At 36.9% G+C, this 903,521-nt stretch overlaps 83 protein-coding genes and 2 long non-coding RNA genes across 150 annotated transcripts in view; 38 read left to right on the top strand and 47 right to left on the bottom strand.

The window, feature by feature from the left end:
* Window positions 1–847, bottom strand: part of LOC132199413 (uncharacterized) — a 7,189-nt gene extending 6,342 nt beyond the window's left edge. The window contains exon 1 of the mRNA XM_059624091.1: window positions 677–847. The gene's annotated coding sequence lies outside the window, so the exon portion shown is untranslated. The remainder of the gene's footprint in view (window positions 1–676) is intronic.
* A 769-nt stretch (window positions 848–1,616) lies between these two features.
* On the bottom strand, window positions 1,617–7,254 carry LOC132200824 (active breakpoint cluster region-related protein). 2 transcript variants are annotated; one of them, XM_059626562.1, is made up of 16 exons: window positions 6,493–7,254; window positions 6,134–6,281; window positions 5,460–5,744; window positions 5,208–5,406; window positions 4,997–5,134; window positions 4,752–4,937; window positions 4,359–4,697; window positions 4,184–4,306; window positions 3,944–4,129; window positions 3,712–3,891; window positions 3,412–3,651; window positions 3,209–3,355; window positions 2,987–3,153; window positions 2,788–2,927; window positions 2,488–2,734; window positions 1,617–2,386 (listed from the first exon to the last, which is right to left on the bottom strand). In XM_059626562.1, exons 1-16 carry the CDS (start codon window positions 7,088–7,090, stop codon window positions 2,149–2,151), a joined length of 3,561 nt encoding a protein of 1,186 aa, XP_059482545.1. In that variant the 5' UTR covers window positions 7,091–7,254; the 3' UTR covers window positions 1,617–2,148. The 2 variants fall into 2 exon arrangements, with proteins under 2 accessions (XP_059482545.1, XP_059482546.1); XM_059626563.1 differs by having other exon boundaries at window positions 4,997–5,131.
* Window positions 7,255–7,915: 661 nt separating this feature from the next.
* On the bottom strand, window positions 7,916–13,293 carry LOC132201305 (uncharacterized). Its single transcript, XM_059627363.1, has 4 exons — window positions 12,893–13,293; window positions 8,853–9,097; window positions 8,497–8,656; window positions 7,916–8,306 (listed from the first exon to the last, which is right to left on the bottom strand). The coding sequence occupies exons 1-4, from the start codon at window positions 13,228–13,230 to the stop codon at window positions 8,111–8,113; spliced, it is 939 nt and encodes a 312-aa protein (XP_059483346.1). The 5' UTR covers window positions 13,231–13,293; the 3' UTR covers window positions 7,916–8,110.
* A 3,812-nt stretch (window positions 13,294–17,105) lies between these two features.
* LOC132200915 (amyloid protein-binding protein 2) lies at window positions 17,106–21,310 on the bottom strand. The gene is made up of 11 exons (XM_059626702.1): window positions 20,846–21,310; window positions 20,673–20,786; window positions 20,170–20,293; window positions 19,827–19,965; window positions 19,604–19,772; window positions 19,235–19,498; window positions 19,052–19,176; window positions 18,851–18,996; window positions 18,303–18,445; window positions 18,082–18,247; window positions 17,106–18,028 (listed from the first exon to the last, which is right to left on the bottom strand). Exons 1-11 carry the CDS (start codon window positions 20,984–20,986, stop codon window positions 17,796–17,798), a joined length of 1,764 nt encoding a protein of 587 aa, XP_059482685.1. The 5' UTR covers window positions 20,987–21,310; the 3' UTR covers window positions 17,106–17,795.
* LOC132200917 (vitamin K epoxide reductase complex subunit 1-like protein 1) lies at window positions 21,296–28,148 on the top strand. Of its 2 annotated transcripts, none has more exons than XM_059626705.1 (4): window positions 21,296–21,453; window positions 27,046–27,219; window positions 27,279–27,388; window positions 27,523–28,148. In XM_059626705.1, the coding sequence occupies exons 2-4, from the start codon at window positions 27,047–27,049 to the stop codon at window positions 27,750–27,752; spliced, it is 513 nt and encodes a 170-aa protein (XP_059482688.1). In that variant the 5' UTR covers window positions 21,296–21,453; window position 27,046; the 3' UTR covers window positions 27,753–28,148. The 2 variants fall into 2 exon arrangements, with proteins under 2 accessions (XP_059482688.1, XP_059482689.1); XM_059626706.1 differs by lacking the exon at window positions 21,296–21,453 and adding an exon at window positions 26,824–26,941.
* Window positions 23,543–26,945, top strand: LOC132200913 (peptide transporter family 1-like). Its single transcript, XM_059626698.1, has 14 exons — window positions 23,543–23,770; window positions 23,831–23,883; window positions 23,951–24,029; window positions 24,089–24,230; window positions 24,286–24,369; window positions 24,642–24,916; window positions 24,972–25,054; window positions 25,107–25,274; window positions 25,325–25,831; window positions 25,882–25,991; window positions 26,044–26,166; window positions 26,225–26,450; window positions 26,503–26,610; window positions 26,668–26,945. Exons 1-14 carry the CDS (start codon window positions 23,731–23,733, stop codon window positions 26,836–26,838), a joined length of 2,169 nt encoding a protein of 722 aa, XP_059482681.1. The 5' UTR covers window positions 23,543–23,730; the 3' UTR covers window positions 26,839–26,945.
* A 157-nt stretch (window positions 28,149–28,305) lies between the features above and the next one.
* Window positions 28,306–32,393, top strand: LOC132200916 (putative ammonium transporter 1). Of its 2 annotated transcripts, none has more exons than XM_059626704.1 (7): window positions 28,306–28,840; window positions 29,004–29,093; window positions 29,932–30,165; window positions 30,315–30,523; window positions 30,578–30,814; window positions 30,868–30,979; window positions 31,064–32,393. In XM_059626704.1, exons 1-7 carry the CDS (start codon window positions 28,711–28,713, stop codon window positions 31,396–31,398), a joined length of 1,347 nt encoding a protein of 448 aa, XP_059482687.1. In that variant the 5' UTR covers window positions 28,306–28,710; the 3' UTR covers window positions 31,399–32,393. The 2 variants fall into 2 exon arrangements, with proteins under 2 accessions (XP_059482687.1, XP_059482686.1); XM_059626703.1 differs by having other exon boundaries at window positions 31,037–32,393.
* On the bottom strand, window positions 32,233–37,883 carry LOC132200912 (uncharacterized). Its single transcript, XM_059626697.1, has 9 exons — window positions 37,780–37,883; window positions 36,972–37,189; window positions 35,801–36,247; window positions 35,589–35,737; window positions 35,012–35,463; window positions 33,767–34,889; window positions 33,345–33,624; window positions 33,139–33,290; window positions 32,233–33,008 (listed from the first exon to the last, which is right to left on the bottom strand). The coding sequence occupies exons 3-9, from the start codon at window positions 36,234–36,236 to the stop codon at window positions 32,832–32,834; spliced, it is 2,769 nt and encodes a 922-aa protein (XP_059482680.1). The 5' UTR covers window positions 36,237–36,247; window positions 36,972–37,189; window positions 37,780–37,883; the 3' UTR covers window positions 32,233–32,831.
* Window positions 37,884–40,215: 2,332 nt separating this feature from the next.
* On the top strand, window positions 40,216–44,115 carry LOC132200914 (rab GTPase-binding effector protein 2). Of its 2 annotated transcripts, none has more exons than XM_059626701.1 (12): window positions 40,216–40,845; window positions 40,913–41,026; window positions 41,142–41,324; window positions 41,377–41,624; window positions 41,802–41,924; window positions 41,979–42,102; window positions 42,159–42,513; window positions 42,571–42,664; window positions 42,713–42,879; window positions 43,195–43,297; window positions 43,353–43,580; window positions 43,644–44,115. In XM_059626701.1, exons 1-12 carry the CDS (start codon window positions 40,779–40,781, stop codon window positions 43,809–43,811), a joined length of 1,974 nt encoding a protein of 657 aa, XP_059482684.1. In that variant the 5' UTR covers window positions 40,216–40,778; the 3' UTR covers window positions 43,812–44,115. The 2 variants fall into 2 exon arrangements, with proteins under 2 accessions (XP_059482684.1, XP_059482683.1); XM_059626700.1 differs by having other exon boundaries at window positions 40,220–40,845; window positions 41,377–41,696.
* Window positions 44,116–44,430: 315 nt separating this feature from the next.
* On the top strand, window positions 44,431–46,381 carry LOC132199460 (uncharacterized). The gene is made up of 7 exons (XM_059624176.1): window positions 44,431–44,700; window positions 44,982–45,129; window positions 45,182–45,285; window positions 45,338–45,465; window positions 45,520–45,667; window positions 45,721–45,896; window positions 45,951–46,381. Exons 1-7 carry the CDS (start codon window positions 44,650–44,652, stop codon window positions 46,111–46,113), a joined length of 918 nt encoding a protein of 305 aa, XP_059480159.1. The 5' UTR covers window positions 44,431–44,649; the 3' UTR covers window positions 46,114–46,381.
* LOC132199458 (prolyl endopeptidase) lies at window positions 46,144–50,335 on the bottom strand. 4 transcript variants are annotated; one of them, XM_059624172.1, is made up of 14 exons: window positions 50,228–50,247; window positions 49,481–49,536; window positions 49,213–49,319; window positions 48,936–49,159; window positions 48,691–48,878; window positions 48,557–48,639; window positions 48,355–48,497; window positions 48,142–48,304; window positions 47,882–48,082; window positions 47,636–47,821; window positions 47,315–47,577; window positions 46,655–47,159; window positions 46,529–46,597; window positions 46,144–46,342 (listed from the first exon to the last, which is right to left on the bottom strand). In XM_059624172.1, exons 1-14 carry the CDS (start codon window positions 50,230–50,232, stop codon window positions 46,277–46,279), a joined length of 2,259 nt encoding a protein of 752 aa, XP_059480155.1. In that variant the 5' UTR covers window positions 50,233–50,247; the 3' UTR covers window positions 46,144–46,276. The 4 variants fall into 4 exon arrangements, with proteins under 4 accessions (XP_059480155.1, XP_059480154.1, XP_059480157.1 ...); XM_059624171.1 differs by lacking the exon at window positions 50,228–50,247 and adding an exon at window positions 50,041–50,178 and having other exon boundaries at window positions 49,481–49,620; XM_059624174.1 differs by lacking the exon at window positions 49,481–49,536 and having other exon boundaries at window positions 50,247–50,335.
* Window positions 50,336–50,495: 160 nt separating this feature from the next.
* On the top strand, window positions 50,496–57,391 carry LOC132199461 (mid1-interacting protein 1-B). Of its 6 annotated transcripts, none has more exons than XM_059624181.1 (3): window positions 50,496–50,761; window positions 55,197–55,275; window positions 55,716–57,391. In XM_059624181.1, exons 2-3 carry the CDS (start codon window positions 55,262–55,264, stop codon window positions 56,287–56,289), a joined length of 588 nt encoding a protein of 195 aa, XP_059480164.1. In that variant the 5' UTR covers window positions 50,496–50,761; window positions 55,197–55,261; the 3' UTR covers window positions 56,290–57,391. The 6 variants fall into 6 exon arrangements, with proteins under 6 accessions (XP_059480164.1, XP_059480161.1, XP_059480166.1 ...); XM_059624180.1 differs by lacking the exon at window positions 50,496–50,761 and adding an exon at window positions 54,635–54,903; XM_059624179.1 differs by lacking the exon at window positions 50,496–50,761 and adding an exon at window positions 54,635–54,907.
* On the bottom strand, window positions 57,102–60,371 carry LOC132199459 (dynein regulatory complex protein 10-like). Its single transcript, XM_059624175.1, has 6 exons — window positions 60,241–60,371; window positions 59,218–59,644; window positions 58,509–58,736; window positions 57,915–58,064; window positions 57,712–57,841; window positions 57,102–57,631 (listed from the first exon to the last, which is right to left on the bottom strand). Exons 2-6 carry the CDS (start codon window positions 59,613–59,615, stop codon window positions 57,413–57,415), a joined length of 1,125 nt encoding a protein of 374 aa, XP_059480158.1. The 5' UTR covers window positions 59,616–59,644; window positions 60,241–60,371; the 3' UTR covers window positions 57,102–57,412.
* Window positions 60,372–63,324: 2,953 nt separating this feature from the next.
* On the top strand, window positions 63,325–67,891 carry LOC132201193 (pre-piRNA 3'-exonuclease trimmer-like). Of its 2 annotated transcripts, none has more exons than XM_059627166.1 (11): window positions 63,325–63,673; window positions 63,813–63,953; window positions 64,022–64,256; window positions 64,464–64,745; window positions 64,803–65,010; window positions 65,122–65,223; window positions 65,285–65,448; window positions 65,503–65,706; window positions 65,767–65,942; window positions 66,003–66,101; window positions 66,158–67,891. In XM_059627166.1, the coding sequence occupies exons 2-11, from the start codon at window positions 63,823–63,825 to the stop codon at window positions 66,216–66,218; spliced, it is 1,662 nt and encodes a 553-aa protein (XP_059483149.1). In that variant the 5' UTR covers window positions 63,325–63,673; window positions 63,813–63,822; the 3' UTR covers window positions 66,219–67,891. The 2 variants fall into 2 exon arrangements, with proteins under 2 accessions (XP_059483149.1, XP_059483148.1); XM_059627165.1 differs by having other exon boundaries at window positions 63,325–63,682.
* A 4,588-nt stretch (window positions 67,892–72,479) lies between these two features.
* Window positions 72,480–86,750, top strand: LOC132201329 (calcium-transporting ATPase sarcoplasmic/endoplasmic reticulum type). Of its 4 annotated transcripts, none has more exons than XM_059627413.1 (13): window positions 72,480–72,639; window positions 77,012–77,189; window positions 77,619–77,636; window positions 78,748–78,830; window positions 78,893–79,367; window positions 79,470–79,642; window positions 79,733–80,626; window positions 81,208–81,543; window positions 81,664–82,173; window positions 82,230–82,363; window positions 82,466–82,583; window positions 82,672–82,789; window positions 86,053–86,750. In XM_059627413.1, exons 2-13 carry the CDS (start codon window positions 77,072–77,074, stop codon window positions 86,085–86,087), a joined length of 3,012 nt encoding a protein of 1,003 aa, XP_059483396.1. In that variant the 5' UTR covers window positions 72,480–72,639; window positions 77,012–77,071; the 3' UTR covers window positions 86,088–86,750. The 4 variants fall into 4 exon arrangements, with proteins under 4 accessions (XP_059483396.1, XP_059483397.1, XP_059483393.1 ...); XM_059627414.1 differs by lacking the exon at window positions 86,053–86,750 and adding an exon at window positions 85,452–85,958; XM_059627410.1 differs by lacking the exon at window positions 86,053–86,750 and having other exon boundaries at window positions 82,672–84,754.
* A 589-nt stretch (window positions 86,751–87,339) lies between these two features.
* Window positions 87,340–88,235, top strand: LOC132201115 (small integral membrane protein 12). Its single transcript, XM_059627032.1, has 2 exons — window positions 87,340–87,371; window positions 87,856–88,235. The coding sequence occupies exon 2, from the start codon at window positions 87,866–87,868 to the stop codon at window positions 88,133–88,135; it is 270 nt and encodes an 89-aa protein (XP_059483015.1). The 5' UTR covers window positions 87,340–87,371; window positions 87,856–87,865; the 3' UTR covers window positions 88,136–88,235.
* A 17-nt stretch (window positions 88,236–88,252) lies between these two features.
* LOC132201114 (N-acetylglucosamine-1-phosphotransferase subunits alpha/beta) lies at window positions 88,253–92,533 on the bottom strand. Its single transcript, XM_059627031.1, has 16 exons — window positions 92,268–92,533; window positions 92,125–92,210; window positions 91,876–92,049; window positions 91,630–91,823; window positions 91,385–91,578; window positions 91,209–91,331; window positions 90,954–91,153; window positions 90,661–90,763; window positions 90,344–90,604; window positions 90,165–90,282; window positions 89,912–90,114; window positions 89,343–89,854; window positions 89,121–89,292; window positions 88,876–89,060; window positions 88,541–88,811; window positions 88,253–88,485 (listed from the first exon to the last, which is right to left on the bottom strand). Exons 1-16 carry the CDS (start codon window positions 92,385–92,387, stop codon window positions 88,423–88,425), a joined length of 2,979 nt encoding a protein of 992 aa, XP_059483014.1. The 5' UTR covers window positions 92,388–92,533; the 3' UTR covers window positions 88,253–88,422.
* A 239-nt stretch (window positions 92,534–92,772) lies between these two features.
* LOC132201156 (tRNA N(3)-methylcytidine methyltransferase METTL2) lies at window positions 92,773–93,881 on the top strand. The gene is made up of 2 exons (XM_059627098.1): window positions 92,773–93,238; window positions 93,291–93,881. The coding sequence occupies exons 1-2, from the start codon at window positions 92,837–92,839 to the stop codon at window positions 93,858–93,860; spliced, it is 972 nt and encodes a 323-aa protein (XP_059483081.1). The 5' UTR covers window positions 92,773–92,836; the 3' UTR covers window positions 93,861–93,881.
* A 1,005-nt stretch (window positions 93,882–94,886) lies between these two features.
* On the bottom strand, window positions 94,887–102,501 carry LOC132201157 (uncharacterized). 5 transcript variants are annotated; one of them, XR_009442242.1, is made up of 13 exons: window positions 102,180–102,501; window positions 101,792–102,046; window positions 100,886–100,954; window positions 99,268–99,481; window positions 97,681–97,888; window positions 97,494–97,563; window positions 96,758–96,985; window positions 96,423–96,629; window positions 96,244–96,312; window positions 95,873–96,058; window positions 95,613–95,818; window positions 95,435–95,559; window positions 94,890–95,336 (listed from the first exon to the last, which is right to left on the bottom strand). It is a non-coding gene; the product is annotated as an uncharacterized LOC132201157 (long non-coding RNA). The 5 variants fall into 5 exon arrangements; XR_009442240.1 differs by having other exon boundaries at window positions 94,887–95,336; window positions 97,415–97,563; window positions 99,268–100,954; XR_009442239.1 differs by having other exon boundaries at window positions 94,887–95,336; window positions 99,268–100,954.
* Window positions 102,502–107,097: 4,596 nt separating this feature from the next.
* Window positions 107,098–159,160, top strand: LOC132200742 (uncharacterized). Its single transcript, XM_059626417.1, has 7 exons — window positions 107,098–107,179; window positions 139,169–139,288; window positions 148,997–149,084; window positions 153,150–153,235; window positions 155,907–156,014; window positions 156,720–156,779; window positions 158,032–159,160. Exons 2-7 carry the CDS (start codon window positions 139,181–139,183, stop codon window positions 158,116–158,118), a joined length of 537 nt encoding a protein of 178 aa, XP_059482400.1. The 5' UTR covers window positions 107,098–107,179; window positions 139,169–139,180; the 3' UTR covers window positions 158,119–159,160.
* A 17,220-nt stretch (window positions 159,161–176,380) lies between these two features.
* On the top strand, window positions 176,381–177,383 carry LOC132201019 (uncharacterized). Its single transcript, XM_059626879.1, has 4 exons — window positions 176,381–176,472; window positions 176,591–176,767; window positions 176,824–177,114; window positions 177,181–177,383. The coding sequence occupies exons 1-4, from the start codon at window positions 176,422–176,424 to the stop codon at window positions 177,349–177,351; spliced, it is 690 nt and encodes a 229-aa protein (XP_059482862.1). The 5' UTR covers window positions 176,381–176,421; the 3' UTR covers window positions 177,352–177,383.
* Window positions 177,384–179,673: 2,290 nt separating this feature from the next.
* On the bottom strand, window positions 179,674–180,955 carry LOC132200722 (uncharacterized). Its single transcript, XM_059626395.1, has 4 exons — window positions 180,844–180,955; window positions 180,602–180,784; window positions 179,946–180,230; window positions 179,674–179,889 (listed from the first exon to the last, which is right to left on the bottom strand). The coding sequence occupies exons 1-4, from the start codon at window positions 180,883–180,885 to the stop codon at window positions 179,716–179,718; spliced, it is 684 nt and encodes a 227-aa protein (XP_059482378.1). The 5' UTR covers window positions 180,886–180,955; the 3' UTR covers window positions 179,674–179,715.
* Window positions 180,956–189,876: 8,921 nt separating this feature from the next.
* LOC132200725 (uncharacterized) lies at window positions 189,877–190,948 on the bottom strand. The gene is made up of 3 exons (XR_009442186.1): window positions 190,840–190,948; window positions 190,201–190,275; window positions 189,877–190,071 (listed from the first exon to the last, which is right to left on the bottom strand). It is a non-coding gene; the product is annotated as an uncharacterized LOC132200725 (long non-coding RNA).
* A 9,966-nt stretch (window positions 190,949–200,914) lies between these two features.
* LOC132200492 (uncharacterized) lies at window positions 200,915–269,802 on the top strand. The gene is made up of 9 exons (XM_059625983.1): window positions 200,915–201,016; window positions 241,037–241,176; window positions 261,898–262,253; window positions 262,589–262,730; window positions 263,488–263,871; window positions 264,234–264,608; window positions 265,664–265,921; window positions 265,979–266,067; window positions 266,678–269,802. Exons 2-9 carry the CDS (start codon window positions 241,084–241,086, stop codon window positions 267,039–267,041), a joined length of 2,061 nt encoding a protein of 686 aa, XP_059481966.1. The 5' UTR covers window positions 200,915–201,016; window positions 241,037–241,083; the 3' UTR covers window positions 267,042–269,802.
* Window positions 247,269–253,109, bottom strand: LOC132200493 (regucalcin-like). Of its 3 annotated transcripts, none has more exons than XM_059625988.1 (4): window positions 252,882–253,109; window positions 250,142–250,536; window positions 248,169–248,491; window positions 247,269–247,606 (listed from the first exon to the last, which is right to left on the bottom strand). In XM_059625988.1, exons 2-4 carry the CDS (start codon window positions 250,530–250,532, stop codon window positions 247,379–247,381), a joined length of 942 nt encoding a protein of 313 aa, XP_059481971.1. In that variant the 5' UTR covers window positions 250,533–250,536; window positions 252,882–253,109; the 3' UTR covers window positions 247,269–247,378. The 3 variants fall into 3 exon arrangements, with proteins under 3 accessions (XP_059481971.1, XP_059481970.1, XP_059481967.1); XM_059625987.1 differs by having other exon boundaries at window positions 252,886–253,106; XM_059625984.1 differs by lacking the exon at window positions 252,882–253,109 and adding an exon at window positions 251,659–251,819.
* LOC132200494 (uncharacterized) lies at window positions 254,665–258,446 on the bottom strand. Its single transcript, XM_059625989.1, has 6 exons — window positions 258,360–258,446; window positions 257,333–257,428; window positions 256,299–256,832; window positions 255,475–255,552; window positions 255,212–255,364; window positions 254,665–254,858 (listed from the first exon to the last, which is right to left on the bottom strand). The coding sequence occupies exons 2-6, from the start codon at window positions 257,425–257,427 to the stop codon at window positions 254,771–254,773; spliced, it is 948 nt and encodes a 315-aa protein (XP_059481972.1). The 5' UTR covers window position 257,428; window positions 258,360–258,446; the 3' UTR covers window positions 254,665–254,770.
* A 1,096-nt stretch (window positions 269,803–270,898) lies between the features above and the next one.
* On the top strand, window positions 270,899–293,294 carry LOC132201664 (scoloptoxin SSD14). Of its 6 annotated transcripts, XM_059628015.1 has the most exons (12): window positions 270,925–271,033; window positions 277,100–277,590; window positions 282,501–282,559; window positions 288,677–288,898; window positions 290,727–290,947; window positions 291,296–291,488; window positions 291,550–291,750; window positions 291,853–292,102; window positions 292,160–292,350; window positions 292,403–292,643; window positions 292,696–292,809; window positions 292,870–293,294. In XM_059628015.1, the coding sequence occupies exons 3-12, from the start codon at window positions 282,519–282,521 to the stop codon at window positions 293,017–293,019; spliced, it is 1,824 nt and encodes a 607-aa protein (XP_059483998.1). In that variant the 5' UTR covers window positions 270,925–271,033; window positions 277,100–277,590; window positions 282,501–282,518; the 3' UTR covers window positions 293,020–293,294. The 6 variants fall into 6 exon arrangements, with proteins under 6 accessions (XP_059483997.1, XP_059483998.1, XP_059483996.1 ...); XM_059628014.1 differs by lacking the exon at window positions 277,100–277,590 and having other exon boundaries at window positions 270,899–271,033; XM_059628013.1 differs by lacking the exons at window positions 270,925–271,033; window positions 277,100–277,590 and adding an exon at window positions 281,732–281,750.
* LOC132201667 (nuclear protein 1) lies at window positions 289,535–290,275 on the top strand. The gene has a single exon (XM_059628019.1). The coding sequence runs from the start codon at window positions 289,613–289,615 to the stop codon at window positions 289,829–289,831; it is 219 nt and encodes a 72-aa protein (XP_059484002.1). The 5' UTR covers window positions 289,535–289,612; the 3' UTR covers window positions 289,832–290,275.
* A 63-nt stretch (window positions 293,295–293,357) lies between the features above and the next one.
* On the bottom strand, window positions 293,358–296,222 carry LOC132201663 (zinc finger CCCH domain-containing protein 14). Of its 4 annotated transcripts, none has more exons than XM_059628007.1 (10): window positions 296,142–296,222; window positions 295,440–296,084; window positions 295,199–295,336; window positions 294,725–295,141; window positions 294,523–294,652; window positions 294,182–294,466; window positions 294,016–294,127; window positions 293,811–293,962; window positions 293,651–293,754; window positions 293,358–293,588 (listed from the first exon to the last, which is right to left on the bottom strand). In XM_059628007.1, the coding sequence occupies exons 2-10, from the start codon at window positions 296,055–296,057 to the stop codon at window positions 293,484–293,486; spliced, it is 2,061 nt and encodes a 686-aa protein (XP_059483990.1). In that variant the 5' UTR covers window positions 296,058–296,084; window positions 296,142–296,222; the 3' UTR covers window positions 293,358–293,483. The 4 variants fall into 4 exon arrangements, with proteins under 4 accessions (XP_059483990.1, XP_059483991.1, XP_059483993.1 ...); XM_059628008.1 differs by having other exon boundaries at window positions 296,156–296,212; XM_059628010.1 differs by having other exon boundaries at window positions 294,182–294,368; window positions 294,426–294,466; window positions 295,440–296,185.
* A 283-nt stretch (window positions 296,223–296,505) lies between these two features.
* On the top strand, window positions 296,506–300,039 carry LOC132201665 (uncharacterized). Of its 2 annotated transcripts, none has more exons than XM_059628018.1 (5): window positions 296,506–296,646; window positions 297,779–298,153; window positions 298,607–298,921; window positions 299,121–299,347; window positions 299,403–300,039. In XM_059628018.1, exons 2-5 carry the CDS (start codon window positions 297,779–297,781, stop codon window positions 299,497–299,499), a joined length of 1,014 nt encoding a protein of 337 aa, XP_059484001.1. In that variant the 5' UTR covers window positions 296,506–296,646; the 3' UTR covers window positions 299,500–300,039. The 2 variants fall into 2 exon arrangements, with proteins under 2 accessions (XP_059484001.1, XP_059484000.1); XM_059628017.1 differs by having other exon boundaries at window positions 297,779–298,201.
* A 4-nt stretch (window positions 300,040–300,043) lies between these two features.
* Window positions 300,044–311,588, bottom strand: LOC132201662 (collagen alpha-1(XI) chain-like). Its single transcript, XM_059628005.1, has 43 exons — window positions 311,389–311,588; window positions 308,455–308,649; window positions 308,174–308,390; window positions 307,915–308,080; window positions 307,734–307,857; window positions 307,582–307,674; window positions 307,269–307,519; window positions 307,083–307,215; window positions 306,938–307,029; window positions 306,804–306,884; window positions 306,637–306,747; window positions 306,446–306,581; window positions 306,326–306,387; window positions 306,212–306,274; window positions 305,843–306,157; window positions 305,593–305,781; window positions 305,435–305,515; window positions 305,301–305,381; window positions 305,155–305,199; window positions 304,999–305,106; window positions 304,709–304,807; window positions 304,582–304,645; window positions 304,449–304,502; window positions 304,301–304,390; window positions 304,017–304,060; window positions 303,758–303,919; window positions 303,542–303,703; window positions 303,391–303,485; window positions 303,140–303,261; window positions 302,979–303,077; window positions 302,860–302,921; window positions 302,674–302,809; window positions 302,384–302,509; window positions 302,279–302,324; window positions 302,139–302,227; window positions 301,788–301,850; window positions 301,545–301,732; window positions 301,388–301,495; window positions 301,219–301,340; window positions 300,958–301,169; window positions 300,712–300,890; window positions 300,432–300,647; window positions 300,044–300,370 (listed from the first exon to the last, which is right to left on the bottom strand). The coding sequence occupies exons 1-43, from the start codon at window positions 311,453–311,455 to the stop codon at window positions 300,227–300,229; spliced, it is 5,292 nt and encodes a 1,763-aa protein (XP_059483988.1). The 5' UTR covers window positions 311,456–311,588; the 3' UTR covers window positions 300,044–300,226.
* Window positions 311,589–314,995: 3,407 nt separating this feature from the next.
* On the bottom strand, window positions 314,996–319,937 carry LOC132200176 (RNA polymerase II-associated protein 1). Its single transcript, XM_059625433.1, has 20 exons — window positions 319,740–319,937; window positions 319,587–319,658; window positions 319,380–319,504; window positions 318,973–319,305; window positions 318,736–318,919; window positions 318,509–318,681; window positions 318,087–318,445; window positions 317,874–318,034; window positions 317,551–317,818; window positions 317,258–317,501; window positions 317,132–317,203; window positions 316,951–317,060; window positions 316,702–316,897; window positions 316,376–316,647; window positions 316,225–316,314; window positions 315,831–316,168; window positions 315,639–315,777; window positions 315,411–315,576; window positions 315,273–315,357; window positions 314,996–315,223 (listed from the first exon to the last, which is right to left on the bottom strand). The coding sequence occupies exons 1-20, from the start codon at window positions 319,852–319,854 to the stop codon at window positions 315,069–315,071; spliced, it is 3,657 nt and encodes a 1,218-aa protein (XP_059481416.1). The 5' UTR covers window positions 319,855–319,937; the 3' UTR covers window positions 314,996–315,068.
* Window positions 319,938–320,023: 86 nt separating this feature from the next.
* On the top strand, window positions 320,024–320,945 carry LOC132200178 (nucleolar protein 12). The gene is made up of 4 exons (XM_059625435.1): window positions 320,024–320,197; window positions 320,259–320,364; window positions 320,425–320,592; window positions 320,649–320,945. The coding sequence occupies exons 1-4, from the start codon at window positions 320,103–320,105 to the stop codon at window positions 320,910–320,912; spliced, it is 633 nt and encodes a 210-aa protein (XP_059481418.1). The 5' UTR covers window positions 320,024–320,102; the 3' UTR covers window positions 320,913–320,945.
* Window positions 320,933–322,599, bottom strand: LOC132200177 (endonuclease III-like protein 1). Its single transcript, XM_059625434.1, has 6 exons — window positions 322,309–322,599; window positions 322,078–322,248; window positions 321,857–322,016; window positions 321,586–321,802; window positions 321,286–321,532; window positions 320,933–321,115 (listed from the first exon to the last, which is right to left on the bottom strand). The coding sequence occupies exons 1-6, from the start codon at window positions 322,438–322,440 to the stop codon at window positions 321,065–321,067; spliced, it is 978 nt and encodes a 325-aa protein (XP_059481417.1). The 5' UTR covers window positions 322,441–322,599; the 3' UTR covers window positions 320,933–321,064.
* A 206-nt stretch (window positions 322,600–322,805) lies between these two features.
* LOC132200179 (protein yippee-like 5) lies at window positions 322,806–324,163 on the top strand. 2 transcript variants are annotated; one of them, XM_059625437.1, is made up of 3 exons: window positions 322,806–322,966; window positions 323,072–323,243; window positions 323,364–324,163. In XM_059625437.1, exons 2-3 carry the CDS (start codon window positions 323,083–323,085, stop codon window positions 323,563–323,565), a joined length of 363 nt encoding a protein of 120 aa, XP_059481420.1. In that variant the 5' UTR covers window positions 322,806–322,966; window positions 323,072–323,082; the 3' UTR covers window positions 323,566–324,163. The 2 variants fall into 2 exon arrangements, with proteins under 2 accessions (XP_059481420.1, XP_059481421.1); XM_059625438.1 differs by having other exon boundaries at window positions 322,840–322,992.
* An 887-nt stretch (window positions 324,164–325,050) lies between these two features.
* On the bottom strand, window positions 325,051–327,057 carry LOC132199747 (UDP-glucosyltransferase 2-like). The gene is made up of 6 exons (XM_059624700.1): window positions 326,649–327,057; window positions 326,333–326,583; window positions 326,063–326,276; window positions 325,788–326,010; window positions 325,512–325,731; window positions 325,051–325,425 (listed from the first exon to the last, which is right to left on the bottom strand). Exons 1-6 carry the CDS (start codon window positions 326,988–326,990, stop codon window positions 325,101–325,103), a joined length of 1,575 nt encoding a protein of 524 aa, XP_059480683.1. The 5' UTR covers window positions 326,991–327,057; the 3' UTR covers window positions 325,051–325,100.
* A 1,072-nt stretch (window positions 327,058–328,129) lies between these two features.
* LOC132201853 (UDP-glucosyltransferase 2-like) lies at window positions 328,130–330,427 on the bottom strand (the record flags this gene model as incomplete). Its single annotated transcript, XM_059628374.1, has 6 exons — window positions 330,312–330,427; window positions 329,336–329,476; window positions 328,997–329,270; window positions 328,694–328,916; window positions 328,421–328,640; window positions 328,130–328,370 (listed from the first exon to the last, which is right to left on the bottom strand). Coding segments are annotated over exons 1-6 (1,215 nt in total), but the record flags the coding sequence as incomplete, so codon positions are not given.
* Window positions 330,428–331,148: 721 nt separating this feature from the next.
* LOC132200028 (UDP-glucosyltransferase 2-like) lies at window positions 331,149–333,799 on the bottom strand. Its single transcript, XM_059625193.1, has 6 exons — window positions 333,513–333,799; window positions 332,887–333,225; window positions 332,244–332,517; window positions 331,964–332,186; window positions 331,475–331,694; window positions 331,149–331,421 (listed from the first exon to the last, which is right to left on the bottom strand). Exons 1-6 carry the CDS (start codon window positions 333,710–333,712, stop codon window positions 331,151–331,153), a joined length of 1,527 nt encoding a protein of 508 aa, XP_059481176.1. The 5' UTR covers window positions 333,713–333,799; the 3' UTR covers window positions 331,149–331,150.
* Window positions 333,800–334,058: 259 nt separating this feature from the next.
* LOC132200027 (UDP-glucosyltransferase 2-like) lies at window positions 334,059–337,039 on the bottom strand. The gene is made up of 6 exons (XM_059625191.1): window positions 336,778–337,039; window positions 335,842–336,183; window positions 335,354–335,627; window positions 335,056–335,278; window positions 334,407–334,626; window positions 334,059–334,350 (listed from the first exon to the last, which is right to left on the bottom strand). Exons 1-6 carry the CDS (start codon window positions 336,993–336,995, stop codon window positions 334,086–334,088), a joined length of 1,542 nt encoding a protein of 513 aa, XP_059481174.1. The 5' UTR covers window positions 336,996–337,039; the 3' UTR covers window positions 334,059–334,085.
* A 203-nt stretch (window positions 337,040–337,242) lies between these two features.
* On the bottom strand, window positions 337,243–339,746 carry LOC132200029 (UDP-glucosyltransferase 2-like). The gene is made up of 6 exons (XM_059625194.1): window positions 339,485–339,746; window positions 338,618–338,956; window positions 338,293–338,566; window positions 338,018–338,240; window positions 337,733–337,952; window positions 337,243–337,673 (listed from the first exon to the last, which is right to left on the bottom strand). Exons 1-6 carry the CDS (start codon window positions 339,688–339,690, stop codon window positions 337,409–337,411), a joined length of 1,527 nt encoding a protein of 508 aa, XP_059481177.1. The 5' UTR covers window positions 339,691–339,746; the 3' UTR covers window positions 337,243–337,408.
* Window positions 339,747–340,396: 650 nt separating this feature from the next.
* Window positions 340,397–342,499, bottom strand: LOC132200030 (UDP-glucosyltransferase 2-like). Its single transcript, XM_059625195.1, has 6 exons — window positions 342,271–342,499; window positions 341,652–341,990; window positions 341,328–341,601; window positions 341,061–341,283; window positions 340,736–340,955; window positions 340,397–340,676 (listed from the first exon to the last, which is right to left on the bottom strand). Exons 1-6 carry the CDS (start codon window positions 342,474–342,476, stop codon window positions 340,412–340,414), a joined length of 1,527 nt encoding a protein of 508 aa, XP_059481178.1. The 5' UTR covers window positions 342,477–342,499; the 3' UTR covers window positions 340,397–340,411.
* Window positions 342,500–343,267: 768 nt separating this feature from the next.
* Window positions 343,268–345,905, bottom strand: LOC132200026 (UDP-glycosyltransferase UGT5-like). The gene is made up of 7 exons (XM_059625190.1): window positions 345,685–345,905; window positions 345,227–345,595; window positions 344,827–344,922; window positions 344,560–344,775; window positions 344,124–344,508; window positions 343,843–344,062; window positions 343,268–343,569 (listed from the first exon to the last, which is right to left on the bottom strand). The coding sequence occupies exons 2-7, from the start codon at window positions 345,578–345,580 to the stop codon at window positions 343,296–343,298; spliced, it is 1,545 nt and encodes a 514-aa protein (XP_059481173.1). The 5' UTR covers window positions 345,581–345,595; window positions 345,685–345,905; the 3' UTR covers window positions 343,268–343,295.
* A 314-nt stretch (window positions 345,906–346,219) lies between these two features.
* LOC132199861 (sialate O-acetylesterase-like) lies at window positions 346,220–348,450 on the top strand. The gene is made up of 12 exons (XM_059624916.1): window positions 346,220–346,345; window positions 346,400–346,555; window positions 346,607–346,677; window positions 346,737–346,835; window positions 346,896–347,040; window positions 347,101–347,272; window positions 347,368–347,456; window positions 347,514–347,650; window positions 347,709–347,860; window positions 347,921–348,017; window positions 348,073–348,159; window positions 348,217–348,450. Exons 1-12 carry the CDS (start codon window positions 346,297–346,299, stop codon window positions 348,415–348,417), a joined length of 1,455 nt encoding a protein of 484 aa, XP_059480899.1. The 5' UTR covers window positions 346,220–346,296; the 3' UTR covers window positions 348,418–348,450.
* LOC132199860 (mucin-19-like) lies at window positions 347,645–352,687 on the bottom strand. Its single transcript, XM_059624915.1, has 20 exons — window positions 352,509–352,687; window positions 352,388–352,460; window positions 351,976–352,148; window positions 351,195–351,908; window positions 351,093–351,131; window positions 350,999–351,029; window positions 350,864–350,928; window positions 350,709–350,811; window positions 350,415–350,656; window positions 350,301–350,363; window positions 350,206–350,245; window positions 350,086–350,150; window positions 349,918–350,020; window positions 349,621–349,859; window positions 349,494–349,569; window positions 349,010–349,068; window positions 348,921–348,956; window positions 348,745–348,862; window positions 348,586–348,695; window positions 347,645–348,532 (listed from the first exon to the last, which is right to left on the bottom strand). Exons 1-20 carry the CDS (start codon window positions 352,560–352,562, stop codon window positions 348,494–348,496), a joined length of 2,442 nt encoding a protein of 813 aa, XP_059480898.1. The 5' UTR covers window positions 352,563–352,687; the 3' UTR covers window positions 347,645–348,493.
* A 696-nt stretch (window positions 352,688–353,383) lies between these two features.
* On the top strand, window positions 353,384–356,790 carry LOC132201850 (sialate O-acetylesterase-like). Its single transcript, XM_059628366.1, has 12 exons — window positions 353,384–353,646; window positions 353,710–353,895; window positions 353,958–354,040; window positions 354,115–354,213; window positions 354,271–354,415; window positions 354,467–354,656; window positions 354,808–354,899; window positions 355,323–355,465; window positions 355,595–355,773; window positions 355,849–355,957; window positions 356,009–356,092; window positions 356,584–356,790. Exons 1-12 carry the CDS (start codon window positions 353,568–353,570, stop codon window positions 356,788–356,790), a joined length of 1,596 nt encoding a protein of 531 aa, XP_059484349.1. The 5' UTR covers window positions 353,384–353,567.
* A 1,431-nt stretch (window positions 356,791–358,221) lies between these two features.
* LOC132201221 (uncharacterized) lies at window positions 358,222–359,822 on the top strand. Its single transcript, XM_059627209.1, has 5 exons — window positions 358,222–358,371; window positions 358,428–358,563; window positions 358,618–358,725; window positions 358,778–358,897; window positions 359,410–359,822. Exons 2-5 carry the CDS (start codon window positions 358,528–358,530, stop codon window positions 359,587–359,589), a joined length of 444 nt encoding a protein of 147 aa, XP_059483192.1. The 5' UTR covers window positions 358,222–358,371; window positions 358,428–358,527; the 3' UTR covers window positions 359,590–359,822.
* Window positions 359,823–361,644: 1,822 nt separating this feature from the next.
* On the top strand, window positions 361,645–474,550 carry LOC132199804 (follistatin-related protein 5-like). 3 transcript variants are annotated; one of them, XM_059624815.1, is made up of 16 exons: window positions 361,645–361,756; window positions 393,818–393,909; window positions 456,260–456,374; window positions 460,130–460,381; window positions 460,812–460,936; window positions 461,053–461,193; window positions 462,074–462,194; window positions 463,572–463,963; window positions 464,709–464,901; window positions 465,869–465,990; window positions 469,894–470,031; window positions 470,431–470,649; window positions 471,471–471,621; window positions 472,426–472,626; window positions 472,685–472,831; window positions 473,121–474,550. In XM_059624815.1, exons 2-16 carry the CDS (start codon window positions 393,832–393,834, stop codon window positions 473,348–473,350), a joined length of 2,625 nt encoding a protein of 874 aa, XP_059480798.1. In that variant the 5' UTR covers window positions 361,645–361,756; window positions 393,818–393,831; the 3' UTR covers window positions 473,351–474,550. The 3 variants fall into 3 exon arrangements, with proteins under 3 accessions (XP_059480798.1, XP_059480797.1, XP_059480799.1); XM_059624814.1 differs by having other exon boundaries at window positions 462,074–462,206; XM_059624816.1 differs by lacking the exons at window positions 361,645–361,756; window positions 393,818–393,909 and adding an exon at window positions 440,992–441,055 and having other exon boundaries at window positions 462,074–462,206.
* LOC132200130 (uncharacterized) lies at window positions 436,697–440,740 on the bottom strand. Of its 2 annotated transcripts, none has more exons than XM_059625356.1 (9): window positions 440,445–440,740; window positions 440,105–440,346; window positions 439,651–439,819; window positions 439,189–439,597; window positions 438,459–438,893; window positions 438,202–438,309; window positions 437,906–438,141; window positions 437,553–437,682; window positions 436,697–437,493 (listed from the first exon to the last, which is right to left on the bottom strand). In XM_059625356.1, exons 2-7 carry the CDS (start codon window positions 440,121–440,123, stop codon window positions 437,908–437,910), a joined length of 1,374 nt encoding a protein of 457 aa, XP_059481339.1. In that variant the 5' UTR covers window positions 440,124–440,346; window positions 440,445–440,740; the 3' UTR covers window positions 436,697–437,493; window positions 437,553–437,682; window positions 437,906–437,907. The 2 variants fall into 2 exon arrangements, with proteins under 2 accessions (XP_059481339.1, XP_059481337.1); XM_059625354.1 differs by having other exon boundaries at window positions 440,477–440,740.
* On the bottom strand, window positions 442,885–444,061 carry LOC132200846 (uncharacterized). Its single transcript, XM_059626589.1, has 2 exons — window positions 443,916–444,061; window positions 442,885–443,561 (listed from the first exon to the last, which is right to left on the bottom strand). The coding sequence occupies exons 1-2, from the start codon at window positions 443,931–443,933 to the stop codon at window positions 443,163–443,165; spliced, it is 417 nt and encodes a 138-aa protein (XP_059482572.1). The 5' UTR covers window positions 443,934–444,061; the 3' UTR covers window positions 442,885–443,162.
* On the bottom strand, window positions 444,881–445,860 carry LOC132201428 (uncharacterized). Its single transcript, XM_059627587.1, has 2 exons — window positions 445,654–445,860; window positions 444,881–445,537 (listed from the first exon to the last, which is right to left on the bottom strand). The coding sequence occupies exons 1-2, from the start codon at window positions 445,858–445,860 to the stop codon at window positions 445,016–445,018; spliced, it is 729 nt and encodes a 242-aa protein (XP_059483570.1). The 3' UTR covers window positions 444,881–445,015.
* A 1,767-nt stretch (window positions 474,551–476,317) lies between the features above and the next one.
* On the top strand, window positions 476,318–485,980 carry LOC132199262 (titin). 3 transcript variants are annotated; one of them, XM_059623854.1, is made up of 5 exons: window positions 476,318–476,587; window positions 479,668–479,809; window positions 480,257–480,463; window positions 480,656–482,302; window positions 483,525–485,980. In XM_059623854.1, the coding sequence occupies exons 1-5, from the start codon at window positions 476,388–476,390 to the stop codon at window positions 485,817–485,819; spliced, it is 4,491 nt and encodes a 1,496-aa protein (XP_059479837.1). In that variant the 5' UTR covers window positions 476,318–476,387; the 3' UTR covers window positions 485,820–485,980. The 3 variants fall into 3 exon arrangements, with proteins under 3 accessions (XP_059479837.1, XP_059479836.1, XP_059479838.1); XM_059623853.1 differs by lacking the exon at window positions 476,318–476,587 and adding an exon at window positions 478,526–478,868; XM_059623855.1 differs by lacking the exon at window positions 476,318–476,587 and adding an exon at window positions 478,954–479,112 and having other exon boundaries at window positions 483,525–485,979.
* A 44-nt stretch (window positions 485,981–486,024) lies between these two features.
* On the bottom strand, window positions 486,025–494,734 carry LOC132199264 (transient receptor potential cation channel subfamily A member 1). The gene is made up of 23 exons (XM_059623856.1): window positions 494,547–494,734; window positions 493,517–493,703; window positions 493,286–493,456; window positions 492,549–492,710; window positions 491,768–491,924; window positions 491,617–491,707; window positions 491,364–491,559; window positions 490,859–491,068; window positions 490,572–490,808; window positions 490,198–490,398; window positions 489,841–490,132; window positions 489,409–489,575; window positions 489,186–489,355; window positions 488,676–488,820; window positions 488,468–488,578; window positions 487,884–488,114; window positions 487,505–487,785; window positions 487,321–487,447; window positions 486,990–487,265; window positions 486,771–486,936; window positions 486,621–486,695; window positions 486,413–486,537; window positions 486,025–486,359 (listed from the first exon to the last, which is right to left on the bottom strand). Exons 2-23 carry the CDS (start codon window positions 493,685–493,687, stop codon window positions 486,213–486,215), a joined length of 3,909 nt encoding a protein of 1,302 aa, XP_059479839.1. The 5' UTR covers window positions 493,688–493,703; window positions 494,547–494,734; the 3' UTR covers window positions 486,025–486,212.
* Window positions 494,735–495,284: 550 nt separating this feature from the next.
* On the bottom strand, window positions 495,285–500,051 carry LOC132199880 (uncharacterized). 2 transcript variants are annotated; one of them, XM_059624955.1, is made up of 5 exons: window positions 499,931–500,042; window positions 499,666–499,731; window positions 498,884–498,929; window positions 498,302–498,330; window positions 495,285–498,088 (listed from the first exon to the last, which is right to left on the bottom strand). In XM_059624955.1, the coding sequence occupies exons 3-5, from the start codon at window positions 498,927–498,929 to the stop codon at window positions 495,554–495,556; spliced, it is 2,610 nt and encodes an 869-aa protein (XP_059480938.1). In that variant the 5' UTR covers window positions 499,666–499,731; window positions 499,931–500,042; the 3' UTR covers window positions 495,285–495,553. The 2 variants fall into 2 exon arrangements, with proteins under 2 accessions (XP_059480938.1, XP_059480937.1); XM_059624954.1 differs by lacking the exon at window positions 499,666–499,731 and having other exon boundaries at window positions 495,286–498,088; window positions 499,931–500,051.
* A 3,278-nt stretch (window positions 500,052–503,329) lies between these two features.
* LOC132199865 (fumarate hydratase, mitochondrial-like) lies at window positions 503,330–507,370 on the bottom strand. 2 transcript variants are annotated; one of them, XM_059624922.1, is made up of 9 exons: window positions 507,352–507,370; window positions 505,112–505,237; window positions 504,765–505,055; window positions 504,483–504,638; window positions 504,239–504,431; window positions 503,983–504,186; window positions 503,786–503,930; window positions 503,585–503,732; window positions 503,330–503,529 (listed from the first exon to the last, which is right to left on the bottom strand). In XM_059624922.1, exons 1-9 carry the CDS (start codon window positions 507,352–507,354, stop codon window positions 503,398–503,400), a joined length of 1,398 nt encoding a protein of 465 aa, XP_059480905.1. In that variant the 5' UTR covers window positions 507,355–507,370; the 3' UTR covers window positions 503,330–503,397. The 2 variants fall into 2 exon arrangements, with proteins under 2 accessions (XP_059480905.1, XP_059480903.1); XM_059624920.1 differs by lacking the exon at window positions 507,352–507,370 and adding an exon at window positions 506,466–506,766.
* On the top strand, window positions 505,509–512,564 carry LOC132199866 (acyl-CoA:lysophosphatidylglycerol acyltransferase 1-like). Of its 3 annotated transcripts, none has more exons than XM_059624923.1 (7): window positions 505,509–505,647; window positions 507,975–508,106; window positions 509,104–509,330; window positions 509,852–510,066; window positions 510,124–510,260; window positions 510,320–510,662; window positions 510,730–512,564. In XM_059624923.1, the coding sequence occupies exons 1-7, from the start codon at window positions 505,586–505,588 to the stop codon at window positions 510,967–510,969; spliced, it is 1,356 nt and encodes a 451-aa protein (XP_059480906.1). In that variant the 5' UTR covers window positions 505,509–505,585; the 3' UTR covers window positions 510,970–512,564. The 3 variants fall into 3 exon arrangements, with proteins under 3 accessions (XP_059480906.1, XP_059480908.1, XP_059480907.1); XM_059624925.1 differs by lacking the exon at window positions 505,509–505,647 and adding an exon at window positions 506,999–507,215; XM_059624924.1 differs by lacking the exon at window positions 505,509–505,647 and adding an exon at window positions 507,230–507,576.
* On the bottom strand, window positions 512,396–516,569 carry LOC132199871 (ras-related protein Rab-37-like). 3 transcript variants are annotated; one of them, XM_059624935.1, is made up of 8 exons: window positions 516,432–516,569; window positions 515,523–515,785; window positions 515,354–515,464; window positions 514,258–514,368; window positions 513,786–513,894; window positions 513,610–513,720; window positions 513,415–513,553; window positions 512,398–513,346 (listed from the first exon to the last, which is right to left on the bottom strand). In XM_059624935.1, the coding sequence occupies exons 2-8, from the start codon at window positions 515,745–515,747 to the stop codon at window positions 513,202–513,204; spliced, it is 951 nt and encodes a 316-aa protein (XP_059480918.1). In that variant the 5' UTR covers window positions 515,748–515,785; window positions 516,432–516,569; the 3' UTR covers window positions 512,398–513,201. The 3 variants fall into 3 exon arrangements, with proteins under 3 accessions (XP_059480917.1, XP_059480918.1, XP_059480916.1); XM_059624933.1 differs by lacking the exon at window positions 514,258–514,368 and having other exon boundaries at window positions 512,401–513,346; XM_059624934.1 differs by lacking the exons at window positions 515,354–515,464; window positions 515,523–515,785; window positions 516,432–516,569 and adding an exon at window positions 514,423–514,590 and having other exon boundaries at window positions 512,396–513,346.
* Window positions 516,570–519,193: 2,624 nt separating this feature from the next.
* Window positions 519,194–523,524, top strand: LOC132199869 (polycomb group protein Pc). Of its 2 annotated transcripts, XM_059624931.1 has the most exons (7): window positions 519,194–519,521; window positions 520,362–520,405; window positions 520,562–520,627; window positions 520,725–520,751; window positions 521,111–521,259; window positions 521,314–521,579; window positions 522,474–523,524. In XM_059624931.1, the coding sequence occupies exons 1-7, from the start codon at window positions 519,462–519,464 to the stop codon at window positions 522,885–522,887; spliced, it is 1,026 nt and encodes a 341-aa protein (XP_059480914.1). In that variant the 5' UTR covers window positions 519,194–519,461; the 3' UTR covers window positions 522,888–523,524. The 2 variants fall into 2 exon arrangements, with proteins under 2 accessions (XP_059480914.1, XP_059480915.1); XM_059624932.1 differs by lacking the exon at window positions 520,725–520,751 and having other exon boundaries at window positions 519,195–519,521.
* Window positions 523,525–523,686: 162 nt separating this feature from the next.
* On the bottom strand, window positions 523,687–525,739 carry LOC132199868 (mitochondrial carrier homolog 2-like). Of its 2 annotated transcripts, none has more exons than XM_059624930.1 (3): window positions 525,591–525,739; window positions 524,745–525,275; window positions 523,687–524,661 (listed from the first exon to the last, which is right to left on the bottom strand). In XM_059624930.1, the coding sequence occupies exons 2-3, from the start codon at window positions 525,267–525,269 to the stop codon at window positions 524,164–524,166; spliced, it is 1,023 nt and encodes a 340-aa protein (XP_059480913.1). In that variant the 5' UTR covers window positions 525,270–525,275; window positions 525,591–525,739; the 3' UTR covers window positions 523,687–524,163. The 2 variants fall into 2 exon arrangements, with proteins under 2 accessions (XP_059480913.1, XP_059480912.1); XM_059624929.1 differs by lacking the exon at window positions 525,591–525,739 and adding an exon at window positions 525,372–525,524.
* Window positions 525,698–526,314, top strand: LOC132199874 (cytochrome b-c1 complex subunit 7-like). Its single transcript, XM_059624940.1, has 3 exons — window positions 525,698–525,798; window positions 525,860–525,916; window positions 526,001–526,314. Exons 1-3 carry the CDS (start codon window positions 525,768–525,770, stop codon window positions 526,249–526,251), a joined length of 339 nt encoding a protein of 112 aa, XP_059480923.1. The 5' UTR covers window positions 525,698–525,767; the 3' UTR covers window positions 526,252–526,314.
* LOC132199872 (INO80 complex subunit E) lies at window positions 526,313–527,816 on the bottom strand. Of its 2 annotated transcripts, none has more exons than XM_059624937.1 (6): window positions 527,665–527,816; window positions 527,492–527,599; window positions 527,257–527,441; window positions 526,850–526,949; window positions 526,625–526,797; window positions 526,313–526,519 (listed from the first exon to the last, which is right to left on the bottom strand). In XM_059624937.1, exons 2-6 carry the CDS (start codon window positions 527,582–527,584, stop codon window positions 526,420–526,422), a joined length of 651 nt encoding a protein of 216 aa, XP_059480920.1. In that variant the 5' UTR covers window positions 527,585–527,599; window positions 527,665–527,816; the 3' UTR covers window positions 526,313–526,419. The 2 variants fall into 2 exon arrangements, with proteins under 2 accessions (XP_059480920.1, XP_059480921.1); XM_059624938.1 differs by having other exon boundaries at window positions 526,850–526,946; window positions 527,665–527,814.
* On the top strand, window positions 527,765–530,760 carry LOC132199873 (ubiquitin-ribosomal protein eL40 fusion protein). Its single transcript, XM_059624939.1, has 3 exons — window positions 527,765–527,912; window positions 528,124–528,322; window positions 530,499–530,760. The coding sequence occupies exons 2-3, from the start codon at window positions 528,133–528,135 to the stop codon at window positions 530,693–530,695; spliced, it is 387 nt and encodes a 128-aa protein (XP_059480922.1). The 5' UTR covers window positions 527,765–527,912; window positions 528,124–528,132; the 3' UTR covers window positions 530,696–530,760.
* A 1,785-nt stretch (window positions 530,761–532,545) lies between these two features.
* Window positions 532,546–538,699, top strand: LOC132199862 (protein scarlet-like). Its single transcript, XM_059624917.1, has 15 exons — window positions 532,546–532,854; window positions 533,596–533,777; window positions 534,410–534,458; window positions 534,520–534,569; window positions 534,931–535,064; window positions 535,119–535,271; window positions 535,667–535,905; window positions 536,456–536,669; window positions 536,728–536,756; window positions 536,815–536,920; window positions 537,087–537,311; window positions 537,366–537,501; window positions 537,946–538,051; window positions 538,319–538,419; window positions 538,478–538,699. Exons 2-15 carry the CDS (start codon window positions 533,597–533,599, stop codon window positions 538,660–538,662), a joined length of 1,908 nt encoding a protein of 635 aa, XP_059480900.1. The 5' UTR covers window positions 532,546–532,854; window position 533,596; the 3' UTR covers window positions 538,663–538,699.
* LOC132199864 (acid-sensing ion channel 4-B-like) lies at window positions 538,665–542,759 on the bottom strand. The gene is made up of 10 exons (XM_059624919.1): window positions 542,636–542,759; window positions 542,332–542,477; window positions 541,398–541,583; window positions 541,140–541,272; window positions 540,930–541,052; window positions 540,772–540,862; window positions 539,965–540,161; window positions 539,741–539,870; window positions 539,382–539,584; window positions 538,665–539,090 (listed from the first exon to the last, which is right to left on the bottom strand). The coding sequence occupies exons 1-10, from the start codon at window positions 542,705–542,707 to the stop codon at window positions 538,857–538,859; spliced, it is 1,515 nt and encodes a 504-aa protein (XP_059480902.1). The 5' UTR covers window positions 542,708–542,759; the 3' UTR covers window positions 538,665–538,856.
* A 920-nt stretch (window positions 542,760–543,679) lies between these two features.
* On the bottom strand, window positions 543,680–546,354 carry LOC132199867 (acid-sensing ion channel 2-like). Of its 2 annotated transcripts, none has more exons than XM_059624927.1 (8): window positions 546,196–546,354; window positions 545,907–546,059; window positions 545,726–545,848; window positions 545,579–545,669; window positions 545,299–545,498; window positions 545,045–545,180; window positions 544,114–544,340; window positions 543,680–544,048 (listed from the first exon to the last, which is right to left on the bottom strand). In XM_059624927.1, exons 1-8 carry the CDS (start codon window positions 546,274–546,276, stop codon window positions 543,680–543,682), a joined length of 1,380 nt encoding a protein of 459 aa, XP_059480910.1. In that variant the 5' UTR covers window positions 546,277–546,354. The 2 variants fall into 2 exon arrangements, with proteins under 2 accessions (XP_059480910.1, XP_059480911.1); XM_059624928.1 differs by having other exon boundaries at window positions 545,732–545,848.
* Window positions 546,355–547,282: 928 nt separating this feature from the next.
* Window positions 547,283–553,505, bottom strand: LOC132199863 (EF-hand calcium-binding domain-containing protein 4B-like). The gene is made up of 6 exons (XM_059624918.1): window positions 552,803–553,505; window positions 551,292–551,765; window positions 548,825–549,029; window positions 548,283–548,464; window positions 548,079–548,222; window positions 547,283–548,021 (listed from the first exon to the last, which is right to left on the bottom strand). The coding sequence occupies exons 1-6, from the start codon at window positions 553,265–553,267 to the stop codon at window positions 547,917–547,919; spliced, it is 1,575 nt and encodes a 524-aa protein (XP_059480901.1). The 5' UTR covers window positions 553,268–553,505; the 3' UTR covers window positions 547,283–547,916.
* Window positions 553,506–562,753: 9,248 nt separating this feature from the next.
* Window positions 562,754–566,982, bottom strand: LOC132201819 (mitochondrial folate transporter/carrier). Its single transcript, XM_059628315.1, has 6 exons — window positions 566,611–566,982; window positions 565,290–565,443; window positions 565,080–565,217; window positions 564,769–564,994; window positions 564,099–564,244; window positions 562,754–563,174 (listed from the first exon to the last, which is right to left on the bottom strand). The coding sequence occupies exons 1-6, from the start codon at window positions 566,774–566,776 to the stop codon at window positions 563,015–563,017; spliced, it is 990 nt and encodes a 329-aa protein (XP_059484298.1). The 5' UTR covers window positions 566,777–566,982; the 3' UTR covers window positions 562,754–563,014.
* Window positions 566,983–567,451: 469 nt separating this feature from the next.
* LOC132201816 (dolichyl-diphosphooligosaccharide--protein glycosyltransferase subunit 1) lies at window positions 567,452–569,124 on the top strand. Its single transcript, XM_059628313.1, has one exon. The coding sequence runs from the start codon at window positions 567,619–567,621 to the stop codon at window positions 569,008–569,010; it is 1,392 nt and encodes a 463-aa protein (XP_059484296.1). The 5' UTR covers window positions 567,452–567,618; the 3' UTR covers window positions 569,011–569,124.
* Window positions 569,125–569,155: 31 nt separating this feature from the next.
* On the bottom strand, window positions 569,156–575,265 carry LOC132201815 (ATP-dependent 6-phosphofructokinase). Of its 8 annotated transcripts, none has more exons than XM_059628305.1 (15): window positions 575,114–575,265; window positions 574,394–574,508; window positions 574,188–574,339; window positions 573,941–574,130; window positions 573,674–573,884; window positions 573,413–573,521; window positions 571,877–572,065; window positions 571,542–571,820; window positions 571,396–571,413; window positions 570,854–571,000; window positions 570,492–570,803; window positions 570,340–570,439; window positions 570,061–570,285; window positions 569,784–570,006; window positions 569,156–569,732 (listed from the first exon to the last, which is right to left on the bottom strand). In XM_059628305.1, the coding sequence occupies exons 2-15, from the start codon at window positions 574,482–574,484 to the stop codon at window positions 569,591–569,593; spliced, it is 2,388 nt and encodes a 795-aa protein (XP_059484288.1). In that variant the 5' UTR covers window positions 574,485–574,508; window positions 575,114–575,265; the 3' UTR covers window positions 569,156–569,590. The 8 variants fall into 8 exon arrangements, with proteins under 8 accessions (XP_059484288.1, XP_059484291.1, XP_059484289.1 ...); XM_059628308.1 differs by lacking the exon at window positions 573,413–573,521 and adding an exon at window positions 572,909–573,017; XM_059628306.1 differs by lacking the exon at window positions 573,413–573,521 and adding an exon at window positions 572,550–572,658.
* Window positions 575,266–575,449: 184 nt separating this feature from the next.
* LOC132201817 (4-hydroxyphenylpyruvate dioxygenase) lies at window positions 575,450–577,874 on the bottom strand. Its single transcript, XM_059628314.1, has 13 exons — window positions 577,796–577,874; window positions 577,579–577,605; window positions 577,452–577,514; window positions 576,931–577,035; window positions 576,748–576,873; window positions 576,602–576,691; window positions 576,438–576,541; window positions 576,305–576,382; window positions 576,139–576,253; window positions 575,968–576,087; window positions 575,791–575,913; window positions 575,615–575,731; window positions 575,450–575,556 (listed from the first exon to the last, which is right to left on the bottom strand). The coding sequence occupies exons 1-13, from the start codon at window positions 577,796–577,798 to the stop codon at window positions 575,482–575,484; spliced, it is 1,146 nt and encodes a 381-aa protein (XP_059484297.1). The 5' UTR covers window positions 577,799–577,874; the 3' UTR covers window positions 575,450–575,481.
* A 1,819-nt stretch (window positions 577,875–579,693) lies between these two features.
* On the top strand, window positions 579,694–583,350 carry LOC132201584 (polyadenylate-binding protein 4-like). 3 transcript variants are annotated; one of them, XM_059627836.1, is made up of 5 exons: window positions 579,694–579,878; window positions 579,948–580,128; window positions 580,617–581,203; window positions 581,641–581,838; window positions 582,030–583,350. In XM_059627836.1, exons 2-5 carry the CDS (start codon window positions 579,963–579,965, stop codon window positions 582,927–582,929), a joined length of 1,851 nt encoding a protein of 616 aa, XP_059483819.1. In that variant the 5' UTR covers window positions 579,694–579,878; window positions 579,948–579,962; the 3' UTR covers window positions 582,930–583,350. The 3 variants fall into 3 exon arrangements, with proteins under 3 accessions (XP_059483819.1, XP_059483820.1, XP_059483818.1); XM_059627837.1 differs by having other exon boundaries at window positions 579,945–580,128; window positions 581,641–581,835; XM_059627835.1 differs by having other exon boundaries at window positions 579,945–580,128.
* Window positions 583,351–583,380: 30 nt separating this feature from the next.
* LOC132201586 (mRNA turnover protein 4 homolog) lies at window positions 583,381–584,824 on the bottom strand. Its single transcript, XM_059627843.1, has 6 exons — window positions 584,663–584,824; window positions 584,445–584,607; window positions 584,152–584,301; window positions 583,782–583,933; window positions 583,647–583,723; window positions 583,381–583,581 (listed from the first exon to the last, which is right to left on the bottom strand). The coding sequence occupies exons 1-6, from the start codon at window positions 584,688–584,690 to the stop codon at window positions 583,426–583,428; spliced, it is 726 nt and encodes a 241-aa protein (XP_059483826.1). The 5' UTR covers window positions 584,691–584,824; the 3' UTR covers window positions 583,381–583,425.
* A 271-nt stretch (window positions 584,825–585,095) lies between these two features.
* LOC132201585 (14-3-3 protein zeta) lies at window positions 585,096–591,058 on the top strand. 4 transcript variants are annotated; one of them, XM_059627839.1, is made up of 5 exons: window positions 585,096–585,256; window positions 587,946–588,345; window positions 588,408–588,531; window positions 589,527–589,690; window positions 590,069–591,058. In XM_059627839.1, the coding sequence occupies exons 2-5, from the start codon at window positions 588,046–588,048 to the stop codon at window positions 590,222–590,224; spliced, it is 744 nt and encodes a 247-aa protein (XP_059483822.1). In that variant the 5' UTR covers window positions 585,096–585,256; window positions 587,946–588,045; the 3' UTR covers window positions 590,225–591,058. The 4 variants fall into 4 exon arrangements, with proteins under 4 accessions (XP_059483822.1, XP_059483825.1, XP_059483821.1 ...); XM_059627842.1 differs by lacking the exon at window positions 589,527–589,690 and adding an exon at window positions 589,323–589,480; XM_059627838.1 differs by lacking the exon at window positions 589,527–589,690 and adding an exon at window positions 589,317–589,480.
* A 38-nt stretch (window positions 591,059–591,096) lies between these two features.
* LOC132201587 (uncharacterized) lies at window positions 591,097–594,561 on the bottom strand. 2 transcript variants are annotated; one of them, XM_059627845.1, is made up of 6 exons: window positions 594,248–594,561; window positions 592,529–592,678; window positions 591,973–592,254; window positions 591,560–591,745; window positions 591,359–591,507; window positions 591,097–591,309 (listed from the first exon to the last, which is right to left on the bottom strand). In XM_059627845.1, exons 3-6 carry the CDS (start codon window positions 592,169–592,171, stop codon window positions 591,151–591,153), a joined length of 693 nt encoding a protein of 230 aa, XP_059483828.1. In that variant the 5' UTR covers window positions 592,172–592,254; window positions 592,529–592,678; window positions 594,248–594,561; the 3' UTR covers window positions 591,097–591,150. The 2 variants fall into 2 exon arrangements, with proteins under 2 accessions (XP_059483828.1, XP_059483827.1); XM_059627844.1 differs by having other exon boundaries at window positions 592,529–592,667.
* A 123-nt stretch (window positions 594,562–594,684) lies between these two features.
* Window positions 594,685–596,501, top strand: LOC132200180 (protein FAM50 homolog). Its single transcript, XM_059625439.1, has 6 exons — window positions 594,685–594,873; window positions 595,033–595,234; window positions 595,291–595,455; window positions 595,516–595,873; window positions 595,961–596,115; window positions 596,177–596,501. Exons 2-6 carry the CDS (start codon window positions 595,055–595,057, stop codon window positions 596,399–596,401), a joined length of 1,083 nt encoding a protein of 360 aa, XP_059481422.1. The 5' UTR covers window positions 594,685–594,873; window positions 595,033–595,054; the 3' UTR covers window positions 596,402–596,501.
* Window positions 596,502–596,762: 261 nt separating this feature from the next.
* Window positions 596,763–608,157, top strand: LOC132201075 (gelsolin, cytoplasmic). 4 transcript variants are annotated; one of them, XM_059626965.1, is made up of 18 exons: window positions 597,288–597,529; window positions 599,756–599,830; window positions 599,894–599,959; window positions 600,930–601,053; window positions 604,521–604,633; window positions 604,697–604,874; window positions 604,930–605,051; window positions 605,170–605,268; window positions 605,437–605,454; window positions 605,756–605,893; window positions 605,960–606,083; window positions 606,146–606,408; window positions 606,472–606,610; window positions 606,985–607,079; window positions 607,134–607,256; window positions 607,308–607,562; window positions 607,619–607,855; window positions 608,024–608,157. In XM_059626965.1, the coding sequence occupies exons 1-18, from the start codon at window positions 597,323–597,325 to the stop codon at window positions 608,066–608,068; spliced, it is 2,421 nt and encodes an 806-aa protein (XP_059482948.1). In that variant the 5' UTR covers window positions 597,288–597,322; the 3' UTR covers window positions 608,069–608,157. The 4 variants fall into 4 exon arrangements, with proteins under 4 accessions (XP_059482946.1, XP_059482947.1, XP_059482948.1 ...); XM_059626963.1 differs by lacking the exon at window positions 605,437–605,454 and adding an exon at window positions 596,763–596,872 and having other exon boundaries at window positions 597,296–597,529; window positions 599,756–599,959; XM_059626964.1 differs by lacking the exon at window positions 605,437–605,454 and adding an exon at window positions 596,857–596,897 and having other exon boundaries at window positions 597,296–597,529; window positions 599,756–599,959.
* Window positions 608,158–613,349: 5,192 nt separating this feature from the next.
* On the top strand, window positions 613,350–620,914 carry LOC132201808 (torso-like protein). Its single transcript, XM_059628294.1, has 3 exons — window positions 613,350–613,656; window positions 615,619–616,059; window positions 619,540–620,914. Exons 1-3 carry the CDS (start codon window positions 613,444–613,446, stop codon window positions 619,933–619,935), a joined length of 1,050 nt encoding a protein of 349 aa, XP_059484277.1. The 5' UTR covers window positions 613,350–613,443; the 3' UTR covers window positions 619,936–620,914.
* On the bottom strand, window positions 620,075–622,641 carry LOC132201806 (tetratricopeptide repeat protein 5-like). The gene is made up of 9 exons (XM_059628292.1): window positions 622,450–622,641; window positions 622,242–622,374; window positions 621,981–622,189; window positions 621,685–621,927; window positions 621,580–621,633; window positions 621,340–621,525; window positions 621,078–621,250; window positions 620,882–621,026; window positions 620,075–620,759 (listed from the first exon to the last, which is right to left on the bottom strand). Exons 1-9 carry the CDS (start codon window positions 622,507–622,509, stop codon window positions 620,619–620,621), a joined length of 1,344 nt encoding a protein of 447 aa, XP_059484275.1. The 5' UTR covers window positions 622,510–622,641; the 3' UTR covers window positions 620,075–620,618.
* LOC132201804 (coatomer subunit delta) lies at window positions 622,640–625,553 on the top strand. Its single transcript, XM_059628291.1, has 11 exons — window positions 622,640–622,777; window positions 623,220–623,259; window positions 623,324–623,547; window positions 623,606–623,785; window positions 623,835–624,049; window positions 624,104–624,277; window positions 624,326–624,491; window positions 624,546–624,693; window positions 624,742–624,853; window positions 624,912–625,113; window positions 625,169–625,553. The coding sequence occupies exons 1-11, from the start codon at window positions 622,775–622,777 to the stop codon at window positions 625,256–625,258; spliced, it is 1,554 nt and encodes a 517-aa protein (XP_059484274.1). The 5' UTR covers window positions 622,640–622,774; the 3' UTR covers window positions 625,259–625,553.
* A 128-nt stretch (window positions 625,554–625,681) lies between these two features.
* On the bottom strand, window positions 625,682–627,523 carry LOC132201811 (rRNA 2'-O-methyltransferase fibrillarin). Its single transcript, XM_059628299.1, has 6 exons — window positions 627,369–627,523; window positions 626,975–627,169; window positions 626,692–626,745; window positions 626,315–626,640; window positions 626,015–626,260; window positions 625,682–625,958 (listed from the first exon to the last, which is right to left on the bottom strand). Exons 1-6 carry the CDS (start codon window positions 627,370–627,372, stop codon window positions 625,788–625,790), a joined length of 996 nt encoding a protein of 331 aa, XP_059484282.1. The 5' UTR covers window positions 627,373–627,523; the 3' UTR covers window positions 625,682–625,787.
* Window positions 627,524–627,638: 115 nt separating this feature from the next.
* LOC132201802 (mucin-17) lies at window positions 627,639–643,130 on the top strand. 2 transcript variants are annotated; one of them, XM_059628287.1, is made up of 15 exons: window positions 627,639–628,163; window positions 628,521–628,684; window positions 634,333–634,539; window positions 634,785–635,009; window positions 636,832–637,053; window positions 637,133–637,329; window positions 637,555–637,784; window positions 637,845–637,947; window positions 638,001–638,228; window positions 638,289–638,545; window positions 638,604–638,941; window positions 638,999–640,197; window positions 640,253–640,354; window positions 640,415–641,104; window positions 641,251–643,130. In XM_059628287.1, coding segments are annotated over exons 1-15 (4,932 nt in total). In that variant the 5' UTR covers window positions 627,639–628,162; the 3' UTR covers window positions 642,020–643,130. The 2 variants fall into 2 exon arrangements, with proteins under 2 accessions (XP_059484270.1, XP_059484271.1); XM_059628288.1 differs by lacking the exons at window positions 627,639–628,163; window positions 628,521–628,684 and adding an exon at window positions 632,984–633,780.
* LOC132201810 (mitochondrial import receptor subunit TOM40 homolog 1-like) lies at window positions 643,079–645,745 on the bottom strand. Its single transcript, XM_059628298.1, has 6 exons — window positions 645,386–645,745; window positions 645,054–645,322; window positions 644,876–644,981; window positions 644,607–644,821; window positions 643,920–644,016; window positions 643,079–643,863 (listed from the first exon to the last, which is right to left on the bottom strand). The coding sequence occupies exons 1-6, from the start codon at window positions 645,558–645,560 to the stop codon at window positions 643,724–643,726; spliced, it is 1,002 nt and encodes a 333-aa protein (XP_059484281.1). The 5' UTR covers window positions 645,561–645,745; the 3' UTR covers window positions 643,079–643,723.
* A 285-nt stretch (window positions 645,746–646,030) lies between these two features.
* LOC132201813 (mitochondrial import receptor subunit TOM20 homolog) lies at window positions 646,031–647,185 on the top strand. The gene is made up of 4 exons (XM_059628301.1): window positions 646,031–646,251; window positions 646,394–646,488; window positions 646,541–646,717; window positions 646,775–647,185. The coding sequence occupies exons 1-4, from the start codon at window positions 646,122–646,124 to the stop codon at window positions 646,820–646,822; spliced, it is 450 nt and encodes a 149-aa protein (XP_059484284.1). The 5' UTR covers window positions 646,031–646,121; the 3' UTR covers window positions 646,823–647,185.
* A 246-nt stretch (window positions 647,186–647,431) lies between these two features.
* On the bottom strand, window positions 647,432–649,311 carry LOC132201807 (porphobilinogen deaminase). Its single transcript, XM_059628293.1, has 6 exons — window positions 649,052–649,311; window positions 648,928–649,000; window positions 648,653–648,836; window positions 648,510–648,595; window positions 648,023–648,452; window positions 647,432–647,971 (listed from the first exon to the last, which is right to left on the bottom strand). The coding sequence occupies exons 1-6, from the start codon at window positions 649,097–649,099 to the stop codon at window positions 647,623–647,625; spliced, it is 1,170 nt and encodes a 389-aa protein (XP_059484276.1). The 5' UTR covers window positions 649,100–649,311; the 3' UTR covers window positions 647,432–647,622.
* Window positions 649,312–649,327: 16 nt separating this feature from the next.
* LOC132201803 (uncharacterized) lies at window positions 649,328–653,204 on the top strand. 2 transcript variants are annotated; one of them, XM_059628289.1, is made up of 5 exons: window positions 649,328–649,483; window positions 649,826–649,977; window positions 650,080–650,157; window positions 650,222–650,368; window positions 650,549–653,204. In XM_059628289.1, exons 2-5 carry the CDS (start codon window positions 649,834–649,836, stop codon window positions 653,084–653,086), a joined length of 2,907 nt encoding a protein of 968 aa, XP_059484272.1. In that variant the 5' UTR covers window positions 649,328–649,483; window positions 649,826–649,833; the 3' UTR covers window positions 653,087–653,204. The 2 variants fall into 2 exon arrangements, with proteins under 2 accessions (XP_059484272.1, XP_059484273.1); XM_059628290.1 differs by having other exon boundaries at window positions 649,329–649,474.
* On the bottom strand, window positions 653,173–897,074 carry LOC132201812 (Krueppel-like factor 6). Its single transcript, XM_059628300.1, has 3 exons — window positions 896,575–897,074; window positions 711,304–711,997; window positions 653,173–656,672 (listed from the first exon to the last, which is right to left on the bottom strand). Exons 1-3 carry the CDS (start codon window positions 896,674–896,676, stop codon window positions 656,497–656,499), a joined length of 972 nt encoding a protein of 323 aa, XP_059484283.1. The 5' UTR covers window positions 896,677–897,074; the 3' UTR covers window positions 653,173–656,496.
* Between the last annotated feature and the right edge of the window lie 6,447 nt (window positions 897,075–903,521).

The following is a 903,521-nucleotide window of genomic DNA, read 5'->3' as shown; positions in this document are numbered from 1 at the left end:
CAAAGCTGACCTCGAACGGTTTGAAGAGAGAAGGAGAGCAATTTCGGCAGTTGTAAAAATTGGTCCGTAACAATAAAAGCACGCAGAGAGAAAAAGACACGCGAGCAAAATGTTTCATATTCTCACAAATTTTATTTTCAAAAAACTTTCCTTCCTATGAATATAAAACAGGCTCTCGTATTTCAGTTTTTATCCTTTTTTAATGAGCAGCCGTAAAAAATTCGCACAAAGAAAATAGTGTCGTAAATTAGCGGGATGTAAAGAAGTTGTAACGTGTCGGGGCGTCGCGAGTGGAGATGCTAATGAGCAACCGATGAATTTTTATCAGATCGCACACATCTCGCCGCAGATAAATACACCGCAGAAGTTACTTACACATCTCATTATATTTGAAATCAAACAACTTATACTGGACGCGACTTTTTGCTCCCGTTTTGTCGCCCGCGGCGCGAATTCCTCTCGTCACATTATCCGGAATTCCTGACAACTTTTTTCATATAATAAGTGAGAAATTAACGACCATTTATTATATTTGCTCTGGCATCTCTTTCTCTACCTGCTCCGTTAATTGGACCGCACAAATATTTGAGGAGAAGGGTCTCGAAAAATTAAACGCTCTCGGATGAAATAAAAATACACTAATTTAAAAGCCGAAAATGGTCATTAGTAATTTTACCTGTGATCTCGGTGCGTCCGAAATTGGCAATTGTCGCGGCGGAGGCGCTGAATTTTAATTGCGACGCTCGTTTCGTGCGTCGAATAGTTAATTTTCCTCCATTTCCGAGAGCAACCTCTCACTCGTACTCTCAGGTAAACAACAGGTAGTGTCAAAAGTGCGAGAGGAGAGGCGAGCCGAACCTAGCCGACCTCCCACTCCACCTTTTGCCTACCTGAACCTTTTGAAGGCGGCCGATTATCTGACCTTGCCACCCAGCTCCTCTCATTCCCCGACTCTCTCCGCTCGGCCACCAGACTCCGGAATCTCTCATTTTATTATTATATATTTATGTGTTGCGTTTATTTCTTGTTTGGACGGTCGGCATGGCGCACGCTAAGCTTAGATAGATCGCGAGTTTGAAACACGCCATGCAATATAAGCGCTTCGCATACACTTTTCATTTTTTGTTTGAGATCTCGGAGGAGAGTGAACACGAAAACCTGCTCTCTGAAGCAAAAACGCAAAGAGAGTCAAGAAGTTGAAGATTATAAGAAATTTCCTTTCTGGGAAATCAATTGAAATTCCTAAGAGAGCAAAAAATACAAGGAATCTTTTTTATTTAAATTATATTACTGACTTGAGAGCATAAAATTATTTTTAACAAAAATATAAATTAGTTTTTAGTTGTAAAATTTATAGTAATTATTTCACTTCAAAGAATGTTTGTATAATAAAAAACTAAAATATTTAAACAAGACAAAAATTTAAAAAAAAAATATACAAAACAATGTTTGTTTAAATTTTTCAATTTATTTTAACAATTAATTATTGCTGTAATTTATTTCTTATTAAATATTAAAAATTTATTTACCAATTAAAAGTGAAAATCTTTGATAAATATTTCTGATGACACAAATTTAAAGGATTGCGAAACATTAAAATGAAACTCGTAGTTGAATTGCAGCCTTAGCAAATCTGAGATGTGTTTTTCTACATCTGAAGTCTGATTTATTGATAGATTTTTTTTCGTCGCTGAACATATGATTTGAAACTATTTCCTTTCTTCTCCCTATTGACTAGAAATTAAAATTTTCGCACACCACCAACATAGAATAAAGTTGTAGACTGTAGAGACTAACCTATCATAATATGATAATACACCTATTACGGAAAATATGGCCTATTTCTCGATGCAAATGAGGGGATGTTACCCTACGGTTCTATCAATTACCATACATAATAATCATGTTTACAAAAAATAAAAGCGTCGTCCGCGCCGCCATGGTTCGGGGCCGGCACTTGTAGAATGTGCAAAAGAGATTTTCTGTTTCGTCAGCTGCACAAGGAACAGCTGCTCGGAATAATTAATTGTATTGTTCTCATGTAAAAATGCTACCAAATATATCGTCGAATACAAAAGACAAAGGCATTTGGCGTGATATTGATCCCTAGAAAAATCATTCTACTACTGATGTGAATACCCTGCACATTTAGCTGCGTTGATTTGTAGCCGGCAAACCGGGAATGATGTTGCGCAGCTCACCGCTGACGTAGCACTGCAAAAATTGGTATAAAATGCCAGCCTGAGCCATGACGTCCACGGTGCCGGCAGCAAGGGGGTCTCGGTGGTGGGCATTTGTGTTGGAGCACGGCCGAAGGAGGGTTGGTCCGAAGACAGTTGCCAAATTATGCAACGACATCTTATTCACATGCTCTTGCTGGTTGATTCTGAAGTAAAATATCAGCATTTATAATCCAAACTCAAATTTCAAATTTGTTTTAATCATTCCTTATGAGCATTTTGAGGAAAAATATAGTTTAGAACTTACTTTGACATATGAGCCAGAAGAAAGAGGATGATTTGCTGATTCTGCGATGAGAGCTGTCTGAACATTGTGAGAAGGTTTTGTCGTTTCGAGCTGGAATCCATTTCGGAATTGTTGATGATGTCGAAGAGTTTTGGATACAGGGCGTCCGTAAACAAAGCTTCAGGCAGCTCTCGTAGATAGAGCTTCAGAATTCCAGTCACAGAATGGATGTCAACTTCCTTCAAAAGCTGTTCAGCTTCATACGAGTCTGGTGAAAAACTTAAATAAATAAACGAAAAATAGATAATTTCAAGCATTTACTTGTCTCAAATGACTTCTTCAGTTTGCTGAGGTCTGACGCTGAGCCCGAAACTCGGTAAATGCCGATCTCGTCCATTCCTCGGCGCTCAACTTCACGAACACAGCTGGTAATAATAAATGGCACAGGACGTTTTTGTCGTCTAGAAATAAAAAGAAAAATAATAATTTGTGAATTAAGAGAAAAGATTATTATTCTCACTTGCAAACTTGCTGGATTTTGGCTCCGAAGAGCCCTGAAACTTTGGCTGTTGGCACTCGGCGCAGTGTCTCTTCACTCGGGACAAATCGAACCATCAAGTCCAACTCGTAACTTTGCATCGATACAGTTCTCAAAGAGGACTGACGACCAAGCCAGGAATGGCTCAACTAAAATGAAAAAACATTTATTACAACAAATACAATGTATAGAAAACTAAAATACCATTTGAGTAGCTTTTCCTCTCAAAACTGCCCGAGGTCCTGTTTCTTCATAGAGTAATACTCTCAAGTTTTGTGACCCCTCCAACTCAACGACAAACTCCTCATCCCAAACTGGAGCAGCAGATCCACAAACAAGCTTTGTTCTTGCCTTTAAAAATAGAGGGGAAATTTAATTTTGTTCTTTCAAAATAAATTTAAATTCACCTTTTTGAAATAATGGCCGTAGCTGTCAACTTCAAGGCAAACTGTAAGATTGGCAGGCGCTTCTAAACCACGAAGTCGACAAACCTTGACGTGCAGATCACCCAAAAGCAAACTCTCGTCTCGACCTGACCTCAACAAATAAGAGCCCATGTCTGTTTTTAAGAAGGTCCGACAAGCTGTGATCCAAGCTTGCAGCTCATTCATGCCCACTGGTGCACTTGGCCCAGGAAACTGGCTTGTCTGTTAAAAAAGGAATAATTAACAAAGTTCAAATATTTTTTACTTGTTTATATATTCTACCTGCATGGCCTGAATTGCATCTATCCACTGAGTGCGTTCAAACTCCGATGACAAGAAGAAGGTGTAAGATCGTTGGTTTCTCTGGCCTACTCTGAACACCAAATTTGGTGATGCCAAAACAAGCTGAGCTTCCAAATCGGCAAGTTTCTTCCGCTGCTTTTCAGCTCTAGAACCGTGTCTCTGTAAAAAACAATAATAGATTAACTGACATTTTCAAAAAATGTTGATCTACTTTGAGATCCAGCTGCCTCTCCTGCCACAAAATCTGGTCCCGCACTGTGCAAGCTGCCGACTTGAGTGCAACAATGCTGGGAGGAGAAACTTCTTTGGGTTCGGCAGCGAACTCGTCGTATACTACAATGTCATTCAGGGCTATGTACCACTTGAGCTCGAATGTGAATTTGTCACGTCCACTGGCCTGTTAAATCGTAAAAGTAGTATCGAAACTTCTAAGCAATTAATGAAAATTTACCTTGTACTTAGCACATGCAATAACATCGTTGAACAGGAACAGGTGTCTCAGCTTTCGATGACCATCAGCCAACTCGACAATAAATGAATTTTTCACCAATCTTCTCTGCGCTCGATCTGCAGACTACAGAATTCAAATTTAGAAAATTTTCAACAATATGTGAAGAAATACGTACTGGAAACATGGACTTGGTCTGGATCATGTTAAATTCGTCAAGGAATGACTGGTTCATGGCGAGCGCCTCTCCCAGCGTTTGGTAGTCAGGGTGCGTTTCTGGCGTGTACTTGATCAGATCGTTGAGCACCAGGGTGTTTTTCTGAATGCGGGCGACGGGCTTGTGAAGAAGATCTTCCAGAGACACTTTCTGCTCATTCATCTTGCCCCTCTCAGTCCTGACAGGAATGCTGTGCATGATTTGAGCAAACTGCGAGCTGCTCTGGCTGCACTTGCGGACAGCGTCAGTGGCGCGGCCGTAGTTGTGCAGAAAAGCACCATATTCATTTATTTGAAGGGCCTGCTCGGGAATAAACAATAAAATTTTATATAATCATTTCTACCAAAATCTTACAAGATTTTTGAATTGGTCTCCAACACTAGAAATTTCCATATCGGACTCGTACGAGCGTTTCAGGCTGTCCAGGAATTTCCTATGCATGTTGTAAAGTTCAGGCACTTTGAAAAAGATGGTGTTGAAATCGCCCTGCGAGATCACTGGCTGTGAAGTCCCCAAAGTTGCTTTCACCGCCTTCATGTACTGGAGAGAGAAACATTCATAATTTAATTAATGGTTCGGATGATTTTCACCTCTTTTACCTGATATAAAGCACCCAGTCCACCAAGGAATGCAGTTTCACTTTCAATTATGTTCGCAATGATGCACTTTCTGGTTGAAGACTTCTCATTGGAAATGCTCGAGCGAGTTGCCGTTGACGCTTCACTGCTCGACCCCTGCTCATCAAACAATAACAATCAGTTTCACCATTTCACTTTTACAGTTTGCTTCAATTGATCGAGCAATAATCACCTTTGATTCTGGACGCCAGTTGCTGGAAGAAACAATGTCCAGTGAAGAGTTGCTGGCGTATTTGTCCCTGCCATCCTCAACATCCGTGTCATGTGATATTGTCCTCATCAGAGGTGGCACGTCTTCGTCAGACTCGGCGGAATCGTTTCGTCTGCTGCCTCCTGTGCCGGTTCTCTCAACAGCCTCAGCATTATTGTGCCTGAAAATATAATTTTTACACTGTTCTATAAACACAAAATTTGAATAATTTACTTGATGAAATAGTCTATGTTGACATAATTGGAGATACACGGAGAGCCAGGACTTGAGGTCAAAATACCGGGGTCGGTGTCGGTGGTTCCTGTTTCTGAGCTGCCAACGCTGGTGCCGGACGCTCTTGACTTCATTGTGGCCTCTCCGTCCAAGTCACTCATGCTGCCTCCACTTTCGTGGCCCTTCTTGTCCAGACCAGCGGCCAAGGTGGTCAGGTATACGTAGTCGCCCTCGGCGTCCATAGGGACTTGGTCATACAGGGGCTCATCAGCACTCACAGATTTACTATGCAAATTAATTTAAAATTAATAAAAACATAAATTTGTAGAGAAAAAAATTAAAGATTGTAAAATAAACTCCGTTATTATAATGTAAAAAAGTATCTATCAATCATGCCATGCATTTTTTTTTTTTTTTTTTTTTTTTAAATTATCAATCTCAATTTTGCAAGATCCCATTTCGCCAATCGCATCAGATTAAATTTACTTCAAACTTCAAATATAACAAGCAGTGACCAACCCATCTAACTAAGAGACTAATTGTACACTTCCAATGAGTCATGAATCACTTCATAAATGTTTGCGTGCAATCAATAAAGATAAGGGAAAACCCAATCTCCCCTTTCTAAACTCTTTAAAAATCTTTTTGAGGCCGCTGAGCTTTAATTTTATTACCTTGAGCTGCCATCGTCTTCATCTTTTACGGAGGCCGCAATCAAATCTGCTGCCTCCACAAGCTGCCTCACAGTTGCTTCCTCTTCAGTCTCCTCCTCATTTGGAATATTTCCTTCTACATCAGCCTCCTCCTTAATTTTGGCTGTCTCTGTAAAATTTATATGTTGAGTTAAATAGCTGAATAAATAATTTAAGATGATATAGGGAGGAAATTTGAAAAATTTTGGTAAAATTATTTAACAATTTCATATCGAGTCTTAGCCATTGAAGACGGTTAACTTTTATTTAAAACATCTTTAATGTTGGAAAAAAATAAAAATTGAAATTTGTATGCAATTCAAGTTGATTAAAAACCCCACCAGCTGCCTTTGTCTCGACTTCTGGTTTCCGCTCCGCAATTTGGTTCACATTGATGTCGCTGTTGTCCCTCCTGAGCTGGAATGTCTTTGGTGGCGGTTTGGGTGGCACCTTCTTTGGCTTCTCGGACTCGACGACACTGTGGGCCTTCTTCAGGGCCCGCATGTCCCCTTCGTTGACTTCGATGACGGTGACGTAGTGCGAGGCGTCCGACATGGAGCGGCCCTTGACCAGCTCGTTGACAGCCTCGTCGGGCTCTTCGTCGCCGACCGCCCCGTTCTCGATCTTGGCCAGCGTCCTGGACAGCTCGTTGATGATCTTGAGGGCCGCGTCCTCGTGCAGGGGGCTGCTGGGCGGCTGCCGTTCTCCGACATCTTCCGTCGGCGACTGGTCCTGCCCGTTCTGCTCGAGTTTCTCCTGCAGCAGCTGCTCCAGGTACTCGACGTACGTCTTCTCGCGGTCCAACTCCTCCTGCAGCACCCGCACCTTCTGCTTGTGTTTACTCAGGTTGGCTCGGACGTCGGCCACCCAGTCCGAGGGCAGTTCGCTGCCCGGGAACCTTTGGTCCCACACCTTGAGGAAATCACCGAATACGCTCATTTTCAGGTGACGGCCGTCTGGTCATTTCACCGTCCGACCTTCATCGCGTCACACAACCACGGAAAAGGTCTTTAACTGATAACAGCAACCTTTAGACGATTGTTTTGCTGGAATTCTTTTTGTCTTTTCTTCTTCCTGAATCACTTCACTTGTTATTGCGTTTCGCTGTCTGCCGACCTGACGCTGCAGTCGCTCGAGCGCTGATTGGCTGGTGGAAACGGATTGAGAAATTTTGCTACCAAAACCGCGAATTCTTTATTTATGTAGCGAATTTCGTGTATACACAAAATTGCTTTAATAAAAGATTTATATTATATTAGTAGTATTATTGTCAAGTTGAGGTTGGCTGATTGCAGAACTTCAAAGTTAAAAAATAAATATACAGCAAAACTCAATGTTTTTTAGTTCAAGCTTTATTACAAATATTAAGTTTATTGGAAAAATTGCCTGAACAACTCGCATTTCCGCATTTTGCAGGAATCTTGAAAGAGACAGTCTCTTTTGAAAATAACAATTATATCGCCAAATTCTAAGCAGCCATATGACCGGTTTTATTGCATTTTTCACCCATATTTTGATAAATTCCTCACAATTCAAGATTAAATTGGAATTATGTTTTATCTAAACTTCCTCTTATAATTAAGCCAATGAAAAAATCTTTTCAAAGCTCGCAAACTGTAAATAGGCGTTGTAACACCAGAGAAGCGAGACAAAAATATTTATACTAATTTAAATAATAAAGTTAAAAAATATATATCTTTGAATCCTTTAGGACGCTATAGGAAAAGCTTCATAATTAATAAATAGGGTTTTAGATTAATTTCTGGAAAAAATATGCTTGATGTGGTTTAAGTTTTACTAAAAAAATTATAAATTTATTGCAAGCAAATTCTCTAATTTGCATACTCATTGACGATAATATTTTCATACAGAATGCATGTAAAATTACGCATGCTGTGTGAATAGAGAAATAAATTATCAATCATGAATTCACAATTTTACAATTTTTAAATTTCATTTTCAATAAGCCAGCTGCTGTTTGCTAAACTGCATCACCACTGGTTTGTCGGGCTTGGCCTCTCGTTTTGGGTCTTCGGAGTGCTCGACGCACGGCACTTGCACAATATTAAAATAAATGTTGCCCATCACGTCGGCGGTGGAGCTGTTTAAGTCCTTGAGACATCTGAAGAATGCACTATCACAATCGCAATGGGACCTGCAATGGCCAGAGAACAATTAGTATTATAGGCAGAAGGAGTTGCTCAAGCTTTATAATTTGCAAATAGGTGTGTGGTGGGTGACATAACACCTTTGGCACTCGGGTTGACAGCCTTTAATTATTGCAAGAAAAAAGAAACTTGACGCTTGAATGGGGTTTCTCGGCCAATCGACGGGTAATCACTTACTTTGAATAAATAGAATTGTTTGTGATGGTGTATTTTGTCTGGTAAGATCTGAGCTTGATGGGGCAAAGGTCGTGCGCCCGACAGCACCTGTCCAAGTCAGTCTCAAATCCAAGATCATAGTAAGTAGCAGCAATGTCTCCTGTTCCGCACCATTTTGTACCTTCAGCAAACAATTTATTTTTGAGTAGAGGAATAAAAAAAAATGTTTAAAATTTCTTAATTGCAGGTGTTAAAAAAAATTAATAATTGGTTCAGATTTACAAACCGTTATAAAAATAACTATATTTTTAATTAATAATTTGCATACTAAATTTAAAATATAATATTAAATTTATCAAAAAACAAAAAAGAATTACCAGGCACAATTCCACTGAATATGGCAACGGGATTGCTGAAAGCGTTGGTCAAAAGGTTTCTTGGCACCCGTCGAGCGTTTCGACTGATCTGTCTCGCCTCTGGTTGCTGTTCCAGGGTTGGCGTCGTCAGTTGATGGCAACTGTCCATCAAGCCCATCATTTCTTCAAAGTTGATCTCGATCGCCCTTTTCACTTTGGAGACGTTCCTCATCATGGACTGCGCCAAGTTCAGGTCGTTCGGCTCGCTGAAAAAATTTTAAGATGAAATTTTATAAAATAAAGAGCATGTAATTAGGACATATGCCGGATTATTGGGCGACAGAGAAATTATTCTGACTATATATATCACTGCGGTTTATTTGCACAAGTAATTATTTCCATGCTAATGAGGCTGTATCATCATGGAGAAAATGAGCCTGTTTGCTAGGTCACTTCTGGTGGTGCAAATTGAGAGAAAGTCTCAAACTCACTTGACATTCAATCCGGCTGGTGGCGAATTTATTTGATACTCCTAGGTTTATTTAATACTTTTGATCTATAGCATGTAATTCTAGATATCAAGAATAATCACTTTTCTCAAGGAAGAAAGAAAAATTAAAGTTTAATTCTAAAATTAAATAATTCAGAGTAAAAATCATGGAACTTTTAACATCTTCCTGTTTTGCGCAAACAATTTCGTCACTTTTCGTGGAACATAAAAAAAGATTATTAGCTTAAAACGAAAGTGAAAGCTATAATTCTGCAGGCACTACTTTTACATTATACCGCAAGTATGCTCCTTCGTCGGGTCAGGTCGATCAATCAATTCATTATTAAATAAAAAAATCAGGGAGCGACATTCACACTCGTCGTCATTAACAAAGATATTGCAGCACATAAAAGAAACGCATCCACCAAACCACAAAGTAGCGGCAGAAATCAATTAAAAAGCGCGACCTGCCTTTTGAGCTGGGAATAAAACAATCGAGTGCCGCGGTCGGATTTCACGAAAAAAGAAACCTGCTTCTGCTGCCGAGATCAACTTGCGTATCAAATCTCGGTGCGTGCAACAAGAAAGAATTTATCTGTAAAAGGAGCACCTTTGAAGAACATCACTTACAATTAGTACAAAAATAAAATGTTGAGAGAATCCGTGTTAAGGCTACTTTGAGCGCGTTCAATTTTCCCCGTGAATAAGTATTATGGCGCACTCAATGGCGCTTATAATATCTACGTTATTTTTATGCCCACAAGGCATAAAATACAGAATAATTAATTGACGCGTACACACAATGATGCGTACAAATAAAATCCCTCTCAAGATCACTGTCAAGAATTATTAATTTTTCCATAGAAACGGGATAATGACTAATAATTTATAATGTACGTATTAAAATTGCAACAAAACGTGCTTGGAATTTGTGATTTAACTAATAAAAAATGTTATGAAGAGCAGAAAGATTCTAGAAAATCCAGTTTTTTCTTCTTCGTCTCATTCAAATGACATAATTGATAAGAGACGCAGTGTAGCGCGTAATATTTATTGCATGCATCAACTATATTACAATATGCTGTTTATATTTTCATATTAAAATATTTAAAATAATAAATATTGACAAAATTTATTTCTAGCTGTCCCCTCACATGCAATATAATTATGTAAAATATTTATGTATTTTGATACAAGTATCACAAGAAAATATATTTTTAAATTTTTTTTTATAAAACCAGTTTAAATTTGCAGATAAAACACTATCAATTTCGTGTTATTAAATTTCAATAGTAATAAATTTAAAAGTAAACTAACTTTTTGCGCAAATTGTAACCCCGTCCTCCGTCTCGCTGCTTACAGCAAGAAAAAAAATGCTGAGAAGTATGAATAAATTATTTTTTAACCTCATATTGTAGCGCTTTTTATCTTTAAAGTTTTTGCAAAATCTTTGTTAATGGTATAAACTTTTTGATAAAGACCAAGGTTCCTTCTTCAAAAAAAAAAAAAAAAAAAAATACTTTCTTCGTGGAAATTTTTCTACAAACTGAACTCTGAACAAATAAACAACAATAATAAGATCATTTTATTTCCCTTGCACGAATTTAGTATGAGATTAGAATTTTCAAATAAAATAATAAAACGAAAATTCACAATGGAAGTTTAAATATAAATTTGCAATTCCGGCCACAGGTAATTTTAAAATTTACAGTAAAAATAATAAGAATCTTCGAGAAGAATCTGATGATAGAGATATCGACACACATATTAGGTGAAACTAATACCGAAAGCGTTTTGTTAGGTCAAGGACCTAAGATATACCCCTGCATATAAAAATATTTTTTATTGTTCTGAAGAGCAGACAACAATATTCAACTTTTTTAACAATGCGTTTTCCCTTCTCAAAAGGAACTAATGAAATATTTACTTCCTAACTTTTGTCAATTTTAACCTGGCCCATTAAATTATCCCAATTTTTTAACAAATAGGGTATCATCATCTCCGGCACATTGTGTCAAACGGAAACGAGGTTGCGTTTTATAACTGATTATTAAATTAAATGACCATAAAGAAAATTATATACACAAATACCACATACAAAGTGTGCTGCGGCGTGTGTCTGTTTATAAATTTTATTATTGGCCTTTCGTAATTATTGTCACTGACCGCGAGGGGGTTCCGGTAAGCATCTCTCGCTATGCACCGAGAAATCTTTTTCAGATGAAGAAAAACACAAGAGAAAGTTTTTGTCGACGCGACCTGTGCGCTGCCGGAATCGTCAATTAACCAACTTGGCTCGTGACTCAATGCGGTAAAAATTATGCTGGGCGCTGATTTCAAGCAGGGCAAGCAGAGAAGAAATATATAGATAAAAAAAAATTAAGTCGCTTCAAGGTATTGCTAAATTTGGCCAGCCGAGCGTGTGGCGTGAAATCACCGATAAAATTCCGTGCGGTTTGAAACAAAATAATCTCTATACGAAAAGTATTGTTATCCCGAAAAAAAATCTGGTTTAATACAGTACAGCGGTTGTGACGGTCTTGAACTGTGTAATTGCAATTTTCACTCGGTGAATTACAAAAATAAAAAAATAAATAAAAAAGTAAGAATGATTTCATGAGGGTTTAGATTAAATTAATTTTTAAAACAAAATAAATTAAATTTAAAAAAATACGCTTCAGCCTTGCGGTCTTTTACTTGTGCGTCTTAATTTTATAATATTTATTTTTTTACGCAAACTGGGAAGCAAAATGATTCAGCGCATCGTGAGAGATGTACAGTGTAAAGAATTGCAATTTGCTTTTTAAGACGTCTCTCGTCATTACGTCTCGCCTCTTTCAAGGTTGGAAGTCTCATTGCCAAGGAAAAACCGCACGGTGCGCGGAGATTTGAATAAATTCAAATGAGAGAGCGAATAAATGGAACCGAGTTTTCTAGGGAAGGTTTTGTGTTTTCTCATTACCCATTCATCTCTCCTTTGCGATACGGATTTCAAATTACATGCGCATATACCTAAACTGGCACGAATCGAGAGCGGAAAGTCACGTCGTAATATTATGCATGCTTGAAGAAGTGATCGCGCGAGCCAAAATATTAGCGTTCTACTTACAGGGCTGAACTGCTAATCGCGCAAAATGACTCTCGCTAGCTCTTCCACTTAGTAACGGAGCACGCGTGTGTCCAGATTTTTTCTAATCTCTCTCGTTTTTATTTTAGTATTAAATTTTATTTCGCACAAAATAAGTGAGTAAATTAGAGATTTACTTGAATTGCTTAGAATGGTAAAAATGACGTTTTTAAACAGTATTCATAAATCTTGTGCTAAATTTTTGCTCCTAATAGTAAGTTTTAATGGTAAGCAAATCACTGCAAATCACCTTTGTTTGATTTGATCTCCTTTTACCTTTACAAGTAGCACAACTAATATGTGTTCTCAATAGATTATCAATAATTTTTAAACAGACACATTTCTTTAAAAATTTTGACACTTTAGAGGGCTAAAAATGTATATTATTTTTTGTTTGCGTAAATTTGAGTTTAAACATTTGATTTAAAATGAGACTAAACTTACTAAAGTTCGATTAGTTCGCAATTTCTCAGGGTGCGCCCTTTGCCGAGCTCAACGACCGCCAGAGTTTCCTCGTGCACGTACACAACGGTCAGTTCTGTCTTGTCTCCGTTGGGGCCTTCGGGCATTTGCAAACCGCTCCAACCCTTAAACCAACTCGTCTTGTCCGAGCGCCGCCACGGCAGGTAGTTTGCGAAGGGGCCGATGGCCTTTGGGGCGGCCGTCGTGGCCGCCAGGGACGAGCCGACCATCAACAGCAGGACGGCCAAAGTCAGGACGAGGCCGGGCACCACCCTCGGAAGGGGCAGCGCCCGGATGGAGGCCGGCTGGGGGCCGTTCATCAGAGGAGCCCGGAGTGGCTGCTGCGATGCCTCCGGAGGTGATCTTCAAACTGCCGCGACAACGGAGAACGCGCGGCGCACCAGCCGTGGTGGGAGAGCGACATCCTTTTTATATTCGATTTTTATTTAATCCTCTGGCCGGCGCACATTATGGCTCTCGCCAGGTGCGCGGACCTTCCAAAAGCCTTAAACCAGAATTTCGCGGTGAAAGAGCCATTTTTATTTTTAACAAGATGAATGATAGCCAAAGGCCAAATATAAAGGTGGCAGTCCAAGGATTTGTGCTTGGTTCGGCAGTGAATGGTGAAAAAAATCGGAGAGTGGTGAAAAATATTCTAAAATAGATAGAGAGGATTTCTTATGTAACCAAAAAAAAAGTATAAGGTTATGTTCATTTTTTACACACAAAAATTTGACTAGTTAAAATTTGAATGACTGAATTTACAATAAATAATAAATAAGTGTGTAGCTTCAAAAATTATGTCATTGAATGATTAGTGTACATTCACTTCCTGATAAGCATAACGGAAATAATAATAATAATGCTTGGAAATTTCTGTATTCAATTTGGCTTGTACAATTTATCTAAATATATATATCGTATTCATACATTTATTTTACAATGAAGTAAAAATTGTTTAAATTTAACAACCTTTAAATTAATAGACGACCAGATTGAAATTTATACCGATTGAAATTGATTTCCTTGAATTAAAAAAAAAAAAAAAATAGAGGTTTCCACAATAAAATGTTTTACTACCATCAAAGAATATTGAATTAAGTAAAATTTAGAGAAAAAATTGCAAATTAAAATATATTATTTTAACAATATATTTCAGGATTTCAAGATTAGTGAAGTATAATATATATAAGAAGGAAAACTTAAAAATGAGAAAAATAATACAAATAAACGTTATCTTGTTTTGAATTATTTTTAATAAATGATTATTTTTTTGCTGTCTAATTTTTATATTTGAAATGTATTTGCATTCCATTTTAAACAGAAGTAAATGAATAGAATGAATTCTAAAAAGAGTGCAACTAAACAGATCTTTAATTATTATCATTTATAGAAACAACAGTTTCATCTGCTTTCAATCATCCAGACTGAGATTAAAAAGTGGGGCTTCACAGCCCGTATCGTGCAAAGCCATAGGCTCTCTTTGTTCCAAAACAATTATAATAAAATAACGGAGGCGCGCCAGAATAAGTTTTTGATATTGATGTTTATCAGCATGGGGGATTGTTGAGTTTATAACAGGCGAAGCGTGCCTGTGCGACAGACGGACTGGCGCGCACTCGTGTTTTCTTCAGAGTTAAATGGTGTGGCAAATAAACTCATCGCGCGCGGACCGTTATAACAGGGACTATAATATAGGAGTGATCACTCCTACCTTTCTTGTTTTTTTTTTTTTTTTTTTTTCATTCTTTTGAGGACAGTGGTACGCTGACCGACTACAGCACCGACACAAAGCCGTCTCGCAGCTTATTCGCTGAAAACCAGAAAAATTAGAGCTAAAACACTTCAAGATTGAATAGCATGGCCGTTAAAATCAGCGTTTTCGCACCAATGACTTTGCCTTTAACAAATTCAATGAGTTCGGCTTTCATCAAATTATAATAAAACGGACGTCCCTGAACGAAAAGATCTTTTGATAATTGTGTTTGGAAAAGAAAACTTTGCTCTAGTTTTTTTCGTGTCCTCAGGACAATTATAGTTAACTCTTCGTTTATTTACTAGTGAAGAATAATATTATTCACATTCATTTACATTTCAATTTATACAGACACGGTTTGTGTGTGTGTGTGAAACGCTTACAGTTTTCTCTCCAACCTTTCTACGATCGTGGGCAAAACTATTCTTTACTTGTTGGCAGACTCGATTCTAGATAAATGCCACATTTGGAGCTACTATCAAAATTTATGCCGTGAGATTTTTCCTCAATATGTGTCAAATTTGCAAGTAGCTGGATTTTTGCCAACAAGAATGTGTAATTTTGCCCTCGATCATTTGCTCTACATAATACTTAAAATTGAAAACTGGCGTGCAATCGTTCATTGTGTTTCTTGACGGTATCTTTGAGATTTTCGAAGCAAAATATAGATTTGAATTTTCACTCAATGAACATACAAAAAAGGGAAAACATAATTGGCAGGTTCAAAATGACAAAGGAACACTAAAACTGAGGTGTGTTTAAGTGTGTGTAAAAAGATCCAAGTAAAATAGAAAGTTAATATCAAAATAAAAGCACATTCCTCATCACATCTGAGTCATATAAATTGTAATATCAAAAAGAACTTAGTCCGTATGTACATAGATATAAATCAATGCTTTTGCGCTCCTTAAATCACCCTGAACCAGACCTATTCCACTTTCATGGGGGGCAGACTAGACAGCGAGGATAACCCAATTTTCTAGGCAAGAGCTAAGTGAAACAGGAGGCAGTTGAATCAATACTTAAAGTATACAAAAATTTTGTCAAACCAAATATAACATACAATGCACTGCTGACAAATGCCCTGATTAAGAAGTGCATTAGAATTTATATAAATTGCAAAACTTGTACAGGTTGGCCCATAAGTAGTCCGTGATCTTTGAAAGCTCGCCACGGGCGAACCGTTGGTCGAATTTGAAAAATCTGCACAGATTCTGAAAGCCCAACTTTCTACAAATTTGCCTGGCATAGTAAGAATTTTGCCAGAGTTGAAATTGTAATTGTTTTAAAAGGAAAACTAAAAAATGAGAAAGTGCCTTATGGGACTTCCCATATAGCAGCATTATGAGTGTCGGAAGTTCAAAGTGAAAATCATGTTTTTTAGGTAAATCGACCCTCCTGAACACGAATCCGTGGTCGGTTTTTTTAAATTCTCATTATTTCTAATTTTTACCCTCAATTTGCAAATATTTGCAAAATGTGCCAAAAAAACTAACACGTGGAGATAAAAATCTGAAAATTGCTGGAGGGGTGGATCTTGAACATAGCAACAACGTAATTTTTCCATACTTGCTATTTTCCGGAAAATTGACGATTTTCACAAGGGGTCCACGTTTTGGTCGATTTCTCGATTTCTATGGGAGTTAAAAACAAAACTTAAAGTGATTCTGAAAGCTGATTAAATTTCCTATCTTTCCTCTGTGAGCATAAACTTTCCAACACTGGCAGCTTTTCCGGAAAATTGAAGAAAAAAATTAACTTATTTTTCCCAGAGAGTATGCAACCCGCAACAGAAAGTCGAAATAGCCAAAATGTAGCTTGGTTCTTTGGCAAGACACCCCTAAAATTTCAAAACTTTTCCTCCAGCCGTTTTTCCGCAATCGCCGATTTTCCCGACCCCTTTTGGGAAAAATAAAACTTTTCCGGAAAGGCATGTGTGATGCATCATTCGATTAGGCACGTCAAGGAGATGCTAGAAATGAATTTTTATCAAAATTGGATCATTTTTCAAATTTTCAGAGCAGTTTGAAAAATGAACTTTTTTTAATTTACAAAAACTGCTCTGAAAATTTGAAAAATGATCCGATTTTGATAAAAATTCATTTCTAGCATCTCCTTGACGTGCCTAATCGAATGATGCATCACACATGCCTTTCCGGAAAAGTTTTATTTTTCCCAAAAGGGGTCGGGAAAATCGGCGATTGCGGAAAAACGGCTGGAGGAAAAGTTTTGAAATTTTAGGGGTGTCTTGCCAAAGAACCAAGCTACATTTTGGCTATTTCGACTTTCTGTTGCGGGTTGCATACTCTCTGGGAAAAATAAGTTAATTTTTTTCTTCAATTTTCCGGAAAAGCTGCCAGTGTTGGAAAGTTTATGCTCACAGAGGAAAGATAGGAAATTTAATCAGCTTTCAGAATCACTTTAAGTTTTGTTTTTAACTCCCATAGAAATCGAGAAATCGACCAAAACGTGGACCCCTTGTGAAAATCGTCAATTTTCCGGAAAATAGCAAGTATGGAAAAATTACGTTGTTGCTATGTTCAAGATCCACCCCTCCAGCAATTTTCAGATTTTTATCTCCACGTGTTAGTTTTTTTTGGCACATTTTGCAAATATTTGCAAATTGAGGGTAAAAATTAGAAATAATGAGAATTTAAAAAAACCGACCACGGATTCGTGTTCAGGAGGGTCGATTTACCTAAAAAACATGATTTTCACTTTGAACTTCCGACACTCATAATGCTGCTATATGGGAAGTCCCATAAGGCACTTTCTCATTTTTTAGTTTTCCTTTTAAAACAATTACAATTTCAACTCTGGCAAAATTCTTACTATGCCAGGCAAATTTGTAGAAAGTTGGGCTTTCAGAATCTGTGCAGATTTTTCAAATTCGACCAACGGTTCGCCCGTGGCGAGCTGTCAAAGATCACGGACTACTTATGGGCCAACCTGTATAACAATTCTGTGAAATTTTAAAAACACTCATTTAGTTGTTAATGCTTTTGCGAGGGAACAGAAATTACAACGCGGGAGGGTCTAGGTTCTAATGTCAAGGCAGGTTGGATGACAAACGCTTGCGAGAGATATTTTAATAATACTTACTAAAAAGCGCGCACATGATCATAAATTCTACTCAATGCTCTTAAACTTAGAAATGATTTCTTCAATGGGCTTGACAGGCTCCAGGTTCATGAGCACAGGCCTGTCCGACCTGTTTTGTGCTTCTCGCAAGGCACGCCATCGGCGGATCATGTCATGGTAATCGGCCACTTTCTGGGCATCTTCCAGCTCATTGTAGACGTGCAGGAGTCCTCTGTAGTCGTATTCCAGTCCCGAATATCCTGGCCCAAACAACTTGTGGCCTGATCAGACAAAATTAAATAATAGTTGCAAACGTTTAATTCACTAAACCAACCAATGGCTATGGATCTCAGGTACAGTTCTTCAGCCTTCCTATGATGATGCATGTGATAGTTGTAGAGACTGGCCAAGTGGCCAAGCGAAAGGGCCACCTCATAATCCTCCTGCCCCAAGAGCATCTCCTTTATTTGAATGGCTTTAAGGTGCATTTCTTCAGCCTCCTGTGGTTAAAAAATAGAGTTAATTTGGAAAATTTCAAATCAAGACTTATAGTACATCGTATTTCTTCATGCTTTGGTAAAGTCTTCCTAAATTCCCATAGTGCTTCGCCGTTTGCACATTTTGCTCTCCAAAAGCAGCTTTGGTCAGCCTCAATGCAGTTTTGTGCAGCGACTCGGCTCTCTCCAGCATATTTTTGCCTTAAAACAGATACGTGAAAATTTTAATAGTTTCATAAAAACAAAAAATATTTATCCAGATGCAATTGTCTTAAAATATGGTGAGACTGCCTAAATATGAAATTGAAATTGAATACAATTGAGGATTTAAAAAATGTTTTAACCAGTTGTTAAATTCAAATTAATTTCTTATAACGATTTTTTTTAAGAAGTTGGCACTCGAGGAGCTGATCATGTAAAGGAAGAGATCTTTCTTGCTCATGAAATAGGGTCGCAGACCATGACCAAAACTGGTAGTCATTTGTTTTTTAATGAGAAAAAAAATTCTGCAATGAGTGAGGAAAAGCCCGATCTCTTCATTTCCAATAACGAATTTTGTTCATATTTTATCAAAATAATTTTAGCCTTTTAACATAAAATACATACTCGCTTCATTTGAAGGCATTCCAGCAGGCATATCTATCGCCATTTCTTCAAGAATGAGCGCCAAAACTCTGTTAGACGAGGCCAAAAGCAAGTGATCAGCTGGGAGTATTTTCGACATCGTCTCAATAGCCCTTTCAGCATTGGCTCTTTAAAGAACAGTCACAATCAAAAAACAACTCAATCATTATTTTACTAATTTACTTTGCATCACTAAAGTGACCAGAACTATATTCGTGGACGTAGAGTGCATAGGCCAAGTCTTCATTTGCCACAGCCACGAGCAGATTCAACTCTCGGAAAATCTTTTTCCTGGCGTCCAAAGCAGCCTGTTTGCACCAAAATTAAAACCAGTGTCAACATTATTATTTTATGTATAATCCTTGCTTGGTAAACAGTGACGCTGTGGCTGATCGAGTCATAGTTCAAGAGGTAGAATCCAAAGTCCAGCAGTGTGTCAGCATATTTGGGGTGTGAAAATCCATAGGTGTCAATCGCCCGAGCCACCGCCTGTTTGATCAGCAACTCCGCCCTTTGGAATTTGCGCTTGACCACACACGCTTTGGACGCTTGGCGTAGGACGTCTATCACCACCCCGACTGGCAAGTTGGGAACCAGCTCCTGCAAAGCAGCGTTGCTCCATCTGTATGCCTGAGTAAAAATAAAATGGATTAATATAAACTTTATGAATCGGAAAAGCAAGCGATTTAGCCTGTCCTTATCTGATTTAATATAAAAACCATTTTTATATTATACCTCGTCGTATTGGCTCCTGAAGAAATACAATACTGAAAACTCAGCGTAGAGACCAGCGAGGTTGGGCGCTTGGTTGACGCTGGCCATTTGCTTCACCAAATCAGAAGCTTTGTGGTGGGTCCCTGAAGCCTGCTCAAAGAGGCTGTATACTGTTTGTGCGTGAAGTAGTCTGGAAGAATTTTTATTAAAAACTGTCGCTTTTGATATATTTTTTTCAAATTACTTGTGCAGAACTTCAAGTTTTAGTCTCATGTATTTAATCTCCGTCGGGAATCGGTCCAACATTGAGTCCAGCAACACTACGCACCAGCGCAGGATCTCTTCACTTTCCAAAAACCAACCAGCTTCACTCAAAAATGATCCTGAACAAAAATGAGAAAAAGGTTAGAGAACAACTCAAATTTGAAAATAATGATGCAATAGGAAAGCGAACATTTCAAATTCCTATGCAATAGGGAAGGGTTTAAAAAAATATAATAATAAATTAAATAAAATAATTTTTCTGCCAATTTCAAATTTTCCATAAGCTAGCAAAATAAATTAGCTAGAAGGAATTTAAAATTCACCTAATCGCAAGCCAAGTTCGATGGCCACGTTGTAGTCTGCATTGACAGAGACGGCGTTTTCGCAGTTGTGGATGAACGCCTTTTTCAGTTGTTCTGCCACTCTGTTGTTGTGAGCCATCACAGCCTGGAATGTACATTGTTTTCAATGCTATGCAACCACTAGATGAGGCAGTATAATAATATTTTTGAAGGTCAGGCAAGGTGGAGGCCGTGGAGGGCAAATAATTACATCTCGGTCAAGGTTTTTCAGGTGTGTTAGCACTTAAATAGGAAATTGATGATTAATTTATAGTGTTTTAGAAATAAATGCATACATCTTTTTTTTAAATAATTCGCATTAATTGAATTGATATTTATGTTTACCATCGAGGTTAAAGAAAAACGACACAGAGGGTATCAACTTTCATTATTAAATCGTGGGAATAAAAAAATTGCCTCGTCACCAGAGGGTTCGAATTCGACGGCTGGGATTTGAATAATTTTTGTCACGGTGTTGGACGCACCTGAAAACTTTTTATCAGTTGGAGTCGTTTGTTGTTTGCCCTGAGCAGTCTGGAGATAATGGGCAGTTCCGAAAAAAGGGCCGTCAGCTGACAAACCTCGCCGTCTTCGTACAACTGCAAAAAAAGCACAATCAAAAATTCTGAAATTTTCAAAGGAAACAAAAATATTATACCTTGTAGTAAACGTCAAACTGAATGTTGAGGGGCAGATTTCTGGTCACCTCTTCGGACATGTTCGATCGGACGGCCGTGTACGCGCTCAGACACGAGCTGTACAGCGTCTTCGGGGCCTTCATCCTGTCCGTTGAGGCCATTCTCCGTGGAAAAAATGATCCTTCTTCTCCTTCTTGTTGCTGTCCGACGGCCAGCAGCAGCTGACTCACGTACGATTTGGCCGAGCGCGATTACTCAACATATTTCGCCCGACGGTCGACGGCGGCGAGCGGCCTCTCCGTCCGAACAACCCCTCAAGGTCAGGCCTCGGACATCACCAGAAGCTCAATCGTCTGCACTTTCTTTCGCTCCGCAACTCTCGGGAGTCGAACCACAAACAAAGAGCAGCAGAATCGCTTGTTGACCTCTTCCTCGTCCGTCGTCGTTCTTGCTTGGCAAAATCGTCAGAGCATCACAAATTCCTAGGAGGTTCGTCGTCGCGGGACCTTTAAATCCAAGGAGGTTTGACCCCTGTTGCCAGGCAACACGCCGCGCACTGGGCAGCTGTCAAAAGAAGAAAAGCAAGACAAGTCGGACCGATTCCTTCGGCTGAAAAAAGGGGTTAAAGGTGATTATAAACTTTGGTTTCTTTTCCTCCGTCTGATCGCGATAAACTTTGCGGATTCTCTGAGAAATTTTTAAGGAAAATTGTCGTGTTTCCGAGCTAATGTCGTGTTTTTTTCTGAAAATTTTGGTTACTGTTTTCGAAGCCGCCAAGACCGTTCAAGTGTGAACGAGCTGTCGCCTGCGATTAACCATCGATTTGACCTCTAATAATAGGAAAATTTGATTGCGTGTGTGCGTGTGACACGTTATTTATTGCAGGGCGTTGACCCGAACTGCTTACAATTAGGTCTTTATGTATATTTTGGTTTTTCGCCAAAGCAGTGATTAATTAAATACAGCTTTGTTGTTGTTGTAAAAATTTCGTTCAGCTGTGTTATTTTCTTAAGTTTTATTTAATAGAAATTTAAATTCGAATGAAAAATTTAGCAAAATTGATAATTAAAAAATAATTGTCTGTAAATATATAAAATATTTTTAGTTTTTAATTTCATTAGTCACAGTCAGCGCACATTAAATTATTTCTTTATTTTTATTTTGGTTATGTCGATAATATTATATTTTTTCATTTTTTTTTAATACAATTAAAAATTTAAAAATGAACCATTTTAGAAAATATGGATATTATCTAACTAAAAGCTTTTTTACCTGGGCTTTTACCTACTGTTTTTTTTTTTGTGAGAAAAAAATTAAAATTTGTAATTATATTTTTAAATTATTTTCTTTATAAAAAAATTCTCTATCAATTTAAGTTTCTTTCATGTATTCGCCAAAAAAATTTACGTTGAATATTTAGCTTGTGATTTGTGATATTCAACTATTTCTGTTGGTTTCTTTTTTCTTTTTTTTAATCGTCAATTCTAAATTTGGATTTTTAAAAGACCAATGAAAAAAATACGACAATTAATTTCAAACAGGCTCGTAATATGAAATGAATTGTAATTTTCAGTTAATTAAAATTTTAGTTAAAAAATCAACAAAATTTTTCATCTCTTCAATTATTTTTACTTGAGAACAGTTTTTTTGTCTGCTAAATTAAAATTTTTCAAATTTTTGAACGATGAATAAGCAATAAAATAAGATTGAGCAGTTTTCAAGTTATCAGTGGTTCTGAGCGGTGCGAGCTAAGAATTATCTTATCAAACCAAAGCATGCTTTAAACTAAGTTGTTCGCTATAATGTTGTTTATCTTTTATTGTCTGACTGTTGACAAATCAAATTAAAATCATACCAACTTTCAGTGAAATTAATTCCGTTTATAACTTGCTTTGCACGTGAGCTGTTTGAAATATAAAGTTTAAATTTTGTAAATTTTGATTAAATTGTATATAACACACAAAAATAACAAACAATTATATTAAATAAATCGTTGAAAAAGGTCACATTGGGAAAAAAACATAGTTACTCACTTTCATTGCTGTTTCATATGCGAAAATATGTTTCTCAATTTTTTCACTGGAATTCAACTTCATTAAAACTTTTTGAAAGGAATTTTCATCAAGATATCTAATTTTTTATTTTTTTTGTTAATATGATTACACCCTTTTATTTTGGGAACGAAAATGTCTTTGTATTTTTTAATCTTCTAAAATTTTCACTCAAAAATTATTTGAAAAACAAAAAGAATATGTCAATAACGTCATCATAGTCATTATAGACACGTGAACGTATTTTCTTATCTTGTCGAAAAAAGTCAAAGTACCTTTGCTCCATATTCAAATCATGTCAAACAGATTACGCATGTCCTCAACAAACTTACTAGCGAGGCCGCAATAGACATCACCATTTTATCAAGTTTTGAATTATCGTGAAATTGGAGAGTACTTCTTGATGCTTGATGTCATTAACGAAAAATTTCAAGTGCTGAAAAGAATATTTGAGAAGAATTTGAATAAAGCATAATTTAATTCTGTCCTTGAAACCTAAACAATCCGTTCTGAGAAATCTACAATGCGTGTTGGATTAAATAATTATCTCCAAACTTCGGGTACACTAGATTGATTTCCATAGTCCTTTTTTCAATGGAAAGGTGATTTTGAGATAAGCGTTTTGGTTTAGACGCGGTCGGCATAATATTGATCGATTATTCTGCAATCCAATCTTGTTCAATTGTCTGCCCGTTGACCGTTGCTGTTGAGAATCAAACCGATAAGTCCGGAGCCCCTGAGATAAGGGAACGTGGGAATTTTACCACTTGCAATCGAGGGCAGTCGCTCGCTACTTGGTACTTCAGGTATGACCATCTCTCTTCTGCTCCACTGAAAGGACGAGATTTTCCAAGATGAGCGTTAAAGAAAACGAGGATTCCGTTTCCAGGAAATGTAGGAATATTCGTCAAAGTTTTGAAGATTATTTTTGTGAATAATTTTTAAATTTCGTAGCCATTGAATCAGTAGAGAAGCAGGAGAAAAGTCCCGAGGTTTACGATGGACCTGTAAGTTCAAGTTTCCCAATTTTTTCTCTCTCAAAACATTTGGAATATTTTCCTAATTTATATATAGCCTCTGAAGTATCCAAAATCTGTCTTTTTCATCATCACGAACGAGTTCTGCGAGCGATTTTGCTACTATGGCATGCGAAGTAAGCCCCTATAAAGGTTTTTTTCTTTTAATTAAAGCTAATTCCGCATTTAATAACAGCTATTCTGGCACTGTATTTGACGGACTGGCTTTTATACAGTGAAGACACTGCCACTGTCGTCTACCATGCGTATATTGTTCTTTGCTATTTCACTCCAATTTTGGGCGCCATCATTGCAGACAGTTGGCTCGGCAGATTCAAGTACAAAGTTTTTCTTCTAAACCGACAAGAGAGTTTATTTAATTTGAAATTTCAGGACCATCTTGATTTTGTCTCTCGTTTACGCCGTGGGAAGTGTTTCAATATCTATGTCAGCCATTCCTGATTTCATTCCACCAGAGTAAATATTTAAAACATATATTTAAATTAATTAACTTCAAAATTAGCAAAGTGTTTGTAAATTATGGCAAGTGGCAGTTTTTTTTTACAGAATAGATTATTTTGATCAATATTTAATTTTAATTGTCAAGAAAGCTTTAATTATAAAATTCTTAATCTAAAAAATCCTTCATTCTTCAAGATATTTTGTCAAATTTTCTAGTTTTAAAAGATACTTTGCAATTTATCAACTCTCCTCTTTCTATTAAATATTAACAAAAATTAAAAATAAAGGGCCTTTACATACGTTGGTCTTGTCCTGATCGGCCTGGGAACTGGAGGAATAAAACCGTGCGTCTCTGCATTTGGTGGCGACCAATTTGTGGTGCCGGCGCAGGAAAAGCAGCTGCAAAAGTACTTCTCCGTTTTCTACCTGGCGATCAACGGTGGAAGTCTCGTGTCCACTTTTATCACCCCCATTCTTAGGGAGGACGTCGAATGCTTTGGCAGGGACGATTGCTACTCCTTGGCGTTTGGTGTTCCTGCCATTCTTATGCTCGTTTCGATCGGTATTAAAGATTGTCTCTGAAACTTCCAATCGCAACTAAAATTAAATCTCTATAGTCATATTTGTGGCCGGAAAACCATTATACAAGTGCAAAGAACCAGAGGGAAACATTGTGCTCCAAGTCTGCAAATGCATTGGAGTAAGTTTAAATAATTTACTTGGATTTTGCTTTTTATTAATATTTTATTAAGCACGGAATTGTTATGAGAGTGAAAAACCGCAAGGAGAAAAAGGAGCATTGGCTGGATCATGCCGCAGACAAATATGACCAGAAACTTATTCATGACGTCAAACTTGCCTTGAGGATTTTGTTCATGTTCTTGACTGTCCCTATTTTCTGGGCTCTGTACGATCAACAGGTCAGATTTATTTAATTTTTTTATGGAAAAAAAATTACCCAGAAAATCAGGGCTCTCGTTGGACTTTCCAAGCTACCCGAATGGATGGCCAACTGGGCGAAATTGTCATCAAGCCTGACCAGATGCAGGTCGTTAACCCCATCATGATCGTTGTGCTGATTCCTGTCTTTGAGGTGGCCGTTTATCCTTTGTTCAAGAAACTCAACATTTTGCAAAAGCCTTTGACCAAAATGGGTGTTGGTGGATGTCTGGCCGGTCTGGCTTTTGTGATATCCGCCCTGGTTGAGTTGGCCATAAAACCTTCCGCGGCCATTCTTCCTGTCAGTGGAGAGGCGCAGCTCAGGATTTACAACACCATCAATTGTCCGATCATCATTTCGGCGACGGGAGCCGTCACCATTGATGAATTTGAAATCAGTCCCCTCGCGTCCTGGGAAAGGTTGCACATAGCCGCTCAGGATGCTGGACAAACATTCACCCTTGTCGCCCAACCTTCAGATTCTTGCGATTCCGGTATTAATCTGAGGAATTTCAATGTCGAAATAAGAGGAAATACCGTGAGTGCTAGATTTTTTTGCCAATTTTTTTATTGAAAATTACAAAACAGGCGCAAAATTATGTTTTGCATAATGGAATTGGAGCTTCTACCCAAATATCATTAACTGCCCGATTTGAAGATTCTCCTGATAAGAATCGCGATGGCACTGGCAAAGTCAGGTATTTTTAATGCGGAAATTATAGAATTTTTTCATAATTTCATGAATAATAGAGTTGTTGTCAACCCAATTGATTCTGGAAACAATGTCGTGCAGTTCCTGGGAGCCAGAGGATATACCTTTACGGTCGATCAGAACACCCTGGAGTCTGAAATTCAAAATTTGGAAGCTGACGAGTATTTAAAAAAGATGATTCTTATTTTTGTCAAATTTTTTGTCTCAAATCCTTTATAGCTATGAAGTTTTTCTGAATTCGGAGAGAATCGGCTCCACTCACTTGGTCAAGGGTGGCGGCGTCTACACATTTTTGTTTGACGAAGAAACCCCCACGATACTAAGCAGGCAAATTGTCACGCCTGAAAACAACGTCAATATGATGTGGCTCATCCCCCAATATTTTATCATGACCACTGGAGAAATTCTGTTCTCGGTCACTGGTCTCGAATTTGCCTTCACTCAGGTTCCTGAAACCTCAATTTTTTTAACTATATTTCCAAGCTTGTGTATTTTAGGCTCCTTTGACTATGAAATCGGTTATGGTTGCTGGATGGTACATTGCCGTAGCGGTTGGAAACTTAGTAGTGATTTTTGTGGCCGAAGCAAAGATCTTCGAAGAACAAGTAACATAAAAAAAAAATAAAAAAGTTGCAATATTATTGAAATTTTCATTTTCATAGATGTATGAATATTTGCTCTTTGCCGGATTGATGTTTGCCGGAATGATAATTCTCTTCATCCAAGCCTGGGGTTACAAATATGTGACGATTGCAACTGAAGAATCAGAGGACAATTTAAAAAAATTGGAAGATAAGAGATCGAGTATTAGCAGCGAGCACAAACATGAATGACTGTCTCAATCGTGATATGATACACAAGTGGAATGCCCTTTGTGCATATCTTAAGTGTTATTCCAACTTTTCTTGATCAAATAAACCAAACTTCTAATTAATAGTAATATTTCTGATTTTTATTTAAATAAAACACCTTTTCGGCAATTTTTAATTACTTGAAAAACATCCTAACGTATTATAATACTTTTAAATTTGTGTTTCTAGAATGGCTCTCACCATTAGTCAGTTGAACCGCGCGGTTCTGCTCCTCTCGGCCATCGGTATTGTGCTGTGCATCTACACGTATGTCGTTGAGACAAAAAAGGAGGAGGACTCGAGCTACGAGGCCATGTGTGACATCAACGAGCACATCAGTTGCACCAAAGTCTTCACCTCCGAGTAAGTTCCCAGCTTGAGTAATAAAAAATTCAGATTTTTAATGCTATTTAATTGTTCAGGTATGGCAAAGGTTTTGGTCTGGTGAAGCTCATTGCTGGCGAAGACTCGATTTTCAACGTACCCAACCCTGTTTATGGACTGATCATGTACTCCACAATTTTTATGTTCTGTAAGGGTTTTATAATACTTGAAAGTAGAATTAACATTCTATAAATTATTGAAATTTTTTTTTTTTTAAATTTTTAAAATTAAATTAAATTTTAAAAAGTCTATAAAATTTTACAATTCTTTTGCTTTCTGCAGCTTTGAGTCCAATGAATTTGACATTCAGTCTAATCCAAGTCTGCCAGTGCATTTTGGCCAATGTCGGCTCCATCTACCTCGGGTGCATCCTCTACTTTGTCCTCCGCGACTTCTGCATTGTCTGTGTGACAACCTATGTCGTCAACTTCATTCTGCTCATCTGCTGCACTCAGAAGTACAATCTGGTGAAGAGTTCCAGCAAGAGCAAGAAAAACAAGAAAGTCAAATAAACTGGTCAGTTTTGGTGAGCCGAGATTATTTTTTTCCCTTTCTTGATTGATTCCACTTTTTAATGAGCAGCAAAACAAACTTTGCCAAGAGTGAGAGGCTCTTACTTAGTCCGACATGTTCCATTTTTAAGTTCCTATACTTATGTAATTTACATAAAAACTTGTGCTCAAATTTTATGTGCAGCAAACGCAATTTATTTTCACGGTAAGAAATTTAATTATTAATTTTGATATTAACAGATTGCTTGAAAAAGTACATATTTTTGAAATTTTGACATCTTTGTATACGGTTGAGGTATTTTTCTATTCGTCAGTGCTTGTGAATGTCAATTTTTCAATTGTTGCGGATGTCCAGACTGTGTGTCATCAAATTAAATCATCATTGCATGTCAACAACCACTTAGTTTCTCTCAATTAAGCGCTCCTTTTATCCTTGATACTCTAATGCAATTTGCATTAAAGGTCACTGTGGAGGATAATTTTTGTCATTTTTACAAAGAAATGCTCATTTTGTTATTTTGCGCAGCAAACAAATCTGTTTAACACAGTGCTTTTGAGAACTTTTCATATATGTTTTCTGCTTTCATCTAAATTAATTAAATTTCATAATGTAACGAGTATTTATTTAACCCAAGTGACTTTTAATAGATTTATTGCTTTATGTCGCGTAAATTTGTAGCAATTCACACGTTTGTTAATTGATTTCGAGGAATAAGAAATAATTGTCTGCTCATTATTTGGGGAAACCGCGCGCAAGTATAGTAGTTGCAATCATAATATTAGATAGGCCAGTAGCAGGAAACAATTTATGCGGCGAGGACTGCCTGGCTAATGATAATGACGTTGATTTCAAAAAAAGATAGAAGAAACACGCGTTGGGGTAGGGAGTGGGATATTAAAAAAGAATGAAACGAAAGAAGGGTCAGGTTCGTCACTCTTCGACGGCGCATTCAGGGCGATGGAAGTGTTGAGCAGGAATGATAGCAGCAGCGCCTCAAATGCATCATTCAAAAGAGAGGATCCGCTTGTGGACTTCAAGAGGAACGTTGATGACTTCTTCCTTATAACTAATTCAATTGTAATATGCTGTAAGTACAAAAAAATTATTGTGCAAAAGTAATTGTGCAAATTTAATTTAATATTTTTTTTCGTTTCTTGTTTTAAAAATTCAGAATACAAAGCAATCTATTTATATTTTTCTCCTTATTTCATAGCAAATATTAAAACTATGTTTTGGTTTAATTTTTCCAGTAATGCAATGTGGATTTGCATGTCTGGAGGCTGGATCAGTGAGGGCGAAAAATGCCACCAACATCATGATGAAAAACATGATGGACATGTGTAAGAAAATATTTAAATTTTTCGCATGATTTTTATACGTACAAAAATTATTTCAAAGAAATTGCAAAGAAATAGGTCAAGAAAATAATTAATTATAATTGCCACGAGTTAGAAAACTTCATTTTTCAAACGCCCAGGTTCAAATATTTAATTTCTATTTTGACGAATTTGTTTTTTCCGTCTAACAATAGTTGCGCCAGAGAGAGTTCTATTGACAGGCGGAAAGTCATTTGTTACATTGTGCGCATCCAAAAACTGCATATCTCTCAGCAGAGTCAATTAAATTCGCATCAGCCGCGCCTGATGGGCTCTCGATCCGTTGCTGAAGACGAGCTGCCGCGAATTTCTAGCGCCAAAACTAATGAGGTCAAAAAATAAATCTTCGGATTCGGCGCGGGGGGCAAGGAACTTTAATTTTGATTGACAGGTTGCATGCGAGCGACTCGTTATTTCGCCGTGCCAAAAACAAAAGTGATTTAATTGCTTGTAATTTGCGCACCGCGTGTGTCGCGCCCGCTGATCATTATTGTGAAAATCTACCATGCTTTTCTAACGGCGCGGGCGAAAATTTGTATTTTCTGAGAATACGAGATAGAGCACAAAAATAATGAAAGAACCAAATAACATCTTTTTTCTTCTTGAAAAAATAGTAAATTTACTTAAAATATAAAATATCTGGCCAAATAAAATTTCAAATTATAATAAAATTTAAAAAGGAAAAGTTGAAATTTGATTAGGCCAGATAGTAAATTAACTATTTTTTATTTATTGCTAAAAGAAAAAAAAAATTTGCAAGTTAGTGATTTCTGATTTAATAAAATTATTCTGATTGTAAAAGTTATTTGCGGCGCTTGCTACTGGTTGATCGGCTACTCGCTGGCCTTTGGCACCGGCTCTCCGCTAGTGGGCATTGGAGACTATGTGGCCGGCCGAGGTCTGGCCGCCGGAGCCCTTTTTTCACATTGGTTCTTCCAATTCACGTTTGCTGCCACGGCTGCGACAATTGTCTCAGGGGCCGTCGCGGAAAGGTGCACCTTCGCTTCTTATCTGACCTACAGTGCTGTCATCTCAGGTAATTTCATTTTATTTTCAAACTCATTTTTATTCTTTTTTAAAGAAAATAATTTTTAAATGATGAATCATATATCGTCAAAGGTTTTTAATTCCATTAAATAAAATAAGCAGAAAAAAAATTAATTTAGTTTTAATTATATTTTTAAGGAATTGTATACCCAGTTGCAAGTCACTGGGCTTGGTCAGACGAGGGCTGGCTGTCTAAACTCGGCTACAAGGACTTTGCTGGCAGTGGAGTGGTTCACCTTTTGGGAGGCGTTTGTGCGTTCGTCGGCGCCCTTTTACTTGGGCCACGAACCGGACGCTTTGATAATAAGACCCCTCAGAATGAAACTTTCGCAGGACACTCGACACCTGTATTTTACATTTTCTTTTAAAAAAAAACCGAATTTTCAAAATTGCTATTTTAGTTGGTTGGCGTTGGAGCGATGATCTTGTTCACCGGCTTCCTTGCCTTCAACGGCGGGTCGCTGGGTCACATTTCACACCACGGAGACGGCGAACTGGTCGCCAAAGTTTTGGCAAACACTGCCCTTGGCGGGGCTGGAGGGGCTCTGGTCACGATGGCTCTTGGCAGGGCCGGACTGGCCGGACAAGCTGGAAAGTGGAGCTTTTTGATTTCCCTGAACGGCGCTCTCACAGGAATGGTAAATTTGAATTAAAAATTTGTACAATTCTTTTTATTTTAAATTCAATGAAGGTTTCCGTTTGTGCATCAGCAGACCAGCTCCAATTGTGGGCTTCAATCTTCCTAGGTGCAATTGCTGGCCCTATTTATTGTTTCGTCAGTCAGGCACTAGTTCGATTCAAAGGTTTGCATCTCAAATATTATAAAAAAATTTAAATGATTAATTTGAAATTTTCAACAGTTGATGATCCTTTGGACGCCGTTGCAGTTCATGGAGGCGGAGGAGTGTGGGGCCTCCTGGGAGGCGCCATTCTTAGGTCAGACACCGTTGTCGCTGGCGACTTTGGCCTTGCTGGACTCCTTATTGGTTACAATTTGGTCGGCGTCCTTGCAATTGCAGCGTGGGCTGGTGGGACTTGCTGCATTCTGTTTGGTCTTCTGAGAAGAGGAAATCTTTTAAGAGTTTCCCAAGAGGAGGAGCTCGAAGGCATGGACCGGACAAAACACTCTGAACCTGCGTACCCTGGCCCACCCTGGCATGTCAAGAACAACGCAAACGCTGGTGAAGTCTTCAGAAATCAAGCTTTTGTCAGCGAGGAGTAGAAAGGAATTTAAAATTCACTTATTTATTTTTTACTTCTTTGTGTAATTTTATTGAAATTATAATATTCAGCACAACATTGGCGTGTAGCTGCAGAATTTTTCTGGCAAGATTGATCAAACTTAAAAGAAAAAAACGAGAATCACAAAACGAACACATCAACAGTACAAACAGACAACGGAAACATGTGACTTGGTTCGGTTTAACACTTTGATACAGTGGATAATTACGAGTATAGACAATGTGTCAAAATCCATGAGTAACAAATGCGCATCTTATCACAAAATAATTTTCCAGGAATACACAATCGTTTATTTTCCATTTTCGCTTTTTCTTAGGAATGCAAGTTTGAAATGTTTTACAAAAACGTTTTTCACTCATCATGTTTCACATCATTACAATTAATAATTCATGTGCGTGCATGTTGTTGTATGCGCTGCTCACGTTACTGTTCTGTACTTTACTTCTTTGATATATAATCCATTTGAGTCTACAATAATTTAATCGAGTAATTACTGGATTAACAAAAATCAGACCCATTACATCAACTACAACTAGAAAAATCAGTATTATGGAAGCTATATATTTTCCTGCCACCGTTTCCAAAGCAGCGTTCCGTTCCAAATTAATATGACGAGATTACATTGTTCAATACTTGTTTGCTTATTGCTTTAGTGGTACTTAACGTTTGTGCTATTAATAATTAATAAATTACCGACTTGTGAGGCAAACTAGAAATTGTTTTGATTATCATTCTTCTGCAACGAAAGAGATACACAAGAACAAACAATAATACCTTTGTACGTATTTTCAAAAGTTCCAACAGTTAACCCACCTTTCTACCTAAATCTATTATATTGGACTCTCTTTTTCTTTTCTACAGAAATATCAATCTATAAATACAGTTCTATATAATTAATCTCAATAACTAGCGTGGTATCTGGGCAAGAAAAAAAAACGATTAATCTCAGCACAGGAACTCTCCATTATAGGAATTGAGCCGTGTGTTTAAGTAACAAGTGCTTTGCATTGAAAATACTTTTTTTAGTAACTTTGATCTTATTGTTTCTTTTTAATAAGTCTGGCAGGGCAAGATTTGAGGATAAATTTGCAATTTCCTATTGCAAGAGATTTGGTAAAGATGAAATTTTAAGTACGATTCAAAGATGAGTAAAAGACTTTTGGAAAGAGAAAAGACTTTTGAATAAAATTTGAGATTCAAATTCAGATACCACACAACTGCATCATTTTAACATTTAAATCTTTTTGATAATACTGTATACACGCTACTGGACTAGAAAACCGCGGCAATCCAAAACGACATCTAACAATCTCAAGGGTATTACAATTGTATACAGACGTGTGTGCATGATTTTATGGCGCATCGCTCAGTAAAAAAACGCTGCTGAGTTTCTTTCATGGACGGTTATGAATTTCAGTGATGCTTTGGTGATTTGGTTGCTGAGTTTGTAGCTCGTCTGATTGGTGAGAAAATGTTGAGTGGGCCAAATGGAGTGTTGGCCTTCATAGGACTGGGTGTGACGTCGCCCAGGCACGGGCTTCGCAAATCTGTGGTTGAGCGATAGGTGTCATGGAGCCGAGCTGATTGAGTCTGAAATTTTATATCAAATTTGTTATTTGCTAACTAATAATTTCCCAAAAAATTGAGATTCATTTATTTTTCTTAAATCAATACTCAAAGTACTAAATTTCAAATATTTTAAACAATCGCAATATATTACCTGTAAGTTCAGCTTCAGCTCTTCCAAAATACTGAGGACGTTGCTCCTCCGAGCAACTGCAAGCTTATACTGAATTCGCGCCTCCTGACGACGTTTCCTCCTCTCTTCCTGAGTTCCATATTCACAAGTTGATTCATTTGACCTGCTGGTGTCTGTAAATTTAAATAATGAAGATACTTTTCCACAGAGATTGTAGTTTGCATTACCATGGTCAGCACTACTGTTCTCCTCCGCCTCGGGTGGCGACGAGTCGCTGCTTTCGTCCATCTCGGTGAGCTTGAAGTGCTCCTGCAGCCGTTGCATGGCCGCGCTGGAGTACACTTTCCTCTTTACAGGCTCACTCTGCGGGCAGTAGGGCGCCTCTGATGCCACTGGACTGTTCAGATCAACTGAGCGGAACGTGACCAAAGCGCGTGGAGGTCCACCAGACGGAGTGGTCACCGTCACGGCAGGATATGCAGGCGTGGAGCTTGAAGCCTTTTGAATCTGCAACACAAAAGATGGAAATTAAATTCAAGAGTTTATTTAAAATCAAAAAAGAAAACAGTAAAACTGCAAATGATAATTATGTTGCTGGAATGCTTTGTTATTTATAAAACTTGGAAATTTGTTATTAATTTTAACTCACCTTAATGCTGAGACGGGCTGGATCAGGTCTTGGCTGAGGAGGCTCCACAGGGGGCGGAGGGAAAGGTATCACTGGAGCCTCCACTGTTGGAGTTTCCAAGTCAACCTCTTCCACCGTCACATTCCTCATATGCACCAGCAGACTTTCGGCTTCTTTAATTAGCTGCCTGTATTTCCTGTCTGCCTCCTTATCTGCCTGAATTAACTTCAACTCCGACGCCGAATATTTGGATGAAAGAGATGATTTGCTTTTGTCTTCCGACTTTACCAGCGGCAAATCTGCAGGAGCCTTTCGCACAGGTGTGCTGTTATTGCTTTCGCTCCGTGCCAAATTACAATGCCGGGTCAATCTAGGCGTGCTGCAGTTTGAGCCAACGGAGGGTCTACGCCTGACCAGAGGAGTACTATTTCCAGATCCACCACTCTTTTCAGGCAGAATTTTGTTTCTCAGGGCCGGAGAATCAATTCCCCTGACCTTCAATGATGGCGATTCCTTTGATTCGATCACCTGGGCTATGGGAGATTCAACTCGTCTGTTCTTCAAACTTGGAGACAAGACACCCCTTGCTCTGATTAAAGGTGATTCAACCCCTTCTACCCTCCTGAGTCTCAACACAGGCGAGTCAACTCCGGTCGGAAGTGCCGGCGACTCCCCTCTGCTGCGATTTCGCCTCTGGCTGGCGCGTTTCAACTTGCTGCTGGCCGCGCTGCTGTTGAGGTGCTTGAACTCCGAGTGGTTGTAACTCAAGTGGTACGTGCAGTGCGCCTCGTGATGCACCACTTGAGTGTCAAACTGTTCCCCAACGTCGATATAGTCAAGTTCCATCTCGCAGAGGGTGTGAGTCGTTGACGTCGACTGCTCATTCACAGTGCGAGAAGAGGCGGTGATGGTCTCATCCACTTCGCAGTCGGTGGCATCACTGTCGCTCAGAATGTCCGTTTCTTTGTCATATGTGTAACTTTCTTCAAATCTGCCCAACTCGTTCAAAGTGGCGTCTTCCACGCTGCTGCATCTGGATATGGACGGGGTTGACAGTAACGTTGAGTCAGAGGAAAAGCTGCCCCGCTTTTTAGGTGCCTGGGCAGAATTAGACCTTTTCTTGATTGCAGCAACTTGCCTTCGCCTAAAAAAAAGTAAAATTTGTTTTTATCAGAAAATATTGATTTAAACAATTTGATTCATGTTAACTTGAATGCAATAAAACTGAGTCATCCTTTGTTTAGTTGACGTGTTAAAAAATAGTACCTTATAGGCTTTTCCTTCAAGAAGACATCCTCGTCTTCGTCACAGCTCTCTTCATCACACGTAGTGGTCGAGTCAGCAACATGCCACGAGCCAATGGTGGCCGCTGTGCTGATGTCCTCATTCAATGGAGTCAGCGGCACCGCTGGTTCAGGATGGGTCGAAGCTCCACTTTTGCTGTTGTTCACTTCCCTGCTGGCGTTTAAGTTTGTGTCTGAGGCGGTTGTTGACGGCAACCACGGATTCGTCCTGATTCGACATCTCTGCCTGGGCGAGTTGCAGTACTGCTGTTGCTGCACCGGACTGCTTTTGCAGTTTAGTTCTTTTATTGATGAAGCTCGGTGTTTCTCATTTTGTGCAAAAATACTGTCTGGAATGCTGGATTTTCGAGGGGGCGGCTGCGGCGGCGTGGCACCAAAACTGCGAAGCCCACCTCCTCGGTTGCAGTCTCCTCTCTGATTTGTAAAAAATTTTAATAAGCATGTCAGAGGAAATAAAATTACTTTTTAGTCCAATTACAAAACAAAACATTTGACAACTGAATTAACTGCATTATTTAAAAATTTAATTAAGAATTTACCTTGGAAATTAAGTCAGCTCTTTGGTTGATTTGGCCGGACCCAAAAGTTCTCAAAGTCTCGGGCTTGTTCTGCAAATCAATGTCCACTGACTGGAAGTATCTTGTGCCTGTTCTTATGTTGATGTAGTACTCTGGTGAAAGAGTGGCGTCTGTCAAACAAAACAAGTTAAAATATCTTTTCATCTTGCAATTTGGCACGGCCGGTTAATTACCAATGGAGGGTTCATACGGAGAAGTCGCATCTGTGCTGTAGCCAGTCGAGTAGGCCGACTCGGGAGATGAGAGATAAGAGCTGTAGCGAGCACCGAGCCTGTTGTTGTTGTTGTTTATGGCGGCGTGAAGAGTCGGTCTCTTTGGCGAGCCTGTGTTCTCGTCGGTGTAAGAGAATTTGCAGGAGAGCGTCGGAGAGACGAGCGTGACCCGTTTCGTGGTCTGGGTTGAGCTGGACGTGGCAGGATTGTGGTGGCAAATGGCAGAGGTCAGGGGCTGGGTCGACGGCCCAGGGTCGGTGTGAGCAGACGGACTGGACTTGGGGACAACCTCCGCAGGTGGCGGCGGGTCCTTGGAGTTTTTTGCTTCTTTCGAGCGTTTCTTGCGGTGACGCACAAAGTGCGTCTCCACCCAGTTGCGGATTCGAGCACCAAACATTTTGAGGCAGACTGAAACGTAAAAATTAATAAAATCAAATCTTATGAAGCTGTTATGAAGAAATAAGAAATCATAAGAAATCAACACAAAAGTTGTAAATCTTATAAAATTCATAAATCTATTATTGTAAATTTTAAGAAAGATCAAAAATTCATTTAATCAGAATTTAAACAAAAATGAAAACACTTTTAAATTATAAAAATTAATGTGTTATTTATCAATTTTCATTTTGAATATGGATCTGGATCTAATTTTTTAAAGAATTCAAATATCAAAACTTGGTTTTTATTTCTACTCTTTTCATGAAAAATGCAAACTTAAAAATTTATAAAAAAAAAGCACATTTTTCCTAAAATTAAATAAAACTTTCTATTATATTTCAAGTGTGATTGATTTCCAATATTTAAAATATTTTTAAGTAAAACACAATTTGTAACTAAATGCTGAAGTTGTGTTTCATTTCCCTTTGCAAAGAATAAAAGCTTATTTTTTTGTATAAATATTATGCAAATATTGGAAAATTATTATTAATGAAAATAGCCGCACGCTTTCAATTTAATCAATTCACATCAAGGCAAACAGGGGAACGCACGAAAAGAGCCAATAAATCAATTTCCAATCACAATAATGGGCCGTCGTACGTGATCAATAATTTGCCTGTATGCTTTTGTTGAGAAAAAAAGAGAAACATGTATCGGTATGTTGTTCTGTTCTTCTGGACCAAAATTCACTCACCTCGACTTTGGCTAAGATTGCGACGAGTCGGTGGGAGTTTGGCGAGTGGTGCTCATGATTGTGGTCATTGCGGACTAAAGCGGCCGTCGTAAAACTGTCGCTATTCGCATTTTGCTGTCACGGTGCCCACACATTATTGACCATTATACACTAATAGCGGAGCGTGCTCTTGGACCACTGGTGTTGTCGGAGTAGCAGACTTGGTCATGCATGCCAACCTGGAGGTCAAAACGAAAAAATCAGATATCAAGTTTCGGGCAACAAAACCAACAAGAAAAATTGTAACGACATATATAAATATATAAAAAATAATTTTATTTGTAAATTATTTCGGTAAAAATTATTTCAAAAAATGAAATTTGTGAGGAAACTGCTTCAAAGTTGGCATTAAATTGAGGCCCTGTAAACTATATTAGGCAAAATCTTTCCCGAGGGCCTCAACCTGACGATGAAGCCCTTCATAAACCCTTCGGATGTGAACTAGAAAAATTCATCGAAAATCGCAACCCGAAATTACAAATCCCCAAATTTAACTTGCCTTGTAACAACTGAAAACGCTACATTTGTTGTGAATATTAAATTAGCCCTTGAAGATCAATATTTAATGCGGTCATGCGCAAGTCAAGAGCAATTCATGGCCCTTTGCGGAAAGGCGAGCAGGGCCTTGAGCGGTCTAGGAATTGAGGTCCCACGCAGACAACATTCACTCGAACGTGTGAATTGTCAAAGACGGACGCTTCCGCTCGTTCGGTCGGACACTTCCGACCGGCCGGTCATGCAAAGGATCGTACAAAATCGGGGTATGAACCTGCGAGCTGGAGGGCCATGTCAAGGGCGCAGGTGCCGTCGGCAAGACCCTAGTGATGCCGCGATAGGTACAGGTTAACCTAAAACCTATCAAAAATAACCGGTTTTTTAGGTTAGGTAGGTTTTTTTTAAAAACCTATCGTAACCTAAAACCTAATAATTTTGGTCTAACCTATCAATTTTTTTCTTAGGTTTTAGAAAAAATTTTTTTTGAAAAAAATGCGGAAAATGCAGTCTAACCTATCAATTTTTTTCGTAGGTTTTAGAAATTTTTTTTTTTTTTTTGAAAAAAAAATGCGAAAAATGAAAAAAAAAATCGCGAAGCGTAAGGTCGTTTCATGCTAGAAAATTTAATTTTATGTCATTTTTATAAGTTAATTTTAACCAAAATTTAGAAACTCATTTTCAATACATAAAAAGAATATAGTTATTGAGGGAAATTTAATTTTATGCAAAACATATCTCACAAGTCGACAAGTCACATCCCAGCGCTCATCGCTGATTTATCTTTCTAACTAGTTTCTAGGCTGTCGACGCGAATATGTATATATGGAATAAAATTGAAACTATACATAGCTTGATTTAGCAATGTTGGAAATAACATGATAAAATTGATCAAACACGCATATCCAATCTGTGTATGCGCGTTTATTATTATTATTATTTGGGGTCAGGCCAAGTCAAAATCTTGTGAACCCATTATTGATATGGTGCAGAAGGCACCACCCTTTTTTTCTTTTATAACTTTATAAACTTTATTTAATACCATCGTTTTTTGCTGGCATAAGTGTCTTGGTGAGTAATTTTGGATAAAAATGTTATCTGGACCATAGAAGCCAACTTTAAAATGTGTTGAAACTAAAATATTGTTTTATTAAAAAACAGTTTTTCAACAAGAAAATATTTTTTTAAAGTTTGGATAAATTTTTTAGAATTAGTTTTTGGCACCTTAAATTCAATTTTAATTAATCTAGAAAGCAAATAAAAAACAAGGGAAATGTACATAAAGAGTCCAATAAATTATTTACTGCCGTTAAAAATTTGCGAAAAGCCGAAAAAGTGCACGGAGATCTCAGAAATCTATCAATGGAATTATGATTAAAAAAAAATTAAAATTAAATTTGCATTTAAAAAAAGTCAAAGTACTAACAATCATAATAAAAATATCAAAAATATATACGCGTACACATAAGTTAATGAAAATTATTTTCATAGTGATCTGAAAGACCAATTGGATCAACTTGAGACTGACGCCTACAAACATTATTGTAAATGAATATAGTCAGCAACATGTAACTTTTGTTGCTGGGCTATTTAAGCAGACAGATTAGATGTGAGCCATTTCCTTTTCTTTTTTCCTAATTTTTTTTTTAAATTTTTTTTTATCGAAGAGAATATAATAATGGCTAGTTCTCCTCCAAAACATGATCTTGCAAGATTATTAAAAATAGTAGGCATGCTGGGTGGCATGTAATTTTTCGTTGCATATTCTATTGATATATTTCTTAGATCTCCGTACACTTTTCGGCTTTTAGCAAACTAAACTAATCTAATCTAGCTGAATAACCTTAAAAAAGGCCAAAAAGGGAAATAAATAAAAATGGCGCAGAGTGCAAAACGCAAAACATCTTCCGACCGTTTTGTGTTTGTTCATTTTTTAAACTATTTTTTTAGTTGAATGGAAATTGCGGCTAATAATATTTTAATTATTATATTGCTTTGTATGATCAATGATTGTGTTGCCATGCATTTGCAAGCTGACCTTGACGTTGATTTTGTGAGAGAGGGTAATGGTCAATCCAGGGTCAATCAAAAATCAAAATATATAATAAAAAGAAGAAATAAATTAATGTTGATAAATTATTATATAAATTAAAATAATAATTTGAACAGAAATTTATTTATTTGGCACTGCGTTAGGTCTACTAGATTTATTTTTGCTCATTCTGATTTTAAAATAGGTTTACGGTAAAATATTTAGATAATAGAATTTTGCAATCTTTGATTAATAACTGCAGTCAATTTTAATAGTATTTTTCTTGTCAGCCGCAGCCGAAAAAACTCATGAAATTATTAATAGCGCAACACCCTTTGTAACTTGTAGCTGTAAAATAAAAAATAAAATATTTAACTAATTAAAACGATCATCTAAAAAAAAAAAAAATAAATCGATGCAAAGCTATAAAAAAAATGTATCATGTTAAAGCACGTAATTAAAAAAAAAAAAAAAAAAAAATATAATAATAACATGAAGCGAGCGAAGCGAGCGCGAAATTTTTAGGTATAGGTTAACCTAAAACCTAAAAAAAATCACCTAATACCTAAACCTGTTACCTATTAAAAATAACCTACCTATCCTATTATAGGTTTTATACCGGTACAAAAACGGCATCACTACAAGACCCCACGGCCGGGTCACGAGGATTGGTTTGTTGTGGTTATGCGCGTCGTGCGGGTTGCAGCATCTCTCCTCTCCGTTCGGTGTTGCTGATTTTAACATGGGAGAGATATAAGCTTCGGGCAAAATGACACCAGATGACGCAGTTGTTACAATAAATTACTCGAGCCAAACTTATAGATGCAGCAAAAATATCATTTCCAAGGCCAATGCAGGATTAATTTAGAAATCTTTTGCGAATTTCATCCTTTCTATTTATTCAAAATATAAATATTGGTGCCATGTGAAGTCAAAAATGATGAAAATTTACTGAAAAAAGGTTAAATCGGGTTAAATAATAAAATATAATCAAATAACTTTTAAACTATCTACAATTTCCCGGCTACGATTTTCCTGCACGACGATTGGTCAAATTTACTCAACTCTCTTGATTTTTCAGGGACTCCGCCCATCACCATCTGTTAAGCTGGTCGGGGTAAAATTTACGAAAATTTAATTTATCGCAAATTTTATTAGCAACTTTAGCCTCAAATTATAATTTCCCAAGCGAAATATGCGCTTGTTCTTAAACACCCTTTAGATTAGAAAACGCTCGCGCAAAAATGGAGTGCGAAAATGGTGAAGTGATGGCGAAAGAGGACGATGAAAATCCTTCGACTTCAATAGACGGTAATGTCCCTGTGATATTCGAGACAGGTCAATGGCACGGGAATTAAAATTTTCTTTGTCATAGCAGAGCTCGACTGTCTTCGAGAGAAGGTCAAGAAGCTCGAAGAGGAAAAGTACAAAATCCAGGACGAATTTGGTCACCAGCGAGCCAAAATGAAAGAGTTGTTTGTGCAGAAAGAAGGTGCGATTTCTAAGCAGTTCGCTATGTTTTCATTAGCGCGTTTTGCTTGGTCAAGCAAGAAAATGCAGTGTTTTGTCTCGCGTAAATTGCTCAAGCAAAATATTTTATTTCACAGTCCAATGGCAGAAAGTGAATGAAGAAAACTCGAAGCTCAGGGGGGACATGCTGAAAATGGAAACGGAACTTGGAGAGGCCAAAAGTCAACTGCTCGCAATTGGATTTCAGCAGGAAACTGATCTTTTATCGGAGCAGCAAAAATGCCAAAGTGAAATCGCCTCTCTGCAACAGCTCATACAAGGTAAATTAAATTAATTTTTTAAATAAACTAAGTTATACAAATTTCACTTTAGAAACTGTTGAAGAGAGCAGCTCATCTCGAAGTAAATACGAGCAGAAAATCAAACAACTCCAGGAGGTGAACAAGCAGCTAGACTTGGAGCTTCAGAACGTTCGCTCAGGCCCCATGGACATGAGCTTGTTGGGCGACGGCGTCTCAAACGTGCTCAACCCACTGACTGCAGTCACAAAGTCTTTGGCACGAAGAGTCGTCAGTCTGGCGCCCACGTCAACCTCTTCAATCATTCCACAATCCAGTCTGGTACCTAGACCATCCTCTCCACCCAAAACATTAACCAATGAACACAGCAACCTAGAGGAATGCATGAGAAAAGTAGGTTAATCCTTTTCTGCTCTGGCTGCTGCTGATTTCGCTTTAAACACTTCAGTTGCATGCACTAGAAATTTTGCTTATTTATTCCCGACATATTCATCACAGGCTCAAGAGGACGCTGCAATGCTGAGGTCACTTGTTATCCCCTTGGAGCAAGAAATTGACGCTCTCAAAGGCAAACTGAGGCACACGGACCAAGATCTGCAGTGGTTTTATGCCAATACAAAAGTAATTTTAACCCACTTTTCTTTTATTGATTTAGAATTTTTATTTTATTTATAGATAAGACCTCCTAATGCTGAATCAAGTGCCATTCAGGAAAGCACACCTGTTGTAGAAAGTGTAGAGCTCATGAAGACTTCAACAAGTAGCGAACACATTCAGAGAGAACTGGCTTCCCCGGGAGGTCTGCAATATTCCACTTTTTTCCTTCAATTAAATAATGTATTTTGTATAATTTAGGTGCCAAAGCAGATGTGTCGTGCGACATGTGTGCCAACTATGAAACCCAGCTGCAGATGGTGCAGAAACAAGTGTTGCAGCTGGATGCCGAGAAGAAACTGGTGCAAAGCGCTGCAGACCGGTATCGAGAAGATCTCAACAAGGAAACTGAATATCGAAAGGAAATGGAAAACAAGTGGAGTGAGAAAAAAGAGGAGCACAAGAAACATGTTGAGCGTTTGACTGGCCAGGTGAACGAGGCGGAGCAGATGCTTTTGCAGATCAGACAGGCCTTTGACCTGGCAAGGTCAATGTTAGAGAGCAGGTTCTCCAGCCTGGCTGCGGAGCATGAAAAAGTGCACGCCAGTTTGAAAGAGTAATGATTTACGCATGATTAGGAGCCTCCTTTTTTAATCTACAATTTTTTATTTAGAATTCAAGATGAAAATGAAAAGTTGGTCGGGAAGTATTGCAAAATGGCCGAGGAAATGCAAGACGAATGTATAAACTTGCCTGACGCGGTTGATGTAAGGATAAGTTGTAAAATTTGCATAATAATTTATTTTGTCATTCAGGAGTTACAAGAAATGTTGTTATTGATGAGGGAAGACTTGATTACAAGTTCAGTTGGCAAGGAAAGAGCAGAAGAGCAACTAAACGATGTTCGATCAGAATTGGAGCTCACAAGGAATGAGTTACGAGAGCAGCTGAAAGCATTCTCTGATGAAAACAAAAAATTAAGGTATTATTAACATATAAAAAATATGATTCAACATAAATTATTGGGGGACATTAAATAGACTTATAATTCTCATGTGTAAGGCCTTGCACACAAACATAAGGCCTTATGCACAAGCATAAGGGCTTATGAGGGTGAAGGAAAAGTTATTCCGAAAGAATTGGGGGCAAAAATGTTGAAAGTGGGACAAAAAAAATTTATCTCGGGACAACGCCTACAGCAGGGTAAACCTTACCCTTTTGGATTTATCCTGGGATATCTTTTACACCGGGAGAGATAAGTCTATTGAATCTCCCCCATTAAATTTCTCATTTCCAGACTTATTGCTGAGGAGTACAAGGCGGTCAAAGCTGCTGAGCAAGCTTCACAAATTATCATTGCAGAGTTCAAGAAGGAACTGGAAGAAACAAAACGTGGAAAGGTAATTGATTTTTAATGCATAAATAAAAATGGAAATTCAAAATGAATTTATTCAGGCAGCGGCTGAGAAGTTGGAGCAAGAGCTTCGTAATCGAGTAGCATCATTGCAAGAAGATTTGGAAAACAACGAAGCGACGCAGCAAGACTTTGTGCAGTTGTCACAATCCTTGCAGATGGAGCTGGAAAGATTACGTGAGGCTGAAAAGGAAGTTCGCTGGCAACACGAAGACGACGTTGATGAATGTCCAGGTTGCAAGCAGCAGTTTTCCGTTACGAGAAGGAAGGTAAACATCAATGGGAAAAATTTAAAATATTAGTTTCCTGACTTTTGCTTATTTTTGTTGCAGAGGAACTGCAAGCACTGTGGCCGAATATTTTGCCCGAGCTGTTTACCCCACCAGGTGCCGAGTGGACCCCGTCAACGGTTGAACAAAGTGTGCGCTGTGTGCCATACTTTGTTGGTGAGAGACTCGGCACCATACTTCAGCAAACGCCTGCCACACACACCTGACTAGTGAGAGGTGCTGGAAGTGTGACCAGATGGTTCTGTGATACAAAAAAAAAATGACTCTGCGTGGTCCCAATTCCTGAGCCCCTATATTAGCCTTTTTCTTCTTATGAAATCCGATCAGACATTACCCTAAGCAAATAAATTAATCAGTTGCGAGTCAACATAGTTGCAATGCCACCGACCAACCTCGCGGCGGATCTGCATATATTTCACGCGGATTATCTCCTATTTCAAATTAAAGCGATATCTCTTATTGTGAAATTTATTGCATGTTAAAGTTCTAATAAAAAGAACGTTTCGATCACGGACACTAATTAAATCTTTCATTTGTCACCACCTTGGAATACTGAGCGTCGATTTCTTGAATGCAATTTCCATAAATTTATTTCATTGACAGACAATTTTCGATCCTGCAAATTCAAGGACAGCAGAATACTAATTGGTGAGACCAGGTCAAAGTCAAATTTATTTCGTTCTGTTGGTCAAACACCAGCTGAGTAAAAAAGTGGCACTACTCGGCGACCTACTATTTGGAAAATAATTACTGGAGCTGTATAATGTTTCAGTCGATGTCAAATAAATCGTTGCCATGTAATTTGGCGTCAACAAAGCAGGCATGCATTGCCCTAGTGTGCGCGCGAGTAGTGCACCTTTACGTGCCGTGTACGTCTGGCGGAGAGCTTGCCGCACATGAGCACTCGGCGCGATCGATATCCGCACCCTTTGCTCCGCGGGGCGTAAACTGCCACTGTGAGCACCGCCGATTAACCGACTGTTTGTCACTTCACCCTGGTGCAAACTCAAAGTTGGCCGGTGCTGACCTGATCGGGTCTACAGTCGCGATGGCCACCTCCGAAGTGCTCATTCAAATCCCCTCGCTCACCTTCAATGAGGTAAACCATTTGAACCCAGTGGATTATATTGTTCTCCAGTTTGCACACGGCAATTTCTTTTATGTTTATATACCGACATTTCCTTAGAAAAGACTGCCGCATAATTGGTCTTCACTTAAGCTGCACAAAATAAAAAAAATAGAGGAATATCTTAATAATATTCAATTCATAAATTTACATAATAAAAAATTATTAACTTTAAATTTTGTACATTTTATAATCAAAATAATTACGAAAATAATTAAGCCTAAATTAGTTTTATTATAATTATTTCTTTACAGGACAAAATACGTCTTGCTCCACCAGCTGACACTATGGCAATCAAGGTTGCCCAACTGGAGCACAACATGCGATTCCTGAGGGAGCAACACCAAATCATGCTCTCCAGCTTGCACAAGGAAATTGAAAATTTGAGGCAGTTCAACAGAGGTTTGTTTTTTTCTAAATTAAAAAAAATTAAAAAAAAAACATTTAATTTCAGAATTGCAGTTCCAACTTGTAATGAGTGGTGCGGCAGCAAAAATGAGCGCGCTCTCCATCGAAGTACCACCCGATTCATTCGATGATACCGCTGAGCACCAAAATGTACATTTTTTTAATCAATTCAAAAAAATTTATATACTAATTAATTTTGTAGAGACACGTCAACAATGATTATGGCAGAGTCGAGCTACTTGAGAAGAGCTTGGCTGAAATGCGGATAGGTCTGAACGAAGAAAAGGGCCGGAACAAGCAGCTCTACGAAGTGGTCCGAGAGCAGCAGAGGTTATAATTTCATAAAAAGTATTTACGAAGAACTGTTTATTTTTTTGTCAACAGAAAAATCGAACACCTGAAGATGTTGGGCAATAGAAGCTTGGCGTGCCAAGACGCTGTCTGCCAAGTGGATTTCCCACCTGCAGATCAGGTCGTCGAGAATAGCACCCGGTACACGCAAACCTATCGTAATTCCGAATATTGGTCCAAGGTAAAAATGATAATTCGTGGTCACCCCTCAATTATCATAACAATAAAATAAAGGATTCACGGAGGAGCGGCGGCAATCGTTTCCGCCGGCACAATTCCGGCCGATTTTCGAGTGCCTCCTTCAGTCACGACGAGACGGCCGGGCAGCAGCCGACCGGGTCAAGGCTGCAAATGTTCCCACCACTGCAATCGCCCGCCGGCTGGCAGCAGCAGCAAGCGCCAAGGCCAAAGTACTAATTTATTCGACCCCTAATGAAACCCAGATTTAAATCTCAATTAATTAGGACAAGCGTCGAAATGGGCAAAGAAAAACTGCCGGCGCTGCAGTTGAACGAGGAGCACGAGGAAGGGCACTGGGCTCAGAGGATGGAGCAGGCTCCACACTCGGACCGCAACCGGCGCCGACGGTTCAGGAGCAAGCGCGTTCAGGGAGAGCAGACTAACTGATTTGTGTAGCAATAAAGATAAAAAAATATATAGCACGCGCATATAATAATTAATGCTTCGTTTTAATTGCACATGTTTACACGAAACGAGAGACTTCTTCTTATGTACCAGCCGTTGTTAAAAAGACGTTAGTATTCACATATCCCAGCAGGATGAGTGACATTTAAAAAATGCATTGAATATTTAGAGAGTGACCGATGAACGAGAGAATGTCAGTGCTCTCCTCAATCTGGAAATATATTTAAAATTGAAATTAATACAAATCAGCTGACTGATACTCAATTTCGGTTGGAAATTCATAAGATTTAACTCAACATATTACATAGCTGATTATGTAAAATTACTTTAGGTCTTTTGATAAATATTTTAAATAAATCACGAAAATTTTTAGTTTGGCTAACAATAATTATCTTACCTGTTTAGCTGTTGGCTTTCCTCCTCCATGGCCAGCTTTAGTTTCCACTCTGATGAGAAGCGGATTGGTCTGCAGATTTTCACAGTAAGTTAATTGCTCATTCAAATTCATTTCAATTATAAATACTTGAGCAGGGTGATTTCCCACAGTGTGGTGAAGTTCAGCAATGAACTTGAGCGAGTGCAGTGGAACGACTCGGTCATCATGGTCTGCGGTTAAGAGAAGGGTGGCTGGATACTGTTTAGAACCCTTCCTCTCCAAGGGATGGCATGCAGAATCGCCGTCTGGAATTTTTATGTTGTGCAAGGGGGAAATGCGCAGGAGGTTCTTGAAGTGCTCCGGGTCATCTGAGCTGCCGTAGTCGGACACCCAGGCATAACCAATGGTAAATTTGTGAAAGCGGAGCATGTCGAGCACCCCCACTTGAGCAATGGCCGCTCCGAAAAGCTGAGGCCGCTGGTTGATGCAGGCGGCCACCAGAAGTCCACCGTTTGAACCACCCTGGATTGCCAGTTTTTCACTTGACGTGTAGCCATTCTGGATGAGGAATTCGGCAGCGGCTTGGAAGTCATCAAAGCCATTTTGCTTGTTGAAGAGGCGGCCAGAGTTGTGCCACGATTCACCATATTCTCTGAATGAAAATTAAAATTTTAGAGGAAAAATTAAAAATTATTTCTTATCAAGAAAATTGACATTCTACAGATCTTAAACTGGATTTTAATTTATTTATTTATAAATTCTTAAATTGTTAAATCTATTATGAATTTCTATTTCATTTAAACTCACCCTCCTCCTCTGATATTTGGAATGGCAAAAACACCGCCAAAGTGTTGGATAAACACAAGTCTGGTGGCACTGAAGGTGGGTTGCAAGCTTACATTGAATCCGCCGTAACCATACAAAAGGCACGGATTGGTGCCGTCCTTCTTGAGACCCTTCTTGTGCACAATGAACATTGGGATTTTGGTTCCATCCTTGCTGGCGTAGAACACCTGCTCCGTCTCATAGAGCGAAGCGTCAAAATTCTTGACTTCGATTTCACGGTAAACCTATTAATTTTTTTTCTTATCAGTTAGAGTTATGAAAAAATTTATTTAAAGCTTATACCTCTGGCTGAATTGTTGGCTTGGTCAAATCACATCTGAAGATAACCCCAGGTGTGAGGAAGGAGGCAAACTGGTAGAACATTTCTGAATATTTTTTCTTTCCCGAGAAACCAGTCACTGTGCCTACGTCCAGAGGTAGTTGAATAATAAGTTTGCCGTTTGAGAGATCTCTCAGTTGCAAAACGCTCTACAAATTTTATGTGAGAATATTTAGCAAGAAGTTTCAGAGTAACACAGAGTGACAAACCTTCACATCATGAATGTAACAGACAACCAGTTTGTCTCCATGGACATTTGTAGCCCAGTCCAAAACATCCTTAGAGTCTTCCTCGACCAGAGTGCGCCACTGGTCCATGGTTGGGTTTTCAACATTGATACTGACAAGTCGGTAGTTTGGTGCATCCTTGTTTGTCCTGAAGATGCATTCGGGTCCCACATTTGTGACATACTATTGTCAAAATAAATTTTTAATAAACCTTTCCTGTTGATTAAAATTTTTGAATAAACCTCATAGTCGGCTTCAAATTTTTCCACTATTTGGTGGAGGGTAAGAGGCCCCCTTGGACCATCTTCCAAAGAGCCAATGTCGGTAAAGTACAGCAAATTGTCCCTGCAGTCTTTCTGTGGAGTAATGAGCAGGTAATTCCCACAGTCGCTCACCTCAGCACCTCTATTGTGATAATTAATGATGACATTGAACAACTGACAATATTGACCTACATTCTCCACTTTGGCTCGTTCGGGAATTCCACAACCAAAACATCTTCTGACTGCGGAGTGTTGATTCTATGGTAATACAGTTTCTGGTACTCGTTGCTCACAGTCTCTGAGCCGTCGGTTTTTCCTTGTTGCTCTGGATATCTCTGTCAGGGTTAAAAATAAATCAATTGATGAGTCATGGAAATACCAGAATATAATTTACAGCGTAAAACACTCCTTTGTTGTCGTGTGTCCAGGTCATGGGGGAAAACTTGACCTTCTCAAGAACCTCAGGGTAATCACGGCCTAGTTATGATTATTATTTAAATTTATTAATAGACAGACAATTAAATTCACCTGTGGCAACATCTCTGAAGTGAATTGTGATCCAATCTGAACCACTTTTGCTGATGCCGTAGCACATGGTTTTTCCATCTTCAGAAAATCGTGTCCTAGACAAAGCTACAGTTCCGTCCTCGGATAGCTCATTTGGGTCCAGGAAGACTCTCGGGTCACCATCCAGAGAGTCTTGGATGTACAAGACGCTGAAGAGGAAGACATATGTTAAAATTTAGATAAATTATCTTGCAATGGTAATAAACCTTTGATTTTGGAGTCCAGTGTTTTTGAAGAAGAAGTAGTTGTCGCCGTGCCGAGTAGGACAAGAATACTTAGGGTAGTTCCACAACTGTGTGAGTCTACTTTTGATATCTTCCCTGGCAGCAAATGAGTGCAGATAAGGCTGTGTCACCGCATTCTGCTCATCTACAAATTTTTTAGTTTCCTCGGCATCGGGGTCCTCCAACCAGCGATAAGGATCAGCGATCTGAACTCGATTTGAAATTAGAAATTGCCCAAATAAAAATAACTGAATAAAACCTTATTTCCGTGGTATTCATCAATTACAGTTCCATCCCTTCTGGGAACAGGATACTTGAAATCCATCGTTGAGAAAACCTTCGCTGGCACAATTCGGGTCGATCGACCTGCAATTAAAGCAGTAAAATAGGAATTTTATCTCTTTTATGGTTGATAGGTTGATATATTTGGCGGCATAGAAATGAGTCAATATTTGTTCCAAAAGGGTAAATGAATGTCAAGTGGCTTAATGTGACTTTTTTACTCTTTGTGTGCGTTATCAAAGTACCTGACAATGGGTAGGGACTTGATCTGCGCACGAGGGGAGACAATGTCACCGTGAGTCTGCTGAAAAGACGCAAGCATTTGCAGCTGGCCACATGTGACATCGCGTATCGGCCTTTGCGTAATAGTGTGCATACGTATCAACTGAAATTCGCAGTCGAATCACGTGTGAAAATATACGTCAGGGTGTAAACACCGTTTAATTATTAGCGAACGACGTCTTATCATTTTTTTATTCTGAACGATGATTCAACAGAGATATCACTTTCTCAACGAGCGAATGCTAATTGGCAAAGCAAAGTCTCCAAGTCTGCAAGCGCCAAAAAATAATATGCCACAGACGATTCGCGAAACGAGTGTTAAAAATAATTTGCTTGACCGACTGACTTCCTTGTTCGTATGTACCGGTCCATGCATTACATATAGGTCAGTGAAGCGTTTGCGGCTTGAATAGAGATCTCAAAATTAAAAGTGATTTTCGCACGCGGATTTCAGTAATTCCGCTCGGAACGATGTCAAGGTCGGTTCGCATTTGATTTTAAAAGCGGAGGGCGTTGAACTTACAGGCGAATTTTCAGTCCAAACTGCGCGATTTCAGAACGTAAACATACATTAAAAGGACTCCAACACGAACATATGATACGCGGCCCCTCCCCCCACTTTTGCAAACTGGAGTGCAAACACAGGAGCACGAGCAAAGTACCCTGCGGGCCGGGGAAAAGAATAAAAACAAACGAGCGAGAGCTCTCACTTCATGGAACAACAATTACATAAGGTTCATTGAGACATCCTTTGAAGAAAATTCTGGCCGCGGCTCGGATGCGGAGTAGGGATCCGAGAAAAGGGCACTGTGCAGTCGCGATCACACCACTTTTTTCGCCGCTCCGTTCGCACCAATGCGATTTTGGCGCGTCGCAAAATTGGCCAATGAACGCGCCGCATTGTGGTGTGATGAGCGGGGCTCGGGATTCTCCACTCGCGCGACGACCTGCGACTAAAACGACGTCCATTCTCCACTTTCTCCAGCATAGGGCGCGGCTTTGAAGTCGCAGACGGCGTCGAGTGGAAATCACGAGCCCCACAGGTACAACCTGGGGTACCCAGACGGTCAGGAGATCGAAAGGCATGCCACACCAGGCGATTATCAAATTGTCGTTCGGCTGATTTAGACAGACTCGCACGCAGGGTCGCTTTGTGAAAGTGGGTCAGGCCGCGCGGGCTATGCAACGTCCTCATTGTTGACAGGTGCACTACACTCACACACACCCACAATGGAAACAAACAGGTGAGACAGAAAATTGGGAAAATCGAGTCCGAAGGGGGTGCGTCCGGGCGAGGGTGGCCGGTGCCACCCACGGGTGCATCGATTCAAAGGACGTCGCGAACCTTCATGCTAAGGCCCGTTCGCTTTTATGAATGAATTGCTACGTTTTTACTTTTCGCTGATACCCGCAGGCTAAAAAGTTAGCATGCACAGTTTAGAAAGGGACTTTTAATATACACAACTTGCTTTTCTTTGACAGTTACATTTATTTACATTTTTACGTCGGGTACGAGACCGTTTCGCCACCGTGGAGAAAAGGTATCAAATTATGGTGCATTCAATATCTGGGTTAATGCCAAATTAAATATACTATCAAGGGCGGCTACGTAGGCCTTTGTGTGCGTATGGAATTATGGATAGCCTCCGCGCCTCCTCCTCGGTTGGGCAACCTTTTGAGCCTTTTAAATTCTCCGGGATTGATCAACCTCAGCAGCTGGTGAAATTCGCCAAGCCTCCGAAACTCAAGCGATCATACAATTATTAGTCATTCCGTTATCTTTTCCTCATATTATTTGTTTTGATCGTGCGATCGTTGCAAAAAATTTGATGACGTGAATATGAGAATATGCGTCAAATTTAGTCCATCGACGGTTTATCCAGCTCTTGTAGGCGTTCTTGCTTGAATCCGAGCCGTGGCGTTTCGTTGTTAAATCTAATTTTAGAATTTGACAAAAGAAAATTTACGAAATTTGAAAGTGAAAATTTTGTTGGCCAATCAGCTCTATTAAGATTTTGGGGGGAAATAATCATAATATGGTTTTAATTGAAAATTCATGAAGTAAAATTTATAATATTGTTTAACCATTGAAATATCTTGTAAATTGATGAAAATATTTCAATTTGTTTAATTCATGATAATTTAGTTAACTCTCAATAATCATTGAGTTTGAACGAAGCAAAATTTCTTCAATTGACAACTATCAGAAAAAGGTTTTCCAGAATAATGTAGATTTAGAATCAATGCAGCCAATCCTGCTGTTGGTTTTGTGTCTGTAATATTTCAAATGATATTTTTATTTTTTCATATAGTCAGATATATTTTCATTCAAAATATAACACTCATTGTAAAAAAAAACTCGATTAAAAGAATATAATAAAAGCTTTCATTCAGAAATTGAATTTACAAGCAATAATTCAAAACTGAAATTCTTCACCTATTCAGACGTTAATTCATCAAAAAAGCCATAATTTGGATAAAAAAAGTGTTTATAAAAAAAGTGCCACGACTATATTAAAAACCTAACCATAGATAATGATTATTGTTGCGGTTGTAGTATTATTTTTTTTATTTTCGGAAAAAAATCACTGGTTTTCCCACAAGCTTGGTGATGACGTCGGAACGTGACAAGCGGATCTAGAGAGGAAAATTGGCAGAATTGTGTGTTCCCACCAACCTTGACTAGAAAATAATAATATTCTATGAATTCACTTTGGCCCGAAGATGTGAAAGATGACGTTGGTCAATGTTTTGCTCTGGGGTTATTATTGTTCATAGGAAATTTCACTTGTCATTGCATCACGCACCGCGTCGTCGGTAAATGAGCCGCCTTTCTTTCGACTTTTCACCTTGAAATTTTTTGCTCGAATCGTAAAACGCGGCCTTAACGCCGAGACTCCCTATAAGATATGTAAATGGTTTGAAAAAATTTTCATCATGAACATCCTGCAAATCTCGGCTTGCGAATTATAATCATATAAATAGAGGCAAACAGGAAGCGAACGCAATTATGCCAAAACATCAGATTTTATCTTGTGGTAAAAAAAGCTGACGCTCCTTCTTATATTTAGTTTTTTTTTATATTCATGTTTGGAATAAGAAGTATGCGCTGCCGAGTGCGATTCTTTTGTTTTGTCGTTATGTCATTTTGGTTGTGTCGTTAGCGAGTTATGCAGCGAGTGCACATGCACGCCGAGTGAATTAAAGTCTCAACGCGACGAAATAATTATTGGCTCGTAAACGCACAGCTGCAGCCAGAACGCTCTTATTATTGCCACATTGCTGCTTTTTATTATGGACTTGATTAATTTAAAGACGCAACATCAAAACCAGCAAGTGGCCCAATTTGCGCGACAATTTGTAAAAATCACAGCTTGAAATTTTCATTTTTTAAACAACGAGATGAAAAATGCCAAAATATGCGTTGATATAGTTTTTTTTCCAATGGAATCCCAAATATGATAAAATGAAATTTACTTTCAATCGAAGGCTATGAATTTAATTAAAAAAAGGGTTTTGGGTTCATTGAACCTCACAGATTTATTCTTTTGTTCTCGTTTCTTTTTTTAATGAATTAATTAATAATCATGGTTTGTTTGTGTATTATGTATTAAAATTTTATGTCAAAATATTTAGGTTTTTTTTAACTCATTAGAACAAAATAATTGATATGAACTATGAAAATTAGCAAGGAAATTACTTGGAATACTCTTTGAAAATAAATTTTCCATCAAATCCACCTTGCGTTAAATTTCAATTTTAAGAATTTGAAACTATCAACAATTAATTAATAAATTGATTTATTGTTGTAAAAGGCAGGGAAGAAGTTTCACTTTCTTTCTCAATTAAAAGCGGTTCACTGTGAGAACAAAGAGCCAGTTGTGTTGTTGGCTAAGGTGAAAAAACTTTTATCGGCCGGTCTTTTATCTTTGCTTAAGAGCCTGTTCTATTCTTAATTCCTCGGACTCACCGGTTATTTCTAGTTAATTCTAACCATATTCAAAATAGTCAGGCCATATCGCACGACGTTCCCACGTGCAGCCGATATCGCACACTTGACGACGACTTAATTATAATTAACTAGGCCGATTGCTCAAAACTTGATCTAAATTCACTTGATCAATATTCATTGTTGAGAACAATTCGCCGCTAAGCTTGACCTTTAACGACCTCTAAAGAAAGAAGACTTCTCGATATTAATTTTCTCTCTAAATCTGAAAAGTTCAGTGAAAGTGCTACGAAATTGCTTTTATTTCGCAAAACAATGCGCCAGACCAGAACTTTCTTGTGTTATTATTTCCTCGAATTAAAGTTCTTCACTTGCAAAGATTTCTGCGGCGAATCGTTCGTGTTTCGCCAGCACTGCCTCTAATCGTGGCAATCTGCCTCGCCACAGTAGTGCTACCAAAATTATATAGTTTTCGAATATGCATGCGACCATCTCCATTAAATAACCGCACAGCCGTGGCCTCTTTACCTGATTTCTGTGAATCGATACGGAAAAAAGCAGCTTAGTCTAGTCAGCTTAAAAAACAAATAAAATAAAAATTATGCATACAATAAGCATGTTTTTCATATGAATTACAATAGTTTTAATGATGAAGAATTGATTCATAATTTATTATAAATATATTAATTTATTTATATTTAGTTTTTCATTAAAATTGGCAGTTTATTTAATTTAGTGACTCCAGAATTATTATTTAGCATGAAATTTCCATTTTTGATTGTTTTCTTTGTAATAAGGAAACTTTCTTGAATAAGTTTTAAATCAATTTGTTAAAACAGTTAAATGAGAAAGTTGTTAATTAAAAATATACAATTAAAGTTATTTTTTAACTCATTTTTAATCTTGAAATTTTTTTTGTTCCTTCACCTCGGTTTCCCTTGTAAATAAGTTAAAAGATAGAAAATTAAAATATGATTTATTTCTTAAATTTTCCAAGGTGATTGCTTAAGGTAGAAACAGTAATCTCGGACACTCACGCAGAATGTGACTTTTCATAATTATTTTTGTAAAAGTCAGATAAGGTGCTCTCATAAATATTATAAGCCTGACCACGGCGATCAAAAGGCTCAAAAGTCAAAGTCGTTGGCAGGTTATCTCGCAAGATCAACTGCCATTCATTGTTGCTAGCTGCATATAATTATATAAAGCAGTCGCGTTGCCAGCTGGGAGCGCTAATCGTCTCCGAGTCGCGGAAACAAAACAAACGGCAGCTGCTGCGGCCCAACGAAGGCTAGTGAGACCAGACTCGCGGAGCGTAACACCATTTCCTATCTGCGGAAATCACGAACGCGTGTTGCAAAACGACGACGAGACTGACTGAGAATCAATTCAGTCGCGAGTACATACGCACTACACTAGGAAGTCGACCGGCGGCCCGTGGGTATTATTATTTTTTTATTTGTTTTTACGAGAAACGGTTTTTGCTCATTAATTCCTTTACAAGTTTTGGCGAAAATTGAGCAATAATTAAGAAACAGTAGTCTGGCCTGAGAGTTGGGATGGGCCACTTGCAAAATCATTTTGCAGAGAACTGCGCAGAATTTTGAACTAAATTATACATTTCTTGAAAAACCTGTTGGTGTTGAAACCAAAGGTCACATTTAATTCTTTTAAATGATGGGGTGAATTATTAATTCCTTTTAGTTGTTAAAATTTATCTTCAATTTTAGGATTTTTGGCGAATCGAGTGCTGAGGTCTAAATTTATGTGAAACCGAAACGATATTATAAGAAAAATGGAAGGGGAAAGGTAACTAAACAGAAATAATTTGGCATTATTTGTATCTTATCTTAGCTTAATTCAATTATTATCTGAAGAAGCCATCGTTTGAAATTATCAGATTGATATATCTTCCAAAATTAATTTTTTTATTTCAAGTAATGATTTGTAATTTTTTCTACAAACTTGAAATGAAATTATTGTGTCGAAAAACCTTCAAACTTACTCATCGGAATAACAAGCCATTATAAAACCCATTATGGCAAATATCCAATTAGATTGCAATTTATTATTTTATTATCTCCCCAGTCGGCATTATTTCATTTTTATCTATTGAAATACTATTTTCCACTAGTTAAAATTACGCAATTTCGTACCCTTGAAAAGTAAAAATGTAGCACAGACGAGCCGACCTCGTGCTGAATTTGTTCAAAAAAACAAAGATTCTAACGCGTTTGTCATTTTCGCAGGAACTGCTTGCGTCGCATAACGCACGAGGAGACGGAATTCTCGGCGCAGAGCATCTTGCGCGCCATGGAGAAGTTTGTCAAGGCTGTGAACGTGATGGACGAGACGATCCTCGTGCCGAGCCGGCTGATGGACCTGAAGATCTCTGACGAAATCACCGGCAAAGATCTGGCCAAGAGCCGGCGGCGACTGGCCAAAGACTTGAACAATACCGACTTGTACAGTGTCTACAACATGATCAACGGTGTGAAAAACGAGCTGCTGTGGGGCCAGTCGGCGTCCAACGGGCCCTCCGAGGGTCCCGAGGAGACGACCCAGGTGGTCAAGGGCCACATCCGACGGCCCTCGACCGTCTCGGTGGCCTCGACCTCGTCGGCCGTCTCCACCACGAGCGACACCGACTCAGAAACGGGCATCGAAAACGACATTGGCAGCGAGTCCGAGGACTACGCGCAGACCGTGTCGGACAAATTCAAACACCACCTGCACGGACTGTTCAACTGTCTGGACCACATGACCGAGGCTGCCAGTTATCTGACGGCGCGTTACCAAATCGACATTGGTGGCTCCGTCTGATGCATTTTGTTTTTTTTTTTCGTCCGGCTGGGTGCTGCGGGGGGAGCAGGTTTTTCAAAGTGAATAAGTTTTTTTTTCGTTGTTAATCATAATTATATATATTTTCAGTGGATTATCTTCTGTGATGCTTTGTAGAATCAGACATAATTAAGGCATGACGTGACAATAAATAAATAAGAAAAGCTCAACTGTTGAGTGCCGACGATTGTGGTTTTGATTCTGGTGAGAAAAATCGCCAGCGGCACACACTACTTGACGAGTTGATGTACTGGCCGTTCACCTCGTTCATTACTTTGACTGTGACGTCACGATCATGCCACTTGTAATTTCATGGCAGCCTCCAATCGAGTGGAGTGGTGCGATAGTCGTACCACGTCACAATCAAGCACTCATCCTCACAATATTTCTCACGTTATCCAATCGAGTTAGCACAAGTTTTTCACGTGTCTCTGTAAATCTGCATAAATGCATAATCAAGTGCTAAAGTGATGTGTGTTTGCCATGGAATTATATAATTATTAAAAATCACGTTTTGTTAATGAAGTTCGAAAGACCATCATGACTTTTAATTGCATTTTGGTGTCGGATGTTAATGAGAAATTCTCTACGTAATCACATTTTGCACTGTATCCGAAATTTTTGAAAAACCTGTCATATCTGTAAGCCTGGTTGCTTCCTAATTTTTACACTACATAAAATATAAGCTGAGCCTGTAATGCCATCTTTAGCAGTTAGCCGGAATATACTGTTGAAAATATTGTTCTCATGTGCGATGATTAATTAGTCTGAAAATGAATCTGTCAAAAAATGAGATGAATTTTGCAATCAAAATCTTTTCAAAGGACTTGTCTCGCATCTGGGACGGGTGATAAAATTGTGACTTAAAAAAAATTGATTGGCACGAGCAGATACGATGATTATTTTTGGTTCTTTTGGAATAAATTACTACCGCTCATCCAGTCTCATTGTTTTGTAATAAGTCTGTTATTGAGTTCAAGAGAATTATGTATAATATTATAAATATTCCGCAGTATTACTAGTGCAAAGTAAATTATATAAAATATCGAATAAAATCAATAAAAACTCCACATAATAAAACGAAGATGTCAATATATATTTTTATTCAACTCTTCTTGGCAGCCTTCTTGCGGCCTTTCTTTCCTTTTTTGCTCTTCATGTACTCAATCTTCTTGATCTGGTACGCCCGCCAGCAGTGCTGAATTCGCATGGCTGCGAATCTAGTACGGAATAGATAAATTCTGCGGTCCAACTCTTTCTGCTCTTCGGCGCTTTTCTCTTCCATCGCGGCCTCATACTCGATCTCCTGAGCCTCAAACTTGGCCTACACCAATTAGTCGTATATCAATTTAGGTATGAATCACGAGAATAAAAAGCAGTTGGCATTGAAAACGTTATTCTTACATTGAGTCGCTCCAACTGCCGTAGCTCCAAGGTGTAATTTGCACCGGTGGCCTCTATTTCGTCGGCCAGCTGCTGCATTTTGGTGTCATAGTCGGAGATTTTGCTCAGCAATTCGTCTTCCAAACTTTTTCTGTCACATTTTAACGCCTCGTCAGCAATTAAGAAGTTAAAAATTAATTAGGCTGGCGGCCAGTCAAGCTTACTTGATTTCTCTCAGATTTTTTTCGGCCGAGCTGTGGTCTAGTCTAATTTTCGCTAGCAGCTCTTGAACGTTAACCAGCTCGCGGCTCAGCTCTTCCTGGTTGCTCGTGGAGACGGAAATCGCCTCTTTCATCCTCTGCTCGGATCTCTCGCTGAAAATGACCAACGCCTAAATGAAGATTAATCTGACAACATTTTCAACAACCTGTTCCGGATTCCTTTAAACCCACTTAGACTATTAAGGTTTAATTATTCTTCTGCTTTTTATGCCAAAACTATAAATTATTTATTCTAATTATTTCCGCGTATTTATTTTTTACCTCCGAATGAAATGTTAAGTAATTGAATAAAATGAATTAAATGGAATAAAAAGCTAGTGCTTCTTTGTAAGCCATTTTTTCTCTTTTTCAATTTTAAAGTTCTAGTGTCAAAGACGAAATGATAATAAAGAAGTCATAATTTTATTTAAATCAACTGAGGCTCACTGCGGCGGATAGACTGGATCTTGGAAGTTTTATCAAAACTTCAGCGAGTTGCGGTTTTTTTTTTATAAAAATTCCTTTTATTAACATATAAAAAGAATGAGTTTTTTGTACCTCAAGATTTGAATCTGCCTTTCGCATTCGGCTCTAGTTTCGGCGATTTCTTGTTCTTTCTTCTCCGTTTGCCGCTGCTTGGCGGCCACTCTCATTTTCATGCACATCCGCAAACTGTGCAGCTCATTTCGCAGGCCTCGGATTTCCTCTTTGTACTTGTCCTGCTCCGTCCAGGCCCTTCGTAGGCGCATCGTGTGCACCTTTTCAGTCGCATCCGTCATTGCTAGCCTACATATTTTGCAATCAATAAATATAATCTAAGGCGGCGTGCTAATCACTCAAGCTGCGGGAAAGCATGAAAGACTTGCTTTGATCTCTGCTCGAGAAGGGACGACCAGATCTAAGAACTAGAAAGCTCTGGACGTCACAACACATATGAATACAAGGTCATTAGCACACAAATCTAATTGTGTTTAGCTTTGCAATCAATCAATATTAATAAAAAAAAAATCTGGAGAATAAAATAATAAAAATTGAAAAAAAGTTCAGAATAAAATATATTTTCAGCTTAAAAAAAAATTTTTTTGATTCGGATTTGAAAGTTTTAAGCATGGAAATTTTGTGATATAGCTGGGATTAAAAAACAATATTTCAATCCAAATAAAATCAACTAATTCAAAGCTTTTTTACTTTGACTTTCAGACATAATTCAATGGAAAAATTTATTATTTATGCATTTTATTGCTTTTAAATATGCATAAAATCTTACCTGAAGTTGCAGACGTTGACGAGGCCATCGAACAAAGTGGCGAATTTGGCCCCGCAAATAGACTTCTTGCTGCACTTGTCCGCGCCGTCAGTGAAGGGGTCGATCTCATTGTTGATTATACGCGTCGCGAGCGTCTGGATTCCCATTCTCGGGTTAATGGCACAGCAGCTCAAGATGCTATTTGCGTCATTGGTGCTGCTTCTGCTCTCAAGGCGATCGGCATTCTCTTCCTCTTGTGTTTTTCCAGTCGACTCGCAACTCATTATTTGACCCGCAATTCCCATGGCGATTTCGATTTTCCTCGCGGAAGTTTGTAGCAACTTCTTGATTCTGTTCGCCTCACCAAAGAATTCCACGTTTTCCTGTTTTTCCTCCGCAAAGTAGCTGGCCTCGTCCATTTTTCTGCGCAGCTCGGATGTATAGCTACCTATAAAAAACTATTTTATTAAAAAGTATCATTTAGCTTGAATCCTATTAAAAAAAAAGAAAAAAAAATTATAGGAAATTTTCCTAATTTAGAATTTTTATATGATAAAAACCTTAGCTTGAGTTAGAAATTTTGTTGTTTTATATTGTTAATTTTTAATAAAAATGTTTAACCAGTGTTTTTTTCTCTCTTCAAAATAACCAAAACTAGTGTCAAGCTGTTAATTTTTACTAAACTAAACCAGATAATTTTAATAAGGAAAAGCCTTAGTTCCCCTAAAATGGCACTTTTTTCAATAAGAAATTATTTACTATTGAAAAAATTGGTCTCTTTAACTTTTTATTTTAATTTAGTCAAGTTCACAATAGATTCCATCTATTAAGAAAAGAAAATATAAATTAATTTTCCTTTTGTTTCTTATCAAATTATTTTTTCAAAGTTTCATGTTCTAAAACTTGATTTTTAAATTTATTATTATTAAAACCAGGAATTTACTATTTCTATAGTGCTTATTTTAAATTTGTCTGGTGCAAATTTTAATTAATTGCATGATTTTTTTTCACTTTTTTGTGGTGTATATGAGTGCGTTACGTCACCTTTAAGGATTACAATTTCCGACACTTGAAGTATTTTCGAGCATCAGCAGATTTTTACACGTGCCATGAGGTGTATTCGCGAGATCTTCAAGCGCACCTGATATGAGTCCAGTGTATGAGTCAGCGAGAAAAATGAGAGACGGCGTATGTTTATAAATTGCGTGCGAGCCCCGCGTGGGTTTCCATGGTGAGCCTTTGTGACCAACAGCGCCGCCGCGCCTACCGTTTTCTTTCTTTCTTTTTTTAATTGTATTTATTCTATTTTTTGTGCAAACGTCGTAAAAATTGAACGAACCGCGTTAAAAGGTGCTGAGTGATACTTGATGTACACCTCTCTTTGACTCTCTGAGCATCGTTTTAAATCACTAGCGCGATTTGTCGGCTAATTTTTTGACGTTTGTTATTTTTGCTCCCTTACGTCAGTCTCAGTGTGTGCGCGTCTCTCTTTCTCTCCCGAGAAAAATACTTATTATATTCATGACGTCAAAGTGAGCAAAAAAAAAAACTGTGGAATTTTCCCAACTCACTTTATTAACCACTAATTATGCCAGCGATGGAAAATTACACACAGTGACACGTCAAAAAAAAATAATAATCGTCACGGAGGACTGGACTTTGCACAAATAAATGGAAATTGTTTTTGTAAATACTACAAGTAATATTGCAAAAAGTACTGGTGTAAGCAATGAAAGAATTTAATATAAATACACCGTTATATTCAAAATGACCCAATTATTGTTTAAAAATATTTCCTATATTATGTCCATTTTATGTAAATTGGTTGAAAAAGGATTTTTTTTTATAAATTTTGATTCATCACGTTTAGTAAGCAAGAAACGGAATAATCAATTTTTTATTTTCATATTGAGCTGTATATTCACATTGCTTACATTGAATTAAGATGAATTAAAAAAATCAGGAAATTGTTGATAAAAACGGCACCAACACTTAGAATTTTGCGAATTTTGCCACATTTTTTGATGATCCCTAAATTTTCAATGAAATGATTTTAAATTTGCAAATTATGACTTAATTTAGATATATGTTTGACTCAGTTTGACTAATCTTGCTAGTAATGTTAAATTTAATTTATATTGAAAAATAATTTGCTGGAGTTTTCCTTAGTAAGAATTTTTTACCATAAAACTATTTAATTGAGGAATAGCGCAGTTCATCATATACCATGTAATGATTCGCTCCTGTAAGTTTCATTTTATTTAGAAAAAAAAAATCTTATCCGCTTTCCAAACCCCAGCTTTGATGCAAATTTAAAAAATTTATTATTTTGGTAAAATAAACTAACATTGAGAACAAAAGATTTTGTTGGAAAATTATTAAAGTATGTAATTTTAAAGTCTTTTTCAATATAATTTTTTAATGAAGTACCGGTGAAAGAGATATTTAAGAAATTTTTGATTTAAAATATTTTTAAATCTTGTTAAATTTTGAAAATTGAGAATCATCTTAGTTTCAAATTTTATTATAATTAAATGTAAATTTCTTGCAGATTTTCAAACGTGATATTTTGCAAAATAAATTAATTTTACAAATGATTAAACTTGAACCTAAATTTGTGAACATATGTTTGATTTTGACAGAGGATTTCATCTGGTCCATCCAATCCTTAAACTAAAGTTGACGTGCTGACACAGCAGCATCTAATAAATAAATATAGCCGAGTGTGTCTCGCGAGGCCATTGACGCGCCTGCATCTGACATTCGACGCAACGTGTAAAGCAATAGTGCGCGGCCGGTTGCATAAGTTGGTGTCTCGTCGTCGGCTCGGTGGCCGTGCGGCTGATTATTTATTCGCTTGTGGAGCTTACACTTCTTGCTCTTGTTGAGAGCCTAAGTACCATCGCAAGTACTTCTTCCTCTCGGTACTTCAAGTCGTGTGGCCGTTGCCGAGCACCAGTGAATAATTATCCTGGTTTTCGTCGTTACCCGCTCAACTTGCTACAAACATTTCGCATATAAGACCAGACCAATTTTTGAAATATACATTGACAAAATAAGTAATGCAAGCTGCGTTAATATTATCGACGTGATCTGTTTGTATAGGAAATTCATGCAGTGAATAAAAAGTTGGTGAGAAAGATTTAATTTTATTAAAAAGCTAGAAATTATGGATAATTATGACAAATGAAAAATATAATTATAATTTATTAATTAATCATATTTATTTATACCAAAATAGTACGAAATATCAATTAAAAGATATAATCTTATAAGAGAAATGTTAGGAATAGAATATGAAATTATGAGATAAATATTCTTAAAATTACCCAAATATGCCACATTTTTAATGGTTGAGAGATTGTATAGCATTTTTTTTAGTTCATTAACATGAAATAGTTTCTCCCCATTCTTTGAATAATTAATAATGAAATGATAAAAATGTATTTTAATTTCTTGCTATGAATTTGCGTTAAAATAATACTATTTAAATTTTAGGTATTTTGGGGAAAAAATAGTTTATAATTATTAGAAAGTTTTGAATAATTTAGCACTTTAGTAATAATTTGTCATTTTTAATTGAATTTCATATAAAACGGAATTTAATTAATTGTCAGTGTTAAAACAATTATAAAAACGAGTTTTATTTTATAGAAATCAAAATTTTTTAGTTATTCTTTAAATTAACACTTTGTTATGTTTTATATATAAAGATAAAGCATAAATGTATCTTATAATTTACGTCAATTAATTTGAATAAACTCCCTAAAAAATCCCTGAAAAATCCTTTCAAACTATATTGTACGATTTTTTTTTTTGTAATTAAAAATATTCTGGAATAGCATAGCACTTTGCTGACTCAATATTAAGTTATATGTATTGAATTGATAATTCATTGTCTTTTGTGAATCAAATTTGAGAAATTTTTTTTTCAAATAGGTTATATGGACTGAGAGAATAGGATCAAAGAAGGTTCTTTGTTGACTCGTCGCCGCGGGTCGTATTGCGTGACTGCGTGCGATGATTCGATGAAAAGAACACGAAACTTGTTGCAACTTGCATCGCCAGCACAATCCTTCCCCCGACTGATGTTTTCTCTCTCCCTTCCCTCTTGGATCTTCCAACAATCACCAGCACCAACAGGCACCAGCAGGATGATGCGTTTTATTTCTTGGCCGTCTCGGCGTGCAGAGAGAATTTTTTGTCTGAAAAGAAATTCGTGTTTTTTTGTCGTTTGTCTCATCTCTTTGACGTCTACTTGTCCGTAATTTTTAACGATCAGCTTGTTTCTATTCGCTATTAGCAGCTCACATCACACATAAACTGCTCTAATATAGCAAAAATCGCAAGTTAAAATTCCTCTCTGCTGCAAAATCAACACGATCGAAATTCAAAATAAAGGCCACAACTGACTTTCTACGAATTCAGCAGTTTGAAAAGCATCATAAGCAACGAGAATTCTACTATAAATCAATTTGTAAGACTTGTAAGTTCCATTATTTTGTTGTACCGTCAGTTTACCATAAAATTGTAAAAAATGTTATAAATTCGCTTTGATTTTATAATAAATTAATGCAGAAAAATTAAAATTAATTTAAATTCTTTTCATTTTCCAGGATAATTAAAATGGCTGAAGTTGTAGCTGAAAATTGGAACGAGATGTTTCTGAAAATGAAAAAGTCTTTGGAAGGAGCAATTTTCATCTCCATCGACAATGAATTTTCTGGTCTACGAGACATGAACAAGGAGGACATCAGGTATGTATTTTTCATTTCACACCAATCTGAATTTGCCATTTTATTTTCACTTGATAAATAATTTCCAGCCTTTTCGACAACAATGAGCAACGTTACTCCAAAATCCGAAACCACATCAACGAATACTTCATCGTGCAGATCGGCATTTCTGTTTTCTCATACAACGCTGACAGCAGCGGCTACACATGCGAGGTGTTCACTGTTTATCTGTTCCCCAGCACAACAGGCAGGAAGGACACCTCTTTAAAATTCCAGGCCTCCTCCATTGAGTTTCTCTGCCGCTACAACTTTGACTTCAACAAGGCAGGTTTTGTATTTACGCTCTCGTCTTTCGTTCGGCGGCTCTCAATATTGACGCCCTGTCATATTTTATAAAATGCCAGAGATTTAAAGCCGACCTGCATTAAAAAAGATATAAATCTTAAATCGAGTGAGAAGTTTTGGTCCCGAAATAAAAGCGGTGTGTGGGTAAACTATATGGAAACTTATTTATGGCATCCTGTTTTGCAGATGATGCATCACGGCGTGACTTACATGTCCCTGGCCGAAATGGAGTTGTTGAAGAGGGCCATGCAGAATGGCAAATACTCGCAGCAGCAGAAAATGTCCCTCAGTGTGGACATAGCAGACTTGTACAAGTCCTCTTGCTCCGAAGCAATGAACTGGGCCGTCCGGGCCAAAATCGGAGATGAAACGACCATCAAATATCCTGCTTGTCTCTCTTCGTACCTTCTGCACAAGGATATTCGAATGTCCTGCCCTGACATCTGTACTTTCGATGTCCAGGATGGTGTATGTTTCTTTAATTTTTAATTGTATCCCACAAAATAATATTTTTTTTCCACATAGGGGATTTTAATCAGAAAAGTTTGCTTGGAAGTGAGGGCTAATTATGAGATGGTTAGAGAAATGCAAGAGACTGAACAGGCTTTTGAAAAGTTGATTGGTTTCTCAAAATTCTTCTCATTGCTTGTGCAGGCCAAAGTGCCAATCATTGGACACAATGTGCTTCTGGATCTCATGCTGATGTACCAGCAGTTTATTGGACCTCTGCCAGGTTAATTTTGTGAAAATTAAGAAAAAATAATTATTTTTAATTTAAATTAAAAATTTTTTAATTTGAAATAATGCTAAATTCAATTTTTCTTTCATTTTGTTTTTTTTCTAGGCTCATACAATTTATTCAAGAAAAAACTGCAGAAGACCTTTCCCACTATTTATGACACCAAATATCTTAGTTTGGAAGTGAAACGCAAAATCTCCATCAATGGTGATAATTATTTAATAAATCTTACAATTTTCTTAAATTTTGAATGTGTCAATTTTATTAGATGGTTGGGATAGTGATCTGCAGAGGCTGTACAACTACCTGCTGACAGATCGTTGCAATAACTATGCACCTGGAGCTCCAAACATCTCAACCAATTCCTATGCTCAAGAAGATTTGCATCTCTCTGCTGACGGAGACAATAATTCAAAGCGTGCTGGTCTGAAGGTTAATATTTAATTTATTATTTTTCTATTTACTTACAAATTATTGTACTTAAAGGCAAAGTTTCATGATGCTGGTTGGGATTCTTACTGTGCTGGATACGTCTTCCTTCGTCTTGCCCACATCAATGCTGTTTTTGACGAGGCTGTCAAGAATGAAGACAAAACAAGCGAGTTCAATCTGACCTGGAAAAATTTGCTGGAATCTGTCCAACCATTCCAAAACAGGGTTCACATATCCATGGGGAAATCCAAACACATTGTATGATTAATTCACCAAAATTTGAATTCTAGAATTATATATTAAATCTAAAATTGTTAGGCGTTGGAAGGAAAAGATCAAGAAGCCAAATGGAACCAAATTGTTTTCTTAACTGCCAAAGGAAACAAGACCTTTAACATGAGGGACATTGAGGACAATTTTGTGCAGTATGGGTCCCTTGATATCAAAATTATCAGCCCGAAAAGTGCTCTTCTTGCAACTTCCACACCAGAATGGTAAATTTAATATTTAATAATATATTTAAATGAGATATATTTTTATATCATTTTTTCTAGCTTGAAAGACATTTTGAAGGTGTGCAAGAATCATCCACTCTTTAGGGCTAGGAGGTACTCTAAGTTGAGACACTCTGCACACGGCAGATATTCTATGTGGTAAGTGCAGGCTGCGGAAGAATTAAAAATGTACTTGATGCTGCACATATTTTTAGGGCTGGCATCTTTGCTGCATTTGCAAGTGGGACTTTCTTGGTTTACTCCGCCTGCCACTGAAACAGAGCAGAAAGGCCTTTGACCTTTTAGAGGTGTTCGAGACGATAGCCAGTGCGCGTATTGTATTTCTTTTTTCAACCAACTTTGGCCCATTTTAATATTTTACAACGCACCATGACATTTAATCTATTTTAAAAACCTTGGGCAACACCGGTCCGAAAATAAAAGAAGGCATGGGCGTCGTTAAAAATCGCCCTGACAAATTTAACCCGCCATTCAAAAGCCTGTTTTTTTCTGAGTTAACGAAAGCCTTGAACCTTCTTCTTCTTCTCAGTCTAAAAACCAGCCAGCATTGATTTTGGCGATCGGTTTGAAGTTTGCTCCGCCCTCGCAGCAGTCGCGAATTAATTTTTGAGCAAATTGTTTGAAACCGCGCGGCTGCTCGATGTCAGCAATTAAGACAGAAAACATGCAAAGAATGAGCGGGACCGGTGGCTGTCGCCGGGTAACTTATTTTAACGGTGAGACGCCGCCGAAGCACCTCTGTGTTAGCTAACGATATTGCCCTGCTGCGAGAGCAGAGCTGCAATGGAGGGCAGTGTGAGATATTATTGTAATAGAGGCCAGCAGCCGGCCGGCCAGATGAGCCGCGCCGCCGATTGTACAATAGCCGGGCCACTTTTCGAATAAATGGGCGACGCGCCCGTTTTCCCTGCGACTTAATTTTGCCTCCAGATTTTTGTCCTTGGGCTAAAGTGTATTTTTGTAGAGCACACTCATTTTTGCACAATCAAGGTATACATATACAAAAAGTAAAGAGCAGAAAACTACTCCGAAGGCGCTAAGCTATTTGTGTCTTCGAGTCCACCAAACTTTTGCCATGCTTGGGGTTTTTTACCACGCAGAAATAGCCGCCACCTATAATAGGTGGTACACTGTTGGGCAGTTGTAGTGGACCGGCCGCGAGCAGCGAATTGTGAGATCGCTTCCCTCGGCAGAAGCGCGAGCGCCGAGATCGATTTGTATTGACGAGAGGTGTTCTCTCGTGTCTTTCGATCCTGCCGAGATTTTTTTGCAAGCGAGAGTGAGCAGCAGTCGGACGTACCAGAGGCGTGTGCGGATTATTTGCACTCTCTCCTCCTCCCTTTGCTATTTTCTGCCGCGCATTTCATCGGCACATAGCTGGGTTTTATTTTTGAATTCCTCGTAATTATGCTCTCGCTACTGTCCTTGAGGCGCGCCGCGTGCCGGTGGCATTCATTTCGCCGTGGAAATTCAAATTTAGGCTAACGGAGGAGCTCTCCACTCGCTCGTCTGCCGCGACTATTTATTTGTTTTCCACCGCTGACCAATAACCCACCCGACTCTGTTTTATTTTACAACCGAAAACATTTCGCCCCAACGCGCAGCACAGCCTCGTTGGGAAAAATTGTCAACTCCGTCCAGCGTGGAGAATGTGAAATTTATCTAAATGAAAATAATTAAGTGCACAACCACTCCGCACCATTAAGTCAAAATTTATCGCCAATAAAAGGTTAAAAATAATTTGTAGTATTTCCTAACAAATTATACATAAAAACTGCAAGCATAAAAATGAAATAGGCCAATATTACAACAAGTACCCTATTATAACCTTCAAGTCTAGGAATTTTATTTTTGCTACAGATGTCGTTTCTCTAAAAAAAAATCGTCACTTCGTATAGAGTTTGTTTTCCCCTTTTATTTTAACACAAAAAATTCTCTAATTCAGTAATTCATCTGTACAATATAACCTTTAATTCCTTTTTTTTATAGTATAATTCATACAAAAAAAATTTTAAAGAACTAGAGCATAAGTAGTGCAGATAGAAAAATAAAAACTTATTTTTAGCAGTTTACTGACCACAATTATTCACAGAAAAATAAATACACTTGTTCCTATTTATATTGTCGTTAATAAAAATTAAAAGTTTTTTGAACATTTTACAGATCTAGAATTGGTTACATAATGAAGAACCTCTTAGCCACTCGCAGATTGTGCAAAAAGCTAGAGATTGAGTTAATGCTCTGCGTTTATTTTCGACCGAAGCTTCTCTCATTCAATTTAATTTGCGCCGGCAAGATCGCCTCGCACAACAATGTTTGCTGCTTGCTTGTAAAACGTGATTTTAACTTCTTTTTTTTCAACTGATCGTCAGAGAAAATAGATTCCTACAAAGAATACGCAATCCAATCCGCTTTTTACCATCTGATCGTGCGTTTTGTCTGCGTATAATTGGGTCGGTCGGAGAGACTTAAATTATGCTGCGAGATATGACAAGTTTTGGCTCCAAGATGACAAATGCGTCTATCTGCTCGACCGCCGCGTAAATCTCAAGTGGCGCTCCTGAAGGCTAATATTTGGGAAATAAGAGCGATTAGACACGGAAGGGGAGATTATCTGTTTCGATGGGGCAGAATAATTTTTGGTCCATCGCCAAAATCAAAATGTTATTTGCAAAGGAAGTTTATCTTGTGTGAGATTGAAATTTGTTTAAAAAAAAACTCTGCAATACTTTTTGTTTTGCATTTCTCGTTTTTCGCAGGGGGATGGTAAATGATTAACAAAGTAACTCTTTTCTCCCCAACAAGGCAAATTTCTACCTTCAAAATTTAGTTTAAATAATTCCAGCAGTAAATTCTTTCACTAGCAGAGGAACATTTAAAGTTGAATTCCGTACATCAAGATAAATATATGATTGAACTGATTTTAAAGGAAAAGTTTCAAAAGTTTAAATAATCTATTTGATAAAACTCGTAAATTTTTACTTCACTTAATAGATGACCATTTATCACACTGAATAGCTTATTCTCGCTTGTTTATAATGGTATCTATAAACACATTAACACAGAAAATTATGTTTGTGCTAGACAAATTAATGTTGAAATTTCTCACTTCAGCTATTTATAATTCTAGTTAACTCGTTTCTGCAAGCAGATTTGAGGCCAAATTTTCTCCTCAGCATTTTTTTTTTGCCACTGATGATTTTGTAGTAAAAGATTTGATCGTAATTGAATGAAATTATTTCGTTGCTGCAGTTGCAATCTGAGGGTCCTTCTCTTTACTCGGAGAGACAGAGACACACCTGCGAGTGTTCCGCTTTTGTCTCTTGCTGGCGCTGGCATGAAAATAATACAGCCCCGTGTGCACAATTGCTTTTAAATAGAAAGCAGCAATAAAACCCCAACCGAGCAGCGCTGCCCGGTTCATCTAACGCTCGATTCATCCGGCCAAAATCATTTCCTCGGTTATGCAACCCGCGGGACCAACGAAAGAAATAAAGAAAGATAGGCAGGTGAAAACCAAGTGTGTAAGTTTTGCCTGGGCGTGCGTGTATAATTGGTCTATTTTCGGCCGCTACTGAAAATACATTACCGATGAGCTAAAAATGCGCCACTTAAAAATGGGCCCCAAGTTTTCGCTAATTAATTGCGAGGGGCCATATTTTGAGAGACAGACGTGTATTTATATTTTGGGATTTTTTGGCGGCCGCCGACGAGACTGTAGATTGCCGGCGGTTGTTGCAGCTTCTTTCTTTGTGCGTGTGTCAAGGTTGGCCTGCACGAGGGAGAGAGCGAAATAGCCCACCGAAGGCACCCCTTTCTGCGAGAGCGAGCAGATGAGTGCAGCGCGGTCTTCGGGTGATAGATTAAAATTTGATTGCCGCTTGGCGCTGACCGCCGATTTTAGCTCGCTGGTTGCAAAACCGCGTCTCTTCTTCTCGCTCCTCTTGGGACACCAAAACTCACACAATTGTTCCGCAACCGAATTTCACTAACTGAAATAAATCTACCTGTATATATGCTCATTAGCCGCGGCACGCTTATTTATCGAAACCCAAGACTATATTTATTGGCTCGAGCTCGTTTTGTCATTTCGCCAAAACGATTTATTCTGTGCACTTCAAGTACACGCCCGCTTTCTGCTTTGTTCTGTGTGTAGTAGTACGATGTGAGCCGGCGTCCTAGGTTATTTTTGAGTGAATTGAGGAAAAGCCTGGTTAACTCTCACAAAACCGTGACTGAGCTTTTAACAACTCTTTTTTCCTCACTGATGTATAATTAGGAATTTTTTGCTTCATTCACATACTCTGAAAGCGTGATGTCGCACTTCTTTTCTATTTATTTATTTTCTTTTTTTATTCAAGTGCAAATGAACAAGGAGAGAAGTATCTATAGAGACAGCAATTTACGCACTAATGAAACAATAATTCCTTTTAAAATTAATTCTATTTTTCTATTATTTTGAATAAAAAGGGAAAGAAGTCAAGACTTTTAAATGATATCAATTAACTATTACTGATTTATTTTTTATTACTTAATTGCACGAAAAGCGTAATTATAAAAAAATCTTTATTGGAATTATTTGAATAAAAACTAACTGGTGGGTAAAAAATGTTACAATGTTTTTAATCTCTACTGATCTTGATCTCAACCACAACATTCCACAAATGTTTGTTTGACAGCAATTGACAAATGGAAATATTTGATATTGAAATATGAATGATAAAAGGGTAAATATATTTGTCAAGTAAATACAAATAAACATTTGCTCTCTATATGTAATTGATTGCGTCATAAACTATTAATAGACAGAGAATACTTTCTTCAGATGGCCAATGGCTATTCACCTATTACGTAATAGTTTGGGCTGGAGAAGAGCCAAAGTAAGTAAAAGGTGGATAATTATTGTAGGCAATATGCAATATGGGCTATTTTTTATTTTTATTTTTAAAAAGACCAGTAAACTAGATGTGCTTCACGAGTTATATTTCAAAATTTATAATAAAAAGACAAAAAATAAATCAAATCGCAAAGGAATGTTATTATTTCTATTTCTTCTCCCTCTTCTCAGTCAATACAGAAATTTAAAATTGGAGATAAAGAGAAGAAAGGGTTTACAACAAGCAGATGTCTGCTAAAACGTCCAAAATCAAAAGAGACTTGGCCGCCGCGGTGACTAATTTGCAACTAAACCCACACAATAAAAAAAGACAATATTACAAACACAATAAATAATATATTATAAAACAAATTTAATTTTTTTGGTACAAAGTGTGAAAAACATGCATTTTTAATTACTGGGTCAATCTCAAACTATAGATGAATATATTTTTCTAATGCAGAAAAGTGCTCTTAAATTCAAATTATTTCCCCTGTTAAAATCTCGAGTAATTTGGAGAGTAATTTTACCTCATTGTTCTACAGTAAAAGAGTAATAAAAATAAATCTGGTTCCTCCTATATTTACTTGATTTTTTAAATATATTTATTTAAATTTATTTCTTTTGATAAGAGAACCATACAAGCAGTGAATTGTTATTTAAATTTAATTCCGCGTTTTCACTTAACAGGTTTCACAACGGCACTTGCACTCTTGATGCAAGTCAAACTGAAACTCATCACGCAGGAAAACACAGGGCGCGCACCGGCGCTATTTCGAGCGCTCTGCACGCACAGCAGCTCTGACTGAAAGCACCATTAAGTTCGCATACGTTCTCCTTCATTAATTTAATAGAATCGCTAATGGTCCTTTTTTAACCCCGGCCACTTTTCTTTTCTTTCTACCACTTTCTTGTTTGTAAGAAGTATTTTAGGTGCGCGATTTCTTTCGAGAAGGAATTAAATGAGCAAAGATCAGAAAAATAAGATCAATGAGAGAGGAAAGTTCTTTTGTAGTGTGTTTTTATTGCACCACCGAAATTACTCGAAAATGTCTGTCGACGCACCTGGCCGAAATCATTAAATCAAATCAGGCCCGAGCTCTGTCTCCGTCTGCGAAGAATTGAAGCAGGGCGCCGAGCGCTCAATAAGACTTATCGCTTTTGGCACCGGCGCAAAAGTCTGCCAATTCTAGCCTAATTAGGAGAAACGAGGCCTTCTGTCTTCCTCTCCGCGACCGAATTCTTTACTTTATACCTGCAAAAGAAGAGTAAAAAAAAAACAATAAAATTCAAATGGGTCGTGCCAAGCTGAGAGGATCGGCTTTCTCCTCTCTTTTTATTATTTGTTTCTTTCTCACGCCGCACCCCCGCCAAAAATAGGAAGAACAAAAATCTGAATCGTTCTTAAAAAAACAGGTGGGCTCTGTTTTTTTTTTTTTTTAATTCATTGTTGTTTTCTGCTGGTTCTGTAAAAAGCTGCCGAGGAAAGGGTTGAGAGATGGAGCATCTCTGGCGTAGCCGCGCGAGTGTGACAGCGACGTAGAGGTAGGCGCGCGAAGGGCTCAGCACGGCGGCTGCGAATTTTGGCGCACGGCCCGAGGCGCGCGTCAGCTCTGCGTTCGCAACACCCTTCACCAGATCGCGCTTCGGGCCGTGGTTATTTAAGCACGGGTAGCCTGGTAATGGTGCCCCGATTCGTTTCATCCTGCTCCAGCGACGCGGCCGGCGTTGCTCTTTAATCCCTTGTATGCGATAGCGCGGGCATCACAGCCACAGGGATACAGAGGACGCACCGACGAGGTGAGTTCAAATCCGCCGAGAAAGGGAAAATACCTAGGCAGACACGCGTTGTATGCATTTCGCTTTTTCCAACGAAAACGGTGTTTCCTCTTTCTCTCTTGTGCCGTCTCGTCTCTCGTCCCCGTTTGGTGTGCAACAAGTCTCGCGCTCTCTCAGTGACAAAAAAACGAATGGAAAAGCCACAGTGACAAAAGCCTGAGTGAAACTGGAACAAAAAGTGAACCGGAAAAGCAGTGCAGACAGCAGGAACGTGCTGAATTTTTTTGCCTTTTGTTCTTTTCCACAATGATTTCCCAACTTTATATCAATCTAGCTTGAGCCAAAATTTGAAAACTTTTGAGAAAAAGCGCAGGTTGTCTTTATTTTCTTCTTTTCTTATTTAAATGAAGAAATTTTTCTTTCAAAACAGATTTTTACCAACTTCGAAATTTCCTTTAAAAATTTCTCAACCCGTGTTTGATTTTTATTAACTTAAAAAATTTGTGACTTTTAACAAATTCAAAGTTTGGTTGAAATCAAGGCCAAGAATTGGAGTTGCTCTCATTTGTCTAAAATTTGTATTGTTTTAAAAAAACGTGCACTTTTATTCTCTGTGTCACTTTATTTTCCACCTGAAACAAAAGTGGCTCGAAAGCTCCAGGGTCTTTAGACTTTTTATCTGGAGGAAAATGCGCGAGAATTTTCTCGCTGAAATTGGCGCTGGCCGTGTCTCTTTGTTTTTGGCAGTGGCCCCGGCGCCCCCCGCGCCTCCCTTGGTAGCCCAGGCACATTAAAAGAGCACCAGGCTATTCGATGACGGTGTTTAAGTTCTTGATGGCGGCTCTTGCCAAAATCATTTTAAAAAGAGAAGCGACCCCCAGTTGTGCTAAATGCGTCTACAACAAGCGCGCACAGCAGCCAGAGCGTAACACATTTTCCACCTATCGCCGGCTATTTTTAAAATAATTTCCAACTCTCGCGCGCGCAGGAGCCTCTACAATGACAACAATGTTGGAGACGCCGAGTGCCAAAAATTCAATTGGACTTGGAACATATCGTTATGATTGCCTCTCTCTCGTAAGCGGGCAATTTGTTAAGGCGCTGCCGTTTCCAATTTAAAAATACACGGCCCCCAAAAAAGAATCGCGCCGTGACAAAATTAAGGGGACAGCGGTTGTCATTTAGCACCACCGAGATATTTTTATATATTTTTCAACCCGCTAACTTGTCCTTGGCTACTATAACCCGCGTAGCGCGACCTCCGTCCAAAAAATTAATGAGCTTGTATTTTTTGTTTGTTCTCGAAAAATAAATTTTCTTATCCCTCTCGCGAACGAAGAGAAAAAGTTGCGCAACTCGTTGTGCTGGATTAGCAAACGAGGGCAAACCCACCCTGCGCTTAACGCCCGACTTAAAATTAAACAGTGACGCAACAAATTAAAAATCCGCGGCGCCTCGACCGATGCTTTTTGATCAGACTTGGCACTCGCCGCCGCCACCGTGCGGTGTGTAATTGCAAAAAAGGTTTTTATTTCCAACTCCAATCTCTGTCGGATTCGCGAGTGATTCATGTCCGTGCAGTCAATCTGCGTTAAAACCATTCAACTCCGCCAAATAAACAAAACCGGGGGTGTTTATAGAAAGGAGCGCGGATGAGCCGAACCGCGCGCGCCAAACCTTGGCTGGAGAATCAATGATCGCTTTGAGTTAGGCCGGGCGCGTTTTGCCGCTGCCCCCCGAAAATACAAAATAAATAAAGACGCCCGAAAAAAAAAGAAATTAGGTAAAACGGCTGGAAATAGATTGGGCGCGTGTGCGAGCACGTTTTAATTCACGGGTGCGAACTTTTGAAAAATTGCAAGCTCTGGATTGATGAACACTATTTATAAAAGAAGAATAGCGCTTGCAAAAACGTAAAAAGGAAGAGGTTGAAGTGGACTTTTTTGTTAATGCTTCTAGTAAAAGTAGTGAGGCGGGAAATAAACTTTTGCCAATTCTCAGAATTCTTTTTGTGGATCAGCTGCTTTGGTTGTTTAAAAAAGAGGCGTCCGCGCAAACACAGTCATAAAGCTTTTCAAGATATTAAGAACTTTTTACTTCTTTAAGTTAAAAAGAACTCTAGCAAATATTTGTTCCGTTTTTGATTAATTAATCTTTTGAAAATTTTTTTACAATAAAACCACATTATCTTAAAAAGTAACTGATTCATGCCGGTAATTGGATCTTGGATCACAAAATCGAATGAAATATTTCAAATCTGAGAATGAATTTTAATTGATTGAATTAAATTATTTATTGGTAGCTTTTGTGAATGTAGTTTAAAAAACTGATCATTTATTAAGCAAAGGGTAAGCAAATTAATTCTCTTCTGTCCATTTTAAGTGTTAATTATAATTTAAATTGAACAAAATGTTTTTCCAAATTCTTCCGCAGGCTTAGCAATTATTGTCTTTTGAATCAACAATAAAATCAAATTAAAATTCAATCACAAGTCTGTGAAGACAATAAAGCGCTTTTAAATACAAGTGCTCATTAAATTTCAAATGACGAAACGATTTTAATGTGTCGCTTCAAATTAGAACCATTAGTCAAAAGGTGCACACACCTCAGCCACGTGCTCGCAGAGCAACGGCCCATGTTTCGATTGCCAACATATGTGTTCAATTATTTATGTCAATTGCTTTACGACGCGACCATTGTTCAACATATATGCACACACGCGGTTGCTTTATATACTCTAGAGCGCCGTGCTCCAATTTCATTATGTAGAGAGAGATACACATATAGATCTATTATTATTGATGCTTGCGCTCATGAATGGCCGAGGCTTTTATTTTATATAATTCTCCAGCATCTACTCGGCCGGGCACTTGACTCGGAATAGATAGTCTGCTGCTGCTTTCACTATTAATTTTTATTGCGTCGGGTGTGTGGTGGTCTGCCGAATTTACGAGCTTTTTAAACGAGAGACCCTTTTTACGTAAAGCCGGCCGAGACTTAATGGCTGTAAAATTAATTACGTCGCAGATTGCAATCGAGCGAGGCGAAAAGAAGAAGTCACGGAAAGGTGAAAAAATCTCCCATCTCTTCTGCCCGCATCTCCCAGGCCTCAGTTTTATTTCAAGCCCCGCAGCTCGTCGTATGCAGAGAGCGGCGGCTGCGCTGGCCAAAAACCCGCCGTTCGAGTTTGCAAATTCGTGGCGCGATTCGGGCGGAACTGGAATATATTTGCCGCAATAAATCTAACCATTTTGAAGCTGAATTAATATACAAATTGCCGCGTGGCCAAATCGGTGTAAATTCGCGCCGATTGCGTTCGAAAACGGCACGCGATTGCAAACGCACCACGTATCACCGGTGAGCTTGCGGGCGGCGCCGCTAGGTGGCACGGCGCACGTGTGATGAGCTAGTCACTTACATCTGTGCAATCTGTGTTTTTGGAGCAGCATGAAATTTTACTCGAAACGCCGTGTTATTCTCGTCGTGTTCGCGTAGGCCGGCCGAATTTCACTCACCCCGTCGCGAGACCGCCCTTTTCGGCCCCCTGCGCCCCCGATCGGCACTTCGCGCGAGCTCCCCACCAAGCCGAACCCCGAGCAACGGACAGTCGACGTTGGCCGCTTTCAAAGCAGCCCACCCTCAGCAGGCCGTCCGGACTTGAGTCCGACGACCCTTGAGACCCCGAACCAACCCTTCGTGTGAGTAGAGAGAGAACCAACCCTTTGGCGGCTCCGTTTCGGCTCCGCCTAAAAGAATTCAGGCCTCAGGGCGGCGGATTTAGTTCATTGACAACCGGTCGGTCGTGACACATCAAAAGCAGGTGTCTCGTTTTATGTACATAGAGCAGCCAGCGGCGTAATATCAATAATTACAATTCGTTTCAACGAGAACAGTCTGTGCCGTTTATCATGCCAAAATTCGCGCAAAAAAATTAAGACTTTTAAAAAAAATCTGCCAATATCCGGCCCAATTTGTGCACACATTTTGATTTTTTTTTTTTAAATCAGAGCCCTTGTTCGTTTGATTATATTTAATTAGAGGCCCATTCGCTTAACTCTTTATCTGCTAGTCCGCTCTAATCAAATGCCTATTGAGGCAATGACAGATTGAGCGGTGGAGGCTGAAATCCAACCTCACGTCGTGTTTTGCGGCTTGTTATTTACCAGTCCCCCTGCCTCAAATGTGACAACCCGAAGCCAACTTGCGGCTGCAACAAGATCCAGATCTCTTGATTTGCTTCTATATAATTACAATAATAAATAATATGATGAAATTCGCGCGAAAAAAATGCTCATTTCGAGACACCCGATGACTCATTACTATTTGTTCGAAGTTGTTCTAGAAGAAAATTCGTACATTTTCACTAATCTGAAATTTTTTTGGTCTGTTTCAGTAGGATTTGTTAATGAGTTGCTGAATCTCGTGAGAAATCCGAGCAACAGACAAACTCATCATGGATGATGGTCACGCTAAAACTTCGGAAGAAGTTATCGAATACTTCAACATCGATGTCGATAAAGGTCTGACCCCCGATCAGGTCAAGAGGAACCAAGAGAAATATGGTCTCAACGGTGAGTTACAAATTTTAATTAATGCCCCAATTAAGATTCAAATTGCTCGTCTCATCGCTTTTTACTTTTTTCCCAACAGTCGGCACTTTTTTTTAATTCTACTTGAGCTGCTAATTTGTCGGAATGCAGCACCAACCAATTAGGAGTGAAATCATTTCTCGAGTTGCACCGTTCGCCGTTTCGGACGTGATCGAATTACTTAATTCCAGTTCGATCGAAGCTGCCAAAGCAGTTTCTTTTTTTTTCACCAAGTTTCAAAGCGATGACGACCAAGCTTATCTGATAAATTATTACATAACACAACCATGACCTTTGCAACTCAAATGTGTGCAAATTTTCCAGCCCGCACACACTCGTGCAGGCGGTGTTAATTTGCATATTTGTTTGAATAATAAATTAAGGTCTCATAATTTTCCTCTTGTGTTTCAGAACTTCCCGCAGAAGAGGGTGAGTCTCACTCGAAGGGCCATCAACCGTCGTTTTGCTGTTTTTCACAAACAGAAACTTGCAAAAAAATTATTCCGTTATCAAAAACATCAATTTTTATCATAATTGCTTGGAATACAAAACTTGAAAAAATAATTCAAAAGAATGCAGACAAAAATCCAAACAATTTTATTATTATTATTATTATTTTTAAATTCAGAACTTGATTTATTGATTATTAAAAATACATTCATTCAAATTAGTAAAATCAAAGAAGTATTTTAAATTTCTTCTTTTTCAAGAAACCAATTTTCCTTTTAAAAAAATCAAAATTTTCCAAATTACAATTTTTGTACCTCTCCGAAAATGAGGGAAACTAATGACGTTTGAATTTGCGCCATCCGCACGCAAATCGAATGGTGGCGGACGCGAGATACGGAGAACACTGATAAGGACAGCATTGTAGTGCGTCAAAATTTATAAGGAACAAAATGTGGCGCAGGTCTCAGTTTTTATTCATGTAATCTTATCAGTGGCTGGCATGATTCTGCAGCCCTATCCCATTCGCTGGCTTCTGCTTGCACTGCCGCCTCTCTCTAATGAGACAATTTAATGAATCAACCGACTAAGTGATTTGTCGTGCCGCGGATAAACAACTATCAAAGCCGCCCGTCGCGCCTCATGCTTTTGTAGCGCACAACAAGTTTTGAGGAGTGTATTTTGCAAGTTTCTGTGTGCGAAGCAAGAACGAAAATAAAGTTTTGCTAGGCAAAAATAGAAGATAAAAGAAGGCCTCGCGGAAAGAGAGAGTAGCTGGCCATAAAATAAAAACGAAACGCGTGTTTTCGTAGATCAAAGTTCAATTGTTTGTAAATTATTTTCCAAGGTGCCTTATCTGACACGTGTGTTTGCCTAAGGCATACATTGTGTATGGACACAGAAATCAGTGTTCTTAAAATAGCGAGACTTAAACTTTAAAATAATAACAAAATTTGCATAAAAAAATCATAATTTTTTTGGAAAATTTCTAATTTTGCATAAAGTTGAAAACAGCCATTGAAAGAAGTAAAATCAAAGGGTTTTTGGTTGACAAAATTTTGTTTTATACTTAATTTTTCCATCTGAATTTCAGGCAAAACAATTTGGCAGCTTGTTCTCGAGCAGTTCGATGACCTCCTTGTTAAAATCTTGCTCTTGGCCGCCATCATTTCCTTCGTAAGTTGCCCTGAACCCATCTTTCGATCACCTTTTGAAATACGATTTATTTTCCTCCACAGGTCCTGGCCATGTTTGAGGAAGAAGACTCTCTCACAGCCTTCGTTGAACCTTTAGTCATTTTGCTTATTCTTATCGCCAACGCCATTGTCGGTGTCTGGCAAGAACGCAATGCTGAGTCTGCTATTGAGGCCCTGAAAGAATACGAGCCCGAGATGGGCAAGGTCGTACGTGGCGACAAGGCCGGTGTGCAGAAGGTGCGCGCCAAGGAGATCGTTCCTGGTGACCTGGTTGAGGTGTCTGTGGGCGATAAGATTCCCGCTGACATCCGCCTCATCAAGATCTTGTCCACCACTCTGCGCATTGACCAGTCTATCCTGACTGGTGAGTCTGTGTCCGTCATCAAGCACACTGATGCCGTGCCTGACCCCCGCGCCGTCAACCAGGACAAGAAGAACATCATCTTCTCCGGCACCAATGTCGCCGCTGGCAAGGCCCGCGGTATTGTCATTGGCACTGGCCTCAATACTGCCATTGGTAAGATATCAATAAAATTTCCAAAACATTAAACAGAACTTATTCCTAACAACTGTTGGGAATTTAATGAGTTGTGGTTTTAATGGTAAATTTTAATTTCAGGTAAGATTCGTACTGAAATGACTGAGACTGAGGAGATCAAGACTCCCCTGCAGCAGAAGCTTGACGAGTTCGGCGAGCAGCTGTCCAAGGTTATCTCCCTCATCTGCGTTGCTGTCTGGGCTATCAATATTGGTCACTTCAACGATCCCGCTCACGGTGGCTCCTGGATCAAGGTTCGGACACTTATGAAATTTTATTTGGGGCATACGGAGGGAAATTTTATTTTTGAATTGGAGTTTTGATTGAGTAATTTGTTTGCGCAGGGTGCCGTCTACTACTTCAAGATTGCCGTTGCCCTGGCTGTCGCTGCCATTCCCGAGGGTCTGCCCGCTGTCATCACCACTTGCTTGGCCCTTGGCACCCGTCGTATGGCTAAGAAGAACGCCATTGTGCGCTCCCTGCCCTCCGTTGAGACTCTTGGCTGCACCTCCGTCATCTGCTCTGACAAGACCGGTACTCTGACCACCAACCAGATGTCCGTCAGCAGGGCGTTCGTCTTCAGCCAGAATGACCCCACCGGCGCTACCTTCGACGAGTTCGAAATCACCGGCTCCACCTACGAGCCCATTGGTGACGTGTTCCTCAAGGGATCCAAGATCAAGGCCAGCGACTACGAGACCCTGCACGAGTTGGGCACCATCTGCATCATGTGCAACGACTCCTCTATTGATTTCAACGAGTTCAAGCAGGCCTTTGAGAAGGTCGGTGAGGCCACTGAGACCGCCCTGATTGTCCTTGCTGAGAAGATGAACCCCTTCAACGTGCCCAAGACTGGTCTTGACCGCCGTTCCACCGCCATCGTCGTCCGCCAGGACATTGAGACCAAGTGGAGGAAGGAGTTCACCCTCGAGTTCTCTCGTGACCGCAAATCCATGTCTTCTTACTGCGTGCCCCTCAAGTCCTCCAAGCTCGGCACTGGACCCAAGCTGTTCTGCAAGGGCGCCCCTGAGGGCGTTCTTGACAGGTGCACTCACGCTCGCATTGGCGGACAGAAGGTGCCTTTGACCACTTCCATGAAGAACCGCATCCTGGACGTGACCCGCCAATACGGTACCGGCCGTGACACCCTCCGCTGCTTGGCTCTCGCTACTGGTGATAACCCAATGAAGCCCGAGGAGATGGATCTTGGAGACTCTAACAAGTTCTACCAGTATGAGGTGAGAATTAAAAATTCAATAATTTCTAATCCGCTGTCTTTTCTTTTGTCTGCTTGACACATTTATTTAATACAATGGGTATATTTGCTGCTTTTGTGTAAAAAGGAGATTGGAAACTATTCTTCTAGGCCTACTTTTGATCCTTGTTAAAAGTGGCAATGCAGCAATATTAAAGCTGAACCAAACATTTTAAAGATATCATTATTAATCTTAATTTAATTAACTGACGATTTTTTCATTGAAGAATTAACTTAAACTTTTTTGTTCTCTCTGCGGTCTCTACCAGAATCTAAACCTTTTATTTTATGCTTATTCCATTTATACTAAGATATTTATCCATTCACATACATATTTTTACTTGTATTGAAGAATCAAACCTTACACTTTGAGGATTTATCACACAGTTAGGAGATTAACTCATTTGTACGACTTCTGCCAGACAGAAAAGCAAACAGAATTGATTAATATTTACTCAGCACGAATCGCGCAGACGAACGTAATGCAATTAGGTAGCCGGCGCGTTGCGCATTAATTGGCCCAATTACTCTTTCTATTCCTAATCGATGTCTGCTCGTTTTCAGAACAACCTTTGCTTCGTCGGCGTCTGTGGCATGCTTGACCCTCCCCGTAAGGAGGTCTTCGACTCCATCGTCCGTTGCCGTCTGGCTGGAATCCGCGTCATTGTCATCACCGGTGACAACAAGGCCACCGCCGAGGCTATCTGCCGCCGCATTGGCGTGTTCGGTGAAGATGAGGACACCACTGGCAAGTCCTACTCTGGCCGCGAATTCGACGACCTGCCCCTGTCTGAGCAGAAGGCTGCCGTTGCCCGCGCCCGTCTCTTCTCCCGCGTGGAGCCCGCCCACAAGTCCAAGATTGTTGAGTTCCTGCAGGGCATGAAGGAAATCTCTGCCATGGTAAAAATTATTCCCATTTTAACTTAAAAAAACGATAAATGTACATAGTCTGAAGTTTAACTTGAATTTAAAGTGAACAAAATCGTGGCAAAAAAATAGTAATAAAAATCATAATTCCAGACTGGTGATGGTGTCAATGACGCCCCTGCCCTGAAGAAGGCTGAGATTGGTATTGCCATGGGCTCCGGTACCGCCGTCGCCAAGTCTGCCTCTGAGATGGTGTTGGCTGACGATAACTTCTCTTCCATTGTCGCTGCTGTTGAGGAGGGCCGTGCTATTTACAACAACATGAAGCAGTTCATCCGCTACCTCATCTCCTCCAACGTTGGTGAAGTCGTGTCCATCTTCTTGACTGCCGCCCTCGGTCTTCCCGAGGCTCTGATTCCCGTCCAGCTTCTGTGGGTCAACCTGGTCACTGACGGTCTGCCCGCCACTGCCCTTGGCTTCAACCCTCCCGATCTTGACATCATGGACAAGCCTCCCCGTCGCTCTGACGAGTCTCTCATCTCTGGCTGGCTGTTCTTCCGTTACATGGCTGTTGGTGGATATGTTGGTGCTGCCACTGTCGCTGCTGCTTCCTGGTGGTTCATGTACAGCCCAGAAGGCCCTGAACTCACTTACTGGCAGCTGGTCAGTAGTTCTGCTAAAAATTTGTCCACTTGAAATGATGACAAATCCTTTTTCAGACTCACCACCTGTCCTGCTTTGCTGAGAATCCCGACTTCAAGGGAGTTGACTGCAAGATCTTCCACGATCCTCACCCAATGACCATGGCTCTGTCTGTGCTTGTCACCATTGAGATGTTGAACGCCATGAACAGGTTAACTTCAACTTAATTTTACAGATTTTTAACTAAAATTTATTCATTTTTTATTTAGTTATTTAAAAATAAAATGTAATAACAAACTCAATTTTTCTTCAGCTTGTCTGAGAACCAGTCTCTGCTGAAGATGCCTCCCTGGTGCAACTTGTGGCTGTGCGGAGCCATGGCTCTCTCTTTCTCACTCCACTTCGTCATCCTCTACGTCGAAATCCTCTCAGTAAGTCCATCGAATCTTGCCTTTTGCTTTTTCCTTCTCCTCCTCGCAGCAAGTTTCTGTTCTAATCACAACTTTGTCGGGCGCGTAGTCTGTATTCCAGGTCACTCCTCTGAACACAGAAGAATGGATAACCGTGATGAAGTTCTCCATCCCTGTGATCCTGCTGGACGAGTCTCTTAAGTTCATTGCCCGCAAGATCACTGACGGTGAGCGTGGTTATTACCCGAGTGAATTGCATTGGATTGGTGTGATGTGGGGGGTGTATGCCGTGCTCATCATGTACGGACCCATCTAACACGAGTGTCTTGTGAAGTAACAAGCAATTTTAAACCACGAGGACAATTTTACTTCAGCTTCCTCAGCCGGCACGTGTATAAAACAAACAAAAAAGATACCCTCCTCTTCACAAACAAACTTCCAAACTTGACTCGAATCGTTATTAATTTGACCTATATTTATTTAACAGTGTGTTGTTCTTGGATTTATGATGATTTTTGCATATTATATTACTCTCTTTTTAAGACTTCCAACGTTCATCCTTTACACAAACGTATTCGATCATACACAATTTATATACATTTGAATAATTTGCATGATCCTCTCAGCAGAAACAAGCAAACAGACATTAGTTTAAAACGCCCCTTCTTTCTCTCGCGATTTAATTAATTTATTGCATTCTTTGGTTACCTCGTCAATTTCACAAACATTTTTCTATTCCTCTCCCCCGAACCTTTTTCGATTTCGCGCGCGTTGCTGATGGTTGTCGTTTCATTGTCCGCTCTGGTCAATTTTGTTAACAATCGATTTTGCAACAAAGCTGAGCTGTACCATAATTTATTGGCTTCCCTAGCTGCTTGCTGATGATTTATCTCAAGTGTCTCTTTCTCTTGATAACTTGATTTCGTTTCCGAGCTGCGCAGGGCTTACTTTACACTCAACTCTGCCAAAATCATAAGGAGTGAACGTGTTTAATATTATAATGTTTGCAAAAAATATTTTTTATTGTTTCTGATGCGCTGAATGAGATGATACGTACGAGTCTGTATGGGTCATATAACTATATTTTAGAAAACTGTCTGTCCGTGAGTCTAAAAGCAACATTGTGTCGAGTGATTGCGCGTTTCTCTGGGTGACAAGTTGCTAGTTTGCCTTCTCGGCAGTCTCCGCGGCTGCCGAAACACTCCCTTTAGAATGATAATCATACGAGGTAACGGGTGGAGTTTTAATCCCCAAAGTGAATTTTACGGTTGAGTTTTTATTGTCTGCGACGTAAAAAGAATGAAAAAAAACACACACAAAAACACAAATACACACACAGAACCGAGTAAGAATTAAAACTGAAGACAAAAACTGATATTTGGAAAAGTCGAAGAAAAATTAATCAATCATCCTGAACTTTGGATACTTACAGCATGGTTGTTGTTGTTGTTGATCAATCGATATAAAAGTAATAATAATTATATATTATTAGTACGAAAACACAAAAACGGATTTGTTTCTTATTGTAATTTTATTGTTTGGTTGTAAAAGTTGCATCTAACTTTTTCTCCTTTCCCTGATACAAAATGAATGAAAATGCAAGAAATGCCCAGGAGCAAGCATCTGTGATTTTGCTGTATTCACTTGGCGTTGGTTGAGGTGCAGCAAACCAAATGTGTGACAGACTCACTGAAATTATCAATTGTAGTAGCCTCACCGACCTGACCCAGTTTTGATTGTATCAAACAAAACCCCCGGGAGGGCGTCTCGCCGTCCGCGGGCTCCTTTGACCCGACGCGACACGTCCTCCTGCCAAATTTTGTAGTTTGCGAATTTTTTAAATAATTCATTAAGGCCAAGTGATATTTTTAAAAATGTAAGTACACCAGTGTGGATTCAGTAAATTAATCACGGAAGTTTTTTCTGAAATTAACCGCATGTCGAGAGTGTTCGAGAGAAATTTGAAATCAAAAACACAAACCGTAAGACAAAGAAGGATGTTGTGCGGTTTGCCGACCGCCGAGACTTTGCTGTTGTACCTCGGATTAAGAAGCCGTGCCAAGAAGTCCGCGGCGCCGAATGCTCCAATTATATACGAATTAGCTAGATTTGAGAGATGCAACCAACAATACATATTAAAAAGGATTGATTGAGAAAAAAATGTGGCCTACTCCTTACTTATATTACTAACATGTAATCAAACTACTGTCAAATCCACTAACTTTGTCGATTTTTATTTCCTCGCTCTCCGTCACCTTTCCTCCTTTTGAAACAGTGAATTGAGTTTGAGAATTTTGTATTTGGCAATGAGTGCGACCTTTTTCGAAGAAGCCTCCCTCTTGGCTATTCTTAACATCTCTCTCAGTTTGGAATGCTCCCAAATTGCTGTTGATTGCTGTCGACTCGCTTGTTGCTTGCATTTTCTACCTCCGAGGACCAATTAGCGGACCAATCAAGGTAAGAGACTTTTCCTAACAATTATAAATAATTCTTAATTAATATATACTCTAGCAACAAAAAAATTTATAAATATTCAGCCTGCTCAACACGAACCAATCAGATGTACATAAAAAAATATGTGTTTTCAAAATTCCGGCCGCTTTATCCGTGTCTAGAATAGAACCGTTTCTCTGACAAATGGTTTCTCTGTGCCGTCCAGACACCTCTCTCAGATGGAGAGGCCAACTTTTATTTTCGGTAGTTTAGACAGCCGCTTCACACGTGTCCGTGTCCTTGGCTCGCTTTTCCGCTACAGAAGAAGAGCAGTCGAGCAAATGTCGCTTAAGCTTCTCGTGGCGTTCGCTGATTTTTTTCGTACTCTCTGTGCCAGCAGAGAGGATTGCAATCGAGATTCACATTTTCATAAGACTTCTTTCTCTCTTCCAACAGTTCCCGAGCTAGTAAAAAAGGCCGACTAAGACGTACGTGGTCAGTGTGGTGAGCCGAGAAGACAGAGATGGACTCGCCGCGCACAAACAAGGATTTTTTTGATCTGAGTCGAACATACATTTTTACCGCGCCTTAGTGATCGTAGCAAAAACCAATTTGAGACCGACGATTTATTTTTACCTCACGGGAAGTGACTATATATTTACATACGCGAAATGCAAAAAAAGGCACTTTTTTCATACAACGCAAAATTAACTCTGGCGTATTTGTGTAAATATGAAAAAAAAAATTAATCCGCTTCTTCAATAAATAATTTCTTTTACTCAATGAAAAGAAAGAAATAATCGCAGGCTTTTTGACAAAAAATATTTGATAAAATAACGCCGAGTGATGCAAAATAAAGACAAATAGATCGCTCGAGTATGAAAATTAGGATAATTTATGATTTGTGCATGATTGTGCTCCCCTTTACCTAATTATAAAAAAAAACTGCCAGTGTGCTATTTCCCCGTCTCTCAACTCCTCTTTAGTGTCGATCGATGTTCTGCTTCTTGTGCTATTTAACCTTTGGCTAATATGCGTACATGTGCTTTAATTTCAGTTCCTGACAAGGTTGTCGACAAGATGGCCCATTAAGGAGGCTGACGAGCGCCCCGTCGTTTGTCCACTTTATTCCCGTTTATTTGTAGAAAAACACACTCAAGGAAAAAAACAAACGATTCGACACGGCTTTTTAACCCGAACCGAAATTTGCGTTTCGATCTTCTTTTTATCCAATCTTGATAATGCAAAATTGAGCATTGTGTATATTTGTGCAGACCATCTGTTGAGAGTATTTTAGATCCTGAGAGAATATTCGCCTTTTTTTCTCGCTCTTATTACTTGTAGAGACATAGTTGTGACTTAATTACTGCTATACACTAACAACCAAAATTCGTCGAAAGTGCCTCGTTCAATTTTTTGCATTGGGCAGACCGAAAGTGTTGGATTAATTAATTATGTATAAATTATTATTTATATAAAAATCGCGCCCCTCTGAGCTCCTCTCGCCCGCACCCTTCTCGATCCATCTGAAAGTCAGTCGTTCTGCACCAAAAGGATTTCAGTGAGAGGGGCCTAAAGGACTCTGTGCGACTCCTGCCATTTCGAGCCATGCTCTGTAACTCAGATAGGAATGGAAATCAGCTGCACTCTCATTCCCATTCCCTCGGATGTAATTCTTCGGCAGAACGACTCTGCCAGTGGCAATGGAACAAACAAACGAATAAAGTTTTTTGACTTAAAAAACACCAAATACAACCTGCAGTCTTATTTATCAAAATTGTCCCGGTTGTGAAGAAAATTTTTTAAATTGATCCTTTTTTAAAGGGTACAAAGATGCAAAGGATGTTAGTAAAATATGCTTTCAGAAATAATTATCTCATTTATATTTATTAAAAAAAGCTATGAAAAAAAAGTAAAATTCATGAATAAAATAATTAAAACCTTTTTCGAACCTATTGGTTATTAAGTTGAACGTTCTTACGCTGAGGTAGGATTTTTTTAATAGCAAGAATAATTTAATTATCTGATAAATTGGTCCACATTTTTCGTCTCTTTGTAAAGTATACAATCAGCTTTACATTTGTGTTGCGCCAGTTGCCTGTATACTATTTCTGCAGGCGCTTTGAATTGAAATTAAAATATTTCGACAAGTAGTAGCCTTCTCTTTCAGATAATTTTTGTCTCAATTTTCCACATGAATATAACTTTTATAAAATAAGAGAAAAGAGAATATTAAACTGGGTTGTTCAAAGCTCTGATTAATTTGATAGATAACATTTGAATTGGCGCTCTTATTGTGTAAAAAATTCCGACGTCCAGGCATGCGCAATACGTCTAAGTCGGAGGAAGGCGTAACCCAAAAAGGTATCTTAGAAAGTAATTTTCTTCAAAAATTTTAATTTGTCCTTAATATACAAATTGGACGCGGATGAGAGCGTGCTCAAGTTAAAGTAAAAAACAAAATTTATTAATTGTGATATAAATTTCGGTCCTCAGAAATTTGCATTTGTGCTTTTGAGCCCTGAAACTTCGGCTCTACAATGACCATGGGCAAAACAAAATCATAAATAAACAAATTACGAGAAATTAATCATTGGAAAAATTCAAATGGGTACGACAAAATGTATAAATAACTGCATTCAAATTCAGCTTGAAGTACTAGAACGTTAATTGCGTTTGGATTTTTATTTATTTATTAAATTATTATGTAACACTGAAAATTGTCAAAACATCAGAAGTCAACTTTAAGAAAATTATATATCAGAAATTAATAAATTATAGTTTAAATATTTATTTAAATTTGAATGAAAACTTAAGCTTTTCAATTAAAAATGTTAATCTTTTTGTAAAACTTCCATAGGTTCATCAAGATGAGTATCTTCCTGAATGTGCTCAGACCTTATGTTGCGTACATCACGTTCCCTGTCGCCCTAGTCTTTGGCTTCGTGGGCTACAAAATCGAAGGCTGGGTCTCGGACAAGTACACTCCGTACAATAAAAGTATACAAGAGTTGCGAAGGGAGCGGCAGGAAAAAGAAGGAAAGGCCGAACTTGTGATCCCTAAAACGATTTTTGAGAAGAATTTATCGCCCTCTCTCATCGAAGAAGACCCGAGAACCACAAAAAGCAATGCGGCGTAAATGTACCTTAAAAACGACGGGCATCTTCCTAACATTTCAGTGACTGTGAAAATAAGCGGCAAATAAATAAGCAGATTTTAGTTATCAATAAAATAAATGATACACTTGCAGTTTGATTAACATTGTACTTGTCATTGACTAAAATATTTATTTGGCATTGGTTGAATAGTTACAAAATAAAGAATATTTTAAAAAAAAATTGCAATAAATTGCGCACCGTGAATGTTACAAAATCTTTCTTTTGAGCAAATTAGTAAAATTAGAGTCGATGTTGTGAGCTGCTCAAGTTACACTTGGCAAATACGAGCGTTTTGAATCTTCTGGCAAAGTCGATGGTGCATAAGCCGCCCCTAAAGAAGTTACGAATTAACTCTGTAAAATTCCAACTTTAAAAAAAGTAATTACCACATGGACAACTTCTCCGTTGAGCGCCACACAGGTCAGGACAATCAGAGTAATGACGCAGACCACAATAGCACACATTACAAAATGTCGGTACTGCACCCAAACCTGCAGTTCGTCCACAGTCAGGAATCGGTTTCGGTACATAAGAGGCAGTTCGAACTTTGAAGGTTCTGGCAGGATTGACTCGTAGAAATCTTGAAGGACGGCCCTGACGTAACCATTTTCCTTCTCCTTTGTGGGATCCAGGTTATCATTAATGCACACAAATTTCCTAAAGAAAATAAATCAATCTTAAGTCATTAAAAATTTTAATTTATTCAAAATTAATTTTGCACCTCGGCCTCCGTCTCAAGTTGTCTAAACTGTCCACAACTTGACTTAGATTGGAAGTTAGCATTTTGAAAGCTACTTCTTCCTCTCCCATGACTTTGGTCTTGTACTTGTTGCGCCTGCCAAATTTTCTTATCAGCCGACTATTCACTGATTCGCACAGAGATACAAGTTGCTTTGTAATTGTAGGCTGTAAAAAACCACGCTGATTGTGAGAAAAGTTCATAAATTTCAAACGAGTTTTTCTTACCACTTTTGAATCCAGGTAATGTTCATAGGGAGGAGTAGGAACGTCAACCAGAACCGAAGTGTGAGTTTTCGAGCAGTTGGTCAGCTCCTCCTCGAATTCCGTAACAAATGAAAATTTCAATATTGCATGCAGCCGGGCCAAGACTGTCCTCATCTCTCTATCAGACCAGGTCCTGGGATACAGAAATAAGACTTTTAAATATTCAAAAGTAAATTAATTTACCCTGATTTATCTGTATCAAACATGTCAAAAATTTCTCCAATGTGGACATCCTCCTTTTCGTGCATTAAAAAGTAATAGTAAGAAAATGCAAACTGCATGTCCATTGGACTCCGAAACTTGTGAGACGAGGTTACATCCCACTCCCTGGGAAACCGCTTTTGCAGTTCTGCCATTACATCTTTGTCGATCAAATGGGCAGAGTGGGCTGGAACTTTTCTCGCCTCAAAGCCAAACGCATTGTTGTACAGGCGGTTGACGTGCAGCAAAGAGTCGGCAAATGTGTCCAGCAACTTCCTCCCAAGTCTTCGGTCAAAATTTCCCTCCGAATCATCAAAGCCCAAGATTTTCCTTAAAGAATTTGTTAGGTCTTGGGGCCCCAACTGAGCACCAATAGGCAGTCCAGTGAATGACTTGAACCGAGCTTTCTCGGTCGTTGAGCTTTTTGTGGCCTGATGTGTACCATTGACTTCCGGCCTGGCTCCCCATGTGTTGATTCTAACTTTTAATTGGATCTTAAAAACATAAAAGCCATAAGCAAAAATTAAGTTGACTGCCAGTTTCAAAATTACCTCATATTTTTCTCCATTTCTGATTCCCTTTATGTATCCTTTTATCACACTCTCAGCAACTTTCGGCCGCAAAACGAGAATCACTAGTTTCAAATTTGTATTTAGAGACCAAACTCTGATTGCAACGTGGTCCTCAAATTCACCGTCGACCGGCTGACCATCATCTAATATGTCCGATACGTTCCAAAATGCGCCAAGAACATCTAAGCAATAAAAAAATTTAACACTCATTTCACAAAAAATATCAACTCACTATCTGGCATGACGTACGTAAAATTTTTGAAAGTGCTCATTTTGAACTCATGCAGTCTATAAAAATTAGCAGTACCGCAGTCTCCTGCATCAAAACCACAGGCAAAATAGTTGCAATTCTGTAAAAATTCGATTAAATGATTTTCATTAATAAAAAAACAATGAAAAATGGTGTCTTACAAGATCACAGAATTTGTCGGCAAGCCATCCATCGGCGCAGTTTGGCGCGCAGGAATCAGGGTCGTCCAGAGTGGCTGACCAATGGTCAAAGTCCTCCTGCTCTTCCCTAAGAAATTCCATCTGAGGTTCGACACCATCTTTGCAGTCGCCACCGTCCCACATGCACTCTGATACGTTGCAAGCCTTGTCACAGGACCCATCCGAGATCCAAGACGTCGGGCAGCCCTCCTGGCATTCGGGAACCGGCCAAGACAAGTAAACCTTTGGGTGTCATCAAAAGGATAAATCATGGAAAAATAATTTCTAATTCTAATTACTTTTTGTCCTTCGGTTTCAGTGTAAAAATCTTCTGGCCAGACATCCTTTCCGAACATGACATCATCGTTCAGATACAGGAACCTTTTAGACAGTCCTGGTATTCTAAAATTTGTAAAAGAAAAAAAAATTAAAAATTAAATGACATAATAAAATGAAGATTTTTTTCAATTAAACAGAGTTTGACTGATTTGTGCAATATTTTTCTCACCTTAAAATAAACTGGTGTATTTAAAAAAATTAATTTCCTATAAATTGAAATAAACGATTAAATTCAAATGGTTTTTCTATTCACCTGTGCAGGTGGCTTTCAATGGCAGGACTGCTGAACGTGGGCAGGTGAGATTGATTCACAAAGAGCTGCTGATGGGTCACGACGCTCAGTCGGGGGTGGTCCAAATTGAGCCAATATGGAATTTGCCCGTTTGTGACCACATAGACGTGCCTCACCCATGGGGCATATTTTTCAACCGACCGCAACGAGTATCGCAGTTCCTTTTCAAAAAATGAATACATATACTCATACTTCTTATAAATAAAAGTTATTTACCTCTTTGTCATGGAATCGCGAGTCGGAAAAGTCTTCATTGTGCTCAATACTGGTCAATTCTAATACTAGATGTGCGGGTGACAGAAATGCGTCTTTGCTTCCAACTGTTATATTAGGATACGACTGTTGGCAAATATTTCATTAAAGTTTGAAAAGAAGAGCAAATTTAAATATACATTTCTGAGGGTGTCTTGACCAACTGCATGTGGAAGCTGGAGAACAGCCAGTCCCTGGTCCAGGTAAATCCAAACGCCCACAACTCGAAGGTTGCTGGGCAAAGACTTGATCACAGTCTCCTTACTAGCGCTGGCGGGAACACCAAGCAAAATCACAAACTGTCGCAAATTGACGGAATTTTTCGCATCGGGATCTGCAGATTTTTTTATTACGTTTTAATCACAGGATATTTATTGATTCTTGCCTGTTGTCCAGAATGCTTGGTGCAGGCTGAAATTCCTACCGGCAAGCTTGAGGATGCCGTCAGCACTTTTGGCCTCTTCCACAGACGGATACTGAAGGAGCGTCCAGGTCCTTCCATTTAGAGGGACTAAGGAAAATTCAGAGGCGTGGGCCAAAACTTCCACCTTCGTGTCCGGCGTCAATGGAAGGCCACCTCTGCAAATTATAAGATTGTAAATTTCTGATAATAAACTTTCAATCGTTTTACTTGGTGGAGATGAAGTGAGATGGTACACATGACCTGAAATGGCAGGGGCCTCTTTTGTGGTTGATGTCTTCAATTTTGAATTCACTTTTCTCTTTTAATAGGGTTTCCTGGAAAAGGGGATCGCTGCCGTTTACCCAAGTGTAGACAACATCAATGGGCACTGACTGGCACAACCTGAAAAATGCAAAATAATGAAATTTACTGATCTATATATCTATAAATGTAAAAAAAAATATGCATGCATTTTACTTTTCTTGGAGATTTCTCCCTGCAATGTTGTCATGGAATCTGTTAAAAATCGACGAATATCTGACCGTGCTCCACTGAAGCCAGGTCTGCAAGATATTTGCTTAAGTTAAGAAATGTTTTTATTTAATTAAATAACACTATACCTCTCCAAATTGGAATGCAGTGACAATCACAAAAGTGAAGAGAACGAGAATGAAAAAGAGTGCTTGCTTGTGAGAGAACAAATCGTAAATCTGCTTTTGAATCACTTTCCACAGACTCATTACTCCCGAGCGATTTTCCTGGCTGGAGCTAAACGTGTTGTCAACGTCTGTAAACCATTTTCTGGCCACTAACCGCTAATTAAAAGCCGCTAATTGCGAAATAATCAGTTTGTCTTGTCGTCTGATTTGTTTTGCTTTATTTGAAAACAGATGTATTGCGGTTTAACTGGCTAGAAAAAAGATACCGGTTATTTTGATTATATTATAATTAATTTTTAATAGAAAAAAGTGCTTCTTAAATGTAAATGCTGATCTATATTGTATTTAAAAGTTGTATATTTAATTAAATTTTTATATGCAAATATATTTAAAATAAATTTTTTACGAAATAATAACCGGTATATTTTTATATAAGCACACCACACACCGCAACAAAAACAAAAACACGAAAAACACATGGCCGGCACGAAAACATTGGGGTCTAACGTTTGATTTCACCTAAAAATTCGATGATCCTTCGCTCAGGTCGCTGCCGACTTTTTCAAAAACCAAGACTTTTTACTTGTAACATCATGGATAGTGAATCTTCGTCGACTGGTGACGGCCCGAGACCGCAATTCGGCAACAGACACCTGAAAAATCCGGATGACGTTTTCCAGCACAACGCCTGGGACGATGTCCAGTGGGACCCTGAGCAGCAAGAGCACGCCAGGAAGGTGGTCGAGCAGAATTCTTCTGAGAAAATGAGTCCCGAAGACGCAGCAAGGATCGAGAACGAAGCTGGAAAATTGTGGGACAAATTTTACGGCGTCCATCAAAACGGATTCTTCAAGAACCGGCAGTGGCTGTTCACTGAGTTTCCCGAGCTGGTGCCCAAAGAAGGAAATATAGACAGGGTCAATGTATTAGAGGTGACAACTTTTCTATAAAAAAAATCTAATAAAAATTAAAAAAAAAATTTAGGTTGGCTGTGGAGTTGGAAATACTGTCATTCCTTTGGTCCAAACAATCGCCGACCAAAATTTCTTCGTCTACGGCTGCGACTTTTCAGAAACTGCCGTGGAAATAATGAAGCAAGATGAAAACTACAACGAGTCTCGATGTCTTGGGTTCGTTTGTGACGTGACTGCTCCCGAGTGGCCTGTGCCTTTTCCTCCCAACAGCCTCGACCACATCCTCCTAATTTTTGTGCTCTCTGCAATAAATCCAGAAAAAATGCATCACGTGGCGGGACAGCTGTTCAAATACCTGAAGCCAGGCGGTCTGGTCTTTTTCAGGGACTACGGTCGTTACGACATGGCCCAGTTGCGGTTCAAAAAAGGAAAGTGCATTGCAGACAATTTTTACATGCGAGGGGACGGAACTCGGGCGTACTTTTTCACACAAGAGGATTTGAGAAAGTTGTTCACCGGGGCTGGATTTGTGGAGGAACAAATGTTGGAGGACAGAAGATTGCAGGTCAATAGGGGGCAAAAACTAAAAATGTACCGCGTTTGGATCCAGGCAAAGTTTAGAAAGCCGGTATTGCAATAAAATAATATATCTAAAATTGGAGATAAAGATTTTTTTTTTAATTTGAATTAATCCAAAATCCAAACTATTTCTTTCTTATATAATATTAAATATATAATAATAATTTTTAATATTGCAGAAAATACACTATCAACAAACAGAAATTTTAATTGTTGAGAATATGTGTAGTCAAGATAAAGATGAACAATTGAAAACATTGTTTGAAGTTTTAATTATTTGTATATTTTATAGCTATACAATTTTGCTGATTATTGGTTTCAAAGAGTCAAACAAAATGTATTTATGGAGTTTTGGAAAAGTTTCAGAATTTGAGTTTCAAAATGGATAGCTTTACAAGTAAAATCACAGCCAGTCTTAGCCAGTCTTAGCCACTCCTCGAATTTGAATAGGAACAGCGACTTTAGCGATCCAAGTGCGTTGGTGGAAGATGACTTTTTGAGCTTGAACATGTATCAAGCAGCAGAGACTTGGAACAGTCCGAGTTTGATGCGGGCCTCGTTCGCCTCTGGTCCAATGTCCAATTTGATTCCGTCTCTCCCCTTCTGCAGTTTTCTTTCGGCTTTTAATTTTAGTATAACTGAGTACAAAATTTTCAATTTGTCCTTTACTTGTCCTTAAAACTGACAATCTCCGAGGAGACGGGGGTATGTCTAGTCCAGACAAAAGATGTAGACTTTGCGAGTGTCGAGAGTAAGGAGATGATGAGGGCGAAAAGAGGGATTGCAGCGGTGGAAAATTGATTAAAAATGTAGTGGACGCATATCAGCTGAAATTAAAGCTGGTTGAACTGAAACGTAGGCGAAATTTTTTTTGTCAATTTTGATTTTATGCGCTATGAATAATTCACAATTTGTCCAAACTCATATGCAATATGCTATAGTTATACGCTTGTGAAAAAAAAGCAATTTTTATGAGTGAAATATATATAAATATTGGTGATTTCTCAGCTGAAAAATAAGTATGAGCGACGGATATAACAAAAAACCTAATAGGTGAAAATGAAAGAACGATGTTTTTACGTGGAATGTTATCAAATATGCCATCAAAATTAGATATTTATTTTTATGCTTCAACATATATGTATTGAAAAATCCATCCAAATAATATGTACTAACTGAAGATTTGGTTGGTTTCACATACGTACAGAATGATTTATCTTTTTCTTTAATAAAAACAATTTCTCTAGCCACATTCATTTTGAATTTTTATTTGGTCAACATTATATTGCATATCATTCTCTATTCACTAATGAAATAATAATAGAACCAACTGTTATGGGAATTTGTTAGTATAAGCATCATCACAGTTCTTTCTTTTCTCCAGAGCTCTGGTCATTTCCCTCAGCAATTGTGATCCTCTTTATCTTCAAAGTCTTCCTCAAACTCACTCTCTTCTTTTTTCATCCTCTTCGTCTTCACTTTCTTCATCTTCGTCCTCACGCTGTTCTTTCGGCAGGGACCTCAAGGTATTCATCGGCTTTGAAAAGAAAGCAAATATAAATTATTTGAATCTCTATCAGCCCTCCTTTCTCCTCTAACGATCCTTTTGTATTTATAATTTAAAAAGTAATATACCTTATTGCGTTTTCGTGATGGCTGCTGAGTACCACTGTTACCAGGGGTGCTACACCCCGAGGCACCTTGGCCACCTGGCGGCCTTTGGATTTTTGATCGAATTGCAGCGAGCAAAGTTGCAGTGTCTGAAAATAATTATTTTTAACTGAAATTTTCAAGCTTTATCTTAAATATTTACCAGAGCTGAGGTCAATTCCTTCTAATCCTCGAATGTGCCCATAAACCACCAGGCTCAGAGCGTCAAGTCCATCAATTCCATTCTTGTTCAAGGAAAACTAGAATCTCTCTTGGCATCTTAGGCATAGACACGGTGTCTTTGAGAACGCGAACTGTGTTCGCATTCCTCAATTTCGCCTCTAACTGGGGTCTTCATCGCCTCAAGATCTAAAATTTTAGGTACTAAAAATTAGATCAAATAATTTTATCTTCAAGCCTTACTCATCCGCTCTGGTAATTCCAAGTTTCTGAACGCCAACAGACGAATGATGTTTTCCTTTACCTTGCCAAGTGTTGTCATGCTTTTGTTGCACATGTCCTTGTAAATGGTACCTAATATAGCTAAAGAGGCACCGACTTTCTCCATTGGGATGTCAAAGCTAGCAATTTCCTTGTGAGCTGCAAGACCTGCAAAGATAAATGCCAAATCTTATATAATATATTACCCAAGAACATTATTTATAATTAATCGCCCCCCCCCCTCCTCCCAGTTTAAGATTAAACTTGTGATTTGTTCCTACTTGTTTAATACATGTTTAAAAAAGGCAATTTTTTTTACAAAACGTACACAACAAAAAACAGATTTTTTTTACCTTCTGGATCATCATCTCTTGCTCCGCTGAAATGATGCAAAGCGCAAGCAGCTCGGAGTTTGTTTGTAGCTGAAAAAATGAGTTTTTCACAACAAAAAAACATTTATTCTCTTCTCTTATTAAACTTTTTTCTTTGAAATACTGCCAGTAAATAACTACGTAAAAAACTAATGACGTACTGCCAGTCCACTGGGACACCAAGAGCTTCAAAGTGAGCCAAAATGGAGAGTTTTGGCCCTTTCAGAGTTCCAACAGCATTTTCTTTGAGGGCTCTGAAAATGTCACCAGGTAGCTGTTTAGGCATCATTAAATCGTCGTCTACGATGTAAATCACATCAGTGTTGATGAGCCAATTGTGCAATATGCCTGTTCCACCGTCTTCCGTGCTGAAATTTTGCAGGGAAAATTAAATCAAATTATTTTTTAAATCAATATCAAGCAGATGAGGTTTTTAAAATGACAAACGTTCATCTTTATTTAAACAAAATTATAAAAAATATTTGTGGGAACATACACCGCGGCCTTGATTCCATGTCATCAACGCTGTTTCGGAAGGTAAGGATGGCGACAGCGTTTTCATTCCCGATGATCAACTGACATTTCTGCAAGGCTCGACCCGACCTGAGGTTTCTTGTGCTATCGTTCAAATTGCTTTCAAGCACATGAATATTTGAAGGAAGTATTAGTTGATCAGGCTTTTAGGGATGATGAACCTTTTCTCTGCCGCAGAGAAGCTAAAGCCCTAATCCATAAAATAATAATTAGTAAAGAAGTTTTTTACAATAATCAAAACAACTTTGATAAAATTTGGTTTTGGTACAATCTTAAAATAGGACTGAAAAATTTACGGAAGCTACATTTATATTTTTTTAATTTTCGCGTCGCTCCGGCCATTCTTTTTTATTCAAATTTTATAATTATATTATTTTACATTAAAAAAGAATTTTTATTGCGTTTTTTCGTGGAATTTTATTAAATAGGCCATCATTTTAAATTAGATGATGAATAATTTTTATGCTTCAACATTCAACATGTATTGAAAAATCCATCCAAATAAATATAACTTTTGAGCATTTTATGTACACATACGGATTAATTTTTTTCTTTTAATAAAAAATTCTCTATAGCAACATTCATTTTTAATTAAGGTCAACATAATAATTCAATTAACCTTTCATTCTCACTGCCAAACATTGACATTTTCTTTAGAGACCTGTACTGTAAAATTACAAGAAGGTAGATTTTGGTACCTAGCTGGTATCTCATCCTGTTCAGATGAAAAATGGTGCCGCGAGCACGCTTCACGGAGTTGTTCCGAGGCTGAAAAAATGAGTTTGTCACACACAGAATACATACTCAATTAAATTCTCTTATTGAACCTTTTCTTTGGTAATATACTGCCAGTAAAAAGCTGCATAAACAAAACTAATGACTTACTGCAATCTAATGCGACACTAAGAAGCTCATAGTGCGCAAGCACTGAGAGTTTCTGTATCTTGAGAGTGCCTGTAGCGTTCTCCTTCACCGCTTGTAAAATGTCTGTAGGAAGTTAATTGGTCGGGCATCATGAAACAATCATCAACAATGTATACGACATCAGCTTCGACAAGCATAGTGCACAAAATCTCTTCAACCGTTTTTCTGGCTGCAATTTTGCAAGGAAATTACAATCAAATAAATCTATAACCTTTCATCTTCAAGCAGATGAGACGCTTTTAAAATGACATAAAAACGTTGCATCCTCGTTTAAAAAAGAAAAAAAGGTAGTAAACAGGGTTTCGGAGCGGGAGCGTTTTGGAGCGGCGCAAACGCTCCTTGGAGCGTTTTTAACAAAGGAGCGCTCGGTGGCGCTCCTAAAGCGCTCCGAGGAGCGCAGGAGCGTATTTTCTACCGCTCCGAGGAGCGTTTGCTCCAAGGAGCGTTTTCCCAAAGCGCTCCAAGGAGCGCTCGCTCCTGGAGCGTTTTGTCTTGGTGCGTTTTGCTCCTTGGCGCATTTCTTATTAAAATGGTCAATATTCATCCCATTCCTTAAGAAAAAATTTATATATTGATTAAGATGCACGTTTTAATTATTTAATATATTTTAATTAGCAGTTTTATGCACTAAAATTGTGGATTGTTGAGCCAGGATAGTATGCACTAATAGAAGGTTATCACTTTTGGTTATGGACAAGACCCTGACATATTGTGGCAAAATAATATTTCTGACATGCCAAGCGGGGGGTAGCATTTGGGTTAAGCAGGAACATGCATCAATGCGTTTTAGCTTGCCTCTCCTTGTATCTCTTTATACACACAAGGGAAAATCCTTCCTTTTTCCACCCCAGGTCACACGAAAAACAAGCTATGGATTGTATATCAACTGAACAAAGGAAGGTGCAAACACGAAAATGTCGTCCTAGTTTCTTAGAATTGATCTTTTTAAAATCCTATTTAACAACTGAGTGATTTGACAAATTTAATGTATATTATGAGTCCATACAAGAAATAACACTTAAAAAATGTCACAGGCCCTTTCCTGGCTTTAAAAGAAGATTTACGAGCACACCTACCTCTTTTTGCTGCATGTTTTCCTGATAAGATATACTTAATAAATAGCTTCTTAAAAGAGCCTTTCAATAAATCATTTCATTAATTTAATATAGTGAAAAATGATTTTCATATGCGTGGAATTTTATTTAAATTTTTAATCAATTTAAAATACTAAATATTAAATTGACTTTCATTATAAATCATGAATTTGATCTTACGCAAACGCTCATAATGCGCAAGCGCGTCCAATTTCACCAAGCGAGGAGCCCACGAGGAGCGTTTGCTCCAAGGAGCGCTTTGTACCGCTCCTAGGAGCGCTATCTCCCAGAAGCGTTTGCTCCTTGGAGCGCAGGAGCGTTTGCGCTGAGGAGCGTTCGCTCCTAGGAGCGCAGGAGCGTTTCCGCTGAGGAGCGTTCGCTCCAAGGAGCGCAGGAGCGTTTTGAAATTCACCGCTCCGAAACCCTGGTAGTAAACTTAGTTGGAAACGCTTACTTCTGGAGTCTATCATGGGCACGTCGTTGCGGAAAGCGAGAGAATGGCGACGGCGTTGTCATTGCCAATCATTAATTGCCGTTTCTGGATTGCTCGCTCCGATCTAGCCTTTTGGTGCTTCCGTTGAAGTGGCTTTCGAGTGCGTTCAATATTGTGGGAGGTATTTGATGAGGCTTTTCGGCAATATAAATCTTTTCTCTGCAGACGCCATGCTCTAAACAATACTTAATAAATAAAGAGATTTTCAAAATATCAAATATGGCTTTTATTATTCTTAGCAATAATATATAATAAGACTCAAAATTTTGATGGAAGATTTAAATACTTTGTTTTTAATTCTCGCATTCGCGAGGGCGCTTCATTCAAATTTTCATATTCTTTTAAACATAAAAAAAAAAAAACAATTTCATGATGCGTGGCTCATTGCGCTCTATTCTCTATACGAAATACTTCAGATCCATAAAATCAGAAAATAATACATTATCAGGTATAATTGAGAATGTATTTACGTTCAATATAATTCAAGAAAATAATATATCAGAATAAAAACATAAATATGCAAGGCTTTGAATTAATAATTGCACCCAACCAGAAATTTTTATTTCCTCAATAATTTTGATTATGTTCAAATTAATTTCAGAATCTATTCCACATTATTCAAAATTAAAAAATGCAATGCTTTTTCATCCAGGAATAATGTATGAAAATATTTTCATACATTATTCAGCAATATTACTGAAATATTATAAGCAGTTTTATTCCCTCACTGCTTTATATTTTCATTTTCGATTTTTATTGAAGGGAATTATAACTGAAATAATGCTGAATATTATTTGCAATTAATCAAAAATATATTATTGAGACACAAAAAACTTGTGGTATTCACTCATTTAACGACTTCTTATAGATATAGTCAAATCAAGTCTTTACGACTGGTTTGTTAAATTTACAATAATTGCAAAAAATTGCTTCTATTGTTGCAAAGACTTGATTTGACTATATCAATATGAAGTCCTTAAAACTTTGCAATTACACAACAATTTAGCGGCATAACCATAACAAACTATGCACCAATTTCGTCAGTGATTTCCTTTTACTCAGCTTTATGGCTGTGTGGCACACGCAATCATCTGATGTGGATAAAAAATAAATAATTGCTTTTTTTTCTTCAAATTCTCACATGCACCTAAAATTGTAAGATATAAAAGGGTTTGCGCCAATTACGCCAATTATTTTTATGATTATTTTCTTTATTTACCTTAATACGCAAAAACCAACTTTGATAAAAAAAATAAAATTAAAAAAAAATTAATATATAAAATTAAAATTTATGTATAATGTAATTTATTGAAATGAACGCTGTAGGCGTGCCACAACTAAACTCTCTAACAATATAACCTCCCAATTCACTTGGCGGTACAGTTTGCTGCTTCGCGCAGACTCCTTTTCTGTTTAAAATTTATCACTAAAGAAAAGTAAACATTTCATTCATTTTTTTTTTTTGTTAAAACGATAAATTATTCCTGTTCAGGGTTTCCACTGCACAGGGGGTGGCGAGAGGCCCGAGAGGGTCTTCAATTCATCGTCGCATAAAAGGTGTCGTTTAAATAATTATTACCATTTGCGGTTGAAAATTCAAATTCGTCACGCGCAGCCAGCAACACTGCCCAGAGTCAAGACGAAAAGCCTAGAGAAAAAAGAATAAACCGTCCACCTGACACACAAAATTTAAAGAAAATCGAAGAAAATGGACGATAAATTAATGAGGATCCATGAACGGCAGCTTACCTTGTTTCGCTTACAGTTGACTTATCAGCTAAAACTCCAGAAACAGCAAAAATTTTCTTTGCAAAACCGAAACCCGAGCGAAATTGATTGGATTCAAAATGGCAATGCACCGGCCGGCGGTGCAGAACTGCACTTCTGAATTGCATGCAGCGCCGTCTATATTATTATTGCATTACAATATTCAGCATTATACTGGAATATTTGGCAAAAACGAATAAGTTAATCTTGCCTCAATTAATTAAGAATTTATTCCACATTAATTCAAAGAAATTATTGCAAGTTAAAATATTATTAAATTTAAAAAATTATTTACAAAATATTGCAAATTATTTTTTTAATCGTCAATATTAATGAATATTTATTTAAATATTTAAACCTACGAATCTTTTAAAAACCTACTTTCTAAGCAAAAATTAAAATGAACATTTAGGTGAATATTTTGTATGATGTGAAACATAAATTGTTGACTGGGTGTCGTGTATGTCATTATTTATCCTTGCACTGAACGAATGCTTGATTCAGGCAATGGGCAGCAATGGGCTTCAGAAAAAAAACATGGACGCGAATTTGCCATGGCTGCCCGACTGAAACCATAAAATGCCCAAAGACGAACTTTTCGGACGCGTGAAGGACTTTCATAGCAAAATTATAATTTACAGGGCACTTAAGTCGCGAGATACGGTTTCCAGTTTACGGAAGAAAGACCTTGAAAAGAGAATTTTATTGTTGCAAATACCTTGAGAGAAATCTAGAAGAGAACTGCAAACACGACGAGGATGGATTTTCGCGATGCCTCGAGGAACCGCGGTATTCGTCAGGACGATGGTCTCCACTTCTACAGAGTCCAGAAATGCGGGTACTTGCGTTCATATCTCGTAGACCAGAAAATTCATTGTCGATGGAGATGAAAATTGCTCCTTCCAAAGACTTCTTCATCTTAAGAAACATCTCGTTCCAATTTTCAGCTACAACTTCAGCCATTTTAATTATCCTGGAAAATGAAAAGAATTTAAATTAATTTGAATTTTTCTGCATTAATTTATTATAAAATCAAAGCGAATTTACTACATTCTTCACAATTTTATGGTAAACTGACAGTAATACAACAAAATTATGAAACTCACAATTCTTACAAATTGATTTAGTGGAATTCTCGTTGCTTCAGATGCTTTTCAAACTGCCGAATTTGTAGAAGCCATTCCAGTTGAGGCCGATATCTTGAATTTCGATCGTTGATTTTGCAGCAGAGAGGAATTTTAACTTGCGATTTCTGCTATATTAGAGCAGTTTATGTGTGATGTGTGCTAAATCGCGAAGAGAACAACCCGATCGTTAAAAATTACGGGCAAGTAGACGTCAAAGAGACGAGACAAACGACAAAAAAATACGGATTTCTTTTCAGACAAAAATTCTCTCTGCACGCCGAGAGCCGAGACGGCTGACTGAGAACTAAAAACTAAAAATAAAAAAACGCATCATCGTGCGTGCTGATGCCTGTTGGTGCTGGTGATTGTTGGAAGATCCAAGAGGGAAGGGAGAGAAAAAACATCAGTCGGGGGAAGGATTGTGCTGGCGATGCAAGTTGCAACAAGTTTCGTGTTCTTTTCATTGCATGTACACGGCACACTGGCACACTGGCACACGCACTCGCGCAATACGACCCGCGGCGATCAATGAGTCAACAAAGAATTCGAATCTATAACTGAATGAAAATAATTTTGATTTCTATAAAATAAAACTCGTTTTTATAATTGTTTTAACACAATTATTTCCATTACGTGTTATATGCAATTATTCAATTAAATTTAAATGTCAAATTATTACAAAAAAGTGCCATCATATTATTCAAAACTTTAAAAACATGTAAACAATTTTTTCTCCAATCGGATTACCATTTATTTTAACGCAAATTCATAACAAGAAGTTAAAATACATATTTATCATTTCGGTCTGATTTCGGTTATTATTCAAAGAATTGGGAGAAACGCATTTCACGGATTTTAATGAGCATCAATTTTTTTTTAAATTTGAATTAATCAAAACTGCTTTTCTTTTAAGTTAAATATATCTTCTTTTTAAATTTGCAGAAAAGATAAGATCAACCAGTGGAAAATTTAATTATTTCTAGAAAATACAAACGAAGCCTCCAAGGAGCATTTTGGAAATAATTTCCAAAGCCGAGACGAATAAAATCGTGTCTTCAAGTGTCTATAATTGAACGAACTTTTAACAGTGCAACATAATTATCGGTTTGTAAAGTTTGATTTTATGAGTTGAAACTGCTAATTTTTTGCAAACAAAGCAATTTTTCTTAAAACCGCCAGTCAATCTAAAACTATAAAAAGAAACATGAATCAAAAACAAAATTAAATTGTACTTTATTTTAATATTAGGACAATAGTTGCAAATTCCAATCAAAATTTATCATTTGCAAAGTTAAATATTAATTTTGTTCAAGAGATAGGATGTTTGATACATGAAAAATATTTTATAGTACAGAATCCAAGATTATAAAATGAAATTCTCAGTTAATTAATAATTATATTAACTATTATTGTCCAGTCAAAAATTTTTGCAATCATTTGGTACAATACCGTGATTTAATTGTATTTAATAAATCCAATTTATTATACCGTCGGTACTATTTTTGCTATTATGCATATTCAATATTCACATAATAAATAAATAAACTTCAATGGTATAAAAAAGCTTGGAATGCTTGGATTGGTTTTATGTTTGTATGTTTCTCATCTATTATAACAATAAATTTGTATGATATTTAAATTAATATTCCATTATGATAAAATAAAGACTTTTCAAAAATAACAAGCAAGATAAACAATGAATATATTCTTGTTCAATTAAAAAAAATTTAAAAGATCATCCAAATCCCTAGCTATTTATGTATTGAAATCGTAATAAATGATTTATTTTAAATAGCGTTCTAATAAAATTAAAAAAGAGAAACGCTGATCGTTCCAAAATGCATTTCGAGACCCAAAATATATATTTTCATTGTAGCCAAAAGATAAGATGAACAATTGAAAACATTATTTAAAATTGTAATTGTTTGGAAATTCGATTGTTATAATTTCACAAATTATTGCTTTGAAAGGGCCAAACAAAATGCATTTTTGAAGTTTTTGGAAAATTTCTCAGAATTTGAGTTACAAAATGGATAGCTTTACAAGTAAAACCACAGCAAGTCTTAGCCACTCCTCGAATTCACCTGGTAACAGCGAATTTAGCGATCCAAGTGCATTGGTGGAAGATGACTTTTTGAGCTTGAACTTGTATCTGGAGCAAATGACTCTTTCAAGCAGCAGTGACTTCGAACAGGCTGAGTTTGATGCGGGCCTCGGCAGCCTACGGTCCAATCAAGTCCGTCTCACCTCTTCTCCGGTGGTAAGACTTTCAAGTTTTTAATTTTCGTATAAAATTCAGTACAAAATTTTCAAATAAGGATCAAGCATTTGGAAATTCAAGAACTGCATTTGAAGACGTCAATTTTGCTCCAGCCGCCTGTGCCAAAACTTGTCCTTCAAACCGACCAACTCCGAGGAGACGGGGGTATGTCTCGTCCAGACGGAAGATAGACTTTGCGAGTGGCGAGGAAGGAGACGATGAGGGTGAAAAGATGGATTGCAGCGGTGGAAAATTGATGAAAAATGAAGTGGACTCGTACCAGCTGAAATTGAAACTGGTTGAACTGAAACGTAGGCGAAATTTTTTTTTTTTCAATTTTGTTATTATGCTTTATGAAAAATTCACAATTTGTACTGAACAAACAATGCTGTAGTTACGCTTGTGGAAAAAAAGTTATTTTTATGAGTAAAACAAAACAGATGCCTATATCGGCCTATATATCTATATATAGGTGATTTTTCAGCTCAAATAGGTGGAAAACAAGTGAGCGATCAACACAACAAAAAAGCCAAATAGGCGAAAAAGAAAAAATACGATATGTTTTTTAAGTTGTTTTTACGTGGAATGTTATTAAATAGGCCATCATCTAAAATTAAATAATTTAAGGTAGTAAAGTTGTTATTTGATGGCTTCAACTGGTGAGAATCGAAGATTTTTCACCAAATAAGTGAGACTCTAAAACTTAAATTTATTCAAAAGAATATTAAAAAGAATTATGTCTTATAAGTAAATTTTATAACATTTTTAAAAATTATAAGGTTATCACGTTTTTTTGACATCCAGGCCTAATTATATTAAAAATGTACAATAATTTATATTTTTTACATGTATGAGTTCAAAACTTTTGCTGTTATCTTTCAACAGAGAGTAATTATGTTCCTGATTTAGAAGGCAATGCATTCTACCCACAGCTGCAAACACACAAAGCTCCTTCAGTATAATTTAGCGAAACAAACAGCGAGCGCGCAATGTAATAATAATTTTCTCGCGGCGCGCAATTCCCCGTGGTGCCTGCAGATAAAAAGCAGGTTATGCTACTGGCGTAACAAAGATGCAATGCAAATTGCCTAACTCTGAAATATCTGCTATTTATCGCATTTCGTCCAACCAGAAGAGTCGAAATTTTCAGTTATTTTATTTTTAAGGTCAAAGACGCGATGAAACGAGCGAGGGAAATTCGTCGAGCAACGACGACACGTGTCACTCAAGTCGGCGCACTCAGAGGAAGCGCACCTGTCGCCGTAAAGAGCAGGTAATAAAAACTGCTGTTCATTTTCCTGCTCGTTGAGATAGCGGTTTTTATGTCATAAAAAATTCGCAGGCCTTATCGCCGGCGCGGCGAGCTAGGAGTGCAAACTGACGTTTTAAAATGTGTTGAGAGGCTGGCTCGGGTCTAAAAGCTTCCTGCTGGACACGAAATGTGATTAGCTGCAAGTGCCTGCCTCCAGTCCGCCCGCCCGCCGTTAATTCTGTCAAGTTTTTTAATGTGACTGCAAAAAGTGTCACTTCGTGTTGTGGCGTATCAACGTCCGCGTAATAAAGTTTTTGCCTTTATTTGCATGAATAATTCATAAGATGGAAAATAATAGACATAAGCCAGCAAGCAAGCTTAATTTACAGCGTCAGGGTTGTTTAAGAAAATTTAGGCGACCGGCGCAACATCGGCGTTGCGCCAGTTGCATTACCACTTTTTGGAGATATAGCAATCTAAAAGGTGGCGAACTTCCGGAAAATTAATTGCTAACGATATAAAATGAAACCCGCAATTCAAGATTGGCAGTTTTGGAATCGTGAAATAAAAATCTTGCAAACAGACCCCATTTTTAAAAATTTCTTTCATAGTCCTTGATATTTAAACCTGCCAAAAAAGGGAAGAATCGTGAATTTAAAAGCTTGCAAACATACCCCATTTTTTAAAACTTCCTGTATAGTTCTTGGAAAATATCTTTCAGTCCTTTTATCAACCAAGTCCACCCGCCACCGCTCGTTTTCCGCCACTCTAATATCGTCGTAAAGCGTTTTCGATGGACAAAATCAGCGTGCAAACTTTTCGACAAGAATAATTACGGCAATAATTTATCAGAAAAAGTTGGCCTCCAAAATGAAATTCATCTTGCCTGCGCTGCGTGACTCGCCCGCCGAGACTCCATAAATCAAGCGGCAAAGCCCCGATTTCAAATCAAATCTCTGCAGCCGGAGAGTATCCATTATTTTCCCTTGTGGATTTGCCGCCGCGTGTGTAAACAGCGGGCGTGTGTGATTTAAATTTCTGCCGTGCTCGCACAACAGAATTCAATATTGCCTGTGTCACCTGCTCTCCCGTGAATTGTATTATCCTATAAATGCGATACATACGAACCAGGGTTGTGCCTCCTCCGCCTCGCGAGATAACGAAATGACAGCAACATACACAACCGTTGTCGGCAAAAATGAGGGAAAAAATCGGGCCGACTATAATATGCTCTGCAGCGGCAGATAACAGTGTTAAAGGGCACGACCGTAAAAGATTATTGTTGTTGGGGCTGCAGCGAGTAGTGTTGCCATGAATGCGCATGAGACGGGGCGGTCCTACTTTGCTGGGCAGATATCGCACGAGGCTACCCCTAGTCAGTCGCGTCATGTGCACCGCAACGCCGACATCCCTCAGCCAGTAGCCCGCGCGTTTGCCGAGAAAAATCCACCTTTTGTCTCAAACAAGGTAAGAATTAATTTTTTTAATTCAATCCTTTATTACTTAAAAGACGTACGGTTACATCACTTTGCATTATGAAATTGTGCAAAATTTCAAATGTGCAAAATAGCAGATAAATTATTTGGCCTATTTTTTGGCCAGGTGGTGATTTTTAATAGGCTATAGCGTATTATTTTATTAAACACCTCAATTTTCTTTACAAAAGTGATTAATTAGAACAGACAGATTAATTAAATCAAAGTAATGAATTAAGATTTTTTTTGTAGCCTCTTATAAAAACTTCATTTTACTTACATGTTTTCATCACAGTCCTCACATTTGCAGTTAATTTTTGCTCATGTGAATGAAACTTATTTTATTCCTCACAAATAAATCACTCAATAACGATTGCATTTTATCAAAATTATGAGGCAAGAAAGCAAAAGCGCCAATTTTACTTTGATAACATCCTGCATTTCTTCAGGAAAACAAAAGAAATAATTGTTTCGAAGATCTTGTAGCATAAGATGCTGTGTAACGTGTAACATAATGGTTGATATTAAAATGTATCGCATTCATTTGAATTATGATATCTTTTACATTAATTTAAATAAATAAAAAAAATTATCAGGCTAAAACACTAAAAATGAGATTTTGCGAAAATTTTTACAACTTTTTGCTGCAAAAAGATTACCAGGACTAATTTAAGCTCAAATTAAAACCATATCTCTTAAAAACAATAAGAATGTTTAAAAAGAGATATTAATTTTAAATCTCCACAATTCTAGCCATATAAATTGGTTTTAAGATAATTTATAAGCAATGGATTTAATTAAAAAAAAAACCTTGCAATTAAAAGAATCTGCTGCACACATATTATGGCTCGCATTTTGTTTTTGTTTTCATGAATATTTTATCTTTCCACTTCTCTACACGCTCGTTTAAAAAAGTTTTGACGGATCTTGCTGAGCCTGTGCAAACAAGCTGCTTTAATGTTTGCTCTTAATGGCCGTTAAATACTTGATGAACCGGCAGGGCGCTCCCTAGCAAATTCAAAAGCATCTCGAAAAAAGGAAAAAAATGCGTGACGCTGAATTTATTGGCATAAAAGCGGCAAGATAAATGGCACACGCTGTAAAATTACATTCAACTGCAGCGTCGTGTGTGCAGAGTGGAATAATTCTGCAGTAATTCGGGCCAAGTTCAATTTGGCGCCGGAATACCATCAACGGGATATTGCCACTCCAATCAGAATTACACGCGTGATTTACGATTCGAGCTTCAAAATCTGTGTTCCGACGCTAATCTCTGGTGCGGACAATGACAAGGGAATAGCATTATTTTCATGTCGCAACAAACAAACATGCCGATAGTGAAATTGTATTTGTTTTGTGTGCGCTGGGTTGTAATTATACTCTGACAATTCTGTGTTTATGGTTGATCGGGAAATCCCTGAAGGGTTTTTGCTGTACTTTCCTGTCCGTTGGGAAATGTTGGGAAAGAAATTCTAATTGATTTATTTGAAAACATAAATAAAACATTTAAATTTAAAATTTTATTTTTAAAACTAAAAAATTAATAATAATTAAGTATTAAACGTTGCAACTAAATGGACTGGCAAAATTGACATTTTCCCCCCCTAAATATTTGCTAAGATATTGGATGCTTGTAAATTGTTTGATTCTGATAAAAAAAAAATGTGTATTTACAAAGGACTTTTTTTTAGACATTTTTGTAAATTTTTTAATTTTCTTTAAAACCACTGAGAAATTTTCAACCAATATTTTTGCCCTGAAAGTCTCTTTTTTATTCAAGGAAGAGAGTTTTCACCAAAATAAACCTGTCATCTTTACACCTTGGGTATAGTTTTTTTTTTCGAAATTAAGAGGGAGATTATTTTAAATTGCGTATATTACGGAGAGTAAGTGAATTCACCGAGCTTTACTTAACCTAACATTAACCCACCCTTCTTGCATGACACACCGTGCAAAACAAGTCCGGAAAGCCCCTAATTGCAATGCAAATGGAAAACAACGGTCGAATTATTTACCTAATGCAAGGGTCATTAGGGGTGCACGCCCAGCAACAGAGAAGTAAATTAGCGCAATTAAGCCCAGCGTCGGCTGGCACGCAAATTGACACCGCGCCTGGAACAAACAGCGCGCCACGCACTAAACCCTTCCGGAGGATATAAATTTCTCTTAATTCCGTTTGCACCCGCCGGCGTCCATTAGCTCAAAGCAAAGAGCGGCGTGAAAAAAATATAATGTATATGCTCGTCGACCTTGGTGGAGAGAAAGAGGGAAAAACAAAAATAAAAGAAAGAAAGTCAGAAAAGGAACTGGTTTTTGTATGCTTATAATGATGTGGAGCGACAAGGCAGGAAACGTGAGCGAGAGCGAGAAATAATGATGCTGCAGGCAGGGGTGGTTTCCATGATAATTATTATTTTCTTGGTTTCTCTCACACCTACCCTCGGAGAGGAAAACGAACCCTTTTGAGTGCACAAGTCACTGCAAAACAAAAGGCAGGAATTTTGTGACCGCCGGAAATTCATTTCGCACGCACCAAACGTTGTAAAGAAAATCTGGCGAATTATATTTTATTACTTTTTTTTCTCCGGCCTCGTTGAAATTCATAAAAATAAAATATGGCTGGGGAAAATTACTTTGCAGCTTCCCTTTGTAGCTTTTCTTTCTCATTTTCTTGGCTTCTTTTGTTCCGCAATGCAATGAGAGAGCTACTGCTTAACTATTCCGTTTGATTCAAATTGTTGCCTTTCTAATGTAAAGCAAAATCTCCTTTCTACATTCTTTATGCCTCTTTTTCTTTCTGGCTTTATGAGAGAGTCAAAGGCAACAAGGGAGGCGAGTTGAGAATGACAAATGTGAGAAGGCTTGTTTTATGCTTTTTCCTTCGCCACCTGTTTTATTACAAGGGTGACCGCGCCACCAACAGCAACGTTATTTGCGAACGGATATTGTGGGGAGGAAACTGCAGATGGGGACTATGGCAGAAGAAAAGAGCTTTTTCAAGATTATACAGATCCATACGCATCAACAAGAGAAGGAAATCAGAGATTTATATCAAAAAGTGTCATTGACTTCAAAACAGATTCAGGACATATTTGTGTTTAAGCAAAAAAAAAAAATTATAATTATTCAATTTTTTTATGAGCGGCTCAGAATTTCAACAGAATCTCAAGGAATATGGAATATTATGATTAAAAGCAGCAGAAAATTTGAAAGAAGATTTCAAAGACTTGCCACTATTTTTTTTAACAGGATATAAATGTGTTATTGTATATTACTTAAAAATATAATAATGTTATTTAAATAAATTTATAATTTTTTTATTTGAACAACAAATATGTAATTAAATTTATCAAATAATTATGCATCATTTAAAATAATTTTAAATGGTGTATTTTTTCCAGCAAATTTAAAATATAATTATGTGTTGTTAGTTTTAATCATGAAACATGTTTAATTTTTATCAGTGAAAATTTTTTCCATCGTACTTTAGCGATTTTATAATTACATGATGTCGGAATCTAGGTGAAGAGCAGGCAACAATTGACGCGCATTTCAACAGACACTGCACAAATTGCTCGTCCTACTTCCGAGAGAGCTCTCTTACTTAATTTTCATTTTCACTCACGTTCATTTGTGCAGAATAAAAAATGTGAGAGTGCAAAGCGAGCGCAATTGCAAAAAGTCGAGTTGTTGAACGAGACTCCACCTATAGTCCACGTGCAGGGGCGAAAAAAAAATCATATTATACACCTTTCCACGTCAGTGCATCTGCTAAGTTGCCCTCAGAGAATGGACACGACGAGTAGAGAGAGAGACTCATTAAGTGCAGTCACGAGAAATAATGCACCAGGGAATGCAAGAAGTGAGAAATTTGTTCCACTCAATGAATGCAAAAGCAGAGCTTCTCTAGGCCACTTCGCCAACGAACTGTATTGAAATATTATGCAGAAAGTTTAGTTTTTCCATAACTAGTTGTTACATTTTTTCATTTATAGCTGGAGAGAGTGGTTTTGTCTAGTTCTTTAGTGAGAATTTGCATTTTTCAAACATTTTCCGCAACCGGGATCGTTTGATGTCGGTTCGATTTGCATGCGTAGAGACTTTGGCGAGAGAATTTTTTTCTGTCAAAAGGGCTTTTCAATTAAGCAAGCACGGATGAATTAGCATTCTTTTGCTGCGAGATTTTGTTTGATGCAAATTGGGAGAGGTTTCAAAGCGAGTGCTTAATTAAAGAGACTTGACGAATTTCGTGTTTAATTATCTGCATTGCAAATTGGATTTTATTTTTTCTTGCTTCTGAACCGTCAGCGCAGCAATCAGGAACAAATTTTGATGGGGAAAACTTGACGAAGGTAGTGAGGGAATTTTCAATTTTTAGCCTTGCATTGTTTAATAAATTGATTCATAAGAGGCATTGGTATTTTGTATTTAATGAAAAATTTAAAGCATGATCCACAAATCTTGAGCTTAAAATTCAGAGCAGATGCGGGTTTTTTCTCCTTAAATTTGCATTGTGTATTTATAAAGCTTTTTTGTTGTTTTAGAAATATTCTAGAAACACCCTATCGGATTTTTTTGAAGTGATCTAATTTCATTGAAAATACTAGTTAAATTCATTGTCTGGAAAATCATTAATATTGTTGCTAATTTGTCCATATTGATCCATAAATTTATAATGAAATTAATGAAAAACTCGTTGGGATGGAGACATGATTGCTGGAAAAAAAGCTAAGATTTTACTAAAACTCCGACATCAAAAATCCCCATCCACAGTGAGCCTTGGTTAATATTTAAATCAAAAGGTTTGAATTTTTAATTTTGTCCCCAGCAAAATTTTAATGGTAAAATATATGTAGGACAAAAGAAAGAAACTTCAAAAGTTTTTCTTCCAGAATGCCACAAGTCCACAGCTCGAATCAATAAGTGAAATTCTCAGCAGTCACGAAATCAAATTGGCATGATTATTGTAGCTATATAAAAAAATCTACCCCTTATTAAAAGGCAATAATTGCTCGGTAAAGCAATTTTCTTTTTACGACAAAAACAACATCTGTATTTTTTTTAATCCTTTCCCTATAAAAATCATTATTACCTCCAAACTTTTGTATCGCGTACTTTTTCGACCACGTTCACGTATTACCAGCACGCGAAACTTTTCCCATGATTTTTATTTTACCTTGGCGCAGAGTGTATCAGAGAAATCTAATTGCGCGCCCTCAATATCTGAAACAGAAAATGAAAAAAAGCGATACAATCGATAGCACACCGAGGCCAATTTGAAGCCTGACGAAGCAAAAAGACCATAGTAATGGCCTATTAAAGCGAGCTAGTAAAAAATTTTATCCGGCGGCAGAACAATATGCTTCATTTATTCCCATTTAGCTTTTTTAATTGGACGCGCCGCTGAATGCGAAAATCAATGCCCGAGATTTCATTACAGATCCCGACGTGCATAAATAATACTGCTGCACATCCTGATGAAATTCCTGACTGGGAAAAGCGGTGGCGAACTGGCAGGCGAAATCTGGTTAGCTTTGTAATCACACGGCTCGCTTCCTTGCTCTGCAATAATAATTCATGCCGAGCAGCCAACTCGGGTGAAATTTCTCTCCGCGGGCCGCAATTTATTAGGCCAGGTGATTTATGCAAATTAGGATACGACTTTCGTCTCGGTCGCAAGTTGAGCGGCGAAACTGCAGCGATCGATATACATATAAGAAGTGACGAAAGCATTGTGATTTGGAGTAAATTTGGTTTCCCTTTTCGCTGATTTAAAATTGGCCAGACTCCATTGTGAATCTCATGAAATAGATATCATATGTACCAGAAGAAACCAAATTTTTGACAAACAAATTCTAATTGCTAAAATTATGAGCGCTACAAAATACCATATTTATGTTCTACGTTGTTTTATGTATTTTTACTTTCATATAAATACTATAGAATATTATTTATAAATATTCTGTGAGAAAATTTGAGCTTTTCTACAATTAAATTATATTAGTTAATTAATAAACTAGCATACAAATAATCATTGTTTTGAAGTTCATCGTCTAATTTTAAGTTGATCAGATTTTAAATCATTGAACAATTGTTTGAATTTTTTCATTTATTGTCTCACATTTTTGCCGTCCGCATTGACATGTAATTTTTTTACAGCTTTAACAAACCGTGGCAGCGTAATCTCGTAAAAGCTGGGTTAACACGGCCGCAAATCCGTGAAAATATGATTCTCGTTTCTCGAGAGGACGGTGTCATTTAGCTTTGTTAATGGCCGCGATAATAAATAGGAGATGATGCTGTGCCTCGTTGCGCGTGTTGCAGACATCGTTGGAAACTTAAACCGGCTCGTTCCACTGTCTCGGGTGCAATTTCCACGGCAAAAAAATGACACCTCTGTGTAAGGAGCACTCCATTTTCTGCCAAGACGCCCTCCTATTCCATGAATATCTCCCGAAATGGAACATAAAAAAGATCAAAATAGGGGCAGAATTCTTATTCAGATTAGAGACGTTTTATGTATTTTAATTGATTTAATTTTCGATTTTAATTCATTTAATTTCAAGTTCTCGGAACTTGAAGAATTAAAATCCCTATTCGCTACAAGAGGGTTGCAGAAGTGATGAAATCCTACGTCATCCTTTACTTCAAAGAGGTGGTGTCTTCAAAGGAAAAGAGGAAATGAGAAAAATAATTTCTCAACGCCATATATCTTGGAAACTCTTGATTGCAACACTTCTCAAAACAAACATAAAATCCCGGATATAAAATAAATAAAAACAGACATGATGCTGTTATTTTTTAACCCAGAAAAGGAACACTTCCCCGACAATCTCTTTCAAAAAGAAAAAAAGCTGCAGCGCACTTTCAGGGATTTAATTGGAAAACAGCAATTCAGACCACAACTGAATAGCCACTGCCCACTGCCAATATTCTTTAAAAGTATCTGAGCAATAAACCCAAAAAAAGTCAGATTTCTTACCATTTTGTGCAATCCAGGGAAGAGAAAACAATAATCTTAAAAAGTTAACGAAAAGGTAAAGCTACTGAAACTGAAGGAAAGTTAAACATTCGTGAATCCATTTTGCTCAATGAATTCAAATTTTTCACGAAAGAAATGTCGCGACTTTAAGATATTTTGGTTCATAACGGGAAAACTGACTTTGAGAAAAAAAAAACTTTTTAACATTCCATTTTAAGCATTCATTTTCCTCAATATTTTGCTCCATATTCATTTTCATAAAAGTAATTACTTCAGCTAATGACAGAATGAAAACGGCAATTACGAAGAACTGGAGCGAAACTTCGCCCAATTACGGATATCACCCGAGCCATGCATGTAAACAGATTAATTAACGACTTGAAGCGTGCAAAAAAAAACGCGCATGCATGCGACATTCGCCATTACATTTTCCGATTAGTGCTCACAGTTGTCGCGTGCACGTGTATAATTAAAACGTGTCCTGGGCTCTCTCAGTCAACGGCAGAATTGCGAAGGCTGTGACACTCGCACACACGCTCCGCTGCTTTTTCATTTCGCCCCCGAGCGACATTTTCAACTCATTTCAAACGCAAACTCTTCGCCACACCGCCTGCCTGCGGTCAAGCCCCATTTCAAAACTATTTCGCAAACTTTCGCCGAATCAGCATGCAGCGACAACATCACAAATGCAAAATCAGCTGTTTGTCCTGTTCGCCATGTTATATAATGCAATCATTGATGCGAAACGCTTAGGCGTGTGTTCCACATTAAAAAAATTGCTATCAAATCGCCAATAACATTACATCAATGTGGGCCTTAATGACAATTTAATTTTGCAAACTTAATTAGGGTGATAGACTAATATGATTCAATTAAATTTTCACTAATTTAAACTGTATTGGTATGAAAACAATTATTTTAGAATAGAATTCCCATAAATAAAAAACATAATTTAAAAAAATCAGTTTTCTATGTTTAAGAATTATTTTCTACGATTATTTAAATTACCTGTAAAAATAAAGAAATAAATTGCAATCAAAATCAATTGGCCTGAGTTTTAGCTGATTGATTTGTTAATGTGCAATCGGGGCGACAAAAGTTGTTTGACAGTTTCTCACACCGGCTCAATTTGGTGGTGAGGCAATTTGTCTCTGTCAAGAGTTTAATTAAATTTATATCTTGCGCACCCCATTCTTTATTATTTGCAAATGTATTACTGCACATCGCATAGTGCATGTTGTGTACTGCGCGCGCCTTTCGCTGTTATTAAATTCATCAGTCAAGCTCAGCAGGCTTTGTTTGGACAGCGAAAAATGAGCTCTATGTATGGGAGCCAAATTTTCCGAAGGGGCAAAGAAGTGGAGCACAACATTCGTGGCTTGGCAAGTGCAATTAATAGAGCCTTCATCTTCATCTTTATGTGTGCTGCATTAGAAAAAATATTCAATTAATTTTATTATCAAAGGAAAGATTGAAATAAATCAACTTATTATTAAATGTATTTTTGTTTAGCAAATTTCTCTAAAAACTTTCAAGTCAAATTGAAAATATTCACTATTGATAATCAAAATATTGGACAAATTTACTGGTAAAGATTTTATAATACAATGAAATGAGAGGTCGAGCTGATCCCATGAGCCTCGGTTGACGTAGCATTTGGTGGTGTTTCAATACTTTCAATAGCGATAAAATAATTAATGTCAAATTTTAATAATATTTATCTTCCACAAGACACAACACTAAAGATATCTTAGGATGGGGCGAGTTAGGCAATTTTAAATCATTTTTTTATATAATATAAAATTTAATTGTTATTTGTTTGTTTTTGTTGAAATTTCTCCTTATTTATATATATTTATGTACCGTTTACACCTAAGGCGTTTTTTATGTAAATATTTAATAATTACATAAATGACTAATTAAATAAATAAGATTTAATAAAATGTTTTTTCAAATTTTCAAAACTAGCAAAGAAAGTTCTTAATATTTGATTGATTTCTCATTTATTTTTACCTCATCTTATTTCTAGTTGAAGTTTGCTCTTCATTATTGTATTATATCTAATCCAGCTTAACTTGTAGAAGCCTCCTGCTCTCATTTGAATTGTATCATGGTTCAAGAATTTCAGATTGGCCCAGTGTTATAAAGTAGCTATCAGAGCTGTTCGTAATTAAGATTAAACCAGAAGCAACTTTCTCTTCACTCTCCGTCCAAATTACACTTTTCTACTGGCGTCACGTTAATGGAAAACTTCAATTACGTGGGAATTTGGAAAAAAAATCTCGTTAATTCCGTGGAGTTACGTGTAATTCAAAAGTTAATTAACCCAAAAGACCAGCGCGACTCTGCCCAAGGCTGAAATGCAAATGAGGCTCGTCTGCCTCAAAGCCGACCTTTCCACGCGCCGCGATTCAAGACAATGGCAATGCCTTTGGTGTTTGCACAGGTTTTGCTTACAATTACAGATACGACCCTCCTTGCTCTTGACTCTCGCTTTTGGTGTAGGTTTTCACAGGCGAAATATACAGACAGCGAAAGCAAAGCAAAGGGTTGGCGACTGACGAGCCTTCACCGCACTTTCCTGCTCTCCGGACAAACTTTTTAATGCAGTTGTCGTGTTCCTTCCGATTTGCATCTTTTCAAGAGAGAGAGAGAGAGAAATGAATTAATTCCTCGCTGCAAGGGATAAGGTATAAGAGAATGGAAAAAGTTTTTTATTTTCGCAATTTCTCTGTTCGTGATGAGAATTTCATCTGGAAAAGCAGTTTGAAGTTTGTCCCACAACTGCCCTGATGCAGCATGCATATTATTTTTGCTCATCTCTTTTTGCAAGGCTGTCAGGTCATCACCGCTGAACTTGCTATTGCGCCACGAGTTGAATGTTTTATTATTATGCACTGCGGCAAATATACACTTGAGATGAAAATCTCTGCTACGTTTTATGATTTTCAAAAAGAACGCTCTTCAAGTAAATTTGATGTTTTTTAACATTTTTTTTTTTAATTTCCAATAATAATAAAAATATCCCACTGAATGAAAATTATCGCCGGATTAAATTTTTTATATTCATCTCAATTTATATTAACATTGATAATAATTCTTTTTAATTTGAGGAATTAAAATTTTTATTTCTGAGAAGTTGTAAAATTTTAATCCAAAATTTAAAATAAGATTTTACAAATTTGAATCTGACTTGACCAACAATTGAATGTTTTCTGATAAAATTGTAGTCCATGCAGGATGAAATGTGTCCATTCTGGGGCTGAAATAGTTTTCATCTCCTCAATTCATCAACAACGCGCGCGTGTATCTGGGAAGGTTTTTCCGCTCCAGTGCGTGTTTCTGTGCGTTTCTCGGACGGCTGCAATTTCTTTGCTTGGCCTTAAAGAAGACGTTTCGCTAGATCAGCGAAAATGCTTTTCACGCCAAACTTTGACACTTTTCACAAACTTGTCCGCCGACTCTCTTTCCTCTCGTCAGGAGCACGCAACTGAAATAATCGATGAAATCCTGCGCAATGTTTACCAACTAACTTTTAATTGTGAAAAGTTTGATCCTTAGTCGGAAACAATAGTGAGAATTTTCTGAATAGAAATATACATGAACGGACAGGCATAGATACAAATTGAAAAAGTATGCACCGATTGAATGCGTTTTATGTTGAAAATTTATTCCTTCCAAGGGAGAATTTGCTCATGTGAGAGATACGGAGAAAAGTTCATATTATATTGAAATTCAATTCACATGCAGGTCAGTGATTTCATGAATAATTTCTTGAATTGTTCCAAAGGCATCCTGATTCTTCTATTTTGATTAATCTTTCACGAGAATTCTAAATGAGATAAAATTTACAAAGAAATCTCTGTGCTTTGTTGTAGCTTAAAAATAAAAAAATAAAAAAACAGCCAGAAATTTGGAAATATTTCCATCTTCAATATTGAATTATTAAATTATATTTATTGGCACAGAATTTATAAATGCCAAATTTTTTTTAGCTAAATTTGCTCAAAAATAATTCTGACAAAGTATCCTAGCAAATTAAAACAGAATAAAAATAGATCATCTCTTGAAAATTTATGAATTTAAAAAATTCTCATTTATAAAAAGCTGCAAAAAACTGCGAGACACAAAAGTTTTTTCAGTTGAAATTTCTGCCGAGTCTACAGTCAGCGAAAGCAAACTCATTCTGATTCCATTTCAAAACGCATTACAAAGCGAAATTTCATACTCTCTCGCTGTAGTCAGATTTGCGCTTTGCAAACAAGAGCATTCGGCGTAATCTGCGGCGCACATACGTGCTGTGTGCTCTGCTGATATTTCAAAGAGATGATGTGTTGGAACACAGCGTGCGACACGAGAACACTCTCCGCACAACCGTGTACAATTTCTCTCTTGTGTTGGGAATTCGGAGAGCAGAGCTGCAGGTGTCGCAGGAATTCTACCTGCACTGCACCCGGCTCTGGCTCTGCATGCAAATTATTTTCGGCTGCTCAGTCAACACCTGTGCGCCCAAGATGCCTGATTAAACACAGGCTTTCGGTCGATAAAATCAACTGCGCCCCAGCCTGTGTTTGTCTAATTAGCCAGCCGTGTTGTCACGACTGATTGCTCAGAGCTTCAGTTGGTAATCAGAAATTGTCTTGTGTTGGAGTTGAAATGCGAGAAAATGATCCAAATCAAGTTGAAAGTTCCTTCGGAGATATTCAATTGGCTTTTTGAGAAAATTTATAATAGAAAAAAACATTCATTCTTATTCATTGAAAATAAAAAGGGCAAAGGATAAAAAATCTGCTAGTAAAAAAATGTATGATTTTTTGTGTGTCCATGCTTAATGCTGAGGAAGAGGAATAAAATTTAAATAATTTTGAACTATAATTGAAGATAAATGTTCAGTTTTAGGCTTAAATTTTATCTTTAGAACATTCCAAATAATGTTCTCAACGAAGAAAAGCCTAAAGGCCCTTTATCATCTCCTTAATAATGGATAATAGTTAATTTTGGAACCATGGGAGGATAATGTGGTAAGACAAAGATTTACTCAAATAGTTTTAAAAACCAAGATTTAATTAAGAAGAGTCTGATATAATTATCAATAAATCAATAATAATTGTATTTTAGGTTGAAAATTATTTTTCTTAAAGTATATTAACACAAGTCGGCTTTTTTTATTCTTGCATCTAGAAGGGTAATATAATTACCTTGAGTTTAACATAAAATTAAATTATAAATTATTTAATAATTAGATGCAGATGTAATTAATTCCAAATTCATGTTTGATTAATTCTTAATCATAATACAATTTAAAATGTATGCGCCTTCGCCTTCTGAAAGACACTGTATTTAGATTTATCAAAGTTTCAACTGTTTAGCAGAGATTCGAAGTATAATATAATATTGTGTAATTTAAGATATAAAACTTTAGTTTTCTTTCTTTTCTATCACAAAACAGTGAGGATCTCAATTGTAAATGTTAACAAAATTTTTTATTAAAATAATTTTTAAAATTATTATTTTAAAACAAAATAAAATAAGCTTAAAATATCTTGCTATATTGATCATCATTATTTTATAAGCATTAAATAATTTTTCTTGTCATTTCATATTGATTATTACAAACTTTTTTAAATTACTTGAAGAGAATAAAGGGTGAACAACTATGATCGAATCACCAGTTACTGTACGGCAATGGAGCCTGTACAGTAACTGGTGCTTCCACCATGGCAGATGTCTAACATTAAAAGAGACCTACAATTAATTATTAAACTATAAATCACAATAATTAAGCCTAAATTTTATATAAATTATGGTATATTATCCAGCATAGCATTATGGGTTTTGGTGGGTTTTGGCTTATATAGTATCCAACCTTACATGGAGTACAAATTTAGTGAAAAAAATTTGAACTTTCCAATAATGGAACACAGAGACAAAAAGTTAAATCCGACTTTCACCTTTTCGTTGTCTTTTCTTTTGACGGAAATTTGAGGTCTGTGACCGGATATTAAAGAGAGGTCTCGGTTACATTTACCGAGAGGTGTGACACCGAGATGCATCACGCATTTCAAAGTAACGACCAAGTAATGGAGAGAAGAAAACGCCTGCGGAATATCGAATTTGCCCCGTCTCGATATCTCTCTCAGTCACAAACCTTGAACGAGCAGAAAATCAATTCTGGCATAATAACACTATGCAAATAGCACTCCGCCGCCGGAATTTTATTTTTATTGCATGGCTGCACGAGTGGTCACGTTACTATACTCGAGACGAAGTGAGGCCGGTCGAGAAAATCCAGTCTGTGTGTTATTCAAATTTCGCAACAAGATGTATCGCTAATGGTCCTGCGTCGGAGCAGGAAACGAGAGAGAAAATATTTTTACTACGTTGGGGTATCGCAAAAAACCGTGCAGTTGAATACAAACGACGACAGAATGCAAATGAAGCGAAACAAATTTGGTTAGTAAACAAAAACTGCGCACTTGGAAATTGTGTTTTTAACGCGGTCATTACGGAGATCAAAAGAACAATTTGAGGCAAAATTTCAAGCTTTTATAAGAAAAATTAAAAGTGGGCTCTGGGCTCCGTCCAAGGGACATTAAGGCTCTTTGAAGTTGCCCAGAAAAGTTTGAAACGAATTTTACAGGCAAATTGCGTCTCAAGTTTTGAATAATTTACCATCTTTTATGTGGCATTAAAGTTGTGGATAATATAAGTGCTTTTATTCACTGTTTACTACAGGAAAATTTCACTTAAAATAATAATAATACTGCCAAAATTTGATATTAGATTAAAATTTTATTTAAAATCTATTTAAAAATTAAACTGGAATGAATGAACGTTTTATTTTAATAGTCAAATAATGATTTGAAAATATAAATAAATAATAAATAAAATTCAAAATTTTAAATTTAACGAATTATTTGAACAACTTTTTAAATTAATTAAGCCCCTCGTTACATTTTATTTACATTTACACGCGATATATTCAATTAAAGTTATATTTAAAAATATTTTTTATTAAAAAAAAGGACGATAAAAAGCTGTTTTTTTTTTAATGAAGACAACTTTTACAACAAGGAAAAAGCCCGATCACTTCTCTTTCATGAAAAAAATTAATTTTGACAAAATAGAGAGTAAAAATGGAACGAGCAGTGCTGCGTGCTTTTGTCGGACAAAAGCAATTTGCGGAAAATCACCGACATTGCAAAACGTTGGTCGGAATTGGGGCGCATATTGGGGCCGCGCGCGTCATTTGCCTGCAAGCAGTGCGACGTGTCGTCAACAAAAGGCGCACACCAAAATAACACACACTCGGACCGCAGAGCAGAAATGAAATTGCACGACGAGAAGGGAAAACTGCAGCACACTGGTGGGAATTCAATTTACATAAAACAGAGTGAGAGAGCTTGGGGCAACGCACAAGACGGAACTTTTAACTCCAGCGAGCGAAAGAGAGGCCAGTACATGTACAGGGCTGGAAATTTAATTCGTTCCGCGGCTTGGGCCTCGTAATTCCGACGCAATTCCCGCCTCGAGAGTAAACCTGACCGGATTATTTGCAAAACTGGAAAGGGCTAATCTGCACTAGTTGCCCTTTGGGGAAGGCGTCCTCTGCATGCATGAACAATTAAAACTTAAGCAACCTCGCTTTTTTATTTACAGTAGTGCGAGTAGTGAATCGTTTACTAAATCACATTTATTGATGTTCGAGTAAAAATGCAAATTTAGAGGAAAATGGTTATTATATTAGTTTTGAAATACAGAAAACGCAAGTTAATTAAGCAACACAACACATTATTATTAAATATAAATTTTTAAAATTTGATAATGAACAAATAGTTATTAGATTTTAATGGATGAATCAGGCATGTCCTTGCTGACAAATTTATATCATTTTCGACATTTATTTTATTATTTATTTTAGGAAGTAAATTAAAAAGGCATTTTTAAACAAATTTGTCAATTTATTTTGATAGTCATTGATGCGGAAAGTAGGAAGAAGCCTTTGGCTCGCCACGATAAAATATTCTTTATTGCGTTTGCCAATTTTTCGAGCGTCACATAAAAATAGCAAAATTTCCGGCCCTTTCGTCGTCCCTTTGTGGACGCTCACCACTCTCGTTTTAGCAAAAAATCATACATCAGTGGGTCCTTCCTGTCTGAAATGTGGCGGAAAAACTGAACAAGACACAGGAAAAGCCCATGGCGGACATTTTCATTGAGGAAAAAATAATAATAATGCGTTCAAAGATGGTGACGGGTAAAAAAAAAAGAAAGGCGATGGGAGATATTGCGATTCCAATTTCCATAACTCGGCCGCAAAACGTCGTCAAAGTCACGAACCGTTTTCCAGCTGTTTACCCGCTGCTTATGCCTGCCCAGCATGCAATTTCCTGTTTAGCTGCACTCGAGTGGGGGCCGCTTATTGAATTTCAGCACCGACCCACATTATTTGCAAACAACAGGGCCAGCAATTTCACATCGCACCTTTCGTGTGCGCCGCAAACTTGTTGTTATTCGCACTCTGACCCGCCATTCACTGCACCCTGTACATATTTGCTATTTATCAATGTCAAGAAATTTCCCAATAATGCACGAAGAGCGCGGGTGATGAATGCGTGCCATCCGGGTCTTGGGAAGAGTGATTACGGTTGTATATTATTGCGGGGCAACGCAAGGCCAAGTGAAAAATCGATTATTAATCGACTGCCGCTGATTTTCGATAACAAATTGCATCCCCAGTCACTCTCATGCATATGCTAAGGGTTGAACTGGTAAGTTCAGAAAGTAGTAATTTGGTTAAAATCTTGCTAAAAATTGAAGCCTCATATAATATTTTAATACTAACTTTCCCCTAGTTGGACGTTAAATTTTTAAATTATTTATGAAATATATTTTAGAAATGCTAGGAAAGTCTCCTTTTCCTTTCTCCTAAAAGAGGAGACTTCTTGAGCTTTAGGATTTATGTAAAATCCCAGTTATAGTCTTTCTTAACGTAAGCGTAATAAATTCCTAAATTTTCCAATTAATAAAATTCTCAATATTTTATTATTTATCGTAAATTTTGTTCACTTCCATCAAGTGATGAATAAGAAAGACTTCATTTAAATTTATTTTGTTCTTATTTATAAAATGATTGCTAATTAATTTTGTTATTCTTTTAGATTAACAAGAAAAGAAAAAAAACACGGAAAAGTCCAATACAAATACACATATTCTACATAATGTAGATTTTAAATAGCATTAAATCCTCTTAAATATTAAAGCAGCCCCAAAGCATTGCGCATATTAATCATGCGCGTGCAAATTTCGGTTCTCGGCCTCTGGGCACGTGATGAGATGGAAAAGCCAGCACGTCATCTAATCCAATCATTTCGTGCTCCCGGAGGCTCCCAACAATAAGCAGCTTTATTTACCCTCCGTTCTACAATACGCGCAGGACATTAATATAGTTAGCGCCGCGAGTGTGTTATGATGATTATTTGCTGAGCTGCGAGCAGTTTAATTAAATTTTGTTATTAGCGGCTGGAGGCGAGTTTCCGCCTGACTTTGGCTGAGATAAAAGCCAGAGATAAAATTTTTCTCATTTTGTCTACCAAGGAAGCATTAAGCGAGCATAATAAAAATTGGGTGGATGAAAAGCAGGCACTTGCATATTCACGGAAAGAAAGGGAAGCGGAAAACTGCGAGCGTCTTTTCAGTTGTTGCTGCTTTTGCAGCAAAATATATAATCTTTTGAAGTGAGCTTTCCATTTTGTAAAAGAATATGAGTGGAGCAGTTTTTGGAGCTTAAGAAAAAGAGGGCACTCTTTCTGTCGACGCGTGGAAAAAGTGATGCAAGAGAAAGAATAAAAGCGGTGCACCATACACATCCGTAATCCGACTTATGCTGATGGGGAGAATCAAGTGACGACAGGTGTGTTAAAAAGAAAAAAAATACGCCATTAAATATCATGGAATAAAAATTTATCTGGGACTTTTCAGCCAAAATTTGTTGAATATTTAGTCATCAGTTTTCTAGATATTGGAATATTTTAATCTAAAAATAATAATTATTAAAAATGATCAGATTCAACAGGATTGATTTTTGCATTTTTTTTTTTAGATTTTAGATTATTTTAGTCTTTCATTTAAAATTGCGCTGATTTAACATGTAATAATTAATGTCCACGCAAATTTTTCAATGAGGTAATGAAAATAAAATTTTAATTTATATTATAAATTTTATGAGATATTTTGGGAAAGGAATAAAACTTTGCCCTTTGCCTTGATATCAATAAAAATTAATTAAAAAATGGTGAATTCAAAAGTGGTTTGTGGTCGAAGCAATAAAAAAAATCTGTGTTGGGTTAGATTTGAAATCTGGCAAAATTGGATGAGCAAATTGCGATAGAAGTCTCAAAGGAAAAGCCGCGAGTCGTTGCTTCGATCCCGGGACACTGACAAAGGGCCTTGCTTGGTTCCAGCGGCGATAGATGTGAACCGTTTACTACATTATTCATGACTGCGCGCACGCAGCTAGAGAAAAGCTCGCAACCCTTTCAATCAGATGAAAACGCAGACAATGCGGGGAAAATCTCACCCTTTGTTTGACGGCTGCATTGCAAACAGAGAAAAAAAAGAGAGAAAGAGAGATCGATATTGCGTAAAAACAGCAGCTCTTCGGTCTCAATTGACTGCGGAAATTTAATCTGCGGAGGAAAAAAATATTAATAAAGAAAGGCTGCTCGGGTGGCGACGCTGCCGAGATGGATTATTCGTGCGGCGGATCCAAATTGGCTCGAGTTTGTTATTTCGGCCGTGATTTAGCCGGGGCGGAAAGAAAAGCTATTAAATGAGCCCCAGATTTTCCTCTGTGAGGAAGTTTGCCATAAATAAGCCCGCCGGGCGTCCTTGACAATAAATAAGCAATACTGTCACATTAATGCTGCGCTTTCTTCTCTCGATAAAAAAAAAACGCACCGGTCCTCTTGCGAATTTATCTTTAACAACCGAATGCTTTTGCTTGTTGATATCTCCAAGTTATTTACGTTTTTTTCCTTGTTCTGCAGGGGCATTGGTTATACTGCGCCGCTTAGCAATTTGGTCGTGCCGGTTGCCTAAATTGATTATATAGGAAATTAAATTTGCTAGCAATTAGTCTAAAGTTAAAACAAATTTGTTTTAATCATCGGCAAAATTAAGATCATGCTAGGTAAGCTGTGATCATAGTTGGATTTGAAATGTATTTATTAAACTGAGAATAAGCAAATTAATTAGTAAGTAATTTTTTTTTAAAATTTATATTAGTGAATTTTACATCATTTATCTTGTTTTCATACGTGTAACATTTTGTTTAAAACACGTGGAACGTGGTTCAGTTAAATTTTATTTGTCTGGCCAATGAATTTGCATTTGCCATCGATTGTGTTCAGCTCTAGTTAACGCGGTGCCGTTGCCACACGCTGGGAATTTCATATTGTTAATTATGGTGTGCGCGCTGTCACCGAGGGACGACAGAGTTTAACTTAATTGCGTGTCCAAACTGCAAAGCCTCGGGCGGAAAGAGCGGCTGGACCACTTTGCAATTCGATGTCCGCTTGCTTGTTTCGCCCTAAGCGGGATCATTGCAGCTCTTTGTTTTTATCGCCGAAAGCTCTTTGCAGCAAATATTGCGATGAGACCTTTCGCCCTAGCCTGACACGTGGGCTTATCAAGGTTGACCAGCCGGCCAGCAAGAAAGGAAAAAATTCGGTCAATGTCATAATATGGAAATGCACACACATCTGAAAGAAGGGCAGTGTGGTATTTTTTTGCTAGTTTATATTTAAGAACTATCTGGGATTTTTTTATCATCCAAGAAATTTTGTTTTGAGGAGTGATAGGTTAATTTTGATTCATATGTAAAACAGATTTTTTGAAAATTAAACCTGCCTTACGAAAATAGAATCAAAATTAGAAATTTTCTCAAAAAGCTACCAAATTAATTGGAAATTGATTAAATTTTAAAAACTTTATTAGACACCGTAGATTAAGCTGTAAAATACTTTTATGAATTAGCTTGAGCCTTAAATTAACCATGAAATTTTTTAAATGCATCAAAGTTGCCTAAAATTGGAAGCACACACAAAAAAAAAACACCATTGAAAAAGACTATCAGGTGAAATTTTTAAATATCAAACAAATTTCCATGAAAGAGGAAAAAACTGCTGATAAAATTCCTCAAATTCCAATTTTGCATCATTTTGGAATGCTGTGTAGTTCAGAGAGAAATTCCAAAGACACCAAAATTGCCAAACACGCACAAAGGTGAATTTTGGTATGGAAAAAATGTCGCTCGGGGCTGTCAGGGGATTATCGGAAAATGCGCCCGGCTGTCACGCCTTTGCCTGCGTGAAAACTCACAGTAGAATATAATATAAGCCCCTGCCAAACGCAGCCGTTTATTTACAAAGGCGCGGGGCGTGCAACACTGCCCCTGGTGCACAATCCTCACACGCGCGCCCTGGTGTGTGCGTGACTCATGAAACTTTCATGGCCACTGAGATCGCACCACTGCTGCATTGGAATGCTCAATTTTTTATGAGCTCGGCTTTTATATTCGGCGTGAGTTGGCCAGCCGCCTTTATTGGCCCCTTCATTTCCATTTGGGCGCCGGATTCGCTTCACGGTTCGCTGGTGCTACTGACAAACAGAGAGTGGCGAAACCGCGGAATTAGCCGCGCTCGCTTGATCATTTATTTGTTTGCCATTCCGCTTTGCAACGCTGGAAGTTTGGGCACGCAAAGGAGAAAAGCAAATTTGACTTGCTTTGCGTAAACCGGTGATCTAATATTCGAGCAATATTTGAAATAATCCAGTTGTGTCTCAAAAGATTCTTTTAGGGAGTGGACTCGGAGTGGGCGACGTTTAACCAAATTTTTTATGTATAAATGACATCGTTTATTGATGAATGACGCAGCGTTTTATTATGATTACTTAAAGAATATCAAAAGAGAGAGAAATTTTTTTTTTTTCGAATTCAAATGTCCCAAAGGTCAAAGCTGCAATTTGTACTAGAAACTGTCGGGAAAAGTCTAATTTTTGTTAAAAAAAAAAAAAAAATTAGAATATTTCTAATTCAGTAAAATTTAAATAAAATTTTTAATTTGACTGAATTTCAGATTACTTAAATATTTAAGGGAACTGATTTTCAAAGAATATTGGCTAAGCTATTTTTACTTTAATATTGATATCATTTATTGAATAATATCTTTAATGCAATGAATTTTCTTCTAAATATCACTAAATATTATATTTTGTTAGATACTGCCGCTTTAAATTTGATATTACAGCAACAATATTCTACAAACATCCCATAATTTAAAAAACGCTGATAATTAAAAGTAAAAATTGACTAAATTTGTTAATACTTCACTCCGGACATAATTTCTTAACTGGCAGAATAAAACTTTGAGCAAATTAAAAAAGAAAAAAAAAATGTTTGCCATATTTTTTGTCATTATTTTGAAATTGAAATTGGCATGAATACTTTTTAGGCAGCGAAAATTGATTGCATCGTTTTTGTTGCAAAGCGAAATCCGATAAGCGGCAGATTTGAGAGCTCGGAGGAAAAAATTTCCAACACGACGAAACAGCTGCCTGCGTGTTGAATAATTACATCGGCCAATCTAATGGCCCTCGACACACAAAAAATCACGTGCAAAAAGCATCTCTCGGCGGAAGGCGATCAAGCAGCGGCTTGCGACTTTTTTGCAATCGCAAATTTTGGAACGCAACTTTTTGCCAACTCGAGAAATACACAAATGCCCTTGAGAGTGCTTGAGCCGAGCTGGCAAGTGAAAAGTTTTAAGCAGCGCTTTTTAACAAACAACCGAAGAGAGGAATTGAATTTTTCATCCGCAGAGTGAAGAGGCGCTTGAACTTGGCGGGAAACTTTGTTCGAGAGGTCTTGCCGAGCAACTTATCTACCTTCGAATTTATGATTTATTTTTTTGTTGTGGAAATTTTTCTAACAGCGTTGAGAATTTTTCCAATCTCTTTCATAGCAGAATTAACAGAACAAAAAAGTTCACAAACTTTTCCAATTTTAGAGTAAAGTTTGGAATTCTCTAAAATGTATGTGATCGTCGCAGAAGGATAGGAAGTTTGTCAATTAAAAAATGCATTAGGGGTGCGTCCAGGAAAGATTTGAGGGTAAATGTTAAAAATTTTTCTTGAAAACATGCCATTCCAATTTTCAAGTATGTTGTTGGGGTGGTCAAGAGGCCTCGCTCACCAAATTTTCAAGTCAAAATAAGGGGTGCTTTTCCGGGAAATCAGATTTTTCCAAAAACAAAAAATATGGAATATCTTTGCTCCTATTGAGAAATTATTAATGATCTTTTCACTTCCAAACGTAACTTTTTACGCCCGACAACTTTTCTGTTGACAACTTTTGCGTAGGTCAAAGGTCAAGGTCACTAAATTGCAAATTTCACTTTCTGACGCAATTTTCGCAAAGAAGCGCCCCTCAGAAATTTTTCGCAGTATAGGAAAACATGTAGCCCCAAGTGTGTAGAACAACATCCTTGATTTCCAGAATGGCATTATTTTTAGTTTTTTAATTAATTTTAAATGAATATTAAAAAACAGTGAAAAATCGCTTTTCCGCAATAGAAAGTAATTTTCAAACAGCGATAACTCATTTTCTGTTAGAGATACGCAAAAATGTTATAGAACAAAAAGGATTTGTTTTGACTTTTTGCATCCAGCCATGTATAGTTTATACAGGTCAGGTCACTTGGGATCATTGACCTCGGTGACCTGTGACCTTTAAGAGCAGTTTACTGAATATTTGGCACATAGTTAGGAAGAACTGTTTTATGGAATGGTTTTAATAAGCTCATTTCCCACAAATTATTTTTTGAGGTCGCAGGTCACCGAGGTCAATGACCCCAAGTGACCTGACCTGTATAAACTATACATGGCTGGATGCAAAAAGTCAAAACAAATCCTTTTTGTTCTATAACATTTTTGCGTATCTCTAACAGAAAATGAGTTATCGCTGTTTGAAAATTACTTTCTATTGCGGAAAAGCGATTTTTCACTGTTTTTTAATATTCATTTAAAATTAATTAAAAAACTAAAAATAATGCCATTCTGGAAATCAAGGATGTTGTTCTACACACTTGGGGCTACATGTTTTCTTATACTGCGAAAAATTTCTGAGGGGTGCTTCTTTGCGAAAATTGCGTCAGAAAGTGAAATTTGCAATTTAGTGACCTTGACCTTTGACCTACGCAAAAGTTGTCAACAGAAAAGTTGTCGGGCGTAAAAAGTTACGTTTGGAAGTGAAAAGATCATTAATAATTTCTCAATAGGAGCAAAGATATTCCATATTTTTTGTTTTTGGAAAAATCTGATTTCCCGGAAAAGCACCCCTTATTTTGACTTGAAAATTTGGTGAGCGAGGCCTCTTGACCACCCCAACAACATACTTGAAAATTGGAATGGCATGTTTTCAAGAAAAATTTTTAACATTTACCCTCAAATCTTTCCTGGACGCACCCTTAGAGTAAACGATGAAAGCTTCAATCGGGAATTCTTGCCAAGAGCTGGAATGCCGTGCGAACTCTTAATTAAATATTACAGTTGATTAAAACAGGCAGCTTGATGTCTCTCTTGATGCAGCAGAGCTCAGTGTGCCGCTGACAGCTTGTTAAAAGCGAGCGATCCTCCCTCAGAATTGAAATTGTGAAAAGCAAAATTGAACTCGGACATTCTGGGAAAATACCGTTTTAAATGATTGTCATTCTAGATTGTATCATTTTGAAATTGATTTGGATTATTATTTTTTATAATAATTTAACATTGTTATGTGTAATTTGACTGGACTGATTGAATTATTTTGTGTTGCTTTGATTGTGAAAGGGAAATGTTATATTATGAACTGATCTGACATTTAAAATTTTCTGTATGATTGAATACAGTACAGTTATTGAGCCTGAAACATAATAATTTTCCTGGGATATTTCATCAGAGTCATATTTTTTCTAAAATTCTTGTTTACTATTGATTATATATAAATAAAAGTTTCAATTTTAGAGTTTATTGCAATAATAATTTTCTTTATTTTATTTATGAAAAGTAATGATTATAATTTAAAATTCTATAAACCTAAACATGCAAAAATTTTAATTCTATTTATTAAAATTAAATTGCTGATTTCAAAGCTTCTATTATTTAATAAAGTTATATTTTTATTTTATTTTATTTGCATTGTTTTTATGTTTTTAATAAAATTTTTATATTAATTTAATAAATTTTGAACATAATTACAAAAAATTACCAATATATTGTGATTTGCGATACACATATTTATAAAACGGAGCCTGCTCCTTAGTATAATTAATATTGTTCTGAAAAAGAATATCATTCTCTCAAATCTCTCAATTATAGTTATCAAAGTTTCTATTACTTTCAAAATTTCCACTAGAATTTGTAATAACGGAATCATCAAAAAAATTTAATGTCTTTCAACTGAAGGTTGGAGTCTCCCTTCTCAAGTCTTGATTGTGCAGTCTTGAGAGGATGAGAGATGACTGGATTAAATTACACAAAAACAGGAAACTCATCATCATGAAGTATAATTACGCGCGACAAGATTGCCTCGATACACGAAGGGTCATTAATTGCTTTCTCGTGCGCCACTCGAGTTAATGTTGCGAATCCTGAGTCTCAAATTGTCCCTCGAAGAAACTCGCCAGCTCCATCAGACTTTTTCCCCACAAAGTTTCTTCTTTGTTGTTACACGGAGAGGATTAAATGTTGCGGAAATGACTGGTTCAGAATTTATCGCCGCGCGATTTTGCGCTCCAACGCGCCAATTGTGCGTCGGACGCCGGTTTTGCTTCAAACCCGCAATTGTAGCGCCGAGGGCAGGTGGAGAATTTTGGGATTATTCAGACGCACTTTGCCTAATCAAAATCGAAGTGGAATTTCTGACCACAAAACCACCGCATTCCTTTCCGAGAACCGCTCCCCGTGGAATTGCACACGCAGGTCTAATGAAGGCTTTTGTTTAACGCTTCGGTGAGGAAGTTTCAACATGATTTGCTCATGGTTTTAGGCCCCTCGGTACACCAAAGTTTCATAATTAATTATACAGACAAATACGAGACTTGTCATAAAAAACATTACGCTTGCCAAAATTTTTTTATATTTTTAGAATTTTTTTACGTTCCATTTTCTAGCTCTTAATTTTCTTAACATTTTCCAATTTAGGATGCAACAATAGAGTACATTTATTTAAAATATCATTGAAGAAGAGAGCACCTGGAATTAATAAAACCAATTTATTAATAAAATTAATTATTCTTAATATAGGACTTGCCCTGATACCAATAAGTAATAAATTATTTTTCTTACTGAGTTTTGTAATTGAAAAAACGGAAAAAACTTAAAATTTTAGCTAAAAAGAAAATATTTATTTAATGTATTTTTATTTAAACATGTTTTATAGTCGATTTATTTGATATTATGTTTGTTTGCTTGATATAACTGCCGATGAATTATTAGTGATGTTTTTTCATCATTTTTTGATAAGAATTATTTCGACTGTACAAATTCAGAATCGTCCAAATATTTCATCAATCTTCACAAAATGTCCTTTCACATAGGAGAAAATAGACAGTTTGTTGGCCGCATTATTTTAGTTTCAGTGGTCGACGATAAGAGCAGATTGATGTTTCATTTAAAATGCAAATGATGCCAAAAGCTGCCACATTTGAATATCGCTTTGGGAACTGTGGTGAACCGAGCTTTATTATGCCACCCGCGTTGCTCGTCGCCAAAGGTCAGCCATCCATCCAACGATAAATACAGTTTGATTGATGCATAATCAATGCGCGGGTATCACTTTTCCCGATAAAAGGAGGAAAACCGAGTCCGTACTAATGTGTGCCTCTAGAGTTTGGCGGATAACAACGGCGATAAATTTGATACCCAATAATAATTGCCGCGCTTGCACGTCATACGAAGACCTTCAATTGTGTGTTATAGAAACTTCCAACAATCAATAAAATCTAGGGCGAGGCAATTATTTATGAATCTGGAACAATCAAGATCACTCACTTCAAATTGAAAATAAAATGAGATTGTGAGACTTCAGCAGCTGCACAAAATGCAAATTAGAAATTTATATTCTGAAGTGAATGGAAAGAAATTATTTTTTCCAGACGTTCACATTGAAAAATATACAAGTTTAGAAGGGAAAATAAATTATTTTATGCAAAAAGAGGAAAATAGGACATTTTAATTTATATTTTATAAAGTAAAAATTTTTGAAACAATTTCCTATTTCAAATTCATGTTGATTTTAGAGTTGAAAATATCAAAAGAGTTATTTTAAGTGCTAATGACCTCAAAAAGGTAATTTTAAAGATATGTATTTTTATAGCTTCAATTTTCTCCTGGAGCGAGTAAATTATAATTTAGGCATTAAAATTTTCAAGAGATGAATTAAGCGGCGAACGCAACTTTCTTGACAGGTTGAAACGGACGAGTCAATTTATCACAAAAATTATCCGCCGGGGGAGAACTTTATTACGCCGCTGGAGTTTAAATGCTTTGAAGAAGTATGGGCGCAGAAAATTGCTTTTAATCTCATCCGTCAGCTGGATATACATCCACGCGAATAATTCTCCGATTTGCGTTTAAATTTATGTTCTGCGGAAAATATAAATTCACTTCTCTCGAGCCCCAACATAATCGTGCAAAAACTGGAAGAATTTTTTAATATTGCGCACGCATCTCGCGCAGCAGTGAAAAATTGACATTGGAGGAAATAAATTTCAGCGGTGCAATTTACGATGGCAAAATCCAAACGTGCTGAAAATACGGAATTCGGTTGTGACAGCGCGGCCTTATTTAGAAGTCACCACGGGTACGTCGGCGAGGGAAAGAGCGAAAAAACACACGACACGCGTTCTTTTTCCTAAAACCATTTTCCCCCCGAGAATTATCTTGTCGACAGGTTTTGTTTTCAATCAGCCGACGATTCGAGAACTTTCCGAACTCATTTCTAGCACAAGAAGCCGAGAGAGCAGAATTCATTTCCACCTCTTTCCTGTAGGAAATGAGGAAAAAAGGTATTTTTCATTATTTCCCGAAAATACTATTTTCAAAGCTTCTAATTAATTATTTTTATGCATAACGACTTTTGGCGGAAAAGGTGTTTTTTCAACTGGAATGAATTTTCTAGAATTTCCTCTTTCTATTAAATGAATTTTTCTAGAATTTCCTGTTCCTATAAAATGAGTTTTTGAGGAAAACTGGAGGGTGAAATTTTTTGTCTTTATAAAATTTTTTTTGTAAAAGACATTTAAATGAGGCATTATTTTATTTCTTTTAATTGTCTTTCTCCTTCAAAGCTTTGGCTGTTATTGTTGCTGTAGTTTTCTCTGTAATGGCCGCTAGGTTGCCACCAGTTTTAGTCATTTTTGCTATTTGAAGAGCTCAACTTTAAAGATCCTGTGGAAAGGAAAAACATAATTTTGATCAAAAAAGTTTTCCATGTGAAGCAGAAAATTGGTACATAGAGCTTTGGCGAAAATAACGATTTAAACTTTTTCTAATGAGGCCCATTTGCTGTGCGCACTCCAGTGAGAAAAGTTGCTTTGCTCCAAAATTGGGAAAGGGGCGGCCTAATTAATGAGCGAGCAATAATTACAAAGACGTGATGGATAATTAGCGTCGAACAAAAGGAAAAGACAAACCGCACAAAGGCGACGTCATTTGTCGGTGACAGATTGCGACGGAGCGGAATTCGTACAAAAAGTGTTCCACACACGTCAAAGTTTGGCGCAGATGTTTCCGACACGCCAATTTCGCCGTTTCAAAATGGCTTGTTATTTTTACCGATCGCTGGCTTATTGCTCATCGACGCTTGAAAGTTAATTGGCAGGCCGGTGACACTTTCAAATTGCGAAAATATTGTCACCGGCAGGCAACTTTTGCTGGTCGTCAACATGGTTATTCGCGGATTCGGCAGAGGAAATAATGTAACGACGGTTGACATTTATAAATTTCATTTTCTGCTGCAAATGACGTTTACGTTAAAGTAATCTCTCAAAATTCCACTTTTTATTTTGGATGAATGTTTTCATTTCCATGTTTTGAACAAAATTATCTCTAGAAGCAAAGTTATTTTACAAAAATTACATTACAATCATAACGAATAAAACGTAATTGGGGCTATTTACTAATTTTTTAATATTTTAATGATTATAAAATTAAAATTAACAATTTAAACAAATTTTTCAAGGTAATTATTCTTTGAAATTAATTACTTTTTAAAATATAAAAATTGAAAAAGTTAAAATTAAGTATAAAAATTAAAAGTAAACACTTTTAATCTGATTTAAATTTTAAAATTTACTTTGCAAACATCAATTGACAGAATGAAATATTTTTATTTACTTATTTTTCATTCAAATACAAAGAAATTGTATTTTCGAGCAAAAAAAGAAAATAACTGTTAAGAAATTTTTATTGGCTTTCACTAGTCCATTGATAATATTTTTTTTTTTACTTTAATTAGGAATATGATAACAACTCTAGCCCTTCGTACTCTGACAGGTTTTGGTGATCGATTTTGCAATCCTTTGAAGCAGAACAAGTGCATCTCTCGGGTTTTATTTTTATTGCTCTCTCCACATTTCCACCAGGCACCATTTAATTCCATCTCGATCGCTCGCTCTGTCTCGCTGCTTGTGCACATTTTTCTTCTTGCACCAGAGTGCAGCAATTCGAGTCCATTCTGCATTCATGGCTATTCAGCAATAGAATAGAGGAATTTTTATCCTACATCAATAATTCCCGTTGAGCACACAAAAATTTAATATCCACCGGCCTTACAAGTTGCAGCAATAAAAAATATTCCAAACTTTTAAAAATCTTTTTACATATTGGAAAATATTTCCATTTTGAAATAAAACCAAGCAAAACTTTTAATGAGGGAAAGTGAACCCTTTTAAACACAATTCCACAGTTGGTATTACAAAATTGGTTTAATTAAATTTTTAACCCTCTATTTTTATTTTTTGTTCAGTAATATTTAAATTACTGCAGAGGCAGTTTTGTAATCTGGTGTATTTTGAATAAATTGAAATCTTTTGAATTTGTATTCAGAAATATGATTTCTTTTCACAATTTCTATTTATCTTTATTCCATGTTGAAATTCTAACGATGCAGCCACTAGAGGCTTGAGGACCAAAACGTGGTTGCACGGCAATTTTTAATGCAAGCAGGATGGGTCGTCATTGAAATACATATATTTATGGCGAACGTGTTTCGCGGGCACCACAGAGATGTAGTCGAGGGTGCTCGAGACCGACGTGCACGTGACACAAAAGCAGCCGAGGAAATAAAGAGACCACTCGCTCGTCCTCTATCGCGCATAATAATTTATTCCGCTCTTCAACCTGGCTGCGCCCGAGTGGAAAAAAATATTAATAAATTTCCATTCCAATATAAATTGCGCACCCGTCTCCGCCACCGAAATGATCATTACGAGAGAGCAGAGATGGATAAAAACTCCACCTGTCCTCTTTCGAGAATATATTTTCCACTCGGTGAATAAAATCACTCGGATGTGCCATTCGCCGTCGTTATCGCAAACATCGCGATTTGCAGCTCTCTGAGAAGAAGGAAAAGAAAAAAAAATCGTGGAGAGGAAAATAACTTTTCACGTTAAGGCTCCTCTTTTCTTTCGGCACAGCTGCTTCCGTGCAAATCGACCCTTACTCCAGATTAAAGTTTAAGGAGATTTGTCCGTCTAATTTATTGTATCGCCCTTTTCTGACAACGCACGCCTCCCTTTTCACATCCAATCTCGTTAAATCCTCTCTCGATTTGATTTGAACCGCAAATATTTCTCGCGCTTTTGCTAAGTTAGGGGCAAAAAGAGATCGAAGTGCTCTTTGTGTTGATTGGAGAAACATTTGCTGATTAGATTCGCCTCCGTCTTGAAAGAGCGATGACTGCGAGTGAGAGAGAGTTTGCGTGCTAAATTTACGAGAATTGTCTGCAGACAAACTTGTTAGTGAGAGCAAATCTTGATAGTCGTCTTTAATGCGAATGTTTGCGCCGTAGAGAGCACGGATCGCAAATTGAATTGTTCCTTCTTTATTATGTTCAACTTTTCGGTCTCAACATCAGGATTTCGGAGCTTGGCGAGTAGCAAAAGAAATTGAATCTTGTCAATTGTCATCATTAAATGAGAAATAATAAAGTGGGAAACTAAATTTATAACTTTTATATCAAAATGCTAAATCTTCTTCTTGCAGACAAAAATTTGGTTTTGTTGTCTTTTTTTATTATTTTAAATTAGGAAATTAAAACCATAGAACATAAAAAACATTAATTTATTGTATTATTATTATTGATCTTTTTTCTTATTATACGTCATCACTACGATATGATGTATGAAACAAAATCATTTTCTTATACTTTGTTCCAATGTAAATAAAGCCATAAGCTTATTTTATTATTAAATGCAATTTGCAAAAAAAGTTACTTTAGCAAAATTGTAAAAATAATGATTTTATAGAAAATTCAGAAGATTAGTAATTTTCAAAGCATCCTAAAATAACTTAAATTCGCCTATTTCGTAAGTTTTTGAAGTTATCAAATATCGCGCTCACAAAAAAGAAGCAGAAAAAGGGTTAAGGAAAGATGTTTGCCCACCCCTGTTAAGATCAAATTTAATATTTTTTGCCACGGTTATATAAAAAATTATTAAAATACTTAAGCAACTAAGAGTTTCTAAGTGCTTCAAACTTTTTTTAACGACTATTCATAATAGTGAAGACGAAAATCTTATCAAAGTTCATATTTCATCATTCTCTACTTCTTTAAAAAAGCCCATCCAGTTCAATAGCATCTTCTTTGTAATTGAAGATCTGAAGCTCCACGTCGGCGGAGAAAATCTCATATCATCTATAATATATTTTTTATTTGACCTTTCCTCATATTATACCCATGTATTTCCTCCCTTTGGACGACAAAGTCTCCTCACATACACAACAAAAGTGGAATAGATCGGTAGGTCTGCGTTCGTTTCCTTCCAATTAAGTGTCCAAATCGGCCGAGATCCCGGCCACACATACGGACAATAGAAAAACCGGCGGCTCAGCGACAACAAAAGCCCCTTTGGAAGAAAAAAGAAAGGCGCCTCTCTAATAGGGGTTGCTCCTGATAGGATTTATTAAATTTCCTGCTTGCACACGAGCTTTGCGGTGCAGATAAAATCAGGTCAGACGAGGGAGAAACGCGAAATATTGCACTACTTGTATAATTAAATATTGATTTCTTTTTACCCAAGGACGTGAAAGTCGTTAGGTGCATCTCGTATTTCACTCCGATATTAAATTTTCCATCCTTTTGTCCCTCGAGAAAAAAAGGCAAGACCCGCTCATTATAGTTGTATGTACTATCAGAGGGATGATGATTATTCTCTGGAGGAGAGAGTGAATAGATGATGAAACTCGTCGTCTGTCATATTAAACTTTAGATGAATAAATAAATGCAACTCCGCGATCAATTTCTCGGAAAGACGAAACGCAGCTGCTGGTGCTCAGAGCAATCCTTCAAGAGGCTCCCCGTGGCGCTTCTTGCATAATTGCGGCCTTGAGCTCTCATGGAGCACTTCGGTTTTGTGCACCAGATGCTTGCACTTGACTCTGTGCACTTCAATTATTTGATTCAAATGCTCCAGTTGATTTAACTGCGAGATATTCCACCCCCTGCAATGAGGCAGAAGAGGTTAAAGTTTATCCAATTTCCATATTATATTATAAAATTATCATTGTTAGACTTATTTTTTTCTTAATTAAGAACTGGAAGTTAGGAACTCTGAATTTTTCCTTGCTGTTAAAATTTTTATTTATAAAAAAAGGTTTTCTACAACGAGGAAAAAATACAAGTTTTTTACTTCCATGATCATCTCGTCAAGTGTCAATTTTTTCAAAAACTAATTAAAAACTTTATTTTCAACAAAGTCAAAGTCCGATTTTAAAACATATTACGAGACTGTCGATTATTCCTAAAAAAATTGTAGTTTTTTCGACTCAAATTTTGGTTGTAAATTTAAATTTACTCCGAACTAAGTGGTTTTAAAGTGGGATAAATTTAAACCTGCTTTAATATTGATCAAAATTTCAATATTTCATACCTCCCTCTTGTGATTTCAAAAACCTGAAAATGGAGATTTCAAAAGTTTCCGTTTTTATTGCTTGCTCGAAACGTGACATGAGAAAAGTATATATGTAGATCAGAACTTAATGTTAATAGTACATAATTATTCTTTTTCTTGAGTCTCTTTTATCTTGAAAAGCAAACAATTTGAGTAAAGTCTTATATAAATGTATGATTTATTTCGAGTTGAAGTTACGCAAAAAATCAATTTTCAGTAGAATGACTAACAGAGTGAATTGAAAAGCGCGTTTATTTTCATGCCTGATTTTTATTTTTAAATGATTCAACATCAAAACCCCTATGATGGGCATGTGACCTGTAGATGGTCAACAATGCTAACATAAAATTAGCATTCAAAAATATAACTAGCATCCCTCTATAACATTTTTTTTTGTTTTTACAAAAAATTTAGTTAAAATATTGTATTATATTTAACTCTTTTTAGATTTCATTTGAAAATTTTAAATAATACAAATTGAACCCTTTGTGCTTTCAAAATAAGTGGACTCATTAAAACCACCGCACTGCCGCAGCCTTTCAATGTGTCTCATTTAAAAATTCCGTTTCACTTGTTCAAAGTAACGATACGTCGGCCTCAATTAATTAAATTAAAAATATTCGGCACGACCTGTGTGGTTATGAATATTTTATCGTTCGGTGTAAAAATGTGGCACCACTAATTGAATTTTTACATTAACGGCTTCTCACTTTGGAATTGGCAGGATGAAGAGACGGCGATATTTTTGACTTCGTTGACTGAAAAATTTGCTCTTTGTTTGTTGCAGAGCCGAGGCGAAATGAGGCCTCCTCTGGTCGGGCCTTACACCGTTTTGGCGCAGGACGCCAAGGGATGCTGCAGTCTGCACGCCCGGACGGCGGCGATAACCGCCGCTGTTTTTTCACTGGTAAGTACTTTAATTAAAATCTTTTATATAACAATAATTTTTTAACTTAAGTTTATTGTTAACTTGTTATAATATGTATAAAAACCTTAATATTTTATTTAATTTTTGGTAATTTTAAATATTTCATATAATTTAATTACTATTGTATAAAGTATTTCGTTTAAAATTTATGAAAACAAATATACAATGGAATGAATGGAAATAGATTTTGTAATTAGACTTAGTATTATATTTTGATATTTATAAATTTGGAACTTGGGAAGCTATTTATAAAAATTTTAAACATAGCAATATTGATCTCATGCAATGCAGATTAATATGTTTTAATTAATTCTTTATGAACATACATACATAATTGCATTCATCACGCTCTAATCATTTCTAATTTTAACTAAATTTTTCCACCACTTTAAGTAGTTACAAAACCAAAAACAGAACAGTTAAAACTAATTTAAATAATGATTGAATTTACTTTTTTATGTTCGATGATTCTTGAAATTTATTAATTAATATTTCCAGGAATCCCACCAGGTACTATACATTTAATTTAATTTAAATTAAATTATTTTAAAGAAAACGCGAACTTTTTGTGTGTTTCAGACTTTCCAAAACTTTACGTTTGTAGAATTTTCCTTTCCGTTTCTGACTAGGTTGTTCTGTTATACTTATTTACTTATTTAATTATAAAAAATTCAAAAAATATTAATTAATTCTCTTTATTAAATACCAACGGTATACAGACACATATATGAATATAAATTATTTATGCATACAATAATAACAAAAACTGAAGAGGTAGTAATTGCACTAAACTTTCATGGAAGCTGCATTAATTAGTGTTAAGTCACTCTTTTTACATTAAAATAGGTGATACATTCCAATTTGTTCACCACATTTTGTACATTTACAATTTTGCACAGTGGTAATCTTTATTTTCACATAACAAATGATGAAAACCAAGCATAGCTCGTAAAAAGGTGCCGATCTTTAAATTTAGTCTCTTTCCATTTATTTTCAGTCATTGCAGGAGTGTTATAAAATTGTGGGTCGATTTCTGCATTTGTATTCAAAAAATATCAAAATACATTTCTTCTGTTTTAATAAAAATAAACGGTACAAATTTGTTCAATTAGAGATATAATAACTAAGGAACCTAAGATCTTGAGACTTCATTTTAAAATATTAAGGCAAAAAATTTATTGATTTGGTCCCTCTCTTGCCAGGATGCTAATTTCGTCGCTCCTGACAAAGTTTCGCGAGGGTGGACAAACCTCCGATAGCAAACGTTGATTATTCATGAGGTGTCACCTGGAAAATGGTCGCGTCTCCGCTCCACTCTCAGTGACACTCGCAGAATCCTCTCACCGTCTGGTTCGTCTCTTGCTCAAAAGCTCCTCCAAATCCGCTATCTGCGTAATGGATTGTCCCTGTTGCGAATAAATTGCACGGCAAACTTGGCGGAGAACCGAATCAGAATCTCTTCTCACTCGCGAATGTACGCTTCGTCCTCCGGCTCGGATCAAGTTTGCCCGGGCAAATAACATTTGAATGCGAAATTAGAGAATCAACAAGTAGCAGTTCCACCACGCGAGCTACCCACTTTACGATGCAAAAATTTATGGACTGGCAGTGCAGTATGTACTGCATGACCTAATTACGCCTCCTCCACACGCTTTTCCAATTTACGATCGCTTGTGCAATAAACTTTTAAGTCCTCTATAATTAACATTAATAGCAACAGTAGTTAAGCGAGAAAGTCAGCGAGAATGGGCAGTCGACTCCAAATTAGGTAACGAATTGAGATGCAAATTGGAGTTAATTGTAAGTTTCTGTATTTAAAAAGAACAGATATATTTTTATCAGTTATTTAAATTTATCCAATTTTTAGTATTTAAAATAAATTTAGTCTCTTGTGAATTATTTAAAGGATAATAAAAAGTTCTGAAACGTTTGAAATTGAAAATAATAGCATTTTTTTCAGATTGGTTACATTTGTTAAAAAAAAATAGATTTTCCCAAAATTAACTCACAAAATGTGGTCGCTTTTCTCGTTTTAATCAAGAACGTCCAACACACACAAAGGTGGGCAGAAGCCATGAATAATTAGCAAGTCTTGGGCATCAATTTCCTGGTACGCACCGCATATCAAACTTTGTTAGCAACTCTCCAGGGCTGAATTTGTTTACAAATCTGGGCCCGTCGAGCTGGTCTCGGTGTGCCGGGCAGCGATTTGATTTCCTTTCCCGCCTTTGAAGTGGTCGGTCGGCCACCATTAATATTAACATCTTCCAATGGAGCCCAAACTCGGCACAAACATCGGCCACAGTCATGCCCTGCGAAAGCGAAGCGAGGCCCTTCACAAACTGAGACTTATAATCTCTTGCGACTAAATCCTCATCGCGTCTAATTAAGTTTGACCTTAAGAGCTACTTAATTCCACATTGTGTGAGATTATAATTGCGAAGCTGCTTTTACTCCAGACCGTCTTGGAAAAGCCTGTTTTTAGGAAAAATTGTATTGAAAAATAATTATTATTATTATACAATGTTGGTAGGTTTTCAATCAGCATTGTTTGGTTTTTGGTAGCTTCATAATATCTATTTATTTTCGAATGTTCTCTTATTCTATAAAGATTAAAACTACAATCAATCGTTGAAAAGATGAAAGTCTACAAATTCAAATTAATTACATTTTACAATATGTTATAATAATAGTCCAATAGTTTTTCCTCCTTACCTAATAAATATAATAAATTTATTATTTAAATATTATAATTTTATAATTATTTAATTTATTATTTGCAGTTTATAAAATAATAATTATTTAAATCAAAGCAAATTTTCTATAATTATTCATTACTCATTAGTAATTTTTATATGAATTTAAAATTTAGACTTATTTTCTACTTCCACTATATCTTGAGAATTGAGAATTGTTTCATGAATTGAAAATATAACTTGGTAAATATGAGGAATAATTGAATAATAAAATAAATAATGATAAAGACATGGAAAATTAAACACTAAATGTTAGTATTGTTTGATTATTTATGCAATTTTCGGTAAGACTTTATTTTGATATTCACTGAGTAATTGCCCAAACTTTATTGATTATTGTCTGAAATCGTGGGTTAACTAATCCTAAAAAAAATGGCATTTTCCCAAAAGGTTCTCTTTTGTAGTTGGAGAAATGACGTGGCATTAATTGGGCCTCTCGGCTAATGCACTTAGACCGATGAATTATTCAGGACGCGCGAATAATTAATCCGGGTGGCGCGCTCGCCAGAAAAAGGGTGCAACGATGGTGATTAAAAGCAGCCTCTTTTTGCCAGCAGCATTTGCACAAAGAGGCCGTTTCCGTCGGTGCTCTTGCATACTGATACCCGCGGGGAGAAATTAATGGACTTCATTTTTCTGCCTTGAATAAAATAATGTGGTGCCGCGTGTGTGAGTGTTAAAAAGGGCTTAATGAGAGCGAGTGGAGCAAAAGGGCCGGCAAACGTATCTTTTATTCCTACGTCCGAGAGGATAAAAAAATTGCTGCAATTTTCCTTCACTCATTAGTCTGCAGATTTTATTCTCATAATTTTATGATCTATCCAAGCCGTAAACAAGGAGACTTTCCAAAACGCTTTTTTAAACAAATCGAATATTCGCCTTTCACGCCACACTGATAAAAGATGTGAGGATGCTGGTGAACTGCGCGCAAACAGCCTCTGGGGGCCAAAGTTAATTTGGAAGCCTTGGCAAGTTCGTTTTGTGCAAAAATAACAAGCTTTCTCTCAGCTTGACAGCTGCTCACCACTCTCAGCTGCGGAAAACCAACTTTAATTGGACTCAAGTTAAGTCAAAATGACGCGTGAAATGCGCCATTTCCATTCTCGCCTACGCTTTTCTGGATGAATTTATGGTTTCAATTTAAGGCTTCGTTATTTCAGTGCTTGAAAAGTCACATAATTAACTCTACACACACAGTCTGACAATTATTGTATCTACAGGCTAATAGCTTAATATGAATTATTTTGTTCTTAGAATATAATTACAGTATTTAATTAAATTTGATTGAGTTATTACTTTTGTTTCAAAATTTCGATCTGGTTTTAATAATTTTTTGACATTCGCAATAGGCATTATTTGGTAAAAGCCAGATTTTTTAATAGATGTAAGAAAAATAAGCATTTCAATAATTAAAAAAGTCACTTTTATCAGGAAAACCCTCTATTACGCTTTTCCGCCAACAAATTTCCCAATTTTTTCGACCAGCGATTAACTTCATGTATATAGCCTTTAAGAAGTACTTCGATTTCTCAAGAGAAGAACAAGGTAATACTCAGAAATTCTCTTGAGACATATCCCCCCCCCCCCAGTGGCCTAGTATTTATTTTTCTTATTACATTGAATTGAACAACCTTGCCTCTGCACAAAAAAATGGTTGCCAACTTGATTCTCTCGGACGTGCAGCCGAGGTGTTGATTTATTCCGTCGCTCATTTCACGAAAACTTCAAGTTCCAAAGGCGAGATTCGTGTATTTATCAACGCAACCCTCGTGCCAGGGGTGCAAATAAAGCTAAGCAGTCGATTTTGAATTAAATTAGATTGCTCCCGCTGTTTCCACAAAAGAGGGCCAAAGAAAAACAGTCGCCGCACGCACGTGGAATTTCACGCGGCTTCACCTCTGCTTTCTGGTTCAGCAGAAAGCAATCACCAAGAAAAACTTTTATTTCATCCGTTGATCGAGGCTGATGTGTGAAAATAAAGTCAGGGAAATCCCTTTCACTGAATTTCAATCAGATAAATTTTTACTCAATCGTATTTGGAACTCATAAAAATTGATACAAAAAGAGAATTACAATTTTTTAGAGCTTGGGGTATTGCAAAAATGTGACTAAAATAACTTTCATTCGAAACAAGCAAACTTGTTATTAATTCACTTTTTTAAACTTGTCGGAAAGCAATTTATTTTTTACTCCTGAATTTAATGTTTCACCCCTAAAAAGGTAGATGTAAGAAAACAGCCCGTTGTGTTCCTCATTTTCCCAATGAAATTAAACAAATATTTGCTTTTTATTGTTTTCCTTGCAAAATCAATTTCGTCTGTATGTTTTCCGGGTGTTGTTTTTCTCACTTTGTCGTCGCCGAGTCCAATTCGACCTGCAGTCCCAAGGGGCCACAAAGGCTTGGAAGCCAACACTAAAATTAATTACGTTTCGCGGCTATAAACCCCTTAGCAAACAATAGAGGGCAATAATAATTCTTTGTCCTCGCTCGCATTAATTTGTGTCCGCCTACGACATTTAAACAGGTAAAATGTGGGCATTTTTCTGTACATTTTTCCGAAATATACATTTTCGGCGAACAAGTGCGCGAGTTCACGTGCTTTCCTTTCAACATCTAATAATGAAATGCTTTCAGATAACAAGTAGTATTTAATCAGAACTTTTTCTTGTTATTACCAGACGATTTTTGTGGCAGTTTTTTACTTTTTTTTTTCTTATAAATGTTAACTTATTAATAAATAATACAACATAATATTTTTATTCAAGTTACATAATCATGACATGTATTTAAAAAAATTTTTTAATACTATTTATTAATTTTTTTTTGCAAATATTGTATATATTAAATTTATTTATTTAAAAACATTATTTATTTTTGCAATAAATTTCAAAATTGTACAATAAACAATTCTTTAAAAGGAAATATAGGTAAATAAAAAAATGAAATATATTAATTAATGGTAATTCGCTGCGCAATCAATGTGTAAACATATTTGCAACACACAAAATGGTATGATTAACCTTTTCTTTGAATTTATTTCTTTAATAAATGATTATAATAAAAATTGGTCAAATCTCTTCCTAAATCAAATTTGAATAAAATTTACATTGAAAACGATTCTGAATCTCAAATTTCTCAAAATTCAAATCCTATAGTTAAATTTAATAATATAATTAAACCTGATAAAATTGCATCATGAAGTTTTTTTAGATCAATTTATCAACAAATTGATGCAAGCCTAATTTTTATTAAATGACAAATTCTTATTCTAATTAAAAAACTGTATAAGATTAATATTTTTCTGGACGCTTTTTGTGGAAACTGTTTTAGATTTCTAGGCTATTCTGGATTATCAGAATGCGAGCTTTAATAGCCACCCGTATTCTGGAATATATATAATTTTTTACAATTTAATGTTGAAATTTTAATCAATCTAAAGTTTATTATTATATGAAAAAAGTCACCGTGATTTTGCATTGCTTTTAATTTTAGGTAAGATTAAACAAAGGTGAATAAACAGAGATGCAGTTCATGGAATAGTTAATGAGCTCAAGTCTTGCAGGAAATATCAAGTTTCTCCAAAGCTTACAAGCGCTAAATGTAAGATAAGCCCTTTGAAAGTGGAAATTGAGAAACTTAAATTGCCGCATATAGAGAAGCTTGTCGTATGTGTAATTATTTGGAACAAAGACATCAACGAACGTAGGTGAACAAAGCTCGGAAATGTGTTTGCTGAGCGAGAAAACTTCAGCATGTACACGGCTCCAATATTTGTTTATCTTCCTCGGAACACACAATTCTTAATCCTTTCAAACTCGCATAAATTAATCTCTGTTCTGTTTTCCTCCTGGAATGGGAACGCGGCAAAGTTTGCCTTTCAGTCTTTCTTGAGCTTCGCCTCTCTTTTTCCCTGTCAAACGTCCAAGTAATAAAGTAGCGAAAAGAATTTGACGCATCCTAGGGGAGAAAAATTGCAAAAAGCAGAGGCGGCGGAGCGTGGGGAATGCCATCCTTTTTAGGCCTTCCGGGTCTCCACTTTTTTATATATATGGAGCTCCTCCTATTCCACCACGTTCTTTGATGACCGACATTCCTTTCTGTCTCGCTCGGCACCCAAACATTTTTACGCCTTTTCTTTGTGATCCTCTTTTTGATTCGCAAAAAAATTGAAAATGTTGCACATTCTGGCAATAAAACCCTCAGGAAGGCACCAAGTATTTAAAAAAAAAAAAATGGTGAAATTTCTGTTGATATGCAGTGAATTCAAGCAAACTTCATTTTAATATTTGCCCATTTTTATTTTATGAATTTTTAGTTCTAGTTTATATTAGTGCTTCAGAAGTTAAAATCTCAAATGATCTAAAGCTTAAATAGAAGTTTAATAAAATCAATGCAAATGAACCAGGAAAAAAAAGTATTTAAAAGTTATTATTTATTACAGAATTACAAATAATTAAAAATGGTTTAGAAATAATGTTTTTCTCAAAAGTCAAAAAACTTTTAAAAACATGTTGCAGTATTTTTCATTTAGTTATAAATATATTTTTATTAAATTGTTCATTTATTATCATATTAATATAATAAAAAAAAACATCAACTGGAAATAACTGGATTTTTCATGGCCATAAATTTGTATGTGGCATCAGGAATTGTATGAAAATCATATCTCAAAAGTTGAATTCAATGATTCTATTCTTAATGCTTCAAAATTATACAAAACCCCTAAATATTTTAATTGCCTGCTTTTCAAATTAACTAAACATAACTATTAAAGTTCTTCTTAATGATATTTATAAAATCCCCTCTTTTCTTCTTCTAACTTCAATTTTACAACTTGTTTTTAAAACATTGTTCACATTTTTTTTTATTCACATTTAAAACTTTGTCAGTATCCAAAATGGCAAAAGTTTTCTCATCTCGGCGAATTGCGTAATTCAGTTGTAAAATAAAATTTCATCTGCGACGCGTCGGCCATAAATCCAAGTCGCAATTGGAGCGCGACAAAATAAAAATTGCCGCGAGTAATTGCAGCCCGAAAATAAGAATGTCACGCGGGAAATTTACGGCCGCGCGTCATTTTGGCAAGAGCTTTTACATGATTAAAGTGGTAGAAAGTCGGAGCGGCAACCGCGACCAGCTTTTGAGAAATTGCTTTAACTGGGGACTCATTCTTTTGCGCTCGGCAAAAATTTCCTGGCCTCTTTTCATAACGCGCCTCGCGGGTTGCCGCCTGCCCGGGGGCATTTCCGTTGCTCTCCTTCCTCCATTACGAATATTGGGCTTGTTGCGCCAAATAATTTGTTTTGCCCCTTGTGGCGACGCAGCGTCTATTTTTGAACAATGCGCTGAAAATCATTTCCTGCGCTCTCGCCGTCGACGAGCAAAAAGCATTCTGCGCGTCGAAATGGCAGAGGCCAACCGGGTTTTGTACCTAAAACTTTGTGTGAATAACGATGAGCGAAATCCCCATAGTTTGCAAACAAGCTGTTTTTCAGACATCTAAATAATTCAGGTGGAGGAGATTTAATACCGCACGTTTTCTCTGTGAATGTTACAGTGAGTGTTTTCACGAAGCTTTGAAGTTTTTGGTGTTTGGAACAAAAATTTGAGCTTACACACAAACAAAATGAAAATATATGCACGGCCATGTCACGTTCGACACATCGGTTCAAGCACCAGATTTTTCAGAATTTCATTATAACATTAAACTTTTTCTGTTCCATTATTGTGTGAGACAAAAATTAAAAGTGATTAAAATGTTAATTAAATTTACTGTTTGTATAATTTTTTTTTTTTTATAAAGTATATTTATTTGAATAGAAAATGAAAACAAAATACGCATTAAAATTACTGTGAATTTTAATTTCACACGATTTGCATAGCGATTTGGAATTAATTAGCCGACAGTTTCTCTCTTCAAGTTTGTTTTGTTTGCGTTTTGTTGCGAATGAGAGGCGTTCGAGAGCGGCGCAATCAGCTTTTGCGATTTGCATGCAGCCGGCTCGCATTACACGCTGTAAACACAAAGGGGCGATATCTCTCGTGCAATGATTGCTTTACAGCGTGCAAAACTGGAGCAGACGTGTTTTATGCAAATCTAAATACGAGACGCCAACTTACTCGGTGGTGTGGCAAAGGAAAAGGCCGTGTGGTCTTCCTTCGCCCGTTTCCTCTCTCTGATGAGTGGTTGCAAAAACTAGAGTGGGTGACCATGTTTGTTTCAAACGGCGCAAAACATGCCGAGCTGCAGAACAAGAAGTTTCTCTCTCTTCTCTGCTCGCGACATTAATCCCGCATCGAAATAAACCCTAGCAGTTGCAGATTTGTAAACAGGCAAAATATATATTTCGCTGCGGGCAGAAAATCCATATATGTCAGTTTGCAAAGTCCGCAGGAATTATATATTCAACAAAAATTAAAAAAAAAAAACTTTTTTTACTCTTAATTATTAACAAAGTTAAATACATTTGTAAGCAGTAAATTATACATTAAATTCAATTCTTTGAAATCTATGAAAAATTTTAGAAATCTAAGGAGTCACAAATTTGAAAAAAATTATCTGAAGTAGTTTGAAAATTTAGTCTCATAAATTTTATATAATTTAGAACAATTACACAGCGCAAATGAGTATAAAAGGCTGATACAATTTGGATCATTCAAATTTGTATCTGCAAACACACAAATTGGAATACATGTGGCAATTTTGACTTGCCCCAGAATCCAATTAGTTTCCAGTTAGTCGGATACTGCTAATGAGCAGAGCGATATAGTCGACGCGGCGCCGCAAAAGTGTTATTAGATTATTATTAATTTGAACGTTAATTAGCTCGCAAATAGAGCGGCGGCGAGTTCAATAATTTTGCGTGTGGGGTTGAAAGACAAACGAGCCAATTATAAGCCTAATCACCTCATCTCTCTCGTTTGTTGCAGAGCATCTCCATACTTGTGGTGCTAATTTACAGCTGGCGGATCAGCGTGAACGAGGCCAAGTTCGCCGAGCTCGAGGACGTTTATTACGGTGAGTTGGAACAAAAAATAATAATAAAATTGGTGTGCGTTTAATAAACGTGTATCCGGAGAGTTTAACGGCGAGTTGGGATTATAAGCTAGTCCTATAAAGCGTACTCGGGAGAGCGCATTAATATCGTAGCTTTTGCCAGATGGTGCCTGCTATATTATAGAGCTTATTTGGGTTAAAAACTTGTGCCGAAATTTCTGTGAGTTTAAGAGGAGAACACAAATATGTTGATTTTTTTCAAAAGAATGAACTGTAAAAACTTTAAAATGTGAAATGTAACCTTTATTTTCAAACGTGAAGCAAGCAAAAAAATCCGTATTCAATTTTTTAAAGCATCACATGAACACTCACAATTGGAATTTCATGGCTAAATCAATATTTTTGTTACTAAATTTTTCCTCGGACACTAGTTTTTGTAGGTAAAAAATCTAAAGTCTTTAAGAAAATTTATGTTTAAAGTAAAAATTACATTTTAGCGACCTTTACCTTTGATTAAAACCAACAAACTCCATCTCACAGATAACAATTCCAATTTCCACTTCATATTTTAATAAAAGCTGCCCAAACACACATCAATTGCCATTGCAGAATAACAAATTATTGCATCATAATTATGCACTTTTATAAATTGTTGCAGTTTCTTTAAAAATTATGAATTTCTGACTATTGCAATCTTCTGATATGTGAATAATTTTTAGTGAGCTGTTGTTTGCCACGACTGAAATATTAAACTAGAATCAATAATATGAAATTTTTAAGGAAAATCGGAATCTTGCGCATTTTACTTGCAAAAATAGTCCTTAATATAGAATAAATGACATTATAAATTTCCATGATAAATGATCTAATGATTAAATTATTCAAAGGCTTATATTGTAACATTTTTACTGGAGTTTCAAAGCCAAAAAAATGTATTTTTAAATTTTCTTTAACTTTTCATCTTTCTTTTTGTTTATAACAACTATGAAAAAAAATGTGCAATGATATCATGACACGTGTTTATCTTTAATTAAAAAAATAATATTGCTTTGCGATGTAGCAAAATTGCAATATCATTGACGGTTTTTGTTTATCTAACTCGACTTTGATTTTTTGATCAATAATTTTCTCAACCAGCCTCAAATGATTTTTTTTTTGCTAGTGTGTATACAGCTTTGATAGTTGTTGCAATTTGTGTAAAGCCGCGCGAAAAAATAGAAGCTGCCAGCGGCGGCGTTTCTGGGTTTAATATTTTATTGGCCGGTTCTCTCTTGTGCGTGTGTGTGTGCTTGCCAAAGTAGACGAGGTCTTTGAGAGGAGCAATTGAAACATGGCCTAAACTAGAAGTCTTTCAATCCTTTCAGCGCTCTTGGCTTGAATACCGCGCTCGCTCACTCGCTCGCTCGCTCGCCTGAGTACACAAACGCGCTGCTCTGAATAAGCTGCTCTTCCTGCCGGGCCTGCGTTCGGCAAAAAAGGCAGTTTCGCCACACACACTTCCCTACACGCTGGCTTTTTCCAATTTGAATGCACAAAATATTCAATTTGGGCCTGTCAATTCTGCACGGACTCTATAATGGAAGGAAGAGGAAGTGGCAACTCTTTGAATAAGCCACTTTCCAAATATGCTCCTACATAAAAGTTGACATGTCGTTTATGTTCAGTTTGGAGATGCAACTAAAACGAGCACTAACGCATCACAGATCTACTACATTAGAGCTGTGGCTGCTCTAATTGTAAGGTAGAGTCGTTACAGTCCGATGACAATAAAGGTCAGCTTCGATTTTGGCGCTTTTCGCTTCTTTTTGTGGTTAGCTTTCTCCATTGTGCACCAAATTTCACGCACGCACTGAATTTTTTCCTCGTTGTCTCCGTTTGAGTTTGGCTACTTTTTTGCATTTTTGCAATCACAGAAAAAAAAAATAAGCTTTAAAAAATAATAAATAAAATAATATTTACTTTCATTTATGAATAAATAAACTAATTTTTTAAATATAAAATTTATAATTAAATATATTTTAGTTTAGCCATTTTTGTAATTTAACTTATGTTTTAATTGATATTGCTATGTATATAAATAGTTCAAAACAATTTTTTAAAGCAAACAAATTATGAATATATTAAATCCCTCTGCGTTATGATTCCTCATAATACAAAATTTAGTAAACACTTCTTAACATGGCATACATTACCAGGCTATATATTGTTTAAATTTATTAAATACAATTTCATTTCATACAACATTAAAATTGATTTGAATTTAGAACAAACACACCAAAATATAAATCTATTGCAATATAATGATTTATGAAGCTAATTTAAAATATTTTACCATTTAATTTCTTAACTATATCATTTGAAATATAAAAGTTTAGAAATATTTATAGAACGTGAAAAACTAAAAATATTCAAGAGGAGAAGTGAGTCTCCTGATTATAATATTTAATTAGATCAATGAACTATGCAGAACGCTACAAGGCTCAATTACAACATCTACATTTGTTATTGGAGGCGTTTAAATTTAGCAATGCGATTTGATATGAGAGGCGTCGCAATCAGTTCCATTCATCCACATCTTGAAATTGATTCGCGCTCTTATCGGGTGCACTGGATGGAATGAATTCGCTCACATTTGCGAGAACGTATCTTGAGATGTGCACATGCATGGGTGCCGTCGGCGCGCAAAACTCGTCGCGTTTCCTTTTTTTGTTATCTGCTCGCTTTCATGTGCGCCCCACATTCTGAGATGTGCAATTTGGTTTCGTCGTAAGATGCCTTCGTCCTTATGCACAGGGCACTTGCGGCCTCGTTATGTTGGGAAATATTGACGGGCCTCTCTTATCAGCGCTTTTCTCTCATATTTATTGCTCAATGAAAGCGCCGAGCGGCCCTCAGACGACTCCAGTTATGACCCGATTCCACTGACTTTGAACTGCAGCTTTTTTCTTACCGGCACCCCAATCGATGGCTGCCTTTCAGCAGCTGGGCTTGGGTACTTTTATTCAATGGAGTCTGGCAACTTCAATATTGAAAGGAGGCGGAATTGTATTTTTGTTTATAGTCGGCGTTCGTTTATCAAAGTAACCAAGGGAGAAATTGGTCGCAAGAAGATCCATTTTGATGTTTTTCTATAGAAAAAAGGTTTAAGCCAGTTCTTAATAAAGTGTATTATAAATATGGAAAATTAAAATCAGCAAAATAAATAAATTGTGAACAATCTCAAAATCAGAAAATTGTTTGAAAATTAAACTAATATATATCCAAAATACTGATTAAAGCACTAAATAAAGCGAAAAAAAATATTTTGATGAAATTATCGAATCAGTCATTTATAATCTCATTGGTTTGGAATCCATTTGAAGTATTAATTTTGGAGAAAAAATCAAATTGATTTCTCGCCAGAATAAGTTTTCATCTCTTTAATTTGTTGCCAATCATGCCAATAATTCATAATTTAGAAATATATGTGACAAACTTTTACAAAGCTTCACTGCACAAACTAATCACAGCAAAACAGCCAGAATTTTACAGTATATTATATTTAGCGGCAATAATGACAAACAATCATTTTTAATAACCGCAATATTTAATCTTCGAGTACATTATTAATTTGAAACAAAACTCTCTGTTAAAATTTAGAAAATAAACATCAATAATAACTAAAATCAATGTTACTTTCTAACCTTTTCATCTATGAATTTTTTAAAGAAAATACTTCAGAGCCGTCTCGGTGGCTCCAACTCGTCTGAGAAAATCATCAGCATGCGAAGAATTTTCGCTCTTGTCGGAAAAAAAGCAGACGCTCACGCTCCACCCTCTCGCGAAGTAATTTCGATAATTTCGGCCGGCAGGGCGGATATTCGCCCGTCTGTCTTTATTTCGCCAGCGAGGAATTCAATATTCTCGCTTTTGCAGACATTGCTCTCTCCATGTATAAAAGCCGTGGTATAAAAAACGAAACACTCACACAGTTTCCTGAGAGCACAGCTGGAATATTGGCAAACACTTTTGAAAGCATTCGAGTTGAAGAAGGAGCGGAATTATCGTCGTTCGCCGCCTCTTTAAAAGCGTCTCTTTTTGTTGCAGGTGTACAAATTGCCTACTTCGCTATTATTGGCACTCAGCTGTTTATGATGCTCCTCAGCGTCGTCCTGCTCGCTGGAGTGGTTAAGGTGAGTTATGGATTTTCAGCTCTTTCTTTGTTTATTTCAAGATCATAATAAGAATAATTTTGATAAACCAAATTGTCAATGAAAACTTTATTTTATGTTAAATATTTTTCAATGCGGGACTTTTTGATAATAAGTAAATTGAATGATTTTTTAGCCATTAATGATTTCAAACGACATATAAGTTAATTAAATATATTAATTTACATGGTAGCATTTCATAATGGGCTAAAAATTTAGATATTTAGAATCAATATAGACAGTAAAGATTAAAATTCATAAAACATAATTTCACATTGAAAATTTAAACCAACTTAAGGAGCAGCGTAAATCAAAACCTGAATTTACCCACGACGCAAAACAATAAATAAATTAATAAATTTTCACTTTTTTTAAACAAATAAATTTTTTATAACTTCCTTTTTATTGGGAACTTCATTCTTGTAAAATGGCTTAAAATAGTTAATAGTATTAACATTTTAAATTTTAAGTTGAAAAATCCAAAGTATTCGTCAGTTCAGCTGTTAAAATGCGAAATTCACAATGCACTCTCTCAGGCTGTTTTGTGAGTCCCGAGAGTGCCGCTCCGTAGTGTTGCGGTCCATAAGAGGGCACACATTGTATAATATTTGCGTGCCTTCCTATTCAGGCGAGGCTTTTGATTATCATTTCTTGCACTTTACGGCCGGTGCCGCCTATAAATACAGAGACCCCCGAGGTTTGTTTATTGATGGAATAGATTGAGCTTGCGTCGGTTCGGTGGACATAAAACGAGAGCAAGCGAACGAGACTTTGCTCTAATCCGCGTGTGTTTTTGTTTGCCCCAGAAAGTCAAACAAAAAGCAGTACCGCTCGTAAACTTTGTCACACACAATTCCGTGTGTTTTACAAGTTCAATAAAATCTCAAATTTCAAAGCTTGATAATCAACAATTTCAAAATTTGAGAACGTAAACACAATTATTAAGACAAGAAACAATAATAGTTAAAATCCACCATAAAATAGTATAATATATTTTCATAAAATAACATTATTATTTGTTTTAAATTTAATTGTAAATAAGTTATAGAAAAAAATTTAAACACTTATTTCCAGAAGGATTTTACAAATTTTTTAAATAAATTTTTAATAACAATTTAATTATTTTTAAATATTTAAATAATATTTTGATAGTAAATATTTATATTTTCAATGAATTTAGATTATTCTAGTTTTATATTTTTATACAATACACATAAAAATACATTTTATACTATTTTTAAGTACCTTTCAACTACACTACAAGTTTATGAATTGAAGTGATATGCTCACAATCGGATCATGTTATCTTTAATCTTTTGATTTGGTAGAATTTGCATTTATTAAAATAAACCCAAACAAATTATTAAAAAAAATATAAGAAATCAACCCAACTACAGCCCTGATTGATATGCAATACATAGCAAATATTTATGTTCATTTTACAATTTCGCGGCTTGATCCAATTAAATCTCACGCGGGAAAGCTTCAATTTAATACAAATTCAATCCCTTTACGCGCATACCACTGATTAGAATTCGAGTTATAGAGCATTCAAAATGTGGGTTGCGTCGATTGATAGCGTGCAGGCGCAAACCGAGCTCAAAATCCGCCGAACGTGTGAAACTCGCGCCGCCAAGCAATTAATTCTGACCGACGGCCACACACATATGAGCAGGGCAAAAACATACATACTTTGGAACACGCAAATCGCAGAGCGAGAGATGACGGCGCATGCAAATTACACCGATGAATATTTATGCCTTTCAAAAGCTCTGATTTGAATGACAATCGACGCCAAAATCAGAATTGGATTTTCGCTTTCTCGTCATAAATTTTTATCGTTTCCGGGCGATTGTGAAAGAATTAGCATTCAACTGACGAATTGCCTTTTCCTATCTGTCGATTTCTTTCTTTCGAAAGAAAAGGAGAAAATTCTCTCTCTATATTTTCCGAGCCGAGGGAAAGAAAGATAATGAAAACGAGTTGCAGCTGCGAGAAAGATTTAATTAAAATCGCCCAGAAGTTTTCTTTTCATCGACTCTTCTCACAAGAGAGAAGTCACACAATCACGGGATCAGCCGCTGCAATTATTTTTATCAAAGGAGCTCGGCTGCTCGTTACACTCCTCCTTTTGATGAGTTCATTCACTCCTTTGTCTTTGCCTCTGGAAATGATCCGAATTGCAAAGTTGCCAAATGTTTATTTCCAGACTAGTGAAAAAGTCTCATAAAAAAATACAACTTTTAGGCTCTAATTCAAAATAAATTCGTTTTCAAGTATACAAAATTTTATTTACCGGGAAATTTGAGATATTTTTTTGTCCTTCTTTGTGTCAACACTGATTTTTCAAATAAGAAACCATGTGTTTTTGATTTTTGAAATTAGATTATATCGCAAGGTTTAAACGCTGGAATTGAAATAATTTAAAAACAGTACATTAGTAAATATTCAAATTTTGCAGTCATGTTTAAAAGGAGTCTCAAAATATTTAATCACATGACGGTTTATCGTCTCAAATTTGTGATTCAGAATTTTTTATAGAGATCCGTTGTCTAGATAAAAAGAAATCAAAATATCTACTATTTTTCACTTGTCTCTACGGGAACAACTGTTCGGATTTGGGTTGAACGTTTTTTCCGTTGTGTTGTTGCAGGAAAAGGCCGGACTGGTGGCACCGTGGATTATGGGCTGCGTCGCTTTCTTGGCTCTCGAGGCGGTCGCCATGGTTTATTCAAATGTTCTGCGAGACCACGTAAACAGGGTGAGTACCCAATAGAGCTTATTTATTCATTTCCAGACCCTTTTTGCTCCATTAGACCAACAAGAAATCTCCGCAGTTACATGGAAATGGTTTTAGCTTTGGATTCACGGGTGCTTGTCCATTACGTAATTTCAGACAAAAACTCACTCCATAGCCTTGGGCGGGAGATTGAATAAAAAAATCTACTTAGGAGAAATGAATAATAATAAAATCTGGTCTTTCTGAAAAAAGTTCAGTAATTTACATTTTTTAGTTGTAAAATATTTACATTGAAATAAAAAGTAATATTATATTTTTAACAAAAACGCAATTAATACTGCTTTATTTATTAAATTAATTTTGGTTTATTAATTTTTTTTATGAATATTTTATTTGTTTGTTAGTATTATTTAAATTTTACTTATTTTTAATGGCAAGAATAAAATTGGTACATCGAAACTTTCTTCGTTGCAAAGTGTCATTAATTATTGTTTATCACAATAAATTTTAGTTAAAAACAGGAATATGAAATATGATAAAATAAATTTATTTAAATGTGATTTTGTATTATCTCTAATCTAAGTAAGCCTCTTTCTTGAACTCAAATCATCGCTAATCGTTTTCAAATGAATGAATAACCCACCATGGTGCCATTGGTGCCCAACAATAGCTGATTGATTGAGTGTTTGACGAGTTCTATTCTTTCATCCCTTTCTTCTTTTTCAGCAATTCGACGCCATCTGCAAGGCTGAGGTGGCTTTTTATTTGTGCAGAGCCGTTCTGAACGTGAGTAAAAGTTGGCGTTCGTTTGTCTTGCGTGTGAGATGCATGTCAAATAAGCTCACAGTAGTAAAATCTGTCCAAGCCAGACGGAGCCTTTTTCCTCCTCGTTTTTTATTTCGTTTTCTTTCCCTAAGAGCGAATTCCATTGAAGCTTCAGTCACTATTGTTAGCGTGGAATGCGACCACGTTTTTTTTTTCATCTGTCTGGCGTTCGAGTAAAAAGCTTCTTATTTGAAAGTCGATGGAAGTCTTTTTCTTTCGCCAACGGCCGGCTTACATGAACTACTAACGGAGGCAGGTTATTTAAGTTGAGCTTTTGTTATCTTGGCCGTACACAAAACAATAGAAAGGTCAATAGTTGCCTTGTAGTTATTTCGCCAGACTGCTCCTGTTTACCCACTATTTTCATGTCTCGTCGGCTCTACAAACTATTAAGTTATAAGTAGACCGTTGAAAAAGTTCCCTCTTTTTTTTTAATTAAACGGTGAAATATTTTCCTCAAAATTAATAGGAAAATTCTTATATAAATGAAATTTTTCAATAGAAATGTTAATATGCACAAATGTCAATGATATAATCTATAAATTTATAAATAAGGCTTAAAAAAAGGTGCAAAAAAACTTTTTTGGGCAAGTAAGAACGTCTTTGACTTCACTGCCTACACATATTTTGAATCAGAAATATCAGAATGACTCAATTCGAAAAAGTCCATTAGTTTAACTAATATGGAGAAGATTAAAAATAATTCACGTGAACTGCTGTGAAATTAATTTTTTTTTAAGATATTCAAACGCAACTAGATATAAGAAGCGCAAGCTGCACATTAAAAAAAAATCTGGTTTCTATTTTTAATTCAAAATTTTCCCTGTGGTGTTCGGATCGAATAAGCAATTTTTTTTTTTTTTTTTTTTTTTAATTTCAGCAATGTTATATACGATTTAGAGACATAAAAAGGAAAACTGTTTTAAGCTGAACATAAATACTAAGGTTGAACGTTGAAAACTCAAATAAATACTTCAAATTCTTTATTCATGTTGACTGAATTTTTTTAAATAATTTGTTAAAAAAAAATTTACGTTTCCTTCATTCTAACTTTTGTGAAAATCTTTGCCCTGAACCTTTTGTGCGGTATTGCGCACTTATATATTGTTTTTTTTTTTTTTTTTTTATTGAGTCACGCCACCGGTCAAGGCACTCTTTGTTTCACGATGTATCTTTTATAGGAACATAAAACGAGTGTTGCTTTTGTTGGCAGGTGGTTGCCCTGAGTGGGGTGATGCGGTTTTACCATCTTCTCAAGGCGGGCATCACGTGGAAAGGGCCCGAGTCCATCGAGCTCTGAGGCCGGCGGCGCGGAAGTTGCGGAAGTGACTCCTCGCTCCTCTCTTCCACCAGCCACTCCTCGGGCCCTCAACCCGTCTAATTATCAAAGTTAAGTGTAAACGTACTTGTCGAGTACGCATACCTACCACGGTGCACCACTCGCGCACACAATGGAGTGCCACAGGGACACTTTCTTGCCCGAGAGAGAAAGAGTGAGACGGACACGGGTGCACTACATATCGATGTTCCTAAATGTTCACCAAGCAGAGTGGGCAACTGAGAGTGCATGAGAGTGTCTCTATTATTCGTTCATTTTTAATGAACAAAATTAAAAAAATCTTTGGTAATTAATGATTTTTTTACATAATAAAGCAAGATGTAGTTTTATGAAAGTGAAAAATGCAAAGCTAAAATGAAAAATTTCAAGTCTGATTTGTTTAAAGAGCCGTTACAGTAAAGATTTGCTTGTTTTGAATTTAAAGGAATTTTAATTTCATGACTGATTATCTAAATCTCAATAAAGAAATTTGCACACCTGAAAGCTTCGACGGAATTTAATCAATTTTTTTTCGAACCAAAAGTTTTAATTTTGCTTATATTTGTTGAATTTCCAGACGGAAAAGAGGTTAAAATGATTGGAGTGCGAATATTTTGATTGAGATATAGATTTTATGAGTCAAGAATAAAAATTGTTAGTGAAAAGGCGATAAATTATTGAGAATTTGTTTGAAATTCATGACCGTTGTATGACGCACACAAAAATTGAAACTTTTAATGTAGACTGCCGAGAAATAATAATCTTTTAATGTGAGAAATTGCAAATAAAGGCAAAATTTAGTGTCCAAAACAAAAACATCCATTATGCAAGAGAGGGTGTAATTGGAAAAGAGGTATTTTGTCAAGTGAGAATGTATGAAGTGTGAATCTCTATTTTGAGGCCCTAATTTTGTAACGGGCAAAAACTGTGGTCGATTTAGATTAAGTAAAAATTTAATTATAACCACAAAATATACACAAAAATTTTCAATGTAAGAGAAACAACTTCAGTGTGAGTAAAAGAATAAAAATAAAAAAATTACTGAAAAACGGTTATCCTTGGAGTTTTTTTTTTATCGATAGGAAAGTTATTTTTATATATCGATTAGGAAGCGCGTCTTGTGAGTGAGAAAAGAAAAGAAAAGTTTTTGCCAACTTTCCTCGCACATCAGGATTCTGTACAAACAAGATAATCAAAATCTATAGTTTTTCGCACTGAAGGCGACTGAGCGAAGAGAAGCTTCAAATAAATGAAGCACACAGCCCATTACCAACAGCAATTGGAAAGAGAAGCTCTCTCGTTTGAAGATAAAAGCCCTTTAAGCAGGATGTATGACAAAGTTCTTGGCAAAGTTTTTTGTTTGGCGAAAATATATATATATTCCTTTTATACTGGCAGTGATAGGAAGCGAAGGTAATTTCTTCCGATTGCTTCCGCTATTGGGCTAATTCCGAAAATCTCGCTATAGTAGATACTTTTTTAAGGCAGGGGCCTTTTAATAAACAATGTAGTATGATATTGGTTTTTTTTATTGTCCAATTAATCTTCATTATTTAAACAAAATATTATATAAATTAAATTAAATTCATTTATTTTTATTTTTTTACTTACTTAGAAATTTTTTTATGAAAGGTTAATTCAATGATATGTTTCAATTATACAATTTAACAAAAGCTATCATATTTGGAAGCTTTTATATGTATTTATATTAAATTTCATGTCTTATAGGCCTGTCCAGATGTCAGCATTATTTTCTTTCTGTACCAAAAAATATATAGGAAAAAAAATTAATAATGGTTCACGAGATGATTCAGCTAACAATCTGGTAAAAATAATTTTTAATGTTTCATGGCTGGGATTTGGATTGTTTGGTGTTAATCTAAGTATTATCCACTTGCCAAATTTACATTACTGGAATTGGCTCACATCTCATCTTGCAATTATTCAGCTTATAAGGCTTGTACTCACTCGGAAAATTTTTGATGAATCACGGCTGATTGTCCTCTTGAGATTCATCCGGCGTCGCTTTTCCTCCACTGCACGCAATTACAGCTCCATCAACTTGTTACTCAGCAATCAGCATCGATCCGGCGCGTCCTGCAAACGCACACATTTTCAAATTACTCCTGGGACGTGCGACTGCGAATAAAGATATATCCACATGAAATAACGCACCATCGGACCAACGAGAAAATATGCAGGACTGTGGGATAAATTGGCTCAGTTCGGTGTTGTACTTGCGCCCCCTGAGGCTGGACCGTAATGGTGAAGCCGCAAGGACTGTCATTTGGGATAATGACACTCTCTCGGCCCACAGAGCATTTGAAATGAGAGGAAAATTTTAGCTCCAGATTTTGGCCCACTCCAGGCTAATGACTGTGCTTTTAATCCTGCTCTGCTTTTGTTACTGAGCAGCCACGTATGGCCAAGAGTTTCAATGCTCCTGTTTTCTTTAACCATCAATTTGTCATAACGTTTTAAAAACAATTCGTAGCTGATAAAAATTGAGAAAATCGCAAATCATAGTTAATAAGAAATACTATAAACTTCAATAATCTTGACGATGTAATTAAATTATAGCAAGAATCTGAAAAAAAATCAACTATTTAAATTGAAAAATTCAAGATTCGCAAATCCAGAGATTGAGATTAGGCATGTCTCAAGTTTTACTGATGTTTATAAATTAGACAAAAAATGACCATGAACTAAACAACAAATAATCTGCAGCACGCGTGCTAAACGTATCCTTACATTTTTTATTCAACAAGAGCAAATCTAATCATAGATTAGTGCTGTATTACAGGGTTAAGTAAAAAATCTGAGGAAATAAAAGGTTGGAAATTTTCAGACCTCTATGGTAATTCATCAACACGGAATACAATCATTTGTTATGATTTTCTTTTTTAATTAAATTTTTTCCAAGGAAAATTGTGAATGAAAATGACGTTGGAAATTGTGTTTATTGATCTATATCACAAAGGGCAATTTCTGCCCATAAAAGAATACATCATTTATACATCCAAAAATATAGCAAAACTTTTGATATCAAAATAATGGATTTTGATTTGAACATCCCTGTAATCTCATTATTAAAGCCGTTGTTCAAAATTAACAGTTCACCTAATAAGTTCAATGGGGGCTTAACTTCGGCTTTACTGTCGAGTGCTTTGGTGAAATGTTTTCACTCCCTGTGTATGACATTAAATGGAAAAGCTCGCAGCCCATCACATAGAGTGTAATGATCCTGACGGGGTTAAATCGCAGAGGGATTAATTAATTAGAACGTATGTGTGCACACCGCATTGCAAATGAGTGCCAAACCATATCAGAGAGTGCATTAAAACGGCCAGAGAATGACGAGACGGGAAAAGTGCAAAATTTCCACATAGATATTTTAAAGTGCGTCTAAATTCTACATCAATTGTTCGCACTCAGGCACGCAATTTGCGGATTCTCTATTCGCACAACCGCACAATTCCTGTAATTCCCTCTCGGTGTTTGCAGAGCAAATAATTTTCAATTTGCGTTTCCTCTCCATCTATATCAAGCTCGCTCCTGGAATAAATTCCGACGCGCGCGCTTGAGAGAGAGAGAGAGAGTGTCATTTTAATTTGTTTGCGAATGCGATGCAAAGGGAACACATTAGCGCGCAAAATGAGAAAATGGTGCCTCGTTTGTTTGTTTGTCTGCGCACGCTTTGCTGTCACGCTTCAGCAATCACTTTTAAAATTTGCACAAAAGCTGTGCGAATTTTCCCTTCCGTTGACTTCACTCTTTGCAAAATATCGGATGAAAGTGAAATAACTCCTCCTTTATTATTTCTCTCTCAAAGTAATCTTCAAAACCTTCTTAAAAATGAGAAAATTATTTAAGCTTGGATTTTTAAAATACAAAACGTAAATTTAAAAAGAAAAAATTAGTACGAATATGAATTTATTTCAAAATAAGGCAATTTGTTACCAAGGAAAGGGTGTATGTGAAAATATGAGAGATGCCAACATCAAAAGTAACAAATGACAATGTTTTTCTGTGTGCTGGAGAATGGTGGTATCTTTAAGGAGGAGGCGCGAGCAAAAAATTGGATGCAAAAGTTTACGCAAGACAATGAAAAATAACGATGTTTACCAAATGGCTTTCTCATGATGACACACTGCTCTGCGTTTCCTCTTTTCTGCTTTTCTTGGTTCCTCGTACGTTCCAAGAAAACTAATTTGAAAAAGCAATATTTAGTTAGCGAGATTTGTATAAATTGAATCCAGTATCCGCGAATATAATCTTACAGGTTGCAGAAAATACATTATAGTTGGCGATTCTGTTGTGTAGAGGAAAAAAGGAATTAGGTAAGTCTCGAAAATGTGAATTTTTGTATATAATTGTCTCAACCTTTTATAGTTTGTATAATTACATTAATATCGTGCCAGGAAATAAAAAAATAAATAATATTCCGAAAATCAAATAAATGTTTCCAACAATCTGTATGTAAACAATGTGATGCAACAATTTGGACAAATAAACAACAATAATAATAAAAAAAATTGCGTTTTGGGAAAATTATATAAATCGTACAATAACAAGCCGAATCCCTAAAAAAAAAAAAAAAAAAAACATTAAATTTCTAAGATTATATTGAATATATTACATATTTATTATGTATAGTGCTATTTTGTTGTTCATGTATTCAATAATTATTGAACAAAAATAATAAATTACTGATATTTTATTTTTTTATTTTTCTTTATTAAGTATTTATTTTTTTAAATTTATTTTTTCCTTTTGTTTAAATTTATTTCAAAAATTAAATAACGTAATAACGTCACATATATCATTGTATATTACCACTTATAAATAATTTAAATCTCCCACTGAGCAGACAACTTCATTAAAGAATACACTTTTAATGAATGACAAAAAACTGATGAATATTTAGATGCAAATTAATTTCGTCATTCTTTTGATTGAAATTTTTCGGCGGCTTGTGTGTCGACGCGCGTTGTCAAGGGGCTGACGTAGAAAAAGCAATTTTATTTCACCTCTCAACAGAGCTCTAGGGAGGATTTTAATTTCGGCACCCTTATTTGATTTTCCTACGTACAACCTGCGCTACATCGAGTGCAATAAGCAATCCGGCGCAATTACCGTAATTGTCTCTCCGGAGTGGCAGCAGCTCTAATTTAAAAAGTTTCGCTCTCCGGCGATGTTGCGGCAACTAATTGCAAGCCGTGACACTTTGACAGCAGCAACTAGCCTGTCTGCCACGGAGGCATTATGCAAATTAATTGTTAATTCCCGTCTTCCGTTTTATTGTTCTCTCAGGCTTACTTAGTGTGGTCTGAGATTATTAGGCGCATTCCGTGCAACTCGGTCGCTGCCGAGAATTTCTTTGATGCCAAATTAAGGCCTTCTCACAGAAGCAAAGCAATTAAGGCGTGCAATCGAAATGCCTGGTTTACTTTCGTGTATAAGGACGACGCTTGTTTTATCGCCTCAGGATCGATCTCTTTGAAGTTCACACTCTGCTCTCCTAAAGTGATATTGCGTGGACTTAAAAGACTCGACTGCGATTGAGTGTGACAAAAGGAATGCAAAGAACACAGATTTTATAGAAAATTTAGTTGAACATTTGTATTTCTAATTACATTAAAATTACAAAATAAGAACTAAAATTTAGTCTTTTACGGTAACAATTTGAATACTGAATTATTGAAATAAACCTATAACAGTGAAAGTAGAAAATATAATCTTAAAAAGTAGTTTCTTTAACCTCTTCAATTTTTTTCATACTTTACAGACTCTCACAAAATTATTAAATATTATCCAGAGCAAAACAGCCTTCTTTTAAACCATACTTTTCCTTAAACTCAATCTGTAATATAATCTAATAAATTTGGAAAATGATGAATAAAAACATCAGCAACATCACTCTTATTTTGATCAACCCTTTAGTGAGCATAAAACACGAGAGATTTTGTTTTCGATGATTTTTGCTCGTATACCGCAACATTTTTGATTTTACAAGCGATAAACTTTCCTCTGTTATTTAAAGGAAATTCCAGAAGAATTCATCAAATTCAGCAGTTTGAAAACATTTTTGGACATGGAGAGAGGAAAATAAAATGCAAGACCGCCGGCGGCAATACATCAAGCTTCAATAAAAGAGGAAAGGTCAGCCAGCAACCTCAAAAGAGGCTTTGATTGAGGCCCGGTATACGTTTTAGAGATTCGCCCTTTCAACCTCTGCGACGAGAGTGGTCTGTGAGTGGGTAGGCAGGTGTGACGCTTGTCGCCGCCGGCAAAGGTCTCTTTGGGCAAAAAGTCCTCATTGCGCCGAGATCCGGCCAAACGACGTGATGTGATTTTTGGCCGGAAAAGTCAAGGGAATAATTACTGACTACGGCAAAAATCAATCGAGTTGTATAAAAGCCACAGAAATATTAATTAATACAAAAATGATGAATCCACTTTTTTAAATTAAAAAAATTAAGTATTTTAAATAAAAATGCATAATTTGATCGCACAAATTTAATTTCAAAATTTTTTTAGGCCAATTACAAAACAACTTTCAAAGCACCATAAAAATAAAATGGCCATACAATTTTTTAAATTGATTCAACCTAATTTTACGCTTAATTTTTACTTAGGTCAGGACGAAAATTAAATTTTAAACTAAAATTTTTCAGTTTTTTATAAGTAATTCACTATCTCAAGATGAAAAAAATGTTAACTTGGTAATGAAAATGAAGCATTTCTTAACTAAAAATATCATTACATGTTTTCTTTTCTGCTTCTCTCTCAGAATACCGGCCACTTTGCCTTTATTTTCTTTTAAATCTTCGTCAATTCTTTTCGTCTATTTATTACAACCAATTTTTGTAGCCCCGTAAAAGAAAAACTGATAAAACTTTGAATATAAAACAAGCATCTGGAAAACAACGCTGGAATAATAATTAGAGACTGAAGGTAATTTGGCCTTTGGGGCTAGTAATTTTCGACAATGGCGTTTCGTGTTTGCGCGATAATGTGGGGGTGCTGAGGGCGGTTTTCGGAGGAGGTTGGCGGCTGCTGATTTTATTGATCGGCACCGGGTCAACAGTTAATTATTCTCAATGGAACGTTCGCCCCGTGATCGCGTAATCAAGGCATTATTAAATGAAACGGGGGCGAGATTCACAGGTTGATTGGCACGTCACTTACTGCAGCGCGCACGGGGTGCGAGACGAGCGATCGGGTTTGCAAGTTTCAAGCCAACCCCTTATCAACCAACCTGGTTAGTTACTACATCGAACCCCTCTCATCATGGAAAATGTTGTATTTAAGTTAATTGCATATTTTCTTAAAATTTTTCAGACTTGAGCTTCAGTTCATAACGATTTTATTTGGCAAGAATAATTGTCAATTAAATTAATCAATTGAAAAATAAATGCGCGTTTAATGGAAATTTGGTGATTTCACTGATTTTTCAAAAAATGAAGAGAAACAAAAGAACAAATCATTTTTCTTTCCACAGCTTCATTGCTTATATTTTTAAAACAAATTCTATATAAATCGCAAAGATTTCTAGGTTGATTTTTCCAGGTAGGAAAAAAATGCAACATGCATCTTTTTTTTTTTTTAAATAAACAAATTGAAATATTGCAGCGAATAATTCCAATTGCTGTGGATATTTTGCTCCATTCAGCGCTATTTAACACACTGCTTTAAAACGCTGCAAACAATTTTGCGCTCGTGAGCACATTTTTTTTAGAAAAAAATTTTGTGAGCACCCCATCGACCTATATTCCATGCCCTGATCGGTGCTCATTTGAATGCAAAACGAAGAGTTTTGAACAGAATGTGGCTCGAGGCCTCGCGCCAGAAGCGAACGGCGTAAATAAAACATATTTCAAATAAATAAATAAAAAGGGCAAAAGTGTCAGCAGTAATAAACAGAATAGTGCTGCACAAATGAATGCCGCACACTTGAATAAACACCACGAGCAGGTCATGTGCATGAATGGAATACCAGTAAATAACAGCGTCCCTGGTCCTCATCATCGAGTCCAATGGTGTATAAAAAGTACTTAAACGTAACACACAGCGTAGAACTAGAACCTACATTAAAGTAGATATTAAATCAAAATAAACATTTCTTTAATTTATAAAACATAAACATACATTTCTCTCTATCATTTGTTTTCCTCATAAGTGAAAAAACTTAGATAGAAAAGTGTTTTACAGTATTTTATTTTTCTTAGTGACGCTGCTTTTACATTTTTTTTTTAAATTCAAGTTTTTCAGACTGTTTTGAACTTAATATTATTAAAAAAAAATTAAGATTGAAACGGTGCTAAAAGGAGGAAACCAAGCAACGAATAATTTACTTTTTTATGGCCGCACTGAGTCGTGCCAATTATGAGTACTTTATTTTATTAAATGATTCTATTTTTACTTAATTTTTTATTTATATTCAAGATAATAATTTTTTTGGCAAAGAATATGGATACAATTTTACATAATAAAAGATTAAAAAATACCAAAGTTTTTGTGTGAAAGGTATTTGGCTTTATTGGAAGTTCAAGATTCAAGATAATACCGATAATACTTTCGTCAATTTTCATTTATTTCATTACTATTTTTTACTAATTCCAACTTATTGGGTTTATCCATTTATGGATTTGTATTCTAGTGTTCACATCTACTTTAGTAGCTGACTGCTCTGAATGTGTTCGGACTAAAGCCGAAGTGGGTTTACCGAGAGCCATCGGTGGAATTTTGCAATTAGAGCGAACCAAATTCAACTGATCCGAAATTGGAATGTTGCAACAATTAATGGAATTTAGGAAAGTTTTAAATAATTATATACCTGCCTTTCTACTGCGCGCTCTTATGTACATTTAACAGCCAGGCAGAGCACACTAATGTGATGTGATGACGACGCACGCGACAAACAAAGAGCACTCACGCGAAGAGTTGTTTCAGCGACAATAATTGCATGGTTTACGACTCGGCGAATCTCGGCTGGCAAAATTCGCTTTGCCATTATCGCAGGCTGGATGGAATTCAAACGCGCCACCGTAAATAAGGATAATTAAATTACTGCAATCATATTTTTTGTATTTGTTTAAAAGGAGAATTTTTGTTAACCTTTCTGAAAAATTGAAGGTTTTTCTCTCTCAAGAAAATTTTATTGAGAGAAGTTTTATAAATAGCCCGATCTGTTTGTGACGTCAAAGGGGAATAAAAGGAACGTTTCTTTCGACGTCGTCGCAATCAGTCTTCATTACGTCCTAAATGGGTGAAATATTGCAGCTCCTGATCCAAGCAAGAGCGAATTCGTGCTGGGAAAAGGGTCAGAAGTCAGAAAATTGTAATTCAGATTCCAGGATGTGGATCCTGTTTTTAAATACTAATTTCAATTTTAAACTTCCATTACTTTCAATTGAAAATAATGTAATACTTTTTAAGTGAAAATTTCATTTGCATGTAAGTGGTGTTTAAACTTAATTTAATAAAACACAACGCAATCTTTATTTTTTGGTTTGCTAAAAAAATAAAATCAATTTTGTAACTTTCAAATAAAATATAACTTTGAATTGAAAATTAGAACTAATTGTGGTGGATTGCATAAAAAAATTGAAAAAAAAAAGATAATTTTAGCTGGATTCACATTTTTCAATTAATTCAGAGTTTCAAACTTAGGCTACTTTGCTTTACTTAGAATTAAAACTGAAAAAGTATATAATTGCAAGAAACATAAAATACAAATAAAGGTGTGTGACGGAACAAACCCACCTGCGCGCCCAAGGCAATTTTTAGACGAAAAGCAAGCGAGAAAGCTTTCCACGCATATGAAAGAAAATAAGACAAAAGACACGTTTGAGGAAAGATCGAAATTGCGGCACCAGTCGAGCCGGCAGAAAAGACTGACACCAATTTGGAAAAGGCAACATTTCATTCTTCTTTCCACCTTTCTTTGTTCATCTTTGAGATGGGGTGTTTAAAATGTTGATGGGTTATGTGTGAAAAAAAAATGTGGAAAACACAAAGAGAAATTAATTTAAAAAATATAAAATATACAAAAATCTTCAGTAGAATTTACTTCATTGAATTCTGTACAAGTATGCTCCTTTCATTAAACGTGGTGTGTACACATGTAAAAAAAAGAAGCAACTTCCCAAAATCTCATGTTGCTAAGTGAATTAAAAACAATTTCTCCACTGCTCTATTTCATTAGCTTGACCACGTTATGTTGTACTAAATTTTTTTTAATTTTTTTAGGGAATAAACTAGTAAAAATAATAATAATTGTCCAATTTGTGGGATCTCTTTTTTTTCTTTCTAATATTAATTACAAAAAATGAATTATTTTTCACCGTTTGGTCATATGAGGTGTGTTTTTATTTTATTTTATACATTTTTTAAGATTTAGTCATCAATCTACATCAAGGCTGCTGATGTTCTTGCCCGTTGCTGAAGTGAAGATTTTCTCCGATCGCCAGCAAAGACGTTCTATCGATTCTCAATCAAGGCGGTGGAAGGATGTTGAAGACAGAGCGCAATTAGACGGGCCCTAATGGCAGCAGCTTTCAGAGAGAGACACACACAGCGACCTTCTTCGCACAAGCAGGGCGAGATTGACCATCACACAAGGAGACACCCACTTACTTTTCTCTCTTTCACTCTTTTCGTTCGCACTTTATACAAAAGAACACATCTCAGGGATATGAATTTCATAGCGAAAGAAATAGGGGCTCAAAGGAACACCCGAGCCGGGAAATAAAAACTCCATTAACTTGGCCCCATTCAATAGGGACTCGCCGTGTCTATTTCTCGGCGGGTGCATCTCTCTCGTTCTGCGTTTGGAAGCGGCGCACGTAGTCTGTATTCGGACACACACACACCTTTTCAACGAGGTCCACACCCGACGCAAATCTAATTCAGAAAGCGTGTCCACACAATTATTTTGGGGTAGATTCTCGCGCACCGCAGCACCAATTCGTTCTTTTGCTCGCTCTTGGTAGCCACTGCACGTACGTTCATTTGATCGAGGCTGGAAACCAGCTATTGAGAAATACACGTTTGCACTTTGAATTGAACCTTTTGCGTTTTAAGAGAAGTTACATGGTAAGAAAAAATCAAAACAATGCAAAAAAGATTCAAATAAATTTGATAATAACTGTGCCCTTTTCAAAGTTTGCAGCTAGCAAGATTATATTTTTTATATAATGTTAATTTCAATATAAACATCGCAAATTTCTTTTAATATTTCATATGCATGCACATTTCTTTATCCTCCATTTGATTGATACATTTTTTAAAGCAGTGAAAAACTGTACATTAAGTGCAAAGAAGAAGCTAAAAAAACAGTCTAGAAAATACATTGATAGTTACGGGCTGAATGGTAAAATGGATTTTTGCTGGCAAAAAGCACAATGAAGTCTCCCTGGAAAGAGATTTTGCACAGCAGATAAGACCAAGCGAAAATTAAAATCAATGATTTCTCAAATATTGTCATGTTTTAATTAATTCATTTGATTGATTCATTTTAGAAGTTGTAACAAAATCTTTGCCAGCGGAGGAGTATTTTTTTGCTTTTGTCAAATAATTCACATTTCTTTCACTTCTGTAACTTTAAATTTTTGTTATAGTTTGGACAAGTAAACAACAGTTATGTAATATTTAATTAAAAAAATTTATTAAAAAAAGACGAGATAATAGGATACTATTTAGTTTTGCGATTAATATTATTTCAATGAAGCCAAGGAAGTTTATTACTCCTGAATTTTCTCGTATCTCGCTCAAAGGGCAAAAGTGAAAATCTGTCGTGCGACGTTTTTTCCTATCACTGGAGATTCGGGGCGAGGGATGAAGTTTGTTATCTGGGGATTAACTCGAGCAAGTAATGCGGACCCAATGATTGATTCCACGTCAATTGCGATTTGTGCCGTGCCAACGAGCATTTTGTCCTCCAGATTTGCGGAAGTTTTCTACTCGTCGTCACATGTGGTGCTCAGAAGCAATGGGAAATTTTGACGACGTTCCAAGTTAGTTCTTCCGTTAAAAATAAAGCACGGTGAGAAAAAGAATATCACAGGAATTGATTTTTTTTTCTTATTAGGGTCTTTAAAAATAGTTCGGAGCTAAAAAGTCATAACTTGGCACGTGCATCTAAGTTAGTTTTTATTCGTATATTTTTAATTAATTTTAAAGAAATTTAGTCACCTTTTTAGCTGGTTTTTTCCATAATAGTCAGTTTCAGTTTTACTCAATTTTTTTTTTAAATCAGGTTTTTATTATAATATCCACCAAAAAATGATTTTCACCGATTTTTGTTTCCAAATTTGCAGTATTATTCTCTTCCTGATCCCTTGCTGTAAAAAAATCCAGGAAAATAATTTATAAACAGTTATAGACTTAAGCAAATTCGTATTTAATTGAACAGTAAATTTAATAGGATCTGTTTTTTTTATGACTGTATTTTGTGCTTTTCTCAATTTTAAATTTTTTAAATTATATTTATCTTTTTAAACTTAAAAACTACCACCGCGTAGGAAATTTTATTTTAAATTATCTATCTTTATTTTTTGCTATTGTCAAATGTAACGCATTTTTTTCGATTTCTCTCGTACAATTTTGATCAAATCACAGAGACTATCATAGATGGCCGGTTCCACTGTTAGCGCGGAGTTCCGTTTCAGCTTTCGATCCGATCGGCCACAAGTGAAAAATTTCACGCCATTATTGAATCCCGAGTTGCGGGGGGACGACTGGCTGGATCGCAAAACCCGTGCGCGCCAATTTGCTGATATATTGGATAGTCAATGTCGCGTAAAACACCTGCCGCGACCGATAAGCAAAGCACTCAATCACCGCGCGCCGTCCTATTTTTCTCCGAGTGCCTTCAATTTTTCGTTCGTCGGTGAAATTTCCAGCGTATGCCACCGGTCGGGCAGAGGCGCCGAACAGGTTGCCTACCCGAAGAAGCGCCTCCGCCTCGCTATTGAACACGCTTGCTTGTTGTTTTTTTTCTTCTTCAGGCTCGTTTTTTTCCTTCAAGAGGAGCTTTAGTGCTCTAAAAGCTTTCAAGATAGAAAGAGAGAGCGCTTTTGTTTACCCAGCGCCGCGAAATATTTAATAAAATAGATCAACGCTGGTGGTGATGATCAATCGTTTGATTACTTTCTTTGCACACCTCAAAAGGCACGTTCGTGCTTCGATCTTTAAAAATTCTCAAGATTGTGAGTAAATATGAAAATATGTGTTTGTAGAAAACCGAGAAACTATAAATTTGGTAATTGAAGTTTTTAAGGATTAAAAAAGACTTATAAATTATAATTATAATATTATTGTTCACAATTGGAATAAAACTATTCTAGCATTTGCCTCTCTTCCTTCTGAAAAACAGCTTTGCTATAATTTAGTTGAAAATTTCATTTTTAAGCGAAAAAAGACATTAGAAGAGGACATAAAAACACTTTATGATAAGCCGTAAAATTAAAATAATAAGGATATATAATAGAAATGTTCAAATGTCTATTTACCTTCATTTTAAGACTGACATATTTTGTATCAGAATGACATAATTTGCAATGACATTTTCTTTGGAGCTATTTTTTTTCTCTAATTAACATGTTTTTTCTTTCGGTTTGATAATAATATTTAAATAATTTTACTAACGGAATTTTATTCATAAATTGAAAATAACTATATTTTAGTGCTTGGTATTTAAACGTGCTCCTAAAATCTTCGATAATTTTTCTGGAATGGGTGCCTACTTTGCCGTCAGATCGTGCCGTTGCACCTTAAACGAGGTTAAAGCAGTTGTTTGCGTTGCATTTGGAATGGTTGTGAAAGGGATATTTCATCGCTTTCGCACGTGCTCGTCTGTTTGTTATCGGCGTGCTAGGGTCGGAAGGGTGTTCTCTGGCAGAGCTCGGGTATAATTTAGCCGCAGAATCCAATTACATGATTCTCCGGGACCACACACTATCTGCCCGCCAACATCTCTCTTCCTTCTGCTTTTCTGCGCGTGTGTGTACATAGAGATATTCTCCTTTTCTCGCCACCGCGCCAGCAAAAGGTAATGCATTCCGACTTTTTATTGGTGGAACTCCCAGGTTGCTTTACCCGGAATTACGTCTGTTCTCGCGCGTTTTATCTGAGAGATAGAGATTAGATATCCTGGGTAGGATTCAACACGGACACTTACCACTTATATCCCCATCAACACTTTTAAGAAGCGTGTTTTTTTTTTAATAGAGGATTTTTACGAGACAAGAAAAATTAAAGATATTTGTTAAAAAAATTCTTGTGAGATTAATTTAAAATCACTAACAATTTTATTTATTTTTATTTTTTTTTTTAGAAAAAAGGATTTAATTTTAGTTCCGTATATATTATCTGACTAATATGAAATTAACTTTTAATTGCTAAAATATAATTTTGTATTATATCTTTCCTTTTTTTATTTTTTTTATTTATTTTTTTTTAAAGAAAGTTATTTATTAATTTATTTTATTTAAATTTGTAGCCAAGATCTGAAGTAATTATCAGACGAATTGCTTCAAATTCAAAGCTCTTAGTGTGTACATATCAAACCTGCAAATTTTTTATGAAATATAGTAAAATATTTTTTCATCTTTTTCATTTCAAATAGAATGTAATTTTTCATTAATTGTAGGAAAATTCGTGAGCTTGGATCAAATTTATTTAAGATTTGATGGTCATGAAAATTAATCTTATTTTGGTTGTAGAAGAACAAGGAATTTGTCATTATTTTGCTATGATGTATTTTCCCCAAGAGAGTAAAAAAAAAAGGAATTTGAGTGGAACGTTCTATATGCAAATAATATAAATATCGAAATATTTCCGCCATATTAAATTTTCTCGCGTATAAAAGCCATGAAGAGCTAAAAATGAGAATTTTATAAGAAACACTGGCAACAGTTGCCTATTTTCCTTTTCATCCCTTTTCTCCGATCCTTTTTTGTGCCAGCAGCGCAGCAGAGCCCAAAAATTTTACATGTATCGGAAATTCTGGTGCGCACGTTCCATTGGTAAAAGTTAGTCGAGTGTGCGGAATATATTTCAGATAGAAAACGGACCATATGTTGTCATCCGGGCAACTTTCATAAATAAGGCGAATAAATCCGGCCGAGGCATATTTCAACTCTGCCATTGGTCAGCGGCAGAAGCGGCGAGGACGTGAGAGGGAAAAACACGTCCACGGACTGAGTTATGGGCTTTTCACAAGAGTCGCTTAAAATGAAGTATTTTAGACATGGATTCTCAGGAATTTTTTAATAAACTCTTAATTAAGAAACGGAGATTATTAAAGTGCAGAACCTGAAACTTCGAAATACTTTACTTACAAAGTTAAATCTTATTTTTATCTCCTATTAATTATAAGAAGAAAAAAGGCTTTTCTCTTCTTCTCTCCGAAATTCAAGTGGGACAATTAAATGGACAAATCCTCTTATCTTTTCGTGAAATTAATCCTCTCAAATAATGTCTGAAGAAACTTTCACGAGCCGGTATTTCCTTGGGCGAAAAGCAGCAGGAAGAAGAAGACTCCTCCCTTTGGTGGCTTTTGATTACGGCACTTTCCTCGCTAGTCGAGTCTCTGGTGCGGTTTACTTTAATCATTTAATTTTTACTTGTCTCTGTACTTCAAAGGCGGCGTCACCGCACACGCTGCTTGGCATGCTTTGAATGCAAAAATCTGCGCGCCAAAGTCTCTCTTTTGGTAGGGTGTGCAAGTTTTATCTGCAGGCTTAAACTTGGTCCCTGAAGAGCGAATGTGTTGGATCAAAAGCGATCCAACCAAAGGAGGTGACGAGGATGCAGAGACTGAAGGTTCAAAAAGATCAAGAGGTTAATTTTTCTTGTTTATTTTGTTCAAAATCCGGCATTAATTATCTTTAGCCTTAGCCCAAGAGTGTGAATTGAACTGCCAAGTGGTTTTTTTTATGCCAAAAGGAGTTTATTTTTTTCTTTCTTTAAAAAAAAAATTATTTATGTCATCTTTACGATGTGGCTATATTTTCACAGTAACTTAATCATCACTGACTATAAAAATTAGAGAAATCAGAATTTTTGTCTCAACAATTTCAGGTTCTCCATTATTAATTTACCCCTCAATCTAATCAATTAGAACATCCACATTCATTGCATTGCTGCACAAATAGCGATCGAATTCGCTTTGCATGCAAGTAGTGTGTCTAGTGCCAAAGGACTAATTGAAACTCGCATCAACTGCATCAATCAATTAGCGTCGACCTTGTTGTTGCCGACGGTGCACAAGGGAAACTATTCTGGCCGCACCTTGGCCGTTTGTCGGGACGTAAAGAGAATTGCCGTTTAACCTCATTATTGGTAACTATTCTGCGCAAAGGGTTGCACGTAGGTTGCGAAGTTAGTTTCACTCTTGGAATTTAGACAAAGAGAGCAAACCATTGAAAGGGAAGGAAAGAGCGAAGGGCGACCTATTATTCAGTTCAAGTGAGAAGCACGGCTGCTGCCTTGCTGATAAAATGGCACAAATGGAAATCTGTGTGCATGATGCTGAGATATTTTAAGCGACTCAAAATGTCGGTGGAGTGAAGCAAAAAGCAGATTAAGCCAATATACAAATAATGAATAACTATACTAGAATAAATCTAACTTGCGCATTATGAAGTTCTCGGAGTTAAATTGTATTTTATGTTAATATGGGATCAAAGGCTGCACACATAATAATTATTAATAAACTTACAGGTTAAATAATGAATTTTCTAAGTCATCTGTAAAAAATATTGATATGAAAAAAGCAAAAGTTAGATAAGTAAATTAAAGAAAAAATAAATTATAGAGCTTATTTTTTTTAATAGTGAATAAAAATTAAAAAGATACTTAAATAAAGTAAAAAAAAATAAAACTTTTAAATTTTTAAATTTTTTATTTATAGTATAATTGGCATAATCAAAATAATGCCTTTATTATTTAAATATTTTCTTCCTGAAATCCTCCTACAAATTCATACATGTTTGAATATATCATGAACAAAAGACAATAACGCCAAAAAGAAATACTAAAATGTAAAAAAAAACCATGACAGAGAATTTCAGTGAAGACATACTGTAACATAGAAATAATAATTCCCTGATGATGTAGTTAAAACTTCGACATTTCAATTTAATTAATGTCGCTACTATATTTTTGCCATGATAGAAAAACCACCTTTGTTATACAAGTTCACTCTGTAAAAGAAATTAAATGTTAATCTACGTACATACAATCATCGGGATATAACGTGCTGGGAATAAAACCTGATAACCTGAGATCACCGAGCAAAATACACACGGGGAAAGCAAACTATAAAAATGAAAGAGCATCATTGCCTTGTCGAGCATGCTCGGTGTTTGGCTGATATCTTGTTCTCCCGTAGGTGGCAGGCACTTTCGCAGATAATAATAATAATAATAATGCGCTTACAATGGATTACACGTGCTGAGACCGAACGCAACACAGCTAGCGCTAAATTGCCTCAGCCTCTGGTGCCACCGCTGCTGCAGTCTTAATGAAAAGCCGCCATTTCTCTTGGTTTAATCTTTTCCGGGGAAGAACTCGAGCAACGGCAAAATGAAGCTGCCTGCTCTAAAATTAATTTCACGGTAGAGAATAAGGAAAATATCAGCAGAGCACAAATATTGTCACATCCGACCAAAAATATAAAAATTTTCTCTGTCAGTTTAATCTTGAAGAATTCAAATGTGGCCTTAATTGGTGCAGAAAATTTTTAAACATGCAGAAAAGGTTCAATAATTCAAGCATACCTAAGGTGAAATAATTGGTGACATTCACACTAACTTATCAATTTATTATGAACGCATTGTTTTTGAAATCTTTAAATTTTGGACTCCACAACAAGCAAACCTTCTTCTTTCAAATCGTTTGCTATTGTCTGAAGTAGGACCCAAATGTGTAAATAAACAGATAAAGAAGAAGTTCCCTAGACGCTGTTTGGGCATAATCTAGAACAAAAAGTTCAAGTGTTGAGCTCATCTAAAAAAACTTCATGTCACTTTTTTTATCAGAGAAAAAATATGATATTTTTTAATCTTTGAGCCTAGGCGCACCTATTGATTCCGCGCTTTTTTCAAGAAAGTCAAAAGATATATACGATCTTTCTGTCTGTCCGACAGATTAGATTTTATGATATACGCTTCTAACGATCCGCATATTTGTATTTAATTCATTATCTATGAAGTGTCGCTTTGAACCAAAGCATATAAAAGCCAATCTTGAGTGGCAATATTAATTAAACAGAACATGTCTCTCTTGTGGCTGTCAACTCTTGCGCTTCTGTGCCTCGGCGCACAGGTTGAAAATTCCTCAGATATTATATTTTAATTATTATTCATTATTTATTTCAAATTTCAATAATCAAAAGTTATTAAGCCATTTTTTATGTTAAATCTGTGTCTATGTCATATTTTAGGGGCAACCGTTTGCAAAGAACCTGACAGAAGATGTTTCGGCAGCGACACTCGAAGTTCGGGGACTACAAGTGCACAGGACTACTTATGCGACAACTGTGGATTCATATGCCAACGATGTGGATACGTACGCCACTGCTAGAGCACAAAATATCGTAGATGAACTTGTGAACCTTCAAGTATGATTTTTAACTTAATAAATTTACGTCGATTAACATGATCCTGATGTAATCAGCTCACCTTCCTAGAGATCAATAATATCAATGATCTTTTCGGGACTGGCCTGGATGACATTAGTAGAGCCAACCGGCGCATCAACGACCAACTTCGACGAATTGAGCCCACCCTCAATGCTGCAATAACAGCACTGGAAGGCAGCAACTGGGTCGAATTGAACACCGTTTCGGGAAACCTGAGAAACCAAATTGCGTCTGAAGAGACTACATACAACGATGCTGTTGCCAGGACCAATAGAAACGTTGCTGATATTGATGCAGCGTTGAAGTCTGCCACGGAAAATCAAGCGGTTTGTTAAACAACTGAAAAAAAGCATTGTTCAACTGTTTTATAATATTTCTCACAAATTTCTCAGAACGTTGAAAGCGTAGTTCAAATTACCTCCATGTGGAAAGAGCTCACTACTTTCTTGTCTGGAAAGAGTGTCGCTGACGACCATGAGATCTTTATAGTGAGGTCCGAACGTACACTGACCGCTATCCAGACAGTCTTGGATGGAGCTCCAGCAGCTGCTCTAATGTATTAGCGCCCCTTTAAAATTTGAATAAAATAAACAATAAGCGATCAAAAAGTTGTGTAATAATACATTTTTATTTCTCTTACAATTTATTAGCCAACCGAGAAGATTTTAATTGTTAAAATGCATTCGAACTTAGGGAATAACGATTTTTCTGGCTATTTTAGCCCTTGAGCTAAAAATCTGCATGAGTCAATTTGATGGCAATTTTCATTTCATTTAACAATTATTTGCAGAGTTCATTACGGTATACTTAATATATTTGAATGCTTGTTAAACCCATTAGACTTAACCTTACTGCCCAAGTCAGCAGAAAATATGATATTATAACATTTATCTGATCGTAAACAAATTTTAACAAACAAAATTAGCTATTTTTGTGTGACAGGAACGAAGAGTTCCAGGCCCAATTTTTTCTATTATATTTTAGAGACTTTTGTTATTCATTGGTTACTAAACCTCATAATTATTTTGGACATTTTGGATATAATACAGCAGTCTATGTGAGGAATATGTATTTTCTGATTGTGAATTATTAAGCATGGATTATTAAGGGAAATTAAAATAATAGTCACATATTTTTAATTATATAATATATATTTAACCAAATGAAAATCATACCATCTTAATTAAATTGGTAAAAACTAAAAATTATGAGTTACACATTTGGCTTGTGGGAAACAATTGGGTGGAAAATTTTACAGTGATTGATTGGTGCCAATCGATCATTCAAATTTAATTTATACTTTATATCGTGTTCTGGTTTTCTTGTTTTCAACACACTCAAGAAGCTGATCATAGTGATTAATAGTGGATCACTTATTTGTCTGTGCATAGTAGCTCAATCCGTCACACGGCAAGCTTGAAGTGGAGCTTCAAATTTGAAGTGGTTTGTACCATTTGCGCACTCTCTAGTGTTTGGTTTGGTTAGATTTTGTAAAAATTCTGCTATCAGTAATCATGCACTGCTTTGTGTGCGTGTCCACGTGATATTCGAGTGTCTGTGCCTATTTGTATTAATATCATCTCTATTACAATTCTCCAGATGATCATGTGCTTAGCTCCTTATTTTAGTTTAAAAAAAAATTAATTTATGAAATAATATTAAAAAAAAAACCATTTTGCTTTATGAACGACAAAAATAAAACTAATAAATTTTTTTAATGTTCCCATTTAAAAAAAAGCAACTCTTATGCTATCAAAATCAAAATACATTTTTATAATCTTAGTTGAACGTCGCACACCTATGGTGTTGTTTAATAAATTAAATTCATCATCATAATCTTAGTTGACAATTGAATTGTATCTTGTTTTTAATATAATGCGTCTAAAAATATGTTAAAGACATAATATGAAAGCTGCAATTTAATGATAGGTAAAATAAATTTATCCACCTGCTTTAATTTTATTGAAAATTTAATCAGAATTTTTTACTTTATTTAATGTTGATTTGAAGTTTTAGGATAATAGATAAGATAACTTATTTTTTGGACAAAAAAAACCAGATGTCCCCGTTGTCAGTTAAATAATTTTAGTTTTACATTCCCCTAAAATCACCAACGCCAATTTTATGAAGAATCCGTCCACTTTTTTTATACACTATCGCCGCAAAGCTCTGCATGCCGGTACGCGCTTCGGTCACTCCCGAGACACATTAAAAAAAAAATCAAATCGATATATCTCATCTGCATATTCACAGTTTTTTTTTGGGTCTGACATTCAAACAGGAGCAATCAATTTAGGTCTCAACAAAGAAGCCTTATTTCAATTAAATAGAGTCCTAAATCAAAAATTTAAAGTTTGGTTAAACAATTGCGAATAAAAAATTGATAAAAATCGCCTATTTCCCCCCTTCCTAGTAAAATTGTTTCCTTATTTTTTTTTATCCTTTTACAAGGCAAGTAAAATTTGATGTTTTTAGCCAATGTATGATTTTCTTCTGTTATATTTTTTCCTGAACACATTTTACAGGTGTCAGCAAAGAAATAATAATATTAGTTTTGGTGAGTTAACAGTCAAGAACGTCAATGTTCCATAAATTCAGATCAATTATCGTAAAAAACCAGTTAACACGCAAATTGCATGACTTAGTTCGAAATTATTATTTAATTGGATTTGTAAGTTAATAGTTGACGCATTTCAGTTTCGCTAATAGTACAAAAAATATGTATTGCACTTTTTTATTAAATATTTTCTATATTGGCTCCTTTTTATTTGATAAAACTTGATAATTAATCGTACAATCAAAACTTTACGTTTGGTTGAACAAGTAAAACTTCAACGATACATACAAATATTATAAAATTTGCAAGATTCCGTGACTATAAAATGATATATCTCAGAATATAGATTGTTTTATATTTATTCATCATTTTAACAATAATTTCCAGCTTTCGCCTGCTCAATAACAACAAGTAGAGCTTCATAAGCAAGCCCTGCACGGAAGTCGTAAACAATCTGAGTGTTTTCGATGATGAAGTTCTGAGCGTACAGAAGATCAGTAATGGTGTTCAGTTCGACCAGGATATTAATCGCCGGCGTTCCACTCTGCAAGTGAATTAAATTGAAAATTGAAGAGCAGAAAATTTAAAAATAAAGCGTACCTGGCCTTCGATGGCGCTGCGAATTTGGCCATCAAGACTGACAAAGTTTCCGGGAACATTTATGCTCATGACGAGCAAGTCATCGTTGGTGGTGTTGTACTGCGATACCAAACTGTCAGTGGCGTCTCCAAGGATCGGAAGGTCCTGCTGCAGAGCCGCGTTTGTTTTCACAACCTCCAATCGAACTAAAACCAAGCTTTCTATTCCACCGAAGACGGAATCGGAGGCCTCCTTGGTGCCGTTGTCTATGGCGACGATCAAGTCAGCCACAGTTTCATTGCTGAGCTAAATTATATAATTTTAAATTACAAATTTGTTACTTTTTCTTTGAGCAGAAAGAATAATCACCAATAATTTTAACTTTATATTAAATTTTTAATTTGTTAATTTGTTTCAAAATGAAGATGCTTCATTTCTGAGTTTTAATTACAACATCAAATGATACCTAGCAAGAGGAGCGACTGAAATTAAGTAATTCTTATCACAAATTAAGTCCTCAGTTGTCCTAAGATAAGGTTGCTGTGTATTTGCAAAGTTAATACTTCAATTTAAATCTCTGAGAAATTAGGAAAAAAAGCAAGCTTATTATTAAAAAAATTATCAATTTAAAATAAGTAAAAGAAATCCAGTAAAAATACTGAATCAGCATCACTCACGGGCAGAGAGTCAAGGTTTCTCTTTATGCTTGCGTAGCGGTTGGCGATGTTGAATGTGATTTCGTCGCGGAAGTTACCAAGATTTCCAATGTATTTGTCCACCTCAGAATTAAAGTTGCCCAACGCGGTGGTCGCCGAGTTGATGTCGGTGTTCAAATCCCGACAAACGGGACCGGCCAAAGCCTTTTGTATTAAAAAATTTAATAATATATTTTCAATGAAATTTAATTTTGTCGATTTACCTGAGCGACGCACAAAAGTGCCAAGGTGACGTAAAGCTTCATGTTTTACTCTTTATCAAATCGACCGCGATGAGAAATGCTGATGATCTTTTATAGCCACGACAATCAGTGGCCCCCACCAAAATTAATTGTAATCTTCAGTGAGCTCTTGAGAACGTTTTCATTATTGATCAATTCAATTGGACCGGAAAGATAATCTCTGTTATGACAAACGATAGTTGTGACAAGACAGATAAAAAAAATAGTGTGAGAGAATGGAAATGTGCATAAGTAACAACCAATGACATGAATTATAATTTTAATTCAAAGGCAATGAACCTTTGTAAAAAATTTGTAATTTGCCAACATTTCAAGCCTCTCGCACTCCCTTAAGCACGGATCTTTTTATGGCTCATAATTAGAGGGGAGGAGATTTTTCTTTTTGCAAGTCAAACTAGAATAATATATAATAATTATATGATCTTGAATTTCAGAGGCCTGATTTTGAGATGAAAATTAAAACTAGAAAATAATTAAATTTTTATGAGTTAGATGATCATTTGCATTTTTTATTCCAAAACTTCAATCGTTACTTAAGTTGCATTTTTTTTATAAATCAATAGGTTTGTATGGTTTAAGATTACTTCGTCAAGTTCAATTTGGATTGCTCATTTCTGATATATTTATTAATATTTTTGATGCAAAATTTGAAAATAGCTTTTTTTTGTATAATTATTAAATTTTAAAGTGCATTAATTAAGGGAGTTCTAATTACATAACCTGGGCCACTCAGTCAAATGTATCACGGTATGCAATTTCAATGCCAAAAATAAAGAAGCCTGCGCTGCCTGCGCCCAGTTAATTCTATTGAAACGCTCTTTTTCATTTATGTAGATATAAATAAAATAATACAATATAAATTAAAATTACAATTTTTCAGCAAAGAAATTGGTAATTGAAGTGACATTTTTGGAGTGAAGAAAACGCGCTTTGTTGTGGTGTTGAAAATGATTTGTTGTTTAAAAATTATAGGACCTAGACCGTAACTGGTAAAAGAGCAGCTTTTTTTTTAAATATAAAAACAAGGACAAATTCAATTGTCTTAACTTCATTTTTCGACAAGTAAAGACTCCATTTTGTCCGAAAAAAATTTAAAAGGCAATTATGTTCAATTAAATGATATTCAGTTTCTGCATGATGTGTAAAATTAGAAATATACTCTGACTGCGTCACTCGGGGCTGCTTGTTGGGGAAAATATAAATTAATCCCAGGTGGAGCTTGGGATGAATTTGAAGTGCTTGATTCAATTTGTAGGTAACTCAATAATAATTTGGGATGCACGAGACGCGCGGCGGCAATTAATTGACACGCTAACTACGCGAGCAGTCAACAATCGGCGCAATCAAGCTTAAACCAACCCTTCCCAGCAGAACGGGGGGCCTAAAGTGAAAGCTGAGGGAGAGATTTGGCCTTGTGAATGTTCTACATAATCATAATTTCAACCTGCTCAAGCTAATTTTGAATTCAATCTTCACATTTTTGCAATTTTTAAAGTAAAAATAAAAAAATATTTTCTGTGCCAAACTTCAACTGAACAGAAATTCGGGGCTTGTCACATTGTGCTATGCAATGGAGAATTAAACAAAATATTTAAATATATTAAATTGCTAGTTTGAAAGTTCAAAACTTTATTTTGAATTATTTTAATTTAGTTCTTCTACAATTATTAATGGAATAATAAACTTGTTCTGCAAAAATTGGAGCTGTCATTGAGATTAACACATATATGAGCCATAATAAAATTGTGGAGAATCTTATATTTATCTAGTTTCTAGTTTTGCTACCAATATTATGGTTGAATTTATGTTGATGAGTAAATATAATTTGGTTTTATAATATGTTTTTCTGACAATGAAATAAAATATATGAGGTAAACGATGTTTGGTGCGATTTACTGATGATATTTATCACAATTTCACAATGATGTTTCCTGCTAAAAAAAATTATATGATTATGTTTACAAAACTACGTCAAAAGTCGCACTCAAATGAGTTGAAAATAAAATCGTATATATGTGTCCCAAAATTAACTTTATTTTCTTTGAAATAAATCTGAACAAAAACAATTATAAATTTGTTTGTGAACAATGTGATTGTAACATTTGGACAAATGGTAATGTTATCAATTGCAAGAGTCATATTTGTGTTATTTTCAATCTCAAGGGCCGTATCTCTGACTACGCCATTTGTGTGAATTTTGACAATTCGGGCTAGCGCGAATCAGATTTGTCAGTGCCTGCAGGATAAAGTTTGCGCGACGATTGTTTGCGAGATTTCACTCGTCGGCGGTGCTTTTTCATTTTGTCACGTTCGCACATGTGACAAAAAGGGCCGGGGCCTCACGTTCTGAATACATTTGCCCATTATTTGCATTCTCGTTAGGCTGCACTCCTGCCTGCTGACGAGCAGAGGGAGCGCGAAAAGTCGGGCGCGTGCAACTTGGGCGGAAAAGCCCTCAGGTCAAAAATAGGTTAGCGCGATGATGGGAACGAGAAGCACGTCGGCCGCCGCTTTTTGCGACCTGCTGTTTTTCCCTCGCCGCCCGGCTTGTTGATAAATTGCGGCGCAATGACACGGCCCCTCTTCTCAAGTGCGAAAAAATTTGATCTTTATACAAAATGGTCCATCGCAGCTTTTTTCTCATATCATCAGCTCGCTAATCCATAATTTTAAATAGTTTTTTTTTTTGAAAGAAATTTGAATGTTTTCATGCCAGCATGGAGATAACTTTTATTAAATATTGAATGAAATATAGTTTTTTTTATTATTATTATTCTTGACTGTAATTTAAAAGCTTATCCTGGGGTGCAGGCAAACCTTACTTGCCATTCTTATTGTTCGGCGAACTTCAAGTTAGAATAGGCCAGCTATTAAGTTAGGCTTTTGGGTCTCCCTCATATCAAATTGATTTTTAATTTTTATGAAAAATGATATACTCGAAAGCCACACGAGAAAATAAATACCTACCTGCAATTAAATTAAACATGAATCCTCAAATATAATATCTTCCTCAAGATTTGTTCATCATTACCTAATTTCTGTTTCATGCAAATATAAAGTTTTTAAGTTATAATAAGTTAGCGTTTCAAATATTTTACTGATTTTCTTTTAACTTAATTTCTCTCTTACATCTACTTGCTCAAATTAAAATGATTTAATAATTAATTTTTTGTTATGTTTAAAGCTAATTGTGTTGTATTAAAAATATTATCAAACAATTATGGAAATATTTTTTTGGATAAAACTTTTATTAACTTCGGGTGCCTCAACAAAAATTAATAATACAAAAATAAAACAATAATAATAATTTTTGTTGATTAATTTTAAGTATTTCCGCAATAATTTTGGTTTTGTTAAAGGCCAGTGTTTTGCCAAGTTTCTTTTCTGGTCCAGGGTATGACATACTGAAAACCCCGAATGAACAAATCAAACAATCCATGCCATCTAGAGAGCACGGCGCGAGGAGCTTTTCCGTTTTTCCGGCAAGCGCGCGCAGTGCTGACATCCGCGGGGAAACCACGAAACACAAAATTAGCATTATAACTAGCGCCTTAAAAAGCGGAATGCCAAATTTTAATTTTGAACTCAGCCTAGCAATAGGTAGGCGGATTAATTAATGAACTCAAGCATTGTCTTGAGATGTATAAATATTTCTTAATATCCCCGACTAGATTGACAGTTTGAAGTCAGACCCAAATGAGTAAATAAGATAAAAAATTAATGGTTTTTGTTTAAAATTTATAACCAAACAGGTCTCAAGTGCCACTTTCATACTCACTCGAAAAGTGTCACACGGCTTTTTTATGAGAGCAAAAATTTGACAATTGTTATACTTTGGATCCCAGCGGTTTTGATTAAGAACGAAAATTAGAAAAGGTTTGTTGTCATCATTGACAGAGAACACAGATAAAATTCCCAGACACAAACTTGTAACGTTCCGCCTATTTTTCATCATTATCTCTACAAGTTTCGGTTTGGATCAAATCATATAAAAGCCATTGTGGAGCCGTAATTTTTTATTAAAACGAAAATGTCTCTCTTGTGGTTGGCAACTCTTGCGCTTCTTTGCCTTGGTGCAAAGGTTGCTGTTTCCTTATTTTTATTTAATTATTAATCTTTCTTATATAAATGAACAGCTCACCAGAAATAAACGAGATTATTTTTTATTAAATACATCCAAAAATTAACTGTATTTATTTCATGTTTCAGGGGCACCCAATTGCTAAAGCCTTGGATGACGATATTTTGGCAGCGAAACTCGAAGTTCAGGGACTTGAAGTGCAAAGGAGCAGCTATGTAACGACTGTGAATAGATATGCCGATGATGTGGATACGTATGCCACTGTTAGAGCACAAGATATTGTAGCTGAACTTGATAACCTCCTAGTGAGATTCAACATAAACCAAATTGAAAATAATGGCAATAATAATAATAATCTTGTTATTTTTGACGCAGCTCTCCAATCAAGATAAAAATAATATCGACAATCTTTTGAATAATGGTTTGAGGGACATTAGTAGAGCCAACCGTCGCATAACCGACCGACTTCAACAGATCCAGCCCACCCTCAATGATGCGTTAACAGCACTGAACAGCAACAATTGGGTCGAATTGAGCACCGTTTCGACAAACCTCGGAAACCAAATTGCTTCTGAAGAGACTACTTACGACGACGCTGTTGCCAGGACCAATAGAAACGTTGCTGATATTGATGCAGCTTTGCAGAATGCGTTTGTGGATCAAATGGAGGTTTAAAAAACTGTTAATGGTCTATTTTGTTTAACTAATACTTATTCCAAATATTTTACAGAACTTTGACAGCGTAGTTAAAATTACAATCATTTGGGATGAGCTCATTACTTTCTTGTCAGGAAAGAGTGTGGCTGACGACCATGAGATCTTCAAGGTGAGGTCCGAACGTACACTGACCGCTATTCAGACAGTCTTGGATGCAGCTCCAACACCGGCCCCTATGTTTTAGTACAATTTATTTGTTTAACTAAAATAAAGAAAATATGGCACAAATCAAAAACTTTTAATTTTTTTTTTAATAAATTACAAAAACCTTTTAAAAAGAGATATAATAAAAGCGATAATAAAATATGTTTTATTTACAAGGAGGACGCTTCCCTCCTATATGTATTTCATACATTTTACTAGCATTCCAGAAAATTTATAGCGATTCCAAAGTCCCAAAGGCATGCCAGCTTTCATCACAATCGGCATATCTCATCTATAAAAGTACCTTTTAAGAAAGTAGAAAAGGTTCATATTAATTAATTGGGTTGATCAATATTTTTTAAATTGATTGATAAATTTTCTGTAAAGAAAGACCTAGCTAATAAGGCCAAATTATCAAAAATAATTAATAGTAATACCATTTATGAGACCTAGTTGTTATTTAGGTCAATAAACACAATTTGCAATTAATTGTAGTTTTGCAATTAGCTGCGGATATAAAAAAAAATTTTAAATTTTAAATGAATAAGATGTTTTCCTATTATATAATCCTTTTCTTTTTTAGTTGCTAATTAAGTTTATTGGTGTAGCACAAGGCAATCTCTGCCTATATCGAGATACATCATCCAAATATTCAAAATTATAAATGAAAACTACAAACAAAATTTGAGTTAGAAAATAATATACACATACATTTACTTGTAAAAACTTTTCAGAAAAAAATTAATGCATGTAAAATTTACACTTTTTTATAAAATCAAAAATTTGAATTTAATTTTGAATTTTAATGTAGCGACAATCTATTTTACTCCATGAAATTAATCTGAGCAAAAATTTTGACAAATGAAGCAATATGTTCTAATTGTTACCAAAGGCAAGAGCTAATCAGCGGCAACTTGACTTAATAGAGAACAGTCTGTCAGTCGATCACTTGGTCTATTCGAGAGGTCTATCGTGCACGTGTTGCTCAATTTGTCACTTGACCATGCAGCGTGAACGGAGCATCGATCATATTTCAAGTGAGGCGTCTCTAATTCGAAATCATAGTTTTCGTATCACAAAAACAAAAGTCAATCTGATAACAAAGGTTAGTTGGTAGTTGATGCTCGATTAAAAAGAAAATTGTGTTTGTCTCCAGGAGGAAAATGAGTTTGAACAAAATCAATGAGCGATGCAGGCCTTCCGTGTCCCAAGGACGTCACGGAGGGGAAAAAATGCATTTTTAACAAAGGTCGCGTCTCGAATGGACGACCACCGTTTGACATTTATTTGTTTCCATTTGACCTACATATGAGAGGACACTTTGCATTTCTCTTCCGTTTTCGGCTCGGTGGTATTTTCTGCAAATATCACATTCAGTGAAGAGAAGAGATGGAAATTCAATCACAAATCTCCTCTTTTGGCGATTTGAGTGAACAAAAGCTTGTGCGTCCGTTTTCGGCAATCTGACTTGCGATCTGCATGCAACTCACGACCTGTGCAAATATTGTGGCAAGGATTACAATACTTGTGTTTGCTCTGGAGTGATGCTGAGATCGATAGTAGTTCGCGCTGCAAATCAAATAGCAACTTCTTCTCTTTCAAAACGCTTGAGTTTCTTTTAATGAACAACAGGAATAAAGAAGAAATGTCAGCATTATCCATTTTATTGGAATTTTTCTGTAACAATTCTACTAGTACCACTCGCAAATAGCAAATAATACATTTTTAATTAATTATCGAAATCTTATTATTTTGATAAAACTATTACAACCAAACCAAATATATAAACAAAGTTAATTATTTAATTTTAATCTATTTAATTAAATTTGATTCTTTCTTCCTCTCTACATTTTGCAGAAATTTCAAATAATTTTTTGTTTTCAAAAGTTTCACGTTGCAAGAAAAACAATTTTTAGGAGGATAAAAATGAATTGTTGAACAAAAAGGCAGTTAAGTGAAGAGTTCTTTAAAACTTCCGAGATCAATTCCGCCGCTTGTATAATAAAATTGAGTTATTGTTGGTGTGCAATATTGGTTAAAAAGATGAAAACATGAATAAATTATAAAAAGCTGAGACTCAAGTAGATTTCGAGCAGAAATGATTTCATATTAAATCTTGTTCAAAATTAAATTACAACTTATTGATATGCTAGATGCAAGTAAGTGTATAAGCTAAGGATTAGTTTTACGCATCATGTAATATTTATGGAGGAGGAATTAACTAAAAATAGAAATAACAGTAGAGATGTCTTTTTTTGCGTACCGGTCATCTTTATATTTCAGTGAGAACAATTTAAGCACGTCAACTTTGATATAAACTATGTGCTAAATTTCAGTGAATTTAATTTATTATTTGTTTTTAGAAAATTTAGTAAATATTCCAGCTTATTCAGGCATTCAAATTTAATTATTTTTCTCCTCTTGAATATTTGAGTTAAGTAATTACTTGAATGTTTTGTTTATAAAACCTGCAACATGTAAAAATTAAAGAAAGAGATGTTGTGAGGATATAATGGAAATGACAGTTTTGTAGAATCGCGAGCATTTCATCCATTTAGAGACAGAACTTGAGTGTCGCAAAGCGGCACTTTTCTCTTAAAAAGCATTTTTTCCTTCGTCTCCACTTTTCACCGTTGACGTGCACGTGAAACCAGCAGCAGTCAGACGCAGAGTTAAACGCCACGCTGTTGTACAAGAATAAAATATACGCGGTTTGAAATTCACGAAGAAAAAAAAATCGCCAGCAAAAAAAATGAAAAAAAGTTGCTTTCAGCGAATTGGGCGGCTGCGAGCGATCGCCGCGTAACACAGCCGCTCGCTTTTCCATATTCAATCGATTACTTTGTCCGAGTCACGGAATGCTTAAAAATTGAGCATCCCCAGTGAATAACATGCGAGCTTTCGGGACATCCGCCACGCCACGGAGAGAAAGAGTCGATTTTATATAAATATGTATTTCGTCATTGCTGAGGAAATCGTACAGCGATATACATTTTATATTTCTATACAAAAAGAGTTTTCTCGTGACTGCACAACCAAATCTGCGCCCTTTACATAACTCCCAGAGAAATACTTGCTCTTATTCTACCTTTATCGATATCTTAAACACATGTTATTCGCTTATGGAGAAAAGTAACATTATTTTACCCTTAACAGTATCACGTTAATACGATGTTAATGTGAGTCTGAATGGTACTATAAGGACAGAATAATACGTCTTTAAGTCTAGCGGGTATAGGTCCGTAGCGTTGCTAGGTACCTCTTAAAAACGTCTTATTTTACCATTATTTGATACTTCTTATACTATTATGGGCCCTCACGGCCACTCATATTATTCTAGTATTCTAGCTTTTTTGCTGACGTCACTCATTTGGTGACGTCACATCAGGGAATAAATTTGCATAAATCAGAGTAATAAGTTTTCTACACAATGATTTTGTTTATTGATAAATTAACCATCAAATCACAAATAATTATCACAAATTTTTGAGAAGAAATTGGCACTCAAGGAGACAATTATGGAAATGAAGAAAATGGGCTTTGTCCTCATTGAAAAAATTATTTCATTTATTTTTTATTGTTTTTGTATTTTTTTAGTGAGCTCCGTTTTTGCTCATGAAATAGGGTCGCAGACTGTGACCAAAACTGATAGAGACTTTTGTTTATGATAAAATCAATTTTTACAAGGAGGACTAAGCCCGTTTTCTTCACTTGCTTCCAATTATCACAAAAACAGAATAAGAATTAGCACACAAAGTTGCAAAGTTGTTAAGAAGAAGATATTCGCACTTATATCTCTAAATACGTAAGACTCTCACCTTCAAGAATAAACAATGATTTATTTAATTTTCTTACTGGTGCAAAATTAAGAAAAATAAAGCGCAAAATAATAAGATTATGAACCTGTTACAATGTTTTAAATTATATGTACTGCGAAAAGAAAAGTGATAATCTTTGACTTTTATAACAATTTTTTTTATAAAGTAAATGATTATTGTCTGTTGGAGTTGAATAATTATCTGCATGATATGGAATAGTTTATAAATTTGACAAATAACTGCTATTAGTTCAATAAATTAAAATTTAACGTAAAAAGAGAGTGAAAAAAACTAATTACATTACATTAAATATAGAATTGTTGAGTAGAGGAGAAGCATTGACGATAAGAAGTTATGAAGATTGTTTTTTTGCATTCAGTTGCCTTTCTTGTCTCTGGGTGGCTATTTGACATCTCATTTTTGTTTTGTCTGAAAAATTGAAACAAGTAATTAAAATTTATCCATAATATAATTATATAAAATTTAAAATTTATATTGCAAAAAATAATAATACATAATAATATTCATGCAATGAAACGAGCCGTAAAATAAACTTACCATAAATATGTGCATGAAAATGTGTACTGTCCAATTCCATTTCCATAAGCAGCTTTTTTCATCATGGAGTAAGATCTGAAAGCAACATAAAATAAGTAAAAGTTTCAAAACTTCTTAAAAAAGATTAATATAATATATCATTTAATCGCTTTTAATTAGTAATCAAAAATTATATATTTCTTTATTTATGATTCAAACGCAAAATTACATGTATTGTATTATTTCTTGCAGTTATTATTTTGAATTGCATTCCACACTGCCTGCATGGCAATGTGGAATGCATGTCCCAAAGGGACAGACTAGTTCTAGGTACCCTAGCTAACGCAGAGCGCGCTCGGAGCGCGTCAGGTGGGAAAAATGATTGACAGGTTGGCGGTTGGTCGTTACTCATTATGCTTTCGGTAATTTAAAACCAACCCAATGATGCTTTATAAGTTGTGTGACTTAAGTCCCAAAGTTTTAAAAGTAGAAGGGAATTTTTAATTCCGAAACGTTTAACCACAACCGCATATATATAACTGAAATAATAATAAAAAGAAAAATCTGGCGTCTATAAATCCCTTTTCATTTGCTTAGGAGTCGGTCAATAATTCAAATCAAAATTTGCTGAGAATATTAAGAAATTTTATGTCAGCTTACCTTTCAACTCAGGAAATCCAGTTTGCTGGTTTTGCTGCAAAAATATCGTTTGATTTGTCGCTTGTGTATATTTGGAGTGGGCTTCTTAGTCGCTGCTTCTCCCTCGAATGAGGCGAGCAAACGCGCGGACCGTCGAGCAGCCAGCGGGGGCGGCTTTTCGGAATAAAGTACATACCTGAAGGTGGCTTGGCAACACGGCAGGGTCGCGTTCAACAAAAAAACAAACTCTTTTCGCCCTACACTCACAATCAGCTGCAGTCGCAGAGCAAACAAACTCGAACTCTTGGAAAAATATGTATCAGATTAAAAATAATCATGCTTCAATAATTTTTTTTTAATTTACTGCAAAATGCAAATTTATGAGTTTGAAGTTTGAAATATGTGTGGCAGTGAAATTGAGTTTGGAGACCTCATTTTTTTTAGCGAATCAATTTAACAATTTTCAAAAATCTTTCAGTAAATGTTTTAATTAATATTAATTAATTTAATTTCATGAATACTGGAAATGATTTTTATCATTAAACTAATTTATCGACAATTATTGGAAGTCAAACTGAAAATATGAAAAATTATTTTCTGAATCCAAAATAAGTTATTTTTGCGCATGCAAATTATAATTTAGCAAATAAGCCCATTTTATTAAAAATTGTTAAATAAACACGACATTTTTTTATTTAATTTATTTTTTGATCATATCATGCCAACAATTTTATTGTTCCGATTTTATTTTAATAAATGTGATAATTAAAACCAGTTTATTGTAAATATCTCACCTCCAGTGTAATGGAAATGGAAAAAATGAACGGCAAAATTTTTAGTATGATGAAATGTAATCCCTTTTTCAAAAATCAAAATTTTATTTTCAATAGGGACAAAGCTACAAAATTTTGAATTCTTGCTCGCGTGAAAGGAAAATCCCAACCATCACTCATAGTAAGAGCGCACCCGGTTTTTCGCGCCGCTTGAATGGGGCGTGCCAAAAGTATTAATTACTCATATCTCAACTTCTATGAAGCCAATAACCTCAAAATTTTACAGACTTATATATTTTGGCCCTGTTAACCTGCACAAATTAATTGAGGCTATTCTGTCCCAAAGCAAGCAAGATATTCAAAAAAATATAAAAATTTTAGCATGTTTAGGTTAAATTTGCATCTTTTTATTGTCAGTAATATTTTGAAAAAAATCTCCAATATCTAGCATTTATCTGCGCGTAATAATATGTGCCAAAGAAATGTGTAGCCTTTCCTGATTTTTTAAACTTAAATTCCAAATCAGAAAAAACACGACAAAAATGCACAATTATACCACCTGTTATTGAGAGAACGGCTGGCGGGAATGTTTTCAACAAAATTTTATCCGCTTTTGAATACAGACCTTCAGAATGTTCAATAGTCATTAATGTAATATATATAAAAAATCATTATTTTTGTTTTTTAAAATGACTTCTAATTTTTTTTAATAATTGAAAAATCCAGATTTAATAGATAATTTAATTTGGAATTTATTGATGTAATTCCCATAAAAATGGCTTAAATAGAACAATGGCAAATAATTAAAAACTGAATTTAATTTTAACGGCACTCCCCATATGATCTTCAAGCTGAGAGAAGAAATAAAATCTTCCTTCGCGCGGCCTCTCCTATTTTCGCTCAGTGCCCTGAAGCTATTTCTATTGTGTCCTTTGTCACTGTCATCTCTCCCTCGCTTCCTCCCCTATATATGTGGGTCAAACAAATAAAGTGCACTGCCAGCGAGCAGAATGAATGTGCGCAGCGTTGCAACCTACTCTCAGGTAGGAATTGCATCCGACCTTTCGGATGCAGCACCGCCTTGAGGTGATTTCAGGCACTTTCTCATATTATTCTGTTTTGAACAAAATAAACATTACCACCCCCGTTCCCTGATGCGCAGGCAAGACGGCAATGCACCCTTGTTATGCATGTTGCATATCTCTAAGTAAAGGTTTACTTTAAAAAAAGTTTAGATATTTATGTCAAACTTTTGATCATGTAAATTTGAACTCCAATATTTAATATAATATAAATAGCAGTGTGCACTGTTAAACGCGCACTTAGCACTGCGGAAATTAGTCAAAATCTAGATCGCGAACGTGGCAACACAAAATTATTGAGCGCACTCATATATGAATAATTGCGTCTTTTAGGACAATAAAAATAATTTCTTGATAATATTAATTTACTACAATAAAACAACTGTTTAGAAGAAATACTAAATAATACCCTTTTCTATACATTTTCCACATTTTTCTATACACACTAGAAGTAGTCACACTAATTGAGAAATTGCACAAGCGCACTTGGACATTTTGTTGTGCGTCATCATATTGGCTTCCGCATTCATATGATACTGATTTCAAGATTTTATAAGGGTAAAATATAATATTTGTTCAAATACCGCTGGAATATTTCTCTTGGAATGTGCCTAGAAGAATAGAATAAAGTTACTTTAATAGCTCAAAAAATAAGGCGTTTATAATATGTTAGTCGAAGAGGAAAATAAAATGAGAATAATTGCACTTTAATAGCCCAAAAAATAAGGTGTCTCTAACATATTTGTCGAAGAGGAGAATAAAACGAGAATAAGATGTTGACATCAGGGGCACTAGAGTAGGCAACCTGCATCACACGAAATAATACTAAAATAAGGTGGCTTTAATGACACTTTGCTAGGGACGGGTAGAAAAATAATGTCTCAGAATACTACAATAATGTTACTTTAAGCAGAGATTCTCACTATAATATGAGTATAATGCGTTGATAATTTTAATATAATAGCAGTTCGTTTTCTGGGAGAAGCCTGTTTTCCGTTTCCGTTCTTTTCGCATTCGCGTGTGAAATGTTTGCTTTGCGTAAAAGGAAAATATGTTAAGCAGGTATGAACAAATAAAATACAACCATTTCCACCATTTCCATCCACTCTATTTCGTATTGTTTTCGAATGCCAACACTTGAATTTGCAACATTCTAAACAAATTGGAAGAGAAGCGTAAAAAAGAGCTTTTCAAGGCTCAAAATTATATGAAAAGAGAAAATTAATCTTTTTTAACAGTGAATCATATCATGTTATTAATTAATTCCAATTTATCAGAATGGAAAATAAAAATTTACCATACAAGAACGTTTCCGCCGCATTTGAAAAACTTTATGGAAAATAATTGTCTTCAATAGTTAATTTTTTTTACAATTGAACCAAATTTTATTAAATTTTTATTATCACAAGGAATAAACAAAACACTTTTTTGTAACTAGTAAAGATACGTTTAAAACTAAGCCAAATATTTCATAATTTTATACAATTTTGTTCATCATTTCCGTGCGGCTCTTAAATGCATTTGACCACGCATGGCCTTTTGTCAACAACAAAAGTGTTCAATATAAAAAATTTTACAGTTCAGGATTTTTTTAACTAATTTGATTTTGATTTTAGATGTTGAGTTAGGTGAATGGATCCGTTCGGTATCTACCGTCTTTCAACATCATCTCTTCGATCGATCTTTTCTCAAAGATCACAAACATCAAAACAAAAAAACAGGTGCACGAAATTCAAGCAAGTAATAAGCAATTATGGGGCAAGAGCAACTTTGCAGTAGATGTGGCATGTTTTTGACGTGATAAATGTTCAGAAAATTTTGGAAGGGTTTCTTAAGTGGAGGTTTTATTTTATTAACAACAAAATTAATTGCATTATACCTCCTTGATTGCAAGCATAAGAAACGAAAATATTTGAGAGTCTCTGTGATTGCTGTAATTTTATTTAAATTAAAATGTAAAGATTGTTATAAAACTGATGAGAACCTTGAAGAAGTTTATTGCACTATTACATTTTGATATGCTTGATGGTGTTTCTCTCAACAAAAATAATTAAAAGTTTTTTTTATATCCTCTCGATTGACACAAGTTCGCAACCTGAATCAGCTTTGCCGCGACACCAGCAGCAATAAACTATATTTTCCTTCTTCTAAATAAACTATATATCTGAAGGAAATTACTTTCTCATAATACACGGAAAGAAAGTTTTCTCTATGAGTTATAAAAGATTGGACGGCAGAAGAAGAGGCTCTAGAGAGCACCAAAACCGGCAAGTGCTGCAAAATCCATGGAAACGGTGCCCAATCATGAGAGCGCAGCTGAAGCAACCATCCAATTACTGACTTTTGAAAGCGCGTTCAACCAGCATCGGTTCAGCGGGAAACAATTACGCTGCACTTCTCTCACAATTAGCGGTGAAAATCAGAAAAAAGACAAACAGAGCCAATTAAATTAATTGAGGGTAGAAAAACATACTGCTGAAAAAAAACTGTTTTATTTTATTTTTCAACACTAGATAGAAAGTAGAAAGATGCAAATCATTAGCTTCATATTTATAAATTGGTTGAAGTAAACATATGCGTTCATTTAAAAGATATATTCTTGTAGATTTACAGTTATGAAACATTGGACAAGCCAAGAGAGAGCTATTATTGCATTGAGAGGCATTAAAAAGTATAAAGATGAGCACAGTTTAAAAAATGTAGTTTGTGCAATAAAAAAATAATTTAAATTTTCATACAACAATCAATTGTTGTTGAACAATTCTAACATATTTTTAAAATTAAAATTTTATTTTAATAAGTAGCTTTTTGAGGAAAGATAATAATATGTTTTATCTCTAAAAAAGAATATATAAGTAAGGTTAATTACAAGTTAAATAATAATTATTTTATTTATTTTAAATAATTTCTAAGAGGACTTACAAATATTTTTTATAGAACAGCTTAAAAACACAATAGACAATAGATCAAAGGAAATTACATAATCACAACACAAAAGCTAATTGAAATATTTTCCAATTAATCAAAATGAGAACCTTCAGTACAAGTTGATGTGCCTGTTAAACTACAGCCATATTCCTTGACATGTTATGGTCGCTCGCATGCAAAATATGGCAAGCAAAATGATAAATTTTATGTTTACCTCATTCTGTCTAATGGAAAATTAATTCATCGGAGCGCGCAGCTGGTTGCGATAAAAGGAATTCCTCGGCGATTGCGTGATGGGAAAAAAAATCCGTTCACTTTTCATTAGTTGCGGTCGGGCAGGTTGCGTGTCTGGCTTCTGCAGGGGCACTGCGATCGGCGTTGGAGAGTTACTCTGCACTCGACCACTTTGGGGGATAACTAATTTGCTCTTTTGCCTGCTCATTGCGAGGTGTGCCGATTCACTTTTGCAAATGTCAGTCTGACACGTAATGAGATTTAAGCTTTGTGTTTGAGCCCCTTAATTAATGAATTTTAATAGAAATATTTAGACTGAAATTTTAAGAGCAAATGTTTTTTTTTTAATAATAATTTTCATAATTTTCTCATACTAACGAGTTGCTCTCTTTTTTTGTTTAATAGATTTTTTTTTTAAAATTATATATCAATTCCTTAGGTTATAAATGAAAATTATTAAAAAAAATTGAGGTTAACAATTTTTTAACTTGATGTAAATACTATTAATTCAGAGGAAGTTTTACTGGTGAAATGCATCTCTAAGGCATTACGTTCTTACTTTTTTTTCTTTCTATTCTGTCATTTATTGATATTCCGATGAAAAATGAAACGTCACTGATCAGCTTTTCACGTAACAATGACGTCGAGACCGTGAACGGTTGCAATGAAATTTTAATAGCGAAGCAACAACATTTATTGATTGAAACTGCCGAAGAAACGTCATCTGCTTTAGTCATCAATATTTTAGCGACCACCACCTGAAAGATGCAAAGCCACGTCCACGCCAACTTCAAAATGTCATTTTCATTAATTCCTGTAATTTGTACATTTACAGCATTATTTCCAAGTGTCATTTAAGCCTTTCTTTTCTCTCTTGACCTAGATTTGAGCAAAAAGCATACGTCCATTGAGAGGCAGCCGACGCCGATTACACAAAACGTGCGCTATTAGCGTGATTGAACTGCGAATTCAATTACATGGCACGTGCCTCTTTGCTTCACTTTGCCTTTTCCTGGCCAGTAAACAGCATTATCGTGGAAATCATTGAACAAACACACAACTTTTGCAAAGCCAGAGCTAGTGCGATTTCTTAACTTCAGCAAGCTACTATCACACACATCACACACTACAGGAAGTAATGAGATGAAGTCACAAAGAAGTGTGCTTGGAGATATAATTTTAGGGTGACTAATTTGATAATGGGCTATAAAACTGATTAAGTAATTTTACTAATAAATTTAATGATATACAAATGAAAACAGTAATCGACTCTATATAAATTCTTGAAATTATTATAATTGAATTATATTATAATGTGCCACTATGTAACTAAATATATGATTTAAGTATGGCTATTTTTTTTGTAAAACATCATATTTTAATTATTTGCTATTTTATAAAATAAATATATTGAATAAATTGAAATACATTAATATTAAACTTTAATAAAATAAAATAAAAAAATCGTAAAAAATTTAAATAAAAATAATTTTTTATGAGAAAATATTTTATAATTAAAAACAAAAATAATTTCTAATTAACAGTTACTGTAAAGTGAATTCATACAAAATAAAAACAAAACAGTAACTATCAGTAAAGTGCAACTAGCAGAGAAATTGAAGTTTATAACTATTTTATTCAGTACAAGTTATTATTTCACAAAGTAAAAACAAATGGTGTTTATGCAACTTGTGTGACATCAGAGCAAAATTGGTTGCCTAGTACAATATGTTCATTAAAATTCATCCAGAAGATCTCCTGGCCAAAAGATTTTATTGAGTACATTAGACTGTAGGAAAATAAATTAATCAAAGTAAAAAGTTCATATTTTTCAAATATCTGGCTACAAATTATTGTATGCAAATCAAATTGCATTGACATTAATTATACATTAAAAACGCTCAAAATGATAGAAATTTTCCCAAGATCAACACGTTCGCAGCTTGCTCAGCAGAATTTTGGTCCAATTTACCTGAAGTGACAATTCGAGTGGGAAGCGACGCCGGCGGCGGCAAATGACGTGCACTGAATACTATTAGCCGTGCGTCGAAGGGGTAAGTAGATGGAAAGCAATCAGAATGAAAAGGATGTGGCCCGCGCACGGCAGGAAATGGTGAAGACGTGGCGCAGAAAATTGCCGGCGAAGTGACAGAAGGAGCTGCAAAAATACCGATGTTCTCAGGAGGCGCGATTTTCCGCAGGATATTTGGCCCAGACCATGTATGCAATCGATCGACACGTGCGCGGGAGGGCAGTAAGTGTCAAACGGTGTCCTGTCCCTTTGATTTGTGCCTGCCCTTTGAAGTTGCCGACCAAAATACATATTTTCCCTGGCTGCGACCCCACGGCGACCAAAGACCGAAAATGAATCGGGGAGAGACGTTGCAAGCAGTCGGCAATGCCAAAATAACAGATCGAAAAAGGTCAAGGTCGAAAAGATGTGGACGATAAACTTGATGGAGAGAATAATAAAAAGGCAGTTTTTTATTGGAAACTAACCGATTGGGACTTTATCCATGTATTATTAATTTATTAATTTGGGGTAAGTAAATGTCTGAAATGTAAAAGGCTAAAATAGAAAAAAAAATAATTAATAAATATAAAACATATTTTAGAAAAATTTATTTTCATGAAATTTTGTGAAATGTGTCACTGTCGGTAGCATTTAAATTCAAAATTGTACGTGATTAGCTTGTTTGCGTTAGCTATAAATTCTTAGTGAAAAAATTAAAACTGAAATTAAAATTTAATTTTTAATTTAACAAATAATTTGTTTAGAGAAAAAAAACTGGAATAATGAAGTAGCAAAGAAGTGCTTTATTCTTGATTTCATCTGCAATAACGTTTCAAAAGCATTAAATTGACTTCGGTTGTTATTACTGTCAGAAACCAAACCATTTTCCTGATATTTGGAGTAATTTTACTACATCACATCAGGGTTTATGAAAGCTGATTGATCTCGTCACATAAAAAGAAGCTCAAAATTACTACTTTCGCTTCAGATAAAAATTTCTGCATCATCTATTGTTAGAAATACTACGTTGATTTGAAAAATTTCTTCTAATTCCTCACTTTCCTCACCTCCAACATATCCTAATTCCCTAAATCTTTTATTTAAATGTAAAATAAACTCCGAAATCTTTTTTCAAAAATTTATCTTATAAAACTTATATCGTTTGTTTTAAGTCTGCTTAAATCACCTAAATATGCGCTTAGAGTTCAATAAAATACAACTTTAATTACAGCTCATGGAATATTAATTTTGCAAATTAATTTAAGACGTCAATTGCAGTAATTTACGACAAAATTGCACCTTTCCACCTTCAAGGCCATCTGTAATTCACTGCCTTCATGTGAATGCAAACAAGAATTAATTTTATTTTTTTCGCAAGGTCATCAGAAGAGTGCTTGCAAATTGCGACAGGCGAAAAACGCAAAAATGGTCTCGTGCGCACACATTATCTCGAACTTAAATGTTTAAACAGTCGTGCAATGCAAAAACAGGGAGAGCAGCTCTGGGCAAGAGAAAAGGGCGAACGCCCGCGTGCAAATACGCACAGAGACACTGAAAGCAGAGCAGTGTTGATTTTCTCCCCGGCGGGCAAAAAAACTAAGTAAATAACGGTAGAGTCGCGCTAGAGAAAAGAAATTTAAGCATTTTTGTGCCTGCCCTGCCCACCGCCGCGGGCATGGCAAGAACGATACAATGAAACTGCTGAACGCGCACAATAACTTGGCACCAGCTTTTGCTCCTTTTAATTTAAAAATCTCTTTCCAAATAAGAAAAGAATAGTGAGACTTTACTCTTCTTTGTTTGGAATAAAGTAAATGCTCACTTGAATAACGATCCTTAAGCAAATGTCCAAAATATTTATTGAAGCATTTTATATTTTTGATTAAAAATTGAAATTCAATTTGAAACGCACTTCTTTTAATTGATTATATGGATGGAGTTAGCAATTGAATTAAGAAATTGAAAAAAAAGTTATTTATCAAGGTGTTAATTTTATGATTGTATAATTCAGTTTTTTCCTGAATTTTTTGAAATTTTTTTATAAAGAAGTTTAAGGAAAGAAGTGGCACTCGAGAAGATGTTCACGAGATGAAAAAATTGGACTTTATTATCTTGTTGAATAATTTTGTTTCTGAAGCTCCACCAGTTTCATTCAAGGTCTGCGGCCCAGTTTCGTGTGCAAGAAAATAAATTATTAAATCATCATGGAAAAGACTTTGAAAGTCCTGTCGCCTGTCGCGCAAACTGATAAAATAATTTGTCAATTTTAAATTTTACTTCCCAGGATTACAGTGTAGAAAGATGTACACTTAATTAAGTTTAGTAATAAATCAACAACACGCTTTTAGAACACTAAACAATTTTTGATGCAAGAATGCCTGAATTTACATCCTATTTTCAGGAAATTAATTTAATTTTAATTTACCTTTTGCTGAAAAAAAAAATAATTTATTTTATATAATTCTTTTTTACGCTTTATCATAAATTACTTCAACAGCGCACATTGTTATATTAATGTTTATTTTTATTCGCATAATCATTTATTGTGGTATGTTTTTATATTACAGAAACGATGAACCAACAAGACGTATATTAATTAATCACCACAGATCTAATCATAAAATCAATGAGAACTGGATTATATAAAAAAAATTAGTGATAATTACACATTTCCAAACGCAAGGATAATCATCACTATATTTAAGATGTTATACTAAAAATATATTAAATTTCATAATGATTTTAATATAATATAAATTGTTGTTATTCAATTTATTTAATGGATAAAAATCAATACAATGTTATAAATGATAACAATAAATTATTTGCATTTAAAATCTTTACCTTACTATCCTAACTTATTTTACTAATTATTTTTAAACTAGATTGTGTTTGAAAGAATTTATAAAAATTCCAATTTTAAAGGCAAAGAATATAAAATAATGCGCTTAGCGGTGGAATGTTGTGTTTATCGGCGGCACCCGCTAATCGCGCGGAGCTTCTGGGCGGCGGCGCGATCCGGAGCTCGGTGGTGGCGACGGTGCAGCTGCTCAGTCGCCCCGACGCTCACTGCACGAAACTCCCCTGCAAAGTGCACTCGGCTCTCGCTGCTCCGCTCGCTCCTCGCCGCAAGCAACAGGCAGCACCCCCAGCACGTGTAAATTAAGGTAAGACACACATTTCAGGCTCTTCCTGTTTTTGCAAATGGGAAAAATTGCTTTCAAATATTTTTCAAAATTAAAAACTTTAGCAATAGATTCTTCGAAAAAAAAATGCAAATAGGTCAATAGGAAAAAAAATCAAATTTTGTTTTCTTAAAATTTTCATGCAGATACTTTTCATTTGAAGTTTTTAATCGAAAGTATACCAGAATAATTTTAGAAGTTCAAATAAAAAACAAAAATACCGAAACTTAATAAGGGATTTCTAAAAATTGCAAATTGTACTCATTTGACTGACATTTTTTCACATTAGATTGTGATGCATTTGGGAAAAAAATCTTTAAACCCTAAAAGTTTTTTATTTTATTTTTGTAAAAAAAATTTTGTTCTGAAAGTTTTAAATACGATTAAAAACATAATGATAAAATTCAAATGTGAAAACTCGGAAAACTCTACATATTCATGTGCAGAGAATTTCAACTAAATCCAAAGCTTCCAAAAGCTTTCTTTCTACTGCATTAAAATTCCATAAAACTTTGTCTCTTTAGAGGAAAAAAATAAATGTAAATTCGCCACCGTAATAACCATTGAAAAACTCTCCTCATAAATAATCTCCACAACCCTAAAAGTGCCACACTGGTCAGGAATGGAACATAAATATTGACGAGTGGTCCGCGGAAGCATCTCTCGCAAAAATAAATCAGACCACCTCCCAAGCTTTTAATTTTATCACCACCACGTAAAGGCTAATTCAAAAAAAGGTTTTTTTTACGACCTCTCTAACTTTCGGTCCTTCGGCCCTAGTTCGATCGCTCCTATTTTTTTTTCTCTTCCAACAGATAAATTCAATTTTTGCGCTCATTTGCATGCAAATTGCGGACTAGGTGAAATAATTTCGCACCTCCCTTCCTGTGAATGCATCATTAATTCAGAGCCGCGTGGAGGATTTTCCCCGGCATTGTCGCACCGCAATTTTAATCCGGCGTGTGTTTGCCAACATTTTGCTGACGTCACTGGAATTAACTTTATTCAGTCTCACGAGCGGCGCAAAATCTATCGGGAATTCTGACTAATTGTTTATTTTTTCGTAAACGATCACAGGCGGAAACTTGCAATGTTTCTGTTGTTTCGTCCGGCGTGCAATTTTTTCATCAGCGGCCCATGAAACAAAACAAACGAATTTTTCATGTTTGTTTATTTGTTTGGCTGCCAGACCGAATTTTTCTGTTTTAATAAAAACGCTGCCTTCCGATGAGATTCATGTCAACAAAGGGCTTCCTCTCATCCTGCTCGCGTTTTTGCCAAGTGCTCGTTCTGCAGACGGACGTTAATTCAATATTATTGCAAGCTCAAAAGTTTGTCAGTTCTATGCCAGCTTCTATATGGAGTTCGCCAATGTAATCAAGTTTAGTTTCAAAATTCAAATGTGGCAGCGGTTCAGTAAATAATACTAAAGAAGAGACTAAGACATTTAATTTTTCTAATTTTAAAATCTAAACTGTGTTGATAAATTACTCTGTAAAAACAGATACAAATTAATTAAATAATCGATTCCCAAGTCTAGTTTCTTATTTATTTAAAGATAAATATTTTACTATTTTTAGAGTTTTGCATTTTTGTGTGTTAACTTTCACAATTAATTTTTGAATAAGCAAAATCAATGTGTGCGTGTTTTTTTTTATAAATTTAACATCCAGTAAAAAATTTAGCTGATTATAAGTATTGTATTTTATCATTTATTATTAATAAAATATTTTTTACAATGATGAAAAAGTCTGAGATCTCACTTCAGTTTTTAGTATTCAATGTTTTCTGCACGACTGATCATGATCATTGAATAGTGCATTGGGCATAAATCAGAAATTATGTGAGAGCCCCCGTTTGTATGGTCAAAGATTATCCTGATTAGTTTGAAAGCTGCCAAAGTTTGTCGTTTGACGTTGGGACTGAGACATCTGAAAATTACTAAGGGTTTCAAACTGTACCCTTTTCAGAAGTTTGGTTAATTATCCTCTCTCGAGTAATTGAATTTGGAAAAATTTTGGTGCAAAAATAAAAATTGTAGGGGTTGAAGTAATTATTGATTGTCATTCATTAAAAAATATTTGTTTCACATATAATATTAAAATCATTGCTCACAAATATTGATGAAGAATATGAACCAAAAATGAAAGTGATGAGGAATAAGTATATTAGTATTAATTATTAAGATAGTTATAAACTGCGTTGAAACCATTTAATTAAAAATAAGTAAAAGTTAGTTCCATAAATTAAAAAATTTAAAATAAAACAAATAATTTTATTCTTTTACAATTTTAAAAATTAAATAAATTTGAAAATTATAATAAAAAATATATTTAAAAATATTTAAATTAAACGAACTATTCAAATTAATTTTTAATATTCTTTCAACCTATGTATATTTTTTTAATTATTTTTATTTACACATTGCTGTTTACAACGTTTGTAAACAACTGCTTTTTTCCATCTTATTTTATATTGCGTGAAGTATTCTTCTTTATAAATTTTAAATTGATCTTCTTTTTGCTATAAAACAAAAATGACAAGATGATCAAAGTGATTTTTACCCGTAGTTCTCCGTTAATGCAGCTACAACATGATGGAGTGTGCGAAAAACAAACGTCATGAAACAACCGCGACTTTGATCCGCATATGGGCAACCGCAGAGAAAACGTGCACTTTTATCCCGGCGAGTGAATATTATTCCTCTTTGCACAGCCGTTGGTTTTTGCCCAGGCTGAGCAGAGATGAAAGCGGCTCCCTTTGCTCGGCGAGTGGCGCTGCTATTAAAAGCGCGCTTCTGTGCAACGCCTCGCAGCTTTTGGGGCGAATAAGGAGTTGGCTTCCGTATTTACATTCAAACGCAGAATGACCCTCGATTTATTTGCATCGTGCACGGCGGTGGTTTTATTAGCCCATCCAGGCAGAAATAAGTGGCAACGCGGACAGAGCTCTTTCTCTGTGGAATGAAAGCTTCTGAAGTTTTTTTTTTACAAGACTGGTCGAGTTCTTTTGCTATCACTTGAGCTATCGGGTCAAGATCGAAACTAAGAGTGGGAAATTGACATTAATTGCTTTAAAGGGTTGAAATTCTGAAAGTATATTTTTTTCCCGTGGAATAAGACATTGACATAAGACGGTTAAAATAAATGAATTGTACAAGAATTATTGTTTTTTGAGCGAGATTGATATTGGAAACGTAAAATAAGAATGAATTAGGCCATCTTCTATAAGGTACTTAAAAAACAACAGAAAAAACTTAAAATTGTATTGCTCTTTCACTTTTTATACGACAAATTCAGATATTTTTCTACTCTTAATCTACTAATTTATTTCATATCTTTTGCAAACAAATATTTTGCTTTTTGAAGTGACAATCTCAGGGAAAACGCAAAAACGACTGCGATCCTCTGAGAGATTTCCAACCTCAGCAGGTGGGCGGAACAAGAATATCGTCTCGAGCCAAATTCTCGGATTGTGAAAAGCGGCGCAGCATCCAATTTCACAGTTGGATCAAATCAGAGGTCGGCGAAATTAAATATTCGGATCGGTGGCTGCTCGGGGAAATGCAAAGTGGAAAGAAAGGCCTTTGACTCATATAACCAGTTCGAGGCGGACATAAATCTTGACTGATGAAAAAATTACTTTTTTCAGTGTCGTTCTAAATTTTATAACTGAAAATTAGAAAAATTCCAATTTGTCTCTTCATAAGTTGAGAAATATTTAGAAAAAAATCTCCAAAGAATTGATCAATTAAAAGAGTGGTTTGGACGTTTTGCAGAAACAAAGATTCATTTTTTTTTTTTTACGTTAATTGACTCCTCTTCAATAAAACTCTAAATTTGCCATCTTTAATTGAAATGCACTAATGAAATTAAAACTTTCTTCTTATACAATTAAATAAAAGGCTCACCAAAATTGCTTTCAAATGACCTTACCTGAGGCCTTCATGAGACTTTTCTATTCAGAATTTTAACCCAAAAAGAAAAAGGCCCTGTGAAAAATAATACTTTAGCACTCGATGTTACTTTTCATGCACAACCAAGAGTAGCAAATCGATTAATCGCTGTAATAAGAATCGATCAGAGTTTTCCTTCTTCTCGCACGCGTGGAGCAGCGAGAATCATATAAAAATAAAAGAAATAACAAACAACAGCCGTGTAGAGAATAAGACGGGAGAGCAGCAATAAATACAACACGTCCGTTTTATTGCAGCGAACAATAATCGGCCGCGGGGCAATCCGGCGAGCTGATTCGCGTTTCATAATAGCGTGGCGGAATTATTAAATTTGGCACCGAGTTGGAGAAGGATTTTGTTGCGAAAATTCGCTCTGCCGCTTCTTGGCTGCGAGTCAAGAAGAGACTTTCGCGTACTTCTACTGGAAGCTAATTACATCCCGCTGATTGGAGTCTGCTTTTGCGGCACTTTCACGCCAATTAAGCTTTATCTCGCGATATTAATCTGCGCCCCTCCGCCTCCGGAGTTTTGCGCTCCGGCATCGTTAATTGCCAGTTTTATAATTTAGCTTCACTCAAAAGTTTCGATGAGTATGCTGTTGTGTGTTTTTGCCATGGTTCAAATTTTAAGCGTCTTTGTTCAATTTTTCCAGTCGCTTTTAATGAGGAAAATGCTCATGTAATTCCCATCAGGAGGCTTATTGGGCGTTCGTCATGAACACTGTTCGTAGAAGTGTACACAGAATGATAAAGGTCTTTTATCAAGCTGGGAATTAAAAAAATTGTTTGTAAATACAAAAATAGTTGTTTGTAGGAAACATTTAAAAACATCAAAGGCCGCTTATTCCAAGTTAAGAATTAAATAAAAATATTTTACGAAGTGAAAAACGAGTCAAAAACGCTTATCAACATTGAAAGCTTGTGTAAAGCAGAAAGTCATTCAAATTCATTCAATTCCAGTATCTTCTCGCAGCAAATTTGGCAAACATAAGGAAGTTAATTTCATTGGAAGAGAAATAACTTTATGCTCCGTTTAAAAAAGCGTAGAAAAGTAAAATCTAACACACTTATTGAGATTTTTGTATTAATATTAATTAATTGTGTTAATTAACATTTTCCTTTTAACAGGGATAAAATTTAAAAAAAAAATTGATTGAATACACTTATTTAAGTTCTAAATTATTGACTTTTTTAATTACAAAGCAGTTCAAGAAATTTTATTATTTCATTAAAGAAAACATGGTACCATTTCACACGGTGATTTTGCAATAGTCTATTTCTTCCCTTATATAGCCCCCGATGCAAAAATAAATTCTCCTGGAAAACTATTCTCATCGAACAGGAAATTGTATTATTTTCTCCGAGTCCTCGTTGCGCCAGGCGAGAAACGTGCAGAGCCAATTTTTCCGTTCGAAACAATCGCAGCCCGTCGGTCTCTCATGAATTACGCAACACATATAAAAAAAGAGAGCTGCTTTCTCGTCATTTGAATTGTAAAGACGGCAGAGAAGGTATGACAAACAAGGTCGCACGAGAGAGACCAACCCCGTCTAATGGCAGCCCAATAGAGGAAACATGAATCGACTGAGCTGTGTATTTGCTCAATGTCGCAGCCCCGAGTGCATCAAGTTCCACCGCAAACAACGCTCGCCTGTTTGACCCACAATTCCAAATAATAAGCTGAAATCTGAGAGAGGCGCAATGCAGGGCACAACAAAGCGATTGACTGACTTTCTTTTGATACAGAAAACATGTTTCCGATATCAATGTGTATAAATTCAAATTCGGCTGTTCCTCGATGGGGTTTTTAATTAAGAAACCCTTGCTTTGCAGCAAATCTACACAATTAGGAAAACTATGAATCGTGAAATTTTCCTTCAAAAATTAAGAATATCTTTATTCGTCTAATACAAAAGAGACAATGTTTCTGTTAAATATATTTTGAGGAAAAAAAATCAATCAGTTTAATTTGATTTTTTTATTCATCGCGTGTTTGGAAAAAGTTATTCTACTTGTTTCACTTCCCTCGGCCGAACCGGGTGCGTTATTTGTCTGGGGATGTTCTTGGTCTCGGCTGGTGGTACCGTTTTCTCCCCGTCAGGTGCAATGCACACGAGACCTAGGCTCGTTTTTCCCCACCAATGCGGAATACCAATCGCAGCAGCTGCGACCGACAAATAAACTCCATTATTTTCACTTGCGTTTATAGCGCAAGTAAGAATGCAACACAAAAATCACAGAAAAATGAAAATAAATAACACACAATAACCAGAATGATTCTAACTTCAAAGCACTTTTGGGGGGAAAATAGTTTTCATTTTATTGCTACATTTTAAAATGTGAATTTTCATTGCAATTGACATCAAAATAGTTTAAAGAACATCTTTTTTTAGTGAAATTTTTCTTGCTCTGTTAAATCAGAATCAAAATTTGCAAGAATGCGCTGTCAGAAATTTTTCTTTTCTGTCTAATAATAAGTTAAGTACAAACTTTTAATCAAGTTGCAATCATATCAGATCTTTAATATTTTAATTTTTGAGTAGGACAAAACTTTCACCAAACTGCAATTTCTTTGGATTTTGAACCTTTGAGGAAAATAAATAAAATTTGAGTAAATAAGGAACCAATTAAAAAAGATGAGAAAATCATCAGCCGCTATAATCGGATTGAAAGTTATTAAATTTCTTTATTAACTTTTCGCTGAAGAAAGTGCGGAAAGTGGAATAATAATTACTCGGGCGGCGCGCGTGTTGTAAACCTCGTCGGTGCCGAAAGAAAACAACAACGGCAACTCCCCGAAGAGGAAAACTGCCAGAAATAATTTCCTCGTTCGCCAAATTCTCCAAGTGGAAAATCAGATTTCGTCGCTGCGCCGTCGTGACGCATGGAAAAATAAATAATAAAATAAAAAGTAGGCTCGGAGGATTTTGCCTTCTTTTTCTTCTTCCGAAAACACAGCTGGCGACGAATCAAGACGCGCCGCTCGGATTGATGACGTAAAAGGTGTATTTTCTGCGGTTGACAAGAGCAGATGCGATTTACCTTGGCGGAGGGTGAGTCTCGTGGTGAAAGCGGCTTGCGGAAAGGAAAGGGCTTCGAAAATGATTTGGTGCGACTCGGTTTAATATCAATTCCTTCCGCGCGGTTGCCCGGTACATTTTGCGTGCAGCCTTGAATTCCACGCCCTCTGATTTTGATCTTTTCCACCCTCTTGCGCACCCAAAAGTTTGACCGAAATATTTGAACTTCCACGGTGTTGAGAAGTGAAGGGTGCACCAGAAATTTCCCTTTTCTTTACCAAGATGTTTATTTGTGTACCTAAGACATCAAAATATGAATTATTTTTAGAATTATTTGGTTACTTTTTTTTAAAAATGGAGATCATGAAATCATTCCATTTTAAACTATTAAAAAACAAAACTCTTTTAAAAAAAAACTTTTCAGTGTAAACTATTAATTTATTAAAAGAAAAAATAGTACTAAAAGCAAGCAATTTTTTTACTATTAATAAAATTGAAAATAATAAATTAGCAAAATTATCTAATTGTAAGTTCTTTAACTTTCATAAAACTTAAAAGGGTTCTATGAGATGACTAATATAAAGATATTTTCTTTTCCATAAGGATCATTTTTCCAGCCATTTCTATATTTTAACAATTTTTCTAATTATTTTCAGCACTCTTTATTTTTCTACTGCCCACTAATTTTAATCTCCAAATTCTCCAAATTCAGTGTTGAAAATTAAAGAATTTTAAATAGAAAAAATTAAATGTTTTCTCTCTGAGAAATTAATGAAAAAAGGGAAAAGCTCCTCCCCTATTATTAAAAAAACCCTCTAAACTCTCAAAAATCTGATTGAATTTTTTACGAAGGTTTACTTCATAACCTTTGAATTATATTTAGAACTGATTATTATTCCTTATTTACGGGCAATTTTTTCTTCGCCTCATTTTATAGCTAGTTGTGTTGTCATCCAACCGCGTATGTCGGCAATTTGCGACAATGTCTTCTTGTTAGCGAGACTCTCGTCAAGCCCCGTGGCATATTTGCATCTCGCGGTGTAATTGGCGACAATCACGAGGAACAAATTGACTGCAACTGACGCGCGTCATGTACGCCTGCAAACATGTACAATGTAACCCTCAACGCCATTCAATCAAAAATCACCTGCGGGGCTGGACATGTGTGTGAAAATTTATCGAATGGCCATCTCGTTATTTGTGCCGACCGCACGTCAATACGTCTCATCAAGCGGATGTCACGGTAGATTGCACGAATTATGTCCGTGTCACACAGAGGCCAATCGTCATTTCTCGTCCATCAACATGGCCCACGAGTCAGCGTTTCGGGGGTTTAATATATTGATGATATTATTTGTTGCTTGTTTCAAAAAATCAGTTTTAAAAACACAGCTTAAATGAATATATTAATTAATTTTTTTAAAAACCTTCTCTAAATAAAAATAATTGATATTTCTTACTAAAAATGAATGAAAAGGAAAACAATATTTTCAGAATGCATTTTATTGGAAAAATCTCAAAGTAATCTAGAAGTTGAAAAAACGAACTTTTAAAATAATTAATATGAAGACTAAAAAAAATATATAGATTTCTATTAATTTGAAAGAACCCATTTCTAGAATTACCTCGGAACTCTTGAATTGAATAAGTCTTGATTCTTTGATCTCCTTCAAACTGATTGTAAAATTTATACTGACAGAGCTTGAGAGAATGATTTGATGAAACTCAATTCAATCACAATTGCAACATTAATCAATCTTCGCTTGGTGTCGCAAAAGCGTTACATTGTTTTTTTCCAATTTAAATTTTTAATTAATTTTGCCGGCGTCATAAAAAATTAACTTTTCCATTACTGTCATTGGCAGCAAACACACACATGGAAGTCGTGTGCGTTTCTCTCTTTCATCGCGTATAATCAACGTGCAGCGCGCTGATCAAAGTGATTAATAATGAAAGCTTTAGAAGCCATTACAGCGTTAAATATTGCACAGAGCTGGAACAAGTCAATTAAATTTTACAGCAGGCTTCTAGCCTCATGTGAAATTGATCTCGCGGTTATCTAGATGCTCTGATGGAAGATAAATAAATCCTATGGCGTATCTTCGACTCTCATCAAAATTGTTTACCCTCAGATGGATATTGATTCATCGTTATTGTTGTTTTAACTAGAAAAATGACTCACAATAAAACGCAACGAATTGATTGAATTGAAGAGATTACATATTGATGATAGTTAATTATTTTGTTATGTCAGGCCAAGGCAGGATTTTTTCACTAATTTTTTTTTTAATAAATTATTCAAACGATGATTTTTTATAATCGCCATACTCTTATTTGATTAAATAAATTTGAAACATTTTAAAATATTTCTTTCAAGTCAGTTTGACTGTTTTTATGTAGGGGTTCGCGACATTCAGGCTTTGATTAAATTTGGGTTTTAATAGCTCGCTCCATTTATTAATATTAATTTGTTAATTTTTATTAAAACTTTCCCTTGGTTTTTGTTGCGTTTTCGTTTTCTTATTTTTATTTGTCAATGTTTCCATGTTATTTTCACTGTTACTGATTATTTTTATTTCACCTGCAAGTATATTTTTACAACGCCCCAGTGGTTTACTTTGCGATTAAAATTTAAGTCGCGAGAGCCTTTAATAAAAACAAATTCAAATGAATGGTTTCGTATGAACCTGACCGACAGATCGACTTGTACGATTGCGCCGCGGCCAACACATGCACACACGGGAAATATCACGTAACAGAAATCAAAACAACGCGACAGGCTTTTTAACTAATTACCGGTGGCGCCCGATGTGACGGCCAAGGTCTAGGTAAGCGGCATTAATTTTTCCATTCGGTTGAACTGGCAAAGAAGAATATATAAAATGGTAACGGTCACGGACGCCGCTAAAAGCATCATTAATTGATTTTGTGTTTTTCTTTCAGTCCATAAAAAAATCAGTGTGTTAATTAAATAAAAAAATGGAAATGTTCCTAATGTACTTTTACTAATTATGTTAGAATTTTAGTTACAAACTTCAAATTTCACATTTTCAGAGTGATTTTAATTCACAAAAATATGCTAATAAATTGATTTGTATAAGAGAATAGAAATAGTTTAGAAAAATTTCAAATTTTATTTTTATCACCCTTTACGTACTCATTAAAATTTAAAAGATAATTAAATTAAAAGTCCATATTTACGGAAGCTGAAATCTTATCAAAACTGGCATATTTTTTCTGTGTTTTGAATTTAAATTTGATCTATTTTTTTCACTGTCATTGAACACATGTTTTCATATAAATTTAGTTTACAGTTTATCCCAGGCGAAACAAGATAGAGCAGTTTATTCATTAGTTTGTAGAGCTAATTTAAATTTCAAAGTCAAGTTGGTTGCGACGCGCAGCATAAATCAAGCGGCTATCAAAATTCATGAGCCGGTCACACATTATTAATCCCCCTGGCTGCGCATAATTCTGCAGAATTCGCGAAACCGTCATGCAGATTTTGCAGAGAGCAGGTCCGAGTGCTGCCATCAAAGTAATAAACAGCACATTTGACATGAAAATAGCAGAGCACACTTGGCGCCCCCGGACGCCTATCAAATGCTCACACGCAGCTCGTTTGCATGCATATTTGCCAAGTGCACAGCGACACGACCCTACCCTCGGTCCAGTGAATTGGGTTTGTTTTCGGACCGTGTTTTATTTGAGAACATGCTTGTTTGGCACATCTTGTTTTTGGCGCGCGCATTATAAGGCTGTTTTTTTTTTTAACTAGTGGACGTAAAAATAAACACGGTTTATTTGTTAACTCCCATGGGATTCCAGATTTTAAAAGAGAACAAATTTAATTGACACGATGTATAGAATTGTTTTATGAAGTTTTAATTAATTAATTGAGCATAATACTTGAAAGGAAGTAAAAACTCTTCAATTCTGATTTTTTTTTCCACCAAATTAATTGGAAAATGTTAGAAAATTTTAACAATGACTAGACTGGTGAAAAAGTCAGTGAATTTTTTTCAATCTGTCAATGTGTAACTAAACTTGAAGATTTTGAATGGGGATTTTTTTAAACAAATATCCTTTTATATTTTACTAAAAACCTGGTACTTTTACACTAAAATTTAAATCAAGAATCAAGGATCACTTGCACTAAAATAAAACAATTCTAAAAATGACCCGTTAACAACATTTTATGCCGAGTTGAACATTGTCAATCATTGTCAGATTTAAATGAGCCTCATAGGTCTATGTATTTGCAAAGCGAGAACAAAGAAGGAAACTTACCTTTACGCCGGCGAGCCTGGATGAATTGCGAGATGCTTTGCCGAGTTCACTAATCTGCCTGGAGAGCTTCTTCTCACGTTTCATTTCGGCTGAATTTCGCATATTTCGGGCCAAATTTGGATTCTATCTTGACCCCGGCTAGACACGATGCACTTCGTCAACAAAGAAGGAGATTACTAATTATATATGGGCGTGTCTGATTATCTTTCGTGGGAGAAAAGCGGGAACGAGTTTGGCAACCCGACAAAGACAATCGGACACGCCCACATATGATTAGTAATGATTTTCTTTGTTGACAAAGTGCATCGAGTTTCGCCGGTATCAAGATTGAGCCGGAATTCGGCCCGAAATAGGTGAAAATCGGCTGAAATGCAACGTGAGTTAAAACAGCAGAGTAGCTGGGAAGCCAGTCGGACTCGCCGGAGAAAAAGTAAGTTCCATTCTCGTTCTCGCTTTGCAAATTCGAGGCTCACAATTAAGTCTGATTCACTTTTTTAACTGAAAACGCCAAGTCAGCCATACATGCCCTAAACGGATCAATTTGAGAATTTTATCTTTTAGTTTATTAAAGAAATAATCAAATATATATGCAATAATTATCAGTCTTCTAATAATATTATCATTGATTATAGAAAGTTGGTGCAACTTTATATCCTGATTAAATAATTCAGCTGGATTGAGTTGGATGCACACAAAAGTTTTGAGTGAGCCGAAAACTTCAAAGCTCGTTTAGCGCACGTTAAGTTCTTGTGCAGACCCTAAAAGACACATTTTCATTTGTAGTAAAACTTGGGAGATGCTCAATAAAAAAGTTGACGGGGAAAAACGAGGTCGGTCTCGGGAGTCCCCGGCAAGAGACTAGTTATACGGCAAAAGGCAAACAAGCGAGTGAGCTCGCGCAAAAATGGCTAATAACGTCGTCGGCGGCAATAATTCTTGTGCTGGCAAACGGCCTCGTCGCCGTGATACCGTTCTCGAATAGGCAACGAGCCAAACAGAGCCGCCGTGCCGGTTGCCTACATACGGACACAAGTGACAAACAACGTGTTTGTAGGCTGCTGTGTGTAATTATTTCGGTAATCAAGTTTAACGGGGCTAACAAGGCAAAATGAAACCGGCTTTGAATCTGTCGAATTTATTATTCGCTTGGGGAGAATAGGTGATTTTTAATGATGAGAGGGAATAAGCTAAAAGTAAAATAGACATTTCTTATTTATATCCAAAATCGTGTTCCATACTTTTTGTGAAAATAGCTTGAATTTTCCTGAAATTTCATATTTTACGTAAAAATTAGTTTTACCCAAATCATAAAAAAATATGCTTTTGGCGTTTTGGGTGATTTTTAACTTGTATTTAGATACGATTAAGCCTTTTATTTTATTTAGTTAAATTAATGATCGTTGCCAAAAAATAAGTGGAAAAGGGTGATCACCAATTTTTTCCATTTCTACTTGAAGCTTCTGATTTTCTTTTTCAGTCCAGACCGCTAACTGCGACGAGTTTTAAGTGTGCGTCATACTTTTAAGCAGCTTATGTGCGACTTGGAAAGATTTTCTTCTTGGTCGGAATATATATGCATATATTCCGCTGGCTGGGCGACACAAAAAGGAGAAAGAATGGAAGAAAGATGTGATTTCGCTTCTGCAAAACACAATTCCTTTGTGCGGCGACAGCCAGCGAGGAATTTTTTGATGGGATTTGCAAATTAAGGAGACGCTTTTTTCTTTTGTCATCCGGTTTTGCAAAGTTCGCTTTCCCAATTTTTGAAGGTTCTTTCCAGGAAAACGGTGGAAACATAAAGATGTTTTCGGCGCAGCTCGCTGCCTTAACAAGTTTAATGGCCTGAGTTTGTTGTTGCCGAACATGTGCTTTCCTGTATTTTTCTTCTCGTTAAGAGCTGAAGGAGATGCAGGGGGAAACTGTGTCACTGAAGAAAATTGGGATTCCATAGTTTCTCACTTTTTTAAGATGAGTTTTTGCTGGCTTTTAAGAGGTGCAGATTCTTCGACATTGATCCCAGCGAAACGTTTGAAGTATGGATATATAATTACTTTTCTTTTCAACTCTACAGACAAAATATTTGACGTAAGAAGTTGGTTGAAAATAATATTTTCTAACAAGTTTAAAATTAATCCTCAGTCCTCAGTATTTCCTACTTTATTAGTTTCATTATTTTATTGAGATAATGAGAAAGATAAAGAGCTGATAAATCTAATGAATTTAATGTTCTCTAGGTCTCTACACATGAATAACGTATTCTAAAATGCATTAAGCTATTCAATCCTTTAAACATAACAATGATTAAACCATAAAATTTTATATTACGATGCAATCGTGGCAATTCAAAAAATTGAAAATTTGGATGACAACTTTTTTATATTAAATTCAGGCCTTTCAGAGGGAAAAATATATAAAGAAATAAATTATTTGTTTTTTAAACGACAACATATTAAAATAAGTAATGTTTGTGCCAACTTCATTTGTACCATATTTATTCCTAACAATAGAACAATTTTGGGTCAGGATCCAGACATTTGTGCCCTTTATTGTGGCACGAACCTTTTGTGTTTGCTTCACAGGAAAAATCAATTATTAGTCATGTGTTTTTGCCTCTTGTAAGTGGTCTGCATGATGATTAATTTATAAAAGCAAGAAATATTACAAATTTGGTAATTCTATTTAAACAACATTAAATAAAAGCTTTTTAAGATTAAAAAAATTTACATTAATTGGTTTATTACATTTAACATAATTATTGTACATTATATCATAAATTTATGTCTTTTTTATAATGTATCACTTATTTCGTTTGATTTTTATCATAAATAATACATAAATGCTTTGCTCTAAAGCATATGGTATCATCTTTACTTAAAACTTTGTATCTGCTAGTGGGTCCTGCAATATTGTATTAAATGCGTTTCCAACCATAAACTGATTATGATGAAATTTATTATTCATAATTATTAGAATATCAACAAAATGAGACCTAAATTATTACAACGAAGGGAAATGGTCAAAGCAAATCTTGAAATGTACCAACGGAACAGTACCATGGATCGTTTGACTACAACGAAAGCGTATTGTTTCATTTCAAATTATATTCAACGTTTCATCTGATCAGTGTGCATTTCAGTATTCCCAATCGCGAATCTCCAACGAAAACGCGCGATTTTACATTCCAAAAGTCAGATTCGTGCTGATGATAACATTTATTTGCGTTTCACCTCTGGCGATTGTCTGCAGCGTGAATGGGCTTTTGGTCTTGAAATGAACCTATGTGCACCATATCTCTCCACTTTGTGCGGTTTCGCACGTCCTCTTTTTTTACCGCCGCGCTCTATTCAGCGACCCACGCGAATCTGCGTGCAAACCCACGCAGCCAACTTGTGCGCCAGACTTCTATTATATTATTATTAAACGGAGCGCTGTGCTGTTGACGCGTGTTCAATTACAGACGAGACAAAAGCACGCCCGGTGCAGCATTCCCGGAACGTCGACGCGGCTGAATATTTTGATTGCCAGAGAGACTCTACAGTTTTCTTGGCGCAATCGTGATTTATTTATAAAGTTTATTGGTTTACAGAGCGTAGATGACATTAAAATGTTCTACAAAAGGTATTTCGCTACCGAAATAATTAAAATACAATTTATATTATTGATCGGGGAGGATGAAATATGATCCAATCAATCCCTCAATTAATAATTCCGTGAAATGAGGTAGTTCTCAATATAAGATTTGCGCTCATAATATACAGAAATTAACTTTTTTTTATTTCTTATTATTAAAAAATTTTTTTTAGAAAAAATGGGCTTGAAAAGTTCCAGGTATGTAATTCTTGAGCATGCGTGTGAAATAAAATATATATTTTTTTAAACTTTAAAATTTCAGTAGCAAAAATTAATCAGGAAAAATTACAATGTTCTTGATAAATTTAAAGCAGAGCTGATTTACAGAGAAAACGGGGCTCTTGATAATAATTTACAAAATGGCTTCTGCTTACAAAAACCTGCTGGAAGTTTCCTATGGACCATCAAAATATTTGAACTCTTGACAACCAGTTATGATAAAATTTTAAATTTTTTTTTCAAAGTTCTTAAATATATATCTAGAAATAAATCTCAAAAATACATCGTGATAAAACTGCACAAAAGTTGTTTTTGTATAATTGCTTTAAACTAGAACGTAAAAAGTTTTCCCCTGCTAGACAGGCCGGTAAATATCAATTCATTTCTCTTCAAGCTCAGACTGGAATCGCCATCAAAAAGCCCTTTGTGCGCCATTAAGCCGAGTGGGAAACGAGTAGTGGCCCAATTTGCTCGAGTGCACACACAAAGCATCCCACGCATCGTAATTTGATTTGCATTTTTCATGACGTGCGCAATCGGAAAACAAGCCAATCGGGCCATTGGCGCCAAAGCACCGGACGCTGATTAAAAATCATGAGTTTTTTTGCACCTCCGGTCGGCGACAACGATCGGCCCTTTTGATCTAGCCGAGAGTCCAACTTTGCGGAGGCGCCTTTTAGCCTTTTTTACACCCACAGCACTTTTTACTCGTGAAAGCTTCTGCGGAAAACAAAATGTGCTGGATGCTGCGAAAAGCGTGCAAAAAACGCGCTCGTTTGCATCGACAACGGCGTTTGCTATGCGGGTGGATCGCATTTGAATTCAGCGGAAAAAGAGATAAAGCTGGGTTTATTTGTCTCCGGGGCTCAGTTGAATAAAACCAATCAGAAAGGGGGAGCCGTAGAATCTGCCAAAATTTGCTTTTTCTTTTATATTATTCCAAATTTCCTGAAGAAACTACTTAGTTAGTACGATGTGATTATCTTTCTACAAAAAAGATTTGGAAGATTTGATTTAATTCTCGTTATCATTTGGATATTTATGATTTATTGTTTGTAATTAGTTTGACTTCATTTCAATGTATTATCATTTTCAAGCCGTTGCCACTGTAATTATTATTAGAATTTGTTCAAGATTTATGAAATTGATATTTTTGGTCGGGAGATGAATATTTATAATAAATAAGTTAAATCTTATGCAGCATATATTATAAGAACACGCATAATATAATCAATATAATCTGATAATGCGTAAATTATAATATTTTATAATAAATAATAATTAAGGAAAAATTGTATTAAATTTCAATAAAATTGTGTTAGTAATAAATATATAAAATATTTAAATGCTATCATAAGTAAACTAATCAAACATTTAAATTTTTGTATTTATGTTGTAGCAAATTTTTTTACTACAATATGTGCAAAAGTTGCCACATTTTCCGCTTTGATCTTTAATAATTATTTTTTCCAAATTTTTTTTTATTTTTTGCGCTTTTTTAACCCACGCGTCTGCTGAAACTGTATGAAGCAGAACAAATTATTATTAAACTTGACGCACGTGAAACACCAGACTGAATAAAACACAAAGCCTGGGCGTACTTTGTGATTTGGCGAAAAAAGCAGCTAGGGCGTGGGCGCCCCTCTTTCTCCCTGTGATTTTCAATCGCGTTAATGAGCCGCCTCTCGCCACTGGGCTGGAATTCGCTTCGACCTATTTTTCAAGGCACAATGCCCAGTTCGGGCAATAATTCGGCTCGATCACGCGATAATCGGCTCGTGTGCAGTGCGATTCCCTGCGGGACCTCGGAAAAAGGCAGAACAAGGAAAATCGTTCGCAGGTGATATTTCGTCGTACATTAACCTAATTAGCGGCCTTTTTCCGCCGTTAATAATGGCTTCGAGTCAGGAGAGAGAGATACGGAGACGGAAACCCTCGAGATAAAGAAAGGTCGGCGACGTACACTTGTCGAGGTTTGTTAGCCTCAGACCGACCTTCTGGAAGCCAACGAGCGACGTGATTTTTTTGCCCGCTCCTTGACAAAAGAAGATTATTTCTCAAAGAAAACCCTTTGTTACTTTTTCTGTGTCTGAGAATTTAATTTGTGTGAGCAATGTTTTTGATGTTTCCTTCTAAAAATGTGATAAACCTTGTCTGATTGGAACTTATTTTATAATTCTCAGAAATGGTAAATACTTTTTAAAGGAAAATATGACTAAAAAATAAATAATTTTATGCTCAACAGAGGCTGACTAAGAATATCAAAGTCATTTTGATACCAGACGTTTTAGAAAAATTCTTGCTAGTGCCGTTTTTAGTCCAGATAAATTTCCTTTGTTTCAAACAAATATTGTCGACAATTAAATTTAAACCAGTGTGGAAAAACAAACAGAAATTTAATAGTTTTAAATTTAAAGAAAGAAAGAACAAATTAGTCTGTTCAGTAATGGTTTTTTTCTCAAATTAGAAAGAACACAAAATTTCATAACTGCCACCTTTAATTTGAATTTAAGTAATTTTTTGGAACTCACTAATTTATAAATAAAATTAGTTGTAAGTTTCAGAATGATTTCACATGAGAAATTCGCAGAGAGCAGTAAAAATTTATCCAAGAGGAAGAAACACCAAAATGCTCTTTGTATCTTCTTCGTACTTGCAAAAACTGTTTTTAATCTCCTTTTGGTAAAATAAAAACTTTGTTCCCCCATTGTGAGGCGAATAACTTCAGTCGTTGATGAATATTGCCCGTGGGATGAAAGCAGTAGAAACTTTCGGACGAAGCGCCCGGGCCGTTTCCGCAACAATGAGCTGCTCATGATTCGGGGGCATTTTACTTCTGCTCAACGCTCTGCGCGCACATAATGGAAGCTCATCATTTTGCCGACTTCTAAATTTCCTAAAACAAAGGGAAGATTCGTTGATATTTTGTGTCCGACGAAATATAGATTTCTATAAATTTCAGCAGTTGATTGAAAGGACATTTGAAAAGGATTATTGCTATTAACTGAAAGAGATACTGAAAAAATCTGAAGTTTAAGTTTATGAACTTTATGTTTATAAGGATATTACATCGTGTTTTTAATTTATCCAACCTCTGAACTGGAATATCCATAATAAGTTTGTAAAAATTTAAAATCCGCAGAGAAATCAAGAAGTATGTAAAAATATTTATATTATTCTGGGCTTGCTTACCATTCGTAAGATCAAAGTGACCAATAAATAAGTTTGTTTAGCAGAATATATATAGAGAGAGAAATAATATGAACGTAATTAACGTAGTATAGATTCTCGTGATAAATAGTTATTAATAAATAATTTTTAATAAAAAATTAATAAAAAATTTGAATTTTGCAATATTAAATATTTTAAATATAATAAAACTTATGAATTTTTTTAATTAACTTTAAATTATTTATGCAGTTTAATTTTACAAATATATAAAGCAGTGCATTGGAAAACATTAAATAAGTCTACTCATGAAACATTAAAAATAAAAGATGATAAATTTTTAAGTTAACTTTCAACACAAAAAGTAAAATTGCATTAAACGCTTGACATCAGCCATATAAAAATAAAAATTATTTGCACTGAACAAAGGAGTGAGGATGATGATATATTTGAATAAATATAGCGCTCCGAAATTTATTAAGAAAGAATCATTCTTGCGGTTGATGAATTTACATCATTCGGTCTGAAAGCTTGCCGTGGTCAATGGCGCCCCAAAGGGTTTGCGAGGCGCACAATGGAAAGTTGGCGGCAGAGCGATCGCCAGAGCAGAGATGGGGAGACCTATACACTCTATTCACATGACAATACACGGAGAGAGCGGTCATGCAATCTCTTGAGTCATCCTTCTCTCTGTGCCGCGTTCGTCAAAAGCCATTCTTTAAACACACATTACTGAAATTACGACTGGCGAACGCACCCTGGTCACAGCCGCTGCTGGTAGAAGACCCGCATCCGTTTCCAGGGCTTACAATATGAATGGAAAAATAAGGGACTACAAAGGGGTTAAGAGGTCAAATGAAAATTGTCACAAATTTCCGTCAAGTTTAATACAATAAAAATCACAGACTAAGGCAAACTGCAAAGGAAATTTTAGTAATTTCGCTTGAGGTGGTGCCTTTTTGGAAACTACTCAATTTTTTTTCTCCCGCATCAATTGATTATTTTGTAATTTTGCATTGCAAATTGTTTTGAAACCATGGAATAATCAATAATATTGTCAAAATATGTTATTTTACTTTTTAAAGCAATTCCATTTTTTTTCTCATTCAGAATAATTTGTTATATTGACCGAGAAGAATAAATAATAATAGCAAGATTAGCTAAAAAATTTAATGTAAAATGATGAATACAAACTAAAATATAAATTTCTTATTATTCTGTCTATTGAATTATTATTTTTTTTTTTATATATAAAAAGTCACCACGAATAAAAATTTTATCCGAAACTTTGCCCCAAAAAGGACAAATAGAAATACATTATAGGGAAAATAAAGTAAAAAAGAGACCTAATACATAATGATTTTAATGAATTATTAAATGCAAGCCATTTTTACTATCCTATCCAATTTACATTTTCAAATTTTTTTCCAGGAAAGGAAAAAGGTAAATTTACTGCCAACAAGACTGGATAACCATGGGTACAAAGCAATGTTCATAAAAAAAATTTTAATGTGGTAATCAGCACTCTTATTATTCCTGGAGCAGAAAATTATCTGCGCAAAGATAAGCCCGGAGAGTGACCGAACAAAGTAACTCTGCTTTAACGACGGACAGAAATATGCATGCAAGTGTAACTTTATCGCACGAGTTTATTAATGCTGTGGGTACAGAAGGGATGCTGGCGAAACCGGCACTGCAAATATATTTCCGCGCCATTGTCGGTTGGTCGGTCGGTCGGCGCTCACGAGACGGCACTGGCTTGTTGTTGATGCGAAGGGTATTCGTCAAAGGGTTGTGTGTGATGACGAGTTTATCAAGTTATACTGCCGCCGGCGAAATACGTACGCGTCCCTACACACGCGACACATCGCAATTGCATTACTAAACAGCACACCGACGGTTATTACACATATCTGCGTTTACAATCAATAAACACACGAGAGCCTGAGTGACATTTAGTCCTGCTCTAAATATGCTCGCTCAAATAATCCGATTACAAAATTTTTTAGCCTCGGCTTGTTCAAACATCGGCTTTGAACTGTATTTTTTTTTATCAATATTTTCCCCGATATAGGTTTTAATTGGAACGGAGGATTTTTACATTGATAGAATTTATTGTAATAAAGGTATTAATTTTTATGCCATACATGTAGATGATTATATGGTTTGTTTGACACTCGAGGAGATGATCATGGAAATGAATGAGTCGGGCTATTTCCTCATTGCTGAAATTGTTTTTTATTCAAATAACAAAAGGCTCTACCAGAAAGCGCTCTGCTCGCTGACTAATACAAAAATTATCGTATTAGTCAGCGAGCAGCGCGTTTGCTCATGAATTAGGGTCGCAGATCGTGACCGAAACTGGTAGAGATTTTTGATTTTTGATTGAAAAAACAAATTCTGCAACGAGGAAAAAGTTCATTCGTTTCCTTGATTATACAGATTCAACGTTTAATTTACTAGTAATTTTAAAAATATAACCATTATTTTCTAATTCATAAAAAAATTAAAAAAGCATTTTAACACTTTTAATAGAAATTCAAAATAAATAATTATTTAATTAATATTTCAAAATTTTTAAAATTTTCTAGACGTAAATTAAAATAAACTTTCTTGATTTTTAACATTGTTTTGCATTATTCAATATTATAATAATATAATAATATAAATTTGGTCACGGAGGGACTTGATGAATCGTATAACTATGTATAAACCCCATTGAATTCAGAAATAACTAATAAAAATTTTGGCCAAATATAACTTCAAATTCAAATTGGTAAAACTTATACAAATATTCAAAAAACTAGTTTCGAGGGTTGCAATTTTGAGCAAAAATCTTTTTGCCCAGAAAACCAAATTTTCACTCTTTTTATTCAATTCTATTTTTTATAACGATTTGAAAAAATGAACATCAGCAGTAATTATTTAATTTTTTTATACTTTCTAAAAAAATTCAGCACTTAATTCCTACCAACACTGAACTTTATGAAAATTATGTATTGCTGCTGCAATAGAAATTTGCATGGAGATGTCACACCGTAGGCCTGAACGCGCCAAATTACATTTTCGCCAGCGCAAAGACGGCACGTGGCAAGAAAACGAGGGGCGCGCGCCCTTTGAAAAGAACGCAAATAATACGAATCGTGTTTAGGCAGGCGGGCTGGATTGACACCTCATTGCATATTCACGACCGCGCCCTTTGAAATCCTACCCCAATATATTCGCCATCAAAAAGAGAGCAGAGCCCTGATATCCGACCGAATGGAAAAGAAGTCGCAAATTATCAATTCGTGCATGAAATTCAAATTTCATTCCGTCCTCTTGCATGTGTTATTTTTGCCTGAAATATTGATGAGGCGAGCAAAATTGATTTTCGGCCGGCGAAATTCGGTAATGAAATGGTGGTGCCCTCCGAGGATTGGCCCCTTGCCGCAATCGAAAGCAAAACTGCGACCAGACACGCCAAATCTGGGACGGGCGAACGACGCGAAAATTGAAGGTGCTTTGCATGTGTCTTCCAACATAAATGGATAGATTATTCAAATTTTGGCGTGGAACTCTTGGAATATATTCAAGTCAGAAAATTATCAAAAAATTTTATCTCAAAAATTATTAAAATATGAGTGAGAAATAGATTTTTTAAAGATTTTATAAAATATGATTTCCAATTTGCGGTAAAAAAAAAAATCATCAAGATGTTTCAATGTGCCATGTTTAATTAATTTTAAATAAGATAAAATAGATGCGCGATCAACAAACCAAGGATAATTTAGCGATTATGATGATTTATCTTTTTTAATTTGAAACTTAAACAGACACAACACTAAAAACAAAGTTTGAAATTTTAGGTTGTTCGTCGTTGTTACTTCAAAGACTCCTTTGGAGCAAAACGATTTAAGTTTGTCTTTATGAAATTTTTGGAAGGTCTTAGGGTTAAATGATTTGTATGACTTGCCAAGTTTTACTTCAGGAAGGGGCTCCGCTTTTCACAAATTGAATTATCTTCTAATGTAGTTTATGTAGTTTCTTGGCACGTGTGGCCACCTGTAGAGGTCAAAGAGAAAGGAAAATCAAGGCCTTGGCAAACAATTTTTTTTACATCGTTCTGAAAACTCGGAAATAACAGCAGTAGTTTTAAAAATTAATAAATTTAAACTATTTCTTAAAAAACAAAAAAAAAGTCCTTTTTATCTTCCATTTAAAGAGTAAGAAAACGCAACCATGCCATAAGTAAATATCTGAAAATTAAATTTTAATTAAATGAAAATTAGTTTAAATATAATAATTTGTAAACGTTTCCTTCCGAATCTATAATCAAAAGGAAACTAGGGAATTTTTATGACTTTTCTATAACTCCATTCGTTTTTACTCCATTTTTAATTTTGGAACACTCAACGACAGCTATTGATTAGAATCCCCATCTCTGTTCTGTAAAGATCATCAACCTTTCTCTTCCCTTTGACGCTCGCGTAGAATTTTTTGAATAAAATTACGCTCGCCGCCTCCGAATTCCACATCACTCATCGTCGCAAACGCGCCGCAATTTCGCTCGCGTCACAGGCCATAATTCAAAGACAAAAAGTGCTCGGCTCGGCTGCGCGTGAATTTTAATTTTGTCCCGAAAGCATATATCGGGCTGGAGAGGCCCATTCTGCGCGCCGTGTGTTTGCAGCAAAACAATAATGCTCCGCGTCCGTCTCTCTCTCTCATTTCTCGCCCTTTCAACGCGCCGGGCTTTTATATTATTTGCTCGAGCAAAGCTAAAATAAATCCCGCAGTTCCGTGTCAGCACCGGCTACATTTTTCGTGCATGCGAATCGTCGGAATGAATTTTTTTGCTAAGCGCGGCAGTTAATCTGGGCGCACCCTCAGGGCGGAAAGAGCCCCTTCCATTACTGCTCGGTCATCCCCAGTGGTTTCTGACAACACTCCATCTTTCCATTATCAAATTTTGCACAAAAATCGATGATGGCCAGGGGTCATTTTGCGGATTTTTTTTTATTTTTCTTTGTTAAATCTCAATTACAAGAGATAGGGTCGATCGTCTTTACTCTTCATGAAAGAAATTTCGTGTATTTTTTTAGGGATGGAATAAATTCCTAGTATTAATTAAGAAAATATTTAAAAGTTTTAGTCTCTTAATATCTTGGAATTCTGATATTGTAATTTTAATTTGACTGAAGAGCCAAAGCAAAGTAAATAAATATGGAAACAAATTGTAAATAAATGCCAGAACTTTACTAATTAAAATCAAATTTTGCATTTAATACTTTTTTAAAAAGAAATTTCCAATTTTTCTCCAATCACTTTGTTAAAGGTAAAAGTTAACCGAGAATTGAAAAAAAACAGTCCTTTACATCCACGCTTAAAATAAGGGTGTTTGTGTTTAATTTAAAATTCAAATGAAGCACAGCCGGTAAGTTCTTTTCGCCTGCGCCGATAATCGAAGCTTGTTTTGTGTCTCCAAGCTTCAAGGAAAGGGGCGAGAAACTCGATATCCTGTGAGATTGGCCGGCTATAATTCTTCATCAGGACCGAAATCGAGGCCAGTAGGCCAAATTGGGGGCTGCGCCATCGAAAAACAAACAAGTTAGGGGTTGTGCACGCGGCGGGAATTCATTAGCAGCAAAGGACGCGTGCGTGGGTGGGTTTGTTGCAGCTACTGGATTAACGCGCTATGTGTTTGATCTATTGTGTGTTGCTTCTTGTGTTGGTGCAGCTGCCACCGTTCCATTACTGCAAAGACGACGCCTCAAGGCAGACTGTTGGCAAAAGCGAAATCGAGTGGAAACTTGTCTTGTCTTTTGCAACAGACGCGCGCTCACATCTCATTTTGGTAATGGCAGAAGGGTTGGGGGTACAAAAAAATTTTAGCAAGAGAATTTAGCTCTAAAGCTTATACATTATATAAAGTTTTAAATTTTATTCTTGATATTTTATTTAGTTCCAAGTACTTATGCAAAGTAAAGAGGAGTTAAATAAATTTAATTTTAATTATCTAAATAAAAACAAATAAAAAGTATTTTTGTTTAATTATTACATATTGAATTGAATTTTGACGTAAATGTTTTTATGCAAAATTAATATTTTTTTATCGGATTGATTTAACAAGATTGAATGATTATTTATTTGTCACAGACGTCAAAACGTTACCTAAGCTTTATCTTCAAAAATAAATTTTCATCTCTTTCTTTGGGTTCTGCTCGATTAATAATTTGATTCGGTGTATTAATTATTTTTAAATGAAAGGATATATGTGCGAATTTCAATGTAAATACCACAGTTTAACCATTAATTTATTGTGCAATATTTATAGTTGAAAATTAACCAAATTTTTCTGCGTCTTTCTGAACTTAAAAGATATAAGCATCCACCCCTGTAGATCAACTAAATTTTGTTTTAAACTATATTACCTCCAAAAAATTCAATTATTTGTATTCCAAAAATTAATATTATAGATTTTACGGGAGAACGTAAGAAAGAAACTAACTTATTTTTAATTTGCAAAATACAAAAAGGAAAATTTCCATCAGTATCTTGCTCCACACTACCCCTTTCACGCAGCATTAAGCCTTCGCGACACAATCTCTCTCTTTTCTCCATTCGCCCCAGACATAATCACCAAGAACATAAGCGGATTTTTTGCCATATTGCAGATTAAGATAGTGGGTGTGGCACACTTTGCGCGGGGCTTAATTACTCCGAGTGGAAGAAAAACCTGGCACGTGCACTCTGCCGGCAAATTGAGTTGAATTGGATTAATTGCACCGACGGGACGAGAGTCTCACCTTAAATGAAGGCAAGAAGGGAAAGCGTCGTGTGTTGACTTTTTTTTCGGTTTTGCTGCCACTGCACGTGGTTGACGCAATTTGAAATAATTATTATTCCTGACACACGCCGCTGCGTGAATAATGGCGGTTGCGCCAGGAAATAACTTAATTCAATAAACACAACGGTAACTTTCACTTTTAAATTTTCTAAAATATATATTTATGAATTTTTGTTACTATATTCCATATATTATTTTTTAAATTGCTGTTGACGTGTAATACAGATATTTTTATTATAAAAGACCTATTCTACTAAGGTGCTGAAAAATATTAATTATTTTCCACGATCGCAAAAAGATCGCAAATGATCGCCTGCGATCGACCACCTTTTGCGATAGCGATCACGATCGCGATCATCTTTTCAAAAATTGGTGCGATTGCAATTTTGTCCATCCTTGTCCATTGCTTAGCTTACTTCATAAATTTCTTATCATAATAAATGGTCAAGTTAGAAAGCAAATAAGTAGAAAAAATTCGTTGGAATATAATATTAGATGTAAGTCATGAGACAATATTTATAACTATTTGTATATTTATTTAAATTAAAATTTTTATAATTACACAGATAACTCTTAAGAAATGTTAAACGTTAACATTTTTTTCATATAAAAAATCAAACAAGTCAAAAAAAAATTCAAATTTATTTTATTTATTAAAGTCAAATAAATACTCTGAAAATAAAATAAATTTTATTACATATCAAAATAAATATTTTAACTAAATATCAATTTTTTTTTAATGCACAATAATTATTATTGATATTATGTGATTTTCATAAAAGCTTATAATGAAACTTGATGTATTTATTATTATTAATAAGTGAACTTTGCTTTAATTTTAAATTTAAATATTCCATTTCATAAATCGATGGAAGTCAATGAGCGAATTGCCATTTTTTATTTTTTATTAATCAATCTGCATCAATCTGCGGTTTAAAAAAAGAACAAAATACGCATTTCCAAAGTTTTTTTGCTATTGACAGAGAGCTCTACTAAAATTAGCGACAGAACGTAAATTACGAAAACCACACGTTCGCGTTAATGCACCACCAAGGGTAAATTTGACACGGGATCATTTGAGAAGTACATTTAGGGCTCTGTCGGAATTACCGCCACACAACCGCAGCTTTGGAAGAGACGCGCAATTTCAATTTGGTGTTTCAATCGCGTGAAAGCAGGAGAGGCTTGGCGTCGACTCCAGACGCAAACATCCATCGTTGATTGCTTCTGTTGTAAATAATACTTGCGAAAGACTGACTGACGTGCTCGCAATCAATCGCACATTATATACACTTGGTGAATGACACGCGAGAACTAATTAAGAATGGCGCGGCGTCTAATTGGTAAATGGAGGAGGAACGAGAGTCGTCTTGACGCTTCGGGCTATGAAATTCAATTCGAATTGGCAAATTTAATGAGCCGTGTTTTCATCCCAAGTAATTATTAAGTTTGTTTCAGAAACAGAGCTTTTGCAGTTTCAGCAAATCTTCCAATCATGGCTTTTCAATGCTGCAAAAATGAAAGGAGCTAAAAAAAAAATAAACAATTAATAAAAAAAAAAATCATTTAAAAGTGACTTTTTTTATGATTGTCTTACAAATTTAGAATATATTTTATTTTTTCTAAACTCCAAAATATAATTTAAATTTTGAATCATTTCATAAAAACAATCTATTGAACAAATCAAAATGATAAAAACTTCTCAGCCTGCATGACACAAATATAATGATTTTCTTTTTCTTTTTCTTTTTTGAATGTTTTTCCAAATACTTTATAGCATAAATTTTTCACATTTTATTTTGAGGCAAGTCATCTGTAAATGTGCAATACATTCAAAAAACGCTGATGATCTCGGCTTGAGCTTATTAACCTCCGACGTCGTCAAAATCTTGTCTCTTTCACGCTTGATGCTCTCCAATTTTTAAGTGTGCGGCAATCTTTTCAAAAACTCTCATCTTCCGCCTCACTTGATAAAATACGCGTCGCACGGGAAGCAGATTACATTTTTTTTTCCACCAGCCGAGGGGATCAAGATGACACACGCCTGCTTTTTTATTTATCAATTCGTTCTCGCGGATCAAAAGAGGGTTCGTACCGAGAGCAGGGATTAGCAAAAGCACCGCTAATAAATTTGCCCTGGTAAAAAGGACTTGCACTTGAAGGTGATGTGCGCGCCGTGATTGAATTCTTCGTCGACGCAGGGAGAAGGAAACGCGGCGAGGTGGAAGTGAATTGCACGACCCTGTTTATGGAGGAGCAAGATTTTCAGCTCAGAGGAGAAAACAACCCGGGCGCCGTTTTTTCCCCTAAAACTATTTTAGTAGTTATATTCATCAATTTAATTGTAACAGTAAAAAAATTCATATTCCCCTTAATATTTTACTCCGTAAAAAAATCGTAATACTTTTTTTTGCCCTGAAATTGCATTATTATATTGATGTGTTAATTTGATTTTTGGGATAGGATTTTAAGTTTGCATCAAAGATTAATATTTGATTTTAATTTACTGCCAAATTTTTACACTCCATTTTAATAATTTACATAGTAATCGTTTACCAACTGTAGTGTACAAAATATTTAAGGAAAAATAAATTATTTTATAAATTTTTAATCTGGAACAATCTAAATTTGTAGTAACAGAAAAATGGCATTATTTGTCATTATTTGTGGCAGAAATTTAAGAATGAAGGTGTCGGACTTTTTTAAATTACCTTTTAATACTGACTGGTCATTATAATTTAATTTTTTATATTTACTAATTTTCTCTTTGAAAAGCGTAATTTGAGGGCATATTTTTATGTACGTAACTAATTCTCGGCACTTTTGGACTTTTGGAGCAAATGAAATTAGGTGAATCTAGGGTCCCCCTAAGAAACGTCGCCGCCGGTCGATGGGCACCGCACTCTTTTCTTTGTACCCCTTCCCTGACGCACGTCCTTCGTGGAATTAAATAATTGGAGTGTGTGTGAGTTTGTGCGAGTCTGGAGGATGAAATGAAAATCGCCCTTTGTCCCGCCCGCCGCCGAAAGCGGTTTCTTTTTTTATACATAGAAGGTATGAAACCAATTATTTCGCTGCCTGGTAAACAAATGAGAAAAAGGGAGAAGAATGAAACCCAGAGAGAGCTTTTTCTCTTTTTTTTTCGCAAATTAAAATTATTCGTCTTCGTAGTTCTCTGTGCCAAGAAGCGGAAACAGCAAAAGTCAATCTCGTTTCTTATTGAAAATTCCATCAGCAGCTCATTGATCTTTCTCATCAAGGGGCTCCTTCATTTCAAACAGATGGAAACTACTGTATTTTTTTCTCTCCTTTCAACTCCAGTAAAGAGGGCAAAAAGGCTCGTAGATTTTTAAAGTTAAAGTATGATAATATTTTAAAGATATCAAATCCGCGCTTTATCTTTTTATAATAAATATATTTTTAAGTTATTATTTTTTTTTAAATTAATAAAACACTTTACGTTAGTCGTGCAATTATGTAATCTTATGTAACAACACAAAGTTTTTAGCATTTCAATTAATTTATTAAACCTTAAAATTTATTATTTAAATTAAATTGTTTTGTAAATATAACGTTATGTTATTAATGTATATTTGTAAATATGAAATTTTATACAATTTGAGGTTAGTTTCTATCAATATTATAATTCAAATTTTAAATTAATTTGCAATTTTGAATAATTTACTATGGTTGATGATGCGAAGTAAAATTAAGAACTATTTTCGTTTGTTAAAAATAACAATATTAAAAAATTCCCACAATTTGTTACTAAAAAAACTCAAAATAGTTGTGTTTAACAAAGTTTAGAATGTATCCTAATTTTGGCTGAAAGTGCTTTGTCCTGTTTGAATTTCTATAAAAAGACTCTCAATTAGCCTTCTGTGTAGGAAGTGTGTATATTTTCCGGCAAGAGAGCGTTAACAGGTTTGGCGGGTCAAGGCAATCCGAGTAAGGCAAACAGAGGTCGAAATTAGCCCACCCCGCTCGCACTTTGTTTGTTTAATTAACTGACTCGCTCGTCGGCTGCACATCTCGGCTCATTACGCATTTAACACGGGGAGCGCCGTAATTGCAGCGACCCTCCACAGGTGCCTGCGCTCCCACACCATTTGACACACGGGGAGGCTCCGTACTCTTTGCAAGTATAAATCTCCCAACTTTTGCAATAAGTTCCGGTGATGAGTCGTCACAAAACCACCAGGAAGTGCTTTATCAAGAAGATTGCGGTTGAATAAATTAAGTATAGGATCAAGAGGTAAAAAGCGAGAAGTTCAAAAGAAGATAAAATTATAAATTTTGAGTTAAAAGAAGAGGATTTTCATTACAGAATTTTCTTTGTTTTAAAAATTTGTCAATAATCAATTTATTCAATTTCCTTTCATAAGATTCCCAAAATATCAGGATATTTGCGGGTTTTGTATTAACTTAAAATTTTAATTAAAATCACATAAGTACAAATACGGGAAATTCAGTGTTGGGTTCTTTTTTTATTGAAACGCCTACGTTTTTACTCTCTTAAATTAATAAGCAAACTTCTGTCAAGAATGAAATTCTTAAAAAAAAAAAATAAGATCACTATGATTTATATTTTTCATGCATAAACCTGGATAAAGATTCTTATCTTAATTTTCAAATTTATCTTGAGTGGAGAATAAATGATTAAATAACTATTTTGTAATATCATACCATGATCTGCAATAAAAAAGATGCAATAATAATTGTATTTTTTGGACGAATGAATAATTTTATTACAAGAAAATTGACAGAATATTAAAGCTCAATTTTCTTTAATTTCAAGTCCAAACACTAAATCAATCCGTCTCGGAAACGCTCTCTGGAATGAAGAAAATTTAAAGACCAAAAAGTAATTGAGCACTTCTCATTTCCTTGGCTATTTGAAAATGAAAATTAACGATCAAATCATATTCGTGCACAGAGGCCTGAATTAATATCCGTTATGCGCCAGCAGAATAATTGAATAACTCACAAAAGTCATCGTCGACGGCGTCTGCAGGAAAGCGAGCGATTCATCTTGGTGATGCCAAGCCGGTATTAACGTCAGCCGCCGTAAAAATCGCGAAGAATGATACGTTCATAAAACAAGCATTTTATGAAAGTTATAACAACGCTCGGTGAGTGACGAGAGCGTCTCTCAGAAAAGGAGACGCTCGTCCACCCTGGCCTCTGCTCCAGTTGCGTCATTCGCACCCCGAAAGGTCTCTCTAGAGGTGGTGTCTCTCGCTTCTAATCGCATTATCCAACCTAATTAACCGGCAGCGTAGCCGTAATTTGAAACTTAAAGATTAGCAGCTCCCCAGCACTTTCGCACACCAAGGCCACGCTCCGAGCAGAGCTTTCTGCAGATTACCGAGACTCAAAGTTTTAGGTTTCAGTCACAAAATAAAATAGCTCCGACTCCTCTTACTTTTAAGCAAATCTTTCTGCGGTAATTAAACGAATGTTGAAATGGGAAATTCCAAACTTTATGAAGAAAGTTAGTTGAAATTATATAAAATAATTTATAACTTAAGCACTAAAATAACTAAAATAAACCACAGTGAAATACTAAATTATCTGAATTCAAGATCAAAGATTCAAGATATATTTATTTTGTTCAACATTTTTTCACCAAATACACAGTAATAACCGCTTTTTAAATTAAGTCAATGCATTATTTAGAATCTCGTCATTTCAGCGGGGAATTCTAAGATTTGTTGATAATATATTTATTTTATTTCAATGTAATCTATTTAATTATAATTATTCTATTTTATTACATATTATTCTACTTTAATTTTATTCCAATATTTTATTTAAAACCTTTGTTGCTGATTATTATTTAATTTATTTTATGTATAAAGTGGAATGAAAACTTGCTATTTAGACGCTTCCTATAATCAAAGTTACTGTTTTTTTTATACCTTTCTTCCAAAAAGTATAAATAATCAATCAACCCATCAGTTCCCTAAGAAAAAACGACTACAGTCTTTTAAGATTATGGTCAATGAGGGTTTAGCGCTTAATATTTAGGATCCGATTTAATGAAACAGTCTAATTTTTACACTTATTTGAAAAGAAATTATCATGTAGGAAGGATTTTCTAAGCGTGGAGATTCCACTTTTTCACTTTGCACGCTCACGTTCTTCTTTTGCTGCTCAAATAACGAATTCCAATCGAATGTAGCACGCAGCCGAGATCCATCGGAACGCGCGTGTGTATAAAATGGATACTCGTGGTCCATTAGAGGTATCCAATTTTAATTCGAGTCGTCGTTTTATTGGTTTAACGACCGGCGCGAGCGAATACCTTGGGTCTAATGCGAGCGCATTAATTCGCCAACATGTGCCTGGCGGGTGTTCCGTACATAAAATCCATTATGTATACATAGTGTGAGTGTGTGTACGGCCTGCACTGATTAAACAGCATTTTCTGCGGCCAAGAGAGCCACCGCGCGATGACCCAGTTGCTCACAGAAAAAGCGCCGACCAGAGTGCCATATGCATTTTGACCCTTTCCAGATTCCGCTCTCTGCTCCGATAAATTGGCCGAGGAGTCGCAAGTGGATCGAGCCACTCGAGACTTTTGTGCCTTGTTAGCTGCGCTTTCGGCAAGTTTTTTTTTCTGATCGACCAGATTGTGTTTGCTTTGCGCGCACCGCCGATTTTTGCTGCCGTGCTCGCTTTTCCAATCATGCTTCAATTATGCAAGGCATGAAATTGATAAAAAAAATATATATACGAGCATATATGGGTTTTGATTTTTGTTAAAGGTATAGGAAATTAAAAAAAAAAGACTTTTTATTTTTTTTTTATCATAATGAAATTTTGCAATTTTTTATGATTTTTATTGGTTCAAATTGTTACACATGATTCACATTAAATTGTTGTAATTGACCATTTATATCATTTATGTGAGAGAGAAGAAAAGAATTTTCGGACAAAATGGCACCACCAATAGCAAGAATTTGATTAAAACTTCCGAGATCAAAAAGACTTCATCCGCCACAGTGAGCCTTGGATTTTGTATTCAGTTTTTCGTAATATTAATAAAGATTTTTTTTTCTTAAATTTATATTTCTTTTAACTGACTATGAGGGTGATTTATGGCCCACAATTCTGTAATGTGGACTTTTTTCTAGCTCTTTGAAGGTTTAATAACTCTTTTTTTTTATAACTCTTGACTTCAAGAATGCTCAAGAAAAGTGCAATAACAATCAACTATTCATATGTAGTTAAACGTTTAAACACTGCAAATTTTAAATTTTGCCATAAACAACTAACAAAGTGTTACACTCAACAAAGGTTATATTTTATCATCGCCTCAATTATGCCAAATATTCCAAATTAAATATCAAACTCACTTAAAAAAGGACATTTTTAAAGTATATTTTTAATTTTAATTTCACACATTTCTTGTTTCATGGAAAGAATGTAATGCATTTATCAAAGAGAAACTGATTTTTAATTAATAATTTGAACTACGGTTCAGATTGATTTTTGAGAAAGTAGGATTAAGTCCAATGTGTCTGGGGAAAAGAATATGTGTCTGATTTCGTTCGCCGGCGCGAAAATAAGCAAGAGTGATTTGCCTGATCCCCTGTTGCTTCTCTCGACGGAAAGTGAAAAAAAGCCTCGTTTCTTCTTTGTTCGCCGCCTGCGCCCGACGCCTATCATTCCATCACTCGGCCTGCCATTGATTTGCCATTAAAGATCTCCCACTGCGAGACTTTTCGCGCCGGGATTCGTCCGTCGCTCGGTCGCGGGCAGTCGTTTCGGCGCAAAATCAATCGCTTTAAATGGGAAATCGTCGGGGCGAGACGTGAAACAAAATCGTTTATATACGACAACAGTTGGCGACGGATTGGAAATAAAATAAAACCGTCTGCTGACTCGACGCACAATATTTATTTTATTGCCGGGCCGTGCAGGCGCAAGATGCAGACCCGTGCGATGGGCGTGACGAGCGGGTTGCATAAACCAACAGGCTGCAATAAACTGCTCCCTAAAGTGCTGCTGGCGGGAGCTTTTAATGAACTCGGCGCTGCACCCGAGGGCTTAACTGAAAAATTTAACGCACGGCCAACGCTTTTGTTGATTTTGGCTCAATATTAGTGTAAAAAACATACATTATGTAAATCACTTTTTATCTTTCATGTATTTTAACAGGATTTTAGGAAGGAGTTTATTGAAATTCTTCTTTGCACCATGCGCGCCTCGCCAATTTTTCCTTAAAAGGTGTTTACACCGCGCCTTGGTACCCATTATGTGTAAAAACTCAATTTATTTAAAAATAAAATATAAAAACGAGGATGCGACAGGATATTTCTTTATGAAATAAATTTGTGTTTGAGTGAAAATATGTAAAAATTGCACAGCAAAAATTCTCAACAACCCTCTCCAACTCTGTCAATGACGTGCTGCAATTCAAATCTGTTAATTGGCCTCCGTCAGCATCATTTGCAGTACAGCCTATTGTTAGCTCTTTTTCATCAGAAAATAAACGGCAGATTTGCAATTTTTAGCGCACAATCGACATTAACTTTATTCGCAGGGAATTTGCATGTGAGCTCGTGGGGATGTTTAAATTGTGCTTACGTATGGGTAGGGTGCGGTGGTGATTTCCCATATCGAATTTTGCTTCTCTCGCTCGCTCGGAATATTTTGCGCTCCGCCACACGGAGCTACACGCGAGTTGTGAGCGACACACTCGCTCTCGCCGCCCGAACAAAAACAAAAAGTTTTCGCAGCATTCAATTTTGCATACAGTAGAGGCCCGCACGAGTTTCAAAGTTTTCAAATTTCGTGATTTGTGTCAAGTCGGCGAGTTTTATTAATGCTTTATAAATCACAAGCTCAAATAATAATAAAAAGAAAGGCATTTTATGGCACGGAAAAAACAGAAACCTGCTTTGCTTCCAATCAATATCTTGTGTGAGTTTTCCTATGTTAATGTAAAAGATCTCTAAAGCTTTTTTAAATTATAAAGAACATTTTTTTAAATTATTTGTTGGAGAAAATTACATTTTGGTTCTTTTGTTCAAAAGATAGAGAATTGTGATAAAATGAAACGGATCAAATATAATTTACATCCATTAATTTTTCCGCACTCCAGAGACGCTTTTAAACTGTTTGACGACGCCTTATCCCTTTCAGCGATTTCAATCTTTCAATTTTTCCCCCCTCGGAGGCACAAACGAGCAACTTGCTCGTGTTGGCATATCAGAGCCGTGAAAAAGCAAACAAGCAGCGACGTTGCAGATCTCTAGAAGGTGTGCGCGCCCACCCTGCTCTGTTTCGCCCGCCGCAAGTCAGGAAGGAAGCCGAAGAATAAATAGGGAGGCGCACACGTGTGACGTCAGCCGGAGACAGGGTAAACACTGGCAGTGATACACTTGGCGGCCGGGCCGACAACTTTCGGCATCGAACGCTGGGCGCGTGTATTGAACAAGCCATTATGCGTTGTGCGGCGGGGCCGTTTAATGTATGTATCCGCGCACAGTAAAGACTCGGGGCACAATTGCGGGTCCGCGAATTCGGCGTTGCCTTGACAACATCTTCTGCCAAGACCAAAGAATGCAAATTCGACTCCCTTTTATATATTGCGGCTACCCCTTTTAACTCACTCCCGCTATTGAATCCCTGTGCCGTTCGACGTCCCAGTTTTTAGTTCCAGCAAAATTGAGCAAAATAATAAAAAATGAAAATTGAAGTCTGAAAAATGTTTAAAATCAGCCATAAAATTTAAGTTTGAGCAAGTTCTTTAAATTTTCATTATAATAAATAACTGAATAATTTAACTATCCATTTTTTTGTGAATTTCAACATAAAAATCTATTTTTTTTTAACGTCCGCCGTATTTTACTTTTAATAAACTTTTAAATTTCAAACTGATGTTCAGCCAATCTTTGGAGGTTATTTGGAATTTCTGACCTATTTTCTTTTTTCTTTTGAAAATTACAAAATTTACAAAGCCAAAAGTAAGAATTTCAAAGTTTATTTTAATATTATAAATTTTCCTTGGATGAATTTTCAGACTTCAAATTTAATAAAATACTCTTCGAATTGATGGCATCAGTTTAGAAAATTTAGCATGAGTCGTTGTCAAACGGTGCAGGGATTAAATACATTTGCCTCTGTGTTCGTTTCCTTTTTTTTTGTCATGGTTTTTCTTTCCCTTTTTTCGAACGTTTCTCGGTTTTAAATAAGTTTGTATCAATCGTGGCCTATCTGATTACAACAGAACTCGCTCTCGCTCCCCGGAGAACGACCCACACGAAAATAGCACACAACCGCACACAAAAGCCAATTTCGATAAAAGCAATAAGTATTGATGTTTGACTTGTATTGATTGGCCACTCCGACCGACTCAGGTGGAATATTATTTATTTCAACCACTGTTTTTTTTTTCATTCTCATACTGGGAAATTGAATACGCGTGACTGCAGTTTAAAATGTAATCCCGGGAGCATGCGTGGTGAAAAAAAAAATAATAAAAAAAAATAAAAAAAATCCACAACCCAAAACTATTCATGTTTGTTAGTGCTTTTTAATACAATATGAAAGTAAAATGTTTTAAAAATTTTTAAAATAGTTCAGATTATAATTTTTTTAAATTTGATTCACTTAATTTATTTTCATAAATTATTTTTAAAATTTGTCTGCATGTCGCGGTAATCAACTTACCGGCCAGAAGCCAGAAACAGAACATTTTTCAAGCCCTCTGACCCTACCAGAATAGAGCCCTAGGCCTTCACCACCATAAGACAATAAAAGAGTTGCAATTATTATCAGCAAAGCGCACAAACACAGTCGGTTATAAATCAGAATTGTTACTTGATTATTAAAAAATAAAATCAATAGTGTGAAATTCCATTATTCTCACTTCAAGAAAAATAACAAAGTTTATTTTTGTTTGAGAAATTAATATAATTATGCATCGTGACTAAAACTTATATTTTATTTACCATCAATCTCGTCCGTTTATTTTCACTTTCCGTCTCTCCATAAATCGCACTTTAATTTACGAAGATAAATTGTGAATCGAGTTAACGTAAACCGAGCCGCGTTTGCAAAGTGGTGAGGCAAACCATGTCTAATTATCGGTTGTTTACTCGTTGAGCAGGCAGATTAATGAGCGCCTGCGATGAGTAAGACGGCTATTAAAAGACGTGCAAGTAATCGATACATTACTATGTGAGATGTTGCTCTTCATTTTCGCAAACGAGCAACCTGCTAGAGTTTCCATCGAGACGCCAGGTGCTTCTTCTTGAGTGCGTGAATTTGCGTATCGATTGCCTCGGCGCCCCACGCGGCCGCTTTTCCATCAAGTGACCCATATATTCCCAAGGTGGACACGGAGAAAGTTTGAGTGAGTGGATCTTTAAAAATTCATAAATGCCATAGTTATAAGTCGATTCGATTCTATTTCGAGGCCGCATTCGTGACTGCAAAGCTAAACTCTTGCACGTCTGGTGGAGCAACCAGCAACCGGTGAAAGAGTCTCTTTCAAAAGTGGACTAAAATTGATAAATTCCTGAAAGAATAATGTCACAAGAGAGCAAGAAAGCTATAGAATCATCTTCTATTGTCTTAAAGAACTAACTTTCAAAGAAGTAAGCATCAATAATTAATTTCTATCTTGTTTTTTGTGCAAAAGTGTTGTTCAAATACAACTAAATTTTAACAAATAAGTGTAATATTAAAAAAACAATTAATAGTTTCTTTGTGTCGAGAATAGTCCTGAAATTACGTAAACAGCAAAACAGTAGGCAAAGGTAATATTAATAATTTTATTATTTATCAGTATAAACCACTAAATATTCCAAAATTCTAAAAAAAGTGGAAAATTTTATAAAAATCTTATTAATTTCTAGGGCAAGTGATTCTGTGTTTTTTATTTTTTTTTTCGTACAGAAGTGTCATGTTTGCGTTGTTGAGTGTTAAGTTATTCCAGTTCTAGTATTAATTTTTCAAAGAAATTTACCGTGAATTCAGAAATAAAGTGAAGAAACCTCTGCTCGGAAAACAAATTAAATTGTCCAATTAAAATTTGGACCTTTGTTTTCCGACAGTGATTTTCTCAATCTGAATCCAAGTAAACACATTTCTTTGTTACAAAAATTCATAAAGATCGTTTTTACTTTTTCAGAATTAATACATTTCTCAAGGATCTGGTGCTACATTGAACTGCACAATTGTTTAGATTGAATTAAAAAAAGAAACCCAACGAGACTTTATTTACCAATGCCATACATTTAGAAGTTTTAGAAAATTCCAGAATAAAAGGATTTCAAAACGACCTGCTGGATTATTAGCAAACTTATTCTGGTATCGGGAAAACTTGGAGCGAACGAAATTATCTCTTGCGGCCTAATGGCACATGTGACCCTCCAGCCGTGCGCTCATCTGGCGCAAGAGCCGGTGGTTGGCTCCGTTTTGAGGAAAAAGTGGCGGCGGTGCTCAAAGTCATTATTAGGGTATTATTATGCTCAATCGATAAAATGACCGACCTTCACAGCCATTGCCAAAGGACATATAAGCGACCCCGACCGTAACCATCAATTATTCGGCTGGTGAATATCATGGGGTCAATATGCGGGACATAAATTAATATTAAGTTGCCTCAAGTTCGGCTATTAATTAATTTAATTAAATGTCACTTAGAAACTAACTAATTAGTGATTAAGCATTACAAATTGTGGTTGTTTTTATAAATTATTATGCTAAACCATTTTGATTTATGAAATGAAATGAAATCATTAAAATTAATAACGCCATTGGTTCAATTTAGTGAATATTAACCAAAAACAGAACCAATCTATTTTTTGAACCAATTTAAACTTTTAAAAATCAGACTAATTATAAAATAAACAAAGCTAGTGTCAATTATACTATAAGTGAATAATGCCCAACATTATTTTACAAAATAAATAGTTGTTGCAGTTTTGTAAAGGGGCTAGGAGCAGTTATTTTATGACATATTTTCTAATTTATTATCTATTTTTAATAAAAGAGGAACCTAACACTTAAATTGGTTCTAATAATTATCCCAAATCTCAATTTGTATTAAATAATCTGAGTTTTATTGCATAATTAAAAGTTTCTATGGCTTCTTTTTCTGACCAACACTGAAGTAAAAAATAAATAAAAAATATAATACCACCTATTCATTGCTCATTAAACCAGAATTTGAATTTATATATTCATTTTTTACTCTACTGCTTTGCTTTCATGTGCTTCACATCATAAGTGCAATTAGTGTTTCGCTCTGCAAGTGCAAAAGCAAACAAATTTTTCCTCCATTTGGCTGCGAGATGTTCCTCGTCTCAGTCTAAAGAATACTTTACCAAACTTGAATTGCAGAAACACAGTTTTAACTCGAGCACTTGCTTCCTCCCTTCTCAATTCGCTTATTTCTGCCTTGCTCGTTCGATCAAATTTTCATTAAAAATTCTCAGCAGAGAGGGTGCGAGCGAGATGACAATCGGGAAAATGAGAGACGCTTTCATCAGCACGCTCCTCTCTCGCTTTTTAGCCAAAATCGCCTGCCGGCGAGAGCGAGAGATGCCGTCGGAGCACTTTGCGCATTGCATAAATAACTTTGTTTTGTGCGGAAAAAATTCCGCTCATTCCGAGCGAGCAGTCCTTTTGTGTTGCGTAAAATCTGCACGAAATGTTTCTAAATGTATGCACAAGGAAATTGAGAGTTAAAAAATTCAAGGCACTTTTTAATCTCGAACAAGATTTCCGCCGCTTTTATAGTGTTGTTTTATTATTTCAAATATAACGGAAATTTGGAGAGATTGTATTATAATTTGAATGGTCGCCGAGAGAGACTTGCATGTGAATTTTTAACATTTATATATACACAAGTTTAAGTTTTTTTCTATATTCATGTCAGGATATTTTCCGTAGCTCTTTTATTTTTCAGCTTTTCTACGGCCTCGTGTGTAAAAACCTTGAGACGTGCATGCACGGTGAAATATAAATATATCTTTCCAGATGTATAAATTTTTTTATTTCCGCTCGCTCTGGCTGCGCGAGTTACACAATTCTTCGATTTGCATAGTCGCGTTTCAGATCTACTTACACGTCAAGTGGGTGGGTGAGTGTATTTGTTGTGCTGTACCAGAGCAATGTGGCAGTTTATTGTTGGCCTGGCAAGTGCGCAGAAAAGAGGCGGATCAAGAAGAGAGGAAATAAGCTGAAAATGTATAGAAAAGAAGACGAATGTGCAAGAGTTGGAAAATAAACATGCATAAATCATTTAGCTGCAAAGAGTCCAGGAGACAAGAGAAATCTGATATTCCTGAATGTTACACAATCATTTTTCCTTTTCAATTGAATCAAAAATTTAAACCATTAATTTTTTTACTTTTAATGAAAAAGGGTGGAGGCTGAATTTCAGATTTTCCAACTTTTGATCATTTGGCATTTGTATTTTCTTATTTTTCTATATTATTAAACACAGAAATAAGCCAAAAAACTACTGCATTAACTAGTTGAGACAATTTGATTAAAACTGGAGCAAGTAAAGTTTAACTTCTAATTAAAGTAAATTAACAAGAAAATTTTTTGAAGTATTTTGCATCTCTCTTTTACTTTCATACATTTTTTATTGAATAAAAGTTATACATAAAAGAATTTCCGCCATATCCGCGATGATGCAGTGGAGCGTAAAGTGTGAGATTTGCTGGGTCGCAATATTGAATTTTATTTATTTTATGCCTTTTTCATTTTACGGCTACGTGGAACACGCGGAATGTCTCCGCAGAGAGGCAAAAGTATATCGGGTTGAGGAGGAAATGAAAATGCAACGTAATGTGCGCCTGGCGGGTGGTTTAATGGCCGCAGCTGGACCCATCTGACTGCCATTTTTCGTACTTGTTGCAGATGGAGATGAGAAACAGGAGGCTGCGCTTCAAGGCTTTTTGAGTGCGATGCTGGCTTTGGCCGTGCCGCTCACGGTCATCAGCGTCCTCGGACTCCTGCTCAATGGATACATTCTGCTCGTCGTCGTGCTCACCAAACAGGTGAGTACAAAAAGCTCAAAAAAATTTACATATTTTATCCGGAAAAGAAGAATATCTTGATTCAAAACAAAAATTAATAGGGAAATATATTTATTATGGAAACATTTTATGCAGGACTTTAATTAATAATGACACTTTTTACAAACAATCAGGCTTGTCAGATCCAAGTTGAATATTAATTTTTTTTAAATAAATGAGAATCAATGTTACAATGTGTTTGAACCCTTGCGAATAAAGTTTGTAGAAAATATAAATTGATCGAGAAAAAAATGCCATGCTTAGAATATTTATTTGAATTAAAAAAATTACAATTTATACATAATTTAATAATAATATTATGAAAAATTCAATTATAAATTTAAAATATATAAATCAGAATTTTTCCTCTTTACTTTATAAGAAGTATTTTTTAACTTTATTACAAATTTAAATTTGAAATTAAATAAAAATACCTAATTTCTATGACAATCTAGAGGGTAAAACTGATAACATAAGGACATTTAGTTATATTGAAAATATATTAAAATCAGCAACTGACAGATTCAACTAGTGAAGTGAATGTTTCTTAGGTAGCAGGAAAACAAGTTATCGAAAAATAATTTCTCAATTCTTTATTATAATGGTGTACGCGTGAATTTACAGTGACTCTTAAGTTCAACACGTGAGACACGCATTCCTGCTCAATACCAAATGTGTGTGAACAGAGTTCTCTAGAGGAGAACAAACACATAGAATATTAGGCAAAACATACGGCTTAGTTTGAATGACAAACGATGTGTAGGATGAAAGCACCTTAGCGAAACAACGTTTTCGACGCCGCACTGCAGCGACCGCGAACAATGCGCTAAACGCTGATCCAATTTTCTCAACACCGGCAAACGATTCATTCAGTCCGAAGCTCTCTCTGCGACGCAACAGTTGATTTCCTTCGTCTCCGAACCGAGAAATTACATTCAACAATTGTTACCAGGAGAAGAGCCGAGAGAGAAGGAGCTGCAGACGTTGTCAATATAATTCTCGCCTAATCCCTCCTGGGAGCAAATCCACTTATCCCGCTGCCTCCCCGGGCCTTTCGCAGCTTTTTTCCGGGCCGTTTCTCGCACACGAGGGTCTGACGGTCTAACCTTGATGTGTCTGACGGATTTCGGCTGACTCGTTCTCTCTAATAATACGGACGACATCGTGTGCAAAAATTCTCCTAATTTTTATTAAGGTCCAGACCAGAAGCTGAGTTGAAGAAAAGGAGAAATTTTGGTTAAAAACATTTTTCTATAAACTCTATATATGATATTTTGAATAATTTGAATTGTTATATACTGACGGAATAAATTTAAGGTCAACAATTTTTTTGCGCAAAATAATTACTACTATAATTACTGACCAATGGTACAGTGCAACAATTTGAGCTGCGTAATCATTTGCAATTAATTAAAAATAAAAATAAAATATAAAATAAAAAGCTAACACTCAAGGTGGATCTCATGAAAATTCAAAACTAGGCTTCCTCCTTGCAAAGAGAATATTACACACATAGTATAATTTTGAGCAAAAAAATATTCAAAAAAAAAAAAAAAAAAACTATTAAAGAGATAATCAACTTAAAATTGAATGACCTTGACCTCAATAGAATTCTAAATCTACTGTGCAATAAAATTTTTTTTTTAATAAAATTCAATTAGTTTTTTATTTGTTGATTTGAATTTAAAATTCGGCTTTTCCTCGATGATTTTTTGAGTTTATATTGTTTAAGAAAAAACAATATCCTGCTCTACTTGTTTCGGCTGCTGGCTGCAGCCATAATTCATGAGATTTCTCGGCGGTGCGGTGTTGCGTCATGATTTATTTTCGTTTTGTAACTATTGAGGAATAAATAGTAAAAATAATACCTGATTGACCTACATATCGAAATTCATAAAATTGCCCTAGACGAGTGAGTAGGGATCGAGTTTGTAATTTCCTCACGCAGTACAAAACGCGCCCTGTTGGGAATTTGTTGTGTTCTCATTTTCACCACTAATTGACTGCAAGATGGATTGGGGAGTTACGCGGCGGAACAGCCCCCGTCCCCTTGTCCTGTCAAAAGTTGCAAACTCTCCCGGTAATGAGCCGCTGTTGACACACACCCTGTTTCCCAATTTTATCCGGCCGGATTATTGGCCTCGCCCGGTTTAATCCTTTCAAAATGTTCAACATTTGAGTTTGCACGATTGTGCCACATTTGACACAGAAATAAATCCTCAATAAAAGGCAATAATTCCAACGGACAAAAATTCCAATTAATTAAGCGCGGGTTATTTCGGTCCATTTGCGTGGGTGTTAAGCGCAATTATTTGCCCGTGGTTAATTCCTGCAGCAGCATTTGCATTTGTAGCGAGTGTGTTCATGAATTGTTCAAACAGCAATTAACACCTTGACGTACATAGGCAAATAGCACACGCCTCCGTGCCTCGCTCAATTTGCACATAATTGTTATTCCGGACGTGTTCATCTTTCAAGCGCCGATCTTAATCATCATAATAATGAGACGACGCACAACGGCCACGCGCTCTTCCCGTAATTACTGCCGAGAGCTCCCTTAATGAGAATGAACTGACTCTCTCTTTCTCCAAAGTGTAACAATTTTGTCCTCCAAGCCGTCTAGTTCTTAACTCTTAATTGCAATATTCATGCTGATAATAAAAGTCACTTAGAAAAATTAATGCAACAAAAGAATGTGTTGCAAGTTTATTACTCCGTCTGCTTTAAATTATTTTAATTATTATTGTTGTTTATTTGTCCAAATTGTTACATCACATTGTTTACATACAAATTGTTGAAAACATTTATTTGGAAAAAAGGAAATTGTTGGACAAAACGGCACCACCACTAGCAAAAATTTTGCTAAAACTTCCGAGGCCAAAAAGACCCCATCCGCCGCAGTGAGCCTCGGTTGACTAAGTTTTGTTCTTAAACTGGCACTGATCACAAAGTTTGCCACAAGTGGGCCTTGCACAGGGTGGGGAACTGTTCCACCGGGCAGGTTTTCAGAGCGTCCGGAAGGGCATTCCAGGGCCCGACGACCCTGAAGGAGAAGGCGTCCTCGGCAAACTTGCACCGGACATCGGCAGGCTGCAGTTTTTTGGGGCCCAGAGGGTCATCTGTTCGGAGGGGCCGGCGCTCGGTGATGCGCTCACGAGATGAAAATCCCATTTATTATTAAGTTTACAAAAATACGTGACCTATTATTGCTATTATTTATTACTTCATTAATTGCAAGAGTTACTGCACAAAAAAATATTATTGAAATAATTTCTCAATATATAGTGGATTTTCTACTACCTTCTTAACTTGATTAATTAATAAATTAAATAAAAAATATAATAAACTGCCATCCTTGAACGAAAATTTTATTTATTTATTCGGTATATGACAGGTTTTTTTGTGGCATAAATAATGTTTATTTAATGAAAAAACGATTTTAATAACCTCGCTTTGCCCTTAAAAAGTGAGATTTTATAAAATTTGATTATGTATCATCAAAAAATCCGTTCTTGTACTCTATCAATACTTTCAAAGTGTCTTTAGTTGGGAATCTAATTGGGAAAATGAGTTATTGTGGCCATCATCACAAATCTCCTCTGCAAATGCGCCTCACGCCCTCAGCAAAAAGTAGGTCGCAAGAGACCACTCATCAAGGTGTTTGCCGGAAATCTTGAGGTGATTTCTTACGATTGTGCGCTTTTGTGACCAGATCGATTCCCTTTCAGCAGATATAGCGCAGCAGGTCAGTCGGCTCCTTTTTCTCGCACCCTAAGCCTCATCATGACACCAAGTCACGGGATTAACGCAATACCAGAAAGTGCTCTCACGGCTCTGCCAAATGGGCTGCCCTCGAAAAGGGAGCTAGAGAGAGAAGCACCCCACCGATTTTCTCTCCAGAAAGCGGCTTCTTGTTTCATTCGTAATTTCTGTCTCGTGCTGAGAGCAATGTTTCAAAGCGTCGTAACTCATAAACGTCCAATATTTCTCTCTGGTTCGTGCGAGTTTCTATTACATCATTTCTTCCAAAACAAAAGATTTCTTATATTTATCGCTATTTTTTTACTTTATTAACTTCTACTGTTTTCTGTCACTAAGGGCCAGAGACTGTCTTTATAAGAAGATTGGAAGTCAATTTAAAGTTTAAAATTTTGTTATAAAATTCTTTCAGGAAAAACATCTGATACTTTTTCAGATTTTTTAATTTACTTACTCCGTGTAGAATTTCTTATTCCAAAACTAAAACTTTTCTGTTGTTTTTTTCTTCTTTTAGCAATAAAAAAAAATCATGCATTAAAAAGTTTTTTAAGCAAAATATATATTGTATTATGGATTTAAATGGGGGTTTTTTTAATGATCATTTAAGCAAAAAAAATAGAATTTTAATGTTCACAAAATTTTAATTTGCTTTTGTACAATTTAATTTTACTTTTAGTCTGGCCAAAAGCAGACTTTTCCACCAATGCAATTAAAACTGCCATTCTTCCCTGAAAATAACCAAGTAGACAAATTGCCGCACACCGGTGTCAAGCCGGTTGCGTTGCTGCAGCAGAGTTCGTGGAAATTTTAAGCATCAGCAGTTACGGTTTTTATCAGTTTACACAGTACATCATGCAAAAGGAAATCATTAATTTCGCATCTGCCGCTGCTGGCAATCCAAATATTTTGCTTTTGCAAGCGATGCAGCAGTCTGGCCGGCCTTGCAAATTGTGTGCCTGCGACACGTTTCGCAGACCATTACCGCGAAGGGAAAATTCATCGCGCACACCTTTGTGAGAAAATGTCCCCGACCAGCAATGAAACGGCCTTTTGCTGTCAGCCACATGGCCAAACATCCGCCCTCAAAAGGCCTGCCCGACGTGGCCTACATTTTAAAACGAATCAACGCTTCCTTGTTGACTTTACCTTTTGCAAATTTCTGTTTTCCCTCAACACCACAAAAACCACACCGCGCTTCAATGTTTGGCTTTCTCCCTAATAAATTAAACGTTTGTTTACCAATTTTCCATTAAACAGTTTAACATAATTAATGAGGTGAATGATATCAGCATCAGGGCTTGAATTTATATAATTAATTTAAGCCAATATGTTTAATATTGAAACTGATATTTATTTTTGTTTAAGTGTAAAAATATCAGTGCTTTTTTTTTTTTTTTTTTTTTAAATTAACAACCATGTTTATAGACTGATTTAATATGTAATCTAATTCAAATTCAATCTTCAAAATCATTCTTTAAATGCTTTTAAACCATTTTTTATACCTCTTAAAACATGAAAAATAATAATAATCATGATAATGTTTGGGAGGAAAACATGGAATCTTTGGTCAAATACCAAGCACTTTTAGCAAAAATTCTGCTAAAACTAATGCCATCAGCCAAAGTAAGTCTCGACTATTGATGCAAATCATTTTATATATATTCCAATTTTTTCCATTGTTCTAACTTAATTTAATCAATTCAATGATAAATTGAGAAACCCCATCAGCCATCGCACCTCTCATTGATTTTTCAATGTTTTGAATTTCCGCTGCGGAGAATTATTGACACAATGTGAAAAGGAAGCAGTCTTTTGGGTCTAAACTAACAAGCCGTGTGTCTCTCTGCACTCAAAATTTGGGGCCAAGTTCTTGGCCTTGAACGCCGCCGTCGATATACACGTGTGTGTTTGGTGCGTTTCTGTGCATGCCATTGGTTGTAATAACATTATTGACGTACGGAAAGCATCAATAAAGTGGAGCAGGCACCACACGCCGCGTTTTTATTGCATCAAACCTAAACGTTCGCGTATCAATCAGGGGGTCTTGAATTGATCCAATCGGCGCAAGGGGGCTCAAAGTTTGTTTTTCTTTATCGTTGTATGTGTGCCGAGATATAGCCAAATTTATTTACGGCCATTAAGCAGTGGGCTGCAATCTTTTCTTTAATAGTAAGCCAATAAATAAATCATTGGAAAAAAACAAAGACTGATATCGCATGATCGGAAACTTCTATTTACGTTGATTGAATTTTATCATTTCGGATCATGCAAAAATATATAAATGGGAGGAGAAAAAATAAAAAGTGAATTTTGTTGATCTTAAAGAAGTCTTTTGATACAGAAAAGTCTTTTTTTTTTATTGACAATTACATAGGAAGAGCGTGAATGTCTAACATTTATTACAAATATAATATATATTTAGTCACTAGCGGGCTGGAAGGCGGACCTGGTCGTTAAGGAGTCCGTTGGCGCCGAGCCCTGTGACCCGATAGAGGCGTCCCGCTTCCGACTTGCCCGCCTCCGATTTTACGCCGGCCGTGGTCACAAAAAGTTCATCGAGCAAGCGTCCGCCCCAGCAGACCGAGGTCACTTGGGAGGCGGGAATCGGCACTTTTCGCAAAAGTTGTCCTCGCTCGGGATCAATACAAATTACCTGAAATTAATGAAGAATAATTTAATTAAGATTCATTTTTTTTTTTTAGAAAAACGAGTAGTAATTTTAAAACTTCCAGCAAAATTTTAAAAGAAAATCAAACGAGTTACTTGTGAATAATTTGTAATTTAGAGGAAAATCCTGTTGTCATCTTTTCTTATTATGGAAGAAAATTTGTTTAGACCTAATATTTGAATCGATCAAATTATTAACGTGCAATTATTAGAACAGAAATAACATTTAATAAATAAAAATCAGTCCCTGCATGGAAACCGTAATTTCAACTCAGGAGATTTTGCTTAAATTTTTTTCTCTTTAATGATGATCTTCATTGCTGAGAAATTAATAATTAAAAGTAAGCTACTTAAAATTAGATTTTATTAACTTGATTGATGCTTGATGCTTACTCAGCATGCAAAGAGGTTTACCAAGTTAAAAATGAACAAAATTAATCAATAAAATTTTTATATTTAAAAAAAGAAAATAATTGCACAATTTTCATGTGCTTTTAAATAATTATATTTATTTAATATTTAAAAAAAAAATTCATATAACTAGTTACCTGGTTTCCTCCAAAACAAGCAATCCATAAATTTCCGATGCTGTCAATCGTCATTCCATCGGGGACACCCTTGATGTTGTTTTTCTTGAAGTCGAAGATGCACCTGCGCTCACTGAGGTGTCCACTGGCCGGCTCGAGGTCGAAGGCGTCCACCCTCTCGGCCGTTGAGTCGATGTAGTACATTAGGGCGTCCCGCCACGCCAGGCCGTTGCTGATGCCGACGTAGTCGACGTGTTTTTTGGCACCGTTGTTCTCCAAACTGTAAAGGGCTCCGATTTCTGGCTGCGCCTCGTTACCCTTGTCGATGACGGTGCTCATCGTTCCTAGAAAAAAGTAGATAAAAAAGTCTTAATATCTGACAAGTGTAGAAAATAAAGAGTCATTCCCTATTTTCGTAAGAGGAAAATACTTTTTATTTGATCCTCTTTTCCTCTTACATTGTCTTCCTTTTGAACTACAAAATGCTTTTAAAGTTTTAATTCTCATTTTAATGACGAGCTTTTTATTAAAAGAAAATAATTCGGCGAATAGAAGAAGATGGAAATAATTGTGTTGCACTCTCAAGTTATCAAATTTTACAAGAGGGGTTATTAAAAATTTTAATGGCAGCCTCTCTCTCACTTAAGCCGTTCTTTTTGAACTCGCGGCTGGCACGTTTCCAGCAAACACATTTTTCACCCGTGATAATTCTACCTGCGCTATCCAGCAGGCCACTTTAATTTTTTCTTTGCTTTTTAGCGGCTAAAAATGACTTTATTTCGTCATTTGGCACAAGCTCATGATGATCATAAAATCGAAAATACGCCCTCAACAAAAACCGCCGCGTTTGCAATAAATTTTGGGTACTTTAAAGTTAAAAGCTGCAAATGTAGCCAATTAGTGAGAGAAACTTTGTGGCTCGCGCGACCTAAAATCACAGAGAATTTTGGCAGGTGCCCTTTTGTTTCTAAAACGCTTGAGACATCGATCAAGTTTTCGAACGGATGAAAATTCCCATTGGCCCAGCGAGACAATTGGCAACAAAAGCTATTATTGAAAATATGTTCCAACAACTGAGCGTGTTGGAAGAGGCGCCGGTGCCGAAAATAGATCAGCTCTCTCTCTGCACTTGATCAGTCACATCAAAAATAAATTCCCCGCGCTTCTTCTCGTGCAGCCGCTCATCGCGCGACCAGAGTTATGACAACTCGTAAAAGTCGAAAAGCTGCTCGAATTTGCTCTCGCGAGAACAAACACGGACAATGAGAGAAAACACGCCGTTTCTCTTCAACTGAACCCGTAAATAACCCCCGCACCCTCTAATTTGTTACACTTGCTGCCACGTTTCGCGAGAAAGCGTACCCTAAACTTTTTACACCTCCCAGATGTTTCCTCTCACAAGAACGGCGCCTTTAAGGGTCTAATCACTTTCAAAAAAATTGAAATCAGTTGCAAATTCAAGAAATCGTAGCAATTGCAAAAAAAAAGAATAATTGGATATTTTAGTTTTTCAATTACTTTTGCATGAGTTATTCGCTTCTCATTTAAATTTAGCAATTTTTAATCTATTAGTGATGAAATTTATGCAGTGATGGGAGCTTATTTGTTGGAAAATAAGTAAAATTGACAAAATAATAATAATGGCAGAATAATGACTGTTATTAATTGAAACATAACTTTCAATACCACGTATTTACTGAAAATAGCACCCTGATCACTTATTTTTCACCTTTTTGAGAAAATGAAAAGCCATTTACATGTAATCTTGATATTTTCTCTATCACTCGTCTTTAAAAAAATATTTTTTAATTTTTAACTCAAAATTACATATTATATTCAGAAAAAAGGCTTATATTAAAAAAATCTTTAATAGCATTTAAATATTTTTTAAATTAAAATGACCACTTGAGCTGGAAATTATGCATTTGGCCTAACACTAATAAATTTAGAGTTAAATTACGTTAAATTTCCGGAACTATTGTAAGAAAATTTACCTGCCCAAAGTCGACCTTGTGGATCAGCTTTGCCGTCGTTGAACCTGAGGGTGCCGGGGGTGGCAGCCACTGAGCCGAGGACTTTGACGATTTTGCACTGCGTCTGCCCGTCCCAACTGAGCAGAGACAGGTCGGTGCCGTGTCCGACGACAAAGTGTCCGGGCTCGCGGAAAACGGGCACCACGAAGCCCATGGGCCGCGACCCTGGAGGGGTGGTGGAAGTGTGCTTGCCGGTGGAAGGGTGCAGTCGGTGCAGGACGCCCGCCAGCAGGTCGACCCAGTAGAGGGCCTGCTCGGAATCCACCCAATGTGGGCCTTCGCCGAGTTGCACAACTCCTGCCGCTTCCACCGCCTCCACTACTGCCCCCGCTAATTCAGGGTTGGCGCTCATTTTCCTGAAAATGTTGATAAGAAATGATTTTTAATTATATAATTTTTTTTATTAATTAGAGTTTCTTGCATCATTTAATTTGCGTATCATTTCATAACTTTTATAAAACCAACCCGACAAACGATGATTATTATTTGTGTAAATCAAATCTAATCGATAGTTGGATGTGCGATGTGCGTGATATACGTAATCATATTAATAATCTGCTAAGTTTTATATTTGAAAATACAAAATTGTACAATCAATTTTAATTAATTCTTAAAAAATAGAACCAAAAAATTTTTAAAATAAAATTTATTTAATAAATTAAATCATGTATAACTAATTAAGAAAATAATTAAATTTTATTAATAAATGATAAAATTTTTGATGTTAAAAACTATTGTTAATTAAACTGCAATAATAATATATAGCTACAGTAAGCTTTAATAAAATAACGCTCTAATCTAAAATAATTAATTAAATTAGAGTTACAATATTGATGAATGAAATTTTCATTACCAAACTCACTGTAGGACACTGTAGGAGTTTTAAAATTCACTCATAAAATCAGATAAACACATAATTGAAAAATCACCAATTCTGCAATTCTAGATATTTTCCTCAAAATTTCAGATTTTTCTTCATTTTTTTCCAAATTGTGTATGCAAGATTTCATCTAAAACCACCTACTTTAAGATAAATTGCAGTTTTAATAGCTTTAAACAAAATAAATAAATAAACTCCTCATAGGACTAATTTATATTTAAAAAAATAATCACCAACTAAACTTTCTTTGCATAAAATCTTGCAAACTATTTCATATCATATTAAAAACTAATTGAAAATATCATATGCATATAGCATCATATTTTCAAAAACCACGTAGTTTTCCTACACCTCATGAGAGGTCATTAAAAAATAAAGTTAGAAAAGGAGAGTTAAAACATCTTTTGTTAACCAACTTTTAAAATAACAGCACAACATCAAACGAATGCATTAATATTTTGAGCAAATTACTCTTTGTTAAAGATTTTTTAAGTTATACATAATTATTTTATTTGTGGGTTTTGAAGGCTATTCAGGGTTGGTTAGTTTCGATTCAGGTCGAGCTCCAAGGGTTATTTTTCTGCAATTTCGACCTGACCTGCGCCTGCGCCAACAGCAACCGACTTCGCACATGTTGTCTCTCGCCGCAAATAGCTCTCGCGGCCGCAGTACAACAGCGACTGGGCCACGCGCGGCCAAAATAGCTTCGGCAACAATCACCGCCAACAATCGGCGCACGCTCATTGCCGACCCAAGCCCCCGCCGTCCCTCTTCGGCCACCCATTTCCACGTATAATTATTTTTCTGTTTAATCGTCCAGCTCGGTCCAGAGACTTTTTTAGAACACCACCTTTGCTTTGGCCGCACCGCTGTTTTACGACCCATTTTTTTCTAATCTCTTTTCTACGTTTACGACTTCTTTTATTTGTGCACAAACATTCGGAATAATTTTGAGACTCCCCCGGCGCCCATATTTTGAGATAAACAAACACCCTTTTAAAGGTTTCTGGGTTTATGTTCGGGCTGCGCTAATTTCCGTATATTTGATAAACACGCACCCCTTTGATTGATCATTTTTCTGATATTGAGCGCTCCTCGCGTTCCGAACCCGCGCCTTTTCACAGATGCTGCCCGCACACGGTAAAAACAAACATCGGACGCCCTCTGTTGAAAGATGGTATAATTCGCGAGTACTTGACGGGTGGAATCTTAACTTTCTCAAAATAATTGATAACAAATTAATTAAAATCCCCTGTTTGATCCAAAAATTGCAAATACCAAAGCAAAATATTAGTTTGAAATATTTTTTTTACAAGAAAGCAATAATAAATTTACTTATTATTTTTGCCAGGAATAAACATTTCAAAAAGTTCTTGTTTTGTTTATTTTTATTTATCCTCCAATACGCTGAAAAAATAAAACAGCCAAGGTCACCAGTGACTAATTGTGTGAGCAGTTCAAACAAAATAGACACCCCCAACAATGCTATGAATGTGGCTTAATTGGACAGAAAAAATTAAACAGAACAATTTTCTGGATCAAAAATGAAATCACACGCCCTTTTCTTAAAGAAAAAAAAACTAACTAGAAGATTTTTATGCCTCTGCAAATTACGTAATTATTAAATGTTTAAACGATTATCCTTTGAGATCAAGAAAATTTATTATTTTGATTCAATGTATTTAATGAAAGCTTTAAAAATTGTGAAAAATGGCCAAAAAAATACGCAAAAACTCGGTATTAATAAATTAAACAAAAGTGTAACATTTAAAGAACACATTAATAAGGCAGAAGTTTTGCACACACAAAAATAAGGCTTACTTACTCGCAGGGATATCAATGAAGCACTGGGATTTGGTTCGCTTCGATAGTGTGTTGGTTGTCACCGCAAGCAGGCGAGTATTAATGCCGCACTTGTGCGTGAGTTGTGATTAATTAAGCGTTCGACCAAACAATGCGAACGCCGATAAAATTATGAGCGCGAGAGAGCACCGGAGCGCCGATTAGATAATAATATTATGAAGAGCAGCCTTGGCGCTCGATCATATGGTGGGTGGCAAAGGGAAGCTTCTCAAGGCCGCACTCGGAGAAAGAAAGAAAAAAAAACGGGATCGCTGCTGTGATTCTTCTCCGCTCTCTCTCGTCGCCGAACCACTTCTCCCCAATTTCCTGCTGATAGAGACGCGGCCTTTCTATGTGGACCAGTTGCCCACGACCTTCCTCAATTCACTAAAAAAAAATATAACTGAAATACACTGACAAGCAGAATTTTTCAAATAAATTATGCAATGGTCGAATAATAGGAATTTTGTTGCTAAAAAAATAATATATCAAGTAAACATAATAGCTTAACACTGACCAAGAAGAACTGAATGCCCTTCAAAATTATATGATTTCAAACGGTGTCTACACTTAAAATTAGTAATTTTAAGTGTACAAGGACATTAATTTTGCATTTTTAATATAAAAAACCGAATGAAAATGAAAATTGGGTACAATATAACAAAATTCCTTAATGTTGCTTGAAAAATTTATCCCTTATTGGACAGACAGAAAAATTATTTATGATTCAGTTTTATTATAAAAATATTTTAACTTGTATAATTAAATTGCACTAATTTTTTATTATAAGGTAAAATTAATTATTTAAATATACTAAATTGTAAAACGAAAAATTAGTAATAAAACAAACCAGTAAAATTTTATTTTAATAAAAAAAAAAAGCAATTGTGTTAAATTTATTATCGTTATACTTAAGCTGCATAATATACAGTTAAATTTTAGTAACTTTTCATCAAAAATTGATTAATAGCAATGCCTTTGATAAAGTTGTATTTATTTAAAAAATAAAAATCCTTTAATTATTAATTATTACTTATGGCATAATACATATATTGACGAGTTTTGTATTGATCTCTTCTCAGAATCGAGAGCAACGCCTTTATCGCCCTAGCTCGCCCAGATAAATCCAGATGTTGGTCGTTCAGAAGTAATCAGTTCGAATTGATTGATATATGAATGGGTAGTTTAGTGTAAATGCTGGGGGTTGACAGGAAGCGCGCGGGTGGCGCGGCCTTCGCGTGATTCGTTCGCAGTGACTTGAGCCACCCCGCGCGTGTGCCCTTTCGGTGAAGTAATAAATTTGGATGTCCACACCCTTTTCTTCCACTTATATATCGTTTTGGAGAATTTTTCCGCACGCATATCAAAAGCAATGGTCAATAAAACCGGATGGCTTTTTCTGTCAAATAAAAAAAGTAGGACTTTCACATATAAAAAGGATAAGGTCGAAGAGTGATCTAAAAAATAATCCTAAAATCAACAATCGCAGCTGAAAAATGAAAAAAAAATCATATTAATTTTTCAACAAAATTATCATAAACAATGATTAAATTATCCTAAAAAATGTTATTTGAACACATTTTTTTTTTTTTTTTTTTTTTTACTTTTAGTTAGATCTTTGATTTCCATTTTTCAACAAGTTTAGTTTAAAATTTTATATATTGATTCATTGAGAGACGAGTTTTTTTTTTAATATCCTTCAACATTTTTATTCATCTTCACAATAAAATCTAATCTAATCTTAATCTTCTATTTACAAGGTTCAAATTAATTTCGTAAGACAATTTTTCATACAGTAATTCAGAATAAAATTGTTCAAGTCAAGAGCAAAATTCACCGTCGATTAATTAATTATTAACATTATTACATCAGTAGTCTTGAGCGTCAAACCACTGCCATTTCTTCTCTGCCCTATCATTGTACTCGTACTTTGCACACCTTTTGGTTGCAGCAATGCTGAAAAAAAAATTTTATTATTAAATTAAATCATAATTGGTGTCTAGTCCATCCATGTTAATTGTGTACCGCAATATTATTAATTATTATCAATACAAGGAAAAAATATTTGATAAAACATAAATAACAAAATATAAAAATGAATTTTTTTTTCTGATAAAAAGAAACAAGATGATATACAACAATTCTTTTTTAAGCAATGAAAATAATTTGATATTATGAAATATTACTTCTAGCACAATAAAAGGAAATGGAATAAATAGACGATATTATTTAAAGAACTAATTCTCAATAGTTCGAACTTAATGAATTGAAAAAGTCAAGTATAGGATTAAATTTATCTATTAACTGACCCGACAGTCTTTGCGCACCGCACCACAGGTCGTTCCTCGCGGAAGCACTGCGGACGGAGAACGTTGAAGTAAGTGAAGCCAACCTTGGCGGCGACCAAGTCGTCGGCCTTTTTCAAGCAGTCGTAGAACTCTTCGTCGCAATCGCAGTGTGACCTGAGAAGGAAACAATCAACCCATTACAAGAGTTAAGCTAAAATAAATACGCCTAGGGACTGTGTTTATGAAAGTCTAATTAAGAAGTTTGTGTTTAAAAATTAACTCACCTGGTAAATGAGCCTTCATTTTTGAGTCCGTGCTTGGTTTCGCCGACGGCAATGTTGTCAAAGCAATTGTCGTGACTCCTAAATAAAAATACAAAAATTTGCAGGATAAATTTTCAAAAGAAAACATTATCCCTTCAATATCGAATTTCAAGGATATAAGATTTAGCAAAATTGATTTTAAGAGCATGATCTTATGAATTTTGACCGTTCTAATGAAAATTATCAATGTTTTAACATCCCAATGGAAAAAAATTCTTGAAAATAAATAAGTATTAATTTTCTTAGACATATGGAATGTACAAATAAAATTATTTCTGAAATCAAAATTTTAAAAATTTTCTTAATTTCCAATATACACACATTTTAGAAATGAAATTTAAAAAAAAAAAAATATTAAAAAAGTATTAATTTGTTTTCTAAAAATTAAAAAAAATTATGTATTTCAAACTTTATTATATGATTTAATATTGATTATATTTAAATTTTAAAATAAAAATACAACAAAATTTATGTTTAAAAATTTAAAAATTTGATAGCCGAATTCAAACTCCTTACAGGATCAAAGCAGCAAAGTGATATGGTGATGCACCTTTTCCTACCAAAATTATTATAAATCTTTGTGTAAATCAACTAGGCAAGTTTTATTTCTTCCAAAGATCACAGGCCGTCAAAAAGTCAAACGCTTTTAGCAGGAAAATGTGAAGACCTCAATTCAACCCTTAAATAATGCAAGCTTTTTTTAAGTCGTGTAATTTTGTCATATTTTTAATAATTCAAGAATAAAAATAATTTAAGTGGAGATTCCCCTCAGAATTTCAAATTACCTGCAACAATAATCGACTGTGCTGAAAACGCCGACGTCGGTGACGTTGTCGGCCTTGGTGCCGGCGCCGCACCACCTTGTGCCGGGGAAGATGGGTTGCGTAGGGTCGGAGATGACCACCCACGTCTCTTTGGCGCCGACCTTGACCGCGTGGATCGCGTCCTTGGTGCCTTCTTTGGCCTTGGCGACGACGCCTTCAGTGCCCTCCTTGGTCTTTTCGGCAATGACCTCGACCCCTTCTTTGGCCTTGCCCGCGAAAACCTCGGCGCCCTCCTTGGCCTGTCCGGCCACCGACTTGGAAACGTTCGTCGCGCTTTTGGCCGCGTTGGTCGCAATGTTGGCTGACACGTTGGTCACCTCAGAGGCCACACCTTGAGCAAAACTGGCGCCGGCCGACGCCGCCTCCTTGGCGATGTTGAAGGCGCCGCCGAAAAGTCCTCTTGTGGCGGCGAACGGCGACGTCGGCGGGGTTGGAGCCTTTGTCGGACCGCAAATGACAAAAGGGGTCAAAAGTACGACGATGCAGAAGATTGACCTTTAAAAATTAAAAAAGATTTATTGTCTAAATTAAATTCAATATATTTAAAAAAAAAAACTTAAAACAAAAATAAAAAAAGAATCTCCAAATACTAAATTGAACCACGAAACACCTTGATTTGAACTAATGCACCAATTTACTAATTAATTTAATCTTACACAATAAAAATATAAAATTATTATAAAATATGAATTAAAGAGGGCAGGTATTATTCAAGAATAATATTAAGTTGATCTCAAATTTATTTTTATATTGATATTGATTTTAACAAAAATACTAAAAATTTTGTCAATAAATCACTACGGATAAATTCAGAATATATGTATTAAAGTCTCACTTTTTTTTATAAAAAAAATTTGATAAAAAAAAGTGATCAAATCACAAATTTTTTTCTTCTTATTAAATGACGAAATAATAAAAATAATTAAATAACTGAATTTTGTGTTTGAAATGTATAAAAATTTTAGAAGAGTTTTAGAGTTTGAATGATCTCCTACCTGCGTTCGACCATAGCGGCGACTGCTTCTGCTCGACTGCTTGCTGGCGTCTGCAACAATTTACTGCCGTCCCTCCATGTCCATTCCTGGCCCATACTATTTATACGTTAAGTACGGTGCGCACCAAGACACGTTTTATTCCCCCATCGGAGAAACATAATACATCTCTGCGATAATTCCAGCGCACATCCAATCATGACCTTGACTGGCCATAAACAAATAAAAAAAAACTGCAGTTGTTGCACTATTTGCCATGAAAACTACAAAGCTGATGACTATTTATGAACACGCAGAATCTTAATTGCTGCCTGCCGGAGAATTAAATGGAAATTGCTACACCTTGCGATATTTTTTTTTCGCAATCTTGATTTATTTATGGTAATTGCTATGTTCAATTTATAAAGATGATCGATCTACTCCGAGAATAGCAAAATAATAATCTTTCCTTCGGTCATACTTACTCTCGTCAAGCGTTAACATTGACATTGACTTTCACTCCAGCTGAGCACACTTCGGTTATTACTCATTAGAGCATTGAAAATTCCCAAACAAAAATTCAAGAGCGCTTGTTTCACTTGTCTAAAGGAACTCGCTAGATTTTCCTTATCTACAATATTTTAGTTACACATTCTGAATAACAAGATGACAAGATCTGCTTTCTGCTTTGCATTAAAAAAAATGTTAAGTTTTTTACATTTTGAGATAATTGAATTGTGGATATCTTTGCTTAAAATAATTATATCATTTTGTAGCTGACTTTGTAGTTTCAATTTTCAATTACAAACAATAATAATAAATTTTTGTAAACTGTGGTGCGCGTTAGAGCAGGTTTAATTAGTATTAATAAATAATTAATACTAATTAAACCTGCTGTATTGCGCACCACATTATGCAAAAATCATTGCATTATTTATTTTTTGTAAAACGGGACATTTGGATTGAAGTAAAAATAAAATTCAATAGAATTCAAAATTTCACAGATTTAAAAAAAAAGTAATGCGTAGTTGATATTCTGAATGAGCTATACCTCTATTGCGAAAAAGCACGTGCAGACTGCCAAAAGATATTAGGCGACGAATGAGTCAGCCAGTGCAAAATAAATTGCCCACACAACAAAACCTGCTTTGATTAAAATTCTGTGCAGGAGCGAACATATACGTATTGAACAAAGGAAGTCATCACAAATGGTCTGATATATCCACACTATTATCAACGTCCTGGTGTGATTTGATTTCTATGCTATATAATATACGCTTACTTACTCACGCAGAAATATTAATAATTACAACCGACGTGCATACAGTAATAATTAAACGTCAACTCCTACACCTCGCGTTATCTCCACAAATAAGCAGTAAAGTATAAGTAAATTTTTATGTTTTGCGAAAGTTGAATGTACACACTGCGATCAGGATATATAATTTGCAGTTATTTACGTCATTAGAGTATTTTTGATTCCGCTCTTTTTTAAAGAGAGAGGGAATCTGAAAAATTCATATTGATCTTTGATTTAAATTCCAAAGTAAGTTTCTGATCTTCTTCATCTGTTTGACAATAAAAGATTTTTGGGAAAATAAATATGTGCGAGCAAAAAAAAAAATTGTAAAGAAAAATCAGCAGATATGTTTCAAAATGGAGATCCAAAGTGCAGAAAAAGGGAATGATGTAGAAGTTTTTACTTGCCCTTTCTCAATTTATTGATACAAAGTTCAGATGAAAGTGGTGATTTTAAATTTGTATCATTGCATCCCTCACTGCAAGAAAACGGGCGGCTTTGTATTTTTTTCCCCAAAAATCAAACAGTTTTTATTATTACTTATTAAAAGTTTTGTAGTTTTTGCTTGGATCCAGCGAAAAGCGCGATACGCGGGAAACGACTGTTTGCATTTATGTATTTAAAAAACCAAATTCAATTAAATTTTTTAATTTCTCAATAAAAACGTTTTTCACTTCTGGCTCTTAAAATATTCCTATAATAAAATTTAAAATAATGTTCTCGTCAGATTTTTGGAGTTTGATGGATTGTTCAGATTATGCAATGTGATCATGCAATCGATAATAGGGTGCCTTGTTATCCCTTCTACATAATGCATCCGTATATTGTCCCCGTAGGGAGCGGCGACCCATGACCTTTCTTTCCCCATTGTTATTTTTTTCCCGATGGCGCATCAAAAGAATATACAGAGGAAAAGTGACACGCCCGTGTGTGTCGCATGTAAGCCGTCACATTAGGCCGGGAAATGGCGTGAGTTTTGTCCTATTCCAAAAGACACTCTCATTAAATATTGACACGACGCTTCTCTGCACATTAAATAACATTGACGCGTGTGTTTGCTCAAGAAACAACTTCAGCAGGACGTGCGAAGGAAAATTCAATTTAGACGAAATGAAAAGGCCTTTTCTAATTAGCGAAACGAAAGACCCAGCTGGGCCAACGTGAAAAGAACGAACGTGCAGATGAGTGGTGCATTAATTAGTTTTGCGGCCAACACGCATAACAAGAGAAAGGGTTGCTTGCGTGAGCCGCCGCTTGTGAAAGAGACGAGTGGCTTTCTTTCTTATGGGCGGAATTTTCGCATTAAAAAAGGGAGTGGATGTTTTTCTTTTGCATTTTCAGCAGCGCTAAAGCTCGCTTCCAAAACTTTAAGGCGCCCTGACGGCAAAGCTTCTCTTTGTGATAAAAAGACTTTGGCATTTTGCAAGCACAAAAAAAATCTATTGGAGAGTTTCGAGAATTTCCGGAACAAATTGACTGCTCCTTTGTTTCCACTTGAAATACTTTTTTAAATTCATTTTAAATATTACAAAATTAACCTAAACTTTTCAGAATTTTACCCTTAATACAGACACATCGATGACTATTCTTAGATAATATAACTGCTCAACTCATTAAAAAATTGAAATCTTGAAAAAAAAATACAAAATTTAACATTAAATTGATAATTGGTGTTGGAAAAATTTAATTGCAAACAACGAGATTTTAGAAATGATATATTTAATTCAAATAAGAAACGAAATTAGGATTTTATCCCGCAATTAACTGTGGGTGAAGATTGTTACGTGATACTATTTTAATTAAGAAATAAATTTAATTGCTATAAAAAATTATTGTTGCACATAGCATATAATTCTAAAAGTCTGAACTCAATACTTTTGTTACCAAAAATAAAATAATTTAATTAATTTTTTATGACAAAATTAATTCCAAAATCGGATTCAAAATAATTATTTTATTTTATTTAGTTGAAAAATTGGAATTAATCTGGGGAAAAATCAGTCTTTATTGTGATTTTTCTTATTTCACCACTCCTTTGCTCCTTGTTTTCGACTTTCTCACCAGTCAATAAAAGTCTTACGTCAAACTGGCTGAGTTTCTTCACATTATATTCCCAAAGGTGCTATACTTTACTTCCTTTCCATCCCTTTTTAAGTGCGAATCACGTTATTTCTTTTCCAAATAAGCAGCACATGCGCGCATATTCAATCTTTTGCGCTATTTTATTTCATCTTTTATATCGCGCACGGTGTGCTGTGCGCCTTTCTTGTTAGCCTCACATAATTTGATTTCAATATCGACTCGCTTTTTATGGCAGATTTGCTGCGCTTTTATATCATTTTCATCCGCACCCGGCGGCACCACTCGTGCGCTTTTGGACGCAAAAAGCTTCTGGGAAAGAAGCTCTCCCCAAGCACGTACCTCGCACTTGATGTATTTTTTATGTACACATTTTTATTGCTCGCAGCTTTCTTGTGTCAGATCTTATTAACGATAAATAATGAACAAAATATTAAGAACCTGAGATACGCACTTATAAAAATTTAAGCCATCAAGTGGTGCGGGAAGAGATAATAATAAAAACAGCAACTACAAGTTTAGTAAATATATATCAATGAAAAAATTTAATGAGGAAAGTCATTCATGAGCGTGTTTGCTATGCGGTGAACAATGCACATTATCATCTGGCCGGGTCTAAAAACCTAGTGGTTAGCAATAATGACTAATCTAAAAAATGTGAAAAATCAATTGAGTTTTTCAATAAACGCCATATCTAAAAATACATTTTTTGGAATGTGTTACGATTTTTTGCCTAAATGAAAATAATTATATTTTTATATTGTTTTTGTAATGGAAGAATTTATACTGAGAAAAACTTATACGTGATATCCTGTAATTCATCGTTCGATTACTTCGATTTCAAGACCGCATTAACATTACTGACAACATGCTTGATTAATTTGAAAGCTTTTATCAATAAAAAGAAAAATACCTACAATTTTAATTTCATTATTTTTTTAAAGCTATCAGCTTTTTCAAACGTAAACAGAATTACTTTTAAAAAATAAAATAAAAATTTAAAGAAAAAAACAAGAGTATTGTTAAAATCTTATTTTATAATAAATAAAAATAAATAAAAGAGTAATAAATAACTTATAATTATGTAATTCAACTCATGTTAAATTTAATTGACTTCAAAATATAATATAATTGCCATATTTGAGAAAATTTAAAAAAAAAAAATTCCCGTCTAATTAAAATATTGATGCACCGATTGATTTGTTTTTAGGTGCAGTCGGCCAACAACTTGCTGCTGCTGCACTTGGGGGTGGTCGACTCGGTGCTGTGCATCGTGTTCCTGCTGTTCTCGGCGCCGGTGCTGCTGCGGGGGCCCGCGCCACCCACGCAAGGGGCCGCCGCCGGCCCCCTGTGCGCCCTGCACGGGTTCCTCTTCACGCTGCTGCACCCGGTGGCCCTGTGGACCGTGTGCGGCCTCAACTGCGACCGATACTATGCCATTTCGGCGCCGCTGCACTACACAAGTCTCGTCAACACCAAGAAGGTCGCCGCGTTTTTGGCCACCTCTTGGCTGCTCGCCATCGCGATGGCCATTCCACCCTTGTTCATCATAGGACCTGGATACAGGTACACTTGAACAAAGAAAATAATTTAAATTCAATTAAATAATTACAGAGAATATCTAAGAATATTTCCCTTTGAAATCTTTTCTTTGGTTTCTAAAAACTTAACTGGTAGTATTAAAAATATTACCAGAAAAATCATATTTTTTACTTTTTTAATTATTTGAATTAAATATGTTGTAATGCAGCAAAAATATTAATTAATTAAAAAAATAATTTTCTTTTAATCTGCAGGAAATTCCCCCTCGGTGTTTTGAAATAAATTTTGAAAATTGAACTAAAGGAAACAAAATCTGGCAATTTCTGCATCAACGTTTTCAATATTTCAAAAATTTCCAGGTACACAGAGCACGCCGGGTGCACCCTTCATTTCACAGCACCTTTAGCACCAGCCCCGACGGCGGCGATTTGGTACTCGGGGATTTACACATTTTTTACTCTCCTGCTGCCAGCCGCACTCATTCTTGGATGCAACTTGAAGGTACAAATTTAAATCGATTTAGAAAAGGCTTTAATTCGAGAGCTGAATCAGCGTTTCAAGTAGTTTGCTTGTTGGATTTTGGAATTTTGAACTGTCGCGCGATTGTTTTTGTGATATTGTCCGTCTTGTCTAACTTTGTGAGTACAGGTGCACTTGGTACAGATTGTGGACTTTTAAACTTCATATCTTTTTTTTAAACTCAATAAGGTTCACTCAGTCAATATGCAAATTTGTTCAGTGATCACGTCATAAATAATCTAACCAGACTGATTACGCTAAAAGGTTCTTTTTCAAGTTAATTGGTTGAATTATTTAATATGTACTTCGATATTTGAATTGTCAAATCGATATCATCCTCTGAGCAATGCGATAAAAGTAGATGATTAAATAATGCCTGCGTTTATGGAACCAAAAACAGTAATTAATTAATAATTTGACATAAATTTAATTTATTTTTAGTTTTAATAAACTTTTCAAGCATTATTTCTCTAAATCTAGGCTGCCAAAATTTTAACTTTTATGGGTGGAGAAAAGTGTTTAATTGTAAGACAAATTAAGAGACTTTCATAATTGAGTCGTATCGGTTTTCATGATTTATAAGTTTCTCATAATTCTTTTTCTTTTAATGAAATAGCTTTGTGTACAAATTTGTACAAATTTAACAATTACAACATTTTTTTTGTTGAAAGCAAAGAAAAAAATATATAAAATCTCCTTTACAAAATTATCAATTAATGCAATTCATTTTATGTTTCAGGTGTTGATGATTGCCAGATACCACAGGCACCGCATCGCGTCGGCCATCTTTGAAGTGACCCTGTCGGCGCAGGTCACGATCACGCACCAGCGCAACCCTTTCTACCTGCAGAGCCAGTTCAAAGGGCGGCGCGCCATCGTCACCATTCTGCAGCTGCTGGGTTCGATTCTCGTCCTGTACTTCCCGTACCACGGCGTCACCGTGTGGGAAGCGGCTGCCTCCACCCTTTCCACCTCCAACCTGACCGAGGCGATGGCCGCGGACGTCGACTGGCAGCCGCAACAGTCGCCAGGCCACGTCGACCCGCTCGTCGTCTACCTGGCGATGGCGCTCATCACATGCTCACCACCCATCAACGGCTTTATTTACGGCGTCAAAAGCAAAGTTAGTATATAATTTACCTTTTACAATTTATTCTTCATTATTGCAATAATTTGTGCTGCTAGTTTTAAATTGAAAGAAAAAACAAGTTTGTTTCATTCTTTCATTTTTTTGTTATTTCCTATTGTTGCATTGCGAGAATTTCATAGCACCAGCAGAGCACCAGTAATAATTAATAGAGCAGCGGCTATTCAAGTCCGATTTTCTGACAAACGTTGAAAGCAAGTTCGTCTATAAAATAATATTCTCACGCAAATTTAAAAATTCGATTTAAAAATTCACATTGAGTTATTCTATCCAAATATTAAAACTACCGGTAAATAAAAAAAAAATCAAATTTTTTAAACATTTTATCTTTGTCATAGGTGCTGCGAAAAACGTTCGCCAACTTTTTGCGAAAGCAGCTGACAAAGAGCGAGGTGAACCACGAAATCCAGGCGCGCACGCCGTCCGCGTGCGGCTCGCGGCGCCCTTCGCTGACACCCCTGGGACAATTTCTGGGCCGGCCGCCCCACCAACGCCGCCTCTCTGAAGTCCTACTTGAACCGTCGGGGGCGAGGTTTGCCCTTTCGCCGCACCGGCCGCGGCTCCTCAAAAGAATGGCCACCGAGTTGTCGTGGCGGCCGACCCTGTTGGCCGCGGCCACGTCCATCGACCTCGACGCCAAAATGAGAAGGTCGCGATCCGCCAGGGACTGCATTGCAGAGATGAGACATGGACTGAGTTGCAACACGCTGCAGGTATTGGTTTGTAACGTTTAATTATTATAAACTAAATATTTAACTTTAAACCTGTGATTTAAATTATTATTTACATCAATTTTTATCAAATTTGATCAAATTATATATTTTAAAATATTATTTATTTTACATTAATAATTAAGCTATTTACTTCACTTTTATTTATTTATTTTTTAGCCACACTTGCCATGTTCATATTCAATTTAATTTAATTCATGTTATGCAAATATTTCAAAATAAATATTAAAATTGTGGTGTTTTAATAATTAGAAATTTAATCAAACAAGATGCTACTTAGCTACATTTGCCCCGGTGATCTTGAACTTTTAATATACAAATTTTATGAAATAAACTGCTTTCATGCTTACAAATAACGATTTGATTACAATTATTGTTGTTAATTTGTCCACATTGTTACAAATCCATTTTTTACTTTCAATTGTTGAAATCCATTTATAAATGGATAAATAAATCAATTTGTAGTCTTAAAAACACTTTCTGTGTTTATATAACAAAACTCTGCTATTAAATTTTATTCATTTAATGTAACATTTAATATAAATTTGACTTTATTGCCAACAGAATGATGAAGAAGGATAAACTCATAGAAAGGGGGAACTGTATTAATGAGGTGTTAGGTCTTTAGGGGGTACCTTTTGGCTTTTAGAGGAATTTCGGCTATTGAATTGTGTATGTATAATTTTCAGAGCTTGGCTATTTTAAAAGAAAGAAAAACTTGTACGGATGCTAAGCTTGTTAGGGTTGAGGCAGTAGAGGAAATCTTAAATTTTAGATTTGTTTGTCTTTTAAAATTTTTCTGCAATTCTTTATTTGAGAGAATTTGTAGTCAATTTTTTTTTAAGCAAAATAAAAAATCTCAAGAGACTTGCAATTTTGTTAATTTTTTTTTTAATACCGCAAAAATTTTTTTAAACGACGCTTTTTTTTAACTTAGACAAAATTTGTTTTTCACGCGTATCAAATAAATGGTCTGCAAAAAATTTATATATAAATTTATATTATTTTAGTTTGTAATTTATAAATTGAAAATTTAGGTGCCTGGTGGCGATCAGACGCAAACGTTCCAACCAGTGCCGCTTCCCGCGCGGCAGTCGCCGCCGAAACTGCGGCAGAGCACGAGTGCCGCCAGTTTGCTGATCCAGAAAGTCCTTCTGGCTCCGAAAGGGATGCGCCCCTCGGAGACCTGCCGCCCCCGCACGCCTCCGCCGCAACGGTGCTCGCCCCAAATCCTGATCACCAAAGCCCTTTCGCAGGACCAGCCGGACAGTCCCTCCAGACAAAAGGAGGAACATGTAAAATTCCAAATACCTGTTGAATGTGTCGAACTAAATTCTGCTGGTTGGGCGCAGGAGCAAGACGACTCGTCAACTGCCGCCCTGATCCAAGCCGGCGGCAGCAGCAACCCTGAATCTCTGTGCGGATCGAGTCCTTCGTCAAGGTAGATATTATTTTTTTTTTCAAGACTATTGATAAATTATAAAAATATCCAAATTAAAAATACAAAGATATATTATAGTCATTTATTTTTATAAAATGAAACGCAAATACTAAAACCTTTTTGTATACAATTGTTTTTTTTTTTTTTAATAAGAATAAAAGATTTAAAAAGGTCGATCTTTTATATATAAAAGTATAGAAAACTTACAAAAAATTTCATTTGCAAATTAAATATATTCTCCTTTAATGTGATCATTTGCGTAAATTGTTATTGAATACAACAAAAGTAGAAACTGCTGTTTTAAAAACGTTTTTAATTTATTCATACGAGTGTGTGTTTTTTGGTATTTTTTCAGTGGAGTTGTGTCGTGCTTGCGTTTTTAAGTGTATACCAGATTCCGTTTCAATCTTCCAAGTTGAAATTTGGACATTTTAATGCGTTTTCCGAGCTCAGTATCTGAATCCACGCTAAATTTATTTCTTGAAACTGTTTAAAAACTGTGGTTATTATTATTGTTGTTTAATTATATAAATTATTACAAAAAAATTACATAGAATCAGCATTAGAATAAAAATCTAAACAAATTTAAAAAAGAAAAACGATTTTGCAGGGATGAAAGCCTAAATCTGGACCTGGAGGCGGGCGGCAACTCGAGCCTGAGCCGGGTGTCCCATCGGGTGTGCTACTCGCTGGACGACGTGAGCAGCGGCCAGCAACTGGCGGCCGCCTCTCCCACGGCCTCCCCGACCTCTTCGAGTCAGCAGCCGCTCAGTTTGCCGTCAGTTCCCGTCACGCAAAACGGAAACTTGTCGTGGTTCCGGAATCTGATTTTCTCGCGCCACATCAAGGGCGCCTCGTCCTCGTCGAGCCGCAACCTCATGTCCTGGCCTATCAGGACGGACCTGTCCAAACGCAGCGTGACCAAAAGTACCAAAAGTTGTTGTGATGTCAATAGCCACGAGAATATTATTTAAAAGTCTAGTTTTTCTGTTATTTTAATGAAATCTGCATTTTTTAACTATTTTAATTTATATCTGTAATTATTAAATTTTTATAATTGACAGTTTTTTGTTAAACATGTTGATTATTTTTACCATATTTTAATTGAAACGCAAAAATAATTTTTATAAAATTTTAAATCCATCGGCCTGGCTGCTGATGTGGATAAAAAATATTGCAAACATAGAAAATCTCTGATGTGTAAAACATATTCTCGACGTTGCATATAATATTTAATGAAAAAAAACGACTGTGTTCCTCTCTTTAAAGCTATAACCACGGTAGCTGTGTGTGTCAGGGTGTGCATAATTACTTTGCTATTCCACCGACGTACACTGTGTATATTTATCAAAGGGACAAACGTAGTGTACTTTGTGTGTTGTGATGAGAATTATTATTATCGTTTGCAGCACCGAGCGCACACACATCTGTATATTCCCTGTCCGACTGAAATGTGAGCAAATAATTGCCATCCCTGTTTCGCCCTGATGTATTCTCACAAATCGCGCTCTCTCTCTCTCTCGATGTACAAAAAAAAAAAAAGCAAAATCCTACTCTCGTAGTGTGCTAAAATAGGTGTCGTGGTGTTTAGAGCCGATAACACAAAATAGTCAGCTGTAGTGAATAATTAAAAATGGAAAAAATGTTCTCTGCACGTCGACATATGTTCAACAATAACAGGGTATATTTCAGATAAAAGAGAACGAGTAATAATGGGCTTAATTTTTTTTAATAAATGTGCTAAACTTAAATAAATTTAATAACCGCTCACAAAAGTAATACTGGGAAGCTAGTCAGTTTTTTTTTTTAATTATTTTAAAATTTATTTTGCAATCCTTTTTTAAGATATAGTCCGCTCATAACTCCCACATCATCTTCATTTTTATTTGCCAATGAAACTCCTTAAAATGATGAGTTCCATTGTCATTTTTGTCATTTGACCTTGTTTTGCTTATTTAAATGAAAAATCAAAGTAGGAAGAAGATATTTTGTTTGTTGAGCACGTTGCAAAAAAGCTGGAATAATCGTTTTGACTCATTGTTAGTTTTTGGCGTTCATTGGTTTTTTTTTTTAATTAGAAGAAAATATTTAAAAGGAAAAAAAGCATCTGGGTTGCTTTGAAACCAATTTTAAGAGTAAAATCAATGAAAAGCATTAAATTTTAACTTAATTTTGTTTATTTCTTTCTAAAATTTTGTATTCTAGCTTCAAATTATATTTTCATAGAGCATTTGCTATTCCCTCAAAATAAATATATAGAAAACCTTTAAACCTCTCAATAATAAAAATTAATTAAAATTTTCTCATCTCGCTGTTAAAAACACATACTCAGCATTGATTTATAAACATATCTAATCAAATCATTTATTTATTTTTAATATATATCATAAATATATTATTGCAAAATATAATACATGTATATTTTTGTGTGGACAATCTTTACAATAGCAGGCGTTGACTCGCATTTGTTTCCTTTGACAAATGAACAAATAGCAGTCTGATAATAGAAAATCCCCGATCTTTCTCTTGTCGCTACTTAGATGAAGTAAATTGTATATTAGTGCTGTGATCATTATTAATTTTTTGTGCGTGTTTTGGTAGACGATTGTAATGTTTTTTTGGTCGCCTTTCTCATTTGTGCGTATAAAAGTTTTGTAAAAAAAATTATTTATTTTTAACTTTTTAAAAAGGGGAATACAAAGCGCAAAACGGTTGTTGTAAACAGCCTTAAAGTGAGATTTTAATGAGGGTATAGAGAGAAATTAAATTTTCACATAAATCAATTCACTGTAGATCAGTTTGTTGTTGGTACAAAATTTTTGCTTATATAAATATGATAAAAAAAAAATAACATAGTGTCATTCATAATGCATAATTATTGCTTTTAACGATACCTATTGGGCACAATAATTTTTAACTTCTATCTTTAAATTTATACTTTTTTTCTACAGCTTCATCCACAACTCTTCTTGCAATTAATTAATTTGAACAAAAGAATCAAACTCATTCCACAAATGTTTCTACTCTTTCCTTGGTTGATCTCGTGTAATTTTTATTAAAAAACAAACAGAAAGTTAAGGTAAAATAGCATTGTTTAATAAAGTGTGATGTGCTTTATTTGGACAGAATTGTTACGAGATCTTAGATGTGTATAAAAAAGAGTTAAATATGAATGTCTTCGATGTTCAAATTTGTGGAAAAAACCAACCCGCAGCCAAAATTTTTTTGATTAATTTTAAACTGTAGCCGTGTGTAATAGTGAGCACAATAGAGACTGCAACAAGAATTATTTTCAAGAGACAAAAATTATTTACCTCGAGCGGATCAAAAGTATAAGCAGCAGAATATTGTGCTTGACTTTTTAATCGACGTGGTGCTTCAATAGATAATGGTGAAAGAGTGCAAATTTGCGGGTAAAAATGTGCGCGGATATATCGCTGTTGATTAGTGGATACAAAAATTAATGCTGTTTTGGTGAAACACCTCGAAAAATATCACAGACGTTCAGCGAATTCAGTGTTTTAGTTGCTCCGAAAAAAGAAGAAAATTTATCTGTATGTAAAAAAAATGAGAAGAATAAATGTGGAAAGAATATCGTCACTGTCTTTCAAGTCTCAAAAGACAAGTGTCTTGATTACAAGTCGACCTAAATCCTGAATTCTGCGTTGTTATTTTTCTTATAAATTATTTACTCACATTTAGCCTAAGTCAGATTTATTTTTATGATTTTGTGGACATGCAGGCCTGAATAAAATGGCATTGTCAGTTTTAACTAAGGGAACTCAAGCCTGTACCAAGGATAGTATTTACATAAATCAAGTTGAATTAATAATTGTCAAAATTGTATTTATTTAATTTATAGCTATATATTCATTTAAAAAGAAAATCATAAATTCCAACAATAAACATATAATATTTAATTTATTAATAAACAATGAAATAAAAAAATAATTTAAAATAATAAATGTACCGTTATAATAAAAAATTCCCTACATTGCTCTCAATTAAAATAAGTATACACAAATTTTAAGATCTCTTTTGTAAACTTTACATTGATTTTTAATCAATGAGGCAATTTGTAGTTCATTCAAATTAACTTCTCAAAGAACGTTAAGTTATTTTATTACTTACTTCTTTAGAATAAATAGAAATTTTTGCCTGGAGATTTCTAGAATCAAGCTGGTATCACTGAATTAGATATTTAGAAATATAATCTTGCACACTTACTTTTTGGTCTTATATATTAATTTTATTTTTTTCTCTCGCTAAAGGCGGTGCCATTATTACCAATAATGACATGCTTCCTTTCCGACTAGCTCCCAAAATCAATAGGAATAACTATTATTTTTAATTGCATGGAAAAAAAACTCTAATGTTTAACAGAAATACAATCAGAATTCTGTAAAACTATCTAAAAAAAAATATATTATATAAACTAGTAACTACCTTTTATCTCTTTGTTCCAAAAATAAAAACCTTTCAAATGCTTTGAAACTCGCCTAAAAGCATTGTTTGTTCACGGAATGAGATTAACAACAGAGATTTTGTATCAATTAAAGTGAATTACAGTTTTTGTTGCCCGTGACGCGCGTCATTCCGAGCCAGACAACAAAAACCAATTGACGCGGCCACGTGGCGGCGACCCTAATTAAAGGCTGCATGACATTTACATCTATCTTTCTTTCTTTCGGCCCCCTACATGCGCCGTCTGCGATATTTTTTTCCTTCCTTCTCCGCGGCGTGTTTGGCAGTCGGATCCTAATAGACGCGTATTTTATTAAGGATGAGCATCAGCGAGCGGCGGTTCCTCAGCATATAGTAGTCGCCCCCTCCGGAGTAAAAGTGGCAACGACTGCCAGGGAATTTATCTCCTTTCAGCCTTGCCCTCTGCGGAGTAGCTTGAGGCCTGCGGAGCCGAGTGGACGTCCACGTGAGTGAGTCGCGATCCATGGAAAACCACCAACAGGTAAACAAAGAAAGCAAAAGCGTTCCCGCCTTTTACCGCATGCATTGACGATCGATTTCCTCTCCATATTTGGTGTTGTTTTGATATAATTAATTATAGCTTAATATTCCAACAGATTCGCCTTTATAGTAATATTTTAACTGGATTTTTTAGTAATTACTTTATAAGGAAAAATTTTAATTTTTAATCTTATCATAAATCAACTTTAATTGATATTTAGGAGTTGATTTCAAAAGGGCACGACCGGTTTGAAAATAATAATACGATAATTTACTGAGTGCAATGTGGAAAATTAATCCATCAATTAAGCAAAGAAGCTAAGAAAAAGTTTAAAAATATTATTTTTCAAGTCCGTTTTTTAATGACATTTTCTTTTCCTTCGCTCTCACTTATCAAACTTCCTCAGTCTCGCAATTCAAAATAATACCACACCTCAGACTTTTCAATTTCCTTCGGGAACACCAATAGAATGACGTCATTGATGAACCTATAAGCAAAATACTGATAAAACACATCCGTCAAGTGTTTTTACTTTTCCATTTGGTTGGTTGAAATAAGAAGTTTATTCCACTCACTGAGAAATTATCGTCGTTTGGCCAATTGTGGAGACGAAGCAAACGAGAGTGTCCTGTTTCACTTTTCGCCGTACAAAGAAAGAAAGAGCAACTCTTGTACATACGAATGGCAAGTAATTCTCTGAATACCCCCATGATTATGGTTGCTGCTCAGTCGCCACTCGTCATTAAGTGCCAATTTTCTGCGCGACTTATGTTAAGTGAGCCTTGCCCAGCTAGGCGTCTCTCTGGCGTCTCTAGACGGGAATTAGTCTGCCAAATCACTCTGACCCCAAGTTCAAATGACCAATTTGTGTAAAAAAATGAATTTACCAATTTTCTAAATACATCAGAACTATATTTTTTCAACCTTTATTTATAAATGATTTTCAATTTGTGTATTATAATTTTAAATCGTCTCCACTTAAGCTTTTGAATTATTTAATTATCCGAGAAGAATTAATTTAATAATAACCCTTTATTTGGACTTTTTTAAGTTCAATCTCCGAAAAAGTTTTTGTATGCCAAGAAGAAAAGTACAAACTTACTGGCAAGAAAAGCACATATTTTTTAGGAGTGAACGACTATATTTCTTGTGCTTTTTCCATTTATAGATTTTTTAATGGACCGCAAATATTTGCCAAAAGTATTATTCGCATTGCCGAGCTTTGGAAGTGAACCTATGATATATTTTTGACTGCTTGTGCAGCGCACATGTGGTTTTGCCTCTTATATTAGTTTTGCCTCTCCTTATTTTCTCTGCGCGCCGCACTGCACCTGCTCCTTGGTTTCTTTTCCTTTTTTTGTCCACCTGCGCCAAACATTGCTGTGAATTTATATTCTCTCCCTCCCGCCACTTTTTCTAACATTCGCAACGGCGACTTCCACGCATCTTTGTTTGCCCCGGGGGCAAAAATGTGGTTCCCATCATTAAAAACAAACGTAATCTGCGAAATTACTCTGCGGAATAGCCTTGACTAATCCCATAATTTTTTTAGCCAGAATTAAATCTGCACAAGGTTTTGTCCAGTTTTGTCGTAACAAAATTTTGCGCGATTTTTACATTGTATTTGAGAATTAAAATTTTGAAAAGATAAGATCGCTATGGTGATAAAATAAGTCAGTAATTTTCATCTTTTACTAACTTTTTGCTCACTGTAAATCTTTGCCAATTTGGTCTTTTAGATTAAAAATATGTGGAAATAGAGTGAAATTTTTTGAAGTGTTTGTGAAATTAGAGTTTATAATTATTGGAGTACTTTTTGATTTAAATTTAATTCGTTGACTCAATTAAGATTTTTTTGGTTGGATTTTTACTATTTTGTCGATTTTTAATTTTTGCATGTTTTTTATTGACTTGAGCAAATTTCACTGGAAACAAAAAACTTATTTTATTTCTTTTGATATATAAATTGATTTTTTTAAGACAATTTAGATTCTTCTTTGACAAACCCAATGAATGTGAGTGGGTCGCAAGATCACCGTGTTATCGGCCCCGAAAGGGGAGAATCCGAATTATCGGCCCTTGCGATTTAGCAGCCTGTCTGCTACCGCTGGTGCCTTTCCCAAGAGGGATAAACAATTAATAATAATAATAATAATAATAATAAATTACTATTTTTTTATGCCCCGTGCACCGTATATATAATTTAAAAAAAATTTCCAGGTGAAAAATGATTTTTTTCCTTGTAGGACTTTTAACTGTTTAATTATTATTATTATTATTGTTGTTTATTCCTGTCCGACAAATATTACATACATGTTATATGCACAGATCACAAAGAAAAATTGAGATAACAATTTTTGGGAGGGAAATGTTTTTGGCGGTTTTTGGACAAGAAAAGGCGCCGCCTCTAGCAAACATTTTGCTAAAACACTCGAAATCAAGAAGAAGTCTCATGCCGAAACGAGCCTCAATGGGGAGGGAAAATCACATTTGGGGGAAATCACTGGTCAAAGTTCCGCCACAGGTACTCTTTGCAGAGGGCTGGGAACTGGTCCACAGGGCAGTCTTTCAGGGCGGCCGGAAGGTCATTCCAGGGCTCCACTACCCTGAAGGAGAAAACGCTCTCGGCGAATTTGGTCCGAATGGTGGCCGGTTGCAGCTTGGGGTGCTGCGGGTCATCTCCTCGGAGCGGCCGGCGCTCGGTGATGCGCGCCATGGCATCAAAGTCGGTGGCGCCGCTCAGGCACCGCTTGAAGAACACCAGGTCGGTGTGTTGCAGGTGCATGGCCATCGGCATCATCCTCTGCTCGAGAGGCGGCGGCAGGTGGCGGCCGTGGATGAAATGGAGCCCATGCCGGTGCACTCGCTCGAGCTTCTGCAGGTTCTCCACAGTGGTCGGGTGCCAGGCGGGCAGTCCGAAGGTCATCAGAGGTTGGACGAGCGCCTGATATGCCAACCTTTTGACCCTGGGGGTGCACCCTTGAAGGTTGCGGCCGACGAAACTGAGCCTCTGAGCGGCCTTGGCGCGCACTGTGTCGGTGTGCACGCTCCATCGCAGGTCACTGGACACGTGGACACCCAGGAGCCGCTGGCGGTCGACGTACTCGAGGGCCGCGCCATCAATGGTGTACTTGAAGTATAGAGGGGTGTGGGCGTGGGTGATGTCCATAACCTTACACTTTTTGGGGTTGAGGGCCATGCCGTTGTTGTGGCACCAGATCTGGACATCGTCCAGGTCTGCTTGCAGGGCGTCGGCGTCCTCGGGGGTGGCGACAACACGCGAGAGGGTGGCGTCGTCGGCGTACTGGAAAAGTTGGGTCCTCACCGAGGTGGGGAGGTCCGCCACAAAGACGTTGAAGAGCAGCGGCCCAAGGACGCTGCCCTGGATGACGCCCGAGGGGACTTCGGTGGGCTCGGAACGCGCTCCGTTGAACTGGACGAATTGCGTCCGGCCGACCAGAAAGCTCTCGAGCCACTTGAGCAACTTGCCCTTGATGCCGTAGTGCTCCAGCTTGGAGAGAAGGCGCGCGTGCGGAACCCGATCAAAGGCCTTCGACCAGTCGAGGAACACACAGTGGACGTGGGCGCCGCTCTTGGCGTCCAAGGCTGACGTCCACGAGTCGATGGCGCCGGTCAGAAGTGTGGTGCAGGAGCGTCTCTCGCGGAAACCGTGCTGAGTCGCCGGGATGACGTTCTGGCTCACGAGGAACTCGCTCAGCTTGTCCCGGACAAAGCGCTCCAGCGTCTTGCCGACCAGCGAGGTGATGCTGATCGGACGGTAGTTGTTGAGGTCGCGCTTGCTGCCATCTTTGTGGATCGGCGCCACAGATGCCATTTTCCACTCAGCAGGGAGGCCCTGTTCGAGCGACTTGTTGAAAAGGGCAGAGAGCGAAACGCAGAGGGCAAGGGCGCTGTTCTTGAGCAGCTCGGCGGGGATGTCGTCGGGGCCGGCTGCGGTGTTGGTTTTCACCTCCCGGAGCAATTTGTAGACGTCGGCGGGCGAGCAGGCCAGCTCGCTCAGGGTGGGCTGCGGCTCCGAGGGCTGCGTGGCGGGCGGGTTGCGGCGCAGGAAGGGGAAATTGTTGTCGTCCGGGCGAGAGAAATTGCCTTGGAAGACCTCACTGAAGCGTGCAGCCACCTCTTTTGGGTCAGAAATGGTCACCCTGCCCACGTCAAAACTCACCGCGTCGTTGGGGACGGTGGCCTTCGAGTTGATGTAGCGCCAGAACACCTTTGTGCCCTCGGCGCCGCGGCCCATCAGCCACATCCAGTTGTCTTTGGCCGCACGAAGGGCAGCTTGTGTCGTTCGGCGAGCCGCGAGATAGGCCTCTCTCGCCGCGCGCTGCTTCGTCTCCCGCCATCGGGAAAATAGGCCGTCACGAATGTCGATCAGCACCTTCACGTCCTTGGTGAGCCAGGGGAGGAGCCGCCTCTTGCCGCCCCCGGTCCGCCTCTTTGGCACATGTTGGTCGATGCACTCGGACACGATGCGCTTCCAGTTGGCCCACGCCTCGTCGATGTTGTCCGCGTGCTGCAACTCGGACAGCCGTTCGGTGAGCGCTTCGTTGAGTGCCGGCCAGTTGGCGCGTTTGAAGTCGGGGATCTCACGCAGCTCTCTCACAGGGCGGACAGCGGTGAGCGACAGGGTTGCAAGGATGGCGTCGTGGTCACTCACACCTGTCACCACCTCCACCCTCGACACCAGGTTCGGCTCGCTGCAGAGCAGAAGGTCGATGGTCGACTCGCTTGAGTTGGTAGTTCGTGTCGGCTCGGTAACCAGCTGCGAGAGGGAGAGTTCGGCGAAAGCTGAATTGAAACTCTCGGCGATCAGGTCGCGCGCCTCGGGAGGGTCTGAGCGCCAGCAGATATTCAGGTTGAAATCACCAAGCAGAAGGCAGCCATCGTAGTTGAGATGGACGGCAGCCACAAGGTCGAGGGAATTGATCAGGTCGGCGTTGTGTGCACCATCAGGTCCGGGCTTGCGGTAGGCAGACCCGACGAGCAGGCGCAGTCTGCCGACTTGGATTTCGGCCCACACGATCTCGGCGCCGCGGCTCTCGAGGTGCTGCAGCCGCTTCGGTTGAAGGTGCGGGCGGATGGCGAGCAGGACACCGCCACCACGGCCACTGAGGCGGTCCTTTCGCAGGACGACGTAGTCCCTGGGGAGGAATTCATGGTTCTTTACCTCCGGAGTGAGCCAGGTCTCGTTGACTGCGCAGATGTCGGCCGAGTGGGTTTGCAGAAAGGCGGCAATGTCTGCAGCCCTTTTGCGGTTTTTCAGGGAGCGGGCATTGAAACTGAGCAACGTGACGGCGTTCTTTTCAGCCGGGCGCCATGGTGGCGGCAGCCGAGTTGGGCTTCGTGGCGCTTCCGGAAGGCTCCAGAAGGAATCATTGAGATGCGGCATGCTGCAGGACCAGCACACGTAGTTGTTGTGTTTGCGAAAGGCCGTGGCTTCTCTCTCTTCCAAGATGGTCTTCTTCACCAGGCAATTCTTGTGGTAAATTTTACCGCACTCGACACAGGGAATTTTCACAGAGTTCTTCCTACCAGATTGGTCGCACAGCACGCAAGTATCAGCAAAGATGGCGGCGCGTTGTTGTGGCATCTTGAAAAAGCGGCTTTGGTCCACTCAAGGTGCTCTAAGGGGTGGTTTTTGATGTTGGGGGCCACGCAGGCAACACAAGGATGGAACTGGACACACTGGACAGCTCAGGACAGCGAAAAACCAGGTCGAAAATCACTCAAAAGCGGAGCGACACGTTAGGCGCGTGTGCTCGTGGCGATGAGGTACAAGAGGAATGAAATGAAAATATCCCAATTTTCTGGAAAAAAAAAATTAAAAAGAACTTTTCCTACTAAAATTTCTGCCTGAAAAGACTTCTTACAACAAATTTAATTATTGTTGTTTATTCTTGACAAATCAAGTCAATGGAAAGAAAATTAACTAAATTAACTCAATTAAATTGAAAGTGCTTTTAGCATCTAGTTTTTTTTCCTTAAACTTTTCATTTGAAAATGAATTACAAATTTTAAATATCTCCTTCATTTTTGTGCTCGGAACAGATTCCTGAACAACATGGGCTCGGAGACGCTGCTGGACGTGCCGGTGCCGACCGTGGACAGCACGGTGCCCCTGCAGGCGTCGGCGTTGCGCAACATGCGGCTCAGCTTGTCGCAGCGCAAACCTTCCATCACGGAGCTGGAGCGCGAGTTCCTCAACTCCTAGCAATACGCGCGGGGGAGCAGAAATGCTTCCCCGCACCGCCCGCTGAGGAGTCGGTCCACGTCGGCCACCAGGAGACGCCTCGCTGACAACGTCCAGTGAAAATTCAAGTGCGGACGAAGCATCCCAACATATTGGAGAAAACAAAAACTTAACAGGCACTCGGACAAAGTTTCAAAAGTTCTTGCCAAAAAAGTGCTTTTTCAAAAAAATGAATGTGAATCAAAAGGAAATTTATAAACCGATCGACCGCGGCGGACTTTTCACTTTTCTCCTACAGTATTAATTTATTTGGCGTGCAATCTTAAAATTTAATCACAAATTAAATAAGGTAATTTGTTTAATTTCAACTGTTATAAAAATTTGACACAAGAAAAATTATTTTTGGAAACTTCTCCTCCTGTTTAAAAATTGCAATCAAAGTAAGTCTTTCTCAAAGGACGCCGCGTCAGAGTGAGTTTCGCCTATTTTACTAGAGTATTTTTTACGAGATCGATGCATGCCATGTTGTGGTAAATAATACGGTTTAATAATCCATTATTGTTAGGCGGTTTTTGGACAAGAAAAGGCGCCGCCTCTAGCAAACATTTTGCTAAAACACTCGAAATCAAGAAGAAGTCTCATGCCGAAACGAGCCTCAATGGGGAGGGAAAATCACATTTGGGGGAAATCACTGGTCAAAGTTCCGCCACAGGTACTCTTTGCAGAGGGCTGGGAACTGGTCCACAGGGCAGTCTTTCAGGGCGGCCGGAAGGTCATTCCAGGGCTCCACTACCCTGAAGGAGAAAACGCTCTCGGCGAATTTGGTCCGAATGGTGGCCGGTTGCAGCTTGGGGTGCTGCGGGTCATCTCCTCGGAGCGGCCGGCGCTCGGTGATGCGCGCCATGGCATCAAAGTCGGTGGCGCCGCTCAGGCACCGCTTGAAGAACACCAGGTCGGTGTGTTGCAGGTGCATGGCCATCGGCATCATCCTCTGCTCGAGAGGCGGCGGCAGGTGGCGGCCGTGGATGAAATGGAGCCCATGCCGGTGCACTCGCTCGAGCTTCTGCAGGTTCTCCACAGTGGTCGGGTGCCAGGCGGGCAGTCCGAAGGTCATCAGAGGTTGGACGAGCGCCTGATATGCCAACCTTTTGACCCTGGGGGTGCACCCTTGAAGGTTGCGGCCGACGAAACTGAGCCTCTGAGCGGCCTTGGCGCGCACTGTGTCGGTGTGCACGCTCCATCGCAGGTCACTGGACACGTGGACACCCAGGAGCCGCTGGCGGTCGACGTACTCGAGGGCCGCGCCATCAATGGTGTACTTGAAGTATAGAGGGGTGTGGGCGTGGGTGATGTCCATAACCTTACACTTTTTGGGGTTGAGGGCCATGCCGTTGTTGTGGCACCAGATCTGGACATCGTCCAGGTCTGCTTGCAGGGCGTCGGCGTCCTCGGGGGTGGCGACAACACGCGAGAGGGTGGCGTCGTCGGCGTACTGGAAAAGTTGGGTCCTCACCGAGGTGGGGAGGTCCGCCACAAAGACGTTGAAGAGCAGCGGCCCAAGGACGCTGCCCTGGATGACGCCCGAGGGGACTTCGGTGGGCTCGGAACGCGCTCCGTTGAACTGGACGAATTGCGTCCGGCCGACCAGAAAGCTCTCGAGCCACTTGAGCAACTTGCCCTTGATGCCGTAGTGCTCCAGCTTGGAGAGAAGGCGCGCGTGCGGAACCCGATCAAAGGCCTTCGACCAGTCGAGGAACACACAGTGGACGTGGGCGCCGCTCTTGGCGTCCAAGGCTGACGTCCACGAGTCGATGGCGCCGGTCAGAAGTGTGGTGCAGGAGCGTCTCTCGCGGAAACCGTGCTGAGTCGCCGGGATGACGTTCTGGCTCACGAGGAACTCGCTCAGCTTGTCCCGGACAAAGCGCTCCAGCGTCTTGCCGACCAGCGAGGTGATGCTGATCGGACGGTAGTTGTTGAGGTCGCGCTTGCTGCCATCTTTGTGGATCGGCGCCACAGATGCCATTTTCCACTCAGCAGGGAGGCCCTGTTCGAGCGACTTGTTGAAAAGGGCAGAGAGCGAAACGCAGAGGGCAAGGGCGCTGTTCTTGAGCAGCTCGGCGGGGATGTCGTCGGGGCCGGCTGCGGTGTTGGTTTTCACCTCCCGGAGCAATTTGTAGACGTCGGCGGGCGAGCAGGCCAGCTCGCTCAGGGTGGGCTGCGGCTCCGAGGGCTGCGTGGCGGGCGGGTTGCGGCGCAGGAAGGGGAAATTGTTGTCGTCCGGGCGAGAGAAATTGCCTTGGAAGACCTCACTGAAGCGTGCAGCCACCTCTTTTGGGTCAGAAATGGTCACCCTGCCCACGTCAAAACTCACCGCGTCGTTGGGGACGGTGGCCTTCGAGTTGATGTAGCGCCAGAACACCTTTGTGCCCTCGGCGCCGCGGCCCATCAGCCACATCCAGTTGTCTTTGGCCGCACGAAGGGCAGCTTGTGTCGTTCGGCGAGCCGCGAGATAGGCCTCTCTCGCCGCGCGCTGCTTCGTCTCCCGCCATCGGGAAAATTCAAGTATATATGAAAAGTCGCTTAATAGACCCTTTGCATTCGTATTTTCGAATTAATTCATTAATAGCGTCTGAATCGCAAGAAGATTTGCAGCCGAATGAAAGTATGTGCCAGTCGAGAGGGTCGACCGCCGAATTTCAGCTGCCAGATCTTCCCGACGCATTCGTGCAGCTCTGCGCATGCGCTCCGTGACGTCACTACACGCAGGCTGAATGGAAAGAGAAGGGAGGGGACGGTGTGTCGCCTCGGCTGTAAATCGTCATTTTAGACTTTTGCGCAAATGCAATTTTTTTACAGTTTGCGTTAATTTAGAACGCTGAAATTTTCAGAGTTGGTAGATAATTAATTGAATCAATTTTACATCTAAATTTTTATTTTAAATCCCCAACTGAAGCGTAGTTATTAACGTTTCCGCAAGAATTTTGTATTTTGCATTTTTTAAATATAAAAAAAATTTAAAAAAGAAAAACTTAAATGAAAAATGTAGCCAATTAAATTGTCTATAATTTCTTTCATAGGCATGATGACGCCAAAATTTTTTTTGCTTACCCCCGGAAGGTTCAAAATCAAAATATTGTTTTTTAGCAACGATCAAAATTTTTGAGATTTTTTTCAAGATAGCCAATCGATTGAAAATGTAATTTTAACCCTGAAACTCTAATTTCATCCAAAAATATCCAGCCGTTTTTTAATTAGAAAATAATATTTAAAGGCGCCTCCAGCTGCAGACGATGACGAGTGGCGCGTTTTGGTAAACAAGCTGTAAATTGAAAACGGCTTAATATTTTTTGATGAAATTCTATTTCTAGGGTCAAAATTAAATTTCCAATCGATTGGCAATCTCGGAAAAAATCTAAAAAATTTTGCTCATTGTAAAAATCATGAAATGTTGACTTTTTTTAGTTTTTTAAGTTAAAAAATTAGAGATATATTTTTTAAAAATCCAAAGTCTTAAGAAAAAATGTAGCCAATTAAATTGTCTAAAACTTTTTTTATTGGCATAATGACGTCAAAAAATTTTTTAATTGCCCTTGGAAGGCTCAAAATAAAAATAAGATTTTATTTCAATGAGAAATTTTTTTTAGATTTTTTCCGAGATAGCCAATCGATTGAAAATTTAATTTTGACCCTAGAAATAAAATTTCATCAAAAAATATTAAGCCGTTTTCAATTTACAGCTTGTTTACCAAAACGCGCCACTCGTCATCGTCTGCAGCTGGAGGCGCCTTTAAATATTATTTTCTAATTAAAAAACGGCTGGATATTTTTGGATGAAATTAGAGTTTCAGGGTTAAAATTACATTTCCAATCGATTGGCTATCTTGAAAAAAATCTCAAAAATTTTGATCGTTGCTAAAAAACAATATTTTGATTTTGAACCTTCCGGGGGTAAGCAAAAAAAATTTTGGCGTCATCATGCCTATGAAAGAAATTATAGACAATTTAATTGGCTACATTTTTCATTTAAGTTTTTCTTTTTTAAATTTTTTTTATATTTAAAAAATGCAAAATACAAAATTCTTGCGGAAACGTTAATAACTACGCTTCAGTTGGGGATTTAAAATAAAAATTTAGATGTAAAATTGATTCAATTAATTATCTACCAACTCTGAAAATTTCAGCGTTCTAAATTAACGCAAACTGTAAAAAAATTGCATTTGCGCAAAAGTCTAAAATGACGATTTACAGCCGAGGCGACACACCGTCCCCTCCCTTCTCTTTCCATTCAGCCTGCGTGTAGTGACGTCACGGAGCGCATGCGCAGAGCTGCACGAATGCGTCGGGAAGATCTGGCAGCTGAAATTCGGCGGTCGACCCTCTCGACTGGCACATACTTTCATTCGGCTGCAAATCTTCTTGCGATTCAGACGCTATTAATGAAATAATTCGAAAATACGAATGCAAAGGGTCTATATTCTAGTCTCTGGTGTCAAATCTTCATACAGAATGGTTGTTGTTTATTTTCTCACACGTGGTATTGTTAAAAGTTTTATAATTTATGGTGACGCAGCTCGGGAGACACGCACGCTGACTGCATTAATGGAAATAAGTCGAGATGAGGGTCGCCAATGGCATGCAAGAGCAATTTACGAGCGGCTCCTCCGCGTGGTTTTTGTCTCTCGTTTTCTCTTCGCTGTTTAAAAATAAAAAGACAGACGCGCGCGCGGTGCATTGCACTTACGTCATTGATTTACGTGCAGACCAGTCCGTAACTCTATATAGGCCGCCTGAATTAAAAGTCTGCCTTCGCAGGGTGTGTTTAAACTGTGGCACTTGACTCTAGCCTGCTGGATTATGTACAACTTGCAAACTTCAAGTTGCCAGACGCTGAAACAGATTAGCACAATACATTACACGATTCTCCTCACTAATTGCTCATACATTTGTTGGTTAATTTTATGTATGTTTGTATGTTATTAAATTTATTATTTAATTCTAACATAATTAAATTATATTTTCTTCCTAAAAAAAATTAATTCGTTGATTATTCTATTGCACAAACAGTTCTGAATTTTTGAACAAATTTAATTATTATTTAGCAAACTCATAATCACTCCAAATAAACGACAACTTACTTGCAAGCACTTGCAAGATATAAGAAATTTCATAAAATCTTAAAGTAAGAATCCAAAAAAACTAAAAGTGTTCTCGTCACCAAAAGAAATTGAAAGATTTTAAAATTTATTTTCATTGTTACAGCCACAAATTAGAGACGAAATGGATCAGGAAGGAAACGTAAATCCTAACAACAGGAAATGGTGAGTTTATGACAGAGATTATGATGGGCTTATCTAACATCGGCGTAGGTTTTTTTAACAATTTTTTTTTTAAATTAACAAAATTTAGCCCATAAAATGAATTATTATAAACTATTATTGGAATTTTAAATTATAATTCGTGGTATCATTATCGAGGTGTTTAGTGACTTTTTACCTCTTCCTTCCATGTATATTTGAAATCAATAAGCATTGCAAGTAGTATAAAATGTAAGAAATTGAAAGTTTAAGTAATTAAATTATGTATGCAAATTACTTTTTTATATCCTTATAGTTAAATGTGTTAAAATATAAAATATAATCAATATTAATTATACAATATCCAGCTTACTATAGAAGTTGTTGATCGCAATGAATTTTGAAATTTACAATAATTGTGACAACCTCTTTTGAAATTTCTCAATCCATTTTTTCCTAATTCTGATATTCAAATAAATTAATTTATGCAAATTGGTTGTAAATCAATTAAATTAAAAATTAAAGACACAGAAGCCCAGATAAGGTTGTGAGGTGCACAAGACCAAGTAAAATTATTTTTACTTGTTCAAGCTTTATTCAGAATTCAAGTAATGGTTTACGTGATGATAACAAAAAGAAAAAAACAATAGGAGCAAAATCTGAAAATAGGTTATAAAGGTTTTTTTTAATAATTAAATTGATTTTTTGTTTTGGTGTTAAATGGAAATTTAGGCTATTTTGTAGCATTTTAGAATTTTTAAATACTTGCGTTTTGTGTTTTAAAATGCTTATTCATTAAATGCTTCGATAATGGATTTTTTAATCAAATGAACTCATGACTATCTTTTATCCTGATCATGATGAATCAACGAAATTTTCGTCAAATTATTTGACTCTAATGAAGTCTAATATTAATTTTACCAATTTTATCAATATTCAAAGCTTCCCAATTCCTTGCACCTGTTGCTGCGCGAGCATAGGAATGACTTTTTCACTCCACTGGGCCTTACCCACGCAGACTCGCGTTTTCCGAAAATTCGCTCAAGCCTCGCCAGAGTGCACAAGGCACCGGTGCGGGGCATAATAATAGGCAACCCGCGCAACCCAACCCCGAGTAGGCCACAACCCTTTGCGCGAAAATCGATAGCCGCCCCGCATACCGCATGGCTTAGTTTGGGCGCTGCGATTCGAAATCCTATATGATTTCCTCTCTTTCGCCTCTCTGTGATATTTTACTGCTTCCCCGCGGGTGTGACATAATTCGCGAATGGCAGTCAAAAAGAGACAGCAGGTCGGTGGTGTCAAGGAAAACGGCATGTCAAGGGACAGGACCAAATTCAACTCCGGAAGGGGTGCCAATAACCACAGAAAGTTGCACCGCCGGAAACCAACTCTGCTCTGTAAACTTCTGAACCAGGTCATCGTCAAAATGCACAAGTACTTTTCCTGTTTATTATGAAAATATTTTATGATATTTATGAAAAATCACTGTTTTTATTCCGCTTATATTGTATCATTGAACGATTGAACTCAATTTTACACACACATATACAAGCACATATTTTATTTCAAAATAAAAAACAAAAAACGTTTTAAATTCTAATAATTCTATTTTGATAGCATAAGCACTGAATTATTTTGATATTTGATGGTTGCACTCTGTGTGTAATGTAAGAATATCAATCATCGCTGCAAAAAATACATTTTATTCGTTTATATGGTTTATATTTTTAAAATTTATTCATTTTGATTGTAATTAAAGTTGAGTTAATTTAGAATTAAATTAATTAAAGTAAAAATTGGTTTTTTTCATATTTGCAAAAAAATTTAAATATCATAATTTTTTTTTATTTATATTGATTTGTATAATAGTTTTCTAATAAACATTAAATATGCTTTAATTTAATAAAAGTTATTTTGATAACTTTTTTTAGTCAATTCTGCACCTATTGAACAACATAAAAATATAAATTTTACCAAGTCAGTGTGCATTATGATATATTTCATTAAACACATTTAATTAGAACGGATAGATTCAGATGGTTGTAGAATTTATTATTGGTAATGGTAACTCTTATGAATTAATGCAGTTCAATATAAAAAATTGTATTTGCAAAAAAATATTCTTTAAGATAATTTTTGATTGGCGGTATAAGTTAATAAATTAACAAAATAATATTAGGATTGATTGTTGAAATAGAGTAGAGAATTTACAATAATATCATGTAAAACGATTGAAAGTATTAAGTCAATAATTTTTTTAACTGAGATGTCGCTGACAGCTGAAAGTGCGGCGTATACGAGCACTGGTTCTTTAGTTCCCTCACAGGTGGCTTTTCACACCAACAGACAGACAATTTTAGAGCCACTATGATATTAAAGGCCGATTGAATATGTAATAAAAAATAAGAACTGTAATATTATATATAAGATATAAGAGTAGCGTTAATGAACTCACAAAATTTTGAGATAATTCGCTGATAAGATTTGATAAACATCACGCCACAAAAGTTTACTTAAAATTTCATATTTTTAATATTTTGATAATGCAATTATTATTTATTTAATTTTTATATTCTAATGAGTGTAAGCAAAAAATTAAATTTTATAGAGACTTTTTATTCAAATGCAATTTTGCTCTGAATTTGCGTTCACGTTGAATGTGGATGTGGATGACAGTGATTTTGATAAAAAGTAGAATATACACGTGACGGTGCTCGCCCGTCGTCTCGTAACAAACAAACCCACACGTCCACCTGCGTTGTTACAGTATACGTGTCCTTATAATCAGGGCTATAGTTATTCACAGGCGTGCTGCGTCGTGCAGGCCGTCGAGCCAAAACCTGATTCCTTCCTTTCGTGTCTCGCCGTCGATCGAATGCCGATCTCCGCTCATACGTTTCCTCAATAAATGTCGCGTCAAGGTGGAAAATAAAATCGAAACCCACAAGCGCATCTTTCTGCCAGTAAACCAACTCGCTCAAGTGAATATTTTACACATATTTTTTATGCATAAGTCCACCACGTTACACTTTTCTCGCGCGTTGTCTGAAAGGGTTTCGGTCACACTTAGCGACTCTTCACTTATAAGTTTTCCTCTCTTTTCTGCAATGATATAATAATAAACTGTCTTCACAGTCTGATGAGCTGGTTTTGCACTGCTGCAAAAGCGAGTTTTCAACTTGATTCCTTTTTTACACTTTGCAAAAAATGCGAAACTCGATCTTGGTTTGCGCATGGCGACGAGATTATGCCCGATTATTATTGTGCACATCAAGAGCAAATTGCATGGTTGTTGTAATTTATTATTTCAATAAAAAAATGTGAGGTTCTAATTTCCAGTGCACGTGCTAAAAAAATCCCCATTCGACAAACATCTTCAAACTTCAGACTCAAATACTGGCTGAAAAAGTTTCAGATTTTTGTAATTTAAAAATAAACTTTTTATTTAGCGAAACATCTTTTCCGAAAAAAAAAAATAATATATTTAAAGGTACAATATTTGTCATATTTTTTTAATTTCAATCACTGATTTTCAAATTAGATAATTCCAATTTGTCTTATCGTAAGAAATAAGATTAATTGTTTGAAGTTTTGGTAGTTTTAACCACAAACTCTACTGATTTTTCAAAAAAATAAACAAAAACAATAAAGAAAATAAGTTTTAACAAGTCACATAAAAAAAATATTAAAAAATACTCGTCCTTTTTTTTGTAAGTGAAAAGTAAAAAAAGTTGTTTTTAAAATCTCGCAATATATTATTTTTAATGTTCTGAATATGGCATAAAGCGCATGTATAGTGACATAAATATTTGAATTAATCTAACGAAAATATACCTATAGAACTATATTATTAGTATATGTTTATTTCTTTAACTTTATTCTGCTTTATTCCTAGTTAATTAATTTTCGTTCCTATTTGCAATACGCAATATTTTTTATCACTTGTTTTGGTAATCATACCAATTTAGCTCTTCACGATTAAGATACAATTTTTTTATTTTTCCGAGTCTGTTTTTTTTTCTTAATCTGAAAGAATCTTATTGTTATACACACTAGATGTTGCAATATTATTTTATGTTATCAACAAGTGTCTCACTGGGTATGGGTTATATTTTATGTGAAAATTTATATCGGCCTATATCTGTCTGAGTTTATAAATGTTTACTAATAAAAAAGCTGGTGATTAATTATTGAGAGGGAACACGTGACTCTCTGCACAAAAACAACACGCAAAAAGAATCCAGCTGATAAGGCGTGTTTCAAAGAACGTGTTGTCATGCACGATTGCAAATTTGAATTTTTTTCCTGCCCGTTGTTTTGAAACTTTGAAACGTCGTTCGGGTTCAACGTCACTGTGACAAAATTTTGTCCTAGATTCTCGTAAAATCAATCATTACCCGAATGGAAAAGTCACTTCCCCGGCCTATAATGACTGAATAGGTGAATCACCGCAGAGATGCATCAGTGACACAGATAAAAAACGCTTTCGATTTGTGATGCAGCTTCGACATTATTTTCCGTTTGATCAAAACGAGACCACTGAATGTGCGCAGTATTATAAAACGGCGCACGAATTTGAATCATCAGCAGAATTGATAAAAAGACGCACTTCGCCTCATAACAGGAAATATGATGACTTTTGCTTTCGTCTCCATGAAACTTCTCGATCAAAGTATAATTATATTTTCGTTTCATTCAATAATATTATCAACTCTTACAGTAAAATATATAATTTAAGAAATTTTACAGAAACAAAATTAATTAATTTTAAACTTTATATTATGTATTTAAAATTTTTTGATGACACAAAAATGATCGATTAAAAAAAATATTTTTTAAATAATTATTAGTTTTTTTTTTTATTTTTAAGTAAAATTTTACTGTTTTATTTCATTTATTTAAAAAATGTACTTTTTATATTTATGCCAGAATTTTTATAATATTAAATGCAGAAACAGTGATTTCAATATTCCTTGGAACAGGAGGTTGTTGGAAACGCCACCTTTATCATGATAAACACGTTAGGGCTATTTGCATACACAATTGGCACCCAGTTGCGGTCTCAGCGTTTCCCCGATTGACTGAATATAAAGGCTTCGAGAACTCTCTGTCCTAATTTATCAAATTTAATTTCATTCCATTTGCTGACGGTGCCGAATTCTGAGATTGGTCCGGAGCGTGTGTCTGCATGGCAACACAAAATTCGCCTCCAGAGCCGGCAGATTCACCAAAAGACGATTTTGTGCGGACGCGCCACGCCCGTGCAACTGAATTACTTTTTCGCTTTTTTACCTGCGAACAGCTAGAGTGGCCGGATTCAAGCCAAGGCCTTGAGTCGTTTCATTCACCTCCCCGTCAATTTCTTTTAAATCATACGCAATAAACCAAAGAGGACTTGTCTGCTGATGTAACTGGATTTAAATGGTCTATAATAATTGCTGCTCTAAACATCAACACCGCCTGTAGTTAACCGCATAAACGTGCCTTGCTATGAAAAGAAAAAGAGAAGTAGCTCAAATATGCTCAGGGCAAAGCACTTCGAGGAATAATAATAATATTTATTCTATTAATAAACATGAGGATTGAGCCATTAAATGGTAGTTTCATAAATGTTGAGTCTGTCTAGATTTTATTTTTTGTGAGGCTCAAATAGAATTTTAATTGGCACGATCTGAATAGATGCAAAAATAATTTTGGCCTCTCAGTACTCGTGTAATTTCAAGTGTCTGCACACGTGATTAAAACATGGCTGCTTTATCAAAACGACCTTTCACATCATCAGAAATGTTGCAGGTCAATGAAATATATTTAAAAAAAATATAATTCACTTATTGATATGCTAAATAAGATAACAAACTGTTCTTCTGAAACTAAAAATAATGAAATAAATTTTTAGAAATCAAATGAAATTTCCAATTAATTTTTAGAGTAAAAAAAATATTACGGAAATTGCGCAGAATTATTATTTTTTGAATCGGGGTTGTTCTATTTTCATCTGACTTAATTAAATGGCCCTGAGCCATAAAATTAAAACAATAAATTATGAACCTAAAATAAATTGATTTTTTTTTTTAAATCAACATATCAACAATGAAATGGAAATTTTATGTTGGATAAAATGTTGTATAAATGTTTCAGGATGAAAAATCCAAGGAAGCGGCTTTACATGATCATCGCTGGCTCCATCGTTTTCATATTTCTAGTCCTAATTGTTGCTTACATAGCAACACAGGGGCCGCCGCCAAAGCCCAAATACGTCCCGAATCCATTCGCAAAACTGCCACCCTCGGAGTCAATACTGCAGACGTTCAAAAAGGCAGCCGTCTGCACTGATGCTGTTGTCTGCTCAGAAGTGGGAAGGTGAGTTCAATTGCTCAATTTTTTAATTTTAATCTTGATTTATAAATACGTTAGGAAAACAGTACATAGTCAATATTAAAGAGTGTTCAAGATTTTTAAAATTTTTTGATAATTAAAGTTACAAAAATTTTATTATAAAGAATTAATTTTATTTTTATAATTTGCTTCAGGTAAACTATATATTATACAAATTTAAATTAAAAATAAGTTTTTTAATATATATTAAATTTGTTTATTTTATTTTTTCAATAATATAAATAGTTTCAATTTCAAGCAAATATTTAATAATTAGTTCTTATTATAATTTTCAATATTTTTTGGTGCCTGTTGATTTAAATGATTAAAATAGGATAATAAAAAAACAGTAATGTGTATGTTAGAGTTGCAAAGCTATTTTTTTTTAAATTCTCAAATTAATATGCGCTTAATTTTTTTATTTTTGGACCGTGTCATAAAATAGAACATACAAGTGAAAGTATATTATTTAACAATTGGTCGCTCTCAACTGCAAACAAACACACACTCGGGTAAATATAAATAAAAGGCTGCGGAAAGACGAGGCGTCCAAGGTTCTCGACTCGCGCATCGCTCCGGCGCACCGCTGCTGAGGCCGCACCTTATAAATACGACCGGGCCGACCGCAGCCGCGCACAGAGTAAAAAGCACACACACGTATAACGTTGGTCACGCCGATCTCCACAAAGACGAGCAACAATGTCCGAGACTCACTTCGACGAGTACGAGCACTACAACTACGACGTTGAGAAGCACATCCACTCGGGACACTCAGGCAAGCAGAGGAGCAAGAAGGAGGCCAGCGAGCACACGAACCACTTTGACCCGAACGGCCACTCGCGCAAGATTGTGACCAAAATGCAGAACACCGAGCACAACCAGAAGAACAAGGACGGGCCGGGCAAGGCCAAACCCTGAGCACGTAGCAACAGAGCAGAAAGAACCTTCGATTCGCGCCTCTCTTCTTCTTCTTCCTTTAGTGCAAGTGCGCCGTGTCTTGATTTTCCAGTTTGAATTTTATAAAAGAGAGATAAATAGGCGGCGAGCGTGAAATGCTGATAATCTCCGTCCGCCTTCTCAGCAACAAGTACGCGCCGAGCTGACGAAGAAGATGAGGACTTTGCTTCTGCTTTTCTCAAGTGATAATTTTCTTTCTGATGATGATGGACTGAGTTGATTTATTGTATTCCCGTTTATATAATCGAGCATTTCAGTTCACGTTATTTTCGCTTATTTTTTGTCGCTATAGATAAATATAAAAAAGCGTCTCTGTGCGTGTATATATAAATAATTTTCATATATACTTTGTAGTTGGTAAATGAGTGAGTCAAATAAATGATCAACAATATTGTTCCTAAAAATTTGACGTATTTTTGATTGAATTCTTTTGATTTGACACCCTTACATTTTTGAAAAGATTTCTATAGTTGAAAAACGAGCTTGAACTATACAAAGAATATTTCTCAATAAAAGCAGTGCAGCGCTGCTCTTTATGATAAAACGCTGCAGGGCATCTCTATTTTATACCTGACAATCCTAAGCAGAGGTATTAGAAAAATCTTGAACATTCTGGTTGGTCGTAAATTAAGCAGAAAAATTGTTGAGAAGACGAGTATAGAAATTGCTTCCAACTGGTCGCCTGCCTGTCATAAATTCTGCGTCTATATTTCGAAATTTCTAGGCGCTGAAAATATGGATCGTAAAATTCAATTAAATTAAAGTTTATTATTAAAATAGAAAAATCTTTTAACACGTTGAATCTTTTAGAGTGATGGATGAAATAAATAAATATCTGATAGTTTCCATATTTCAGAGACATCTTGGCCAAAAATGGGTCTGCAATGGATGCGGCCATCGCTGCCCTTTTCTGCAATGGAGTGGTCAACTGCCAGAGCATGGGTCTCGGGGGTGGCTTTTTGATGACTGTTTATCAAAGAGACACCCAAGAGGCCTTCACCTTGAACGCAAGGGAAGCGGCGCCTTCAGGCGTCACGGAAGAAATGTACAATGAAAATCCAAAATTAACAAAATCAGGTAATAGATGTTTGATGTTTATTGTATAAACAATTTTTATTTTAAAGGATTTTTTTTTAAATTAAACTATTTTTTTGTTCTTGCTGTTTTAATTTAATCTTGATGTAATTGTTAAAACCTTTTTTTATTTTCAAATAATATAACGCGTGGGTGGAAAAATAAAATGATATAAAAAACACAGACAGTGTGAAGCATTTTGTAAAACATATTATAATTTTTTGAAATTATTTCAATATTTTATATTGCTTTACACCTGCTTTACACGTATAAAATTTATATTTTAATAATATTATTGTTAATGAAGAATAATTATAAATTTGCATAAATTTGTTTCAATAATATTTTTAGGTCCACTCGCAGTGGCAGTGCCAGGAGAGTTAATGGGCTACTGGGAAGCCCACAAACGATTTGGCCGCCTCTCTTGGTCGGACGTAATCATGCCTACAATCAAGATTTGCAGGGAGGGCTACAAAATGACACTGCATCAGTCTGATTCTATAAAATTAAAGGAAAACGTCATTATAAAGGACCCCTACTTAAAGTAAACATTTTCTTTTTAAACACTTTTAATTTTTTTTTTCTCATAAATAATAACTTTGTAGGTCTGTTTTTATTAATCCGTCAACTGGAAAGTTTTATGAGGAAGGGACGCTGATTAAAAACACAAAATTGTGCGACACTTTGCAAGAAATCGCAGAGTCTGGAGGTGACTCCATGTACAAGGGAAATTTAGGCCGCAACCTTGCCAAAGATATACTTGACATGGGAGGAAAGGTCACAGAACAAGACCTTGCTGATTACAAGTAAGCGCTTTTGTAAAAATGTGAAATTTTTATATAAGTTTTTATGTGTCATTTGTGTGTCTGAATAAATCAGCTCGACAATTTAAATAAAAATGATTTTAGGGTTCGATGGGAAAAGCCCATGGTGGCCAAGCTTCGAGGTGGAAACACCCTGTATTCGGTGCCTCCTCCAGGATCAGGTGCACTGCTGGCCCTCATAATGAACATTCTGGACGACTATCATTTCAACAGTGACTCTGTAAAGACCGACGAAGCCACAATCAACACATATCATAGAATAACAGAGGCCTTCAAATTCGCCCTCGCTCACAGGGGTGAGCTTGGTGACACTGCCTTTGTCAGCATTTCTGAAGTGAAATTAAATTTATCCATTAAAAAAGGAATATAAAGTGTTATTGTTTATTTCCAGTTGCTGAATAATTTGACTTCTAAAGAATTTGCGCTGGAGGTCACGAAAAAAATTGATGACCAAAAAACAAGTCAAGAACCAGAATATTACGGTGCCATCAAAGTGGCCACAGAGGACCACGGAACTGCCCACATATCAGTGTTGGCTTCAAATGGAGATGCTGTCTCGGTCACAAGCTCAGTGAATTTTTAGTAAGGATTTTGGGAACCAGAATTTACTAGTTTAATTAATTTTTTATTTTAGCTTTGGTGCTGGAATTGCTTCCAAGAGTACGGGAATTATTCTGAACTCAGGAATCGACGATTTTTCTTTTCCAAAGTTTGCAAATGCCTTTGGTCTACCGCCTTCTGAGGCAAACAGAATTGCTCCAGGAAAGAAATCTCAATCATCCATGACTCCTACCATTGTGACTGATGAAAATGGGGATGTCAGATTAGTCATAGGTGCTTCAGGAGGATCAAAAATCTTAACCGCAACAGCCCTTGTAGATTATAAGTTAAAAACTGGATGTTTTCAATTATAAATTTCTCTATTAGGTAACTATGAGACACTTATGGTTTGGGGAAAGCATCAAAGAGGCGGTTGACGCACCAAGGATTCACCACCAACTCTTCCCCATGGAGTTATCATACGAATATGGAATAACACACGTGATAATTTTTTTCACATTTAAAAAGTTTTGTTTCATTAAATCCTGTTGCAATTTATAGCAAGTCATCGATGGGCTGGAAAAACTTGGTCACAAAACTGACAGGTACAGGGAGAGAGGATCTATCATTTGCGCCATCGCTAAGTCAAATGGTACAATTTATGCAAATGCCGACTTCAGAAAAGGCGGAGAAGTATTTGGACTGGACTAATCAAATTTTTCATCTGAGGTGCATTTGGCAGTTAAATAATTCTTGGAAATAATTTTGAATCAAAATATTGAAAATGCACAAAAAAGCACTGTGTGCAAACATAAGAATTTTTCGAATAGAACAAAATGCAGATATTTTGTCAATAGTTCCGGACAATGGCTTAAAAGGCAAGTTTTTTATTTTTTAACTTATCTTCCGCAAGACTAAATAGCTTTGTTAATAAGCATTTCTTAAAACTGATGATAAGCAGGCAATAAAAACCATAGTCAAATAAAAATAAAAAATGCATTTTTGTCTGTAAGAACCCCTGAGATTTGCTGAATGAAATTATTTATGTATCTGCGGAGACGTGCATGCGTTTCACACGATTTTTATTCAAGCTTAAAGTATAAGGACAGTGTTCAAGAAACCTGATTGGCTACTTTTCTTGTAAATAACAATTAAAAAGAGGAGCTACAAAAATTTCATACCGACGCTGTGTTTACCCACTTGAGTTTGGTGACGGGAGCAACCTCAGGGTGAGTGAAGATGCATCCAAAGTTTTTGCAGTTGGCTCCAAAACGACAGGGCTGTAAAAGAATCACGGTATCAGTGATTGCCAACGCTTTTTTATATTATGATTTATAAATACCTTGGGGTGGAAAAATCTGCAGGTCATGTTTGTGCAGCCAGGGAAGAAACGGCAAACAGTCGCAGCAGATGGCTTTACTGGAGCTAATGGTCTGATTATGGGAGCTGTAATAAATATTTAGTTATATTAATAAAAAAATTAGAAATGTTTATAAATATACCTGGCACAAATTTTGGAACAACAGGGACCGGATTGAAGCTCCTTGGGCTAGCATGAGTAAACGGGCAGTCCTTTCGAGTGCAGGCAGCATCGAATTTGCAGTTCGGGTGTATGTACAGGCAGCGATCACCAAAGTTGCAGTTTGGAAAATTGCTGAAATAAACAATCCATGCATTTTTTTTTCATTTTTAATTCAAAATACATACGTGCAAGTGGTGGAAGGGTGATGAAACTGGCAACCGTCGCCTTGGCGGCAGGCCGGCCAAAATTTGCACCTCTCCGTACTTTTCTTCACTGGCTCTGTGACCATTGGTTCTTCTGAAATAAATTTTGAATTGAAATTTTCATTTGAATTTATGCAAATTTCAATACCAGGTTCAGGGGTGAAGACAATCCTCTTGCGTTTTGGTTTGCTCGGCGCCGTCGCATCACCAACGAGTTGGGCCTCGTCAATGATTTCCATTTCGACGCCTTCCTCCTGCAGCATCTCAATGTCTTCAGCTGTCGCTCTCAAGTACTTGTTTGAGTATTCCTCGTAGCCATCCAGAGTGATTAAGAACTGTGTTTGATTTTTATTTGCATCGGGTTTTATGATGGGGCTAGGTTTGTAAGTTACCGGCGGGTTAGACCTGCTGGAAGTTATTTCCGGCACATACGCTGTTGAGGAAACAATTGTTAGCAACAGGAAAAAAAGATATTTTATAATTTTCTACCATCGCCTGAATTCATTTCTTCATCCTCGTCCTCCTCTAGGGTGTATTTCTTCTCCACCGGCAAGTTGCGCAGAGTTATCTGAATTTTCTCCTTAGCTCCGAGACGATTTTTCAAATTCTTAGTAAACAGCTGAAAGTTTGTTAAATTTTTAATTTTTGTCTTTAGCTCATTGTGAAAAAAAAAAAAATAAACCACAATTACTTTGGGTCTAGGGTCTTCCTCCTCCTCCTCTTCAAAACTCCTCGACCTCGAGGTTGTTATTGATTTCTGTGCCTCGTTAATTGCCTTCAAAAGCAAAAACTTGGAAGGTCGGGCTTCAGGAGGCAGAGTGGTCCTGGGTTTGATTCTTACTACACTAGCCACACTCCTAGGCTTCACGTCGTCTTCCTCCTCCTCCGCTTTCCGTTTGAGAACGGCCCCAATTCTGGACATGACCGAAACTCTCGGAGGCGGACTTGGACTTTTGCGTTTTGCAGCAACCACTTGAGAACGAACTGCAATTTGTGGTGAGCGAGAATCCTCATGCGACCTGTTCAAATTTCTCCGGGCCCGCAGTTCAGCAGTGGTTATTGCCTGGTTGTTGTTTCGATATGACGACCGAGACCTCGAAGACTCACTCTGCACAAATGAGGAGTTTTTAAAGTGAATAAAATATATTTCAATATCATTTATTACGTCATGATCACTGCTGAGTTTTTCATGGCGACTGATTTTGTTGCCATTGGGCTGTTCGTCTCCCAAGAGTTCTTCCTCCTCATTCAAATCAGTTTTAATATTGATGAAGTCATCATCGTCCTCATCAACATCACTTGTCTAGAAAAAATAATAAAAATTTGAAATTAAAAACTTTTCTGAACAAAAATAAAGTTGAACATTTTAAATTTTATAAAATTCTGAGTGACGGAAAAATACAAACCATCATGACCGGTTCCCTTGCTTTGACCTGCTGAACATTTTCTGACCTCCGCTCTGGGTCTACTCGCAAAACCACAGAGCTCTGCAGTCCAGAAGTGCTGGGGGCAGATTCCAAGGGAGATTTCGGCTCTTCTTTTACCGTTTTCTTCACTTTGACAACAGTAGCTTTGCTCTTCACCTCTGTTGCAGATTTGCCAGCCGCCTTGATTTTGACGACTTTGATCTTCTTGCCACCTTCGGGCGACTCTTTTGTCACCTTTGTCTTCTTCTTTTTGTCTTTACCCTCGTCTTTGCTCTTCTTTTTTACTCCTTCGACTCCCGTCTTGGGCTTTTTGGCCACCACGGCAGGAGTGGCCACTTTGTAGTCGTTGTCGGTCACTGTGACCGTGATTTGCTCGAGTTTCTTCAGCACCTTCTGCAGCCAACTGGTGAACTTGACCGTGTCCTCCTCCAAAAAGGGCTGCAGGTCTTTGGCCATTTGCGCTTCTTCCTTCTTGTTGGCTGCCATCACCATGATGTAGTCGACCAACTCGTCGTCCACCGTTTTCCCGAGCTCCATCAGCCGAACCTTGATGGCCGAGCGTATCTTTTTGCCCACTTCGGAGCAAACGAGCTCCATGGTGCCTTGAGGTCAACAAACAAACCCCTGAAAACAAAGTTTTGACGACTAATTTCTAGGCCGAAAATTCTAGTTTTATAATACAGTCGATCACCAACCACAATAACAACAGCTGGCCAGGTCAATGGTTGCTCAAATCTGCACAAGGGGGCTTTCTGTAAACCAAAAAGTCGAATGCAGAGACATCTTTCCCGGATGATAAGAAAATTTCGGTCTACCTTAACAACAAATATTGATAAAATTAATAATTTTCAATTAACTGTAAGTCTTATAAAATCATCTCAAGCATTTAAAATCAATAATTTAGCCCCCAAATCTCGGCTATCAAAATGAAAGTCTGAATTCAAAATGTCCCGCGCCAGCGTTCCACCGCCCTTTAAACGCAATGGAGGCTTCTCATTGGTCGACGTAGTCTGGTGCCGGGAAAGCGCCAATCAGATCACTTGTAAACACTCAGAGGGATTAAAGTTCACCGTCTCTTCCCGCGAATTGTTGCGCTTGGGCCAGGTGTTCCATTACGCTCCTGGTAGACGCTTTCTTTGCTGAAGGAATTTTACAGTTTTAAACCGTGAACCTGTACGTCTAAAGGGTAAGTTTTGTCAATGAAGACATGATATTTCAGATTTTGGGCAGGGTTTCTAGATTTTTGTAGGATTTATATCTCATAATTCGATTAATTCGGGGCTCTGATCCGAGCTTCCATTAGCGGCCCGCGGCAGAAGGCACCTCCCAGCGTGATATCATCGATGGTTTTATTTTTTTATTTGCCCTTTCCAAACTGATTTTCCGCTAGGATGCTGTTGAAGGTGATTGCATTTAGAATCTTTTTCTTGAATAAAAATTCATGTTCAGAACGAAGGCGTTATTGGAGAAAAAGTTTCCGAAATTGTTTGATCCGGCTCCGCCATTTCAGAACAAACGCAGTGGAAAAAGTCACGAAATCGAGACTTTCGCGTTTTTGTTAAATACGGTCGGGTATGTAAGCAAGGGCATGATTTGTGCCAAAAATTTGTTCAAATTTATGTATTGAGGCCACTTTTGCATCTCGAGTCCTTTTTGACCTTTGATCGCCTCATGAGGTGGCGTGTAATTATATTTCGGCGGGAAGAAAGTGCCAAATCATATGGCTCAGTGTTTTGATTAATGATGAGCTCATTAGTTACAAACACAAAAATTTAAAAAAAAAGGGCAATTTTATTTCATACATAATATAAATTGTTATTTATAATAAAAATTTTATAATGCATAAAGTATTAAAAAAAATCATAATGTTAATTAATACCGAGGAGTGCTTCTTCTTAAAACAAACAAGATAATGAGGATCATTAGAGCATCGTTTGTTTATTTTGTTTTTAAAAGAAATGAAAAAAGAGTGAAATTTTGGATAAGCACTTAAACCATTTTATGATTGATTGATTTATTTATTTATTAAATACCAACGGTATACAACATACATACTAGACATAAAATAAAGTAAAAATCGGTCAAATGAAGGAACAAAAATTATTTCGTCGGGTATTTTAAAATTTGATATTATAATTTTTAACGTTTAACATTTTCCTATTTCCCATGTAAATTATTATGATTTTACATTTCTTGGTAAGATTTAATCAAATCATAAAAATGTTCATAATAGAACAAACATAAATTCTAATATTTTGTTTGATTACTAAAATTTATTGGGATAGTTTTTAATTTTATCCCTAATTTTTTGGTTTCAGATGGCGGAGGGAATATTTTTTCGTACAATCAATGACGACAGCGACTCAGACAATGATGACGACTCGGTGGTTACGTTGCGACGCATGACCCGCAGCGCCCTGTCAGACGTGTCCTCAAGGATCGCGCTGCCGGTGACGCCGGTCATCAACCTGGCCAGTCTGCCCACACCATCTCCGTCACCTGACGAGCTGGTCATTCAGCGCCCGCGTCGAATTCCAGTCACTTGGAGTCCTGACATAAAGCGCACCCCCATCAAGCTGCCCCCCAGCAGCCCCACAACCAAAGCAAACGGAGTCGTGTTGAGGAGCACCCCGAGGAAGCGGCTGCTGCTGCCCGACGATTCTCCGGAAAAGGCAGAGAGGTCTCCAAGGAAGGTGAGCAGAGTGCTAGGGCGCCTCGACGCTTTGTCCCTCAACCAGCAGGTTAGCGTCTCTGCTGAGACAATTTGCTTTCGAGTGGATGTAGAGTCGTATTGCCTCGGCAATTAACATTTAAAAAAAATTATATTCAATTATCGGTTTTATTTAATTAAACTGATATTTGCGATTTTGTTTTTGATTTGGTTGATCTTCGTTCTTTTATGAACTACTTTCAAGAGGATTATAAAATTGAAAGATTCTGTGTGTTATTTTACCCTTCTTAACTATTTGAGTGCAATTTTTCTTAGCCTTTCATTGAATATTTAAATAAAAATGTGCACTGTGTAATTTTTTACACTAATTTCCTGGAAAATAACGAATTTCTACAGACATTTGGACTTGTATAATATTTCGTTAATAACGAACTGATTCATCATTGTGTAAAAAATGGTATACGTCAATTTTCAGCCAACCACACCACCAAAGAGAAAAGCCCCGGAGCGTCTAGGTTCGCAGATCCCACAAACGGCGCCCCTGTCGTCACTCCTGAAAGGTCTTTCCAAAGAGCAGCTGGTCGAGTTGCTTCTCAAATCAACACAAGCACATCCAGAGATTGAGCAAGATGTGCGAGAAAGTCTGCCTCTTCCTGACCTGAAGCCCGTCGAAGAGCAACTGAACACATTGAAGAGGAACATTTTCAGGTGCCTGCCCACGTCGAGACTGATTCTCAAGTACGACTCCCCTGCGTTCAACAGAGCAAGCACTCATGTCAACGTCTTCAAGGTAGTTGTAATTGAATTTTAATAAAAATTTATAAAGAACACTCAAACAGACACTTTTTAAGTTCTAGAATGGATATTTCCCTTCCAACCTATTTCTGCTGAAAAATTACACATTTTATTCCCTTATCATACTCTAAATTTTCATCATTTTTTCCATCTCATAAAATTAATCTTCTAATAATTCACCCTAATGATTTCAGAAAGCTGTTATTGACTTTGGACGCCAGTTGGTTGAAAGTGAGAATTACGGCTCGGTTATTGAGTATGTGACCATGGCATGGGGCTACGTGAAAGCAACCCCTACATGGGAAAACGCAATCCACAACACTGCCCGCAGAACATGTTTCAAGACCTTAGCTGCCTACTGCATGACCGCAATCAAATCTGGATGTTTCACTCCAAATGAGTACCAACGCATTGCTGAAAAGTAAGATTGATCGTCTATTATTTCCAAGTATTAATAATTAATTTTTATTTGTCAGGCTGGAACTTCTGGTAGGAGACAGTGATGACATCCAAAGCTGCCTCAAGCAGGTGACGGTTATTCGAACAAAGCAGCCTTCTACGCCGACCAAATGAATTTTACCACAAACTGGCCCATCTGCACTCAAAGTCTGAATCAAATTTATTCGGGTGTTCGGTGGTGGGATGTTGCATGTGTAGTTTGTTGTTTATATAAGTTAACCACGGGGAAATTTTATTAGTCCAAACGGAAGTGAGATAGAGCCTTCAATTAAGAGGTTCATTGAGACCTTTTATTTCATCTATGTGGTATTGACCATGTATGAAAAATTTTATTACGAAGGAGTCAAAATTCTGTTGGTTTAAATATAACTTGACGTGCTATGAGCATTGTACAAAAAAAATAGCACATTCTGCTCTTTTTTGGGGGCACAATATAACTTGTCAGCTTTAAAACTTTATCTTTAAAGTGCCTAATCACTATTTAATGTAATATTTAACATTCAAGCGTAGTATATTTAAGTTTGACGGGACGACAGTGTTGAAATAATTATGTAAAAAGGTGTTTATCATATGAGTTTGATGTGAGCTTACATTGGTGCCTTATATTTATCTTGTGCTTGTATTAAAAATAAAAAAGAACTTAGTGAAATTATGAAGAAATCTAGCTACTTTGATTTTAAAATCTAAATTTATTCTTGAATTATACATACCAGAAATTTAAAATTATTCACCTAAATTTATCACTTGGTATCTTTAATTTTTATTTCTAAAAACTAGTGGTAATCTAAAAATGCAAAAATGGCAGTGATTGTGTTATTAGCTTAAGTTGCTTGAATGGCATTCACTTGAAACAGACGGGGCCCACTTCGAAACCAAATGCTTGATTGGCATCTCCGTAATCGACTGGATAGAAATCGATGATGGGCAAATGCGCTAATTTCTTGGTTCGAATCTCAAACACGGTTTTGCTCTTTGACTTTCGTGACTGGAATTAAATTCACAAAAGCAATTATATAGTTTGTTCAAAACAAGAGAAATATTCTCACCTTGCAACCGTCCGTCAAAATCGTTGGCTGTATCGCGTCGTTGCTGAACTCCTGCTCGTTATGGCCCATCAGCTTGATGGCGTTTTCGTAATTGAACGTTTTGAGGGAGTACCAAGCAGCCGAATTGATACAAGTGTAGGTAAAGTTTTGATTTACGTCTTGACTGAGCATTCTTAGAAATTTCATTTGTACAACTCCAACCGTCTCGTAGGTGATCTAACAAATTTAATTCGAAACAATTTTCAAATTTAACTGATTTAACTTTGTATTAAATTCATACCTTAAACCCGCCTCTCAAATTGCTGTACCAATCGGTGACCTCTTTTCTCCACGGGATGTTTGGCATTTTGGAAGAATGTGTGTCAGGGAAAACGCAAGTTTCGCCCCCGCTGGTCAGATTGCAAAAAACGTAGATCGCGTCGAAGGGCATTCCAAGATTCGGGTCGATCCAATACCAACCTTTAATTATAGAATTTTAATTTATTATAAAAAAAATAGATATAAAAAAAATTTAAAAAATAATCACCGTCTTTGAGCTGCGGGTGACCGAAGAACAAGTCCCGACACGTCCTTGCCGGATTGTCTTTTGTCCCTTGAGGTCGCCGAACCCTCTCAAGCTCTTTCCTCATGCCGTAAATCGCATTGTACATGTCGAGCATGCACCCGTCAGGGTCGTTTTCGTCTTTATTCTTTTCACGTTCACCTCCAGTCACCTTATCAATCTTATCATCCTCGTCACTAAATGAAAATTATATCATTTTTTCTTATTTTCCTTAATGAAAATTACTCAAAAATATCTCGTTTGGCTCTGGAGTTGTCTGCGTGGAGGAAAAGCAGTTCTGGAGGCAGCATCGGCTGTTCGCCTGGAATGCCTGGAGGCCCAGGTGGCCCGGCAGGCCCAGTTTCTCCCTATAAATTAATTTGTATTTCAAAACAAAATTTAATCTTCAATTTACTTTTATTCCGGTTGGTCCGTCGGAGCCTTTGGGCCCAGGTGGGCCTTCCATTCCAGGAAGACCCTGAGGTCCGTCACTGCCTTTCATCCCAAGGGGGCCAGGGGGACCCTGAGAAATTAGTTTTTAGTACTAATTCAAAATTCTAAATTGCCATTACTAATTCTCCTTTGTCGCCCAACGGTCCTTGTGGTCCTTTGTCTCCCTTTTCACCTTTTTCCCCTTGATCACCCTTTGGTCCTTGCAATCCCATCTCACCCCTGTGGCCCTTGATTCCTCTTTTTCCGCGGTCACCTTTAGGGCCGCGTGGCCCAAGCTCTCCGTTTTTACCTGGCTGACCAGTTTCGCCTTAATAGCAATCAGTTAATTTTTTTCAAAACAAAGTATATTATGTAAAAAAAACCTGGCTTTCCTGGTGGACCAACGTCTCCAGCAGGTCCAGGTGACCCTCTTGACCCAGGTGGACCTAATTACATTAATATTTTAAATAACTGCAAAATTATATTAAATAATACAAAAAAAATATATATATATATATATCTCTAGCTTCTTTAAAATTTCAATTAAATTCAACCATTTCAAAGGTCTGCAATATTTAAGAAATTTTGACTTTCATTATTATAATAGCCTTAATTTGAAAGGAATGAAATATGATTTCAATGCAGTTTTATATGCAACCTGCTCGACACGCATGCTGAGAAGATTGCATACTTTAGATTTTAAAAGGAGACACAATTTTCACTACGACGAGTACCTTCTGGCCCCTGTGCGCCTGGTGGGCCAATCATTCCACCAATTCCAGCAGCCCCCTGAGGACCTTGATCTCCCTTTTCTCCCGGTAACCTACATACAAAAAGTATACTTCAAAGCATATTTTTTTTATATATAAATTACCCAGTATTCCCTTGCTGCCCAGGTGATCCCTCAGGGCCCGGTTTTCCTTTAAAATATTTCAAAATTTAGACGTTTCTCCTCTCCTGTTTAATCCAATAGACTTACCAGGTGGTCCTGATTCCCCACTTTTTCCTGGTGGACCGGGTTCACCAGAAAGTCCCTGGTCACCCTCTCGGCCGTCTGCACCGTCTTTTCCCCTCTCTCCCTTCAAACCAGGTGGACCAGGCTCTCCTATAGATATAGTATTAAATTGAATTACACGTCTACTTGTATTTTGTAAAAGTAAAATTTAAAAATATTTGGTAATTCAGCAATATTTTATTTTCATTTTTATTATTATTTAATTAACTTGATGGAGCGAGGGTATATTTAATTTTCAATTGACATTTTCTCACCTGCCGGTCCTGGAAATCCGACTGCACCTACGTTTCCTTTGATTCCTTCAGGTCCAGGGAGACCTCTTGTTCCAGGTGCTCCTGGGGGTCCCTGCTTTCCTTCTTCGCCTTTTGGTCCGAGTGGTCCCCTTTCGCCCTTAAAAGATCCAAAATGAATGATTTTATTTTAATTTTAAATCTACTTACGTGTTTGCCGTCAAGTCCTGGCGGACCAGGAGGCCCTGAATTTCCAGGCTCTCCCTTGTGGCCTTTTTGAATAAAAATTTAGTAAAAATCTTAACAATTGTTTAACGAAAGTGGCATACCTTGCAGCCCCTCTGAGCCTGGTGGTCCAGTGATCCCCTCTATACCTTTTGTGCCCCTACTCCCCCTTTCACCTGGTGGCCCCGGTTTCCCAACAGGACCTAAAGTAAAATATTTTTTATTAATATCTTCATATTTATTTCCTTGAAAATTAGATTTATACCCTTTGGTCCAGGGTCACCCACATCTCCTTTGACACCTGATGGGCCTGGTAGACCCTGAAGTCCCGCAGGTCCTGGTGGACCGCTAACTCCAGTTGGTCCATCTTCGCCTTTGGGCCCTTGCCTTAAAAATTAATCAATTAAATTTGTTTAAGAATCAACTTTGTACGGCGAAATAAATTTAATCCTCTCCAACGCAATCTATGCTTTAGACGAAAAATATTTTTCAAATTTTGTAGATTAATAAACCAACCTTCCGATTTCTCCCGGTGGGCCTTTTTCACCTTGAAGTCCCATACTACCCGGCTCTCCTCGCAGCCCCTGTGAGCCAGGTGACCCGGAAGGTCCCTGTAAAGATAAAGACGGAGAATATTTGTTTTTCAGTTAAAAGTTATTTTTTTTACCTGTTCTCCTCGAGCACCCTTGAAACCTTTCTCTCCTGGCGGTCCTAAGTCTCCCTTATCACCGTCCTCGCCAGGTGGGCCGATGGGACCGGGTGGGCCCGGTGGACCCCTTTGACCGGCGAGACCGTCTCTCCCTACAGTTCCAGGCAGCCCTGAATCACCCTGAAATTGTATTTGCCATTTTTTTTTGCCATGATATGAAAATTATTATGTTACTCGGTCTCCTTTCAAACCGGTCTCTCCAGGCGGCCCAGGTGGGCCCTGTCGTCCTTCAGGTCCAGTTGGACCTTCCTTGCCGTTGTCACCTTGCTGCCCCTTGTCGCCAGGTGCACCAGGGGGGCCAAATGGTCCCATCTCACCTTTTAACCCCGGCATGCCCTAGAAAATATCTCTCTTAAAATAAATATCATTTTGTGGCAAAAATCAAATTTCAAAACGCTTAATTTTCATTAAAGTTATAATGTTTTCAACTTACTGGCAGACCAGGCAAACCTCTTTCTCCAGGAAATCCCGGTAGCCCTGTTGAAATAAATTATTAAAATTCAGATTTTTTTTATTATGTCAATGAATAATGTTTAAAAATGTGACTCGGAGGTGCCTTAATTTGGCGAGAGAGCAGTTTTTTTTAATTATTTATTCTGATTTGTAGTAATGAGAAGCTGATAAGATGGCCATCCGGCTAATCTGACTAAAAAAAAAAATGATTTTTCCAGAATAATAAAATTGTCGTCTTCTTTTCAATGTAATAAATTAAATTACCCGGGCTGCCTGATGGGCCAGATTTTCCGATTTGACCAGCAGCTCCTGGTGGGCCTTCCTTTCCTGATTCACCAGGTGCTCCAGGCTCACCTTAAATTTCAACAGCTATTTATTTTCTTTTAAATCTATATTTACTTTAAACACTTACCCGGTTGCCCCGGCTGGCCAGGTTCTCCGTGATCACCGATGGGACCAGGTTCACCTGACAAAATAGGCTTTTAGAACATTCCTTTTTTGCAAGTTTATCTATCCAGTGTTGATAAAAAAATAATAATAATTACCTGTTGGTCCAGGAGGTCCAACTACTCCAGGTGCACCCTGAGGTCCAGGTGGGCCAGGGTCGCCCTTTAAAAATAGATAGAAAAATGTTTTAATTTTTAATTATTTACCAATATTTTATTCTCTTACTGGAGCACCCCTTTCACCGGGAAGACCGGGGCTCCCGTCTTTTCCATTGCTTCCAGTAGCACCCTGAGGCCCTATAAATCCTCTCGGCCCTTCTGGTCCCTTAAAATTTGTAACGGAATTTTTGTTATCATCATAATATAAATAAATTCAATGTATCATAAATTTTTGGCTTCTAAATAATATTAGGCATTTTTTTCCAACAAAAATGCAATAAATTTAAATTATAACCTTTTGCAAAGCCAAATTCTAAGTACTAAGACTAGTTTAGCAAACTAGTCTTTTTTACAAACCTGGGAGCCTCTTTCACCCTGTGGACCTGGCGACCCTGGTTGACCTGTGTCCCCTTTAGGACCTGGAAGGCCGTCATTACCACGTCTCCCTCGAGCACCCCTGAATCCCTGATTTTTTCATCAGTGATGTTCATTTTAATGTTTTTAAAAACTCACTCTTGGTCCCACTTCACCTCGTTCACCAGCTTGACCAGTGTTACCCTGTTCAGAAAAAAATTTTGTTTGTTGTTATTTGATTTTTTTCAATATTTTGAGTTTACAAAGCAAAAGAATTTAAAAGCAGTAAAATTAAATTTTCAAACCCTTTCGCCTTTTTCTCCGACAGAGCCCTGCTTGCCTGCTGTGCCTTTGTCACCCTTTTCGCCTGGTGGACCAGCGTAACCCTAGTTTTAAAAAAAAATTTGGCTTATTAATACTAAAAAAATAAAATTTCAACCTGAAATCCAGGAACTCCAACTTTTCCAATTTCTCCTGGTGGACCAGTTGGCCCAGCTTCTCCTCGCGGACCGTCAAATCCCTAAGAAATTTTTAAATTACACTCAATTCCAGGATAAAAGTAAAACATTTAATAAATTTAATTAATTTCATTCTTACTTTTGGTCCTTCAAGACCTTCGAGCCCCATCAGGCCTGGTGGACCCTGTGGCCCTTTTTCTCCTTTCTGACCGAGATCTCCTTTTTCTCCATCCAACCCTCGTTCGCCCTTGTCACCCTTATCACCTGGGCTGCCTCTCTTACCTTCATCACCCTTGACGCCTCGATTTCCGGGAAAACCAACGGACCCCTTAAAAGAAATTATTTCGGTAAATGATTTAAAAGAAAATAATAATAACTTAAGTGCTTACCTGAGCTCCCTGAAAACCCTGATCACCCTTCATTCCAGGAACACCTGCGTTGCCAGGGTGACCCGGCGCCCCCTCAGCTCCGGGTAGCCCCGGCATCCCTGGTTTTCCTTGCGGACCCGGCATTCCAGGTGGGCCCAACAGCCCCTGCGGCCCGGGCGACCCTATGGAGCCTGGTGGGCCGGTTTGACCTGGTGCACCTGGTTGGCCAGTCGGGCCGGCGTTTCCCTTGGGCCCTGTGGGGCCTTCAGAACCAGGAATTCCTGGTGACCCCGTCAACCCAGGCACGCCCCGAGGACCAGGAAATCCTCTTGGACCCTAAATAAAGTTCACAAATTAATTGAACACAAATTAGCTAAAAAGGTTGTTAACCATTTCTCCGGGTAAACCCTGCAGCCCTGGCGGACCATCTTCACCTTGCATCCCATCATGACCCTTGAATTAATTTTTTATATTTTCATTGAATAAGTATAGGCAACGTAATACTTGTAAGCCTGGTTCACCGGTGTTGCCTGTAGCTCCTCTTTCGCCCTTTTCCCCCGGTAGACCTGAATTAATTTTTAAAAGTTTTTAATCTATCAATTTATTTTAATTCAATAAGATTACCTGGCAGCCCCTGAGAGCCTTGCTCGCCTTTGGCACCTGGTGGCCCCGTCAAGCCCCTTTCACCGTCTCTGCCGGGCCTTCCCCGACGGCCTTCTCGCCCAGGTGGCCCCATTAAACCTCTCAAGCCACGTGGGCCCTAAATCAAAACTCATTATTGACCATTTAAAGTTTTTAATTTTTCAAAAATAAACCGGCTCGCCGTTGTCACCGGGCTCTCCTTTGATTCCTTCAGCACCAGGCGGGCCCACCGGTCCAGGGATTCCGGTTAAACCCATAGGGCCTTCAGACCCTCTCATTGACATCTGATTAAACATTTTCATGAAAAAATTATTTGCCTTTAAATTTAAATTGAACTTACCATATGCTGGGACAGTAAGTGTCTGAATTGCTCCGCCTGATTGTCCGGGCCCTTCGTGTCTCCACCACCTTGAGAGTTGAGCTAAAAGTTTTAAATTTAACTTTTCTTCATTCCTTAATTTAGTTAATACTTACTGGAATCATGAAAATATGGCCAGGTGGACCAGGAAGACCATTTGTTCCCGACAAACCGTCTCTGCCCAAATCACCCTTTGGGCCAGGCAAACCTGAAAACAAGTCATAGATTTAATTTGTTTCGATATGAAAAAAATGATTTTACCTGGAGGTCCTGGTGGCCCCATGTACCCTCTTGGCCCTGGAGGCCCTCTAACTGGATAATACGAGATTCCTGGCGATGAAGGGCCTATTTCAGTTATTATGGGAGCGTCAGTTACCAAATCTTCTTCTCCGTACTGAATAAATTGTAAAAATCAATTAATTGAAGCTTAAAAATAAAATATCCTACAGTTTCGTGTGTTTCATTATTTGACGTTGAATTATTGATGAATTCAAATGTTTCCTCGGTGGTGTTAGGAAATTCAGTAGTAGAGGTTGTGATTGTTGAGGGCGTCGTAAATGGCAGAATTATCCCTGGCTCGGTTGGTTCGGTAAAGCCAGGCACGTTGGTTTCATTTGCCAATCTATCATAAAATCCATTCTCGTCAGTTATTTCATAATCACCGTTTCCATTGATTTCCGAGGAAAAATCTTCATAGCCTGAAAATAATAATATAAAAAATTAAAATATCTGTGCAAATTTTATTCAGGATTTCGTCCACCTTCCAATTCATCTTCATCGTAATAATTAGTTGCCGGTTCTTGCTTTTGAGGTCTTTTGTGAATTTCCGCTTTCTTCTTTTTCTTTATCTTCTCTGAAACGGTTTTATTGATATGAGCAAAAAATATATATTTTTATTTAAAAAATTTCTACTTGTTACAACCACAGTCTCGTTTTTCGTCCCTAAACTTTCCTCGTTTGCGCAGAGAGGTAGATAGTCACAAATATCATAAGCAACGTCTGGTCTTGGTGCCAACATGAGCAGCTGAATATCTCCCTTAATATCAATTTTTTAATTAAACCCAGAGAGCTTCTTTCAGGGACTTAAATTTACTGTAAAATACTCGTCGCTCAATAATTCTTGTCCTATTAGCAAAATTCCAGCTGTGTTGATCTCGGACGGAGTTGGTCTGTTGATTTTCTTGGTGATGCTCACGTTTCCACACTCTGACAAAAGGGTCGCCGAGTCACCTTTGACGCTCAGGGCTAATCGGTGGTATCTGATATAGAAATAATTTTTTTCATTTTAAATTTAATATAATTCATTTAATTTTAATTTATTATTATTTTAGTTTGTGATAAAAATAACTCACTTTCCGTCGTTAACTGTAATGTTGAATTTGACCGTGGCCTTTTTGTTCTCCACGGGTCGGCCACTCGCGTCCCTATAGAACAACTCGACCTGCTTTCCGAGCGTGACCGCGACCTGCTCGTCGCCTTGCCCGCTGTAAATGGTGAAGAGCACCTGCTTCGCGCCCTTGGTCGGTTTCACCGCCATCAGGAGCGAAAAGTCTTGCGGGAAGGACCCATCTGGTGGTCAAAATTTCAAAATTGATTGTGAAGAATGGGTGTTAAAGTGAGAGCAATTATTGACCTTCGAAGAGCTGCGCAACCGAGATGGGCAGCGACGCTTTCTTCTTAAGCGTGTACGCTCGGAGGCCGGCGTCGGCGTCCTTGGGGGTTTTCGACCCTGGCCCGCCCCTGTCGTCGCAAATGTCGGGCACCACCTTCACCCCTTTCGGAAGGTCTTGCAGCTGGGCTGCGGCCAGGAGGTCAACGACTTCATGTTCTAATAAATGCAGAATATCAAAATACAATTAATTGAAATATTTTTTTAAACCATTTCAAATTTTAGCAACTTAAATTAATTAAGCTTCCCTTTATGATTTTGAAACTAACTTTAAAAAAATCGCAAAGATGATGCGATTCACATTCTTTTTGTTCACGATGTGGAAAACAGCGGCCGTGTCTCACAATTTCATTAAAAATTAACCAAGCTTCATTATTGTTTTTCGTTTGTTAAGTGCACATTTGATGTCATAATAGAAGGGATTGGCGCTTGAGTTCAAGGAAGACAATTGTGATTGACACTCTACGTAATTATTATAAAATTACTCCCGCGATCGAAGCATATTACGTCAATTGAGCCGTTATGTCTCCGTCTATATTAGAGGCTGTTGACCAGAAATTATTCAAGAAGTGCAAATACAAACATTTACAATATAATAATCAATAATTATAAAACTCATTTATTTACAATTTAAATGGTACAATATGGAAATAGCGCCCCATCCAGTTTCGCTGTCCTCCCATTTATTTCACTTGATTACAAACTATTTTTTTTCAATTACACTGCAATAAAAAAATATTTTTTTAATAATTTTTCTTTATTTTGATTATTGAGTATTTACGGCGGTCGCTTCAAAGAGGCGAAATTGCAATGAGTTTTATGCTTCACTAATCTTGACGCTGGTATTCTAAATTAGACACTTGATCTTTTTTGCCAGTCGTTATTAAATGAAAGAGCGCGCCTCCTCTATTGCATTACGCGAGACGTGGATTCGTCGACGCCTAGTTAAGTGATCGAGCAGAAGCTGTTCGTTATACACGCATTGTTTGCGTCTCATGATGTCACGCTCCCCGTTTTTTGAATCTGTGAGACGCCTATAAATTATCATTCCACGTCGTCTCATCGCTGCCCTGATTGACAAAATTTGGTCAGTCTGCCATCGATGCGCGGTTGTTGTTTCATTTCAAAGTTTGATCAATTAAAACAACAGATTCCACGATGATAATTTTAAAGCCATAATTGTAGGATCAAACTCTTCTAACAAAGGATTTGGAGGTCATATTTCTCTTTTGCAGATTTAACCAGAGAATTCTAAAATATAAAAATAAAATATTAATTATAATGTATCTTTTTAAGATTTGATGCGTTTGAAAGATTTCTAGACTGTGAAATTGATTGGAGTTTAGTCAAATAAATATTGAACCTTAAATGAGGTAAGATCAATTTGACAAAAATAAGTAAAATCGTTTTAATAATAGAATTTAAGAGGGCTAAAAATTTGAATATTTAGCACAGAAAGGCTCACTGCAGCGAGGGTTTTTTATCTAGGAAGTTTAAGCAAAATTTTTACTAGTGGTGGTCAGTGGTGGTGCAGTTTTGTCCAAAAATTCCTCTCTTTTCAAATAAGTGTTTCCAACAATTCAACATAAACAATGTGATGTAAAAAGTTGGACAAATAAACAACGATATTATTAAAAATTAAAAAAGCAACTATGTAATTGCCCACATTTGCCATCCTTTGAGTATTTAGGATGCAGTCAATCGGGCTTCCTTTCTGTGAAAACCTCTTTTTACTATACCACCATATTATTATACATTCGACATTTACGCGGTGAATAAAAGAGAGTCCGTTAATTAAGGGCTGACGTAACGCGATTTGTGTGATAGCCGGTTCTCTGGGCTGGCCACTGAGATGGATAACATCTGAAAGAATTTTATATTCTTTCGGAAGTGAACTTGAACTTCTGCTTATAAAAAGAGAGATGAATGGGGGCCGCTGCTTTTGCGCCGCCGAGCGAGCGCGATTTGAAGAATCGGCCGAATTGTCTCGAAATGTGCTCTCCACTCAGATGGTGTTGAAATCAAACCGTTTTTGGCCGACCACAAAAAAGGAGCGCGCAGCATCTCATATGAGGAGATGCCATGTGTCACTAAACGAGAGTGAATGTCACTTTTTTTGTGGCCAGGAAGTTTATCAACACTGCTTTGTTGGAAATAATGCGTGCAGCCCTCGCTCGCTGGCTCGCTCACTGACGTGCGTGTTTATATCTCACACGAGGAATTAGAATGCGGCGCCGCTTTTCTATTTCATTTCACAGTTTACTTGTTTCAAATTGGGCTCGCCGGCCGCAAGAGAAGAAAGAGAGATGCACCAGCCTGGTGATTAATTGCTGTTTGCATCAAGATTTTTGACACTCATTCTATGGAAAATTGTGGTCTTTATCAAAAGGTCCTTGATCCTTAATAATATGCATCTCAAAATTATTGAAAAATAAAAAAAAAATATTGTTTTTGTTGTTTTTCTTTCATATTTTTGCATAAATTTTTTTGAATGAAAATATTTTCACATAACAGACCACTAGCAAGATTTAGATTTCTACTAAAACTTTCAAAACTGTTTCAAAATAAAAAAGGACCCGATCACCAAACCGTAGCAGTGAGGCTAACTAGGAATTGATCTTTTAATTTTAAAATGATATAAATGATTCTTCTTCTTGACTATTTTTAATTTTTCTACTATTTATCTGCATATTGCCACTTAAAATAAGAAAATTCTAAAAATGTCTTCAGATATCTCCACAAAAACGTTATAAGTGTAGACTTTTTATCTAATTTATGCAGTTTTATTAATTATTTTGATGAAAAATTTTTCATATATTTCAATTTTCTTCTTATATAATGTGCTCCTAACTCTATTTAAATTAATGAAGTATATCATTCAATTAATGTCTATCCTACCTTCCGCCTTCAAGCCAGACATGCAAATTATCCAGACGAGGATGAAAATGAGTGCGGGTGGTCTCATTTTCACCCCCGAGACGCTTTTGTCCGCCGGAAAGCCGCTTCTGCAAATTGGTACAGTCGATTTCAATGCTGCCGAAGCGTGCCCATGATGATGCTGCAGCCAACAAGTAGGTCCTCACTGGAGCATCTCTCAATTCTGGAGATGCAAAGGGTTAAAAGGAGCACTCAAACGCCTTTTGTTTCACACAAGCGCATGCGTATCATCAAAATTTTTATTCGGACGACGTGCACAATTTACATACTTAAAAACCCAATCATATTATTAATTTTTGTTTCTAATTCTAATTTTAATATAAGCTACTCTCTTTGATTTAATTATTTCTTGAGAAACTGGAACTGCACCAGCACGACCAGATAAGTGATGACGGAGCCAATGATCTGAAAATTGTTATTCAATAAGTGTTCAATTTTTATGTTTATAGTTACTTCTCCTAATAAATCCATGCTGATTTGAATAAAGCCACATGCCTCAAAGGCGACGAGTTGCTTTCGATTCATAATACACTTCATCTATAAATTTAAAAATTAATTTTTGGTACATATTTAAATAAATAATAAGTACAGCAAGAGGTAACGGCTCGTCCTTGAGCTCGCGCAACTCGACACACCGCCTAAATAGCTCCAACTTGGTTTCTTCAATCTGGGGAACAAAATAAAAATCAGGAGCATTTAAGTTTTATTCAAATTACAGGTTTGTTTAAAAATTGGTTTAGGTTCCAGTTGCACAATAATAAAATATACAGAGGTATTTTCAACCATGCTTGTATTTATTACAATTAATAAGCGCTTATTTTTTATTTGTTTAAATCATTACCTTCAGAGAAACTTTTCTGCAAAAGTAGCAAACGAAATACGTGCGGGCGAAAGATGACGTTGCGTAGGAGCACAAATATATTGGATTGAGGCTTTCGTAGCTTCCAAGGCCCAAAAGGGAGCAAACCATGGTAAAAAGGCTACTCAAAAGAGTGATTCGCGCGATGGTTATGCTGACCAAAAAGTCAAGCCCGAAGCGCCGGTTGATTTTCTCCACGATGGCGCACAAGTGGACAAATAAACGCAGCAAAAGGCGATTATTTCTTCCAGTTGAATGAAAACTTTAGATTTTTTTTTAAATAAATAATTCATACTTGCACTTTGTGGAGCAAATCTGATCAAGACACTCGCACACGTATAGGCAGAAAATTGCAAAAAGGGACTCGATGCAGAGGGGCATCATTGAGCACCAGTCAATTCCGAGGTACTCGATCAGCTCGACTAGCGGACTATTGTATTGGAAATATTGAATTATGTCGTAGCCTACGTAAAATGCGTAAGATATGAAGAGCAGGTACGTCGCGATCACAAATTTTGATGTGTGACTATCAGTGTACAGTCTGGAAAAAAATTATAAAATTACAAGAATATTCTTGAAGTGAAGTTGATTACATAAAATATTGATTCACTGGTTTGAAATTGTGACAATAAAATAACTATTCAAAACGATTCAAAATATGTAAAAAAAAAACGGCACACGTCATCGACTTCTCTATTTGCTTTTTAATATTTATTAATTGATTAGGACTTATATTTATCTTATTAACCGTCTTAAAAAAAAAACATTTTCAAGTTTCAAAAATTAAAAGTAATTTGATATTGTGCTGTGCACAAGCAAATGTATATTTTTTTTAAATATTATATTCTTAGTACTTGATTTAATTATTTTTAACCCTCACTAAAATTTGTTTGAAAATTTTTCTTACTTTCCGTTCAGCACCTTGACGAAATTTTTCGTTTCTATCACATCGTTCAGAATATCGGTGGTAAGTCGTCTTTTGGCGAAAGCATTCAGGATGACTGCGACCACCGCCACGAGGAAACTGGCCATGAAGATGAAAATCGGATATATTTCGGTTTTGACAGTGGAGCGCGCGGAGAAGATTTCCAGGATTTTTATGCTCTGCGTGTGGATGCTGCGGACGTTCACATAGACGGAAAACGCAAAGTTGGCCAGGCACATCAGAAGACCGACTTTGACCTCCCCAAATTTGGGACCTGACACCAATCCGGTCGGGAAAATTCCCAAAATCAGCGCCAAGAGCAAAATCCACGAATTTACCCCAACAGAAGGGTGGTAGAAAAGAGAATTTTTCATTTTAAACTTAAATTATATTTTGCAAATTCCAAGCACAGATATTCGTCAAACAAAGTGCTTGGCCTGAATGGCTAAATATTTGCTCCAAAGACAGAGAAGAATTATGGATAATAGCGCGCATTAATAGCCTTAGGCTTGTTTCACTGACGGGCTCATTAATTTTTAAGCATATTTTACGTATTTTCAGGCAACAGAACATTTTCATTTCCTCTCTAGTCAATACAAAACAGAAATAATTTCATTTAAATTATTTACTTTGACAAGCAATTTTCGGCTGAAGTAGCAGACGAAAGACGTCCTTACGAATGAGGAGGTGGCGTAGAATGCGTAAAATAGTAAATTCAGCTCGCCGTACAATCCAATATTCAGGGCCGAGCACACCAGAACCAGAAGGCAGGAAATTAGCAGCAAAGGAGCCATCGACAAACTGATTAAAAAATCGAGACCGAATCTAATTTTTTTTTAATTAGCATTTTATATGTGTACAATTTATTTTAATAAAAGCACCTTTGATTGATTTTCCATCCAATATCGCAAAGTCTTGTAAATCTTCTTGAAAGAGTTGCTCCGTCAACAGTGAAGGGCGCCCTCGTGATTTCGTCAAGCCGCTTGCACACTTTGCAGCACATCAGGGCAAAGAGACCTTCGACGTACAGCGGACCCATTGTGCACCAGTCGGTGCAAAGGAAGGTGATGAACAAGTGCGTGTTTCCCAATTCAAGAAAGTGGACAATGTCGTGTCCAACGTAAAATGCAGTCGATGAAACTAAAACGCAATTGCACGCAGCAAACACAAAGAAATCTGAGAAATTTATGAAAGTACCGAAATTTCTGGACATTACCGTTATTCTTCCGATTTTCATATTCAAACACGCTCATTTCATTTAATTTGTTGAGTATTTCCGCAGTGAGATTTAATTTCCAGTAGGCATTCGCAATCCCAAAAACGATTCCGCAGCACGAACTCACGGTGAACAACACTACTGGGTAAATTTCAACGCCGTTAGAATTGCTCTTTTTCAAAAAGCGCACGATGTCGCTAAATAAAAGATCAGCTTCTATATAAAGAGCAAACAGAAAATTGAACAAAAGAAGAATTAGGCCAAATTTTGATCTTTCGAGATATTCAGAGTCACGGAGTTTGAATGGCATAATGCCCAAATAGAATCCAATGGCTAAGAAGCACCGCTCAAAGAAACTCGACATGGCTATGAAAAGCTCAAGGGATACTAAAATGTGTGTATGCTGCTTTGGGTTTTCAATGTAAGCATCATTTAAATGCACATGGCACTGACAGGTTTGGCAGAGTATAATTTTCTTTGCTGACAATGATTAGTGCCTTAGCTTGTTGGTGGTGCAACATAATAATTACAGTTATGTGTCTACAAAATAGATTAATAGAATGTGAAGTATACACAAGGAAAATATTGTTTATTTGTTTGTTTTTTGGCCTCGGAAAGGCCAAAAATTATTAATATAAAAATTAGTCAATTAAACTACTAAGTTCATTGCTGCCAGACGTCAAACCAAATTTCAGTTTTGCAGCAAACTGACGGTCTTCTCCTTGCTTAATGTATTGAACTATTTGATGGGTCGATAGTTTGTACAAAAGTGGACTCCAAGACGGTTTCACCAAACCTTAACGGTATCTTTAGAATTGTTCTAACAATATTACAATTTAAATTACCTGATCTAAGAGTCTTCAAATACAACTCAAGTAGGGCAACGTTTGTCTCCAAAGGTTCCAAAAAGTTTTCAATAGGAATCATAAGCTAAAAAGAATAAAATTTATTTTTGCAGAATGTTTTTTATTTTTTGTCGTTACCTCTTCTATTGGCAGAGACAGAAAGCGCACAATTTCCACTAGCTCTCCCCAGATAAGGTTTTTAAAGGAGACGCTGAACCTTTGTTGCAAGGGAATCAGGATGAAGTGCGCAAATAATTTATCACCATAAGACTCTGCGCTGTATTGCTGAACCAGTTGAACATACCTTAAAAATAATAATATAGATAACAATTATTTACGATTATAATTTATTTTGAAAAAACTTACAAATCCCAAAAGTCTTTTAATCCAGGAATTTTTTCGTCAAAGTCAAAATCCTGTCCACATAAAGACTGATTTTTCAAGAGGGCTCCAACAATTTCTTTCAGTAAATCGCTGATATTTTTCTCCAGGAAAATGCAATTTTCTAAATTTGAATAAAATTAATAAAGCACAAAATTATTTAAGCCAATAACTTGCCAGCTAAAAATACGCAGGCTAAGCGGCAGAGCCTAGCAGTCGGAGACAGCATTTTGTTAAGGACCTGCGGCTCCAGAGTCTCTAAAATGAAGATCCATTGCAAACTTCGAAACACCTCTGATAAATCTGCAGGAGGATGCTCCTCAGCGGATGTCTTGTTTTCAACTTTCTTCTCCTCCTGCACATGTCCCACAACCTTCACCAATGGCAAGAAAGGCCAATCAACAGGCAACAAAGAATCATTTTCAGCAGGTAAGCTAATGGTGTTTTTGCTACTGATTGGTGTTCCGAAGTTGAGTTTGAAAGCTACCAAGAAAGCATCCCTAATCATAGGCAGCCTACAGAAAAAAAATTAAAAATATTATTTAAACAGCTAAAATTGTTAAAATCTTACTCATTAATGGCAATTTCCAATAAAGGACTTTTTGTATTGTTATCCTGCAAATTCAGTTTCTGCATCAGACTTAAGAATGTCTCTTCTTGACTAAAATTAACATTTTTTTTTTAAGAATGTTATATATGTGCACAAAAAATTTAATATTTACTTGTTGTAGAATATCCAGGTATTGAATAATTGAGTTATCAGAGATCGGTCTTCTATTCTAATACAGGATATCAAATTCATGGCAGCGCGATGGCACTGCCACTGATGATCCGAGTCTAGATTTTCACTTTTCGTAGCAATGTTGAGCAGATCTGCTGATAGGTGAATTTCAGTCCTCGAAAACCAGTGGTCAAAGCCGGGACATCCATTTATGGCTATTTTATTAATGTAACTTTGCACTCCTTTGCTCTTCAAGAGGGCATCAAAAATCGCCTAAAATTAAATTCCAATGAAGTTAAAAATTGATATTAATAACAGCAACTTTACCTGCTTGTACATTGGAAATTTATCTACTGTAAAATTCAGAAACGCAATGATCGATTGCACTGCAAAAGAAGGAGAGCCAGGCTGAAGGATTGAGGTAATTCTCTGTCCGTAAGTGACAGAACCTGTTGACGGAAGTCCCTTGGGATCCCGTTTACGTCCAGATGTGGATTCAGAATCCAGAAGGCTTGAATGTTCCCTAGAAAAATTCATTTAAAAAACTTGTTAGTGTTTCTTTTCTTTTTCACTTACAACATAGAGTTTGTCCACGACTCAAAAGTTTTTGAGGAAATGAAGGGAATTACTGAGGAGTTTGTGACATTCTGAACCAAGCTCATCCATGACATTGTGTCGACACCATCCTGGTATAAAAAAAAGTTTTTTTTATGACTTGTTTCTATTTTAAATTACTTATATTATTAATTTTATTTACCCAGTATTGCAAAACGAGGAAAAGCTGCTTTGACACACTTAAGGCTGCTCCGACTAGCTTGCAGTCTGAAAACTAAAAAGCGACTTCAATAAAAAAAGGAAAAAATGTATCGTTAAAAAAATTTACATTCATTGGAAGGTTCTCTGCTGCCTGTGTGATCCAAGATGCTGTCGTTTTAACGATTGGAGGCCCCACTTGGATCAAAAGTTCTCTTGGTAATTTATCATGATGCATCCTGTTCACATTTAGTGCTGCACTCAACAGAGTTAGAATGGCAGTGGCATGTTCTTGGTAAAACGAGCCCTCCGTTCGCAAGTTCGTGTTTGTCAAGTGGAAAGACAAAAGTTGCCCATAGACCGGCGAAAATGAGCTGAAGCCAAAAATTAAATAAATTGTTGGTAACTAATAAAATAACCAACCTGAATTCATTGATTCCCAAGTCATAGGCAAGAAAGGTTTGCCAAAGATAAAACGACTCGATGAGAATGGCAGGTCCATCCGGAATTCCCGTCTCACCAGGCTCAGAGGCCAGATAAGCCATGATAGGTGTCATGATGTTGAACTTATTGATGAAATCCAAAGACATTGCTTTGCTTTGCGCTGAAATAATTCTAATCAGTCGAACTGCTCTTGCCAAGGGGACACCTCGGACAGACTCCATATCTGCTGGTTTCTTTGTAGTCGACTCTGGTGGATGGATAAGTTTTAAAAATAATTTTGAATAAAGTTAGAAATATCATACCCCAATTAAGTGGCAAAAACTGGGAAATTATTGTTTGCATCAGACCAGGACACCTTCCGATGGCTAAAGCAGATTCTCTCGAGTGCCTTGCGATTCTGATCAGAATTTCAATGAGGGAAAGAGTCGTCTTTGGACCAGGCTTAATGATCTCCAGCAGATATCTTAAAAGATTAACTAATAATTTTAATTTACATTTTCAAAAGTTTTTTTTACCTTATTCTAGGGACAAGATCAGTCCTCAAGGCGCCTTTGATTACGTCGAGCTGCAGCAATTCGTGGTCCCGCAGCTCTCCCTCCTCAATCGAAGTTTGCCCCTTTTCCTTTTCCTCCTCAGGCTCAGGAGGACAAGCCAAGATAGGCTGTTGAAGGCCAAAAGTCGTTCCCAGCATCAAACTAAGGCAGACTTCATCAGGTTCAGAGGCGAGCAGATAATTCAAGGCTTCGGCAGCGGCTTGGACGACCATCATCACAGCGTCGTCTAAGGAGAATCTCAAAACTGCAAATAATCCTGCACTAACGAGCTGTGGGATGATTGACTCTTCGAGGCAAAGGTCAAACCTTCCCTCCTTTGCCTAAATTCATAAGATTGAAGTATTTTAAAAAATGTATACATATAAAATAAAAATGATAATAACCAAACGCAAAATATTCGCTATCGTGGACACACCAATGGCCCTCTGCTGCATAACTGAACTCCTGGAGAAGAGCAGAAGTTCTTCGAGAGTGTAGCCAGCTCTCTCAGGTTCCTCTCCATGATGGTGGAGAGCTTTTGTCTCAGGCACATCAGCGTTGACAGGCATCAAATTGCCTAAAAATTTCAAGGAAACTTAGCGCAAAGAATACAATTTTTCACATCAACAACCTTCAAAATCAAAGCGAGCTGGGTGAGGGTCACCCGGAGCCAATGGCTTTGGAGCTGGCAATTTTTTCATCCACTTCAACTTTTCATTTTCAACTACATCCATGTGCAACCACTTCTTAGCCTCCTCAATCGGAATTGGTAAATCTTCTTCAGGAATAGGCTGGTCTTCCAACATTTTTTCCTCCTAAAAATAAATTTTTGTAAATTAATGTTGATTATAAAATAAAACAATTTTACCTTAGGTTGGGCTTGTGTGGGTTTCAAAGGCTCTTCACCGATGCCAGCACCTTTGCCTTTCTGTCTGTTTGTAAAAAACTTGAGAGTTTCCGGATTTAAAGACGCCAGAAGGCGTTTCCTTTCCTCTAATATCTGCTCTTCACTCAACTGAGAGAGTTTTTGCAAACTTTCTTCGTGAATTTTCTGAGCCTCTGATGGTCCAAACACATTTTTTATTGCTGTTTGAGCTCCCAAGTTGATTTCCTCACTAGCAGATAATGACACTCCCTGCTGAGATTTTCGCTGATGCATTTTTGCAAAAATACTCAATTTTTTAGTGTCACCTTGGGAGAGCTGTTGGACCGAACACCGAACAAATGAATTTTGTAAAATATTAATAATTTATTTTTATAATATATAATTTATACCAATTTGTCTCTTTTGAAAACTACAGGGAAACCACTCGTTGTTGCCACCGGAGGTCTGAAAGGCTTTGCTGAAGGAGTCCTTTCAACTATATCGCTTAGCATGATTCCAGGAACTCGAGCACTGTCTGTGTCAAAAATTAAAAGTTATTTTTTTAAGCTTTAATCGCTTTAATATTAAATTATTTTAGTTTAGGAAAATTGCCGTACTTAATATGACCTCTGGATCATTAAAAATACAATCAGTTCCACACTCCTGTGCCTTTTGTTTCTTCAAATCACCTGCAAAAGTGCAAAATGTTACATATAATTTTGAGGAGACAAAAGTGGACATTTTCGTCCTTTAAAAAATTTGCATCTCACCTTCCAAGGCAGCTTTGTCTGTCTCCTCTACCTTTCTTTTGACGTTTTTCAAAAACTCTGCATTTTGCCTAATAAGATCTTCATCGGTTTCACCCACTTTCGGACGAAAACTCATTTTCAAAATGATCGAAAACTGAAAAAAGCCGTCACTAAAAGCAGAATTATTGAAGTCAGGCTTGTTGTTGTTGATGTTTTTAAACTTTCATTCAATCTACAACCAATCGCAGCGCTGCGGTGACTGCCATGAGTATTTTTCGACCAATGAAAACGCTCCGTTTCTCCAATCTTCTACCACATGGGTTTGTTTACGTTTGCTGAGATCGCTGATTTATTATTAAATATTGTATTTTTTGCTGTTCAAAAATGAAAAATAAGGGCCAAGGAAAGGTTTTTCGGCCTAAGAAGGCTATCAATAAGAAGAACAAAGTTGAATTGGTATTCGATCACGAAAAGAGAAGGTTTGCTTTCCAATTTTAATCGAAAAAATATGATATAATTATTTTAACTTGAAAATTTCAGGGATTTTCTTAGTGGCTTCCACAAACGAAAAATGGCACGCAAGAAAAGGGCGCAGGAAGAACTGGAGGCCGAGATGAAGGCAGAAAAGAAGAGAATCAAGGACGAGGTATGTTTTTATAACTTATACATAATTGCAGAGATTAATAAAAAAAATTCTTAACTTTAGGCTAAAAATCTGCACAACACCATGGTTGTTTCCTACAGGCCCATTCCTGAAGTTGAGGAGCTTTTGGGAAAAGAGGAGACTTATGATCTTGAGCAACACTCTGTTAGTATTAAGGAGCTTTCCACGGCCAGTATGGCAGAGGACAATTTTTGGATTGGAGAAAATCGAGTAAGCTGAAGAATTTTACAATTCGTTTTATGCCTTATAATTCCTTTGTCCCTAAGACGAAATATGAGGAAGACGACGGTCAAGGGGAAGGATCTTCAGAAAAGCCCCGAAATAAGGACATCAAGAGTGGCAAGGATATTAAAAAGGCAGTGAAAAAGATGGCTACAAAGCAGATGCAGAAAAGCAAGGCATTCCAGAAAAAAGGAAAGCTTGAGCAGACGAAGCAAAAGAAAAAGGCAAGTGTTGTTCGCAAGCTGAAGGCAAGGAAGAATCTTCAGGCTAAGCAGAGAGGCAACCGTCATGGAGGCAGAAGCAAATGAATGAATGAATAAACAATTATTTTCTCTTTAAAAGAGTGGCATTTATTTTTTCATTTGTCTTATCTAATATATTGGCATTAATCTATTTTCTTTTGTACTGAAAAATACTTTTTGAAAGTATGAAAATGCAGGAGAGGTTCAAACATTTCAAGTTATTTTTTCGATGATCTGCTCCGAGTTACTCTTCCAGTCGGGGTGATTCCCTGCATCAAACAAAGAATTCTAATGAGAAAAATTTTTCGCAATTTAAACTTTAAAAATTAATCGAAAACACTTGAAATCATTTTAAATCTTAATAAAAAGGGTTCGCTTTCTTGAGTTCAAGAAATAATTTAAAACTAATTTTTAAGACTGAAGTTAAATTTAAAATAACCTCTGGCTCTTCTTTTTTGATGAGAATAGCTTCTATTTGAGGTGCTTCCAGAACAGGTTCTTGTTTAACAACTTTTTTTAGCTTTTTTATCTTCTTCAAATTTTCCTCAATGTCTCCTTCCACAGGCTCAGTTTTGATGTTGGCAAAATATTTGGAGGTCGTCGCTTCCCCGATCTTCTTCACTTTAGGCTTTGCCTCGGAGTTCTGAGATTCACCCTTTTTCTTAACTGGAGACTTTTTCACTTCTCTGCAATAAATTTAAAATAAATCACCACTAAATTTAATTATTTAAGGATTTACTTGAAGGCTGCTGGACAAGTGTCTTTGTTGAGGCATTCGCCACATCGAGGATTGACTGGCCTGCAAATTGTTTGTCCGAATCCAACAAGGAGGTGATTCACTTCATCCCACAGCTCCTGAGGTAACCAGTCTTCAAGCTGCTTCCTTGTGTCCTCTGGATTTTTGCTTTTCACCCAACCCAGGCGATTTGAGATTCGATGGACATGTGTGTCAACTCCTAAATTAAGAAAATGTTTATTTAATTTTTTCTTGAGAAAATTCAATTATATACCAATGCCAGTGACAATTCCCCATCCAATATTCATACACAGATGAGCCATTTTTGGGCCAACTCCAGGCAGTGAGCACAAATCCTTCACTGTATTCGGAATGTCTCCGTTGTACTTTTCGGCAAGGACAGCTGTCGTTGCTTTGATGTGCCGGACTTTTGTCTTCATTAAAAATACATAATTAAAAAATATAATTAACTATAGAAGACAACAAATAACAAACCTTCCAGAAGCTGACAGGGTAAATCAATTCCCCCAGGAGGGTGTCATGCGTGGCTAAAATGCTCTCAATGGTGCAGCCGTGGGCGCGCAGTTTAGTCATTGCGGCGTGAGTGACCTGGTCCTTGGTTTGACTGGACAACATCAACGACAGCAAAATTTGATACCTTTGAATCTAAAAAAAAAAAATTAAATATGTTAAAAGTTTTCTAAAATTTTATGTTATGTAATCAACCTCTGCAGGTTGCTCTTCATCCTGGCACTGGTCGCAACCCATGCTATCCACTGGTGCGACCTCGAGTTTTCGCATTTCCCTGATGTTTGTCAGCGTCTTCATCCATTCTTTTGGCATAAATTTTGGAGGCATTTTGTTAAAATTTTAACTCATGATATAAGTGATATGCTGAAAGCTGACACAATCTTGTTGTGCTGAAACCGAAACGTTTTAAGGTTTTTGTGGAAATTTTGGTAGAAATTTGTTGGTAGAAATATTTTCCCTCCGACAGTGGAGTAGGGTGTTAGCAGAGGAGCAAATTTTAATTGTTGATACCTAAACTATTCAACCTATTTAATACGAATTAAAGAACGATTTCAAATTTTCTTTGTGTCTTTATATATATAATTTTATGGGAATTTATAATATACTTGTGAAAAGTGTTACAAGCCGTAAAAATATAAAAGTAATGCACTTGACGTGCAAATTCTTGCAAATACACCCCTCAGAGACACGCCTTCTTCTTTTTGCAGTGTTGTCGTTTGTGCTGCCAGCTGGGACAAGTGAGTTTGTTGTCAGGCAGTTTGCAAAATCGCAAATCGTGTTCCCTTGTCGTCGTCTTACTCTTTCAAATAAGACGCACGTTGTTTTGTGCGCAATTTGCAAATCTTCGGATAAGGTGAGCCTTTCAGTTTTCATTCATCGGTGAGCTTGTGATATAAAACATATTTATTGTGATAAGAAATCCATACACTTCTCTTGACTAAAATCCAAACTCTTGCAGGCTCCAGCAAAATGGGTCGCATTTTCCTGGCCCACATCGGTGGCTCGAGGCTTTTCTCCTGCGCCTCGTGCGACACCATTCTGACAAACAGGTCGGAGCTAATAAGCACCAGGTTCACTGGAGCTACAGGAAGGGCCTTCCTCTTCAACAAGGTCGTCAACCTCAACTACAGGTTTGTTTAATTTGGAAATCCCAAAAGCTTTTCATTCAGTATTCATAATAAATTTCGACTTTTGAAAACAATTACACCAAAATTATACATAACATTTTAATATTTTTCCGATTTTTCCAGTGAGGTTCAAGACCGAGTGATGCTGACAGGTCGTCACATGGTTCGAGATGTGTTCTGCAAAAACTGTGACACCAAAGTTGGATGGATCTACGAATTCGCCACTGAGGAAAATCAGCGCTATAAAGAAGGTAGGGTCATCCTCGAAAGGGCGCTCGTCACAGAGACGGACGGCATTGATGAGCACATGGGCCGGGACGACTGACACGATCACTCGCCAAGAGGCTCAAGTGCATCATCCCTTTGAGACTGACGAATCTCAAGTGCACGAATTCATTTCAACCGCGCCCCATCTCAAAATCCATGTTTTGGCCGGACTAGATTTGAGTGAAATGATTACAAGAGAGTGAAATTCTGATAATATGCTCGATCATAAGCGTTATTTGGAAACATGGATGCATAAATTAAGTTCTATTCAAACCTTCTTTGATGATCTAAATTAATTATCCAGATTTGACTGTTGCATCCATCAAGTTTGCTTTTAATTTAGAGCATTCTAGTTTAAAGCTTCCTTCCATACCTATTTATAATTTCTCAATATGGTCCGAGGTTAAAGTTTCTTTTTATTTAATCATAAAGATTTGAATCAAATCAATATAATTTATTTATATATCTAGAGTTTTTGGGAAATATCAACCCATAATTAAGTGTGTCGATAGGCTAGTGATACTAAATATTGTAAATTTCAATAAGTGTTAATCAAAGTTGTGGGTTTATCGGAATACATTGAAACGTCCAACTTTCTTTTGATAATCATTGCACATGTAGTGAGAATATTTCAATAAACCATGCGTTGCACACGATTTTCTTAAACTTTTTTCTTTAAAAATAATTTTAATTTCAATCACAGTGTGATTGAGTTGCAAGTTTTGGATTCCCATTTCCAAATTACCCTCTGCGGAAGTTCAGCAAACGCTGATATGAGAATGTCCACTTTCTGCCTTAGAATTTTTTTCCTTTAAGTATGGAGTGTGTGGAGCCAAATTCAATTTAAAAGAAAATTCATAAAAAAAATCTTAGTTTAATACAAAATAAATAAAATACCCTAATGAATTGAGAATATTTGTGATTGGCAAAAGGGATGAGACACTTGTTATAAAACATGGAAACGATTTTGAGGTCAATTTTTTGGTCTAATAGTGTCTTGACTTCAGGCATTTTGGCCGCCAGTGGAAAATTGAGCAAAAAGGAATCCCACTTGGACCAGAGACGGCCCACAGTGGATTATTCCGAAGACATCGAACGACTCGAAAAAGTCTTTAATTTATTCCTTTGTGTTGATTTGCGTGTAGTGTGAAGCGATGCTGTTAGCACCGTCAAATCATTCAATAGAAGTGATAAAATCGCGGGAGATTTTACGAATTGCGTGTTTCTTTTGAGCACTGTGTGATGGTGTAATTATCAACTAATTCTATTTCTTTTGCCACGCAGAGTTTATGGGTACGCCATAGCAATGAGTTTTGTCAACAATGGATAGATTAACCGTTTATGATAAGAGAAATTGATAAACTCACGCCTAGAACGCTCTCTGCATTTGCATTATTTTTTTCCAGTGGCAAACACAAAACTTGAAGATACTTAGGAAGATAAAAAATATTTGTATATAGCATCAGATCAAAAATTTTCTTTTACTGAATCAATCAAAAGTTGATGTTGTTGGACTTGGAAAATAGCAAACATAATTTAGGGATTTCGTATAAAAACCTGGAAATTTATTTAACGATGGTTAAACATTTACAATTATTCAGCCTTCGCTTTCCCTTTCTTGTCTTTTTTTGAAGACATTGAAGTTCCAGCTTTACTTGTTGAGCTTCTCTTCTTTCGGCAGCAACACCATTTGATAAGATAATAATCAAAGAGTGCAACGACCAAGAGTACACCAATAATCGAGCCATACACGTCGATCAGGTGCACTTGACACCAAGACATGTTGGTCGCGGCCGTCCTGAGGTGCGGCGCGCCGTCATGTCGAAGGACGTACTCTGTCCAAAAGACGGCCCTTTCAAGCGGCGTCTCTGGTTGATCGCGAACAACCTTGCTAAGCTCTTTGGCTTTTTTGCTGAAGCTAAAAATTATTTGAAAATATTTTAATTTTGAAGTTGCAGTTGAAAAATTGAAATTTTCAGCTAAATAATTTGATTATGAACTTACGAAGGGAATCCTGTGACTGTTTTAATCGCGGCTAGAACGGACTGCTTGTCCAAGGTTTGGAAATCCAAGCCTACGGCATATCCAAGGCGCGACGACTTCGCTATGTTAAGTTTCTGGTCGCCGAAAAACGGAATTCCCACCAGCGGCACTCCGTGGTACGTCGCTTCTTGCGTGCTCAGCAATCCACCGTGTGTTATGAACGCTTTCAAGTTTGGATGAGCTATAAAAAAAATGTAATTTAAAAGATTTTAAATATTTTATTTAAAAACGGAGCACCTAAAATTGCTTGCTGGGGAAGCCACTTTCCGATTTTGACGTTGCTGGGTTTTCCAGGCATATTTTCCGTTTCCCACTTGAATATGATTCGTTGCGGCAACTCTTTGAACGCGTCCAAAATAACTTGCAATTTTTCCTTGGGAAATTCTGAGCCTTGGATTACAGAGCCCATGGAAAAGTAAATCACACCGTCTTTGGCCCCGTCCATGTATTCTTGCAAATCCTGCAAATATTACCAATTTTATTTCAATGAATTTGTTTATTTTTCTTTTTACTTTTGGAAGCGGTTCCTTATTTTGCTTGATGTGCATGCCGCCAGCGTCAACGCAACCAGGCACCATTGGTCTTGGACTATTCAGAGAAAAGTGATTGTTGTAAATGACCAGACTCAAACTTCGCTCCATTTCCTCTATAGACGGAATGTTGGGTCCAAAAAACTGTTTGGCCGATTCGTGCATGGAAGGTTTCAAGTAATACTTTGCCAGAAATCTAAAATATAATGAATTTTTAAAAAGGAAAAATATTTCTTTATTATGTAATCGCACTTAATTAGACCCGTCATCACCGTGTTGAGCAGTCTTTCGGGGAATGTCATTTTCGAAGTTAGAGGCAAAAACAAACTGGGGACGTAAGAGGGTGGCTCGGGGTTGGCCATGTCCATGCCCATTCCCAACGATCCAGCAGGACTGATTCCAATCATGGGCGCGTTGTTGAATTGACCAAACGGCAAGAAGCATTGGTTGAAAAATGTTGAAATAATCACCAGGTCAAATTCTTCATTCAAAAGAGGTTTTACCTTGAATTTTTAAAGCCAAAAAAATAATTATTTAAAAGGGTCGCAAAGAAATTTTATTGTTATACTTGCGGGGAACTTAAAACACTAGGGCACAATTGAAGAAACATGCTAAGCATGGATCCTAATTGATTTAGCATGCCCTCTGACACGTGCTTGAAAGGGCTGAAGTTAGCAGAGAACTTCTCCATAACATCAACGGATATTTCTCTGTAATTGGCCGACGACTTCTTTGTGGGAAAAGAGGTTAAAATGGTTAGATTGTGGCCTCTGTTGGCCAGCTCTAGGGTCAGGGCGCTGAAGAAGTTGTTGTGACTTTTTCCTGACACGCCGAAAAGTCCCAAAATGCGCGCACCTTGCGCCGCCGAAACGGCGAACATAAGAAAACAGGCCAACGAAATGACCCGCATGTTGAGAGAGCTCACAAAATACTAGGAGAAAATAAGAGTGATGTCCGCCTCTCACGGTAACCTTGACCATGATAAGCTGAACGCCGTCTCATCAAGTCATCATAAGTAATCATCTTGGCTCCATCTATAGAAGGCGCGAGATAATCCTCAATCACACGCAGGTGCTTTTTTTCATAAAAGATTAAAAAAAAGCTTTAATGGTTATTCTAAAAGGTGGCAGAAAAAATAATATTAATAATAATAAAAGCGGAGTTTATTACATTTTAAATTGAATTACGTGAAAACGAATGAAAAATTATTTTGTAGAAAGATTATTTTTTAAATATTTTTCTCCTATCATTTTTCAGAACTGCTATTTTTATCCATAACATTTTTTTAACTCTGCTTAATTTATTTACTCAGCCTTGTTTCCCCCCTTTCTCAAAGGGTTCAAAGTTCCAGCTTTTGAGTTCTTCTTTCGGCAGCAACACCATTTGATAAGATAATATTAAATATCAAAGAGAGCAACGACCAATAGGACACCAAAAATAAAGCCATATACGTCTACCAGATGCACCCATGACGTGTCGGCCGCGGCTGTCCTGAGGTGCGGTGCGCTTTTTCATGCCGAAGGATGTAAAAGTTTAAAAAGCGGCCCTCTCAAGTGGCATTTTAGGCTGGTCGTTCAGCTTCTTTAGCAAAATTAGCTCAACAAAATAAAAGATATACTTCTCGCAGGGAAAGACATCTTGATGTTTTTTTTACACATTAAAATAAGCAAAACGTTGGATGCTATTATTTAATTTTTAATGACGAAGAACTGTAATTTTTGATTGAAGAATTTGACACTCGAGGAGATGATCATGGAAATGAAGAAAGTCGGGCTTGTCCTCGTTGTATTAAATTATTTTTGAATAAAAAAATTATTTGTTTTTATTCAGAAAACAATTTTTTACTTAAGAGGTCAAGCCAGATTTTCTTCATTTCCAACAGTTATTTTCTTTATTAATTTTTTTAAAATTCTATAATTAAAAAATAATTTATTTCTGAAATAAAATAATTACTGTACTTTCTGTTATTTTTAAATTCATATTTTATTAAATGAGTTTAGAACAATTTTTTTAAAGCTTCTTATCTTTCTTTTCATTTGATTTTCTTGTAATAATAAAATAAACGATCATTATCTTCATTGTAAAGAGGAGTAAAATAACAGATGCTATTAGAAACGCTATCACGTCAAGGCAATGCCGCTGTACAAAGTTGAGCTCGAGACTGGCAGGACGTAAGTGTTTAGCACCCTTGTGACGGGCGACGTATTCGATCCAAAAGACCGCCGTTTCCAGTGGTGTACTCATCGTGTCTTGGGCAATTTCCGATTGCTTCTGTGCCTTTCGTTTGAATCTACACAAAATTATTGTTTAAATCGATTTGATTACAAATAAATTCCTTACTTTGGGTCGTCGAGAACTTTCCGAATTGCTGTTTCGAAGCGCTCGCGTGAAAATTCTAGGAAATTAATTGTAACTCCAATTTCTGATTTGGCCGCGACTTCTCCGTTTTTGTGTTGATCAATGTAGAAAGGAATTATTACCAAAGGCACACCGTGGTAAGCGGCTTCTTGAATACTCAGCCGACCACCGTGAGTTATAAAGAGGCGGCAATTTTTATGTCCTGGATGTATAAAAAAATTAATAAAATTAATTGTTATTAAATCTTAATAGCACCAATCACGTCCTGTTGCGAGAGCCATTTGTTAATCATCACATTAACTGGTTTTCCGGGCATGTCGTCATTTTCAAATTTCCACAAAACTTTTAATTTTAAATTATCGAAAGTTTTTAAAATGTCATTCATCACGTGTTTAGGTAAGAGGCTGCTTTTAATATTGGTACCTAGACTAAAGTAGACAAAACCATCTTTCGCGCCGTCTAAGAATTCCTTCACTTCCTAAAAATGTTAAATTTTATTAAATTTATAAATTTATGCATAAATGATTTATATATCAAAAATGCAGGAGAGAAAATAACCCTTTGCAACTTATTGCTGTCATTTGGTCTGCACTGAATGCAACCGACTTCTTTGTAGTTCGGAGGAAGCGATCTGGATAGGTCCAAGCCTGGCGGCCCCGAGTTAATTAAAAAGAGGTCGTACAAGTTCTTCGCGTCTTGAATTTTTCCAGCAGCTTCTCCGAAAACTTTGTCAGCGAGGGCTTGCTGCCTTAATAAGTACTGTTGGTAAATATACTTTTCGTAATACAAGGTGACGAAGTTCTGCATTCGTTCCAAGAAGTTCATGGGTGAACTATTCGTTTAATTTTAACGTTCATTATGATTTAATTTATTACAATTCTTTAATTATTTTTTTACCTGAACGACATCAAGGGATGCGTAAATACGGCGGGCGAGTTTTCCACTCCTAACAAGTCCCAATGCCAGAAACCGTCAGCAAATGCGTTCAAAATAACGATAGGCGCTTTGAATTTTGGCAGAATTGCGGCGAATTGCTCGCTGAAGTAATATTCAAATATGATCAGGTCATATTGTTCTTTGTTTTCAATTAAAAGTCGTTTTATTGCGTCCGATTTCATTTGCAGCTCACTTATTTCTGCGCCGCGCTGCCATATCATCTGTGTCTGCTTCCGAATGCCGAGTTTTGCCATTTTAAAAGTAACCTCGTCAGTAAAGCGTCCACCCAAATGATGGTAGCTAAAACGAAATACATTAATCACACAAATTGAAACTTTTAGTTAAAAATAAGAATTTCTTGGGTCACAAAAAATTTATGAAGGTAGATTTTTTATTTTTGTTACTATAGCAAGTTTCATTTCAAAGCAGAAATTTTGACTGAAAACGTTGTCTTAATATTTTATGTTTTTTGGCAGACAAATATATGATTGTTACTTGTACACATTCAAAAAGAGATTTTTAATTTTAGGCTTCCCAAAATAAATTTAATGGATTTTACTTACTCCTAAAGGTATAGAATAATATAAATATGGTTAAAAAAATGCGTGCGTCAGAATTATTTGATAAAAAATATGTGAGAAATTCAGTTGAACTTCTTCGTTATATTATGGGGAAAAAAGAGGCATCTTTTAAAATTGGCTTAAATTAGTAAAAGTAAAAGAAAAAATGTTTAAAGAAAATCAGACATAAAAAAAGGCAAATTGCTTAATAAAGTTGATTTAATTTTAGAAGTTTTAGCAAAAATTTGTATTATTTAAATTTTAATTTATCTTCAATTAAAAAAATATATCACGGATTTCTTATTTTTTTATTTACTTTTATATAAAATAAATTTGCTAAAATTTTATTTTTTAATGAATAAACATAAATATTTTACCTAATATTAGTCGCGTTTTCACCAAAGTACGCTGTAAGTGCAGTGACCTCGTGGCCTTTCTCAGCCAAAGCCTCCAGAAGACACCTGTTCCAAATTCCGTGGCTTGGCGACGGCATCGGGGTAATTGCAAGAATTTTGAAACACGCAGAACTTCCCATAAAAAACCCCAGGATTAACGTCACAGGAAAAAACGTGGGGATGCGCATGTTGCAACGAGCTTTAGTCCTCGCAGAGGTTAAGGAAATACTGCTGGAAGTTTTCCTTTTCTCTCACAGTGGAAAGCAGACCAAATCCTCACGTGACCTTCCAGCTTTATTCATGTTTATTTCTTTACTACAGTATTTTTTTTTCACTATCCCTTCATTTCTTGCCTTCAAGCGACAAAACAGATCGAGTCGCTGTTGATTTTAATTTACTACTCAATAAGCTGGAAAATTAAGAAGAGAGAGAAATTTTGTTTTTATATTGTTTTAGTTAATATTTCCTAAAGTTATTATAATTTTTTACGCAAATTTCTTTTTGTCTATTTTTCCTTTTCATTAATTTTTCTAGTTTCTGTAGTTAAAAAAATTTACAATCTTCTCGATAAAAATTGAAATTAATATCTCGGCCGCAAGTAATAATGCAGCGAAATAATGCGTTGCAGTTTGATAATATCCAGTTGAGGTGTTGGTTTATTTTTTTTCTCGTTTTTTGACAAAATTCATTGACACATGACACATTATAAACAAGTTTAAATTTTTTTATACATAATTTTATTAGAAAAGAAATACAAATTTTCTACAAAGTTTTCTGATCAAACATTTTCTGATTTAATTATTATTTTTTTTTTTAATATCTTAATTCTTCTTTAATTTACGTTTATCCTTCAAAAAAATCTTTTTAACAATCTTTTTGATCAAAAGTAAAATTAATAGCACAGGCGCAAGTAAAAACGCGATGACATCAATTGAATGCAGTTGGATCCAGTTGAGGTGTTGGCCGGCGGGTCGAAGGTGTTTGGCCCCTTTGTGGCGAATTACGTATTCGACCCAAAAGATTGCTTCCTCCAACGGCGTGTGCAAAGAATCCTTCGCAATTTCTGACCGTCTCGCGGCATTGCTTTTATAACTGAAATGCGAAATTTGTGAAAATACATCCAATTTATTAATTTTATATTATACCGAGGGTTATTCAAGACTTCTTTAATCGCAGCGTCAAATCGCTCTTTGGTGAAGTCGCTGTACTTCATTTTAACGCCAACTTCCGCGTTAATCACAGTCTCTGCATTTTTATGTTGATCGAAAAGGAAAGGCATGACAAACAAAGGTACACCATGGTAAGTGGCTTCTTGAGTACTCAGACGACCACCGTGAGATATGAAAAGGCGAGCATTTTTGTGGCCTGTTTAAAATTAAAATAATAATAAATGAAAATTACTTTTTAATTTTGTAATTCTCATAATTATTCCACATAACCAATCGTTTTCAAGCATAGAGATATTTTATATTCCATAATCAAGTTGTATGGTTATTAAGACGTCTGAACACAATTTATAGTTTTATAATTTAAAAATTAGATGGAAATTTATAATAAATATTGAAGAAAAGGAAATTTCTCTTTTAAATTTATTTCTTATGAGTAGCTTTCATAATATTATTTCTTTTACGTACCAAGAACGTCTTGCTGGGAGAGCCACTTGTTGATCATCACATTCTGTGGCTTTCCAGGTAAATCATCCTTCTCAAACTTCCAAAGCACTTTAATTTTTAGTCTGCTAAACACGTCTAAAATATCTGCAATGTTTTCCTTCGGAAGAAGGCTACTTTTTAAGTTACTGCCCAGACTAAAGTAAATGAAACCATCAGTGGCGCTGTCGAGAAAATCTTTCACATCCTTAAAGATTTTAGTTCAATGAATTCAATGAGTACAAATTTTTAAATTAAATAATACGTTTTGAAGTTTGCTAGGATCTGCAGGTCGGCATGGGAGGCAGCCGACCTCCTTCACATTTGGAGGCAACGATCTTCCAGGGTCAATACCTGGAGGTCCTGAATTAACTAGTAAGAATTCGAACGTTTGCTGGACATCTTCAATTTGGGCAATGTTTTTGCCAAACGTTTCATGTGCAACTTCTTGTTGGCGCTTCTTGTATTGCCTATACAAGTATCTGTCGTAACTGAGAGTGATGAAATTCAGAGTGCGTTCTAAAAAGCTCATGGGTGGCCTGAAAAATAATTAAACAGCATTTAAATACAATTTATTTTGATGTACATTTAAAAAGTAATGAAAATTTTTGAAGAAAAAAAATTGAAGAATGAGGAAGCCAAACTTTTAAGTACTTTTTGTACTCTAATTACTGATTATAGGGAAAAACATCATAAAATGAAAAAATTCATTTTAAAATTTTAATTAGTAAAAAGTAATTATCTTGGAAAAAACAAAGCATTAAATATAAAATCAATTAAAATTTTTTTTTAAATATTTAAAAAATATATAATTATTTAATTTGGGTTTAATGATTTTTTTTTAAAGTTATATTAAACATTTATTGTGCTGTTTCTTCAAAATTAATAATTAAATGATTGTTATGCACCTAAAGGTCATCAGAGGTTGCGCAAATGCGGATGGGTAGTTTTCCGCACCCATTTGGTCCCAGTGCCAAAAGCCATCGGAGTACGCATTTATAGCAAAAATCGGCGCATTAAAACTTGGAAGCAGGGTCGTCGCATACTCGCCGAAACAAAACTCAAATATTACCAAGTCATACTGGTTTTGACTCTCTTTCACCAGTTGCTTAGGCAAATCAGTTTGCGATTGCATTTTGTTGATGCTGTCACCATAAATCCACAGATTCTCTAACTGTTCCTTCAAATTTAAATCGGTCAATTCCATCACCTCTTCGTCAGAATAATATCCTCCAACTTCGTAGTAGCTGCGCAAATACATGTTAAAATACTTTAATATATCTGGTGTATTTATTTTTAGAAATTTTAACACATTCATAACGAATAAAATACAAACGAAATTGTTATATTAACATTAAATTTAAAACAAATCACTGATTAAGAGAAAGTCGTGAATTTTTTTTAGAATGATTTATTATTTTTATCATAAATCATGAAAAATAATTTTAAAGAAAGTGATGTTAATGATCATCTTTTTAATAGATTTAGTTTCACTTATATTAAAAAATCGTATAACTATATGATAATTTAATACGTGATTCCAGTCTTATTCTTGCCGACAAATGGCATGTACGATGTGACCTCATGTCCCTTTGCTGCCAGCGCCTCCAACAAAACCCGGTTCCAGATTCCGTGGCTTGGTGACGAAACTAACGTGATTGCCAAAATTTTTGCACCCCTAGAACCGGTCACAAAGAGCAATAACACGGTTAGCAATATATGGAAGCGGAGCATTTTGGCTACGCTCTCTTTTCAACCCAGCGAAATGAACTCAAGAAGAGTCGAAAGCGTAATCAGTCCAAATTGTTTGCTCGATGGACCCTCCTCTAAAAGCATTTAAATTATCAAGGCCGAATGCATGTGCCAACCAGTTGTTCACGTCAGCTCTGCGCCTTTTTCACTATCAACAATATCGGCCACTTTTTGACCCTAAAGTCTTTTTTTTCTTAACTTTAAACTTGCTGCTTTCCTGATTTAATATTATTTATTTTAATATTTTAGGCTTCAGCAAACATTTTATAATCTGATTTTAAAAGCTATAATGATCGTAAAAATGCTCAGATTTTACAAGTTAAAATACTTTTGTTTTATAAAATTACAATTTTATTCAACTTCTTTTCACTTTATTTTTCTTTGAGAAAAATCCCATCAACATTTTTAAAGCAAAAATTACAAAAACAACTGGCAGCAGCAAAAATGCAATAACATCAATTGAATAAAGTTGGATCCAGTTGAGGTGTTGGCCGGCGGGTCGAAGGTGTTTGGCCCCTTTGTGGCGAATTACGTATTCGACCCAAAAGACTGCTTCCTCCAACGGTGTGTGCAGAGAATCCCTCGCAATTTCTGACCGTCTCAATGCGTTGCTTTTATATCTATGAATACATAGATAGTTTCTATAATTCGTGAAAAATTTATTAATTTTTTTTACCGAGGGTTGTTCAAGACTTCTTTAATCGCAGCCTCAAATCGCTCCTTTGAGAAATCTTTGTATTTCATTTTGACGCCAACATCTGCACTGATCACGGTCTCTGCATTTTTATGCTGATCCAGAAGAAAAGGCATCACAAACAAAGGCACCCCATGGTATGTGGCCTCTTGAGTACTCAGAAGACCATCGTGAGATATAAATAGGCGAGCATTTTTGTGGCCTATTAAAAATGTAATAAAAAATTATTCATATTTATAATTTTATTGCTGCAATAAATTGAAAAATTTTTTGTGTCTAAAAATAATTTTTTAATATAATTTTACTATTAAAATTTGTACATTATTATTTTAGTAATCGCGCAAAGTGTAATATTATTGCTTTTTTTTAATTCTGTTTATATTTTTTTTTTTTTAAATTATGAGTTAATGCAAGCAGTTTAAAAAAAAATAAATAATATGCCTGGTAGCGTATGAGCGTAGCTGTTAGATTAAAAGTAATTAATATTGCTGTCTTTCTGTAGGAGGAATTTTGAGAATTTCGAGGCATTAAAAGTTATAGGATTTATGGAATCAAAAAACTTACTGATTATCGCTCAGATTTCAAATTTAACTTTCAGTTGCTTTTATCTTATTCCATAAATTTTATTTACCAAGAACGTCTTGCTGTGAGAGCCACTTGTTGATCATGACGTTTTGTGTCTTTCCAGGTAAATCATCCTTTTCAAATTTCCACAGAACTTTTACCTTCAGTTTACCAAACACCTCTAAAATATCCGCAATGACTTGTTTAGGGAGAATGCTGCTTTTTATATTTGTGCCCAGACTAAAGAAAATGAAGCCGTCAGTGGCGCTGTCAAGAAATTCTTTTACATCCTAAATTTTAGAAATTAATTTATTCAAATTAGAGCAGAATAGCAGAGTAAGAGGAAATTTTGAAATAAAATATACCTTTTGAAGTCTGCCGAGATCAGCAGGTCGGCATTGAAGGCAGCCAACCTCCTTGACATTCGGGGGCAACGACCTTCCGGGGTTGATGCCCGGGGGCCCGGAGTTGACCAGTAAGAAGTCATAGGTTTTCTGGACTTCTTCAATTTGCGCAATATTTTTGCCAAATGTTTCATGAGCTACATGTTGTTGACGTTTTAAATATTGGCTGTACAAAAATCTGTCATAACTGAGCGTGACGAAATTCACAGTGCGTTCCAAAAAGCTCATGGGAGGCCTGGAAGTGGACCATTAAATTAATTATTTAGTATGCATAATTTTAATCAAATCTTTATCTGACTTCAAGTTAATAAAATAAATTATCTTTTACACCAAAACCAATCAAGAAACATTTTATATTTATTGGTTTTAAAATGATTTTCATATAATTTATAAGCAATATTTAAAAAAAAAATTAATTTTAAATAATGATTTTACTACAAAATTTGCACCTGAAAGTCATCAGGGGTTGCGCAAATGCGGACGGGTAGTTTTCGACACCCATTTGGTCCCAGTGCCAAAATCCATCGGCGTACGCATTTATTGCAACAATTGGCGCATTAAAACTTGGAAGCAGGGTCGCCGCGTACTCGCCGTAACACAATTCAAATATTACCAAGTCGTACTGGTTTTGACTTTCTTTCACCAGCTTATTTTTTAGCGAGTCGGCTTTCTTTTGAATTTCGCTGATGCCATCACCGTACATCCATAAAATCTCCAAGTGTTCCTTTATACTTAAATCGGCAAAATCGAGGATATCTTCGTCGGGAAAATATCCTTCAATTTCGTGATAGCTGCAAAAATATGAATGCACATGTATATCAATATAATATTATTTATTTTGTCTTTTAGCAATAGACATCTTTTGTCTCACCAGGGTATTTTGAATTATTTAAACCAAATGTATTTAAAAATAGAAAAATTGTTTAATATAAATTAATTTATATTTACAATTAGATAACAAAAATTGCTTTTAGGAATGAACACCTAATTCGTGATCTAAAAGCAATATTATCTTTATCACTTCTCAAGATATGAGACACTTAAATAAGAAAAATAAACTTTATAAAATAATTACCAAACTATAAAAATATTTTATAAAATAAAAAATGTTATTAAAAATTTTAGAATTTATATAAACTCTATAGTGCAATGATGCGATAAGATAGTCAAAACAGCCCATTCATATTAATTTCAATGGTAAAAATAAGAAAATTTAAATATTATATCTTATAAAAAAATCATATCTAGATATAAATAAGTGGATCTTGCTGAAAAACAGTCGAGCCATTATAAATGAAAAGTATTTTTATATATATGTTTGATACTTCCCCCAATATTAATTTCGATCACATATTTGTAATTAGTTTATAAAATTAATATATTACGTGATTTCATGAGTCTTATTCTTTCCCACAAACGGCAAGTATGCAGTGACTTGATGTCCCTTGGCTGCCAGCGCCTCCAGTAAAACCCGGTTCCAAATTCCATGGCTTGGCGATGGAAGCAAAGTGATTGCCAAAATTTTTGCACCCTTTGAGTCGTTCACAACGAGCATAAGCACGGCCGCAAAAGACGCTAACAATATATTGAAGCGGATCGTCATTTTGGCTACAGCGCTCTTCAACGCAGCGAAGTCGACTCAAGAGAGACTCGTCGAAAGTGTAATCAGTCTGAATTATTTGTTCAGTTCTCCGAAGCCAAATCAAGGCCACACGCGAGACTTTCGTTCATAACAGCGCTCTGCTTTATTTCATAATCAATTTTACTTCTATGTGAAAATTAACTTAAAAAATTGATATCTTCCATTGAAAAAGGGTGGTTAAAATATATATATTATAAAAAGTTACATCTCTAGATAATTATTATTTTATTTTATACGAAAATTATATTTTTCTTTTCATTTTAGTTTTTACTTTAATTATTTCGATAAAATTCCTCTGTTAAAAAAAAAAATAATAATAAAAAAAGTTTAAATATGTACGTTTTTATTGAGATTTTAGGAACATTAGAAAGGAATTAACTCCTCTTTACTTTATCCTTCTTTGAGAAGGAGCCAATCAACTTTTTTAAAACAAAAAGTACAAAAACAACTGGCAGCAGTAAAAATGCGATAACATCAATTGAATGCAGTTGGATCCAGTTAAGGTGTTGGCCGGCGGGCCGAAGGTGTTTGGCCCCTTTGTGGCGAATAACGTACTCGACCCAAAAGACCGCTTCCTCCAACGGCGTGTGCATTGTGTCGCGGGCGATTGCCGAATATTTTTGGGCGTTTTTCAAATATCTGAAGTTAAAGAAAAAAAAATAAATTAAAATAATTATTCATTTAAGTTCAGCTCATACACAGGATTTTTCAGCACTTCTTGAATGCACTTCGCAAATTTCCCTTTCTCAAATTTCAGAAATTCCAGTTTCACACCAACGCCCGTGGTTACTGCGTGTTCTCCGTTTTTATGCTGATCGGCAAAAACGGGCACCACCACCAGAGGCACGCCGTGGTAATTAGCCTCTTGTGTGCTCAGGCGGCCACCGTGAGTGATGAAAATCTTAATATTTTTGTGGCCTGATTAAATTAATCATATTTGAAGAGTTTTAATTGTGAATACAAATATATTGATAAATAATTGCCTAGGACATCTTGTTGTGAGAGCCACTTGTTGATCATGACGTTTTTTGGTTTGCCAGGCAAATCGTCAACTTCAAATTTCCACAAAACCCTCAATTTCAGAGAGCCAAACACCTCCAATATTCCCTTTTTCATCTCGTCTGGCAGTGAACTACTTTTAACATTTGAACCAAGACTGAAGAAAATGAAACCCTCTGTGGCACCATCCAAAAATTCTTTAACTTCCTAAATTTAATATTTTAAACAAATATAAATAATTATGAATTTAAAAATAAACCTTTTGCAGTTTGCTCGGGTCGGCAGGTCGGCACTGCAAACATCCAACTTCTTTGAAATTTGGTGGCAAAGCCCTTCCCAAATCCACTCCTGGGGGTCCGTTGTTGACCAAGAAAAAGTCATAATTTTGCTCGACCTCGTCGATTTGGGCGGCTTGTTTGCCGAAAACAGTTTTTGCGAGACCTTGTTGGGCTCTGATATAATTTTTCCTGCAGTATTTGTCGTAGTAATTTGTCAAGAAATTCGCCACTCGCTGCATAAAAGTCATGGGATACCTATTGAACTAATTGTGATCAAAGATTTAAAATAAAAGATATTAGTCAAACTTGTAAGGGAAAATTGGTCCTGGGAAGATGGACGGTCTGTTATCAACACCCATTAATTCCCAATTCCACCATCCATCAGCATAAGCATTTATAGCGACGACGGGTGCGTTGAATTTAGGCAGAATTGCAGCGAAAACTTCACTCATGCAAGTTTCAAAAATGACAAGGTCATATTTTTCATTATTGTCGGTCAACATTCTCTTCGCAGTTTCAGAGTGAGCTTGCTCTGGATTAATTGCGTCGGCAAAGGCCCAGAAGGCTTCAACGTTTTCCTTGGTGCTCATTTTGGCAAAATCCATAAAATCGTCCTCTTCGTAAAGTCCTCCAAGATCATGATAGCTGAAGAAAAACGCACATTTAATTTTAAAATTTAATGATCTACATCTTAATTAGTGATCCTGATCCTTTTTAAATCTTGAAAATTATTATAAGGTCAAATGGAAATCTATTACCTTAGATTAGGATTACAAATATTTCACTTACTTTTATAGAAATATAATTATCTAAAAAATTTTTAATATAAAATTAAAATTTATCTGGGACAGCATTTTTAAGCAAATAACTTATTGAGAAAAGTTTTTTTACGCTTAATACACATTTTTCAACTTAATTTATATTTTAGAAATAAAAACTCAGAAGTCAAAATTAACTCTTTTCATTCATTTATTTTCTGTTTTAATTTTGTAAGCTTCCTAGCATTGTTTTGTATGCTCAATTTTAAAATTAAAAAGTTGGTTTTCATTCATCATTATATAGCTTTTTAATTAAGAACTTTTAAAAATATTTAAATGATTCTAACTTATTACTTATGAATTAAAAAGTCTTCAAACTTTTAACTGTGTTGATTTATGTTTTAATTATGAATACCTAACGCCTGTTCTGTTTTTCATTGGGAATGGAGTGAGCATCGTCACGTCGTGCCCTTTGTCTGCGAGAGCTTCGACAAGGGCTCGGTTCCATATTCCGTGACTCGGCGATGCAATCGCCGTGATGGTCAGGATTTTGGCGCTTTGCACGTCCGCGCAGCCAAAAAGCAGCAGGGCAAACAAGAGAGCTGATAACCTAGGAAGCATCTCGCTTTTTTAGCTACGCCGATGAGCTCAGAAGCGCGACTGCGAGTCATTATCAGACACCGCAAAGTCAAATTATTTGAAAGGGCCTTTGGCTCCTCCCAAACATGAGCAAGTGTGTTAACCAGCCAAGGTCGCAGGCACCACTTGATGCAGTGCAAAAAATTTGCCTAGAGACCATCGCACAAGAGCAGTGCTTAGAAATATAAGATTTTGGAATATTGAATGGAAGGCTAAATTTTAAACGCTTTATATTTTATGATTATTGATATCATACTAGAGATTGCGTCTAGATTGGCCTTGAATTTATCTATTAAAACTCTGAGGTTTTAATTTTATTCACTTTTGTTGTTTTATGGTTTGTTTGAATTGATATTTTATTGTTTTTTTTTCAACGTCAGTCTTCTTTTTAATATTTTTATTCGTTATATATCTTTTCATTTTTTTTTTTGTATTCACGCCATCCCTGCGATTTTTCATACCACGTTCCTATTTTACTGCTACAAAATATGCATATCATATTATATTTTATATTACTTCAACTTCAGTATATGATTCCCACATTTTTATTTCAAGCGAATTTAGGCTTCTTACTTAATATGCGTTGGATTAAAAGAGTAAATTGAGGCAAAAAATTGTTGAATACTAAGTATAGATTTATGTATATACAGTTCAATGACAGAATTTTTAGAATCTATTAATAATTTTAACGTTTATTTATTATTCAATTCCTTTTAATTTTATCTTTCTTTGAGAAACAGCTTAGAAACGTTTTTAAGACGTAAAGGGTGAATAAAATTGGCAGCAGTAAAAATGCAATAACATCAATTGAATGCAGTTGGATCCAGTTAAGGTGTTGGCCGGCGGGCCGAAGGTGTTTGGCCCCTTTGTGACGAATAACGTACTCGACCCAAAAGACCGCTTCCTCCAACGGCGTGTGCATTGTGTCGCGGGCGATTGCTGAATTTCTCTGGGCGTTTTTCAAATATCTGGTTTTAGGATCAAAATTAAATTAAAATAATTATATTCATCTAATTTCAGTTCATACGCAGGATTTTCCAGCACTTCTTGAATGCACTCCGCAAATTTTTCTTTATCAAAGTCCAGAAAATTAAGTTTCACACCAACACCCGCGTTCACGGCGTGTTCTCCGTTTTTGTGCTGATCGGCAAAAACAGGCACCACCACCAGGGGCACGCCGTGATAATTAGCCTCTTGCGTACTCAGGCGGCCACCGTGAGTGATGAAAATCTTCAAATTTTTGTGGCCTGAATCATAAATTGTCGCAATGTATTTTATTTGCATAGAGAGTATTTATTTTATAATAATGAAAAAATCCAAGCTATTTAAAAAAAAAGTACAAATAAAATGACCCAAGATATCTTGTTGTGAGAGCCACTTGTTGATCATGACGTTTTTCGGTTTGCCAGGCAAATCATCATCTTCAAATTTCCATAAAATCTTCAATTTGAGAGAACCGAACACCTCCAATATTCCCTTTTTCACCTCATCTGGGAGCAGACGACTTTTTATATTAGACCCAAGACTGAAGAAAATGAATCCTTCAGTTGCGCTGTCTAGAAACTCTTTTACTTCCTAAATTATTAATGTTTTTCTTCAGCTGATAAAATTATTTTAACCTTTTGAAGTTTGTTTGGGTCAGTAGGTCTGCAATGCAAACATCCGACTTCTTTGAAATTCGGAGGCAAAGCCCTTCCTAAGTCCACTCCTGGAGGTCCGTTGTTGACCAAGAAAAAATCATAGTTTTGCTCGACCTCTTTGATTTGAGCAGCTTGGTTTCCGAAAACAGCTTCTGCGAGATTTTGTTGGCCTCGGAGATATTTTTTCCTGCAGTATTTTTCGTAGCAGTTTGCCAAAAAATTGGTCACTCGCTGCAAAAAAGTCATGGGGTATCTTTTCAACTAATTAATAAGGCTAAAAAAAAAAAAAACAAAGATTTATACTTGTAAGGAAGAGTTGGTCCTGGGAAAATAGCTGGACTGTTGTCAACACCCATTAACTCCCAATCCCACCAACCGTCGGCATACGCATCTATTGCTACAATGGGTGCTTCGAATTTGGGCAGGATTGCTGCAAAGACGTCACTCAAGCATGTTTCAAAAATTACCAAATCGTATTTTTCATTATTGTCGGTCAATATTCGTTTCACGGTTTCGGACTGGGCTTGCTGAGGTCGGACGATCTCGGAAACGTCCCAGAAGGACTTGATACGTGCCATGATTCCTATTTTGGCAAATTCCATAACATCGTCTTCTTCGTAAAGCACTCCAACATCATGATAACTGAAGGAAACGTTTTTTTTTTTAAATATCAACAACATTCTCAATTTGTTATTTGTTTGTGTAAATATTTTTTTTCATAGACAGTATAATTTATTCTGATTCATTCAATTTTGGAAATGAAGATTCGGGCTTTTCCTCGTTGCAAAAAATTGTTTTTATTCAAAAACAAAATTCAATTTTGTTGTCAATAAATGCTTTTCAAATACTTATTAACAAAATTGTCCAACTTTTGGTGTTTATTAGTTAATTGTCTTTTTAATTTTTTTTTATATGTTTATACTTTATGCCTGTTTTGTTATTTGCTGGAAACGGAGTGAGATTTGTCACGTCGTGCCCTTTGTCTGCCAGAGCTTCAAGAAGGGCTCGGTTCCAAATTCCATGGCTTGGCGAGAGAACTGTTGTGATGGCCAGGATTTTTGCTCCTCGCACGTCCCCGCAGCCAAAAAGCAGCAGAGTAAACAAGAGAGTTGATAATCGAAGGAGCATCTTGTATTTCTAGCTATGCCAATGAGCTCGGAAGAGCGACTGCGAGTCTTATCGTACACTAGAGTCAAATTGTTTGATAAAGGCCTTTGGCCCCTCCGGAGCAAGCGAGGTGGTAAATTCACTACAATTACTACTAACATGGTAATGAGAAATAATGAGAAATAAAATTGCAGAGAATGGTGGCTGTTCTGCTTGCTATATTGTGTATTGTAATGAATGACAATCCGTGAAAATATATAAAAAACTATATTAATTTAATTTAAAATTAAATAACTCTAGCATTGATACTACTAAATGCGAGTTTGATCCAGAATAATGAGATATTATAGGCTAGAATTTAAACTATTTATAAAAATTAAATATTTTTAATTTATCAACTTGCTTAATCACTTATAGTTAAAAAAAAACATATTTGATAAATATATTTTCATAAATACTTAAAACTTAACTTACAAAATACAAATTTCAAAATTTTGTCAAAGTTTTAATGTCTAAACCAAACTGTAAATTCCGGAGTAATAAAAAAGAATAAAAACATAATCACTTTTACTTACGTTAAATAATCTTTTCTGCTACGTTGTGTGCATAATTTAGCAACACGCGCCGATTTAAAGAAAATATAATATAAAATTAACCTTTACATTGTTTTGTAACAATTTATTTAATTCAAAATTTTACCGCTATTTTTTCATTTTAATCTAAAATAAAAAGGTCAATTTGATTTTTAAATACTATCAAATTAGAAGGTAAAAAAGTTAGTTCTATTATGTCTTTTGGAATGATCAAAATTCTCATATTTTTGTGTGTTCAGATTCATATTTATTCTGACTTCACTTTTGCTCTTGAACAAGCACGTATTAGCTTTTGGAGACAAAACCGCAGCAGGAAAGCGAACGAGAGCAGAACACTTGCAATGAATACATAGACGTCGAGCAGATTCAATTGATACCACTCTAGGGAAACGGCCGCCGACTGCAAATGAGGTGCCCCTTTGTGTCGGAGGACGTATTCCGTCCAGAAGACCGCTCTCTCCAGGGGCGTTTGCGGTTGGTCTCGAACCACCCTTGCCCGCCTCTTTGCCTCGGTTTGAATTCTGCAAGATTTCGTTACATCTTCATTAATTATTTTCAATTATTCATATTGATGAATCTTTAAAATTTAAAATTCAAGTATTTAAATTTTAAAATATTTTTCAAAAATAATTTGCTTTTGTATAAAATTATGTCATTGATAAAGTAAATCCTAAATAGAAAAAAAAGTAAATGTTATATACAAATACATCGTGAAAGGATTAAAAAGAATCTGCATTTTATTAATATTTAGAAAGAAGATCCAGACTAAAGGGATGAATTCGGAAATTATTTGCCTTTCATCGTGAAGAGCTCTCTCTATGGCCCACGAGAATGCTTCCTGTGAGATGTTCTGGTAATTTACGACTACGGCGTATCCCGCCCTCTCCGCCTGCTTAACGTTAAGCATTTGATCTCCGAAAATTGGAATTCCGATCAGGGCCACTCCATGAAACGCCGCCTCCTGGGCACTCAGCAACCCTCCGTGCGTTATAAAAACGCGTACGTTTGGATGGGCTGAGAATTCCAAATTATTATATTTATTTTTTTCGTCCGGGAGCTTGTTAATTTTCCTCACCGAGAATATCTTGCTGAGGCATCCACTTGCCGATTTTCACGTTGGGCGGCTGATTTGGCAAGTTTTCCGATTCCCACTTCCACAACACCCGCTGCGGGATTTTGGCGAACGCGGCCAGGATTTGCTGAATTTTTTCGGCGGGCATCAAATCACTGCGCAAATTCGAACCCATTGAAAAGTAAATCGCGCCTTCCGTGGCGCCGTCCAAAAATTGCTGCATGTCTTCAGGCAGCTTTTTGTTTTTTGGACTGACGTGCATCCCGCCGACTTCGACGATTGCCGGAACGAGTGGTCGCGGAAAAGTCATGGTGAAATGCGCGTTCAGCAAAATGAGACTCACTGAGTTTTGAATTTCACGCACGTCCGGATATCCAGATCCAAAATACTGATCAATAATTTAATTTTGAATTAAATTATATCGTCTTTAATGTAGTACCTTTTGTTGAAGCTGGTTTTGTTTTGGGAAATAATGAAGTTGATTTCCTAAATCCCAGGCGGCTGAAAATAAAAAGTTCCTGAGGCGTTCTGAGAAATCCATGCGGTCTATGTAAGTTAACATTGGGTTTGGATAATACGACCACGGTGTCGGGTTGCCTACAGCGTAGTTGATCCAATGAAGGCCGTTCATTGAAGAGATCAATATGAGAGGAGCCTTTAAATAATATAGTTTAATCGAAATATCTTGAAAATTCAATTTAAATACTTTGAAATGTTGTGCAAATGTGTAAACAGCCTCATCAATAAAAGCTTCAGCAATCACTAGATCAAAGCCCCGTTTGTCTTTTAAAAGATTTTGAACCTGGAATAAATTTTACCAAAAATAACAATTTCATAAACAGAAAATTGATTCTGAGATTGTGTCACGTATTTATTTGCAAGGAACAAAGCATACAATCTATTAAATAAAAAAATTTCAATTTTATTTTCAATATTTCTTAGTAATTTGAGTTATTTTATCTCAAAATGTAAACAAACTTAAATTAAAATAAATAATTTTAATGCAAATGAGATCATTATGTAGTAGACTTTTTTCTATTTATATTTAAAAAAAATTTATTTACAAATTTTATTAAAATTTAGTTTGACTTACAATGAAATGTTACCTTTTCATATTGCAAAAATGCATCAGTGACCATTAACCCTTCGTCCCAGAACGAGGTCAAAATGAAATGAAGCGGAAAATCGGCAAACTCGTAAACATCGGCCGAGAACACAGCGTCGTGGAAGGCCTTGACCGCAGGCATGGTGTCCACGTCTGTGTAGTTGGACGGCGGGTTTGCCAGCGGGTAGGGACTGACCACGACCAGCTCGTGGCCCCTCGCCGCAAGGGCCTTTGTCAACGTTGAGTAAACGCTCAGGTGACTGCGGCTCGGGTACGGAAAAAGACCCAAAATCCGATCACACTCGGCGTGACCGGCGAATACGAGCAGAAAACAAATTGCAAAGTTTACCAGCATCTTGCTTTATTAACCCTATAAAAAATTTAATTTTAGTTGTCATATTTTTGCAATCAAATTTTGATGTTGCAAAATTCTGACATGAGCGATGCCCTGCCTTTTACCTTGCTGTTGAGAGCTGTTATCTCTTCTAATGGCTCCATCAATCGACGGTTTGATAGAACTGTCGGCTTAAAGCTCCATTGAGTGCTTTACTCGGCCTTGCCAATCTTGGTCAATTAGAGCACATGAAGCCAAAACTCTGGCCCCTTTTGCGCTGCTCGAGAATTGCTTTTATCATCTTCGTGAAGTCCACTTTGTTTTTAAAATGGTCCATTGATTACATTAAAATGCTACTTGTGATGCGAGCGATCCCATAAGTATGATAAGCAACCAAATTGATAAGATAAAACCAGAGATGCACGTGAGGTATAGTGTGATCTCAAAAAAAGCAGAATCACGAAAAGATAAAGAATTATTTTAAATGGCACAATGTGGCACAATTAATCTATTATTTGAGAATAACATTTTGACCTAAAAGTAAATAATTATATTTTTGTGCTTAAAAATTTGTAATAATGATTTATTTTTTCCAATCAAAATTTTTGGTCCAGATTTTAGATTAAAATTGATAAGTTGACAATATCATATCACGTTTCATGATTGATTGGTGTTCTCTAAAATTTTAAACATACTCAGCTTTCACTTGCGCGAGAGCAAAGATCACTAATTTTAAAATGAAGTTTTATTTGATTTTAGCTCTTTCCACATTCATAGTTGTGAATGGTAACTAATTATGATTTTGTATTTTATCAATGAGAGAATTTGCTCGTCTTTTAGGTCAGGTGTTGGAACCTTTTCGTTTATCAAACTACTACACAAATGGAATGGTCCTTCAAAGGGAACCAAAAAGTGCCGTGATTTGGGGATATGGAGAGCCAGGGGCTGAAGCTGTAGTTTCGTACGAAAGCAATCGACTCTCAACAATTATTGACGGTATATTTAATTTATGCAGATTTTAAAATTAGTTCAATAATTATAATAAAGGCAATGGGAAATGGAACATAACTTTGCTACCCCATGCAGCGAGTGGGTCCATTGACTTTGCAGTACAGCAGGTTTATTTAAAAAAAATCACCATGTTTTGAAAATTAATTACAAAATTCCTCTTTCGTAGATTGGTACTTTCGGATTGGTTACAATTCCATTCAAAGCAATGTTCGGTGACGTTTGGGTATGCAGTGGTCAGAGCAACATGGCCATGCCTCTCAGATTCGTAAGTTACTATTATTTATTTTAAATAAATCCTTATTTAAAAATTTGATAAAAATCGCAGATTTTTAACGGATCGGAGGAAGCGAATAGAACTATTTCCGATTATCAGCACTTTCAGCTGAGAAAAGTGACAGACAATTACACTCTTGACGAAGGGGAATTTGAAGAGACCTCTTTCAATTATGACTGGACTTCTCCTAATTCAGGTTATTAAAATTTTTTTGTATCTTAATATTAAAAAAAAACTCATCATCGCTCTATCATAGACGTGACTCCAAATTTCTCTGCTCTCTGCGTTCTCTTTGTTCAACGCCTCTCAGATGCGTTGAATGCGTCCATTCCATTTGGTCTGATTGACACTACCTGGCCAGGGACAAGGATTGAGGCCTGGTCATCACCTAGGGTCATCGAAACTTGCAATGCGCCGAGTGATAATGCGTGAGATAAAATCAATTCCAACTAATTTTAAATTTATGCAACCGGCTCAGCATCGTTGTTTGGCGTTACAGTATAAATTTGCAAATTATTTTTAGGACGAACCAAAATGCTAATTCAGCATTGTGGAAGGCAATGGTCGCCCCTTTAACAAAAACTTCAGTTAGGGGTGTTTTATGGTACCAAGGTAAAATGTGCAGATATAAATATCTTTTAATTAAGGTCTAATTAATATTATTTTAAGGGGAAAACAATATAGATTACAATGAAGACTACTACGCGTGCCATATCCTTGAACTGATTAATGACTGGAAGAGATCTTTCTTCCAAGGTGACGTAGCGGCTGAAAATGGTGTTGCTTTTCCTTTTGGAGTTGTTCAAGTACAAAAGAATCAAACAATATGAGGAGAACAAATTAAATACTCAAGGTTTTAATTAGAATGGCCCGCTTTTCATAAATCACAACTACAAATGGGGAGACAGCCGTTGGCACCAAACTCTTGACGTCGGAATTTTGCCCAACGCCTTGGCTCCAGAAGCTTTCACGGGAGCGGTTTATGATCTGACCGATCACTTCTCACCTACCGGAAGGCAAGATAATTATTATAAATTTAAAAAAAAGAATCAGAAATTAAAAAAAAAAAAAAACAGCATTCATCCTCGAGACAAGCAAACTGTTGCAGACCGATTGGCAAACGCAGCGAAGAAACTTTTGTACAACCAAAACTTTAGTTTATACGGACCAGTTGTAAGTAAAATATTTTCAAAAGGACACACAAATTTAATTTGATGTTGAACGCAAGCCAACAAACTTGGTTGGAGACGCTTCTGGCACGTGGACTATTGAGTATGACAGGAATATTAAATTAGTTGGCACGTTGGGATTCGCAGTAGGTTTTATGCTAAATGTGTATATTAATCCGGGTATGAATATAATTAATTTTCAGTTTCAACTTCCCGACGGGAGTTACGAGCTCACTGACGTGATCTCTACTACATCTAATTCGGTTACCGTCACCGTGAGTACAAATGCGACACAGCTGGTTTATGCCTACAGCTCGTACGTCTGCGAGTACAAAGATTGCGCTGTTTACAGCGACGACGCTGAAAATTTGCCAGCGCAAGTGTGGAAGTGGCAACTTTCTTAATTCAGTACGAAATAAATAATTCCGTTTCAATTCGAATAACTTCAGTTTTAATTTTTCCAAATGGTTGATCCTCTTTTTAAATACACGTTGGTGAGCAGGGCAAGGGTGACAATTCCTGAAATATATCGGATAATTTGTGAACATTAGGAAACTGAAATTATTAGATACGGCGGTGGAATTTCCATCAATGAGAGAAATGAACGTGGGGAAATCCGCGTAATCCATGGCGCACTTAAACAACAAGTACGCAGTTTCGCATGCATCTCCGTTAGGGTCGCCTGGAAATAATAAATCAGTAACTTGCTAATAGGATTTTCTTTTCAATACTTTCTGCGTAGCACGAAGTGAAAGAATCATACATATCTAGCAATCCGGCTTCATCGATTTGGAAAACTTCTTCAATGAGTCTTAAAATTGCTGCATCTTTAAGTAAACCATCTTCATACTGGATAAAAATTAACAAATTATATTGAAAAAAAAAATGTAAAATCTTTAAATCTTACTATTCCCAACTCCTCTCCAACACATTTTAAAAAGCACTATGATCATGGCAGTGAATTTTATGTTCATAAAATAATTGACTTTGAGATACTTTTGTGTTCTTTGGCATTGTTGCTGACACGTTTATCGCCGAAATAAAACTTTGTTCGCCTATGGAGAAATTAATAATTTGAGAAAATAAAAATAAAATATAGAACTGCGAGAGGATAATAATTTAAGTTTTACTGTGTTACAATTACATTAGAATTTTATATGATAAAGCACGAACTACAAATCTATATGTTTGTGAAAAAAAAGATCTAACTTGAATTTTTTATTTAATTTAACAGTTGGTGATGATTTAAGCCTTTTTCAATGAATTTTTATTTAAATATTTTGTAAAATATGTAGCGATTTTAAATTCAAATTAGCTAATCATCTGAACTTAAAAATGATTGTGATGTATAATAAATTAAGTTAAAGAAATAATATTTTCTGCTTCTAGCATTTAAGTTTTCAAAATTTCTATCATGACATCAAATCAATATTTTTCCAATCCTTATCAAGAAATGAATTAAAAAATAAATGGCACATACTTGAGGTTAATGCGTTCTTCTGAATGCATTCCTGCATAATGGCCTGCCCAGGTTTGTACGTTTTTGTGCTTCGAGCCTAAATTCCTTAATTGCAGATTTACTTATAAAAATATTAATTTTTTATCACTTCGCAAATGTAAGGCAGCGCTTTAGTGCACGTCTCATCAGCGAGTGTGACGTTGGCGCTACCTGAGGTCAGCGTGGCCGCGGCGCAGTGGTAACCAGCGGTGGCACCGCGAGGCATATTCGCTGCCCACGTGATTTCCGCGTCCACGAAAATCTTACCAGAGCCGCACCAACCAAAATAGTCGTCACACCCCGTGTCGGTGCCCGAGCTCCAGTAAGTCCCCTTCAGAGTCGATTTTGCTGAATCGCGACGTATTTAAAATTTAAAATAAAATTTTTAATAAAACAATTTTTATACATGTGAGTATTCCGGCTAAATTTTTAGCTTCACTGAACGTTTCCAAGCTCAACAGTCGCATTCCCAGTTTGCAACAAGTGTTATAAGCTTCCTGCCATGCTAGCTGCAAATTTCATTGTTATTTCATTAAACGACGTAGTAAATTATCACATGAAAATTTATTTATACTGTTCCTGTGCTGAATAAATAAAGGCGGCCTTTGGTTTCAGCCCAGTTGCCATACGATGCTTGGTCTGTCAATATTTCAAAATGCTTTATATTTGTTAACCTGATTTTAGAAACTTATACTATTTAATTTAATATCCGGAGAAGTTTGGAAAAGTGTCATCTTTTGTATTTGAATTAATTACTTTCTCTTTGAAGCTTACAAAAATTATTTTTACATCCTTGTTGCAAGTTGACGGACACGTCGGCTGATCACAAGCATACGTGCGTACGGTTGTGTCCTGACAATGAGATTTTTAATACAGCCCCGAATAATTTTGAGCTGAAAGTACCTCACACGCTAATGGATACAAATCGGTGCAGTTTCTGTCGGTCAGAGTGATTGTTTTTGTTTTAGAATTGATCCTTAAGTGGGCGCACGTCTGTTGACCACCCATGTTGTCCGGTTGGCCCTGGTCCCACAATATAGAGTTGCTGACCGCCACCCCAGACGGACACCATGTAAAGGATGAACCGGCGGCGCAACCGGTTCGCGTGCCAGAACTCCAGTGATTAAAGTTACCGAGCCAATTCGCTTTAAAAAAAATTATAAATGACTATCATAATCATTAAAATTTAAATATTACTTTTAGCAAAATCTCCCAAACAAGTTTGTTGCGTCGAAGAATCGATCGTCAGGGGTTTCATTCCTAGAGAGCAGCATTTCGCCATGTTATCTTGCCAGTTTAGCTTCAGGTTAAAAAATAATTAAAATTTGAAAATGTGGTTAGAAAAATTCTACCAATTCCGATCCAAACAAATACGTTTTTCCACACTTAGTTACCCACGTTCCATAAAGAGAAGCATCTACAATTTTGGTAATTAATGATAAGCAGCTAAAAATTAATATTTGTTCTTTGATAAAATATATTGTCACCATTTAAAACATTTGCCGTAAACAGGGTGTTCTAAAATTTTTAGGCAGCAAACATTTTTTATTAATTTCAACAGATCCTTGAAAATGTTCTTACGTTTTTTGCACAAGCTTGTGTACACTTGGCAAGGCAAGGCTAGAAAATTTGATTTTTGTACCTTATAATTTAAATTCTAATAAATTGATTATATGAATAAACCTTTGGAGTGGTTGTAGCAGCAGCTGCAGTTGTAGCGGCAGCTGCATTATTGGGTGCAGCTGCAGTCGTAGGGGCGGCTGCATTTGTGATGGCTGCAGCCGTATTTCCAGCCGCAACCGTAGTTGCCCCGTTAGCCACGTTTCCTGAATTAGGAGGGGCTGCATTTGCAGCAGCCGTTGTAGCGCCAGGGATGGTTGTCTGCACATCTCCTGGATTTTGGGCAGCTGCAGTTGACCCTGCAGCGCCTGCCTGGCTGTCGGAAGGTGGCGCTGTTGTCAGTGGAGGGTTAGCTGGCAGGTCAGCCCCTCCGACAGGAGCTGCGGTCGAGGTGTCCGACGAGCCTCCCGAAACTGGAGCCACCACAGGGTTGCTTCCGGCGTCTGCAGGTGGCTGCTGGGCAGGAGAACCTGCATCAAATACCCCTCCTCCCCCTCCACTTGTGTCAGCAGGGGGCGGAGCAACCACATTGCCTCCGGTGCCACCAGCAGCGGGATCTCCTGCCGTCCCTCCTGAACCTGCGGCGCCAGGGTTGGAGGGATCAACTGGAGGTGGATTTCCCCCTCCAGCTGCGTTAGGGTCTGCAGCAGCAGGGTCACCACCTGCAGCCGGATCAGTTACTGCACCTCCGGCAGCTGCTCCTCCACCTAAGGACTGATCTCCAGGACCACTCCCGGAATTTGCTCCACTGCCAGGTTCGCCTTTCAAAATTCCATTCTATTTCGCAGGGAGAATTTTATTTTCATTATTTTTCACGATCGTTTCCTGTTTATTAAAATTTCACCATAACGGTCGATGAAACTGAACGTCCAGTACCGTGGCCTATTGTTTTGGACTTGTTTTTTCCACTGACGTTATGTTCTTTGGAGCATGAATTACTTCCACAGCAATGGATTAACATTTTGCGTTTTTTAGCCTTTGAAGATGCAGTACTTCCCTTTCGTCTTGAGGCGGATGCTAACATTTTAATTTAAATGTTACTCAACAATAGCTAAATTGAATTAAAGTTTATTTTATTTATTTATTTAAGTTAAAGCCAGAACAATTTGCAGGCAACTGTTGAACAATAAATATTGTTTTATGATTTTGTAATATTTTTTCTCTAATTCATTTTCTTGACAAATATTGAAATTCTCTTATTTGAAAAAAGAATTGAAAATTCAAAGAAAAAAATATGTCTCGAAAAAAATACCAACCTTTTGCACCTGATGAACCTTTCCTTCGTAGTGCCCTGAGTTCAACTACTTCCTCTGTTGTTGATTCCACATACTAAAATTTTCTAATTATTATGTTGATTGTCACCAAAGAAGTTTTCACCAAAATCAAAATGAGCAGTGCCCCCAGAAGGGAGCACCAAATAAATTTGCTCATAAATTAAATTTTCATAGAGCTGATTTATTGAAGAGTGAAGCACAACAAGTTGAAATTTAGGAAAACTGAACTGAAAATCTGTAAAACAGTGGCTCCGATTTCATACTTTCAAACTAGAGCGCTGGCGGAAGTTGAAGCTAACAACATGACGTGAACGGCCTTTGGAAAGCAGGAAGTGAATTTTGAAATCGAGTACGCACATCTCTGCTCCACAGAGGCATTTCGGAGTAATCATTATGGACGTACGTAGGAATTAACGTAAACAATTAGTGAGTTCCGCATAATGAGGCAATTTAAATTATTATGTATCTGGTATCTGATCATTAAAAGATTGCAATCATTTAGGTTAATTTCCATCATTGCATTTCACATGGTGTTTGGGAAAAATTAAAACTGAAAGAATCTAGCATTTCAAGATACAATCAAGTTATCTAAATTCTTCACTTTTATTATCTCAAAAGCTAAACAATAGACAATTGCAAACACTTAAATAAAATAAAATACATCAGATAAACAAAACAAATAAATTTCAAGTATTAAGTAATTTATATTAAAATTTTATTTTTATTTATTAAATATAGATAATTATAATATTGTAATTGATTAATATCCACATGTAAGTTTTATAGCAATAGTTTTATTTTTTTAATAATAATTTAATAAATTTTTAGTTATAAATATGTAGAGTTTATTTTTCCAAGAATTGGAAGATTATTTTTATCCTAAAATGATGAGAATAGGTACTTGATAGTCAAAGAAAGTGTTTCTTTTAGTAATAGTAAGGTTTGGCCCTCTATGGATAATGTCATTAAATACACAATTAATGCCTATAAATAGCTGCATATTAATGCGCCCAGCATAGAAATTCCGTTTGAATAAAGCGTCTTTCGTCGGCGGCCCTCGACTCTCTTGTATGACCGCCCAAAGTCAAGGCCGAAGGTCACTGCATTCAAAGCAGCATCTTCCAGAAAGAATGCACTCAGAAGAGATCAAGACACCAACGAGATGACGACTCCTCATCCAAAGTTCTTTTTAATATTTTTTATCGCTTCAACTCTACTTTGCGCTTCTCATTCATTCAAAGGTACAATCTAAATTTTACTAAAAGTAGGTCAACCTAAATTATATAATTTAAACAAAATTGCAGCGGACCATAAATTTCCTCCCGATGCTCCAACTCCCGAGTATCAATTTCGGTTCGGACATGTCTTTACAAAAGGAGCTGTTTTGCAAATGGCACCGAAGAGGGCCCAAATTTGGGGCTTCGGCAGACCATTTTCCGAAATTGTGCTTGCGATGAATAATGGGAAAAAGCACTTCACTACGGTCCATCGTAATATTTAAAATTACGATATTATTAATTTAATTGTTAATACAAAAATTATCCAATTACAGAAAACGGCCTTTGGAGCATTTTACTAGAACCACAGGCAGTTGGTGGTCCTCATATCATTCGGGCCATGCAGTTCTCACTGACGGTATGAAATAAAATTCGAATTTTTACAAAAATTTAAAATGACGTGCACTCAATTTTCCCATTTGCTATGTGTAGGTGAATACGCAGCCCGACACGATTCAGCTGGAAAACGTTATGTTCGGTGACGTGTGGTTGTGCGCCGGCGGCAGCAACATGGCCCAAGAGCTGAACGACGTAATAAACGCAATGAATTAAAAGTGCTTCAAAATAAATAAACACGCCATTTCACAGACAATGAACGCCGACAAAATAATGAGCTCCATTCACGCCGCCCGCAACTCCAACGTGCGAATGCTGCAAATTAGCAGAGAGTTTTCGGAACACGAGCAGGACGACGTCAAAGTGTCCAGAGAATGGGCCCACGCAGGCCCGGACGGTCCGTTTTATTATTGCAATTTTGCTGATTTAATTTTTTATTTTTTAAAAGATAATGACAGCGATTCATTGAGTCTTTTGGCTTACCTGCCGGCGTTGTGTCTTTTGTATGGTATGAAAATGGCAGAATTTCACCCTGGCCGCCCCATCGGCATGGTCGAGGCCGCCTGGGGAGGCACGCCTATAGAAGCGTGGGGCTCGCAAAGAGTCACTGAAGTGTGTCACACAAAAAAGTCTAAAGGGCAAGTATTGTTATTGAAATTTAATTAAACTAAGTAAAAAGAAGCTTTTCATTTTTGATGAAATTGTTTTTAATTATAAAACAAATAACAAGATAAAAAATTTCATTGAGACTTTGTTTTTCATTTCTTTAATATAAACTTAAATATTTAGACATTTAAATCAATATTCAAATCACGTCCTTTGGAATGGAATGATTCATCCCCTGACTAAGATGACAATTCGAGGAGTTATTTGGCACCAAGGTAAATTTGATTTTAATATTTTGAAGCTACTCTCACATAAATATTTCTCGGTTTTTTTATAACGATTTTAATTAACTCTTGCAAAAAAAAATAAAATGACTGACAATTTCTCAAATTTATGTTAATTTAGTAAAACGGTGATTAAAATTTTTTCTCAATGAACAAGAAGTTAATTAAAATATTAGGTTATCAAAAATATTTTTTTAGAATTTTATTTACAGTGAATTTTAATATACATATAAATGAATCCATCTCCTGAATTAATCAAAAATAAAATAACATTATTGAAGAAATTAAGTTTCATATTGATTTTTTGCTGATTAAAAACATGATGGTTTGTTAATTAGGTGAAAACGTATACTTTTCCATATTAAATTTTAATAAAAAAAAAGAATGTGTTATTTCCCTAGTTTGAAATTGCAGGTGAAGCAAATACCGAGTACAACCGGGAAAAGTACGCTTGCCACTTGACCAAACTTGTGACAGATTGGCGGAACAGATTCTCAGAAGGAAGTGTGAGGGTCCCGCTCGAAAACGATATCGCTTTTCCTTTCGGCGTCGTCCAGGTCAGTTACACGATAAAATTCGCAGAAATAATGTTACATTTTCCCCACGCAAATTTCCTTTTGTTGTTCGAGGAAGTCGTTTTCGGCACATTTTGAGCAATTAGTTTAATTAAAACACAAAACGCATAGTTGGGACCGTCGCTGAGCGAGCGACACGCATCTTGGAGCGAATTGAGGCTGGGCCAAATGGGCGGCTGGTTGCACGACAAGGCGCACCAAATCTACCTGCCCAACTCTCGCATCCCCGAGGGCTTCATGGCCGCGGCCTACGACCTCGCCGACCCCCCAGAGCTCACCACGCAGACCAGGTATTAAAACTTTGTAATTGTAATGGCACCCGAGCTGAGTGGAAAGTTGACTGTTTAATTGTGACGCGACTGCAGCTTCGGCGTTCACTACAGAGACAAGGCGACCGTCGCTGAGAGACTGGCCCTGGCCTCGCAAGCACTCCTGCACAACGAGTCCCTCCCGCACTACGGACCCCACATAATTGTAACGATTATTTTAAATTTAAATTATGTTGTGTCACAAATTATTGTCTAGAGAATCGAGTACGACAACGAGAACTGGACGGCGAATTTGACCTTTGATAGGCCGATTAGAGTTGACGGGAACACAGGTTTTTTGGTTAGTTTAATTATCTGAAACTGAATATATTTGTAGATAATTTAATGTAATATATTATATTATTTTTTTCAAAAGTTACTATTTTCCATTCTCTGATTAAAACGAAGCATCAATAGAGATATGAAGTAAATTATTATATAATTATTTTATTTAATATTGAAACAATTAAATGACGCGCGATAAAAGAAAAGGAAGTAAAAATTTATATTGACATTCTGAAAAATATAATCCAATTTCACCAATTTATATTATTATTTTTGTTGTTTACTTGTCTTCATTGTTACAAATTTTTTTTTACATTGAATTGTCAAAAACAATTATTGTATGAATTCTAAAAGATAATTTTTAAAAAAAAGTTTTATTAAATAATAATTATATAATTTTAAACATGTGTTTATTAGAGAATATTAATGTTAAAAGTTTTACCTGTAGATACAATATTTTTTTTGTATTTTAATCAACTTGCTTATACAAAAATTGTTGTTTTACAGAAGCAACTTGCCACTGGTGAGTGGGTAGAAACACCGATTTTAATTACTTGGGCTCGAGGAGTGGTTTTGGCTCTGAGCGAAGGCCAGGGACTCTCTTATGGGCAGAAAACGGAGCCGTGCCCATACAAGAAATGCTCCATATACAGCGACGATATCTACAGACTGCCCGCCCTTTTGTTCAAAGATTATTTCAACGTGAATATTTAACCCTGTAAAAATCAAAGTTTAAAATCTTTACGATTAAAATTGTATGTACAATTTTCTCATTAAAAGTGGAACAAAAAATGTTAATTTTTTTTACTCTAATTTAGATAATTAAAAAGTCCTTAAAAAGAAAATTCGACTGTTTTTTTTAGATTCCTGCCAAAAAGACTGTTCGCATTATTATTATTATTATCATTATTATTTATTTAATTAAGTAATTCATAAGAAAAGTACAAAAATATGGTGTGATTTAGTGGAAAAAGCGACTCTTTTGCAGAGTGACTATCGAATTATTTGATTGATCATCAATAAACTCCAGACCAACTATGCAATGGCCTTTCAGGTGTTGGCCTTTTTTTCGAATTATATTATAACCTACTATTGAAGTTAATTGTAAAAACCTTTGACAGTTGACGTTCTTTAAATTTTTTTGAGCTTTTTTTGTTTGACGTCTTTGCTGACGCAAGTCAAGGCATAATAAAGCAATAAAAAGTAATTAATTATGTGACAAAACGACCCTTTAATGTTGCATGGAAGTGAGCAATTTGGAAAAGAGTGGCCACGGCATTTGGAGCCATAAAACATTATCATTCGGACGACGATTTTATTGCCTCACTCGCATGCAACAACGTGTGTGTGTATCTGTCTTTCTTTCTTACTTTCGCAGTAGTGCGCACTCAAAATTAGATTGTCCGCCTTTCATGAGGGCATTTTAATTATTAGTCATAAAATCTGATGTGACGCCTCTTCTGGGAAGGCGCATTTTTATTGCCGCGGCCCATTTTCGCCAGACCGATAATTAGAGCTCATTTCCAGTTGAGATAAGGGACTAAAATCTGGACTTGCACACCTTTGACGGCTGACACGTCACTCAGGTTGGCCCCTTTCCCGTTTATAAAAAGGATGGTCGCCAGGGTCCCAGTGTCAAAAGTGCAAAATGAGATTGAAGAGAACGGTCGTCGTCGTAGCAATTCTCCTTTTGGGGTTGGCAAGTTTTTCACAGGCCAAAGGTAATTTCTTATTTAATTTAAAAGAAAATTTAAAAAATTGAATATTAAAACCAATAAAAAGTGGTATTTTCATGAAGTGATAATTTGAATCGGTGGCTTCACATTTTTTAGAAATTATTTTAAGTGTTGCAAAAAAGTTTTTTTTAGAAAGACTAAACTAATTGACAGCTCCCGTTAAAATGACAACAATTTAATTGTCTCTTTGTGTCACGACGTTTTCTGAGGTTGAAATTTAATATCGGCGCGACATCGTGAAATGAGCTGAGCAAATATTATGATTCGCCTTGTTTTGAGTTTATCTTGTTCGCAGAAAAGGTCGCCGCCGGGAAAGTCAACAAAAACCGTCTGTCGAAGAAAAACAAAAAAGCGAGCTACGCTTCTGGGACAGAAATCAAGAGGCAGGCGTACCTCGGCGAGTATCCTTACATCGTGAGTGAATGCGGGTCTTGCACTTGAGAAAAAAACGCTGACTTTGAATATTGCAGGTGTCTGTTCAGACCAACAACGTTCACGTTGCGCCCGGAGCGATCGTCAACAAGTTCTTCGTTTTCGTTGAAGGATATTTTATCGACATGTAAGATTTTGTGAAACTTTTCCAATTTTGAAAAATTAAATACTGAAAATTGAAAGATTCAAACCAAAAACCTCAACTGTGGTTGCGGGAAAAACCGATTTAAACGGTCCCGGCGGAAGTGTTCACCAAATTACCAAACTGATCAAACACGAAAACATGTCTTGGCCCCACAACAACGTCGGGCTACTCAGAGTAGGCAGAATTTTTGTTTTAAATAAATTAAATTTAATGAAATTGTTTTCGAAGGTCTGCCCACCATTTACTAAAAATTTTAAAAGCGTGGTTCTGCCGATCAATAATCACCAGTGGAAGACGAATGACGCTGCAAAATTCATCTACTACGACTCGCAAGGGGTAATTTTTTCCATCCGAACTGTCAGCGCAAAATCAATTAAAAATTTCCTAGAAATTAACTTCAATCGAGGCGGCTACTTTGGCAGACAAGGAATGCAATGCTCTGAATTTGCCCAACAACTGGAAGGCAGAAACTGAAGTCTGCACCGTTCACAGACAAGGAAACACATGTGTAAGCGAATTTCTTTATATTTTGGTTAAAATTGTATAAGTTGGAGGAACTTTGAAGGAAAATTCTTTTTTTTTTTGGTACATCCAGAATCCTAAAATCACAAAGATGATTTTAAAGTCGTGCTAAGCTGTTTCAGTTTTTATTTCCAGGATTTTAAATAAACAAAAACGAACCAAAACTATCAATATTTAATGATTATCTCACAATCAATTTGCAGTAAAAGTTTAAGAAAGTCTGATCTTTATGAAGGAAGAAAAGATAATTTGAAAAGAATAAATAAAAATTAAAAAATGACACATAGTGGGGAAAATTTCTTTATAATAGTTTATGATATTACATACCAAAGATAAATAATTCTTCATTAAACTGATGATATGTGCCGTCCCGCATTACACTGATGACGCGCAGGTTGCATAAATCTGGGCGTTTGCGACGTAACGGGCAATTTTCGCCTTATAGTAACGGCGCTGCTTCGTCATGTCCAACTTGATCTCTTTAATCTGGTCTTGCAGATTTTCCCGTATTACCCGCTGCTGTTGGCGAAAGGGCAATTGGCCGGCGCTCAAACTTGGGGTGTTTGCGACGAAAGCAAGACGGTCAGCCTGACAAGCGAGCAATTCGTCGACGTCGCCATGTACACCAAGTGGATTAGGAAAAACTCCAAGATTAAAATGAACAAGTGCTTGCTTTGATTGCAATATTGACTCATTTAATATTAAAGGCCCTTTTACGTAAAGATTTGTATTATTCCATTTGAAATAATACAAAAATTTATATTTGAAAAAATATATTGCAAAAAAATTCACTCTTTCTTTTGATACAGAGTCACCTATTCCCGCCAAAATCAATCGCTCTTGATGACTTGTAATTTTCTAATGTGGTTGAATTAAGTGATTAAGCAATCAAAACTTTTATGGTTTAAAAGGGAACGATAATTGATTAACTGAAAATGATTCTTGTTTGATGAACCCATGGGAATAATTTACATCAAGCAAGTAAATTTTCATTAACTTTTTATATTAAATAATTAATACTGGAGAGGTCCATTTATCAATTCATTTATTGTTTAAATGTAAATTTTGTTTTGTAAATTACTATTAAATTGCGGTTGCTTTGTGTGTTATTAATGTCATAAGATAAAAATTGAATAAAATCTTCTATGAAAACTATGCTGTTGTGGTGTAATGTTTTGACATTCAATTTTTCTTCAGAAATTATCTGTGCCTTAAATCAGCAAAACAAACGCTCAAAATAATAAAGCACCTATGGAAAAATAATAATTATCAACAGTTTCGTGTAATAAATCTGGTCATTTTCCGGCGCGTTAACTTTTCAGTTGGCAGTGTAGATGGCAGGGCGATTATTTTCTAGGCCGTCGCTGCTGGCCGGAAGTCCCGTGATAATTTGCATAATTCATGAACACACTCACTTTCTCGTTTGGTGCCATAATTTTTATGCATACATTTTTTATACATTGCATGTCGCACAAATATACTGCAGCCGTGCGAGCAAAATAAAACATTGCACGTCCGCCGCTTTGAACTGCAACCCTCGTCGTCGGAAAGAAAAGGGTCGCTACTTTTTATGAATAACAAAAACTTTGCGCGAGCGGAGAGTAGATAACGGAGAGAACTTTTTATCTGGCGGAATATTTGTGGCTCGCATTCGCATCTCAACAATAAGCTTCTGAGATTGCAAAGGGAAAAGGAAAGAACGAAAATCTGCACGCCCAATCTGAGAGACACAAAAGTTTTGTTGAATTTGATGAAACTTCATATCAAAAAATTATCTCTTCAAATTTAACCAGTAAATTTTTAACTAAACACGTCCAGGATATTTTCATCAAGCACAATTTTACTTTAAATGAGTTTTAGGAAAATTCAATCTGCAAATATTTTTTTTTAATTTGTCCAGAGTAAATTACATCGTCATTGCAAATTTATTTTCATTTTCATGTTGTAAAAATTTGAATTTATTGTACAATAATAAAATTAAACTACAAAAAGTTAACTAATTAGAAATTCAAAATTAATTCTGTATTAAAATCGATTGTATTATTATCTACAAACTGTATTTTATAAAATGAAATTCTGACGTGATAAAAAGGAAATTCTTATTTATTTTTCTAGATTATTAAAATTGTTGTTGATATTATTAAATTTATTTATTTATTATAATATACAAATTTGCATTATTTTATTTAAATCAGAACTCGCTTTCAGTAAGGCAAGGACATAGAATAATTTAAAGACAAGAAATCCTAAATCTTAATTTTTAAAATAAAATTGATTTGCAATATTAAAGTAGAAATTTATTTAGTAGATTAATAAATTAATTATAATTCCATAACGAGTACATAAAAATACCTATTATTATTTCCATAAATTTCGGACTGCCTAAAAGAATAATTATTCATCATAATAGCATTAAATATAGTGAGATTAAAACATTTTCGCACCACAATTTAATCCCGGCCGGCTTTACATTTGAGGTCGTGATACATTTTGACGTATGTATAAATAATTGAAGGCAGATATGTAAAGGCAGAATAGGGAAAACATATCACTGTTGTGTGGCGAAATTGGATGAATCAGGGTGAGATTTTGTGGCCAAGTGGACGGGTGGTCGGACGGGTGTCGGGGGGTGCGCGCGTTTTGCGCATAATCTGGGGTCGGCGCTGGCGCCGTGCTGCCTCTCGCGAGCAACACAAGGGCTTCGCTGCCCTTGGCCCATACGACTCTAGTCCGCGCACTGAGTCTCTCGGGGGTGAGGCCGCTGCCGCCGCGTCGCTTCCTCGTGCCATTTGCAACTCACTATACCAACCCAGCCTGCCGGAAATTCTCCGCTTCAACACTTTCGGTGAGTCTCAGTTTTATACTCGCATCCCTTCTCACGCAATTCAGACCAAATGCCTTCCTCTCGGCAAATATTTACTTGCGGAAAAACTTTTCCCAGCGTGTTATATAAATTTATTCTGAATTGAGATTTTCTCTAAATTGATCTTACTCTAAATTAATTTCGTGCAATCAACATAATTTATTTAATAACTTTAAGCAAAATATTATAGTTTAGACAAATTTTTTGGCGTTTGCAAGTAGAAAAATTTCAAACATGCACTTTACTTGGTAAGATTCTCTTAAAAAATCCGTTTTGCGAAAAATTGGTCTCACGTTTTTATGATTTTAAGGTAGCTGAAAATTTTCAATTTAAATTGAAATGGAGGTTCAAAAATTTTTGATTGAGATATAAGTTTAATTTTTCTTACATTAGATAAACTTTTCCAAATTATAAAAATTACAAAAGGGACTTCATGTAATTTATTGTGAGTAAAATAATTATTTTTTATTTTAAAAATTTATTTTCATCAAGTTTAGTTGGATTTGCAATTATCTGATATTGAAATTTCAAAGTATAGAAAATAAATTGCAAAATTATTGCAATTTCTTCTAACTAAGTACGTCTTTTAAAGCTTCATTATCAAGATTATTTAATTTTCCATCTCATTTCTAAAAAAATTAAAAAACGTTTTTTGGAGAAAATTTGGTCAAAATAATATGATATGAAAAATGCAACAGACTCTATTTTTAGTGACGTTCTTCAAAATTGAATTTAAAATGGGGGTTCTTGTATAAACCTTTCATGATTTGTTCCCATTTAATTATTTGGAAAGTTGAAGAAAAATCATGAATTTATGTCTGATATAAATAATATTACTCAACGCTCAATTTTCAATTTTTTCAAATAAATTTACACTCAAAGCGATTTCAAACAAGTAGCTTTGAGAATGAAAATCAATTTTCCGCACCGAATCGAAAAGGAATCGTCTGGAAAAAGGAAATCTGTTGCTTTGACATAAAACCGAGTCGCGTTTTGTTTGTTGTTGGCAAAAGTCTCTTTTCATGTTTTGCGACACGAACAAGTAAGCAACTTTAGCAAAGGTCAAACACGACGCACACGTATAATAAGTTGGTGCCCAAGTTTTGCATCCAAAGTTTGGCAAAACAGAGCGGGAAGGAGTGACTGCTGCTCGTGGTTAATGTAGTGCGGGTCGTATTACTGCGAATGGGGTGAGTCACTCGGATGACCACTTGCTATCGATTAGCGGGCCCAGGTTAAGCCGACACACACACATGCACGCCACATCCTTTATTCATGCCGTGCAAGACAAATAAGAGTGGAAAGATGGCCAACTGCCTATTTACTTTCCCTCGCATTCATTTCTCGCCCTAAAGACATATTTTATCATGTTACTCGGAGCTACGACGTGATTTTCCATAACCAATAGTTTGTCTGGCTTAATTTGTATGTTGAATGTTTGCACGAAGTGTCAGCGTTTAATTCAATCTATAAATTTTTAATCATAACACATATTTTACTTGTTGTTTATTTAATTAAAAATTAGGAAACCTATATTATTTATTGATTGTTCTGCAAAACGTTTTTCTGGTTTAATTTTAATTTTGATAATTTTACTACAATAACCAACGAGAAAGAAAGTTCATATCATTCTTTATTCTTTTATTATATAGTTTTTTTAAACTAATTTAAACTTTATATTTATTCAATATTTATTAGCCCTTTTAATTTATTAAAATTGTTAAGTCTTAAAAACAAGGGAATAGTAACAAAATAAATAAAATAATAATCGTACCTTGTGTGCGAAACCTCTGCCTAGTGACCTTCGGAGTTTTCTGCTTCCGCCTGTAAATAAGCAGAAAGTTGAGCTGTGGAAATTTCCACCTCATTGATATTCTAAATTATTTACAATTACGAGTAATAAAGTACATATTTCATCTTATTCCAAGTTGAACTGCCAACTTTGCATTTCGCTCAAGACAAACCGCAGAACTGCTGCAACTGATGGCGCTTTATGCACTTTCTTCGCACAAACTAATACACTGCACTTGCATATACACATCACCGACTCATGCATTTTGCATCACGAATCTTTTATGCAGAAAACTATATTCTGCTCGAGAGTAACTTGCTCCACTTTCCAAAAGTGGAAAATAGTTAATAAAAATCAACGCGTGGAATGTTTGCAAAGAAAATACGAAGCGACGCGCACTTAAAAAGTTGCAACTCACGCAGCAAGCACGAACTCACTGAACTGAATGAATCTAATTTGAATTGTCTTTATTAACATCAATAAAAGAAAAAGGTGAAAACATATATATTATGTATTCACTGGGAAGGGTTGACGAGAAATTTTTGAGTCGGAAATAATTTGATTTCAGCTTGGGGTCTTTTCTTTTAGTGCAAATGTGGAAATAATAATTTTAAGTGGAAAATCCTTTGATTAAAAATAAATTCATTTCGCCTTTTAGAACTATACATTATTTGAGAAATCTAAAAACGTTTGATAAAACAAAGAACCTCTGAATAAATTTCGATATCCACATTCTGGTTCTCGTTGCTGTCAGAGGAAAGTCCGGAATATTTTGTCGGTGTTTGTTGGAGTAAAAGGGAGATTTGCAATGCAAAGTATTTGACACGCACCCCTCTCCATTGCACGAATTTATCGCAGAGCAGTAAAAGGTCCCAAATCCAAAGAAATTAATCAGTAGCACTTTTGACTCTGCTGCCGAATCTTTAACTTTGGAAATCGATTTATAGATTTCTCGTTTTCGAAAGCCTCGGTTCAGGGAAAATGATCGCCGATTAACGCACATGTCAGTGCAAAAATGATCCATCAATGCTGCAGATTAAGACTCAACTTTGACATTTTTCATCTAACGCGTGAGGATGTGGGTTGTTGAGCTATAAAGACATTTTTTGTTCAATTTATGGATTTATGTGATACGTTCAGTTTGCATTAAAATCTATTTTTTTCTTCTTGTAAACGTACTAAAAAAATCTTTCAATGGTCTAACTTTGAATCTGCTATGAATTATTTAGATTACTAATTTTAATTTTTTTTTATTACAACATTTAATCAAAGTACCTCATAAATCTTGAGATTTTTACACTTATTTTTCCCTCCTGATGCTGTTATATCCACAATTTTACTGAGGCTTTTGACATAATTAAAATCATGACAATGATTTTCAAGACAATTCTCAATACCTGCTCGATACAAATAAAAAAAGGTGCTTTTCATTTCTCTAGGGACTGAATTTCGTCGCGGGAAAGGCAAAACAAATAATAAAAATTACTCTCTCCGGCTCACAATAAATAAATCAGATGGAAAAATTTGGAATCATTTTAACTCTGCAGACGGTGATGTGTTATTTAAAAAGTTTGGCAAAAAAAAATGCACTCAGGAAATGAATGCGCGAACGGGTTATAAATATATAAATCTGAGAGGGCAAAAATCCAATCACGCGTCCTCGATCGAAGATTTTCCAATCTGATTGAGATGCATGCAAAATGCAAACCGCGGCAAAAATGCACTGCTGGCTTTAAGCACTGGCGAGAGGCAAAAAGCTCTTTTCGAAATGCATGAGAGATCCGCTGACTGGAAAATCGAGCCGCGCGCACGGAAAAAGCAGCTCGTCCCTCGGTGCAAAACCAAGCGAAAATTAGATTAACCGAGAAAGCTTACTTGCATATTGACAAAGTCATCTGCCGTCGTTCTGGAACAAACATCAAGCGGCACATAAGCCGAAGGGAGCTGCGGGTTGGTCGGGACGCTTTTGTTCCGCGCTCCACCGCCTGTGTATGCACCGGGCCTGCAACTTTTCAGCTTCAAGAAACTAGGCGAGCTAATTCATCTCCGCTGTTGACACACTCTAAATAATTGATTCGGCCTGTAATAAATTTATGGTTTTGCTCTCGTGCCATTTATCTTGTGTTGCGGAACGCAAATTGAGTCGTCAACCAGCAGACGCGCGTATTGTGCAACCGCGCTTGTTTGTGTTCTCAGCCCCAATACTTTTATCTTGACACAACAAATTACACGCAAAGTCGAGCTCGATTATTACCAAGCTTACGCTAATATTAGCTGAAAACAATGGAGCGCTCTGAAATTATTAATGGCTGCAGTGAAAAATCTATTTTGAAAACAAAATGAGTAATTTTATGATGCTTTGTGACTCGAAATTCCAAACAGTCAGTCATATTTTAGACTAGATTCATCATCGTCATTATTAAAAATGTAATTTGTTGACAAATTAATAGTAAAATAAATTATTATAATTTTTCAAACTATCTAATAAAATCGATTCAATTTGTTCATTTTTACCTCATAAATAAAACAAATCGTCGATTTTCTCAGACAAATTAAATAACTAATAATTGAATAACCATCCAGGATACAGTGTGTGTGAATGATTTAATGCAAAGTGAAAATATAAAGAATGTTTAAGCATTTATTTTAAATTTTGATGGCTTTAAATATTCATATTTATTCTCATCATGAGAGTAACTAGCATTTTGACGTTGGTTGCTTTTATCATTCTAGTCTTTTGTCTCTTCGCACTAGAAACCGCAAATTAAACGCGAGCAAACGGAGCGTGAAATCAAATATATTTGACAAAATAAATCCTTGCCGGCGTTTTCCTTCATTTACGACTGAAATGTTCCAGACGATTTCATTGCGAAGCAATTCGACTCATTTCCCAAGCATTAAGTCGAATGAAGTCTCTCTTTAGTGCTGGAATTTATTGCGCTCTGATTCAGCCGAACAACACTTCTTTATGATCATAAATCACCATAAATACAATACACACTGCGGGGATGATAAACGGCGCAAAAGTACTGCCACGATATTATATTTTGATGCTGCGTTGGCGAGGAAAAGACTTCATCCTCTTACAGGCGCGGATCCTCTTGCCAACCATTATCTCGAGGCGCTTCTTCTTGCCCTGCCCACGGAGCAAAATGCGAAATCTCTTTGCAAGAGAGCAGCTCTTCATTACTTGAAGATAAATATATTGCGTTTCGATCCGCAGGCCAATTAAACCAAATGAGAATGCCAACGAGCAGCAATAGGGAAAAAACGCTTTTTTCATTGTATGTCATAAACATTTTAAATGGAATATTAATTTTATTACAGCCTTATCATAGATAAAATTCAACTTGAACCTTTGCAATAAGATAATTAATATTTGATTTAATGATAGGAATTGTTGATTTATAAAAACTTTTAAACCACGTAAGCGATAACCGAATTCTTTTATCTAAGATCTGTTCATCTTCCTGAGAGATAAGTGCATTAGTTCTTAATATTTATTATAATAATTACTAATTATATTGTCTATTATAATAACTGAACGGATAGATTGTTTTTAGTTTTATTCTTATCAATTTTATTTAAATGTTATTAATTTATTTTATTAACGTAAAATTAAAAAATAAAATATAAATTTAAAAAAGCATTAAAACCTTGATAAGTATTAGAATTTATAGCATGCAAATTATTATTAATATTTATTTAATTAAATTTAAAAATTATTAAATAGCGTTTCCCTTACCTGCAAATTTTACGTTTTTTACACACCTTATATAAACATTCAAACACATGGATAAGGCAGCAGTGGTGTTGTTTCGATTTTTTTTTCGTTCTACATTAACGACGAGTGTCAAAAAGAAGCCATTCGACTTTGTGTAACAAAAAACCCAAATGCGCAGGAAATTAAATGCGAAACGCGTCGCTGCACATGCGAAACTCACCAAGCTGTTCTGAGCAAACTCGCGCGAAATCAAAAATTCGTCGAGAGCAGATCGGGTTTCGCACATGTGTTTACAAGCGGGCGCAAAAATTCTGGCTTCGCCGAAATAATCAATAAACCCTTTGACGGCGGAAAACTGGGCGTCATTAGTCATTAGGGGATTTTTTTAATTATACGGTGGACAAAGTGTTGAAGCGCTTTGCCAGCATTTTGCTATCTCTCTCCTTTTTCGCCTTTGATAATTGCCCGCGTAAGTAAACGAGCGGCCAAAAAAGCTGAAAAAAAACACGCCAACAGCTGCTCCTGCTGTTTTTTGCGAATAATTAATGGACGCGGCGCCATACGATGATGTAGTCGGGCCCCAATTGTAAAATCAAAAGCTCGCACAAAAGCTGATGCCAGCCAATGAGGGAACCAACCTTTTTGTTTATCGGAAAAAATATTTTTTTAGTACCAAATTGGAGTGTAGAGGGAAAGCGCCGCCGCCAAGTATATTTCCATAATTATTTTACCTCTGCGCTCTTTGTTTTTCCAATAACCTGCGAGGGTGAAACTAACTTTGGTGAGGCAGCCAATTAATTAGCGGAAGAATACACACATAGTTGCCAGTGAAGTTTGAGTTTTCATTAACCATGGCAGAGAAGGTACATGCACATGTGCCTAATTATGCGCTGTATATAATATACCATATCATGATAGGAGGCGAAATACGTAATTTAATACGTCGTTGATATAATGGAAAATAGCCTTCTATGTTTTCAAGGAATTTAAAATGTTGCGTTATCAAAATTATAATAATATAATTAAATTGAGAAGTGAATCAGATAAATTAAGAAAAGCCCCCTAATCCAATTGATTAATTAATTCAGGCATGTAGATAACAAATTGAAATACCATAACAAAGTGCCAAACAGTGTATTAAACTTGAAGTCTCCTTCTATGTTTCGTTGTTAATCCAGTCACTGTAAATTTTTCTCTAAATTTTGTAAATTAAACAAATTGTCACGTAAAAAATAGACGTTTTCTCAAATAGAAAATAAAAATTATGATTAATTTTAATACAAATTCTTATTTAAATTATTCCGGTGAAAAAAATAAATATAGGATACATTCACTAGCAAATCCCATTATCTATTTTAAGCTCGTAGAAATCCTCTTATACTTAAAATAATATAAAAAAAAGTTTATTTTTACACTTTGTGAAAGGAAAAAAATTAATTTATATTGCAATCGCACCAAAATCTAGCTATACATTGAAATATTGAAATAATATCAGAAGATCGCACAATTTTTTTTTTATTAATTAATACTTGATTAATGCGTGGGATAAAAAAAACAGTTTTGAAGTTAATTACCCGGTCCCTGGCTGCAAAACCTAATTAATTGGAGGGGCTCATGCAAAAAGCCGCTTTCGAGTTCCATGCGAGGATAAAAGGGTTAAGGCTCGCTCGCGTGGGTGATCAATAATATCAAGCTAGACTAACGAAGCAAGTTCGGGGCGCGCGGCGTGTGCCACTTGGCGTATCACGTATCGTGGCCTCGCAAAAACACTCTCAAGACACGGTTCACTGGCGCAGGAAGAAGTAAAATAGAATGAATCCAACAACCCCTGGCGTAGAAACCCCGGCAGGATCACCTCGCCCGCTTGCCAATATTCCATCAAGCGTCCTTTCTCCTCCTCGTGAAAAGGTCGATTCAATTTTTTCCCTTGCCCAGCTTCTGAAAAAAAAAAACGAAAAAAAGGGCCGCTGATAATATTCGAAATGGGGGGAAAGTCTTGTTGTTAAGAATGGATTTGCCACAATGGGATTTGCCAGCTATGAAAGGGATCAGGCATTATTATGCAGCCGAGGGTACAAAGTGCCATCCGAGTGAATAATAGAAAATATATGACATTTTTTTCGGTGCTGCCAAAGGGCGCGTGGGCCGGACCGCGTCTGCGACGAACAAAATCAATGTGGATTCGGCACAGACGCGCATTAAATTTTGATTCACTTTCGTGTGCCATCCGTCATGCTCGTTGACAGCGGCACGTTTCGCTGGGCCAACTGAAATAATTTTCAAAATTTCATCATTCATTATTGACAGTTTGATCTGCCACTTGTGAAATGTAAACCTAACGAGGCATAAAAGGTTTAAATTCGTAAAATTTGTCAAGTAACTTCAATGATTTAAAAAAAAAATGTTAACGCGCCTTGTTTGCTAGAGGGGTTGCCGCGTAATTTGCTCTTTATTACTTGATTTGTGAAGAATAAACACCAAAAACAATAATAATATTGAATTAAACACTGATCAATATTAACAGAATCATGTTCAAAAATTGCAATCATTTTTAAGGAAAAAATTATCATTCCTCCACGCTTGAGAAATGCTCACGCGAAAAATGTTTCAAAATGACCCTTTTACGGCAAGTATGTTGCAACCTTGGTGTTTTTGGACGAAACAAGTAAATCAAACTGAGCCTTGTACTCATAGGTCAATCTGCAAAGCAAGAATGAGTCGGGAACTTACTTTTCCGCCGGAGAGTCTGGCTGGCTTACGAACTTCTCTCTGCTGCTCCAACTGGAGAACTTCTTCCTTCTTCTTGTTTCGGCCGATTTTCGCCTATTTTAGGCTGGATTTGGGCTCAATCTTGATCCCAACGAGACACGATGCATTTTGTAAACAAATAAAGCCATAATATGTAATCATTATGTCATATATTTGTGATGTGGGCGTGTCTGATAGTCTTGTGGTGGGAGAACAGAGAGAAGGCTTTCTTTACATGACTAAGTGCATCGTCTCTTGTCGGTATCAATATTTAGCCCAAATTCAGCCTAAAATTGGCGAAAATCGTCCGAAATGCAACGTGAGAAGAATGAAGAAAAGAAGTTTTCCATTCAGAGCAGCAGAGATGAAGCTAACTCAGCAGAGCAGCTTGAAAGCCAGTCAGATTCGCCGGCGGAAAAGTAAGTTCCGGTAAGTTTCCTTCTCGCTTTGCAAGTTGGCCAACGAGGATCATAATTAAGTCTGATTCATTTGTTTAACTCGGTCAATTTGAGATTTTTTTATATATTAAAAGTGTATTGAAATGGTAGTGCAAATCTCTTTCTGGGAGATTTTACTTTCTATTCAATACATACAAGGAATTATCATTAAATGTCGAATTAAAAATGTCAATATTATTATAAAATCTTATCTCAAATTCTTAAATAAGAGTGAAATTAATTTCGCTGGATTATTTGATTAATTAAATTTTTTCTAACAAAGTCGACAAATTTTACCGTTATGTTATTCTAGTATCATAAATGACTCGAAAGATCACACGGAGGGGCTTTTCTCTGCCAAAAATACCTGAGAATTTTCTTTGCAGAAAAACCCTCAAAGCAAAGTTATGCTTAAAGGCAGGAAAATTAGCGTCTCATGGTGAATTTTTTATCTTTTCCCCAAAAAGATTCGGGCGCTGAAAATGCAAACAGACTGCGAAATTAAAATCCCTGGCAAAATTCGATTCCGCCACAATCAGAGTCGCCTGCCTTTGAACTTGGCGGTTGTTCAGGTGGCAGCGAACGTGGGTGCAGCGCGATTATGCATGCGAAAATAAATGTCACGTACAGCAAAGGGTGCAACGGCTGAATTAACGCCTTGTTGATTATGCAAGCAAGCTTCGCGTCCATACGTGATCAAAGGGTTGAGAGGGGCTGCAAAAGTGTTGACGCCTAATTGAAGCGACACGGGACGCAAAGTGCGCAGTGCACCGTTTTTTCGCGTGTTTGCACCTCTTCTTTTTTTCCGAGCAACAAAACCACCTCACCCCACCGCTCTAAAATACTCAGCAGTTCATCAAAAAAATGGCTGAAATTTTGAATGAGAATATTTAAATTCATTCAAAATAGTATCAGTTTAAAAACCACCTTTTTTTACTCTCCAACCACGTTGTTTTTAATTAATTTGTTTCCTTGTTCTTTTTTTTTATGCCTGTAACTGTTTATTTCTGTTCCCATAAGAGAAGTCAAGAGCTCAGAAACGCTCAATTAATTTCAAGTCGATGAAATATTTCTGAAGATTCTCTTAAACAACTCAAGGAGAATTTCAATCAGAATTACAAAATTTTAGTTAGAAGTATTGATTGTTATTAAATTATTTATAAATAACAAATTTTCACTTATTTTTTATTTTTATTTTAATCAGAACTGCTTTTTTGAATTCTATGTTGCTGTATGTATAAATTTTTCTGCTTTTGTTGAAAATGTTTTACAAAATTTCCTCTAAAATATCCAGTTTGTTCAAGAATATACAAATATATCTAACGCTTAATTAATTTTCTGCAATCTCTATCGTTTGTAACTACAATAATTGACTATGGCTGCAGACTAGTTTCCCTCCTTGTTGTTTTGCTGAAAAAAAAACATCTAATTTACTGCAGGTGCACTCGGAACTCTCAGGCGCTGCCGCACTAACTAGTGCAATGACATGAGAGTTTTGGATGTGTTTGCAGCCAGTTCTGTTCTGAAAGTAGATCTTTAGTGTTTGCTTTTATGGTTCTTGATCTTAATTATGTATTGGCTATTCAGCTCAGTTTTTCCAGGTGGATTCGCCGTCTTAAGAGTTAATTAAATCTGTTTAACTGTGACTGAGTTCATTTAGATTAATTATTCCCTTTTTTGTAATAAAACCTTTTAACTAATCAAGTTTGTTTGTCGACTGCGAGGAAATTTGCACCCAAACTAGTGTAATTTGCTGAGGAGTGGCTTTCGAAACAAGCTGTTTATGTTTGTGTGTGCTTTCGTGAGAGAGAGAGAGGCGGAGCAAAAACTGCAGCTCATTTGAATATGCTTATTTCTATTAAGCGCGGCGGCACATAATGCCATGCGCATATTTAATTAGGCCGAGGGGCTTGTGCCAGAGAGGCTAATATTTTAATTATATCGATTCTCTCATTTGCATGCAGGTGAAAATCCGCACGCAGAGATAAACCTGGACGAATCTCTTGCTCAAACTCTCTCGCTTGTCGTCGCACCTCCGTCGACTTGCTTTAATTGTTCCTGCGTCTAAATAATGCTCCTCGGCCTGGCGAGAGCGCTAATTAAGTCAAAATTTGAATAAAAGGGGTGGCACAGCCACCCTCGACAATCCAGCCCCACGCTTATTGTGATTAGGGATTCGCGCGCTTGGTGAAGGGGCCTTATTCAAATTTCTCTCTAATTCCCCTGCGCTTAAATTAATGTGCGTCTGACTTACTCTCATTCACCGATTCGGTTATATTACTTTTGAACGACGATTGTGTCTTAAACATTCATTAGCACCATGCATATGAAATGCGCTTATTTATGATTTCCGTGAAAGTAAGGAAAAAAATTATCTACACTTTGTCTTATTGTTTATTTTTAATAATTAAAAAATGTATCTTCTTTACAAAATTATTTCTATCAAGATCAATTCCGTAGTTAATAAATCATAATGGTGACTGAAGAGTAAAAAATTTCCTAAACAAAGTGACTAAAGAAGAATTTTTTTTATATCAATTATTATTAACTAAATCATAGTTTACGTTTTATTTTTCAATATTTAACATCTTTATTAAATTTTAAAATTACCATTTATTTCTTAAACATTTTATAAAATACAAGCTATTTTTGTAGTTAAAAGAATTAAATATGGTCCAAATTTAAAAATCAAATCTTCATTATTTAACAGAAAAATATTTTTATTATATTACGTAATATAATAACAAATAGCATTGCTGATGGTGAAGTTTGACTTCCAAGATCAGAGAGCCCCTCTTGGAGGAACTATTTGATCTTGGAAGGTATAATTTAAATCTCGTGACTTTTAGTCCAACCATGCATGTAACCCATGTTAGGCTTTTAGATCAATCTAAAAAATATTAGAGATTATTGTAGCAAATAAATACATAATATATGGAATAAAATTGAAAGAAAAATGGAAAATGGCAGATGATTCAGATGAGATTAAAAAATTTAATTAAATATCTTAAATCTCATTGATTTAACATTTAATTTAATAAACTCATGTCTTGCCAAATTAAACCAGTTGCATAATTTTTTTCTAACAAAGCGTTAATGACATGGCAATGTTGTTCTTCAGATCACAACAATTCATAATTTATTTTGGTGTTTGAGCTCCTTGTTAGATTGAGTATAAATTTGGCTCAACAATTAAATCGTGTTTCATTGTTGTTGGCCTTGCTACTGTGACGGAATACAGAATTTCGTTTATTGTTGCCTTTATTTTCATCCAAGAGGATCCAAATTAATCTTGTTAAAAAAGAGTGCTTGTTGTAATTAGAAAGCTACTTTAAATTTACGCTGGCGGCCAACTTGATGTTAAAATTTTCGCACGGGTGCGCACTTAAAAAAATAAAACAAAAGCCCTCTGGTTCGCTTCTTGTGACAAAAGCAAGCAGGTTTCGCTGGGAAAACACACTGGCTGGCCTGCTTTTTGTTTTGCGGGGCTGCACATAATAATATTAGATTTATCAGCTCTGCGAATTATGAAAGGGTGTGTGTGTGTGTGCCTGGCCGGGCAAAAACAGGCCTTTCCGCCACTCGCACACCCCACGCCGAGAAAATCACATTATCAACTTTTGCATACCTTTGCCGAGCACCTGCCTGCTTTTTTTGCGTAGAATCTCCGCCGCGCGTCATGCCTAACAATTCGGCCGCGCTGCTGTTTTATTTATAAGCCGGCGGGCGATGAGACTGGCAGAGAATTTAAATTTCAAATGAATGAGTTTCTCCCTTTCTTCTTCAATAATGTGCACATCTCAGATATAAATATACATTTTTGCGCGATATTATTTTGCATGAGTAATGCCCCGCTGCGGCACACCTTGCTTGGATTTGCAGGTATGCAAATTCATTTCCGGAGAATTCGCGCTGGCATTAAGTGCTTTTGCTTTGGAAACAAACACACCGCCGCCACGTTTTGAAGAAGGGGGAATGAAATTAATGATTATTTGCATAAATGTTAATATCCTGCTTTCGATTTCTCCAAAAACTTTCATTCTATAGAAAAAAAATGGTATACTAATTTGTCTTTTCTCGTAAATGGATTGAAATTTTAGCGATGATTTTGGAAAATATTTACTTAATTCAATAGAAGTAATTAAATTCTGCATAATTTTTTTACTTTCGCAAAAATCTATCGTAATTTATGCAATACAATCTTCAATAAATATGCGGGCAAAAATCTTCATCATCAGAAGTCAGCTATATCAGTTTAAATCGCGGTTTGTTGTCTTTTTTTATAAGACATAAATTATTTTCATTCCGACATGTTAATATTTAATGGTGATTAATTTCTTTAAATATAATAATTATATGCTATCAAAGAAGTTAATAATTAAGAAGCAGCTCCAATCGTAACCATGAATTTATTATAATTTTACTTTCATCAGCATAATTTTTGAAACAAAGTAACTTTTTAATTCAAGTAAAGTAGAATTTTTTTTAATAAAAGCATCAATGCCTCAACAACGCCCGTTTTTCACTTTAATAAATATTTAACAAGGAGCTAATTCTAAAAATTCCATTTTCCTGGAAATCGCGTGAAATATTAATTTAAAGTTCGCATTCTCAGAACAACATAAGGAAATTTTCTTAACGTGACTTGATCCTTTATTCATAAGTGAGAACTTCCCGGAGCCGAAAATGCGTGGTCGCTCGGCGCGAAACTACTTAAGTCTCGGCGGAGCTAATTGTGCAATTAAAAATTCATATGCAGCGCGATTCTAAGCCGAATTCGGAAGGCAGGCTTTTTCACGCAGCCAGCCAGCGGCTCTTGAACCACAAAAGGTGTTGACCAACTTTGTTTTACACAACGAAACAACACACATAGCATCTCTCTTTTCTGCGGCGCCGGCGTCAAGACTGGAAATGTATATGCAGGCCCTAAAACAAAACAACACAAATACACAAACCGCAAGGTTTGCAAACAAACTTTGGTCGCCGAGCAAGTATGTGCGCCTGCACAATGGCTGCTGCTCTTTCTCCTTTGATAAAGATTTTATTATGCGATACACAGCCCCTCTAGCCCGAATAAAACTTCTTCTTGGGTCGGTCCCCTTTCCTTGCTCTCTCCGCCTGCAATTTATGCAGCACAACTTGCTTGTTAGACTCTCTCGCTCGTTATCATTATCAGCCGGAGCAGCTGCTGGCAAATAAATAGCCACTTTCTTTCCTCGAACTTAAGTGGGCCGGCAAGTTGAACTCGTTATCTCGTTGAGTGACGGCGATTTCCATTTAAAATTTCCCAAAAAGTAATTTGTGAGATTAGCACAAGCAGTGTTATTAATTTTTCAAATTTGAGCTTGAAAGGTTGAATTATTTGACCTTGTCCTTGTGTAATTTTGCAATTTTCAGACGAGATTTGAAAAAAAAAACAGATTTTGGTTATACAGCAAAACCAAGAAAAGTTGAGATAATTGCTTTTTTTCTAACAAAATTGCATTGCAATTTTGGAAAAATGTTTATATCTAGGAAGCTTCACGCCTAGTTAGAAGGAATTAGGTGCAAACCGTGCAAACTTTTCCTAATCTACTCTGACACTTCAATTGGAAAACATAATTGCTTGTTCTCGTTTTAGTCCCAAACGCGTCGTAGAAAATTTTCAAAGTTTTTTAACAATTTTTTTTCAGCATTGAAGTAATTGAGGTAATTTCAATGCGCAAGGGATGTTTAGCGCTCGGCCGGAACGGCAAAGGCGTAAAAATAATTCACTCGCATCAAATTTGCATGATTCTCGTTTCCGCCGCCGGCCGTGCAAATGAGGATTTACAGTTTTGGGAAATCCAACGGGGCCATTCGTTGGCGCGAGGATGAGATGAATTGCCGGAGGAAAAAGGGCGAAAACGCTAACATATTTATATGCACGTGAAATTACACACATACAGAGGCTAAGCGCTGTGAATTTATCCGACGGGTCTCGCGGTGGGCGGCAAAATTTCCGCCTTTCTGGCAAGACAGCGGGAGAGCCAGTGAGTGTCATAAAAGTCTAACGTTTTCCTTTATGACCTGTGCAATTCGGCGAAATTGACTAGGAAAATTTACTACCGTGCGAGGGGAGGAGTGAATTTTGAATATAAAAAAGTCTAGAGATGGAAAAAAAATGCGAAATGCGTTCTATAAACTAAATAGAATGGGACAGACTTGACCTCGTTTTAGAATACGTTCTTAATTTTAAACACATCAAATTCAAAATTTTTGTGAAACTTTAATGTATGGTCTGAAGGATTGAATCAATTCACTATTTTTCGGTATTGCTCTCATATGGAAGATGTTCAAAATCATAAATAAAACAAGAAAAATGATCTCATTGTCAGACCTTGTAACTTAGACCTTAAAAAGTGATGAAATATGGCTGGATTTTATTTACTTTAACCATATCATATGACAAATCCACATAAATTTTTTTGTACTTCTAGGATGAGTATAAATTGGTCAATTTTTATAATTATTATAAACTTCATCTAGTATTAATCCAGCAACAAATGGTTAAAGGAAATATTCATTAAAATGTCAAAATTGAAATAAATGTGAACTGTCAGTCACTATTTCGTAGTATAGAAACTATAAATTTTTATTGATAGTTTTGCCAACAAACAAATTAAAACTACAAAAATGGTACGAAAATAAATTTTGGAAACAATAAATTACAATGAAAATTTTTAGGAATTTAGAAAAAGAAACAAAAATAATATAATTGTTTTTAATATGTTTGTACAGGCAATCAATCGCTTAAATAAAGTTGTTCAAAACAAGTTTTTTTTTTTTAATTTGAAGATTTTGTTTGATTAATATTATAACTTAAATAAGAACTTTTACAGTGCAGATTTTTTGTAACAATTCAGACCAATCGCAACACAAGTAATAATTATAAAGGAAGAAGAGCGTTGAGATTTACGTTTAGGAAAAGCTAATAAAAGTCCAGTGGTATTGGAAGGCTGCGTGGAATCACGTCGGGAGTCTTAAAATTCGATGCGAATACGCTCGTTAGGCGCCCATTGTTTGTTGCGGCCGTCGGTGCTGATTATTGGAGAGAAAGAGGAGCTCGCCGTGGCTGCATCCAAGTCTCGGGATAAAATCTTAATGCAGGCCATTCGTCACCTGCGCCCTCGCCGCTTTTTTATGGCCTCTTTTTACGGCATTTAGGTCCGTGGTAAAAAAAAAAGGGGGCACAAAGCGCGAGAATAATATCAACTGTCTGTCTGCTCGCGTCTAATGTTATACACGCCGCTTTTAACTTTTAATGGCTCCTGTTGTGCCTTCATTATCTCCCAGAGTGGCAATTTTTAAGCGCTCGTCGCGTTCCCGCGCAATTCTCGCTCTCGCGTTGCCGCATTCATTACGCTTCCATAATTTATGGACGGCGAATGCAAAATTCAGAGCAAAGAGTCGCGCCAGCCAGCTCTACGGGGAAGAGTCGCAGTCGCCTTTTGCTTAAATTGAGGCATGAATTTTTTACTGTCCTCGAATTATTTTTTCTAACGTTCTGGTTTTATTTTATTATACAACTATAATAAGAGATTAAAAGCACAATTTTATAATTTCATTATGCACATGTATAATTAATGTTGATTTTTAATTTTAGCTACTGCGAATTGTACATATCTAAGATGTTTTGTTAAAAATGAATAAGTTGAGAGAATATAATTTAATTAAAGTGTTTTAGAAGGAAGAAAGGAGATTAAGATTCAAAATTCAAACAATTGTGTAAAAAGCAGCGTTTTAATGTTCCTCACAAAAAATGCTGATATTTTAGTCATTCAAAAATGGATTTGAAATTGCAGTACTGAATCTAAAAATTATCACTGAATTAACCGCTGAAACATTAAAGAAAATTAATTAATTTTTTTATTAATTTAAAGAAGTAAAATAACTAATATTTTACAATTATAGTTTATCTACTATTATTACATAAAACATTTTTAAACTTCACGCTTTATTGCACTTTTTTGATTGAAAAATAATATAAAATTTTGGATGATTGAATTTCAATACATGTAATAAAAATTTCTTTAATATATCGTTCAACACTTTTTTTTTTAATATAACGCTATTAATTTTACTTGTTGTCCGTGAAATGAAAATTATCTGGGCAAATCCCTAAACTTATCAAGGCGCAAGAAATTTAAAAATAGGTTTATTGCTTATTTCTGAACCATGTAAAAAATAATTTTGTCATTAGGGGTGAAGAGAGGTATTTTTCACCTTCAAAACCGTCTTCCAATCAGAGCCATTTAAAAGCCATTTTTTGTGCCTTGTGTTTTTATTATAAAATATTTCTTTTTATAAAAAAAAGTAGAAAATATGTCAATACCCACGGGTACAATATCCTGAAGGACTTTCCCGCTCAGCCTTTTCATCTCCAGCGAGCATAAAATTGAGGAGGGCAGCGCTTTCTTTTCGAATATCGGCGAGAAAGCAGTTTTGTCCGACGGCTCCCCCGAGATCGTTGGACAAAAACGCAATCCATTTGCACGCCACTTATTCGTCTAGGGGGACCGTATCTGTAGTGCGAGGGCGAAAGAAGGAAAGAAAGCTGCTCAAAATTTCATGCTTGTTCATCAGCGGCTCGGCGGCCGGGCGATGATGAGAGAGATGAAAACGTCAGCAGCCATAAACGCATATTGGGCTCGCACAAAAGCGAGAGTGGCGCTTTTTTCATAACACTTGCGAGCACTTTTTGATGTTACAAAAGCAGCCCCGTCACTCTCAGCAGTCTACGCGAAAAAACAAAACTTGCTTTCTCAACCTTTGCTATTTGAGAAATTTAATTTCCCACGCAAAGGATTTCTGGATTCGCCGGAAAGAGGAATGTGTGCTTTTTGTGGCCGTACCATTTAAATTAAAAATAATTCCGCTTCGCTGGGTTCAAAGACATTCTCGGCGGAAAAGGTCTGCTGGAATGTCTTTTATTCAGTTTTATATTGTATTCCTTTGGCCCTGTGAGCGCGCGCGGTGCATTAGCTCGAGGCATTTACATTACGTTGGCCACTCAGTGCGATAAAAGCAGCCAGCTGTGTCTGCCTTCAAAGTAGTGCTGCGCCGCTCACTCGTTTGCTGAATGAAGAATTAAAACTGCCAGTGTCGTTTATTGGCTCAGACGGGGAGAAAAAATGCTGTTTTCGACACAAGCGAGCGCGACCAAGGTGAATGTGGGTCAAACGAAACACATTCTTCAGCTCTTCAGCATGTCATTATGTTGAGCAAAACTGATGTTGATATAAATATTTATTAAATAATTAAATATTTAAATTAAAAAAAAATTCAACATTTTTTAAATAAATTTAATAAGCTTTAGAAATTTGAAATATTTTAGTAGTTTTTATGTATAATTTATAATATTTAAGTTATCTTTTGGAGTTAAATAATTATAACTGAAAATATCAGTTTCATTCTAAAGTGACACTTATTTTTTAAGTATTTTATATTAAATTATTAAGCTAATATTAATTTGAATACTCTTCAGGATTAAACTATATTATAATTAAAGATTGAGAGATAAATCAATATGTGGAGCTACTTCCTATTTGCAAGGCAGAAAATTTGTTTTTTGGTTTTTTTATTATTTATGTTTGTATCTACAAATTAGCTACAGATCCTTGTAAATAACTACACAATCCCCATTTTCTTCAATAATTTGTTAAGACTTTTAAATTGTGGTTGATTATAATTTAGTTCAAACATGAGCGTTTTAAAAAAGAGAGACGAAACTCCTTCAAAAAAAGAATATTTTTGCTGCGGAGTTTAAGTAAAATCGATATATACGTCAAGAGAAAGAACCAGACAAGAAAACCACTAGAAATTACGCTGCAAATGCTCCTCCTCCTTCTTTGCACGCTCGTCCGTCCAGTCTCGTTTTTCTTTTTCCAGCACACGCCGCTTTTAATTGGAAAGAAAAGTGGCCAACAAGCTAAGTTGGCGCAGCTGTGCGAGCCGCTGGTCGTAAAAAATAAGAACCCAGAGCTAGCCGGAGAGCCAACAAAACACACACACACAAGTAAAGGTGCACTCGGAGTGCACACAAGTGCACTGCCCCTTGTTATTAAACTTTTATACAACCGGCGCTGCGCTGCAACAACTGCATTCGCAATCTCGAGTGGCAAGAAGTTGGAATTCCGCAGGAGCGAATTCAAATTATTCAGGGATTCCGTCCAAGATGGTGTGTGCTTTATGTTTCAAGAGAGTCGGGAAAATAATAAGTGGCCAATTAAAAAAAAAAAAAAAAAAAAACTAGCTTATATCGAATGCAGAAACAATTTATTCATAATAATTTTTCTCAAAAAAATAGCAAGAAGAAATATATAGAAAACAGTTCTTCAATATTTACAATATTTGATAATTTAGTCACATTCATGACATTCATTGATTTATGTGATTTTATTTCAGAAATAAAAAGAAACATTAAATTAGGCAAATATTCGGAAATGACTGCTTTTTCTTTCACAGCAAAAGAAACATTTTCTCACATTTTATTTTTATTTATTCATTTATTTATAATATAGTAGTATGATGAAAAATATTTCGATTTTTTAAACTCCTTCTCACTTAAGAATAACAAATTTTCCAGTTTCCCTCTCTTTTGCACGCCTAGTTAGGAATTAAGGCGAGGCGAGCTAATCGCGCCTTGTTGAGATGCGTCAGCTGGGGATTTCTTTTTACGACAACTTGTGCCCCGACTCGTGATAGTATGCGTACTTATGCTCTCTCGCGTGTGTATAAATAAATTGGCAGAAGCAGGCAGCACGCCCGAGAAGAGAAAGGGAGGCTAGGAAATGGCAATAACGCGCCCGTGACTCTGCACCATGATCTTTCATTCAATTTCACAGACAGAGAGAGATGCTGCGCCGCTCTTCAACGCAAACAATTTCTTTGATCCTTTATTGCGAAAGATGAGACAAGAAAATGCACGCCTTCTTCTTGTCTCTCCCACTTTCCCGAGCGCCCCGGGACCCAAAGGGTTGACAATTATTCTGTCTACAAAGAAAACACTGGGGAATTTTCTCAAATTTGTATCATTTTAAATTGAATGAAAAAAACATGGAAAAATGCATACTTTAATCTATATATTATTATAACTTTCAATAGCCCCTGTGAAGTAGGCTATACACCTAAGAAGCACCTATTTTTTTTACATTTTTTTAATTTTTTAGTTTTTGTATCAAAATAAGTTCCTTTTGCCAATATTATAAAGCGGAGATATTTTTATTTATGCTGATAATGTTTAGTATTTTTTCCTTTGCAAAAACTGTTTTTTTCTTTTTAGTTCCAATTTTCCTGCTCTTGAGATGGGGCGGTTGAAATCTCAGACCAGATTGTGTCGCTTCGGTGAGCTCGCCGTTTTTGGGGTGCAATTTATGGGCGTGCCATTCAGAAGGTTCGCAGACAACCGCTGCTTTTTTGCTCTCATGCAAAACTCGCTCGGCTCTTATTTATCGCGATCTTCATTCAGGTCGCGCGAAATTCAGTCGTCGACTGCCTCCTAATGAGACACGCCGGTCCAATAAATTTATTCAAATAAATTCCTTCTATACGCGCGAACTTTGCAGAGCTACGCGTCATTTTTCTTCTTTTAGTTGTTATGGTGCCAGAAAAAGCCTCTCCAATTAAATTTAATTACAAATCGTTGAGTATCTATTGAGCTGTGCTTGACATAGTTTTAGGCAAAATTTAGCAGGCGCTGAATGTTTGTGCAAAACGTGCTGCGCCATAAAGCTGAGCGCACGTAGCTAAATTTTTATGAGCGGCCCCCGGCGGAATAACACAAAAACAGCTCACTCGCATGAATATATTATTAAATTTATTTCAGCGACCGCACTTTCAACGAGCTCGCCCACGTGCATATATGAGATTTGTTTATTGTATTTTTATGTATCCATGTTTCTGGTCCATTTATGGTCATTCCATTACCATTCCAAATTGTAGCAAAATAAACAAAAGGGGTTTTCTGTGTTTGACAAAAAAAAGTTGTATGAAAAGAAAAAAAGCGGATGGAAATAATTTGAGCAAAAAATATTAAATAAAATTACCTTCAAATAAAGTAACAAAAAATCCTTAAGGAACCATTTTTAATATAAAATTTTTTTTAATAATTACATGTGAATTCTCAACTTTCCTAATTAAATTTAGTTTAATTTATTTCTTTAAAATTGCTAATTTGCAGCCATAATTAGTGAAATCGAGAATCAATACCGACAGAAATATATCAATCAACTATAAAATAACAAAATTTAGGGAGAAACATATAAAATGATCATTTTTACACTTCCAAAATTGCAACCAAAATGTTTTTGTTAATTATAACATAATGGCAATAGTGATGAAGGACAATATAATTTTAAAAATATTATTAAAAACCCCATAACATGTATATAAATGAATTCAATTTTTTTTTAGATACTATGAATAATTTATTTATAGTTCAGATTATTTTTACTAAACACCTTAATTAAATGAGGACTGATATTGTTTTAATTGTGCGACACAAACTGAACAAGGCGCGAAAAGTGAAAAACTTTCCCTCTTGTATTCGCTTGACTCGCACCTGGCGCAACGCGTCAGATGCAGCCGCCGCTTCCTCATAAAAAAAAGAGAAAACCGGGAGTAAGAAGAAGCAGCCCCGGCCTGATTTATAGCGCATCAAACGCTCGGCACGGCGGAATCCGGCGCGTATAAATCCGTGCAAACGCGAGAGAGCCTGTAAAGTAGGCAGCGAGAGCGGCAGATATGTCGGGCGCGTTGCATAATTCACTGTGCGGATGAGGTCGGTCGTGCTGCGAAGCTCGCACGGCGGCTTACGGTGATAATGCAAGTCTCGAGATTGGATCGGGATGAGCTAAATTAAGAGCAGTCAACCAAATTAACCGACGAGCATGGAAGCAGTGGAGGAGTTTTTGCGAAGAGTCAGCAGCTGCCGCCGCCGCCAGCAAGAGGGGCTGCGCGTTAATTTTTTTTATGCCCCTCGCCAATGATTAGACTACGCGTCCGACCGACCGACGTTTTGCTCCCCGCAAATCTCATCAAGAACCAAGATTACAAGCGCGCTCCCGGCCAAGGCGATGTCGGCGAAAAAATAAGTAGGGTTGGTGATAGGAATTAAAAGTTAATAATGTTTTGCTTTAATTAAAACGCGCGGCGTTGAGCTGGAAAGTAATTCTTTGTAAGAATGCAGGATGATGTTATTTAAGCCTGTCGCGGGTTCAGCCTTTTTTGTAATAAAGATTTAAAAAGTTTCCCTACAGCCAAGTTCTTAGTTAAACAAACTAAAAAAAAGTTGAAAGTGTTCCATATTAATTTCAAAGTCATGGTTTAAATTTTCAATTGAAAGAGAAATTTCAGCTGACAATGAACAAAGCATTACAAAAATTCAGTTAAAAACTTGCATTTGTTGCGTAAATTTTTCAATAATAAAATGACATTAAATAATTATTTTTATTGTATGAGCAAAAAAATTTTCTTTGCCATTATTAATACGTTTATCGTAAATCAAAGCATTTTCACACTCTTTGGATGGTATATTTTTACAGAAAAAAATTAATTCATTCATTTTTTCTGATATACAAGAATATTAACAAAGTTTTTTGAATATGTCAGGTTTTAAATTATAATCATAAATTTTTAATCTACTTGAAATCGGTGATAAGGTAAAAAAATTACCCAGGTAAAAAGTGACCTACTAATTCTGGAATCAGAAGGTTACATTGATGATTGACATGATTTTTGGCTGATATAATGAGAATTTGCTTTTGTTCCTTCAATTATTAATATTTAATTCAGAGAATAAATATTCAAATTATCAAAACACGAATTATTCTTCTGTATTAATTAAAACATTATCTGAAAGGTTTACAGGAAATTCTGATGAAATCGATCAAGACTAATCTTAAATCGCAATTTGAATAAAAAAGATGTACATATGAACTGTCGGTGGAGATCTTTCCAGCATCAAGTTCTTTCCACATACTGTGAACAGACGAACGGATCTTTTGCACAATGCGACTGACAATTGAAAGGAAAGCAATTTTTCCGACTGCGGACGGGAAATTCCGAGTTGGAAAATGCACAAGAGCGGCCAGTGGGGCAGAGAAGCAGATTAGAAATGCCGGCGAGTAAAAAGGAGCTAGATGTGGGTAGCGCGCGAGCAAAAGCCGGTCTGATAAGACACGATTGACTATGCCGGACGGCTTTTGATGGTATATACGGTGCGCCCTGCTAAAAAGCCCCTCTCTCTCTCTCTTCAGAAGCTTTTACCTCGCTCGCGTTCTTTGTCGAGTGAAACCAGCAGTAAAGAGGTTACCTTGCTACCTCGATTTCTGTTGACAGACTTTGATTAAATTCCATCCTTCCATCTCCGACCCGGCGTACACACGTATATATCAACGTGTGTATTGATTCCGGTGGTGGAATTTGGCCGCAGGCTCCCTCTCCGCCTAGCGACGAGTATTTTGCGCGTCGGCCCTCGGGACTCGCACGATTCACGATCTAAATAGCCGTGATTAATGAGCAGGTGGAACACGCGCGCCTATCGTTATTCTCCTGACAAATGGCAACCGCGTCTATCAAACCCACGCAACCTTCGTCAGCAAAGCACGAATTTTCACGTGAGCAGTTTTCTTTCACTATTTTAAATTCAGTTTCAAAACTTTCTTTTGAAATGAAAAAAAAAATTGTGATTTCAGGGAAAATGTATGGTTCAAAAATTATTGGCAAGTTTTGAAAAAAAATTGTAGATGAATATCTTTTAAAGAAATACTAAAATTTGAGAATAAATTCGATTGAAAATAAATCTGAAATCGCGTATAATGTATTGAATTCAGTCAAAAATGAAGTGAGACAAAATTTCTAGTTGATTATAAAAATGATAATTTGTTTTTGCAAAACCACATAAAATAAAATGAAACTAATAAATTATTTTCAAAATATATGGACATTAGTCAGTGCTTGGTGGTTTATTATCCTATGTTAAATCTAAAACCAATTATATAATTTCATTTAATAAGCATATTTAATTTTTGTTTTTTCACAACTTAAATAAATATTTAAATTAATTTGAGAAGTTAGTATCATAATTGTTTTTTATTTATCTTGTAAACAAAATACAATTTGAAAAAAATAGACTTTAAAAACATTTTATCTTAAGTAACTAATCAGTAAAACAATAGAATATTTATATAAATTTAATTCACTGCCATGCGCAATGTGAATTACTGCAATATATATTTAAACTGATGATGAAGAAATGTATGAGGTGTCCAGTGTTTATCAAATAGTATAAAATCTACATAATGAATATATTATATAGGATTTCATAAGTTGTTCAACTATTCAAATAATCAATAGACCTCCCCCATTAGCAAAATATCATTTGAAATGCCAATTCACTGTTTCAAAATGAATTAAAACTGCAGCGGAGCGAGCCGATAATCTATTCAGCGCTAGGCCGGGATGTGTGCCATCCGATTTGCGCCTGGAATCGCTGCATCCCACAAAAGCTGTTTGGAATTAATTACGTCAGCAGCCGAGCGGAATTCATCTAAATATTTGCACTCAATTTGGCCAAAGAGAGAGAGATGCAGGGTATGTTTCGTCGGTTGCAATTTGTGGCCAGAGTTTGAAACCGAATGTAGCGAGCAAGGGTTGCAAGCGAGCAATCAAAGCTCGGCTGCTTCGGTGCGCGCAAGAAGTAATAATCTTGTTAAAACGGCTGCGACTTGCTCCTCGGAGAGAGAGAAGAGCGAACCGCACTGGGTCAGGCGAGGAAATAAACTGCGGAGCCTTGGCAAAACACCTCTTTATACTTGGGCCGTGATGTGCATGAGAAGGGGAAGACCAAGACACGCCGAAACTTTTCCATCCTCGAGAGGGGCGCGGAATATGGGGATGTCTAATTTGAATAAAAAAGCGGCTTGACGAAAATTTTGAAGCGTTTTATCTCCGACAGGCGAAGCATACCCGGCGGAGATGAAAATTAAAGTTTTTAGCGTTTTTAGACTTTTGCTTGCAGGACCTAAGAATTAGAACGTGCACAAATTTAGAGTTGGTTGACATTTATTTCAAATCTATAATCAAACTCGGCCTATGCTAAGGGTAAAATAAATTATTATTGGCAAAAAGAATGCAGTTGTAGAAAATAGACATAATAAAAATATTGTTACGTGAAGAGAATAGAGAAGGATTTTTTTTTAAATTGTTAAATTCTCTTTCATATATCATACTTGTCATTTCTTACTACTTTTGGTGCAAAGAGATTTTGTGATTTTGACTTCCTCACTCTTTGTTTAAGATTTTTAGAGAATCCTGAAAACGATAAATTTAAGCTAGAAATCCCTTGAAAGTGTGAAAATTGTACAATAATTCAACGCAAACAATGCGACTATAATTCTCATCCCTGCTTTTACCTGAGGCAGACAGTTATGCGCGTCCCCCACGCATGTTTGGTGTCCCCCGGGGGTGTGCGTATATTTCACGGGGCGCGCGTGCGGATCCGAGAAGTGAAAACGCCGGCGCGCCGTGTGTGTATTTTCAAAGCGAGAAAGAGCTCTGGAATGAACAATATAACGCAAGATATTACCGACGCAGCTCTCGGCAAAACGCCCGGCAACCCTTTCAACACTCGGCTCGGAAATAATTGTGCTCGCGCCACCGGCTGACTTATTTTGCTTGGATAAATATTTTATCAAGAGCCCGAGTCTTTGTTGTGAGAAAGTCTTACCCGAGCTCGCTCGCGGCGTTTTTCGCAACTTTCCGCCGGGACTGACTCCAGGATTCGCATTTTTTTTTTTAATTTTAGCAACATTCCGTATTGTTTTTATTTTTCATTACATTTATAAATTTAAAGAACGTTGTCTTGTAACAATGATTAAGAATTTCAAAGAAATTCCAAGATATTAATTTTAATTAATTGAGGAATGTTGCACCCAACATTTGAAAGGACTAATTATTTTGAAAATTAATGTTGATGGTCCATTAAATGCAATTAAAGCCCAACAATTTAATCTTGCGTGTGCCTAGCAATTAAATTGATGCACGCACTTTGACTTTTTATGACTCTATTTCATCATATTTTGAGTAGAACATTTAATTCTGACGAGTAAAAATATCGCACAAATATTTATTTTCTTTTATGGACGAGATAAACATAATAATTTAGTTTTCTTTTTAATTTATTAGAGTTTTAAATTATTCCTTCCCTGTTGCTTTGAATGGACTTTACAAGTTTGTTTTTAAAGAAATTGAAAACTTGACTTTATTACTTTTTGTCGTGAGACATTTTGTTGAAAAACGACCCTTCATGGAGGGTGTTGCGAAGTTGACTCTGTTTGCTTGTCGTCCCATTTCTTATTAAGCCAGAACTTTCGTCGGCGATTCGCGTGATTTTTCAACAGACTGGCAGACGAATTAAGAATATAATTAATCGTCGCCGGCTTCGCGTGGCCACGCCATAAATCAAGTTGCATGCGAATCGCGCAAAGCTCGCTTGTTTTCCTGCTCGAGGCAATAAATAAGAAACTCCAGGCGGCGGCAGCTGAAATGGCCGTTCTGCCGGCCGAAGCCATTTACTCCGATTAATATTTAATCAGCGCAAGGCATCATCATAATACACATAAAGCGCCCCTCCAGTCCTATCGCCGTGTAATTGCACCTCGAGATTGGCCGAGATTTGAGGCAAAGCGGGGTCCTAAACCTTATCAAAATAAAAAAATAAAATATAAACTAAAATTGGATAGTTTCCTTAATGTAATTAAAAAACATGTAATTATTTATCATGGAGGAATCTTATTAAATTCCAATAAAAATATGAATATTTAGGATATTTTGTCGAACTGTTTGCTAGTGGTTGTGCCGGTTCCCAGTAATGAAATGTTTCTGTCCTAAAAATTGATTTTAATCCATAATTTATACAATTTTTTTAATTAATTTGGAAAATTAACAATTATAAGTCAGATTTATTATGAAACATCCAATTGCAGTTTGAAATTAACTTTTGAAGTTCCCTAAAATGGAGTTTAAATTGCAAAAAAGTCTAAAAAAACTTTGATTTTTACGATTTTTACTTACAAAAATAAGATTATCCGCCTTTGGTTTGATCTGCAATCGATCACATTTTTAATTAATTTAATTTCTGACAATGAGTGAATATTTGTCATAATATTTATAATGAAATGCTGCTCTCATAAAAAAATGAATGTTCAAATAAGAGCTGAAAATATATAAATTAATTTTTTTTTTTTTAATTTTTGGTAAAAATATTGTTCGATTTCACAGCAAAATGTGGTTACCCGTCAAAATTTATAAAAAATGTGGTGAGAAAATTTTTAAAAGGTGGAAGTTTCAATCTAGCATCTAATCTTACCTTTTCCATGCGAGACGTACGTTTTGCTTAATTACCCGGCGGGTAAAAGTTAATCTCGCGGCAATAAAATCTGGCGAACACGGAACGACTTGAAAAGACGACGTCTCATTTTGTGTGCATGCAATTAAAGCGGAAAGTTGCCGTTGGCTGGTGCGCCGTAAACTTTCGCTTTGTCGCTTTCATCTAGACCACCTAGCAGCAGAGATAACGAGAGGCCCAAATCGAATCGCTAAAGCTCCGTCTGCCTATCGGTCGCCCTCTCCATTTATATATATACTTTTTATTTCCTCAGACTTGAGATTTGTGATTGGAGTTTTTGAGAGGCAAAGGAAAAGGGAAGAAAAAATAAAGATCACTCACTTCATTCCGGCCGCCGCAAAAATATTACGCGAGATCAATCCAATATCTGCAGGCGGCCTTGTTACGCCGAATGAGAAGAAGAAAGGGAGCTTATCATCCGGCTCGAGCCGCCCGATTTCCCCCGGGGATAACAGATTTCACTCGCCCAATCAGAAAAAAAGCAGGAAAACACGCGAGACGATTTTTCCTTCGTCATCTCGTCTCTCTCCCGCCGCTTTTAATGTAAAAAAGCAGCTCGTCCACCTGCATCACATCGCGATATGGATCCGCATGGAAATTATGAAAGGGAGAAAGATATTTTTGATAGATGGAGGACGGAGGACGTGGACCGAATAACGTGCAGCATGTTCCTGACGATATGATGAATGGAGTTATTAGATTATTTTCTCTTGGTTTAATTCCGGGTCCTTTCTAGATCAAATTTTTTTAAGCTCTGATTTGCAAAATATTTCATTCTTAAATAATAAAAAAAAAACTATTAAAAATAAAAAAAAAAAATGTAAAAAATACTTCTTTTTTCTCTAATTAAAGAGGGCGATCTGAAAACCAAACCTCTGGGCTTATTCTGTAAAGCTCAAATAGAATAGTAAAATCCTTTTACAGAAGTAAAGCTGGAAGTTTTTTAGTTTTTTCCAACGAAATTTGTACTTATTAATCAAACATTAACAGGAGAGAGAATTTAAAATTTTAAAAAATAATAAGTTTTAAAAATACTGTTGGAAGATCCAATAATATTGGATATTTATTAAAGTAAGCCCAAAATAAAATAAAAATTGCTTGTTATATTCTCTAAAATAATTTTTAAAATCAAATCACATTATTTTGGAAAGATTCAATTGTCAGCATAAGGAATTTTTCTGACAAAGAGCATTATAAAAAAATGCTTTTTTATCAATATAGTCAACATAAAATAAGTGCAATGACAATCCGTTCTGTTTGAAAAATCAACTGTTCCATACTAAAAATTGGGAAAATTTATTCTATTAGAAGCATTTTGATACGAAAAAAACCTAGAACGAGGAAAACAAAAGTCATTGATTTATTTTAGCTTTCGAATTTTTGCCACTCAATAATGCAATCGATGTGATCGTAGTTTTTTTTTCAAATTGAATCGCGCAGATTCTCATCGTTTTAAAATGCCAAGAGCAGCGATACAGGGAGTTATGAAATATAGATGTGCCAAGTGCATTAGAGGCGTTTCTCTCTCTCTCGATGATTAAAAAGCAGCCCACGTACGTCTTGCCCGAGAACAGATAGAGTCCGTCGGGCAGAAATGGAGTCCGTCGGTCGAGCGGTGTAATTTAATAAATAAAAGGCCAGCAGGTGTTTGTCATGCACGAGGCGAAAAGCCGGCTGGAAAAATTTCACGCAGCCGAGCACAAGTGGCGCGAAATGAAAAACGTCAACAGTAATTTCGGGCTTATTTTTCAACGCTGCGAGCAGAAACGCGCATTTATCAACTCGCCATCGTTTTGTAATTTGTTCTTGGCAGAAATTTTTATGTGCTCCCGGAAAAATTGCTTGTCGTTTGACGCAAGAAAAACCTGCCACTTTATTTATAAATTTCCTCTTTTCTGCTTCGTTTTATATTAGTTGCGCGCTTTTTGCACCGCCAATCTTTGGAAATCTCTGGAGGAAACAGGGCAATTTTGTTTTGACTGCGCCACTTCTTCGTTGGTTCGTTCGCTGAGAGAGAACCTCTTCAGGGAAAACGGGCCGGGGATTTCGTCTTGCCAGAAGAGAAGAAGTGGAGAGGACGAGACGAATGAGCGGCGGCGCCGTCGACGCACTTTTTGCTAATTTGCAGCAGCAGCACACAGAAATCACAAATCCTTGTCCGCTCTCTTGCTTGAGAGAAATTGCTTTTGTTATATCGTTTCGCATATTTTTTGCTAACATTTTCTCCAGTTTGTAGACGCAATGATTGATGTCTTTTGTCTAAATGCGTACAATTTTTAATTGTTCATTTCAAGAGTTAATTTCAATTTTTATTTACATATTTTTTTAATATTTCTCTTTACCCATTAAACACAGGACTGACTTTAGAACTTTAAACATTATTTTTTCAATCATGATTCACAATTATTACAATCGTCATGTAGTAAAATTTATAATTCATAGAGACGTGATCAATTTTAATCTATAAAAATAATAATGTTTTGGTGATTGATAGTTGTGTTAAAACTTTCTAGATATGTTTTTTAAATATTTAAAATTAAATTATATAAAAATTCACATTATAATTTAAATAGCATATATATTTTCAAAAAGATAATATCAATTACTTTAATAATTTTTTTTAATTAATAATATTTTACTGTTTTTATAATGTCATTGTACAAAGCGAATTTTTTTGTTTTTTTAAAATGATGACCTAACCAAAATCAATGCTTGATCCTCATTAAAAGAGAAATCATTTTTTTCCGTCTGTCTGCACCTTCTCATTCAAAATATTTTCAGAGCTATATATTTGGAAACCGAGCTTGCTAAGAAAAACACCACGCTCCCGAGATCTGATCCCTTCGTTGAAAATGAGAATGCAGAAAAAGTCACCGAAACTGGTTAAATTTAATGCAGGATTTGGAGCCGCCGACTTGAAATAGAGGTCGTGCGCCGCAATTCTGGGAAAGAGCTCACGGAGAATTTGGAGACGACGTCGGTCTTTTTCTCCGTCCCGGCCAGAATATGAAATAGGCAAAAAGCATAGCATTTATATTCGGGAACAGTTGTCGGCGTGACCAAGGCGGATCACTACCCAAAAAGAGCTCCGTGTCTACGAGAGAGACGCAGAAAAAAAATAACGCGGCGCCTCCTCTTATTATAATATAAAACGGTGCTCATGCAAAATGAACGGATCGATGCTACGGAGAGAAAAAGTAAAAAAGAAGAAGCGGTTCTCGCTTTTTTTCTCAATTATTTTATTAAACTTCAAATGAGAGCAACAACACTGTTAAAAAGAAGACAAAAACGACTTTTAGTTTAGTAGTAGAAAACTAAAAATAATGTTTTTACATTAACAACTGCTATTAAACATTTTATCTATTTAATTGACATCTTTTATTAATTAAAAATCATAATTTAATTTATTTGTTTTCTGTTAAAGACATTTAAACCAAATACTACAGCAAAAAATTGACTGGTAAGGAGTCAATTAATTCACCAAAGGAAGTTGCACTTTTGTGATCGGCCGACTCGAAAACCGCTGTTTTCCTCTAGATTAAAAAAATGATTTTATAGTCTCAATAATTTATATTTAGAATGACATCCCATTTTCACAAACAGAGTAAATAAAAAAAAGAAGCCCTTTGCACCACAAAATAATAATTGAAAAAAAAAGGTTTTATTGTTATCAGTTCTCACTGGAGTGGTTTCATTTTTAGATTTGCAAAAACTCCAATTTTTTTCATCTATTCCATTTGGCAATTGGAATTCAAAACCGTTTTTAATTTCCAAAGTATGATATTTCAACGTTTCGCGACTCCGGCGGCGGTGCTTTGAAAACATAAATTTATATGAGCGAATCCGAGGGCGCCGCACAAGCCCAGTCTGCTCTTCCCAGCACAAAGCCAAAAATCCTCTCGCCATAAATTCGACTGCTTCTCTGAAAAAGCGCGCAATTTGCGAGCGAATTTATGGCTCTGATTGTGAATTTTAAGGCGTGTGTTTGTACACGAGAGCGGGCGAGGGAGCAAAATACACGCTGCTTTTGTGTGGGTTGCGCTACTTGATGTATGAATTTCCAATCGATTGGTCTCTCTCGTGTACGTGCGCCGTCTTTTTTTCCAACGGCCACCGCGCACACACATTTCATCGACTCTTCTGCTGGCTGCCGCCCAAAAATACACCCGCCGAAAAAGCACGGCCAATATTGAAATCAGCCTGTGCTGGCAAAAAAAAGGACATCGTTCTCGCCCCGAGTGTCGATGCCAGAATTGAGATTTTTTTATCTAATCCCCAACGGAAGGTCCAATCAAATATGGAGCGCCAGATTTTTACTGTCAAATTTACCACAATTAAGTAATCAAGCTTTTCCTCGAATAACTTTCCAACAAATGGTTTCTCTAAAATTATTAAATATTAACATAATTTAACATCGCCATTACGCGACCAATTTTAATCGTTGTTGCTCATAAAAAGTAACTTTGGAAAAAAACTGTACGCAACAAATTGAATTTCAGCCCGTAATTTTTTAGTTATGGGGTATTAAAGATCTAGTTTTTTTTTATTGTCATTGATTTGGAATATTGAAGCAGGCAAAAGGACTATATTTTGCGTTCGGAGTATCTAATGATGATAATTTCCATAATTTCATTACGTTTAAAAATTGATAAATCTGCGTAAAATGAAATTGATTCAGTTTTATTTTTCTTTTCACTTGAAATTCTGAATTTGGTATCATTTTTACCGTTCTCTCAGTATGGATAATGTAACGCAACCTATTTTTCATGACATCAGTTTAATACTCAAATTTTTTTCTTTTCACAATAACAGCAAATTTTGTATATTAGAATATCCAAAAATCGTCTCAATTAATTAATTTTAATTATCCTTATCAAAATATAATAATTTACAACCAATTCATTAATTGTTTCAGTGACTCTCTGAAAAATGCGACGGCCAAGCCAGTTGTCGTTGCTCCTGTTGGGATCGCTGCTCCTCTCGAGCGTCACGCTTGCGTCAGCAAAGGTAAGCAAATTTGGAAAATTCTCTCCACCTTGTGTGGGAATTGGAGCGAAGGGGGACGTTGAGTGATTGCGCGCAGACATTTCGTCCCCATCGGCACTCGCGGCGTGTTCACAATTTATGCGCCAGAGTGTGTAGTCATGTGACGCGCGTACAGGTCTGATAACGGTGAACGTGAGTTAATAATGAGCAGACATCGGCCGAGCAATATTTAACCTGGTGGAACATCACAATAGACGGCGAGAGAAAGACGAATTTATTTCCATCAACCGAGAGCGTAATTCACGTGACCATCAGAGGTGACAGCGACTGTCAAGATAAATTATACTGGAAAGCGACTTTTGTTTTCATTAGCATATATTTTATAGCGCGAGGGGAAATTTATATTTATATTCTCACTGAATTTACGGGTCTTCAAGTTGAATAAATCTTTTGTGGTTATCTTATCAGATGGACAGACTGACAGAGCTGTCCAATTTTTCACTTTTCTTATTCAGGTTGCCATCAAAAATCATAATTTTTTCATGGGATAAGTAAAGATTTTGTAATTTTGAACCGTATTAATCAAATAATTTATTAACTTATAGAATGTTGCTATAAATTAACCATGAATTGTATAAAATATAATATACGGAAAATAAATTTTTTCCATTTTTATAATATTAAAGAGTGAAATCCTGTGGGAAATTGTTAAATAAATTAATTTAGGAATTGCATAAACTGAGTCTATGTTTTAAATTGTGGTGCAGAATTTATAAACTTGAACTGAATTGTTTGCATTGTTTTTTGTTCTAGGATTAACGCGCTAAAGCTTTTATTTAAAACTGAAACAATAATAAATATATAAACAAAAACACAAGAAATACAATACATTTCTGTAAATTATTAAATAGTTTTCATCACTTTACATAATTTATAGTATTTGTTCTTTCAACTTTTTTGTGAGAAAATTTAAGTTAAACTTCCGCAATATTTCATAAAAGAAAAAAAAATATTATTAAGGTATTTTGTAGGGGGAGGAAAGTCGTTTGTTATGCAGCAGAGCTTTTTTTAAAGGTGTTGGTATGCAACCGGCTGTACTTGCTTGCAGGGAGGGTTTCTCAAGCGTGGAAAAGTGAGATGAGCCATTCTCACCGTAACACATTATAACTCGGCACTCTTGTGTTGCGTTGAGCAGTAAAAAAGCTGTAAAAGAAATTTTTGTTATTAAAATTTCAATCCTGCGAGAGCGGAAAAAAGCAGAAGCGAGGGCAGAAAATTAATATCAACCGATAAATTGAATTAAAAAAGAAGAGGTTGCTGACAAAAGACTTTCTGGACGACGTGTAATTAAATTCTCGAGCGCCGAAGAATATAAAATGGGCAAAGTTGGAAGTTGGCGGGAAGCGATAGAGGCGCACCGCACAGATAGGGGTGAACATTTTTCCCCCACACGCTCGTGGCTTCATTTAATTAGGAGCTATTACCTGCCGAGTGTAATAACTTTTATTACATTAAAGTGTGGTGGTCGCGGTCGAGGGTGGGTTGGTCGGTTCGCCTGCTTGATATAAACCTACCCTAGTTAGCCGGCGTACGTCGCGTGACGTGTCACTCGGCTTGCATACCTCCTATTATATCAAACAAGCTGCGTGACGATAATGACGCATGTACTTACACCACTCGCGCACACACTCGTACCTTGCCTCAACTCGAGTGTGGACTGCGAAATACACCTCCCTGTAAAGGGAAAAAGCAACGACTATGTGCAATTAGAAACAATATTGGCTTAAATTATGGTTTACGGTTCACGCAAGTAAAAATAATAATTTACTTTTAAGCCACTTAAATAAAAAAGAAAATATAAAATTTTTTTTCATAAATTTAGTAATTTATTTATGTTTAAAATTTATAATTTATTTTTAATTATTTAACGAATATGTTAAATTTATAAACATATTTCATATTTATTTGTTATAAGTTGGAATTGCACATAGAGTAATTTGCTTTATCCTTTAATCAATTAAAATTGAAGGTTTTTTATTTTTTTATATTTAAAAAAGCTTGCAGAAGCAACAAAATTTGATCAGAAGTCAAACGATATTTGTGTCTTCATTGCCTTTAGAGGATTATTGCCAATGTGCTGATTATTAAATAATTAAATTAATTATATTCCATAATTTCTATTTCCTAGCTTTACTTTTAAAAGTCAAACACTAAACATTCTCTATTGACAGCCAAATTTACAGTTGTAGACTTTTTCAATTGCTTTGGTTTTGCTTTCTTTACCTCATTTGCATTTATTTGCTTAAAAAAAAATGCACACATTTTATTAACAGGAAATAAACAAATTCTTCTCAAAGAATTCCAGTTAATAATTTCTTTTTTAAATAAGCATGTTTATTTGCCGAATTGTTATGATCATTTTATATTTCAGGTTATTTTATTTTGTGGTAAAAATAATAAACTATCTCTTAATTTATCCTAACAAACAATGTTTTGGAGATTGTCAGGAAAGATGGTCTGTGGATCAATTTACACTGTTTTTCATTCACTCAATTTTATCTAATTTTAACTCTAAATTTCTTGATGCTTTCTTGATGAGCAGCAGAAAAGACAGTCAATTGACTGTGATTTGCTTATGGTTTTCACATTAATTAATACAATATATTTTCCTGATCGAAAAAAGTGCCACGGGATTCAACCCCTGGCTTTTCCAGCAAATGGTTTTCCTCGACACGTCCGAGAGAGGTCTAATGGCTCGCGTATTTATTGCAAGTTAAATGAGCCAGCGAATATTAAGCCTCGACACGGGCTGAGGGTGCGAAAAGCATTGTAAAAATGGCAATTAAGCGTGCTCGCTCGCTCTCTCTCGCAGCATTTTATCCCCACCGCAAGCCGGCCTCGTTTTCTGGCTCTCGTCCGCAGAGCTGCTGCGCTACGGTTTTAATATCCGAGCCAGCGAGACGGGACATAAATTAGTCGAGGCTCTGATACCTCTCGGGCCGATGAAATTAATTTCACGTGGATATGTGTACATGACAATCACGCCGAATTTAATTTGCGGACAGACAGGGGTCGCGTGCGACGCCACGTGTTGCAACAATTGACATCAGCGAGGCTCATTAATCATGCTCGCGAGCGGCGGTGTTGATGCCCAAATTTAAGTGCAAACAACAACACGCCTCTTTGTACATGTCAAAACACGAACACTTTAATTACACTGGCTGGCGTTGTGAGCATGCAGGTGTTCGATTCGTGGCAAAATATGAAGAAAAAAAGTTTTATCTCCGCAAGTTTAAATTTAAAATTAATTTTGAAACATTATTACTTTTCCAAATAGTACCACAAATAAGACTGTGGTTATAATAAAACATAAGTTAGTAATATTTAAATTTTTATTTAACAACAAAGTAAATTTGGTTATTTGTTTTATTTTTTTTTATAAATAAAGTATTTTATTTATAATTATATAATTGTTTATAATTTATGATTTAAACAATCTGAATTATGCATCAGTAACTTTTAAATTATTCAATAAAACTTTATCAATAATTAATAAATCAAATACATATATTTGTCAGAAGAACAATCGGTCTTGATAGATGAACTAAACTGTGAATTTAATCATTGACATGGGACACACAAGAAGCTAAAATTAATGTCAATTGCAACTGCTTGGAGAAGAAAAATATAGACATTCTCACATAAAATCTTAGAAAAATATATAATTTGGAATTTGAATCTAGACAGTATTTTTGGTTAAAAAATGCTTTTTGTTGAAGAAAATTATTTTTTGATAACTTAAGCACTTAAGGTATTATATATTTCCAAAAGTTTTCAAAACAAACGTGTCCGTCCCACTTGGAAACTTCATAATACTTCATAATATCCATAATATGTGCGTCAATATCTTTAAAAAGATCTAAAAATATGTTTGAATGGTAATACTAACAAAAAATTATTTAAGCAGATTTTGATTTTTAATGGATTCTAGACTTAGTGAGTTATTTTGCACTCTGACAATGAGGACCAATTCAATGTGGCTATTGTCATTTTTAAGTCGATATTGACTTTATTTATTAATATCATTATCGTTTATTTAAAGAAAAACTTGAATTTTACTGAAGTTCATTTTTCTAAGTAATGAAATAAGGAAGAGAAATTTAATATTCGGATGAGAAAGGAGAAGAATTGAAACTTTCCATCACATCAAAAACAGCGTTGTTTTTTACGCCGTCGTTCGCCCTCTCGGCTTCACTTTTGTTTTCTGATGACAATTCTTAACGCAGAACCCTCTGGAGCGTGTCGTTTTTGTTGTCAAACACAAAAAGCGCCTCCCTCCTGCTCGGCTCTCCCGCGAAAATATATTTGCCTCGCAAATGAATCGAGCTTTATTTGTATACCTGCGTGTGCGCGCCTTTAATTTTCTTTAATTAAAAAGCTGCCTCTCTTGTCAAGGAATATTATTTTCGTTTGTTTTCATTCGTCGTCGGTTTTGTTGATTCACCTCTCGCTCGCTCCGCGTTTTCTGCTTTTTATCAAAGACCAACTTGATGCTCAACTAAATTTCCGAGAAGGTTGGCCGCGTTTTATACGCTCGTTTAATTGGCAGAACCACCCCTTGTTTGCTGCTTAAACTCAAAAGTTTCTTTGGTGGAGGAGAAAGAGAGAGAAACACAAAAGAGTGCTCTGCGAATTTTAGGATTCTGCTGAAAACATTCGGTTTATTCATTTGATTAAGTCAGTGCCGTTGATTAAGTTTTTCCTATTTACGAGGTCAACGTTGAAATCTATAAAACTCTGGAAAAAGCTTCTGATAAAAGAGATTATGACTAAGGCATAAAAATTACAAAAACAATAAAGTTACGTCGATTTTAATCAAATTTCGCTTAATTATATCATTAACGTATAAGTCTTTCTTATAGCAAATCAATTTTTCATATTCTACAGAAATGAAATAATATTTTGTAGATAATTAATGTTATACTATTCATCTAACTTTTTTTTAAATTTATGGTGGCATTAATATCAGGGACTTCAAGAAAAATTTTGCTTTAGAGACTGAAATACCAACATTTTGATTTTTAATTAGGAAATTAATTTTTAATGGCTCAATATTGTATCTTTTTGTGTCTCAAAAATCAAGAGCTTTATTAAAATTCGGAAAATTAATGCAAACAGGGAATTATAACCGTCATAGATCGCAATTAAAACCAATAATTTTTTTGACTCACAAAAAGGTAAATTTTTGCGCCATTAAATATTATACATACATATGTCTCAATTAAAAGTCAAAATTTTGGTTATTTCTTCCACTCTATAAAGCCAAGTTTTTCTTGCACCGGTTCAGTAAAACCAAGTAATAACCTCTTAAAAATTTAGCCCTCAAACTGCTTTTCACTTTACAACACAAAGACGCTAATCTACACTCTAATTAGAACAGAAAAAAACACTCGCAAACTACAACAATTTGGAGAGGTAGTTCCATTTTTGTCTTGCATTTCCTTTATCATAAATGAGATTCATTTTCAAAATGATGAAATTTCAAGTGAACCAAGTTCTAAATATCTGAAACTGTATATTACTGAAAAAAATTATAATTATTTTCATGTAAATAGAAAATATAAACCGTGGACCGATTTGTCTACCCGAATGATTTCAATTTTGAGCCGTGCAAACAGTGCACCATAGTTTAGTCTGGAATCCATCTCTGGGTTTAGCGAACAAGAACGGCTCACTGCCTTTTGACCCGAAAAACGACGATATGCAAATATATGCCGTCGTGTGTGCATTAGCAAGCAAATCCGAGGCAAAACAATGAAATAAATCCGAGCCCGGAATTATTGCGAACAAGCCCGAGTGGATAAACCCTTGGCCGGGGAGAAAGAGGCACGGCTGGATGGGTCCGGCGTGTGTAGCTCCAACCCCGCTTTTTTGGTGCGCAAATAAAAATATACACAGCAAAATAAACTGACGCAGGCCAGCGTATATCGACGGCCGGCTTTGCATGTTTCAGCGCAGAGGAATCAGGCTTTGCTGCTGGCGGATCTTGTAGTTAGTTGGGCATGCATGGTCGGCTGCATTATCTGCAGGCCAAATCATAATCCGTCTCGAAAGCCACTTGGCCGTGAAATCTGCAGCCGCTGTTTCGGTTTCAATTTCACCAGCCCGCCTAAAGTAATCAGTCCTCCAACTTATTAATGGTGCAAAACTTTTAAGTTCGCTCGAGCGCACATAAAGTTTGTGGTTTTAGAGGATGAATATCGTTCGCATCTCTGAGCAAAGTTGGAAGGCAAGTTGGGAATGTGTGGAAGATTTCAGAAACCTCGTCTAGGCATTCTTGAGCTCTGCTATGGAGAACTGCAGAGCTTGGGACTGGGATTTTAGATCTCTAGGATCTTCCAGAGACAATGGAGATCAAAATATATTTGATATTTGGATCATAATATCCGAAATCATATTTTAGTTTTTATTTTGCTTTTAATTGTTTAATTCAAATCGAAAGTTATAACATATATATATTTTAACAAATGACAGACTTGTGAAATGAAATTATTTGGAATTTTTGATTAGTTAAAAAGCTATTTCTTAAGCAATTAATTGTTGTGATAGATCAGGAGTAAATACATTTATATTTAACAAAAACGATTATTTGCAGCACTTTTTGTTGAGAATTATTGACTAAAGGGTCACACATATTCTATGTTGCAGAATAATACAATTTACGAAGAGAATAAAACATAAAATTGCACTTAAAATATAAAACCTTATTTTATAAACCTAATCTTTTTATCTTTATTGGGTAGTATTTTTTCAATTTTGTAATTATCCACATTTATTTTGTTTATTTCTAAATTATAATTGTTTTTTTCAATCTCTTCTTATTAACTTTGTTTTTTAAGGGTATTAATGATGCATTTGTGTAGATAATGCTCAATGTTATATCAATAATTCTTATATTAACACTAGAACTGGAGTATTGACATATATGATAAATTTGGAAATATAAATTCAATATGTAAATCACATCAGAGTTTTTAACATTTAACTGCGAATTTGAAATTGATTAGTAAGGATTATACCATCTCTTTTAATAAACTCCACCTCCAATCACATCATAATAGATTAATTACCGAGGATAAAATATTTTAATTCCAAAATCCATCACACACACAAAAAGGATTTGCGAATTTGAGTTGGTAGATGTTTTATAATGAGCGGCAAGTTGTGTTTTAACGCTCGTTTGAGCATCGCCAGTGGTTTGCAAATTGGCAAAACGAAATGCCAAAACATGCGCTGCGAATTGGTTTTTAAACACAGGGCGGTGGGAATTTCTGGTTTGCGCAGTGGTTTGTACATACGTATCGTTTGTATAATAATTTTCATTGAAATACACAGTGGCCGAAATTATTATTGCATTACATATGTCAGTAATGAGCCTTTTTACCATTTCGCGTTTTGCAATTTAAATTGAAATTGTGCTCACAGCGCTGGAAAATCGCTGCTTTTGGGTGCCGCAAACTGGAAAAAAAATCCAGCATCAAACGCAAACACACCCGGCGCAAAAACTGAATCCGGGACAATTTAATATATCCAGTTATTTTTCGCGAATGCAATTTATTCGCGCATGAAAATGCTGCCCGCGTCGAGGGAATTTTGATGCAGGGGAAATCATATAGCGAGCAGACTTATTTGCACACAAGAGATGGAATTTCTTTCTTACTCTCATGTAATAATATTGATCCCGGACCGCGTGCAAAAGAAAGGAAGAACGCACTCGGTAGAGCAGAAAAGTTGCGTTTCGCCAAAAAGGGATGTGAAATAATAATGATCATCGTCTTCTCATCCAGTTTTATGCTAAAAGGACTCTGAAGTGTGCAGCGGTGAATAAAAAATTATTTCGATTCCCCACGCGGAGGCGTTAAAGCGTCTGATGGGCTTTTCCCTGAGTTGCAAGGTTTTCTTAGAATAGTTTATTCAAATTTCAATATTTGGATAATGCTTTTCGTAAAATGTGAATGGGAGCTTACGGAAGAAATAAAAAAATTTGCCGACTGGACGAGTGAATTTTTTTAAATATTTTCTTTGGCTCAAATTTTAATTCTTTAAGTCCAGAAAGAAAATAATTAAACTCAATTTTTTTATAACCATTATTAAAGCAGCACTTATTTTCAAAGAAACAATTCAAAACTTTGCAAATAATAGAAATTTTTCCTTCTATAAAACTGCTATAAGGATTACAAAATTTTGAGCTTTGAGCTTCTCGTGAACTTTTATACCAGAAAAATATTAAAAGGTACTGGGTAAAAAGTTAATCTGCAAATAATAGACATAAGAAAAGTGTATAAAAAATTTATAACAAAGCATTAAATAATTATTACAATTTTTTCAGTTCTTTCGTGAGAAAGCCGATTTTAGCCTTTAATATTTCAAACGATGTCAGAACGAGCTGGATAAATCCATTGTCATAATGATTTTTGTTGAGAGGGAAGCAGAAAATCAGAAATATACTTTTTTCCACCCCTCTTGTTTTGATACAAAAATGGCGCAATTAATCCGCTTTGGAGGTTTTTTCGCTACAAACACATCCAATCAACTCGCCAATCAATAACAGTGGCAAAACTGCCGAAATTGCCCGGATGAGATTCAGAGAGCTGGAAATTTTAATTTTCCAGCGCCGCTAAATCAGAGTTGTAAACACGGCGTCCGACGAATCAGAGAGATAGAGAGGTCGTCGACTGACTGACGAACCGGCTGAGAGAGCAGTGAATTAACAAGAGCAGGCGTGCAAAATCGATAGAGCAGTTGGCGTAATTGGAATAATAATTATTCCGGGACTGCTCGCGTACAATCTTGTAATGCGAATGTACATATTACAGATCAAATCATGGACGTAATCGGCTTTCTGCGCAGTCAATCTTGTTGCCTCTGGAATATTAATATTTTGAATAGTTGGAAAGAAATTGATTTTTTGAATAAGCATTCAGGGTTTTATAAACAAAACGTTCCAATGGAAAAAATGAATGCAAATTGAGCCTGAAAATAGCCTTAAACGGAATTGGTTTAAATCAATTTAAATAAATCTATTTGCATAAATTTATTACCATCAAATGAGATCTCCAGCAATTTCACTCTGATATCAATTTATAATTCTGTTTATTTTGTCTGTATTTTTCTTTGCTACTGGTGAATCTTTTTGTCCAACAATTCAATATTTCCTTTGCAATAAATATTTGAGATAAGTTGCGGAAAAATGCTGGTCATGGTAATAAAAAAATAAAAAAAAACAAGATTTAAAAAGGCTCGTGCGTATAACTTCTCAGAAATGGAGTTACCATATTAAAAATTTGTAAGGAATGTTTTCAATATGTGTTCGCTGTTTGTCATCTCACGAAAAAAGACTGACTCTTTTGTCAAGTGCATGCTTTTCAATTTCACAAAACTACGCCTCCTTCTTACATATATTAAAAAGCGAAGCATTTTGAGAAGGAATGTCCGCTAAGTATTTTTCATATCTTGCTTGACTAGAGGTTGCGAAAATGCGACATGAAACGAGAACGGGGTCACGAAGAGTGGATGTCGAGTAGGTGCGCGGCGGGTACATATTTCTGCGGCAAAAAGCAGCGACGCCGGCACGACACCTAATATTTTCATTCTTCCCCGGCACGGAAATTCACGCCGGTGGGCGTAAAAGCAGCGTTTCTACCTTCCAACACGATTATTATTTTTTTTTTAAGCCTAACGTGTCAGCGGAGAGACGAGAAGGCGTCGCGGAAAATGATTTGACAGTGGCTGAGTTATTTTTAGTGTAAATAATGCATTTGTGTACTTTTCCTCGGCTCGCTCGACGGCTGGAGCCGGCGCGATAAAAAAGCTTTTAAGAATTCCCGTGGAATTGAATTTTTTACCGACGCGCTCGCTCTTTTTGTCGTAATGCGCGAAATTTGTTTCCCCGGACGTTGTTTGTGTTTCGGGGGTGCGCGTGCAACTGTCAAGTGCAAAGATACGGCTTCTGAAAGGGATTTGCGGGAGAGAAAGGGAGCGAGCACGGCATCTTCGTTCCAAATCTCTTTTTTCCTTTGTCGCGGTTCTTTTTGTATTTTCGCATTCAGAGTGCGTAGAACGGAGATTTAAATGCATAAACAATAAATAATATTTAGGACAGCGTGGTTCCTCTGCAAAAATTTATTTAAATTTCTTATCTCCATTCCTTTTTTTTCATTTGATTCATCTATTTTTTTTTTATTTGTGTGCAATTTAAAAAAAAGAATATAAATAAATTTAAAGCAAGATTAATTTATACATTTTCTTTTTCTTTAACAGTCCTGATATTTGAAGAATACACAATAATAACATAAATTCTATTTATTATGGTTGGATGAACAGAAGTACGCCTAAAGTTGTAAATTTTCCTTATTTTATTTTCCCTTTCTTTCTTATAAAATTAATGAAGAGTTTTTTGTACGCAAATATTTTCATATACAATTAGAGATGTGTTAAAATTTGTGCCTCAACAATTCGCTACCAGATTAATGACTTTGGAAACAAATCCAATTTTTAAATTTTAATAGATGAAATCTTAACATCTATTAAAAAAAAAAATGATTCAGATTTCTAAGTAGTTTTTATGGCATAGAGTTTTGGAAAAAGTTAAATAAAAGCAAGCCGAATTTTAATGTTAAAGGTTTTTATGCTGTTATAAAAATTGTACACATTTTCTCTTTCAGTTGCAGACTTTTCCCTTCTTTTTTGCAGTTATTAAATCTACTTTCCCCCCCTAAAAAAATCCATGGAAAAAAGTGAGACCTTCTCCTGACGGTGCGTTGGATTATGATTGAGCCGGCGAGAATAAAGAAAAGTTTCGGGCAGCGAATTTTTACGCGAGAGTTGGAGAGAGGATCACTAATTAGGTTATTCAAGATTAGCAGCGCCGTAAAAACCACCATTAATTAAGCAGAACCCGCCTCTCTCTCTCTCTTTCTCATCAGACGTCATAGCTCTCTCGCTCATTCTTTCCTGCTTTTGCGTTCCAATCGATAAATTCGTCTGCTTCTAGAAAACGCTCCTTTTATTTCACTCACTTCATTAGTTGGACAAACTGTCAGGAACTTTCGAGATTTAAATAGGCAAATTATCTTATCTCGATTGAAATTCAATTGCCTTTGTTTTGACTCTGTGAATGAGTTTCCAACTAACTTAGTTTGACGAGTGCATTTGAAAAACTCGTCGCGAGAAGTAAAGAAGAAGTAGCTGAATGGACGGAATCAAGACTCATAACTTGAATTTGAAGAGCTTGAATCGCTTGAATGCAAGTTCTAATTGCGAACACAGAAATAGTGAGTGATTAAATTGTCTGATCTAGATGCGAGCGTTGAGCATTAGAATGGCATTGTGCAAAGCTGGAAGTTGCTTCGGCTTGCATTGAAACAGTCGCGAAAATTATTGCTTGTGCATCTCAGCAAGCTGAATTTGCGGTTCGTTTGAGTGAATAACAATTTTACGTGAGAATTTCGCATTTAATTTTAGAATTCATTTATTTGAGATCTTTTCACATTATAACTATCTGCTTATTTATATAATTCCATATTAAATATTTTATTTTTTGTGAGCTAAATATTAAATAATTTTATCACTATTTTTTTTTATTTAATGCATATTATTAATTAATTGTATTAACAAATAAATAAAAATATTTTGCGTTTGTTTACAGTGCAGACGTTGAGCTTGAACATAATTAAATGTTATTAAATTTGAAAATTATATATAAATTCTGTGCTGAGAAGTGTTTACATGTGGAAGCATATAAAATATATATGGTCTTTTGTTCTACTGGTTGGTAATATTTTTCGCATAATATTTAACTGTATAATATTTAATTTTACTGTGAGAATAAAGTCTAACTGGGCTGAATTTAATTATAATTACATAATATTCTTTTATATTGTGTATTATCAATTGAGGAGCTAAGAACTATTTTGCAAATATATCAAAAATTTTTAAAATAAAATAAAGAATACCTGATATGCGCTTTTTTTCTGCAATTTAAAAATTCTCGGCTAATCCCATGCATAATATAATTCAACATCAATCAGAAAAAAAGTGATATTCCTGATATTCCATAATCAAATTGAAAGCTCGTCTCAAAAGTAAACGCACGAATGCGACCCAAAGAGGGCCTAATCCATTTCCACTTTTCTCCTCGGAGATGTTTCCATCGGTATTTGCACAAACGCGGGCTGATTGAATAAACAAATTGGGTGTGCAGCAAAAGCTCAACGCTCTGCTTTCGCGAGTGCGTTTCCTTCTTTTTAATCTCGGCCCGCTGAAAACAAGATGGGAAGGAAAAGTTTCGAGCAGTCGTTTCTCGCTCCTCGTCCAATCAACGAAATCAAAGCCGCTTTTTCGTATAATCTCGCTCGCCTTGCAATTTTCCGGCCGCTTGCGGTAATATTTCAAGCAAAGCCTTCCCATCTTCATTTTATACTTTCGTAATAAAATTTATTGATTGCCTTTCGTCGGGGTAATTTCCGCTCGTCATAATTGAAAGATGAGGAACCCGGCGGCGGCAGGTTGAGGAAATATTTGCTTTTATTTTTATTATCCATTGAGCAGTTTTTAATATAGTTTTTATTTTGCTCAGTTTCTTTAGAACTTTGATCATATAAACGTCGCAGACAGCATCTTATAATTATATTCTTGAAGAAGTAAATAATTTTTTAAATTACTTTACAATATGTTGCAAATATAAGTTTTTTTAACCACAACAACAAAGGTTCTAGCAAAGTTATAATAAAATATAAAATTTTGAGATCTTTTGGAGGAAAACAAAGATTTTCAGCGTCTACATTGGTAAAAATTGCTTAGAAATTTACAGAGGAAAAAAACTATCAAGAATTTTCTTCAGTATTATGGTAAGAAAAACTCATTTTATTGAAAGACTTTTGCTAAATATTATCGAATCTTTAAAATAACGAAATTTTGAATCAAGTCAATTTTTTTTAGCTAAAACACGAATATCGTGAATGAAATAATAATAAAAAAAAATATTTTTTGTACAAATTAAACAAATTAAAAACAAACATACACAATTCAGATCGGTTTACTTTATTACCCATTTGAAAATTTTGGTAATTTCAGGTGCATTGCATATTTAAAATCCTCTTTTTTTACAGTCAAATTTTCATCCTTTATTAACTAAAACGACAGGAACGAACATAAATCCAATTACACAGAGGATACCAAAATTGAATCAGTTATACACATTTTCATTGAAATCAATTTGCTGGGGCTGTGCACGGATGTGTGTAATTAAATTGCGAATTTTGCCATTTTTTAACCAGCGGTGGACTTTTTCATCGCCGGCTTAACCGCATCAGGTGGGGGAGCCTGCTCGGAATTCACATCAGTTTTTTTATCGGAACGCACAGTCGCCCCTTTTGCAGCCGCACCACTGCTTTTAGCGCAAAACAAGGGGCAGATGCGAAATCGGCTGGTTTAAAAGCGTTTTCAGGCCGAGCAGGAAGAAATCGATTGGCTTTCAAGCCCACGAAAACACACACATGCTTGCTTTTCCCAGCCCCACTCGGGCGCCTCCAATAACAATACTACAAATTACCGGTGAGAGAGTTCTTTATTTTCACTCCCGGGTCTTATCTTGATCCGAGCAGTCCTTTCGCCAATAACGCTCAATCCTTTTTATGATCAGCATGCGCGACAAAAAGGTGTTTTCTGAGTAAACACAACATTTTCAATTCCCTCTGTTTGTCGAGATTGCTTCGAGCTAAGGGATGAAGAAGCTTTTCAAGTAGCGCATCTATTATTTTTAGCAGAGAAATTTTCTGCCCTTTTTTGCCTATTTGTTTCATCCTATTTGGATAAATGTGCTGCTTTAGCTTTTCAATCTAATAAGTTGTATTTTTTATTGAATGAGTCATATTTTTATTTTTAGAAATTTTGATGATTTTCCTCACTATATGCAGAGCAAAGACACGTTGCCGTGTAGAAATAAGAATTTAAAATTTATAAAATTAAATGTTATTTTATAGCAGAAAAAATTTATTTTGTATTTATTTAAATATTTTTGCATCAGTTAAAAACATTAATAAATTTGTTTATTAAATATCACTTTTAAGTTTTATTTTTATGTTTTGTTCATTGAAAAAGAATTCCATTAATAACTCTTAACTTTTAGATTGTAACAGAAAAAACTAGCATTATTATAATATTATAAATTAATAATTCTTTGCATAATACTGCTCTACTGTATGATTAAAATTTGAAAAAATATTACCATTTGTTGGTTGTTTTCCATTAGCGCTGTTCTTTCATCATAATCAATTCTGAAATTTGAAATAATAACAAATTGTAAGAATAAAAAAGATACATTGGAAACTGAAAAATATCACATTTATTTAGTAAATGTAGTACAAATTATCGCAAATTATTGTATCTATGATATATTATAGATATTTTGGCCACTTTATTCATTATTCTTTCAAAGTAAACCAAGTTTAAATAGATGGAAAAAATAATGGCATCTGTGACATATTGTGTCGAAAATACAAAGTTGGCTGACTTACATAAGGTAGAATACGTCACAAAAGAAAAAGTCACCTCAATTGGAGTGCCTTAGCGAAACTATGTTTAGTATTGTGATGTTTTGTATATAAATTTAGTTTAATTAAATGAGAAAAAAAATTAGGGAAGCCAAATGTTTCTAATTGTTTTAAGTATACTGTACAATTTTACGTAATAACCTAAAGTGATAAAAATGATATATTTTCCAATCCCTTTTTACTCATAAATCTTTAGACCCTTTTTTAAAATGCACATTTTTTTAATCCCTATCTTGTATAGTGCCTCTGACTATCCTCACATTAATTAATTGCACTCTAAAAATAAATCTACTTTCTTCAAAACACCTGCACGACTCATTAGCAAAATAATAATCAACGAGGACTAATTGGAGGAACGACCAGTTCACCCCTTTTGCATGTGAAATGATGATAAAATTTGCTCAATATGGAGGCAATTTCGGTGGTGCGAGCAGAGAATTCGTTTCTCTCGCCCATAATTAACTGCAGGCTTGTCAAGCGTCACTGCATGAATAAAACATTAATATTTACATATGGACACGTGCAAAAGCGACGAATATGGTGTGCGCACAGCCACACGCAGCGTTTTATTTTTAGCGAAAATGTGGTTCCGACACACAGACGCACGCCATTCGTCCTCGGCGGGCCGCAAATTGTATCAATGTGGATCGTGATTTTTCAGTGAACGATGGGCTGGAATTGAAAATTATTCACTCTGCGGCGCACAACCGACCAGAGCAGACTTATAAATAAACATTATTTTGTTTGTGTTTGTACCACATGAACGGGCTCAATAATTCATTTGCAATATTGGTTAGGTTTTGTTTCATTTTAATTAAAAAGAACAATATTTTCTGTAGCACAATTATGAGTTACAAATATAAAAGCGTAAAAATGTTTAATGAATTCTATTTTTAACACCAAAGTTTAATTTCATTCAATAACTACTTGTTAGTGATATGAAAATTTTGCCTTCCTTAAATTCAAAAGTTACTTTGAAACTCGGAGATGCAAGTGCAATAATCGATGCAAACAAGCTCGGGCCGAGACAATCAGGGCGAGATAATGGACCAATTGCAATAGGTGGAAAACAGACACACAAGCGAAAGCACACCCGCGGGGGCACAAATCATATTAATGGCCGCTGCCTTCGCTCTTATAGCCGATGCTCATCTCCGTTTTCTCTCCAGCTCGATTTTTACGGCGGCCGTTTTCAGTTAGAATTCGCCATTAACCCAAATAGGCTCTCTCGCCTCTAATGCAAAGATAATTACTTTCAGATTGTCCGACTTTTAAATTACCTTGGCGCACGTGTAATTCATGATTACATACAAAAATATATGAAAATAAAACTCGCGTGTGATTTGACACGATCACTTTTTCCCAATCCTTAATGGGTAATAATTTTCAACAGACAAATTTGACGCGATAAATTACTTCGGAAATTGATTGGGGAAGAGAAAGAGTTGCAATTCGTTTCTCTCTCATGAAAAAAGACAAGAGAAAAAAGAGGCGAAAATTGTCTTTTTATCTTATATCGAGTGTAATATTTTCAGGCGTTTGAAAAATGGGCAGTCAATGTACAAAAATACAGGGCGCATGAAAAATGGAGGGCAGTTCGCGTTTTTGATTTATTGCGGCCATATGTACGCCCCCGGCCAAAGCGTGTGTCTATTATTGAGCAGTTAAAGATGAATGGCAGCATAATCTGAAGGGCGGACTTGCATTCATGCCGCTCCCCATCAAATTAATCACTTTCGAAAGCAACATAAATTTGGCCAAAAGTCACATTCTGCCTCCTCCTTTTCTCGTTTCTTTTCTCCGCCGAAGAATTCGTGCGCGAATTTCAAGTCAAGCTGCTCATTTGAAATTTCATTACAATAAAAGCCTCTCCGCCCGCCCGAGAAGGAGGAAGCGTTTTTCTTCCTCAACCGCACTCGACGTTTTCGTCTGCATGGAATATTGATGCGATTTGCGTGTTACGGTTTAAGTGACGGCAACTCTTTGGAACAAATGACAGGCGCACAGGAATTCCAAGTCTTCCGGCAGATGATTTCTGTCAAAAATTTAGACTTTAGACTCGTGTTTATTATTATTCACGCTATCCACTTCAAGTCCCAATTTGAGTGTGGAAATATATGCATCTCAAAAACTATTTTAAATTTGCACCAGTCTTCAACATAAGTCAATCATAGCTTTTATCACATTGGAAATATATAAGACTCATATTTTATATAAGAAATTTTTGTTTAGGTCAAGATGTAAAATTTCTATTTTGACTTTCTTTTATCATAATCGCTATTCAGCTAAATTAATCATTTCTCATTTCTTGCATTGCCTTCTTTTTCATAATTTTCAGGCCAGAAACTCACTTTCTCTATTGTTTTCGCTTTTCAATTTGTTCAATCAATATTTTAATCGATCCTGGTTTTTAGTTTAATAAATATATACATTTCGAAAATTTTAAAACTGCTGATATTATATATGCTCCACAGCTGTAGAGTTCAGAGTTATAGGTTTACAATTATTGCTTAAATGAATGCTTGCCCAACTTTTTAAAAATACATTATATCTTTGAAAACAAAAATTAATGCAAGTAAATATACATTAATATTACTTTAAAATTATTCATATCAAGAATTTTACAAAAATAACAAAATAAAATAAATAATAAAATATAATCAATAATTTAAAATAAAATAAAATTTTACAAACACACTGTACTTTAATTTATTTAATTATATTTATATAACAAATGTATATAATTATTAAATCCGTTAAACTTATTTTGAGAACAATATTGCATGCATATACATATTTTAGCTTCCGCTGAAGAGAAAATTGGTTTGAAATTGCAATCGCATATCTACGCCGAGCTCAAAATGAAGCGCACTAAGCCAGAAATGACGGCAGATAGACTCGCGCGCGCATGCAATATGCACAGGGCAATTTTGTGCAAGACAGGCTGCCTAATTGCCGGACACGATGCAGCGTAATTAACCGTTTGGATCGATCACTCTCTCCCCCATCCGTCCGTTCATACACGTGAATAAATTCACGCGCGCACACGCGCGGCCATAATTAATGCAGTTCCGCTGGCGGCTAATCCGACAGATAAATAGGCTCGGTCTGATAATATATCTCGGCTCGCTGCCTATTCAAATTCGCATGCATCACTTTCAGACGTGTAACGCACATTGTGATATGCGTGTCTGGCTCTGTTGCGAAAACCGATAGGCACTTCTCTGCCATGAGCCTTGTTAATCTTGAATGAACACACACGTCTGCCGAAATGCTTTAATTCCTCAAAGTCTGCCATTCCAAAGGATTTCAAACGCTCAACAGTTAGACAGTTCTGATTGCAGCTCAAAAATAATGGAATATTAGATTTCTGTTGTTGTGTCAGTTCTGTAATTTATAATAATCCCTGATTGTAACTTGCAAATTTGAGTTGGGGTGTTTATATTTCATTCCAGTATAAATTTAGTTGGTTTTTCGGCTGAAGACGCTGTTTAAAGTTAGTTAAAGCAATAATAAGATTAATCGTAATTAATTACTAATTTAATTCAGAATTAAACGATTCATCCTTATTTTTTATATTGAATTTGGAGTAAATTTTTTACTTGATAATTTTAAGTATTTAATTAACTCAATCTTAAAATTAGTACTTTTTTAGTGACTTTTTCATAATTTTTATTCATTTCTCCAAAACATAAATAATGAAGACATGTAATGAAGCATCTTATCCTAAGTAATTTTAACACAGTTTAAATTTGCAAATGCAATTATTATTATCATTGAACTAATTTAATTCAAATATTCAATTTAAATTTTGTTTTAAACTATTTAGCTGCTTCGAAACCATTAAAATAGAGAAACTTTGAAGGATATCCCTTTGAAAGTTGTTAATTTGGCTTCGTTCGGAACTGAAGTTACTTGCAGTTAGCCACAGGGCTTGAAGTTTGAATTACCCTCATTAATGCAAAAGAACAAAGGAAGATTTCTGGCACAGCCGAGATCTGAAAACTTTCTACTTCGGGGTGACCACACGACATTCGAAACATTGTGCGTGTCCGTCAAATGCATGCAACGTGTGGACGTCGGCGAACAAGACAATTTGCGCCTTGAATTAGCGCGCGGGGCGGTCAAAGGGTTAAAATCCAACTTGTCCGGCCATCTGCGAGGACATACATGATTAATGCGGCGGCATGTGCCGAGTGCAGGTCTTTATTTCCAGGGCCGGCTTTGTGCGAAAATCGGACTTCATTTCACCAGCGAGCGAGCGAGGGACATTTTCGGGCCAACCGCACGTGCGCGCACGTTTAATGGAGACGCTCTCGTGTGACGTGTGCGACGGATGAATAATTAATCACTCACACTCTCGCTCTCATCAGCAGAAAGTAGTTCGCCCGCAGAACCTACCACTCATTTTTACCCTCCAGCTGATGGCCATTAAAATAGAGTGGCGAGCCCGATTTCAGCGTGTGAGAAAAGCTCTCAAGTGATGTTATTTCCACCAACTCCCACTTTGCGCCACTAGACGCGCTCAATCAACTCGGTTTTCGCCACTTAATTGAGAGGAAATTACGGTGACAACAATTCATTTTTCCCATTCTGAATAAAATGCAAAGAATTTTCATAAATATTTCTCTCTTAGAGCTTCATAAATACAAATTTATTTTTATTTAATATTTAGAATGGAAATATTATCGTAACTAATTAAATTTATAATTATGACGCTATAATATGTGCTCTGTATGTTTACCAATGTTTACTTTTTTGAAAGAAATGTTGTAAAATAAAAATATTAGATCCTTTAGTTAATTGCATTTCACGAAATAATACTTAATTAGTCTAGTGATTACAAGGGAAACGTATTTTAACAGCTATACAATTTAATTAAACGGTAAAAATTCAATATGCATAGACACTTGATAAGATAAATGAAATATCTAAATTTTAAAAAAAATCTACATACTTATTTCTGTCATTACTCCATTGTTTTGTGACAATCAAGACCTATTTATCGTACTTTTTCTATCCGTAAGAGTCACTTTGCGAAACTCAAGACTACGGGCTGAGAAGAAATTAATTCCGACCGGCGGCTGTCACGAGTATAGATCAATAAAGTTCGAGCAGCGTAGCCTCTGTGAGGGCAAAAACGGCGTCGCCATCAAAGGCTCATGCGTGCCGCTAAATGTGTGTTTTAACTTTCCTTTTGAAGGCGCTTACTCCGTTCTCACATCAATCAAGCTCACGTGGTTGAAAGAGTTCGGCGCGCTTTTTATCGCGAAATTAATTATCAGCAAAGTGCTCGGCAGTCACGCGAAACTCTGCACCCTCGGGGTGTATTCTGCTTTCTTATCTGGCCAGAAACACACCTCGGACAAATGAAAGAAAGAACTTTCTCTCCTTCTTCTTCTGGCCCGCCGATGAAATAAACCATTTATTTTGCGGCGGAGAAGAATCATCACTTGGCGTGGCGCTCGAGCAAAACTTTGAGCGTGTCAGCCTAAAAAAGAAAGAAAGAAAGGAGAAATCGCCGCCCTGGAGCTGCCCCGCCGTAATTAGAATTTATTCGCTCACTAGGTATGCTCCCGAGATGACACACGCCGATTTTGTTGAAAGTTGGTATGCAACTTGCACTACCCTTGGGTGTTCTGGAATGGCTATCAAAAGTTGCCCAATTTCACATGGGAGGGTAGTTTCCATTAAAACGCATGTTAAAAACGATCAGATGTAGGCAACAAAAGCGTCCTCTGTGTATATAAGTTGCCTACATCTGATTTCTCCAATGTAATTCAAATTACATGGAGTTTAAATGGCAAAAATTAAACAAGGAAAATTGGGCAAAAATTAATGACCGTTCTGGGGTACCAATGGGTAGTAGAAGTTGTGCACCAATTTTCATTGAAATCGGGGTGTGTCATCTCGGGAGCATACCTTGTCAGATCTCAAGGGGCACGGCGTATGCAACCTGCATGACGCTTGTAATGGGCGGGCTGCATATCAACTTATAAAAAGAAGAAGTTTTTCCACCCCTCCGGAAAAACTGGCTCCTCTAATTGAATTGAAAAAAAGCTGCCTTGAGCCTCTTGCTTTTTACCGGAAGGGGAGATTTTCATAGTAACTAATTTTTCTTACTCTTAAAGACAATTGTAATTTTTCTCAATGAAAAATAAATTTAATAAAAATTAATGTTATCTCGTGTGAAAAAAATACGTCTTTTCGTTTTACAGTCGTACGCTTCTTTGCTACTTAATGAATGGAGAATTCATAAATAAATAAAATTGCCTTATCATAAAATTTGCTCTGATCTTTAGTTCAAAATAAAGCATAAAAAAAATTAAACTTTATTCTTTATGATTATTTGTACGGCTCGAATGCTTAGAAAATTAGATGCTTTTTATGAAAATTTGAATTTTTGTTGTTTCGACATTAATATTTTGTTTAAACTAAATTCTAAATCTATTTTTTATAATAAAAAACACAATTTATCAGCGTCCCTTTTATTATTTAACGTTTTCTCTTCTCTCTTTTCATAAATTTTTGAATGGAAATAATAAAGTTTCAACTCTCTAGAATGCGTTGCTTAAATTAGGGTTTTTTTTTCAATTAAAATTATTTACAGTTTATCTACACACGAAACGAGTATTTTTTATGCAAATTCGGTTGGAATTGAAGGTTTCATTTGTGTGTCAGTTTCCCTACCCCAGTTATTTAGCCGATGCTCGAGTTCAAAGTAAAGTTTGTTTTGCGCCAAACGTCCTTATCAATCGACTCGCTCGGTTTACTTCAAAGAGGGAGCGCGGGGCTGGAACAATGCGATTTGCGTGGGCATTCAAATTCAAAAACACACACACAGGGAGAAACAGATAGACCCGTGTGCTTTCCACCTCCCTCTAACAGTGAAAGATTTGCTCGCTCGCACACGTGAATTTGAGCAGAATGAATTGCGGCGGCTACTTTGCATCCGATGATTATTCAAACGGCAGTCACCAGAGTAATAAGGCTCCACACTAGTGTGCCGACCGACAATGCAGATTTCGCCGAGCGTGATGATGATGGAGCACCCGGCCAACAACAAAAGCGACGGCCCTGCGCGTTGATTCAATATTATTATGTTCACCGACGCTCTCGCCAAAACACATGCTAGAGAGAGAAAGGGGCCTTCAATCAGATGAAAGCACGCCGGATTACAACGCCGCACTAACTGTTCGCGAAAAGCTGCTCTGATTTTGCATGTGTTGGAAGCTGCTCCGCTTTCCTTCCTCCTAACTGACTCGCTAATCCTGTTACTTTATGACTCATTAAGCCATTTCCGAGCAATTTCTAATTACAACACGCCCAATGGATTACATCGACTGGAATATTTACATTTATTGACAGATCAATTTTCGAGAGGAAACTAGTTTAGTAAAAATTAAATTATTTTTCCTTAAACAGTGCAAATAACAGTTAGAATGTTACAGAAAGTAAAATTTCCGCAATAATAGGCAGAATTAAATTCACAATAATTATTTATTATTTTGAAAATGGGAGGGTAGTGAAGAAGCTTTTTCCACCCAGATTTTCTTGGGACAAATTTTAATAAATCACGAGAAGCCTACAAAATTTACATAAACTATAATTATGTATTAACTTAAAATAGCGTGAAAAAAATCTTAATAAAGATTTTAAATTAAAATATAATATGAATTTAATAATTATTTATAAAAATATTGACCAAATTTTTGTCAAAACATTATACATTATAGCATTATTTTTTACTATTATTTTGTCATATCTAGTACTCATAAGTGATGATATGACCTTTGGCGGGGAAATGAAACGTCGATGTCAAGGCTCAAAGCCCTTAGCTAATCCTACAGGAAAATCATATACCCCGTTTAAAATATTTAGCACCCGGCTTAGTGATTGGCGGCATCTGCAAAATGCGTCCTCGCATTTGCCGGCTTCCAGCGGGCTAGACCGTGCGCATAATACCCTGTCAGTGTATGCATGTAGTATGGGGTGGTATAACCTCAGAGAATATTTGGGACGAGCGTTGACGAGCAGACCTAATAAAGGGTGACATTGTTCGAAGGAGACAGCTCTCGGCTGCCACCGCCATGAATATAAATGTGGAATTCGATCCTCCACCTCTTTTTGACATCTAAAAGATGGAGCGACATCTAAATTTTTCACTGACGACCGCCCCCGCTTTGATTGCCGTTACCGTGGTTCACCCCCAGGCGGGTGAAATAAAATTCTCTTTAAGGGATGAGCCTAAAATATATACCAACAAGCAAGTTGTTTTAATATGAAAATTTGACTTAAAAAATCAATCGTGCTAAACTTAGTTTTTCAATTAAAATCAAATATGCATATAATATTACATTATTGATAAAACCTCAAATTGGAATTGACCGAACGCATCATTTGCAGACGACTTTGAAGATGAAATAATCTGCAAAATACAGTGTTTTTATCTATTAACCTCTCTTTGAATCAAAAATTTAGTGCACGACTGGATACTTTTGAAAATGTAATGGAAAAAAAACAATATAAAAAGTTGATTTTTCAAAAATTGTACAAAAAAAATCAACAGAAAATATAGACCAATAAAAAATGTTAAGTAATCAGAAGACTTTTTATATTTGTAAAAAAAATTAAATAGTGCTTACTATTGCATGTTTTTTGTCGAACAAAATCATTTCCCACACAAAATACAACCAAAGCAAAATAATGAAGACGCACACGAACGAGAGAAATAAAGATGCGGGGCTTCTCCTCGTCTGCCTTGCAAATGGAATTCTATTTCGGGGCAACAATTTCCGAGATCTCATTTTATTCTCGACGTTGAATTTAATTATGAAGACTTTGCCGGCAGGCATGAAAAATAAACTTAATCCCCGCCGACAATGAGAGAGAGACAAGCAAGCAAGTTCCCTAGTCTCTGAAAACCGCAGTTGCTGCAGAGAAAGTAGTGTGTCCCGGGCCGACAGCTCCGCAGGGTGACACACGACGTCGTTATAAACACACACTCACGACCGCGGGCCACGCCCCGAAACCGCACTTAAATACTTCACGCCGAGAGGGATTACCGTGGCTGAGAGCGCCGACTATTTCATGTACATAAATTTTGAATGGGCTTATCTTGGTCGGCGGTGGCGAATTCCGAGAACAACGAACGCACCAATCTCACTCGGCCTCTTTCTCAACTTTGATATGCAAATCATCCTCGAAATTAATTTAGGGCGCCAAACACGAATGGCTGCTCCTCTACTTTGATTAAGCCTTGGAAGAAATTCGGAGGAATTCTCAATTTTCCTCAGCGAGGGAGATGAAATGGAATTTGATTCTCTCCGCTCCCCAGCGTTATTTTTTGTCTTTTGAAGTTTGAAAGAGAGAGGGGTGCTTATTTCTCGCTCCGTGTAATAGGTTTGAACAATGTTGTAAGATACAAACGAGACTCCGGCGAGATGATGGGCTATTGATTTATTTATTGAAGCGCGTCTTCATCATTTTCCTCTCTCGCGATGCGCTATTGTTACTATAGCTGATGTAAAAAATTCATTCGTGTAATTCGTTCTGTGTTTGTTTTAGGTGAGTCTCTCCAGCTTCTTTCATCTTTCTGAATCAACAAATTCTGCAAACAAAACGGTCTGTAAAAAGTTGTTTACCGCCTCGTTCATGAAACAAAACTCAACATAAAAGGCTGAGAAAATATAGCATCAAAAAACCAATAATACATTTTTAACCGCCACAATTTTTACCTAATTATGCATTTGAATTATTAAATTGTTTGAAGTTTAAGATGAGGAAAATTAAAAATTATCGAGTTCAGAAACATTATATAGAAGCAGTAAATATAATAATATATAGCCACATAATTTGTCTTATTCAAAATCATTTACGTCTTAAATTTCTGTAGAAAATCTTGGTACTTATTGTTAGCTATATAGTTATTCACTTGTCAAGAGATTTCTTAAAGGTCCAAATTGGGCCAAGCACTGGTATACAAATAAAAATAGATTTTAAACTATTACATAATAATTTTAGAAATACACGAACACAAAGTTATTATTTTAATTTGTTATTGATAAGTTAACCAGATACCAGATACAATAAAAAAAGAAAAAATATTATTAATTTAACAATTACTTTTTTGTTATTAAAAGATAAAAAATAAAATAACTTTTTAAATAATAATTACGTATTAAATATTTTTTGCATAGAGATTGTAAAAATTACAAAGTCAAAATTTGTAGAGTTTTGTTGCCAGATTTTTTTTTATTTAAACTTAGTGATTTACAAATGTTTCTAAGTTTTCTTTTCATCATAAAATAACTTTAGTAACCAGAATATGACATCTTCATCTTTTTAAAATACAAAAAAAATGATTGGATTCTGCCATTTATAGTTGGAGCCTGATAATTTTGTACATTCGGAACAATACGGTTGGGGGATTATTAGTATTAAATCTGTCGCCCAAAGGAGGGTAGAGAAAAGACGCTTTTGGAGATTCTCGGCATTACTTCTCCTGCAATGAAGCTCTTGGGTGCCATATTGTTTACTTTTAATGAAAGTCTATGGCCCCGGCATTAGTTAGACGTCTTAGGGCACTCCTTTTTCTTTCTCTCGCTCTCGCAGCAAAGAGGGGCCTTTGAGAAAAAGTACACACACACTTTTTTCCAGCGCAGCAACTTTTAATGAAGAGATCTGTCAGTCCACTCACATTTCGCGCGTCCATAATCCTAGCTCACAGTCTTTGTGTGTGCACCGGTCGACTCTTTGCGTGCGCCGCAATATCCCCCGTAATGTCGGCAGCCCGCCTTGTTATTTGAAAGCGCGCGACGCCAGAAAATTGCTTTCAACCGCACACACTCGGCAGCTTTATTCTCGGCGAGCTCTTTTTGCCGCGACTCTTCTTTTATTGCGCGCGCGGCTGCCATATTCAGAGCAACGAAAAGTACGCCGTCGTGATTTTGCCCTTTAACTCAAAGGAATGCTCAGGGCAAATACGTTGGAAAAGGTGTGCAAAAATGGTGGACACCCTTCTTAAAGCCTTTTGTGGTTTCTTTCACAGAAACAGAACGAAAATTTTAAGAAAAAAAAAAACAAATTTTATAGGTTAAAAAAGAGCTTTTTTGAATAAATAAAAATATTATCATAAATGAAACACGCTTGAAAAATTGTATAGGCGATGTTGCAAAAAATTAAAACTAGAGTATTCTAATACATTTTGCTAAAATAAAATTAAGATAAAAGCAAACATGGGACCAATTTTGAAAATAAACACGTGAAATTAATCGAATAAAAATAAAAACAAAAAATGAAGTAAAAAATTAATATTTCCCATTATTCGATTTATTTGAAACCAATAATTTTTTGCAATAATTTTTCCCCAGTAATAACTTGATTTTTCTGCACTTCTTTCAAGCGTTATTTTGTAATTAATTTGCAGTGAATCGATAAGTTTACTTCTTATGTTTAAGAAATTTTTTAATAAATAATAAATCGAGAAATCTGATTTGAGCTTGACAAGTTCTGCGATTGAAATATGGAAATATATTGAACTTTCCGCTTTCTCCAGTTGACGACACCTTCTCGGAACCGACTGCGCGCCAAGTTCACTCACAAAAGAAAAGTTTTGATCATAATAAAGCAGCTTGAGTGAGAGAGAGAGCAGGCTCGATTTTCACCATTGGATTCTCCATAGCTCCTCGCTGGCACAAGAAGAAGAAGAAGTAGAAGTCTCGACAAGTCGTATTACATATTCGTTGGCGGCGCATTTATATTTGATTTCCATCTCCTCTCTCTTCAAAGGAAATTGAAAGTTTGACATGTCAGCAGAATATATACGTACATTACATACATTGCCGAAATTGCAATTTCAAAAAGTATTGATCTGGCCGAGGTAAAAAGGACGGCCGCTTATTACCACCCTGCTCGATCTCTATACGTTATGTTTGCCTCGTCCTCGCAATATTTCAACAAAGCGTCGGGCCATAAAAGGAGGGACTGCTGATATTAAGGGCCGGGCACATTCCTCTGCCAGCCAGTGGCACCACGGAATGCATACTGATCATTTTCGCAATAAATGCTGCAGCCTCTTCTTCTTCTTCTCTGTTCCATCCACGCTCGCTTTTAATTTCGCCGTCTCTCGCCAGCTTGAATGAAGAAATTTCGCTGCCAAATCTAATTCTCGGCGACGACTCGGAGAAAAACGGCCGCCTTTTGCCTTCTCTCAATTAAGCTTGGCAATTGAATTACAATTCAGAAAAGGAGCGAGAGACAAAGAGCCGAGTTCCTCTCGTGACACACATTCTGCTTTTAAACACATAAACACGGCGTGCGTCAATTTGCAGCCTCAAGACTTTCTTCCTCCAGCCTTAATTTGCTGCGCCATCAGTTATGCGCTTATTTAATTAAACCCAGCGAGCGACGGCGCCCATCAACTATTTAAGCAGTGCGATTTTACGTTACGACCTTGCTTGCTTTTTATGGCAGATTTAACATGTCAGCCTGCCAGCCGGCTCGCTTTAAGTGGATCCGACGATTACGCCTTTAATTGCGCGCACCCACGCAAAATGGCCAGTTGTGCCCCTTTCAATTAACTTGCTCCGCCGCCTTGCTAATTCAATTCGGGGACACAGCCGGTTCAAGCCATTCACATACACTTTCCTAATCGAAAAACGAGAGAAACAGAAGTTTTTTGCTAGAATCTAACTTCGTATTGACGATTATTGGAGAAAAAAATTTAACCCTTTAAAAGAAATAAAAGATTCTAGATTTGGGGAGTTATGTTTATTTCTCAGCGTGTAGATCATCTTTGCCTAGGCTGCAATGTTAATTGTTCAACATAAATTTTTTACCTTTCATTAATTTTTTATTCATCTTAATTTAACAAATTCCCAAATGATTTCTGATCATTATTTATTTTTGAATTTTTTACAACATGATTGTTTTGCAACAGGAAAATATAATATATTGTTTTTTTTTTGTAACAAATAAAAAATAAGCATTTACGATTCTCAAATTTTGTTCAAAATATTAAATTTTTTATAAAAGATGTAAATAATTATAAAATTATTTTTAATAATATTACATTCATTAAATTAATAACAAAAAAGTATATTTTAATTCAAAATTACAACAAATTTAGTAAAATTTTAACATCTGTTAAAACTAAATTGTCATACAAGCAATCCCGTCAAAACAAACAGAAGTTTTTGAAGAAACTCAAAACAACAGTTGTTATTTATTTATATTTTTAAATAAATCAAAACACATCCTCACTTTTACAACGAATATCCACCACTTCAAGCTTGTACGTGCGGCTCGTGGAAATCTAGCAATAAACCAAAGAGGGTGGGAAATCGTGGCCGGAGCTGCACAAATTCAGTGGGCGTGATGAAAAGCAAGCTTAAAATTTGATGCTTGTATCTTCTCGTTTTAGAGGGTGCACATAAAAATAACAACTCCGTTTTCCACCAGCCATATAATAACAGAGCGAAACAAACGGAGCCCAAAATGATTGTTCCGTTCGTCTTTTATACACATAAAATTTCGTCCTCCTTTTTTCCCGTCGCCACCACTGGAGTGGCGTTCCGCACTGCTTCGGGGAGAGAAGAGTTTTACGACTAATGTTACGAATGAATGACGAAAGTTTTCCACCACGCATTCAAAGCCGAATAAAACCGAAAGAGAGCAGTCCCTCTGGATGATGTATCGCCCCCGAACATTTTCATATAAAAGCAGATGAGCTTTTATACGTCCATAAATATAAATGACAAGAGAGCGATCTCGTCTCTTTCAAATCAGCAGCCGAGCGTCGGAATTTCACCCGACAAACACGCACGTTGCGTTGCCAATCGATTTTATCATTAAGCGATACGTATATCCCCAGCGAAATGGCCCGGCAGCTACTTTTCCAAAGGCTCTTTCGGCATAATAATATCACCTCTCGTCGTTTTTGAGAGGAGAAAAACTCGCAACACACACACGCGCCGCGGTATAAGCAAGATATATTATTTTTCGCCCGGGGAGGCGAAATGACCCTCAAATGCATCTCCTCGCCAGGTGTGGGGAGCGAAGAGCACAATATTTCAGAGCCCCGAAGGTTAAATTGCTCCCGTGTCGAACTGCAACATATTGCGGCCGGGAGACAATCGATCAAAATCTATTTAGGCCTCCGGAGACCCTTGCAAACTTCTTCGCCCTTGTTCAAAGCAGAGGGAAATCGGCCAGTTTGGCCAGTGCGGTCCCTTTTGTTTGCGAAAGTGATTGATAGAATTTGGTGGGGTTGTTGGCAATGTTGTTATGCAATTAATTATTCAATGTCTATGTTTATTATTTTGCTTCAGAGAAATAGCCCCATAAAGGAAGCATTATTTATTCATTATTAAACGCATAAAAATAACTCAATTAGTGAAGGAAATTAAATTATTAAATGTATGAAATATAATTACAGAACTATCATTATATTTGCAAACACAAGATAATTTTCATCCCTAAAGATTATTTAACGTGACGAAAATTTTAAACTGATATTTTTCAAAATATTATTGTTCCTTTAAAATTAACAATAATTAATTACGTTAAATCAATGTAAGGAAATCTGAAGAATAACCAAAAAAAGATCAGGAATCTTGAATAGTAATTTAAAATAATATTGACATTAAAATGTTGTAAATTAATGAAAATTCAACTTTTTACACAGCATAAAATATTATTTTTATCGATTTTTATAAATGATTTTACTGAAAAGTTAGATCAACAACGTTATTTTTTAATTTGAAGAAATTTTGAAATTGAATTTTTCTTTTTTAATGGAAACAATAGTAAAAAACAAGAAGTAACTCAACATTAAATTTTAGTACACCACAGTTACAAATTGCCGCTCTAATTGATATATAATCGATAATTTTGTATTTATTTTATTTTAATACTGCTCTTTTGAATATTTTTTTGTCACAACTTTCACGCATTGCAGCATGCGGCGATGAAAGCAAAAAAAATGTGCAAAATTCTCCATCCCCTGCGACTAATGCCAGCTTATGTTTGCCAGAGCGAATTTTTTTTGTCACATCAGGGAGTTTTAACGCAACAATGCGTACCTCTGTTATCGTATTGTAGTCTGATATTTACAATAAAAATCCTCCGGAAGCGATTTTCAGCAACATCCTCTCAGGGGGACAAAAAAAAATGTACATTTCGGTAGCGCGTGATTGCGCAGTTAGGATGAATTTGCACAATGAGTACGTCGGCCTGTTATTTAGTGCACACATATGCCACAATTAACATTAATGTTCTATTCGAAAGTGCTTTTAGTATATTAGCCGAGTGAGAGAACGGTCGTTCGTTTTGAACCGCATTCAGCAGCCAACCCATCCATTAAAAGCATATGAGTCATTTGACGCGCTCGCGCCTGCACAGAGAGGTGCAAATTTTGCAATCCCTGTGACGCCTCCAGCCGCACACCCAAAGCAAACAAACAAACGCGATAAATTTTTAATAGCCGAAATTATCTGCCGCTCGTTATTCGGGTTTGTGCATAACTTTGAAACTGAAATGTCGGTTGAACAGCCAGAATTAACGGCATCAATTATTGTTGTGTACACAATCTGATACTCGCGTTTTGCAATCACGCTTCATTGATTTGCCACGCCAGTGGATTTCATTGTGTTCACAATTTCAAATCAAATATCAACCGATCGCAATGAAAGCAAGTAGTATAAATATATTATAATTCATATTGGAATTACTATGATTTTGACACATGCAAAATTTCTGGTATATTCATAATTGATTAAAATTTACAATTCTGTTATGATGAATTAGATTTTAGAGCATGTAAATTAGCTGGTTTTACCCTAATTGTAATAACAGAAAGAAAATTTTTTGCTACCATAGTTGGAAGGTATAATATAAATTTACAAAATATTTACTTTGATAAAAATTAAAAGCGATTAATTGTGTCCTCCGTTAATACTTATTGTAAGGAGAGAGATTAATAAAAAATTAATATTTTGAAAAAATAGAATTGCAGAAATAAATTTAGCAACCAAGTCATTCAACCAGTTCAAACTTTTAAGACATTAAAACGCAGTTGACTGACTTTTTAAATTAACTTCTGCAATATTTTGTATAATAATTCCTAAAAAACTTCGAATGGGCTATTTAATATTTCAAGTTTTAGTTTGAAAATATTTATTGTATGACTGTGCCCTCAGACCTCAGGGTTGCCATTTGTGCTCTGTTTTACTTTATTTTTTCATTAAGGCCCAGATTAAATTTATCACGCAATTCCCTTCAAGTGTCAACTTCCAATTTGATGTTAATACTAGAAAATAATGAAAACATCTTGGGGCCTCAGGGAATAACTCTTTTTGAAGATCCTATAATTAAAATAGTGATAATCCACCATTATTTCAATCTTTTTTAATTTACTCAATCCAACAAGTGGTTTGTTTATTTTGATTATTGTTTCGTATGTTTTTGGAAAGCAAATTTAATCAAATTAAAAAAAACAAAGCGTAATCTCATTACAGATTTTTCAATTCCTGGTGCAGCCATTGAAATAACGACACTCGCGAGTTTAGACAATCTGGTCGCTTCAGATGCACTGCACACATGGAGCCATTATATCCGCAACACGCCGGGCCGAAATGAAATCTCGGCGCGGCCGTTTTGCATGATACTCGCGCGCTGGCTGCTGGGAATTTTAAATAATTGAAGCACTTACGGCCACATGCCATTTTATCTGCCGGGGAAAAAACGAGGAAAAAATAACAGCAGTTTCGACGCCGTCATTACGTGCGGCGCCCAATTGCCCATTTTATTTTTACGGCTGCGCATGATGCAATGCGTTTCCTCTCTCTCCGCTATCAATTCGAAAACACTTTAGAGACCGACGCTGGCCGCAATAAAAGCGCTCTCGGGCCCATCACGCTGCTCCTGCCGGCAAAATTAATGATCTGTCGGTTTCGCATCGAGTGCTGCCTGCGCGAAATGTTTTGCATTTTTAATAAATGCACGTGCCTGCTCATCAGATATAGAATGAGAAAATCCACGATGGAATCCAGAACGCAATCTTCAAGAAGAAAAGTCAAAGCTAAAGAGGAACTATTTGTATAATTTCCAATAAATTGTTATTCCTATTTATAGTTAAGAAGATAAAGTCTCTTTATTCAATCCAAGTCAAAGTTTTCAGCTCCAATTTTAATTTAAAAAGTCCCATATTTCCTCAGCAAAGAAAGTCTTAAATAGGTCTTTTAGGCGGCGCATCATTTTTTTAAGCTTCATAAAATTAAATTTACATTGTATACATTATATAATTGATTTATTTTTTTATGCAAAATGTTTCTTAACTAATTTTTTTTAATAACATAAAAGACTTTTAAGTAAGCTTATTTTACTTTCTAGCTCAATACAATAGAATTTTAATGAAATTTAATTCATTAAAGTCAATTTTAGTATGATCTGTTGACAAACAAGGATAATTAATTGTGAATAATATGAACTTTAAAAATTGAAATAGAAAAATAATAAAATGCGTAAAAAGTTTAAAAACCATTGGGATAATAAAATCTGAGAAGATCTCAAAAATAATATTTTAGTCTTGCATTATAATAGATAACTATCCATACAAAACAATCACATTGTGTAGCAATGAAAATATTGAAATCGTTGAACTCAACTTACTGTGGTCAAAATTTTGAATCACTAAATCATCAGGCACCAAATTCAATTTGCCTCTTTGGTCAATTTTTTTACAAATTCTGTGACATTAATTTTTCCGGGAATTTTTTGCAATGTTAAAACTTGGTTTGCTTTTTTGATTGGTAATCTGCTTTAATTTTATGCGATTATCTCTTAAAAAGCATATTTTATTGAATGAACTGCAAATTATAGATATTTTTTTTTATACCAAATCTCCTTGGATCGCGTATTCAGCTTTGGGTCCGGGGTCTGAGAGTGCTTTTCAGGGTAAGGGAAATAGACATCTGGTTTCATTTGCTAAAAGTGGTCGACGTTCCATCGGTTCGCTTGTTGATAGCCGAAGTAAAGCAGATGGCGCGTGAACTGAGAGGGAAAAAAGATCTATCGCCTTTCCTGCGTGCGTATTTTTCTTTCTCTCTTTCACTCAAGAGATTTTCGGCGACCACTGGACGGGCGGCGCCATTTAAATAAATGGACGAGACCCTCCATCCAACAAGGGCTCTTCCGCCTAAATCTGATTATGGTCAGCGGAGAATAAATTCGGCTCACGGGGCGGGGGACAGCTTTTTGCATGCGAGCAATTTATAAAATAAAATAAAAAATCTGCGCACTCGAAAAAGGAAGGAAGGTGTTAAAAAAGTTGGGCGACTGCCAGAACCGAGCCTTCGGTGCAAAAGGTCAGCGGAGCGATTTATTTATAGGCTGAGAAATCATTCCCGAATGCTGATCACCCCAGCCTAATTAATTCCAGAGACCCATCTGCTCTGTTTCCGTGCCAGATAATTTATGGATTGGATCGCCTGGGTTTACATTTGCACGTCACCAAAGAGGTCAAATAATAATTCAAACATCATAAAATAAAAGTCTTTATGTTTCTTTGATTAATATAAATTTCATCACAATTTAGGTAAAATGTATTCAGAGGGATTTTTAATTCCATTAAGCTCTGAAAATGAAAACTATGCAAAATCATGATTCTAGAGTCATTTTCATGGTAACATATACACCGCTATTTTTTATTTGTTAAATTTAAATTGGAAAAATAATTTCAGAAAATAAAAATCATGGAAATTTCCTGTTATTATCACATTCAAATTCTTAAAAAATTAAAATGTTGAGACAGAAATATCACATATGCAACTTGCTCAACAGCACTGATCTGCGGTACAGTATCATTTTTTCGTGCTCATGAATTTATTTCAGTAAGAAAAACGACCTAAAGGTCGATTGGGCTTAAAAGTTAATGGGCCGGACTATTATTTATCAAATAATATTCCAGTGAGGATAAAATAATAATAAAAAGCGGCACTGGACCGGGCAGATGCTTCCGTGAAATGTAAAAAAGAGGTGAATTTTTTTAGCAAAAAAGGCGTCTGGCAAGACTGCAAAAGAGCGAGAGTGTTCCATTATTAATCATAATCGCCAATTCGGTGCTCTGCGCTAACACACAAAAGGTGGAGCTGCTCAGTGCGTTTTATTTCATGCCGCTCGCTCTGTCCTTTTTGGCTTCATCTCTCGACGACTCGGCTCGGAAGCCGTAATAATCGACGTCGCCAACGGCAGCCATAATGCACGCTTGATCGCCAAAATACAAAGCATGACTCGGCGAATCTTGAGCCTTCGCCGCCGTCATTTGGCCAAATCGACTCTCTCACAAAATGCAGCTCTTTGGTTTATCTTCGCAGATAGATATGTAGAAAGAACCTTCTTTACGAGCGGAAATAACGTATTCAGCTCGTCGCTGGTTCAACTAGTTTAACATGCACGTCGCGCGCGAAATGCTGCACTTTTAATGGCCGAAGGAAAGCTATCTATCGAACAAGAACGGGTTGATCAGAAGTTTCACCAACTTTCGAAGTGGATGGGTAATAAGATAAAATAAGGGAAAAAAGTGGATCAGTGAGGCAAGTGGACTCGTTTCTATGCAAATCGCAATCTAATCCAATCATTATCAAGCAAGAATAAAAATTGTTAATCCCTTTTGAAGACCTACAAAGTTTTAAACTGAATTGCGCCATTTGGGACTTTTTAAAGGGTTCTTTATCTACTATATTTAAATTATTTAATTCAAACATCCATATAACTGTATCCATATAATTGTATCTGAATGGAGAATAAATAAATAAATAAACTTGTGTTTGAAACCGGATGAAGCAGATTTTTACAAAAACCAACAAAATTGAGTCATTGTTATAAAATCACATTTCAAAGGCATCTATCTTTTTTATTAATATTATTAAAGCTATCAATGTTATTTGAAATAAATCTGAAGAAAGAATCCAATATAAATGAACTCACGCATAAATGAACGAATTTGTCATATCCTAAATTACATAAGACCACATCTATTTTTGCTATCCAATTAATTACGTGATATCCCTTAAAAAAAATGGGCGGATAACAAGCTGAATATTCTGAATACAACCCTAAAATGATAAATGATACGCCCTAATTTGGCCAGAGGCAAAATTTGGTAGCAGCCCTGGCACTTTCAAGCCGAGTTTGCTTTGCTGATGTCGTGATTTGCACGCATAATTTGGGCAGCGCTTCGGTCATTTCTTACCCGAGGCCGGCAGCGCACGCCGAGCAATGGCTTTGAATGCAAAATAAATGGTGGGCCGTTGTTTATTCGCCGAGTGATAAACTGGACCTTGTGTATGAGTTTGCGTGAGAGAGGCAAAGACCAGCCACACTAAATAATGTAACCCTTTCTCTCTTGGCCAAAAATACCGACGCAGGGTTTGCAAATTTCCGCAAACATTTCCATTTCCCTGTTTATCTACGAGGCACCGCCAGAAAAAAATGTTGATTTGAGCATTAAAATTTTTAATGGAATAATCTTTACTCAACTTTTCTAGACTTCAAACGCACCGCCAACTACAGAATGAAAGTATTGTTTCTGTACAGAAGAAATCTGAACATTAGGAGCAAATTTCAATGTAACAAGAATATTAGTTTTTTTTTAGATTTTTATTTGTCTAAAAAATTCGGAACATTCATTAACGTATTGAAGATTATGGCTAGTTTCAAAAAATAAAAATATAACAATTTGATGCAAATTTTATTTCTGTTAATTAGTTTCAATTATTAATTACGTACAGTGAATTTTGTATTATGACGCACTAGTGAAAGAAGTTTTTCCAATGATTTTTAACAAGGAAAATGCATGGTTTTTTTTATCATAATTTTTCTTTATTAATTTAGCTCTAGTATTTTCAGAAAAAAAAATTATAGCCATTCACCTTTTATTATTGGATGGTTATTGTGTTTTTGTTTTTATGTTACACAAAGTTTATACCAACTGGTAAAAATCATTGGCAGGATGAAGAATTTGAACCGTTTCAAAAAAATGCCATTTCATTATGGACACAGGAGATTTCAACGCAAATACCAATAAACCATACAAAGCAAATGTTTGCCATCGGCGCATTTTTGCTCTCCATGTCTCTTTTTAATCCGTATTTTTCCAGCACCTCGATTGTGCCAATCTCTAATTACATCCCATTTCAATTATCGAAAAAAAAGTAAGCTGATTCCTGTGTTAAAAGAATTTGATTGTTGAGCCTTGTTATTTTTACCGAATTAAAGCTCTTCAAAGGGTATGGAGTGCCCTCGATGACGTGGGTTGTTTAAAGAGATGCTGCTGGCTGGCGTAATATAACGAGCGCAATTTGCAGCGATAAGCCGTCATATATACTTCACATGTCTGCTGCTGAAAATTGCTGATCGATATTATACACACAAAAAAGCAAAAAAGGATGAAATAAGCTTTTCAAAAGGGACATTCACATCACAAAAGCTAGGTTGTCATTTTCAGAAGCGAAATTTCTTCTGAAAAATAACACGTAATTAGACTTTTGGGTTGTCACTTGAGACATTTCTGTGATGTAAAACCTTGTCATTGATCATTTTAGAAGTTGATGCTTTACAAAAAATAATAATAGCGTTTTCCCATGTGTAAGACGGAATCAAATCACGTGCAGAAATTTGATACACATGGAAAATATAAAGCATTTCACATACAAAATTTAAACATTTATAAAGCAATTTAAATGGAATTTAAACAAAATTGGAAAACTTTCCAAGCATGCTTTGGTATTTAATGGAAACGTTGAAATTTGATATTTCCATCATTTTTCCGTATAAAATTTTCCTAATGGCGTTGGTATCTTAATCAGAATCTCGAATATAATTTTTATGGATTTTCTGAAAGTTGTCAGGAACTTTTTAATGGATATAGAGAGCTCATTTAAATTTAATTTAAATTCAAACTAAAAAAAAAATGCGATTTTTATGTTCCCAAAAGTAAGGGTTAAGTTGAAAAACCATCACAATTACAAAGCCGTCTCAAAATATTTAATAGCATTCAATCAAATATTAATTTATTTAGAGAACCAAACCATTTAAAGATGCGTGTAAACTAAAATGAGTAATCGTACAATGGGCAAATTTGGAAACAATACTTTTATAATGTACATCATTTTCCTAATCATAACTAATAAAATAAATAAAAGATGATACGCAATAAATTAAATGCATATTAAACAGTCAAATTATTTTTTACAAAGCTCAACTAATTTTGGTCGCTTGTTTTTCACCTTTAAGCCTTCCGCAAAGTTGGTGATAAAGCTGGTGAGGAACTGGCGAGGAATTTATTTTCGGTGTGCGTGTGTAGAGCTACCAGCTCTGGTAAAAAGTTGCTTCGGCCCAATATTGGCCCGGTTGTTCTGGCTCGAGGGGGGAAATCAGTCTTATTCACGGCTGGCTACAGAGCTCAATTTTATGGAGCCTCTCTCTCTCTCTCTCTCTCTCGCACACACGCAGTATAATATGCGTTGCTGGCCCCGTCGAAATATCTTGTGTGTGTGTGCGGTGGTCCAGGGAGGTAATACATTACTCAGCTGTCAGCCGGCTGCTCCTCTTCGCGCTCTCGCACAATATCTCTTTTGCGAGAACGGTCCTTTATTTATTCGTCTATTGATTGCGCGCAGAGAATAAATTTACCTGCCCACCTCTCTCTCCCGGACGGACGCACAAGTTCGCGCCGCAAAATTGCCTTGTGCACAATGCGGCACACCACGCGTTTGTTTTGAAAAAAAAAATTTATATACGCCTAATGCCCAACTTTTCAAAAGATTTAGGCGTTGGGCGTCTTGTGCGATTCTACACTTCTTGTTCACATCACTGATTTTGATTTTTTTTTATTAGAATTTTTAATCTTTTTCACGACAAAAAATTTAAAATTTTAGTGCAGATCTCGTACAAAAATGGTACAGAAATAGTGCGGAACCGGTTCAGATGGTCTGCATCATTTCTACACCAGTTCCGCACCATTTTTGAATCAGTTTTGAACGAGGGGTCTAATTGAAGATAGAATGGTTGTATATCCATTTATATTTTATTTTTCATGCTAATACCTGTTCAATTTTATTACTTTTTACACAAACGAACTTATATTTTGCAGTCATTCCATTAATTGTCATTTTCCACTTAATTCGTCTTTGGTGTTTTTTATTTTAATTTAGGTTAATATACTTGTTTACATCAATGATTTTGAAATGATTTTTGTTTTTTAATTCTTAACAAATCAAAATCAGGATATTAAAGCTTTTTGGTATCAAAAATTTTCAATTTTAGAATTTCAGTGCAGATCTTGTGCGAAAATGGTAGAGAGATGGTGCAGAACCGGTTCAAATCAGTTCTACACCAGTTCTGCACCATTTCTGAACCAATTCCGAACCAGGGGTCTTACTAAAGATAGAATTGTTCCATTTCGATTTTCATTTTCCAAGATTGCCCTTTCTATATTTAGTTTTTTTTTTAAATGACAGAATATATTGCAGTCATTCCAATTCTTTAAAATTTGGTAATATTTGTTCTGCTGTAAAATCACTCAATTTATTGGCCGTATGTACAAGTCATAAAGCATGAATATTGATCTAATCTAATTTTTTTATTGTTAGTATTTTTGTTATAAAAAAAACCAATGAAACATCCTTTTTTCACTTCAAGATTTTTTTCTAGATTTAATTTCATTCATAATTTCCTTCTACAATTAAAAAAAAAAATTAACCCAAAAATTTCTCTTTGTATGTAATTAATTGGACAAGAAAATGAAACAACGCCCAAGGAAAACTCAACTTCCACGGACAAATGAAGCTTTTTAGTGGTTAAAAAGCCTCCTTCGTGCTTTTCGTGAGTTATATGAAACCAAAAATAATATATCAGAGGAAGTAGTCGCGTCTGTTGATAATTGCAGGGGGCACTTGTGTGTGTTTTTTCCCAAATCCAGCACGCTAGCCAGAGTTTATAACTCGCTCTTTTCGGGCAGAGCACGCAGGGCATTTTGTTCCTCTCTTAATTTCGCGTCTTTATCTCGCGATAGTAAAAATGCCAGCCAGAAGATCGCTCTCTCTTTCTCAGATTGCAATAAGACAGGAGAAGAGCGGCTGAAACTTTTTTTATTACTCGCCAAGGATCTCGTGATAAATGAGAGGACCCGTTTATGTTTCATATACAAGAAGTCGGCCTCGCATTTTTTACATCGCTTCCTGCCCAACTAAAACTATTAGGCTCGCATTTGTCTCCGTGCTCGCATAAAAATGTTAGGCGCGATTTCACCAAGACTCTCGTATTTCTTACAACTCTCATATGATTCATCTCAGCTCGCCCCTTGACTTAGTTGGGTAATCCCGACCCCGCCGGTCGTTTTCTTAAGGGTATCGTGTGCATCTAGATTTTTCCAGTTGATGGACTTTCAAGGAACCGCAAGCTTCAACCAAAGTGGAGAAAACTCCAGAACACAACAGAAGCAATATTCTTTAGGAACTTCAAAGTCAGAAGTTTTTTTTTGACTTGGAGAATAAACAACATTATTTCTTTACTGCGATGCATTGCTTACAAAATTATCATTAATTCCACCAAAACCATACAAATATGGTGAAATAATAAATAAAGAAAAATGAAATAAAAAAATTAATAATTTACTAATAAAAAAAGTGAAGCGATTGCTCATGAATATTTCGCTCTTTCAGTCTTTCATCATTGATTATGATAATTTTATGGAATTTTTAAAATTTATACCAATATTTATAAGCCAAAAATGAAATAAATTTTTCAAAATTGCTAGCAAGTCAAAATTTATTGCTTTTTATTGTTCCAGATGGATAATTAATTTAGCAAACACAATGAAATTTGTATTGTTCACTGCATTAATTAGGAAGCTTGCAAAATTTCAAAACCTCCCTATTGCAAAGATGGTATAAAAGTATAAATATTGTATGAAAAAGGAATGCCTTTGGACTCTTTGCACATAAAATGCCAGTTGGCGTTGTTTGCATTTTTGTACTGCTTTTAAATAAAAATCCGCATAAATCAATCCCAGCTACAATGCAGATTTTTTCATTTAGAAAAAACTTGTATTGTTCACCCCTTTCAGACGAGCAAAAGCGGCCAACACACGTTGCTATTCTGCGTGTTGGCAGCGAAATATGCATGTACATTCATATTACGCCGGCAAAAACACATACACACACACACTCGCCGCCATGAATATTTAATTTCGCCTTGCACACGGTGTAAATAAATTATCCCGGCAGTCGTCGCCGCGGAACTTTCTAATTTGAACCCGCTTTTGTCGCGCATACTCGGCGATAAATTCCCGGCGGGGCAACTTTGCTCCGCACAACTCTCGATGCAAACCTCTTGAAATGGAAATATAAAAGGGAGAAAAAAATGAGAGCTGAGGAATTTCTCGATTATTATTCCCTCCGATTCTGCTGCTCGAAAATTTAATCACTCCTGGAATTTAATTTATAAACGAGATTAAAATTCATACGAAAGAAAATCATTGCCAGTGAAGGGAGAGAATTGTGTGGGAAAGTCGTGCACTCGACAAAGCTGTTGGGCAAATATAGCGTTTTGTTTTTTTAGCCGTCGGTTTGGCCAGCCAATGATTACGTCAAATGTAATAAATTCCGAGCGGATTTTGTCGGTGCAATCTCTCGATTTATACACCGACGAGCTCAATTTATGGCGGTATTATTTGTTTTTGTTTGTTTTGTCTGCAATTGATGGAGTAGAAAAGGAGAATATAAACGCTACTAAATAAACACAACTCGCAAAGATGGGCCATAAAATGTTTAATGCCTAATCGATATCTAAAGTTGCGAGGCGGAAGTCGTAAAATACAAGCTGAGCGGCTTTTATCTTTTTAGCCAAATTTTAGTGCTCAAATGTTATACCGAATTGATAGATAAAGAGCAAATCTCTAGACTTCTGTTCAATTTGAAAATGTTGATAATTTTTTTTCCGCCTTTTGAATATTTTAATGGATCTCGAAATACGCCTTCTTTTTTGCGAGCGCATAGCACACGTCAAAGTTTTATTCCTGCTCGTGGGAATCAGAGCACGTGGTGTTTTTTTGTGCGTAGGTGATGCATAAAGTAGGAATCCGCCCGGGGACATGTATTGTGTTGCCATATTGAAAACCATACCTCGGCTAAATGTATAGCAGATGCTTCAAAATAATGATCCGCATCCCATGACTACCGAAACGTAAAGATTTGCTTGAATATCAACCTCAAAAACTGACTGGAGATTTACAAAGAAGATCATAAATGCTTGCAAGTTGCAATATTAACTTTTTAAGTTTTTATATTATTTTTTAAAATTTAAACCAACAAAAAATAATTGATTTTATTCGTTTATTATAAAAAGAGAATATATGATAGAAATAATATTGTTTTCAACTAAGTAGCTGAAAAGCCAAGAGGTTTATGCTAGTCATTTCTTTACTACTTTTGCAGCCCTAATTACTCTAGTTGTGAAAGGTTAGCGGCTCCGCGGTTTTTAAATTTGACGCTCACTGACCTTCTCGTGTAGGCGTTATAGGATTTACAATTCAGAAAAATTCTGTCACGAAAACATTCTTACAGAAATAACTACAAATGTCAATGAAAACAACTTCTCTTTTGCTAAATAAACGTTTGTTTTTCACTTTTCTGAGAAGTGTAAACAAAAAAACCAAACTCAAGTTTTTCCTCAATCAAAAATGTTTTTATTTTTATTTGCATACCAAAAAAGAACCAAAATATAAACACATAAATGTTATCTTTTTTGCAAGTTCCACGAATTCCAAATTTAAAACACATTCCTTTTATACGGTGTACCCTATTTTAACTTTGCGTCGGATTTTGCTCAAAGTAAATACGGCATTGCAGCAAAAAGCTACATTATGGCATTAATAAAAGAGAGAGCTGGGAAAGTTCTGTTAACTTTGAGTTTCATTTCTCCGTGTGTCCATAATTAAAAAGAAAAAAGTAAGTATCTCTCTTCTCTTATATTTTATTAATTCACTCTCGAGTTCCGCAGAGAGAACGAACGGGTCTGTGCTTCATACCTTGGTGGTTTCTGATTAAAAAGTCTGGGCCGCGCTCCAAATTGGATGTAAGCCACTTACTATCTGTCCACGTACGCAAAAAATAACGACTTCATATATTACACACCCTCATCGCGGCGGAAAATTTCACCAGTAAGCGACCTCTGAATTTAAGCTGCGTGTAAAAAATACGCCAATTTATTTCACGGGCGGACAAAACGAGGTGGGTGGGCCGTTGGCAGGGATTAGCAATGGCGACATTCGAGAGAGAGTACGTCGGCCTCGAATATCTCTCAATAAGTGCAAGTTTGAAGCACACTCGAGAACCCCATCATCTGCTCCGAAAGGAAGAAAAGAACGGATGGCGGCGATGGAAGAAAGGGTGTGTGGTGGTGCAAAATAGTGGCGGTGACGTCTTCATTAGACGCACAAGCACGTACTTTTAACCTTATTTCCACGGCGTGCGGCGTCGAAGATTTGATGACTTCCCTTTTGTCGGCAGAGAAAGAAAAAAAGCCCGACCGTCACACACGCTGTGAAGCTGTTGGACCTACTGTGCAAGGGTTGGCGACTTTAGTTTGATCTTTACTAAAAATATCGTTTAATATTTTTCCTTTTCGTGATTTTCCCATAAAATATATATATTTTTTTTATAGAATTCATTCAATCAACAAAAAATTTTTTTGTTAAATTTCACGAGGTGAAGCCTCCTATTCTCAAGCAATTTCAAGACTTGCCAGGCGGTAGCAGTTCCCACCATGGTGCAAATCTTTATAATTATAAATGTACTTTACGAGGAAAAAAGACCAGTGTCCTTGTATAGATATTTGACATAACTATATATGCGCGCCACCACCACCATCTGACTTTGAGTCTCAGCAATCTCGACAGAGATAACAACACTGCAGGTTCAAAAAGAAGTTGAATATTCAATGACGCAAACAAAAAACGCTATATCGGTTTCACCCGAGAGAACAGATGAAATCAAATTTGATTTAATTTGAGACAAACATTTCTAATAAATAAAATGTGTATGAATTAATGTATGGTATCATGCTTTTTATTATTGTTTGTTATAGTTAATTTAAATCAAATCCAAAATAATGTTACCTTGGAAAATTTAGTGAAAATCTATTTGACACACAATCAAATCAAGTCTCTACAAAAATATATAATATTATGGTTGTTACTGTGTAGTTTAAATTTGAAATTATTGCCAAAAAATGGCTTCTCAAGTTTTAAAAACTAAAATTTACTTGCCAATTCATTAAGCGTATACGCATAATTGAATATGAAGAAATATCGATATGATGCCCAGAAAATTAGTTATTAAATGCATTTTACTGAATGCAAGTTAAATATTTGAGCACAAATTTTAATATTAAAAAAAAAAAATTATATTAAATCAAACTTGATATCAGCATTTATATTTCAATGCCATTAAACACCGAGATAAGAAGATAACTCAGGGTGAGCTTGGTGTGGAGATTTGCCAATGGAATGCGTTGACTCTCCTCAACAACTCCTGCTACTCTCAGCTCCTCAGGGGAGGTCAATTTCCACAAAGTCAAGGCGAGAGCTTTGCTAGTCACGTCTTCAGCACAGCTAGCAATAACCTCGGGCCACACATTAATAGCAGTATTGCAGACGCTGAGGAACTCTGGGCTTTGGTTGACAACCACTTTGGCCAGGAATGAGATCAGAAGCTGCTTTTGCTTCGTTTGCAGACAAAGCTGAGCAGCAACGCGACCGAACTGCTCGGCTGCAGATTTTGCTTGTCCATCTGTGCTGACAAAACTTGGCAGGACCTGCACAACGTTTTTCACAACTGACGACCAACCTGAGCTGGTCAGCATAAGGCACGTGATAATAAAAGGCCACTCAAATTCTTTGCCGCAGACTTCCATGAAGGTTTGAATTAAGTACCTGAAAAATTAATTTATAATAATAATGAGAAAAAAAAGATCAAATTCACATGAGCTTACTTTGCAAGCAAATCTTCATTGGTTGAAGGCAGCATTGCACATACCTCCTGGCAAAAGTTCTGAATGTCGGACGCGGTGAAGTCCATAGAGGAATGGACGAGTTTTTTCAAAGCTTCATGAACTGTGCGCTCTAAAATTAATTAAATTTGACATTTTTTTAAAAAGAATCTTCTACAAGATAGGATTAACAGGTGATCATGTCTTTTTTTTCTTCAGTTTAAACTTTCAATTTAATTTCCCCGTCCCTGCAATGCTATAAAATTGTGCACATATTTTACTCTCATTCATTTTTTGACATATAGAGGTAGAAAAAAAATGGAATTTAAAAAAAAAAATTTCTTGAGTTGAATTACCATTATCGTATTTTGTTCTGGAGCACTTGGGTGATGGTGGAGGAGATTCTGTAAGCTGGAGACGAAGGCTTATTTGATGACATTCGATTTAGTTTTGGAGGTGGTGAAGGGGACAAGGGTCTTTTTGAATCTGGAGGTATTGAGGGTCTTTTTTGTTTAGGAGGTGGAGAGTGCGAAATGTTTTGCTCTTTTTTGACGGTGGTACTGCTGCAGCTAATATCTGGTGTTAGGCAATGCTGTAATTTATTTGAACGTTAAGTTGAATATTCTTTAAATTTATAATGAAATAATTATACCAATGTGACTGATGCCTCTGGTGCTTGGAGTCCCAAACTTCTCAGGTTTTCAGTTATTGTATATTCCAAATTGAAGATTTCCAACACAGAGTTCTTTAAAGGAAAGGCCTGAAAAATTCAAATCAGATTTGTCATGAAATTTTGGAGATTGAATTTTAGGTTGTCATTTTTCAACGCAAGCAAAATCAACAATGTTAATTTAATTTCATTAACAGTTGAAATTTATTTTATAAAATTTGCGAAAATATTTTACTCACAGCAGGACTGAGAAGCAACTTTTGTGTCTCCAGTTTTTTGCAGAGGAGCTGTATGTACTCTGCATGTTGCGGAATTTTCAAATCCATCTTTATGAAGCTGTTCTGTTCCAAGAATATCTTTGCTCTGACAATCGCTTCGGAGACTTGCAGTGGGACAAAACTGGTAGAATGTCTTTTAAAGGTCTCAAAGGCCCGGCGAAGTGAGGCTTGCAAGTAGGTATCTTTACGAAGGCAACAAGTAATGGCCAGAGTGACAATCGCCCAGGCACTTTTCCGAGGATTCTGCATGAATGCCATGGCCATTGGGAGCAGACAGGAATTTGCAAAATTTCGTAGCTGGTCATTGTTGAGGGCAATAAGAATACCGTACCGAACAGCATTATCACAATCTCTGGCGGCATCATTGAGCTTCCGGATCAAGATGTGTATTTTTGCCTGTAACGAAAAAAATTTAAATTTAAACCAAAATGATTTGATGCAAAGATTTACATTATATTTTAATTTTTAATTGAGGAAAGATAATAATGAAAAAAATAGTGAAAATTGATACCAGAAGGCAACTGGATGTTGCTGATACCGGCTGATACTTTGCAAAAACTAGACACACATTTTTTTGCAAATGATACAAAAAAAATATAAAAAAAGCACCTTATACCACTGATAAAAAATAATTCATTCCAATAATATTATTTATAATGGCCAAAAATTATTATGTTACAATTTATTTTACCTTTGAAAACTTTTCCTGGTTTGTGTTGATACACTCTTCGAACAATTTGCTGTCCACAAAGGGCCATGCTTTGAACGCGTGGACAAATATCAAACGGATGTACCAAAGGTCACGGTCGCATAATAATGCCTTTTCAAATAATCTGATGAGAACTCGCAAGAACAGACATGGATCCTGCCTGTTTTTGCATATGCATGCAAAAATTTCTGCAAGCCTCTGTGCCGACTGTCTGCGTTTGAAGTTATTCGAATCGAATTGCTTGGATAATTTGCAAATCGTATCAACAGAAGACAGCAACATGACTGTGATCACCTTCTCCCTGACATCCTCGGGAAGTACTTTGAGCAGCTCTAAAACTCTCAACTCAATCAAAGGCCCTTTTCTGTCGACAATGAGGGTGAGAACCAACCTGTTTGATTAAATTTTAGCGAAAATGGGCAAAATTTGCTTAACAAAATTAACCTTGCGAGTTCTTCAACAGGCTTGTCTGCACTGAAGAGATTAAGAAGCTCTCGTCGTCGTGAAAGTAAAGCCACTGGCGTGGACAGGAAGATCGTCTTCAATAGTGGATAATCGTAATGATTTAAAAGGGCCTGCTGCTGTCTATGTATTATGTAGTCATTGTTTTTTCCTGCAAATACACAATTTTTTAATACTATTGCAACCATAAAGCATTGAATTAATTGGGTATACAGAATTGGCAAAATTTTTGAATTTTCTGAAGAGAATTAATAAAAAAAAATGAAGAAATAAATAGTGTTATAGAGATGTGATTTGGATTGAAAAGACCTAAGAATATCTTGTAAGAGAACGTCGTGTCGTACGCTTATAAAGTATTTCTTAGGAAATATTTAGTTTAGAGCTTTCATTTTTTTTGGAATAAATAGATATTATTTATTTGCAATTTCCAATTTACCTCTGATTGCTAACTCCATGGCAAGAATTTCAGAATTCCTCTCTAAAATTCAGCTATGTGTTTGTGGCAAATTAACATTCAGAGCTGAACATCCACACCAAGAAAGTTGAGAGCACGGCGTACGGTCCATGTGAACAATCAATCAAGCAGAAATGAAGTTCTTCAAGTCCAAAGAAAACATCAGACTAATAAGGAAAACCTCTTCGTAGAGGATTCTAGGCTCTTGACCTGCTCTTGACGATCTGCAAAAAAATGTGGGAAAGATTATAAAAATACATTTAAGTAAAAAAATCAATTATACAAAAAATTGCGACAAAAAAGAAATCCGAAAATATTTTACCTGCTGCTTTTGATCTAGCAAAAAAAACCAACCTTGAAATTATCGACTTTCCGCCAATTTTTCTTTTCTCTAACCAACCAAAAAGTCCAACTCGGTACTCGGGCAGTAAAGACGAAATTAGCTACTCGAGAGCCAGCTGCAGATCAAGACTCCGTTACCATTATTTGAACATGAATTTTTAACGAAACGAATTCGATGCGTTTCCGCGAGAGCTAAAGACTTGAAGACACCGCCCGGCAACAAGCAAACAACAAAAAGCTGAAAGGACACGAGTTTGCTCAGTTTCGCTGCAATGCCTTGTCTAGGACTCTAGGTGGCTGCTTGGCTGATGATGATGCAGCCAACCCACCTCCTCTCGTCACCTCCCTCCACCCCATGTATATATGTTTGGTGTGAGTGCGTGGCGTGCCATTGTTGCCAAACAGCCAAATGAAATCCTTCCTATGCTTCCTATTCTCCATTCTCCGCTATGTAATACATCCTCATGGACTTGGGACTTGGTGCGGCCTTGTGCAGGCGATTCAAGAAAATTTGTATCATTTGTGGCGGCGGCGGCACGGCGGCCAGCAGTGTTGGTATTTTCTGTTCACCCTGATGCGTGACATAATTTGGTATGTAATTTTTTTCTTATTTTTCGTCTTGCTTTGAGACCTTTGAGCAGACTTAGGACATTTGTGTACATTATAATTCAATGCAATCGTTGCTTAATTAATGTGATTAAACGAAAAAAAATTATCATCATATATCCCGGCGTACCACATTAAGAATTCTAATTTTATAATTTTAAACTTATAAAAGATAAGAGCTTGCAAAATTGAGATTTTTTAGCAAATTATGCGGCAATTTTGATATGTAGGCACGCTTGTCAATAAGGTAGTTGATTTTAAAAAGAAAACTTGAGTCTACGTTTATATTCTTTTGTCAAACTAAAAATAAATTTACAAAAATATTACAAAACATTTGTTACCACATCAAATATTGTAATACATATATACAATTTTTTATTTATAATTTACACTTTCAGACGTTTTTAAATCGTACAACTATAATTTTTTTTTCTTTTGAAAAAGGAGCCAAGATATGTACGGAAAATTAATTCAAAGTTTTTAATTAACCAATAATTCAAACACTGGAAGATTAAAGTCAGTTAAAGGGAAAAAAACATGATTCATAACAACCATCAATAATTAATTTATTTCAATTACAAATTACTTTATTTTCACTGAATCTCTAGCGAAGTAAAAACATCAAACAACTTTGAATTATCACTTGTTACACAAATTAATTTTGTATGATTAAAAAAAATGACATTCATTTTTATTCAACAAAGTTTTTTATATTAGTACCAACAATTGACGCGGAAATCGCCAACGTTTAGAGCTTTTTTCTACTCCCCTAGAGCGCACTTTTTCTGGGGCATCGCCTGGGGATATAAAGCTCGAGGGTAAAAATATCTAGATCGCCCCCCGGCGAGAAAGTATCCTTTGTTTGGTTTGACCACGCGTGCGAGATTTCTTTTTTTTCCTCGCAGAGGTGCCGAAAGTTTGAGGCAAATTGCATTTGGCGGCGCACTAACTCACCCTTTCTCGCAGACCCCACGTCCTATTGCGGTTTCGCCGGGCAGCGACAAAAAGCCGGGGCTACACAGTAATTAGATATAGTGCACAATAAAAAAAGAAGGAACGCTCCAATTTTTCCATCGCTTTCAGGCAAATTGCTTCTGGCATCCTCTCTTATTTACCTTCCGACGTGCAGCTTTTTATTCGTCAATGGAGCAAATATTGACTCGCACGCGCCGCGCCCGACTGCAAAATGTGCTGCACTTCGTTTATCAGTCAACATTAATCTTGGCCCTGTTTACTTTTAAACACCAAGAAGAAGTCTTTGCTCGTTCACAACTGCCTGGGTATTAATAATTTTGAGACGAAACTCGATATCGAATTTTTCCAGCCAACCAGATGTTATTTTTTTTCTGCTCCTCCGCCGACGCAAATGGCCTATTTGAAAAGTTTGATGAGCGAAAAATTCACGCTCAGATATGGACCCAGAGCGCATTAAATAAAAAGCGAGAGAGAGAAAGAAAGGGCGTCACTTTTCATCACGACGGAAAACTTTTCGTCGCTTTCTCTCCCTCTTCTTTCCTTGTACATATTTCTGGCGAAAAACGACGGGTTCTGTCGGAGCGAAGAAACTTTTCCCTGTTGAACAAGTAGTCAGTATAAATATGCAAAGCGTGGAAATGATAATGACTTGGCGGCGACTCAGATTTCGCGTTTGTCTCTCCCTTGTTTTGTCGCGAAAATTGCTTCTTCGACTAACTTGAAAATAATAATTTCTGTTTTACTCCAGAGAAAACCTGCTCGTTTTTAATTAAAACACAAAAGGGAATATGACGAGGCTGGAAGAATTGAGGCATTTTTTTTTGCAAAAAGGGAAATTTACCGTACTGTGTTGGCGAGTTTGATTTCCGTTGGTGAAGAGGAAGTTGCGTTTTATACATTTCAAATGTACGTCAATCTTTTGCACCAAAATAAAAATTTTGTTTATTTGTTAAAATGCTACAAGTATTTTAAAATTTAAAACAAAACTTTAATGAAAAACGGATAAAATTTAGCTTAAAATATAAAATGCCGCCTGTTTATGGTTGACGTAGTTCATTCTTATCATTGATAACAAATATTTTTTAATTTTATTTATTTTTATCACCCCTTTTAATCTCTAGCCCCTTTTTTTGCCCCTGCTGCCCTTTCCTTTTTTGGGCGTGTCCTTGGTCTTTGCTGGTTGTTTGACAGCTGGGACGATTTCGACACTTTTGTCCACGGTCATCTCAGGTGCGAATGTAGTCCTAGGTTTATTCTTGTTCTTCCCCTTTCGCCCTTTCCTGGCCTGGCCAGCGACCGCCACCTTTTTATTCGATTTTCCACTTCTCGGAACGGCCTTCTTTTCGTCCTCGTCCTCCTCCGAGTACTCGTCCTGCCCAGCAGGTGTGGCGGGGAAGCCCTTGGCCTCTGCCCAAGGATTAATTACTTTTTCGACCGTCCCCCACGCAGCTGCGGCCGGAGATAAGCTGGTGGTGGTCGAAATTATGAGCGTGGCGCCCACAAGCCAAAAGGAGGCCTGACCAACGGATTTGCAGAAAATCAGATTAAATTAATTTATTACCAAAAAATCAAATCAATATAGGCTGATAAACACCCAAAATGGGGATTGCATTTAAATAAAACTAACAAATTACACTAAAGAATCTTTTTTATGATTAATATTTGAAACTTTTAATTTTTTCATTTACTTGTAATTAAAATCAATTTGATTTGAAAAAATGCTTGAATTTATAAATTAGACTGGGCTTAAATTTGGCCTAGTTCCATTTCAGATCCACATAAAATTTATGTTTTTATATTGTTCTCCAAAATGATGATTTAAAAAAATTGATATTAATGATCTTTTAAGAAAGTGAATATATTTCATTACCGTGGTTGGCCCGCTCATTTCAAAAATCCGTGATTCGGCCAAAGATATATTTTTTCCTTTGATCACAGCACATGAATTCCCGACTTTTCGGCGCCGCAAGCGCACTCGGCCGGGTTGGAAGTTGCGGCGAAATGCGAAACAAGGCCAACATTGATTTCCCATGGCGGCGCCCGGAAATGAAAACGGCGCTGGGACTCAACTCGCGGCGCTCAATTGCAATATTATCAAACGTCAAGACCGCTTTCCCATTTCGGACCCGCAGTGCTGCAACAACGGCGGTATCTCTGCTTGCGTGGGAGGAGAGAGGTGGATCAGCCGCTTTCAAGTTAATTAACCCATCGTGCTGAATGTGTCTGGTCTGTGCATAGGGAAGGCAACAACACACATATGCATCGTCCTTATCAAAGCCCGCTCGTTTTATTATGAAATATATTAATTAAGGTTTGGTCTCCAGAGAGTTTTTGATGCAGAATCAAAGTTTTCTCTTGGGATTGAATAACTTTTGAGTAGCGAAATTGATTTGATTTTCTGTTGACGAGTTTCATTTTGTATTAGATAGCTTTGAAAAAGAACCGTCAAATAAAATTAAAAGTGACTTTAAATTTTAAACTAAGAATTAATGTATTTAATTTCAAGGGCGATCAAACTGTCCTCCAGGCTAAATTACCTTGAAATAAATATGAATGTCTCATTTTTTTTTCTTTCTTTTGAAGATATAACAAAATTTTGAGTAACGGAAAAATGACCAATTAAATCAAATATACTGAGCGAGCTATGCATGGAAAATTCTTTCATTGTACTAAAATTTAATTTGGGCAATTGTATTTTCTTTAAATACCAAATATCTATCCTTTTTTTGTTCATTTTTTAATTAAGCCTATTAGCTTACAAATTTTTATTATTCTCTTGCCCTCCATAATTGTTTCAATGATATGAAAAAATGACTCATTTACCACTTACTTTAGATTCAAAGATAATCAGCAATAGCGTTGATAGGCTTTTGGATCTTGGTCAACTTTTAATTTTCACTAAACCTTTTTTACTGTAAAAAATTTATTATTTACCCAAACCAATTATAAATAAACACGCTGACTATAAGTTTAACTAAAATAGCGATTGTCATTAAGCTGTTCATTTTGTGGCCGCATTTTGTTGTCAGGCTTTAAAACTCCTTCCTCCCTGTTCAAGTCGTGGGCCCACTGTTCATCTGCGTATTCGTCGTAAACGTTCTTTTCTTTGGCCTGCACAAACTCCACATCCTTGGGCTTGGTCCTGTTTTTCCTCTTGCCATTTTTCTTTTTTCTCGTCCCGAATAGATTCCCAGCGTCTAAATTTTGGCCCAGTATTGCTGAGTCCGTCGTGGCCGACTGCACATCTCTCCGTCCGATTACTCGAGTTCCTAAATTGGCCCCGCCGATGAGGGCGGCCAGACCACCCAAGATGCCCAATCCGCTGTTCCTGATTCGGTTTCGCAAGGTTTGTCCCGAGTTGACCAAATTTCCGTTAGTCCTTCGGTTGAGCAGACTGGCCAAAGCCAGGCCCCCAAGAAAACGAGGTGCCTTCTCTTGCTCTTTCTGGGCCCAGCACGTTCCACTGGCAAAAACGCACAGCCAAAAGCCGACCTGCGTGAATTTAATTCTATAGCGATTTTTTTTCTCTACTGCGAATAAGCGGCTTAAATTTTCGCCCGCGAAAGGCGCATTATTCGCCGCGTTCGAGGAATAATTAATGAACTTACAACGTTAACACTACTTATTTTCATGGCTGCTGGCTCATGTTTGGCCGATCCTTTCTCTCTCCGAACTGGTTTGGCGCGATGGAAAAGTGCTCCAATTTTGACCGACACGCGGCCGCCAGCCTTGGCTGTGCGACTAGAGGAAGGTCTTTCCGGGAAGGTCGAAATACGATGATGCAGAATTTCAATGGCGATGCCATTTTCCCTCATTAGCAGCAGCCGCAGCTATTCTGTTTCACACAGATTAGATTTTAATGACTGATGAGCGTAGATCGTAATGGTGGTGTAACATGAACGGCATAATTAACCTTGACCATAATAAAAAAGGCGGCAATTGTCTAGTTCAACAAGTCTATTCAGTGAGGAATTACCCACCAAAAAGCCACCAAATTTTACCTTGATAGCATATTTGTTTATTATTTTAATAATTTGCATCATTTGTTATAAAAAAGTACATATTAAGCAATTTTATTTAACGTTTTTTGATGTTTTTGCTACTAGTTTTGTAAGTTGATTTTTTTTGCGTTTACTCAATAGTTATAATATAAGAATTCAAAAGCTAAAAAAATGTGCTTTAAATTAACCTAGGATGTTTGAAACTGCTAAAGTTACAACAAATTTAATCATAGTCTATTTTTATATTTAATATATATTTTTTATAATTTTATCATTATTATTGTTGTCAAATTGTTACATTACATAGTATGCATACAAATTGTTGAAAACATTTTGAGAAAAAAGAAATTGTTGGCAATTTCTTCTTTCTATTGTTTCTATTTTTTTTTAATTAATTTGATTATTAAATATTACATTGTATTATGGATTTTTTGAACAAAAAACCTATAGAGAATAGACTAGGTCTTAATTAAAAACAAAATTAAAATATTGCTTATAATGCTTTTAGTCAAATAACTGCAAGGAGATCATCAATCTCTGAAGGTAAATAAGCATGAATTCAACCTTGCCTTAAAAATGCGATTTTTAATTTATTTTGCTCGTATTTTCAATGCAATGTTCACTATAAAAAAGGAAAATAAAGTACAAGATTGAAAAAATTAAAAAACAGCATTGGAAAATAAAATTAATGTTACTTTAATTCGCGATGATCCTTCGTGAGAATAAATTTTTAAGTAAGATTAGACCTTTTAACCTGCTATAAATGACTATTAATTAATATTAATATCTGTTTTATTTAACTGAAGGGAAACAAATGCAACATGAAGTAAATATCTTTTTGTCCATGAATTTCAAAAGTAAATTACTTCCTCAGGAAAGTCGGAAGCCACTCTTTGCTCCACCCTTTCTCCTAAATAACCTTAATTACTTTCGGCTCAGAAAGTTGGTGTAGTTGCCGTGTAAATAAACTCCATTGAGTCTCGCTCGGTCGTCGCGATACAGCACCTTGCGAGAAAATTAGCATCCCGGAGTTTTGCTTACTTCCCTTAAGAAGGGACGAAGAAGCAAGCAGGGGTTAAATAAACTTTGCGTAAACTTGATAGTTCTCTCTCTCGTCAAGCCAGCTAATATAAATGGGGGTACCTTTCGAGTTGCTAATGCAGTCGTAAAGCGGAGACTTCGTCGCCCAGATTTTGTCTACACAAAAGATAAATGGGCTTTTTGGCGAGCCACCGCGTCTCGTCCAAATTTCCTAGGCGCTTTGATGGCAAAACTGGTTTTACGAGGAATTTACAGAATTACCTGCCGCCGGCAAAGTTGCGCAAGAGGCACAGGCGACGTTATCACGCGAGGTTAATTTTTACACCTTCCAACGCCCGTTAATTGTTGGAAATAGTTTGCGGACAGAAACTTTTGGGACAAGTTTTCAGACATTTCTTACATAAATAGAAGACACAAAGTTATAAATCTTAATAGGAGATATTTAAAAGAAAATAAATTATCAAAATATTGTATTATTGTAAACAATGCCCTTTATTATAAAATCATCGCGTTTTTTTTCATCAATATTATCAGCTAATTGGGCTTAGAAAAAAATAACTTATTTAGAAAACAAAGTCATATGATTTAATTTAACTTGTGGAATTTAATGTAGTTTAAATTTAATTATTAGATGCAAATTCTAAATCATTCTTAATGGTTGGATAATTTAATTATCATAAAATTTTAAGGAATTATAAAATAAATTATTAATAATAAATATAATATTATTGTAGTTAATAATAATTAATTTCTTTTTTAATTGTTTCCTCTTTTCAGAAGAGAAGCTCATTTTTAATGCAATTTTTCCTTGAAAAAAAGGGGTTTCACTTTATACCCTTTAAATTTTTCGATTCTAGAGTATTTTCTCTAATGGGCATATTCTTGTGATGCAGTATAGCAAAATTTCCTTTCACCCCCTCATCAGGCTCATTATTTTGAAGGAGGATTTGCGTTGTTTGTGTGTATGGAAGAAGCGAGACACGCAGCTAATGAAGCGTCCAAGTGGGCGCTCGATTCGACTAGCACGGTCCTTGCACACCCTGACGAGAGCGAGAAGGCGTATCAAAATTAATTTGCCATCCAGCAGGAAGGTCATAAATTGGCGACCCGGCCGTGCTCTTTGCCGCCCCCGAGAATCTCTTCTCTCGCACCAATGCCCGCCGAGCATTCTCTCGAAAGCAACCGGCAGGTTTATTCAATGGACACGCACACACACTAACTAACACTGCCCAATTTCGGTTCAACACGTGCCAAAGCACCCTCCACTGCTCGCGGCGGCCAACCATTTGCTTAATTGCGCCCGGGCGTTGAATAATGGCGATCGTCAAATATTTGCATCCACCCGAGGCGCCCTCGGCCTCTGAATCGTCGAAAAATCTCCCTTTCGCGTGTTGCGCCCAAATTTCCTGCAAATTACACGAGTCACGATCAATTTTTTTAATAAAGCAAAGTGGGTCAATTTTTGAAATAGATATGGTTAAATCTGTGGGAAATTACTCACTAATTGTTAGTTGAAATAAACCAGTTTTGTCAATTCATATCATGTCATTGAGATAAATTCTTTTTTTTTTTGTCCAACAGGAAATATAAAATATTGCCTTTAATTATATTTTTCGGCCAATTAAATAAGCTTAGTTTTCACTTCAGATGAAGAATCACTTGTTGGAGAAAAATAAAATTAATCAAATTGAAATTCACACATCTGGCAAAGGAAATCGGAACTATAATTTACATGATTTTAGAAGAGTAAGCAAAGGATTATTTTATCTGTAAGTAATCGAACAACCAATTTTCTGTTGCACAGTTCGGAGGGTTCCGAGTTTGTTTCCAGATTCACTTCTTTTACAGCCATAATATTCATTAAAACGTCACTGTTTAAGAGTGAAATTGAAAAATACGCTCCAGCTTCAAGTTAATAAAAAATAATGAAATAAAACTAAAGCATTAACAGACAAAAATATTGATAAAAATATAAATAATAATAATTGTAAGCGACTGCAGACTAAATTATATTCATTATAGGTAATATGTAGATGCTTATTGGTGATAAAATTAGAAGAGTATCTAATTTGCTACTATCTAATTCATTAGAATGTGGAATATAAATTCACCAAACAACACAACGATGCTGAAATTAATGCAAATTTCATTTATTAGAAACTTGTGGCATACGCTGGCCTCAGCGTTGTCTGTTGACTGGAAACAGTTAACGTGGCAAATTTCTGTGTTAATTCGCGATTGCTTTGATGAAGCTCCAGCTCCGGCGGCGCGCCCGTTCAATTACGCGCGAGCCTCCAAATGACTTTTTAATCGAGAGCACTAGTGTGTAACGTGGGAGTGCATGTAGTACATGACGTTCCTATGGAAACTCGACTATTATCGATGAGAGAGACCGAAGTGGCTTGCCAGACTAATGAATCATTAATGCTATTTATTGCTGATGTGTGCGTTGCTTCTTTATTGGATGACACTTTCGCCGCAAACCAGCACATCAATTTTGTGTTCACGTTGCAGAGCAGAACCTCACCGTTGTCGTCAACACACAGCCCTTTTATTCTGATTTGATGTCACCAATCGATAAATCGGCAGCCGCATCACTTTGTGGTGACAACCCTCGAAATTTCCACACTGCAATTTTTGGATGGATATTTTTTATAATGCACGTTACATTTTTCTAGATTAAATTCTTTTAGTTCAATAACGTGATCAAAATATCGTAATTGAAATTTTTTCTGAAATTATTCAACAATTGGGAAACGACAAAACAACGGGTGATTTTTTAGTACCCCAATGTGGTGATGAAATTTCTGCAACTGCGAATTTTTAATCTATCTGGAGCCAATTTTCAAAATAAGTTTGCGGTTTGTCGACAGTTTCTAAAATAATTTGTGTGCAAATTCATTCTGATTACTTCATTAATTGATAATTAAACCAAATCAAGCTAGTGCTTTGAAATACAAAATGGGATTTAAAACATTCCAGCTTCCACATTCTGGTGACATACACCTGACAAAATTGATAATTTCAGGTGAAATTTTTCTTAATAATATTGGTTATTTTAGGAGAATAATTCTCCTCTTTAGCTTATTTCAATTACAAGTTTTGAGGGATTTCTTTAAAGCGTAGAAATATCAATGACTTATTTTTCCCAAATTGATAATTTGATTATAAAAAAATCATCTCTGTTGCGAAATAAATAATCTTCTTTACAAAAAAACCCAACTTTAAGATTTGCATCTTTGTGAGTGTCAATTAGAAATCGCAGGACGAATCCAAACATATTTATGTCTTTGTTGCGTTTTCTCTTTTTATTATTATTGAGCAAACTGCGAGAGTCGAGTTTGAAAAGCATATCAACGCGCAAAAGAAGACCGTGTTTCTCTCTCTGTGACAGCATTTCTCACTTGTTGGTTGGAAGCTGCAAACAACGTCGACAAAGAGCAGCCCAGGGAGAGAGACATCACGGTGGCACGGGCACGGTTATTAAAAATTTCCGCACGTATAATTCCTGTGCCACATTAAGTAATTCCAAAAAGCAGTTTGTTGGCGCGCACATGCGAGAAATGTCCCCGCGTGTAATGAGAGAGCGAAAGCTGCCGAGCTCGTCGGCTACCATGGCAGCAGCACTTCGGCGCGCAGCTCTCTTGCAAAAAAATAAAGAAATGAAGAGAGGGAGAAAGGACGATTTCGGGACTCATTTATTTTGCTTCATGAAAAAATATGAAAATGAAAACTTTCAGCATTTTTTCTAAGAAGCCGAGTGACAAAAGTTTACTTTAAAAATTTAAAAAAATGAACGGAGCAAAAAATCTGTTGTGGATTTTGATTAATTTTTTTTGATCCGAAAAAAGTGCCTGGTTATGATGCAAATTAAGGATTTCTTATTGACATAGTCAAATCGACAACAATGTAAAAAGATGTTTTCGATTGTTGGAAGACAATTGGAAATTTTAATCACCATTGTTGTAAAGACTGGATTTGACTATGTCAATAAGGAGTCCTTAATATTAATGTTTTAAAATAATGTAATTAACAAACAAAAATCATAGAACGTACTGTGGGATGAAAAATGCACTGGATAAATAAATATTGGATAAGCAGTTTCCGTGCAGAAACTTTCATCAGTGGTTTAAAATTATTTAAAAAATTTGCATAAATATTTTAATTCATCTCATTTTTTCTAAAATAAATTGATATTCTAATTCTTGGATGCCTTTTAGTGAAAAATATTGGACCTTTATATTTTCCATCCAAATCAAGCCGTCGAAGAAAGAAAGGAAGATCCCCTTTGATGCGCTTTCGCCGTTCGACTCGCGTATTTGCGCCGTTGTTCAATAATTCAGCGGCTAGTGACGTGAATAAAAGCATTCACGAGACATGCGAGTGCGCGCGCGTGTGTGTTATTTATTTGCTCAAGAAGAAGCAAGGGTTGCCTAAGCCTGCCAGCCTCAGGGGCAATCCAAATAGAACGCACTCGGCAGCAACTCGCGCCGGCGAGAATTTATTTTTCGGCAGCATGCAAATATGTACAGACGTCACATCCATCCCGAGTGCTTGGCACAAAACATTCGCATTCCATTAGTTGGATCAACTCGGCAAGCCCCGAAGCTTTCCCGAGCTCCTTCCGAAGAACTTCCGAAACGCTCCTTTCCGGAAATAAGAGACTTAGATAGTGCAGGCTTATGTTTTTGCGAGATTCCAGTGTTGACGCAACTCAAATCCTATTACCTCCATAGTTTTGGATTGACAGGCTTCTCAATTTGAAAATCAACTTGAAATATCACTTTTTTGATACGTGCAATGAAAAATCCCGGAAAAATCGTTCACACAAACACTGAGCTAATTCTAAAAATTCTATGTTATGTTAAAGAAATATGATTATTTGAAATAGACAACAATAGCTTTCAATTTGCTTCACATTTATAAAAGGATATAATTAAAAAAGTTTACTTCAAAACGTTTAGTGCAAGCTACTAGCTGCGCAAAATAATAATAAATGAAAGAAAATAGACAATTTTATTATATATTTTCTTGCTTTTAACTAATAACATTATTAATTCCCTGTAATCAGTATATTGAATATTTAAAAAGTTTGACAATGGTTTTATAAAGATTAATTATAAAATATTAGAATAGATTGAAACAAAAAACAATATTTGTTTTTAAAATTTTCAAAAAGTTTATAATTTTATATTGCAATTAATATAATTGTAAAAACTTACGTCCTTGGTTTTTTCTCTCTGGGATGTCAGTGTAATTTTATTATAATTTATAATTTGAAGTTTGAGTTTTGAATTGAATTGAAGCATTACGTAATATAGGAAAATAGTAAAAAAATTATGATAATTAAAATCACTCATTCGCCATCATTTTGCAAAAAAAAATTTAATTCCATATTCTTGTCAGGCGTATTAATAAATCTGAGAGGATGAATTTTTCTGATAATTACCTAAAGTAAGTAGCACAGTTTCTACTTTAACGATTAATAATTTGCAGTTTATGTTGGTGGAAATTAAATTTAAGCGTAAGAAATGTTTTATAAGCAAACGGTTTAAATACGAAAGAAAGTAAATTAAAAATAGTCTTTTAATGACCGAAACACGAAATCTCACGAGGGTGTAGCTCCAATTAGTTCAGGAAAACCTTTCCAATGGCACTAACTAAGCAAGTCTCTTCTGAGTTGATTCGAGTGCGCGTGGGCGAAGCGCGCGTGTATTAATTTGCAACCCAGCCTCCGCTTCCCAGGGTCGGATTTTCGCGCGGAAACTAAACAGTCAGAAATAGCAAGGATTTCGCATGGTTGCAACTAATGCTCGGATTCAAACGCTACATACATTTAGTCGTTTACCCGAAACGCACTCGAATTAATATACACACACGTAGAGATAGATCACGGCCGGATTAATCGCGAAAGTGCTTGGTGGTGGCAACGCCAAAAGGCACACAAACCCACATTTTGATGTGTACATTCCAGCTGGTGGAAGTTTCAGCATCCAGAATTGTTAATACAAAAGTCAAAATTTAAGTAACTATCTTAAATTTTTTTTAGTAATAATAATTGTAGGTAATAATAGAAAAAAGTGAATATAAAAAAAAAATTAAATTTACAAATTTTGTGATATAATATAACTTTTATACAACAAAATATTATGTAAGCTTTTAGTTTTCATTAAATATTTTTTTAGTACTTAATCATTAGTTTTAAGTGTAAATACAATTTAAATTTAGTATTTTTGTTTTTTACATTAACTTTCTTTGTAATAAAATTCAGCCAAATTACAAATAGAATACTAAAAAACAAAATACATACTTAAAATAAATATATTTATATAAATATGGGAATTAATGATTTTTAATTGCTTTATTAAAATAAATAAATAAAATAAATTATACAGTAATATGAATGAATAGGTACCCTCTATTTGTAGGATTAATTTTGAAATCATTTTTTATTCAATTATCTTATAAATATTTTAATTACCCTTTCTAAAATAAGATATAACATAGAATTTAGCATTTTCTACAAAAAAATGTACTTTATTTATGGATTTATTTTGTTTGTCCCATTATCGGGACAAAAAAAATGTATTTTTATTATACATTTGGTTTGGGGCAGAGATTTTAAAGAAATGTTTGAATGAGCAATTATTATAAAAGGTTTGCTGTTGGTAATAATTTGCTAGGATTTTTCATGGTTCTGATATTTGACACAAGCAAAACAGTGGTGAAACAGTTGGTTTTTAGAAAAATATTCTGTATAGTGTTGTTTCTAAAAATCTTCGAGAATTCAAATTAATAACCTACAAAATAGATGTGAACCGACTTAAAATTTCCCATCAGTCCTGGTTGCGTATTTCCATTTTTTTTCTATTCAAAAACTCAAGCTCAAGAAAGAAACTCGCCAAGAACCAAATGGAAGCTCTTGTGAACGCAACCAAAAAAGTCAAGCTGTCCCGTTCCACACGCCTGTCGGGCAGGTTGCATACATGTCTGGGCCCTTTGTCGTTTTTCTGGCGAGATGCATTAGGCACAATACAAGAAGTCGGGCGGGTGCGGATAAGTCGAGGCACGTTTTCCAACTATCAATATGCCGGTGAATAAACGTCAGGCGAAAGCAATTTGCAGCGCGACATGTCACGGTGTTTTTTCGCTCCACCATTGACACCAGCAGCAGCAGCAGCGCAAAATATTGACTTGCACGGAATTCAAATTAGCCCCGGCTGCTCGCTGGGCGTATCAAGTGAGACGTCGAGCAACCCCTACTTGACTTGAGCCCGTGTCGTGCGCGCGCGATTAAATTACTTTTCCAACTGCGGAACTTTTTCTCGGCTCGGAGAACGACGCGAAATTTGCCGATTTGATGGAGAAATGATTGCGCCATCAAAGGCACATGCACGCTCAAAAACTGTTCAGACCTCCCTCTTTATTCGCACGGCTCGTTTCAACCAGCCGACGAGTTCTCAACTTTTTACGCCCCAGATTTACTCCGATGCGGAGAAGCGCTTTTCAACAACTTTTTATGTATCATGTCATAAGTTTGCGAACGGAAAATATGCAATAAACTTTTATGTGCTGCAATTATGTTTCTTTACAAATCTTTCTCTCGATTATTAAAAAGTTCTTAAATGAAAATCTACTTGCATATGTACTAAATTTTAACAATTGTTATTATATAAAAGGTGATTCGTCTTATTTTCCAAAACAGGTGACTTTTTAAGCATAAATTTAGTTGATTGAAGTCTTAAGTAAATCTTTTTAGTGTATTTTTTTCAAACTGGCATCAAATTTTAATGTAAGGCAATTTAATTTAATTTTTTTTGTTTAAAATTTTGAACAAAAAACAAATGAAGTGCCTGAAGAGGAAGATAGGCTTTGGAGAACATGTTTGTCTGTTGAAAAATCGGATTTTTTTTTCTTTCTTCTATTAATTATTACAAACAAGACTGCCAATTTCAGTCACGATCTAAATTTCATTTTTAAATGCAAAAAAAAAAAATTGAAAAACTTTTTTGCAAAAAATTTATTATTATAAATTTGATATAAATTGCGTCATATCTTAAAATATGTATATTCACATATTCAACAAAATTATCTTGTCTGATTTGCTTTCACAATAGAAACAAAAAAAACTCCAATTATGAGAGTAAACGAATTTTTTTGCTATTTAGAAATTTAATACTTTTCTCTCATCAGCTATGTTTTTATACACATTTTTTTTACCCCCGCTATTGTTTTGGTTTCATTTCAATATAAATTAAACTATTTCTTGTCGGACCGTTTGGCTATTTTAGCGAAGAAATTTGGCCCAGCCATTAATTCGGCGTCCTCCTTTCTCGCGAGACCGAGTTTTATAGTGTTGCAACTTGTTCGCACCTTGACGTGAATGAAGCCTTTGTGGGGTGAAAAAGGGGTGAAAAGAGTGCAGCGAGCATGAAATTGGCGCCAAGGGGCCGAGTTTGTTAGTGAGCGGCTGTGCATCGCAAAACCTTTTGTATCCTCGTGTGCATGCAAAAGAAGCAACTCCCTCGGCAGTGGCGGCTGCGCCGGCCCGAGTCAACAAAACTTTCACTCAATTGGTTTCCTTTTTTCGGAAGAGTAAATAAAAACACACATTCCTGGAATAAACGAAAAGTTGCGTTTCCAGCGATTTTTACCAACGGAATAATATTTATTCATTTCAACCCTAAAGGAAAAATAATTTTTGGTGATTATTCAAGCGAAAATTTATGCTTTTGAAATTCCCCACAGCGTCCACGCGAAAAGGGTTTGGTGGAAAATGAAACTCTTCATTTTTGTTCACAGAACATTTGGCTAATGATTATTTGTGGCCAATATTTGACTCTCTTGTTGATCAGCAGTATAAATTTCGTGCGTTTGTTAATTAATAGCAACGTCCATTGCTTTCACGTTACGTGTGTCATATTTTTTTTCAAATGTGAATTTATTTCTTGCTAAAAGGTTCAAGGGCTATTTTATGAAAACAAAATTTGTATCTGGAAAAACGAATTGGACTTCATTTTACAAACTTTCATGTGAAAAGTTTAATAAAGTGTTTTGTGTGTCAAAAGCAAGCTCTCTTGCCACTTGTTAATTAAGTGATGAGGAGAACGCTTGCGATACGTTTGTGTTTATATCATGGCGCGTTCTCACCTGCCTTGTCTGTGTGTTTCAGCGGTCCCGGCACCACCGAGAACAGCAACCCTACTCGGAAAATCTAGTCAACCACCCAGCTGCCCTGCTCAACCACCACGCGGTCGGGCCCTCGCAAAATAACGACGCGGCAGATGGTGAGTTCCCATGATTCTAATGTCAGACATCGATCTGCGTTTCTATACTTAAGTTTCTAAAATATTCAGATTTTATTCCAACGTATTTAATATTAGCGCAGAATGGATTTTGTATTTTGGATTTCAGCAAAAAAGTCCGAGTCGCTTACAATTGGAAAAATAGGTTTTGGTCCATTATTTGTTTAAAAGTATAACAAAAGGCCAAATACTTTTTTTCAGTTTCAATTAAAAAATACTATAGAATTATCCAAATTATCATGAATTACTAATAATTTATAAATATATATGATTCAAATGAAAATAAATCGCCAAATTTATGCTATTTCAGTAAATAATAGAGTAAAATAATTCAATTTTGATTTTTTTTTTCACTTTTATTTTTATAATTGGATTAGAAAACTTCACCTATAATTCTCAAATATTAGATAAATATATACACCATTAAACTATTTTATATTTTGTAGAATATTATTTCGTAGATTTTCCATTATATTGTTGGCGTTTTCTATCACCATTGTAACATATTATTAAAAAGTCCAATCATTACCATCTTTTCCGTACTTTGGATCTTTCTTTTCAGATTCTTCCAATTAAAAAAGCGCCTAATTTATCACCTGTTACATTAAGCAGGCTGCATTTTTTTTTACATTTTATTTTTCCTTGCAGTTAAAATGCAAATTACAGTTTGTCTACCGTCGTTAGTTATCCGGCGATTTAGAGCGTTTTCCTCTGCTGCTATGGTGCGGCTGATTTATTTTGTCTGCATCGTGGACGGGCGGGCGAATTGCCGTTTTTAATTACTTGCCGTCGACGGAAATTAATTTAATTTGGGTGGCATTTATTTGCTGCTTGTGTGCGAGTGCGGCGGATGGGTGGCGTTTTCTGAAAGGAATGCCAGCCAGAGAGGGCGCTCTCAAAAATTCCACACCAAACTTAATTAGAGAGCTATGGCTTGGCAAAGAAGAATTTCACTAGATAGCATACCATAAATTTAATCAATATATACGGCTTCAATTTGCGGATTCCTCGATTCCAACAAAACAATCACAATTCAAAATTATTCTTTGATTAAAACATAAATTATGATTAATGGTAAAGGCCAGACAACGAAATGTAATTTTGTATAACTCAAAATTTTCGTATGAAATTTAATATTACAATTTAAGTAATTATTGGAAATTAATTTCACGTAAAAATGTTGAAGATTTTGGTATTTTTGTTACCAGTTCTCAATTATTAATAAAACTTGGTGATCTGCTTAGCATGAACTATATAAAAACCTAATTTTTGTAGAGAAAACAATCAAATAGAAAAGAAGGTATATTTATTATGCTTTATTTAAAAACTACTTGTATGAACTAAAATTAAAAATTAACAAATACAAAATAAAAAATTAATTAAATTTAATCATTTACAAAAATTGTAAAATTAATAATATATAAAATACAACACTCTTTAAATTTATGAACATTTAAATAAAATGTAGACTCGCTTCTGCCTCTATCTGAACTTGTCAAAGGAACGTCTGTTAATTGTGAAGTGCCTGACAAATGTACTCAACCTCAACGGATGTCAGCGACAAACTGCGAGCAAATTCGCACTAATTCTCGAGCGCAAAGTGCCTTCAAAGGACAGAAATTTATCGTCAGTCGTCCCAGTTTGCGTTTGTTCAAACGAGTAATTGCATTACATCATCATTTCATTCTGCCGACCCATAGTTGCGCCAACCCATCGTTTGTACGTATACATTTGCACACCGAGAATAAATTATCGAGTTACGCATATTGTACATACATAAACAACACGGGCAGGCAGCGATGAATTACTCGGAGGCTCTTTGTAATTGCGATCGGATGGCGGCACAAGAGCCCAACACACAGGGAACGGCACAGATCAATATTCACAGGGGCTGTGTGAGTTCGGTCTCGACAGAAAGGACTTTGCAGATCAGCCTGGATTTTTTCCACTCGGCGCGCCAATGAAAAAATCCAACGTGCATATAAATGAAAATGGAAATAAAATCACCAGCGTGACATGAATATGCAATTTTTCTCGCTTCATTTTGTGAATATGACATTTTCCAAATTAAAATTCCACCATTAATCGGATTTTTTAGTTCTATTTTCAAATGAATGAAAGTATCTTATCGGTAATATATTTAATAGTTTGATTGCTGATTAATAAATTATTAGAAGCAATTCAAAGAATCAACTTCTTTAACAATAAAAGATTTCCTTTTTGATTTGCAGTAACTCTCAATAAGCGCTAAATATCTTCAAAGGACGGGAAATATCTTATCTGTCGTTATCAGACTTAATTTAAAGCAAAAGAGATATTAAAATTAATTTATAGATGCTTTTAAGACATTCTAGATCCATCATTATTATCGTTATATTTGGCATTAACTGAAGTGTTTTCCACCCAATTTGCTTTTATTATTTGAAAATTTTATTTCTTATGCCAGGCTTTTAAGATTTGTATGTTCCAATTAATTGTCTGCAAATGAAAATAGATTTTTTTCTCAAACTGCCATTGATGGAGAAATATCTGGGATTATTTTAATAACATTTCAACCATCTAAAAGAAATAGCAAAAGTCTGGTTGATAAAACTTTGATTCCAAGATTTTCTGCCATTTTATTGGGAACAGGAGAAAGCGACGAAGTTTCTTTCGTTCACGCCAATAAATAAAGTGAAGTCGTGCAGCCGCAAAGTTGGCTGCGGCGAAATAAGACGAAAATGTATCACCAAAAAGTCGGGTTAAATAAACGCGCGAGTGGATTTTGCAAGAGCGAATAAAAAGACTTCGGGCTCATTGCTCTCGCGAACGCAATTTCGTCCGTGAATGTGCAAGAGAGATGGATCTTCCATTCATCTCTTTTCCGCCGGGTCGAGGCTCTTGCGGTCTTGAGGTTGGCCCCTTTGGCTGCTCTCGAAATAACCTACTGGCCACGAGTTATCATCACGAGCCGCTGCAAATTTGCCGCAGCACAAAGGAAGCGCTCGCGGCGAAAATCTGACTTTTATTGTGCCTCCTGCTGCTGCCCAAGCACCCACTAGATCTAATTTTCTGAAAGTCGCCCTTGCCCGCCCACCATGGCTCTCTATTTCTTTTTTTATTACTGTGTTTTTTCTTCTTAACTCAGCGCATCGCACGTGTCTTTTCCCTTCCCAACTTTGGGTCGTAGCTAGGGCTTCAAAAATGCCAATTTTTTTACAATAAAATCAACCAGATCCTAATTTTACTTCAAAAAGTGTTTTTTAGAATATCATTTAATTGCTTCTGCTAATTAACAATAAGATTTTTCATTTAAAATATTCCAAATAGAATTCTGAAATTTATAATTTTATAGACAAATGAAATATTACATTTTTACATAATTAATATATTTTCACCGAATTATTGTTACCTAAAATAAATGTAATTTATTTTGATCTGAAACTCACACCATAATACAATAATACAAGAATAAAAATGATAACAAAATATGAAATAATAAAAATCTATAAATAACAATCAATCAAAAACCTATATTATTACAAAAATTTAGTTTCAAAAAGTCAAAAACAAGTAAAAGATAATCAATTTTTAGTCTGAAAACAATTTCGTAAAAAATTCGGCTTTAAATTAGAAACTCTTAATTGGTATAAAATTAAACTGTTGATATTTTTAAAGGAAATTTTAAATGTTAAAGAATTTTATTCCCTCAGGTTCATTATTATTATTCACCATCTTGGATGAAATTGTGATTTCAGACGACGTTGACGACGGCTGCTCGCGCAAGTACTGCGGAAAGGGTCGCGAGTGTCAGCTGGACGACGATGGACAGCCGCAATGCGTGTGCATGTCCAGTTGTCCGAGACATCACGAGCACATCGTCTGCGGCACGGACGGCGAACTGTACCACAGCCACTGCGAACTGCACAGGGTGGCGTGCGTCGAGAAGAGACAACTCAGCGTCGACAGGGGCATGACATGTCTAAAAAATCCCAAACCGCACAACACAGGTTCATAATTATTCATGATAATTTATATTTTGCCATTTTCTATAATTAATTGCGGTTTTCAATCAAAGTCGGTTATTAAAAACTATTGATTTCAATATATTCTTATTTCTAAATAAATTTTTATCAAGGGCTGTAAATTTTGATTGAATTAAATATTTATTTCATTTTGTCTTCTTTTTTTCTCCTAACAATATTATAGAAAACTTCTATTTTTCTTGTACGTAGATAAAATGCCTTCTTAGAGAGAATAATATAATATTCAATTTGTGCATTAAAAACTACTTCCAAGAACTTTTCAACATTGAATTTTTTATGTAAAATGCCCTCTACGCAATATTTTATATAAAAATAAATAATTTAATAAATTTTGTATTTGGCATAGTTGCAGATTTAAATCGAAAATATTTATTTACTTTTAAAATAATTCCAGATCGAGTACCAAGTAGCACCAGCAACACCACTCCAACGGCGCCCTCGACAACTCCCAGTTTATCCACACCTAACAAGAATGGTCCATCAGATGAGTGCAGTTTCCAGGAATACGAAATTATGAAGGTCAGTTTCCTGTTGCAATTAAAGTTACATTTTTTTTTATCCCAAAGCATTCACGGCTGAAACATACAAAAAGGGTAAGCGCTTTTAATAATTCAGACCTTTAACCCTGTGTGCAGGATAATCTGCTGCTGTTCAACCACGCCCGTCTAATGGCCGACGACAAACGCAGCTCGGGCAAAGAGTATTTAGTCAGCATTATGTTCTCGCATTACGACTCAAACAACGACGGCACCCTCGAATTGGAGGAGCTCCAGCAGGTGAGACTCAAGTTGCGCGCAAGAAACTTAATACCTCGTTAATTGTGCGCCAAGCTCTTGGCACCGACGCCCTCTCCAAAAATTAATTCCCCGAGCTGACAGAAAGGGCTTTAGAATTTGTTGAACCCGGCGAGCAACATCAAAGCAACGGAATCAATTAAACTCAAGCTCCACCAATCCGATTTCTGGAAATGCATCTCAGATTGTGATTTCTGTTTGAAAGGGAGGGGAGGCTAACAATTTTTATCTTAATTTAATTACAACCAAGAAATTACTTCAATGATTTGAAAAGGAAGATGGGAATTCAGGTATAGAAATTAATTTGTTGAAGTTCTTGAGTTTAGCCACAATTTTTAATTTCATTGCGGAAACATTCTGAGGTCTCCTTATCTCTAGTTAGAATTTTAAAGGGTTCAGCAAATTTATAAAAATAATCAAAATTATTACCGACGAAAGATTAGTGGCTTTTTTGCAAATTGACAATTAACAACATTTAATCACAAATTGTTTGTTTATTCATTTTCAAATGTTAGTAAAAATATTTAGAGACCAATTTAAATTAAAAGGATGAAAATTTGTTTATATTGTATGGGATCGTTTTGAATATAAATTAAATTGTTTTAAGGTCTCCGGAAACTTTAAATTAAATATTAATCTTTTCTTTCAGTGATTAATTAATTAATGTAAAGGCTTTTGAGGTGAAATGTTTGAACACAAACCTGAGTACAAGCGAGTGTTTTGCGCCTAATAGAAATTCGAGTCGCGCATCTCGAGCCACAAATCCCTCTGATTATCGCGCCACTGATTCAATTAGTGTCGGGCTCAATGCCCAATCTGAAGCAACACCTCCTCAGCACGACTGTTGCATTAATTTTCGCAGATCGCGGCCGCCGAGCAGCTGGAGCAACTCTCCAAGGGCTGCAACTTGGCCGACATGATCGCCTTCGACGACGTCGACAAAGACGCGCGCCTCAATATCAATGAGTTTTACTTGGCGTTCAGTAAGTTATACAGTAAGTTTCTCTGGCCTGCCCCCTTCGCTCCTTTTAGTAGTCTGACTCGTAAGTACCGTAATGGCTCGATCGCCCCCAGGACCTTCTTCAAACCGGCACGCTTTTCCGCTCCATTTGCCCATTTGCAGTTCGATTGCACAAAGGCTTTGCATACACACTATATCTCTGTGTCAAACAGACGCACGGCCGGTCATTCGCCGAGCAAACGCGCCAAGTTGACTCTATCGATCGCTGCAAAGCCTCTTGTGGTGTTTCTCTCTCTCCCTGTCCCATGTTGTGCAAATTGCACGCTCGAACATGAAGCAAACATGGAAATGATTAATAATCATTAGTTTCTGCTACAGTTTCTATTGGTCTTAATGAAGAGCTCGAAAGTTTGAGAAGGTCCTAAATATTTGCACTGATAAACGCCTGATATAATTGACCGAAAATAGTCCCGTTCAAAAATTCTGCAACTGCATTCCATCCAGCAAGCACACTTTCACGTTCAAAATGACACTTATAGGTTTTTTTACGCAAAATGTATTAATTGAAAAATAAAAAATACAATTTATAACATGATTTTAAAGAATTAATTGAATTGAAAAATGCATTTTTATCGCATGCTTGTTTTCTGGCTTTGTGCTAAAAACGATTTATAGACTTGCAAAATCTAGTCGCGGTTGATTTATGTTTTTCTGCTGCTTGTAAGCGTCCTATTTCTAAATCATCATTTCCAGCCAAATTAACTGAAAAAGTTATATTTACTCTGTAAATTTAGTATTTCAGTTTTTGCCAACCAATTGAAATTAGTAATTGAACAAATAAATTAGTGTTGACCAAATAAAGTTCAAATAAATCCACCTCTGTAAACAAAATTTACAGTTAATCTTCATTTAAATGCGCTTATATTGTTATAACCAAAAGACAGTTTTATTAAGCAGAATATATATTAATTTTAACATTTTTAGATTCAGCGCTTCTTAAACTTGAGTTAAAAATTGGTTTCTCTTTAGAATTAATTTGACTAGGTCATTAAGTACACATTTATAATTGAATTTTAATAATGATCTATAGTTGTTTTTTACTATTGAGTTTTAATTTCCGTTTAATTATGAAATTCTTCACAGTAACAAGTTCATTATTTCTCATTAAAATATCAAAATTGGCACTTTTATTTTGAAGAAAATCCGACTAGAATTTTGTAAATCTAATGAAATCTTTAATTTTTAATTACACAAAAAAAAATCAAGCACAAGATTGTTTGGCAAAATGATCCATCCAACAGTGTTGTTTGTTTTTCCAAGTGTTTTAAAGTCAGACGTTTTTCACTAAAGAAAATAAAACAATTTCAAAAATCGAATTTTCGTGTTTTGTGTCGCGCAGGTGTGTCGGTCGTTTCTCTGGACAAGGCCCTGGAGGTGAACCACGTGTCTGCGCGGGTGGGCGACAACGTGGAGATCAAGTGCGACGTGACGGGGACGCCGCCGCCGCCGATCGTGTGGCGCCGCAACGAGGTCGACCTGCTGGGCCTGGGCGCCGAGGACGAAGACGCCGTCCGAGTCTTCACCGACGGCTCGCTCTACCTGACGCGCATCCAGCTGCTGCACGCCGGCAACTACACATGCCACGCGCAGAGGAACAGGGACGTCGTGCAGACGCACGTCCTCACCGTGCACACCGTCCCCGAGGTCAAGGTCACGCCAAGAATCCAGTCGCGACGACCAGGCGAGGACGCGGCCATGCTTTGCCACGTGGTCGGACAGCCCTTTCCAAAGGTTAGATAATAACTTAATTTTGTTGCTTTATTCATGGATCATTTAGTTCAAAATTATATACCTAAAACAATTGATAGGAAAGTTGGAAAAATTTAAAGCAATTTAATTCGTTTTGGATTTTTTAAGAGGGCAATCCATATGCCTGATGATGAAAAACTGTTAGAAATTTTGCTAATTCAACCACTTTATGTAAATTGACACATAAAAGTCGTAAAACTTTGAAAGTGAGATTTAAAACATTCATTTTAAAAATTATTATCACCATTTTTACTAAACCCAAGTAAATTTTATTTTTATCACAGAAAAGTTGAATTTTTTAATGAATTAAGGGTTTTTGTAAATGTAAATTAGTTTTATAAAATATCATTTACAATTTACGTGGCTATGCAACTGGCTGTCTTGCTGAGGCGAGCAGGTTGCCTATATTATTGAACCGAAAATGTTTAAAATAAAAAATTAATGGTGCGATGTATCACAAATCAATGTGAAGATGTAACAAAATTTGGATTTTTTTTATCAAGAAATATTGTTCGGAGTGGTTCGGAGAGTTTAAAAACCAAGAATTGTTATGAAAAATAAAATGAAATAGTAATACAATTTGATATCTGGAACTACTTTTCTCTGCAAAAAAGAACTATTTCCAGACTTATTTATCAATTCGAGTGTATAACGAACACACTACAGGCATTGTTAGAAGTCGCAGAGAATAAAGCCATAAATAACGAGAGATCATTTCCTGGAGCAGGTTGAGTGGCTGAAAAACGACGAGCCCTTGCGAATGGAGGCCGGCAAGTACGAGATGGTGGGCAACGGCACTGAGCTGCGAGTGCGTCACATCACCTACGCAGACACCGGCGCCTACATGTGTCAGGCCAGCAGCGTCGGCGGCCTCACCAGAGACATTTCCTCCCTCGTCGTGCAGGACGAGCCGTCGCCCAGTAAGGACACAAATAATAATGCACTCCCTTCTTGAGTTTCCACCTAGGACAAGCCACTTGCACTACTTTAGCAATCACTGAATATTGTGATATAAAAATTTAAAAATGTCTAATTTAACTATTTTAAATTCGACTTCATGACTAAAAAAGTAACAAAATTAATCATTATTTTATAAGTCAAATAAAAAAAGTTTTTGAAGTTTTATACTTTTTTTTCAATCTGTAATATTTAAATAAAATTTAAAACTTTTAAATTGTTTCCATCTTTTTAACTGCATAATATATAAATACAAGAATGAAAGTGAATTGCATAATTATTATTTATATAAATTTTATTTTTATATTTTTTATTTTATATTTCAACATCAAAACAATGAAGAACAATATTTTAACATCAAATCAATGTAGAACTATATTTAGACATCAAGTCAAATGTAGAACTATATTGCAACATCAAGTCAATGTAGAACTATATTTCGACATCAAGTCAAATGTAGAAATATATTTCGACATCAAGTCAATGTAGAACTATATTTCGACATCAAGTCAATGTAGAACTATATTTAGACATCAAGTCAAATGTAGAACTATATTGCAACAGCAAGTCAAATGTAGAACTATATTTCGACATCAAGTCAATGTAGAACTATATTTCGACATCAAGTCAATGTAGAACTATATTTCGACATCAAGTCAATGTAGAACTATATTTCGACATCAAGTCAATGTAGAACTATATTTCGACATCAAGTCAAATGTAGAAATATATTTCGACATCAAATCAATGTAGAACTTAAATGCAGTTTCAATTTTTTTTAAACTAATTATCAATATTTAATTTTTAACCAAATTTTTTGGGTATATTTTATCGGAAAAGGAAACATTTTAAGTTTGAATGTTAATTATATAGCACAGTTAAAAAGTACATTTTAATTACAAAGACTTCTCATTTCCTTTGAACTTTTAGCTGCACCTAGTGAGGAAAGACGATTCTTCTCATTCCACGACTGGGGAGTTTCGGTCTACGAGCCTACGGCGTGCAGATTGTACCACCAAATCCAAGCCACTGACATCATTCCCGGAACGCAGGTAATTAAAAGTTTATCTTTTGATGAGGAAAAGCCTATTAAAGTCGCCGCGTAAAGCAAAATAATGGCGCCGTCTCAAATCGGCTGAATTTCCTCCTCAGGCCATTTGCAAGAAAGAAAGTTTCAATAAAACGCGACGCCTGCGTTTAAACTCGAGCAAGAGACGCAACCAAATAATAAATAAATAGACCGTCAGAGCCCCTGGCAGCAGCAAAAACTCATCTCACTCTGCACCGCAAGGCCCGTTTGTGTGGAAAATTTCGGCGAATCTTCCCCTAGCTGGGGAAGCAAATGAGAGTTTACAAAATATAACATACAATTGTATTTGTTTCCCAGAGAGGAGTTATGATGGAAAATTCTATTTTGAGTGAAGCAAAAAACGCCAGAAACAAACTAACTCATTTTGCAGAGGATTTTCATTTTGCAAACAATTCGTTTCCCTGGGACCCATCATTTATCCGAAATATGCTTGCGTTTCAAAATGCCATGTAAAATTTGTTAAAAGATACATTTGCAAACAAAAAATATCAAAAACAATGACAAAGAGAATGGAAAATTAAAGCATCAGATATTAACGACGGGTTATTATTAATTATTAAATTATTTATATCTTCTTTTATTTTTGCTGCTTTCGATATCATATGCTGCCGAAATTTTCTAATTTCGCAAATTTGTCGTAAATATTGTGTTATTTTCGCACACTTTTACATCACCTATATTTCATTTCTACAACTTTCAATATTAATTAGTTTACTTTGCTGTGAAAATATAAACTAATTGAATTAAAAACGATTTTCACGAAGAAACCGAAATTTCCTGTTGAATTAATTTTTGATCAGTGTAATAAGTGATTTTTTTTAAAAGACAAATTTCTGACAAGTGATGGCGACCCGTTTTCCCTTGTTAGTTGTTATGTAAAATTGTCATGGAATTAAATTACCAAAAATACTTTCGCTTCAGCTGGAGGGGATATTTTCAACAATTTAAAATCCAATTTCTGTGCAAATTTAAACCGTAGCTCTGGAAAGAGGGAGAGAGAAATCGCCCTCTTTCTCTCCCCCAGTTTATATACATAAACAACTTTGGAATTAATATCGTGGGTTTTCTTGAAATATCATTGTAGTCTGCACACGCATGCAGCTCAGAATTCGTATATGGATCTTTTCCTTTTGACTGAACTTTGCTCGCTCTCCCAGCAAAGATTCGTATCTTTCTCTGGAGCAGAGAATTTTCTCCGTCGCCGAAGGCGAAATGGAGAAATTGCGCGCACACGCAATACCCAAGCAAAAACAACTTTTTGACAGTGTAATTAAAAAGCAACCTTTTATTGTATGCAGCCCGTCAACGGAGCACAACAAAAGCGCCCAAAAAAGTGCCGGGGAGGGATGAAATTTCGTTCTCTTTTGCCTAATGAAAAGCGGCCAACTTTTGGTTAATAATAAAACGCATTCACAACCGTCCACCCCCAGCTTTGTTATTTGAATTAAATTTTAATCTAGCGTCCAGTTCGCTTTGTCCACCATCTTTTCAATACAAAGGTGCTCTATCAACCCAGAAAAAAATAATTAAATATATAGTCATGGCATATGGCGCAAAAATTGCGTTATTTTATTTATATTGAAATAATTATTAAAACTTTTTTATAATGAACCAGTTCCACTTCACAATTTTTTTTGCACATTTTCTATGTAATGACTGAATTGTTTTTTGTAAGCTTTTGACATAACGGATTAAAAGTAAATAATTTTACACAAAAAATTAAAATTGAAGTGGCACAGTAATTTTAATGACACGGAAAGAAAATGCGACCACCAGATTACTCTAATTTCTTAATACAAAATATGACATGCAGAGACCAAAATTAGGATAGCTGTCATGCGTCAACATTGTTTCTGGATTCTGGATTTTGTACCACTTGAAAGATGAGATGACAATTTTTAGAGGAAATATTCAGTCAATGACGAATAAACTAAATTTAAAATATTCAGCATTGCAGTTGCGAGCTCTTTGCAGGTGCCAACAATTTTATCATGTTTATCTATTTGCATGATTGTGATTTATTGAACGGCCAAATTTTTTAGCTTAAACAAATTTTGATATTAAAAAAAATAAATTATAAGGCATGCATTTTTATTAAATAACTGATTTGACTATTAAAAATTTATACTTTTTGTGTGGAAATTTTCCCCTTTTTATTAATTTTAACATTTGAAAAGTTTGTTATAGAAATAACTTCAGTTTTGAAGAAGATTTAGAGCTTAAATTTTTTACAAAGCTCTTGAGGTGCTAATCATTTTTTGCAAATTTTTAATTCAACAATTAATTTTTCCAAATTTAAATCCTACATAATTTATTCAACCAGAAGAACAGAGATTAAATTTTGAATTGATGAATTATTTCGGCAGAAGAGTAAATTCGGTAAATTCAAATTATATTTCGCGGCAGGGGAATTAGTGGAATAAATTGCAAGTTTTGAGAGAGCGCGCTCGAGTCTCTCCTCTCATTTGTATGGCGCCGAGAATAAATCTTGTCAGCAGCAGTTTAATGAGCAGCCGCTCTCCATTGTGTTGGGTTACCTAGGCTGAAACGAGAGAGCAAGTTTCGCTGCCTGCAACGTAATAATGTGTATTGTATCTGTGTTCGTGTCGAGGGGTGTCCTATCTAGCACCCTCTCCATCTCTCTTGTTTTGCCCTCGCGAGAGAGAAACATTCCTCTTCCGTGTAATCAGTGGAGGGCGGCGGTGTGTGTATTATTGCAGCGTTTACCGCAGGAGCAAGGCAAGCAAGCAGATCGGATATTTGCACTGGATTCCCACTGCAGCTCGTTAATAATGACCACAAGATGTAGTACAACATTGCATAGCTTCGTCTATTTTGTTTGCAAAGAAAATAACAAAATAGTTTAAAGATATTAAATAAAATAGCTCATGTGGTTTTATTTATTTCAATATTAATAATTTCAATAATAAGTAAATAAAACTTTAACTCATGTCGTTTCTAAAACTGTAAAAATTTTAAATAAAATATTATAGTAAAAATATAATTATAATTTATTTTTGATATTGATTTTTTTTTAGTCTTGGTTGAATTTAAAAAGTTTAATAATTATTTAATTTAAGCAAAGTAGACATATTTGGACAGAGAGTGCTTGGCAATTTAAGCACTTGCTTAAATTTATAAATTATGCCTAAACCTGTTTCTTAATCTGTGTTTGATAAATTCACGGAAAAATTAAATCTAAGCCATAACGAGTATCTCTTCCAAACACGTCATTCTATATCTTCTAAAATTTTAGCAATTCACACGAAAAAAGTCTATGTTTATGTAAAATAAAATCGGCCCAACCAGTTTTGACGACAGTCTAAGTTTTGATTAAGAAATTAAACCAATTTTTCCGTGATGATCATTATTTCAATGATCAATGAAATTTATTCTGTACAAATAATGCGTCTTCTTTTCTGATTTTTCATTACCCCTTTTATAAAAAAAGATGAACTCCACGTTTTGTGGTAGAATTTCACAATCGAAGGTTGATTCATGGTGGAGAAAAACTCCACGTTGTTCTCTCAGGCGAATTTTTCACATATTATTTATTTTATTTTTTGCCGATCGAGTTTCCATCCGCAATCGAAGCTGCGGCTCTTGCCTTTCATTCCATGAAATACTGCCCAAAAATTGTGATGTGTGATCGAATCGCTCTCGTTTGAGTTGAGGCGTTGGGAAAATCTTTGCGGTCCGCAACCGCAATGCTCGGTGCTCGGGCTGTCCTTCATACCGAGAATACTGGGAATGGTCACACCGAAGCAGGGTGGAATTCATTTTCCGTGTTGCTTTTGGTGTCTGTCGAGCTGTATTATTATTATTGCATGGGAGTAACGCAACGTGTGGTCGTCGCTTTTTGCAGGAGTACGTGTGCGGCGACAAGGGAGTCAACTGCAGCTGGGGTCACGCGATAAACGTGGACAACCGCTATGTGTTTGTCACACAGCCCTTGAGAGACAGAGTGCTTGTCATAAGCAAGATTCAAATGGTCGTGGTCGATGTGAGTATTGCGTTTTTTTTTTCGTCAAAAGTGTCAGAAACCAAAGTGACGAGTTTATTATTAAATATTTTACATCAATCAACATGCATTTTATTTTTAATTAATAATTAATATTACTTAATTTAAAAATTAATTTGAAAAAAACCATCGCCAATTTTCTCCGAGCGTGAAGATTTCATTGCTTGATTTTATTTTACCTTGTATATTAACTTTTTTTTTTTTTAAAGAATTCATCACTTAAAAATTTAATCTACAACAAATTATTATGCTTCTAATATAACTTGCAATTTTATAGAATTTTTTTTAATCAGGACTTTTTCATTTTTCATCGACAATAATTTTTTCTTGGATTTAAATTGGCATGTGAATTGATTATTGCTTCCCTCTTCTTGAACTTAGGTGGTCGTGACAGACAAATACCCCGTCGAGCTGTATTATGTTCCGCATCTGGATCAAGTTTGGGTGCTCAACTGGCGCTCGCTCAATCCCAGCGAAGGGGTGCGCACCATCCAAGTCATCCGAGACGCCTCGCAGAAGAAAAAGCACCACACGGTTCACCCCGAGCCGATCGATGGCCAGTTTGATTTAGTCAAGGGCCTCTTCATTCCGCCGGTTCAGGTGAGCAAAGAAATAAAAAAAATTTTAGAACCGTCAGTGATGTTTTGCAACTTGTAATTCAAATTGGATTGAAAATTTCACTAAAAATTGGTTGATATAAATTTAAATTTATTCAAAATTGAAATTTTTTGAAATTATATTAAACTAAATTAAGATTTGTTTCTCAATCGCAAAGATTTGGATTGCACAAAAAATGAATAATATTATTTATACCATAATAATTGGTATCACATGCTAAATAATTCCCTTCTCAGATCAAATCTTGATCCTTATCACGGGCTACAAAAAAGATCAGCTCTTGCAATTTAATCCTAAAACTTTGTAATACATTTTATTTGAAATGTCTTTCAAATCCTCGAATGATTACAGGGACAGTGGAATAAACAAAAATGGATTTCTAATTCTTGCATTATTTGAATAACAATAAATTTGCAAATTCTGTGTCGAAATTTAATTAAACCCCATTAACTGTTATAATTTGTGATTTTCAAGCAAGAAATTTAGTCTCGGTTTCTTAGGAAAGAAAAAAAAATGTGATAAATTGCCCGTGTCACCCTCGAGCAAGCGTCGCATCTTCTTTTTTGCATTTCAAGAAAATTGCCTTCCCACGCATGGAGAGAGAGAAACGCGGCCGTTGTGTTTTGTTTCCCTTTTCTTGATGAGGGTCCGCACGCGCTCCTCGGAGCTCCTCTTCTGTTGTTGGGTGTTTTGTGCGCCTCCTCCCATGCAGTGAAATTTGTCTTTTCCTGCCCGAGGACAGGGAAAGGAGCAAAGTGGCAAATAACCCTAACCAGAGGCTTCTGCCGCCTTTGATGTTGCAGGATATTCGGCACAACTTCAAGTACGGCTATGTCACGCACACCGACCAGAGGGGCATGTACAAGCTCGACCTGGCCAACATGAGGTACACCAGGTCCCTCGACTTCAACGCTTACAACTGCGTCCCGTCTCACGTTGCATTCTCCGCACTTTGTAAGTAATTTCATATGCAAAAAATATGTAGCCGGAAAATATAATTTTTAGAACTATTTAAATTCTATTTATGTTCAGATTTTGAAATCATTATCATATTTATTTATATATTAATAAATTTAATAAAGAAAATCAGCTCAACGCAATATTTTTTACTAGACTTATTTGAGATCTGATTGATCAACTTGAATTTATATTGCAACACATAGTATTTAATCGTATGACCATTAAATTCCATTTTTTTCTTCATTCAACAATTATTTACCTTCATAGAAAACTTCCAGTTGCTTTGTTTAAACAAATTATTTCAAAATTGAAATTTAAATAGAAAAGTTATACATATATTTAACCATAATTTGATGTTAAATTATTTACTTTAGAACTAATGAATAATTATATTATTTAATTAAATTTTAACCATTGTGGTAACATGATATTTATTGTAATTCTCTTAATTCATAATAAGAAATTGTGAATCATCGAATGGGAAAATAGATTTAAACTTTAATAATTTTGGTTGGTCTCTTAAATACGTTGTCTAAATTTTTAATCCGCTTATTGAAGTTTGAATTTTCTTGTGGACGTGATGAAGAATCTAATAAATTTTATTTTTATTTATCATTAATTTGAAATTTTGTCCCAAAATTTTTTTATTTTTCAAATAAATTGTTTTCAACAATCGAATGAAAACAATGTGATGAAACAATTCGGACTAATAAATTATTATTGTTCCATATTTGTCCAAATTGGTACCTAAGTTTTAAATTGGAAATTAAAGCATTATTCATTTAACACTTCTTGCAGATGGCCTTGTGATTGTGTCCTGCAAAGAGCCAATGACGGACAGACCAAACGGCCAAATGCTGGTGGACTACCTTACAGACTCGGTTATCAGTTTCAAGAGTGAGTTGCCAGGGCAGCCGAAGGTGTCTCCCGACAGCCGAGTGGTGGTCACCCTCGACAGGGCGCCCGAAGGCGTCACATTGGTCGTCCAAGAGATCACTGGTACCATTAATTCAGAAGTCATTTTAACTCAAATCCAACAATTAAATGAATTTTCCAGAGACTGGTCTTCAGTTCCTGTTTGATGTGAAGACGACTCTGAACATCAGTGATATCGCATTTTACCCTTCGAGAACGACGCACGGCTATGACCTGTACGCCAGTGCAACAGACAAAGAGGACCTCCTATTCCTCAACCTTGTCACTGGTAAATTTTTGTTACAATCCAATTCATTAAGAAAATACATTTGCATTAAACGATATTTTTAAGTACATTTACTAATCTTTTTTAATTACTGAAATGGAATTATAAAATATAATATTAAAATTGAACTTGATTTTTCTTATTTAGAAATTTATTAGATTTTAAATTAAATAAAACCGGTTTGAAAAATTGTTATAAACCATATTGAACTAAATTTTCTTTCAAAATATCAATGCACACTGGTTTTTTAGTTAGTAAATTTAATTAAAAAATAAAAATTGATTTCTTTCAGGAAAAGTGGAGATGATTACTGGAGTGGGTCACGCAATGGTGGCGTCCTTGGCCCAGTGGGGCAACACGAACCGTCCAATAGTTTCGTCAGGAGTGTTCGGCCACTTCATGGTGAGTCCTGCTAATGAGGCGCTGTTTGTGGTCAACGGAGAGACAAGGACTGTCAACTGCGAAATTGGCGGTCTGGTGCACCCTCGCTCCGTCGTCTGGGTCACCATGCAACTGCAGTAAAGGGAATCGCCAGGCAAAGGACGCTCTCTCTCAGTGCAGTGCCCACAAATCGAACTCGAGTCCAAATAACCCATTCACAGATAAGGAAATGACTGCTGAGTGCTTTTTGCGAGAGTTTCTTTTTGAAAATGAGTTTTTAAGTCTCAATAGAAAGAATGAGATCGTTGAAAATCTTGAAATTTTTGGTGGCTGGTCAATTTTTAGCCATTCAGTTTTGGTGTGTAATTTTCATTCCCATATGTGCAATTGAGACCATATCAATTATGAACCTCCTGATCAGCCATCAATGCCTTAAGTTCTTGAAGAAGTTTGATTTCCAAAGACCACTACAAATGTCCAGATTTCTTGCTAGGAAAGTGTATAAATTTCTGCTGTGTGTTTGTTATTTAATTAAAACTTGTACCCCTTGCAGGAAGTGGATATAATAGGAATGATAAATGATTATCATTTTTCATTGCGGAGATGACAGAATATTTTTTCAAATTTGCCTTGTGTTGATCGCCAACACTATGAAAGAATAATAATAATGAGCATTAAGAGTTTATAAATATATTGCAGAAAAACATGAATAAAACAAATAGCTGAGAAATATGACGTGAGATATTAAAAAGAATACTATTCAGATTAAAGAGCTACCAAAATTTAATTAGCTAGCAAAAAAAATTGAGCTGATGGAATAATTCAATGTTGCATATCTCTAATTCAATGCCAAAACTGTAAAAAGTGGAAGAAAAATAAATATCAGCATAGTGTCTCTAAATAGCTGCTTTATCAAATTTTATATTAATTTGTTAAATTAAAATTAAACTGGGTTTGGTCCAGTTAATATGGGGGAAAAACTTCTGAATAAATATTATCTTTTAAGATTAATTACAATTGTACAATATTTTGCTTCTAATTGAATTGATTTACTTATAAATCTAAATAAATATTGAGTCAAATCGAAAGTTTCGGCAGATATTGAGGACAAGTCGAATGTGACTGTACCAAGAAATGACAACTTACAAATAAACAGATGTTTGTTGAATATATAGTAAATGCGATCGTGCTTGACTTATTTTAAGAGATTAACTGTATAAACGTTGTTTAAAATAATAATAAAGAATGCGTGAGTGAAAAATGTGTCGCAAGTCAAGAGACTTTTGTATGTAAATATATACATGAGACGTAATAATTATTGTAATAATAAAAAGAAAGAAGTGTCACACTGAAAAAAAAATATAATTAGTTTCTCTTAAAAAAAAAAAAAAAAAATGCGTTGCTTTATGATTTTTGCTATCGCTTGCAGCGCGAAAACAAATGCGCGCCGCCTGCGCCTCTACCGTGTGTGGTGGTAAACTTGGTCAAAAGAAAGCAAGTTTAAACGCAAATTTGCCTACTTTCAGGAGCTATCGCGTTCCCTACGCTGGCCAGCCAGTATGTGTTGGAAATCATCACGTGTCAATGTTTATTTTGTTTCGGCGACGCGCGTGAGCCGATTTCAGTGATTCCCGTCGCGTTTTCGGCCTTTTAGGGCTGGTTGACGAGGGCTAAAATTATTTCTTAAGGTAGGATTAGGACTTTTATTGATATTTGAATCGTTTTTCGTGAGTTTGATTGTTCTAAAGCGACTCAATCGCCTCTTTTCATGTAGGAATATCACGGGATGCAAACAAAAACGAATAATTGCTCAATTCTTATATTTGTTCAATTTTAAAAGATAGATGAGCGCGTCGTTCAAAGCTCTTGGATCTCGTTAGTGCAATATTATTATGCTCTGTGATCATTGAGTCAATATTAGCCAAATGCAACAGATGCCTTAAAACTGCATTTATCCCGTAATCCGCCCAATTTACAAAGATTCTGCTCATAAAAAAAAATTGAGAATTACAGTCCGACAGTTTTCGATAAAATAATTGAAAATTGCATTGAATTAAACTTTTGAAATACCTTAAAGAATTTATTATTCTTGAAAGGAGACAATATGCACACCAAAAAATGTGTGTGTTTGAAACTATTTCGGTTTTTATTTTACCATAGCCGCAAATAAGATCATACTTACTTAGGATGATTGCCGAAATTTTTAGCTCATAGATATCGACTGAATGACCAACTAGATAAATAAATTATGCATTTCGTTTCAAGAAGAGAATTAACTGCATAGCAAATTAGTTGCAGCTATGGTTCAATAATAATGTGTGTTTAAAAACAATAATTTTTTTTCTACCATAGCCTCAAATAAGATCATTCTTAGGATGATTGTCGCAAGTTTAAAAACATAGATATCGACAAAATGACCAACTAGATTTGCTTTTTGAGAAGAGAATTAACTGCATAACATATTATTTGATAATAATATATGGTTCTAAAATAATGTGTGTTTGAAAACAATAATTTTTTTCTACCATAGCCTCAAATATGATCATACTTAGGATGATTGCCGAAATTTTTAGCTCACTGAATGACCAACTAGATAAATAAATATGCATTTGGAGAATAGAATTAACTGCATAGCATATTAGCAAATTAATTGCAGCTATGGTTCAATAATAATGTGTGTTTAAAAAAAAATTGTTTATTTTCCATAGCAGTACTTATAATTTTTTTACTCGATTCTTATTGGGCGACATCAGCATGTTTTTACACAGAAAAAATTGGTAATTAACTCCATAGCATTGTGGTTGGAGCTATGGTTCAATAATAATGTGTTCTACACCCCGAAAAATTTGAATGCTGAATCGTGAAAAGTCTGATACAGTAGAGATTCCTCCTTCAAGTCAAATTTTGAGTGTAAAAAATGAATGGTGCTACTTTTCGTGTGCGGGTGTATAATTATGACACCTGAGTGTGATAAAAGGTGGGTTTATTTATACTCGCGTGCGCGGTTAATTAGTGGGCGCAGATAGGCCACGAGAGAGTGACTGTAGAGCTTAGGGCCCCTCTCCACTGCTTGGCGCGCCCAATTTAGCGCAAGAGTTGGTACTCGAACTCTCATCGAGCAGTCGATTCTTCTCCATTTCTACTTTTCGCGCTTCGGCGACGAGTTCGAAGTAGAGTCATGGGGCTGCAAGGCGGTGACCCTTCGTCGGGGCCACCGGTCGCCCCTCCGGACGTCGACGCCCCCACTTTGCGCAAGAGGGCGGCGGGGGCGGTTTCTCCACAGCGGCCGCTGTCCACGTACCGCTGGGAAGACGTCAGGAGGGCTAGGGCCAGAGGAGGATACCCCTGGACCTACCTCGCCAAGTGGAAAGACAGAATGTGAGTTATTCATACTTTTCAAGTTTTCAAATTAATACTTTTATATAATATAGAAAATTATGAGGCACGTTGAGGTTTTAGCTTCTAATTTATTTATTAAAATCAGATGATTTTTATATCATGCGATGAATCTCTGAAGCTTGTCCTTGCCAAAAGGTCACATCCGAGGTTAGGTGTGATAAAAAAAATATTTTCATAATCAGCTCCATTTTTGTTACTCTGCAATTTTTTTTAATATTATTATTCATGAAAAATTAATTATATTTTAATAAATTTTTCCGGTTCGTTAAAGAGCCGTCTCTAAAATAAGATGCAGGCGTATATATTATGCTCTTGACTTTTTTACGTCAGCCCAAACAGCAGATTGCGTCACTACGCACACTCTCTCGCATTGTCACGTCTTCACAAGGCAAATATGAGCCTCGAATGCGCTCTCGACGAAAGTAAAACCACAATAGAAAATCATAAAAATTAATTCCATCTGAGGCGATAACGAACGCAAAGACTACTTCATTTTTCATTGCGCCTAAATTAGCGAGCAGTAAAGAGGAAAGGGTAAAGCGAGGCGTGAATAACGCGCACCGCTTTAAATTTATCTCTTGCTTTCTGCTTAAAACCAACGCCGAGGCTGAGTTCACGAGCGCTGAATAAGTGTTAATTCTTGGCTGCGTTGAAATGACACACATTTTTGTTGGGATAAGATTTCGACATTTTTATTCCTGGCAGCTGAAAAAACAACAAATACAAAATTGAGAGCGAGTGGACCATTTTTTATTTTTATTTGGATCTCATCCATCCAGATGCATGAATGACAGAAGATATGAATTGAGTGTAATTTATTGCTTAATAGAAGATTGCCTACCGTTAATTCGCTGAGCATCATATTCAATCTTTTTCAATGTAGACATGCAGACATTATATTATTAGTAAGTCGTGCACAGGAAAGAATTGTTGATTTGTCTGTTTTTAGTATTTTATATATAAAAATATACAATAAAATATACAAATAAAAGCTTACAAATTAAAAAATTTAGAAAAAATTTAATGATATGATTTAACATGTATTAATAAACAATCAAACATAAAAATTAAAAAAAAGCTGGAAACTTGGTTATTTGTAATAAAAAAATAGTAAAACTGGTATAAATTTTTTAGCTATAAAGAGTAATTTTGTTAAATAAATTATATAATTATATTTTGTCAATGGGCCAATGCTGGGCCAATGTGAATTAAATTAAGGGGTGATTACTACATTTTATTAAATACGTTAAATACAAATTTAATTCTAGTGGAAATTAAATTTAAAAAAAATTATATATCTAGGCGACAACCACTCTTGAGGCCACCGTGGTTTTGAAGTTAAATTGCCAACAAAGCTGCCGTTTCTTCATAATTTGTTTATATTTTTCGTTTTTCCTTGTGATTTTTATTGCCTTGATTGGATAAAACTATTTATTTACTATGCATAATTATACTAAAATTAGTAGTTCCTAACTTAATACTTATGTAGAAAAAAATCAAAACTGAAATAAGAAGCATTTTTTCAATTACAAATTTATAAACACAAAAATAAGTAGTTAATAGTTTTAAAAAAAAAAATGCAACACAAATGAAAAATATTTTTTAATTATCGTAGATAAATTTATTTCACTAGAATAAAATTGGCGTTTAATATTCAAAGTAATAATTCAGGTGTTAAAAACTGAAATATTTGCTAAAATATTTAATCTAAGCATAAAATAACCAATTCCGGCGCGCAAACGTGAGACTTCTTGTGTTTTGGCGAAAGCGACAAAGGCCGTCGTCTTCCGAAAGACAACAACGCTCATTGACAATCGGGCGAGGCGGGTTGCCTCCCTCGCGCGCGCACGGAAAAGCCGTCGCTAAAAATACGGCAGGGGCCGTGCTTTAACCGGCGGCGGCGGGTTCGCACCGTGGACAGAAAGAGTGCGACGATGAAGCGCAGCGTGAGCGCCGACCGGGCGCCGCGGCCGCAGGACATCCTGCCCTTCAACAACGTCAAGCCGGCGCGACCCACCCTGCGCTCGTCCAGCGTCGGCTGCGACGTGCGCTGCGGCTGCCAGTTTTTCGGCACCGACTCGCTGTTGCCCGAGCGCCGGGCCCTGATGCTGGCGGGCCGGCCGCTGGGCCGCGCCGCGCCCACCTCGACCGCGAGTTCGCCGAGCGGCAGCTTCCGCTCGCCGGTGCCCAACCGGCCTGGAGTCCTGCGCCGCGAGGCCGTCATCACCTCGGCCAGCAGGACGTGCGCCTCCGAGGCCGGGTAAGCGCTTTCAGTGCCGCCACCACTTCTTCTTCTTCATCTCCTGTGCTGCGCGTATTTCGGTCCAAGCCGAAGGCGCCCGCTCCGTCCGATGCCAAATTGTCGCGACTATCTTTAGCCGAGCTGTGAGTCTGTCTCTCTCTCCATCTCGGCAGTTTTCAAGCCGCAGGTGTGCGGTCCGCTGTTTTTCTCATGCCGAAATTCGCGCGTGTCTGCTCATAATTCGACCTGCCGCCGACATGGGGTAGGTTTTGGCCTTTTGCTCTTCTCTCGAGAGATCTCGTTTTGCTTGGCGTGCGACGCCGACACACGCGAAATGGCTCGTTCTCGCGAATTTTATTTTCGCCAGAAAGGATTAGTCACTGTGATTACCTCTTTTTTTATTTATCTCGGGAATTATTTGCTTTTTATCGTACTTTCTTGTGCCAGAGTGCAAACAAGAAAAGCCACCGCACTCGTAATTGTTCAAAACGAGAGACGGGATTTATTTTTGCACGGTGCAGATTCTCTCACAGACGAGAAAAGAAAGACGGCCAGGGCAATTTGCCAAAACGTCACGTGACCTCTGCTCTTTTCTGCTCGCTAATGAATCTTCCGTTTTCTAGTTACATGAGTGCAAATACCTAGAATTTTCACTTAAAATAATTGTCGCATTACAGTGTGAATAATTTTGGGATTTTTCCACTCTAAATAAAAAACTTCAAATAATTAGCTGCTGTTATTTTGTTACGTTTAAAATTAATTTTAATTTTTTGAATTTTTATAATAAAATTTATTCATTATATAAAATTTGTTTTAGGGACCACGAATATGAACCCGTGTCTCCTCGCAGACCACCGCAGGTTCTGGTCTCAGGACCTTACGACCGATACGAACCTGAATTAGGCATGGCGCCTGCCCGCGAGGGCTCCACAGACAGTACCCGAGAGAGAATAAAAAAAGTAACTATTGTGATTTTATTTAAACAACATAATTTTTTGAACTATTTCTATAAATTGTTTTCATTACGTCATTTTTATTATTTTTGATTCTGATTTATTTAAAAAAATTCATTTCTTCAATTTAATAAGAAAAAATATGATAAATCATTTCAATAAATGCTAATTAAAAAAAAAATACATCAAGGTATTTGTAATAATTAATTATACGCTAATGAAATGTAGCACAAATTTTATATTTAATGATATTTAAGAAATTTCTATATAAATTTAAATAATTTTTTATCAGACTATTTGTATTTTCTCTCAAATAAAATTTATGATTAAATGCCGTTTTGTTTAACAATTCCTTTTTTAAATAAATTTTTGTTTTCAACAATTGCATGTAGAAACAATCAATGTATTTTAACAATGGACAATTTCCTTGAAAAGTGAAAATTTTTGTGATAGTTTCAGGAGCGCAAATTCTTGCACCACGATTCCCTCGATGACGAAATGACCTATATCCGCCGAGCCCCATTAAATCAGCAGAACAGCGAAGAGGATCATGCCATGAAAATTGACGAACATTACCCTGGTTATGACCGCGATGGCGCTGCACCTTCACCTGCTGGAACAACCAGCTCGAGAACTGACATGGACCTCAACACTAGTCAGGTAGAAATATGAATCACTTAATTAAATAAAATAAAATTAAATATTAATTGATTATATTTATTCTGAGCAATGAAGATTTATTTTTGTATCTTTTATAAAATTGGTTTCTTTTTATCAATAAAGCAATTCAGCCATCTCTTCTTTTGAGCAACAAATTTATTTACAACAAATTTATTTTCAATTTTTTATCAGGTTGATTCCTCGGCCCTGGAAGATCTACCACTCTCTAGAGAGGCGCGCAGGAAAAACAAACTTGATAAAGAGGCTGAGGACCAAGGTCCAGGTGCCGCCGCTCGGAGCCTCCAAAGTATTCGCAATCAGGCAGGCCGGCTGAGGGCAAAAATGAAGGCGATGAAGCGCCCCAAAATCAACCTTCCCGACCGTCCCAAATTCAACCTGCCGGAGAGGCCCAAGTTTCACATGCCAGAGCGTCCGAAGTTCAACCTGCCAGAGAGGCCGAAATTCAAACTTCCCGAACGACCGAAATTCAACATGCCTGAACGCCCAAAATTCAATTTCCCGGATAGGCCTAAATTTAATTTTCCTGAAAGGCCAAAGTTCAAAATGCCAGAGAGGCCCAATTTCAATTTTCCGAGCATTAGCCTGCCCCGTCCGAGACGAGTTCTCAGGGAGAAAAACGGTGAACAGGAAACCGTTCATACCGACACACCGATGGTCGATACGCCCAGCAAACGCAGCTACTTTGACTTCAAAACCTATCCTCGGCTGTTCGACCGGAAAAACAAGCGACGCGAGCTTAATATAAGTGCCCCTGTCCAAGTGCGGATTCCGCAGCTTCCAAAGGAAGTTTATCAGTATGATGACGACGAGGAGGAAATTGACCCAATCAAACCTGATCTGCCACCGCGCCGCAAAGGGTCGCAGGACAGCAATAGGAATCGCTGGGTTTCTAAGTTGAGTGAACTCGACTACATGGACGAGGAAAACTATAAGGATTTTAGGAAAAATGGGACGGCCCTTCCGTTTGATGACGAGGAGGAGGACGAAGAAATTCGCCAGTTGCAAAAGGAGCTCCGCAAACAGCACTCAAACGAGTCCGACCAAGAATTCTCGGAGTCTTTGTCCGGCTTTAGGGACAAGGATTTTGGTTACGCCATTTCTCTTAGTCCCATGAGGCCGCTGCCACCACGGAATAATCAAACCCTCCAGAGGGCGGTGGCACCACCTGTGGATGACGAGGAAGAAATCAGCCTGCCAGGATCTGAACACGGCGCGGCTCACTCTTCAGGAAGCAGTTCAGACAGGAGGAGACAAGGAGTCCTGGAAGAGATCAGTTCGGATGAATTTTTCCTGCGTGAGAAAGGTGTCAGTCAGGAAGACGTGGACGTTGAAAGATATTTGTCGAGGGAAATCAAAGAAACCTTCCGTCCCACGATTGACAGCGACGTATTGCAATTGGAAAATGCTGCCAACGAGGCTGATCTTGCCAGGAGCTATCGTGGAACTCCTGAGAGGGTCAGTCCGAGCCACAAGGCGAGACCACCGAGAAAAACAAGGTCCATCAAGACCTCTTCAAATTTGAGTACACCACCGACATCTGTAACAGAAGTCGCCACCGAAGTGCAGAAAGTCGAAAAGGAGGACACAACCTGGTACTTCAATACTTTTCCTCCAAATAAGCCAACGAGAAGCAGAAGACGTCAGCTGCGCCAAGAGAGACAAAAGGCGAACACTATGGGCCGTAAAACTGTGCCCAAAGCCCCTCAGCGCAAAACTAAGACAAGATCTGAATTTGCTATCGGCCAAAATAGTGAATGGAGCGTGGCACCGGATCAGGAATGGCTCAGGGATATTGAATCGCACATCGAACCAAAAGAGGTAAAATAATCAATATAAAGCTGCCAAATTTCCCATTTGCATTTTCGTCATTTAAAAATTTCCTAACTGCATATAACTGGATTTTACAGAAAGAAAAAGCTTAATTACTTCTTAAAAGGTGACATGAAATAAGATAAACTTTGAAATTGTTTTTTATTTAAAAACATTTTATTGAAAGTAAATTAAAAAGCTTTTAATTTAAGTTGTGTAATATAATTTTATGCCAGCAATGCAGTCGCTCAATTTGCTGTTAGATGCGCTGGAAATGCACTTTTCAGGTGGAAAAGTTTTCAAAATCTTTTTAATTTTTAGATATCCTATCAATTAGAAATTTAATTTGGACCCTGAAACCAACATCTTATTAAAATACGTTCAGCCGTTGCAAGTTACAACTTGTTTTCTAAAAAGTACCACTTGTTGGCAGTTCAAGGTGCCGCTAAATATTGTAATTTTGGAACGGCTGAACATATTTTGATAAAATTTGAGATTCAGGGTCAAAATTAAATTTCTAATCAATTGGCTATCTTGAAACATTTCAAAATATTTTTTTCTGTGAGAAAAATAATATTTTTGATTTGGAGCTCCCGTGGGAAAATAAAAAAAATATAATTCACACCATTAAATTTGTGAAACATAAAAAGTGACAACTTCACTTGCTACATTTTTCCATCAAAGTTTTTTTTTTAATATTTAATATATATAACAAATTGCTTTATATCTCCGCTCCGCGTAAAAATGTATGCAAAACATGGAGATGAAATATTAGTTGATTTGATTTTCTACCTTTGGTGAACATTAAAATTATTAACTATCAGTTTTTACACACATGGAAAAACTATCCCTGCCGTCTCTCACTTGCCGGCGCTGGCTTGAGCTTCTAGCTCTCGTAGGCAACCCGCATTCTACGTTGCGATTCAAATTATAATCAGAGTGTCAAGTTATGCAAGTGGCCCATCTTTTCCGCACATTGTATATTATTGCCTCCTTATCCATTTATACAAGGATTTCACTTTTCGTCAGTTTTTGGACTATTTGTCAATTGGGAAAATTGACAAATGGGAAATTTGCAACGATGACAAAAATGTAAATAATGGGAAAATTGCGCTCGAGCAGTGATAAAATAGAAATAATAATATTTGAGCAGATATCTTCTAAGTAATTAAAAAGAGTTTAAAAATATAATATAGAATTTTTAAAAATTTTATTTTATTCTACGTTTCAGGTGGCAAACCAATCTTCAGAGCCAGATTACATTATTCCTGACGTTGGTACTCCTTCGGCCCCTAAGAGAGGAAGGAGGTTCTCCAATAAGCAACGAGAAGATGACAGCCGTTCTTACGTTTCTTATACGTCACGGGCGTCCGAGATTGAGGAGCCTGGCTATGCTTACGTTGTTAAGCCCGGTGTAATTTCTTATGAGCAAACCCAGGCGACGCCACCGCCAAGAAGGGCAAAGGGTCAATACCCGACCGCAACCAGAAGGAGGAAAACTCGTCCTGTGAGTGGAAGTGGCACCAGTCACTTTTTTACTATGCCGCACCGCAAGAATTTGCCAGTGCGACCAGCTCGTAACTACGCCACTCTTGGTCCAGCACGTCCACCTCGAAAGCAACGCAGGGCGTCCCTCGAAGACGTGCGCAGTGAAAGTTTGCAGTCAGGAGCTGTGATTCAGAAAATGAAGGAGAGGCCGCTGCCGCCGCCTCCACGTCCCCCGAGGAAAGATAGGGGTTCTGAAGGAGACATGGAAACTATGGAGGCGGAATTTGCCGCCCTCTCTGAAAACGCTCCTATCGCTCCATCCGAAGACATGGATATTGTCAGAAGCGCTGAACCTGAAAAGAAAAAAGACGCAAGCCCAACGCAAAGTGAGGAGCACGTACTAACAGCCCACATGATCGTCGCTGATTCAGAAATTGTTGTAACCAGGGAGGAAATCACCTGCAAAACCCCTGACCTCCCTGCACTTGCTGACGATATTCAAAATGAAAAGTCACCTCCTCAGGAAGAATTGTCATCAAAAATTGTTCCCGCTTCAGAAGAACAGGAGCCCAAAGTAGAAGAAGTGGAAACCATCAAAACTATTTCTGATGAGAGAGAAGTTCAAAGTCAATCAGAAGCCCCAATGGAAGTAGAAATTATTCCTGAGCCCACACCAGAAGTTGTTGCCGAGCCAATTAAAGAGCAGCTTGTGGCTGAAGAAGTCGCGCCAGCAGCACCTGAGCAAGCTCCTGAGGTTCTTACCCCTCAGAAAATTGATTCTCAAGTGATTCAGGAAGAAAAAGCAATAGAAAGAATATTAATTGAAAAAGTCGAAGCTGCTCCCGAAGCACAGATGCAACAAATAATTTTGGAGGAACGCGTTCCGGTGGTGGAAACAATTCAAGAAAGTGCTCAGGAGCTGCCAAAGCAGTTTGAAGAGGCACCTGTTGTTGAGGAAGTAACGGTTTCAACACAAACCGACCCTCTTCCTGAAGATGAACTTATTGGTGATATTGTTCCTGTTGAAACTGAAGACGTAGGCACAGGAACATTAGATTTGCAGCCGCAGATTCCTGTTGAAAAGGTAGAAGTACCTGTTGTAGCCCCGGTGCCTTCTTCCTCGCAAGAGATTTCGCCCGCCGCTGCAGCTTTACTAGAAGCCTTGCGCTCCGGACAGCTGAGGCTAGATTTCCTTGACGTAGGCAGATTAAGCGTAAGCGAGCTCCAGGCTGGAAGAATGTTGGTGTCAGACATCGAGGGGATGGCCCTGAACGTCGCTGACCTCCAAAGCAAGGGTGGCGCGCTGGTGCTGAGTTCCGTTCAAGCGCCGATGGAGGCACTGGCTGAGGCGCTGATGACCGCTGCCCAAAGAATAATGCCACCGCCGCCTGTTCCTCAGATCATACACGTTCCCAACCCTCCACCCCCGCACTCAGACATGCAGTGTCAGACTCAAACGCCAATGTCAACGCCACCCCCTCAGGAAAGCCAATTAATTACAAGAGCTGTTGAGCCAGTTGCAATTGAGGCGTCGGAATTCGTCGATTCTGAATCAACACAAGAACGAATTTCAAGTTCTGAAGTCCAACATTCTGCACCATCCACTAGTTCTTCATCCCTGCCTGTTTTTACTACGGAACAAGTCCTCGCCCTTCAGGCAGCAGCCGTCAGCAGTGCGTCTCGTGAACGTTCGCGTGATCGTTCAATACCTCCACCCCTGCCTCCGCGCAGAACTCTCACCCCGGATTACAGCGCCCCTCTTATCCGGCAGCAAGACATGGACCCCGGAATTGTGGAACTGGGCAACCGGCTAGCGAGGGCGTGCTGTTGCGCCACCCTCTCTGCGCTCCGCAGGGTCGTGACGTACACGGAGCTGCAGGCGAACAGTTTGGCAGACGAAACGCGCGAGAGGAGCGGTCTGCAAATGGCCCTGTGCGTGGTGCTTGTGCTCGTGGCTGGCATCATTTTGGTTGCCAGCATGGGAGGTGATAGCAGCGCGGTTCACCATCACCACTGGGACTTCTACATGCCACAGTGAGGCTCAATAATGGTCTTTTTGTAGATTTTGTTGTTCATTTACTCGCTCGGTCAAAATATAGCCATCATTTTGTATGAACTGTGAATTGTTTTCTGAGTATATTATATTGTATGCATTGTAAATAAAAAGGGATTGAATAGGAATTAAAAATTGCCATTTAATTGTATGTAAAAAAAAAATATTAAAACAAATTGTGATTTTAACGTTAGTACATTTATTGCAGCCAATTATGACGTATAATAAGCAATAAGCGATTAGAAATTGTTGAGGTTACAATATTGTAAAGTTTTACTAAAAACAATGTTGGCGTGAAAATTAAATTTTTGAATTTTACGAGATTAAATATATAATAATTTTAAAGCAGACAAGAACAGATTAGAAAAACCAGATAGCTTATTCATAAGATCTATTCATGCTACACATTCTATATTTTTTGTTGAATCGAGGCGACGTCCAGCGCACCAAAGTCCCATCAGATTTAAAAACTCGAGGCGACACTCCTTCGTCAATATCGTCAGCTTCCGTTTTTATTTCCATTTTCTATTTAAATTATCGTTATTAAATTAAGAAATAAAATACAATTTAAATTTTACTTGAAGGACCAAACGTAGAAGATATTGCTGCGAATCTAACTTGGCCAGCACGTCCTTCATCAACCGCTTTTGTGAGTCTAATTCCTCCAACACATCATCATCAATGGGAGTGTCAGACTGAAGACCTTGACAAATATGAAAATAGAAAGTTAATTAAAAAAGTTAAATATTTTTTTAATTGCAAAGCATGTGTGCACATTAAACGTACTCTTTTTAAAATGCTGCATCGTGCGATCAGGTTGCGCTCCAGTTAAGCGATAATCATTTCGACCGTCTGATTTTACTACAAGCATGAGTCAAGTTTCAGCCAAATAACACTAAATTAAAATGAACTATTTTTAAATAAATTTATACAAACCGGCCAATTCATCAGTAAAAGGGTTGAAAAACCACTGACGGAAAATGCGATCAATTATGTTCCCCTTGCATTTTGAGTCATTTGGATATTCAATTACTTCCATTTTATCAATTCGCTCCAAAAGCATCCGTGGCAATTTTCGTTCCAACTCGGAATGCAAAATGACCTAAAATAATTTCAGAATAATGGGCAAAAAAAAATTAACTACAATAAACAAACCTGCATAGCCAGACGCTTAAGCTGGGCATTTCTGCGCACCGACTCGATATCTCCGACAGCCAAACCAATAAGAAGGTTCATCAGCAGGATGGGCATGAACACCATGAATATGCCCAATATAACGAAAGTGACCGCTGGGAATGGCAGGGTGCGATCACTGTCGCCCTTTTGGTTGTAAGAGTGCACGTAGGTGTTCAAGAAGTCAATTTCGCCGAGCATCATAGCAAAAGTGCGCATCAGTGACATTGGAACGGTCTCAAAAGCTTGATGATTTCCCTGAATGGAGATTTCCATTTAAAGTTTTATATACTTTAAATAATTTAGAACTCACTCGTGAGAGCAGAATGTACAGGGAAAGCCCAAAAGCAATAATGAGGATCGAGAACACGAACAGCACTTTGATCAATGTTTGCAAAATCTCCAAAAACATTACCACGTATATTCCAACTTGGTCAAATCTGAAATTAATTTTTACCAAAATTATAATGATACAAAATTTTTTAAAGCAATTCAACCTTTGAAGGTAGAGGAGGAGATTGAACCAGGCGAGAAATGCCGTTATTGAGGCACAAGAGTACTGAATTGGTTCAAGGTTGGGGTCGAAAATCGGCAGCACCATGGCCACGGCCGAAATATAGAGCATCCAGGAGACAATGTTGAAGGGGTCGAGCAGGTAGTGCAAACGCTGCTGGTACATTTGCATTCCTTCTCGTATCCCGTTGATGGCAATGTACACGAGAATACAAATGCCGCAAATAACAAATGTCGCATCTTTATCCTCCACTTCTCCAAAACTCTGCAATTTTATTAGTCAAGCAAGGGAAATTTTCTGAAATAGGCAACCAGCCCGACGCACAAGTCGAGCGAGTTGCATACCCTGTTTAAAAGACGCACCTGTTCGGCCGGTAGAGAAAAGTTGAGATCGGCTGCGCTCTGGCTGGGCGCGAACACGAATGGCCGTGACATGAGTTTTGTTACAAAGCTGGTCACGAAGGTCAGAAAAACTGTGTAGAGGAGCAAATTGGCTAGGTGGAAGTATTTGCCGTACGAGTTCCACTTCATTTGCAAGTACTTTTGGCTAAGAGGATGTGCCAGCAGCTCCACGCGACCGTGAGTCACCATGGCCTTTTGAATTTATTAATTTTGAATATCGAACGATTTAAATTTGAAGAAGGTGGAAAGTGGCAAAATAAATTTGTTTTAAATGTAGGATGAGATGATTATTGAGTAAAAAAAAAACTCACATTTGCCACACATAAAGGAGGTGGATTCCATGCGGGATTTATATTTCGCATGCGTTTTATCTTTTCTGGTGAATATTGGTAGTGTCTGAACGAATATTTTACCTGTGAACATCAAACATCCATGCAATCTGAATTTTTTCGTTTGAACTTTAAGAAATTTTGAAAATCAGATGGGAGTGAATGAAGCAAAATACACAAAAAAAAATACCGCGCTTGTTCCGCAAGCGTACTTACGTTGAGGGCGGGCAACGGGTTTGGCTTTGCCCCCGACATCATTTCTCTTGATTTTTGATCCGAGTTTGAACTTACGTATGCACATTGAAGACAACTGAAACAGTAGCGGATCTACCCCAACCAACAAATAATTATCCCATATTTTTCATAATTAGCGCAATATTTTTTTGTTTCATTGGAAATAAAGTGGTGCTTTCATTGTACTTACGTAGAATGATTTTGAGTCTTTCTTGCAATTTGCTTTTGTGATGCATCCATCCTGCACGGCCTCAAAAACTTTCGGCATCGAAGCGATCAGGGCGAGCGTTACGCAAGGGTGCTTGTCTGATTTCAGAGCCATGACTTCAGCCGCTCTGCATTAATTGTTTACATGAGTAAGAATTTAAATTCAAAATCAATATATATAATAAAATACTATCTAAATTTTAAAATTATAAATTAACCCACTTGACTACACATTTTTTTAAGTTAAAAATAAAATTTATGATAATATGTAAGTATATATTAGAAAATAGTTTCTGAAAACTATTTTTTTTTTTTAATTTTTATTTAAAATAAATATTATCTATTTGATTTATTTAGATACTTTGATTGTGAGATAAAATTAAGAGTGATAAATCAAAAAATAAAATTTAAAAATTAAATAACTTTGACAAATTATGTATTATTTCATTATTTGTAGTAAATATGAAACCATAATTTAAATAATACAATTTACCTTTCTGAATGTGTGACCATTGCAAGAGCAGCCTCCGGAAATTTGAAGTAAATAGCGTAATCAATTGCGCTCAAATCAGAATTATTGTAGAGCAGTTTGCAGCCGAGGGAGAGCAATAAAGAAATGGCATTGTGCCTATTTTCCATGGTGGCCAAATGCAGAGCAGTATTCTGTTATTATCCAAACAGAGTATAAAGATTAAATAAAAAAGATATTGATCTACCCCATCTTTGTCGGCCTGGTCAAGCAGATGCGAATGGACCGAGTGCAGAAGTTCCATCGTCTGTGTGTAGCCGTTCGAGGCTGCAAGGTGAAGTGGCGTGCGACCTAAGTGGTCCCTGTGAAGAAGTGCGCCTCTGCTCAACAGTAATTGCACAACACGAGTGTGCCCTGCAATTTGAATATAATTTTAATTAAAGTTGAAAAAATTATAAAATTTAATTTTCCATTTTTTAAATAAATTAGCTGTTTTAAATCTCTTAATTTTATTATAAATGTGAACTAATTTCTCATATAAATCATAACTTATGAATTGATCGCAGCCGAAGCATGGAGAGCAAACAATAATCCACAAAAAAACGGCTTTGTGGAAACCTTTATTCAATCTTTTTTTGTAAGTTGAATTGCTAGAAGATAATATTTTATGATTATGTACCTTGCTGCGAGGCGATGTGCAAAGGTGTTAATCCATCGCCGTCGCTTTCGTTAATGATAAAAGCGCTGCGCTCTGAGTCGAGCAGCTCCTTTATTGTGTTGTACCTTCCGTAGCGCGCCGCAAAATGAAGCGGGCTTTCGTTCTTGTTGTTCTTAACGCTGACGCAAGCACCGAGAGTGATTAGATTCTGCAGCGAACGAATTTGACCTTCGCGGCTCGCGTAGTGCAGGGGTGAACACCCTGACATGTCACGCTCGTTCAGCAGCAACTCGAACTGCTGCGGAGACTGCGTCTAAAGTTACAATAAATTTTTCTCATTTTTTTTTTGTTACATTTTAATTCAAAATATTTAATCACCCTGCACACCAAGGAGGCAAATTCTTCCAGTTTTCCTCCGTTCATGACAATCAGATGCAAAACATTTCTCAGACTGGAATCCTTAATGTGAATGTTGGCGCCAAAGTGCGTCAAAGTTTTAACTGTGCGCCAACCACTCTTCGAAGCTGCTAATAAAAGTGGAGATCGGCGCTCTTTGTCCACCACATTCATATCAGCCCCCTAATTGAACATTATTTTACTTTTAAATTTTAACCAATTTAAATATTAAAGGGAAAATATTTTAAATTCATTTTCATATTTTAACCTATAAAAAAATTAATTTAGTGAAATTAAATTTTTATATAATTCCTTGAATGAGGATTAAAAACATTAAAAATAATATATTTTCTTGCCTCCTCAATTAAAAATTCGACGATTTCTGGGTGATCAAACATGGCTGCGCAATGCAACGGAGTCATTTTTTGGACGTCGCACGAACTTAGGCACTGCGCCTTCTCTCCAGGCTGCATTTTGAACATTAGTCGGACGATTTCGGTCGCTCCCTGGGCACACGCCAAGTGCACAGGGGTGCTCAGATCGTGTTGCTGTGTAGAAATTTTTGCTCCTGATCGCAAACACAACTCCACCGCCTGCATCACATAAATATTCAACGTATTTTAATTTAATTAATATAATGCACCTTTATATCTCCTCCGTGGACTGCGGAGTGGAGGGGCACGTTGCCCTCGGAATCAAAGAAAGAGATCATTTCCTCTCGAGAACAACCGCGAGCTTCGCCCCATTGCAGAAAAACCTCCATGGTTTTTGACGAGGCGTTTTTCGCTGCTTCATGAATAGGGTAGTAGCCATTGTTGCACGGTTTGCGCGGCACCGCGCCAAACTGCGTAATCTTTTAAATAATTTAGTTTATTAAAACTGATTTGTAGAAAGAAAAAAAAATGAAATCATATAAAATTGCACAATTTATAATATTACGATTCAATGTTTTTTGTTTTTTTTTTCATTGTAAATTAATATTTTATCAAATAATTGCAAAATTATTAAAAGCCTAACTTAAGATAACACATCCCTTTTAATCAAAATTTGTTTAAAGCATCATGCAAATTTATATTATCAGGACGTCAACATATCAATTTTGATTTCCTAAAATTGAGCAATTATGTCTTAAATTAAAAAAAACTCACCAAAATTCTGGCGCATTCGTCAAAGTCGTGGATGGCTGCGATGTGGAGTGCAGTGCGTCCGTGCTCGCCACCTTGCTGGACGTCAAATTTGTCGCGGTGCCGCGACATCGATTCCAAAACGGTGACCAAATTTAGCACCGTGGCCAAATGAATCGGCGCCTGGTTCTTCAAATTCAGGATGGACGCGTCCGCACCACTAGGCATTATCGGACGTTGTAAAAAATATGAACAAAAATCAAATTGCAAATAATACTTTGTGAGGAGAAAATCGACGGCCTCGAGCGCCGTGTTTTCCACCGCCAGATGCAAAGGCGTGTTTCCCGAAGTGTCTATCATATTGAGATCTAGGAAGTTTTTCACAATCAAATTACGATCAATCAATTCATTCCAAATTTTGTCTATACCAGAGTGGTTCGTCAGGATAAATTGCAAAATAGGGACTTGATTTCGGGCCGCGGCCTGGTGGATGGCCGTGCGACCTTTCGAGTCGCGGACGTTGATGCGGTTCGGGTCGGTGAAAAATAGTCGAGAGAATTCTTCGACATTCCCGCTTTCCGCCGCCTGGAAATTAGTGCAAATTTTTAATCAATACGCTGGAGCTTGACCTGTGCTAAAAAATGAGCAATATATAAAAACTTACTTCAAGAAACTCCTCAATTCGGAAATTATAAATACCCTGCAGCTTTTTCAAAAGCATGATTTCTCTAAATTTTCGGTAACTCATTATTGCGTGTTATCTTGTGGTGGAGGGTATACTGCACTGACTACAAGCAAGACCAGACTGATCTGGGCAAAATCTTGGCAAGCATTTGCTTCCAATTGCATGTTGTGTTGCCTTTAATAAGCGAGATTAGCTTCCCCTTGGGAAAAGGGGTTGGCTGATCGGCAATATGTAATTGCAATCGAGACGTGCTTTTTGCGGTGGTTGTTGCTTTGTTTTCATGAACAAGGGCACGTGGACCGTATTAAAGAAAATTAATTTTACACGTGACTGATAAATTGGTCTTTTTGCAACACAGGAAATAATCAGATAATTAATCAATTTCATTATTATTGCGGAAGCACTAAAAATGCAGACAGCTCGTTTTTTGCTGACAAAATTTGTATTTCTATTTAAAGAAAATCAATTAAAATTTATTTTAGGGCAAAGTAAGTGATATTTTGATATTTGAAATTTCAACTTACCCTGATAATTCGGAAAGGGCTGTCCTGCAGGAGGCAAACCTCGCCCGTGAACTTCGAGTCCGCGTTGGTTGAGGCATTGCCCTTCACCCTGAGCATTTCCTGAAGAGCTTCCTCGTCGTGCTGCTGTGCGTTTTGCCGGAATAAGAGGCGCCGCACCCCTCGCTGAAAAGTAGGGAGCGTGTGAGTTCGCGGGGGACAGTGCGTGGGACGCGAACTAGGCAGGACGCTTTTATTACTTGCAAAACGAATGCGTGCGTTTTGTGGCAAAAGTCGACTTTAATTATCGTCCAACACGCAAAAAGTGGGAATTTCGGAAAGCATAAAAGAGAAGAGCAAAATATTTAATTAAGCAAAGGATTAAAAAAAGATAAATTAAAATCAGCCAATTTGAAAAAAAAAACTCCTTCTTAATTCCTAAAAGAGAGCAACCGAATATGCTAAAAGTAGCTGGATGAAGATAAAACTCAAAACCTAAAATTCATTGAAATTTAATTGTAGGTACATTATAGATTAAAAACAAAATTATATAATATACGTTTTACACATTTGTGTTCAACAGTGTAAAATAAACACAATTTAAAAATTCAAGAAATTAAATTGTCACATAATTTTTTCAATTTTCAATGAGGCTTAGACCGGTATTAATATTTATGGAATAGAAAATTTCAATGTTACACGTTACTGTATTAAACATTGCTCCAATTGTTTAAGTTAAAAAGGTAGTTCATTAAATATACCCTAATCCATGAGTTCCTCTGAGCAATTGGCATATTCTCCTCCTTAGAATCGACAGGCAGCGAAGGGTTGCTGTTGACCCAAAGCGAGTGCAGACCTTGCCAAACCGAACTTAATCCTGCATTATCGCCACTTATATCTTTCTTTTGGTGTAATTCTGTCGCCCACTTTATCTAATTAATATCAAAATGTAATTTTTTTATAATATACTCTACCTTTTCCAAAAAAAATACCTGATTGTTTTCGTAAAAAGAATTGTTAGTCGATTCAGAGTTTTTCGGGAAGATCTGGTTGTGCGAAGAGTTTGGCCGGTTGTTCAAGGGGTGGTCGTTTGGGTTGACGGCTGAAGATCTGGTCAATGGTGGTCTGCCACCTCCACGGAGGCGGTCGTCGTGCTGGCTCATTGCTATCTGCGGACACCTGTTACCAAGAAAGAGGGAAGGAAGAACACATAAAAGCAATCAATTTCCGTCGGAGAAGCGATCGATTGATCAAACAGATAGAGAAGGAACTTGGCAGTATCACCTTGCGGGCGCCGTGTTTCCCCCAAAGATTGCGTTCTCCAGATAATTGCGACTTATTGATCACCGAGTATTCATTATATTTCAGATGATTATTCACTGCAAGGCCAAGAGTAAATATTCTGAACATGGCCAATCATCGTAATGGTAATAAATGGTATGAAAAGATAAAAAGTATCATCGCATAGTATCTGAAGGCTCCAGAGAGTTCGATAATTTAATTGCATAAGTTGTGAACGAAGGAAATTGTTTAAAAAAATGTAAAGAAAAATAAATTCCTTTTTAATAAATAAACTTTAAAATTAGTACCAAATGTAAATGTATAACAATGTATAAGAACGTTAAATATTTACATGAAACTTATATTACACCAAAAAATGCACTTTAAAAATACATCATGTTATAAAAATTATATTAAACTGGATAGCTCAATATGTATTTTTATTCTATTTTAATTGAAGACAAATAAAATAATTTAATATTATCAAATTATTTTTTAAATAAGTGTTTGTTTTAATTTTTTTTTTAAATATTGCGCAAAAACAAATTAATAATTAACTATATGATTGCTTTTAGTTTTGCAAAATTATTAATAAAAAAAGAAATTTTACCAAATGTGAGGATGGGATGAAGACCGGTTTCAATTTTTATTTATTTTTTTATGAAAGACATTTCGATAGTAAAATCCAGTAAAATCGTCTAATCAAATAATGCAAAGTGTTTCAAAAAGTACTATCCTTACCTTATACTATAATAACAATTATTCTACGAAGGTCCCTAATTTGCGTAAAATTTTGCGTGTTGATTTGCAAGGAGAGAAAGAGGCCGTGCACCAAGAGGCTTGTTTGTCACTACCACGATGCAGTTTTTGCCCAGCTCACATGGGTGACGCGCATGTTCTCCTTTCCCAATTTCGCTCACAATCAATTCAGTGTCACTCACAAACTAATCAAGAAGAATCCGCATCAAGCACACTCTGATTGAACTGAATCCTAGCAAAGGCGAAATTTAATTACGGCCGCAACTCCAGCAAAAGCAATTTGATTGCCGAAAACTAATTAAAATTGTCATTTTGCTTTTCAAATTCAAATGCGATTTCACAACCGCATATCATATTTCAAAGTAATTTGCTTGCCTGTTCCGTGGAAATTATATGCCAAATAAAAAGCAGCAAATGTGTAAGTATACATATTTCAACAATTTTGAATTTGCCATAAAAATTATTTATACATTTATATCAAATTTTTGAATATTTGGAGAAACTTTCGGCATCTTTGGCCATTCCTGGTTTAATTGCAATTTTAATCTTACAATAATTGGATGAGAGCAAAATAAAGCTATTGAAACTCTAGCTTTCATATAATTATTATTTCTTTTTATATATGATCACAGGAACTTTGTTTTTCCGATATGCAGAGCTAAAAAAATTTAGATTGGCAGCTATGTTTTGAACAAAGATTAATTTCTAAACCAGTTTCAAAATTTTTGTCTTAATTGGGGCTGCAATAAGGGTGCTGCCAGATGTTAATCGCGAAAAAAAGGCTGGTTAACGAAATTTGAAAACATTAAAATCTCTCTGTGAAATGAACAAAGAAAAATATATATATTGAGAATAATGAATGAAACAAAAAGATTTCTTTGAGAGAATTATTTTATTTCTGATTAAACACGCGCAACATATTAAAGATTCTAATGTTAAATGTTAAAGCAAATAAAGTAACCCCGCCCAGAAAAGCATGATTCAGGTTATTATTTTTTAATAAAATTCACAAAATCTCTATTATAGTTAACAGTGGATGACAAATTAATGTATTCATCAATGATTTGGGTGGAAGGAATTTCCAACGGTTGATTACCTTGAGAAGGTTTAACTCCAGCATAAGGATTGTAATAGATCGGTGCCACATTGTTACTAGTATATTCCGTGTTTTTGGATTCTACCTTACTATTAAATCTTATTCCTTGATCTTTGGTGAACGTATTTCTATTTTCGGTGCCTTCAAACTCCATCAACACAAATGGAATCTGCTGAAAACAAGTTATTATTTGACCGGGATCGCCTACAATGCCGTTGGCGCCATTTTTCCTGTCAATGGCAAGAGAAGCTAGTTTTTTGCTTTTGATTTCAACCTTCCCTGGATGCCCACCGGAGCCTCCTGGTCCACCATTAGTAGCAGGTTTTGTTGTATATGAAGGGTCAGTAATCTTTAGGTTTAATTTATGATGATATTTAAACATAAAAAAGGTACCCGTCCTCCATTCTTTATCAATTAGTTTTTCATACTTGTATTTCGTTTTACTGAGTTTTGTAAAGATCTTGTCATAAAATGCGTCTTCAAAATTAATCGAAAAACTAGGGTGGCTACTAGGAAACTCGCAGGCACCATCTGTTCCCTTTGTGCCTTTCCCTCCTTTTCCTCCAGTGGTACTTATGCTCCATCGGCTTGGATTCTGTATTTCCAATGTGGTGATGAAAATATGACCCGAGTTTTTCCCTGCTTCAGCTGCACCTACAGCGTCACTTCCAGTGCTTGTGATGTGAGTTGGGACAAGGACATCTATCAAGGGAGCAACAATTGCAAGGTTAGTGTCGGACAACTGAAAGTTTCCGTCTATAAATATTTTGTGCCATGCAAAAATCTTTATGCTCTTGGCTTCAGGATACATTTGAAGTATAGCTTTAACTTCGCTTAAGATGATCGCTTTTCCTTTTACAGTCAGCCCCTTAGTACGTGTGTTATATTCTCTCTCCAATACGTAATTCAGATGATCCCTCAGTACAGTGTTCAACTCGGCGTACATTTCCTTAGTGATGGAATTCATGGAAATGAGCGCTTTGGCGTCAGATACTTCGTATTTCAGAGTGCCTAATTGAAGGATCACATTTGAAAATTCACTGGTTGAATCAATGCCTTTCGCAAGGTTTACAGACATTTTGAAGTCCTCTCGGTTCAGATGGGCTTCAGCAGTATCCAGTGATGTGTTCAAATTTTTTAAGAATGTGTAATACTTGTTGTATTCCGTCAAGGGCTGAATCAATTTGAATTTTATGACTCTTTTTAGTTGGGATGAATAGCGAATTGGGGAAAACCGAGCCATTTGGAAAAAAAATTGCAAAATTTCTTCCCACGCTTTAATTTTTTTCAGTGCGCCATCATTCACAGTTAAACTAGTAGAGTTTGTCACTTCAAAGAAAAAATCGACATAGTATAAATTGGAAACGTTTTGGTGAGTGAGAACAACTTTCATCGTATTTTCAATAAAATCTATTTTCTTTAGAATTGAACGTTCTAAATGAATTTTTTGTTTCAACTGTTCCAAAATCGAATCCAGGCACTCGGAAGCGGACGTACTAATTTGCTCGGTTTTGATAGGAATCAAGTCGTCTTTAATGAGAGCGATGCTCTCGGCGCTTATGCTGTAGTTGTATTCCAATCCTATGTTGTTGGAGAACTTCAACTTGTTTTCTACTAAGTCTTTCAGATCTTCGTGGCACTCGTTCATGAAGTCAATATCCCAGGGACTGCCCTCTTTGTTTGGCTTGTAAATGATTGCGATATTATTGCCACGGCCTCCACGTATGAAAATATCGATCAACTTTTTCATTTTGTTAATTTCATCCAGGCTAAGAAATGAACCCTTATTTATAGGCTCCGTTAAACCATTTCTAAAGCTTTGTAGTTCGTGCGTAACATCTCTTTCATCTTCCTGAATTGACGAATGCTCATCTCGCTGTGCTTTGTTTGCAATTAACGCAATGGAGTCTTTGATGCGATCGATGTCAGGCAAGAATTTGGCAAGGTGGCGCAGCATCGTCCTTATGGTGTATCTGTCACCACCTGCGGTGAGTCCGGGGTGGTTCTCCATCACAATGAATTTGACCTCTTTGGCCTTGTCCAGAATTTTCTTTGTCATGAAACTGGCTGCAATTTCTTCAGCCACTCCTCTCGTGTCACTGAAGCCAGGGCAATCGATAAGGAGAGCTCCTGAACTGGGGTCCATTACTGTGTTGGGTATCAAGGTTTTAGATTTATGAGTCTCATTTACCGAGCTGATTTTGTCTCCTCCGTCGGAAAATAGAAACTTATTTCTACTTGTTCCAGCTCTGACCATCTGCAGCGTTGGATTCTTCAGGAAGAGTTTTTTGAAAGTACTTTTGCCGGTCCCGGACATACCGATAATTGCAATTACTTTTGTGTAGTTTAACCTATCCAAGTCCACCACATATTCACCTTTTGACAATAGTTCATCTAAATTAAGTGCCTCAGCTTCTTTTTCCGCATCCTGTAAAATATTTTCATTAGAATATTTTCATTTAATTTATTTTAACAGATTTTTCTCATGCAAAATAGAAAACTCATTTGATTGAAAAAATATTAAAAAAAAGTTATCACTATCACTTCGTGGCTAATGAGTTCCAATGAGCTATAACGGCCCATTGAGCAACCCTATAGCAGTAACATGCATATACAGTACACATATTAGTAAAATACATACCTCAAAGGCGATTGCATTCCTAGGAAGTACTGTAAAAAAATTATAAATTATTTAAAGAATGTTATTTTGAGGGTGTGGGCTTGAGAAATATGCATTTTGTGACATTTCTGCTGGCAATATATATGTATCAGTAGAAGTTAAAATTATTATTGTTGCATATTTGTCATTTAAAATGTATCAAGCTTTGCTTCAAAACTTCTGAAGTTAATTATGGACGACAGCAGGAATCATAAAAAATATGACAATAAGTTGCAAATAAACTAAGATTACATTTAAATTGTTTTGAATTAATACTTTGGAGTGGTGGGCTCGCGTTATTGCGTTTCCACAATTAAAAAATTTATATTTTTGCCAATTTGGATCGACGGAGAAAAAATAATAATTATAATGATTTGTTTTTATCATTCTCTGGCATTTTAGCACAATATACCCATATAAAAAAAAAATGCCAGAAGGACTAACGTCAGTATATTGTTGGTGATTTGGTGCCAATTAATGAAATAAAGAATAAATTAACAAGAGGAAAGATGAAGATTATATGAACCATGATGACAATTTGTATTAAAAACATCAAATTTATACCTAGGAGTAAGTGCAAAATCAACAGCCATTGAACTGCTGCCAACATCTGAAACATTTAAAAAAATTATTTCTTCCTTATTAAAAAAAAAAATATAATTTTAGCAATAGTTCATAGAGAATTGATGTAAAATAAAGTAATTAAGCATTCTCTAACAATAGCCATTTCCAAAAAAAAATGAGAACTTTAACTAATTCAAAATGCAATAAAAAAAATATATGATAATTTTGATCAGTATTTCGATTAGATAGAGATAATAGAACAAAGAAAACTACATAATATACACTTATTATTTTTAATAAATATGGGCTCTTATTTTTACTGAGGATTAAGAAGTTGTGATTATTGATATGCCCTCCCGATCTTAGTTTGTATAAGTTAAAATGAGCACCAACCGATAAGCTCAATTAATCGGCTGGACCTGTACAAGTACATAATTATAAGTTAATAAAATTAAATATGTCTTCTACTGAATAAAAAAATTATTCGAGAGTTAATTAAACTTTCTTTTTCGTGCTTTTAATTTTTATTGATCAGGATAGTTTCAATACATTTTTTTTCCAAATTTTTACATCGCATTTCGTTTACAATTTATTTGAAGAGAAAGGAATTTTCTGAACAAACGGCACCACCACTCTAGCAATAATTTTGCTAAAACATACGAGATACTTATGGATTAAAAAATTTTCTTGTTCCTTAATTCTTTTTTTAGCAAAAATTTTAAACAAATGTCACACATGGTAAATTATGTAGTATATATGATAAAATAAAAATCATCTTGTACCGTGTGAGTGTGAAGGTTAAATTTGGTTGAGCCGAGCCTTTTTGGCTGGTCTTGTTGTTTAATGTCCTGCCAAGAGAATAAATAAACTGATAATTTAAAGAATAATTATTGAAATGATATCGATAAAGGTAGAATAAGAGCAACTTTTTCTCTGGGAGAATATAAAAAATGTAATTCAATAGCACTGCACTAAGCCAAATTATTAAAATGAAAAATGGAGTCAGGAAATGTTAAGAATTGAGAATATGTAGCTTTCAAAACTCACATTCTCAAATTATTTGTAGAGAAACCGACGTGAGTGACCCAATGGGATGTACCTAGGACAATCACAATCAACTAGAGGACTGAACTGCTCTGAGAGCTGAAATGACTAAAATGAATTTCGTTTGCGATTTAGAGATTTTATATATCGAGAGGATGGTGGTAATTATTTTTAATCACGCGGCCGCGTGACGTAATTTGATGGCTTGGAAATCCCAAATTGACCGGGCGTTTTTTGCTTCAAATAATCTGATCTCTGACATTTGAACTCCTTTGAACGGCGCAAAGCCGCAAACAAAAAATAATGTAATCATTTATCACGTTTAAAAAATACCCAGCAGCATTATCAAATCCAAGTTTTTCTCTTTTTGAAGAGAACAGTGGGCACAAGCAGGGCGCAAGGGAGGTTTCCGTCCATCGATTTATTAGGAAAAAATTAATGACTAGGTATATTTTATGCTCAAATAAATGAATAAAAATGCATAATATAAAGCTCGCGTCCATGCAAGGGCAGAGCGCTCTTTGCGCTCATGAGCGCTGCGCTAAAAAAAAGTAATAATTCCAAAATTTGTTACAAAAACAGTGTTCTATCAAATTAAACCATTTTGAAAACGAGGAGATTACACGATTGAACTAAACCCGATTATATTGCCCTGAAAAAGACGTTATTTATATTGCGGTTAAACAGCAACCTAATCAGATCAAGTTTACGCAGTTTTCCTCATTTAGACGAGGCCGCGACAGTGGTCAATAATGAGGATGAAACTGCATTTCATGCGAAAGTGCATCTAACAAGGTAACATTTTTAGGTGCCTGACTGAGATTTTGATCAAATTTGGCATGTCAATTAGTATCCTAAAGTAGAGGCCAGAATTAAATTATTAGCTGCTGAAATTCATTTTTCACCCCCAAAAGAAGGTTTAAAGTTTACCATAAAAATAGTCTGGCATCAGTTCTACACCGCAGATTTGAACCAAGGGTCAATTTCTGTCATATAGAATGGTGCCATTTTCATTTATGTTTCGTTTTCATGAATATATATAAATAAATTTTTAATTTTTTTTAAAGTTTTTCCTTAAAAAAGTTTTTTAAAATTTGGAATTAGTTCAGACCTGGTTCAAAAATAGTACGTAACTAGTGCAGAACCGGTTCAGCTGTTCTGGCATCAGTTCTACACCAGTTTTGAACCAAAACTAAACCTGATTTGAACCAAGGGTTAATTTCTGTCATATAGAATGGTGCCATTTTCATGAATATATAGAAATAAAATTTTTTTTTTTAAGTTTTTCCTTAAAAAAAGTTTTTTAAAATTTAGAATTAGTTTAGACCTGGTTCAAAAATAGTACGTAACTAGTGCAGAACCGGTTCAGCTGTATGTGACATTATTTATTATCTCAAATTTGGTACGAAATTGTGATAAAAAAAATTTGGTACCACATTGTGGTAGCAAAATGTGGTACCAGTTTGGTGGTAAATTGTGGTACCACATTTTGTTATCAAATTGTGGTACCACAGTGTGGTAGCAAATTGTAGTACCACAGTGTGGTAGCAAATTGTGGTACCACAGTGTGGTAGCAAATTAATTAACCTTTGGTTCAAATCAGGTTTAGATCTGGTTCAAAACTGGTGTAGAACTGATGCCAGAACAGCTGAACCGGTTCTGCACTAGTTACGTACTATTTTTGAACCAGGTCTGAACTAATTCCAAATTTTAAAAAACTTTTTTAAGGAAAAAGTAAAAAAATTAAAAATTTATTTCTATATATTCATGAAAATGGCACCATTCTATATGACAGAAATTAACCCTTGGCTCAAATCAGTTTCAAACCGGTTCTGCACTAGTTACGTACTATTTTTGAACCAGGTCTGAAGTAATTCCATATTTAAAAAAAAAAAATTTCGGAAAAAATTTAAAAAAAAAAATTAAAAATTCATTTCTATAAATATTCATGAAAACGAAACATAAATGATAATGGCACCATTCTATATGACAGAAATTGACCCTTGGTTCAAATCTGGTTTGGATTTGGTTCAAAACTGGTGTAGAACTGATGCCAGAACAGCTGAACCGGTTCTGCACTAGTTACGTACTATTTTTGAACCAGGTCTGAACTAATTCCAAATTTTAAAAAACTTTTTTAAGGAAAAACTTTAAAAAAAAATTAAAAATTTATTTATATATATTCATGAAAACGAAACATAAATGAAAATGGCACCATTCTATATGACAGAAATTGACCCTTGGTTCAAATCTGGTGTAGAACTGATGCCAGACTATTTTTATGGTAAACTTTAAACCTTCTTTTGGGGGTGAAAAATGCATTTCAGCAGCTAATAATTTAATTCTGGCCTCTACTTTAGGATACTAATTGACATGCCAAATTTGATCAAAATCTCAGTCAGGCACCTAAAAATGTTATATATAATATTTCGATCAGGCGATCATTTTAAGCCAAATTTTACTATTTTTCTTTTAGTTTCTCTACACCACACCTCACTCTTTTCATTAAAATATTTCATGGAATTAAAATAGATTTAATATTGGTTATTTTATGCTGAAAGCTGAAAAGCGCATGAAGAGCATCAAAAATAATTAATATTAACAAGAATTGAAAATTAGTTCCCAAAATCCAACTTTTTCTTTTTATTCCTCACGATATCCTTTCGGTCTACCATGACAAAATATTTATATTATAATATATATATAATTTGTAATAATCGTAATAATAATAAACGGGGTTTGGTCAGGGGGCTACCAAATAGAATAAAGTTTCTAGGGGTCACACAGATTGTGTAAATCCATCACTGCCGTAGTTAAGTTAAATTTTCCTTATTTTATTGATCACAATCACAAAAGTATAATTTTTGCAAATTGACACAAAATAGATCGCAACATATACTGGCCCTGCAATGCGTTATATGTGCTGAACATTTTTTTTCTGTCAAATATGTTTAGCTGCAGGTATTAATTTTTCGAGCAATCCCATAGAGTTGGGATTCTTTTTCTGTCCTGCTCAGAACTTGCAGACGGTCAATTTGGTTAAAAAGAACGGCACAGATTAAAACGTGTGCCCTGTCTTGCACAGCGGCTTTACATTTACATATTGCTATTGCTAATTCCTTATTGATGTTGAACTTGTCTTTAAATAATGCTCAGTGGCCAGCCTGAGCTGGGCTGTGACCACTAATCTTGACCAGTTTTTGTACACAAGATCACATGCTCCCTGGATCAGGACAGAAGCCTGAACCAAGACGTTTTCATCGTGCCAATAGGCAATCCAAGCATGCAGCAAACAACATAATAATGATTACAAGCCAATAAAAACTTGTATGATAACTTCATATAAAAATTAACGCATGACGATAGGATAGAGGTACAATAGTAAGAAATACTCCATGAATGTACCTTAAGTGTTGTTTAATATTATTATTTCAATTTTCCCAAATGTATGTACACAAGCAAAAACAAATTTACTTGGGGCCCAACATGTCTTCTGGCTTGACCCACTCGTTGAACTGCTCCTCTGTCAGGTATCCAAGTTTCAAGGCTGTAGCTTTCAAGGTAGAACCTTCCTTGTGTGCAGTTTTTGCAATTTTCGCAGCCTGAAGAAATGTGTCATTTATTCTCCATTTAATTTATTTGTTATAGAAAATATACCTTATCGTAGCCGATGTGAGGATTCAAAGCAGTGACCAGCATAAGAGACTCGTGGAGAAGTTTATGAATTTGCTCCTTGTTGGCCACAATGCCAACAACGCAATTGGTGGTGAAGGCGTTGGCTGCATCACCAAGCAGACGAATAGATCTGAAACAAAATTTCATGAAGTTAAATTCCCAATATGGAGTTTCATTAACTACCTGAGGACGTTTGCGACCATCATGGGTTTGAAGACGTTCAACTCGAAGTGGCCGTTGCTGCCTCCAATCGTCACTGCGACGTGATTTCCCATAACCTGGGCAGCGACCATAGTCATGGCCTCACACTGAGTTGGGTTAACCTTTCCTGAATATAAGCAATTAAATGAATAAATTGCTTAACAATAGTGTTTTATTACCAGGCATGATGCTGCTTCCAGGTTCGTTTTCAGGCAAGCTCAGTTCACCGAGACCACAACGGGGTCCAGAGGCAAGAAATCTAATGTCGTTGGCAATTTTCATGAAGCTGCAGGCAATTGTGTTGAGCGCGCCGGAAACTTCAACCATTGCGTCGTGGCAAGCCAAGGCTTCAAATTTGTTGGGGGCAGTTTCAAAAGGAAGACCTGAAGGACATTTTTATAAACTTCAATCATCATTTTGAGAAAAATAAATTACCAGTCAACTCTGCCAGCTTAGCAGCAACCTTCTCAGCAAATCCTATTCTTGTATTCAGACCAGTTCCGACAGCAGTGCCGCCAGCAGCCAGGAGGTACAGCCTTGGGAGGCAGGCATTGATTCTGTCAATGCCGAACTTGATCTGCTGGACGTAGCCGCTAAATTCTTGACCCAAAGTCAAAGGTGTTGCATCCTTAAAAAATCAGTTGGAACAATTTTTAAAGATTGATTTGAAAAATAAAACCTGGGTGTGGGTTCTGCCAATTTTGATGATGTCTTTAAATTCATTTGCTTTCGCATCTAGTGAGTCGTGCAGAGCCTTCAGTCCTGGCAAGAGAGTTTTCTGGACTTCAACGGCAACAGCAACATGCATAGCAGTCGGGAAAGTGTCGTTTGAGCTCTGAAACAACATTTTTTATTCAATTAATAAATGTGAAATGCAGATATGTTCCAATATAATATAATTCAACTCAACACTTTTTGATTATGATAAATAAAACATTGAAATTAAACAATTTCAACACACTTGGCTCTTATTGACGTGGTCATTGGGGTGGACGGGAGTTTTGCTTCCGAGTTCTCCACCCATGATTTCAATGGCACGATTACTGATGACTTCGTTGGTGTTCATGTTGGTCTGGGTTCCGGACCCAGTCTGCCAGATGACAAGGGGGAAATGGTCCTTGTACAGTTTGCCACTGATGACTTCGTCGGCCGCCTGGCTGATGGCGTCAGCCACTTTGGGGTCCAGTCCGTACTCCTTGTTGACGAGGGCCGCAGCCTTTTTCAGCATTCCCATTGCGGTGACGACGGGGACCTGATTTTAGAAATGCAATGAAAACCAAATTTTGAGAGAATTTGTTAAAAACTCACAGGCATTCGCTCCGTTTCGCCGCCAATGGGAAAGTTCATCACCGATCGGACTGTTTGAGCGCCATAGTATTTCTCCACAGGAACCTTCAGCTCGCCAAAAGTGTCCCTCTCCAACCTATATTTCTCCTAAAAACAATTTTTAACTATTATTAAAAAAACAGTTTTGAATAAAACCCATGCATAAATTCAAACAAACTTTGCTTTTTATATTTCAAAAGCTAACAGTTTTAAAACCGAGATAATTTTTTTATGGGTGTATCTTGAGGTCTTCGTGTCATCAGTCAAAATACATTATAAATTGATAGGACAAACATCCTGATTAAAAGTTTTGTTTTAAAAAAATATATGATACACCCAGGATCAAAGAGTGCAGACTGTGACGGCAATCGAGAGCAAGATAAGAAAGGTTGGCACTCTCAATTAAATCACTCACATTATCAAATCTATCGTCTAAAACAGGATACGGTCATCGCAATGGACGGAGACGAACAGAAAAGCAATGACGTTCAAGAGGAGGAGACAGTCTGCTTGCTTGAGTAAGTACTTTGCTCGTATTTGTCAACAGTTTTTGCAGTTATAAAATATTTGTATTTTGAAGAAAAAATATTTATTTCATTGTAAAAGAGACTTTGGCCATATGGTTCTTTCAGGATTTTTGTCAGACGTAGATAAGATTTTTGCGTGCTACAAAAAAGGCATAGCTCTGATGTTAAAAAAAAAACTTGGTAAATAGTTTATCAATTTAGTTTGATAATTTAGGTAATTACAAAATGTGAACAGGAACCATGTATTAATTTTTCAATATTTCGTAAATTAATTTTTGTCTAATCTCTTGAATATTTAATTTTGAAAGAACTATTAATAATCAATGATAAAAGGTAGTTGAAAAAATTTATAGCCAGAAAATAATTTAATTATTTAGATTATTAAATAAATTTTTAGGGATTACTGAAATTACACAAGACTCTGAATAATAATTAAAATCAGTATTTATATATTGAGCACCAAGAAACAATTTGTACATATTATGTATCCGTATTTTGTAAAAAAAAATTATTATGGCATAAATTTTAAAATTCACTTTAATTTTTAAATGAATTGCTCACATCTAAGTGAATTGTTATTCTATTTCATGCAGCTATTTGTTAATAAGCCAGAAAGCATTAAAGATTAATTCATTAATTCAAAATTCACTACATAATTCAATCAAAAGAGCACTGCGGTGCAATTTTCTAATTCAAAGTGAACATCCTGGCATGTTAAATTAATACGTGTGCTCTCTATTATCCTTCAATTTGTAATCTATTGTGAGTTAGAAAAATGTGCAATTGCGCTATCATTCAATAAGCCTCACCATGATTGCAGCGCTGGTTCGAAATTGACTGGCTGTCGTTTTATTGAGTGCCAGCTTGAACTGGTCAGCCACTCTGCAGCCAGTCGAGATGCGGTTTGATAAAAGAGCCATCGCGTCTGCTCCCCTTTCGTTCAATTAGAATGCAATAATATTTGTCCCACTCCCGCTACGCACACGATTTATCTCGCCTGGAACACCTGCCAGGTGAAAAAATCGAGTTTAATTGAACTCTGAGATAAGAGGTCTTTGGATCTGGAGCAAAAATTTTCTCAAGGGGGCGTGCCTCGAGGATAGTGCGAAAAGGAGCAGTTTTGCCAACAAAACGGCGACTTCCATTGTCTCAAATTCTGAAAGGCTTCCATTCACGAAAGAAGCCGCGATTAGAGAAAAATAAAAACGGCGATTTTGATCATTTTTCATTAAAGAATTACCATGCCACAAATTCCGCGGATAGAACGGACCCCAAGGCGAGAATTCACCCTCGAAACCGGGGGGTCGGTGGTGTCAGTTTGGTGCGATTGGCGCCCCAAAAGCGAAAAGCAGGGAGGTGTGCAACGAGGAGGATGAGCGCGAGGTTGCGCAAACGGCACCTTTGCTCCGCTTTTTTCAGCCTCGAGCGCAGTTAATTTGTTTATATTTTAATTAATATTTGGATGTTACGATCTCTTAGCGCGGCCAGAGCGGGGCGTCGAGTCGAGTGGACACATGAGTCATCGCGAAAGCACGTGAATTCGCCCACACTTAAATGAGGTAGGCAATGTCCGTGTGTCGAACCGGCCGCGATTGATCCTGTCCGCAACCCGCTCCTCGTGCACCCTTCCTCCTGGTCGAGCCGAACGCTCTGCCCGAATTCCAGTCAGCGTTTTGCAAGGGACTTAAAACTGACCATCGCACTTGCGAATCTCTTTTCGCCCGCTCGGTGTGCAGCTCGTTAATTTGACAGCCTGCGTTGGTCTTCCGATCTCTCTCACCCGGCAGCTCGTCGACCGACACACACGCACAGCCTTCCCACCCGTTTCGATTTGTTTTGCTCGGCATTATTCCTCGAAGCAGCGATGGCTCCGGATATTTTCGAGCCCCCGGAAGCGTTCGCCGACGAAATTACCCTGCTGTAAACACTGCTTTTGTATTTATTTTATTCGAATTGGTGGTAGTTTTTCCTTCTGGCACACTGATCTGTTATTAATTGCATTCCCCGGTTGCATAAGTTAAACGAATGCACCTCTCTAGATTTTCCCAACTTTTCTGATTCACATCCCGGCTTTTCTTTTCATCAACATTCCTGTGTCTTCCAAAACTGAGATTTTAGAGTTTAAAATGTGCCCTTAAGAGAGGCTCCTTAATTTCGTGATTTACCTTGGCGGATCATAATAATCCTTGTGGGCTCAAGGTTACCCCGTTTTCTCGGAACGGTGTGCTATAAATTTGTTGCTTTTATGCTGAAAAAATTATAACATTAATGTGGCAAGAATTTATACTAATTTGAAAAATGGATTTTGTGTGTTTCAGTTTAGAAAACGAGAAGCAAGATGAAATTACTACACGGAAGGCAAATAAGGAGAGCCAAGGAATCTTTTTTACAGGATGTACAAATTTTGTTGAGATCGTCAATCTGAACCTCACGGCCATGGACCAGATGTGGTAATTACATTTCGACCTTTGAAATTCTTCTGGGTTTTGTTGCACGTGGACTTGCACCTTATAAGGCTTCAGTCAACACAGGCCTTTACAATAGGATGAAAAAGAACTCCTCTCGACTGCATAATTAAATTTGCCGAGATTTAAAAAAAAAGTTTATTTCATTCTAAATTCATTTCAGAAATTTAATTTTATATTGAGGTATTTTTTTTAGTAAAAATTATTGAACAACAACTTTTTAGGGAAAAAATACCTAATTTTCATACTTAATTTTTATTAATACATAAAAAATCTAGACGGTTTGGTGTCTTGTTGTTTTTATTAAATTCTGACTAGTTGCTCAACGATCTAATCGCCAATAATTATAATGCAGGCAAGCATTGCACATTAAGAGCCTGCAAACGTAACCTTGGACATTTCCCCCTCTCTGTGCTCTGTGCAGCCACTTGAACACCATCTCGCTCGTTCTCACGAAAGCACGGCGAACACTTATCAGACTATTATTACACAATGAACACCGTTTTATCAGTCAAGTAAATAAAATATGCAATTTCTTGCTAATTGATAATTTGTACATTTTTATAAATTTGATTTTTTAAATTTATTATAAAATAAAAACAATTCAGTGTTTGAATTTTTTTTTAAACTTTCTTATCTACATTAAATTTAATGCTGAAGTATTTTATTTAATAATAAAATAAAATCGGGCAATTGGAGTAAATAGCTTTCTCGATTGATCAACGAGTGTGGCAAGTTGACCGCTTGCTATTATGGAGTGGCCATCCTTGACACAAGTGCACTTGTATCAATGCACCGCGCTCCTTACTTTCTATTGCATCTACGCTCTTGAGATGCTGCTCCCGATTTGCACCCAGTTTACCTGCAGTCTGCATGTGCCGGTCGCACGATGATCAAGTACCACTTGCTCCTCCAGGACGCGCTGTCCTTGTAAATTCTCAACTTGTGCGCGAAAAGTGAATTAATTTTTGGTGTTTTTCAGTTGCAGCGGGTTGCTTTACAGCAGCTACGTTTTCTGTCGGGGCATCCTGAAGACGATATGGGTGATTGCCAACAATCTCTACTGCTTCCCTACACACACCCTGTGGATGCTCACGTTGTTCCCGCTGAAAAAATGTAAACCGAGCATGTACTGGAAAATCGAAGGCCTCATTTACCACTGGATGATCTCCATGGTCGGCTGCTGGAGCTGGGTGTCCGGCTACAATGGTGAGACAAAATCCCGTTTCAGAGTTGTGGTAAATTTTATATCCAAAGTTTTTGTTTGATACAAATGCTCAATTCAGGCGCATGATTGCGTGTGGATTCCTTCAATATAGGTGATAACTGTTGTGAGAGCAATCATTGCTGTATTTGACTGCAGTTAGAAACTCTTGCAAGAACAAAACCTAGTTTTCACCCTAAGTTTATATTTGATTCAATATTGAAATTTTCAAAATGATTTGGAAAAAAATCCTTACATTTATCTATAAAAGAGCAAAAACCTTTTCAATAAAATACCCCACAAGTTTAAAATTGGATTTAAATTTTTCTTAACGTTTGAAAATAACTAAATAACATTATATTTCCCCCAACTTTTTTAACTATAAACTACATTTATTTCCAAAAGGAATTGAATTTGTGTAACATTAAGGTGCTATTTTAAAAATATCGATATTGCCTTTTTTAACTATGTTTTATTGCTAAATTATTAATAATAATAAATTGAGGAAATTTTGTTATTTTTGCAGTTGTGGAAGTTGGCGATGATGTAACTCGAATTCTGGATCAAACTGTTCTGGTCATCGCTAACCACCAGTCAACGGCAGACGTACCTTTGATGATGGGGTGTTTTAATGCAAAGGAGGGAGTGCTGCCCAACTTGATGTGGATAATGGACAGCGTTTTCAAATACACCAATTTTGGCATTGTTTCTTATTTCCACGACGATTTTTTCATTCTCTCCGTTAGTAGTTTTGCTATTTTCCAAAATGCAAATAATATTTTATTGTTTTTATTGAAGGGTCCTGAAAACAGGGAGAGAGGTGTGCAGCTTCTTAGGAGACATTTAGAAAAGGTCTACAAGACTTTAAATAGAAAGTGGCTCATCTTGTTTCCGGAGGGTGGCTTTTTGCACAAGAGACGTGAAGCAAGCAACAGGTACATCTTCGTAATTTAAATTATATACTTTTACTAATTAAAGAATTTCCTTTTTTCAGATATCTTGAAAAGAATGCTGAATTAATAGGCTTTTCCGAACTACGCAATGTGACTTTGCCTCGTGTTGGGGCTATGGAAGCCATCATTGAGAGCCTCGCCCCTCCCGCAGTTCACTTAGACAGCACTCTTGACTACAATTCAGCTGCGGAAGAAGGCGTCGATCCTCTATCCAATTTGTCCAACCATGTCATCATCCCTCCGGACGAGCCTTGTCTCAAGTACATCCTAGATATCACCATTGCCTACCCCAGCGGAAAACCTCTCAGTCTGCTGGACATCGTCACTGGCTCCAAAGAACCTAGAGACACTTTCTTCCTTTACAAAATTTACGACACTAAACAGGTGAGTCATAATTCTAGTATGTCAAAAATGTTATTTATCTTTTCTTCAAACTCTAATTGTTTTTTAGATCCCATCAGACACTGAAGGGATGAAAAAATGGCTGTACAACTTGTTCAAGCAAAAGGACGATGTTCTGCAGCACTTTTACAACACAGGAAAGTTCCCCGTCGAAATGGGAGATGGCAATCTGCTGAGACGGCCAGTGCAGCAAGACAATTTGAAGTTCGTCATTCTCCATTGCACTTTTATCGTGTCCACCTACATGCACTACTGCATTTTTTCATATTTGTACTCGCTGCTATGGTAACTAAACAAAATCCTTGCCTCAATGAGAATTCAGCTTTAATAACTTGCGAACGAGAGTTAATGACAATTTTCAATTTTAAGTGCAATTAATTCATTGCTTTCACATCTAATGAGTTTTATGTCAAAATGCCTTGGATGGCCCAGTTCTCTGTTTCTCTCTCTGACCGTTGCAATTTTTGCATCCTGCTGGAGCTGCAGCATAACATGCTATGTTTTCCTCTTGTTAACGATGAGCCAGATATGTAACATGATTATGCCATTTTGAACGAGAGATTCCTAATACGTGAAAATTTTTGTCGAGGTTCGCAGTTAAAAAAAGAACTGAATGCGCTTTTTAGACACTGGACTGATAGGGGACTTAAATTACAAAGGGGAGGAGGCAAGAAATAATAAATGAAAATGTCACATAGGTAATTCTAAACAGTAGTGGAATACTTAAAACAAAACAAAAACTACTGACGACGCTGCAAATAACAACCTGGTCACTGTCATAAACAGAAACACAGCTGGCTGTTGTATATTGTACATATTGTACAAAGTTTTTAATTTATTTTTTCTTTTTTACCTCTCAATCATTCCATGTCCATGATATATAACGTAAAGATTAAGAATTTTCGACAAGTGTGAGTGGCGTGCGTGTCAAAAATGAATTTGTGTCATAGCATTTAAATGGAAGTTTTCGACCGAATCAGCAGCCACTTCTTAATTCATTCATTAAACTGCAATTCTCATTCACATTTCAACTGTTGTGAGTTTGAACGAGCAAATTTTATCCAAAGGCAACTTTATTTCAAATGGAATGAGTCAATGATAAACATTTCAATTTGGTACTTAGTTGAGGTAATCTGGTTGCTATGTGATGATCTTTGTCATAGAAGATCAGGTGACAGGCCCTCTCAAAACAATTATAAAAAAGTGTTTTATTGGTTAGCTATTTGTCATGAGTCGGAATTTTTGTTGAGGGCAAAAAATAACTTTTGTAACACGCAAGTGAAGGAATTCGCCCCCAAAACATTTAAATGAGGGTCTTTATAACATGCGCTTTTAATATTTTATGTAGCATTTCATTCTTTTTGTAAAGCTTCTTCCGTCACAAAGCAATCAAGTGCGCGTGCATCTGACCTTCATCTCTGTTTCCCAGAATAAAGAGCAGCATAATTTACTTTTGTGAAGTGAATTACGTGACTTAAAACTAGAGTTCATGTGTAATAATTTTTAATTCTTTCATGTAGCTGTCTATACATTTAGTCTGACTTTCTTTTAACTTTTGAGTCTAGTCCTTATTGCTTTTCCTCCCCTTAAGAGCAAGCTTCCTTTTTTTAATTATACCGTTTTTTTTCCAATACTTACGTTTTGGGACTTTTCTGTCCCCTTTTTTAGCCAAACATTTTATAGCTTTGCTACTCCAACTTACGCATTTTTACCACAAAGAGTATGCAAGCGTTGCTTGTTATTTGTGTTACAAATTGAATGTTAATAGTAAAATAGCAATGTAAAGAACTGTATCTCTTAATTTCTAAACAAGAAAAATGTGCACAAAATTGCAATGATATATAGTTTGGTGATTGCAGAAAAATAAAATTGCAGTAAACATTATGACATGCTCAATGATATTTTTGGCTTTGCTTCTTTTCAACTAGATTAAAAATTCTTCAGTGATTCATATTAAAAAATGTAATGCTAGAATTAATTTTCCGGACAGCCCTCGGTTTTGAGGAAAGAAACAACAACCAAAGTTAGTCTTGCGTTTTGTATTTTTCATTCACTTATTTTTCAACAATTTTTTCTTACTGACTTTGATAATGTACTTTTCTAATGGATTGCGTTTACATGAAGGCTAGGTTTATTTAGCTCTGCCTAAATCAAAACTTTCAAATTGTCGTGTTTTGATATGTATCTGTATTACAGTGATACATGATGAATATTGATTTTTTTTCTTTCAATTAAACAGCAAATATTTTGTTACCATGTATACGTTAATTGTTAACATCATTATGAGGATTTTTAATAGAGAGCCAAAGATAAATATTTATACTCCGTAAGCACAGAAATTACTCTACTGTCTGCAAAGGCAATAGCGGAGTCTTGAGATCTTTTTTTGCAAAATTTGAATATTGGCACAGATAAAAGTAACTTTTTACCAAATTATTGGACAAGTTTTAGTAAAAGCAGCCGTGAGATATATAAACTCGGTTTGGTCGTTTTGAGGCTGCACATGCATTGGCTATGTAAATTATATATTGCAATTAACACAATTTGACTCTGGGGCATTTTCGGTTACTCTCACCGAATGCTCTCTAACATAGTCGTGAACACTAAATGGCGCGTCACCGCCGGCCGCCTTATCAGGACCCAAAGTGCTTCTCGACAAAAGCTCTCTAAAAATTTAAATAATGAGAAGAAGAAAAATATAATTTATTAATTTGTTAGGTCTAGAGATATGTACCTGGCTACTGCAGTGAAAGCGAGGTCAACGTTCAGTCCTGATTTGGCTGAAGTTTCGAGGAAAATGACGTTATACTCGCGCGCCAATCGTTCGCCTTCCTCCCTCCTGATTTTCCGGTTCTCGCAATCTGCCTTGTTTCCTGGCGAAATCAATCGAATCACATTAAATTCCTCCGCCGTAATTAATTAGACTCACCCAACAGCAGAATGACAACGTCGTCTTGTGCGTACTCTCGAATTTCCCCCAGCCAAGCTCTAATATTGTCAAAGCTTGTTTTATTTGTGACGTCATACAGCAAAAGCAGGGCTGCGACAGGAAAAAATATGTAAATTAATAATATGGTTAATTCATTTAAATTCTAATGGATCAACCATGTGCGTCTCGATAATACGCGTGGGTCACACTGCGAAAGCGTTCCTGTCCAGCCGTGTCCCAGATTTGTAACTTCACCATTTCCTCGTCCACGGTGACAATTTTACTCTAAAAATCATCAAAGTTTTAAATTAACTCAAATAGAACTCAAATTTTTTAACATATATTTTCAAATTTTATAATTATTTTTTTGTATTTTCTTAAATTGAGCTGCAACAAGTTTGTGTGTTTCTAGACGCATTCAATCAAAATATACTTACAGTTTACATTATTGATATCGATTATAAAAATTAAGTGAAATAAAATCAATTAAACCTCGTAGGTTTTGCCTGCTTTTGATAATATATTTTGTGTGTGTGGCTAAGTTCTGGTCAGCGAACGCCTTTTGCAGATACCAAACTAGACAACCGGCAACGACACAATGTACCGCGGGTGGCCTGCTATTGGAAACAGCAGGCGCTTTTTTCTCACCCGAAAGTCGACTCCGACCGTCGAAATGTAGCAGCCGTAGAGAAAACGGCCGTCTTGGAATCGCACGAGGAGACAAGTTTTGCCCACACCGCAGTCTCCCAAAAGAAGAACCTTTGCAAATTAATTTCAAAAATTTAAGAACTCTGCTTTAAAATTAAAGAAAACCTTTGCCGAGACCGCGCACTGAGGCAGGCCGACGAGAATTGTGCTTTGGCCGGGCGCGTCCGCAGCACTTTGGCCGGCGTTTGGCGTTTTTCGCACGGAGTTGTTCCTCGAACCTCTTTGCAAAGGGCACAAGGGCTCTTGACGGAAATCCATATTGCTCTGTTATGCATCGGTGAATTAAACAATAGAAAAGTAATTAAATCCGGAAGAAAAAGTATAGAGACAATTTTCAAAAATACCTGAAACGAGGGTGCTTTATCGGATGATGCTCCCTTTGAAATTATGCAACAATAGGCTCCCGAGAGGGTAGGGAAATGCGTCGGAATAAACGGTGAGCACCTGTCTGGAAATGATTAGTCCAAAAATAAACCGAGGACCAACGCGTTTGCTCTGGAAGCGCCTGCGTCTCCAGAAGGTCACCATAGCAACAGGTAGACCGATCGCGATACGATTTGTGCAAATCATCGACGTTCTAATCAATTATTAACATAGCGCACTTGGTAAACGTCAATAAACGGTACTCTGGCGGTTGCCGCTTTCCCTGACCAGAACAAAAGCGACGTTTTTCACAACGAACCAAGCAATTCATTAATGCGGATAGAACATTCGCAAAATCCCACAAGATGCAACAAATTAAAAGACTTAATTTTTCATGTAATTCATAAAATTTAACCAATATTCAAAACGGGAGAAATTCAAAATTTAATGGAAAAAAATAGAGAAATATTTTGAGAAACCTTTTTATTTTCATTTTTTTCTCCAATAATCTTCTAATATTTAGATTGTTGCTTCAGCTCATGAAGTTAAAAAATAAATTCAATAAGCAAAAGACAAAAACCTTTTCTCCTCTTCACAGTTGAATTTTTCTTTTTTTTTTATCCTTCAAATTTAATTCCACTCTCTAAAATTAATTTCAAAAACAGAAACTTACCGAGAAGCCAATTCCAACGGTGGCTGAAAAAGTGCCCATTTTGAACGTTCCGGTGTCGAACTGCACCAGGAGGGATGTTTTACCAACCCCACTGTCTCCCAGCAATATTGTCTGACAAAAATTGATTATGAAATTTAAATATCCGCAATTTGAATCTAAAAAAATGTACCTTGTGCACAGGTGCATTTCGCGCGGCCGCGCTGGCCGACGCGGGGATGAAGGCCTCGGCGGGGGCAACGTAGTCCCGGTAGCCCGTGGGCGAAGGCGCTTTGGGCAAAGCAGAGTTGTGCGGGGCACTGAGGAAGCCGGCGGGCGTCGGCGGCTCCTCCTCGTCCGGCGACTCGAACACGTCGTCGCTGAAGTTGTCGGCGTCGAACGCTAATGCCATCGCCATACCAGGGTCACCTCGTCCCCATTAGAAATTAAGAACAGCTAAAAATATATTATACATTTCTAATTATTTCAAAAATTCAATAATAATTATATAATTTAAAGAGGTTGTATTACATAATAAACTTGCATAAAATAAAGGAATTTCAGGGAAAACTTTGATTATAAAAAGAATTTCGAAACAGCTCGAAAAATTTTATTTATACATAGCAAAATTTAAAATAATATTTGATGAAAAATCTCGATTATGAAAAAAGTTATATTTTTTTATTGCATTCACCAATAATGAATATCCTTTTTGTGTAAATATTAAACAATCAAAATATTTTTAAAGGATTTTTTCATATAAGTACAAAATTGCGATACAAGTCACGCGCTAGTTTGCATAATTTCCGCGAAGGGTGTGTCGCGGCGTTTCAGAATCAGCAATCTTTTGAATGAAAATTTAATGCACCTGCGTTACGGTTGCGAGTGTGTTGGAGTAAAACTTGCTACTCCATTCATTGATCGCGAGACGCGGCCGTTCAACAGGACAATCAATTAAAAACGGCTTTACTGTACAGAAACGTGACATTAATATCTAAGAAGTGGTGGATTCTAGTTGAAAAAGCCAAAATTAGAAACTACTGAAGGAAGCACGAATGATGGGGGCGAAATTTAAAGGGATGCAGAGATCGCAGAAACCAACCTTGGAGAGGAATTTTGATTAGGCGGCGAATTTTTCAGCAGGTGCCATTTTTTGAGAAGAGAGTGGAGGAATGTTTTGCCCACAGTCAAGCCATCGGAGAGCGCGGCGTCGCGAACACAACTCTCGCCGTCTCCCTCATCCTCGCCGCTGCGAGATGGCGTGTGCGCGAAAACGATCGATACGCGAGCGGCTAAATGACACTTGTACAATGTTCGATTCGTTCATTACAAATCCGCAGAGGATTATCCTGCAATCAATCGCTGTAAATGGAGGATAAATTATAAATTTAAGCAAATTGAGCAGGGAAACATTTAAATAAATTTATGAATACAAAATGGCAATATTGCCAATTAAAGAATAAATAAATATTTTTATCCAAAAAATAATTAATGGAAATGGATATTTGACTCTAATAAAAATGATAGAAAAAAATCAGTCAAGCGTTATGCTTCCAGATTGTGCGTTTTGATACAATTTGGCAATTAAGTTACAATTGTTTTTACCACTTTAACTCTTGATTTTTTGTGCTTTCTCAGATTAATAATTAGCAGCAAAATTTAAACATTTTATTTTACCAAACAAAAATAGTGCATACATACCTATGAATGTTTAAAATTCGTGTGAATAAAAAGTGTGCACGTGATGTTAGTGAACATCTCAAAGAAAATTTCTTATGCATTTTTTGGTCTATCTCAGTCTATCTTATCATCTGTACAGAATTATGTATTGTTGCAGAGAACCTCATCAGGAAATTTTTATCATTATCAACACATAATTATGGCCCAACTTGTTTGCATCTAATTCAATTCGATTATTTCCTCATAACAAGTCAGAAAAACTACATTTAAGCAATAATTATAGTTTTACATTATATTTTTAAAATAATTGGCAATTTAAAATAAGAATATTTAAAATTGATGACACAAGCGTTGTGCAGGTTGCATATATAATAAATGATCAAAACTTCTTTCAACACCAGTAAGAAATTCCAAATATATTTTTGAAAAGATAAAAATATTATCTTTCCAATAATTTACTTCCAAGTTTGAATCAAAGCTGAGAAAGATATTTTAATTTGATTTCTTTCATAATATTTTAAATTTCTTGTAGGGAGCAAAGTTGCCCTGAATTTCCCTTCATTAAGACACCCAATAAGTATTTCTTGAAAATGATATGAAAAAGCGTGCCTTCTCTTGATAGAGCCTGACGAGCGACGTTCTTTTGCACGTATTATAAAATTCAAGGAGCTGAATAAATATTGTTTAAAAATAAGTCCTTCTAATCGTGCGCGTTTGGCGCAGGCAGGTGCAAAAGAAGAAACGGACAATTCGGAATAGACGAGATCGCGTTATTATTATTATTAAACGCGGACCTGGCGGCACGTCAGGGCCACGGAAGCGTCAGGTGGCGGCCAAGAAAAGGTTCGCCTTTTTTCTTCTCTCCTCTCTTCTCCTATTTGGCGCGGACCACTACATTATAATATTATTGTCAAGATAATAAATGTAATGCGTAGCAAAGGCAAGGGTCGGAGGGTAGGCCGCCGATATATATTTCGCGTCAGCTGCCGCCGCGGCTCTCCAATTGCGCGCGCGATGCCTGATTTTTTTCTAAGCTCTCTCGCGGCAGCAGCTGCCGCTATTTAAGCGCGCCTGCTGCCGAAAACGATCATAATCTCTTTCTTATTTGAGAATCTTTTCTCCACTTCGATTGTGGCCCGGCTTGTTACAGAACACGCGACACACCATATCTAAATCCTGAATCGACTCAAAAGTAACAAATTATTTCCAGTTGAAAGTTGAAACAAACAAATTTGAATCTAAACCAAAATAATATGCCCTAACAACTAGTACTCATACTTTATTGCAGTGAAAAAAAAAATATCAAATTAGTGGAATTTTATGAATATGGAGTAAAATAAAAACAAATCAATTGAAGAAATTTCTTTTTTCAAGAGGAAAAAAAGAATTATTTCAGGGCAAGGAAGAAAGAATGAAAGAAAAAAATTGACATTTTACATACACAATGTTTAACTTTAAAGTACTAAAATTAAAATTCAGATTAAATTGAATTATGTAGGATTTGTTTATGCTTTATAATATTTAGAGACAAAATTATATTATTTTGAATTGAATACCATTCGATTCTTCATGTACTTTATGGCACAGAGCAATGTCAGTAATATTTATCAGATATAAATATACTAAGTACTAACGAAAGTATCAAAAAATAAACATAAAAAATTATAAACTTCCGTAACATTTATTATTACTTCAAGTGCTCGGCACTTCGGCATCAGTATAAACATAAACATTGCTTACAATAATTTGTTTTACTAAATTTTATGATGACTATAATTCTCTATTACTTGAATGGTGACTTTTACAAAGATTTTAGATGACTTTAGAAGGCCCTGGACTTCAACCTGTATTAGATAGGGCCCCATTTATTAGAAGGTCCCGTTTTTGGCACTCATTGCCTACGGTGCTGCTGCGTGGCGGCCGTGGATGAAGCGTGTAGCAGAAAGTGCTAGACTTGCTGTGAATGAATTGAAGAATCGATGCGATTTATTAAAAAATTTTATTTAAAAAAAGCTCATATTCAAGATATTATTGTTAATGAAGGACTTCGCGATTTAACAGAAAGTAGTAAAAAGTTTCGAAAGGGTAAATTTAAATTTTTGAAACTTTAAATTTTGAGTCGGGAAATCAGTTCGATTTCGAGAGAGGAATCGATTTTCGCGGTTTTGGTCCTGTCGAGTGGGTAGTGTTTTCGAGAGAGGAGAAACAAATGCGCGAGCAAAAGCAAACGGAGCAAACGTCAGCGCGAGTGAAGCCTTGGAAGGAGTTTGGTTGTTTGTAAATACGCCAAGTGCATTGTTGGGCCGCGCCACTTCGGCCTAGGGTCCCTTTCGCGAGGCCCTTCCCGTCGCTAAAGTGCGGATAGGACGCTGAGGCCTCCGGCCGAGGCCCACACTTGCCCAGCGCAAGGTCTTCCCTCCCAGGTGGACCCCCGACACTCTGCAGACTCGAAATGGAATCGGGGGACCGCGTTTACGCGGCCGAACGCATCATGAAGAAGCGGGTCCGCAGGGTGAGTTGGGCCCCAGGCCCCTTCCGAAGGGCCTCCCGTCCTTCCTTCACTCAAAGACGCACTTCCGGCACTGACACACTTTCGCTTTCCAGAAGTGCATTTATTACTTTGTTTTGATGCAGTTCAAATTTTGAAATTTCAATTGATTTGCAGCAAATTAAAAAAAAAGCACTAATTATAGTTAAAATATTTCTTAAAAAAATCAAACCGTCAAGTTAAATAGTTTTTGAAAATAATTTTTAGAGTGTTACAATTTCTGCAGCACCTTCGTTTAAAAATATTAATATTAAACAATATTAAATATTTTATTTTATTTTATACCATATTTTTATAAATTACATGGTTTTAAAGTTTAATTTCCAAATTGTTAATATTACCAGAAATTTTGAACAATCGTTTTTAATTTTTGCATAATTCCTTATTTCTCATATCCAAATTACACTTATTCTAGTTACAGTAAAAAAATATATAATTATATCAATTCCTCAAAATTTATTAATTTTTTTTAAACTTCGTTGAACATTTTAAATGACGCAGAATATTTTTCTTTAATTGCCAGATTTTATTTTCCACTTTAATCACATTTTTCAGTTTAAATAATTGTCAAATGTTGAGCAAATTATTAAATATGTTTTCATTTCGAACGATTTAAAATTTAAATAAAATTTTAATAACAAATTTCTAACAATTTTTTTTAAAATTAATATTGTTTATACCTTTTATTTCAAGTTTTTGTTAAACCGTTTCAAATAATATAGAGCTTCTATTTTTATATAATATTCATTAAATAAATAAAATTGTGTTGTTGGACTAAAAAAAATTTGTTTTTGAATTTTACAGGGCCGAGTGGAGTATTTTGTCAAATGGAAAGGCTGGAGCCACAGGTAAATAATCACCTTGAACTGATTTTAATAACGATAAAAAAAATGAATTATTTGATTTCGGAGAATTTGAAATGCGAACAAGGGATTTGGTCTAGTTTTTGCCCAGCAGACGATACAGACAGTCTTGCATTAAAGCCGAGTTTATTGATTTTCCAGGCACAGCACTTGGGAGCCAGAGGAGAACATTCTGGACGGCAGATTGATTGAAATATTTGAACAAGGGTGAGTGTCCGGTTTTTATTTAAAATAATTTAGTACCATTTCATTTGTGAATTGAAAAATCATGTCATGAGCATAAATTTGTTATTTTTACAAGCAGCTGGAATCCATACTGTAATAGACACAGGTCTGCATTAACTGTCAAAAGTGTTATTAATTTTCAATCAATATTCTAAAATTTTAATAAATTTAAAATAAAATTAAGGCCAAATTTTTTATAGTCTTGGACGAAATAATTTATAAGAATGTAAATCAAAAAGGCTTCAAATTTAAAACTTTGTTTGTTGTATTTTTTTTGTCCTTATTTGAATGCAACACTTGCTTATCCTAAACCTGCCTGCTAAATTAATGTGAATCAAAAGGCCTTTTGATGGAAAAAATAAAATTTAGTTACCAGTGTCAATCATTTTCTTCATTTTAAGCATGATTTTAAACAAATATATATTAATTGTTATCTGAAAAATAATTTGCATTTGATAATTTCAGGACGAAAGACAAAGATTTGCCGCACAAAAGAGGTCCTAAAAAGAAAGAGCGGTTGCAAGATCACACCCCTGTCAGCATCGGCATTTTGGACGATGACGCCAGTTCGTCAAGCATGCCCATCACGGACAGGAGGCCGAGATACGAAGCAGGTAAAGCACCATAAATTCAACTTATTTTCAATTTTAAAATATTTTTGTAATCAGTCGCATCTGCTGACGAAGAAGAGGAGGAGGATGAGGAGGACGTCGCGGCCAGTTCGATTTGCGGGTCCTCCCCTGCAGATTCGAGCAAAGCAAAAGATAATCACCACGGAGGAGCCAAACGCAAAGCAGAAGTGCTGTCGACTGAGTCTGGAAAAATCGGAGTGACGATCACGACAAACCACGCACACAAGACACAGCGAATGATGTCGCCACCGAGGAGTCCATCGTTTGCAGACACATTCATCAAGTCACTCCACCTCACACCAGTAAGCTCAAAAAAATGTCCCCAAGGAAAATCAATTTTTTTTTTGGTTTAAGTTTTAGCTATTTTGAAAAGAGGAGGATTATAATTTCTCAAATTAGGGTCAATTTCAAGATAAAAAATTTTAATATTCAGAAAAATAGATTTTTCTTGAATTTTTAGGAATTCAATTCAATTAATAAGTATTCATATAGATTTGAAATAATTGGATTATAAAAAATAAATATAAATGACTGAAACGAAGTAAAATTAGAAGAGTAAAATTTTTATATTATGCAAGTTGTAAGTTGTAACGTGTGTTACTTGTAAATATGTCATGAATGCATACTAAAATCTTTATTCTGCGATTTTAATTAATGCTAATAAGAAGTAGAAACCTGCACTTGAGGGCGTTCACACCTCATTATTTGGCGGGGGTGGGTAAGCAATTGACCATACCTACTCCAATGTCAGTAGGAAAAACCACCCTCCAAAAACGACAGTATACAGGCTACAGTCAACATTGGCACTTCCAGAAGTCATACATATCATAGAATTTCTCCTAAACTTATACACTTAATTTTCAGCGCTTTAGCTAAAGAGTCATAATTCAATACTTATAATACAAACTAGGTACTTGTTATACTTATTTTCTGTGGGTTTTCATTTTTATCAGTTTCTTTACAAACGTCAAGCGAGTTTTTCTAATATTCACATGAGGGACATTTTTATTAAGCTGGAACTTTTGTGGCTCAAATATATTGCGCATTTCAAAATATAAAATGCAGCCATTTTAAATTTTTCAAACACCAATTTGCAAGAATCGAGGGCCTGATTGAAGAATATTTTCACTCGGCAACATTTTAAATTTTTTCAAAAGGTTTTACTAAATTCTGATGATTTTTCTTTCTTTTCACAGGTAAATCGCCGGCCGTCAGCCGAAACGGCATCACAGGCGAGCCAAAGTGATACGAAAAGCTCGGACATTGGCGATTCCTCCAAGTCAACGCAGTCCTGCGAAGCTGTGGCGCCGGCGAGTTCGGTGACAAAAATAAGTGGCTCTCAACTAGCCATCGACACATCTGGCCAAAGAATGAAGAACGGCGAACTGGCCACAGCGCCTGGCTCGCCCCATTTGCCACCCGGACGCGCCGAGGCGCCTCGAAGTCCCGCAAGCGCCGAGTACTGGCTCAGCAGAGCCCCCATGGCTGAGGAAATTGTGATCACTGATGTGACCGTGAACCTGATGACCGTGACCATCAGAGAGTGCAAGAAAAAGGACGGCTTCTTCAAAGGGAAGGAAAGGGAGGAGGCGGAAAAAATTAGTAATTAAATGCAGATTATTTTTTTTCATTGTTATTTTCAAACTTACTCATAGAGCGGCAAAGCATCCCAGGTTTTATTACTTGTCAGTCCCCCCTTCCATAAAAAACAAACATTGCTGGAAATTTCCTCTTCTTGACTAGACACTCGACATTACCAGGTTGCTTGGAAAGAATGCCAGTGTTTACGTAGGGCATGTTTGCCATTTTCTAAAGCATTTTTGCTAATGTTCTTAGCAATACTTAAGCGAAATAAGGTATTTATTTTTTATTTCCAATTGACCGTTTTCTGAGGGGTTGTTCAAATTTGTCATGGGTATTTAATACCCCGTCCCCAGAAGCAGATTTTATTTTCAGTGTCGCTTGTCTTTTCTCTTTTATTCGGTTTTAATAATTATTTCGATTTTAAATCACGGTTTCCTAAAGTATGAACTTGAAGGCTGGGAAAAACGAGAGAAATCATCAGTAGAAGTCAGTGTATATTTATTTATTTCTATAATAGTAACTTGTATTTTGGCTTGGCTCTGTCTGATCTGATTGAACAGTAAAATGCAGTTTGTATAGGCATATTATATATAAATATTAGTGAATTTTGTTTTGCTGTAATCATTGTCATTCAATTAAAGCAATTAAATGTTTTACTGGAATTTCTAAGAACGTTTCCTTGCTCTGATATTCCCCAGTGAAGAGAATTGCTTGCGAATTTATAAAAGTTGATCAGGAGCAAGAGAACTGAATTTTTTGGATGCATTTATTTGGGAATAAATTTACTATAACATACATGTACTTGAAATAAAAATAACAAAGCCATCAGTAGATCGTAAGTCTGAAATTTATTGCGGCTTTAATTCATTATATATTCTGCTAGTTTGATTCCTGAACTGAGCATCAACACAGTGAACTATAATAGGCATCACTTTGATGCATGATTCCATTCAAATACCAACGGTGTGACCACAAAATAGCAACATTACTCAAGCTGTTTGCAGTGTGCAAAAATCTCGGTAAAAATAACATCTCCAACAAAATGCAGTGGCACCTACGTCAACAGGAGCAAAGATAACTGTTATTTAAAAAGTTTAACTCACTTCTGTCTCGGTCATACTGATCCATAAAAAAAAACTATACATGGGAAACGTCTTTATACACACAAACATACATTATTTTTGCAAATTCATAGAGAAAAATAGTTTCAAACAATCAATTTGAAAACAATTCCTCACAAAACAAACATTCTAAACTTCAAGTTTTTTTTCCCGAGACAGTACAAGTTTTTTTTGAATAAATTTAGTATTTGGCTGGTTTGAAGGGCTCGAGTGGAATGGCCCTGTTGCCTATGATGACCTGGGGTCCTGTATAGTAGCGCCAGAGCAGGGAGGAGCCGCGCATCCACTGGCCCTCAGCCCTCAGGTGCGTCAGACACGCAACCCAGTTGGTGTAGGTGGCTGGCATCTGCGGAGGCTCGGCCGCCCGCAGCGACGACCCTTTGATGGCCATGCAGCTGGCCACCACATGGAAGGGGTAGGTCACCGTCGAGGCCAGGAAGCCCATGACCGCCGAGACTAGGTTGTTGAGCGTCCTGTCCTGCGACAGGTACGAGCGCACCAGGAAAATTAGCGACGAGCTCACAGTGATGGCGGAAATTTCGCCCACTAGTCTCGGAGTCAGGCCGGACCAGAAGCCGCAGATGCCACTTTCGCGATAAACGCTCACAACAGCGCCAACTGTGCCTTGGTACTTGGTCTCCCGTCCGACGAACTGGGCCATTGCTCGGAAGGCAGCCACCTGAGAAATAATAAAAATTCATTTATTTCCTTGATAATTTTTTAATCAAATTTGAAAATTGATTCATTTCACAAAATTCAAACCTGGAATGGTTGGCTGACAATGATGGCAACTGATCTGCAGCTCAGCTTGAAGCCTAACTGCTTCAGGAACCTGTTTCTTCTCTGAGCGATGGGCAGCTCTTCGTCATAAATTCCGTCCTCGTTGTCTTCCTCCTCCTCACTGTCGTCGACGCTATCCTCGTTTTGCGTGATGTCTTTCTTGTTATTCTGAATGGGCTCGTTGGTGAAAATTTCATGGGCTTTCAGCACCTCCGACGTGCAGTGCTGTGCATAGTAGAAGACTGTCTGTGAGGTGAGTTTGAGGGCGAGGCCTCGATAGCAGCCAGCCAGGCCGTCAATCTGCTTGATGTGTCGAAGGTATTGGAAAACATTAGGCAAGGCCAGGGTCGGTCGGCCGAAGAGAGTCTTCGTGTGGTACGGAACGATCGGTTCGTGTCCGATTTGGATCAGGAATTTGGCCAGCTCTAGAGGGTGAGTGGCCGTGCTGGCGATCACTCTCAGGGTCACGTTCTGCCATGAGCTCTTCGAGTCCGAGCTGCCGGACATTTTTACCTAGAATGTTATCACTTTCATTAATTTTTTTGTCAGTGAAATTGCGAAAAGCACATTTTTTTCTTGAAAATGGAAACATCATCTTTTTATACAAACCATTGCGCTCATTAAATTAAATTATGAGGGTTTTCGAGAGGTGTGTTGTGTAAAGGGCAAATGCAACGGCACAAAAATTATGCCAAACTGCATAGAGCGGTCATGCCGAAAATCAATTTTTTTAGGAATGTTATTAGTTCATTACCGGTGCGAGGAGTGGCGTAAATAGGAAAAGATAGTGAAATCATTGACATATCAGTCAATGAAGAGAATACGTACCTATATTGATTTAGATAAGACAAAGAAATCTAATTCGATGTTGGAAATTTTATCGTGTTTTTATGATTTTTCCAACATCTGCTTGTTAGTTGCAAATTCGTGTCACGATGGCACCACTATCGAGTTTATCGACCAAAGGAACAAAACCACGCCCCCATCTTCAGGACTTTTGGAAAAATGGCGAACTGTCGGCTGACCGCATATTTCAGTCAGTTTTTATTGCATAATCGAGAGACTTGCAATTTATCTGGATTTAAATTATTTTTCAGACAAATTCCCCGGCCTGAAAAAATGGGCGTACAACCTCTCTGGCTTCAACAAATACGGTAAATAGAGCGATGAAGATTTGCAATGGGTGCCCATTGCTTTGATCTAATTTTTCAAAAATTATGTTTCCCCTCTTTTTGCAGGACTGCACAAGGACGATGTCCTCGATGAGTCCAACCCAGACGTCGTCGAGGCTCTGCGCCGGTTGCCCGAACACCTCAAGGACGAGAGGACCTTCCGCATTGTCCGCGCCATGCAGCTGTCCCTGCAGAAAGCCTACCTTCCTCAGGAAGAGTGGACCAAGTTTGAAGAAGACAAGAAGTATTTGCAGCCGTACTTGCAGGAAGTCATCCAGGAGAGGTTGGAGAAGGAGGAATGGAATAAGAATATCTAGATGGTGTGCAAATTACTGTTATAGTTTCAAGGATGATTGTAAATAATAAAAATGTTAAACCGACATTTTTATTAAATTTATTCTAATTTTAACCTGTTTTCAACAGAATCTAATCAATAGTCTAAGTAGTGGAAAGTTAGTTATAATTATTTTACAAGAAGAGAACAATTAATCAGCGACGTCAGGAATATCCACACCATAACTTTCGTCTCCCATGTCTGGAGAAGTCTCAACAAGTTCCATTTCATTAGACTCGCTGAAGCAGAAACTGCAAAACAATAAACAAGGTTCAATATAAGATCTAATTAAAAAAAAGAAAAGGAGCACTTAATTCAAATAAATTAGGGTGTTTTTCATTCAATTATAATTATACCTATCTAAGGAAGGGTCATTGCTGAAGAGCTCAGAGGGCACTGTTGGGGGTGCGCGGCACGGCAGCAACTCCATGAAGCTCTGCCTTGATTGCAAATGCCTCTCCACCTCTTCTGGGGTCAACTGACCTTCAGACAACATTGGTGACATTGTGGATGAATTTGCAGGGTTCAGCTGGGAAATTTAATTTCAGAGTGAATTAAATAAAATCAAGGTTAAATTTCACCTTCTTTGTGACAGGTTGTTTTGCAGCCGTACTGGCTGGCAACCTTTTGCGCTTCTTGGCCGCCGGTTGAGATCCACTGCTGCCTTCGCTTCTTTTTCTACTTTATGAAAGACCACATTAGCCGGTTCAAGCATATTTTAAACTTTTTAATAATGATTAGCTTGTGATTAAAAAAAATATTGATCTGAAATTAACAATTCTCGCTTTGCATGAAGAAAATTTTAATAAATGAATTCTAAAACCATTTTATTCTATACATAAATTAAGAAAAAAATTGTTGTTTGACAGCATTTCACGAATTTCATTTCTCATAAAGTATATTTATAGAGACAATATTTTTTTATATCATTAAAAAAACTATTTAACATAAAAAAGCTTAAAAAATACAAGGTAGCAAAAATTTATACCTCTTCATAGGCTCCTGTTTTACTTTTTCCTCTTCCTCGGAGGAATCTGAGGGATTCGAGTCACTGGAATGCGAGTTCGGCTGTTCATATTGGATAAGTCTGTCCAGTAAAAATGACCGGTCTCGTTTTGCGCTCAAATACTTTTGTTGCGCTTGCTTCAGAATGACCTGGAAATTTTCATTCTCCTAAAAAGGTGCAAATTTAAATCAGGGATTTTTTCTACAAGTCGCCTTACGTAAATCAGGTATTTCAGTCGATGCTTCAGTCTTCTGTACTTGGACCTGTAGTCCTCCCCGTCCGTCTCTCGAAGGCTCAGATTCGAGACCATTTCGATTTACAAGCCCTGAAAGACAAACAGAAGTTTATGGAGATAAAAATTTAAGACTCAAAATGGGAGCGAAAAATCACCTCAAATCCCTATAATGTGTAATTTGAGCAGCTGCTTATTTTTTCCAGGAAATAAAATGTTTTTCTCTCCAAACCAAAACAAATCAAGCCAAAACGCCACGCCCCCGTTTTGTTTCCTTCTGAAGTTTCCAAAACCGGCACTTAGATGGCACTGTCGTCCACCTTTACGAACTTCCGTGCATGGAAAAGGGGAGAAAAGCCATTTTACCAGCACAAAGTTTTGTCCTGACCACGTGGAAATCACATAGGTATGCACATTTTAGTCGTTTTTTACAATAAATTAGTGAAATATCTGGAAATTGCTTTGCACAACGAAAGCTCTGCTTCCTTCTGCAAGTGAATATCGCTGAATTCGTGCGCAAAAACCGATTTTAGCGGCTCAACAGGTGGTTGCAAAAGTGCCGCCTTGACGGAGGACGATGATGGCTTTGCTTAATTTGGACTTTTTTACTTTCGCAGGTCGCCAAAATGCAGATTTTCGTCAAGACCCTGACGGGCAAGACCATCACCCTCGAGGTCGAGCCTTCGGACACAATCGAGAATGTCAAGGCCAAGATTCAGGACAAGGAGGGCATTCCTCCGGACCAGCAGAGGTTGATCTTCGCAGGCAAACAGCTTGAGGACGGTCGCACCCTTTCCGACTACAATATCCAGAAAGGTGAATATTAACAATATTAATCCTAAAATTTCCTCTACAAAAAGCATTGCTACGTATCCTGGTCCACAGGAAAATAATAAGACTCTTGAATTGTGACTTGAGGAACTAGAATTTAAAAATTTTCTGTTTTTTTGCTTCAATTTTACTAAATTCAAATTAAAAATAGGGATAAATTAAATTCGAGAGGTGTCTTAAAGTAACAGTTAATCATGATCGCCCCTCTGCGGTAGTAAAATTAAACTAAATTTAAATCTTATTTTTAAATTGTAATTTAATGGGAAAAAAATTATTATCAATTGCTCTTATAATTTTTTTTATTTTGTGATGGTGTGATGCTATATAAATACAGTATATTTTGTAATTAACCAATTTACAACTGAGTTAAAAGTAACACCATCATATTCAATGTAAATGCAAGTATTTTTTATAAAGGAGCTCAATTTTGAACAAATTTTAATGTAATTTTCTACTTGTAATTATCAATTGAAACAAACTTTATTCAACTAAAGTACAAATAAAATTTTGAGCTTATTGCAGTGCCTATTAAGATATTTTAATTGATGGATTAACAATGCACCCTGTTGTTGGCTGCAATTAAATTAACAGCACGTAAATTAAACGCAGGTGTTCTTTATTTAATCCTATAATTTAATTCTACACTCGGGGTAAATTTTCATTCTCATAAAATCTAACTCCTGCTACACCAAATCAATTTTATTCAGAGATTTTCTTCAGAATTGATGATTGTAAAACATTTTTATATGAAAAGGAAATTGCCATTTGCCTATCAAAACATTCAATGTTTTAATAAAAAAAAAAATGTACTTATTTTTTGTGAGCTATTCTCATTTTATAAATATTCTTGAATTTTTTTCATATCATCAGATTTTTGCAAATTAGCAGGAATGAAGAATTAATAATTCAAATGAATTGAAGTGAGATTTTTTAATTAAAGCAGAAAAGGTTAGAAAAACTTGATCAATCCCTGGTCGTTGTGGTTTGACTGGCATCAATCATATCGAGTCAAAGATGTTTTTGTAACACTTGGTTAGTCGAGTGTGGTGCTGTCGATTCGACTGCCGTGGGATGTTTGCATGATGCACTCGAGATATGCATTTCTCTGTTGGCCTGAAAGTGTCGGTGCTAAGCTCTCATTACTTTCATCAAGGTAATCCCACATTGATGTCTCACCTGCAGACAGAAACTGGTCTTGGATGTTGCGATTACAATCGAGACTGCGTCCAATGTTTTATTTCCATCAGATACTTATCTTAATTTATTTAAATTCAAGTGTTTGCGATCAAGAATTTATGCAAATCTGCATTGAGTGCTTCGCAAGTGGCCGAGAAGATGTTAAAGTACTTTATTGGCTATCAATTTATTTACTTCTTCCACTTACATGTTAAATGCAATAACTGCAATTATAATTAATTGCTCAAAAGAAAACTCCTACGTGTGCCTCGGGTGTAATTTTTGAAGAAGCTGTAAAAATTTTCTTGGAAAGATTATTTTTGTTCAGAAATTTTCCAACCTGTAAAAAATTATACCAATGAAAATAATGTCAAATTATTCAATTTGTTTTTGAAACCTTTTACTTAAAAATTACAAGTTTTAGAGCAAAGATTTTCGGTTCACTTGTATTTTTTAGAAAACAAAAAGTCGTGCAAAAGTTTTAGGAATTTAATGTGAATTTTTTTCCAATCTGCAAAAACGCCAAGTTCAATTTTATGATTTTCTGCTAAAATTTATGGATGAAAATCGAAAATTAATATTGGGCTCAGATGTCACGAATTGAACTTCCGAGATTTAGAGCTGTTAAAATAATTCAGTTAAATTTGTAGTGAAATTTATTTAAATTGTAAATTTATTTTTCATAATCCAAATTTTAATTTGTTGTGAAACTGAATTTTTAGCCAAGTGTTTTTGTTAAATTTTTTAACTTCACCAAGCGTTTGTGTTACCAAGAGAGGGTCTAATTCTAAAAGGCAACTAGTTTGACCAGTGCTGTCAGGCGAACTGATAATGTTGCTCTTGATGAGGACTGCAGCCAATTTCGACGCCATTTAATTATTACTCCGCCTTTCATTTTAGCACTGGTCACGTTGCTATTCAGCATGTGGCCCTCGTTTGCCTATTCCACTTTTTTCTAATGAAAAAAATTTTGTGTGATTCGCAGAGTCGACCCTTCATCTGGTGTTGCGCCTCCGAGGCGGCATCATCGAGCCCAGCTTGCGCATTCTGGCGCAGAAGTACAACTGTGACAAAATGATTTGCCGCAAGTGCTACGCCAGGCTGCACCCGAGGGCCACAAACTGCCGCAAGAAGAAGTGCGGACACACCAACAATCTGCGCCCCAAGAAGAAGCTGAAATAAGCAAATCGCCCTTCCCTGTCGACCTATGTCATTCCAAATAAACTTCCAAGATATTTTCGAATGTACATCTGAGCAAAACCTTTTTTAATACCAACACCCCTTTTGATTTTTTTTGCCAGTTATTTTATCAAATTATTTGTTTATTGATGTGATTTCATGCCGTAAATTTTTCGTCTCGTTTTTTGCTGGATATTACAAAAGAAAATCCATTAGCGAGGTGGTGAGCTAAAAATAAACCAGACCAGGCTAAAAGTTGATTTGGTTGGTTGGATTACATCCATCCGGTGAAATTCTTCTCACCAACTGTAACACGTTTGGTAACTCGCAGTTCTAATATTAAAAAAAAAAAATCAAAAGGCAGATAATGTAAGTATTTAGTTTAAGAAAGCAGTGGCAGATGATGTTAAAAAATGAACCGGCATTATCCTTGTTGAGAAGGTTGTTTTTCAAAACACTCCGTAACTACTAATTGCTTGAGCCTTATTTGATAAAAAAAGTCCCTCTAAATGAGTCAAAAATTTCATTTTATAAAATTTTATGGCTGTAGTTTTTTGACGAAACTATAAATGAGGTTATATTTTTTAAGAACATTCTCTGCGAAGGAAATACTCCAGTTTGATGTCAACGGTTTTAACAAGGTTTTGATCTAACGTTTTTTTTTGTCATTTTTTTCTTAAATTAGAAATTCTACGCAGACATGAGAAAATTGTTTGGAAATAAAATATATCTTATATTCTTGGAAAAGTTCTGCGACGTAAAATTATTTCGAATAGAAATGAATAATTTTATTGTTTATGAAGTGCAGCCAAAAGTAATTTGCCATAAATTTTCTCAACAGTTTCTTTCTGTACCCTGAGCATAATTTATCCATTTGCATGCTATCAAAAAACATAAATGGGGGGCTTGTGCTGTTCATCTCGGCTTGCAAAACGTTATTTTATTCCAATCTGACGCGCTCGCAATAAAATTTATTCGAATCAGGTGCCAAGTGGCGGCGCTCCGTTTGTTAAGCACGCGGCGTTTAGAAAAAGAGTAAAACAAAGTAAACATTCCTTCTCGTATTCGTTATATAATCAAAATCAATGCTCGTCACCATCACCAGTGTTAAGAAATTTTACCACCCTGACACAGAATTTGACCATCAAATTTTTGCAAATAAAATTTTTTAAATTAATTTTTAAATTTTGGCTCGAATGATCATTCATTTCATTATATTGCTTTTTTACGCTGAAAAATTATTGCATTACACATAAGTGAAATAAATTATACTCAATTGCAACGAATGAAAATAATGTAGCAATCGCAATTTACGCTGTAACATAAATTATTATAATATGCTTAAAATAATTCTGGAGTAAACTATACTTTTGAGATTTTTCCTTTTACTGAAATTAAATTTCCAGTTCTTGGTGAATTTTAAATGTATATTACAACGTATATAAAATTAGAAAAACGAAAAGAATAATTCACAGAACTAAAAAATATGCGGATTTTTCTTAACATTCCTTTTGTGACAAAAAATTTGCAACGAAGATGACGAAGGAAAAAATACTATTTATTATTTTTGTATTTTCGAAACGGTCTGTTTGCTCGAGACCAACCCGATATGGAGGTGCGAAGGAAGCGTACGTTCCCTTGAAAAACGCACGTGACACCGACCCCGGGCGTCTGGGTGGTGACTCGGCGGCTCCGAGCAATCGATTTTTTGCCCATTAAACGGCTGCGGCAAAAAGTCGCGAGGAAAAAATCAGATCGCAGTCACGTGGAAAGGCTGCGCTGCCGCTCTCGAGAGGTACAAATATTGAGCTTCGGCCTTACATTTTTGGTGCCCAAAACCTGTTCTGGTGCTGCCTTCGAGAGAGATACATACAAGAGTAAGATTTTGTATGGTCGGTCACATGAGAGAAAGAGTTGAGAGGGGAGCTTTTGAAAAATTCTCTCGCTTCGAGTCGCGAGTCAGTATCCACGCAGAACGCAGAGACACGATTAACGCTCTCTTGATATTGCGATTCACTTTACGTTTCCGATCATGGCCATTCATTGAATACTGAGTGAGCACCCCGGAGCACGTTACGTAACACGCGGTACACACACCGTGCGAATATTTGCCAAAACAAAGCAGCTTAGGAGTTACTCATTCGACGGCCGGACAAACTTAGGTAAGTTTGGTTCGAATCATATTTTTACAAACAGTGCTTTTGACAGCAGCGGATCAAAAAGTGAAAACTGCTCCTCTCGTCGTTTTAATTTTTTTTAATAAACGCTGTTGAATGATTCAATTTATTAAAAAAAAAGTGTTGCAATTAAAAATAATTCATTCAAATTCCATAATAATTGCAAACAAAACAAACAGTATTATATCACTTGAATTTTGAGAAATCAATTATAAATAAAGAACGCTTTTAAATTTTTATTTTTCTAATAATCGAAAAGACTTTATTTTTTTAAATTTTAGTAGTTTATAAGTTTATATTAATCTAAATAAGCCAACTCTTTGATATTTTGACCTTTTTACGGCTCCAGTTCAGCGAGTAGGTTTAATTTGGGAACGCTTTTACTTTCAAATTAAGCCTATATATGTGTTTTAGTAAGTTTTATTTACTAGAGCTGGCTGCCAATTCTCTCATTAATGTGAATTTCCAAATAACCTGTTTCTGACCTGTTTTGAGAGAATAAACGAATTGGAACCAAAAAGCAAGTTTTTAACACAGATTTCTTTGCATATTTTTCTCCAGAAGAACATAATATTAATGATATTAATTAAACTTTTCATATTAAATCTAATTTAATTCACAATGACACAAAAAATCTTTTCTCTACTCATTGAGAAAAATCAATGTTTAAAAAAATTATTTTCTATTTTTGTATTTTGCATGTGTGTGTTTTGGTTAAATTTTAAGCATGTACCCGTCATTGCTGGAAATGGACAGGCCGTTCGGCTCGTTCGCATCAAACGGGCACTTAACCAACAATCACTCAAACTCAAGACTGACGCTGTCCTGGAAGGACCTTTCAGTGTGGGGCGCTCGGAAAAGAACTTTTTGGGGCAGAAAAAAAGAACAGACGCAAATTCTCAGAAATGGTAAATGATTGTTACCAGAATAAATTAAGCGCTCCCCATAAATATGATTATTGTTTCGACCCTTGCTCTGAAACCAAAGACACGCTAACGTCGCTAACTAATTAAAACTGGCAAGCTGAATTGGAAGATCAAAATTTCCGCGTTGTTTATTGAACTAGATATTTAAAAACTTTTGGTATTATTTTTTTCTTATCTTTTCAAAACTAAGTTTCATTGATTTAGAAAGAAAACGGTAAAAGATGAAGTTTAATATTTTCACATAAAAAATTCAAGTTTGCGAAAGCATGGTGGGCCTAACAAGCTCAACTATAAAAACGGCAATTACTGTGCCCTTATATTCTCTTAAAAAGATTCATTGGCACGTTTATGGTACTCTTTTTAATAGCGCTCTAATTGGCTGTATAATTTATCATGATGGGTTTAGTAAATTAATTAACAATTGAATGTTCTTCTTTATTTTGGTTTGCTTTATTTGCAAATTTCAGATCAATTAAACCCTTTACCAAAGCCAAATTCCAATAATTGTATTTTTTTTTTTCAATTGAAACGCCAAAACTAATTAGTTAGCGTGCGATCGTTTCAGAGAAAAGAATTTAAAAAAGGTGCGCTTCTGAAATAATTTTTGGTTGCAGTGAGCGGTATTGCGCGAGGAGGTCGTCTGATCGCGATAATGGGCGCAAGGTTTTTGTCACAAAGTTACATAATAAGTTGTTAATTTAAATGTTGGTAAAATTAATTGCAGTGGAGCCGGGAAAACTACTCTGTTGGCCACAATCAGTCAGCGAACTAAAGGTAAGAAATAACTTTTTGAAAGCCTAATTTTACAGTTTTTAGAACTCTATATATTGCGTCAAATTTTGAGGAAGTGCACAGCTTATCTTTCTTCCACTGTTTTGATTAAATAATGAGGGGCTTTTCGTAAAATATTGATTTTATTGCGTTTCGTTTGCTTAATGATATGAAATTGTATTACATAACTTATAAGCTTGGTGTTGATCAAAGATATTCCGATCCGTCAAACAAGATTAGCTGGAATTTTCTCAAAAAATTGTGAGACACTCAATGTTTACCAAAGCAATATATCCTCATGAATATTAATTTAACAATTATACTTTGATCGAACCGCCGCCAATATGTTTATTTTTCACCTCAGGCGAGTGCTCCGGGGAGATTCGAGTGAACGGCAAAGTTGTGGGCAGAGATCTTTTGCGAAAAATATCTGGCTTTGTGCCACAACAGGACTTAGCAGTCGACTCGTTAACCGTCCGAGAGCACATGGAGTTCATGGTAATTTTCGCACAAACTTGCTTGTTACGTAACTGATGGAAGAAAAAAAAACAGGGAAATCTGAAAGTGGTCAACGGCATGCGAAACAGCGAGAGGACGCGGTGGGTCAAGTCGCTGCTCTCCGAGTTGAATCTGCTCAAGTGCGAGGACACCCGTCTGTCCGCTCTTTCGGGGGGCGAACGCAAAAGGCTCTCGCTTGCCGTCCAGGTGTGATATTTATTCCTTAAAACTTATAAATTTCAAGTGACTGATCATTTTTTTTTTTAATTATTATTATTTTTTTTTTCGTCGAAGAATTAATGAAATAAAAAAGGTAAAAATTAAGTAACGCAATCCTATCCACATGAAAATTTGAGTAAAATTGTGGAAAATTTAATATTTCAGTGAAAACTTGCTCTAAATTTATTTTAATAGCGATAGTATCTTCAAATTTTCCAATTCAAAAAATAATTTTTTTTCAAATTTTAATTATATTTATATTTTTTCTTCTCTAAAAGATTCAATCTAAGTTTATTTTCAAAACAAAATAAATACAGTCGCTTATTTAACGAGTAAAATTTGAAAGTTAATTTCTTCCACTGTATAATTAATTAATTGCACAGCTGCTGACGGATCCTCCGATCCTGTTTTGCGACGAGCCCACGACAGGTCTCGACAGTTTTAGCGCCGCGGTTGTGGTGGAGAAGCTGCGTCTGCTTAGTGAGAGGGGCATGGCCATCGTGTGCACCATTCACCAACCCGCCTCGGGAATCTTCGACCTTTTCCACGAGCTCATTCTGCTCGCAGGCGGGAGGGTCGCTTATCAAGGCGAGGTTTCTGCCGCAAATCAGTATTTCAGCAGGTGCGAAAGCGATTCAGTAATAATAATAATTTAACGTTAACTTATGTATCCATGAATGTTTCAAGTTTTATATCTTATGGTATTTTTGTTGTTGTCAAACTTAATTCCAGTTTCTAAGTAAATCAGATTTTAGTAATATTTTATTTGAATTTAAGAAAAAATTATTTTCCTTAATATTATTTGATTATATAACATGTAGAAGAACATCAAATTAATCTGAAATTTGAGCTGTGACTTTTATACCTAATTTATTAATTGGAATCGAAATTGTGTACAATTGATCAATTATTTTGGCCATTTTTTAGGTCGTGTTTTTAAAAACTAAATAGAAAAGTAACTATTAACAATAAAAAATGTTTGAATTAATTTATTTTCCCAATTGAAAACTGTTTCTCAAAAGCTTATGATTTTCTCTCACAGAAATCCTCCTACAATAATTAAAAATTAAATTAAAAAAAAAATTTTGATCAATTGCTGTTTTGATACATTTCAATTTTTTTACTTTTTTCATATAAATGCTCCAAGTTCATTTACATTTAACAATTTTTAGCAAGGGCCTGCGTTGTCCCGCAACATACAGCGCCGCCGAGTTTTACGTAACGCAGCTGGCGATTCGTCCCGGCAAAGAGGACAAATGCACGAAGCAAGTGCTATGGTTGTGCGATCAATTTGCAGCCTCCCCCGAAGGCAATGCCCTTCAGCAGGCCATCGACGAGGGAGGCATCGTTTCCGACGGCCCTTGCGCCATTCAGTGGAAACACCAAGTATGCAAAGATAACTTTTTTTTGTCAACATGATATTAAAATTCGTGTCAAATTTAAGCTCGGGGACTACATTAACAACAAAGCATTGTGAGTCGTGATGCAGATTAAGATAAAATTTTGAAATAAGCTCATAAATATGTAATAGGTCGACGCCTTCGAGAGCTTGGCAGTTGTACTGGATATTGTGGCGTTCGATGGTTGCTGCACGAAGAGACAAAACTGATATCATGGTCCGGATGCTCTTTTTCATGGTAAAAATATTTTTCTTTAATTTTAATTTATTAAAAAAAGTCAAAATTGACGTCAATATCTTTAATCTCCAAAAAAAAAAAAAATATTTTTTTAAGTAAAAGCTCAGATTCAATTTTTATTAAATCCAACCTCAAGTGTAAATATTCGGTTAATTATTTTGTTTAGTTTGTTGGACTGGTGATTTCGATGCCGTTCGTCGGAACTGAAAAGGACCAGCGCGGGATTCAAAACACTCAGGGTCTGTTTTACTTGATCGTGGTCGAGACGATCTTCACCTTCGCCTATTCCGTGTTCAACACATTCCCCCAAGAAATCCCAATTCTCCTCAGAGAAATCAGTGACGATCTCTACAAACCAGGACCGTATTATTTGTCGAAAATGATCATGCTGGTAACGCACAGAAATTGAGGATTGTGATAGGAATAAAAATGAGCAAAATTACAGATCCCGAGATGCATCGTTGGTCCGTTTTTCTACGTGTTGTTGATTTTCAGCGTGGTCGGTCTCAACGGAGGCTTCCTCGGCTTTCTCGCTCTCTGCGTACCAGTCATGTTGTGTGCGGCGTCTGCCACAGCCTACGGTAAAATATTTCCTAAAAATTAAATTTATTTTTTTATATATTAAAACTCCTGCTGCGAATTAAACTGAATTATTTAAAATCATCTGTTTCACAAAACCCTGATTTATTTTTGTCATTGTTCAACTTTTTTAGACTTCCGGCCAAAATTTCATTTTTTCAGAATACAAATTTTTTATATGTTCTGTATGTCTTCAATTCTAACAATATTATTAACCTGACTTAATTTAGATTAAAATTATTAATAATTAATAGTAAATATTGATGCAAAATTTTATTTGTGAGAAAGAATCATAAATTTATATTTCAATATCACAATATTATCTTTTTACAAACATTTCAGATTAAGTTTTTTTCTTTATTCCTGGTTATTTTGATAATAAATAAAAATAATTTTCACCTCAAATATACTTTTTCAGCCTATTTAAGGAAAAAACTTTTTTACAGGTTGTATGATGTCTGCATTATTTGAGTCTGTGTCAACCGCCTCCTTGCTCTCAGTGCCAATCGACCTTGTCACAATTTCGTTCTCTGGCCTCTTCCTCCGTTTGAGGTAATGTACAGCATTTTCTTTAACTTCCCATCATCATAATATTATTTAAAAAAGCGTTATTTGATCACTTAGCCCCTAAATGTATGCTTGGCAACGCACATAAGTCGCGCGGGTTGTATAGATTGGAAATTTGCAGGGGCGATCTAGTCAATAATTTTGCACTGCCAAAATTGATCAACCTCGTTTTGAGTAATATTTGCTCACGAGATTTCAATTATCTCTAAAAGGCGGTCATTAAAAAAATTAAAATTTACTGCTTAATTGCAGCTCGTTGCCCATCTACCTCTCGTGGCTGAAATACCTGTCGCAATTCTACTTCTCGAATGAAGCCGTCTCCATTCTTCAGTGGCAACAAGTGACAGACCTCGGTAATTATTGACTTAAAATTTATTAACAGGCCCAGAACTGAATGTTAAATTATTATAGAATGTTGGGACGACATTCCCGGAGCGCCGTGTTTGCACAATGGAGAGGAAGTGCTCGAAAATTACGGATTCAGTACTTCCAATTTGTCGCTAGACCTGCTGGGATTGAGTGCCATTTACTGCGTTTCGCACCTCGTCGGATTCCTAGCGATTGTCAAAAGAAGCAAGGCGCAAGCGATTTATTAACTTTCTGCCTTTATTGACACATTTTTTGTACATATTTTATATGTGTGTGTATAAATCATATTATTTCAAATTTATATAATAATTCGTTTCTACACGTTCAATAAAATATATATGATATGAACTACAACATTTCAAAAACAAATTGAACATTTTTATCACACACTGACATAATATCTCACCACAAAAATAAACTTTCAAACCCGTTCTGCAACCGTCGAGATTTTCCTCTTTTTGCGGCGTCTCCCGTTTGCCGACGGATTCGTGGACTGGCAGCAGGTTTGCATGAAGCGCGACCACAGCACTTCGAGCAGCTCGCACATCGTGAGGACCGAGGCGCCCATCAAAAGGCCCAAAGTGCCTCCGATGTCGCACAAAAGGGCGATCAGGTTATAAGCGATGTCCTCCGTTATTTGTTCGTAAACTAGATCCTGTAAGTTCAAAGGAACTAAATCATTTTTCTTGGCTTGGGAAATTATTTTTAGTTTTATTAGAAAAAGAAAGTTTAGACAATTTTCTAAAAAAATGTGTGATTTCAGGTGAAATAATTTTGTAAATTTCAAAATGAAATAAATACTGCTTCAAGAAGTTGGCTTTAGCCGATTTTGAAAGCTCAATTTTACCTTTAAAAGTCGCTTTTTTAATACTTTTACAAAAAATAGGTTTAAAAGGTGACCATGTATTTTACATATTTTAAACATTAATTAATGACAATGACACACCTCGTAAAATATTCGCAGCTTGACTCGGTCAGTTTCGAAAGCGATGTTTTCCGGGTACATCTGAAAAGCGGTTTGCCTGCATTGCTGCGGACAATTGCACGTGTTGGCCGACCAACCGCCCGAGATGAGAAGCGATTGCATTGCATTCATGGCCGCCTGGTACTCGTCTGGAGTCGCGCACTCGCTTAGATTGGAATATTTCTCTACAGAAAAGGAATAAAAAATCCAATAAATCGCCTGGCGTGAAAGTTTGTATAAATTATTATAAGTCTCATTTCCATCTAGCAGCAACAATGTTGTGAACATGGATGTATAATAGCAATTTAGCTGTTGAACAGAACGACCTTAATTATATATACCAGTCATGTAGGGCATTCTGCAGCCACTTTGCTCCAACATGAACGCCTGGAAGCAATCGAGCTGGCACTGCGCCAGTGAGTAACCTTTATGATTGTTGCACGGCGACTTTGCGGTGCTCAGTGTGTTAAACTGCGGAGCGCATCGTGATTAAATAGCCGTCAAATGCATGCCCACGTTTTTTCATTATAAAATGCAATTAAATTTATAATAAAATATCTCGTACCTTTCGTAATTCCATCTTGACTTCTCTGCTCCAGCCGAGCTCTGCAGTCATGGCGTGCGTCCGAGAGGTCAAAATCGGCACCTCGGACGCTTCATGCACGTGAATCCGAAACCCCCAATCTTCAATTTTTGGTGTCGACTCCCACAGTTTCAAATACAAATTGTGAAAACTGCCTACAAAATGTACGTGCGAGTAATCTGGAAAAAATACATATGACTGTTTATTTATTATTTATTATTAGACTGTTGGATAGTTACTTTTTTAGCGTGTATTTTTTTTTTTTAAATTTTTGCACAGAAAAAAATTTGAAGACGCCGGATATTTAATAAATATATTTTATTTAAAAATTTATTGACGATCTGATTTTGATTTATCAAACAGATATCAAAGTTTGACTTTTTCGTTAAAAACTGACAATAAGTTTATTTTCTTGTTGACATTAACCTAATTTACTTTTTTCAAACATTTGTATAGGTAAACGAAAATCATGATAAACTGGCAAATACATGAAAAAGTCCAAAAATTATTAAAAAATTTTGAAAACTTTATAAATAGTCTCTAAATAGTCATGAAATGAACATGCATAAAAATTTTCTTATTTTTATGAAGAATTCCAAAAAAAGTATTAAATATTCTCACAGATATATTTTGAGTCAGATTAATTCATATATTTATTATCTCCATTGAGAGGAATGACTCAATTCACAAAGAATTCAAGAACTTTAGTATTTTCGAGCAAATTTAACCTCAATGCCAGTATTTTAATAACAATTGTTTTTTTTTCTATTTTAGCCGAAAAAATCTTACTTAGCCTGTAAGTCAAGCAAGGTCCCGTCACTGTATGCACTAACATCCAAACCCCTTGAGATCTGCATCTTGTTCCACGTCCAAACCAACACTGAAAAAAAATTTGCTTCGTGGCTTTTTCCTTTTGGATTGAAAATTGCCATTAAATTAGCACACACCTCGGTAACAAAAACGTCCATGTTATGCGCTAATCTTTCCCAAATTTTCGTAGGCGTCAGTCCGTTTACTCCGACAAGATTGGAGATATTTGCGTCTTTCTCGGTTGCCTGGGGTGGCAAAAGCTTCCGAAAGGCAGAAAAAATGGTAGTTAGCCTTGAAACTTGTAAAAAACAATCTGAGGCACGCGGTAGACAAAAAAAAATGTAAACCTTATTTTCAATTAGCATTTCGAGGGCGGCGGTCACGTTGAAGCTGTTACGGTTGCAAACTGTTACGGAAGGATATTCTAAACTTTGATTGTGAGTCACTCTCACGTTCACATTTACAGGCTCCTCGAGATATCTAGAATTCAATTATTAATAAATTTTCCCTTTAATTTGCTAAAAGTAATTATTTAAAAAGTTAAATTTTTCGTCTTTTTTAAATATTTATAATTAGTTAGGAATTTGTAATTTCAAATTAAATACCTGTATACTCGGTTAAGGCATTGTGCCATCATAAGGGTCATGCAGATAATAAGCACGCACCCCCACAGGAGGCGTCGCAGAAGGGGTGAGTGTCGGTCAAGGGCAGCATCGATGCCCGCCACCGAAACTTGTTTGAAGGATCGCCACGCTAACGTCCTCTGCTTTCCTTTTCCTCGCGTACTTATGCTAAAAAAATTACTTTTATTTCTAGAAAATTGGATTATTCAACTTATGAAATTTAAAAAAAGGGTGTTTCATGATAAGCGCTTAGAGTGTTTTAGTAAAATTATTCCACCAGACTATTCAACTAAGATATTTTGAAGGTGAAAATTTAAGAGTAATAAAATTTATATAAAAGAGATGCCAATAGATCGAACACAATGTCGAAAGCCAGACAAATATTAACGCAGGTGCTCTTGCGTGTTTGTGCACCGAGTGACAATATTGGAAAGCGGCTGGACAAATATTTTGATACGCGGTGATTTCTCTCTATGCTGCTTAGAAATCAAATCACACGCGCGGGAGTTGATATCAAAAGTGCGAAAGCCGTCAATAAATTGGCGAATGTGCAAATAGTGCGAAGCGATTGAAAATTAGTCCTATTACATTGAGCAAAAATGTTTATGAAATATCAAAGCAGGCAATTTTTTACTTATGCTCATACTTGTTTGTACGTACTTAAATTAAAGTTAGAGTGTGCATTAAAGTTTCGATAATATTAAAACATAATATAATTTTAGGCAGCTTCGGCCACTGATGAAAAATAACATGGTTTAAATAGCAAAATTTTCATAAAAAGCGACGAAAATTCGTGGTTCGGAAAATTTGATCGTACTTTCTTTTCATTTTTTAATGCACTTTTATTGCTTTTATTTGAAATTGATCTTGCCATTTTTAGCACTAGACCGTCCTTAAAATAGCTAAAGTTACTTACTTTTCGTTGTTTGTCGCCAATTTCGCAGTCGATTTTTCCTTAGCTTGCAACCACGCTTTACGCAAGGGTGGTTTATTAGGGTCAGGGGGTGATGTCCAAAGGTCACCAGGAAGATCAGGCGGTGGCCAAATTATTGAATCTGATGACTTTAACAGAAAGAAGTAATTTAAAGTTTAAACTATTTTCCTTTGATATTCATAATTAAAGAAGTTTTGTATTGAGTGAGAAGAAAAAATGGAAATAAATAATAATCGTGGCGAAAAAATATATAAAAACGCGAGTAAAATATATGATGAATCCTTACAGTCATGGTCGATCTTTTCTGCTGGTAATATTTTTCCAAGGTCGTCATAACCCGCTCAAAACTCTGGTCCATGGTATATGTTCGCCCAGGTCCTGGAGTACTGATGAGCGCCAACAAACTCCTTAGGTTGTGTAGAAGGGAAAGATAACATCTCTGACAAATAAAACGTTGTTAAGCATTTTTCGGACAAAGGCGCGCAAGTCTTGAGGGCGGGGAATTGGTGGGCTTTTATTTTTTCTGGTCAATTTCGGTCGATGGGAACGTCAATCAGCAGCATCGGTGACAAGAATGAAAGAAAGGATATATTGTTAGATTAGACGCGCGTCATAGAGGTGCGAAAATTCAGAAAGCTGCAATTAACGAAGCAAAATGTTTGTCTCGTTTTACAATAACGCAATAGATTTATTTATTATCATCTAGAAAAATAACAAAGAGGCTAATTATTTTGATAAAATTTACTTGAATTGACTGATTTGGTGAAGGTGTATTTTTTTTATATGGGGAGCTCCCAATTGAACCATGCAACACGCAAAACAACAATTATACAAAGTAAATCAAGATAGATCAATACTCAATCTGCATTTAATAATGTAGAATAGCATTTTTTGTTGTTTTTAGAACCAAAGATCTATATAAATTTTCTTGAGGTTCATTTTTTTAATAAATAAATAAAATTGATAATTTTTTTCAAACATTGCAGATTGCAGCTCAGCATTTATTTTTATTCGTTTAGGAATAAAATTTGAAATAATGAAAGGCACTAAAGATAGGAAAAATAGGCTTTTTAGCAACGTCAAATTTATCAAATTTAAATTTGAAAAATTATTTCAAATTTCAAGATATTATTTTTATCTTCACTTCATAAATCAAAGTTTAAATTTTTATCCAAATTAAGCTTTAACTCCCTCCATCAATTAATTAAGTGGATTTTTAGCAACATTTGACCACCTTTCCTTGAAAGATTTAAAAAAAAAATAACTTGCACCTCTAAATTTCGTTAAATTAATTTGTATCGAACATCAAACTTTTTTATTTTAAATTAATTTAGATTTTAATTCTTTCCCCAAAGTAGGCATCCTCGAGTCTTCTCCGATTGAAGTCGAAGTCGTGAAAGGCCGGTGGCCGAAGGTAGTTGGGCTGAAGTTGGACTCTTCTGTTGTCCCTCGGCACAACCACGGTTGGCTTGCTGGGTTTGACTTTGACGATGGACACCAGGGCCGGCGCCGGTGGCGTTTGCGAGCGCTTTTTCGTCACGCAAATTATGCGCAGCATTCTGGACCACGCGACCTCCAGCAATTCGCACACCGTCAGGACGGACGCGCCCATCAACAGTCCCAGGGTGCCGCCGATGTCGCACAAAAGGGCGATCATCGTGTACGCGAATTCCTCCTGAATGTTTTCGTACACGAGCTCCTGAATGTATAAAAAAAGCATTTTGTTGCAAAAAAGTTGATATAATTTATTGATGTGACACGTACGGTGTAAAAGATTCGCATTCGAATGTTTTTGGGCTTGTAAACGAGGTTTTCAGGGTAGTTGAGAAAAGTGGTCTCTTGACATTCGTGCTGACAGTCGCATTCGTGCGGGTTCCAGCCGACGCCGTGAAACAGCATTTGGTCCAGAGTGTAAAACGCCTCTTCATACTCGTTGGGAGTAATGCAGTCGCGGAAAACCGACGTGCTTCCATTCACATCACCAGATTTTTCTGTGGGAAAATTTAAAAATGAAAACATTTTACAATAAAATTTAAGAATTTTTTGTGAGAACAATATGTCGTTTGAACTCAGTAAAAAAAAACAATTATGCTGACAAAAGATTTTTGCATATTAAACTTCTTTAAAAACAAATTGTCTTGTTGATACAAAAAATACACTAATTTTATATTTATTTTGAATTATTTACACTAATTTTTTTTCTAAAATTTCTGAAAATTTTTGTACTTTATTTTACACAACATTGAATCGAAAAAAAAAACATTTTACCAGCAGGTTTGAATACTTTTAATTACCATTTTTTATAATGTTTGAAATGATGAAATTATAACAATTCCTTCATTTCCAAACTCAACCCTACTTTGGTTATTTATTTTTATTAATTTAATGAAATACTCGCTGTGATTTTTATTTTTATGTTAATTTGTTTCTGGTCAAGTGATCATTAATTTACATGTTATAAAAATAAATCCAGTGATCGAATTTTTCAGACGGAAAGTCCTCTTTGAAGGGTTTCAATAAAAAAATCTAGACTTTGCCCTTTTTAAATTCAACTAATTAAAAAGCCTTTTTTTTACCAGCCATAAAATATCAATATTTTTTAATTTTTTTCAAATATTGAAATAATAATTTAAAAATTTCTTATATGCTGGTATATAGAAGTGAAATTTTATTTTATAGTAAAAATTTTCACGACCTGCGGCAGTCATATAAGGCATCCTGCATTTGGTGTTGGCAGTGACGGCCGCCTGGAAGCAATCGGATAGGCATCTTTCTTTCGAGTACGCCGGGTCATCTAAGCATGGATTGTGGTTCGTGCTCAAAATCTGGAACTGAATTTTGACTTTCAACAAAAGAAACTCTCCTCGCCTTTTATATTTTGCTTCATTTCACCCTCCAGGGCGACAAAAATTTAATTTCAATTTATTTTTTTTTCTGGATTTTTTTAACCTTTCTCAGCTCTAACTTGACATCTCTGGCCCAGCCATACTCGGCAGACATGCTGTCTGTGCGCACAAGGAGAACGGCCGAGTCGCCCGGTTCATGCAGAACGACCCTAACACCCGAATCGGACTTTTCCAGTTTGGAAGTTTCTTGAAAGCGCAGAAATAGGTTGTTGAACGAGCTGGTTAAATTTGTTTGAGAATTTTCTAAAAAAAAAGGACAGTTATTATATAAAAAATGATATTCTTATATTATTTAATTGTATTTTTTTCCTAATTCGTCATACCCATTTCAAACATGTAACACGGGCCGATGGTGGTGTGCACCAGAGTCCAGTTCCCAACATTGTCGCAATCAATCCCTCGGCCAAACCAGCACTTTTTATAAAAAGAAAATTATTTTTGTTAAAAACATGGCTTTTTAAAATTTCTACCTCTACAATGAATTTCTTCCTTTGCAAAGCGAGTTCGTTCCAGACATCCGTGGAAGTCATGCCATTTAATCCGACCAATATCGACACATTCACCATCGCTTCGGTCGCGGTTTTTGGCAAAAGCTTTGAGAGACGAAAAAACAATTTGAAAAAAAAACTTGAGCAAAAAAATTATCTTTACTTTATTTCCGACGAGTAACTCAAGCGCGCGAGTGAGGTTGTACACATTTTTGTTGCAAACCGTGACAGAGGGAAATTCGAGAGACTCGTTGTGCGTGATTCGAACGTTGACGTTCACAGGCTCGGCCGTGTAACGCAGAATGCGGTCCAGGCACTGCTTTTTCATAAGAATAGTTATACGCATAAAATAAATAAGGAAAAAGGGTCCATCGTCCAAAAAATAAAAACCAAAACCGCATATCATTTGTCGAAGTTGAAAAATTAAACATATTGTTTTCTTGGTATATAACCTGGTAAAGCATGAGAGACAAGCAGACGAACAGAACGACGGACCACAGCACCCGTCGCAGCATCGGCGACTTTTTGTCCATGGCTGCGTCCACCCCAGCAACGCCGACCTCACGGAACGACCGCCAGGTCAGCGAATCGGCGTCTGCGCCAGCCCAAGTGTTCACAAAATTTTTCGCTTTGCTCTGGCTATAATTTTCATTAATTAATTCATAGAAATATATTCACAATCAGGCGTGCAAAATTTACCAAAATTAAAAAAAAATACAATAATAAATGAAATCCAGTTTACAAAAAAAAAAAAAAAAAATGAAAAACAATGTTTGATTAAAAAAAATCAATAATATTTAACAAGGAAAATTTAATAAAAATTGTTATTAACATTTACAAATTAAAAAAAAAAAAAATGTATTTACGCATAAATCTTTCCTGCACTAAAAAATTTTATATTTTGGATTTTAAATCCATCTACAGATTCAAAAATCTTTTCATATTTTTATCTTTCCTTTTGCAGCATATTGATAGAAATCGCCACGTCGACAATAAAAAATTAAATGACAGGGCCCGTATTAAAAAAGACAATTTTTAAATAAAGTTGAAAAAATTGAATCAAATATAAATAAGAGAAAATAAAGAAAAAGAAAATCGCGTGGTGCCTTCTGCATAAAAAATAAATGACACAGGCCGACCAGACTAGTCATGGCCTGACCATAAAAAACTTAAAATTTTTAAAAATAAAATAATAAAATCCTTACAAGGTTGCGGCGTTTACAGCATTCTTCCACATAGCTCTACTTTTGAGACTTTTTGCCGTTTTCTCTGCCATTTTTTTCACTGTACGTTGAGCCCAGCAATTCAGAACAGACTGAGAGTGGATCGAGCTCATATATTTGGTCAGAAGAGTTGACATTCGCGTGTGTCAATCACTCATTGTTTGGCGTGGAAGAATAAATAATTCACCGAGGGTGCAATTATCTTTTCTCTCTATGACATGTTTTTTGTATTTTTTTGCGGCAAATTACTGACAGGTAATTTGAGTGCTTGGTGATTTTGTGTGCGTTTCGAAGGTCAATAAAATGAAAATCTGGCTTGCGTTATAATAATTCAAATCTGAGTTTGGTTTATTTTCAAATTACGGGAACATTATTTCATGGAACTGCTACAAAATTTGTCACTGGTATAATAAAAAAGTAAAAATCTATAATGTAAAAAAACTGATAACAATATTATGCTTATATTCTTCATACTTTCCGTAGTTATTACACTGATCGCGAAGATAATTATAGGAATGTTTGAAAATTTGTCGCACACGCCAAAGCGTGCTGGTCCTGAAAATTCAAAAGGCACAGTTTTCCATAATAGACGGACTGAACGGATGATTTCCTAGAGAGCAGAAACTTGTATGGTTGATTGCTTTATTCAATTCTGTTCATTCAATGTGCAATTAAGCCTACGCTATCTATCAACACAGTAATTTAACTAAATTTAAAAAATACGATAAGACGTCACAAAATAAAAATTTTCATCTCCTCCAATTTTGGCACAAGTTTCCTTTTGATAAAAGCTAGAAGCATTTTTTTTTCGCGTAATATATAATTGGATAACATCAAAAAGCAAATTAATTTAAAATGAAGTTGGTTCCCTCCGTCCTCAAATTCGAGGAATGTGACTCAAAATGGCACTGTTCATTCAAAAACTAGCTCTATCACTATAAAAATAGTCGCTAGCAGGCGCACGATCTTTGGTTCTGCTCTCGGTCAGCCTTGTCCAAAGAGAATCCATCGTCCTTGTTGCTCGTGTGATTTGCCAGCTTGTCATTTTGCAGAATCTGCAAATTATTAACATTAACACATTTAATTGATTCAAAAGAAAGCAGGACAGGTACCTTAGACACTAAAAATCTAGCTGCGTCATCAATGTTGATGTTTTCCTTGGCCGACGTTTCGTACCAGCCGGAGAAACCGTGCTCTTTACAATACTCGTCCATCTTCGCTGGGGTGTTCACAATCCCCTCTTTCTGCTGATCACACTGTGGAGAATACATGGAGAATAAACGTGTGAAAATTCGATCCGAAATTCACGTATGTACCTTGTTGGCAAGGAGAACACATGGGATGGGGGAACCATCAGGCAGCTGCACTTTCGAGTCAAGGTCGGCCTTCCACTTCAGGACGGCGTCAAAAGTGGCTGTTCGGGTCACGTCGAACACGATGAACGCGCCCACCGCCTCCTTGTAGTACACCCTTGTCATGTTTCCAAAGCGTTCTTGCCCTTTTCGATAAGAAACAAAATAATAATAATCAATATAATATTTCAATTTTACGCAGGAAAATTGTTGTAAAATGTTAAAAATTGATTTAAAATAGATAATCTGATAATCTGTATTTCATAATAATTAATTAGGATAAAAGAAATAATAATAAAAAATATATAACTGTTTATTACAAAAAAATCGTTTTAAAACTTTATTAGATACGTTTAAATTTAAATTTTAATACTTGTTTTATAGTTAATTAATAGTTCTTTTGAGAGAATTATTAAAACCAAATTTTCTAGTATGACTTTTTTTAATATTTAATTTCATGAAATAATAAAAATACTTTTAAGTAATTATTTTCCTCGCTTTCCTACCTGCAATGTCCCATAACTGGAGTCTGATTATCGTGTTCTGGTCCCAGGTGAGCACTTTGAGAGCAAAGTCGACTCCGATCGTGGCTCGGTAGTGCTGCGAGAAGAACTGGTGCACATACCGCTTGATGATGGACGTTTTGCCGGTGCCCAATTCTCCGATCACCAGGATCTTGTAAAGGTGTTCGCGTCGCTCTCCATTTTGCGCCTGCAAAAAAGCATTTCGACTTTGTGAGTAAAAAATTTGAAAACAAAAAAGCAGCAGAGCAACTGGTTCTCCTCTCGAATCAAAAATCGATCGGCGCTGCACTTTTCGCTCCCCAGCCAGAGAGCACATGAATGGATTACGAATGTATATTTACTATTTTATTTACTTTCTCGCAGTGAAATCCGAAACCAGCTTGAAACCTTGAGACTTAACACCGTCTTTCACGGACCCGAGCGCGTGGTCTTATTCGCAAATAATGCGCGCAGCGCTGCATCGAAAGCCGCCCTGTAAGGCTTCGGTAAACGTTTCGCCAACGCACCGAGCTGACAATGAGTGCGGAAAGGAAAATCAAAACACAATGCCATAGAAACAAACAAATCGTTATTGATCAAAAAGTGATAAAAATTTTGTTTATAATTAAAGCGTCGAAAAATTTAAAAGAAAATTAGCACATGAAAGTGTCTAAGTAATTTATTTGTTGTTAATAAATTAAGGTTAAATTTAAAAAAATTATATATTAAATTTATTAATTAAACAAAACGCCTCCTGATCATGGACAACAATTCAAACGTTTACTTATCAATATTTTACTTGAAATTTCTCAGGAAACTTAAATTTTTGTCAAATTTCTGAACAAAAGTCTGAATATTTAATAGAAAATCGATCAGCAGATCTGAAATACTGAATTTCAATATTAACTTCTTGAAGTGTAAATGAAGTTGCAATTGAAAATGGGACATGCCTGCTTTTTCCGTCTTACCACAAAGTTTGTTTTGATGCTGAGAGACATGTGAGAAGTGAGTCTTTAAGCGGGTCGGTGGTCGTGTTGGTCATGTCACACACACAGTGCGATTCTGTGGACGCAGAGTCCAGTTTTTGGGAGGGAACTTTAAGCTTCCTTGACCGACTAATTAATCGCGCGGCACATCTAAAACTCGCCTTATTCTACATTGAAATTATGTGACAAGAGTTGCAAATCAGGGGCTATTTTTAGTCGGACCACACTCGCGGATGACAAACGTAAAAAATTTTGGAAAGTTCTATGGAGAAAGTTGCTGGCTAATTTTAGCAATATAGTGTTTTATTGGCGGGAACGTTGGTGAAAAGTGCCGGTGCCTTTAAACAAGTCGACACGTTCTCAGAATGTAAATTTATTAAAGAGCTCTTTCAAGAATGGCGCCGCCTTTTCGCATCAAGATAAGCGAAACAAATTTCCATGCGGCTGCGTAATAATTACTCTTTAAAAGCAACTGGCAGCTCGTTATCCAAGATCGCGACCAATAGTGCGGTAAGCAATGGCGTGTCAGAAAATTGCCTTAGAACGCACTTGAATTAAAAATTAAAACCCATCTCCATCAAATCCGGTATTTCAGAGAGATAGAGATGCCTTAACTTTCGGAAAGAGGCGCGTTGGTCATGAGACCAGACTCGCTGCAGCGATTTATATTCATGTGAGATCCTCAAGGAAAAGAAGCACGTGACTCTCCCACTTACGTAACAAACAAAACCTGTTCCCTAAGAGGAATCCAAAGAGCACCAAGATAGCTCGACTTTGAAATTTTAATTTAGGTGTGCCACTGTGAGTAAATACTGGGGGCTGATGGTGTTAGCGATAAGAGTCTCATTAGAGAAACAAATACAACTAAATTTATTTATATTTTATTTTAATAATAAAAAAATTAATTTTTTTGTTTAAATCTTATATTAATTTATAAAGTTTGGTGATGGGAAACAATAATGCAGAGGCAGATATAGAAACTAATTGTTTCCGAACTGTTGACTTTGTCTTTTGATGAAATTCGAGTTGAACGGGTTGAGTTTCGGCGGCAGCGTGTGTCATGTTAGCTTGTCAATAATGGTAATGTTACTGCGCGCCACAATTTCAAGCATCGCGTGCTAAGCTAGAGCAGATCGATCTTTTATCTTTTGTGTTGCCTTCCGCTCCACTTTTTCCAGTACGGAGGGTACTCGATCTTGTTTAATGAAACTCATTTAAAAAAATTAAAACTACTTTCAACAGAAATCGAGACTAACTGGGGCGGATTGAGTATTTCAACAAAATCTTGCACCTTTTTGTCCGAAAATATTAATTTTTCACTCCCATCAATTGTTTTTCTTTCAATGTAAAATTTTGACAAATAAAAAAATTTAAAAAAAGCATATCTTTCAACGCACAGCAGTCACGAAAAATAATTATTTATTGCACTAAAAACTAGAAACAGTTCTGGAAATAAATGAACCAAAATTCTTTTCTCCTCCTACCGTGTCACCAGGAACCGTTAGCGTGGGGTCACCGACGGGGGCAACCGCCAGATCTTCGATTTTGGGCGCCGGGGGCGGCGGCTCCTCGAGGGGGCCGTTGGGTGCCGGGGCCTCCGAGACGGTCTGGATGGCGGCCATGGCCTCTTGCAACTCGTCCTGCAGACTCTGCCCTTCGGCGAGCGGTGGCGGCGGCGCCGCCTCGAGGTGTTTGGTTGCCACGGGCAACGAAATTGGCTCCGACGAGGACGGCTCGAGCGACGTCGGCTCCACCGAAGAGGAGGACGGCTCGAGGGAAGAGGCCTCCGCGGAAGGGCCGCCCCACTCCTCGTCGTCCTCCTTGTTCACAGGCAAGGGTTGCGGCGCCAACGGGTGCTCGGGTGTTTTGGCGCCGTAGGTCGACGAACTCGTCAGCGACTGCGTGTCCTCCGATGTCAGCTCGGCCGTCGACATTTCCGACGTTGGTGCCGACTCTTGCTGCAATGATCAATATTTTAGTAGATTCAAATTTTAAAAAAGCAGCTCTGAGGAGGGAAAACTGGTTAATCCGATTTACTCTGTTGCAAGATTTGTGCTCAGTGATCGAGTTTGAGAATGCAAACGATTCGATTTTACCTTGAAATGAGGAAGCTGTCACGCGCTCAGGTTAAAAAGTTGTCTCCGTGCCCTGATACTTTGTGCCACTCGTGGCGTTTAGCTCCTCGTTTGTGAGAAATTATTGCCCAATAAACGGACACGGAAAATAATTTTTATTCTATATGACGAAAATAGCAGCACCCGTGTGCGTTTGTACACGCTCCAGATATTTGAGAGACTGCGGTGTCAAGTTTTGCAGAAGGGAATAAAATTGTCGCCAGCAGCTATACATATAAAGGTGCGAAAATTTCAGAAGGCAAATAAATTATCAAGTTATTTAAATGAGAAAAACAGGTTTTAAAAAAATTACATACTGTCGCTTTACAATTAACCGAATTTTTGATCCAATTGTTAATATTCTTTTTATTTATAAAAATTTATTTTAATTTTTTATCCAGTTGAAACAGCAGTGATAATAAATTTAATTTTAATGATAACAATTTGAAAAAGGATCATTTCTCTCGTAGGAAGGAGATAGAAATTTTCGTGAGTGCGTGATTCCTCAGAGTTATATAATTCAAATAAAAAACGGTCTATTGGTTTTGGGAAGAGAGAGACCTCCTATGAACACAAGATCGTGCGTGGAAAAAATGCCTTACATAACAAACCGGATTGATTGGATAATACAACCGGCTATAAATTTGCAATTTTTCAACAAGATGGTTCAACCTACACAGAGCACGTAAAAAGAACATCTTTAAAATAATTTGAATGAATTATTTCTAGCAAGATCTGAGCACGTTTAAATTTCTTGCTTCGTTTTAAAAAGCTTTTTTTTTAATTTTGAACTTTCTTGACTTTCAGCATGCAAAAAAATTATGATTTCAGTTATTTATAAAATTGCAATTTATGCTAAAAAGTTACTGTGATTTTTTTACCTGTTCTTGCTTGTTGGTGCGGATTTTGTTGCTGAGACGGCGGACAATGGAGGTTTTCTTCTTGCGGGTCTTTTTGCCGTCCTCGGAGGCCGATTCCTCGGCCGAGGCGTGCTCCTTTGGTTTAGGGGAGTCGTCGGCGGGCGTCGGGGAGGCCGCGGGGGCCGTGGCCGCCGGCGAGCCCAGCTTGGGGGCCTTTTTCTTGTCCTTCTTGGTCTTGGCCGAGGGGCGGGGCAGGGTGTCGGTGGCGAGCAGGTCGGAGGCGCGCTGCATCTCGTCTTCTTCGGCGCCGGCCGCGCTCTTGTTTGCTTTCAGCGTGTGACTCCGACCGACGAGGCTCTTGAAAGGCTGCGCGAGCCGGCTTTTGGCCGACTTCTTTTTGGTGGCAGTGGAGGCGGCACTGGTGCTGGCCGCGCTCGTGGACAGGTGCTCGCTGCTGCTGGTGGTCAGGTCGCCCGGCTCCTCCATCGCGGAGGAGGGAGACCTTTTTTTAATTAATATCCTTTTCCTTCTTTTTCCTGTCGCTCTTTTCCTTCAGTCGCTTTTGCGTTCCGCGTTTTCTTTCCGACTCAGCTCTGAGGCTTCCACCGAGGTACTGAAGCAGAATGAGCCGCCAACTCGGTTTTCACCAGCCCCTCTTGGGTGTATTGTGCGTCAGCGTCCCGTGACTGACTGCCACACTTGGGCAATGTTCACCACCGGCCAACCTGAGAGACTGACTCGGCTCTCGCAATTTAATTAATCCTCCTCCTCGCAATGCACCCAAGGTTAATTGAAACCGCCGCTCTGATAGACACGCTGCACTCTCTCGCCCTCCCGAGCCGCGCGTTCTCCTCTATGGGTTCCCCAAGCCGATTACACTCCCCAATGTAAATAAATACAAACACACAAGACAAAACATCCCTCACTATGTTGAGTAATCGAGTAATACCTAGTGCAAAAGTAAAAGATTTGCTACGTGGACTGCAAAACAAATCTTGTTCAATTTTCTTCATCATTAAAGTGCAAGTTTAATTTATGCTTTAATATTCCTATTTATTATTATGTTACAACCTAATTAAATAAGATTTAAATACAATTGGTTAATTTTAGATTCCGTATTAAACCGGTTTTGAAAGCAGAGGAACTATATTTATAAATTTTTATAAATCTAATTTATTTCCAAATTTCTTAATTTTGGTCTTGAATTTCATCACAATTGTATTATTAAATTGTAATTTTTTAGTAAAAATTAATAATTATTAAGTTTCAATGTTGAAGATGGATTTTTTAACCACATTTGACAATAATGAAACCACCAACTCCCATCTTTCAACAAGCTTTTGACTTTTTAACTCTAAAAAAGAACGTAAAAAAAGCAATTGTGGCTATTGAGTATCAATTTTCGCTGATATACAAATAAAAAGACTTTTTCACCACTTCAACAGTTCAAAAGTTTCTTTCTTTCATTAATTTTATATCTTCTCCATATATCTTATTGGAATTAAAAATTTATAAATGTTGTAAACAAGATAAAAAGCGATAAAATATGTTCAACAGTCTCTTAAAAATTGGACACGATTTTCTATGTGGCATAAAATTTAAAATCATTTTGAAACAATTCACATCTGAGGCTGCAATACTCAGAATTAATATTCAAGTGAATTAAAAGTATGTATCGACGAGAATCTTGTCGCCTGCAGTCTATTTATAAAATGCTTTCAAGTCTTTCCCTTTCACTTGAAGCAAACACAGGTTTCTTATCAAAGGTCCTTCGGATTAGATTTACCCACGTGGTCAGCGTGAATTTTCTTCTTCTCTGACAAACAAATAATGCAAGCGCGAGGCACCAGCAATCTGCCGACAATATAAATTAGGCACGTGACACCTGGAATCGAAATCCTGCCAAATCACAAGACGCATAATTTATTAAGAACCGCTAGATTAAAAAAATGTGCAATTTAGCCCAGCGATGTGGAAATAAACAGGGCGTTATGCAAATTCAGAGTTATTTTTAATCGTGACCCCTTTTAGCACTAGCATTTTGAAAGAGTTTCTTTTTTTGGCAAACAAGTGACATATTTTATTGGCTTAGGAAATCGACTGCGAATGCGAGAGGTGGGAATCCTCTCTCGTTCACTTTTGTTTAAAAATAACAATTGACTTTGGACCGCAAACCTCACGAACAAAACCTTCAAACGCGGATCAATTTACCCATCAATGAGAGACATTCTCCGTCACATATATTGGTGTTTGATTTCATTCGATCTCTGCGACCCAGTCAGTCGCGCATAGAGCAAGAAAACCTGCGGCTGCTCTTTTCACCAATGACTGCGGGTCTCTGACCTCTCATTCACTTCAAGTAACGCGAATTTCAAAACGAAACGAGTTTTCAATTGAATGCAAGTTGATTCAACGAATGAGTTGAATCAAATTTCATAGAATTTTAACATTTTTAAATAGAAATCGATGAAAGCTATAAATTGCATTTTGAAAATTGACTAAAAATGTTTATTTTTTTTAACACAACAAGATTGGCATAAAATAAAAAATTCCTATGATTATATAACGTGAGACTGGACTCTAATCACGTAATAAACAGGTTAGCGCTGTTTGATGCATCCAGCGCTACAGCCGTGTTTAGAATTTGCATAGCTTCATTCCTTATTAAGTTGAAACAAATAAAAAAAAGAATGAAAATTATAAAAGTCACTATTTTTCTGTTCTTTTTTTAAAAAAAAGTTAAAATTTTAGGTAAATATTATTCGCAGAGAAAACTGATAAAATGTGAAGTTCCATTGATTCAGCGATTATTATTTTAAATTAATAATTTGGCTTTCATTAAAAATATTTTGTTGATGCTTGTGAATTTTGTCAATAATGACAATTGAATAATTGATAAGGCAAAATAGCGATCACATAGATGTAAAAATTCACGAAAAATGATAAAATATTTTATTGAAAAATGTGTTTCTAGACCAAATCCATTTTTATTTTAATCAAAGGAAATAATCGGTCTTGAGGCAACTTTGTGTGTGTAAAAAGATCTATTTTTGGTCAATTAGTTATTCCTAATACACCCTAAAATACTCAAAATTTCCAATTTCATGCTCAATTGACGTTCCCAATATAGCACGTCACTCCAAGAAAAATAGTCAATTAATTTTTTCACATCCCTGAACATAAAAATGAGAGTTAAAATATTTAGCATATTTTTTTAGTTGCAATTTTAATTTTATACGTGAAATTAAAGTTATTATTTTAATTAAATGCTCCATTCATCGGGTCAGATTATATTAGAAATTATAAAACAAGTCGTGCTTGAAGAGGAAGTGGACGATTAATTATTGGCTGATGGAGTGATGGGGCAATTCTTTAAGACGCTGTCGTGCATTTGCATGTATGCATATTAATTAAAAGCAGCATCACGCGGTCTAGCGACTGCGAGGCCGAGAGCATCGCAGCATGAAAACCACACATGTATACCTGCATCATTTTCTAGTGTGCTGTTTAATTGACGAGATTGTCACCTGATTGTAAGTGAGGGCATCCTAGTCGCGTCCCCCTTTCGATCAAAGCCGCAAAGTGTCAAACCGATCGACGAGTTTTTCACACGGGGCGGAAGAAGCAGTTGATCAAGTTCCTGACTGGAAATCGCGATGAAAAAAGCTAAAGGTCGCGGAAAAATTTCCCAAAGGTGACTCTCCTGTCGTTTTGTAACTGAATTAGGAATGTCAGGTGCAACGTTATGCAAAATTATTGGGAAAAAAGTAATATGATTTAACATAAACATGTTGATGTTTCTTAATATTACTTGAAACACAACAATACTTTTTATTGCAATATTAAATTTCAAGGTGAGTAACAAACAAACAAGTGCAAATAAATATCAATAAAAATTTATATATTCAAACACTTAACTTAGATGCACTTTTTAGTAAATTTGTAGCCCTTTTTATAATCATTCGAGTAACGAAATGGCGAATTAGAAACCAGCCTTAGGATTTTCAATTTGTTGATGCTGAACAAAGTAAATTGGGTAAATTTATTAAATTTTTTATCTTTGTATGAGTAATGACTTGATTAATGAAGAATAAGCCACATAAAAAGTAGAAATTCATAAAAATAATAATAATAAAAGGTTTTGAAGTTTCAAATTTTACATTGGATTTTTTTAAATAATATTTTTATTTTTAACTAAAGAGATTGAACATTTGACTCAAACTGATGAGATGAATGAGAACTAAATATTTTGAATGACTTGTGCGCAAGCATGCACTTGCGCAATTAACACGGTGCTTTGGCGTTTCAGTCTAAAAATAAATATATATCCTAATTGCGATGCACCATACCATAAGTTTTGTTGTTTACATTTGCAGTGGAACTGCTTATGACGGAATGCACGTGTGCTGCAAATCGCGTTGCGCATTATTCATTTTGCGTTCGACGAACCACTTCCTTTGTGCGAACGTGGCTCACTTGTTTAATTGAAAGTAATTCGAAGTGGCAATGTGATTGCGGTTGGACGACAGATTATAATTATGATGAATTAAGGCAATATTGTGCGTGCAGTTGACGGGTTTCGTCCACTCGTCCCTGATCAGGGGTTTCAAATGACAAGCAACAGACGTGGACGTAATGTGAAATACGTTGGAGTTGGTCAAAGAAAATGATTTTTATTAATTGCCCCCAAGAGGTGTGTGAATAAATTATACACACCTGCCCAGCTTCAAGTGAATTCGAAAGGAATGGCCGAGGTTTACTGAACAGCTTTGCAGTATTGCATTAAAAAACAACTATACACGTCAAGACATGAGAAATTATGGGTACATTGCATAATGTAATAATAATCATAATGCATAAAGTTATTTTTTGAAACTGGTTTTGTGGAATTTATGATCTTCAATGGTGAAGTTCAAGGTCGTTTAAAAAAAATTAACAATTATATTACTTTGGCAATTCAGTTTTACTTAAATTTAAAATTATTGATAAAAATTAAGTAAATTTTTTTCGGTAAATTATTCCATCTCTAAAAAATTATTTTGAAAAGGACGTATCAATAAATTTGATATAAACATGTGGACATAAAAATATGAAAAGAATTTTGTTTTGACTTTTGCCCTGTTTAAATTTTCTCAAAATGGATAAAGTTTGGAATTATTTGGCTGTTTATGTTGATTGATTCAGTTAAAAATTAAAAATAGTTCACATAACTACGCAAAATAAAAAATGCAATATATCTCAAAAAGAAGATTAGGAATTAAATATAAATTTTTAATTAACAAAGTGATATTATAAGTAACTAGACAGTTACAGTGCAACTATTGCAAAATGAAATTTTTGCAACGACAACACATAATAAAAGCAATCACAAGAGGCTGTTATTATTTTTTTTCTTCATAATTTTGTCTTTCATAATATTTTTTTTATTTTTATTAGAATTCCATATTTTATTATTGTAATTAAATAACTATTTTCTAAAATTTTAAGATGCGAGGAAAATTTTTAAGCCCACAGATATTAAGATTCCAAAATTCTCACAGGAAACTTCATGTATGTTTAAAAATTCATGATAAATTTTAGAACGACTTCTCTGCAAAAGTATAAATATTATAGTTGTCCAGGGTTTATTATTTAACTAATTATTGTTGATTTTTTTTTTTTTTTGATCGACTAGAATAAATATAAAATTGTAACTCTTCTCGCTTGTGACGTTTTTTGGCATAGAAACGATAAAATAACGCCAACATTTTGCTCCAATTTCTAGAAATAATATTAAAAATAATGGCCGACGAGCGACAACTGACCGTGTGCGCTTCCTGAGCGATTTCCGTGCACTCGAGCTGCCTGTTTTGGGGTGGCCTGAGGGAGTCGCGCGAGTGCTTCCGCCGAGACGCCTCCGCCCTGGACAGGGGCGGCAGGATTTGCTCCCTGTCGTTGGGGTTGACCAGCGAGGCGACGGACGCCACCGAATTGAGCATCTCGATCACTTCACGCGTCACAGCGAAATAATGAAAATAAAGTCCCGAACGCGCGAGGGAGCAAAAGGTCAAGCAAACTGCCCGGAGGAGGATGACCCACTGAACTGATTGCTCTGCTGATAACACAGTATAAACTCTGTAGTTCTCAGTATGCGCCGATATTCTCAAAATTTTACAACCCAAACGAAAAAAATATATATAAAAGAAAATAGTTATTATATCAGTGAACCACTTTGATTTAAATTTATAAACTGAAATATACAAAAGTGGAAATGATTTTTAAAAACGAATCATTTTAACCTTCTAATTGTTAAAAAATTGACAAAAATTTTCTTAAATTGATTCCGATTTTTTTAATCAGAGAAGACATTTGATTTATTTCTCACTTTTTACTTTTTTTAGAATTGTTGTTTTACTTAAAAACTAAAAACGTATAAATCAAGAAAACTTAATTAAAAATAAGATTAAAATATTAAGATTTAAAAAAAAACTGGCTTGTGATGCAAAAAAAGCTAATCAAAAACGGCCTTGTCCCAGTTTTTCAAGCAAAACAGCATACAAATTTTAAATTAAGGCAAAGAGAGAGCAAAAGTGGTTTAATCCTGATTGCTTTCTTTGCAAATTTTACAATAATTTTGAATAAAAATAATATCACTGACCTATTCCATTAAGAAATAAATTGCTCAATGGTGCCTTAACATTGACCAAGGAAAATTATATCGCTCTTTTATCTAACATAAAATTCTTTCTAGAAACATGGCCATACAGACGATCGCTTTACTCATTATCAGTTTTTGTTTCAATTATTATTAAAAATAAAACTGTGAGGTCGTGCATTTTTTTTAGTTCGGCCAAAGAAATAAAAAATTTATTTTATTAGCCTGTGCTCTTTATTGAGCTTGCTTCAATGTTGTCTTTTTATCTTTTACATTCATTGTATTCATTGTAATAGTTGCAATTTTTCTTGCTCAAAAAATACTGTTGCAGATCGTGACTAAAACAGGTAGGGCCGTTTTGTAGCTTTTTTTTGCAATCAAACCCCTTTTTTAAATGAGGATGAAGCCCGTGTATTTCAACCTTCATTTATTCTCATTTTCTTGTAACTTTGCAAATAGATCTTTTACCATAATTGACAATATTTAGACAAACATTTTGCATGCTTGTGCTTAAAGAAAAATTGTTCCAGTCGGAGATCAATCTAGAGAGTTGATATACAAGAAAGTAAACAACCTTCCGAAAATATCGACTGGGTGACGCGTATTCTTATCAGTCGTCCTCGCGGTGACTCACTTTGGAGATAATCAACATTTTCCATCGCGAGGTGTCATTCTTTCTTTCGCAGTCTCAGATTATCTGTGTCTTTCCGGCAGCCTTCACAAAGCACCGCAAACAGAATTCGAACCGACTCGGCATTGAGGGAAATAAAATGCGAATTCCTCCGTTTCTATTCTCGCGACCGCGTGTTTTGCGGTGGCGTCGAATGCATATATATAGGTGCGGAATATCAATTAATATTTCAACTCGATCCATCCTAGTAAAGTGACACACGAACCAAGTGACGAGATTAGTTTGCACGCAATGACGAGCGGCGCCGATCCGCTTTGCGCCGATAAAATTACCATTCGGTGCAAATAACACTTGCAACTAAATAATAATGGCACTTCACGCAGCATGCTGGAGCCAGGAAGGGAAAATGATGCGGGTTTTAAAATACAATGCAGTTTAAATGTCACTTGAAAACGATAAAAAAAAATCACTAGAAAACACTTCCGGATGCTAAAAAACTATAGCTTTTAAGTAAAATATAAAGGATTAAAAAAAATTAATTCTTAAAGTAATACTGTAATTATTTAACACAATTTTAAAATTAATTTTCTCTACTAGATATTTTACATTTGGTTTTAAAAATCCTGTGAATTTTTTTCTGCGGAAATTGTTTAATTTTTCATAATTAACATCGAAATCATGTAGATCTCTCAATTCTATAATTTAAAGCAAGATTTGAAATGGAATGTTGTCGATTTTTTTTTAATATTGACAATTTCCTGAAGTAGATTCAATTACATTTTTATAGCATTGTATAATAGTCAGATAAAAACCCACTATGTATGTACTCTGTGTCAATTACATACACATTGCATGCGATTGATATGGAATCAAATAATGATTACGCTCCCAAGTCAGGAATTTAATTTGCTCTGCGCTCAAATAAAATATTAAAATATTATAAAAAATCGACCCGTTCGAGCTCCGCAACGCCGTGTATAACATTATAAAGAAACCGAATCCGACGGCTGTTTTCTTCCTTAATTCATTCACGTGACTCTCGTGCTACTGCTGGGGAGAATTAAATTGATCGAAACCTTGGCCGACAGGCGCCAAAAATCGGCCGAATCGCGCCCACCGACTCTGCTTTCGGTACTCACCATGGTAACTGAGAACTGGGGTGGAGATCAGGGCAACCCTGGTCCAGGAGCACCCTCGAAAGTGCAGGTGATCGGCGGCTCACGTTGTTTAGCGCCAGCCAGCTGATACGGAGGCAGGTAAGTTGTGTGTTTGCGGCACAGCACGTCCTTCCCAGCCAGACCATGTGACGCGCACCTCGCACCGAGCGTGCTCCTCTATCACAAGTCGGCGCCACCGCCTGGTCGCGACCCCGGGGTGGGGGGTGAGTGCACGGAGAACGTGACACGCGCTCCTATCCACTCTAGGCCAGTTCTATCAAAACTATTAATTTATACCTGCGTTTTTTAATGAGAAAATTAATTTTGCAATTTTTTCGTATGATCAAAATAATTTATAGTTATTAATAAAATTTAATTAATAAAGTTTAATTTCAAAAATTTATTGTACTTTTATTAAGTTGCACACATTTTTGTTTATAATAAACAAATTTTCTATTTACAAAAAAAAAAATAAAAAAAAAACAGAGTCTGCCATATTAACAAGATTATTTGAAATAATAAATTCAGCAAAAATTTATAAGAATAAAGTAAATATTAAATTAATTAAAATACACATAATTGCAAGAAAAATAATATTTTAATTTAAAAATTTATTACATTGCCAAGAAAATAAATAAATTAACAAGTCCTAATTGAAAAAGTAATTTTTGTTTCTCTTGGCAGCAAAAAGGATCCTATTTCAATTATTGCAATAATCAAATTTTAAAAAAAAAATCAAGCTTGCTAGGACGTAAACATAAGGGATTTACCAAGATTTACATTATAAAATTATCATATATATTATTTGTATTATTTATTTTCTGGACAGCGAACATGAATAATAATAGTCATTTTTATATTGCGTCTGCAACGTGATATTAACAAACTGTAATTTTAAGGCAATTTGAAATATATACAACTACTTTGGCAAAAACTAGTTAAGTCTCTGCTGCAATTTTGACTTAAATAGTTGACTTTCTGACCCATACGTAAAACATACATATGGTCATTTTATCTTACGCCAAGTTCCATTCTCAAAGTAATATCAAAAACATAAGTTTTTTCCAAAAAAAGTCGCCTGCTGCAAGCCAAGCACAGAAACAACTGTCCTGGAATTTGGTCTCTGCGCGTCCTATCAGCGCGGCATGACTTGGAAAACCGAGCGGCAAAGGGAAATTTTGGTGGTTATAAAAACCGTGCCTGATATTCTACCTCAGATTTTATTAAAAAATTTTTAAATGCTTATACCAGAGTTCCAAATATTAATTTGAATTATTTGAAGCAAGCAAAAAGTTTTTGCATAAAATTTGGCGCTCAATAGAATTTTTAATTTTGCTACACGCTACACCTTCCAATAGTTTCTTGGTATAATCCAAATTATGCGTTTTTTTCAACCCGGCTCAACCAAGCCATAATTTATTTACCAGAAAGGCATTCTTTCCAAAATAAAAAATATCATTACTCTTTTTACTTTGCTAGCTTCACTCCAAATTATCAATGTTTTCATAGAACGATTGCCAACCATCTAATGCAAAAATAAAAGGACTAGCTAAAAAATATTTTTATTCCTTGTGTGCGTGTTATGTGTAAGGTTTGGAATTAGAGTTAAGATAGTTTTGTAATTTTAATTTGTTTAATGGTTCTTTGTCATTCTACAAGCACCACCATACTGACTCCTCTATTACACTACAGGCACACACAAATGATCCATTTCTATCGCAATAGATGACAAGTGTCGAAAAAGCGTTTACTACATCACAGGGTATAACTGAAAGTAGGAATATTTATTTGGATTTTTGGCAAGTGTCATCTTATGCGCTCGAATTTTTGGTTTCTCCCTCAACACGCTTGTTCCTATCCAAAAGCTTTCGAGAAACATTCTCATAGGTGACAAACGTGATGGCAGTGGCTGGGACGACTCGAATCAAATTAGGAACCAAGCCTTTGTAAAAACCCTTGGCTCCCTCAAATCTGAAAACAGGAAGAGAGGAAGTGGTTGGTATGAATAAAAATAGTTTTCTTTGTGAGGTTTTTAATTATTTTATGCTTATTGCGGCTATATCTCGAGCATCACAGACAAATCAAATAATAATTAATAATCTACTACAATATATTATATTTTGTCCTAATTTCACTTGAGAGGAATTCCAACGCCGTCGCAGTATACCAGCAAAGTTCAGTGAACCTTCTTAAAGCACTCGTCTTGTTCCAACAAAATATAACAATTCTCAGCATGCACAAAGGTCTTTTTTTCGAACAAGGTGAAATCTCAAAAAACTAATTCCGCTTGATTCAATTGTGCTGTATTTATTCTAACCTTCTTCTGTCAAATACCTTTTAAATAAAGAAAGATAATGCAGTTTATCTGAGTGTAAAATTGAAGTCGTACGTCATCTATCAAAGGCAAAATGCCTGGATGATAACAATAAATCGACTGACAATGAGTACAACCAAGGTCAAGATCATGAGATGCCAATAAAAATTTTTTAAACTTTTTATTGGATAGCATTTAGTGCTCTTGGATATTTCCTGTCATTGAGTTTTGTGCAACAGGTAAGTTTCAGTCTGATGTGGAAGATTTTTATCAAGCTCTGCAAACATTTTCCAAAAAAATGGCTTGAACGTTTTGGCGGAAATAATAAAAATTCCCATAATCGGGCTGAGGGCTACTTTATAGATAACACCAAGCTCAAACGGTGCTGTCGAAAGCACTGACTCGACAACTGGACCAAGGGAATGTGGAGAAGCAGCAGTCGCACTTTCGACCGGGCGTTTTTTTGCTTTTACTAGCCGCTGGTGAACTTCTCGTAGATTAGCAGCACCAGGCAGATGTTCGGGGTCACGTGCAGAAGGTAGGGCGCGAGTCCCTTGTAAAATCCCCGAGCCCCTTCATACCTCCAAGTTTGCAAAATGCAGTCCCAGGAGCCCTTGTAGACAATGTGCTGGTCTTGAAGTCGCGCCCTGATCACCTGGTACGGGTATGTCGTCGCAGCCGCCACCAGTTTCGAGAAGGCGGCAAACATGAGGTATTCCGATGTTGACTGAAATTAAGTAAAAACATGTAGGAATTACAGACGAAACAAAGGTATAAATATTGAAACATCTGAGGTTAGTTAAATTTAAAAAAAAGTCTGTTTCACAAGGGTCTGGAAATCTTCTAGAATTTAAATCACAGTAAAGACAGATCTCTAGACAATGATTATGAACTATTTTTGGACAACAAAAGAACCTCTCAGCAAGTCATGGAACTTAAAAAAACTATCAACAAATAATAATAATTAAAAAAAAACCATGCTTAGAATTTCAAATATATTAAATGGAATTTGGTTTTCAAAACGTTTTCAGACCCCTTATAAGATGATCTTTATAAAATTTTTGTTTAACTTGATCAACATTACAAATACCTTTCTCCTTTAAAAGTTAATCTTATACTGGGCAAATTCTTTTAGGAAAAAAAAAATTAAAGCACGGAGGAAACAGCTTTTAGTGCTGCCCCTTTGCATCAAATCAAAACATCCGAATGGGAATCTGACTCTAATTGCAAATGAATAAAAATGTAAATTACAAATTTAGTGTCGATTGGCAGCTTTCTGTATTGGTTGTAGCGATTTTTCATCTCCTCATAAGTCATGAATTGCAGAGCGCCGTGTGAAACGCCAAACATGCCGGGAACAAAACCCTTGTAGAGACCTCGGATGCCCTCCTGCTTGTAGATGGATTTCAAGGCGTCCATCATGCCACTGTAGACTTTCAAGCCTTGGCTGCCCTCCATACCATATTGCAGACACAGCCTTAAATGACAAATAGAAAAAATTAATATAATTTAATATTTAATTTTTAAGAAGATGAATTTATAAATTGACTTTGAACTTTTACCTAGTTTTGACGACCCAAATAGGATTGGTCATCACGAGCGTGAGCACTCCCGCTTCAGCCGCAGCCAGCATGTGCAGACTGGGTCCCAGAGGCACCTTAGAGTTGCCGCCCTGGATCCACGTCTTGATTGTGTTGTAGCTGCAGAAGGACACCGGTTATGCCGCACATCGATCCTCCGAGGACCACATTTTTATTCTTTGTACTACTCACAACAAAAAGTAGAAGCCCCACGCACTACCCGAGCCCCAGACGTTGGGGGTCACACCCCGGTAGAGACCTCGCACCCCTTCTGTCCGGATTATGGTGGTCATCGCCCCGGACATGCCGTGGTACTGCGGCCGACTCGCAACTCGTCCATCATTCACTGAAATAAAAAAAAAATTAAAAATTGTGTAACATTAAATAATTCAATTATTTTGCAACGGAAAATCAATTGCTGACCGTGAGGGATAAAGGGAAAGTTGTATTTTGCGCATTGTTTTGAGATGAAAGCTCGCACAAGTTTCTTTCCGCTGGCAATTGACGTCACAGCCTCTATTTTGCCCGCACCATATAATTAAGCTAACAGCTTCGACGACTTCTGGTGTTGATATTGGCACGGTCAATAATATTTACAAGAAGCGTTTCAACGGGCCCTCCATTCAAAAGATAAAAAATATTGCGACTGAATTCATTAAGTTCTGCGTTTTGGCTTGTTTCAGTTATTGATGGAAGAACGATTGATGCTTAAATTGTGACCCTTGTGACCTTTTTCAAATTTTTAGTTATTTTATTTTGATTTAAAAATTAAAAAAATTCTTCATCAGCAAAACAGTTGAAGAAAAAATATTTCAAAATCAGACTTATTTGTCTATAATTCTCTAATTCAGTTTTAGTTAGGCTCTCTATACAACCATATTCATTTTAATTGTACTTGAGATAAAAAAATAATTTTTTTGATAACTTAGGAACTTGATAAGTGTATTTGAGATTAACAACGTATGTATTATCAGAGCAGAGAGCAGTCGTTAATAAATGTGATTTCAAAACCAAGTCTGCACTTGGCCCCAAAGTTCAACTTGGAGGTCAATTCCGGCGGCCTGAACGAGCGCCACAAGAAGAAGAGACAGTGTGGCTGTGATTTATTTCGGACGAGCAGAGCTTTTCGCCTCGTGACTTTTATGATTCAATTGCGTTGGACGCTGGCCAGAGACACGATTCGACACAACCTTGCGTTTTTTTTTCTTAAATCTTTGTCGAAATTCCGCACAGGCCCCTTGTTACAAAACTTTTGTTTAGTTTTAAACTTTAACCCTTTCTATTGCTGTTCTGTAAAAAAAATTAAAAAAACTTGATTAAAACGGCTTCAATATAATTATTTTTTAAATGGGGAATAACAAAAATAAAGAAAATCACGACAGTATTTCCTCATATTGATCACTTAAGTATGAGGAAAGTCGGTTCTGGAGGATGACGCAATCCTTCCTGCTCCTTCCATAAGAAAAATGAGAGCGATCGATGTGATGAAAACGATTTTCTATTTTTTGCTCACCTGCGAATCTGATTTTGATGAGATCGAGGGGGTGCAGGATGAGGGTGGAAGCCACGCCACCCGAAACTCCGGCCAGAAGGTGCTCGTACTTGACGTGGCTGAAGACAGAGGTCAAAACTTTCGGACGGGCTGCCGAGGGCCCTGCGGACGAGCTGATCGATGCCATTGCTCCTTCCTCTCCCGACAATTTTCCAATCGTTATCTCAGCATGCTGTCGCTTATTTGAAATTAAAGGGTGTCCGGCGGACGGTTCGCTTCTGCTGTCCAGCGGTCTCGCAGTCGTAGAAAAGAGAGGTTTGCGTAATTAACAGCCGAGTTGCATGGCCATGCCTGTTTCGAAAAGTAGCAAGGTTGACAGGTTGACTCTTAGCGAAAACGAACGGTGCTCGCACACATCGAGACCGATCCGTTCAGAAATAATCCGCCCAAATATTTGCTCCTTTGCCTTTGGAATTTACGAGACAGGAGGGTGGAATGGGAGAATGCAATCGATACATCGGCTTGCATCGGGAGTTACTCTTTTTTTACCCCCTCCAAGCGTTAACAGCCAAATGATTTCGCTGAATTCAATGCTCTGATTGGTTGGTTCAAGTTACAGAGCTTCTGTTCTTTGTTCATAGATGGCAAAAAGTACAAATTAATAAGTTTTTTGTTGCATTGCCAACCAAACCAAATAAAATCTTCCAATGAAATCGCAACATTGCTCGGACAATCAAAAGAAAACAAATTTTTCGTTAAATTATTTTGTTTAAAACGTATTTAAATTTTGTTTTTATAAATTATATAGCATTTTATGATCAATAATGGAAGGTTTTAAATTCAGATTTGCTATGTTTGCCAGCCTAGCGTTCTTCCACGGGTGCACTGACTGATTTGACTTGACCGACCGATGCGGAATCGCCCCGTCAACAATTCCTACCGGCGAGATTAGTAAAAATTTTAGATAAGTTTGGGCCGTAGGACCCTGAATTTGCAATTCCGCGCCACATTCCCCGCTTCTCTACCGAAATGTCGAGAGTGCGGCTCTTGTTCCTGTCACTTGTGTTCCTGGTCGCCGGCTCGGTGCAGGCCGACGTCGTCAACAAGAACGTCGACACCGCCGTGGACATTTCCACGCAACTCGTCAAGATCGCACACAAGGTCACCGTGGAGAACGTCGGCAAGACGCCGGTCAAGTCCCTGATCTTCGGTGTGCCGGCCCACATCAAGGAAAGGTTGTCCTTCATCTCAGCCAAGGTCGGAGAACACCAGCTGCGGCTCTCCGAGACCAAGGTGGACAACCAGGAAGGTGGCTTCTGGAAACTGGAACTTCGCTCGGACATCACCGCTGGACGAACCCTGCCACTGAGCATCGACCTGGTGCTCGGCCGAGGTCTGATTCCGCATCCGAGCCAGATCACCCAAAAGGAGAAGCAATTGGTGCTCTTCGAAGGAAACGCCTACTACTTCAGTCCGTACCTGACCGAGAAGCAGACCCTGACCGTCAACCTGGGCACCAGCTCGGTTGAGAGCTTCGCCCGAGTTCAGCCTGTGTCCCAGTCGGACACCAAGATCACCTACGGCCCGTACGAAAAGGTGGCTCCGTTCAAGGAGGAACGCCTCAACATCCACTACGAGAACAACTCACCATTCCTGACCATCACAAAACTCGAAAGGGTCATCGAGGTCTCGCACTGGGGCAACATTGCCGTCGAAGAGACTATTGACATGGAGCACCAGGGCGCCACCCTGAAGGGTCCTTTCTCACGCTACGAGTACCAGAGAGAAACTCAGAGTGGCATCGCCAGTGTCAAGTCCTTCCGGACGGCCCTGCCGGCATCAGCCGTTGACGTTTACTACCGCGACGACATTGGCAACATCTCCACTTCCCACATGCGAGTCCTCAGCGACTCGGTCGAACTTGAGTTGCGGCCCCGCTTCCCCCTGTTCGGTGGTTGGAAGACGCACTACACCCTTGGCTACAACGTGCCCAGCTACGAGTACCTCTTCAACCAAGGCGACCAGTTTGTCCTCAAGATGCGTCTGATGGACCACGTTGTCGATGACATGTATGTGGAGGAGCTGACGACAAAGATCATTTTGCCCGAAGGGTGCCATTCCATCGAACTGACCGCCCCTTACTCTGTGAAGCGCCTCAAGGACACACTGCACCAGACCTATCTGGATACCAAGGGCCGTCCGGTTGTGTCCGTCAGCAAGTCAAACCTGGTCGAGAATCACATTGACGACTTTGAGTTGCGCTACACCTTTGCCAAAGTGCTCATGTTCCAAGAGCCGCTGCTGGTCATCTTTGCCTTCTTTGCCCTCTTCTTGCTTGTCATCATCTACGTAAGGCTCGACTTCAGCATCACTGATGAGGAGGAAAATTCTCGAGTGGAAAGGGAACAAAAGGACAAGTGAAATTAATTGAAGTATGTTGAAATGGAAAAACGTGTGTTTTGGGTAGTGTGCAAATGTTTTTTGTTGAGCAAGCTTGGATGAAAATTTTCAAATAAATGTTTCTTTGTAACAAAATTTTTGGTTTTTCGTGAAATTACCTAACAGATTTTTTCACTGAATGTTGCTAACAGTTTTTTTTAATACACATCATAAGTTATTTAACAATCACGTGATAACAATATTAGCAGGGTTGTAATGGCAATTTCAATTAAAATAGGGTTAAAAACACCCTAGCCATGTTATATAGATATCTGTCACAAATTTAACAAATTCATGCTCTGCATCATTCTAATATTAGAAATGAGAAAATTTATGGATTACTTTGATCAGAGACAAAATGAAAGAATTTTAAGGATAAGGCCTAAATTTGCATTACAAATGCTAAATAGATAATAGTTTTGATAAATTATGTGACAAAACAGCTCTTTGGTGAGGACAAATTATTCAAATAGATAGCCTTACTCCTACTCTGTGTATTATGAGCTATCACTTGCAATTACTTGCAGCTAAATTATGCTATCAATTGTAATAAGACTCTAGATTAGATGATGGAGGCATCCAAATCGCACCCTTCTTCAATAGTCATGTAGACGCCCTCCTCTTCATATGTCGAATCATGCTTGGCAAGAATTCTCAGAAGAGGACGCAGTTTCAGCCACCACTGAGATTTGGGAATACGATGACTGGAAAAATTATTAAATGAAACTCTAAATAATACATGCTTTAATTCTTACTCAAAGTCGGTCTCCTTCTTGAGATCGATCAAAGGAGTGAATCGATACTGCCGCTCTACTACACCCATCAGAACAGCCGTGTCTGGAGATGTAGCGTTGACAGACCCATCAGGTTGGGTGGTTTCCTTCAGCTTTTCAATCATCCACTCAACAGCTTTCGAACCCATCTTAGTTCCCATATTTCTATCAAATGGCGAAGGAGATCCACCCTGCTGCATGTGTCCTGGAAGTGGCCAAATTTAAAATTATTTTTTTCGTAAATATTTTTCCAAATTACCAAGCACGTTGCTGCGAGCGCTGAACAAGCCTTTGCCCTCCTCAGAATACAAACGGTAAATAAAGTCGGTGGTGTAGTTTTCATTTGCCTTCTCATTTCGGAGAATGAGACCACGTTGCACACCTTCTTCCATTTTGCTGGCCATGTGGCTCAAATCTTGCTGCAGGTCTTTAATGCCAAATTTTTCTTCAAAAATGTACGCAGCGTCAGCACCACCAGCCAATCCTTGAAATGAATTATATATCTTACAAGGTTAAAAATTTTAAACTGATATCATACCTGCAACTGTGGCCAAATATCCGCAATAGCCACCCATAGTTTCAACTACAAATACTCTCCTCTTGGTACCCTGGGCCGACTGGCGGATCCTGTCACAAATCTGCGATAAGAAAAAAAATTAATTATTTTTTCTTGACTTTATTTTATTTTACCTCTGTGATTTCATTGAGGGCAGTGTCACATCCAAGAGAAAACTCTGTGCCGGGCACGTTGTTGCTAATTGTGGCAGGAATCACTGCAATCGGGATGCAGAACTCCTTGTAGGTCTGTCGATTTTCCACTAGCTGGGACGCGGCCTGATATGACTCAAATCCTCCAATGATGAGCAGGGCCTGAATTTTGAATTTGGCCAATTGCTCAGCAATGGCACCAACTTTATTTCCTGGCAAAGTCCTCTTTGTTCCAAGGAAAGCACCGCCCTGAGCCACCCAGCCGGTCACATCTGACCAATCCATGGATTTAATCTGGGCCAAAAATTAGTTTGTTGATTATTTTTCTAAACAAAAGTGCTTACATTGCCACTAGCAAGTCCCTCCATTCCATCGTGGACTCCATAGACGGTGTCACCACGGTAAATGCAATTCCTCACGAAACTGCGCACAGCAGCGTTCATTCCGCATGAAGGAGCACCAACATGCATCACGGCCAAAGTGAATCCTTCCTGAAAGTTAGCATTCAAAATAATAAATTTGGCACTTCAATATGACAAACAAAAATGAAAACAAAGTGCTAAACATTGTCAAAATACTAGAAAATTACATCTCAAAATCTATAATATACAAAAGGCGAAGGTGAAAAAGAACTGAAAATACAAACAGGAAAAAGATAATTTTGCCAATTAGCAAAAAATGCTTCCCAAGCAATTCTTCTTACCGATCCCCACATTGTCAGTTGCTGCGTGTAAAAATCAATTTTTAAGATAATTTTGAGTCAATATCACAGAGGTCAAATGAAAATGAGAGCTACACAAGGAGCTAACATAAAAAATGTACTTTTCTACTCCAGGCATAGCTACTTGAAGACATGATTTTGGCATGAGCCAGAGAGAAGATTTACCTTGCTAAGTGCAGCCGCCTTTATGGATTAAAATTGGGCATAGAAAAGAGCATATATTATTATTTGAGCATACGACAGGACAGATATTGTTAGAAAGCAATAAAATTTCAAAAAGAAAATACAAATTTTTTAAAGCTTAGACTTACGATGCCGTGGCCGGACTCGTCGAAAGCTGACTTGGGAGGTTTGAGACGAGTCAGCATTTTGTATGTGTCCAAATTCCTGGCAAAACTACGTCCTCTCAGTTGGACCGCCAGCTCCCAGTCCTTGTCTGCCATGGCTTTGGCCACAGCTTTAGTGCGCTCAACACACTCCATCAGTGGCAGACGGACGGCCTGATTGCCATCGAGAGAAACAACGCAAGCTTCTGTCTCTGGAGTTGCCTCCATCAAAGCCATTACGGCTTCAGCACCCATTCTGCAACCCTAAAAGAATTTTAAATTTTGCAAAAATTCGAGTTTTACAGAGCAGGGACACTTACGAGAACACGGTCAAAAGCAGACGGACTGCCACCTCGTTGGACGTGGCCCAGCACAGTAATCCTAGTATCCTGATTGAGTTTTTCAACAACCACCTGCCTGACCTTCTCTGCAGTGATGGGCTGCCCTTCTCGGTCAATGGCTCCTTCGGCCACAATGATGATATTCAAACGCTGACCTGCAGCTCTTTCCTGTTACAGATATGGGTTATATTATATATTTAGAGAATATTGGGGGAAATATTACAAAATGAATAATCATAAAAACTGTGTAAAGCATAAGCAATAAGCAGGAATAAAGTTTACAAAGGTATTTAGTTACTTTACAAAGAAAGCTCGTGCATGACATAATATTTTTGGGAAGAGGTTGCATGCAGAAATTAGCAGAGAAAAATTAGTGATTGAAAATACATCATGATTACCTCTACCGACTCAGATAAATTGAAAATCTAGACAACTGCATTAATGGAAAAAATTCTGATATAAATATAATACAACATTATAACACAAAAGCTCCTTTGAAAAATTCCTGAAACTAATACGGCACGCGGCAATCACGTTTTTTACAATAATTGGACATTCCCTAAGTGAAAGAAAAATAATCTGCTATAATTAAAGTGCCCCGTGATAACAAAATGAAATGAACATCAATAATTATTAAATAGACTTTTCTTGCCTGTAGCAACTTCTTACACATCTTTGCAGGCCAATCTGTGCTTGGCGGCCACTCAGGAATAAAAACAAAGTCTGCTTCGCTTGTCAAGGCAGCTACGAGAGCCAAGTACCTGCAAAATCCAACTATGTTGCAGCGCTTGCGGTATTTCAATCAATTTCCCCAGGAAAATATTCGGTTTCTTAATTCCATTAATTAATCACTTTTCCGGTAAAATAAATATATATGTTATTTGGGGATACTGCCAAAGGGTACACAATTAAGTATCAAGCCAACTCACAAATTAGGAAGACAAAACTTTTGACAGAAAATGTGTTAATTCATACTTGGGAACTGCAAGGGCATATTCAAAGCTGCCTTGCCTGTTCCATTTTTTTACAAAGCCGTTCGGGCCACTCTTGTGAATGGGGAGATTCTGGGATGAACAGAAAATCAGCTTCGGAACACGAAGCGGCAACGGTTGCCAAATATCTGTCGAGAGGTTATTTACACAAGTGTTCATTAAAGGCTGGAACTATGTTACTGCAGATGGTTTTACGATTTTTTTTTAACCAAAATCAAAGCCGCTCTACCAATTTTTTTTGTTAGTCAACGAATATTTTTACTCTACCACAGTTTCTTGTATAAAGTTCTCAGAAGAGAAATTCCTTAACCCACAAGAGAAGTGGACTTAAATACCATGCAAGCTTACAATGAGCGCTACTCAAAGTTCATGATTATTGAAGGGACAGCCAAAGTAAGAAAATATATGATCCTATGCTGGAAAGGACTCGGGTGCGTAAAAAAATGAGAGGGAATGCACTTTTGAGTTCTTATGCCTTGCTGTGAATTATTCTGCCAATGAAAGTGTGAGATTTTGGTCTTGCCTGTTCCAATTTGCTACACAGCTTGGAAGGCCAGTCAGTAGGTGGAGGACTCTCAGGGCAAAACACGTAGTCGGCTTCGCTCGTGAGAGCAGCTACAATTGACAAGTACCTAGGCATGTGCATGGTAATTACCTTAATAAATGGGTTTTGTGGACGGCTTATAATGAATTTCTTTTAAGTCATGTGAGTAAGAAAGGCCTGATTGGATGAATGTTTAAGAAAACTCTACTACGACTTTAGTATAGATTTCATTTGACGTACCCACAATGCCTGCCCATGACCTCCATGATGAATGTGCGTTGGTGAGAGTAGGCTGTGGCCACGATGGCGTCGATGGCTTCGATGATTCTGTGCAGGGCCGAGTCGGTTCCGATTGTCATGTCGGTGCCGCAGAAATCATTATCGATGGAACCGACCATTCCGGCAATGTGCAGGTGACTGTGCTTTTCCCTCTCTTCCTTAGAAATTTCACCTAAAGAGATTTTTTTTTTAAAAAAAACTTATTCGCAGATTGATTTTTTTACGTACCCTTCTGCAGCAGTTCATCAAGCAAGCTTCCCCACTCTTGCCTGAAGAGGTTGGCGCCGGTCAAAGAGCCGTCACCTCCGATTACAATTAAATTAGTGATTCCCCTCTGGAGCAAATTCTTGGCCGCCTTCAGCCGACCAGCCCTCTCCCTGAAGTCCTTGCACCTGGCAGAACCAATCACAGTACCACCCTGAAGAAAGTTTTATTGATATATTTATACAGAATAACATGATTTCAAGTTTTCAACCTTGTGAATAATACTGGAGACGGAAGACCAGTTTGCCACTTGGATGTTCTCTCCTCCGTCGACCATTCCTTGGTATCCTTCTTTGATGAAGTAGACTTTGCATCCGAGATAAATGCCCATTCGAACAACAGCTCTGACGGCTGCATTCATGCCTGATAACAAGTCATATGTAATTATTTTTATTAGAAAATAAGAAAGGATCATACCTTGAGAATCACCACCGCTGGTAAAAACGGCAATTCCCTTGCCCTTGTGGGAGCCACGCTCGATGAATCTCTTTTTTGAGTCGTCTGCCATACTTAGTTTGTTTTCGTAAGAAATCTGTAAAAAGAAAAAGAAATACAATAAAGTACACTACAATCGTGCAATTCAACGTTCAGTGCGTCCTAGTAGTTTTTAGTAGAATTTATAAATACTGTTAAAAACTAATAATATATTCGATATATTCACTCAAATTTAATACTAATTAATATGAAAAAGGCAACTAAAACACAATGTTTAACAATCACGAGCGATGATTTAACTTAAACACCTTGGAAAATGCAGGTGTCGATTGCAACAGCAAATATATCCCTCTTCGCACCTCAAAAATTATCTTGCAATTTTCAATGCTTATTTCAGCATTTAAAATAAACACACAACACGTTTTAAAAAATTATGGCCGGAATATGTATGTAATGTCTGTAAATTTCACGCTGTTGAAACAAAAATTAGCTTTTATAAATTTCTGCCACAATTAATCTGCAGGAAGCAATTAAATGACTCAGCGTTAAAAAACCAAAATTATGTTTTTGACAGCTCCCAGGATGATACCGTGTGCTGGTCTTGACTTGATCACTGAAATTGGAATCACATACTTTCGAAGAAGAATGCAGAACCGAGTTGAATTAAAACAATACGACAGACGCTGCTGAAGATCCTCTCACCTCTGCAGCTCAAAGTCAAGGTTGTTGAGCCTTCTTTGTCCTTATACCCCTGGCTGAAGGCAGGGCAAAGGTCACCTTGAAGAAGAGGGTGCTTGCAGCGGAGGAGTGGTTTGTTTTTTAATGAGCCACAGCACGCCATTGGTCGAGAGGTCGAACGAAGCGGGGAGGGTTTGCCACTTTCGGCGCGAACTGCAAAGCCCGCGAGAATTCTCGCTTCGACCCGCAAATGAAATAATTTTATTAATTACTAATTTTTTTATTTGATTACATAAAGAAAAGTATTTAAAAGTAATCGTATAATAGCACGTTCATTTGCCACACCGAACACCAGTAAAATTAAAACAAATAAAGATGCCTTTATTTTCAAATTACAGATTTCCTCTCTGCGCCTGGTCAAGCTCGATAGCCTCAAAGAGAGCTTTGAAATTTCCAGCTCCGAACCCCTAGAATAACATTTATTTTAAAATAATTTTTATATAATTTTGATTAATTAAATTTTACATTGTGGTTGTGTCTCTGGATCACTTCCAAGAACAATGTGGGCCGATCCTGCATGTTTTTGGTGAAGATTTGCAGCAAGTAACCATTTTCATCATAGTCAATGAGGATATTTAATTCCTGGAAAGATGTAAATTTTGGCTTAATAATGAAAAAATTTATTTTTACGTTCAATCAACCTCCAAAATATCCAAGTCCTCAGTGACTACCACTTTGCTGTTTTTCAGGTTCTCGCGCAAAGTCGTGTAGTAAGTCTTGGGGACGGACAAAAAGTCCATTCCGCGGGAACGCAGGTTGCGAATCTGTGAATTATTACAATTAAAAAGTTCACAAAAAAATTAAATGAAATAAATTACAGCGGTGATGATGTCGCTTGTATTAAGGGCAATGTGCTGAACACCCGCACCCCCGTAGTAATCCACATACTCCTGAATTTGGCTCTTCCTTTTTCCGGGAGCAGGCTCATTAATAGGCATCTGATTGAATTTAAATTATTAAAATCAAACTATCGTTGTTAAATGATTAACCTTGATAGTTTCCTCCCAGTTTGCCATTACGATGGAACGCAGGGCTGAAAATTCCGTGTGCAGCTGTGAATCGTCAACAGACCAAAATCGGTGGAAGAGCAAATTTTGCTCGTACCTGATATAATTTCATAATTAATGAGTTGTTCCAATTTATTTTTATCTTTACCATTTGGCACTATTCTCCATCTGCAGATCTGGTTGGTTTCCAACGACATGGTCGATAAAGTCGAGTTTGGCAGGAGGCCTATTTCAATAATTCAGTAATATAAAATGATTTAAATGTTTTAATTAAATTTTACAGTTTGGAACAAAGGCTGTCTTCGTGGAGAGGCTTCTTGAAGTTGGGCAAAAACAGGCCTCTGTACTTGGACCTATCAATTAAGGTGTGCGTCGTGTCACCGTACTAAAAAATGAATATTTGTTTAAATTGTGTATTTAAATTTTGTGTTTTTTTAAATGTCACCGTCTGCACAACCGCAAAGCGCGCAGTACCGAAATCATCACTTTCCTCCCAAATATCCTTCACAATTTTAGCACCTCTCTGTTTAGCCATCTGTTTAAATATTTTAAGACGTGCGTTAATTAAAAAATTTTAATTTTAAATTTTACCTTGACAATCGAGTCTAAATCTTTGACAGTAAAAGCAACATCTTTAGCGCCGTCACCGTGCTTTACCAAGTGCTCGCCCATTTCTTTCTCGTTGGGCAAATACGCCGATTCAAACAGAAAAACGATCTAAGATTGATTGTGTTATTGGAAAAAACTATTAAAATAGAAAATAAGTGAAAAAACCTTATTTTGAGTGACGGCATGGCTTGCCACTCGGCGCTCGCCAGTTTCAAGCCCTTTGTAAGCGAGGGGCTCAAATCCCATTCGGGCGCAATAAAATGACGCAGCCTGTTAAATTTTTGATTAATTTTGGTGTAAATTTTGTAATCAATTTATGTTTTCATAAGTTAGGCTATTTAAGCTCCTAAAAATTAAACGCGGTGCTTTTCCTCAACCACACAGGCAAAAACAATAATAAACTTGTTGTGAATAATGCTTGAGGCGCACCGCAGTGTGTCATTTATATTTCAGCAAATGATAATCATGTGTGTATCGCGTCGCACGCGAAGAACCTCTCCAGCTTTTTTTTTCAATCTGACAATAATTGCACCGTCAAGGACAACTACTTTGCTGTGGCGCTTTAATAAAATGCGCTTCTTATAAATGATATATTTTACGGGTGCAATTAAAATCAAAATTTTCTAATTGCTATTATAATTTGATAGAAATTTTGCTTCAAAAATTATAAAAATATTTCTGCTAACCTGTTTGGCATTTCCAACCCAAAACTTGATGTGGTCGAATCTCAAGAACTTTCCAGCATCAGGCTAATTCAAGTAATTATGAGGAAAAATAATGGAGACGTGTACTTTTATAAATGGAATATTTTACCTTTGTTCCTTTGTCGGTGTAAGTTGTCTGTAAATTAGAATGAGTTATATTTAAAAAAAAAATTGAAATAAATTTTACTCTAATAAGTAAAATAAATTTAAATGTACATTAGCTATGCTTGTTTGTAGTTGAATTTAATTAGATGATTATATATGGCTTATAATATATTGTTTTCCCGAGTTGACTGAAGATGATGGGATAAAAAATAAAAACAAACCATGGTGGCCTCTTGACTGCACTACTGCAAGAAGTGGAATGCGTGGAAGTTTCTTGAGTCTCGTCCCCTGGCTACCTGGTGACGAAGGTGTGACCACCCGTCCCGATACCTGATTGGCGAGAAGGTACCACGTTGGACTCGGCGACTCCAATTTTTCTCTCAAAATTGAACCTGACCAAGGTTATCTTGTTTCGGTAGATTGGAGGCATGGCGTAACTTAAAAGGTTCGGTTATTATCCACTCTCTCGGCAAAATATATATCTCGATCGTCTTCCAAGAGACGGCGACGGCGGCGACCTGACGCCACACCAGACACCTATATATGTTTCACTGTATTACAGGGGCATTGCTTCCAGTAAATTAAATTTAATGTGTTTTTCCACTTCTATTTAATTTGTGGTCTGATGAGCTGTTTTGCAATTCAACTTCTGAAAGTGCGAAAGTAGTTATTTTTTATTTATTTTCTTTTTGAATTCACTCTTATGTTTCTTAAGAGTGATCTACAATCTACAATGTAAAAAAAATGTTTTTATTGCAAAAGGGTCAAAAGTATAAAAAAACTAAATCATTTAGTTTATACTGGTATTTTATTGTTTATTCTACACAGTCAACGACAAAATTTTACAAATTGTATGCGATACATAGCATAATTGGGATTCAATTTAATTTTTAACAACAGGGTGAGTTAGAAAAGTCCGTGCACCAAATTGCCCGTCAAGGTGCTCAGTCGCGTAACTTGCGTATGTATTACTAAGCTCCTTCGGCTGAGTTCTTGATTGTGGTCGTCGTAACGTAGAAGGAGAAGAATACAGAGCAACAAAAATCAATCATTCTTTATCATTTAGAACTTATATAAAGGAAATTATATTTAGAATTGATCAAAACCCTTATGTATTATCAAATTACATCAATTATAATAATTTTATTGGTGTAAATAAAAATTTATAAAAAATCAACAACTATATAATTTTTTCATCCCACACGGGAGTGATTGTCCAGCATTTATCTCCCTTTTACTATTGCCGACTACAGCTCAGATTTTTTTAATTTTTGGGTCGGACGAAGGCTTTTGCATGGGAGGCATCGGTAATCCACCTTGATATTAACATCTTTAATTAGGTGGGTTCTTTATATTTATGAAAATTAATGAAAAATATAAATTAAATATATTTGTCTATCTTACTTGTACCAGCTTGGTACTATAAAGGTGTACTACATATATTTATAGCAAATCAAAGATAATTAAGTAAAGACATAATTATTTATTTCGCGTTGTATCAAAATAAATATGAATTTGGTATCCCTTTTGCTTGGTGCTTGGTGCAGCGCCCAGCGCGCCACGTAAACTTTCTTCCCGCCCCTCTTGCATTAATTCAGCAGATGCCGGATGGATGTCACTTTAGTCAGTTGATTGGTCACTTGGTTTTGTTATGATAAACAAAATTCAAAATTTTATTTTATTTCATACAATAAAAGAACAAAACATTTGATTAGCCATTGGCAGATTGCGCTGCAAATTTTCCACCTTGAAATGCCTCCAGTTGTTTGCTTTTTTGCTTGTATTTTGCAAAATTATAAGTGATAACAATAATTCATGAATAGTAAACCGCGGCGCTGCCAACTGCTAAGGGGGAAAGGCGGAGGAATACATAAAATGTCGGCAGGATCTGCACGTGGCTCTGTGATCAATAGATGGGCATTTACTTGCATTCGGAGCTGCGAACTACACTGGTGTTGATTTAATTATCATTGTATTGACAATTCAACATCAGGGTTTTTATAAATTTGATTGAATCATTGTATAAATTGGTTAAATATGGTACAGTATCGCGAACTATTCAACGTTCGGCATGGTAGGCGGAGGGTCAACACCGAGGTTATATAAAGCGGCTGCGCCCTACTTTCACTTGCCTCTTCTCGAAAAAGCAGGGACTGTTTGTCGTGAGGTTGTGTGCTCCTTCGTTTTAGGCCACACAACCCACTCTTTTCGTGATATAATTTAAAAAAAACCAAAAAAATTCATAAAATATATAAAAGCATAAAAAAATAGTAAAATAACTTTAAAATACCATAAAACTTTGAGGTGAGTACAAATTTACTTTTATTAACGGTGCATGTGACTGATCCAACATGGTTGTTGGTTTTGCAGCAGACACATCGAGGAAAAATGGCTTCGCTTTACGTTGGAGATTTGCACGCGGACGTCACCGAGGCCATGCTTTTCGAGAAGTTCTCGACCGCAGGCCCTGTCCTTTCCATCCGAGTTTGCCGCGACATGATCACACGTCGCTCCTTGGGCTATGCCTACGTGAATTTCCAACAGCCTGCTGATGGTATGTTATGTTTGACTCGTGGCGCATTACTTTTCCTTTTTTCGAACAGTCGCCAAAACAAACATTTTCTTTTGCAAATACATACATAGTCTGAATACTTTGATAGGCATTCAATAATTCCTCACCGAACAACGGAATCTTGCCGCCCAGGCAAATTTATAACGCAAACATTTCATTTTGATATCCTTGACCTAGTGAACGCACATCGCCCTTTACTTTGCCTTTTTTCATGTTTGGTGCTGTTATAGCGTCCAGTATTCTCGGCCTGAAACGTTGGCCTGAAGAATTTAATTATGCACTCGCGCAACTCATCACTAAATATGTTCAAGTCAACACATAAAGATTTTTATCTGGTTTCCTTTTAGTGCCAACTGCACTTTGCTTACTCTCTTATCTTATCCATCTAAAATTATATCACCAGCCTTGTATAATTCTACTTTTGACAAAGATAGTATATGTTTTTTAACGCAAAATTTTTGTTGTTTTAGCTGAGAGAGCCCTAGACACAATGAATTTTGACATGCTGAAGGGTCGCCCAATTCGTATTATGTGGTCGCAGCGTGACCCATCCCTGCGCAAGTCTGGCGTAGGCAACGTGTTCATCAAGAACCTTGACAAGACCATCGACAACAAAGCTATGTACGATACCTTCTCCGCCTTTGGCAACATACTCAGCTGTAAGGTGGCTACTGACGAGACCGGTAATTCAAAGGGCTATGGGTTTGTCCACTTTGAGACTGAAGAAGCTGCCAACAAGTCCATCGACAAGGTCAATGGCATGTTGCTCAACGGCAAAAAGGTGTACGTGGGCAAATTCATCCCCCGCAAGGAGCGCGAAAAGGAACTTGGCGAGAAGGCTAAGCGTTTCACCAATGTCTACATCAAGAACTTCACCGACGACATAACTGATGAGCAGCTCAGAGATATGTTTGAGAAGTACGGACGCATAACTAGCCACAAGGTCATGATTTCCGACGATGGCAAGAACAAGGGCTTTGGATTTGTTGCCTTTGAGGACCCAGAGGCCGCTGAGAGAGCTTGTGATGAATTGAACACTAAGGACTTCAATGGAAAGGTAAAATGAGATGTTTTTTTAATTAAATATTTGTTGTGCTAACAAATTTATATTTCAACATACTTACAATGGAAATGAAGAGATCGGGCCTTTTCCTCGTTGCAGAAAATTGTTTTTATTCAATAACAAATGGCTCTACCAGTTTTGGTCACGGTCTGCAACCCTATTTCGTGAGCGATCGCGCTGCCCGCTGACTAATCATGAATGTGACCGAAACTGGTAGAGCCATTTGTTTTTGAATAACAAACAATTATCCCAACGAGGAAAAAGCCCGATATCTTAATTTCCATGATCATCTCCTTGAGTGTCAGCTTCTTCAAACTTCAAACATAAATACTTACAATACTTATTATTAAGTTCTAAAACTACACAGATTTTTACATATTTGATTTTATTGTCTTCATATACCTGAAGAAATTTCCTCATTATGGTTTTAGCCACTCTATGTCGGAAGAGCTCAGAAGAAGGCAGAAAGACAGCAGGAGCTCAAGAGGAAGTTTGAGCAGCTGAAGATCGAACGCATGAATCGCTACCAAGGAGTCAACTTGTATGTCAAGAATCTTGATGACACCATCGATGATGAGCGTCTGAGGAAGGAATTCACCCCGTTCGGAACCATAACGAGCGCCAAGGTTGTATGTGGCTTCATTCAATACTTTTTAATTCAATTAATTTTATTTAATTTCAATTATATTGTCCTGGTGGTGTAAAAATCACCTCTGTCCCATGCAAGTTTATGGGCGGACATGATTTAGTTAACTACCAGGACGATATATTAAAAATTTTCCTTTATAGTAACTGAACCCACTATTATCTCTACTTTTAGGTCATGCTGGAGGATGGAAGGAGCAAGGGTTTCGGCTTTGTCTGCTTCTCTTCTCCGGAGGAGGCGACCAAGGCTGTGACGGAGATGAATGGACGGATAGTGGGTTCCAAGCCCCTGTATGTGGCCCTGGCCCAGCGCAAAGAAGACCGCAAGGCTCATCTGGCCTCCCAGTACATGCAACGCATGGCCAATATGCGTATGCAGCAAATGGGACAAATGTTCCAGTCTGCTGGAGGCGCCGGATACTTCATGCCAACCCTCACCCAGCCTCCTCAGCGCTTCTATAACACCCAGATGGCGCAGATCCGACCTCAGCCCCGCTGGCCAGGACAGCCTCCTGTGCGTCCCTCTACCCAGACTGCCAGCGGATCCGCCTTCCCCACTATGCCACAGACCTTCCGCTCCGTACAGCGCGCACCTACCAGCCAGCCTGCCATGCGTAGCTCCATCTCGGCCAGGCCCATTACTGGACAGCAGGGTGCAACTGCCATTCCAGGACGTGCTCCGATGCCGGCTGGAGTGGCTGTTTCGGGACAGGCGCGTCCTGCCAACTATAAGTACACCGCCAACATGCGCAACCCACCTCAAGCCATGCCGCAGGCCCAGCAGCCCCAAGTGCAACAGGCCGTGCTCATCCAAGGCCAGGAGCCTCTGACGGCTTCTATGTTGGCTGCGGCCCCTCACAATGAGCAGAAGCAAATGCTGGGAGAACGTCTCTTCCCGCTCATCCAAAGGATGTATCCCGAGCTCGCCGGTAAGATCACTGGCATGTTGCTCGAAATAGACAACTCCGAGTTGCTGCACATGTTGGAGCACCACGAGTCCCTCAAAGCAAAGGTGGAGGAAGCCGTTGCTGTGTTGCAGGCTCACCAGGCCAAGCAGGCGGCCAAAAAAGATTAAAAAGTAAAAACCACATAATAATGACAAAAAATACAAAAAAATTGTAAAACTTTGGAAACAGCAGAGTGTTCTGCAACTTTTTCAGAAAAGAGGCACGTTGAGACAAAAAAAAGCGTAAAATAATGAAAGCCCAAAAAATTTCTCAATAACTTGTTCTTTTTCATTCCTGCTTGACTAGTTCAATGGTCACTGCAAACGGTTTTGGTTAATGTAAGCAAATCTGCATTTTTCAACGCAAGGAAAGTGAAATGTGAACATGTCAAAACCAGATGTATTAAGCTGTTCAGCTTCAAACTGGGTTGAACAATTACTTTATTTTCAACGTTTAGCTGGATTTTGTTACTATTACACAGAGGAATTGGAAAACGCCTTGTAAGATGTATCTCTAATTACTTCAAGAATAAACTTTCCTCACATTAAACGTGGATGAGTTTGATTGATGAATAAAATCTCCTTGCAATTTTCAGTTCATGATAAAAAAATTATTTTATTTCAATTAATTCTCATCATCCAAATCTTCATCGTCTGAGGGTAAAGGTACATCTGTGGGGTCGAGATCAACAGCGTCGCACAGCTTCTCAAAAGTTCCATCATTGGACCAAAGGGCTCTGAGAGTGAATTTAAATTCAGCCATCTGTTCTCCAAGCAGTTTCTAAATTAGAACACAGACGTTGATATTAAATTTATAGTTCTTTAAAACAAGATTCAAGTGCATACCAAAATCCTAGCTTGTTCAGGATTTAAAATATCTCCAGTTTTACAAACAGCATAATCCTTTGTCAATGTCACAACACCTGTATTATGCAAAAACGCAAAATTAATTTTTATATAAAATTTGCATGAGTAGATCACCTTTCTTCAAGGATGTAGGCATTCCCAATTGTCTAAGCTGCGGCTCCATTGAATGGGTGAATTGGTCAAGAGGCCCAGCTTCCAGATTAACTGTGCGAGTAGCCACACCACCTGATCTCGCAAAGTCTTTCTCAGAATATTTTTCAAACCACCTGAAGAAATAGTGAAAACAATTCTAAACCAAACTTTAATTGAAAAATCTTAGAAGTTGAAGAAAACAGGCTTTGTCCTCGTTGGAAAAATTGTATTTGATAAAAAAAAAAATTATTCATAATGTTATTTTCTAAAAGAAATTCAACGTGGGCCTGTTTTCTTCACTTCCATGATTGCCTCGTCAAGTGGAAATTTCTTCAATAAAAACAAATCTTACTCGATAACTTCGTCCTTTTTCTTGTTGGTAAACAAAATTCCACATTGACCTTGTATTGTGTTTGCCAGGTGATGGATATTTGGTTGACTTTCTTCTTCGGCAGTCCTTCCCAAAGCAATAGCCATCACTTTGTTTTTGCCAAGGAAGAACCTGCAATGCCACAAAAATATAAGAAGAGGTCTGACATCTAATACGTATAATATTATCTCTGTATCTTCATTAGTTACTAGGTATTTAAGATAATTATTTTATTGGTTTCAATGGTTTCAGTTTCTATGTATTTTTGAAATCACCTGCTTTGCTTCCACTCGTCTCGGACTTCCTTCAACTTAATGTTCCTCATGTTGTGCACGGAAAAAACAAATATCCTTGCATAGCTTTCTAAACATTTCCGAATATCATCGACGAGCTGTTTCTTCAAAGGCTGTCCTTTCTTCGTGGTCCTCGTCAGTGAGACTGAAATCAAAATTTGATAAGCAAAGAAAAACAAAAAAATCACACGTGCGCTTACTTTTCTTGTCTCTTTTGGATTTGGGCATCTTGACTCAGAATAATTATCAACACACGTGGTCGGCCTCAGTCCCTTTTGTTTATGATGAGCGAAGAGTGGTGAACCCAAAAATAAATGTGAAGTGAGTTCTCGATACAAATCGGTTGCTCGCACGTCGTTTCAACGCACAATTTCCTAAAATCGACTTCAATTAATCAATGGGATCGCCCATTCGCAAGTGGGGCCGCATACTACGTGAGTCGGAAGTCACGTATGACCTCATGCCGCAGGACCATTTTCATCAGCGTTTTACGCCCACATAAAAATTAAAATTCATGATTTAAAAACGTGATTTCATAAAAAATCCGTTTTGCTTAAAACGAATGATTCGCATTTGCAATGAATTGTGCTCAGGACGCTTTATGAATTCGTACTTATGCAGGAATGCGGCTCAACTGCGCAGAAGACGGCGTTGACTCGAGCAGTGGTTCTCTGTTTCCGGTACTGTGAACCCCTTTTCGTTGCGGAGGTTACTGCCGGGCGCCGATAGACGGATATTAGTGAGTAGCAGTTGTCATCTGGATCCCTGACACCTGAGGGTTGTGACCCTGAAACGTAAGTGTCCCGTCGCGTCAAGGGTGGCCCGAATTTGCACGCACACGCGCCGAAATTCGCCTAATTCGGTCGCGGTGCCGCAAGTATCCCGAATGCGCCATCTTGAATTAGCCTTGGTTTACGGAATTTTGGTCTCTTTTTCCGGGTTTTCTCGGTGCGAAACCTCGACCACTGTGTCCGACACTCTCTGGACGAACCGTCCGTCGGTAAGGTGGCACTCGCGAGACGCCGACCCGCGGGCCGGGGTTTTTTGAGTTGCCGGTGCGGGCGTCAAATGCGCGATTTAGATAAATGGGAGGAGTCGGCGGAATCGCCTGCTTTTTTACCTGGCAATCACTTGATCACCACCTACCAGCCGAGCATTCCTCAGCAACGCATTTTCTTGCCAAATCTCGTCTTTGTGCCCGACTCATTTTACACCTGCTTCCATTGTGTTCCACCATTCGTTTAGTTTACGTCCCTAAGCATTGGGATTTGAACGGCGAACGTTCATCTGCAAAGTTTTTAATTTGATTTTTACAATTGAAATAGACGTTCCTACTTTTCTCGGAGCCATTTGGTGCGTATATTCGGAAAATCTTTTCCTCGGAGCTTAAAATATTGGTGACCTCAATATTTCTAGTTTCAATTTTTTATAATATATTAATTTAATTTATTTTGAGTGTGATTTAGGTTTTTTATTAATAATCAATCATGACGAGGAAGTGCGCAATCCTCGGTGGTAGCGAACAGCCAATGCAGCAATTTTGCAGCTGCTGCTTCTGAAGGTGCGTCAAGTCATTTGAATGGCAAATAAACCGATTAGGCATGAGTAATAACGCACAATTAAGCATTTCGTGAGTCTTATCAGACGCCCAGGTGTGTCACACCCACTTTCCTCCTCGAAGACTTAACTTGACTCACACTTGAGCACCGTATGGGATGGTACGGTATGTTTAAGCCGGCCGCAAATTCTCGATGCTTCTTGGCCAGCGTCTGCCTGGATCAATTTCTTAATGCCTCGGCCGAGCACTTATAAAATATTTAATTTGCTCATCTCAATTGTGTTCAATTTGTCTGTTCGGATTTGGCGTTTTTTCCCCTCTTCGTCATCATGACTTACTTTATACTTTTTGCAGTCCTCGCATGTCTGCGCGCAAATTGAACGCCCGATTGTCACCCAATCAACGACATGTCGAGTTTATCCTCCTTTTGCGAGACAGCTCTGTGAAAGCGAATTTGAAATTTCCGCCTACGCGCGCCGCTCCCCGGAGCCAAGAAAGCTGAATTAATTTATTGGGCTTCATCCGTGTTGCTTTCCCCATATAGATAGATTTTCATTCTCCAACTCGCACAAGACATTTGCAGCCAATTTTGTTCTCCGATTCATCCTTCTCCTTTTCGCTCTCCGGGGAGAAGCTCTGCCTTGCGCAACAAAGGTCTAGATTAGGTTCTTCCTCTTGGCGAACTTAATTGATTTGTTTGCCGCTTCGTTAATCAGTCCAAATTGAGTCTTGTTCTTATGTCCAATTTAATTAACAACTCCTTCTCAGATTAGAAGTGTAGTTTTGGTCACAAGTATTATTGTGAAAAAAAAAATCGAAAATAATTAGTGCTACGATTTGAATTTGTATTTTTTGAAGAAAATTTTTGACCAAAATACCTCGATAATTTATTTAATTTAAATTTAATTTAATTTTGTAATTTTGGGAATCGAAATAATTTTGCAGAAAATTAAAATTTTTCTCCTGCTTGTAGGAATTTTTGGAAAACCTTTAGCTCTTCAGACCTCACTAGGTGGTATGTAGAGGGTTAAACGTAATTATTTTTTCATGATGTGAAACCTTAATCCTTGGCCCTTTGAACTGCACGTTAATCTTAAGAATCCCTTGATATTTTTTTAATTTTTTTTCCAAGCAGTTGCTAGTGTTGCAACAGCGTTTGTGACCGAGTTTTGAGCGATTACGTTTTCGGGCCGCACGCAAAAGCATTGATTCCGTCAAAGGGGCAAAGCGATGCTGAAAGTGATAATTGTGATAGCCGCTCCGTTGGCCGTCGCTCGTACACATTCACATTTGGCTGATAAGGAGCACGGCGGGCAAGCGTGTGACGAACGCAAATTGATCGCCGCCGCCGCACCGGCTCTTGCGCACTTTGCTCCCTCGGCGTTCGCCAGAGAGCGCCGCGGCTGTTTTTGTCGCCCACTCCGCGCCGGCCGTGACCATTCCGCGCTTGACGCGAATTTTCGCCTTTTTTGGACCGACTGAATTTGGCTGCGCCTCTGTTAGGAAAGTGGCACCAATTTGGCCGCACCTGCAGCCTCATTTGAATTAATTTTCTCTTGCAAGTAAATTGAGTTCAGCAAGCAATGAAACAATCAGTCGGAAAAACAAACTCTCGTCTTTAGTGGCTGGAATTTTACAAATATAAATATTTTAGAATGCTGAAAGCGGTAATGAATATAAGTTACTCAAATTTTGACCGTTGCAAATTATATAAAGTTTTCTTCAATTGGAATAGTTTTAACTGAAAGTCAGGTTAATAAATTAAAATAGCTTTTTTTTCTTGCTACTAGAAAGCGCACTGGGCTATTTTGAAATAATTATTTTCATTTCAAGGTGGCGTGATCTCCCTCCTTTATCCCAAAACTTTCATGATATCTTTTATTTTAAATTGTGAATTACAATTGGCAAATTTTGATTGATTTCAGCAGAAGCAGCGAGCTTGAGAGGACATACTGCGTATTGAGCAGGGGCGGCGAGCAGCGCGGCAGAAGCAACCGAAACAAACACACACACACACCTGACATAATGTCCGTCGACAAGGAGGAACTAGTGCAGCGTGCCAAGCTGGCGGAGCAGGCGGAACGGTACGACGATATGGCTGCAGCCATGAAGTCTGTGACTGAGACTGGCGTAGAGCTCTCGAACGAAGAGAGGAACCTTTTGTCTGTGGCGTACAAGAACGTGGTCGGTGCCAGGCGATCCTCGTGGCGAGTCATCTCCAGCATAGAACAGAAGACAGAAGGCAGTGAGAGAAAACAGCAGATGGCCAAGGAGTACAGGGAAAAAGTCGAAAAGGAGCTCAGAGAGATCTGTTACGACGTTCTGGTAGCTGAAAATTGAAATTTAACTACTGTGGTGTGGACTAACAAAATAATTTTTGTTCGCAGGGTCTTCTAGATAAATTCCTGATCCCTAAAGCCAGCAACGCTGAAAGCAAAGTATTTTACCTGAAGATGAAGGGAGATTACTACAGGTACCTTGCGGAAGTTGCCACTGGGGACAACAGAAATAGTAAGTGTCTATTTTCAGTTCTTAATTGTGTTTACTAGAATTATCTTAGCTTTTTGAAATTAGAGGTGTGAATGGTAAAATTAGATTTGAATGAATGGGCATGTATGAATACAAGCTTCCGGATCAATATTAAAAAATTTAAGCACAAACTTTTATTTATGAAATTTGCTTGGGTTTTTTGTAAGCTGTGCTTAAATTTTCAGTTTGCCTTGACTCGTCCAATTTCTGCCACAAAATTATTTATTTAAACGTTTTGCTTCAGCATTTATTTTATTTAAAATCATCTCTGTGCACACGAACCCTCCTGATGTGGTCCGATGACCCTTTAGGTTCCAAAGAGTGCAAAAATCAAACAATGGCTATTGGAATTAGATGTGTGATTTGATAAGTCACCAAATTTTTATGGCCACATTTTATTTTGCATACAAATTTATTTACACAGTGCGCAGGACATTTTTAAATGGTAAATTTTAATCGTACGTGAGGCACCTTGTCTTACTTGTGTTGATGTTGAGGGTGGGGGAATGTTGCACTAGCGCGCTTTGTTGCTGACAATCAATATAATATGAGCTTGACACAACTAGGCCAACTACTGCACACATTTGTACTCCAGCTCTTTCTTAATTTCTTATTATTGGAGGCAAAAAGAATAAAGAAAAACTTTGCAATAAAAAATAAATTCAATTAAACAAGTGGTCGAGTCAAATGCATGAAGTATGAATGGACTAACATAGAGTAAGTAAGGTATTCGTATGGACTAAAACGCATGGTGTTTTAACGAACAGGTGTAGTGGATGATTCACAGAAGGCATACCAGGACGCATTCGAAATCAGCAAGGCAAAGATGCAGCCGACACACCCCATCAGACTGGGACTAGCCCTCAATTTCTCTGTGTTCTACTACGAAATCCTCAACTCACCAGACAAAGCATGCCAATTGGCAAAACAGGTTAGCACCGCAGAGACTGATCTCTCTGTATTTTTTTGATTCGCAGCCGTTGTGGACGACTCACAGAAGTCTTACCAGGAGGCGTTCGACATTGCCAAATCTAAAATGCAGCCCACCCACCCAATCAGGCTAGGCCTTGCCCTCAACTTTTCTGTTTTCTATTACGAAATAATCAATTCCCCGGCCAGAGCCTGCCACCTGGCCAAACAGGTATTGCTCGGTTTGCAGAGTGCCCATTTCACCAGCATGACATTGTGTGTTTTCAAAAATAAATGTAATTTAGAGTCTTTTCGATTGATTGCAAAGTGAACTAATAACAAATTAGATTGTCTAACTCTTGTTTAGAACTTTGTGTATTTTATTAACATCATTAAAGACAAAGAAATGGTGAAACCGGCAACGTCAAACTGCGTAATAACCTTTGGCTGTAAAAATGCAAACTGTTGTAAAAAAAAGTACTAAAAAAGTTGAAGCACTTGCTTCCGGCATATTGTTTCTTGTTTTGATTTGGCAATGCAAACCTCTAGCTGCAATCGCTGCTTGCTTTCAATTTTTGGTCTAAAACTAAAGCATTGATTGTTACTTTAGGCGTTTGATGATGCGATCGCTGAGCTCGACACCCTGAACGAAGACAGCTACAAAGACTCAACGCTCATCATGCAACTGCTCAGGGACAACCTGACGTTGTGGACGTCAGACACACAGGGAGACGGAGACGAGCCTCAGGAGGGTGGGGACAATTGATAGACCTGCCTCTAGCATATAACACAACAACCAACTACAACATCCCTTTACTATCCTCCTTCATTATCTCTCTCTATCTCTTTAAAGAAAATTGTAACAGCAAATTCGAAAAGAAACATTGTCCTCTCCTTTGTTGTTTATTTGTCACTCATGCAAAAAAATTGTAATGGAACTAAATGGAATGGAACAACAAAAGCAACAACAAACACACTCATTCACCTGTACTTGTTCCCTCTTGCTGGACTGATGAGTTAAATATGGTGTATTACACTCTCTTGGAACTGTGTAGTCTTTTCTGGAGATTGAAAAAAGGAACAGATAAGGAATCTATTTCTTGCGGCACACTTTAATGTACCAAAAAAAATTGAACGTATGATTGTCAACAAATTCGTCTTTTTACTATCCAGAAATTCCTGGACACTGCTAAATTTGCATGACTTGCGAAAGAGGCGGTGTTTGATGTTGTGACTAATGAATATTTGCTATGAATTTGTCAAAAAAGAAAGTCATCAATTGATCAGCCATATTAATCTACATAAAAAAAATAACATTGACACTTTGGTTTAAGAATTTTGGCAAGTCTTAGTGAGAGTAAAAGCTTAACTGCTAATTGTTGTGTATAAATATATTGCTTGGTATATATTTTATTTATGGCAGAAAACAAAAATATTAATGGCAACACAGTCTGATAAGTTAAATGCAGGTGAATTTGGTTTGCATGCCATCTCTTCAATACAGAAAAAATATTTAGCCACAACAAAAAACAGATTTCTCTTCAACATCTTAATTTGATATGCATTATGAAATTAATAAAGAGAACTGTAATATGAAAAAGGGCACTTTCTTTAAAGCAAACCAATGGTTTAGGTAATTTCATTTCATTTTTAATCCAACAAGGGTTCCACCTAATTTGTAATGTACATAAATTAGCTGGATTGAGACTGCACCGTATTGACATTTTCCAACTTCTTTAGCTGGGTAGAGAGCAAAGTCAGCTCTAAAGCGTTTGCTGCAGTAATGAGTTTGTCCAAAGTGGCTCCATTGCCACTGTTGTCAATCCACATCTTAAAGAGCTCGGCAATGGCCTGTAATGGCGAGTTAATAAGTTTTCAAACCAAAAAAAAAACTATTTACCTCTAAACGAGATACCCTGAGCTTCTTTTTTGCTTCAAATATTTGATTGTCGCTAATTCCAAGCTGCTTAAAAAATTCAACAAATCGGTCGAAGTTAAGATTTTTCACCAAGGGAAGGTCCACCAATTTCTTTGGATTTCCTGCAGAAGCTATAAATCTTTGAGTTAATTAATTGATTACTCATCAACGCCTAACCTATACCATGTTCGGAAGTAGTGTGTTCTGATTCAGAACGAGTAATAGATGCAGGTCTAGTGGGCTGCACTGCTGATGTTTGTGCATTAGTTTGTTCAACTGCTGAGGTTGCACCACCAACCGGTGGTATGTTCACATGCATGGCATCAGTACGCAAATTTTGTGATTGGAAAATGGCAATGTTTGTTGCTTCTGTAACATATTACAGTGGAATGTTAATTTCAAACTAATTTTTCTATCGATGGAAATTGTAGAATCAATTTTTATTAAAAATTTAAAATATCAGATTTTAATTATGGAGGATATTCTATCAATTAATTAAGTCCTCAAGAGATATATATAGCATTGCCTCTGCCTTAAACATGTTCATCCCAGGATAACTACTCCGTGAACAGAATATCCCTTATTTATATATTTACGATCTCCAATATTGATGGTCGAGGTCGAGTTGCCATAGCCGTTTCTTTGCTCCTGTTCTTCTGCATTATTTGCATTAATTATGGCTTCATCTTGTCTGTTGGAGTTTGCAGGCCCTGGATATGGAGGTGGTGGATTGTTTGGCGGTCCATTGCCAACTGCTCCAACATCAAGCTGCTGTTGACCTGCTTGGTCCTGCATAACCAATGGATTTGCTGGTAATTGTTGCTGAGGCTGTACGTGGGCAGTTTGGACGTCTGGGATAAAGATTCTATGATTTTCACCTAAAAAACGTCAGATTGAAATTTAATAGTTTAAATAAATGTGCTTTAATGTTTTAAGGAGGATCATAAATGGGCTATATCGCTATATGAATGTATTTTTTGAATGTTTTTTTTACACAAATAGTGCGCGAGACAATAAAAAAATATACTTGGTATATAATGGTATAAGTAAAAATATACATAATATACAAATATCTTACTTGGAAATCCGCTGCAGAAAATTTGAGAGGTTAATTTTTTCACAAAAATATAAAAAGATTTTACTGATTTTTACCTGGTTTTACTAATTGTGTTGGTGCTTCTGTGATATGATTATTAAAGTGATGTAATCAGATGACAAATTGTGCTTAATATTATTCGTTTCGTTTGACAAGGTGTTTGAAGCAGTGACAGTACTCATCTCTCTCCTGAGCCTGGAACAGAACTTAAATGCCGTTAAATGCACAATCAATGCACCTCCTATAAGAGTGGAGTTGAATTATAAATCTGTGTAAGAGATCGAGACTTTATATACCTAAGACTTTGTTAGCATTTGTAAAAAAATAATACTACAGAAAATTATTTAAGACTTTAATTTTAAGAACTTAAGTTCTTAAAATAATGATAATAATATTGTTATGATTATTTTAAGCTCTTTTTCGCAATGCCGCGAAATCAGTTGAAATAAGTAAAAAATCTAGCACGTTTGATTTGAAATGATTTATTTATTTTAAAATTTCCAATAAAATTTTTGGAATGAATTATTTTTCTCGACAAACAAAAAGTATTTATCTGGTATTTATAATTTTCATTTACAAAAACAGAGAGCCACTGCGCGCCCCAATAAAACAATCATGTTTTTAAAACAAAAATTTAAATTTTTTTTTTTAAATTATATTTTGCAAAAGAATTCTTGATTCAAAACAATTGTGATGAATTAAAATTCAAATAAAATAGATTATAAAAAACAGCATTATTATAATATTAACTTTTTTTATCGTTTTAGACGGCCAATAATGGATCATCACAATCATGGATTATGACAATATTATATTATATTTAGATTACATTACACAAAAAAATTATTAGACCTATTATGTAATGTAAATTATTATTTATATCTCAATAAGTTATTCATTTTGCTTTTGTAAATAATAGAGATGCAGCGCAATGAGTAAATCATGTATAAAGAGTAGTTATAGTATTAGTTGTTTTACTTAATTGTAACCAAAGCAGTGAATTGTGCTATGCTTATCCGATCTGCTACTGATCATAAATATCAAGTTTAAAGTAAATAATTATATTATTTTTATTATATGCCGCTGCAAAACGCATAAATTCAATAATATCATACAAAATTCACACAATATAAAAAATATTAATAATGCGCAAAACTTAAAAACAAATTAATTTGCTATAATTATTCTTTAATTAAAAGCGTCCTATTACTTCAGTTCAAATTTGAAAGGGAAAAGCGCAAACCATTTTTTTTATCTCTTTCACAATGCCGCGCAATTGGTTGCAAAAAGTCTACCTCGGGCGCGTTTGAAACGATAAATTATAGTTTTATTTTAAATTTCATACCAAAATTTTTTAAATAGATTACGATGACAAAAGCTTGGAAAAAAAATTAATACAGAGAAATGAAAATGGCAAAGACTAATGCCAATGCACGCCTCCCCCATTAAAAAATTAATATTTTTTTAATAAACTTTGTAAAATAACTTTGCATTGTCCTTTTATTATTTTGATGTTATTAATTAATATTCTGTGAGGTTTTGATATAAATGTTGGTTATGAATAAATAAAAAATGAATTTAAAAAAATTATGAAAAAAACTTCTCAAAATTTAATGCAAATAATGTATTTTATTATATTATTTTAGGTGGACAATAGCCGGTCATGGAATATTATATTATTACTATTTTATAATATATAACTGAACACCACTGAACAGATAAAATAATTAACAGATGACTTGAGTAGAATAAACAACAATAATAATAAAACTCACCGATAATGTTCCCTTTGTGTGATCTTCGCGTGATGTCCTTTTTTGATGGTTGATAATTAAACAAATAAAACGCCGTATTAATTATGATACGAAATTCCCCTTGTTTTTCGGACAGTACGTCAAACGTTTTTAAAATTCCAACAAAATCAAAAAATCAAAATGTAACGTTTCATATATGTTTGACCTATATCATAATGCGTAAAATACTAAAAACCGCCGAACATAAATCATGGCACCATGGCATGGTCTAAGGTTTTCTAAAGTCTAGCTAATTGTAAGGTCTAAGGTCCAGCAGCAATCATATATGATTAGTGACGGACGATCAGGCACCGCGCAATTTTGAATTGTGTGGAGCCAGGGGAAGGGGGCGCTGATTGTGAGTGGCGCTTTTGAGGGCGCTGGCTTGGCGCTGGCCAACAAGGCGCTGGCGCTCCGGCCTGCGCTCAAAGCTCAAAACAACAGGACCAGGACAGGGGCGTGTCGAGCAAATTTTTAGTTCTTGTTGATGTTTACAATTTACATTTTGTGCTTGTGCATAATTTGGTTTGGAGGTTGGAGCCTGGAGGATCTTATTTCTTTATAGAGCAGAAAGAAGACCGGGGTTAAATCTTTTATCGGAGAAAAAAGTATTAAGTGATCTTTATTTTCTAAAATTTTTAAACGATTTTTTGTGAATAGGTTAAATATAACATTCATTCCAACGATTTTGTTTTAAATTCGATTAAAAAATAATTGGTCAAACCAAAAATAGGAGCAAATTATTAAACTTCACTGCAAAATTTCAGAACTAAAAGCCAGGGCTGAAAAATGGCACATTACAAAGGCGCGGCGAGCGAGGCTGGCAGGGCAATGCAGCTGATGAAGAAGAGGGAACAAGCCCAGCAAGAAATGGAGCTCAGGAAAAAGAAGCTAGAAGAGGAACTCAAATTGTCCAACATGGAAAACAAATTTGCGACACACTACGACGCGGTCGAACAGCAGTTGAAGGTAAAACATCAATTTAAAGAGGGAAATTAGAAGATAAAAATAAAAATTATTCGCAGAGCTCGACCATTGGTTTGGTCACTTTGGACGAGATGAAAGCCAAACAAGAGGACATTGTGAAGGCGCGAGAGATGAAAATGGCCCAGAAGCAGGCTGAGAAGGAACAAGAGCAGGAAAGACAACTGGAGGCAAAGAGAGAGGAAAAACGGAGACAAAAACAGCAGGTACACCTGTTCGATCAGACAAATAACACAATTTCTCTTACAGTAATTAGTTCTTTGCAGATCCAAACTCTGTCCTTCAACTTAGATGAGGATGAGTGTGAAGACGAAGACGAGGAAGTTTGTCCGTCGCCGAAAGCAGAAATAGAAAGCAAAGAGCAAATCAAGCGAGAAATAGATTCAGATGAAAACAGCTCGGATAGCAAAGAGGAAGTGGCTGCAAAGAAGATCAAGAAAAACCCTGACGTAGACACAAGTTTTTTGCCGGATAGAGAGCGGGAAGAGGAGGAAAACAGAATAAGGGAGCAGTTGAGACAAGAGTGGGTCGCGAAGCAGCAGTCGCTGAAAGAGGAGGAAATTGAGATCACATTCAGTTACTGGGACGGTTCGGGCCACAGACGAACAGTCAACATGAAGAAAGGTAATTTTTAATACCGGTTAAAAAATGATTAAAATAAAAAAAAGTGTATTTAATAGAGTTTGCAATAAATTATTTTCTTATTTTTAGGTAATTCAATTTACCAGTTTTTGCAAAGGTGTCTCGAGATGCTCAGGAAAGAGTTCAGTGAACTTAAAACAGTGACCGCAGACCAGCTGATGTACGTCAAAGAAGATCTCATTCTTCCGCAGCATTACACTTTTTATGACTTCATTGTAACCAAGGTTTGAAAGTTGTGGCCTAGTTTTTTTGTTAAATTAAAAAATGTGTTTTTACTTCTTACAGGCCCGAGGCAAAAGCGGTCCCCTGTTTCAGTTCGACGTCCGGGACGACATTAGATTAGTGAGTGACGCGACCATTGAAAAGGAGGAGAGCCATGCCGGCAAAGTTCTCCTGAGAAATTGGTATGAGCGAAACAAGCACATCTTCCCAGCAAGTCGCTGGGAGCCGTTTGACCCAACCAAGAGCTACGACAAGTACACAGTTAATGACAGAAATGCAAAAAAGTGAATTTTAACATATCTGGAAATGTGTAAAACCAAATTACACCACTCTTTGGGGATGTAAAAATAAAAAATAAAGGAATTCCTTTGCAGGCATATTTTACTTAGATTCAGCATTTCATTTCTTATTTTGGTCAAAGTTTGTGTATAAAAATCATTTTTATGTTCAAAATTTAAATATGAAGTATAATAGATAAAATAAATTAATTTTTATAAGTTTAGCTTTTCGCTTTCTATTATTCTCAGAATTTGGTGCTTATATCACAAGAAGTTCGGAATTCTTGCCATTGATTTTGCTGCAAAAGCAAGTTGACCTTCAGAAATCACACTGGTCATTCAGTCTTTGATTGGAGCGTTGAAGTAAGTAACAGGTATCTATAATAAGATCCCCTCTACTATTGATGGAAATTGAAAGCGAGATTCACTTTTGTGCTGGCTGAGTCACCAGAAAGGTTCAGGTCAACGTTCACTCGTTCAGGTATGCAATGCAAGCTGCAAGTAAAGTAAGCGAGTCTCCATACTTGCATTAAAAATGACTGTTCTCATTTGGTTATATTATTATGTTTTTTCTATTACTTTAATAAATGGTTTTTTTTTTATACATTTTTGTAATATCATATTTCTCGCATATTTTAATAACTAAAAAAAATATTTACTTTCGTCGTATTTTTTATTTCAAAATTTAATCAATGTAGTAGTTAAAATTTTAATAATTTTCAGAACTGCGCCATTACAAAAAGTGACAAAAAGATATAAATTTGGTAAATTTAAAATAATAAGGAAAATATATTTTTTCCATTTTTAAATCATCCCGGCCATTTAAGTAAAAACGGTAAAAACGTGTACAATTTTAAATTTACAGAATAATTGATGCTTTCCATCTCTCCTTAAAACTTTTTAGCAGGGACGCATAAAAAGTTGATGGAGAATGAGCGTGCGCACGATTGGAGCGGCGCCGACGAGCCGCCGGTGGGCAAGTCTGTTGTTTGTGTTCGCGGTCGCAGTTTGTTGTTGGGGCTCGTCTTCAGCACTCACAATCAGTCCAACGGAAACCACCCCAAGACCAAGGATGGCCACTCACCAAGCCTTCGGCAACGCAGGCAAAACTGCCGGACTTGAAATCTGGAGAATCGAGGTGAGACTCTTTTGGTACATAAAGTTGCAGACCGTTTGTTAGCAAAATAAATTATAGAGAAGTGAAGAAAAACAATTAAGAACGCAAAATTTTGCTTGCAAAATAACGTACAATTTCATAATTATATTTTATTTAAACCTAAAAATTTTAAATTTAATGAAAAAATGCTATAAATTATTATAATCGCATTGAGATTTATTTTTAAGGCAAAATTCTTTTTATCTTTCAAACCAATGCAGTATGTTACACTTCCGTAGGAAAACCAATTGATATCCTTGGACGTGTTTTTGTGTGTGTGCATAAAAGCCGCAGACACTGATAAGCAGCAGATGCCTCTATAGAACAACGCGCTGTATTTGAAGGTGGTGGTGAGTCATTGGCTGGAACTGTCAAAATTTACAGTTGTGCTCCGCAGGCTCCGCTCAACTACATTTTACCTTCTAAAGCAAGTAGTCCATAAAGTTCAAATAATAATAACGCACCGCGAGCAGTCAAGTACCTGTGTCGCGATTACGGCAAATGAAGCATTTAAAGATTTGCATATAAATTTTTCGTAGGGAAGCATTTATTTGCGTTGAAGTCCCTTTTTGTACTTAATCTTGATAAATACAACGGACAATAATTTCAACAACAATAAAAGCACAAACGTATTTTCTCCGATTTTTTTTTCATTGCCTTAACAGGCACTGATTTATAAAAACACTAATAAAAACCCAACCTTTTTCACTTAAGCTTATTTCTTATAAAAATGTTTTGATCCTTTATTTGAATGCATTTTTAAACAAAATAATTTGTTTTTGTTTACTCAAATGATGATTTTTTTTATTAAACTCATATTTTCCTTTTTACATGCTCAAATGAGCGAATTCGAGCGAAAGCGTGGTTATACGTTTTAATCACAAATTTTAACTTTTTTTTTCAAGCCCTTTGCCCCTTTATCAATAAATTTTTAAATTTTGGCCAGTGCTTTTTTATTTATTTCATTATTTTAATTAATATTAATAATTTTTTTAATTACCCAACAGATGAATGATATATGAATTTCAATCTTTTTTTTTTAATTTAATTTTGGTTTTCATTAAATCTCATTTTATTTATTTTTAATTGAGTCTTTGTGTGTGAAAAAAAGAAATTTTGACGAGGTATGGACCAAACTGCGGCTTTGGGAGCCCAACCAATGCGTATTTTTAGAATGCGACACGCCAACATATAATCGAGCGGCAGGAAAAGATGCACAAACACACATTCACACATGTGTGCGTTTCTGCCGAGAGCGCTGGTCTGTTTCGCTTTCATGGCCCACCCAGAGCCCGAAAATAAAAGAGGCGCTCTCTTTAATGGAAGGACGGCGAGACAAGCCGAGCAAATTTAAATTTTAAGCCAGCATCAATTAAAAAATCTCTCCTTTCACTTTCAATCTACAGGTCTGTCAGCAAATGAGACACGGTCAAGCTTCAAATTAAATTATCCTGTCGTTGCGTGCCAAAACTTCGGCGTGAAAAATTTGTCCGCGCACCTTCGCGCTATTTATTTTTGCGGCGACAAATTCAAGAAGAGCGTGTAAATAATTATCTATTCGACACGCAGCTCGTTTTTGATCTCTTTTGAGAGCGAGTGCCAAAATTTCTCGAAACTTTGTATCAAAATTTAAAGCTTTATTAAAGAATTTAATTAAGAAATTACGCGGTCTTTTTAAATCAAAGCTGGGGCGAAATTTATTTGATCAAAGCGCGGACGTTCAAAATCCGTTGAGATTAATTAGCTCATTAAATTTGGGAACCCGCGCGCGGCGCCGCCTTATTTTGACTGATATGCTAGCTAGTGAAACCCTTTTGGCAGTGACGGTCTAGGCTAGAAATATCCCAACCACACTCACTTTATTACCCTAGGACTGACAGATTTATGGAGTGCTAAATTTTTTCCTTTATTTTCAAACGAACTATTACAATTCAAATATTTGTCCAAATCAATGATGAAAAATTTATTTTGAAATGATTTGAAAAGAAGCAATTGTTGAAAGAGGGAAACATTGAATTGTTGAACCTCGAAAAAATGCTGTCAAAACCTTTGAAATAAAAAATACCCTATCTGCCAAATTAATATGTACTTATTATTTTTTTTAAAACAATAAAATTTATACAAGTCCCTAGCTCCAGTAGATGTGTGCGGGATATCTGTTTGTTTTATCTCTAGCTGGATAAATATTTTTGGTCTGTTATGTTTCAGAGTTTCCAGCCCAAGCCATACCCCAAGAAAGACTATGGAAAGTTTTACAGTGGAGATTCCTACATCGTTCTTTTTGTGAGATTTTTTTGTGTAGACATAATATTTATATATATATTTTTTTTTAATTTTCAATTTCAGACAAAAGAAAATAAGGGAGCTTTCAGCTGGGACATTCACTTCTGGCTCGGAAACGAAACTTCGCAGGTGAGAGTGAAAGAAAGACATTTTTTTTTTCAAATATAGTTTTATTTGACTAATTCGAACGATTGACATCTTTCCCATTAGTCTTTTTTGCGTACACAAATACAACATAAAATTATCCACATGCGATAAGAAATATTCGTTGAACATTGAGTCATTTATTATTTTTAAATTTTGATTATTTGCGTTATTTGCACGTTCCATTTTTTTTACACTTCTTGCAGAAAGAGACGTAAAAAAATTGAATAAATCAGACGTTGAGCTTTCAATTTAAAATTGAGTTTGAATCAGAAGAATTTTACGACGCTGTTTTAATCTTAATAAAAAGTCAGATTTTCCACAATGAGTTTTTGTGGGGCAGGATATTTTTTCTATGAAACAATAAACGGCTTAACAAAAATACATCTAGGAAAATCCGACTTAAATTATATTTCACTGAAACTGTTGCTATCGACAAGCATCAATTAAGGAAATAAAAATTCGTTATTGTTAGTAAACAAACTTGAGGCAAGAAGATACATATAGCACACAGTACATTGAACATATGACACTGAACATGCTGTCGAGATTCAATTTTTTATTTTTTGCTTTAGAAGCAGATTTCTGCACCAAGTAGCCCGTAAAATTCCACACAATATACAATGTATAGAGAACACAGCGTGGAGTTTGAATAGACTTGCTGGTTTAGGGATTCATAGACCATCAATGCTGAGAGCGTAAAGTTTTCAAAAATTTTGTATATAATATGGATTCGCATACACCATGCATAATATGCCACAGTCGCTAAATATATTGATCGCTTCAATTCATACAAGCTTTTTTATTCAAATTTAAATTATTCACCGACTCTCGTCTGCGTTTTTTGGTTTTGTATATTTTTTGCAAATTGATTGTTGGTTGGTCCCGATAAAAAAATAGCTGTGAATTTTTATGGCTTTGCGAATATATGCGTGATTATTTGCTTGAATTACAGGACGAAGCTGGCGCTGCAGCCATCATGTCTGTGGAACTCGACGACGCCCTCGGAGGAGCGCCAGTCCAGTACAGGGAAGTGCAAGACCACGAGTCGCAACTCTTCCTCTCACACTTCCCCTCAGGTGAATATTTTTAATTTTTCTTTTCACATACAAATAGGCTCCTTTTTATAAACTGATCATATCAGTATGCGGATTGAAATTTAGGCGTTCAGTTTAATTTCATATTTTATGAAATTATGCTATTATCGTGGTTGATTCTGCGCCGTGAAATTAAAAATTTTGGCACACAAAGAGAAGCACGACAAGGAAACACAAACATCCAAATGGAAGAGGCGTGTTTGGTTAATTTATAATTACGATCAACCCTGTTATGAGTATTTCTTTCCAAATTTTAAGAGTTTCTCGGATCGGTGGCTGCAGATTATTTCAGGCTTGCGTAAAATTGAAGTGTAATTTATGTTTAAAGACAATTGATTAAATATGAAACGCATTTTATGAAATATTCATTCTCCAATTTTAATCAAATTTTCATCAATTAGCCTATTACGGTTGTGACTGTAAAAAAGTTGAATATTTTGCTTCAGTCCACCTTTTCATTTCATAGAAAGTATGCAACGCATGGAACAATAGAATTGATAAGTAAAATAAATCAGATTGGTTTAATACTGAGATTTGATCTCTTAGAGTTATTTAATTTCTGAAAATCAAAATCTTTCAACAGCTTTCTACTTTTAAAGTGGTAGTGAAATGGAAATTTGATTGTGATATAATTAGAATCATTTTCTGAAATTAAAAATTTAATGTAACAAGGTTCAAAGTTAAATTAAAATTAAAATTCATCATCACATTTTATCGCACTTTTTCTCAAAAAAGGCCAAAAACAAATCGGTTGCTGAAGATTTCAAATTGTTTGTTTCCTTGTGAAGTACATATACCTTTAATTATGAAATGAATCCTTTAACTACAATTAATTGCTTTTCTTTATTATTTATCATACAACCTTTCTCGACCATCCCGTCCAGCACGATTTATTTAATTACTTATTAGCTTATTATTATTTTTTTTTTAAATAAAACTATTGATTGTTATTGATATACTTTCAAATAATTCTGCGTAAAAAGGAAAACAAGTTTTGGTGTTATTAATGCGCAAGCCATTGAATCGTGCAGCGGTATTTAAATTTTCGCTTCAAATTTAACTTGCGAATCAACATAAACTCCTTCACATATCAGTCAGACGCATCTTAAGACTCTCAAAGTTAATTTTAATCCCTGCACTTCCGATCTCGCGAAAAGCAACAAAATCGATCTCCGTTTGATAGTTTTAAATAATCAGTCGGTTATGGAACTTTGGGGGAAAATTAAACTACTCGGGACGGTGGCCTCGGTTCCTCCGGCACGCTTCGTACTGCGCGTTCAGTTTGTCCCAGACTTGGCCGAGCAGAGAGTCTGGCACGGAGGACACGGCCCTCGCGATTCGGTGTCTCAGTTCGGCCACGGATGCCACCGGCCCCGAATCGTACACGTAATCGTGGACAAATCCCCAGAGGAAAAAATCGAGCGGCGATAGCTCGGGGGACCTGGGGGGCCAGGGGGGCATCGAGTCTGAAACGGGGCCGATCCAGCGGTCAGACAGGCGCGTGTCCAGCAGGTGGCGAAGCCCATCCGAGAACCGGCTCGAAGGGACGTCGACGAGCAGGTAGGCGCCCTCGGGCATCCCGTCCCGACTCATCTGCGGAATGAAACTCTCTTCAAAGAGGCGTTGATAGAAGAACTCAGGTGCGTCGTCCGTCAGGAAAAACGGGCCGAACACTTTGCTCTTTGAGATGGCGCAGAAGACGGTCAGCTTGTCGCTCTCAGGTTCTTCGATGTCCATCACGTCCTGCGACTTGTCACTGCCGAAGATGCACAGGTCTTTGCGCGAAACCTGACAAAGATTTAGAACAGGAATTAAATCAAATCAAAACAATTAAAGCGCTTTAAAAAGATGCTAATTAAGTAAAGCTGAAATTTTGAACTATAATTTTTGCAAATTGTACTGTAAAATTGGTTAAAATTGACTGTAAGCAGAATAAATTAATCAAAGGTAACAGTTTTATTTACATTAAATTATTTAGATATTTTTGTTCAAACTAAATATTAAAAAAATCCCAAAATTAAGGGAAGGAGTAAATTTTTATTTTTCTTATTTAATACCAAATTTTTTTTTTTTTAAATACATTCTTTTTCCTCATGTTCAATTGAATGTGGTTAATTAACTTTATTTTAAATTCACTTGCCAACCACATAGATAAATATCCAATTTTAAATTTGGTTAACCGAGGAATCATTGAATTATTCTCCAAAAAAAATCATACTTTTCCTGGTCATAATCAATTAATATAAATTATTTTTGGGTTGGAAGAGAATTAAATATATCAGCATTTTTCTAAAGCGATCAAAGTATGAAAATTATCGAACCTCTCCGCTGAGGAAGAAGTTCATCTCGCCGCTGAAGATGACCTTCTCGAGCCAGGCGTCGATGGGCGCGGGAATCTCCTTAATGAAGAGCAACCGCTTGAGTGCATCTTCGTCCATGGGCTGGCTGACCTGGTAGCGGTACCTGCGGATGCGGGGCTCGCGGTGCGTGTTGGAGCGCATGATCTTGGTGATGGTGGCCGGCGGGAGGCCGAGCTCGCGGCTCGCGCGGCGCGTCGTCATGTCCGGACTGGCGGCGAACGCGCTCTTGACCTTCTCGGCCGTCTCGTCGGACACGCTGCCGGGCCTGCTCGCCGCCGTCTTCGGACACAGACAGCCCGTCTCTGAGAACTTTTTGTACCACGCGTACACACACGCCCTGGAAGGTGGCGGTTTGCCGTACTGCGCCTGGTACCGCCGCTGGACGGTGCTCACGGACTGCGTGGACTCGAGCCACAGGACGCACTTGGCCTTCTCCACAGGTGTTGCCATTTTCTATTGATTTTCCGCAGCCGCACCGAACGTGCCCAGCCGCCGGGAAAATGAACCAGCCACCTGTTATACGCGCCCAGAACTACCCCCGATGCATGCGCCCTTCGCTCCATCCCCTGCCGCGTTCTCACACGCGCACCAAGGGCAACTTCCTTATTGCATTAAAATTCAGCCTGCGTACATCACAGCTTTTCATCGTCGAATGCGTCAAATGGAAGTGAAATTGCAAAATTAATTTTGTGCCACGATTTGTAGCGCATTTATTGAAACTAAAATTGAAATCACCTTGTATTTTTTTACTCTTTTCTTTTCCTAGCAACTATGTAGCCCAGTTTAAATTTTCATAAACTTTCATTTTGAAGAAATGCGTTGAAAGCAGGGTTCAGACAATTTAAATTATATTTGAATTTGAAATCATTAAAAAAATAATCACAAAGAAAATAATAAAAGACACGTTATAACAATAGGTGATCTTGGTGGACTGCGGAGGCACTTTTAATTATTTAAAAAAAAATCTGGCAGTTTAATATTACAACAGTCGCAATTTTTACAATTTAGGAGTTTTTTTTGCTAGACTTATTTTATCAGGCAATTTTGTGTGTTTTTTCCCATAAAAATAAATTACATTCTGTACTCCAGGTGTGCGTTACATGCCTGGCGGCGTGGCCTCTGGATTTCACCACGTTGACAAGGACAAAGTGGAGAAACGATTCTTCCAGGTCAAAGGTCGCCGCAATGTTCGCGTCCGCCAAGTACGTCTTTACCTTATTTGTTGACAAAAATAAGGATTTTAAACTTTTCGCAAACATGTTTAGATTCCCTTGGGAATCAGCACGATGAACAAGGGCGACTGCTTCATCCTTGACGTGACCAAGGAGATTTTTGTCTACTGCGGCATGAACAGCAAACGCCAGGAAAGACTTAAGGCGATTCAGGCGGCAGGCCAGATCAGAGATCAGGACCATGGAGGAAGACCAAAAGTCAACATTATTGGTAGAAATAAAATCCGAATCTAAATTTTTTAATTAAAGAAAAACTTTGGTTAAAGACAACTTCAGTGGCGACTCGGAAGTGCAAAAGTACTTTCAGGAGCTTGGTGGCGGCTCCAGGGCAGAAGTTCCACCTGAGTCAACTGGCGGGGACGATGATGCTTTTGAAAAGGCCCAAGACGTAATAATATTTTTTTCTAATTTTTATTTAAATATTCGATGAATTTAAGATTATTTAGATTTAAGTATTGAAGGCTCCGATTTGGAAAAATAATTAAGTTTTTTGTAATTTGTTTTAGACTAAAGTGGCCCTCTTCAAAGTAAGTGACGCTTCAGGTACCATGAAGGTGGAGAAAGTTGGTGAGAAACCCCTCAACCAAAATCTCCTCCAGTCGGCGGTAAGCCAATATTAATTTTTTTCTTGACTCACTTTGAACATTTTCAAGTGTGGAATTTGCTTTCCAATTTTCATTTATGCATATTTCCTTTTTTCTCGAGTGGGTTGACAGTTTTTGCTTACTAATAAAAAATGTTTCCCTTCCACAACTATACTCGCCAACCAACAGCCAGAAGGCGGTGCTCAGGTAATGAAACAATTTTTGTACATATAATAGTATACACATAGCAATGGTCTTTTAATTAATGCTAAACGCCTGGAAATCTGAAATGTATGCAACCAACACAAACTCAGGTGACGCACAGGTTGCCTAGCTTAAATCAGCTTTAACATAAATAGGAATATAACGTTTTTGAATAATATTTATTATATCTATTTGGAATTTATTTGATAATATATTTTGTAGATTTAATGGATTCATTTAAAAGAGTAACATTATTTTATGATGCTTTGCCCTATATCAACTAACTTACTTAAATTTAAAACAGGACTGCTTCATTTTGGACACTGTGACTTCTGGAATTTTTGTCTGGATCGGCCGCAGTTGCAATAAAAATGAGAAGAACGAGGCTCTGAAGAAAGCTGACCAGTTTTTGAAGGACAACAAGTACCCAGCCTGGACGAGTGTATGCAATGCAACTCCTTTGAATCCAATAATTTTAACAAATTATATTTATATATAAAAAAAATAGGTGCAAAGAATTGTTGAGGATGGTGAACCGGTCGCTTTCAAGCAGTACTTCACCACTTGGCGTGAGAAGCGTGTGGGACGTTCGATTGGTTCTGGCCGTGTCTACGACATGAAGCAAATTTCCGGTAATTACAAGAGCTGCATATTCACTTGAGCGTTGAAATAATTAAAAATTTAATATTTGCAGAGGCCATGCCCGAGGCTGATTTCAATCCGGCCTCTCTGCACGCTGAGAAGGTGATGCGCCTGCTGGCCAAGAGCTCTGGCCGCGCTTTCGGTTTCATGCCTGACGACGGCAAAGGAAAAGTTGAGGTTTTCCGCGTCGAGAACTTTGAGCTGGCCCCTGTGACCAAAACCACGCCTGGATTTTTCTTCGGTGGAGACTCGTACGTCATTAAATACACTTATTTGAAGGGAAACAAGGAAAACTGCGTTATTTATTTCTGGCAGGTAAAATTAAAGATGAAAAATAATAAATTATATTTTATAATTTATGAAAATATTATTCTCTAGGGCAAAGACAGCTCTCAAGATGAAAAGGCCGCGTCAGCCCTGCACGCAGTCCGTCTGGATAATGAACTCGGCGGCAGAGCCACGCAGGTCAGGGTTGTCCAGGGAAACGAACCACGCCATTTCCTACGCATTTTTCAGGGTAAAAGGAATAATTTTTAAATTTATTTTTTATTTGTTATGGACCTTTTGTATTTGTAAGCTTGTAATAACTTTAGTCTTTTGTTTGCTTTTTGCAATACAATGATAAATGTGTGAAAACAAAAATCAGCTTCAACTCTTATTTAGGTTTTATTTTGGTATTGTTCAGCTTTGAAAAAGTTTTCATCAAATGGGTCAGTTTATTTGTTGTCAGTTTGTCCTTTATTGCATTATTTTAACACAATACACCTTAAATTTTCAACTATTTTGGAACTAATCAAGCTGTTTTCATAAAAAGAAACTATTTGCATGAAAACACTCTAACTGTGGATGATTGGATTTGAATCGATTAATTTTGTAATTTTTTTATAATAGGACGCATGGTTATTTTCATGGGTGGACATGCCAGTGGCTTCAAAAACGTTCGCGACCATGACACTTACGATACGGACGGAGTAATGCTCTTCCAGGTGATAATATATTTTTTTTTAATTTGAACTATATAATTTAAAAAATAATTTCAGGTGCGTGGTACTTGTCCCGACGACGTCCGCGCCGAGCAGGTGGAGGAAAAAACGCAATCCCTCAACTCCGACGACGCTTTCTATCTGGTCACAAACAAGGACGATTTCCTTTGGTTCGGAAAGGTAACTTTTCTTAAATTATTTGTACTAGGTCTAACGTTTTTTTGTCAACAGGACAGCTCGCCTGAGGAAAGGGATATGGCTCGCAACATTTCCAAGCTGATGGTCGAGCCCGGCATGCAAGTGATTGAAGTTGAGGAAGGAGCCGAACCTGAGGAGTTCTGGAAGGTCCTCGGTGGCAAGGGTCCTTACACTAGCGAACCCAAGGAGGACGACAGACCTTTACTGGCGCCTAGACTCTTCCACTGCTACATCCCGGAAAACGGAGGCAAACTGAAGGTCGAGGAGGTCGACGACTACACCCAAGAAGTGAAATTTCCCAAAGAAAAATTAAAGCTAAAAATAAAATTTTTTTTATTTTTTAGGATCTTAACGAAGAGGATGTGATGGTGTTGGACGCTGGAGACGAAATTTACATCTGGATTGGAAAAGATTCTTCCAAGAGTGAGCGGGAGCAGTCGTTGAAAATGGCTGAGGAGTATTTGAAGACAGACCCGACTGACCGCAATCATGACAAGGCTCTGATCTTCACTTTGCGACAGGGGCACGAAGACAAGTCCTTCACGTCGCTATTCCCAAGCTGGGACGATAACATGTGGACCGTAAGATCTTGATTTTTATTAATTCTTATTGTTTCAATATCTATTGCCTGAGATTTCGAAAAAAAAATTAAAAGCGAACTAATCCTTCTGTATGCATAACCATCCCCTTTGTATCAATACAATTTTGAAACTTGTGTTCTTTGTTATTATTTATTCATTAAATTGCAGAGTTTGAAGAGCTATGAAGTATTGCGCAAGGAAGCCCAAGATTGAAGAATGCAATGAAGCACAATAATTATAAACTGTATTAATTTTGAAAAAATATAATAAATAATATTTAATATTCTCGTGTTGCAATGCAATTTTGCTTTTAATTTTTTGCCTAAAATAATTGTACATAAAATTGCACAATATTAATAATTTGAAAAGTACCCACATATCCAGCACTTCCAAAGTGCAATTAAAGTTATAAAGTGTATTATGCAAATGCGGCAAAAACATAGCGGTGAGCTGACGGTGACGGCTTTTGAAAGTGAGAAGAGCGAGCTAATCCAGCTGGCAGCGAGCTCTATAAGCATTCGTCGTTTTTTTCACTCTCACTCACTCTGCTGCAGCGTTACAGGCAGTAAATTTTTGCGGATAAAAAGCAGCAGTGCCGCAGACGCTATTGTTTGTTCCAAATCGCGTGCTTGGTAATTTATTATAAAAGAAAGAAATAAAAATTGCTATGGCTAAGCGAGGCAAAAATGCACTTCCGCTTTTTGCATTGTCCTATTCACAGTGCGATTTATATTTATGCTGAAGCTAAAAAAATCTTAAATTGCTGACATAGGCACTAAACCTCTGGTAAAATTGCAATGCTGCCTTTCGATAATTTTAGAAAGGACACTAACAATGTTCATAGGAAAGCATTAAAAATTAAATGTAAAAAAATTTAAATTTAGTTCTTACTTTACTAATGATTGTGATTAAAATCACACAAAAATTTCTATCATGTACCTCACACAGACGTGAATATAATTACCACAATAATAATTCTTTTATACTTCCGGAGAGAAATTTCGCTTCACAGTTTGATCACCGTTGCAGAGAGAAAACTGCAGCTTATAACATTTCCAATTATGTGTGTATTTTTTCTTCGCCAAATTCGAACCTAATAGATTGCATTTTGGTTCAATGACTTTGAAGCCAGACTAGCTTTTCAACTTGGATGCGGTCGGCGTGGCATTGCGAGAAAAGTGAAGCGTGTGCGTCGCAGTACGAAAAAAAGCTGGCCAAACAATACACATCCAGTTTTCCACACTTCTTCGCACGTGCCCTTCATGAAAATAATTCGCAGACGAGCGCGAAATAGTAATGAGTGATTTGAAAACGATTGACGAAAGTCAAAGCTCTATAAACTGAGGAGGCCGAATTAAATTTCTAATATGGTTTGGCTGCAATTCTCGTTAAAATGAAAATATAGGAGGGAAAGGATATTGAGCAGGAAGTATGGAAATATTATCGTGGGGGCCGGAAGAAGAACAAAGAACAAGTTAAATAAACTAAAAATATTTTCATCTAAACACAATGCCATCTGAACAAAATAAGAAACTTGGGCATAGAAAAATTTTATAAAAAAAAATAAAAAAATTATTATTATTATTTTCTCTAAAAAGAAGTAAATTTTAGGAGAGACAATTTATGCTTATGAAAAAGTAAATATTAATTTTTATCAAAGAAGAATTTACGTCTCGTGTAAGTAAAGAGCAGGGGTACATATTACCTTTAACGGTGTTGAACGATGCAAATATGCACGCGTTATATACATGATGTTGGAAATTACGTCATGAAGCGCACTACACATGCACGGTATAATCAGGCACTTTCAATTTTACCAGCAGACGTGCAACGATCCGATAACGATATTTATATTATTATTGCATATGATGCGGTGGTAATGAGACACTCTGCTTGAGTTCTTTTGTCTGCTGTTATTTGATTATTTGTCTGGAAATTCCACTTGAACAAATCGAGAAAATTGAAAATATTATTAATTGTAAAACACAAGTGAACAAAAATCACGAGTAGTTCCATTTTTTTTCCTTTTTCTTGGTTAGATTAAAAAATAATTTTTGATTTGTAAGTTAACTTAAATGTGATTTCATAAAAAAAAAAATTATTTTTATACATGAAATGAGAAAACTCAATAATTGATTAATTGTTGCTTTTTATTAAATTATTTTTTTTATACACATGTAGTTGTATTTTGTCTGAACAGAGGTGTAGCTAAATTTAAGAATATATTTTTTTAAGAGCAAAATCCAGAGAGTTCGTTAAACAGGTCTTTTGATCATCCGCGTGTTTTCGCACTGGTCACGCCAAGGGCAAAGAGCCAATGCGTAATTATTTTTACAAATGTGAGAAGGTGCCAGAGAATTAAAAACGCCTCCGCAAAACTGAAATTAATCCGCCGCTCAGGTAACTAAATAGTCTGAGAATGCATCCAGCTTCCAGGTAAAACAAGTAAAAAGGAATTTTTGAACCTTCCCTTCTCCGGCATGGCTAATGATGGGCGAAATTATTATTTATATTCCGCAATAATTCCATCTGTGCGTTTTGAAGGTCGACCGGTCGAATGACTAAAGGATCGTCGCTGCGTCCATCAGGGTCGTTTACTCGCCGCTTTTCAGGCAGAGAGGTGGAAGAGGTGGTGGTGCACCCAGAGACAAACGAAAATAAATAGAGCTCTAATGGAGCGACAATTTGGCAACTTGATAGTTGTTGTACCAATCCCTCTGTTTAATAACTCGATAATCATTCCGATTGCCCCAGGTGTTGCCAAGTCAAGTGTGCAGAACAATAGGTCGTAAAGCGACGCGTATTTCGTGAAACGAAACGGGGAATGATTTTTTGCACGTCCACAAAGGTCATAATTTTAAAGGTTGTAAAGATTATTTTAGAAAATACAAAAAAAAGGAAAAGTTAAAATCTAAAAAGTGAAAGAGTAATTAGAAAATTTTGCACTCTCAAGATTCAAATTCAACCCATATTTTTAATTATTCCACTTGTCCTCTTCAATGAAAAATCATCAAATCACATTTTTTTTAAACATATTGTAAAAGTCTACCATTTTTAAATTGCATTAAAATTTAATTTCAGTAAAATTTTTAGTCCAACAATTATTTGTTTCCCTCTCAACAATTTCTTTTTTCAATACATTTTGTCACTATTTGTTATGATTTGAACAAATAAACAATAATTATAAAATAAAAAATTGTGTTCTGTAGGCTGTAGGACGCGTTTTTGTTTTGTTTTTTAGCCTAACATCTCGATCAGCATCAATCCTTCTTTTAATCATTTTGTCCTTTTATTCAACTAGAATGTGTAATTGAAAATAATCACCTGAAATAGGTACTCGTTTTTAGTTTTTACATGAAAATAATCTTTTATTAGCAAAGATTAAAAAAATAATCATTTCAAATTAAATACAATTACGACAATTACCCAGCTCGTGGTGCAATGCATATATGTTTTGAAAGTTAAGTGATATTCCGATTGTAAAAGCACGGGCGAGGAATTAGGACTTGTTTAAAAGTAAGATTTTTACGATTTTCATGGAGGGGCCGCACACGAGCATAAAAATTGAATTAGCTGCCGAGATTATGTTTATTTTGTAATTTCAGCTGCTTCGCAAGGCGACCTTTCCTTCCTTCGCGCGAGTGAGGAAACCGCTGCCAAATTATTGTTTTCAGGTAAAGCACACGAGAGGAAATTGGCCAAAAGCGCGCGGCGCGCGACCTTGTCTGTTGAACTTGATTTTTTAATTCTGCGTGTCCTCCGTCAGATATATTCGATTCTACTCGCTCGTGAAAACCACACACGATTATTTACGATGTAATTGCCCTCCCGCCACTACTTGTCTCATGAATGTGACCTAGCACACGCGGTCTTATGAGATCATATCAACCGAGTCTCGTTTTTAAAAGTCATGCGTGCTTAATTGCGCGTGATTTTGGCTCCTTATACCTCGTGCGGTTTAATTTATTATTTATTTATGGAAATATTAGTACAAAGCTTGCCGAAATTCAGCAGTAGGTTTTTTTAAATTAAAAAATTGTTTGTCAAACTGTTTTTATCTGATGCAGTTAAAAAATGAAATGTTTGTGCGGTTTTGAAGAAAGAAGTCGAACGAGTTTCAGAATCAACGACGATAATGCTTCGTTCGTGCTTTTCGTGACAATCAAAATAAATATAAAAATGTATTTTTGAAACGCAGTTGCTTTAAACGTTTTTAATTACGCAGTATGGTAAATACGAAATTTTGAAATAAATACAACACTAGTTTATGCATGTGCAATTTTTTGAATGAAAGTGTTTTCATTTTGAAACACAAGCACACTCGTCTTTTGTGCTATCACAAGTGACATTTATTTTGGCTAAGGAGCAGTGAGCACTAGAGTGGTTTCATGATTTGCAAATTCATGTAATTCTTCCGTCCTTTTCTTGTGAATTGAATGCTTTTAGTTTTAGAATTATGATTATGAACTTTCTTTGAAGCGCAACTTATCAACACATTTGTGACATAATGTTAGTATAATTTTTCAAATGAGGTAAAATTAAATTTTATTTAATAGATTTTATTAAAATGGAATAAAAAGCATTAAAAGTAAATCATTTTATTTTTGTTACAAATTGAACTTCTAAGATAAAAAAAGGCAACTTTGATTGTCTTTTATTTTGAATTTGCCAAAAAATTAGGAACCAAAATTAAATTTGCATTGAGTTTAGATTTTAGATGACAGTGGTTTTTATACGAAAATAATGACGATTATAATAGAATACCAGCAATGCGCTTTTAAACCCGTAGGGAAATAATTATATTGCAAAACTCGTGCTGACATCAACAAACAGAGTGATACAATCAAGCCAGGCCATCACTACACATGCACAACAAGAACGAACTTCGAAGCTCCCTTCACTTTTCCGGCGCTATACAAAATTGCAAAAAAAAATTGATTTAAAGGGGTAAATGGAATTCCAAATCTTACCAGTCCCATTCAATTTTTAAATTTAAAAAAATCCCTGAATTATTAAAAAAAAAACTTTGATTGTAGAGTGTGCAAAGCTCATTATATGTGAAGCAAAGACTTCTTGCTCATTAAACTAATTGGACTGAACCTTACTGCAAAACATTCCCTGAAATTACAAATGATTACTGGAATTGTCAATCATCTTCCTGCACGACTAACAAAATTTTCCCAGTGTTTCGAAAGGAAACTGAAATGATAAACTCTCCGATAACACTCAGATAAAATGAAGCTTTATATAACGTGCACGATCGAATATTTAATATTTAACATTTTTCGATCGAAATTGTTGATATTATTTTTATTGATCTAAAAATCTAGAAAAATCTTGGGTTTGGAAAAAAGGGATTTTAGTAAGTTGCAAGGGCCGCGGTGTCCGGAGGGTCGTGCAGAGCGTCCATCCGCCGCGCCGTCGATAGTGAAAGTAGAGGGGCAGAGCGATTGAGCGAGCGGGGAGCCGCGGCAAGGTGAAAGAGTTGCGTGTGTCTGACTGACAGTCAGTTGGTGCTCGAACGCGAGACATGGAGGTGCAGCGCCGACGTTAACCTTGGCCATGGCAGGTCCGGCGGTCTAAGAGTGATGGCGACGACAAAGCTGCTGGCGGCGGCGCTGATCTTCGGCGCCGCAGCCCTCGCCGCCCACGAGCAGACCCTCGACATTGGCAGGGCCATCAACCTCTTCTCGCGCTACGGATACCTCACCATCAGCATGCGCGTCGTGCCGCGCAACGACAGCGAACGCTGGCTCTTCAGGGAACCCACCGTCGAGATCTTCAAAGAGGTCAAACCTGAGGTAGGTTAAATTTTTTTATCACAAATTAATCTTGATTATTTTCTTTGCAATTTTTAATCACTTATTAATTGCTGAGATTAAATTTTTACTCTCAAGGGTACGAGTTTCTCATTAGTTCTTTGAATTATTTCTAAGAAAATAACCGTATAATTATATTGATAAATATCCACTCTTCTGCAATGAATTGATGTAATTTATTATATTTGATAATCAAATCGTTTCATGCAAACGTTATAATATTATCTAATAATTTTATTTTGCTAAATCAGTTACGGTGACATGAAATAATTAATTAATTGAATTACAACCAATTTTTATTTTTACCAAATAATATTTACTAAAAAATCAATTCCAAAACTACGAACTATAAAATAATTGTTAATTTTCACAAATCAAGTTCTCAAGGAAAAAGTAATGATAATGATAAATAAACATAGATCCTTAGTAAATCTTTATCAAAATCAGGCAAATTTTTAGCTGATGTGCTGGATTAAAATTGTTTAAATTAAAACTTAACTCCACAAAAGATTCAATTTTATAAATTTTATTAAAAAAAAATCAAATTTGGTACATAATTAGAATGTAGAAAAATGTAACCTTCAACTTTTTAAAATTCAGTTTATTTTACTTTAAAGTATTTTTTTTTCTTTCAAATCTACAAGCCTAATTAAAACTCTCTTATATATTGCTCAGTGTTCATTAAAATTGAGTTTTTTTTTATAAATTCATTATTTCAATGAAACAAAAATTACTTTTGGTTATTATTATCACAATTATCCACTGATTGTGGAAACGCCTGGAGCATCATATGGTCAGTTAGAGGTCCACAGATTGAAAACAGGATATGACAAACTGTTCCTCTCGCGTATTTTTCCACACAGGTGCCGCCGCGCATTGTATTATGTTTTTTTTTCACGCACAAGGCGAAGGGCAACCCTAAGATGCCTGAGGCGGTTTCATTCAGTTTGAAGGTCCATTAATTTCATCATGTTAGAATATTCACTCAACAGGCACACGTTTTTATAAAATTGCCAGTTGACGCAGCGCGAAAATAAAGGGCAAAATAAATTCACGCTTCAGGAGAAAGGACCTGTGAACTAAAAAAACTTGTGTGCAATAATTTTGATAGGTGAATGTTCCTTGTTTGTCTTTAAATGCCAAGTTCAGTTAAAAAATCGGTGAGTATTTTTCTCCGTAAGGTCAAAAGCGTCGGCGGCAGAAAGAAAGTGATAAAGATTTGCTATTTGCTGAACAGCGTGAATGTCAAAATCGTGGCCATCGTGGGAGTCAATTTGCATTTGATTGATTAAAGTAATTGATTGAAAATTTAAACAAGATCAATTTTTAATTTTATATAATTCTCTATGGTAACTATAAATATTTCAAATTTAATTATGAATATGACACTAAAACGTTTTTCTATATATATAGTTCAAAAGGTAACATAATTTTTATTTAATTTTTTCAACATGTTTCTTTCCAATTTTTAATTTTTACCTTTTTTGCGAAAATTTCAATGAAGTGTTTCCAGGGTTGAAGGGAACCATTAATATCTCAACCCTCAAGATTATGACAGCTAAATAAAATACTGATTTTTTCTGTAATTTGTATATACGCTCTAAATTATATATTGATAAATTTTCCATTAATTAAATTGCAATAATTTTAACGTTATTTGAAAAAAAAAATACAAATTTCAAGTTATCTTGCCACTATAGACTTTTTATTGGTCTTACTATTAAAATTTCACATTTCATAACACAAGTAAAAAAGTCTAAAGCAAAATAAAATATGAGTTATACAGTTTTTCCTTATAATTCAAGGTTCTAAAACAAAATGCACCTCACTGATCATGAACTATTTATTCTCGCCGCAAGCCACAAGAAAAAGCGGTTAAAAACGATTTCCTCGTGAAAAATTATTTTTGTGTTGTTTAATTTTTGCAATTTTGTTGATTGGCAGGTATTCAAGTCGCGCAACGGGCGCAAAATCGCGAGCGATGACGACCAGAAGGTGGTGTTCCACGGCGACTTCCACATGGAGTTCTGCGACAACGTGCGGCAGTTGTTCCACGCGTACTTCCGCGACTTCAACATCGAGAAGTTGGACAAGCCGTGGAAGGCGTTCACGGGCAGCTGGAGCTCGGCGGCGGCGGCCCGCGAGCTTGGAATTAACGCGAGTTTTGTCACCGCGCAGAGCGGCCACAGCTTCATCCTGGTGCGTGTGTCCCGATGGCGGGACAGCGGCCGCATGTCCGCCTCCTCCAACCAGCTGCCCATCGGCGCCGTCGCCAAGGAAATCGAGAACGTCAAGATCGGCGACGAGGCCAGCGTAGTCAACTTTGTCAAGAGCTACGGCAGCCACTACGTCCACTCCTTTGTCACCGGCAACGCGCTCTATCAGGTACTATCATTTTATTTTAATTCTATTTAATTAAATTTAATTTGTTTTATAAAAAAAATGCTTATTTGTAAGTTATAATACAAATTTAGCACATTATATTTTATGTAGTAAAAAGTATTGAACTCCTCGTATTCGAAATATGTAAGGATCACATAATTTGTTTATAAAAGAACTGATCAACAGGAAATATAGCAGGGAGAAAATAATTAATAAAAATGTGCAACTCGTGAGAGCAGTGAAAAAATAGAAAATTTGGACGCAAATGGATTTAATTTAGGGAGTTTGCAGTTTGTTCATTGCACAAAAGTCAAGAAAAATTCCTTTTGTTGAAACTCTGCAAAATCTTTGCGCATTCTCTAATTTTCATTCGATCCATCGTTTTCTATTTCATATAATTATGTAGTTATCATTACATATAAATCGTTGAAACCTTGAGCACCAGAAACCCATGATTTCTGTTCCAATATTTAAATTTTAAGATCAAATTGGTCACAATCTAAAACAATCATAAAATGTTTCTGAAAGTTTCTTAAAAAGAAGTTTTTTTTCAACATAATGCAAATTTTCAATTTTGCACTCCATGAACGTTTCCTCAAGTACCAAATTCTTTCCTCAAATTCCTTCATTTTTTTTTTTTTTAATACAAACAATGATATTTTTATATTTATTGTAAATTCATAGAAGATGCTAAGGGAAGTTGCATTTTTTTTTTATTAATTTACTGAAACTAGTTTGTAGCTAAATATTTTTTTTTCAAACAAGTACAGGACCGTTAAATAAATGTTAAGTCTATTATTCTTTTAGAAAACTTTTAAGCGGAAATAAATCGGGCTAAAATATCTGTTCAGGAATATTTACACAAATTTTAATTAGTATATAATTCTTGGGATTGAGTTAAATATTATAAAAGATTTCTAATTTTTAGAGCCTATTTTTCAAATAACAAAAATTTGTTGCATTTATTGAAAGAAGTCAGGAGCTGCTAGACTCTAATTATTGCGACAGTGATTAATTTACGCAGGAACATGAAATTTTTTAGTTCGTCACTTTTACTGACGGAAATATTAATTATCAGTGTAGGTTAGACCACGAATTTTCTTCATACATTTTTATTTAATAATTTTGTAAAATTTATTTCACTTTTCATTTCCATTTAAAAAAGTGGAGGAGAATTTTGTTAAGTAAATCTTAGAGCTTTTTACGTTTTCGGTATTGCTGTGATAAAAATGCACTCGCGCGTCACTCTTCTCGCTGACGGCTGTTGGATTATCAACGCGAGCGTGTCGTTCTCTAAACGAGCTGCTTATCATTTCCTCATTACAGAAACAAAGTGATGACGCCTAAAATAAACGCCACACTCAGTGCGCACTACCAACAAAAATGAACCAAATTTCGTCCAGCATTAAAAAAAATGAATCATTTTTTTTTACACAATCTATTTCGCTTCGTCAGATGCGATAGTAATCATGGGCATAAAATAAAACAAAATTCGCCAGCTCGGCGGATATTTTTAGATTTTTGCACTTAGAGGAATTAATCATGTACCTGTGGTAAAAGAGGCAAATGGAATAAATTTCATAAATTTAAAAATAAAATCGGCGGCACCATCCTTGATGAGAATGAATGACGCACATCTGGCTGCATTCGAAATTAAGGAAGTTGTCGCGCGCTAAACATATGCGACACAAAGTTGTACAGGAATTGATGTATAACTCATTTGGAGGGTCACAGTCAGACCTTGAATGGCAAACACTCTACACGAGTATCCTACAAATAGATTGCAAGTGACATGTGGGTTGCATTAACATCGCTCTCTTGCAAAAATTTCTTTATTTTATTTCATTTTGAGTTGAAATTTTCTCAAAAATCTTATGCAACAGTAGAAATTAATTGTCTCCTTGCTCGAATAAAATATTAAATTAATTTAAATCTAAAATGATTGTAAAGCAATTGCGTTAACGCTCCAATAAATGCTTTTACTCATCCAAAATAATTTACGTCAAACCAATCCTTACAATTTTACCACTTCCGAATCAGTCAAGGAAATAACGAGCCTCTCCCTTTATCTTCGATCGATTTTTCCTGTCAGGAATTTTATTACAATTTTAATCAATCGCCTCCTTGAAGGCTGAATTAGAAGCCGTCAAAGAGTTTTGGTTTGTGCTGTTCTAATTACACGAAGGTCCCACGACTTTTTTGTTGCGGTAACACGTCCGATTGATTAGGTCACAGCCTGATTTGTTGCGGACAAATAAAAAAAACAATTATATGCATATCGACACTTCGCGCCGGTTGCTTCACGCTTCTCCACACTTTTCTTATTTGGAGTTCAGTCGAGTGCGCGCGCGAGGTGTAAAAAAAAGCGTCGGCAAAGTCTACGCAATATCAGAGAGATAAATTTTTGTTGAAACAAATTTCACGTTCTTAACTTTGTGCAATCCTCTTCTAAAGTTGAAAAAATAATTTCTGCAATTTAATAAACTCTAAACTTATATTCCCGAAGAAAATTTTCACCTCTTTTGCTGGAGGTCTTGTTTTATTACCTCTCTCGTGGTAATGATCAAAACGATCGACAACCGCTGTGCTGTAGGAGGAATTGCATAGGTTAGAACGCAACTTCTTATAAACTGCAGCTCAAAATGTAAATATATGATTACTTTTTCTTTGCGCAGCGCCTTATCCAATGCATTTCACATAAAATATGAGACCATGCGTGTCGGAGCAAGAACGTGTTATCCTTGAAAGGAGAGCATTAAATTGGCATAAGGCGCCAGCAATTTGCAGCTAACCACCTGCTACCGACCTCTCTATTCAATATATAATCACAGCGAATAATTGAGAATACATTGAAAAAAAAGAAGGGACTTCCTGCCTCTCTACAACCAGATGACAGGCCACATAGGATTATTTTTATTTTCAATTAAAAAATAAAAATTTCAGTTTAATTTTTTGTTTGTACTTATTTTTGAAACTTTTCTTCAAATCATTTCTCATTATTCATTTTTTTAGACACTTATATGATTCCAAACCTCGGTTGTGACATAATCAGACATAATGTGAAGTACACCTGAAATTGATTTTCCCGTGAGAATACGCAGATTGATCTCTTGAAGGCTCTCCTTCGAGACACTGAGCAGACAAAAAATTATCTGGTCTGGTGGTTGACGTGCGGAGAGCATCACGCATTCCACGCGGCTCACGAGAGAAGTCAATGACAATATATAAAGCAGCGATATAAAGTGTTACAACTCTTTCCCAACCGCTACTATTCAGCAGCGATTTTATTTAACAATGCTCAAGTTATTACACCGCTGCATGCCGATAATTGAGCTTGTAAGACGAGACTGACAATGCAAACTTTTATGTTGGCACAATTTGAGAATTTGAAGTTAAAAAGAATTTCTCCCGATACACATAATTTAACCCCATAAGCTCTGCGAATTTAAATAATTTTCTACAATTATTATTATTTTTTTTCAGGTTTTCGTCTACACTCCCTCAGTGTACGCCACAATCAAAGAACGCTTGAAGACCAAAGGCATCTCCGAGTTGTCCTCGTTTGAGCTCGGCGGCTACTTCTCACCCTGGCACGCGGTCCAGATGGGCAAGATCATGTCGGCCAGCGGAAACCGGACGGTGACGGAGTGGGCCGAGAAAAATCTGCTCACCTCCTTTTACTTGTACACCTTCCCTTCGCTGCTTCGACTGCACGGCGACGCCGAAAGGCTGAGGCAACTTGACGAGATGCTGCTCAACGAAGCTGTGCTGCAGCTCGACCTGCGGACGGTGACGCCTGTTTTCAAAGAGCCAAAGCAGAAGTACTTTTTTGAAAAGACCCTGGACAACCAGATCAAACTGTGGGAGTCCAACATGTAGAACTACTGTTGTGCCATGAACACTTTGACTAGTGCTTTATTTATCGACAGAGCAGTGCTGTGATAAATCTCCATAATTTTAAATAACTTTTCACTCAAGCCATATGATGTAATTTAAATAATACACCGAACAGTTTTCTGGTAAAAAAAAATTGGTTTATTTGCGCCGTCTTTTTCATTCAAACGCTCTATTCCAAAGTAGGTTAATGTCATATATGAACCCAGGATCAACCAATCAAGATTATTCAATTAGCAATTGAATTAATGCTTCTGTGTTAAAATATTGAAAGTGTTATTCCCCATCCGCGGCGCGGTTGTTTTTCCCCCTCAAGTAAAAATCAGTGCAAAGCTTGAACTTTGGCACAGTTCGTATAATTTTATGAAGCGCGCTTTGAGTAATTGCAGTTGATTTTATGATGCTGACGTGTTATCACAGATATTACATAAAATTAAGTGCGATCGACTTCGGTATGCTATAAAAATAAATTAGGATTTCTTTCTCTAGACAAAATTTTTTGAAACAACTTTTGAGTTTAATTTTTTTAGAAGTGTGCCAGTTCTGGACTGTTTAGTGTTCTAAATAAGCTCTAATTATAATTTGCGCTTATTTGTTAGTGAGATCATTTTAGTCATAATTACGGAAATTACTGTGTTAGACAAGCGCTTATTGTTAGGGTCAGAGAATCAAGAAGAAGGTCCACTTTGGGCTGCGCTGGAAACCTGAGTGGAAACAGTGGTGCAAGCATGGTGTTCTCGACTTAATCTTCTGCCGTTGACAGCAAGGACCAAAGGTGTGGCTACCCTGATCGAGTTGAAATCAAAGGTCTGGAAAAAATTCCAAAGAAATTTAATTATTTTTATAATGGTGCTTCTTCAAATTCTCATAGTAGCTTTTTAAATAAAATAAAATTTAAACATAATTATAACAAAAAAATTTAAAACAATACCTTGTCTTTGTAATGGAAACACACTTTGCTGACATAAGGATCTGGAATAGCTACGGAATCTCCAATGATGAACCCGCGACCTTCTGCCAAATTGTAGACAGTCACCACAACGCAGGTCTCGTTTTTGTCAGTAATGCAAAATGAGCTGTGGAAAGCGAGTTATTAAAAATTATAGGTGTTTAGGTATTAGATTTACAAAGCGACCGAGTCTTCCGAGTGAAGCCCGCTGACGACTTTTCCAAGAATGACTTTGTCCTTGTTCAGTCCTTCCTCCAAGTCCTTCAAAGCTACGAGGGTAAAAGAGACCTTGCCTTCCCCACTCGAGACGGCATTTTCTTCGTAAGGGCCCAAGTGCTTCAGACTAAGTCCCTGTGAATATTTTATTATAAATATATTATGATCTATTTATTGACAAAATTTTATGAATATTTTAAAAAAATCTTCAAGAGCAACCTTACTTTAAGCATGGTGTGCAGTTTTTTAGGCCTTTGCTTTCCATGAGTGCTAACAAGATGCTGGGCAGTCTCGAGATAAGTTAAAAGCTTTTTTTCCTTTTTCTTAGGCAAATCCCAAGTCGGATCTAAAGAAGATGCTTTCGAAAAGGACTCGAGGGCAGGCAAAAACTCCTCTTGATATTGCAAGGCCTACAGGAAAGAATTGCTTTTATTTCTTAAAATCCGTTAATTGTTTTTATATACAATTCCTTTGTTGTAGAACAAATCAGGGTCAACTTGTGCTATCACATCCTTTTCCTGAAAAAATATGTGTTAACATAAAAATTGAACACAATTTTAATTTAATACAGCCTGCAAATAAGCTGCCAAAGCTTGTTTCATTTTCTTTGGAGACTGAAGAATTGAGAAAAAGGACACGAGATATGAATTTCCAAGGACAACCCATGACAGTCCGTCACTGGGATCCAGCTCAACAGATTCAGTGGCTTTGGCAAGAGACTCTTCAATGATTTTGATTTTCTCGTCATTGGTCGTCGAAGGCTGCTGCCTCAAAACAATTGCTAAGCTACGAAGAGCCACCTTGTCCTTAGGCTAAAAATAAAACACATGAACACATATTTAATTAAAAAATTATTTACAATTACATTTTTTAAAAAGCACTTTTTGGCCCCTAATGAATCTCCTCGCTTCCACATGCAAAATCCAAGCTCGTTCCACGCCTCCAGCAGATTTGTGTTGAGCTTGAGTGCTTTAGACAGCAGCTTTTCCGCCTCTTGGTCATGTTCCTGTGTCACGTTTAAAGCTCTGCCCTTCAGGTAAAAGAACCTTGATTTGTCCTCATTTTGAGCTTTGTCTGTTCATTCATTAGTAAATCATTTAAACTGGAAATTTGATTTTGTTCCTACCAGCCAGTTCATCAAAAATTTTAAGAGTTTCTTGAAGTTCTTTTTTGACATCATCGTCTTTTCGTAAAGCATCCTCCAAAGGCCTTTTTAATAAGTAGAAATCTCTGTACTCATAGAGCTTTTTTACTTTGTTCTGTTGAAATGAATCAAGAAAATAAATTAAGAAAATTTACTAATCGGAAATTTGTTCAATAATTTTTTTACCCACCTGTAAAACATCAATGGATTTTTCAGTCTTGTTTTTCTCTTGTTCTGATTGAGAACTCATTTTCTAGATGGTCGCATACACTTTCCAAAACGGAACAACCGCAAAATTGCAAAGTAATTAATTGTTTTGAAAAATTTTCCAAGCTGCCTTGTTTACGTTTTCTATGGCAGCTGTTCTCTCCGGCGTTTTTCTCTAATTGGCCACGAGAGGCAGCACCAGTAACCACGTCATCAGCAGCCATATCATCACTTGTCATGTTGTTGAGCTGAAATCTGACCATTTTTCATTAATTTTCACCTCAGAAGTGGCGTAAAAATCACTCAAAATGGTAAGAAATTAATCTCACTAGTATAAATTACATTTTGCAGCACATTCATGTACTTCAACGCGACTTAAACGTCGGTGCGGCACAAAAATATAGGGACCCGGTTTCTGTTTCGTCTGATCAATTTAACAAAAATACCAGAGGCAACCCCGTTTTCATTTGGGGTTTCGTACAAATAACGAAGGCAAATAACTTAAATTCATTAAATATGATACAATGATTTTTTTAAATTTGAAATTCCGTCAGATGTGTCTACATTGAATTATTAATTATTGAATTATTAAAACAAGTTTAATCGTTTAAAAATATCTAACACCGCACCCACATTGATTTCATGTATAATTTTGGCAATAAATTCATTTTAAGTAGTTCAAATATGTCATGTTTTTTATAGTTTTTGAATGCAAATTTTCCAGAAGTTAATAAGGTCGCATTTTTGTTGCAGGTGTTAATTGCAGCAGCAGTATGTACGAAATCGGGCAAAGGTAAGCATTTTTAACTGGGGTGTGTTTGTTTGCATAATAAATTTAATTTTGTTATCCTCACCAGCGATCGTGTCCAGGCAGTTTGTAGAGATGACCAAAGCGCGCATCGAAGGGTTGCTGGCCGCCTTCCCGAAACTCATGTCTTCGGGGAAACAACACACGTTTGTCGAAACTGAATCTGTCCGATATGTATACCAGCCACTAGAGAAACTCTACATGTTGCTCATCACTACCAAAGCCAGCAACATCTTGGAGGACCTCGAGACACTCAGACTTTTCTCCCGAGTGGTATGCTTGGGAATTTCCTAATATTTACGATATTTAAAAACTGAAATTTGCTTTCAAGATTCCTGAATACTGCCGCTCAATGGAAGAAAGTGAAATTGCAGACAATGCATTTAATTTGATCTTCGCCTTTGACGAAATTGTTGCCCTCGGCTACCGAGAAAGTGTAAATCTGGCCCAGATCAGAACATTTGTCGAAATGGACTCCCATGAGGAAAAAGTCTACCAAGCTGTGCGCCAGGTAAGCAATTTAAAGAAGATTGAGGACAAATCTAAATATTTCCAAACAGACGCAAGAAAGGGAAGCGAAAAACAAGATGCGAGAAAAAGCCAAAGAGCTGCAACGGCAACGGATGGAGGCGGCCAAGAAGGGTGGCATCAAAGGACCAGCCTACGGAGCAAGTGGAGGTTTTGGAGTTTCCGTTTCCTCCAGTGCTGCTTACTCCTCTACTCCTGTTGTTGTGGACGCAATGGAACACGTCAGCAAGCCAAGCTACTCCATGCCGTGAGTTGTGTAAAAGATAATAATTACTTTTATCTAAAAAAATTTGATAAACAGGAAAACCAATGCCAGCAACAAAGCTATGAAATTAGGCAGCAAATCAAGGGATGTTGACAGTTTTGTTGATCAGCTCAAGTCTGAGGGAGAGCACATTTCTGCAATGAGCCAAAAGCCGGCCGCTTCATCTGGTCCGATGAAATCATTGCCACCATCAAATGTCAACACTGAAGAGTAATGATATGTTCTTTAAAATTGACGAGTTTTTAACTTTTTACGTAGCGTTCATTTGAGGCAAGAAGAACGAATGCTAGTTGTGATCGGAAGAGATGGAGGGCTAAGGAGTTTCGAGTTGCACGGTTTGGTCACTTTGAGAATCAGCAATGAGAAGTTCGGAAGGATCAAAGTGCTTCTGCAAAATCAAGACGACAAAGGCATTCAGCTACAGGTGATGCTTTTAATTCAGAATATGAAAGAGCTGTGTTTAATTTTCTCTTCACAGACTCATCCTAATGTGGATAAAGATTTGTTCAGAAGCAAGGGTGAAATCGGGCTTAAAAACGCATCAAAAGCATTCCCTCTGCACACTGATGTTGGGGTGTTGAAGTGGAGACTCCAAACCCAAGATGAAAATTGTATTCCACTAACAAGTGAGTTTGAATTTTGTTTGTGACATATCTTTAAGTATGAATTTTTAGTAAACTGCTGGCCCTCTGAGAATGGTCAAGGCGGATGTGATGTGAATATCGAGTTTGAACTTATGAATGAAAATTTGGAATTGAATGACCTCAACATAACAATCCCTTTGCTGTAAGTATTAAGAGATCCTCGCGAAAGCAAAAAAAGTAATTTTATAATCATTATGAAGACATGGTTCATCTCCAATTGTGAGCGAATGCGAGGGTGAATACAATTTTGATCCTCGCAAGTCACACCTGCAGTGGATGGTTCCCGTCGTTGATAAAAACACAAAAACGGGAGCCCTCGAATTTTCCGCTCCTGGGTCACCTGAAGACTTTTTCCCAGTGACCGTTTCCTTTGCCTCGAGAAAGCCATATGCAGATATCAATGTAAGTTTTATGGCCTTCCTCAGTTGATATTAAACTTAAAATTGTCAAATTTCAGATTACCGAAGTTGTAAACGTTGATGATGATTCTCCAGTGAAGTTTTCCTCGGAGGTCATGTTCTTTGCTGAAAAGTATGAAATAGTCTAAAAGAAATTTGTATTTATAAATATTGTTAAAAGTATGGAAAAAAGAAATTGTTGTTTCTATCATCTGTATTTCTTGTCCGCATCCAAGCACTCATGGTATTTCTCTTTTGTGTTCTGCATCATGTCTTACCAAATTTTTAGCCATCAATATATTGTGAAGGCCACAATTTGTGTCCTCAGTCCATTAATTTCTTGTTGAGGGTCCATTCAATTTTATTTTCAATTTAAGGTTCTACTAGCATACGAACATGTAACTTGAAATAAATTTAGCACCATGTGTGCTTCGACAACTCAAATATTTGTTACTCAATTTTAATCCCGATAAATCTGAAGACCATAGATAACTCAATTTGTTGATAAATTAAAATTTCACCTTCTTTAAAAATAATTAGGTCTCTTTGAGCTTGCTTAATAAAACAATAGATACGATCAAATTAAATTCTTCATTATTTATTAAATGACACATATTCTAAAAACGGATCTTCATTTTTTTGGGAGGGTCAGAGGGTTTGAAATGCAATTGGAAAGTTTTAGGCCTGGCCCTTCGCAGGTGGGCGATAAACACCAACAACCACGGCGTGGTCTCTTTCATAGGGCTCTAGTGTGATCTGTTCCTGAGGTTTCATCTTGTCTGCTTGCAGCTTCTTCACTTCTCCGGCAAAGACAGCCTCAGGTTGGGCAGTGGAATCGATGCAGTTGGCCTGCGCATCAAGTCAGTCAAGAGGACAGTTTAAAAATTGACATTTTGAATTTTTACCTTAATGGAGATAACGAAGTGGCCTCCATTCTTGAGGAAGTAACTGGCATTCAGGGTTACGATACGGGCCTGGTCAGGCTGCGCAACGTCGGCGAAAATACAGTCTACCATACCCACAAGCATTCTGTACTTGTGTGGGTGGCGGGCGTCTTCAATGATAGGGATAATGTTTGTCCTTTTCTTTGCTACATTGAGCAGGTCACGACCTGATCTGTGTGAGAATTCGACAGCATAAACCAGTCCTTCCTGAAACGGTCAAAGTAAGATTTGGATTGCAAAATTTGTGTCGTAAATACTTACAGGACCAACAATGTCTGAAACATGAGAAACCGTGGTTCCAGATGCAGCACCCAAGTAGAGGACTTTGCTGCCAGGAGGCATGTGGATTTGGTCCACCCCACCAAGAATCGCAGCTGCCAACTTGGATCGGAAAGGATTCCAAACTCTGTATTCCACCTTCTTGTCATTTTCCTTGTCCTCGACAGATATTCTCTTCTCGCCATAAACTGATTCGCCGTTGACCATGTTCAGGGTAACCAGAGCGTCTTCCTTGCCTCTGGCGATGAACACTCCAGGATGTCTGTGGGGCTCGATCACCACTGTTCTGCCACCACTCATACCACCAGCTAATAGAAATTGACGTCAAATAATATTATTCAAAATCTGTTGAAACTTACGTCCTCCACGGCCACCACCTCCTCGTCCTCTGCCTCCACCGCGGCCTCCAAAACCTGCAGGAAAAATATAAACATAGGTAAGATAGACAAACAAATTAATTTTGCTATTTTGCACAATTATAAGATTGAAATAAATGTTATCGAAATAATAATAAAAAAATTATAGATTCAAATTTAAAAAAAATTATTTTAATTCTTTTCGAGGTTTTAATTATTTTTTTGATTGATTCTTATGACTTGTGACTCTATGTGTACATTGAATTACAAATTCATATTATTTTACCTCTTCCTCCACCGCCTCCACGGCCTCCTCCTCCTCCAAATCCTCCTCGGCCACCACCTCCTCCGAATCCTCCACGGCCACCTCCGCCGCCTCTTCCTCCACGGAAGCCACCGCCGCCTCCACCTCCACGGAAGCCGCCTCCACCGCGGCCTCTGCCGCCTCCTCCACGGTCACCGCCGCCTCTAGGCACGTAACCTGAAAAGAATCAGATTCACGTCACGAATAAATAAACTATTTAGAAGCATAATTTTTTTACAATTAAGACAAACACACGCTAACACGTGCCATATTAAGAGCCAATTTCTGACAAATATTGATTTGTTTTCAAACAAAATCTGCCTAAAGTCGATTAATATTTTAATTTGACATTGAATTTTTCAGCTATTGAACTCACCCATGATTTAAAAAGCCGAATTTCTTCAAATTAAATCCTCTCAGTGACTGAATTCGACTGGCCTCCACTGTCTTTCATTCGTTTTCAAGCAAGTTTCAACACGTGTTGACGCTCGCTGAACCAAACATGGCTGGCACGGAACCGGCTTTTCGCTTCTGCAAGGCCATCTGACGACCGGGGTCGAAATTACCAAATTCCACCAGCAAAAAGGCAGCGCCCCTCGCGGACCCTGCTGTCACCTGTCCGAAGAAAGATTGTCGCATTCGGCTGGCGCATCCCACCACACAACTCATCCAACCCACTGGAAAGCAAAAAACAAGGCAAGCGGACCGACCAGCAGCAAGTTTAGTGAACACCGTCGCCGTCACGGCATGTCCGCTGGCCGTCGTTTGGAACAGCAGGCGAACAGGGCGGACCATCCCAGGTAGAAGTCCTTGAACCGAATTCCGACACCTGCCGCCCTTCCAGAGCCCTTGTGCCGCGAACGGGTGCGAAGACCCCTTTATTTGGCACGCCCAACCTTCTTCTTTGTCGAGACGCCTGGTAAAACGAGCGAGTGCATCCAGATACTCCAGATGCACTGACCCGCTTTGCAACTGCACCCCGAGATGAAAGGGTTGTGATCGATCGTCGCAGGACTGAGCAGAGGGTGTGAGTCACGCCCGGGAATACCTTTTTTGTCGAACCGAGTCCTTGACGACGCTGATGAGACCAAAATGAGTCCACCGAGACGTACAGGATCCAAGACCTGAACTACCTAAATTTGCTGACCAAAACTTCTCAAGCATAGCATAAGTAAGTCGGTGTTAAATTTAATTAGAAGTCATTATTTTTTTATCATTATGTAAGTCAAAATTTTTTCAATACATAACTTATATAATTAATTCAAAAAAATAAACAAATTCAAACCTGTTTCAATTCTAATAATTTTTTGAATTATTATTATTATTATAACTATAATAGAAGAGTTTCAATAATAATTATTAATGAATTAACTAAAAAATGGGATTTTTTTAATATAATGCTTTTATTTATCAAAAGGAAACAAGAATTTATTAATATTTTACTAATGAATTATTTATTCCAATTTATTCCATTATTATTTTCTCTTCTAATAGTTACATTATTAATTACTTTTGCCTTTAATTGCAGTGTCTGTTGGATACCGGAGGTCCTCGGGAGGGGTAGCCGCTCCACTGAAGGTGGCCGACACTGCCCCTGGGCACGCAGCTGGCCCATCTGGCACGGCCGCCCTGCGCTCAAGCCAGCGCAGAGCCAGATGTCTTGACAACATAGATCCGTCTTACACAGCCATGGTGAGAGACCCTTTTTATATTTTTTTATTGTTTGTTTTCGTCGAAGACGGCTTTGCCTGGAAATGGCGAGATTCTCTCTCAATGGGCTCCTCTCATTAACCAACTGACGCAGCACCTTTTCTTTCAACTGCACCGCCCAAATGAGAGCTAATGATGTTTGCCACCGGCCTGAGCAAAGCAGAGAAATCAAGTGCTTCATGCTTTTTAATGGCCCGTGAGATTCTTTAATGGATTCGCTAACTGTTTTTGCGAAAATTCTATCAAACAGTCCAAGTGGAAAGAATCAGTTATGCCTCGACCGCAATGCCGGAAAAAATTAGAATGATTACACAAAAATGGGTTTGACAATCAAAGTTCTTCGGGACAGCGACCAGACTTACAACAAATTTGAATTTTTAATAATTATTTTGTTCTTAATAAGATTTTAAATTTGTTGAAATATATTTGTCAGGAGGAATTAAAAGAAATTTATTTCCAAGTTGAAAAATGAAGCAAATATAATTAAAATTTTCTGAAAGGAATTAATACTTAATATAAGAAGAATTGATAAAAAAAGGTTTATAAATACTGTAAAGCTAACAAAAAACCTTCAGTGGACGTTTTTTGAACTTTATGGGACTGTTAGTTGAGATTTTGCAGACTTTGGGGCGCAAATTTCAGTGCGACGCATTCTTTACTTTGATCAACACTGCAAAGTTTGACACGTAATCGTTTCGCAGCGGTTGTAAGTTTACAGTCGGCACCTTGCCAGTGCCGAAAAGTCGCCTATCGATCCTCATGCGGGAGATGCAAAATGCGAGCAGATTTAAAAAAGAATAAAGAGTCGCTTTTATTTAAAAATCAACCAAGCTTGTACGCAGTGAGTGCCGCGCTTCTAGAATGTCAACTTTGTGGAGAGAAAAAAACCAACGCTGCTTTCAAGTGTCACCTTTCAGAGTCGCTTTTCAAGGCAATTATTCTCATTTTCATTCCAAAATATACAAAATTTATATTTTAAAAAACCCATTACATTAGCAAATCATAAAATGGCCAAAATTATTATTTAAATTAATATTATAATTAATTATCAATCAAAACATAAAAAATAAAATTTAATGCAACCATAATTTTACAAACTATTTTTATAAAAATAATTACGAAATTATAAATTATTGCTATTTAATGCCCCTAACATATAAAATTCTTAATAATTTAAAAATAAAATAATTAATTATTTTATTGAAAATCCTTGGGTTTTAAAATCATTGTATCAATTCTTGTCTTGCAGTTCACCGTGTCCTTGTCATTTCATTCTTTTTTTTCACCACATTATAATCGTACCTTACAGTTACTGACCGAGTGGTTATTTACCCTACTGTTACTAAAACCGCCACGAAAGGCAGCATTGCGGTCGCAAATCGTCATATATTAATTTCTTTCTACTTGGCATAAAAGCCTGGAACTTTTTATTATTCGTTCAAATGCAGTTTCGTCAGACATGAAAATTCGCTGCATCCGATCGGCGCAACGGCGGAAGCGGTCTCTGCCTCATTTTCCTCCAGCGAATCGCATCCAATGATTGCATGCAATGTACATCGCCCATATTATGAATCATAATTCGACTCAAGTGGTTTTGAGTAAATAACCAAACGGGTCGGGCTTCTGCGAAAAGGGCAAACTTTCTCTGCGCGCGCGACCACAAGACAAGAAAGAGCTTTCTTTGCGACTGCCGTCCGGTCCGGTGGCTGACGTGAGACGCGTTATTATCTAACCATCTGTGTAAGATAATTTTTTTAATTAATGGTTGTCATTTGAGGAAGAAAGCTAAAGAACTCGCCAACGGAATATAAATCAGCTCCGATTTTGTTCATATTTTATTTACAAATTTTTGTATAGCGAAAAAAATCAGTGTTTTTCATTTCATTTTGACCATTTTGGAAAATAGATTTGGATAAAAATTGGCTGATTGTATAAAAGTAGTGGAGGATATATCATGGAAAAGTATTAAAATTATTATTAAAATTGTTATTTGACAGGGAAGTTTGAAATCTTTTTGAAGGTTGATTAAAAAAAAAAACGGAATTATTATCATGTTCAAGATGTTCCTGTTACCAAAGTTGTAGAGAACAAACTTTGCAATGGTGACCAAAGTTGAAGGTGACCTTTTGGAGCCTGAATATTAATTTTTCTGCTAGAAAAATATTTAATTTGTTAAATTTTATGGTAGAAAATCACGATTGAGGGTTGATTCACTGTGATTTGAATTTAAAATCGGCTTTTCCTGGATGGGTTTTGTGAGTTCTTTATTGTTTTAGAAAAAAAGAGCAGAATATTGCTTTTTCTTTAACAATAAATAACTCGCAAAATCCATTGAGGAAAAACTGATTTCAAATTCAAAGCACAATATTTTATATTATTTAATAATAGCTTTAACTGCAAACAACTTGTTAAAATTGGCTAGAATTAATATCGCAATCCAACCAATCGGCCAATTTTAGCTCAAATCGGATGATCAAGAGTGGGTCAAATTAAAATGAGGATCGCCATTAGTAAATTTGAAGTCAATTTATTGATCCAATAAATTTCCAAGAATTATTTATTCCAGCGTAAAATTGGTCGTTTTTACGTGCCGAGTGCGAGTAATTCGCGGAGTCTGCGCCGCCGGCAGTTAAATGGGTCAACAGCCAATTTATTAAATCTTCCCAAGGTATTGTCCGCGCCTAATAAAATTCCAACGGCGCATGCCACTTGCTTGCTGTGCGACTTTCAAGGCGAACCCCAGAGGAGGCGCAGGTGCACGGCTTGTTCGAATCAATTTCACTGATGGACCACTTGCAAGGCAAAGTCTGGCACAGCCGACGCTCATTATTCAGATTAATTTTTAGTTTCCATTCAACGTTTATTTACTATAGGAATATAAGAAGAAGAAAAAATCATGAGAAAATTTTGGTATTATTAAAATTAATTCCAATTTCTTCATTTTAAAGATTCCTGCAAGTTTCAGAAAATCAAAATAACAAAATAAGGTTTTTTTTTTTTAAATTTTATAAGTAATTTACTTCCAAAGTTTCCCTTGAGTGGTAGTTTTTAGTAAAATTCTGAAATGAATGTTTGTCATAAAATTAAATTGTTTGAATCCCTCCGGATATTGTTAATTTGATTTTGAGGTTTCCAGACCCTTTAAAGACCGCGCCTAATTTTTATTAATTGCTTTTCGTACGTACGTCTATTTGTATTGATCGATCAATTAACGCATCATCCGCATCGCGAGAAATGACAGGGCGGAAACCAAACAACAATTTGTTTTGGCAGCCCGCGCGTCTAAAATAAGAAAACCGAGTCTTGTTTCTATAAAAAGCCAAAGGTACTGAAGGTGCGCTCAGTTGAATTGATGGTTGATATTTCGGGGGTGCTTCCTCCGCCAGTCTAAATGGGGATCAAAGAAGCGTCCTCCCTTCCCGGCACCGATTTCAATTTAGGAACAGAATTAAATAGATTGACGTTTTGTCGAGTGTGTTTCGTTTCAGAATAATTTTTTTTTAGAAAAGTGACAAAATATTTCATTTTGATGCATAAACTACTTAAAAAAGTGCTTGTAGTTTTTTCATCTTGAAATTTCAATTTATTTGCCACTGGGGAACAATTACTTGATTTTAAGGAGGGAATCAATCTTAATATTTCACTGAAACTATGTAGTTTTTACAACACAAAGCAAGTTTGAAGCTTAATTATTTTTCTATGGAAACTTCATGCTCAGCTCGTTAAGATAGCACAGAAATTCCAAATCACCAAATCTTTCCTAATTAATTAGATTGAAAAAAGGTTGCACTTAATTTTGAAGTTGGTGGATTTTATTATTGAATTTTATTTTTGATAAATTGATTGAGGCGATTTTTATTAATTTTAGTAAAAATTAAAAAATCTCCAAAATTGCTTGAAGCAGAACTTTTTCAAATCATCAGAATTTGTTTTCATTTTGGAACTTGTCTACACATTTGGATCAAAGAACCTAATTTTTTATTTCAATGTGAATAAAAGTGGGCGAAATGAAAGGAATTGCGACTAATTGGAAGAAAAAACCGACTCGCGTTGGGAAATGAAAGAGGCTGGACCGGGCCTTTGCCTAAACAAGGGATGCTGCCTTTGTCTTATTTTAGAGCAGTAGTACTGGAGCTGAGGCGCGCGCGAAGCCAACGCAGATCGATGGGGCGCATGCCTGCTACCCTTAATTCCTCGGCAGCGGCCAACCCTTGCTGCCGGGGCATATTTTGGTTTTGGCCTGCCGCTGGTGCTCACGCCAGTCCGCTCGGGCGGCGTCATTTTTCTGAAATCGGACCTTCCCGAGGGAGCGTTTCCTGCCGCTGCATTTCCTTTGCTGCCGACGCCGCTCCGTGATCAGTTTGTCAAATTTCGCTCGGCTTCATTTGCTGCCGCGTTCGAATTTGCATTTTTAAACTCTGGCCGCACAAATTAGGCATTCGAGCGGTCAATGCTTCATATCTATATGTGAACTTTTTCTACCTCTCAAACTTTGCACTGTAACTTTTTCTAATTGAGCTAAAATTTTCAATATATTTTCTATTCGAAGGTAACTTTTTATCGCAAATATTTGCCTATTGCACAAATCTTTTGGCTTTTTCTAGGAATTTTTAGAGAGCTTCTGGAAGAATCTCACAGGTGTGCTTTTGCTTCTTTAAAATTCGCACTGATCTGATTCAAATTTTACCATATTTTTTTTATTTTATTAAAACATCCAAATTCAAGAAAACGGTCCGCTTTGGTCACTTGACTTTTTATTGACTTGGCCGTCGGTGCGAGTCGAGCGAAACCTTTGCCGATTGATCACCTGCACTTCTTCTTCTCCTTCCATTTTTGGGCGGCGAATTTTTTCGCTCGAGTAAATGGGGCAGCAGCGATTGCGTTCCCTCGCCGATCGATCGGAGGTGCATTCGGCGAATGCTTGTTGCGTGCAAAAGCGGCGTTAATTTATTTTTCATGGCTCGCTGCAAAAGATAAGATTGCATAAAGTCGCGCGCTTGCGAGGCATGGCCAAGACAAGGCGGTACACGGAGCGTATGTTTGGCTCCTGTCTGGAGGTGGCGAGGGAGTGCTGCACCGTAAGAGTTCTTTTCAAACCCACGCGCAAACACCCTCCCTCCTCAAGGGCTGGTTTGTTGCCTTTTTTCCACTTTCCAAGTTCAAAGAGCCTCTCACCCGTCGAGTTCCGGTTGGAAAAAACCGGGATGCCGTTTTCCATCTCTTGGAACCTTTTAAAATATTTAAACGTTTTCCATCTTATAATTGTTTAAGGTTTTTACTCAAACCTCATGTAATTTAAATCCTGAAATTAAAATTTATTTATTAGACCTCTTCGTTTAATTTCATTTTGGATTATAAATCATCGAAGCAAATCCATGAAGAATCAATCTTGTCCAATTTAATCTCTTAAATCCCACTGAAAATATTTTGAAGTTTGGTTTATTTTTCGTTTCTTATTTATTTATTGAAAAGTCCAAGAATGTTTTGCAAAGCTTTGCTGAAAACCAAATGATTCAACCGCGCCGAGTAGTTTGTTTACACAGGCCTGCGAAAAGACGAGAGCAGCTGAGAAACCTCTCGGCTTTTCGACATGCACTCAAGACTAATTTTGCACTTGGCGTTTGTTTCAGAGTGGCCTGTGTGCCACCTCCGAAATGGGCACCTCGAGGGGAGGCTCGATCCGAATCCAGCACGTGACGGCCGGTGCGGCCGCCGCCGCCGCCTCCAGTGCCCCCAGCTCGCTCTGCTCAGGCAGCGAAGAGTTGCCTGCCAGGTTTCCAAGGCTCGACGAGTGCGCCCACTTCCACTACGACCACGTCGAACTTGGACCACTCCAGGTCAGTTTTAGTTATTTTCCTCTAATTTAATTAATCGTCCAAAAAAACATTAAAATTTATTATAGTATAGCCGAGTTTCAATTAAAAACACACTAATTCTACCTTTAATGTAAAAAAAGTTGAATCTACAAATGAATGAAACTCTTTGCAAATTACCATCATTATTTTCTTAAAATGTGTAAAAATAAAGCAATTTTAAGGAAAAATTTTCTACATATTGTATAATTTCTTTTTTAAATTTTCAGGTGCAACTTTACTCGGAGGAGTTGAAGCCTCTGGGTGTGGAAGAGGATGGCGAGGCCGGGAACGCACCATTTTGCGTGCAGGTGACCTCTCAGGGTCGCTCCTGGCTGCTCAGGCGCTACTTCAAGGATTTCTGTACCCTTGACCAACAACTGCACCGCTGCATTTACGATAGAAAGTTTTCCGGTCTGCCTGAGCTGGTGGCCGATCCGCAGCAGCAACGGGAGGTCAGTTCAAATAGAATTTATTTATTTTTCTCTGCCGTCACCATTGTTTGAATTTTCCCACAATCAAAATCCAATTTCCCTCTCTAGTCAGCATTAATTTTCATCGTTATTAATCATGGGGAAATTTACATTCGGAAGGCGTGAGAAATTTTGTTGTTAATTTTGCCTCCCTTTTGGAAATTTTCCCTTCTGCTTTGCTGGTTTGCAATTCGCGCAGACGACAACTCGGTTACAGGCGGCGCAGTCTTGATAATGTAATTTGCATCTGCCGAGCGCTGTTAAGTGAGCTCACGGGCGGCGGATCCTCTCGCGCACATTAGACGTCATACAAACTTCCTTTGCCTATCCCATATGTGCGCGTGTGATATGTATCATGAGAGAATGAGATGCTGGCGCTCAGGAAAAAAAATCATTGGCATTTTTTGTGTCTTCTCACTCGCCCACATCCTTGTGCGTGCTCCTAAAATGGCAGCAGCGCCAAAACCGCGTCCCGAAACTTTTATGTATGCTGCGTAAAAAACGAATTCCATCGTCTCTCATTTCCTATTCCACTGGCTAGCTCGAGTTGAAACGAATGCGAATTAAATTGACGCAGCAGCTGCTCGTCGCTTAACAGAATGTTAAATTGCAATTTGAATAATAATTCGTCTCGGAAAATTGAACTCAACTCGACGGATCTGCTCTTTAAACTTATAATGTCGCCTCGGTATTTAACGAGTTGATAGTAAAAAGCGATAACAGGAATTAAAGGATAGAGTTTGCGAAACGCGCCTTGAACTATTTATTTAGTTAACAGTGACGTTAGATCTCTACATTAATTGGCACCTTTTTAGTTCAAATATCTGCTCGTAAACCTTGCGAAAGAGATACGACAAATGTTGAACATCCCTTGTTAAGTAAAAATGCAGATTCTTCCCCTTTTTTATTTGCCATTTGTCCCCAAGGCTCGCGTTAATTATTCATAAATGCAGCGAACAAAAGCAAACGTTTGCATAATCTGAATGGCTCTCGCAACGTCACACGCCCCAGCGTGTATATCTGCGATTAACACATCAAAATATCAAATATCCAATCTCGGCTGTGATTCAGGCTCAAAGGAATTCCGTCCCTCATCTGAAATCATCGAGTCCGATTATAAAAACGAGCACCAATTGTGACCTCTTGAAAGACGCGCCATCTCTTAAATTAACTACTTTAAAGAGCTGCTGCTGGCCCCCCATGCATGTTAACCCGGCACGATTTTAATGCCCTGGCCCTTGAGAAGATGGACCGACGCATTTGAAACACACAAACTTTATCGATGTCGTAAATTACTTTTACTGCACATAATCGCAGATAACTAGAAAAACATTGGGTGCTCTCTGAAGACGTCGTCGTCTTTACACCTTTTAATTTATATCAGCTAAGAGATGGACTTTTTAGTTAGATACTTTGCCATTTGCATTAGGCATTTTCTTTTTATAGAACTGAGCCGTCTTAATTTTGAGCAATATCCGCGCCTGCTGAAATTCTTGAGTTAATTTTCAACCTCGACTCAAAATAAAACTGAGCAAGCTAGAAATTTTGCTGCGAGCAAACGGTTATTTTCAGCAATGCTTAGGCTTCATGAAACGCGCAAAAGTGGCTTGACGTGCAAGCAAACACGTTAGGTAAACGCAAGTGATGAACACATGAAGATAAATTTTGTAACGCCAACATTATATAATTATGTCTTCACTTTTTTCTGGAAACTTCGATACATTTAAAATTAAAAATTTTGTTCTTTTAAATTAAATTTCCATCTCAATGACGTATTTAAAAAAAAAAAAAAAATACATTACAGGATGCGAAACAAAGCAATGCATTGAGCGACTACTTGAGCAAGTTCTCCGAGTTGGCCGGCAGCACGATCAATTGCGGCCCGGTGCTGAATTGGCTCGAGCTGGACAATCGCGGACACCGGCTAATTGTGACAGAGGACAATGCCATCAACACACCGGCAGTGGCTGCCGCGTATGCCATCCGGCGCTACGTGGCCCAGGCCGCCGATGAAATCTCGTTTGAGGTGCGTGTATATATAATAGGCCGCTTTCTTTCTCCTTTTTCCGACGCCGATTTGCTAATGAGACGTGAAATGAATGCAGGTTGGCGACATGATTTCTGTCATTGATATGCCGCCGGCCGTGGAGAGCGTCTGGTGGCGAGGAAAACGAGGCTTCGAAGTGGGCTTTTTCCCCTGCGACACGGTTGCCGTGATTGGCGAGAAGGTGCCCAAGAATCTGCATCTCTCCGCGGCACCTCCTCCAGCCTGTGCCTCCTCGTATCCTGGTCCTTCTCACAGGTATATTGTAATTTTTAATGTCCTCTTTTAGTTTGTATCTTTTAAGTTTGTATATTTCACAGAACTAGTCTTAAATTATTGTTTAAATATTCTTTATTTGTAACTTTATTTATGCTCATTTTTAAATTTTTGTTTTTCTCTAAATTTTTGTATAGCAAGTATGGAATTTTTTTTTTATTAAAAATTTCAAAAATTTGTAATGTTTATTCTTTTACTTTTTTCCAGCCTAGCCTTGTACAATCCTATGAACCCACCAATTGTGCCAGCCATCCAGGCTGCTGAGGCTATTCAACCAAGCAAACCGGTGCTACGCAAACATGGAAAACTTATTGCCTTCTTTAGAAGTTTCATCCTAAATCGGCCCTCAAGACGAAGGTTAAAACAGTCGGGCATTCTCAAAGAACGGGTTTTTGGTTGTGATTTAGGAGAACATCTTCAAAATTCTGGGCATGAAAGTATGTCAATAAAAAACCAACCTCATTTAAATAATATTTATAATGTTTTTTATCTTCCAGTTCCAATGGTGCTAAAGTGTTGTGCGGAATTTATCGAGACTCGGGGCATTGTTGATGGAATTTATCGGCTCTCTGGAGTAACGTCAAATATTCAAAAGCTGAGGTAACTGTGAAGTTATCCAAAAGACTGGGCCCACTAAATTGTTACATTCACAGGAATGCTTTTGACGAAGACAGAATACCAGCTTTATATGATGACAGCACAATTACTCAAGACATACATTCTGTCGCATCACTGCTCAAAATGTACTTTCGTGAACTTCCCAATCCCCTTTGTACGTATCAGCTGTACTCACACTTCGTGGCTGCTGTTCAGTCATCGGAGAATGAAAGACTTTTTAAAATGAGGGAGGCTGTGCAGAAACTTCCTCCTCCTCACTACAGGTACTTGATATTTTTTTCCGAAAATAAAATTACATTTGTTAAACTTTTCATTTTGCATAGGACCCTGGAGTATTTGATTAAGCATTTAGCTCATGTGGCCTCTCGAGGTAACGAGACTGGAATGACCCCGAGAAATGTAGCCATCGTGTGGGCCCCTAATTTGCTCCGCTGCAAGGAGCTAGAAGTCGGTGGAGTGGCTGCACTGCAGGGCGTTGGCGTGCAGGCTGTAGTTACTGAGTTTCTTGTTTGCTGTGCAGACCTTATCTTCTGTGATAAACTACCGGCAGCACCCAACACTCCACAAATATCTGAGCAAGGTGATCATTTTTTGAAACACTAAAAAAAGAAATGATTTTCACACATGATAAATCGCAGCAACTTCAACATTGAGGCTCTCCAACAGGCCTAAGTCATTGGCGATTTCAACACCTACCAAATTGCTAACCCTGGAAGAGGCTAGGAAGAGAGCTCTTGGTCAAGCATCACATTTGCAAGAGTACATCGAAGTCGGTGGTGGGCCGTCTAAGCTACCTGAAAAGTATCACACAGTCATTGACTTGCCTGGTGGTTCTCGAAAAAGAGATAGTAGCCTCAAAGCCAAGAGATCGCCTCTAGGGTGGCGGTCTCTGTTTGGAAGCAAAGTTCGCTCGACAGGTTCTGTGAGATCCACAAAAATTTCTACATCTCGAATTTCAGCTCCCATGCTTGAAAGAGTAAATATTCAGTAGCTAGTTTTATTTAGTTTATTCATTTTGAATTTTTATCTGTAGGAAATGAAAGTTTTGGAGTCGGAAGTCCTCCAGCCCAAGCGACCTCTACGACCAATCAAGAGCGCAGAATCCCTCAACTCAAGCGGCAAAAATTCAGCTCAGGGATCGGCTCGAAATTCGACAATCCTTGAGGTTGCCAGTCCAGAATCTCCCTTGGGACCATTGCCCTCTATCATGGTGCACACCTCGTTTTTATCCTCAAAGCCTAGTCACAACAGATCGGTGTCCCATGACTCTTACTTTGACCAGCTTTCTGCAAAGCAAGATGATGATGATAGTTTGGACCTTAGTGAAATCCAGTTGAACTTTGACCTGGAAGACAATGAAATGCGTATTTTCTCCGAAGACGAGACCCTTGTTTCGACATCTGCTGAAAGTCCAAGCAACTCTGTCGCCTCCTCGTTCAGTCAGAGAGTTAAGGCCAAGAACAGTCCTAAACTGAAGTATGTGCCCAGAGCCCAAGTAGAGGACATGTCATCTGCTGATCCATCACCAAAGAAAAATCGTAAAATGAGCACAAATTCGCCTAGTTCTCGTAAGAGGTCAAAAATTGACACGTCAAAAAATTTTGTTGTAAAAGTTGACGAACTCCGGTACATCGACTCTCCAGAACCCAGCGTTTCAAATTTGACTTTCCCTGAAGGTCCCAGCCTGCAAACTAGTATATCTGACTCAGACGTGCACAGCAATATGCACACTGGCGATTCGGATTACGAAGTGATGCAAAAGCACTCGGAATCTTGCGCCAAATTGTGTGCCGTTAATGAACGCAACCCGAAAGGAATTCAGAGCTCTGGAAGTTCAGGTCTCACCACACCTACAACACCTCCAAGGTACACTCAATTGCTGAGCGACAATGAGCCCAACTCTGGGGAGGTGACACCTCAAGACCTGACCATCGAAGGCCTGTATGACAACATTGCATCTGGCAACTGGGAAAAACTTGAGAGGGCAGGAAAACTGGTCTATCAGAATATCATTCCTATGAGCAAGACGGAAGACACGCCTGTGGCTACACCGACCCCTGAGGATATGCAAATTGCACCTATTGACATAAACACCGAAGTGGGTGTTGATGGAGAGGCGGTGTATCAGCAGGTCAAGTTCTTCAGGCGGTCTGTGGCCGAGGTCAACGATCTCATGGAAATCTCTCCAACTGGTGAATCTCCCCCTAAAGTGACAGAGTTCATGAGAAGAAGGTAAGAAAAATAACTTTTTTTTGCGAAGAAACATTTTATCACAAATAATTTCTAGTTCAACTGGTGTAATTAGTGCATCATCACCAATGGTCGAAAATGCCAGAAAGTCGTGGTCACCACTTAATCAATCTGTAGATTCTGAAGATTTGCGACGAAGGTATTATTTATTGATTTCATGCATCAAAATGATTCTAAATATATAAATATAACCTTTAAGGTTTGACTGTGAAATTGGCCGGGAATTGGTTCGAGAGCGTCGCATCAATACAGAACTGGAGAGAGTGAGAGCAGATGCAAGCCCTTGTGGAAGTCCCAGCAGATCTGAACACCGCCTTTGCGCGTCCCCTCCGTCAAGTCTGGCAATCTCGTCCCACACCTCCCAGAAAGGCACAACAACAGCCATGCCTCTGATCGATTCTGACGGCTCCTTGACCAGTCTGAGCAGCGCCACCAGTTCTGGCGTCGACCCTCTCTCCTCCACCAATCCCATTCCTTCAGGCCTTACCACTCCAGGAAGCAATGTAACTCCCAGTCCAGACGAACCAGGCGCAAAGTCAGGCATCAGTTCGTGTCTGTCCAGTGAATCGAGCGAATGCTCCACCAACGTCAACGAGCAACTGAATAACTTGGAAGCTCTCAGTCTATGTCTTCAGGGTTTGAAGACAAAAGGGTCAGTGGAAAATTCACCAGCGACTCGATCTACTCCGACTTGTATTACTCCTGACCAAAGCAAAACTTTGACATTTGTGACAGTCGAAGATTCCAGCAGAACACAGTCAGCCACCACTGGACCTCAGACACCTGAAAGGGGCTTGCTTACTCCCACTAGTCCTGTTCTTCTAGAGACTCACATTGGCGCAGATTCGGATCCTGAAGCAATGCTGGAACCTATTAGTGAATCAGCCAGGTACATTTTTATAATCAAATTAAAAATTTCTGCAATTTTGTTATATAAGGAGGGTCTACTGCTTAAAATATGGCCCTGCCAATTTAGCTCAAAATTTCAGTTTGCATAAAAATTAATTGATAGTTTTTTTTCTTGACTTGTTTCAGTGTTGAGGAGACGCCCTCCACTGGGGTAGAGCTCCGTTCCAAAGTTGTCCAAGACGATAGGCCTATCTCTGCACCCACATCAAGCGCAATTCGACTTACTTTGACTTTGAGGAGAAGTTCAGAGCCCGCTAAGACCTTGAGTGTGGCAGACACAAGGCGTTTGGAGAATCGCAAGGTCAGCGTCAAAGAATTGTTGAACAGGTTTGAAGAGGCCAATAAGTCATTGCCTCCATGTTTGCGCTCCAAAGCGGTCAAAAGTCAGCTGGCGTCGGCCATGAGTGGGTCGTTGGACGAGAAAAGATTCAACGAGACCGCGAGAGAGATGACCAGAGTCAACACGCTGCCCGACATGTCTGAGCCGAGAGACCAGCCAGAAAAGATGGATGAGTCGGTTGTGAGTGGCAAACCTCCACTGAGTCCAACAAAACCCACTCCCAGTGCTGCCATTGATATTCCGAAAAGTGTAGCCAACCTGGACTTGGACGATCCGATGCGGAGGGAGCGAATAGAGAGGTATAAGGAGGAGAGACGCATGAAGTTGAGAGAAAAGTACAACACTCAAAACTTAGCCCTTGATAAGGATGATGACATTGTGGAAAGACTGAAGCACAAGGCAGGGCACTCTAGGCTTCAACCTTCTCCCGTAGACGAATGTCCTCCCAGTGGGCCATTTACAAGGTCAGTCTCACTGACCGAGCGTTTGGGAGGCATCAGGTCAAGAAGTCACTCGGAGTCAAAGGATAGTCAATCAAGTGCCAACTGCGACTAACACACTCCCTCTTGTAACCCTTAAGAAAGTATTCACAATTCCAGAATATTTCCATTTATATAATAAAATATGATAGTATACCTGATTTCTGTTCAGCTGGGGTGTAGCCTCCCGGTTTTTGAGCACAAACGTTTGTTTTGTTAAGACTGTCTGCACTGTAATGATTCAATTTACATTGCCATATAATTGCCATTTTATTTTTGCTTACTGTGTAAATACACAATATTATAGCACCGAAGCTTTTTAATTAGTGCCACTTTGATTGCGTTTTTTTCACAGGATTGACAATCTCTAATTGAAATGTAGAATTAAATTTTCCAGCTTAGTGACAAATAATATTATTATACCTGCCTATTTGTTTTCGTGGATGCGTATTAATTTAAAAAGTAATAACTTTTCCAAAATATTAAAAAGTATGTTAAAATCAAAATTTATATACTAATTAAGATCAGAAGCGTACAAATATAGCTAATAATATTCACTAATTAAATTCATTAATCATGCAGTATTACTGTTAAAATTTTTTGTTAAATATTTTGCTCAAAATGCTCCAAATACTCAATAATTATGTCGTTTGTTGGTAGACAATAATAGTTGTAAATTATGTAACCATGTTATTGACGCATTCAGTTGGCCAAAGATTTTGTCATTCCAAAAAAAAATTAACTTTATTCACCAAGTCTTCGATCTGCTTAGTCTTCAAAAATATATTACGTAATACTGTAACGAATTAAAATTCTCCAGAATAATTAATACTGTCTGTAAGCAAGCCATGATTTGTACCAATGTGATAACTGAGATTTATTGTCTATATGGAATGTGGAAGTTATACTTTCCGAAACCAAACCAATCTGTTCCAAGTTGCTTGGATCTTCTAGGTCTTGTCTTAATATTCGCGTCATGCCCAACTTGGAAGATGATTGAATTTTGCCTTATAAAAGGTGCGAACTCGCACTCTTGTTGACAACCAATCTTGACTTGCAACAGTGCTCTTTTTCATCAGCAATTTTCACCCAAATAATTATGTATTATTGTGTTTAATCAATTTAGTATGATTCAACTTCCAGTGGCAAGTAAAATTTATGGTAAACAAAAAATTGCATTTTATTTATTTACTGACATCACCGTGACCAAACTAGAGGATCTCTAGGCAAAACTGTTAATAATTCTGAAATGAGAATTTTCTGGCTCATCGTTTTAATAAAGAGTTTATCAGGCAGCAATCTGATAAATCAGAAAATAAATTAGACAAAACTTAGCCTTCGATGGATATGAGGCAAAGACTATTTTTTATTGATAAATTTTAGGAGCTCCTGACTAGTCAGCCAACAGTAATCGAGTTGAGACAATTGCAAGAAATGCGGTAGTGAGAATGTGGTGGCTTAGTAATGCTTAAAGCAGTGGCGGTCTTGTGCGTTGCATGCCTCCGAGATTTGATGCCCCTTATCATACTATTTGCTTAAAGTAACTAAATTTAATAGTTAAAACAGAATTAAATTTTTGTCAAATCAAACAGTTGGAGGCATGCAATAAATTCTCACGCATTAACAGAAAAAACTAATTGGTCGAAAAGCCACCGACCGCCACCTGTTTCAAGTCAGGCGGCTAACAAGAAATTCAACTGTTTCTTTCTTTTTATTTTTGCTTGTTTTTTGAACAAAACAACATTTCTATTTCTGCTTAACATGCACACACATAATCTGCTCAGCCTAGAATAAAACCACAGCCGAGACGGAACTGTCCGTTGCGCTGGTTCATTTGCCCACAGAGGCTGAGCGTGAATGGCATGGGCAGCAGTCTCTTCTCCAACGTCGCTCCAACAGTCCACGAGGTGTCAACCATGCCTGTGATTAAAAGGATTTTACATTTTTCTTTTTTTTTTTAATTTAAATTAATTAACCTTTGAAAACACAATTAGCTTTGGGAAGATCAATCTGGTAGCCAATTTGTGCTGTTGACTCCTGCATCCTTAAATTTGTTTCCATTTCCACTCCAATCTAAATTTGAAGCCAGAATAAAATACATTTTTTTTTTCAACCAAATATTAAGATATTTTTAGCAAAACATAGCTTTAAATATTAAAAGTTTTTAAACTAAAAAAATTGACAACCAACTTCAGCCTTATTTAAAGTGCGTGTTTGAGATGTTTCACTGGGAGAACAAGACTGAAAGACAGCTCTACTCTCACAGTTCTCGGGATCTCAGTTAATGTTGCACCCTTCCCAAGGAACTCAAAAAATACCTCATGAGTCCCAAAGATGGGCTGAGTGCATTATTAAAAACATTTAACATAAAAACCCTTTTCCACAAGGAACAGCCCAGTTCATAATTTATTTCATGATTTACCTCCCCCAGTGCCACTATCGTCAATAGATAAATTAAAAATTATGGCAAAAAAAAAATTAATAATAATATTTCTTCTTAGAAAATACATGAAATAACTTGTTAATATTTATTTATTAGATTTAATAGTTTCAAAAATATGAATAGGTTTTGAAAAGTAATGTTTTTAATTTCTGTAATCCACACATTCATAAAAAAAAAAACTATTACATATGTAAATTATTGATGAAGTTTATGATTTTACCTGGAGAGTGTCACTGCACTTTTGGTAATAGCAGGCATGAACACCTGATGCGCCAAATGTTCCACTGGCCGTGAACTGGTCACAAGCGTACCGACCAGCAACGTTAATGACCGTCGCATGGAAGCCAGGCACCTGAGGTCCGTACTGGTACGCAATTTCAGCACCAAGTGCTACGTTCTTTGTCACCGACTGGAGATAATGGCCCACGAGAACGCCTAAAATTTGAGGAAGTTATTTTTAAAATCTACTTAATTTTTATAATCATCTACCAGAACTATTGACAATGTCTGTGTTAGCTGCTGTCAGAGAGGCGGTGAAGTCATCACCTTTGTAGTCCAAAGTGCCCTGCATACCCACAACCTTGTTGCTTTGGATCTGTTCAAGATTTACATAAAAAATTAAAGACTTTACATTAAGAGAGTAATTATAGAAATTATAGAGTTATACCTTGGACACAAATCTGCCCAATATCCTGGGGTGAAGGAGGTGAATGATGTTGCCATTCAATGTGCCACTGGGGTCGATGTCTCCGGCTAAAATAGGAAAAGCTTCCGAGGGGCTGATTTGCTGCGTCCCGACGTAGTTAGCTCCAAATTTGTACCCTGACTGCGCTGGGTTTACTGAGCTGATATTCAATGTATGGCTGATTTGGAAATGCTGGCTGATTCCTTTGTTAACCATGAACTTGGCCCCTTCAAAGGTCATGGGAAACACCTCTGAAAATTCATTGCGCAATTTTAATTTTCTCTATTTTATGTACCATCAGGCGATAAGCAAACCTTTGCACTTCCTGTGGAGCTCCTCCATGGGTCCGGGATTTATGAGGTTAGGATCTTTACTTAGTAAGGAGACTTCAGGTTTTTTCGATTCTTCGGCAGGGCTCGCCTCGGAGGGACCAAGAGGAATGGGGACCGCTGCCGGGGGCGGCGAACTTGATGCGATCACGTTTCCCATTTTTCTGACTGCACGAGCTTAATTTTACGTCCGGCACGGAGACTGCCCAATCGAGGAAATGTGTGCAGTCAGTTAAGACAACAATTTCAAAATCACTCCGATAAAATCAATTTCAAATTCACAACGGATGTTTTGTCCTCGTCGGGCAGGTAAGCAGCATGGCAGTCTCACAAAAGTTAGTAACCTTACAGGTGGCAGCACTTTCGCTTAAAAATTACCAATAAAATCGACATGCCAGCTAAACAAAGCTAAAATGATATTAATTTTGCAAATAATTACATCATTATTTTCATTATAGTAAGGCAAAAAACACGTTGCATTATTTAAAAAATTACAAAAATGTCATGTGAATATAGTGAGAAAAACGACAACTGAAGTTATAATTCTTTTCCGAGAGAGCCGATTAAAGAATTGATTTTTACTTTGTTGGCTGCCTTGTATTGGTCCCATCCCATGTGTTTCATTGTTCATTTGTTTTCCTTTCAAGGCCGCACCACAAAATTCTTCGGGGGTTGATATTTGGTCTCCCCAATTTGGCATCAGGGATTTCCTGCCTGCAGCATGACAATGATTTCCAAAACAACTATTGGTATAGCTGCTGGAATTTGCGGGACCATTTTCCTGGGCTACTGTTTCTACTTCGACAGATGCAGGAGAAACGACCCCAACTTCAAGAAGAAGCTGAGGGAACGTGAGTGTTTTTTGCGTTGCTTCTTTTCCAATAAAACGCATCGTTTGTGCTGTAATGACTACTTTGTATATGACGTCTTTCATCTTCAAAGCATTCCTCAGTGAATCACGATAGATTTGATTACATAAATGATCTGTTTTAGGCCGCCGCAATTTGAAGGCCAACCTGAAAAACACAAGCTCGAAGTTGCCGAACATGAACGACCACGAGGCTGTTCAGAGGTTCTTCATACAAGAGGCACGTCGTTGAACTTATCGGTCAATTCGAAACTCATTTTATCAATTCTCAGGTTCAACTTGGTGAGGAGCTTTTGGGACAGGGAGACGTTGAAGGTGGAGTCGAGCACTTGGCCAACGCAGTTTCCGTCTGCGGACAGCCCCAGCAGCTCCTTCAGGTGCTTCAGCAAACTCTGCCCCCTCAAGTCTTCTACCTGCTCATGCAACAGTTGCCTGCAGTCATGAACAAGGTAATGATTTTCACAACCAAGCCTGAGAAATAAATATTAATTGCCAATTTTGAGCAGGGTCTCTCTGGCGCCACCGTGACAGTTTCTGAGGACGATGTTGAATAAGGAAAGGGGCACAGTAGAAAGAGAATAAAAATCTGGCGAGAGTTGGCTTCGTATCAACGTGTAGTGTAGTTGTGTGTGTCCTCATCTGAAGCCCAGCCTAACATAGTAGCAATTTTAAGGCACTGTGCAAAGACACTTTCCAACAGACTTTGTCTGCAATAAAACAAGTCCGCGGCATTTAAAATTCCAGCAGCATCACGCAGAGATTGGTTTACCCGTATTAAGCCACTTTCTGTTCCAAAATTTTTAGAATGGTTCCTCCGCTATGTGTTGAATTCATGTTTAAGGCAATAACAATGCATCAATGCTTTGGAAGACTATAAAAATTATTAATCCATTAAAGTTGGTTAATGTACCAAAAAAGTGCTGTTATTTCAATCCACATTTAGTGCATTCAAACAACTGTTCAAAGAGGATAATTATAAAACCAATATTGATTGCTGACGTTTTTGCTGGCAAAATGAAGAGATTTAAATTTTTTTCTAATGCAACACAAAGCATGTGATGCATTAAGCCTTAAAATTAAATTGCTTAAAAAAATTTAACTAATGTGTGATCTTATCATTTTTTTATTTTTATTTGACAACGCTTGAAAGGAAACAAAATGTGTATTAACTTCCAACAGTTTATTTATAAATAGCTAACAAAAATATCTTTATTAACACCAAATAAGGGCATTCTTAAGTACCCAAGACTTTAGGGCTTGGCACCTTAAGAATTTTGCTACATAAAATCATAGCAAAACAACAACGAGGACCTTTCGCAATCCAGACCACGAACTGCAATTTAACCTAAATTTGTTACGATTTCACCACCTCTGCCTGGCCACTGCTGGCCATTTTCTTTGCATCCTCAACAATTTGTTTAGCCTCGGGCGTCTCGTTCTCGGCTCTTGCTTCGTCCATGATTTCAAGGGCCCCTGCCTTGATCAAGTCTTCCGCAACTTGGATCCCCAAATCCTGCGCCAACCTCAGCTCGTGCTCGTCCAACTTCCCCGCTTTGATTCCAGCAAACAAAACGTCAGCCTTGGCGATTTTCTTAGGAGGCTCTTCGTTGCTTTTGATCGTGGTTTCTTTCGTTCTCTTCAGACTTTTCTTTCCGTCCAAACTCCACACTCCCGCCTCCAGTGAAAGAGAGTCATTCTGAGCACTGAAAATATCCCAAATAAAACAAGATCAGAATAAAATTGTGATTAATTACTTGAGTGTGCAGTTTACTGCAACTGGGGCGCTGCAACCACCCCCAAGCTTTTTCAGCAGACAGCGTTCGGCCACCACTCGAAGTACAGTTGTTCTGTCGTGAAGGGGGGCCAACAAGTCCAGTATTTTCTCATCGTCTGACCTGCACTCGATGGCCAGCGCTCCCTGGCCAACTGCGTACATAAGTTCCGAAGGCTCCAGCACCTGGCTGATTTTTTCTTTCCAGCCCATTCGTTCAATTCCAGCCACTGCCAATATTATGGCCGAGTACTTCAAAGGATTTGTGCCGTTGCTTGTCTCTTCGTTACTTTCGACAACAACGGAATTTTCCAGTTTGCTGAGGCGGGTGTTTAAGTTGCCTCTTATACTTTGGACGTCCAGGTGAGGATAGTGCTGACGCAACTGTGCAACTCTCCGAAGCGAGCTGGTACCTTTGGATGAAAATTTTTTAGAGAAATTTTCTCATTTAAAGGTTAATTTCCTATTACCTATAACACTACTTTTTGAAAGGGTCGAGAGGGAGGTTGCTTCTAATTTGGAGTGAATAACAACGGCGTCTCTCGGATCCTCCCTCCTGATATTAAAAAATGGTTGATTTTACTAAAAATGCACAAATTAAAAAAAAACATACTTGCAAATTCCACCAATGGCCAGATTGGTTGGTAGCGTGGTGGGCAAGTCTTTTAAAGAGTGCACAACAAAATCTACTGATTTATCATCAAGTGCGATCTCCAGTTCTTTTGTAAATAAACTCTTTTCCCCAATCTTTGGCAGTGGCTTGTCCAGAATTTTGTCTCCAGTCGTATTCATCTTCACTGCAATTCAAGATAAATTAAAATCAAAACATCTGTATAATCAGAAAAAATCCATATGCATGGATTGTTTTAAATTTTGCCGTCAACTGACCTATTTCAAAGTTCATTTGTGGGTAGTGTTTCTTTAAGGCTTCTATCACGCTGTTAGTCTGTATCAATGCCAGCTGAAAAAGGTCAGGGTGAATTCAAGATTTAAACAAACTTGAATATTTTACTTCGCTTTTCCTTGATCCAACCTTGATCGTTTCGCTGCTCGACTCCATCACGATTAAATTTATTTAGGATAAAATCGTGACACACAAAGATGAAAAAAATGGTCAGCGCTTCGTGGCAACTTTCAACTAAATGCTAAAAGTACTAGACCCAAATAAACTCATAAGTACTACTTGATTAATTATCGGATTTGGTAAAAATAAAATATAATTTTTAGCCGGAGGCCTGATGGCCTATGAAGAGGGGGGCGTAACCCTGCACACGTGACAGATCGACAGAGGCCGCGGAGGCCGCGCCCATACGACCGAAAACCAAAACACAAGAAAGACGCAAAATTTTTTCTTAATTCCAAAAACCACCAAAAACAAGAGTTATTTTCCGGTTATATCTTTGCTGTCAATTGAAGTATTTCCATGGATTAACAGGTAACACAGGTAAATAGAACAAAGGTCGCAGAGGAAACGGATGTTTGTAAAGTTACATACATTTGTAATTACACTTATGTATGTAATCGGATTTTGTAATATTTTTTGGTTCTTTTTGCTGGTCAGCTAATCAGCAGAAAGAAATATGAAAATATTTTTGAGCACGTTACTATTGCAAAAGTAAAGCTTAATTTATGTACAATTATTACATATGTACAGATGATGTATGTATTATTTTTATTTGGGTGTATATCGATTGGTGATTTTCAACAAATCTTATTTTAAACATCGGTGTTTTACTTCTGCAAACTTTATAAATGATTTTTTAAACTGATTTTCGTGTGTTTCCAGTTTTGAAAATGGACGGAATCGGAACAAAACGAGATATTAAGAGGGAGCCCGAAAGCGATGCTGATGAGAACGACGATGCAGAAAATGATGGTTCTGCCTCTCTTCCTAAGAGGCAATGCTTGGACGCAACACCCGGTGCAAGTGAATTTCAGGTATCATGAAATGGAAGAAACTTTTCATTTAAAATTGTTCATTTTTTTTTATGTAATAAAAAATATGTGCTTGAAAACTAATGAACTATTTTTTTCCAACAGGTTAAGCACGAAGATGAATTAGTGTCTGCAGTCACTATTGCTGTCAAGAAGCCAACCATGACTATTAAAAAGCCAGGGGTAACTTTTAGAGTTTAGAAACAATTAAAATAAAAATGTAGAAAAATTCATTCCAAAATTGCAGATCTTGAGACGACCTAATATTTTGAAAAGTTCTGCTTCAAAATCCAACAAAGATTCCTCTCCAACCACCTCTTGGGCTAGCCAAAGCGTCTCCTGTGGACAGCGCACAAGTGGCACAAATACCAAATCAGACAATCAAGAAAAATGGGTTAGTAAGAAAAAATATTGCGGGTCAAAATTTTTTCTTTAAAAAATGTGCAATATTTATGAAATATTGTATTATAATCGTAATATTTGGAGCAAACTTATTTACTTTAAAAGAATATTCTGACTAATCAGATTCATTATAAAAATTTAAAAATCTATAAAAAATCATTTAAATTTCCAGGCTTGCCAGAAGTGTGACATCACATTTGGGAAAAAGGATCTCTGGGAGCGGCACCTCCTTTGGTCTCATGGAGAGGATTTCAGTGCCTTCATCAGTCCCGTGTTCTCCTGCTCGGACTGCAGCAAGATCTACATTTCATTCACCAATGCTGTGAAACACATCGAGGAAGTTCACCCAGACTCGCTTCACTTGCAATGCAACATCTGCAATGCCAATTTTCCCTCAACAACTGACATGCTACATCACAAAATTTCCACCCACCTAGTGAACTACCGTTGCATCGAAGAATGTGGCAACAGACACTTTTTCAGCATCAACGAGATCGTGGAGCACTTGCAAAAAACGCCTCACAAGGAAAAACGAATCTCGAAATTGTGCCAATCTGTTGCCAAAGAGCAGGAAGATCGAGTAGTAGAAACGTTTGTCTGCCATCAGTGCTTCCTCATTTTCACGTCACAGTACAGGAGGCATTTCTTTGAACACAGGAAGACGCACGAAGGTCCTCCGCGGAACCACGTCTGCAAACACTGTGGATTCTCAACCTTCAGCTTCGGCATTTTGAGCAATCACTCGGACAAAATACATCCCGACAGCCAACAACCAAGATTAGTTCTGGACGCAAATTACAGGGAGTTCCATCCAATGATTTTTGTCCAGGAGGAGCGACTGAAGAGAGACGAAAGTGTTGAAGGAAAGCTGGAGGTCGCCTTGAGTGAACTGGATTTGCCTCCTGGGGAAGGCAAGAGGGCTTTGGTGTTTGTCGACCGGAAGAACAAGGAGGCCTGTTTTGTCTGTCAGCAGGCCCTGATTACTCCGGAAGACGTCAACGCCCACTACCTGCTGCACTTCACTCCGTGCAACAAGAAAAGAGTGACTGAAATTGTAGCGAATCAAGACAAGAAGTGTGAAATGATCTTCACCCATGGCCAGCCGTACTATTCAAAACTTACCATGCACAATTTTCAACAGCAAAATGAGGTTTACGAGTGCAAAGTTTGCTGCCTGAGCACCAAGAAACCGTACCTGGCCTGCTTCGAGCAATGTCCAGATTGCACTTTCTTCGGAAGCAAGTCGGAGCTTTTTGTGCACCAGATGCAGCAGACGGTGCTGAAAAAATGCTTCTGCTGCAACTTCATGACCGCGTCGAGCCCTGAAATGCTTGAACACATCAAAGGTCATCTGCACATCAAGAGCAGAACTCGCAAAGATACTTGTCTGCACTGCATGAAAAGGGTTCCCAGAGAAGACAAGAGCCAACACCTGAAGCACTGCACCCTCGCCATTCTCGTCAGACTCGCCAGACTGGACAAAACTGATCCCAAGATTAACCGGTTTTTGGCAATGTGCAAATATTTGATTCCGGAAATTTGCGAAATCTGCGGCGCCAAGTTGCATTCAAAGAATGACAAAGAAATGCACATCAGCAGCCACCACGAATACCAATGCCCCGTTTGCGTCTGCTTTGTCAAGTCATTGAAGGACCACTTGGAAAGTTCCCATCCAAACTATGTGTCAGATCAAATGAATATTGACAAAATCGATGACAGCATCCAGAGAATGTCACAAGAAGTGGCGGAAAATGCAAAATTGCAAGAGGAACTTGCCAGTTTGTCCATGTTCAGCGACATCAGAGCCATGCAAGTTTTCACCTACAAGAATTTCTGCAGTCTGTGCAGACACGGCATCTCTCCCGAGGGCCGAAAGCCGCACTTCCTTCTCCACCTGACCCCGTGCTGCAGCCAGTGTGACCTGACGCAGAACTCGATGTGCTTCCAACACGACCGGCCACTTTTCCTGCACGAAAACAGCAACTACTGGGACCGTTTCTCGCAGCACCGCTTTCAGGACACCGAGTTCACCCTCACCTGCTCCAAGTGCAATTTCGTCTTGAGCGATCCTGCAGCGATCGTCATTGCCAAGAACATCATCGAGTGCAGCAAATGCAACTTCTCCACGTTCCGCAGTTCGACGCAGGAGTTTGTCGTGCACGCCATGAGGCACCTGAGCATTGTCGTGTGCAGGGTGAAGGGCTGCGCCGACCGAGCCCAGCCGCACCTCGACTTCCCCACCCACCTGGAGACGGTGCACGAGCCGCCGCGCAAATGCGACGGCTGCGACCTGGAGTTCGTGGGCCGCAAAATCCTTGCCGAGCACTTCAAGGTCTGCAAACCTGCCCTGGCGAAGCACCTGGGCCGCCTCAGGTCGCTGGGCAGCACCCCCGAGCAAAGGCTGAAGCACATGCTGCAGATCAAGACGCTCAAGTGCGACATTTGCCAGATTTACTTTGACTCGGCGACTGAGAAGGCCGAACACCGAGCGCAGCACCCCCTGTTCGAGTGTCCCATTTGCAGAGAACATTGTCCGGCCGACAAGTTCGAGAACCACCTGAGCAAGGAGCACTCGCGTTTCCTGCAGACCGCCGTCGAGCTTTTGGCCGACAAGAGTTACGGCGACGACTTGTGCGCCTCTCTGCAGACTTTCCTCAACTGCTGGGTCCAGATCAAAAAGTTGTCCAAAGTCAGGAAGTCGAAAAAATGAAAAAATTTCATTGATTTATTTTTCAATTGTATTGAATAATTGAGAGATTTCTGACTGGAGCCAAAGTAAATAAAAGTCAACGTTTATTTCGAAACATATAACAGGAACATACTTTATTTAATTTTATCTTCACTCAATGACATGCACATTATCCTTAAATTTACACACAATTTTTCCTCATTTTCCCATACCGCAATTGTACATTTTTCCCGACGAGTTTTCTTATAATTTTCATATATAAATCCTTTCTCCTAAATTTACAGTGCTACTCTGAGGGAATATCTCACATTTTTTCATCTTACATATTATTGTATACTCCAGTGACATTTCGTGGGGTTGATTTTCATGCCGGAGAGATAATTATTCTGTGTTATGGTGAATGACTGAGTTTTGTTGGATTATTTCGAAATTCCACTCGAACGAGTTTACAATCAATTCACGAATACATTTTTATTTTCAATTCCTGGTTCCTCAATCAGTCTGCTAATATATCTTTCCAAATCAGGTTTGATAGTTTTTCACCAATGGAGTTTATCACTTCTTGCCGCGCAGATTTCACTCAATTTCAATTTGGAATTCCCCCAGGCTGTACATGATTGCGCGTAAAAATAATTTTCTCACGTATATTCGTACTTAGCGAAGAGATTTAAAAAAAAAAATTAATCAGTCAACCAAACAATCAAGTGTGTAGCGGAGTTGAATGTTTATTTTCGCGGTTTTTCAATTATAAAAATCCTTAAATATGTAATACGCATAATCATAAGTTGTACAAAAATTGAACTTATAAATATAAATCTAGTCCTTATTGCAAAATGTTGATACACTATTAAAAATTATCGGGAATATATTAATGACAGTGAATTATTGGAAATCGAAGAGGGGGAACGCAGATGCAACTCTCTTTCTCTCCATCGCCGGTAACAGAAAAACACGTCGCGTTTGCTTTTACCAAACACTGCCGAATGCGTACAAAACTATTTCTCACGAGAATACGCAGTTGAAATTTATTTTGTGCAACAAATCATGGCACAATATTTTTTTTTGTAGTTTAATGCATCGACAACAACGATATTATACACTAGGATTTTTTTATAATTTTTTTCCATCCACTTTTGCCTCGCACTGGAGGCGAAAAGTGGGAATTTTCTCGTCTTTGCGATCTTGCCTTCCTATAGCCTAACCTTACATATTTAAGTCTGTACAAAAACAGTTCATAAAAGTAAAAAACTTTAAATTTCAATCCATCTTATCATCATTTCGTCACGTTTCCATTCCAATGCAGGTGCTGCGCTTGTGCTAATATTTGTGTGTCTTTAAAAAAACCATTTTTATAAAAATATCAAGATAATTGTCCCATTTGCTTCTATTGAATCCTTGCTTAATCTCTCACAATATCTTCTCTCATTTTGGAAAAATAACTGACATTACTTTTTTTTGTCTCGTGAATCAACAGCATCCACATGTTCTACCACCGAGGATAGCGCGCTCTCTACAATCTTGATGCGTATATGTGCGTCTAGAAACCAAAGAGAGATATTTTTCAACATCAAAAATCCAAAATTTCTATATAAGACAATTTAAAAGTTGAACATCCATCATCGTTGTATCTTATTTATCAATGGTTTAATTCTCTTTTCTTGCGGATTTTTGTTTTTTTGTTATTATCGTACACAGTAAGAAATCGAGAGTGTGTGTTTGTGTGTTTCGTTTTTTTTTGTATGTTTATTTCAAAAAACTTTAGTTCCTGCTACACATGATTACAATACAGACTAAATCCGTTACAACTAATTGCTCCAAAGAACTAAAGCTAAGCAATCAAAATCGAATCGACATACGAGAAGAATTATAGAGAAACCACCAAGAGTTTAATTAACTGTAGGTGAGGATGTGAAATTTAAATGTTTCATTTTCGCGTGTTAAATTTATTTCTCTGCAGATTTGAGAAAAGTGGGTGCCATGATCACTGAGCAAGCGAAAAACTGCCTGGATTGATTTGACAATTACTATTACCAACTAGAACTGAATCTATATTTCTTATGCCGGCCCATCTTTTACATTAAAACCGGGAGTAATTCCTGAAAAACCTTCCACTTGAGAGTATTTTATATGTTTCTAAAAACTTTATATAATTTGTGCTGCGTTCTTGAAGAATAATTTTGTGCTTCGTATTCATCCAAATCTCTGAATTTTCACTTTGTCGATTATTATCTCGAGGGAAGACTTTTTCTTTGGAAAAATTCGGACGTTGAATGGTTTTTGCAGGAAAGTCCTCCTAGTTTTTTTGATCTGTGATCATCAATAACTTAAGGTGTGCTTAGAGTATATAAAGTTATATAATTATAAAACGAAAAGCAGTTTTTTAAGTCTTTGGAAATGATTTTACCCTCGCCAGATTTTACGAGTAACACAAACAAATTTGGTTTCGATCTGATGATGAAATGGCCCATGATTGAGGAAACAGATTATTTTGCATAGTTTTTTTCCTACGTGTACAATTATCAGTAATCAATTTATAAATTCTCAAAGTTTAATTAAAAAACACTATGATTAACACTTTATCACTATCCTATATTTACAAAATACCCATCCTAATCTTAAATAGAAGTTCATCACAATTTTTAAATAACCATTTTTCTGCGTCTCAATGAAACACATTGAACTCTCTTGATCTTCGTGTCCGTCAGTTTTTTATATATAAAGAATTTTGCTTGATTTGGATTGCGATAATTAATTCATACCCTCTGCCAAAAATCTCTTCCAGAACATAACGTCGCGGTGGGAACTATCGATTTGCCATATTCATCAGTTTGAATGACGTACAAAAATAAAATTATTTATATAATATGCATTTATATCAGTACACAAATCATAAAATTATACACCAAATATATATAATAAAGTTAGACTTGAAAAATAATAATATTTTAATTTGTAATCACAAAGTGAATAGCAAAAAACTTAGATTCCTAAAATACTGGTAACACAAGAATACTGACGCTGATGGTAAATCAGAAAGGTACGTCAAACCGACAATATAATAATTTAAACCGTAAAATTTAATTTAAACCTAATTATTCAATAATTTAGAAGGAAATTGAACACAATAAAATTTCAAATATAGCAGAACAAACAAAATTATATCTCTTTCTCTCTATATAAAATTTAAAACAACATACAAAAAGACCGGCGGTGTCTTCCTGGGAGACTTTTCTCGTGTTTTTTTCTGCATATTTACATGAGATGAATAGCGCGTCAGATTTACACACATACACTGGCCCCGATTATCGTGTTTATGTAATAATGTATCCCTGGAGAGAGTATGGCAGTGCTTGGGGAGGGTCATGGGTATCTTAATTATTAACACAATCATCTCTGTCTGTCTGTCTAACGCTAGGTGTGTATGTACAGGATTACGCGTGGCGTTTCATGTGCAGCGCCAGGTGGTCCGAGCGCGAGAAGCAGCGGTCGCAGTGCCGGCACTTGAACGGTTTGGCGCCCGTGTGTTTTCTGTAGTGACGCGTCAACTCGTCGGACCGGGCGAACCTCCACTCACAACCTTCCCACGAGCAGCGGTACGGCTTCTCGCCTGAAAGCAAAAAAATAAATCATATAAGTTTACAAACAAAAGGATTGAGTCAAATTACGAAAAAAAAAGAAAGAACTGAATACAAATTCAGTAAACACAGCTCAATGTGATCCATTCCATCGCATTTTTTTACAAAGGGACATTATTGAAGCAGAAAAGTTATGCGATTTGCCTTACACGGATGTATAGCAGGTTGCATAAATCACTAAAATAGGTAAAACATTTATTGGTGCAGAGTTAAATTAAAATAATTTTCATTTCTCGTAGATTTGCACCGATTGTTAACTTTTTGATTAAATCAAATCAGGCCTTTTCAGACGGTTTCTACCAACTTCTATCATTTATAGAGGAATTGTTTTCACAGCTCTACAAACTATAATTTTGTGTAAAAAATGCATGTTTTAAAATTAAAGACGTTTTATTTGATTGAAAATAAACTGGCAGGAGTTCGTGTAATCTTAATTATCTTATTGTGCTAAAAACGTGACTGAAAAATATTTAATGTAGCTAAAAAATTTTTTTCACTCTAATTGTATGCATATTTTAGAAAACATCAGAAAAGTCAGTCAGATGTTGCTTTAATCTACAAATTTTAGATTTTATTTTTCATTTCTCGACTTAACAATATAAAGTGTTTGTATATTTTTTCCTAATAAAATTGAGTTTTATCTTTATTTTCATCAAAATTAGACCAAGTTCGTTTAAGAGCATTTGAACTTTTTATTCAAAAGTGTGCATTTGTGTGCGTGACCCTTTATCAGGGCATTTTTTTTTATTTTTGAAAACACGTGTGCGCGCCCGATGTTCTCTTTCGTGTTGCGAGGGCAGTTTGAGTGACAATCCTCCTTGGGGAGGGCCCGAAATTACGAGGGCGGCGCCGCTCAAAGAGATTGTGTCCCCACGGGTCAGGACCTTCTGGAGAGATGGGAAATGTTGAAATGTTGTTTGACTTTTTGCGTCCGAAGAGTAGCAAAGGAAACACACACACGCTGCCACCTTTTGCTGGCCGGAAGGAAACGCGTGTATTCCCATTTGTCGGCACTACCAGAAATTGCACGCGAAATGAATCGCAAATGTTTGCCACACTTTTCCGCGACGCCGCCTGGGAAATAAATAAACGGTCATTTTCATTATTTGCGCAGTTTTGAAAATTGTGCCGATTTGAAATTTGGCGGTGATGACGACAAATAGAACGACTGAAAAAATAATTTGGGCTACCAGTTGGTTGGTAAACGCGTTCACGGCACGTGGCATTTCAATTACACGCCCAACTCACCTTGAAGCCCAAATGTCAATAAATTTAGTCGCTCAGTCTGAGTTTGCTTCATTCAAATTTAGTTTGACTCTTTAGAAGGACTTGTGTTTACTATTTGTTTGATGTGAATAGCCAAGAACTCAATGAATGTAAATAATTGAACAACATTTGACATTTCCATTACAAAAGTCCAAAATTCAACAAATAAAAGTCTTTTAACTATTTGACTTTTAACTATTTATAATTACTATTCAAGAAAGATTTCTAAATTATGTAAGTGTTAACGGTATAAATTTAATTTTAATTTGGAAAATAAATAGTGTGCTATTACGTTCTTTAATTAAATTATTAATTATTGCAACTCTTTTATTCTTTTATGGTGTGACAACACATATTGAGTATTTCCAGATGTAATACACCCATTTACAATTGGATTTAGGAAAAAAGAAATAAGAGTTTAAAATAGAAACATATTTACTTTAATTAACTAGTTCGTCATATAATCAATAAATATACCTATTCAGGCACAAAATTTTTAAACTAAGTCAATGTAGAGACTAAAGACAAACGCACTGAACGTCGGCACTACTCAAACCATAAACTGCAACCAGCACTATTATTTATTTATATATTATTTTTTTATAGATAAAATTGAACATTTAAAACGTTTTTATTAAAGCATTTACATTTATTTATATTTTATTAAATAAAAATGAATAAATAAACATTTTAATAATAAAATAAAAATATAATTAAATTATAAAGCAAACAATTTCTTGTTTTTTATTTGTAAGTAAGAAACTATTTGTTTAACTGTTAAATTTTTGGAATAAATTGAAACGAGTCTCTCTTTGAAACGCACACCCATCCTACCGGCGGATGCTCGTGTTACTTTATAATTAGCATGTTTGCAAACGAGCCGGCGAACTGGCAAGAATAAGACGCGAACTTATTATGTGATGGGAATATAAGGAGGCAAGCACGTGCCTGAGCTTCAAGAAAAGCGAAGGTAGAACGAACTTTCCTGCACGGCAGAACTTTTTGCACTTAAAAAGCCAGAGAGAAAAATTTTCCTCAAGAAAAAAAACGGCTGAATGAAAATTCGAGTGGACAGCACAGAGTCTGGCCATTAGCAGGATCCACACTAGATATTATATCAATGCAGAAGGCCGCCTGTCGTCAAATCAATCATGGTTAGCCCAGCTTAAGGACGACAGCCTCGATACTCTTTCACCAAAAAGGTCAAAACTTGTAGAAGTTAAAAAGTTTATATAGTTATTTTTGGAGATACATCCATTTTTTTTTTAATTGTTAGGCCTTTTAATTAAAACCCAGCCAAGGTTTACCAGAAAATATAATAAATATTAAGAAAATAAAAAATTAAAAGTTAAGAAGATCCTAAAAGAGCTAGTATTATTTTATAGGGGAAAGTTTTTTTTATTTTTCTTTTGCAAGGTTTTAACTTTTACAATCCATCTCTCGAATAACTATTATTAGATTGCGTTTTTTTATAAATATTTTGTAAATCCAGTTTGTGAAAGCAGAGGGATTTCGTTTTACAGAATCAAATCGAATTCCATCTCATCGATTGAGACGAAATCTTCGTCGCTTTAAAGCGGTTTATTTTGTTTTTCTGCTTTCCCACTGCACGCCGACTGCATCTCCCTCTCCGTTTTCCCCATTGTTTCGCATCGGCTGCGTGGAAAACCCGCAGTACATATTGGATTCGCCGATGCAAAAAACAACACACGGCGCTGCAAATCCTTGAAAATTTCAACGACTCTCTCAATTAATACAAAAACAATCCCGGCGGATTTGGTGTGTTTGGCGAGAGCATTTGCCGCGGCTTTTGTTTTTCGAGCGCCATTGTGCGGCGCCTTTGTCCTCTCTCGCGATAAAAGGAGTTCATCACGACAACAAAATGCTTGTTAAATGCAAGTGGAGCTGCTTTTTTCCTCTTACAAGAGCGGCGAGACACGTGACAAACCCCTAAGCGCTGCGAAGCTGTCGCCACAAGTCTATATATTTTCGGCTCTTCCATAATGGGGACCTTTTCATTGCGAGCATCAATCTCGGCTAACTAAATGATCGGCCATCTTTTTTTTCCACTCGCAAAAACGCTTTTTGCAAACGCAGACCCACGCGTTTTTTTGCAGAAAGGAGAGCGCGCAATTCACTTGAAGCGGCCAAACTTTATTTTCGTTTCCTTTTTCGTTCCCCAGGGGAGAAGGACCGAGCAAAGGCCAAGAAGTAAGTTTCTTTCCGAATGCCGCACGTACTCGCCTAGGACAAAGTTTAAATTTTAATTAAGTCCCCTGTTCTCCGCTCCGACAAAAGATAAAAGAGGAAAGAAAGAAAAAGCCGGAGGAGTTTAAATTTTTAACTCGCTTTTTCCGCTGCTTCGAAAATAAATTTCCCCGAAAATAAAATAATAATAATTCATTTCTCCAGCGGAGAAATCTGCTTTTATTTTGAAATGTGTTTCCCCGACGCCACCTCAATTTCTATATCTTGTTATCTATGCAAAGATAATGCACTCAAGGGGACACGGCGCGGCAAGGTGAAAGAAATAAGGAAATTTCTTCCTCTTGCTCCCCCTCGCTGGAAGCAATTTCTTGTGTCTTACCCTCTATGCAACCGGCCGCATTATTCGGCTCTACCTTTTCTCATTCTCATTCCATTTCGAGCTCGGACCTCGGGGGATGAAAAAAGCGACGAGGGGGTCACATCACGTTCGTATCTCTCGATTCACCCCCTTGGCAATAGCCGGGGAGGGATTGCGAATTCAATTGGCCGCGCGCCGCGCGTCTTTCCAGCTCTCCGTGTGTCCTTCCTCATATCCTTTTGACTCGGCGCTGCTACAATGTAATCCGATTCTAACGACTCTCTTTGATACACTTGCCGGTAATAAAGGCTCAAGTCACTCACCAGACGCAGCTTCTCCGTCTCGGCTAATCACCCGCCCAGATTTTTAATTAAAACTGAATTACGCCGGCGAAACTTTGCAAAATTATTCCGTCCACTATCGGAAGGAAGAAAAAAATGATAAAAAAAGTTTATTCCGTTCCCTGTTCGAACCGAATTTGCGGTAATCCGGATGTCAGGAACAATCCCCAATCGCTCACAACAAGGGTAATAAATACTGGCATTGTAATTTCATCGTGTTTCTCTTTCATCATTATCGTCGGACAGTGAGTCAGTTTTTTTTTGCCATCACAGAAAATATACGACTTGATCTTTCCAGAGCTGGATTACGTCTCGTAATTTTTCACCGTGTCTGCGACGTGCCTCGGCGGTTGCAATCAAGCACTCTCAAATAAATAGGGAGGTCGTGCTGAGGCAATATTCTCCGCTGGGACGCAGTATTTGCTCGAAAAGGGCAGCGAGACAAATGAAATTCGACTTCAAAGGAAAGTTCCTTGAAAAAAACACGGGCAGGTATGAAGACATAGAAACAAAAGTCGTGAAATTTCGCACATATATTTTGTTAGGAAAAATCGCAATAATCAGAATGTTAGTTAGAAGTATTCTTCTTTAATTTCAAATTTTAATAATAAAGTCTAATTATTATGTATCAATAAAATTATTAAATAAATTATAAACATTTTAAATTAAAGAAGAATACTTTTAACAATCTGATGTAATTAATTTTAAAAAATTATTTTTGTTTTTTAAATTTGATAATCTTGGAGTTTTTTTGGGAGAGATAAATTATATTAAAGAAGTTTATTTTTTATTAGAAAAATCTATATTTAATTTTATAAAATTTCGCCAATTGTAAATTAATAGATTTTTACTTGTCTCGCAATTGTTTTTGCAAGATTTTAATTTTTACTTTGGTTTTTTATTTGATAAAATTAGTAAATGATCACTATACACACGAAACTTCTTCATTCTTCAAATAGTTGTTAGTCTGCGTGAGTTTTTTTTATTCTAGGTTTGAATTAGTGTAGAGTATAGTGTCTTTGATTGTGTTTTTCTCGCAAATTTCCAGTAAAACCACGTAAAAACCTCAAAAAATTCAACTTTTCAAGTACAAAAAGGAAACCAGTTTCCGTATATAAATTTTGGTAGAAAAAAATTAAATGAAAATATTTACTACAAATCAGTAAGAATGAATTTTTTTTGCTTTGAAATGACCTTTTCATATGAAATATATAAAATTGGAGCCTGTCACATTTTTTAAAAAGACTTTTTCCACCACGAGTCAAGAGATAATTATTGCGTCTTGCGGGTTGCATAAGCTACTTGAGCAAAGTAACGTCGATCTCTTTGATTGCAGAGACGCTACATTACTGACGTGCAGCTTTTGCCGTCTTCGCTGCGAGCGAGCTTAATCAAAAATCGCTACTTCTGTGTGCCGCGCGCATTTGATCTGCACTCGACCCAGAAAGTTGTTTATTAATGCGGTGTGGTCTCCCTTTGGCATCAAATGACAACGAGAGAGCTCTATGTGACTTGTAATACACCTCGCTCGCTCTCCGTCCGTACGTCATTAATAAGCGAGAGCTATTAATCAAGAGCAGGGCCGCATTAAGCCAGCTGATTCTTTATCATCGTGTCTCGTGTACATTTCTCTCAAGACGCAAATGCATCTCTCGCCCCTCACCCGCTTCATTTATGCGCGGCCAACATTAATCAACCCGCCTAAGACTCGATGTCAATGCGGCCCAAGCCGAGATTTCGCACGGAAATTTCCTGTTTATATATTTTTCGAAGGAATAAATTCCTAATAAATTGCAGTCGAGTACCAAAGCCTTGGGCTGATTCTCTCCTCCATCCTGTAGAAGACCATTTTCCGGTCAAAGTGGCTTTGTAGAGAGTTGCAGCTCAACAGCAGCCTTGTTTTCGCTGGCAGCGCAATTTTAATTGGAAAAATACGCGGCCAGCCAAGTTGTTGCAAAGAAAAACAGCGAAATGATTAATTAATTGCACGGTTCCCATTGGCTGCGCTTTTGCTGCACAAACAATGCAATAGTCGGCCCGAGGCGAACGACAATTATTGTCTAAAAGGTCACATTGAACGACGTATCGATGCTTTTTGCCTCGTGAAAATATATTTCATCGTTTTCACGCTCGCTCGGGGGAATAAAAATTATAAACCCGCCACAATGGAATTGATGCGCGCGGAGGGGACGAATAACAGATTCGACGATGATGATGATGATGGCGGTATTGAAGAGCGAGGTGGAGTTTCAAAATGGATTTAATAAATCACCCATTAGTATCCCCTCGTCGACGAGTGTCTATGTGTGTAACGAGCCTCTCGAAAAAAAAAACACAAATGCAATCAATAATGAGAATATTCCATATAATTTCTCGTATCTAAAAAAGCACTCGCCCAACCACTCACGCCGATAATGTCGATACACGGGGGCCTTAGGTGTGTAGAGTGTATTGTAGGGTAGTAAGTGCGTTAACAGACGAGTAGTGAGAGAGACGCTTTCTGACAAAGTGTGGAGAGAGTTTTTCTACGTTTTATTCTAGGCCGAAGTATTGAATTCAAACACTAAAAGTATGCTAATGTAAATCATTTTGGTTTTTGCTAATTCAGTATGTAAAAAAAAATAAGAGTGCATAATTATGTTAAAAAAATATATAAATTAAAGCTTATTGTTGTAACGTTTAAAATTTTAATATAAATATTATATTTTAATATTATTTTATTAAATTTGTCTTACTGTTTTTTTATTTAATTTTCAATTTATATTTTTCCTCTTTAATTAAATTTTATATTAATCTATAAATATTCCTTAAAAGGCAGTATTTCTCTCAAATGAACTGTTAAATTTCTTTAGATTCGTGTCATGTTCCGTTTCGTCGTTTTTCTTATGAATTTCTGATTATTTAAATTATTTCTTGCTAATAAATTATAAAATACAAGATTATTATGGTGGAAACGATTGTTTTACTCAAATTTTAACTTCTTTTGAACCCTTATATCAAGTATAAAAATGCACTTTGCTTATTGAGCTTAACATTTTCTACACCAGCTCTTTCTAATTTAAAATCTTGCGAATGCGGTTTTTGTCTGCATTAAGAGAAAATCGGTTTTTTAACCTCCTGAAAAATCTGATTTTGGAACTTAAAGGAATTCTGCGCAGCTGCCACTGGGATCTTGAGGAACATCTACGCTGCCAGGACGAATTAGTTAACTTTAAAATTAGCTGCTATTGAATCTAATAACATTGTCAAGAATGTTTAAGTTTTAAAATTGGACCAACAAGTTTTCACAGGATATTTTAACCCTTTTACATAATTTTGACTTTCAAGAGTTTTGATCCGTTCATTTTACAAATTTAACACCGGATCAAACACACGTTAATTCCGCTATTCGTCCCGAAAGAGCACTTTCGCTGACTGGGAAGTTGGCAATGAGAGGCGTTGAAGCATTAGGCGCCTCTCTGTGTGTGTGTGCCTGGGCTCGTGGAGGGCGAGAGGGTGGTTTTCAGACACTCCAGACAGGCGCGCAGAGAGAGGATGAATGGGCCGAGCGCTGGGGCCGCGCGCGCGTTACAAGCATAGATTTATGGCGCAAACTTTTGCTTCACCGTTTGGCGGCCCCGTGCGCGCCATCATCTCTGCGCAACCCCTTTTATAATATAATAAAGCATAAAGCAACCGCACCATGTATACGCGAGGCTAATTTAGTTACACAAGCCCATGAAAATATGTATATTAACATACATAGGAGGCTAAATTAAAATGCATGCACTGCTGCGGCTGAGAAGATGGTCATTTCATTATACATAAAGGGCTAATTACGCCGACAAAAAAAAAAGAGACTCCACTGCACGGAAAAATAATGGATTTTAGCCCGCGCGGCAAAAGTGACAGATCACATGCTGCTCTCGGCCGAAAGGGTTGTGTAATTCCCCGAACTGGAGAGCGCCGCTCTCTCTAAAGTGGGTGTAAAAAGCTTATAATGGACGAGCAGGGCCAACTTAAAATGGTAATTAGAATCGGAGGGAGCGGCAATAACCGCGCGCCGAGGTGCAAATTTTTCTCTGCTCTCGAAAAAAATCTGATTTCGGATTTTTCCCAGCCGATCCTGTTGTGCGAAATTATTGAATAAATTAAGCCAACAAAGCTCCCCTCACGGTCAAGCGGCCGAGAGAGCAGCTTGAAAATTACTTTTTAAATTCGTTTCCCCAGCGGCGTTGCCGTGATTTGCATGCGAGCGCCGCGTTTTGCGCTCGATCAAAGGGAAAAATGGATATGTGGCGGGCGGGCGGGCGAGCTCGGTACGTAATCAGAGCAAGTGGCAAATATACGCCCTCCCGCAAAACCAGTCAAGCATCAGACAGAGGAATAAAATTTTCATCCTTCCAGCCATGGTCAAAAGGATAAGATTAAATTTTGCAGCAGTCGCAAAGATAACAATATAAATTCTTTTTAAAAAATGAGCTTTTTAAATTTTATAAATATTAAGAAATGCTCAATATATTTTGAATTTCACGAATTGAGGTAGTCATAAATATCATTTTAGGCAGTAAAATTTTGCCAAACTATTTCATAAAGATCTCATTTTTTTTTTAAACTTTTGTATTTTTTATTTTTGTTTAATATTAAAATTTTCATTTTTGAGCTTTACTTTTATATTAAATTTGTTAATTTTTTTCGCTCATGTAAAGCTATACTTAATCCTAACAATAAGAGCAGTTTTTAAAACTACCGAAAAAGTTGGTTCTAGAAATCAAAAATTCAGTTTAATTTTTTTTTTAATTTTTAGTCCTTTTAACAACATAAATCTTTGCAATTAAATTTCAATGTATCAAAAATATCAATGAAATAAGCTCCAGTCAAATTTTTTTGTCTGTTGGTTTTTTTCCTGACTTTTCAAAGACTTTTCTTTTTAAATGTGAAACTCTATAATCTGTCTATAATTATCTCAAAAGGTTAGATTCTATTTTTCATCATAAGTTACCAGAATTATTATTTGTAATGGGAAAGATTAATTAACTACGCTTTAATCTTCTAATTCAATTGTTTGAGCAAAACTTCCTCAAGTTTGGTCATTACTCAAAATCCCTCAAATTCTGGTCACTTTTCTCCTTGAAAAACTGACCAAATACCTCTCGGGATTCAGAAACTGTGCACGAGTTAAGCAAAACTTTGCGCAAGTTCAACGCACAAACAAACCCCTCGGAGTTGATTAAGTAATTCGCCCCCAGAACGTTGCTAATATGAAATTCCTTCTCTCGTCGTCTCGTTTTCTGAATTATTATACATCCGTGCGCGGAGCTAATTGAGAGAAGCCAAGAACGCAGCTGCAGCCGGGCCGGGCGTCAATTGCAATTAGCCAAATGGTAATTTAATGCATTCGGCGGGCAAAGCAGGTGGTGCTGCTGCTCGGAATTCGCCTCGCAATAATTCTACCAGAAATTGAAATGTCTCGGGGGATGCTGGAGACTTAAGATGAGTCATTCCACGCAGCGCGAGTATATTAGGCAGGAACAAACGTGCCGACTGGGCTGGGGATGATCTCGGAGGCCCCACGGCTGCTGCCACAGCCAGGCTAGCTCGCCGGTCTCTCTCTTTCTCGTTCTCCTCCCTGCCATTGCTGATTACAGCTCAAAAGGCTAACCACATTCAGCATTAGCCGAGTGTGTCTGCGGATGCGTGTGTATTTGCAGCCGCCCTCAGGGGTCATTTTGCGAGCCCCTGCCTTTCACGTGTAAAAGGTGCGCGTTTGCTCTGCCGGCGACTCCTCCACTTTTAAACCGCCTCCGCGCACGCAAGCCGCAATTAATGCTGCTTTTGCTTGATGCAATTATTACGGCTCACTCTGAGCTTTGAAAATCACAAAGTTTTCAACAAAAAGAGGATTGTGCGTGGCGTAAATTTTTTTAAACGTTTTACTCATTGGCGATTTAAATTATCATTTTTCTATCGAATATTCCTGAGATTATGGGCAGAAAAGGTATTTTTGATTTTCAAAAGAATTTTAACGTGGATTCAGAAACTGAGCGAGAAAACCAATGTTTTAATTTGCTCCTCAGGTCATTGTGACAATTTTAAATAAAAATGCATGTGAATCTACATTCGAATTTTCAGATATTTAGATAAAAAAAAAAAAAAACTTTAGATTATTTTGACTCTTGTTTTTAGATTTCAGGAAAAGTATTTTTCTACAACTTTATTTGCAGAGCTTTTACTGTATTCCTAGTAACTACTGTTTGTGGTACAAATTTTTTGTTAGTTAATTTTTGTTTTAAGAATAAAATTTACATTGAAAAAAAAACGTCTCTTCTTTAAAACTTAACTTCTTAGAAATTAAAAAAAAAAAAAAATCACTCGCTAACCTTTGAAAATTATTTTAAAAATATATATCTGAAAAATTTTAATTTCCGTTTTCACAGAAAATTTAATATCATTTAACAATAGAACAAATGTAGCAAAATTCATAAAATTAAGAATTCATGATTTTTTATTTTATATTTCAGAAATAAAATTAATTTTGAATTGATCAAATTTAACAAAAGAATTATAAAAAAAATCTAGTTTCTCCCTAATCTGGCTGGAATTGGAAAAGTAAAAGGCTGTTGCGGGCCGCTGAGCAAGAGCGCGACGGAGAGCAATCTGCAAAGAATAATAAGGATTGCGGCCGTGCAAGTAACCCCGGGTCAAGGCAGCCTTCATGTAAATAAATGCAGGCAGAGACCAGAGAGAGGAGCAGGTATGGGCCCGGCGAATTAGACGTGGCATTTTGTGTCTCTGTAGATTTGCCCCTATCCGTGGCGCGTAACGAACCCGGCAAAAGCACCCGTGTTTCTGAGAGGTCAAGCAAGGGTCAGGCCCATGAATCCCGGCTAATTGTTGCTCGCTTATGCAACCGGGCCAGATGGACGAGTTCACACTTGAAGGCTGTTTACGTGATTGCACCGGAATTCTCGGTGCGTCCAAACTTTCGGCCGTTGAACCGCGCGGGTCACGCACTTTACGCACTCATGAGGGCACTAAATTTAGTGGCCACAACTGCTTGACCTTTGCTGCTGGAACTAATTGATTACATTTCAGACGAGCCTTCAGTTGACATGCACACGGAGGTGACTCACAACATACTCTCGCTCTTTCGAAATTAAACTCTCGAAATTTCTGATTGTCTAAATTGGCTCGGTAAACGAGATGGGCGGAATTTATGGCCTCCTTACGTTAATCAACCGTAAAGTTCTAGAAGCTTGAATAAATTGGTTGCTATGCATGAGCAAATATATCAAACGTATAATTTTGATTGGAAATTTTCCTATTGTAAGGTGGAGCAAATATATTTATTTTTCCCTCGAAAGTTTGTCAAAAAAGCTGGATTTTAACGAAATTGAAATTTTTTTATTTCTTAAGACTTAAAAAAAACTAACAAAATTTTATTCAAATCATTCTGTTCAAAGATTTTAATTATTGTTTAAAAAAGGGTTAATTTTTGATTGCAGACGTTAAAAGGAGCATGTCGCGGTTTGGAGATAAACGTCTGTGGTCCTGATTGCTCATCAAGTATGTACTTGCGTCGGCGGTGGCTGAGAGCAGAATTTGGTATTCAGCTCGTCTGTCGGCGAATTCACTCACGAATGCATGCACGGCATCAAAATATTAGCAAACTAGCTGACCGTGCACACATGCACCGCCTTGAATAAATGATAAGCGCCGCCGTGCGCTAGTCCGGCATGTTTATTCGTCGTGGCCTGATGCAAAAAGTTGTTGGTTTTATTACGCTAGAGCAAAGTAGAGAAGTTGCAAAAAATAACGCTGGGATTAATATTCTGATATTAAAACCTGCTGTTTGTGTTCCGCGAGCTTATATTTGAAATAAACTAGATGCAATTTATCAACTGTGTGTCTGTATTTTATATGCAGAAATTAATTTTGTCTGGGGTTCGCAAGGGTCCCGGCGTGAAAAGCTGACACTGACACAAAAGTCATTTTACACCGCGTCAAGCAGTCTGGCCCGCGTGAAATGGCTGCAAAAACACCGCACGATTCCATTACGGGCCACGTGACCGCCTGCCCAGGGTGCGAGAGCTAAATAATTAAAATGTAATTCCGCAAAAAATAAAAAAAAACTCGCTCGTTGAGAGCAATCGGCGTGGCGCACACACGCAATTTGCACGCGGCCAAGTGAGCTGGAAATCGGACGCAAACATTTTATTCATGCATGTGCAAGTGTGGCTCACCGGCAAGCGACGGACCAAAGTGTTTGCATTGCAAATAGATATGTTTGCAGTGAATCTGCTCCAGTTTGCCAATAAGCTCTTGGATTAAATGCAGAAATAGGAAAATAACTACATATTAGGCATATTAGCGAATAAAGTCTGGAGAAACAAGCTGAAAACTAAAATTCAATAACAATAAGTTATTTTTACAGTTATTTGTAGAAATTAGGACTTTAAATTTTTTATTTTATTTAGAACATTCTGAAACTATTAATTTAAAAAAAATTAACATTTTATTTCTGTTTTTTTTTTAATATTTTTTTAAAAATAAAATATTAAAATTAAATTTTTGTATTTAATTTTAAAGCATTTTTCATTTACTTTTCAAATAAAAAATATTCAAAATTTTGTTACCATTATTACAGTTTAAAAAAATAAAATATGCAACTATCAACAACTATAATTATTGCAAATGGTTGGAAATTAATTCCACTGAGTGTGTATGTCATTTATGTAAACAATTTATTAGATAAAATATGGACGAATAAAAACAATAAAATAATATTCAAATAATTTTTTCATTTCTATAAATTATAAAATATGACCCCAATAATTCCTTATATATTTTGATTGAATCCGCAGCTTTGAAGCTTGATTAGAAATATCTTTTCGTAATTCTAGATTTGCACTGCGATTAGAAAGGCATACATAGATACCAATGAAGCAATTCCAACGGAGTTTATATGTCGCGATAATTCGTCCGTATTCACCGCATTCTACGCAATTTGATTTTGATAATTTCACGAAGGAAGTGCGTCGTTTGAAACCACTCTCGAGTTACGCACCAAATCTAGCTTCTGGCTGTTCTCCGGCGTTCGTTTCAAGTGTCGTGTGTGCGTGAAAACGGTGCCGAGAAAGTGCGGTGGCGTTTATCGATCCGTTTGTACATATTCCGCGAATGTAGCAGCGGCGGTGCAGCTGCCGGCGAAGCCCCCTCGTTTTCTCCTCTCGAACGGGGGTCGTTTTTGCAGCCCCTCGCTCCCCCCACACACACTTGCTCCGAAGGGCACCCTCCAGTTATATTTTATATTCAAAATTAGTGTCAATTGTGCTTGCTAGGTGCGACTCCTTGCAAAAGGTAAACTAACTTTCTCCTCGGAGAGGGAAGCGAGCGAGAAGAGAGGATATTGGGTCTTGCGCGGTTCGCATGGCAGAGAGAAAGAGACGCGCAAAGCACGAGCGCTTAATTAAAGAAGAGAGAAGCCTCCATCTATTTTAAAGTAGCTGCCGGGAAATTGCAACGCGCGCCCGACTGCGTGTGTGTGTGTGTATCTCTGCGTGTGTTTTGTCCCCAATTGCGCAATTTAAGAAACGGAACTAATGACACCATTGCCGAGATAAAGGCGGAATTTAATTTGAGAATTTACAAAAGTACCCCGAGTGGCTGCAGCCTTTGTCTTCCCTATTTTCCCAGATATTGGACCAAAATTCAAATTAGGAAATAAATTTTAAAAGTGAAATTTGCAGTGTTTAATTATTTTAAACGTTGAGTTTCTTAATAAATATTCATTATTTTCCTGAACTTCCATCTATTTATTACATTATTTACTTGATATTTAAATTAAATTAAAAAATTATATGACGAAAATTTCAATCAACTTGTAGTAACTTTAAATCGAAGGATAAATCATGCAAATCACTAGAAATAAATCAAAAGTCATTTAAAGTCTCAAAATCAAGAATAAAACACTCTTCGAGGCCAAAAGTTGGCTTTTGCTGGCCAAACGAGGGTGGTGGTTGTGCCGCTTCACCAAGTTAGCGCCCCGTGTAGCCACACGCATTAGTCTTTCAACCGAATGCATCGGGCCTGACGTTCGGAGAATGCAAGCGAGGGCAATAATTTATTAAGTATTCCATGAGAGAGAGTGTGTGGTGTGTCTTTGAGAAATTGAGTTTGCAAACTTATTGGTAACGCTAAATCCGGCCCAATTTATGCGGCGCGCGCGATACTCGCAGAGAGGGTCGGATGCAAAGTACCCCTGCAGCCAAAGCACACCTCGGTCGGTGCGAAAAGTTTTAACTCGCGCGTGGCCGGGGAAAGAGAAAAATTAAATTAGATCCTACTTTGGTATTTGGAGGAACGGAGGGGAGGGTTTATTGGAATTTCCGAGAGCGGAGACTTGGGTCGCTTCCAGAATTTTCGGCGACCTGCGAAATTGAGCACCGTAAACAAGGGGCTGGGAAATTAATGTACTTTCTCTCTCTCCTGCCTTATCACTCGAAATGCAAAATTATCTGGCGCGCTAATTGAGGCGGCAAACTTTCCTGATCAAACAAAACACACATTTGTTTACGCAAACGCACCCTCCATTAGGAGCCGAGAGACGATCTTCTTGCCGTTCTAAGCGTGCAGATGAGCCCAATCAACGCGACCCCCTCTTGAAAACGAGCCGGTGATGAGTTCGCCGACCCCGATTACGAAACACAACAGAATTTCCGGAGCGAATTTTTCAGCGCGCGCAGCCCAAGGGCGAGACGCGGCCGCAGACGGCTTTTGCCAGAAAACTCAACGCCTCTTTCTCGCTCTCGTCTCGGGCAAACTTATGATAAAATCCCATTTTATATTTTGCATAGCAGCCTTTCTCGTTCGTTACCAAAGTTATCCGCCGCGGATGAAAAGGGAGGAAGCGACGCGCGAATTGATGCTGCCGGCTCTGCTGTGTTTGTACCGCTGGAAATTACAGTGTGATTAGTGCTCTTTTTAGCATTCTGATTAAGCGCCGTGCCTCGCGCGTCCTTTAACTTTTAATCATTTTCCCAAAGCTGACAAATTGCTTTCGCTTTGATCTCGCGCTTCACTCGCGAGCGAATTTTCGAAACGCTTAATATTCTATGCACTTTGGAAATAAATAAACTTTTAAACGTTCCATTAAGTGCGATGTTTAAAAATACAATAAAATATAAAACATCAAACTGTGACATGCAAAAATATTAATAATTAAAGTGATTAATTTTTTTACATTTAAAATATACAATTGTTAATAATGAAAATGAAGAGATTAGGCTTTTCCTCGTTGTAAAAATGGTTTTTATTCAAAGACAAAACGGCTCTACCAGTTTCGGTCACGGTCTGCGACCTTATTTCATGTGCAAGAAAAATATAAAAAATTAGCAAAATGGAAAAAAAAATATTTGAACATAAAAATTAAAATCTTAAAACTAACAAATTCAAGTATCAACCTATTTTGTAAGTAGAATTTGTTAGTTTTATGAGTTTTTTTAATTTCGCAGATTTTGTGTATTTTTCTTGCTCATGAAATAGGGTCACAGACCATAGTAGAGCCATTTTTTTTTAATAAAAACAATTTTTGCAACGAGGAAAAGCTCGATCTCTTCATTTCCATGATCATCGACTCGAGTGTCATTTCTTCAAAAAAAATTTAAAATGAATGAAATTACAATATTTTTTGGTTTTACATTTAAACCTACATTTTTTGCAGTTGAAATAATTTCCAAATCGTTTCTATTCCAAAGAACCATCTTCTCTATTTTTCACCATTAGGGACGAAATGCTGGCATGGAAATCCACTCACATGCGAGATGCGTATTATGTCTGCGGGTGTTTCTTTCGGAATAGCGAGTGGCGCAAGAGAGTGAGAAGAATTGCTAAGCATCGCACGTGCCTGCTGGCGCAGCCTATCCATATCTTCTGCTGGGAAAATAATCCCGGCTCACATGCAAAAAAGGCACAGCCAGCTTGTGCTGCCTCTCTCTTTTAATTCCGCAGCGGCAGCGCGATTTTCGCTTTAGGTGACCCCGCAGCCGTAAAAATTAATTTGACCCTTTCGCTACAACTTGGCCCATTTAGCCGCCTTTTATCTGGAAAGCATTATTTCCTTTATGGCTCGTCTATTTTAACGTCCTCCGCCCCGTGTGCGAGCGGCGTTTGCTGCTTGATTGCTATTTACTCCTTCATCTTTTTGAATGTTTTCACCCAACTTTCCGCAACCTTCCCAAACTTGCTTTTTCTCCTCCAGCAGATTTCTCTCGTTTTATTTTTTTCCTTTTTATTTGCAAGGAAACTTTTTTCATAACTGGCAGTGCCATTAGAGAGCCGAAACGGACGGACTCGTCGAGTTTTCGTTCAAGGGTTTCGCAGCATTTTTTTTTGTCTGCGGCCCGTATACAATTTCTTGCAAAACTCTTGTTGAATCTCGGTCCTATATTAATTACGTTTAACATCCTCAAGACACTTTTTATTGCGGTTTTCATTCCTACAATGTCTGCACGCAAAAAGTTTCGGTAATTTTTCAAAGCCGCTGTTGCAAAAGTTAATCGCCCTCGAACGCGCATCAAACTGCAATTAAACGCCGAAATATTTCAATTTGCAGAGGCGCTACTTATCTCTCGGGCCCTCCACAACAAACAAAGTGGCAACAGCAGCTCGCGGGCCAACAAATTTCCGGGATATTAAAAGAGGAAGCACAAGTTACGGCTTAAAGTGCACTTCTTGAGGCGCCACTCGAAAAGCTTTGTTGTCGCAGACTCTCCGCAACAATTATTGTTCTGCACCCCCGACCAAGAAAGTCACCCCCGTTTTCACTTGAAGACAAAGCAAGTGTATCTCCACCGTGTAATATGCAGATAGCGCCGCGCACTAAAGATAAAGACGTGTCAAATAATTTGCTGCGTGTATTGCGCGCGCATAATGGGGGATAAAGTGCGAGATTTACAACCTCGGCTGCTGCCGGCAAGTGAAAATAATGACGACGCCGTAATTTTACGAGCCTCTGCTGCTGATGTGCGGTCACAAATACTACACTCGCATTTATACTGCCGTTGCCGCCGGGCTAGGGTTCTTCCCTTCCATGAGTAATTAATTAATTGCGGCGATAATTGGGCGCCGAAAATTCGGCGCTGCCACCAGCAAAGCGGCCAGTTGGCGCGTCCATTGATTTATTGGCCCGTAAATTGGCGGGATCGCGTTTCAATTACCAACCGATTGGAGAACGCGGTCCATTATCAAAATTGCATTTTGTTTGATTGAATCCTTGCAATAGTTTGCAACTTTCATAATTTCTATTAAAAAAGGTGGAAACTCTAAATATCTCATAATTTTACAGATTCAATCATTTAAAAAAATTAATTTTGCACAAAATATTTCCAAGTTATTTAATTTCAAAAGTACCTAAATAGTAAATAATAATAACAGCTTCCATATTTTTAAATATTAGTGAATCCATAATTTCGAACGAAAAAAATCACATTCTTTAATATTGAAGTTTCAGGTAGTTTCTTTAGCTGGAAATATTAAGTCTTATATTTTATGAAAAATTTAAACCAGGCCCCCCAAAAGGCGACCATTGTGTCCGGACTAAAACTAAGATTGTGGATTGCAAAGCAAAATTGAAAATTATTTGGGGAGATTTCAATTTTAATAAACAAAAATTGCAATAAGAACCATTGTTTTTAACTATAGTTTTTTTTGCGGAGAGTTTTCAATTTTTCATGAAATTCACCTTGAGTATTACCATCAAAGTCTTATTTTATTCTAACATTTTTTGCAACTTTCAAGAATTACTTAAATCAACCCTTTGTTTGTTGTCCATCCTTCAAACTCCAGCGGTGTATTTTAAACAGAGAATCACCACAGACCAGAGTGCAAAAACTTCAAAAGGCTTGTTTACTGCGGGCTTCACAAAGGATTTGGCCAACTTTGCACGGCGGGCAGGTGTACTAAAATTATTACTCTCTCTGCCTGCGTATACACTTTACTAAGTACAGCGGCACATAATTCATGCCCGGGTTGCCAGTGTTTATTGAGGAGCAAGAACATTTCATTTATCTCTCTCTCTCTGTGCGACTGCGAAACTATATTTTGCAACGGACGTGGGCACGAACGGACAAGCGAGAAAATCGAGGGTCGGATGCGTTCAAAGGGCCAATCTAATGTTCGCTCTGAATGAATCTGCCGGTCACACATGGTTATGATTATCACTCGCCATGCTGACCACCAGTGCATGTTTAATGCGGGGCGCACCTGCACCCTCGCCCGCCGCAAATGCATATAAAAATAAATTTGCAGAGGCCGTTTTTTTTGTCTTTTCGCCTTTGTTCGGCCGACCCTAGCGAACACACACTCGGTCAAATTAGAACCAAATTGCGAGTCGGTCTTCATTTCCTGCGAGTCGAAGCCACCGCGTGTTTTCAATGCGACTCATCAGCCCCTGTGGAAAGGGGTGTGCGAGTGTATCATGTATTCAGAGCGCGCAGTCCGGAATGCAGCGCGGAAGGTTGGAAAGGGAGATTTAATCGAGTTGCTCCTCCACGCGCGCGCTCGGCGCAGCGGCATTGTGAGTGCGTACGGCAACTTCATAATGTAGTTTAGTTAATTATCAAAGCCTCCTCCATGTTGGGTTGTATTTCACAATTTGTATGGCGAGCCTTATCTCGGCGCAGACAATGGCCTAGCTCGGCGCACCGAGAGATGTTCGCTCTGCACCGCGTCCAGATTCGCCCCATTTAAAATAATCATTTCACAAATTGCTGCATTTTTAGCCTCGGGGCCCCGTTTTAATTAGACGCCGGGCCGAAATTGCTTTGTCTATCCACCGCCGTGCTGTTGTTGTTGTTATTTATGCAAATTTAATTAATAGCCGAAATTTATATGTGCATTTTACCTTGGTGCACGAAATGTGCGGTTCCATTACACGAGGGAGCGGCCAGGCGTTTAGCCCCGACTAAATTATTTAACCGGAGCTGAAATTAGTTTCGCCCGACGAATCTGCGGTTCAGCAAACAATTGCTGCTGGGGCCCATCATCTTGAGCGACACCTCCCTTGAGTGAACCGGAAGAGGGGAGGGGAGGCTTTTGCAGATTTCCGTGCTCTTTGCCCGGCGCCCATGATTTGATTTGACCGCGCCGGCTCGATCATAAGTCAAGACTGCGCGTGAATTACCGCCCGTCACTGGCAATTAGTCTCCGACGAGTGCACTCCCATGTCTGATTATTTGTTTCACCAAAAAGCTCTATTTGGCTCTCGATATCACTTTATTCCTAATTGAACGAAACGGGACGTGAAGTGAGTGAATGAATGGAGGGGCTTGGAATAAACAAACGACAGGCCGATCAACAACAAGTGCAATTTGCTAATTGAGTCAGAAAAAGCCCATAAGTTTTTGGATAGTTAAAAATAATTGAAAATATATTTTTACGAAAGGAATTGATCAGAACTTATAAAAACTAGTGAGAAGAATAATATGTGAGTTCAATTATCTTATTTTTTTTTTAATTACAAAATTACAGCTTCGGGTTCTGGAAATCTCACAGCTTTAAAATCAGTGCAAGAGGAAATTTCGTATAAATTGTGCTCTAGAAAGCACAAGCAAACTATTGAAAATCAATTTAAATTTTGGAAAGATTTGCCGGTTGACGAAATTTTTGAAGTATACTTGAAAAATTTGCAAAGAAAAGCCAAAGCGAAATTGTTCTTGTCAATGAATTAGTTTTGACACAAGTTTGTAATAACTTAAAATACATTTTGTGCCTAATAATATATGTATGTTGAAATAGCTGGCGAGTATTTTTTGCTTGTCAGTTAGTTCTTGAGCTTGGCTGGACTTGCATTATAAAAAAAATATCTTTTTCTATTTAAAAAATTAAAAAAATTAAGTAAAATATTGTGCAACTTAATAATTTCAATACTAAACTTGTTATTTTTGTTCACAATTTTTTTTTTAATATTTACGAAACGGACGATGCTTTAAATTTGAACAGTTTCTTGTTAGATAAGAATTGTATTTATTTACAAAGAAGCAACTTGAAGGAAAATATTTGGCACACGTGGCGAGAAAGATCACGATGGTCGCAGTCATGACGCTGCGTCACCGCGGCAATATTTTATCCTGCAACATAGACAAGTGGCCGGCGTGGAAAAAAGCGGCGTTGGGGGCACGAGCGAGCTGTTTTGACAAATGACAAAATTCACACCCCCCTGACGGCGTTATTACGTCGGCGGGGACGCAGGCAATTATATTCGCGCCACAATAATTGATGGTCGGCACGCACGCGACTTTCAATTTGCAGACATGCACGGCAAAGAAAGAAAGAATCAAGCGTTATTAATTCAAATGTTTTCTCTGCACTAAATATAAGGAAAAGGTCGACGGATGCGCAAAGGCGAATTAAGCGTTCATAGCTAATTAAGCGTCAATGAAGTGGAAAATCCACACGCGCAGGGCCTTTCGCCATTACGCGCCGGCCTTTTTTAAGGGGTGCCGCCGGCATGAATGATCGCCGCCGCATTCCTTACCTCACCGCACGGAATTTGTATTATATGTGTGCGGCGGGTTGCGTTTATAAAGGGGCTCGATGTTCAAGCATTAATGGTGGCGCTCGGCAATTTGCCCGTGATGACACTAATCAGCGACGAAACCAATCCCTCCTATGGCGCGCGCGGTGATGACTTTAATTTGTCAAAATTTTGCCGTCAGCCCCCGACCGACAGTCGGCATGCACAAAAGAGAGACGTTGATATTCGCAAAATATATCGGCGCACGCTTTCACTCCCCAAAAACTACCCCCGACGCCGATGATCTAATTACTTTTGGCACTTTTCAAGCGCGAAATTTTTGCAACCAAGTGATTGAGTGGACTTTTGTTTCAGGTTTGAATTTTATTTAGGTAGGACAGAGGTAGGACTGATTAAATTTTATGCTCAACATCATAATTTGCATATTTTTTTTATTCGAACTTTAAAATCAATTAAAATGCTTTCAATTTGATCTATTTAATCTGAGCTGAGGGAACAAAAATTTGAATTGGGAAGTTTTCATTAGAGATTATTAAGAAATATATATTGAATTGTAATCTAAATATCTAATTAATTAAATTTTACAAATATATCCCCAGCAATGAATGGCGTCTTCTATTGACATTGACCCACCTGAAGTCACAGAACAATTGTTATTTTATTATAATATTTAATATAAAATTATTTTAATTTCAATTTCTAAAAGTAATCAAAAGTAATAAATAAATGTATAAATTAATGGATTAATAAATAAATCATATTACTTTTAAATAGTTTTATTTTAGACGGTGGTGCCATTTTCCGCCATTTAATCACTGTTTTTAAAATAATTTGTTTTCAACAATTGAATATAAACTATGTATTTATGTGTTTGTAACAATGTGGAAAAATAAAAATAAATTGTAATAATATAAAATAATTGGAATAATTTATTAAAAATTCCATTAAATAAATATTTACTTTTTCAAATTCCTCATTCTTTTAGATTAATTAAGAGTGGCCCATCTATTTCAGGGAAATATTACCAACAAAAAAAATGTGCTAGATTTTTTTTAGCTAAGTAAAACTCATGTGAATTGAAGGATAATTAACCTATGTGTGAAAAATTGCCAACACTTGTACTTTTGAAATATCTGCTGGATGTTTTTTACTATCCCAGTTTTAACTTGATTGTCACTCTCCTTGTCGGGCACAAAAAATGAAATTAATTTCGGGTCTGTTGGAAACGTCACAGGGAAACGTGACCTGCTGCAGGCGTCGCCGTGCTATTTTATTATTCTGGAGCGAGTGAGAATTTAATTTACGGTGCGCGCGCGTAGCTGCGGCGGGATTTACGACTGCACCAGCGGCATTAATCCCTTGGTTAAACTGCACAAGATGTGCCGCGCCGCTCAAGCTGCCTTGTGTTTATATAAACGATAAGGAAAGCGCACAGACAGAAAATAATAGGAAAAAGGCGCGCGCCCGGCCGCGCGTAATTCTATTAGCGCAGAGACGGAGGATGAAGTACAACATTGCATTTCATACTCTGCTGCTTCCGTCGCAGCTAAAAGGATTTTCTCTCTACCTAAAAAATACATTCATATAGAAAAGTAGCAGAGCAGCTTCTCTAGCTGGCCGCCGCACGTGAATTAGTCTGACTTTGTGTCGGCAAGAAACACAAGGAGGAGAAAATTCTCAGCTCCTCCGCCGCGGCATCAAAAGCTGCAGCAACAGCTTTTCGCTGCCTCTCTCTCTCTCTTTTGCTTTTTGCGCGTTCCCAGCAGCAACTGCGCCAGCACGAGAGATAAATAAATCCCTTTGCAGTCCCAAATGAGCCGTGCGATGTTAAATCTTTGAGGTCGTACACTTTTTTCAGCACTGCACTTTTCATTAAGAAGGGTAAAAAAAATCAATATGAATGACTTAAATTGAAGAAAAATTTCTATTAAAAACAATTCTACTGAAAAATATCTCTATTTTGCCCAAAAAGAGTAGAGTTTATAGGCTCATATTATAGTTTCAAAATTTTTCTCTTATTATTTTGGATAGTAATTTTTTTATTTAAATTTTAATAAATTTAATAACACAAGAGATATTTTCATTGTATTTTCAATATTATGATTTAATTTTAATATTAATTATGACGCTCTTTTTAAAACAAGATACATTAATTCAGGAGGAAGTTTTTATTTATTTGATAAAAATGAAGGTCTTCAAATTTATAACCAATCTTGTGTCACTCATAGATTAAAAAAATTGTAAAATATACAATTCGTTATCTTCGTTTAGTCCAAATATCTCAATTAAGTCTATCTGCATGAAAAAAGTAACCTTTTTATTAAATGTAGTAAATTTGTTTGAAAGAAGTTACAAGTCCAGCCAAACTGAATGGCAAAAAATTTTCTGTGAAATCGAGAAATACCTCAAATATATTTCTCTTTTGTTTTTGCCAGTGTAATTAAAATTGTTTTTTAACCAACCTCCAGATGAAAAGAGACATCAAAAAAATAAATTTTATATACCCTTTTATATAAAAAGAAAAAAAAATAAATCAGCTTGGCATTTTCTCAGATTACATGGCTCTCCAGATTAATCGCGGTGCTCGCCTCCTATCGGTTTTATTTTCCGCAAAAGCTTGGCAGCCGGCGATGTGGCGACAACGACGATGTCAAACAGGACCGCGCACAGCACACGCGCCGCCGCCGCCGCCGTCGTCGCTCTCCTCTTTTTGCAATACCGCGTCGCTGAGGTAAATTAAATTGCTCTCGTCTTTTCGCAGCTAACTAAGGACGACCGCAAACTTGGCCACGCTGCAAATAGGTGCACACGTGCTTCGATTAAAAACAGATTTTCCAGTCCATTACGCGGCACTTAATAAATTAAATCCAATTCTAATGCAATTGTAAGTCAATTTTGGTTTCACGGATTAAGGTGATCTCGCCTCCCCCGATTCCAACCCTCGGGCCAATGATAATTGCATTAGTGCATGTAATGAGGGGTATGACTCATGCATTGTTGTTGGATTCGCCCCGGATTGCAGAAAAGGTCACTTAAATATTTACTAATTCCGTCATTAACGTGTTATGGTCAGCCGAAATTAATCCGATCAAAGTGTATAAAAGTAATACGGGGGCGCATCTGGGCGGCCACCCCCTGCACCGGCGATAAATATCTCAGACGGACGGACAGGACTAATCCATCAGCAGCAACTCCTGCCGCTGCTGCTGCAATTTAATGCATCCGCCATCTGCTCCATAATTGGAGACACTCTCTATTATTTGGCTTGATTTGCGCTTGACATGCAATCAGATTGAATGAAATCATAAATTAATTTTGATCAAATAAAATAGCTATCAAGGAAATTTATTTTTTATTCGTTGCAAAATTTATTTAGAAATTTTAGAGTGGAGACTTGTGTCTTTCAGTCAGAGTCAAAGACGAACTTCCTAGCTTAATGATGAAAAAATAACATTTTTAATGGTTTGGATTTTTTTGATGATTTTGAGTCTTTTTGTGTAGAAATTTAACATAATTATTGACAACTTGCAGAAATTTCTATAAAACTATTAACAAAAGAATTGAATTTAAGTGCCTAGTTTTATTCTTCCGTTGTAAATATAAATCAAAAATAAAATTTAACTTGATTTATTTTTATTTTACTTTTATATAGAATTTGGAACAAAAAATCATGGGTGAATTGAATTTCAAGTCAGGTTTTCCTCGATGGCTTTTGTGAGCCGATTATTGTTAAAGAAAAAATCAGGATCATTGTTTTTCTTAAATAAAAATATATCTCACAAAACCTATCGAGAGGAAAGGCTGACTTTTTATTCAAATCACCATCAAGCAACCCTCGATCGTGAAATTCTCCTACAAAATTGAAAAAAAAAAAACTCTATGACTCGTTGAATATTTCTTTTTAACATAATTTTTTAATTGAAAGAAATTATTTTTGTGTTCAAATTCAGAGTCTCAGCTGCTTCATTTCGTTCTGCTCATCTGTGTCTGACGGACAAAAAAAACTCGCTAACAATTTTAGCCAACTGCAGCTGAAACAGAGTCTGACCAGTTCACTACGTTAATAGCCGGGGCCGCAGTTTCTAGAGGAATAGTTACGGGCGTGTAACTTTTAAAGTGTGCAGCTCTGTCTGTCTGTGAGTGTGTAAGCGTAATGGTGCTTGAGCCATCGCCACTCGCTGCCCAACTGCCGAACGGTCACGAGAAGTACCACTGCAATAATGGAAATACTTTTCTTCTTCCTCCTCGGCGCGCAGTACTTTGTCTAGAGGAAAATACCAAAACCCTCGACTCGTATATTCTTTTTGCTTTCCATTGTGCTGAGCTAGAATAAATAGTAGAGAGAGATGCAGCAAGAAACTTTTGCTCATTTTATTTACTAATAATGCACCTGCGGGAAATATTCTTGGTGCTCTCGGCGGCGATTTGTTTGTTGATGCGGAAAGTTCAGAGCAGAGGTTTTTTATCAAGCGCGTGTAATCGATTTGCAGCAGCTTTCCAGTGGAGTGGATTTTCACGAGAATGAATTTTTATTAGCCGTAAACCGGGATGAATATTTTGAAATCTATTAATAACTTTTCAAAGCTTAAAAAAATTGTACAGCTCGATTATGAATTGATATAAATTTTTAATCCGTCCTTTCAGAATTTTAAAAGCAGTGAAAGCTTCAATAAAAAAACCAACTTTGCTGCTTTATCAAAATTTGAGGAGGCAAATTTCACTTTGGTCTCAGCAATTTCGATTCAAAAGTAATTACTATCATGCCAAAAGCTGATACAGGACCACACAGCTCCACAAACATCCGTTGCCAGTCCATTTTCGGTTCGGAAATCCCATTTCGGAAATGCAATTATTGCAGCCATCACGGAACGAAAATCAGAAACTGGCAACAAAGGGAGCATCAAACCGACCGACCCTCTTCTGCACCACCATTCATCATTGCCGGGCGCATTATCAGGCGTAAATAACGAACGGCTCGTGTGCGAGAGAGGCCAGCACACGTGAGCTGCACACCGCGGCTCACTCGACCGTTGCAGAGGCACCGATTTGACAGCGGACCAAGGGCAACGAACATTGGGGGTCCACGGCAGGCATGTATCGAATCCCAGTACCGTTCAGATGGAGATAAAATATTTCACTGAAGATTATAGTTCTTGCAAAAGAATCAAGTTAAAATGTTAAAGACTTTATAAATTGTAATAAAATAAAAAAAAAAGCGAAAAAATTTAACAAATATAAAAATTAAAAAAAAAAAATACAATTTTGATAAATCAAGAATTATTCTACAGATTTTTAACTTCATTACTTATTTTTATGACTGAAAAACTAAATTTATATAAAAACAAAAATCTTTTCCACATTTTAAATTAAATTTTGATCTTTTTTAAATTTTTTTGGTTTGTCCGAATTTTCCTATAATAATTATAAAAAAAATTATTCAAGATATGGCCCAGTAGCTTCATTTTTGTTTAATTATTATTATTATTATTTTTATAAAAATGAAATGTTAACCCGAATCTTGAAACGAGGCTGGGAGTAAATATACGGGAGTGATGGGACCGCACGGACCGTCGGCGGCGCCGCCACATCGATCTGCCTCTCTCGCGGAAGGGTAAACGCCGGCAGCCCCGGCTCTTTTAATGTTCCAATTATCGGGCGTGCAGGAAATATTAAACACCCCGAGTCAGAGCGAGTCTGTACTGATTTGGATTCGGTCGCGACGAATAATGCAGTTTAATTAAAACGGCCGCAGTGTCAGTTGTCGGCGGCGGCGGCGCCGGCACTGCCCGGACCAATCAATCACTCGGTGATTAAATAATTGGCACGTGATAAACAATCAAGACAAATTGTTGCACGTCATGCTCGGCACCATAAGTTTGACTGATTGACTGGCGCGCTGGATTACGCCTGTTTTGTTATCCAGGCCTATGCCGATTACAACACAAACGCTAGAGCCGGAGGAAATATTTCCTGTCATAAAAATGTATTTGTGGAACAAAAATATTGCATTTTTTGTCCATCTATAAATCATTCCAGCGCAATTTTCCGTTTATTCTCAACGTCAGTAACGGGGCAAACTAAAAATTACTTTGAAAAAATAATTAGATATAGATTAGATTAGATAATTAATAAAATAACAAGATTAAATGATTTAATAGGTCTTTTCTTACCTACATATTATTATTGTTGATTATTTTTGGTTTAAAACAATTGAAGAGAAAACCAACAACTTGCATAATTTTTTAATTGAGAAAGAAGGAAAAAAACTAAATTTTTTGTTTCAAGTTTCTTCAAACAAAATGTAATTTAAGTAAATTTAATCTATAAAATTTCCAAATTATGAAACAGTAATTTTTTTTTAAATTCAGTTTGACTACCAAAAAGAAATTCATTAATCTTGATTTTTAAGAAATTGTATAAGAATTTCTATAAATGTAGAAAACGTTGAAATAAAATTGTTATAAAATATTATCCATGGAGCAATTTTAAAAATATTAAAGTCCTTCTATTTTAAATTTTGGTTAAATAGTAAGATTATGAGTTGAATTCAACGAAATTGCCCAAGGTTGCTTTAAAATGTCATAGATACGTCGGAGTTTTGGTACATCTCGGCACTTATCTGTTTCTCTATGCTAATCGCGGGTGTTCCGCCAGAGGCACAATTTTGGCAAACTTTGCGAAAATGAAGCAGCCACGATCGCGGAAACAACCAAACAAGCGCTGCGGAGCGAATCTCGTCTGCAGTCTCGATTCCCTCGAGTCTGCTCTCATTTAAATTTCAAATAGTAGTGCTGTGTGCAAATAATTGCACGCAGACACGGAATAAACGATTCAAATTCGGTGTATATAAAGTTTCTTTTCTTTCCACTCTGACGGCGGGGTGGAAGTAATTGGGATTTAGCGCCCCAGAGGTACAACGAGTTGTTTTGCCAACTCGAGAGCATAAAAAGAAAGATCCTTCCTTTTACTGTGACCATCAAAAGCTCGGGCGGTGTGTTGCTGGCCGGGCCGGCTCGTTCGTTCGCCCACTCGCTTGCTTGCACTCTGTTAATCTGCTAAGCGGATCAAATGGACCAACGCACACCCAAACCCCAAACTCTCGCCGATACCAACCCCCTCCCCTCCCTGCAGCTAATGCTGATGCAGTGCTTTGCACGCGATCTGCAACTTACTTATCGGACCACCAAGCCCAACCGCCGCCCCCTTTCATCCCCGAACGGCTGCAATCAGGCTTTTTTCTTCCGCGCGGGGGACAAAACTTTTTATACTCGCGAAATTGAGCTGTGCTTACTGCGGCTAACCAAGCGGACGGCGATGATCCCTCTTATGAAGCCAACAATAACTCACCTGGAACAAAAATTAGAGAGGCGATTAGAGACACACGCAATTCGATTGAAATTTAATAATTATTGATGGATTAAATAAATCAATAAAATACGCTATAAAAAAGTACAGCTGTTGAATCAAAGTTTCTTATTTTTGTTCATTTTAATTTAATAAATATTATTTTCTTATTAAGGTCGACATTGGTGGTATCACCAAAACTGTTTGTTTATTAATTTTAATACATATTTTTGTCTTAAAAATCAATCACCAATTATTAATTATAATTTATATGCTATTGATTTCTTTCTAAAAGACGGTCAATGAAAGAACATAATTTTAAAATTAAGTGTATAATTTATAACACCAGATTAAAATATGTTTGTAAAATTTCTACCTAATACTTAAAAAGAAAGGAATAATTGAATTGAATATAAAATTGAAGTTGAATAATCCAAAAATATTTTGGGTTTCAAATTTAAAATTATACTAAATTGCATATTCCATAAACAAGTATTTATAATTATTATTTGATTAATTTCTATTACATATATGGATATCTTTTAATAATTCTAATGATTAATGAAATGGACAAAAATTTATCATAATATTTAGATTAGTTTATTTTAATAACAATTCATGCAGCGGAAAGGAATTTCAAAGGCATTGTTCGAGCCATATTTGAATGCATATTTAAATTAATCTCGTTCATAGCCGAGAGCCCATTTCGTCGGGTCTAGTGCATCTGGTTTTGTTGTGTGTGTCGGGTCATTTCTCTCTTCTCTCTCTCTCGCTCGCATTTCGAACGTGTATATTTTTTTATATTCAATCGCAATTGCATCAGATAGCGCCGAAGGGGCGATACGATTATTATTGCTGTGCAGGCGCAGAGAACAAATCTATATTCCATCGGCGGCGCGCACTTTTTGCAAAAAGGGCGCATCGCTTGCCGAGGTAATGAAGCTGGTTATGGCATGTCGCTCCGCCCGGCATCACATGGCAATTTAGCATACACACAAACGAGCAACACACAGAGCGAGAGAGACCTATCGGCGGCCAGAAAGATGAGATGTGTTGAGAATGCTGTGCTCGATGCGCGCGCGATAATTTCGCATTCCGTCATGTACAAACGACCTCCTCCGCCGCGCCAGTTAATAGAGAGATATATTCAGCCGCGCACTCGGCATAATAACGTCAAATTTAAATACGATGGAATTTTTATTGAGCGCGGTCGAGCTCGGAATGATAATTAAAATTATATGCAAATTGTTTGGTGGAAATGTTGAAGAGCTCTTCTTTTTACCCGCAGCAAATTTGCACACTTTAAATTCACAGGTTTTACTTCGGTGGTATGGAAAAAAGTTTAAAAATTTACTTTAAAAGCCGACTACACATTTGCTGGAAAATCTTGAGTTTTAATATAAAAATTTGTATTTTTGATAATTGAGCACTATTACATGGATTAAAATGCAAAAGAAGAAAAAAAACGACGTGGATGGACAAAATTATATAATTTTTTTTTAATAAATTAAAATAAAAAAAGAAATAAACAATAAGATTCATTTTAATTTAGAATTTATTTAATTTGATTAAAGTTTTCTATATGCACAAAAAAAAAAAAATGTCAATTGACTTTTTCTAGCTTGGTAGTTTAAAGTATATAGAGGAAAAACTTAAAAAAGAGCTTCCGGTGATAAGCACGTTAGGGTTCAAAGTCGTTTTTATGACACGTCCTCCTCTCCAGGGTCGTAAAATATGAACGGATAAAAATTACCATCTCCAGTGAATAAAAACTCTTGAGAGCCTAGAACAGAATCGCCATAACAAACCCCCGTATTAAAAAGGAGAGTGTCAAATTATTGAAGCGTGAAACAAAAGAGTGCGAGATGGCATTTCTTACAACCATAATCAAATCACAAAGTCTGCGGCGATATTATTATTATTTCCTTCGCCTCTTTTCTGCTCCTTTCTTTCTCTCCTCCTCGTCTCGCCGTATTTTTGATTTTACGCACAGACGAGTTTGGCAAGAAGAGAGGGGACGCCGGCGGATGCTTCGATAAATTGTTTCTTAACACGTTATTTCTATGGTTTCATTTCCTCTCTAGCCCCGGAATTGCCTTTATTTTACGCTAAATAAGTTTATCCTATTTGCCGGCTGCAGAGGCTATAACAAGGTATTGTTTCGAGATGAGACAACTTGAATTTGATGAAACGGAAAATAATAGTACAATTTGGTTGAAACAGTCAAATTATTTTGTATTTCAACAGAATCAATTGACTAAATAAATTTAAAAAAGTCTTTCTTCAAACTGAAATCTTTTCTGGGCGAAAAATATACGTGGGTTCCTCATTTCACTCTCCTTCCAGCGCTAATTAAGGGCAAAAAAGGCCTGGAAATGCTATTTACGGAGGGTATTAGTGCAGGTGTAGCCAATTTTGGTGCAGCCGAGCGCGAAAAAGGCCTTCATCGTAAACACGTCCGAAGAAAGAAAGGCCTAACGAGGAGCGAAAACTTCCCTGCTCCTTTTATCTCATTTGTGGGCGCGAGAGATATCAACTTTTATTATTTTGTGAGAAAGTGAACTGAAGAATTTCGACGGTCAGAGATAAATCTCGGGCAGAGGGAAACAATTTTTCCAGCACAAAAGAACAAGAAGTGAAGGAGCTACTTTACTTTTCTTTTCGAGGAGCAAAGAAAGTCAGCGGGGCAGAAATTTCTCCCTCTCTTCGGAATGAGATTCGGACCAGGAGGCGAATTTATCATAGATCGCCGAGGCACAAACAATAATTTCCACGAGTGGCGCGGCCGCTACTTGTTACCAGCGACCACTTGAACTCGGTGTGCTGCAGACAAGTTAAGCCTTCTTCGCCCCATAACAGATAACCCGACCGGCGGAAGTGAACAACAGCTAGACCGGTCCTCATAATGCGGCCCCACTTGATGAAGCGGCCCGAGTGCTTCGCCGGCCCTAAGCGTGTTCGAGGCCGTGCATCCGCAATTAGGTGCTTAATGACAGATTTGTTATTTCGGCAACAAAAACTAACTGACCGGGCGCTCCCTTGTACTGAACTGCTGTTAGTTTGCTCATAAATTCAATTTATTTTGGACAAGGGAAGCGCAATGTGATGAAATTATTGTGTTTAAAGTACTTAAAAAACTTTTCACAAATTCATAATGCTTCAATTGAGAATGAGAGTAAAATATTTTGATATCCATTATGGATAATTGCCGCCTGAACTGAATTCATGTTTGATGATGCCACTGAAATAAGAAATAATTGAAACACAAAATATTTAAATTGACATTCTCATTAATTTAAACAACTGATTTGAAAATTAACGTATTTGACTGCACCAGGCACAATTTAATATTCTTAAGTCAATTTTGCTTGGCTTAGACTCTTTGAATTAAATTTGTTTTAATCCTGCCAGAAAATTGAATTTTTTTTCCTATCCTTCTTTGAAAATTAACTTCTTGATCTTACAAAAAAATAATATTGTTCTATTTATATAAAATAAATAAATTATTATTAATGAAATTAACAATCTTTTTTTTTTAAAACATTTCACAAATAAATAGTTTAGATAATTCTTGTTTCAATTAAATTAAGTAAGTAAAACTTATATTTATGAATCTTAAATTAATATTTTGTCCTCTGTGTGCCCTTGCGAATTATTTTGGCAAGGTCTCCGGCGCGTCTGGTGCGACGAGGTCGCGGCGACGTCATTTGTACGCACAGACCGCACTGCTAAGCCTGCTTCGCAAAATAATGCACGAGCTGCTTTCTCGGCGCGCAACAATCTTGTTAATAATTAGCTAATCCGGCGGCTGAAAACAAGTCTGATGTAAATGCGAGTGCGCGGCGGCGGTGGCGCGAATTTCGTGCGTCTTACATACTAATTTCGGCGAAGTTGTTCCCAGGCTCAACTATGATTATTGCATGAGGGATGGCGAGAAAACTCATTTAAGTTTGGATCAACTTGCTAATAAAATTAGCGGCTCATTGCCAGTGATAATAATTTCTATGCAGCCCACACAAAACCGACTCAAAGTCAGGTGCCTCAACCTTTCATAGAACCAAAGAATATTTGCAGATCAAAATCAAAATTCCCACAAAATGTCATGAATGTTTATTTAAAACTCTATGAGCAATCAATAAAAAGTAAAACCACAAGTTTAAAAAAATTAACTTTAAATTTTAAATAAACATCTATGATTGTTTCTAATAGTAGCTAAAATTATAAAAATCGATACTATTCACATTCTTTAAAAAAAAGTTTTTTAAAAAATAATTATGGCACTTTTTAATTTAAGTGGTCACACTTTTGGCAAGGGTCAACCAAATTGGACGAAATTTGGCAGATTGGTTCCTTTAGGGGTGTAGAGAAATAGTTTAGAAGGATTTTGCATACATTTTAAAAGTTAAACACATAAAAATATGACGTAAAAAATTGCTTATTGTATTGTCTTAAAAATATTTATTTAATATTGAAGAGAAATAAACTTTTTATTAATTGTAAACATAGAGAATCATGGAATTGTAAATTTTAATGTGGGTATCTACGTCATTTTGGCCTGTCCGATATTAAGGTGCCCAAGTTTGGCGCTGTCCAACTTTGCTTGTAGGTAGAGGAAACAAGTTATCGGAAAATTCTGCTTAAGAGAAAAGTTTTCGGCCTGCCTGGAAATCTCGTCGTGTTTGCCCGATTTTCAGCATAAATTAGCCAGGTCGGCTGATAAGCAGGAGTATCACGTTCCTCTACATACACATGTTCCACGGAATTGTTTCAATTTAACTTTTCAAAGGGACGGAAACTTTTAAAGTAAATTGAGCCCGAGTCGCAGAGACGTCGGAGCAAAGTTTGTTTTTAAAAGCTCCCCGCCACTCTACCTTTTCTCCTCCGCCGTATGCATAATGCAGACACACATTCGCAGTCTGTTTAGCGAGACTTTTAACCAAATTAACTGCTGCAGCTTGTTTTTAAATTAATGCGGAGGGAGGGAGGGGAGCGAAATAAAACAGAACGATCCGCATGGACTTTCTTAATTGTTTCCTCCCCGCTTGTATTTTATTTATTCCGACGAGAGAGAAACGACAAATAAGAAAGAAAGAAAATCCGTTTGTTCGTCGGTGACGTGGGTATGCAACCGGCACGTCCGCCGTGCACTCGCGGTCCGGGTGTTGCATACCCAATAGTCTCTCTTGACAGATTCAGGCCGAGAGTAATCTCGAGGTGCATATTTCTTTCTTTGCAGCGGATGAAAAACGTAGACGTACGAATTTGACGTGGAAAGGTGATCATTCTTGCGGAGGATGCACGTCTGGCGCGATGCCTGATAAGATTTCGAAGCAAGAATAATGCGTCATCTGTGTGATTTACGACGTAGTCTGACTGCCAGACTAACAAATCTCCACTTTTTATCATAATTTAATTGGCATCATCGCGCTAGATGTGAAATTACAGCGGATGTCCCAAAGTAATTAATTATTTTCCGATCAAAATATCAAGTTGATTAAGAATTCTGTAACTTTGCATACCATGAAGAAACGGTCGAGGATTCATTCAATTAATAAATAATTATCATCTCAAAATATTCCAAATGTTGGGAATGAAAAAAAAAGATATATAAAGGCAATTTTAGAGATTAAAATGCTTTTAAGAAGTTTAAGAGAGTAAAAAGTGCTGGTTTTAGAAATTTTGAATTTTCTTCTTCTAAAATTGATTAAAATACGAAAGATTCCCAGGTATTTAAAAATGCTAACTTATGGCAAAAATCTTAAATAAAAACTAAAATAAATTATTAAAATTTAAGAATTGTACTATTAAAAATTTATATTTTACGCTTTTGTTGAACCAAAAAATTCTAGTACTTTTTTCAAGTTTCCAATTTTTCAAAATCTTATAACTTGAGATATCAATTTTCATGCCAGCCTCTCCACCAGAGCGCAGTGGCACGCGGAAAAACGTATTCACTCCAAACTTGCCGTCGAATAAATAACTTCTCGTGTGTGTGTGCGGAGTGGATGTATCAATTGAGCCACTTTTTTCCGCAGACGATGCCGTGCACCGAGCCGCCGCCGTCTGGCGCATAAAAGCCAAAGGCCAGACGGGCGAATAGTGCGTGGTGGCCTAGGCAGGCAAACACAGACGCAATTCAGCGCGCAGGTAAAAGAAGCGGCGGCGGCGGCGGCTGTTGAATATCAAATCACTCGCTGCTCAATATTTCATGGTCGCGACTTGGAGCCGCGCATTGTGATACACCCCTTCCTTCCTTCCTTGGTCCCTCCTTTGTGCGTGCACTGTGCGTACACTTAAACTTCCAGCAAGTTTCACATAATTGAATCAAACCGCAAGCCCCTGTGTAAACTTAGTCAAACTATTTCCCGGCCAGAGCTGCGAGGTCTTTTAACAATCTGCCGGCAGTCTCGTTTCAACCAGCTCGGAATTTTGCGCTTTTTCTCTGGCCGCAACCTGAGTGAGACTAGCTGCACTCAACTTCTTCTTCTTCTCTGCTATTTAACTTTTCTCATTTCCATATATGCAGCTGCATTTGCCAGTCGTCCTTAAAAGCAATGAAATCGCGACCCTCAACAGTAACAAGTAATAGGAAACTAGTGATTCTATTTGCATTGATTACATATTTTTAGTTTTTATTTTAAGTTAAAATTACATTTATAAACAAGCTGATAAAATTAATGACCCTCTTAATGAATTACTTAAAAAATAAATATTATAAGAAAATTTTTAGTTTTTTGTTATATAATAATATTAAAAATTAAAAATTTCATTTATGCATTTCAATTATTTTTCTGAAAGTGTTAACTTTGCAGTTTTATAAAAAAAAATATTAAAGATATGTAAATTTATTGTATAAGTAACCAAACGAAACAATTATTGGCTATAAATATATTAACATAAATTAATTCCATGGGTACGTTTGTTGTAATCAAAAATCGTGAATGAATGGAAAAAAAATTAGAATCAATATAAATGATTTGCCATACTTAAATTTTTTTTCTTGCTCTATCATCTTTTTATCGGTTTGTATTATGAATGTGTGATGTGTTCCATTTATAAAATAATAAAAAACCATAAACGAGATTGGAAGTGAAGAAAACGGGCTTTTCCTCGGAGAAAAAGTGGTTTTTAATAAAAAAAAAAAAAAAAAAAAAAAAGTTCATTTATTGAACAGAATTTTTTTTCAACAAGGACAAATCTTGTTTTTTTTTTTAATTTTCATAATTTTCACCTCTAGTGTCAATTTCTTCAACGAGCTGCAATTATAAAATAATAATTTGAGATTTAAATTTATAATTATTGTAATTCAAAATTATGCAAGTATTTTCAGTGTAATTTATTTGCCTTCAATCAAACCAATTAAATTAATGTTACTTTATAGTTTAGAGATAAAAATAAAACCTATTTAACAAACGGTGATTTTGAAAGCAATTATAATGGTGGCCGACAAAAACCGGAACCATTTTGCTGCAGTCAGTGTTTGCATTTCCTTTTTTTTTTGTCTCGCTCGCGCGCCCTACTTGGTATGCCGTTTGAAAGGGTTTGAATTTTTTAATGCCCCCGCACACTCGCACACAAACGGAGAGCCAAAGCGTCTCCAGAGAGGCTTATTGATGTAAAATATTTTACTGCAGTGCCGCTCGCTCAGAAAACACAGCAGCAGCGAGGCCTGCGGCGTCATTTTGCTCCGTATTTGTTTTTGCTTCTTTCCCTCGACTGACCTCATCTCCGCCTTGGCCCTAAATTTCGGCGCGCAACACCCATAAATTTCCCCGCGAAACAATTAAATGTCAGAATATTAAAATTTATCCGGCACCTGTACCTCTCTCTCTCGGGCCGCTGCTGCACCCAAAAGAAACTAACAAAATAAAAGCAGGCGGCACGCGCCACCGTCGCTCGCCCGTTCTTATAAATATACGCTCGCTTTTTATTTATTCTCCACGCGTGATCTGCATTTTTCATCATGGCAAGGACGGAACGGCATCGATCATGACGACGTCAAGCGGAATCGAAAGAGTCTTTTGAATGAAAATATAAATGCTCATGCCAGATTATTAGCAATAAAATTTAATCCGAAAGCAATTTAGCTCTTGAATTTTTTTTCTTTACGTAGTGGTTGGTGAAAAAAGGAAGTAACTTTTTGTTCACTCAAAAATAATTCAGAAAATTACGAATTTTGAATATGCATAACTTTATTAATAAATATTTGTTAATTTGTTATTTTTTGAATATTTCATCAAGTTTGAAATAATTAAAAAAATTACGTTCCTTTTTGAAATTAGATTGTAAAAAAATGAGGCTAGAAAAAGTTGGACTGTTTAACTCTAAAACACTCTAGAATGATATTCATTTTTTTTTTAAAGACCAGCAGTCTACATTTAAGCCAAGCAATTTGGCTTGTGTATATTTTAAAAGGATGTGCATTCTCGCGAATTTTGTTTTTTATCCGAAGGCCATAACCGAGAGGGTCGCCGCTTTTCCTGGCTTATCCCCAACTGCAAAGCCAATGCAAGATAGATGTGTGCCTATGCCAATAGTTGCGCAGTTACTTCGCCGTCGCATCCACTTTTAAAATATTAGCCATCTCTGGCTCCCTCGAAAAGGGCCATTCCCCAATTCAGACACGAGTGCTCGCTATAAATAAAATATTCATGCATGCATTTACCCCGAGAGCTACGTTCATTTCGCGAGAGAGAGAGAAGCGCCGGCCAAGCATAGAGAAAAATAAGTCGCGTTTACCATATACGACATTTAAATTGCATGAATTTATCTTCGAGCACGTATACTCGTGTGTGTACTTTGTATGCCGGCGCACTTGTGTTTACCGTGTGTTTTGCGCCGTTGATGTTGTTTGGATTAAGTGCCACAACTCGCAGAAATTAATGAATGCAACACCAGCTAGCTCGGAGCACAGCGAAAATTTAATGAATTATAAAAATGAAGCGATTTAACATTAAAATATGTTTCTGGCAAATGAAAAGTTTGATAAATTTGTTTAAATTTTTGTTAATTTTTAAAATCTAATTTAAATTTTATGAAAAAGAAGGAATTTGCATCAGAAAATTACAAAATAAAATTTAAAAAAATTAAAAATATATAAATATAAATTCCAGGAAGGTATTTTAAACTGTTTCAAATAATAACGCGCCATTTCAATCAACTTTGAGTTAACATTTGAATGAACTGGGACGAAAGCATGCAAATAAATAAGCTTTCCGTAGATTAAGCAGCGCTGAAAGCTCATTAGCTGTCAGCGCAATCATTTCACGTGGTTATATTATTTAAGCCTGGGATGAACTGCATGTGGCTGCATGTTAATTTGCAGATGCACACACCCGTCGTAACATACCGTGCACCACAAAGCGGCTTTCCTCGGCCGCCAATATCGTGCACTCGCACACACGACGTGAACTATTTATTCGCGCGGCAGCCCCGGGGAATTAAACTTGCGCGCCACTGCAGCTGCCGGGACGCGAAACAGCCATCCGAGTTCATCACCGACCACTTTCGCCCGATTTGCATATTCATAAAATCCAAATTAGTGTGATTTTCGTGTCCAGAGTTATTGGAAATTGAATGATTTTTAATAATATTGGCTGAATTTTAAAAAAAAAATACATTTTTTCATTTTTTGTGCTTTCTCTAAAAAGAGGTTGTTTTAAAATTTTAAATGGATTAATAATAATTAAAATTTAAAATAATAAAAAAACATTGTCTTGGAAATTAAGAAATCAATCATTTAAAAACTTCAACTTCTGTAATGCTTTCATTTTTAATTTCTAAACAATTCAAATTTGAATTTTCAGTTTAAAACAATAAAAAGATTTCCTCTCAAATTAATATCTGATCTTCATTTTGAACGACACGCTCTTCTAAATTTCCCTTACCACAAGTGCAAATTTTCATCTCCGTGTCTGGCAGGGTCACTTCTCTTTTTTATTATTATTCGCTCGAATCTGGAGAGGAGACGATGACAAATCCAGCGGCGGCCCACTTTGGTCCGTCGTTATTCGCCACGATAAAAATCATTGGTCCGTCGTCATTTGTACCGTCTGCCGGTGCAGAAAGGAAAATCTGTTGAAGCAGTCTCAGAATAATGACCAGACTCGACGTCTCTTCTCATCCCCCAGAAGAGTGCAAACTTTATCTCTTTTCCCCCGCCGCCCACTCATCATTGGGGAAATCTTTGTTTATTGCCCATTGTTTCAATTAAAATCTTCTGCTTGTTGAGTCTCCATCACTCATCTCTCGAGCTTTCCCTGCGCTTGCCGGCCGGGATAAAGTAATTGCTTCAGTGAGTGCCACGAGAAGTCTCGAGTCCCCCGTCTGCAGCGTTTCAAGATTTCGGCGTCTGGACCGCGAAAATAATTAGAGACGAAAGTCGGAAACCCGTCTCGTCTGTTTGCTTCCTCCTTCAACGTACGCGGTTGAGAAAGACCAAAAATTTATTATCTTTATTGCAATGAATTTTCAATTATCAATCAATATGACTTTTTTGCCTTCAAGTAAAAAAAGAGATGAAGTGAATTAATTATCAAGACTGATTTTTGCATTTAGGTCACAAACCTCTGCATACATCATTTTAATTCAAAAACAAAACGGCTCTACCAGAAAGAAAAGAAAGAAAAAAATAACAGAAAAATTGAAAACCCACATTTTATTCACAAAAGCGATCGCTCATAAAATAGTTTGGAACTTCAATGTGCTCGTTTTGAGATTTTGAATTTTGTTAGTACAATTTGGTTTTTCAATTTTGCTGATTTTTTTTTATTTTTCTTGCTCATGGAATAGAGTCGCACACTGTAACCGATACTGGAAGAGCCGTTTTCTTTTTGAATAAAAACAATTTTTGCAACGAGGAAAAGCCCGATCTCTTCATTTCCATGGTCATCAAGTACTCGAGTGTCAATTTCTTGAAACAAAGAGATATTTCATAATTTTCCTTTTTTGATTGTGAATTTTTTGGAATCTTAAATAATAAACATCTGACTTGGACCTTTCAAACAGGGAAAATGTGTGCTTTTTTGTGCTTGTGAAACAATTTTAGAGAGATTGTTTTTGGCAAAGCTTGTGAATCCTCAACTGTTTAACCCTTAAAATCAGAAAAACTATTTTAGTCTGCAAAAATTATTATTCTTTTGTCTAGAAATCCCGGACAATCGGAATGCAATTAATTCTACTTGCGGAATTCTCTCTCTTCGAGTCTCAGACTTAGCAATCTTATCACTTCCGCAAGTCCGTCTCTCTCTCTGCGAAATCCAAATGACCATTCGCTATCTCCGCCAACCCGATGTTTACAAGTTGGAAGAACAAACTTACGACAGATCACTTTTCGCCTAATTAAAGTTTGTCTGCAGCGGCCAAAGTTAGATTGTACGGGCAGCAGGCTATTAAGCGCCCGGCGCCACCCACTCGCTCTCGCTTGTTTCAGCTGCGAGGGCAACTTTTGCCATTGTGTGTGTGCGCGCATTATCTCTGGCTAACAATTAGCCTGCTGCTCTAATCCCAGGTCTGCACACTAAATTATAATTCCAAATTGTATTAATAAGACTGCTCGATTAATTATTCAGGGGCGCGCCAACTTTGCACTACTCTCTCGACTCTTCACCCGCCGTCGACAGCCAACAAATGAGATGCAACTTTATGCCTAAAGGTGTCAACGCCCTTCATGTCGCAAATGCACGCAAATGGAATTTCCAATGAGCACTTCACCCTCAGATTTCTGATTATAGTGATTATTTAATTCCATTAATTTGAAAAATCACTCACAATTATAAAACAATTAAAAATTTTAAAAATATACGTCCTACTACAGAAATAAATTTAAATTTAACAACATACATAAATTTTGTTCTTGATCAAGGACAATATAAACTAAATTTATTACTTTATATTAATTATTTTATTCAAAGAAGTGACACAATTAGATCCAATATTATACATAAAAGAATATAGTAATTGGAATAAAATTTAAAAATTATTAAAATGAAACACAATTTATAGCTTATGTATTAAAAAAATAAACACAATAAAAAAATAATGTCAAGCAGCTAAAATTATAAAATAAATAACCTGATATAGTGCCTCAGTTTAAAACTATATTGCATTTATCTTACTTGATTTAATTGAGATATTGAAGCAAAAATTTTTATGCTAAAATATAATCTCAGGGTATTGAAGCAAATACTAATTTTCCTGATTTTGTTACTTAATGATTTATGGCCGAATATTATTCTGATCACGGTTAAAAACTTCAAAGGTGCAGTGCGGTTTTGCTGGCAAAGCGGTTGTCTTTCTTGGATACCACAAGAAATTGGGTTTCCACAACTCGCATGCAAACTCTACATCAAAGGAGGATAAACAAGATACGATTCAGTTTTCAAAGTTTCCCCTTCTTGATTGCGACCCTCAATAGAATGTAATTACATGGCCGTGCGCGAGCCGAGATGATGAATCGCGTTTAAATCGCGGCGGCTTTCGAACTTTCAGTTTCCCGTTCTTGTTTTCAAAATGCTTCTTCCGTGGCTCGGAGCAGAGACGACGGCGCGCACCCCCAAGAAGTAGTGTCGCCAATTATCATAAATTAGCAGCAGCCCCCTCGAGCGAAAATATTTTGTCATTTCCATAATGGAAGCAAGTTTGAATTTATGAAAATGAGTCATTCATCATTGATGTATTAGATTTTTTTTTCTCTCTCTCTCTCTCTAAAAGTGCATCTCTCTTTTCTTTAATTCGTGCTGCGAGGGGCGGGATGCTTTTTTCTCCTTCCGAGTGCTTGGATGGGAAAATTTCTTGTGTCCTTAAGCAACAGCAGACAGACGCCCTTCCGGCAAGGATGAAGCCACGCGATATGCGGAGGGTAAAGAAAGCACTTCTCCGTCGCTCCTCCGCCCACCACTCGGGCAAATTAAATTCCGCTCGCAAATTTGTAAGTGAAAACCCGTTGATATAATAAGTAGGAACAAAGAGAAAGAGGCCTGCAGTGGATGGAGTGAAAAAATAGTGAGAGGGCCCAGCTTGTGTGTGAAGAAAAACTTTGTTTTTAACCCGCCGCGTGGAGAGAGAGAAATTATCTTTGTGAATTATTCAAGAAATTCACGCTTTTCTGAATGTAAATTGCCTCTTTTTAAGTAAGAAAGAGAAACTCGACTGATAATGAGCGGGAGGAGGAAAAACTATTTAACACGCGACATCTGCATAATGGAAATCACGCCGGCAGCGTGAGAAATAAAAATGCTGCCTTTTGGTTCTGCTTGTCCATTAGTAGGCGTGACATTAGATGGCGCCGCATTTGGCAGCAATATTAAATTAAAGTGACCGCAACATAAAAGAGCAAAAGCTCCGGCCATAAGTCCGTGCTTACATTTGAGGGGTGCTTTTTGGTGGAAAAGTTTTTTTCCCCCACTAGAAAAAGCCGGTATAAAAGGAAAATGTTGACAGTCCGAGAGTCTCTCGGTTGGATTTCTGCCGAGAGAAAAATATGAGGCCGCACAAAGCGGAATAGACACATTTTTATATAACCATAACCCAAGAAGAAGATCGATTCAATCAACAAGGAATTTACAAGCGCGTGGGGAATACGGCAGACGCATTGCAAAGATAAATATCGCGCGAGCCGCAGATGATGATAGACAAGACAGAGAGCAGCTGTCAGTGAGACGTGAAATCCCACTTTGTAACAAGATGTGGGAGCAAAACGCTGCTTCCCAACGCACTTTGTTCTTCCGCACACCTCGTGTAAACAATAAAATTCTATTAAAGTTGCTTGCTGAAATAATTGAAAAAAAATCATGGCAATTGAAGTGAAGACAAGTGTGTCACAAGTAAAAACACAGTTAATTTTCGGCTCGTGTTAAATAAAAAATAGCAATTATATCAAAATATTGACTTTTTCTTCTAAATTCTTAAATTGATGGCATTTTAGAAAGTTAAAAATTGAAAAAAAGTTATTTTTATGATCTATAATTAATTTCATAATTATCGTTTTTTAACTAAAGAAAATTAATTGCATTCTATTATGCTATTTTAAAATTCAAATTTTGGAGTTTATTTTCCAAATTTATATAATTAAAGGCTTTAAAACATTTTCTTGCACATAGAAGGGATCTTGTATTTAATTTTAGCTGGATAAAAAAAAACTGAAAACCAATTTCCTCATGTTCAATGCACCCACGGAAGGAGGGATTGAAGCGGACGGGTTAAAATCGAGAGCTGAAAAGGAGCACACGCGCGAGTTTGCTGTCGGCAAGCAGACTCTCTCGCTCTCACTCTGGCTTTTGCAGAAATTGAATTACAGTTCCGTGTGCAAATAATTGGATTTGCAATTAGAGCGATTCTTTATTCAAATGCTGGCGGGTGTGCCAAAATCAATTTGAGACACGACGCTGCGTGAGTCATTAACGCTGTCCTTTGGCGGTCCCCTCTTCATTCAGATTGGCCCGGCATCGATAAAGCTCCATTGTCCTCGCTCGCATTCCTCAAGTACATTGATGGATGGACGGACTTGAATCACCCTCTCCACCCTCGGGTGACAATTAGTTTTGTTAAAATTCAGCCCCAGGCCCCACATAAGATAAAACACATTTTTATTTCGACCTCTCGAAAAATCCCTTCTTCGCTCCGGAGATTTTATTTTATTTTTTATTAACCCACGCAATGTTTTTCTCAATGTTGCTGACTGCTCGAGTTTCGTTTTCGCCCAGCCGTGTTTTGAATTCAGCTCAGGCTGCACCAGACTGACTGACTGCTGCTGTATGATTTGGCCTCAGCAAAAATCGGCCGGCAATATATGAGCGTGCGTGTGTGCCGTGGGATGCGAGAGGGAAAAAAATCGCAAGTAGGAAGAGGCTTTGCAAGTCAGCAATAAATACTCCTCACTACTCCGAGGGTTGCGCTCCCTCTTGATTGCGAAAATAAATGCCGCTCTGCGGTCTCGGAAGAATAACTTACTGCATTGTTTGGTTGCACAGCAAGAAAAAACGTACGAGTACATCATGGACTGAATCGTTGAATCGGAAACGGAAACAAAGTGCTAATCATATTTCACTGTTGACGTTTCTAAATAAAATAGGCTGAATGGATTCTATAAATTTAACCAAATATTTTATCAATGAAATGTAAATATATGATAATGCAATGTATATTAAAAAATTAGTAATTTTAAATGCTAATAACAATCTTATAATTTTAATATTTTAACAATTGAAATGAAAAGATTTGCCATTTTGCAATTTTTTTTTTAATTATATTATTTTTATATTTAACAATTAGTGAAAATTATTTATTGTTTTCTAATATTTGGTAATATCCGACAGATTTTAAATTTTCTGCTTATAAAAATTTTTAAATGTTTACAACCTACCAGTGATTAACCAATATCTTTGAATTAACATGTACTAAAGATTTTGGTAGCTTCATTTTATCATTATGGAATTTAATTTGAAAAAGAATTGAAATATTAAACTATATTGAATACATTTAATTATTTATTCATGCCTCTAACTTCATGCCAATTTATTTGCTATTTTTAGCGTGACACGGAAGAAAAATCAAGGAAATTAATTTGACATAAAAATTCATTATTGTTCCAAAAAATTTTCCAAATTGTTAGTAAAATTCACATTGAAAAATGAAAATGGTTGAATGCAAAATATTGATTCGATGCTCAAAAGAGCAAAACTACTTGCAAATAATTTACTAAAATCTCTCCAAGTTAAAAAATATGCCATAGAGAACTTATTAATTTTTTGCTCATTAAAAAATGGCTTTCAAATTTATTGCATCAAGATTTAGGATACAATTTTTATTCAAATGAGTAAAATAAAAATAAAATTAGAAAAAAATTATCAAATTTAGCACATTGTTTTGATATAATTAAACTTGAATATCTGTTTTCGAGCGTGTGCTAACTTTCTAGGCAGAGAGCAAATCCTGTAATGAACGCAATTAGCAGTATCAAACAATTTCCAGGCTTTAAATTTCAGCTTCTCCCCGGGGGGCCGAGATATGATTTTGCTTCTTCTTGAAGAGGCGAAACTTTATCTCGGAATTACTGACGAACTTCGCGATGCGTGATGATTACATTTGCTGCGCGCGTTTGTATTATGATATTCAAATTTGCTCGCCATAAAGCTGTTCTGTTTATTTCACACGCGACGTGATTCGTCGCATTTATTTCTACATACAAATACACACGCGCAGAGTGGAGCGTTTTATCAAAATGAATTATTTATCGCCGGAGAGAGAGAAAGCAGAAGAGCTGCATCGGGAACATTAAACCGTCGAGCTTGTTGTGCGCAAACAACTCTGGCCCCCGTAAGATTTTTATCCCCGCGTAATAAATTCCGGGTATCATTTGACGACGTCCGCCGGGTAATTAATTGCGACGCGGCCGGCACGATGTGCGTCGGTCACATTTGTCTTGGCGGGACAAGTAAATTTTTAATTATACGGAAAACGCCCACGATTGTTTTTTGTTTAAAAAAAATTAACACGGCGCTAATTAAAGTGGGCGAAAGAAAGATGGACGAGAACGCAAACCGACATTCCGCGGTGCAATTATTTCATCGGGGGGTGCGGAATGGGGTTGTTTGGCGGGCCCAGAGGAGCAGGTAGAGGCGCCGCCATTTCTTCCAGAAGGCAAACAGACGTACAAAACTTTGCCTACACACATCCCAGGGAGCGCGTTAATGGCTCCTTTCTCACCCCTTACATTCTTTAAGGGTTGTCACAAGGTGGAGTGCTTTTCTCTACTCGGGGTGCGTACACATGCACCCCCTGCTTGCTGCGTGCGAGAGATAGCGGCTGCAAAATGTATTACAACGTTGGAGCCGCGCCCACTCCATCTCGTGTCTCGTCGTGTTTTAATGATCCTTACATATTGCCGTTATCATTTTAAACAAATTATTATGCTTTCCAACACTTAAAACCAATATTAAATGAGCCACTGAAAAGTGTGCGGGGGAACGAGTTATGAACACGTGCGTCCCTTGCAGCACTTAAATTTAAATTTTAATTAAAGCACACGTCAGGCGTAAAAAATTATATCGGCGTTGTAAATTTGGATTTTGGCCGTACGAAAGATATTGCATGAATTTTATATACGTGTGTGCGGGGCTGACAAAATTTATGACGCTGCTCGGGCCGTTTTTTTTCCATTTTAGCACAAGAGAGACGCGAATGCCATGAATTAATCAGCAAATTGCTCACCTCCGGAGAATGCAGTGCGAAAACTGACGCCATTCGGATTGGATTCGCGGGGCATTATCGAGGATTTGCCACGGATTAGCAAATAATAATGGCCGCGGTCAAGCAAGGATGCCGAGCAATTAGCAAAGCTTTGAGCAGCGATATTTATTGCTTTTGCAATCTATGGGAATTGCTTAAACGCCTCTGTACTTGATTCAGTAATGTTACAAGGTGATAATAATTTGGAAATAAAAAATAAATACTTGCAAAATCAAGTGTTATATTACTATTGTTGATTTTATTGTTGTTATTGTTAAATTAAGTTGCAAAAAAGCATCACTTTTTCAGTAATTTTCTCTAAAACAATATTTCCTAGATAATTTAATTCGAGATTACAATATTTTGTGATTTTTTTATATCAACGTCCCTCTTTACATATAACTTGAAATTGTTTTTGGATATTTATTATGAGATTTTATGAGAATATAAATAGAATATATAAAACTTTAGTTGTGTTTGATGCTTTTGAGATCAAAAGTGGACAAAATCAAATTTATTGTGAGGTTATTTTTGCTCCGTGTTTTTGAAACCACAAAATAATATGAAAATTGGTGATAATAATTAATATCCTTTTTCTTTCCCCAACACACTTCTACAAAAAATATGATTGTGTTAATGAAAGCAATCAAAATTGATCAAAAAGCAAGCGAGCAAACAATAAAAATTCAAATCAAAGGCAATTTTGCAAATTCACTCGGCGCTCAAATGAACCGCTTTTTAGCACAATCGTTTTTAAATTTGTCTGGCTTGGCGCATTCACACGGAATAACACACTGCGCTTGATTATCCTCATTCGGAAAATTGCCGGCAATACATCATAAAACAATATAAAACGGCACATTATTTGCGGAGGGAGAGCGATTTAGGAGGGAAATTTGAGAGTGCATCGCGCGGGGCCGACGGATATAAAAACGTGCAATATTGATGAGGATCCAGCGGAGGCAATAATAATGCAGCAGCGCGGCGTGATAACGACCCGGCCAACTATTACACGCCGCTCAACAGCGCAAATGTCATAGTCGCGGCGGCGAGAGCGATCGTATATCGTAAAAATTTCACCCCGGAGACCAATTTATAAGTGATTGATTACCGATACTCTTTGATCACATTTCCTCCCCCGTCCGTGTGCAGTTGGTTTGCATGTTCGGCAAAGTCGGGCGGTGACACGGGAGCCATTTTGGCTGCGGGCTTAATTCGATTTTCCCTTTTTCGTGTGTAATCACCGCTTTAAAGGAGCCCTTCTCACTTCGCTCCTGTGAAAAAACTCATTTTCTCGACTGATTTTTTCTTTTTAAAAACGTGTCGAGTCGGCAACGTTTGAACTTGATGAAGAGCAAACAAAACAGGAACACGGCGATGCTCGCTGGCAAAGTTGACATTTGCCCAAGTTATTAGTCTCCTGAGACGCTGCACAAGTGGAAGAGCAAGAAAAATGGCGCTGAGAGAAAGACTGAAATCAGGAAAATGTATTTGTTGTGAGCAAGAAGCCAGGACAAAAGGAATGACCGAACAAGAATGCAACGGAAAATTTATTTAAACGAGGAAATTACATTATTAAAAGGGCAAAAGAGGGTTAATTCAAAATGGCCAAATTAATTTTCTTTCAGAAAAAATACAAATTTAAGATCGATCAATCAGGAAAATTAAAGAATCAGAAGAAAATAGTGCAATCAATTCATTAAAACTCAATCGTTTTTTCTTGATCTGTCATATAAAAATATGATCTCTGATTTCAATTAATTTACTAGTTCTGAATTTTAATCAGCAAATAAAAATTGCATTTAAATATTTTGAATCGCAGTTGGTTTTGATTGTACTGCAGCACCATAATATGGCTTCTTGCCCACAACATGACACAGTTCGCGGCTGTTTATTCAATTCGCTGTGGATTTTCCCAACTGTCGTTCCGAAAGCACAAATAAGTGCCCAACTTTGCAAATTTCTCGTCGACGAGCGCCAGAATAAAAAATTGCGAGTCTACTTTCTAGTCGTCTCGCTTGCGTCGTCGGCAAATGAAGGAAAAAATGGAAGAGCACAGAGAGACAATGTTTAAGTAAGAGACGAAAAAATTGTTTTCGCTTGCGGAGGGTAAAAGAAAAAAACGAAGGCACCGCCGAGCATGAAGGAGGAGAGTCGTCTTTTTCTGCAGCACCAGAATACAACGCCTGCTTTCTCTTCTGTGATGTGTGGAGATGCGAGTGTGTCTCTTTCTTTCTGTTTAAAAAAAATAACCAACCAAAGGAGCAAGAAAAATACTCTGTCTAAAAAGCAGCAGCCGCACTTAGCACAGAAATCGTTTCGCGGCGCTGTTATTTTGCCAAACCAACCTACCGACCTCAAAAGTCCTCGCTTTTTCAATTCGCCTACTTTCACAAAAATGTCATTCACTTAATGTAAATTTAATGTGCTGCGATTGAGTCCGGAAATATAAAGATTTGTTGAATGTAAAAGTAATAAAAAGAACAAAAAATTTAATTAATTTTGGATTATATTTTCTAATAAATTCATTATCTTAGACACAACAGGTAGGCATCAAAAACCTATAAATTTTGAAATTTAATTGTCATTATAAGTTGGATGTTAAGTTAATTTATTTTATTTAAATAAAATTATATCAATTTAGTTCCTTAAAATTGGTGAAGTATTAACATAAAATCAATTTCAATGGAAAATAAATAAACAAATGTAATAAATTAAAATTATATAAAATAACATCAATAATTAAATTTAATTATAACAATTTTTTAAAAGCTTTAATTATTATAAAAAAATCTTAAATTAGCTTCTGTTTTCAATAAGCCGCTATTTTAACTTCGATGAGGAAATTCGCGCACTTTCCAGAGGCGCCATTTCTGCGAGCCGCAATCATCTCAGGGGATGATTATTACATTGCGAAGACGCTCCCGTGTTACAATAGACGAAGACTCTCTCTGTCGCTCGGCAATCAAGCCACAGACGCGTTAATGACGTTTTGTATGATAATTCCGCGCTCCAAAGCCAAACCGGCGATGCATTACGCAGTCGTCGCTGCACGTTTGCATAATTCCAGCGGCGCCCGCCCGCCCGCCGAGTGAGAGCAGCTTTTTGTGCAGTCGCGGATGTTCCAGCTAGTGGAACCGCACACGCCAAATGTTTCACAAAAAGCAGCAGCGTCTGTGTACACACACGAGAATGCCAGTCTCTCCTTTTTGAATTCATTTTCGCTCTGTGTGTTGTAACAACGTGAGCTGTTTTATTCATCATCGCTCGCTAACTCGGTTCTTGCAGCGAGTTTTCATCAAATCCAGTGCAGGCCGCGCAAATGGCACGTTAATATTTCACAGACGCTTGAAAGTGCAGAGGAATTTTAGAAGTGGTATTATTTGTTTGCTGAATTTGTAACAAATTATCTAATTAAATTATCAAACATCCTAATATTAACAAGTGAAAAAGTTATATGCATTTATAAAAACTTGGATAATGGATCTATTAATAAATAAATCTTTCATAAAATTTTCAATTTATGTGAAAAAAATTAAATTTAAGTAATTTAAATACCATTTCCTGCATCAAATAGAAAAATTGATTAATAATAAATACAATTTTAATTGGAAATGAAGAGATCGGGCTTTTCCTCATTGCAATTTTTTTTTATTCTAATAACGAATCGGTCACGGCCTGCGACCCTGTAACATGAGCAAGAAAAATACAAAATATCAGCAAAATTGGAAAAAATATAAAGCACGATTTCTTCATTACCATGATCATCTCCTCGAGTGTCAACTTCTTCAAACAATTTTAATTATAAAAAATTATTTATAAAAATTCATCTATGCCAAAAATAAACTCCATTGACAAATAAATCAACAAAATTTGATTCAATTCAGTATCAAAACTACAAATGTGAACTTTGCTGGAGAACAACATTAATTTATAATCATTGTTTGTAATAAATTAGCTAAGTATTTATTTTACGAATATCAAATTAATTATGCATTTCCAAGGGAACTTGTTTCACAAAATAGCCTATAGCTCTTTTTTAATTAGTCAGACATGTTTGCAAGGCGACGCAGCACGGCGCTGCGCAAAATTTAATTAAGGACCAAATTTATCCCGACACGTTTCACATCAATTACTGTATCATAATTTATAAACAATTACACGTCGCACCTGCCCGTGAAAGCGAAATATTCGCTGCGTCAAATAAACAGCGAGCGGATTTGGATTTGGCTGCACCGAGCGCGGCGCGGCTAATTAGATGAAAAGACGTCGGCGGTGGCGAAAGAGAGAGAAAATGATCTTGGCACAGGCTGACTGACGACGAGAGTAATTCTTAAAGGGGTAGCTGGTTTCGGGTTAAGCAGCTCGGCTCATTGCCTGCCTCGCTGGCGCGATATCAAGAATCAGGAAGGCCTTTCTGTGCTCACAGCCTCCGTCGCCCCCGTAAGCCGCTTATTCCATCAAATGAGCCAAGTTTATATCGCGCCCTGATTATAATAACGTCGTCTCTTGTGCGATGAAACGCCAGCGCCGTTGTTGCCTTCACAGAGCCACTCGACACCTGACTCGTTCTGCCGGCAATTTGCTCGAGCGACGAGTTGCACTCGGGTAATCGCATTAAATCGAACAAATTGGCGCGCTCGTTTGAAATTAGGGCCTCGCGCATTTTGATGGCCTAATTACTTATCAAGTTTCGTTTAACTTTGCCTGTGAAAGGATCAAATTCGATAACTCTCTCATCTTTTATCGCGCACTTTTCTGTGATTAAAAAGCAGTAAAATTTCAGGGGGAAATTTTTTAATTACAAAGAGCACAAAACTTGAAAAAAGAATCAAATTAAAATTGCGATCAATTAAGATTATAACGATCTAAAATATAAAATTTAGATTGTATTTATTTAAATTTTGATTGTATTTAATTAAATTTTGATTATTTTCCCTAATAATTGGAAAATAATATTTTGCAAAATCGTTTTAAGGGTTGGAAAAAGCAAGATTTCATCTACTTCCTTTTTTGCAGCCAACAATTTTTGAAACTTATGCGCCCTCAATATCTACAAGAAGAAAAATTCTTATATTTAGTAATTTAAAAACTAAATAAGAAGACGCATAAGAAGGATTTTTTTGGCGGAGCGGTGATTTTTTAATTACAAAGCCAGTCATGAAGTTTTGAATAAAAAATAAAAAAATACTAAAACATTTATCAAATATAGAAGCGAATTAAATTTTGGGAGCATTGCAAAAAACGAAAATGAAGCAGAAAATAAAAATATGAGCAGCACGTGTTTTTCTGTAAAATTCCCCAAAACTAATAATGGTTTGGAATATATTATTTTTATATTTTCCACTTCCTCTTCAAAGGAGCCGAAGGCGTGAAGGAATTTCTCCAATTTCCGGCCGGCTTTTGTGCCACGCGCAATCAAAACCTCTTCGAATGCGTAAAGAGCGTGGCTGCGAATGAAGAGCCGCACATATTTATATATTTATTTGCGAGCAGAATTCATCGTGTGCTCGTCTATCTTTCTCGCTTCTCATTCTTTTTGTGAATGCGCGCGAATGTCATTTGCAGTACAAGCTATTTCTATGTTAATTTGGCGTTGTAAGCAATAGCGCGCCGCGCCTCTCAACGTGATGTGCTCGGAAAATTTATTTCGCGCGTTCCGAGCAAGAGAGATGCTTCCATCTCGGCCGTATATATTTGTAGGTACATATGTAGTGCGTGGAGGCATCGGCGGAATAATGTCATCCATATATTGGCAAATACGCTGATCGAATATATGATGAGGAGCGAGAGAGAGGCAGGCTAGGCTCTTTCTATCTCTCTCTCATGTGTAATGTGATTGCTTTCTAAGACCTAATAAGACCTAAAAAGATCGCTCCACACTACTTTTCCTCTGAGAGAGAAGCCGCAGTATAGCCCGGGGCAAAACTTGGACGGGAAATCTATATTTATGTAATTGTCGGGTGAACGGAAAAACGACGGTGGTTCTCCTTCTCCCTAGTAAACCTCTTGTGTGTTTGTTTTGACGTCCTCCAGACGGCAAGCAGGCGTTGTGGAACGAGATTTTGGTCTTTTAATTAAAATGCTAATTCGCCCAAATATGCAGAGACCACGGGATTGTGCGCTAAAAGAGGAAGAAATGAAGAAAAATTAAAAACTACGCAATCGGTGGAAAAAATAATTGCGTTTTTTGTAGTTGTAAAGCAATTGTATTGCTGTAAATATGTTTTCTTTAACATTAACAGTTCCAATAAAAATATACTTTTTTCAAAAACAATAATTAAATTTACCACTATGCGAGAGGATTAATAACAAATTAAATTTCATTGGAAATTTATATCAAGTGATTCTTAGGATGCAAGTAGATATAAACATTTTGAAATTAAGGGTTAGAATTAATAATTTAGGGATTTGAGATTATCTAACACCCTTATAAAAATTACAGCATTTTCCAGTATTTATTTTTCCAAAGAATTACAATTATATGCTAGAAGTTCTTCAACTGGCGAACCACAAATTTTCTCTCAAGATAATGATATGGTTAGTGTAGTGTGCTTTGAAAAATATCAATAAATAAAACTAATATTAAAAATTTAAAAAAAATTTACACTTTAAATCAATTGGCCGAATTGTTTAATATATAAAAAATAAAATTATTCAATAAACCGAATATTATATAATAATAAAAATACCTTATTGAGAATAATTCGCTAGAACGATGTAATAATAATAATAATAATAATAATTTGTTCTTTTTTTTTAAATAGTGTGTGGGTTCACGCGGTGGCCAATTTCTTTTTGATGTCGGGCGTTTTAGCAGACCTCTGCTAGTTGTGATACCCTTTCTGCTCATTTTTTCCAAATCAATTTTTTTCATGTATGACTTGAGTAGAATAAACAACAACAAATAAAATATATTTTTATAAATTTAACTATTAACATTTTGTTATAAATTTTTTATTCACTTCCTTTCGCAATGAATCTGGAAAACGAACCGACGCACCTTCCCCGCGTCCGTACCTCCCCAATAAAGTTGGGCCGCATTTCCAATTACCCGGCTGTTGACACAGGCAACAAATCTGGCCACTTTTGGCTGTTGACAGAGCGTGGAAAAATAATAAGTGCAGCTCCCATGTACAGTCTACTATCGCACCCTACACATGCGGGGCGAGTGATACGCATTTGTGCAAACACACTCGGCGGCGCAGACAGACGTCGCGAGCGGGGTGACGAAAGTATAAGTTTTGCCCGGTGACGTGTGCTGATGAGAATGGGTCTTTTTGAGGCGGAGGCTTCTAACTCTATTAACACGAGATTAGCAGCGGCAATCCTCTCGCCAAATACCATTAACTCTCTTATATTCTCCGACCGCCTCGCTCTCTCTCTCTCTTCTTCTGTGCAAATAGCGTGAACGTAATCAAGCTACAATAAAATCCGCGCTGATTGCATTGAATTCTCTCTCTCTCTATTTATCCACTCGAAGCAAGAGCCATATTCAATTCCCCCGGCAGCAGCAGCCGTTCGATGAAAAAAGTGCATTTCCATCTCAGTCGAGAGATTCGAATCTGCTAAATAAGCTGATTTTCCCGCCGATTCCCTTTTCGCACGAAATCAATTAATGCAAATTGCGCCGCATTGGACTTTTTTGCGAGGAATCACGAGTCGGCCGTTATTTTTTTTTTTATCCGCACCAACTTTAATCCCGGTTTTTTCGCTTACCCGGCGGCCGGCCGGGGAGAGATAGAAGCGCGATTATGCGAATTTCCGAAATTAAGTCGTGTGAAATATGAACGGAAGAAGCTTTTCCTATTAAAACTTTGGCGACGCCGGGGATAAAATGCTACAACACGAGAGACGTTTAGCATAATTTTATAGGTCGATTTAAGCAAAAGGGGTTGCGCGGCTCTCTCATTTTCTGCCGGAGCACATTTTGCATGTTAACTGCGCGCACGCGGGTCGATTTTTGTGTGTGTGTAAACCGGCTTTGATATTGCCGAGTGCAAAAATGCTAATTTTCCGAGCTCGCATACATACACAGGGCAAAGAACGTCTGCTCGAAAACCGTTATCGGGCGCACAGACGAAAAGCTAGTGGGTCTCCCCCCCGCCCCCTCCCATATACTGCCCCCTTATCTTCTCCGGCTCACTTTGTGATATTTTGCATGGAAAATTCGCGCTCACCGCCAGCGGCCGTCTGCTGTATGTGTGTATCTATTATTGTATAAAAAAGCGTTGAAAAGAGGGAAAGACGCTTTTCCTCGATTCCCGGCCCGCTGGGAGAGCAGACATCTGTTTTATTTAGAAAAACGGTGGCGCGCCCAGAGCACAATGCGCGCAGAGTTATTCTCTCTCGTTCGCTCGCTCGACGGCTAGACGCTGATTTAACACGGAAAACTTCACTCCTAAATTGGCACAGAAGCGGTTGGGCAAGATTTATCTGTTGAATATGTATCAGAATGACTGTACGAGCGGTGCCGAGTGCAATTTTCTTTATCGGCTCTGCCGTTGCGTGCGCGATTGCACTTGCTAGAGTTGTTTGTCTTCTCTCGGTTCTAATTGTAAGTGGAAAGTTTAGTTCCGCGCTCTGTGTTTTTCTTCAATTCTACCGGATTCTCAGGAAACTATATAATAATATACGAGTTGCCATTTTCTTTTCAAGCAAGAAATGAGGATTTGCATGAAATGCGTATTTTTGTTATTATTATTCACAGAGTTTTCTCTTTAGTTATTTTCTTTGCATTATTTTCCTTCTACTTAAAGTGAAGAGGTAATTCAGGGAAAAACAGTGAAAAGTAATGAGTAAGTTTTGTATAATAGGTGAATAAAATTTTCAAGTGATATATTAAACTTGAATGATATATTAATTTAATTATAAACTATCAAGTACAGTAAAATTGAATCATTTCTATGCCAGTACAGAAAGCAATAAATTAAAAGATAAAATTGATTAATTTTTAAATTGAGACCGAATTTAGCCCCTGATTCGTTTCTCAGGGCCGAAACGAAATTTAATTATGAAATCATCCGAATCTACCATCATCAGCAGCTAGAGGAGAATTGACCAAAATACAGCAAAGAAAAAAAGGAAATATTTAAAAGACTTCAGTTTCTTAACTTAACCTTTAAAACTAATTAAGTTTTCATAAATATTTTGCATCCTATCTATTAATATTAAAAAAAAATTGATTAACAAATGAAATCTTCTTCTTAAAAATAAAATTTAAAGTATTGTATCTTTCAATCATCTCAACTCTAGTTTCAAATGATAATAATAATAACTGTAATGTAATATCTTAAATTTTATTACCTATAATTGATAAATTCCAATATAAAAGGTGAGTTTCCTACCTGTATGCGTCCTTTGGTGCGCCTTGAGGTGCGAGCTCTTGGTGTAGACCTTTTTACAGCCGGGGAACTGACATTTGTGGATTCTCCGCTTGGAGTCTGGCGAGTGGTCGGCCTGCAGTCTGTTGGGGTGGAAGGTGGCGGGCGCCAGCAACCTGGCCACGGAGGAGGAGGCACTGGACGACGAGGAGGAGGAGGAGGCGGCTCTGGAGGCGGCCACGGACAGCCTCAGCATGGCGCCCTTGGATCGGGGGCCCGCCGGACTCGGCGCGCCACTACTACTGCTACTGTGCGCCCCTGATTCGGGGCTCGAAGGTGGCGTCAGGGTGGACTGGTGCGCTAACCGCAGCTCGAGCGACGACTCGCCACCTTCGCCCTCTTTACTGCTGTCCCACGAACTCGCCGAACTGAGGCTGGCGCAGTCCGAGTGCAGTCGCTCCTCCTCGCCCACCTCCAGGTGCAGCTCGTCCAGGCTCAGCCGGTCGTCCTCGTCGGCCGACGCCAGGTGCGCGTCCGCCATGTCCACGGTCGCCGCCTCCTCCACCGCCTCGGCCACCGTCGGCGTCGTTGTCCACGACGCCGTCACCACCACCGGCGCCGAGAACATGTTCCACGGCGTGTCCAGGTCTGTCGGCAGCTTCTTGTAGCTCTGCAGCTTCGGCTCCTCCTTCAGGTACCGCTCCATTTCGTAGCAGTTCTGAAACAATCAAATAATACCGTTAATTTCAATTTCTTTTACTTCAATATTCGGAAATAATCTATTTAACTAATATATTGAAAAAGATTTTATTTAAATTTCTTACAAATTATATTGTATTGTAGTTTTTAATTATTTTCATGAAATAAGTGCGAAAGCTTTGAAAACATTAGTTATGTTTGTCACAGATATTCCTTCAGATTGAACTGATGATTGCAAATATAAAATAAATTTATTTATTTAAAAATAATTTAAAAAAAACCTAATAATAAGACAATTTATATATTTTCTATTGATGAAATAAATAATTGTTTAAACAAACAAATAAGAATAAATAAATTTTAATCAAAATGTAACAATTTTGATTTTTTAAAATAAATATCGATAAATAAATGTTTCAAAATGTATAGTAAAACAATTATTTCCTTAAAATTATAATTATGTTTTTTTTAAAACCTTCAAACTTCTTTTAATCCCCAGGAAGCTTGTACCAAACGGTTCTAAATTGCTCGCCTGCCTTTGATACAGTAATTTACGACAGCGTTTGCTCTCGTTTGCTCGTCTGAAATTAAAAAAAGGCGCCGCTGCGCTCTTTGCGTCCCACGAGAGGAGATTTCAAATTAAAGAGCAAAGGACAAAACTGGCGACGACCGTAAAGTCAAATTTTAATTAAAACGAATTTCGCCAAAAGCGATACGTAAACAGGGAAATTAACAATTTGCCGCGACGAGTGAGACTACAAAACATAAATATATAAATAAACTGCGCGAGAGAGAGAAAATGTACATTCACCGGCATCGAATCAATTTGGACGACCGGCAGTTAGTCATCTCGCGCGTCACCAGTTTTGCCATCAAATACAAATACGGCTCTCGTTTTGTCACACGGCGCGCTTGTATGTACTTGTTGACGTAATTGGAACGAAAAATAACCGTAAATTAAAAGCAGCATATCATCAACCGTGCGGCAGTTCACCGATGAGTGAAATAACAACTAAATATTTATAATTGGAATAATGGCGATGCTGCAAATCCATTACCATAATAGCACCACCGTGTCTGGTCATATTACGGCCTGTATATGTGTTGATTTTGTGCCAAAATTGAAACGAGCAAACAAAATAACAAATAAATTGGCATCTATATTTTAGGGAAATAAATTTTAAAGTACTTAAAAAGTTGAATATTTGAAATCCGGAGAGAAAAATGGGTAACGATTCTGATAGATTTAGGAAATTTTTTTAACAATAACATAAAAAAACTCACAATCAACAAAGATTGGTTTGATTTACTTCACAAAGTTCTTTGTAATCCGAATCTTAAAAAAATATGATTTTTAAGCATTAAGGACCCTGCCAATAAAATAGATGAAAAAATTTTTCCTATAAAATATCAAAAATTATTGTTGTTTTATTTATACGAAAAAAACACTAATGAAAATCAGTTGGAAATTAATTGGGAATCGCAGCTCTCTGATTAGCATCAATGCGATCGCATCACATCCCCTGTCGCGCCAACACGGCGGCTAATCCGCAACGCTTGGGACAATCACGGCGCATTACGTACGAATTAACATTCCTAGGGGTCTGCTTTGCCGATTGGGAGCGTGTGCGCCGCACCTCTGCCGGCGTTTAAAGCAAAACCAACTCGCGGTAATGAGATAAATTTCCAATGCCGCTCTCAAGTGGCTCACGAGAATATGCGGCGCATGGCGATAGCGGCAACCCAATTATGCAAATGTTGTAAGCTCGGCCGAGAGTGCGCTGGTCTCTCTTACTTACTTGCTGTTCAACACTCTGCCTTATCAGCGTCGCCGCCACGTATAAAAATGCTAATTAATCCGCAGAACCAAATCGTCCTTAATTGCCCTTTCGTCCGTTTTATGACGAATGAAGAAGCGGCGCGAAAAAATTGTTTTTTCTCATCTTCCTATAATCCGAAGTTGGTATGATGTGTAAATTAGCAGCTTTTTGCACAGTGAGAGGATGAGTTTTTTGTGTGTGTCTTTTTTTATAGTGCGAGCGCGTCGTAACAAGAACATGACATGGTAATGAAAGAGGCAACTCCATATCTTTTCGCATTTGACTTGCTTGTCATAGCATTCATTGTTTGCATATTCGAAGCGCTCGGCGTGTGGGAGACAAAATTGGAAAAACAAACTTGTGTTGGAGGAGCGAGAGACGCGCACATGATATTATTTCCGTTTGCTTTCCGAGTAACCAACTTTGACAAACGTGAAATTGAGTACAATTTTAATAGTTTCTGATCTGATTAAATTAATTTTTAATCAATTTTGCAAAAATACTCAAAATATTAATAAATCCATCAATTTCTATTCATAAATTTTTTTTAAAACTTTTTTTTTTAATTTTAATTTTTTTTTTTTATTTTCACGAAGCAAATTCTCTGCCCTTTTTCTCTCTGGCTTTGTGCACATCTTTGTCGACCGTGGTCAGCAGGAAGAAACGATTGGAGCCAATCTCTAGTTTGCCTTTGTCGTCATCTCATCTTTTTGTTCCCGAACGCACAAAGCGACGCGACTAGTACTTTTCCCAGTTCCTGAAATGCACCTTGCTGAATAAAAAGCGTCGCCTTTTTTCCTCTCTCTCTCCATTTATCTGTGCGCCCGGCCGGCGAGCGCTTTCGCTCGAATGTTCTTGTGCGACGGCTTTACATTTGAAAAGATATCGGTCGGGGGTTAATTGAATTACTGCTTGAACTGCACACTGAGAAGAGAGAGGCTGCTGTTGTTGTTCGGGCGGCGGCGGCCGTATTGCTTTTAAATAGGAAATGTCTCTGACAGACTCTCGGCGGGATGAGTTGAGTTAGGTGGATGCGAAAGCAGAGAACTCCTCTTAAATCCGAGCCAAGGAGGCCCCGACCACATCAGGCACAACACAGTTTAAATCGAGCCACGCAACCACTCAACGGATCAAATCAAATTAATAAGTGCCTTTATTTTATTTCAAAATTAATTTGAATTAAATAATTAATCAGACTTTAATGATAAAATATGAACAACTGGCAAACTCCGTATTGAAATCTATAACAATATGTTATAATTTGTTGTAAGATGCATTCTTTATTTAATTTCTGACACTTAAATTTTTTTATTTCATTTTTTATTCTCCATAATGTGCTGTAACAATTTGTTTCAACTATTATAATTTATTAATGAATATTAGAAATACAAAATATTTATAAAATCAATTTTTTTATACATGTAATGAAAAAAATACTTATAATGAAAAGATTTAAGGTTAAAAAGCTTATTATTTTACTAGGAAAACTTTGTAAAACACGCAACATCTTTCTATCTTTTTGTGCATGTATATAAATGGAAAAAAATCAGGAACAAGTACTGCAATTGCTTCCGAGAAGTGTAGTTCGTGTGTTAATGGAAATCGTAGTATTGTACACTGGAGTCATAAAACTACGGTAGTATTTTTTATTGTCCACACGTGCATTTGAGTTGAACAACCTTTGTAAAATTATATAAGTGCAGCGGTAATAACAGAGTAACGAGCGAGTAATTGCAATGGAAATACGTATTATGCATGCGAGCGGGGTGAGTAATGCACGAGTCATTAAATATTCTCACGCAATCGGTCGCCGCCGCCGCCGACGCCACGCGCAATAATATTATGACGGATTCAGAGGTGAAATGACAGGTATGCAACCAGTGGAGCATTAAAAACGCGCGGGTTGCTTGTTCATTTTTTTTTTATTTACGCCGAATCGCGTTTTACGGCTGCGAAGAGTTCTCGGAATCACTTTTTTCCTCATTCAACGAACTCAGTCACGTGGCAATATTTTCTCCACGGCGATTAATCCCGACTCCAGACAGTTTTGATTTTGGGCAGGGCAATCAGAGCGTCCCTTTCGGAATCAGCCGAGCGGCAAGGGCTCGAGGCTAATTATCGAGAACGCACGAATAATAACACATTGTTTTGTTGGCCGCTCTTCAAAGAAAATGCGGCGCGCTACGCACTCGCATAAAATAACAAAAGCCTGCCTTTGCAGAGTTTTCTCCCTGGCTGCTCCTCTTCTTTGGCCCCGACAACAATGGCCCTCGATACACAACAAAACCGCTGAATGTGTTGCGGCTATTTATGTGCTTGGCCCCTGGTCGTGCCGCCGGGAGAAAGCTCGCGCCTTGTGAGGGTATCAAAGACGGGCGTCCATTCCGATATGGACGAATTTTTGCGCCCGGCCCAGACAACCGAGAGCATTCTTTTGGCACTTGAAAGACGCTTGTTTCCAGGGGACCTCTTTTGAGCTCACAATCGTTTCTATTTTGGCAACTGTCTTTTGCAGAAGAAGAAAAAAAATGTATGGAACTTCTAAGTAAGTTAACAATTACACAATGATTTGAGCTTTCCAGAGCATTTTAATTTACTGCTCTAACTAGTAAAACAGTAATGAAGAAGCTTTGCTCCTTTCATTTTTGCAGAGTTTTTCCTTAATATCAAAAATCTTATTTCCCGCTTTTATTCAACTCTGAAATTTAATTTCTACGAATCTCCCCGGAAAGTGCTGAAATTAAAGGAAACTTCTGGAAAAGTCGTTTTCCGTGAGCATTGCGAGAAGTATTTAAAAGCCATTTTACGCTAAAAGGAGCTGATGAACTTTGTGGAAAGGAGCGAGTCGAGTTGCCTTTCAAATCGAGTCACATCACACGCCATAAACAGGTGTAAATCCCTCTTTCCCAAGAAGATCACACACAAGTAATGAACTTGCGAGCGTTTTGACTTCTTTTCAGTTGCGATTCCGCGCACGCCGGCTTCAGCTCTAATTCCCACTGTCTGCGAACGTGAAATGCTACAAAGGTGACATTTAATAAGCTCGCATCAGAGCCTGATGCAATATCGGGCTAGGCAAAGACACGCGTCAAAAGAGTTCAAACGCCGCATTCGCACACTCTGGCGCGCATAATCCGATATTATTCGCTGTAATTAAATTCCTTTCAGCGTCTGATTTCATCCTTTTATTCGACGCTGGAAATAAATCGCATTTTTTTATTTCCGCGCCTTTGGAGACGCGAGAACGCTTGCCTGCTCCTAATTTGACCCTCGTGCTGCTTCGGAGCCGAGTTTTCCTTCTTCGTTTCGGCGCAGATAAGAGAGAGACACGAGGTTGATAGAAAACACATTAAGGTGCCGCCGACGCATCAGGGAGAGGAGAAGACGCCAAGCGTAAATGGCCCTCTTTTCCTCGTTTATTTATCTAAATTGCGTTTAAAACAGGAGCTAAATGATTTTGAACACCAACACCCTCAAGAGAGAAGGATGGGAGATGAAGCAAGTTAATTCTGTTGGGGTGAAAAGGTGAAAATTTTACTTGCAAATGACGTTTATTGATTTATTCCTGGGCTTCATTTTCCTAAATAAACAAACACACAAACACAATAATTATAAGAAAACTAAGACTAAAAGTTTCATTTTTTTTTTTAAATATTTTAAAACATGGAAGCGAAAAGATAGCGGCTTTTTACTTGTTGTAAAAAACTTTATATTCAAATAAATGTTTATGAATAATTTTTTTTACAACTTCGCTTCATGATCATCTCCTCTTTTTTTTCAAACATTCTATTTTTTTTTTTATCCAAAAAACAAATCTAATAAAATTTGAATATTCAGCCAGGGTTTAAAAATTGCTTTCAACTTTGACAGGGCCAATAAAAGGATTCAGGTTTGGTGATCAGCACAGTTTCTTTTCCCTTCAACACTAACCAGACACTTGACACGAGGTAAAATAGAAAAATGTTGAGAGTGCGCGGCAATATATCGTCGACAAGCACCCGTTGAATGGGTTTATAGACGTTTCGAGCGCTCGCACCCTTGGCTGCGAAAGCTCGTGGCTATTGTGCGGGCAGTAACAATCGAATCTCATCTCGGTCATATTTGCAACAATGGCGGCGTCTTACGAACTCCCTGGCACACTTTCACCCGTCCGACGGCGCGCACAATAGAAGAATTTTTCGCACACAAAAAACGGGGGATGATATAAAATATCACGAATAAACAGAACGCGAGAGAGAAATATAAAGAAAGAAAGCAGAGAAAGTGAAAAGGTTAGGGGGTTATCGAGCAAAGGTATACACACACCTAGAGATAAAAAAGCACCGTCGGCAACGCGAGAGAGCGAAAGCGCGGAGGTTAGAGGAGAGAAATGAGAGAAAATGGTTGAACAATCGATTGTGTGGAAAGCCGCCGCCGCCGCCGCCAAGTTCTCTCTTCTTTCTCCTTTTTCCCGGCAAGAGAGAGAGTCGGAAAATGTAGAAAAATCACACATCACTTGCGCCGCCGTGTCATACACAACATCCCGAAAGAGGTGGTGCCACCTTAAAAGGGTGTTCGCGCGCAGTTTAAGGCGCTTTTCCGAAAGGGCGTCGAGCAGAAAATCAAGCGAAAAATGCCATTTCGCCAGCAGCAGCTCTCGCAGCCGAGCTATTTTCTTTTATATCCCTCGCGCTCCCCCTCGTCTTATTCCATCATATTTTCTCATTGAATTGAAACCATTTGAAAACCAATCGACATATCGCCACTACAAACCCAAATTCTTTCTTACTCACAATGTGTGAACCTTTTTTCAATCCGGGGGAGTTGAATGGCGTCGCCGGGAAATGAGACTGGCAATCAAAATCAATGCATAATGCTCTGGGTCCGATATTAAATCCATTTGCAGAAAGAAATTTCCTTTCTTCCAGAACAATTGCGCCGGAAATCTTTAAAATTAGAAAACAAAAATAAATTTAAATTCGGCTGGTGTCAATAAATAAGATGACATGTCCAGTTTTTTATTATGATATTTTTTTGCGACGAAAAAAAATACAAGTCAAATTTTTTTCTGCTCTAAAAATCGTCTTTATCAAGTATCTTATAAATATAACTATAAAAATATATAATTACACAAAATTAAATACATGCAGCATAATAAATTAAAAAACTTAAAAACTATTTATACAAAAACACTGAATTTTGTATATTAATAAATTTAATTGATAATTTATATTAATTTTCGGCCTTAATATATTATTTTCTCTGTTAAAATTATCATTTAACCATATTTATCATCCGCAGAAGCAATATATTTACACTCAGCTGATTTAAATAAATAAAATTACACTTGGCCAATGTACAAAAAGATAAATCTGAATTTGATTAAATAATCATTTGCTGAATTTAATATTTTATCTCATATTTTACTTATTGCAACGTGAGCTTTCTCTCCACACGTCATATTTCAACACGACACGTCACATAATATTCCGATCGGCCGGACGATACGCAAGTTTACATAATAATTAACCGACCTCCCCCATTCTCTTTGATATCTGCAGCGGGCATCTAAAAATTGCGCCGAGGGCTGTGTTTTGAATTCAGGGCGGCGTGGAACCAAGTCTGCAATTTACCTGCTCGGCTATGTACGAACGAAGTGGCGCACATACTTTCCATTATGCTTTATACTAGGGGTGAGTTATGAAGCGGCGAAACTGCATTAGGAGAGGGAAGCACGGGCGCCCCGACGATATTGAGCTACAATTACACAAACAGGGACCAGCCGGCGCATAAAAGCCCTTTCTCTCTCCAAAGTAATCTAATTTCCAGACTTGCTTTATCATGGCATTTGCATTTTCAGCAGGATGGATTGCGCGCACGGAATTTCAAAGTAGACGAAGAGAAAAGCAAGCATTTTATATTTTAAAAAGAAAAACTTGATTTTTAAATAAGAAATACTTATACTTTTTAATAAAATTAACAAACAATTTTTTTTTTAAATTTGATTTTATTTGATTATATTTTAAGTTCATTCATTTATAGTTTTGAACCTGTTTCATTAAAATATTCTCTTTTCAATTATTTTTCTACAATAATTTTTAAATTCTTGCCACCGCTACTGAAATTTCAGTGATATTTACAATTACTTTTTCTGTTTTTGACAGTTCGTCCTCTCTTTAATGATTATCCAATGAAATTGATCACGTACATTTTAATATCAATCACAGCGGGCATTAATCTCGTGAATTCAAAGTGACAAGGGAACGCTTTCTATCAACCTCGTTTATTATTCTCAAGCCAGTTTCACTGGGGCACGGATTTTATTCCCAAACAGTTTGCGAGACTTTGGCCGGGCGGGCGGGCGCGTCGGCGGCGCGTGTGCCGCAGGGCTGCTGGGAATCAAGTGCGAAATTTATTGCCAGTGATATGGGTCAGCACGAAATACAAATTCACACTCAATTTGTAATCGCATCACGTTTAGAAGCTGTTTCGAGCCGGCAGTTCGGAATGCGATCCGTTTCCAAGGCAAAAAAGAGGAAAAGGGACGCGGCGCATTATATTATTGTTGTTACCATTACGCGCGCGCGGGCCTTTTACAGCTATTAGACGGCGCTATCTTCGGGAAATAACCATTCATCAGGTTTATTTTGCCGAGAGCAGCCGATTCAATATGTGCGCCGGACCCTTTGCCCGCCCAGAGTATACTTTTGATCCCGAATAAAGAAGAAGCGGCGCCGGGTTCATTCTTTTTATTGGCAGACGCACGTACGATTAAACAGCCCGATGGTCCATTATGTTCTTTCTCTGCGTCCGTGTGTGTGTGCATTACGTGTACAGTAAAAGTAAATCCCGGGCATAAATTTCGCGGGCGCCACGAATTAGATTGATCACGGGCAGGGTAATATCGGCAGACTCCGCTTCTTCTCCTCCTCGGCTCCGAATATTGATTAGATATTTTTTGATGTAATCGATATGTTCTCAATCGCGATGAAGGAGCTGCACACGGCCTGGCAAAATGTATTAAAAGGGGCCTCGCTCGGCTGCCGAGCGAGAGGAAGCAATATTTCACTCCAGGAAGAACGCGAGGAGCAGAGAGGAAAGGGGTCTGTCTCTCGCTCGCTTTCTCTCTCTCTCCAGAACAAAACTAAAGGTAACTTCCTTCGAGAAACAAAATTCAATAACCTGCTCTCTGCGACTCGTTCGCTGCTCGCTTAAATTCTCAACGCGTCCTCCAAGAAGTGCGTCCTCCTTGTTTTCTTATCAAATCATCTGCGAGCGAATAAATTTGTCCGATCAAGAAGGCAATTACGCTGCAAAGTGGAATTCGATTCGGAAATTCTACATCGGCTGGCGGAAGCTTGAATAAAATTATTTCAGGCATGTTAATTACATCCTACATCATTTTGGGTAAAGACAATTATAAAAAATTATTCCAATAAATTTAATTATAATTATTAAATCATTAAAAACCTTAGAAAGAATAAAATTTATTCATAAGAAGCAGTGGGCCGGCATAAGATTTAGCTGCGCACAATTACCCACAATATGGCCGCTCCCTGAGAGGCGCGAAAAATTTGAGTTGGGTGAATGCACGTGTTTTTCCATTGCGGCAATAATAACCCATGATAACAATTAATCATACCTTTAAATCTGACCAAAACAATGACTTTTGTTGTGCTAATCATGCTTCCCATCATGTGTTGTTGTTTTTGATTGATACTTCATAATACTGCATTTAGGTGGCACATGCGTCAATGCTCACACAGCTGTCGTTGTTTGAAAAAAGCGCACCAACAAACCCGGGCCATAGCAAAAAACATGCTAAAAATTAATTAGTCTCATTTTTGTGATCATAAAGCAATGCAGGCATAAATTTCATCTAAGTTAAATATTTTTTTAATATCTGTTTCCCTTTGTTTGACAATAGAACAAAAAGAGACAGATTTTTGTCACTCAGTCTGACTCGGTCAAGCGTAAAACATGTCTCGGCGGCCAAGCTTTTGCCCAACAAACCTTTTAGTTTGCTAGTCAGTTTGATCAAAATAATAAAAATCAGCGTCTTTTTTAAATTACGTTCAATATTAATTGACTTAATTTCTGTAAATAATTGTAATAACTTGTGGGTTAAGTATCATGATTTTCGGGAAAAATTCATCTATCCACCTTCTTCTCGTCCAAAATTTGGGGAACCTTTTTGTTATTAAATTGTAATTGAATGGGAACTACTATACCCTCTGTTTTAATTTAAATGAGTGAAGTTCAATAATCAAAAATATTAAATCTCAGTAGGAATGCCTTCTTTTTTTAAAAATTTTTTGCGGTGCAAATTATGATTGTTAAATTTTATTTTTATATAAATTGTTCCAATTCTTAATCTTCTAAAACTGAATTATCCATATTAATTAATGATAAATTCTAGAAATCCCATATCCCATTATCCTTTTGAAGACAAGATCTGGAGACAAATTCATCCTAAGACATCTGAATTTGAAAAAATAATTTGAATTTTAAATATAACATATTACCAAATTTTTATTTCAATACACAAAAACATACAATTTAATTAGTGAATAGGCCAAAATATTTTCAGTAAGTTTCGATGACCAAGTGCACCAGATAATTTCCATAAAATTAAGGCTGCAACTTCCTCTTTGGGTTTAAAAAATCAGATTAGTTCCTTGGGTTGGGTTGACAATTGAGGATTCTGTAATGAAAAATTTATTTTTTAAGATTTCATGTTACACAAGATTTATATTTGAAATTTAACCTTTTTCATATTCTGAAGGAGACTGAAATCCTGAAATCTTGTCATAATTTGTGGTCTGGAAGAGTGCCTCGAAGCCGTCGCGCAGCGCCTCCACCTGTTTAGCAATGTCCTCAACCAGGAACCAGTTTGTTTTGTGATATCTTTATTACTGAAAAAATTCAGATATTGTTAAAATTATTGATTATAACAAGCTGCAACAGATTTGAAAAGGCTCAAACCTATGAAATGCAGATGAGACATGGTACGGTCTTGTCGGGCTCGGGATTTCGGGAGGCTTGTCGATTCCAAAATAATCGGCGCGGCGTGACTTCTTGAGACACTGCAATTAAAAAATGACACAAAGTAAATATTCTTATAAAACATGATTGATTTCTAGTCCTACTGGCCATGCCAAAAAGTATTAATAAAATTACTTAAATTTGCTGAGAGTTGTCAGCCAGCAGAGTCTTTAAAATTGATACGGACATACCTCTGCAACCAACGTTTGAAAGAAATTAAAAAAAAAAATAAAACCAGAAAGGCAGGCAGCGGACAAACGGTTAAATATTTTAATAGCAATGAGTTTGACTTATCTGATTATTTATGTAGTTCGACTGTGTTCGTATTTCGTTCATCGATTTGGATCGCACTTGCGTTGCGTTCTTCATCTCATATCGGCCAAATACGGTAAATTTCATATTAAACCTGCACCCAGCCGCATCAAGCGTGACGTTAACTCGAGATAATACATTTCATCGGACTAAATTTTAATTTAAAAAATGTAAAAAATGAAAAAACACCCAGAAAGCATGAGCTCGCATTTGATCTCGCGATGATCAAAACAAAGATTTGAGAGGCCGTCTCTGATTGGCTCTCTCAGGGAGCGGCCATCTTGATCGCCTGCGCGGCGGGAAACGAAAAATTTCTCCTTATGCTGGCCCACTGATAAGAAGAATTTCATAAAAAATGTGTTCTTTCTATTTTCTCATCTATTGAGTAAAACCTGTTTTTGTTTTTGTCAATTTCCTATAAGAGCCGTTTCTATTTTAGTTGAAGCATGACAAAAAAATTATTATTCTTAAAAAAAAAATATTATTCTACCTCTTTCAAAATTATTATTATTTCAAAGAATATATTTCGGCTCAAAAGTGAAAAATTGCGACAAGAGGGATGATTTATCTCGCTCAGGGAGGCCAAATTACGGTGCAAGGAGGCATAGAGGTCCCGAAATGCAAATTTCCCGGGCAGCTGGAAATTTTTCCCGCGGCGAAATTTGTGGAGGGTAAAAATGACTGCGGTCGAAAAGTGCGGTCGGCGGCTGCGAGCGCTCGCGAGCGCGCTCCCAAATTTGCGTAAATCATTGGCAAGCCTCTTGAATTTAAATTACGCGTGCGAGTGCGGCAGACAGATACAATATTCAGGCCATTATGGTGTCTAAATGTTGGTGATGAATGTGTCTAGAGTAGCCGCTCGGGCCGAGCATGCATTGTCGGTCTAGCCTCACCATACATAATAATATAATACAATGTTGTTGTTTGGCCTATCCTCCGGTTGCGTGTGTGCGCCGACCAAACCAAAACACAACACCCTCTCTCAACATCATGCACGCCGAATCAGGTTCCCGATCTTATTTGCTTGCATGATTTATTCATGAATGTTTGCGAGTCGAGCAAACAAAAACAAGAATTCCCAGAAATCAGCACTTTTTCCTCGCGATGCTCACTTTTATTAAAAATATCCCCGACTTTTTGCCAGACTGACGGATGATGGGGTGGGCTTGGTTTTGTTTTAGATTAAATCGGGGGTTCTCATGTTATTTGAGGAATACATTTTGCAAAAATATTAAATATTTGTTTTGTTTAAATATTACACTGTGCATTTAAATATATTTTAAGCGTTCAAAATTGAATTTTTATCACGTTTTTGTGTGGGAAATTGTGACATTCCAATTAAAAATGTATTAACAAACTTAATAGAACACTTTTCAGACTTTTTAAATTCTTCAAATATTATGACACATTATGAATACCTTTAGAATCTACTAACTGAATTGCAATTTTTACAATTTTAATACAGATTCCATGACAACCACGAACAAAATATTTTTTCTTAAATTAATTTTTTATTTCCAGAAAGTTTAATTTTTCAAAATCAGGGCAAAATAGATTTAAAATAATTAAAATTTACTTAATAAATAAAATTAAATACAAATAAAAAACATATTTTTTTTTGCATTCATAATACTTTTTTAATCATAATTTGATTCGCTTTTAATGCATATATTTTGTCACTTATCTAATTATTACGTATAATATTTTGTTCTCTTAACTTTTTTTTTAATCTATAGAAAAAAATGGAGTTTCAATTTAATCTTTTAAGGCCTAAAGAAATCTGGTTTGCAGCGGTTCGGGCCAGAGCAGAGTTTTGTTTTCGAGCTGGAGCAACTAAAAAACTAACTAACTGAGATTAAATGAAGACGAACCGGAAAAATCCACCGCAGCATAATCCCCGAGCTTCTTATTCTGCAGTTTAGAATGTTGCGTGGCCGAAATTGAGCAAGCCGTGCAAAAGTGTCGGTGCGACTGCTTGTGCAGGCTGGTGGGCAAGCGGCGGCGGCGGCATCCATTATTTCGCTTTCTTGCTATTCCCTGCGCCACTGCGGTTGTAGATCTTTTGGCAATGAGAAAAAAGTCTCGGCAAAGGCTTAAATGCGGGGAAGAAACAAATGTGACCGGAAAATAAAAACACGGGTTCAGCTCGGCAGCGACAGAGAAAGAGAGGAAAAAAAAGAGAAAGGCGCGTCTTTTTTATGCTGGTCACCTGCTTGATTGTGCGAGCCTGGCAGTAAAATAGCAGGGCGCATTAAAAAGGCAGTCGTCTCGTGGTTGTGCTGCTGCGAAAAGAGAGAGGATGCGGTCGCGCCGGGGGTAAACAAACGAGAGAGAAGAAGAAGAAGGAGCTGGATGTGAATAATTAATCATAGCAGAAGGAAAACACTGCGGAGAATTTGTGTCTGCTCGTCGCTTTAAAGCGCAGCCAGACTACTTATTTGTTTTTGCACGCGCACGACGCCTCCAGTTCCATTTTCGTTGCGGCGATTAATTTGAAAACGCGATCAAATTGAACTCCACGTCACAGTGTCTTTTATTTATTGGAAACGTCAACCCTTTCTGCTGCACTTCGACCAATGAAATATATATTTCAGTACCGACAGGAGAGCAATTTATTCCACCTTCATTTGCTGCGAGAGCTGCACTTGAAAAATGTGCAGAGAAACTACTCAAGTTTGTGGGCGGACGTCGGCAATCGAGCAAAACCGTCTGTCGCTTTTATCCGAAGAAAGAGAGCACTTTTCAAACAAGTTCTATAAATGGCCGTATATAGATTTTTTTGTAATTAGCCCTCTTTTGAGCGAGTTTCCGATCTTTGGGACGCAAAAACGATTGACAAGGAAAGGAGATTGCGCGCGCTCGGCATTAATATTCAAGAGACAGAATCGAGTTTTCCGTCCGAGCTGCAGCACCGAGGCGATATTGCATCTGGAGTGTGTAGCAGAAAGTGTCGCGCCGCTTCTTATAAAAGGATAAAACGGCGATATTAAAGTATCAAGGGCATTATCTCTCCGTAATAGCGCGCATGCATGCAAAAAGGAGCGAAATTTATTTGCCTGACAGTTCAATAACCTTGTCTGCCAGCTGCTCTGGTGCAATTGCGAAAATGTACGTGTAGAAGTAAACGCGAATAATAATGCAGCGATGCACTTTAATGTGGCGCTCGCTCTTGATGCTATCGCCGGCAACAAATTGCCCGTGCAAAAGCGCGCGATGAGCCAAGTGCCGATTCTTTTCGAGTGTTTACCGTCAGAGTGGCTTCGTTAAATTGGCTCCGTTCCCTCTTCAATTTATTTCGCCAACAGGAAACCCTTTCAACTCTTTGGATAAAGAGCAAAAAACTTTGAATCTCCCGGGGTTTGATTTTATTTTCCCATCTTATCTCAAGCACTGTCTACGTCTGCAGTTTAATCTCTTCATGAAGAGACAAAAAAAATTATTCGAATAAATTCAATGGAGTTCAGCAATTATTTGAAGAGTCTGGAAGACTTTACAGATTAAAACTAATAGATCTTTGCTTTTTCAGGTTCTTTTTTTTTAGAAATTAATTTTTTTATAAAATTTTACAAAGGTAATAAAAAAACTAAAGGAAAATTTTGAATTATTTTTAAAAGAATATTTTATGAAAAAATGAGACGCAATGGGATCTTTTTATTTGAACTTATCATTATTTATATTTGCTGCTTCCTCTGCTTAAAAGGTTGAAAATTAATCGTAGAAGTAGCTGAACTTTGAGGCAAAAAGTTTGAAGTGCAAATTCCTTTACGGAAAAGATCCGGTTTTTGCCTTTGTCTCCGGCAAAAGCTCGAGCAGCTAAACTCGCTTTTAATGAATTTTGCGCTTGTTTTCTTGTTAAACAAAAGGCGCGTCCGTTCAGCCGACGTCGTCGCGTGCGGCTGGAATTTAATTCGGTAAAAGCACGGAAATTTGCGTAAGCAACTTTTCGCCAAGCAAATTAAGCTGCGCCGCAAGGTGGCTTTTTCCTCACTCTCAATTTCATCGGATGGCGAAAAAACGGCTGCGAAATTAGATTCTCTCTGCAGCTGCCAGCTTTCTCTCTCTTTCAACAAGCAAAAGCAGCACTCCTCGCTCCACTCTCTCTCCAATTTAGATAAATTTAGTGCGATATTTCGAGTGCAAAAAGGTCTCGCTTTTTGTGCAACGGCGAGTACGGCCGGGCAAAAAGTAGTGATGCGGCGCGTGTGTGTGCACCTCTCCAGCTCACTTCTTATTCTGCTCGGAATTTTTTCCTCCATCCGAAAAGGGGCCGCCGCCGCCGCTTCTTCTGCTACTGCGGTGCTGGTTGCGGCTAACTCGGCTCCGGGGAGAAAGTGAGAGACGTGATCTGGAAGCGAGATCGGCGGGAAAAAAGGGGGATGATCACACACACATGAGGGGGTGGCCGGGAGGAGGGTGGCTTGGTGGGCGAGGATTAAGTCTGACACCTCCACGCCGAGGTAATATGTGGTGGAGAATATCTGATGATGGCGATATTTGTAATTCAATGAATTACCGGCGGCGTGTTCTCTTCTCTGCTGCGACAGAGCTCGAACAATGATTGAGACAAAGCCGCGTGCGTGTAATATGTATGTGGCGGCGGCACTGCTTGAAGGGTGAATACATCACATATTGTGCGTGGAACGTCATCCAATAAGGCGCGCAAAAATACATGAATTCATACATACGAGCTAGTGAGTGACGGATTTGTACCGACAAGAGCGTCTCGAAAGAAAAAAAAATGAGATTTCCCGCCAGCGTGCAAATTTGCCGTCGTAATATCGGTATGGCTTTGCGCGGATTTGGGGCCCAGAGAATCGCAGACGCCGAAACTCAAGCCATCTAATTTTACGAACTGTCTTCGCGTGCGACGATGTATATAAAAAAAATGCGTGGGTGCGGAGAAGAAATATCGGGAAAAAGGCAATCCACGTGGGGCTTCTCATCTTTTATACCAGAAGATATTATATAAAAAAATTAAATTATTCTAGAGATGAAAGTGGATTAAATTTAGAGAAGAATTATTTTATTTTTTAATTTCTCTGATCCTGATGAATCAAGGATTGAAACAAAGTAAAATTTTAGATAATCAGAATTCATATCAAGCTTGGTAGATTTAATTTTAAGTAATAAGCAACATTAATTGGACAGTTCAAGACTTTATTTTATATTATTTTAAAATCATAAAAAGTTTCAAAAATGAATCAAATTTGAAAAATGAAGACAATTGAGAGAGCTAATAATAATTATATTTATATAAATATAATTATAATTTATAAATATTAAAAATTTTCTCATAAAAAAAAAATAAGAAACAAAAATAGTTTTCAAGTAATTTTTAAAACATAATTGTACAGTCAATTAACAAATTTAAAAATATTCTTTAAAACATTTCCAAGAATTCCGTTTGACCATTAATCTGTTCACCTCTCGGCAGAGAGCATATTATTAACGAGATTGAGGGCTTGGCTCGGCATTCACGGGCTAATTTGCCGAGCATGGCGAGCGACCAGAGGTCGGCAAAGGGTCGCTCGCTGGCAGGCCGCGTGAAAAGGCGGTCGGCGCCGCGTGTAATCCCAATAAACATTCCACAATCAAATGATTCAATTCGTGCGCCGAGCGAGCCCGCTTTTGTGCAAAACTATGCACGGCAAAGGGCGGCGATTCGTTTCAACTCTGCTGACGCTTGGATTTGCATCCTTCACATCAGCCAGGCTTTCCGCGAATAAATATAAAATTTGAAACGGCACGTTACTGCTACATTCTATTTTAGCGCCGTCAATTGATATTCCAAAATTTCCCGATATATACATAAAATTAATTTCGGAAAGCGAAAATCGGAAACTATAACATGCTCGCAATTAAGCAAAATCGCAATCACCAAGTAATCAGCACATTAATTTGGCTGCTTCTAAATTGCTCGTCGCTCAAACAGCAAATCTGATTGCCTGAGTTGAGTGCGCCATTAATTGAATAGGGCAATATCGTTCGCGAAACACACACGCGGCGCCGCCGCATTCCGGATCAGTGATTTAATTATTTCTCAGTTCCTCTCTCTCTTCTCTTCTCTGTGTAGCAGTTCAAACACACACACACACACGCACTCTCTCCATGCACAGCAAACACAATCTATCTATGTATGTACGTCAGTCGAGACCACCTATAATTCTATTAAGCCCGTGTACCGAGGCCGGTCTTACACATCATCTGTGTACTTAGGTTTTACACGCGTGATGCGAGCGTCGGCGCTGAGCCGCCAAATCCCCGTCCTACATCTATGCAAACACATCCATCATCATATCGCGCGGCAACGTGCAAAATGTCTAGGAAAAGAATATATTTTGCCACTTTTTGGCGGCGCGCTGCATCCCATTGTGGTCGCCATGGCAACCGGCGCTTTTATGGCCGCGTGCAAGAAATTGGAGACAAGACGAGGCGCGTGCTTCTCGGCCCAATCCGGCGGATTGATGTATTTTTGCGCCATTTCTCGGGACGTGCATCACTTCTGATTGCCGAGATGACCCCGTCTGATTGTCAGTTTATCATCTGCCGACCAGAGGGAGGCGCTAGCAAAGTCTCGAAATACAATAGCAAGTGGACTAATTTGAGACCAGGAACAAAAATATCTCATTTCTAGACGCTTAGATCAGCAAATTACGAAAGTATTGAAGTGGTTATTTTTTCTATCAAAATATTTGGCAAAATCTGCTGATGTAAGTTGAAGTTTTTTTTAAGTTATTGGTTTACCTGTGGCAGAAACTGTGATAAGTGAATTGAATCAATCGAGGCTCACTACAGCGGATGGGGTCTTTTTTATCTCGGAAGTTTTGGCAAAATTCTTGCTAGTAGTGGTGCCGTTTTGATCAACAATTCCTTTTCTTCTTCAAATAAATGGAATTCAACAACTGAATGCAAACAATGTAATCAAATAAAACAAAAAATAAGCAACAATAACAATAAAACAAAAGAGTCAAAATAAAATTATTATAAATTTGTGTGTGAACGCAAAAAAAAAATACTGTTAATTTTTAGTACTTTTTGATAAAAAAAATATTTACTATTTTTATATACAGCAATTTAATTTTCATAATAATAATATTATTAAATTATTAACAAGATTTTCTTTATTATGATCTGATTTGAAATCGCTCATGTGATTTGAAGATGTATCAATGGCTGACGGAAATGGTTGTTTGGCTTGGTGGTGCCGACGCAGCCCCGAGAAATCACGCCGAGTCCTAGCTTTTCTGATTTGTGTACCATTCGCTGGGGCGGCATTATAATGAAGCTGTCAATCAGCATTCGCAGCCGTTCTGGGGCGCAAAAAGAGCTTCGTAAAATCCCATCCGTCTGAGGAATTCTTTCGTTCGCCAAGTCAAATTGCGAAATGCGAGCGCAAACATGTAAATCACCCGGGCCGGATATCGATTAATAAATCAGGGACGCGCATCACGCGCAATAAAACGGTCATTTTTCATTGGCAGCGAGCGAACGAGAGAGCGTGTGGAAAAAACAAGAGTGAGTGGCTGTGCTGGCCGAATTGTAAAAAGTCATTATTTGAGAGCGAATCGACGCCGCTGGCCGCCCCGCTGGCAGCACAATAAAATGCCGCCGGGTGCGTTTTGACAAATTATCGTCGCGCGCTTTGCCAAAAACGACACTGGCCGCCCCGCCAATTTTTTCTGTGCGACGGGCCCTGTGCCCAGATTATAATGAGGCGCGAACGAAAGGTCTCGTTTCCGATTAAATCCAAGCGCTGAAAACATCCAATGCTTCTCACATAAATAGATAAAATTATACGCATGTTTAAATTTCCCGCCATGTTATTATTAATGAAATGTTTAAATTTTTCATTTAATTCATAATGGTGTACCACATCCTTGAACACAATTTACGATCTATTTATAATTTTGAAAATGACCCATGCATCCCAAGCATCAGGAAAAAATGATTTTATGATCAGATCAACCAAATTCCTTGATATAATCCAGCTTATTATATTCTATTTTATGCAACAAATTAAATTAGGTTGAATTTTTTCTGCAATAAAAACGTCATAATCAAGTAGGTTGTAAATAGAACTATTAAAATAATATATTAAATAGTTTAAATTAAATATTTTAAATAACAGAAAAATAAAATAAAAAAGCCTAAAAATAATAATACATAAACGCTTAATATAATAATAAATTTAATTAATAAAAACAACAGTTTTTTGGCCTAATTATATTTGTCTCCGTTTTTAACTAAAATTCATTTCAACATTTTATTTTCATTTGCAGGAGCAACTTTTTGACTCAAATTTAGTTTGCTCTCCTTTTCCACATGCACATTATTTATTTACAACCACTGCGGCGCACGCAATTAAATTAGGCCCGAATTTTTCTCACGCGCGTCAGGTGGCCGGCCGGAAACGTGCCGCCTTTGACTTTGCGTTCTCCATCCGGGGCGAAACGAACCCTGCGTTTCGCCCCCAAACGGGGCCCCCGGCTGGCGCTCCTGCCGCCGCCGCCGCCGCTGGATGGATGTGCGTGCTCCGTGTGTATGTGTGCCATTGTTATTGCATGGTCCTGGTGCGTGTGCCAAAGCTGCCTGGGCCCTTTTTGCTCTCCATCCTGTTGGACGTGACTCATTCGTCATTTATCGATCGGCGCCCCTCCAGCTCTTCCCGCCGCTCTCAATGCTGTTATTATTGTCCTTCATTTGTAAATAAAAACAGATCAAACGTACGCTCTCGTGGAAAATACACACACATATTCGTTTGCCGCTTTCGCTGACAGAGACGGCTAATCGCGCTCGTGGCCATTAATGCCGAATGTTTGCTTTTGGTTCCAATTTCAAACTATGGTGTGTTGGTTTAACATGTACGCAGGTTTCTAAGTAAACAGCCCACGGGTTTGGTGTATTTTAAACTAGTCTCATATTTAACTGATTTCCATATCGACAATTAAAACTATTCCATGAGTAGAAAATAACAGTTTCAGATAAAAATATTTATTTATTTTTCCACTATTTATTTTGCCACTATTTGAATAAAAAATAAAAATTAATATATATTTCCATCAAACTGCTTGCATTTTTTTTTTCATTTTAATAATTTGTTTTTGTGTTTTAGACTTGCTTTGATGAATACTCAAATAACAAATCAGAATATTTTGGTTAAGTGCACAAAAGTTAATTATTTTTAATAACTTTTCGAAAAAAATAGCTGAATGCATAATTAGGGATAATTATTCCTTCCAGGATTTTAAATTTTAATTCAACAGAATTAGGAAGTTTTAGAAAAATCTTTTGCTAATGCTTTCTGTCCAACATTTCAATGTTCCCCTTCCGACAACAAATTTTTTTTATTTCTAAAAAATTTTATGATCGTAGCCAAGAGCGAATCTTGTCGGTCTGCGCCCTTTATTAGTAATGCGGAAGGTACACAAAATTTTTTCGCTTTTTATCTGTAGGGTTGAATTTCATTTTAAAATCAGCACAATTACTGGCTAAATTTTTGTAACAATTTTGGCAAATATTCCTAAACAAATTAATAAATAAAATAAACAGAAATTCAATTTCATCTCTTATGAAAAACCTGTGCAAACATTGATTTTGTTTCTGATTTACCCAGAGAGAAATTTTATATTAAACAAATAAAGCTTCTTCGTATTGCTAAATTTAATAGAAAATAATTCTAGATTTTTCCAACACCAATTTAATACATTTTTAAAGCAGAGGTGAATCTTTTGGCAAAAGCTTTGCTAATGTCCCTTTCGGAAAAAACTCTCGTTCTCATCACGAGATGAATTGCTTTTGTTTTTTCTCGCTGCACAAATGGTTAAAAAAGCGTGACAGCGTCGGCATTATTTTCCGTGTTGCTTAATAAAGGCGGAGAGGCGCGCGCTCGAAATTAATCTCAGGAGACGTCATAATTTTTAAATTAAATCCTTTGTCGCGCAATTTGTCTCTGCGCGAAGGAGAAGAAGAGGAGCTTTCGTTTGTAAATTATTTGGCCGCAGACAGCGCAGACATGTTGAATATGAAGAAATAAAAAGTCGATATAAAGCCAGAGCGGCCGGCCCCGAAGAGAACATAAAAAGCGAGAAAAACGCTCGACAATGGCGGAAAATGAAAGATTAATAAAGTCTCGGCGAGGGTGACTCTCCGTCCTTTCTCAATTCTTATCTTGGAAATTCACCGCTGGGGCACGTGTGCAGTTTAATTTCGCGGCTTACCTTGACGCGGGGAAAAATTTATTGCCGAGCACAAAAGCGGCAGTACTCGCGCGGTTAATCTCATAATTAGCCTCTTTCGAGCTGCCAAAACTGAACGCGATAAATTTATGCGGCGCGCTTGATTTGAATTTTAAAACTCTCCCCCGTCCGCGCGCGCGTGCTGCCGCCATTAAATCTAGATTTGTCAACGTCACGAGATAATTTCACTCGGCCCGATAAAAGATAAAACACTCGAAACTAAATAAATCAAGCAAACACCACTTTCAACGACGATAATCCATCACACATTTCCGGCGGGGCGACCAATTGAAATTCACTCGGCGTGTCTCGGGAGTTTGAAATTTGCATAAATTAGGCAGGCCGGTAATTAAAAAAGTAATCCCCAAAGTTAATGCTATTAACACCGCTGTTTCTTCGCCGAATCTCCGGGGACGGCGCATTAAAATGAAAGTCATGTCTCGCGATAATTATTCTTTTTAACGGCGGCGCGCCGAGTGTGTGCAGCACCGAGATTTCAGAAATAATGCACGTCGCAGAGAAAATAGACAAGTTCTTTTGTCACGTGCAAGCCGCGTAAATAATAACGAGGTAATTCCAAAGTTTGTGGCGCGTTTTATTACACCCGTTTTGGGGCACAAACATGCTCGACGTCAATACAATTATTAGATAGAGCACGTGGTGGATCCGAACTCACTCAGACACTCGGGCTTGCATTTTAAATGCCCTGAGAGCGAAAAGATCCGTGACACATAAAAGCCTTCCTTTACTTCACGTACGGAACGTCGAGTTATAAATTTTCCGAGCGGTTTTAAGAATTGGATCACGCCGGAGCCCGTGGCACTTGCCGAGATATGCATTATTGCTTTGAGTCTGGCGCTGCAAATGCATTATGAATTCACTTTTTTTCCATTTCAATCCGATTCCACTGGAGCACAATTGAATCTGAAATTATGTGTGCTCCAGAAAATAGGCGCTCTCTCATTAATGAGACGCTCTTATTATTTAATAGGAATGCTTAATCAATCTAGAGCGCAGAACTTTAATCAAAGAAGATTAACGAATGAGAAATTTGATAAAATCTTTCATTTAAATTTAGTCTATACGATTTTTTTACAATAAACTTATGAATATAAAAAAGCAAGGATAAATTCAATTTTGCCCAAAAATAATTGTCAAAAAAAGAAATATTTTCATTGATTTTCATTGTTTTTAGACATTTAAAAAGAATCGAAAGAAATTATGTAATATTTTTCATTAATTTTTTATTTTTGTATTAATTCCTTTTTTTCTCTTTACGATGAGGTTAGCCCGGTTTCATTTTACATTTTTTTTTTTTTATCAAAAATGTAAAACGGGCTTTTTGAAATTTTGTTGAAGATTTAAAAAAAAAAAATGTATATATTTGAATTATTATTTTATTTTTAATATTTTAATATTTCTTGTTCCTTTTTGCCAATTTCAGACATGAGATCTTGAGCGGGGCAAAAATATAGCCCAATGATTATCAAGGCAAGTGTCTTTCCCGTCTGCCTCTCATTAAAAGATGGAAAAACTGACTGTTGATTTTCCAAGTGCGCTGCTTGTTCTCGAATCACCGACCGGCGGATCAGATCAAAAACTCCTCTCAGACTTTCTCTCTTTCGCGATGGTGAATAATTGATATCAAAACATTCCGCTCGGACGAAGATTGAATCATAAATCGGAGGCAAAAATAATTTTGCGCGCCAGACAGAGGACGAAGGGCGAGCCTATTTCATTTCATTTGGCCCCCACAGGCCCTTCCATTTCACTCGCTTTTATGCCTCATGCACTTTTTACAGCCTCCCTCTCACTCGACTGCTGCATAAAATATATATCAAGGTGGATAGGCAGGACGCACCACCACACACACGCCGCTATCTTTTTACAACCGGCAGCACCTGAGAAAGTCTCGGTACTAGTCATGAAATAAAAATGAATGCCGCTCCGAGGCGCCCGCGTGAAATTAAATATGCCCCAAGACTTTGCAAACAATATTCAAAGCATCTCCGCCGAAACCCTCGAGGAGGAAATATAGTGTGTGTGTAGAGAGAGAGGCGGTTTACATGCCTTGTATTGTTTTGCCCGAGCGGCGGCAACACTCGGCTGTGTTTTATTGCCAATTTCGGGCCTGCAAACCGCCGGCTCGTGGCCTTCCCGGTGCGTGCGGCTTCAAATATTCCACGCGAGAGCAGAGCGCAACTCGCCAAATAGCCCTGTAATTGATTTCCATAGTTTTATTTAGACCTAAATTTAATTTACATTTTAAACTTTAATGTAAATTTCATAAAATTTACTTTATTTTACTTTTAACATGTTTTTTAAGAAAAAATTTTATTTTCATTTGACAATATACTTTTTTAAATTTTGTAAATAATTTATATTTTAATAAAAAAAAATTAAAACTCTTTCTCTTATTTTTTTTATACATTATTTATTAGTAATTTGATTAATGATTTATTAGTGATTTAGTAATAAATAGTCTGCTTGTGCCTCTAAGGATTTAATTTAATTCTTAAAAATCTTGGATCAGTATCGCCTTGAGTTTCAATACCACAGGTCTATTTAATGAAGCACGTAGCATTCGAAAAATTCTTGAATATAAAATAAACAATATATAAAGTTTCGAAATGCTTTTTTTTCTGATACAACATACTTTGCTTTTTTTGTACAAAAATGGATTTAAAAATGCTCTCCTCTTTAATTGATCTTTATAATGTATTTAGTACATAAAACAATCCACTCAACATTAATTTCCCAAATTATTATTTGATTATTAAAATTATGCGCGACAATGTTGTTTATCCATGATTGAAATTTAAAAAATTTTTATCTTAAACTAAATTGGGAACTTTTTGTGTAGCAATTTTTTTACAGCTCAATTTTCGAATAATTAAGTTAGGGCGAGGGTGGCGTTAAAAAATTTCATGACCGGCAACAATTTCTCACTCTAGGCGACTTTAATAAATTCAGGAGGACACGCGCGGCTGCAGCGGCGGTTTAGCTAATTACTCATTAATGCGGCGGGACCGCTCATTGAGCGCGGCCGGTTGGGCGAGCCTCTTTCTCGCAACAATCTAATAATAAAAAGTGTATATAAAACTGTTTATTGCACGTTTAGCGCGCGGTAGGCAAAGAGGTAGACAGGGTGTGGTTTTCGGCTTCCCTGGGACTGTCGTGCAAATATCCGTGGGTGTTCCTCGCTCGCTCTCTGATGCTGCTTGTGTGTTTGTGTGCTCGCAGATGGGCCACTAACGTGCACGCCGTCATCATCATCATCGCCGCTGTTAAATTAAGCCGCACGTGGGTGACCTTTCACTGCGTACACATCGCCCGAAACTTGTAATTGCACGTGACAAGAGCGTGCACCGCTTTTTACTTTTATTTTACACTTTTTCTATGTACTTTTTTTTCATTTTTCATTTCGCATCGGCGACGTTGAAATTTAGTTTCCTGTTTCGTGCATTTTTTTATTTATCTGTCAGGCTGTCGGAAAAGTTGTTAAAACGCGACGAAATCAGAGAGACTGCTGAAAATATATTCAAGGCAGAAAGTAATTACTAGGGCCAACTTTTTGTGTATGGAAGAGCGAAATTTTTTGGAGGAATTCTCTCGTGGCTGGCAATTTTTCCGCACCACCGCGATTTTGGCAAGGCTTGTTTTCTCTGACAACTTTTTGGATTGGGTGCCAGAGGAAAAGTTATTTTTAGTGTCAATGTTTTCCTTTGTTTCATTAAAAATTGAGTAAATTGAAATTTCGCCTTTTAATTAATTAATATAAATGTTTTTATTTTTGGTAACTTCGTATTTTATGCTCTGATATTGCTAAATTAATTAGAGCATGAGTTTTCATACTAATGGAAATGTTTTACAAAAAGCAAACATACTTCATATTAAAATACTCTCAGAAGTACCAAAATCTTTCTCCTGGCGCAGTCACAGATTTTTGACTCCGCAATAATATTTTCCTACCTTTCACCGGAAAGATACCAAATACCGACAGACCATAATATTGCCAGTTGAGCAGAGAAGGAGCAATTTTTTTACCTGTGAACAAAACAAATCACAAAAATTAGTATTTTAAATTCCAGCGCCTGAATTTTGTATTGATATAGTAAGATTCTTACAATTAGTTTCATTTTATTGAGATTATTGTTTACGCTTTTTTTTTGTAAATAGATTATTTTCAATAATTGAAAGTAAACAATGTATTTGTAACAATGTGGAAAAATAAATAGCAATAATGGCTATTGAAAACAAATTCATTAAATTTCTAAAATTCCCCTTTTCAAAAAATTTTAATTTTCAAACTATAATTTTTACAAAGCAGTGCAAAAAGAACTAGTCAACATAAAAATCCAAGAAATCCTGCATAAGAAAAAAAAAACAGTTTTATTAAAATTTTAGTCCTTATGTAAAATTTATCAACAATAACGTTATTCACTGTCAAAATTGGTTCAAAACAACACTTTTTCACCAGAAAACCCCTTTCTATTTTTCAAATAATCTCAACTTTTTGCTCGTTGGTGCCGGAGTTTTTTGCTTTTTGAAATTTTCAGTCCTTCTTCCTTGTCTGAAATTTCCGGCAGAGAGTCGGTTTGAGCCTTTTGATGAAAAAAGCGGCAGGCATTCAAGCCTTAAGCTGAGGTTTTCTGTTGCACCCCTTCCTCTGCAAACAATGTCACGCGGATCAAAGCGGCGCGAGAAATGCATTCATCCTCCCCCCGCAAATCCGCGGCCGTACCTTTTTTGCACTCTCAAATTTCACTGTGCAACGATTATTTCCAACACGGGAGCGCGCACCTTTAAGCGAGCGAGCGAGGGAGAGAGTGTGACAAAAAAGGTCATTAGCATGCCCTTTAAGACATGTGCGTGTACTCGCGTGTGTACATTAACGAGCGAGTGCAAGTCATCTCTCGCCATTAGCGCCCAAATCTTGTAATGATTCTGGCCCCGAAATGAAGTGACTCTCGGTACTTGTGCATGTGTTTTAATTGTTCCGCCGGCGCGTTTGCGTACGCGCCATTTAAAAATAACGAGCCGCTTCCTCTCTTTATTCCTCTCGCTCGCACAAACACGCGCTCCCCTCTCGCTATTGATTCTCGATTTCGAGCCGAAAATAAGCAGCGCTTGGCTGAATTGAAATAATGAAGCGCCAGCCATCGCCAGTCGAGTGTGTGCGTGTGCGGTGCAGAAATTCACAAAATGGAAAAAACAATATTTTTTACAAACCGACTTATATTTCTTTGAAAATTGAATAAAATATAAAACAATTATATGGGAAAACTTTCACTTTCTTAATCTGATGGTTTTTATTTAAGCGATTTCAGAAAAAATTCTGATTGAGGCATTGTGAGAGAGTCGTGATAAATTTTGAGAAAATTATTTCAGTTTGCTTTGTTTTATAACTTTTCCACAAAATCTTTCCAATACAAATTAATAACGTTAGTATTAAAACAACTTCCTTCGATTGCCATAAAATTTATATTGAACTTGTTCAGAAATTTAACAATGAAATAATTAAAAATCGATTTTTTTTTACATGTTTTCTCAAAAGCTTAATTTTTTCTCAATTTTTGAAATGTGAAAATAATCTGTTATTTTTTCGGAATTAGAAATGATGGCGCGCGTAAAAAGGTAAACTATTTCCATCCTTTTTTTAAACTTAGCAGTCTTTCTACGTTTTGTGTTTGGCGCAATCAGTTGTAAACAAGGATTGAGTGGATATGCAATCGTTTGTGTCGAGAGGCATTGCAGGTTGCATACCAAATCACGGACAAGGGGCTTTTCCTCGCTCGCTGCAGGTATGCACGAATGAGTGGTTTGCTGCAGGCGAGGGGCGCGCAACTTACTCGACTTTATAGTCGGATTGCCTCGGCTATGGCAGATTAAAGTTTGCGAGAGAGAAAGACACTATAGGCATGTGTCACACACGCTACTTTTATTGCCCAATAAAATGTCTCATAAGTCTCGGCCTAAGAGATTTTTTATATTAACGCACGCAGCGTGCGTAAAAGCAAGGAAGGTGCGTGGAATGAGGCGGAAACAACAGGCTGCGTCGGCCTATAAAAATGGGATTTGGCTCAGATATTGCGACACGTTGTAAGTTGTAAAATTTATGTTTGACAAAAGGATTTGCAGCTAATTATTAAGCGGGTGTTTGCCCAACGGATTTTTCGTCTAGACGTTCGTCTCGGCAAGAAAGGGTTCTTAAAGCAAATGAAAAACTTTTGCTTGGGTTTATATTTCACAAACTTCCTGATGCAAATTAAAAAAAAAAATGCGAATTTCTTTTACACGAATTTGCAAATAATTTTGTTTTATTTATCAAATTTGGTCTCACTTTCAAAGGTTTTAATTTTTTACTCATCCTATTTTGTCTTAAATTTATAAATAATTATCGATCGCAAATGTCACGTATAGCCTGAGCAGATCAGACGGAATTAAATAAAGCACGGAGCCGCGGGCGCGGCGCCGCACAAATAGTATAAAACAATAATCAAGCGCAAACAATTTGCCGCTGTATCAGTAATGAACAAACACGGCTTATTGCGCTTACAAACGGCTTTCGTACACACAGATACAAAACGTACACGGACAATAATACGAACAGGCAGACTGATGCCGCCCACGCACGCACACGCGGCTCAAAGCCCGTGGCTTTATTTTTCCATTCACCGTTCGCAAATATAATTTAATCTAGCCGCGTGTAACGAAGAATGGGATGGAAAAAAGTGTATAAAAGAAAAAAAAGGCACACTTTTTGCGTCGAGTGCTTTATCTGGAATGATGATTAAATCTTTACAGAAAATCTGCTCAGAAAATGTATGTATATCATTTGCACATGCTAAAAACAAGTTTACTAAAATGTAATTAATTTAATCAATTGAATAAATTCCTTAGACACTAAAAATTACTTAGTTCATAACTTAATTGACTTGAACATTCAAACCTACTAAGAAAAGCAATGATTAATTTTTTAATAAATTGATGTACACAGGGCAATTTTGCAGTAGTTGTTTTATTGTTTAGATTTTTTTTATCAAAAGTAATATTTGTTTTCCAATTTTAAAAGCTTGGTAAATATAGAATAATAAAATAAATAAACGAAAATATATTATAAATTAATATTAAAATAATCTCATATAATTTAAAAAAAATATGACACAAAAAGGTTTGCTTTTTGACTTATTTTTTTTTATTTAAAAAAACTAAATTTATGTTTTTTGAAATTTACGTTAAATGTCTGCATTTTGATTTGAAACATTCAACGTTCAGGTTACCCCATTTTTTTTTTCTAATTTTTAGAAACTGATTTAAAATCACATTAAATTTTGTTTGTCCAATAGGTCTGGTTATGATCGACTGGGAACTTTGGTGTGCCGAAGCGATCGGTATTGATCTGGCAAAAAAGGAGCAGCACCAAGCGTGCTCTTTCTCTCTCTCTCTCTCTCTCTCTCTCTCTCTCTCTCTCTCTCTCTCTCTCTCTCTCTCTCTCTCCACCATGACAATCGACGGCTGCAAGCGGAATTTCATTACGCGGTCGACAATGCTGGCCGTCGCTAATCCGGGAGCTGCAGGCCGGCCAATTAACCTAGTCGGCCAAATTAATTGAGAGGAAATAACGGCCGGGCTGTGCAACAATAAAGGCGGTATTTATTAGGTGCCAAGATGACCGTCATCATAATAACAACTTTCCACGCACTCGTCGCGCACTAAAACGGAATAAAATGATGGCCGGCCGGACGGCCGAGAGCAGGCAGGGGTCGATAACACACCCGAGAGCTGCAATACAATAAAGAGCCTTTCATGTTCTCGCTTAGTGTTTCACTAATGTCACATTTCCGTCCATTGCCAAGGACCATTTCCGCGTACACTTCGGATGGAGTTGGTTCCTTCTCCCCCCTCCATCCCTCCTCGGCTCCTCCACCTCGGCTCGATTCAATTCGTATGTGTTTGTGTGCGAGTGTGGGAAAAGAAAGAAAAGCACCGGCGCGCAATGCGCCTCATTGATTCGTGTTTTGATTTTATCGCTGCGAAAGCAGGAAAGGGAAAATCTCGGGACCATTTCGATTCTGTCCTGCTTGCATTTCGTTCACCAATGTAAAACATGGTTTTTCTTAATGGTGACGAACACATAAATACTATTCAAATAATAATGAATGTAACAGAGATGATCTCAAAGAAGAACAATATTGACAAAAATAAAAAATAAAATAATAATTTTCTAAAATATTAAATTATAGTTGAAATGAGATTTGTATAGACGGATAAGTGGAATCAATTATTTACAAATTAAGTTCTATTATGACTTATGTTTACCAAAATCGGTATTTGTATTATGTGCAAACTTCAGTGTTTATAATTTTGATTGACAAATTATTTCATTTAAAATTAAATTGTAAAAGATTTTCAAAAAAAAATATAATGGGTGATAACAATGTTATTTTTTTTTTTTAAATTTAATTAGATCACGTAATAAACAAATTTTAACTGTCAACAATATAAGAAGCCTTCTGAAATATTGGAAATTATCAAACTTTCATATAAATTTCCCATCCAATATTCTTCCATTTTATTTCTACATTTCTCATGCAACTACGCACACAATGCCAATAACCAATCCTTTTTTTTAAAGCTCTGATCCATTTTGGAAAGTAATCAAATTACTTGATTTTCTCCCGTCGATACACCCCATGGCACACGACAATGGGCTTTTCCCGATCTTTCATCTCTCGGCCGGGGCGAGTGTATTATTATTGACCTTCCCTCTCTGCGATGTTATTATTTTGCTCGCCGGGGCTTTTCGCTTTTGCTCGGTGCAACCTTTGCGCCGCACATTTGTATACAAACACGACACGGCGAGGGCTGCAGCAACACATATGCCGTCGTTTCCCTTTTCTCCGTATATATATATTTTTGCACCAAAGGTCAATTTACTCAAATCGGTGAAATAAAAAACGCAAGGCGAGAGAAAAAAAGAAGAGGGAGATGCGGCCCCTGCTGTCGGCGTTGTTATTGTTGCAGAAATCGATTTCTAATGCTGCACCGAGCAGCCGCGTAATGGCCCCCGCAAGTTTGGGAAATGAAGCCGCCGCGTAATGTGGCTGCATTGATGATATTATGAAAAAAGTTTGGCGCGCGTGTGAATTGTCGCTTCATTTGCTGTCTTGAGGGGGCATTAGATAAATAGCAGCGGCCAACTTTGCCGAGTCCTTGAGCCGGGCGGAGCGAAATCTTTGGTGTTGCCGGGCGCGCGCGTATGTACTTTTAGTTTGGCACCAACTTGGCTCGCTGCAAACTTTTGGCAGATTTACCAGCAGCGGCAAGTTGAGTTGGAGTAGAGCGCGTGCCGAAGTGGAAGTATTGAGGCCTGCCCGGCGATTGTGCTACCTTTCCGACGGGGCTCAAATGCCACCGCAACACCTCACGCACAAATCCTCCTTATTTGCCTGGCGAGGCGAACGCGGCTGATCTGTCTGCAGAGTTGCTCTCCGTATAAAACAAAGGGCTGCACGCAGACGGCTCGGTTAAAGGAAAATAATAATATTGGCGTGATTCAACAGAGCGGCGTGCAGCAAGTGTTCCTTTCCTGCGCTCTTTTTCAGTTTTTTTTTCTTGGAAAGAATTGTTTAAATAAAAACTCCTTTTTAAAGTGGGAAATTTGAGGGAATAATGAGAACTTTGATTTTTAAAATACAATTTTATATGCAACATTATTGATCATTTAATTATTGTACTTATCTCAGAATTCCTCAATGTCGAAAGGTATAATATAATCTAAGATTTCAATTTATTATTATTAATTTTTCTATCGATAATTTTACAATGTTGTCTTTTTGTAAATTTTAAATAATTGTCTTTAGCTGGTTTTCCAAAGTTGTCTTTCAACAACTGTCCAAAATTATCTTTGCTGATATACACAAATTGTCTTTTAACAATTTTCCATAATTCGCTGTAGTCAATTTTCCAAAATTATAAAATTTTCATAAATTGTCTTACACGCAGAATAAAACGTTGACAATGAATCATTTTTTTTATAATTTAAAATGTTTGTTTTTTATGTGTTCAATGGAAAGGATTAATTGAGAAAGGAATTGAGAAAGAAAAAAAAATTTCAAATCTTAATTTCCAATGAATCCAATTATTGTTTTATCTCCCCGTTAACCGTAAATAATTTTTACAGCAATTTATTTCTGTGTTGATAATTTTTTTTAAGTAATATGTCTGAATTTAAAAAGTTCTCTAATATTAATCATTATAATATTTATCAAATGAGCAAATTTGAAATTTCCTTGGATTTTGGAGTTCCAAATATAAAACTGCGAATCTTCTAATATTTCGATTATATTTTTTGCTGTATCCCTGTTTCGCACCACGGCAGATGTGTTTCGGTGTGGGTTCAGTTGGCACGCCACCTCACATTAGTAAATATCATTAATTTTCTTGTTAACAAGGAGTGTGAGGGCGCACAATGCCAGAGACGACAGCAGGCAAACAGACATAATTACGGCTACAATGCCAACCCCGCCCGCCTTGTGTGTGTATGTGGATGTGCGAATGCTAATTCCGAGTCATGAGACACACGCGCACCCCTCCCGTCCAGCGAGCGAGCGCCATTATTCTCGCGAATATAACAACTGATTTGTGCCCCCGAATCGTCGCCGCGCAGGGATCAGCACATTCATAAATTATCCTTGCGGTGCTGCTGGTGCGAGCGGCATCACGCCCTTTATGGTCAGTCGGTTGAGTGTAATTAGTTATTGCCGCCGCCGCCGCGTCCCAACCCGGACACACAATATCTGCATTGCACGAATTAATCTGATGAATTGCATCAATCTGCGTGAGTTAGACGCCGAGGCCCCTCTCTCGCTCATATGATTGCATCATCAAACGCCGTTTAATTAATTAATCTGTATAAGGCGCATCGACCGGCCACGTTTCACCACTTGAGGAATTAATGACAGAATTTACATGAATTGAATCAGTTTCAAAAGAAATTAAAGCATTCAATTTTCATATTATTCCTAAACGAGAACCAGTAATTATTTATGCATAAATAAACAAATTCAAAAAGTAGGAAATAAATATCCCTTAAAATTCTCTTACTTTAATAACAAATTCAATGAGGGGTTTATAATTTTTGAAGTTTTTGTTAGAATTAATCCAGTCTCAAGACGAAGTTGGTCTTGGGATCAATTTTCATAACAATCCTTAAAGAAAATCAGTAATTACAATATTTGAAAAAGTAAAATAATAATAATAATAATCGATAAAATTCTACAATTTTAAATTTAAACAAATTAAATAAGAAAATTTTTAAATTTTGAAATCTATGAGTTAAAATTAATTTAGTCCTAAATTGGGTGTAAAAATAATCCAGTGAGTGGAACTAAAAATTTAAAATCGACGTGTCAAAATAATTTGGTCAATTTTGAAAAGTTGATTTTTTTTTAAATTCTGCTGCTGAGTTGGAAAAAATCATTTTGTTCTCGCCATTTGCTTTTAGTGCCATCCCAAAATGCAATTTGCACCGAGTCGATTATGCTGTCAAAGCTGGTTAACAACGATCGGAACGAACTCCACCCAGCTTTTGTGTGCCGGGGTGTGTGTCTGTTATTGCTGCACGCCGCGCTGCAAAAGTGTGGTAGTTGGCGAACTTTTTACTTTGCTTAAGAAAAACCTGACTGCGGGGGTAAAGAAGCGAACGCGCGCCACCGGCTTATAATTCGAAATTGGTAGGGGCTGATGACAGCGGTGCAACCCCGAGCGGAAGGACGACGCTCGGAATACCAATATCTGGGTGGAAAAAGTTTTCCGAAAAAAGAGGAGGAGGAGAGGGTGGAGGCAGCCGGGGGCAAAGTAGATTAGATGTGCTCGAAATAAAGCTCTTTGTGCACAATTGAAGGAAACTTGAACATTTTCACACACTCCCCCATCTCAAGTGGCTTCAATGGACAATGCGAACTATTTTTTGCTCTGAAATAATAATAAAATAATTTTAGCACAACTTTCAATTGTTGACCGTGCTTTTAAAGAGACTATGAATTTCAAAAATCACAATGTCAGCGAATTACTAATACAATTTATTTGTTGGGCCTTTAAAAAATGCAATGAGGGAAGAAGAATTTAAAAAAAAAATAATAAAAATAATACAATAAAGCACGTTGCAGGAACTATTTTTTTTAGTAAGTCTGTCATTCTAGCTCATTTGTTCATAATTGGATTTTTTAATTAAAATTATAAATTTATTTAGTTAATTTTTAAAATAAAATATAAATACGTACTAAAATACTAATTAATTAAAACAATTAGACTTTATATTAATGTATATTTTGCAATAAAAAGTAGATCAAATTTCTGTTGGATCATAAAATATAAATTTAAAAAAATAGTTATTTGCGGTCATTGCATGATTTCGCCGCTTCCAGAAATGACCAAGTTGATTGCAAGGGATATCAAACCCACAAAAATTGCCCTATTTGATTAATCTCGCTGATCTCATTTGAGGAGCAGGAGGGTGAGTAGCGAGCGTCGTTCACAATTATGCCCTCGGAGAGCAGAGCTGATATTGATTTATGCAGAAAACGGCCTATTGTAAATCAAACGGGACAAGATTAATCAGCGCCGGCGGCAAGGATTCATTTCCCTTCTTTTTTTTTTTGATAAATTGAGCATCGGTCGGGATGAAATGTGGATTTGATTAGAGACGCTGCTCCCTCCTCTTGCAGATATGGAAAGAGAGATGGACAGACAGTTTTCTGCTGTGCCAGATTGGAATTATTGGATTTGCAGTCAATTCGCCGGAATCATATATATTCAGGCCGGGGCTATTTTTCCCTTCCTCTGCGAATTCCTCCTCGGACGACGACAAAAGCTTGTATCAAAAGCCGACCCAAAAAGGTCCCTAATTACATTCCGCGGGGACAAAAAGTCTCATTTTGACTTTCTTAATTAATCATCCCCAGAGGCGAATTAAACTCGAACCATTTAAATTTTCCCTTTGCAAATCCCTTTCATTTGCTTTGCGGTCAGTTTTCATCGCTTTTTGCGTCTTGTTCTCTTCAGCAGAAAAGCCGGCGCAGTTAAATCTGATCTTTTTGCGTCGCGGCATCGCCATGGCAACGTCTCTACATAGTCATTAGACTCTTTGCATAAGGACCAACCGTGTGTACTTCATCTGCTTTCACTTACTCCGCACGAAAGGACACTTCAACACGTAAACAACAGTCACCTCCTTGTCTCTGATAAAACTCGCACACACGTTTGCGGACGTGCAGTGTTTCATCTTCGTACGGCGGCGCAAGTGAACACCAAGTGCACTCACTCACTGCTCTTTACGGCGCGTTGCGCGATAGTAATTATCGCCAACTTTGAGCGCGCAAAGTTTGTTGTTGTTCAAAACGTCCCAAGAGGCTCGGTTCCGGCCGAGAGAATTTTTAATAAGGCACCCCTTTTGCTGCCACTTTTGCTCTCATTAACCAGGTTTCCGACGTGGCTGCACTTCAAAAGTTAAAAAAAGCAAAGGAATTGAAAGAAATGAGGAAATCATACGGCCCAATTAAAACAATAATTTAAATTTTGTTTTTAATTCTGATGCCTGAAGTGGAACAAAATATTAATTTTAATTTTGTTTCTTCAAAACAAAACAAAAAAATCTATTTAATTCATGAATGGGAAATTTGTCAATTAGATATGTGAAAATGAACACTAAAAATAATCAATTTCATTGAATTTGAGAAATATTTCAGCTTTATGCCAATTAATATCTCCTAAATGATACTGTGAAAAGTGTGAAACAATTACCTGCAAAGAGTGCATTTTGAAAAGAACATAAAAACAAGGAATTAGGCAACGCAAAGTTGATATGATTTTTTCTCACCTACTTTAGATTCATAATTTTTAAAATTATATAAATTGAAACATTATTTAAAGGCAAATTATATTTATACCTTATTTTTTCGTCATGTTAGAAATTTAAATAAATTTTAAAATTAAAACAATTAATTGTATAATTATAAAATAAAAAAGTAACAAAAAAACAAAAAATAACTTTTAAAAGATTAAATTATTGTTTTTATTTACATTTAAAAATAATAAATTTAAAAAAATTTATTTTTATGTGAATAGGCAGACAAAGATAATTAGCCTCGAAAGCACCTACAATTAGTGGCGTATCCATCAAACACTGGGTGTCCGTCGTCGGGGGCCATCAACTTCAAACGGCTCATTAATTATTTAGCCCGGCAGCGAAATTCGAGCCGAACTTTGAGATGTGACCTCGTCTAGCAAATTCATCATCATTTATCAAATTATGGCGCGTGTGTGCTCGAGAGGCGCGCATTCGGCGACAGGTCAGCTTTAATAAGGTACGAATTAGTGGTCGTCGTGTGTGTATTTTGCTGCAGCTCCACGGTCGGGCAACAAGATTTAGTTTACCATAATGACCATCAGCGACATCATAAGGGACGTCCATAATGATTATCCGCAGCACTCTCTGTCTGCTGTTTTGCCGCGCGCGCTGTGTAATTATACTGGCCGCCGACGTGCATTCAAATATGAGCCGAGTCGTGCAACTGCAATTTCACATTACACACACACACAGAGGCATCCTTTATGCTGTTTGCCATCATGCATCGCTGCTGGAGTTCGGCTGCTGTTTATTTTGCCCAAAGCGCCGCGTTATTATATTAAAAAGCGGCGCTCGTTTTTCCACGCTCGGACTCTCGTAATTTGAATTTATTCGCTGACATCAATGGAATGTTTTCGTGTGCACAAAGCAAAGAGAAGTGCAAGCGAATTTCATATCGAGCTGCCTAAAAATGGAACGTTTTGTGTAAACGTTTATTTTATAAAGCAAATAAATGATTTTTTTGCTTTTTAAACTTGGAAAAGTTTTTGTTTTCTTTTCGTTTTGTTTGTGTTAAAATGAATTTGAATCAGAAGAACAAATCGAACTAAAAATATGTGCAAACAATTAATTAGTTTCCAATTTCACTATGGCTAATAATCGGAGTCGCACATAAAACAATATTTAATTTTTTTATATGTATGATATATAATTTTTCATACGAATAGTTAATATTTTATTCTATAAACCACCCAATAGAAATTCAAATGTTTACATTTTTTCATCATTGTATTTCATCAAATTGCATAATATGTTAAACAACTGCAGCCGTCAAAACAATTGTTCCAGACAGAGACTTTTCGTGTCACGCGGCCAATTGAAATTATGCAAAACCAACTCCGCAATTAGTGCGGCACATATGCGGTATTTGCATGTTTTATTTGACGACTAACTCGATTATTTTGGTGCTTTGCAGGTCTCTAATCAATGTCCGCATGGCCACGTATGATATATTTATCCGAGTGTGTGGCGAACAAGCAGGACAACAACAATTTTATTGCAGTGATATATTTATGTATACATAATAATCATAACGATGAATATTTAATGCTCCGCGGCGTATTTTAATCATGTCTGAGTTAATAATAATTAAATTACTGTGCCGTAAAAACAGCTGCACGTATGTTAATAAATTAGAGCGTGATGCGAACGTTTTGCGACTATAGTTGCTAATGAACAAGGTTCGTTGCCAATTAAAAGCGGCGGCGGCGGCCGGTTCACGCGCGCGTTAACTTTCAATTTTTATGCACGCCTCGTCACAGGTAGTTTGTTTTTATTAGGGAGGCGCTTCACCGTTGTCGGCGGTACAGGTGTGCGCACCTAGGGCTCCAGCTGCCCCAAATTGCAGGCCACGTGCCACACATTGCACTGTTCTGGTGCCGCGAGGGGCCGTTTTCGGGGGGAGCGGCATAAAAGAAGACGCGCCAAGGTGCAACATTAAATTTAGAAACTAGCAGTAAAAAAAAGGGAAAATTTATTGGAGCGCATAGTAAATTCTTTACGGCCGCAACGCGTTTTCGTATTTACTTTATTTTTGAGTTCACCCTGGCGAGACATTAACGCTGAAAACAGCTCTTTTTGTGGGTTGTTTTCCCCAAAATAGTTTATTTGAATTATTAAAAAAGACACAGCAAATGTTTTAGAAAATAAAAGGAATAAAACATAATAATTAAAATTAAATTTTTATGATCTATCTTCAATAATGCATTAAGAAGTTTGGTATTATAAAGAGTTCTTTGCACTTACATTGGAATATGGATTAATTGTGATACTTAACTTAAACTCAGACTGTATGAAGGTCTCGCTAGATAATGAGAAAATGTATAGACAAGGTTACGTTCATCCAAAAATAATATATTTATTAATGAAAATGATTAAAAATATACAAATTGTAATAGAAAATAAACTTGAAATTTAAAGCAATTAAAAAAAATGGAAATAAAATTTATCATTATATATTTTAGTTTTAGAAATATACATGTAGAAATAAAAGTAGGGAATGAAACATCATGCAAAAGTTCCTTGCCCGTATTTTTAATAAAAGCCTTAAAATAAAGAAGTGCTGCTATAAATTTGAATAAAGTGATTCAATTTTGACAAAGTTTGATCTCTATAATCTTGTTAAAGTGCCTAGTCACAGAATGTAAAAGCACACACGCTTTTCCGCAAAAGAATTGACTTTTCAAAAGAGATCAAGAAATTCTGCGATTGCTGAAAACGGCTCAAGGAAAAAATCTGAATAATTAGAAATGTCTGTTCAGAGATCAAAACTACATGTTTTATAAAAGAAAATAATTATAAGAATTATAATATTCTTAATTTTAAACATGTTGATAGGGAATTTTTTTAATATTAAGTCGATAATTTTAGGTGAAAAAGGTCAAATAATATAATAATTTTTGGAAAGAGAATTCTGGTTGTTTTTAGGTAATAAAACTTTGACCATTTTTTATAAAATTTGACGATTTTATGTTAAATTCAATTTCAAAATAGGCGATGAGAGGGAAGAAATCTCAAAATAAGTGAAAATAACTGAAGTGAAAAAATGTTTAAATATTTTTTTAGGCGATTTTTAAAACCTCAATTATAACTATGAAAAAGAGTCTCTATAAATAAATTTTAAAATTTTTCTGAATGATTTTTATTTGTTATTTCATTTCCAGGCGATGGTTTTAATTGATTTTGATAAATATCTTAATAAATGGAAATTAATTCAATTCTGTGATCACCAAGTGTCGCATCCGTAGTGAAAATATATTCAAAATTATTTCTTTTAATGAATTCTTGTAATTTCAATTTTCATCGATTAAGTTTGATAAATACTTCAAGGTTTTTCACATAAATCGCAGATGGATCTCTTTGTAAGTCCTCTTTGCATATTGTTTGCAGAGAGGGTTGTTGAACTCGCTCTCCGTGCTCACTCGAACGCTCAAGATTCGCAAAAAGTATTATTGCTCGTGGCATACGCTGGCTGGCGGAATGGACGAGCAAACTTAATACATATTCAGGCCAGCCAAGTGCACCCTTGCAATTTTACAGCAGATGGTGCGTCTCTCTCTCTCTCTTTCCGTAATGTGGTGCAGAGGGCAAGCAAGGGTCATTGTGCGAGAATATGGACCGAGCTTTTCTGGACTGCCACGTGCACGATGATTGGGTTGTGCGCGAAATTCCCGGGCTTTTATCGATCCGGCTCGACACGCTTTTAAGCTCGGTTTGCAAAAAAAAAATTCAATTTCTCTGCACGGAGGGAATTTATAATAACAATTGACAAACAATTACGGACCGGCTGATTTTAATTCTGCACGACGTGTAAATATTCATGAATTAAAGCCACGAATAAAGTCTGGCTCGGCGGCGACGGCGAGCGTGGATTTGTATGTTTTTATTTTTGCACTAGAGAGGCAGCAACAAATTAATCCTTTTTCATCGTGCGCCGCCGTTGTCAGACAAGGGGATTATGAGCTCTTGCTTTATTAAAAAAAGCAGCGCCCATATTGTGTACAAACGCTGATTGCTGTCGAGTTTTTGCTGCGTCTTTTAATATTATTTCTATGCACCCGACCGACCGACCGACTTTAGCATGTGTTTTTAATAAATAACGCGCTCGCCTGTTTTAATAATAAATTTATAATGACTTATTGCTTTTGGAGAAAGGCATGTTTTAATTAACAGCAACTTTTATTCCTTTGACAAAACTTTTGAATTTTTTTCCCTGCAAAATTGCAATTTTGAGGTTCTTCACCTCCCTGCTGATGTGCATATTAATTAGGCACGCGTTTCGTCCATTAATCAACGCAAATTATCTCTCTTCTCGGTTACACAAACATCCTCTTCCGGCGAAGGGATAGAAAAAGCAGCCTCTCTTCTTCTCGCGCCCCGCGCCAACGATTTTTCCATTAATTTAACTCCCCTTTCTGTAATGCTCGTCGGCAGTGCAAACAATTAATCTTGCAGTGCGAATAAAAATACAGCGGTGGCGCACATAATTATTTACATTTTTTTAGTGACTATGTTTACATTGCGGTGGGGGCACGAGGGATTTCTTTCCTCCTTCTTTTCAACTCCCCAAAGTCGAGAATCAAAAGCGGTTTAATTATGTTTTAATCAAAACAAATCTGCTGCGCACCCCTCTTGTATTAAGTTTATTGGCCGCGGCTGAGAAAGAAAACGGGAGAGAGAAGGTGATTGCAAATTGGGTTTCTCGGCGAGTTTATGGCGCGGAAACAATCAGATCCATTTAAATTGGCTCACAGCTGGGGACATAAAATTAATTGTGAGGGAGAAGTGCTGTAAATTAGCAGGACGCAGGTTAGCAATTGCAATAAAATCAATATTAGTTGAATAAACTAATTTGAAATAAATTCAGAAAATTATAATAATATTATGTTTCATAATTGATTATAATAATAATAATTTTATATTAAAATTACTTAATTTCTACCCCGTAAGAAAAATAATTAATTTAAAAAGGTGGGGAAAACTTCAAAAATCCGTAAATTTTGATATTAATATTTATTTAAAAATCCTTAATTTGGTTTTAAATCTTCAATGGAGTTGCAAATTGAAGAGGAAAGATAAACATTTAAATATAAATTTTATTGAAAAACTTTTTAGAAAAAAATCAATGTGTTCATTTAACACTTTTTTTTGTAGAAAATCAAAAAAATTTATATCTTTATTTAATTACTTTATTAAAAGAAAAAAAAAATTTATCAGCACAGACAAATCATATTCAATTTATAAATATTCATTTTTATTAAATTTAGTGAAATTTTCTGCTTTTTGAGGCACCGGTTCAAACTTCAATTCGCGAATATTTCAAACTCCTTCAGTGACGCAAGCAGCTTTTAAGTCTCCATCTCTGTCCTAACTCAATTTTGGCGAAATCAAGTTTGTGCAAAGGGGGAGTCGAAGTAATATGCATTGTGCCCGAGGTAAATGCAAACAACTGGTACCTCTGTAAAGGGTGGCTTTGCTCAAATTTCTTCCTCATCCACGCACGCCGACGGAATGAAACCACCAGAGGAAAAGTTGTTGCAAAACTCCTCGAGATGAGACTCCCTACTTGTTCTCGGGCACAATTCGTTCGTGCCGCGGAAAATTGTCCGATCTTTGACTGGTAAAATTGCTAGATTAAATATTTCACACATTTTACTGGACAAAATAAGATCCCTTTTATTTTCCACCCCTCTAGTAAAATTATGTAACAATTTTTTATATCATGAAGCATAATAATATTATGCTACTCTAAAAATTAAATTTATGAAATTATTTTCTAGGTTTTGATAGCCTGTGATAAAAAAAAACTTAAAATCTACTTCTGATGTTTTGTTGAACACATATTTGACAAATTTCATGTTTTTAGTAGTAAATGAACGTGACCATAACATTTTTCAAAAGTAATTAAATTATTTTGTCGCAAGTCGACTTCAGACAATTTTATACCAAGTACGAGATCGGACAATTTTCCGCGGCACGAAGGAATTATATTACGATGGTCCCTTCTCTTTCGCGAGGCACGCGCCCGAAATGACAAAAAGAGGAACGACGACAGACTTGTTTGTTCGTCGCTGAATCTAATTTGAATATTTATAGAGCTTGTAAATTTCGAGTAATGACGCGGGGGACTTTTTCCGCGTCAACAAAAAATTGTTTACGCGCCCCGAAAAGCAGCAGGTTCGGATTAAAAAAAAAGTTAAATCGGCCAGCAAGGAAAATAAATAAATAATTTGCGAATTTCCAACAGGCTGATTACTCTCCCTTTGTGGTCGAATTTTGCGAGCGTCAACTCGTTGAAAACGGCCCTTGCAAGTCATTAGAAAATTATTTATTCCGCTCCAAATGTGATTGCTCGGTGCGCACACCGGCCATTGTGCACATTCGGTGTTGGCGCGGCGCCTTCATTACGCACCGTCACGCCAGAACAAACAACTATCTGGGGAGTTGCGGAGGCTGAATTTATCAGATATTACACCTGCGTGCAAAAACAAAATTGCTTTTGACTGACGGACGCGCGCCGATCGATTCCGTTCACACTGGCAATAAATCATTGTTTTTTTTTTCGATTAAAAAAATTACACTCGACGAAAACTAATGAAAAAGAATTCATTTTCCGAGCAACAAACACACGTGATATATTCGGCGCGGCTAAATTCGGTCTGCTGGGAAAGCAGAGGATGTTTGCTCGGTTGAATCAAAACATTAATTCCAACGTGGGTGTTTGAAAGCGGAGCAAATTTTGGCCATCGGCGAATTTCCTGCCCACACACAGACCACTGTTAACTTAACTAATGCTCCGAAAAACTTTAGAATTCAGCAAACAAAATTACAGGCAGCTTTGTTAAAATAATTTATAACTCTCATCTAAATTCTGAAATTAATTTTTACTCACAGTTCAACAACTTTTGTTTCAGGGTAAATTTGGAAATTTTTCAGTGCATCAAAAACAAAAAAATAATTATTATTAATAATTTCCTTATTTGATATGTCAACCTAAAACTGGGAATGGATTTTAAGAACAAACATCGCTTGATCGTTTCAATAAAGAGAATAAAAAATGTAAAAATATTTTAAGGCAGATTCTTTGATTTTAATTTATCTCAAATTGGAATTCTTGAATGAAAGAAACATTTTTCTTTCAATTTGAATATTTTCATCTCAGTTTATTTGGAAAATGAATATATTTACTTTATGAATTAAATTTTCGGTAGGAATGCTTTTTGCGACAGAAATTTCGCAGCTGTCTGTCACAGGCGAGGTGCTTTTGAGACGCGCGAAGGTATAACCCCGGTTGACAGGTCGGACAGCGGGAGTTGTGGGTGTGATTATTAGCCGGTGACAAATAATAAAGCCCCGTCCACCGAACCACCGCACGTCCCCTGATGGCAGGGACGCTCACATGACGCTGCTCCCCCTGAGAGGGTGCATTTGTGTATGTATTTACATCAAGTCGTGTGTCTGGCTGCCTGTCAGAGACGGCGGCGCATATCAAAAGCAGCCCGCGTGGATTTTGATGCCGCCCACGCCGGTCGAGGGAATTTTTTTTCCTACCTTTCATCGCCAAACAACGATATAGACAAATTTAGAGCAACAAACGAGCAGTTACCTGTGAACAGAAATAAAAACGAGAATTAATTATTGTTTTAAATAAATTATTTATTCAGTCTTTATGATCTCGCATATTTTAGCACAATTCTTGCAATTGGTAGTGCCGTTTTGTCAAACACATTTTTTTCTTCAAATTAATTGTTTCCAACAATTGAATGTTTTTTCCTCTTTTTTTTAGGGTCAGGCCAAGACAAAGTCTTCTCGGCCTGTGCCCTTTCTTAATGGTGCAGAAGGCACCACTCAATTTAATTTTTTTTTTTAATCTTGTTATTTCTGGGTTCAACTTTTCAAACAATTTTTGCAAATAAACAAGAATAATGATAAAAATAAATCAATTAATGGTGTATTGGAAAAAAATATTTAAATAAAGCAAAAAAATGTGACTCATTGTTCAATTCTTAAATTAAAATTAACGCCATATTTCTGATGTCACTTTTATAATATTCTTAGCAACACCAGAGCAAAACGTTTCATTGTCAAACTATTTTATAGGAAAAATTTAATTTGTAAATCAATTTTAGGGTTGTGAATGATGTAGCTTAATTTTTATTAATTTTAAAAACCAAATTTCCACTGAATTATTGGGATATTTTCATAAAAACCAATATTACATTTCAAGAGATGATAAAATGTTTTTTTTCCTGTTGAATTTTCCCTTAATTAAAATATTTAATTCTGAATTAAATTATAATTTAAACTACTTTGGTCATTTTTTTTTGTTTCATTAAATTCTTTGAAGAGTTTTACCAAAAACTACAAAATTCTATTTATCTAGCTGAATACTTTCCTCTTGAAAAAAATCTAAATTGGATTGTCCCAACAATATGTATCGAAACCGGAACGCCGCTCTCTTTTTATCTCGCTTTTTCGTACTGCGGGAATTGCAAATCTTGTCCCCCTCACTGCGCTGAAATACATTATTGTTCACGAGATTTGGAATGCCTGCCCGCAGACTCTCGCTTTCAAGCAACACACACACACGACTGCATGGGAAATTGGAAACTAATTTTCTTATCTGGCTGCCGCCTGTTTAGCTAATACAATAATAAAACGTAACGATTTTCCAGATGAACAGGCGCGTTTGTTACCCGTAGTATAATAGCGTGCACGGTCTCCTTCCGCTCTCTCTCTCAGTCTCGTCGTCTCCGAGACGGAGCAAATTTTCTACAGTTTGCTTCGCCCCGAGGCCGTTTTCGAGTTCATCCAATATTGTATGTGCGCGCGCTTTGCATGGAGGAACCAAATGTGTCAGGCCAAAGATGAGCCTTGTCATCACTCACTGGCTGCAGTCGAAACTGCTGAACGGGGCCGCCGCCACCGTCTAAATTGATTTCCGTTTATTCGCAACCCCCTCGTATCATATTTCATCATCATCGATGACTCGGTCCCTCTCCTAATGTCGGCACTTTATTAGAATTTAATAATCCAGAGCCGCTGGGGGTCTGGAATATATAAATTATTATTTTTTTCGGCAAGGGTGAATAAACAAACTTTACCGAATCTAATTTCCATTTCGGAGTTTTATATTTTTATTAAAAATTTTCCAGGCGGAAACGAATTTTTGTGTTAAACCCATTAAAGCCCCCCGATATGAGCGGGAAACAACCGCCGTTCTACCTCAAATTTTGCACGCAGCTGTCACTGTGGCATTAATGGAACTCTGTTGTTGCGAAATATGCGACGGGATAATTAATCAATTACGGCTGAGAGTCGAGATTGACAACGACGCGAGGCAGCACCGGTCATACTCTGCGTGCAGATATATCGGATTAGCGCGTGGAAAATATATGTATCTCTCTTGATGATGCACCTGTCGGGTTTGACTCATCCCCGCAGACGGATTTCTAGGTGTGTTTGCGCGCATTATACCGCAGACAGCGTCAAACTACACCATCAATGCTGAAGGGTCATGTTTTATTCAGCATTATTATATCCAGCCAAAGCACATAAAACTAAATCTTTTTACTGTAGAAATAGTGACGCCGCGCATGCACCTCTGTAAATATTTGGATTGTGGTTCGCCGCACGCAGTGAATTTCTAACTTTTGTATAGATATCGACAGAGAACATAGTTAAAGAAAATTAAAATTCAAAATCGCTGAGATGTGAGTTGCGTTGATATGATAGAACACTTGAAGATGAATGAAATTATTATATATTTATATAAAATCAATTGTAGAGAAAATTGTAGGATGTAGAAGTTAATAGCAATAATTTCATATTTATGATCGCATAATTTTTTTACAAACTTTTCTTAGGCATTTTATTTTTACAAAGAAATTGAATATTGTAAATAAATTTAATAACTATATAAATTGTACATTTAATTTTAATTAAAATGTCAAAAATTTAAAACAGAAATTCACTCTTAAAAAAAAAATATTAGAATTGTAAGTAAAAACAGATGCAATAATTAAAGTCGTATTTAAAAGGAAAAATATTTATTTCTGTGTGAATTCGCAGAAGTGAATCATAGTTTCAGTTCTCATACAATCCAAATAGTGGTTTTTCTTACGCGGAACCACAGCAATATTCTATTATGCACAGTTCCGAGTATTGGAAATGCAGTGCATTTATGGCGTCGGGGCAATTGAATTATTATTGCTTTGTACAGCGCGCGCGACTCTGAGTGCGCGCGTGAGTTATTCATACGCTCCAGACTGCGCAAATCTGCATTTGCATAATCGCGAATGGATTCAGTTTGGATTTTAACCGATTTATTTTTGCCAAGAACGCAGACTTCAAATTTGCATTGTTTTCCTTTTGTAAGATTCGTTTGATGTGACTTTTGTGTTGACTTTTCTTGCAATTATAGTTTCCAACTTTGGCTTGTCAATAAGGCGACTTTTATGCAGTTCAATGGCCGCACACATATTGCAGGAGCACCTTCTCCCTCGAGATATTTATTAATGTCTAGACTCCGCCATGCAATAATGGCTAATACTCGTATACCATGGCATTATTGTATGTTCTTGCTCTCGGTGCACTGGGGCTCCAGAACCAACTTAAGCCCGGCCTTATTGCTTTCGTCTGGAAATTTATAAAGTATAACAGGCAAATTTTATTGAAAGAAGCTTACAAAAGAAATTGATGGAATATCTTTATGCGATATCAAAAAGGTTTAAAAATATCCAGGAAGCTTTTCATTCCTAATTGCAGAAATTTTAATCTTGGCCGACGACGCAGACAGTCCTGCTTCAAATTGCCAGCAGAGTTCCAGTCTTAATGGCCACTTTTTCCGTCTCCTTCGAGAGCTCTGCGCTCTACAAAGATACACCATCTAATCAATGTAAAGAATGGAATTCGCCGGCCAGCTGAAAGTTTAATCAAAGAGGAAATTAACACAGCAGAACAGCAATCGCTTTCTCGTCTGCAACTGCAGATTCCAAGTTAATTAACCGGTCCATTAAATGCTGAAGCTTTACCAAATTGCAATTAAACTTCTTGTACGAGAATTGTTGAAAAACATACTAAATGTTTTTTCATAATTTTTTCTTTACTCTACATAAGTATTTTCATTGAACTTCTGAACATTATCCGTTTGACATTTCAGACACAGAAGAGAAATCGCAAATCGTAAACTCCACAGTTAGTTTGAAAACTGCTCTGTCTGCAAAAATTAATCTTCGAGAGATATTGTTAGATCTCCAAGGAAATAAAGTATCTTTGAAAAGAATTTTGCACAAATAAATCTCGAGAAATGCAGATGTTTTCAAAGCGGCTCTTGTAACACGGCACTCTCAGTAATAAAGCTCCGTATTTATTTATTTGCAAAACATGTGCAGGTAAAGTTTGTTTAATGAAAAATAATAGTCAAGCTTCTCATGTACATGTATTTCTGCACTGACTGATGCCGGCCTCGCTTCTCGGAAATGAAAACGTCGCGTCTTCTTTCAAAAGGAACCCTTTCTTTATTCTGAGCGTAAATATCAAGGCAGATCAACAAGAAAGAGGAAGAGTCTGGTGGAACTTGGCTGCCAAACGAGCAGCAAATTTGATTTTTGCAAGCAAGCAAGCGCCTCCTGTGTGTACGTTGTCTTTTCTTTGAGAGGCAATTAAAGTCGCTCCGGCAGCTCAATGGCGCAGCAGCACTCCTGTTTGCACACTAAAAGCCGCCTCTTTAGCACGAGACTCGCGAGAAGCACCCGTAAAAAAACTGCATGAAAAAATTCACAATGATTGACTTTAACACAAAAGTTTTCACTTCTAGTACTAGTTGGGAACCCCGACTTCCAAAAGACTGTTTTTTTTTTATATAATAATAAAAAGTAAGGAGACCCTTTTTTGTATGAGTTAAAAAGCCTCATTTAAATTTAAACTTACCTAATATATATTTCAGATTATGTTTTTTGGGCTGGCACTACTGCTGGTTGCTACTGGTTTGTATAGGCGGTTTTCTTATCATACTATGGCTGTTGGTGGGCGTTTTTGCAACAGCTGCTTCTTTAACTTTTTTGCCGAGTTATAGTATTTTTGTGTTTTTTGCTCCCTCAAAATGCGCTTCAATTGTGTATCGGTGCATTTTTTGTGTTTTTCTTGAGTTAGTTAATTATTCGCAATTCTTTCCGTTCACATCCAAAACAAATATGGTTAAATGTGGTTGTTAGTGGCAGTGTTTCTAACAGCTGCTTTGGGCTTTGGCTTCAATTAGTTCATTTTTAGTGCTCGTGTTACTGTTTGTTTGTGCTGCCTCAAGAAGTGGTTCAATGTGTATTGGAGTCTTTTTGCGTTTCTTTCTATTGTTGAGTAATGAGGAAACGTCTTTTATGCTCAGATTTTATGCATTTAAATAGCAGATTAAATGGAAAAATCAAAATTTTTAGGTATTTAATTTTAAAGTGCATAAAGTAAAAATAATGTAATTATTAGTCTTATTTTTACATTAATTGATTCAATTACAGTTGAAACTCAAATTGAACTGAAACTAGGAGAAGGAAAATATTGTTTTCCAAACAATGAAGTCAAATTTTATTTCAGGATATCATAATTCGTGAACGTCCATTTTTCATCAACTGAGGAAAACACCAAAACTAACCAAGTAATTATCATAAATAATAATTTATTTAATCTGATGGCTTTGGATTTACGTTGAAATAATTTAGCAGAATCCAGGCTTTAAGGATGGCCTACCTCCATGAATAAGTTCGTTTCGGTGGAAAGTTTTGGCAATTGTCAAGCTTGTTGTACTCTCCAGAGTGGAGTTAATCTGCGTATCCGCGCGCCTTGCTCGTTCCAAGAGAGAGTTTAAACAAAGGAGTCGCGAGCAGCAGCGCTACAAAGCTGGCGCAATTAATATTTAATTCCGGCACAGAGAGTGAAATGCCCATGTCAAAACTGCGAAACACGCGCCGCGCTTTCCGCACAATAACTCCGCAGAGAGAAATGAGGCGCGAGATTAAATTGAAGCGAATTGCGTATAAATCTCTTGCGCGCGCGGGACACTTATTTACAAACACACAATGTGCCGAAGAGGGCGCAATTTTGTTTTACATGAACACTCTTTGCTCTATTTCATTATGGCGAGTGCGAGAGTGTGTGCGAAAGCGAGATTAAGCCATTCACGCAGGTCGACAAAAGCGCCCCGAGCAAACACCCACCTGCCTTTGGCGAATCCGCCAACCGGCCAGACAATGGGGCTGTTGTTAAGGTGGTGCTCGTCGGGCTGCTTGATAAGGTCAAAAGTTTTGGCGGAAGCGGCACGCACATTAAATTCACACTTGACGAGGTCGGTTTGCTCATTCGATTATGTTTTGTCTCTCCAACAAAACGACGCTTCTGCTCTCTATAAACCCTTCTTTTGAGAATGTTTTTAATTTAGGCGAGTTGAATAGAAGCTTAAAATGATTTATTTATTTATAAAATAAAAATAATACTAAATTCAGGGTATAATCTGTTCTTGTTAAAGAATTTATATTAATGTAAAAAAAATAAGTCTTTTAATAATAATAATTTAAATAATTAATTTTTAATTATATTAATTATATTTTTTTAAGCCCTTTGCACGCCTATGGCGTTCTATCAATAAATACACAAATAGTATTAATTAATTATCAATTTTATACGATTCAATTCGTCTGTTGGAATCGCAGATAAATAAATTTTCATGAATTTTCAAGATATTTTCTTTTTTCGCTTTATTAATATTTTGTTCAATTTTCAATCAAGAGTTTAGTTTGTGACAATGTTTATCGGAAAATCAGGCGCGTTTAGAATTTTATGCCCGAACGCAATTTGAAAGCGGAGCTTGCAAATTCAAGCGTGTGCAATTTCTGCCCAAACAATGCGTAAAAGCTGGTGGAAATTGCGCTCTCCGGCAGGCAGTGCGCGTACTCGCACCCATCCACTCACTCCATTTCGCTGAGCAAAGTACAAACACACTCTAGCCCGCATAAAAATAAAAAGAGCTGCATACAGTGAACTGCGCCAACGCCAATTTTCCCTCTCTCGCGCAACTTTACGACTCTCTCCGGGTGCAAAAAGCAATTTAAAATTTGTTACTTTTATCTAAATCAATAATAAATTTTTACGCCGCACCGTAAATATTTATCAGCCATTGAGAACCATTAATAAAGAGCGGCGGCGTCGAGAGCAGCGCAGCCGCGACTGCGTGCGGGTGATTTGCACGCGAAATAATACGGCTATTTTTATTTCAACCTGCGCCGAAATTGATTTTTGATGCTGGGCTCGAATCAAAGCGAACCAGCCATCGGAGAATGTTCACATTTATGTTGGCGGCGGCGAAGCGATGAAAACAACAGCCCCCTTCCCCCCTCCCTCTGCGTATATATCTGGAAAATATTGCACTCGTCTCTCTCGCTTTCCTGCTGCATTTACACAGCGAGACTTCAATAAAAATTCAAGTAGCCGGAGTAGTAAAATTCACATCGCATTTTTCATCTCGCGCTCTCTCCCTCCCCCAACGCAAAGGGGTAAAAACTTTTTTGATAAAACGCCACTGATATTTTCCACATAAATGCAAATATTATGCATGCATGGCTTCCTCCTTCGACACGCCGGGCCCGCTGCTTTTTTATGTCTTTTTTTAATTCAACGTTTACACGCACACACGCGGCGGTCTCTGTGAAAAGTGGTGGGGGTCGAGCCCATTACGAGTACTTTATTCCAAAGTGAAAGTAAATATACGAGGTACCAACACACGTGTGTGGGCGCCGGCGATAAGCGGAAATTTATTACAAATGGAAAACATAATGTGCAAAATTTCACCACCCACCTCCCCCGATTTATTGATGGAAAATTAATCACGGCGGACAAATGACGTTTGATTCGAAAACGATTTCTCAGACTTGCTTAACTCTTTTGCGGCACGACGGGAATTTTAATCAACGAAATTCTGCTGCACAAGCACCGAAGACAAAAAGGGAGAGAAGAGAGTAATTTTTCGTGACTCGTCTCATCTTCTCCGCCACTGGGAGAGATGATTGTGCAGAATCACTTATTTCATCCGACTTTTGCCGTCGCTTTAATTCTCTCAGCTGCACGGAGACGTGTTTTCCTCAGAGACAAAGGAAGCGTTTGCTGATTTCTTTTTCTTGAAATGTGGTAGATTAAGATAGAGGATGTGAGGGTGAATCATACTTGAACAAGGGGCAAAAAAATATAATTTATTTCTATTTGAATCTAATTCCATTAATAATTATTAATTTTACTAGAATGTCAAAATAAAAAACTTTGTTAGATTTATTGACTCCATTCAAAGTATTGATATTGCTGCTTGAATGAGATCAAATTTACAAGTCTATTGAAATGATTATGGAGAGGTGAATAGACAAGTTGCGCAAATTGAGAGACTGACTGAGATTGACGGAGTATGCAGCGCGTTCGACAAACAGGATGCGCAGGTTGCATACATCGCTCGCCTACCTGCTCGTGCCGCGGCAGACTTGTGATGCCATTATATTCACGTCCGTGTGTGTAATCACGGGAGACGTCTGCAGCTTGTTTTCATAGAAAATTTAAAGCTCGACGATCATTAGTCTGAGCGGGCGTGTAACGTAGTTATATTTCCATAAAATATTCACGGCGGTCTCGGCGATTCAATGCAGCAGCGACGTGATAATGCTTCATAATGAAGAGCTTATATTACATTAAAAGTTAAGGAGAGCACGCTTTTTTTTATCTCCTACATTTACTTTTCCACTCGCGCGACACGCGCTTGACGTCCGTTTTAATTCAGTCTCCGAGGCCACGACTTTTTATTTTTTCCCTTAATTAGAAAATAATTCAGTCCGAGGGAGATGAATGAACTTTCAAAAGTTAAATTCAGCGGCGAGTGTGGTTTTAACCGAAGAGCACTTTGAATCACGGCATACTTGTGAAATGAGATCAGAGCCGCTCTCTCGCATGCACACGTATACATACACAACTCAATCTAATTTAAAACACATTTCTCGAGAGCTGCACTCGAGACTCATGGTGCTCCCGTTTTTTTTTCTTCAGCGCTTCCATTTTTCTCGAGCTCAGACTTGAGTTAATTACCAGGAGGAACAAACGCTGCCTTTGATTATATCGAGAGAAAATCTAGTTCACCACTTCTGCGCTCCTTCTCATCAAGAGCTTTTAAATGGACTATTGCGACTCGCCGGCAGCGTCCGGAGGAAATTCTATTTTGTAGAAAATGAAGAAGCTTCACTAACAAAAAAAGCAATTCTCTTTGGAAAAAATGTGCAATTTTAGGTGAAAAAAAAAATGCCAAATTAGTAAAAAAAAAATCAGTCTATTCAAATAAAAATTCGTTTAAGTTGGTGATTATTGTAATTTAGTTTAAAATGGGCTATTTTAAGTAAAAAAATTATGAAATTTTGTCTGAAATATTCTCAAATAAGAGAAAAATTAAATTAGATAAATTTTTAATTAAATTAATTTTAGAATATAAAATGTTAGGTAAAATTTATGATTCCACTTAATTGAATATAACTTTAAACTCTCTTTATTTTTCCCTCCTCAACGGTGGATTCTCGAATTGATCGGCTGGACCAAAGTTATTCGGCTTGGAAGAATTTGCGGCTATTTTTGTTCAGGGGGTAAAAATCAGCCGAGCCGAAAGGGCGAAACTCAACAAGCCGGCCAATTTTCTATATGGTCGTGCTTCAAAAGGAGAGAAAGTAAAATGTATCAAGTTGCGGATTTTTTTCTTCTTCTTTCGCGCGGGCGAGGGCTACGCACACATAGTTCGGAAAAGATGTGTGTGTACAGTTCAATCAGGCCAAATTGACGGCAGCTCGGGTGCAGCGAAGCAAAACGTGGCGCTCGCTCACTCGCTCTCTCGCCGAGTTAGGATTGAAAAGTTTGATCTCGCAAGTCAACAGACGGACACGCGCGCGCACGCCAGAATGGAGAGCCCAACCTCACCTTCGGCAAAGTAAATACAAACACACGTCGTCACCCTACGGCCGGTCAAATTGACGCACAGTTCAAGTTTTTCTTTCTTTTCCATACACCACACCTTTCTTTACTCTCTCGGCCAGAAGGGGAAGAAATCAGTGCACGCGCCCGCGACCGATGCGTGCCAGCGAAATGAGGCCACACAGCAATTTTTACGGAGTGAGTGACACACAAAAGTTGCAGGCTGGGGTTTTATTGCTTCTTTATGGATGGGGGAGAATAGTGCTCTGGATGCGAAAGCAATAAAACGCGCCGAGCAATTTTAATCAAGCAGATATACCATAATTTTTATGCTGTCCGCAAAGAGAACTAACTATACAGAAAGGAGAGCGCAGTAGTTGAATATTTTACTTCGGAAAAGTAGGGGAAATAATAAGAGCGAAGTTCTGATTTATCTCCTCGTGTAGAGTCAGCGAAGAGGATCAGAAATGACACACAATGTTAAAGTGAATCGGACAAATCAAGTTGTAAAAAGTAAGAAAATAAACCGAGAGTTCCAATTCTGCTGACATTGGGGTAAAATTTGAAATAAAATATAAAAAATTAAGAAGCTTAAATAAAATTAATTTGATTTTTTAATTTCATCCTAGTAATAAAATTAATTTTAATCAATAAACTATATTATAATAATGTTACTATATTTTTTAATTTTATTTTCCTTGTTTTAATTTGAAAGAATTTTTGGCTCAAATGTAAAAAGAAAAGACCTAGTCTAAGTCATGTTTCTAATTAAAAAATCCTAAACAAATTCGATAAAAAAAGTATTGGATAACGCTCAGAATTACTAGATGATGATCCTTTCATAAAGGAATAATGCGCCACTCAGTTAATTTCTAATATCATTTTAATATTATGTATTAATTAAATATTGTGTCAAAAGGTAATGTAGATACTGTAAAAATGAATATAATGAAGCAGGAAAAAAATGTTTAAAAGAGCAGAAACTAAAAATTTTAAAAAATATCCTAAAAATAATTCATATTTTCAAATTAGTGAAAAATCTCAATAAGCCCTAAATTGTTAATTTTTTTTTTTAGTCTGCCAAATTTAGAGTCAGAATGTCAAAATTAAAAAATAATCTTGTTCAGAATAAATTTTGAAAGAATTAAAAACAAAAGAGAAAATTATTTTACACCAGCAAATGGAAATCGTGAAAGCGGTAATTAAAAAGAAAATGCAATTCTCGTTACAGGTATATATGAAATCTTTTGTAAACGAGCGACACCGAAAACACACACACACACGCTGCAATTAGCCCTATTAGGTGCGGGTCAACTGCGGTGGCTGATAAAAGAGGCCCCGAGTCTATATAAAGCGGCGTCGGCGCCGCTCGGCAGACAAATAGATGCCGAAATTGCCAAGGACGGCGGCGCTACATTAGTGAGTGTTTGCACACAGGGAGAGGCAATTAAATTAAAAGGTGGCCCCGGCATACACTTTGCGACGCCGCACATAACACAATATTAGGGCCCTCGCTCGCTCGAAACACACACACGGCGCGAATTCGAGCCTTATTATGGCCAGGCCGGGCAATATCCGGTCACTTTAAGTGCAGCGGGCGAAATGACATTTCCACCCCCCGCGTTCGCCGCCCTCAAAGACAACAACACAGCCCGTGTAACGACTCGCCCTCGGATTCCGTATCGAAAAGAGAAAGACACGTGCCCTCGACCCCGAAAGAAAGGTGCACTAAAAATTACGACGGCGTGTCAAGGTTTGGTTTTTGTGGCGCGTATTTTTGTATCGCGCGCCGGAGCTGCTCGTAAAACGTGCGGCATAATAAAAATTTAGGGCCGGCCGAGAGAGACACAGCAGTGGCAGTAGGAACCAAAATAAGATGTCAAAACATAGAAAACACATTACCAAAATTGCAAAGGAGACACCGAGCGCCCTCTAATACTTCATAAGCAAGCCTCAAGTAATAAAAAGCAGACACGCTGCAGACGCGTTTTTATACGCACTTGCAAATTTCCCCGAGGCTGCCAACTTTCCTTGCCCTCCGAGACGTGGAATTTCCCAATGCATCACGAACATAACGGATGGGAAACTCAAGTTTTTATAGAGGTTTTTGCTTCTAATTTTCAGAATCACTCTCAAATTATATTTTGTTTAGGTAGCTTTTGCATGTTTTGCATATTTTTAATATTTTTTTTTTATATATCAGAGCTTATTTTATTATTCAATTAAATTTAACTATCACACTAATATAACTTTGGAGCATAAATTATTTAATAAAGCATTAAAATTAGTGAAATAAATTATTTCATTATAAACAAAACAAAATAATGTAAATTTCAATAAATCAAATAATTCATCTGTCAAGAGATAAATAATTTCATCCCTTGTTCCCGTTTGCTGCGACTCGATTTAGAAACAAACGGCATGAATGATGCATTATTTCCCTCTGATATATTTGGAAAAATTTGCACTCACGCATTAATCCCTGCTGTTGCTATTTGGTTAACCCTTTAACGCATCTCTGTGTTTGTATGTTAAAGCTCACCTGAAACAAGCCAGAAATCAAAATTAAAAATTGAAAGGGTAAATATTTGCTCGGTGGAGAGAGCTTTTCCCGTCATATATGCTGGTCCGCGAGGCAGAAAAAGCAATCCAATCACATTTCCGAGCGAATGCTCGGCCAAAACCCCTCAAAACATGCGGGGTGTGCGGTCGGTCGCGACCAACAGGATTAATGCCTAATTTGGGAAACAACGAGATTTTATTATGTATGAATTATGCGGCGAGAGAGAGGTGAGGGTGGCGGCGGCGGCAGCCAACCCTGACGCGAACAAGCGAAGGGTCAGTGTGGAGGAAGGCGGAGGGGACACGCGTCGTCGCCTGGGAAAACACACACCTTTGAACAAAACCGCCAGAGGTGATATTTATTCACTTTGTACCTCCGTTATTTTACATTCGCTCGGTCGGGGTTCCTAAATCTTGCACTTAACAAGGCGGAAACGAAAAATAGAAATTATTGTGGCTTAACTATAAACCACAGAATAGTTTTGTTAGCAAAATAGTTTAAAAATCTATTTGTTTTTACAATTTTTAATAAAATTAACAATTATTTTAAACTGTATTAATCTAAATGATTAATTTAATAAACAAATTATTTCTTTATGTTATTTAATTAATATTTTTAATGTGTTTTTTATTTAATTTTAGTGATGGGGGAGAAATTAACAAATATTTTATTTTAATATTTAAATATATTGTACATAAAGTAGCATCTCCTCAAGAAAACAATTGGTAGTGCCATACTCTGCAAATTGCTTGAAATTCGCTGACAAAGTTTGACGCTGTTAATTTTATAATTACTTCAGTTGATTAAGAATTGCAAATGATTACTTAACAATGATCATAATTATTAAAAATCGCTTATTAAAAGAAATCATATTGTTTCACATTTTACTAGAATTTTTAATAAAAATCTAGCAGAAAAAAAATTAAAAATAGGCGAGGTTTACTTCAAAACTGTCCTAATTTAACATAATTATGTATAATGAAAGTTATTTATTTTCTTTTAAATCATTATTTTCAATTGTCAAACTTCAATTTTTCCGTATAAAAAAATCTCTTTGCTTTTTTTCGCTTGCGCAGGTGTTTCATCTCGGTTCTTTATGTGTGCACGCCGAGTAGAAACAAAAGAAGCGCCGAATATACATGCTTTATTCGTTGAGCAAATAGAGCTGCAGAGAGCATATCCTCTGGCGCAGGTAAGACTCGTCTCGACCAGACCTTTTCTTATTATGTAAGGGCGTAAAGGGGCTTTTGCAACAAAACCCGGTCCGTCGTAATTCATGCCCACACATCCCTTGCTTGCCTCACCTGCGACCCCCGGCAACCCTGACTAGGAGACAGCTTTGCAGTATTATTATTTTTCCTTCTCTCTCTCTCGCTGGGCGCGCTGACAAAGTTGTAAAGAATAGGACGGATGTTAGGTAATACACCTAGGCTAGCAGTAAAACCGACGAGCTATTTGCCAACTCCTGAGTGTGTACTTTTGTAACTCGTTTCCTCGAAATATCGCAGCAGCGAGGGAGCGTCGGCTTTTACGGGCGCGCGTAAAAATTCTGCGGCTCGAATTTTATTTTCAAATTTCAAGGTGATGATAACTCTTGCCGTGCGTCCGTCCGGGCTCTTTTTGAGTTATACGCCTCCCTCGCCTGTGCAAAAGTTACGATTGTGCTGACCTTTTTACTTCCGCCGCCGACGAATATACGTGCATTATAAAATTTTTAACAAGGAAGGGGAGTGAGATTAAAAAATAGCAGGCACCGCTGCTGCTTTTCACACAGAGAAATGAAATTACCTGCACAATCATTGTGCGCAGAGAATATCTCCTCCAGTTGTTCTCTTTCTCTCGCGTGAATATTTTTACGCATATTTTCGGAGCTTGTGACGGGTTAAACGTGCGGAAAATTGGCTTCAACGCTCAAGTGAGCATGGCCGAAAAGTGGAAATATGCGGTTTGTTAAGGTGCATTGGAATGGAATTTAACCACTCAGGATATGCTATAATTTGAATGCATAAATAAAATAATTTGTATAACTTTAAAAAAATCACATATTATTTTAAAGTTAAATTTAAATATTATATTTAACAAAAATAATTTTAATTAACTTTTTACATATTTATTTATTTTCTTTAAGAATATGTTTCATTTATAGAATTTAGATTTCTAATTAGAAGGGTGAATATATTGATGACTTTGTAAACTTAAAATCAAATAGGAATACAACAAAATATTAATAAATTCTGCAATTTTCAGAAAAACTTTGTAGCTTTGAAAAAATGTTAAGTTTTTCTAATTGCGACTGATATTAATTACTACAATCGATTGAAATTTGATTAGTATTAATAAATTAAAATATAAAAATTATCCAAGATCACAGTTCAACAGATGCGGTCAAGCTGGTTAGCTTTAATTATACCACAATTTGTTGAAATACCCTCATCTGCACACAACGCCATTTCTCTTAATCTTGAAACGATACAAAATAATGAGCTAAAACGAATTAAGACAATATGAGGGATTTCCACCCATGAGCTCTTATTTCAAATTTATCCGAGGATCACTCTCGGACCAGTGGTCTTTTTATTGCACTCGGAAAAGGGGGACTGCCGCAGATATAAATTACAAAATGAAATGATGGATTCGCATTTTCATGGTGGGGCATAGTGAGGATTTAATTTGATAATGGTTTTCGTGTATGTGCTCGTAGCGAAAAAAAAACGCCACCCTGCACGAGAGAGACTTTTTTAGCAGTCGAGTGAAATAACCGGCTGAGGGGTCCAAATAATACCCACAGAGCAACGCAACACTCCACTTTATTGTCGGGAATATAGTTTTTTCTTAGTCATCCGAATATACAGACGAGCAGCAGGAGCGAGTACATAAGCAGATCATAAAAATTCTTATTGCAAAGCCGTCTCAGCATGATCGCATTGCGAAATGTGCACCAGTCGGGGAGCAATTGCTGGAAAGAAAAATAATGTAAAAAAAGTGCAGCCGCCTTTGTGTTATAACAACAAAACGTCCCTTTATTCAAACATGTGATAAATATTAAATGCTCTCTCTGCCTTGATCCCAGGCCATGACTCAGCGTCTTGCATTATTGTGGATTTATCTGTCTTTGCATTTCAAAACGCATCGCGGACCAACCCTTCCTGTCTCGTCTAATCTGTTTTTCCTATAGAGAAATAAATTCAAGAAATCTTAAGTCAGTTTTAAATAAATATAAAAAATTCTGAATTTCTGTAGAGAGGATTTGAATAGAAATTTATCCCTATACATTTGAAATTAATTAACCAGCGAGCTAATCAAGTCTGAAAGAATTTGATTTGAAGTAGACAAAGGGAAAATATGAAAGGGCTGATTGCTTCCGAGTGCACTCAATTCACTCGCGATCCAAATATAAATTGCATTGAATATTAAAACGGAGAGGAACACGCGCTCTGCACGGTTTCTCTTGGAATTGATTTAGAGAGATGGTGTTGCTGCCACGCATTGGAATATTTATCACCGAGCAACGCACCATTCTCGCGCGCGAGTCGTGCACGCGGTAATCACACATAAATTCCACGCTCGCACACACCCTTGCTTGATGTGAAATCCCCTCGTACGTCTAATGCACTCGCACCATGCATTTTGTATTCGCCGCGCTCTCCTTTTTTTTTTGCAATTCAAATGGCGTGACAATATACTTGTGGAATTGATGGAGTGATTTTCTTTCTCTGTGCAGCAGCCTCTGTTTGAAGTCGTATTGTTTGCGTTTCAGGGACGACAGGCGTCAATAAGTGTTCCCCTTCGGGCGGATAAGAAAAATAAAAGAGGAAAACACAGCAAAACCGAGGAGACTCCTCAGAGTGCTGAATCAAGGCGCATTCCGATTCAATGGGGAAAAAAACCAGGCGATATTGGAAATTCCGAGCAAATGAGACGCAGATTTTTAACCAGTTGACAGGGCATGGTTGATTTGTTAAAGCGATAAAAAAGATCCAGGATTCATGAAAAGCAAATATTTTGGTAAATAAAACGGAGAATAAATTTTTTATTAATTTGAAAAATGTTGACATTTTTCAAATGCAAAAATATATGAATGGTCAGACACCTTTTTGAAACGGGATTTTATTTGATATTGGAAATGTAAAACAAGCTTGATAAAGGCCATTTAATGCTATTTTTTTGTGTGAATTTAAATTAATTTCACTATTTGCTTAAACAGTCAACTGAAAACACGCTATTTCACTGTATTAGACCGAATTTTATGCCCTTTGCGACTCAAAACTAGCTTTAGGATAATTTGTTTAATTTAATAACTTTCTTTTTTGCAACTTGGCAACTCCTTTTTCGCATATAACGTGGATCATAATATATAATAAACTTCGTGCAGGTTGTTATATTTATACTTGCACAAACTTCATGCAATTCTAAATTGATTTTTTCCAGATATGTTTCAATGCTTTTGCAATATGGGGTTTTTATTTAAATTATGTCAATAATAAATCTTTTGAAAATAAATAAATAAATAAAAACAAATGATATAATTGATTTCTAAAACTGAAAATCCTGGAAAAAAACAAAGAAATAAAATAAAGTACAGAAACGGAATTAATAATTGTTAGAATATTTGAGCTGTTTTTGATTCTGTTTTATATCAATTGTCATAAATTTATAAACAGTATATTCATTTAATTTTATTATTCATTTGATCTCTAAATGAAATTTTGATTTAGTTGGAAATAATATTTGTTAATATATCACAGATGCAATCGCTGCTCATATTGAGATACATCAATCCTAAATTCAAAAGTAATTTCATTTTATTCTCATTAAGAGAGAAAAAAATTGTGTATCTTTTACAATTTACGTATAAAATACAAAATATGAAGAGATTTATTATGTATACAATCAACACTAATTTAAATCCAGTTTTTTAATACATTTTGTTCTTCTTTTTTAAATTTGCAAAATAAATCTCAATAACTGATGCAGTTAAAGAGATTTTCATCAAGTGAGATAACGAGTGTTTTACACAAATAAGCAATTAAGAGATTTGTTCAACACGTATAATTCACTCTCGTTTCTGGTGAATTATTAAAATTTAATTCGGCGTCGCGTGCGCGCCCATTATAACAAAACGCGCCGCTACCGCAGAATAATTTTTACGCCCCCGCGGCTGCGAAAGTGCGCGTAATGTGATTTATCACCGACAGGCTCTGTGCTAAAAATGACACACAAAGTTGAACGCACGCTCGAGGGGTTTGTCCGGGGAACTAATTCATAATATCACCATTTAAATAATGAAATAGTTTGGCCACCAACTTTTTATAACCAGGGCAGGTATGCAAACGACGAGATGTAATTAATTTGCGGAGAAAGGCATGTCTGTGTTTGCGTTCGAGGCAGAAAAGCGTGCGGTCTGTCTTTTCAAGCATTTATTAGAGCTGTCCGGCCGTAATTTGCGCTCCGACAGTGCAATCTGCGGAATTTCTGGCACTCGGATAAAAGTTAATTAGCGACGACGGACACTCGCATACAAAGATGTTCCACGGATTATACGAACGCAAATTGAATCATCCCCTTGGTGGTTTAATAAAGGCATTAATAATAATGCCGCGACTGGCGTGCCATGGAATAATAAAAAACCAACTGTTCGTAAACTCTCCATCAACCAAATAAATATTCAGAAGATTTCAAATTAATACAGAATATTTTGAAATGTGCAAAAAAAAATGTAATATTGATTGTTTAATATACGAAGATTGGAACTACCAAACTGCTGCTGAGCAATATTTCTTTTTAGTAATCGTAACTTTTGAACTGTTGTATTTTCTCCATTTTACTGGGTATTTTATTTGTGTTGCCGCGTACTCTATGAATTTCTGTAATCAATAAAAGATTTTAAGTTTAATTTTTTATTTCAAGCTGGGTTAAAAAGGTGAATAATTTCACTAGCCAAGAGGACTTAATTGATTTTTCGTTGGATTATAAAAATAAATTTATATATAGCTAGAAACAAACGTTTATTTAATTTTATTGTGATAATACATTAGCTATTGTTTTATAGTAAATAAACATGGTAATTTCAATAAATATTATTCCAAAAATACATTCACTTTGCATTAAATATTAAAAAAGAATAATTTCGATTAATAAAATTAAATTTTTAATAACAAATTTCTACTTAAAAAGTTTAATTATATAAAATTTAATTGTAATTGTTTAATAAATACTAAACTTGGCTTTTTAAACTTCTTGACAATACATCGCCATAAACGTTTCAATGTGATCATTTTGATATAAAAGTCCGTAAAAATCATTGAATTATATAAATTCATCACACTAAAATTCAATTGGGTTGGGTGAGATTTGTCTAAAAATCACCTCTGATTTAAAAAATAAATTCATCGTCTGAGTTTAAAATTCTTAGCAACTCATCAAACTTTATTGCATATAAAATGAAATTCGGGTAAGGTACACCCAAATCAAAAGTTGGAGTTGAATTGAATGCAAATGTTTTGGAGCTATTCACCCTTAACCTTTTATCACGTTTATCAATAATTCGGAAATCACTCATTTCCACTTTAATTCAACTGGCTAATTTATGTACCTGGATAAATAATTTACCATTTCGGGACGAAACGAAATAATTTGGTCATTATTCAAATTACCGAGCATGCAATTGAAGCGTAAAATGGACTGACGTTTATATAAAGTAATTGATTTCGAGTGGGGGATAAATTCAATTAAACCGCACAATTAGCTGAACGGCGGCGGGGCAAACAAACAAATCTAAATAATTGATATGGATCGCGGTGGTTGGAAAAATCACGCCGGTTTTCTGGTCGAGGCGCAGCTGCTGTGCACGGGTCAATTAAATAAATTGGACACACGAGTCAACACACGACAAGCCGTTTGTGTTTGATGTGTCAATCACCCGCCGTTCATTCATGAAAATCACGCTCCAATGAGCGAGGCAAAAAGTCAAACCCTCTTTCGGCGGTGCCACATCTTTAGCCTTTTTTATAAACATAAACATACTCGGGCACAAAAAGTTGCGGTGGATTTGTATCGACCTGCTGAGCTCACTCGCTCGTTGTTTTGCAAAAAAAGAGAGCATATTATGTAGGAGAGGAGATCGGTGGCCTCTGTGTACTTTTCCGCGCAAAGAAAATGGGTGGAAAAAGAAGCTGGGTTTCCAAAAATAAAAAAAAAAATAAAATAATAATAAAAAAAAAATGACTTTTAATCATTCTTTCCTATGACAGTGAAATTTTGCACGTCCAAAATCTAATTATCTGCGCAAAGCTCTAGGTGAATCATTTAAAATTTCAAATGCAAAAAAAAAATTATAAATTTACCTTTTGTCCTGGAACATAATATTTCTAACATCAACTTCATACTTCGAATTATAATTTATAGATTCAGAATGTTACATACATTTAAATTAATTTCACAATAGCGACCCAGCCACTCCATTTAAGAAAGAATAATATATATTTGATCATAAATACCTTTTTCGTCGTTGCTGTTTTATACATATTTTAATTTATAAAATATAATCGTTTTTTTTTCAAATGATCAATCCATTTTTTTTCACAAAAATTATTTTATAGGAAAAACATTTTAAAAAATGAAATAATAGTTAAAAAATAAGATCAATAGTGAATAATTTAATTAACTTTAAATTATTGCACTAGTTAATTAATTTCATGTTAATATATTTTTAATTTTAAGATAAAAGCGTTTAAATACAAAATAATAATTGATAATAATAATGGTTACTAATTAAATGTGCAATAGCCTGTATATTTCTTAAGTTGTACTCAAAGGTGCAAAATAAATTTTAAAAACGATAAAAATGCTTCAGACGAATATTTTGGTTAAATTAGTTCCATTAATTTTCAGTTTATTTCTGAACACCTGTATAATGGGAACATTTAGCACCCTTTATTGCAGCGGCGGCGAATTGACACAAGTGTTTGAACGGTCTGGATTGGCGAAATTCATTGGGCAACTTTCAATATAAGGAGCCATTTCCTCCCTGCGAGAGTTAGGCAGCCAGACACGCACGCCAATTTCGTAACTTGACCATAATCAAACACTTTATTGTGCGTGGCTAGTGGTCCGAGCGTGGTGCTTTGCTCGCAGCGAGCGCGACACACAAAGTGCATTAGTCGGAAACGGCACATCGGGGAGGCTGTGCTCGGCGGATAAATAAATACTCGTCGAGAGCAGAGGGTGCAGCGAGAAATTGAAGAAGAGAGCCAGCAATCTCCAATCCAAACACACAGAGCCAAGACAAACAGGCCGAGTGCGTTGACCGAGTCGACGATTATCCGGCGGGGCCGAAATTAGCAGATTTTTCCCCGAGGAAAAAGCAAATAAAGGCGAAAAAATGTCGCACTTTTCGCCTGTATTTGCTCGCGCCGATATTAATATTATCTTCTCTCGGCTCGACTGTGGGAAGGGCGCGGGATTATTTCCCTCTCTCGGTCTTAATGGGCGCGCCGAGTGCGGAAAATGCATCGGTGCGCGAGAAAAATTGCTGCATTTTGCTTATTGCTTTTTCTGCAGCGCCAAGATTGATCCTTTTCTGTCACCGCTTAATAATTCATGCGACCACTAGCTCGGCGCGATATTTCACTCGTGGCGGGTGCAAATGCACTTCGTAACGTGCCGCATGTGTTCTCTCGAGTATTAAAATTCCAAGTGCTTTTTATCACTCATGATGTGAGAGCGGAATTAATTCAGGAATGGTTTAAATGATCAAGATTTATATTCAAATGGTGGAGTTGCAAGATTTATATCTTTTGAGAAGCGGACTGCTGGGTAAGAGCATAAATTTTAACTTTTAACATTTGACAAAAAAATTATATTGAAATCTGTAAAATCTCGCCATCATATTTTTTTGGGAAAAAGGCGATCTACGGATGAAATAATTTATTCAGAAAAAGAAAAAAGGTAAAAAATTATGAAAGAAGTTTGAGAAGGGCCCTAAATATGAAACCAAATCAAAAACCAAGTCAAAATTGAATTAATTATTATTTCCCTAAATTATGTAATTTTAATAGTGGCGAGAAATTAGGGATTCAAATCAAATAGAGCTACAATCAAATTTAATAATTTAAAATGATTTCATTTAATCAGAAGGCTGATCTCAAATATTGTAAAAATGAATAATTTTAATTGTAGCAAAAAAGTGATTTTGTTTGAAGAAGTTGACACTCGTGAAGATGATCATAGAAATTGAGAGATCAGGCTTTTCCTCATTGAAAAAATTGACTTTATTAAAAAAAACGGCTCTACCAATTTCGAACACGGCCTACAACCTTATTTCATGAGCAAAAATAAAAATAAAAAAATCAGCGCATTTGTTTTTTCGAATAAAAAATACTTTCTGCGACAAGGAAAAGGCCTGATCTATTCATATCCATAAAAAAAAAATGTTTTCATATTATTACAGTACAGTAATATTTTTTTTCTATAACTTTCAATTCCTTTTTAATTTAAATCACAAAATTTAATAAATTATTTTATAAATTAGCTTTCAAAAGAAGCATAATATTTATAGATTTAAATTTCTGGTTTCCATTTCATGCCTCGGTAAAATTTCTACAGTCCAAACTTTTTTGCTCTTTTTGTCGGTGCGGGTAAAATTTACACTTTGTCGCAATCAGAGTAAGTCTGCAACACCGCAGCTTTTTGCATTTCACACACCGCCATCGTGTAAGTACACGGCACTTGCATTTCCATTCCTTTTACATCGCCGAGCGACGGCGACGGCGCACAATTTAAATTCATCAGTCTCTCCTTTTCTCTGCTCGGCGCGCATTTGGCCAATTGCGCCGGTACATTATGTGTCGTGTCGGTCTCGGCAAAGGAAAAAAAAGAGTTTCCACGAAAGCAGCTCAGCCAAAGGTGTGAAAAATGTTAATGAGCAGCCGTTTGCCGGCGCGCGAGAAGTGTGTTGTCTTTTTCCGTTTGCCTTTCCACTTATGTTAGTTAGACTGCTCGAGGGAGAGTGAGAACTGAAGGATTCTCTTAGGTGCTCTTCTTCCTCGCGCTCACCTTGGGCTCGACCATAAACAGTGTGAAAAACAATGTATTTGCATTTGCTCGACACACACGCGACGAGAAAGTTCGGCCCGAGTCATTTGTCAAGAGAGCGCGCAAACTTTGCCCATAAAACTGATGACGTTTTGCTGCTGCATTATTATAATTTCATGAAAGTGCCCTGTGTGTGCAACCGGATATTATACATTGAGTGAGACTAATTCATCAGAGAGCAGTGTTTTTGATCATCTAGCTGACCTAGTGCAGCTTTATGAATGAAGTTGATTCAAGGATCGTATTCAACTCTAGCTACTTGAATATACAAAACGAAATCCGATCCGCCGAAATTCTCGAGAGGCAAAACGAGCACCTCAGATTAAATTCCTTATTGCCTAGACTCTAAAATTAGAGAAGCAGAAAATACAAATAAATTACCGCTTATTTTCCTTGAAAACGAAGGAAATAAAATTTTAAATTAGCTTTTAATAAAAATACAAACTAATAAATAACTCTATAATAAAAAAATGTCTAAAAATAATTTTAGGAAATTCAGATTTTTCTGCAATAAATTGAAGTATAATACAATTTTGTCAATTTTTTAAAAAAAAATTAACAAAACACTTATTTTATTTACGCATTACTATAGCAAATTTCAACTGAAGGTTCAAAGCTTACTATTCATAAATAAAATTCAAATCTGTTATAATGTAAAATTGGTCGTTATAGTTAAAAAAAGGATCTTCAGCATTATTTTAAAATAAATTATCCAATATAAGTTTTGAAACAAAAAAACCCACAAAATCCTTACTGGACTGAATTTTTAGTATGAAACTTGGAGCTTTGCTGGGGAAAAAGCCGCATTGCACGTGTCTGAGCACTTTGCAGCCACCATCCAATTAACGAAAGTGAGGCTGAACTTTTTGTCTCTGTCTGCCGAGCGGCGTCGTCGTGTGTGTGTTCATTGTTAGGCAATATCAGGTGACAAATGCCCAAAACGTGACGCAACTAGCTGCACTTGAAATACGCACGCGGCTCCCCGCGATGCTTATTGCATCCCCTGCTGTACGCAAGACAAAAACGTGAGCCGAATGTTGCAGGCACACGTCTTTCTTTCCTAACGATATTATTGTGAGGGTGACAGTGAAAAATATGCTCGGTGGGGCCGCCGCCGCATTATTGAAAACAACTATCTGCCTCCTTGTTTCTGACGTTTCAACTTTTTCCAAAAATGTAACGAGTTTTTCCTTCTCCCAAACTCAAAAATAATAATAACAAAAATACACCGCGGCTTTAGTTGTGTATATGATATTTTTTTTCTCTCCCGAAGAGTATATTTCATTGTGATTTATGCGTCTTATTGTGTGTACACGCACACAGTCGAAAATAATGCTACTTTTCTTCTCCAAATATATGGCCACATTATGCATTCCTGTTCTTATATAACTTGAATAAATTCCCCCGTTTTTAGTCGGAGGATTTAAAAAAGGAAAAAAAACGGGCGCTACATCAAATCGTAATCACGAGAGCGCAGCGAGCGATGATTATTTCTCACCGGGGAAATAAACCGGCGGAGAGTTATGAGCCCTTTTTGAGATGAAAACAGCTCGAGGGTCAGCAGCGGCGCCGGAAAGCAATCAATAAACTCGATAATTTCAAAACTTGGTGCTGCGTCGGTGGGCGAAATTTAATTTCGGCAAGTTTCGCGAGACGGCAGTGGAATTAATTAAATCCAGCAACCGCAGCAGTAAGTAATAATGAATGAAATGTGTCAATTACGCGGGTGAATGCGTTTCCTTAAATACTTGCTCGCATGTGGCGTAATCAAATAAACGCGCACAGAGTGATGTGGCTGCGACGGAAGATGGGGGCTGCGCGAATATTTACTCCTCCTCGGTTTCTTAACTAACCATATAATAACGGCAGCGGGGAAAATGCGACTCGGAGACGCGCGTAATTCCCTCTCACATGTGAGCAGAGAGCAATGGAGCGCGACACGAGATATGAATATTCAAACCCTGCAATTTTCCTTTCCAGCCATTACAGGGGTGTAAATATCTCCTCGTTGTATACAAATGGGGTGTGCAAGTTTATTTTCCAGTTGATCTAAAAACCGCTCAATTGCGGCGGCAATATTGTGCGCGCCGAAATTTATTTCACTGCGCGGGGCGAATTTGCATACCAGGGGCCGCGGCGCGCTAACTGAATTCGCGCGATTATATTTAAATTTGATGCTTCGCTAGAGAGGGACAATTCAGTCGGCGGTCGTGTTTGCGTGATGTCGTTTGGCGTTATTATTTTCCGCCATGTAATGACCAAGGAAAATGTGGAATTGGAAATCGTGTCGCGCCATAGCCACGGATATGGAGCGAGATCGCTATCACTGCGCATTATTTTTCCTCGTTTGCTTTCCGCGAACCGCGACTTAATTAAATCCTGAACGATAACAAAAGAGGGAAAAATATTGGTTCGTCCAGTTGCTTTTTAGTTATTTTGGTTGATGTTTTGATCAAAAATCAAACGTACATTTTTTTAATTAAACAGTTCTTTCAGTAAAATTCAACACTATCGTATTTTGTAGTAATTTTTTTTAATTAATTTTAATATTTTTTCTTTTTCAAAATAATAAGCAATCTCTAATATTTTATTGTTGCTTGAGAACTTCATAAAATCATTGCACTTATCATTATATATGTACTTATGTAAGAGAAAAGCTCATGCGTGAAATTTTTTAACCAAATAAACAATTAATAGAAACTATAACCTAAATTTTTTTAAATACTGATAATTATTATTTGTCAGTATTAAATATTGCAACAGTAGGTCAATCTTATTGTTTTATAGATTTAGACGAGATTAAACTTACAGAAACATTATAAAACAAAATAAAAACACTAAACTATAGAAAAAAATAACGCCAGAGTTTTTGCTGGAAAATTGACTAGATAGTCTAAAAAATCATTTCTATTAAAATCTTTTTCTACAATTTTGACATTTTTTGCAAATGTATTTTATTTCTAAGCAATCTTCAATTTTATTTTTATCTATTTTTGTCATTTCTTTATACTTTTGATTAAACAGATAAATTGACGAAAGCGTAATTAACGGAGCATTTTGGCTCGTTAAGACAGGCGCGTATCAGTAAAAACAAACAGCCGTTTGTCGGAGCCAATTTCTGCTGCTTTGGTGGCTTCATTTGGAGGGACTGCGGCGGTTAAATCGATTGATGGCGCAAAACAAGTCGCAATGAGAGCGCCGAGTTTGATGACAGAAGCCATTTGGGCCTTTACTTTCTTGGCTCTGCTGGTTATTATTGCTTGAGAGCTGGCTGGGGGCAACACACACGCGGCAGTTTGCAGTTATCGTTAGAATTAAGTGTCATTTAGTGCAACGCGCGACAGCAGAAGGTTAATATCAGAAGGAAACTTTTAATTCCCCGGCGAAAACTATTAGAGTGCAGCGCAGAAGAGAAACAATTACATTTGTGTGCAGAAAAAGAGCGGCATTTTCTTTGGGCCGCGTGCAATTATGTACCACGCACAGACTCATTACTGCTAATTTGCATTTAATATAATAACACGCCGCAGAGATGGATGTTGTTTGTTGTTGCCATCGGAAAACTTTTAATTACTTTCTCCGCCGCCTGCGCCAGCTCGAAACTCGAAATTTGCATATATTCCGACGGAGTTTGAATTTTTGGAGAAGAAGAAGAAGGGAGAGCGGCCGGACACAAAGGGAGCGAATTGCACCCCGTTTTCTTTGAAGAGAGAAGAGGGTTCGCGCGATTATTTGGCTAAACAGCTTCGCGCTGCTGCCCATCGTTCCTTGGCGCGCGCTTTAATTAAAACATCAATCAATCTGCTGCCCCAATGACGCAATGGTAATCCAAGCACGCTCGCGTCTGTCAGAATGAATTCCCCGACTTCCTAAATGAGTTAATTACAAAACGATAAAAAAAATTCAGAATCTAAAATTAATAAAAAAAAAATCAAAATATTTTAATGCAGCTCAACATTAAAATTATTTATTTGTAGTGTTATGTAAGCAATAAAATAACAGATAATCTTCAAGATATTAATTAATTTAATTCATTTTGTGGCTTAATTCCTTCAATCTTTTTTTTTTAATGTACTGATAATTATCGATGTTTTTATATTTCAGAATAAAAGAAACACTCAAATAGCTTCAATGATAGTAAATGAAACTTTGGTTGTGAACTTTGCAAAATTGACTGCAGAATTCAAAGAGTCTAGGTGGGTAATTTTTTTTAACTCGCCGGTGGCGCTTTAATCAAACTGTGGCAAATTGATATTCAAGCAGGCAAATGCAGAAGCAATTATCGGCAAATGCATTCAAAACAGAGAGTGCATAATGCACAGTGACAGGTCTCGTATTGACGTGCGGGTGGGTCTGCTTTGAGCCGGAGCAATCTGATCGGTCCATCTGCTCTCTCACATGGTCCGACGGTTTCACAGTGAATATGTGAAAAGCAGCGCTCGGCCTGTCTGCAGTCTGACTGCCCGTCTGCCCGCGCGCCAACCAAGCACTTGCGCCGCCGCCGCCGAGCTGCTCATTTGAATAATGCCCCACTGTCCATCTATTCAATATTCATCTGCGATTGGCAATGCAGCTGGTTCAGTGAAAATTGCACAAAATGCGATTGGATTGTGAATGGGAAAAATTCTAGGCCGGGAAATTTGTTTTAACAGGAAATGCAAAATGGGCGAAAACTCGGACACCAAGTTTTGCGCAAAGTTATCTTTTTTTAAGCGGAGTGATTTAAATTATTGGTTTTTGTGTTAAATTAATGAAGATAAGGGGAAATTTTGAGACGTACAATATAATTTTTTTAATCATTGCAATTTATGAAATTACTTACATCATTATTTTCTTTTATTATGTTTTATTTTTTCCAAATTGCTAAATTCAATTTTTGAAAACAATTAACTTAAAAGAAAAGGCTTTTTTGAACAAAACGGCACCATATTATGATATCACATATTTTTTCTCAGGCTTAAGCACAAAATTATTGCGCGGATAACATGTGAGTTATAAAGTTTCGTCTTCCTCTCCGCAGTGTGCAAACGACTTGAAAGGGTGCGGCGAGTGTAAAATAAATGTTGACTTTGATAATTAGAAATGTCGAGAGCTGTTTTTAATTGTCGCCGAGCATTCTTTCCGCGCGCATAAAAATAATAAATGGATATATTCATTTCGCGAGTGCTGCCGAGGGTGTTTTAAAATTTTCAGCAGCTTATTTAGCCGCAATTAAAAATAATTGCACCCTGTCTGCCGCTGTATGCAGTGCGCCGAGACATAAAATATAATTTAAGAAAGAAGACGGCTATGCAGTGGTTGGTGCTGCTTGTAGCGCGATGGTACTCTGCGGGAAGATAAAATGCAGCGGGGGCCGCGATATAATGGCTTTTATGCTAAAGGAAAAGAGATTTTCTCTGGCTGGAAAACGTATGATTATTACATTGCCTACAGCGCACGACGAGTTTCACGCCTCGGACTGCTGCGAGGGAGTTCAACTTTGGAAATGATGGTAAATTTCGCCGTCCTCATCCCTGGCATAAAACCGCACACACTGCAAGAGGGAAGCAGAAACTGCAGCGGAGCAGCCGCAGGTTTTCTTCAACTGCATAATGTAAGAGGAAGGGAAGATGCAGTTTGCATTTAAATTCATAAAATATTTCTCAAAATGAGTGTCGTTTATATGCGCAAGCTGGGCGCGATTTCCATGAATAATTGGTAGTCAAAAAGTTGCAGGTCTCTTTTTTCCGCCACTGCAATTTGCAAAGCGTGCGTAAAATGATTTTTTCAAAAGCAGTTTTAACTTGCAAAAGTTTAAAAAAAAAAGTAGAAGAAAATTATTACAACTTCCAGGTTTTTTATTTGAAACTAATGAGGAGCTTTTCAATTTCCAAATACTTTTTCCCAATTAGAGTTGCATCAAAAAAATAAAAATACATTGAATATTTGGAACAAAACCATAGTTCTTATAATTAAAAATTGTTTCAATTATTATTTTTTTTCCTGCTTTATTTATTTACTTGGATACAAATAATTTAATAAAATTCAATGCATTAATTCAACAACTTCTAGTTTTTTTGGGGGGGGATCTGCAATTGCCTGAAAAATATGTAAAAAATCTTAAAAAAATAAGTAAAATCAGTGGATTTCTTAATCAAACCCTTGCAGAAAACCGCGTGAATGACTTATGAGATGTCGTGAATGGAAGAGCAAACGCCGAGCTGCACCTGTGTGAATGGAGAGCGAGGAATTGAATTGTAACTCTGCACAATAAAAGAGGTGCTCGGGAGATCTATAATTCCATCGCCGGGGATAAATCCATCTGGAAGGAAACCATCAATTATCTATCCGTGCGGCGCTCACGAATGCATTTATTCGCGCGAGATTTATTTCAATTGATCTCTCTTCTTTTGCCGCCACCGGTGAATTATGGCGCGACGCCTCGAGCACGACAAACTTTAATTCCGCCACACCGCAATTACTCTAACCGTTTATAAGCACACTTCATATCTCTTTGTGTGTATAAAATGTAAAAAAAAGAAGAAGAAGAGTGGATTAAAACTTATTTTGCGAGATAAATTCTAATTAAGTTGGGCGTGAAATTAAAAACAACGTGCCTGCGGGGACTGCGCTGGAGTGGCTAATTATGCCGAGAGGTATTAATATTGTCAAGAGAGTTGGGAAGTGGAAGGCTGTGTTTATTTTGCTATAGTTGTACGTGAAGCATGTACGTATTAAACTTTTGCCTAGAAAACATGAAATAAAATATAAGGTAAGCTTAATCATTTATTTATTCGCTCTACATCTACAATATGGAATATATTGCTATTACAATTGATTATTTATTTAACAAATTATGATTTTTTTTAAATCAATTATGATAATAAGAATGCTCCGATTTTCATGAAGCAAACAATTTAATTAGCAAAAAAATAAAAATAAAAGAAATAAATTAGAAATAATTATTTCTGATAACTTAAAAAAAATTAATTTTCATTCTTCAACATATCTATGTAACTTATTATCTTTCTTAATTTATAGACACATTACATAATGAATTTCATATTTTTCATGACTTAATTTTTTATAATTAATAAATATAGCTGTTACTTTTTCCCAAGTGAATTTTCGAACATTTGAATGTGCCTTGTAAAAATATTGACGCTTTTCCACTCTGCTCTCCATTTTTCGCTCTCGCTCGTCTGGTCAAATTGACTTTTTTGCATCATCCAAAACGAGGGCGAATTTCGTTCAAAAACTGATGCGCACCGCAAACAAAAAGTAAAAAAGCAGAATGCGAATTGGTGGCGAATCGCGAACGGCATCAGTGAAAGTGGCTTCAAACGCGTGTGTGAGTCTCATGCGTACTAATATTGGCGCGCAGAGAAAGGATGAAAATTTTCGGCCCACTGAGCAAAATAATGTTGTTAACTTTTAATAATAATTTTTAATATCACGCAGAAAATACATAATAACGTGCTTTTTACTCTAAAGCGTAAACATTTTGCATGATTTTTATTTAAAGCAAAGAAGCTTCTAGAAAAGATTTTGCAAATATGCAATTTCGAGTGCCATTGTGCAAACGGTGATTTAGTTTTAGAGGCGAATCAACACAATTGGCGGGCGGGAAAATGTAAATATCGGGTTGGTGAAAAGTGGGCTCTGTCGGCGGCGTCAAATTGGCAAAAAGCATATTGGACTGGGCGCGCGGCACATTCTGGCTCTCGGTTTACCGCACCGAATCATGATGAATATTTGATTTTCTCTTTATGGTAGTTAGAACACACAGCAGTGTGAAAGGAAATCCTGCGCGCTGCTTGTTTGTCGGGTCGGTTTAGTGGCAGAGCGAGAGGGTTGCTTTTCCACCACCAGATATCTCTCGCTCATCCCAACAACATGTAACAGCGAACGAATGTACGACGCAAGTAATACACGCAGAGCCTTGGTATAATATCTGCTGATGCACGTCGGTGTAAATTACAACCCGTTTTCTCGCGATTGTTTTTGCACTACAACGAGATCATGGGACGTATCGAATTTTGCCCGCCGATTTTCACCGCAATTATGTGAGCTTCGGTGAGACACTCCTCGACGCTCAAAGTAGAAGTTAGAGAGGTGCACGACAGGTTAAAATTTTCTAAATGTATTATTTGCCTTAAATTCTATTCTAATTATTAGGCACAAATGTTAGAGAAAATAGCCTAGATTGAATATAATAAAAGGTAAAAATATCATGGAATAATTTTTAATTGCAAATTATGTTTATTGATATATCACAGAGGCATTTTTAATTCTCTTGTGTCTCCAATATAAAATTATAATTTAAATTATAAGAATCTTGACTAATTAATTGCTTTGTAATTTGATTTGATATCATTTACTCATTACCTGGGCTTCAAGGAATAGATTTATTTAAATTTGGGTTATCCAGAATAAATAAAATATATTCATGCAATAAATAAATATTGCACTTTTTTAATACAAAATAAATAAAATCATAAAAAGATTTAATATTATTGTAATATAAAAAAACACGGTTGTAAATTTTTAATTCTTTTTAATTTATTTTATGTTTGGCGAAGTGTTTGCTAGCAGTGGTTAAGTTTGTCAAGTAAAATTTAATCAAACCAATTTAATTGTTTCTTAAATGTTGAATGCAGAAAATTTTTTATTTATAACGTGAATTAAATCTAACAATAAGACAGTGCCTGCCTGCCTGCAGTGTAGCTGAATAAAAAAATAATAAACTCCATAGAAAAAAGCCACGTGCATGAAATAAAATTAAATGTTTCGTGGAATCGCTGGCTCAATAAAGATCTATAAATAAAACGTGTATTCATTTCTGCCTGTTTTTTTTTTCATCCGATCCCCTCTCTGTGCACTTGTCTTTTTCTCATGTAAACTATATTCGAAAACGAGTGACTGACTGGGCGAGATAAAGGGTGCCTCGGCTGTCGCGCATGATATTTTAAGTGCCTACATGCATGGCACTCACATTATATTTTATATTGCACACGCCGTGTCGGGGCCTCGTCGCCGCCGCCGCCGCCGCCATTGATTTTCCCTTAAACTTTCTCACGCGTCTGGATGACGACGCTTTGAATCATTTTCTATTACGCCGTGTCATGTTATCGTGGCAGGTCAACGAGGAACCGCAAAGAGAAAAATTTTGTTCGCATCCAAGCCGCAAAAGAGTTTATCAAAAGAGTGCACTATGTGAACTTCAACTTTCGCACGTCATACGAGAGAGATTTTGCAACGAGCCAAGTTTCAAAAGCTTCCCCAGCATCTACTTACATTTCGCCTTCACTAATACTCTGTCCGAAAATGCATTTTATCGTAAAATTTGAAACGTGGTCTCACCTGGAACAAAAAATGACAAAAAATATAATTAGTAACTTTTCCAAGGAATATTAATTAAATAATATTAATCACTATCAGCAGGTATAATGGGCAGAAGTAAGTTTTTTTTTAAATTCACATTGTTAAAAAATATTTGTAACACTAAGAATTTTGGTTAAATAACTTATTTTAAAAGCATAATAACGTTTCTTTTTTAATTAGAATAAAAATTTATATTTTAGTTTATTAGGATTGCATGGATTTTATTTGTTAAATTGTAAAAGTTCTTTAGAAGGACTTTATTTTAAAATCGAAAATGCATGAAAATCAAAACCTTGATAGATCTTCTTAGAAACTTATTTAAGGAAAAAAATTTTCGACTCTTCAAAGAATTTTCAAGGCTATGCTTTCAGAATTAAATAAAATTATTATTTGTATTCATAATCTGTTGATATAATAATAAACCCGTCAATGATTTTTTTTGTCAAAAAACGATTTTCTTCAATAAAAAAAAGTTTTCAATTGCAAGTTCTTTGATATTTTCCATGGATTGAATTTTGATTTTCTGAAAATCCTTAATTAGCAAGTGCAGGGTGACATTAATGAAGTACAAACAAAATGTTCCACAGTTTATAAGATGTGAAGTGCAGCAAGTGTTGCTACACTGATTGTGCGCTGCTGCATTTTTATTTCCTCGTCTTGTCTCTCCTGCGAGAGACGAGAGCAAAATGCACCTCTCTCTCTCACTCAATATAGAAAAAAGCATCTGCTGCTTTCACGGAACGAGAGCAACTTGTCAGCCTGCGCTGCTGCAATGTATAACAAGAGACAAGTGCCATTAATAATTCAACACCTCGTAACGACGTTTTTAAGCAGTTCATTATGGTAATTGGCGCGAGCGTCGTCCTCTCCGCCTTAGGTATTTATTTTGCCGAGCAGACTCGAGATCACACACATAAGAGAGACCGTTCAGTCTTTCGTACCGAAATAAGAGGACACTTGTTCCAAGAATTTGGCTTCGACAAGAGAGAGGGTTCTTCAGCTGAGATGTTTATTTTGCGTTGCCGAAAAATGAGCTTAGTTAAGGTTAAGGTGGAGACATTGAGTGCAAAAATAATAGAGAGACAGTTGAACAACATGAATATCAATTCATTATTATAATATTATATTTAACCCTTTTGCCCTTAAAATATTGACTATCAAAGTTTGGTTGGAAGGGGTTGAAAATTAGAGGAAAACAATTAATGCATCGTTATTTTTTTTTTTAAATTAGCATATTTATTTTGTAAGATTTTCTTTTTCAATAATTATGTTCCTAAACAATTCATGCTTTGAAATCGTCTTATTTTTCAACATAATTTGCATAATTTGAACAAAAATCACATTCTACCTTAAAAATAGAATTCCAGATTTCCATTAAATAAAAACTCGAAAATCAGTCAAGTAAATAACTTTTCAGGAAAAGCACATTGATAAGTTTTCCACTTTCTGCCAATTTTCCTTTTTCTGCTCAAATTTATTCACAGTCCGTGACGAGAATTCAGCACGCCGCTGATTAATTAAATTCTTCCAGGACAGACTTCGAATGGAATAAGGAGGAGCAAGTCTGGCGAAAGAACCCTCTCTTCTCTATACATCGGAGGGTCGGAAAATATTTTGCATTTGGGAGGGAAGGGATTGACATCCGCCCGAGTTAAAACGGGCCCCTGCTTTTTTCGATTGCCGGAGAGAAGCTTTTATTTTTTTTCTCCTCTTCTTTCTTTGGCTCGAGGACAGGCCACGTACGTCGCTATGCCGGGGTCAGGGGAATAAACTGCTCATTCCTGTTGGGGGTTGATCACGATTGATTCCTCTCTTTTCCATATTAAGGCTGCAAAAAGCAGCAGGGGAAGGGAAAAACCATTTGCAGTCTTTTCTGCGCGCCGACTGATGGCCGCGTCTTAAGAAAGAAAAACGAGAGCTTACTCAGCTGCCCATGTAACACGAGCCGCCGAAGAGGAAAAGGCATTTATTCACTTCAAAAAATAAGTCAAATAGCTGCCGTAATCTATTCTTTATTTAAGTTTAAAGTGTTGTTGGGGGGAACGGGTTGTTTCACGCTGTGCACAGACATTAATTCAAATCTGGACGGCTGGAAAATCGTTTGTTCGCGTCATCCGTGAGAGACCAGCTTTTAATTTTTTAGAGCAAACACAGCAGGCGACAATCGTTGCAAACCAGGACATTTTTGCGTAAAAAAATCTGTGACCAAAGTGAACATTCGCCAGACGAGGCAGCGAAAATTGAGGGTCGCCTTCGTTGATCAAAAATTCACTTTTCAAAAATCAAAAATCAATAAAAATGCCTGAAATTCTTGATTTTCAGAAATAAGGATTTAAATTTTTTATTTTCCTTTTCTAATACTCTAAAACTTACCTTAATTTAAAAATTCTAAATTAAATATTAAAAAAAATTTGAATGAAGAATATTTTCATAAATTATTAAAATTGCTAATATTTATTAAATTTTTAAGCTCCTCTTAAGATATTTCACGTTCCTTTGTAAATAATAATCAACTGTATATTTATTCTTGTAATTGTTTATAAATTATTTTAATTTAAATTGTTTACAAAAATGAAGTTGAATTTTGCTGATCGATTATTTTCAGGCAAATATCTGAAGAGAAAATGAATTTCGGACCAAGAAGGGGTTCCCGAATTTTTATACGAAAAAAGAATAAATTACCAGCAGCAGCAAAGCCACTGTAATTTTCCGAGAGTGAGCATCACGAGGGCTGTTTGTTCGCCTGTCTGAGTAATTAATGGTGGTTGTGATTTGAATCTTTTGACTGCTGCGTTTTCGGCGCGCGGTGGCATTTGCCGCGGCTAACAATGGACCAGGCTGCCGGGCCAAAAGAGCAGACGCCTCTGCCAGACAGCATGGCGCGTCTCCAGCGATAATCGTAATAAAATATAATAGACGATGAGAGCAGGCGAAGGGGCCCCTTCAGCTCTCGTCCTTTCAGAAGGAAGCGCGCGTGTGTGTACAATGTGCCGTGCAGTGCCCCGGCGCGCACAGGTGTCATTGATCTATTGTTGGCGCATTCCTTTCTTTATGGCGGCTTAATAGCCCGGCATAATACGCGAGTCTCATTAAAATTACGCCCGGAGCCGTCGTATAATTTAAATGTGAATTTAGAACGCGTTGAAAATATATAAGCGCTCGATTGTTTTTAATGGGATGAAATGAAGTTATTATAATATTTATTGGGGAATTAACCTTGTCGTTTAAAATTAATTTTCCGGTAAAAATTGATTTTCGTTGATAAATAATTTTTATAAACCAGATAGGAAAGATTCAAATTAGTTTGGGAAGAGAAAAAATGCTGATAATAATGTTCTAAAAGGCATAAAAAAAATAGCCATCAAAACTTTAATGGACAAATTTTAGCATATTAATTTATTTTAACTTTACATGTACTAGATTTCAAACTAATAAATAATAATAAGCATATTAAAAAAATTTTAATAATTTTTTGTAATAACCAATAGATTTATAGTCATATCAAGACCTTTATTGATTATTGAATTTAATAATAATTTATAATTTAAATATTCAACTCTCATTGTCAGAAGCACTTTTAATGTGAAATAATAATTGAATGGTTTTTTTCTTTACGTTTAAGCTGTATTTTTCATCTATAAATTTTCATTCTTCATGTATAAAATGGTGCATTGCCATGACAGGTGCTCTTCACATCCATCACAATGTTATGTGGTCAGACAACCAAATCTATCCCTTTGATAATAATGAAATGCAGCACGATGAGAAAATTTCCTCCCCCGCGCTGCTTCTTTGATAAAAATTTAATGCCTCTCGTCGGCAGTAAATTCATAAAAAGACGATTTCTACACCAAATCTCCCCTAGTTAGTTGAATAGTCAGGGGGTTGGAATTTCCTCGCGCCGTAGGTGTCGTCGTAAATACACATTTTATATACGCCGCGCTTCCATAATATAAAACCGTTTCACGAAAAATGTATAAAATTCCCCGATTTAATTTCTCTCATTCAAACATTCAGAGAAGGATTCGGCTGGCTGCTTTTTTATTAACAATAAAACGCCGACACTTCCCTCTCTCGCTTTTTGCCCTCGTTCTTGAAAATATTAAGGGTGCGTGCTGGCGCTCATTTAAATGAATTTCGGCAGAGCAGAAGCCAGCCAGCAATAATAACGATTATTATTATTGTTATATGCGGGGGTGGGTGTGTGCGTATGTATTTGAGATTCATTTTCACATCCCCATCATTAAAGCGAGAGCTATTATTGTTAGGTCGTAAAGTTGCTGCGAGAGTTATTATTGTAACACGAGTATATTTTCGCGTGCATGGGTTTTGCATATGTAATATACCTGCTGGAAGTTGGTCTCCCTCATAGAAATAATGCGAGTGCGCGCGAATTTAATATTGGAAAATCTAATACATGCGGCCTAGAGCAAAGCCCTTCTCTCTCCCGGCTGTTGCTACTTTTACACGGTTCAAATATATATAATATAATATAACCACCCGTGGCATAAAACACTGCTTTATCGCCGTTAAATATCAACATAAAATTATTATTGTGCTGAACCTTGGTGCCGCCGAGAACAAATTTCGGAAAAACTTGCAACTTTATTGACTCTGTAGGAGTTGCTCCCTCTTGGTGGTATTAAATTAAAAGCTAAAATTGCTGATTGTTATCGTGAGGGTTTGGTATGAATTTTGGAGGGCAGTAAATTTATTTCATCAAAGGAAAATGTAAAATTTTAATATAGAATCGTCTCTCAGTTTAATTCACAAATTCACAGAGGCCAATGAACTCTAAACTCTTTTTTTGTCTGAAATTGTGTCTCGAGCCCTGTTATGTAAGCCCAGCAGCCAGTCTCGCAAAATACACACAAACTCTTATGTGCAGTGTACGAACCCCTTAGCTAACAAAGGCGCTCCACTTTGTTAACATGCTCAGCGTCTTGACAAAAACGGCACCCATTAAATTTGCCCATGCATGTGGGCCGTGTACGGCGTTTAGAATATTATTGCACCCCATGACCCAAAAGTGCGGCGTGAAACGTGGAGGGGAATGCACTTGAGAGTTATTAGGGGCGGACATTCCACGCAGAGAGAGAAATATTCCAAAAAATACAAAAGTAAAACAGTCTGGGAATTTATTTTGTTAAAAAAAAAATGGAGAACACAAATATTTTAGTTTTATTTAAAATAAAAATGATCTATTTTTCTAGCGGTTAAATTATTTGAATAAATTACGTTGAATTTCGGCCGTGGAAAAAATATTAATTATATTTTTCCAGTGCAAATTACTTCGTTAAAAAAATATTAAAAATTAATTTAATATCTGTGAAAGACACAAATTTATACTAGCAAATTGAATTACACAAAATTCGGGTAAATATTATTAATATAATTTGTTTTTCAGGTCCTCCACTTTTTCCTTAAGGTCAGTTGTTGGTATTTAACAAAGTACTAACTATTAAGCGGGGTGATTCACCTTCTTGCAATAAGTGCAGAGGTCAAGCAAAGGTCACCATTGTGTTTTTTTCCAATTAAACGATCAATTCTCCTCTTTATCTTGATCAAACAATTCAAAGAACCGCGAATTAAATCAATTGCATGCAAATCCCGTCGCCGACACGGCAGTGCAATATTCCCAGCAGCAGCACGTGCATGTATTGAATTCCTGCACATGTGTCTCTCCATTGTCGTCTCTGTTCGGAAACACGGATCGCAATGCTGTGAGCCAAACGCATTTCGCCAGACTCTTTCCTCTCTTGTGGGAATAATGCAAATGATTTTTTCAACAAGAAAAGACAGCCAGCATAGCTCTCGGCACAAAGCGCCGTCTGCACAAAAAGCAGCAGCACGGGAGAGTATTATTGAGGTGCGTGTGTCCCTGGTGGATACGCCGCGTACTTACCTCTTGCTGCTGCAAAGTAAGTAAACTCGACGGCACTGCGAGTACCGCAGGGCTGTAAATTACGCGACGCCGCTTTTATACACACAACAAGGAGCTCTTTCGTTATTTATGCGTCCCTAGCGAAGGCATTTGGACCGACTCGTGCATCTATCGAGAACGCCGAAATCTCCTGCATGAATTTTTAAATCAATTAAAAAGCGCCGGGTAAAAAAAAAATAAAACGGCGCGTGTTATGGCACGACCCGGAGGCGCTTTATGGTGAATTTCACCTGCGTATAAATAAACAAACTTTGTAATTCCAACCTATGACCTTTACTGACGCAAATTAAATTTATAATTTCTCTCTTCTAGCCTTCGAGTTGTTGGAACATTAAATTTTACTTTAGCGCCGCAAACACACTTTTTATGCCTTTTTAATTAAAGTTGCAGGGTCGCCGGCCGAGGGGCTTTTCCGCGCGCACATTTCTCGAATGCAAAACTTTGAGAGAACCAACGCAACAGTTTCTGCATGAATGCCTAACACGTTGCATACTCCCCAGGGTCCGTCCCGATCGTAAAGAGAGATGCAACGCCCGCTCGCTGCAATATTTACCCGCCAAGGACACCCCGCCGGGTGCCAGTGGAACCCCCTGCATGCACCCTTTGCAATATTTATCGCGCTTTTCCAAAACGGAACAAAATTACTTTTCGGGACGTGCCATCTTGAGCCAGGCAAAAAAAAAATGCCTGAAATACAGAATTCACTTGAACGATCGCCAAGAAATACATAGCATTGCAAAAAATGTTATATACTGCATTTTATAGAGTAAGTTAAAGAAAAAGGGTTTTAAATGAAATCACAGACTTTAAAAAATTTAATTTTATATTAACTTATCTTGAAAAAGTGCCGTAAACAAATTTCTAATTAAATATTTTTTATAAGGTTCTCAACTTTGATATGAAAACAAAATTTTCATTTTCAAGATGGTATTCAATTACAATAATATTACCCAGAACAAGCATTGTAAAGATTACATTTTTTTTTAATGAAAGCAAAAGGGTCAAATTGTCTCTCTCGACGTGGAAATCAGCAGCGAAATTATAATTTCGCGGCTGAGCAAACTCCATTATGCCTTCAAAGCGATGGCATCTCGCGCAGCCGAAATAAAGTGCCGCCCACCTCGGCTGTACATAATCAATTTTCCACCGAGTTATTTTCAACTTTTCCCAGTCAAAAAAAAAAAAATGGCCGCAGATTTTTCAACAACGATTTTTTGCCCTTTCCTTTTGCTTGGGAAGAAAAGAAAGAGCGGCGCACGGACGGCGTTCAGGTCCATTAAACTTGTAGGCCTGGATGTGGAGGAGTGTGTAATAGTGTACAGCTGAAAATTACATAAACGCAGCAGAGGAACACGCGCCGCTCTCTGCATGTGCCTCTGATGAAAAAATCGATGCGCGATGTGTGCAGAAATTCATCTCCTCTCTCTCTCGCGGAGAACTCGGATGGGCGAGGGCGAAGGGGGTTATTTGAGAGACGTAACTTAATGGGGCGGCAATATTATACAGCCTTAGCACCCTCAGCTTTATATTCCCTCGAATCGTACTGCATGTGTGTGTAAAGCAGTTTGCAGAGGCAGTAATTTTAGCATCAGTTGGTAATTGTCACATAAAATATAAAAAATTCAGACAGAAATGTCTTCCTAAATCATTCAAGATATGTACAGGAACCGCCCCTGCTGGCAAAGTAAATTTTCCCCCAAGTCATCCCTTATTATTTTTTTTCTCCGGCCGTTAATGTCCGTTTTTTAACTCGCAACGATCGGACGCTGATTAGAGCAAGAAAAAGTCGGACTGTCACTCTTTTTTTGGAGAAAAAAAAATGGAGGAAAAGTTTCTGGCGAATTCGCCGGCAGCAGAGAGAAAGATGATGACAGCGTCACGTCTCTTTCTCTAGCTCTGTTTTAATGTTTTCGTGTGTGAGAGTGTGCGCGGGGTCACAACAAGATGTAATAAAACTTAAGTAACTAGTTTTGCTGCCGACAAAAGTAAAAGTAATACAAGTGGCGTAAAAAGTCTGCCCGGGCGCGTGCATGGCCGCGCCAAATTGAGGGAAGTAGCAAGTTGCAGGTCTCTCTGCTTTTTAGTGAAAAAGTTTCGAAATCACGTCTCATTTTTCTATATACTGCGTTAAAAAAGTAGAGAGGAAAAGGTGGTGCACGGGTGGAAAACGAATGCTGCGTGCGTCTCTGGAGAGAATGAAGGCGTCAACGTATTTGGAGGCCCGAAAAGAAAATAAAACACTGCGCAACACTGTGCGTGTGTGGATAAATTGCGGAAAGAAACCGCCGAGAGCAAAGTGAATCCATCCTCCCAATGCACCCTCAAAGATGGAAAAGTTAATAATATATAAAGTTAGACAGAGTTCCTGTTGCACCTCGAGAATCTCGAGATACGCCAAAAATTGAAAATGTTCTTTTTAACAAGGAATAAAATTTAACGAAAAATTATACATGTTAACAATTGTTGAAAATAAATTATTTTAACTTAAATCCATTTAAATTCACAAATATCAAGCGCTTTCCATTGCTTGAAAATTTAGTTTGGATTGAATTATTAATTTCATCATTATTTTGATTTGTTTGCTTTTTTTTAATTCAATTTGTATAATTTTTAATGAAGACATTTTTTCTAATACATTTGGAACAAAAATTATTTAATTAAAATAATGAGCACTTTTTAATTGAGTTTTAGCAGCAAAATCTCTGCTTATGGTGGTGCCTTTTTTGCAAATAATTCAACGTTTATCGCCCCCTAAAAATGTTCTTCTTTTGGTGTAAATTTTTCCGTGATTATGGAATTTTGAATAATAAACAACAATAATAAACAATGTGTAAAATAAAAATAAAAATTATTAATAAACCGTTCAGATGTGGATGAAATTAGCAATGCTTTTTGAAGCTCGCCACGGTTCAAAATGATGACCCAGATAAACGTTCATCTCCCTCCATCATCCGAGCAGCAAATCGCCATTTGATTAATAATGGCCCAATATCCGTCTCACTTTCCTGTGGCGGCGGCGGCGGCGGGTCCCCAACTCGCTGTGTCTCTCTTTCGCCCATCCGTCTCCTCATCACAGCAGTTATTATGGTGTTTGCATGCAGGCGGTATCCTCTTTAATCTGGGCCCGATCCATACAAATGTGTTTGTGCTTCTCTCTCTGGCGCTCGTACTACATTCATGTGAGTGATGCACGGCAAATACATACAAGGGTCAGCCCGGAGTGGCCGCTCGTAATCACCTTTCTCTCTACAGGGATTGTCAAGCGTGGACCTTTACCGTAGTGCCGGAAAAGTCCGAATTCGTTTCGGAAGTTTCGGATGAAATCCACGGAGCTCTCTCGTTTGGAGAAAAATCGAGAGCGTGCGGTGGTGCGAGTTGCTCAAGAGTTAATACCCAAGTGCGCGGCGTGAATTTCGGAGAGTATAAACTTTCCAAATTGCGCCTCCGGTCCTACGGGACCGTCCCTGGTATAATTTAGGGCGCACACGCGGTCTCCGATGAACGGCTCAGTGTGTGCCGCGCTAATTAGAAACTGAGGGACTCGGTTGGCTCATGGCTGGTGTGTTATATATTTGTGCACAGAGAGGCACATTCGGCATTTCGTTTTATTTGACATGAGAGTGTGTTGCGACGACGACGACGAGAGGTTTCCAGCTCTCTCGCTTTATTGCCCTTCTTTCGTCTACTTAATGCAGAACAATGCGCCCGGCATTATTATTTGCCTCTGTAATGAGCGCGCACAAAACAGCGCCGCCGCCGCCGCGGCCTTTGTCTAAGTGCACGCATTCCGCTATGGTCTGCTCTCTTTTTTGGCCCCGCCGAACTTTGCCAGGCCTTTGTCTTCTCGTTTTCACGACTGCTGAGCAAACATGGATTTAATATTCCGCGGCAGCAAATGAATGAGACTCTCTGTGCAAACGCGCTTCCGGGGCAAAACTAGGAAGTTTTCTATTTAAAAAAATTTAGCTTTGAGGAATAATTTTGTAAAATTAGAAAAAATTAGAAACAAGCTTGAAACTATTTAATTTTGAGCGCGTATTACAATCCATTTGATTGTTTTCACCATTCACATTTTAAATTTCAATTGAAAAAACAAAAATTTTGAATTTGGCTTGCAAAATTTGTTGTTCTCCAATATGAAATTCAAATTGCCTGCTGTTTTTTGGTTCTCTCCAGCACAAACAATAAACAAACGAAAAATGACTGGCCGCACCGCACAATAGCGCAGGGAAATGCGAAAATTTTCAGCACAATTTACTACTCGCTTTATATTTCAATAAACACGGGGGAGGCGGCCAGGGAAAATGGCTCGGAAAGGGCGAGCTCTCCAGAGAGAAAGAGATGCTCTTTCACCTTGGCTTTGTCCGAAAGGGAAAAGGAGTGCAAGATTGCACGCGCCACAAACTCTTTTCGACAGAGGGAGCAGAAATACGGCCGCAAAGAGAGAGAAAGAAAGAAAGGTATGCAACTCGCGGGGCGGCGTGCATAAGGTGCGAGTGCGAGAGAGAGGGACTCATCATTTTATAGTAGCAGTGCTCAAGCCACTGGAATTGATTGTGCACCTCACAATGGCGTGTCTGCGCTGCAATATAACGGCCGGCAGGGCAGGAGAAAAGAGCAGAAAGGGGATTCTCTCTTCGCTCTCTCCATGCACGGGCAGAAAAAAAGTGAGCCGCCGCCGAGCAACTTTTGCCGGTATGCGAGAGAGTGCCTCTTTCTCGCAGGCCCGATCGATGCGAGCGAGAAGAAGAAGAAGAAAAAAGAAAGGTCGTCCGTTTTGTGCACCAACTTTTTCACCAGCCACCCTCTCCTTGTCCCTTAATATTATATAAAGGGGGTTGTGTGCATGGAATTGCCGAGATCCTTTTTCTCTTTCTCTCTAGGCCAGGAATGTGTTGCTCGGAATTCAGCCGCCGTAGGTGCCAATTTTTTTTGCAGGCCAAACTTTTGGAATTTTGATCTCTCTCAAAGTTGTTTAATTATATTTGCTCTTCTCTGTGAGTACTTTTGTTTTTTAGCGAATTAAAATTCCCGTCTCAATTCGGAGAGCGAAAATTTAATTGGGAAACTCGCTGAGAGGTTCGCGAGTTTTGTAATTAAATATTCAGCACTCGCACATCGGCCAAATCTTCAAAGCGGCGCAGCCGAGAGCTGTTTAAAATTTCAAGCGCACTAAAATTTAATTGCGTGACGAGGGTGAACTAGATAAGTGCCCCGTGTGTGTGTGAGGCGGGAAAATGCCGCCACCGCGCGAAGAAAGGGGTAAATAAATGTTGATAATCTTGAAATTTATTGTCCTCTTTGGCGAGCCTGCATAACTCTTTCCCCCGAGTCCATTACAGCAGAGAACGTTGCCGTGTGTCGGCGGTGCACACACACGGTATATCGCGTTATATGACTTTAAACCGACATATGGTCACTTATCGGTGATGCACAGAAAAGAGAACTTACACGTATCATTTTGCACTAAACTCACCCTTTGACTTTGTTACAGACCAAACATTAAGAAAAAATGTTTTTTTAAATTTTTTAAGTTCAAAATTGTTCTGAGAAAAATTACTTTTATTTTAAAACAATTTAAAATACTTTTTCTTATTATTATTAAATAAATAGCTATTATATTATTTTTAATAATTATCTTTAATTAAACTAGACATAATTTATTTAAAATATCAGATAAGCATAGATTATAATTTTTTTTACATATAACATGCATAGCATCAGTAAACAATTAATACATCTCAATATTTTAAATAATAATTAATCATGGAATTAGTTTCTTTTTATTTTAAATCAATCATCATTGTATTCATAATTCTAATTTAAATTATCCACCAGATTCATTTGGCTTCCTGGATTTCCAACAACCAGGTAAAAAGTCATCATTTTTTAAGTATTGAATTTCCCCGCATATACATCTTAAGGACCCCACCGCAGGTTTTCATTTTAAGAGGCGCGTTTTGCGTTCCGGCGACAACATGTGTGCCAAACAGCGTGTAGCATGGTGCGACACCGTATATATATGTATTTAATATAAAGAACATGCGAGGTAACGGCTGTGTAAAATGATATAAGCCACGACGTTGTTATTATTATCATTACTCTCTGCGCACAGAGAGTAAAGATGGTTGCAGAGAGTGCAGAGGATGCGAAAGCTGAAGGTTTTCCATCATGCTTGGCTGCTCGTCGCATTAATCCTGTAATTCCATCCTTTAAGTCATTAATAAAACTGCCGCTAAGGCTCTTCATGAGGCCGGGATATTAATAAGGGATGAAGTCTAATATGTACGGTTTAAGATATACCGGTTGAAACAGGAGAGGTCTCGAATGATATTCTGCAGGATTTAGTCTAAATGTTTAAATAAATTCCCAGACAAATCGAAATTTCATGCTTAAAAAAAAACGAGGGCGATGAAAATTATATAATTTTAGTTCCCATGCATGATTAACTGCCGGCTAAACTCTTTCTTTTATCCCTCCCTCGTCGTAATCCTAACGAGGTCTGCGGAGGAAATTGTATAATTAATGGCGCTCCAGTCGTGGCCGAAACACCACTTTTTCAAAACAATATATATTCCACGCGCACATCCACGTCATTAGCCACATACTAATGAGAAAAATGTTGTTCTCGCACTCCCCCTTCGGTTCCAGACGCTCTCCCCGAATCTGGCCATGAAATTTGATGTCTTGCTGACAACGATACAAAAATTTATAGCCTCATAAACATTTGTAAAAAAAGCAGCTTTTACGACTGCAGAGCAAAGTCAAATAATGTGCATGAAGAAAAAAAACAGTAAACGACTCTCTTTCTAGTGAGTGTTTGACTTTTCAATAAAAAAATATTTTCACAAGCTTTGAAGTCCCTCTCCAGATTTTGATGCGGCCGCAATATGCATATCTAAATGACTACATCCTGCTTCTCCTCTCTCTTGAAAGGCTTATTACCATATCTTTTTGAATAAGGAGATCTGCCTGATTCCGATCAAATATATCGTGTGCACCTGCTTTCCCCCTTTGGCGGGGGTGCCCTCTTGTGCTAAATGAAGTGTCATAATCCGCAATCGCGGCGGTGCAGCGCCGAGTTTCTCATAAATATTCATGCGCGGCTCGAGAGTGCCTTAACATTATTTCATAATTGACTTCGCGACTTTTGATGTGTCTGGCGCCACCGCGCGCTGTTGCACAAGTCTTCAAGTTGTTTCCTACAAGACGAGAGCGAGCGAAAATTGAATGCGAAAATGCGACGGTAGTAACTTGAGCACCTTGTTATACGCAGCAGGGGGAGGGCGGCGGTGGGTGAGGAGAGCATTCTGCTTTTGATATCGGATACCTTTTCGGTGCCTGATGCCCTCGCGCACAACCTAGTTGACTTCGATTTATCACAAGACGCGATGTATACACAAATGGCGGCGGCAGAGAGACGCGCTCTCGTCGTTTATTGGCGACGAGTACAAATCAGCAATTGCACCCGCCGTAATTATTTCCAGCTTAATTACTCCAGCTCTTTCGCCGAGAAGAAAGAGGTATTCTAAAAAATCGCTCGGGATTAAACGAAGCAGCCCGATTGGATCGAAGCTGACTGAGAGTCGTAATTGCGCTAGGCAACATTTGCATTGCCTTCATTTATCAAAAAAGGCACGGACTGTGCAAAAAATAGCAAAAGTTTAAAAAGTAAAAATAAATATTAAATAAATAATAATAACAATAATAATACTAATACTAATAATTGTAATAGAAATAGTAAAAATAATAATTCATGCTAGGCGTGTAACCAGTTTCAAAAGACGAGTTGCATAATTATCCTAATTAAGGCCTTAATGATTATTTTGAGGTCAATTCTTACCCAGGGAATCGGTTCAGGTCATAAAAATCAATCTAAAATTATTATATTACATTGTTTATTTTTTTTAAACGAGCTTAAATTGTGTGAAATAGATGATAAATAAATAAAATAATTTGTGTTTTTGAACAAATGGATTCCCTTTACAGTGGTACCTGTCTAGGTTTTTAACTTGTCTTTAATGATTAATTTCGGAAATTAATTCACCCCTGTGCAACATTGTTGACTTTGAATTTATTTCCCTCTCGAAACAAAGAGGAGTTCTGGCAGGAATGACAATGATGAACTTCCTGCCGAGCCCGTCCGTCCCTGCCCCGACAAAAGCGAGGCAAGAAGGGGTGGTCTTTTTACCGCCACTGTCCTCGGCCTTAATTAGATGAAAAAGTAATTAAAAATGAATTATTCTGCCATCTGACTCGAAAAGGAGCTGCGAAACACAAATTGTGCGCCGCCGACGACGAGCGAGAGAGAAAGAGTGAAAGGGAGGGAATTTTTCATAGCAGCCGAGATCAGTTTACACTCTCTCGTCTTCTCTTCGTCGCTGCTCTTGGTGCGAAAGGAGTAGAGAGCGTGCAGATCTAATACTGGCGGCGCTGCCTGCAAGACGGGCCCATATGAAATTACATTCCCCAAGTGTCACACAGCAGACCACGGCCTGGTATCTCACGCGGCATGTGCCCTTCAGACCCTTCACCCTGCATGAATGCGAGAAAATCACTGGAATAAGAGGCGACACCGAACTTAATTATACTGGGACTGAAGCGCGCCCGCCGTTATTCCGAGCAAGAGAGCCTCTCAGCAATAGGCGCAGCGCAGTCTGTTTGCAAAAGTATTCGGCGCTATTAAACTTTTCGTCTGCTTGACTGCAAATGGAAAAGTGGAGAGAACAAAGAATTGTATTTATTAGCCTGCAATATTCGCCAAACTGGAGGAGAACGTTTTCCTTTAATTAAAACATACATGGGCAGAGCGCACTTTGCGCTCTGCGATCTGCGCTCGCGCTCTGCGCTCATGAGCGCGAGCGCAGAGCGCGATCGCACGATTTTCAAAATCGTGAGCGCGAGCGCAGAGCGCGAGCGCATTGGTCGCTGAGCGCAGCGCTCAATTGCGCTCATTTTGCGCTCAAACCAAGAGTAAAAATTCCCGAATTTGATCAAAAATTGTAATGAAAAACAGTGTTTTTATACCAAAAACTTAAAACTGATCCCAATTTTGGTGATTTAACTTCAACTTTATCATTTCCAATTGCCGATGTATTTTTTGTTATATTAAAAAATTGTCTAAAAAGTCGCACTTTTTCCTCGGATAAAAATATTTTTGAGCGCAACGCGTGAGCGCAAGACTTCCTAAAAATTTGAGCGCGAGCGCAGAGCGCGAGCGCAACATTTTCAAAATCTTGATCGCGAGCGCAGAGCGCGAGCGCACTGTTGCCAGTGATCGCGAGCGCGAGCGCGAGCGCAAAATTGTTGAGCGCACCCATGTATGAATTAAAATTTAATTATTTTCTGCAGTATATTTTGTTAAATAATTATGAATTTTATTTCGCTTGAATGAAATTTTTAATTCTTCTTATAGAGCTAAAGAAGGTTTCCAAATCTATTCAATTTGTTATAATTTTTTTTTTAATTTATCTGATCATATTAAATTAATTATTATTTTTTACATTAATACTTTTATGAAATAAATTATAAAATTATAAATAAATAAATTATCAAGAAACATATAATCATTTCATTTATTAATAAAAACTTGAATTTAATTTATGCTACCTTTTAAAAATTATCACCTCTGCAGCAACAAAGTATTACTTTAATGCAGCTTTTTTGCAAGGTGTCAAGTCGCGATTACGCTTAGGTACACACCAAACACGTTTTTCAATGTTTAATGTCACACGCGAGAAATTTCCGCTCTTTCATACGTACATACTTTGCAGCTGAAAGTTCTCTCGCGAGCAGCAGCGCACAGAGTTTTATTAGCTGCCGGTCTCGAATAAAACGCCGTCTGTCTCTTTTTCTTTGCCGCTGACGGCTTCTCCTCTCGGGTGAGCACAACAGCAATATTTTCCTTGTTTAATCCTCATTGTACATGCAAACGATCATAAAGAGACTAATTCAACTAAAGTAATTACAATAAAAAGTTGTTCTGCCCGCTTTCGTTGTGCCGCGCGCGCGAAATATAATTTCGCCCTCGAATGTAATCTTGGCTCCATTTTCTGCACGTTTTATTAAAGTACGGAGCGGCTGCAACACACTTACCCTTCTATGTACAAAAGCAGTCACATACACAACTAGAGAGGGTATATTGGCGCAGAGCTAGAGTGGCGCATCTGGCTCGCAAGACATTTTGCTCGCGCAGTATCGGAGCAAACCACTTTAAGAAGTACAGCTAAAGGGTTCATCTGGACCAGCCGCACACTACCCACAAAACGCGCCTCCAGCTCGCCACAATTTTACTCCACACACTCGACGGACCCACCCACTACTCTTGTTGGACCGATGACCATATGGTCCACGAGCGACGCGTCTCCCTCATTATTTTCCGCTGTCCGTTTCGGAACGCAATCCATCCCACGCCGGGATAAATGCGTCTAATGAAAAAGAGGAGGGCCAACAAAGTAGTGTGCCCGGCCTTCAATAAGCTGCTTCTCGACGTCTGCTCGCTCGCTCGCTCGCCTTGTTTTTCCACTGTCTGCGCCGACGGCATAGGGACTTGCATCAAGTTCAAACTTTTTTAATAAAACCGGAAAAAATGAGTCCCTTGATAAAAACGATAGCACGCTGAAATAATGTGTCTTGGAAAGATTTAATTTTCTGATTTCCTTTGTCTAAAAAAAAAACTAACGTTCCAATTTATTTTTTAACAAGATTTGTAATATTATTATAATTTTAAATGTTTAAACTGTTTTACCAATTGAGAGATGATTAAAACAAATATAGTAAAAATAGTGAAACAGATGGTAAGTCATTAAAAAATTTATAAAATGGTCTGTAAAATAATTGAGAGTTTAATATGCTCATAATTGGACATCTTTTCATTCTTTAAACAATTTTATTCAATTTTTAAGAGGTTTTTACGTGGTTTTAATGAAAATGTGAGAGAAAACTTGGCTCTAAAGACTGGAATACAAACCACAATTTTGACTTTTAATTGAGAAATTAATTTTTAAATGACTCATTAACCTTTTTGTGTCCCAAAAAAAAAATTAAAACTCAATTCCACATTTAAAAATTAATTTCTCAATTAAAAGTCAAAATTTTGGTTTGTATTCCAGTCTTTTCGCCCACGTTTCCAGTAAAACCACATAAAAAGCTCTTAAAAATTAAACCCTGGAATTGCTTTACACTTTACAACACAAAGACACTAATTAGAACAGAAGAAATTTATTCAACTTCATATTAACTTTAAATTATAAATGAATCTTGAGCGTTTCGTTACATTTTAATTTTTCCAAAAATTATTTCTCGCGTCATTCCCTGTGCCATATTTTCATGGTGCATCTGAAAAGAGCACCAGCTTAGGTTATTTTTTGCAGCCGTGTTTGGCAAGTTTGAGAGCTCTCGTCTTTCTCTCTCTTTCAGACAATTACTCTGTTTTTAAGACGCACATTTTTCTCCTTTTAGCCAGAAGGACGGCCGTCGCACGCATCATTCGGCGAGGCCGCCGAAGAAAACTGCTTTTGAGAAAAAAGTTGTCGCGTGCGTCTCGGGGGCATGTTTGAAGAGATGTAACATGGTCCCGCTCTCACTTTGTACTTTGGCGTATGTAAGAGGCTGCGCGCGTATATTTGCAATGCAAATATCGAGCCGAAGAGGGTGGGTGGGTATGTCAAGCAAGGGGTGCAATGCTTTCGCCATCATCAGAAGCGGTCGGTCGGTACACATGCGGGGAGGATAACTTTCTTTCGCAACATGATTGTGTCTCTGCGGTGCGGCGCGCAGCTAGGCCGCCTGTAGCATAAAGCATGAATGGCAAAGTGGTTGCTCAGTGTAAACAACACAGCAAACTTCCTTCTTGTGTTGCAGCTTATGGCTGTAAAGCTAGTTGGCTGCCAAAAGACGAGACGCCGCTTTGCTTTGCATGCGACGCTCTATGAGAGAATTTTCCCCGCGCCGAGATGGAGGTCGGAACAGGAAATATTTCCGTGGGGACTTGCTTGATGAGTGAGAGAATTCTCGACTCGTTCGTGATTTATTTGAAATTAATGAGAAGCTCTTGGCAGCGAGGGGACGATAATTGGTCCTAATGAATAATTTATCCCCAGCTAAGAAGCAACTTTCAAGTGCTCCGCTAGTTTTTTTGTGCATTAAGGAAAGTACTTTTTACAAGCCAACTTGAGAATTCCCACCACCTTTTCTTGATATAAAGACAAATGACGAAAATTCCTCAGTTCATGCTGATCTTCTGTATTGAGTTCAATGGGAGCATGCAAGGGATTAAATAAAATAATTAAAGTTAATGTTAAATTGGATTGAAATTTATGCTTGAAATGAAATGTATTTTAAAAATTGTAATTTAGTTTTAATTATTAATATAACAAAAATGAATAAAAATTTTTTAATGTTAAAATTATTAATACAGTAATTTAATTAAAAACTATTTATAATTTTTAAATATACATAACATTTGTTTCATTGAATTAACTATTAATGATTGTTATTTAAAAAAAATATTGTACCGACTGAGCATTTACATAAAACATAAATTTAATAATGGTATAGTGACAATTTTCATTTGTTGTGATAATTTAAAATTTGTGCTCTAAATGAATTTAAGGTTCAAAAAAACTTAATTATGATTATTACAAAAATAATTTAATTGTATTTTTAATTGTCTATGCCTCTTATTTACTTATTTGAAATAATTAAATTTTTCAATAAAATTAAATTGATAAATCATTTGAAATTATTATTGAATAAAAAATGTTTGAAACATTTTTAACCCACGAATGCGCAAATTTTTTTCTGCCTTGCCAATTTGTGGTGGAGACCGGTGCCGTCACGACCTCTATTTCCTAAAGTAACTCGTTCACTTTATAGCTCATGCATACTAGAAGGCTGCTTTGCTTGTAAACACACAACAGCAGTACTGGCTGCTGTGCTGCACTGGTGACACAGAGCGACGCAAACTTAACTTACGCGCGGCCAAATAAGACGGCGCAGGCAAATTGCAAGCAACTTTGCGCACCGCACCTGCTGTTTGCTCAGAGAGCAAATGGAGTGGAAATGTCAAAGTCTGCAAACTCTGCACGTCTGCACTGCCGTTGTTTCTTTTGCCTCTTTGAGTACATAAATAAAAGACCACCTTGCACTTGAACAAATTAGCAACTGCGATTCTCACTCTCCGCGCCCCGGCGAAAGCTGGTAAATTGTGCAGAGTTGTGGGAGAAAACGGTTTTAATTTCCAGCTGCTGCACCTGCACACTGCATTATATTGGATCTTTAATGTGAAACTGCAAATCTTGGCCCAGTGCAGCAGCGAGGGGAGAAACAGGAATTAGTTAATGAGACAATTTAATGTCTACTGCGAGATTTACGAACTTTAGTTACTTTTTGTTCTGTTTATTTTTCATTATCTTTTTTCTAATTTTATGCAAAAATTTTTAAAATATAAGTAGATCTCTATGTTATATATTTTTTTTTTAAATTTCAATCTAAAAAGGCTCTATTTATTAAAAATTTTGACATTTTAATATTTTAGCTATTTTTATGCTCAGCAGCATAATAATTATTTTTCTATTTTGATTTGATTCACAGGAGAGGGATTTGATCTTTTTCTTGCAATAATTTATCTGTTATTTGAAAGAACAGAAATAATTGGCTTTCATGAATTGTAAAAAAAAACTTATCATTCAATATATAATTTTTTTAAATTAATTATCCACTTACTTTTGCCCAATTTGCAAACAAGGAAAGAAACCGCCAAAAGCTTCAGCATGTATTACCTGCGAACAAAAAGAAATTTCATTATTACAAACGACCTCTCTTACTCCGTGTCCTCCGGCCGAATTAAAATGAACGTGGCCACAGGCAATTTGTCACACGACGTGTGTTGTGTGTTTTGCCGACCCGGCTTTTCGCGGAAAAAACACCAAAGGCCTGAACACACACGCAGTGAGTGCTTTTTATTTTTCGTCTTTTCACTCTTTCTCCGCCGGTGGATTTCACGCACGCGAAAAGCAACAGACGCTCTGCCTCGAAACACATTAAAGCGATACACACCTTGTGTGTCACCACCCTGCGATTCATACGTCTTTGTCAAATGAAGATTGCGAGAGGGCACGCAAAAAGTCCGCCGCGCGCGAGAGCGCCAGAGGGCCGGTTTTTTCTCGGCGCGTTATCTGCCGGGCCAAATCTGCAAGACGACAGCAGCTTTCACGTTTTTCCACGGCTTCAAGTAAAGGATTTAATCCGACTTCTGTGCGCTCTGTTGATTTTCCCTTTCAAGCATCAGGCCAAAATAAATGAAAAGAAACTGGGGTTTTCAATTTTCTTACTAAAAATCTATATAATGCAATTCAAATCTTAATTTATTTGAAACATATATATAATTTAAATCTATAAATTATGTAACTCTAATTTGATTTGAATTTATTGCGTTTAATTGGATTTTTTTTGTAAATCAAATCAAAAACAAACAAATCTTGATGCTGAGAACCTCTGAAGAAATAAAAACGTCATTTTTCTAAGTTTCAGATTTATTAATATTATATTATAATTTTTTTTCTTTTTGAAGCTTTTCTATGAAAAATTTCATGGCCCCTACATTTTTCTTTATTTTTGAAACCAAAAACTTTTTTCTGTAATTTTGCCAAAGATATCCTTTTTCCAGCAATAAATTATGACTCCAGATCAAAAGAAATTCTATAAAAATTTGTTTTTCCACTCGATGGATTTTGTCTGGATTATTCGATTTCGCTTAAAAAATAATCAATTGCAAGCGCGAGGGAACGTCACAGACGAAGGCGATTAAAAGTAAATCAACGAAGAAGCAAATTTATGCACGTTTATAAAAATATAGCTGGGAAATAATATCGAAATGGCGTGTGTTGAGCCTGCAGCTTTTCTTCCATCGTCAGAGAGACATAATAATATCATGTGTACAAAGGCGCGAGAGAGGCGCAATAATAAGAACTCTTCATTCCTTAACGCGCACATCTCTGCTGGGCCTTAAATTACAAAGTGCTTCTCGCTGCTTTTTGTGATGATAAAAAATTAATCTCCTTTTTTTAACAAAACGTTGAGGCGGAGAGAGCCAGGGTATTTAATTTCAACATTATTTTCTCGCAAGAAAAGAGGCGCGTCTTTTGTGCCTGACGTGTTAAGGAGAGAGAAACGCGCAACATTTTATAACACCAAATACCAGTGCGTATTAAAATTACGCACAGAAGCAAAAGAGTTTAAATCCTCTCGCGTTCTCCTTTTCTCCCTCCCTCTGCGTTGATCCTTATGGCTTGTCTGTCTGCTTGATTTATACTCCTTTATCCCCTAAATCTTGGGAGGTCCTTAAACTCACGCACCTGAAAATTCTCCAACACTCGCCAAGAGGAATGAATAAAAAATCTCACAAATTCAAAATGATTTCTTATTTCAGAGACAGCTGCACTTTTTCCGCCAAGATCGATCCATTATCAGGACAAATTGAATTTTCCTCCCCGAAGCCATAACGGTGCATTTTATTGGTCGCGCCGAGAGGTGGCAAATAATGCATTGTCCTGCGTTCGTATAAGGGTTTCCGTCCGCGGTGTGCCTCTGACAATTTTATTGCTCCCTCTACCTCGGCGAGCACATTAAAGTCCGACTATTACAAGGAAAGTTATAATATAATGGCTCTTGTGGTTTTTACTCTCGCAGCCGCACAATAGAAAATTATGGCACTGGGCGAATATTTTAATCTTACACACGAAACAATTTCCCTCGGGAACACAAAAACTTGCAGGCCAAATATGCAGAAAAACTCCTTGTTGTTTCGTGTTTTCTTTCAAAACTAAAGTGTACGCAATTCCGGAAGTGTTAGTTTTTGTTTGTATGTTCGGTCCGAAAATTCCCTTGGTTCATGTGAGAGCGAACCAGGGGGAGATTTACGGCGTCTTGGTTTTTTTTTTATACGTGCATTCCTCGCCCGTTGTGTCACCAGGCCCAACTCTTGCAGGAACACCGAAATCTTTTTAGGCAGAAACGAGCGAGCGCGCCTGGGAAAATGACGACAGCGCCGGCTGATCCGGCTTTGCCATCAAAGGAAGCGGCCAATTGACACGACAGGTAGATAGATGCACCCCTTCTTAATCCCCCACTTAACCCTATGGCGAGCCGGCTGACTTAAGCGGTTGCAGCACCGGTTAAATTCATCTCTCTCTGCCGCTCGCTATGCTATTTAATAATTCATTCTTTTGTGCTGGAAATTTACCTGCGCCTCTCTCTCGGTACGGCTACGAAATATTTCATCTAGCTGCGCCAAAGTCAGCCTTGGAGGTTCTTTGTGTTATATTCATATACATGCACGGCAGCTCCCTCTCTCACAAAGGAGATTCCTGCGGCAGCAGCTATGTCACCACTCGGTATATCGCCGCCGCCGCCGCCATTGCTATTATGTGACGCGAATAACAAAACCTTTTTAATATGAACCTGCTGATCTCTAGGCGGCGCAGGCAGGCAGACACCCGGGCCTTGGGAATAAATTTCAGACTTAATTACGTTACAATTTGGCGAAGGCGAAAAGGGGACGCCTACCCCCTTTATTTTAATTGCAAATTTCTAATTTTGTCACGCTTTAATTAAAGTGGATGTAAACAAATAAGCAAAAAGAATAATTATGTATAAATTTGAATTGAAGATATATTTAAAGCATTAAATAATTTGGCATAAATTAAACTGCAAACTTATTTTAGTTTTAAATATATTTTAAGTTTAAAATTAAAGGAATTTTAACAATTTATTTATTTATTGCTGTAACCTTAATCTGGGATAGTTTACTTTTTGGAACTTTTTTCTAACATTCTTCATTTCTAATAAAAATTTTATTTACTAATTTTTAAATTTTAAATATTTAACAATTTGCCTATTCCTGATCATGTGTCAGTAAAATTTAAAACAAATAATTAATCATTGTATCTGTCTTTTTAATATTATCATTGACTTATAAACAGCAACAAAAAGGGTTTAGGAAATTTGATTGCTATATTTGAAAATGCATGAATTACATTGAAGCTTCAGGGACTTTTACACATTTTTATGAGGCCTGATAAGGACTCACTAGAACCTTGTTCACATCCACTTTATAGCACCGCGTATTTTAATTAGTGTCATCTGGCCGGAGGACTCTATGGCGTAAAACACCGCCGGCAGAAATAATTATCTAGCAGTTGCGGACGCTTAATGGGCCAAATAAGAGATAAAAGCGGCGGCGGCGGCGAGAGAGAGACAATTCGTAAATGTGCGGTCTCGTCTATCTCGGCTCGACTGTTTGATGCGCGCGGATTATTATTGCCACGCGACTGATTGACTCGCCGCCGCCGCCGGTCCGTCCATCCGTCCGGTGACCGTGTGTACGGAATGATGAATGGAGCACCAGTGACGTCACGCGCCAAGGGTCGTGCCTTCATTAATGCAGTCTAATCAATCACCGGCGGCGCGCGCTGCGGTCTGTTAATTAAGCGTCTGGCGCCGCGATTGTCCATGAAACGAGCCCAATTGGGCCCAAAATTTCCATTAGTCCCCCCGGTGAGAGCCAGGCCTAATCGCGCGATGCAACAAATTCACTAAACGCGACTAATCGTGTTATGGAAGGTGTATTATGGTGTTGAGGTTTGATCAAACTGTGCAGACAAAATTGTCGAAGGAGATTCAAAATAATTGTTTTATTTGTTAATTAAGATTCAAAAATCATTTTTCAGAATAAAATATTCAACTCTTTGGTTCAATATACGGCCAATATTCGAGACTAATTGCTTTGCATGAACTAAATTAGACTTAAAAATCCTTTTATTTTCTTAAGATTAATGAAATAAAAAGAAATATTATATTTAAATTAAAATTTTATTTATTTACAGCAGAAGAAAAAAGTGATATCTTATTTATTTCAAAAAATCAATGCTGGAAGTTGGTAATGTAAATAAATAAATTTTTTTTATATCATGGAATAGAAAAATTTTAAGCTTACTAAATTTTAATTTTAACACTTCTACGTTTACAAAATGAAAATAAAACTATCAGCATACTGTATTTTTTTTTTTTTTTGTAAATTTATTTTCTGAACCTCACACTTATTAAATTTTAATCTAATTTTTTTTCAAGTACACAATTTTTTTATAAATTGTTGACAGCAAACTTAATGAAACTTGTGAGTTTGCTTTCAACTCCAACTAATGCAATATCCAGGCCAAACTTAATTAAAATTCAATTGGGTGCTCAAATATGCATCATGCGCCTCCATCTCGAATCTGTTCACAATTACGAGGCCTTTGTCTCCACGCATTCCGCGCCTCCTTAATATAAACCCTCTCTCATCTAAAAGCAGCGGCGTTTCGCGTCTCTCGGATGTGTATGTGCGTGAGTGGCGTGCACAAATAATGTAATAACAAAATTGTAGTGCACCTTAGTCGGCTATCTTGGCAGCGTCGGTCGGGCCAGACGCATTTACTGGGCCGAGAGTGGAAATCGATATAATATACTCGAAGGAAACCAATTCCTTATTTTGACGAGAGAGCGAAAAGGGTCACAGACCGCGCCGGTTTGTCTGGTGCGTGCAATGCGGGCTGCTCGACTATACACCATCCCCGGATTAATTAAACAGCACACGAAACAGCGACGCCACGAGAGAGTACGAAAGGGAAAGTGTACACATGCAAGTACACCGATCGATCCGTTCCGCTGAAAATCGGCGTCTGACCGGCGGGGGAAATTCGTGCACTTATATTATTTTCCCCAATTTTTTTTCTTCTTTCATTTCGGTCGCCGACGGGCACGTCATGAAAATTTTAAATGAAACGTGCCAAGTCAAATGAAATATAAAAGGACCTGCCCGCGTGGATGATAAAAGTTTGATAAGGGAGGGAAAATTTATTCAGACAGACTGGTTTTCTCGTCGTTGGGCGAGATGCATGGAAATTCCGCAGCCAGATTGAAGTCATCCATCCATTCCATGGTATTGACTCGCCAGCCGGCAGAAGGAGATTTTTCTCCTCGCTCTCTCCGCGCGTACGTTTTTTAAATTTCTGATGTATGCATCGTGCATTCACGCTTCCTTTGTATGTGCTGGAGATTTTTTTTTCTTTTAGAATAAGGCGAACGCCGGCTGGCCCGCCATGGGCGGAGGATTCGAATTTTATTTATTACACTATAGAAAAGGGCTGTGTGCGTGCGTATATGCTTGGTGCGGTGTCGTTGGCTCATTTAAAATTTCATTTTGTCATCCTCTGCTGCGACTGTGTTTGGGCGGAACACCAAAACAAAAATATAAATAAAAATTGTTAACAATCGCCTTAGTTAGCTCACTGCGCCTCTTGCCAATCATGGAGAAACGCCGCTCTAAACTTATTTTTAGACCTTCCATTTTTCAAACGGTATCTTTTTTTCTGAATTTTTTTTCATGATTAATTTGATTATTTGGTTGCATGCGTAAATATTTTTCTTGTTTTGACTCAGTTGCCAAAATGGGTTTTCAAATGTGTTATTTGATCTGTAAAATCACTCCATAGGGCAATAAAGAGGATGGATGCAATAATATATAATAATAAGGTCGTAGTCCATAGATTTTATTACTTTAATTAATTTTATATTTTAAATAGCTGCGCAAAATTTTAGCATGTAATTTAATAAAATCTGGTTTGATTTTAATATTTTATATTATATTTTTCTTTTAATTATTTTTCACGGCTTGAAATTTCTTTGCTCTTTTAGATTTATATTTATTAATTGCCTTTTTCTCAAAATATCAATGTTATAACCCTCCAAACAATATTTTTTGTTGTAAATGTTAAAATATATATTTTTTTTTAATTAGAAAAGCGCCAGTATTAAATTATTAATGTTATGAATAATATACATTGTATTTTACCATCCTGAGCTTGAGTCCTTCTAATTTATAATTGCATTAGTAGGGGATGCAAAGAAGAAAGTCGGAAAACTTAAATTTGATGGTGCTTTGAATAATGAAATGAAAATATTATTTTATTTGAAAATTTTTCTTTGCATTTACATCCAATCATCTATACAATTTAATAATAATTAATAATTCATTTACTTCTCCTACGCAAGTGCCTTGCAAGCTTCCTAATTTGGGTGTTAATCAATACATTTTACATGAAAACTCGTTCAGAATGAAAAATAATATTCTCTATTTCATCAAAACAAGACAGACTTGATTGAAACATCTCCAAGTGCCATAATTGGCAAATAAATTGCACGCCGGGGATCATTAGCGAATTAAAAATGCAAGAATGTGGAAGCACGCCAAAGAGCAGCGAATCATTATACAAAGGGCAATAAATTGCGGCTTAATTAGCCGGCATTGTGCTGAAGAGAGAGATAATTGTTCCGGGGAGCGCAGGTCTGTTTGCCGCTTTCCTCCTACTCTTCAGGTTGAAGCGCGCCGTGTGTTTTCAAAAGTCGCAAATGCTTCACGCGGGTCTTTTCATTTGCATATTTCTCTCGCTGCTGAATGCGAGTGGCAGAATTTTCGCCATTCATGAAAACGAAAATAGTCGTCGGCGTTTTTATTGCTCGGCGAGACCAACAAGCTGTTTATTAAATTTTAAAATTCGCCGCACACATTGATACTAATTTCCGCGCCGTCTGCCTCTGTCGTTTTTTTTCCAGCAACAACGAGAGAGATATGAAAAGCCTCGTGGCACTTTTCTCTGCCACATTCGCATGCAAATGGCGGCGGGCCGAGATTCCGAATCGGAAATTAATAGCCAGTAGTTGAAAGAAACGGCGGGAAATAAAAGAAAATGTAGGAATAATGCAGCTAGCTGTTTGTGAAATTGGAAAAAAGGCGAGACGCTGTGGAGAAAAGTAAAATACAAAAAGCTGTGTAATTAGATTTCCATGTTTATTGCCCAAAATAAAGATGCATTAAACGCGGCTTCATACCATGCGCTCCAAATAAATAAAAGCAGAAGTCCTTTCTTTCTCTCCATGTTTCGCTCGGAGTTTTCTCTCGTATGGTGCACCAATTTAATTTCTTTAATAAGCCCGGCAGGCTTTAAAAGTTGTCGTCGTTTTGTTTTACGATGAGATATCGTGCACCCGCGGAGTAAGAGGGGGAGAAACCGAGAGAGAGGCAAATAAGCCGCTGATAATGATAACTTCTGCAAATTGCGTTCACAAAGCAGCGAGTAGGGTGAAAGCGATCTCTTTCTCTCTCTGGGGCTCACGCAACTCGGCGGTTTTTCACTTTAATGAAAAGGTAAATATTGGTCGCCCAGCCCAGCAGCAATAATTAAATCAGCACAGAGAGAAGGGTTAGGTGCGGAAATAAAAATCTACTCTCGGCGCGGCGAGAACGTGTGAGGCGCGCATTTAACATGGTTTCGCGCCTGCCAGCGGCTTTGTTTAATCTAGCACTAGCCTCGGATGAGTGTGTGAAATTAATTAGGGAGAGAGACAACGAGACAACACACCGCATTATCCGATTACGCAAAGAATGCAGCGTGTTATTTGCATGTATATGTTGTTTCCGTACACCGGTTCGAATTAAATAAAGTTTACTATTTTTATGAAAATGATTGAGGTTGCATTCATGACACTCATGATAAGAGACTCAGATTCAAAATATTAATTTGCACCAATTGCTGTGACGAATATGGCGCTAATATATGAATAAAAAATCAGATCTATGAGAATTTAATTATAATTTAATTAGTCATCGTTCAGTTCATAGCTTGTAATTTGAATTTAATCATTTGCTTCCTAATAAAAGGCTAAAAGGCGTTATTAATATACATATACCAACAATTACATTAAGAAGGTTTCACGCAGTTTATATAAACTGAAATAAATACTTCCTCTTTTAATTTTATTCATATAAAAAATTTATTAATTCTAAAAATTATATGTATAATAATTTGGTATAATAAACTGAGCAGATGTCTGTCAATCCAAGTGAACTTTGGCAGGGTCAACCGATCATTACCAAATTTTACAGGGTGATAGACCATGTTAAGAGGTTTCCAAACATATATAGTTTTACCCCAATATCTCAAAATTTCCGGGTTTTACGGGCCATTCAAATTTGGATTTTGAAAATTTTTAAACGTCTGTATCTCGGCTTCCCGTGGTCGTAGAACAAAAAACTTGGGTGCTTTGGAATCCTCTTATTGCTTTCTACAACTTTGCTTTGAAGTGCAAAATAGTAGGTCACAGGTCAAGGTCACTTCCGGTGACCTCGTGACCTTTGACCTCAAATTTGAGGGTGAGCCGTCACTTTTTTCAAAATTCTGAGATAGCCATTTTGTAGATCGCTAAATTTTACGTAGTATAAGAGAATAAAAAAAATGGGACCCCTCTTAGTTTTTTTAATTAAAAAATAAAACCAATAAAAAACGTGGTTTTCCGAGCTCTGAACTTGGAAAAATAACTTTGAAGCTCTGTAACTTTTTATGTGTTAGAGATAGGTAAATTGTTCCAATGACAAAAAGTGTTTATTTTTAGACGGGCAATCCAACCATGTAACACACATACTGATCAGGTCACAAAAGGTCATTGACCCTGGTGACCTGTGACCTTGAAATTATTTTTTATGCCATTATGATACATCGTTGGAAAGAGGACATTAAGAGGATCATTTTGGTACCCGGAATTTTGTAGTAGCTCAAATAGGAACGGAGTTATTGCAGTTTTTTTAAATTAAAAACTAAAAATATTAATTATGGATAACATTTAAACGTTAATAACTTCGTTCCTCTTTGAGCTACTACATAATTCCGGGTACCAAAATGATCCTCTTAATGTCCTCTTTCCAACGATGTATCATAATGGCATAAAAAATAATTTCAAGGTCACAGGTCACCAGGGTCAATGACCTTTTGTGACCTGATCAGTATGTGTGTTACATGGTTGGATTGCCCGTCTAAAAATAAACACTTTTTGTCATTGGAACAATTTACCTATCTCTAACACATAAAAAGTTACAGAGCTTCAAAGTTATTTTTCCAAGTTCAGAGCTCGGAAAACCACGTTTTTTATTGGTTTTATTTTTTAATTAAAAAAACTAAGAGGGGTCCCATTTTTTTTATTCTCTTATACTACGTAAAATTTAGCGATCTACAAAATGGCTATCTCAGAATTTTGAAAAAAGTGACGGCTCACCCTCAAATTTGAGGTCAAAGGTCACGAGGTCACCGGAAGTGACCTTGACCTGTGACCTACTATTTTGCACTTCAAAGCAAAGTTGTAGAAAGCAATAAGAGGATTCCAAAGCACCCAAGTTTTTTGTTCTACGACCACGGGAAGCCGAGATACAGACGTTTAAAAATTTTCAAAATCCAAATTTGAATGGCCCGTAAAACCCGGAAATTTTGAGATATTGGGGTAAAACTATATATGTTTGGAAACCTCTTAACATGGTCTATCACCCTGTAAAATTTGGTAATGATCGGTTGACCCTGCCAAAGTTCACTTGGATTGACAGACATCTGCTCAACTTTTATTGTAAAATATCAATTAAAATAAGATTTAAATTGTTTAAAATATCATTAATTTTATTAACCAAAACAAAGTTTTTTTGTGATTAAATCTAGCCAACGAGGGCTGCTCAAATACGAGATTGCTGGCATGTTTAAGGGGGAATATATGAATGGCAAATTCATCAATAAGTGCTTTCGCATTATGAAACTTTCCTTCCGATTATGAAATATGCTCCATCTTCTTGACAGGTGTCAATAGCACTACGATCAGTTGACCTTGTGCGCGAATTTATCACCCGAGGAGACCAAGTCAAGCAATAAAATCGGCGCGTATATATGTAAGTACATTCTCTAGCTCTTTCGCCCGCCGCGATAAAAAGTGCAAAAAAAATGAGCCGAGGTTATTATATATGGCCTGCCTTTTTATACTCGATCTGAACGCTCACTCACATTTTCGTCAAGAGCCATAAGATTTGTTCCGCTTGACGGACCCAAATGGTAACATAACGTACACCACTGTATGACTATATAGATTGTGAAATTGCCGCAAAAAAAAATCATCGACGAATTTCTTTTCTCGGCAACTTCTTTCAGAAATTAAATAATCGATTGTCCCCGAAAAGGAAATTCCGTGTAAGTATGAATTTAACCAAATGCTCGAGTTCCCACGGCTATTTTTCTTTCACGAAAGGTGAATCGTCCTTTATTTTTTAATATTACAGTTTAATATTATAGCCTAGTGGGTCAAAGGCAGCCGTGGGCTTGCTACTGCTGTATGCAGAAAAGTAATAAAATTCAATATGGAATGTGTTTGGTTATTGAAAATCTGGGGTGAGTTCCAAAAAGCCACAATCTCGCGCTGGGGGCATATTGTGCTCGCTGTTTGTGTTATATTATGGGGCTAATCATCTCGTTAGCTCGCATTTTATGGCTTCCAATTTCTGTTTATACGTTCAACGGGGGCCACCCATGTGCTGCGGGCACCTGGTTTGGAAAAAAAACTTAATTTCCTCTCTCCGGCGCGAACGCTAAAATTAGAATGTTTTATTTCCTGCGTGCTTCTTTGTTGCTCGGTTTAATTGGAGAGAGAGAAGGAAGTTACGAATATAATCGCGGCTCACACACGCGCCTTCTTCCCCTTTGAGAAGATATAAAAATATATCAAAATGAAAAAAAAAATTAGATTTAAATCGGATCAGTAAATTGGCCTGCGTATAATAAGTTCTGGGAAAAGTGCAGAGTGACATTTTTTCCCGGTAAGGCGAGGATAAAAAATACCGCGAAGCCGGCTGGATTTTTAGGTCGGTCGCGTGGCTCTGCGTGTTTGGCCTCGGCACAGTATAAAATAATAGCATAGTGCACCAGACGCTGCTATGCAGAGAGGGCCGCAATATTACGACGCCGGCTTTCGTTTGTATATGTTTGTTTTCTCCCCCGCAGACTCGGAGGCGCCTCTTAGATTAGCGCCATGCCATGCGGCCCCGCGTATAATATATAAAGCCGGGCGTTTTAGTCCTGTGGCGTGCACATACTTTGTCAGTCAGCACGGGCCAAGTAGTTATGGAGCGGCCGTTTGCTGCGACGCCTTTTAATACCAAACAGGGAGGTTATTCTCTTATCATTTTTTGATGTCATCTGATCGGGAAACAAAGGGGCTGAAAGCAGTTTTATCCCGAGAGCTGCTTTTCATCAACCCGACTATGCAGCGGGATTACCGAATCTCGCAAGAGAGGAAAAATACAAAACCGTGTGAAATGTGGCCCTATAGTCTCTAAGCTTACATTTTCTGGGCTCATCTCTCTCTTTCCTTATGCTTGAGAAGACGAAAGAAAGTTGAGAAGGGGAGAGTGGTTTGTTATTTGTCCCTGCGAGCGAAAACACGAGACAAAGAAGCAATTTATTTTGTGTATGAAAATATCAAATTAAATTACAAAAAAAGAGAGGAAATTACAGCTTAGGCCAAGTTAAGTTAGAAGAAGGGGCGGAAAATTAATTTTTTTTTCTGTCTCCGACTGCCCCAGGAGGAGTTTTATATTAAATAAGGAGTTTTGTGAGAATATTTGCACTCATTTTATATTTCTCAAGGAAGCCGAGTGAAAATTGCAGATTTAAATTTATGCTCCAATGATAAATTCTGCACAGAGAGCAGAAAAATTCATCGGAAAATGGCAAATAAGATGCAACGGACAAAAAGAGCCGTAAAAGATGATTCTGACGTTGGCGTCAGACCTTCTTTCTTATAGATTTTTATTTATATACTTTTACTGCCGCGTCGTATTTATTTATTATTTTTCGTAGTGCAACCTTCGCGAAAGAAAGCTCTTTCTCTATCTTCGTCATACACATCAGGAAAGCATCTTATGGGGTGGTGGTCGCGCGGGGGTGAGCGAGAGGGAGGCGCGCGTATTTTTATTACATTACACGAGACGAAGAGGAAGAACTTTTTTATTGTAAGGTATTCTGCGATAGGGTCAGCTGGCATAAAGGTTTATATTTTCTCTCGGCGGCGGCGGCCGAAGCAATAAGGGGGCGCCGATATACTGCAAGGGGTGAAAGGTTGTATTTGCGGGGATAAACCACGATAAGAGCTGCGCTGACCACCACTCAGCGAAATTAAACTTAAAGAGAGGAAGGAGGACCTAGTGCGGTCGGCAGGTTCAAACTCTTTATTCGCGCACCGGCGCCATTTTTCGAAATGAAAGAAGCAAAGGGGTGCTTCTCTCTGGCCACGCAGGATTAACGACATTTTTACGACTTAATTAATGAAATTAGAGAGTCTCGTGCTGATTAACGGGGGTTGGAATTTTATTTCTGCATTTCTATTACACAGAGGGGTGAGTTCTCTGACCGAGAAAATTGCCCTTTATGGAACGATTAGAAAATCACCCTTTTCCCTTTACGACCGATTTTTCATTAAATTGAGTGCCAAAACTTTCCTTTTTCTTTCTTTCCAATCATTTTAATTGTTCTCGGCATCTTCTGACAGGATATTTGTCAGGCCATATTTATATATTTCGCTTTTGCGTGGGGGTGGATTAAAAGTTAGTGCATCTTGAGCACATTTTCCGCGACACAGGATGAACATGCTGTTTCTTTTCTCTCTCCTATTTCTTTGTTGATGTCAGGGAAAAAAAGCGAAATGAATAATACGGTTGCAATGATGCTCTCAAGTGCATCCAAAATAAACTAATATTTCACTTGAGTCGCTCCCCCTCGTTTGAATAAATTTTATGCATAAGAGATGCGGAGAAAAACAATTTTAGATTTCAAAAGAATGCTCCACTCCTTTGTGAATTACTTAGAATCAGATAAGCGAGGGAAAGAACGTTTCTCTCCGAAATTCTGACCTTTCCTTCTAATCTTCCATAATGAATGATGTCAGGCCGGAATTTGGCCCTTTTTGCATTTTTTTTCTCTACCTCGGTTTTTTTATAGGAAAAAAATGTCCTGCGAAAATGGAGCTGCAATTCCATGCATAATATTACCGTAAACAGCTCTCAGGAGATCAAACAGCTTTGCTCTTTTCTCTCTCACGGTCAATATATATTTTTTACGGAAAAAAATAAAGTTTATGCTCCCTACGTGCAAATAGTCTGCGGCACGTGCAGCATAAAAGAAATTCGCAGCGTTTGTTACTATTTATGGGACGGAGCATAATATATTTCAAGCCGAGAAGCGGAATGAAAACTTTCCCAATTTATTGGCGGAGCAAAAGTTGGCTGGCTGCGGTCGGCGTGGTAATTGGAGAAATAACGGGCTTTGCTCACTTTGAGCGCCGCGAATATGAATTTTAACGCGTTTTGCGACTTTAAATCTCCGCACCTGCCCCGCCGATAAGTCTCCCCCGTGGTACACGGAAAAAGCCACTGCCGGGCTAAAAGGTTAAAAATCTTTTTCGCCCAGGCACGATAATATATAAAAGGATGAGATATTAAGTGCGCTGGTATTAAAAAAAGATCAAGTCATTTTCGCCGGGACGACGCTAAAGGGGTTGCAGATGAGCATTCCTGGCGAGACTCGTGCGCGAGATATGCCTTGGCATTCGCCGCGGCACAGAAGGAAGAAGAGAGCCCACATGCTTTCACATAATGATGCCACTCTCTTCCCTGTGCCTGCTTCTTAAGGCAAGACTACCACCGCCGAGAATTCCATCTCCCGCGCCGACACGACAAAATTGCTCACTTTTCCAGCACCCCCTTTTTTTCAAGAAAAATTCGGCGCACAACAGGCATTAGCGCGATCAGAAAAGAAGTGGCGCTCACTCCTTTCACTCTGATACCGAGCTGAGAGGCTAAACCAATTTGGCCAAAAGCGCACGCTAAGTCAAACAAAAAGAACTCGGCTTTTATAATTTTACTTAAATTCGTCCAAGAAGGAGAATAAATTGCATTTTAATCTGGGATTTAAACAAAGAGAGATACTCACAATTTAGCAAATCGATTTTTTAATCAAAAATTCAAGAGGCGACGGAGCGTTTGTGTGCATTTGAATAATTTGACGAGAGCAAGGGGCACAAAATTCATTAAAAGTAAAGTTCTACGCGCGCAGGGGCTTAATTCAGTTTTGGCACATAATTTATTGTTCTCCGAATGTGGCTGAAAAAGTTGGTAACTGCGTGAGAGACAATGTGTTGGGGGATGGCGAAACAAAAAATGCTCTCTCTCTCTCCCGCCAGAGGGTACAAGAAATATGATGTGGCTGGCTGGTGTATACAGTACACAATCCCGTCCAGAAGAGCGAAAGCAAGCAACCCTCTTATATTTGGCCTGCAGCCACGTGCTATTGCGAATCCATTCACAGCAGCAAAGCCAACAACCAAAAAAGCTGCGCTCGAGAGGGGCTTTCAACCCCGCCGCGCGATGCTCAGCTGACAGCCCTTGTGCATGCTAAGAGGGCTCAATATTTCATCACGCCGCTGCCTTTGTTTATAACATCTAATTATCAACAACTCGCCGCACAGGCTGCCGAGCACACAAATAAAAATAAACGGCGCTCGGCTCCTTTGCCGAGCAGCCTCGAGTGCTGAGGAAATTCGATGGTAATTTCTGCAGTTGCCAAGATATTTTGCCTAATTTGAGCACCAAGAGGAAAGTCAAGCGTGAAAAATAATTTCTTTTTCCAGAAGTGGAATGTGAAATAAAAATATTTTTACATATTTACATTTTGAGAAAAAAAATATTAAATGAGAACTCCTTCAATTAGTTTCTATTTGATAATAAAATTATTTAATCAAAAATTTCAATTACTTTTCAAGAAAAAAATGTCAAAAGATTTTATTGAGTTTTCATCTTTTGACGAACAAAAATGTCTTCTCCCCCTTTTTATTTGGGGAAAAAGCAGTATGTCATCTTGCCCGCGGCAATAAAGATTTATTTTGGTGTTCTCCAATCTTCAGTTTTTGCTCATTATTCTGCGCAAATAAACGGCTGGGCGGCCATTAAAGACGTTTATGGCGAAATAAAAATCTTTTGCGCGCGTTCTCATCAACATCGGCGTTTAATATGGGGATAAAGCAGCCAGTGAAAAGACGCGCCGCCGCCGTCCTCGATGGAGAAAGACTTCCTATTTTGCGACATTATTATATGGGGCCCGACGAAAGATAGAGACGAGGACCAGAGAGATCCAGCCCATAAAAATGCAGCAGAAATAATGGCCACCACTATACATTATACCGTTTGTTACGCAGGAAGAAATAGGAAGTGGTGCAAAAATATATAAAGAGAAACGTGGAGAAAGAAGAAAAACCCTGGGTACTTCCAGCAGCCAAAAAGTCTACAAGCCGTACTTTCGCTAGAAAAAAAATAAAATAAAAGCGGCTCTGCATGAATACAAAAGTGTGGTTCGTCTCTGGACAGAAATATGACCAATCATTCGCGTGTCATTGAACCGGAATATGAAAATAACATTTGAGATAGCTGAATAATTATACTATAAATTTTGTTAAATTTCATCCAAAATTAGTAGGAATTCGCTTAGATTTAAAAAAAAAAATAATAATAATAATTATGCCCTCAACTCTCAAATTTAAATCATTATACAATTAATTTAAGTTTAATTATTTTATCTTCCAAAGGTTTTTTTCCAAACATTTTAGAAAGCCAATAAAAGTAAGCTCTTACTTTTTCTCCTAAGAACCCAAAATTCACTCAAAAAGTTCATACCTGCAACAAAATAAGAAGTATATCAGTATAAAACTTGTGGTTTGTAAATTCTGAAAATTTTAAGGAATCGCTTCAAAAGTAAAACTTTTCCAAATCCTTCCAGCTGCAAAGCAACTGAAGCGTTTTACTCGAAATATAAATACATCTGTGCAGTCGGAGAATAATTTTTGCCCGGTGTGTGTACTTTGAGCTTAAAAAGTTTCTGCGAGAGGGCTCATCACGTGGTGGTGCTCACTCGCACGCCCCCGCCAGAGATATTACACAAAGCGGCGGCGGCGGCCGAGACGAGCAAAGGATATTTGGCATGCTTGGGAATCCGTTGGCTGCATAGCTTCCAGGGGGTGCTGCTGCGCCTGGGCATATCAGGCGAATAATATAATGGCGCTGGCCGAATCGCAGCTCGTGCCAACTGGATCAAGAGGCTCTTCCACATTTCAATTACTTATTTTATATGCAGTGCGCACGTAAATTGCTCGCCGACCATGTGCCGTTCTACTCAAGACAAAATTGTACTTCGATTATTTGCATTATTTCCGGCACTGCAAAATAAGGACATGTTTATTTACTTCTTTATCTCCCTAGGACACATAGAGAGGGGCGTGTAATACCCCTTTTAGGTATATCGTTGGCTTGCGTCGCCGCTTTTGTCATTAAATTTTATTGTCCGCCGAAATGGGACCAAGATGCTTTTCGGTTCATTAGGAAAATTGACGGGCCTCATATATATTTCCCGCAGCCAAAAACATGCACGGCCCGGCCACGTGCGGCCTCGCCATAAAATCGAGGTGGAATTATTGACCTTTTACGGGGCGCACCGGCACACGACGAGGAAAGAGAGGCTCGAATTTTTATGTGACTCATGCGGTGCACGCGAATAGATCATGAATGGTGTCTGGCGCTCTGGTCAGGTACGTTTGGCGCCATAACGAATATACATTTATACATATGTGAGCGCGGCCTCTCTGTGAGCAAGAGCGGCGCGTGATGATGGCACTTTTAATCAATACGCCGCCATGTCACATTCCCGGTCTCTCGTGTGTGCGTGTGAGAGGGCACAAGTGAAATTCATATTATTATCATTATATTATCTCGAGTGTGGCGCAGACGGGGTAGCGCCGCGACTCTGTTTCAGCTGCTCGGCTGGCACCACGTAATAATATGCCGCCGTCGCCGCCGCCGCTGAATTCTCTGCGGCTTATTTGTTGACGACTGTAGAGACGATTAAGTGAGTCGCACGCGAAATGGCATTTCCCCTTGAAAATAAAATTGCCATTCCAAGCCGCAAATGAGCGTGCATTCCTCTCCCCAAAATACCAGAACTCCACTAAATTAAGCTCCTTTTAATTCGGTCCAAATTTTAATCAATTCTTATTTTCCTTGTGGCCTTAAATGTTGCATACACTTAATTTATTATTAATAAAAAAGCATTTTTAAACGAGTATTTATATTGATTTCGTATTTAAACCTTTAAAAAGTTAAATTAAAATTACTTTCCAACTCTCCTGTCACGCAGGTTGCATACTTTCCATCTAGTTCAAAATATTAACATTTTATTATTAAAAACAAATCTCAAACTAAACAAAGTTTCTATTTTCAGCAATTTTTTCCAGCATTTGGAAAAAATTAAAAATACATCGCACCGTCATTTATTATTGGCTTACAAAGGATTTAGGTGCAATTTTTTACTTGACTGAGGGAGCAGTGACGAAAAGCGCAAGGGAGCTGAAAATTGATGGCGATATGGAGCGAAACTAATGACGTGATAATAAGGTGATGCGTAAAAAGACACCTCGGCTCAACAGCGCCGCCAATTAAATATGATTAATTAATTTTTCCAGAACACGACTTTGAAAAATTGAGAGTGGCCCCCACCAAGTATCAAATGCACTGCAGCGTCCCGAAAGATTAGTCTCTGCTCGCGTTGGCGCCGCTATTTGCGGCGGAAAAAAAATGATGGTGGAAAACTGCAGGCCCTGCTGCTGCACCCCCCGAGATGCGACTTCGGTGGTGCATATCTTGGTAATTTCCACCATTTCCAGCGGCAGCAACAGCGCAGCAGTGACGGATGAACACCCGCGGATAAGACACTGCGTCGGAAAAAGCGGCGGCAAAAAGTTTCCCTGCAGGATTAGAGCGGGGTGGGAAAAGACGAGGCGACACTGCACGGGAGAGAGAGAAAGGGCAAAAACGAAAGAAAGAAAGGAGCAGGCAGCAGACGAAATTAATTACTTCGCAGATAGCGACAGAATCTCATTCGCTGCAGCATAAAATAAACTACACGTGAAAATAAGGTGAAGCCTTTTGAGCGGTTTTTTAAACGCAGGTGCTGACAAAGGAAGAAGAACTTCATGGGTGTCTCTCCGACACTTTTTTAGGCCAGAAGAATTTTTCATTCGGTTGTTTTTTTCATTTAAGGCTGAAGTGGCGCTGCGGGAGTAATATTAAAATCTGATCTTGTGCTGGAAACAAACGAGCAAAGCGATCGAGACTTGGAAAGGAAAAGTGATAGAGCACAAGGCGGATCAGATTGAATTTGCGATTGCGATGCTTTTACGGCAGCGGCCTGCCTGAGGTATCGTGTGTTGTAAAGGAGAGTAGAAAATCAGACGGAGCGTTTTTCGCTGGGTCTGCGTATAAAAATCTTTCTTCGAGCGGAAAGGAGAGAAGAAGAAGAAGAACGGCTTGGAAGGCAAGAGCAAATTTGCAGCCGCCTTGTAAACATTGGCGCACACGCGAATTGATTTCCAACAGATGTATGACAAGATCGTTTCGATTCAGGCGGCGGAATATCGCGGCGAACACGCGCGCCCGTAGCTGCTGAAACTCGAGACGCTGGCGAATTTCCGCTCTCGGGCCCGCCGCAGACTTATTAGAATGAGCGCGCCGGAAAGAGGGTCCCGTTCGATATTATGGTATAATCGAGGGCAGGAAAGGGGTTTATCCATTTCGCGTTAATTTCCACTCCAGTCATACACGACGAGCGCGAAGGCAGAAAATTGCCGGCGGAGAGTTCTGCGGACGCTCTCGTCAATTTCCGGACTGGGATGCAAGTACAAGTGTCAAAGGCCGGCAATAATTAATTCCTTGTGCAATTTACTTTGAATGCGACTGGATTTTGAATAGAGTTAATATAAACGTATGGAAAGGCCAACGACCGGCGCATTAAAATTCTATACATCTCTCCCTTTAGTACTTTTGGTCATCATTCCTGCTCTCTGCAGCCGGTCAACAAACAGTCTCTTTCTGCTCTCATTGTCTTTGTGTTTGCACTCTGCTGAATAATTCTCGCACTCTGACTAGACCAGCATCAGCACTGCAATTCTCTCGCCCTCGTCGCATGGAAATTCATTTCCGGCGACTTGGCAGCTAGAAATTTATATAAAGTTATGGTGACGAGACCACCTTTTGCACCAGAACGTCCTTTGCTGCAGTCTCTCCGCTCGTTTTTGCCGTGCTTTGAAGAAAGGCAGCGCTGATGTGTGGAACGAACACAAAAGCAAACAGCTCTGCTGCATGATGAATGTTTTCGAAAGCGCACTCGGTACGTGCCACACTCAATTATCGCAGCATACATACTGGTACAGGGCATTCGTCCTCCTCAGTGTCGCACAGACGTACATTGCACCCCAAATGCGGGAAATTTCAAGCAGAGCCAAAACGCTGACTCAGCTACAGCATTTCTCGAAGCTGCAATCAAGCAAGTCTCTCGTCTGATTGTAAGGGCTGTTCCGATTCATCAGCACGTGGAGAAACTGTGCAAACAGCTGTTCAAGTGCTTTCCGTATTTCTTAAAAAGGCTTAATTCATGGATTATCAATAGCCAGAAGGTATCAATTTTGCATAAATCAATACTATAATTTTTTTGTTAGTACAATTTTGTTAAAATGAGGTGAGATGTTATTATTTAATTTCTTGAATGAACTTTTAAGTATATAACAAAAAAGGATAATGAGCGCAGAAATAATTATTTTGTCAACCAATAATATTTACAATTTTCTTCTAGAGAAATAAATAAAAATATTTTCTTTTAGATTAAAATATGAAAATTAAATTCTGTCTCCTAATTTTCAATAGTATTTTACTCTAAAAAAGAATTAACAAATTATTATCAAATAAAACTTAAAAACATAATGTATTTATTTTTTAAACTATTAATAAAAAAGCAATAAAATCGATAGAAATGTATTTAATTAGCATTTAAAATTTCCATTGTACACGTAAAAATCACGATTATAAATAAAAATAACACTAGTTCCGGAATTATAATTCCTTTCAAAGTTTTGCAACTTCCTTTAAATCTCCACGTTGCAGGTTTTTTGAAGCCATATTATGAGCGTTTCAGGAAGACACTTGTTCACAATTCACAAGGCGTCGTCGCCTAATTTCTTTGACAAAGTGTTGATGGCACCAAAAAGGCCTGCCTGCGTCACTCAGCTAGATGGAGAGCGCGTGCTGATGCTATCTACGAGACACTTTCCCTGCGCACAGAGACCGAATTTTGTTGGCATTTTGATTGCTTTTTCCACACACGGCACGTCCGAGCTCTCTTCAAAAGGAAAAGCAGGCTGCGGACGAAAATATTTTACGAAATATTCCGAATTTCCTGCGCAGCCACTACTCTCTCGAAAAATGTCCCTGGCACTTCAAAGTCACGCTGGTTTTGGGTGTTATTAAACGCAGCATGCATCAGGGGATGTTGATTTAAGGCAGTTCCTGAATATGCATGCGATCGGGAGTGCAGTTGATGGTGGCACACACGACACACTCGCCTGGCAAATTCGGCTGGACCCCTTTAATGATCAAACGCACTTTGTTTGATGCATCACTTGCGGCGCGCGTGCGGATAAAATGCAAATTGTTTGCGCGCGCGTGCCTCCCACATGTTTGAAAAGGATTTTTCACCCCCGATGCAAATGATCTCTTTGGCGAAAGAAAAACACGAAAGCACGGTTCAAATTTACATTTCAAAAAGTGTTGCAATGTGAAACAAACCAATTTTTATAGCAGAAACTATTCAAATATCAACTAAAAATATTCATCCCTTTCATTCAAAAATTTCTACATATTAATTTGAAGATTTTTTTTACATTTTAATTTCATATTTATTTATTTGATCTATTCAAAAAATTTATTTTTTAAATGGCCGTGGACCCTTTGAAGCTCTCATTATAAAAAAGTACTTTCAGAAGCAAAAAAAGAAATAAAATATTAGGGCTTTTCATTATAAAACTCGACAGGTCAGCTGCTCTCCTTGAAACAATGAAGCTTTTGTGCCTTCGGGCAAAAACCTACAGAGAGTCCGGCGCACCAAAAAGCAAAAGAGCAAGCGCGAAAATGTGGGGAAAATGCACCGGGGACAAAGAGCTTCTGCAGGATTGTGCGCGCAAATTGCGGGGAGAAATTATGAAAATTAAAATGAGTTGTGCGGCCAAGAATGAAATTCCCTGTGCCGGCGGCATTCCTGCAGCCTTCTTTGACCTGCTGGGCCGGCCGGGGCTAAATTGCGCCAGAAATACCACGACGAGAGCAGAGGAAAATAATAAAACCGGGTTATTTCGGGGCGCAGTAATTCAGGGGTGCGATAAGTTGGGCTGCCAAAATCGCGGAAATGCACTCTCGTCGCTCCGTCGTCTGGCAATAAACAATATCGCTATCGCCGCGACACGTTTCCCGCCTGCGCGCAGGGATGTTTCGCTAAATTTATCAGCAGTTTATTGTTGAGGAAAGAGAGAAGAAGAAGTTTAAGCACGAGTTTTTTAATGCCGCACTTTTACAATGACTATAAAAGAGCTACTTTTAGAAAGAAAACGCTCTTGTGCGAGAGAAAGAAAATGCATCTTACTGGAGAGGAGTAAATTTTTTTATCGCGCGACTCTCTCTTCATTTAGAGCAGAGACGTGCAATAATCCATAATGGACATTCGCAACTGTAAAACAAGCAGATATTCTCTCTCCTTTTATGATACGAGATGAGACGAAAAGAGAGAAAAGAAAAGTGGAGATCTATCATTTTATTATAGTTTGTGAAACATCTCTTTCTCTGCTCTTATCTCCCCTGCGCCGGTTCTTATTTTTTATATCCCTTTTCTTTCTTTGAGATGCAACTATACTTCTGTATTATCTTGTGCACGCAGCCCGTTCGAATGCGCCCTTTGGCCGTGTCAACGGGGTGAAGGCAAAAAAAAACTGTGTATTCCTTCCGACATCGTGCACACCCGCGCCGCCGCTTTTTATCCGGCGTGTCGTCTGCAAATCGGAAAATTCCGAGTGCAAAGTACGAAGTAGTGCGAAAAAAAAAACATTCACCGGTATGAATGGAACCGTCTGTGGGACACATTTGTATCGGGGCAGCACACCCGCGTCTTTCGCTCCGATGCACCTGACAATCACATAAAGTTTCTGCAACACTCGTGTAACACTGAACAGCGTTTGAATTAAAGGAAATTGCTTCACACACAAAATTAAATAAAAATTTATGATATACGAAAAAGGTGCTAAATTTTCACATCAATACAAAAATAAGATAATAGTTAAATATACATAATTTTTTAAATATTTGATTCATATGATTAAAGTGGTTTAAAATAATTAAAATTATATAGTTAAATCTTGTAAATTATTGTTAAATTAATTAAACAAGTCATTGATCTTAATTTGAGCGTTATTCGTTTACAAAATGAATAGAAATTTGAGCAGCAGAAGTGTCTTATAATTATAAATTTTTATTTTAATCTAGCGGATCGTTTTGGCTAGAATTAATTACCATGATCCATACTAAATTATAAAGCATTGTGTGCATTCTCTCATTTTTTGATAAAACATATATACAATGGTCATAAAGTCCTTTGATGCAGAATGACACGCACTTTCTTGCGACTATGAGAGGAAGTCGGTCGGATAAAGGAAAGGCATCAAGCAGAAATGCAATTTATTACGCTCGCGAGAAATGCAGCGGCCGCGCCGGAGCAAAACATAATAAAAATACGAGGCGAAATAACGACAAAAGATGTATCCCCTTTCCCAGGGTTGTTATCAGACGTATAAAAAGGAGCTACGCCCTCGCTGCGAGAGTTCATAATTTCTCCGGATGGCTTTTGTTAAAGTGGCTTATCCCGGCCGGCGAGAAAGCACGCCAGAAAGTGCATCAGCTGCTTTTCCAGACACATTTACTCATAGCGCTCGCACACTATTATTATACAAGTGCGAGATTACGCACAATAACAATGGCCAAAATGGATGATTCCGCCGCCTTTTGGAATTTGCTCTCGCTTTCGTGCGTGCTCATCTGCGACGCGCCACTGCACAATGGGCAAAATTAATCCAGCGCAGACGGCAGAAGAGCGGTAAAGAGATTTGGAAATTATTATATATTCTCCGGCGTAATCATCGGCAGCCGATTCTTTCCGTCTTTAGTAAGTCCCCCTCGAAAGGCTCCCGCACGGAAATAATTGCTGGAATAATATCACCCAGAGCAGTTTAAATGCTGCTCTCTCGCGAAAGGATTAAATTTGAGAGAACAATATGCTCGGAATTATGCATAAGCTCTGTTCGCGGAGAGAGAAAAAATCCGCTGCGTTTTCCGAGATGATCCTTTTTCCGGGGTGGAAATTCTGTCGGAAAAACAAGAAGGCTTGAGTAATAAATGTCAAATAAATAACCATTTTGGCCGAGGTGGATATTAAAATGAAGTAATTTTTCGTGTTGCATAAATAGCACGTCAGGATATAGAGAAAGAAGGAAAGAAAGGGTTGCGGCGCGAGCCGGGATCGTAAATCTAAATTTATGAAGCATGATTCTCAAATTTCGGCGCGGGCGCGCGGGCGACGCAGCCAGAAGTCTCACTTTTCATCCCGGAGGACGAATTTATTTCGAAATTTTTACGATTCACGTTTTATACGGCGCTATTATTCATCGTTCTTTCACTTTCTTCGCGCATTCTTATACATGTGGAGCGAAAATAAATGACGGGGAGAATGAAAAATCCTCTCTGCGCGCGGATAAGTATGCAAAGCACGATCTGTAATGCCTCTTCGCGGAAACCCACGGTGGAGAGGAAAGTGCCGTCCTAGCGGAGGCAGAAATATTGCAGAGGAAATTATAGAGAGGGATGTGGTTTGTCATCGGCGGCCGTAATGCTAATCCTTTGAAAAAAAAGGGTGAAAAAAAGGCTTTCAGCCTAAAACCATGATATTTTGTACGAGAGAGAGAGAGAGAAAAAAAAATGGGCTGTTTTTAGGGCACTCGAGTGATTTTACAAGAATTTTAGCACGGCAGAGAAAATTCAAAAATGAGAGAGCCAAGTTCGGGGTGTCAAGAGGACGCTAAAAATTGTTTGATGAACAAGATTTTTATGGCCGCGCAAAACTTTGCCTGCGAGAACTGCGCGGCCAAGTTGGCCATAAAAATTTATGCTTCCCCTGCTCTCTCTAATGTAAAATTTTGGAATGGCAGTTTGCTCTTTCTCTCGACTCTCACTTTCTCGCGAAAAGTTCTCTGCGCGCGCCAAAATCATTTGAATTTCGCTTTTATTTAAGCGCGGTGCTTTTTTGATGAAACTTTTTTGAAAAGGCAAAAAAAATGAAAAGCTTTCAGAGCGTGTCAACGCTCGTGCACGCAGTGTTTCGCTTTTCAGATATTTAAATTTATCTCGCAGGTGCGGTTGAGGGCGGGGGAGGCTCAAGAGACAAAAAGAAGTAGCGCCTAATCCAATTTCAAGGGTCGGATTTTCTTGTTTTGCGGCACCTCAATAACCGCTAATAGAAAATTCTTGGTCCCCGCCGCGTGTAATAAAAAAGAACAGATAGCATCGCACATATGGATTCGGAATGCAGCAGTTTTCCCGGAATGCACTTTGACTTTTTCGGCCGGGGGTGACAACAAGAGGAGAAATCCCCGAACGCGTGACAAGTTGAAAAGCAGCCGGCTTTGCAACCCCGACAGGTTTATTTTTAAAGAGTAGCGGCGAATGCATTTATGTGTACCTGCTACTTTCGGAATGATTCATGTCCGTGTTGAAATCGAATGGCCGCCGCCGCCGCGCGCGCGATGAGGAATTAACAAACGCGGCTGACACGTCTGATTAAAATTAATGAATGCGGTGTGTGAGTGCATGCATGTGGGGAAATTTTTACATCGGCCATGCATCACGCCATACCGACGAAAGAATGGAGATGCATAAATGCCAAAGGCTGTTTTTCCATTCTCGCTTCTTATCTCGGCGCTGCACATATGTGCCCCCTTGTATGTTTGGGTGCAACGCAAATGGGGGTTCTGCCCCCACACGTTCTACACGGTCATTCTTGAGGATGGGGAAACCGATCCAACAGAGATAAAAACCATATGGTTCTCTCAAAGGTCAACACTCCGACTTGTGTGAAAATTATTTTATAGTTGATATAAAAAGTAAAAATTTATTATAAAACTTTAATCATCAATTTTATTTTAATATTTATCACATTAATTTTTAATTTGCTTGTTAAATTGTATTATCAAATTTTATTTTTTATAATTATTTTCTATAAATTTGGTGTTTTCTTATTATATACGCATATATTTTAAATAATTATATTTTTTCATAATTCTGCCTTATTATGAATGATTTGAGTGTCTGTCATGAAAAGCTAAATATTTAAAAAAAAAAAATGCTTAGTAAATGAAGTATAAAAGGTTAATTATAAGTTATATGTACATTGAGAGTTTGCGGACTTTTGGTGCGCATTAAATATTCATGTTAATTGAAAAATGAAAATATTCCAAAAATGAATAAATAAATAAAAAATTTACCATTTTCTTTGCTTCACAAAGAGCAACATTTTTTTCCGCGTGTTTTCTGCAGCGTGTGCTCCTAATGCATGCAGGCTGCAATAACACAACACCGTGTCCTGTATGTCAATAAAGCGCCTCCTCTATAAATAGCCGCACCCCATAATACGATGACGGCTCACACACATGCTGCTCTCAACCCTCAATGCGTCTTAAGCAGGATTTATTTCCTTAAAACCTCTTCGATTCACAAAGTGAATTACGACGGTGCTCGCAAAAATCCAACAAACAGCGTTACAAATAATTTTAATCCCTGCTGCGAGACGATATAAATATAATCCGGTTGGCGCCGAGCGATGCACATGCACCGTGAAAAACGTCTCTCATAGTTTTACTTTGATCCTGAAGGGTCGCTATCACGTTCGGGCTTAGTTTCAAGATTTGGCTGCTGCGAAGGGAAAAGCGAGAAATCCCTCGGAGCAGGAAAACCGCTCCCGTGCCAATATGTTTAGCTTAAAACGTCAAAACTCGAGCAACGCCTGCGAGAGCACCTTTGTGTCGAGTGTAATTGAAAATCTCGAAAAATGGCGGTGAATAACAATCTGCAGCCGCCGCCGCCTTTTCTTAACGCGAATAACACTCGACTGCTGCTTTATTGTGAAAAATGCCTTTAATTTTCTCGCGGGCTGAAGTGATAAATTATTCGGCTCGCACGTGGTATAAAATGCTGCTCTCGGTTCTATAAGAAAATGCAAATTACATATATTCTGCGGTTGGAGAGACGCCAGCGAGAAAGAGTTACGTGTCTGGCTAGGTGCACCGCCTCGTTATTGTTGAGCTGCTGCTTTGCTAATTGCTAATTTGTTCTTTTTCGCAGCACTGCTTCTTAACTAGCCATTAAAACTATGTTCAAAGAAGCAGCTCAACGTCAGAGCTAGGAAAGATAAGTAGCTAAGGAGATCATCCAACATATTAAGGGAGAGTCTTATTCCGTTTTCCGAGTGCATCTTTTAATTATTTTTTTATTATTATAATAATAAATGATATATTCAACTTAACATTTAATAATTATACATATGCACCAATATGCATCACCAAAATTGTTAATTAATCATCATTTGATAATACAATTCTATCAATCTTACACCATATCATTCATTCATAAATGTTAATTAATTTTTAATTTTGAATGCTAGGCTTGACGCCTTAATATACAATTTGTATAGCTAAAAAAAATTAAAAATTTTAATCTGTATTAAAAACGTTTATAAGTAGAAATTATATTAAATATAATTATATAATTCAATAAAATATTTTATAAATCTGACAAAAAAATGTTTAAAACTACTTTTATATATATAAATTAATTCATTTACATTAAACATGTGTCTTTAATTTAATTTACATGTTAAATTTCCATAAATGAGTAAATAGTTTTTTAAACTTATAGCAATTAAGTTTCTCTCCCAGTTGCTCGTTGCGTCTGGGAAGTATTTTGAGTGCCAAATAAGGTCGTATAAAAGCATATGCTCGAAACTTGGGACGCGAGAAATGGCAAAATGTGGCTGTGCGCAGATTAGAGCAAAAACTATACAGCTCACATGATTATGCAAATTCCGCGTCGGACTGAATATAAAAAGGGCGCGCACAGCCTATTTGGTGCCAAGTGAAGAGATGCCTTTTGCTCCATTCTCACACACATAATAATATACATCGCGCTGTGGCTGGAAAAAGTTTCTGACCCGGCATTAAATTATTTTTGTTGTTGCGGATCACATTACGCGCGCGGCGTGGCGACGGCGGTCGAGTTTCGTCCGCCCCAGAAAAAGTAGCGCATGTTATAAAAAGCTTGCGTACCAAGAGAGTATTATTTATTTATTTCCCTTTTGCCACCCTTTTGCCGGCCGGTGTGCGAATATTAATACATTTATCTGCCACGTAGAAACGTAATGAGCGTCATAACGCGTTGGAATTTTTTCGCCCTTTCCCGCCGCACACAACTAATGAAAACTGCAGCTGATAAAATTTAATAGCGCCTTTTTTCCGCGTCGCTCGGAAAATTGAATCGAGAGAACTGCACGTTGGAGCTGTTTTGCGCTCTCTGCAATGGCGCTACTTTTATAAATGTGATGGCGCTCAAGAGAGTGAGCAGAAATAAAATTAGCCGTGCCGAGGAAGCGGCGTTTTTTACTCACATTCAGTGCGATTGCCGGTCTGGACACCACTTGAAGGGTGCGAGCGAGAGAACGTGCTTTGTTTTGCTCAGTTAAGAGACAGACACATACCTGGAACAAACAAGGAGAGGACATTTAGAAAAAAAAATCGTAATAACAGAATTTCAATTAAGATTTTTCCCGTGTACAGAGAGGAAATCTGAAGCGAATAATCAAATATTTGACGTTCATGGTTAAATAAAATTCGAGAGGGAAAAAACTTTACAGAAAAACAGGGAAAATCTGGCAATTTTTATACCTAATAATTAAATTATGACCTGATAAAATAAGTTCAATATTCCTCATTACAATTAGTAAATATTTCTTTTTATAAACTCACTATAATTGTATACGAAACTTTATATAATATATTTCATATTATATTGTAATATTTCTTAATTTTCTTTAAAATTTTATATGGTTAGCCGTTAAACAAATTGAAAATTATCAAGCTTAAATCATGCAATATTTAAAAAAAAAAATCAATTTGTATTGTAGCAAAATTTATAAAAATGTACTTTAAAAATTTTAGTTTCAAGTAATAAAGTCACTAATATAATTATAATTTCAATAAATTTGTTGAGAGTTTCATGAGAGTTCTTCGATTTTTTCAGCAAATTTGTTCAAAAGCTGATGGGTTAATTTTGCAATTGTGGCTGCATAATGGAGATAAAGCCGTGTGCTGCACCGCCAATGACACCATAGACAGTTAAATGGAGGTAACTGGCCTTTGGGCTGATAACAGTGATAACGCCAGAAAACACCGGCGCGACCAGCGTCGACCGCACAAGCCATTCTGCGCCTCGCTTCTCTCTCACTTTATCAGCGAATTGCCGCTCCGCCGCTGTTGGCTTAATGTGCAAACATTTCGCATATTATGCACCATCAACGAGCCAAGTGTTTAGTTGCACATTTCAACTCTATTTCAGCGGCGGCGCGTGCAAACAGAATGGCGCAATTCAGATTTGCATGTGTGTGCGGTCTGCAGCCTCCCTCTTTAGCGTTTTGGTGCAATTCGAAAACTTTTGAAAATTCTCTCCACTGGCAGGGAATTTATGTGCCGATACAATTAAACTTTACCCCTTTGATGCAGATGAAATTTTATTAACCTTTAAAACCCCTTTTCAAATGGCAATGCTAATACCGGACCGCTCTAGTGTTTATTTTTGGAAAAACACAACAAATGTATGTATTCTTTTCACTGCTAGCGTTTATTCAAAAACCGCCTTGGGGGATGGAAGAATAGGCGAAAATCGCGTGGAAACTGCTCCCTTTGTCCTCCCCGAATTTCTTTCTGCCAAACAGTTGGCGGTGAGGGAAAGAAAACCGACCGCACGCATTATTATTATTATTTTTCTTGGTTAATTACCAACTCAGATCAAACAAAACGCCCCCGCCCTGTGCGTATATAAATATATTTATGTATCTGCTCTCGCGCAGCTGAGGGTTTCTCTGTGCGTTTTATTTTCTTTTGTTTTTCCTCCCCATCATCATCAGCATGATAGGATATATAAAAGAGAGAAGGAAAGATGCCCGCCGCACTCTGCTCACCCCAAAAGAAGTCTCGGCAGCCACCCTGGTGTGTATATTTTTCATGATATATATTCATTTCTCCCCGGCTTTTTCCAGCGCACTCTCTCACAACTAATATTTTCCGCTTGGCCGACCAAGTCTGCAAATATTACACATTATATGCGCGCGCGGGGGATGCGAAATTACACTTGCCTCTTTAAGGTCAAATCAGTTATAATGAAAACGAGCTGCTGTCGGGTGAATCGCTGCATAAAAGAGCGATATTTTTAAACAAAAACCTCTTTGCCTTTTGGGGTGGGTATAAAAATGAAGTCCGCAGATTGTAATAAAAGTATATAAGGGTTGCGTAAATTATTTTAAAAGCAATCCTCGTCAAAGCTTTTTGCTATTAATTAAAAGGATGAGTTAAAAGTTAAAATTAAAAATGAGGAGTTTGTCAAACACTAAAAAGAGGTTTCAGAGATTCATTCATGTTAAAATGAAAATTAAATTCGTCTTGAATTGATTCCAATGATGTGATAAAAAAGCGGAGGATAAAAAAAAACAAGCCAACTAACAATTTTTTTGAGTTTGTACTTATTTGTTTCAGGGGTTCGTATTTTTTTAAGAAAAAAAAAATGGAATTTTTGAATTCCACTATTTGAAACTTCATTTGATATAATTGTAAACTGTGAACCAAAAATTTATAAATAATATTCTAAAATCAATAAAATACAAAATTTTGTGCATGTATCAAGAAATTAGTCTTGCTAAATTTCCAGTACATTTTGCCAATCGAAGTCATTGATTGACGAGTACTGTTTCTTCTTCTTCCCCTTTCGGTGATGTATTTGCAAACAACTTTGCCATAGAAAGCAGTTCGAGCACCTAAACACACACACACGCGAATTTTTATTCCTCAAGCAGTTGGATTCGGGCGGAGAGAGATGAATTCGTCCTGCAAGTGACTTGCTTGTGCTAGAGAGATGTTATTTCTCTCGTTTTATTGTGCCATGTAGTGCTCCATAATGTCTCCTCAAGACGTTCTTATATATCAGCGCGCAAGGTAGCTCTGCACAAACGAGCGCGAAATGTGTGTGTATATTTCTGCACGGCAATTCTGGAAATAAATATAAACGCGCCAACTGTGTCGCCGCCGAGCTTGTCGATGACAGCCTACCAGAATGAACGACAATTGAACAGATTTCTGCGCAAACACATTGTCACGCGGCCATGCGTATAGAAATTTATACATCGTCGCGCTGCACGGAAGAAATAAAATCGGTCGTAAATACAAATCAAGCGCCTAATTACAAATAAGACTCGTCCAATTTCATTGAGTGCCGCTGCAGTTTTGCTAATTAAAAGGCACTTAGGATGTAATTCAGTAAACAAGAAGAAACACAGAGTGCACGTTTAATCACGTAAATGGAGTTTGCGCGCTTTAATTAAATTAGCTTAAAACTCGCGACGGATAAAATGCGAATTAATTTAATTTAAATGCATTTTCCAAAGTTGCGTCTCTTCAGATACTTTTAACGCGACAAAACTTGCTTCTCGCAAGTTTAATTAGCCTTTTAAGTGAAACGCCAACATTTTGATCCGGTGCGACAATCGAGAAGCGCAATTTGCGACTTGTCGCCTGCAGTTTGTAATTAAACCGCCCGCGGCAGGTACGCACACAACACGCTCTGCTAATAAATACACACGGCGGGTGTGATATGCACTAAATTGCGTTTGCGGCGCGATAGGAAATAATAAGTCTCGGTCGGAAGCCGGGATGAAAGATTCGAGCCTTATCGCGTTGCAAGAGAAGACTCGCTCGTCGGGTGCTGCTGCATCACCGCACCAAGCACACGATCAAGTTTAATAATGAAAACATCAGCGCCCTTCGCCGTGTTAATTGACTCTGATTCAACTTGCACGAAGCAGATGCGGGGGTTTGAATTTCTCAGACATTTTAGAGTGAAATAAGTGGATATTTATATTTTATGATTAATTAATAACTAACAATAATTTAAAATAACTTGATAAAATTTGAACCATCCAGAAAACAGTTGCGTAAGGATTACGGATTATTTTTATCCAATTAATAACAACAAAATATACGTTGAAAAGGATATGTAAATTTAAAATTTAGTTAACGAGTTTTGGAAACCTCAGCGTTGACACAAATACTGATAATTAAATAAAATATTGAACAATAATTGAAAAAATTTATATTTAAATTTAAAAATAAAATAAATTAAAATAAATAGAATATTCACCTTCACGGTTTCTTTAAAAATAGCCTATATTATTATTATTATTAGATAATTAATTAAGGAAATCAAGTAAAAGTTTTATTATTTTTTTTTAACTTTTCAAGCACAGCATTTTTTATTTAAAAGTTCAACAATTGTATCACGTCACTTGCCAACAATCAGCCCATTTCTCAGCCACGGCCTGCAGCGTTCTTTTTTCATTATGTGTACCCGCTCTATATATAGCCTCTCTCTCCGTTTTTTGACGGGGTGCAGCACACGTGACAAAGCGATTTTTCTGCTGGTGCGCCCACAGCTCAAATCATAGATGGAAATGAACATCTGGTCGCACATGTCACTCTTACTTCAACAATGCCCACATTCGAGAGAGCGTATATTTGAATTAATTGGCTCTTTCGTTTTTGTGAATTCAGCCAATTTGGCTGAGTTTAATCGACACAAGCAGATCAAGTTAATGAGACGGCGAGTGTTAACGACGTGCTGCTTTGACAAATGGGGCGTCTTCCGAAGAAGAAGAAGAAAAAAATCCACGCCGCTATTTCGGGACCGGAGAGAGAGTCGAGGGTGCAAACTGTCGCGCAGCGCGATTGTTTTGATACACCGGAAGGAAGTGAAGTTGGTGATGGAGCGGCCTCGCCCGCCCACGCAAATTTAGCCCCGGCGACGACAGACGTGGCGCGTGCCGCCGGCCGGCAACTTTGACGTCAGCCCTTGTGTATTTCGGCCCAGACATTTTTTCGGCTGTTAAACTGCGTTCGAGAGATTGCCCTGCTCGTCGTCGTAAAATTCTCTCTCTCGCGAAAGAGGAAAGTATGAAAAAGTTCGTTTGGTGCCGCCGACGCGCCGCTTTATGTGTTTAATACATTCGCGTGCTGGAGGTCTTGTTAATTATCTCGCTGCTGCTTTAAAGTTCACGCAGGCAGCAGGTTAAAGCAGCAAAGGGAGTCTGGCGGGCTAGTCTACCCATCGCTGTATCTCTCTCGGCGGGAAAAACTTTTTCAACGCACAAAAAATGTGTTCTTGGCTTGGAAATTTTCTCCGACAGTTTTTTTGCTAATTTTAAATGAGGCGAGGAATTCATTTCGCTCTTTGTTTTAATTAATACCGAGAATATTTCTTCTCTTTGAATTACATTATGCGCCAAGTTATAGGAGAGAAGAAAACTTCTAACTCTTTTAATGAGAGGAAATGGAAGCAGATGGACAAGCTCTCTTTACTTAAATAATTATCAGTTGCACCTATTTTTTCTATACGTTTTGTACAGCTTTTTTAATAAATGACTAAATTTAAAATTAAAAAAGGTGCCAAAAATATCTTCTAATTTTTAATTTTTGTATATTTTCTAAATAGTCCGTGGCAGTTCAAAACTTGATTACGCTTTTAACTCATTTTTGTATCTTGGAGGATTGGGTGAGAGAAAAAAGGTAAAATATTTGTGAACTCTCAACATTTCAACGCTTTAATTAAAAACTATTTTACTGCTGTGATGGTTGCAGTGCTGGCTAGGCCAACTCAAAGAAGTCGGTACTGGAGTCACAAACAAAATCTCCAACCTATGGTCCATGCTTTTTGATAAGCCGGGTGTCTTTTTCAGCAGAGGTCAGACGATCCAAAATATTTAATCTTGAGCAACACTCTGCTCTCTGGGCAAAGTAAAGGGTGAAGAGGTTACATCTGATAAAAGCGTCTCGAGAAGAAAAATGTCCCTGTCTCAAACCGGCGCCTGATTGACTTTTTAATCCTTTTTTCCAGCAGAGAAGGCACCTCACGATAAACCGGCTTGTTGCAAAATAAGGTGGGCGTCGAATTATCTCGATTTCGCAAGTCGGAGGAGGAGACGGTGAGCATCGTTATTTATTCCAGTGTCGTCATATCTGGCCGGTGAGGAAAATCTCGTCCGACTGCGAGGAAGTGTGACATCACTCACTCAGCTATGCACCTTATCAGTGGAACGAAAAAGCATTCGAGCCCCTTCATTTCGGTACCCACAGGGCGGAAAGACATTTTCTGCTCCGGCAATGGGATAAAAAAAGGCTGCAGGCAACTCAAGATGCTGCTTATAAGTGTCAAGAGCTTTTTGTGTGCCGCCGCGAGAGAAACCCTGCAAGGCACAAAACACACACAAACATTCACAATAATATCGCAGGCGTTTGTACGAATAATGCAATCAAGTGCGGCGCTCTCTCGGTGGGCGATCCTGGCTTTAAATGCCTCTTGACTACTTGATTACAGGGATCAATCACAAGGGGCTGCTTCTGTGACAGGTTAATTTGGACAATTTCATCGTGCGCGGAGAGAGAGAGAGAGCGAGAGGACCGCTCTTTTTATTTCAAACGAATATTCATGAGGCTCAGGGGGGTGCGGTGGAATATAAATTCCAAAAAATATGGAATGGTGGAGAGCGGTCTCGACGTGTAACTTTAGAACCACTTCACTTTTCAAATGCCTGGGATTATAAATTTTGGAGAGTGCTGCCCACATGAACAAAAAAAGGGATTTAAAGAGAGACAAAAAAATATTTATATTTTTTTTAAATTTTTCATTCCTTAATAAATTTATTTTTGTAAAATAGAATTTCACGATCGAGGGTTCATTCATGGTAATTTTAATTTTAAGTTGGCTTATCCTCGATGGGTTTTTGTGAGTTTTTAATTGTTTAAGCAAAAAGGATATTGTTTTCTGTTCTTAAACAATAAACAACTCACAAAACTCGTCGAGGAAAAGACAATTTTAAATTCAAATCAATTGAAATTTATTTTTGTTTGCGATATTTAAATTTCAGTGGGAGAGAAATAAGGGATATTTATCATTTCTTTTTATAACATTTGGAACTGCCTTATTAAATTATTTGTACTGTATTTAAATTTTTATCGTTTTCTTTTAATTAAAGAAAAAAAACAATCCCAGAGGTTTACTACGCTTATTTCTTGTAAGACATTTTGTAACATACATTCGGTGAATTGCTTGCAGATGCAACAAAAAATAAACACTTGTGCTTCACATGCCGCACCACTAAATATTTACATTCGCCACATAACAAAAAGCAGTTGTTAAAAAGAATGCACTTGAGCCTGCTGTGTGAAAACTTTCTTCCTTTATACATCGAGTGCTGCTGCACTATCGAATGCAATGTGCGCGGCAGATGTGCGTGGCCGGTTGCAGTTCCAAATTAGCGGCTCTTCTCTCTCCTCGAATTTCCAACAAAGCACGTGCCCTGTTCATTTTCGCCAACAGAATGAGTCAGTTAGGCGGCTCAACCACCTGGTTCGGACGCATTTAAAGGGCGCCTCTAATTACAAGTGGCAACGTGAGCGGTTAATTATGAGAACGCGTCTAATTTTCCCGCCCGCCGCGGCATTTAGCATCCCTTTTGTATTTTGTTCTCCAAGCTTTGGAAAAAAAACTGATATGGCGAGATGTGCAATAGCCGCTCTTCTCTGGCTCCCATCATCCCATTAAAGAGCATGTGTGTGTCAGTCATGTGACGATGCTATTATGTACTGCGGTATTTAATGTGTGCCTCGTCCTGACTCACTCGGCACGTCCTCTCTATTATGAAATCCTATATGAGGAAACGTTAGCTCTCGGTCGGTCGGGCTAAAATACACTCCCCTGTAATTTTTATGTCTGCGCGCCTTTGCCGGACGACCTTCCTCAAGTAAAAAGGATAAACAGCAGTAAAAATGAATGGGAGCCGACGTCACCTCACCTTATTGTCTCAATCATTTTTTTTTTCCTTTTTAATTTCCTCCTCTATCAGTTGGTGGGCTGCTGTGCAAATAATACACCTCTCGTCATCAGCTCGGTGCAACGCAGTATCTTATCTCGACGCTTATTATTAGGTAAAACGCCTCTTAAACTTCACTTTCACATCAGAATTCGCTTAAAATACACTTAAAGCGACGGTGCGATTGCGAGACGCCGGCCGGCAATTGAGATTGCGCTGCAGGGCCGATAACTCTCAGTGATCATTAACCCCGTAAGAAAATTGTGCAAAAAAAAATGTATAATATTTATAATTTTTTAATTTTAAAAACTTATTTAAGTTGCAGATTGATTAATCCTTTATTCTTCAACAAAGGATTTATCTTTACAGGATTTCCGCTATCCTCATGAGTAACCAAAGGAAAGTTATCTGTGGCTTTTAAATGATAGAAATAGCAAATATCGAGTGACCCACCACATCCAGCAAAAGCCCCAATCGCGGCTGAATCAACACAGACAGAGCGACAATTGAATTGCGCAGTTGTGTTTCAGCCGACAGCTAATTTTCCGCTTAAAGCCCGAGTGCATTTATTTCTGGTATAATTGCATCAAAAATTGCGTCGCGCTGTGCCGGAGCAACTCATTAAAATTGACAAATTGCAAGCGCGGTGCACAATGAGGAGCCCAAGGACTGCCTCACATGATTCGCCGGCTGCCTTAAAATTTTTTCGCACGCTCTTTCTCACAGACGGTCGTGCAGTGTTTGCATGCAATTATTTTACATTATGGTGCATCTGCATCCTTGAAAAGTTGCACAACTGCGCGGGAGCAATTATCTTACTTTAACTCTCTCAAAGGTTAATTTTTTTCTTGCAATATCAGCACAAGTCGGTGCTCATCCAACATGCAGTCTCTCATAACTTTATCTTGCAACTTGCCCGATAATATTGGAGAGGTAAAAAGAAAAACGAGTTGCTGCTGCAGCCGAGAGTTATATATCAGCCAAGTTTTCCGTCACAATTTGATAGCGAACCAAAGGCGCGGGGGTATGAAATAATAAAAAGCAGCGGCAGACTAACCCGCAGCAGCAGCCAGCAATCGATAATTCGCTGGGAAAACGGCTGGCAAATTAAATGAATCATATTTCAAGAGAGCGACTTTTGGCATTAGCCGGAGAGAAGCACGTTTATCACAGAACTTTTTTTTAGATATATATTCAGAAGCGTCTCTCGCTTTACCTTTTTTTTTTAATTCTTCTTCTTTCTTTGTTTTTTCCGTCTCTCTCTCTCTGCGTGAGTGGGAAAGTTTTATATACGTATACGAGAGGGGCTGATTTATCGCAGGGAAATCGCCCACTTTTCCCCATTCTGCTAAATTAAAGATCAGGCAGTTGGGCGTGCGGATGCCTCTCCATCTTGTTGATTTGCGCAAAATTGGCCGCTTGTCAAAGTTTACAAGTTGCCAGGGCGAACGAGAGGTTGCAGCGCTGCCGGAATTTTGGGTGATGCCCGAGTCAGTTTGTTACTATGGTTACACACAATATCGCTGCCTCTCCGCCTAAATAATTCCATCCTCTCCGTGCACGCAGCACACACAAGGAGACCACAACAGGATGCCCTGCACAATCGCAGAGCGCTGGAAAAAGCAGCGAAAAGTGCCGCCAGCACATTCCCATCTCTTTCGTTCTTTTTCTCTTGCAAATTTATACATTCCCTCTCGCCTCGTAAAATCCAACTTTTTAACGGCGCTTATTACTTTTGCAGGAAAAGATGTTGTCGCGGCGGCGCCCACGAGAGGGAGAGAAGAATGAATCACGAGGCCGGTGTGACACCGACTGTCAGTTGATCGTTTTAATGTGCTGCGGTTGACGATGGAAAATACACACCACTGCTGACTAATGCTGTCACATTGGCCAATACAGATATACCTGATGGTGCTCGGATTTATTGTTCATTTGAAATTTACACTGAACCGACCGCATTCCTCCCAACTGAACGAGCCGATTGCCAAGTGAGACAGATTGATTGAGAGATGCGAGAGAGCGATCGGTTCTATAGAAAATTCACATCATGTTGTCAATTTAAATAAGCCTTGAAATCGTAATGAAATAAAATTTATAATGTATATTAATTTATATCAAAATTTTTAAATTCTCTTTTTTGGTCCATTAAATCATAATATTATTATTTTTTTTTAATAATGTATATTGTATTCAATTATTAATATTTATACCTTTTTACTTATGGCGTAATATTTAGATATAATAATAATAGTCTGGACAAGTCACCCATTTGCAATGTGAGTAGGAAAAAATAGAGAATAAATTCATAAATTGGCTGGAAACGAAAATTATATAATAAATATATTTAAACAAACAATCGTCAAAATCAAACATTTTTCTCTGATGTTATAATGTAAAAGTATTGTAGTTTTTCTATTAAAAATTTATTAGAAAATGTATTAAAAATAATGCAAATTGCGAGTTTTTCATGGAAGAGTAACTTATTATTTTATTTATACATCCATGAAGAAAAAATAATCATGGCTGGCTTGGCTGAAGCGTTTTCCAATCCTCAAAAAAGTATTACGTCTCTGTATGTCTATCGCCATAAATAATAGATTGCCACGAAGTTGGCGCAGCACGACCAACGGACATAACAATATCTCGAAGGAGTTGGCTGAGCAAAACTGGTGCTCTCTGCACTGCCGCCGGCTTTGCGGCGGCCAGTGGCTATCTCTTAATGACAATTGCAGTGGGAGCGAAGGACGGACGTTTGTAATAAATGACTGAGTTACGTCCCATCAATTAAATTATAATCGGATCAACCGGCCCCCGCAGTGATGCGTACCAAGCACTTGCACGCGCGCTCTGAACTTTTCCTCCTTAAGTGGCCGTGCCAATTTCGACTCTTTATTTCTTGCGCCTTTTTTCCCTTCGCAAAGAGCCGCCTAATTTGAGCCCCTTCTGGACAATCAAACTTCAGCACGGTCTTCTTGGCAATACAAACTTTCTGGTGCGTCTCGTCTGGCGAAACTTTTTTTCGGTTTCGCTTGTGTAATAACAAAGTTGGTGCGGAAATCTGTTGCTACAAAAAAAAGCCCAAAACGGATTTTATCTTTTTTTCTGTGACCTTTTCCAGTTTTCATCCAATTAAATAAGAAAATGTTAATTTAGGAATGCTCTTGGTCTCAACCAGTCGAACAAAAGCATCGATTTTTTATACTTAGTCTGGCGCAGCATGGCCTGTTTTATAGACGAGAGAGATATTTGCATCTCCGACTGTGCATGCGGCGTTCTGCAAATATCCGTGCACTCTCTGACGGGCAATAATCATCTTGAGCTGCATTGTGTCTCATCATTTGCATTGTTTGGCAGCCCTTGAGGCAAAGCCGTCTTCATCTGGCTAATACGGGCAGAATGCATCGTGTGAGACGCCGCCGCATGCACCAAATACGAACGACAAACAGCAATGCGCGCGCGGTGGAGCTGCACAGGCGATTCTCCTTGATTGCTCAGGTGGAAATCATGCGCTTGAATATTGCAAAAAGTGCGAGGACAGACATTGCTCTCAGCCTTGGTATTACGGCGTGCATAAAGGGTGCGCTTTCAGAGAATAAATAAAGCGGATCAAGAGTTGAATACGTCGCACCTTTGTGGAAACGCATGTTTAACATTTCCGCGTTCGCTTTCAACTATGAATATAAACGTCGAATTATTTTTTATCATATTTAATTAATTTTTGATAAATCTAAATAAATAGATTATTTTCTTACTCCTCTCTAAAGAAAAGGATTTTAATTAAAATTGAATCTAAAAAGAGTTAAAACCAAAAGGAAGTTAAATTAAGAAGCTTGTCTGCATTACCAATCAATTTCAAGGTTCTGTATTAAATTATATAAAAATATTTGATCATACAAAAATCATAATCCTTGTTGCATCAAAATACTAAATTTAAAGAATGAATAATCTGTAAGATAAATTAGTCATGTTTCAGTTTTTCACTTGTTATTTTCAAAAATATTTAAATAGCTGAAGTCTCTTTCTATCAAATGGATATGAGCACAAATTAAAAATATATTGAATATACATTTTTATTGCAGGTTTATTTTTTAATAAACATCCAATCAAAATAACCGGAAAAGTTTGTTCAAAAAATAATAAAATAATATGGAGAACAAACAAAACATCAAATGGCTGTCAGAGGCCCCATCCAATTTTCGAATTAATTTGACGATTAAAAATGAATGAAAATTAACCACCACAATGGAGGCATTCAATCAAAACGTAACCCGATCTGCGCGCTTATCACAAAAACGCACATATATATTAAATTATCCTCTTGCCGTATAACAAAAGGCTCGAAAAACACGAGCGATATTTTACTCTTTGTGCGGAGAACGGTGACGTCAGAGCAAGTCGAGCTGCTCGGGGGCAATAAAATAGGCCAGAATGAATTTAGGGTGGCTCGCGTGACTGCAATGCACTTTCGTGTGTGCAATTGGACCGAGAACAATGCTTATTATTACTTATATAAGCCGCCCTGTATGTAGAGAGGTGGGCGTCTGCGGGGCACACACAAGAATGACTCCCTTGGCGCCAGCACCTTTTTATCCGCATGCAGAAAGCAGGCCGGCGCAGTCATTGGGCAACGAGAGCATCTCGTAATAAATATCTCTTGCAAGAGCTAATAGATCGCCATCAATTTGTGTCGTCTCGTAATTACATGTTTTATTTTAATTGGACGCGGCTCAGCCAATAATTCTCAATGGACATGTTTTTAATGGATATTGAGCGCGCCAGATTTGATTTATGGCGCTTTCCCAGCCGCGCAGGAAGTATATAATATAGTGCCGCGCCGCTCTTTCAAGGAAATCGCATGCGAGTTGACATTTTTTTTCAATATCGGAAATCACGCGGGAGGAAAAGCTGAGGTACTTTTGGTGATTGCCAGGCCGCTTTTCAAGAGAAGAAAAGGATTTGGCACTTTTTTTCCTTTTTTTTATTTTTCACAAAAAAAGTTCTAAAAAATGAAACAATTAATTTTGTTTGTTTGATTTAAACAAGAAATAAGAGCTATTAAAATGTGAGAAATAAATATTGTATGAATTTTCTAAATTATAATTTTCGCCTAGAAATTTTTTACAGAAACAAGCAGGAAGAAACTTTTATAGATTAAATTTCCAATTTTCGCCTTTGTCAAATGTTGTCTCCAAAATACCTCTCGCTTGCGTGAATAAATCACTGGAATGCTTGGTTAAATGAGATTGTATAAACCAAATTGATAGGGCCTTTGAAGTGATGCATTGTTTCCAGGAAAATTCGGATTGATAATTAATGCAAACCGAGACACAAAAGGATCAAAGCTCAACAGGCGGAATGTCAAAAGTACGAAACTATCGCGCACGCAGTCAATTTGCCAAATGCTCGGAATTTATCGCTGCATCGATTCATAAAGAAGATTTCCTTCGCCCGCTGACATTTACGACGGGCTCAAATTTATGCCTGCAAGTCGACGTGAATTTGTATATGCTGCATGCATATCGCGGGCGTATCAAGTTACGAAAACAAAAGACACACACCAAAGTGGCGTCACGTGCTAAGAAGTTAGGCAAAAGTATGAGTAATTTCGAAATGCGTTTCAACAATTAGCGATTATTCTTATAAGCCGGAATGTGTTGCATGTCCGCCCGTGATTCATTAAGCGCTTAATCCCTTGAATACAAAATATTTTTTGTATACACGGCAAAATATGTATCACTCGGTGCTACGGTTTCTTTTAATCCTTGTGTGCGGCGAACAAGCTCATTTATCGCTACATAGACCTTGTTTCTGTCATGTTATTATTTAAGAGGCACTTTGTTAAATGGTTTTTCTTTTGTGAAGTGGAAGGGGCTTTGACAATAAAAACTAAAAACGATTACAATGGCTAAAAACAATGTTGCTATAAAAATTTGATAATAGTGCAAAATAATTTTTGGTGGTTAATATTATGATAAATTATGAATATCTATTTTTTTTTTTTTAGTTTTAGCAACAGTTATTATGGAGAAGACATAAAAAATCAAAATAAAATAGGTTTTAACTTAAAATATTTCCTTTCTTGGATTAAAATTAAAATATCTTGATTTAAAATCTGACCCAATCTGATTTTATTTATTTATTTATTTTATTTATTTTTAATTAAAAAAGAATGCAAAAATGATAGGTTGGTCACTCATAATAAGCAAAATTGTTTTAAAAAAAGCCACACAAACACTCGACTTAATTTAATTAATTTTTAATTAATATTTTTTACACAATGTTTTCCATGAAACAAAATGCTTGGAGTGAGAAAAATTGCCGCATGAATATGACTCTCTCGAAAACATATTTTCATTGCGTGCACACGGAAAATAAAAAAAATAATAAAAAATAAAAATGCATTATGCTACCAAGTACACTGGGAAAACCTACAATTTACTGCAAGCCGCATTGCTGAAAAAATTTTAATTTGCCACAAAAAGTCAGCGCAGGCAGGAACATGCATTAATTTTTTCCGGCTAAATTCACGTGCATTTGCGTGCTAACTGGCAGTCAGTGCGCGATAATTATTAATAATGCGAGGGGGGTGCACGCAATTGCATTACACCGGCCGTGTTTGCACACACTGCATATGCAGGGAGAGGGAGAGAGAGGGTGGCGTCGAGAGAGGGTGGCTGGCGCAATTCACGTGTACCGAGTGTATTTATTGTTGTGTTATTATTATTACTGCTGGTGCAGGTAGAAGGTACACACACGACTAATAATATATTACGTGCGGGGCGCTTGGGGTGCCTGAATGAGCACGCTGTGGTTACACTCTGCGCCTGAATTATGCATGCAAATACGCCAACAATACGCCGCCATGGCCGCCCGCTTGCCACACCACTATTTTTGCAGCCGCCCATTCACGTGCTGCACACAATGAAATTATTAATTTGCCGAAAAATAATTCGCACGCCGCCATATATAATAAATATCATTATGCGTGTATAAATAAGTTATTTAATTAAGCTTGCTTTAATTGCTTCATCCGCAGTTGCTCATGTGGGACTGTCATTCGGCTTGATTAGCAGGGTTGGAAACTCATGGTCTGGAAAAGGGTCCGTTTTGAAGGTTGAAAAGTGACAACGCAGAGTTAAGTCGAGCAGAAAAAAAATAAGCATTGCTTAAACACTTGAATGCATGAGATCATGCAGCGATGATATGCAATTTATTTCAGAGTCAACTGAAATTGTAAAGACGCACTTACCCTTGAAAGTAAAGAATTTGAAGGTGATTCAGTTGGAAAAAATTTTAAACCGAGTTGAGAAATTCAAGATTTTTCAACTTTGCTGATATTTTGCAAAATTTATGTTGGAAAAAAGGTAACAATTTTAACGTATTAAACATTCAAAATAGACGATTCTAAGAAGAAAAAATTCATTCAAAGGGATTTAAAATATTCCAATTCTCTTCATTTAAATATAGAAATTTTAGCTTTCTTTCGAATTTTTCTATGTCAACTAATATTTTCGTCTATAGTAAACTGATTAAAGTTTACAAAATTATATAAAAACATTCAAAAGAGTTTGTGCTCATTTTCAATTGTTTGTGAATAACATTTATCATATTTTTTCTTCCAATTTTGCAATGTAATGAGGAAAGAAATTTAATAAAAAAGACCCCGGGGCGTCCGATGCACTTCCATTTGTGTTGCGGAATCCCGCCAGCTGTTTCTCAATCTTTTATATAATTAATGAATTGTATAAAAAGCGCGCGCACCGATAACGTGCCGAGCGTTGCAGATTCCAAATAAGAGAACCACTCTCTGTGTGTAGCCATATAATGCACATTGCCAAACAAGGTTGCGTCAAGGTCAGCAGTCTGCTCAAGTATGAATTCATGAGCGCGCGCGGCCAGTAGTTTATACAATATAAGCAAGGCGCTCCGGGATGTATCAGCGTGGCGGGCCATTATCTCGTCATTTGGTAGTAAATAGTAGGTAGGCTGCAAGACCCGAGAGTGACTACGAAATGTATAAACTTGCTCTAATCTGGACCTGCCTCAACCCGCCGGGAAAATGACTAGTGAAGCAACGTGTAATTTGCGAGACGAGCCCAATTTACGCCTCAAAATACATAATGGACAGATCAATTTGGTATATTTATTAACAATAAAGGATATCAAAAGCTTTAATATCTTTTAATAATAAAAAACATTTTGATAAAAAATGAGTTGAAAAAATTAAAATTTAGTGAAAATTTTTTCATGATTAATTAGATTTAACTTCAGCTGATTTTTTTTCAACTCAGCACTTTTACTTGACTTGTTTGGTTCGCAGTCAAAACTTCAAAACAGCTGCCTGCGTTAAAACAAAGAGCGACCGAGTGCGTTTGAAATTGGACTGGAAATATTTACGATTGCGAAAACCGGTGCTGCGAGGCAAGGGTTGGATGATTTTCGCTTTTCTTTTGTGGAATGATGGAACGCGCGTTTCTCTCTCCATATTTATATTTCGTGCGTACTTTTGGCTTCCATCAATTGGCGGCGTTTTTGCTGCACGCACAAATTGCCATGCTGAACTTTCTTCTTGTGCCAACTTTTTTGCGCGCTCTCTCCGCCCGCTGCCTCAAAACAAATAATTTCTTTGTTTTCATATGCAAAGCAGCGCCGAGTCTGCTCTGTTTCTTGTGAAGATTTTCGTTATATTGCCCCGGCATTACTGACTTTCTGCTCTCTTTCGCCATTCATGAATGATTACCGCCGACGAACAACGGAGGAGAGAAATTTTCCATCAACGCATTTTTAAACGTCGATTTATATTTCGACCGACAGACACAGAGCGGCGGCGAGAAACGAATTCAGACTGGAAGGGAAAACTTTTTCCAACTTGGTGCTGACGGTGGAAAACGTATATATCGGCAAATCAGTTTGAAATTATTTTCCCTCTTTTCAGTCTGTCTCGTTTTAGAGCCACGAGGAGGCCGATTTTTTTTACAAATTAGCTAAAAGTTGAATATTTGATGTTAATAATGGAGAAAGTTCATTTTAAATTGGTTGAAATGAAAAAAAGAGTTTAAAAAAATTAAAACAATTAAGTAGAGTTTTATGAGGAAGAAAATAATTATTTGGTCAAAATTAAATGTTTTGAAAATAAAAAAACAGAACAAAACTTTAAAAAAATTAAATTGATATTTTGAGATTTTTTTATTTGAAGATAAGTAGAAAATATTGAAATTTAAAAATAAATCAAGAAAAATAAAAAATGTTGAACTTGAAAAAATTACAATAAATTAAAAATGCATCTCTTTGGCATTATTTTTCCTTCTTCTGAAAATTATATTGTATCATTGTTTTCTTCAGCTCTGTTCTTCTTTTCTCAAAGAGATAAATTGCTTTTGCATCTGTCCGAACATTGTATAATTCGCTCCGACGGTTTCTCTCTTCTTAATACCTGAGCAAGGACACGTGACACGCTCTCTCGCTAAGGCTATTCGAGACGCGAAACACTTCTTACTTGTTCCCGCCAACTGGAAATTGCATTACGTCATCGTGCGGCCACCTCATCCCACCTTTGGAGAGCGGACGCTGCCAAAGTGACGCGATCGGCATAACGAATCACCGACGGAAAAAATTAACGTCGGCGGCGGTGGGAGTTGTTTGCAAAAATACATAATATTTTGCACTTGCAGGCAGAAAGAACGAGAAGGTTTCCGACGTGATAAATGCGCAACGAAAATTTATTAACCGCGTCTGTGGTGTAATTGCTTTTGCAAAGAGACTGAAATCGTCATGCATTTTGAGAAATAAATCACGCCACGTACCCAACAATTGGCAGAGAAGAAAAATTACTACCTGTTCTAAGTCAACTTTCCCTTGAAGAGAATAATTTATAAAAAATACCCAGTCTAAAAGTTATAAATTCGCACCCTTTCTGTTTTTAATAATTTTGAAAATTCCTCTGTCAGTCTGCCGCGAATATACATAATAATAATGAGAGCTCTTTTGTTTCTCTCGCTTTTCAAAACAGCGCGGAACTTTGTTATTTTAATTTGTCCGACGTGCTTTTATAAAAATAAATGAATAAGAGCGGCGAGGGACGAGCGAGGCGAAATTATGTATTAAAAAGTTGGCGGCTGCGGCAACGGCGGTGATGCTGTCAACTCTCTTCATCCTTTTCCATTCAGCAAAGTTAATTAAGAACTCGGGCGCCACCGCCGAATAAAGGAGACAAGAAAGTCAATTTCCATAGTGTATAATAACATACCGACCTTAATTGTTTCTTAAAACACGGACACGCAAAAGGGGTTGCGTCTTTCTAGAGAAATTTGAGTGCTCTTACCTGAAACAAACACAAAAATCACCAATCAGTTAACAAATTTCAGCAGTTGAGTCAATTATCAGCCAAATTGCAAGTCAAACAGAGTTTTAAAGCAAACACTTGACGGGGAATAAAATTAATTTTCACGTTTCAAAATCTCATGAATATTTCATCAAAGGAGGAGGAAAGTTTTCACGCCAACTTTAATACGCACATGCATTTATGAGTTTGGGTGAACAAAAAATCTTTCACTCTCGCACCAGGCGAGGAAAAATCACATATTAAGCTGTTTTCTCTCTTCTCTCTCACTCGGCGACATACAAAACCATAATTCTTTGATACTCTCCAGCAGCAGGAATGGAAATATTAAAAAAGTTTTCATAAAAGCAGCGCAGCAGCTCGCGGAGAACGCTTGCTGGGGCCCAATGATTACATTTCTCTCTCCCGCATGCTCTCGCGAAATGCATGCTGGCTGCTTTCAATAAAAGGGAGCAAAAGTCCCTCGGGACTGTTTTTATATATGTTGGAAAAACAAAAGTGAAAAATGATCGTGAGCAAACGTTATGTGCGCGTTCTTGGCTTCTTTGTTTCGAAAATACACCGATGAGTGCCAAAAGCCGAAGAGATGTCCTTTTTGAAAATGAAGAAGACGAGAGGCGAGATAAAGAGCAAGAAAGATTGCGAAAAAGTTGCAATTGTATGGCTTTAATTAGAGAGCAAAAAATTGGTGTCAATTGTCATTTTGATTATTTCTTTCGTTATAAATTTTTTGAAGTTTGAAATTGTTAATTTCCCCCAGAGAGTAGCTCAAAAATTTAAGTCTCAAATCAAAATAATTTGTATAAGTGATTTTATTGTTAATTTTGTAGATGGAAATTTCACTCCATAATTTAAATAACCTTTTTTCACCTAAAAATTGACGGAATTTTGAGAATTTTTAAGATAAGCTAATTTAATTGCCATAAATCACAAACATTTCATCACATATTTCAGTTCCCTCAAAACTCAGAATACTCAGTAATTCACGTTCAAAATTAAAACTTGCTAATCTGGTCTGACGACAGTTTTCTGTTTGAAGATAATTAAACTTTCAAATTCAAAATTGGCTAAGAAAAAATACCACCCACGCAAATATTTGGTTGAATGTAACTTTTTACGGGTGTAAAATGGGATAAAATTAAGCAAATAATTTTCAATTAAGCGAAAGGCTAAAGAGTGTTACCGGTGGTGATATAAATTAACCGGCTTAATTATTAGCAGCGCTCATGCCCGTGTGGGTGGGTGGAGAGCTTATTTTGCCGCATGCACCGTGAGTATATTTGTTTGGTCGGTGGGCAGAATATTGCGTGCCGCGCGAGAGCCGAGGCGAGAGTGATTAATCTGCCGCGCACGCTGCTTTATTTATAAATATAATCAGCAACATGCTGTTTTTACTGTGAATTTATTTATTCCGGGGGAGAATAATATTACTATTTTTTTTTTACCAAAAGTAGTGGGGTCTCTTATCGCGGCGCGCGCAATTCACCCCGTTCTATCTTCCAGATTATGGGACATAAGTCACGCGCCGTGTAGTTATTTATAAATCAAAAGAGCGCGAGAGAGAAAAAAGAGAGATCGCGAGGAGAGAGAGCAGAAGACGAACGTTCTTTTTTCAAGAAGTAAAGCTTTTAAGGGTTGGATCGAAAGAGGAAGAAGTGTCATTCCGCCTTAAGTGTGGGGGAAATAAAAAGCTTTTAATCCGTGCCACACAGCACTCTCTGCAGCGTTACATGCATTCAGAGGGAATTATTTATTCTGATCAAATATAATTTACGATAACCGCGCACCCCAAAATTTATGCCATATTAGCGTGGGATTTTGAAAAAAAAAGCACTGCCCTGCGTGGTATATAATAAAAAAAATATGCTTGCGGGGGAAGGAAAGGGTTATTGAAAGATAAAGCGGCGTGTTTTGTCGGTGAATGATTTGCTCGGCGGGGGCGGCGAGTTTTTGACAAAATTCCTTTCTCAATTAAGTGGCGATTCGTTCTCGAGTTGAGTCCGCTGACTGCTGCTTTCATTTGTATTTATGGGCGGACAGAAGCTATTTTAATGGTCCAATAAAGAAGGAATTGGAGTGACGGGGCCAAGAATTATGAGGCTGGAATGGACACGAGACGCGCGCTTCTTGGCGGAAATGGGAATCAACTGACTTGCAGGGGCTGAGACTAAGATATTGCCCGCCGAGAGAGAGAAAGAGTTAAATAAAAAAGTGATAAAGCAGCGGCGGCGGAGAGAAAAAGCAGCCGCGTAAATTGTTTCCGAAGCTCCGTTTTTTTCTCTCTCGTAAATATATATATCTGCTTGTTCCTTCGAATATACGCCAAATAAACTCTCAACTCGGCGAGCGAAAGGAACGGAAAAGGCTGCTTTGGATAAACAAGCCTCCAATAATGCAATCACCCAGCAGTCAAATTGCGAGAGAGGAAAGAACACGTCTCGTGAAATTCAGCTCTTCCTGCAGCGAGACTGACTGAGAAGAATTGTTGCTTCGCGCCAAAGAGAGATGCTGCGCGACACGCTCGCCCAAAAACATGCAGATCGAACATCTCCATTTAGTTCTGTTTCGTTGGATAAATCAACAAACTGGATGGCAACTTTGAAAGTTCGTGTGTTTCTCTCTTCTTCAAAGAAAACAGAGTTTTTTAAGTATAGCTCAAAATGTTGGTATTTAAACTGGGAAATTAGAATTTTTTTCTTCCCTTCTTTAACTGTTTAAAATTGTTCTAGGAGGTCAAAGGTTTAATCTGTTTTTAAATAGGATAAAACCTCAAATGAGAAAATTAAAATAAAAAATTACAAGAAAAAATAGCTTAAAGAGAATCAATAGACATTGAAAGAATTTTTAAGCAATATTTCTGTGTTATTCAAAATTTAAGCTGCTGTCTACAATTTGCTGTAATTCAAAGAATTATTGAGATTTTAATTCGTACCGTCGACAATTCAAAAATAAAATTATGTAGTTCCAAAATAATTAGTGCAAAACGCTATTTTGAGTTTTAAAATTTTGAATAAACCATGTTTTCAGCTGGGGAAATGGAGTTATTATCGATCCAAGACTTGTGCAATAAATAAACATTTTTTCTGCGCGCGAGTCCTATCGTTTCTTCCGTGTTATCAAGATGTAAGAGCAAGTGTAAGAGCGCCATATACGTCACGTTTTCATATTTATAGGGGGCATAAAAATACATGCACAACAAGAAAGCAGCCAACAATGCGAATTTTTTCTCTCGTTGTTGTTGTACCAGGGAGAGAGAGAAAGAGGAGTCGCGAAGGTGAGTTGAGCCAAATGCGGCGGAAAACAAATTTCGCGTTTATATATCTTTTCCATTATCGGAGTGCAGCTAGAAGAGCTCGCTAGGTGTTGGCGCCGCTTATTTGTTGGCGGCTGCTGGCGTGCTCGGCAAGCAAATAGTCGACGTGCTGCTGGGACAGCAATCGCACCTGTGCCGCGCACAACCTGCGATAGGCAAATAGCGACTACACCGTACAAGTCACTCGTGCAGCCCAAGTTGACGAATAGTATTTTTTTCTTTTTCTCATTTCCACCTTCAGATAAAGAAATGAAAATAAATGGCATTGAAAGCTCTGTTGACTTTTTCAACAAAGGTTTTTGAACTGTTACAGCGACTAAGTAAAATTGATAATTAAATAAGAAAATTATGTGGAACAATGCAACCAGGAATTTAATTCAATTAATTAACAAAAGTTGGTCTTGAATTAAAAATTAAGATTTGATGAAAATAAATTGCAATTTTGTAAGCAAACTAACCTACAAATGTTCAAAATGCTTTTAATGGAAAAGAAATTGAAATTTTGCAAATTTATAAGCATGCAAAGCAAAAATTCCTGTTGAAGGAAATTTTAATAATTTCCAACTTGCTTAGAATTTCAAAAATTTGAAAACATCATTTGGCTGTTATTGAAAATTTCCTACACAACCAATTAAAAAATTACTGAATTTTTCAAAATTAAATTCAAATCGTCATACAAGAACATTCTAAATTTTACGCACCATAAGAAAAAAGGAGAAAACGTGAAGAGCCTACACGAGTCTCAAGGTTAATGCAGCGAAGGAATTTTTGCAACTCGACTTTTTAAAAGCACTTCTTCTCCTTCTTCCTTTTCGATTGAAGTGAGTCTCTCTGTTCACGAAAGAGTTATGCATATATGTAGAATTTGAATGGGGATGTATTGAATCGATCGGCGGCGACAATAATTCAAGAGATTCGTCCAGAAGGCAAGACGAACGCGCGCGACTTTTCGCTGATTCTGTCGCGATGACAAACGTTATGATCATTGGCGTGCCGGCGGTGTGTGTCATGTGATCAAATTACACTTGAGGCCGCAGCTGGCCTGATTAATTTTGCTTTGCTCTCTCACCGCATGCCCATAAATTGACACTGATTGTACAATGAGGGCGCATTTTGGCAATTAACAGTCACAACAATACGAGTCTTTTATTAATTGCTGCTCGAGTGGCGGCTTCCTTAGTAAGCTCGTTCCCGCATTCTACCAAAAGATCTTTTCTTTATGTATATAACAGGACAAACACAATAAATGCGTGCAAGAGAAATTTATGCAGTTAAAATTATTTTAAATTGCATATTTTTTTGCGAATTCTTATTTTTACTAATGCTTTATTGTGGACGTTTAGATAAAAATGAGGCATCATGAAATTTTCGGTAAGAAACTAATTGAGAATTCAACATTCAATTGATTCTGTGGTGTATCATTAAATATTATTTGAAACTAAATAATAAATTTCCAACAAATGAGTTTTGTTTTCTTTTTCCAGAAAGCAGCCCCAAGCAAACGGTAAATATTAAAAAAATTATAATTCTAAAGGCAAAAAGACAAAGCATTGAATTTCAAGTTCAAATTATATTAAGAAAATTTTCTGCTGATTTAAAAACAAAATATAACCACTTTAAATCTTGAAAATATATTTCAATTTTCAGCCATTCATACAAATATGCAATGAAATTGCAGAGTTCTTAATTTCATTTAAAATCTTTCTTAGTGAAAAAAATGTCTTGAAACCAAAGAAAAGCGGTGAAAAAGAAAAGAATAATCCGCGATTTGCAAGTGTCTTCTTCTGATAGCTGACAGATTTTGTTAAAGAAAGAGAAGGATTCTGTGGCACGACAGAAGAAAAGAAGCCAATTAAATGGAGCAAGCAGAAGTGACAATAGGGAGGAAATGTGCCGAAAATCGGGTGTCAAAATAATACGCTCATGCGATTGTCAGCAATGACAGCAACATGCCCACTGAGCCGAAAAAGAAAGGGGGGATCACATTGTCAAATCTGCAGCAATCACAGGAAAATAACTGCAAAACCCAAGTTCAATTTTGTTAGTTCTATATTATATGAAAATTTCCTTAACAGGTCAAACTAATTAAACGCGGCACTCGTAGGAATATAATAATATGAAGTGGAGAAATTTGCACAACTCGGAGGCAATTCGCTCTGTCTGCGCCAGTGCTTCATTAAATTTCGAGGGACTTTGCGGGGTTGAAATTGAGCGGACGTACATTCAGAAGCTGCACGCCGAGGGCATTCATCTTGTCTGCAAAGCACCAGCTGGTCAGCGTGGGCCTCGTACATGCATAATAGAGCCAAAGAGGAAGTGGTGCAAATTTGACTTGACCCCTTCTTCTCCATCAACAGTCGACTTCTTTCATAACAAGCAGCAAATGAGAGGCAGCTGCTCCAATGCGAATCCAGTTAGGGAGGGAGGCATGTGCAGAAATTAAACTGACACCAACGCCGGATGACGAGCGCGTGCATTATCTTGATTGCATGCACGCTAATGGCTTTTAGTTAATTTTAGAAACTAAAAATAAATTTAATTATGAAAATAATAAATATAATAATTTACACTTTATAAAATAGCAATTTTTGATTATTTACTGATATTTTTAGTATTAATTTTGTTTATTATATTTTAAGTGCAGTTTTAATTCATGTTATGCTAATGAAATTTTTTATAATTATATATTGACTTTTTTAACTGTGAAATTTACTAAAACAAATATATATATTAAAAATATGTACCACAATTAATTTTCTTAAAACAACTTCTACAAATGTAAATTAAAACGATATAGGACAGTCTCTCGGTTCAATATTATTTAAATCTAAATAAGAACTTTAATTATGTAGTGATATTGATTGACTAAAATAAACTCAATTCAATACTCCCAATATATTCAAATTTAGAAATATTGTGGTTCGCTTGCATTTGCATATAGATAACGACGACATGCAAATAAAAACGGCAAAAACAAATTGCACCCTGCAAGTAATTTGATTTGGGCATGGATTGCAAGGTCGTAAATGAAGCTCGGCAGGACCAATTTCGGCGGACAAACAACAGGGCAATATAATTAATTCCACTCGAGAGGGCCGACGACGGGAGCGGCAAACGTAATTTCACCGTGGTGTGCAGATGCAATGAATAGGATTTAATTAAAAAGTCATTAACGTCTGGCTCGAGCCGTCAACCACCGGCGATGCTTTGTTGGCTGAAACAACTCTCGACTTACACGGGGCTAGATTTATTTTCTTTGTTCGAGGGGATGACAATCGAATTGATTCCGCGCGCGCTCTCTCTCTTCAGAAAACCACTACAAAACCACTCGATATGTGGCAACAGTGCCGCTCATCAGATGAGAGAGCGGAGAAGTCGGCCTTGTGTCTGACCAAGAAAGGGGTACAAATCAAGCGGCATTAAACAATATAAAAAAAGAAGAGAAGAAGCCTGCGGAGTATTATGATATGAGAAAGGGGGAGTGATGTGGGCCGCGGTCATGAGACTGTCCACGCCGAAACACGCACGCCCTGATTGTTGGCAATAAAAACCACACCACAACAATATAATAATTGGTCTCAAAAAGCTAATTTTAACGAAAATAAAAATCATAAAGCAACCAACATTTGGAGCGAAAAGAATCTCTTCGAATTTTATTTTTAAAATTCATTCCTGACAATGAACTTGTTTGTGAATTACGTTATTCTGGTGAAGGTGTCTATGAGACAACTTTTATGTACTTTTTAAGCATTTTCACACAATTATATTAACTTCAAAACTTTAAATAAAATTAATTCTTAATTTAATGAGCATGTTCTTTTTGTCCTAGTCTTGTTACGGTTCAACAAAATAAAAAATTACAGAAAAATTAAGAACAAAGAAAAACAACTTTCAACTTTAGTTTCTTTTTTTAACTGAGAGCAAAAATTATGCAATAAATAATATAAGAAAAGTTCATAAGGTGAAAGAAAGGAATTATTCATCTTATTATTTGTTTTAAAAATCAGAATTGCAAATTTTTTAAATTTATGTTTGCTCAAAAATTATCTTTTACGAGGATTTACAGGAAATTTTTAAATGAAATCTGAGTCTAAAAAGTTGCTTTTAAAAACATCTTATTCACTAGACTATTAATTGCCAACAAACAGAATGTCCGATAGTTATTTGAGATAAACAGAAAAAATGACGCTACTTTGCTTTTGCTCGCCTCAAAATAAACAAATTTCGAAAGTCTCTGTGTTTTTTCTTCTCGTAAGAAAAATACCACTCCATCTCCATACCAGCAAGTTTTTTTTAACGTGAGCTGCACGGCTAGATGAATGTCAAGATGCCTCTTAACCAGGCAGCAACAAACTAAGTGCTGTTGCATGCACTATGCAGCACGAGAGAAAATAAATGCATCTCCCATCCAGCTTGTTTTGTTTCCGAGCGAGGATGCATGTAGCATTTTATAAAAGTCGCGCCGCGGCGACTCTTTTCATCTAGCCCGACAATAAATCAGGCTGTACTCATTAACACTCACCACAAAAGCCCTCGAGAGTAATTGGCTGGACGTTCGATACTCGGGCGAATAATTCTCTTTTTTTTCCTTCGCGGCGAGAAGTGCTTGAGCAGTAATGGTCTTTGAGAGATTTATTTGATTTATTTCGTTTAATCAATTTAGAAGAAATGCCTATCAATTAGACTCCCACGAAATAAATTTCCTTTTTAAAGAAACGATAAATTTTTCCATATCAAATAATAATTTTATTATATTGAAATAAGCAATTTGAATTAAAACAAAAACTTGTCTCTCAATTTGTAAATAATAAACCGCAAAATGTAATTTACAATCTCCACTAACAACTCAACAACATAATCGCCGTTCAACCTGCGCTCGAGAGAGAGGAAATAAATGAACTAGGCGGCAAAGGAGGATGAGCTAATGGTGTTGAAAACGATAGTGAATCAGCACAGTTGGCGAGGCGCAGACTGCGGTCTGGCGTGCATTCTCTTTTTTTTCAGCAGCAGGTTCAAATAATGAAAAATAAAAACATACACACCTTGCGTCCAAATTGCACATGTCGCTTCTTTTTATAGCGCGCGCCGTAATCCACCTGCTCATAAAAAATTCAGACCGAACCCAGTGGCTAACTATGGAATGCTTTTAGCCGCTCCGAGAGCAGCTTTTTCGCGTCAGGCTGGCCGCACAATTTTGCACACACCAGACGAGCGGCTAAAAATAATTCATTTGGGACCGCTGGAATTTTGAAAATAAATAATTCGCAAAAAAAAACGGCGTGATGATATATGGAGGCGTCGGGGAGAAGCATCAAATTACAAATATAAAAAAATCCAAGGAAAAAATTCGTTTGGTAAATAATCAATATATTAATTTGAACTATGAAACAAATCAGTCATGGACCATAAAAACCTTGGCTTTTAATTTACTATGAAAAAACGCTATTCAGTGATTAAACCGCGCGATGCCCTTTCTATTAAAATAATTAACGCTTCTTCTCTCTCTGCTCATCATGCATTCACCTCGCTTTTGAAAAAAGGAGAGGGAAATGGTCTTGGAGAAAATTCCTCTCGGACCGGCCAATGTAAACAAAAGAGGCCACTCGAGAGAGAATATATTTTTTTCCTGGGCGTTTTTTAACATCTTTTTCTTTTTATGTGCGCCTCTTTATAATCAGAGATGTTTAATTACAATTATAAGTTTGAAATGTAGAAGTCGGTCACCAGGGTCGTAAATAACAAGCGGTGGAATAAAAATGTTACAAACACTCGGAGAATAAAACGAAATGGGAGAGAGAGAAATTTTCCCAGCCTTGATATAAACAACAATACTGAGGAAAAAGTCCACTTGTTTGAATTACGTAAAATAGTGACAAAACCTGTGGGAAGTTTGTGGACAATTAGGATAATGAGATGGGCTCGCATATTTCGCTTTCAAAAAAATTGAACCGCTCCAAAGAATGTGGTTTTGTGACGGGCCAAAATTTATTCGGAAGGGTTCGCGTAATTACATATTTCGATACCCATCGAACGGCTGATTAATATAAAATTAAGTCACCAGGGGCGTCTTAATCGGATGCTAATCGGCGAAATAATAGACTTTTATGGCCTGATTTCTCGCACAGGAAGCGGTCATTATGATAAATCGAAGCGTCGATAAATCACTTCTATCAACAAACAGGTGCGCGACGATTTCGTATTATATTTTTTAATAAATTTACGAGCGTTTAAAAGAGACTTTTGATTCATCATCTTTATCTTGCAGGTTTGTTTGTAAGCCGGGTTATTGATGAGCGGCACCGACTGTTATTTATAAAGCGGCGAACACATGGCAGCAGAGAAAGTCTCTACACTTTTTGAATATGTGTCCGTCCGCATACATATGTGCATTTTATTATATGCGCCCGTTGGCTGGACGTATGTACGTGTTTTGATACCTTCATAAAATTTAATGATACAAACACACACACACACGAGTGGAAGTTCAAAAGCACTATTTTAAACATGACAAACACCACGCACCACCAAACTCGTGTGGATGGGCTTTTATCGCACTGGATATGGCGTAAAAGGACACACAGTGCCGCCCTTTGTCACTGGCGCAGGTTCCTCTCTATTTGCGTGCGTTTTGTTCCTGAAAGCAGTTATTAGTTAAAATAACGGAAAACTTCACACACAGCACAAAGCATCGCTTGTCAAACGATGACTGGCATCGTCAATACTGATGTTTTGTGAGGCCCGACAGAGAATAATGTGTAAAATCTCTAGTGGGAGTGTCAAATTCTTTATTTCGAGCTGATTAGAATATTGGATTTGAAAGTAAAAACTGGATGGTGCTTCTTATAAGACTCAAATTTAACTAAAAAAAATTTAATTCTATGCAACTAAAATAAAAGTAATTGTATTTTATTTTAAGCACCTGGACTGAACACTTGTATCAAGAACAAATCTTAAACAAAATAGAAAATTTATTTTTTTTTTCTTCAAGATTTTAAACAATTAATTTATCAATAGTAGAATTTTAATACAAATCATATTCTTGCAAAAGAACAATATTTTAATTAAAAGACTCTAATTTGAAAATATATATATGTAGTTTGAAAATAGCGTTCAAGTATTAATTTTTGGGCAAAAACAAATATGAAAATATCTTCTTCACCAGTTTTTAAGGAACTTTCTTTACAAGAAATCATCATACCAAATGACTGTTTTAAAATAATGTTTCATTTCTATTTTTAATACCTTTCACAACATGCTCAACATGATTTTGTGTGACGCATAAATTTACTTATTTCTTATGCCTCTTGTGCAATTCATATTGAAAACACTTTTAACTTTTAGTGAGCATTGTTTTGCAAACCATATTGTTAATTACGTATGCGCACGCAAATGCATATCAACTTTTTCGAACACACACACAGTCATCCCATTGGTACACTGCAGAAGTATTCCAAACTAATTAAGCAGCGGCGTTTCTTCTCTCGTTTGTTTGTATCTGTTTTTCGTGCACATGCATTCATTAAGCGCTTCTCTCTCATTGTCGGTTTCGCCGCTCGGCATGAGCTCAGAATTACATCATCAGGTATGAGCTGAACAAATAATGTGGGTCGTAAAGTGAGCAAGTAATTGCACTGACATCAGAGAAAAATAAGAGACGTTTTTACCCGGTATGGACGAGAATCGCTTTTTGCTCACATTTGCATAAAGTTTTGTATTTTATTGTGCACGCGAAGTGAATAAATATATCCAGCAGGAGAAATGCGCCAGAAATTAGTCACTCGACGACGAGTAATTAAATTTCTTTATCGCGCAACGGGAAATTTCGAACAAATTTTTTGTTATTATTTATCTCCCGTGCATATGCACGCGTGCAGTGTTTAAATCATATTTAATATGCAAACACGGGCCGTAAATAAAACGTTTCATCATCATCAGAGCGCATCGCTAACGAGCCTCTCTTATATTATATATTTTCACGTACACACACACAATCGCAGGCTAATAAATTAATAACTCTATTACGGCGCCACAAAACAGAGCAGCCTAGCTGCACATACAGGTATGATCGCGTGGGCAGAAACTATTTGTCATTGTTATACCGCCAACGTATTATATATTATATGAAGATAACGAAAATTTATACTAATGCTGAGCGATTTCGTGCGCCGGTGGTGACCAAAAAGCGGCGTCGGGGTTAATAGAATAATCGCCCCCGAGCACAAGAGCCGCGTGCATCGCAACACGGTGCAGCTCCAATGCACCCCACACATGCTCGCGTATTTGCCCACTCGCTGTTTGTTTTGGAAATTTAATACACACAATTCATTAATAAGGCAGCGTGTTTGCTTGTTTAAAGAACTCGGGGCGCCGACCAACCCCTGCTTTCCTCAGTCGGCCGCGAATAATTTATTGTTCATGTGTGGCGCCCTTTCAAGGTGCACTATTTTGTGAATAGTCAGATTGTTCGCCAGATTTGGCGAGGCTGCGAAAGAGCATTTTCGGGTTCAACTTTAATATGAAACGTTTGTTTACGCGCCGATTCGCGTGACGAGATGCTTTTCATGGAAAAAAGTGTTGATAAGCAAGCGCTTTTCAGCAGCTGCAGCGTTTGTAAATATTTTTAATTTTGGAATCTTGGAAATCTCCTTTTAGCATGAAATTGAATAATATTTAAATAAAATGAAGTGGCTCGTAGAGTATTCGAAAGTATGTTTCTATGAAAGCTCCTTTCAATCATATAACTTTTCAATATATTTATATAAATATAACAAAATATTTAAAAATTATTATTGTCACATTGTTGTTTATTGGTTCATTGTTACAACCAAAGTCTGCAATCAATGAAATCAATAATTTATAATGAAATTGTTTTATTATGTCAAGTATTGAAAATTAATATTATTAAAGAATATATATTGAAATAATTTAAAAAAAGTTTATATTAAAAATCAACGAATTTTTTCTAGAAGTGTATTTTAGTTGCTGACAAATTCAACATGAATTGAATCACAAATTGGCCGAAAAACATCAAACTCTCCTCGCAATAAAGGACGAAATAAAAAGAAAGAAAGCAGTGTAAACATTATCTCTGTATCAATGCTTAAATTTAAACAAAAAAAAAATTTATTTTCCCTAGTTTTTTTTCTGGAAATTGTTTTAAAATCAGATTAATTGAGGCTTTTCAGTTTGTGTATGCTAAAGAGTGGTTAAATGATTAAAAGTAAAAAAAAAAAAACTCAATTTATCGCCCTTACTTCCTAAATTTAAATTATGTGTTCTCATATTTCTAATTTCTTTGCTGGCTAAAAAAACATCCCTGTTGACAGCTCAATTTTTCTTTCGCACTCGTTATTTAATTATTAATATTGCACGACGTGTCTAGTTTCTCTTCCGAGGCAATTAAAAATGCGTCGTCTGCTGCAGAAGCTGCAAAAAAGTTAGTTGGCTGATTGTCAAATTAGTGGAGTGTGTGTGTCTGGTGGAGGCGCAACTTAATTAAAGGTGGGTGTCTGTCGGCGTATAATAAAGTTTGGGCGGTGCATCGAGCCATCTGTCTCCGGCAGCAGCAGCCGAGTTAAGTCTAACGATGTGCCAAACGTCAGTGCCAAAGACAGCTCTAGCTCTCTATTTCAAGTACAAACATACAAACATTGTGAAAATGTACATTTGCGATTGGTGCAGGAAGGTCTGCGCGAAGTACATGCACTGCTGGGTGACAAGCAGACGGTAATTGTATGCAAATTAAGCTCAAACAAGACTCTGCACGGAACAAAGGCCTTGCTTGCATGTACTGCAGCGTCTTGGCTCTGCGCTTGTTTTCTTTTCCCGAGTAAAAATAAAAAAAGAAAAGCTTTTTGGCAAATCCCAGACACGTCGCCGGCGTCTATTGGAGTAGCAGATTGATATTCAAATGATGGCGAAGAAAAAAATGGGGCGACGAGTTAAAGAACATTATTGCTCGGATACAAGGCCTTCGGATTCGCTCTCTCGATGATAATTTTATATTGATCCGGCGCGCGCTCGCAGCTATGTTAATAAATTTTTTCTTGTCTTTTGTCGCACAAACGTCGAGCGAAATTTAATCAATCTCGGCTCGCGCGCGCGGGCTGCGCATATATATGGAGAAAAAGGGGGTCTTTGTGCGCCGTCGAGCTGAAATTACGTATGCAAATCTCCGGCACCCGAGCGAATTATTAAAATCTAATTTACGGCTTTCTTAGATGAAATGGATTTCGTGCAGATTTTCATTTCACTTTTTATGCCCGTTTTCAAGAGAATTATTGCTATTTCATTCAAGTAAGGTCTCAACTTCAAGTGGGTGAATTTATTTTGGGAATAATTAAGAGAATTTAAACTTCATTTCACCTCTTTATGAAAAATAAAAGGAGAGCTTTTAATTTCCTTTTCTGTATAAAATAAAAATATATGAATAAAACATCTACTCCTTTCTCCTTTTAGTTTTTCCCTGTAAAATTTGTACGAAAAATAAATATTTACAAAAAAAATGGAAATTAATAATGGGAATTATTTTATTTTTGAATTAAGAATGTCAGGGGAGTGTTCCTTTCTTGGATTATATTTTCTTATCCATAAATAGACCAAAAATGAGGTAACAACGCTATAGACTAATTGAAATTCAACACCTATAGATTGTGCGTTCGTTTTCCGCAAAAATGTAATTCTATACCTTTCCTCTCGACAGTTTATAGTCGTAAACTGCCGTCGATCAGCTAAAAGACTAGGGAGAGCATTCTGCGGTTCTCTTGTTTGCAGATTTGCGTCAACACTCCTAGGCTTTCTTCCAGCGAAAATAGAGTAACAGAAAAAGTAGGCAAAAAATAAATACGACGAAAAATATACAAACACGCACGCTTGGCTCCATCCCCTTTAATGTAGCTCGACAAAGTCCCAGAAAATGGGATGAAAATAGAAATACATCATTTTTTGTGTGGCGCAGAAATTGATTTGCCAGCTCTTGTTGAGCTCAATAAATCCTCAGCAGGTTTATATATTTTAATGCAACAACGGCACATTTCTTTCTCTCGCAAATCACGGAATGTAATTTGTTTGTCGGCGCAAGATCAAATTCTCCAGTTGCGTACGTTCATCTCGCGGAGAGAAAGACAAAACAATTTTGCGAGTTGCGAACTCAAGCGTCTCAGCAATATTTTATTATTTCGTGCGCACACAATTTTTTTTTCCACAGTCGCCCCGCGTGTATATAAAGCTACTCTTATTTTTCCTCTTTCGCCGGCTCTGCTACTCTCTTTTTGATTTATTTCCGCACGTCTATATATCACGAGACCGAAAACAGGCAAGCATTTTCACAAATAATATGATTTCGCCACGACGCTCGCTCGCTTCGGCAAACAAAGAACGGGCAAGAGGCGGCGGCGGCGAAATCTTATTCTTATTTGTCAAAATAAAATATTGCCGCACATCTCCACGCCACCGCCTATGCTCCCTGGCAAAAATCAATCTGCTCCTTTTCGCCAACCGCTCCACCGGCCAAACTCGTTTTCTCTCTCTTTCGGTGGTCAAAACAATCATCGAATAATTGGTCCACAAAACCACAAGCCGATTTTTTTCATAAATAAATTATTCCGCCTTTTAAACTCGCATTCCATTTTCCAAATTAGTGAGCACTTGAAATATCGAAAGAACCTGGCGAGGGCACTCGTAGGTTTTTTGTTATATTCTTGACCTTGACCAATCTCCTCCTCTTCCTAACTTATTTCCATAGAGATAAAAAGGTGAGCATTTCAAAATTTTATACTAGCGTCCGAGTGTGGTGCCATATGCCGCGTGAGAGAGGAGAGTGTGTCTATATAATTTGCATATTTATGTTCACCACTTGTAATCTCTTGTCAATAATACATTCCACAGCCGTGAGGTCATTCCTCTGCGCGCTGATGCTGTCTTATTTTCATCCAAGCTTCGAACACAAACACTTTGGAATATAAAACGCGCAGTGAATTCGCAATAATAAAGTATTACCAAGAACGCCGGACTGCGCATAAAAAGCGGTATTTTGCTGACGACTATTTTCCTCCGAGAAGGGTTTCGCCGCAAGTGTCCGGTTGTGTTTACAAAATTTTATTCCTATATAGAAAATGCATCCGAGAGGTTTCGAGGCACAGGAAAAAGGAGAGCCACTGAATGTTTGCACCTAGATAAAAATGCAGAGAGAGGAAGAAACGCGAGACGCGGGCACCGAGATAGAGAAGATAATCCTCATGGTTGCAACACCAGAACACTGCCCTGATATAGTTTTACTTTATGCATCATCACGTGTTGTTGGTTGGGCTGGAGGAGAGAGACCGTGACGTCATCGACGCAAAAAAAAACACGCTGCATTCCATACCTCGCGCGGACGGATCATCTGCTCGAGTTTTTGCGGCGGCGAAAAAACGTGTGATATTTCTTTCGTTATCATTTTGGACGAATTGCTGGGTTGAGTGACGAGGCGTCAAATTGACACTGCCAGCGAATATAACACGATCGCTTTCCTTGTTCTATACCGAGTAATTCATAATTCGCGAAATTATTATATTTTTAATCTTTCAACACTCACCGTATATTAGATAAGGCGGTACTTGGAAGTAACAAAAAGTTTTAAGAAAGGCCATTCGTCTTACCTGAAACACAAAAAAAATTTCATTAGTTTTATTTCCCCACAGTGAAAGTGCAAAAAAGTAGAAATAATATCTTATCGGTGCAATTCATCTTGCTCGGGTCCATTTCAAGTTCGGGCCAACTTACAAGTACATTATCTACACTCCATAATCTGCGCAGGTTCCCTTCCTTTTGCACAATACAGTGCGGCTTAATTGATAATTTATTGGCAAACTTTGATAGCAAATCTCCTGCCGATGATGGCACGACGTGATAGACTCAAGTATGAATAAATCTCGGCTCCGTTCGCGAATTTTTCTCCCTGCCTCTCTCATAAGAAGCTTACTCGCGGTGGTGGGTCCTCCTTACTATATAAAATATGATCCCGGCCAAAATTGAACTCGGGTCTTTAATAAAGTGGATAGATGAATTTATATATTGCACGCTAGCAAACATGGCTCCATCATCATCATCATTTCTGATATATACCCAGGCAGTCAGGCCGGACTTACTTTTTTATTCTCCGCCAACTTTTATTACACACGGTGCTGCGGGGTTATACCTTGGTTTTTATTTTTACCTTAAAGTGCAGCGGTAAAACGCTTAGGCAATTTCGTTTCTCGGTTTTTTAGGGTACATTTGCGGCGTCTCTTTTCTAAAAAAGGAGAGACGCTGCGCCGTTGGTTTCCCCATTAAATTTTTCATTCCTTAATTGACATAATGCCAACCTCAATTTCATCTTCTGGTATAAAAATGTGCTGTCACACAGAGCGGCGGGCCGAGAGCCAGACTTGCTGCTTTACGAGTCTCCGGAGGCTTCGTGTGAGAAAAAATAAATGGCCAACTTTCCTCCGAGCTACCGGTCTCCTTTGCTTACTCACTCCTTTCTCTCTTGCGCCTCTCTATATTCATTTTTCTCCTGCTTTTTATGCAATTTTTATATGCGAACCAAAACAAAGCCGGCCTGTTATTTACGCACTCCGTCAGGCTTATAGGAATCAACATATTATAAAGGACAAGTAATTAAAAAACCAGACGGGAGGTAGAAGAAAATTAAGCAGACCTCCCAGCAGTTCCTTTTCTCCATTCTTTTAACTCATTTCTGTATTCATTTGCGCTTGAAAAGGATGAAGTGTCAAAGAGAGAACAAAAAATTCAGTGCGCAGTGACGAAGAAAATTAACCTCTCTTTTAAGCAAGAGCACAATTGAAATTGCATTTCCGGACAAAAGAGGTTAATTAAAATTTGTTAATTAATGTAGTTTTTTCCCAATGCCATTGCACAATAAGGTGTTTTTTTTTTAAATATATAATTAAGAAAAACTGCAGTTTTACTTCTTAAGAAATTAAACAAGTCCTGTGATTTATATCTTAAAAAATATCTCGATTATCTTTCATTTTATTTGATAAGTTTAAAGGAATGTGCGTGAATCAAGCTTGAGTCCAGGTTTTGTTTATTTTGGTCGGCCGATTGGCTAATCTAGAAAAGCATTAATTCTTCTCTCTCCACTTCTCCAAAGCCCGCGATAATCTCTTCTTAATTCTAATCTTTCTGGGGCAGCAAAGACACTCGTTATATATCATTTTCCTGGCTCGTTCGGCAATAAGATGAAGAGGCAGCTCTGATCTGCTTTATATAAATAAAAACCGGCCCGCTGGCAGGGAAGTATAGAAAATAACGCCGAAAAAGCCCGGCAGATTGTAAATCAATATCTTTTGATATCACTTTTACTCGTCGGCGAAAGTCAACATAATAAACGCGCAGGCAGAGACGAAGAAATATATACACACACACATATATTAAATGGGATGCTGCTTTTTCCATTAGTATTTATTTGTCAGGGGAGGCAGCAGCTGATGCTGCGAAAATAAATCAGCAGAGGCGCGGACAGGAAGCGGCGAAAATAAAACGGCCCATTGTTTTTGCAGCGAACCAATCGTCAATACACGCGCATGATTTAAACATTAAAGTCATTCCGAGTAAGACAGAGGGATGCATGTTTAAAAAGAGCTGCGCCGAGAGAGAACGAGAGAGGAAATGGGATTTATTTTGAGCCGCGGCCCGACTCTCAGCGCCGCTCTCCTACACTAAATCATTGCTATTTTTACACAGGGCCTCCCTCGCCGTGGGTGCACTTGGGTGCCGAGCTTTCGCCTATTCAACAGCATTAGCCGACTTGAATGCGTGCGTTAGACACCAGCACTTTTGCTTCTCGGAACTTTGCCGCCGCCGACCGGCCTTCACCCACCTTTGCGCCAACAAAGGGAATGAATAATAATATCATTCTTTGTGTGCACTCACATCTAGTTACAACTTTTGTGTGTATAAAGCGAGACTGCTGCGGATTTTCTTCTCGGCGCTAACTGGTTTTTCGCGTTTGAAATTGAAACGAACTTTTGTGTGTTTCTCTCTCTTCGCGAATTCAGCTCCGCGCAAACTTGTAAAACACAAACGGAATTTCGAATGGGCTTTCATGCGATCAAAAGCTCTGGCCTGAATTTATTTTTGCGTGGGCGGCTGCAAGTTTCGCGTTTATGTAATTTGCTCTCGTTGAGCGGCGCGCGCCTGCCAGCAAGAAAAAGCTGCGTGCAAAAATGCCAAAACATGGCGGCCTAGAATTGAGCAGAGCAACGTTCTCCAATAATCTTTATTTTGTAAATTATACAAAGGGCAAAAAAGTCATTGGAGCTCGAGGAACGTTTTAAGTGCTCTTCAGAGCTAAATGAGGCTATAACGAATTTTTTTCACCCACTCTACAGCAAATGCTTATAATTATAATTACTTGAGCAATGTTATTTTAAGATGAAAATAATTTATTTAGATAACGAGTAATGAAAACAAAATATCTTGCTAATAATTGTAAGGAATTAATATGAAAAAACTAAAATGATGTGCAATTTTAGTGATATTAATGTATTTTTTTTTTTTTTTTAATATTATGTAATTTCCATTTTATTAAATGCCTGTACTTGTAATACTTTTTAATGAAAGTAACTCTAATGAAATCAAGAAAATCGCTGATCGTCAGTTTCTCTTTGAAAACATCAGCAGGAGTAAAAAAATTATCATAAATCAATAAATACTTATACAAAAATTTAATTAATTAATTACAATCAAGAACTATATTTTTTTTTTAATTAAAATCTCTTTTGTAAATACTGGTTTCATACTTTACCTCTCCTTTAACAATTCCAATTAAATAATTAAGTTTCAAAGACCATGCAATTTAAAAAAAAAGCAACTTCATTCAAGGCTGCGAAGTTGCTTAATTTGATAAAAAGCTCATATGTATATCACAAACAATCTCCCAGAGAGACAATGAGCGCGCTTGAAGAGTGAGAAACAAAGTGCAAAAATGCATCTCGCGCCGACGAGACGGGTTTAATTGCACACGCGATAAAGTGGCACTGCTATATCACTCCGATGTTGCGACAGCCAGCGACTATAAAATGTCATGCATCACCAAGTGGCGCTTCCTCTGCCTCCAATTGCTCTTCCCAATGCATTAAATACGCGCGCCGCCCGAGTGTTAAACTTGCGTATCCGCGGCACCGCACCACGGAGAAACAATGGCGAGCCACGCTCAATTTATTTTCGCGTGCTCTCGCACCGTTCCGTTTTAAATAACCGTCATAATTCTCTCTCGCCGCGGCGCCAAATTGCATCACTTGATGGTTTGTTTTTATATTTATGACCCCCAAAGAGAGACTTTGACACGCGCTCTTTTTTTTTCTCTAGCTCTGCGTTTTGAAATGCAAATATATTACTTTCAAGCACGCGTTGCATCGCATGCAGGCGGTTATTGGCATAAAAATCACGTCGGCGTGCATCGGAATGCGCGAGACGCCGCGGTCATCGTTGAGCACCAATGGAATTTTCTCAATACACGTCAAGAGAGTGAAGGGAGAAAAATAGAAAACAGTTCCGATATCGCTCCTCACACGTGTTGAAAACTGAAAACATTCCTTCGATGATTATTTTCTTGAAAAAATGACTAATCATTCCAATATAAATATGAATTCACTATTTAAATTTTCTGGAGATCTTCAAAAATAAAAATCATAATTTATGATCCTGATATAGAACTTTTTGTGAACAATTCAAGCGCTTTTCTCCAGAAAATATTATCAATTAAAACTATTCAAGTCAATTTTTATTCAAAAATAATTATGTACAAATCTTTGAAAAGATTTAACTCGTTTAACCCTAAAAAGTCGGTTATTTTTTGTTGCAGTTAAGCCGGCTATTTTTAAAACTCGTTTAAAACAACTTTAGAATCTGTTTATTTTAAGAAATGATGCATTTTTACCGGCTTTGAAAGGCAAACCATATTAGTGCGCACTCGTAAATCTGTCGAGTAATTATAGGCCTCGACTACCGGCTCAACGTATATTTTCCCTGTTCTGCACACATCAAAGATTTATTTTGAGTTTTAAAAGCACAAACTGGGTCATATTTCGCGTTTTTAAATCCAGCGTTTGAATTTCTTTACTTTTCCAGGCCATAAAGCACCGCCGCTTTTGAAATAAACACTTTGTTTTGATGTTCACGAATCATTTGGCGTGTCACTCTCGCGCTTATCCAAGTATATATCAAAGAGTTGCCTGCTTTCATTAAGCGGCTCCATTTGTTAGTCTGGTGCGCGAGGCGCTCGCTCGCGTACACATTAAGGCGTTCCGTCTGCAGTGCAGCCTCTGGTAATTGAGTCTGTACACTTTGGAGAGAGAAAATTTTACCATGCTTTGCGAGAGTGGCTGAAATTTAGCACCCATTAATGAAAGCTTAAAAGGAAGTGATAAAAGATAAATTTTGCAAGCATAAGGCATATTTTTTTATGTAAAAATTGCAAATAAAATTCAAGTTTTTGCTTCTCTTTAAAAACAATAAAATGGAAAACTGCAGTTCTATACTTTCCAAGTTAATGGAGAGGTGCATATTAAATTACAGACGCAGTTCGAAAACAAAAAGGAACTTGCAGGAAGTGTTATTACCCTATCAGCGGCGTCAGACAAAGTTTATTATAGAAAAGCAACGTCAGCAGTGGCGTGACAATAAAAGCAAGTGGATGCAACTTTGTTTACATATTATGCGCGATACATTTCAAATTATAAACAACGCAGCGAAGATCCAGTGAGCATCAGATAGTTGGTGATGTTTGCAGACTTTGAAAAACCTGCAACTCTCGTCGTCGGCGCTCAACCCATATCACTGCAGCGCACAGCAGTTGTTGGAAAACTCGTCGTCTCGCGAAAAGCGGCGGCATTATTTTCTCTCCGAGAGACTAATGCGCGCACGAACTGGCTGCTGATGTGTATGAAACTTCAAAACAACCGACTGCGCGTATATCGAATAAATAAATCTACTTCCAGACGAATGCACTGCAATTCGATTTGCTCAAAACCATCTGCCAGAAACAACCGCTCTTGTTGAGCGAATATATTTTATAAATAGGTTTATTTATAGACTTTTGTGCATTTGCTATATATACTGGTATTTTCTAAATTGTGACTATTTTGAGTCATTTTTTTTATAGATCGTATATATTTATAATTTAATTACAAATTTAAAAAAAAAAATCACCTTTCTTTTTAGAGACGATAAATAAAAGAAAAATTATTTATATAATTATATCATTGGGCATTGTGAATCCGGTTCACTTTTTTTGTGCAAAATATAAATATTTGGCTCTGATCTTTTACTTTAGAATTTCAATTATTTACTTTTTGGGCAGAAATTTTTCATATTTAAACATCACCAAGAATCAGAAAATATACAAAATTCAAGCTAGAATTGGCCAACTACAAATTAAACACTTTATTTGAAATATTTAGAATGAAAACAGTTCTCCTCTCTTGACCTAGAGCAACGTGGAAAATGCGAAAATCCACTGAGTGCAGCAGACCGTGTAATAAAATAATCTGCTGTCAAGCGTATTAGAGGCCGGCGCGCGGATCGTGTAATTTGAGTTGTAGATAAATCATGAGACGGGATTAGACGCGGCGGCAAATAATGCTGCGCTACAGTCGAGAGACGAATAAAGTTTCTCGACGTCCTCTCGCCGCCGCTTTTTGCTGACGAGAGGAACGACAACGTGCGCTATGTGTAATTTACGTGACCTGCCATGCGAAGCAGCGTCACATGAACTTGCCTTTGCAGGTCCGCTTTTAATACGTGGATTGGCTCCTAAGTGCTTCTTAATTGCGCAGATATACCCGCTCGCTAATCAAACTATTCAAAGTCGATATAAATGTAGCGTGGGCTATGGTTAAAGCAACTTTATTCATTATATAAAGTTTACTTTGTGTGGAGCAGCCGAGTGGCTGCCGAGAATGATAATTCTCATAGTAGATTGAAAACAGAAATCTTATCTATTGAAAGGCAAAATTACCTGTTCAATTTATTTGCTTTGAAATAAAAGATTTCATATTTTTATCCTATAATCAATTAAGTTTATTTGAAAGACAAAGAAAATTGCAATGACTTTAGTTACATTTTACATTTAATTGTTAAAAAAAGAGAATATTCTACAAAAAAATACATTAAAAAATTAATTTTAAATTTATATCTTATATTTAGGATCAAGTCATTAATCATATTAATTTTCAATTCTACTAAAATATGATAAATCATATTAAAAAAATATAAACACTAACATTACTAACTAAACGAAGTTTTTTCATGCAGCAATTAAATTAACGATCATTAAAATTAAGATATTTTAAATAATTTTCAAGTATTGCTCTAATTTACGAATTTGAAAAGGATATTATATTAATCCATGTCTCAGAGTTACATGACATTAAAAAATGTTTTAATGTTCAAAATATATAAATAATTTTGTTTTCAAAATAAATAATTTTCTAAATTATGCCCATTTCATTTCATACAGAATTTAATCAATTCCAACAGCTTTGGATTAGAAACAAAAGCAAACAATGGTCAGTCTGGGGCTGTATATCATTATGGAAGCAATTAAATCGACTACTTCATTACGTGCTTTTACACTTGTTCTCAGGCACCGCCGCCAAGTACGGTGTGTTTTAACGCTCGAGAAGTTCCCGAGCCGAGCTAAGCAATTAGCAGCTGCTAGAGCAGATCGCTGTGCAGAATTAAAAACGCGCAATTGGCTATGCTCGTTCGAGGCAGCGCAGTGTATTAATTATTAAACGCAAAACACACACGTATGTACGTAATCAGTGCAGCTTTGCAGTCCACAATTACGGCGGCGCCGATATGATTAATGCGGACAGTAAAAGGGCGCATATTTTACTCGCTCCGTCACTGCAAATGCGCTGAATACGTAATATTGTGCACAAATTTATTGATTTTTCAGGTCGGAGCCAAATGTATGCACCAAAATTCAAAAACTCGCTCCCCTTTAATGAAATTCTTCTCATTAACGTGCAGTCTCGTTGCTCTGGCAGAGTGAAAATTTTGAATAAAAAGAGAGTTGCGAAGCAAAAGTGCAGTTTTTGTGGGGAAACTCTGGCATACATGAAGAGTCTGCGGCGCTGCTCGGCTCTAATCCTTTCAAGTACTGTATTTAGAATCATTCAAGCATGCACTCCGAGTGCGGTTTGTGTATTAATAATTTCCAGTCACGTGGTTGCGCGCTGTCGGGGCTGATGAGACGATATTTATCCAGGACGCAACCAACCCCCGCGTGCATGCACGGTAGGGTACGTCGGCGGCGGCTTTTTGCACTTGCGGATTCAGCTGCCGCTGGAGAGCCTCGTTATTTTCGAAATGTGTGCGCGAATTTTTTCACGCCTGTTTCACTACAAAAAAGCGGTTCGCCCGCCACACCGCACCAGTTTTGTATAATTCATGCAGTCGAAACTTTCCCTTTCAAGTTTCGCAGAAGGGTTGCTGCATGTGCTAACAAAATGCTGAACCGAAAAAAAATGCACCCACCCTCGCCGCTCTCTCTCGTCTAGGGTTTCAAAACACGCGGTCTTTTGCGTGCACCGAAAAATATAAAATTTTCGCTCTTTTTCTTTGATGTCGGCCAAGGGTGAAATCTGAGAATTTTGAAAATTAAATGTATATATAATTTTTAAAGTCGCCGCCGCACGCTCGAGTGGGTTTTTAATCATAATAAATCCGTCGCCGGGGATGGCGAAAAAACGGCGGTTCTGCGGCTAGAAATAAAACCACGCGTCGCCCCCATCAAATCTCTCTTCTTTTTTTGGGCTCGGGACAAAAAAGGGAACCGAGAAATATATTTTCATTGGTGACGACGCACGAAATAAATAACGAGCGAAGAAACAAAGGCATTTTCGTTCCGCTTCTTTAGCGAAAAAATTTTACTCCACCCCGCAGCGACGACTGTGCGGTCGTGTTCGCTGGCCAGCAGCTCCGAGTGGACAAAAAATTTAACACTCGCGTCCATGGTCCACGGAAAGAATGAGAGCGTCTTTTGAATACATTGTATTATATCAGGAGGACATTTTATCACTCTGGAGAGCAGGCTACATGGAAATTGCCTTACTCTCCAGTCAAATTTATTAAGATATTTTTTCATCTCGCCTCCTTTAAAACTGGATTCGGCCCAGGAGGAGAGGGAAAAGTGTGCGAGAGGAATTTGCGCTTTTTGCGATCAGCACCGAAAACTTGCTTTTTCTGGTGGGGTATGGACGATAGTTTTTCAAAAACTTTGAATTAAAAAAAAGATAAACTAATAAAATTATTTTAAATATTCATGACACAATATAATTATTAAAAAAATTAAATTGACATTATACTATACACATTTAATTGCAATAAAATAATTTGAATAGACATTTACACAATAAAATTGATAAAAAAAATTAAGTTACATATGCAATTTGAATTATTAAATAAAAAACAATTAAAATGTAATAGTTTTTTACATTACAGTAGCATGTAATGAAGTGTGAGTGTGTTAAAACATAGGAAATAATGTTATTTTAAAAATTGGGTGAAAAAATATTAATTTAGCTTGATAGCACATTGATTTTCACATTGACATTCAATAAATTGTTTAATGTTGAAACTTTCATAATTTCAGTAAAATATTATATTGTAATATTTTAACTGCAATTTAGAGGAACGCAATTTATAAAAATAAAATCCTACAATAAAATGATACATAAATTACAACATCAGTTATTTTATAGCATTAACCACTAAAATAATAAAATATATTTTAAATTTTATTTTAAAATAATTGTATAATTATATATAAATTAAAAAGAAAATGTACAAATTATTAGTTTATGCTACTGTAAAATAATAAAATAAATTTTAAATATGATTTTAAATTTAGCAACATGTTCCATTTTAACAATGTATTGCTTTTAATTTCAGAACTGTATAAAAATTTATATTCCTTTAAATTTGTTATTATTGATCTCCTGCATATCTTAGAAGACATTTTCATCACATTCGACTCATGTACCAGTCGAGGGCGATGTGTTGTTTGATTAACAACACCAACAAGCTATCCTTCGCACGCCAGCAAACCGCTAGCTTGTGTGACAATATCTCTACTCGCCCTTTCCTTTTATATTATTATTTACGAGTTTGCCGCTGAATGCTCGGCTGGCAAAGCGAAACTCAGGGTGATGCACTCCCTTGCCTCTGTTCCTCCTTCCGAAACAAAAAATAAACAAACGTCACGCGAGCGCAGCAGCACTTGATATCAAACCACCATACGCATGCGAGAGATAATTTGATTGTAATTACGCGGCGGCGGCCGAAGAATCCGAGCTAGACTCCCTGTTCCCTGGAATCGCCAGAGGGTGCGATCCTGGGAGTGATTTTCGAGCCAGAAAGACAGAGGAAGAAAAGAGCTTAGCTCTCTCAAATTTATCTCGCATCCATCACTCGAAAACTTCCCGGAACAGTATAAATTTGGAAGCTTTTCTCGGACTTAATGTGGCGCGCCGACGAGAGATATCAACTTTTCGCTTTAAACGCGCGCGACTTTTTGAGCTTTCCTCTTTAATTCAAACTCGGCGTCTGAATTTTCCCTGCTTTTTCGAGGAGACTAAATCCCGCCTTATTAAATGCATGCATGCGAGAGAGAAATACTTCTGACAAACTGACTGACTGAGAGATGGGTCTCTCCTCCGAGCCAAACACGAACCGGCTACTTCACTTTTTTTATCTTGCAGCCGAACCCGCCACTCGTGTTTTTCCTGCTTAGAACCAATTGTGAATCTTGAGAAGAAACCGAATTATTAAGATACGGTCAAGTGGAAAGAGACCGAAAAGCAGATGTTCGCCTGAAAAATCTCTCTCCGTGCACATTACAATTTTAGCTCTCTTTAACTTGTAAACCCAGACGCACGCATGACTTTGATTATTTTGGCCCGCTGCGAATAGCATCACACGAGTTGCGAAATTCCAAACAAATTTTCTGGACAGGCAACTGGCAAGTTCGCCCGCGACCAGTTGCTCGGCAGCAACCCTCTCCACTCTAATTAGGCCCTTTGCCTTTTTTTCGTCCTGCCGGTACAAAAAAAAGAGAGCAAGAAGAAATTCTCACTCCAATAAATCACTGCTCAAGGGCGTTTGTTTTCGATCGCAGGGTTGACGCTAACCATGTGAAGGAAGAATCCCTCCCGGTCAGGAAATGGATGTTTAATTTTTAAGTGCATCTCAATTAAACACGTGTTAGCATTTGGAGAAAAAGACATTTCCCATAAGAAGATTTTCGTGCTATCCATCATCGGAAGCATTAGCCAGAGCATTTTTATAAATATACCAGCGGCGCACGCGGCGTGTGTAAGCAAATAAGTACAGCAGAGAAAAGGAAGGGCTGTTTAAAATGGAAAGGCCGCGGCGACTTTTCGGTTCCGTCGGAAACGGATAAATACAGAGAGCCAGATACATTCATGCCTTATATCAACAGAATTATTTTTTTCGTGTACGCAGATCGGAAGCCGGCGCCGCCGCCTACGCCGCTTTGTATTATCTCACGTGGTGTGCACGTTATTTTTTTTTGTCCGCGCATCTAATCCCTGCCGCTCTTCTCAACCCTCTCAAGACGCATAATTTTTTACTGCCTGCCCAGTTTGCGTCATCGTTCCGGCTGACGCAACGGGTCCAAAAAATAATTGCACGTCTGTTTTTTTTAGCTTTACACATCAGTGAAATAAATCGTGGAGCGGCCAAATTAATTAATTGGGTGCATTTTGCAGACTTGCATGTCCGCCGCGTAATGACCGCGCGTACACATTATTCTCTGCCGTATTATTATCCGATGGTTGGTGCTGGTGGAACAAGCAATTTTCCACCCTTTAACTATTAAAATCTCATTTCGGTGCATTACTCTCTCTTCAAGTCTCGTGCCACCCCTATGATAATGCGAGGGTCGTGCCCATCACATCACCCCGCTCTGCCCGACCCGCCGCTCTAACTCGCTCTCCGTATAATATATCTCGCGTATGCACGCCCGAGCTAGCCTCGTCCTTAAATGAAGCGAGAAATCAAATTATCGACCATTACTCGCGCACAGCCATCAGACTTCCGCCGAGCGCTGCCCGATAAGACTTTGTTATGGCTGCTTTTCCAGACTCCATTGTTATTATAATGCTCCATTGTTGATAAGTTGAGGAAGGCACTTTGATGAGGTCTATGAGAGCGGATTATTAGAGAGCTCTGCCTTTGAAAGACCATCTTGGAGAAAAGTTTTAATTCCAAACAAATTGCAAGTTGCCGGCTAATTTAAATTGAAATATTAAATAAGAATAAGAAAAAACCTGTTTTAAAAATAAAATATCAAACCCAAATTCAAAAATTAAAAACTTAAAAACTAAAAAATCAATGCAATAGTTACATACCTATATTTTATTTGAATCATGTTAAAAAAATGAATAGTTAAGAGTGTTTTAATTATAAACACCCCATCAACTTTGATTTGTTAATTTATTCTAAGCATTTTTTGATTGGCAAAGAGACCGATTCAAAAATTACAAGGATCGTTTAGCATCCCGCGAATATATCTTCGTGTGGAAGAATTCACCCCTCGTCTGCTAAACATCGATTTTTTTCTTTTCGCTCGCTGCGAAATTATTGAACATGGAGATTAAAAAAGTGCTGCTGAATGGCCACATCCATTCATTTTCACCCCCGCGTCTTTTTTTGCGCGCTCCATCGGTTTCCTGCTTTGCTGCAGCCAGACAGACAGACACCCGATTTGTATAACAATATTGCGACCCCAACCCTCACCGGTTGACTGCGCGCCCTCGCCCTGTGCAGCAGAGAAAGAGCCAAAGCAATTTGCAATAATACATTTTACACGCAATGAGGATTTTCACGCCGCGCCGACGAAACACGGCACAAAGCACAGGTGTAAGCAAATTAGTTGGGCTGTTGTTGAATTGAAAATTATGCGCTCGGAAAGGAATGCGCTGCCAGATTGCAAATGCAGCTCTGGTGCTTTACGACGCGAGACTTGTTGTGCAATATTAATGGTGCTCGTTAATGTCTGATCAGCAGAGCATTATTATACTACGGATTGCACTCGGAGGCATTTTCGCTGCAAATATAATTATTGTTCTGTGCAGACATTAGTTTCGACTCGCTTGTTTTTTCGATTAATTTCACACACAAACTCGGGCAACTGTGCCGGTTTTAATTAATTAATTTCAAACGCCGTTTTGATCTCTTAAGAAATTTATTTTGATGCATGAAGTTGTTCGAGACCCTTAAATTAAAGCTTTGAAGCCCATTAATTACTCTGGTCTAATTAATGAAACAATTTCAATGCTGTAAAAGTTTCATTAATTTATATGAGTGCATTAAAATTTTAATTAGTCTAATTGCAGGAAAAAAACAATCCTTTTTTTAAATGAAAGTAATGTTTATTGATCGCCGTAAAAAATTTCCACCGACGATCGAAAAGCAGACAGCGGAGAGGCGAAAGAAGAGATGGCATCGGGATTAGTCACTCGAGCTCGCATTTGCATATTCCCATTAAAAGATAGGCACAGTATCGTGGCGCTGCAGCCTCTCAGCATACAACACGGCCCATAATGATGCTCCTCTCGGCCTGTTTCTTGTTCTCTCCCATGCCTTTTTCTGCGCTTGCTCATTTCTCCGCGTGAATTTAAAAATAATAATATATAAAAAGAGCTGTTCTCGTAGGTGATATCATCCGCCTTCACACCTTGCTTACTTCTTTTGCCGCTCAAGTTTCACGCATCAGCCTCTCGATCTTTTGTGCCTTTGCCCGCCAACTGGTCTCTTGTCTTCTCAAAACAGCCTCTATGGATGCATTAGTGCCGCAAACAAGTGAAAAACTGACTGACAGTTGAAGTTCAGGAGTAAACAATTTATTTTTTGTGTATAAATTTAATATCGGATAAATATTGAAATAATTTGACAAGCACCTCTAACTTTCCGTCTAAAGTATCTCCAGAAGCAAGTTTAATTGACATCCATCAGGCACTCTCAGACAAAATATAATTAATAGTGAATAGTAATATTACTTTTAAATTTTTTTATTTAATCTAACTATCTGATTAATTCAAATTATTAAATAAGAAAATAAATTTTATACAAGCTAATATAAAAAAGAGTTAATATTATTCAATTCATCTTATTAATTTGGTTAAACTTAAAATTTTGTGTTTTTAAAATGAAAATAAAATAAAAAATGAAACGGGAATTCCATAAATTAGGTTTTGGAGGAAGGAAAGATTTCTCTCATCATTTGCCAACTGCCCGACCGCGTTTCATCTCTTCACTCGCTCAGGCAGGAATATAAATTGGGACGCCGAGAGAGCGATGCGTTTTCTTTCTCCGGGTGTCACTCCAATTATGCAGAGGCATCCGCGAATGCAACCAGTGCGAGAGAGCATTTACATGACAATAACCCACTTGATCCAACACACGACTGCGCGTTTAATAATATAAAGAGGGATCAAAACCCCCTGCGCGCGTGCCTCCCCCCGCGCCGCCCACCGAATAATCATGCATGCGTCAGATCCAATCTAAATTCACCAGCACTTTCTCAATGAACTTTTCATCCAATTCATCATTACACCCTGCGATAATCCTCGTCTGCTCTATATGTATGTATGAATGCCACGACCCACCCTCCCTAGAGTGCTTGTGGCGCGTTTATTTTCTATCTTGATTGAACGCCGAGAAGAGAAGACGCCTTGTTGCTACCCGCCAGTAATTTTAATCGCTTTGAAGAAGAAAAACGTACTGACAAGCGAGGGGGTGGTACACGTCTGTCTTGCTCGGGGTGCTTTGATATTATTGCATTTTTCGCCCTTTGAAACGAAATCTAGCAAAAATTTTGCTGACAAGGTCATAATCTGAGAGGCTGGAAATAGGAGAATTCGTTTTTTATCTTCAATCTCAGTCAGATATCTCCACCAATTAATGTAACTTCTGCAATAAAAAAATAAAATAAAAATGTATGTTTTTTCATCAGCATCCTTAATTCGGCTTTGATTAATTTAACTATTTTTTTTTTCAATTTTGTTGCTTTTTTTATAAATGGAAATTTCACCAAAACAATTCTATACCAAGTTAGAAAATTCAAATGAGGAAAATAAATTACTTTTTCAATGTGAAGTTACAATATTTAAAGTAATATACGGAATTAGTTTCCAAAATTCGCACAAATGAATTTTTTTAATCGATCAGCTTTGAATAAATCGCGTGGGGTGAACTTCTTCTGCAAGTCATTCCCTCTCGCACCTTGTCCGACTTTACGACTTGCTTTCTCTCTCTCTTTCTCGAGTGTCAAGGACGGAATAAAAAGAAGCTGCGCCGCGTTATTAACGTTATGGGCCTCGGCGGGCTAAACTGCTACTGTCGCCCCTGCCGCACACTTTCTTTCTCTCTCTCGTGCTGACACCTCGTATATAAACCCTCATCATCACGCGGTCTTATTTTTACTCCGCCGAAAAATAAGCCACTAGCAGTTGTATATTCGGCGCAATCAAGATACAACCCCTCTCTGGTGATAGCCCCTATTGTCTGATCTCTCCCAAAAGAACGCGTGGATGCGCTGCTGACTCGAGCTTGATTTTCCAGGGGGTAACTGGCTGCTCGTTATGTGTGTCACACACACAGGGATGGACGGACACTGCACGCTGCACCCCCGCGCACTAAAAAATAGCTCCGAGCAGAACAATACGAGTTAAGAAGACCGTCTCGCTCGTTTGGCCCGCTGCAAATGAACCAATTTCTGCTCCGATGACAGATTTCCACTGCTGCTTATTTCCGAGGAAAGGGAGGAAGTGCCCGCAAAAGACCAAGCGAGGGTGGCAGTCGAGGGTGCTTCAAGGGCGCGCTTGTTTGTCCAAGGTTTGCATTTATGGGGCGGGAGGGCCGGCTGATCAAATCTCGTTCCGGGCTCAGCTTAAAAAACAATTTTGGGACTGTTGAAGAGCCCTCGCAAATTCCTTTCGTCCCCACAACTGCACTTATTACAATTTGTTCAGACATGCTCGTTAGAGAGAGAGGAAAAAATAAAGAGAAAAAGAGGTTCTTTCGTTTCGGGAAAAGAGGAAAATTCTTTCATACATTCTCAACGGAAAACATCAATTTCGCAAATTACAAATTGTGAAGAGAGCTATACTTTTTTTCTCTCTCCGCGTGGCAAAAACTCTCTTTCAGTTTGTATATGTTTGGCATGCATGCTATGGCAAGCACCATTTCCTGCACTTTTGATTTTGTATGCAAAGTTGCTTTGATGAGCGACAAAATTCCAACACCGCCATTACCCGGCGTGCACCAACTTTTGCATCAGTATGTGTGAGTTGAACTCACAAAGCAGTGCTCGCTCGTCTCTCGTTGCACGGCGAGTGGAAAAATTGAGTTTCATTTTGCCACTTTAATGGAGTCTGTCTGTCTCGTTCCGTGTGTGTGTGTGCAAAAGAGCACTGCATATATACACGGCGGGCGGATCTTTCTTCCTTTTTTTATACCCGCCAGCAGCGGGGGTAATATTTTATGCTAATATTTTTGCACACATCCTGCAAGCAATTCCGCGCGAGACTGTGCAAAAAATACTAAATTCCCATGCCATAAATGGCGCGCGACGCGCCTATGCAGGCAACCGAGTTGAATTTTTTTATATTTGCTCGCACATGCTATCTCGGCGCGACAAAGTGCACAAACTGATGCATTAGGAATTCAATTTATCACCCGGGAGGCATCTTTTGTTATGCACACACGTCGCCGTAGCGCCGAGCAAGTGCATGCAGCGGCGCTAAGTGCAATATTTTTCCCCACTTTGTATACAGCGCGCTGCTCTTTCTCTCGTCTACTTCAGAGAAATGTGTGCAGAAATGTTTACCTTGCTCAAGATCAACGCAGATAAGATCAATGCAAAAGCTACGAGACACATCAACTAGTCAAATTCAATATTATAGCCAGAAAGAAAATCCACAGCAGCAGAAAGAAAATTGAGAGAGAGGAAACGGTTCTTTCTGTTAGGTATATTTACAATTCAAATATTTTATATAACTTAAGGGCTGGAACTTACGCTTTTGAGGACAAATTTGTTTCTGATATCAAGTAAAATTAATTTAATTTTGAGAGATTACAGCAAATTTTCCAAAATTTTCGTGTTTAAAGTTTATAACTTTTCAGATCTTCATGATAAATCTTTCTTAATATTGCTTTTTGCGACTAATTGTGAAAATATTCATACACTCTTTCCATATACTTTTTTTACGATAAAAATATAGCCATTTTCATTAACTTTTATAAACTTCTTCAGCACTAACAACTTTTATACCGTTCAAATTTCAAATTGAACCTTTCCTTTATTTAAATTTAAAATCAAATTTAGTTTCAAATCAAATCATGTTTATTAATGTATCGCCGGGCATTCTCTGCCCAAATACATCATCCATACAATCAATATTATAAATTACATTTATTAATTTATTGTGCAAACACAAATAAAGTTCATAAATTGAAAATATAATTATTTTTGAATTACCATACATTTATTCTAGATGAGAAAATTTTGGCCTGAATTGTTGATTTCCATATGAATGTTATGTTTTTGTATAATTCCATATTCTACAATACCAATATTAATGGAACTTTTCAAAATTCTCTGCAACAAAGCACGATTCTGGCTGATATTAGCTGTGCCTGCCCCGCAGCTGGTGCCGTAAAAATCTCAGCGGCGAAATCCTCTCGTAAAGCTCCACTTTGCTCTCGCAAATATGCGTATAAAAGTTAAACGCCGACACAAATGATTAAATCTGTCGGTGCGTCGGCCGGGCGCTGCTTTTTGAAACAGGTAGAGCTCTATTTATTTAACAAAAGCGAGAGTAGCCGCCTTGGCGCTTCATGTTTTATTTTTATATATACGTTCGCGCACACACGCTGCAGGCCACTATAGGATGGCTCGCGCGCGCACTCATATTCATGCAAATAAATCTGGGAGTGAGCAGCGGCGGGAAAAGCATTCGAAACAAGAACCCCAACAGTTCGCAGTGCACACAGAACAGGAGGGGATTACTTTTTAATCTCTCGTATAACGCGGCCATTGCCTGCACACAAGTGCTTCACGTATTAAACCGGCCTTCCTTCCACACATACATAATGTAACGTGGGCGGCACACACATGCACAGGGGGTCAGAAATAGTATCTTGGACAAACATTACGCGGATGCTGCGCTCTGATTTTTACCGCTTCGATATCGCCGCCTTTATCGGTGGCAATAAAAAGGCGATCGCTTTGTTTTACTGCGCAGACAGAAATGTCATCAACGCGGCGTTAATGCGACCAGAGACAATATAGAACTGCACAGACAGCGGCAACAAATATACAATAACTCTCAATCCAATCGGCTCGACAGAGTTCATGATTAAAAAACTAAATAATTCTTTAAAAAAACTTTTACTTTGATCAATTTTCAATAATTTGTTAAAACGAGTTAAAACGCTACATTTTTCTCCTGTTTCTGTCCTATTTGCACGTAATCCAGGGCTAAGCGAATTCCATTTTCCCCACCAGCCGGTTGGAAATCTGCACTCGCTCGCGCATTAACATGAAGTTCCGATGTGGCGTAGGGGTTGCCGGAAATAAATCCGGCCGAGAGAGCGGAGCAGTTCGGTCATCGGCAGACAGCGCGCAGTTTCACTTTGAAGATAATAAAATATAAAGCAGCAGGGCAAAAAAGGAGGAGAGCGGCAGCAGTTGAGTTCCATTTTTATTCCCTTGTTGGGTAAAAATGTCATCATGTGTTCCATAAATCATGGCAAAAATAAAGGAGGGTGGAAAAGCGGCGGCGGCGGCGGCTTCGGCCGAGTATGGCCTCTATCATTTTCTTATACACGGCGAATATTCCCCTTTTGCATGATATCGACGAATATTATCCTCTTTTGCTCGAACGCTGATCAAACAAACAAACTGCATTCAATCTTTCCGATTGAGTATTTGTTTGGCAAAATATTTTATAGGCTTCAAACACGCGGTTCAGATTGTGGAATGGAACTGCAAAAAGTGTCAGAAAGTTTTTGAAATGCTGACAAATAGCAACCCTTTGGAGTTTAAAACGTGTCACAAGCAAAATGATTTTAATTTTTTTTTATTAATTAAATAAAAATTATTACAATAAAATTTAGGAAATTAACTCCTAGCGAGAGAGATAAAAAAAATGTTTATCTGCAAATTGCACTTTTTCTTATTATAAGGAAATGAGCTTCAGAGTGGTACGCGAAGAATGAAAATGGCAGCATAATTATCATATGGATTTGAGACTGCTCGCAAAACGAGAATGGCAAACGAGGAAAAGTTAATGAGGGTAAGCACGCTTTACACCACCTGCCTTTTCGCCCCACGCTTGCGTTGAAGGGGCTGCAAAGTCACCGTCGTCGGTCGTCTGTTTGTATGTATGTGTATATTTGCGCGCGCGCATAAGCCGGAATTATTTAAAGTTATGCTAATTATTCGCTGCAGCAGGTATTTAGCGTTTGTCGGCGACCAGCTTTGGGGCAATTTCGTCCGAAGCGCGCAGACAAAGGAGACACGCGCACCCCTCTCGGCGTCATTACTTTGCATTAGGCGCGCTCGGAATTTAGATTGATCATGCGCCCAGATTGAATTTATGCGCCAACTTGGCCCGCCTCCGCGTTTTTTTTTTTCTCTTATTTTCACGAGATGCAAAGTCGGTTTTCGGCCATTAAAAGTTGCTTGGTCCCGCCGGCAGATATTTATTTCTTCTGCCGGCAAAGTTTGTGCGCGATTAGAAGCTCTTTTCAGAGAGATTTTTCACAGCTACACGAGATTTTCGTTGATTAAAATAAATCTGCGAGAAACTTTTGATCCAACTATAAATTTGATTTTCCTGTTTGCCTTCCTTCGTATCAAGACGAAAGATGTTCATAAATAAATGTGCATATAAAAATGTAATCTCATGAAGATGCACACAATGCACTACGCTGTTTGCGAAGGGGTTTTCAGAGGCGACGACTCACAAGCTAAATATAAAAAAGTGCGCGACACCGGCCGCGCGAGAGTCCTTATCTCGCATGCGTTCCACTTTATCGGCGCCGAGAGCGCGCGAGCACTTTTCTGATTACAGCCAGTTTGTATTCCGTGCAGCTTTGGTGATTCATTAACACGCTTGCATTGTGCGCGCCTACAAATATTGGCGCCAGCTGACCCTCTGCTCTTTTTATAAATAATTTTTAAAACATTTTTTTTCTAATTTAAAAATGTAATAACAAAATTCAATATAGTCGTTATTTCAACCATGGCCTTCTTCATTTTATTTCTTGGAACAGCTTTCAAATGCAATTGAAATTCAACTTGCTCGAAGATTACCATACAGAATAATGCGCATTTATTTATAAGTGTCTTTCCTATTACGCAACTGCCATAATAGGCAACAGGCGAGAGACAAAAATGGAGCTATTAAATAGGCAATTAGACGTTTTATATTCCAAGGAGAATAGAGACTCGCTGTAATTTTTTTCCATTTGCATGTTTTGCATTGAAGTGAGACACTCTAGTGAAGCACTTCAGCTTTCTCAATTTTGTTATTAATATGAAATTCCGTAGATTTCACGGTGGGAGCGAACAAAATATTTTCAAAACGCACCTCTTATCAAATGAATATGCTCGCCTCTCTCTTGTGGTGCACAAATAACATACCCTTCGCGGTCAAAGGAAATGGGAATCAACATCACAGCAAAAGAAAAAGAGAGAGAGAGATGCGGTCATAGAGAAAAATCTGGCGAACCGACCACGCTCGTGTTTACGTCTAGATAAAAAGTTAAATGACGGTTTCAGGGCAAAACAAATGTTAAGAAATAGCCGGCAGCGCGGGTTTAGGGTTTTCCTTTCAACACATGCAGCACCACAATTTCCTTTTTGCATTTTGGTTTTCCGGCTCTTCGGTTGATAACAACACATGTACATAAAATATTACCCAGTGAAAATGAGCAGCCTTATCGACGCTTGATAAAACTGGAAGCTAACTTTGTCCGTGTTAAGAAAAATTTAATAGTAAATAAAGAAAAATTGAAAATAATACAACTGTTTTTTTATGCTCGTTGGTTTGCTTTCGCAGTGATTTTAGTTTTTATTTTTAATAACACATCTCGCAAAAAGAGCTTCAATAAATGATTCAAAACTAATTTCCATTTGTATAATATAAAAAGCGAGGTTTTACAACATAATGCGATTCGCGCCGGAATAATTTAATGCATTGACAGCACACGCTCAACATTCAAGCGAGCGGCTCTCGTATGGAAAATGGACGCAAAATTATTCGCGTTTTAGAGCCGCATTTGTTCGTTCGATTGCATATTGGAGGCAAAAAGCATGCGGTGGTGACACTTTTTTCGATTCTGCTCTGATAGCTCAATCAATTGCTGGCCAGCGTCATTTATTTTTAATACCCATGCAGCCACCGCGTCTGCTTTGGAAATCATTCACACACTCACATGAGAGCAGTCTGGCAAAAAATATAATGGTGAAAAAAAATAGCCAACGGGCTCTTCTGGGCGCCGGATAATGCATCCGCTCAGTATGCAATATGCGAGTAAAAACTGCACCGAGTTCAGGAATGCTTTCATTAATTCAGACGGAGTTCAGCAGCTTTTTGAGCAAAAAGCAGGTTTGAAACGTTAATTAAATTCATGGGAGGGAGAGAAGTGACCTTAAAAATAATAGATTTGAATATAAAATAAATTGCCTCCAACCAGAGTTAATATAAAAGACATATTTTTTATTTCAAATTTTTATAAATACTGTAAAATTCATTTAATTTTCAATTTTTTATTTATAAAGATTCAAAAAAATGTTGCAAATTAAAAAAAAAACCTCATTTGTTAGGAACTGAGTGATATGAAACCAAAAGTAGAGATTAATTTTGGTTTTTTTCACTCTCCGTTTGTAAAACCTTTAAAAACCTAACAAATAACATTTTCCACTTAAAATCTGTAAATCATTGTAAAAAATTAACCATGTGGCTTTTGAAAGGCATATTTCAATCAGCTCTCTCGCGTGTAATGTGTCTCTTTAAAGCGCCTCTGGAGTGATTTTAAGCTGCTGGAGGGAGAGCAGATCCAGATGATTCATGGGGCCATTACATAACTCGCTGCGGCACTGGATAAGGGTCATGGTATACACCAAAGTAAAATTACTTCCCACACACAACAAGATCACACGCGCGACACATCAAACTTCATTCCCAGCGGCTGGCCTTTTTTTACAAACGACTCTTCCTCGGCACACACAAAGTCAATACAAATGCGTACAGAGAGAGAGAGAGAGAAGCAACGCTGCTTTTTCTTTGATCTCGATTACGCGGCTTGCTTTGCACGAACGCGATAATTAGCAATTTGTTCGCTGCGAGCGATAATTATTCTGTTTGCAAAGAGAGCAAAAAAGTCGCAATTGTTTGTCGTCAGGAAAAAAAATATCGACGTTTGATTTATTTGCAGGGTTTCGCAGATTGGCCTTTTCACGGACCAAAATCAGCAAATAAAATACATAAAAAAGGGGTTCTTTGAAGAGTTTTTCCAGCCAAATAAAAACCCTGCTTTTGATTTAATTGCTTTTAGAAACCACAAAATTTCAAACGCTTTTTTTATATATAAACCTTTCACTCGCTTTCCAGTCTAGAAATTGCAGAAAGAACACAATTCCCAGGTCTATTCATAAAAGGCAACCAGGACAATACCGAAACAAAAATTCCACCGGGGAGTTGGAGCAGCAGAAAAGTTTGAGCGCCGCGGTTTGAAAGGGCTGGAGAACCCGCCCGACGGCGGCAAAACCGCACAAGATTTTAGTCTCATCTTTTGATGCAGACAACTTTGTCAAGGGCTTTAAAAGTACTGGCCTTTCATGCGCGAAATTGCTGCAAACAAAAGTGGCAGGCAGAAGGTACATATCCCTGCTTTTAAGCATGCTCTATACGGCCGGCTGAGGGCGGGGGAAAATTTTTTAATCAGATTGGACGGAAAAAAGTGTGGCCGACGAGAGCTTTAAGCATCAAAACAATATCGCCGCTTTAAATAAGCTATAGCATTGACCTGAGGGAATAAACACGCCGGTGCTGCCGCTGTGCAAAAATGCTCGTAGCAGACGCGATGCATTCGGCGCCGAAAATCGATAGCCCCTGTACACTAGGCAGCACTCACGGTGCTGTAAGGACGATTTTTCATCCTAACAAAAGGTCTCCTCGGGGAGATTGGGACAGCAGAAAAAAGCTGCTCCGCTCTGCAATGTGTAATGAAGCCTCATATAAAATATACTGCCGGCGCATAGTGGACGTGACGCGCGGACGCTGTCAACATTCATGAGGGGCCGAGCCGCCGACGTTTGCCCAATAAAGAGAGATACAACGTCCAAATACCTTCGCTTCATGGCCCTGCCTGGCGCCAAATAAAGCCGATCAGTTTCACGCCGATTAAGCTTTCTCGCAATATCCCTCTTTTATCACGAAACATTGCTCGTAAAATTGGCCGAAATGATTCAAGAAAACTTTATTAAGAAAAAATCCGTATAATATTTTGAGATCCTCTTAAGGAAAAATGATTTGCTTAATGATCGTGGTTAGGCTTAAAATGTCCCAATAATATAATTTTTGATGATTTTCATTTAAAATCGGCTATTCTTTGATTTGTTTTGGGAGTTGCTCATTGTTTCAGAGAAAACAATATTCTTAATATTCTACTCTACATGTTTTGACTGTCAGCCGCAACCATGATTCATGAGCTGTAAAATAATTTTGACAAAAATTAATACAAAAATCAATTTTTTTTAGTAAATTTGTTTAATCAAATTAATAATTTTTTCGTGAGAAATTAATTTTTATGATAATTTTGGTCAGAATGTAGAAACGTGTGTCTCAGCGGTAGTCGAGAGAATACTAAATTATTTGTTTTCTTTTTCAAGTAAAAATTGACATTATTAAACTTTAATACCTTTTACATATTTCATACCATTCAAAATATTTCTTAGTTTTGCTGTAAAAATGGAATTGACGCAAAAATTCACGCTGGTGTTTGATTATTTTAATAGTCTATATAGTGCTCATTATTATTCATTAAAAGTTTTAATGTAAAATGAATCTTCAATGAAAAGTGGAATAGTAAAATGTAAAAATAGATTACATCTTTTCATAATAAGCAGAGGGAAAAAAAATGATTTTATTTCAAAAATAAACATCTCGCTTATACAGCGCATAAATTAATTTTCTCGGCCCAATAAAGCTCTAATGAAAACCAACAGGCAGTTTCCTCACTTCGCATCCTCGCGCTCTGCTGTGAAAATATTTACGACGTGATAGGAAAATTGCGCTGATGGCGCTCCGTTGCACATAAAAGCCAATGACGAGGAATAGAAATATGGCAGCAGCAGGAAAATATGGAATAATATAAAGTTCCATTTGAAAAGGTGGAAATTGGAATTCAGCGAATTCAGAATATTGGTCAAAACAAAAATTATTTATTTTGTCCGCAGCAGTTTCCTGTTTTGTCTAGACCGAGCTGATACCGGCCAATCATGACCGCATTTTTAATTGACGTCGGCAATAATAAATTGGTCATAGAAACTCTTTCAAAAGGAGTGTTATATTTGTTTGTATTTCAGCAATTAGGCGAGAGAGATGCTGTTTATTTTTATCAATGACTGAGCACGTTGTTTACGCCTCGGAGAGTGTGTACTCTAGTCTTATTCAACACACACTGCCTTGGCGAGATAAGACGGCGATCTTTCATTAAGTAAAAAATAAACACGTGACGCTTTTTATCACTCGCCATATTGAGTCATCAACAAAAATATAATAGCATTGCTGATTACATACAATTTTTCCAAGACAGCGAGATTAATTTACACTGGTGCATATCCTGGTCATGAAATTTGAATCAAATTCAGTTTGAACTATTTAACTGCACCTTCTATATCTAAAATCAAACAGCTCTTGAAGTGCTGCACTATTTTTTATTGGTCTTATCGCGGCACATTTTTATTGATGCATCACGCAGCACCAGCACAGAGTCGTATATATTATGAAAGAGTGCACTAAAGAGAAAAGAGACCCTTTTGTTTCCTCGCTTTCCCCGATAATATCCGGGGGAAAAGAGCATATCGACTTTTGGCAAAAAGCAGGCCTAATCTGGAGAAAAGAGTCTTTTTTGCGAAGTCGCTTTTTCAGCTTTAATTCTTCGCGGGTGTGTGTTATTTTTTTAAATCACAACGAAAAAGAGTGAGTACGTGTATGTATAGTACTCGTGCGCTCATTCAGCAGAGCACAAAACACAAAGAGAGTAAAAATCCGGCACCGCACAATGGCACAAATTCCCCGAAGCCAACCTGCCTGCTGGTTTCTGCACATTATTTTCCACATCCACGTGAATCCTTTTCGCTGCAAATTTGCCCCATATTTTATAGAAAACGGTTGTATTTTCCATACATGTATTTGCAGCTTTAATTTTTATTCATCCACCCCGTCGTTTTTAATGAGTCTCTTTTCGCGGACGGATAAACAGCGAGCTGTGACTCATTTATATGTTTCGTCGGTAGTTTTGTTCGAGCAGCGCATTCGATATTTTCCTTCCATTTATGGTAAGGTCGGCCTGTATATGTGCCTGTCTGTCTGCCTCGCTGCTCGCCAGACTGCTTTGCCGTCTAACAAGTGAATGTACTGCTCATGACACTGGAGAGAGAGAGAGAGAAAGAGCAGCTTCAACAATCGACAATTTGAAAAATTGCGTTCGATTTTTTATTTTTAAAGCGCAGAGAAAATAAATATCCAATCCGTCTCGTTTCACATGCTAATGAGAATCGTTCTTTCCACTCCTTTTACGAAACATTTAAATTATTATTATTAAGATTAATTATTGCTAGTTTGTTGACCCTACAATCTGCCATTTTTAAATCGCCGGTGGGACGTTCTCTCATCTCAATAAAAAATAATTGAGCGCGGCAATTAAAGTACAAATAAAAATGAAAGTCCGAACGATAAAATCGCGCCCGGCCAGCTGTCAAAGAAAACTAGACTGCAATAATTTCGGGGTCCACGCAGGTAAGGATGCTGCGGAGGAGAGCAAAACGAACTACTTTTATGACCCGCCCCGAAGCAATATGCTATAAAATTTTATATCCTCGTAATGCTCCTCGCGCGAGCAGCAGGGAAAAAAAACTAAATAAAACACAATCGAAGAATAACATTGAAGTCGAACATGCTCGTCTGCCTGCATTCCCTCGGAATTCATGGACCGATTTCTAACTCTGCACACTATAGAGGCTGCAATCGACTTCTGAGAAACAGATTAATGCGGTGGTGAAACTTCATGAATAACGCGGTACATTAGCTATATGCGACAATCGGCGTGAGTGTGTTTAAAGAGGAAATCTCGTCGACACTAATTGAAATCCTGTGACTCGAGAGAGACGGTAATTGAATGTGCCGCGTGCTTCTATACTCGGCTGGCCCACTTCTTTTACTTTTTTAGCATATGTGCATCAAGACATCTTGCTCGCAGCTTCCATCCTAAAGTAAATATTTATTGAAAAGAGTTTGATTTTAACCAAAAGAGTAAAAAGAGGGATGCTGAATTTAGCCTAAAATGAAAAATATTCCAAAAGCATTATGGAAGAATTCTTTGGAGATTTGAGTTTTTTTTTTTTTTTTAAAGAATTTGTATTTTATTCAGTAGAAAATGTATTTTAATTAAAATTGCCCAATTCTTCAAAAATAATTTGCACTTACAAATTTTACGCAAAAAAAAAAATTATTTCACCACAAATTATATATACGAGACTATTATACGCAATTAGGCACCTAAATATATGGAGTCGCGCAAAAGATCAGCGCATTGTTTTACTGCGAGCCGGTCTCGCTTGCTGCTTTTTTTAGTATTGTTGTTGCATCTAGAACGTTGACCTTCTTCACACGCAAAACGAGATATCCTGGGCTACGAGTTTGTAAAACGCAGCAGAGTCTCACTCACTCTTTCTCGGCGTCCAAGTTAAAACTCTCTCACACACTCGTAGTGTTGTTGTGATTAAGTAACAACAGCAGGTAAGCCGTGAGTAGAGTGCAGAGGGGAAGTAATGGGAATATGTAAAGCGTGACTGATAGCGAGTGACCTGCCACCGGAAATAATAAACGTGCAGAGGGGAAGAACAGCGCGACAGACAGTGCATCGACGCTCAGGAAATATATTTTTGTACGTGCGCTGCCGAATTTATTTCCCATAAAACAAAAACAAACATACACAACATGTAAATCAGCCCGCGCAGGTATATTAACCTGGGAATGCAGTTTCCTTTCGGGTCAGCTGACTGGAAAATTAGTCACTTGGAACATTCAAAACAACAGGAGAGACGCGTTAGTTGCGGTCGCTGTCAAAATGAGGGATGCTTTTCTGATCAAAGTGGACGGAAACCACAAATTGTTTTGTTTTCTGGAGCTTTAAAGTTCACATTTTTTTAGACCCACGGTTTTCAAAACTGCTCCTGTTTCAACAATTCCTTGATCTGCAATGAACCAATTAATGTAATACAAAGTTCAATATTTTGATACATTTTCATTTGGTTTCAATTATTTTTAAGCCCAATTATTTTGCCGAAATATCGCTTAAATTCAAGTCAACCTTGTTAAAAATTGGTTTGACAGGTAGAAATTTAAATATACTTTGATTTATTTCTTTTTTTTCTCTTGTCAATTTATTTTCATTACATTTAATTAGAGTGTTAAATTTCTTATAGAAAATATCTTAATGTTTTTTAACGTTTAAAAATAACGTTCTAAAAATATGAGTAAATGTTTAAAATTTTGAAATTCTGCGCTGCAATGATGAATGTTGACTATAACTCAATTTCCATGGAGCCCTTTGACCTGCACGCCCGGCAGAGAGAGATTTTCACTCAAAGCATTTTGATTAACGTGGCCAAAAGCGCTCAACCCGAATTCCGAATCCTTCGAAATCCGAATTGTGCGGCCATGTGTTCGGCGGGTGAAAAGGCTTGCAGACGCAACAATAAATATAAATCATCACCTCGTAACCGCATCATTATTTGCCTGTCTGGCAGCCGCAGCGAGAGAGTGAGTGCATCAGGTATATTACAAAACATCTGTGTTTATGACCTCAAATAAACTTTGCTGCATTCTCCTGGGCTGTAGGAGAAATGGTCGCGCCGCCTCGGTCTCTCTTGCCCGAGGCCAAAAAGCCAAAATACGTGCCGCGTACAAAGGTATGCACAGCGACAGGCACCGTGATTTAGTGAGGCGCCCAATATGAATTATCATATTCTGTATTGACGCGCTTTCTAAACCGCCAGGCCACATGGCCGGGCGCGCAATTATTTATTGAATAATTTAATTCTATAATTAATTTGGTATTCATTTATGCGCGCAGCAGGGCTAATTGCGATAGAATTCTGGCGATAACGCATTAATAATTATAAATGTGTGTTTGAAGGAATGCAGAGAGTTGATAGCACGCTAATGAATGGAAATGGCTCTGCCGATTGGTTATTCGCGCCGAGCTGCTTATCAACCGCGCACGAGTCCCTTAATTGGCCGCTTTGCGATGAAATTGTAGGCGACAAACAGCTGATTATCGTGTGAGATGATTCCAGATGGTTTTACGGAGAAATAGCTTGGCTATAAATAGACACTGAACATCATTTCGTTTGATTTTGACAAAAAAATATACTGTATAAAATATTTTTAATTTACAGCGATTTCTTTATGAGGAAATTTCATTATTTTGTTTTTACTTTTTTTTATAATTGTTGACTGTTAAGTATTTTTACTGGCCATTTTTGAAATAATTGTTATTATATGTATAAAAGAGCTGAAATTAGGATTTTTTTTAAAAGTAAATTAATAGTACCAATATTCTGCTAATTAAATTTGATTTTTTGCATTTTGGGCTGCTTATGTTGACGTAAAACTTATATTACATTACCAAATGAATTAAATAATAATAAAAAGTTTGTAACAGAGTCAGAAAAAGAAAACCATGCCTGATAAAGAAATATATAAATATTCGTACAAAAATTCTTAGAGCATCGCGTTTTTTTTCAATAACCAAATACAAGTAGAATAGTCGGTTTTTTACATCAATCGATCAATCTTAAATGAAATATAGTTAAAAGTCGTCGAAAAATGATTGTTTCATTTTTCTACTCGATCAAATTAGTGACAAAGCAGGCAGGTGTGCATATAAAGTCTCACAAGAAGCCTATCTAACGCGGCAAAGCTGCAAAAGACGTCAGGTAATAACAACCTGGCACTGCAGCACCTGCACCTTTTCAATTCGCGGCAAAACGAGCTTAGCCGCAGACGCTCAGCGTCTCCCGCATGACCCAGTGCGCACCGAAGAATAGACCAGCCGTCTCACGTGTTAGGAGAGCTCGTAATAAACTCAGAATTAATTTTATACTATTTTTTTTCAAACTAGGTGAATTTTTGGCGGGTGACTGTTCTTTATCTGGAATAATAATTATTCATTTTTTTTTTTTTTTTTTTTTGCTAAATTTCCTATTTATTTTTTTTTTTAAATCTGGTCTTACCTGATGCCAGTGGTCCTCGAGGGATGGCTGGGCCGAGAAGTAGCCTGTGTCGTGGATGTCTTGCAGTTCCTGGAAGATGTTTCCGCTGGGCAGCACATCCATGTTGGGTCAAGCGAGTTGTCGCAAAAAATCCGCAAACGATTGAACTTCACCGCACTCGACCACCGAAAGAATCAACAATTTCTACTTCGGAATCTGATCGGTCGCCGACTGTGGAGGTCAGCAACAACGACCAGAGCACACCGCACTCGCGGGGTATGTACGCAGGGTACGTGACGAGTGCACCGGCGAACCGTTCGTCAGGGTTTGTACTGTTCAGGGTTCGCACTCGACCGACGCGCAGTCGCTGGCCATCGACAGGGTTCACGAAAGGGGCCGAAGGATGCCGGTTTTCAGTGAAGAAACGCAGCTGGCGGACAGGGTGCTCGCAAGCGACGATAGTCACTCCTGAACAGACTTGGCGGCCGGCTAACACTCGACTGCCGCCGCTGCGGTCTGCCCCGCCAGACAGAGGTCCCGCGCCAGCTTGGGCCGCCGCCCGCCGCGGCAGCACCGGCCTCGCCGCCGCCGCCGCTGCCGCAGACGCGTGCCCTCTTCTCCCACGGGGTGAGTCGCCCCCAGGGCTGCGAGGGGTGCAGCCCGCGACCATCGCTTTCACGGCCTTTCTTCCTTGACAATTCATGCAGTGCTGCTGCACCATCGAAACTTGCGAACATTCTGAAACACAAAAAATAAATATGAATAAATAAAAAAACTTTTTATTAATATTCGGTGCATAATAATTCCTTTCTTGCTTCAAAATTTCAGTCAGACGAAAAAGTAAAATCTGAGAAAAAAAGTTGTATACAATGTGCAAACCTATTCCATTAAAAACGTTCAACCATTTGAGGAAGATTAATCTGATTAATTAATTAGAACATTGAGTGTAAGAATACAACAATAATAAAAAAATTTTACAAAAATGAAACAATAAAGTTAGGCTAGGAACACAGAATTTGAAACATCTTTGATTTTTGTGTGCATCGTATTGCCTTCTTTTGTATTTTTATCAATCACAGAGCTGCAACAAATCAATTTGTTTTAATGGGTAAAAAAAATCACTAATATCACAAAATACTTGAAAATATTTGTAAATTAAAATTCTTTAAATTTTTGGCACGTTCTTGAACAACAACCCCATCTTTTCTGGCGTCTTTAATATTTAAAATATGAATTTGGTTGTAATTGTTTATATTAAATAGCTTCATGATTTGAGAGTTATTTGTATTTTCATTTGCAACTAAATTTTAGCATTAATTTATTTAATTTATAACAAAAATTTCCACTTGAAAATTGCACAATTGTCTCCACTCCAATCTATCGTCTTTGATTTACATCGCATTAAAAGCATCACGGCAAGGTCGTTTACAACTCCACGGAAACATAATTTACTATTTTTTTTTTCTGTTTATCCCGCCGCCGCTCTTGGTTCTTTTAATTACATACAGTTTTGGAGCGTTACAAAAAATAAAAGCTGTCGTGTGCACCCCAGCCCGCATGAAGTGGCAAGATTTTAACAAGAGAGGAGGCGACGTACGTGGGAAACCGAGTGGACCTCCATCACGCCGGCATCTGCTCAATTAGCAAGCAATTAAGAGGCCGTTTGCGGCCCTGGAATGCTGATTCTGCAAAATAAAAAGCTACAGCCTGGCCACGGTCGCTATCTAATATTTGATGGCGTGCATTTTATATTAAAGTTTTACAAGGAAGGTTTTTGACTGGCTTGACACGAAAGGTGAAAGCAGCACAGAGATGCAAAATGAGCTGCCCAAAAGGAACAACTTTTTTCTTACATACAGACAGCCAGGTTGAAAATTTTAACGTGTGGATCCAGAGGCATAACTGGTTTTATTTACGCTGATGACCTAATGCCTTGCTCCCTCTGTGAGTAATAATATTTCAGGTTTGAAATTACAGTAAAAGGTCCGAGTGTTTATCTTGATGAATAAACTTTAAATTAAACACAAAGTTATGCAAAAAGGTTGAATATAATTTTTAAAGCAAACACTTTACCTACTTTTGTTTGATAAGTGAGGTCATGGAATTTTAAAATACAAAATTTCACTTATGAAAATTATTGTTGATTATTTACAAACAAAAATTGCATCTAATAAATTTTGTCCTCTTTTGCACTCTGGCCAGGTTTTGCGCTAAACTCATTGAATTAAAGAGGCTGAAGGTGAAAGTACATATAACGACAGAGTGTGGGGCATTTTAAATAAGCATCCATTCTTCTCTCACCACTTCGTCGGTCTCGTTGCCGGCACATGTTCACAAAAAGCGACGCAGTACTGCTTTTATTAATGAATGGAGTACTTTAACACAGAGCGTGCTCGGGTGACGTCACTTTTGTTTTATGCAACTGTAGCGCATGCAGACCTTTTCCTCAATAAAAATAATTCTGGGTCGCATGACATCATCATGAATACTGTGAACCCACATATATGTAGCGAGCCGTTGAGCTTCTCCGCGCAGTTTGTATGTATATTATACACCTGAAAGGTCGTTAAACAAAGTAAATAATACAATGTTGTACTACCTCCGCGTAACTTTCATGATTTCCAAGAAAAAGATATATCTTTAATGCAAATAAAAACAGGATTCTAACATTCAAAAGAAATTTGAATCAGATTTTCTTTAACTTTATGATCAAATTGTAACACACGCTGTTTCCATCTAACACATTTCAATTTAAAATCGGGTATTGAATTTACTTCATCAAAATGGAAAACATATTACCTCTGGTTAATGATTTTAATTATGCCAAAATATTATGCTGATGAGTAGTATGAAATGTTATAAATTTCAAACACATAATTATGAATTAACAATTAACACTGACTGGGAGTTTTGATTATTTAATAATTATTTTTGTATTTATTTATTATTTATTTATTTATATATTATTTTATTTTACAGTATAACGTGTATTCCACGCTTAACTTGCCTGAAAATCAAAACGCTAAATGTGTGTGTACTGAACGCCTAATTTAATCTTGTTAAGTAAAAACCAAAGCAGGCATCGGAAACAAACAAAAGCGGCTGAGCAAACATATAGCAAGTCGGAGAATTGTACACACGAGAGGAGTTGCGCGAAAAGCATCTGGCTAATTACTTCAGTTTCTAATTATTGATGCCCCATAAATTACCTAGCGGGAGATGGAGCGTGTTCATTCCATCTGATTTGTAAAAATAATTTTTAAAAGGCCTGGCTGGGGGATGATTTCGCCACGATGGGGGTTGGCGAGGGAGAGGTACAACATTGCTGTAACATTGCACTAGTGCCACCCCCTGCACGTGTCTTCCTTGGCAGTGTAAGGAGGGAAGCGCGCGCGGTGCAGCAAACGGAGATTGATGCGTTCCACCCGTGGTTATATGAGCAGTTAATAGCACTCCATGGTCCACCCCTGTGATTTATTGGCTTAAACAAATTAATGCCTGGCTGCTCCTCTGCGTACACGCGCGCATCTTCCTCCACCGATCTTGCAATTTTCTGCCAAAAATTGTCTCATGCGCGACACGTCATGAATATTAATGAGAAGAATCTTCAATCAAGTAAAAGCAGAGAGAGCAAAGCATTTCTGATTGTTAGCAATAAGGTTCTCAGATACGCTGAATTTATTTCATTCTTTCTTTTGTTTTTAATAATATATTTATTTTTTATCATTGTTGTTGATTTAAAACAGCAAAATTAACAATATATAAATATTTAATGTTACAGTTTTAATTGATGAATAATTGTTAATAATTATTTTTACTTATTAAAATATTATTTAAGTCCAGCCAATTTCAGAAGAAATTATAGGCTGGTGCTTATTAGACTAATTACTTTCAGTTAAAATCTTATCTAATTAAATTACCACCTACTTTTCTTGTAAACTATTCTCAAGGCAATTGTTAAGATCCTCAAATTTTAATTTTCTCAATATGCCAATTAAAAAACTGATTGTTTATTGTATGATTGGTATTTAAAAATGCAAAATAAATTTTCTCTAGTAATATTCATTAAATAAGCTTGAATCTCACAATAATTATGCAGTAATTTGCATTTTCGACCACATGCAACGCTTCTCACCTTGAGGTATAATTTATATATATTTGCTCTTAGCGCGCGAGTCTGTGACTAATTCAAGATGAATTTGCTGTTGTTTCTGTGTATGGAGCAGCGAGCGGTTAATTGAATTGCTAAATTACACCTGCAGTTGTCAGATCCAGTTTGCAGACCTGCACAAACAACGCACGCTACCTGCTCTCGTCTCGTGATGTGTTATTCCGCATATTATGTCTGCCTGCTGGAGCTCATTTGCGCGAGCTTTGAGACGCACGGCAACAATAATTACACTTGGCGACGAGGCGTAATGCAGTTGATTAATAATTACTGCAGCGCAATTGCAAGAAGAGCATCCACTCTGCAGCGATACATTTAAACTTCACCTACGCTTTAGATAATGCACTCTGGGAGTTTGTCGCAAAAATGCTATATACATATGTATATAATTTAAATAATTTATGAGGCAGAAATATTTTCTTAAATTTTTTGTTTCCTTCAAAATAGACAAAATTCTTTCATCCATTTTATAAAGTTATCACAACGAATTTTTTTATCATTTAGTTTAATTTTTTAATTATCCATTTGGTATAATTATGTGAATTGAATTATTTATTCAAAATTATCACTTTGCATCTGGATTAATGGGGTGGAGATTTTTTTGGAGAGGCAAACATGAGTGTTCCAATTTAGCTGGTGTACTTTATACAAAACAGTCCAAATCACGTTTTCTCGAGGAGGATAACTGGCGGGATATGTAATTGTGTGCTTTGTCAAACTAACGCCCGACCAGAGGTGTTGCCCATATTGTCTTCACTACAAGGACCACTCCTCTGGCATTCCTCCTCATTAGTGCATTTTTCAAGAGCATATAATATATAGGCCAGAAATTGTTGCACTTCGTCATTTTAAATTACCAAGTTGAAAACAATTTTACAGTTGGAAAAAAATAAATTTTAATCCAATTTTTTAATCAAAATATTGCTAATTGTTCAAAAATAAAACCAAGATGCACATATCAGGCTCCAAAATCCACTTTCATGATACAATTATAGGATTTTTGCCTTTCTTTTCCTTCAAGAGTATAAGTAAAAATATTGTTAAAAATAATTTAATTTATTATAGGGGTTCATGCACCTACTTGTTGTGGGACCTTTTGTTACTTGAGGTGTTTTATTTTTATTTTTAATTTTCATTCATAAAAAAAATATTTAATCCGCAAGTCAGAAAAAAATTGAGATTACTTTTGTCTGAAGCTGCTTGTATGATTGATAAAATAATATATATTTTTAATTTATTCACCTGTAAAGTAGTGCAAACGATGAATTTAATAAAATTGTCTTCCTAGTGCTTAGCTAAATTATTTTTCATTTAAAAAAATTTAATATAAAAGCACTTAATTTGGATAGATATTAAAAGGAAATGAACAAATAAATGTTGTAATTTGGAAACATTGAAATTAATTATTTCATTTGAGGACCTTGGACGTATCTCTCAAAATATACTCCAAGTTTTTCAGCAGCAATTAATATATTAATTCTTCTCTGCGTGCATTGACTGACGGACGCTCTTTGAAATTGCGCAACATCCTGGGGGTCAGGTCGCATCTTGGTGAAACAATGCCAACATGAGGCTGCAATGCTTCAAGATGGAGCGGTCTGTTTGAGATTAGAATACGCATTCATGCGACGTCGGCAACATCATTTATTTTCAGTCACGTGTGTAGGCAAAGTGAAGCGATTTTATTGCTGTGTTGCGAACAAAACACTTCATGTAAGAAAAAAAATGCCGTAGAAATTGTGATCCGAGTGATATTGTACACATGTATAAAATACTCTGCTAACCGCAGCGAAATGAAAACGGAGCCAATTAGTAAATGTAAAAAATATTTCTCACATCAATTTCACACAAAAATAGTTTCAATTAGTACAAATAAATATTAATAATAATATAATAATATTAAGATTAACTTTTTTTCTTTTTTGTCAAAATGGCAACTGATTGAAACCGCTAAAAAAATTTTAATTTATTGATAAGAATTAAAACTCTACTCTCTCAGAGGTCAAGAGCGCACGCTGGTCGGTCAAAATGAATATTACAATAGTCTAGCCGGAGCAGACCATCGAGACCGAGGCCCCGCTAGGCGCGAGTTTTTTTTTCTCTCTCTCTCTCTCTCCTTGTTCCCCATGCTTATTTTTGATACTTAATTGAGTCTGAGGCAGGCACGCATGCCGCCGCACTCGGCGCAATCACAAAACTCCACCAAATCCCCTGGCTCAGCCCGTGTAATCCTTTCTTTCCAATAACGCCAGACGCTTGTTTGGACAATCCAAGACCGCACACACGCGCTCTCCTCCTTCTTCGCTGCATCCCCTCGGTATTATGAATTAATAAAGATTTTGATCGCCGAATGAAAACCGCCTCCATCATGTACACGCTACATTATTTACTATAATTTTTTTTAATCTGAGCCTTCGCGTTGCTCAATCTGAAGAACGGAACCTTATCTTAAATATAATTAATATGGTGTACGAAGCGCAAAAATAAATTTCATCAAACTTGAAAGAAAAATCTTAAATATAGATTTCCAGCTGCAGTGAGCTGCAGTCAGATTTATCAGTTATTTTGATTAATACATAAATTAATTAAATTGAGCATATATTCAAAATATACAGAATATTCTGTAAATAAATATTGCTGGTTGGGATAACTTACCAAATGCTAAGTTCGAAGAGATTTCACATGAGTCAAATAGGCAGGTTTGGCCTCTTCACCTACGATATTGGTGCCCTTCCAAGTCTCCCAGGACTCCGGCCCTGCTGCCTCGATGAACGCTTCCAGATGCAGGGAGGGTTTTCGC

This window comes from Neocloeon triangulifer, unplaced genomic scaffold (genome assembly GCF_031216515.1).
Source record: "Neocloeon triangulifer isolate White Clay Creek 2 clone unplaced genomic scaffold, ASM3121651v1 ptg000014l, whole genome shotgun sequence".
In the NCBI taxonomy this organism is placed as follows: Eukaryota; Metazoa; Arthropoda; class Insecta; order Ephemeroptera; family Baetidae; genus Neocloeon; species Neocloeon triangulifer.
Note: the sequence above shows the minus strand (reverse complement) of the source record. Positions and strands in the feature narration are given on the sequence as shown.

Excerpts from the sequence above, each read along its gene's own strand:
- LOC132199861 (XM_059624916.1), top strand. The coding sequence starts at position 346,297 with ATGAAGTTTTATTTGATTTTAGCTCTTTCCACATTCATAGTTGTGAAT. Across the intron at positions 346,556-346,606 it reads ACTCTCAACAATTATTGACG|GCAATGGGAAATGGAACATA; the intron begins GTATATTTAATT and ends ATTATAATAAAG. Across the intron at positions 346,836-346,895 it reads TGGCCATGCCTCTCAGATTC|ATTTTTAACGGATCGGAGGA; the intron begins GTAAGTTACTAT and ends TAAAAATCGCAG.
- LOC132201802 (XM_059628287.1), top strand. Across the intron at positions 634,540-634,784 it reads TCGAACTTGGACCACTCCAG|GTGCAACTTTACTCGGAGGA; the intron begins GTCAGTTTTAGT and ends TTAAATTTTCAG. Across the intron at positions 637,330-637,554 it reads TATCCTGGTCCTTCTCACAG|CCTAGCCTTGTACAATCCTA; the intron begins GTATATTGTAAT and ends ACTTTTTTCCAG.
- LOC132201850 (XM_059628366.1), top strand. The coding sequence starts at position 353,568 with ATGACGACTCCTCATCCAAAGTTCTTTTTAATATTTTTTATCGCTTCA. Across the intron at positions 354,214-354,270 it reads TGGCCCAAGAGCTGAACGAC|ACAATGAACGCCGACAAAAT; the intron begins GTAATAAACGCA and ends GCCATTTCACAG. Across the intron at positions 356,093-356,583 it reads ACGGGAACACAGGTTTTTTG|AAGCAACTTGCCACTGGTGA; the intron begins GTTAGTTTAATT and ends GTTGTTTTACAG.
- LOC132200179 (XM_059625437.1), top strand. The coding sequence starts at position 323,083 with ATGGGTCGCATTTTCCTGGCCCACATCGGTGGCTCGAGGCTTTTCTCC. Across the intron at positions 323,244-323,363 it reads GTCGTCAACCTCAACTACAG|TGAGGTTCAAGACCGAGTGA; the intron begins GTTTGTTTAATT and ends CGATTTTTCCAG.
- LOC132200912 (XM_059626697.1), bottom strand. The coding sequence starts at position 36,236 with ATGTTTGGTGCTCGAATCCGCAACTGGGTGGAGACGCACTTTGTGCGT. Across the intron at positions 33,291-33,344 it reads GAACAGTAGTGCTGACCATG|ACACCAGCAGGTCAAATGAA; the intron begins GTAATGCAAACT and ends TTAAATTTACAG. Across the intron at positions 33,009-33,138 it reads AGCTGAAGCTGAACTTACAG|ACTCAATCAGCTCGGCTCCA; the intron begins GTAATATATTGC and ends ATAAAATTTCAG.
- LOC132200026 (XM_059625190.1), bottom strand. The coding sequence starts at position 345,580 with ATGCTGGTAAACTTTGCAATTTGTTTTCTGCTCGTATTCGCCGGTCAC. Across the intron at positions 344,923-345,226 it reads CATTTTTGCAATATGAAAAG|GTTCAAAATCTTTTAAAAGA; the intron begins GTAACATTTCAT and ends AATTTATTCCAG. Across the intron at positions 344,063-344,123 it reads GCCTCAGCAAGATATTCTCG|CCCATCCAAACGTACGCGTT; the intron begins GTGAGGAAAATT and ends TGGAATTCTCAG.
- LOC132200494 (XM_059625989.1), bottom strand. The coding sequence starts at position 257,427 with ATGGGCCAGGAATGGACATGGAGGGACGGCAGTAAATTGTTGCAGACG. Across the intron at positions 255,553-256,298 it reads ACAGTCGATTATTGTTGCAG|GAGTCACGACAATTGCTTTG; the intron begins GTAATTTGAAAT and ends ATTTTTATTTAG. Across the intron at positions 254,859-255,211 it reads CGGTGCGCAAAGACTGTCGG|CATTGCTGCAACCAAAAGGT; the intron begins GTCAGTTAATAG and ends TTTTTTTTTCAG.
- LOC132199873 (XM_059624939.1), top strand. The coding sequence starts at position 528,133 with ATGCAGATTTTCGTCAAGACCCTGACGGGCAAGACCATCACCCTCGAG. Across the intron at positions 528,323-530,498 it reads CGACTACAATATCCAGAAAG|AGTCGACCCTTCATCTGGTG; the intron begins GTGAATATTAAC and ends TGTGATTCGCAG.
- LOC132199867 (XM_059624927.1), bottom strand. The coding sequence starts at position 546,276 with ATGGACAAAAAGTCGCCGATGCTGCGACGGGTGCTGTGGTCCGTCGTT. Across the intron at positions 545,670-545,725 it reads GGAAGAAATTCATTGTAGAG|TGCTGGTTTGGCCGAGGGAT; the intron begins GTAGAAATTTTA and ends TTTTATAAAAAG. Across the intron at positions 545,181-545,298 it reads TCAAGTTAGAGCTGAGAAAG|TTCCAGATTTTGAGCACGAA; the intron begins GTTAAAAAAATC and ends GTCAAAATTCAG.
- LOC132199804 (XM_059624814.1), top strand. The coding sequence starts at position 393,832 with ATGCGACGGCCAAGCCAGTTGTCGTTGCTCCTGTTGGGATCGCTGCTC. Across the intron at positions 461,194-462,073 it reads AATTGGAGGAGCTCCAGCAG|ATCGCGGCCGCCGAGCAGCT; the intron begins GTGAGACTCAAG and ends TAATTTTCGCAG. Across the intron at positions 463,964-464,708 it reads TCGGACAGCCCTTTCCAAAG|GTTGAGTGGCTGAAAAACGA; the intron begins GTTAGATAATAA and ends TTCCTGGAGCAG.
- LOC132201811 (XM_059628299.1), bottom strand. Across the intron at positions 626,641-626,691 it reads AGGTGGTGGCCGTGGAGGAC|CTGGTGGTATGAGTGGTGGC; the intron begins GTAAGTTTCAAC and ends AATTTCTATTAG. Across the intron at positions 625,959-626,014 it reads ACTTCGTTATCTCCATTAAG|GCCAACTGCATCGATTCCAC; the intron begins GTAAAAATTCAA and ends CTTGATGCGCAG.
- LOC132200917 (XM_059626705.1), top strand. The coding sequence starts at position 27,047 with ATGGCTCTCACCATTAGTCAGTTGAACCGCGCGGTTCTGCTCCTCTCG. Across the intron at positions 27,220-27,278 it reads ACCAAAGTCTTCACCTCCGA|GTATGGCAAAGGTTTTGGTC; the intron begins GTAAGTTCCCAG and ends TTAATTGTTCAG. Across the intron at positions 27,389-27,522 it reads CTCCACAATTTTTATGTTCT|CTTTGAGTCCAATGAATTTG; the intron begins GTAAGGGTTTTA and ends TGCTTTCTGCAG.
- LOC132201808 (XM_059628294.1), top strand. The coding sequence starts at position 613,444 with ATGGCGACGACAAAGCTGCTGGCGGCGGCGCTGATCTTCGGCGCCGCA. Across the intron at positions 613,657-615,618 it reads TCAAAGAGGTCAAACCTGAG|GTATTCAAGTCGCGCAACGG; the intron begins GTAGGTTAAATT and ends GTTGATTGGCAG. Across the intron at positions 616,060-619,539 it reads CCGGCAACGCGCTCTATCAG|GTTTTCGTCTACACTCCCTC; the intron begins GTACTATCATTT and ends ATTTTTTTTCAG.
- LOC132200029 (XM_059625194.1), bottom strand. The coding sequence starts at position 339,690 with ATGCTTCCTAGGTTATCAGCTCTCTTGTTTGCCCTGCTGCTTTTTGGC. Across the intron at positions 338,957-339,484 it reads AAAAACAGAACAGGCGTTAG|CTATCATGATCTTGGAGGAC; the intron begins GTATTCATAATT and ends GTTTTTCTTCAG. Across the intron at positions 337,674-337,732 it reads GAAGTGCTGAAAAATCCTGT|ATATTTGAAAAACGCCCAAA; the intron begins GTATGAGCTGAA and ends CTTTAACTTCAG.
- LOC132201667 (XM_059628019.1), top strand. The coding sequence starts at position 289,613 with ATGTCCGAGACTCACTTCGACGAGTACGAGCACTACAACTACGACGTT.
- LOC132201665 (XM_059628017.1), top strand. The coding sequence starts at position 297,779 with ATGGCGGAGGGAATATTTTTTCGTACAATCAATGACGACAGCGACTCA. Across the intron at positions 298,202-298,606 it reads CTTTGTCCCTCAACCAGCAG|CCAACCACACCACCAAAGAG; the intron begins GTTAGCGTCTCT and ends GTCAATTTTCAG. Across the intron at positions 298,922-299,120 it reads CTCATGTCAACGTCTTCAAG|AAAGCTGTTATTGACTTTGG; the intron begins GTAGTTGTAATT and ends TAATGATTTCAG.
- LOC132201810 (XM_059628298.1), bottom strand. The coding sequence starts at position 645,560 with ATGGGAAACGTGATCGCATCAAGTTCGCCGCCCCCGGCAGCGGTCCCC. Across the intron at positions 645,323-645,385 it reads GCTCCACAGGAAGTGCAAAG|AGGTGTTTCCCATGACCTTT; the intron begins GTTTGCTTATCG and ends ATGAATTTTCAG. Across the intron at positions 644,017-644,606 it reads AGTGCAGTGACACTCTCCAG|ATTGGAGTGGAAATGGAAAC; the intron begins GTAAAATCATAA and ends CTTCAAATTTAG.
- LOC132201817 (XM_059628314.1), bottom strand. Across the intron at positions 576,542-576,601 it reads GCTTTGCGGTTGTGCAGACG|TACGGTGACACGACGCACAC; the intron begins GTGACATTTAAA and ends TTCATTTTTTAG. Across the intron at positions 575,557-575,614 it reads TCCAGAGACACAACCACAAT|GGGTTCGGAGCTGGAAATTT; the intron begins GTAAAATTTAAT and ends ATGTTATTCTAG.
- LOC132201584 (XM_059627836.1), top strand. The coding sequence starts at position 579,963 with ATGGCTTCGCTTTACGTTGGAGATTTGCACGCGGACGTCACCGAGGCC. Across the intron at positions 580,129-580,616 it reads TTTCCAACAGCCTGCTGATG|CTGAGAGAGCCCTAGACACA; the intron begins GTATGTTATGTT and ends TTGTTGTTTTAG. Across the intron at positions 581,204-581,640 it reads CTAAGGACTTCAATGGAAAG|CCACTCTATGTCGGAAGAGC; the intron begins GTAAAATGAGAT and ends TTATGGTTTTAG.
- LOC132199860 (XM_059624915.1), bottom strand. The coding sequence starts at position 352,562 with ATGAGCAAATTTATTTGGTGCTCCCTTCTGGGGGCACTGCTCATTTTG. Across the intron at positions 350,246-350,300 it reads CGTCAACTTGCAACAAGGAT|ATGACACTTTTCCAAACTTC; the intron begins GTAAAAATAATT and ends CAAATACAAAAG. Across the intron at positions 349,069-349,493 it reads GAAGAACGCATTAACCTCAA|GCGAACAAAGTTTTATTTCG; the intron begins GTATGTGCCATT and ends ATTTCTCCATAG.
- LOC132201193 (XM_059627166.1), top strand. The coding sequence starts at position 63,823 with ATGGCTGAAGTTGTAGCTGAAAATTGGAACGAGATGTTTCTGAAAATG. Across the intron at positions 65,943-66,002 it reads GCAACTTCCACACCAGAATG|CTTGAAAGACATTTTGAAGG; the intron begins GTAAATTTAATA and ends CATTTTTTCTAG. Across the intron at positions 66,102-66,157 it reads CACGGCAGATATTCTATGTG|GGCTGGCATCTTTGCTGCAT; the intron begins GTAAGTGCAGGC and ends ACATATTTTTAG.
- LOC132200176 (XM_059625433.1), bottom strand. The coding sequence starts at position 319,854 with ATGAGTTTTCGTCCGAAAGTGGGTGAAACCGATGAAGATCTTATTAGG. Across the intron at positions 319,306-319,379 it reads TTTTCAAAAGAGACAAATTG|CTCTCCCAAGGTGACACTAA; the intron begins GTATAAATTATA and ends TCGGTCCAACAG. Across the intron at positions 318,920-318,972 it reads CCACACAAGCCCAACCTAAG|GAGGAAAAAATGTTGGAAGA; the intron begins GTAAAATTGTTT and ends ATTTATTTTTAG.
- LOC132199871 (XM_059624935.1), bottom strand. The coding sequence starts at position 515,747 with ATGGCGATGGCATTAGCGTTCGACGCCGACAACTTCAGCGACGACGTG. Across the intron at positions 513,895-514,257 it reads CGGTCGGAGTCGACTTTCGG|AGTAAAATTGTCACCGTGGA; the intron begins GTGAGAAAAAAG and ends GATGATTTTTAG. Across the intron at positions 513,721-513,785 it reads GTATTATCGAGACGCACATG|CCCTGCTTTTGCTGTATGAC; the intron begins GTTGATCCATTA and ends TTCCTGTCGCAG.
- LOC132200913 (XM_059626698.1), top strand. The coding sequence starts at position 23,731 with ATGAGCGTTAAAGAAAACGAGGATTCCGTTTCCAGGAAAT. Across the intron at positions 25,832-25,881 it reads TCGAAATAAGAGGAAATACC|GCGCAAAATTATGTTTTGCA; the intron begins GTGAGTGCTAGA and ends ATTACAAAACAG. Across the intron at positions 25,992-26,043 it reads GATGGCACTGGCAAAGTCAG|AGTTGTTGTCAACCCAATTG; the intron begins GTATTTTTAATG and ends CATGAATAATAG.
- LOC132200742 (XM_059626417.1), top strand. The coding sequence starts at position 139,181 with ATGAGGCCTCCTCTGGTCGGGCCTTACACCGTTTTGGCGCAGGACGCC. Across the intron at positions 149,085-153,149 it reads GCTCGAGGACGTTTATTACG|GTGTACAAATTGCCTACTTC; the intron begins GTGAGTTGGAAC and ends TTTTTGTTGCAG. Across the intron at positions 156,780-158,031 it reads TGTGCAGAGCCGTTCTGAAC|GTGGTTGCCCTGAGTGGGGT; the intron begins GTGAGTAAAAGT and ends TTTTGTTGGCAG.
- LOC132200914 (XM_059626700.1), top strand. The coding sequence starts at position 40,779 with ATGGAGTGCGAAAATGGTGAAGTGATGGCGAAAGAGGACGATGAAAAT. Across the intron at positions 41,325-41,376 it reads TCTGCAACAGCTCATACAAG|AAACTGTTGAAGAGAGCAGC; the intron begins GTAAATTAAATT and ends ATTTCACTTTAG. Across the intron at positions 42,880-43,194 it reads GATGAAAACAAAAAATTAAG|ACTTATTGCTGAGGAGTACA; the intron begins GTATTATTAACA and ends TCTCATTTCCAG.
- LOC132200493 (XM_059625984.1), bottom strand. The coding sequence starts at position 251,804 with ATGAGCGTGCGCCGATTGTTGGCGGTGATTGTTGCCGAAGCTATTTTG. Across the intron at positions 250,537-251,658 it reads TGCTGTTGGCGCAGGCGCAG|GAAAATGAGCGCCAACCCTG; the intron begins GTCAGGTCGAAA and ends CAACATTTTCAG. Across the intron at positions 248,492-250,141 it reads ACAAGGTCGACTTTGGGCAG|GAACGATGAGCACCGTCATC; the intron begins GTAAATTTTCTT and ends ACTTTTTTCTAG.
- LOC132201816 (XM_059628313.1), top strand. The coding sequence starts at position 567,619 with ATGTCGAGAGTGCGGCTCTTGTTCCTGTCACTTGTGTTCCTGGTCGCC.
- LOC132201329 (XM_059627410.1), top strand. The coding sequence starts at position 77,072 with ATGGATGATGGTCACGCTAAAACTTCGGAAGAAGTTATCGAATACTTC. Across the intron at positions 81,544-81,663 it reads TGAAGGAAATCTCTGCCATG|ACTGGTGATGGTGTCAATGA; the intron begins GTAAAAATTATT and ends TCATAATTCCAG. Across the intron at positions 82,364-82,465 it reads ATGTTGAACGCCATGAACAG|CTTGTCTGAGAACCAGTCTC; the intron begins GTTAACTTCAAC and ends ATTTTTCTTCAG.
- LOC132201075 (XM_059626963.1), top strand. The coding sequence starts at position 597,323 with ATGAGCGTGCGCACGATTGGAGCGGCGCCGACGAGCCGCCGGTGGGCA. Across the intron at positions 604,875-604,929 it reads ACCAAAAGTCAACATTATTG|ACAACTTCAGTGGCGACTCG; the intron begins GTAGAAATAAAA and ends CTTTGGTTAAAG. Across the intron at positions 607,856-608,023 it reads GGGACGATAACATGTGGACC|AGTTTGAAGAGCTATGAAGT; the intron begins GTAAGATCTTGA and ends ATTAAATTGCAG.
- LOC132199460 (XM_059624176.1), top strand. The coding sequence starts at position 44,650 with ATGGCCACCTCCGAAGTGCTCATTCAAATCCCCTCGCTCACCTTCAAT. Across the intron at positions 45,286-45,337 it reads ATACCGCTGAGCACCAAAAT|AGACACGTCAACAATGATTA; the intron begins GTACATTTTTTT and ends TTAATTTTGTAG. Across the intron at positions 45,466-45,519 it reads GTGGTCCGAGAGCAGCAGAG|AAAAATCGAACACCTGAAGA; the intron begins GTTATAATTTCA and ends TTTTGTCAACAG.
- LOC132199862 (XM_059624917.1), top strand. The coding sequence starts at position 533,597 with ATGTACCCGTCATTGCTGGAAATGGACAGGCCGTTCGGCTCGTTCGCA. Across the intron at positions 534,459-534,519 it reads ATCGCGATAATGGGCGCAAG|TGGAGCCGGGAAAACTACTC; the intron begins GTTTTTGTCACA and ends AATTAATTGCAG. Across the intron at positions 535,906-536,455 it reads GCAAATCAGTATTTCAGCAG|CAAGGGCCTGCGTTGTCCCG; the intron begins GTGCGAAAGCGA and ends AACAATTTTTAG.
- LOC132201114 (XM_059627031.1), bottom strand. The coding sequence starts at position 92,387 with ATGAGTCTGTGGAAAGTGATTCAAAAGCAGATTTACGATTTGTTCTCT. Across the intron at positions 92,050-92,124 it reads GGGAGAAATCTCCAAGAAAA|GTTGTGCCAGTCAGTGCCCA; the intron begins GTAAAATGCATG and ends TGCATTTTTCAG. Across the intron at positions 88,812-88,875 it reads AACTTGAGACGGAGGCCGAG|GAAATTTGTGTGCATTAATG; the intron begins GTGCAAAATTAA and ends TATTTTCTTTAG.
- LOC132200492 (XM_059625983.1), top strand. The coding sequence starts at position 241,084 with ATGCTGGCTTTGGCCGTGCCGCTCACGGTCATCAGCGTCCTCGGACTC. Across the intron at positions 264,609-265,663 it reads TGAGTTGCAACACGCTGCAG|GTGCCTGGTGGCGATCAGAC; the intron begins GTATTGGTTTGT and ends TTGAAAATTTAG. Across the intron at positions 265,922-265,978 it reads CCAGACAAAAGGAGGAACAT|GAGCAAGACGACTCGTCAAC; the intron begins GTAAAATTCCAA and ends GGTTGGGCGCAG.
- LOC132199869 (XM_059624931.1), top strand. The coding sequence starts at position 519,462 with ATGGAATCGGGGGACCGCGTTTACGCGGCCGAACGCATCATGAAGAAG. Across the intron at positions 520,406-520,561 it reads TGGAAAGGCTGGAGCCACAG|GCACAGCACTTGGGAGCCAG; the intron begins GTAAATAATCAC and ends TTGATTTTCCAG. Across the intron at positions 521,580-522,473 it reads AGTCACTCCACCTCACACCA|GTAAATCGCCGGCCGTCAGC; the intron begins GTAAGCTCAAAA and ends TTCTTTTCACAG.
- LOC132199868 (XM_059624929.1), bottom strand. Across the intron at positions 524,662-524,744 it reads TTGTCAGCCAACCATTCCAG|GTGGCTGCCTTCCGAGCAAT; the intron begins GTTTGAATTTTG and ends ATTATTTCTCAG.
- LOC132201115 (XM_059627032.1), top strand. The coding sequence starts at position 87,866 with ATGAGTATCTTCCTGAATGTGCTCAGACCTTATGTTGCGTACATCACG.
- LOC132200178 (XM_059625435.1), top strand. The coding sequence starts at position 320,103 with ATGAAAAATAAGGGCCAAGGAAAGGTTTTTCGGCCTAAGAAGGCTATC. Across the intron at positions 320,198-320,258 it reads TTCGATCACGAAAAGAGAAG|GGATTTTCTTAGTGGCTTCC; the intron begins GTTTGCTTTCCA and ends TGAAAATTTCAG. Across the intron at positions 320,365-320,424 it reads AGAAGAGAATCAAGGACGAG|GCTAAAAATCTGCACAACAC; the intron begins GTATGTTTTTAT and ends TCTTAACTTTAG.
- LOC132201156 (XM_059627098.1), top strand. The coding sequence starts at position 92,837 with ATGATCCTTCGCTCAGGTCGCTGCCGACTTTTTCAAAAACCAAGACTT. Across the intron at positions 93,239-93,290 it reads ACAGGGTCAATGTATTAGAG|GTTGGCTGTGGAGTTGGAAA; the intron begins GTGACAACTTTT and ends AAAAAAATTTAG.
- LOC132201812 (XM_059628300.1), bottom strand. The coding sequence starts at position 896,676 with ATGGATGTGCTGCCCAGCGGAAACATCTTCCAGGAACTGCAAGACATC. Across the intron at positions 711,998-896,574 it reads TCGAGGACCACTGGCATCAG|AACTGCTACGAAATGGAGCG; the intron begins GTAAGACCAGAT and ends TGATTGTTTCAG. Across the intron at positions 656,673-711,303 it reads GCACCAAAGGACGCATACAG|GCGAGAAGCCGTACCGCTGC; the intron begins GTAGGAAACTCA and ends TTTTGCTTTCAG.
- LOC132199863 (XM_059624918.1), bottom strand. The coding sequence starts at position 553,267 with ATGGAGGAGCCGGGCGACCTGACCACCAGCAGCAGCGAGCACCTGTCC. Across the intron at positions 548,223-548,282 it reads GTGTTCTCCTTGCCAACAAG|TGTGATCAGCAGAAAGAGGG; the intron begins GTACATACGTGA and ends TATTCTCCACAG. Across the intron at positions 548,022-548,078 it reads CTAGATTTTTAGTGTCTAAG|ATTCTGCAAAATGACAAGCT; the intron begins GTACCTGTCCTG and ends AATAATTTGCAG.
- LOC132201586 (XM_059627843.1), bottom strand. The coding sequence starts at position 584,690 with ATGCCCAAATCCAAAAGAGACAAGAAAA. Across the intron at positions 584,608-584,662 it reads ATCCAAAAGAGACAAGAAAA|TCTCACTGACGAGGACCACG; the intron begins GTAAGCGCACGT and ends TTTTGATTTCAG. Across the intron at positions 583,724-583,781 it reads GCCTACATCCTTGAAGAAAG|GTGTTGTGACATTGACAAAG; the intron begins GTGATCTACTCA and ends TGCATAATACAG.
- LOC132201428 (XM_059627587.1), bottom strand. The coding sequence starts at position 445,860 with ATGAGGGAAAATGGCATCGCCATTGAAATTCTGCATCATCGTATTTCG. Across the intron at positions 445,538-445,653 it reads AAATAAGTAGTGTTAACGTT|GTCGGCTTTTGGCTGTGCGT; the intron begins GTAAGTTCATTA and ends AAATTCACGCAG.
- LOC132200916 (XM_059626703.1), top strand. The coding sequence starts at position 28,711 with ATGGAAGTGTTGAGCAGGAATGATAGCAGCAGCGCCTCAAATGCATCA. Across the intron at positions 28,841-29,003 it reads TAATTCAATTGTAATATGCT|TAATGCAATGTGGATTTGCA; the intron begins GTAAGTACAAAA and ends TAATTTTTCCAG. Across the intron at positions 30,166-30,314 it reads CTACAGTGCTGTCATCTCAG|GAATTGTATACCCAGTTGCA; the intron begins GTAATTTCATTT and ends TATATTTTTAAG.
- LOC132201664 (XM_059628012.1), top strand. The coding sequence starts at position 283,803 with ATGGCAGTCAAAAAGAGACAGCAGGTCGGTGGTGTCAAGGAAAACGGC. Across the intron at positions 291,489-291,549 it reads ATAAAGGACCCCTACTTAAA|GTCTGTTTTTATTAATCCGT; the intron begins GTAAACATTTTC and ends ATAACTTTGTAG. Across the intron at positions 292,644-292,695 it reads TCTTAACCGCAACAGCCCTT|GTAACTATGAGACACTTATG; the intron begins GTAGATTATAAG and ends TTTCTCTATTAG.
- LOC132200180 (XM_059625439.1), top strand. The coding sequence starts at position 595,055 with ATGGCACATTACAAAGGCGCGGCGAGCGAGGCTGGCAGGGCAATGCAG. Across the intron at positions 595,456-595,515 it reads AACGGAGACAAAAACAGCAG|ATCCAAACTCTGTCCTTCAA; the intron begins GTACACCTGTTC and ends AGTTCTTTGCAG. Across the intron at positions 595,874-595,960 it reads AACAGTCAACATGAAGAAAG|GTAATTCAATTTACCAGTTT; the intron begins GTAATTTTTAAT and ends TCTTATTTTTAG.
- LOC132200824 (XM_059626562.1), bottom strand. The coding sequence starts at position 7,090 with ATGAGCGTATTCGGTGATTTCCTCAAGGTGTGGGACCAAAGGTTCCCG. Across the intron at positions 3,652-3,711 it reads ATGCAATTCAGGCCATGCAG|ACAAGCCAGTTTCCTGGGCC; the intron begins GTAGAATATATA and ends CTTTTTTAACAG. Across the intron at positions 2,928-2,986 it reads AAAATCCAGCAAGTTTGCAA|ACGACAAAAACGTCCTGTGC; the intron begins GTGAGAATAATA and ends TTTTATTTCTAG.
- LOC132199880 (XM_059624954.1), bottom strand. The coding sequence starts at position 498,929 with ATGTTGGCAGCAGTTCAATGGCTGTTGATTTTGCACTTACTCCTAG. Across the intron at positions 498,331-498,883 it reads GATTTTGCACTTACTCCTAG|TACTTCCTAGGAATGCAATC; the intron begins GTATAAATTTGA and ends ATTTTTTTACAG. Across the intron at positions 498,089-498,301 it reads GGAATGCAATCGCCTTTGAG|GATGCGGAAAAAGAAGCTGA; the intron begins GTATGTATTTTA and ends AATATTTTACAG.
- LOC132200722 (XM_059626395.1), bottom strand. The coding sequence starts at position 180,885 with ATGAAGCTTTACGTCACCTTGGCACTTTTGTGCGTCGCTCAG. Across the intron at positions 180,785-180,843 it reads CACTTTTGTGCGTCGCTCAG|GCTTTGGCCGGTCCCGTTTG; the intron begins GTAAATCGACAA and ends TTAATACAAAAG. Across the intron at positions 180,231-180,601 it reads GAAACCTTGACTCTCTGCCC|CTCAGCAATGAAACTGTGGC; the intron begins GTGAGTGATGCT and ends TATATAATTTAG.
- LOC132201813 (XM_059628301.1), top strand. The coding sequence starts at position 646,122 with ATGACAATGATTTCCAAAACAACTATTGGTATAGCTGCTGGAATTTGC. Across the intron at positions 646,252-646,393 it reads CAAGAAGAAGCTGAGGGAAC|GCCGCCGCAATTTGAAGGCC; the intron begins GTGAGTGTTTTT and ends GATCTGTTTTAG. Across the intron at positions 646,489-646,540 it reads AGAGGTTCTTCATACAAGAG|GTTCAACTTGGTGAGGAGCT; the intron begins GCACGTCGTTGA and ends ATCAATTCTCAG.
- LOC132201663 (XM_059628007.1), bottom strand. The coding sequence starts at position 296,057 with ATGGAGCTCGTTTGCTCCGAAGTGGGCAAAAAGATACGCTCGGCCATC. Across the intron at positions 295,337-295,439 it reads CAAGGGAACCGGTCATGATG|ACAAGTGATGTTGATGAGGA; the intron begins GTTTGTATTTTT and ends TATTTTTTCTAG. Across the intron at positions 294,653-294,724 it reads AGGAAGACCCTAGACCCAAA|CTGTTTACTAAGAATTTGAA; the intron begins GTAATTGTGGTT and ends ACAAACTTTCAG.
- LOC132201587 (XM_059627845.1), bottom strand. The coding sequence starts at position 592,171 with ATGCAGGACCAAGCAGGTCAACAGCAGCTTGATGTTGGAGCAGTTGGC. Across the intron at positions 591,746-591,972 it reads GACCATCAATATTGGAGATC|AAGCAACAAACATTGCCATT; the intron begins GTAAATATATAA and ends AATATGTTACAG. Across the intron at positions 591,310-591,358 it reads TCAGGGTATCTCGTTTAGAG|GCCATTGCCGAGCTCTTTAA; the intron begins GTAAATAGTTTT and ends TCGCCATTACAG.
- LOC132201806 (XM_059628292.1), bottom strand. The coding sequence starts at position 622,509 with ATGAGTTCTCAATCAGAACAAGAGAAAAACAAGACTGAAAAATCCATT. Across the intron at positions 622,375-622,449 it reads AATCCATTGATGTTTTACAG|AACAAAGTAAAAAAGCTCTA; the intron begins GTGGGTAAAAAA and ends TCATTTCAACAG. Across the intron at positions 621,928-621,980 it reads AAAAGTGCTTTTTAAAAAAT|CCTAAGGACAAGGTGGCTCT; the intron begins GTAATTGTAAAT and ends TTTTATTTTTAG.
- LOC132201819 (XM_059628315.1), bottom strand. The coding sequence starts at position 566,776 with ATGGCATCGATCAGCTCGTCCGCAGGGCCCTCGGCAGCCCGTCCGAAA. Across the intron at positions 565,444-566,610 it reads CATCAAAATCAGATTCGCAG|TGAATGATGGACGAGTTGCG; the intron begins GTGAGCAAAAAA and ends TTTTTATTTCAG. Across the intron at positions 565,218-565,289 it reads TGGGGCTTCTACTTTTTGTT|CTACAACACAATCAAGACGT; the intron begins GTGAGTAGTACA and ends GTCCTTCTGCAG.
- LOC132199264 (XM_059623856.1), bottom strand. The coding sequence starts at position 493,687 with ATGAGCCAGCACGACGACCGCCTCCGTGGAGGTGGCAGACCACCATTG. Across the intron at positions 491,925-492,548 it reads GCCCTTTCCGAATTATCAGG|GCGGCGGAAAGCGGGAATGT; the intron begins GTAAGTTGAAAT and ends ACTAATTTCCAG. Across the intron at positions 486,360-486,412 it reads TTCTACGTTTGGTCCTTCAA|AAAATGGAAATAAAAACGGA; the intron begins GTAAAATTTAAA and ends TAATTTAAATAG.
- LOC132199874 (XM_059624940.1), top strand. The coding sequence starts at position 525,768 with ATGGCGAACTGTCGGCTGACCGCATATTTCA. Across the intron at positions 525,799-525,859 it reads TCGGCTGACCGCATATTTCA|ACAAATTCCCCGGCCTGAAA; the intron begins GTCAGTTTTTAT and ends ATTATTTTTCAG. Across the intron at positions 525,917-526,000 it reads CTCTGGCTTCAACAAATACG|GACTGCACAAGGACGATGTC; the intron begins GTAAATAGAGCG and ends CTCTTTTTGCAG.
- LOC132201662 (XM_059628005.1), bottom strand. The coding sequence starts at position 311,455 with ATGAGACCACCCGCACTCATTTTCATCCTCGTCTGGATAATTTGCATG. Across the intron at positions 307,858-307,914 it reads TGAGCGACGAGTATTTTACA|GGAGATATTCAGCTGCTCAT; the intron begins GTAAATTTAAGT and ends ATTGATATTAAG. Across the intron at positions 301,341-301,387 it reads ACGGACCAACCGGAATAAAA|GGAGAAACTGGGCCTGCCGG; the intron begins GTAAATTGAAGA and ends ATTAATTTATAG.
- LOC132200915 (XM_059626702.1), bottom strand. The coding sequence starts at position 20,986 with ATGGCCTCAACGGACAGGATGAAGGCCCCGAAGACGCTGTACAGCTCG. Across the intron at positions 20,294-20,672 it reads AACTGATAAAAAGTTTTCAG|GCTGTGATGGCTCACAACAA; the intron begins GTGCGTCCAACA and ends TGTACATTCCAG. Across the intron at positions 18,446-18,850 it reads AATGCCTTCAAATGAAGCGA|GCAAAAATATGCTGGAGAGA; the intron begins GTATGTATTTTA and ends ATCTGTTTTAAG.
- LOC132201815 (XM_059628305.1), bottom strand. The coding sequence starts at position 574,484 with ATGGCAGACGACTCAAAAAAGAGATTCATCGAGCGTGGCTCCCACAAG. Across the intron at positions 573,885-573,940 it reads TGATGAACTGCTGCAGAAGG|GTGAAATTTCTAAGGAAGAG; the intron begins GTACGTAAAAAA and ends AAATCTCTTTAG. Across the intron at positions 571,821-571,876 it reads CTGCTTTTGACCGTGTTCTC|GGTTGCAGAATGGGTGCTGA; the intron begins GTAAGTGTCCCT and ends AAATTCTTTTAG.
- LOC132199262 (XM_059623853.1), top strand. The coding sequence starts at position 478,543 with ATGAAGCGCAGCGTGAGCGCCGACCGGGCGCCGCGGCCGCAGGACATC. Across the intron at positions 479,810-480,256 it reads CCCGAGAGAGAATAAAAAAA|TTTCAGGAGCGCAAATTCTT; the intron begins GTAACTATTGTG and ends TTTTTGTGATAG. Across the intron at positions 482,303-483,524 it reads CGCACATCGAACCAAAAGAG|GTGGCAAACCAATCTTCAGA; the intron begins GTAAAATAATCA and ends TCTACGTTTCAG.
- LOC132200130 (XM_059625356.1), bottom strand. Across the intron at positions 439,598-439,650 it reads CCTGTTGAAGAACTCGCAAG|GTTGGTTCTCACCCTCATTG; the intron begins GTTAATTTTGTT and ends TTAATCAAACAG. Across the intron at positions 438,142-438,201 it reads CAGAGGCATCAGTCACATTG|CATTGCCTAACACCAGATAT; the intron begins GTATAATTATTT and ends AATAAATTACAG.
- LOC132200177 (XM_059625434.1), bottom strand. The coding sequence starts at position 322,440 with ATGCCTCCAAAATTTATGCCAAAAGAATGGATGAAGACGCTGACAAAC. Across the intron at positions 322,017-322,077 it reads ACCCTGTCAGCTTCTGGAAG|ACAAAAGTCCGGCACATCAA; the intron begins GTTTGTTATTTG and ends TTTTTAATGAAG. Across the intron at positions 321,533-321,585 it reads ACTTGTCCAGCAGCCTTCAA|AGAAGTGAAAAAGTCTCCAG; the intron begins GTAAATCCTTAA and ends AATTTATTGCAG.
- LOC132201019 (XM_059626879.1), top strand. The coding sequence starts at position 176,422 with ATGTCTCTCTTGTGGCTGTCAACTCTTGCGCTTCTGTGCCTCGGCGCA. Across the intron at positions 176,768-176,823 it reads ATGAACTTGTGAACCTTCAA|CTCACCTTCCTAGAGATCAA; the intron begins GTATGATTTTTA and ends TGATGTAATCAG. Across the intron at positions 177,115-177,180 it reads CTGCCACGGAAAATCAAGCG|AACGTTGAAAGCGTAGTTCA; the intron begins GTTTGTTAAACA and ends CAAATTTCTCAG.
- LOC132199866 (XM_059624923.1), top strand. The coding sequence starts at position 505,586 with ATGGACGGAGACGAACAGAAAAGCAATGACGTTCAAGAGGAGGAGACA. Across the intron at positions 510,261-510,319 it reads AGACGTGAAGCAAGCAACAG|ATATCTTGAAAAGAATGCTG; the intron begins GTACATCTTCGT and ends TCCTTTTTTCAG. Across the intron at positions 510,663-510,729 it reads AAATTTACGACACTAAACAG|ATCCCATCAGACACTGAAGG; the intron begins GTGAGTCATAAT and ends ATTGTTTTTTAG.
- LOC132199864 (XM_059624919.1), bottom strand. The coding sequence starts at position 542,707 with ATGGACCAGAGTTTTGAGCGGGTTATGACGACCTTGGAAAAATATTAC. Across the intron at positions 541,273-541,397 it reads TGCCTTAACCGAGTATACAG|ATATCTCGAGGAGCCTGTAA; the intron begins GTATTTAATTTG and ends ATTGAATTCTAG. Across the intron at positions 539,871-539,964 it reads TCAAGATGGAATTACGAAAG|TTTAACACACTGAGCACCGC; the intron begins GTACGAGATATT and ends TGCGCTCCGCAG.
- LOC132201221 (XM_059627209.1), top strand. The coding sequence starts at position 358,528 with ATGTCTTGGCCCCACAACAACGTCGGGCTACTCAGA. Across the intron at positions 358,726-358,777 it reads TCTACTACGACTCGCAAGGG|AAATTAACTTCAATCGAGGC; the intron begins GTAATTTTTTCC and ends AAAATTTCCTAG. Across the intron at positions 358,898-359,409 it reads ACAGACAAGGAAACACATGT|ATTTTCCCGTATTACCCGCT; the intron begins GTAAGCGAATTT and ends CTGGTCTTGCAG.
- LOC132199872 (XM_059624937.1), bottom strand. The coding sequence starts at position 527,584 with ATGGTCTCGAATCTGAGCCTTCGAGAGACGGACGGGGAGGACTACAGG. Across the intron at positions 526,798-526,849 it reads AACAACCTGTCACAAAGAAG|CTGAACCCTGCAAATTCATC; the intron begins GTGAAATTTAAC and ends TAAATTTCCCAG. Across the intron at positions 526,520-526,624 it reads AATGACCCTTCCTTAGATAG|TTTCTGCTTCAGCGAGTCTA; the intron begins GTATAATTATAA and ends ATTGTTTTGCAG.
- LOC132201305 (XM_059627363.1), bottom strand. The coding sequence starts at position 13,230 with ATGAACGGCCCCCAGCCGGCCTCCATCCGGGCGCTGCCCCTTCCGAGG. Across the intron at positions 9,098-12,892 it reads TGCGAACTAATCGAACTTTA|CGAGCCGAACGACCTGAACT; the intron begins GTAAGTTTAGTC and ends AAATTTTTTCAG. Across the intron at positions 8,657-8,852 it reads ATTCAGTGGAATTGTGCCTG|GTACAAAATGGTGCGGAACA; the intron begins GTAATTCTTTTT and ends TGTTTGCTGAAG.
- LOC132200028 (XM_059625193.1), bottom strand. The coding sequence starts at position 333,712 with ATGCTCCGCTTCCATATATTGCTAACCGTGTTATTGCTCTTTGTGACC. Across the intron at positions 332,187-332,243 it reads ATCCTAGCAAACTTCAAAAC|GATGTGAAAGATTTTCTCGA; the intron begins GTATTATTTAAT and ends AAAATCTTTAAG. Across the intron at positions 331,695-331,963 it reads CTCCCAGCAAGACGTTCTTG|GCCACAAAAATGCTCGCCTT; the intron begins GTACGTAAAAGA and ends AATTTTAAACAG.
- LOC132201804 (XM_059628291.1), top strand. Across the intron at positions 624,050-624,103 it reads AAGCCAAGCTACTCCATGCC|GAAAACCAATGCCAGCAACA; the intron begins GTGAGTTGTGTA and ends TTTGATAAACAG. Across the intron at positions 624,492-624,545 it reads ACAAAGGCATTCAGCTACAG|ACTCATCCTAATGTGGATAA; the intron begins GTGATGCTTTTA and ends TTCTCTTCACAG.
- LOC132199747 (XM_059624700.1), bottom strand. The coding sequence starts at position 326,990 with ATGCGGGTCATTTCGTTGGCCTGTTTTCTTATGTTCGCCGTTTCGGCG. Across the intron at positions 326,277-326,332 it reads GTGATGACGGGTCTAATTAA|ATTTCTGGCAAAGTATTACT; the intron begins GTGCGATTACAT and ends ATTATATTTTAG. Across the intron at positions 326,011-326,062 it reads ATAAGGAACCGCTTCCAAAA|GATTTGCAAGAATACATGGA; the intron begins GTAAAAAGAAAA and ends TAATATTTGCAG.
- LOC132200027 (XM_059625191.1), bottom strand. The coding sequence starts at position 336,995 with ATGACGATCCGCTTCAATATATTGTTAGCGTCTTTTGCGGCCGTGCTT. Across the intron at positions 334,627-335,055 it reads CTCACAGCAAGACGTTCTTG|GCCACAAAAATGCTCGCCTA; the intron begins GTAAATAAAATT and ends CATTTTTAATAG. Across the intron at positions 334,351-334,406 it reads GAAGTCTTGAACAACCCTCG|ATATAAAAGCAACGCATTGA; the intron begins GTAAAAAAAATT and ends ATGTATTCATAG.
- LOC132199458 (XM_059624171.1), bottom strand. The coding sequence starts at position 49,580 with ATGTCACATGTGGCCAGCTGCAAATGCTTGCGTCTTTTCAGCAGACTC. Across the intron at positions 49,160-49,212 it reads ATGAATACCACGGAAATAAG|ATCGCTGATCCTTATCGCTG; the intron begins GTTTTATTCAGT and ends AATCGAGTTCAG. Across the intron at positions 48,083-48,141 it reads AATTTGAAGCCGACTATGAG|TATGTCACAAATGTGGGACC; the intron begins GTTTATTCAAAA and ends TTTTGACAATAG.
- LOC132201803 (XM_059628289.1), top strand. The coding sequence starts at position 649,834 with ATGGACGGAATCGGAACAAAACGAGATATTAAGAGGGAGCCCGAAAGC. Across the intron at positions 649,978-650,079 it reads CCGGTGCAAGTGAATTTCAG|GTTAAGCACGAAGATGAATT; the intron begins GTATCATGAAAT and ends TTTTTCCAACAG. Across the intron at positions 650,158-650,221 it reads TGACTATTAAAAAGCCAGGG|ATCTTGAGACGACCTAATAT; the intron begins GTAACTTTTAGA and ends CCAAAATTGCAG.
- LOC132201585 (XM_059627839.1), top strand. The coding sequence starts at position 588,046 with ATGTCCGTCGACAAGGAGGAACTAGTGCAGCGTGCCAAGCTGGCGGAG. Across the intron at positions 588,346-588,407 it reads AGATCTGTTACGACGTTCTG|GGTCTTCTAGATAAATTCCT; the intron begins GTAGCTGAAAAT and ends TTTTGTTCGCAG. Across the intron at positions 589,691-590,068 it reads CCTGCCACCTGGCCAAACAG|GCGTTTGATGATGCGATCGC; the intron begins GTATTGCTCGGT and ends TTGTTACTTTAG.
- LOC132200030 (XM_059625195.1), bottom strand. The coding sequence starts at position 342,476 with ATGCTCCTTCGATTATCAACTCTCTTGTTTACTCTGCTGCTTTTTGGC. Across the intron at positions 341,602-341,651 it reads GGACCAACTCTTCCTTACAA|ATACCCCATGACTTTTTTGC; the intron begins GTATAAATCTTT and ends TTAGTTGAAAAG. Across the intron at positions 341,284-341,327 it reads ACCCAAACAAACTTCAAAAG|GAAGTAAAAGAGTTTCTAGA; the intron begins GTTAAAATAATT and ends TTAATAATTTAG.
- LOC132199865 (XM_059624920.1), bottom strand. The coding sequence starts at position 506,576 with ATGGCTCTTTTATCAAACCGCATCTCGACTGGCTGCAGAGTGGCTGAC. Across the intron at positions 504,187-504,238 it reads TAAGCTGGCAGAGTTGACTG|GTCTTCCTTTTGAAACTGCC; the intron begins GTAATTTATTTT and ends AATGTCCTTCAG. Across the intron at positions 503,931-503,982 it reads TGGAAGCAGCATCATGCCTG|GAAAGGTTAACCCAACTCAG; the intron begins GTAATAAAACAC and ends GCTTATATTCAG.
- LOC132199459 (XM_059624175.1), bottom strand. The coding sequence starts at position 59,615 with ATGGACGAGGCCAGCTACTTTGCGGAGGAAAAACAGGAAAACGTGGAA. Across the intron at positions 58,737-59,217 it reads GTCAACGTCTGCAACTTCAG|GCTAGCAATGACGGATGCGA; the intron begins GTAAGATTTTAT and ends CAAAATATGTAG. Across the intron at positions 57,632-57,711 it reads GGCAGTTGGAGCGACTCAAT|GCCAAGTTTGAGGCTCAGGA; the intron begins GTAAGAATAACG and ends TAATTGGTGTAG.
- LOC132201807 (XM_059628293.1), bottom strand. The coding sequence starts at position 649,099 with ATGGAGTCGAGCAGCGAAACGATCAAGGTTGGATCAAGGAAAAGCGAA. Across the intron at positions 648,837-648,927 it reads ACAAATGAACTTTGAAATAG|TGAAGATGAATACGACTGGA; the intron begins GTCAGTTGACGG and ends CTTGAATTGCAG. Across the intron at positions 648,453-648,509 it reads TTCAAAAAGTAGTGTTATAG|GTACCAGCTCGCTTCGGAGA; the intron begins GTAATAGGAAAT and ends TTTCATCCAAAG.